The sequence below is a fragment of the Bombus flavifrons genome, chromosome 2 (genome assembly GCF_040668555.2).
Source record: "Bombus flavifrons isolate JBK064 chromosome 2, iyBomFlav1_principal, whole genome shotgun sequence".
In the NCBI taxonomy this organism is placed as follows: Eukaryota; Metazoa; Arthropoda; class Insecta; order Hymenoptera; family Apidae; genus Bombus; species Bombus flavifrons.
In genome coordinates this window covers 16998395-18048665 of record NC_138443.1, presented here as the reverse complement: position 1 = coordinate 18048665, position 1050271 = coordinate 16998395, and the positions used below count along the sequence as shown (strand labels likewise).

The 1050271-nt window shown below is 38.4% G+C and overlaps 17 protein-coding genes and 7 long non-coding RNA genes across 54 annotated transcripts; 12 read left to right on the top strand and 12 right to left on the bottom strand.

Annotated features, from left to right (window-relative positions):
* Nucleotides 1-37205: 37205 nt before the first annotated feature.
* LOC138187833 (uncharacterized) lies at nt 37206-41263 on the bottom strand. Its single transcript, XR_011175269.1, has 4 exons — nt 40451-41263; nt 38511-38756; nt 38236-38436; nt 37206-38116 (listed from the first exon to the last, which is right to left on the bottom strand). It is a non-coding gene; the product is annotated as an uncharacterized LOC138187833 (long non-coding RNA).
* A 94183-nt stretch (nt 41264-135446) lies between these two features.
* Nucleotides 135447-139592, bottom strand: LOC138187846 (uncharacterized). The gene is made up of 3 exons (XR_011175272.1): nt 139502-139592; nt 138966-139268; nt 135447-136544 (listed from the first exon to the last, which is right to left on the bottom strand). It is a non-coding gene; the product is annotated as an uncharacterized LOC138187846 (long non-coding RNA).
* Nucleotides 139593-139895: 303 nt separating this feature from the next.
* On the top strand, nt 139896-143793 carry LOC138187838 (uncharacterized). 2 transcript variants are annotated; one of them, XR_011175271.1, is made up of 4 exons: nt 139896-140506; nt 141001-141170; nt 141327-141408; nt 141578-143793. It is a non-coding gene; the product is annotated as an uncharacterized LOC138187838 (long non-coding RNA). The 2 variants fall into 2 exon arrangements; XR_011175270.1 differs by having other exon boundaries at nt 139896-140535.
* Nucleotides 143794-144962: 1169 nt separating this feature from the next.
* Nucleotides 144963-146071, top strand: LOC138189164 (protein LLP homolog). Its single transcript, XM_069131315.1, has 3 exons — nt 144963-145155; nt 145457-145631; nt 145706-146071. Exons 2-3 carry the CDS (start codon nt 145472-145474, stop codon nt 145963-145965), a joined length of 420 nt encoding a protein of 139 aa, XP_068987416.1. The 5' UTR covers nt 144963-145155; nt 145457-145471; the 3' UTR covers nt 145966-146071.
* Nucleotides 146072-146197: 126 nt separating this feature from the next.
* slow (epidermal growth factor-like protein slowdown) lies at nt 146198-173763 on the bottom strand. Its single transcript, XM_069131307.1, has 9 exons — nt 173101-173763; nt 151412-151477; nt 151146-151246; nt 150632-150727; nt 148602-148727; nt 147450-147539; nt 147236-147315; nt 146545-146652; nt 146198-146475 (listed from the first exon to the last, which is right to left on the bottom strand). The coding sequence occupies exons 1-9, from the start codon at nt 173583-173585 to the stop codon at nt 146308-146310; spliced, it is 1320 nt and encodes a 439-aa protein (XP_068987408.1). The 5' UTR covers nt 173586-173763; the 3' UTR covers nt 146198-146307.
* Nucleotides 173764-200363: 26600 nt separating this feature from the next.
* DopEcR (G-protein coupled receptor DopEcR) lies at nt 200364-216784 on the top strand. The gene is made up of 5 exons (XM_069132267.1): nt 200364-200908; nt 209312-209726; nt 210856-211075; nt 212458-212887; nt 213471-216784. Exons 2-5 carry the CDS (start codon nt 209615-209617, stop codon nt 213648-213650), a joined length of 942 nt encoding a protein of 313 aa, XP_068988368.1. The 5' UTR covers nt 200364-200908; nt 209312-209614; the 3' UTR covers nt 213651-216784.
* Nucleotides 216785-221453: 4669 nt separating this feature from the next.
* LOC138189945 (uncharacterized) lies at nt 221454-244529 on the bottom strand. The gene is made up of 3 exons (XR_011176168.1): nt 244404-244529; nt 242645-242849; nt 221454-221914 (listed from the first exon to the last, which is right to left on the bottom strand). It is a non-coding gene; the product is annotated as an uncharacterized LOC138189945 (long non-coding RNA).
* Dhc1 (dynein axonemal heavy chain 1) lies at nt 225472-246464 on the top strand. Its single transcript, XM_069132264.1, has 34 exons — nt 225472-225564; nt 226057-226296; nt 226737-226891; nt 227004-227227; nt 227484-227761; nt 227835-228008; nt 228118-228347; nt 228457-228656; nt 228785-229008; nt 229273-229448; nt 229531-229713; nt 229817-230215; nt 230546-230796; nt 231146-231391; nt 231476-231639; nt 231801-232055; nt 232128-232356; nt 232848-233521; nt 233958-234763; nt 234829-235036; nt 235151-235537; nt 236079-236251; nt 236369-236735; nt 236848-237042; nt 237108-237246; nt 237369-237645; nt 237890-238331; nt 238805-240162; nt 240364-243941; nt 244040-244266; nt 244341-244652; nt 244878-245329; nt 245394-245688; nt 245897-246464. Exons 1-34 carry the CDS (start codon nt 225472-225474, stop codon nt 246281-246283), a joined length of 13998 nt encoding a protein of 4665 aa, XP_068988365.1. The 3' UTR covers nt 246284-246464.
* Nucleotides 246465-246887: 423 nt separating this feature from the next.
* LOC138189943 (protein Loquacious) lies at nt 246888-249354 on the bottom strand. Its single transcript, XM_069132265.1, has 2 exons — nt 248923-249354; nt 246888-248856 (listed from the first exon to the last, which is right to left on the bottom strand). Exons 1-2 carry the CDS (start codon nt 249265-249267, stop codon nt 248203-248205), a joined length of 999 nt encoding a protein of 332 aa, XP_068988366.1. The 5' UTR covers nt 249268-249354; the 3' UTR covers nt 246888-248202.
* Nucleotides 249355-250408: 1054 nt separating this feature from the next.
* Nucleotides 250409-251589, top strand: mRRF1 (mitochondrial ribosome recycling factor 1). Its single transcript, XM_069132266.1, has 2 exons — nt 250409-251249; nt 251325-251589. The coding sequence occupies exons 1-2, from the start codon at nt 250684-250686 to the stop codon at nt 251563-251565; spliced, it is 807 nt and encodes a 268-aa protein (XP_068988367.1). The 5' UTR covers nt 250409-250683; the 3' UTR covers nt 251566-251589.
* A 259-nt stretch (nt 251590-251848) lies between these two features.
* On the bottom strand, nt 251849-254388 carry LOC138189730 (uncharacterized). The gene is given in 8 exon segments (XM_069131862.1): nt 251849-252145; nt 252234-252339; nt 252521-252635; nt 252790-253042; nt 253120-253317; nt 253491-253782; nt 253889-254141; nt 254375-254388. Coding segments are annotated over 8 exon segments (1440 nt in total). The 3' UTR covers nt 251849-251936.
* On the bottom strand, nt 254322-432548 carry Egfr (epidermal growth factor receptor). Of its 5 annotated transcripts, none has more exons than XM_069128729.1 (12): nt 362991-363339; nt 286273-286604; nt 263370-263705; nt 262770-263154; nt 261392-262068; nt 260971-261100; nt 260411-260709; nt 259468-259769; nt 258114-259319; nt 257532-257937; nt 257225-257404; nt 254322-257106 (listed from the first exon to the last, which is right to left on the bottom strand). In XM_069128729.1, the coding sequence occupies exons 2-12, from the start codon at nt 286403-286405 to the stop codon at nt 256799-256801; spliced, it is 4362 nt and encodes a 1453-aa protein (XP_068984830.1). In that variant the 5' UTR covers nt 286406-286604; nt 362991-363339; the 3' UTR covers nt 254322-256798. The 5 variants fall into 5 exon arrangements, with proteins under 5 accessions (XP_068984830.1, XP_068984821.1, XP_068984840.1 ...); XM_069128720.1 differs by lacking the exon at nt 362991-363339 and adding an exon at nt 336689-337762; XM_069128739.1 differs by lacking the exon at nt 362991-363339 and adding an exon at nt 333048-333374.
* A 3469-nt stretch (nt 432549-436017) lies between these two features.
* MESK2 (misexpression suppressor of KSR 2) lies at nt 436018-559091 on the bottom strand. 9 transcript variants are annotated; one of them, XM_069128803.1, is made up of 10 exons: nt 468385-468780; nt 462850-463268; nt 458952-459005; nt 447211-447410; nt 446543-446663; nt 443760-444048; nt 442789-443058; nt 442293-442377; nt 439890-439934; nt 436018-438655 (listed from the first exon to the last, which is right to left on the bottom strand). In XM_069128803.1, exons 2-10 carry the CDS (start codon nt 463062-463064, stop codon nt 438510-438512), a joined length of 1425 nt encoding a protein of 474 aa, XP_068984904.1. In that variant the 5' UTR covers nt 463065-463268; nt 468385-468780; the 3' UTR covers nt 436018-438509. The 9 variants fall into 9 exon arrangements, 8 of the variants coding, with proteins under 8 accessions (XP_068984904.1, XP_068984947.1, XP_068984939.1 ...); XR_011175249.1 differs by having other exon boundaries at nt 438515-438655; nt 439814-439934; nt 468385-468782; XM_069128846.1 differs by lacking the exons at nt 458952-459005; nt 462850-463268; nt 468385-468780 and adding exons at nt 497949-498041; nt 558867-559091.
* Fkbp14 (peptidyl-prolyl cis-trans isomerase Fkb14) lies at nt 555485-676516 on the top strand. Of its 2 annotated transcripts, none has more exons than XM_069128884.1 (4): nt 555485-555780; nt 659506-659669; nt 672468-672592; nt 674700-676516. In XM_069128884.1, exons 1-4 carry the CDS (start codon nt 555548-555550, stop codon nt 674886-674888), a joined length of 711 nt encoding a protein of 236 aa, XP_068984985.1. In that variant the 5' UTR covers nt 555485-555547; the 3' UTR covers nt 674889-676516. The 2 variants fall into 2 exon arrangements, with proteins under 2 accessions (XP_068984985.1, XP_068984991.1); XM_069128890.1 differs by having other exon boundaries at nt 555488-555780; nt 672468-672580.
* Nucleotides 676517-677104: 588 nt separating this feature from the next.
* Fhos (Formin homology 2 domain containing) lies at nt 677105-921419 on the bottom strand. 4 transcript variants are annotated; one of them, XM_069128791.1, is made up of 20 exons: nt 921074-921419; nt 851387-851496; nt 761933-761991; nt 747553-747620; nt 742712-742817; nt 726980-727493; nt 725147-725409; nt 722007-722138; nt 720163-720499; nt 718857-719487; nt 712528-712686; nt 711307-711489; nt 709115-709234; nt 706207-706341; nt 705155-705297; nt 703522-703789; nt 703011-703134; nt 691871-692038; nt 684804-684890; nt 677105-678737 (listed from the first exon to the last, which is right to left on the bottom strand). In XM_069128791.1, exons 1-19 carry the CDS (start codon nt 921236-921238, stop codon nt 684835-684837), a joined length of 3741 nt encoding a protein of 1246 aa, XP_068984892.1. In that variant the 5' UTR covers nt 921239-921419; the 3' UTR covers nt 677105-678737; nt 684804-684834. The 4 variants fall into 4 exon arrangements, with proteins under 4 accessions (XP_068984892.1, XP_068984873.1, XP_068984883.1 ...); XM_069128772.1 differs by lacking the exon at nt 684804-684890 and having other exon boundaries at nt 703522-703792; nt 712528-712688; nt 718856-719487; XM_069128782.1 differs by lacking the exon at nt 684804-684890.
* On the bottom strand, nt 681529-684797 carry LOC138187759 (uncharacterized). Its single transcript, XR_011175256.1, has 2 exons — nt 683914-684797; nt 681529-683815 (listed from the first exon to the last, which is right to left on the bottom strand). It is a non-coding gene; the product is annotated as an uncharacterized LOC138187759 (long non-coding RNA).
* LOC138189657 (protein mesh) lies at nt 700169-702631 on the top strand. The gene is made up of 5 exons (XM_069131738.1): nt 700169-700586; nt 701180-701415; nt 701531-701718; nt 701794-702109; nt 702340-702631. Exons 1-5 carry the CDS (start codon nt 700169-700171, stop codon nt 702532-702534), a joined length of 1353 nt encoding a protein of 450 aa, XP_068987839.1. The 3' UTR covers nt 702535-702631.
* A 120-nt stretch (nt 921420-921539) lies between the features above and the next one.
* LOC138187672 (dentin sialophosphoprotein) lies at nt 921540-959507 on the bottom strand. Of its 4 annotated transcripts, none has more exons than XM_069128677.1 (11): nt 958942-959507; nt 935281-935509; nt 934363-934806; nt 932085-933357; nt 930256-931583; nt 928552-929420; nt 927741-927963; nt 927140-927239; nt 927026-927062; nt 924317-924432; nt 921540-921914 (listed from the first exon to the last, which is right to left on the bottom strand). In XM_069128677.1, exons 1-11 carry the CDS (start codon nt 958960-958962, stop codon nt 921734-921736), a joined length of 4821 nt encoding a protein of 1606 aa, XP_068984778.1. In that variant the 5' UTR covers nt 958963-959507; the 3' UTR covers nt 921540-921733. The 4 variants fall into 4 exon arrangements, 3 of the variants coding, with proteins under 3 accessions (XP_068984778.1, XP_068984801.1, XP_068984791.1); XR_011175237.1 differs by having other exon boundaries at nt 921776-921914; nt 923961-924432; XM_069128700.1 differs by lacking the exon at nt 924317-924432 and having other exon boundaries at nt 958942-959506.
* Nucleotides 959508-972145: 12638 nt separating this feature from the next.
* Nucleotides 972146-995712, top strand: LOC138189793 (paramyosin, long form). 3 transcript variants are annotated; one of them, XM_069131954.1, is made up of 17 exons: nt 972146-972292; nt 972373-972590; nt 973996-974052; nt 976654-976740; nt 976869-977035; nt 982035-982272; nt 982486-982605; nt 982705-982854; nt 982985-983131; nt 983519-983735; nt 984338-984465; nt 984949-985061; nt 991573-991768; nt 992219-992347; nt 993156-993527; nt 994016-994474; nt 994958-995712. In XM_069131954.1, the coding sequence occupies exons 2-16, from the start codon at nt 972477-972479 to the stop codon at nt 994406-994408; spliced, it is 2628 nt and encodes an 875-aa protein (XP_068988055.1). In that variant the 5' UTR covers nt 972146-972292; nt 972373-972476; the 3' UTR covers nt 994409-994474; nt 994958-995712. The 3 variants fall into 3 exon arrangements, with proteins under 3 accessions (XP_068988055.1, XP_068988052.1, XP_068988054.1); XM_069131951.1 differs by having other exon boundaries at nt 972147-972590; XM_069131953.1 differs by having other exon boundaries at nt 972147-972590; nt 994939-995712.
* LOC138189796 (paramyosin, short form) lies at nt 986747-990837 on the top strand. The gene is made up of 3 exons (XM_069131959.1): nt 986747-986909; nt 987019-988016; nt 990066-990837. Exons 2-3 carry the CDS (start codon nt 987699-987701, stop codon nt 990642-990644), a joined length of 897 nt encoding a protein of 298 aa, XP_068988060.1. The 5' UTR covers nt 986747-986909; nt 987019-987698; the 3' UTR covers nt 990645-990837.
* Nucleotides 995713-996060: 348 nt separating the features above from the next.
* Nucleotides 996061-1003199, bottom strand: LOC138189799 (uncharacterized). Of its 7 annotated transcripts, XR_011176125.1 has the most exons (11): nt 1003076-1003199; nt 1002748-1002886; nt 1001330-1001407; nt 1000631-1001265; nt 1000468-1000558; nt 1000067-1000374; nt 999236-999995; nt 998876-998949; nt 998408-998729; nt 998143-998334; nt 996061-996811 (listed from the first exon to the last, which is right to left on the bottom strand). It is a non-coding gene; the product is annotated as an uncharacterized LOC138189799 (long non-coding RNA). The 7 variants fall into 7 exon arrangements; XR_011176120.1 differs by lacking the exons at nt 1002748-1002886; nt 1003076-1003199 and adding an exon at nt 1002600-1002736 and having other exon boundaries at nt 1001330-1002520; XR_011176123.1 differs by lacking the exons at nt 1002748-1002886; nt 1003076-1003199 and adding an exon at nt 1001955-1002213 and having other exon boundaries at nt 1001330-1001877.
* LOC138189795 (uncharacterized) lies at nt 997010-999910 on the top strand. 2 transcript variants are annotated; one of them, XM_069131957.1, is made up of 6 exons: nt 997010-997911; nt 997983-998389; nt 998465-998564; nt 998648-998749; nt 999159-999314; nt 999782-999910. In XM_069131957.1, the coding sequence occupies exons 1-6, from the start codon at nt 997609-997611 to the stop codon at nt 999839-999841; spliced, it is 1128 nt and encodes a 375-aa protein (XP_068988058.1). In that variant the 5' UTR covers nt 997010-997608; the 3' UTR covers nt 999842-999910. The 2 variants fall into 2 exon arrangements, with proteins under 2 accessions (XP_068988058.1, XP_068988059.1); XM_069131958.1 differs by lacking the exon at nt 999782-999910 and having other exon boundaries at nt 999176-999262.
* LOC138189797 (odorant receptor 22c-like) lies at nt 1000417-1003121 on the top strand. 2 transcript variants are annotated; one of them, XM_069131961.1, is made up of 5 exons: nt 1000417-1000569; nt 1001577-1001676; nt 1001740-1001841; nt 1002207-1002362; nt 1002814-1003121. In XM_069131961.1, exons 1-5 carry the CDS (start codon nt 1000448-1000450, stop codon nt 1002877-1002879), a joined length of 546 nt encoding a protein of 181 aa, XP_068988062.1. In that variant the 5' UTR covers nt 1000417-1000447; the 3' UTR covers nt 1002880-1003121. The 2 variants fall into 2 exon arrangements, with proteins under 2 accessions (XP_068988062.1, XP_068988061.1); XM_069131960.1 differs by lacking the exon at nt 1000417-1000569 and adding an exon at nt 1001110-1001501.
* A 202-nt stretch (nt 1003200-1003401) lies between the features above and the next one.
* On the top strand, nt 1003402-1030237 carry LOC138189800 (uncharacterized). The gene is made up of 4 exons (XR_011176127.1): nt 1003402-1003494; nt 1003553-1003858; nt 1028721-1028883; nt 1029613-1030237. It is a non-coding gene; the product is annotated as an uncharacterized LOC138189800 (long non-coding RNA).
* Nucleotides 1030238-1050271: the final 20034 nt, after the last annotated feature.

Below are 1050271 nucleotides of genomic sequence, written 5' to 3'. Positions count from 1 at the left end.
ATTGTGATTTATGGAGCATTATCTCAAGGTTGGCTGCTACGTTATCAGATTCCGCTTATCACAATTATGTAAAAATTATGTTAAACTTCTTATTTTGTTAGATTTTATACTGAAAATAGAATTTTTAGAGTATTATGAAACCTGTTTCAGCTGTACCTGAAAACATTAAACAAATTTTTAAATAGAAAATAAGGAATGGAAGTTAAAAAATTGTTAATTTATTAAATTTAACAATTTTATTAAAATCTCACAATTCAAATTAATTATAAAAGGTAACTAACTCTACGTATGTTCTTAGCTAGAATTTCTATTTAGTCCAGACCTGTATCCCTTTGTCGTTTGTAAACCTTAATTACTTGCTTCCGTTCGAATTAACGAACCCTTAATTAATATCTCCGTCATACATTTTGTATAGAGTTTAATGAAGGTATAACATCATTTCGAAAGGAGGAAGAGACCGCGAATACGACGTGATTAGCCTTTGATATTTTCTTACCCTGTATGCGAAGCAAAATGCACACGATGGAAACTATACGATGGAAACGGTTTATGCTTGCGCGATCGTTATGGGAGCAATTAGCAAGCTTGCAAAATATTCGCAAGCTGGCAGTCCGCCATGTTATCTACGTGATAAACTAACAGACAATTTCAAGGTTTACGAGCTCGTATAATATGCAATTCGTTGAGACACAATAGTATAAATGTCAGAAGGATACAATGATATCGATACCGTAACAAATTATACGGAATGAAACATAACACTGTTCGATATTTATCAAAACATAATACACTGAAATTTTTCTTAGGTAGCTTCGAATCTTGTCAAGAAAGATAAGATGCAAGTATAATGATTAAATTTAAAACCATTTAAAAGTTAGTAAAATAATAAACTAATTATATTATAAAATTATTAATACTTTAAAAGAAAAGGAAGTAAAAATATTTTTGAAAATATCTCTAACTCCATGTGTTTTGAAAATATTTCTTTTCAAACTATTTTTTATATTTTATACGTACTTAATTTCAGACGAAATAATTTTTTCTAATTTGATCTTATTTATGTGTATATGCAAAAATCATGAAGAATTTAAAGAATCCACTCGACCGAATTAAAGATCGACCGTGATCGATCGATCAAACGGTCAATTAATCGAAAGCAATAATAATCCTTGTCGGATTTATGCTCCCGTTCTATTACAAGTTCTAACGAGCGGTTCTTTCATGAACATATAACACGAGATTAAGAACGCAGTCGACACCTATGATTTCCGAGGTTATTGCTATTAGGCGACGATAGCAGCAACATTAAACGAATACCACATTTATAACGATGCTGAAGCACGAGCGCAGGAGAATCTGGCCGGCTGCCACGTTCACGATGTTCGATGAAAAAACAAGAACGATGATCGATTCGACTCTCGTACACTTTCCAATGTAAATTCTCGTTCATAAGTAAAAAGTAAAGTAAATCTGACAAGCCATTAGGAAATTATTAAACTTCATTTGGAATCTTAAATTGTAAATTCATGTATTCGACGTGCAAATAAAAATTTCACCAATTATCAAAAATACATCTGTATAATGAGATTAAATATTTTCTTTGTTCCAACTACGAGTCAAGGCGTAGATGGATTTTCATTTCACCGTATCGCGAGGTTTGCTTCTCACAACTTAAAGCGCATTATTATCCAAAAGTCATCTTTGTTACGAACCCATTAGTTGTAAAATTGACAAAAAGCTCTAAAATTCTTGCTAATATATTTCACTATTTGTCACCACGATGTACGCATTTTGAATTAATATCTCGTACAAGTACACAATTCTAACCCATTAATTATTTCCCTAACAATGTGGATCGTTTATCACGTTTTATACGAAACTAGAATGTGATGTAATACTTATGAAAGGGGTTGCATATTTGTATAACTAGAACAACGTGGCGAGTAGTAGAAGGGGATGGGGAAGCCTCGAGGCTCGGTTGTTCTTGTTCCGTATGAATTATTATTACCGTGATGAGTCTGCCTCTTGGACAGGTTTGCTTTTGGTTCGATTGGAGAGAACTGTCTAGTGACCTGGAAACGAGCCGCGGGTGGTAAAGTGATTTCGTGAAATATTGTTCTGCGTTTGGTATCAGCAAACGGACACGGGGACTATGAATTGACATTGTTGGCTTCAGTCGTTCTACGTTTGGCCGATTCGAACGTTTTCTTTGCTTTTGTTTCTCGTTGGGGAATAGCGTGAATCATTGCAGGCAGACGGCATGTCAGAGATTATTGATGATTTTCGAAATTTGATGTTGAAATTTCAAGAAATAATTGAAGTAATTGAAGTTCCTGTATTTGACGTGGAAAAATATGCATTTTCGTGTAAAATATGGACAATTGGGAATTTTAATTCGACGTTAAACATGAAATGATACAATAAGATATGTATCTACTTAATTATACATTAGACTAAAATAAATGTAAATTTTTGACTTGAATATCTTTAAAGTTGTTACTAGATGAGAAGAGAAATAAGCGCATTTTCTTTTAAATGTCTTAACTGGTTGGAAAAATAAATTGCTTAGAATGTACAAATGGCGAAAAATTGAATTCTCACTATAGAAACGATATCATTGAGAAAAAGAGAAAGCAAGAAGTGCAACAGTTGGAAGCTGAATTGTAATCTTATTTCAACTATTTTAACGACTGGGTAACATCCGTAAGTGCCACGGAAATAAAATCATTAAGGGCTGGGTTCTTAATAACCGTTCTAGATTGGCTGATGTCACGCCAATTTGAACATACCAGTCCAAACTAAAACTGTGACTGAGGAGTGTCTGGAAATTATTCGTGGACTTCCATTCGAAATACGGCAAGAATTCTCTTTAGCATAGAGACTATAGAGATCTAAAATGACGCGAATCTAAAGATATTAGCAAGTAAAATAGCGACTATTCCTATTGAAACTTCAGCTTTTCAATGTTTGCGACGATCTATACACGAAGATTTTCGTATACATCATATGAGTTTTTAAAATTTGAACGTGCTATATCTTTTCTATAAAATATCTATTTCTATAAAAAAATCATTTCTGTAAAAAGAAATAAAACTTTTGGGGGCAGCTATGTCTATACTGAAAAATAGAGGAGTAGATTACATATGGGATTAAATATTCTGTTGGAATAGATCTCTGAAATGACATATTAGGTTGTCCGGAAAGTGTCTTTCTTTCGCAAACGTGTTTTTCACAACAATGCACCTTCGTACAAACGTGAAACCAAGTCTGTGAAATGTCGCGGTGTTTATCCCAGCAGAACAAAATGGATCGTACGTAATTCGACAAAATAATATAAAACAAAAAACGTTGTACGTCTATTATTTCCTCATAAAACGGAAGAAACTTTTCGAAAAACATTACTCTTTACATATACTTTTAGATTATGTACTATGTCCATTTTTAATTGCATATTTCACATAACTTGGAATTTTTCAAATAACTGCGATGGAAAAGGAAATTTCAAATCCATATACACCATCTCATGATTGATAAAAAGTTTAAAGAACATAACAAAATGTCCCATCACCTAAAAGAAATGTAGTTTCTTTCACGAATTATTTTAATTCTCGTAGCAAGTGTCACGTAATCTTGAGGGTTGGATTATAAAATAAAATAGCTGAGTCGTAACACAACTATTAATTTTGTTTTAATTAAACTTTATTATGAATTCAGCAATCACAATGGAATACACACTGAATTAACATAAATCACAATTCACTCCAACCACGTTATGTAAAACCTAGTCACACTGATACGTTAAGTAAGCGACTGTTATAAGGGTAGAGACAGGTAAAGATATGTTGACTATTCTAAAGATACAGAATAAGTGAAGTCTTACTGACGATACTGTGTCTGAGGAAAGCTAGGAGTGGGTGTGTCTAAGGACACGGGACTATCGGATTTGTTGATGACAATTTTGGTTAGGGAAGTGAGGGCAGTAGACACCGTTTCCGATTGGATAATAAGAAGGTTGGAGGACCAGAAAGGTTTTTAGCCGCCCTCGTGAGAAAGTTGCTAACGGAACATACCAGATGTGAGGAAAACAAGCTTTCCGTGTTAACCAGTAGTGTACAATAAACGTAAAAGGAAACTTAAGACAAGAGATACTCGCTTGGTCCGAAGGACCTTAACTATGAAAATTCCAAGACCCCTGGTGGGTACTTAAGACTATTGAGGGTACGCGCCAAGGATGTGCAGACATCTGGGCGCCATTCTGCCCGCGGTATGTGGCCTGATCTCTGATGTGAATTGACGTTACATAAGCAGCGTTGAATTATCTCGCAACTGATACGACACCTTTGTCCTCAGTCGGTCGAACTCGCGAATTCAAGATTGAAAGTAACATGTCCAGTCGTTACAAATTATCCGATGTGGACGATCTACATATGACGTAACATACTATGTGGTTGAATACGTAGATTAACGAGAGGTTGTTCGCAGAGGTAAAAATCGTGAGGGTACGATAGAAGAGCCAACGCACGCAAGTGTCACGTAGGAGACACAAGAAATCACGAAAATGATAGATCGACGGTGATCTTGTGACAACGACCATACCTAAATCCACGTCATTCCATACTACCTGACAGTGAACCGTTAGGCTTTGACCTGACCTTTGCACATAGTGCAACATTACATTTTGCCCATTACGTAGGGCAATCAGAATTCTCTCCTTGCCCCTCAACACCTACAAACGCAACATATAAAAACTGCAAGCATTCGACCACGAGACTAGTCTTGTGTACAGTCCTGGCTGTGATTTGAACAACTATTTTAACTTTATTAATATTATACTTAATCATTTTGTGAATAAAAGCCCACAAAAGTATAAAAGCACAGTCAAGTTAAGCTATTGCTCAGCTCTTCCTTTTTTATCGCGAATTTTACATGACAATCGCCTCGCGTCGCAGTTCGAACGTTTCACAAATAAGGTGAAGAAATTGGACTTTGTGTATGGTAATAGAATTTATTATGCGAATCCAACAGAGTGACGGTTCAAAGTGTTACAACAGAATGATTCAAAGTGTTTCAATAGACTGATTCAAAATGCTACAACAGACTGCTTCAAAATGTTACAACAGACTGATCTCGAGCGCTTATTTTGGTTATTGTTTCAATGGCTGTGATATTCAGGATGTCTAGCCTATCCTATTACTGTTTCTGAGCGGGTGGCCTTCTTGAGCGTGTGACACAAGCAATGTAACGTCATGGCATTATGATTTCGCACCAATAACGTTTTCCAATTCGACAGTTTAATATTTCTAATAGTAGAATCAGACGCTCGTGCGTATTATACCATTAGAAATCGCATAAAAGTGCCAAATCGTACAAAGTTATTACGTTGACATTCCACAGCAGAAATTGCTGTCTGACCAAGAAAGAGTCTTCAATCTTTTATTATCTAATTTTTATCCTTTTTGCGTTTCTGCATCCTTAAGAATCCTTAATCAGAATGTTATTTACCCAATTAAAATTATTTAACTAAGATAATGTGTACAGAGAAATCGTCTTAAAGAGTACCATTTGTCAACGTTTCCTCTTTTCATAAAGGGCGTTGCACCGTTTCAATTTCCTAGCGACATTGCGATATTTACTAGCTTTATATTTGCAACAGTAGGATAACATTCGAATTTACGTTGAATCGTAAAATCGCCATGATACCGGCCTTTCTTCGTCGTGCGTTACAACAAAAGAAAGTCACGAATTCGGTATGGCCCAAAAAGAAGATGAAGCAAAATGCGCGTTTGGTAGGTACGCGACTTTAGAAATAAGCTGATCGCGACGAAATCGCCAGTATATCGCGGTTCTCGTCTACGCGGGTCTAAACGAGATTCCGAAGCGTCGCGTGGTGTCCGCGTTCGAATAGAATTCACGGGACGCGGACACAAAGAAAGTCACGCGGAATGCAGGGAGTTCCAGACGCGTAAATCGTTCGCCGCCTCTCCTGCGCATAGGTGTGCACCAGCAGCGCGGTATAAATATAGACGGCGTCCAGAAATATGTCTTTCGAGCTGCACTTAAAATCGTAGCTTCCGCCGTGGTTGTCGGAGGACTTCGTTACCTTTAGGGCCATTTCTCGCCTCTGTGTTTTTACACGCCGCGTATGCGAACACTTATCTTCCCTCTCCTTTCTCTGTGTCTCTGAAAAGCGAAGGAAAAGTCTCTTTCGTCGTAAGTAAATCTGGCCACCCAGATGAACGTTCTTCCCGTGACATCTTGAGAACTTCCGAAGGTCACGCTGGATAATGGTTTGTTGAAAAGAGGGTAAGCGTTCTGTGCCGAAGATACCGTGTGGCAGGTTAACTTATGTATACGTGGAGTTTGTATTTTCCCTGCTAATGCATTGACGGGGATTTAGAAAAGAAAGTCGAGACTGTTGACGGTAGTTCGAGTCGAATCGTATAATTTACAGTGCTTCGAATTAGTTTGCTGTTATATACCGATGTTTTGATATATTTGAAAGGAGTTTCGAAAGATCGTTAATTTTGTAATTGTAAACAAATTAAACGATTAATATATGTCCTATTTCGATCTTGAAATGTTGTTAATCAGAAATAATATTATACTGAATGTACATAAAGGATTTATAAGATTCTGTATCAAGATCTTAGTATGGAAAGTTTTTCGTACATAGCGATAGGAAATTGCTATTGAAGCGTACACAATTTCTGTTTCATAGATAAATCGTTTGTTAAAAACCCTTTTTCTCAAAATTCCAAAACATATAAGAATTATATTTTCCATGATTTTTATTTACATCACTCGTGTTATTGGATTACATCACCCATGTTATTGGATTACATCACCATAAAAACTTAATTATATAGTATCAACGAATAGCCTGTTAATAGAAGTCTATAAACATTATCCGATTTCTTCAAACAATTATGTTCAATTGGACATAAATCCTGGCAAACAAGACAATTTCCCAGAACGTAAATATTTGCGCTCGTATAGGTCATCGTATCACACATCAACACGTGAATCTATCGATTGGTTTGTGTAACAATTCACAGACATAGTTTCGTTTGTTGAGAAACTAACGCGTGTACGTGTCTCCTATGGTTGGTAGAAGCAACAGTTCGTAAGTCCGCTGAAAGTTCAGAACCATCGGGGCAAATTGCATTATGTCGCACTGATCGAGTTTCGTCGGAACCCTCGAGAAGGTTTCAGCGTGAAATTGGTCGTTACCGACCTTTCTCTCGTCGAAGTTTGCCGGACTAAGAAAAGAACCATCGATCCCATGAATCGCTGCTACGCGGAGCAATTCACCTGATAAATAAATCGGATTCGATGGATAGATGGCTGCAAAGAAGTTATAGATAAGGATACACGACTCGATGATTTCGAATTTATGCGATTCATGTTCCTGCAGATTTATTGTCGCGATCTGTAAATTATACGGTATCCGCGATCGCGACGCGCACGATGCGAAAATCTTGTTAGCGTACGAATGGCTGCAAATCTGTTTTGCGCTCAGCTGCTATTAAGGACGATGGTGACGCCAACTATTTGTAGTTTCTTTTCCACAGCTCGATTAATTTCCACGTAGGTACACATTGACGTTTCCGAATACCATTCAGATGGGAAAACATTATACGTAATCACGTTCCGAAATGCATCACTGTAATCATAGCCTATGTAGCTAACAGCTACTACTAAATTACACCTTGCGCTAATTATTGCCAAGAAATTGATTTACTGCCAAGTAACTAGTACGTAATTTATTTCACGTCAATCAAATGCGAGGGAAAATTTTAAAGGTGTAAAATTAGTTAGATAAGACAAAATCCTATTTATATTAAAAAAAAAAATTTAATTAACTTGTAAAATTAGTTAGGTAGTCTAAAGAAATAGTAAGATAACGAATTTTTAATAACGTATATAGTATAATCAAGTCGTGTAAGTCGTCACAAAATCATATGATAAACGACAAAATAATTTGTAGCGGCACTCGACAGCAAATAGTCCAACGGTTTCTGTCCCGTGGCTTGCTACACAAAGACCCTATCCTCTACCAGACGATGGTGGAGCTGCGGTTAGCGCCGTTGGTTACGAACGTTGAGGACGCAGGTTCGAATCCCGGCAATCTTAGTCCGGTTTTTTCTGCACGATTTTCAAAAAATGAAAAGAAAGCAGCAAAGTACTCTATCACGAACGACGATTTATCCACCTCAAATTTAATAAAAACGATAAACTTTAATAACAGAAAAAATACCGATATTCTTATGAGTTTCCCAATTCTATCAGAAAATCCAAGTAAAATACACATTAAACGAAACCGATTTTACGATATCTAAAAGAAATTCTAGCAATGTATAACGTCAAAGAGAAGTTTTTTAAGGATTCTAGTGATTTTAAACTTAAGCTACATCAAATCTGTTGCGACCTCTCAATTAGGTGGCGAACAGTCAAGTTGCAACCGCGTGCGGTTGGGATCGTGAAACTTTGTGAACGATATATTAAGGTGGAGGAAGATTTTAAAGATCTCTAGTATGTTTGTGAATTTGTTTGGTTATTTGAAGTGTTTAGTATAAACGTGTAAGAGTATGAAATGTAAATAAGAAAGTTTGAACGTGAGCAAGAACGTGTTGAATATCCCCTCTGGTCTACTGTTGAGTTCTCATCTGGTGTCGAAATTTATATGTCGTTTGTTGTTGAACGGGCCTATCAAACGCTTAAAATGTTATAACTTTTGTTGGTGTGGTTCGAGTTGCAAAGTTTATAATTTTACAGCGTGGGAAATTCCAATTTCCCAAAAAATGACAAATGTCTTGTACGTATCGTAAACTGAGGACAATCTTAAATCCTCAAAAAAATCTTAGGAAACCAAAGTCCCCAAGAACACAAGTCACATAGGTGGAGTGCCATGGATCTGTGCCATCCAGGGTCCATGTCAACCCTCTCGATTTATACAGGTTGTATCAGGATTCTAAACTAGGAATTTCGTTTAATGTTCGAGTTTTCCATTTAAAGGTTTCGATCTCTTTAGAAGGTACGGGTCAATCCATTGTTTTAGAGGTTGCCGATTGTTTGAAGACTGAAAGATTCTCAAGAGTCTGACCAACGATTTGCGACAGTGTTCTGATCCGAGGGTCTTTTAAGGGCTTTCGGACTCTCTGGAGTTGCAGATCTGTTTAGGATCTCGATTATATTTTCGACGTTCTATTAAGGTTTATTACATTATGTTCAATTTGTATTGGCGCTCTGTCTATGTGTGTTTTTATATAGCTGAAATATACTAATACTACTGTATGAAATAAAAGTAAAAATATTGTACAGCACATATTTCGAATATCTCTCTCTATAAATATTTCTCAGTTTTAATCAAGTTCCTTCTCAAATTTAAACATTGTTTTATATTATCGAAGGTCACTAAATCTTCAAAACTTGCGTTTCTTCTGCGCGCAGATTAATTTACATCTTCGTTGGTTCATTTTGTTACACTGAACGAAGCACGAGTATCAGTCAAGAAATAAATATACCTGCTCGTGATTATAACGTTTCGCATACTTCTCCGCACGATAGTTACGTTGGAAGCTAGAAATTGTACTTCTTTCCGCAAGAATTACCTAATATGTAATATATGCTTTTCTATTCCACGAAACATCGCATGTCTATAACTTCCTACGTTAGATCCACTTACTTCTGCGTTAGAAGCGTTTCTCGTTTCCTCCTCGGCTAAATCGCAAATTCGTAACATTTAAGGGCGTGGTTCAATTCGTATTCGTATAAGGTCAAATGTAATCTCATCGATGTTCCTCAACGTGAATCCATAACGAGTTTCCATCGAATGTTATTCTTACAAAATAGTCAAACAGCGTTATGGAATTTGCAAAATTTTAATTTTAATTGTAAGGTTGTCGATAAGTAGTTGACCATATATAATCATCGATTTCCTAGTTGTATTTGTTCCATATTGCGCGAATCGATACAGCAAAGAGCAACTTTTTGCCCTGATACGAGCGAAACTCTGGCAACGATGCTGCTTTCGCGATGCTCACGTGAAATTCGCTATCTCTCGGCTGGCATGTCACGATGGAAACTCGAAACTGTTTTATGCAGTTGAAAGTGTATTTTCCTTATCAGGATGTTTAACGATGGGTCTCTGTTCCAATACCACGGTTATGGGGTATAAACACGCTTGCATGTAATTAATTGCAGGCGAATGTTAATTAGTAACATAATTGCCAGGCGAAATTTGAAACTAGATTATATTGCAAACAACAATTGGTAATGTTTCAACCGGTTTTAGTACCTTTCTATTTTCGTTAACGCGTTAATCGTATAAGATATAACGAATAATATTTAAATGCGAAATGTACTTTATAAGCAACGTAATTAAATTAACGTAAACGTATTTGCGGGAAATAAACGAATATATATAAACTGAAACGTGATTTTTTAAAAATATGTTAACACATAATTTAATTTATAGTTGAAATAGAAAATTACAGAAAAATATAAAGTAATTTATAATTTTTATTGAAAAATGCGGGACGTTCTAATCGCTAGTTTCGCTAAAAGGCGGGCAAAATTACTTTTCATTAAAAAATTTTTCATTAGTAATTTCATGGACATTACATTTTTTATTATAGTATCTCAAGTAAGTAATAGCAAGTATTATTCTGTCCTCCCTTCAACGTAACCGTTCATAATGGCAACCGTTCAAACGATCGATTAAACGTCCGTCACAGTTATGGTTAATCCCAATCACCCAACGCTAATTAAATGAAATTCTATGGTCCATACATCGAAGGTTAATGGAAAGTGACCAAGTTTAATTTGCCCGTAGGCCGTTTTAAGAATAATCCACTGGATTTATAGCACAGCTGCCATACACGACTCACGATATAATACACGGTGCAATTGTTTGGCCTGCATCCATTCGTTCTCAGAAATGGGCAATCGATTCCAATAGCGATTAAAGTTGCACGTAGATTTGGATTAGGATAACTGTTGGGAATTAGGGTAACCGTTCGTTTGTCCCTTAATGGCGTTAAAACGACCATCTGCCATGAGAAATGTAATCCTCTATTAGATCGAGCCTCTAAACCTCGCTTCACCGACCCTTCTTTTTAACGAATCATATTATTCATACTATTTCATAAATAGCAATATGTTGCTAAAGTGTTCTCATAAATTGGAAATTCAGTTGAAATGTAGATTTTAGTGAAAAAAATTATTTATAACGCATATATGTAAATTCACTGACGCGAATGAAACAAACGAAGAGTCTGAACTCACATTTTTACGTAATTTTCTTACTCGTAACCAGTAATTAGCAGACTCGAAGTTGCAATCTCCGTAAATTGAGATAATTCTTTTCAAGATTCACGGGAATCGTTCTCCGGATAAAATTATGTATACGCTATTCGAGATAATTAAAGGATCGTATTAAATATGATCTTAAATATTATACTCGTTACTTGTTTCCGTATATTTTTCTTTTTTAATAATTTCCGTAAACTCATTATAGTATCACGCGAATATCATAGTAATCTATAATATGTAAGTCCTTCTCATTTCCGTTTGTCTGGTTGATGGAACAAAATCATTCATAGTTGCAATCTTAAAACCTTGAGCTCATTTTTTCTGGATAATAAACACACGTAAATTAAGTTTCAAAGTATTTGATTTATTGCAAAAGATGATACTATCGATTGAAACAAACGTAAATGCATACATGTAAAGTTTATATGTAAAAATCAAATTTTAATGAAGTTAAAGCTTTATTTTTGAAAGAATTGGATAAACTTTACGCTCAAGGAGCACCTCAAGAGGATTTATTAAGACGAGCTGAGGAGATGGAGAGAATGAGGGAACATGTATTCAATGAGGCCGATCTCAACAAAGACGGTTTTATTAGTTACGAAGAATTTTTGGAACAAACACTCAAATTCTATTTATAAAGACTACTAATAAATACATTTGGTACAAGTATTTGTATTTTATTTACATAGAAAACCAATTTTATTGTACAATTTATCAACTATTTTATTATCTAATTATACAGGGTGGTTGGTAACTTGTGGTACAAGCGGAAAGGGGGTGATTCTACGCGAAAAAAGAAGTCGAAAATATAGAATAAAAATTTTTCGTTCGAGGCTTTGTTTTCGAGAAAATCGACTTTGAATTTTCGCTCGGTACGCGTGCGGTACGTTATAACGGATCTCACTGTAGATCGTTGTCTCGATGGAAAAATTAAAAAAAAAGAATTAAAAAAAAAAGTTTATTCTATATTTTCGACTTCTTTTTTCGTGTAGAATCACCCCCTTTCCGCTTGTACCACCAGTTACCAACCACCCTGTATATCGCTCAAAAATCATAATTGCGCGAGTTAAAGCACTTGATTCGATTGGAGGTGACCACAATATCTCAGGACAGTTAATTCGCTCGAGGCGCCAAAGTGTTTAGCAGATACATATACCAACACGATCGTGTTTCATTATTTTTCAAATCGGAGTTGCGACACATGTAGCGTCTGGAATACGAGTTATTGTCCTCGAACGTTTGCAAATACATACTTCCAGCAACGCGGCCAACCATCGAGATAAAACAGCTCAAGTTACCATAGAATGGATTCTAATTCTATCTGTAACGTCGTTACGACATTAACACCCGCCTTAATACGATGATGCAATATCATGGTACAAATGGATGCTCGTTAGAGCTGAGAAAACGCGAATGAGAAAAGGTCTTCTTCGAGTTAGCGTTGAATCTTATGGAATTCCTTTGAAAAGGTCGCGCAACGTGTCGATCCGCGCGAAGATTAAAGCGCGCATAAAGTTTAAATGTTTCCTCAGGATCATCATGAACTATCATAGTTATAAACTTTAAACCTAGTATCCACTGGCCGTGTAGAATGTTCGTGAACATTCGCGAGCATCTGAAAATGCTGCACCAGCACTATCAAAATTACTGACAATTCTATGCCAATTTTGTATCCTTGATTATTCATGTACAAATATTTATTAAATATAATCCTGGCATACTTATTTTTTAATATCGATATTCGCTATTCATTCAGTAACAAATATAATATATAGGAGTTAACAACCACCAAAACCCATTAGTTACCCAATCAAAATCAAACAGATCAGATCCGCAGACTAAAAAGACATTACCCTTTAGATTTAAGCATTAGATTCAACTAGAATCAAACATACTATAAACACTTATAATCCAAGTTACAGTATCACGCGAAAATAATTTACTTATAATTTTCAATGAGAATTGACTGTAAAAATTCTACCAAATAGAAAAAGAAAATATTCGCTATTCATAATTTCCGCACTATGTAATTAAAATCAAATAATATGGAGAAAACAGGTACTATATATTAATCTTTAATAGTTTACCATGAGTGAAATTTCACCTTACGCGAATTTTCCTCTAACATCAGCGTCCCGTAATATCGTCGCAATGTTATTTTTAGTATAGCAGATAATAACACTTCTATCTTTCGTTTAATATCGAATAATGACGAAACATTTAATTGCATTGGTTTGAAAACTTTTGAAAGTTGAATTTAATTCGATTCGACCTAATTCGTTTAAAACTGAAATCAGTTTGAATGTAAAAAAAGTAGCTGTATTCCATTGTTTACTTTTCGTTTCGATCGTTCGATCGATCGGCACAGGTACACCCCGTTGCAACACAAAACATCCCTAGCAAGCCAGGCCGCTCGTTCGGTTCTCGAGGCGAACCAGCCAGGTACATCTCATGTTGCTTTGAAATTTATCAGCGCGGCTAGATGTGGGTCAACCAGCGAGAGCACTCGCCGAGCATCGAAGCTCGGCAGATTTTTCTGGGATCTCCAACCGGCTCGCAGCTGTGACTTTCCCCGATTGACCTCACAACTCTATTCAACGAGACACCTTCAATACTCATCGTAAAAATAACGAGATATCGATCAAAATGTACGAGGACTCGCGGCCTGGTTGCACGAGGTTATATCGGTTTGCACGATTTGCTCCCGCGGCGAAATCGCTAACGTCTTTTAAAGAATCTACCATCTCGAGATCTGAACGGAGTATCGACGAAAGTTCGAAATCGCTATGTGTTCTAGAAAAGTCAAGAATCTTAAAAATTGGCTAACAAGTCGAAAATCCAAACTAAGTATAGAAAATAAATTAAGAATATACAAAATGATCATAAAACCAATCTGGACGTACGGAATACCACTATGGGGAACAGCAGCAATGAGCCATATAACCAAAATAGAGACAATGCAAGCTAAAATTCTTAGAACAATGGTAAACGCCCCATGGTACGTTAGAAACGAGGACATTCGGAAAGACCTGGGAATACCAACGGTCAAGGAGGAGATTAGCAGATGTGCAAGAAGGTATAGAGAAAGAATAGCAACGCGCCCGAACCAGCTGGCAGCGGAAACGATCAACACATCAAGCATAGAATGAAGACTAAAAAGGAAACACCCAACAGATCTCATAAACGATATAACCTAACAAACACGAAGATGGTACCCCGCTGGGGGTAGCCACCCACATGATAATCAAACAGCCAAAAAATTCTACCAAATGTCCAAATCGGACAAATTGTGAATGTAAACAACTAAATAAAAAAAAAAAGAATCTTAAAAAATGCTAGCTTGGAATTCTTTTCTGTTATTTCGAGAAGTTCTTTCACATTGATTGAAAAAGCTATAAGTCTACTATCGACAAGAGTTCGAAATCGTCACGTGCTACATAAAAGTCAGTAATTTGAGAAAAACGTCAGTTTGAAATTCTGTTTAAAAAGGTTATAGCCGAATAAAGGAGTCAAAGAGTAATACAAAATTGATCAATAGTGTCTATCTTTGCTGTGATACGTGATTCTGAAAAATGTTTGTCCGCCGTGTGAAAGCATTTTCTCGAACTTGACCATACTCTCCGGTTGAGAGGGAAGAGCAGCAGTAAACAGAGTGTAAATAAAATAGAAACGAAGAGAGCGAATTGGTAGCGCATGGCACGTGACTCGCGTCGAATGACTGTTCCTTCGCAGACAAATGCGAGAATGTTACTAATTAATTGTTCCTTAATTATCCCGTTATCGAGCGTTTAATTCTTTAATTGGACGCACGTTCGTTTTCGAGGCTATTTACTTGTTCGAGACGATAAGTATCTATGTGTGTGACGATAATTAGTTCTACTTCGATCATACCGATATTTTAAACGTTTTCGTTTTCGAATAGTATTTGAATTTTATTCTTTCAAGTAATTCATGTAGGCAATATCGAATTTGTTTTATGATCATCGTCCTGTCTATTCGAAAATACTTTTTGTCGTCAAATTTATTATTATTGTTGAGATATGAATAATTTTCTGTGCTGGATTGGGTTAAATGCGTAGTAGAGATACTTGTATGTGAGTATCAGTGTGTGGAGGTATGTATATGTGCGGCGTCTCAAAAACAGAGAAATGAAAACTGTTCAGTTAACAGTCCGGTACAGAAGAAAGTGCTGAGACGCGTGCAAGTGTGTATCGATGAATATATAAGAAATCGTCCATAAAATAAATATATTACTATTTTAATATTAATCCCAAGTATAAATTTAGTGTTCCTATAACATTATTTCGGCTTCAAAGATCCACAATTCTCAACAATTACCATTATGTTTTATTGATAGATGATTTTCACTGTGAACCAAACGTTCGTATACAAAAGTCTGTCAAGCCTCCATATGTCTACATAATCTAATTTCTCGTAATTTAATTTATCAGAAAATCATTATTGCAATATACTCCGTTTATATTCGTATCCTCTCCTATGCTCTTCGTATTTCTCTAGACCTGCATCAAACGGTATCGTTTTAACGAACGTGTTACGTGACGCAGTTAGGTTTCATCAGTTGGACGTTAAATCTACTATGGGAGCAAGTGATTATCTTTTCCTAGAACGCAGGAATGTAAGAAGCAGCGAATTGCTATAAAAGAGTAATGACAATGTTACGCAAGTAATCGGATTACGTAAGAGTCGACTGGAGGCACTTCAGGTGCGGCACGTGCGGCATAGGTCGACGAAAAGGGTTACGAGAAAGGTTGCCAAAGGAATGGAGAAGGGGGTGGGTCAGCGTTGGATAAGATCGTGAGAGAAAAGAGTTGATGTGTACGAGAAAAGTTCCGGAACAAAAGGGTAGAATGGCACTGCTACGTGACCGGATTTCGTGAGCGAATCGAATACCCAGGAATTTAACTCGCTACCTTAATGGACTGCTATGCACCCTGTGGCCATCCAAAGATGCATTCTTTATATCTTTCGTGCTTGTTCCTTTTCTTGACATTTATTGAATGTTGAATGAGTGTCGAAGGTTAATTCTAGATATTTTCGGCTGTTGGAAAATTCTTGAAAAAAACTTGGATGAAATAATAAACATGCAAAAATATTTTGTTGTATTTTTAGTTCTTTAATTCTTTATTTATGAAGATTTATATAGGTACATATTCTTAATTAATTTCTAAAGCTAATAAAAAAATTAAAACTTAGGAGGTACACATTTAACGTAGCATAGTGCGTTTTATTCTTATACCATTAATATCCATTTGTTGTATTCGCTTGTCCTATTAAGAACCCACTTGATATGTACGGGAAAAATGAAATACACGTTTAAGAATAACGTTGTCTGGAATTAACGCAATAATTAATGCCCTGGTTTAGGGATGTTTTTCAAACTTATTGCAAGACAATTAAGAAAACTTAAATAAAAATTTTGTAAATGGAACAACGTGTAACAACTGTCAAAGAGTTCTTATTTTCAAAGAATAAATAAATTGAAGTAATTGTATACTTTAATAGATGCATTTAAAAGATACACTTAGGTGATCATTTAATGCAACGATTAAATGGTTCTGTATACCTTCTTCGATGTTTTTAATAATCAAGTTATATAAAGTGGCACTACATGTGATTATTACGGTATGATTATCACGGTAATCATATCTATATAATTACAAGCGAACCTATGCTCACAGCAATTGTGATTTTACTTACGCGAGAGAATCTACTCGTTAAGGTCCCATTCCCAGCGAAATCTGGTGAACTTAATGAGCGGACAAGCGGAAACAACTGTACCAGAATCGATTCTAACCTTGTGTCTAAGTCTCGGAGAAACTTTTATCAATTCAATTACCTTCTCGAAATTTCAATTAATGAAACTCGAAGTAATTAAAACTTTCGACTTTTTTCCATTTCTTTCGCGAAATTAGTACTTGAATAAATACTATAAATATTAATGCAAATTTAAAAGCGAAATACAAGTTTGATAAATTCCGAAGAAACACGCAGCTATGCTAAAATCATGGACTTTATCTCTTAATTTTGTATATCGGTTGAAGTAATTTTAAGTAAAATTAAGTGTAACATTTATACGCTTGGCTGAGGTGCAGTAGAAAAAGAGAGAAAGAAGCTTTTATATTTTCCCTGCGAAATCCTTCAAGCGGCGGAGAAAGTATCTCTATCTGACAGAAGCCGATGAACAGCGCTACATATCGTTGAAAGTTGTAGCGAACAACGCAACAAAGTTTCTGCCATTGCATTTAATGGCGGTACAGCCGATTTATGAGCGTTGTATCATCGATACTGTTTTCCAATTTCCCGACATTTTTATGTACGAATTGAAACGCCTGACATGCATGTCATGGAAAACAATACGGTATCTTACAAACAAGTCACGAGTGTTTCTCTAAGTTCGATAATTATAAACTAAAGATATAACGGACGAAATCTTAACAACTAGTAAGACTGTCATATATTTCAGTAAAACTTAAGCTTAAAAGAGTAGTACTATATTTAAACAAATAATATAAAGTTATCTATATGCATAATGCTTAAAATATTTATTTATATTGAAGCGAACTTATTGTAAAGTATTTTAATATCGGAGTGGATGAAATAATGTTTTTTAATAAACTTTCAAAAGACCTACATTTATGTAACAATTGGCAATTTTTTTTATTATTTCACTCTTCGACCGTGTTACAGAGAAGACGGGGAGACGGACATAACGCATCAACGAGAGTGGTAAAGTCCCATCTCGAATCGACACCACTACTCAGCCGATTCCATATTTCGGTTAAGATAACAGGAGTGGTTGAATAATCGTAACACTGAATTAATAGTTTAAATATATCCTTTGTTTCCAACAACTTTTGAGACTTGAGTGTCTGCGTGTAGTTCTGCGAGAAATGTAGAAGTGTTTGGAGCGAATAGTTACACGCAAGTTCAGGTTTCGTCGATTCCATGAGTTAGTAGCAACTTAAGGTATCTTCTCACCGTGATGTTCGGTGATACTGAGGACTATAAGGAAAACTAGTGATGGATACTGGCTGCTCCCCATCAACGGTCGATCGTGGATGAAAGTGGTCTTTCAGCATACAACATGGGAAATCTCGCTTCTCCCGTGTTTCACAGGAATGAACGCTAACCCTAAGGAGCGTCTCGACTTGGACGATGCATTGTATACATTAAGCTCGACGGTAAGCAAAAATATAAATCTGATGACGGCAATTAACGGTATCTTAGGATTACTGTCGGTCAGAACAAGTATGTTTGAACAGTTGTTGACCATTTTGATCGCAGAATGGATTATAGTATTGGTATACAAGTTCCAAATAATAAAATATCACTGCTACGAAAGCGCAACGATGTCACATCTCGTCTGCATCGATTCATAGGGAAAATCTCTCTTGGTAGTACACATCACTAGAGGTTCGTTTAGGATTTCGTTTCAAAATCATCCGCATTCTAGCAGCGTTGTACGGCGTAGCGATTTATTAATCGTAAACCATCCCATGGCTGGCTGAACCGCAATTAACGGGTTGGTGCACGATGTCCTTACAAGGTTGCATCTGACCAGGCGGTTTCCCCTTTTATATGATCAATTTTACAGTCAACAGCTATGTCGCGATGAAGAGATAGAAGAAATCGAACGGGTAAGACAACTCACTATCATGTTTGCGATAAATGGATTTAAGTGGAATAGTATTAATTGATAACTATCCAATCGAAGATAAGCTTAATTACAAAGGAAAACCAGTAGCTACACCGCGTGGGCATGTCACGCAGATATGATCGAGGGTAGAAATTCGGAAGCGCAGGTGTATCGAATTAACGAGTTCTTACAAGCAGTCTACAACCGCGCGGCAAACTATCACGCACCCTGGGAAACGTGTTGTTTCACTCTGTTGTCATCATTTCGAGATGCGGATAACTGTACAAGATAGAAAACATCATCATTGTGAATGCGTGCATGATACCGTGCTGGTAACCAGCAACAAAATTTAGAAAGGGAAAGATTTCTACAATCACGTGTTTCAGTTCTTGGAAATTGTGCGACTTACTCGTGTTTTCATGTGTTTTTTTAGATATTTTGATATCTAGTAAAATCAAATTTTGATTTTATTGGTGACATTATTAACAAGCAGAAAATATTTAAAAGTGCAGATTCTACGACCGCGTTTTAATCCTTGAATATCGTACGACGTACTTTTTGTTTTATTTTATAATAAAAAAACTGAAATTGGGTAATAAAAGGAAGTTGCGATACAAAACAAGTTTTAATTCAGTCACATCATCGAATTTTAGATCTAAATCTCGCTTTCAACGGACAACAAGAGTTTTAATGTTTCAACGAAATTCCTAGCAATGTATGACTGGGACTTGTAACCTTAAGTATGAGTTCTAAAATATAAATATCATATGACTACGGTGGCGATGTGGATATAGTATACGGCTACAAATCCAAAGGACCCGTGTTCAAATCCTAGTCGTAATTTTTCCTAGTTTACATGATAATTACAGATGGGCCTCGCCCGGGGCTGGAGGGGGAGAGCACCTAACACCGACCAAAATAAAGAAACCGTCAGCGGTCAAAGTCGGACACAGATGTCCCGCCCAATAGCTCATCAGCTATATTGTGATACGTAACAGTTAAGGACTTAAATAGATCTTATATAGTTTATAAGATAGAATTAAGATAAAATTAGTTCGAGCAACTAATCCGACGACTAACTAACAACTAACACTAGCCTAAGCCTTAACTAACAGACACACTAACCCTATCCGAACCTCGGACAGGAGGAGCACTAACATCTGAAAAGCAGAACATATCAATGTCCGCAAAATAAAGCTGACGTGGGATCGGGAACCCCTCCAGGAAGTCCTGAAGAAGGACGTGGAAATGAAGGATCATTGCGACTAGGGTGTGAGCACCGCCTTCTGGGTGGAATAGCTGTATACGATTCGCCAAGGGCCCGTACTATCATTCTAGGGACACAGAAGCAGAAGTACGGGCTCCCCGTAGGCTCTAATTTTGCCGTACTTTCTATAATATTTCTTTTTTTACTAAAATTAAAGTTTGTTAACGATAGAAAAATAAGATTAGGTCGGAGGTGGCTCGACAGAGCACGGTTAAACAAAAAGCATGGTACAGAGGAAAGAAACGAAATTAATAATATGTATGAACTTATTGATAAAGCTCTTGCATAATGACGAAAACTAGAAGTGAAAATCTTTTTACGTCCAAAAACAGCTACACGTTAAACCGTTATAAAACATATACCTAAATTACATAGGAGTAACGGGCACCATTATGTAGAAAGTAGAAGAATCAATCAAGAATATACAGAAATGCATTTTCGTACAATGTTCTTGTTATAAAAATTTCATAATAGCAGCATTCAGTCCTGACAAATGTTCTTACGAAATTTTTATAAGAAATTTTAGAGTTAAGAAGTTTTAGAGTAAGACTAATGTAAACTAAATTGATCGAGCTTTCATCTATCGTCACGTTAAATTGTTCACAATAAGCAGCATTCTTGATCACAGACAGATCGTACTGGTTACTTTCACACGATCTGAGAAACTAGACTCGATGAATCGAAGCAACATCTTTGGACGCGGAAAAGCGATTGACGCAGCTGTAACCGCGCTTCATCTAATTTGTTCGCGAACACGTTCATCCGCGAATCCCGCTTCGTCACCGGACTGTGCCGGCTTTCTTGGTAGCAGAGTGGATAAATCACATGCAACACGCGGTCACATCTATATTCCACGGCGATAAAGACAATGACCTGATTTACCGTCGATAGCAAAAATGGTGTCAATAGCAGCGTCGTGCGCTGCATCGAACACACATCGGAAGTCGAGGATACAACGGTGAAGCGCGTAGCCGACGATGGGCACATTCATAAAGCGGTGTCAAGTCAAAGTGCATTGCTCGATATAGGTAGATAGATGCGTGATTTGCTTTCGTAACCGAAACAATTTTAACTAAAAGTTTTCGTCGGATATTTCAACGCGATAAGTTGTAAATTATTTTAATCTCTGCAATGAATTTTATTGCACTTTATGAAAGTATTCATCAAAAGCTATTTAGTTGTTGTTATGAAAATTTGAACCGAATTCTGCATCTTTTACCATTTTTATCGGTGTACACATTTATAAGAAATAATTAGTTAATTGTCAATGTGGTAACTATTGTGACGATGACATGAGTATCAAATTTACTGCTTCAATTCAATTATACATTTTTTAGACGGAATGAAAAATTGAAATGCATAATTTCAGAAATACGTACATTAGTGATTTATCTTCTGACACTGATACTTTAAATCGAGTATTATGTGTATGTTGTTATATTGTAATATTAAAAATTTCCATTATCGAAGATATCTCTATTAATTTACTCCATGTGTTTACGTATGTAAAACAAAAGCAATTATACCAGTAAAGGAAATAATAGGAGATAAAACTTTTCTACGAACTACTTTTACAATAGCTTTCGTTAATACGTCATTGCAAACCTGCTTTAAATATTTCTCGTATTACTTTAACGAACTTTTAACAACTAACTCATATCGATCGCTGTTATTGATTCTCACGATCAAATTCGACCCGTAAAGGAACTGTTCCGTGTTTTCAGCATCTTCGTAACCATCTGTAACTCGGACTTCCTGCTTCCTCATTCCTGTCTTGAGTGACGTATGTTATCGATACCCCTAATGTACACTCTGCGTATGTACTTACGTTTATTGGCATGATATCGTTAGATTGATAGACGTTCAATGGAAATTTATTGAAATTATACGTTGCACGTCTGTTTAGCCGCTTTAGGTAAGACCTACTACGCGTTTGTCGCTCTTTGTAAATACTAGATGCCTATTGATAATATAGATAAGCGGTAGGATATAGAATCAGACGTTTCGGGTTTTAACGATGGAAGGAGATAAATTATTCTTTCAAGTTTGAGTCAGTTTTTCAACGAGTATCTTGTTTCAGAGATATATGAGCTGGTGTGTTTTTACTACTAATGTCGAATTGGTTATTGTAAATTGATTCGTGAATTATGTAACGAACGAAGAATCTGAACTAGTGAGTAAATATAGATTGTTACGATACGTAACAAAGTGTTTCATAGGAAATAGATACGCACGACACTTGCTCCAAAGAAGATAATACTTACTATGTTCCGCGATGTGTTCGACACACAAACATAACAATATTGATCATCGAAGAATCTTAAAGTACATTCGTACGAGGTATAAATCGATCAAATCAAGATTTGCACCTGCGCTTCCCATTAATCTGAATATTTATCGTAGTGGACAAATATTTCGTGAGTCTAATAAACGTATTTATAAGGAACTAGGTAGCATGTATGTAATTATTCCTTCAATGAAAAAGAATACTTTGGAAGAAACTACAAACAAGCAATCTATATAAAATTCTATAGTCTTATTCATATTCATTACTTTCATTTTCGTTACTAATTCTGTTTATTGCAGTTAAATGCACGAATGTTAATTAGGCAACTGTTTCCTAATAATCTCGGAAAAAATGATTAAACAGGGTAATTTCCGCAATGCGCTAAAATATATCTATTTCTAGAATTCATTTGGATTCCACATGGAAGAACAAGCATCGTTCACGTGAACAGTCATCCTCGGTTCAAAGACCGAACGTATCCGACGATGCAAACGGATTTCACTCCTGGGAACATTGTCTGCGAAAGTAGCGTGACAATCGATCGAACACAGAACGTAGGCTGCTCCGTTCCAGCATTTTCGTTTCATTGCGTTAATCATGCGATGGCCAGCTGAGCGGCCGTGGACGAAAATGGGGAATAAGATCGAAACGAACTATCTCTTCAAATGCTGTACAGCTACGAAACAACGCGATCCTCCACAAATAGTAATCGTATTTATTATAATGGTATATACATATGTATGTATTTTGTATATCGCTATCACTAAAAGTATTCTGGAGGATATTTTACTTTTAAATTTCTCATAAACCTATAAACATTCACAGTCTAACAACTATCAAATGAAAGAGAAAACAAATTCACTCAAACATATGATGGAAAGTCGTTTCTTGCATCGAAACAAAGAAATTAATAACCATATGCTTAACATCTTCACGATAGTAAATACTATTATACGCGTCAAATATCTCAGCTCTCTTATTCATGGTTTCTCTTTTGTATTACAACAGACAATATTTATATATATATTAGCGAAAGGAAATACTCCTTCTGTTTCTCCAACGGACCGGAAAATTAAATTTGAGAATGAATTCGAAAGATGAATGCAATTAACGAAGGAAGGAAGAAAGCCACACAATCACATAATGGAGATTGACATACCTGATCTATAAGTATATGAAATAAAAATCAAGAAGAATATACCTAAAATTTCGTATAAATACTATTGCTACGTCGTATGACACCAACATATATCAACATATATCATCAGTTCAAACACACTTGCTCGGACCCGCAATAATCCGTAGGAATAGTTAATTGCTGTGCCTAAACTCCTGTTTACTGCGATCAAGTCTATTGCCATTCAGCATTTAGATTTTTACTTACTGTCGAAGCCCTTAATTTATTCAACGCATCCTTAACGTCGGGACGCTCCTTATTGCTCGTCACGGTAAAAAATGGGAAATGTGTCCGTCCCATCCTTATCCACCTGTTTTCCAATTAGCAGCAATGACCGTTGTCCTCACTTCCTCAACGAAAATTGCAATAAACGAATCCGCATGTCTCGTGTTCCTGGCACATCCATCAGTAGTTTTGCTCCTCGACCTCACGATCTCCGAACTTTACTTGTTAACAATTCTTCGGTCTAATCGCACTTTCCTGTTTTTAAAAGTTGTCGGAAACAAAGAGTCGTATTTAAATTCTTAAATCAGTGTTAATATCATTCGAACCACCCATATTATCTTAACCGAAATAGGGTATCGGCTGATTCGTTTTTCCTTGTTTCAGCGTCGACATCTTGAAGTCGTTTCGAGTGCATACAAGAATATCGCTCGACGTGTCACCTAGCTCATCACCGAAAACTAAAGTCGGTTCTTTGGGTATTTGTAATTGTATGGTTTTCAACAACAATCAACATACCATGCAGTCCACATCCACGAGCCTCAACGATCTCGTCACCCACTCGAAATTGCTTCGATTTGGCTTCCACTACATTTACGTCCATCTTCGAAAACACGTAGAAAGGTCCAAAAACTTCTTTTTTTCTAAGGTTCTCGGATTTTTTCATTTTGCTTCAACAATGGACAACCTCGGGATTTTCCGGTTCCACATTCGACCACGATCTCTGTGGATTAGCATATTGTAGGCTGTTGACAAGCGTGACGTAGATTTTCGTGACTGGTGGACTTCGTTGCTTACGGGTATTATTAAGGAACCTTTCGACGCTTTACGGTCGCATTTTTCCGACATACACATGCTGTATTTTGTTTCTTCGATTGTACATTTCACAGGATACTCCGCGAATTCTACGAAATCCACTTCGCAACCGTCCGTGTTGTCTCCATCAGAAGCTACCGCGGTTATGTCCGTTGTAACTGATGTTGCGATTACCAACTATATCTTGCGATGTGGCGATCAGCCAGGTTGCAACTGGTCGGCGGAAGATTAAAGATGTAAAGTAATGTTGTGTCCACTTGGTTTATTTACACTGTTTAGTACAAACGCAATAGTGCGTAAGGAGTTTCTACTAAGGCTGATGCATGATGAGTTTCTCTTGCCGAGTGTGTGATGAAGACTGAATACTCGTCTCCTGAAGCGCCTGGTCCTTATATTCTAGCTCTCCGTCCAGGGGTTGTTTTTCTGACCATATTTCCTTTGAGGAGGGAATCTATTCCTATCCAATCTGGTAACTATCTGGTATCTCATCTAGTGTTTATGTTTAACTTTAGAGCGGACCCGTCGAGCACTCCGGGTGGCAGTCACCCACTTGACGAACTGTAAGTTTTATAACTAGGGAGGTAGGAATTTCCACTTTCCCAAAAAAGACTGATGTGCAATCTGTGTCGTACCGAAGCCCACTCAAATTCCAGAACAACTGATCCATCTAATTAATTTTTGTTTATGACGACGGTATCCCCGTGACAAGAAAGACTCGCAGGAACTACAACTGTCGTACATTCTTTCCTACTTTCTCCAATAGAAACATGAAGAGATCCGTTTCCTCTTTCGACCACGATCGAGCTTGCAAAGTCAGACTGAGACTGACGTATTGATCCGCTCGCACTGATCGCTACCGGTGTTTATTAACGCGGTCAAATTGCAATCTCCGATCTTAATGTTAGTACAACGCTGTGTCTGGATCGACTGCGACACACTACACGTATCGTTAGGGGACATACTCACATTATTACATAACGATGAGATGTGTCCGTACTCCTGGCATTTGAAAAACCTGGCAACTTTGCTTTTCCTTAGGCAGCTCGCACTTACTTAGGTGATTTTTGCTTCCGCACAGAAAGCTTCATCGTGTCCCATCCTCTTGGATTTTTCTTCGACTCGCTTGCTTTTCATCCTCGCGTATTCCTTCATGGCCTCTTACAGGGCGTCTTTGAATGTTAAAGACGTGTGCGCTCCTGCTGTCGACTCAAACGCGCGTTTCGAACACGTCGCGCTCTTCGACATCTTCTTTCTCTTCTTCGTACTCGCCGTGCTCGATCGCCAAGGCGATGAAAGCTCTCAGACGCCCTTGCAGCTCTTTCTTCTTACTAATTCTTTTTAATCTTCGTTTCTTGAGCTCAACTTTCAACTCGAAAACTTTCATTGTTTCGATTCGCCACATCAATGATGGTATTATCCGCGTTTGATCTATCGCTTATCGTGAATAAAGATTTAACTCGACTTCAACTCATTTTCACAACTACTACACGAATAATTCTGTCAAAGATTTTGCTTTTCTTTTTGTTCCATCTCCACTCGAGCTCCCGCAATTATAGTGATCTCTATTTATTTGATATATTTATGATTGAAACGATGATTATTTAACTAGAGTTATTTCTTGATGTAGTAATGCAATACAACTAAAACAACTAAATTTGTACACCTAGTCAACTTCTGAGTAACAACTCAACACTAAGAAATATTCCACGACTAATGTGTAAAGGCTAACTTCTGACTGCAACTAGTCACAACTTAATCGTAACTGACTATTCCTTCCTCCAAAACGTTCTTTTAAACCACGGTTTTCGGTTCCCCTACCATGCGCGTGTATCTTGCAGTTGCTAGTGACCCGAGACGGTTAGGGCTATATTTTTTGGTTGCCTATTCTCCTAAAGAGACACGGGCATATTGTTTGCCCGCTTGGCCCATTGGAATGTCATTTCTTCACTTTTTGTAGTTCATCCGAATTTTTTCAACGGTTTTTTTCAGGATGCTACATTACATAAAAGTCTACAGCATACAGGGACGCTTTACTTTTTGTTGAAGTAAGCCTTACTTCTAGGAAATCTCTACATCTGTACTATAACTTAGTTTTCCTGGCCTTTGTAGCCATTAAAAATTATCTAGCACTAAATCAATAAGAAGGGTCTTTCAGCCTCATAGCCTTTTCAGGAATATCCTTGCACAGTTAGTGATCGGGTTAGTGCAGCGACGTTTAGACGGGCCAGTTTTCGTAATTATATAAATACCTATAGGCCCATGGCTTCGGAGCTGTGTTGTAACGTAACGCTGCCAGAATGCGCTGGAGTAGCATACACTGTACTTACATATATTATTCCTACATTTATACTCAGATATATTTTTATTCCATATTCACCCACGTGTTTCTTTATCAGATAACCACAACACTTTTAAATATCTCTGATAATTTGTCTATCTGTAAGACCGGAATAACTGAGTTTCGCTTGAATTTGCGATGCCGCGTTATATTTTTTCCAACAACTGCATTGACATCGATGCAACGAAAAATCGGAAAAGAGCAAGTTCGAGTTACTGTAGGTACATACCTCAGAGGAGAGAGTATTAAAGGAGACTGATGATAACGAACGGAACTGAACGGAACTCGGGCTCACGATGGCCTACTTGTCACGTCGATGACACTGATGACACCGAAACCGGGTTAACGCGTACGTGCTGGAACATTGCACTTTGCTCTAACAGACTCACGGTGTACAGCGAACAAACTGAAACGCGAAGTGCAATTTATTCCAAACGTACATCGTGCATGATGTTGATGAGAATTATAATGTGATGTATATTGCAATATTAAGACTGAAATGGTTGCGGAAGAATATGAGAAAAATGTAGAAATCAATTCAGTACACGCGTACAAATTATTTTATTCGAAAAATCTGTGTCGGATAAAAAGACCTCGTTTCCTTGATATTAAATCCAGGCAGAAATAAGCGTATCAACGTTCAGAGATCGTCTTTTATTTCACTTTGCTTGCTTCAGATGCTATTACAAATAAACAGCTTAATGACACATATTGGCAGGAAGTTTCTCCTTGTATGTATGGTGTTACCTACGCTTAATTGATAAAAGTTAAGTCCCTAAGCTTATGATCTATTTCCTTAAAATATGTTTGTAATATGTACCTTTGTAAGCTATAATTGTAAAATATGTGTGCATGTAAAAATACAGATGAAAAAGTTGTTCGGTATATAACAACATAGGTTACTTGGGATATTGTAGCTTCCTGGAAAGATTTGTCTAAAAAAGTCCGGACGAAATATATACTATGTTACTAGAAAGCTAGCGAGTTTGTTAATTAGTAGCTGGCGAGTTGCTATGACTCGTTAATTGAGAGTTGTGAGTTGTGAATTATCAATTTAGTTGTGTTAATTACATCACATTACTGCATTAAATTCAAATTAAATAGCCATCGTTTCCTACTTAACCATTGTAAATAAATCTATCTATCAATAAATTTATCATATAAAATAGAGATCACTAGTAATACTGATTTCTATAATTCTAATTTCTATAATTCCGATTTCTATAATTCTGATTTTTATAATCCTGATAATTCTATCATATTGATAATAAACATATATTTAACTTATTTCTAGTAGTTCAAGTGTCATATCATACACTAAGATATTTTAGGAAACGACACATTGCGTTGTTTTGATTTCCATCCTCTCCGAACAGAGTTAGCTAATTTCGTGTGTCTAAAATTTTCACACACCAATTCAGGAAACGCGGATCACAACGTCAGAGGTTAACAACTTACCGTTATATTCCATGCAAGAACAGACAATCAGACTAAAAATTACTCCGTTGACATGAACACATATCAGCAAACAACTATTACACAATGGCTCAAGAAGAAAGATAAAGCAAAGAAAAAACTTACTATGGTTTGGTAGGACGATATCCTATTACGATTTAGTTTTTTTCCCCGCTCCGAAATCCGGCGTGTATTTTAGCAGAGGAACAGGCCACTGTTACCACGGTAACAATTATTCGTAATGCGCGCAACGAGGCTCGGGTCAGAAGGAATTTTTAAAATTGTGCAAGTTTGGAGCAAAGCTGCGACGACGAGAAAAAAGAGCAGGAAACCAATGCGTTTTCACGCTCGTTCACAGGAGGGACCGTACGTGTAACTGCCTCTATACGCGACTGTTTCGACATGAAACTCGAATACCTTCTAAATATTCAGAAGACGCCGCTTCTGGAATGTTGCTCTCGTTATCAGTGAAAGTAGCACGTAATAAATAAGTATGTATGCGATTGGTATAACGCGTCGGCAAAGGCGCCTGAAGAATATAAGGTGATATAGCTGCTTTTGTAAACATCGTTTTTAGAGGAAGCATACGATTTTGAATCGAAGCATAATAAAACAAAATTTTGTTTATTAAAATGTACATTGTCACGTCTCGCGGTCCGCGCGAGCCGTAACGATGAGTTAGTGGCAACTTAAGGTGTCTTCTGACCGAGATGTTCGGTGACGGTGAGATCTATAAGGAAAACTAGTGATGGATGCTGGCTGCCCACCTCCAACGGTCACTCGTGGATAGAAGACTTCCTCGAACATCCCACATGAGAAAACTCGCTTTTCTCACGATTTACCGCAATGAACAATAACACAAAGGAGCATCTCGACTTGAACGATGGATTGTATAAAATAAGGGCCTCGATAGTAAGCAAAAATCTAAATATGATGACGGCAATTAACGGTATCTTAAGATTATCGCGGGTCCGTACAAGTATGTTTGAACAGCTGTTGACCATCTTGATCGCAGAATGCATTATTGTATTGTTATACAAGTTCCAAATAATAAAATATCACACACACGGTGGCACGTATCACCAGAGATTCGTTTAGGAGTTTGTTTCAAAATCATCCACATTCTAGCAGCGTTGTACGGCGCAGCGATTTATTAATCGTAAACTATCCCATGTCTGGCTGAACCGAAATTAACGAATTCGTACACGATATCGCTAGTAAGGCGCATCTCACGAGTCGCTTTCCGCTTTTACATGGGCAATTTTATAGTCAACGGCAACGTCGCGATTCAGAAATAGAGGAAACCGAACGCATAAGATGACCCACCATCATGGTTGCGATAAACGGATTTAAGTGGAATGCTATTGATTGATAACTATCCAATCGAAGATAAGTTTAATTACAAAAGCACACTGATGTAGGTATACCGCGAGGGCTACGGCAACAATTATGGGAATACTTGAAATTCTGACAAAAGGAGGTCCAACGCTGAGGAATTAAATGGCATTAGTGCTAAACACCTAAAAAATATTTTATACAGGTTGGAAAGTTATTCAAAAGGAAACGTGGCTTCCCGACAAATAATAACCGCCGCCTGTCTGTATATTGGCAACACTGTTATAAAACGTTTCGGGGGCAAAAAAAGTGTGAAGCAAGATAAATGAAAAAGATCCTTCTGTAACACCTAAGATAAGATGAGGTCCACCCTCTACGTAGGAGCGGTCCAAATTCCGACAAATCCAGAGCGTCGCCTCAGCTCGAGATGTGACTACAGAAATCAACATAGCCAAACACTGATATTCGAAATTCGTGACGAGACTTGCACAACATGGAAATCTTGCAACTTACGAACATTCGGTTCCGAAAAGGGACTCGTGTCAGGGAGGTACGAGTGGAAACGCTTACTACCATTTGAGTCCGCAAAGAAGGATGGATCAATATAACCGAAACACTCAATTGGGAGATGATGGCGCAGCTCAAGGCATACTGGCCGAAGGTGAAAAGTTTGAGACCAGGTATGCTCGAAGCCGTGCTAGCTAAATTGTCGAAGTGCTAGCTTTTGGGACAGAGCTGTTCTTTTGCAACAAACCGCGACGAGTTCCATCGTTTCTATAATCGACTAGGGGATAGAAACCCACCAAAGCCTCAGTTTGATTAGGTTATTGCCACGGAAGTTGGCGAGAATGGCACCATTGGCTAGGAAGATCCGTCTGCCAGGCGTGCGCGACCAAGCGGACCAACCGTTGAGAAACCGTGTGGTCCAATTTAGTACGACCGACAGGATGCCTGGTGAACATCGAACCTTCCCTTCGATCATGCACGACAAACTTGTCTACGTCACTTGATTGCGATACAGAACTATCCTAAATTGACCAAAGGGAAACCGGAAACCTTAGCGAATTTAATCGACACTATGAAACAACATCTTTGTGCATTAAAGAACTTAGGTGACTTTGTCACTTAAAACACCATTATCATCGGATTGTTCCTATCCAAATTAACACCGGTCACCATTCAACAATGGGAGCTCAACTTGGGAAATCGGGAGGAACACTCCCGAAATAACGTCCAACGCACCAGTGAAGGACAATAACATCGTCGCGCTACCGTTTAACGAAAAGCTTCCTTCGCTTGGCTCGTCTAAAACAATTGCGATGAAACGACTCGCCTCTCTCCACCGCCGATTCCAATGTGACAAAGAACTTGAAACCGATTATCGGGCGATCATTCAAGAACACTCGAAATAGGGACACATGAGCAGGATCACAACAGATCACTCCTCAGATAACTGATATTACCTGCCACATCTGGGTGTAATTAAAGAATCGAGCCAAACTGCAATACTCCGGGTCTCGTTTGACGGATCTGAACCAAGCACCACCGGAGTTTCTTTAAACGACACCCTTCATACAGGACCGACAATGCAGGAGAATTTATTCGACATTCTTCTGAGATACCACTCTTACCAATATGTTCATACTTGTGGTGTTGAGATGGTGTACCGACAGACTTCCCCGTCCGTTCAGAAGACCAGAAGTATCAACTAATCTTGTGGCGCAACTCTAACCGGGAGGTCGGAACATATCAACTCAACACAGTGACGTTTGGGTTGTCAGCTATCAGGTGCTTCAAACAATTGGCCGACGTCGAGGGACTCCGATTCCCGCAAGCCTCGTCGATTCTGCAGCGTAGATGGCGCCCTCATCGGAGCTGCTACGAAGGATGAAGCACTGTCGCTCAGAGCGGAATTTACCGAACTTCTCCAACTAGCCGTTTTGAAAATATAAAAATATCTTTTCAAAGACGAGGAAATACTACAAGGACTATCCGAAAAGACACAAACCAAAAACTACAGCTGGGTGAATCTCAAACATTTAAGTCTCTTTGTATTTTTTGGAATTTTCCGATGAATCAATCCTCTATTCGATCGATGCCAGATTCAATACCTCTCGAGTTACGAAGCGATCCACTGAGATTGTTCGCGCCAGTGATAGTTCCAGCCAAGATGCTCTTTCAACGAGTTTGAGTATTAACGATTGATTGGGATGAGACCTTTCTAGCAGACTTACACACTGTGTGGAACAGCTACCATGCACAGCTGCCATTTGTATGTAATATAAGATTCCCGCGTAAGACCGTCATCGAATCCGCCACAGATATTGAGCTGCACGGATTCTGTGACGCCAGCGAGAAGGCATATCGGGCCTGCGTCTACCTCCGAACCACTAATCCTGGCAACAATGTCTAGACGCGACTCCTCACTACGCGATGAAACGTAGGGCAGGCTCAAATCTCTGACCATTCCACGGCTCGAGTTAAGCGGAACACTTCTTCTCACATCCTTATTCTCTATTATACAGAAGACCCTAACGATAAAGTCTCTCGGATCGTATATCGCATTGATTCCACCATCATCCTCCAGTGGATCAAGTCCTCGCGTCAAACGTTAAACACCTTTGTTGCTAACCACGTGGCCGAGATACGAACGAAGACCGACATCGCCGACAGGCGTCATGTACCTACCACCGATAACTTCGCGGAACTTATCTCCCGAGGCCAGACGCTCAATGACTTCCTGCGCCCATCCATTTGGAAAAACGGGTTCAGAGTGGCTACAACAAAACGAAGAACATTGGCCGACCTGAAGCCCAACAACGTTGGGCCAAGTCCCTGAGCGGAAAAGGTCGACCTATCTGTCCACGAACTTCATCGCCCATAGTCTACTTGAAAGGTATTCCTTTTGATCCAAGCTAATAAGAATCGTCGTTCGTTGTCTTCGGTTGTTCGGTTCGACGTTGTCGTCGTTCGGTTCGGTTGTGTTGTACATCTAATCGTAGACGACTTAAACTCGGCACACAATCAACTAGTACGATTACTACAGACCATTCATTTTGGAATACAGATACAATGGCGCTTTAATCCCGCTCATTCACCACACTTTGGCGTTTTATGGGAAGCCGCGGTAAAGTCATTTCAACGGCATCTCACACGCGTTGTCGGCAAGAAGCTATTTGGAAGATGGAACTTTTGAACACCTCAACATCCTTATCATTGGGATCGAAGCCATTTTAAACTCCCGCCCACTGACCTCAATATCATCAGATCCAAATGATCTGCCTGTCCTTACTTACGGGGACGTAATTTCAAGATTTCAGGGTGACTCCACCAAGCCGGTTATCCAGCTGGTAGGGAATCAATCAACACAAACAACATTTGTGGAGCTGTTGGTACCGGGAACAACTAACCGCGTTGAACAGCCTTAACAAATGGAGCAAGGGCAGTCATGGCATCCGTGAAGGCACCATCGTAATCCTCAGGGAAGATAACGTTAAATCAATGCAGTGGCCCGTGGGCCGCGTCATTAAGTATGGAATCATCCGGACAGCTGTGCAGACGGCAACGAGCACCTTGGTTCGAGACGTCGGACGGCTCGTACCTCTGCCAAGTCAACCCGATCCCGCGGCTCCGGAAAACCAGCAACCGAGGAGGGATGACATGGAAGCTTCAATTAATTCTACTCATTGATAATTTTTATCGGTACCGTCTCAACGAGGGGAGGACGTTTCATCCCGTGGCCTTCTACACACCCATCAGTGGTTTTCCACCGCGGTATCATCCTCACAGAAGTTAGTTGCCTTTACGTTGTTAACTTCTTCGCGATCGCTTCTTCGTATCTCCGCGACGGTCGAACACTGGTACTTTATGCAAAACCTGTATGGGTCAAAGCCATAGCAATAAAGAGGAGAAAGAATATTTTGAAGTGGGAGCAAAGGACGGCTCTAATTCGAACATGTGTCGCCTACGGAACAGTTTCCCACCCAGTACTGCGTGTACTTACGGGCACAATGCCGATACACTTAAAAACAGAGTCTTGTGCGGGAAATTGCGAGATACGAAGGACGGAATACTAGGACCAATATGATACACGCTCAAGAACAGGAAGTATAATGTATGTGTCAACAGAGGGGATTAGGAGAATGGACCAACGGATGGAGGGAAGATGGTGGGAAAAATGGCTCTATTACAGAGAGAATAATTGCAACAGGAGACTGATTGACGACTCCTGCATTTTTAAGAATAATACGAGGAACATCGATTATTATACCATGCAGATCTTGAGTGTTATATTGGCAATGGTATATTCAATGAATATCGTATTAGGAAAGAGACACACTCAAGATGCTGGAATTGTAATGTGGAAGGTGATGATGCAGAGCATGTCTTGTTCAATTGTCACAGGTAGATTAACGAAAGAACTCTACTAGAAAACTACGTAGGCAAAATACTGACAACCTGCAATAGTATAGAAGTGGTTGTTATTAAAGAAGAATATTGGTTGAAATTCCAAGGCCTATGTCAGAGAATTACGATAACTATACAGCTCAGGAGGAGAACATCGAAAGACATGGAAGATCCCGAATAGGAAGATGAAAAGATGAGACGTACAGCCAGAGAGAAGAGCAACGCTGAAGTAGTGCCTTGAGGTGCTTCCATGGTTTGTTCTTGTATCGACAGAGAATAGAGACAGAGGAAGGGTGTTTGGTGGGTAGAGATGCCATCATCTTGCCGAGCCTCGCATTGTCCAGTAGCGCATAAAAAAGGCGGAAATCGCAGCAGGATAGCGAATTAAGGAACTCTTTCAAACCGTCTGCAACCGCGCGGCAAACTATCACGCACTCTGGGAAACGTGTTGTTTCATACTGTTACCATCGTTTCGAGATGCGGATAACTGTACGAGATAGAAAACATCATCTGAATCATTATTGTGAATGCGTGCAGGATACCGTGCTGGTAACCAGCAACAAAATTCAGAACGGGAAAGGTTTCTACAATCACGTATTTCAATTCTTGGAAATTGTGCGTCTTACTCCAGTTTTCGTGTGTTTTTTTAGATATTTTGGTATCAAGTAAAATCAAATATTGATCTTATTGGTGACATTATTAACACGCAGGAAATATTAATAAGTGCAGATTCTACGACTGCGCTTTAATCCTTGAATATCGTCCGACATGCTTTTTGTTTTATTTTATAATAAAAAAAATTAAATTGGGCAATAAAGGGAAGTTGCGATACAAAACAAGTTGTAATTTAGTTACATCATCGAATTTTGATTCTAACTCTCGCTTTCAACGGACAACGAGAGTTTTAATGTTTCAGCGAAATTCCAAGCAATGTAGGGCCGACACTTGTAACCTTATGTATGAGTTCTAGAATAGAAATATCAAATGACTACGGTAGCGACGTTGATGTTGCATACAGCTACAAGTCCAAAGGACCCGTGTTCAAATCCTAGTCGTAATTTTCCTAGTTTACACGATAATTTCAGATGGGCCTCGCCCGGGGCTGGAGGGGAAGAGCACCAACACCGACCAAAATAAGGAAGCCGTCAGCGGTCAAAGTCGGGCAGAGATGTCCCGTCAATAAGATCGTCAAATTACAACCTGTGATAGTTAATACTTAAGAAGCGCACTGTATATAGTTCACAATAGTTTATAAGATAGAATTAAGAGAAACCACTAACCCATCTAACACCACTTAACATTAACCTAAACCACTATTAATCCATATCAATCCCATCCGAACCCCGGACAGGAGCACTAACATTTGAAAAGCGGAGCATCGATGTCCGCAAAATAAAGCTGACGTGGGATCGGGAACCCCTCCAGGAAGTCCTGAAGAAGGACGTGGGAATGAAGGATCATTGCGACTAGGGTGTGAGCACAGCCTTCTGGGTGGAATAGCGGTATACGATCCGCCAAGGGCCCGTACTGTCATTCTCCTGGCACAGAAACGGCAGTACGGGCTCCCCGTTGGCTCTAATTTTGCCGTAGTTCCTATAATATTTCTTTTTTTACTAAAATTTAGGTTTGTTAGCGACAGAAAAATAAGATTAGGTCGGAAGTGACTCGAAAGAGCACGGTTATACAAAAAGCATGTTACAAATGAACGAAACGAAATTAATAATATGTATGAACTTATTGACACAGCTATTGCATAATGACGAAAACTAGAAGCGTAAATCTTTTTACGTCCAAAAACTGCTACACGTTAAACCGTTATAAAACATATACCTAAATTACATAGGAGTAACGGGCACCATTAAGTAGAAAGTAGAAGAATCAATCAAGAATATACAGAAATGCATTTTCGTACAATGTTCTTGTTATAAAAAATTCAAAATAGCAGCATTCAGTCCTGACAAATGTTCTTACGAAATTTTTATAAGAAATTTTAGAGTTAAGAAGTTTTAGAGTAAGACTAATGTAAACTAAATTGATCGAGCTTTCATCTATCGTCACGTTAAATTGTTCACAATAAGCAGCATTCTTGATTACAGACAGATCGTACTGGTTACTTTCACACGATCTGAGGAACTTGACTCGATGAATTGAAACAACAGCTTTGGACGCGGAAATGGGATTGACGCAGCTGTAACCGCGCTTCATTGAATTTGCTCGCGAACACGTTCATCCGCGAATCCGGCTTCGTCATCGGACTGTGCCGCCTTTTTTGGTAGCAGAGTGGATAAACCACATGCAACACGCGGTCACATCGATAATTTCGTGAGTCTAATAAACGTATTTAGAAGAAACAAGGTAGCATGTATGTAATTATTCCTTCAATGAAAAAGAATTCTTCGGAAGAATCTACGAACAAGCAATCTATATAAAATTCTATAGTATTGTTCATATTCATTACTTTCATTTTTATAGCTAATTCTGTTCATTGTTGTTAAATGCACGTATGTTAATTAGGAAAATGTTTCCTAATAAAAGAATGATAGAAAACAGTGTAATTTCCTCAATACGTTAAAATATATCTATTTCTAGAATCCATTCGGAATCCATATGGAAGGACAAGGATCGTTCACGAGAACAGTCTTCCTCGGTTCAAAGATCAAACGTATCCGACGATGCAAACGAATTTCACTCTAGGGAGACATTGTCTATGAAAGTATCGTGACAATCGATCGAACAGAGAACGTAGGCTGCTCAGTTCCAGCATTTTCGTTTCATTGCGTTAATCATGCGATGGCCAGCTTGGCGGCTGAGAATCAAAATTAAATTCTATTATATACGTCCAATATCTCAGCGCTCTTATTCATGGTTTCTCTTTTCTACTACACCAGGCAACACATATACATATATTAACGAAAGGAGAGCCTCCTTCCATTTCTCGAAAGGACCGGAAAATTAAATATGAGAGTGAATCCAAAAGATGAAAGCAATTAACGAAGGAAGGAAGAAAGGCAAATAATCATATAATGGAGATTGATATACCTGATCTATATGTATATGTAATAAAAATCGAGAAGCGTATACTTTAAATTACTTTAAATACTATTGTTACGTTCTGTGACCCCAGAATATATCCTCATCCAACCTTCGGTCAAGATGGTCAACAACTTTTTAAACATACTCGGATCCGCAGTAATCTATTGCCGTCCTCAGATATAGATTTTTACTTACGCTCCTTATTGCTCGTCACGGTAAAACACGGGATAAGTGTCCCGTCCCATCCTTATCCACCAGCTCTTTTCTCATCCAATTGGCAGCGATGACCTCTGTCCTCCCTTGCTTAACGAAGATTGCAATAAACAAATCCGCTTGTCTCGTGCTCCAGAGGCACAGCCATCAATAGCCTTTCTCCTCGTCATCATCGTCTCCGAACTTCACTTGTTAACAACTCTTCGGTCAAAACGCATTTTCCAGTTTTTAAAAGTTGTTGGAGGTAAAGAGAGTGCGCCGATTATCGTATCGAGACGAGAATTTAAGACTCTCGTTGACGCCTTATACCGCGAACGCGTCTTCTCGCGAACACGGCCGAACAACTATAGCTACATTATTTATCTTCATTTATATAAATTTTCTAATAGTTGCTCCATTTTCGCTTTTCAATCGAATCTCGAATAAGTTCTAGCTATTCTTCATCAGGGTACCGATTATCTTACATTGAGAAGGGATTTCTTGTTGCACGACATTTATGGAATCACGAACATCAGCCGTGTTCCTTTGTTTCAGTATCGTCATCTCGAAATCGTTTCGAGCGCGTACAAGAATATCGGACCACGCGTCACCTAGCTCTGCAGCGAAAACTAAAGTCCGTTCTTTGGCTATCTGCAATTCTATAGTTCCCGAACATGTTTTAACGCGTGCCTAGCTTCGACAATCGACATACCACGCAGTCTACGATCCCGTCTACGATCCCGTCTACGATCCCGTCACCGATTCGAAACTGTTTCGATTTGGCTGCCACTCCATTTACGTCCATCTTCGAAATCTCGTAGAAAGGTCCAACAGCTTCTCCCTTTTCTACGGAGACGCCATGGTTCTCGGATTTCTTCATTTTGCTTTAAAAATGGCCAACCTCGGGATTTTCCGGTTCCACATTATATCACGATCTCTGTGGACTACCATATTGCAGGCTATTGACAAGCGTTGCGTACATTTTCGTCACTGGTGGAGTTCGTTACTTACTGGTATGGTCGAGGACGTCCGTTCATCTTCGATATTTCCGCTCGAAGATACGAAGGAACCACTCGTCGTTTCACCGTCGCATCTTTCCAGGGGGTGTTTTTCTGACCATATTTCCTTTGAGAAGGGATCTGTTCCTATCCAGTCTTGTAATTGTCCTGTCGTCGTGTATCTCATCTGGTATTGATGTTTTGCTTTAGAGCGGTATCGGGGTCGAGCACTCCGGGTTGCAATTAACCTCTTGACGCACTGTAAATTTTACAACTTGTCAGGTAGGAATTTACGATTTCCAAAAAAAAAAACAGATGTGCTGTCCGTATCGTAACGGAAGACGACTCAAAATGCCGAACAACCGATTCATCTAATAAAGCGTCTTAGGCCCAATATTATACACATTATACACGGCCGACATACCAGCATCTACCAACAGCAAAATACTGACATTCGCGGACGACACGGCTGTACTAGTCAGGCACACTAATTCAAAAACAGCAGTCAAATTACTACAAGAACATATCACAAAAATAGTAAAGTGGCTGCAAGATAAACAAATAAAAGCAAACCCCGATAAATGCAACCATATTACATTCACACTGCGAAAACAGATACCACTAAACATCCTACTGAACGATACGCACATATCTCAAACAAGGCAAGTCAAATACCTAGGACTCCACTTAGAAACACAACTCACATGGAATAGCATACTAAATCAATAATAGACAAAATACAGACAACAAGGAGACAAATGCATTGGCTAACAAATCGAAAATCCAAGTTAAGCATAGAAAATAAATTAAGAATATACAAAACGATCATAAAACCAATCTGGACGTACGGAATACCACTATGGGGAACAGCAGCAATGAGCCATGTAACCAAAATAGAGACAATACAAGCTAAAATTCTTAGAACAATGGTAAACGCCCCATGGCACGTTAGAAACAAGGTCATACGGAAGGACCTGGGAATACCAACGGTCAAAGAGGAAATTAGTAGAAACGCAGAAAAATACAAAGAAAGAATAACTGAAAGAAGACTGAAAAGGAAACACCCAGCAGACCTCACAAAGGACTCAACCTAACAAACACGAAGATGGTATCCCGCTGGGGGTAGCCACTCACATGATAATCAAACAGTTAAAAAATTCTACACAAATGTCCAAATTGGACAAATTGTGAATGTGAAGAATTAAATAAAAAAAAAAACATTACTACAAGAGCACATAACAAAATGGGGGATAGCAGCAATGAGCCACATAAGTAAACTAGAGTCGTTACAATCGAAGATAATGAGAACAATAGTCAACGCCGCATGGTATGTCAGAAACGAGGATATACGCAAAGACTTAAAAATATCAACGGTCAAACAAGAAATCGGTAGGTACCGAGAAAAATTCAAGGGAAGAACGGCAACACATCCAAACCAGCTGGATGCTGAAGCGAGCAAAGCTTTCATAGAAAGAAGACTAAAAAGAAAACATCTTACTGACTTCACTAAAGAAATAAAATAATCAAACTCGAAGACGGTATCCCACTGGGAGTAGCCATTCACATGTTATTTAGCAATAAGTTAGAAAAAAAAATTTTTTTAAATTAAATTAAAGCAAATTAAAAAAAAAATCGAAAAAAATCCAACAAATTTTTGGTTATAACGACGGTGTCTTATAGACAAGAAGGACTCGTGCGAAGTACAACTGCCGTACATTTTTTCCTACTTTCTCGGATAGGAACAAAAAGAGATCCGTTTTCTTTTTCGACTACGATCGGGCTTGCAAAGTCAGACTAATACTAACTTCTTATTCCGTTCTGTGACTACCTTTTAATCCGATTATCAACTTCGACTTTATCTGATTTGGACACTTCTATTTTCACGTATTGATCTGCTCGCACTGATCGCTACCGGTGTCTATCAACGCGATCATACATTCTTAGAGGACTTACATTGTTAAATTGCGATGCGATGTGTCCGTACTCCTGGCATTTGAAACATCTGGCAACTTTGCTTTTCGTTGGGCAGTTCGCACTTAGGTGATTTTTGTTTCCGCGCAGGAAGCTCCGTCGCGTCTCGTCCTCTTGGATTTTTCTTCGACCAGCTTGCTTTTCGTATCAAACGTGTTGATTTATTTAATGACAAGATGAGCTAATACTTGCGATAGTCGGACATATTTAAAGATCTCTCTAAGTACAGAATACAGAGTTGCTATAATACGCCTGAATCGTCGCTCGCTCAATGACACTCGCTGTAAGGATACTAGATGATAATGATCGTCTTAGAGAGCATGTTCGTTTATTTATACTGGTCGGGAAAGTACGGGAAAGGTTGACTTCGACTTCGGTTAATGATTCCAGGTAGGGACGATATTGCTTTGTTCGCAGTTTATTTACTTTTAAATTTTGTACATAGTAACGGTGTCGATACTGCGAGGCAAAACAACATGAGTCACTCTCGATTCGAATCGTCCTAGGACTTATGTGCCGCTACATCACCTCCTTACCAGTGAAAACATATATTTTTTTGTATGTAGTTGGTTTACAAATTTCGTGGGTAATTCCCAAGTCCAACGAACAATAGCGCTTATCCGAAACCTGCCTGTAACGTATCAGGAAATAGGACTCTCCTGCCCGCACGCGTGACATATTTATTTTTTGTGTCTATCTGTCTATCGCTTTGCTCGATTTGATGTCTAAGCGGTATTATTATGTCGTGGTATTCGACACTTTGTTGTTCGATATTGTCATCTACAAGGAACAGGGGTTTTAGCCGGTCTATGGCTAAACTGTTACGTTTCTATTATTTATTGTTATGATGAAATTCTTTTCTCCGTGTTGTATCACCTTGTATGTCCTGTCGCAAGGTGTTTGTAGGGGACTGCGGACGACGTCGTTACGCAGCAATATATAGGGTGACGCTGCGAGTTCACGGAAAATGAACACGTTTGTCGAGTGATCGGTTGCGGCTTTATTTCTTCGATTCGCCCTTTTAGCCGATTCGCGCATTCGAAGGTCGCTTGCCGAACCGTCGGTACGAAAAATTCCCCTGGCAATCGTATTCCTGTTCCGTAGATCATTTCGGCAGCCGTTGCGTTCAGATCCTCCTTAATTGCTGTTCGAATTCCTAATAGTACGATCGGTAAGATTTCAACCCAGTTGCTCATATCGTGGCATTTGATTGCCGCTTTCAACTGTCGATGTAGGCGATCTACCATCCCGTTGGACGCGGGATGATAGGCCGTCGTGCGTAAATGTTCGATACCGAGCAACCGGTATAATTCCTTAACACGTTGACGCCGGCGTGGGCCATCAGCGGGTCACACGTGTCTGCCCCGCGGGGTAGCGCGACGAGTCACACATGTATTTCACAAAATAGGCAGTACAAAATAAGTTTATATTATTTTATCTCAACATTACAAGCAGACATACAATAGTAAAAACATAACGATACAATATTATAAACTCAACATAATTATTTCCCGTTTTCATACAATTTTTTAAAACATGTTAGACAGAGTGCCGTCTGGCCTTTACAACGATCACAATATGTTGTTACTTCTTTGGTTCTTTTCGCGGCATACTCTCACCTTTTATTCTAGAAATACTTTTAGAATATTGTTTACACCGCCGTCTCGTTTTGCTAGCAGACCCTTGGTACGACTGCAGAAAATGTGAACGTTTTTTGGGCAGTACTTCATTTTCACTTGGCATTTCTTCTACGTGGGGTTTCACTGTACTTAAAAGGTGATCAATAACTTCTTAGCGAAATTTTAAAATTTTGATACTTTTAGAACCCCATTTTCTATGTACATACCATACATTTACGTGGCAAGTCCCGCATATTAATTCTATTACAATTTTTTATACCATTTTACGGATCTGCGCAAACAATTATAATAGGATGACATCTGATCGGATAGATCAACCGCCTTTTTAGCATCATTATAAAAACAAACGGTGTCTGGCTTTAGTTTACTATTTTTCCCCTGAACAATGACACACCTGAGATTTTTTAAGTAGCTAGCATACATACTGGTATTTTGTCAGTCCATTTTAAAAGCTTAACGCAACTTCGATTTTGAAAACTCATAAAACCACCCCATTGCTGTTTCTGTCTTGCCCGCGGCGGTAAAAATTTTTTATTCATTTTTATAATGCCACAAATAAATGTTCGTTTTTATAGAAGTTCCTCGGCCAAAGGGACACTAGTATAAAAGCTATCGGTAAATAGTATGCGACCTTTACTTAACATTTATAGACATAGGCAAACTGATATTGCCAAACTACTGTATATCAGTGTATTAGTTGAAGTCCACGGAATTCATTAAACCCAACAGGAATCGTATAGCTTTAGTAATTTTGCTATAAATTCAGCTCAAAGTTAAAAAATTGCGGTCGCGTCGAACAGTCTAATGTGACCCACCGTTGGCCCACGACGCAGACCGTGCATTCGGGCGCCGCATCACAGACAAAACAATGAATATCGGCGCCGGCGTCAACGAGTTAAGTAATTGTTACTCGAATTGGCATCCTTGATCGGTTGTTATTTTGGATGGTACGCCGAAACGAGCTATCCATATTGAAAGGAGAGCTGAAACAACGGTTGATGCTTTCTTATCGGCTGTGGGTATCGCTTCGGACCAACGCGAGAAACGGTCGATACACGTTAGACAATATCGATAGCCTTGCGAATACTGCATCACGATAATGTCTACGTGTGTGTTCGAATCTATCTGCCGACGCTTCTGTCACGTAAACTTGAGACTTTGATTATAAAAGAAAAGGAGGTTGAGCCGTAACTCAACTATCAACTTTCTTTTATAGAACTTTATTATATATACAATTATTACAATGATTTCACAGAGGTAGAACGACACTGAATCAGAGAAAGGCTGAACAAGAAATGCCCGAGCTGGCTGAAGTCTCGGCTTATATAAGTTTTGGTTTGGGGATGATGTGCAAAAGAGTCCGACGGCCGGGGGTCGATGTCTTATCTCTGGTGTAGATTAAGAGATAGTTGATGTCAAACGTTCCGACTTGCGATGCTACTTGCCTGGTGACTTTACATTGCTGATACGGAATACACTGTCGTGCCCAATTTCTGCAGTCTTTGATAACTGACAACCAGACGAAACGCGTCGTCACCAGGTTTTGTGTAGCGCGTATCCCGGGATGAGAAAGTCCGTGGAGCGAAATGAACACGAAACACCGCAGAGCTTTCGGTACATACGGTCGTACTGCGTCGACCGATACGTCGCAATATATGTCTACGTTATGGTAGGGAAAACGTATTCTTTTCAGACACACATTATTCGAATGCCTATTCTCCTAAAGGCCCAGGAGCATGTTGCTGGCCCACCTATCTCAATGGAATGTCCCACGCTTCCCGGCCCATTAGGGGCTTTTCATTTTTTCACTACCTGCAGTTCACGGGTATATTCTGAACGGTTTTTTCAGAATACTACGACATATAAAAAACTGCAGCATACAATGACGCTGCGCTCATTGTTGAAGTAAACCTCACTTCTAGGAAAACTCTAAATTAGCACTATTGTCTACTTTTCCTGGCCTTCGAAGCCATTAAGTATTATCTAGTACTAAATCAATAAGTAGAGTTTTTCAATCTTATAGCCTTTTTAGGGAAATGCCTTGCACAGAATGTGGTCAGGTTAGTGCAGCGAGGTATAGTCAGGCCAGTTTTCGTAATTACATAAATACCTATAGGCCCATGGCTTCTTAGTTGTTTTGTAACGTAACGCTGCCAGAGTGCGCTGGAATAGCATACACTGTACTTACATATATTATTCCTACATTCATACTCAGATATATTTCTATTCCACATTCACCCACGTGTTCCTTTACCAGATAATCACAACACTTTTAAATATCTCTGATAACTTGCCTACCTGCATGTCCGGAACAACTGAGTTTCGCTTGAATTCGCGATGCCGCGTTATAGTTTTTCCAACAACCGCACTAACATCGATGCGACGAAAACTCGGGAAACAGCAAGTTCGAGTTACTGTAGGTACATACCTCAGAGGAGAGAATATTAAAGAAGACTGATGATAACGAACGGAACTGAACGGAACTCGGGCTCACGATGGCCTACTTGTCACGTCGATGACACTGATGACACCGAAACCGGGTTAACGCGTACGTGCTGGAACATTGCACTTTGCTCTAACAGACTCACGGTGTACAACGAACAAACTGAAAAGCGAAGTGCAATTCATTCCAAACGTACATCGTGCATGATGTTGATGAGAATTACAATGTGATGTATATTGCTATATTAAGACTGAACTAGGTTGCGGAAGAATATGAGAAAAATGTAGAAATCAATTCAGTACACACGTACAAATTATTTTATTCGAAAAATCTGTGTCGGATAAAAAGACCTCGTTTCCTTGATATTAAATCCAGGCAGAAATAAGCGTATCAATGTTCAGAGATCGTCTTTTATTTCACTTTGCTTGCTTCAGATGCTATTACAAATAAACAGCTTAATGACACATATTGGCAGGAAGATTCGAATTGTATGTATGGTATTACCTACGCTTAATCGATAAACGTCATGTCCCTAAGCTCATGATCTATTTTCTCAAAATATGTTTGTAATATTTACGTTTTTAAGCTGTAATTGTAAAATATGTGTCCATGTAAAAATACAGATGAAAAAGTTATTCCGTATATAACTGCATAGTTACTTGGAATATTGTAGCATCCTGGAAAGATTGTCTAAATATGTCCCGACGAAATATATACAGTGTTACTAGAAAGCGTAAGTGCCGACAGGCTGAAAGGGGCCAGAAACATCCATGGGCCATGGGGTCCATCAATATGCCTCGAATCATTCAGTCAAATAGTTACTCGAAAGAAGGCGTACGTGACCATGTTCACGGACAGTTACGGAACACGTGCGTGGTGGGCGTATGAATTAATGACGAAGGGATGCTTGTGTGAGAAAGTCCGTTAATCGTCAGTTGTTAATCGAGAGTCTAGTTGTCTGGAGTTTATTAGTTGCGAGTCGTAGTTGACGGGCAGTTGCTAGCGAGTTTGTTAATTGATAGCTGGCGAGTTGCTATGACTCGTTAATTGATAGTTGTAAGTTGTGAATTATCAATTTAGTTGTGTTAATTACATCACATTACTGCATTAAAATCAAATTAAATAGCCATCGTTTCCTGCTTAACCACTGTAAATAAATCCATCTATCAAGAAATTTATAATACAAACTACAGATAACTACTAATCCTGATTTCCTAAATTCTGATTTCTATTATTCCGATTTCTATAATTCCGATTTTTATAATCCTGATAATTCTATCATATTGATAATAAATATATATTTAACTTATTTCTAGTAGTTCAAGTGTCATATCATACACTAAGATTTTTTAGGAAACGACACATTGCGTTGTTTTGATTTCCATCCTCTCCGAACACAGTTAGCTAATTTCGTGTGTCTAAAATTTTCACACACCAATTCAGAAAACGCGGATCACAACGTCAGAGGTTAACAACTTACCGTTATATTCCATGCAAGAACAGACAATCAGACTAAAAATTACTCCGTTGACATGAACACATATCAGCAAACAACTATTACATAATGGTTCAAGAAGAAAGATAAAGAAAAGAAAAAACTTACTATGGTATGGTAGGACGATATCCTATTACGATTTAGTTTTTTTCCCCGCTCCGAAATCCGGCGTGTATTTTAGCAGAGGAACAGGCCACTGTTACCACGGTAACAATTATTCGTAATGCGCGCAACGAGACTCGGGTCAGAAGGAATCTTTAAAATTATGCAAGTTAGGAGCAAAGCTGCGACAACGAGAAAGAAAAGGAGGAAACCAAAGCGTTTTCACGCTCGTTCGCAGGAGGCTCCGTACATGTAACTGCCTCTATACGCGACTGCTTCGACATGAAACTCGAATACCTTCTAAATATTCAGAAGACGCCGCTTCTGGAATGTTGCTCTCGTTATCAGTGAAAGTAGCACGTAATTAATGAGTATGTATGCGAACGGTGTACGGGTATAACGCGTCGGCAATGGCGCATGAATAATATCAGGTGATATAGCTGCTTTTGTAAACAGAACATCGTTTTTAGAGGAAGCAAACGATTTTGAATCGAAGCATAATTGAACAGAATTTTATTTATTAAAATGTACATTGTCACATCTCGTGGTCCGCGTGAGCCGTAACGCGAGCTGTGAAAGAAATGCGGCGTGACTGGCGAATTGCGCGAGTCACAACTGTCGGGGAAGGGAATTAAAAACACAAAATTTAAAGGAAATAAGAAATATAACACAGTTTCTTCAATATTGCAATAAATTTACAAACTAATACACAACATTATTATCGAACAAAATTAAAATCTAACTAAGAATATCGAAATCATAACATCATGTTGCTACATAATGATCAGTGATTGAAGTTTTTTTAATTCGATGATAATTTCACTTTTAAACGCAGCCTGTGGGAACACTTGATGTTTACATATGTTTCAAAATTTTCGTCATAGAAAATTACATGAAAAACAGTGAAAACAAAGATCAGCAAATCTATTGAAACTAAGAAAATATGAACTTAGTTGATAATGCTATAAATACTATAAACATTCCTACAAAGTTAATTATAATTAGACTGTTTCTTTAATAAATGCATTACGCCTGACATATCATTTCTATGAAACAATACGGTATCTCGCAAACAAGTAACGAGTATTTTACTAAGTTCGATAATTATAAACTCATGTTATAATGGACGAAGTCTTAACAACTAGGAAGCTTGTCACGTATTTCAGTAAAATTAAGTTTGAAGGAGCAATACTATATTGAAACATATAATATAAAGATATTTATATACATAATGCTTAAAATATTTATTTATATTGAATAAGATCTATATGTATGGAACAATTGATAATTTTTTTTTATTTCTCCATGTTCAACTGTATTGCGACGCCATTACTCAGCCGATTCCATATTTCGGTTAAGATAACAGGAGTACTTTGAATAATCGTAACACTGAATTAATAGTTTAAATATATCCTTTGTTTCCAACAACTTTTGAGACTTGAGTGTCTGCGTGTAGTTCTGCGAGAAATGTAGAAGTGTTTGGAGCGAATAGTTACACGCAAGTTCAGGTTTCGTCGATTCCATGAGTTAGTAGCAACTTAAGGTGTCTTCTGACCGAGATGTTCGGCGACAGTGAGGCCTATAAGAAAAACCAGTGATGGATGCTGTCCGCCCACCACCAACGGTCACTCGTGGATGGAAATCATCTTCGAACATCCCACATGAGAAAACTCGCTTTTCCCATGAATTGCAGCAATGAACAATAACCCCAAGGAGCGTCTCGACTTTAACGATGCATTGTATAAAGTAAGGGCCTCGAAAGTAAGCAAAAATCTAAATATGATGACGGCAATTAACGGTATCTTAAGATTATCACGGGTCCGTACAAGTATGTTTGAACAGCTGTTGACCATCTTGATCGCAGAATGGATTATAGTATTGTTATACAAGTTCCAAATAGTAAAATATCACACACACGGTGGCACATATCACCAGAGGTTCGTTTAGGAGTTTGTTTCAAAATCATCCACATTCTAGCAGCGTTGTATGGCGCAGCGATTTATTAATCGTAAACTATCCCATGGCTGGCTGAACCGAAATTAACGAATTCGTACACGATATCGCTAGTAAGGCGCATCTCACGAGTCGCTTTCCGCTTTTACATGGGCAATTTTATAGCCAACGGCATCATCGCGATTCAGAAATAGAGGAAACCGAACGCATAAGATGACCCAACATCATGGTTGTGATAAACGGATTTAAGTGGAATACTATTAATTATTAACTATCCAATCGAAGATAAGTTTAATTACAAAGGAACACTGATGTAGGTACATCGCGTGGGCGTGTTACGCCGACATGATCAAGCGCAGGATTCATGGAGCGCTGCCGAAAATCGCGACGGGCTACCGAATTAAGGAACTCTTCAAACCGCCTGTAACCGCACGGCGAACTATCACGCAATCTGGGAAACGTGTTGTTTCATACGGTTACAAAACTAGTTTTAATTCACTTACATCATCGAATTTTAGATCTAAATCTCGCTTTCAACGGACAACAAGAGTTTTAATGTTTCAACGAAATTCCTAGCAATGCATGACTGGGACTTGTAACCTTAAGTATGAGTTCTAAAATATAAATATCATATGACTACGGTGGCGATGTGGATATAGTATACGGCTGCAAATCCAAAGAGTACCCATGTTCAAATCTTAGTTTACACGATTCCAGTCCCGAGTTACGACGCGATCCACTGAGATTGCTCGCGCCAGTGATAGTTCGATCCTAGATGCTCCTTCAACGAGTTTGAGTATTAAGGATTCATTGGGATGAGTCCCTTCCAGCAGACTTACAGAATAATATAAGATTCCCGCGTAAGACCGTCATCGATCCGCAACAGAGATTGAGCTGCACGGCTTCTGTGACGCCAGCGAGAAGGCATATCGGGCCTGCGTCTACCTCCGAACCACTATTCCTGGCAACCATTCCTGGACGCGACACCTCACTACGCGATGAAACGTAGGGCCGCTCAAATCTCTGACATTCCACGGTTCGAGCTAAGCGGAACACTTCTTCTCACATCCTTATTCTCTATTATACAGAAGGCCCTACCGATAAAGGTCTCTCGAATCGTATATTGGACTGATTCCACCATCGTCCTCCAGTGGATCAAGTCCTCGCCTCAAACGTTAAACACCTTTGTTGCTAACCGCGTGGCCGAAATACAATCGGAGACCGACATCGCCGATTGGCGTCATGTACCTACCACCGATAACTTCGCGGAACTTATCTCCCGAGGCCAGACTCTCAATGACTTCCTGCGCCCATCCATTTGGAAAAACGCGTTCAGAGTGGCTACAACAAAACGAAGAACATTGGCCGACCTGGAGCCCAACAACTTTGGTCCAAGTTCCTGAACGGAAAAGGTCGACCTGTCTGTCCCCGAACCCCATCGACTTTAGTCTACTTCAAAGGTATTGGTCCAAGCTAATGAGAATCGCCGCTCTTTATCTTCGGTGGAGACACAAACAAATTCGAGCGGCGTATCTAATCGTAGACGACTTAACCTCGGCTCACAATCAACTAGTACGACTACTACAGACCATTCATTCTGAAATACAGATACAATGGCGCTTTAATCTTCCTCATTCACCACACTTTGGCGGCTTAGGAAGCCGCGGTAAAGTCATTTAAACGCCATCTCACACGCGCCGTCGGCAAGGAGCTATTAACTTTCGAACACCTCAACACCCTTATCATTGAGATGGGAGCCATTTTGAAGTCCTGCCCACTGACTCCAATATCCTCTGATCCAAATGATCTCCCTGTCCTCACTCCCGGCCAGTTTCTAATTAGCGACACACTAACGAGTTTACGGGGGCGAGATTTCAGAAGGCGACTCCACCAAGCCGGTTATTCCGCTGGTAGAGCATCAATCAACTCAAACAACATTTGTGGAGCCATTGGTACCGCGAACACCTAACCGAGTTGAACAACCGTATCAAATGGAGCAGGAGCAGTCATGGCATCTCTCAAGGACGGAATACTAGGACCAATATGATACCCGCTCAAGAACAGGAAGTACACTGTATGTGTCAACAGAGAAGATTAGGAGATTGGACCAACGGATGGAGGAAAGATGGTGGGATGAATGGCTCTGTTACAGAGAGAATAACTGGACCAGGAGACTGATTGACGGCTCCTGCATTTTTAAGAATAATGAAAGGGACGTCGATTATTATACGATGCAGATCTTGAGTGGTATATTGGTAATGGCATATTCAATGAATATCGTATTAGGAAAGAGACACACTCAAGATGCTGGAATTGTAATGCGGAAGGTGACGATGTAGAGCATGTCTTGTTCAATTGTCACAGGTAAATTAACGAAAGAACTCTACTAGAAAACTACGTAGGCAAAATACTGATAACCTGCAATAGTATAGAAGTGGTTGTTATTAAAGAAGAATATTGGTTGAAATTCCAAGGCCTATGTCAGAGAATTACGATAACTATACAGCTCAGGAGGAGAACATCGAAAGACATGGAAGGTCACGAATAGGAAGATGAAAAGATGAGACGTACAGCTGAAGAGAAGACCAACGCTGAAGTAGTGCGTTGAGGTGGTTCCATTGTTTGTTCTTGTATCGACAGAGAATAGAGACAGAGGAAGGGTGTTTGGTGGGTAGAGATGCCATCATCTTGCCGAGCCTCGCATTGTCCAGTAGCGCATAAAAAAGGCGGAAATCGCGGCGGGATAGCGAATTAAGGAACTCTTTCAAACCGTCCGCAACCGCGCGGCAAACTATCACGCACTTTGGGAAACGTGTTGTTTCATACTGTTACCATCGTTCCGAGATGCGGATAACTGTACGAGATAGAAAACATCATCTGAATCATCATTGCGAATGCGTGCACGATATCGTGCTGGTAACCAGCAACAAAATTCAGAACGGGAACGGTTTCTACAATCACGTGTTTCAATTCTTGGAAATTGTGCGTCTTACTCCAGTTTTCATGTGTTTTTTTAGATATTTTGATATCAAGTAAAATCAAATTTTGATCTTATTGGTGACATTATTAACAAGCAGAAATATTAAAAAGTGCAGGCTCTACGACCGCGTTTTAATCCTTGAATATCGTACGACATGCTTTTTGCTTTATTTTATAATAAAAAAAATAAAATTGGGTAATAAAGGGATGTTGCGATACAAAACAAGTTTTAATTCAGTTACATCATCGAATTTTAGGTCTAAATCTCGCTTTCAACCGACAACGAGAGTTTTAATGTTTCCGCGAAATTCCAAGCAATGTAGGGCCGACACTTGTAACCTTATGTATGAGTTCTAGAATAGAAATATCATATGACTACGGTGGCGACGTTGATATTGTATACAGCTACAAATCCAAAGGACCCGTGTTCAAATCCTAGTCGTAATTTTCCTAGTTTACACGATAATTACAGATGGGCCTCGCCCGGGGCTGGAGGGGAAGAGCACCAACACCGACCAAAATAAAGGAAGCCGTCAGCGGTCAAAGTCGGGCAAGAGATGTCCCGTCAATAAGATCGTCAAATTACAACCTGTGATAGTTAATACTTAAGGAGCACACTGTAAATAGTTCACAATAGTTTATAAGATAGAATTAATAGAGTGAACTAACATCCAACTAACTTCCAACTAACACTACCTTAAGCCTTAACTAACAGATACTAACCCCTATCCGAACCCCGGACAGGAGCACTAACACCTGAAAAGCGGAACATCGATGTCCGCAAAATAAAGCTGACGTGGGATCGGGAACCCCTCCAGGAAGTCCTGAAGAAGGACGTGGAAATAAAGGATCATTGCGACTAGGGTGTGAGCACAGCCTTCTGGGTGGAATAGCTGTATACGATCCGCCAAGGGCCCGTACTATCATTCTAGCGACACAGAAGCGGGAGTACGGGCTCCCCGTAGGCTCTAATTTTGCCGTAGTTCCTATAATATTTCTTTTTTTACTAAAATTAAAGTTTGTTAACGAAAGAAAAATAAGATTAGGTCGGAAGTGGCTCGACAGAGCACGGTTAAACAAAAAGCATGGTACAAAGGAAAGAAACGAAATTAATAATATGTATGCACTTATTGATAAAGCTCTTGCATAATGACGAAAACTAGAAGGGAAATCTTTTGACGTCCAAAAACAGCTACACGTTAAACCGTTATAAAACATATATCGAATTTACATAGGAGTAATGGGCACCAAGAAAGTAGAAGAATCAATCAAGAATATACAGAAATGCATTTTCGTACAATGTTCTTGTTATAAAAATTTCATAATAGCAGCATTCAGTTCTGACAAATGTTCTTACCCAATTTTTGTAAGAAATATTAGAGTTAAGAAATTTTAGAGTAAAACTAATGTAAACTAAATTGATCGAGCTTTCATCTCTCGTCACGTTAAATTGTTCACAATAAGCAGCATTGTTGATCACAGACATATCGCACTGGTTACTTTCACACGATCTGAGAAACTAGACTCGATGAATCGAAGCAACAGCTTTGGACGCGAAAAAGCGATTGACGCAGCTGTAACCGCGCTTCATTCAATTTGCTCGCGAACACGTTCATCCGCGAATCCAGCTTCGTCACCGGACTGTGCCAGCTTTCTTAGTAGGAGAGTAGATAAACCACAATGCAGCACGCGGTAGCAGCGATATTTCACGCCGATAATTTCGTGAGTCTAATAAACGTATTAAGAAGGAACTAGGTAGCATGTATGTAATTATTCCTTCCATGAAAAAGAATTCTTCGGTAGAAACTACGAACAAGTAATCTATATAAAATTCTATAGTATTATTCATATTCATTACTTTCAATTGTGTTGCTATTTCTGTTCATTGTTGTTAAATGCACGTATGTTAATTAGGAAAATGTTTCCTAATAAAAGAATGATAGAAAACAGTGTAATTTCTTCAATACGTTAAAATATATCTATTTCTAGAATCCATTCGGAATCCATATAGAAGGACAAGGATCGTTCACGAGAACAGACTTCCTCGGTTCAAAGATCAAACGTATCCGACGATGCAAACGAATTTCACTCCTGGGAAACATTGTCTTTGAAAGTAGACAGTCGATCGAACACGGAACGTAGGCAGCTCCGTTCCATCATTTTCGTTTCATTGCGTTAATCATGCGATGGCCAGCTGGGCGGCCGAGAATCAAAATTGGGAATGAGATCGGAACGAACTGTCACTTTAAATGCTGAACAGCTACGAAATAACGCGATCCTCCACAAATAGTAATCGTATTTATTATAATGGTATACACATATGTATGTATTTTGTATATCGCTATAACTGTGTGTATTCTGGAGGATATTTTACTTTTAAATTTCTCATAAATCTGTAAACATTCACAGTCTAACAACTATCAAATGAAGGAGAAAACAAATTCACTTAAACATATGATGGGAAGTTGTTTTTTGCATCCAGACAAAGAAATTAATAACTATATGCTTCATATCTTCACGAAAGTAAATATTATTATACGCGTCAAATATCTAAGCTCTCTTATTCATGGTTTCTCTTTTGTATTACAACAGACAATATTTATACGTATGTTAGCGAAGGGAAATACTCCTTCTGTTTCTCCAAAGAACCGGAAAATTAAATTGGAGAATGAACTCAAAAGATGAAAACAATTAACGAAGGAAGGAAGAAAGGAACAGAATCATATAATGGAAACTGATATACCTGACCTATAAGTATATGTAATAAAAATCAAGAAGTATATACGTAAAATTTCGTATAAATACTATTGCTACGTCGTATGACCCCAACATATATCAACATATATCATCAGTTCAAACATACTTGCTCGGACCCGCAATAATCCGAAGGAACCGTTAATTACCGTGCCGAAACTCCTGTTTACCGCGACCAAGTCTATTGCCACTCAACATTTAGATTTTTACTTACTGTCGAAGCCCTTAATTTATACAACGCATCCTTAACGTCGGGACGCTCCTTATTGCTCGTCACGGTAAAAAATGGGAAATGTGTCCGTCCCATTCTTATCCATCAGTTTTCCAATTAGCAACAATGACCGTTGTCCTCACTTCCTCAACGAAAATTGCAATAAACGAATCTGCATGTCTCGTGTTCCAGGCACACCCATCAGTAGCTTTGCTCCTCGACCTCACGATCTCTGAACTTTACTTGTTAACAACTCTTCGGTCTAATCGCACTTTCCTGTTTTTAAAAGTTGTCGGAAACAAAGAGTTGTATTTAAATTCTTAAATCAGTGTTAATATCATTCGAATCACCCATATTATCTTAACCGAAATAGGTTAGGTATTATCTTAACCGTTTCGAGTGCGTACAAGAATATCGCTCGACGTGTCACCTAGCTCATCACCGAAAGCTAAAGTCGGATCTTTAGGTATTTGTAATTCTATGGTTTTCAACGACAATCAACATACCATGCAGTCCACATCCACGAGCCTCAACGATCTCGTCACCCACTCGAAACTGCTTCGATTTGGCTTCCACTACATTTACGTCCATCTTCGAAAACGCGTAGAAAGGTCCAAAAACTTCTTTTTTTCTAAGGTTCTCGGATTTTTTCATTTTGCTTCAACAATGGACAACCTCGGGATTTTCCGGTTCCACATTCGACCACGATCTCTGTGGATTAGAATATTGTAGGCTGTTGACAAACGTGACGTAGATTTTCGTGACTGGTGAACTTCGTTGCTTACGGGTATTATTAAGGAACCTTTCGACGGTTTACAGTCGCATTTTTCCGACATGCACATGCTGTATTTTGTTTCTTCGATTGTACATTTCACAGGATACTCCGCGAATTCTACGAAATCCACTTCGCAACCGTCCGTGTTGTCTCCATCAGAAGCTACCGCGGTTATGTCCGTTGTAACTGATGTTGCGATTACCAACTATATCTTGCGATGTGGCGATCAGCCAGGTTGCAACTGGTCGGCGGATATCGCAAACCTTGAAGGCCATTAACGCTGGCGGAAGGTTATAGATGTAAAGTAATGTTGTGTCCACTTGGTTTATTTACACTGCTTAGTACAAACGCAGCAGTGCGTAAGGAGTTTCTACTAAGGCTGGTGCATGATGAGTTTCTCTTGCCGAGTGTGTGATTAAGACTGAATACTCGTCTCTTGAAGCGCCTGGTCCTTATATTCTAGCTTTCCGTCCAGGGGGTGTTTTACTGGTCATATTTCCTCTGAGGAGGGAATCTGTTACTATCCAGTCTTGTAACTCTCCTACCGTCGTGAGTATATCTCATCTGGTGTTTATGTTTAACTTTAGAGCGGACCCGTCGAGCACTCCGGGTGGCAGTCACCCTCTTGACGCACTGTATGTTTTATAACCAGGGAGGTAGGAATTTCCACTTTCCCAAAAAAGACTGATGTGCAATCTGTGTCGTAGCGAAGCCCACTCAAATTCCAGAACAACTGATCCATCTAATTAATTTTTGTTTATGACTACGGTATCCCCGTGACAAGAAAGACTCGTGGGAACTACAACTGTCGTACATACCTTCCTACTTTCCGCAATAGAAACATGAAGAGATCCGCTTCCTCTTTCGACCACGATCGAGCTTGCAAAGTCAGACTGAGACTGACGTATTGATCCGCTCGCACTGATCGCTACCGGTGTTTATTAACGCGGTCAAATTGCAATCTCCGATCTTAATGTTAGTACAACGCTGTGTCTGGATCGACTGCGACACACAACACGTATCGTTAGGGGACATACTCACATTATTACATAACGATGAGATGTGTCCGTACTCCTGGCATTTGAAAAACCTGGCAACTTTGCTTTTCCTTAGGCAGCTCGCACTTACTTAGGTGATTTTTGCTTCCGCACAGAAAACTCCATCGTGCCCCATCCTCTTGGATTTTTCTTCGACTCGCTTGCTTTTCATCCTCGCGTATTTCTTCATGGCCTCTTACAAGGCGTCCTTGAATGTTAAAGACGTGTGCGCTCCTGCTGTCGATTCGAACGCGCGTTTCGAACACGTCGCGCTATTCGACATCTTCTTTCTCTTCTTCGTACTCACCGTGTCCAATCGCCAAGACGATGAAAGCTCTTGGACGCTCTTGCAGCTCTTCCTTCTTATTAATTCTTTTTAATCTTCGTTTCTTGAGCTCAACTTTCAACTCGAAAACTTTCATTGTTTCGATTCGCCACATCAATGATGGTATTATCCGCGTTTGATCTATCGCTTATCGTGAATAAAGATTTAACTCGACTTCAACTCATTTTCACAATTACTACACGAATAACTCTGTTAACCATTTTGCTTTTCTTTTTGTTCCATCTCCACTCGAGCTCCCGCAATTATAGTGATCTCTATTTATTTGATATATTTATAATGATTGAAACGATGATTATTTAACTAGAGTTATTTCTTGATATTGTAATACAATAGTAATGTAATAGTAATGCAATACAACTAAAACAACTAAATTTGTACACCTAGTCAACTTCTGAGTAACAACTCAACACTAACAAATATTTCACGACTAATGTGTAAAGACTAACTCTGGACTGCAACTAGTCGCAACTTACTCGTAACTGACTATTCCCTCCTCCAAAACGTTCTTTTATACCGCGGTTTTCGGTTCCCCTACCATGCACGTATATCTTGCAGCTGTTGGTGACCCAAGACGGTTGGGGGCACCTTTTTCGGTTGTCTATTCTCCTAAAGGAATACGGGCATATTGTTGGCCCACTTAGCCCATTGGAATGTCCCAGCCTACCAGGCCCGTTAGGAGCCTTTCATTTCTTCACGTTCTGTAGTTCATCCGAATTTTTTCAACGGTTTTTTCAGGATACTACATTACATAAAAGTCTACAGCATACAGGGATGCTTTACGTTCTGTTGATGTAAGCCTTGCTTCTAGGAAAACTCTACATCTGCACTATAACTCAGTTCTCCTGGCCTTTGTAGCCATTAGAAATTATCTAGCACTAAATCAATAAGAAGGGTCTTTCAGCCTCATAGCCTTTTTAGGAACATGCCTTGCACAGCATGTGGTCGGGTTTGTGTTGGTTCGGAGTTGTGTTGTAACGTAACGCTGCCTGAGTGCGCTGGAATAGCATACACTGTACTTACATATATTATTCCTACATTCATACTCAGATATATTTCTATTCCACATTCACCCACGGATTCCTTTATCAGATAACCACAACACTTTTAAATATCTCTGATAATTTGTCTACCTGAATGTCCAGAATAACTGAGTTTCGCTTGAATTCGCGATGCCGCGTTATATTTTTTCCAACAACCGCATTGACATCGATGCAACGAAAAATCGAGAAAGAGCAAGTTCGAGTTACTGTAGGTACATACCTCAGAGGAGAGAGTATTAAAGGAGACTGATGATAACGAACGGAACTGAACGGAACTCGGGCTCACGATCGATTGTCACGTCGATGATGACATCGAAACCGGGTTAACGCATACATGCTGGAACATTGCACAGTCTAACAGACTCACGGTGTACAGCAAACAAACTGAAACGCAAAGTGCAATTCATTCCAAACGTACATCGTGCATGTTGCATGATGCTGATGAGAATAATAATGTGACGTATATTGCTATATTAAGACTGAACTAGGTTGCGGAAGAATATGAGAAAAATGTAGAAATCAATTCAGTACACGCGCACAAATTATTTTATTCGGAAAATCTGTATGGAATAAAAAGCTCTCGTTTCCTTGATATTAAATCTAGGCAGGAATAAGCGTATCAACGTTCAGAGATCGTCTTTGATTTCACTTTGCTTGCTTCAGATGCTATTACAAATAAACAGCTTAATGACACATATTGGCAGGAAGATTCGAATTGTATGTATGGTATTACCTACGCTTAATCGATAAACGTCATGTCCCTAAGCTCATGATCTATTTTCTCAAAATATGTTTGTAATATTTACGTTTGTAAGCTGTAATGGTAAAATATGTGTCCATGTAAAAATACAGATGAAAAAGTTATTCGGTATATAACTGCATAGTTACTTGGGATATTGTAGCATTCTGAAAAAATTGTCTAAATATGTCCCGACGAAATATATACAGTGTTACTAGAAAGCGTAAGTGCCGACAGGCTGAAAGGGGCCAGAAACATCCATGGGCCATGGGGTCCATCAATATGCCTCGAATCATTCAGTCAAATAGTTACTCGAAAGAAGGCGTACGTGACCATGTTCACGGACAGTTACGGAACACGTGCGTGGTGGGCGTATGAATTAATGACGAAGGGATGCTTGTGTGGGAAAGTCCGTTAACCGCCAGTTGTTAATTCAGAGTCTAGTTGGGAGGAGTTTATTAGTTACGAGTAGTTGAGGGAGAGTTGCTAGCGAGTTTGTTAATTAGTAGCTGGCGAGTTGCTATGACTCGTTAATTGATAGTTGAGAGTTGTGAATTATCAATTTAGTTGTGTTAATTATAACACATTACTACATTAAATTCAAATTGAATAGCCATCGTTTTCTGCCTAACCACTGTAAATAAATCCATCTATCAATAAATTTATCATACAAAATAGAGATCACTAGTAATCCAGATTTCTGTAATTCCGATTTCTATAATTCTGATTTTTATAATCCTGATAATTCTATCATATTGATAATAAACATATATTTAGCTTATTTCTAGTAGTTCAAGTGTCATATCATACAGTAAGATTTTTTAGGAAACGACACATTGCGTTGTTTTGATTTCCATCCTCTCCGAACAGAGATAGCTAATTTCGTGAAATTTTCACACACCAATTCAGGAAACGCGGATCACAACGTCAGAGGTTAACAACTTACCGTTATATTCCATGCAAGAACAGACAATCAGACTAAAAATTACTCCGTTGACATGAACACATATCAGCAAACAACTATTACATAATGGCTCAAGAAGAAAGATAAAGAAAAGAAAAAACTTACTATGGATTGGTATGACGATATCCTATTACGATTTAGTTTCTTTCTCCGCCGCGAAATCCGGTGTGTATTTTAGCAGAGAAACAGGCCATTGTTACCACGGTAACAATTATTCGTAATGCGCGCAACGTGGCTCGGGTCAGAAGGAATCTTTAAAATTGTGCAAGTTAGGATCAAAGCTGCGATGACGAGAAAGAAAAGGAGGAAACCTAAGCGTTTTCACGCTCGTTCGCATGAGGGTCCGTTCGTTTAACTGCTTCTATACGCGACTTTTTCGACATGAAACTGGAATACCTTGTAAATATTCAGAAGACGCCGCTTCTGAAATGTTGCTCTCGTTATCAGTGAAAGTTGCACGTTATAAATTAGTGTGTATGCGAACGGTCTACGGGTATAACGCGTCAGCAAAGGTGCCTGAAGAATATCAGGTGATATAGCTGCTTTTGTAAACAGAACATCGTTTTTAGAGGAAGCAAACGATTTTGAATCGAAGCAGAATTGAACAGAATTTTATTTATTAAAATGTACATTGTCACATCTCGTGGTCCGCGAGAGCCGTAACGCGAGCTGTGAAAGAAATGCGTCATGACTAGCGAATTGCGCGAGTCACAACTGTCAGGGAAGGGAATTAAAAACACAACATTTTAAGGAAATAAGAAATATGACACGTACAATTGCTTTAATACTGCAATAAATTTATAAGCAAATACACATTATTTTCGAACAAAATTAAAATCTAACTATGAATGTCGAAATCATAACATCATATTGCTAGATAATGACGAGTGATTATAGCTTTTTTAATTCGAAGATAATTTCACTTTTAAACGCAAGCTGTGGGAACACTTGATGCTTACTTACGTTTCAAACTTTTCATCATAGAAAATTACATGAAAAACAGTGAAAACAAAGATCAGCAAATCTATCGAAACTAAGAAAATATGAACTTAGTTGATAATACTATAAATACTATAAACATTCCTACAAAGTCAATTATAATTAGACTGTTTCTTTAATAAATGCATTACGCCTGAAATATCATTTCTATGATACAATACGGTATCTCGCAAACAAGTAACGAGTATTTTACTAAGTTCGATAATTATAAACTCATGTTATAATGGACGAAGTATTAACAACTAGGAAGCTTGTCACGTATTTCAGTAAAATTAAGTTTGAAGGAGCAATACTATATTGAAACATATAATATAAAGATATTTATATACATAATGCTTAAAATATTTATTTATATTGAATACGATCTATATTTAAGGAACAATTGATAATTTTTTTTATTTCTCCATGTTCAACTGTATTGCGACGCCATTACTCAGCCGATTCCATATTTCGGTTAAGATAACAGGAGTAGTTTGAATAATCGTAACACTGAATTAATAGTTTAAATATTTTCTTTATTTCCAACAACTTTTGAGGCTTGAGTGTCTGCGTGTAGTTCTGCGAGAAATGTAGAAGTGTTTGGAGCGAATAGTTACACGCAAGTTCAGGTTTCGTCGATTCCATGAGTTAGTAGCAACTTAAGGTGTCTTCTGACCGAGATGTTCGGCGACGGTGAGGCCTATAAGAAAAACCAGTGATGGATGCTGTCCGCCCACCACCAACGGTCACTCGTGGATGGAAATCATCTTCGAACATCCCACATGAGAAAACTCGCTTTTCCCATGAAATGCCGCAATGAACAATAACCCCAAGGAGCGTCTCTACTTGAACGATGCATTGTATAAAGTAAGGTCCTCGATAGTAAGCAAAAATCTAAATATGATGACGGCAATTAACAGTATCTTAAGATTATCGCGGGTCCGTACAAGTATGTTTGAACAGCTGTTGACCATCTTGATCGCAGAATGCATTATTGTATTGTTATACAAGTTCCAAATAGTAAAATATAGTAAGTAGTAGAGACTATTGGTGATTTAAAGAACTAAAGATACTTGGGGCGTTTAACCTTTTAGGTACGGTTGAATTTTGCTCGGAGCTGTATCTCTGTACAGCAGAGTTTGACGCGAATTACGCGAAAACGATACAGCACTACAATGTGTGACGGACAATACTGTTCTCTTTGCAAACACATTGGAGTAAAGTTTTTGATAAATAAATTATCATTTTTCTTAAAGATATGATGCATATACTTCAACTTTAATAATTTACTTTAATAATGTAGTGTTCTTCAAATTGCTCTTCGTTATCTATTTTGAAGCGACATGTTGATCTTGAAGATTCTAAAAAATTATAATGATACGGATTGGCATGTTAAACAGAGCACCTAATAATATTATATTTATTTTAACGAAAAGCAACAGTTGATATTTGACACTGGCGTATCAATAACAAAAACTAAATATTCTGTCCGTATGTTGTCGGCACTTTTATAAAATGTTTCGAGGACAAGAAAAGCATGAAGCAAGATAAATCAATAAGGTCGTCCAAACGGCGAGCGAATGAATAGAAGAATGAGCCACTGTAGTCCCTCTATAACACGCAAGATGAGAAGAGATCCACCCTCTACATAGGGGCGGTTCAAATTCCGACAAATCCAGAGCGTCGCCTCAGCTCGAGATGTGACTACGGAAATCAGCATAGCCAAACACTGACATTCGAAAACTGTGACGAGACTTCCGGAAGATGGAGATCTTACAACGTACGAACGATCGGTTCCGAGAAGAGATTCGAGTCAGGGTGGTGCGAGTCGAGACGCTCACTACCATTTGCGTCCGCATAGAAGGATGGTCCAATATAACCGAAACACACAATTGGGAGATGATGGCACAGCCCAAGGCATACTGGCCAAAGGTGAAAAGTTTGAGACCAGGCATGCTCGTCGCTGTGCTAGCAAATTTTCAAAGTGCTAGCTTTTGGGACAGAGCTATTCTTTTGCAACAAACCGCGACGAGTTCCACAGTTTCTTTAATCGACTAGGGGATACAAAACCCACTAAAGCCTCAGTTTGATTCGGTTGTTGCCACGGAAGCTGGCGAGGATGGCACCATGGGCTAGGAAGACACACAGGAAACACAGTGTGGTCCAACTTACTATGGTAAGACGGACAGGAAGCCTGGCGAACATCAACCCTTTCCTTCGATCATCCACGACAAACTTGTCTACGTCACTTGACTGCGATACAGAACTATCCTAAATTGACCAAAGGGACACCGGAAACCTTAGCGAATTTAATCGACACTATCAAACACCATCTCTGCGCATTGAAGAACTTAGGTGACTTTGTCACGTTAAACACCATTATCGTCAGATGGTTCCTATCCAAATTAAACCCGGTCACCATTCAACAATGGGAGCTCAACTTGGAAAATCGAGAAGGCCCAACCAACTGAACACGCTTGAGAGACGGATTGACGATGTCATCAGCAAAGGACGATAACATAGTCGCGGTCCCGTTTAACGGAAAGCTTCCTTCGCTTGGGTCGTCTAAAACAATTGCGATGAAACGACTCGCCTCTCTCCACCGCCGATTCCAATGTGCCAAAGAACTTGAAACCGAGTATCGGGCGATCATTCAAGAACACTTGCAATAGGGACACATGACCAGGATCACAACAGACCATTCCTCAGATAACGGATATTACCTGCCACATCAGGGTGTAATCAAAGAATCGCGCCAAACTACAATACTACGGGTCTCGTTTGACGGATCTGAACCAAGCACCACCGGAGTTTCTTTAAACGACACCCTTCATACAGGACCGACAATGCAGGAGAATTTATTCGACATTCTTCTGAGATACCACTCTTACCAATTTGTTCATACTTGTGGTGTTGAGATGGTGTACCGACAGACTTCCCCGTCCGTTCAGAAGACCAGAAGTATCAACTAATCTAGTGGCGCAACTCTAACCGGGAGGTCGGAACATATCAACTCAACACAGTGATGTTCGGGTTGTCAGCTATCAGGTGCTTCAAACAATTGACCGACGACGAGGGACACCGATTCCCGCGAGCCTCGTCGGTTCTGCAGCGTAGATGGCGCCCTCATCGGAGCTGCTACGAAGGATGAAACACTGTCGCTCAGAGCGGAATTCACCGAACTTCTCCAACTAGCCGTTTTGAAAATATAAAAATAGGCGTCCAAAGACCAGGAAATACTACAAGGACTATCCGAAAAGACACAAACCAATAACTACAGCTGGGTGAATCTCAAACATTTAAGTCTCTTTGTATTTTTAGAATCCTCCGACGATTCAATCCTCTATTCGATCGATGCCAGACTCAATACCTCCTGAGTTACGAAGCGATCCACTGAGATTGTTCGCGCCAGTGATAGTTCCAGCCAAGATGCTCTTTCAACGAGTTTGAGCATTAAGGGTTGATTGGGATGATTCCTGCCAGCAGACATGTACACTAAGTGGAACAGCTACCATTACTATATAATATACGATTCCTTCGTAAGACCGTCGTCGAATCCGCAACAGAGATTGAGCTGCACGGCTTCTGTGACGCCAGCGAGAAGGCATATCGGGCCTGCGTCTACCTCCGAACCACTAATCCTGGCAACAATGTCTAGACGCGACTCCTCGCTACGCGATGAAACGTAGGGCAGGCTCAAATCTCTGACCATTCCACGGCTCGAGTTAAGCGGAACACTTCTTCTCACATCCTTATTCTCTATTATACAGAAGACCCTAACGATAAAGTCTCTCGGATCGTATATCGCATTGATTCCACCATCATCCTCCAGTGGATCAAGTCCTCGCGTCAAACGTTAAACACCTTTGTTGCTAACCGCGTGGCCGAAATACAATCGGAGACCGACATCGCCGACTGGCGTCATGTACCTACCACCGATAACTTCGCGGAACTTATCTCCCGAGGCCAGACGCTCAATGACTTCCTGCGCCCATCCATTTGGAAAAACGGGTTCAGAGTGGCTACAACAAAACGAAGAACATTGGCCGACCTGGAGCCCAACAACTTTGGGCCATGTCCCTGAGCGGAAAAGGTCGACCTGTCTGTTCCCGAAACCCATCGACTCTAGTCTACTTCAAAGGTATTGGTCCAAGCTAATAAGAATCGTCGTTCGTTGCCTTCGGTGGAGAAACAAACAAATCCGAGTGGCACATCTAATCGTAGACGACTTAAACTCGGCACACAATTAACTAGTACGACTACTACAGACCATTCATTTTGGAATACAAATACAATGGCGCTTTAATCCCCCTCATTCACCACACTTTGGCGTCTTATGGGAAGCCGCGGGAAAGTCATTTAAACGCCATCTCACACGCGTCGTCGGCAAGGAGCTATTAACTTTCGAGCACCTCAACACCCTTATCATTGAGATCGAAGCCATTTTGAAGTCCTGCCCACTGACTCCAATATCGTCAGATCCAAATGATCTCCCTGTCCTCACTACCGGCCACTTTCTAATTGGGCGACACACTAACGAGTTTACGGGGACGTAATTTCAAGATTTCTTGGCGACCCCACCAAGCCGGTTATCCAACTGGTAGAGCATCAATCAACTCAAACAACATTTGTGGAGCCATTGGTACCGGGAATACCTGACTGAATTGACCAGAGTTAACAAGCGGAGCAAGGGTAGTCATGGCATCCGCGAAGGCACCATCGTACTCCTCAGGGAAGATAACGTTTCATCAATGCAGTGGCCCTTAGGCCGCGTCATTAAGGATGGAATCATCCGGACAGATGTGCAAACGGCAACGAGCATCTTGGATCGAGGCGTCAGACGGCTCGTACCACTGCCAAGTCAACCCGACCCCGAGCTCCGGATAACCAGCAATCGAGGAAGAATGGCATGGAAGCTTCAATTAATTCTACTCATTGATAATTTTGATCATTGCCGTCTCAACGAGGGGAGGATGTTACGTCCCGTGCCTTCTACACAACCATCACTGGTTTTCCTCCGCGCTATTATCCTCACAGAAGTTAGTTGCCTTTACGTTGTTAACTTCTTCGCGATCGCTTCCTCGTATCTCTGCGAACGGTCGAACACTGGTACTTTATGCTACACCGGTATGGGTCAAAGCCATAGCAATAAAGAGGAGAAGGAATATTTTGAAGAGGGCGCAAGAAACGTCGCTAATTCGAAACCTATCGCCTACGGAGCAGTTTTCCACGCAGTACTGGGTGTACTTTCAGGCACAATGCCGATACACTTATTAGCAGAGCTGCGTGAGACAAATCACGAGATACGAAGGACAGAGTACTAGGACCAGTAGTAGAAGGACCAGTAATACTAGGACTGCTCAAGAACAGGAAGTACAATGTATGCTTCAAGAGAGAGGATTTCGAGAATGGACCAACGGATGGAGGAAAGATTGTGGGAAGAGTGGCTCTATTACAGGGAGAATAACTGGACCAGGAGACTGATTGACGGTTCCTGCATTTTTAAGAATAATGAAAGGAACATCGATTATTATACGATGCAGATCTTGAGTGGTATATTGGTAATGGCATATTCAATGAATATCGTATTAGGAAAGAGACACACTCAAGATGCTGGAATTGTAATGCGGAAGGCGACGATGTAGAGCATGTCTTGTTCAATTGTCACAGGTAGATTAACGAAAGAACTCTACTAGAAAACTACGTAGGCAAAATACTGACAACCTGCAATAGTATAGAAGTGGTTGTTATTAAAGAAGAATATTGGTTGAAATTCCAAGGCCTATGTCGGAGAATTACGATAACTATACAGCTCAGGAGGAGAACATCGAAAGACATGGAAGGTCACGAATAGGAAGATGAAAAGATGAGACGTACAGCTGGAGAGAAGACCAACGCTGAAGTAGTGCGTTGAGGTGGTTCCATGGTTTGTTCTTGTATCGACAAAGAATAGAGACAGAGGAAGGGTGTTTGGTGGGTAGAGATGCCATCATCTTGCCGAGCCTCGCATTGTCCAGTAGCGCATAAAAAAGGCGGAAATCGCGGCGGGATAGCGAATTAAGGAACTCTTTCAAACCGTCCGCAACCGCGCGACAAACTATCACGCACTCTGGGAAACGTGTTGTTTCATACGGTTACCATCGTTTCGAGATGCGGATAACTGTACGAGATAGAAAACATTATCTGAATCATCATTGCGAATGCGTGCACGATATCGTACTGGTAACCAGTAAATTCAGAACGGGAAAGGTTTCTACAATCACGTGTTTCAATTCTTGGAAATTGTGCGTCTTACTCCAGTTTTCATGTGTTTTTTTAGATATTTTGATATCAAGTAAAATCAAATTTTGATCTTATTGGTGACATTATTAACAAGCAGAAATATTAAAAAGTGCAGGCTCTACGACCGCGTTTTAATCCTTGAATATCGTACGACATGCTTTTTGCTTTATTTTATAATAAAAAAAATAAAATTGGGTAATAAAGGGATGTTGCGATACAAAACAAGTTTTAATTCAGTTACATCATCGAATTTTAGGTCTAAATCTCGCTTTCAACGGACAACGAGAGTTTTAATGTTTCCGCGATATTCCAAGCAATGTAGGGCCGACACTTGTAACCTTATATATGAGTTCTAGAATAGAAATATCATATGACTACGGTGGCGACGTTGATATTGTATACAGCTACAAATCCAAAGGACCCGTGTTCAAATCCTAGTCGTAATTTTCCTAGTTTACACGATAATTACAGATGGGCCTCGCCCGGGGCTGGAGGGGAAGAGCACCAACACCGACCAAAATAAAGGAAGCCGTCAGCGGTCAAAGTCGGGCAGAGATGTCCCGTTAATAGCTCAACAAAGCACACCCTGTGATAGTTAATACTTAAGGATCGCACTGTAAATAGTTCACAATAGTTTATAAGCTAGAATTAATAGAGTGAACTAACATCCAAACTAACTTCCAATTAACACTATCTTAAGCCTTAACTACTAACAGATACTAACCCCCATCCGAACCCCGGACAGGAGCACTAACACCTGAAAAGCGGAACATCGATGTCCGCAAAATAAAGCTGACGTGGGATCGGGAACCCCTCCAGGATGTCCTGAAGAAGGACGTGCGAATGAAGGATCATTGCGACTAGGGTGTGAGCACAGCCTTCTGGGTGGAATAGCTGTATACGATCCGCCAAGGGCCCGTACTTTCTTTCTCCTGACGCAGAGCGGGAGTACGGGCTCCCCGTAGGCTCTAATTTTGCAGTAGTTCGTATAATATTTCTTTTCTTACTAAAATTTATGTTTGTTAACGACAGAAAAATAAGATTAGGTCGGACGTGACTCGAAAGAGTACGGTTAAACAAAAAGCATGGTACAAAAGAAAGAAACGAAATTAGTAATATGTATGTACTTATTGATTCAGCTATTGCATAATGACGAAAACTAGAGGGGAAAATCTTTTTACGTCCAAAAACTGCTGCACGTTAAACCGTTATAAAACATATACCTAAATTACATAGGAGTAATAGGCACCATTAAGTAGAAGAATCAATCAAAAATATACCGAAATGCATTTTCGTACAATGTTCTTGTTATAAAAAATTCAAAATAACAGCATTCAGTTCTGACAAATGTTCTTACCAAATTTTTGTAAGAAATTTTAGAGCTAAGAAATTTTAGAGTAAGACTAATGTAAACTAAATTAATCGAGCTTTTATCTATCGCCACGTTGAATTGTTCACAATAAGCAGCATTCTTGATCACAGAGAGATCGTACTGGTTACTTTCACACGATCTGAGAAACTGGACTCGATGCATCGAAGCAACAGTTTTGGACGCGGAAAAGCGATTGACGCAGCTGTAACCGCGCTTCATCTAATTTGTTCGCGAACACGTTCATCCGCGAATCCAGCTTCGTCACCGGACTGTGCCGGCTTTCTTGGTAGGAGAGTGGATAAACCACAATGCAACACGCGGTAGCAGCGGTATTCCACGCCGATAATTTCGTAAGTCTAATAAACGTATTAATAAGGAACTAGGTAGCATGTATGTAATTATTCCTTCCATGAAAAAGAATTCTTCGGTAGAAACTACGAACAAGTAACTATATAAAATTCTATAGTATTATTCATATTCATTACTTTCAATTTTGTTGCTATTTCTGTTCATTGTAGTTAAATGCACGTATGTTAATTGTTTCCTAATAATCTCGGAAAAAATGATAAAAAAAAGAGAAATTTCCTCAATACGTTAAAATATATTTATTTCTAGAATGCATTCGGAATCCACATGGAAGAACAAGCATCGTTCACAAAAACGGTTCAAAGATCAAACGTATCCGACGATGCAAACGAATTTCACTCCTGGGAAACATTGTCTGCGAAAGTAGACAGTCGATCGAACACGGAACGTAGGCTGCTCCGTTCCATCATTTTCGTTTCATTGCGTTAATCATGCGATGGCCAGCTGGGCGGCCGAGAATCAAAATTTGGAATGAGATCGGAACGAACTGTCACTTCAAATGCTGAACAGCTACGAAATAACGCGATCCTCCACAAATAGTAATCGTATTTATTATAATGGTATACACATATGTATGTATTTTGTATATCGCTATCACTGTATGTATTCTGGAGGATATTTTACTTTTAAATTTCTCATAAACCTGTAAACATTCACAGTCTAACAACTATCAAATGAAGGAGAAAACAAATTCACTTAAACATATGATGGGAAGTTGTTTTTTGCATCCAGACAAAGAAATTAATAACTATATGCTTCATATCTTCACGAAAGTAAATATTATTATACGCGTCAAATATCTAAGCTCTCTTATTCATTGTTACTCTTTTGTATTACAACAGACAATATTTATACGTAGGTTAGCGAAGGGAAATACTCCTTCTGTTTCTCCAAAGAACCGGAAAATTAAATTGGAGAATGAACTCAAAAGATGAAAACAATTAACGAAGGAAGGAAGAAAGAAACAGAATCATATAATGGAAACTGATATACCTGACCTATAAGTATATGTAATAAAAATCAAGAAGTATATACGTAAAATTTCGTATAAATACTATTGCTACGTCGTATGACCCCAACATATATCAACATATATCATCAGTTCAAACATACTTGCTCGGACCCGCAATAATCCGAAGGAACCGTTAATTACCGTGCCGAAACTCCTGTTTACCGCGACCAAGTCTATTGCCACTCAACATTTAGATTTTTACTTACTGTCGAAGCCCTTAATTTATACAACGCATCCTTAACGTCGGGACGCTCCTTATTGCTCGTCACGGTAAAAAATGGGAAATGTGTCCGTCCCATTCTTATCCATCAGTTTTCCAATTAGCAACAATGACCGTTGTCCTCACTTCCTCAACGAAAATTGCAATAAACGAATCTGCATGTCTCGTGTTCCAGGCACACCCATCAGTAGCTTTGCTCCTCGACCTCACGATCTCTGAACTTTACTTGTTAACAACTCTTCGGTCTAATCGCACTTTCCTGTTTTTAAAAGTTGTCGGAAACAAAGAGTTGTATTTAAATTCTTAAATCAGTGTTAATATCATTCGAACCACCCATATTATCTTAACCGAAATAGGTTAGGTATTATCTTAACCGTTTCGAGTGCGTACAAGAATATCGCTCGACGTGTCACCTAGCTCATCACCGAAAGCTAAAGTCGGTTCTTTAGGTATTTGTAATTCTATGGTTTTCAACAACAATCAACATACCATGCAGTCCACATCCACGAGCCTCAACGATCTCGTCACCCACTCGAAACTGCTTCGATTTGGCTTCCACTACATTTACGTCCATCTTCGAAAACACGTAGAAAGGTCCAAAAACTTCTTTTTTTTCTAAGGTTCTCGGATTTTTTCATTTTGCTTCAACAATGGACAACCACGGGATTTTCCGGTTCCACATTCGACCACGATCTCTGTGGATTAGAATATTGTAGGCTGTTGACAAACGTGACGTAGGTTTTCGTGACTGGTGAACTTCGTTGCTTACGGGTATTATTAAGGAACCTTTCGACGTTTTACAGTCGCATTTTTCCGACATACACATGCTGTATTTTGTTTCTTCGATTGTACATTTCACAGGATACTCCGCGAATTCTACGAAATCCATTTCGCAACCGTCCGTGTTGTCTCCATCAGAAGCTACCGCGGTTGTGTCCGTTGTAACTGATGTTGCGATTACCAACTATATCTTGCGATGTGGCGATCAGCCAGGTTGCAACTGGTCGGCGGATATCGCAAACCTTGAAGGCCATTAACGCTGGCGGAAGGTTAAAAATGTAAAGTAATGTTGTGTCCACTTGGTTTATTTACACTGCTTAGTACAAACGCAGCAGTGCGTAAGGTGTTTCTCTTGCCGAGTATGTGATGAAGACTGAATACTCGTCTCTTGAAGCGCCTGGTCCTTATATTCTAGCTTTCCGTCCAGGGGGTGTTTTACTGGTCATATTTCCTCTGAGGAGGGAATCTGTTACTATCCAGTCTTGTAACTCTCCTACCGTCGTGAGTATATCTCATCTGGTGTTTATGTTTAACTTTAGAGCGGTCCCGTCGAGCACTGCGGGTGGCAGGCACCCACTTGACGAACTGTAAGATTTATAACCAGGGAGGTAGGAATTTCCACTTTCCCAAAAAAGACTGATGTGCAATCTGTGTCGTACCGAAGCCCACTCAAATTCCAGAACAACTGATCCATCTAATTAATTTTTGTTTATGACGACGGTATCCCCGTGACAAGAAAGACTCGTGGGAACTTCAACTGTCGTACATACCTTCCTACTTTCTCCAATAGAAACATGAAGAGATCCGCTTCCTCTTTCGACCACGATCGAGCTTGCAAAGTCAGACTGAGACTGACGTATTGATCCGCTCGTACTGATCGCTACCGGTGTTTATTAACGCGGTCAAATTGCAATCTCCGATCTGAATGTTAGTACAACGCTGTGTCTGGATCGACTGCGACACACTACACGTATCGTTAGGGGACATACTCACATTATTACATAACGATGAGATGTGTCTGTACTCCTGGCATTTGAAAAACCTGGCAACTTTGCTTTTCCTTAGGCAGCTCGCACTTACTTAGGTGATTTTTGCTTCCGCACAGAAAACTCCATCGTGTCCCATCCTCTTGGATTTTTCTTCGACTCGCTTGCTTTTCATCCTCGCGTATTTCTTCATGGCCTCTTACAAGGCGTCCTTGAATGTTAAAGACGTGTGCGCTCCTGCTGTCGATTCGAACGCGCGTTTCGAACACGTCGCGCTATTCGACATCTTCTTTCTCTTCTTCGTAGTCACCGTGTCCAATCGCCAAGACGATGAAAGCTCTTGGACGCTCTTGCAGCTCTTCCTTTTTACTAATTCTTTTTAATCTTCGTTTCTTGAGCTCAACTTTCAACTCGGAAACTTTCATTGTTTCGATTCGCCACATCAATGATGGTATTATCCGCGTTTGATCTATCGCTTATCGTGAATAAAGATTTAACTCGACTTCAACTCATTTTTACAATTACTACGCGAATAATTCTGTTAACCATTTTGCTTTTCTTTTTGTTCCATCTCCACTCGAGCTCCCGCAATTATAGTCATCTCTATTTATTTGATATATTTATAATGATTGAAACGATGATTATTTAACTAGAGTTATTTCTTGATATTGTAATACAATAGTAATGTAATAGTAATGCAATACAACTAAAACAACTAAATTTGTACACCTAGTCAACTTCTGAGTAACAACTCAACACTAACAAATATTTCACGACTAATGTGTAAAGACTAACTCTGGACTGCAACTAGTCGCAACTTACTCGTAACTGACTATTCCCTCCTCCAAAACGTTCTTTTATACCACGGTTTTCGGTTCCCCTACCATGCACATATATCTTGCAGCTGTTGGTGACCCAAGACGGTTGGGGGCACCTTTTTCGGTTGTCTATTCTCCTAAAGGAATACGGGCATATTGTTGGCCCACTTAGCCCATTGGAATGTCCCAGCCTACCAGGCCCGTTAGGAGCCTTTCATTTCTTCACGTTCTGTAGTTCATCCGAATTTTTTCAACGGTTTTTTCAGGATACTACATTACATAAAAGTCTACAGCATACAGGGATGCTTTACGTTCTGTTGATGTAAGCCTTGCTTCTAGGAAAACTCTACATCTGCACTATAACTCAGTTCTCCTGGCCTTTGTAGCCATTAGAAATTATCTAGCACTAAATCAATAAGAAGGGTCTTTCAGCCTCATAGCCTTTTTAGGAACATGCCTTGCACAGCATGTGGTCGGGTTTGTGTTGGTTCGGAGTTGTGTTGTAACGTAACGCTGCCTGAGTGCGCTGGAATAGCATACACTGTACTTACATATATTATTCCTGCATTCATACTCAGATATATTTCTATTCCACATTCACCCACGGATTCCTTTATCAGATAACCACAACACTTTTAAATATCTCTGATAATTTGTCTACCTGAATGTCCAGAATAACTGAGTTTCGCTTGAATTCGCGATGCCGCGTTATATTTTTTCCAACAACCGCATTGACATCGATGCAACGAAAAATCGGAAAAGAGCAAGTTCGAGTTACTGTAGGTACATACCTCAGAGGAGAGAGTATTAAAGGAGACTGATGATAACGAACGGAACTGAACGGAACTCGGGCTCACGATCGATTGTCACGTCGATGATGACATCGAAACCGGGTTAACGCATACATACTGGAACATTGCACAGTCTAACAGACTCACGGTGTACAGCAAACAAGCTGAAACGCAAAGTGCAATTCATTCCAAACGTACATCGTGCATGTTGCATGATGCTGATGAGAATAATAATGTGACGTATATTGCTATATTAAGACTGAACTAGGTTGCGGAAGAATATGAGAAAAATGTAGAAATTAATTCAGTACACGCGCACAAATTATTTTATTCGGAAAATCTGTATGGAATAAAAAGATCTCGTTTCCTTGATATTAAATCTAGGCAGGAATAAGCGTATCAACGTTCAGAGATCGTCTTTGATTTCACTTTGCTTGCTTCAGATGCTATTACAAATAAACAGCTTAATGACACATATTGGCAGGAAGATTCGAATTGTATGTATGGTATTACCTACGCTTAATCGATAAACGTCATGTCCCTAAGCTCATGATCTATTTTCTCAAAATATGTTTGTAATATTTACGTTTGTAAGCTGTAATTGTAAAATATGTGTGCATGTAAAAATACAGATGAAAAAGTTATTCCGTATATAACTGCATAGTTACTTGGGATATTGTAGCATTCTGAAAAAGTTGTCTAAATATATCCGGACGAAATATATACAGTGTTACTAGAAAGCGTAAGTGCCGACAGGCTGAAAGGGGCCAGAAACTTCCATGGGCCATGGAGCCCATCAATATGCCTCGAATCATTCAGTCAAATAGTTACTCGAAAGAAGGCGTACGTGACCATGTTCACGGACAGTTACGGAACACGTGCGTGGTGGGCGTATGAATTAATGACGAAGGGATGCTTGTGTGAGAAAGTCCGTTAATCGCCAGTTGTTAATCGAGAGTCTAGTTGCGAGGAGTTTATTAGTTACGATTAGTTGAGGGAGAGTTGCTAGCGAATTTGTTAATTAGTAGCTGGCGAGTTGCTATGACTCGTTAATTGATAGTTGAGAGTTGTGAATTATCAATTTAGTTGTGTTAATTATAACACATTACTACATTAAATTCAAATTGAATAGCCATCGTTTTCTGCTTAACCACTGTAAATAAATCCATCTATCAATAAATTTATCATACAAAATAGAGATCACTAGTAATCCAGATTTCTGTAATTCCGATTTCTATAATTCTGATTTTTATAATCCTGATAATTCTATCATATTGATAATAAACATATATTTAGCTTATTTCTAGTAGTTCAAGTGTCATATCATACAGTAAGATTTTTTAGGAAACGACACATTGCGTTGTTTTGATTTCCATTCTCTCCGAACAGAGTTAGCTAATTTCGTGAAATTTTCACACACCAATTCAGGAAACGCGGATCACAACGTCAGAGGTTAACTTACCGTTATATTCCATGCAAGAACAGACAATCAGACTAAAAATTACTCCGTTGACATGAACACATATCAGCAAACAACTATTACATAATGGCTCAAGAAGAAAGATAAAGAAAAGAAAAAACTTACTATGGTTTGGTATGACGATATCCTATTACGATTCAGTTTCTTTCTCCGCCGCGAAATCCGGTGTGTATTTTAGCAGAGAAACAGGCCATTGTTACCACGGTAACAATTATTCGTAATGCGCGCAACGAGACTCGGGTCAGAAGGAATCTTTAAAATTGTGCAAGTTAGGAGCAAATCTGCGACGACGACAAAGAAGAGCAGGAAACCTAAGCGTCTTCACGCTCGTTCGCATGAGGGTCCGTAAAAAGCAAACGATTTTGAATTGAAGCATAATTGAACAGAATTTTATTTATTAAAATGTACATTGTCACATCTCGTGGTCCGCGTGAGCCGTAACGCGAGCTGTGAAAGAAATGCGGCGTGATTGGCGAATTGCGCGAGTCACAACTGTCAGGGAAGGGAATTAAAAACACAACATTTTAAGGAAATAAGAAATATGACACGTACAATTGCTTTAATACTGCAATAAATTTGTAAGCAAATACACATTATTTTCGAACAAAATTAAAATCTAACTATGAATGTCGAAATCATAACATCATATTGCTAGATAATGACGAGTGATTATAGCTTTTTTAATTCGAAGATAATTTCACTTTTAAACGCAAGCTGTGGGAACACTTGATGCTTACTTACGTTTCAAACTTTTCATCATAGAAAATTACATGAAAAACAGTGAAAACAAAGATCAGCAAATCTATCGAAACTAAGAAAATATGAACTTAGTTGATAATACTATAAATACTATAAACATTCCTACAAAGTCAATTATAATTAGACTGTTTCTTTAATAAATGCATTACGCCTGAAATATCATTTCTATGAAACAATACGGTATCTCGCAAACAAGTAACGAGTATTTTACTAAGTTCGATAATTATAAACTCATGTTATAATGGACGAAGTCTTAACAACTAGGAAGCTTGACACGTATTTCAGTAAAATTAAGTTTGAAGGAGCAATACTATATTGAAACATATAATATAAAGATATTTATATACATAATGCTTAAAATATTTATTTATATTGAATACGATCTATATTTATGGAACAATTGATAATTTTTTTTATTTCTTCATATTCAACTGTATCGCGACGCCACTACTCAGCCGATTCCATATTTCGGTTAAGATAACAGGAGTAGTTTGAATAATCGTAACACTGAATTAATAGTTTAAATATATTCTTTATTTCCAACAACTTTTGAGACTTGAGTGTTTGCGTGTAGTTCTGCGAGAAATGTAGAAGTGTCTGGAGCGAATAGTTACACGCAAGTTCAGGTTTCGTCGATTCCATGAGTTAGTAGCAACTTAAGGTGTCTTCAGACCGAGATGTTCGGCGACGGTGTGGCCTATAAGGAAAACTAGTGTGCTGTCCGCCCACCACCAACGGTCACTCGTAGATGGAAATCATCTTCGAACATCCCACATGAGAAAACTCGCTTTTCCCATGAATTACCGCAATGAACAATAACCCCAAGAAGCCTCTCGACTTGAACGATGCATTGTATAAAGGGCCTCGATAGTAAGCAAAAATCTAAATATGATGACGGCAATTAACGGTATCTTAAGGTTATCGTGGGTCCGTACAAGTATGTTTGAACAGCTGTTGACCATCTTGATCGCAGAATGCATTATTGTATTGTTATACAAGTTCCAAATAGTAAATTGATTACGGTACGGGTTGATGCACGATGTCGTTATACGATCGCATCTCACGAGTCGCTTTCCGCTTTTACATGGGCAATTTTATAGTCAACGGCAACGTCGCGGTGAAGAAATAGAAGAAACCGAACGCATAAGATGACCCACCATCATGGTTGTGATAAACGGATTTAAGTCGAATACTATTAATTGATAACTATCCAATCGAAGATAAGCTTAATTACACCGATGTAGATATACCGCGAGGGCTACGGCAACAATTATGGGAAAACTTGAAATTCTGACAAAAGGAGATCCAGCGCTGAGAAATTAAATGGCAGTAGCGCTAAACATCAAAAAAATATTTTATATAGGTTGGAAAGTTATTCAACAGGAAACGTGGCTTCCCGACAAAATAATAACCGCCGCCACCCAGATAACCCCAAAGAGGAGAGGAAGAATTCGAAAAGATTCATCACCTCGGGGACCTAGACAGACCCTGCTCTGATTGGAAATGTATCACCAAAGGGGAAAGTGACATCACCTATACCTAGAGGATAAAAATACAATTATAATAATAAAGCCTAGGCAGGGTGAGCCTACATACGCGAAGATATGTATCGATAGCGAAGACGTACGCGGCAGTGACGGTAACAATAGGACAGTTGATACAGGTACCGAATGGTCAAGAGCGAACAGACGGAGGAGGATAAGTAGCGTACCGGATAGTGCAACGAAATTAAACGCTCCCGAATGCTCTAAGGTTAATAGATCGCAATCTAAGAAAAGAACATAAACCCGTAGAAGAAGCGAAGCTCTCGTGGTAAAAGTCGATGAGGACAAAAAGTCGATAGAAGCTTACAGGAATATAGTAGGAGCAAAGAGCGCGATACAGAAAGCAACTGGAGTTAGGAAAACTAGGACCGGTCACATACTCATAGAATTAAGTAACAATACTCCGGCAAATAAAGTGACCGAAGGATTAAAATCGACAATAACCCAGGAAACAGAGATTGACCGTTTATTAAATAGGATGACACTAGAAATTAAAAACATCGATTCACTTATCACGAAGGAAGAACTGTCGGAAGACATCCATAAAGAAATGACCATCCAGGATATAAAGTGAATAAGTGGTAAATACCTAGGAAAGCACAAGGGAAGTAAAATACCTACGGTGTTGTCAGCCTCTGACAATACTTATGTTTTACATGATTTTAAAACTATTAAGACGAGACGTAATGCCGATAATTTTTAATACCCAATGAAGGAGATGGACGCGGACGGTTTTGTTTTAAAAATTGGCTCAATTTATTAGAACATATTTATTTATAATTGATACGACGAAGAGGCACGTGGAGAACGTTTTCAGGCTACTGTAGAAACGACATGTGCCTCCGAATTAAAGAAAGTTTATCCTCCTACAGGAAAAAAGAGTAGAAACTATTGGTGATTTAAAGAACTAAAGATACTTGGGGCGTTTAACCTTTTAGGTACGGTTGAATTTTGTTCGGAGCTGTATCTCTGTACCGCAGAGTTTGACGCGAATTACGCAAAAACGATACAGCACTACAATGTGTGACGGATAATACTGTTCTCTATGCAAACACATTGGAATAAAGTTTTTGATAAATAAATTATCATTTTTCTTAAAGATATGATGCATATACTTTTACTTTAATAATTTACTTTAATAATGTAGTGTTCTTCAAATTGCTCTTCGTTATCTATTTTGAAGCGACATGTTGATCTTGAAGATTCTAAAAAATTATAATGATACGGATTGGCATGTTAAACAGAGCACCTAATAATGTTATATTTATTTTAACGAAAAGCAACAATTGATATCTGACACTGGCGTATCAATAACAAAAACTAAATATTCTGTCCGTATGTTGTCGGCACTTTTATAAAATGTTTCGAGGACAAGAAAAGCATGAAGCAAGATAAATCAATAAGGTCGTCCAAACGGCGAGCGAATGAATAGAAGAATGAGCCACTGTAGTCCCTCTATAACACGCAAGATGAGAAGAGATCCACCCTCTACATAGAGGCGGTTCAAATTCCGACAAATCCAGAGCGTCGCTTCAGCTCGAGATGTGACTACGGAAATCAGCATAGCCAAACACTGACATTCGAAAACTGTGACGAGACTTCCGGAAGATGGAGATCTTACAACGTACGAACGATCGGTTCCGAGAAGAGATTCGAGTTAGGGTGGTGCGAGTCGAGACGCTCACTACCATTTGGGTCCGCATAGAAGGATGGTCCAATATAACCGAAACACACAATTGGGAGATGATGGCACAGCCCAAGGCATACTGGCCAAAGGTGAAAAGTTTGAGACCAGGCATGCTCGTCGCTGTGCTAGCAAATTTTCAAAGTGCTAGCTTTTGGGACAGAGCTATTCTTTTGCAACAAACCGCGACGAGTTCCACAGTTTCTTTAATCGACTAGGGGATACAAAACCCACTAAAGCCTCAGTTTGATTCGGTTGTTGCCACGGAAGCTGGCGAGGATGGCACCATGGGCTAGGAAGACACACAGGAAACACAGTGTGGTCCAACTTACTATGGTAAGACGGACAGGAAGCCTGGCGAACATCAACCCTTTCCTTCGATCATCCACGACAAACTTGTCTACGTCACTTGACTGCGATACAGAACTATCCTAAATTGACCAAAGAGACACCGGAAACCTTAGCGAATTTAATCGACACTATCAAACACCATCTCTGCGCATTGTAGAACTTAGGTGACTTTGTCACGTTAAACACCATTATCGTCAGATGGTTCCTATCCAAATTAAACCCGGTCACCATTCAACAATGGGAGCTCAATTTGGAAAATCGAGAAGGCCCAACCAACTGAACACGCTTGAGAGAAGGATTGACGATGTCATCAGCAAAGGACGATAACATAGTCGCGGTCCCGTTTAACGGAAAGCTTCCTTCGCTTGGGTCGTCTAAAACAATTGCGATGAAACGACTCGCCTCTCTCCACCGCCGATTCCAATGTGCCAAAGAACTTGAAACCGAGTATCGGGCGATCATTCAAGAACACTTGCAATAGGGACACATGATCAGGATCACAACAGACCACTCCTCAGATAACGGATATTACCTGCCACATCAGGGTGTAATCAAAGAATCGAGCCAAACTACAATACTACGGGTCTCGTTTGACGGATCTGAACCAAGCACCACCGGAGTTTCTTTAAACGACACCCTTCATACAGGACCGACAATGCAGGAGAATTTATTCGACATTCTTCTGAGATACCACTCTTACCAATATGTTCATACTTGTGGTGTTGAGATGGTGTACCGACAGACTTCCCCGTCCGTTCAGAAGACCAGAAGTATCAACTAATCTTGTGGCGCAACTCTAACCGGGAGGTCGGAACATATCAACTCAACACAGTGATGTTCGGGTTGTCAGCTATCAGGTGCTTCAAACAATTGACCGACGACGAGGGACACCGATTCCCGCGAGCCTCGTCGGTTCTGCAGCGTAGATGGCGCCCTCATCGGAGCTGCTACGAAGGATGAAACACTGTCGCTCAGAGCGGAATTCACCGAACTTCTCCAACTAGCCGTTTTGAAAATATAAAAATAGGCGTCCAAAGACCAGGAAATACTACAAGGACTATCCGAAAAGACACAAACCAATAACTACAGCTGGGTGAATCTCAAACATTTAAGTCTCTTTGTATTTTTAGAATCCTCCGACGATTCAATCCTCTATTCGATCGATGCCAGACTCAATACCTCCTGAGTTACGAAGCGATCCACTGAGATTGTTCGCGCCAGTGATAGTTCCAGCCAAGATGCTCTTTCAACGAGTTTGAGCATTAAGGGTTGATTGGGATGATTCCTGCCAGCAGACATGTACACTAAGTGGAACAGCTACCATTACTATATAATATACGATTCCTTCGTAAGACCGTCGTCGAATCCGCAACAGAGATTGAGCTGCACGGCTTCTGTGACGCCAGCGAGAAGGCATATCGGGCCTGCGTCTACCTCCGAACCACTAATCCTGGCAACAATGTCTAGACGCGACTCCTCGCTACGCGATGAAACGTAGGGCAGGCTCAAATCTCTGACCATTCCACGGCTCGAGTTAAGCGGAACACTTCTTCTCACATCCTTATTCTCTATTATACAGAAGACCCTAACGATAAAGTCTCTCGGATCGTATATCGCATTGATTCCACCATCATCCTCCAGTGGATCAAGTCCTCGCGTCAAACGTTAAACACCTTTGTTGCTAACCGCGTGGCCGAAATACAATCGGAGACCGACATCGCCGACTGGCGTCATGTACCTACCACCGATAACTTCGCGGAACTTATCTCCCGAGGCCAGACGCTCAATGACTTCCTGCGCCCATCCATTTGGAAAAACGGATTCAGAGTGGCTACAACAAAACGAAGAACATTGGCCGACCTGGAGCCCAACAATTTTGGGCCATGTCCCTGAGCGGAAAAGGTCGACCTGTCTGTTCCCGAAACCCATCGACTCTAGTCTACTTCAAAGGTATTGGTCCAAGCTAATAAGAATCGTCGAGTGGCACATCTAATCGTAGACGACTTAAACTCGGCACACAATTAACTAGTACGACTACTACAGACCATTCATTTTGGAATACAAATACAATGGCGCTTTAATCCCCCTCATTCACCACACTTTGGCGTCTTATGGGAAGCCGCGGGAAAGTCATTTAAACGCCATCTCACACGCGTCGTCGGCAAGGAGCTATTAACTTTCGAGCACCTCAACACCCTTATCATTGAGATCGAAGCCATTTTGAAGTCCTGCCCACTGACTCCAATATCGTCAGATCCAAATGATCTCCCTGTCCTCACTACCGGCCACTTTCTAATTGGGCGACACACTAACGAGTTTACGGGGACGTAATTTCAAGATTTCTTGGCGACCCCACCAAGCCGGTTATCCAACTGGTAGAGCATCAATCAACTCAAACAACATTTGTGGAGCCATTGGTACCGGGAATACCTGACTGAATTGACCAGAGTTAACAAGCGGAGCAAGGGTAGTCATGGCATCCGCGAAGGCACCATCGTACTCCTCAGGGAAGATAACGTTTCATCAATGCAGTGGCCCTTAGGCCGCGTCATTAAGGATGGAATCATCCGGACAGATGTGCAAACGGCAACGAGCATCTTGGATCGAGGCGTCAGACGGCTCGTACCACTGCCAAGTCAACCCGACCCCGAGCTCCGGATAACCAGCAATCGAGGAAGAATGGCATGGAAGCTTCAATTAATTCTACTCATTGATAATTTTGATCATTGCCGTCTCAACGAGGGGAGGATGTTACGTCCCGTGCCTTCTACACAACCATCACTGGTTTTCCTCCGCGCTATTATCCTCACAGAAGTTAGTTGCCTTTACGTTGTTAACTTCTTCGCGATCGCTTCCTCGTATCTCTGCGAACGGTCGAACACTGGTACTTTATGCTACACCGGTATGGGTCAAAGCCATAGCAATAAAGAGGAGAAGGAATATTTTGAAGAGGGCGCAAAAAACGTCGCTAATTCGAAACCTATCGCCTACGGAGCAGTTTTCCACGCAGTACTGGGTGTACTTTCAGGCACAATGCCGATACACTTATTAGCAGAGCTGCGTGAGACAAATCACGAGATACGAAGGACAGAGTACTAGGACCAGTAGTAGAAGGACCAGTAATACTAGGACTGCTCAAGAACAGGAAGTACAATGTATGCTTCAAGAGAGAGGATTTCGAGAATGGACCAACGGATGGAGGAAAGATTGTGGGAAGAGTGGCTCTATTACAGGGAGAATAACTGGACCAGGAGACTGATTGACGGTTCCTGCATTTTTAAGAATAATGAAAGGAACATCGATTATTATACGATGCAGATCTTGAGTGGTATATTGGTAATGGCATATTCAATGAATATCGTATTAGGAAAGAGACACACTCAAGATGCTGGAATTGTAATGCGGAAGGCGACGATGTAGAGCATGTCTTGTTCAATTGTCACAGGTAGATTAACGAAAGAACTCTACTAGAAAACTACGTAGGCAAAATACTGACAACCTGCAATAGTATAGAAGTGGTTGTTATTAAAGAAGAATATTGGTTGAAATTCCAAGGCCTATGTCGGAGAATTACGATAACTATACAGCTCAGGAGGAGAACATCGAAAGACATGGAAGGTCACGAATAGGAAGATGAAAAGATGAGACGTACAGCTGGAGAGAAGACCAACGCTGAAGTAGTGCGTTGAGGTGGTTCCATGGTTTGTTCTTGTATCGACAAAGAATAGAGACAGAGGAAGGGTGTTTGGTGGGTAGAGATGCCATCATCTTGCCGAGCCTCGCATTGTCCAGTAGCGCATAAAAAAGGCGGAAATCGCGGCGGGATAGCGAATTAAGGAACTCTTTCAAACCGTCCGCAACCGCGCGACAAACTATCACGCACTCTGGGAAACGTGTTGTTTCATACTGTTACCATCGTTTCGAGATGCGGATAACTGTACGAGATAGAAAACATCATCTGAATCATCATTGCGAATGCGTGCACGATACCGTGCTGGTAACCAGCAACAAAATTCAGAACGGGAACGGTTTCTACAATCACGTGTTTCAATTCTTGGAAACTGTGCGTCTTACTCATGTTTTCATATGTTTTTTTAAATATTTTGATATCAAGTAAAATCAAATTTTGATCTTATTGGTGACATTATTAACAAGCAGGAAATATTAAAAAGTGCAGGCTCTACGACCGCGTTTTAATCCTTGAATATCGTACGACATGAATTTTGCTTTATTTTATAATAAAAAAAATAAAATTGGGCAATAAAGGGAAGTTGCGATACAAAACAAGTTGTAATTCAGTTACATCGTCGAATTTTGGATCTAACTCTCGCTTTCAACGGTCAACGAGAGTTCGAATGTTTTAATGTAGGACCGACACTTGTAACCTTAAGTATGAGTTCTAAAATATAAATATCATATGACTACGGTGGCGATGTGGATATAGTATACGGCTACAAATCCAAAGTACCCGTGTTCAAATCTTAGTCGCAATTTTTCTAGTTTACACGATTCCAACCGATGGGCCTCGTCCGGGACTGGAGGGGAGGAGCGATCAAAACAAACCACACGTCAGCGGTCATGTCCGTGGGCAGAATGAGATGTTCCCGCTGAAGCAAACACTTGTGATTATTAGATATTAAGTTAGTTTTAGAATAGTGGAGTTGTTGAATGCTCCATTTTAAAAGACTGAAAAGATCATACATATCGGACAAAAGCAATATCATAGATCTATAGAAATCAGGCTGTGTTTCCCGGACACGAAAAGCAATACATATCTGAAAGGCGGGATATCGAAATCCACGAAATAGGGCTACGTGTGGGATCGGGACCTCCAGGAAGACCAAAGGAAGGAGGAGGGGAATTAGAGATCATTGCGACTAAGGTGCGAGCACAGTCTTCTGGGTGGAATAGCCGTTTACTATGCGCCAAGGGCCCGTACTTTCATTCTATGCACACAGAACTGAAAGTACGAGCTCCCCGTAGGCTCTAATTTTGCCGTAGTTCCTATAATATTTCTTTTTTTACTAAAATTTAAGTTTGTTAGCAATAGAAAAGTACGATTAGGTCACAGGTGACTTGAAAAAACAGGGCAAAGCCCAAAGCGTTGCACAAAGGAAAGGAACGATGTTAATAGTAGGTATGTAACTATTGTTACAGCTATAGCATACTGACAGAAACTAGAAGGAAAAAGCTCTTTATAACGTCAAAAAATTGCGACATATTATACCGTTCTAAAATGTTTACCTGAATTACATAGGAGTAATTCAATATCTAATTCATTATAAAAATATAATATTAAATTTAGGACACCAAAAAAATAGAAGAATCAATCAAAAATATACAGAAATGCATTTTCGTATAAAGTTCTAGTTGTAAAAAGTTTCAAAAAAGCAGCGTTCAGTCTTGACAAATTTTCCTGCCAAATTTTTGTAAAACATTTTAGAATAATATTAATAAAAACTAAATTTATCGAGCATTCATCTATCGTCTTGTAAAATTGTTCCCAATAAGCAGCATTCTTGATTATAGACAGATCGTAACGGTTACCTTTGCACGATATTTGACGTAACACTAACCATGGAAAGCGGAAAAACATGGAACGCTCTGAATAGAGAATTCAAATAGTAGAATATGAAATCACTACTATGAAATCGCAACGATGTCACATCTCGTCTGCATCGATTCTCAACATAGGAAAAATCTCCCTGGGTGGAGGATTTCTTTTCAAATTCTTCCGCTTTCCAGCAACGTTGAACGGCGTAGCGATTTATTAATCGTAAACTATCCCATGGCTGGCTGAACCGCAATTAACGAATTCGTACACGATATCGCTAGTAGGGCGCATCTCAAGGGTCGCTTTCCGTTTTTACATGGGCAATTTTATAGTCAACGGCATCGTCGCGATTCAGAAATAGAGGAAACCGAACGCATAAGATGACCCACCATCATGGTTGTGATAAACGGATTTAAGTGGAATACTATTAATTATTAACTATCCAATCGAAGATAAGTTTAATTACAAAGGAACACTGATGCAGGTACATCGCGTGGGCGTGTTACGCCGACATGATCAAGCGCAGGATTCATGGAGCGCTGCCGGAAATCGCGACGGGCTACCGAATTAAGGAACTCTTTCAAACCGCCTGTAACCGCACGGCGAACTATCACGCACTCTGGGAAACGTGTTGTTTCATACGGTTACCATCGTTTCGAGATGCGGATAACTGTACGAGATAGAAAACATCATCTGAATCATCATTGCGAATGCGTGCACGATACCGTGCTGGTAACCAGCAACAAAATTCAGAAAGGGAAAGGTTTCTACAATCACGTGTTTCAATTCTTGGAAACTGTGCGTCTTACTCATGTTTTCATATGTTTTTTTAAATATTTTGATATCAAGTAAAATCAAATTTTGATCTTATTGGTGACATTATTAACAAGCAGGAAATATTAAAAAGTGCAGGCTCTACGACCGCGTTTTAATCCTTGAATATCGTACGACATGAATTTTGCTTTATTTTATAATAAAAAAAATAAAATTGGGCAATAAAGGGAAGTTGCGATACAAAACAAGTTGTAATTCAGTTACATCGTCGAATTTTGGATCTAACTCTCGCTTTCAACGGTCAACGAGAGTTCGAATGTTTTAATGTAGGACCGACACTTGTAACCTTAAGTATGAGTTCTAAAATATAAATATCATATGACTACGGTGGCGATGTGGATATAGTATACGGCTACAAATCCAAAGTACCCGTGTTCAAATCTTAGTCGCAATTTTTCTAGTTTACACGATTCCAACCGATGGGCCTCGTCCGGGACTGGAGGGGAGGAGCGATCAAAACAAACCACACGTCAGCGGTCATGTCCGTGGGCAGAATGAGATGTTCCCGCTGAAGCAAACACTTGTGATTATTAGATATTAAGTTAGTTTTAGAATAGTGGAGTTGTTGAATGCTCCATTTTAAAAGACTGAAAAGATCATACATATCGGACAAAAGCAATATCATAGATCTATAGAAATCAGGCTGTGTTTCCCGGACACGAAAAGCAATACATATCTGAAAGGCGGGATATCGAAATCCACGAAATAGGGCTACGTGTGGGATCGGGACCTCCAGGAAGACCAAAGGAAGGAGGAGGGGAATTAGAGATCATTGCGACTAAGGTGCGAGCACAGTCTTCTGGGTGGAATAGCCGTTTACTATGCGCCAAGGGCCCGTACTTTCATTCTATGCACACAGAACTGAAAGTACGAGCTCCCCGTAGGCTCTAATTTTGCCGTAGTTCCTATAATATTTCTTTTTTTACTAAAATTTAAGTTTGTTAGCAATAGAAAAGTACGATTAGGTCACAGGTGACTTGAAAAAACAGGGCAAAGCCCAAAGCGTTGCACAAAGGAAAGGAACGATGTTAATAGTAGGTATGTAACTATTGTTACAGCTATAGCATACTGACAGAAACTAGAAGGAAAAAGCTCTTTATAACGTCAAAAAATTGCGACATATTATACCGTTCTAAAATGTTTACCTGAATTACATAGGAGTAATTCAATATCTAATTCATTATAAAAATATAATATTAAATTTAGGACACCAAAAAAATAGAAGAATCAATCAAAAATATACAGAAATGCATTTTCGTATAAAGTTCTAGTTGTAAAAAGTTTCAAAAAAGCAGCGTTCAGTCTTGACAAATTTTCCTGCCAAATTTTTGTAAAACATTTTAGAATAATATTAATAAAAACTAAATTTATCGAGCATTCATCTATCGTCTTGTAAAATTGTTCCCAATAAGCAGCATTCTTGATTATAGACAGATCGTAACGGTTACCTTTGCACGATATTTGACGTAACACTAACCATGGAAAGCGGAAAAACATGGAACGCTCTGAATAGAGAATTCAAATAGTAGAATATGAAATCACTACTATGAAATCGCAACGATGTCACATCTCGTCTGCATCGATTCTCAACATAGGAAAAATCTCCCTGGGTGGAGGATTTCTTTTCAAATTCTTCCGCTTTCCAGCAACGTTGAACGGCGTAGCGATTTATTAATCGTAAACTATCCCATGGCTGGCTGAACCGCAATTAACGAATTCGTACACGATATCGCTAGTAGGGCGCATCTCAAGGGTCGCTTTCCGTTTTTACATGGGCAATTTTATAGTCAACGGCATCGTCGCGATTCAGAAATAGAGGAAACCGAACGCATAAGATGACCCACCATCATGGTTGTGATAAACGGATTTAAGTGGAATACTATTAATTATTAACTATCCAATCGAAGATAAGTTTAATTACAAAGGAACACTGATGCAGGTACATCGCGTGGGCGTGTTACGCCGACATGATCAAGCGCAGGATTCATGGAGCGCTGCCGGAAATCGCGACGGGCTACCGAATTAAGGAACTCTTTCAAACCGCCTGTAACCGCACGGCGAACTATCACGCACTCTGGGAAACGTGTTGTTTCATACGGTTACCATCGTTTCGAGATGCGGATAACTGTACGAGATAGAAAACATCATCTGAATCATCATTGCGAATGCGTGCACGATACCGTGCTGGTAACCAGCAACAAAATTCAGAAAGGGAAAGGTTTCTACAATCACGTGTTTCAATTCTTGGAAACTGTGCGTCTTACTCATGTTTTCATATGTTTTTTTAAATATTTTGATATCAAGTAAAATCAAATTTTGATCTTATTGGTGACATTATTAACAAACAGGAAATATTAAAAAGTGCAGGCTCTACGACCGCGTTTTAATCCTTGAATATCGTACGACATGCCTTTTGCTTTATTTTATAATAAAAAAAATAAAATTGGGCAATAAAGGGAAGTTGCGATACAAAACAAGTTGTAATTCAGTTACATCGTCGAATTTTGGATCTAACTCTCGCTTTCAACGGTCAACGAGAGTTCGAATGTTTTAATGTAGGACCGACACTTGTAACCTTATGTATGAGTTCTAGAATAGAAATATCATATGACTACGGTGGCGACGTTGATATTGTATACAGCTACAAATCCAAAGGACCCGTGTTCAAATCCTAGTCGTAATTTTCCTAGTTTACACGATAATTACAGATGGGCCTCGCCCGGGGCTGGAGGGGAAGAGCACCAACACCGACCAAAGTAAGGAAGCCGTCAGCGGTCAAAGTCGGGCAGAAATGTCCCGTTAATAGCTCAACAAAGCACCAACAAGAACTGTGATAGTTAGAACTTAAGGAGCATTGTAAATAGTTCACATTAGTTTATAAGATAGAATTAATAGAGTGAACTAACCCTACTAACACCCTTACTAACATTGTTCTAAGGTCTTTAACTAATCCATACTAATCCCATCCGAACCCCGGACAGGAGTACTAACATCTGAAAAGCGGAGCATCGATGTCCGCAAAATAAAGCTGACGTGGGATCGGGAACCCCTCCAGGAAGTCCTGAAGAAAGGACGTGGGAATAAAGGATCATTGCGACTAGGGTGTGAGCACCGCCTTCTGGGTGGAATAGGTGTGTACGATTCGCCAAGGGCCTGTACTATCATTCTAGGCACACAGAAGAGGCAGTACGGGCTCCCCGTAGGCTCTAATTTTGCCGTAGTTCCTATAATATTTCTTTTTTTACTAAAATTAAAGTTTGTTAACGATAGAAAAATAAGATTAGGTCGGAAGTGGCTCGACAGAGCACGGTTAAACAAAAAGCATGGTACAAAGGAAAGAAATGAAATTAATAATATGTATGCACTTATTGATAAAGCTCTTGCATAATGACGAAAACTAGAAGGGAAAATCTTTTTACGTCCAAAAACAGCTACACGTTAAACCGTTATAAAACATATACCGAATTTACATAGGAGTAATGGGCACCAAGAAAGTAGAAGAATCAATCAAGAATATACAGAAATGCATTTTCGTACAATGTTCTTGTTATAAAAATTTCATAATAGCAGCATTCAGTTCTGACAAATGTTCTTACCCAATTTTTGTAAGAAATATTAGAGTTAAGAAATTTTAGATTAAAACTAATGTAAACTAAATTGATCGAGCTTTCATCTATCGTGACGTTAAGTTGTTCACAATAAGCAGCATTCTTGATCACAGACAGATCGCACTGGTTACTTTCACACGATCTGAGAAACTAGACTCGATGAATCGAAGGAACAGCTTTGGACGCGGAAAAGCGATTGACACAGCAGTAACCGCGCTTCATTCAATTTGCTCGCGAACACGTTCATCCGCGAATCCAGCTTCGTCACCGGACTGTACTGGCTTTCTTGGTAGCAGAGTGAATAAATCACATGCAACACGCGGTCACATCTATATTCCACGGCGATAAAGACAATGACTGATTTACCGTCGATAGCAAAAATGGTGCCAATAGCAGCGTCGTGCGCTTCATCGAACACAGATCGAAAGTCGAGGATACAACGGTGAAGCGCGTAGCCGACGATTGGCATATTCATAAAGCGGTGTCAAGTCAAAGTGCATTGCTCGATATAGATAGATAGATGCGTGATTTGTTTTCGTAGCCGAAACAATTTTAACTAGAAGTTTTCGTCGGATATTTTAACGCGATATGTTGTAAATTATTTTAATCTCTGCAATGAATTTTATTGCACTTTATGAAAGTATTCATCAAAATCTATTTAGTTGTTGTTATGAAAATTTGAACCGAATTCTGTATCTTTTACCATTTTTATCGGTGTACACATTTATAAGAAATAATTAGTTAATTGTCAATGTGGTAACTATAGTGACGATGACATGAGTATCGAATTTACTGCTTCAATTTAATTATGCATTTTTTAGACGGAATGAAAAATTGAAATGCAAAATTTCAGAAATACGTACATTAGTGATTTATCTTCTGACACAGCTACTTTTAATCGAGTATTATGTGTCTGTTGTTATATTGTATTATTAAAAATTACCGTTATTGAAGATATCTCTATTAAAAATCGGAGAAAATGATTTTGACTACGGCGCGCTTTTATGTACGTGTGATACAGAAAATAATAGTTGACGTGGAAATATGCCAGTACGGGGCATTTATCATTCAAACGATGTTAGTAAAATTATCTCTAATTATAAGGGCTCGTAGTGTGGAAATTATATGTTTATTTTAAGAATGAAAATAAAAATTGAAAGGAAAATGAAAGCAAAATTTCAAATAAATTGTAATGTGAAAATTATTAATTGAACGATTTAAACATTAATTTACTTCCATTTGTTTACGTATGTAAAGCAAAGCAATTATACCAATAAAGGAAATAATAGGAGATAAAACTTTTCTACGAACTACTTTTACAATAGCAGCTTTCGTTAATACGTCATTGCAAACCTGCTTTAAATATTCCTCGTATTACTTTAACGAACTTTTAACAACTAACTCATATCTAATATCGACAATTAGCACTTGCCACGAAAGCGTCAACTATCGCTCGGCAATTCGTTCGTTCTATCTGTAAAGGATCTGTTCCGTGTTTTCAGCATCTTCGTAACCATCTGTAACTCGGACTTCCTGCTTCCTCATTCCTGTCTTGAGTGACGTATGTTATCGATACCCCTAATGTACACTCTGCGTATGTACTTACGTTTATTGGCATGATACCGTTAGATTGATAGACTTTCAACGGAAATTTATTGAAATTGTATGTTGCACGTTTGTTTAGCCGCTTTAGGTAAGACCTACTACGCGTTTGTCGCTCGTTGTAAATATTAGATGCCTATTGGTAATATAGATAAGCGGTAAGATATAGAATCAGACGTTTCGGGTTTTAACGATGGAAGGAGATAAATTATTCTTTCAAGTTTGAGTCAGTTTTTCAACGAGTATCTTGTTTCAGAGATATATGAGCTGGTGTTTTTTTTACTATTAATGTCGAATTGGTTATTGTAAATTGGTTCGTAAATTACGTAACGAACGAAGAATCTGAACTAGTGAGTAAATATAGATTGTCACGATACGTAACAAAGTGTTTCATATGAAATAAACACGCACGACACTTGCTCCAAAAAACATACTTACTATGTTCCGCGATGTGTTCGATACACAAACATAACAAGAGTACTTGAACGGTCATCGAAGAATCTTAAAGTACATTTGTACGAGGTATAAATCGATCAAATCAAAATTTGCATCTGCACTTTCTATTAATGTGACTATTTATCGTAGTTGCCAAATATTTCGTGAGTCTAATAAACGTATTTATAAGGAACTAGGTAGCATGTATGTAATTATTCCTTCAATGAAAAAGAATGCTTTGGAAGAAACTACGAACAAGCAATCTATATAAAATTCTGTAGTGTTATTCATGTTCATTACTTTCATTTTTATTGCTAATTCTGTTCATTACAGTTAAATGCACGAATGTTAATTAGGCAAATGTTTCCTAATAAAAAAATGATAGAAAACAGTGTAATTTCCTCAATACGTTAAAATATATCTATTTCTAGAATCCATTCGGAATCCATATGGAAGGACAAGCATCGTTCACGAGAACAGTCTTCCTCGGTTCAAAGATCGAACGTATCCGACGATGCAAACGAATTTCACTCCTGGGAAACATTGTCTGCGAAAGTAGACAGTCGATCGAACACGGAACGTAGGCTGCTCCGTTCCATCATTTTCGTTTCATTGCGTTAATCATGCGATGGCCAGCTGGGCGGCTGAGGACGAAAATCGGGAATAAGATCGAAACGAACTGCCTCTTCACATGCTGAACAACTACGAAATAACGCGATCCTCCACAAATAATAATCGTATGTATGTATAATGGTATACACATATGTATGTATTTTGTATATCGCTATCACTATATGTATTTTGGAGGATATTTTACTTTTAAATTTCTCATAAACCTATAAACATCTACAGTCTAACATCTATCAAATGAAAGAGAAAACAAATTCACTTAAACATATGATGGAAAGTTGTTTTTTGCATCGAGACAAAGAAATTAATAACCATATGCTTCACATCTTCAGAAAATTAAATTCTATTATATACGTCCAATATCACAGCGCTCTTATTCATGGTTTCTCTTTTGTATTACAACAGACAATATTTATTGACAATTAACAGACAATTATATTAAAGAAAGGAAATACTCCTTCTGTTTCTCCAAAGGATCGGAAAATTAAATTTGAGAATGAATTCGAAAGATGAAAGCAATTAACGAACGAAGGAAGAAAGTCATACAATCACATAATGGAGATTGATATACGTGATCTATAAGTATATGTAATAAAAATCAAGAAGAATATACCTAAAATTTGGTATACATACTATTGTTACGTCGTATGACCCCAACATATATCTACATCTGCACTATAACTCAGTTCTCCTGGCCTTTGTAGCCATTAGAAATTATCTAGCACTAAATCAATAAGAAGGGTCTTTCTGCCTCATAGCCTTTTTAGGAACATTTTCTAACATTAGACTCGATGTAACTGATATTATTTACCGTTCCACTAAATGTTAAAAATACGTCAATGGTCCAGTGCAACAACAGAATTTCGTTCGGAGGTTGAACTACAGAAGAAATAAAAGAGGTCAAGAATTTGTAGCGTTATAATTTGTATTCAAAGTGCTAGTTGCATTCTGTGAGTTATCAGTCAGACTGTAATGACACGACAGAGCATTTTCGATTTCGTACACTGAAGAATCTCAGTTTGTTGGATCATATTACTACGTTGGGTGTATGACAGAAGCGCAAGACGTCACAGTGAACAAACAATCACCCCTATTGTCTTAACGGAAATCAGAGGATCGATCAACTCGTGGTGTCGATTATTATAATCGTACCGGGTATTTACGACTCCCGTTGACGTGATATCACGCGAACGCGTCTCCCCGCGACTGGTCGAAAATACAATGACAGACATTGTCGAATACTAATTGAATAAAATCATTTAGTTAATTTTCATAGAATTTGATATTTCTTCGAGGAATCAATAAGTCTCTCGCATATAGTCTAATAGATCCTTTGATAGATCTAACGAAGAAGTACCTAACCGCGATTACAGCCAATTAGTACATATTATTCGCTACATAATTAATATCTGTATCACGTACATCGATGCAGGCGGTACTGAAGAAAAAAGCCATTTTATGTTGTAACTATAACGAGTAAATTTACTCGTTTAATTTGAGAAGAATTAAAAAGGTACCTGGCTATTAAATAAGCATTAAATAAGAATTTTAAATATCGCAAACAGTGATGTAGGTGTTATTCAAGAAAAAAGAACATTTTATTTTTTAATTAGCACGAGTAAATGTACGAATACCGATAATATAATATAACGATTAATATGAATTTTATCTGTCTGATTATTTAATAGCTTCACTTATTTCACAGTAACGTCATCGACTGCCCTTAGGCTCTTTTCCCTTTTTGTTCAAACTAATTGATAGTCGAAAACTAGTATCAAGGAAGTGTGAATTTTGTCTTAGTTTGTAGAAACTATTAAAATGATAAAAATGGATATCGTATTAAATCGTAAAAGATGCCAATTTACGATAATAATTAAGAAATCGTTCAATTCGATTTTGTTAAAATGGAAAAACCGCCTCCTGCTATGTCAAAAAATCGTTACCGTTTGATTAACAAACCGACACCTTGTCAAGGTATATAAGGAACACGGAAGTCGCGCGCGAGCTCTTTTGTGCCTGAAATTCCGGAGAGTGAACATCGAAGAAGAACATAAATATAAGGTAAGTAAAAAAAAATATCAAACAACAACATTGCAACCAGTAATTTATAACGTCTAAACCATTAATTTACAACACTTATGCTATTAATTTATAACATTTAAGCAATTAATTTATAACATTTAAGCAATTAATTTAGAACGTCTAAACTATTAATTTATAACATTTAAGCTATTAATTTATAACATTACACTATTAATTTATAACATTTAAGCCATTAATTTCTAACATTTAAACTATTAATATATAACATTTAAGCCATTAATTTGTGACATTTAAGCAATTAATTTAGAACGTCTAAACTATTAATTTCTAACATTTAAACTATTAATTTCTAGCATTTAAGCCATTAATTTATAACAATCAAACCGTTAATTAACAACATTCAAGCCATTTATTTATAACAATCAAACCGTTAATTAACAACATTCAAGCCATTTATTTATAACAATCAAACCGTTAATTAACAACATTTAAGCCATTACTTAACAACAATTATATCATTAATTTATAACAATGAAACATAACAATGAATTTAATTAACAACCTTCAAATCATTAATTTATAACAATCCAATCAATAATTAACAACATTTAAGCCATTAGTTTATAACAACCCAACTAATAATTAATAACATTTAAGCAACTAATTAACAACAATTAAACTACTAATTTATAAGAATTGCAAACGTTAATTGACAACATTTAAAACATTAATTTATAACAATCAAACCATTCTTCAAGGAATCAATTAGTCTCTCGCTAATAGCCTAATAGATCCTTTGATAGATCTTACGAAGAAATACCTAACCGTTATTACAGCCAATCATATTATTCGCTACATAATTAATATCTGTATCACGTACATCGATGCAGGCGGTACTGAAGAAAAAAGCCATTTTATATTACGACTATAACGAGTAAATTCACTCGTTTAACTTGAGAGGAATTAAAAAGGTACCTGACCTTTAAATAAGAATTAAATAAGAATTTTAAATATCGCAGACAGTGATGTAGGTGTTATTTAAGAAAAAGGACATTTTATTTTTTAATTAGCACGAGTAAATGTACGAATCTCGATGATATATTAATATAACGCTTAATATGAATTTGATCTGCCTGATTATTAATACCTTAACTTATTTCACAGTAACGTCATCGACTGGCCTTAGGCTCTTTTCCCTTTTTGTTCAAACTAATTGATAGTCGAAAACTAGTGTCAAGGAGGTGTGAATTTAGTCTTAGTTTGTAGAAACCATTAAAATGATAAAAATGGATATCGTATTAAATCGTAAAAGATGCCAATTTACGATAATAATTAAGAAATCGTTCAATCCGATTTTGTTACAATGGAAAAACCGTCTCCTGCTATGTCAAAAAATCGTTACCGTTTGATTAACAAACCGACACCTTGTCAAGGTATATAAGGAACACGGAAGTCGCGCGCGAGCTCTTTTGTGCCTGAAATTCCGGAGAGTGAACATCGAAGAAGAACATAAATATAAGGTAAGTAAAAAAAAATATCAAACAACAACATTGCAACCAGTAATTTATAACGTCTAAACCATTAATTTACAACACTTATGCTATTAATTTATAACATTTAAGCAATTAATTTATAACATTTAAACTATTAATTTATATCATCTAAGCCATTAATTTATAACACTTAAGCTATTAATTTACAACATCTAAGCCACTAATTTACAATATTTAAGCTATTAAGTTACAACATCTAAGCCATTAATTTACAACGTTTAAACTGTTATTTTATACATTTAAGCTATTAATTTATAACATTTAAGCTATTAATTTACAACATCTAAGCCATTAATTTACAACATTCCAACTGTTATTTTATACATTTAAGCTATTAATTTATAACATTTAAGCTATTAATTTACAACATCTAAGCCATTAATTTACAACATTCCAACTGTTATTTTATACATTTAGCCATTAATTTATAACATTTAAACTATTAATTTATATCATCTAAGCCACTAATTTATAACATTTAAGCCATTAATCTGAAACAATTACTCCATTAATTCTTAACAGTTATACCAATAATTTATAACCACATTGTCGCATTAATTCAAAGTAATTATGCTCTTAATTTATAACATTTAAGCCATTAATTTGTAACTCTACATCCATTGATTTAAATCAATACCATCAATTGGTAGTGAGTGAATTAATGATTTATTTGGTTTTATTTTGTTAACGAAATCTATCAAGTTTTTGAAGTGCTATTTTATTTCTATATAGCATTATCTTTTAATTTTAAATACAGTATTTAATCTCTCATTTCATTATTTCGCATAAAACCTGCCACTTCTTTATTATAAAATAATTTTACATCTCTGCTTCCAATGTTTAGAAACTCTTTATGTAAATGGGACCCGAAAGTAGTTACCTCCTCGTGGTGGGTCCCGGTAATTGGTATCGTTTTCCAAATAATAATACACCAAGTACTATTTTGAATATTAGTATTATTATTTGAAAACGATATCAAGCTAAAAACTACTTGAATATAGTCTGGTCTTGATCATCCAAAATAGTTTTGGTGATCTAGACTGGACTAATAACCCCCCGCGGGGGCACCGTGGGACATCGTGGGACATCGTGGGACATCGCAGGACACCGTGGGATGCGAGCGTTTTAGCCTTAATTAATCATAAGATAGATACCTATGTTATGTGCATTGTAAGCTCATTCTGTACAAAGATACTTATCTATCTTGGAACGAAAAATAAAGATCTCGTCTCTCTTGATCCCCTCGCTTACCACACTGGAAAAATTGTTCCCTCGATATATCGGTTCACGGTCGCTCAGTTCTTTCAAACCGTAGCGTGACGTACTCGTTCGCGCGTATTCCGGGTACGTGCGGGTCAACGTGTACTGGACAAATCTTTGGATTCGTAAGTCGCCCCAAGCACACCTCTGTGGTTAGTAACTGCTCGAAAACTGCCCGTCGTTTGCCTCGAATCACGGGAGTTGTCATCGCACTGGTGATACCTGAGATCCGCAATACTGTCCGATTGGTACTTCGGTACTCGGGCAGAGACCTGCATTTCACGTCCTCCGTAATCCTGTTTAAGTGAAAAACTCGCGGGCGGGGGGACCCCACTGTTCAGTTGAGGTAATGCCTTCGTAATCCTGTTCAGCGGTCCATCCTCGTGAGTGGACCCCACTGTGCAGTTGAGGCCTCTTGCCTTCGTAATCCTGTTCAGCGGTCCCTCCCCGGGTACTCACTTGTTTCAGTTGGAGTGTGTTAAATTGCAGGCCTGTTTGCTGGGTCACTAGTATCATCGGTCTTTGCCATCGACCGTGATAAGATCCAGACTACTTGACAGGTATCGAGAGAAGGTCAATGCTTGGGCTTTCCGCTGAACCTTAGAGTTATCTGGTACACGGGAGTACGTCGCGTAGGTTTGTTAGTTCTTTCGAGGGATCGCGATCTCGTTCGTTTCGGGCGCGCCGCGATTTTTTCCTTTATCATCTGATTCATCGGGCATCTTCTTGTTTTCCCATTTTTAAGGGAAACTTATTGAAATCATGTTATATAACTTTTCAATATCTTCAATATCTTATAGCGTCGCAAAAGTAGGACGTTAAACAGTTTAGTACAGCGACTCGTATGTCCCTTCTGCAAGACACGAAATGGTATATACAGTGTCAGTAGCTTCATTTTCTTCTTTTCGTTCCAAGTTAGATAAGTGTCTTTGATACCGAATGCTGCCAGTAGGCATGCGAATTATTGTATAATATTTGTACTGATCGATGTAATCGTTGTGTGGGAGATAGATGTTGCGTTACGTATGCTTTGTTCTACGTTTGAAAAGATTCATGTAAGCGCTGCGTTGGAGATATGTGTTTCGCAGTTAGACTACGAAACAACTATTTCTTTACGCAGGCCCATGGTCAAGTAGAGTCAAAACTCGACATTCTGCCAGTAGGTTGAATGTCGAGACCGATGTATAGTGTTAAATAACCCATGGGCGGGTCTCGTGCGTAGTCACCTCCTCGTGGTGAGACCTGGTAATTGACATCGTTTCTCAAAAATTAATCAGTCGATTAATCTTTGGAAAACGATACCAAGCCAAGAACTACGCAACAGTCCAGTTTAGATCACCAAAAGCCTCTAAAAGAATTTTGGTGATCTAGACTGGACTAATAACCCCCCGCGGGGGCACCGTGGGACAACGTGGGACATCGTAGGACACCGTGGGATGCGAGCGTTTTAGCCTTAATTAATCATAAGATAGATACCTATGTTATGTGCATTGTAAGCTCATTCTGTACAAAGATACTTATCTATCTTGGAACGAAAAATAAAGATCTCGTCTCCCTCGATCCCCTCGCTTACCACACTGGAAAAATTGTTCCTTCGATATATCGGTTCACGGTCGCTCAGTTCTTTCAAACCGTAGCGTGACGTACTCGTTCGCGCGTATTCCGGGTACGTGCGGGTCAACGTGTACTGGACAAATCTTTGGATTCGTAAGTCGCCCCAAGCACACCTCTGTGGTTAGTAACTGCTCGAAAACTGCCCGTCGTTTGCCTCGAATCACGGGAGTTGTCATCGCACTGGTGATACCTGAGATCCGCAATACTGTCCGATTGGTACTTCGGTACTCGGGCAGAGACCTGCATTTCACGTCCTCCGTAATCCTGTTTAAGTGAAAAACTCGCGGGCGGGGGGACCCCACTGTTCAGTTGAGGTAATGCCTTCGTAATCCTGTTCAGCGGTCCATCCTCGTGAGTGGACCCCACTGTGCAGTTGAGGCCTCTTGCCTTCGTAATCCTGTTCAGCGGTCCCTCCCCGGGTACTCACTTGTTTCAGTTGGAGTGTGTTAAATTGCAGGCCTGTTTGCTGGGTCACTAGTATCATCGGTCTTTGCCATCGACCGTGATAAGATCCAGACTACTTGACAGGTATCGAGAGAAGGTCAATGCTTGGGCTTTCCGCTGAACCTTAGAGTTATCTGGTACACGGGAGTACGTCGCGTAGGTTTGTTAGTTCTTTCGAGGGATCGCGATCTCGTTCGTTTCGGGCGCGCCGCGATTTTTTCCTTTATCATCTGATTCATCGGGCATCTTCTTGTTTTCCCATTTTTAAGGGAAACTTATTGAAATCATGTTATATAACTTTTCAATATCTTCAATATCTTATAGCGTCGCAAAAGTAGGACGTTAAACAGTTTAGTACAGCGACTCGTATGTCCCTTCTGCAAGACACGAAATGGTATATACAGTGTCAGTAGCTTCATTTTCTTCTTTTCGTTCCAAGTTAGATAAGTGTCTTTGATACCGAATGCTGCCAGTAGGCATGCGAATTATTGTATAATATTTGTACTGATCGATGTAATCGTTGTGTGGGAGATAGATGTTGCGTTACGTATGCTTTGTTCTACGTTTGAAAAGATTCATGTAAGCGCTGCGTTGGAGATATGTGTTTCGCAGTTAGACTACGAAACAACTATTTCTTTACGCAGGCCCATGGTCAAGTAGAGTCAAAACTCGACATTCTGCCAGTAGGTTGAATGTCGAGACCGATGTATAGTGTTAAATAACCCATGGGCGGGTCTCGTGCGTAGTCACCTCCTCGTGGTGAGACCTGGTAATTGGCATCGTTTCTCAAAAATTAATCAGTCGATTAATCTTTGGAAAACGATACCAAGCCAAGAACTACGCAACAGTCCAGTTTAGATCACCAAAAGCCTCTAAAAGAATTTTGGTGATCTAGACTGGACTAATAACCCCCCGCGGGGGCACCGTGGGACAACGTGGGACATCGTAGGACACCGTGGGATGCGAGCGTTTTAGCCTTAATTAATCATAAGATAGATACCTATGTTATGTGCATTGTAAGCTCATTCTGTACAAAGATACTTATCTATCTTGGAACGAAAAATAAAGATCTCGTCTCCCTCGATCCCCTCGCTTACCACACTGGAAAAATTGTTCCTTCGATATATCGGTTCACGGTCGCTCAGTTCTTTCAAACCGTAGCGTGACGTACTCGTTCGCGCGTATTCCGGGTACGTGCGGGTCAACGTGTACTGGACAAATCTTTGGATTCGTAAGTCGCCCCAAGCACACCTCTGTGGTTAGTAACTGCTCGAAAACTGCCCGTCGTTTGCCTCGAATCACGGGAGTTGTCATCGCACTGGTGATACCTGAGATCCGCAATACTGTCCGATTGGTACTTCGGTACTCGGGCAGAGACCTGCATTTCACGTCCTCCGTAATCCTGTTTAAGTGAAAAACTCGCGGGCGGGGGGACCCCACTGTTCAGTTGAGGTAATGCCTTCGTAATCCTGTTCAGCGGTCCATCCTCGTGAGTGGACCCCACTGTGCAGTTGAGGCCTCTTGCCTTCGTAATCCTGTTCAGCGGTCCCTCCCCGGGTACTCACTTGTTTCAGTTGGAGTGTGTTAAATTGCAGGCCTGTTTGCTGGGTCACTAGTATCATCGGTCTTTGCCATCGACCGTGATAAGATCCAGACTACTTGACAGGTATCGAGAGAAGGTCAATGCTTGGGCTTTCCGCTGAACCTTAGAGTTATCTGGTACACGGGAGTACGTCGCGTAGGTTTGTTAGTTCTTTCGAGGGATCGCGATCTCGTTCGTTTCGGGCGCGCCGCGATTTTTTCCTTTATCATCTGATTCATCGGGCATCTTCTTGTTTTCCCATTTTTAAGGGAAACTTATTGAAATCATGTTATATAACTTTTCAATATCTTCAATATCTTATAGCGTCGCAAAAGTAGAACGTTAAACAGTTTAGTACAGCGACTCGTATGTCCCTCCTGCAAGACACGAAATGGTATATACAGTGTCAGTAGCTTCATTTTCTTCTTTTCGTTCCAAGTTAGATAAGTGTCTTCGATACCGAATGCTGCCAGTAGGCATGCGAATTATTGTATAATATTTGTACTGATCGATGTAATCGTTGTGTGGGAGATAGATGTTGCGTTACGTATGCTTTGTTCTACGTTTGTAAAGATTCATGTAAGCGCTGCGTTGGAGATATGTGTTTCGCAGTTAGATTACGAAACAACTATTTCTTTACGCAGGCCCATGGTCAAGTAGAGTCAAAACTCGACATTCTGCCAGTAGATTGAATGTCGAGACCGATGTATAGTGTTAAATAACCCATGGGCGGGTCTCGTGCGTAGTCACCTCCTCGTGGTGAGACCTGGTAATTGGCATCGTTTCTCAAAAATTAATCAGTCGATTAATCTTTGGGAAACGATACCAAGCCAAGAACTACGCAACAGTCAAGTTTAGATCACCAAAAGCCTCTAAAAGAATTTTGGATGATCTATACTGGACTGCACCGTGGGACATCGTTTGACACCGTTGGACACCGTTGAACACCGTGGGACACCGTGGGACACCGTGGGACACCGTGGGACACCGTGGGACACCGTGGGATATGTCTTGACTATGTCGAATCCATTCTGAGCCCATTCTGTACAACGATACTTGTCTCACTATAACGAGATATAAAAATCTATTCTTCTTTTCCACTGAATCTTGCAGTTATTTTGTGCACAAGAGTGCGTCACGTGAGTCCATCGATTCTTTCTTTAATGATCCCGATGTATGAAATTATTCTCTTATTTCAAATGAATTTTTAAAGTATTATCTTATTGTTTCAAATTGAGTTATAACGTCATAAACTTGCAACTTAGTAACAGTTAGATTCAAATACCTCGAAACAAGGTTTCGCGCGTGTTTGTGCAGTATTCTTTAAGTATATTTAAGTGGCGAACTTTTGATTTCTCGCAAATATTTTCCAATATTTATGACAGGCGACTATAGTGTATTAGGGGAATGTATATTTCGTATTCTAATAACGAAAATTCAGAGTATATATTCTAATTGCGAACAGTATAATTCTTGCAAACGATTGCACTGCATTCACGGTATTCGTATGCATTTGTTCGCTATCGAGAAATATCTCACAATTTTCAACTAAATAATATTTTTCAAACTTGTTCCAATTACTCAATAATAATTTTTAAGTGTAAAAAAATAGCAGTATTTTCTAAATAAACGTTCGATAGGAAAAAGAAGAAAATTGTCGAAACGACGTTTCGCTTCTTCCTCACCCCCCCCCTCCCACCCGCCCTTAAACAACCACCATTTCCACCACTGGACTTTACACGGTTCCTGCCTGATGTTAGTCTCCCTGATGATATTCGCTGGGATGGCGCAGCATCCATGGTACGTCCTCTGTTTCTCCGCTTCGAACGGTGAGTCGCATGCATTTCTGTTCCTCCGGTCACCCAGTCATGTCGTAGGATGAAAGGTCCGAATCGGCACGGGTGACTGGTTGTATTACGTAGAATTTTTTGCGAGCATAGTGACCGCGGGTATTTTTTATACCCGTGAGTAGTAACATTCTTTTTTTAAATTTATTAATTTAGGATAGATCTTCTTGCACAGCGCGATTATAATAATTAGTTTAAACATATACACTTGAGAATATATTCGTGTTATTTATAAATATGCATGTTAATATTCCGTATGAATATTTGCAAATGGCAAATATCTACACGAATATATCTGTTTGACACAAATATACTTGATCTTAAGCAATGAATTAATCGTGACAATATTAAGTCACGTCCGTTTATTTCACTTTGGCTAGAATTTAAAATATGAGTTAAAATTCATTTTTTCCCGTACAAGAATGTGTGAAATTTTACGTGCAAGAAGACACTTCGCGACAGGCAGATTTTTGAATCAAAGCAATAATTTTGAACACTGCTTCTGCACTTTCGAGTATATGCTTTGATAAAGAGATCGCCTGAGATTATTTCTTTCTTAGTAATATATTTAGAGTCAATTATTCCATTTGATCGAGTCTCAGTCTTTTTCAATTAACGCTACCTTTTTTGCAATATTAAACTTTTGTTCTAATTTATTAAATTAATAAAGTAGAGTTACTTAGTTACTATTAAATTAATAAAGTTGATTTAATCAAAAACGAAGTAGTAAAATATAAAATCAAAGAACGTTAGTTCGTTAAATAAAAATTACACGAACTAATCATCTTTTTAGATCAGGATTTTCAGGTTTAACCCTTTCCGTGCCCATTGTCAGGATCTCATTCACGTGCCCAGGTGCTACTTGAATGGGAGAGAGACATTGGGCACGATGATCTAGAATTAAGTAATGTAATAATTGATCAGCGACTGACGATGTGTTAGTGTATCGTGCACGACGTATTTTCCACATTATGTGTGTGTGTTGTTAGGCCGTGGAATTGCGTCGCTTTCTCTCATTCGTTAATACTTCAAATATTAAAAATGTCGAGACATATATCGATTCAATTTACGTCGCGATACAATCGCAATTTGCGATAATATCATCCACGCGATTAAGTGTAACCACGCATGTAATATTGCCGTAAATTACAATTATAATTCCAAGTTTACTTACATTTATTTTAACAATATCATTTCCTCAGACGTGTTTTATCGCGTTTTACGCAATGGTCACTAGCCTTCGTCAGTCGATTTCAGGAAAACGGTACGTACCTTAGAGTGTGCATGCTGTGTGTTAAGCTCGGGTGTCGGAGGCGTCCCGGGACGTCCTCTCTAGTGTAGGACCTTTGCGCCCGAGCGTTTGTGTGAGAACCGTGGAGCGAATGTGTTGGTGTGCCTGTTTTGCCATTTTTAAATATAGCGCTAGGTAGGATAGGTAGTATACTTTCTGGTATGACTGTTAATTATAAGTAGGTAGGGCCGGGCAGGTTGGCACAGTCTCTGGTCGGGTAGGCGCGTTTTCGTGTGACCAACCTGTTTCTGGAAATCTAATTTGAAAAATCGACGGTGAAACTGGCACGAGTAGAGCATGCTCTCGCCTCTGGTTTTGCCTATCGATTTTTCGAATTTCGCGGTCGCGGTCGCGAGTGGGCTCGAAACGAACGTTTATCGCTCGAGCACGCACATGCGAGTGGGCAACGATCACTGCCGTGATCGTTGGTCAGTCCATGTGCACTTCAATCAGCTTCCGCGGTTTATATTTTTAGTTTCAAGTTCTTTTTTGTTTGCGATTTAGAAGTCTCGAGCTTAGATTTAAGTTTCAGCGGGCATTGCGTCCGAAGAAAGAAGAGGCTATAAGCCGAAGAGGCCCGGCAAACTGCCACTCAAGAGGGCAACTACTAATGGCTCCCCATCCTCTGGGTCATCCAGAGCATGGGAAGTCATTATTGTTACTACTTTGTCACTATGCTCGATTTTAGTATTTGTAGTAGTAGTAGTAGTAGTTTGCTTTTTTGGCCGATGTATATGATATATCGGTCCATCGTCCCATTGGGCAAATCGCGATTTTTTTTATTAGTGTTGCGACAAATTAATTACGGGTTGTATTAGAGTTGCGAAATAACATCGCGGCTTTTCATTAGTGTGGCGAGAAAATGATTATCGCGTTTGCTTTAGAGTTGCGAATTACGATACCGCGATTGTCTTTTGCAAATTTTATTATGAATTTTTAGAATTTCTTATAGAACTATATGTATCAGAATTTATTCTGTTTTCTATTGTTTAAAATTGGATTATAAAAGTGTTAGTTTTCAATTAATTTTATAGTATTGCAAGTAGCAATACCAGAATATTTAAAGTAGCTTTTTTATATAGTAAATAGCAGTTTTTATTAAATTCACTATAAGAGTTAGCGTTGCGATATTGTTCCATCGCGAGTTCTGCTAATTTTTCCTGTTAGCATTGCGGTAATGAATGATCGCGTTTTGTTGAGTAGAGTTGCGTTCATAAACTGCCCAAACCCTCCGACTGCAATTGTCGGACACTGTTCCTGGATCACACGTACAGCTGCAAGAGCTGTGCAAGTGTGATCGTTCATCAGCAACCTCTTAAATGGTTGCACTTCGATCTCTCGCTATTAGTGTTGCGTATTGCTTAAATACGAGTGCGTAGATTTATACTTATTAGCGTTGCGTATCAAATATCGGGAATTTTCAGACTTTTCTTTTTTCTTTTTTTAATGGTAGATTAATTGATATTGCAGATATAACAAAGCACTCATCGCGTTTGATTTTGAGAATTTTTTGCTTCATAAATATTAGTAGTAAATTAGCGTTGCGAAACAAGAATATTCAGTTCCACTCTCGGCGTGTTGATCGTGGTTACCAATAGAGTGGAAGACGATTGAAATTTAGTAGCCCTTCTGGCTACTGCTTTGTTTCTTTTTCAGCGCCCCTTATTAATGCGCCCCTTATTACTACGTTTATTACTGAAAATACTGCTATAAGACATATTCTTAGAAGTTAAAAGTTAAAAGACAAAGCAGGTGATTTTATAATAATCGGGGTATCCCTCATCTTAGTTATTCCAAATGAACCTTCCAATTTTTAATTCAGTTTAAATTCAGTTACTTAAAATTCTTGTTTTCAACGTAACCCTAGTTTCGATTAAAAAGATACAAATGATTCTCTATATTTGCTAAAATTTAATCAATAGTAATTTGATCTATAATTGACCATTATTAGTAGTTTATTTTTCATTTTTTAAATTGTTCTCGTTTTAAAGATGCCTGTTTCTTTTATATAGAAACCAGAAAATAAGTTTGTTCCAGATTTATCAATATACAGAAATTACATTTCAGTTACATATACGAACATTTTATAGCATATTAAATATGTATACTAGATACTCAAATGATTTTTCTTTCATTGTCTGATTGTTCAGGCTCGATCCTGTTTCCCCATTTTTAAAAGAATCATATTGTGATCATTTTGGAGTATATAACTTCTCGATATCTTCATAAGCTTAGTACAACGAGTCGTATGTCTCTTTTGCAAGATTCTAAAGTGTATATGCAGTGTCAATAGTTTCATTTCCCTTCTTTCGTTCCAAGTTCGACAAATGTATGTTTGATACCGAATGTTGCCAGTACGGTTGCGAATAACTGTACAATGTTTGTACTGATCGATGTAATCGTTTTCGCAAATTAATCAGTTGATTAATTTTTGGAAAACCACTACATCGATAAGTACAAACATTGCACAATAATTCGATACCAAGCTAAGAACCACGCTAATACAGTCCAGCTTAGATTACGAAAAGCCACGACTTTGGGTAATCTAAACTGGATTGCAACGTGGGACACCGTTGGACACCGTTGGACACCGTTGGACACCGTTGGACACCGTTGGACACCGTTGGACACCGTTGGACACCGTTGGACACAGTTGGACACCGTTGGACACCGTTGGACACCGTTGGACACCGTTGGACACCGTTGGACACCGTTGGACACCGTTGGACACCGTTGGACACCGTTGGACACCGTTGGACACCGTTGGACACCGTTGGACACCGTTGGACACCGTTGGACACCGTTGGACACCGTTGGACACCGTGGGATATAGTGACATGCGTACGTTTTAGCCTTAATTAATCATAAGATAGATACCTATGTTATGTGCACTGTAAGCTCATTCTGTACAAAGATACTTATCTATCTTGGAACGAAAAATAAAGATCTCGTCTCTCTTGATCCCCTCGCTTACCACACTGGAAAAATTGTTCCCTCGATAAATCGGTTCACGGTCGCTCAGTTCTTTCAAACCGTAGCGTGACGTACTCGTTCGCGCGTATTCCGGGTACGTGCGGGTCAACGTGTACTGGACAAATCTTTGGATTCGTAAGTCGCCCCAAGCACACCTCTGTGGTTAGTAACTGCTCGAAAACTGCCCGTCGTTTGCCTCGAATCACGGAAGTTGTCATCGCACTGGTGATACCTGGGATCCGCAATACTGTCCGATTGGTACTTCGGTACTCGGGCAGAGACCTGCATTTCACGTCCTCCGTAATCCTGTTTAAGTGAAAAACTCGCGGGCGGGGGGACCCCACTGTTCAGTTGAGGTAATGCCTTCGTAATCCTGCTCAGCGGTCCATCCTCGTGAGTGGACCCCACTGTGCAGTTGAGGCCTCTTGCCTTCGTAATCCTGTTCAGCGGTCCCTCCCCGGGTACTCACTTGTTTCAGTTGGAGTGTGTTAAATTGCAGGCCTGTTTGTTGGGTCACTAGTATCATCGGTCTTTGCCATCGACCGTGATAAGATCCAGACTACTTGACAGGTATCGAGAGAAGGTCAATGCTTGGGCTTTCCGCTGAACCTTAGAGTTATCTGGTACACGGGAGTACGTCGCGTAGGTTTGTTAGTTCTTTCGAGAGATCGCGATCTCGTTCGTTTCGGGCGCGCCGCGATTTTTTCCTTTATCATCTGATTCATCGGGCATCTTCTTGGTTTCCCATTTTTAAGGGAAACTTATTGAAATCATGTTATATAACTTTTCAATATCTTCAATATCTTATAGCGTCGCAAAAGTAGAACGTTAAACAGTTTAGTACAGCGACTCGTATGTCCCTCCTGCAAGACACGAAATGGTATATACAGTGTCAGTAGCTTCATTTTCTTCTTTTCGTTCCAAGTTAGATAAGTGTCTTCGATACCGAATGCTGCCAGTAGGCATGCGAATTATTGTATAATATTTGTACTGATCGATGTAATCGTTGTGTGGGAGATAGATGTTGCGTTACGTATGCTTTGTTCTACGTTTGTAAAGATTCATGTAAGCGCTGCGTTGGAGATATGTGTTTCGCAGTTAGACTACGAAACAACTATTTCTTTACGCAGGCCCATGGTCAAGTAGAGTCAAAACTCGACATTCTGCCAGTAGGTTGAATGTCGAGACCGATGTGTAGTGTTAAATAACCCATGGGTGGGTCTCGTGCGTAGTCACCTCCTCGTGGTGAGACCTGGTAATTGGCACTGTTTTCCAAAAATTAATCAGTCGATTAATCTTTGGAAAACGATACCAAGCCAAGAACTACGCAACAGTCCAGTTTGGATCACCAAAAGCCTCTAAAAGAATTTTGGGTGATCTAGACTGGACTGCACTATCAATTTATAACATTTAAGCCATTAATTTATAACATTTAAGCAATTAATTTAGAACGTCTAAACCACTAATTCATAACATTTAAGCTATTAATTTTTACATTTAAACCATTTATTCCTAACACTCAAACTATTAATTTATAACACTTAAGCTATTAATTTATAACATTTAAGCAAATAATTGACAACGATTAAACTATTAATTTATAACAATTGAAACATTAATTGACAACATTTAAAACATTAATTTATAAGAATCAAACAATTCTTCCAGGAATCAATAAGTCTCTCGCTAATAGCCTAATAGATCGACAGATTTAACGAAGAAATACCTAACCGTGATTACAGCCAATTAGATCATATTATTCGCTACATAATTAATAACTGTATCACGTACAGCGATGCAGGCGGTATTGAAGAAATGAAGCCATTTTATGTTACAACTATAACGAGTAAATTTACTCGTTTAATTTGAGAAGAATTAAAAAGGTACCTGGCTATTAAATAAGCATTAAATAAGAATTTTAAATATCGCAAACAGTGATGTAGGTGTTATTCAAGAAAAAAGAACATTTTATTTTTTAATTAGCACGAGTAAATGAACGAATATCGATAATATAATATAACGCTTAATGTGAATGTTATCTGTCTGATTATTTAATACCTTAATTAATTTCACAGCAACGTTATCGACTGCCGTTAGGCTTTTTTTCCCCTTTTCGTTCAAACTAATTGATAGTCGAAAACTAGTATTAAAGAAGTGTGTAAGACTAAAGTCTTAGCTTGCAGAAACTATTAAAATGATAAAAAAGGATATCGTATTAAATCGTTAAAGACGCCAATTTACGATAAAAATTAAGAAATTGTTCAATTCGATTTTGTTAAAATGGAAAAACCGTCTCCTGCTATGTCAAAAAATCGTTACCGTTTGATCAACAAACCGACACACTGTCAAGTTATATAAGGAACACGGAAGTCGCGCGAGAGCTCTTTTGTGCCTGAAATTCCGGAGAGTGAACATCGAAGAAGAACATAAATATAAGGTAAGTAAAAAAAAATATCAAACAACAACATTGCAACCAGTAATTTATAACGTCTAAACCATTAATTTACAACACTTATGCTATTAATTTATAACATTTAAGCAATTAATTTATAACATTTAAACTATTAATTTATAACATTTAAGCCATTAATTTATAACACTTAAGCTATTAATTTACAACATCTAAGCCACTAATTTACAATATTTAAGCTATTAAGTTACAACATCTAAGCCATTAATTTACAACGTTTAAACTGTTATTTTATACATTTAAGCTATTAATTTATAACATTTAAGCTATTAATTTACAACATCTAAGCCATTAATTTACAACATTCCAACTGTTATTTTATACATTTAAGCTATTAATTTATAACATTTAAACTATTAATTTATATCATCTAAGCCACTAATTTATAACATTTAAGCCATTAATCTGAAACAATTACTCCATTAATTCTTAACAGTTATACCAATAATTTATAACCACATTGTCGCATTAATTCAAAGTAATTATGCTCTTAATTTATAACATTTAAGCCATTAATTTGTAACTCTACATCCATTGATTTAAATCAATACCATCAATTGGTAGTGAGTGAATTAATGATTTATTTGGTTTTATTTTGTTAACGAAATCTATCAAGTTTTTGAAGTGCTATTTTATTTCTATATAGCATTATCTTTTAATTTTAAATACAGTATTTAATCTCTCATTTCATTATTTCGCATAAAACCTGCCACTTCTTTATTATAAAATAATTTTACATCTCTGCTTCCAATGTTTAGAAACTCTTTATGTAAATGGGACCCGAAAGTAGTTACCTCCTCGTGGTGGGTCCCGGTAATTGGTATCGTTTTCCAAATAATAATACACCAAGTACTATTTTGAATATTAGTATTATTATTTGAAAACGATATCAAGCTAAAAACTACTTGAATATAGTCTGGTCTTGATCATCCAAAATAGTTTTGGTGATCTAGACTGGACTAATAACCCCCCGCGGGGGCACCGTGGGACAACGTGGGATATCGTAGGACACCGTGGGATGCGAGCGTTTTAGCCTTAATTAATCATAAGATAGATACCTATGTTATGTGCACTGTAAGCTCATTCTGTACAAAGATACTTATCTATCTTGGAACGAAAAATAAAGATCTCGTCTCTCTTGATCCCCTCGCTTACCACACTGGAAAAATTGTTCCCTCGATATATCGGTTCACGGTCGCTCAGTTCTTTCAAACCGTAGCGTGACGTACTCGTTCGCGCGTATTCCGGGTACGTGCGGGTCAACGTGTACTGGACAAATCTTTGGATTCGTAAGTCGCCCCAAGCACACCTCTGTGGTTAGTAACTGCTCGAAAACTGCCCGTCGTTTGCCTCGAATCACGGAAGTTGTCATCGCACTGGTGATACCTGGGATCCGCAATACTGTCCGATTGGTACTTCGGTACTCGGGCAGAGACCTGCATTTCACGTCCTCCGTAATCCTGTTTAAGTGAAAAACTCGCGGGCGGGGGGACCCCACTGTTCAGTTGAGGTAATGCCTTCGTAATCCTGTTCAGCGGTCCATCCTCGTGAGTGGACCCCACTGTGCAGTTGAGGCCTCTTGCCTTCGTAATCCTGTTCAGCGGTCCCTCCCCGGGTACTCACTTGTTTCAGTTGGAGTGTGTTAAATTGCAGGCCTGTTTGTTGGGTCACTAGTATCATCGGTCTTTGCCATCGACCGTGATAAGATCCAGACTACTTGACAGGTATCGAGAGAAGGTCAATGCTTGGGCTTTCCGCTGAACCTTAGAGTTATCTGGTACACGGGAGTACGTCGCGTAGGTTTGTTAGTTCTTTCGAGAGATCGCGATCTCGTTCGTTTCGGGCGCGCCGCGATTTTTTCCTTTATCATCTGATTCATCGGGCATCTTCTTGGTTTCCCATTTTTAAGGGAAACTTATTGAAATCATGTTATATAACTTTTCAATATCTTCAATATCTTATAGCGTCGCAAAAGTAGAACGTTAAACAGTTTAGTACAGCGACTCGTATGTCCCTCCTGCAAGACACGAAATGGTATATACAGTGTCAGTAGCTTCATTTTCTTCTTTTCGTTCCAAGTTAGATAAGTGTCTTCGATACCGAATGCTGCCAGTAGGCATGCGAATTATTGTATAATATTTGTACTGATCGATGTAATCGTTGTGTGGGAGATAGATGTTGCGTTACGTATGCTTTGTTCTACGTTTGTAAAGATTCATGTAAGCGCTGCGTTGGAGATATGTGTTTCGCAGTTAGACTACGAAACAACTATTTCTTTACGCAGGCCCATGGTCAAGTAGAGTCAAAACTCGACATTCTGCCAGTAGATTGAATGTCGAGACCGATGTATAGTGTTAAATAACCCATGGGCGGGTCTCGTGCGTAGTCACCTCCTCGTGGTGAGACCTGGTAATTGGCATCGTTTCTCAAAAATTAATCAGTCGATTAATCTTTGGAAAACGATACCAAGCCAAGAACTACGCAACAGTCCAGTTTAGATCACCAAAAGCCTCTAAAAGAATTTTGGTGATCTAGACTGGACTAATAACCCCCCGCGGGGGCACCGTGGGACAACGTGGGACATCGTAGGACACCGTGGGATGCGAGCGTTTTAGCCTTAATTAATCATAAGATAGATACCTATGTTATGTGCATTGTAAGCTCATTCTGTACAAAGATACTTATCTATCTTGGAACGAAAAATAAAGATCTCGTCTCTCTTGATCCCCTCGCTTACCACACTGAACAAATTGTTCCCTCGATATATCGGTTCACGGTCGCTCAGTTCTTTCAAACCGTAGCGTGACGTACTCGTTCGCGCGTATTCCGGGTACGTGCGGGTCAACGTGTACTGGACAAATCTTTGGATTCGTAAGTCGCCCCAAGCACACCTCTGTGGTTAGTAACTGCTCGAAAACTGCCCGTCGTTTGCCTCGAATCACGGGAGTTGTCATCGCACTGGTGATACCTGGGATCCGCAATACTGTCCGATTGGTACTTCGATACTCGGGCAGAGACCTGCATTTCACGTCCTCCGTAATCCTGTTTAAGTGAAAAACTCGCGGGCGGGGGGACCCCACTGTTCAGTTGGGGTAATGCCTTCGTAATCCTGTTCAGCGGTCCATCCTCGTGAGTGGGCCCCACTGTGCAGTTGAGGCCTCTTGCCTTCGTAATCCTGTTCAGCGGTCCCTCCCCGGGTACTCACTTGTTTCAGTTGGAGTGTGTTAAATTGCAGGCCTGTTTGCTGGGTCACTAGTATCATCGGTCTTTGCCATCGACCGTGATAAGATCCAGACTACTTGACAGGTATCGAGAGAAGGTCAATGCTTGGGCTTCCCGCTGAACCTTAGAGTTATCTGGTACACGGGAGTACGTCGCGTAGGTTTGTTAGTTCTTTCGAGAGATCGTGATTTTGTTTGTTCCGGACGCGCCGCGGTTTTTCTTTCATCGTCTGATTGTTGGGGCTCCTTTTCCATAGTAGCCTCATTTTTTTTTCTTTCGTTCCAAGTTCGACAACTGTGTCTTTGATACGGAATGTTGCCGATAGGGTTGCGAATTATTGTACGGTGTTTGTACTAATCGATGTAATCGTTGTATGGGAGATGAATGTTGCGTTTGTGGGAGATAGATGTTGCGTTGTGTAAGCTTTGTTCTACGTTTGTAAAGATTTGTGTAACTGCTGCGTAGGAGATAGGTGTTTCGCGGTTAGGCTACGAAACGACTATCTCTTTACGCAGGCCCATGGTGAAGTAGAGTCAAAACTCGACATTCTGCCAGTAGGTTGAATGTCGAGATCGATGTGTAATATTAAATAACCCATGGGCGGGTCTCGTGCGTAGTCACCTCCTCGTGGTGAGACCTGGTAATTGGCATCGTTCTCCAAAAATTAATCAGTCGATTAATCTTTGGAAAACGATACCAAGCCAAGAACTACGCAACAGTCCAGTTTGGATCACCAAATGCCTCTAAGAGAATTTTGGATGATCTAGACTGGTCTGCACTATTAATTTGTCGGAGAAGGTTGGAATTTAGAGTTAGGGGCGTGAAACGAATCTTCGTTTGCCAATTGAAACCGTTGGAACGTTTACTGTCGCGTGCCGCCACAAATATTTCTTTTAAAGAGAGCTATAGAATTACTCCATACCTTTGTTAGACAAAGCGTTCATCCCGTGCCGCGGCTACGTTCGGCGACTGGCTGTCGCCTCGAGCCCAAGCTCAATTATCACAAATCTCGAACAATTACAATCGGATCGAAAGACGACAATTATTTAATTACAGCTATAGTAGACTCTAAATTACAATGTTGCGGGATTATCCAAAATACCAAAGGCTCCGGTGTTTCATCTCCGACATATAAATACCTATAGGCCCATGGCTTTGGAGTTGTGTTGTAATGTAACGCTGCCAGAGTGCGCTGGATTGGCATACACTATACTTATACTATTTCTACATTTATACTCAGATATATTTCCACAACACTTTTAAATATCTCTGATAATTTCTCTACCTGAAAGTTCGGAATAATTGACTTCCTCTTGAATTTGCGATGGCGCGTTATATTTTTTCTAAATGCACTGACATCAAACAGCACTGACATCGATGCAACGAAAAATCGGGAAAGAGCAAGTTCGAGTTACTGTAGGTACAGACCTCAGAGGAGAGAATATTAAAGGAGACTGATGACAACGAACGGAAGTGAACGGAACTCGGGCTCGCGATGGCCTATTTGTCACGTCGATGACACTGATGACACCGAAACCGGGTTAACGCGTACGTGTTGGAACATTTAGGAAACGACACATTGCATTGTTTTAATTCCCATTCTCCCGGAATAGAATTAGCCAATTTCGTGTGTTACGTCGCGTGAAATGGTCCGTGCGACATCCTTCATTGTCTGACCGTCAAGGCCCAAGCACCATTAGACAGACCCCCAATAAACCTAAGGCCCCATCATAAACCGAATCTTATTAGCTTGTAGGAATCTTTAATCCTGCAATCATTTTCGGTTTATAACTGGCACTTAAAACAGTCCTTATTTCAGAACTGAACTTCACTTGTTCTCATCACGACAGAGCAATCGCTTCATCCCTCTAGACTTGTGCTCTAGATTACAGAGCAGTCACTTCATCTCAACACTACTTCTACGACATCAGGAGGGTCAACTCTACTTCTTCTCCTTGCGCTCTAGTCTATATCGAGTTTGTATCCAGTCTACGTCAACAGAACAGTTAAATACCAGTCAAATCTCATCAGGGAGTCTATCAACTCGAGTCTGGACAGTGCAAGGAACACCAAGAATCTACAAGTCGAAAACAGTCAATCGACATAAAAACAGTCATCATCATCGTCAACACAAAAGGAGTTTCAGGTCGTACTCGATTGCAGTTGTCACATCGAATAGCCAATCTTTTATCATGCTGAAGTTGTTGGATCAGTCAAAATATATAGTAACCTGTAAATAACAGTGTTATCTTCGATCAACTACCCTTATTATTCCACAAGAAATAAGGGATCGAACGATTCACGGCGTCGATTAGTCAAATCGTAAGGGGAATTTATGACTCCCGTTGGCGTGCTTCTACAAGATCGCGTCTCCCCGCGAACGTCCGAAAGTTCATCGTGTGTCTTAAATTTCCACACACCAATTCAGAAAACGCGGTTCACAACGTCAGAGAGTAACAACTTACAGTTATATTCCAGGCAAGCACACATAATCTGACTAGAAATTACTCCGTTGACATGAACACATATCAGCAAACAACTATTACATAATGGCTCAAGAAGAAAGATAAAGCAAAGAAAAAACTTACTATGGTTTGGTATGACGATATCCTATTACGATTCAATTTCTTTCTCCGCCGCGAAATCCGGTGTGTATTTTAGCAGAGAAACAGGCCATTGTTACCACGGTAACAATTATTCGTAATGCGCGCAACGAGGCTCGGGTCAGAAGGAATCTTTAAAATTGTGCAAGTTAGGAGCAAATCTGCGACGACGACAAAGAAGAGCAGGAAACCTAAGCGTCTTCACGCTCGTTCGCATGAGGGTCCGTAAAAAGCAAACGATTTTGAATTGAAGCATAATTGAACAGAATTTTATTTATTAAAATGTACATTGTCACATCTCGTGGTCCGCGTGAGCCGTAACGCGAGCTGTGAAAGAAATGCGGCGTGACTGGCGAATTGCGCGAGTCACAACTGTCGGGGAAGGGAATTAAAAACACAACATTTTAAGGAAATAAGAAATATGACACGTACAATTGCTTTAATACTGCAATAAATTTGTAAGCAAATACACATTATTTTCGAACAAAATTAAAATCTAACTATGAATATCGAAATCATAACATCATATTGCTAGATAATGACGAGTGATTATAGTTTTTTTAATTCGAAGATAATTTCACTTTTAAACGCAAGCTGTGGGAATACTTGATGCTTACTTACGTTTCAAACTTTTCGTCATAGAAAATTACATGAAAAACAGTGAAAACAAAGATCAGCAAATCTATTGAAACTAAGAAAATATGAACTTAGTTGATAATACTATAAATACTATAAACATTCCTACAAAGTCAATTATAATTAGACTGTTTCTTTAATAAATGCATTACGCCTGAAATATCATTTCTATGAAACAATACGGTATCTCGCAAACAAGTAACGAGTATTTTACTAAGTTCGATAATTATAAACTCATGTTATAATGGACGAAGTCTTAACAACTAGGAAGCTTGTCACGTATTTCAGTAAAATTAAGTTTGAAGGAGCAATACTATATTGGAACATATAATATAAAGATATTTATATACATAATGCTTAAAATATTTATTTATATTGAATACGATCTATATTTATGGAACAATTGATAATTTTTTTTATTTCTTCATATTCAACTGTATCGCGACGCCACTACTCAGCCGATTCCATATTTCGGTTAAGATAACAGGAGTGGTTTGAATAATCGTAACACTGAATTAATAGTTTAAATATATCCTTTGTTTCCAACAACTTTTGAGACTTGAGTGTCTGCGTGTAGTTCTGCGAGAAATGTAGAAGTGTTTGGAGCGAATAGTTAGACGCAAGTTCAGGTTTCGTCGATTCCATGAGTTAGTAGCAACTTAAGGTGTCTTCTGACCGAGATGTTCGGCGACGGTGAGGCCTATAGGGAAAACTAGTGATGGATGCTGTCCGCCCACCACCAACGGTCACTCGTGGATGGAAATCATCTTCGAACATCCCACATGAGAAAACTCGCTTTTCCCATGAATTGCCGCAATGAACAATAACCCCAAGGAGCGTCTCGACTTGAACGATGCATTGTATAAAGTAAGGGCCTCGATAGTAAGCAAAAATCTAAATATGATGACGGCAATTAACGGTATCTTAAGATTATCGTGGGTCCGTACAAGTATGTTTGAACAGCTGTTGACCATCTTGATCGCAGAATGCATTATTGTATTGTTATACAAGTTCCAAATAGTAAAATATCACACACACGGTGGCACATATCACCAGAGGTTCGTTTAGGAGTTTGTTTCAAAATCATCCACATTCTAGCAGCGTTGTACGGCGCAGCGATTTAATAATCGTAAACTATCCCATGGCTGGCTGAACCGCAATTGACGAATTCGTACATGATATCGCTAGTAGGGCGCATCTCAAGGGTCGCTTTCCGTTTTTACATGGGCAATTTTATAGTCAACGGCATCGTCGCGATTCAGAAATAGAGGAAACCGAACGCATAAGATGACCCACCATCATGGTTGTGATAAACGGATTTAAGTGGAATACTATTAATTATTAACTATCCAATCGAAGATAAGTTTAATTACAAAGGAACACTGATGCAGGTACATCGCGTGGGCATGTTACGCCGACATGATCAAGCGCAGGATTCATGGAGCGCTGCCGGAAATCGCGACGGGCTACCGAATTAAGGAACTCTTTCAAACCGCCTGTAACCGCACGGCGAACTATCACGCACTCTGGGAAACGTGTTGTTTCATACGGTTACCATCGTTTCGAGATGCGGATAACTGTACGAGATAGAAAACATCATCTGAATCATCATTGCGAATGCGTGCACGATACCGTGCTGGTAACCAGCAACAAAATTCAGAAAGGGAAAGGTTTCTACAATCACGTGTTTCAATTCTTGGAAACTGTGCGTCTTACTCATGTTTTCATATGTTTTTTTAAATATTTTGATATCAAGTAAAATGAAATTTTGATCTTATTGGTGACATTATTAACAAGCAGGAAATATTAAAAAGTGCAGGCTCTACGACCGCGTTTTAATCCTTCAATATCGTACGACATGCTTTTTGCTTTATTTTATAATAAAAAAAATAAAATTGGGCAATAAAGGGAAGTTGCGATACAAAACAAGTTGTAATTCAGTTACATCGTCGAATTTTGGATCTAACTCTCGCTTTCAACGGTCAACGAGAGTTCGAATGTTTTAATGTAGGACCGACACTTGTAACCTTAAGTATGAGTTCTAAAATATAAATATCATATGACTACGGTGGCGATGTGGATATAGTATACGGCTACAAATCCAAAGTACCCGTGTTCAAATCTTAGTCGCAATTTTTCTAGTTTACACGATTCCAACCGATGGGCCTCGTCCGGGACTGGAGGGGAGGAGCGATCAAAACAAACCACACGTCAGCGGTCATGTCCGTGGGCAGAATGAGATGTTCCCGCTGAAGCAAGCACTTGTGATCATTAGATATTAAGTTAGTTTTAGAATAGTGGAGTTGAATGCTCCATTTTAAAAAGACTGAAAGATCATACATATCGGACAAAGCAATATCATAGATCTATAGAAATCAGGCTGTGTTTCCCGGACACGAAAAGCAATACATATCTGAAAGGCGGGATATCGAAATCCACGAAATAAAGGCTACGTGTGGGATCGGGACCTCCAGGAAGACCAAAGGAAGGAGGAGGGGAATTAGAGATCATTGCGACTAAGGTGCGAGCACAGTCTTCTGGGTGGAATAGCCGTTTACTATGCGCCAAGGGCCCGTACTTTCATTCTATGCACACAGAACTGAAAGTACGAGCTCCCCGTAGGCTCTAATTTTGCCGTAGTTCCTATAATATTTCTTTTTTTACTAAAATTTAAGTTTGTTAGCGATAGAAAAGTACGATTAGGTCACAGGTGACTTGAAAAAACAGGGCAAAGCCCAAAGCGTTGCACAAAGGAAAGGAACGATGTTAATAGTAGGTATGTAACTATTGTTACAGCTATAGCATACTGACAGAAACTAGAAGGAAAAAGCTCTTTATAACGTCAAAAAATTGCGACATATTATACCGTTCTAAAATGTTTACCTGAATTACATAGGAGTAATTCAATAACTAATTCATTATAAAAATATAATATTAAATTTAGGACACCAAAAAAATAGAAGAATCAATCAAAAATATACAGAAATGCATTTTCGTATAAAGTTCTAGTTGTAAAAAGTTTCAAAAAAGCAGCGTTCAGTCTTGACAAATTTTCCTGCCAAATTTTTGTAAAACATTTTAGAATAATATTAATAAAAACTAAATTTATCGAGCATTCATCTATCGTCTTGTAAAATTGTTCCCAATAAGCAGCATTCTTGACTATAGACAGATCGTAACGGTTACCTTTGCATGATATTTGACGTAACACTAACCATGGAAAGCGGAAAAACATGGAACGCTCTGAATAGAGAATTCAAATAGTAGAATATCACTACTATGAAATCGCAACGATGTCACATCTCGTCTGCATCGATTCTCAACATAGGAAAAATCTCCTTGGGTGGAGGATTTCTTTTCAAATTCTTCCGCTTTCCAGCAACGTCGAACGGCGTAGCGATTTATTAATCGTAAACTATCCCATGGCTGGCTGAACCGCAATTAACGAATTCGTACACGATATCGCTAGTAGGGCGCATCTCACGAGTCGCTTTCCGCTTTTACATGGACAATTTTATAGTCAACGGCATCGTCGCGATTCAGAAATAGAGGAAACCGAACGCATAAGATGACCCACCATCATGGTTGTGATAAACGGATTTAAGTGGAATACTATTAATTATTAACTATCCAATCGAAGATAAGTTTAATTACAAAGGAACACTGATGCAGGTACATCGCGTGGGCATGTTACGCCGACATGATCAAGCGCAGGATTCATGGAGCGCTGCCGGAAATCGCGACGGGCTACCGAATTAAGGAACTCTTTCAAACCGCCTGTAACCGCACGGCGAACTATCACGCACTCTGGGAAACGTGTTGTTTCATACGGTTACCATCGTTTCGAGATGCGGATAACTGTACGAGATAGAAAACATCATCTGAATCATCATTGCGAATGCGTGCACGATACCGTGCTGGTAACCAGCAACAAAATTCAGAAAGGGAAAGGTTTCTACAATCACGTGTTTCAATTCTTGGAAACTGTGCGTCTTACTCATGTTTTCATATGTTTTTTTAAATATTTTGATATCAAGTAAAATGAAATTTTGATCTTATTGGTGACATTATTAACAAGCAGGAAATATTAAAAAGTGCAGGCTCTACGACCGCGTTTTAATCCTTCAATATCGTACGACATGCTTTTTGCTTTATTTTATAATAAAAAAAATAAAATTGGGCAATAAAGGGAAGTTGCGATACAAAACAAGTTGTAATTCAGTTACATCGTCGAATTTTGGATCTAACTCTCGCTTTCAACGGTCAACGAGAGTTCGAATGTTTTAATGTAGGACCGACACTTGTAACCTTAAGTATGAGTTCTAAAATATAAATATCATATGACTACGGTGGCGATGTGGATATAGTATACGGCTACGAATCCAAAGTACCCGTGTTCAAATCTTAGTCGCAATTTTTCTAGTTTACACGATTCCAACCGATGGGCCTCGTCCGGGACTGGAGGGGAGGAGCGATCAAAACAAACCACACGTCAGCGGTCATGTCCGTGGGCAGAATGAGATGTTCCCGCTGAAGCAAGCACTTGTGATCATTAGATATTAAGTTAGTTTTAGAATAGTGGAGTTGAATGCTCCATTTTAAAAAGACTGAAAGATCATACATATCGGACAAAGCAATATCATAGATCTATAGAAATCAGGCTGTGTTTCCCGGACACGAAAAGCAATACATATCTGAAAGGCGGGATATCGAAATCCACGAAATAAAGGCTACGTGTGAGATCGGGACCTCCAGGAAGACCAAAGGAAGGAGGAGGGGAATTAGAGATCATTGCGACTAAGGTGCGAGCACAGTCTTCTGGGTGGAATAGCCGTTTACTATGCGCCAAGGGCCCGTACTTTCATTCTATGCACACAGAACTGAAAGTACGAGCTCCCCGTAGGCTCTAATTTTGCCGTAGTTCCTATAATATTTCTTTTTTTACTAAAATTTAAGTTTGTTAGCGATAGAAAAGTACGATTAGGTCACAGGTGACTTGAAAAAACAGGGCAAAGCCCAAAGCGTTGCACAAAGGAAAGGAACGATGTTAATAGTAGGTATGTAACTATTGTTACAGCTATAGCATACTGACAGAAACTAGAAGGAAAAAGCTCTTTATAACGTCAAAAAATTGCGACATATTATACCGTTCTAAAATGTTTACCTGAATTACATAGGAGTAATTCAATAACTAATTCATTATAAAAATATAATATTAAATTTAGGACACCAAAAAAATAGAAGAATCAATCAAAAATATACAGAAATGCATTTTCGTATAAAGTTCTAGTTGTAAAAAGTTTCAAAAAAGCAGCGTTCAGTCTTGACAAATTTTCCTGCCAAATTTTTGTAAAACATTTTAGAATAATATTAATAAAAACTAAATTTATCGAGCATTCATCTATCGTCTTGTAAAATTGTTCCCAATAAGCAGCATTCTTGACTATAGACAGATCGTAACGGTTACCTTTGCATGATATTTGACGTAACACTAACCATGGAAAGCGGAAAAACATGGAACGCTCTGAATAGAGAATTCAAATAGTAGAATATCACTACTATGAAATCGCAACGATGTCACATCTCGTCTGCATCGATTCTCAACATAGGAAAAATCTCCTTGGGTGGAGGATTTCTTTTCAAATTCTTCCGCTTTCCAGCAACGTCGAACGGCGTAGCGATTTATTAATCGTAAACTATCCCATGGCTGGCTGAACCGCAATTAACGAATTCGTACACGATATCGCTAGTAGGGCGCATCTCACGAGTCGCTTTCCGCTTTTACATGGACAATTTTATAGTCAACGGCATCGTCGCGATTCAGAAATAGAGGAAACCGAACGCATAAGATGACCCACCATCATGGTTGTGATAAACGGATTTAAGTGGAATACTATTAATTATTAACTATCCAATCGAAGATAAGTTTAATTACAAAGGAACACTGATGCAGGTACATCGCGTGGGCGTGTTACGCCGACATGATCAAGCGCAGGATTCATGGAGCGCTGCCGGAAATCGCGACGGGCTACCGAATTAAGGAACTCTTTCAAACCGCCTGTAACCGCACGGCGAACTATCACGCACTCTGGGAAACGTGTTGTTTCATACGGTTACCATCGTTTCGAGATGCGGATAACTGTACGAGATAGAAAACATCATCTGAATCATCATTGCGAATGCGTGCACGACACCGTGCTGGTAACCAGCAACAAAATTCAGAACGGGAAAGGTTTCTACAATCACGTGTTTCAATTCTTGGAAACTGTGCGTCTTACTCATGTTTTCATGTGTTTTTTTAAATATTTTGATATCTAGTAAAATCAAATTTTGATTTTATTGGTGACATTATTAACAAGCAGGAAATATTAAAAGGTGCAGACTCTACGACCGCATTTTAATCCTTGAATATCGTACGACATGCTTTTTGTTTTATTTTATAACAAAAAAAATAAAATTGGGCAATAAAGGGAAGTTGCGATACAAAACAAGTTTTAATTCAGTTACATAATCGAATTTTAGATCTACATCTCGCTTTCAACGGACAACGAGAGTTTTAATGTTTCCGCGAAGTAGGAGAGAAATATCATATGACTACGGTGGCGACGTGGGTATAGTTTACGGCTACAAATCGAAAGTACCTGTGTTCAAATCCTAATCGTAACTTTTTCCTAGTTTACAGAATTCCAACTGATGGAGTTCGTCCAAGGCTGGAGGGGAAGACCTAACACCGACCAAAATAGGAGGAAAGCCGTCAGAGGTCAAATTCGGGCAGAAGGTGTGCCACTCAACACCAAGATCGTCACAACTGTGATTACCAATAGAAACTTATTCTGGAATACATATTGGCTGTGACAGAGTATTACATTCCAAAGTACACAATAGACCTATAATATTATACAAATAATAGTTTAACACCACATGTACTAACAATATTTTAAGGCAACTAAACTAACACCTCCTTCGGACAACACTAACAATTACAGAGTGGAACATCGATGCCCGCAAAATAACACTGACGTTGGTCGGGTTCTCCAGGAAGCACAGAAGAAGGAAGGATGTTGCGTGAAGGGTTGCTGTAAATAGGGGTAAGCACAGTCCTCTGGGTGGAATAGCCGTATACTATGCACCAAGGGCCCGTACTTTCCTTCCTTAGCCGTGGAAGCGGCAGTATAGGCTCGACGTAGTCTCAAATTTTGCCGTAGTTCCTATAATATTTCCTTTCTTTTTTTCTTTTTACTAAAATTTAACTTTGTTAGTGATAGAAAAATAAGATTAGGCCGGAAGTTACTCGAAAGAGCACGGTTAAACAAAAAACATGGTACAAAGGAAAGAAGCGAAATTAATAATATGTATGTACTGATGAAAACAAGAAGGTGTAGCGGTACAAGGCGGTAGAGAAAGATCCAGGGTTGAAGTGCGCGTACTGGTCACATGGCCAGCGAAACGATGTGCGATGCCAGGATGTCATAAAGGAAAAGACTAGCACTTTCTAAAGAGCGCAAGAACCTTCGGCAAGGAAAAACAACTCGTCTACTCCGGAAGAAACTTTCTCTTCCAAGAACCTTGGCACCATATAAAAAAGGGAAACGAAGATAGCTCGTGGCAGAGAATGCGAGGCTAGAGTCCGAGTTCGGTCCAGGCAATACGTGCTAGTAACATTAATAAACGCACTGTTAGATTGATACGCTGTATATTCCTTTGGCACCCCTCACGTTTTACACCTCAAAGCGCAGTCAAACGCGGACACACTGCATTTATGGCACGAGCGGCTCATCAAGACGTCAGACATGTTAGCGTTTTTTAAAGAATTTGAATATGAAAGTTGTAGACGACTAGATAGTGTGTCTTTTAGTTACGGGTTTATTCCTGAGCGTAGACGCTATACTGGACCTGGGCACTCCTAGGACCATAGGGGTTGGGGTTACGCCCAACCAGCGCACAAGGTACCCAATACCTTGCTACCTGGATTAGTTAAGCCTGCAGCGGCTGTCACTCGTCTCAGGTCGAACGGGGCACTTTCCAAGCCCTACCGTCTCTCCAGGACGGTTCCGGAGCAGGTGGGACGCTGCTCACCCGCCGACGGCCATTCGGTGCAGCCAACACCCCATAAATGGGCCATCTTGCTAGCACTTGACCATCAACCACTGCCACCACGAGTACAACCCAAATTGGCCGAACTGAGGGGTCGCAACTCCCTCCGGGCTTTCGGGCAACTCGACCCCGTGGTACCATTTTTAGTCAGTGGTGGAACTATCGTGTGGATGTACGGCCACGTCACTGCCGGTCGGTGATCTGCTGCTAACCGAGCTCAACAGTTCCAGATGGGACTCACGTAAGCGGGGGCCTCAAGGCAACGGGCGTCGGTCAACGCCGATTGTCCGGTCCCGGGACTTACCCAGACGGTCCCACCCTTGGCTTCAGGATCGTGGGTGCGCTACTACCCAAGGTCACGTAGAGAGAGAGTGTAACCGTACTTAAAGGCTTTACACTCCCGGCGACCTTCCCTGCGGTGTACATAGGGGACTCAGGTAAGAGGGACGCTTGTCCCGACGGTCCCCCCTGGCTTCGGGAACGTGGGTTTGCCAGCCCCCATAGACTCACATAAGCAAGTCCTCCCTGCGGGACGAGAAACATTTCCTGTGAAGGTTACGCATATGTCAATTATCACGTAATTATATACACGAATGGATGTGGACCTATGCAGGTCGAGAGATTAGGCAACAAACCTTATATTCTGACGTTTAATGGTGACTTTTACAATCACAAAGATTTACTTCTTACGACAAAAGTCAGAAGTAATTGAAAAACTAAAAGCCTTTTGCCTGGAAATTGGAAATCAATTCAATTGTATAATCAAAGAAATGCATAGTGATCGAGGGAAAGAATTCAAAAATAAAGAAGTTGAACAATTCCTAAGAAGCGAGAGGATTAAGCATACAATTAACGTCTCATACACTCTTGAATGAAATGGCGTCTTAGATAGGGAAAATAGAATGGTAGTAGAGCCGGGCCAGTCGATGCTGTATTCGAAAGTAAATCTACCGTTGTTTTTATGGGCCGAAGCCATGAACACCGCAGTGCATGTCGTTAACAAAATGGGGCCAACGAGACAGGGCAATAAAATGCCGTACGAATCGTGGTATGGGAAACCGTCAGGTTTAGAAAATTTTAGAGTTTTCGGTATTGAGTGTTTCGCACACATTCTTGCGGAGAAGAGAAGAAAACTTGATAAAAAGGCGAGAAAAGGATATTTATTAGGCTATCTAGATGAGGGACAAGGCTATTGCGTGTACGTGCCGAGTTGTAATATTCAGCCGCGACGTAATATTTAAGCCCGAACTGGTATCGATGAAAGTTGTTAAAATAAGTTTGCCGAAAGATATCAAACGCGAAGATCTGTATGCGCGGAGCGATGATGTACGTAGATATGAAAGTGCAAAGAGCGAGCATGAAATTATAGAACAATCTCAAAGTGCTGGCGAGAATGTGAGACAATTGAGAGATAGACGCGGGGTCAAACGAACCGATTCTTATGGTCGCCCCATTATGTACGTAGCGGGAAAATTCCCGGTGGTCTTTAACGAAACGAGGAGGTCCGAAAAAGAGAGTTATGGAAAAAGGCTATGCGTGACGATATGAAATCGCACCATGAAAATAAGACAGACTCTTGTAGAGAAGCCAAAAACTCAGAAGATATTCAGTAAAATGAGTTTTAACTGTAAAGCTAAATTCAGAATTTCATCAAAGAAGTAAATATATCGACGTAAAATATCATTTCTTGCGAGATTTGTACAATAAAGGCGAAATCAATGTAACGTATGTAAAAAGCGAAGAGCAACTAGCGACTATATTTACGAAGGCGTTACCGAAACCACGGTTTGAATACTTACGACAAATATTAGGTTTGAAAAATAAGAATGAGATTAAAAGGTAGTTGTTTGTAAAGACGTAGAGTTTTAGGGAGGGAGCTGACGTGATTCTCAGTTTTAGGAAAACTCTACATCTTTTCTAGTGTTTAGTTTTCTTAGTCCTATAGCCATTAAGTGTTGTTTAACACTAAATCAATTTGAAGGGCCTTTCGGCCTCATAGCTTTTCTAGGAACATGCTTTACACAGAGGATGCAGCGCGGTATAGACAGGCCAGTTTTCGCAATTATATAAATACCCATAAGCCCATGGCTTCGGAGCTCTGTTGTAATGTAACGCTGTTAGCGTACGCATCTAGATTGTACATATCACATTGTACATATAATTATACTTATACTTAAATATATTTCTACAACACATCCATCCACGCGTTCTATTTTATTCAGATAACGCTCAACAGTTTTGCAGACAAAAGGATTTTTGATATTTTAATAAAATTCCAAGCGACGTAGGGCCGGCATTTCTAACCTTTAAGTACGGTTCGTGGAATAGAAATATCATATGACTACGGTGGCGACGTGGATAATGTAACACCTAAATGTTACGTGGTAATGAAACACCTAAAAAATATTTTATACAGGTTGGAAAGTTATTCAACAGGAAACGTGGCTTCCCGACAAAATAATAACCGCCGCCATCCAGATAACCCCAAAAGGAGGAGAGGAAGAATACGAAAAGATTCGTCATCTCAGGGACCTAGACAGGGACCCTGCTCTGATTGGAAATGTATCACCAAAGGGGAAAGTGACATCACCTATACCTAGAGGATAAAAATACAATTATAATAATAAAGCCTAGGCAGGGTGAGCCTACATACGCGAAGATATGTATCGATAGCGAAGACGTCCCGAGTTACGTAGCGATCTACTGAGATTGCTCGCGCCAGTGATAGTTCGAGCCAAGATGCTCCTGCAACGAGTTTGAATATTAAGGATTGGGATGAGTCCCTTCCAGCAGAATTACACACTGAGTGGAACTTGTAGCATGCACAGCTGCCATTATTAAATAATATAAGATTCCCGTGTAAGATCGTCATCGAATCCGCAACAGAGATTGAGCTGCACGGATTCTGTGACGCCAGAGAGAAGGCATATCGGTCCTGCGTCTGCCTCAGAAACACTAATCCTGGCAACCATGCCTTGACGCTACTCCTCACTACGCGATAAAACGTAGCGCCGCTCAAATCTCTGACATTCCACGGCTCGAGTTAAGCGGAGCACTTCTTCTTACATCCTTATTCTCTGCTATACAGAAGGCCCTACCGATAAAGGTCTCTCGGATCGTATATTGGACTGATTCCACCATCGTCCTCCAGTGGATCAAGTCCTCGCCTCAAACGTTAAACACCTTTGCTGCTAACCGCGTGGCCGAAATACAATCGAAATGTTAAGAATAATAAAAGGAACATCGATTATTATACCATGCAGATCTTGAGTGGTAATGACATATTCAATGAATATCGTATTAGGAAAGAGACACACTCAAGATGCTGGAATTGTAATGCGGAAGGTGATGATGTAGAGCATGTCTTGTTCAATTGCCACAAGTAGATTAACGAAAGAATTCTACTAAAAAACTACGTAGGCAAAATACTGATAACCAACAATATTATCGAAGTGGTTGTCATTAAAGAAGAATATTGGTGGGGATTCCAAGAGCTATGTCAGAGAATTACGATAACTATACAGCTCAGGAGGAGAACATCGAAAGACATGGAAGATCACGAATAGGAAGGTGAAAAGATGAGACGTACAGCCAGAGGGAAGACCAACGCTGAAGTAGTGCCTTGAGGTTCTTCCATGGTTTGTTCTTGTATCGACAGAGAATAGAAACAGAGGAGGGGTGTTTGGTGGGTAGAGATGCCACCATCTTACCGAGCCTCGCATTGTCCAGCAGCGTACAAAAAAAAGGCGGAAATCGCAGCGGGATTACGAATTAAGGAACTCTTTCAAACCGTCCGCAACCGCGCGGCAAACTATCACGCACTCTGGGAAACGTGTTGTTTCATTCTGTTACCATCGTTTCGAGCTGCGGATAACTGTACGAGATAGAAAACATCATCTGAATCATCATTGCGAATGCGTGCACGATACCGTGCTGGTAACCAGCAACAAAATTCAGAACGGGAAAGGTTTCTACAATCACGTGTTTCAATTCTTGGAAATTGTGCGTCTTACTCCAGTTTTCATGTGTTTTTTTAGATATTTTGATATCAAGTAAAATCAAATTTTGATCTTATTGGTGACATTATTAACAAGCAGAAATATTAAAAAGTGCAGGCTCTACGACCGCGTTTTAATCCTTGAATATCGTACGACATGCTTTTTGCTTTATTTTATAATAAAAAAAATAAAATTGGGTAATAAAGGGATGTTGCGATACAAAACAAGTTTTAATTCAGTTACATCATCGAATTTTAGGTCTAAATCTCGCTTTCAACCGACAACGAGAGTTTTAATGTTTCCGCGAAATTCCAAGCAATGTAGGGCCGACACTTGTAACCTTATGTATGAGTTCTAGAATAGAAATATCATATGACTACGGTGGCGACGTTGATATTGTATACAGCTACAAATCCAAAGGACCCGTGTTCAAATCCTAGTCGTAATTTTCCTAGTTTACACGATAATTACAGATGGGCCTCGCCCGGGGCTGGAGGGGAAGAGCAGCAACACCGACCAAAATAAAGAAGCCGTCAGCGGTCAAAGTCGGGCAGAGATGTCCCGTCAATAGCTCAACAAAGCAACAATGTGATAGTTAGAACTTTAAGGAGCACTGTAAATAGTTCACAATAGTTTATAAGATAGAATTAATAGAGTGAACTAACCCTACTAACACCCTTACTAACATTGTCCTAAGGCCCTTAACTAATCCATATTAATCCCATCCGAACCCCGGACAGGAGCACTAACACCTGAAAAGCGGAACATCGATGTCCGCAAAATAAAGCTGACGTGGGATCGGGAACCCCTCCAGGATGTCCTGAAGAAGGACGTGCGAATGAAGGATCATTGCGACTAGGGTGTGAGCACCGCCTTCTGGGTGGAATAGCTGTATACGATCCGCCAAGGGCCCGTACTTTCTTTCTCCTAGCACAGATCGGCAGTACGGGCTCCCCGTAGGCTCTAATTTTGCCGTAGTTCCTATAATATTTCTTTTTTTACTAAAATTAAAGTTTGTTAACGATAGAAAAATAAGATTAGGTCGGAAGTGGCTCGACAGAGCACGGTTAAACAAAAAGCATGGTACAAAGGAAAGAAACGAAATTAATAATATGTATGCACTTATTGATAAAGCTCTTGCATAATGACGAAAACTAGAAGGGAAAATCTTTTTACGTCCAAAAACAGCTACACGTTAAACCGTTATAAAACATATACCGAATTTACATAGGAGTAATGGGCACCAAGAAAGTAGAAGAATCAATCAAGAATATACAGAAATGCATTTTCGTACAATGTTCTTGTTATAAAAATTTCATAATAGCAGCATTCAGTTCTGACAAATGTTCTTACCCAATTTTTGTAAGAAATATTAGAGTTAAGAAATTTTAGAGTAAAACTAATGTAAACTAAATTGATCGAGCTTTCATCTATCGTGACGTTAAGTTGTTCACAATAAGCAGCATTCTTGATCACAGACAGATCGCACTGGTTACTTTCACACGATCTGAGAAACTAGACTCGATGAATCGAAGCAACAGTTTTGGACGCGGAAAAGCGATTAACGCAGCTGTAACCGCGCTTACATTCAATTTGCTCGCGAACACGTTCATCCACGAATCCAGCTTCGTCACCGGACTGTGCCGGCTTTCTTGGTAGCAGAGTGGATAAATCACATGCAACACGCAGTCACATCTATATTCCACGGCGATAAAGACAATGACCTGATTTACCGTCGATAGCAAAAATGGTGTCAATAGCAGCGTAGTGCGCTGCATCGAACACAGACCGGAAGTCGAGGATACAACGGTGAAGCGCGTAGCCGACGATTGGCATATTCATAAAGCGGTGTCAAGTCAAAGTGCATTGCTCGATATAGGTAGATAGATACGTGATTTGTTTTCGTAGCCGAAACAATTTTAACTAAAAGTTTTCGTCGGATATTTTAACACGATATGTTGTAAATTATTTTAATCTCTGCAATGAATTTTATTGCACTTTATGAAAGTATTCATCAAAATCTATTTAGTTGTTGTTATGAAAATTTGAACCGAATTCTGTATCTTTTACCATTTTTATCGGTGTACACATTTATAAGAAATAATTAGTTAATTGTCAATGTGGTAACTATAGTGACGATGACATGAGTATCGAATTTACTGCTTCAATTTAATTATGCATTTTTTAGACGGAATGAAAAATTGAAATGCATAATTTCAGAAATACGTACATTAGTGATTTATCTTCTGACACAGCTACTTTTAATTGAGTATTATATGTCTGTTGTTATATTGTATTATTAAAAGTTACCGTTATTGAAGATATCTCTATTAAAAATCGGAGAAAATGATTTTGACTACGGCGCGCTTTTATGTACGTGTGATACAGAAAATAATAGTTGACGTGGAAATATGGCAGTACGGGGCATTTATCATTCAAACGATGCTAGTAAAATTATCTCTAATTATAAGGGCTCGTAGTGTGGAAATTATATGTTTATTTTAAGAATGAAAATAAAAATTGAAAGGAAAATGAAAGCAAAATTTCAAATAAATTGTAATGTGAACATTATTAATTGAACGATTTAAACATTAATTTACTTCCATGTGTTTACGTATATAAAACAAAAGCAATTAGACCAATAAAGGAAATAGTAGGAGATAAAACTTTTCTACGAACTACTTTTACAATAGCAGCTTTCGTTAATACGTCATTGCAAACCTGCTTTAAATATTCCTCGTATTACTTTAACGAACTTTTAACAACTAACTCATATCTAATATCGACAATTAGCACTTGCCACGAAAGCGTCAACTATCGCTCGGCAATTCGTTCGTTCTATCGCTGTTATTGATTCTCACGATCAAATTTGACCTGTAAAGGAACTGTTCCGTGTTTTTAGCATCTTCGTAACCATCTGTAACTCGGACTTCCTGCTTCCTCATTCCTGTCTTGAGTGACATATGTTATCGATACCCCTAATGTACACTCTGCGTATGTACTTACGTTTATTGGCATGATATCGTTAGATTGATAGACTTTCAATGGAAATTTATTGAAATTATACGTTACACGTCTGTTTAGCCGCTTTAGGTAAGACCTACTACGCGTTTGTCGCTCTTTGTAAATACTAGATGCCTATTGGTAATATAGATAAGCGGTAAGATGTAGAATCAGACGTTTCGGGTTTTAACGAAGGAAGGAGATAAATTATTCTTTCAAGTTTGAATCAGTTTTTCAACGAGTATCTTGTTTCAAAGATATATGAGCTGGTGTTTTTTTACTACTGTCGAATTGGTTATTGTAAATTGATTCGTAAATTACGTAACGAATCTGAACTAGTGAGTAAATATAGATTATCACGATACGTAACAAAGTGTTTCATAGGAAATAGATACGCACGACACTTGCTCCAAAAAACATAATACTTACTATGTCTCGCCATGTGTTCGATACACAAACATAACAACAGTCCTTGAACGGTCATCGAAGAATCTTAAAGTACATTCGTACGAGGTATAAATCGATCAAATCAAGATTTGCATCTGCACTTTCTATTAATCTGACTATTTATCGTAGTGGACAAATATTTCGTGAGTCTAATAAACGCATTTATAAGGAACTAGGTAGCATGTATGTAATTATTCCTTCGATGAAAAAGAATACTTAGGAAGCAATCTACATAAAATTCTATAGTATTATTCATATTCATTACTTTCATTTTTATTGCTAATTCTGTTCATTGCAGTTAAATGCACGAATGTTAATTAGGCAAATGTTTCCTAATAATCTCGGAAAAAATGATAAAAAGGGGTAATTTCCGCAATGCGCTAAAATATATCTATTTCTAGAATTCATTCGGATTCCACATGGAAGAACAAGCATCGTTCACGTGAACAGTCATCCTCGGTTCAAAGACCGAACGTATCCGACGATGCAAATGAATTTCACTCCTGGGAAACATTGTCTGCGAAAGTAGCGTGACAATCGATCGAACACGGAACGTAGGCTGCTCCGTTCCAGCATTTTCGTTTCATTGCGTTAATCATGCGATGGCCAGCTGGGCGGCCGAGGACGAAAATCGGGAATGAGTTCGAAACGAACCGTCACTTCAAATGCTGAACAGCTACAAAATAATGCAATCCTCTACAAATAGTAATCGTATTTATGTATAATCGTATACACATATGTATGTATTTTGTATATCGCTATCACTAAATGTATTCTGGAGGATATTTTACTTTTAAATTTTTCATAAACCTATAAACATCTACAGTCTAACAACTATCAAATAGAAGAGAAAACAAATTCACTTAAACTTAAGATGGAAATTTGTTCCTTGCATCGAGACAAAGAAATTAATAACCGTATATGCTTCACATCTTCAGAAAATTAAATTCTATTATATACGTCCAATATCACAGCGCTCTTATTCATGGTTTCTCTTTTGTATTACAAGAGACAATACATATACATATATTAACGAAAGGAGAGTCTCCTTTTGTTTCTCCGAAGGACCGGAAAATTAAATATGAGAATGAATCCAAAAGATGAAAGCAATTAATGAAGGAAGGAAGAAACGCAAACAATCATATAATGGAGATTGATATACGTGATCTACAGGGTGGTTGGTAACTGGTGGTACAAGCGGAAAGGGGGTGATTCTACGCGAAAAAAATATAGAATATAGAATAGTATATCCTCATCCATCCTTCGATCAAGATGGTCAACAACTTTTCAAACATACTCGGATCCGCAGTAATCTATTGCCGTCCTCAGAGTTAGATTTTTACTTACGCTCCTTATTGCTCGTCACGGTAAAACACGGGATAAGTGTCCCGTCCCATCCTTATCCACCAGCTCTTTTCTCATCCAATTGGCAGCAATGACCTCTGTCCTCCCTTGCTTAACGAAGATTGTAATAAACAAATCCGCTTGTCTCGTGCTCCAGAGGCACAGCCATCAATAGTCTTCCTCCTCGTCATCACCGTCTCCGAACTTCATTTGTTAACAACTCTTCAATCCCGACAATCTCGGGATTTTCCGGTTCCACATTCGATCACGATCTCTGTGGATTACCATATTGCAGGTTATTGACAAGCGTTGCGTACATTTTGGTCACTGGTGGAGTTCGTTACTTACGTGTATGGTCGAGGACGTCCGTTCATCTTCGAAGTTTCCGCTCAAAGATACGAAGGTACCGATAGGAAGGAACCGTTTCACCGTCGCATCTTTCCAGGGGGTGTTTTTCTGTCCATGTTTCCTCTGAGGAGGGAATCTGTTACTATCCAGTCTTGTAACTCTCCTACCGTCGTGAGTATATCTCATCTGGTGTTTATGTTTAACTTTAGAGCGGACCCGTCGAGCACTCCGGGTGGCAGTCACCCTCTTGACGCACTGTAAGTTTTATAACTAGGGAGGTAGAAATTTCCAACTTCCCAAAAAAGACTGATGTGCTATCTGTGTCGTACCGAAGCCCACTCAAATTTCAGAACAACTGATTCATACTAATACTGACGTATTGATCCGCTCGCACTGATCGCTACCGGTATCTATCAAGGCGGTCAAATTGCAATCTCCGATCTTAACGTCTCTATAACGCTTTTCTGTAACGACAGCGACACACTACATGCATTCTTAGGGGACATCCATTGTTAAATTGCAATGCGATGTGTCCGTACTCCTGGCATTTGAAACACCTGGCAACTTTGCTTTTCGTTGGGCAGTTCGCACTTAGGTGATTTTGTTTCTGCATAGAAAGCTCCGTCGCCTCTCGTCTTCTTGGATTTTTCTTCGACCAGTTTGCTTTTCGTCTTCGCGTTTTCCTTCATGTCCTCGTACGGGCGAACTTCTCTTTTAATTCACGAATATCCCTGGCGCCGTACAGTATGATGTTGTTAGTCTGCTCGCGAATTCCGTCGATAATATACTGTATTACGACCGAACTCTCTATACTAGCTTTCTTCGCTATGTCGAACATTTTGTAGACATACAAAATGATCCTAGTATGTCTCGGTTTGCTTCTTGGTTCGGCGCGACATCTCCTTATGCACCTTGTTCGCGTCTTCTTTTTTTTTCTAATGTGTAACGACTAACTTATGACTGCAACTAGTCGCAACTTACTCGTAACTGACTATTCTCTCCACCAAAACGTCCTTTTATACCACGGTTTTCGGTTCCCCTACCATGCACATGTATCTTGCAGCTGTTGATGACCCAAGACGGTTGGGGGACCTTTTTCGATTGCCTATCCCCTAAAGGGACACGGGCATATTGTTGGCCCAGTTAGCCCATTCAGATGTTCCATCCTACCAGGCCCGTTAGGGGCCTTTCATTTCTTCACTATTTGTATTTCATCGGAATTTTCTCAACGGTTTTTTCAGGATACTACAATATATAAAAGTCCGCAGTATACAATGACGCTTTGCCTTTTGTTGAAGTAAACCTTACTTCTGGGAAAACTCTACATCTGCACTATAACTCAGTTTTCCTGGCCTTTGTAGCCATTAAAAATTATCTAGCACTAAATCAATAAGAAGGGTCTTTCAGCCTCATAGCCTTTTTAGGAACATGCCTTGCATGCATTGGTGTTAGGTTGCGGTTAGGTTAGTGCAGGAAGGTATAGACAGTTCTCGTGATTATATAAATATACATAGGGCCATGGTTTCAGAGCTACGTTGTAATGTAACGCTGCCAGAGTGCGCATCTGGATTACCATACGCTGCACTTATACTTATTCTTACACTTATACTCAAATATATTTCTATTCCACATTCACCCACGTGTTCCTCTATCAGATAACCACAATACTTTTAAATATCTCTGTTAATTTGTCTACCTTAAAGCTCGGAATACCTGATAACCGCTTGAATTCGCGATGACGCGTCATATTTTTTCCAACAATAGCACTGACATCGATGCAACGAAAAATCGAGAAAGAGTGAATTTGAATAACTGTAGGTACATACCTCAGAGGAGACAATATTTAGGGACACTGATGATAATGAACAGAACATAACAGAACACGGGCTCACGATGGCCTACTTGTCACGTCGATGACACTGATGACACCGAAACCGGGTTAACGCGTACGTGCTGAAGCATTGCACTTTGCTCTAATAGACTCACGGTGTACAGCGAACAAACTGAAACGCAAAGTGCAATTCATTCTAAATGTTTATCGCTATGATGTCGATGAGAATTGTAATGTGATGTAAAATTGCTATATTAAAACCGAACTAGGTTGCGGAAGAATATGAGAAAAATGTAGAAATTAATTCAGTACGGCCGTACAAATTATGTTACTCGGAAGATCTGTATCGAATAAAAAGTCCTCGTTTCCTTGATATTAAATCCAAACAGGAATAAGCGTATCAATGTTTAGAGATCGTCGTTTACTTCATTTTGCTTGTTTCAAATGGTATTATATATAGATAGCTTAACGACATATATTAGCAGGAAGTTTCGAATTGTATCTATGGCGTTACCTACGCTGAATCGATAAACGTCATGTTCCCAAGCTTATTAAAATATGTATACATGTAAAAATGCAGATGAAAAAGTTATTCCGTATATAATAGTATAATTACTAGGAATATTGAAAATAAACATATATTTAGCTTATTTTTAGTAGTTCAAGCGTTGCATAGCATAAAGTAAGATTTTTTAGCAAACGATATATTGCGTTGTTTGAATCCGCATTGTCCCAGAACAGAATTAGTTAATTTCCGTCTTTGGTGTGTTTAAAATTTGCACACACCAATTCAGAAAACGCGGTTCACAATATCAGAGAATAACAACTTGCAGTTATATTCCATGCAAGAACGTTCAATCAGAGTAAAAGTTACTCCGTTGACATGAACACATCAGCAAACAACTATTACACGAAGGCTCAAGAAGAAAGATAAAACAAAGAAAATACTTACTACAGTTTAGTAGAACGATATCCCATTGCAATTCAGTTTTTTCCTCGCCACGACAGCCGCCGTGTATTTTAGCAGAGGAACAGGCCACTGTTACCACGGTTCGCTCAATTATTCGTAATGCGCGCAATGGGGCACAGGTCAGAAGGAATCTTTAAAATTATGCTAGTTAGTGGCAAGACTGCCACGACGAGAAAAACGAACAGGAAACCAAAGCGTTTTCACGCTCGTTCGCAGGAAGGTCCGTACGTGTAACTGCCTCCATACGCGACTGCTTCGACGCAAAACCCGTATACACTCTAAATATTCAGAAGACGCCGCTTCTGGAATGTTGCTCTCGTTATCAGTGAAAGTTGCGCGATATAAATAAGTAGGTATGCGAACGGTGTACCGGTGTAACGCGTCAGCAAAGGCGCTTGAAGAATATCAGATGATAGAGCTTCTTTCATAGACAGAATGCGTTTCACTGAGTATTTTTGTTTATTTACATTCATGCACGTTTTGTACGTATTAACACATTCACTGTCAGCGAAATACAATCAAGCAGCTCTGGAGTTTTTTTTTTTTTTTTTTCATCAGAAATGTCTTTACTTTTAGATTACGGATTTTTATACATTGATGGAAAATTTTAAAGTGCAAGCATACATAGAACATATATAGTAAAAAAGTACACGTTGGTGGTATAATACGGATCATCGTTTTTAGAGGATGCAATAAATTTTAAACGAAGCATAAAAGAACATTTGATAAAATATATATTTTTAGGTAATGTCAAGTGTTACGCCCCGTGACTTAAACCATAAAAAACCCTCGGTCAAGATGATCACCAGATTTTGATATCATCTTTCTTGAGGAACCTGCAGGAACCCTAGGGACCGTCATAAATTTTAACATTTTTTACTTAAGGCCCTTGGGTCCCTCGAATATCTTTCAAGTCGTAACATTCCTTAGGGTTGTTCATTCCAGGAAAATAGGAGACAGCGGACTTTTCCCATGTATAATGCCATCCACGAACGACTTTTTGTCGGGAGCCGCCGGCACACATCCTTATCCACCAGTTTTTTCTTCATCTAATTGGCTGCGTTGTCCGTTGCTCTCACTTTCTTAACGAAAATTCCCATCAACGAATCCGCTTGTCTTGTGTTCCAGGCACACCCATCAATAATTTTCCTCCCCGGCATAACCGTCACCGAACATTCACATGCTAACAACTCTTCGGTGAAAACACACTTTCCAGTTTTCAAAAGTTGTTGGAAATAAAGAGTTATATTTAAATTGTTAACTCAATATTAATATCATTCGAACCACCCCTATTATCTTAACCGAAATAAAAAATCAGCTGATTCGTGGCGTCGATTATCGAATTGTAACGAGAATTTACGACTTTCGTTGACGCGTTATACCGCGAACGCATCTCTCCGCGAAACAGTCGAACAACGAGTGACTGAATTTTTTTTAATTCGAAGATAATTGCACTTTTAAACGTAATCTATGAGAACATTTGACGTTTACTTATGTTTGAAACTTTGTTCGTAATAGAAAATTGGAAGGAGAACACTGAAAACAGTCACCAACAATTCTATTGAAATTACGAAAATATGTACTTAATTGATAATTCTATAAATACTATAATCATTCCTACAACTTCAAAGCTAATTATAATTAAACGTTTCCTTTAATAGATATATATATCAATGGTATGTATCAGAGTGTATTTTGTTATCTTATCAATATCTTGTCTCGCATTTTGTCATTTATATTTAACGCATTTGTACGAATGAACAAGGGACGAAAAAGTCAATTTTTAATTTCATCAAATAGTCAGTAATAAGTGAAAATAAATATAAGAAACTCACTGTGGACTAAAATTTTGTATATCCTCTGAAAGGTGTTCCAAGCTATTATATTATCCGACTCCACGAAAACATCATCTGATATTTCTTCAGAATTTTTACTCCTTCTGGAAATGGAGAAGATAAAACGAATTGTAGTTAAATATACATTTTTTAGACACGTTCAAACAAATAGTTTTTATATTCTTCTAACACTTCAGACGCGTTGTGTTCGTTCGAGACAATGGCATACGCTGTAAAAATGACTCATCGTTGTGGAAGACTATTCATGAAATACAATGACAGCAGCCACCCTCCGTCGCGTAGGCTCTTACATAATACACGTCTAAAGCTTAAACGAGTTTAATTGGCTCTCGCATTGTTTTTCAAACGGATGAACTAATGAAAGGGTTCACGCGAAAGTTGCAAAGTTCGTCGAGTAACAGAAACTAAAATAAAACATGGCTCAAACACTGTTATGTTACAATTAAATGTTCTATAAAAAAAAACCTACATAGAAGAAACTAGATAGTAAAAAATCCCCAGCCACGCCTATGATTTCTAGATACATCTTTTACTAATTAAGACATACATATAATATTGACAGGAAGTTTCTAAAATTCATCTCCTGGAACTTTATAGAGCTCATGAAATTCAATTGTTTCACCTTCGTAGAATCGACGATTCTTCATGGTACGCTATAACTCATCCGAATCGCCACTCCTATAAGATACTACGAAACACTATCAAACGTGTTTTATTAATCATATCATGAGACTGACAAGTTCTGTCATCGCTCTAGTATGAATACGTTACGTAGGTTCTACGAGCCACTCGGCTCGGGTCACACGGAGACGAGGTCAGTGTAGCATAATGTCCTTGTGCCATATCGCGGTTCACATTCTCATAGAATCGACTGAAATGAAAGCACCGGCGATCTAGAAACGAAACCAGGTTTCGCGCGCTCAGCGAGACTTAGCGCTTTCGTCTCTTTCTTAGTCGCACGTTGCCAGATACTGAAAGCGATAGAGCAGCGAAACGATTCGCGATTCCGCGTGAAAAAGGGGCCAGCAGCCACTACAAATGTACGGAGAGAGTGCATTCACGATTACAACAAAGGCCGTTGCACTCAAGTGCATCGAACCTGTCGTTATTCGCGGTTCGGCGATTCAGCATAAACGATTTTTCGATGAACGAGAATGAACGTCGCTGAAAAATGATCGAACTATCAGCAATTCTGAGAAATGGAAATAAAAAGAAAGATTTGATTTGTAATAAGAACTAAGGAGGAAGTTGACTGAAGTTTAAATGAAAGTTATAGAAATATCTAGGTATAGAAAATGGAAATTTGAAGAGATATTTTCAACAAAACAAGGATTTAGGTAACATAAGATTTAGGTTTCAAGAAAGTAGGAATTTTAATTATTTTTTACAATCGTCAATGAACATCTCTTGGACATTTATTCAAGATGCAATTTGTATCTAACATTTCCTATTAATTACTCGATTAGCTGATTTGTAGCTACAGCTCTTTCCGTGTAATTTTATAAATGATCTCCTTCATTTCCAATATGATAGATGGTGAATTGAACCTTGCAATCATAGTTTACTTGCTGTCAGACATTAAGTTTCGAACATTTAATCATATTTTATGTCGGCACTGCAATGAAATGTAGTATTTGCGTAATTGTACATGTCGACGATAGTGTAATTGTTAAACACTTTGTTAACCTTTTTAGATGACCTAATCGGAGAATGACGTTTTTAATGAGAAGTCGTTACCGGTATCAATTTCAAGAATTTTCTGATGCAGCTAGACGTGATATTGATTTTGCTCAGTTACTACCTGAAATATCCACCAATTTTTTACACGTTCACTCATTTCTTGCTCGTTAAATTTCCCATCGTTTGCTGTTAAGTATAATCGACTATGGATTTGGTAGTGGTTAGCTGTTATGTAACATTAAAATTTAATACATCATTTTTACAAACCCAAAAGATACCCAAACTTAAGTTATTGTATGAAACTTAAACAAGCTAAAAAATAATATTAAAAATACTATATTTTGTTTTAGGAGCTATTTTCATATAACAAGATAATACCGACGTAGATTTCACATAAAGAATTTTACATTTGACTAATAGCCGAATGTTTATTGAAAATGGTTTGTAATCTTTCAACTGACATGTTTCAATCAGTAGGTAATAACTATATAGTAGAATATGCTACCTACTTTGCAAAGAAGGGAGAGAAAGCTGTTTAAGAAAATTTTCCAAAGGAAGACAAATGGAATGTCATTTATCATAGCTACGTTTCTTATCATACACGCCAAAGCATCATTTGCGACGTAATCAAGGTTTTCAACCGACCTACTGTGCCAAATCATAAACCAACCTAACGAGACCAATTTTCGTGAGCATCACGATCGACAAACAGAACATCACGGAGGAGAAGGATCAGTTTGCCGTAGCTCGCAAAATCTCCGACAATTTGTAGCGCGGAAGTCATTCAGGGCAAGCCGCTTAGAGGGATCGTAAGTATTACTTACTCCTCGTTAAAGCCTGAAGATGACATCGCCGACATCCGCCGTTAACAAACTACTTGCGCCAACAATGCGAAAAAACAGAGTGGTCTCTCTCGGCCCACGTACATACACCGGAGCACTCCAGTCTCGCTTTGGGCTATTACTACATTTAACGAGTCACTTCGTGCTTTTATACAACACCGACACCACTCCCTGATAAGAGTTCTCTTGATGATAGTGGGTTTATATGCCTTGCCGGTACGCCGGTGTTTTCGTTTCTTGCACAGTCCAATTGCTTTTTATCTTCGTGTACTAGTTGATTCATATCTAATGCACCCATGGACAAGTGTATATTACGAAAGTGAAAATTTTAATTGAATCGAGTATGGTTTTGAAATAAAATATTGTACGGATGCTTAGTTTTCACAAAATTTTATGAGGAGATAGTACACCTTTTTGTATTGTCGGTAATTCTTTGTTTATTTCATTGATAATAGATTTACTTTAATCCTTCATACCGTATTAATTTATGTGAAGAGATGAGAAATATATGTATTTACCTAAAGTACTTGTCATAATCCCCACATTTTCCAAGATAACCTCAACGAGACGAGACTCTGGATAAAAGCAATTGTATCCTTTGCTTCAAATCACTACCAACTGAAAAATAATAATCCGCGTCTATCGTCTTACCTCACATGCACTTTACAGAAAAATTTCTCTATAGACAATTTTGTGACTTCGATACAGTAGGTCTACTACTAGATGTCGCAGCGGGCTATAAATCAAACTTCACTAGATGTAGATAGTGCATCTATACGAATGCACAAAATAATAATTGGGGTAGGAGATACGCGACGTTCGAGGAGTCACCATGTGAAAACTGAACGCGTATAAATATGTTACAAGTGGGGTGAAAAGTAGATCAGAACATCTAAATACCAACGGTGGACGTACGTCGGGACTTAGAAAGTGTTAATCGTGAAATTGACCGACGTTTCCGTTTACGCTGTACTCTCGATAGAACTGGTTTATTACTATGCTACGTGTACATTGATAAATAAATCTATCGGTGTGCATGCCTCTCGAAACTGTGTTTATCTCAATTAAATATCGTTTCCTACTGAGAACGTGATAAGGATAATGAAAATACGCCAACGCATTTTCGCGTTTGAGATCAAGTGAAACTGGAGCTTGACATAAATAGGGAAAACATACATATTATATATTTTCAGTTAGGCTTGTAATGCAGAGGAAAACATGAAGAATCACAAACTTGCAAATTTTTCTTTCTATGATTTTATGAATAGTTTAATTTTCTACGAGAAGCTTGTTCACTAGATAGAATAATTGCTTGAAAAGTTCTTGTTGTGGTTAGAAAGCTGGCTATGTGTGTATAATAAATAGTAATATCGTAAGAATATGTAAATTATTAGAAATTTATGTTAAATTATGTGTACATGATTGTATAGTATGTATAAAGCAAACATACGCTAGTAACAAGCCAAGGATATCATATTGTTTACCTGTTTATCCTTCATGTGTCTAAGTATAAATACACATAGGTATATATAACTTAAAATATTTTTTAAATGTAAGATTCTATTACTCTAATATTTTTAATATTTGGAAGTAGATTTATTACTTATTATTCTATAAATAAATTTCATATTGTAGTTTGTAAACAGAACATTTTTAAAATTGTGTAAAAATATCATTACACTGTTTAAAATTTATACTAGTACATATCAAATTTTTTATTCTCAATTTATTTGACAATTGATTTAAAACTATTATATTTATTTCTGTGTTCGAATAGAAATTCGAAATTCGATCAAATAAATTTTACTAGTAATGTGATTGACTAGCCATGTCATTGTAGTCAATTCAGTCTCTTTCGCGATATTAATTTTTAAATACATATTTGATATTTAAATTAAAAAGAACTATTAAATTACAAACTTCAAGAAATATAATAATATCTTTTTCAATTTTTAAGCAGATATTTCATTTAAGAAACTACAAAATAAAAATCTATACTTAAATTTCATAATTTCAGGAATTAAATATATGTGTAATAATATACGAAATTTGAATCCCGTGCACGGCGCTGATTGGAAGAGTAATTTTGTTGCATCAGCCAATCAGAAATTAACTAAACGATTCTGTAGACGCGAACGTCATTCTCCCGCCGAAAACCGTGACATAAACATTACGATCCGGTTTCAGGTACTTGATTTTCGTTGTGTAGTACATATTTCCATTATCATTTAAAGGTTATCGTTAGTCTTATTCAATCAATACGTATTTATGTAATAGCTTTAGTTATATTAATTAAATAATAACATTTATAATACTACATGCTTTGTTACAAATTTTGTACAGCATTCACCAACACTACGAGACTACGAGGTTTGATGATTCATTCCTTCGTTGTGACGATTTCTGAGCTCCAAGAGCCAAGAATGTAAGTAATCTTTGAATATTATACTTTAAATAATTGTATTTTATGTTTGTTATTTCAATTATTACTAATTATGAAAAAATGTAATTGACACAGTGCCTTTAAGAATAAATTATAAAAATATTAGAGCAAATACAAAAATATTTTAGGAAATAAATATATTTTGTTAAAGATTTTTCACATTACGCCATGGAATGCAGTGGGTCTTTTTTTATGACTGCCTTTTTTATGTACTGCAGCGTTGGTGGCAACATCCTTCGCATCTATATCGTGAGTCGCATGAATTTTTGTTCCTCCGGTCACTCAATCATGTCGTAGGATGAAAGGTCCGAATCGACACGGGTGACTGGTTATATTACGTAGAATTGTATGCGAGTATAGTGACCGCGAGTATTTATTATATTCGTGAGTAGTAACACTTTGTATTTTAACGTCTTATTTGCTAGCTTAGGATAGATCTTCCTGCACATTGCGTTTTTTATATTACGAATATGATATTGGTAATTAAGATTTTATATTAATAATATTAATATAATGTTAACAACTGATAGGAACTATATTATATTGATAATTATTTTTTGATAATTGCATCACCAGAATTACTTTCAAAATATGATTATGTATATCCATAAGAATATACATGAGACGTGAATATTTGAATCCATAATAAATATTAAAATGATATTGATTATTTCAAAGCGGAGAAGTCTGATATCCTCCGACTTTGTTACAATTATTGCACAATAATAATAACGAGAATTCATAATGTATAAAATAATGCATAAAATAAATAATTTTAATAATAAATCATCTTCAATTTTATGTTCTACTTCATTACTATCTTAATTTGCATAATTCTTTGATCTTCATATTATAAATTGGAGTATAATTTAAATTGTATAATAAAGTGTTAGAGTTCAGTTCCTTCCGTATAAAAGTATATTAAATGTTATGTGCAAGAAGAAACTTCGCGACAGGTAAATTTCTGAATTAAAGCAACAAGTTTTGAACATTGTTTTTATACTTTTTAAAATATGCTTTGATGAAGAGATAACCTGAGATTATTTACATTAATATTAAATTCAGAATCGGTTATAAAATAAATTTCTTGTTCATTTCCAATCTTTCTTTTTTTAAAATTTTAATAATTCATTAAATCAGTACAGTAGATACAAAGTACATACATGAATATACTAATCGTTTTTTAGCTCAAGATTTTCAGGTTCAACCTCTTCCGTGTTCATTGCCAGGAGCTCATTCACGTGACCAGGTGTTACTTGGGTGTAAAATAGGCAATGGGCACGATCATAGTTCATAAATTTATAATAATTTTTCAGCGATTGACGATGCGTTAACGTATTGTGCACGACGTATTTTCGGCATTGTATGTGTGTGGATAGGACGTGGAATTACGTCATTTTGTCTATGTAATATTAAATAGTAAAAAAGAAATTTACAAATATTAATTCAATCAAGAACTTTAATAATAACCAGATCTGCTATTAAATATAACAAATTGTAGATAGTAATATTATTAATCTTATCATCAAATTAGAATGATAGTACCAAATCTTTACCTAAACTTTTACACATATGATATGCAATACATAAATGAACTTTTTGAAAGATATACATACACTTTTGGTTATCAATTTTCATAATTAAAATTAAGATTCATGTATCTTTACTGCGTTTAACGCAATGGTCGCTAGATTTCGTCAGTCGATTTCAGGAAAATGGTAAATAAATTAAATTGTACAAGTAGTGTACCAAATAAACAAGTTATGTGTGAAAATCGTGCAATGAGTGAGTTGGTAAGCTTGTGTTTTATTATTTTTTAATTAACTAAATTAATTTATTTAATTCTTTGTTATTTAGTTATTTAATAAGTTATCTTTTGCTTTACGATTAGAGAATATCGAGCCTAGGTATAAGTTTCAATGGGCATTGCGCTCGAAGAAAGAAGAAGCTAGAAGTTGAAGATGCCCGGCAAATTGTCATGGAAGAGGGCAACTATTAATGGTTTCCTATCCTCTGGTTCATTCAGGGCATAGGAAGTCATTGTTGTTATTACTTTGCCACTATGGTCATTTTTAATATTTGTAGTAGTAATAGTAATAGTAATAGTAGTAGTAGTATTAATTTGTTTCTTGGCTGAAGTACATTTTGGCTTACCATAATTTTGGGCAGATCGCGTTTCCTTTTATTAATATTACGAATAATTGATACCTATCGGTTTGGTTCGAAATTTCCCCTTCTAAATCAGAGTTACGAAAAACAATTGATTTCGATTTTAATTAACGTTGCGATAGAATAATGATCGTGTTTGCCTCATTGTATATATTTCTTATTATGAATAATTAGAATTTATTAAAGAGTAATATTATAACTTGAGGTATAAGATAGGTAGTATATTGTATTGATAGGTAGTATATTGAGGTGTATAGAGGTAGAATCTTATTCCTCTGCTTATATTATGTATTTTTTCGTATACCTTTCATTATGATCTTTTTGACACAAATTCAGATTTTATACTTCAGTCCATAAATAAACTAGAGTCGCTAGAATAAAAAATACTCAGAACAATAGTTAACGCCCCATGGCATATAAGAAACCAAGATTTACGCAAAAAAAAAAATCAGTCAAGGAAGAAATCGGCAGATACGCAAGAAAATACAAAGAAAGAATGGTAATACATCCAAACCAGCTGGCTGCTGAAACGAGCAAAATCTATATAAAAAGAAGACTGAGAAGAAAACATCCCACTGACCTCATTAAAGAAATAAGATAGACAAACTGGAAGATGGAAGTGGGAGCTGGGGGTAGCCATCCACATGTTATTTAGTAATAAAATTAGAATAATTTATCAAATGTCCAGCTGGACAAATTGTAAAGCAGAAATTAAAAAATAAGAACAAAAAAACAACTTCAGTCGTCGATAGTTTTAATGTTAATCTCTGCCTAAATAAAATGTATTAGTAATTGAAAAAATGATTGATCGTTTGGTAAACACACGTATAAAGGATTCGGTTGAAAATGAAAGTATTTCTGGATAGAGGAGCTTCCTATTCACAGCAATTTCCACGTGGCGAGAGCTAGGCAATCGGTGTTAAATATTTGATAAATACATTGTACTGTATCATTATGGTTAATAGCTATGATACAGTTATGAATTATATAACAAATATTATAAACTGATTAGCCGTGCTCGTAATTATTAATTGTAAAGTCTAAAATTGTAAAGTCTAAAATTGTGAAGTATACATAAGCAGAATCTTTGAGTAAGATATTATACATACTTAAAAATCTGAAAAAGTATTATTCCTTGAAGTTTGATCTATAGCATACTACCTTTTGGATAGATTTTCGACAATTATAAGATATCTTGTCCTATATGTTATTTATTAACATCTCATGGTAAAATTTATTTTTAATTCCATGTATCGTTGCAGTCTTATTCTATACTGAATCGATAATAGTGGAAATGACATTAAAATGGTAAGAGCGGTTTCTAGTGCATTGAGTTCTAGTTCTATTTCTTACATTGTCTATGCTGTATAACTTTATTTTATAATATCGACCTGTAGAGATCGCCACTTAACACAGTGAAATTTAAACATATTTGAGGTTAGGATTTCCATTGTCAGGATTGTTAGAAATCTGTTACAATTTATACCACGTGTTCCGGATTTTTAGTACGTGATATAGTAGTTTTTACGAAGATATTTTGAGAGAATATAATTTCTTAAAGTAGGTATTATTCGTACAATTAATTGTTTTTAATTTTATATCTTCGAGTGTATTACATATATTTGTACATAGTTCGAGGTTATATCACTATCAAGTAGTATATTAATTCTTGTGTATTATTAATTAATTTAATAAATGTCCAACATCAATCCAGTTGCTCATTTTTAATATTCTTATGTTCATTAAAAATAAATGTAATTTTATCTGTAATGATAAAATTAGAATTCTATATTCGGTACTCAGATAATGTATCACTATTTAGATAAAATATAATTAATTTACCATTACGGTTATGATTTAGATATATAAAAACAAAATGGGAAAATCATTGCGTAGTAAATGGAAGAGGAAGTGTAGAGCAATTAAAAGGGAACGCTATAGAGTAAAAGAATTAGAAAGATTAAAAAAGACATTAGGTCTTGATGAGAATGGGATACCAGATGTTGAAATGTCAGAAATATCAAAAATTGCTACAGGTAAGGCACAGTTCTGCTTAATACGTTACTATTTTTACATAATGATTTCAATTGATTTTAACGTTTGTCTTAAGTCATTGATGCCAAGACAATAAAGGAAAATGAAAAAGCTAACGATGACACCAAAGCGGATGATGAAAAAATGGATCTAGACACTGATAAAAGGATATATAATAAAAAAACAATGTTGGATCAGTATGGAAATTATCCTGTATGGATGAACAAACGAAAGATTATGAAGATCAAGAAGGGTAGACGAAAAAATCAAAAGGGAAACATAAAGCCACATAAGAGGTTAACAAGGAGACAGAGGAACTCAATGAAGCAAAAGTAAATCTTCTATATAAAATTGATAGCATTGATTAATACTGTTCTTTACTTTTGTATTAGTAAGTAACAAAAGTAAATTGTATTATTATAGTAAAATGTTATATTATTTATGTTGTGTGAATCAGCAAACATCATTCAAGTTTCTTTTCCATTTTATTATAAAGCTGAATACAAATAATCATAATGATTATTTAAGTTAGAATTCTACTATATTCTAAATTCTACTATACTAAAGTATCATAAAAGCTAAAGAGATGGCAGTGATAGTATGTAATTTTCTCACATAAATATTACATCTATGGGCAATGTCCAATGTTTTTGACACTTTTCTTTCGCTATAGCGATGTTAAAATTTCATCGAGCCACTGTTCATTGGTATCGCTGATCTGCAACGTAATCTTAAACGATTTTCCAGTTCCACCACTCTACTTGTTAAATGTTGCATTTTTCTTCTCTCTAATTCGTATTCTCTCAATTTGCTTCTCATTTGATATATCTCCTGCTGCATGAGTTGCTATAAACAGAACTACGTTTTTAAACAGAAGTATATATTTTATGATACGTTAATAAAGTGGTAACTAACCACATTTTCAATAGATCTCTTCATTTCGTTAATAGTTTCAACCACAGACGCAACTTTGACAGTCATGTCCGTCGTTTCTGTATCTCTCTTCTTCCCTTTTGCGAATTGCTAAAGATATAATAAGCAGTAAATATAATACATGACATCATTTCATTATCCAAACATTTCATGATTGTGATTTTTACTTCTATCACATAAATTTATAATTATTTTTATCTGAATTTTCTTTATTTTAGCGAATTATATATTTTTGAATGTTGATTCAAAAATAAACGACAAATTAATAACTTTATTTTAAACTGTAATGTAGTAGAGACACTATTGAGTGTTACCCACTCGTACAAAATATTAATATTCATCTTTGTTGGTTGGTTTAATAGAGCCGCTTATAAATAAAATAAAAGTTTGAAAAAAACTGTGACATACCAAATGTACTTATATCAAAGAATTTTTTAAATCTTCAAGATATTAGAAAATCAGCCCCAACAAGTTCCCTTTTTATTAACACCAAAACTGGGATCAAACTGTTTTTCAAGTTTCTACATAATTCATACATGCCCATAACGATCGGAATAGACTTTAAAATAAGAAGGAAATCCTTCAACCTGCTGCATCCGCGTTTTTATCGTCTCGCGAGCGTATTTCTCCCTTATAAGTCATATAACACATGGCAAGCCATTGTCTGGCATACCTTTTCGAGCTTGGTAAGCCTTTTCAGTATAATCTCATAGTCCTGATCGAGGTCATCGTCAGTCACCTCGTTTTCCGTATCTGTAAATGGGAGTCTCTGATATTGTCATTTAACTACAGAATTCACAATATGCTTGCATTTACGGAAATAATATTGGAGAAATGAGAGCAAGAAGAAAGAGGGGCAAAGAACAGAGGAATTTACAATTACAAACCATGCGACGAGATCGCCGGACGCTTCGTCGTTGTTGTTTCGTGGAAATCATTCTCCAAGTCTCGAGCCTCGAACGCCGTATCTTCGGTGACTGAAAAAGAGATGGAAGCGTGATCAAGGTGGCAGTAATTTGATCCGCGATCAGATCCTCAGGTTTAGGACGAGGATTGCTGTTTCCGGTTCTTGTAAGATTGTGAAATATTGATACTGAAGACGTAATGTACGTTTACGATGTGCAGCATTTCGCTTGACGCTATTACATACTGTTGCGTACTGTTTGAAAAGAAATTTGATCTCGTAATAAATTTATTCAAAGATCGCCTCTTACTACCTTATAGAGCAAGTGGCAGTGCCTTTATTACGATGGTTTAGTTCTATCTGTAATTTATGATTAAAGTTAATGGAGACAATATAATACTTTGATATTCTATTATAGTAAGAATGGATGTAGTAAATTAATAAAAATGGTTCGAAATTACTGACATTTGTATCAAGGAAAAGAATTATATTATATTTATTGCCAGGGATATTAAAACAGCAGGAGGATTGTAGGAATACAATCTTTTTTTTTTAATGTTCTTTTACAATATAATCTCTAGAGTTATTCCTAATAAAATTATGATTGGAACTTTTATTTAAATAGGTCACACTTTACACTCCTCGTCTGTGTCCTGTATTACACAATGGCTTGGTCACATTTTAAGCTGAAAATCACTCAAGCTTAAAATTTAGGTCAATCTACCACATGTCAGTCTGTTTTCTAAAGCTCAGCCAATTTCGAGCGATCTTGAACTTGACCATCGGCAACCTTTTTCTTCTCACATAGTCAGACCTCGTGTAGATGACACTGAAGTTCAAGATCAATGGGAACGATGTGACAAAACGGTATAGTTCCTTCGATAAAAATAACATTGTCGTTGGTTTATCTAAAATTCGAGAACCTACAATGGGACGAGAACAACAAGAAGCCATTCAAAAACTTGTTGTTCGCTGGTGCTAGGCAGCGTATGTGTAACGTTTCATAGACAGCATGTAAATTGGTCGAAAAGTGCTACTTCGTGTGTTTCTCAATAGCATATTAGTCACTGTCGAGAAATCTCGAAAACAAATTCATCTTTGACAGTCGAGTAGAATTTTTCCAACGATTACTCACTATTCTTTCGACAGGACTGGCCGTCTTTTTGTAGTTGGAAACCGGGTCTGCAGTGGCACTCGTAGGTTCCGGGTAGGTTTCTGCAAAGTTGATCGCAGGGCTTCTCTGTCACGCACTCGTCGATGTCTGTAACGTTGGTAGACAAGTTATGCTAATTCGTGCAAAAATTAATTGCATAAACGTGACAGCTGCACGCTACCGACTGATCCATCGCGAAGTCCTTCGATTTCCGGCCAGTAGTATTGCGCAAATTCTCCGCAATGAAACGCTGCCTTTCGTTGGTCCGATGAATTTCTCGAAATGAGCTCGAGGATTTTACAGAATAAATTACTGGCGATGTAGATTGGTCGTTTAGTTGGTGAGCGATCGAGGATAAATGAGGAAAGGTGGGGATCGGTGCCATTTAAAGTAACTTGCTCATTGATCAACATAAAAAAATGAGGCGAGTATAAAGGAAATTGAGTGCTCTTTCAACGTCTAAAATTTGTATAAATCATTTCGGCTTAATTATACGAAGGACGCATTTTATTCGCATATTCCGTATAGCTTTGATAACATTATATCGTAGAAAATGAAACGCGATCAAATTTTTCTATCCAACGTGCTTAACGTTGAGTTATCGTTTAATCGACGATAGTATTAAAGTAATATTACAGTATCAAATAATCTTAATAATAATACACTATTAAATGCTATATACGCGTACGATAAAAAAATGAATAGCGATAGATCAGTTTGAATTTGAACTAAAATCGATATTTTTTAAATTTGCAAAGGACCTAATTATGATACGCCAAATTCTTTCCAACGAAATAAAATATTCTTCCCTTAGCTTTATTATAATTCTTGGGTTTCTTCTCAACTTTACTTTCTTTTCTATTGGGTTGGCAACTAAGTGACTGCGGATTTTGTCATTACCCCCAATGAAAAAATCTGCAATCACTTAGTTGCCAACACAATAGAAGAGTAAGTGAATGATTGCGGATTTTGTCATTACCCCCAATGAAAAAATCCGCAATCATCTAGTTGCCAACCCAATATATAATTTAATGCAAGTATAAGGAAATTATCATTGATACGAATAATATTCTATTTTAATTATTATTTCTCGGAGCTAGAAAGCTATTTTAAAGAAACGAACGTACGATTGGATCCTGAGATTTGTCCACTCTTTGTTCCTCTACGGTAGGGCTGAACAACACATTCTATCGTAAAATTATGAAAGCTTCAAGGATATTTCCTTAGAGAGTGTTGAAACTCCTTGTAAAGGATTTTTCTATCGAATTGAGAGCGGCACGTCGACACGACTCACTTCGCCCTGGTAATTAGAATGACCGCATAGCTTAATGAAATCGCTCGTAAATCTATCGAAAGCAGCCTAGCTGCTGGACACTACAATACGTTTGGTCGGCATGGTATTCGCGCAATGCCATCGACCTGCGTATCGGCCTACGTCAATTTAATTACGCCTAACGATTCTGGTTACGAGGACGTGTTTCTGAGCCGCGAATATCGATTACGGATATTTTACGATTTAACGACGCTCGTTGTTTGCATCGTTAGCTTGACGGAGGTTCGTTTACTTCTACGGCACCCGGGGCCTCGCCTAAATAAGGAGCAACGGACGTTGCTCGCAATTGTGCAGTTTAGAGTTGAACGTGAGAATCGAGGCGTTTGAAAATGCTTCGTTCTAGTGATAATCGAATCAGAATATTTGATTTTACGTTGATAATAAAAAATAAATTTAAATTTAGATTAACTTTACGGAAAAAGAAATTTGAAAATTCTTATTTTTTAATATTCTCATTGTTCTTTTTAATATATTAATCTTTGCGATGAAAGTATAGTTGATATTTATATATTTTAATTTAGACGTCGTTACGCGAAATTGTAACAAGACACGCCTGCAAGAAAGTTAATAGAGCGAAGTTGGTAATAAAATGTAAAGCAGGAAAGGTGTTAGACACGTAACGTTGATTAGCATTTGGAATGACAATTTAGAGTCGATTTGTATTCGTGTTAGACATTACCTGTCTGGCACTGGTTGCCGGTAAATCCTTTGGGACACGTGCACCTGCCAGGAGAGGTACACACACCTCCGTTTAAGCACGGGGAAGGGCAAGTAGCTGAAAAGCAATTAAATTCAGGTACCGATAACCTGATACATAATTATTCGTTATCGACTAATAAATATCTTGCATGTCCATAAAAGATTTTTGTTCTACATTTCACATCTAGACAAATCAAGTCATCAAATTTTTCTCATTATTTTTCGCATTTTTAATAACAATTGAATGTGTTGTTACAATAAACGGTTCCATTTCCAGTAATTCAAATAATCCAACAAAAACTCCAACTGAAAATTCATCAGAATTGAATGACTTTTTTAAACGTACCATAAATTAAGAGTCAACTAATACTCGTAGCAATAAACTTCAATTACAAGAATACAAATTTCGACTTATTAACTTGACAGTTCTTTTATATCCGTATAAAGTTAACATTTTATGGAGATGTTTAGAATGCCTATGATCGTTTACTCACGTTTATTACATCCAAAACTCAAGCGAGTCGCCTGTGTCCATCCAGGACAGCACAAGAAAACGGAAGATGAATCGGTCTTAACATTAATAACATTAATATACCTAAAAATAATCGGACTTGATCGTGCGAAATAGTATTAATCTTCTTCGTAACATTTATAATCTTAAATATAAATATTTGAATCGCTTATGTCGATGTTTAATAATAAATACACATTTACGACAATCTATAAAGAAACATCTCGTTTTACAGAAACGTTGATTTACCTAATTTGTCCATTTCGATGATGATGATTGACAGAGTTGGGAACTGATCTGGTACAAACTCGTCTCCTAAAACATAAGGAAAATATCTCCATATAAGAAGAAATTCTTAAAGTATAAGAAAAATACCTTTATGCAACGAGAAAGTAAAGAATGCATATTAATATTATTAATACGAAGAGCTGCAGGATTTGGACGTACAAAAGAAAGTGACGCTTCATACAGCGTTTATTATTCGAGGACCAGCTCTCCTTTAATGTATTTCGAGCACGCAAATCCCCGTGGCTTTATATTTGTTATTGAAATTTATGCCATCTATACAAACACATTGTCAAGCGGTGACAAGACGAAATTAAATTAATGAATTGATTGTTTTGATAGCGATCGCAGCCGATACGACACGGTACACGCCTTCATTTGCATCTCGTCGAGTCGATATGGAAATGGAAATCGTTAAATACAGAGAAGATAATTTCGACGAGTACGTTTAAGCTTCGATTCGATAAATGCGAGGGTAACAGGCTTCGAAAGCGAGGCTACATTGTAAAAGGAACGTCGAATGATTGCTATCGTGTCCTAAGGGATTATTCGATATCTTTCGTTGTAGCTAATCTTCTTTGACAGCTGTTATTACTTGCATCGTAATCGATTTTATTATAGTCGTATCAGCTAAACTGATCGATCGATACACACCCATGATTTCGTTTCAGATGATTTCGAATGAACTCAGCAGCGAATTATTTTCATCCTGTGCTGTAGCCACTGATTTTCGCGATTTCATTTAAACGTCTAAAGCTTTCTCATATAAATCGCGTGCACTTCGTTACGATTTTGCATCTGTATTGATTTTTCTAATACATCGTATACACTTGATCGTCGACATAATCGCGAATATTATATTCGCGAAGGTGACAGAAAGATTCTTCTACAAGAACAAGATTTCTATTCGAAAATCGTAGTGTATATTTGTAGTAAAAGCTTAAGTACCTGTAATGGAAATTACAAAAATTCCACATCGCCTTGCTCAAGAATATTAAGTGTCTGCTTGTTAAAATGCAAAAAATAACACGATGACAGCTATGATATTTAGTATCGAAGGCGCTCCTTTCTCTTTGTACTTGAGTATCTTGCGTAGAACTTACATAAAAGAGAGGATACACGACGCTTCGGTTTACATAAACGCGCGAGCTTCATCCGTAATTGAACATTGAGACTTTCCCAGAGTATCTTTTACACTCGAAAGCGTCGACCAGTTTTAACTACAATTACTTAGCTGACAGGATGTTCTCGGTTAACAAGCATTCGCTTCTATTACTTTCATTTTCACCGTCATCAATCACTCCGTCACATTTACATTTTGAACCAAAGGCAAATATTATTCTTGTTCTTTGATATATCCAATATATTCCACGGGAATTAATCTTTCTTAGAAAATTTTTTATTCTATAATTACATGTACAAGTTTCCGGTTAAGAAATCACGCTGTTAACGGATAAAACTGCTTCGCTATAAAAAAAAATGGAAAATATGACATATCGTGTTCTTTCTGTGTAATCCTTGAATGTTACATCGTTGAATCGCTATGAAAAGTGGAAGATCGGTCTGTTAAAATTTCGAACGTCGATATATCGCTACTTGTTTTGTACGGTTCGATATGTTGACTAGAAATTACACGAATGCGAGAGGACGGGACGATTCAGTGCGCACGAACGCGCGCGAATTGCGCATGATTGGGCGACGAGATCCGATCCCGCACAGCGGAACCACTTCGTCATCGTCGACTCGCGAGAAAATTGCATTTTGCTGTGTCGCTGTCATGTTCGTTGAAACGCGACACGACATTTACTGTCGCAACACCAACCACGTGCTTCGCATCGCGAGACATCTACTTTTCTTGCCCTGTGTGCCATTTTGTTTGTCGCAAAGACATACCAAGGGCGCGAAGAAGTCGTTCAAATAAGAAGGTTACTCGATTAAAAGCGTCACAGACTGAGACAAATAGTTGTTCTCAATTTAGAAACGAAAGTAGGTATCGTCGTTGCTGTCATTAATTTATGTCTCTCGAATTGAGTAACTCACGCATTAATTAATTATATCGAAAGATGGGAATTAAACGCACTATAAAAGATAGTTTATCGTTTATCATGAAATTACAAATTATTTCCTTATGTTACGATTAATTCCTCGCTACGTTATTTTTATACTTATTAAGAAATAAACTATTGCCTTCCTTCGTAATTCCCACGTTCTCCAGATCCGGCAGGTGTACAGAACAAGATGAGGTCTTTAAACGACGTCAAGGATGTTCGTAAAATCTGTCTGTTAAAGACGAGTCTCGTATTTGCCTACAGATTATCTGCGCCAGAAAGGATCAGAGGGATTAGCGCGGTAGGTGATCCAGGTTAGCGGATCGTGTAGGTTCTGTCAGACAGGTAGTGTATCCGACATTTGCTCATTTCCTCCGAGCTGGATATAATATTCATGATGATGGTGCACATTGTTTTCACGTCGACCAAAATCAATCTCTCCTTCTAGAAATCACAGACTCCATATTGATCTATAAACGTGTTGTCAATTCACGTAATAGAGACACGAACGTATAAGAAATACGAACTTTTGTTTAAAATAAAAATAAATAAATAAACAAACAAAGGGAAGAAAATCAAATAACTTTCGTTAAAGTCAGGCATAATTTAAATATGATAAAAGTTATTCTTCGGGCTTCTGGAATTCTCACTGGTGTTGTCGATATTCGAGATTATTCTGGTTAATAAATTATGGATGCTTTCGAACGCCTACGTGGGTAAATACTACTCCGTTTAATTCTAGACGACACGATAAGTTTCCGTATAACGTTCGATGATCGTGATCTATTCACGGCAGCGGGATTATCGTAATTCGGAAAAATAAATATTTTCGCTGTCGCGACGAGCTAACATCAAATCGTTCCCAGAGCATATTCCGTTCGCAGAAAAATCCTTCGGAACACGTTGCGACGGAGGTTCAGATACGGTTCGGAGGACATTCGCGTGGGAATACTGGTTCGGGTGCTTTGGTGGCCATACTGAACGTTGCGCGCTGATAACGTCCAGCATGCTCGGTCCACGACATTGAACGAGAGAAACGAAGAGGTTAAACGCACATTCGCGAACCTTTTCTGAAAATAACGCGTGTAAGTTGTTGTAGCTAGCTTGTACTTGTAACTAATTGTACGATTTACGGATTACATTCTCTGTAATAAAAGCGACAACTCATTCTGACATAATACTGATTTCAAGAAATACTACCATTTTCTTCTCAAATATTACTTATTCTTTATACGAAGTTTGATATTTTTTTGACGATTTCTTCGAAACGAAGAGAAATACATCCCTAAGAGCTTATGAAATTTTCCGTTTCTCACTACTATTTCGCAATGAATCGTCGAATTCTTCTTAAAATAGAATCAATTCGAATGAAATAGAAAGATACAGACCTATAACAACTATACGACGTATATACATAATGTACGAAGTTGAAGTATTGTACTCGTAACTCGAGAAAACGTTTCACTTTTCATCGTACAGGCCTTAAGTTCATCGAGAGCGAAGACTTCTAATGCGTTCTAGGAACTTTCTCCGTTAGCGAAGAGAACCGGCTTGCAAGAGAGAAAAAAGATGAGGAAATGTACGAAGAAGTCGCGTGTAATAAAATTAATGTCGATTAGCGAAGGCGCCGTCGCGTGATACCGCTCGCAAGCTTCTTTGAGGTGATAAATTTTCAATGAATTACCGCATCGACGGCTCGCGTGTCCGCGACTCTCTTAGAAGTACATACTTCCGAAACCTTAACGGTGATCTCGCATGTTTTCCACATCTAGCCGCGCCACAGGCGAACGTAGCGTCGAGTTATGGTTGCCATTCGTTATTACCCTTGTCCGGTGGACTATCTATTGCTCACGACCGATATTTTCACGACCATAGGTGAACGACGTTCCGCGAAACCAAACTTTCTCTGGGTCACTAATATGTCACAAGATTTACAGATAAAAGAGCATCGAGATTCTAATGTGGACAAACACGATCACAATATCTATCCTCAACAATGTTTGCGAACGTGTACGTACTATGCGCGCTATAGAGAACTTTTTGAATCTCATTAGTACTGTAACGAGAACATGACTATTATGTTTTTAGTGGTAAAATTTGAAACCAATTGGAGAATGTACATGACAGATACAAGATATTTATTGCAAAATCAGCAATTATCAAACACGTACACATTGTATCACTGATACAATATAAATACATGTAGCTACATTAGAGATGTACAACGGACGAGATCACCAAACCGGTTGATACATCGATATTGCGGAATCGGAAGAAAAATGCGAATAACATATCGCGTACACTATCCGCGGTAAAATCTATACGTTCAGCGAGCTAGTATCAATTAATCTCGCATCCTCGATCGATCTTTAATTGAACCATAAATATTCAGCTTTAGTTTCGCCTGATGATGCTCGTAAACAGCGCGCATAATCACAGACACACGGGGCGAATTTTCATCGTTGAAGCCGTACGTTATCATCGCATGCCGGTAAACCGTCGTCGCGCGTTGTCCCGATCGTGACAACACGCTTTGCACGCTCGTTTCGACGTTGCCGCCAGTGATAAACATCGATTCTTTATTGTACGATCTCGTGGACTTTACTCCACCGATTCCTCTTCTGCTTTCTCGACAATAGCGCCTGAGACTAACGTTGGTTTGTTTAAGGTTTCGATGAGTTGTCAGTAGACAATTTAAATGTACAAAAATATAGAGAACGATCGCATGTATAACAGTACGCGAACATGTTAAAAATATTCGAAGCAAAGTACTCGTTATAATATTTAAAAGGCAAAACAAATCTTTATTTGGGAGAGAAAGAATATTTTAAGATTTTTTAGAGGATTAAAGGAATTCTCAAGATAAATAATACTGTAAGATACAAGGAAACTTTTTTTCTTTTTCGTAATCTTACAAATTCCTTGTAATTTGTCCAGGTGTACATTCCTGGACAAGAAGCTGTGTCCAAATAAAATAGTAAAATATTTTTAAATTTCTTTACGACAAGAATCGGTAATTAAACTGATCAAAGTAAACAGTTGATAGTAAAAAGGAACGAAAGAGGTGAATTTTACGAGCAATCAGAAGTTGGCTGCAAAGCACACAAAACACGAAGAGAGACGTCCTCGAGACGTTCGCATGGAAGAACAAAGAAATAGCCGGACGAAGTGAAGTGGCACTCGTGCTCGACCAGCACAATTCGCTGGTTCGAAAGTTTTCCAAACAGCATGGCCGGTCATTGGCTACTCGTTTTGAGTCGCGATAACTGATCAAATACAACCTCGGCTATCGCGACACCTAATTTTTCGTCGCCGCTTGAAAACGTCATTCACGTTGCCTAATCCCCTCGACACGAAGTCGATTAATCACGAGGAAATCTGTTCTTGAAAGCTCTCTATAAGATTAAAAGATTTGTTATTATCGCGGCTTAATGAAATACGCCGGCGATAGTTGATTTACTGCATGTAAGATTCGGTTTGCTGAATTATCGTTCCTAAAGCGAATTAAAAAGAAGGTCGTTAATCAATGTTATCCTTTAATTCGAGTAAATTTGTAAACTATCGGTACATGGATCTATTCAGATTAGATAGATAAATAACGAGCTCGACACGTACCGACGATGTTGCTTTAATAGCGAACGCTTTATCCGGCTGATTTATAAAACGTTGGGTCGCGCGGCGATGCAATTTTATCGGCCAGTTATTTCACGCAAACGGTCGATTTCTCGGAAATTCAGGCCGTGCCTTAATACTTGGGTGGTTAATCGTGCGCGATGCAATAATTCTGGCCGTTACGTTCGTGTCATCCCATCTCCCTCGCGACGGAACACGCGTGAAACGCGGGGCGCGCGCGTAAAACGGAAAAATAAAGCAACGCGGAACGGACGTCGCGACGTGTCCGGCATGCAAATGCGATGTAATTCCACAGCGTCAATTAACATCGCGCGAGAAATGAATCGCAACGTACGGATACCACGAGAAAACGTGCTACGGCTCGAAGGAGCTCGCTTGGCAAACGACGAGTAATGTTACGACTACCCGTCCGACGATTTGCGGTTTCAGACGCAACGGTTCGCGCGTACATAGTTGGATCTACGCGCGGCTTCTTGAATTAAGTTCTGATTGCTTGCTTTATGCATAAACAAGTAAATTTCTATTACGTAATCGTTGTTCGTGTTGCTAACTTGTTGATCCTCGTTTCTCAAGTAGTTTAATAATGTGTAAATTAATGTAGAAATTAAATGATAAGCGATAATCGGTGTGTAAATGAAAGCTTTTTCTTTGGTGTTGGGAATAACGAGAGCGTTAATTGATTTTACGTATTTATTCTCGTTGGTTGTGAAATAAATATTTATGAAAGTTTGGCATCCGATCCAATTGCAATATGATAATTGCATAATTATAGCAATATGCTTTATATTCTTTTTTGCGTTGTTATCTATGTTACAGATATGATTAGCAATTAGTAATTACAAATAACATTGATTTTTCCGTCTTCCGGAAAGTTGCTTTGAAAAATAACTTTCTTGCAAATGCGTTATTGATCTTCCAGACTTTAAATTTAGTTCCACGGTTAAACGACCCAGAGCCTCAGCAGTTTATTGCACCATTATCTCAATACCAATTTTATAGTCTGCCATTGTAGCTTGCCAGTAAATACATTCTAACATCTATATACTATTTCGTATCTCTTGCAAAATATACTCGTCGCTGAAATGTTAGTTTTCAACAGCTACGTAAGCATTTGTAATAACGTGGTCCTATTTGTATCTGAAATGTCTATAAGAAAGTAACACCGTCGACAAACGTCATCAGAAAATAATTTCCATCGGCCGTGCACATGTGGCCGAAATATTCTTAACAGCCTCTTCTCATCCTCTTCGGCTGCACTCCCGCTGCAGCCATGACGATATTTTTTCCCCGGTTAACTATACCCGCCGCCGTGGTGCATAACGATGGTTTATCATAAAAGCGAAGGAGTTATTTTCGAGGCTGACAAATGGGTTCAGTGTCCTCTCGTTGAATATTTTTCCCTGTCTCTCTTGAACGCCTCTGAAAGAAAAGAGGAGAAGTCTTTTTATCGAGCAGGCAAGTTATAAGGATATTGAGCGTGCGGCTCGTTAACGACGGAGTTTTGCCAGCCGCTTCCTTTTTCTCCGCCATCTCCATTCGCCATTCGCCCTCCGACCGACGGCTAAACAATCTGACGTGCTGACTCCCGTTGTATACGTTAACGGGAGTTTGTGAAACGTCGCTGTTTGAATCTCTTCCAAACAATCCTGCCTGATTCATTCGCCGTCGTTTCGGGAACCACTTTCTCGAAATTGTTTATAAAAAGTTTCTCCATTTCGATGTTATATTTATATATTTCCTATTCTTCGCGATGATGCTTCGTGGGTTAATCTATAGAAACATTTCGTGAAATTGAAAAATTTATCGCGAAATTTCGTTGCAAATATCTTATTGTATTAATAGAAAATTGTGGTTATAATACAGACCTGTAAATAATTGTATTAAACAATTAAGAATATTTAAAAGAAGGAGATATAAAAGAGAGTTTATTTCAGCAAGTATGATTTTCGTTAATGTTAACAAGAGATGTTATTTTATTTCACTTCCCCCGCATCATTTCTTAAACTATCGGCCTCGGACAGAAAAGAGCAGAGAAATATTCTTAAAACATTATCGATAGCTCGGAGACATCTAGTTCGCGATGCACCGCTAGACCAACAGAACAGACCTCCCATTTTGCCCCATGGTACGTTCTATACCTCTTACATACAAAATTTATGTGTGCCGCCTAATCGAGTGTAAATTGTAGAGTTTGCAATGTGCTAAGTTTCCCACGAAATCCAAGATCCGATAGTATTCTGTGCTTTCTAGACGAGGTGTATGCTTTACATAAATTAGCAGTACCTTCGATCGTATCGAGATTAGCTTATTTCTAGCAAAGCGAACGTAAATTCCAGTTTGTAATATAAAATTATTCTAATTGGATAGTCGCCTGTCGCTGTTTGCCATCGATTCCACTGATTTTTCGACGTGGAATACGCAATGTTGCAAAAGAAGCCGCAGGCTGCTGGTACGGATTTGCGGAGCTTCCAAACTACAAAATTACTTGATGACGAGTTGCCGGTTCCCGGGGAAGTAATTACGCGCCTACGCGGTGCCAATAAGTGCCACGCTACCGCTCATCATTTTTCGCGATGCATCTCCATCATTTTGTACCTTACTTCTTAGCACAACACCACAGTGGCGAATGTTCTTAATCGAAGCGTTGAAATTACAAGTTTTATTTTCATTCCGAATGTTTCGTTACTTTATCGTATTCGCAAAGAATTAATATTCTATAGAGATATTATGTAAATTGAAAATTTGCCAATGATGCTACTAAACGGAAATATCAAAGAACTGAACATTACGATGCGAAATTCATTGCGAATAATTGAACATTCTGTCGAAAAAAAAAAAACACTGTAAAGAACAGATGATATCGAAGTTTATAGTTACGAAGTTACGAAGGCGTAATAAAGTATGCCCCATATTCGATGTGTTAACATCTGTTTTTTTAATCGGATTCAGGGAAATTCATAAAACGATTCAGGGTCGATGCCAGATTTAAATAAACGAGTGGAAAATGTAAGCTCGATAGACACGAATAATCTATACAAATGCTTTTCAAAAGTTTACACCGACTTTTTGAACAAGTCATTTACGTCTATGGCAGATTACGTAATGGATACATCGTGCTTTTAACTAATCGCCGGTGAAACCCGTGTACGTCGAGTGATGCAACGTTTTCTTACGTCGTGAATTATCGTCTTATGCTTTCGACGTACCACAATGATATATCGCTGAAACCGTCATACACACGTAGAATACGAGTAGCCTTACTCCGTGATATATTTTCTCCGACTTTTACAAGGCAGCCAATTTTTCACGACTATTCGACCGTTATCGAACGAAATGTAAATGTTTCTATCGTTCGTTAGTGACGTGCGTTACGACACGTTCTAACAGCGCGTGCTTTCAATTTGTTACATTTTGCAAGAGTTAAGTTAACTAAAATTTCTTCGCAACAATCGTAGTTCAGATGAACGGAACTGTAGCGCAATGTAAAATGTATCTTTCTTGCATCATGTGCGATTCTTTCTGTGTAAGTAAAATAAGAGGCCACCGTTAGGCGATCGCGGCGCTATCAATTTCCGTGAACACGGCGGACGCAAATCGTCGGGCTCACCGCGGAATTATCATTTAATGGGGCCCCGCAATAACGCGAACCATTCGAGACGGAAAGAAAAGGAATCGCCATGAATTATTCAAGCAATCGCAGGAACGCGGAGCAATAGCGCGGTACCGCGCGATCGATACCGCATCGTTCGAACACTTGGCAACGATAAGTCCATTTATGCCGGCCATAAACCGACCCGTGGAATTTTCAAGAAGATCCTCGGGTGAGGCGACCTTACGGGGCCACGAATTCTTGCCACGCCACCGAGCTGCCCAAGCCACTTCCTTTTTTTCTTTCTTTTTTTATCCGTAACACCATTTACGGTCGAATATAACCATCCGGTTCGACCACCCTAGGGGCCAAAGAACACGATCGTCTCTACCTGCTGCTCGCGCCTCCTCTACCTACAATTTCTGCCCGCGGCTGCGACCTCTTCACCCTGGACAACAACGCGCGGAAAAAGTCACTGCTAATGGATTTAAGCGGAGCGCCGACCATCGCTCTTCCCGATCGGACCTATATCCTTTGGCTCCTTACACGGACTGCCTTCCCTATGACATCTTATTGATGAGTTTTCGACTTTTTGGCCGAGTATAAGCCTAAGAGTATATTAGAGGAGATTAGGATTTTTTAAAGACTGAATTAAAACCGATATCTTATATCGAATAAGGGTTCGACTCGTTAAGGGCCAACGTTACGTTGACGCAATCATCATCTATAATTTTCTTAAATCGATTTGTATTACCGGATTTTCTTTTCAACATTGTGGCTATGAGAAGGAATTCGAAAGATTCGTTTAATATATTTCTCCTCGCTACCTCTTCCAGTTAGATTCTACGATTTTATAAAACTTAAGGAAATTGGAGTACTCGTAATATTGCGATAAACTATTGATTTGTCTTTAATGAATTAACCCATGTTTTAGTTTAATTTCGTTGCAATCCTCGAATTTATTTCTTCAATTTTACTTTAGTTGTAAGCGAGCAGAAGATGTTTGATCTTGCAAGAAAATTTTTGCATACAATTTACATGAGAAATTATGCATACCAATAATAATTCTTTTATATCTTCCTCGTTGAATACGCAGTACGAATCGATTGAAAATAACGGAAAGAATGCGACAGAATTAAATATACATTTATGGTTTTATTTGGACATCGTTATGCACTTTGTACGGTACAGGAACTGCTTCGAGTACGCAGTGCAAGCTTAAGGGTGGTTTCTTCAAATATTTGCCAAATATCCTATGGATATTTACGAGGTTACGAAGTTACGAGTTTGCGAGGTTACGAAGTTACGTCTCAGTTGCTGAATTTGCAGCTTTGAATCATAGTTGAAAATTTGTAATATCTTTTAAGAATATTTATTTATACCTCGAAATAGCGTTACGTTGCGTAATACTATCCGTATAGAGTAGCTAAGACGATATAAGTTAGGCAATTTCAAAAGAAAGTATTTATCAGGAACTAATACAATCTTTAAATTATCGCTGTATTCTCTATTTATGCGAGTAATACCTGTTACGTACAGCAACATGATTTCTCCAGAGTTAGAAGTTTGTACCTCTCGCTGGGTAATTATTGCAAAAACTTTCCAGAAGTATTAGCATAACATTGCAAGATCTATTTATGCTTATTTGGCGAGTATTCTTATTAGAAGGTGTAGTTGAAAACTGTGTTCAAACACATGCGAGATCTTTACAACATGAAAATATTTCATTTCCTTTCATTTCCGTATTTTATTCTTCTCAGTAAGATATTAAAATGAAATATCGTAATACTTTTTGTCATTAGGATAAATTCATGTAAATTGAAAAAAACATTTTGTCGTGATATTTCCTTTCGAGATATTCCATTTTCGCGTAGAACGATTGTTCATCGTGGTTTCTGTAGATTGAAGTAATCGACGTGCTAAAATTGAAGCGGAAATACCGACGATTTTGCGTCCATCATTCCGTGAACGTCGATTGTTCTTCATTTTCCTCTAATGCATTTCGCACCGTAATACAGCATGCACCTTGCTCGTATCCTCTCTTATGTGCCAGCTGTCGTTGATCTCCGGTAGATCTTACGATCACCAAAGAAATCGATGCGAAATGCCAACACGCTCGCGAAATTGTACGTTCGCGATTGCCCTTTGATCGGCGAACGTGCACCGTTCACGACGCAACGTATCCTTTACCGACTCTTCCAACCACCGATTACTATTTTATCGTGTCAATTTTAAGGCTTGCGAGCTCATTATAGCTTGTGAAGGTATTCAGACGTTGAATCCTAATCTCAATGTTTGTGCAAACATTTCTTCGTAATTTTGTTGACTCGCATAACAACGATATGTTACTTCGTAATTTGATTCTTCCAAAAATGCTTTTATCTACAATATTTCTGTATAATCGTGTGTATCTCAATTATAGTTAGAATATCCGGCATTCATATTAAGATTTTAGAATCAGGTTAGCGCACGTGAAACTTGAAAAGGATATTGGAAAATTTCTTGAAATAAAACTTTAATCACGCGATATTATACGGCATTGAACTATCCATATGAGTGATGATTCAAGCATTGTTAAACAATCGGAGTAACATCAAAATCTGGTCAGAAACCCATCGTAGGTCGTGCGGGTTGAATGGCCGGCGCTGTTATGTTTATCTCTGTACAGTACGCGCTAACAGAAACAAAAAGAAAGTAAAAGGAGGTCCCGACAGAACGTACGTGTAAAAGACGTGCTCTATTTGCGTCCGTGGAATGTCATTTCGCGTTCGTTGTTCCTTCTTTCTACTTGTTTTGCGGCAAGTCGCGACACGAAACCCTCCCTGAAGGCATTTAAGAGTCTTGCGATGTTCCATTAAGAGAAATGACTGAATCATTTGCGAATTCTTTCGAAGAAAGGCCAAGGGACATCTTTGACATCTCTTGAACACATGAAATTACATGTAAAAGCAACATCGTTAAATCCTGATACCTTATTGGGTATTTTGTTCCGAGCAAAAGGGTGTTTTAAGAAATATCTCAAGATTTCAATGAACGTGTACTACTTTGCATAGTACTTTTGTAGCAGATTAATGCTTAATACCTACTCTAAAGTATCTAGATAATTTGTTCCTCCAACATGTTGATATCTCAAAATTCTATTATGATAATATTTTAATATCCTGACATTGTAATATTACGAATACCTCGATCCATCGATATTTCAAGTTTCTAATGTTCTAATAATAATAGTCGTTCCAACGTTCTTACATTCTAAAACTCTAATAGTCTAATGGCTCAACAATTTTCAACAAGTTCCAAGACGTTCTAACACATCAATTAACACACTAATTGCAATGTCTAATACTCGAAAGCTCTAATTACTATCGTAATGTTTCACTTACTGTCACGTGGACGTCGTAAAAAACGTATTCACCCGTAAAGTTATGAATAACGATAGTTTCACTCCATCGGGACAAAATACGATACGATGAAATATGGAGCACGAAATCGATAAGAACAATGTACTCTGCTTACTTTGACCTTGATTTGAATTCCCTCTCAAATGGGCCGTGCTAAAAGAAGACGTTGTTGCTCTCGGGCAGAATGCCACGCGGCTCGACGACTTCCTCGAGATTGGAAGTTGAATCGGCGGAGGACGGCGGTATTTGACATTTCGCTGGGCTCGCTAACCGTCAAGTAAGAAAGAAAATACCTCCGGGACGTTTCATTTTTAAACTTGAAGCAACGGTTTTCACGCACGTTCGCGTCTTGGTATTTTTTCGTGAACCAATATCAGCCAGACCTGGGCGGTAATTGAATATGAATTATGTGCGAAGCATGGCCACGCGCAAGTGTTTTAGCTCCTATGTATGACACGAATTCCTTTTCTATCGAATTTGCTATTCTAAATTAAAGGTTTTGCATATTTGACTATAGCTAACGTGCAATTTATATGCAAAATTTTACGTAAGATATGCATGCGCAGAGTAGTGTACGAAAAGATTCGAAGAATTTAAGGGTGTGTAGCGTTTATTAAAGCGTAGTGGCGAGCGTGTAAGCGGCCACGTGCTTACTCCTGAATCAAAGGATTTTATTTTTATTTTTCTTCTGTAATAATTGCAAACTAAGCCAAGTTGAACTTGGTATAAGCGCTTTATTATAATATTTATTTAATTAACGTTAACAAGGAGTACGAAGAACAAGTTGAAACTAAACTCTACACACTGTATGAGATAAATCTTCAGCTAAAATTCTCGATCGGGAGATCACTCGATTCGAAGCTTCCGTCTCGAGCGACGAGAATCGCATTGGAACCAAGCTGGATGCAATTGCGCTGTAAATCCCATACGGCTGTGTTTAGCAAACATCGAAACATAAGGATGAAAAACAGCCGAGGAAAGGAAGCGGACGCAATCCGATACTATCACCTCGTGAATCGCCGGCTCGTAGAATTTATTTCGCTGTATGGCGCCGTAAAACGAGTGAAAATAGTGGCGAAATTCAGTAGATAAAGGAGTATTATCGCCTCACCGCTATTTATTCTCTCCGATCATTTCCTGGCAAACGATCGTATTCAATAACTATTGAGCTTTAAGGAAGGTACTACGTGACTTTGATATACAGAGTATTTACGGTATGTTTCATGATTGTTTAGTTTTAATGTAAGCGCGTTGACATTTTCCGAGTTAACGTTCTTTACCACAACGAAGATATGTTTCTTAGGATTCCAGTAATTTACAAATTTCGAACGAATAACCTGCGTTACTTTCATCTGTTCGAATCTCTCTCTTCTTGTTTGCTCGTGTTGCTAGTATACATCGAGAAACGACTCGGATTCCCGTTTGAAACGATGGTAAAGCCAGGCTGTATACTCCCATTTGGCGATTTGCCGAGCACATTTGTTAACTGGACTAACCGGCTTTACTGTTTCGGAGTGTTCCGAATATTTGGTAATTAATCGGCTCTATACTTAACCAGATTGTGAATTGGCGCGTGCCAGGGAAACCGGAGCGGTGGTAGAAGTTAATGAAACGTCAGGCGAAAAATAAATTCGTGACGTGTCTGCGATGCGACGAGTTTTTCTTTTTACGCGTTGAAATGCACAAGAAACGCGTTTCAGTGGAGGATGTACCGGGATAAAAATTGCCAGCGAAACATTATTACATGGTGCTGAAACTTCGATTAAATGTCGGCGTACAAAATTACGAACAGCTTGCCAGATACGTACGTATATGTATCAAAGTGAATAGCCACTCTATTTGGCTCACACATTTGTTTGTTTAGCTGCGGTTCAATAACCATGCCAACTATTAATCTCTTCGTTAGAAAAGTATCTACGACGGGAATGTGGCAGCGCCGATTGCGGTGTAACGATTATGAAATTGCAAAAGGCGCGGATATACGCGACGAATGCAAGCAGTCAGGCATTAACGTTGTACCCTGGTGTTAGCTGTGTTTTTTCGTTTAAGCCCATTTGTAGCATATTACTTCTAAAGCGCTATTACAATGTTTATAGAGCTAGATATGGTTCTGAGTTTAGTATCACCATGGTATATACCACTATGGCGTTTATAACGTCCTTCTTAGTTCCGAGTCAATGTAATAACTTCCTAATTAATAGTTATCTTTCAAGCTGTTTTTACTAGTGTCTTTCCTATCTCGTAGTTTATGATTTATTCTTTCGGTAAATCAGAATTGAAGTTGTCTTTTCTACATTGTATTTGAATTATGCAACGCCACTTTAAGATTAGAACACCTGATCCTGCGATGCAAGAAATTCTCCTTATAGGCAACGTTGCTATATGAAACCCGCTATAAAGGACAATTCAAAAGATCATAAATCGATATAAGAACAGCTAAATTATCTAAAACGTTCTAAATTGTCTATAATCGTAATTATCTCCTGGGTTGCTAATAACCCATGAAAGCGATCGATGCGACTATAAATAATGGAAGAAAAAAGATATTTTTATTATATTAATAGAAATTTTTATATAATTTACTAGCAATCTATAATTGCAACAATTATTTTCCGTAATTTTAGAAAATTTTCTCTATCGTCGTTTCAAATATTATTTTCAAATAATTTCTGGTATCAACTTTTCTGCTTTGACATATGATAACACGCCGTGAAGCCGTATTATATCGTGTCTGCAAGAATGATAGTGACTCGACAGCATATAAAGCTGCGGAAGATTCTTTTTAAAGCGTGTCCAGTGTTTTTTTCTCGTCACGGTGTACAGTATCGGAAAATGGTAATTGCGTTGCAGAAGAACGGTCTCGATTCGAGCGACAAAACGAATGTGCCTGTCGTTTGACAACAACGTGAACGTAACAGTTGCGTCTATTTCCACGCGGACACCGTCCATTTGTCAATCGACCGATCTGTTAAACCTTAGACCAACGACAACGCAACAGACGATGGATAATAAACAATGTAAACGACTACGCACCAAGCGTTCCAAGATGTGACATGGCAGGATTATTATCTGGGATATACTTGGAACTGTTCGTATATTCGTTATTCGTGCTTCTTCTTATCGACGTCCATCGATCACACGTGTAAAATGACCAAAGGGACGAACGATAGTTTTATAAAGGATTAGTAGACCCATTTAAGGAGGATATCGTTCGCCTGTTTAAACTGTTCCAACGTCCAATCAATTATTCAACAGGGCAATGCACTTTTGAAAAGAAAATTCGATTTCAAATAAACGATTAACCACGATACTTGCTGCACTCGTTTTCTTATCGATCAATATTTTATTGGGCGCGCTATCTCCAGCTTATTAGTTTATACGCTCTTTTCTAAATTTATATCTATATAATCAGCGTCTTCCTTAATTTAAAGCGACTACAAAGAGGAAGAAAAGACAAGGAGACGTTTAAACGATTAGAGTCGACGAGATATTTGGCTGTTCGTTAACATATGGCAAAGGCGCTAATCTTTTTTCTATATCCTTCATCCCGTGATTTCTATTACCATCGAAGCGTCACCAACCCAATCAAAAACAGTAGCTGCACAAGTCGATGAAAACAGTAGCTGAAACACGTCGAAGCCCCGCGCGCGCCTATCGACTCGAGTTTGTCGCCAGATCAATGTAACCGACCTCGAATTCCGCTTCTGTATTCTTGATCAGGCTACCGTCGCCGTCTAGATCGCATTTTAAGTGTCATTATTGCCGCGATGGCGATAAAAAATTTCGGACGATGACGACCGATCGATCGTTCGAGACGCGTTATTCGTTGTTCGTGTTGACGAGACGACTTTTCGTCGGCCTCGTGCGACAGGTTTGCGAGTGTTTCGCTACTCTGTCCGGCCTTGTATCTGGGTAATTCGATCGGCGCATAGAATAAAAGGAAAGAACGAGCGAGCAGTAGGCACGAGCTAAATTATCGCATTCAGGTTAAATAGTAACGAGCGATCTCGTCGATGCGTCGCGCCGTTTCTTTCAGTTTGCGTGTAAGGAGAGCTTTGTTTCGCACGGACAAAAGTGGCTGCATTCACGTGCAACCAAATGTATCGCGAACACGCCCGCGGCCCATTGCCTCAGTCATTGAAACGATGAGAGATCATCCGGGTTGTGTTGCGAAATTATACTCCGAAAGGCGGTAGCGAATCGCGAGCATACGTTCGAGTATAACATTTCTTGGAGACAAACGTGTTACGAGATTGTAACATCGTCATCGCGATACTTTTATCAGAGAGAATTTAAATCAATTGCATAAAATCAATCTTAATAATTAGTATGTTTGTTCGTCAGAAGTAGAATGCATTCTCACGTTGCCTTTATCTCTTACTTCCAGATCGTGACCTTTAATGATAGTAAGCGTTGAAGCTTCATAAATGTGGTATATATAACACGGTGAAATTAAACCGTTCGTTGTTATAAATAATTTTAATCGATATAAGTCACGGTAATTTATAGTTCGAGTATAGAACATAGGAAGTAGGTTTCTGAACTTCTATAAAGCTATAAAGCTTTCTTATATTTCTTTTCTTGTAATATTTCTCTGTACATGTAAGGTAGCAAGTCTTTTATTAAGCGCAATAACGTACTTGGCATTGTAAGACCCATATGTTGCACTTTTTTTAAAAACCTGTAGTTTTCAGAATATCGCCGTTCATTTATTTAATAGGCCACAGCACGTACACAATTTCCTTTATTTAATCCTTAAGGAAACTGTTTGCGATTACGTATTGCCTAATATGGTTAATTCCCATCAAACACTTTCAAGAATCAACTGCACCTTAAGTGGCAATTTGAATATATCGTTTCTCCAGAAGAAGCCGACTTCGTTACAGCACGTTCCGACCATAAAATCTCACCTTTTTCATTCGATCTTACAAATCAATGTTTCGAAAATATTATCAATTATTCATCGAGAAACTTTTCTATGAACATTTTATCCGATCACTTTATATAATCAAATATTTAGCAATACCATTTTCCCTTTAAATTACCACATCAATATTTAGCAAATACCGTAAAATCTATGTTTGCCAAAAAGGCCTTTTAGCTACACCTAAAACTTTCTATCGATCAAATATTCAGTACACCAAAGGATCGAATGAACTGCTTTCCTCTTACGAAACGTTGCGCCAGCATTGCAAGTACTACACTTTCCTCTTTAAGCTCTCAAATCAATATTCAGTAAATATCGTAAATTTTACTTGCACCTGATAGATACACAGAACTTTCCTCTGTACCTTAACCCTTAGAGGCTGTCATAGGTGAAATTTCATCCTATGCATATTTTAACATAGTGTAACACGTGCCTGGCATAACGTAACGAGTACCTTATTCCATCAACATTCTAACGCAATGAATACTTCGTTCCATCGATATTTCAACGTCCTGATATTTCGAATCTCAAATTTTTAAAAGCTTGAACAAATCATCTTGCCACGCCCGCAACAAAAATCCATCCATGTCGCTTTAATCGCTAATTCGGTCGACGAAGTTGCACCAGTTCCCCGTAAACCGAGGCGTACGCTAAACCACTTTCGCGCTGACCTCAAAAAGAACCATCGAGATCGTGACCAGTAAATCACCCGCTGCAACGCGTGCATTTCCCCATTAACCACCTTTTAATTTACTAAAAACTCGACGTTGTAGTTCCATTGATGCAACGCTAATGATGTTAATGGCCGGGCTATCGACATTCAGGGCAAAATCTTTCTTCTATTTCTGTGCAAAACACAGACTCGCGAGTAGCGACCCGTTGCGGTCGATTATCATCAACGAGATAGAGGTCTCACGTTCGCCATCGTCGATGGTCGTTTCCCACCGGCGAGTATCGTCGCGAACCGCGGGCCTGTATCGTCGCCGTTATGCACGAGCAATCGCGCCACTTAATTGGCGTCCCTCGGTTTCGCTCGAAGCGGCGCGAAAGCAATATTATCATGCGGAAACCTTTAAGGCCGGCCAAAGGGGAACCGGCGTCGTCGCGCACCAACAATCCTAATAATTGCACGTGACAGAGGAACGCGTTACGTTCGAGATAATTAATCGGCCGATTAATTAAACGTCCCGCCCAATGAGATTACCGATCCTTTTAACGGGAGAATCAAATCTTTGCGGCTGATTTTGTGATTGCCAACGAAAGCGAAAATATAGAAATGTACACGAACGTATGTGTAACATGTAACTGTTGAAACTTTCACTTTCAAGTGTTGGAATAAATTTTGCGTTTTTAGTTTTATAGTTTACACGGTTAGTTCGAATTCAGATACTCTGTGAGGAACAATTTTATTTTTGGGGAAATAGTTATCGACAGTCGATTCATCTTATTTGCCTCCAACGTTCTGTTAATACGTTACATCAGCCTGTTATACTAGTTTCCCATGTAAAGTTATCTCCACACATTCGTATGACTGCATACTTATATCCTTCTGTCATGTACGAAAAATATTTGTTCTATTTTCTGCTCTATCGAATATTCATAGTTTACTTCGAAGGAACTTTTTCAGCCGACTGTTATACAATTGCGAGTAAGTTTCACGGGCGCGGGATAATATTTCGTCATATTTATTTTTCAGTGACAGTGATAAGGTAACTTGGACTTTCTCTCGAAAATAACACGGTTCTTTGTATATTGAATATTTTAGAACGGCTCCGAGTATTTTATTCGTGTGTAGCGTACGCTGGCGAAATTATTTATTTGCCAGGAGCTATAGCAATATTTTCAGCAAGGAAACGAATGTTATCCCGTTGCTCCCACCAAACAGATAAGCACAGTAAAAAATCGCCCACTCTCGTGCGAGAGCGTTCAAAACCGTGTAACCTTCAACTGTAGAAATAATCTCCTGGGTGAATCATGGTGGAGATATTTAAGGTGGAAACTGTAGATAAAACACCTGGCATTTAACTTTGCAACAGTTGCAACTTTGTCAAAGTAATCCTTGCTGCCTCTTCCTCGCCAAACAAATTTTGATACTTTCCAGCCACTATAAATTGATAAAATACACATGTATAGGTACCGTATAAGATAAACCAGTAGGATATTTTGGTCGAGATAAGCATTTTGTCTTCTTACGTCTCTTCTCGACGAATCTAAAATACACGATATTTTCTCATTCTTTCGTTGTTATTTCAATGACCGATAACGACACACGATAAGCGACAAAGTTTATTATTCTAAGGTTGAAGCTTAGCTGACACGAATAACTCTACCTTACCACGTTGTATCTATCGCCTCTCTACCATCTTCAATTCTCGACACCAAATTAACCGAACACAAAATTACACGGTTCGAAATAAAAAAAGGCAAATGATTGATTGAATTCGCAAACGATTAAAAATCGAAATGAAAGTGCGGACCAGAACAGTCGTGCGTTAAAACTCTGAGAAAGATTATGGACTGGCACCATAAATTATCGTTCTGCGAAGTAATTCCATGACGCGCGCGGCTAACCGCGCTCGTCGACTCATTTAAACGCGTGAGTTGCGCTTTGTCCGGTAGATCGTAAAGTTTTCCGCTCGAATTTAGCTTCGATTCTCTTCGTTGGCTCGGCTTGCGACGCAAGACACCTACGTTCGCAGGCTCGAGGGTGGCGATATACCGCGAAACGTTCCGTTTTATGCCGAAAAGGTGGGTGAAGTCGGCCTCTCCAAGCAGGAAGTGGGTGGTTCAACCGAGAAAATTGATCTCCTTCGATCGGTCGACGTTACTGGGAAATTTAGCGCACCGTTTACGCGTAACTTTAGTTTCGTCCGACACAATGGAGTACGCCAGACATTTTATTGCGCAATTCGATGAAATGTGCTTCCCGTTCTGTTTGGTATTCGCTGTCCGAAGAACGGCTCGCGTACGGCCTATGTTGACTTCGATTTACGTCCGTATTCGTCAAGTTAATCCTGTTTTAGCACGAAAACAGAAGGAAATGCAGAAAAATACTTGTTTCACCGCATCGAGAAACGGTAAATCGCGAATACATGTTTACCTTAGTTGCGCAAGGACAGAGCGGTTTTCTAATTTGTATGGGTATAAATGAAACGTAATTTACTCTTAATGCGAATGCAACACATCTCGATAAATTGACCAACTGGATGACGAAGAGATATAGAGTAGCAAAGGCACTTGTGATTGTACAGATGTTCTCGCAGATACATTCGAATGCTCGATTTGTAATTTTCAATTTTTAATTTGCTTTATTGAGTAGGCGAATGAAAAATGATCGTTCGATGCGTTATCGGTGTATAGATTGGATGCGAGATTCTTTTGATCTTATAAATCACTGGAACATCGTTACGTTACGACGTAAAGAAACGATATCTCGAATGAACCGTTTGTTATTAGCGTCGATGGATTGAATAACGGTGCAAAATAATTAAACTCCAATCGTAAATCTCTTGCAGTGATATTTGCGTTCGCTGTTTTAATCGTGTATCAATGTATAAAAAAAAACTCTTACAGCTGGTTTGCATAAAAAAGATATTTATACTTTAGATATGACTCGAAGAAGTGACTCTTTATGTTCGTACCTATGATACGATAATAAAGCAGATTTAAGATTTATAGTAAATAAAAAGCAATTTATTCGAACGATGTATCTTTTAAAAAAGAATTTGGATTTGATATACAGAATCGCAAGTAACATCGTCTCTTCGTATCTTATCGTACTTCTAACTTTTAACTGGAATTCAGATTTCAAGAATTTAGGCTTGTACTCATCTTTATTTAACAAACCTGGGATCTTCCTTACCCATATTTGCTCCTGTGAGTGTTAAAGTTCACGCAAGATTACGGTTGAAACGATACGAAGCGACGTAGGATACAACACAATTATCAACCGACAGTGACAAGTATGAGACAAATGAAGCCATTTTTGTAAATCTACGAAGCTACCGAGACCACTCGTAAAAGCCTAAAAGCAAAGTTTCAAAGACCTCACTCACCCAGGATGATGCCTGGTATAAGTAGCCGGAGTGGTCGTGTGATGCTGGTAGCCCTGTGTGACCACTTCCCTCGGCTGGTGACGATGATTGTTGTGATAACCGGCGTAAGCGATGGCTCTGGTGCCGGTGTAGTCGGCAACCGCGACCGCGCTGAATTTCTCCGGTTTCGAGGTTCGTTGCTCGTAAACGTGTTGCTCCACGCGATGTCTGACCCCACTCGCAGTTGTTTGCAGTGGTGCGATTGTCGAGCTGCTTCTTTCGAACAGATCGTTGCGAATCCAATTGTTGACGGTACCCTGTTGGAAAGTCCTATCGTCGTGTTCGTGTCGAGATCGTGTGAATTTCTCGTGGTACGGCCAGACCGGCCAGGTGAGTCTGTGATTGGTAAAGTCGCGATGATCGTTGACCGTGTGTTCGATGGAGGCGATGGCGGTCGGTAAAATAAAGAAAGCACACGTCAGAAGAATTTTCGGTACGGAAGCCATCGCTAAACCAGCCTTCGATCTTCGATTACGTTGACGATGTCTGGTGTAAGTAACAGTCACGACGAACGGATCACATTCTCGATGATTTTGATCGATTTTTTTTTACGTTTGACCGAAGGTGCTGCGCTGGATACGTCGAACAAGCTCGATGGACATCCGGTGCGAAATCGTTCGAAGGCAACCGAGAGCACTACTGAACGAGACACACGGAGTAGGCTCCACGTGCTTGAGTCGCTCGTACCAACCCCACCATCCTTCTTTCTTTCTCTCTTTCTCTTCGTTTCCTCGTTCCGCCCCTCGTCCTCTCTCGCACCCATCTCTCCTTCCTCTCTTGTTTGTTCGCTTAGACCTCTTTCTTCGTTCCGCTTTGTTCCGCTCCCTTTCTACCTGTCTGCTCTCCTGATACACCGCCAACCGCTCAGTTAACCACCTACATATCCTTGCACGCGTTCGACAAGAACGCTCAGTAGGATAGAGACACAATGGTGCGCGTTGTTTGTTCCTTGGGATAGATGGGACGACCGGCTGAACCGATTGCGAAACTCGAAGGGTACGCTTGTCGCGATGGAATTTTTTCCTCGTTCCTCTTTGTTGATTCATGCCTCGGATTTTTTACGTTGCCACGATCATTGTAATATACATATTACATACAGGGTGTAGCGAATGTAGAATGGTAGGAATTTGCTAATGGTGAGAAAGCGCTACGAAGATATTTCCGTGGATGTGGTTAGAATTCACTGTTGCTTTCGGGTTGCTGAAGATTGCACGCCTCGCTTGGAACGTCTACTTCGTGCTTTGTTGCATAGTACGACGGGTCTTAGTAATTTACAAAATATCAGAAATTGTTGGCGTGACTATGAAAGTTGAAGTATGTATGCCGCGTTTAAGAAATTTTAAATATAGAATTGTCGGAATTAAAAAGAGGAATTTGTAATACTTATATCTTTAATACGTTTCTTATTTTCCAATCTATACATTTATGATAAATTTACGATAAATTTATAAGAAACGTATAAGCGTTGAAATACTTTTAAACGCTAGTGTACCTTTCTTATTCCCGTGTAGAAATCCTACATCGCGTGCAATCGACGCCGCATCGAAGCTATCGTGTCTAAACCTTTGTCGGCTCGAAACTCATCTACGCAATCTTGTTATTTCAACCGTCCAATAAATCAACAATTTCCTCCAACTCCAATTTCCTCGAAAAGCAAAAATCGAAGCAGAGGGAAAGAGAATCGAACGATCGGGTTTCGCGAGCGTTTATTGCATCGTTGCCGGGTCGCGAATCGATTTCGAGATCCGCAGAACGCGGAGACCAGGAGTTTCTCTATTTACGAGCAATAAATGTTAAAGGCGTGCGTGCAAAAGGTGTCACGCGGGACGAATGTAGGTCGTGAGTCACGCGTTCCTGTGGAACCATGGTAGCGCGACCGAACACGTGTACGCTAGAAAATTACGGGTGCGAGGAAAAGCGAGCGATCCGGCCGCGACATCGTGCAACCGACGTGTGTCATCCCGATCGATTTTTGTATCTGGATAATAAAGGAACTGAAAGTAATAAGATGGACGCGTGTGTTGGCGGCATCGCGTTTACACGCGCAATTACGCCGCCGTAATGAATAGATGCCTGATAATGTGGCGCACATAGGAGACAATGCCCGTGGCGCTGCTCGTAATTACCAGTGATTTAATGTCGAGCACGCTGGGCCATTGTCTAGCTTTCAATCTCTTACCTGTTAATCTCTTTTACCTGCTTCTACGTCCGCGTACCTGTGTATGGTTGGAGAAGGGAATGTTTTGCAACTTTTTTTGGTTCTGAGTTTGTGTTGTGTGCTTTTTTGCGATTTTTTCTAGCTATTAGATTTATGAGCAGAATTAAGTTATTTTTTAATTTTCCGTAGGAAGTGTTCGGAAGTACGTTTTTCGACCAAAAATGAGACGACAAGTATTGAAAATAATATTGTACATATTATTTTCTGATCATGATACAGCATGTTCGTATTTATCCAGAATATTTTGTTTAGGGAGTGGATTGTTCAAATGACAAAAATTAAGCACGTATTAATTAATTGCGAGCAAAGCTCCATACGTATGTAAGATCATGTATTTCTTAAATCGAGAACTGAATACGGTTGAAGTTCTTTTAATTAGTTTTCGATTTTGTATTTGTAAATATCTGTTTATTTCTCTTTAATCGACGGAATTTCTTAATTAATTATACAGTCACGTTTGGGAATATTACATACAGACATTGCTTCCATAATATATGGGAGATTAAAACGATGATTTATACTGCAAAAATATCACGATATGACATTGAGATTCTTACAAAGAGAAATATGAAATCATCGTTACCAAAAGTGGAAGATCTGGATGAGAACAACTTCAACAATTTTAACATTTTTCGTTTTCGCATTCGAAACGATACGATATCTCTGTTATTAAAGTTTCTGTGAAAAGAGCAACGGATTATCGACAGAAAATAGTTTATTAAGTAGAAAAGATTGTTAAATCGTTTTTTCTCGATGCAAACGTTGCCTGATCGCAATCAAACTTTTATTTCATTGATCAAACATTTCCCGCGAACTTGATTTAAATTAGCCCGCAGTATTGTACATTCGCCTGTCTCTCGATGAAATTGAAATCGGAGATTAGAGACAAACTGCTTGAAACTGCCGTGATTCATGGCCGTCCTTGCGAAATTGGTTCTGACGTTAAACTGCGGAATTCAATTTCATTTCTGTCTATTAGGGAATTTTCTGCTGTTATACTGATCAATGTAAATGTAATTCGCAAATATGTGTAATATTTCCTCGGTATTTTTACTAGAAATTTTCAAAAGATTTCAGACTAAATCGTCGAATAATTGAATTGCTCTTAAATAATACAAACGCAACCTTGTGCTAGTTTAATACGTGAAAATAATTTAGCAAACAAACTCCAACGTAAAAAGGGCACAAAATTTCCTCCATCTAAAAACTAATACGAGTAAAAAGATTTCAGTTGTCAAAAACTTGCCATACAAGTAAACTTTCAAGTATCGAAGAATCGTCTACCATTTCAACACAAAAAGCAGTGTAAAAGATCCCGGTAAAATCTAATCAGGACTTAAATTACGACCGAAAAGGGTCCAATCACCCTGAAGATTACAAACACGCCACCTGTTAAAGAACCATTCTCAAAGAGTCATTTCTAACGATCCTGCACTAGCGCGTTTTGAAATTTAACGCGACTCCTCGTGGTCACGATCCTCGGCCATTCGATGTAATACTCGAATTGATACGTTACAAAAAGCGGATTAGAAAAACGAGCAGAACGACGAGCCACGACGGGTCGCGCGCACCCGTCCCATTTGTCAGGATGAATTATTCACCGTGAGAAAAATAATCCAACGCCCGGGCATCCGGCATCCACGGAACAAAGGGTTGTGAAACGACGTTCTGCTTTTCTTCTATCCCTACTGGGCCTCTCTATATCCTCGTTGTCCCTGTGACTCTCCGCCCAGCCCGTTTCTTCGTCTCCGTCTCCTCCTATTCCATACGAGCGAGATGATTTCTTGCGAGCTAGCTCATGCATAAAGGGAGACAGAATCGTTGGATATCTTGCGGTAAAGATAACATCTGCGGGAGCCGCGAGAGATTTGCGGTAGACAGTGGCTCCAGCCTCCAACTGCCTACGCATCCTCCAGCTGCACCGGCTGGTCCACCTGCATTGCAGCATTGCACTGGTTCAATGTCGGTGCAACGTTGACCGCGTATAACGATCGGAATGTTGCTCGTCGAAAATTGGTGTCCAACGAGCTGTGTACGTACGAGCCTTTCACGAACGACCAAAAATATTGCAACGTGATGTGTGAAGCTCGTAATATCGTTGAATCTCACGACGATATCTCACGATTGGAGGAAAGATTGGAGCTCTATAGAGGGGAAAAATAATTGGATGTTTGATAACGAAATTTCTTTTTAGGGTTTCAAGCTGTTAGGGTTGATTGATATGGTATGAGGGGTTAGGTTTAGCGGGAAGATAGAACGAGGCTTTTTAATATCGTTTCACAGATAATGTGTTCCTGGAAGTATTAGGTCAAGAAGTTTTCAGACGAGTTGGAACTTTCTTAATTGTAAACCTATTAAGTCAATCTTGTTTAAGTTGCTCTCTGAGTTTTATCCTTATTGGCGGGGCTAGAGGTCAAATAAAGTGGTTAAAACTGTTACGATATCAGGAGTCTCGAGTGATTTCTTACGTGGATAGTTGTGCTTAGGGGAGATAAACGTTGTTAAGAGCTCGAAGAAAAATCTCGTATTTAACCAACTTTACGCGAACTTCACGCGAATTATTATGAGAGTTCCTTTCATAAAATTTTTTTATTTTTAATTTGCAGCTTCGTACCGAGCAGATATACCTATATAAGTTGTACGATCTCAGAAAGATATAAATTGCACAATTTTACGAAGTTCGTAGAAATTGAAATACTTGTAACGCTATAATATTCCATCTTCTTTGCACTGTGAAAACTTTTCGTGCCTCTGACTCGTGTAACTCTCTCGCTCTAACTTTACACAATATTTATTACTTAAATTTTTTATCTTAATAACGTTGCACTTACCCAGTTTCACGTATTATTCTATTGCCTGGTTCTTAGTGCTTTGATACATCAATTCGGTTCTTAAACCGCTATGTCAAAATCACCTTCGAAACTTTCTTTCTAAAATTCTACCAATCACGAAAATAATGTAAAAAATCAACTCGCACGGTGTAATTCGTTTCTTGCATATCCCTGAAAGGGTTTCGCCGACGGCGTATGAAGCATCGATGACTGGTGCGCAATTTAGTCGAGCAATTCGGATCCGAAAGTGCACACGCGAAAGGGATCCAGGCGCAATTTCTGCACCGGATCGACGTGGTCGAGACCAAGGTCAGTGGTGCTGCGACCGCGGCGAGGTCTGTCCGTCTTTTTGTTCGTATCCCGGTGCTTGTCTTCGGAAGCGGCGTACGGGCAACGGCGAGATAATTGCGCGCATCATCGTCGCGTTATTGGCCATTACGAGCACGAGACACAAAACACGGCAGCAAATCCGACGATAAATCACAGTGTGACATTATAATATTCCACCGTGCGACATTTTCATTCGCTCGAACGTTTTCATCCATCTTCATTGCGCCATTTCGGCGACGACGACGATCCTCTACGACCGGTAGCTCGTACCCTCGAACTCCCTTTTCCATGGATCTGCAATGCAAATCGACTTCCTGGGAAGATGTAATCATCGATGCCTGTTGGCTTCTCGCGGGAGCAGGTTTCGTCCCGTGGCATTACCAGAGGAATTTTCGAGACAGCGGTGCAACCGATGGAATTTGACTACCTGAACCCTCTTGTGTAATAATTTCAGTATTAGCGAATTGAGAAGTGACGGTTGTAGGCTATACGATCCTATTGCACGAACAATTTTTCATAATTTTACAATTTTGCAATGGATAGAACGATCAAGATATTTTTATGACTTTTAAAATTCACTTACAAATCTTTGTCTTGTTACGAACACGTTACCGTTATAGGAAAGAATTTCTCGACATTGATAACTTGTGACTCGCGACCTGTAAAATTTTACTAATCGTATCAATTCAAAGATGATTGGTAAATTATTGTGCAAGAGAATCCTGCACCGAGCTTACTGCTTTCACTATGATGGATGATTTAGTAATTGGCGAGCATAAATGTTTTCGATGTGTTTGGGTATTTAGGTTGTCGAATAAAATTGTTCAGAAGAATTATACAAGCTGGAAAATGAAAGTGATGAAATAGAATTGCGACTAAATGATAGATAGCAAGTCTTGATGTGGTAAAACGTTGCTGATATCTATCTGAATGATCACTACGTTGACACCTTAAACTATTGCAGATGGATTGCGAGATATTTCGTGATTTATTTGGTGAACAGGAAACGCTACAAATGATATTAAACGTTTTACATAATTTATAAAATAGATTTCAATCAGACTCAGTTGTACAAAGAAATATTCGATTCTGTGTCTATCGTCTGAAATTTCTAAGAATTTCGTTCACTTAATGATCAGCAATACTAAAAATTACTCACACTGGTAATAAAAACAAGAAAGTGAAACCGAGTAATACCTAAAATTGTACACTAACGTGTTAGCAGAGACAAACATTGTTTATATCACAAATGGCCCAAAAAGCAAATGTGATTTAAACGATCTTACATATTGATACATATTGATACTTGAGAAACGCAATACAGTCATTCAACGGTACTCGTGTCTTTTCGTAAAAAACATCACATTAATTTCTCAAGTAATAACGTCGTCACTTTCGAAATCTGTATTAGAAACGTATGAAATCTGCACCATACAACGATACCAAAGGAACGCGTGGTAAGGCCAAAAGTTTAACTTCTCGATCTGCGTACTGTTCTTTCGTCCGTGCGAAGATCGAGCGATAAGTTTCGTTATCGTGTCATCGAATGTTCGCCCATTAATCATCGTTTGCACGTATTTTCTTTTGGCAGCCCGACCGGTTCCACGCTCCAGTCGAACACAATGAAATTCTTGCGAGAATATACGCAACGAATATGAAAAATGATCAACATTCTCTGCATGTCGAAATGCATATTTCTGTTTTCGATATAGCAATCACAAAGTTGGCTTGTTATTTTCAATCCAGCTTAAACGCTGATGACAGAATCCACTAACGATTAATGTTTGATAAATATTTCGTAATATCTTAATTTTGGAAAATATATAATTTCCATTTTACGGTAATTAATATTATCGCACTACTACGTATACACCATATACAAGTACAAAGGATTAAATAAACCGTAAACCTGTAAATCATTAGGAAATTGTTAAAATATTTCGAGAATATTGTCTCATATAAAACCTTAGACTATAAATACATGAATTAATATTATTAGTGAAATTTTACAAATTACGAATCACGAACTATCGACTCTAATTCTCTTCCGTGATAGCAAATAAGCTCGGTAATAAAACAAATGATGTACATAAATGTTACAAATTAGAGATCAAGTTTGATTATTCAGTTCGTTGCGAACTTGAAAAATTATAAACTCGCAATTTGTTAATTCATTGATATTATTAGTTGATAAATTATTGCGCAAGAAAGTTCAAACGTTGCAATACTTATGAACGACTCATTATACACACACTCTGATCCCTTTCGATGTAAATTAGATTTCATTTTAACAATTCTACAAATTCTCTGCAACAATCTTATTTCACGGAAATAGTTACAAACTCTCGGCGAGGTTTCGTTTGGTTTCACTTTTATTGGTATTAATTTCATAAAGATACGACCGACCTCGGCATGAACAGCGCGATTTCGAATAATTTACGAGCGATTCACAGAATTTGCGTGATTTGTTGTTTATCTCGTTCGCCTGCTACAACTTTGGAGAAACGCGACGGACGTTGAATTATCGTGGAAATTTGTGTTGTCAGCCGAGGAACTTGTTCCGTGAGATCTTCAGGCGACTTTATCGCAGAAAACGCAACGGAAAAAAACGGTGATCAAAGGCGCGGTAACGTGGTCGCACGGAATACACATCGACGTACGCGGACTATAGAAAAATTTGTCTTGCACAAGGGACCAACGTTGCGGAAGAAATTAATGACCGCGGTAAATTGTCGAGGTTGCAAAGACTCGATAAACTTTAACCTTTATCTTGGAGAAAACGTTACGTTCGGCGAGGGTGACGCGTAAAAGGGGTTAATCGGACGAATATAATTTTTCGTGCGCATTACATCAACGACACGCGTCGACGTGGCTGCTTTTGAGTGAGTAGCGTTCACGCTTCTCCCACGTTTTATGTCGGTACTCGATTTGATAATCTCGTGCCAATTTTAACGATCGAGCGCATATGAAAACACGCAATATGTCCCACAGGCGTCTTTCAGTAGATACGTCTAAAAATAAACGAACGTGTGTAACGCGTTGAGCGATATCAAAAACGTGTGTCCCTTTATGCTTATGATTCTGCATGTCACGTTCAGTCTGACACATCAGACGTTCGGTCTGTGCGTCTGCACGACTGCATGCTTGTGCGAGACACAACATAACTGGTTTTGTAAACGTTAAACATAAATGAACGTCGGTACAATGAACAATGATGGGGTTGTCAATTAAAGATTTGCAATCGGTATATGATACAATCGATTGTAGAGAGCGAGGACGAAGGGCTGACAATCTTTACCTCGAGTCACAACTTAAACCATATACAATTATGTAATAGGATTTTCAAACGATAATCCTTGTAAGGAAAAATAGAAGCAAGTACAAATGCACTATGCGTCTTGTCTGTTGCGTAGCATGTACCAGGTATGTAAATATGAAACCGGATTTTTTGTATAGAAAATACACGTTTATTGTATGAAAATGATTAAAAATATTTTATTCGAAGTATTGCCCATCGCTAGCTATACATTTTTCCCACTTGTCTGGCAATTGGTGGATGCCACGCCAAAAAAACTGTCGCCCTTTTGAGGCAAACCAGTCATCGAGCCATTTTCGTACATTTTCGTAAGAAGTGAAGTGCTGGTCGGAAAGTGCGTGTCCCATCGATGCAAATAAATAGTAATCGGATGGAGCCAAGTCTGGTGAGTAAGCCGCGTGCGAAAATATTTCCCAACTGAACGCTTCGATCGTTTCCTTGACCGGTTTTGCTGTATGCGATATTGTATTTGCTGTATTTGCTGTATTTGATATTCTGGTCGTTTTTCACGCAAAGCTTGATTCAAATCGATCATTTGTTGTCGGTAGCGCTCAGTATTAACGGTTTCGCCAGGTTTTAACAGCTCGGTGGTTTTTTTCGGTGGTCTTCCACCTTCTTCGTTCCTCGCGTCAAAATTGCCACTTCTGAATTTTTTAAACCACTTAGAGCACTGTGATTTACTAAGAGCATGCTCACCGTAAGTTTCGACAAGCATTCGATGCGATTCTGCAGCAGTTTTCTTCAAATGGTAACAGAAAATCAATGTTGTCCGCAAATCGTAGTTTCCAGGCACAAAATTTGACATGTTCAACGCTATTACAAACTATGCTGTTGTATGAAACTTGTATTGTTCCGAGTCGAAAATGTTTGTGAGATGTCAACAAAGATTTTTGGCATCAATGACGCAGTTTAGTGATAACTACATTATCAGCTAGGGCTATCTATAGGCAAATTCCGGTTTCATATTTACATACCTGGTAAAATATTATTTTATGTGTTCTTTTCGTTACGGTTGCATTCACTTTGTATCACTTGTCGGATAATCGAATGATACAAGGACAATGTTTCCATTGCTACGATGCTTCGGGTGAAATTTCACTGAATCGAGCGTCGCGACGTCTACCATCATACAAGCTGCTTCGTTGCGCTGCCAATTCTCCGCAGAGATTCTGTTCACTCTCAAATTTAAACCTCTCGATTGTTTCGTTGAACAACTGTCCTGCTTACAATAGCTAAATCAACGTCGAAGAAGAATATAAGTCCGTAACGTGTAAAGAACTACTTTGAAGAAAATATTTATCTTCCTTCCCTTCGGTATGTGTAAAATATTCTCCTTTGTAACGAGCATAACATTACAGATATTCGTCGTTCATATAAATATTTAATAACAAATTTTTAATTCTCAATGCTGTGCTGCTTTTTTTTCAACGTCATGCGAGAAATGTTATTTCTTCGATAGGTACAACGCATAACTATATACAGCTATACAGCAGTTACAATTTTCTAGATACGATCTCTGTTAATTGTAATAATAATTTCTTTTACTGCGAAGAAGAATTTGTTTTCCAGACATTCTTCAAATAAACCCAAAGTTTCTAACCAGTCTCTGTATTTCGGTAATTTCTTGACTCGCTATCGACACGGAAACAACGCGAGAAAAGTAACGCGTCGAACAGTTGTATACAATCTGGCAAAGTTTCAGTCAGGTAATGCAATTTGCGAGCACCCAGTACATTGAACAAACAGCAGCGCACACGGACGACGTATCCAGGTTCTGACCTACTGACACGATCCAGTGACGTCACGGGAGCGCACGAGAGTTTAGAAAGGAGCGAAAAGACTATAGTCGACTGGAGGTTGACCCTAGCCAAGGGGATCGTTTTCCGTGTGCAGCAGGGTGTATCGAAGTTTTACCGTACCTTCGACAAGCGACAAGGCAATACTCGTTCAACCGAAGGAAGGAAAAAAATGGACGAAAAGGACATTGTATCGAAACCGTAAAGTAATATGTTCTTATACCGCTCGCTAATAATTTGTGGGTATAGAATTGCGTCGATCTATATCATGTTCCTTTTTGCACTTTTTACTGGTGTCGATTTTAGTGTAGCGTATCATGTTTTGTGGTGTAACGTGGTGGAAACGAAAGGTTCGCAGACCGATGAATAAAAATCTGTCTTATAACGCAAATATTCGGTTACTACTTCGTTCCTTTGGTACAGATAAATATTTTTGTTTCTTATAAAATACCCAATGGAAAATTGCCAATCGCGTAGAACATTGACTTGTTAAAATCAGAAACGTTCAAACGAGGGAAGCTTCGCTTAGTTTTCGCTAACGTGGTTTGATTATATACGTACGTAGTTATATTCGATGATTTGCTCTCTAACTGAGTGTCCATTGAATAACGAAACGATATTAGTCGAGTACGACAACTAATCCTAAAGTTACTCGCAGCACATTTTTGAACATACTTGAAGTTAGCGTTAAAACCAAATACGTCTGAAAAGTCTGAAAATTCACGCCAACCAAAGTGGAGATGTGGAAGTGACGTTAAAATTACAAGGAAATAATGCTATCAAAAGAGGCATCTGTTCGCTCTAAAAGAGACCAACTGGTCAAACAGTGCTGCATCATAGCATCACCTGAAAAGACAAGGGCACGGTGCTCGAACAAAAACTCGGCTGCAGCCGAAGCGCGAAACAAAGTCCGATAACGCTTTACTCTAGAACGGTTTGAGTTTCGACGAGCGACAAATTTTCTTTGGAGCCGCGGCACATCATGGTCGATCGATTCGTTATTTCTCGATGGCCGTACGTACGATCGCTGTTGGAAGCGCATCGTGCCACCGCTGTGAACGAGGTCTCGCCTCGAGGATCGATCGATAGCCTGATCGGGGATCGGCGAACTTCAGCCGGATCAGCCGCGAGTCGCTCCATCCTTTGTCTAAATTTCTTTTCCTCCGGGCACTCTTCGTCTGTCATTTGACCCTACATTTTTTTTTCTATCATTTTCTAATAATTTTTTCCCGCAACATTGAGCCGCGTGCAAAAGCCGCGACCCTGCTGCGTGTCCGGAGCTCGTTCGCGGCGATCGTTGTCCAGGGAAATTCACGGTCGAAGGATATGAAAAGTCGCCGGGCGGCTGCCGGACGTGTCTCCATATGCGAGGGTGACGTGTTCGAAGAGCCGCTGCTTGGTTAGAAAGCGGCGCACGAAGGTCCCAGGTGGATCCCTCGCCGCGCGATTCCACCGCCACGAGAACCACGGCCGTGCACGACATCCACTGCGTCGGCAGTGGACGACAGATTCCGCGGTGGAGATCCAGACGGGAGACCAGGTGGAAAGTTTGGAGTGGATCGAGACACGTCAAGGTATACGTGTGTTTACTTTTGGGACTTTGTCACCGTTTGATGGTCGACTAAATGAGATTTTCGTACGACTGAGTAACATAGACGCGTAAATTGGATCGGGAAATTTTATTTTCGTCGATATACATATTACGATAATTATATGGCGCACGTTGCACATGGCTCCGACATGATAGTGTGCAATCACTTGCTCTTCGAAAAGAGGCTTCCCATATGTATTTGGTATATACGATGTCTCTTTATGTGCGTTCGATCGTGTATTTAAAAATAGTCATAGTTTTAATACCTAGCATTCAGTTGATTGATTAAAGAAAGTTTGAGTAAATATCAGTTGAACCTTCCCTCCCAAAATTACGAGTAATTTTGCAGTATTTTTAATCTTTCGAGTCTCTCCGGAGTTCGAAGATGATAATGATCGTCCGACAGGTCAACGAGAATTTAATCGTAATTATAATGTTTATCGAATGATAATATTCATATTCATATAGTATTTGATATTGTGAAATATTTGTAATTCTGTGACATTATGAACACTTTGAAATTTATTATAGGAGAATTTGTAGGATTTTGCAAGACATGACTGGAAACTTTATATTCACCTAAAATAATTACTCAGTATTTGCTCGCTTCGTAACATACTGTAATTTTTATCATTTTATTTTGATCGTTTTATTATTATCATCTGCTATTATCAGTTTTCAACCTAATATGGTATATGAAGATTACACACTTGAAAAATTTTCCGAAGTTCAGACGACTGTGTAATATAAAGGTTAACATAGAACGTAACGAAGTGAAAGTACGCCGTAAGGGAATAAGAAGGACCAAAATTTGTACGTCACTGTTTCCTAGGGAACGTGAAAGTCATACCCCTGGGTAGAAAGTTTCGAAATGGAGATGAAAAAAAGAGCGAAAACGCTCGAGCTGCCAAGGCACATCCATGACACAGTTTTACAGCTTTGATCGAGCACTGGCCTTGGTTCGAAATATTTAAGCGGATACGTAGTAAAGTTACTTTATTTCTGGACATGCATGTCACTATCAGAAATATGATGAAAGCAAGGGTTTGTTTGTAGAAAAAAAGCCAGTCCGATATCAGGAATGAATATCGAAAACAACGTTCTATATGACTGCTTGGTTGCTCACTGTGCAACAATATCCATTTCATTTAATTGTAAAAAATATCGTACATTTCTGAACCACCGTCCTTACTTCGTCATATTTTACCTTATTTAGTTGTTGGAAGTAAAACGTTTATGCAAATAAAGGAAGAGTAGATACCTTTCGTAGCAGCTACTGTATTACAAATAACCGTGTAACCATTAAAAATAATCACGTATAATTTCTAGACAGTTGCTGAGTAAAGCCGCACATCTACACGTTTTAACGCATTGAAAATGAATCTTTAATCATACGAACTTAAATCAACCCTTCTTCTGATTTCTCTAGCTGAACGTTTTAACAAACGTTTAAATACCATTGATCTTTTCAATTCGCTGATAAACCAAATATTTCACGAGAAACGTCAGGTACTCCGTTTCATCTTCTTACTTTACTTCCATCAGCATCCACGTTACAATCACCCTTTTGATATCTCATACGTGCACTTGGGAGCTCTCAATCCACTCGGTTCAACATAAACATCACCTAAGTACATAGAAGTAATCTCAGTAACCCTGTTCGCATTATCAAAGCCACAGAATCGTGTGTCACGATACCGTAAGTGGTGTACGTGTAGTGTAATAAAACACGAAACTGGCTTCTTTGGTACTCGAGCAGAGCGCCTGGTTTCTCCATTCTAGCGAGTCGGAACGTTAAAAGCCGACACGATAATGGAAACACTGGACGTTGATGTATCTTAATAAGATAACACCGTTTATGCATGTTATTTATTGCCGATTAATCGGTATTCTGCATGAAAACGAACCAAGGGACCAAAGAGGCGTGTTCACGATGCACCATTTAAGGTGTTCCTCTCGAGGAGACTTGGAAAGGATCGCCGCGTTTCGCGTCCAAGTCACGTCGTTCCGCGTGTCGCGTCGTCGCGATATATCAGCCGATCAAGGAAGCCTCGAGACGTTTCGCTTCGCAATTTACCAGCCGCGTTGTATTTTTCTCCGCGTCCTTATCGAGACGTGTCTCACCGTGTCACGGTCGCCTTGACATCGGCCCGCCGCGCCGCCGTTATCTCAAATGTATCTCTCCGGTTGCTACTTGACCTCCCCTTTTTTTCAGCTTTCCCCTCAGAACCGATATCAAATCTTCCACCCTCAGAGGGGAGGACAGAAGATGTCCACCTTCGGCTATCTATTGCAGTCACCTTTTCTCTCTCTCTTTCTTTCTTTCTTTTTCCTTCTGTTCGATTCTGACTCTAGGACAGATGTCGTTGACGATTGTCCTTTGTGGGACAGCGTGGAGTTCTTGAAAGAAGAAGATGGCAGGTTTAGGATCGGAAGTTTTTACGAGCTCTCGAGAAATTGAATTTACTAGGGATGCTTGTTTTCGACTTTGTGGTTTATGGCCTCTCGAGTTTCATGTTCGAGGCTGATGTTTCCAATTAAAGCGGAAGGAATAGTGGAGTTTCTGCTACTGCGCTTGCAAAAAGTCTTCAGGTTCTTATTTGTATTTTTTTTAATGGTCGCGCGGTTGTTTCTAAATGGTTGTTTTTCACTTTAGAGTGAATTTTTAATCATTCTTGTGTCATATTTTTAATACCACGAGAGACGAAATCTGTGTTAAAATTTCTTGAAATAACGAAAAGTGCTAATAATCGAACAGCTTCTGAGAAGAATATATTTTTATATAATGCAATTGGCATTCATACAGCCAAGAACGAAGCAGACATTGATATATGAATGTGCGCACAAAACATTTAACTTTTAAGGAACTCGCGATCAGAAAAGTCACAGATGTTTTCCAGCTTTCACGCTTCAATTTTACTCACTCAATTACGCATACACAGATTAATGCACGCGAATTCTTCTTCTCGTTGCTTTCGTTTCATATGCAATCGTTTCCACTTAATCGCTACATATTTTACACATGGTTGAACACAGAACTGAACACAGTACGCTATGTTGTACTTGTCCTCCGCATTCTTTGTCTCCTGAACTCCCATTTTGTTAATTCATGAATTTTTCTTCCTGCTCTCCCATTCACGTTCATTTTCAATTAACCACGGTACATTTAACAAATTAATGATCAGAGTCTGAATTTAATGTTCGTTCTTATCCTTTATATCTGTAATTTTATAACGTTATACATATTAATTCACTCTTGGGCCTCGAACGTTCCTCTCTCGGTTTCCCTTTCCACCATTTTCATTCAATTTAATCTTACTTACATTAAACGTAGGCACATTCCTGTTCATAAATATTAAGACACTTAAGTAACTCTGTGAAATTACTACGAAATTATAAAAAAGAAACCTCTAAGAATTGATATTTCGTTTGAAACGTCGGCCAATTAACGATTCGCTTATTCGCTTATATTTTAATAACAATTTCATTAATTTGAGATAGCAAAATTAATTATTTTATAGTCCATATGCGTAACGTTTTTTGATCACTATTTTGATTAATTTTGACACTCGTGTTATAAACAATGATGCATATTATATATTTAGACTTTGAGTATCGTTCCTGATATCCTTACATTTTTTCGGTAGTAGTTAGTATTAAAAATGTAATGATTGCGAAAAGTCGAATCTCATGGACTGGTTAATTTGCACTGACAATTGCAAGAGCACCAACTTCATTTATCTTGTATATGTATATCAGCTTATTATTCGTATTCGATACTTTATAATACACTCGGTCTTACATTTACACAATAATCGAGTAACATTTATTTCCCACTGCCCCTATTTCATCGAGTTTCAGTTCCAGCCGAGCATAATATATTTTAAGCATCGACATCCCCGTGCTTCTGATTCAACCTGTCATCCACAACGTTCAGGTCCCTTATCTTTCGTCCTGCTGTATGTTAATTTATATCCTGGCTGCGGACGTTGTTGCGTTTTGCAAATTTTCCCTCTCTCGCCATTTCCACGTTGGCTCCCCTCGACTGTTCCAGACACGCGATATATCTTAGGCTCGCGTAGGTAGTAGGTAGTCACAAAAGCTGCCCGATTCAAGCTGTCCTCCGCATCGACTCGGTTCTTTATGGTCGGCCCTTTTCCCGTTCTGAAAGACCGAACTCGTTACGCGGCCACGAAACGAAACGCAGCCGTTCTTTCATCGCCGTCGACCACCATTTGTCAAGTTCTCCTCGTTGGGAAGGCCATTAACGTTCCTCCTTTTTCTTTTGCAACGTCGGCTCTTTGTTCTTATCTAGTTGACTACAACAGTGAAGAATTCCTAGTCGCAGTTAATCAGTTCGCGTTATTAATTTTTAACGTCTGACAACTTTCTTGTCGTAAATGGTAGGCCACTTTCAGCTTTTGACTGGTCAGACTCGTGAAACGTGTTTCCTAGTGATAATACATCGACGATCAGACGTTAAATGCAAGTTAGAAAAAGGGTACACCGATCGCTGATTTCATTGACCTTCATGTATGTTGTCAAAATCATCGTTCTGAGTAACCAGAACGTAATATATAAGTCCAACCCAAACCATAAAACATAATTTTTGTGTCTATTTCGGGAGATAAAGTTAAGAAGCTGTTACATAGATGTATAAGTGAAATTTCTTAAAATATCGACCATGAGTACGTAGATCGCTATCGATCAAAACGGAGAAGCATACTTTCTTTCTATGTAATTGTGATTTCTAAAATTTCAGCTAATCTCTTAGATCTTCCTTCAAAGATATTCAGATTCTTTTCTCGCAGCCCGCACGCAACGCGTTCATTTGCTTCGATAAATTACCTTTTTCATCGCGTATTCCGTTTGTGTCGCTCGACCGTGGAACAGAGTTTCTTCCGGTCTGTTTTTCCCGCTCGGAATTGAGTTTTTGCAGGCCAGTAAATCGATCTAGTTTTTCCGTTGTATATTACCGTCTGCGCGCTTGTTTCGAAGGTTTTTTTAAGGACCGATACTTGTTGTGGCTACAATTGTAGTTTTTCTTTGATCAGATGGCTTGTTTGCACTTTATAAAGCCGTTCTTGAAACAGATATCGGCATCGTCTTCCTATAGATTCATCAACGGTTCTTCGTCTTGAACTATGTCGAACTCTTTTGCTAGAAATTAACAGAGATTCATAAGTTTCATGCGAAGCAAAATGTAAACTTACAGTAACGAAGAAGAACTTTTATAATCGTCGTAATCATTTGCGTTATCTGTCAAGTGCGAGTGAATCAACTTGAAGTATATATCGCGCAGAGATTAATAAAGTACTTAACGAGAGTTTTAAACGTTTTTCATTCGTGTAACGCACACAACGGAATTTGTATATAAACATAAAAGATTTTTACGACAAACGTTCAATCTCTTCCGTGAGCCATGGTACCTACATATATGTCTTTTAAACACATACTACAGCTTACGTATACGTTACATTCAGTTGTATTTAATCTTTCTAACGCAAACACCGTCTTTCTGTAGCAGGTTCAACTACCGTTCAGAGTAAGTCTCCGTTCACGGCCATTCTATGTTTCGGCCAGTCGATCGACCCCTAAGTTTCAGGCAGCGCGCCAGCGACTGGATCTATAAGGTCAGTTTTAACGGTAAAACACGCGGTGGCTGGCTAATGCGGAATTCTCCGTGGCGGTAGTCTTTGCCAAATGGGTCAGCCGTGTGTATGTGTTCAGTACATGTATGCGTTCAGAGAGGAAAGGAACGCAGGGTAAACGTAGGAAAACTCTACGAGGATGACGATGTTCACGCCGTTCGGGGAGCCATAAAAGTCTGAACGCGGCCTACTACCGCGATCTATACCGGTCTACCTAAACGAATTATCGTGGATTTAGCGCTGGACAGCCTTGAAAAAGCACGACGGTCACGGAATCGATCTTTTCCACTAGCGTTCTTCTCTTCTCTCCTCTCTCTTAACCCTTTGCTGCTCCTATCCTGACTCACCCTTAGACGTTTTTCTCAGTTGGGAAGTTGCAGTCCAGAGAACGTGAGAATGACCAAAGTAAAGAGAATGCAGAGTGTGTTAACTTTTATCCCTTTCGTCTTAATTTATGCCGTCAATTGAACGGTATATGTGCGTCAGGTTCAAAGGGTACTTGGTCGCGGTGTGTTATAATTGTTTTTAATTATCTCGTGTTTAAGCAAATTTTATAAATTCGTGGGTGCCTTCTTTAGATCGTTGCATAAAAGAAAAATGTTTTAAATTAGCAAGGAACACGCGCGTCAAATTTCCAATTAACGATCAGACTCTGATCACATGAAAATGACGATGTTGAAAGCAACGAGAACGAATTGATTGAAATTCATTGAAATATCGTAGGCTATCTTGGCTAACTCGGTGCAAAAACGTCACTAGAGAAGCAAAAACGTTTCGTGCTCCTCCCTTTTGGTGACTGCAATTTATTCGCTAATTGCTCTGCAGCCTGCTGGTGCGCTGGCGATTTGATTAATGAAAAATAGCGAACTGTCAACGACAAAAATGTTTCCCATAGCATACGGAACGGCTGGTCGGCTCCGCTCGCTTCGTTATCGTTCGAATAAACTCGCGACTTCAATTAACGCCGTGCACGCCCACGCGCTCGACCCGAATCCTGCTTCTTAATTGGCAAATGATCTTTCGTCACGGAGAACACCAGCTCCAGGTCTATCGGTAATTCGACACCTTCGCTACGGGTTTCCTATCTACCACCACGCCTGGTCTCAGAAAATTGGAAAACGTTGATAGAGTTAACGAAGTTGATCCACTGAGACCGATAACGACTGCGTCGAATAAAAATTTCCATCTTCTCGGATGAATATGTAGATTGGAACGCTAAAAATTATACGTGCAAACTATATATATTTCTTTTCTTGTTTGTTATAGTTGGAACAACAATTACTGATGAAAAATTCGAGACGTGTTTTAAGACCTTTTGTATTCTTTTATAGCATTAACGTGACTAATTGTTTTTTAAACTGCGGCTGCTCATCCATTCATTAAGCAAAAATACACAATATACATGATATGGAAGAGCATATAAAATATCGAAAATAAAGTACATAGCCGTTGGAATATTTGAACGACGAAACGAATCTCTATTTAGGTTTTATTTCTTTAGTCGTGTTCGTAAAAATATGAATTCACATAAACATGCGCGGTTTATTAATCGCAAATAAACACTTAGTTTACTAATTCTAACTGAACTCTGTAATTTTCATGAATATTTGTACCGTTTTTGCACCTTTTGTTCTACTCGGCTAATAGAATAATATATCTACTATTCTCAGATGTTATTTCTCTGGTCGAGGGAGCCAGCCCCGGGACCAAGAGCCGGCCCCTGGTTTGCATGGTTCGCCACAGCTCTACTTCTCTGGCGTTGTCGACGAAGCGTTGCCAAGACGATCCTAGCCGTATCGCCGTTAAGATTGCTGAAGAAACGCAACCTTCTACCATTGACCAGTTCGAAAGGCTCGTCCACGGCGACACTGACGAAACAACGACAGAGACCAGAAAATTCGATATTGCAACGGAAGCAGCACAGGCACACGGGTATCAGAACGAAAGTGAAACGGCTATGTACCGGTGACGGGCCGCACGTGACCAGTTCCACATTTACAATCCAGAGCCAGCAAATTCATTATAAAGTGACCAGAAGCGGCAAAATATACGGGAAATATCCAAACAAGGTCGCCACGCCGGTGACCAACAGCCAGAGAAGCCATTGAAACGCGACCATTCCATTTTCTCCGATTGTTTAACACCGACGACTCTCGCTTTTGTCCGACCGTGCCCGTTCTCGCATTAATCGCGGTTGCTCCTCGCAGACCGATGTTTCAACTCGAAAAACCACGTGTGCATGTACGATACGTAATCCTGGGTTTGTTCGCCATAAAGTCATTTTGTCAAATGGACACCGTGTATTTTTTCTTTAATATCTCGAGGGCTAACGATTGTTAAAGGTTTCATAGAATTGGTTCGACGTTGAAACTATTTGCGAAGATCATTCGTTTCGAGCGATTTGAATCAACGAGGTAAATTAAATTGGTGGAACGTTGAGTTGGAAAAATATTTGGAAATATTCTGGTGGAAGGCAGCCGTAGAAAGTTGCTTTGGTCTGGTGTAGGCTGAATCGCGGATTTTTGTGGAAATTAAAACGAGACTGGTTTTTTATTCAACTAGTATGTCGGCTTCTTCTGCCAACGAGGCTTTAAGTCGTAATTTTTAATGGGCCGAGAAGTTTCGCGTCGAGTTTGACAGGAAGACAAAGGCGCACTCCATTTCTTGCGAAAGAACAAATGCGAAGTAGGTCAGAAACAAGTTAATCAAGTTTGCGGGAAGGTAAGCTTCTACTAAGGTATATCTCAAATTGCGTTTTACATATCAGTGCGGAATTTTGTCTAGATACGCATTGATCTAAAAATCATCCGAATTGCGGTTAATGTTATAAAATCTTCGTTGTTAATTTTAAAATAATTATCTTGCATCTATACGCACATAAAATATACACTTTTGTTATCTGAAGGAAAGTGCTTCGATAGCTATTCTCAAGATAGAAAATTTACATAAATTGAGATTCGCATAAATCTTTTGTTTATAGCTAAAGAAAAGCAACTATCCGTTTTTAACAGCTTTGCTATTAATATTCCAATAGATATCTATCTGCGTGTATCTGTATACAGTAATAGTTATATAAAAAGAGAACTAACAGGGAAGACAATAAAAAATTTTATTTCTATTTCCGTTTTTTCTATGGCAATCTTTCGTGTAGAATCCAAAAATACGTTTACTCTTATACTTTGCACCATTATAAATACAAATATATCGAGTTCTTATTCCTAGTAATAATTAAATTAATGAATAAAGTACAAGGATTTTTTCTAGGCGTATACTCGCCGTTACACGCCACTTTCATCTTCAAGACAAAAGATTTATGGAATCGAAAGTCGGTAGAAAATCTACGTTTATAATTTGAAAAAGAATTATCTATCTCGAACTTCTTTTTCACCGACATCCTTTTTAATTAAAATTTCATCAGGAACGTAGAGGTAACCACAGTGCTTCCGATTTGACTCACATCAAAGGACTCAAGCAGGGGCGCGACTGTTAGTCTTACTGCTTCTTCCTGATGTCCTCGGCACAGTTTCGAGTGTCGAGGTCGTTTGACAGAGAGACCTTCGCCGGGGTCACCATTGTACCCAAGATCCACGACGACCGCGGCGTCGTTTCGGACTCATGGTCTCTCTTTGCTCCTCTCGCAGAGGAGAAGATCAATAAGCGTTCGGTGCGTTTCGACGGCTTAGGATATCCCTCATATCCCGCGATATGATTTGCATCTTGCGCAACCGTTCGTTGACTGACCATTCTAGGTCGCTCTTCGCTCTACGGTATAGAAACCGTCCTTATGTGATCTAAGTACATAATGTAGCTGTCACGAAAGCATTTCTGAGAGAGAAATTCTAGCTGAATACTTTGCTACATTGCAAGATACTGTAGAAGTTCAAATTCTAACGAAAAAAATTTAACGACTTAGAATGATCGATAAAATAATAAATAAATAAAACGTAGAATTTCTATAAACGAAATAAAAATGGAAGATGCACGAAAGAATATAATAATACCAGGGGAAAAAACATATATTTCGCGAAAAATCATTAAAATTTCTAGAATTGCATCGTTGTAGATGAGTAAGTTTCTGTAAAGAATTACGTATTAGTAATTTTGACTATTTCAGTGATTGTATCGTTAAAGAGTAGGAGGAGTTGTATTGGATTCTTAGTATTTTGATTTGTCTTCTTTTGGTTTTATCTTACAATTAGCAAAACGGCAAAAAGTATCATTGTCAGTTCAACGAAGGTTTGCTTTTATTACGTATTGTGGGTTACTAATGGCAAGTGATATGTAGAAAGAACGAATGAAGAATTGAAATATCAGAGTTTTAGATTAATTTGAAACTTAGAATAACTGGGACAAATTCTGGAACTCAAGAACCTAGAACCTGGATTCAAGCATCGGCACTAAAGCGAATAAAATACCAAAATCGTTTTTGTAATCTTTCAGCTGAATTATTAAACTAAATCCACTTTTAAAATGAAATTAAAAATTAAAGATAATCTTTGATTCTATCAAACGCCCGAGGAACAGAATGCATAGTTTGCGAAAAATTCGTTATCCAGAATTAAAGAGACGCTTAAATGGACCTGCTGCTTGAAAAATGCCAACATCACAAAGTGGGCTACAGCCTTCTTCGACTAATCGGATTTGCACGTAAAAGTTCCCTTTAAATCGTGTTCGCCTGGGCCGTTGTCTTGTCGCACGTGAGTTACCACCCACAGAGTCCAGGTACAACGATGAAACGGACGCGCAAGTTTCTAATCAGAGATGTACCAATTTGAACGGCACAATGGCCGTCGGTTTCAGAATGAGCGAACGTATCGCGTGCGTCGCGTCGTTCGTTTCAGAATGAACCGTAACTGTGCCAAATTTAATGATTCAATGCCCTGTTGCATTACCTGGTAGCGTCACTCGACTGATTCCATTCCTGCTGATTTTCGGGGGATTCCTGTGGATGCCGAGACTCCTTAACCACGTTCCCAATCGACGGAGATGAAATTATAAATAGAACCTGTGTCTGAGGGTAGACAATAGCGCCATCCGCAGAGTGGACGTATATAGGAGGTGCTACAAAAATAGAACGATAACACGAATTTAAAGCGTTCCATTCGACGGTGCAGATGCACCCAGCGCAGAGTTACGAGGCGCTGCATATCTTGGGTGGATCCTGGTTATGAAGATACTTTTCTTTTAACTTGACGAAAGTAAGGTTATTGTCGTAGATCTGGATTAATGCCAAACGTCGAGGAATTTGAAATCGGTGTACTTGTTTCAATTCGTTCCTAATTATTCGTCCTTATTTTACAGAGTTTAATTGGGATCATGTTTCCGAGGGTTAAACTAGACAAAGTTGGTTTTTGTGCCTCTGTAGAAGCATTTCCCGCGATTGTATCGATACGATAATGGTATAGTATAGTTTTTAAGTGATTCGATCCAGTCGTTCTTTTTTTGCTATTTTTCAGTACAATTTTAAACCATTGTACCATTGAAGTGATTCAAAAATAGATATACACGAAAATAAGCAGTAAATTGCTTTTTTACCGTGACTTTCGTCTCCGATTGTCGTCTTGTTTATGATCTAACGTTAATAATTGAAAGCAAAAAATTAATTTTCAATCGTTTTCAATTGGAACCGTCAAAGACACGTCGTTTGTTACCGTCCCAACATTCCTGAAAGCATTTTTGACGAAAAAATGCGCAACACATCGGCGGAGACGCTCGTAATCGATGATCGGACGCCGTCGTGTCGACAGTTTTACAACGAAAACGACGTTCATCCGCAAACGAGCCTGGGTGTCGCTTCATCTAGAGACCGAATTATGTAATTAGATTCCGGAGGTGTTGATTAGAATCTTTGTTCGAAGCAAATGAATTGAGCTTTATTGCAATATCGCCGAAGGCTTCTCACGGATCATGCATGTGAATTTCCTGTTTTTTAATCAAGAGTGTACGAAAATAGCACCGAGGAAGACTTAATCAGCCTGTCTAACGTGAGTGGATGAAAGGAGGTTCTATCTGATTTGAATAGAACGACGCTGGGATGGGGCTTCGGTAAGGTCACCGGCAAGACCTTGCCTATACTGAATTACGCGATCGTCAATTTCACGTCATGGATGGTCTATATCGGCAAAATAATATTGACTCATCGAAATGTAATGCCCTCTTAACACTTTGTTTTATATAACGACGCTACTGGGACTATCCGCTTTTAACTGACACGAATAATGCGATTAAGCAGCAATAGAGATGCGTACACGGTACTCTAAATATATATTAAATGCTTCGATAAGCATAAATTCGTATTTTCATTGGAATTAGAATTAGAATCGGGCGAATTAATAATATATTTAGTCAGCAACAAATATTTTTGTCAAAATATGTCGATATTATTTCGAGTATACAATTAAAAATCATTCACATAATCATTGCAGATTTACATTTAGTTAACCACTTTACGAAAGCAAACTTTACATTGCTTTGTAACGAGGAATTCGCATTACTCTTTAAAATTTTAATAAAACTGTGCTACATGTATTTAACCTCTTAAATCTCTCTCCGCATTTTGTTTTAAACTAACGAAACCCTTGACCTTTTCGTTTTTCTCAAAAGTTCTTTTACGCTTGCTCTTTAACGAAACAAATACTTTCAAATTTACTTAAATATTCTACCAAAACTCTAAACACGTATACTACGTTTGTACTTCCATTTCATCTTGAAATATATTTCGTTCCTTAAATCCGATAATTATTAAAAAATGAAAAAAAAATCGTTCAGAACTATTAAACAAATATGTAACAAGAAGACGATGCTCATTTACGATACAAGCGTCAAATGGACGATGAAAGAATGAGGTAAAATGGCCCCGTCTACCTGGGTGGCTCACAGCACGACAGAAATAATTGAATCAGCATATATCTAGGCGGGTACACGTTCCTTGCGTTCCTGTTATCTCGACGAAGTGCATCTTACAAAGTGGTTTCACTTTATCATCGACTCTCACTCGCGTGTTTCGCATCGGTTATTTATGTTCGGCGATGAGCGGAGAGGAGCCTTCGTCGAGGTCGCCTTCGCGCATCGAATTTTCAATTAGATTTGCATAATGACCGTTTAAAAGATACTCTAGCCGGCTGGCTGAGTGAAAATTGAATTTACACGAGAAGTTGCGTTCTCGTGGCACTTTTGCGGACCGTAACGTTTCCTACGATAGCGAATTTGTCGCTTGACGAACACGTCGTATCGTTGTAATAACAAATTCAATCTCGTTGAGAATAAACGTATTTGCTATGGAAAACAGAGGAAAAAGAAGGTATTTAACAATCGCGGAGCAAAGATTAGAATTCTCGTAGGAACTGAGAACGATCGATGGTAACTTCGTTATTTTCTCCCCCTCTGCTAACGAATCGACGCTATGAATCACGGTTCTCGAAAATTCAATTGTGCAACGTGTTATAAAATTCCGTGATTCGATCACCTGGGCGTAACATTGAACAAAAACTGGATATACTTGACCAGGAAACAAGCTGTTCGGTTTAATAAATAGCTATAAAATCATAACGAAACAGTTATTAAACGAGTTGAAACCAATCAACGTCAATTTCACTTCGCCCACATATTCGTTAACGAATGAACATCGCAAATAGTCAGATTACGTCGCAATCGCGATTTATAACGGGGCGATAGCGTAAAATCGCGCGAATTAAATAATAGTTTAAAATTTTCAGCGTAATATATCGTTCTGCTTTCCGTGGATAGCTAAGCCTTCTATTTATGAATAAGCATGTTCGAACCACGGACCGTGCAAATGGGATTGTTGCGTTCTGCAGTTGCAGCAGTAGTAAATCCTTCGGGACTCCGGATAGGGTGTTCTCCACACGCTCATCATCGCGTTACGCTAGTCAATGGAGTGTTATTTACGGATCGTGTGATATTACGTAATATCAAAGAGAGTCAGGTTCAGGTGGAAAGGTCACCGTTTCCATACAACGCGTCTTTCAACGATGCCGGAACACTTAAATGTAGGATGTCGCTAAACGTTCTCGACTTACGAACCGTGAAAACGATACGCGAATTTGAATTCTCCATGTCGTTCGGCCCACACCGCTTCGACAACGTTGATTAAAATCGCGTTATTTCATCTTTTTCCAGCTTTGATGTTACATCTCGATGATTAACGAGCGCTCATCGTTTTAACGCGATATCGATGATGGATTAGAGAAATTGGCAATTTAAATCCTACACAGCCATGGATCGGAAATGGTAAATTGGAATTAAAATACATAGAGGAGATATATCGTAGATTATTCAACGGAATGATTTATTCGTTGAACCGCGTAGGCTATTATAACGTTGAATCTGTTGCAAAATAGATAAAACGGTTTTAACGATTTCAACGCGTTTATATCGTAGGCATGAAGTAATCAGTGGCAATATTGATGAATGTCATGCTCATTACGTCATTGATACTTCTATCTGGCAGTAATATATGGAGAAGTTCTCGGTCAGGTGGCCGAATGCAAACGAAGTATTACGGGCAATTTGCATAATGGGATTTTAATCTGTAGACACGCCAGAATCGGGCACGGCGACACCTTATTCACGCGTAAAAAGGTGCAAAATATTAATCACCTGCACCTATGACCAGACAGCTGTCCAGTGGAAAACATAAATTTTCATACGTATCCAATAACTCAATGAGCTAACTAACCTAACTGTATATCGTACTTTCTCGCCAAACTAATACCTCCAATTAGACCTAAAACTTGGTCGAAGTATCCTCTCTGAAGCGACGTAAAATTTTTCGTACGATCGATCAATTTCCGATGACACTCTCGACTTTCCGCAGTCGCGATCAATCTTTCTTCGCCTTCTCTCGTTATATTCTTTACGAGTCTCCCCATATCCCCGAAAATATCTTGGAAAGTATCTTGGAAAATATCTGCGAAAATATCTTCGAAAACATCCGGCGTTTATAGCGACTGAACGACCATCGACATTGTTTCCATCGTGGCCCAACGAAAAACAAGAGCAAGCAAGCAAGTAGAAACGTGTGACGCAGCTGCGACACGAAGCTGTGTCGCGATTGAAAGCGTCGAAGGCGGGCAGCCTCCCGCTTCGGCGTGGAATGACGAAACGGCCCCGTTGACCGACATCGCCACACGGAGCACGTGTCGAGCGCGTTGAGAACCGACGAACGGAAGAAGAGTGGCGATAATTGAAGGAAGAGGAAGCAGAAGCACAGAGAATAACAGGAAATTAGCGAAGGGTGTAGGTGAGGTGCGAGAATTTGCCAAAAATCGACTGGATTTTCGGGTGTTACGGGGACGACGTGTGAGGAGAAACGACGTCGTTCGTGCAGGGCGCCGTAGCGTCGCGCCGGCAGGCTCCGAGCCAATGCGCTGTGAAAATGCCCGGGTGGGAAAGGGTGGATCGGGGGTGGCGCGCAAGCGTCGTCGTGGTATCGACGCCTCGACTCCCGGGCCGAGGGAAAGAAGCGGACTCAGACGGTAGTAGTAAAGCCCAGCTCGGGTCGGCCGAGCGCAAATGTGCGCTCTACGTGCTGACAGCCGCGTTTCGTTCGAGCTGGTCTCACCTGAGATCTCGTTCGCAGATCACGAACAGCGTGTCTCTGAAGAAAGTAGTCGAAGGACCCTCGAACCGGGGAGAGAGATGCGTCTGGCGTGACGGACGTCCGACGTACGGGAACCGTATACAGGAGAGGACGTCTCTCTACCACAGTGAACATCCCTTCGTTTCAGTGTGTGCCCGTCGCTCAGTTTCTCTCTCGCTCGCTCGGCTGTCTCGCTGATTCTGTGTCTCTGCCTGTCTGTCTCTCTGTTACTCGTTGTTTGCGTCTCAGTCACGTACACACATACACATACGTATCGTCACTCCCTCTTTGTCTCTCTCTCGACGTCGTCCCTCTGTCGGCCCATCGACAACGAGGGGATAAAAGTGGCGCGAGCACGGGCAGACCCAGCCGGAGACTGGCGGCGTCCGAGGCACTGGCGGAGCTGGTGCACGAGATCAGGATGAAATCGAGGAGGTACGTGGTCCGACGTTCTGTTCCGCCGATTAGTGCACACATCTCAGGCAAAGATGGCAGCGATTAGGTCACGCATCACCGTTCTACCGTGTTCATAATCACGATGATTAGGGATGCTGCGTGGACCGAATATTACGTTTTCACTCTCCCTCTCCGTCGCTCTTCATTCATGTACTGCCGCTTCTTCGCTCCGGCTGTTCACACTGTGTGTGCGCTAGCAGAGGCAGCCTGTCGCGCGCGCGACAGCCTCGCGACCACGATGTTCTGTACCAACGGCACGTCGTTGATTCGCAAGCCGTGTCTCGTCGCGCGACGTTTTCCGAAAAAAAGCCTCCAGGCGACTCTAGTTAGCGTCGAACGGCGGGAATTCGGAGAAGGTTAAGTCTCATTTGCATTTAAGACCACCTCACCTTCGAAGCTTCCTCCGGTTCCATATCGTTGTTCGATAGATAGAAAAAGGGGGAACGATCGAATAACGAAATCATTCTTTCATCTGTAATCAAACGTGAATGGATATCTCCGAGAAGGGGATCCACGAGCACAATGCGTTGCACTCTTTTGACGTTCCTTCTCGTTGTTGTTGCTCCATCATCCTCGTTTCTCACTCACTTTTCTCTTCGTTCCATTCTCTATCTTTCTCTTTCTCCCAGTCGCACACTCGTCCATCCTCCGTTACTTTTCTATTTTATTCTTTTCTATCTCTGTTTGCCTCCGCTTCCTCTACTTCCTCTAACTGAACCCTTTCATCCCCCTTTTCACAGTGTGGCCCACGTTCGGCTTTCTTTGACGTACACCCGCACACACAGTCCTCGTCTTCGTGCATCACGTATGCACGTACACAGAGGCGAACGCGCGCGCACGCACCGGCCGTTCGAAAATTGATGTCACGAGGCGAGGAGAGTGCGGAAAATACATAGATACACGTACATCGACGTCGGATGTACGTTGACTCGGGCCTATCTGTGTGCTCCTGTCAGCTTATCACGACATGCGCATCATTGGGCAAATATTCGGTTAACTAAACAAGGCAGGCCATCCCTCTCGTTATATACGTATCCATGTACCGTGTGCCGTGGTTATATCGTGGTTACACCGCGATATGACACGACGCTGGTAACACGGAGAGAAGCCAGCATCGCGACGAAGCCGAACGTTCGCTCGCAAACGTGCGTCGAGCTTGTTCCCGCTCCGATGATAATTGAAGAGCATATCCCCGGTAATAAGCCACCGACTCGTTTCTTTCTTCCCCATTTTCCCCTCCCGCTTCTTCCGCCTCCTCCCTTTTTACCCCGTTCTCCGTTCATTCGCCTTTTTGCTGCTCATTTTCTTCTTCACCGGTAGGCTGATGTCGTGAAACGACGTTGCTCGAATGCGGCGAACGAACGCAAACGAGCGTTCAATTGGAAATTAAATAATCGGCTGGCTGAGGAAAAACGGTATCGCGTCGATCGTCGATGCACCGCGTTCAAGAGATTGAAACGTTCTCGCGACGATGATTAAATAATCCAGAAACCGGTGAAAGAATTGGGTCATCTTCGTTGACGCGGATTCTCTAGGTATACTTCCGTGTCGTGGTTAGGCGATTCTTCGATGGCACTATCTCGGAGAGCACTCGAAACAATTTCTTCCCCCTTGTATCTCGCTTATTTTCTATCTTCCTTTTCTTATCTCTATCCGTTACGATGATATTTGAGGTTGAAATGGAAACGATAAAATTATCAGCACGCGGCGAAGGGACGATTTAATTGTTAAATAATAAGCAAGAAATTTTAATCTCTTTTTCACAGCTCTTTACTCTCATAGTTTAAAAGTAACCGAACACTTTAGTCGACTTGTACTAACAATACTTGTATTTGACCGAACCATATAAATTAATGCTGGATTGATAATTAAAAATGGCATTTGCTACTTTTTCCTGAAATCAGCTGACTCTAAATTTAAATCGCCTACTGACAGATAAAGCAATAATATGTTAGTATTTAATATACACTACTATATACATTTACTATTTCAATGTTACTATTTGCAAGTATGTGAATACTTTAGAATAGCAGTATACGTGATATCGTATCAGATATAAGTTGTCGTGTATAATTTATCGATTTATTAATTTTCAATCTAAAGGGAAATTAAAGTTAGAGTAGATATTATAAATATTATAAGGCAAAGGTTTAGTTCAGTACGCATTTCTTCGTTCCTAGTTCTAACTTTCTTTTCTTTTTTTATCTCTACCTTCCTATTTTCGTTCCGTTCTCCGCGTACCCTCTTCCGACGGAAGAAAAACGGTTCGTCCGATATTCTTGTCGTTCATCAGGGCCACACACTCGTTTATGCGCCGGTTGAAATGCGTTCACGGGAATAAAGAATATCGACGAACGAACGATCCCCTTGGGCCCGGAACTTTTCTCATTAATTGAAGCACTGTGTAAAAGCCTCCCGACCGAGGGCGTAATAACTTTTGCTATATAGGGTAAAATTCAGAAAGCGGGACGCTAGCCGAGCCGTAACGTGATTTAAAGGTTTAATAAAGTCAGCCACGTGGATTAATTCGCTTTCGGGCGGCGCGTGCACGGGAATGATTTGTGTAGCTTGATCAAAATCGCCGCGGGAATTGATTGCGTTCCATTTTCTGCAAATTGCCGGTTATCGTAAAGTCATTGAATATTTCTGCGCCCCTGAACGTTCAAACTGCAGAAGAATATGATAGAGCCATAATTTTCGAGCAGTTATGATCTTCGAGCCTCGGTAAAGGAACGTGCAAAAAATCATTATTTTGCTTTTTCCCTTTTTTATTTTTACGTTTGTGATTTAAAAAGGTGGGAAGTTTTCGAAGTACGTGTACATGTTCAAACGATAGGTGTGTGAAGTAAAAATGTTGCCTCGTAAAAAACCACTTTCCATTTGATCGATATTCTTGCTCCTCATAAATGAAAATTAACCCTACGTAATTTTCTCGGCTTCTTGTTATCTGGTTGATCGGTTTAATAAAATCGCCGTTCGCGAATTACGACGTGATTAAGGAAAATTGCAATCGACTTCTCTGTGTGCGAAGCGCGGGTGATAAAATCATGTGGAACACGGTGTAGATGTTATTTTGTTATAATCAATGCAAATATCAAATGCAATTACGTTATATATAGTAATGTTAAACTGAATATTGGCCAAAAAGTAAAGTTCTGTTTCGAGTTAGACGATGATACGTTGAACATTAAAAATGTCAAACTTTCTGTGTCGAATTAAAATTGCACGATCCATTCAAAATCGCAAATTAATTGTGATTTATACGTTTAATGCTCATTGTTGACTTTCCCTTTACGGTACAAGCGAAAAATAATTTTCTGTTTAGATGCATTTCCACTGTAGCAGTAACAAATATTGGAACAAGACAAAAAATTAATATTGTTGCACGATCCATTCAAAGTGACATATTCTCTGTATATAATCCTCTGTAGAGACTTATTGAAGCGAAATTTCAAGTATAAATAAAATAATTCATTGCTCGGTTATTTTTTGCTGATGGTGGCAACAAATATTACAAGGAAATTTATTATTATCAGTTCAAAGTCTCCTTCAGGAAAATGGCAACTTTCCAGTTAACAAGTTATCTCCTGACTGTCGCTTGTCTTTTCTTCTGTGCCATTTACATTGAGATTCTCGTTAGTCTTGAAAATCTAAAGCGGCGAAGGTAAAGAATTCTTTGTACCTGCTTCTTTTAGTTTACTTTTGTGTACCTACCGTAGCTCTATCAGCAAGCTAAAAATAACGATGCCTTTGAAAAATAACGTTGGTAATCAACGTAGAGCAAAAATTTCCCTAAGATTTCGTAATCATAAAAATAATAATACAATCTGGCGGATAAATGCATGTGGAAGAAACCAGGCTAATGGATTTTTAATTATTAATACAACGGTGTTCTGTAATTATGTCATCTGTGTAGCAAATAACGAAAATACTGGCGCGATACAACACGTGGCAACTTTTCATAAGGAGTTAAAACGACAGAATAATTGTTTTCTTTCGTGTTCTATACAGGACTTTGTTTTCCACTCGATTTACTTTGAAATGCAGGCGAGTACACGTGCACTCGGCCAAGGTATGTTTTAAAAAATCTTGCTACAGAACCAACCAGTTGTCCCGTTCTCAACCATTTCGCGAGTTGTTAAAAAATATTACGTCTATTTTGCGTATCAAACTACATTTATGGATTTCGAAAATGCGCTACGAATTTCCGTTGACGTGAACCGAGTTTGCCACTCTACAAACGTTTCAACCATTTTCTCCCTTAATTGGGTACACTTTCTTTACCATTCTTAGTTAAAAGAATACTGTTCTCCGCTACACAAGCTTCGCTGTTTCTCGTAACAAGCGTGCTCGACGAGTTTTCAAATTTAAATACGTCGAAAACGAAACCTGCTATGAAATAACATTTTCCTCGGTTACTCTACAATTCCTATTTTGCCCAATTTAGATCATCTATAGGTATATTCTTCAAAGTACAATATTCGCGTGTTATTCCGGATCATCTGACATTTTCCAATATTATTTTTCTATCGTGTCTTTTATAAAATTTTTTAAAATAGTTTTTTCTTTATTTGTGGCTTAAATTACTCTTAATTTACTCTTAATTACTCTTCTACATTATTATCAGTTAATTTTAAAACGCGAGCCATGGAGAGTGTTAATTCTAGAAGCAGTGTTAAGCAAACGTTATTCGCAATCCAGACATTTGCAACTTATTAATTCTTTCCATCCAGACATCCACAGTCGTAATTACGATTTCAAGAAAGATGTGTAGAAAGAAGAGAAGAAATAAATAATATCAAATATCGTAAACGCAAACGAAATTGCAATAATATCTATCGTCTTATGAAAGAAGTTCATAAAAATGACACGATCTAATATTTAACAGAAAAAATTCAAATTCATTCATTTTTATTTATCCATATTCGAGTTTACTATTTTATGAAAGTGCTACAGAAATAAGAGAAGAAGCAAGGAGCCCTTCGTGATCGTGTTACGTACCGTCGAAGACCGCGGACGACAAGACGGTTACATGGCAACAGAGAAAATGGTAGAAAAGAGCAGACTCGAATTTCTAAATCCGAACGCTACGAGGTCGGGGCTTCATTAAGCTCTGCATTTTTATGTAACTGACTTGACCGTCGTTGAATGTCGCGTATCGATGCACACGGAGATTTCTCCTTAGCTCGAACCTTCGTTAAAGATACTCGCCCGATTTCATCGCGATTTAAACGATCATTCATTACCGTTGTCCACAGTGTGTTGGTATTTTATCGATTATTGTCTCCAAATATACCGACGTTGCAAAAAACAGGAATGGCTTTTATGTTCAGGATTGACTGTAGATCACCTGTATCCGTTGAAAGCTAATCTGATAGAAAGCGAGATAACTGAACGAGAAGAACGTCCTGTAAGCGGATCTATTGTAACACTTTCATTGAAGGTACGAACTGTTTGCTTCGCTTATTTTTATCGTTGCATATCGTAGTTATAGATGCGAACATACTTTACTGTATTTTTATTTACGTTCACTCTCGAACGTTCCGTTTCGTAATTAAACAGATTCTTCTTACTATCTTATCTGAATAGCATATTACTTTGCTTGACAGTACGCGAGCTACTGTTCTCCGTTTTCGAACGTATCGATCGCGATAGATCGAAAATTTAAAATTAAATTTTGAAATTTAAATTTAAATTTAAATTAAATTTTGAAATTTAAATTTAAATTTGAAATTAAATATTCAAATTTAAATTTAAAGCTAAATTTTGAAATCTAAATTTAAATTTAAAATTAAATTTTAGAAATTCTTCGAAACTATTCCCGTAATTGGGATTTGTAAAACCCTAGGAGTCTTAATTTTTGTGATAATTTGGAAAATTCGTTTTGCGAGGTGTTGCACTTGACCAATGTGTGATCATCGATGTACGTATAATCCATAATAACATTTTTTATAAATTTCTAAACATTTCTATCTACGTGATAAAATTAGCATACCAGTTGCAGGTTAAATATCTTTTAATCTTTAGTTTATTTCTAGGACTAAATTTTTACAGAACAATCACTTTCTATGATAAACGCGAACTTTACGGCACATTATGTAACACGAAACTTTAGCTTTACGACGATTTGATTGACTTAGTCGAGAAACGTTTTGCGTATTCTAGGACGATGCTCGAGGGACTGATCGTCTCGTCAAGAAAGCGTTTTCGAGGTTGCGCTGTCTCCTATCTATATGCACTCACGATTTACGAGGTGAGATTAATGATCGTCGCGTTAGTATCCGTAGCTAAATGTTGGTTTAGCGACGTTTATCTTTGAATTGAGAATTGCGGATATGGTGATTTTCTATAGTGTGTGCAAGAATGCGGTTTTGATGAGACGAGCGTACGCTAGTTGTCCTCGTACATCTGGAGAATCCCGTGAAGCTTGCGGTATCGAGAGTCATTTAACGACGTTTATCTTGAGGTCGCCGATTGTGGGGATCATCCTGCGTAACATTTGTCTTCGTACGCTGTTTAAATAGAGATTAGGGGGGCATTAGTTGAATTTACTTTGCTTATCGTCAAGAATCTCCAGTGATATTGATATGATGAGATTTCTTTCAGTTTTCATAATAAACTATCGTGGAGTAAGTTGTATTAAAACGTTTCAAGGAATTTATATCTTACGTCAGTGGAATATTTTGTCGGTGATAATGTTCTGAACTGTCGTAGAATTTTGTATTTCTTATCTACAAAAAGATAATTGTCCTTTGAAATGACGCATGAAATTTAATATGAATTATAGTAATCCTCGTATAAGTTTCTGATTCATAAATTATATTAAAACAATAGGTACGGAAGCACCAACACACGCTATGTGTCATACATTTCCGAACTTCTGCCAACAGTGTTCAAACATACACGTTCCCTGAAAACGCTCTTCAAAACAACCAACTTCCTTCCCATGTTAAACAAGTCACACGACGACAAGTCGAAAGCGAAATTAAAACTTCTCCGTCGTTCAAACAAACACTACCAGACAATAGTGAACCCTCGAATGTCCACCTACTTGGAAACAACGATCAATTCCTTCGTTAGCTCGATTGGTTTGTTTTGCGTCGTCGACGTTTAGTCGACGAAACGTCCCGAATAAAATATGTTCCGCTTTAATTCGGCGATAGTGGCCAGCCTACACGATGCTTCATAATACAGCCCTCCATTCAGGATCGACTCGGCTGAATTATGAATGGCGGTCGATAGCAAGAGGGAGGACGCTTGTACTGACCATGCGAGTTTCACCTGGCTTACGTGGCCCTCGCAAGAATGTGTATGAAAAAGAAACGACTATCGACGTTGGGATTGCGCCTCTTTTTACCTTCCCCACGCGACCGTTATTCCAGCAATCTACCCTTCAGGATACAATCAAACTGCCCCGCCCCCCAAATATATAAACCGACCCTATCCTTAGAAATGGAGACTTCGTGTGCCTGTATAGAAGATGGTCTGGAGTGAAATTTTCCGGTATAAACACAATGTAGAGAAACGACTCGGAACGACGCGACGTCGTATATTAACAACGATGACGATGTGACTGCAAAGGATGTGTAACGTTGAGGAGGGACGTAATATTCTTACTGGTTGCGGTTATGGCTAACTATGAGTGCAAAATAGTGCGTGATGTCTCGTAGCGTTTCTTCTTCTGTTTCTTATTGTTCTTCGAACGAAGAAGGACCCCTTTATTAAAATTTATCAGTGGATTATTGGAATACGGATGAGGTTTTATCGAAGACTGGATATTTTTGTCGTCGTTTATTATTGGTAAATCTTTCTTCATCTTTGTGACTGTATCGATCGCCAGAATGTCTTGATTACGTTATACTTGAAAGGAATCGAACGTTTGTAACTTCAGTGTACGTTGCGCTTATTCGTTCGATCGTTATCAAACCCGATATCTGATTCCAATTTGACTGCAGTGAACCGTATTTCTTCAAAAAAAACCACCGTATCCACTTCTACTCAGCGAATATTCACTTCCTTCTTTTTTTCCTCGAGCGTCTGATTAACACCGATGCGATAACTCGCTTCTTTTCCTCGATTCATCCATTTTACATCTAATCGAATCGCGCTATGAAATACAAGATACGAAGATCATCGCGTGTCTTCAGCTCGCGAAATGTCGAATATGGCAGCATTTCTCACAAATTTTCCGCAGATCTCACGAATCAGAGTACTTCGTTATTCAGCTCGTCTTTCATCCTATCAGATCGTACGCATCGGTCACTTCACCGACATTACATCGTCATCGTTCTCGTCGCAGTCATCAACATTCTCCTATCGCACCTCGTGATACACCCGTAAATTAAAAACGAGGCGTCAGCTATTTCTACTCTCTGCTTGCAGCAATATAGCTATATCGATCCTCCATCAAGATCGTCGAAGTTACGAGGTCGTTAGAGAAGGTACGTTCGTGTAAAGATCTCGGCGAAAGTTTGTCATTTGCTGGTGGAGGATTTGACAGCCTGCGGCAGGGCAGGTCTCGAAGCGAAGAAAGGAGAAGGCAGGAAGCGGAGGTGAAACCAGGTACAAGCTACCAGGAAGGCCTAGCGCCTGGCTGTTTAGTGGCTGTTGACAAAGGCGGCGGGGGGGTGACGGGTAACAGCACCTAAGGGCGGGTGGGGGGATGCAGCTCGAAAGGGTGGCGGCATGGAGGAGCCCTCGCTGGAGGCTCTCATGCAGGCGGGCCTCATCTTCGTGGTCAGTGTCGCCATCATCTTCTCGAATCTCCTCATCATCGCCACCTACCTTAATTTCCGTGGTAAGTGCTTTAACATGTTTCAACTAGACTGCGAATTTTTACACATTTATTAACACCGCAACTACCAAGTCTGTAATCTGTAAAATGATAGATTTCAGACGTTTTTAACAAATTTCACGAATTTGTTTGAAAAATAAGGGATTACATCGGGCTTTTTTTTCCTTTTCGTAAATGGTCTTGTGAATTGAATTAAAGAAACATAAAAATATGGTTAAATTATGTTATTACTATATACAGGGTTGTTGGTAACTGGTGGTACAAGCGGAAAGGGGGTGATTCTACGCGAAAAAAGAGGTGGAAAATATAGAATAAAAATTTTTCGTTTGAAGCTTTGTTTTCGAGAAAATCGACTTTGAATTTTCGCTCGGTACGCGTGCACTTTATCACGTCTTGTTATAACGGATCTCACTATAGATTTTTAAAAAAATTAAAAAAAAAAATTGAAAAAAAATTTTTATTCTATATTTTCGACTTCTTTTTTCGCGTAGAATCATTCCCTTTCCGCTTGTACCACCAGTTACCAACCACCCTGTATATAAAAGTATAAGAGTCGTAAATGCATGGTTGGAGTAAGATATTTGGAACGAATATTAGACATTCATTTTGTTATGTAATTTTACATAAAAAGACAACATGCCTACCAAATATCACGAAAGTGACTTGTGTAAACATTTTGTTAAAATATATTTCCAGTTTAAAATATAAAAGCAACGTAACAGGCTTAATCATCTATAAAAACGTCGTTATATATTTCTAGAATCGTTAATTCGTTATTATATCAGATGTAAACTGCGGCGATTTTTTACTTGTCGGATAAAATATTAGAACGCTTTATTACGTGCGCTTAAAAGAAGTGTTTGCATATAATCAATCAAATAACACAATAGCGAAATTTAATCGTACTAGTATTTTATATATTTTATACGTGATTTCGTAATATTACCCTGGCAATCGGTGTTGCAATGACGTGTAGTTTCTTTGTCGCTGTGGGTTTCTTTTAATTGCCTCTCCCGGTGACCCTGTCGCCGCAGAACAACGAAAAAGCAATAAAAACTGTAACATTCGGTGAAACCCGACCGTTTGGTGATTCACACTCGAGGTAAATACAAATGAGAATCACACCGCATAGGTCCCTCCGAGGTGATAAACTACTACTTGCTATCTCTCGCTTCGGCGGACCTTCTTTGTGGTCTGCTGGTGGTTCCGCTCTCGGTGTATCCAGCGTTGGTACGACGATGGGTCTATGGGGACGTCGTGTGTCGTCTCGTTGGCTATTTGGAGGTTACTCTCTGGGCGGTATCTGTTTACACCTTCATGTGGATTTCTGTGGATCGGTATTTGGCCATCAGGTACGTAAAATCCAATCGTAAAATATTTTCTTTCCTTATCGACTGATAAAGTATAAATAAATCTAGAAATCTGTAAGATCTAGAAATATTATGGAATTTTTTAATAAGTTTTATCTTTGCAACTTTTCTCTCTTTTTTTTTTATTAGTATTCTTTGAAACGACAAGTAGCATTTGAGAAGAATATCGGATAAATAACTTTAACTTTTAATGTTCGTCTGATATTCAAAAAGCTGGATATAACGATGAAAGTTTTTACATCTTCTCTACGCGTAGAACTTAATACATACATATACCTTGAGTACGCGATTAGATGGTAGGTTTTGTATCCTTAGATATACAGTTGAAAGCATATAAATTCAAGTTCACAGTATACATATCAACGGAAAGAATACGATAATCTTGATATTCCTTATAATCTACAATAGCTTTATCGTTTATTAGCCTAACAGATTCGTAACACAGTAATATAGGTCTAAGATGGAGCGATAACCGATGTCAAGATTATAGGTAAACTAAAATCTAGACAACCTTCAACAACCTTTCTAATTCATTTCGCCTACATCTTCGATCAACAACTTACATTGCACCAGTTACTGTTGTATATATATAATAATTGTCCACTTACATTATTCGTTGGAACGAAAATTCTGTATCCTCGACCTTTCATTTCTCTATCACAAACTCAATTGTAACCTTTAACTTTTCGATCTACACTCATGTTCATAAGTATTAGAATACTTATTACGACAAGTAGGCAAAGCTTAAATAGTTATTAGAAACTTTATTTTATTCGAAACTTTGCAATATAAAAAATCTGTTGTTGTATGTCAAATATATAAATATCATCCATTATAGATTGAAAGTTAATTAAAAATCATGAATTGGACGATGACACTCTAATTTATTATTAATTAATATATATCAGTACATTATTTTTCATTTTACTTGTTATTTTTCGATTCCATGCATTCGCGAATCAGATTCAAATTTCACGAAACCTTTCTCTTTCCTATTTAATATGTTGAAAATTTTCTCGATAAAATCTCAAACATCGTAGAATTTTGCGTGTTAATATACTACTAATTCGTTATTGATAATTCTTATCGCTCTTGCAAATAACTTTGACAGATTTTTTTCCGTATTCTAAATCTTTGCCCTGCATGAATAAATAATTTTAGTCAATTAATCATTTCCCTAATAACCTGGGTCAATTGTCACGGTTTATGCGAGATCAGCAGATATCCTGATACTTATGAACACAAATGGAATGTACTAAAACGTTTTAACTTCTCAAAGCATAACTTTACAGGTACAGAAGTTTAGCTTGAAACGTTTTCCTATTCGTACGAGTATTAACTAACAAAACGATTCGGTTTCACAGGAAACCATTGCGATACGAGACCGTGCAGACGAAAACCCGATGCCAGTGCTGGATGGTCTTCACGTGGATCAGCGTGGCGATGATGTGCTGTCCGCCCCTTCTAGGTTTCCAAAAGCCGATTTTCGACCGGGAGGCGTTCATCTGTATGCTCGATTGGGGCAACATGGCTGCTTACACCATCACACTGTCGATCCTCGTGCTAGGCCCATCGGTCATCACCATCGTCTACACCTATTGCTACATCTTCACGATGATGAGACGACTAAAATCCGGCGTACTGATTCACGACAAGGAGTACGCGACCGCGCTCTCGGAAAACTTGAGCAATCCGAGTCATATCATGTCCTTTGTCCTGGTGATGACTTTTTGGGTGTCCTGGGCACCGTATGCCGGTCTCCGGATATACGCTGTCGTTAACGGACCGCCGCAGGTAATTTAAACGTCCCTCTCTCTTTCTCTCTCTCTTTCTGTGTGAATACAACGAAATATAGGGGAAAGGTCAGTCTCGACGTGTTCATACGAGACATTGTGAATTTCGTCTCGCTTTTGGATGTTTCGAGAGTTATAGCTTGCCTTTAAATATAGAGTTTTAGAATAAAGGTTTCGCGTTATATCGATCTCTTTTTATAGTTGTTGGTCTTTTTTCACGTAGTCTGTATGTTTTTTTGCATTGTTTTCTGCTTGTAAAGAGAGGTGAAAATAATATTTTTGGCTTTAATTAAAGTTCAGGTTTCATTAACACGTTCGTTGCTAATGATGCATACGTTACATCGATTCTATTGTTTTATTTAAATTCCACACAATTCTACTGGAGCAATTATTGCGTTTCCGAGTTTGTACGTTTCGAGAGGAAGAATTCTCAGCGTTTGTTAAATAATATTGCGCGCTCTTTTCGTTCTCGTATAACAAGCTCTCGATATAACACGACGCAGACTTTCGCCTTGTAAGGAAGACCTATATCGCGATATTTAAATTACTTTTACAATTCACAGATGTTAATGTTTACGCTGCAGGTGCCGTTTCTCCATTTCGCAGTAGTGTGGTTGGGGGTGACGAACAGTTTCTGGAAAGCGGTGGTCCTTGGTACCCTGAGCCCGCAGTTTCGACTAGCGGCTCGTGTGCTCTGTCTGACGTTGTGCTGCCGGCACAGACGACTTCCGCCGGAGCTGCTCGGCCTCGACGACGACGATTAAAAGCCAAACGCCTACGAGAACAAGAGGGGAAACGCTTTCCTTTTGCGCGCGAGCGTTCTACAACACGCGCCCCATTCTTAGAGCATCGCTTTTCATCTCTCGGTATTCGAGGTCGTTTGTTGCATCCGCCACCGTTCTCTCGGAGTCTCCTTCGAAGGCTGAGACTGAGATTCTTTGTTCCAAAAAGCGCTACCACGACGTCCGACGAGTAAGACGCGCGATCAATTTGGTCGCGTCTCAACATACGGAATAAATTTCAGGGAACTAGTAAGAAAGAAATGATTTTTCACCAACGAACTTCTTCGATAAGCGCCAAACTTTTCTGCCTCGAAAGAAGAATACTTCCTTTTCAGTCACATTTTCCTTGCAAATGATCGTTCCTTAGAGTCTCTGGATATTTATCCGATCCATCTATTTTCCGTTTCGCGTGGATGCGATTCGATTAAGACTATTGCTTTCTGTTTCTCTTTCCGCTCCACAGGAGACGAATTATTCCTAGCCGAACACGATTGATCGGCCAAGTACAATAAAGTAAATCTCTCCGTAAGATCAACGAGCAATCAAGCGCCACGATAATAAACGATAAGATTTTTGCTAACTGAATTACCTTTTGCCGTTAAATCAGTTCGTCTCGATTCAAACTGTCAAACCGCGTATAATTAAGAACCTAACGAACCGTTAAGACGATTAGAGAAAAAGATGTTAAGAAAATTAAGATATCGAAAAAACGAGAAACGTGTCTGACAAAGACACGTGGTCGCTTCTTCATCAAAACTCTTATCCGAGTTATTTAAAGAAACCGCGTAAACTGTTAGGGTATTGCTTTTTCTATACGATTTCGATTTAAATATAATCGATTATACGTATATACACATATATAAATATACAGATGTGTACGTGTCTGTTATTAAAAGAATCCACGTTATCGACAAAACGTGGGAACGAGCGTGGTGTAAGGCCGAAAGAAAGAATCGAAGCTCAGTCTGGGGCGCGTTTGTCGCGCGATCAAGATTCTCGAAAGGGACGCGATCCTCGTGGACGAATCGTCGATCGAACATTCACAACGGACGACATCCTGTTCGTTTTGGCGACGGTTCGCTCGACGCTGATCGTTACAGTCCGGATTAATTAAATCGGAGACGCCCTGTTTATCTACTTTTTGCCTTTTTCCTTCTCGAAGAACGCTCTCGAAAGTCGACGAAACGCGGAGAGCTTTCTCGCGCGTTCCTCTCCTCTCGGTGGTTTCAGGAGAGCGTTCTCGGAAAACTAATCGTTGCCTATATCTACGTGGTAAGATCACGCTCAAACACAATTATCTTAGCGAGTCGCGATAAATTAACGTGTAAAAGTATAACATGAGGACGAGCGAAGAGTCGCTTGCGATCGCGTAGCATCCTGCGCGATTACTAAACTAAAATCGATCGAAAGGGGATGTGAAGGGAAGATGATTAAGCAGGCGAACACAAAATACAAGAGAACACTAGGTCAATTAACGGAGATGCCTCTACGAATGCGACGCCGCGTCAATCTGCGCGCCCGTAGAACGCCCATGTGAAACAAAAACTCGCGGACGGGATTTCGATCGCGACGGTTATACGCTTTTTTTAACGCGCTTCTTCCTCTACTCGGCCTCGCGATCGGGCTCCCTTCCACTCTCTCTTTCTAGTTTTTAATCAAACTTGGGCTGACACGTTTTACTTTTTCTTCTCTTTCGAATTTCTTCTCTTGCGTCCAGTTATTAAATCCTCTTGCAAGTTTCTGCGGTTTTCATTTTCTACGAACATAATTCTATCGAAATCGAACGTTTTTATTTAAAGTAATTTTCATAATTATTACCGAATTGTCGCAGAAAATATTTCTAAGTACCTCCCTTTCATTCTAATATTTCCTTCCGTTTGAACAAACTGGAAGCTTCTATTTGCTCACTTTTCACAGGTACATTACACGATACAGCTGATATCTCCTAAACGATCGAATCGTGTCGTTTGTATGTGATTTTTAGCAGTTCTTCCTTTAGGGGAAGGCAAACCTCCTTGTTGGAGAAGAAAACGAATGGGAAGATTCTATTTGCCGGATTGTGACTCGTTTTACAGCGCGATTCTAGATCTGCTTCTGAAAGTGAAGGACTTGCGGAGTTGGAAACTCGATTATCGAGCGTGAAACTCAAGCAGGCACGTGTTTCCATCATACGGGATCGAATTTCAATTAAAATGGTAATCAAACTTTCACCAACGCCGCGTTACGAAATTCTGGCCGCCGACGGAAGCAATAAATGCGCGAGATTAATTGAATGGAAGTACAAGAAACTGCGAGAGAGCCGTGAACACGGGTTGAAGGAAGCAACGTCGTTATATAGTTGTCGGATCGTGGATCGTGTTAAAGTTAAATCGCCATTATTCCATTTTCCGGTCAAACCGTCGTGTCATGGGCCGTCCGCTGCGAAAATCTAATTTAAAACTCGCCCCCGTTTCTTACTCAAAGGGAAATCGACCGACATGAAACGCAACGCAAAAACTTGGCGAAAACCGTTTCCCGTGGGTGGAGAGAAAGCAACGGCTATTAATAAAACGCGAGATTCATTTATAAACCTGGCCATTTCTATAGCGAATAAAGTCCACTGTTTGAGTACCGCGGTTACGAATGCTTCACGGCTCCGCGGCTTTTATATAACGGAACTTCCCGCGACGTTTCCGTCATAGCAATATTTATGCCTCAACAGTGTAAGTGTTATACGTAATTGGCGATGAAAAGCTGCGTGTAATTAACCGTTTCGTTAAGCAGAATATCGCGGATTTCTTACGACGGTTTAAATTGAATTCAGAAATGAATTGTATATCGAAGAGAGTAATTTGACGCAGGTAGAAGTTGCGCGCTTTTAGTTTCGTATCTTATTTCGTCATTGCATATTCTTTAGCTGGTCTACAGTGGCGATATTTAATCGTTGAAAAGGATGAATATATGAAAAAAGAGGGAATAAAATTCGAAACACTTGGATCGAAGAACGACGTGTCGCTCGAAAGTTAATTAGCGTCGCTTAAAAGTTACAAGCTATTCATCGATTTCCGTGCGTGTATGTTCTCAAGGTTTAGAATGGTCTCAGAAGCAGATATAGCATCGGTTGAATAGTAAGTTTTTATTACGAAGAAGGATATTAGAAGAAGGATTATGCATTGAATTACACGCTTCGTACCTACTTCGTACAAATTATCTGAATTATAACAAGTACGAGAAAAGAAACCAAAGAAAAAAGAGAAAGAGAGAGAGAGAGAGAGAAAAAAAAGCACAGCAAAATATTGTTCCCGCTACGCTCCAAAAAGCGATGCTCACGCGCAAGCAAGTGGGCAAGATCCTGAGATTTCTTGAATGGTGAACGTTAACCCTTTAAAGAAGAAATCCAATACGCAAATCGGTGTCTAGAAAGTCTCAGCTTCTACTCTATTTTTTACTCTAGACTTCGTGTTTTATTAAACTATAAGGCTCTTCTAATAAATAAATCGTAAGCGAACGCCCCGGTCGGGGCTACGAATACCATTAGATGCGCGACGGTAATTTATCGTGCCATTTTGATATACCAAGCTATAAGTTAAAGGGTTAAGGTGCCCGGAAGTGCTCTGAAAACGCAGATGTTAAGGTGCAGAGCGTCGAAACGTTCTTTCGATAATTTACCATCGCCAATGCGTCACATTGATCGAATTATTAAACGGAATTATAGCCATTATTCGATGGAATGAGAAATTTATCGTCGAAACGAATTGAAAATAACGAGAGTACGGTTCTCTGATATTCTCTGATGTTAAGATGTCTTAACTATAGAATCGAATCAAAGCAAATTTTGGGCTACGTTATAGTTGAAACTTTAGCTATGTAAAACAGCACCCCGGCTAAAATGCAACAAGATAAAAAGCGACGCGACGCCAATCTCTTTGTTAATTGCCGGCTCGTTGATCGTTCGACGATTGTTCGACAAATTTTAACGATTGTTATGCGACGTGTATCGTCGTTAATTGTTTACCACGAACGAGCAACGTGTCATGCGAGTTATTTACCAGTGCGATGAGTCACGGTATCGATATTCACCGTTCTTCCAAGTATATCTGTTGCGAAGAACACCGATGAATCCTAATTAAGATTTATCCTAAGATACACACGTCCATCCCTGTTTGAAGATCAAAAGCACTTGCGAATTTTTACCTGTTCACGACAACGAAGTATTTTTCGAACGAACTCGCTTCGTTCGCACTTCATTCGAATGCTTTGTATAACTCGCGAAGTCAAAGCAATAATAAGCGGTACGATATAGTGTTGATTTAACGCAGTTAAATGATTAATTCCTTTCTAACGATGATTCGTAAATGAGTTAAGGAGGTAATCGTGAAGGAGGGTACCGTCACCCGTCGTATTGTTAATAATTCCAATAAAATTGATTGAACAAAAACGCAACAGTTTTGTCTATGTTTCGTTTCTTTTTCGTTTCGCGAGATATTTTTATTTCTGTGTAATGTTCCCGCAAGTTCTTTAGCCGGGGTTGATCGTGGCGCATAAATGAAAAAAAAGAAAGAAGAAAAGAACGAAGAAAATGTTATGATTTTGCTCCGAATGTCTCTTCGTGTATGTATGTACATATTAGATCGCGCATGCCACGATTCTTTCGTCCAGATCCATCGTTACACGCTTTAAACTTTTACGATGCAACGTCTCGGGTGCACGCCGACACAAGGATAAGCGTCCACCTGGCCCGGATGAATGTTCCTTCCGCGATCAGGCAATTCCATCGAGTGTCCGCCGTATTCATCTTCATAGTGTCGACAGAGATTCATTTGGTAAAAAGAATTTTGTAAATTCTAAACTGCTTTCAAATGGGTTTTGTGACGGTGAAGTTCTTTTGCTTTTTGGAAGAACGTTCGATGTAATTGTTTAAGCGTTATTTAAACGTGAAATGATTATTTGAGCTGAGATAATGCTTATAATATTTATTTGAACGTATCATTATGTTAAGCGTGTCTGTTATTTCATTTACGAAACGTTTATGAATCTTAATATACTTAAAATTCTATTATACTTCTATTACGTATAAGATGAAGTTAAGCGTAGAAGGTTTCCCAAACCTCTTACTCAGCTCGACAATATCTCTTTTTCATATCAACTTTGCTAGACTTATTTAAACATGGTGTTCCTAATATTCACTTTCTTATTTAAAAAAAAAAGAGGATAATATGTGAACTTCTAAATCAAAGCTATCTTAATAACGAATGAAATAACCCGTTTCATTAAAATATATTTTTCATTGAAATAATTATTTCAACATAGTATAGACTGTATTTAACATTTATATGCGATATCTATCAAATGTTCTTCTTAACAATTATTTTGAATAGCAACCAGCTCTCTAAAACGTAAGATTTCAACAGTAGGACGTGCCCTCCCTAAAGCAGAATTTGATTACTTCGTAATGCCACACAAGAGGAGAAGGAGCAAAGCGATGGTCGCTTGAAACATTTATCAAACGGGAACACCAGTCGAAATACCAGCTTCCGGGCGTGTTCCATCAAAGCCGGTGTGCCACCCACGTTAGCGTGCATCCGCGAAACCGCCAAACCGAGCAGTATTAAATTCCTCAGCGATAACGAGATTCTAAATACTTTAAAGTCGCTCAAAGAGAAGGAAGGAACGAGAACGAAGCGGAGGAAGGGAATAAATCAAGCATACAGAACTGGATAAAACAAAAGGAGGAGAAAAAGAAAGAGGTAACAGTACCTGCATCTGAAAAAGGAAGATCGAAGCGTTGCTTCTTTTTCTCATTTCTTTCTCCTCTATTTTTTTCTTTTTTTTTTCTTTTCCTCGTCTTATGATAAAAGCAACGCGGATAAAAATAACGACGAACTGAGAACGAGACGAGGATGAAAGGAAAACGCGAGATTGGTCCCTGGCAATTTTCCGGGCGGCCTTCGTTATTAACGATTAATTACATTTTTGTACCTAGCTGCTAGTTTTGTACTAGTTTTGTAACGTACCTCACCACCGGACGTGCTGTTATTGCATATTTTAAGTGGTTGTTAAAACGGAAGGTTGATCGATCACCCACGAATGTCCGGCGTCATAATGTGGTTGTGTACGATCGATGATCGTCGCGATGCTAAACCCGCGCTGCCTTGTGTGATAAACATGACATTGGGACCTCGCGAATATTTCATTTTCATTCCGAAAGTTTTGACAGAGAAGCGAGTTTTCAACTATAGACGCTGGGAACGGTCGATACTTGCGCGTTTCTTCGACCTCCATGAAACGGACTTGACGCGAAATACGAGGAAACTTGTCGATTACGATGATTCATTGAAACTTGCTTTCTCTCCCTCTCTCTTTCGCTCTCTGTCTAAGTTGTCCTCTGAAACGATATATTTCTCTTGTGTTCGATTTCTTTCGAGTAATTGGAATGAACGAAACAGAATAAAAAAAGTAACAATATTTGGTCGATACATTGCATCGTGATTATCACATGAGACATACAGGTTGCAAAGTACAATAGTATCTTGAGGTTTCACCTGACAGGCCGAGAGTGCTTTAAAGAGTCATTTCAGCGCTGCAAATGAAACATCTAAAAAGAGATAATAAAAGGTAAAAAAAAAAGAGAAGAAGTATTCTCGTTAATTAATATCCATTTATTGTTACGATAATCTATATATCTAGAACGAAAGATGTAACTGGTTTGCCAATTTATCGATTCTAAAAATGTTCTATTTGATCGCTGAAATACTCGATCTTGCGCGCAAGCAATCAAAAAGATGAATTAACTCGCAAGAAGAACTCGTTGTTAGGATGCAAGCATGCGTTTTATTCACGCTTTGCCTGTTGTCTGTTTCAATGTTTAGATCGATCGATTTTTTCCACGCGTATCAACGAGCGCTTTCGTTAAATAAAAAGGAGAAGATGTTGCGATCGTGCGTGTTGTTAATGAAGCGTTTAATTTCGCGTGCTTTCATCCTGCATGCGTTGATAACTTGCGATCAGGACGCAGGAAACTCGAATCACGGTGGATTCTACGGTGCGATTCTAGTTGTCCGAGCGCAATGACGGGTGTACTACATACGTCGTGATACGAATTCGACGATAACGGTACAATATTAACGATTATTGTCCTAGCGCCATAGAATAGTAAGATGATATTCCAATAATAAATGGCGAGATCGTAGATATCGCAAATTTCACTCGATATACGACTCGGTATAACGCTTTGTATTCATTTATTCCAATATCCTTAACGAGCATCGATTACGCGATTACTGAGATTTTGATTGCGAAATTCGCTCAAATTAACGAGGACTTGTATATTTGTGTGCTTCTACGTTCGTTACACGTTTCTTTCTAATAAAATGAAGTGCCATGCAATTACTAATGCAGATTTTAATTATCGAACAGTGGCTTTAAAGGAGATTCTAATTTATTCGTTATGATATTCATTCCAATCCTGTGATTTTCTTTCTACGTTATTTGTTGTTATCGAGAAGATTCATCGATCAATATTGATCATATATACACGAAAGATTTTGTATTATTCACAATTATATACTATATAGTCTAGCTTTTTTGTACTCGATAATTTTTGCTCTATATTTTAATACGTTAATAATAACGATTTTTTAATGAGTATCTTTCACAAACTCTACGAAACAAGAGAGAGACTTTCGAAGAATTTTATCTACGAAAACAAAACATCTTATCTTCGAGTAAAAGACGAATTATGGAAAAAGACGTTGGACTATTTGTCCAGAAATTATTACTTCCGTCAACGTATAATGATTCGTAAAAGTACCGTGGATATTTACCACAGAAAACTTTTATAAATATATGGTATGTGTATCGTACGAAACTTTTTGAAATTTTACGAACACCAGAACGAGGCATCATCATATTGGCAAAATTAAGAATAGCGTTTTTCCGCAAACGGTTGCCAGCGTATCGTTCGCGTTCATGACCTTTTTTTTCCCAGACATTGGTCAGGAAATGTAGGTCGCGCGACGTCGAAGGAACTCCTCGCCTACGTGTTACATAAATGCGCCTTAACCCCTGTGTTCGCGGCGGTCGCGCGCCATTAATATGGTTGTGGGACTCGAGTGTGTCCGTCCTGACACGGAGTGGTACTACTTGCAACAGCGTACCAGTCATTAGTCAATACGCCGACGTTAGTCGATACACGCGGTGGCCGCTGGTCCGCAACCGGCAGCACGAGGCTGGAATAGGGTCGAAAACCCCTTCCATCGAACGGCTTCCTGGAAACAGAACGATACTTGCTGGCAAACTTTTGAATTCTTGCCAGCCTCCTCCATTGTTCTCATCGACTGATCGATACTATTTTATTGCCCGCGTGTGCAAATCTTCCACGCCTCTCGGCGATTTCCTTCTCGTTGCATCTCTCAGATTCGAACGCGATGGAGCCTTTTGATTCTCTTTGATTCAATTTCAGATGATTTGTTGCTGAGAATTGTTTCGCGGCTGGCTTTGAGGAAGAGAAAAGGGAAGGTGAAAGAATGGAGATTGATTTTTCAATTTTATCGAGGATTTTAGAATTTTGCAAGATAATTTTATTTCACGATGTTTAGCTGTTGCTCTTTTGCTTTATCGTTTAGAATTGTAAAGAAATAGCTAAGGATAACTGGAAAAATTAATTTAGACCTCGTATAGAAAAATGGCATTATGTATTGGAAAAGAAATTAGGACATATGTGGATCAAGGGCATAGATAACATTGCAATTTACGTTTAACCTGGAATATTTTTCTTTTAGTATGTCATGCATTTTAATTCATTTGTTTCATTCGGTTCATTAAGATTTCCTACGTGCGATGGCCTAAGAAGTTAGATGTATGTACATGACTCTGGAATTTGCATTTCATCTGGAATCTTTTCCTTTCGAAATATCGAAGATCGAGTCGAAATTGTGTGGTAATATTGAACGATAGATTCAAGAGTATTAAATGCACTGATGCTAGCTTGAGGATAGTTGCAGCGTTAACAAAGGTAAGGTTTGGGATTTTACCATTACCAAAGGATGAGAGTTACGTTATAAATCGAGAGACTGACGTAATATACGAAAAATAGAAATAAAATATGTACTCTTGGAACATTGTAATAATCTTGTGCAATCTATGCGAGAAATGATATTATTCGGAGAATAGAAAATTCTATCCGAATTTCTGCAAATTCATAACTACTTGTACAACTTCCCCTTTAATCGAGTATAAATATATTTCTTTCCAATCGTTTCACAAACACTATTTTCTACCTCTTTTACCCTTATTTTCACAGTAACATTTAGTTTTAATTCCAACCACTACTAATGTCGCGATCTTATTCTATGCTGAATCGGTAATATTGGAAACGACACTAGAATGATAAGAAAGTTTGCTACCGCCCGAGACAAAGGACGAAGAAATACATTGGCTGATAGCTGTATCGTATACCTTATCTATACATATATCTTGCCCGAGCCACTGCTCATTTCCTTATCGCGATGATGACTCCTCGCTCGATAAAACCGTTTATCATAAACTTCTCGATCCTTCTTTCAAAACACTTTCTCCAAATTTCTTATCCATTTCATAAAACATTATTTTTTATTTTATCGTTCCTCTATCGTTTGTGGTTATTGTTCCTCTTCTATCAGAGATACAACCAGATTTTCTTCGTACATTTCATTGGAACTCTAATAATGAAACATCGATAGTATGCAAACTAACAGGTACAAGAAGGAGTAGAAACAAAGGGGTGGCGGAAGAGAGGGACAAGGGTGCATTGTTAGCTAAGAGACCGGGTAACAGAGTTAATGTCGCATTACGGCGTTGACTGCATAAGAACGTCGGTTGTTTGAAATCGTGAAAGCGCGAAGAAACAGTGGGGAAGAAATTCAACGAGATGACGGAAACCACCGAGGAAGCCAGAGTAAGCATTGACAAAAGGATTAATGTTAAATAGCCTCGAATAGGACGTTTGAATCGAATAGTTTCTCACAACGGGAATAATTAAACCTAATTAGCACGGTAACGAGTGGTTGCTAAGGACATAGTAAATAAGGATTCCATTTCGTACGAGCGATTTTTCGTACGAACATTTTTCTGCATATTGCTACGAACCTACCCTTAAATCTTGATTAGATAACAAACACGATATTCCAAACTTTCTAAATTTTCACTGTTGCTTCACGCGTGATTCGTTCTAAGGCTCGTGCGATTTTCGTTTTATCGCATTCGTGAATCGATGTTGTTACACGTAAGAAACGTACACTTTCGTATGCAAATACGAGGCAAATTCGTATCGTTGTTCTACCAACTGATTCAGAAGATGTTCGAGATGCAACTACGAACGTTAATCGAATATTGACACGCGTATTAGTCGATTAGTGATACAGATGGTTGTTCTAGATCTGCGTGTTAAGAGGATATTCGCGTGCACGTTGAGTAATATGGTACGAACCATATTTAATACCGGTTTGATCGATGCGTTGTTTGAAAAACCTCGTAGAAAATGATCATTTTATTCGTTGATGGCGATTCAAGCTGTTCGATATTCGTGTAATCGATCGCGTGCAACGTGTAATTCTCACGTGTAACTTGTAATGGTTAGCTCTCGATAAAAGCGAAATTGTTAACGAGCGAGGAGAATAAGGTAGAAGGCACGTATACATATTGATAATAGGAAATTACAAGTAATGGTTTTGATTGATTTTAAATGATCGACATATGGAGACCTGATTTTAACTTCTTGATTTTGTGATCAATTCAGTTTGAAGTATATTTTTAAATACCTACAAATACTTTAATGGTAGGAATATATTTATATCTCGATTTTGTAGTATGGCATAAATGTAATCGTATTTATATACACATAAAGCGAGGTGCGGGTAGGACAACTGTGACACCAAAAGTACATATATATATACCTACATATTACACGTATAAAGTGAAAAAGTTTTTAATTATATTATTAATACGAAGTTAGTATTTTATGTACAATTAATTGAACTAATTTTTTGCAGACCTACTCCATGCAATGAATATAAATAATAATCCAAAAAGTAGAAAAACAATATACGCAAGGCAATACATGAGCACTGGCAATCTACAAATTGAAACAGAAAAACTAAAGTTACATTTTAATTTCAAAACATTCGCTGCGATACTAATTTTAAGCAACATCGTCGAATCATCGCTTAAAAAGCGATGTTGAATTACTAATATTTCTGGTTGTGTCGTAACATGCTGGTTAATCCGGTGGCAGAAAAATATAAAGCAAAAGCAACGCTTCAGAAGATAAGAATAATCTTTGTATATAAATACAAATACTCATACGTAACTTATTCTTGTATACTCGTTGCAGAGCTGTTAGCTTCATCGTCGCGCATACACAGCTACTGGATCGTGGATTCACAAATAAGAAATCTTCATAACATGTTGTAACAATCGTCGCTTTAACAAATATCATTAAAAACATGCACGATGTAATCCATCACTATCATTAATACCACGAATGTTGTTCATTGTTATACCGACTATTCTTTTATAACATGATTCTGCGACAGTGGAAGAAGAATACACACTATGTGGTATCAGTATCGACTACTGTCGACAGAATCGCGCGGAAATTCCCACACGACACGAACGATACGTAGAAGGGCGGTACCAGACACGAACTCGTGGCACTGGATATTCGCTCCTTACACTACTTCGGAAGTCTTTCAGTTCGCCGGTGTAACTGTCGGTGAATCTGGCCATCGCGTTATCCATTCTTTTATCGTGTAATTGTAGCGTCCTTGCCGGTTTAATTCGTTCGATCATGTTCGTGCAAGCTCCTGCTTTGTTGGTTCAACAGAAGTCAGAGAATTCTGAGGAAGGCAGCGACGAAGAAGGGACCGGTGATGTCCTCCAGGTCTATTGTTCTTTTGCTTTTTGGCCGTTTATATTTTATTCGCACGTATATTTTCTTTTGTTATTATCCGAAGCGCTAAGTGAAGCTACCGATTACCGTAATACTCGATAATGAAATATTGTCATAAGTGAATATGAAACAGTGATTTTTTAATGTATCGTGCACGTAGTTAAGTTCGTGTAGGACAGTAGGACAATAAATAATTAGATAAACTGTAGCGATATTAACAAACGCAACTTCACAAAGTCGCTCTACTGTGAAATTAAATTGGATTTTTGAAACTCGAGTGTGCGATATAACAATTTATCACATTTTGATAACAGTAGTAAGGAATGACATCAAAAATAAAAAATAAAGCTGGAATCGATTAAGCTACGCCATACTTGTAATAAAGAGGATAGGCGAACATAATGTCTGACCAATGACGAGGGACTACTACTGACTGAAGCACGGCGTATAAAAAACAATTAATATCCTCGATTTGCTTCGCAGAAACGCCGAGAAGAATGCGAGAGAAAGGCAAGACGAGGGGAGATGGATCCCCGTCTAGAATTCGCTTTCCAGCTCTTGATGGATGCTACACAATTGTCCCGCCACGAGGTCATGGATCACGTTTTCGAGGGAGACATGCTGGACGAAATCAATCAACTGTTTTTGCCCCATATGAAGTCCACCCTCGTCTGGTATTATCAAGAAGTGGAGGAATCTGAAACTCTACGACCTATAGAAACGGTCAAACCTTTTATCTTTTATTTGTGAATGAAAACCTCAATTTAACGTCAAAATTATCAAGTATTTTTTAATGTACATATAAATAATTATAATTAAAGTAGTATAATGAAAATAAATTACTCTGTATAACCGTGTTTCTATCTCGATGAAAGTCGATATTAATTTTGCTGAAAATATTCACATGGTTTTAATAATTACCAGGAGGAAGAAACTAAAGCTTGTCATTTTGTCGCATTTCGATCTTATTTTGCTTTCGACAAAATTAATGTTGACTTTCATTCAGATGGAAACATAATTCTTACATGTATGTACCTATTTTATTTTCATAATACGACTCTTTATTACAATTATTTATATTTAGTATATTTAGATATCAGTATTATCAGAGTCTAATTATTCCAGCGTTAATAATAAAATAACCGTGGAATTTTATTTTGCAGATTCAAACAAAAACTTCGACCACTCGACCAAGTCCAAGCACATCGGTACCGAAAGTCAAAGAACAAAAAGAAATAAAAGAACCAGGGAAAAAGAAATTGTTTCTTACCGATGGATGGCAAGTACCTTGTACTGGAATATGCGTTTACATATTCAGGTATGATATAAAGTATAATGTCTAGCAAAGTATGAAGTGTTATACATAACAATCTTATGAAGTTATAGTTGGTAGTCGCACTTCAGTGACGCAAACTCGAAACTTTTGTTAGATTAAATATCTCGAAACAATTACCCGAGGAAGGTTTTCAAAAAGATCTCTACACCGGTGTGATAGACACAAAAAAAGTGGGGATAATAACCGCGATACAGAGGGTAGTAGAATACGTTTTCATGGATGCGCTTGCACATCCTGGCTCTGAAGGAGAGGACGATTGCCCGATGATTAAGAGCCTTTTATTACCGGGTTTAAGATCTTTCTGCAGTGCTCTGAAAGGTAACAATAGAATTACATATACAGTTACTATATTTTCGTAAAATTTTAGGCGATTATATCATTAAACTGCGAATATTTATGCAAATTTATATTTTTATGAACACGATTAAAATTTCTTACAACTGAATAGAAACCTGCAGCGATATCGTAGAAGTAACGAGCGTATATTCGATATTTTGAACTTTGATATAAATATTTTGATATTTTATTTTTGATATAAAAATGAAAATATAAAATATTTTCCAAATTTTCGCAGTGTGTGAACAGGTAGCTCACGAAGGGCGCGTATTCGACGACGATGAAGCTCTAATGGTGCAAGTGCGCAACTTCGAGGAAGCAAAAGCATTTATAGCGAAAAAAGACGCTGTGAATATCGTCGAGGAAAGAGTAAGAACGTGGATCAAGAGATTGAAAGACTTCATGGTAGAGAGCAAGCAGGTGAAACGAGAGAATGATAATTCTGGTCCTCAGCAAGAATTGGAATATTGGAAACGAAGAGGAGCACAGTTCAGTCAGTTGGTCAACAAACTTCAGGTTCTATTTGCATTTTCGTATCGTAGCAGATGATTTTACTGTCAATCGCGTAATAACTATAAATAATAATTAGGATCACGAAATACGAATGTCGCTTCTTTGTTTGCAAGTTGCGCGTTCCAAGTTAATAAAAGATTGGGTCGATGTAGAGGATGATGTCACTTATTGTTATAACGAAGCGAAGGATAATGCAAAATTTATACAGGCGTTGGAAAAATGCTGCCACTGCTTGTATTTGGACGATCCAGTAAGATAACATATCGTACGAAAAATAGAAATTATTTTTATTTTCCTATATTGTTTTCTATGTGTTTTTATATATATTCATATATATATTGATATCACATATTTTTCAGGTGAAGATGAGAGATTCCCTCGTATCGCTATTACAAACAGTTCGTTTAATATACAGCGTGTCGAGGTATTACAACACCTCGGAACGAACTAGTTCGTTAATGATAAAGATCACGAATCAAATGATCGTGGCTTGTCGAGATTACGTCACAAATAGAGGTCGAGAAACTGTCTGGGGTCAAGATCGAGCAGTTGCGCGATCGAAGCTGAAGCACTGCTTAAAACTGAACAAGTAAATTGTGGACTCGCTGTTTTCTATCGTTATACTTCGATCTGAGACATACTGATTCATTTTTTGTCCTTTTATGTGGGAAATAACAAAGAATACCATTACATTACAGAGCTTACAGAGAAACTTATAGACTGGTTCGGTGTTCTCCTGCTGTAACGGAACAAGAATTCTCGTTTTCAGAAACTCACGTATTTGGACGATTCGATTCCTTTTGCGATAGAGTAAGAAAAATTTTGACTATGTTCGAATTGATACAAGATTACAAAAGTCTCTTCGAAAGAAGGATGGAAGGTCTTTTATTGGGAGAATGTATGTAATTAATATACAGATGCTATTTGTTTTTAATTCGTTAATATTTATCTACGCTTTTCAACTTTAGATCGTTTCGTGAGCGGAATTTTCAGCTTTCTATTTTTTATTTTCTTTTACTCCAATAGCACTGGACGATGCCATAAGAACCTTCGAAGAGGCTGAGAAAGTTGCTACCGCTAAAGGTTACGATTATCTAGATCCAAGGAATACCGAATTTGATACGGACTACAATGATTTCATGACAAAAACTGATACCCTGAAACAAAACATCGGTAACATCATTGAGAAAAATTATGCGGACGTTTGGGAAACTCTTCAGGGTATACGATTTTTAACTCGATTCGAAAAAGTGAAGTGGTGCATTATAGCTGACTAAATAATGCACGAGAATTTGTACATTTGACACGTAAAGTTGCACAATTACTGTAATTATTGCACTTCAATCTAATTGTATGTATGAATGTGTTTCTTTGTCGATACATATTGTATTCAGTACATCTTAAAATCATTTACTTTCGAAATTTGTTAATACTTTAATATTTGAATATTTTTATTTTATGATTTCTTAATTTTTGTACTTTTTAATGTTTTAATTGATTTGTTTGCTTTTAAGGTCAGTGAGAAGATACCACTAACGAAGTTAGATGAAAAGTACAACATAGTAGTAAAATATTGCGACAAAGAAGTAGACAGAATACTAAAATTATTCAAAAAACAGAGGGATGATCCACCATTACCGAGGCATATGCCAGCTATCGCTGGAAGATTAACTTGGGCAAATTCATTGAAGTAAATTAAACAAGTTATTCGTACATCGTCGAACGATAATTTATGATTTTTACATCACCGACTCAAATTATTTTCTCTTCAGAGTACACTTAGATGAATTGGCTACATCAGTTTCCAATCATCCAGTGCTAAAGACTCTTCCGCTCACTATGGAATTAGAAAAACGGTATAATTACGCCCTCGGCGTTTTGAACCAATATAAATCAGACATCGCTGAAGTCTGGACTCATCAAAACTCTTGGGTCATTGAAGACTGTCTAAAACGGTAAATCGATCATACAAGTCCGTCGCAAACAAGAACCAAACTAACTAATTCCACTTTTTATTAATTTTTTACCTAAACATCATAGTTTGTTTTATCGATGCAGACCTTTGCTGGCGGTGGACGAGAAAACAGGAAAGATTAAAGTCAACTTAGAAGGACGCGTCACTCTCCTGCTCCGAGAAGCTGATTGCTTGGCCAAATTGAATCTGGAAATTCCTATCGTCGCATTGACTATTTTGGCGAAAAAAGATTATTTCACATTGGTCACAGACTCTCTCCAATTGATGATCGAAGAGTTCGTCTTTACGGCCAGACGTGTGAAACTTGAAGTGAGGCCATTGTTACTACCGCATTTGGTGCGAGTTGCATCTTTGCTGGAACCTGGTTTGACTTCTCTGAATTGGACCAATCCAGAATGGAAAAACTTCTATCAGAACACAAAACAGCAGATCAAGGAATTTGATATCCTTATTACAAGGGTTCACGATGTGTACGACAATAGGTACATTTCTGTTTAAACTTTTTGCAAATCGTACCTTTCTAAATTACAATAGCTTTTTTTAGATAATTAGGATTATATTACTTGTTTGCTTTTGTCTTTCTTTAGTGTCTCTTAATTTTCGTCTATTTTACTTTTCTACAAATTCTTATTAGATGCAATGAAATTAAAAGAGGTATTTTTGTTATACAGATATAATAATTTTGCTGATATTTGACAGTTAAACAAAATTTCTTACAATGATAAGGATTCCAGATTTTCATCATTGATCGTTCTGCATAGGTTCATAGATATTTATAAAATTAAATAAAAGTTCTCTTCCCTTGTTCCAAGGATTTTACAGGTGCTGGCAGCTATGCAAAAGATAACGTTACATTCTATGCCAGAATCTGATCAGCCTTGGACTATAGAGGAATTTGTAGAGAAGACCGAAGAAGTATGCAGACTGGCAGCGGTAGATTTATATCGTAAAAGTATGATGGTGGAAGAGGCTGTGGAAGAAGTACTAGATCTTGTTAAGAACGCGGCAGAGAATTTCAAAGCCGCTGCTAATTCCAGTCAATTCGAATTTTTTAATAGCGAAGGTGATATGCGACATTATCTGAAAAACTAGTTTCTTCTATAATTAAATATAGCAATAGCCACGAAATTTGTTTGCATATATCAGCGTGAAAATTAAAAATTTCATCGTAAAAATTTTGCGAGCAAACTTCACTAATACATAACGCAATTCTGTTTTGGATTTTTTTCAAAAATTTCGTACCATGATACGCTTCTGTTTCTTTTCGACTTTAATCTATTTCCAATAAAAATTAAACCAATTATATAAAAAATAGATTATAAATATCGTTCATAACATTTTAATCCACATTTCTTACTTTTTTCTTTTTGCATATTTCCGAATCATAACTTTTATGTACGATGATCTTACAGAAAAAGAAGAGGTAGTGGACCAAACGGTCCAACAAGATTGGTCCTTAGTTTGGAATTTATTCGACGATCCTCATCATCTATTGGTTACTCCTGGTAGCTTACCGAAAGGAATGCAAGACATGGTTCGAAATGCCGTGTCCGAAATGAGGAGATATTACTCTAGAAAGGTCGTCGATGTTCTGATAAGAGTCACTAGAAGCTCCTTGGACATTATTAGAAAGCGATTTATTCGGGAAATCGATCCAGGTGACTTCCTATTCGATAAAATATAAATGCATAGCCCAAAGTTTTGCAGATGATCACATGAATTAATAATTATCGTTCGATCAGAGGACGCACCGAGTCCAATATTTCTGCTTCATGCAACATTAATGATACCGGTGGTGACCGTGAAACCTAGTTTAGACGACGTGCAGGAAGTCCTAACTTTAGTTGGTAAAACCATTGCTGGCGTTGCGAGAGGAGTGTCGCAATGGAATTCTAGAATAAATAAGGTATAATTTTTAACATATACGGTATAACACATACAATGATAAACGTTTAGTATTGCATGCCATCATTATATTAGTACTGTATCTATGTTACGATATAATGCTGTGATGTAAAACGTCTAATATATACTATAATTAATACATAGTATTTTTTAATAATTCAGGATACATGGGGTCAAGCCTACCCCAAAAAGAATTTCGCAGATATCGTCATGCGCGCTCAGATGCAAGCAGCGAAGAGGAAACAAGAAGAGCCAGAAGATGCAAGAGTCAGAAGAAGAAGGCTATTCAAAATTATCTCTGAGGAGAGATCAATTTTCCCTGTTCAGGAGCAGAATTTTCACGCAATGGTGATGGATAACAAAGAAGTGATAAAACTATTATCCATGCTAAACACGTGCATGCAAGAATTCAAGCTAGTAAGAAATCTTATATATATTTGTAAATATCGTTCTGCTTGTAGTAACACAAATTTCTAATTATCATTACAGGACCTTGCAGAATTTATCGACAGGTGGAAGCCATATAAATTTTTATGGAAGAATGAAAGAAGTATGCGGGAATTACTACAAATTTCTTTGCCTGAATTTGAATCTACGCTTCGAAAGCACAGTGAACTCGAAGATCTTTTAGCAACCGAACCTGATATGGTCATTTTTGGAAGTTCCATCGCTGTCTCTACGGAAAAGTTGAAATATGGCTTATACACAGAAATCAAAGGTAAAGATTAATTATAATTGTCCTTCTATACACACAATCTTGCGTTGAAGCTTCGTAAAATAAATTTCTTTGTGTTGCTTTCCTTTTAATTATAATAATACTACAATGTTACTGAATAGAAGATCAAATCAACCCAAATACGTTCGAATTTCTTCTTTGTAACGCTTCTCGAAACAACATAATTTTCCCCCAATTTGAAATCAGATTGAATATATTAATCGAATATTTGTGTTACTATTTATTATTCATCATTCTTCACGAAAGAACAGCGATATACGTGATGTGTGGATAAAAATAACTTCAAATGTATTACTAAAGTTCACAAAATAAAACTATCTTGCTATCAATCTTTCCAAAAAAAATGATAGCCAGATTTGAATTGTAATAAATCACTGTCAAAAAGAAATTGTCAAAATTCGCAAAATAGAAAATACATAAAAAACGCAGTTATATTCCGAGACTAGACGCTTTTCTGACGCAAATGTCCATAGCGTGCACCCACAAAATTGGTCAAGCAATGAAAAAGAAGTACCGACGCGAAATGGAATATGTTTATGCGTTAATGAACGAAATGGAGCGTAAATTGGATCGTCAGATACGCGATCTGGACGACGTACGACTTATTATGGATACTTTAAAGAAAATTCGGGAACAAGAAGTTGACATGGAATTAAAAATCGACCCAATCGAGGAAGCCTTCAATATCGTCACAAGATACGAAGTACCAGTGGACCAAGAATGTCTGGAACAAGTTGATAACTTGAGATATACGTGGCAACAGTTGCTCGCACGAGCGCAAGAAAGTCACGTGTTGCTGTTGAAGCTGCAGCCACAGTTCGAGGAAGACCTTAGAAACAATCTCGAGAACTTCCGTATCGATAACAAGATGTATTGCGAGGAATACAGATCTTCTGGACCTATGCAGGCTGGTCTGAGTCCACGAGAAGCTTCGGATAGGCAGATTTTGTTCCAAAATAGATTCGATGGCATGTGGAGAAAATTGCAAACTTACCAAAGCGGTGAAGAATTGTTTGGTTTGCCTACAACGGATTATCCTGAATTATCACAGATAAGAAAGGAGCTGAATTTGCTTCAGAAATTGTATAAATTGTACAATGATGTTATCGACAGGGTGAACAGCTACTATGACATTCCATGGGGCGAGGTAAAATATTTCTTCAAAAATGAATATCTGAGGCGATTCGTGAAAGTATTTGCACATACTTAGTAGAAGAATCTTTTACTTATATCATTAGATGTATTATGCAAGATATTTTTTGATTTCATCGATCTTCCACAAATTCAAACAAATTGATATTCTAATAGCTATAACTTCGATAAGAAGAACAGACATTTTCTTATTTAAAATTTATCCTCTACTTTACATTATTCGGAACAATTATTGATAATACATTGATCATTCGTTAATATTAACTACACATCGAATATATTCGTGTAATATATGAATATTATATCAAAACATTATTATACATTGCTGATGTTAATTTAATGTCGATCATATATATCGTACATAATACATCAATATTGAAAGCAAGATAACTTACGTTACCTATAACAAAGAATACCGATGCAATGTTCAGGTGAATATCGAGGACATAAACAACGAGCTAATGGAATTCCAAAACCGATGCCGCAAGTTGCCAAAAGGCCTGAAGGAATGGCCCGCGTTCTTCGCCCTAAAGAAAACCATCGACGACTTTAACGACATGTGTCCGCTCCTAGAATTAATGGCCAACAAAGCCATGAAACCTCGCCACTGGCACAGGATCGTAGAAGTGACGGGCTACTCGTTTGACCTTGAAAGCGAGGGTTTCTGCTTGAAGAACATCCTGGAGGCGCCTTTATTGAAATATAAAGAGGACATCGAGGACATTTGCATTTCGGCCATGAAAGAAAAAGACATCGAGGCGAAATTAAGGACCGTGGTGAATGAATGGTCGTCTCACGAGTTGACGTTCATGACGTTTAACAACAGAGGAGAATTATTATTAAGAGGAGACACCACTGCTGAGACGATTGGCCAACTGGAAGACAGTTTAATGGTGCTTGGCTCGTTGATGTCGAATCGATACAACGCGCCATTCCGCAAGCAGATACAACAATGGCTCACGGATCTGTCGAACACAAACGAAATACTAGAAAGATGGCTGCTGGTACAAAATATGTGGGTTTATCTAGAAGCCGTGTTCGTTGGTGGTGACATAGCGAAACAATTACCGAAAGAAGCGAAAAGGTTTAGTAAGATTGATAAGAGCTGGCAGAAAATTATGCAAAGGGCACATGAGACTCCGGGAGTGGTACCATGTTGTGTAGGAGATGATTTGCTTAAGCAACTTCTGCCACATCTGCAGGAACAGCTGGAATTGTGTCAGAAATCTCTTAGTGGGTACGCATGCAATTAGTAATTGTAAATAGTAAACGAAATTGCTACAATGATTAATGCAATTGCAGATATTTAGAAAAGAAGCGTATGATGTTCCCAAGGTTCTTCTTTGTATCAGACCCTGCTTTGTTGGAAATACTTGGTCAAGCTTCTGATTCTCACACGATACAGAACCATCTGCTATCTATTTTCGACAATACGCGTTATGTGAAGTTTCATGATATCGAATATAATAAAATGACCGCTGTTATTTCATCGGAAGGTGAAACGATCTTGGTACGTGTGAGATCTTGTTTAAAACATTTAATGATATATTTAAACGCTGAAATATAATTTTATCGTGGTATCGCATTAATAAAAATATAATACTAAGCAATTTTTGAAACGTAGCTTGAAAAAGCGGTGAGGGCAGAGGGTTCGGTAGAAACGTGGCTAACGCAACTTCTGCAAACATCGCAACAATCTTTACACTCGATAATCCGGCAGTGTCATTCTATGATAAACGATGCGAACTTTAATCTACTTACATTTTTGGATAAAATGCCAGCTCAGGTCGGTTTACTAGGAATACAAATGATCTGGACCAGGGACAGTGAACTAGCTTTAGCTCAAGCTCGTGCAGATAAAAAGATTATGGCAGAAACGAACAACAGATTCCTGGATTTACTGAATACATTGATCGATCAGACTACCAGAGATCTTGCAAAAATTGAAAGAACAAAATTTGAAACTTTGATTACAATTCATGTGCATCAACGTGATATCTTCGATATATTGGTAAGTTGAAAGAAAATAATATTAATATGTACAGGGTGTCCTGTTGTATAGTGTGCAAACTTTGCCAGAGAATATAAAAAAGAACAGTCCAAATAAGGCTAGTAAATTTAAAGTTTACGTTCTAATATAAAAGATTACTACTATTATTATTATAAAAGATTACTATTACTATTACTATTACTATTCTGGAGAATAAAAAATATAAAAATCTAGAGATCGAAACTAGAGCGTTATTGACATTTTTCTTTTTTCTTAAAAAATTATTTCTTCGTAAAATAATACAGGAAAATTCCACTTATCTGGAAATTTTAGTTAGCGATCGATTAATTTCTACCGATTGAATTCATTTATCAGAATTTAATTCTGTTATCGTACGCGTATCTGTACGAAAAATTATACGTAAAGAGAATTAGTAAAATTTCTTATTATACAACTCGAGTTATATGATCCGTTTCTCCCCCGATGATTTCGAATAAATCGAATTCTACTGTATTTCTGTTTACCTCTGAAAGAATATTAATTTATGAGGTTTCATACATAGTGCCGCTTGAATGTACGATCACTGAACGATTTCGAGTGGCTGAAGCAATGCAGATTTTACTTCAAAGAGGACCTTGACAAAACATCGATCTGCATAACAGACGTGAACTTTACATATCAAAACGAATATCTAGGATGCACAGAAAGACTCGTGATTACTCCACTAACAGACAGGTAACTACAAATGCATACGGAAAAAATCTCACAACAATAAATTACGATAAATACGTAAATACTATAAAGTTATGTATACCTTTTTCTTTTATTTCATTTCTTACTTTATATTTCTAGATGCTATATAACTTTGGCACAAGCATTATCAATGTCTATGGGTGGCTCACCTTGTGGTCCAGCCGGAACAGGCAAGACTGAAACTGTCAAAGATATGGGCAAAACTTTGGCCAAATATATAGTAGTATTCAATTGTTCGGATCAAATGGATTATAGGGGATTAGGACGTATCTATAAAGGACTAGCACAAAGCGGATCTTGGGGTTGCTTCGATGAATTTAATAGAATCGAGTTACCAGTGTTGTCTGTTGCTGCTCAACAAGTTGCAGTTGTTTTGGCTGCCAAGAGGGAGAAGAAGAAGCAGTTCGTTTTTACCGATGGAGACTTGATCGACATGTGTCCTGAGCTTGGAATATTTATAACGATGGTAAAAAAAAAGATAACAAACGTATTAATACTGTAATGTAAAGTTACTTTCTTGCAGGAAACCTTGTATGTGATGTAAAAGTTAGAATTATAAGATAAGAATTACGTTACAGAATCCTGGATATGCTGGTAGAAAAGAACTTCCAGAGAATCTAAAGATACAGTTCCGCACCGTCGCTATGATGGTACCTGATAGACAAATCATTATTCGAGTAAAACTAGCTAGCTGTGGTTTCCTGGAAAACATCACGCTTGCTCGGAAATTTTACACTTTGTACAAATTGTGCGAAGAACAACTTACAAAACAGGTAATTCATTTAAAAACACAATAACTAAATTGTAATTTCAATAAACATCCTGTTCATTTATGAAGGTCCATTATGACTTTGGTCTAAGAAACATATTGTCCGTATTAAGAACATTAGGAGCGTCGAAAAGGGTAAACTCCAAAGATTCTGAAAGCACGATCGTTATGCGTGTTTTAAGAGATATGAATCTTTCGAAACTCATAGGTACATAATTATACTTATTACTATACTAAGAATATCTACTGTTACTACTTGCAAGGATATATGTATAAAAAAAATGTTATCTATAAAATAAATGTTAGTATTGAGTACATTAATTATTTTAGACGAGGACGAGCCATTATTTATATCATTGGTGGCTGATCTGTTTCCAAATCAAGCTCTTGAAAAGACTTCTTATCCAGAGTTGGAAGCTGCTATTAGTCAACAAGTAGAAGAAGCTGGATTGATATACCATCCACCGTGGGTGCTAAAATTAATACAGCTATATGAAACACAAAGGGTAAGACATGGAATAATGACCCTAGGTCCGACCGGTGCAGGAAAAACCACTTGTATACATATTTTGATGAAAGCTTTAACGCAGTGCGGCAATTTCCACAGGTAATTACATTGAAAAATATTTTTCGAATAATTTATATGGCAACATAAAAATTCATTCTTAGTCCGCGAAATCATTTTTTTTCCTTCATTTTATCTTATATATATTCAAATGTATAACGCCATGTCCATTGCCATTTATATTTTTCGAAAATCGTTACAAAACACCGTTAAAAATTGTTTTCTCACCAAATAATATAACTTAAAATGATTTAACTCGGTCAATGATCAGGAACGTATTTTACAGAGAGATGAGAATGAACCCAAAAAGTATAACAGCTGCTCAAATGTTTGGCCGATTGGACGTGGCGACTAATGATTGGACGGATGGAATATTTTCAGCTTTATGGCGCAAAACATTGAAATTAAAAGAAGGAGAGTACGTATGGATGGTGCTTGACGGACCTGTTGATAGCATCTGGATCGAGAACTTAAACTCTGTACTGGACGACAATAAAACTCTCACTCTTGCGAATGGTGACCGATTATCGATGTCATCTAATTGCAAGATCATCTTTGAGCCTCATAATATCGACAATGCAAGTCCAGCTACGGTATCTCGTAATGGAATGGTGTACATGAGTTCATCAGGATTGGACTGGAATCCTGTGGTGACTGCTTGGTTGAAAAGTCGAACACCTTTGGAGCAAGAAGTGTTTGGTCAATGTTTTACAGATTCTTTTACGCAGGTAAAGAAACGTAATTGTCATTCTATAAAATATTTAAAAACACATTATTTATAATTAGATTAGATAGAGATACTTGCGCAAATTTTGTTCAAATGTTGATAAAGAAAATTAAACGTGAAGAAAATTATGTCTTATTTTCCAGATACTTCGATATGTATTTTGCTGTTAATATTTCGAGTTTATATTTGTCCATTATCCCACATTTCCGTCTGATCCAAGTGTATAAATATCCAATTCTAAACAAATTAGTAATGTAATTACAAATTAACATGCAAAATTAATCACATTGTTTTACCTTATTACGAAACTATGTTTCCTATTTCATATTTCCTGAAAAAATTACTATGAAAATATTAAGTTAATTCTAAAAACTATCTATTTGTATCCTAAATAAAATTTCTGACAATATTTTTGTATTGCAACATTGTAGTATTATGATATTGTAATTACGGCAACATATAATTAATTTATAGATTTATTCATGGAGCACTCAAGCTTTATCGTTGACAATAGACGTTCTACAATGCAACATAGTGCGACAAATGTTATGTCTCCTCGAGGGTCTAATTCCACCCGAAGTACGCATAGAAGAAGACGACGACGAAGAAACAGAAGATGAAGAACGCCAACCGATGACAGCCGAACATCTAAAACGTTTTTACGTTTTTGCTTTGGTGTGGGGTATAGGAGCACTGTTAGAAACATCGGACAGGCAAAAGTATGACTCCTACCTGCGACAAAATTTCAAAAGTTTAGATTTACCAACATCAGAAAAATACCCCGAAGCAAAATTGTTCGATTTCTATGTCAGTGAAAAGGGTAAATGGGATACGTGGACAAGCATGGTGACCAACTACGTTTATCCAGAGTATTCGACGCCTGATTACAGCAATGTATTGGTTCCTATACCTGATAACGTGAGAATACAATACCTAATCGATCTAATTGGTCGTCAAGATAAAGCAGTTTTATTAATAGGTGAACAAGGTTCTGCCAAAACCGTCATGATGAAGTCGTACATGAAAAAAGCGAACAGAGAGACCACTTTAAGTAGATCGTTCAATTTCAGTTCGGCTACGAGTCCATATCAGTTTCAGAAAACCATAGAAAGTTACGTGGAGAAACGTCTAGGTAGCACGTTTGGACCACCAGGAGGGAAGAAAATGTTGGTTTTCATCGATGATATAAATTTGCCACAAATAAACGAGTGGGGTGATCAAATCACCAACGAAATTGTTCGTCAAACGATGGATATGAAAGGATTTTATTCTTTAGAGAAACCTGGAGATTTTACTAGCATCGTAGACGTAACATTTTTAGCAGCAATGTGTCAACCAGGTGGTGGAAGAAATGACATTCCTCTAAGATTGAAGAGACAGTTTTGCATTTTCAATTGTACGCTACCTAACGAAGCATCCATTGATCGCATCTTTAGCGTGCTCGGAGAAGGTCATTACAACGCTAAAAGAGGATTTTCAACGGAAATTAGGAATCTCGTCAATAAAATGGTTCCCTTGACAAGAACACTTTGGGAAAGAACTAGAGCTAATTTATTACCTACACCGGCCAAGTTTCACTATACCTTTAATCTTCGAGATTTATCAAGAATTTGGCAAGGTATGCTTGGTACACTATCCACTGTTATCGATAAGGAAAGTGTGCTTATGTTGCTGTGGAAACACGAATGCAGTCGCGTATTCAGTGATAGATTCACTATACAAGCGGATAAAGATTGGTTCGATGAAGAAATTCTGAAAGTTGTTAATGAAATGCTAGGGGAGGATTATACGAACATGCTCAATCAAGAGCCTGTATTCGTAGATTTCATGAGGTAAGTATTATCAGTAGGATCAACCGCGTACTTAATTTAAGTCAGATTATATAGCTTATCACAACAGTAATATTGTCGATCGAAAAAGAGGCGTGATAAAACTTCTACCTTAAACAAATATTAACATGTTTACTAGCGTTAGAAAATCATAAGAATTGCTCGATTACACGCACTTTTTACCATTTTCGTGACAATTTTTAGAGATGCACCCGAACCAACTGGTGAAGAAGGTGAAGACGCCGACGTTGAGTTACCGAAAGTATACGAACCCGTTTATGACGACCAAATCCTCAGGGACAGACTAGAAATGTTCCTTTCGCAATTCAACGAAATGCAAAGAGGTTCTGGTATGGATTTGGTCTTCTTCCCCGATGCCATGCTACATTTGGTTAAAATATCTAGAGTCATTAGACATCCAAAAGGGAATGTAATGTTAGTAGGTGTCGGAGGATCTGGCAAGCAAAGTCTCACGAAATTATCGTCCTTCATTGCCGGCTACAAAACGTTTCAAATCACTTTGACAAGATCTTACAACGTAGCAAATTTTTTAGAAGATCTAAGATATCTCTATCGAACGTGTGGAGCTCAAGGAAAGGGTACGACGTTTATATTTACTGATCTGGACATTAAAGAGGAGGGCTTCTTGGAATACTTGAACAATATTCTGAGTTCCGGGGTTATCAGCAACTTATTCACTCGTGACGAACAACAAGAGATCATTTCAGAATTGACGCCTATCCTGAGACGCGAAAATCCAAAACGAACGATCAACAACGAACTCGTAATGGATTTCTTTCTTCAGAGGACCTGTCAAAATTTACACGTAGTATTTTGTTTCTCTCCGGTTGGCGAAAAGTTTAGAAATCGTGCTCAACGTTTTCCAGCTCTCATATCAGGCTGCACGATCGATTGGTTCCAGCCTTGGCCCAGAGACGCTCTAATCTTAGTTGCTAAACACTTTCTGCACGACTTTAGCATAGCTTGTACCAGCGAAGTCAAATCTGAATTGGTGAATGCCTTAGGCTCCATACAGGATATTGTTTCTCTGACGTCCGCGGAATACTTTCAAAGATTTCGTCGCGCTACTCACGTCACGCCAAAATCGTATTTGAACTTCATCGGTGGCTACAAAAATATCTACCAAAGCAAACAACATGAACTCGGCGAGGGAGCTAGGCGCATGGATACTGGCTTAGCGAAGCTGGAAGAAGCTTCGATATCAGTTGAGATTTTGAAAAGAGATCTGGCTGAGATGGAAAAAGAGCTAGTTCAAGCATCTGAAAAAGCAGAAACTGTCCTCTTGGAAGTGACAGAAAGAGCAATGCAGGCAGAGGCATTTAAGAATCAGGTGCAAAAAGTGAAAGAGAAAGCTGAGCAATTGGTAGCTTGCATAGCAGAAGAAAAAGCCTTAGCTGAACAAAAACTAGAGGCTGCTAAGCCTGCGCTGGAGGAAGCAGAAGCTGCTCTGAACACTATTAAACCGGCTCATATAGCTACCGTCAGAAAATTGGGTAGACCACCTCATCTCATTATGAGAATTATGGATTGTGTGTTAATTCTATTTCAACGCAAAATTGGATCGGTTGTTCCGGATACAGCTGCGCCATGTCCAAAGCCTTCTTGGGCAGAATCGTTAAAGTTAATGGCCAGCACCACGTTCTTGCTTCAATTACAAAACTATCCGAAAGACATAATAAACAACGAGATGGTTGAATTACTTCAACCTTACTTTAAGATGGAGGACTATAACATGGAAACTGCTAGACGAGTTTGCGGTGACGTGGCAGGTTTATTGTCCTGGACAAAGGCAATGGCTTTTTTTCATTCGGTGAATAAGGAAGTCTTACCACTGAAGGCTAATTTAGCGTTGCAGGAAGCAAGACTCAAGGTGGCCATGGAGGATCTGGCAAACGCCGAGAGAGAATTATCGGAAAGAGAAATGGCCCTGCAAGCGGTTAAGGAACAATATGACTCTGCTGTTTCGGAGAAGCAAAGATTGACAGAAGCTGCAAACGTGTGTCTTAGGAAAATGACAGCTGCAACCGCATTGATTAACGGGTTAGGCGGTGAGAAAATACGCTGGACCGAGCAAAGCAGCGAGTTCAAAATTCAGTTAGGTCGACTAGTTGGAGATGTTTTACTAGCAACTGGCTTTTTATCGTACTGTGGGCCATATAATCAACAGTACAGAGCTAGCTTAGTGTCATCTTGGATGAACATTTTGGCAACTAAATCCATTCCCTTCACTAAAAATCTGAACATTACAAACATGCTCGTAGACAGTGCGACAATGTCGGAATGGACGCTTCAAGGGTTACCAAATGACGAATTGTCTGTACAAAATGCGCTTATCGTAACTAAATCCTCCTCGTATCCTCTGTTAATAGATCCTCAGAATCAAGGAAAAATGTGGATAAAGAACAAGGAATGCATGAACGAACTACAGATTACGTCTCTTAATCACAAATATTTTAGGACTCACCTTGAAGACAGCCTCTCTTTAGGCAGACCATTGCTGATAGAAGACATCGCGGAAGAGTTAGATCCAGTTCTCGATAACGTGCTTGAAAAGAATTTTATTAAATCCGGTTCCATCGAGAAAGTAATCGTCGGTGACAAAGAATGCGATGTAATGCCCGGTTTTATGTTGTACATCACCACGAAATTACCAAATCCTGCTTACAGTCCTGAAATTTCAGCAAAGACATCGATAATCGATTTTACTGTCACGATGTTAGGCCTGGAAGATCAGCTACTTGGTAGAGTTATCCTTATGGAAAAGGCAGACTTAGAAGCCGAAAGGGTGGCTCTGTTCGAATCTGTGATGACGAACCAACGATCAATGAAAGAACTCGAAAGCACTCTGTTACATCGACTCACCTCTTCCGAAGGCTCTTTAGTAGACGATGAAGCGCTTATAAATGTGCTCAGAGAAACCAAAGTAACTGCAGAATCGGTTAATGAAAAACTAAAGGTGTCTGCGTTAACAGAAAAGAAGATCATGCTAGCCCGAGAAGAATTCCGCGCTGTCGCGTCGAGAGGATCTATTTTGTATTTTCTTATTGTAGAGATGAGTAACGTAAACGTAATGTACCAAAATTCGTTGCGACAATTTCTGACTATATTCGATAATTCCATTACCAAATCTGTGAAAAGTCCTATCACTGGTGAAAGAATAAACATAATTCTTCGTCACCTTACCTACGAAGTGTGGGCCTTTACTCTGAGAAGTCTATACGAACGACACAAATCGTTATTCACCTTGATGCTAGCTATGAAGATAGACTGTCATCGAGGTGTAATTTCTCATACAGAGTTCAACGCTTTTATTAAAGGCGGTGCATCCTTGGACTTAAACGCAGTTACGCCTAAACCATTCAGGTGGATTCTTGACATAACTTGGCTGAATCTAGTCGAGATCAGCAAACTAGACACGTTCTCGGATATTCTAACGAAAATCGAATTCAGTGAAAGAGAATGGCGAGTATGGTACGAAAGAGAGAAACCCGAGGAAGAGGAACTTCCTTGCGGATATCAGAAGAAACTCGACGTGTTTAGAAAATTACTTTTGATCAGATCGTGGAGTCCAGATAGAACTTTGTCCCAGGCGAAAAAATACGTGGTTGAATCATTAGGGAAGGAGTATGGAGAAACGAAGATCTTGGATCTAGAAGCTACGTGGTTAGAGTCTGAAGTTAGATCACCACTTATATGTATATTGTCGATAGGATCAGACCCTAGCCCACAGATTACTGCACTGGCAAAGCAAAAAGTCATTCGTAAGCAAGTTGAGAACGTTTAACTTATATAAATATAAAAATAAAAATAAGCTACGATTTCATTTAAAAGTATAATTTACATTTAATGTGTATTTTAGAATTGCGATCGGTGTCCATGGGTCAAGGCCAAGAATTTCATGCTCGAAAATTGATCTCGGACGCTATGAACACTGGTACTTGGGTATTGCTACAAAATATTCACTTATCACTTCCTTTTTGCACGGAAGTTATGGACGCTCTAGTTGAAACAGACATTGTGCACGAAGCATTTAGGCTTTGGATGACTACAGAAGTTCATCCGCAATTTCCTATTGGTTTACTGCAGGTCTTTCCTTACATCTGTCAGTAGGGTTAATTTATAGACAAATAAGTTCTTTCTTATAACCAGCATCATTCCAGATGGCCATCAAATTTACGAACGAACCACCGCAAGGTATTAGAGCCAGCCTGAAAAGAACTTACCAAGGCGTAACGCAGGACACATTGGATTACAGTACGCAATCACAGTGGCCACCTTTACTGTATGCTGTTGCGTTTTTACATACGGTAGTTCAAGAACGTAGAAAATTCGGACCTCTTGGTTGGAACGTACCATACGAATTTAATCAAGCTGATTTTGCTGCTTCCGTTCAGTTTATACAGAATCATTTGGATGAGATGGATCCAAAACGGGGAGTATCGTGGCCAACTATTTGCTATATGCTTGGAGAGGTTTGAAAATTGTATTAATTACACAAATATTTATTAAAATACTTTTGTGTTACCTTATTTTTGGTGACTTATGATCAGTATATCATCGAGTTGCACGTGGTCGATCCCAAACAAGTAAATCTTCAAAATGATCATACTTCAAAATAATGGCAAACATCAAAAAACTGAAACGAAAACACAAAAGTTCGTTATATCTAACTATTTTATATTTATCTCTATATGCAGGTTCAGTACGGTGGTAGAGTCACTGATGACTTCGACAAGCGTTTGTTAACTACATTTACGCACGTTTGGTTTTGCGATGTACTATTGCGACCTGGCTTCGAATTTTATCGTGGATACAAAGTACCACAAACCAAGAATCTTCAGGGATACTTGGATTACATCGATAGCTTGCCTGCAACCGATACGCCCGAAGTGTTTGGTTTACATCCAAATGCAGACATTACTTACCAAATAAATACAGCGAAAGGAATACTTGACACGATTTTGAGTGTCCAACCAAAAGAAGGGAATGCACAAGGCGGCGAAACTAGAGAAAACGTCGTCTATAAACTTGCTAACGATATGCTAGCCAAATTACCAAAGCAATATAATTCTTTTGAAGTGAAAGAAGCACTTCAACGAATGGGTGCACTGTTACCGATGAATATATTTTTGAGGCAAGAAATCGACAGGTATACTTTCTTGCATTCTCTTTTTTATTTCTAAATAATTTGCTCACTAGTCGAATTTCTACAGGATCACCAGAGTCATTAAAGAAGTGTATAACACTTTAACAGATTTGAAATTAGCTATCGAAGGTACCATTGTGATGAGCCAAGGTTTACGAAAGTCACTTGATGCGATGTACGACGCTCGCATTCCCGAGAAATGGCTAAAAATTTCCTGGGAATCGGCAACGCTTGGATTTTGGTACACAGAACTTTTAGAACGAGATCATCAATTCAGACAATGGTGCATTTACGGCAGACCTAAGGTCTTTTGGATGACTGGATTCTTCAATCCTCAAGGATTTCTAACTGCAATGAGACAAGTTAGACAAATATTGCTTTTCGAAAATACTAAATTTAAAATTAATTTTTTTCAACGATAAATGAAATTTATTATTATACAATACCTCGAATGAATTAAAAATAATTACTCGTGTTATCGTATCTTGAATTGCATCGATAAGAAAGCTGTCCAATATTTGCAAATTTGAAACAAAATAATTTTGATTTCCAAATCTCTATATTTCGCAGGAAGTAACTCGAGCACATAAAGGTTGGGCTCTTGACTCTGTTGTATTACAAAATTTAATTACAAGATTTAACAAGGAAGATATAAAAAATCCACCTCAGGAGGGAGTATACGTTCATGGCCTATTTTTAGAGGGTGCTTCGCTTGATCGTAAAACCAGCAAATTAGTAGAAAGTAAACCAAAAGTTCTATATGAACAAATGCCTGTGATTTACATTTACGCAATAAACACGACTGCAGGCAAGGATCCAAAACTTTATGAATGCCCTATATATAGAAAACCACAAAGAACAGATTCGAAGTACATTGGATCGATCGATTTTGAAACTGATCATAACCCTCGACATTGGACACTACGAGGTGTAGCTCTTTTGTGTGATATAAAGTAAAATAAAATACTCCAAACACGCTATTATTTTTCCTTTCTGCTATAATGTACTCGCTAAATACCAATCACATTATGTAATATTAGAACGTCAGATATAATGCATGTCAAACAGTACCAGTTTGTACCATGTAAGGCTTATCAAATGTCTATGTACACCCTTTCAAAGCATTAAAATTTTCAATATATTCAAATATTCGACATTACTTTCTTTTTCTTAATTAAGAAGAAGAAAAATTAAAGCTTTAAAACTACTTCAAAATATTTTTTATTAAATTTTTATCATTCTTATCACTTATTTTACAGCCTGATTTTATGTAAAAGAAATACAAAATTTTGGATTACAAATGATAAAGATTAAAGATTTGTATAACTTAATTGTAAAGTGAACATATTTGTATTCCAATGCGATATGATATATACATATAACATCCTTCATGCCTTAATGATTTGATCTGTCTTCTGAATTAATTATCAGATAAACGATATTAACATGGAAGGTAAATAGTAATATGCAACATTTGACTAATAATTCTCAAAAAATATATAAACTACTTGTTTACATCCATCTTGGTCTTTTCGGAACGAAAATTTAAGATTCTGCAAAAAAAAGAAGAAGAAAATATAATATAACAATATAACCTGTGATATAATAATTATTGTTCAGGTTTTATACCTTACATCTTGATAGAGGATAGATGTTTATATTTTCATATTTCAAATTCTGCTCATCATATTTAATAATTTTAAATAGAACAATTAATGTTATTCGAATATCGTTTTCATAATATTTAATAATTTCAAATAAGACAAGTATTTGTACATACAAAGTGTATACTCTGAGATTATCCATCATTTTTCAGGCAGTTCCCTATAATTTGTCAAAGAAATGTTTTGGATAAAAATTAGTTTTGGGTCTGCTATATACTTGGATATCAAAAATATCCAAGAAAAAATTTTTTTCAATAAAGAGGTTTTTTTAAATAGCACCTTATATTTTGGGTTTCACAGACTCATAGCTGACGATAAGATAGACAAATTCAATGGCCTATCGTGCTATGATCTTGAGATAATTTTGAATTTTGAAATTTAAATTAAATCAATGGGAATATAATAGTAAGGAAAGTTATTTTATTTTGATCAAATTATATATTCAAAATAAGACTAGAACTACCAAACTAATAAATTTATCGAGTAAATCCAACGATATCAATAATACAATTTTATATTACATATTACAATGAACTACAACTGTATATCGCATATAAATTTCTGAATTTGGTCATCTCAAGATCATTGTATAGTAAGCTGTTGAATTCATGCTAATATCAGCTAAAACTCTATAAAATCCAAAATATAAAGTGCCATTTAATAAAGTTAACGTAACCTTGATTTTTTTATTGAAAAGAAACTTTCTTGGACGTTTTTGATATTGAGTATGTAGCGGACTTGAAACTAGCTAAGCTTTGTTCAAAACATTTCTTTAGCAAATTGTCGCAAACTACCTAAAAAACGAAAATTGTATATAACATACTAAATTATTAATTTATGTAACAATTATGTGGTATACTACATAAATATTATATATTTACGTATATATAAAGTGATACACTATTATATATTATAGAGTATCTCACCCACATATAGCTTATACTATTTTGTAACAGAAGTAAAAATTAGATAAATGTTTCTTACTTGAAATAGGATCTATAATAATAAACCCTCACTTTCCTCTCTCTCTCTTTCTCTTTCTCTCTCTCATAGAAATTGTTTAATTGATATAACAAGCTTAGCTGATATCTAACTTTAAGATATTACAATATAGTAAAAAAAAAAAATTACACAATTATTCTTCCAATATAAACATATTCTTTGACACAAATATTTTGAAATTTATTTATTTTATGTATAGTTATTCTATCCTTATTTTAAAAGAAGCATCATAGTTTTAATCAATTTTGTTATTGTATGCATTTCAGCTTCTGCTTTTGTATTTCCTATTGCAAATTCAACAATACTAGGAGACGTATCTATTCTCATAGTTACAACAATCTTCTCCATAATTGAAGGGAATACTGAAGTTGTTATATCTAAACCTATGATTGCCAAGACATCTTGTAATTTGTTTAGCAGATCTTCTACAAATTCTTCAGAAATATAATTTTCATTTCGTGGAATAATAGATGTTAATTTTTCAGATAGTTCTTTCTGCATTTCAATATCAAACAAATTCTTAAACTGTATATGATACTCTGATATCTTAACACCTAAGTTAATTTTTCTAGATGTGGGTAACCTTGAAAGTGCAGGATATCGAGCTTTAGCAATTTGACTATAATCTTTCTTTTCATCTAATTCTTTATTAGTTCCAGCGTTTAAGCCATTTGTCAATTCGTTTAGTTTATCTAACATCCTTTTAGCAGCCTCCTGTTTAGCTTGCTTTTTTGTCCTTGCAATACCAATTTCTTTAAAAGTTGCTACTGTGCATTGAATACTAAAAATTTTTGCATGTGGAGGTCCAACCTCATTAATTTGATTATACTTAGGTTCTTGTAAATTGTTTTCAATACATAAATCCTACAATAATATGCATATAAATATTATTGTACTGATACAAACTAAAGGTAAATAAACATAACTTACTTGTAAAGCACCAACTGCATTAATAAATGGTTCATCTGGTGGAGTTCTTTTTAGCTCAGGAATTGTTGGTGGTAAAGGAGTTCTTACAGAAGATTGTGCTGGCGATGCTGGTAATTGTAGATAACCTCTATGTGCTGCAATAGCTTCTATCATTGCCTTTGCAGCTTCATGCTTTGCATCCTTTTTAGAACGTCCAACACCAGTAGCAGTAAGACCTTCACACGTTACCCGATATGTGAAAGTATTTATATGCGTGCCTCCCCCGTCATGTATAAGCTCATAATTAGGTGTTACTAGATTTTTCGCCATTATTTCATGTAACATAGATACTGGTGTTTTGTCCATTATAGATTGTTGCAAATTTATCTATCCTATTCTTAACAATTTGTATCTATATTATAATTCTCTCCAATCAGTAACATTAATGTATCACTATATGTAGTTACATACATATATTTTTTATTTACTATATGTTGTTGTCTGTAAAAGAAAGAAAATGATTAAATCTAAACATGCTGTAAGAATTTATATATATCTAGAAAGGGTGAAGTATTTTTCAATAAAAATATATTCAAATTTATAATATAACATATTTAAACAAGAATAATTACCGTTTAACGATAAATTGATTATAATAGTAACTCTATGTGTTGTACAAATTCTATTAATCACTTTATATTGACACACAAACTTTTAAGAACGAAACGAACTTCAATCTTTCCTATTTTTTTGACAATTATTATTATTATTCTTGAGTACGTACCAGTCAAAGTACAGGAAGTCCCGATTACACGATCATAGATAAACATTCGAGAAAAAGAGGTTCAAGTGGAAATCTAATAGACCGGGAAAGTACAGCTTTTATCTTCATGATTTGTTCTCAATTGAGTAGTTGAAAATAAAATTTATTTTATAATTAATAAAATCACAATATGTAAGGTACAAAAGAAAACTAACGAATGACAAATGTACTAGAAAGGACGGTTTAGGAGTAAATACAGACATTAGAAATGAGCAAACGGAAGTAAATTAACATAAAAACCGATCATTATGTAAAACGAAATAAGATTTATTTCAATTCACATCAATATATATGAAAAAGTTTATGAAGTTAATATTTGCTAACATCTGATAATATTATTTCAAAGATTTTCAATATTAACATAATTGAAAGAAAACTGAACATAACTGAAAATTATATTTAAAATAGTTTATTGCCAACACAAGTATACATACATTCTAGGAGAGTGTTCTCAAACTAATTAAGGCTTATTTTAATGAAATAATATAAACGAATAATCTCCAAATTCTATAAAAATTAAGTGTAATATTCATCGTATTATTGCTACATATCAATACTACGAACATTTGATATTAATATATTTTGCATAAAATTATATAAAATAACATACGCTAAATAAAAATTTGTACTCTTTATAAAATATACTAATATATATAAATATACTAATATAATATAATACATATAACATACAGTAGAACATTGTTGACGCATTTCAACTATGTATAGTCCTTAATATTTGAATTTAAAGTATCAGAGTTTTATAGAAAATTGCCTATTATGTGTATGGTGCAGTGTACTGGTTTCTAACCTTACTAAGTCGTATTAGTGTTTAATAACAGTTTCAGCATTGGCTACAGTGAAATTTTGTTATCTTGTTAATAATTAATGCAAATTGTTATATGTATATTGGCAGAGAAGAGTGCATAAAAGCATAACGTTAATTAAGTATTCAAGCAATAATGAATTTGAGTTTTTTGAGAACTTGCATTGAAGAATTGAAAATTATATCAAAACATGCTAGATGTTTACATTACTTGGAAAGTTCCAAAAATGTGTTAATGTCATCTAGATCAACAAATACACGTACTAATTTGTATGATTTTTTACCCAAATTGTATAATATAAACAAATTTTTTACTGGCGATATATTGTTAAAAAATAAAGACCGACCTAGCAATAAAAAATCAGCGGTACATGTTAATCTTAATGAAATATCTGATATCGTAAAGGTAAAACGTATGATGTCACAATTTGATGGAGCAATTGAAAAATATAAAGATGAAATGGTAAAAAACTTAGCTGTACGTACAAGAGTAGGTGCTGTTGAAGAGTTGACTATAAGATTCGAAGATGAAGAACATAATCTTGAAGAGCTTGTAGATATTAATCGGAAACCTAATATGATATTGCTCAATGCATCTGCATTTCCACAAATAATCCCAAATATTTTAGAAGTTTTGTCAAAATCGAATATGAATTTAAATCCACAACAAGATGGTACAACAATTTATATTCCATTACCTAAGTAAGTTCCATTAATATTAAATGCATAATTTGTGTTGTTTTTGTCTAGTATTAATGTTGTTATAAAATTTTATAGAGTCACAAAAGAACATAGGGAAAATTTGGCAAAAACAGCAAAACAATACTTTGTTAAATGCAAAAATATTATTAGTGATATAAGAAACGAACATATTAGAAGCTTAAGAAAAGAAGAAGGTTTACCAAAAGATTTAACATTTAAAGCTGAAAGTTATATAAGTGCTCTACAAAAACAATATGTAGATAAAGCAGAAGAATTGTTGAAAGCAAAACAGAAAGAACTTTTAGGTGAATCATAAAAATTTCAAATGTATGATTGCAAATATGTGTATATATACGTGTATATGTGATAAATAATGCTCGTAGTGTAATAAAAATTATTGTTATCTATTTTATTGATGTACTAATAATGATTTATATCATTGCATCATTTTAAATCATGTTTATAACAATTTCTTGAAACTAATATGGAATAACTAAATAAAATTATTGGCGATTAAATGGTATTTTTATAAAGAGTAAGAAGTTGACATCGCTGTTCTATTTTATAATTTTATAATTCGATTTTTTTACTATATGCAAGACAATATATTTTTTGTAATATTGATTAACCATTAACATAACTGGACTTAGAAAATTGCCATTCTATAGTCCATTTATATAGTATAGTTCATTTATAGTCAATATTTTTTCTAACATAGTCTAGAAGAGCTTCGCAAAGTGATTTTGTAGCAGTTTCTAAAACTTCTTTTCTATGAAAACTTATGCTAAGTCGAAGATAATTATGAGATTTCCCTGAATATGAGAATAGTATTCCTGGTATGGCGGATACTTTGTATTTTTTCTGACACCATTGAATAAAATCGGTGGCATTTATTTCTACAAATAAATTATATTTTCATATATTAGAAATTTTCTTCATGATAATAATAATCATAATAGAAAATTTTAGATGAAAATATATTACCTAAAGGAAGATGAATCCATACAAAGTAACCACCTTCTGGTCTTTTATATGAACAGCATCGTGGTAAATAGTAGTCCAATACATTACATAATATTGATAGCCGTTCCTGTGTAAAATATACTTAGTTATTTTTTAGCTGTGTGTTTTACGTACATTTTTAAATATACCTTTCGTTATTATTTATATAAATTTATATCTTAATAAATATAATTGTGGAAGGATGGATATTTCAATGTTGTACAGAAAACAATAATTTTAGATATTTCAGTTTAGTTTAGAAAATATACCTTATATATTTGAGTTAATTTATCGAGATAATTATCTTGCAGATTTAGCTGTAGTAAACTTGTAACAATACCGGAAACGTAATGATTAACTGCGCCACCATTGCACAAGATTCCTCTAGATAGAATACTTACATATAAGAGTTAAAATAGCAGTACATGCTAAAAAATCTTTAGAAATTTTTTGTGTTTAAATTTCATAATTAATACTTGTTGTGTTTAATACTTGATGAAATGAAAAAAGTAGAATAAAAAATAAGTGTCATATTTACGAAAGTCTAAAGATTTTAGCAATTCGTGGACTACATTCAATCCATCCAAAGCGAAGTGCAGGAGAAAAAATTTTTGAAAACGATCCATTTGATACAATATTGCCAGCTTTATACTCAGGATCCGTTTGTTTATCATAGCAAAATAATCGATGTGGCGGTAAACCGTCTCCATAATACAGTAAATTATATACATCGTCACAAGCTATTAATATAGAATTTTTTCGTGCTATTTCAACAAGACGCTTACAATTTTCTATTAAAAGAAGGAGGATTAAAGTCACATCTGGAATTTTTAATAGATTTTGATAAGACGTATCAATTGTAACTTGCCAGGTGGTAAAGTTGATCCAGTCGGATTATGAAAAGTGGGAATCGTGTAAAACATAGCCCAAAATATTTTTTGCTCATTTGTTAAAAAATTACCATTGCGTTTTTCTGCCACAATTATTTTTTCATTATTTAACTTTTTATGTTATTATGTAGTTAACAAAAAACAATCAATGAAAAATAAAAAAATATTAAATATGTCTCAATTGATATAATTTTATTCTAATCAAAACATTAAATTTGACCAAAGATTTATAGGATGGTACCAGCCTGATTAAATATGCCGATTAGATATGCTAAAATATGATTTTCGCCTTTTAAACATAATTTTACATACAGACATTGATTATTATTCGACCGAGAAAAAAATAAACTCGTTATGATAGTACCTGCGACTATTTTCATTAATGGAAATTGTCCGAAAGCATCTAATGCTGTCATGTAAGTAACTTCTTCTACAAAAATTATCCCGTTTGGTGAAAGAATGGTATTTAACAAAAGTTGTAAGCCATGCGAAGCTCCGCATATTAAAATTAAATTTTTCCGTTTCACAGGATCACTGTAACGTTTGCTCAAAAATTTTGCCAATTCTTCACGACACTCCCATAAGCCTACTGTGATGCCATATTGAAACAGATAATACTTTCCTTCTTTCTTTTCTTCTTTCTACAACGAAATATATTTTAACGTATATTAACAATAAAATATTAGTATATTAACAATAAAACGTATTGAAACGTGTAATGTAGTACGTAATGTATTAAGTTTTTACCAAGCGATGATCTGTGACTTTTTTCATAATTTCTACACAGTTTTGGAGCAAGTCAGGACCGGGAACACCGACTGTTAAGTTTGTTGATTCTTCATTGTAGACATTAAATATAGAATCATCGTCGAAAAGATGTCTCTGATAAGGATCACTTATTGTTTCTATGTTGCAAGTTGTGTATTTTCGATAAATAATCCAATAAATTTGATGAAGATTTTTTTTTTTGGATAAATAAGCTGTTAACTCCTCTTCTACTCTGATTTACCCACCTTCTTCCCTGATATATTTATTAATTTATGTATAAAATCTGATTCATAAGTAAATATAAAAAATATGATTCGATGATCGTTCGTTTAGTCTTATAATAGACGTTACAATACAATAGACTGTGATGCTAGCAGATTAAAACATTAATTAACGAAAGCAATTGCAAATATCGACGATATATACTTCCGTTTATTTATGTCGAATCATAAAAGCGCTTATTACATAGCAGAATCCATGTTTCCTTGTTGACGGACAAATAAATAATTAATTAAGATAATTAATTTGCTAAACATATAACAATATAAGAACACAAAAGATAAAAATACAGTTACACGTGTCTTATTTGAAAACATTTTCATTTTTTTTTTTTGTGAGTCAGTATCATTGTCAAACGGGATGAAGAAAGAGAACAAATCGTCAGGTTTCGTAAGAATGATGATGGTTCTTTATTACAATAATTTCTTTACGATATATAATGATATTATAAACTTTTATAAGTTCTATGTCCACAACCGAATGGCAAATGCAATTTCTCGCAGCTATTTTATCCCGGTTATCGAACGGTATTGTACAATTTCAAATTCACACTTGTTTTACACGGAATCGTAGAAACGGGAACAATATGGGCAGAAGCATATGGAGAAACACGTTTTCTCATTCTTCCTTTTTTTCCGACGGGAGTATCGAAAATGGACGTGTACACGTTTCTCGAGGTACACGTTGATCTGCTCGGCAACGCAATCATTACACATATAATATATTACAAATGAGAAATCAATAACGTAACCATTAATAACGATTAACGCAATGTACACGATACGTATTGGCTTATCATTCTTAAGGGTAAAAGCATGCATTTCTTGTGTAACGAGGTTACAAATTCGTGCAATTGTATTGTTGTGAAAAACATGTCGTATATTAGATTAGACAATTTTTATTTCTGAAACTCGGTCCCATTTCATTACAGAAACTCGTTACAAATTTCATTTTATTACTCGTATCGTCACGAATGAGATCGGGATCTCGTACACATTCATACACGCTTTTCCTGCTAAACGAACGCATTGCCTCGAATCATTTATTTTCTGATTTTCAAAATTTTGATTTAACACGAATTCTCTGTCAATGAAACGTGTTCATCATTTTTTATTTCTTTTTTTCTCTCTCGCGTTCCCTGTATATAACATGGCACGTCCTAATCCTATGATTACGCGGCACAGCGTAACCCCGTATAATTCGCATACCGGCGCTGCGCTTTTAGTTATTTCGTCTACGTCCGTTTCTTTTTTCGTCCGTTTTATACTCGAAAAGAAAAACAGATACAGATTACTTAGTTTATTCAAGTACTTTCCGTTTTCTACGTACGTAGAATATCTTACGCGCTAACCACTAATCTATTTACACAGACGCGTTCCTACATAAAAAATCGAGATACTTCCGTGCGCTCTGGCCGAGGCCAATTTCATTGGTCCCATGTACAAAAGGCGATGGCATAAAAAAATATAGGGCATCGTTAAACATTTAAGTAGAGCCGCGAGACAAGAATCCTAGGAAACGGCAAGCATCTAAATCTTCCTTCGTTGTCTTCTCAAGTGTTTCGTTCGATTTTACCTCGATGAATCCCTGGATTCCGGTCGATCTTCGCTTGCAACTCGGAAACTTATTACCATTTAAGCAGTAAATTAGGACAATTCGTTGTACTGTCGTAGCTTACTGCGATATATAAGAAGAAGGGAAGCAAAGATAGATCGATAAACGATTGAGATGTTCCTTTTAAGTGTCCTCGAGTAATAGCAGAACGTTTTTTATCACAGTCAAGGGGCGAACCGCACAGATGTTCCGCGCCACGAGGCGGTCTGAATATTCGTTACATGTCTCGAATTTCTGAACGGCCCCGATGTGCATCTCATGATACGTGCTCGATCGCGTAAAATAGAGATCCAATTGAATTTACACACACAATTCCGGTTTTAGGGAACAAAAGACAAGAGTAGCGGATAATTTTGAAAGATACGTGTCCACCTTCGCGCTTTCATATAATCCTCTGTGCTTCGACATTTTAATATAAAACATGCGTAAAACGAGTCAACAAAATAAAAGAACACGATGAACCATCAAAGTGAGCCATCGAAGATAGCGTTAGAAATCGAAGACAGAGATAGGAAAGTAACAATTGTTTATGCCATTTACTGCACGTCGTTTCCCTAAACTTTTAGTAGTCTTGTAGAAATGGTAGACAGTACTTTTTTTTTTCTTTATTTACAAGCCACCGTGAATGGCACATTAAGATTATCTTTGCACTACTTGTTTATCGTACACGCGCTCAACAACGATTTTACAGTTTGTAAGGCGCGAGACATATATTTTTATTCGTTCGCGACAGTCAGCTCGTTAAGAAGGAAAATTAGCACAGTTTCACACGTTTTACGTCTAATCACAATCAAACACGGCACTTTCCAGCGAAGTGTCTTTTCTAAGTACACTGTGTAGTTTCCTCGAATACGAGGAGCCGGGCTCGTCCGCCATTCTATGTTCATGCTATCACCCGTTGCGTTTGAGATCAACGGACGATCGAATGACACCGGCTTTCCGATTCTAACTTGGAACCTTAACGGAACAGTCCTTATTCGATGTAAGTTTTAGGAATCAAACGGTCGTCTCGTTCTTCCTAAGGGGTTTTAGCGGCTGCAATTCCCGTTCCAGGCGATCGAAATCGTTGTAGTATTCATGGTCAGATTCTTCTTCCGAACTCCTTTGTCTCACTTGAGAACCAAATGTTCCGTTCGTTAGAACCTTTTCCAGATCAGGCGTCGGAATACCTAAAGTTTGCGGGGTTAATGGTCCTTCGTCTTGGGACATTATATACTCGGGATTATCTAACGACGTTTTCCCTTGAATAGTTAGGAATTCAGGATACTTTCGGTAACCGTTGTTGACTCGCTTTGGTTCCATTTCTAAAAACGATAATGTAACTTGAGAATTGTTTCACGGATATATATGAACGTATTATAATTGTTTGGAAAGAATAAGTGTTTTTATTTAAGTGATTTAGAGAAAGTGTTTCGTGCTTACCCGTAGGTTTGGAGTCACCTATGAGATCCATGTATTGCGTTGTATTCGTTGGCAATTGCGGCGATGGCATCAAATAATCATCTTCGTCTAATGGCAAGTCGAGCTTGAGATTACCTACTTGAGCCTGCTGATGCGCAGAATTTATTTCGCCGTCGAAACAGTCGTCTGTCACATCGCAATCTAAGTAAACAAAAATGAAATTAATCTTTGACATTGATTCATTTAAATTTCTTTTTATTTTACAAAATATTGGTTCTACCATATTGTAAAATTCCATTTATTTAAACTCGTCGAGTAATCAACTCACCTCTCACAACGATCATCTTCAACGGGTCCGAGCAATATCTCGAACTAGTAGTGTCCGTGCCCACGATGTGTCCGCAATGACCATTCGCAGGCGCGTAATGCCCGTGTTGACCGGAATTTCCTGGTTCGTGCGATATATTTCCGTTTCTGTGATTAGCGCCATACCTCAACAACTCTCTGTCTAAGTTTTGTTGGTTCTGAGGCGTGGGTGAATCGGTGGTTAGGGGTTTTCCATTGGGCCAGCAAGCTTTCACGGGTGTATTTGGCGGAGAGCCGGAAGTACTGGATGCTGAAAGTCCTGGTGGGATGGGAGCCCTTGATTTTGGTTGTAGATACTCATCAGCGTCTACCAAGGCTTCAGGACCGTCCATGGCTGATGCAAGATTTCGTATCATCTCCTTTTCGTCCTAACAACAAAATCTCAATTATTTACCGCCCTTGTTACGACGAACAATAATTAGTTAGAAATAAGCATCCATTTGGAAATTTTTGTAGTAAAGAGAAGTGTTCTGAAATGACATCGACTCTTTCTGTATTATATACAAAGAATGAAGTAATAAAACATTAAGCGGACTTTACCAACCTGCAGTGTATACGAAGGTAGCCTCATGTATTTGTCGCCCTTGATAGCAAGATATCGGCCAGGATCTCTAGACATCTTGGCAAAGTCTTCCGCCAGTTCTTTGAAGCTAGGCCTCGACTCAGCATCCAACATCCAACATTTAATCATAATCATATACACGTCGATCGTACATATGGCCGGTTGAGGTAACCTTTCGCCTTTTTCCAATAATTCTGGCACGTTTCGAGCAGGCACATTCTCATACGGTCTACCGCCATAGGTAAGAACCTCCCAGATGGTCACGCCGAAAGCCCAAACATCCGATTTATGAGTGAATACTCGATGTTGAATGCATTCCAAGGCCAGCCACTTGATCGGCATCTTTCCACCGGCAGCTTTATATTGTTCTTCGTTGATGTCCAATAGCTTGGCTAATCCGAAATCGGTAATCTTGACACAGTTAGGTGTTTGCACAAGAACGTTCCGAGCCGCAAGGTCTCGATGAACCAATCTTCTTTCTTCTAAATAAGCCATCCCTCTGGCAATCTGTGTGCACCAATTTAGCAACGCTTTCGAGCCAATTTTGTCCTTAAATCTCCGCACGAAATCGAGCAAACAACCTAAAGGCATCAATTGGGTCACCAGCATCATCTGCGACGTCATGCAAACAGCTAGCAACTGAAGTAGATTCGGATGCTCCACGCTAGCCATGATGTAAGCCTCGTCGAGGAATTCCTTCGAGGTATTCGCTCCTGTACCATTACCTTGCAAGACCTTTATAGCCACTGGAATCTTCACGTTCTCCCCTTCTGGCACCCAAACTCCTTTATAAACGTTCCCGAAAGCACCGTAACCTAGAATTCCACCTTTTCTCATCTCTTCTTCTTTGATGATACGTAATTTCGCTAGATTTGGTTTGACGCCAGTTGGACGAAGAGGTTCGTTGTCGTCCAAGCCGGTCAGAGCCATTGTCATTTTCACAGTGTTTTCTTTGGCTTTTGCTCGTACACGCCAGAAGTACATGATTATGGCCGCTATTACGAGGAACACTAGAGCGAATATCGCAATGCCTGCTAAGATAGCTGGTTGAAGTTCGTTTTCTACTAAACCCACAGTTTCCAGTGAACAGTACGGTTCACTGTCTGGATTGAAGATCTTGTGCGGATATTCGGGAGTACACGTTTCCGTGCAGTTGAAAGACGTGGTGTTTCCGTCTGTATCTCCGTCCTGGAACGAGAAAGTAGACTTCGATGATACATTCAAAGACTAGCTTACATTTGATAGAATTTTCGTAAATCCAAGTCTTCTTTTTCATTGGATTAAAAATTTATACTCTGTAAAATTTGCATTTACTGAAGATCAGTATATCACTTACAATGTAGATCTTGTAGTTTCGACATTTGTAACATTGATTTGGGCCCGGTCCGAAACATCCTCGACACTCGCTGTAGCATGGTATACAAAGTTGAGTATCGGCATCCGTGAAATGATCCGCGGGACACTCGTCTTCGCACTGTTCACCCCTCTTGTATTTTGTACATTCTTGGCACACGTGCTCGTGAAAACCGTATCCCGTGCACTTCTTGCAGCGAGAGTGACATTTGCGACAAACAGCCTTGCCTGCAAGTGGTTTCAGTGGTCCTTGCTCTTGAGGACTCACCCACTCGTAGTAATACCCTTTAACAGAAAAATTTTTGTTAAGTTACTGAATATTATAACATTTTTGCACGTAAGAATGTTCTCTACTCGCATGTATTCAAAATTAAATAATTATGTAGCAAAGGGGGTTTCAATTTCAATTTCGTCGTATTCCGATGTTGGTAAGTCGTAGAGGACAAGTAGACGATCGTCTTACGGTTCGGACAAACCGCATATTACCCATCCTTACATATAACATATACGAAATCCAACAAAATTGGTATCGAGAAAAGACATTTTCACAGGATTACTCACTTTTATTATTTAAAATTTCAAATTGAAAGTCATAAGTACATTTATAATATTTTTCATCGTATTCAGTTATAAGACGCATTTTAAAAAGTTACTAGAAAACTGTGAATGAAAAAGTTAGAAACGACAAATTGAACTTATTAAAATCGTAGAATATTAAATTCGTTCTTAAGATACTGCTAGAACTGAGTTCGTATGAATTTCATTTACTTGAACAAAATTTTTGTTGCGTCAATGAAATGTCGATTACGCGAAAATTTTTATTTAAATCGCTTAAAGGTGAAATTACAATTTTAAGTACAAGGAATTTGGTGAACTGAGATACCAGTTCGTTCTTATGGAAACGAAATAAATGGAAGATCACCTACCGTCAGGACAGGGTTCCTTTTTCTGCAGACAATTGCCATTTATGATCGCCTTATCGCAGCTGTGGCATCCATTAGGGCCTATGTTGTTTTCAGGACCGTCGCAACCACCCACACAGTTTTCGTGACAACTTTTGCACAGACCGTTGTCATAATACTTCGAGGACGGACACTCTGGCACGCAGTACGGTCCATCTCGGGCGTGTTTGCATTTCTTACAGTGCTCGGCATTCGGTCCTGTGCAAGAGCCATCGCACTCCTCGTGACACACCTTGCAGGTCTTCTCATCCGCTCGATAAATTCTAGATAATGGTATGAATTTCTTTGAATTATTTGTCCCCTGGACAACCAAATAAGGGAAAACAAAGTAATATACATGGAAAGAGAGCGAAAGCGTGCGCACGTGAAGCAGAAAGTTAAAGCCTTCTCAGGTATTTGCAGTTTACCTTCGATCCACAATCTGAGGTAGGCAAATTTGATATACAGAAATGTGTTATTTACGGTACGATGCAATTGATATGAATTTATGAAGTATTTTTGAATATGTTCGAGATTAATCTTACCCTGGCGCGGTGCAGTCTTGAATGCAATCGTTTCCTAGAATGAAGTTCTTACAGGATAAACACTGTGCCGGACCGGGCCCCCAACAACCTTCGTCGGAACATTGCTCGTCGCATATTAGTCCATCTTTTACTGTAATTGTACAAGGTATTTGTATATAATATATATTTATATTATAAATTCGTGCAATATCGGTATTGTTTCATTTTGGGAATTATTAGAAGCTGAGTAGGCATTGCTAGAATAAGTCGTGCGAAGGTGTACGTAATGGAAAGTATATGAATATATAAATAAAATATTTCCAATATTACGCAAATTACTACGCAACACGATAATTCTTGAAATTTAAACGCTCCAAGTATAAACTATATTATACTTCTCATTTGATGGATTAGAAAGTAATAAGTAGTAAGTAACACTCACTGCATTCGCTTTCGTTCCGATTGTTCGATAACAAGCTCTCATGCTCCGATGATTTTTTGATTCTAGTCCAATTGATACTTTGCGCGTAACACAGATTCTTGTTTTCCAATATTGCTATCGATCCGGAATAGATCTTCTTGAGAGAACTGAGTCCGAACGAGACCAATGACGTTTTCACCACGTACAGTGATGCAAAGTATTCCGTCAAGGTTCTTCCACCTATCACCTCCAGATTCCGGAAGTACGATAAATTCTCGAAATCCTTGTGGTCCCCTTGGATGTTTAAAAACCCTGTGATCTCCTTCAACGTGCTGAACACCTCCAGCTTATCCGGATGCATTTTTTCGTAACGTTTGCCGAAACTGAAATTCGAATACACGTGTTGGAATCCTTGAAAGCTTTGGTCCAGAATCGTGATCGATCCTTCGATGATGGTGCAGTCCTTGAAACTGTCGATATTCCCGGAATGTACTTTCTCCACGCCTTTGCAGGTTTTTGGGCAAGGTCCGTCGCAGGGAACGCATTCTCCGTTCAACGCCTTCTTCTTCGGCGGACAAGATCTTACGCAAGCTCCGTTGTCTTTCAGAAGGTGTTCTGGACACCTTCTCACGCAGGTTGCACCATACGCGTACTTCCCGTCAGGATTAGCCTCCCACGAGTACGTCGTAGGATTGTACCTGAAACGATCGTTGTAATCCTTACTCGGTGCGGCCAAAGTCATAAAACTTGGGAGTTTCCAACTTTTTAGCGAGTGTTCCTTATACGATACCGTACCGGGAAATCGATATTGGCAAGCGGGAAAGATTTATCGATGATAAGGATACTGTTGTAAAACGCGTTGCCGGGTTCGAAACGCGTGGTAAATCCAAGAAACGCGTGGACATCAACGCGGGTTGATAGACCATTCTTGCGTTTATAGTTTCCGACTATTCGCTCGGATGTAGAGGCCACGAAATATCATATCATTGTTACAGGACATTATGGGGGGATTGTTGGAAAGATTCTTTACGCAAAGATATTGTTTTCTACGATATGCAAAAGATTTGAACAGTGGATTCTATTATTTTAACCATATATGTCGGAATTAGAACATTTACTTTTCTATTGTGTTTGATGTTATCATTTCAATTTGATCATTTAGGATTCAGGTTATACGAATCCGCGCGAAAAACCGCAGCAAGGTTGACAATAACGCGCAATGTTTTAAAAAATGCTAAACATTCCATTAGTACGATAAACTTCATATTTAGATATTTGTCGATTTTACTTGTCAATCAAGATGTAAATCCGAACACAATCCAAATCTGTCCTGGTTCGCGAGGAGAATACAACGAGATAGTCCACGACGGATCAAAGAGATAGGGATCAATCTACTTACTTTTGCATGGGCGGACATTCCTGGGTGCATACACCGTCGTCGAAGAAGTTCTTGCAGGCGATGCAGTCGCTCTGTTTCGGGCCTGTGCAGCCACCAGCGCAAAAAAGATGGCAACACTCCCGCGGATTGGGCCCGAAGCACCTGCCCTGCCAACACTGAGGCGAACAGTTTGTCTTGGAATACTTCTGACAGTTCTCAGGCCCCTCGCCCCAACAGCCTTGCTCGCAGCTCTTATCGCATGGCGGACAGGCGCGTTCTGGCGACGTGAAATTGTACACGTAGGAGTACGTTGCACTCGGACCGGTGATTATTTCTTCCCAGTTGATCTTTTGGATGTGGCACAGGTTGTAGTTGTTGTATATGCCCACGCTGCCATTGAGGATATCTGGCAACGACACGTGTGATTTAGTTATGGTGTATCATATCGGTGAGATTTCAGGTTTGTTAACCCTTTACACTGGAAGTGCTCCTCCCAGGCACAGACGATATTTCGGCAAAAAGCTCGAGTGCAAATGATTGATTAAGAGTGTAAGGGCTAAAGAAGGCAGAGGGACAGATGGAAGAAAAGGGGGTGAAGGGAAAATCGAAAGATTCGTTTACCTCTGAGAGCCGGCATCTCCAAGTTCTGCATCTGACACATCGTGACGAATAGGGCGAACTCGGTGTCATGAATGGTAAGTTTGAAGAGAGTTCTGCCCCGTATGATCTGCAATCGCGGCAGAACGACCTTTTTGACGTCCACGTGGCTGATGAGCACGTAACCGGTGACCTCCCGTATATACTGGAGAAAGCTGAGGTCGAAAGTCTCGTTCTGGAGCCATGTGATCTCCAGGTTGCCGTCGACGTAAGTACAGTTGGTGTACCGGTCTCGAAGATTCCGATAGTGATGTTGTTTGTTGGATGGAACGGAGAGGCGGCCATTGGTTCCAATGCAAACTGCAACAACGAAAGGAAAAGCTTTTAACACAAATACATACGTAATAAATTATTTTATGTCATCGAATGAGAAATTTCATCAAAGAAAAAGAAAAAAGATAAGTGCAATAGAAATACAAGTAAGTAATTTAATAGTCTCCAAAACGATTCAGACACTTGTTTTTCAGTAGAGATCTTCTAGGTATCATTTGAATGTTTATGTTACAAAAAGGATATCGAATTAAATTAAGTACCATGTAAAAATATTTTTATATTAAGATACAGCAGTGGTCGATAGTGGTATACTCGCGCAGTTTAAAAATCACACTTGCGAAACGTTCTTAGCTATATAATTAAAAGGTTAACGGTCTTCGTGTTCCACAATTTATATGCGGTTGAACAAGATACTCAAATGTCAGTGTTTGAGTAACACGTGTAGTAAAGTGCAATAAAGCTTACATTGTACAGTAGGACTATTGATCCAGCTACGGTGACATTTCGTAAATGACTAAGATATAGACTGGTCGCACGACTTCCGTACGTTGACGGTTCTCTGCGTTCATAAGATCATCGAGTGGAACGGTCTAAGGTTGCCACCCACATCGTCGAAAGCGCTTCTCCGATCTATAGATAGCTTTCTAAGCTTTGAAAGCAAGCCGTGGCAGTGGGCGAACCACTTCCATAACACGCGTGCACACGCGCCTGATTTTGTTGTACAACTGACAACTACCGTACGTATCAAAGTCCTGCATCGAAGATCTTGTGACCACGCTTTGTCTATCGATACTGTACGTACACATACGATAATTATTCGGACGATACGTGTCTTATACTTTGTTTCGTTTCAGTTAAACAAGTTCAGTAAACATTTTTGCTATCGTTATTGCAAATCGAAAGAACTTAATGATTATTAATCCGTTCTCATTACGAAACATATCATACACCATCTTTAAAGACAAGTAGTTAATAAGAATACGATCGAAGAAAAAAATTTGTTTGAATCCTTAAAAGTAGTTACTTGTTATAGTTATGAGAAATAATCCGAGTCGCTATGTACCCTCAAGACGAGGGACTCATAACCAAAATTCTTCCTTCGGCAACCTCCATACAATCGTGTTTAATTCGAGCCGAGTAGTTCTGAAACTCGTTCGCCAAAAACCTTAATAACCTCAATTATGATCCGTGCGACCGATCGCGCCGCCAATTTCTGTTCAATATCATTCATAACTTCGTTAATAACCGGAACATGGAGCGGCATCGAGGTAAGAGTGGACGCGCCCTGAACAAAAACGATCGCCAATGATCGACAGACGTCCGAACACGATCCGCCGTCTTCCCTTTCGGATTTCTTCATCTGTTTACGTCTTTGTCCCGGTGTGGCGACGAGATTCGGCCCCGGAATCGTACCGTCGCCCGCGTCGCGGCGCATAGTCGCACGTATCGGCCCCGACTCGGGGAATTCGGTTTTGCTGCGTAACGCGGATCGCAAACGGACGCGACGCTGCGTTCCATCAGCGGTCTTAATCTGGTCGACCGATCGGAATCATGCGAAAATAATTGCGCAACGACATCCTTCTTGCGCATCTCGGTGGCCACTGCGCGTAAAAGAAGGCCAGACGCGACGAACACGTCATCGGGAGAGTAGGACGTATAGGGGGGCGAAGGTGGAGAAAAGAAGGGAAGAAGCGTCGGAACAACCGGACCCTGGTATTTCGTACTGACCAGATGCTGCGACGTGGCTTGTGCAAGACGAATGCAGAACGCGCGTACCAGCCCACGGCGCCACAAACTTTGAGAATGCGGATCGACCGTGGATCTGCATCGCTGCGGGATTCTTGCCGGCCAATAAGCCTCGCGGCCCCCTCGAACGCGTTTTCTGCGCTTCGACCGCTTGGAAGATTAATGTCCTAATCGTTGTGGAAGATAAGAAACAGCGAGGATTTCTTGCGAAGGAGACACAAGGACTAGCTCCTGATTGCGATGTTGGGAAGAACGTTAGCTCGCGCAAGAAGTTCATTAGGGTTATTTAATTTGTCGACGTTTGTCGATGGGACCTTTTCGCGTCCACGTTTGCAGCTCGTTAGGCAAGTTTGTCGTCTGTGATAGAAATTAGTTAACGACAGTGCTTAAATAGTAGTCAACCGAGGTTATCGTTTTATTCTGCGTCGCAATATGTTTTTCTTAACCTTGAACAGTACGTTGAGTTCTTTCGTGGTACTGAAAGTAACACACCGTTTTATGAAGAATAGAAGCGGGTCGACTTACGCCACTGGCTGATCATGTACGTATTTGGTGCATTGTCAAAAATTCTTGTTCGGCATATCGGTGTAAATATCGACGTTTGTTCGCATATAATTCTACTGGCTCGATTGTTAGCCGCGATATTGGTTACGTTCGCGTAGAACAAGACTCGCGATCAGTTGTGTGTAAAACTAGTTGGAAGACGACTTCCGCTAACCGGAGGCGCCGTCGGCTTCCTTTTCAGGCAACGCCATGTTCAGGACTCTCGTACATCACCCTGGCTCGTCTGTTCGCCTGTTCGTTTGTTATTTTACAACAGAATCGTTCCTTTCCACCTGTGTGTTTCCCTTTTATATTCTACACGACGTGTGCGCCTCTCCGTTCCACTTTGCTCCGTGACGAGCAAGACGGTCGTACGATGGAAATTCTTACGGGAGGAAGAATATAAGGAGCACTGGTTCCGAACCCTCCGGGGACGTGTCCATCTCGTTCCTCTTCTTCTCCCCGCGTTTCTTCGGAACTTTTCATCGGCGCCGTGCGCTCACGCTCTCCGCTTCTGGTCGTGGAATCAACTCCAATTCCAAGAACTTTGTAAATTGTTCGATCTTTAAGCGTTCCAATCTTCTTCGATACAGGAAGAATTTTGCCTGTTTAATTCATATTTTTACGAACATTTTCATGTCGTAATATATCATAAAGTGTTAACAGTTTCCGTTCTCGATAAAATTCGGATAAATGGATAGAAGGAACCAAAGAAACCATATTGTAGAATATTACCAACATACGCGTTACACGCTTAGAAACGCTTCAACAGTAAGTCTCTCCAATGGTCTACTCCGTAGGATCAAAGTAACTCCGAAAAGCCACAAGCCGTCGTAAAAAACCTGCGATGCAACGCAACTCTTCGCACTTTGGCCCACGCATCAGAAGCGAAGTCGGAGGTTTCAGGGGGAGCGCGAGAGCTTTCACGAGGTTTCGAGGTAACAAAATTACGAGACAGCCGATGCAACCGCGTCGCGTCAAACAGAAAGTTATGTCGCAATGAAAAAAAAAAAAAAAGGAAAGAAAAGAAAAAGTAAGAAGGAAAAGAGGAAGAAAAGAATAAAATAAAAAAGAAGAAAACAGAAGGGGTACGCATGAGATAACCGAGCGAATGGCTGGACCCGTTTAGTCGGGGGAGAAAAGTAGTAGTTGGGAGCGGTGAAGAAGTGTCGGTCGAGGTCGGCCAGCCAACACGTTCTCTCTCGTTCTCGGACCCAGGGTCCAGCCACGAAGTCCACCGGCGAATTTCGAGCCCCGTAGGGCTACGGAAACGTGGCAATTATCTTCGACAACGGGGTTACGAAAATTACCGGGCCAACTCCTCGGTCAGGATTAAAATTCTCCTAAATTTACGATGCCTGCACGCTTCTGAAAGACAATGGCAACGTATCGATTACGGGGTAGGGGGCGCGAGTTCTCCCGTAGTTCGCCAATTACCTTTGCCGAGTTCTAGGAACACTTGTCAAGGTGTCGATTTTCACACGCCGCGCGTGTCTTTAAGTTGATGTTTATAGGAATAAAATTGGTGAATTTAATGGCGGTAGCTTTTAACTCTGCTACGTGCAGGCTTAAATTTTAAATGCTAATTTTCCATAAATACATAAAATCTCAGTCTAGTAATCGTATATTCGCTATACCGCACGCAATAACCCATATGTTTCGTCTTCGTTCGATTCCTTATTTACAAATTTCACCACCTCCCCGGCCGGCTATTTGATGCTCGGATCACGCAAACGAGCCACCGTGTCTCGTGGCGATGCATAATGTATCATCGATGGATCACCATGGAGGATGTCGGAGCCGCGAGGATCACCGGCGAAGAAAGCCATCGCCACGTGGACTCGCCAATGAGTGAAGCTGTCGACAAAAAGTTCGAGTCACCGGCTCGTATCTGAGAGGAAGAACAGCCAGAAGGAAACAACACGAAGGAAACGAGCGAACGAGCCGACGACGGCCGCGAAACCGAAATCCCGCGGCGAGGGCTTCTTCTGTGGGCGCCGGAGTTGTGCGCTCGCCGTGTGCCCGGCGACCACCTTCTAGGAGAAGGCAAGCACCGATTTTTATGCGCCACTTTAGGACGCCATTAAAGGCCAAAGTAATACGAAATAACCGCACGCCGATGGCGGCGCCGTCGCCGCCGTTTATTTCGCCTCGTAAACATCGATACGCACCGTGCAGCCTCTTCTTCTCGATTCTTCCCCGCCGATTCGGGGTCTTCTCGTGCGGAGCCGACCCTACGGCAAACCCTACTCCTTCGAAGGAATAAAGACCAGGTATCGTAAATGCGCGAAATAACCATCGGAGAGCTCTGGTTTCTTCCGACGCGGACCAAGGAAGAAAAAGATCGGTGGTGAGAAGGGACGCCAGAAAAAAGGATGAGTGGAATGGTGGGAGATGGGAGGGGTAGGTGGGAGACAGCCGACCGGACTGGAAGCTCGAAGGGGAAACAATAATTTAGGAACACCCGTCCGGGCGAGAGACCGAACGCCGAGGAACAATGGGCTCCTCCACCTCGAAGGTGAAACTCGTCGTACCGCACCGAACACCGAGACACTGATTCTCTAATAAAAGTCACCATGTAAACACGAGTTTGCCATCCTCCGCTCTGCAAGAGCAAGCGTTACGAGCGCTGACTCCTGACATCGAACCAACGGGTTTGGATAAACAGTATCCTGCTTCGTTGTCGCTCTATTCCACTCTCTGTTTTGTGAGAATTAATGCGTATGTTGGCAGCGTTTCTTTGTTCCGACGCTGGATTGATTTGTACGAAGGAACCTGAAGTGATCTTTTTGTGGATTGTCTTTGTATCAAGTGTGGGTGATGGGAATTATGGATGAGACGTATGGTGGTGGCTTGGGTTGCGATACAGCGCGATTTTTGTAATATATCTCGAACGCGAGAATGGTAAAAGTTTGTATCACATTTCCGAATGATTTATTATTTCAAAATGAAAATTAAGAGGGTACCTACTTTCGTATAAGGTTTGCGATCGATAAAGTCTTCTAAGAAGCCATCGATCTCGATGTAGATTTTGATGATAATTTAAAACTCGATTTAACGTTAAATAAATTACATCCAACGGCGTTTAAGGGAGGTTATATTCGTGTAAATTGCCAATCCGACCTGTAATCGAAACATATGTACATGAAAGATTTATTGCGTACAGCGTGCTAAAACGAAGCATCGAGGCGAGAGATTCAATAAAACCGAGTAACCGGACCAGAAAATAAATACGTCAACGCTACGCTCGAACCCGATGTGTGGTTCGCAACGTTAATTATCGCACTGTTAACCAAGGAAGGTTAAAATTTGCAACAACGTCGCCTTTCAGATTAAAAGCAAAACGAGATTAAAGGAATCGTTTGGCTCCCAGGGTATCTTTGCCAGTGACAAAAACGGGTTTGCTTAAGCGAAAAGCAATTAATCATCCATACGAGTTCCCGGTTTGCGTGTAATCTCCCGTTCACCGTGAACACGCTCGAATCCACTGGCAAAAAGCCGATGGTTTCGTCGCGAAAAAAGAAGGGAATGAAACGAGAACGAAATGCTCGGACTTCGCGGTCTGACACATATTTATGCAGCCTGGAGCTCCATTACCGTGCCACACTTCTGAATATTACTTCTCGAACAAACACGCCACACTCCGAGAATAATATACCACCTTGGGATACCGAGACCGATCTTCGCCTGCCGGTGCTAACCGCATTTTCTACTGCGCTCCATTTTCTCCCCTCGCGCGCCAAATCGACCGCGATTCAAATAACTTTCGTCCCGCTCAGTGTACGAAAGGCAAACACGTCGATTGTTCGTTTCGCGATAAGGGAACTCGAGCGATCCCGTAAGAACCGGTTCGCGACATTCCGCGATCTTTCTGCAAATTCGAATATATCGAATATCTTTTTCTTTTTATTCTTCGTGATCTCCGCGCTATCTTCGCGCGGTATTCGCGCAAACTTCTCCAGAAATCTCATCGATGGTCCTATTCGTTCTGGTTTCTTTTATTTTTCTTTTTCTTGGGTATGCTACGAGATCAGATTGTGAACGTAACACGGAAGATTACGACGAACACGAAGCAGAAAAGCATGGTACTGCTCCATGACTGCACCTCTCCTGTAAATTTGACCACGTCACTTCTCGCCGTGTTAACGGCGAATATTTTTCTGTTTTCGCAGAATCTTCACCAGAGTTCGCATCGATAGACTCTTTCCCTTCTGATCTCTGCTCTTTTTCATTTTAGACACGTTACAAAAAAAAGTCTCGAATGTAACACGGAAAATTACGATGAACACGAGCCAGAAGAACGACGAATCGCTTCGTCACTCTCGATCAAGGTGGAGTCACGGCCGCCATGACCTTGCACGAGGATCGATCTTCGCGCGGCGCGGAATTGAAGAGCGAAAAGAAGGCCGACGCCGAGCGGCAAATAGAGTACCAGTTCGAGGATATATAAGTGGTTCGTACACGTTATAAGCCGTAGCATAACCATCCCAGGGCGTAACATTAATAGCTTTATGGTTTATTGCTTTCGAGTCTGCGGTTAAGCTTCTCTCCGCTCCCTGCGGGCGAGCTATGCGTTCGAGTCTCTTAGCGGGATAGGCCCATACAAAAAATAATAAATAAATGCATGAACATTTCATTGACATTTTATTTCAGAATGTAATTTCAATTCGTGTTCTTTCGAAATTCGATTGTATCCAATGCAATCGATTCTAGTCGGGGATCATTATAGATTTTTGATCGTCACGGTCTTGCGAGCCTGGATCTCGTTTGCAGTAATTCTAATACTCCATGACAGCCAATCCTGCTCTGCGCTTTACATTATTCCAGTTTCAATACACGCCAATTAGTTGCGAGTAACATTTTAATTGCAAATCCCATTTTTTCATCGATATTCCTCTCTATGTTTTCGGTGCTTTGTAATTTCCAACTTCACCGAGTCCACTGTACATAGATTGTTAAAAGAACAATATCGTGTTTATCTTTAACGACGCACTTGATCGTGCTATTTCTGCCGAGATTCATGTGGAACGGGAAAGATTCAACAGGTGCTCACGTAGTCATTACGTAATTTGCACAGATTGCGAGGTATTAGCGTTTCCAGTCGATACATTCGAAAAAACTTTGTTTCGCAAATTCGCTGTGAACGTGATAGATATAAATTGAAAATAATACGAAGTCAAGCAGTAAATCATACAAAATGATATGCTTCGAGTGAAACATTCACGAAGGCGATACTTAACACACAATGCTCGATCTATAATGAATTACGTGAATAATTTTCTCATTATTACTTAAAATCGACTTTCAATCAGCTCAGTCGACATCCAGCCACTTACTTGACGTTAACGGAGTTAAACGGAAGTAAGATCATAGAGAAAGAAAAATTTCTGTGACGTAGATCGGTAATCTACTTTTGACTTTGTTTACTTGGAACGTAGTTCTTCGACGAGCCATTAAATTTAAAAAAAGACGAATTACAATTTGTAATAGATGTTAATCCATGAATATAAAAAACATGTTATTTCACTGGTTTTCATTTCATCTTTACACAAGACTTTGCTCGTTAGTCTTTGTTGTTTCAGACTTTGTTGTATTGACGATGTAGGAATGTCATGTTGCTTTTGGAACATTTATTTTTTATTTGTAACATTTACAGTTTTGAAAATTAAAGTTGAATGTAACGAACCTCGCCTTGAATATACGAAAAATGATTATGATAGTTTTATCAGTTCAATTTTTATCAATCGTAACTCGACGTAATTATACATTCCACGGCAATTTACATTTTAAATATTACTCACTGTATTCACTACGTTCATCCAGATAATATTGAACACCACAAAATTACCTGCAAATGAATATAACCATTTTTTACAAAACAGCTATTACATAAATATCTTCATAAGCACAGAAACTGAGAAGAGAACGAATCCAATAGATAGAGCTTTAACTGCTATAAAACTTTCTTGATCTCAAAATGACTATTTCCTTTAGGTTCTCATACTTATTCATAAACTTTATTTTAATTGAAAAAGGAGCAATATCGATGGATCCTTTTAGGTCCAAATATTTTAAGGGCCTGTGAGAAAAATTATTATTTATTAATTATGTACAGTGGAAATACATCTTTTTGGATGGTTTTGTAAAGAAGACACGATGCACTAAAATATAATATCCAGCTTACCAAAGATAAATATAATTAATAACGCGCTGCATCAGAAAGCAATATCTTCTCCTTATTCTCGCTTCTTATTTTCACAGATAAATCAATATGCGTGTCAACTGAAACGTAGTAAAGCGCGCGAGATTTAAATTCTCTGGAAACAACGCGGCAATCAACATCGCTCGACGAGAATCACATTTTCTCTTTCCATCCGCGTAGGATAATACGCTCAGGGCACAGGCGAGAATGTAACGACGAATCGAAATGAAGTACGGAGGGTAACAGAGTGGACGAGGAACGAACGACTGCATGTGGAATGCGCTTTGTTCGATCTTCTCTCTCGGATCCGCGACTTGAATGTTGTTCGTGTCTCGTTCCATCGTTCCTCTCCCTTACCTCAGGCGGTAAGATTGTTTCTCGATCCTTCTCGTTCTCATCTCACCTCGGCAACCTCAGCAGCCGCCAGGCTGAACCTCGCGCGTTTGTCGAGGGCACGCGAACTCGCGTTTGCCCTCCGAGAGGGTATTAACTCCCAGCCGCTGCTCGTACACATCATTTCTCCTGTCGCTATCTTTCGTTCTCCGCAATTCTACTGCTAGTTTCTACTCGCTGATTGCGAGAATCGTCCACGAATTATCCTGGCCCCTTAAGCATAGAGTTTCATCTTTTTCAGTACATCACTAACAAAGTGACTGAATCTAGCGTTAGTATTACAGTGTAAGAAACTTCAAATTGAAAATTGTCGGAAGACTAACGGTAAGAAGAAGATCATGAAGATGATGTGGAACTTGGGAACAAATAATGTTGTGTAGACCTTGTTAGAAAATATTTAAAATATATCGTATTTTATAAAATGCTGCTCAGTTAAGCTCAATTTGTACATTTATGAACAAAAGTAATTTCCTTCTCTCCAACGTTCAGAAACAAATTTAATTGTACGTATATTTTCGGTTTCAAGCGAAGAACTGTACTACTTCTCCCCTTTTCCACGCATTAAAATAAGTCGCTGTATTTAATCAATCGGATTCTCAGACAAAAGGTTTTTATTATTCGTTGCTTGTTTTCCACGTGGCACGCTGACTTACTATGAACGCTCGTAGAAAGAAAAATTCACGATTCGATTCTCTGATTCCTTGGTTCAAGAATAAGAGTTTAAATGAAGATAAAACTTAAATAACATAATCGGCTTTTTCTAGTGTGTATTCTCATGACTCTGAAAGACAAAGAACAGATAAGAGAAACTAGTTTGTGGTCAACATGCTGAAACGGTGATCCGTGTTAACAATGGAAGTAGATGCATATCTACTTCGATTTCATGGTCGAAGGTCATGTATGAGCATACTATGGTCTGAAATACTATGGTCAAGGTCGTTACGTTTGACCTTCCTTGAATTGTCTAAAAGGTAAAGCGATAAATTCCACAATTTTTACGATCCACGAATATAAATGACGCAAAAATAGATTTACGTCATATTTTGCATTTTATGTTGAAACAAGTATGCATTTTGTACTTTGTTTCTTTAAATACGATCGCAAGACCTTCTATGTAATCTCGTACAATAACAAATCGTTATATAAATCACATTTGTATAATATATCACGAGAATAAATGTTATACGCACATTAACACATAAGGCTGGTTATTTATGACATAAATAAATAATTTATGATACGAGCGAGAGAAGAAAATCGTAGTAATAGTAGATTATAAATAGGAAGAAACTAATGAGATAGCGTTATACATATTATAATTATAAAATGGAAAATAGATTCTTAGAAATTTGCAGAATGTATAGTATACTAATAATAAGAGAATCGGTGTAATTATATTCGATGTTCAACGACTAATTTGTCAGTGAAATTATTCCAGTTGCCCACAGCTACTCATTAGCAGCGTAATAAGAGCATTAATGAATTCGAAAATGAGATTGTGTCCTTTCACTATCGAATATTTCACAGTATACGAATGCAAGAAACGTTGTTACAGCATTTAACACGTCATTCCTCGTAAAAAATGTCACGTATACATAAATCTTATTTTCAACTACATTTTATGTTTCTTTGGAATTTCCACGTTGCATGGTTACTTGTGTACTGTGTACTCTTTCTGCTTGTTTTTTATTATCGCTAAAGGCCAACACTAATGGAACACGATTAGGTTAAACGTCGATCGAAGCATCAACCAGTGAAAGTGACTTTCACCCCTCCGAGGATTCTGGAATCTTAAATTATCGATACCACAGCTCGTAAATCATTTCGTTGGCGGTCTGAATCGCGGATTCGTAATGGCCGACGTATAACTCGCGCCTCGGATAACAATCTCTTTTCTCCCTTTCGAGCGGTTTCGCCAACTGCGACGCAAGGGGAGAGATTTTAATATACGAGCGGACCGAGATCGGTGTAAACCGACCAACTCGTACCTATGGAATCCCTGAGCTGCAGATAAACACGCAGATACGAAAACTCGACACGTTTGCTTGGCAGTCCCTCTTGAAAAACGCCTTGCATAAGGATTTTCGTCGGGATATTTTAATTGCCGTGACGAATGGTGCTCGCGAATCCTTGGCTTTATTCGTTTCGAAATATCAGTAGCCTCCGTTGCTTGGAATTATATTTCGGTATAGCATGGTTAGATGAAGAATAGAGAACAGAGCTGCAATAGACTTACTTCACCAAAAACAAGAAAGAGTAAGAAGGCAACAAGGTACATTAAAACTCTCTTATACCTTAATTGAAACTAATCTAATATTCTCTCTCTCTCTCTCTCTCTCTCTCTAAATATAAACTCCAGAAGGATCTAAATTACTGAATGTTCTTGAAATATTTTTCTATTAAACGAATGACTTTTCCAACATCATTTATCAAACACAATGCAAAACATTTTTCACGAGCCTGTCGAATTCGAGATGCATCTCGGTCTCGTTATGTTATAGCATCGCTTTTTCTCTTTGGTCGATCGCGGGGTATCCGGTTCGCCGCGTTCTCCGATCGAGGCGAACGTCTGACATTTAACACGCGGCGCATCGAGCCGAGGCGCCTACAAAGGGAATCGGTCTGTGGTGGATCCAGAACACGAGACCTCGCGATCGATCCATCCAGTGTGAATCGCGTATCGGGCGTCGACCACCCTTGAAGAGACGTACATCTTCCTCCAGCTTTTCTCCTTTCTTATTCCACTTCGAGAACCAAGAGACACAAGGATCGCGATGTGGATACATTTCAGGCGCCATGGATCGCGACGCGAAGAGTATACCTATTACCGTTCATTAAGTATTTATTTGCGCACTTTCAAATTATTACATATATATAAAATATATTCGGAATGAAACTCTTGAATCTGATTTTATCTTCTATCATGATTAATCTACCATTTAATAAAAATGCAATAATCGAGAGTGTAAATGAAAATTGGTCACGCTGCTGGAAATTGTATCTATACAAATGACAAGTTAAACGGCTTTAAACTTGTCTGTTTAACGTTAAGATCTCAGAGTGATTGAACATCTACTTCTAACATTTTTTAAGGTTTAAATAGATTTTACGAAGCATCGGCTATTGGTTATAAATAAACACGAAATTTGAGCAACGAAAGTGTATCTTTTCTTTTCGTTTAAATTTGACACCAGTTTTAAGGAGGTTTTAAGAGATATGGAATGGAACAATAGAGAAACGTTCTTCGATCGAAGTTTTGAAAATATAACAAAGATATCGATCTTTCGATCCAATTGCATCAGGTATCGAAATATTTATGGTTACGAGTGTCCATATTGATTTCTTCTTTCGTATTTTGCTCGGTATTATTCAAGGTTATCGATGAGTTTTTCCGTGACCATCCTCGTAAGTACGATCGATCGATGATCCTCGCAGTCGTGGTATGTGGGCGTACTCTGCACTCGACTTCCCTCGAGTTCGTTGCAATAAGCGAGCCGATCTGAGCTCCCTTCTATTTCAAATCGATAACCCGCATTTCTGCTTCTTGCCTGGTTCGCGGAGCATAATGCATTCGACTTATTTTATCAAGACGGAGAAGATACAGAAATCTATCAGGGTTGGTACATCTGTTATGGGGCTATCTTACGCAATCTCGGTAAAGCTTTCTCTAAAGAATCGAGCTAAATGGAAAACGTTTCTGCGAGCATTCATACAAAACGCCCACGCTTGACACATTTGTTTCGTGGTCCGATCCGATGATAATTGCAACGTTGCAAGGAGTCTGTGATTTACCAGTTCAATCACTCGCATTAAAACAGTATTTTTGACACATGATAAATCGTGCAAGATTTAAATGTGCTTAGGGCAGTTATCGATGATTGATGATACCTACTCGTTATAAAGAAACTAGCGTCTGTTTCCTTGGTTTCTCATTTCGTTCTAAATTGCATCGGGTTTAATCACTTTTGCAAGATCTTTCGAGTTTTAGGTTCGTAATGGTATAGAGATTGAGTAACATTTTGTCATTTTTCCATCAACAGCTTATATTTTTCACGAAATATCATTTGATATAATGCATAAAACCAATATTAACAACAAGAGAAACAAAAGAATCAATCTGTTTAAAAAATAAACTTCTATTCTCTGGAATAATATAATAAAATTGATTGGCACTGTGAAACGGTTAAAACGAGAAGCGAATTAAAAATCGACATAAGCTGATGAAGCAAAAACTCGATGAACTTCTTTTCAATTCGGAAAACCCATTTTACGGAGACCTATAACAGTTAGCGGTCGTTAAAACACGACGAGTTATTGCTTAATTGAATCGCGGAATAACGACTCGTTCACGTAACGTCATAGCTCGACTACCGCAACGAGATTCTCTTTATCACCGCGCATACACCTCGTTATCCTCGCGTCATCTGTCGTAAATGATTTTGCTACTAGTTGTGTGAATATGTGGTATATGTATGAAAACGAATATATCGTTATTATGTACCTGCCACGTCCGAAAACCCAGACGATGGACACCAATTTTATCGACACGCTTTATCTCGACATGGTCCGATACTCGGTTTAAGTTGGAGCTCACCTCGAAATCGTACGTCACCAACAAATTCCGAAACTTTGGTGGCAATAACGTAACACGTGAATCGTGAGTCGATAGAGAAAATGTACAATGTAAAATCCTGTTATAAGCAAAGTCAGGAAGATTCTACGCTTCGAAATAAGACGAAGATTAAACGTAATAAAATTACATTACAGGCTTTGAAAGGTGTTTGAAAGAATCGAGAGTTCGAAAATTTGTCTAGTATCTATACGCCAAGTCTTTTAATTTCTAACTAGACAGATTCGATAGACCAAACAGAAAGAGAAGTTCGAAAATGTAGCTATAAATAAAATCTCTTCCTTCAAGGCCTCATTTTGGAGGAGATAACATTTGAACATGTTTAGTTACATTCTTATTTATACAGGGTGGTTGGTAACTGGTAGTACAAGCGGAAAGGGAGTGATTCTACGCGAAAAAAGAAATCGAAAATATAGAATAAAAATGTTTCGTTTGAGGCTTTGTTTTCGAGAAAATCGACTTTAAATTTTCGCTTGGTACGCGTGCGGTACGTTATAACGGATCTCACTGTAGATCGTTGTCTCGATGGAAAAATTAAAAAAAAAAAAAAATATTAAAAAAAGAAATTTTTATTCTATATTTTCCGCTTCTTTTTTCGCTTAGAATCACCCCCTTTCCGCTTGTACCACCAGTTACCAACCACCCTGTATATTTACGTATATAAATGACTTCACCTTAACTTCGATTGTACCACGAATTAGTTTTGGAGTCGTTCTATCGCAAGAGAATGGATGGCATCAAGAATTTTCCAATTACAAAAGTATCACGCTTGTTAAGAATATCGGCTACGATAGAATAAAAGAAGATTCGACAAAGCGTTGCAAATAGATTCACCGATTGTGAAACGAGGGATCAGCCCTTGAATGCGCAAAGGCCCCCGATGCTGTACACTGGCTATTGTTCGATCCATCGAACTCGACGCCCCACGAATCGTTCTCGATTTCTTCCCGCTGTTCTGGATTTATGTTCGTTTCGATTACCTTTGGCTACAGTATTCTTTTTGCGCTTGAAACGAAGAGATTGCACGCGAGAGATTGCGATCGGCTATTTTCTCGCCCGTGCTTTATTCCTGCTTGCGGTTCGGTTCTTCAATAACGCTTCGGAATAGATCGTATCGATATAGCGTTTCAAGTTTGAACGATGATTTCTGTGTACACTATGTTTTTTAAAATACTATATTTAATTGTTAATCGAAATTACTATATAATATTACGATGCTTGATATTTTGTGTAAATGATCCACGTAGCGGTTATTATTTTATGCTAATGCTTCTCTAAAACACGTCAATGATGCCAATTATTAGTTTCTCTAGATTATAACCTTCGTTTGGCATCAAAAGCGAGTAACATTCTCTTTTCTATGAATAAATTTTACTTTATTTTTGAATCGCGAGTCTCCTGTTCTCGCGTAGCAAAGGACGGTAAAGGATAATTTGTCAAAGGTTTCGCTGTTCGCAGGTAAGAAGAAAGCGGACCACCGCACAGTTTAGGACAGGTATCCCATTGCAAGAAACAACGCCCTGCATCTTGTGAATTCTTGAATGCTAGCTCTGAATGCAAACCCAAATGGTGGAATTCCGTTTCCGCCGTGAAGGACATTTGTCGACCATGTTGAGCTTACGCGCAACAGCGTCCCGCGATCCGTTATCCACGGAATGCAAGCGGCGGATTTCAAACCGCGACAGAGGCGATTACAGAGCAATTAAAGTCCTCGAGACACGCGAGGATATCGGTGGCAAGAACACGAGATTGATATAAACGGTGCGGCGTTCGTGCCGAGACAAGAAAGCTGATTTCCCACGTGCGCCACGCCATCTCCTTCCACTTTCCCGATCACGATTTCGCGTTTACTGGCTGTAACGAACGAAGCAACAGGTATTCCTTCGCTGTATCGTGCAATTTTCTTCTTTTTTACGATAATAATATTGCAAGCTATTTTTTTGATCGATATCGGTAAAATAGAGTAGATACATTTTTCAACAATACATTTTTCTGCAAAGATGATATCTTCTACCCTATGCAAAAATTTGCGAAATTATTAAGACAAGAAGTATCTTAATATTACGATGAGTAATATTCTGCAAAATCTTGAGGAGAGTTAAAAAACATGCTTAGTTTCAAATAAAAAGACAATTTTGGTAAAACTGATTTTTTGTAAAAAAAAAATACAAAATGTGGCTTTTATCGTGTTCTTCCACCGTAAACTCTATACGCGTGTATTCATTACACTTTCAACAAATATTCGATACACCATAAAAAATCGTGTAATCTCGCCGGCGTGTTAGGCGTGTTTGGCGTGTTTACAAGGCTCGAGGAATGTTTCACGACGCACCAAGCCGACTTACTCGTATCCATTTCCCCTTCGTTCGCTCAATCTCTTTATGGTTCTTCTCGATTCGCCATCGATGAAAAATCCACCTACTCTTGCCTCTCACCCTCGCCGCCGTCCACCCACCCATTTTCGTAGTTAGACCTGCAGGAACCCTAATGGAGAACGGCTGCTGTTCGCCATCCATCAAATGGTCAGGCAACCGCGAAGCAGCCAAGGTGTCGGCTCGACTTTCCGACCGGCCCACCTTTCGACCCGATCAGAACGATCTATTCTTCGCGAATGCTCTTCACGGGAGATCGCCAGACGTTCTATTGCCATGGGAAAGATAGATCATTTCGCAGTGGGTCGTTTCGTTTATCTAGTTGAGATCTAAACGAGAGTCGTTCTATGCTGAATCCCTATATCGAAGGACGATTGTTCTGTCGTGACGCTATGGAAGATACGTTAGACTGAAATGGAACTAACTCATGGTATACGTATATCGTAATTAAATTTATTCTTTTCAATAGCAGCTGATGAGCATCGATAGGAGAAATATAATATTAAGAGGTTTTAGTGGCAGTACTTGATAATTAGCTGAATGTAAATGTGCGAATTGTAATGGTAACGATGTTTATTATTTGCTCTTCCTAGTTTCAGCGAATTAAATTACAATATGCGTGAGTAAGAGTTAAAGATCGTATCTGGCAAAAAATTCCCAACTGCTTGAATTCCCTACAAATCATAAGAAACTAATCATTTTACTGTATACTAAGAGGCTCGAGTAAATGCCTCAGAAAAACAACTTCATTAACTCATTTCCACTATCTTCTAAAAGGAAACTCCTTTTAAGAAGCCGATCCCTAACAATCATACTTCTTCGCAATTCTGCCAGCAAGGCAAAAACAATATCGTTACTTGAACGAATCGAGTCGCTGACACGCGGCCTATTTAAGAAGGAAAAGGAAACGAGCCATGAATCGTGACGCGTAACGAATGGGCCATTTTACCCATTATTAGTACGCACTTGTGGAAGCACCTGTTACCATCGTCCCTAAGGCCTGTCCATTGGCGCGCCTTGTTTACCCCCTCAGGAGAATTGCGAAAGGGATCGAGCGAAAATGATTAATAGGACTCGCCTCTCATCTGGGGCACGTGGAATTCACTTTTAATTGAATCGATTTTATAGAATAGTTTGCGCAACGAACGCGCGCTTTCAACGCGTGGCTATTCAATTAGTGAATTCTTTGTCGATCTGCACGTGTCACCGTACCGGCCAAATGACTCGGAGACGACGATCGGTCTCGGACGTTTAAATAATAGAGAAGTAACCTCGTGGTCGCGACGTTTATTACCGTGAACAGAAATATCTCGATCCTGTAATCGACGCGATTAAACTTTGAATGGCATTTATGTGATGGTTGGCTGAAACGTTCGATGCCGGACGAAGTTTAACAGCGATTACCGTCGGCATTTATTACGTTCGTGAGGCGTTTGGTATTTCTGTCGGGCAGTCGGAACCCCGATACGCGGGTTACTTACGGGCAACCAACTTGACCGGTTGTTCGTTGACGATACGATAGTCGAGATGGTCGAATTACTGCTTTGGTTAGACAAGAAAAACTGGCCGCAGGGCCTATGAGAAAATTTATCCAGCTTTAATGTAAAAGGATCTTTCTTCTTACCAAGTATTAATAGGATTTTCTTCCTTATTAAGGAAAGATTAATAGGAATTTCTTTCATCATTTCTTTCGTACTTAGTTACGAAAGAATTCGATGATCCTGGTTCCTGAATAGCGTAGATTAGAACTTATAATTTTATTACGTTCTTTTACTATACTTTGTAGTCTTTACATCGAGCTTTACGTAATCGTTATAAAATGCAAATTGCGATTATATTAGAAATTTTCTTACGTTCGTACTTTAACATTCGATCCGTTCTTGACGTTTGTTTGAAGTTTACGATTGGAATGTCTGTAATTTCGTAATATCTGGTTACTTTGAAACTTTTGGAAAAATTAAAGAGAAAACAGTGTTTGTTATGGTCATCTTTCTCTGCCTTTCAATTTACAGAGTTGATTAGTATGACAATTCATAAATATGCTGCCGGTCATATGTAAGAGGATACGTCTTGACAGTTTTTACAAACACTATAATTAACCATAGACTTTCTCGGATGAAAGAGCGTGGTGTTTCTGCAACTTTGTTGCAAACACGAGCAAACGAACAAACAATGAGACATCCTCTGGAATCCCCGCACGAAGATGGTAGAAAAACGAAGGGAAAAAATAAAAGGAACGCTTTCTACTGTCTCCGAACCTGTCCCGATCTCTTTCGAATCCCTACGTCAGGCGCAATCCCACGAGTACATAAATATCTGCCTAGCATATTGAACGGTCATATTTCATGGGGAGGCAAAAAAAGCGAACGTCCCTCGGAAATTCAACGTCTCAATCCGTCTCTGGGATCTCGTCAATATTCCGAGCGGTCAATTAAGGCATGCCTCCCAGATGTCCCTTTCCGATCCTGCACATACACGTCGATGGAGTTGTTGTCCACCGTAGCGAACATTGCACACGAGGTGATCTTACATCGCGTTTATCCTACCACCATGTCCCCCTTCTCGGTTATTGCAACATTAGTTCGCTAAACTAAGATGGTTGAAAACTCGTATGGCTAAAATGACGCGCTACGATGAAGTTGATAATAATTGATATAAATGAAGAGGAGGATTTAAAAGCGTAAGAAGAAGAAAGTGTTAAGAGGAGTATTTTAGACGTTTATACGTCGTACCATAATAATAATAAATTTAATATAAAGAATATTAAAAACTTAAGTTTAGTGATAATACATGTAGGATATTGAAAATATGTCGAGAAAATTGTAGGTGAAAAATTTAATCGATTAAATGTACGAAGAGAAGAATCCTTGTCAATAATTGAGTCTTTGAAATCCAATTACTTTTTCGTTATACTAAAGTAGTTCTAAAAATTCAGTCACGCTAACGTTTTTATTAAGATATTTTTCTTCTTCTTCTTTCAGCCTCCATAAATGTTATCAATAGTGGAATCTTCCAAATTAGATACTTTATCCCATATTAAAGTTCTTCCAATAACTTCCTCATTAGAAGCAATATTTGTTTCTCGTCTGTAATCTTCGCGAACCTTGTCAATAATCGAGTCAAAATTCATTCGTTTCCCGTACCAAACTTTTAAAGAGCCAGTGCCAATAACTTCCTCATTAGACAGAAAGCTTTCGAAAAACAAATCAAACATGCGGCATTCGTAAGCCTTATCTATTCCATTCTACACATCAGCCATCACAACTCTATAAAGGCACGAGATCAAACGAGTTATTCCACAACGTGCGCAATAAAAGGTGCGACAAAATTTATCTCGTTTTACAAAATTCTAATGGTTAGTTCACGGCAGCTTGTAGCCGACGAGTAGAAGCCATAAATCGGGAGATATAAAGGATGTAAATCCGAGTACATACCAAGCCTGAGCTCGGCTCTCGATAGCTGCACGATTATAATACACGGTATGGTAGCGGTGTCGTTAGCGAACACATGTTTCTTCTTTCGAGAAACGATACGTGTCTTTAACATGGGTAATCCGGAAGATCGACGGCGTATCAGGCGCCTACTTAAAGGGAAAGCCATGGCTCGAGCTGATAGAATTAATGCGTCCTGATCAAAGACCGACCGCCTCCTTAAAAAAAACCCAGCCACGAATTTCGTTAATGCAAAAGCGAACGTGACTGAAAGCGCACGAGATCGGTCCCGCTTCGCAAAAACTTATTTCCGATCGGCGTGACCGCGACTGCTTTTTACCGAATGTCCAAAACGATGTCTTCGTTAACTCCAAAATTGCATTCACGGAGACTGAGAAAGGAAACAAGGGAGGAAAGGACCGTATAACGTCCGTCGTTTGTACTCGTTATAGCTATGTCATTAGTGCTGAATGTGGGATGCGAGTTGAGAAGGTATTCGATATGTGGTTTTCGACGATATATCGTTATATTGTTAATTTTAATGTAAATCGTTAATTGGAATGAGAATAAAATATCCGTGTTTAGTAAATTTCTGGAATAGCACGTTATTATTTGAACGGCACAGATGGAACATATGATATGCCACGTTTCCTGCCTTTCGTAGAAGAGCAATTTTAAAATTCAGTTACCCTCTCCGATGCTTGAATTATATCCAAGTACTGATATTCTATTTGTTACAAGTCAGAAAATTAACTAAACAGAAAAGTAAGATGCGGAAAATTAAACAAATAGAAACAGGACGAAAGTTAGCAATACAAAGAAATGTACTCTAATAAACTAAAATAAAATGCATTGAAAAAAATAAATTTCATGGAAATTTATTTTCAATGGAACACTTACATGCGATAAAAAATGCTAAAAATCTCAAATGTCAAAATAATAAAATAAATTGGGAAAGAAATCAAAGTTTGACAATCCTTCGACGTATTGAGATAAATCTTCACGACTGAATAATTTTCCACACGGTATAAAAGTGGCTCCGCATTCCAAAAAAGAACCCTCCGAATTCCACGTGATAAACAACACGAAACTTCGATTAAATAACTCTTTTCGGTTCATAAGACGAGGCAAATTTGACAAGTTATGTGATAACTCATCGCTGCAGTCGCTGCAAACATTTCAATTTGCCTGGCAAAATCTATGTATTCCCACAGTGTTCAGTGAGGACGGGCGTGCCGAATGCGCCATGTTAATTGGCGCTTCATTTCCAGCTGCGATTCACGCTAAAAGCTCACAGCGATAAAGTGCAACGATTAACTCGGCACGGAGTATAATTTGGCGAAGAAAAATGTCGCCTGTCGCTCGAATATCGTACGGCAATAACATGTCGAATGTATTTTCTCCGACAAAATAAAAAATGATAGAAGAAAATCATGAAGAGTCTCCGCACACCGGCGACACCACGTAGGTTACAGTCCCCTAATGGCCACGAACGTATCAACCTCCCCTTATCACGTTAATGGAAACCTTTATGGAGACCACTTTAGGTGATATCTCTCGAAATTGCGGCACACCGTGGAATCTTGGGTGGTTATCTGCCTGACGAGTCGCGTCTTTAGGTTCCGAGCATGGACCCCTTTTTAACTCGAGCATTCGATACGTTCGAAGGAAATCGCTATTTATTGCTTTTCACCCGCTAATTCGCTGACACTTATCTAATTACAGCGTTAAGTAGAGAAAACGTGTTTTGGCTCCGTTAGCCCGTATCGTTATAGATGATTAAAAAGTGATATATAAACTAGATAAGTACATTGTTACGCGTTAATGTGTTTTGAAAGAGGAATTCTATTCAAGTTTGTTACGATATGTAATGGAGAAATTCGTATGTTCAAACGTACTGTCACAACGATGATAGAATAAAGGATGTACGCTCGCACTTCTTCGCTTTTCTTCAAAATCTTGAACTTTACCAAACCACATCTTGATCGCAACTCACTGACAAGCAAGATTTTTCATTCGTACGTTAGCCAACGATCTTTCTACGAGCCGTTCTCCAATATACAAAGCATCTTGAAAGTCGAAGGCGCGTCGACGAGTACAATGTTGAAGTTCAGTCGTATATCACGAGAAGAGGATCACGCGTGTGGTCCAGAAAAGTGCGCGCCGGTAATAACTAGGGACGTAATAAAAGTAAACGGGAAAGGTCTTCTTGCCAAGACGAAGCAGGCACACGGCGATGTGGGTCAAACATCGACATCGCCAGGAATCAAGAGGAATCTCGTTGTTACACGCGCCGGTGCACCTACACGCGCGTTCCCGAAAGCAACGTAAATATTTCCTAGCGGAGCTCGTGCTAGAACGAGGCGGGATTTAAAGAGTTTCCTCTTGCTCGAGTGGGAAGAACGGTACTTTCCAGGTACTTCGAGTAAAAGGAACCCTTCGACCGATCGAGCAGCCACCCACGCGGTCGTAAAACCTGGCGCAACTTTACTTTCTACTTTTCTAGGCGGCCTCAATGATGTACACGCGACCAGGAAGAGTTCTCCATTAGAATTCAATCTGAAAGGTATCGTAACGCGGTGTACGCGTGTCTTCATACTGGTTCGTGCTGGTCGAACGGTACGATCGATGTTCCCAGGCTAATATTTGACGTTCGTAGTGGTTCTAATGCATCTTGTACGAATATAGCCGAAAGATTGAAAATGTTTAAGAGCGAGACATTTTCTGAGAATATTGCTCGTTCGAGGATTTTCTAATCTTTCAGTTATAAATACTTTAAAACGGTCAAGTAATGTAACTTTGGGAGAGTTAGAGGATATTTCATTTTCAGTTTCTAGCCATACAAACGAATACACGAAACGATGAGAGCATTTTGTATAAATTATTTCCAAACTGCACTGTGTTTCGTATCGTCTATTACAATTCTACTGTTACGATTCTGTAAACATATTTTCTTTGCATATATTTGCAACTTTAAGATCGCTAAATTTTATTCGAACATTATTGGTTTTGTATCTATAGTTTATTTAAACGAATTTACTTTTTGCTACAAATGTCAAAAATTTTAAACGTGAAAAAACATAGCTATAACAGCTAGTAACTAATATCAAATTAGTTGCATATTTATACAAATTGTTTTCGTACCATCGCAGTAAGTATTACGTTACTTGACATTTAAATCTCGTTATAATTAGTATATATATAAAATAATTTTTTTATACCAATAATATGAAAATCGCAAATGGTTTAAGCGATGTTTCGGAAAAGGACAACTCACTTTTTCCTTTGACAAATTCGGAGCTGAGATCCGCTGACACATTGTAGCTACCGGCGACGATCAGTAGAAGAAAAGTCACGCCGAGGAGGTTGCAGGTCGACAGCGTTCGTGGCCCGTGTCGGTATTCAAACATGATGAGCTTTCATGCCCTTTACGAACCCATGGACCTTGCCAAGGTGATCTCGACAATGATTCCCACTTCTTCGTGCTCTCTTCGACTGTCACGAACAAGGAGAATATCGGAAGAGTCTCGAAGAAGCGTTTCCGCTGCTGCCATCGCTGTCTCTTCACCGTGTTACTTGCATGGTTTGTGTCATGGGACCTTTTCACGTCTGTAATATGAATAATTCACCATTAGAGTTTTCGAAATTCTATATCCTATTCAGAAAAATTCACGGGTTTATCATAAAGAATTTATGGTTTCTTTATTTAAGAGTATAATAATCTGTTAATGTTTGGTATCGTATCAAGTTTAGTGTTTTTCGTAGAAGTTTAGCCAGATATCGTAGTTTTACTATTTTTAGTACGTTTATTCAAAGCTACAATCACGCGTTGTCACACGAGAGCGAAAAGTCTTTTCATTTGACTCTTTGCTAAAATGTTTAACGCTTGATAACAGTGACCCACCCTTCGTTGGAGAAATGATAGAGAAATGATAATAATAGAATATTTATAGCATCAACTGTAGCGGCATGTGAGTCATAGGACAATTCGAATCATGTCGTTTTGCCTCGAAGTATTAACACCGTTATGATATACGAAATGTAATAATAAACAAACTCCGGGCAAAACAATATAGCCGCTACGCGCAATCGTCAACCGAAGTCGAATTTAAATTTTCCGGTACTCCCCCGCCCAGTATAAATAAACAAACACGATCGTTAACACAATGAATTAGTTTATTATCGAGCGTTCTTATAGCGAGTTAGTATCGAGCAATCTTATATCGAGCGAACGTACGCACTACCTTGTATACGCATATCAAGCAACACTTAGCGAACGACGACTAACTCTGTACTGTGAACTGTTTTAAATATATTGACTACACTAAGCATCAACTCGTCTCATCGCTATATGACCAACACCTTTAATCGTCCTCCACACAACGATTTTTATCTTGAATCTAAATACATCTTTACATATTTGACTAAAGCTTAGAGTTATTAGGTAATATTTAAATGAATTAAGCCCAAGACACTCGAACGAATCGGCACATCTGTTCTCACGAACAAATTTAACGCATAAAGCGGTATTGTCTAACGCGACATATTCGCGTGATTTTTCCCGAGAGTATTCAGCTTTCCAGGACACCGTATGATCAGCATCGATTCCCATACTCGGGCAGCGTACCTCGATTTGGAAATAGAGCACACCGATCGCGAAAAAACGTCTATTCGCCTTTTACGCCAGCAATTGTTTTGTCGTCGCCTCGGCCAAAGGGCTCGCCTTCTTTCCCTTCCTCGCCAAAGGTCTCGTGGATTGTTTCGAACAGATCCAAAGAAGAAGAAGAAGAACAAGAAGAAGAAAGGACAACGTGACGAAGAGGAACAAGGATGAAGAATAGAGGACAAGGAGAGCAGAAGACGAGAGAAAAGAGAGACAATGCAGCGAACAGCAGGTGTCTGCTCTTCCCTCGCCCTTTTCTCTCCCTTTATTTCTCTCTTTCTTCATCTTCCTCCTGGCCGTGACACGATCTTATCCCGGAGGCCCCCTCACGGCTCCTTCTTTGTTCTTTCGCACTCCCCGCAGAGTGGCGAACACGGGTTGCCTTATTCGGCCGTGACGGCCAACGATCAACTTAAACAAATGACGTCGACTAGGGTTTCGTCGAGTCCTCCCTTCCAAGCAGCAGCCTGATTACCACCAGTCTCGTCTTGGTCACTCTCACCCCTTTCTGTCGCTCTTCTATTAATTACGATCCTCCGCTGCCCGATTACGGTTCAGTCGTTCAATCTCGAAGTCGATGAGCGACCGTTCGATCGTGTCGATCGTGATTGTCGAGCATTCCTCGCGCTTCGTCTTCGCTTATTCCCTTGCTCTTCGTTTCTTGCACGAGCTTCTTTCTCTCGGCTCTCCCCTTTCTAACTAGTTTCCCATCTTTGTCCATCTCGCTCGTAGAAGCGACTGTCGTCGTGGTACCAGGCTGTCTGCCGATGAGAAAGACGTGGGACGTCTTGGAAGCTGAGGGCTCGAGACACGTTTGGTTAAACTAGCGTGAATATTTAAATTCATCAGGGTCATCCGGGAGCCAACTGAAAATCCTGGTTCAGCTACGTACAGCTTGGTTCAGCAGCTTGATACGTACGCGACAGTTAGACAATCTCTGACAGCGTAGTAAGTAGATTACAGATGGAAATTAGTAATATGAATATGACTAAAAGAGGAAGAGCTAACTAAACACAACTTCGTTTCATCTACTGAGTATCATAAAGAATACCTAATTTTGGCTACTTTATGTATTCTTGCATATTTTGTATATTCTATGCACTCTTGCATCATTAAATCTTCCATAGGTGTAGAAAAATCTAAATACAACGTTGAAGATGTGAAATTTGTTGTACTATATTTGTGTTATACTGTGAAGAAGTTCGATCAATTTCATAGAGCAAGGACGTTTACTTCCCGAATATTTGTCGTATTCAATTTCATTTCTCCTATTTCAATATACGCAACAATAGCGGTGGAAGGTTATAAATTGCTTGCAATTACAAAGTAGAATAGCCGCTTATCGAGCAATACTCTCCTAGAAACCTTACTCAGAGGCTCGTGAAAGCGGATCGTATCAATCAGACATCTGCGATCGCCTAGCTTTCAAGATCTATTAAGTCCTGTGCCAGTTTCGTCCTTACGAAACCATGTTTCTCATTAACAATGTTATTCCCTCTTATCCTAAGATATTTCTCCGAAACTGTTTTTTTTTTTTATATCAAACAAGCTTATCAGCCTTTGCATAGTACGTTACTGTGACCTCGTAGAATCATTTCGAAATAACCGCCACAGTACGTGACACCGAGAAAGGATTAAGAACTCTTGTACACGTCCATTGGATTAATAACGTAACAAGATCTGCGTGATCTTTTTTTAAAATGTTTTCTCACCACGTTCACGGCGATACTGTTCGATTTGCCAATGCGTGCTCATTTTGTCAAAAATCCTGCGAACAAATCACGAGGAACGAACCGGTTTTGTCTGTGCGTTCCGGTTGACAGGGTAACTCTGGTTAATAGTCGGACACGTTATTAGCGGCTAATTGCACGTTTTGTCCCGATTGTTAATGAGTTCGAGCGCATTTTGATTGATCGTTCGTTGAACCTCGACTGTTTCGGTGCCATTATACAGCGCCACATACCATTGTTTGCACCTCTTTCAGAAACTTTCCAACTGAATGCAGAGCTTATTGGATAGACTCGTTGGTCCCTTTTTAGGGCACCTCCTTCGTTTAGGGCTATTCAGAAACTGAAGTAGAAATCCGAGGTGTTCTTGTTCTTATTGGCCACGTCGAAAGGGTTACACTTCACGTACTATATACAAGTTGGATCGTTTCATTAGCAACGAGAGTTAGAAACTTGCTGGTGAACAAGATGCAGGATAATGCGTATTTGTAACGACGAGTTTTTTCGACTAAGTCGAGAGAAGGAAGAGAAAGTTTCGCAATTATGCTCGTAGACGATCTGTATTCTGGTGATTCATACTTGCAATTTCGGCCATGCTTCCAGTTTGCGCGTATTTTAATCTTTTAATAGCGTATAAGACATTTTACAATTACATCTTATTTATAATTATAAAACTGTTTATCAGTCAATTATCACTTTGTCATTTACGAAGAATATGATTAGATATTTATTTTCTATTTAGATTTATTTGAAAAAGATTCTTTAAAAATTATTGTGTATTGAAAGATTGTCAAAGTCATTTCATACTTATACAACAGTTCAATTTATTATTTACATTTCTCGTTTGTTTATCTGCTCCTCTCTATTTGATTACAATTTCTGTATTTATATCTTCAAGTTGACTGTTTACTCTTTCCACTTGTTTATTCGTATCACCGACTTTATACATCGATTTGTTTGCTTATCGGACTATTTGTTTATATTTTCGGATCGTTTGTTTAATGTTTCAAGTTACGTTCTTCGATTGTTTGTACACAATGGCGAACACGTACAACATATGTACATAACCCAGTAACTATGCAGAAACACACCTTCGTGTATCGTTTACAAGAAAGAAGTCGTAAAGTTTCCACTCGAACATAATTAACGTTGGTTATTTGTTATCTCCTGTTGGAACAAAACTCAGCGTTGCTGCATTCGACACGTCTGATCGCCATTATCATCCGTTGACATCGACAGAATCGACTGAGCAAAATTTTTCTCCATGAAATCGAGCAAAATGCATTTGTCATTGTTGTATCGACCGAATTGACACGTCGATCCTTGCCACGGTGACTAATCAACGGGGTGTGTCGCCCATGGTCTCGTTCGTTTGTCCTCAGAGTCTCGATTCCGTTGGTATATACGTTGAACCAAGCAAATGGAAATGCACGTGGTCGTCATGGTCGTGTATCACGATATCGCGGGCCTTTCTCTTGTAATTACTCGAAAGAGAAAAAGCTTTGATATACACGTCCCGAATTTTGATATTTCTGTTCTGTGCGCGAGAAATTGCTTGATTAACGAGGCGGTTTAACTGGTTACTGCAGAAGGTTGCGCGAAACACGCTCCTGATATCTTTCGAGATAGAAAAGAACATTAAACCTTGTTGGCTATCGAAAGCAAATATACCGTATCACGCAACGTAAATTAATGAGTTTTATAGATCAATAGTCGACAATGATTAACAAGGAGTTAAAATTAGTGACAGCCTATACAAATTGACAAAACATATTTTCATAATTTATTTCAGAATAAAAGAATAGTTTATTATCTTAAAATGTAATAGCTCTTTTGGAATAATGATCGGTGTAGAGTGTATTAAATTACAAATACTTCAAAGTGTTTTAATTCGTCGTGTCACGAAGGCAAAAGAAATGAAACGTTGACGAACATCGCAATCTGTCAGATTCGCGATACATCGTGGTGTCGACTGTTTGCAAACTAGTGTCATCCAGTACAGTCGTTTTATTAATATCAACGAGGAGAGATTAAGAGGTGTGGAGTGGTTCGCAGACTTGCCAAAATAAAGATATCGTAAGATAAATAAACCTTGAGTTCCTGCAATATTGCATTTATATCATATCACCGCGGAATTTCTCATCGATTCAATTTACTCCTTGTCGTTCTCAGATAAACTTCAATTTCGTTTCGCAATTTCAATTTCAAACTTTCCGTTTTGTTTTTTTTTTTTTTTTTTAATATTAGGTTATTGTGCAAATTCTGATTGCAGATCTGTGATAACAACGCTGTATACGTTGATATAAATCACGTTAGCATCGCTTCAAAGGAGTCAAGAATCAAATGCTTTCTAGATCAAATGGTACCGAGATCGTAAAAATTTCAACAATTTCTTGTTTCGACGATAAATCCGAAGATTTTTATAAAGAAAGCACAATGCAACGCATAGATGGACGTTATAAGATGGACACAGTATATGTAGCCACCTAATATCAGCGAACAAATTGCAGAATCGAGTCTCCGTATCGATTCTCTCGAAAGTATGGATCAGAATCAGCGCTATTGACAAATGGATGCAAGCTGTCGCGCGTCGCTTGGCTCGATAATAAACGACGATAAGCCCGAAAGGGCGTAGGCGATGAAAATACGCTTCTGAAGGCTTGGCAGAGAAGAAGGAAGGAAGTCGTGTCTTTTACGAATAAAAACTTTGGAATTTTCTTCAAGTGGCGAACCACGGAGGGAAGAATGCCAAGAGAAGCTTAGTCGAACGCGGTGCCGCGAATGCCGGAGCAGAGTTCGCAAAATGACGACGAGAGTAAGAAAAGAAAAGAAAGGAAGGAAGACAAAAAGAAGAAGAAAAAGAGAAGTAAAGAAAGAAAAAAGGAAAGAAGAATCGAGGTAGACCAGGGTCCGGCATACGGACAACGTCGGTTGTATTTATCGACGCAAGTCGTCCACCTATGTTTCTCGAGGCTGCTCCTCGGGCCTCCGGCATCCTGCTTTATCTAAAGTCTGGACCTTGTCCCTCGCCTTTCTTCCCTCTCCTGCGAGAGGCAGCCCTGCCAAGAGCATAAAAGCGGCATCTTTTGAGGGAGAAATCGTGGCAAAAAAAGGGCTGGGGAACACGGCGAGCAACCGTGTTAACTGCGCTGCTTATGCATTCATATCCTTGTTTCGCGACAACCTGCTGATTGTTTCCACAAAACGCGACAAACCCCCTTGTACCCGTGTCCAGGCCGGTTTTTCGGTGACCAGCCACACCGGACACGCTAGCTGCCGCCCCAGACGCGACGCAGCACCGGCAAAAAGGATCAATTTGTATGCGGGTGAAGGCTTCGACACTCGCTTTCTCTCCCTTGGTCCTCTCGATTCACTGTTCTGCACACTGTGTAACGTCTGTACGACAATGGTTGCGGGGGCTGTGCCCAGTGAACAACAGCCATCCGAGGAGCTCGCGATCAACCAGGAAACGCGATCAAAGTCACGGTATTGCGATGTTTGTCGCGTAAAATACGTGGTTGTTTATAGGAATTGTTTGTTCAATTGGCGTTCCGTGAATTGGAAGATGGTGCGAGTGAAAGACTATGATGGAAGTGAGAGTTGAAATGATTGAAACTCCTTGTTAAATTTTTTATTTTATAGATCGCAAGCTTTTCACCATTTCTTTCAGAAGTCATTCCCGTTTTTGTGCTATTGTGTTATATCATATCTATATTAAACTTTCTCTCATTTATTCAAACAAAGGAATGGTAAAATTACACATTTTTGTCTCAATTATGATAAATCCTGATCTTAAGGCACCAATGTCTATTCTACATCGTACGTCTGTAAAAATTTATCGAACCTATGCGTATAATATTAACGTTTATACGTCTGTAAAAATTCAATCAACTTAACAGTTTGTAAAAGACTGCTTGGAAATGTTTAAGAGTGACCTTGAGTATCCAATATCTTGGGCTCCTGGTTAGGTTGGTGACACGGTTACCTCGATTATCGCAAAAAATTCCACGCACCGATTTCGTCGTCTGTGGATCGTTGTTAATGGATCGAGAGCGTGGAATCCCGAGGGTGCACCGTGACGTTTGTCGAAACGTCGAGCGGACAGGGTTTGCGGCGCCAGTCGTGGCAATAAACGAGCGTGAAGTACGGCCGAGCGATTAACATAAATTAACGTTATTTACCCGTGTGTAATATTTCTTCGTGAGCATATCGCGTACATGATTTATCGTAACGAGGGATCGCGCAGGACACACGTCGTTGGGGAGAGTCAGCTCTCGTGCGGAGAAAACAAAGAGAAAAGGTAGAAAAGTGCCGGATGAAATATGGCAGCAACTTCTACCGCGTTAGAATCTCTCCGTAAACTGTACGTGCCAGAGCTAACGGTACAATTCCCCTTTTTCTCTCCGCCACATTTTGCTGTCAGCCCTTTCGTCAGCATTACTTTAACATGCACTACTCACAAGCACGTGTTATCTATCTTTCGTAGAAGAAGTCTGATTACGAAGCTGTGATAAACGGAACAGCGAGGGAAGAATCGGGTCCTACGAGGTTCTGGAATAGTCCTGCAAATGAGACGGCAGGAGAGAGAGAGAGAGAGAGAAAGAGAGTGGCGGCAGGCCGAAACGCGACACGCGGGAACCCCACCCAGGTGTGCGACGAAATGGATTGTGCCGGTCAAAGGGAGTCGAATCGATCGTCAATCAAGCTCCGAGACTCAGCGATAATTGACCGAAGAAGAGGGAGCACGCGGGCCAGAAGAACGGTCGGAAAAAATTAAGGAGAGGCGAATAACAGACGGCGACGAAGATGATGAAGAAGAATAAAGACTCGGGCTGGGAAAAAGGGGAAGAAGAAGACAAACAGGGAGGCGGACGAGGGAAGCAGTATCGTGTACGAAGAAAAAGAGGAGGAATAAACGCGGTGTAACGGTAAAGCCGGACGTGAGCGCGATTTCGATGCATTCGGACCAACGAGAGGATACGTTAAGGTATCTCGAGGATGCCCAATCCGAGATACGTTCCAAGGTACCGTCTCCACCTCCCCCGTAGCTCGACTGGCCCCATCACACAGAACCCTTTTACCTCTTTCTCTTTCTTTTCTCTACACGTCTTTCGTGGTATCTGCTCGCGAACGAGCTTTGATTTAGAACACGGCACAGTTGCCGCCGTCGGCCTGTGTTGTCCCGGCAAAAACGGCCTCTGCTTAACCAACTGAGAGCGAACCGCTGTGGTCCCAGCGCCGGTTCACTTTCCCACTGGGCCGTATATGGCTCAACATTTTATCTTCTACGGCTCTCGTAGCGAGGGATTGTATGATCAGACGCCGTAAAGGCGAACCCCGACCGGACCCACGACCCTCCCCCTTCTATCGCGATCCATCGTCAGACCGTTGGGCCATTTTCCCTTTCGATGCAAATCCCAACGGAGCAATTGCGCGTTATGCAATTTATGCTAAATCGAGATCGCCGTGATTCATACTGCTATCGGATATTTTTCGATCGGCAGTTTAGCATCCTGATAATAGCGTAGGAATTTCGATATTTGAATCTAACACAAGATTGTAATTTGCATAGAAACCTAGCGCGAAACGATATTCCAATTGCGGCTGAAGGAATTATTGGAAGATTTGCGAGGAATTTTGGTTGGTTTACACATGCACCATGATGATCGATGCGGAAGACAGAAGCTACTTTAAAGTATAGTCAAACAGTACAAATTATCTATGAACTTGTCACTGTATATTTAGCACTGAATATTAGCGTACCATTGATTATTATATAAACCTGGTATCTCAAAAAGTACCGGAAATAAAAACTTGATTAGCGAGTCTCTTCTAAACGCTTCTAATTTAAATATGCATCACGTTTAGATTAACTGTTGAAATTAAATTGTAGAATCTAAACGGCGTTTAATTATGATTCACTAAAGAAAACACGAAGTTTGAAATCCATGTCTTTAATGGAGTTTCGATATTTGACGGCTTTCGACCAGTTTCTAATACGATTTCCGATACAAAACTCCGTCGATTGATCTTATCGGTTTTATACATTCACGTGTTACGCAAATTGTCGGGTATAATTAGCAGCCGCAGGGATCCGCGTCTATATGGAAAGCAAAGCGCGGCTCGTGGAAACGGTGAAACGTTCGTTAAATCGTCGCAAGCTTCTTATTTGCGAAATGGTCCGGTTTGCGGCTGGGTCGAGTCCGCAACTTGCTAATAATGTTCGTGACTTCGTGATGGTTTTCAGTAGATCGAGTTGGGCACGAGGTAGCCGAAGGAAAGCGACGAAAAGAAAGAAAAGGAAACACTGAAAACCTTCTCTCGTGGATCGCCGCTCACGATCAGCCTCGTTCGTCTTGAGGAGAGGCTGCGCCGGTTCGTTCTCTCTGACCATGCACCACGATAGAATTTCAAGGCACGAAGTGAGTTGCTCCTCGCTGCTCGACCTCTGCACCTCGTGCAGCTCCAGATCGTGACTTTGCCCGTTCACGGCGAAGCAACGCCGTGGCCTTTCGTGTTGCACGTATCTGCCACCGCGAATCTCCCCGAGAACCGGTCAATCTCGCTGGAAGACTTTCGAATTTCCAAGAATCACCGCTCGCGAAACCGACCCGGCACCTTCGACCGCCAGTTTCGATCCTGTTCCCAGTGTGCCATAATAACTGATCGACACGCAAAGCTTCGTTCGTAAACGACGTTTCGGAAGCTTTGACGAATTCTCTCTAAGCCTTAATCAAGGAATTCACTCGTGATTGAAGATTAAATTACCGTACTATAAAATTCAATTTAGTTTATGTAATAATTTTTTGTTTTATTCAATGGTACATCGTTGACCGTTATCGTTAATCTCTCTCAGAGTCTGAATTTTTATTTTATTATCGCGATCTAATGATCGAAGCTTCGGTATCTAGTTGTAAAAATTTAGGTACTTTGTCTGTTGTTCGAAGCAATACGTTTTGTGTATTGTCTTATCAAGGAATAAGATATATAGAAGAAGAATACACGTGTAATATTTCATTTTCAGCGATATTAATTAACCGTATAAGAAGAATGTTCTGTACATAACAGTAAGTTATGTAAATATCACAGAGTGAAGGTTAATAATTCGGGATGATCCGTGAAGAATCACGAAGGGACAGCAGATCGAGGGCCGGTAATTAGTCAAATGAGCAAACGTTCTGACCACCTGTAGGGAAGAACTCGTAGCCCGAAATTATTGGCCGACTCGTGAAGTAGCACGTGATAAAGCAACGTAATGATAATAATTATTGTTATTTCGTCGCACGTGAGGTATATAAACTGCCTTCCTCTTCGTAACAGATTTTTATCAAGACATGCTAATTACTACATGTTCGCGCGTATGCGTACGATTGTCATCTTTGCAATTTTGACGAGCCGGTAATTTCGTCATTACCAGTCATTAAGTATCTTCTGAATTTTAAACAATAAGTGACGCGTTTTCATTAGAAGACACTTATTACGACACGAATCAGTTTGCGTTTAAGTGTGAACAAAGAAATTTTGGGAAAGGGTAGATATTTAATTTTTCTTTTTAGCTTGTGTCTTTGTATTAAATCGAATTTACATTGTTTATATCGAACTGTTACGAGCATACAGTTCGTTATGGCACAATATGGAGTATTTTACTGATAACAATTTACGATAAATTTGATGTTCGTTGTGATCTTGTACGCAGGTTCTTATCAACAGGCAATGCAAACACTTCAAAATGTCAACATTTGATATTCGGGCCTTGGCTGCAAAAATTATCGAGCGTAATAACTGGACGAAAATCGAAAGAAAAATTCCGAATTCATTATATCGTTATGTACTTGTTTTGCGATAATTTGATATATCAATGAAGCAGTTATTGTTCAACAAATGTTTGAACGATAGAAATAACTACACAATAATTCCTTGATTAAAGAAAAATAATAAATTCCGTTCTCTCGAATAGCTTCCAGAAATCAATTCTTCCTTTTCCTTAATCGATTCTAAATCTCGTTAAATTCCGTGATAAATTGAATATGTTGTTAATATTTTCGAGAATATTATAGTATAGTACGCAACAAATTACCGAGAACGTAGCGATAGCATGAACAACGTCGAAATGCCATCTGGACTTCGTGAAAGATCGATCAACGTGTAGTTTGCGCTGCAGGTAAGATTATATGCGGAACCAATCAGTGGTTTTACCTTTCCGGGTGCATCTTGCGTTTGACATTTTCAAATAGAATGCAAATTGACGGTTACATTGGAAAATATATGTAGAGCCATAAGAGGATTATAGTTTTACCTCTATTCAATTTTGAAAAATAAAGAATGGTGCTTAGGATTAAGAAAGATATCCGTGAGAAGATCTCTTCGTATGATTTTTACGCTGGCTAGTGTAAATATGTAACTCGACGGCGGATTTTTACGTCAACGTGTGAATCAGTTGACTTTGCGATAACTTTCAGACGGTCCTAAAATGCGTTCACGTTAGTCACAGTTTGTCCTCCTGCTTGCGAATTGTTTGGCAGGAGTCAGAAAAATTTGCAATGTCACCTCTAAACGTAATCGAAGTATTTTAGTATACACAACTGTATTTATTTGTGTAACCGTAGATACACAACTACATTTTTCCCTACGCTAGATCCATTATACAATTATATGTTAAATAAATATTAGATAATTTAATTGTGTAAGTATCAAATTCTAGCAAATATCATAATATCCATAAATACTTCCACAAAAGAATTTCACGCGATCTTGAACCGTTTTTCTCTACGCTTTAACCAAACAATTTCACTGGAGTCAAATTTCTCAATTTTCTCTTCCTAGAAAAAATATATTAAAGTGGAAACATCTTGAAATCGATATAAAATCAATGTATTGCTCCAATTGTTTTCAACCGTTCGTCGCGATTCGTATTATGGATTACGTAGCATCGACGAAAAGGAAAAAGAGGAGGAAAGATCGCGAAGATAGAGGGGACTTCGATTCGTTGCATTGTGCCACGTCGAAGATGCCGGCGTGACTTTAACGCCGGCAGCGATCCTGAAAATCCTTATCCTGCGATCTAACCGCGCGAGCCTTCGTTGAGTTGAAAGTGCCGCCAGTACCATTTTTCGAAGTTTACTTACGGCGTGCAGTGACACAAAGGCATTGCCAGCGTGCTCGATCTTCGCAAATACTTAAAAAGACACGTACGAATATTTAAAATTACGATCGAAAATCGAAGGTTTAATATGAACAAGTATCGTGCATCTTTTTAATTAAAATACTTTTTATTTCGAAAGGACAGAGTGATCGAAATATTTTTAATTTCTACGAAAGAGCAATTATCTTCGAAGTTTATTTGGAAATGGTTGTTTACGAAATGAAAAATATTGTTGAAAAGTGTTATTTTATATTTGAAAATATTATGTAACTGCTGTTCTGCGTAAAAATTATAGGAACATCTCTACAATATTTTACTAACGAAATATGAATGTATACATAATTTATTAATCAATTCACCGCTTGAAGCGATTCGACGAATAAAATCGAGATGTAAATTCCTTTGTTTGATTGGATTTTTCGTATAACCCGATTGACATTTCAACATGGTATATCGTGAGTGGTAGAAAGATCATATCAAAAACTTTCATTCTTTTTTTCGATTCGTTGTCAAAATTACGAGTAAAAATTTATGTATAAAATCGTCTACCTGAATTCTGAATTTTAAAATATTGAAATTAGTTTACACGGTTTATATACCTATACAATGAATCGTTTGAAATGTGTACTTGGTATTAACGTCCCTCGTCGGATACCATCCAGTAAGATTCCATAAGAATAATTATTCCCTATTGTAATATCTTTGCAGGTTTTCAAACATATTCGAACGTTCTTAAATACAATAATACAAATTTTCATATGACCACGAAAAAATATTTACATTCGATATATGATTATAATTAAAATTTTCTTCTATTTCCTCTTATATTTCTTTGTTTGAATGTCATCTTCATTATCCTAACTCGTAATAAATTATGTTCAAAGATACTGTGATACTGAAACAAGATGTCAAACATATGTGCAAAAGGCAGAAATCGGATGTTTGTTTATTGGAGACGTCACCGCTTTTGCTATCACGAACCAGAAAGATCAGCGACTTCAGGAATTTCGACTGCCCACAAACAAACAATGGAACGGTGTCGATGCAACAACGCGGCAAAAAGATTTCGCTGGAGGGAGTTTCTTCGGAAAAATGTATCCGAAAACCACTAATCTCGGCGTGTCAAGTGAAAAGGCCATCCAGTGGTTATAAACTACGCAACGTTGGGGAACACATGGAGAAACCGATAGATTTGACGAAAAAGGCAAATTATTTGGATGTTTCGAAAGAAATTAAAGGATCGATTCAGAAAGAACCTCGACCGTACGCGCAGATGATAGCCAGCTACAACGATAAAATGTATGGTTCGAGTAGTTCAGAGATGCTGAGGGACAATCTGAGTTCGGTTATGATCAATGGGATCCATAGAAGTCCGTTTAGCACAGCATCCTTAGTCTCTTTAAAATGGAATAATAAATGTAAAGAAACTAGGAGTACGAACATCTCAGACGTTGGTCTAAATGCCTTCAGCCAAGACGCTAAATTCAGTAACGCATCCTGTGCGACGCGTTTTCATTTTCGATACGATGACAGGAGTCCGGACATCACGCCAGGACACAGCAACGAGCTTCACAAGTCTCTGTCGTACGCGTCAATGATAGAAAAATACAGCAACGCGATGAATCTTGGCGTTGATAACTACGGTGGTACTCAAGTGTTTAAACGTAATATGTCCACGAAGTTCAATCAAATTCCCATGGTTGTAATGAGCGACGAGGACGCAAATAAAAAACCAAGCCTGATTGCATCGAACAACGCAAGTGAAAACGTTAGTGGAAGCCAAACCTTAACCGAAGTCGAGAAAAACGAGGCGAAAACGCGGGAGCGAAACAATTGGTTAATGAAAATGGACGAAATAATAAAGGATCTGCAACGAATCACCGAGAAGGCGGATTCGAGCAGCAAATGGATGTTGCAGTCGGTGCAGGAGCGTGCCTATTGGTTGGACAGGGTGATGATCGCGCACAAAAAGAAGATCAAAGACAGAAAGGAGATGCTGGAAAAAGTATCGGTTGACACTACCGCGACCGAATTCGCAAATCTTGACGCGATTCCTAACACGACGGTACAGGCCAACGAACCTATATCAAACGATGAAACTCAAAGTACCGTGCAAGCATCGTGGAATCATGGTCCTATAAAACCACCTGGTTCGAAACCACCTGGCTCGAAACCACCGGGTTCAAAACCGCCTAGTTCAAAACCTCCTGCTTCAAAACCACCCGCCACAAAATCATCTTCGCAAACTGTAACTACCGATAAACCTCCGAGTTCCACGATAGACTACATGAAGCGAGAACCTGTGAATACCTCGCGAATCACGCCGACGAATTCGGTGAAGGAGCCACAAATTGAGCTCAGGATGACTCCTTCGCAAAATGAGTCTGTGGTATCCATCAACGTGGATGAGACGGCGACAAAAACGGTTGTGATTTCCTCAAAGAGAAACAGAAGTGACAAGATCGAAACGAGTAATACGAACGTACGTGCTGATTTCGGTTCGATGCAGATATCCATTAGCGAGAGTACAATACCAGTGAAACAGATCGAATTTTCGATAAACGGGAAGCCGGTGTCGGAGTTGAAGAGCATCGTGGCCAGGGCGGATAAATTGGATGTCGTCAGTTCAATGGACAAAGTCGAGATCAGGATTCCTTCGAAGGGTCAAAACATGGCAGCCGAGCACTCGAGGAACATCACGACATCGACCAGCTCGAAACCTGTGTTAAACCTGCAGATTGCTGCGAAATTTAACGAGCCACGGTTTCAACAACCTAGAAACGCGGAGATGAAGACGGATCCTCCTCATATGTCACCTCCAGCCTCACCTGTAACGCCTACGCCGCCCACGCCACCAGCGCCTCCTGTAAAACCTTACAGACCGCAGAATCTTTTCAGCCAGGACATCCCAAAAAGTGGAATAACGACGAGCAAAGCAAAGGAAGGCGATCTAACGATGAAAGGTGAGCCAACAACGAAAACAACGTACATGGACGTCTCCGATGTGACGGACGTTAAAACGTCTGAGAATGTCGCGTCACAAATCGAAAACACTTTTTCTGAGAGCGGTATTCACGCTTCCACACGCAAGGAAGAAACAATTCCAAACACCATGGACGGTGTTTCCTCGAATGCGGATCCTAATAAGACCATCTTTCAGAGTAACACGAACGTACCATCAAATCCGAACGTACCATCGAATGATCGCCCTCAACAGCCAACGATGAACAAAGAAGAGGGGATACCTAAAAATCGAACACCTTCGAACGTGATTCCCTGGTGGTCCTCCGAGGATTCTTTCAAGAAGATCAGGAAGAAGGGTAATACTCCAAAGAATGTATCAAAATACGATCGTACGTCTACTATAACTGCGACGGAAGGGAACGCAAAAGCGACTGCAAGAAAAGAAGACAAATCAAGTACCGACGTTTCACCAACTCAGCAACGTAATTCCATCGAGTCTGCAAAACCTGACCCCCAGAAGGTTGATAATCAGAGGGATATGGTAACGAGGAAACCAGTGACTAAACAGACAAACGAGCCTGATCCGACGATTAACTACGTTCGCGTGAAAAGTTTGCCGAGATGGGTGCCTATCAAACGTACTTCCGAAGTAAAAACAAGACCTAAAAACACGGGTAGAGTAGTAAAGAGAGCGAGATATCGCGTTAAAACTACGATTCCTTCTAGAAAAAGTGCGAAAAAGGAATTTGACACCCCGGTAGTTCCTACGGTTCGTTGTTCGCCAAAAATCGCTAAATACGACACCGTGTTTCCACAAAGCGTCAACGTAGAGAAGAAACGTGAAACAAAGGCATCGAATTCAAAATGGAAGACAGATCCGAAATATGTGGAGCCTGTAGTCATCGAGCGCGTTGATTCGCAAATTGGGAGAGCAAATGTACAGAGTTCAAACACAGTATACAAAAAAGAGGAATTAGGAGGAAGTGCTAACAGATCTGCTGATGTTTCAGTGAAGGAGGAAAAGCGGACTGGAACAGACGGAACGGGAGGAAAGAATTTATCGACTAAAGCGACCAACGAGGACCTGCGAATTAAGGAGATTCTGAAGTCGATGAAACCGATCGAGAAAAAAAAGGACGGCACGTTGATCGATTACGGTGTGGTCATACCATCGAGGAGCCCATCGAGAAACGTCAGACAGATTCCAAGAATTCTGAACAAAACCTCTGTTAATGTCATTTCGAAAGAATCTATGCAGAATCAAGAGAAGATCGTTGAACCAGAAAAGGTTTCTTCCACGAAGAAGAAGCTGATGGAACCGAAGAATTTGGTGGAACAGTCGAAAATTGTAGAACCAGTGAAAATATCTTCCGTGAAGAAAGAAGCGAATGCAAACACTGAGATAAAATACGCAGCGAATAAAATGGGCAAACCCGAATCGAAGTTTCAAGATGAAAAAACGAAAAAGGAACAGAAATTTTTGTTTGACGTAAAGAAAGACGATTTTAACGCACGAAAAGATGCTACTTCGACGATCGAAAAGTTTAAAACTAGTATTCCTAACATAAATCAAGCTGAAAATGCTTTTAACAGAAATAAACAATCCCAACAGCCGATTTCATCAGTATCAGGAAAATCTTCTTCGGAAGAAACTGTTTCTAACCGATCTTTCGAAACTCCAGCAGAAAAAGCCAACGATACGAAATCTTCATTGTTGGATAAATCACAGAACGTGTTTCCTGGAAGCTCCGTTACATCAGGAGAAACGCAAGCTTCTGAGAAGAAGGAATCAAAAGATACTTTAAAATCCGTAGAGCAGAAGAAAGCGCCATTAGAAGGAACGACCACTGCTCCTTCTAAGATCTCGGATAAAACAACGAGCAAGGTCGATACTCCTCCACTAATGGGGACCATTAACTTCCCTGGTTCACAAAAATCAAGCGCTAAGACAGTGAAAAGCGATATTGCACCCTTAAGGGAAGCCGCTGTTGATTTAAAAGAAGAAATCGAAAAAAATAATAAAACTGGCATTGCGCCGTTAAAGGACACTATTCATCTTCAATCTTTGGGCAATCAGGACAATTTGCTGAAGCTAGCTAACACTGACAAAGAGAAAATAAATTCAGAATTGGCGAACCAAAAAGATAAGTTCGTGAAACTGAACGTGACGAAGAAGCCTTCGAATGGAGGAGGAGGAGGTAATACAGGATCGAGTAGTCCTACGACAATTCCTACAGGACCTGCTGGTTTATCGATGCAGTCGGAAAATACAGAGTCACCCATTGGGTTGAAACAAAAGCAGGACCAAAATGCCGATATTGAGAAAAAAGATAATGAGAGTTCTACTAATCAGAAACCTGGTAGCACGTACATGTTGTTCGTGGACAGGCCCGAGAAAAACATATTATACTCGTCATGGTTACAACGTTTCAGGAACAACTTTGACGATGATAAAACAGTTTAGAGTTTGAAGGTTTTATCGTCGTTAAAAAGCTTCCAAATTATTTGCTGAATTTATCGCAGAATTTTATTTTAGTTTAAAAGAAAACATGTTTATATTTGATGCAGTGGACGTTTTTTCGTATGTCTTTTAGCTTTTGTACTTTATTGTGCTTTTTAATGCAACATTATTTTGTTATCATAACATGTTAATATACTTTTAATATAAAACACTATCTACGATTTAAAATATCTTTATTCGTTATTACGTTGAGCCAGCTGCAGTCCTTCGATTATTTTCGAGTCAATGGTGCTCTTCTAACGTTAAAAATATCACGAATTCGGAAAAAATATGGAAGAATTATTATCGTGTGCATGATTTCTGATTTTAACTTTGTGCTATAGATTTCCTTAGAATATCGACTTTTAGCAGCTATCGTCAAAGGAGTGGAAGTTAAGCCAACGTGGCTAAAATGTCACTCTGGTATTTCTTTTTGTTTTGAAAATTAATATAGTCAAATGAATTGAATCAATTATTTTAATATTATTGAATATGTCGTGGAATATTAGTGAGAAAGATAGAAAATCATCCTTTGCGCGTATTACGAAATTTACACGAGGCGAAATGAGCCTTTAGGGGTTAAAATAAAAGTGTGCTGAAATACAAGATTGAAATGTAAATGTTCGGGGATCGCAATAGAGTTAAAATATTCCAAAAGAATCCAATCTCTCCCCATGCGCAAAAAATATCGGACACCCATGAAGTGGACGGCCAATTTAATCTTAATTAATCGACTCTCAAAAAACGCGACCTTTTTTGCATGAACCGTTAGCATACGATCGAAAGCATCTCGAAGAAATGTAGCGAGGTAACATGGTTGTTTTCTATCCTCGATCGATCACCTCGACTCAGCTCGTACGTCGTTCACGCTCCAGGAACACATGCACACCGGTCCATGCACGTGCAATTTATCTGAGTACATATACATATACTCGTGTAATCGTGCTCTCTTGGATGGTTACAGGGGTAACGGAGAGTGACATGGCATGAGTTTTCAATGTTGCTTGCGCAAGAGTAATCGGCCAGGCTGTCCATGAGCATTTTACAAGAGGGGAAGAGAGAAACAGAGCCATGAGAGCGCGGAGTCCGCAGGATTGGGTAATTAAAATTCTCATTAAAGCCAGCGGCGGCATCTTGAAACGCAACGCGGACAATGGGGACTGGATCGAGGCCGCGGGCCCCTGAGGGTAAAATGGGCCCGGAGAAACGTGGTCAGAAGAGTGGGGAAAGGGAAGAATCGAGAAGAGGCAAGCTGGTGAGAGGCAGAATGGAACGGAGCTAACAGGCCATGAAGAAAGAGGAAACCCGTGCCGAAGTCTCGTTTACAATCGAGGTATCTCGAGGAGCCGAAACGCGGAGCAGCCCCGCGTATCGGGCTTGTTCTTCTGCGCCTCATAAAATACCTGATGCGTTCGGACATGCTTGTGATACGCTGTTTCGAGTCTCTGATGTTTCTTAACTGGTATGTTTAGATTTTAACGCTTGGGACTTATCTACTGTACATTAACTCACCGATAGATATAGCACGTATATGTTTTTCTATACGAAGATCACGGGAAAAAGAAACACGGCAAGATACATCTTTCATGTTTTATAGTTAAAGAAATCAAATGCTAAACGTCGTAGATTGAAAACTTCGTGAAAGATTTGAAAGTACGGAGTATGTGATTTACATTTAGAAATTCTTCTCCACAGAAATAACCCTATACATTTTTCCCTCCTTATTTACCAATATACAAAGATTTATATTTAGAATTCAATCTATAACTGTAAAACCTTCCAAAACTTCCATAAATATTCCCATGGAATTATTCTACCCTACAGCACGAACGTTCGCAGCGAAACACTGCAATCACTCTGAAAACAACGGTGTAAGTAAGTACGTACGTACGTTGTTTCGGTCGCGTTTGATTAAAGCAGCGCATGTTACCGTGCCATTTCAATACGGCAGTTGGAGCAATCGGCGCATCGCCGCGATACCGGTCATTATTCGAATCTGGCGGCGGCCGCCAATTTTGGCCGTACAACACGGAGCTCAGTCCGTATTGGGTGGAGCAACCATCATTGAGGGCGCCGTTGGTTCGTGCCACGTCCTGAAACCCGTCATTACACACGCGTTTACTGCGCGCATAACCCCGTTCTGGCAGGTTGCCAGTCATTCGAAGTAATGCGTCCGGACAGGCCGAGGTTAAGCGAAGCTTTATCGATGCTTACACGCTGTGTGCGCCTCGTCTCTGATCCCGCAAGTGGTGAAACCATTGACGATCACGACCATTCTCCCGCCAACGAATCGATATTCAACGAATAGAGTTGATCGTTCCTGTTAGCGAACGTGAAATCGCCAATTCTTCGCATCCTGAAGCTTCTTGAGTAGCTGTCACGGTAACGTGGTGGATACGCCTCGATGGAGAAGCATTTTTATCGTCCGTACTATTCATGGAGGTTGCGGTTGGACAAAGATTAGCGTGCCTTGCGGTTAAAGGGAGTTGAAGTTCAGGGAGAGATTTAAACACCGCTGGTGTAGATAGCAATCTGATCGTGAGCAGAACGATCGTTGCACGTCATCGTGATCAGAGGAAAAGTGATAATTTTCTTATCGAAAGATGGTATTGGAAATGCGTTAGTTTAAGCGGAATGAGAAGGTTAGTTGGAAATAGCGAAGAAGTTTCACCCCTCTTGACTGTCAGATGCCATTTGGACAATGGATTCGGCTTGAAAAGAGTTAATAATCACGTGACACGATTATAGGCTGAGCAAAATTTTTCCAATTCCGATCTGCGACGGTATCCGAATGATAAATCTATTAAAAATTCAATTATTACGAGTCAACTGCAATTTTTCAAATTATCAACAATTTTACGAAATGCTCTTTCCAAAAACGGACCCACACAACGCGTTACGTTCAACGCGTACGATCTTTCCGCTCCATTATACGAAAGTAGCAAGGAAAAATGATCACCAGCACCATATCTCACAGAATCGTTCTTTCATTATTCAATCTTACGAATCACGGGGAGATGCGCCGCCAGTTAACAGTAATGACAAAGCTCGGTTAATAACAATAGCGAACGTCGAATCATGTATGAACGTATTCGCTTCTCATCCGGCATTCACGAATGAATCGCGATTGCGAAACGTGTGGTTGGCGAGTAACAATAAGCGAGGCTCTCGAAAGACGATAAGGCGCGCTGATTATCAAGAGCAGCCCGAGTCCGGCATCGTACATTCAGGAATGTAGATGAGGTCAGCCTCCTTTCGGCCTGCATTCATCACGGCCCTGAGCGTCCTTCTCCCGTGGTCCAGCTTCTCCTCATTTCCAATCCTCTTCTTTTTTCTTCTTTATTCTTCCTTTACGACCCTTCTTCTCTCCTTTTGCGTCGTAACGAAAGCTGATCTGACCCCACCAGGAGCTGGTTCATCCCTGGCCGGGGCCTGCTTTTTGATTTATCGTTGCGTTGCTCGTGGTCTGTTATAAATATCCGGGAACAACCTTCCTTCTCTTCCCCGTTCGTCCATCGGTCACCTACTCGGCGGAAGAGATACCCCGCTGGCTTTTCCCGTTCAACCTTGAACGCGAAAGCCTCGAAGGCTAAGCTTTCCAGGCCCCCTTCGTATTCAAAGGATCGCACCGGTTGGAAGATTGATCATCTGACGCTGTACTTTTCGGGCGTGAGGAAGCGTGGTGCTCGAAACGCCTTCGAGACAAGCGGCGTTTTAAAAAATTATTCGAGTTGGTGGAGTGTCGTTGGAAGAAATGAATCTTTTTTTAGATCACGTTAAGCATTATATTACATGTTTAATTTTTTACGTTAAAATTACGAAAGGAAAGAAGATGAGGAAGCGAATCTAGTTCGAATTTTATAGCCGTTCGATCTTTGAATTTTTAAATGTTTCGATATCTGCAATTTTTAATTGTTTTTAATTGTATTTGAATTTTCTAATTTCTCTGAATATTTCAACCTGTTTTATTTGCTAGCTTTTTCTCTTCACTTCCTACACGCTCCTTTTACGTTTCCCTGCTAAAAGCGCAATATCAACTAAACTATCTTTCTGCACTTAAAAAGGTGACCAAAGAATTATTCACACTCCGTAACAGGTCCTCCCAAATGTGAACATTACCGCACGTATCAATTTATTCCTCTCACGTAAAAGCATCAGTCTTGTTTCAAGCGTCGATGTCATCCTGTGACTATTTTAGTCAGCGGAGGAAACCGCACGCGCAACGGTTTCTTCGCGAGAATCCCCGCACGAGATTCAGGGTTCGAACTGCAAGGTCGACAAGGCCCCACCATCGGCCAATTCTATGCTTCCCAGCACTCTTTGTTTGTTTTAATTATGCACCGCGCCACCTCGTCAGTGCAGCTTTTGTTTTATTCAATTTTCAATCGCATCGACCTTTCGTTCCTCTTGCGAAACGTCGAAGCTTCGTCGGGGTTCTTCCGATCAACGTTTCTGACATTTTTATTTCTGTATCTAACGTTACTTGGAATCCGGTAGCGCATCGTGTTTCTACGAAGAACGTCTCCAGATATGTCGTTGATAAATTATTTACAAGAATCGAGCCGGCCTTCGGGAATCCTCAGGGATTTTCCTTATTACTACATACGTGTGCGTTATCGAGCGATACATTTTTTTCACGAATTTCTATTTTTTAATCGTTGACATTATAGAAGAAGTATGAGCGGTTCTATCCCACCAATTAAACGATGAAATCTTATAGAATAAAATAATTAAAAGATCGACGTATTCACCGTATAAATACTATGATATATGTATGTAAGACAATCATAGAGAAAGAAAAAGAAAGAAATATATAGACACAAAGAGTGGATATAAAAATCAAAGGAACAGAGAATTATTTTAGGAGTAACTATCGCGAGATTAAAATTTTACACGAATTTCAGCATACGAGACCGATAGATTATAAAAGCTATCACCACTATGTATCCTCTGTGCATCCCAACTAACCAACAACTTTTAATACGGAAGAAGAAAAATTTTCGGAGAAATCAAAGAAAAAAGAAAAAGAGAAAAGAAAAAGTCAGATTCACAGCGAGGCGCATTACCAGTCAACTTTCCAAGAATTATCGGCAAGAAACGGGCCGCGAGATCAGTATGCCTTGTACCGAGAAAGCAGTGCGGCAAATACCTCGTCGGTATTTGCACGTACAATACATACAAACGCTTGGAAGCTGCCTCGACTCTGTATTCCACGATATTCCGTGCGTACCAGCTCGGAACAACCGATCGATCACGCGAGCTTTTTACGAGGTCCTTATTAATCGTATATTATAATCCTGCTCGACGAACCGGCGAGATTTATCCGACCTTTCCTCTCCGTCTTCTTTTCTCCGCGCCCTAACTCGCTTCTTCATCTCGCCTCGTTGTATCCCCCTTAGTCTGTAATCCTCTCCCATTTCTGCAGCAGCGGATTAATTATTTTTCTGCGACCACGATGGGCCACGAGTGTTCACGGTTGTTCCCGTCGATCCGTTGCGACGCTTGCTCGCCCATAATCCTCTGGCATCCTCGAAATACGCAGAGGACCATGCGATTCGAAGCAAGAGGACATCTTCCGAGTCTCTTTTCGTGTTATTTTGCATTCCAACGAGTCTCCATACTCGATTTTCGTGTGTCTTCCTCGAGGTACGAAAAGTGGCTTTCAAGTCCCTGTTTAATCCGATCGAACGAGAAACGGAGATCGATTCTGTCGGAGCTACACGCAGGGAGTAAAAAAAATGACGCGAGAGAAGAAACGTCATTTTTGTTGTTTCTGTGCAATTCTGCAGTGTTCTTTGAGAGATTTTCAACACAATATGTTTTGTATAACTTATATGACATATACATAAAAATTTCGTATGTTAAATGTTCAGATACTTCCATGAGCGACTGTATTTTAAATCGAATTAAAGATCAGAAACATAAATGGCTCAAAAGAAATGATGAAAGTCTGGCTTTGAGATGATAGATAGAACATTTTAACTAAAGGGAGTAGAACAAGTTTCTTGAGTTTCAGATAGTAACTGTTGAGGTTATTCGATGTGTAAACAGAGAAAACTCGTGGATAAATTGTAAGGTAGAGAATATATTTAAATAGAAGTGTAATTATAAGTAAGAATACAATTTGAGCTGGTCCAGATCCGCACGCTAGCTGTGTTATCCAATAACTGAAAACCCCGAAGCCAACGTCGCCTGTCTACTGTTTATGGTCTGTCTTCGTCGTAGTCTTTTGTCTACACGCTGTCGATGGCTTCAGTGCTTGAGAAAACTAAAAACACCAGATGTAGAGTCTTCTTAGAAGTGGTGACCACTTCAACGGTAACGAAGAAATTCTTATTGATTTGTCGTTTCAATTTTTTGATAAATATCTTCTGAAAGCTCGAAACGATTCTTTGTTTGTTAAAACGAAAACATAATTTACGTATAAAAATTCTAAACTACAAAATGTTAAAGAGAAAGGTAGAGAGATACAACGATAAAGTCACGAAATCGTGACGATTCGCAGGAGTAATCCGCTTAGAATATATTTATCTACGAACCGAGGAATGCCATTGTCGAACAATTCGTTCGCGTAAAGACGATATCGTTCCAGGAGATACGCTTAAGTCGCGAAATGATCGAAACATCGAGTCTTAAGGTTCGTCTGTACGCGTGGAGCGAGCTTAATCCAAGGCGGGTGCATCGCTTGTGTTCCTTTCTTAATGGGTTTGTTCATGGGTGGAGGACAGTTCGCTGACGTTAAAGTGGAATTGTTATCGCACGGTATACGATTTAATGGCTGATGTTTGCGAGAAACCGATTATTCATGGAGTTTTAATGATCGTGCCCCGCGCTCGACGACTTTCGTAGGAATTGTTCGGCCACCGAGGACGAACAGGGATGATAATTTAAGCGATAAAAGGAGAAAAGAAGAATGAGAAAAAATATATTCTTGCATTCCTGGTGGAACGCTACGGACGTAGAATTGTGAGTATAAAAAGAATTTAATCCGTGAAAGGATTTTATTACAGGATGTTGAGGCGATACGAAAATTCACTTCCACTTGCGAACAGCTGCATGCAGAAATATTCGTTCGTTTGTTTCTCTTTATTTGCGTTCTCATTTGACTTTATTTATCTTTAATCGATACGATCTTGCATTTCGTCGTAGAAAAAGAAGTATACTATTGTTAAATTTCGTAATAACTAATTTTAATTTATAATCTCGCGACTCCGTAAAAAGCATTCATTTCCTTTGGCATTAATTTCTTTTTAAATTTGGATAAAATACATATATTATTACCATAAATCCGTTAAGGTCTTCAGATCCTTGTGAAAAGTAGTGTACGCTATTTACCACCGATTACTATGGTTTCAAAAAAGCAGATAACAAAACTATTTCAATTTCTCATTTGCCACCAGCCAGTTCAACCCCTAAGCATCGCCATAGCTATCACGTCGAATCTCCACACATCGACCAATCGAAAGAAACTCGAGGAATAAGGCGAACACCCTTCGACAAGTCAATTCAACGCGCTAATTGAGCGAGCATTGATACGTCGCTCGGCGGTAAATCGATTACTTTATAGCAACCAGCAAGAATGTGGCCCTCCCTCGATCTTCTCGTTCATTGGAGAAAAGGGAGTCTGTTGGTAACGTGTCGTCGATATATTAGCGTAATTCGCCCTGTTCACTACGGGGTAATGGGGTAATTGCTTTGTGAATCCTCGAGACCGCCATGTTCTGGTTGTCTCGACCTGTTTATACGTCTTGCGGCGTCTATCCACCGCAAACTTCTAACAAGCTTCGCCGCCAATAGACACTTTTTCGAAACGCTTTACGCCCGGTAGTCGTAGCTGTAAAAGCCGCTTCACTAACGTGCTCCAGCTTTCCTCGTTGCTCCTTTTACTTGGCGAAGTAGGGAAAATCCGATAAGTCGTGTAGGTTGTATCTAAATTGATTCGAAGATCTTTGAGAAATGAGATGCAATCGGATTTTTTGTTTAGACCAGTGGAGATATTTGCAATGAGATTATTTTGATATTCTAGAATGCGTAAATTAGCTAGATTACCGTATGTATATTCTTCGATGTTGAAGTCGACTGGTTGCAGACAAGATTTTGAAAAATTTCCTTTTTCATGGATTGTCATCGTTTAGATAAAGACTGTTAGTCCACTGTTTGATAAGTCGTGACGGATTCTTTAAAATTTACATTTAACTTGCATTTCTTGAAATATATATTTATATTTCAATTTCATTGTGTACAATCCAAGTAGGAGCATTTTAACAATTATTTCTTACTGCTATATATAATGAAATTTGAAAGCTGAATTGAATTGGAATATTTTACCACTACGTACATAAAAATCAGATGGAGGATTCCACGAATAAATATAAATAAATATTAAAAGTTCAGTTCGATAAAACTGTTATTTATGGTTATCATAAGTCACACAACGTCTGAAAATCTAAAATCCTCTTCGTCTTCATTGAGATTATAAAGAATGAAGCTGATCGATTTAACTTCTGTACGGTTCAATTATGAATCGAACAATTTCATTAAAAAATAGTTCTCTTTCTTCTATCCCACTCAATTAAACCACGACTCTCCTTTTCCGATATCTGGCTCGATCATTCGGAATCCCACAAAAACCCTTACAAGGGTCGGCGATGCTTGGAACAAGGTTCCCGGATCGTAGTCCAGGAATGGTTAAGCATTTTTCCACGGTTAGTTTGTCTGACACGTAGAACCGTTTCACCGCGGCGGCGCGGTCGCTTCTACGGAGACAAATGGAGCGAGCATGGGCTGGCATCGCGGATCGCGTGTTTCCGACTTGGTCCGAGGACTCCACGATGCCCGGTGTGTCTTTGCTGGAGGTTGGCGAGTGCGAAGTAACGAATCGACTATTGTCGCGTCACCAGCAGTCGCGCTGCCAGTCTGCGCTTTTCACGGCCTGATGCCGCGTGATCCTGCCGACAGCAACGGACAGCAGAATACTGAAACGGCAAGGTTCTAGCTGTTGCTTCGTGTCGGCTGCTTACCAGAGGAACAACTGATAGAAGAGGACTTTACATGGGGAAAGTCGCGTGAGAAATTCTCGTGTTCCGAGGATGTTTTTTTGTGTTTCAAGGATGGTATCGAGGGATGGACGTGAATAAACGCGAAGAAACGGCGGGAAGCGATGGTTGAATAAGATCTATGTGGACGATGCAGCGACGCTTCGCGAAGATCGAATCGGATAAGCTCTTTCATATCAAGAGGGAAGATAGGGAATGGAAGATCTAAGATTTCTGGTTCCTTTAACTTTTTAAACTTTTAGTTTGCAGTTATTCTTGACTTGCAAGTATGCGCAAAGCACTTTTTCATTTATTTTAGAAAAAGGTGTTCTGATTTCAATATTTTTTATACAACAGTTTAATGCATAACTTCTTTATTATATCTATAAACAATCCTCTTATAGAAAAATATATTCTGTGATGGAACGAAAGGGAGATAACAATTAGAACGTCCATGATAATATAAATAATACAAGACAATTAACTTGAACATACACGAGAGACCGGTTTGAAAGCATCGATCGGCTTGGTAAACTATATCGATCATCTCGAGGGGTTAATGGGGGCAATAATTATGATCGATTCTCGCCTCACAGTGTTCGCGATGGTATCAATCACCACTTGTTTTTACTCCGGCTCTTTCTCCACCATCCTTCTCTCCCTTACTCGCTCCCCTTCGACGATTCTTTTTCCACGTTCACCGTGCGTTTACACGCGTTCTTCTACGACGAAATATAATGAAACCTCCATTAAAGTTCCAATCGTCCCGTTCGGAGATCCCGTATCTGTAATGAGAATCGAAATTCCTCCTCTTCCGTTCTTTTTCCTCCTTTCTTTCTCCTCGTAGCACGCGTGACTGTCGATTAATAACGCGCGGACGTCTATTTATCAGTCGTATCGTTCCAAAACAGATTGATGTCCTGTCGATGTTGAAACATCGACGGCATTTCTCCTCGACGTTCTTTCTCTTGTATTTCATTGCCGAATATTTCATCTAGATTGATAATTTGTTTGGATCTTTGGTAGGGTGAAAGTGATACAGCAAGGTCGTAAAATCCGTGTGTTCCAAGTTTGCAACTTTCGATCGTAACAAGTAATTTGACACGTATCGAGAGTTTCAAGGACTTGGATCTTCGTTTAGGGCTGTACGATGTCGACTCAGAATTAATTCTTACTCTTTGTAGAGCACAATGATTATATCTAGACTGAATTTTTATGTATTGGTGGGGAATTTAAAGATGCAATAAAAGAATAAATCGATCCCGATTAGTAACACTACCTAACGCTTTATTTTAAGTTATCGCTTCCTCTTACTATACAGTACAGTTTAACACTGGAAATGTTGATATTTTTCACAATGATGAATCGACAGAAAAGGATCGAGGAGAAAACGAGAAGAGTTGATAGCATAATCGAAGAGAAAATTGCCAATTACTAGCGTTAAAAACGGCGCCTGATTGCGCCCAATCAACCGTGATCCATCTAAAGATCGATCAACCTTTTCATTTGATCAAAGAGTGGAAATTAACAAGAAGTTACAATTCCCTTTTTCTATTTTGAGACTATTTTTTCAAATGACAATATTATGAACAAATCACACACTTGGATACACTTGACCTCACGCATAATGAGCAGCGCGTCATAAATATACACTCGACCTATTGCTATCTGATATTGTAGAGCTAAATTGAATTTTAAAGATCAAAATTTCATGCTAAATGGATTTATCTTCGGGGCTATATTTTAACAAAGAAAACCACTGAAGCTACCTACAGTAGAACCTTTATTATCTAATCTAATCATGACACGTTATTTATTAGACAAGAACAACATATTTTAAATAAAAATGTAAGAATTTCTTTCATTTTTGTATCTTGATCCGCCGATCTTTCTGAAAAGAAATCATCTCCTCTGTTAATCAATATTCCATTAATTAATCGTTCCATTAATCGATATTCTGAAAATCCACGTTCTACCGTACTTCCTTTCTGATATCTAATTTGAAAGACAGAAACTTTCATACGTCTTCCATCAAACTACAAGCGATGGCAGCTAATTACCTACTTTCTCCTAGAAAAGAATTCCTCCAGTGGAATGTCTATGCCAGAACGAATTAAGACCACGAAAAAACGATAATGTGAGTCTTCACGCAGTATATATAACCCCTATCCATTCGTTCTACCTCGTATCATTCGCAACAATAAAAAAAAGGAAGGAATAAAAGAAAGAAAATGCGAGCACGCGTATCGAAAGTTACTGCCACTTTTAGACTCTCGTAGTTGCTCTTATGTAGCGTTAAAGTGAAATATCTGGTTGATTCGCGTCGTATGCAGATTTCGTGTGCCGCGAACGCTTCTCTCGTTGATTCTAGCCTCGAGTTGCTTCATTAGCGCTCGCCGTTCAAGGCAGATCGGTCCGGGATTCGCGGTAGCGGCGTGAGAACCGAGCATCGACTTCGATCCCTCGTTTCGCAACATGGAAAACCTTGATACGATATTTCTAATTGTTATTCACTGCGTTCGTCGTTTTAAACGAGTCTTTAACGACGTATCGATGGCGTCTAATATCTGGTCTAGTGGCGCTAGTGGTGCTCGACTTTTCCAACTGAACGAACGACTGTAAAATAGACTTTGATATACTTCGCTTGTATGATCGTGAATTATTTAGATGTGTTTTAACAAATGGTAGATTAATCAGGATTAATATTTAGATTAATTTCATAGCATGTAATTGTGTAACGCTTTGAAATTTATCTAACTTCTTCGTGATTGATCGTTTTTAAATGACCATTTATTTATAGACACATGATTAGATTCGGTGATATTGTATTGTTTGATCTATTTGCAGTATTATTTTCGAAAAGAAAATTTCATCATATCAGAAACGATATTTCATCACCTTAGCTATCTTACTATACCAGTGTTATTAACCAGTATTAATTGAGTGGATCTAATCTCGGCTAATTACTATGGAAGGAAGAGACGATGAAAAATTACATCACGTAAATTGCTTTCAAATTCTTTCCTTTCACCACTGGCAACATACAAAAAAAAAAAAGAAAAGAAAAGAAAAGAACTCCATAGGTACGAACAATAAAAACTCGTACAAGAATGTCCAAATACTTTGAAAGATTCTTTTCCCCTGTCTCGCACACTATAATTCTCGATAAACGGAGCATTACTCGAGCACACACACCTGACCCAATCCTTCAACCAGGCCCAGCTCAATTTCAGCGAACCGCGCATCGTCCGCCAATTAACCGAACAATCTCGAAAAACATCGAGATACCTCGGAAAGAAACGCTGCCCGATTCGCCGGTAACGCAACGCGTCAGAAATCCACGGAATTGGATGAGACAGAGAGAAAGAGATGAATGGAACGCGGCATACCAGCGAACTGACGATGGTGGCGAAGGGGAGGAAAAAGAAATGTCCAGAGCACTCGCAGACGTGAGTGTCTCTTGGTCCCCTGATTAGATCATCAAGAATCGTCCGTCGAGTAGCCGGCAAATGGCGATGCAGCGGGCAATGAAATGCAATTTATTCAGGTTAGGGATCACTCCCCGCGAAGATACAATTCGCCTGACGCGTAGAACACCCAGGAGCAACGGTGGACTGGCGGAGAGGAAGGGCAGCTGGATACGCGCGCCCTGAGAGCTCGTTATACGGGCAATGGGAATGCGACGGAACGACGAGCGCCGCTCCACCGCCAGACCACCCTGTTCGATACCGACGGAGAGGGATCGAACGACAATGTCTCACTTGAATTTACTATCGGCCCCGTATTCTCCGTACCCGGTCGGCTTTCTTGCGACAACGCTTCGACGAGGACTCGAGGGCCACTTGGCCCGCTTCGCGATTCACAGTTGCAAGTGACTTGAGAGTTGCGGATATTAACCCCCTCGTCTTGTGAATCTTTTCGAGTAAGATTAGTCGTTTATCGATTTAACGGTATTTCCCAAGCGGGACATTGGACTATCGTACTAGGTGATTTTAATTCAGGTGACTTCGTTAGGTTTATGATTGGACGAATTTAAGAGGATTAACCCTTGTGATGTGATCTTTTTCAATGGGTAAATATGACGGTTTAACGTTGGTTTAACGCTATCTTTAAAACGGAATATTAAAATATCGTGTCGGATGGTTGAATTTTTGTCAACTTTGATTTATGATATTTACGTAGAATATTCAAGTAAATTCTTTAATTAAGTCAAAATATACTAGTTGCGGCTACGCTGTGTTGGTTCGTTTTGTGACTCTAAAGCTATGTACAGGCGATACAGGGCAGACACGAGAGGCTGCCTCGGGATGAGTCAACGATTGTCAGTTTCTTGACGAGATCAAAAATGCCTTGCAGCTCCAGCTATGTACAGACAATGCGAGGCAAACCCGCGAGGTGTGCTTCGCACTATACATAGCTTGGAAGGTGAAATACGATCGTAGCGTAGCGCAGTGTTTAGTATTAACTGACGTAGTAAAGCTGGTGGGGCTACTTGTAGCGATTCAAGGCCAAGGAGCAAATTTCGAGGTCAGATCAAATTACCCTAGTAGGGTGAGCATCTGTAGAATTGTTTGGGCACTGCTATACAGTATACAGGTTATATTCGATAATCAGATTTTTCCACGTAATAGCTATGCATTATATATGTGTGCACTTCCCAGTACCTTGAAGAGAGAGTAGAGAAAGTTTCGCAAGTTAGAGGATCGTTGGAAGAATGGTGAACCACTCTGCCGGTTTACTGACTCGTTTGCTCAAACAACAGAAAGCGCGACCAAGAAATATATGTATACTTGATTTTATATGTACTTTGAAAGTCGTCAGCGAACATAACTAAGATTGTAATTGGATTTGGAGAAATCGTAATTTTGTGAGGAGAACTTGCCTTGGCAAATATTTTCCTTAAGGGAAATTAAATATTTCTGTGTAGTGCAAAACTAATTTGTAATCACGAGTAGTAGCGAAGGTCGTGTATTTTCATTTATAACCTACGGGTGAGTGTCTCCGATGAAGAAACCTGAACTTCCTGCAATTTCTCTTTAACCTCAACCAGCGTAGAATACTACTTCGGTCGGAAAATCTGCACGCTGATACAGCATACTTGGCATACTAAAACCAGTCGCATAACTGTACGCACAAGTTGACGCGCGTTGTTTACGTTAAAAGTACCACAAATGACGTAATATTTACTTCGCATACATTCGATTCGTTGGAACTTTTTAAAAAAATACTAGAAGGTAAAATCCAAGAATTATTATTAGAGGCATGCATTTTGCCATATGAAGAGCACACGAGAACACGAATATTCACTCTTATTAATTTCTTGACTTCAAATAATTTGTTCATAAGTATGTTCGTAAATACTAATTCTGTAAATAACAAAATAAAAACTTGCTTTCGTAATGTTCAACAGGCTGCGAAGATGTATATTTAATCCCACAAAAAATTAATCGTAGTTCTTTAAATTTTGTCACAGGTAACTGTCCTCCGTCGAAAGATCCCAATCGTTGCGTCAGTCCACCTTACGTTCCTATCCACCAACGCACTTCCGATCGGTGAAAAAACACGTCCGCTACTGGCCACCGAGGGAGGGGAATGCATCGAAGCTGTTCGATTGCGTTAAGGTCGACATCCGTTCGACTATTGAGGCCGTGTCTGTACGAATACAGACGATAATAGTTACGCGGACAACGATAATTATGCAGCGCACTTTTCTCCGCTCTTTCGCTCCATCTAAGTCGAGTCAGCTGACTGCGTGACCGATGATGTCACCGTTGCAGCGTACTCTCCTCGATGCGCGTTCTCCAGAGGAGCGACACCCACTTGGCCTAACACCTACTTGCCGTGCAACGTCACGATTCGAGTACTCCTCGCGTTTCCAACTCCCCTTTTCCTTCTCTTCTTTTTGCAGTCTTACCTCTAATCGTTTTCCTTTCTTCTTCTGTCGTTTCCTTCTGTCCATCCTTGTCTTGTTCGACTCTCTTTCCCTTTTACACCGGTTTTTCTCTTTCTCCCACGCGTAGAACGGTCGTGAGCCTCTCGCGAGTTGTACACTCGACGAGAGCTTATTAGAACAGACGTAGCTAGGATCCTTCGGATCCGTAAACGGCAGGATTCGCCCACGTGGCCAGCGCCTTGAAAGGTATACTTGTCTGTCGTTTTCAACCGCGTCTCTTTCGAGTCATTAGCGGGGCTTCTCTCTCCGCGAGTATCGAGCAAGCAGGAAAGACAGGCCTCTTTGTTCGGGGGATCAAGGTGACGAGCCTCGTATCTCCTCTCCGCGATTCCATTCCAATAAAGTCGTCGCTGCCTGCTGCGATTTCGCCGGTTTTAGTGGTTTAATGGATCAGCTGCTGGAATTTATATCGTTTCGGCCGTGATTTATGCCGAGCGTGTGTAATTGCAAATTTCGGTCGCTACGGTGTAAGTGATTAAACACGATCGATTGCACTTTCTTGCGAGATCAAACGTAGATCTATGGATCTAGGTCAGTGTTTAAAGTAGATTTTAGTAGTGGCTTGGAAACTGGTCTTCGTTTCGTTTGGTAGCAATGATCAATTAATAGATATTGTCCTTTTTCTAGCGTTTGATAATTTGATTCTTCTTATTTAACGGGTGGGTCGTAACTTGTTCCTAAAATCTACGTACAGGTGAAAATAATATAAACCTGCAAATATATTCTTTCGAAGATGTTAATATGGAAAATTAAATATTGATAAAAGGTGCCTGATATCTGGACATGTAGACACGCTTTATCATTGCTTGAATATAGGAGTGGAATGCGAAATGCATACTTATATATCGCTCAACGATAAATATGGTAGTATTAAGTCGTGTTTAATATTATCAACAAACGTAACTTTAAAGATTATTTAACTTTAACTCCTCAGGAATTGTTGTTTAAAGGTTGGGTTATTGGCTAAATGTGATATGTGTCTTGAACTTCAAATACACGCATCTTTTTTATTTGCCATTCGAAATGTAACGGATCTTGTCAATAATTCTTCGTAATTTGGAATCTTTCGTAACTGTATTACACTACGACAGGGTAAAAGATGACAAAATTATCCTCCCGACAAGATACGATTTATCATTCGTTTCCAATACCTTCCACGCTACTCTCTCATCGACAAAACACTGTGTGCTGCAGCATTTGATAAATCCAGTCCTCTCTTCGCGCAACAAATCTCAACACATTCGTGGCACGTCAGACACCGCAACGGCTGTAGGAGCTCGCGGTGGCGACTTCTTTTACCCCGCTGAAATATCGCGACAGAGGTCGGCAACTCGTCGCCACTTTTTCCTGCGTATTTCGTTCCCTCGACTCGGCTAAACCAGCATTTGCCGCGATCCGCCGAAAATATCGGGGTGTCCAGCGTATAATAAGACACGGATGAACGTCGTTACGAACACCTCGGACACATGTCACCAGGTACACGGACGAATCCTTGTTGTTCGTTCCCCGGACCGCGTCTACGTCCGCCACTCGTCAATTAGAAGCGACATCGTTCCCGACACGAAAAACCTGGCCGGGCTAGTACCTCGAATCGAGGCCGTAGGGATTCGGGAGAATGACATTAACATACCGACCGTGAACGAGTAAAAGGGAGACAGAAAGACGAGGAGAGTCAGGATAGGATCGACGCGCGTCCACCGGCCACGAGATCGGCAAGAAATCAACTGTTGCCTCTTCGGCTACGAAAGATCTCGCGCGCCAGCTTTCGAGAAACCGGCAAATTCCGCGCGGTTCCCCGGAATCGATCGAACTTCGCGCCTACCGGCACGATGGGCCTCGGGTAATTAAGGAAGACGACTTGATTCTGCGTCGCGTCGTCTGTCGTCTTCATCAGGAACCCTTGATTACCTGAAGTCTCGGTCCACCGGATTTTTTAGCCCTGCTGCGACGAGGAATTGTTTTCGGTACGTTTGAGCGTGAGAGAGAGAGCGTGAAAGTAATATCGAGGTGTCTTTGTTTTTGAGACGAGTATCATCGGGCACGCTAATTTACATAATTGGAAGGAGACATGGAAATTTGAATTCGCAGTGGAGAATTAGAACGCTTTTGTCTATGCGAATGAAATGAAACCGAAGGCGAGAGTTCAAACAGTGACGTTATTATGCGCAATGGTGCTGTTATAAACAGGCCATATAATACCAGGTCGTGATATTGAATCATAGTATCAGGTTATAACGTTCAGTTGTAACACCGAATTACAACATTCTGATTCCTTATTCGCCCTCAACTTTTGTGCTATACTTAATGCACCATACACATTTATAATTGAAGCGTTCATCGATCAACTCCATAAACTGATATTTAAGAAAAAATAACATTATAAATAACATTTTCTAAGTGAAAACTTAAGTATATTGTTCGTCTCTTGAAAATTGAATATTAATTATACTACGTAGGTAACGAAATTGAGAAATTTACAAAAATTGACGTTGATGAGTTTGGTTTTAGTGAACCTCAATTACGAGACACAGTTTCGAACTTTTTCCATCGCTAGTGATCTATTACGACCGATCAATGTGATATACCTCTATTCGTCTTCTTTTCAATTATGCACTTTGCACAATAGTCGCTGCAAACCTAACCGAAACCAGTGACCTTCGATCTCATCGATGAACGACGACGTGTCTAGAAGAACGAACTGAACAATAGCTCGGAGACAGTGTCTGGGGCCACTTGGAAAGATGAAAAGCGTCCATTGGGGACACCGGTCAATTATGCAAGGCGCCGCGAGTGTTTCCTCGTACAATGGAGGTTCGCAGGGCTTGCCAGCGTCTGGGAAGCAGGACGTCGTCTCGGACGTCCTGAGATACCCGCGGCGAGGAACTGTACACATAGGGTGGGCGTCAAGGACTCTAGAGGCGAAGGAGAAGAGACGATGCGAGGGAACGGTACGGCTAAGCGGCCATATGTGGACACCGTGTAGACGGTGAACAGGCCGCGTGTACGACTCACGCGCCTTCTGTCGCGTCGCACAAGTCGCCTATGCGCGACCGAACCTACCCATTCGTCGGCGAGCTTTCGGTGCGACCGGTGATTTGCTAATTGTATGTCGGTCGAAATTCTGCTCTGTGATTGTGGTGTGTTTCTAAAGTGGTATGCATAATAGGGAGATACGAGGCAGTTGTTTTTTAATCTCTTGATGTTATATTTCGTATAGATTACACGTCTATAAAACGACATACGAATCAGTTACTCAATTCGTTATTTAATTGATCGATCTAAAATTGAGATATTGGAAAGTGTCTTGAAATAACAGATAGCTGTAATATCTGATATTTCAAGATACTGATAGTAAGAATATAAACTTACGTCATTCGTCTATACTCGATGTACTTTTTTCTATTAATCATTTGAACAAATGTCCGTTTTGTAAGAAAGTAAAAATAGATACTGAATATCAAACAGTAACTTGACATCCCACCATCTATCTCAAAGTCGTTCGAAGTAATTTTCTATAAATATTTCCTCCTTACTATTCCAAACAACGCTGCGTCTACCCCTGATTAATGCAAACGGCGTATCAGAAGCGATCGCTTCTCGAAACCGTGCCCGTAAAATCCTGTATTTTCCAGCATACGTTCGAACATATTGTCTTCGTGGAAGCGAACGCTTACCACTATAACGTTAACAATGAAATTCCAACAAATCACTCCATGCTCTTTTCTCTTTCTGCTAATTGATCGTAAGTGGAACTGTATGCTCGCGATGGTAAAGGATGGCTCTTCACTTTGAAACACACAGGCAACCCCGTGCGAATAGGAAAATAAAGAGGAAGAAAATGAAAAAGTGGTGAACGTACTGGTGCGAGTATGCGTGTAGATGTTCGAATACTCGTTTGTCGAGTTGGTGTCTCGGCTGCAAGACGGATACCGTGTTCCTAAGGAGTCCACTCCGGTTCTCGGGGCAGCGCGTGCCAATGTAAGCGACTGTTTCGCGGTCCTGCACCAATCAATCGTCGGGTTTTACACCGTCGGGACGCAAACTGGTTTCGCAGGGACGTATTTGCGTTAATAGGACGCCGGTACCGTGAATACTAACCACGGGTATATGCGACACGTGGTGAAATGAGCCGTTCGTTTCGCGACCAAAGCCGGAAAAATCCAAGTTATGATGTAATTTTCACGAGGTTCGTGCCTTCGCCCGGCTGTGCACGCTCGTTTAGCGAACGACGTCAGTCTCTGGAATGCTAGGTTTGACGATTGAAGCTAATGATCTTTCGCATCGCTCTTTTATACGTATCTGAATCGTGGTAGTTGCGTTGTTTATGATTGCGATGGGGAAATTGAATATATTTAGTGGTTGGTTGTGTTTGATACAAATTGACGCTTTAAGTTTTAACTCCAGCCTGTTTCTTGATGTTACCAATTGCTATAATATAATATAATACAATATAAATTTATAACGATGTTTGACGTTATTTATATGTAGGGAAAATTGAAAATATTCAACGCAAAAAGGAGCACGTATATATACACTGCTGATCATAAGATATTTAATAGCAATGAACGCGCGACTGTTTTTATTTTCTAGTTATTTTACTGCAAATCTGTTATTTCATTCGCGTCATATTTATTACGGTGCTCTAATACGTATGATCGGTATGTGAGCGAAATGTAAAAAGGCTCGTAAATAAATTACACGTCGAAATGTTAAATCTACTTGATATTTAAAATCCATTGGATCGATGCTTATTAGCATATTCAACGTTCAAAGGAGTAAAAAACTGATGCAGTATATCATACAAACAGTGAATATATTATATCCTAATCAACGCGATAAACAGAGATCGGTAAACAAAATAAGAACAAACCTAACGTAACGTAGTTGAAGTACAAGTACTAATTGGTCAAGCACAACGCAAATTATGTACTAGATCGAGCTATCCTACATCTTTCCTGTTTAATACCCCGACAGCGCCAAACGATTTGCGCGTACCGACTTCATCGAGTAATAACAAACTGCCAGCGATAAGGCGACACAGCACGTGGGTGTCCGAAAGGGCGATATCGATGGCAACGATTAGCTCGGTGTTTAGATCCGCAAACTCGTATCACGTAATCGTCTAATAACAGTTTCAACCGTTCACTACCATATGCACGTTTCACGCGGACAACCGCGACACGCAAGATCAATTATCGGATGATCGAGAGTCGGTGTATTTCGTACTGCTTTCCTTTCGTGCACGACCGCTCATTTGCGTAAGTGAGCGCGGCACATAGAACCGTGAGCTCGCGACGCAATCATAAAAAGCGAGTATAATCGACGTAATTACCAGCCAATGAGCGGTTCGTACTTCTAGCTGGATACAGTACGTATATCTCTACCTACCCATCGGCCATCGGTTTCGTTCCTTTCATTTCGACCGACCCACGTAAGCAACGCGAACTACGCTGCCGCGTGCTTCGCAAAAACAAAAGGAGAAACGATTTTCTCGATCGAGGCATGCCATCGAGAATGGAACGATTCGATCGCCGCTAAACGTACATGCCCGTAAATACGTAGCATGTGTAATTGTACGCACGAAATCGCGTGCCGCCCGAGGAGAAAAAGTGGCTCGGGTTCGGGCAAGGTTGAAGGTATTCTGGGAAAGGTCCGGTTGGGAAATAACGTGGATGAATATTCGAAGGGAAAGTACGTTTGTGGTAAGGCTCGGAAACAACAGTTACTTTTGAATATTCTTGTAGATGGTGTTTTATGTATTTTTATGGTAGAGCATAGATTTTCAATTTCTTCGCTGGAATATTTTTCAGATCAATCGTTAATACCAAACCGAATAGAATATATGGAACAAATTCTTGGCATATCTTTGTACAGTCGTAATACGAATTTTATAGAATCTAATTGGCTATAAAACGTTACAAATGAAACGTTGCGTTAACGCAGATGCAACGCGTGTGAATATCATCGATTAAAAATCTTACCGTTCAAGGTCTTTTAAACTTCTTATCCTTTCTAAATTCAAAATTCTTTCTAAACTCAATTAAGCCTCAGAAAATTGCGAAAGCAAGAAATAGAAACCAATAGCATCGAGACCGAACGAGGCAGCGTATAAGCATAAAGGCATGCGAGGCATCGCGAGATAATATCTCCTTTCGCTTAGTTCCGCGCTCTGATGGAGCCGCATCAACGGAAAAATACGCGATCATAAGATTCTTCTGCAACTGGACTTGGCCACCTAACCGCGTGCTCTCGAAGCTTGGATATACAGAGATTAGAGAGCTACGTGTAAGCTCCTATATATCTCGTTCAGAGGTTGGATTCTAGTCGTGGCGAGCCCTTGTAATCTTTAGCCCTCGAGGTCAGCACGAGCTCGTCCATACCACCGGAGATCCTCCGTAGATAGAGAAGCCCCGGCTGAGAAACTCGTGTTGGTATGTAGCTCGGTACACGATGCTATCCCTCTGTATTGGTAGATAGATACTCGACAGTGCCTGGTCCAGAGGCTGACCGCATATTATGCAGCCAAAGTCGTGCTCTGGCTAAAGACAAAGCTCTCCATGGATCCTGTGTCGTGACATAGCAAATAGCGAGAGCAGTCGAGAGTTCAAAGGTTTCGGAACATTCGGCGACTACATCGTACAATTACAGAATTATTTCTTTTTCCTGACAAAAGAGAGTAGATCCGAGTGTTCTGGAATTATTTCTCTTCGCCGATAAATAAGAGGAGAGTTGGACGTTTTGGTTGTCATTTCTTTTTACCAATATAACAGAGATGAGTATAAAAGCTTTTCACACAAATCGGACGTACCCCATGGAATTGTTGAATGTTACGGAGGAATTGCGTAAAATCGTACGATTTAAATAGAAGAAAAATAGTAAGGGGGAAAATATCGAGGAAATTCTTGAAATTTCTTGTCATAAATGGAATATGAGTTCAAACGAATTCTTGAGGCCAATGATTCTACTGATCGTTGATTATGTTTGAGTCTTAATTACATTAAGAATATCAGACGCGTTGATCGTATAATGTCCGAGAGATTTACAAACATTTCAGTTGAAACGATCTCTGGTACCCTTTGAACGTTCGTTTCGTTTCTAGTTGCGTGTTTGTGCAAGACTCGCGTTGAAGATTAACATTTAGATGTTGACAGCAGAAGTAAAGCTTCGTGTACGAACGAGCGTTACGAGTATACGAGACCGTGATAAGAGATAAGAGCGTTGTCCAACAGCGGTTCGTGAGTTTTACCAGGTGCGAATGCTAACTAATAAAATTCCCTTTATCTTTTCGATACTGCATCATACATTTCTCAATATCGAACAAGATATCTCACGAGCATAAGCGCGTTTCTAAATTTCGCATGAAACGAAAATATCATTTATTCGGTGAATCCTTCGAGCATCGAAGATTGCATCAATTTTAACTTACGCACTTATATTGTTAAAGTTTGAAAGAAATATGAAAATTTACATAGATGCTACAAAAGTATTCGCATAGCTGGCAAAAGTACTTGAACGGTCAATTATCTATTAAATTAATTATAAACGTCAATATTCATAAGGACTATTTTAACGCTTGTACACTTAAAACGCCTATTCATCCTGTATACTAACTTTTTATTAGAAATACGTTTGCAGTAAATATCTTGTAACTTCTATACGTATACACTTTCAGATTGTTCCTTTTTTAATATTACCAATACAATCACGACGATAGCGTTCCATTACGGTTTACATTACATTAATAAAAATACGGTTACATTAATAAAATTTCAATATGCTTTATAAGACACATACGATGTATACGTAACAGTTCTCCGTGGTAAGCCGTTCAAATACGATCGTGAGCCACATGTGTACATAAAGTAATCCTTTCTAGCACGATCAAATCCATGCGATCAGCCAGAAATCGCGAGAATCGTAATCGCATCTCGCTAATATCACAGTCGAAATCAAAAAAGAAACACGGAGAAACGGTTGAGGCTCGATTATCTCGAATCTTGGCAGAGGATCGAGGTACTTGCGAAGAACAGCGCAACGTCCAACATATCTGTGATGCAATCACGGATCTATGATCCTCTGTTCGCGGCTCGGTCGACTCGCGGGAAACCTCGAGTCCCGGGACGCTGCGTACACTTCTCGCAGGACCATGCATCTCGCGTGCATCCTGCACCATGGTCCACGCTATAGCTACCATTCGAGCGTGACTTTAGCATCGGTTTAACCTCATTCCTGCCGGTGACGTCACTCTCGCCTTTCCCTCGACTCTGGACCTTCCAGCATCTCCCGAGATGTGCAACCAGCCACCTATCGACTATTATAGACGTACGGACGATTATTCGACTCGGTGAGCGATTTGCGAGCCAGTTAAACGCGATCTTTCGTATGTTCTCCCCGCGCGTCTCGAGTGTTCGTGCGAGAAACACAAAAACCGATCACGAACAGTCGCGAGTTTGCCGCGATACGTGGTCGCCGTGAAAGTAAGTCAATTGTGAAATTTAAGGGGCTATGATTCGACTCGCGATTTTCGAGCAATATGCAAGCTCGTTTGTTATTTAATTAGAGATTTGCGTGCTGTTCGATTTGTTTGCATCATTGTCCCTCTTAGTTTTCCGTAGAAATGTTTTTACGGGATTGGAGTTAGGTTTCTAACTTGATTTTACATTATATGTATAGATATCTATTCACTATACTATATGTTATATAGTTGTACAGAATATAAAGTTGTATTTATTCGACGTTTACGTAGATAATACTTTAACCGCTTGGTCCTTCATCGATTATTCAACATCCTGAATGTCGATGAAGATCGATCGTTTTCTTAATTTTCTGACGTTGATTCTGACGTTCTACATTGTGGTTATCGAATACTCGTAACAGTATTTATCTCGCAGTGTATCGAATTGTTGCCAATTATATCGTATCGTAATTCTGTTTCCAAGTAATTTTGATTAATTATGGAAATATTATATGTCGGGGACGAAAAGGACACCAGAACCCTCGCCGGAACCTCGGAAAAAGCCATGAACATGTAACGAAAAGCAATTAAATAAAGTACTGTTACTCGATCTAGTCGTGTTTGATTTTGCGATAATAGGGCCTAGACTCAAGGCGACCATCCGTCGCCGAACGTAGCCGCGGCCAACGGGACGGGCGTGCGATTTAGAAAAAAGGCATGGAGCGATAGTATGACCCTCATTAAAAGGACACCCATAGAGGTACCCGGCAGTAAAACACGCTAACGGTTCCTTCGGACAAGGAATATTAGATATTGAGGCACGTACACAGCACAAGTCCAGTTAGCCTAGGACCGGCTATAAAACCTGGGTTTTTTGGTAATTAAGATGCTTCTAACGGACAAGTAGTCTTTGTCTCAAGTTGACCAATAGACAGCGACGTCAACTTCCCTCACTTCGAGAACGAGGGCTATCCTGGGAGAGTCCGATGACTTCTTGTCCTGGGAGACACCCGCATCAGAGTTGCCCTCGGTGGCATGATTGAGACGAGATTCTTTCTTTCTGGAGAGCTCGCCTACGAAGGTAGTCGCGCCTTCTGATCCGAGTAAGTGTATCCCGTTGGTCGCGGATTCGTTAGGGACATAGGGATACCAATTCGATTATCGCGAGTGTAGTCACCGTCTTTGATTGTCGCGTCTGGAGTGCTTGCTCACGGAATACGAGTCCAAGTACGCGGGATAAGGTTATGATGGCCGACTCCGAAGGAGGCTCACCAAACGCCCCCGGCCCTAGCCTGGGTCCTTCTCCGACATCAGAAGTGGGATCAGAACCGCTTAAAGCGCTACAAGAGCAGATGGCCATCATGCAAGAGATGATTAAAACGCTAACGCAAAAGCCGAAGGAGCAAGTGCCAAGTGCGGAACCTGTGAGTTTGGTGTTACCACGTTTTAACCCCGAAGCCGTGGGGGCTGACCCGGCTGCGTGGTGCGCGACCGCTAGCGTGATCATAGGAAAAAGGAGTGTTACGCGAAAATCCAAACCAGGAAGGAGCAGGATAGACGGAATCCAAGGGAAAAACGACCCGCCGCACCGTCGAAGGCGACTTGCTTCAAGTGCCATGAGGAGGGACATATCGCCCCTCACTGCCCAGTGTCACGAAAGGAAGGCCATGCTCCCGGGAAGGAACGACGGATTGATGCCTGCCGGGTAGAAGCTTCCATCGGCGAATTAAGCCACCTGGGTGAGTCGTTCCCGTTTTGTTTCGATTCCGGAGCCGAATGCTCGTTAATTGGGGAGTCCGCCGCCGCGAAATTCGCTGGCAAAAGAACGACTGACGTAGTAGTAATGCGAGGAATAGGAAACACGTGCGTTAAAAGTACATCCCAAATTTTGTCCACCGTATGTACCGACGGTTTTACTTTGGAAATAGCTTTCCATGTCCTGGCCGATAGCTACTTAAAATACGATATCATGATAGGACGTGAAATTTTGAGTCAAGGGTTCGACGTAAACATTACACGGAATAGCGTTGATATTTGTAAGACGAAAGTGATTAGCGCCTGTAGCAAAATCGCGGAAGATATCGCGAATACCTACGAACTGCGATCCGGTACACTTTGCCGTAAAATACAACGAAAGGGCAGAACCCTTTGCTTACCCATTGTTCCGAGAGGTTTTAGATGGTCCGTTATCAACCATGTGCATCAGTCAATTATGCACTTAGGATGGGATAAAACGCTCGAGAAACTGTATGAGTATTATTGGTTCGAGGGAATGGCGAAGTATGTTCGCAAATTCGTCGAGAACTGCCATGCTTGTAGAGTTTCGAAGGCTGGTTCGTGTAAAATACAGGCTGAACTGCATCCTATACCTAAGACCGGCATACCGTGGCATACGGTGCACATGGACATAACGGGCAAGCTGAGTGGCAAGAATGACTCGAAAGAGTATGTCGTCGTCTTGATCGATGCCTTTACGAAATTCGTACACCTACACCACACACGCAAATTGGATTCGCTTAGCGTTATCAAGGCACTTAAGTCCACCGTGTTTTTGTTCGGTAGTCCCTGTCGGATAATAGCAGATCAGGGTAGATGTTTCACGGGCCGGGAATTTCAAGAATTCTGTGCAAGCAAACAAATCAAAGTTCATTTGATCGCGACCGGTGCAAGTAGGGCCAATGGGCAAGTAGAACGGGTTATGAGCACGTTAAAAAAAAATATGTTCACAACGGTAGAAACGACCGGGCGTTCATGGCAAGACGCGATCGGGAAAGTAGCAAGACCATACGGACTGGTCGTAGCTGACGGTATCGGAGAAAGAGAGGTAGACCTTGACAACGTAAGGCAGCAGGCGAAAGAAAACATGGAAGCGTACGCCAAATACGATAAAAACAGGTGGGACAAAACTAGAGCTAGGATAGTTAAGTTTAACCCCGGCGACTACGTATTACTCAAAAACGAAGAGAGGAATCAGACCAAGCTAGACCCAAAATTCAGGGGCCCTTTTGTAATAACGGAAATTTTAGAAGGGGATAGATATGTGTTGAAAACAGTAGACGGTAAGCGATCCTATAAATATAGTCATGATAGGTTGCGAAAGATGCCGAATAGTCGTATCCCTGCGGAATTGGACGTCTGTAGCGATGGCGAGAACGGTGACCATAGCGACATGAGCGCCCCGATCTCGGAGGATCACAAGCACGATGATAATAACGCCTAGCAAAGTAATGTAGGAAAGGTCAGTGAGACTGTGAAATGGGTTAAATGTACCATTGGATGTAGACTGTGCAATGGGTTAAATGTACCATTGGATGTGGGCTGTGCAATGGGTAAATGTACCATTGGATGTAGACTGTGAAATGGGTTAAATGTACCATTGGATGTAGACTGTGCAATGGGTTAAATGTACCATTGGATGTGGGCTGTGCAATGGGTAAATGTACCATTGGATGTAGACTGTGAAATGGGTTAAATGTACCATTGGATGTAGACTGTGCAATGGGTTAAAAGGACCATTGGGTGATAATGTAAGAAGGGCCAGGAAGGCCGAGCAATGGGTGAAATGGACCATTGGGTGATAATGTAAGAAGGGCCAGGAAGGCCGAGCAATGGGTGAAATGGACCATTGGGTGATAATGTAAGAAGGGCCAGGAAGGCCGAGCAATGGATTAAATGTATCATTCGGCGATAACGTAATAAAACTTTGGGCGGTCGTGCGATCCAGTAAACGAGATTCACTTGGGTGCGAAATCAAAATGGTCCATCACGTCATTGCGACCAGATTAACAACCTGCAGGATGCAACTAGCATCTCGAACACCAATCATGACGTTAGTAATTTGTTTTTCGTATTCCTCTCATTACCAAATCTCTGAACAAAAATTACGGGCAAACCGGACCATCGGTCTAGCTAGGTCGTAAATAAGGGTATCCGTACCAAGTCTAACATTAGAAAACTCGACATTTTAGATACACACAGGGACGTGTGTTAGGCAGGATGGCCGTGTCGGGGACGAAAAGGACACCAGAACCCTCGCCGGAACCTCGGAAAAAGCCATGAACATGTAACGAAAAGCAATTAAATAAAGTACTGTTACTCGATCTAGTCGTGTTTGATTTTGCGATAATAGGGCCTAGACTCAAGGCGACCATCCGTCGCCGAACGTAGCCGCGGCCAACGGGACGGGCGTGCGATTTAGAAAAAAGGCATGGAGCGATAGTATGACCCTCATTAAAAGGACACCCATAGAGGTACCCGGCAGTAAAACACGCTAACGGTTCCTTCGGACAAGGAATATTAGATATTGAGGCACGTACACAGCACAAGTCCAGTTAGCCTAGGACCGGCTATAAAACCTGGGTTTTTTTGGTAATTAAGATGCTTCTAACGGACAAGTAGTCTTTGTCTCAAGTTGACCAATAGACAGCGACGTCAACTTCCCTCACTTCGAGAACGAGGGCTATCCTGGGAGAGTCCGATGACTTCTTGTCCTGGGAGACACCCGCATCAGAGTTGCCCTCGGTGGCATGATTGAGACGAGATTCTTTCTTTCTGGAGAGCTCGCCTACGAAGGTAGTCGCGCCTTCTGATCCGAGTAAGTGTATCCCGTTGGTCGCGGATTCGTTAGGGACATAGGGATACCAATTCGATTATCGCGAGTGTAGTCACCGTCTTTGATTGTCGCGTCTGGAGTGCTTGCTCACGGAATACGAGTCCAAGTACGCGGGATAAGGTTATGATGGCCGACTCCGAAGGAGGCTCACCAAACGCCCCCGGCCCTAGCCTGGGTCCTTCTCCGACATATAGAAACTTCTCTTTAAACGCGCATTCGCAGTTTCTTACTTACATAAGAAAAAGGTCGCTGACAATTGGCTTGTTTCTCTTTCTTGTCAACGACAATCCGTCTTCGACACCGCGAAATTGCTATAATTACGCTATCAAACAGTTATTAGGACGAGTGATGATTGTCGTAGCTGGTTGGTTTTGTAATCGCAACGAACAATGTATTCTAAACAAAGATTTATTCTATTTGACGATAAAAAATTGCACAAATTGCAGGTTTTCTCGCCGTCGAGTAAACAAATCGATAGGTTCGTCGATTTCTGTTTCTATACAAGGTTTCCCATGCTTTATTGGTCTTAATAACTCTGCGGATCGAGCAAAGAATAACAGTAAAACGTGACGTCTTGGACTTTTAACGAGCGACAGATCTTTGTGTTGCCGTCATTAACGAGGTCATCGATGCTCTATAAATTCCGTGTCTTATCTAAATTACGTGTATAACAAGATATTAAACGTTTACATCGTACAATCTCTGAAATGTTTTTTCTACCATCTCTCTATATGAAAACGTTTCCTTCTTCTTTACGAGGCCAAAAAACAAAATATATTTAATGGAATTCTATTATATCGATTTCATTAAAAAGAGGTAGTAATTATGGATGATTATCGATTAATAGTTGCTGCGTTTAAGACACATCAACGGGTAAAAGGAAACGATGGTCGTCGAAAAACGAAATATCGAATTCTTCTGGAGAAATTAACATTTTTTATGACCAGGGAGACAAACTTTTTTTCGAAGTAATAGTCTAGTACGTCTGTGTGCGTGTATACCTGTATATTCTTTTCTTCCAGGCTATAGCAAAGAAGATGAGGTAACCCCTAGGGATCCGGCGTCAATATCCTCTAACTAAGATGGGCCTCAAGGACCTCTGCACGGGCTTTGAAGTGTCCCATAGATACTCCAAAAGCTACGCGCCCTGCTCTCGACTCTTGCACGTTATGTCCGGAAAAACCGTGAACTCTCGATCACTTGGCACAAGTCTTTTTCACGCAGAAACGATCGCTTTCATGGGTACAGAAAAAGGTCTCGAGTTGAAAGCCATGTAACGACATTTTTTACAGAACGTTCAGAAGAAAAAAAGGTACTCGTGCTCGGAAGACTCGTGGACACTTTCTTTTAGAAATCAAGTCATACATAAAAGTTAGAAAATTTACAAAAATTATACGTACTTCTTCGCATTTGGAGATAGATTTTGTTATTAAACTGATAAAATTATGATAACCGACGAAGCGTTAAACTGATAAAACGATCATTATCGATTTACGATACGTAAAATTATGCGAGCGTCGTAATTACGATAATATTTATCGAATGATTACTTAGCTCGCGAGCAAAAGGTAAAGCGTAGAAATATTTGAGATAGATTGGTCGCGATAACGTAAACACTATCGCGCCTACGTCGCAGCGACGTACCGTGCTGGTTACTCCGTCCACATCCAGCACGAACTGGTCGATGTGACAAATTACGCGATATCAAGGAATCGAAGTAAGCGGAAAAGAGGCAAAAATGTTGCGCAACGTATTTATCACCGACACGAGTCTTGTCTTTCCGTTGAAAATAATGGCTGGCCGTGGCGCGCGGAACCGCCGCTAACAATGCACGTTGCATCGATTACTCTAACAATCGGTTCTCCTCTCGGCTGCAAGTAGGGAAACGTGCTTTCAGGACGAAGAAAAAGCAAGGGAATTTCGTGTAGGCCGTCTTGCACGTTCACGTCATCGGTATTCCGAGTTTCTTCAGCATCTACAAAAACACACACCACGCTCCATCGATACAGGATTTTTCCATAAATTACCTCAAAACATAGAAGTCTACTGCATTTTCAGCGATGCGTTTAATTTTATTCTAATTATATGGATGACATTCTAATGTCATTCCTCGTCAGGTTTTCTTTTTTATTGTTTTGTTTCTCTCTTATCTTTGGTTGGAGAACCTACAACGCGAACGGATTATAGTTCCTCTGTTTCAAGAGTAGGCGCGTCCTTAGAGGAAGTAGGATATATATATCCTTTTTTCTTTTTTTTTTTCTTTCAATACGCTGCTTCACGAGAACACTGAACGCATCCTACATCATACTCGACCGAGTGGACGCATCCATATGTACGCATAACCATAAAGCGACATCCCAAACGTGGTATCCGTCGTCGAGTGATGCGGAGAAGAGTCGAAGGCATTCGTTATCGTGACGAACGTTCGCACACCGGCAACCTAATGCAGCTTCGTTTAGTGCATTTCAACAAATTATACGGCTGCTTTTCTTCACTTTGTCTACGCAGGAATAAATTTGTACCCGGATGAAACATGGAAATCATCCCGGCCCTATTTTATGATTTTCAAATGAGGTGGAATACATTTGTCTTTCCGAGAAACAAACTCTATCGACGTTATTGAGCTGCGTATAATTTATCGCTATCGAATGCCTATTACCTTGTACTTACTAAAAGATAAAAAGCTTTATAGGGCATTGCCATTTTTTAACTAATATTATTAAAACGTCGTTAATAGATTAGCAGAGGCTAATTACTCAGGAAAGATTGAATCACTGTTATCACGAGCTTCGTATGTTTCGTTTCATTACGATAAAGCAAGGTCTTTTACTTCTACGTGACAACTAGACTGCGGATATTTACACAAAGTTATAGTTTTACACGCGTTCGTAGAGAAATGAAGCGAGGAGAAAGAAGATGGAACCCTAAATACAGAAATTATTTGCGGTCTAATCGATAATTAGTCTGATCGATAGTCTAGCGTCATATATTAACTAACAACGTGTGGTGAGCGAAGAAATTCCATGCAGAGACGACACAAGCAGATGTCACAGGGTAACTCCAGTGGGAAACAGGCGGTGGGGGAAAAGGGTGGACGGGTCCATGATTTCCCCGTGGCTCGAGAAGTTTGAAAAGGTAAGCCACCTAATGGTCCGGTGCAGTGGCAGATGTCACATGCTCGGCAGTCGATGTTTTTCAAACGGGCGTTTTGCCGCCAACGCAAGCCGACGGCTTCTTACCCTGGCGTTCAAGTCTCTCGATGTTACTAACGATCCAGCAAACATTAGGCGGCAGAGATCCCGGCGAGACCGCGAAGAAGAAATTCCAGGCTTGTGCAATCCGCGTGCTCGTGGGCCTGGATATCGACACGGAGTTTCTTACCAACGATCGGTCGGTTAGTATATACGTGTGCAACAACTATGTGAAGCAATTGGAACGCGGCATATCGAGGGGAACGAGGAAATGTTCGTCGAAACGTTGAATCGGCACGTAGCGCGTACGTTGATAGCGAAAAGAGAAATTGAATTTGTAAAGAAGGTTTCGAGAGATCCGTGCAAATAGAAAATCCACGAACGAAATAGAACAAACGGTTAGATATGGAAAATACGCGAAGGAGGATATAACAAGTCGAAGAAGCCCGTGGCCAAACATATTTATTCAAACACTGGGCTCTGTATCGAATTCGTCGTTCCTAAGCTCGATATACCCCTGACGAGGTGATCGGATTGCAGAACGACCGCGATGCGAAATCGGAGTAAAGTCGATCGAGCGCTAATTCAGATGAGGGGAACGGTGAAGCCCCCAGCTTCAGGGATTCGATCGTGGTCGATCGCGCGAGGGATCGTGCTTTTTCCTGACCACGGTGTCAAAATGATCAAGAGCGATCGGTCGACGCGGCCCGAGTAAAAACCTATATATCTGGTCACGTAGTGATCCGCGACAAGCTACAAATGGTTTCGCGGGGATCTGTTTACGTTCACGGCCAGAATTTATGGGACGAACGTGCGCCGCGACTCGTACGTGAAAGTCTAGGCTCGCGCGATTTCGAGGAAGAAACACGATGGCGATGGTGCCACCGGCTCGGTCCTTTATAAATCTTTTGGCTGAAAAGCAACGTCGGTATGCCGTGCTTTTTACAGGAAACACGCGCGTCTCGTTGTCGCTGCGCGTTTTCGGTGGCGGCTCGCAAAAGGCCGCGTTTCGACCGATGTCGCCGAGGATACACTCCAGGCCTGTGTGTTGCACGAGGGAAGAATGTACGTAAGAAAAGTTAAGGCGTGTCGATCTACCAGACCGGAGAGAGACCGTCTCTCGACTGTGGACGAGACGTTTCTCTAGAAACTTTCGCCGTTGCCGCGTGAACGTGCGATGGAGCTACGAACCGAAGTCTACGATCGTTGAACTACTCGTAGTCCCGACGATAGTAACGGGAACGTTGTAAGAAACAACCAAACAGGAGGGATTGCATCGAAATGATAAAAGAAAAAAAAAAAAAAGAAAAAAGAAGAAAAAAAAAAAACACTGATTCGATGAAATTATTTCGTACGATGGAACTTCATTTCGTATGGTCGTTGTATACAGCTCGAAGGTTTCCCTCCCAACACCTGATACATAACGCGTGTCCATGTATAAAGTCACTCACCGTCTATCTGGCAATGATCGTTCGACCGACGAAATATCCAAGACAAGGCATTCGAAACGTTGCACGTTCGAAACTTCAAGGGAACTAACGTTCACTTTCAAAACAAGTAACTCGTGTCCCCGAAGTTTTCCTCAGCCGCGTGCACTGGCAGAAACATACAGAACATTGTCGATATTCGTTCCGCAAACTCGTATTGCACTTTCACGTAAACGAGGCTTCGATATCGAGGAAAAACTAACGTCGTCCACGTGACCCCATGGGTGGCCAAGGAAACAAACCTCTTGAGCGGATAGTACGTGGCGGACGTGCGATCTGATATCGAAATCGAGTTGGTCAGAAGTGCTCCAACAACGATCAACGCACGCAACGTCACACGAAACGGTCGACATGCGTGAAAGAACACAGCAGACGTCTCCAGACAGGCGCGTCCATGAGATCAACTGACGAGGTGACACGCGAGATCGAATTTACGCAGCTGATAAGAGGTGCACGCGCGCACGCGTTATCACTGTCAAACACGTTGACGGCGCATTCTGCGTCGTTCTGGCATCGCTTCCTTCCACGAACTCGTTCTCTCGACCGTTGTTCTCGAGTTGCCGAGAGCGGACACACCGGAGAAACGAATTCCTTCGTCGTTCCTTCGTCCACATAAAATCCGAAAGTTTATCGTCACCGTTTCGGCCAACCTGTTTCCACTGACAACAATACCCCGAGAGTTCTCGAGCCTCCCCTTGTGTCAACGTGTCCGTTCGCCTCGAGACGACCACGCGTTAGTTCTCCACTGCCTGGATAGTCGTCCGTGATCGTATCCACCCACGATGATATCCCGCGGACGAAGATGCTCTACGAGAGCAACGACAACCGAACAACAATGATTTCCACGACGACACACGATTGTTTCACGGATCACTCGCGGTTCCACGATACTACACACCGAGAGAAAGAGCGCACGCGCTAAACAACACGAGAAAGGAAGAGGCGGCTTTCACGAGAATTCCAGCCGATCTTTCGAGGCCTCCTCTTCGGTCCGCGCGTCTCACCTTGCGGAGAGCGAGTCTCCAGGTCGGCCATGCAACGACGCACAGGTCCACGCTGGGCAGGAGCCTCTCCTCGCCTCTCCTGCACCTTCAGGCCTCTCCCTTTCCACCTTCTACCACCACCACCGGCACACGTTGCTCGGTACCGCCACTACCACCGTCGGCACCGGAGTCGCCACCACCGTAGAGTGCCTCTCCACCTTCTCCTTCGCTGCCGTCAGACTTCCTCGCCTCTCTCGCCACCCCTCTCGACCGACCAGAAGACAACTCCTAGCCTCTCCTCGTCCCTCGTACCCTTCCCTTACCCCTCGACTTGCCTCGCCTCGCCTTACCTTACCACGGCACTCACCTTCCTTCTTCTTTCACCTCCTTCAACGTCTTCGTCCTTCTTCCTTCGTGGATCACTCGGTTTCTCTACTTTACTCCTCTAGCCAGGTAGAGCGACTGCTAAGTATCTCTACGCGCGCACATAGCCACACGGAGCAGGGGCCACGACTCTCGGCCCCTTTGTAGCTACGTGAAACGCTTCTTCTCCGGTGTGGATGCACGGCCAGCATGATCCCCCTTCGTTCTCTCTTTCTCTCTCTTTCTTTCTGCATTCGAGGGTTGCTTGCTAGCTATTTGCTCTCGCACAGTGCATCTGGACTCGGAAAAAGCATATGTTCCCTGACTCTGTATTTTCCGTCAGCGCGACACAGGGAATAGGAAGATATCAAGAGCTACTCCGTTCGAACTGCGACCCGCGATTTAATAAAATTGGAGCGCTCGATGCGTGGGTGTCACCCTGACGATCGTGATTTAGATCCCTCGGAGAGGCGCAGTAAACGTTCCCAGAAGAAGTTTTATGTCAATGCTTGAATCGTAAAGTGGACTACCAGGTGACCTTTCCATACCTTCTGTGCACAGCTGCATAGGATAGGGGAATTCCGGAAGCGGTATCTTATCGGGTGTCGTGCCCTTTGGTAAACTAAAATTTTACCTTAGGTTTCGTGAATCTAATAAACGTCGTTGCGTAAGGAGTTCCAAGAAGTACGGTTACATATTCCTTTGATTTCGATCCATTAATTAGATAACTCGTTCGACGATTAGTGAATAGTTCTCCTGTATTCGACGAATTGTTAGAAAAATTCGTTCGTACAATCGGCGCGAAAACGCTCCGCTCGTGCTCTATACCTAATGAAGCAGCACTAGAGCTGTATTCGCAAGAATGTAGAATCTCGTTACGTGAAAGCTACCTTGGGCAGGCGTGAAAATACATCGCGTTCTGTTTCCAAGAAGAATCCACAGCCAGTGGCGCTGCCAGAGAACTGGAGAAACATTTTCAAAATCGCGGTCGGGATTTCTAGCGACTGTTTCTTCCGCGAACCACGCGAAAACGTCTTACCATAAATATGTAATAACGCAGGTAAGTACTTGGTCGAGAGACCTGGTGCTTCTTTCTGTAGAGGTTATGCCTTAAAGCGTAAACGCTTTGTGCCGGTAAATGGCAAAAAAAGGGAGACGTTTCGTGGAACTAAAGCTCGAACTGATGCGGCAGATCGACGCGAACGTAACGGGAATTTGTTGAAACAGCAAATGTTTAATGTATGCTTTTACTCTTTGTGTAACATAATTATTATGCGTATTGCGATTATATAATATTCTGGCTCTTTTATTATATATAAGTTCCTAATGTTGTAATAAATATAACATTACTATATATTCAAGAAATTAGTTCACTTTTAGTGATAAGTCCAAAAATTTTTATAACGTTTGTTATTCAATTCGATGCGTGTAAATTTTAATCGATGTTCGTGAAATAGGAAATTCCACAAACAGCTAGTGTACGCATAATACTTTACGTACATTGCATTTTTCCTTGCTACACTCAACTAATCTCATGTATTATGTTTATCTCTTAGTCTGCGAAATTTCTTAGAAACTAGAAACTTCTAGTTAACGAGATTATTTCAATGTCGCGAATGCATTAAACACTCAATCGTCTGTTTGAACAATTCGATAAATACTTCAACGAAACTCAACTTATCGACCAACCAAACTTTCACCACTCACTTCGGTCGGAAACAATCTTTCGTTAAATTTTCACGAGTATTGTTAAAACTTACCGACTCATTGTTGTACCAAAAATTCTTTCCTAGACCTCGAAAAAAATCGCTATTCTCTAGATCGTTCGAGATAGAAAGCTACGGTGATACAGCTAAGAAGCTTCCCGCAGACGTTCTGGAACGCAGGAGGGTAGCTTCTTGGCAGGTGCCTGTCGATGTTCCGTTTCGATCGTTCGATGCCCGACCCTCGGCCAACCATCTCCAATTCATCCCTAACAATTTTTTCCGACCACTGACCGGGCAACAGTATTGTTCCCTTCAAGTGGCTTAACTATCCCTGAGGTATTTGTTTGCCAATGGTCGGTTTCACCCCCGCAAAGAGGATCCCCATAGAGAGACACGACTACGTTAACACTAGTAACAACGTAGGAACAATACTGCAAAATTGCAGTTCGTCCGTATCTATTCCGACTCCATTTGTCATTATTGGAGGGGCGTGTGTCGATGGGACACGATACCAGGCCTTTCTTGGAAGGCCGACTTTCAGCTACTTTAAAAGTCTTAAAGCCCTTAACTATAACCGAATCGGAGATCCTTTTATTTCCACTGCTGATGTGAAAAGTCGTGTCTTTCAAACTGTCATTTCTAAAACAATTTGAATTTTAAAATTAATGGATTCGTAATTGTGGATTAAACGAAGGATAGACTTAGATTTAAACGTTTCCACAGCGAAAGTGAGCGTAACGTTTGAATATAAAGGGATTTAAACGAATTTGAAGTATTTGCTTTCGAATTAATGGTTTATTCTAAATTTAAAAAATTTGACGTTTTCGAAATAGTTACGAGAATAGCAAAAGACGAGACACAAAAAGTCATAAATTCTACTTCATAATTAAGAGAATCGTTTGATCAGTTTCATTTCAAGATATTTCAATATATATGTCGGAGTCGGGTTGGACTTTCGGAGCGTTCGATGAACCTTTACTTGTTTTACCATCGCGGATGTAGCTAATGTTTATCGGTACCAATATGTACTCTATAAGAGGCTATGAGCAATAGCGGCGATAGGATGGTCGAGATGATGGTGACGACGAATTCAGGTTCGATAACGAATCCACGGTCCACGGGATGACGAGTCTCAACATAATACACGATTCGGGCAACTTTCTCGATAACTCAATCAGCAATTCGTCCAACGACTACTTAACTGACGGAACCCCTTTCCATAAATGAAACTGCCCTTATATACTCCTGTCCTTCTCGGGTCAATCTTTGTTCTTAATGAGGGCCATATAATCATTCCATACCTCTGCCAGGTACACGTCCCTCCCGTGACCGTGGCTACGTCTAGTGACCCGCTATGTCACTTCGAACCCGAACCCATCGTCATAAAGCCAGGTTGGAACATTAGAACTGTTTCTTATTTTTATTACTTAAATATAGCTATAGTAAAAGTCTGGACTAGGGTATTGGGGGTTTTCCCAACATTCCAGCCGGGAAATCCCGATGTTCTTTCATCTCCGACATATACTTTTGTAGAGAATGGTTGGTCGTGAGGTTTAAATGACGAGATAACTCGCTGTTGGAACCGTCAAATGTATTTAAAAATATTTAATAAATACAGAGAATGTTCGCTAAGACTAAGATCACTAATAAGATCGCTCGAGACTGAGACTGATAAACTGGTCGCCTTACAATTGTGTTCGCTTATTTATACTGGTCGGGGAGTACCGGAAAATTTTAATTCGTCTTTGTTCGACGGTTGCACGTAGCGTCGACATTGTTTTACTCGGAATTTATTTATTATTACATTTATTATTATGTCCTAACGATGTTGATACTCCGAGGCAAAACAACAACATGTTTCAAATTGTCCTCTAGCTCATGTGCCGCTACATTTCTATTTATGTTTAGTAGCACAAAGAATAGAAAATAATCAACTGTCTTTCTACTCGCATAAAGAGGGTCTTCAAGTATAAAAAAGGCGATTTAACATTTACAAATTGAATTACGTTACAGATATAAAAGAAACAACGAAAAAATAAAAAAAAAAGAAAATGAGAACTTTTAAACTTATCAGGAATCAGTGATTTACTATTTACGATAATGCTAATTATCGAACGTGCAACTCGTCTCGGGGCGATAATGGTGATCGCACGAGTTTGCCAGGGATCAACAGGTGGTTTCATGAACGCGTGGGCCTAAATTTAGCCGCGACATAACCTCTCCTACTCTCTTTCCGCGACTTCCCCACCCTTGTCATCGAATTTGTTCTCTTTCTGTCGTTCTCCCTTCTCGTCTCCACCGCTCATCGCCGCTCTCTTGCTCTTTCTCTTTCCACGTCCTCTCTTACCAATCGTTTTCTTGTTTTCGCGCGTAATGCAATTCGTTCGAATGTAACCGTTCGACCTGACGCGCGATGACAAAATACGCTCCGCTGTGGGACGTTAAAAAGATCCCAAATTAATGGGCATCGATAATTATGAAGTAATTAGTTGGAAATTTAACTCAATCGGCGATGAGGTTCGTGTCGGTTTATTAAACACAGCTCGTATACTATGAATGTCTGTGATTGACCGGTTGATCAACCATGGTTGAGTATATCAGAATTGGAGGAGGGAGGAAGACAGTATCACGGCTCGATATTACAACTCAATGTTATTTCTCAATGGCACGTACCCTTTTCCATAACTGTACTCTAAATATTAGTAGGGATTTTTGTATTCTTCTTCATTAATAAGTTATTAATACTTTTTTTTCTTTTTACTAATAAAATTATTTTAAACTCTCTTACAATCTTCTATGGATAAACGGTATGGATAAAATTGAACAAATTTTGCACATCACCAAAGTATGTTTGACACGACATTGGTGTTGGTTGGTGTTCATTAACGCTTCGCTATTAACTACTGCAAATATTCGTTTCGATTCGAAAACCGTTATTGTTAAAGAAGTTGCCGAGCCGTGTGGCGGGCGCATTTTAATCTAGCGGTTGAATCCATTTGTGGTTAAAGAGTTTATGACATAAACCCTAAAATCAGCACGCGCGTCAGCGAACGAGGTAGCCCGGGGGTAGATCTTTTCGAGGAATTCCAGACGTATCCGCAACGCGGATCAGGGCCATAATTCCGATGGTAAGGACGACGATGACGGCCATAAGGAAGCGTAAGATCAATCTCTATGGCGGCCGTTGCGGACCTCAAGCGAGACAGGGCCAAGCTCGTATCTCGCGCTTCGACGCGCGATTTACAGCTGCCGCGTTGCTTTATTCGCCAACCTGTTCTCTCTTCTCGTTTCTCTTCTCCTGATGTTGCTCGCTTCGAACGAACGAAGGCTCTCCTCGCATTCCTCTTGCAACGTCGACCGCGTTGCCGTACGCGAATCAGATAAAAGTGGCACTGGAAGGTATATACACCGCGGCCTCCACGGCGACTTTGAAGAATCGGTGTGGATCCAGGGGGATCGCGCGCGCTTGAGATCGCGTGACCGCTGGTGTATTATGGATGGCCAACACTTTCAAGAGTTTTCACGAAGAATTAAGCTTTATGAAGGATTAATGTTCTTTGCAAATCTGGATTGTCAGCAGTGGCGTCAAAATAATTTGGAATGGAGAATTTGACCTTTATTTTCGTTATTACTATTGTCATTATTATTATCCGAGGAGTCGAAGAATCGAATTTTTTCGAGTTTGTTGATATAGAACGTTTGAGAATCGTTTTACTTCGATCTTGTAATTTTCAGAGTCGACAAAAATTCGATTCTGTAGTGTTTTTTTTTTTTTTTTGTTTTACTCTAAGTAGATTAATTTGGAATTGCGAATTGTGAGAATGCTTATTAGCACGAATTTCTACTTTGACAGTGGCAGACAGCGTTTAATAAAACTAACAAATTCGTCATTCGATATAATGAGGTTTTTAACACCTCTACCGAGAAGAATGTAGCTTTTTGCTACTTTATTGCCAGTCGATTACTTAATGTCAATTAGATGTATAGTGCGAATCAAGTTTCAGGATTCACATTTATTTGTCACAAATATTTAACGGATATCGAGAAACGGAGTTCTTAAATACCAGAGTTGGAATGTATTATGGAAGTTCTACTTGGATTTACATACCACACTGCTTCCACGGGAATTAAAATTTTCCGCTCGACTCTCTAATGGCATAATTCTTATGAAACTGAATAATTTCTGCCAGAAACGTTCATATATCTGTCGGAAATGAAAGAACATCGGGATTTCCCGGCTGGAATGTTGGGAAAAACCCCAATACCCTAGTCCAGACTTTCACTATAGAATAAGAAATTGTTCTAATGTTCCAACCTGGCTTTATGACGATGGGTTCGGGCTCGAAGTGACATAGCGGGTCACTGGACGTAGCCACGGTCACGGAAGGGACGTGTACCTGACAGAGGTATGGAATGATTATATGGCTCTCCTTAAAAACAAAGATTGGCCCGAGAAGTGGGGACAGGAATATATAAGGGCAGTTTCACTTGGATTAAGGGGCAGATAGTTAGTTAGTTAGTTAGTCGTTGTACGAATTGCTGATTGAGTTACCCGAATCGTGTATTACGTTGATACTCTTCATCCCGTGAACCGTGGATCCGTTATCGAACCTGAATCCGTGGTCACTATCATCTCGACCATCCTATCGCCGCTATTACTCATAGCCTCTTGTAGTGTCCACATTTGTACCAATAAACCTTAGCTACATCCGCGATGGTAAAGTAAATAAAGGTTCATCGAACGCCCCGAAAGTCCACCCTGACTCCGACATATCTATATGTAAAGTATATGTATATCTACATGTACCGCACTTACGAGCGCTAGTGTACATAAAAGTATGTACCTTTCGTAAGAAGCGTGAAATTATAGCTTTTTAAGAAAAAATAAATTTCGTTGCCAGTTCGCTAGCCAACATTTATGCTTCTCTTATTAGAATTCTGACGTTTACTCATCGCTGAGACACCATAAAGCGACGCGAGGCAACGAAAAGTGGCGAAGCACCCTCGAGCGATCTCGCACCGTGAACCTCTCTCGTTCGTGCGGCCAACTCTCCCCGCGAAACTCGGCTTCCAAGTATACCACGGGCATAGAGTGTCGACCATAACGTTGGCCAGAAGAGAATACCGGTTCCGAAAGCACAGTGGCGCCGCTACCCGAGGAATTCGCCTTTGGAAAAAATCGCACCGCTCGACGAGATTTGAATAACCCTTGCATCTTATGTCACAAAACTTACTCGACCGCTCGCTTCGTCCATACGTTCCTCGAATTCCTCACACCGGACAGTCACGCGAATTTTTCCTCGGAATCGCATACACAAGCGTACGCTTCCTCTTTTGCTCGGTTTCTTTCCCAATAGAAAGTATACTTGATGTCTTTAAGATAATTTTTTAATAGCATAATAATTTTACATATTTTTAGAAATACAAAGAATACAAAAGTCTGCGTTAGATAGATAATCTGCGACATTATGATTTTCTTCACGTACAGCCTCATAAAACGGTGTATGGTTACCTTTATGTTACTCTTCCATGTTTGTTTATTTTTTGTTTATTTTTCCATTGTTTATTCTTCCATTGATATTTTCTTCCAATCCAGGCCTGCAATTAAGAACTTTTTGTGCTGTATCTTATCCTGATCTATATTAGTTTGTATAGAATTTTACTTGTATGAAATAGTATATATTTTTATGAATTTAATTTGCATGAATTTTTAATAATTTCATGTTATGTAGAACATGTTTACTCTAATGGATATATTTTCCCATAAATAGATAAATAAATAGATACTATGGAGGTTCTCCGTGATACACGTGCACTAAGCACGATATCAAAGTATAGTCGCCTAAGTCAAGAAACATCGTATGTATGTATATAGATAGAGAGGAAGAACGAGAGAGTAAGATCCGCAGCGAGGTTTCCGCGAGAATGTTAACGATCAAAGAGCCGATCGATAAGGGGGAGCGCGGTTCGCTCGCGTAGATCGAGCGTCGGTTCCAAGAACTCGTTAATAATAATCCCTGGCAAAATTATTTATTTAGTCCATTTGCGGATTCGCGTCTGTCTTAGTACGTGACTCCGCCGATAATGAATCCTTCGTATATACGTAAGTTGAGTTACAACGACTTACGGGCTCCGACCGAATATACCTGGCTACAGGAGCGTGCAAAAGATGCGCCGCGAGGATAACACCATCGAGCCACAGTGCTTTTATTTTACTTGGTTCGCTCTTTCGTTCGTTTCACTCTCCTTACCCGCCTTCCTTCGGCAACGCGAACGCGCCTTCTCGTTCTTCCTCTTCTGTCTATACAACCTTTGTCCGCGCCTTCGTATTTTACTTTCGTGTTAGCAGCAGGGGCCATTGTTCATCGCGTAGAAAATCGAACGAGCGTCATTCCGTTGTTGTCGTTTCCTAAGAATCTCCGTCTCGCGAGGGAGTTTTCGTTTCCTGGAACCGTCTCGTCGTCACCCCTAATGAGGGGCTGGAGAACACGAGAAACGGACACGATTATGAAGCCGACTTGCATGATACTGTACTTCTATTCCATGGCTTTTTTAATCCTTGACTTTTTGAGGAACAGGTGTGTTGGATTGTCGTATTCTGAGAATCGGCAGCTCATAATCATCGGCAGTTCGTCTCTTTTTAAGAAAATATAACGACACTTTTGTATTTTTAATTTTTACCCGTTCGGTACATTGCAGCAAAGTAGCAAATGAAAAACAGGTTTGTTAAAAATTGATGTAATTTTATATCCTTGGTGTAAATTTTAAAAAGAAAAAGAAATTAAGATCCTGTGCTGCACAAATATGTTTCATTATTTTTGAATAATATTTCAACTAGTAACGCGTAATTTATGGAATAGTATTTTATAAAATACATAATATACCTATATAACTCAAAGGTTATATGCTTTTTGCAAAGTAAAAAATTACATTCTGTACGAACAAGACTTTTAATTCTCTTCCGCTTATTTGTTTAAAACTCTGAGGTTAACGGTATTTCACGATACTTCCACGAACAATCGAGACTCGATTGAAGCATTTCTGAGAAGTATCGAACTATAATTTCAATTTTTAGCGCCATCTTCGCGTCAGCTGTGTCGATACAGCATCGATGGCGTCCGCGAACATTCAAGGATGATGGAAAACGAAACGAGTAGTCGTCGACCCGTCAAACTCGTCAACAAGAAGAGACCTTGCGGCTCGACAAATTCCTCTTTGCCTCGTCCTTAGCTATGTGCCTCCCACGAATCGTCCCACGATTGCCAATATTTGCGGAAACGAAAAGAGTTGCTAAACATAACCGTTTCTTTTCTCTGTCTTTTCTCTGACTACTTGAAGAAAACAAATCGTACAATGCCTGGTTAAATGCAGCAACTTGCGCCGAGCTGACAAACGTTTCGTTTTACTATGTTCATGTGCTTATACATCAATTCTCGTTCCGATAAATTAGATCGGGATCGAAAATTCCGTAATTCGGCGAAATGATGCATAAACAGGCACAAGAAGACCTAGAAGTGATTTATCGTTTGACTTTTTCGGAAGGTATACAACAATTTTTCAGGACGATCGTATTTTGTATATAAAGATACATGCGCTATTCAAGTTATGACGTATCTAAAATATTTAAATATTCTCAATGTGAACGGGGCATACGGATTGATACATGACAAAGGCCGTTATAAGAGATTGTCGACTAATCGGAGCAGTAGCTGAAACAGCACCAGGTACATGGGATTAGACGCGCGTTAAGAATGTGGACGTAGTTGCAGACTGGATAAGAAGCGCAACTCTTTTCAATTACGCCGGCAGAATCGACATTCCGCGGACGAGCTTCAGCCATATTGTCGGTAGAGGATTTAAAAATCAGCTGGAACTTGAGTAAGCGGACCGATAATAATAGCTGGCATTCCTCTGAAAATCGCGCGGCTCCTTGGTTGGCCGTAAAGACGGTAAAAAGAAAGAGTCGCTGGCGATGTGCCGCGCGACGTTAACTTCGAGATTTTAACTAGCATTCGTTGACACGTGTCAATAAACATCTTACGTTACTGTGCGTTGATAAAGCAATTCCACGGAGCTCCGAATGGATGATGTTAAATATACGAAACGCGAACAAGTACCGTTGCAAGAATGCCGATTTCGAAGAGAAAAAATAGTTTGCAGGACAAGAAAATATGTACAGTTCTTTCGACTTTCTTAACAAACTGCATATGTGTGATTTATCAAAGAGGACGAGGGAATAGCGTTACGTAAATTACTGATCGTGAGCGCTTCGTTAGAAAGTTTGAAGTTTAATAAATTTTATAATATTCTTCTTTCCTGCGTAATTCTAAATTAATCTCGTAAAATTTGTTACCAAATTCAAAATCACCCCACACACGTAAAGAATTGTATTATATAGAATCCTGTGTAGAGAGAGTTGAATTATTCCGTAATTAACCGACTATTTGTTACGATACGGGTAATTTCGTTCCGCTAATAGCACGAGGTTATCGAATGATTTCGAAAGTCGGACATTAATAAGTCGGATAAAGAAAGTTATCGAACCAGTAATGATTCGTGAGTAACAACAGGGTAATTTAATCGAAATCACGGAATAATAACGTATATTGGTATATTATCGATTCGAAGGTTTCCCTGTTTTTTGCCTTCTCATTTTTTTTCCCTCGGTCAGTCCCTCGGAGGTTGGTACGTCCCGGTGCACGCTGTCGTTCGATCGCGATCGGTTTTTTCGCCGATCCGGCCAATTTCTTGACACATGTTCGACCGTGCAACGCTGAATCACAGGGAGCAGCTTTTTATGGGAAAGCCGCGAGCGCAGTTTAAAAGTCAGCGAGCTAGCTACTTTCACCCGGTTCGCGTTGAAAAACAGCCGGGGCCAGAATTTTTTTGGGAATTAACCGGAGCAAAAGTCAGCATACGTCTCGAGATTACGACGTGCGGTGAGTAAAATCCACGCTGGATCAAAACATTAGCCTTTCTTCTGGGCCTTCGTTCAGCGCAAGAACCGAATCGTGGAATAACAGGTTGCTACACCTGCCATCCTAACCAGGAATTCGTGTAATTTTTTATCCATCCACCTCGTCTGTCCATCGTATCCCTGTCGCGTCTATTAAATCCGTCACTGAAATTTCACTTCCATCTTCCTCACGAACCTCGTGTCCCCGGACGTTTATACACGTATATTCGTTGTTCTATTATCTTTTTTTCCAACCGACAAACCTGTCGTATCTTCTTCCTTGCGTGGCCCTCGCGTTTGATTTCAGTCCAGTCCAAACCGATATGATCGAGGAGCAACGCTATCGGCTGGACGTCTCGTGCTTTCCCTCGTGTTTCCGCCTCGACGACTCTTCTTCGATCCGCTGACTTTTCGGGAACGTCACTCCAGATCCCCGAGGAGTCTCGGCACTTTGTAGTGACGAAGAGAGGCACGGAGGGTACATCACCTTCGCGTGTTTACCTCTTCGGCAACCGGTTCTTGCCTCCCTCTTTCCTCCTTCGTGTCCACTATCGTTCTTCTCCCTTCTGTATCGGCCGCGTATACCTGTGTACAACCTGGCGTAGAATCTGCCTTCCTTCTCCTTTCCTCCTACACCATTTCCATTCCGCCTCTGTCCCACTCGTTCTCTTCGTTTCCTCGTCCTTCTCGTATTCGTTCCGCGGCGATTCTTCGTTCTTCGTCGATCCGCCTCTGTCGTCTCTTCTCTCGCGGTATTCAAATGACCTCGGATGATGAATACGCCCATCTCTCTCGGCCTGTCGGTAATTGCCGCTATTTCTATCCTTATTTTTGCCCGCGGTGCGTACACCTTCGAAGGTGCACGGACGTACATACTCCAGGTACAGCAAGCACGGTCGGCTCCTTTCTTCCCTCTTCGTATACCTTTTCTTACCTTTTTACCTCGTACGCGTTCGCACAATACGTACCTTGGTACCCGCTCCTCTTATCTCCGGGAATTTCGTAAGGGGCGATAAACCGCGCGAGAACCGATCCAGCCAACTCTTCACCCGACTCGACCTTCTATCTTTCTTTCTTTCTTTCTTTCTTTCTTTCTTTCTTTCTTCGTGCATCGTGGAGGTGTGAAAGCATCGGGAACTTCAACCTGCCCATTATCACGCTGCCTTCCCAGGCCGCGATGATGTTGCAAGTGGATCTTGGAGCGCTATAGGCATTTCGCTTTTCGATCAACGAAAATTTTAGAAGGAATTGAATGATTTTGACTGGATTTATATTGGGTATTTTTTGCGACGTAAATGACGCTTATGAAATAACGATGAAGTGCAATTGAAGATTTAATACAGTGACATACCAAATAAAGTAAAATATTTGAACTTTTAAGTCTTTAGGTCTCATTACATCTAAAAGCGCACAATGATGTGTATTTTTCTCTTTTTCGAAGAATGTTCGAAATTTAAGATTTAAAAAGAATTGTAAATGTTATAGAAAAAAATGAAAATTTTTATTTTCAGAAGTTTAGGTCAGCATCTAGCATCTAGCAATCCTTTTTAAACAGCCACTTTCTTTCAAGAGGATATTCTTAATCTTTCACGAGGCACGTAAGGTTATGACGCAATAACACCGTTACCTGCTTAGGATCAAGGCCTTGATAAGAAAAAGAGCGATCAAGGGAATTAACTTAATAGGGGTACAATTACGCTAATTATGATCTTCCAGTTGAACACGGAAGATCCTTGATGAAATATTGAAATGAGATCCAGTTTTTCCAAGAGTATATAATTTATGTTCTTTCCTACATTTTCAAAACGTTCTTTAAACATTTCTTTAGATACGTTTCTGTAATTAAAATAAAGATACGTAATTATGAAAATAAATAATAGTAGGACAAAATGCTACGTTAAACTCCGTGTTTTCTTCTGCAGTTAATCGCTAGGAAGGTTCTAATAGGTCGTGTTTCCCACTCGTACCGATAATTAATGTTTTCACGCGCCGGTATTATGCAAGTCGACGCCATATTTCCAACGATTTGGAATATGCGCGGCAGGATGTGGAATCAAATGAGAAACTTCATGAGTTTCTATACACAAACACCGTATCCAGTTACGTAATCAATTAATGGAGCGTGTAGCGAAAACTATATTATATACGTACATTTGTTCATCAATTTTTTTAGTTGAGAAACGCCCGCATTACGCGCGAGATATGAAAATAGTAAAATTGAAGTCTCTGGTACAGTTGAACTAATATCATTAGTGGAGCTTTCCAAGTAACAAGATACGAGTATTGGTATTGATAAATTCTTCCTCAGCACAGTAATAAATTTGACAATAAAACAACAAAGTAAATTTTACAAATTACAAGTTGTCTAATTATTTTATTTCGCGTACATGACATCCTCTCGTTTGCATATACATTATATATGTATATGTCGGGATGATGCAGCATCACTTTTGAAGCGACTTGTACCATACGTATTACAAACGTGCACGGGTAGCTACGGGGCAAACAGCAATCATACCCATAAAGTTCCCGTGATCCCTTCGTGCCAGGGCCTCGCATGCTGAATAACAGCAACTATTAGTGGTCTGTCGGTCATTACAATCTGTCAGTCGAACGTACAGTCGTGTAAGCGCTTGCAGGTAACCTTGACGAATGAAACTATCGGCCAGCACGTGTACTTTTATCCTTCTCTTCTACGGAGCCGTAAATACCTTGGTCAAAAGAAAAATTGGTTTCCCTGTTGGTCGACGAGAGAACCGTATCGAATTCTGAACGATTTGATATATCATAGCTTGCACAATGTTTTACGAGTTCTCGCTGCAACGTTACAAGCAGAATTTGCTAAGTTAATAGCGGTTGAACGTGATTTACGCTTCAATTTCTGTTATTTTAAGAGTATTATGTTAAAATATCATTAATCTGAAACGTTGCAAAGATTTTTCAACTTTCAAAATCGTAGAATCCTTTTGTAACTGTCGTGGAACACGTTTCCTGATTCACCACTTTTGGAATTAACAACTCATCAGAAATCTAAGAACGATTTGTCCTTTTACTTTTACGAAACGATAACTTCCTTCAATTTCTAGCCCTGTTTCTCAATCTTTTTTTCAAGGAACCGTAGTCAAGCGTTCCATTAATTAATATTCGAAAAATCAAGGTTCTGCCGTATTTATTTTACTCTAAACGAAATTGCCGCGTTGATGGACCGTGCGTATGGAATAAAATACAACAGCTTCCAGCGAATCGGTTTTGTGGCAGGAACCGCTGACTCAACTCTGCGTTGGGAGAGGTCTCCGAGTGTCTAGCCGAGTTCGCCCACATGAGACCCGGTTCCGTTGTGCTTAGGCGTACAATTGCACGGGAACGCGCCAGAACGATCGACGACGATTAGGCAATAGTCGCCGTTTTATAATTGTTCCCCCGGCATGCACAGATCGTGTATAACCGTCGACAAGGCCCACAGTTTCGACACACGCCGCCTCGTGTTATAACCTACGTTTCGCGCGATTAGTTCTCGCGGCAAAGCGATAAATCTCACCACAATTCTGCTCCAAGGGATTGGTTAGTCTTCAAGGGCTCCAGGAGCAACTATAAGCCTAACCTAGTCATTAGGGTTGAGTCGGTTGAGGTTAATTAGGATTTTAATTGGAAACGAGCAGAAGAAACTTCGTAAGAGAGAATGATGCGTTTTATGGGGGGCTAAGATGGAATTTGATAAGAAATATTTCGTGTTTCTAATTTCTACGTTCTTTGCGTAACTACGATAAAGCGATACAATATCTGCTTACGCTATACTTCATCGTCCTTTCAAATCTACCTCGTCAATTCCAATCATAAACATCGAAAATTCTGTTCAACCATAACACATAATACTCGCATAATCAATATAACATCAATAACAACAGTACCAACTTTCCGATATTATAATATATACGATGTGAAGGCTAAAAACGTGACAAAGAGAGTCGTAAAGATCTTAGCTCTCGGAACAAAATTGGCGACACCATAAAGCAGAGAGGGCTGATATCGTTCCTTCGTGTTTACGTTTTCTGCATTCCTATACCAGTGGAGGCTAAAGTATGTACGGTTTCAGCGATGGAGGACGCGTATAAGCGTAATGCACACCAACACCAAATATATATGGGGAACGATAGGTGATATAAAGTGGTAATGTCGCGACTGTCGCGGGTAACGTGAAACATAGGCTGATTGGGCCGGTTTAGCCGCGCCTTATCGCTGCCCGTGCTTAACATACATCCACTGTGCAACACCCTATTCTCGTCGCCGTTCTCCACGTTTTTAATTCACGAGTTAAGTTCCAGTCACGAACGATGATACGGTAAGGTTGGATCGCTCTATTTCCTAAGTTTCCTAAACTTCAATAGCTTTAAATTTAATCTTCAACTTTGTACGGAATGATCAAACTCGAATATCGTAAGACACCATTAGTCTTTTATGTAATGAGAAATGAGAAAATGAAAGAACGAGAAAATAATTCGGTAGGATTATTTGAATCCGCGAAGACGCATCGTATAAGAATAAATAAAATAAGCGATGAAATAATATGCCAGAAGCAAAGTGACATAGATACACGCGCTACTGAATTAAATATTTATCAACGTTCGGTTGAATACCATGTTTTGCATTAATAGAAAGTCTCATAACGAAAATCTATTATAGTACAATTTTGTAGGCAGTAATTCTGTCTCGCTGGAATATCACACTGTCCATCGTGCCATGACATCGTGTATATTTACGATCAAACTCCTTTCCTCGAACCATACAGTTTACGAGACACGGTTAGTCTGGTGACCGATGTCATCGAGACGTTGCCGCCACTACTGGATTTATGGTCAGGATTCAGGATCTATTGGATGGCGTTATCGGTAGCACGGCAAATCGTGGGTTTACACGATTGTGACAGCTGACGGTATTACGTATATTTATACAGAACTGGGAGTTTTGTTTCTTCCCGTTTGAAGTTTTATTTTTGATTTGTAAAATGGTAGGGTCTTGTACTAACGATATTAGTATATTGACAAGTTACAAGTTATGAATAATAGATTCCTCGTTTTATCAGATGCTATGTATGCAGTGTCGATGTAAATTATGATAGAAATTTGTTGGATAGTCGTTATATGCATAAGAAGCTACTTTCAAAATCTATGCTGTATAGTGAATTTCAAGAAACAAGTTTTAAATGGCCAATTTCTTAAGTATTTTGGCTACAAAAGAAAAAGCAAAGAATATCAGTACACGACATATTTTTGGCTCGACAGTAAAATATTAAAACAGAAGCTCGATTCTTTCTTTCATCGCATTTATAATTTATGTTACGTTTATCAATCATATTTGTCGGAAAACTATCGATTCGTCGAAAGTTTCATTTCCAAATGTTTCTTCAGCAATATTTCTCGAAACCAGATTCTTGAATGTACTTTCACATCGAGTAATTTTTCTACATACTATGCCACAGTGCAAGCATGTTATTTATTCGCGCGATAGTTTAGCGCGTTATTGTTGCTTTCCAAACGCAATCGGAAAATAACTGTCTGGAGGTAACGAAGCTGTCTGTTCAGCGATAGGCAGCACGTGGGCGTCCTTTCCATTCAATACTTAATGTTTCACGTTCGTGCCATTAACTTTTAACGGCGTTTACTTTCTAAGATTTTCCTCGATATCGTATCCCATCTTTCCACATTAATTTTCTGTTCATTGCGTTTATCTTCTATTTAATTTCGTACGCTTGCATAATCTTTCCACTGACACATTTTCGCATCGTTGCTTCAACGCAGCAGTATAATATTAATATGAAAATATTAATTAATTTCTCGTTCGAAGTCAAATGAATGTCACGATTTCAACACAAAATTATACTTAACTCGAAGATAGAGATCGTATTTACATAAATAAGAAAAGAAGATACAGAATGTCGAACGAAGATTTATTGAACTCGTAGAAGCGAAACGTGACTATATAAGTACTGGTATCGAGCTTTCCTTATTTTGATATATGTAGAAATCAATATTTAAGCGTGATATAAAACGTGTAACTAAGATAATGCTTGACCTGAACGTCTTTGATCGCGATTGAGAGAACCGACGTCGAGGTCGATTATTCTCTTCAGCTAAAGAAGAGAAGAATATTTCATCGTAATTTCATTGAAATTTCGATATACCTGCAGATTGGTCTGTTAACTGTTCCCCGAGCAACGTAACACGCTAACTGTAATAGTCGATTTTGAAGAAATAAACGTGCAAATACTTTATCAGCCATTGTATGTTCGAAACAGGTGTCTTGAAACGTCTTCGATCTCGTTTTGTTCGAACAAATAAAATTCTACTCGTTAGAAATCAAATTCAATCGAGCTAATCTCACTGTTTGAGGACGAAACAAAACGAATCCAGTTCAAAGGCGACTACAAGCTTCGTCCGATCACGACATTATTTCAGTCCACGAAATGTCAAGGTGACCGATCACGGGAAGACGAGTTTCTCCCTTAACCTCCTACGCGATCTATTCCCGGCATCGAGGATCGAACGTGACGAATATCGGTGGCTGGTACGCGATTTACGCCGCAGTTCGCGAGAATAACGCGGCCGGTTACACCTGGCGATAAAGCATTTGTGTGTAATTCGATTATCTGCAACGGTTATTGCATGGGGTGGTGAACAGCCAATCGAGACCGGGGGCCGTCAGTGGTCCTTATCGAGGCTACTATCGATGTTTCCGACCGTATGTTCAACTCAAATATTGCGAATCGCTGGTTGCAATGCCGATAGCGCGTCGTTTACCTCGAGTTGTGGCGTAAATCGCTCGAATCGCGTTCCTCTGGTAAACAAGATCCGTTGGAAACTAGGCATTACACGGTCGCGATCGTGTAACGCGAATCGAGATTACGGTTATCGTTTCCACGTAAGTCCTTGAGCTAGTACCGAGCTGACCTCGTTCCCGAGTCGATTTGAAAAACCTCACAGTAGGGTGTATCGATGGATATGTTGAAATTCGCTTGTGGATGATGTTCAAGTTCCTGAAGCGTTTATGATTTCATCGAAGATTTCGCCTGTAGGATTCTGTTCGTGGTACATTTCCACGTATAACGCAAACGAACGTACAGAGTCATCAATTTCTTTGTTTACTTTCAACGCTTCTGAGTATCTTCGTTATCAATGTCGTCGTTAGACTTTACTCGATCAGAGAAAAAATTTTGCAACTGAAAGGTCTACGATCGATAGGATTTGCTTCTTTCTCAGTTGTCATTTTACTCGAACGATAAAGTATTATATATAGGCGCTCCGCGTTATCTCTAAATTATATTTTTGTCTTTTCGAAATGACGAGTTTATTTGGAGCCTAAAAGTGAGTTATCGTTGAAATTTAAGGTGTTTTATCTAGAGGTGGAAGCAAGCAGTTAATAAAGTGGCTCTTGCAGCTGTTTGCTCTTGCTGCTAATTCAGAGTTCAGCTTCTCTTTAACATACGCGCGTCGAAAAGCCACGGTAAACAGAACTCGTTCTCTCGTGATACAGCTGTGAGCGTGACATTTCAAATTACCAAGTTCAACCAAATAGAGTTGGCAGGCTCCGTGTCTGTTTGACTCGATTCTCTTATTGCTCCAACACGAAATATGTTGTTCTTCAAATAGTATTACTCTACAAATTCTACGGCCTCCTACATTCCTTTGGAAGAGTCCACAGAACGAATCTTATCAAGCAAACGTGAAGTAGAACTTCGCTAGCGATCATAAAAGTCGCGCTCAAGATGCAAGTTATACTTCCACTAAATATTATTGACACATACTATTTATATATTTGATTCTAGTATTCGATACATTTAAACGTCACTAATTTTCGTGTACTCCATCCTTTTCGCGAATGAAATATGTCAAAATTGGTAGAAAGATATTCGAAGGGACACGAACGCGAAGAAAACGCGAATAAATTCTAACAAGTGAATTTTCTAAAATATCAATTTCTTACTTCGTACAGACCAAATAGCGCAAAATCAAAGTTTTACAAATATATACGCCCAATTTACGCCTACCACCGATACCAATGCCAAATAAAGAAATACGTTCTGCAGATTCTTCTCTCGTACTTTATAAATTTAAGCAAAACATCGGCACATCCTCCACGATAAATCCGTTACACACCACACAAGTTAACTATTTTCGTTCGTGTGTTACACAAACGTTCACGAACCAGTTTACACCCGTTCTCTATTCATCCTAATCTCCGTGGACAGCGGTTTCAACGCGAATCAAGCGGGACATAGAAAGGCGAGCAGCGTATGTACACGCATAGGTGAACACCGGAGGTAATTTAAAAATGAGAATTACGAGCATAGCGCCGCCCGTAACCCTCGGGCATGGAATGTCAACGGTAACTACCGTCGTACGTAGGAATAATATCGACTTCTTTACGGGTCGTTGTAACAGTACAAGGGCCCCGTGCAGTTCGTTCCCCGCCGTGAATCGTCGAGAGAATGTCGGGGCCCCGACCCGTCCTGCATATAACCTACGCACCGTGCCAGATGGAGAAAACAAATATGTAGTGTGATCGCTTAACTGTTGCTGTCTAAAGTGACTTTCGTCGGGGCACGACCGAGTCACGTGTTCAAATATTGTGTAAGGGGATTGTTCGGGGAACGGGGCCACGGACAATCTACCAGGGTGTCGGGGATGTATAATAATTCCAGCAAGGTGAGTCAAACGATTTTTGGAATCGTTTTGACGATACGCCTTCGCTTTTTTAACTCTTATTTTATATCTATCGATACGATCGATATAATACAAATTCATTGTACGAATCCCTCGAAACTAAATCGATCAAGTAAATATACAGGGTGGTTGGTAACTGATGGTGCAAGCGGAAAGGGGGTGATTCTATGCGAAAAAAGAGGTCGAAAATATAGAATAAAATTTTTTTTTAATTTTTTTTTTTAATTTTTCCATCGAGACAACGATCTACAGTGAGATCCGTTATAACGAGACGTGATAAAGTGCACGCGTACCGAGCGAAAATTCAAAGTCGATTTTCTCGAAAACAAAGCGTCAAACGAAAAATTTTTATTCTATATTTTCGACTTCTTTTTTCGCGTAGAATCACCCCTTTTTCGCTTGTACCATCAGTTACCAACCACCCTGTATATTTGGTAAATTTATTAATTTTATTACTACTATGTTAGGGTATACGATCAGTATTTGATTTCTCGAAAGTTAAACTACTTACTTTTGTAAATTACAACAATAATTTATACGATATCGGTGTCGTTAGTCGAATACTTTAAGTATTCGGAAATGAATATCTTTTATTTTACGATTACATATATCCATCTAAAGTTCACCACTTTAAACGAGGTAAAATTTGAATCAACTTCATAGGCAAATCCTTCGATCAAGTAGTCCTATTACGAAGTCGTATTTCTAAGAAATAACGACACAAAAACGATTCAACAATAATTTACCCGATTAACCATGCTACGTAAACTGTACGTTTTTTCGACGAGAATGTTCACGTAGATCTTCTACTCCACCTAATATTTATTCATCGAGATATTTCCTTTTGCTTGATATTGTTTTAACGCCGCAGTCTGAACGTTTTGTTTACAGCTTATTAAGCCTGGTAATGGCGATTACGATCCACGTGGTAGTAAAAAAGTGCATACAAAGCAGGGATACACACTCCGTCGCGATTACTTCGGTGCGAACGATACGTGAGACTCATGAAAACATAACCTTAGCTCATTCATGGCTTTCGTTGAATTCGTAGTCGAAACAGTCGAATGTCATTCATCGTGGTCACTCGATTCGAATTATGATTTTTGATCGATTGCAAATCACGCGAAGAGAAACGTTCGTAAATAGAAAATTCCACTTCGATTTAACCGAAGCCGTTTTAAGTTGTAACATGTAATTCTAATTTCTAATAATTTGTAATTTTAATTCTATTGTTTTCTACGTAAAAGGTCCAACTTTGACCCTTGGACCGGTGTCACGACAAAAGTAATTACGCAGAGGTGCGCGACCGCATAACAATAATATCTCCGATCGAGCGATTCAACGCGAGGAATACGCCAGCCTTTGAATAATAATTTGCATGACTGCATCAGCCTTGCATTATTACCCTATCGAGTTACGTATCCTCACATAACGCAACCGACTTGAATCGTGCGGAATAGGGATTCATGGCCGGGCATTAAAATTGCAAATTACATTACGAGGGTGTTGACAGACTGTTGCCGCTTTTTAGTGTCCCTTTCTTCTCGTCTCGTCTCTTCCTTTTTTCGCGATAGTTTATAGAAAACGTGTTCGTGTCGAATTGGCGATCGCCTTTAAATTGTGTAAGGTTTGCACATAGTCAAATACATTCTCCGATAAATAGCCGTAGCCAACGAATTCAGGAAAACGAGCAAATCGTTTTAATGCTACTAATTATCCTGTTTGAAATCAAATTTACAATTCTGTTTAAATATCGTTGCTACATTATGGTAAGTAAATTCAATTGGAAAGCTAACCAGGAATTGGAACGTCGAGCTTCAAATGTAAATTCAATTTGCTGCACCGTAAATAGAAAATGCTGGAAGCATTGAGAATTAACGTTCCGATTTTTCAGAATGTTATCGCATTAGTAGGATATTTCAAATCTAACGTAAATTCCCAAAATTGAAGCCATTGTCCGTTTGAAAAAAGAATTGCTCCTTAAAGAAATCTGCGCATACGTATCGAACGGCTAGGGCAACTTAATTTTTAATCATTGGAGGCTATTGTAAACATCAGAAGAAAGAAAACACTGCGTCAACAAATTGGCTAAATTTCAAAATCCTTCAATTACCAGAAGCAGAGTGGTTGATCTTTCTAAAAATTTCAAGGTAAGAATTGTTTGGAATAATAATCCTTTTTCCAAACGCGAGATCAACGATCTTATGAGACGCGTTTTAAGACCTCTTTCTCGAGAAACTTAGCGTTGCTAAACGAGATTCATGCAACGTAGCCGTCATTTTTCCTCCAATTCGAAGAAGCAAGGTCTTACACGCGTAACCTGTTCACAATTTCGCACGTAGCCGGTCGGTTTCGAGCCGGAGACTTTTAGCGAGCGTCGACTAATCATCGAGCGCCGTAGTTGCGGACTTTGACAGTTGCCAGCATTGTTAGTCCGTACAGGACGATAATTACCAGGCTCGTAACAATCGCTATAGAACCAGACATTATCGTTGCAAGCAGGAATTCTTGCTCCTCCGCTTTTCTTTCGTCTCGACGTTCTTGGCACGAACGGCTCTTTCAGTTCCTCTCCTTTTTTTCCCCTATTCCTTTTGTTAGGTTTGACCGTTTTGAGCTGCCAGTTTGCGCGGTGATTCTCACCTTGGCTCATAAGTAGTTTGTTCGTGGAAAAGCAGCGAGACCAACGATCACGGAGATCGTTCCGTACGGAGCAGGAATACTGAATATTTTGCAAATACCAGGGGCAATCTGGCTAGTCGATTTATGGCCGGCGAATAATTCAAGAGTCGCCCTGACATTTCGTGATTGACTGAGTTTCAGGTGATCGTTTGGCGAAACCTTTGAGACCGTAAAGCGGATATTCATGAGCTTCTTGCGAGCAATCGATGGGAAGATACGCTTGTTTTGCCGGCTTTTTGCCGGCGATGTGCTTTCTAAGAGGCGAAAATCGCTTTCTTTACAACGATATTGCAGTTAAACTTTATCTGTTATTTAAAAATACTTTGTAACAGGATTTTTTCTAAAATGTGTGCTCCGTTTCCTCCGCCGCGATATTGTAGCGAAACTTCGTTTTTCTTTATCATTTAAAAATTTAATCGGTCTATCTAGCAGTTGTAGAATATTTCAAATATCGATAATAAATAAAATTCAAAACTAAAAGCAAAAGAAGATTCCGAAAAACTGCGGAACGATCGATTTACGCTAAACTTTTACGAAAACACGTTCGAAATAATTCGGTAAGGATACGCGTGGACGAGAAGATGTGCAAATTAAATTATAACAAAAGTAAATCAAGAAATTTGATAACCACCAAGCGTGTTGATTAATATCGGCAAAGTGCTAGGTAGAGGTGTGCCTCGAAGCGCAATTATCAAAACAATCTGGTTCTCGTGGTTCATCCTCCGCCAGATATTTTAGACAACGCCATATGACCATATGCCAACAAATTAGCCATACGAAGAAGAGTAGATAGAACGCAGTACAAAATAAGCGAGCCAATCGGTTATTACCGGCCGTGTTAACCACTAGCGATAGATAGTTGTATATACTTTCAAGCATCTGTTGGCGATAAAACAGTACTTGATAGGCATCCATTCATTACTATCTGTTACAAGTGATAGTTGATTCCTTATAGTAAAAAGAAGAAGAAAGCATAATGAATCGATTACCTAGTCGATTACTACAACACATAATTCGATAAGATATGTCCTATAAATTGTAATATTTGAATCCTTCGATTGACTCGGTTCAAAAAATGTTAGAGAAATTCTTATCTCGTTGATAGTAGTATTCGAGTAAAATACGAGATAATCGAATTGATAATTTCTAGAACGAAGTAACTTTCTGCTTACAATATCGTCATATTTTTTTAGAAGAATTATTACAAAATATCGATAAATTATCATGTATATTATCAGATTATCACGATAAATTATCTTATGATTCGAATATTTTTTACATTATTTTCTCTTGTTGTTTATAGATTTTCATTTTTAACATTAACTCTGCCGTGATCCTTTCTTCGTGTCTCAATCTGACTCTTACTTCAACAAGCAAAAAGAGTTTCAACGTTTCGGAAAAAACTTTAACATACAATCGGAATGTTATGCCAAGTCCTACGGTATTCTCTCGACATCTCGTTCGCCTTAAACATCAAGTAGCAAGCACCTCTATCTCGATGCAAACGTCGTAGCAAACAATAGAATACTAAGTTAAAGCCAGGGCAGCGTAGTAGTAAGCGTATGTAGCAAACACGAAAGCGATCTCAGTGCGAAATTCACGACTGTACATATCACTGCCTTTGAAACCCCTATGAAATCGAATTGATCCGATTGCGGAACAAGATGCAGCCTCCAAACACATACATACTTCCGTCTTACGACGCTGAAGAACACTGGAACCGTGGAATTCGACTCTGCGAGTGCGGATAGTCGTTCGTGTAACGATCGATCATGATCGTAAATCAGACGCGAGGCAACGTTACGGTTTGCCAGCATTCCAGATCCGTTTGGGGTGTGCGATTGGCAGAAGTGTCGCGTGAAACGAGGTCGATCCGCAGGATTCGATAAATTATCGCCGTCCGAGGAGAACACTGCGCGAAACTGCGCGGATAATTTACGGATTATTGTGAGAGCTGTGAATCAAGGGAGCCCAATGGACCGGTCAATGGATTTCGTAAAACGTTCAATCTTCCCAAATATGTATAAAAGTACATGTGCGTCATCCTGGTAGTTTTAAAGGATAAACGTTTTTTTTTTTTTTAAGTTTTAGGTACGTGGAATATTGCGTCAACGAAAGTCTATTTATCGAAAGTCATGTTTCTGACGAGGTTACAGGAACGAGGAAAATTTCTGAGGAAAAAGTGGTCAAAACACATTGATTTTTAAAATTGTTGAAAAATGTTAATATATGTCTGAATATTTTTGAGAAATTTCGTCAAGATGGGACAATTTCGGAGAGTGTTATTTTTCGCAAGTTAAATCCTATCACATTTTAATTTTGCATCATTTCTAAATGTGACTTTCGAATCTCAGAATAGAAGTATTTTTATACTTGGTACTGATATTCAATTTAAAAACGTCCTATCATATCATAGTATATAGTAATAGTACTACTATTTACCACAGTGCCATTTTTATTTTCCTTATCAATTATCGTCTTTTATCGGTTTGCTAGCGAACATACTCGTGTTTAACTTGTTGATATTCTCGATAATCAATAGTCTCTAAACGCGACTACAAAACTGCGCATATACTTGTTTTTTCCCGAATAATGCGAAAAATGACAAACCTCGCAACGACGCAATTTTTTTTCTATACAGGTTGTTGGAAAAAAATTTATAAGGCTCGTAATTCTAGATATCGATACGACAACGAAAATTCATGTACAAAAATGTCGTTTAAGGCTTATTTTTCAAGTTATAAATTTTTTTCCATTACATCCTGTTGTTTCTTTTTACGATGTAAAAATATACTTCTCTAGAATAATTTCCTACATAACAACAAACAAGTGAAGATAATAGAAAGGAAGATGTACACTCACCGGTATCTGTTGCGTCGTTCATCTTCGTTCTCTTCAAAATTTCCTCGTTGGTGTTTGGTAGATTCATGCAATTCAATTCGCGGCCGTACGAAAAAGGACAGGCTGGGTTTCCTTTCTTCTGATCGTGACAGTGTCCTCGAGGATAAATTGCGCGTTGGTCGCGTATGGATAGACAATAGGGCCAGAGGCGTGGAACGTGTGTCGCGAGTAAAACGCCTGAAAATTGCTCCCTCAGGGTGACATTAGACTCGGGCTGCCACGAATGCGCGAGACAGGGCACGTCGTTTAACGTGTAATTTGTTTAGCCGATCGAGGACAACCAGACCTCGGAGCAACGGTTCTGGAATTACGTGGTCTCCTTATAAGAAACTTGTAATCTCAAATTTATATTTATTTACATTTACTCTATTATAAAATAATTTATACGCTTTAAGGAAATTAACACGTAGGATAGGTGTCTTTAACTTTCCCCCAAATGCCAAATTTACGTTTCGCTGAAAAATTCTTCGCTTTATAGAGATGGAAATAATTTTCGACAAAAACGAATAAAGCTGTAAAATACTTGTAAACGTTGAGATTCGTAACGGTATCTTTTAATAGTATCGAACGTCACTGTCACGATCAGAATCATCTGGCCGACCTGAAACAAGCCTCAAGTATAGTACGTTCTAAAACAAATCGCTTCTCACGAACCGTATTCTTAAAACGAAATCAGAGGGTCAATTACGCGCGAGCCATAAAAGCGTACCTTATCGAGTTCGTTTACACCGAAAAAGGAAATCGCGTTAGCAACAATACCCTGCAATCACCTGATTCCGCCCGTGAGATTGCACCGTTAAAAGATTAATTCTGAAAATTGCCACTTTCCGACCGATCTTGTACATTCCCGATCACCGTTATCAAAACGGAACTCGCGTCCGTGAACCAGATAAGGGGTTGCTTTCGAACAAATACCAACTTGCTCGCGAATCATAAACGAACACGAACATAAGAATTCTGCGGTCTCCAGTGTATCGAAGAAGATCCTCGAAGTATCGAGAATATTTGGAAGCGCGGAATCGTTGCGATTGGCCCGAGATCAATGATTAAAATGAAAATCCCAAGGGGTACACGCTCGTTCAGCCCCCTTTGGTCCTTTCGAACGCGGTTTCGAACGCGAGGCCGCGGCATCTGCCGGTTCTTCAGGATAATTATTTACGGCAGATAGGATCTCGACTGGGGTTCCGCGGCGGGAAACAAAAGAATCCAACGTAGGGAAGGATAGAAGCGAAGAGAGGTTGGGGAAGGAGAGAATTCCGAGGACAGGGTACGCGTTGCGCCGCGTTTCACGTTTCCCCGTGGACGACAGCCGACCACGGACTCTTTGGATTTTGCTTCGACCAGAGGGTTCTGGCTAAGGATCCTGAGAACCTAGTCGTTCGGCAGACGCACTTTTTTCCCTCGATACGGTTTACAGATATGAGACAATAGCCTCGAATTCTCTCTATGACGGCGCAGCTCGAACCAGACGGCGACTTTTATGGCTTGCGCCGATCGTTATTCTTCGGTCTCTGATAATACGTTATAAGCGAGGATATTATGGTTGAAATATATGTACTCGGGATCAGGTTGACGCGAATATTTGCACAACGAACGCCAACAGAACGTCCGTTCGCGCAATATTACTATACCACGATCTAATGAAATATTAGCCTGGGAATTAAGCGTACCATCGTTTCAGTGGGAGGAATGCCGCGCATGCGATCGCAATTAATGAAGAATTATTCCTCGAGGAGGCACGTAGACGCGTGCTTTTATACCAGTACCGGTATAAAAGCCGGTCCACGCACCAGGCACGGGTTGTAAAACCGTCCGAGCGTCCGAGGTATAAGCTCGCGGATAAATACTCCGTAGCAGCCAGACGCTGTAAACAATGTTGCTACAAACGAGCTTGATAATTGAGGCGGCTCTTCCTTGCATACCCAGTCTACACGTGTACCGTTCAACCGCATCGTAATTCCTCGACTAACCTATGAGGCGTTCCCAACGCTCTCGGTGCCCTCGAATATTAGCCAGCCTCTTCGTAAAACGCATTTACGCGAATCATGCCAGTCACCGGTGATTTAGGCATGTCGTCAAACAGTACATGATATATTTGCAGTTTCGGATTCCTCTTGTGAAATTTAGATATTCGTTGTTGTTGAAAGGCTAGTTCCATATGAAGATACACGTCGCATGTATGACGGGTATTTTTATATACTGGATTATAAACAAGTCGCCTATAATCTACGACTTTGATTTAACTTGTCCCTGTCCGCTACTATTATTACGTAATAAATTACTATGCAAGAGAGACCTAGTCACGTACATCTCTGTATAGAACTAGCCTGAGCTTCGTTTTTGTCATTGGGTCATCGCGGTTATACGGTTTGGTCGATTCTCAGACCTTGTAACTTTGTATCCTTTTTTATTTTAAGCAGATGAACGTTGTCACTTATCTTCTCGATATCTTCGTAGCTGTAAAATAGTCTTGTTTACAAGATATAAGAGAAAGAGATAGAAAGAAGCGAAAAACAAAGAGAAGCTTAAAAACTAAGAAAGCTGTCTATATCTTGCGACAATTACCTCAAGGTAGAACGACGTATAAAGCTATCGGTAACAAGATCGGGTTCGTTTCTTGAAATCGAGTTGGTCGAACCATCGCGACGCCTCTAGGCGTGATAAGCGATGCACTTTTATCGGCGAAGGAACGCTAGCCTATCGCGGAAAGAGTGTCGACATGCAAAGTGAGAGTGCTCTTATTCCGGAATATCCAGTATTTCCAGTATAGCGGTTGGCGCCGCTCCATCGATTATAAATTCCAAACGTGGCGGCGCGATTATATAAACCCCTCGATCGCTTAATTACCCTAATGTCCTGCAGCTTAACGGGTAACGAAAGGTTTCCAGTTGCGACAACGCAAAGCAAAAAGTTGTACCGTTTCGACGCGATACGGCCACTACCAATTGTGCTTTGGAAATCGTACGTAGATTCTTAATAAAAAAATCTTTTAATGAGATTCGAGGAATAATTTATCGAGGAAAAGTAAATCAACGTTATTTGCAATAGGATAGACAGTAATTAGGATTTTAATGATCCAAATGCTAGGAGCGGTATTTGTTTTAAAGTCGTCAACTCTTTACGACACACGCAGCTTACTACTTAGTGTTAGTAACGAGTTGGTATAACAGTTACGATAAAGATGCCTAATGAATACCTAATATAGTAATTGTAATGCAGTAATAACATAGCATAGAGAAATGTATTAGATAAGACCGAGGAAGAATCTTATAATATAGAGAAATTGCTTGTCTCGTTTGGATTTCGTTTGAAATTTATATGCATTAGTAGGAAATCCGCTAAGCAATATTCGTTGAAACAAACCGATCTGTTGTATGTATATATCCGTGTGTTTATTTTTACAAATGCAAGCGATCAATATCGATTCTATCATAGAACTTTTTTATCGTAGAAAATGACCGAGAAAACTAACTGCTAAGCATCTACGGAATTAAAAGAGTGTTATTAATCGTTTAGGAAATTTTCTGATAATTAACTTATTCTCTTCCGGAATATTTAAAAAATACTTCCACTTTTGCTCCATACAAAGTCTCTTAATTAACATTCCTAAGAAGATTCGTCACAACGTAACTGATCGATCGACAAAAGTTCATCGAGAAATCGGACAATTTAACAAATTTTTCAAGATTTCTCTCGAAAGTGACACAGGTATATACAAACGGAAATCGGTTTGATCAGGTAAAACTGTCCACCAGGCGCGAGTTACGTTGTAGAGTCGTGGAGGCGTCGACAGCAGAACGTTTCAAAGCCGGGAGCACGGTCGAAAAGTCGAATCCGTGTCCAGGACAAAGGAGTGCGGCGGCTAACGCGCGGAGAGGGAGAGGTCCTGGGGCTCTCAGCGTGTGGCGTTGTATCCTTTGGTTGTAAAACAACTTGTAAAACGTGCGGCCGAGATGCGTTCTGTCAGCTCCGGTTCCGAGGCGAGGCTATCTACGTGGCGAATCTATAGAGCACCCAATGAAAACAAAACAAATCTCGCTACTAATCCCAATAATGACGTAATACTTTGCGCAAATTGCGTGACAACGAGAATCTGCATGAATTATCGTCGAAAGATCGTCGAACAAAGATTTTATGTTATTCCAAGACAAAGTGAACGTAATTTTAAATCTTCAAAAAATTACTGACGACACTTTACATTAGCCTCGTCGAATTTTTTAAAAGCTTAAGAAGGTAACGAATATTTGAAAGTCTTGTAAATTATAACGCTAAACACGTGGAACAATTTTCTACGATTAAGAGTAGACGAGAAGAAGAAGAGGAAGAATCATCTGCTCGGATGAACTTCCTATGGTATTAGCAATCATCCTCGAACGTATCGATCAATCTTCGCACTTGTAGATAACCATCCTTCGAGCGAAATCACGAACGTGCTATTAAAATTATACAAACTCATTTTTCAAGCAATCCTTCCGTTGCCAGAGGCAATCTTTCGCTTTGAGCGGTGTTCGGTTAAATGTGAACGGTTTTTGCAACGCGCTACAAAATTGCCGGGAGAAAAATAAATTAAGTGCAGACGCATGTCGCGCCTGACGGTGGACAGTTTTCCATTTACATAAATGCTGGCCGCGGCTTATTTTAACGCGAACGAGCTTTATAACCGAGCATGCAAATTGATTTACAGAGTCGTAGTTTCGAGGAAACGTTGATTTTAACCGGAGTTAACCGTGCAACTGTCGACTGGCCGCGCTTGTAGAATCAGTCGTTACGTTGATTTAGATAGCATTGTACGGTTCACCTTTAAAGTCTACCGATCGTGAATTCTACTTGTCCGCGGTAAGTGCAACTTGGAACGATCAAGCAGTTTGCAAAGGAGATTGAAAAATTCGATTGAATAGATGATAGAATTTTGGTACGTATTTTATCCTTGTTTGGAAAAATTCTGTATTTCGTTTACTCGTCTGAAGAGACAATTCTGATTACTTTTTTAATAAATAGAGAATCGTAATTAGCGGTACAACGAGGAAAAGTATGATTCTACAGGATAAAATATGATATAAAAGAAGGATCGTATTTAATAAGTTACAATAAGTACTAAGTAAGTCGTAATAATAAGTTACAAGATACTTTCTACCTCCCTGATAAAAATAAAAATAAAAAAAAGACCAAAAATACAGAAGCCTCTTTCCCCGAAACAAAACGCTCGACAAATTATCATCACTCCGGATCTTCAGCCACCTCTCTAGAAATCCGGAATACCTGTGCAAGGAAAGAAGAAACGCCATCAACTATAACTCCACGAAGGAGAAGAAAAACGACACCCCTTCCGCTTCTCTGCTATTCCTGGCCGATAGGGTCAAGATAATTCGTTAAAATGAAATCGCGTCAATCTGAGCCTGACACGTGTATCCCTCTGTTAATCTACCCTCCCGATCTAAGTCCCCATTGCACAGGCAAACGAACTACTCCGTTGCCTCGTGGACTCGTTCTGGGCATTATACCCGCAGCGAGGTACATTCGAACGAACCGTTCCACGAAACGCGCGACGACCACCGGGCCGTTTTGTTTTTAAGCGGTGAGGTTTTCGGGCCTGCTAACGAACAACCGATGCTTATCTGCCTGAAGCTTGGTGCATTACCGTCCTTCCTTGAGGTCAGTCCCTGGGTTCGGTCGAGCTGGATGCGTGAACTTACCTGAAAGAAAAAGAAACGGGCGAATTTAGTCGACGAATGATCGCGAATATCTGTGGCCTAATTTAATCGCTTGTTAGCAAGCTCGTTTCGAGCAGCTCGCCCTCTCGAATACGAGAGATAATCCAACGGGGCTGCTATTGCGTATTTCAGGGTGAAGAAGAGGTTTTACTGACGCGTGAAATGCCGATCGAACGAGGTGCTGGTAGGGGATGAAAATGGAATGCAGTCGGACTATATGAATTGTTTTATTCGATGAGATTCTTTGAAATTTTCTTTTGTTTTTGATACTAGGAATTGTCCACGTTAATAATGACGGGGTTAATACGAAAAATATTGTTCGAATATCAGAGAAGTAGATGATAAAACTCATCGATGGTGAAATAATTTGGACAATAATTTATTTATTTACTGTCGGAACTATCTTCATTTCTAGCCTTACATACCAAATATACGTATCTTCAATATTGATAGAAAATAAATATTTACTATTTAATTTAAATATTAGGAGACTCTATAATAATGTAACTGTGTAAAGAAACACAAAGACAAATTAATTAGAGACGCTTAAACAGGATTCAAAGAGTCGTAATAGTACAATAGGTCTGATAAATGACTCGGAGAAACGTGAGTACACTGAACACATCTTTAGCAGGTTACGGACGACATAAAGTTCAAAAATGTCGTTCTATCTGCAGAATCTTCTGGCATCAAGGTTTCTATTCTTAGGTATCACAGGTGTTAGCACTTAATTATATTTGTTCGATCGCAGTGTCATTGAAAGCTACATACACATAGCATCTACGTTAAAATTCTACCTCGTTAGAAGCACGTCAGAATGTATTAAGAGTACGATTGACCTCAGATTGTTCTCTATCGATCAATGGCCCATTCTCTCAGGTGTCTACAGATATTAACATATATATTAACCATTCATTTATCTGCCCACAAACTTTGGTTACATTAAATTTCGTCCCACCCATCGAGACGAACGTAATCATCCCCTCGGATTAGCGAAATAATTTATTGCACTTTCTCTGTACCCTGCCACCTACACTGTTTCTCTCCCGATCGAGGAAATCGTAGAACCGTGTAAGTACGCAAATCGCATTCCTTTTAGTACTTGTCGTGTACAATCGTGATGTGCTCGCAGGAAAATATTTGAACAACACAGAGAAAAGACACGACTTTTTAATTGTCATACGAAAGCTACACGAGAAAAGCAAGTTAAAGAAGGATATCGCCTGGAAAAAATTCGAAGAAATAAGCTTCTGCTAAAAAATATTCATTTCATTTGCTTTAAAAAATATTCTATATTATTGTATATATAAGTATTATATATCAGATGTGCTGTTAGCTTTTCCACAGTACTTCACTAAATTTATCATCCACTTGATAAAAGTTCTCTACTTTTGGGACAAATAGATTGTTTCTCTTTTTAACAATGTTATATCAAACCACATTTTCCACCGCTAAATAAAATCAAAATAAAAAAATGAACAAGATCGTACTTAACACATTTTCCGTGCGAATGCGTGTGCATTACGAATGAGAAAATTGAGAAAAACTCGTATTCTCTTCTTCGTTTGATCCGTTTATTTCATTCGATCATACCAATGAATGATCGCTGTATGATATTCATACGCTTAATGATTTAATATTATCGATTAAAATAATATCGGGACGGGTAAATAATTGCCTTAAGGTTGATATTTCGTGTACTGGCCATAAAATTTAAGACGGCACACGGTGATAAATCTTTGCTGTTAAGTATACGGAGTGCAGCCTGTCCGACAGCTTCTCTCGGTTGCAATATTTTATTCAAATTTTAAGTTATTACTCGCAAGAAAGCCATACGCGCGTTATATTTCCCGGTGCTCTCCACCGGATCATCGTCGTCTCGTTTTCGTGCGTTCGATATTGAAAAATACACCATGCTGCGTGCTGTGAACAGCGTCGACGAGATCCGGAGACAGGCATCGATATTGCAAATATCAAATTTATAAAAATAACGAAGGAAAAAATTCACGAAAACACGAACCTTTCCAACAACCCAACGAAGTTAAATCTCTCCAGAAAGCTAAGAGCCGAAAAATCTTTAATGACTGATTTACAACGTGGAACGAAAATCCTTCTTAACGTCGGAGGGATTATACGTGGTTGAAAAAAATTCAAGGATCCTCGAGTGAACGAGTTCGAGTAGAGGACAACGCTCGATTCGCAGCCAGACTCATCCTTGGGCCGAAGGATCGTATTTCTAAGAGTTTAAAGCGAGTTTAGAAGCGCTTGTAGAATGCTATAGTCTGGACGTTAACGGTAACCAGCCATCGTAAGGACCTCCCGGCATGGTAGTAGGATTTTATCGAGCGACCATAAGCAAAAGATTCCGAGCCGACTCATTTCGGTAAGTGCGTCCTTCCACGGCCTTGCAATCTACTTCTGCTAATGGAACCTGAATCTTGACTACGCACTTTGCCATACCATCCTCTTCAGAACGTTCGTAATGCTACGCGTGCCGGTCTCGCCACAAAGTAGAAATCATTGGCTCAATTGCGAAATCAAACTGATATCGTCTAATTGTAAGAGAGAATAAAAGATGGAACTCAATATTGGATTTTAGGAAGATTTTCTTGGTCTATGCTCGTTACTATAGCGTAATATTCGCCATTTACGTTCAACTGTTTGTCTAGTCTCTTGTCTCTGTGATAATTACCTTCTACGAGAATTTTTCTCCTTTCGAAAAACAAATACAAGAAAAGATATAAAGAAAAATTGTATCTCTCGTGTATACGATGACATTATTGTAAACATTAACATCGCGCACTTGCGTTCAGTGTGCCACATTTTGCTCTCTTTGCGGTCAAATTACGTCGTTCTCTCGCGTAATAACGCGGAAGAACGTTCGCGAATTACAGCGCTAAAGACAGTCAATGTCCCGATTAATTAACGCTCTAGGATTATTTTGGAATGGAGCTAGGATATTGCAAAGCGTCGTTGGTATAAATGAGTTTACGAGCGCATCGGTGTTCCGCTGATTCTGTGAACGGTACCGCGATAGCGAGTGAAAGGAAGTGGATATTTTCAGCATACCGGGGCCGTTGGAACATTTAGAAATTCGAGATCGGCCAAGAAAAAAAATGTTTAGCAAGATATTACACTGCGAATATTACCTGGAACGTTAATACCGCGATATAAAGATATGTGCTATAATAGAGATGAGAAATTTTCAGAAAGTTTATTGCCCGTGCAGTAGAACGTTTCGTAACGCTTCCATTGCCAACTTACCAACGTATATATATCTATATGTACTTAATTTTAAGAAAATATCCCTATATACGATGTACGATTAAACATTCTACGATCTGGTGAATGCTTTGACTATCGAATCGACTCGATTCGACCTTCGTAATTCGTTCGAACTAATTGAAAGTACGTGGTAACAGGACCGATAGCCAAATGTTATAGGAATCGAATGGAATGGAATCGAGCTGGAGGTATTTGATTTTAATTAAGAGATTATTTCAACCAGTGTACTCGGAGTTGGAAAAATTGATCGCATCATCGAACCGTAAATGTTTCTTAACGAACTGCCGAAAGGCTATCTATCCAAGACCAGCAGACCAGTAGAAATACAGCTTTTGTCGAAGCTTCCCTATCGAAAACGCGCAGAGAACAACCATTAATCGTCTGAACACTCACTACCTATCTACTGTCGTTCTCGTAAAAAACATCGCTCTTCTTTCCCTTTCTCTCTCGCTGTTCGCTCGCCCTTCTCCTTTGTCCTCCGCATCTCCTTCGTTCTCCCCAGCAAAGTGCATCGAGGCTCGAGATCGAGACGCGGAGTTATAATTGCCTACTCGGCGAGTCCAACATTCCACGTGCGTTAAAGTTATCGCGGTTGAATCGCCGCGTACGCCATAATGCTCCTTCTTCTTCTTCTTCTTCTTCTTCTTCTTCTCCTACCTCCCCCACCTCCTATGGATCTTCCTCTTCGTCTGTTCTACCCTGCAGCCCTTTCGCGATGGTCCTCTTTTTAAGACGACGTTGCCTGAATCTCTGGCACCGACGAAAAGAAGCTGGCGATATCAGGGAAGATCTGGTCGAACGATCTATCGCGCGTTATTCCCGGAGGAACTCGATATATCCGAAACACCCCGGTATTATCCCTCGCGCTGCGTCCTCCACAGGTTGTGATGTAAGGCGTGTAGCATCGATAAGAAAGGCGCCTACTTAATTTCAGAATTATCGCACGGTCTCTCGGTGCATCGTTCTTCACGCGGACATAATTTGAGGCTCGAACGTTGCTTTGTAACAGCCAAATTCTTCTTAATTCGCGGGTACCGAGAGATAACGCGTTTTAATATTACCTTTTAAAATGTAATGCTTGGGGATATCGAACGATATCTCTTAAGTTCGTTATCAGCCTTTTCTTGGCTACGATTATTCAAATGAAATTGCATTTCTTTGGTTAAACCTTGTTAGGACTACGTTCCTACGAATTTTACTTTAAAGCATTGTCTCTCAACGATTAAAATCGGAGCTACTCTGAAAATTTCTCGCAACGTTTAAAAAATTAATATAACGAAACCGAAGAAAGAATTATCGAAAGATGAATTTTATTTCTAGCACCGATGTTCATATTTTGACGTTATTCTTTCGTGTGAACTATTGAGATAGCGGTAACAGAAAAATACAATTACTGTATGTAGATTAGATCGGGAATAAGAGAAGAGTGACTTATTTTAAAGAAACACCGTAATAAATAAAATTCAGGTATAAGTATGTTTGTTTCTCTGTACAAGCGTATCGATTTGAGCACCCACGACGATGGACGAGGATCGTCGAAAGGCCAACCGGGCTCGCCTCTAATTAGAATAATTAACGAAGCTGCTGGTCGTGGATGATCGTTCCGCGTCCATTACCCTCGGTCGTAGCCCGTTCTATCGTCGGTATTTTCATAAGCGAGCACTCGACCTTGCTGGAATCCGACCATGGTCGCCGAAAAATCGCTTTAAAAGGATTCTTCGGCCGGTTCAGCTGTGGCGGATAAATAAACAGCGCGAAAAAAGGCGAAAAGGAAGGTCGGAAAGGGAATCGGTGTCGAGCAGCGAGCAGTGCCGCATTCTGGCATCGTGTCGCATGCAAATATCCTCCGAGAACTGTTCGTTCCAGGTGGCACGCACACCGATTGCCTTTCCTTTCCGCCTTCATTCTCCTGTCCTTCTCGATACGATGTTCCAAAAGGGTTGTAGGTTAAAATATTAACAGATGTGCTGTGTTTCTTCAACGATAGAAATTAGCGCGCGTGTCCATCGATCTTATCTTCTCAGACGAATTAATCGTTTATCGAATATTTTATGAACATTTTATCGAAGTTATATGATTGACGGTATCCCAGCGATGCGCTCAACCTGATGTTTCGCTCTGTGAAATTAATCTTGTAGGATAATGACTATTAATGGAATCATGATTTGCTGCAATAACGTAATGTGCAATAATGTAGTGTGATTATAATTTTAAGTGTCTTTTGGTCAGATTTTTATATATAATTGACAATATCACTAGTAGAGAGATTTTCGTTAAATGGTATATCATAAAAATGATATGGAATTATAATAATTTTGTGCTGTCTTGTTAAAATTATATAACAAACAATTTTGTTATTACGGTAATATGGTGAGCCTTAATATTTACATGTATATGATTTGAATGTAAAGCTTTGGGAAAATTGATATTAACAGAATCATGATATTGATATAACGTTATTCCAGCTCTGTCGAAATAAAAGACAAAAGCTGTAAATTTTTCTCGCAATTACGTGCCATGCACCGAGACGTATTACTTTGCGCTGCACAGCTGACACAATAAAACGAAAATTTAAATTTCGTCTGCTGTATGCATAAGCAGAGTTCAGCCAAACGACTGCCTAGATCATCAACGTTAAAATCCTCTTTATTACGCGGCTTTCCCTTCCCGACAAATATCAAATCCAAATCGATCGCGTGTAAATTATCTTACGTTGCTTTCCCATTTTCCTCGAAAACATTCCTCGGGAACAATTCATTTCATCATTAAACTATCATCGATACTTTCACGCGTTTCCTCCATAACGATCGATTTTGTAAAACATAATGAGAGCCATTAAACTAAACAACAGCTATAAAATTCAGTTTATAGCTCTCGCATAGATAAAACGAAACAAGAGCGTGGCGTTTTGAAAAGTCATAAGTGCGATCGTTATAAAGAAAGTATCAATCGTAAAGGTATAAATGGACAAAATCGAAAGCGCATGTCGTTCGAACGTGTTAAGGTAACTGCTTCGACAAAAACTCTACACCTTTTCTTTAGCATGTCCGTGACCTGGAGAACGCTGTTACGAAGAGAATAGTATTTAGCGAAAAAATTCAAAATAATGAGAGGTCCATATTATCGTGTTCTTGAATATAGATGTGTTTTTATGAATACTGTTTGTTTTGGGTTACAAGGTTTAGAAACAAAAGAGCTATAAGTAGATTTCTATTGTTGTTTCTTGTAGCCTTCAGCTAGAGCTACATACCAAGGTTAACTTTTTGGTAATGTCGTTTGCTATAAATATTTAAACGTGTTTCCTATCATATTTCCTATTGTATTGTACAATAACACTGACAGAGTAAGAATCCAGATCAGCATACACTATACCTGTACTTATGTACCTATACTTATTTCAATATATTTTTCTATTACAAATGCGTCCACTCGTTGCTCTATCAGTCAACCTCAACAGAACGCATCCGTGATACCAGTTTCAATTACTATACCGAGCCTCGGGTATAACGACCACAATGTTAAGAAACATAACGCACTAACGTCGGGCGACTGAGAAATACTTGTAAATAAAATGCTGCGTCGACGCAACACGTTGGCCCTTAATAGCGAGATAATAATTCCTCGAGGCGAGCATCGGCTAGGTACGATATCGCGTGACTCAGCCATTGTTGTTCTGAAAAGTAAGTGCGGATTACGGATCGTCCTGACCTGCCATCACCAGCCACTGCTGACCTTCGAGTATCGACCCATAGATCGTATGCCGTAGGAGAGAAAAATGCATCTCTCAAAAGCAATCCGCCCCGTGATTAGCGCTTTTGTCGATATCCTTTAAACCTTGCAATCGATCCGCCAGTTAGATAATAAAGCATCGTCGGATCGATGACTCGGTCGAATTCGTTAATTAAAATTCCTGGCCAACGCCATTAAAAATCTTTGCCTCGAGGTATACGGTGTAAGATAAGTATTATCCTGTTTGGTTACGCGAAGTGTTCTATCTAGTGTTATTTCGTCTTTCAAAATACGAGATGTTCAGAAGCCAGAACGATTAGCTTCGTGAATTGAAACGTCGGAAAAAGTAACGCGATATATCAAAAATATCTGTTTAAACGCGTCTTAGAACTACAAATTCTTATTTGTGTAATTTTATTCACTCGGTAAATTGAATTTTACTATTACGAACATTATTTAATCGATATTTGAAATGCGCGGTGTACAAAAAATATTGCGAATCTTTAACAACGTCCTCTTTATATTTGTCAAACAACATTGTTCGAGCTATCGATATCTCGTTGGTATCACATTGGTGTCTGAAAATAGATCGTGCACAAATTAAAGTCTCGCAGTGCAATTTTCCCAGCACAATCATCTTAACCTTATCAAATGGTAATACGACCACGCGAAAGATTAAGCGCGCGTTTATGTATCCCCATAGGAGATCGTAGCGCGCGCAGCGGTAGTGGAGCAACAGCAGCTCGCGAGCTTCTCTTTCGACTGCAACAACAATGGTCATGGATCACCCGGTATAGCAGCTGCGGCTCGCGAACGTCTCCAACAGCCTTGGGGCCGCGGTTATGATGTTCTTGTTATTAATTTGTTTTGCGCGCTACCCGCAACACGTCGTGCGGAAACCAGTTTCTCAAGACGTATAGGATTACCAAGCGGCACGACCTGAAGAACCCACCGACAGCTTTCGGACGAATAATGCTACCACGACGAAAGCTCGTCGCTCTTAAAACTATCTCGGAAAGTTTGAGCGCTTATCCATCTCGATCTCGAAACCAGTTTCGAATTTTCGACCGAGGGATTTTCGTATATCCTTTGGGAATACTCCCCGATCCAGTCGAATAAAAATAAAAGACTGGTCGCTTATGAATTATAGAAATATTAGCATTCCTTGCGCAACGGCTAGTCGTGGAGATTGCCAGAGAAAAAAGGCGATATAGCGTGGCTAATAATTTTATAAAGTGCTTGTCAGACACGTAAAAATATTTCCAAAGCTTTTATAGCCACAGTTTCGCTCTGTGGTTTGCACATTAAAATGCTTGACAAAAAATCCATTATAAGATCGTGGATTTCTATGGGTTTACGTGAAATTCGGAGGTGCACAAGTGCGCAGAGTGCGCGTAATCTGCGAGATAAGTTCTTTCTTAGAATGGAACAATGAAAAAAAAAAAGAAAATGAATAAGAAAGGAAAAGAGAGATGGCGTTAATTCGACGAACGAATTTCTCATAATGACGGCGAAATCGTCGAAAGAACCTCCTTGATATGACCAGAACCAATCGTTGAATAGAAATTTCTAAGCAAAAAGAAATAGTTCGGACGAATAGCGTATTTTAACACGGACGATTTCTGAGTAAAGATTTTTTAACGACGTTTTCTACGTGGCGTGTGACGAGTACAGATGCGTCGTTTCGACGCGGTTCTTATTTAAAACGGAATATAGAGCGTGTTGAGAGAAGGACGGAGAGAGAAACGAGTCCGAAAGAAATAGCTGTCAGCTTTGTCAGTCGGCCACTACCGTTATCTCTTTGGTTTACCTGTTCGTACCTAGCTGTACACACAATGTGCCGCCATAGAAGAACAGAGAAAGGAGAGAGAGAGAGAGAGAAAGAGAGAGAGAAAGAGAGAGAGAGAGAGAGAGAAAGGAAATTATTTAGACTTAAGGTAATACGAGGGACAACGGGAGATGTTAGAAAGTCTGTCACGGATCGAGGTTGAAGTTTTGACGCGGCAAGCGTGTGCTTTGATTCCTTTCGAAAGAGGAAGAAGAAACGTTGTTGGTTGTTATGTAAAACGTAGCGTAACTGCCGTTTAATAGAATGCACGTCGAATCCGATTATATGCCATGCTTTTTGTAATGGAACACACACTATACGAGGAATGTTGCCTGAAGAAAAGATTTTGTAACGAGGAAGAACATGCCTTTGTAGGCTTCATTCAGTTTTTATCATTCTAAACAAAAACTAATTGTAAGGATCGTTTTAGTACTATTTTAAAATTTTACGGCGTACTTAAAAGCAAAAATGTTATACGACTGACACGTATGAAGATTACAGGAGAAAGATACGACAAGCTCGACTTTGTTTTCTCATTTTCCTCCTATTTACACATATCCAGAGTGTAATACCGTATAATATTATTCCGCTTATTAAATAATAATATTATAATATAATATCAACCCGCTAAATATTTATTCCGCTTGGAATATTTTATATACGTTTGAATAATTCGCGCTTTCTGCGCATTTCAACGTCTTTAAAATTCCCGCGAATACATAAAACTCTGCAGTCTAATAATTACCAAGTTCCTTAAAAACACCATGTGTCTTGACTACTTTCACATTAACGCGAACTTCGATTGAATTTTGATCGATGAAACAGTCGCTTTACGACTTAGTAACGCGAGAGTTGGAAAGAAACGAGTACCGAAAACGGTACCAATACGTTTCGAGTCGTGTTAGCGGGTAAACGATGAATGTTTCGTGACAAGAAGCTGCTTCTGGCCGAGTGCCAGTACTTGCGTCAAGAAACGCGCTCACCTGGAGGTCACTGATCGGCCGAATCGCGTCTCGATCTTCTAGTCGGCCACGGGAGATCAGGGAGGCTAAAGGAGAGCTCTCTACGAGGCGATTATAAGGAACAGGGAGCGCCACCCTGATCGCAAAAACCCTAAATGGTTTAAAGACTACAAATTCAGGCCGTGATACACGAGGAAGGGTCGGTCTTGAGCCATTATTTATGAATTTGGTGCGCCGAAAAAGGCTGCCCGGAGCAGATCTCTGGCCCGGGAACGGGCAACACAGTCGAGATACGAGAAGCCGAGAGAGGCGCTCTACGGATTTCAAATCGATCCGCAAACCGGATAAAATATTTTATGGAGAACGTGCTTTAATGGCCCTTACGACGAAGCAGGCCCTCCGCGACCACATTGATTTGTGGTTACGGAGGACGACAGACCTTATCGATTGGCCCCGTGTCCCTCGTCAGCCGATCCGTTTCCAGAGAGATTGCGATATCGCGAGAGCCACTCTGCAACATTGAGAAACTTGGAAATTTCGGGATTTCAGTCGCTCCGAGCGAATCGTGGTATCGGACGAGAGTATACAAAGACCTTGGTTTTACCCTGCCAGCGATCAGATGTCCGACGAAGCGTATTTATTACGCGATGTTCGCTTATTACGACGAAGCATGCGATAAGTCGAATAACTTTTCATTTTTTGTACCGATTTATCATCGACGTCGAAGTTGTTTGAAAATTAAAACGCAAAAGCTACCAAGTTACATATTTATCGTTTACATCGAACAATTAGGTAATTGTTTTACTAAGATCAAGGTTACTCTCGATCCGTTCACTTCCCTGGCGAAACGCGTTAAATATTTACAGTAACAGCTTCGAAGAAATTGGAGATTTAACCGGAAGCCAGTCCCTGGTCATTTCGATATCACTTTGTCCATGACAATAATAGTTTACGAGACACTGGCAAGGCGGATGATATTACGCCACCGTAACGCCACAGGCTCTTGATTTAATTTAAGGTGCACCGTAACGTTCCTCCGCCTTTTTACGTGGGCGTTGAGCGCGTGCTGTCCGTTTACTACGATCAGCAGAGTGTTACCGACGCGTTCGGTAAACCTAGTGACGGTTTCGAGAGGCCTTCCGATTCGATCATGCTCATTATGAGCACGATATCAATTTTTCACGTTCGAAAGAGTTAGCCGACGATTTAATCTGAAATTAATCAGAAGCCAACACGCGGTGAACTCGGTTCGCGTCCAAATAGAATGACACTCAATTTCGAAGTGACGGGCCTGCGGGATGTCCGTTCTATCCTCTGTCAATTATCTCACGCGTGTTTAAACAGCAGAGAAAGCTTATGTTAATTCGGCCGATCGGTGATGCGTATTGTGGAATTAATTTATCGAATCCTTTGTGAAAGGAACTGCTGGATTTTTTGTTCATCGTTTGTGAAATGGAATGTCGGACTGCTAAGTTCTATATATCTCGAATGTTATTAAATTTTCAGTCCACGAGTTTGTCACGTGAATCGTACAACGTTGAGTAACTTGTATATTTTGGTTGCGACGATGTATAATTATAATTAGACGAAGAATCCTATATAATTAATCGTTTAAAATAAATTCAGGAATACGGACATTCCGTCTGTATCAAGCAATTAGAAAATACTTCTGCTATTGTCGTAATAAATATAATTATATAATTAACTTAGTAGAAAATTTGTAGCTAAAAATTTTGGTAAATACGTACGCGTATCGATAGAACGTATAACAATGGTTAGCTCCAACTAATAAACATTGAATCGTCTGTAATTTATTCGTTACCAGAACATTTAAAAATCAATATTTTTTACCAATTCCATTTTTTGAAAAATCTCTTTAAAATTCACCGGTCACTGTCATCCACCTAAACAAAGATTCATTTTTCTAGATGACGTTTTCTTATAAAAGTTCGAAAAATAACTGTCACCTTTTGCTTCCTGCTAAAAGATCATAACAAAAATCCATGTAAATCTCCACTGCATTCATCGCGTGCTTGGTTGCAAGGAATAACGCGCAGTTTCAACCGAGGTCATTAACGCTGTAGCCCTCTTCATAAATATGGGGGGCGTTTTCCTCTTTACGACGACGAAACGACATCGACCACGAAGAAACCATGGCTCACAGAGTCTATCCATCGAGGGCTCGCCACACGTATAACATACATGGATCGTCGCGTGTACCGTTTGGCGGGAAACAAGTCTCACGCCGATCTACGACGACGTACCGGTTCGCTGGAGCCTCGTGTATCGGCTACCGGTCCATATTAATTGCTTTCATAATTCAGATCAAGCATACGTAATACTACGGCCGTGTTGCCGTCGCCACTTGCCGCGTGGCCGAGCTCCGAACATCGTACGAGGGCCGATCCATAACGATCGTTCCACCCTTCGCCTCGTACGGATAGCACGCGAGCAGGTTTCAATTAATAAATAACGCTACATCGGTTATTAATTCCAACATTTCGGAAGCGAATGCCTCGGACCAACCATCTGCAATTAGCCGGGAACGCTTACCACGATAAATTAATATTTGGATAGTCGAGGGAAGATTATCGACGACCGGCGAGCAGTTTTCGAAGGCAAGCAGATTTAAGGGATTCGTATAACATACATATTCTCGTTCGATGGTAGACGACGCATGTTTATGGGTTTAGTGGAAATTTAAATGCGCAAGCATACAGGGAATGAACGTAATATGCAAAAATATACGGAAATTTCACGAGAGAAACATGCCAAGGCAATTTTTGCTAATCCTCTAATTTCTTAGCTAATTAATGGCTAGAAGATATCTATGATAATACGCATAAACGGTTTTGAAATATCGAAGAGGGTGTTACGAAAATAAATATTTAATCTGCGAAGAAAATAAATAAAGTAATAGTATGATATATTAAATTTCTTTGATTTTAATGTAAATAATTTAAAATAAATTTTAGTATTTAAAAAACAACACGACAGCAAAAATATCGATATATGTCATCTTTCGGACATTTCCATCGAAGAATCATAAATAATCGGTATTTTGCCGTACCATCGAGCCACTCTGCCGATCCAGAAACGAAACCAGATGATATCTGGATCGGAATGAATTTCGCATCTAGCTCGTTAGTCCAGACGTCCGTCGAGAACGCCGGACCCAGCGAGGTCGATGGACTTTCGATGATTCTTCAGTGGTCTTTAATGGAGATTTATTATTCATCGAAGATCGAGGACGTTTCGGTAAAACGTTGATGATGTGTATTGTTCCAGACTATCGAGTTATGTGGAAGAAATTCCATCGCTAGCGATTAAACGAGAGTTTCGATAAAATTTCCTCGCTACAGCTAAATTAAGAATCTCCTAACACTATGAATTTAAAGAATATTTATTACAGCGTATGATTATAATTTTACCGTAGATAAAATATTGCGAGATTTCACTGTCTATCGAAGATTAGTTGTTTTTAATCAAAAAGGTCGTATCTTTCTTTCTCATGAAATCATAGAAATCTGAATTTAAACGATTTAAATATTATATAAACAATTTATTTTTCCATAGATTTCTATAAAAAATGTTATCTTCGTATTTTTGGTAAATTTTTAGTAAATTTATATGAAAGGATTTGAACTTAAAATTATATCTCCGGATCATCGCCATCGTCTTGCATCTGAATTTTCCAGAGGATAGATCTGACGAGAGAACAAGACACGTTTCAAAATCTGCGAGGTTACCTCGCAGTTATCTTTAGGACATGCCCGAGGTGTCTGCCAAATATTAACACAGCCGGTGCAGCTGTCCTACGTTGGATCACGTCGATATTTTCTTCTTTTTTCTTGACTGACCAATGCGGTTTTCAACGGATTGAAAGTGACCCAGTGCTGCTCAAGTAGATAAATCTGATCGCGATAGCGTGATTTACTTAGAGTTTCCCTAAGGAATGAACCCGAAAATTTGACGAGTTGAAGGACTGATAACACGTGGCCGAACGAAGTGGGAGATTAGATAAATTTTGAAGTATTTTTAACTCTCGTGAATCGATAGGTAAACATGAAATTACTGAAATTTCGGGCTCACTCGGACCTGTTATCGTTTTTTATTTGTCGCTGCTTTCGATGTGCAAATACGAGTTCTAGACAGAAATATGTTAGGTAATTTAAGAAAATATAGCCTACTGGAGACTTTGTGGCGGTGAAAAATTGATAAATGATTTCATGACCAGTACTTTCCTTTTCATTTCAACGTATTTGATATTTATGAAATTTACATTTACGTACGTATAGTTTGTAATGTCATAAATTATAAATTACGTAAGAGGAGAAATTCTTAATCTTTGATAGACACCGAACTTGTGTAATATCTTATCTGTCGGTATACGGAGAGTTTAATCTCATTTCGCTGTTTCAGTTCTATTCGAGCTGACGTAAACGCGATCGATCGCGTACCGAGGCATAATTAATCGATGAGATGCAACGTCAATAAAAATCGTGATCAAAGGCTAAGGAGATTTCACGCGGATAATTTCGAAACGACTAGATACAGCTAGAAGACATTTAATTTGCCAGCAAAGTCGATTATAGTTAAGAAATCCGCATCGCGCCAACGTCAATCAAACCACCGTGCTTTTATCGTCTTTCTGAACCCACGCGTGTCGCTGCTCGCTTGTCCCTTTCTGTAACAAATTAAAACGTTCCCGAGAAGTGCTCCACCGTGGTTCTTTACGGTTGAAAGCAATAACCGAGCTTATACACTCCATAATACGAATGATACCGTATCTTGTTTCTTCCATTTGGCTAATGATAATTGAATGCGCTAGATCGTAATTTGTAAATGTCTACAGCGGTAGTAAGACTCTATAATACGATATTTCTGTGAATAATGTGTCATTTTAATGCACATTGCGATGGTCTGTTTAAAATGAATAAATCTACGAGGGAAGAATACGATAAATTACGTTTTCTACTTTTTACAAGGAAACAGATTCAGCAGGTTGTCAGTCGATGCTATATTAGCAAAATTGTATTTATATTTGGTTGTCAATTTTGATATGTCTTCCATTGCCTTCAAAATTTTAGAGGCATTCATTGACAATTTTAAATGTATCGCGTAAAATAATTCGTTGAATTAAATTTATATCTGCTCTAGAATCGTAGTCGACTCGTTACAGTTAAAGATCGCAACATAAATTAAAACAATTTTAAACGATCTGTTCTCAATTCGAACTAGATCCAATCAGAGAGGGAGATATCGAGCTACTTCGTTTGAATATCAACGCGATATTAAAGTAGAATTACAATATGAGTCAGCGACTTATTTAACTGGAACTCTAACGCGAAAGAAAATTTGGTAACGCTCGTTTCGCTAGATCTAATCGACGCTGAAAGTCAGTGGAGTACGATTTTCTATTGCACAAGAATCGATTCGAATCAGACTTATTTTTCACAAGCTCCGGGCATAAAGACGCTCGATATAATAAACGCCTTCTCGATTTACATCGAGTCACTAAACACGGAGATTGTGCAAGCGCAATTTAATAGAAATGCTACCGAGTCGTGGACAGGGAAAAGTGGACGGCTATTAGTCTGCGAAACCGGACACTGGCTCGATCAGCCGAGCCAAATACACCGATCTTCGTCGAAGAAAACAGAAATCGAATCGAGTCACGTTTCGAGAGGCCAATAAACAGCGCTTACGAACTGTAATGTGGTAAGAAACACGGGACAATGTAACGTACGAGACTCATAGGTGCGACTGTGGCCGATAATCGAGAGAACTTCGTTGCCACCTCGGCAAATCGTATTTTACGTGTTCCGGAGCTCGTGTTCCGTTTGCCATGGCGCGTGCCCCGGAAATTGGTCGCCGGGGGTTAATTACTTGGCCGAGCTTCTGCTACCGATAATATAACGCTCGGCGTAGCGGCGATCTTCGATCAAAATTGATTTTCAGCCGGTTCCTCGATTCCCTAATTTCTCTCTCGGCACTCTGTAATTTGCACGGTGCAGCAAGTACGCTTCTGCTTCCGGATGCTGGTTCGCCGTGCATTCGATGTTGTTAAGAGCCTTCGATGCGTGTCTTTAACGGTATAATTTCAGGGTGCGTTACACGGTATATTCGAAGTATTTCATAATAAATGCAGGGGTATTTATAATACTTTCATCCGTATTGTGCCGGCATTTATTAAGCGAGTTACTTACGCAGCTTTTTTCTTCCCTTGTAAATGCACGTTGAATATAAACGCGAGCGAATTCTAATTAATATGCGCTTAATCCTCGTCTTAAACGTCCACATTAATTTCAATTATAGGAATTGATTATTTATGGTTCTCGATCTTATACAAAGAACATAAATTGTATTTCACCGTATCTAATACTCTTTAGTCCTGCATAATTCGGTGTTCCGCGGTTTATTTTCTACACACCTTTTTACGTATCGATGGATCGAAATAGGAATACGACTAATTTCGAGAGTAATTTTCACATCCCAAAGTAACAGAATATGATACAGGTTATGTAAGATGGAAACATTCTACGTCTCCTCGTAATAAATACCCAACAGAATCGCAGCAGATTCACATTTTGCTCGAGAGCCCAGCGAGATTTCTGGGGCATTTCTGATTCTTGCACTTCGTTAGAAGGGTCCAGGCTCGGCCACCGTGCCGAGAATAATACATTAATGCGGTGTACCGACCGTGGACCTTAAAGTCCAAATTCGGCCATAATGCCGCAGTTTGGAGTTTAAAGATCACCGGGGCCCCTGGTTCTCCTGGAAACACATGGAAACATTGGACTGAGACGATGGAGGAAGGAAGGGTCGTGACATGGCCGATCCCGAGCGGCGATATGCTCGCGGCGCTTTCGGCGGCTCGCTAAATTTGGTAAGACGACTTGCTAATCGCGAGCGATACTTCTTGCACGTTGGTTTTCAGGTAGCCTAATTTGCGTCGTATACCTAGCCTCGTCTCCTTCTATCCCCGTTTCGTCTCTTTCCTTCTACACCGGTTGAATTACACGAATTCGAGACTCGTCCATTTTTGGACGGTCAATGACGATTCGTAATGGACGTGTAACATAGATTAGTCGTGATGTACGGCCTCCCAGTGAAATATTTATATCTCTCTTTAAAAGACGGCCACTTGTCTCGCTGATCGTATATATTCCTGTGGACAGTGTGACGACAATGGCTTCTGGTGGATAGCTGACAGAAATGACAGTCGATCGCCGATTATTAAAGAATATTAAGTTCAGAGACGATCGTGGGATGATAGCGTATAAAGAGATACAAAATAGTTTCGATTGTTCGTTTTATTAATTCCTGTATCACGTAGATACGCTGAGACTCGTTATGTTCCTTCTCCTTCTTGCGACTTTTACACTGCGTTGGAACGATCGACGAACATAGCAATGGACTTTAGCGGAAGCGTCCTTTTATTAGGTTTCTTTAGTTTTTGGGAATATATTATTTGAAAAGATTTGTAGCACGTGGATCTTTGTCGTGTTTTATCCACGATATATTTTTCATTAACACACGTATGCAAAATGTTCCAAAGATAGTAAATAGTAGAAAATTGTACTACACAAAAATTAATCATCGAACACGTATGCAAAATGTTCCAAAGATAGTAAATAGTAGAAAACTGTACTACACAAAAATTAATCATCGAACACGTATGCAAAATGTTCCAAAGATAGTAAACAGTAGAAAACAGTACTACACAAAAATTAATCATCGAACACGTATGCAAAATGTTCCAAAGATAGTAAATAGTAGAAAACAGTACTACACAAAAATTAATCATTGAACATTCTACGATAAAAACAGAAACCAACAAAGCGAAATGTTACTTTCTGTTACTAAATTTTAGAATTGACGATCGCTGTCGCCTTCAGGAATACTCGACGTTCATCGAGAATGTTGAATTTTCTGGTAAAACCTGCGAATCGATCGTTCGTCCAGCAAACTCGTCAGGCTGGAACATTTCAGTTTCGCGGCATAGTATAGCTAGGTACATACAATGTGCAAACACTCTGCGCGGCTTGCCGCGTTTCTACGAAAGCATTCCCCTCCACTGTGGCTCGGTCTCTTGTTCAGGTAAGAGGTAAGTAAACGAGTTCCATTGCCTGGTCGGCTTTTCAAGAGGGAGTAACGAACAGGAGAGCCTCTTTTACACCCCTAGTCGTAAAACTTTGGGTCTGTCGGCTCTCGGATCGTTAATCGAGCCGACCTCGCGTCTTCCGTTAACGCTTACGTCCGACAAATTGTTAAGATCGTTGAGGAACGTAAATTTAGACAAACCGTCAGCGATAAATTAATTGGAAATGTGGCTTCGTTAAAGAAGCTGATTGTGTGTAACATCGTTGTTCGTGCGACGGTACAAGGAAAGTCTAGTTCTTAAAAATTATGAATAGCGCGGCATATTGGAATTTTCGAAACGTAACAATCTCATATAGAATTTTTGGAATCAGTAGGTCTGCGCGAAATGGATTGGATATCTGCATAGTACGAGATTGAAAGCAACAAACCCATTATATTAATAAAGAAACGACTGACCAACTTGCATCTCACGAATAGTTTATAACAATTGACGCAACTTTCATCCGCCGTAATAAAATCTTTCTCCAATGTGCGACACGTCCATTTAGAAAGTAGATTCCCTTATCGTATTCAACTGAAGCCGCCTTCTACGGTCTCGTGATATACCTCAGAAGCTTCGTCCTAGCTAACGAACCTCGTAAAAACGAAAATCTCGTTTCGTCCGAAAAACTCGCTCGATACGGACATAGAAGGGCACGTAGTAGAGAAAATAGGTGGCAATTCCGTCGATTGATTTCTCTTAACGAGGAACGCAGATTTACGAAGTGTGGAGGCTAGATTCGCGCTACAGTTACGAGTTACCATCATAAATAGTCGAGTCCGGATAGGAATCGTCGTTGTTCCGGGCGCGAGCTCCGCACTCTAACGAGCACCGGTGAAACTGGAAAGAAGACTCGAGACGATTCTCGAGAGGCGCGAGAAAGATCGAGGATGCGACTGAGTTAGAGAGACCTGGACAAAACGATGGTCTAGAGAAGGACGCGAGAACAGTCTCCCTGTGGCCAGTGTCGCGCACGCGACTTAACTGGCAAAGAGAGAAAAGAGCTTGCGAACGAGACACGCGGATATATCTGATTCATGACAGTGAAATGGATAACTAACAACTCCAATTCACCGTCTTCGCCGCGGAGATCGTTTCCCTTCTTCGTTGTTGTTCGATTTTCTGATTCCGCGGCGTCGTCGTACGCGCGTTCCACTAACAGCGAGCGACGTCTTTCGAAAACCGGCTATTAGAGGCAATTAGGCATGCATCATAGGTTGTGGCGTCGGATGCCTTACATGGACAGAAGTCATTGGCTGTCGTAATGGTATACGAGTCGGTGGAGAGCCTTCCATCCTCCACCACTGCCGATACGCATCCTAATCGCGCGAGAAGATCGATGTCGCGATGTTGCGTCGCGTCAGCGCGATGTATCTTATAAATGGCATAATCATACACTTTTTTGTTCTTTTTTAATATTCAGTTTCTTTTTTTTTCTTTCTTTCTTTCTTTCTTTTGTGAGAAGCTATTGAGGAGCGAGTGTTTTGGTGCTTGATTAACTGTAGGTTAATTGAATTTTATGTTTCAATTGCTATCGTCTGGGAGAATATAAATCGCGCGTATTATATCAATTACTATCGTTTGGCAGAATATTAATTTTATGAAAGAAATGCTGACGTTGACTCGTATTTTATTTTGTTATTGACATTTAATTCACTATGAAAGTTCCTGAAAGAACTAAGCTTTACGAGCAATTTCACATTGGTTATAAGGCCACATATGTCATAAATCAAGCGTCGTATCGAATGATTAATGGAAGACTGGTCGTACAATGGCTCAGTCAAGGAGAGTTCTTTTTCAAATTTCCGCAGCGAAAAAATATTTGAAATTCCTGGCATTCTGATGTCGCAAACATTATACGATAGGTCGAACCTCTCTTTCCCTATTCGATATATTATTCATCTTTTTGTAACTTCCTAATGATTGTGTTTGTCCTTAGAAAGAGAACAGCTGACCTTGGACAAAGCTTGCCGAGAGATTCATTGAAACTTTCACCAGTTCTCCAACTGTTCCTCATCCGGTGCTCTTTCCAGGACACCTTCAACATCGCCGTTCGCAATTCAATTTCTCTCGAACAATATTCAAGAAAATATAGTAACATAGAAACACAGAAATATAGGAAAATAGACAAATAGAAAGCAATCAGAAAGATTTGTCCGACTCTCGGAAGGCTCGTGTAAGCCAAAAAGCTATTTCTATCAAAACCAGTGAAAATGACTGGTCTTTAAAAAATACGTAATAATAGAATATTTTTATATTTATTGATTTATTATTTTCTTACAGAATTTTTGGTATTGCTAATCCATCTGGGATCCCTAAACGAGGGTTGACACATTTATAAAATTGTAGATCCAATCATTTTGACTGATATGGCATTTCTAGCGTTAGCATCCAGCTTTCTAGCGTTAGCATCTAGCGTTCTAGCGATCGATCTGGAATTTTCCTGATAACTGATATCATCGTATTGGATGATACGTAGTAAAAATTTTAAAAACGTGTGAAAAATTATTCACAATGGGAAAACTGGTTAATTGGGGTTCGATAAACAGATCGTAGGACCCTTTTACACTTTGACAAGTACCAGTCATTTTAACTGGTATTGGTATAAGTAGCCTTCATACGAAATTATTTTCAGTTTGAATTCATAAAAAACAAAATAAAATTCATAATATTATTCATTTAGTTATCGTTGTGAAGTCATTGTATCATTGCGAAAAGAAAATATAACACGCAGTAGGAATTTTAAAGTGAAATTGTAAAACCAGTCAATTTGATGTGTGGTAGTTCTAGTGTCAACAAAACAAGATCTACCGTACTTTGAACGTCCTTCTTTCCAATAACCAACCATTATAGCCTGACAAAACAATCAACCATTAGATGAAACGCTTCAAAAGGAAGAAGATAACGAAACGTTGTTGCATGGCTGTTGACATTTGAAAGTTAATTATCTCGTCTGTGTGGCGAGTGGCACACAGTAGTGGCGTAACAGCATCCGCGACGCGTTCGCGATGCTACCAATACTGTCACGCACTGGACAAGAAACAGCCGGATAATTAATACGAAGGATTGTTCATAAATCGAATACATTATTTAAAAGTCGCATCGGTTGGAAACAGCGTGGACGCGAGCCGACGGAGCCATAGATTCTGCTAACGGGTCTCCCCGTTCTCGTAGAATGCGGAGTACCGAGTTTCCATCTCCGTCCGATAGGTGATGCTGGACCTGGAGCCCGATCCTCCGGAAGGCCGTCGACCCCGTGGCGAAGTAGACGCGTACAACGGACGCGTGCGGAGAGGCCATGCACCAACAGAGAGAAGGAGCAACCAAAAAATCCCTCTCTCTTACCTCGTGCTTCGCCTTTTCGCGGTTGTAAGAACCCGCATAGTCGCGGATTCGATGTCACGGACGGGGTAAATCTTCCGGTAGATCCAATCCAGTAGATCTTTCAATCTTCCAATGAAGATTTTTAGAAGTATTAGGTCATCCGAAAAGTTTCTTTCGTTTTATAAGGAAATAATGGATACACATTTTTCGTTTTATATTATTTTATCGAATTACGTATGATCCATTTTGTTCTGTCAAAATAAAGATCACAACGTTCGACAGATTAGGTTTCGTGTTTGTATAAAGATGCGTCTCGTAAAAGACGTGTCTGTAAAAGAAAGACACTTTTCGGACAACCTAATACATGGTACGGAAAATAGCTAGTTGAGACAGCTACAAATTATTATACCTATATACCGCTATTACGTAATATAATAATATTTTATAATTAATATAATAATATACAGGGTGGTTGGTAACTGGTGGTACAAGCGAAAAGAGGGCGATTCTACGCGAAAAAAGAAGTCGAAAATATAGAATAAAAATTTTTCGTTTGAGGCTTTGTTTTCGAGAAAATCGACTTTGAATTTTCGCTCGGTACGCGTGCACTTTATCGCGTCTCGTTATAACGGATCTCACTGTAGATCGTTGTCTGTAAAAAAAAATTTTTATTCTATATTTTCGACTTCTTTTTTCGCGTAGAATCACCCCCTTTCCGCTTGTACCACCAGTTACCAACCACCCTGTATAAAAGAAGTTGTGAACATTTTTGAAATCTCACTGCAGCCAAGCGGTATTCGGAATTCCTAGCATTCGGACGTTTCAAACACTATGCAGTAGCTGAAACCTCCTTCGGTTTTATACGCGTGTATCTAGTAGAATTGGTCACTCGCGATGACGCGAATAAATACTCTTGATTAAGAGGACAAGCCTGGAATTAATTGCCGGAGCATCGATTATTAACGGGGCGACAAGTTCGCTGATGCTGTTCCAAGTGACGGCGAACAGGTCACGTTCGATCTGCTAGCGGAATAATTTCGATTTGGTGGTGCAAATCAGGAAATTTTTTGCACGTCGATTCTTTGCAGAAACTTCCTCTCTTTTTGCGTTTTGAAGTCAAGTAACGATATATTAGCTATTATTCATGTGAGTAATCGTAGTGATTTGAATTTTAATATATCGTCGATCAATTTTCAAACATATAATTAGATTTGATTATTCGTTGATATCGTAGGAAGATGCTAAATATTGCTTTTAACGGCTAGTCTCTTATTAATTTCTATGTATTACTAGCATTTATGTACCGTTACTATAAATTGGTTAATATTCAGATATTAATAAACGATAGCGTAAAAGTCAGAAATTTTAGTTACGACTCTTCGTAATTAATTTTTAAGATGTGGCAACGCGGACAGTTTACAAATACGTCAACTTTCCTTACGGCACTTCAATATTTACTCGAATCGAAGTAAATAGTCGCAACGAAACAAAGCACGAGACTCGTAATACATGCATATACCAGGACCTGAAGCGTCTGCTTGCAAACGTGGATTAGATCAAACAAAGTAGGAATTAATGAGCTATTGTTTACCTCGAAGACTTGTCAAATATTTGAACAACGCTTGGAAATCCGGAAATATTCACGGCATCCACTCATCGTTTATTAGGTTCGTCAGAAATATCCGTTATTCCGTTGTCGTTCTATAAACGCGGAACAGTATTCTTTCTGAAACAAAAGATTTCCTTGGCGCGTTTGCGAGTATCGAGGTGAAATTTCCGCCCAGCTAATCGTTGCCTCGAAATTTTTTGCAAGAAACGTTAAATCACGCTGACAGTATCGAATTGGACCGCGGATATTTTACCTGATTGGTCATGGATAATAAAACGAACGTTTCTGTTTGTCCAGCTTTTACGAAACAAAAGCCCGTTAATTTACCGATTATGCCAGATTACTTGGAAAAGGAAACGATATTTTACGAAACACGAACGAAGTAACTTTGGTAAAAAATCCCTTATACTCGTTCTTCGAAGTATTAAATAGACAGCGTATTGAAATAAATCTTTTCTAAAATTAAATCTTCTAAATTTCATTGAAAATGTTTATAAAGCTTCAAACATATTAATTCTAAATATATATTTTATAGCAATGTGATGTTCGATTTATTTCGAGTGACAATTTCGTGGGATACTTCTTCGTTGAAAATATCCCTCTATCATTGAAAATACGAACTTTATCGACGATAGAGTAGCCAGGTTGATACGACAGTTTCTATTTATCGATCGTTAGTGGAACATACCGACATACAGTTTCCTACTTGATCATCAACCAAACTGTTATCCACAGAATTTCTAGTGAATTTCTGGGGAGTTACTAGATCCATCGAATCGTGAATCTGCTTTACCGACAAACTGAAAAGAGGATCTGCAGGAGCAAGGAATACCTCGAAGCGGTGAAAGAGAGAAGCAATTTGTCAATTATTTCCAAGTCTGCTACGAATGAAATATAAATGTAAAATAGCCATCAAACCTTAAAAGTAGCAACATATTTGCAGATTCCTTAAAGTCAACACAAAATTAAAGAAAAAACTGAAACACTTGAAAGACTTCTAACGCTTCTTGTTTCTAGAAAGTCACGATAGCCCTCCCTATTGAAAGTTTCCTTATCTTCACGATCAACCTTTTGTACCACGAGAAAGTGCGCTTCTTCCACTAACGTTCGGTCATAAATTCGACCGCTGACTTCCTCGAGACCATCGAGAAGTGACGTCTTTTAAATCATCGGCTTATCTTTAGACTTAATTCACAGCAAGCTCCTAATTGTTGTTTGCAAATCAGTTGACTGGAAGGAACAGTGGCAAGAGTTGCGAGTCTTACGTTTATGCGAACGAAGGTAGGGCGTCACGGACGAGGGCGTTCAAGTAGAAGGAAGAAAGACGACGAACATATACGGCGTCGAGTTTCAGAGTCGTTTCGGTCGTCATGCGAGGACACAAGAAAAACATGGCGACCTCATTGTCTTGGGCTCATAAAGCGACAATCGTGCCCCGCTGCTGGATAAGATACGACAAGCTTCGAGCGGTTTAACTCTATCAGCGGCGCTCGCATAATCGTCGAGAAACTCGATGTTGTTGTCGCCAGTCTAATAGAGACGAATACGTTTCGTGGTTCACACACGTGAGTGTGCGCCAAATCGCGATTAGGACTCACGCGTTTTCCATTGTGCTCCGAACGAAGCGTGTCAGCAACAGGTCGGTTCCGAGCGGTAAAATTCGTGTTTTATTGCACGCGAACGCGCGCGTGACCACGGCGATACAATAAGAATTGTTTTTTATTAACGCGATAAGGTTGTTGTGAATGAAAAGTTTCATTAACGAACGTCCTACAATTTCATTCATACCGTTTATCGGCATAAACTCGTTGTACCGCGGCCCTTAGGTAAAAACAATCTAATAACTAAATATTTTAAGTGGGATGGAGGAAGACAAAGTTTGCACCAAAAATGATATAACTTCTCTTTTTCCGCATATTTCGAGATGGTAGAGAAGGCATTTTTTAAACAGGGTAGTATAAACCTCAAGTTTTATCATAGACCGCGTAAAGAAATTACGAAGATAGAGAGATTATTTTTAATTCTTTTATTACGCTCTCGTAGGATTAAAGAGAGAAGAAGACCTATTAGATCGCTAACAGGGATGAGAAGACCGAAGAAGAAATCAAATTTGAACGAAGTATTATCTGTATAATACAAGGAATGATGGACAGGTTCGACGATAATTGCTGGAAATTCGATTAACTGATGCGCGTTGGTAACGCGAATACTTCGAACGAGATAGCTATTGCTAACTCAGCCCATTTAAACGAAACTGACACCTGTTTATCAACTAAACACTGTAGGAGAACGCGATCAGCAGCTAAATATTGCTTACGTGGAGCAACCACGGAATATCTATAGTTGTTCGCGACATTTTTTAAACATATTTTGATAGAATTGTCAATTCATCGGTGATAATCTGACGATGAGAAATAAGAGAAACGTTTTGCAGGAGCAAAGTACGGCTGTTCGTTTCGTTATTTCCACGTTCTAGCTGGCTCGCTTCGTTCGCGACCCCGCTTTCGAGAGCGAGGCTCGTTCTCGCCATTGTTCTAACAAATTATGCATATTAATTCCTCGCATCTTGTATACGAGCTACTGTATAAGCGTGAAATATTCTCAGGACCGACCCAGATGTCTCGACAGATGATCGGCAATACCCGTTAAGGCGCGCTTAACAATTCAGAAGGAATCCGTCGCCTGTGAGAAATTCGAACGCGTTCCTGCCTCGAATACACGGGTTTACCCCATTAGTTGCAATGTTACAGTACAATGTTACTGTTATCTTTTGCACAATGATAAAGATAATCGGAATTGAGTATCGGAATTATTATCTTGTTCGTTGACGTATGATAATAGCTTCTCAGAAACGAAACTGATTAATTCTAATTTTGCTCAATTTCTCAGCTATACTATCTAGACAGCTTTTTCATAAAATTAAATCAACGTTATCGGTGACATTGTGCAACTTACAAGTCACGATAATTACCTTCCATAAGTTTGTCGATTAAAACAAATAATACGAGTAATTATAAACTCCAAGGTAAATTTTAAAAAATAATCATGACGTCGCCACTTTTCTCCAATTTTCGATGTACAATAGCGATCTTCTAAACGACTGGTGTATTAACGATAAATTGAAAAGCATACGGTATACGATATAATCCTGAAGACAGAATAAAGTTTGCTGCGTTTAGTATTATACTTAAGAGTGTAATAACTGCTAAATAATATATAACTACTGCGTCTATAGAGTCATCTTCATCACGTAGAAAATATCCTTCGCCAGACTGTAACCCGCAAGAGAATATAAACCGGTATGAAGGAAAAAGGAGGAGAGCCGGATGGCACGCTAGTTAAACGCGTCGCGTCATGGAGACACGATACGCCTTTATGTAGACCATGATCGCGTGTTCAAAAATCTCCGACCGAAAGAGACGATCGCGAGCAAATCGCGAAGAAAACAGGCTAAATAACTGGAAGCTGGAAGCGGACAAGAGAAAACGCGCAATTGTCGATACCTTCGTTCGAGGTAAATTGCTCATTTTCCGGTCTCGATGATCTTGGGGCGTCTCGTTTTTCCCGGGAGGTGGATCCGAGCTGTCTGTCGCTGTTCTCGTTTTCCATCGCCTGTTTCGCACGACTGAACATGCCGATCGATGTGTACGTGTACCTCGAGGACCATCTGCTCGAGTTGTGCACGCGGCAGGTTCGTTTTCGGTTGCTCAGAAAGTGGGCGTGCTTCCTTTCCACCTCCCCTTTGCGTCTTTCGAATAATAATGAACGAACAAAAAAGAAAAGGGAGAAAAAAACTGCACGATGCAGAGTTCGGCGAGGCTGCGAAGCTCTCCGTGCGAGCTACGGGCACCAGATGATCCCCTTCTTTCGTGAAGCTGCTATCGAATGACATTTTCTTCCCATGCAAGTGTCGCTCATTCATTCGGAAGATCGGCAACGGAAACAAAATCCTGGATAACCCTTTCCCTAGCCCCTTGATCGTCGACACCTTTCTTCCGGATCCTCTGCTCCAATGAGGGCTGATCGGAACGAATGATAAGATTTCCGGTCGATTATATCCGCACGCGCCAATAGGAAATTAAACGAGACCGACGCCGGAGACGCTCTCGAGTCACGCTCTGCGACAAGCGAGACGAGAAGAGAAGAGACGACACGCAGAGACGATCGAATCGAAGCGGAGCTGTTTTTTCCGCAACAGGAAATCTCGAGAGCGATCGACGTTGATCATATTGTATAGGTGTTGTTACATTTAAAAATTTCAACCGATCGAAGAGGATGCAAGTTAAATGGCGATCGAGCATTGCCAGTAATACGGATCCAATGTCACGCGATTCAACGAGTATCGGCTTTATCACGAACACAAACACGATAGAAACACGAGGAATGAATTGGTTATTCGCAATCCCTGTTTCGATTAAATCGTTTGATTGCTTATCAGATGGTTGTATCGAGCTCGAAGCGACGTAGACATTGGTAATCTCGTATGTACATCCTGCCCACCTTTACTAGTGGCGTTTACGGCCATCTTGTCGACCGGTGATCCAACTCACGCGACATTTCCACCCTGACAGGTCGAAAAATTACGCGTTACGTCTGTGCAATGTCGTTGGTTGAATTATTCGAGTCGAAATTCGCGTCGTCGGTCGAATTTATGCCGTGTTACCGTTTCGACAGACGAAACGTAACGCTGTCGGCGAACATTGTCATTAATTCTATGGAAACACGAGGTCGGGTCACGGTTTTATGTTTATTAATGGCGGAAACATTCCTGAATTCGCGTTGCTCCCGCGTACACACGGCACCAACGTTTCCTTTCGACTAACCTTGTGTTTTACATGTTCCTCTTTTAACCCTGATCGATAGCGCGATCAATACTGTAAATACACATTGTCTTGGCTCTCGTAAACCGTGGGATGTTTGGAAAATACCGTTAACTTCGCCGACTATCGAACGTTGTGCGAACCGAGTGTACCGTCTCGTATAAAAACTGGTACGAATGGCGAGGGATTAAATCATCGAACGTGTTTTCAAACTTTCAGACGTGTATCAGAACTAAACGATATCAGTGAAAATTAAGTCGACGAGCATAAAATAACTTACATAGTATAGGTACGCTGGCAGAATTAACCGAACAATTTCTATATCCGGATATTTCTACAAATTGAATACGAAACCAGGAAATTCAAGAATCCTTAGTTTTGAATTCAAAGGGTGTTCCGTGGTGATTGCACATTCTTCGATCTGCTTACACAGCACCAGCCAGGTCTTCCACCGATCTAGCTACAACCACAACGTGAAGGAATGTACTCCACCTATGAACTGCAGCCAGATAGATCCGACTATTCAGTTCAAGTACTAATAGTAACAACGATATTACGTTAATACGACTATTCGTGTGATATACGAAACTCGTAAGATTACTCGTAAGAAACTCGTGATGTTAATACGACCACGTTAAATAGACTCTAGCATGTAGCTTGATTAAAGCAAATTCTTTTATTTAAAGTTTCTCAAAATTCATGTTGTATTTGACATATCCGAAGACCGAATTTCGAATTTAAGATATTCGTTTAATGTAATATAAAATTTGAAGCAGATTTAAAACGATGTGTATAAAATTATATCGCAGTATGCAGATTGGCACATACAACGTTACGTATATAAAATTTTCTATATTTTTATTTTGATTTTTCGGGATTTATAGTGCTATTTATCAGACCGAAGAATCTCGTTTAATTGTAGCTAACGCTACGTGTCAATAATACGACAGATAGAAAAGATAGACAGAACAACAAATGAAAAGTCGATGAAATTTTTTATTCCGCTAAGTTTTTCACGATGTAAGATGCTCCGATGATACATTTCTTACATGATCTTCGTAAGCAATATCAGTGAAATTACATGGTGTTAAAAAAAGAAAACGAGTTCTGCCGAGATTCGCAACGGTTTCGTCTATCTGATCTAAACGAACATCATCGCTATATTTCACCCGTTTCACGCCACGATCCAGCGCTCATGTCTTTCAATTTAATCGATTCTCGGCATCCCGCGTCGTTCTTTCTTCTTTTCCCCTGGCTCACGCGCGAATGTATACATAAAGTCGCGGTTCATAGCGCATCTGGTTTGAATTACGGTTCATACTTTTTATGGGTCCGGATCGCAGGATGATATCCTATGTTCGTCTACACGTCGTTACGCCACCGTAACACGTTTGTATATTCAGAAGTTTATGTACTTTTCTCTCTCCATCGTTTCCTCCGGCTGCGATATACTCTACATCGCGAATCATTACCAAGTAACATGTACAATTTCATTGATGGTATCGCTGTGCTACGTGATTGGCAGTGATAACTAATTAAAATTAGTATCTTTGTGGTTTGTGTTTCTTAATAATTTACGATTTAGAGAAAATTTAACGTTTCGTTACAACTTCGAATTGTCGTTTCTCAGCAACATTTTTAATATGTATGGTAACGTCGTGAGATGAGGCAATTCTTTTGTCGATTGATTTTCTTGCTGATGAGCGGTGGTTGAAGTTATTTCAAGGACCATGTGATTCAGTAAGTACATTTTCATATTTGCATAACTATTCGCCATCTCTTAACGAGAGAATCCGACATAATCAATGTGACATAACCACATAATCTTCTTAATAATACATAATCTTCTTTTAGTAACAAATAATTGAAATTAAAAATGTAGCAACTGACGTTGTTTACTAAGCACATAGCAAAGTTATAACTTTGAGATCACATTCTTCGCTATTCATATTGCGGAATGTAACAACAAGCAGCTATAATTACAATTCGCCTGCAACCGGTCACGAGTAATTGCTGCTTGTTTGCATATTGAACAATGCTTAATAATGGTTTTAAGGTGCTACTAAATTCTTCGGTTGTACGTCTCGAGGTTAAAGGTATATGAATAAGCAAGGAAGCGCAACGATATATATATTGTATAACCGATGTAATTGAAAAACGTTTGAAGTTACAAAACTCAGCCGTCATTACATCGACGAAAAAAATATAAAAATTGTTTAAGTGGTATATAATTGAAACTTCGAATAGCCGATCATCAAAATCCGAGATAAGTAGTCAGACGGACGCACGACAAAGAGGAAAAAATCGAGGAACCTTAAATGAGGAAGGTTTTTCGTAGGGTCTAACGGAGCGAAACCAGTTAAAACCAGAAGGGTCAGTGTCGAGGAGGAGAAAAAGTCGATCAATCGGAGCGCCGGAGGGAGCGTGGCGCGAATCCACGGAATCTTTTGAATTCTTTGTCGGCGCTCTGGGAACTCGAGACCCTCGGCTATCAAGGCAGCTTTGTAAGAAGGACGAAGGAGACGACGTCTATAGGATGGAGCAGAAAGAGGATGAGGACGAGAATGAGAAGGTGAAACGCGAGCCGACATGAGAACACCTTCGTGAAAGAGTCTGTGACCAATGACGCATCATCGTCACCCGTTCGAATTGCCTCTTTCATATTTATCTCTCTTCTCGTGAACACCACTTACTCTGTAATTGCTATTTCGTGCAAAACTGTCGATCCGTGAACTGGTCTTACTGGAAACTGGTCTCGAGAAAGATGATTTTTATCGTAAGATCTGGTTCTGTTCAAAAAGTAAATCGTTTTCCTTACTATCGATGGTGCAGAAAAAATTGGTTTCGAAGAAGCAATTATTTAAAAAGGAGCAAATATCGTAATTATTCGTCTCGGGATTTCTTTCATCGTATTCGCTGCTATTAAAATATGTCTGCCTCGTACTTGGGCGGTCTTGCATAATTAAAGTCGTATTACTAGCAAATTTTTCAAGTCATAGGATAACTTTCAATCGTTGAGATTTATCGAAGAAAAAATTTCAAACAATTTGCATTTCAGCGACGTAGCTTCGTCATCGAAAACCACTACCACGCGATTTTTCGTCACTTGAAAGACAATCCCATTCGTTTTTTCGCGAGACTGATGTATCTTCAGTGGCATCCATCACCGTGCATTCGTCATTGCATTGTAACGCATTTAGCAGTCTATAATCAGCATCGATTATTGCGCAACCTCCAGAGGTTCAGCATCTGTGATTGAATACACTCCACTTTACGTAGCCCCGTTGAAAGCGCAGATGTTATCTCGAGGCTGCGTTGGCCGAGACTCGATTGTGCACCAAATTGAAAACTTGGATCAAAATGGGCCGAGCGAAATGTCACCGCATTAAAACAGACACTCGCGTGTAACGGTCTCTTGATTGAACAACAAAGACACCGTGTGCACCAGCAATGGAGTGGCCAGCGTGTCTACCCTCGCTTTTATGCTAATTGCGCTTAGGTCCCGGAAAAAGGCAAAGCGACGCGTTCTACAGTCGCGGATTCGATTGCGTGGACCTCGCCTGATTTACGTATCCTTGAACAATGTATACACCGAACTTTCACGAGACACCTGGTAACTCGTTCGTTCGTTCGTTCGATCGGGCTATCGCAATTTTTCCAATTAGAAAATAGACACTGACTAGTCTGATGTTGGCCGTTTATTAACGAGCCACTCGCGAGCTGATTTCTGATATAGGAGTTGAAACGGTTGCGTCACGGTATTCCACGGTTTTCAACGCGAGATACTGCAATTATCGATACCAGATCCACGGGAGAAGAAAATATTTCGACTTGGAATACGTTACATCGAAATAACATACGTTGGTTCGACTAATAACGTAGAAAGAAAGTAAAGAACAGTATTTGTTCGAACGTTTCATTATTCGATAGAAATTCATAATAAAAGTGGTAAAGTCTTTTCGAACAACGAAACACTTTCGTGAGTCACTGAAAGTAGCTACGCATACACAAGCCACGAGACGAATCGTACAAAGGTACGGTAATGACAGAACGAATTATAAAATTGTATAAAATCGCGCGCTTGAAATTTCCTCTATAGCATCCTATTTCGTCCTTTCCACGCTGCTAATGGTATGAAATCGCATTTATATGAATTTCTCCTTTAAATTTACCGCGAACTCATCGCGTAATCGAGTTTTGCAACGCAGAAATGTCGTCGAACGTTAATGGCGCCGCGAGTACACGCCTCGGCTTTCTACGATTGCCGTTTCCTCTTCAGAAGTTCGCTCGATTGTTCGATCGTTGCGCCGCAGCATTCTCAGTAATATGTTTTCAACCTGATGGGCGAACACTGAGCGACGAATCGAGCATTATTCGAATCCAGATTCGCAGCAAGGAATGATATTCACGCGTCGAGTAGCCTTTGCAACAGTCTGATGGGCTTCGTGTCGCGATTTCCGTTCGTTCACCGGAAATCGAGTGAAGAAAATAGGGGAACGGCTACGAGGGCAGGCGCGAATTTGCCGCAGAACCTGTTCACGGCTGCTCGACGCGGAATATGTCTTAGACGCTGTTGGAATATCGCAACAGAGGATGTCGTTACGTAAGATACGGGTGCGCAGAGGGCTCGTGCCTTGTAAAACTGTTTTTACAAGGAAAAAGAAGGTCCGAGCCTAACGAGCTCTCGTAACGGAACACAACCAGAGTACTTTGTAAAAAACTCACCGTGATTCGTCCCTCGAATTTTTGTTCATTACCTGACGCGTCGCGAACTATCGAATTTCAGGAGTTTGATCGTCGTTACTGTAAGCGAAATCGGCTCTCTCGAAAATCGTTACTCTTCTATTCCGTATACTTATAGAAGTATGTTAAACAACATTTTTATTTACATGTCATTTTTCATCGCCGTGCCCTTTACGGCCGGATTATTTTTTTCTGGATTATCGTTAATTGAAGGTCGACAAACTCGCCAGCGATGATTATAACGTCCGTTCGCAAGAAGATATAGCTGATACTCTGCTATGACAATTAAAATCCACGAGAGATAGTTCCATGGAACGTAGCGAACCTCGTTAGCGCGACATATGTCCGCTTCAGGTAGACGAGCACATAGTGGAATAGTTAGGTTCCTGACCGAGAACATTAAAAAGTTAACATCGCACGATTTGTTTCTTGAATGGGAAAGACACGAATCTGTGACGACAAACCGAGTTTGTAGCGATTTAATTTGACTGATTTTATGCATAATTTGTGGCAGAAGTAATATTAATAATAGACACAAATGTCTAGTTGTAATTTAAATATAGGATCTATAAAATTTCCTAACTCACTACCTTTCTCCAAATTTCTCCAAACCACTCCTTTCCATCTGTAGCTACGTACATACTTGATGAAAACTAAAGCATTTAGAAACGTCTGCAAAACCTGTACACCAGTTCCTGTGTTCAAACGTGCTCGCTCCACACAAGTACCGAGCAATCGCGTGACACACGTGAAACGACGATCTTACTACCATCGTCGTTTCTTTCATTCAGACATCGATTCGATGTGATTGGGCCTGAAGGATCTCAAACATCTGTATCCTGCAGGAGACTGTGAATGATCTGAGAACGGCCTCGACGACTTTCACTTCGATTCTGCTAGAAGTGGAACGGACGCAACAAGTGGTTTCACATGTACAGATATATTAGCCTTCGATTTCCTACATTTTCAGTCACGTTATTGCTTTCGGATATTATTTCTGTTCATTTTTGCGCACTAGAATCAACAAGAACTGCAAAAATTCCTTCGCTCGTAAGTCAATCTTGTTCTTTCTAGCGAATTATTTCATTAATCTTTTACTAATATTTCGTTCTTATTATTTCATAACCCTACGGTCCTAAAATTTGTATGTTCCAAACTTACACTAGTTTCAACCAGCAGAAATATCCTAAATATCTTAAAAGAAACTTGAACTTAAAATTGAAACTGGAAATGCAAAGTAATCCGGCAAGAATCGCGTAGTAAAATAATGCATAAAATGTATTAGAATAACAGGTATATAATAAAAGCTCGTACGAATTAGGAACGTAAATAAGATTTCCGTGATTTAAGAAAAGTTAAAAAATTTATCATAGTGCTATAAATATTACAATTCCTTTGATATTCGTAAAATCGTAATATCTACATTGGAGAACAAATAGTGACGAAAAAGATATTAGATAAATCGCTGCTATTCTCTTTCATAACCACGATATTAAAAAGTAAAATCCAATAATACAAAAAATTATAAATTAAATGTTTCCTTTTCGCAATATCCGCCCTTAATGGGTTAATATACATAACGATTTTTTCATATTACCCCAATCTTAAAAAAAATCTTAACGATAGAAAATCATGTTTGAGTAGAAAATTACCGAAAGAACACAACAGGGTCAATCAACTTGGAGTATATTCGAATTAATTATCCAAGTTGTTCCTCGTAACCGATTTTATCGTATGCCAAAAATATCCGAAGCCAGTGCCATTAATTAGAAAGTAAAATGTTTCCAGGTTTGCAAGAAACGAGGAGACGAGTCTAGAAATCCACTAATTTTCGACTGGCGCGTACGATTCACGGTCGAGAACCTCAGGTGTACCCAGTTCGGTAGACATACCCATACGAAAATATATACGAATCCCTTCTCTTCTAAGTCGTACGACGTGGTTAACCGGTCGGTTTACATGTGTACAGGTTATTCGAGGCGTGGGCGATCCAGAACGAGTGGCAGCACGCAAAAAGAAAGGAAGAACTCTGGATGGGCTAAAAGATATCAATCGCACGGCACCGAAACCCCGACGGCGTTCGTGAAACGCGAACGTCACGTGCAATTAAGCATCTATAAAGCTAAATTATTTATTCATTACCGGTGTTTTGCAACGAACCAGAAGATTTGTATCTGTCATCGTGCGATGCGTTGAAGTTTTATTATTATTTGAGTGTTTCGTTTTATTTGACTCTTTAACGGTATATTTCATGTCAGTTTTATCTATTAGTTAGTCTAATGACAAACAGTAATGTAAAAGTTTAATTAATATTTGTATTCGATTTGAACTTAAATTGTACGTACAGGGAGAATAATATTATCTTAAAAAACACCTAATAGAAAAGCTCATCCAGTCACGATCTATAAACAAAGATCGCTCGTATCTTTGTGTCGCTTAATTTGTAATAAAACTTGTTGCGTTTATTATTCCGCTTGTGTTTCTCTTGGATTATAAATTTTGTCCACGCAAGATACCCGATATGATGTAACATCGCCAAGTTATCAAACTGAATTATCTCCCAATTTATTAGCGATAATTGACGTTTTCCTATTCTACATCCATCAATCATGCGAAACAGCCGGCCCCGTAGAAGTTCATAAAATTGAAAAATATGTCACGAATGGTTATCGAACGTAGAAATCGACGCAGAAGCTGGAATATTGATGAGAGAAAAAACGAATTCACCTCCGGTATTGGCAATTCGTGCAATCGTATGCGTGTTATAAATAATCGCGCGAATGCAGAAATTATACAGACGAAGAAAAATTCGATGGTGCAGACAGGCGTTATTTTCTTGGAATACTGGTCGCTTGCTTGCCAACCGATCGTTTCTTGATCTCGACACGTTTACTTGGCTGTACGCTCCGATCGTAGTAGCGTGTATTTTCAACAGCCCACGAGAATACTAAGTATCTTTGCATTGAGTATTCCTGATATGGAGACCGAACGTTTAAACGTGTGTCGCCTTCGATGTAGATTTCCAGAAAAAACGCCGACGAATACGGGATTTGCTAACGTTTCGCACGATTCGAACTCTCTGAAAGATTCCTCCGACGTCAAGAAACGTATAGACGATAAACTCGAGCACAAAGGAAGCTGAGGGTTTTCCGTGTAAATATCGGATGTTTTTTAAATATCGTACCGCGTATGTTTTTGCGAGAAAGAATTTTAAGTTCAACTAGAGCTGAAGATTATAATACATTTAAAGACATAAAAATGCGCAACATGTAGACAACATGCAAAGATATACAAAATATACATATTAGAGTTGTAACATGGATGGAATAAATTTCCGCTTAGGTCTCATTTCTTTAATTGTGCACATAAAAATATGAAAATACTGAATAATATCTGCATCCTCTGATTAAATAATGATTCTAAGAATTTTATGCGTAAACACGGACGCACATCGTTAAATTTATACATGACAAATTTAATATGATAAAAGTATCCGGGATATTTTCACGAATATCATGTTAGATATCGTAAGGCTGCGTAAATGATGAAGTACTATCTAAAAATAAATCGTTGCAACTGCACAACGGTTAAACTTAAACTGTTATGTTTAGATCGGAAGTTTAGGAGATCGAATTGCAAAATTCTTCTTCAAGCAAACTTAACACTTCAGTACTTTTTGAAAATTCTTAAAATGTATAGTTATTCCAAGCTTCTACTTGGTAACGTCCCAATATCATCGATAAGTAGATCATAGAATATAATTATTTCATAAAATAATTTGACCCTTTCACGTTGAGCGATACCTTAATAATTTACTACTTTCATAAGTGTTTCGCTAAGTTATTAAGTAACTAATTATTATTAATAACGAATATAGAAAAATTTGTCTTACAAGCTAATGAAAATTCGTCTGGAAAGATTAAGTGACCTCACACGTAAGATGTTGTACTTCAATAAAGAAGAGAAAAGAACAAAGCGACGTATTAGAACATTTTGAAACAGGGTGGGATTTTGTAAGCGCCTTGAAACGTGTAGGTATGAATCGACCAGTGAGAAAATGTTGAAGGACACACTGGACATAGTCAGGGTAATATCTCGTGGAACATCATTACGGAAACGACCAGTTTTATCTCCTCGGGAAGAATCGCATAAAGCGGGTCGTGTGTGTAATCCGTGCCGTACAGCCTTTATCATCAATGGAAAACAATCAAGAATGAGAGGCTTCTGAGGAAACGGTTTCGTATATGCAACGCTGTAAAATAATCCGTTGCATCTGTGCAATTCACTCACTTGCCAACTTCTGAAAGACTTGATTATTTACATTATCTTAGTAAATGATGATAATGACAAAAACAACGATCGCTTTCTTTCTACTTTTCAATTAAATGCACGAACCTGTTTGACATGGGTGTGAGAAAAAAATCTAATAGTTTCGACCGAGACCCGTATCTCTGGCCAGCGAAACATCTCGCGCAAACTATATGGGCCACTTATGGAATTCTGAACGGTAATTAAGATATTTCCTTAATTAGCGGCCAACACTGGCCGCGGTCAGTTACTTGGAGTAAGGACGGCGATTGAATTAGTACCGCTGCTCGGTTATGCTCCGTAAAGTGCAACGTTAAAAAAATAGGAGATAACGGGGGCCAAGCGGCAAGGAAATAATTAGCTGAAATTCATGCCATTTCTCGTTTAAATTGACGTCATTCTTATATCGAAAATTATCCTTAATAACAGGTGCAAGAAAACAATAAACTTTAGAATTTTATTATTGGTACAGTTATCATAATGTGCTATATCCCCTTGATACGAACAAGAGCGTGAGAAATATCAAACCGACTTGAAATGGAGTTTTAAAATATATAAATATCGATATATTAGTATTAGTTCCTTGGTAAAATTGTCTCTTTAAATTACGACAGGATTGCTGAAGCGAACGATGCTAACATCGAAATTACGTAAAAATCGTCGTGCGCGCTTACGCAATTGTAAGAGTGAAAATGCATCGACACAAAACGATTTCAGTTTCTGATATATCCCCATATTGTCTTCTGAAATGTTTACCAACTTCTCTACACGCGAATGGTACCAACAACAAAGTAATTGAAATTCATAATGCTTATAATCTAATTTAACTGGTCTTACACGGTCATAATTAATTTTTGTATTAATATAGCGTAGCTAATATAACAGCTATATTCGTGAAATAATTATAGCAAGAAGAAAAAATGCCCAATTAAATTTAAATCGCAATAATGAAAGAAAAAAGATACATGCTAGTCATGGCCCATAGTTGGAACCAAAGGAGAGATTCGCAAGTGCCAGGTTAGTTAAGTTTATGTCGTTATCGGTTATTATTTCAGATAAAGTTGATTTAACGAGACTCTGAAATTAATTACAATCCGATGCAATGCCTGTAACGACCACAGGGTTTTATACGGTTGCGGGTGGCATTGAAGATTATCGTTGATTGAACATCGCGCGGCCGATTGAGAAATACTTGAGGATATAATAGCCCTGCCCACGATACCCATAAATCACGGAGATTGTCAATTAATAACCTGTAATGGATGTTGGAATCGGAGAACCATCATTTTATCTAATGATTTCGGAGAAACTGAGCGATTGTTCTTGAAACTGGACCGCACTGGTTCGTTAATGAGGTAACTCGAACGATTAACATCGTGTAACGTGAAATATAACAAGTAACGTTAAAATTTTCCTTCCTTTCTATCACGACATTTTATTTGAACTGCATCTTCAGATCGTTATTTCTATTTTTATACCATAAACAATTAACATATCAAAAGTCAACGTTGCATTTATAATATTATTTTTGCTTATAACATTATGACAAACTATTTTGTTTAGTCACAGAAAGAATCAGAAATATATTTCGCGTCCCTAATTTGTAAAGTGAGCTTTTTTTTATAATTTATTTTTTGTATTTTGATGAAACGCTTCTCTTATCCTTTTTTTTTTTTTTTTTTTTAATTTATATAAATTTCATTGCTCGGTCCATAATGAACCTTTAAAATATGTCTTTGTAAACCTTAACTTCTACTATGTAATAGTATAACTATACGTGATGAAATCTTTACAAACGAACCAATTATGTTATTAACCTATTGTTGCTGATAAATCATTGTACACGAGTAACCTTTCATTACATCTGTCTTCGGAAAGTAATCGCAGCTCGAGAATGACGAGTATACAAATCCCTTGATTGTCGTTGTCATTCAAGGAAAATGCTTTCTGGCAAACAAGTTACCTTCGTAATACCGTGTCATTAATTTCATCGCTACAGTTTGGGGTATAATGTCTACCTGTCCTCGTTAAGTATGCGTAAAGAGTGCGTGGGTCGTGTACCGGCTAAAGCGTCTCGCGCATGACAATCAACGTGTAAAGCGAGCTTAATGGATTCGCGTATCTCGTTTAAATCGTCTTCCACGTGAACTTTCGAGCTTCGACGGTCTCACACGCGAAGTCTTAACTGATTAGATTCTTCGACACCTCATTATTATCGACAAGAAAAAGAAAAAGACGAAGACGGGCGAGCAAGATAGTAGAACATCCAACGAGCCATTTCCCTCTCACTTTAGGAAATTTCTCTGTATAGGAGGAAATTATACGAACAAACACGAGCCTGATATCGATTTTTATCTTTTAACGACAAAACGTTACACAGGCATAATTAGAAAATTAAAGCGTAAACAGTGAACAAATTTATTAGAAATATAATTCTCTTCAGACAAGTAATCATTTATAAGTATAAATTTTTTGAAATTTATATCTAGACGTATTTATATTTTCAAATCTATCAGGTTATTCTCTTCTTCAATCACTTTATATCCAAATACTTTCTTTGTATTCATCGAGTAACATGGAAATCAAGAAACTAACAAAAATAGGTCGAAATGAAAAGAAAACAGTGTAAGGAAAAAGTTAAATTTTATATCTCATAAAAAAAACCTGACCTTTATGTTTACATCACCACGCTAACGAATGCCAAAGGGAATGAACGCATTCAATAACAATGTTAACGAACTAGACAGCTTTCTCACATGGCTCGACTAGATTTTCCAGGCTAAGCTGGGACACAGGTAAAATTCTTCATCGTGCATTCCTCAACGTACAAGATAATCCGATCGTTCCTGGTGGGTATCAAATATCAAGTATCAAGATCTTCCTTGTCCATGTTCCTTGTCCTGTATGTTCGTTCGCCTAGCGAACGTGATTTAATTGTCAACCGAACAATTAACAAACGAAACCCATATTTTCGACTAAAACGTTTATTTACGTCCACTTAACTAGCAAGGGTTGATAATGATACTGAGAGCACCCAACGCTCCGAGAAATTACCATCCGTCACCGTGTGAACAGGGCCTAAGGTGAGCTAGCGGCAGTCGCTTGGTTCCCAACAAGCAAGAAATTCCGTTACAGGGCCGTATCCATCGCGAGTTGTCGCTTCCGTTTCAGGTCGACGTACATATGTATACGAAACCTGTTCCAGCTCCGAAAATGCAGCACGTACTTCCTTCGTATTCAAAAATACTCGCTTTATTTCGTTGCAGTAATTATCCGCACGTCATTTCGTTCGGGGACCTGGAGCGGTTACGCCTTCATGACACTTCGACTCGATTATGGTACCCTTTTTTGTTCCGAGCACGTACGTTCGGTACTTCTGCGAAATATCATTATCTTCTGCGGATTGTTCACGATAACAATGACACGAATACGTGACCAAAATTAAGGTAACAAGCAAGATAAATAATTTTATCGCTCCGCATAAACGAATATGCTGAAGAGATGAAACAGAGTTTTTAACAAATCGATTAATTGACAAATTAAGTAATCGAATACTTAATCCTTCGAGGTTCCTGCTTTGATCGCGTAATATTTGCGAAATGTATCGATGATACGAATAGATACTGGGAAGTTATTACATGAAAATTGTGTAAACTCCACCGGTCGGTGGTTTCTCCTTCGAGGTTAGTACCGAGGTGGATCGCACTCTTTTCTTTCTCAGAAACCTTCAGGACGTGGGAAGCGAAAGGCAGGGGCTTCGAAGTATGTTGCACATGTGCCAAGAAATGGGTGGCGCCCAACCATGTGGCGAGAAGAGCATTGTAAGAAGTAAAAAACGTGACACTCTGAAGGATAATTGAACATTTCCAATTAGTACAATTCCTTTTCGTTTCTTTTTCCTATCAAATAAACGATATCCATGATATATCCTCGGGTAACTTGAGGACATTAATGAAACTAATTTTAACGACAGATACATTTCTTCTACCATAAGAAATTAAATTCACATTGTAATAATTATAACAGTACTTTAGTATAATTATAAATCACGTACCATTGACGATCGTGCAATAACATGTTTCCGTGTTAACGTTCAATGAATCAAACCCTATGTTTAATAGCGCTACCTCACTCGTGAAGCGTGTTCAGAATTTTTCTTCTTTAACCTCATACCTTTATCACGGTTTTTTCTTTTTCATTCTATTCCACGTTCGACCAACTTCCCACTGCAGGAATAGCAGCCTGTTGCTTCGCTTCACTTTGGCTCGCTTCCCACACGAGATGTACGCGTATGCATGCATACGTCGTTTTTACATATAGACGCGGAAGATGATGCAAAGTGTATGGTGTTAAAAAAATCGCTTTGTCTTCAATTGATCTTTATACCCTGAGTACCTGGTAACATATATGTAGGTCTATGTATGGGATATAATTACTTATATATACATTTGAGCATATTTGACAATATAGAGAATATATCTCTTTTTAATTAAACCTAGAAAGTATTGCAAAAAGATCAGTAGCCAATCAATAATATTATGACAATCGATATTTTCGAAACATTCAAGACATGGAAGTAAACTTGCGTTTAGTGTTTAATAGAGAGAGGATTTTGTTTAAATAGGATTAATTGACAATATCTTAAATTTTGAAGGATATGACTCTTCATATTTTTCTCTTATGCTCTGCAAATGTTTATTCGTTCGTAATTTTGAGTTTTATATTACGCCCAGAAGGGGGGAACGAAAAATCTCGAGGAATTCCAAGTAATAATGCTATTAAAAATAATACTCTTTAAAAGAGAAAAACTTATGGTATTTACTTGTCTGTAACTGTTCGTCTCGCTTTTAGAGCAGGTATACTAATTAACGTTTCCTTTGAATGAGATAATAATTTCCACGTCGGCTTTCCTTTACTAAACTAGCCATTATATTTTCCGTAAACGGTATAGAATACTTTGCACTCGGTGATTGTCAAGGATTTTCCTGGTAGCTTTATGCAGAAATTGTTTTTTATTCTGCAACAATCGGTTGCTTTACATGCAACACTTATCGAATGCACCTTCATAGGCCAGGAATTTTAATGAATTATATCTTAAAATTACACAGTATGGAGAATGAGATAATTCTCGAGATTCAAAGGTAAACGTGAACAGAATAACAACTCGTTGAAAATTATTAAGCGATTAGAATAAAAAAAATTTGAGTGCTCAATAGTCTTCCTGCGAAGAAATAAATTCTTCAACATTATCTGTTTGCATAATGGAAAGGGACAGCAAAAAAAAAAAGGGGGGAAAGAAGTATATTGCAATCAGAATGCTGGATAACCTAGTACATAGTAGGATGTAAAAAAGGGACTAGAATTTTACACATGTCGATTTTGTCGTTCCCTGCGAAGCGAAGGCGCGTGACCCGTAACTGATTGGCGTTACGCATGGTTACCCTTGGCATTTCGTCTGTACTCTGTGTGCGTCTGTAATTATAGGAATTTTATCTTTTACCTTCTGCAATCGAATAGTATTTCCCGAAGAAACTATATTCTTGTCCGCTAACCACAAACCAAATAAAAGAAAAATCTTTCCAACTTAAATATTGACTCTTTATTTACTTTCTACCGCCTTCTTGAAGATCGTATTGTCACTACATATATCGATTTCATCTCAAAATCTATTATATTTATTTAATTCTATTTATGTGTAGTAGATATTGTGCAACACGAATCGTCAATGGTTTGCAATAATTATCTAGAAAAAAATCTCATTAGACAAAACACAATATAGTTTCTAATTACATTCAATGAGATGTAGGAGAAAATCAAAATGTTAGATTATCAACGTTAAGTATATTTTTCTCTAATTGACACTATGACGATCGATGATTGATCGATGAATTTATACATCTAGAGAAATGTTGTGCAACCCATTACACGACAAACTGCATGACTTTGGACTTTACGAACATGACGAAAATTATATTTGTCGGAAATAATCAACTAGTAGAAGTTACCCTAAAAAATAATCGATCTCCATATCGTTAAATATTCTAATATTCCTTCTATACTCCAATTTGAAATTCTCTCAATATTCTCTTTACTTTATATTATAAACGAGACACTAAAAAGTCAAAAACATATCTGTTAAAACACGAAGTGAGAATTCGACGACAGAGAAACAACAAAGTTCTATCCTGACCTACGGACACATCGTTCCGGCGCTGTTACGAATAAAAGCGATAACTGATTTTAAGAAATGGCATTAAGTAAATGAAAGACCGCACTCCGTCTGGCGTATAATTTTGGAGGGTGGCCAAGATAGAGAAGGGAAGAGGAAGGAACGACGAAGGTCAGGACCGTCCCCAACTGTGTTTCATGGGTTCACAAAGGCGCACACGCTTCCACGAAGTCTCAACGAACGAAATGCCTCTGTCTTCTTCATGGTAGTCTCGCTTGGTAGAGCACAAAACAACCTCGACGTTCGCCAACTTCGCTTAACCATCTCGCTTGGATAACGGAAAACGGTACTCGGATCGAGCGCAGGAATTATTGTCGTGCTCGGGGTCTCGCTCGGCGTTTCAAATCCTGAAAAGAAAAAAGAATGCTGCGAGGAACTTTTTGCACCGCATATACCTGCGATAATAACGATCGATTGTCCATCGTTGTAACTCCAACGGAGAAACGTATTCACCGTGGCGCGTTTCTTGTCACCGGTTCCTGCTGCCACGAGATACCTGGTCTCCAATGAAATTGGCTTTACGTGTAACATGCTGGAATCACGGATGGAGCGGTAACGAGCTTTCTCATAAAGCGAATCGTTATTTTATGGATGTGGATTTATAGAGATTAGAAGTTCCTATTTCTATTCCTCAATGTTCTACGTTTGAATAATTTGAGAAATTGTTAATCGGAAATATATATCGTACATGTACATATTTATAAATTTTTAAAAAACCGTGATTTAAAAATTTAAAACACTACCGGAAGATTTGGGTACTTCTTCTCTACACAAATATTGTACTTTATATATGTAGAAATATTTTATTCTACTTCAGTTATGTGTTGTACAAATATTACAGATACTCTTGTAGCCGAAATGAACCCTGTATTAATCTTAAAATGTTTAATAAAAAAATACTCTCTAAATGGAGAAGTCGGGGCTCCGGAAAAATCGCTTGTTCTTTCGACAAATCAAACTTTTCCATACGTTTGTCTGTGAAATAGAACGAAAGAATATTATAAGTTTCATTTTTAGTAGCGTCAGGAAACATTAATGTGAATAAAATACTCATTTACTTAAGAATGTCTCTTTTTGTTTCGAAATTCTAACATGCTCCGCAATGTAAGGGAAATAGTAAGCCATAAAAAACAACTCCATATGGAGTTACGCTTCATCGATACTAATTATTCTCGTCGGCTGTTCTATGACCGTTTTAGCCTAATTCCATCGTTCACGGTGCGGCGGAACAAAATGAAATAGGCGCGCTTTCATTTGTATTATAGTTCACCTGTTGCTCTAAGACCAAAGGTCTGCGAAGGCTGGCGACCGTTAAAAGAGAAATACGAGCGTCGCAGCATCCTCGACCTTTTTTCGAGGAATCTTTTCCCCTCGAATAAATCGACACGACATACGTACTTACGTATGTACTTACATTCACTATAGCGGATCATTTTGTCAGCCTCGTTCGATTCCAAAGGAAACGAAGATGTTCCTCGCTTTCGTCGGTCCCTTTGCTCTTACAGCACGACCATACAAAGGTAAGCAGACGACTACCTACTTACTTACTCGCGATCGTGATCACGAAGTAAACGATTAATGCGCCACGAACAAAGGAACAAGCAGAGAAAGCCAGATTGTTCGTCGTGCTTACCACAGTTGTTATCTACCGATAGATTACCAGACCGCCCACCCTCGCTTTTCTCCAGTCCCGCTGCGAGTTATCAGCCGAGAGTGATTCTGGTATCACGGGTGGTCGTGGAAGGTGCAAGCCTGTATTTTAGTTCAATTATAATTCGTTCGTTCACTGATTTATTGCCTAATTAATCTTAGGCAATAAATTACTCCGTTTACTCTATAGTTGTATAATTTAACTCTACCGAACTACAATATATGAAACAGCTTGTTCATTTAAATCAATCTTCTTGGAAGAAAAATTGATGACTGTTACAGCCACTTCCGATTTAATTACCACACCTTCTTTAAGAATGGATAGACAGCTACGTCTTATCGCGTTACGAAATCTACGTTTAAAGACCGCCGTAAATTGCAGGCGAAAGCTAATAAAAGACGCCCATCGACGCGTTCAAACGATACACATGGACAGATGCGAGGTGCGCAGACTGTGGCAGCAGCTTGAAATCGAAAATCCTGACCTAGACCAATGGGAAAGTCGGAAGAATACTACATAACCTGCGGTAACCGGGACCATCTCTCGAAGTTTGCAAAAGGTGGTGGTTGATGGAGGCGTTGGTTCATCACCTGCTCATCATCGAGCGTGGGATGATGCACCGTCCCAGGTAAAAGGCCTCGAAAAGAAATCGAATGAAAAGGGAGAGGCAACCTTGAGGATAACACGGGTTCCCTCCATTATTAATGAATCGTGTGAATATAAAGATCGTGCGTTCGTGTTGGTGTCTATCTCGTGAAGCATCGATCCTGATGTGCCTTTACCCTATGGACCGCAGCAGCATTCGTGGGACTTTCGTGTTTTTCATAGAGATTTAGGATTGTTTCGTCGCTTGTTCTGGAATTAGCAACGCTGTTACTCCTAGGACACCAACAAATACGCAAACATCTGCGTGGTTTATTTCAGCAATTACTTATCACGTGGCCCCAATAAGACCAGATCTATTTGGCACGTTCAAGTTTCCAAACATACGCACAGCCGATGCTCAAAACTGATTGGTGAAATTATAGTGATATTATCGTTGTTATATTCGTTATGCTATCGTATTACAGGCAGTGATAACGTTATCTCAGAATTATATTTGTTTCATTTAGTACCGAGAAACTTAAATCATAATATACATGGTCAGACCACTGCCATTTTGCATACGTAAAAAAAAATTGCGTTTTTCATTGTATCTTTTTCAAGCTGTGAGAACGTATCGAGATAAAGAATAAAATTATAACATAATTAATTATGAAACTTGATAGGGTGATACTTTTAATAATAAAATACGTGACCAAATTTAGATTCTCAAAATGTGGATATATACCACTATGATTTTCAATCTGTTATATAATACGAATGAAATAACAAATTTGTAAAAAACTAACGAGGAAATAACAAAACATTTTATTCAGAAATAGCAGATGTCCTAATACATAGAATATTTATAACCAGAATTTAAAGCTCCGGAAGTTTTCACTATTTTTTCTACCATTACTATAAACGCAACGCAGCATCTGTTGTTATTACTATCACTGTTAATCATGTTATTACTTCCATATGTTATATCGTTCATGGCAGTGGCCACGTAAGAAGCAAAGAAGTAGCGGTATAACCAGGGAAGTTGTTAATCTTAGCGCATAGTACCTACGAGAGTTCGAACATGGATCGCGTTAATGCTGATCCCTGTAGCATCCATGAATCACGACACAAGGAAGTAATCGAAGACGCTGGCAAGCTGGCGAGCTGGCTTTTTTCTCAGAGTCTCTGGACCAGACGCGTCATGAGTTTCCTTAAAACATCGAGAAGAAGCGAGTTGGCCAGCTGCCGGTGTCCATGGAACGCCACGCGGTGCGTAGCATGTGAAAAAAGGGAGAAGAGGCGAAATCCTTAGAACAGGACGTGCTCTTCTCGTACGAGAAAGCCTCGCTTCCGGGTTCGCCTCTGTATTAGATATTCATGCTCATTTCCTATGGGGCAGGGCAGCTGGTGCTTTTTCTCTCCCACTGCCCTCTCGATGAGACGAGAAGGGAACTAACTTTAAAACGTGTACCGACGTCCGTCTCCGAGCAACAACAACCTGCTCGGACACCCACCCTTAGATTACGATCCATGAATTTAACCGTTTGTCGCTGATTCGTATATCTATGCAGTTATAAGCATAAGGAAAGTAGCAAAACAGGTTCCATGGAGTTGGAAGGGTTATACAAGGTGTTAATGGGTAATGAATCGGCTCATGAGAAATTCGAGTTGAAGGAGTTTATAGAATAATGTTCGAATGTTCTAAACGGCTCATCTACTAGAAACGCGGAAAACAATATGGAATAAATGGAACTGCTCAATAAGAATATTAGTAGAGTGAATTTGTCGATTTTTGTTAAAGCGTCAGCGACAAAATGGCTCGAAATACGAGATTTTCATTGCGTAAAATAATATGAATGTTCTTTATGACGTGTGTCAGATAGAAGCAGGCAGAAACGCGTCGTATTTCAATACAAGGTTCATCGTGGCACCCCAACTAACGTAAAGACGAGCGGTGACAGGTAAATTGATATATCAATGAAGTATCGGTCAATGAATCGTAATTATGAATGAACACGCGTGTTTATTGGAAACGTATTCTTCAGCGTAATGTTTTCTTCTCTGTTGGAGAATATCGTTCGAGAATCGATAAAGTATCGTGTTCTTTCCGAACAATAACAAGAAGCCCATAGTGTAAAAGTAGTGTAAAAATGGTTCTATTAGGTTAAAATAAAATTCTTGACACGATCACGTGAGTTCTAGAAAGGGGCATGTTCCCATGATAAAAAGGGTGCTGTGTAAATCGTGCAGGGAGGCAGGATATCTCGCCAGGCCTGTCCTAATATTTACGGAACTGAAGTGCCTTTTCACTTTGCTCCCTCGTCTTTTCCCGAAGAGGACACCGCGAAGAAGCTGGAAACCATTTTGACTGTGTACGCGCCCTTTGTGTCCGTTGTGCATCGCTAGACAAGCACTTATCCCGTAAGGAGCAGCAATTTGTGGGGATTTCGGGACGCTCTCCTGAAATGGCGCTTGAAATCGTCTTAAACCGTTCGATGGATAAGGATACCCGGAAACAAAGTAAGTACGGTAAAATGCCAGAGTACGCGGTAGTAAACGGCAGGTATACATTTCTCGGGTATTTCTCTCGGCTGTTCGTCTATAATAACTAGCTTTTACTCTAGTAATGAAAAATGTTAATTAATACGCAGTATTTTTGTAAAAGTGGGAAGTAGATTCACTCTCATATCATAAATTCGCTATTTCCACGTATCATTACCAAAGTAAATTCGTAGAACCGTGCATTGCTTAATTTTATTATGAACTTCGATAATTCAAGGAATTAAAGTGAATTCGTATAGTCGTGCGCTAATTAATTACGTTACGAACTTTGATAGATGAAGAAATTAAAGTGATGTACTCGTTAACGAACACTTCCCTTATTCATAAGTTTCAAGTACTAAAGGGGCGGAATGTGATTAAATCTTGTTCCCACCAACGATACGAAGCCACCACAAAAGGTGCAAAGTATATCGATAGCGTCGTGCCATCCACACTGCTACGAGGTGCAAAGTGGCGCTATTTATTTGCGAACAACAAAGCTGAATGACACCTTAATCTAGTAAATAATGAATCATCTAACGAATTAAGAAATTCTATTATACCGTACACAGGTGATTTAAGTAATTTGAAGTCAAATTAATATAATTTCGAAGGTTGGTGACATACCTCTAAAGTTATAACGCAAGGAAGCATCGAATCTCAGGAATGTAATAATAATGTCGCGATGGTAATACGGTGGGATCTCGTTTTTCCTATTTATGTATATTGTGTTATGTATATTTATGTATAATGCGAAGCTCTAGGGCTAATGCAACAGGTCTTCGCGTACACGCGCATATACACGCATAGTACACGATGTAAATAATTACATATTCGCCAAGTCGATGCTCGGTGTATGACCGACAAACGCGTAGATAATATTGCATAGGCAATAGCTAGGTAAAAGAGCAGCGTGAACGATGCATTCCAACAACGCGCACGTTTATGGCACGCCGTTCTATTAGTATCAAACGACCGTTGCAAATTGCCTCTGTTATTGGGGATTGCGTTAGGACAAGCGATGAATTTCCTGAATAAATTCTGTTAAAAACGTTGTATTACGTGCAACATAAGCTATATCATTCGGGAATTGGACGATAATCGCGGTTAATATTACTAGTGAACTCTTGAGACCTATGTCTGAAATAAAGTCTATAAAAAGAACTCTTAATTTTCTAAATCGTTGGTAACGACAGAAAAATACGATTCTAAATGATTCTAAATGTATATATAATAAAAGTGACCTAAAAGGCGCAGCGTTATCCTATTGGAATAATTTATTAAAAGGTGCGTAATCGCACCAACTTATACCGTTTCCTTTATTTTAGACGTGTCATAGAAATATTCATGGATTAGAAGTCCTTTCGTTGCACACTATAGGTATAGGTATATCAAAGTGACGAACATCATTAGTCAACATACGTGATAGGCAACGAGTCAAGGGAATACATGAATACCTTATCCAATACGTGCTGCTTTTCCAATCTACCTCTCTTTCTTTCTTTCTTTGTTTCTTTCTGGACACGAACCGTACGTCACTTCGTGGAACTCGTTGAGTTTCATCGGCGACAGGCGTACTGCGTGTGCGGGGATTTTTTGAACGGAGCTTCGATACGCACGCTAGAAAGCATCTTGTCTCAAGAGGAAAGAAAGGGCGGGATGCATCATAAGGGCAGGCAAAAACGATACAAGGCCGGTAGTCTACTTGTAAAGTTTATTATAATCCAGCTTATCAGCGACCATAAGTTTCTCAAACGAGAACGAGATATATTATTTGCACTTCACAAGTTTCACCCTTAAGAAAAATATGGTCATTCATCGATCTATTTAAAGACCTAACACTTTCGTAATTCATTATAGATGCAAGAAACTACTATTTTAAAATATTATAATAAAATATTTATTTTAAGAATTCATGTACTACCTTTTTAAGCATCGAGACGATGTTTGTATAACTCAAATTTTTATATTCGCTACCGCCAGTATTCCAAAAGTGGTGGATTACGTTCAGCACCTTGGCTGAAAAAGATTCTTTACGTGAACCAACAATTCATTTGGCTTGTCGGCATTCACTGGCGGCTGTTCTGACTTGAAGAGGTTCGTGTATGCCTTTTTCTACGGGGCTAAGTTGCCGGTGCAGGACAATCCAACGCTCTATTGTTCGTTCCCGTGTACAAAGCAGCCTCGATACTACGCAGATTGCATTGACCATGGGCCTATCTTTCGTCCGGAGTAGAAATCTCTCGTGTCATCGAGATCGAAGAAAGAGGGAGCAAGAATTTCGAGGGTGGAAGAATACCTCGTAACTATAATAGGCATCAAGGAGGCCATCGTTGCATGTCGTACGCCTGTTCTGCCTACCTTTTTCATCTCGGATGACGAGCTTCGAAAAACAACCCCAAAGAATCTAATAATTATTATTCAAGACCTTTTGAAGAAAATGTCCTGAGTAAAATTTCATTCGCGGATTTCTTCTAACTAGATATGTGGATCGAAAAGAAAAAGTTCATCAGCTTGAGTATCGGCAGCAGTAAAGATGGATGAGTTGAATAATCCAACGAGTCCTTTGGCCGTAGATCAAACGAAGTTTTGTGTGCGTTATTCTGGTTTTGAGTGGCCGCTGCTGGCGTAGTAGATTCCAAAGAAAAAAGGGTACGATATTATATACTGGCAGAGATGGGTAAAGAAGTGCGAGGAAAGAAAGGTCGGAGAAAAACAGACCGTAAACCGCGCGGGACGACACGGGATGTCAGCGTTGTCTTTCTTTTCCCATAACGGGATTGGTAAGAACTTCTTGGATTGATTTACGCATTCAGCACCTCTTTCTACTTCATTCCCTGTGTCTAATTAAGAATTACATGCTACCTGGCGAGAATATTCTAACCCCCATATATAGCGTAAAATAATTACTTCTATGTTCGTTGGAACTCGTGCTAGTGTTTTACTTATGTAAAACATATCATTAATATAGAAGCTAAATGCCAGTAACAATCTGATCGACTTTGTCACGGTCTTACACGGTCAATTTTCTACTGGCGTGTTTCGCATAGGTAATCAAGTTCGGTGTAATTTCACGCATGTTCACATGGTGTATTACTAAGTCGCGCGCGTTAAAAAGAAGGTATGGGCGTCTCTGAGCTCGTACACTCGCGAAAAAATGGTCGGCAAGAAGCACGACATATGCTTCTACACGGTGCGGCTACCAAGTGTGCCAACCATACGCACATGGCCGGCAAACTGACTTTTTTACTTCTTTTACGACACGATGTCCTCTCCTGCGGCGCGAACAGGCGAAACGAGCTTTGCATGCGGCTGTGTTTTCGCTAAGCGGTGTCAGGGGTCAGTAAAAAAAAAGAAATCGGACCAAAAGAACAACCTTGGATAGCAGTCGAATAAAGGAGGCTACAGAAAGAAAAGGTTCTTTCAATCTTTGCCGATATATTCGTATTCTAATTCTGAAATTTTACGAAGGAAGTTTTTATTAAAAATTGGTCTCAGTTCGTTGAAACGACCGACAACCGCATACAACGACTCGTACAGACGTAATACCCTCATGTATTTACCGTATTGCGGAGTTCACAGTAAAGGTATCCTCTAGAAACGAAACCAAAGAGTATCTTATTCCTCTCGCATAAACGGGTTGAGCCAACACGGTGTTCCTTAACCGCGATTGTGTCCGACGAGAAGCAAGCGTACATGCCGCTGCTTCTTCTGGCACTTCCATCTCAGTGGCGTTCCCACACCAAGGCTGCTACCAGAGTGTAACGTTATATCTTCGCCGCGCTATGGTGGTTCTTTCACTATGGCGACCAACTCGTATCTCGCACACGTTGTACTTCAGCAGGCTGCATGGGTGGCCGAAGAGCGACAACAGACCAGATTTCACCGCTCCTTTCAATTGGTCAAGGTGATTTGCAATGTCGAATACGTAAGGGAGAATTTGCTAAGATCAAGAATTACTTCCAGAATCCTTAAACATTTCTTAGAACAACATTCGAATTTACATTCAAGTGTTCGTCTTTCAATTCGTATAAAACACACGTTCTGACAATTTCAGCAGTGATGCCAAGGGAGATCTTCTTCTTTGGAGAAAAAATAGGATTTCTTTAAGGCCGTTCGTCCATCTGGTCTTATCTTTTTGCGATCACCAAGGTTCTAAACATGGCTGAAACGTAAGGTGCATGCAAACTAACTATATACCGACATCTTGCCCTTCGCCTTTTTTTTCTGTCCCTTGAAGGCGTCTGAATTCCCGTCTCAAGTTCAGTGCCACCTACAAACAGGCTCGCAGGTTAGTCTCGGTTCTCCTGCCGCTTGCTTCTCCACCTCCACCAGGCACAGCAGGGCCACGGCGATTCGTACCACGACCACGATGCAATAATGCGGTACCTGAGTGTCTTGGCCCCTCGGGTAACTTAACCCCCAATGCCTTTCATCCCTCCTAGACCCCCCTGTCTCGCCTACTGCAGCCACACCATCCGAGATTCTCTGAAGTCCACGTAACAATGGCCAAACAGATTTTCTTTATGCCTATTCTTCATGGATGCGCCATTTTCTTGGTGCACATGCCGTATCATGCGAGGTATGGGGATGTCCTGAAGCTGCAAAAGAGACTCATACGTCTGTGCATTTCGTTGGCCAGTCAAGCTTCGGAAAGGAAGTGGGTTTTCGCTATTTTAACCAGCGTTCGAGTTATATAGTCCTTTCGTACTTGCGTACTTTCACAAATACTTGAATATTTCTTTTACTAGTTTTAGTTCTTTTGAAATGCTTTTTAGGATATAATTTATTTCAAAATAAAGATTTTTGTTTCTTTATCCCCTAATTTTAATAACTAGATTTTGAAACCTACTGAAAATTTTTAATGATATTAATTCCCTACTGTGAATTTCATTCACAAACAATACGCATAATATAGTACGTATAATATACGCAAACAGTACGTATAATATATTTTTCGGAGGATTTAGGATTCTTCTCAATTAATTGATAAAACGATTCATATCGCTTAACGGGGGACGATCAATATCAAACGCGACGTGATCCGAAGGTTATATGTACGTGCCGAAGACGAGAAGGAATGGGACCTCGAGTTCACTTGTTCATCCAGTCTGACCGACGACGAACGACGAGTGGTGGACGTTTATCCCAAGTGACGAAGAGAAGGGAACGCGAGTTCGCGATATCGAGTCCCGGTTTGGACCAGAGCCTCGTCCCCGGAGACATATCTGGGCTGTTTTCTTCAAGACTGGTTGCCTCATTTGGTATAGAAGACAGCCACCTTGCGAGCGCGGACTCGTCTTGCGGCGAATCGAAGCTGCGGGACGGACGGATGTGGCTCGTTCTTCATCCTTTCGGTACACGAGCGTACGTCGCAATTTTACACAAGTTTGTCGTCCGACAGGAAAACATCACCTTACATGGCCAAGCAATACGATTCTTTTGTTCATCGCGCGTTCACGATTCCGACAAGTCAAGAGTTTACGTGGAAACCACGTATTTCATACCGACCGTTCGATACAGTTATTATAAATAACGGATGATAGATGTCAATTTGGAATGATAGCAACGTATTCGGTTCATAGAAATTCTTTGCAATATTCGATTAATCTCTTACGAATTTATCAGAGACCTCTTAAACGAATATTATTTATTGTAATTTGTAATGTTGTATGGGATGTAAAATATCGAAACATTACGTATATTTATAATAATATCCAATCTGGCCGATTGAAAGTGAAGAGAGTATTCAAACTAAACTTTGGTAGAAGTATAATCTACCTTCCTCAAGTCGAAATTGACCTCATCATCACCTACGATTTTATACGTTTTGATATTCAGAAGTAAAAATATGAAACTGTGTGTAAAGAGAAACGCATTAAAATTAATCACCTTTTACAAATATCTTTTATTGTTCAATAATCTTCATTTCTGCTGACTGTCATTCACCAATTAAATTGATCACCAATTAAATAAATGAATAATCATTATTCAATATATTTTTCTGATGGAATGCCATTCATTTATAAGTAAAGATACTACAAAGATTAATTAAGAACAGAATAAATAGCTAAAAGCAGAAATAAAAACATATCAGCTTAAGTGAAAGTCTACTTTTTCCTTCGAGAAACCTCTCGTTTTCATTAGCACGTAATACACAGTACAATGTGGTATATGACAGAAGTCTTTGAATTGCAAATAACCGAAAGCTGTTCAGAGAAAAGGCAAGAAAGATCTTGTCAGCAGCGTTTTTCCTCCGTGACTGTCAAGAGAAACTCGCGATGTTCGATTTGTGGTATACCGAACGACGAGAGAAAAGCCAGACGGAAAATAAGGAAGATTACGTTCCTCGCTATCGTAACGCTTAGTACCCTTTTCCTACTGGGAATCGGATGTCGTCTTTACTCGCGTGACGAGAAACTAGGAGGACACGTGAGAAAAACGCGAGAGCATAATATTCCCTCGTATATGCGTTACCCTTGTGACTTTACCATAATTAAGGCTCGTTGGATTTCTATTTTATACCAAGATTCAAACGTCGGATATCCACGAAAAACAAAACAAACACAAGCGATAAATAATTCCTCGATAAATGATTCTTCAGTCAGACTTTCACATCTATCATCTTACATCTATCGAAACTAATTCTTCAAGTTAATTGATATATACGCTTCATTTTTACATGTATGCGCTCAACGTGTACGAAGATTCTTAAAGATCTTAATTCCAGAAGATGTTGTAAAACTACATTCCGCGGACGATACAGCCGCAAGTTTCATCAAGATCGAAGAACGAACGACTAACTCGAAATCCTGAGAAAAGGAAGAAAGAGAAAAACAGCACAGAGATGGTCCAGGAGAAGGAAGAACAGGAGAAAGCAGAAAGGAGACGCGAGGAAAAGAAAATGGCAAGAAGCGTCGAAGAAGAGCGAAGAAGATTCGAGTAGCGAAGGAGAGGAAGAGGACGCAGGCCGAGGTCTCGTAGCGTGCAATCTTCGCCCATTGAAGACGCGCTGGGAAACTGCACGGTTATTATGCCTGAATGGAACAGGGGACGGGATGTGCAGGACGGGCAGGAATGTCGAAGGTAGCAGAGGATGGACGCGAAACGTACGCGTTACTCCTGGCAAAGGGGAGGTTCTTGCTCCGCAACCGCGACACGCAACCTGGAACCATTGGGTGGGGTTGTCCACGACCGAGTTCCTCGTTCGAAAACTTTCAGGAACCGCGTTTGAAGAGCGAGTGACGGTTTCTCGTGTCGTGGCATGGTCGTTGTTGATTTTACGACGCACTCTCGGTGCCCTCGCCTCGCCGGTTTTATGAACTTACTCGACAGGTTGCCGTTTGATAACTGGTTGCTCAAGTTGTGGTGATTGAATCTACAACCGACCCGATTAACCACGCTTTAAGCGACAATACTATCGCTGTGTAATATTATTTTACGAAAGTCGCAAGCATAGTGGTTCACGAAAGTATTTGGATTTTTATAGAAAACTTTCATTTATGTTTTGTACGTATTATATGAAACATCTTGAAATTTTAGTAGATTATTACGATTATATTGGTCTTTGACATCAATTTGAATTGCAGCAACAAAATTTTTCTGTGACTAAATCCAAATTCTAGAATTGATTTTCAGCCCGTCGTATAATGTAAGTGAAATAACAAATTTTGTAACACAATAATTATAAAATGAAAGCAGCGAAAAGTATTCAACTTTTACTGTACATCACGTGTTATTCAGACATATTAAATGCCCTAACACCAATAACTGACAGTGTTCTTTAATGTTGGTGAATTTTGATAATCGTGTGTATTACACAAGTTTAAGAGATCTTTCTTACTTGACTCGCCATTGCGCTGTGGTCCATTTACGATTGTATCTTAGCTTTCCACTGCTCAGTTAGATTAAAGTTGTCGATGATAAAAACTGATACGCTTCTGTTTCCTGTTACTGCGTATTAACTTCGTTCCACATTATAATGGAGCACCTAGCGGTATCTCTGTTTCTTCATTATCTAACCGTAATAAGAGAACTTATTAACGCGTTGGTATCCACCGGCAACTACTTGTTTTTTTCCTTTATGTAACAGTCTATCGAGGCCACTGCCACAATTTTGTTTCGCGCACATCCGTGAAAGACTTTTCTTCCACCACGAGATCCTGTTCTTTTCTCAGTATGCGCGTTTATGTGCAAGTGCGTGCGTATCTGGAGACAGGATGCTGACGAGTGGATCATCGAAGCGGCTGGAACGCCTCCATTCAAAGAGTCAGTATCGTACAAGTCACGTACAAAACATGCTTGATAAGAAGCACCTATAGACGGCCATAAGACAAGTATTTAAAAAAGGATCCCGAATGTCATGAAAGACACATTCGACAACAAAAGTAGTGTACAATTCGACATAATTGTGATACAACGTCCTGTAACGTTATTTGATACGAACAACTATTTCAACTGATGAACTAGATATTGTCTGTTCAATAACTCTGATGATCTCATTCGCTTTTATCATTTTAAAATAAAATATTCCATGACGAACAACTAACCGAGAATTCTGACGATCGTTCATTCGACAATTGTTGTGATTAGAGATACTATATTGCAAAATTTATGTTTTCCAAAACTTCGCCATCATGCAATCGTTGCACCATCTCGAAATAGTCAGTCGAGAAATTAGACGAGTTCATCGATTTTTCTGACGCTTTCTCTCCAAGACAACGTCTTGCTACAAGCAAGAAACATCATCTCGGCATTGAATTCCGGGCCAATACGGACGCCCCCCTCATCAACCTCAATTAAACTCCACCGTCTCGCACTTATGCTCACTTCGCACCCGAGGCGCACCGAGTGTTGCTGGTGTTAAGTCACTATGTATTATTGGTCGAGCCAGTTCGTCTCAAGAAGGTTGTTCTGCAGACTTGGAATCATCAAAGGAATCCTTGTTTCCTCGTTTCTGATCGTAGAAAACTGCTACGAATAAGCGAACAATCGCCTCTCGTACGAATCACTTCGCGTTTTTGGTGCCTGCTCGAAGAAAGATCAAAGAGTGCAATTAAAACTTTCGATTTGAATTTGACTTTTTAATCCATTAGTGATGACGAGTACTTTCTTCGCGCGTTTCCAGTACGCGGTCCAGTGAACTTTACATTGCTCACACGGCGTGCAGTAGAAAGTTTCTTGTTTACATGTTATACATTATACAGTAATTATAAAATCGCGCTCTATTGTATCGCCACGAATTTCTCAACATTCTCGTACGTCCAACGTTGCCTGTAAGCGTCGCGTTGGTCACTCCAATTCCCGATACCAAGAACAAAGGCGACGCGACGTGGCATTTCAACACGTTGATTTATAAATCTTCATCTTTTTGCGATTCAACAGCAACGGAGAAGAAAGATAAGTAAAAATAAATACGAGTCGCGATTGATCCCTTCAGCCTTGTCGACTAGCGACATTTAGACCGTCACGATCAGCAACCATTAAGGATCCACTAAGATCTTTCCCTGTTAGTGACCCTCGGAGTGTGACCATGCTCCTTGAGACTTGTATGATTCAAATTTCACGCCGGACATGACGTTGAATATCACCGTTAGGATTATACATCGGTAAGAGCAATGTCGTTGAACTTCAATGCTCGATCATAAAAAGGTAGATCCTCGATTCGACGAGGGCCATCTCAAAACCTTCCAGTGTGGCGATGAATGCGAGCAGCGTGTAGGTCTTTGAACTTGCTCCTTACGAGCAACAAGACTCGATTTCGAGCATGCACCAACGTTTCTTTTCACGGCGAGCGTGCGTTTCGGAAGAGGCTCTATATCATTTTCTCACGTCCTGAGTGCAGAACAGAAAAGCCAGATACGATCTGACAGCGAGCGAACATCGAAATCCGCAAAATCTTTCACGCAAGATTGAATATCGACCGACGATGTAGAAGCGAGCGAGTAAAAGAGAAGAAAAAGGAAAGAAAAGAAAAGATGTTCCACGTCGATACAAATATGCATCGACAATGTGTTACGATTACATTTTCCAAGAATCTTCTCAATTTTTTGAAAGTTGATAATTTTTCGTTAATTTTAAGATAATACCCTGGTTCGATAACGAAATCGATAAGATGATCGTACAAAGATTTTCTTCGTTGAAGCACGAAGTCTAAATTAAATTCCTAGACACTATTATATTAATTATATTAATCATATACACGGAGATTACCATTAAATATTAAATGCCCATTAGATGACTAAACCATTATACGCAAACATATAGAAAAATTCTTCATCGGACAGGAGAATTATATTTTCTTTCGGTTTATGCAAAACCGGATGACGCATCCTTTAATAGAACGACGACGAGAACATAAAAAGATTCTTAAGAAAACGTTAGTAAGATTTACTTCGGAAAAATCCTCAACTGGATTCAACTAGAAAATCAGTTATTCTATTTGTAGGAAGTTTCTGAGCGAAAGATACTGGATTTTGCGCCAATTTTCGATATTCATAATGAAAATTATGGACGTAAATGAAGAAATATACGCACGGATGAATTTCTTCGTCGAACACAAACAAAAAAACCTATCTTGGAAATATTTAATTCAAGAATAATCGTGTTTCATACACGGTAGTTTCAAACTTTACGTTCAAAGAACTTTCTTACGGGCAAGTTGCTGCAATCGTTTTTTTTCCACATCTTCACGTAAACCGGAATATAACGAGAATTTCTCTCTTGCACTCTCTTCAACATGTTACGAATTACGCTCCCGTAACATTGCAGTCAATACCGTCATAACTTGCACGTAGTCAGGTCATTCTGAGATTCCTGAGTAGAATGAAAAGCAACATGAATGGAAGAGAGGTAAGCAGTCACCGTTAAACCCTCGCAGCAGGATGCATCTTTCGCTCGTAAGCTAAATGGACTCCATTTCACTCAGAATTCCTTGACCATGTTGCCAGATTTTCGTTTTCGATCTCTGATCAATTGTGAAATTTATGCGTTTATGAATATATCAGAATAATTTTTACCTAATAATTAAGAAGCAGATCAGAGAGTAACGAGCGTAAAGAGAAAGATTATACAACCGTTTTGTTGTAGATATTGATTCTGAAAAAATGTATTATTATCAGCAAGTGCTTTGCGTACTACTGGAATCTCTTCATTTATCTTTATTATCTCTATAGCAAGAGTGAATTTTCGTAAATTCAATTTCTACAATATCTGTGAAGACACTTGTCAACATTAGTTTAAACATATTTGGTATTTGATGATAATGTTGTTTCATAAAATCACTCCAAACTATTTAAATATAAAACAATATGATTCTCTATACGCTACACGCCAAATCTGACATAAAAGTTATCTACCGTTGAAATAGTTGTCCACAGCTTAGTTTATTACATAGGCAACTAAAATGATACCAAACTATATAGAGTATTCATAGAGAGAGTATGGCACAAAGTCAGAATAATCGTGGAATGTCGATGGGGCACAATTGGCTTTTTGTGCGCGCTTAGATTCGGCGGGTGTATCATTTCATTAACCCATTAAACAATTACGGTTAAGCCCGGTACACTTAGGCTCGTGTCTACAACCAGCTGTGAATGCGTTCCTTGTAATTGAACTACGTTAGTTCGGTCTCTTTCTTGGTTTGCCAGACACGTGGGTCCGAGGTTCTTACCATAGAGATTGACAATCGTGTTCCCACTAATTCTGAACATCCAATCCATGCGACTGTCTAATTAATATACCGTTTTTACTTATCTATTCCACTAAACGATCTATGATTTTCTGCATCAATCGTTCAATTCCTTTCTCCTGTTCCTAATCGTCTTTATCGTGAAATATTTCGAAGAAATATCAAGAATTTAAAATAGAAATTAATATTTTAGGCACTGAAATTTTGTTCACATCGCTCCTACTACAAACGAAAGTTGGTAAGGTGGAGTTGTATGTTTGCAGTAATCTTCGTTACGAAATGATTACGACGGTTGTGCATAGCGGAAATGCGGCTTGGATAGCACGAAGTAACATAGAGAAATAAGTATGTATATCGTTAGAACGCGAGACAATGTACTAAGTAAAGCGTGGTCGATGCACGAGGTGAATGCATTGTCGCTCGACCCTGATTGCTTCTGCTGCCGCCACAGTACCAGCAGAGATAGCTCAATTGTTGAACATCCAATGCTGCTAAAGTTCATTCATGGTAAGTCAAGGGCGTTAGGTACTATTTTCAATAAACGAGATATAGACCGAATTAATTAACCTAAACCTGGAGCTTTTTTTAGGAACTAGTTGCTAAAAAATTATCGAAGATAGGTAGTGATCACGAATTGAAAACTTCTTCTGCGCCATTGTACACGATATTTAAAGTTATCTGTCATGCAAGATGTGCAAAACTTTTAATTTATAAAGTAAGTGATGTAGTATACAAAGTCGAATAATATCATATTCATTTCTTCTCGAAAGAAATCAAAAGAACTAGAATATCTCTCCACTAAAATTAATCTATCGTACGATTTAGGCTATGGTTACAGTAGATGCGTGCTCTGACGAACGAAAAATCTGATAACCGAAATGTATATACTCATGAGAATCTAAATATTTGATCGTTCTAACGTATTCATTAGAATAACAATCTCTTGCTTACACATATCAAAATCGTCAAACTTCCATAAGCTCTAATGGGAGTGTTATTAGTTCGAGATAATAGAAGAAACGGAGCAAGATGTAAAACCTTGTCACAAGTAAGAGAAGAAGCATCGCGATGGTCAAATCACTTGGAAACATCATCGCGCAAGATGATTCGCGAGGTGATGCGTCATCGGTGGCGATCGTCGTCATCGACATCGGTTCAAGTGGTGTTGACCCGGACTCGTTCCCTTGCATCCATGCGACTCGTTATCAATTCGTGGGAACGCCATGGCTATCCCATACTAATTTTCCACCCGACGATCTCATTCGCGACAACGTTTGCTAAAATAATTATCCTCCGAAAAGATACGTGAAAAAATCCCATGTAAACGACTTTAACAAGTGTGAACCATACGAGTAATACGAAGGAAGAAGGAGAATGTCATCTCGAGTGGTTTGGAACATGAGTTAATGCTGTTACTAAATATTCCTAATGGCAGAGTGAAAGGATATTTGTCACGTTCACGCCAAGTTTCTAGCCGAATAATTCTTGATTGAGATAACATTCCTTTGATAGGTCAAACAGCAAGAACGAAACAGTAATCAGCGACTGCTATAACAGTTTATTAACAATTGTTCGTTCGATAGTTCAAACGTTATCGATGCTAATGTGTTCGTGAAAAGAAACTAGTTTCTGATATATTATCCAAGGCGAATCAAAGGACAGGACGATAAATTTCTGGACGTAAAGATTTACTTTTATTATTCCGACCTTACTCTTTTGCTTGACGGAGAGCATCCTGGACTGTCCCAAGATCAGTTACATATTTCTAATTCGCGTCCCGATCATTTCATAGCTACCGCGAAATCGTAGCGTTCGATTCGAGTCTCGACTTCATGGTTGGCTGACTACCGCTCCTCTATGTCTTTCCTTCGCATACTAAAGAGAGAAAAGAGAGGAGAGACGTTGCGTCAAGAACGCGAGGGAACGCGTTCTTGCCTCTTCCGCAGGTTGCTACAGCTTTTTCACTCGACCGATACTCAGTCGAAGAATTCAATGAAGAATCGGCACATGATGTTTGATTCTACCATTTTCTCGCCATATTTGGGATGTCGCCTGTATACCATTTCAACGTGGTTCTTTTACCCGACAATTTTTTACGACATCGTCGATTAATCGATATAATGAGGTATTGTGAACGACAAAGATCGATCGGAAAATAAATCACAGTATATACAATATATTCTACTAGTATTAAATCTCTAATACGATTACATGCTTGAATGGAAGGAATGTAAAAGCCTACAACGCGATATCAGAGAGAAGTAAAATAGTAATTATATCTACGAGTATGACGAACAAATCTAATCGTGCACCGAGTAAGCGAAATCATGACGTATTATCGTTTGTGCGTGTCATTTGATTGGGGGACCGATTCTTAATTAAACTCGTATGTAGTCATTGGACGTGTACAAGTGGATTGCAAACTGATCGTTTGAAATGACAAAGAGCGAGTCGCAAGAAAGCACCTGGAAATAGCTCGCGATTCTTAAGGAATGGTATTCACGGTTTAACAAAAGTTCCAAACGAGACACGTTGTACCATTGGCCTCATTCTTGGCCGAGCGCTCTGGGTGAACCGATCTTATTAAGGCTTAATTAGCCATTTAACAAGATATATTTAACTTACGGTGTACACAACGGCTACATGACGAAAAGTGAAAGAATCTGAGGTCGTTAAGCAGCCAATGCATTAATTACAATAGATTTTACCAAGAAACGAAACATTTACTTCGTTCCCTTGTTGGTATTTTAATCATCAAGTAAGAAAGATAAACATACATGTTTTTCGTTGATTCGAAAATGTGGAGCAACGGGAGAAAGAAATTGAAGCACAGAAAGAGAATCACGCCTATATGTTCCTACCAGGGATTTCTTATTTGCTTATCTGTAAGGTAATAGCGTCTGCTTGTTGTTTTGCTGAGATAGGGGATTTTTATTTTAAGTTTGATAACGCGCTTCAGGTGAAATCTACAGGTGACGTATCTAAATCGCGAAGATTTCAAAGTGTACATATTTGTATCATTTTTAATCTCGCGAAATTCACATTAAAAGAATGTTACTTCCAATGTTGCCACTTCTAATAACTGTATTTGTTGGACAATTTTATTAAAGACCTTGATAAAAAAAAATTACGTTTTATGTTTACAAATGAAACATCGCTGCAAAACTATGAATCACAAAGCAATTATTGCGTGATATTTTATTCATTCAATTGCGTGATATATTTATATATATTTATAAATGTACGTTACATGAAAAATGATTAAGATGCTCTTTCAGCACATAAGTAATGTAAAGCAAATAAAAACTGTTAAAATGATTCAACTATATACAGCATTGTTTATAAATTTACGCTACAAAATAAAAAGAAACTATTTGCCATAAGCAACAGTTACGTGCAATTAATACACGTAAATGTCTAGCGTTCGTGTTTTTAATTTTTTCGCTAAAATATGTTTACGCGCTATGTTTTGATACAGTAATAGGTTCCTATTTCAAAACTTGATATGATTTCTCAGTTGGAAGAGAAAAAAAATAAACATTTGACGAACCTCTTTCCTCGATGACGTCGGCCTTGACGACGTACACCAGCACGAGGAGTACGCAAACCCCGAGGATCCTGGCTAGTCTCATCTTTTATCCAGGCCTTTCAATCCAGGAAGAATTCCCCAGGCACCTTCACAATAAAGATCGACGCATATCCACTACACCAGCACCGCACACTTAATAATATCGCACTATATATCACTCCGAATTTTTTTGGACGCCCCCTGAACGATTTAGCGACAACAGGGCGATGGTAAGTAGTTCCACATCGAGAATCAAGTGTCATAGAAGTAGTAACAAGTTGCTTATTACGGTATCAGGTGAATTAGACTTCCATCGGAATCTTCTCGTCAGGTCTATATATCAGTCCACTTCAAATAATTCAAAGTCTGCATCGTACTACACACGCTCCGTTTCAGTTCCGCGAATATTCCTCGATTCGAATTACTTATTCGAATTAGGCAAGAAGCACGAAAAATTCGAACCACGTTCAAATTCAAGCGTTTTGAACGCATGCGCGCGTAACGACTCCGTTTTCACCGTGATTTGTTTTGTAACAACGCCGGTTGCACACGGGGGAAGAACGATTTCTTAAACACTCTGTGACAAAGACACTGCAATTTCACTGACTCGAATGGACGAAACTCACTCGCGATTTGTTCGATGAAAATACATATTCATCGAACGATAATTTAATAAAATTCGACTACCGTATACGAAGAAATTGGGTTCAATGTAAGAAAGCGCTTGATCGACCACCTTCTCAGGCGTCTCTCGGTGGACAGCCTTACTCCCACGCTGGCCGAGTCAAGAATACGCGCGCCTTGTCAAAGACGAGTCGTGATTCCGTTCGAAGACGGCAGGTGGCGGTAACATTGGGGCCTGACGGACGCTTACGAACAACGCCGATGATCAACGAATCGATAAGCGGCATCGCTGAAAGTGCCTGCATAGATATAAACATCGATTTTTAAATACGTGATTGCAAAATGAATAATATTTCATCAAATCATATTGTTAGTGTTTATACGAACCATGTTTATCGACACACCTTAACCTTACATTAATTGTTGACATTACACGATCGATGTAATGTTGTAAAATCGTATTGTACATACAATACGAATAGAAGGATTTACTTGTTTAATTGTTTAAAAATCACAGATTGTCAGTGAAAATTCAAATGCATCGGGTCATTGTCCATCGAGCCAGGTAAGACATGTCGGCATATACGGGCCTGTCGATTCCTTGAAGACAGTAGTCGTTTGATCGTCGCAAAAATCATCGAGAGACTGGTTTCTCGTCGCCGAGGAACGCATCTAGAGTACGTGTGCACATGCAACTGCGTACCCAAGAGGAAACTTGATACAAAAAGGTTGCGATGAACTACGGTGGAAAGAGAAAATACGTCTACGATCGATTTTCTATCGATTAATTTAAAACGATGTAAGGTTTCTTATCGGATGAAAATAAATAACCGTAAATAATTTTTATCATGTAACATGTATATCTGTAATATTAAATATATTTAAAACAATTTGAAGCACGTGTTAATTTATAAAGATAAATACATTTTTCTCAGTTGGTGTCTTTATTTACATATGTATATCGAGATTTCAATCGAACACAAAGTTCGATATTTGACATTTGTCAGCACTGTATCCAAACAAACATTTGCGAGGGAGAATAGTAACAAAACGTGTCCGGTGTGAATTAACAATTATATTTAGTTGTTAAAATGATGAGTCTAAATAGTGAAAAGTGCAAGTTTAATGATAATTTATCTTTAATTTCAACTATGAAAACATAGGAAAAATCTCGATACTTCGAGATAGAGTGAATAAAGGACATGTTCTTCGCACGATTTGGATGGAAGAAAAATAGAGATTGCAAATAGAAGGGACTTTTTATCTATACGATATCTTTCAACAGGTAAGTACAAATGAAGTATCCTTATACTTGTCGTAGCAAGTTTTTTCCGATGTACGTGGCACATAATCATACGGTGATGCGATGCAAGTAAGAAAATACTATCAGTTGAATACCTATATACAATAAAATTCTGATGATTGAAACTTCTGTACGTAGACATTTTCGAAACTTTGGTTATCACGTATTCACAGTCATAGAAGTATTATTAATTAATTATTTGTTACAAATAATTCCCATGTAACATATTTTAATCTCAATCTTGTTTTGACATAACCTTTACTGACATTATTTGTTCAACTTATTGAATTTCTTAATCGTTGTACGTATGTCTAATCCATTATAACTTTCATATGATCGATACGTGGATTGTGAAGTTCGATTATGAAGCAACATGGCGATTCACTTTAAGCGAATGTTTCATTCTAATCGAAGTACCTATATGATTTTATATGGAAACGAAATATTATCGTTTGATTTGTACATTTTATCCTTCTAAAATCTTTTACAAATGTTTTCATCGCGAATTTCTTTCCCTGTAAGCTCTTTTGCTTCTTTTAAATCGTTATACCAGATCCTCCTGACTCACTGGTTCCCAGATGAGATCCGGGACCCATAATGCGTGTTCTTTTGGCAGTTTTTTCTTGCATGAAAGAAACAAGAAGGAATATGTTTATTATCAAATATATAAGACGGTAGTAGAGAGCGTATGTGCACGAAAAGCACGTTTACGTTTTTTGCCTGTGTGTAAAATATCTTTCGTTAATTTTTCTGTGTTGGCTTTATATGAATGATAACAATGATATATTTTTTCAACTTAAGAAAAAGATAGATTTTATAATTTACTTACCATGTGATTATTCTAATAATAATTAACATTCACGCACGTATTTACCTAGATGTTTCGAGAATCATACATACTAATATAAAGAAATATTTCATTGCTTCCCCCTTTTTTTTTTGATAATTTTTATACTACATCTCTTGGAATAAATAATTTTTTAAAAACAGATAGAATAAACAAATATATTTTTTATGTAGAGTGTAACAAATTAAATAAAAGTTCAGTAATCGGAAACATTAATTTGATTCAGAATGGAAAAGGAAAATTTTATAAGAAAATTTCCGTTTCTTTCTTTTTATGTTCATTTATTATAAATAACAAGATGTATATTCGGTGCGCACGTGTTGTTTAACCTGTATATTTATAGATATACTCAAGCTCCGTCTAAGTTTATTTCGCTTACTGTACTATACCTTGTTTTACTTTGAGTTGTTGTCAGTAATATATTTTTTCCGCTACAATCTATTTGATGATACGGCGCGAGGAATTTTTTGGAAATTTGCTTCGGAGGCAAAAGCTCCACGTAGCACCTCAAAGAAAAACATCGCTATCCTCTCGCGAGATTGTAGTGGCGTTTTGATACCGATTTTTTGTGAACGGCCGTGTGCAAATGAATTTTTCTTTAAGCCCTTCGTAACCAACAACCATGTCAGTTTTGCACCCCCTTCGAGCTTTATAGACATTCAATCACCGTTAGCATTTTCAATTAAAGTGCAGATACGATAGAATTCTCGGGATATCGATAAGTTGTTGTTTTTCCCTTTCTTTCTTTTTCATTGAATCATAACGAATATAATATAATTCGTAAATTAATTCGTACTAATGATATGCGTACTCGTGAACATCATCAATGAAAGATTAAAGATTAAGATTAGATCTTGTTGAACGGTTGTACAATGCGTAATGGTATCACACTTTTCCACGATATGTTCAATCAAATATAATTAATAGGGAAACGTTGTGAGACTTGAACGTTGTGGATCTAATCCGTTCTTGAATGTTTCTATAATGCAGCTCCAAGAGCGACGTGGAAACGAAGGGATTAATAGTAATGTGTCGGTGGTCCTTCGAAGCTACGGTTACTCTTATAGCGCTCGCGGTTTAGCAATGATTAATGCGTGCATACCTTTATTTTCTCAATCCTCTCGAAGAATCGAGCCTGAAAGATCTAATACTAAGCTGTCGACTACAGATCTGTCTTCAATTCGCCGGCCTAAATAACGCGCCATAGGTATACATCTATAATATATTCGCTCTTTTTTTATAAACTCTCTTTTACATGAAACGATTAAACCTTTCGTCCCTCGATACGTCCTTTGTCTCGACTTTCGTCGTGTTTTCGCGCATCTTCTTCTTTTACGACTTTCCGATTAAAATACCGTCGTTCTTTTTTTCTTCGTTAATCGAGAAACGATACTGTATATCTCAGCGACGTGCACAGTACACGCCATTGATGGTCGTAAATGCCGTACTACGAAAATTTTGCCAGGGTTTTGGAATTTCAAAGAAATTTCCGTAATTTTTATGTATATCCTTTTTTATCGTGTTCCACAATTTTCGTAGAATCCTCTTTACACAGAGATAATTTTTACACAACTTATTAACTAATTAAAAAAAAAAATTGAAACTGATTAAAGGACTGGATATGAATTTCACTCGATTGAAATATAAGATATGTAAGAAATTTCGAGCGTCCGCTTCAGATAGCCGAATTCAGCGGAATTTCCAGTGGCGATTATTACCATGAATGTAGCGTATTGCACGCTTTCGTTTTGAAAGGACGCGCGAAAATTGGGAAAATCCGGGACGTACGGGAATCGTAATATATAAAACTAAAGGCGTTGAAACTTTCGAAAGCTACGTACGACATCATGTAGCAGGCACGTCTTATCATATCACGCTAAAGGCTTTAAGAAGCCTGGTAGAACCGTAGTGAGGTATCGAACCAGATACTTCTTTTTTTATTTAATTTTTTGCGATCTTTATTTCTTTTTTGAACGATTATCTACGTATCCTCGTTCCTATGTATATCACGCGGACGCATGCTTTCATACGCATACGTTCGTTTCCTCTTTTTCTCGGTTTCACATGCACACGTTCACATACATACATACATCCTCGCTTCTAATTATTTCTAAACGCTTGAAACTAAGGAAAGGGTGCGAACGGTGCGCGAGCGCAAACAAATGAACGAACGTTTCTTCCGTTGTCGGGCAAGGAAACGTTATTTATTTCATAGGATTTAGCCGTTCGAGGATGTTTAACGCGCGAATATCCTCGGGCAGACTCCCTGTTTTAACACGAAGCACATATCACACGTGCAGGCCTACGAGAATTTTTTTTTATCGAGAGAACACGTACGGTCGTTCGTCACGACCGATTGCTTTAGGCTTTATTTTGTTGCATTCCTCCACTTGAAAAGTGTCCGTGGATAACGAACAAGCGACATCATCGAAGATGTCGACACGTCTAATCTGTCGATACCTACCTTTGTTACCTCGTTTTTCTTTAATTCCCTGCACATCGTGTCAGCGACACGTTCGATTTTGCTCGTAATCGTGTAACGTGTCTTATTGATCGATCGTCGATTTATCGCGAGTAATAAAGCCAGCTCGTCAAATTCGATAAGGATGCATAAGCGACGACGAGGCTCGACGATTTACTCGTGATTCACGGAAAGCTTTTAGTAGGCGCGGCTGGACGGGTTCAAATTTATAAAAAGACATCACGCTTTTTCTTATCTGTCGATTCGTTTGAATAAACGCGAATATCTGCTCGAATTGTGCGCAATGCTCTTTCCACGAACTTGACTCCCTTGATTCTGCACCTACCAGTCGTTTCTTGCATCTCCTTATGAACACGGAAAGCAATAGTGCGCGCTTCTCTACGATGCAGTGCTACCACACATGTTCGTCTTTAGTGTAATTCGATTTCTTTGCACATCGTTTTGGATAATTATTACTTTTACGCTTTTAGAATTATCGATCAAACCGTTCGATCATCGCTACCCTTCGTAATCGATCCATGGTTAAACCATAATTAACGGTCCTTACGTAACCAAGACTAAATTCTTTTTTTCACGCACATTATACACTGAATACCTTGATCTTGTTCTGTTCAGATCATCATTACTCTGCTCTGTTATCTTTTCTGTTTCTCTTTTTCATTTTGTTCCTTTGTAAAAGTCGCAGTTAAGTAAAACCATGATTTCGTTGTTTCTGACGTTGTACGAGAACCGTATCTGCGAATAGATGAATACGATGGTTGTTGGCTTTCGATGCGTCAGATGTAATTTGTAATCGCATATTCCTAATCTCAAATTCATCTTATTAAAACGACCGTCGGTAATACGCGATATAATATTCGCTGAAATTTTAAAAAAATACGTTGTTCCGCTGAACAAAGATTGCATAGGATTACAACAGTAAAAATTGTCACGTTGTGTGTTGGCAAAAATTGTCTCCAGCTTTTTAAAAGTGAACTCGCGTGTTAATTCCGAATTATATTGAACGTTTAAAAGTGCCGTGGACGATAACCGGCGTAAACGGTGTATTATTGATTCAAACGATAAACTCCTCGTTGCATTTGAAATAAAATCTATCCGACTAACCTAATCTATCGTAAATAGAAAAAAACAAGTGAAACGTGCATTATGGTTGCTACAAAATATCTTGTACCATTGGAAATGTTCATTCCGTTTGTAAATATCTTAGTCTCGTTATAAATAAAAGGGAAGTAGAGTAAACTTAAAACGAATACATCAAAGTAAAAATATGCTTAGAACTAAAAATCGATGTTAGCTTGATAAACGAAAATTAGAAGTTAGAGCCACGTTTATCGTTGCTCCGACGAAGCCTTGAAAAAAATCGATGTCCGATTCGATCTGCGTCGTTCTGTTTTTCTTTTTCTTTTCTTCATTTTCTTTTTCTTTCAAGTTCATTGCATGCTTAGTCATTCGAAAAAAATAACCAATGGTAAATTGTGGAATTTCTCGAGAAAAATTTAACAAACGACTGCCTCCGATATAGGATTCTCGGTAATGTGTATAGTGGCGGTGGGCCAGTCGATCTTCTTACTGCAAACATGATTGAGTCCTTCGAGGGAAGCCAGTCTGTAGTCAGCCATTTTCAACGGTGATAGTGGTGCCACTGTAAAGAAAAATAAACGAAAATTCCAGGTCAGAGTAATTGGAGTGCTGAATCACATTCTTCATCCTCGTATCGAGGTTTCTAATACGAAAGTATCCACATGTATGTTCCGTTCGTTCAAAAACAAATAAACTCATCGTATCGTAAATAGAGATAAAAATCGAAACGTAAAATCGTTAAAAAGGAATTAAACATTTAGCTTGATCGAACGAAGAGATTGAAAAAATAAAGAGGACAGAATAAATAGAAAGGCACACATGCAAAACGAGAAACAAGAAGGGTAGAATCACGTGTGTGTCAGAGTGAAATTGTTTTATGTGCAAGGCATGTGATTCGGCATAATTTGTTGTTCGCTATTCTACTGCCCAGTATGTGCGGAGTCTTTCTTTCATTGCACATTTTTATAAATACTATTTGTTAATGTCCCACCATGAGTATATGCTGCTATAAGAAAACAGATTAAATAATTTAAAATTTGAAAACAGCCTAGGTATACTTCCGTTCAAAAGATCGACTTCTACGAGGAAGCGATAGTAAGGTGTCTCTAGAAAGATATTTGATTTATCGTTGATTGATAAAGGCTACTTCATACCAACTACCGATAAGAACAAACAATGATAGAACTCAGTCGATAAAACTTTACCATGATCTTGTGATCCTAGTAAATGAATCCTCATTGTAGTGAAGATTTTTAAGAAATTCGTTAAATAAAAAATTAGTCGAATAAATATATGAAAATGCAATGCAATCTTGAACTAATCCTCTCGCTGTAACTCTTCATATATATTTCAAAACAATTGTAAAAGTGTTTTTGTCGATATTCTATAGTTTCATCGTGCAAAATCTCAATCGACATTTTATTTCATTCAAAAACAAACAGCGAGAGGGATGACGATTCTAAGATGTATCTAAAAAATGTATCAAAATTCATGAAATGCACGAGAGTTTAGTAAGTCCGAAGACATAAACCCACGACATCTGCAGCCCAAAAAGAGTTAGCATTGTTTAACAGAATGAACAGTAGTTAGTTGCCTTTTGATAATCCTTCATAGACAGAAAAGACAGAAATAGAGAGAATATACCCGAGGTTGTCCATGATATTGTTAGTACATCATCGTCGGTTAATACCTCCCGATAAAAGTTTGAATTCCGACTTACTTAACACATAGACGTGGCCTAACTGACCAACTGCGCGCTTGACTCCTTGCGGCCTTCAATTCCTAATTACAATTACCTTCGGGTGTTGTCGGCGTCATGGGCTTCCGCGGGGATCTCACCACTAAAAGGCATAAGAAAAACAAATTCTCTTTAAAACATTCAAAAAAAAACGGAACAGATCATAACGTAGCGTAGCCATAGCGAATATTATCATAATTGTTTTTATTCTCATTGAAAAAAATCATTCTTAGGTGCGATGCATCGCTAGGCCGATTGTCGTGTACTGATACATTTAAATAACAAAAATTAAGCACCGATTAGATCGCGACTAGCGTCCATGTTCATTTTCTTTCGTGCAGTCAGAGAAATTGTTATTCGAATGAAATGGACGCGAGTCGCAGAGAAACGCTTTGGCTATTTACATTGCAAAGTAAGTGTCAAATTCGCTTCTTCTTAAAAAAGAAATTACCAAATAAATCGTTTGATCGGAAATTCTAATGCTACTTCATAACAGTTTACGAGCCATTCGAACAGTAAAAGCGTAAATTCTTGCCGATATTTATTGAAGTACTTTCAGAACAATATACGTTGTATATCTTCTGTCTAAATTACTTGAACGATAGCGTGATCCTTAGCACTGGCAGAAATTGAGAAGCAAAACAAAATAGCCAAAAAGCTGACACTACTTTACTGACTACTTCAGTTGAGCACTAGGTATTAGTATATACGTACCACTCGATCGATCCGAGACGCGTGGGAAATAAAGGCGCAAGTCGGTGAACATGTATTTTTTTTCTTATTTGCCTTCGATAATCATTTCTTTTTTTTTTTTTTTTTTCTTAAGCTCTCAAATAAATGACAAATGGTGGTGAGACTAAAGTGATGAATTCAACGTAATCCTTTTTCAAACCTCTTTTTATTTATCAAGTCGAGCCAGTGGCTTTCCAACGAAGGAAAGTACATGATCGAAGACGTTGTTAAATCTCGATGTAGCAAGGATGCTGGTGAGATCGTTAGACAGAGAGGGAGAGAGAGAGACAGAGAGAGAGAGGTCAAAATGGTTTATTCGATGCGATGGTTTAAATAAAAAGCAATTTGAGAATTATTTTTTGAAGAGATTTAAAACGTTTCACGTAATCGATCCTTAATGCATCAAGGATTAACAACATCTTGGCATCGCGCCATTCGTACAACATGAAAACTCTATTCGTATAACAGAGACGATCGTAACAACAACAATTAATTAACCATAATCATCACGATAGGAACAATTAATTAATTTAATTAGAACAACTCGGGCGTACTTGGCTAATATTCGCAGATACCTACCATGTAAAATAAATAATAAATTCATTGTCTTTGTTGTAAGCGAATCGATAGTGTAAAAAGGAGTTGGATAATAATTAGAAGGAATAGGCGAGGCGTAGTATCATCGGCGAAGTACTGTATTCACGCGATAAATACACCTTATTTCTTTCTGTTCTGTTGCATATTAACTGGGCGATAGTAGTGGTAAAAGCGTTGTGTTATGTGATAAGTGCCATCGTGTTTCTGTGATCAAGAAGCCAAAAAGAATAATAAACTTCAATTACTCGCGTAATTAGCGTTAATCGTTCAAAGGGGTGATAACACATTTTGTATTCGCTTATTATGCGTTTTCAATGAAGCGATAAAAATATTTACGATATTGGCGAACGTCAAGTTACTTCGAATATGATTGCACGATAGATAACGTCTACGTCAGAAAGAGAGAAGTCTGCGATAAAATCGTTTCTATTTAAAGGTGAGGGAACAGAAACAACGTTGCTCGCTACAGCTAAATGCAGCTTAAACCGACTTCCGCACCAGTCTAGCGAGTTCCAAGGCAAAGTGGTCGAGGATGACTTCATTTACAAGCGTTACTTCGTTATTGGATCGCATACTACCGGAGTCGGGAACGTCGCGATGAGAGATTATCCGTTCGGTCAGCTTATCATAAAACGTTTCTTTCGTTTTTGTATCTAACTCGTTAGTTGTGTTGGCTTTGATTCGGGTATACGTGTATATAGGCCAAAAATACCGATACTCGTCAAATTGTAGCGATCGATTGAACGAACTTAAGCCTACGAATATTCACGATTTACGACACTTGCGTTCTCATTTCCGCGTATCGTTGCGCAAGAGAGCACGCGAACGTCTTCATGAAATCATTAACGCTAATCCATTGTTTGTAATGTTAAACAACCAATAATGTTGTCTCTTATTTACGTGTCGTAAAGGTTGTAAAGAACGAGCATTAACTCGAATTTTACTACCAATTTTATTTTAACATATCAATCAATGGGAACTAGTATTAGTTTTATCAGGCGGTCGCGTGCTCTTTTGCAAAATAGCATGGCGCGAGCGAAATTCGTTTATACCGATGAAGATCGATGAGAATAACCATTTGACAATTTGATAATTAAGGTCTAAAGCGTGGTTCGTCAGGGCGCTCACTTACCATATCCTTCGCCCTGCAGAAACAGTCGGAAGGCCTCGCTTACTTTGCCCGGTTGCTCCTCCAGTACCATTCCGCAATCAGAAATCTGTCGATTGGACAAATTAAATTAGTTGGTATTATCTAGTTAACGATATAGCTAATCTCTTTCGCTGTTACATCTAACGTTGCAACAGTATTCACAGTAGCAAAGGAACAATGATAATCCATGTAAAAGGATATTAATGTTCTTTGTAAAAATATTTTCCATTTGAATTTCCATTAACAGTAGTAGGTATGCGAAATAGCATAATAGTAAAAAAAGATATTATATTTGTGTACATTTGAATTATTTTGCTAAAAATAATTTGCAATTAAAAGTTCATCGAGAAAACGTTATCAGGCGAATTTTAAGTCAAGTTCACGAAATTCCTGGTGAAAGCTCTCTCCGCGGAATTAAACTCCAAATGTGTACAGTCTCTTAGCACAGAGGGTGATTAATATTGCAAGTGTCTCTTACCTTCATCCAAGAGCTGTTCATCGGATCTAATCGTCCATTTAACGTGACGGTGTCGTCGACGTGTGGGCTCAAAGCACCGGTGATATTCATCACAGGTACACCGAGCGTCAGACCTTCCTTCTTACGCGTCGGGTCTAATTCCCTCGTGATGTTCAGATCTGTACGACGAACGTAGCTGTCGATTAATAGCGCTAGATTCGTTGGATTTACACGACGCTCAAAATAGTTCTTGTACACTTGGACGAGGTCGTGGTTTCTTTCCTCCGTACCCTGAAACAAATTTTATACGTGGTACTTCCTGAATCTCTGACAATTTTTTTCTTCGTTGCGTCGAATGTTTACACCATAAACATGATCTACTTCCATTATTTTTTTTTTTTTTTTTACGGTACCTACATATATGTGGTAACTCCGTTAAGGAGCTACGTGTTGCATAATAAGAGCGACAGAATTGTCGTTGAAGCACTAATCCAATTTCCTACGTTGCTTGGAAACACTCGATAGAATAAGCCTTCGGCATACTCGATTCCGTCAATAATTTATCGATCTACGTTTCCGTGTGAACGTTGCTTAAACTAACTTGCCTTGATGAAACTTTGTGGGTCATCCAGGCTATTGCCTATTCTCTTATACACGCGTATCGTGCTATTTCGCGCTAGAAATTTATTGCTAAGACCTTCTCGTTTAATTGATCTGTTTGCCGACATTAGAAAAAAAGGTCTATAATAAATAATATTGGGAAACATGTAATTATACATTCTGAACGCAATATTAAATTCAACGTCAATTTCGTTAGAGTCTATTATCTAATATTTTATTAGATTTTATGGAAGTTTTATTATCAGAGTTACAAAAGATAAAAATAAATAGTACCGCCGAGGGACCTGGAAAGTAATAGTCTACCTCTCTCGTTGAAAGAATGTGTAATTTCTATAGTTAGTGTGTTTAGATATGCGAATGTATGTTCTCACCCTGCCAAAGTGATGCCACATCAGATAGTCCAATACACCCTGGGTCATGCCCTGTGACCTCAAATGACGAACGTTCAGCTTCTGGTAGCCCCATTCGATCCAACCTGCCTGCGTCGACACGCAGTTTATCAAGCACAGAGCATTAACCTTCTCCGGATGAGCAAGTGCGAATCTGGCTAGTATGTTGGCCCCGGCGCCGACTCCAAAACCGATTACGGATTTCAGGCCAAAATAGCCCAGTACGAAGAGCAACTGTTCAGCCAGTTCATCCATGGACGGATAGACGTAACTGTAATACGGAAATAAGATTTAGCGTCTTATTTTTCTTTTATGTTTCGATATAACAAATTTATCTTTGTAACAATTTGTCTGTTGGATGTGCAGTAAGAAATATTAGGTCTGGATTTGATACAAGGACATTTTACGGGAGTTGTGTTATGTGTCAATAAGGTAAGGAAACTAAATTATACGGTGAATTCTCAATTTGAATTGGAATTGATGGTACGTGCAAAGCAATTGTCCACTTGACCTTAGGTGGTTATCGTGTGCCAATATTTATCATTGCATCCTACGTGTGAAACGGGATTTATGTTTTCTGTAATACGGTACATCAGAGGCAATAAACGTGGGATGTTATTAGTTTCATATCAACAATATAAATTGTTGTGTTGATTACATCTACGCTGTAATTAATGCTGATGTATTTATATTTGCAAATTCTTTCATACAAGTACACACTAGTAGGAATATGTAAAATACTTCTAAAAATATGATTAGTTGTCATTATGAAATCATTATTGTAAATAGCCTAAGGAATTTGCAAAATAATATACGAGATGGACTTTACGGACGAGATTATATGAACTCTAAGATGCCAATTTTAAATCATGATCTTGATTCCTCTGACTAAATTACAAAAATCTAATACAATCTCTCGAGTATCACCAAGTCGATCGATCGGAAACAAAATATTCGACTAGATATACTCATCAAGTTTTACGGATTTGGCACGCGAGTGGGAATAGTTCGTATTTGCTGGTTGCATGAAAATCTGCATTGCAGTCTAAATTATTCTGTAACACACTGTTTAGCTACGTATACGTCCGCCGAGGTGAACCTCGATTGTTTGAGGTCAGGTTAATCGGACGTCGTAGGTAGATAGTGTCAATCTTCCAATTGCACAGTGTAAACGATTCTCAGCGATTGTGTCACGCGGTTTGCGGAATTTTCTTCTTCTTACCGTCAATCGTAACATCGAAACGTATATGATAGCTCACGAAAGTATTTCGACATTTATCATAGAAAACTTTCGTGCATCATGTGCGTTATATAAAACATTTTGAAATTGTTCGGAATTTTGAGTAGCCGTCCGTTTACAACTCGGACAGGCTCTATACCTTCTTTAGAAAATTCCGAATTACATGTCTTCCCCGAGCTGTAAACCCAATGACTCTGAGATCAGGCAAAAAACCTCAGTCGGGAAGGCACGAGACCCTACGGCTGGTGGGGAAAATCAGCAACATACTAAGACAGTTCATCATCAGACATCGTACTGTATGGGTGAAATACTTCACTCCCAACAAGATTCTACCATCTCTGTGTTCATAACATCACGCTTTACTTTTATACAATAAATGCAAATACAGTGCTAGATTAGTCTAACATTCGATCTATTAAACCTCCTCCACCATGAGCGTTAAGTCATTCGAGGTACGCGATATCGACCGATCGGTTTGACCAGACTGGTTGCTGTTTAGTCGATAATTCGCAACAGAAATTTTGTTAACACTGTGATGAGATTACGATGATTATACATATTGATCAAGTTTGAAACCAATCTGCAACCAATCTTTTATCATATATCGAAACATTGCTATCAAAACTCTATATAGTATCTAATATATTTTATTGTTTCAAATAAAAGCGATCTTATCGCGTAACTTCGTTCTCGTTAAACGACAAGAGCTAGTTCAACGATTGATGACAGAGATCTTCGAATGAATTCCTCATCTAACATTTCCTGATTTCATGAGAAGTTGAATAACGAAACGGCGAACTGCGCAACAGCCGGATAAGATCGAATCCATAGAAATGCAAACGGCGATAGAGGGAAAAGCGTAAGAAAGAATTTGCCGCGCAGGCATGAGGCAAAGGAGAGAGAATCGCTCTTAAGACATGGAGGAATTACCCGCGGTACATGTTAAAGTAGGAACATAGTCGGGGCTTCGACTAATTAGGATGTTAATTAGGTCATTGATTTGCACTAATTGAATTCACTGTCGTCAACTGACGCGCGCGTATCATGCGCTTCAACGATATTTAAATATTCATACGTATAATACGTGCACATATGGTAAACATTGGGAAATCAGCTGTCTCTATTTTTGCTTTTTCGTTTTGTTTCGTCACTGTCAGCTGTGCTGTGCGTTAATTAGCAAACTCGTTATTGCACGTCAAGGGAATCGGTGTTCGAACCTGGTTGATAATTGGAAGTGATCGCTTATCGACTTTAGGTGTGGCTGCTAGCAATTACTTGTTTGTTGGATCGTGTTCGAAATGGAAAAAAAAATTGGTCCTTTGTATAAATTGTTCATCGACTATTTAGTACGAAAACCTAAAGGTTTGCAGCGGTTCCAGCATTAAAAATTGTATTTATTAAAAAAAAAAAAAAAAAGATAAGTTTCACGTTCAAAAGAGTAAAAGTTTGTCAGTATGAATATTTAACCGTAAATTTATAACGCGTTTCGAGAAACATATAAACTTTCTGTAGAAAATGTACTTACTCCTCAGGCAGCGTGGGTGCACCTTCTTCTTGACCCGGTGCATTCACATGATAAACACAGAAGTTTTCGAGTAAAACTCTCATGTCGATGTAATTAAAGAACGCCTGGAAGCTCGATATATCTGAAAATAACGATCCACGTTTTCCTTTAATATCTTCTGCAATCAAAAATCTTATCCATCCGTATCAAATTCACTTAAAATCATCTATTTTTCTTCTCTCGAGCGACGTAGAAAAATTTCCGGTTAGATTTTTCACTTTATTTTCCAACAACGACATTTTGAAGAATTTTGACTAACATTACCACACTCTCATATACAGTAGTAATTAGAATACAGCTATTGCTTTTCAAATACAAAGTCAAAAATCTATTTGGGAATATTTCGTAATTTTTCTTTATATTAATCTCTGCTATTCCCAAACGAAGTCTCATTAATACTATTATGGGCAAGATTTTACACTGCTATATCTTTTTTATCTTAAAAATCAATAAAATTGAACAAATGCAATTAAATGTTTCGTTACTATACGATATTAGATGAAAAATAGAAAAATTATTGTTCGAAGTGGTTAGAAATGATATTAGGATGGTATTAGAACAAAATTCACATGGGGTGAAATTTGATCCATGATAGCCTCTAGAAATAATTAGAAGCATTGATTACTCACAGTTAAGGCCTAAGTCGTGATAAGTAAGAATGGCAGGTTTTGCTCGGTTCCCTTGCACAGCCACCAGCAGACTCCCTTTGTCGGTTTCAACCCTTTCCTCTCGCACAGAACTGTCGTCTCTCGATAGGCATCTTAGCGGAGGAAATTGAAGTTGAATATTTTTCAGTTCAATGTCGTCCATACTATCTGAAGGCATCGTGCTGTGCATGAAAAGAAGTCTCTTAATCCCTTGACTATTTTGCCACAACTAAATCAATCGAGACATTCTTGGCACACGTGCAAACAAAGCACCAAGTATTCAAAGTTTGTTGAGTCAGACGAAATTTATACTTCGTTGGTGTTTCTTGAGTTAAATAGGTGGTAGAAACATTGTCTTTATCATTGGTAAAATACTGAAACGTGCTTAGAACTCTGTTATCATTCACTTACAAAAGTATCATTCTTATTTGTGACGTACGTTGCGTCACTCTAATTATCTAAATGTAGTGGCTAGACTCTCGGCAATAATTGAAAGTGCAATCGTTGGCTTTCTGTTTTTAAGTATCGTAATAAAAATATCTAAAAACATAAATTCTCTTCTACTAGCTTTTTCTTTATGAAAGAAGAAAGAAGATATCTCTATCTTCATGCAGCTCTTGGGGAAAAATAGTCGTGTTTTAATAACAGCGAGTGTGTTAAGCATTAAATTAAATGCGCGAACAAGGACGTTTAATAAGGAGGAAATAATCGATAGCCTAGAAAATTCAGTGCTGACTTAACCAAGGGTCGATAGAAAATTGCATAGTGGAAAATTTATGTTGAATCGATACGCATCTTTTCTCGCGTATTTTTTATGCTCACCTGATATCTATATTTGCACACTTTATTTTTAATTTTCTGGAACGCGAAACTACATGCTCGTAATGCAAGTAAAAGACGCTCCTGTTAATATCACATTTTAATCGCTAGACTAATTAGAATACTATTAGGTTAAACGAAGATAGAAGGAATTACATTCAAATGAGATACGAGAGTGCTAACCCTGAAACTATTGAATATGCAAAAGTTTACAGCGAAATGAAAAGAATCAGCCAGGTGAAAGGAGTTATTCCTTCTTGTTTCTCTTTTCATTCGCACTACAGACAAAGTATCATCAAATATTCGCTACGTCAACGCCAGAATATAAAATGTGCCAAGTTGATACTTTCAGCGGATTTGAATGGCTAGTCCTATAGGTTTTTGTCCCTTTCAAAGCGACGTATAAATATTTCGTGAATAAACTTTTGTTTTCCTCTGTTCTTGTGTTTCGGTAGAAATGTTACTTTTGTTTGTTATAATTTTCCTTTGTTTACCCATATTAATAAGAAATTTTAAATATTGTAATAATCACAATTATAACAAAATAAAAACGTAGTTTAAGCGAAATAAATATTATTGTTCTTTATCATGTAGTATTATTGCTCTATAATTAATATTCTATCCTTTTCCATTAATTAATGCGTAATATGTAACTCAATGCATAGTTCATTAGACAAAAATAACAGAGCACAGTTAGTCAATGATTTATGATCGCTAACGGAGTAGTAATCGCTACATAATTGCTTTCTAATAACTCTTCGCCATACCGTAATTCACAGAAACGATTTGCGATAGTTCAACAATTAATATTCATTTGACCCGTGAATATGTATATGTATTTGTACAAGTGCGATCGTGTGATATACATTCGCGCTTAATTAATTAAGTAATTAACCCGAATGTAGCAGAGACAGACCACCCTTCCCATATGCCAAAATCCAGGGCAGGATGTGCAGTTTGCGTTACGAATATATGCTCTTTCATCGATATAAACTTCGATCGGTTCACGAATATACATCTCACTTATCAATACCAAAGAAACGATGAACATTATCTGAATACGAATTTCAAAATATCGAATTTTCTTATCACAATTACAAATATCTTCTTACGGAATACTATAAATGTACAGTGTACAATGCCTTATGAAAGTACTTCAATAAAAAGAACTTTTTCTAAATACGTGAATATATTATGTGTATCATATAAAAGATTTTGTATGACGTACGACACGATACGATTTCCATCCTACTGATAAAATTTGAAATAAATCTGAAAATGTACATAGAAGTTACAAGATGATTATAACAAACACACAGTTCATAGAAAAAACAAGATTTGACGTCCAAGAAACTGAAAACTTTGATAAAGGTCGTTTTTGCTACGAATCACGCAATTATAATAATCGTACATTTATCTATTATACTGCCGCCCTTAGTTAGAATATTCTATCATTTCGAAACATCCGTGGAAAGTGATGTTTTATTCTTCATTCAATTGGAAATATTTTGCCATTATTTCATAACAGCCTATCGTATAATTATTCTACATAAGCAAAGTAGATAATTTCCATTAACGCAACAATTAATTAAATGCTTGAAGCGAGACAGTGTAATGTAAGAAATACTTGAAATCGTTTGTAATTCATACTTTCAAATAACATTTGCATAAACTAGGTTATACAGTGTTAATGAAATTCCAAAAAGTTTTCATATAGCGCATCTGATATGTTCATAAAGATTGTCTATGACAAGTATTCGAATGCTTTCTTCAATTACTATATTTTTCTACAGCTGAATCGTTGATAGCACTTGCTATGCCCACGATGTCGCTAGATATGCGTGATAAAGGGCGTAATCGGACGCGCGCCTACAGGAGGTATGGGTGATTTGCATAAAACTCGTGCAAACGCTTAATATAAACGCGTACACGCAAAGCCACGTACTTTATTAAAGAAGTCGGTGGTGTAGTGAGCTTTTTATGGTATCGATCCTGAGGACCACGCCCTATCGAGCATGGCGTTGCTGGTCGGATCGTGTGTTACTGAAGATGGCCCGTGTCCCCGAGACCGTGCATACCACACGCTTGCATTCTATGCGGTAATCTTGTGATTCGTGTGCGCAATTTCCCTTTGACGCCTGCAGTTCTATTCAGCTGTAGACACATTAAAGAGGAAACACGTAGCACCGCGTTCTTCTTCGTTAAAGCTTCCGTAATGTTCAAAAGTGCATTTCACTCTCCAGCGAAATGGCCGTTTAAGGTTCGTTTAACTACGCGTTTATTATGTGATCCAGTAAATCAGAGTACTGATTTTCCTCTTTAACGTCTTGACATGTGTATTTATGGCTTTAACGACGATTCAACCATCTTTCGCTTTATTTTTACGACTTATAAAAGGTAGGAACTTAGGAGCAATATATTAGATTATTTGTATCAGTATGACGTTTAAGTAGAAATAGGTAATTCGTCTTGTAATTCGCTAAATTCGATTATGAACAATCTTCGAGCTATATCTCTTCTTTTTTGATATCTTTTCTTGTTGAATCTAAGGTACACAATATTTCCCCAATTCTCTTATTATTCTACTAAAAATAGTGTCTCATACTGTACAAGTTCCATTATTTTGTGAAAAGATCAAGGTTGAATTTTAAAATATCGAAGCTTAGTTCTTAGAGTTCCAAGAAATTCTAAAGTGCTTCTTGCAATAAAACCAATGGCACGTTTTATACGACCGTCCTTTCGCAGTATCGAGTAAGGCGTTTCCTGATTTAAATCGCTAGGAAAAACAAATGATACTCGTGGTGATTAATTTGATCATGTTAACCGTTTAAAGAGTACTTGGGCGATGCAACCCGCGCTCTTTCTCTGTCTAATACTGGAAGAATTTACTTTGACCTGTATTCCTGAGGATTTACGGGGCGACCCAATTTAGTTCACCGGGGAAATGTCAGGATCTCAGGCTGCCCTGTTCCCTACATGCTGACGCTTCTGCAAGTTCGAGCGAGATAAAGGAACGACACCCCCTTCTTGCAGGAATATCAGTGAAAATACCATCCACTGACCTCATAAAGAAGTTACTTTCCTCGTTGGATTCCCGGGGCTGATCCTGCCCTTTTGTTGAACGTTTCTTTTCCTTGCTTTATCATTTAGGAAGGCAGCGTTGCGTAAATTGCTTTTCCAGTAATACCATTCTCGTGTTTCTCTTTTTTCATACTGTTTCTTATGTGTAGATATATATATATATGTAAATGAAAATACTGCTTCTATTTTCTGGTATACAAGCTTTAAAAACGACCTCGTTAGTCAATGTGAATTAATTTCTGCTATCATTTTAATACTCTTTCTGTCACATTCCATATTTCGTTTATTCATGTGGCGCTTGAATGGAGCCGTGATCTCGCAAAAAGAAGAAGATATGGAACGGGATTCTCTCTTTGAAAACGTTGGCACCCGCTGCGAAAATATATCTGCAGAAATTATTTCATTAAATTTATAGCCGAGATTTATAGACACAGCTGGATGGCGGCAGTTTGATTTTACTTGAAAATCAATACGTTATCCTGCGGACTTCACGATACATGTACAAATGTACTCTCAAAGTAATCGTTTAGAGATTGAGTCGCTAAAATGTTTCCAAGTATTCGTTGAAAATGGAACAGCGTTGACAGTTTTTTAATATTAACAAATGGAAGTTATTTGAAATCGGTTGTATTCGTATTTAAGGTAAAATAGTAATCAAAATAGTAGAATATGTTTGAAGGTAGTTTTTAGGAAAACTAGTTCGCTAGTTAGTTCGCTATAATTTTTCTAGCACCGTAGAAGACCATTTGCATGAATATGAAGTTCATTATAAATGGAGTCACATATCTATCTAATTTTAAGAATGACTAGTAAACCATTTTTTTTTTAATTTAAGTGTATTATAGCCTGAACCATTATATTATTGGCTTTATTGTTAAAAGGAAAATCTAGCCTCGAGAGAGTTAAGTGTCGAACGACATCAGTAAAAAGTTCTTCAAAGTAATTTCTCGCGCCAAGGAATTTCATGATAAATAGATAAAGTCTCGGTTAGATATACAGTACCCCCTTGTTTACACTGATAGAGCATTGCTTGCGAACGATAGTAACCCAACTTTATTCACTTTATTACTATGATCATATTTCTCTGGTAACGTACACCATAATGTTATTACACAAACAGGTGTTGAAACGAACGTTTAAGATTCAGCACGAAGAAAAACATAGAAGAAGAAAAACGAAGTTCGCGAGAGAAATTTATGTAAAATACTATAATTTATATGCGAATATCAATATTATTTTTCAATATTTTAGAATTTCTATGTGTATTTTTCGACACAAGCGAGGATGATTAAATTCATTCAGAAAATATTCATTGCAATATATATTCTGTACAGATATTTACTTTATCGAATGCCAGATTCTTGTTAGCATACCTATCCAATAATGATAACTGAAAAATAAATGGTTTCACCAAAGTTTTTTCATTTACTTTTTTATATTTTAAGACTAAGACATAATAAAAGTCATCTTCGTTGAAAATACGTTCCATAATTGCAAACGAGAATCCTAATAAGGAAGAAACCTACTAAAGGAAAAGGAGGAAAGTTATTACTATCGATCATCGTCCGTGAAGCGAATGAAATTTTAAAGATGTCGAGTGCTTCATCTTACCTTAATTGAGTGTTTTCTAAATCCTCAAAACTATAATAAAAAACGATTTTCATATTTTTATGACGAAATACGATGTAATCTAAAAATACGACGAGACATCCAATAACAGAATAATATAACTTGAAGTATACTTCTTGTGCAGATTTAACAGCCTTCTTTTTATACCTCGATGAATTTAGCTTTATCTCCCATAAACGCGATATTACGTAGGTTAGAGGTTGTAGGTTATTACTAGATTAAGAGTTTAATGCATTTTAATGACTTTCAAAGGCGAAAAAACGCACAGAATGCATATAAAATTGCAAGGATATGTAAAATATTCAAGATATAGTATATTTGTAAGAAATATTTTCTAGATAAAATTACTTAGGCTTCAGTTTTTAAATTAAGTTAGAATTCCATTTTCCCTCCGTTTCTTTCTATCACTGCTTTCTTAAAAAAGTATTAATTGTTTTAAAAAGATATTACACGTTTCACGGCGAACTGCACTTGCCTTACATTTGATATTTCCTTTAGAATAACAGTATGATTTTAAGAATATCGCTCTTTTTGAAAATTCATTCGTTGAGATAACTGATTCTTCTGCTTCTAAGTTGTGCTGCGAATTATCGTTTCCAACCCATTACGTTAATATAATGATCTCATTAATTCTCCAGCTGTTCTAGTTTCCGGTTAAAGATTAAACGGTACTTGTAGTGGTTCGAATATATCGTTTGAGTTCACTTCATTGAATTTCAAAGCACAGCAAATCTGTCTGTGTGTGGTTTCCCGCATCGCTAGCACGTCGCACTATCATTTCCGGTGCAAGTTAAATCCGGTTGTGTTCCTGTCCCAAGTTGTCGATGAAGATAGTAACCATAAAAGTATGTTGTCAACGTATTTTTGCGTTTTCCTTTTTGATTAACTGTTATAATTATTTAAAAAACCACTGATTAGCAAACATTCGATAAGTCAGGATTACGATTATTACGAAGCAAGTTGAAATAAAAATATTCCGGCTTTGCATTTCACAAGATATTCGAACAAAACTCATCGATTCAATCATCTACCTTTCCGTGACAGCTGCTTAGTTTTAAAGTTCCAATGCTCGAAGAAATGGGAATTGATTATTCCAGGATGCGGGCGAAGATGCTGGAATATCGGTTATGCAAATTCTAGACGTCAGTTTGCCTTCCAGGATCCCTCTTTATTTAAAGAAGCTTCGTAGATGCACCGACGATTGGATAATACGAACGAAAATGGATTTCTAAAACCGCAACGTTGAAAATCTGCTAGGCGGAGGACTGATAAGATTTTCACGCGAAACGGACGTTCTACTGTTTTTTTTTTTCAACACCGAAATTGCTTCGCGTTACGTATACAAAAAGAAAAAGTATTCGGTGGAAGGTGTTCGCGGGAATTGCGAAAAACTCCTGAATAGACACAATATCCCTGAAAAGCAGGATTTAATCGGCGGCTGCCTTCAATGACTTAGCGGGCAAAAAAAAACGGCAGAACTTTCGAGGTATTCGCATAGAAAGATCAGAGAGCTTTAAGCCGAGCTTCAAATCCGTTTCAAACTCGCTGCAAATTAATCGCGAATACCGTGCCCAGTTTCCTAGTTTTTCCAGAGTTAATTCGAAATTTAAAGTTGATTTAAATTTTAGGTCAAATAAACGTCGACGCATGCTCGAAACTGGAGCGGTTAGAACAGATAACGAATCCACTGAAACAGTATCTTTTATTAGGGTTCGTGTATCACATTCTGTGAAATTTACAGTGTGAACGATGTTTAATGAACCTCGTTAGTCATCAGATAATTTATATCGTAGAAATAATAATATATTATATTTATTTATTAAATAATATACCAGGAATCTGACGCAAGCTATAAGAGTGTGCTAAAACATACGAGGCACATTATTCCATCGATCATGGCATAAATTTTTGATATCGTTAGTTCACGAAGATATTGAAAAGATGTACTATTGACAATTAGTTCAAGAGCTAGACATTTTCAGATTTCTTATTTTCAGGACAGTCATATCTCGTTGTAACGCGTGCTAATGAAGTCTCGAAATAATGTACTTTTTAATGTTTTCTATAGCAAATGTTCAAACACTTTCCTTAGCCTCGCTATACATACATTAAAAGATTATTGCAATTCCATTATCAATTGGATAATCTTCCTCGCGAGTAGACAAATTTATGAAAGCACACCGAAACACGAAATAAAATTGCTGCGGTTAGAAGTAGAAACAAGTCGTATACGGTTTACGGTACCTGTCGAGATTCGTAACGCTTACCGAAGAAGAGAAAATGGTGGATTCGTAAGAAACCATTGGATCGATAAAAACCAAGCTAACCACCACGAAGGAACACTCGATATTCCCGTCATTCGATATCTCGTTTGTATCCTTTTTACCGATCGATTAACCGAGCTGCACATGACGTTTTTTCGTCAGCCAGTCCTCTGTCGCAGAGAGACGCATGTAAGACGAGGCTGTCGGGAACAGATTGATTTACGTCTTTCCTTTCTGCAGTCAGGCTTTCTTTCGAAAACCAGGCGATCTCGAACGATAGCTCGCTAAATCTATGCTGAATGCAGAGCACGATTCGCTAAAGCCGTTTCACCCAGAGAAAAATAAACTTTAATCGCTTCTAAAGATAAAAATTGATCGAATGCTGAACGTCGAGAAAAATGCATCTCAAAATGTAATATAAAGAGAAAAATGAAATATGGTGTATCCATACCATGCATTAACTTCAATCTCACAACAATTCGTTACCTTTCGTTCGCCTCTGATCCTCGAAGAGTCGTTGTAGGGTCTTTGTTCTAATTTTCAACTATTTCGTGACCTCTTCTCTAGTTTCATGCGCACTCGCTAATTATGCAACGTAGGTACTTCTCTCTGTTATTGAAACTTGTCTGCCTCTAAAGGACACTATGATGTTGCACGAGAATTGAATAACGTGGGAATTTCCGTTTTCGTTAATTAGTCGCTACAATGATCGAAATTGTAACGCAATGACAGCGTATAAGATATTTCGGTACAGTTGTTAATTAGTAATTAGAGAATCACGAATTTACCTTCACTTTTTTACCATATTCTCGTTACAGACACTGTTTATAGAAATGTATACTAATATACCTTATTATGGATTATTACGATATAATTAAGGTTACGATCGGTATCCTGGTTACGTTGCAATCCAGTTGCTGTATGAAGTAATTTCATATTCGTGTTGATATTTCTCTCATTTTAATAACGAAACACGTGACAGAACAAAACACGAGCCAATATTCTAGAAGAGTACGTCTCGCGGAAACCACAATTTCATACGATGGTGTAGAGTTTCCGATTTTCTAATGCTTCGATCACGTTACCAATGACATATCTTTAAAAGAGACAGAGATGGTTTCATTGTTTTTATCGACTGGGAAATTGAGCTAAGTCCCGAGGATCGTACAATTCAGGTGAATCCGGCGTGTTGCCAAGTGGTACAAAAACGAATTTTCAGCGAAAGTAGAACAAAATGACGTATGAGTTCACAGAGTCGTGTCACAAGGAACTCTTACATTTTAATGTCCTGCTAACACCATTTATCATCACGCGTGTCTTATACCGCAGGAGTGAATAAGTGTCAACGAAGGATATGTGCGTATTTATACGTTACGATATCCTAAAAGGCCATATTTTTCTTTTGAATTGAAAATGAAATACTGCGATGCAAAAGAGAAGTTAGAAAAATATATAAAGCAAAGAAGATGAAGTTTGACGTCAAAGAACTGACACCGACAATTTTCCAAATATTTCCCAAATATTATCTCTAAATTGCATATCTCGAGTTTCAAAACGAAACACAGTCGATTTTCTTCTTTTTTCGATTTAAGATAAAATGCTTCGGAGATTCAAAAAGAGGCAAAGGATAAAAGATTAAACTTGACGTGAAAGAACTGCATTCCTCAAATGTCGGGACTGTCCAAATATTTTTTAAATATTATCTCTAAATTGCATATCTCGAGTTTCAGAACGAAATACAGTCGATTTTCTTCCTTTTCGATTTAAGATAAAATGCTTCAAAGAGTCAAAAAGAGGAAAAGGATAAAAGATTAAACTTGACGTGGAAGAACTGCATTCCTCAAAGGTCGAGACAGTTTTTCAAATATTTCCCAGGCGTTATTTATAAATTGTTTAATTCGAATTACAAGATGAAACCACAGATTCAAGTTTTCTTATCCGGGATATTATTTTAAGCGATGTATGGCACTGTCAGCTGCCACAGGCTTGTGACACAAATACTACGTTGATCGATATTGCCCATTGCTTTCCATGTAACGCGGAAACTTGGCTCCTATTTGCGAGTAAATATTTTTAAATTGCGCAACTTAACGTTTTCAAGGAGAAATTGTTCCTTTCTCTAATGACCCGCAATTAATCCTAATTTCACTGCTAACTCCTCCGCAACGGAGATCAATTAGGAAGAAGTTTATTGGTTGCAATTTGAAGTAGGGCGCCAGTCTGTCTGATTACCCAATTTCGGTACAACAGAGAAAAATAACCGGCAACTCAAACTCTTCTATTAATTACTTGATCGTTCGATTTGACCGTTTCAATCAAAACAAGATGCACTCGAGACTTGTACACGATAATGCGCAATTGATCACGTATCCCCAATGCACGCTTCAAGAGCGAATCCATCTCAAAATTAAATTAATTACAACAGAACGTGTCGATACATGTATACAACAATAAATTGCGAAACGTGTTAGGATTGCGATATATTCGATAGCGGAATTCTTTGTCTCGTGGACACGTTCGAATCAAGCGTCATTATGTACGAACAGATAGCAGCGTAAGTCTAGTAGTTTAATTACATGGGAACACAATACGACGTGTTGGTAGAATTAGAAATTTAATGTCGCGTCGTGCATCAAAGCGGCTGCTGCCGCTTGACTCGCATTGGCTCGTCGTGAACAGCGTACACGAACGAAGTACATTTGAGACGGTTATGTAACGCAGATTTCATTAAGATTGTCGTGTTAGAAATTGCATTTAAACTTCGCCCATATGCACTTTCTCTGTTACATAGATCGGTTGCTTTATTTTGTTAAGTAGTTCGAAAATATTGAACACAGATGATTAAGTGGCTAACTGATACTTCAATTTGCACTTTATTGTTAACTCCAAGGCAGACGTCAAGCGTCAACTCGTAGCTGGCTCTTTGAATTAAAAAGAATACGGTTCGGCGCGCTTGAAAGTAGATAGTTTTGAAGAAACCTTGGAAGTTGAGGTAATATTTGAGAACTGTAATTGTGTCCAAAATTTGTATTTAAAAGGGAGACGTAATTGCGTAAAGTGCTAAACTTTCCAAGAACTTTCCTACTATTTCGACAAAGAGCGCAACGAAGAGAACCGCTAAAGTTCGTTCAAATAATCGGCTACAAGAATTCCATTTTACCGGTGGAAAATCGAGAAAATACTCGCTTTCCGCGGAACCGGTGCTCCAGATACTTTTCAGACTTCATCCCGCTGTGTAATCAAAAATATATTTTCCATGGTGAATAACGAAAACGATACACGGTCATTCGATAAAAGTCAGGAGAAATAGGTCGCACGCAATGCCTCGCCATTACAATTTCATTTTCTCCGAGCCCGAGTTAATGCATCGTATCGATTCGTTCTTGCGTTACAACTTCAGAGAATTGCGATAACTTCAATGGAAAAAAACAAGAAAGAGTGGGGGGGGAGGGAAGGGAAAAAAGTGAAAAATGTTCGTGCAAATATGACACCGGATCGAAATGATCGTTCTAGATTTTTATAAGGAGAGACGTGTCTACGCTCGCGCCTCTGACATTATCAGCAATTTATCGAAAGCAAACCTTGACTTGTCTGTACATTTGAAAAAGAGGAGTAACGTTGCCACTCTTAACAACGTAGCTGCCTATTACCGTGACGATCATTCGGCTTTACCGATATCGGGGTCAATGCCAATTCTCTCTCTACGGGATCTGAAAATCCCTACGGGACAGCAGATGGATGTCAATGAATATTACGTGTACGTACAGGTCGCTTCGATCAGCTACTGCGAGTTTCACTCCTGTACAAAATCAACTGCAGTCTACGTACATATATGAGCAGGGTAGATCTATGATACATATACGTATGCCATACATAGATACGTATACCACGCGACTACGTTCTACGTTGTTTGTTTTCAACGAAACTTACCCCAAAAGAGCAGATTTCTCGGGTGTGGCTGCGGTCGGCATCCTGTTTCTTTCCCTAGAACAAAATAGCGGCGAATAATAACAACACCCGGCCCTAGCGGCTTACGGCCTCTACCCGGGTACCAACGACAAATATTAGCAGGCAATATAATTAAAACATTTCAAATACATTATTTTAAAAAACCGATGAACGATAATCTATACCCAAAAGTCTGTATCATTTGTCGTATCAGTATGAAACACGTTTTCCTAACCGCACCTCAAGCATACGCGATATTCTCGAGGTTCCAAGCATTATTTTCCGGTCAACGATCGATCGAAATACATCGTAAATTAATGTCACGTAATTTTCGTTGACTTGAACCACCCAACGGGGGAAATAGACTTGAAAGACGATAACAAAGTGAACCAGAACGATCGAACGCATCGCTGAAACAAAAAGAAGCTTGGGCTGTTCCCCGCAGAGGAAATCGAGGATCCGTGCGGTTAAGAGACGCGTCGTGCTGAATACGGTTGGTGTGTCGCCGTTCTCGGAGGATCGACCTCGCAGGAGGATCTCTCGAACCGAGAAGCCGGTTCCACAACGCACGCGCTGTCGTCGCGCGCCACGAAGCACACGCTAATGCAACTCGAGCGTTGCGAGGACAAAGGAACACACATCCGACTACGTGCATGCAAAAAAAGATTACTAGTAACGATAATAACAATATAACACCGGTGATAACTTTAAAGAAATCCATTTTCAGTCGTTATATAACGAAACACGCGATTACACGCTTGATATTCCCCTTTTTGAAAAAAATTTAATCATGGTAATTCTTTCATTTTGATTATATATTATAATATATATTTAAGATTGAAATAATTCTCTGTGACGTTATTTCTTACGATCGATTTAGAATTTATTGAAAATGTTATATGCTACAGCGTAATGTGGTAATTACAGTTTTGAAAACACAAGTAATATGACAGAGAAAAATTACATAGATATATGTTTAAGAAAAAAAACTTTACTGTCAGAATGTGTACAATTTGTTGCTGAAAGGAATTACTCTGATTTAAATGTACGGAAATTCTCAGAGTGTTGTAACATAAATCAAAGCGTATAATAATAATGCATATATATATATATGCTTTTATTGGTGCATGGAATAGTCGGAAGATAAATGTAAATAGCAGATAGATACCGGAAACATAAATCAGAATAATAGCTTCGTATTACAAAGAGCACAGCTTTGTATTCTACTGAACGTATATATCACATTTTTCAAAATTTGTGATTTATATCATATACTTAATCTCAAACATCATATTTCCTGTCTTGCTCAATTCTCTACTATCGAATCAAAGTACACATAACGCTATACGTTCCATAATATTTGATCTCGTCGTAGCAACATATAAGAATTCTGATTTAACTTCATTCATAAATATCAAACAGAATTTGTACTGGATTTATTGGAAACTTTTCTCCGCCGATATTACAAATGGTATAGACTTATTAGTGGTCTGCACTGTAGACTATAACCTAGATTAGACCATTATCCCTATATGTACACATCTTATGAAACTGATATCGCTATGTATAATTCAAAAACGTCCGAATCTGAAAGGGTCTTCTATCAAAATGAAATATTACCTTAGGTCGTCTAGATAAAATTACACAAATTCTTCGATAAGATATTAAATTCTTTCCTCGATGTCTTTTCAGAGAAAGAGAAATATTAAAATTGCTTTCGCGTTGTGACATCGTTATCCTTAATTAAAAATTCGGTGCACGACAAACTTATCACCAATGTTGCGTTACGACATTCGCTCAGGTTAGCATAGATAAGGCGGCAAAGCAACGAGCACAAACATAAGCGATAAACAGGAAAGCAGAGGAAGTGGAAAAATTAGACAATGAATATAATACACGCGGTACAAGTGCTAGGAAAGGAATGACGTTCATGTCGCACGATGCGGCTTACCTCGTGGCCTGCTTTTGTACCCAGACCGATCAATAGTCGCACCACCAACTTCCGGTCCTAAAGTCCGTCCGTGCTTAAGGTTAAACCAGTCTTTGATTATTCTGATAACAGGGACACGCGTGTGCCTAATTCGATTCGTAGTTAGGCTGGAAGGAGCTCACATCGAGAAGCGATCGCAAGATCGAAATCGTTGGAGCCACATTGCCGTGGTCGCGCTATCGATCCTTAATTATTCTCAGTTATGGAGCACTTGCAAATTCAGTGCATCGCCATCCAAGAAATCGTGATTGGAATTTGAAAAACAAGAACATCGCAGATGCAATTTCTCATTTTCAAATGGAACGATTAAATCGGCTGTTTGTTCCTGAACATTTTTCGTTTATCGAATGTTGGGAAAATCCAAGGTGTTGTCCCGTGGTTTATTCGGTACTAAAGAAACCAGGGAAAACTTTTGTGAATATATTATGTGAAATACATCTAATTGAAATTTCATTAACATTCTAACAAAATATGCATTGTCAAACTCGTCTTTTTTATCAACATAATCATAATAGTCGTGTTTCATTACAGCGATAATACAATTTCGAAATACAATACACATAATATATTTATGAAAAATTCCTACGATATTGTTTAAACACAACACGTACTTCGAATACCGTTTTAAGCTACAGCACGAATTCAAGCTACAGAGTTCAACGTAGCAGGAGAAAGGTATTAACCCTGTTGCCGTCATCGAATTATTACGTCTCAACCTCACTCTTGTATCAATAAGGGAAAAAATTTCTACCGTTTTAAAACCAATTTTATAATAAAAAATTGACACGAGAAATTGGACGTACCAATAACGTCTGTATCGCATTTTTCTTAAATTAAAAGAAAATAGGTTAAAACAAGATTAAGAGTCGAAAATGATTCAAAGAATGCTGCACGTTTAAAAGAGAAAGGAATTCATCTGCGCAAAATATAATCCCTACATTTATTCCAACAACGATACGATATTTGCAGACAGATTACGAACTTCTTTATAGGTTCTATTTCCGAAGTTCGTTATTGCAAGCAGTTAGTAAGTCAGACGTATTAGTAGCAATAAAATTTAATAATCGGAAAGCCACCATCCCCGTAATTTTCGTCATATTTCTTCGAAGTACACAAAGTACGTTTCTGTAATTTCAGTGACGAACGATTTAAAAAAGCAGCAGGAAACTGTAACGATCGATTCCTCGACGTCCCAGTCCACCACCGTGGCCAATAGCAAAAGCACTCTAACCGTACCGCCGACATTTTCGACCTCGAACCGATCATTCACGACCTCCTTAGCTTCTGCCCAGGTTACCTCGTCATTGATCGAGTTTGTCTTTCAATACGAAATCTCTCTTTGATACGAACAATGCTATCTCACTGAGAAAGTATTCGATAAGCTCTAAGGAGGTTCTTCTCTTTAATATAGAAATAATTTCAATTCAATTAATCGTAATTTGAATGTCTATGAAGTGACTAACTTAAACCAGCGTATTATATATTCTAAATAATGCAAAATTATTAACAACGTGTTAGGCATTCGATATCATACAATAAATATATACAAGTATTATAAATTTTATAAGAAGATAAACAATAATAGCATTCCATAAATTACTAAAAGAATCGGATGCACTGTATAACGATTCAATATTTGATAACTCTGTATCTAGATTCTTACTTAAAAGTCAGCAAAACAGATCGTGCATCAAATCTGCTAGTAATCAGAATTACTTACAGAATTACTTCATCCGCGACTTGCGATGAGTAAATCTTGAGTAGAAAGGCCCGAGGTCGAGAAACAACGAAAAGACGAAGCGAAACAGCGTGTCCCGCGACCGTCACCCCTACCTGCCGACCGGTTTTTCCCCTGTATACGCAGACAATAACGTGTATATAAGACATTACCTTGAGACGATCGAGACGCTCTCACGGCGGTCCACGATCAGCGGGTCCTTTTTCCTTAGCTCGACCTTGGGCGAGGCGAAACTGAAAGCCTTCTTGACACTCTCGAGGACGCTCTGCCCGGTGGTCTGTGTTTGGTCGACGATCGTTGTACTTTTGTACACGTCTTCGCCCAGGTCGCCTAACGACCTGTACGAAGCGCCAATACCTGCCGGCATGGCGACGTTTCCGCTCGCTGTTGCTCGCCCACGATGATAAAACCCAACCCCGACTCGGACGACCTATTCGGACGTCTTCGACAAGGATGATCCTGTCCACCGTTGCGGTGGATCTACCTCTGACTTCGATGTTCTTCGCCGACACGCGTCCCACGTTGTTTTCCTCTCCGATTGCTGCTTGCTGCTGTTGCCGCGTTGATGATGCTGATACGCGTGCCCGAAGCCGAGATACGCCAATATCGTGCGTCAACAAGGCAAACGAACGGGCAAAGGGGCAAATAAAGAAAACCCAAGATAAAGAGGTTCCACGTGAACGCGCTTGGACTATCGATCGAGGCATTGGCAAACGATTCTCTGATGGAACGGCCATCGACTTCGTTTCAGTCGCAGGTGGTACGACGCCACGAATACGGAGACGTAATCCACTGACTTCGATACTTTTACGAGTTAGGAAATCGTATTGCGTAACCGTGGCGGTAAATGTCTTGATATTGGATCGCATTTGGTCACATCTTTTATTGGTTACAACGTTTCGTTGAAGCATACTACATTTCTTTCGCAAGTGTAAGTGTTTTATGGTTGAGACTTGGAAATTTTTTGATAGAATTTTGGAGTCATATAAATAAACTACGAGTAAGTACGATAATGGAAGAAAAGTATCATTTGTAGAGTGAGTTATGGATAGTTCTATTTCATTTTTTTTCTCATTTCATTAGTAGAGAGAAGAATATTTAACGTTTAAAGTTTAACCAATTTATTTATTTTCTTCTAATTTCATTTTATTTAAACGGACGTTTAACGAATTTCCGTTTAAGATATCCACAGGCAAACCGTGTCGAAATATAAAATTATTCCAGTGTTTCCAGTAATGTAGATAACTTATCTATGATATGAATGACACGTTAATGATTATTACCATTGGAACGTTGAAATGCTTTCACTTCAGCACAGAAGTAATGTTTAAAACTATCGACTGATAGTCGTTATGTAATACATTATAATTAAATAAAGCAAGGCGATTCGCTTCGTGATTAACCGAATTGTTAAATAATCATATATAAATATACCGATAGAATGATTTAATCAACATTTTAGTTTTTTCATAGTATTTCTTTCTACCTATATATTTAGACGTAGATAGTTTACGTGATACGAACCACGTTAAGCAGGTATATTTTAATGAGCTTGACTTTAGTTTGAAATTGGGAATTTATAGTGCCAGTCATAGAGCAAGAGTGCTTATAATTCGTACCTCGTTGGGACGCGTACTTACGAGAGAAGAATTTTTCGGTTGAATTCCACAAAAATATGCTTACCAAGTCAAAGTATGGATTTATGTATATCAAGTACAGTATATATATAATTAACTCGTGTAATTCTTTTGTTCCTGTTTTCAGCCTGTTTTTATTAACCCTCCGATACCTAATTTTCTTAATTACTTCGTTTACCTCGTTAATCCATTTTCGCTCCGTAATTTCCACTTTCAAAAAACAAAAAAAAAAAAAAAAAAAGAGAGAAAAAGAATGCAGGCACATCTCGTTTAAATTACTTATATTCGAAATCATTTTAAAGAATATTAGTGACAGATATTCGTTTTACCGTTTTATTTTTATTTTTTTCTTTCATATAATCCAACTTCATGTAATACTTATATGAGGTTTTTATTCGTGATTCGACTCAAGTGAACTTTGCGCACGTACAGCTGTATCCACTGACGTTCTCATCTTAATGTATTCAAAATCGAGCAAAACCAAACGCGGTCGAAAGGTATGAATAACACTACAGTCGCTCATTAATGCTGTGCTTCAAGGATCGTTGGAAGTTCGTGACGTCATTATATAGGAGAAAGGACAACTACACCTGTCGTTGCTCGGTTGATATTGCCATTATGTTTTCGATGACTCAACACCAACCACTGCTTATTCCAAACACCATAACTAAATGAAAGCAGGCAGACTGTTTCATAATTACTCGAACTGTTATGCACATATTCACACATGAGCATACACCGATATAAAAATTTAATTGAAATTGCAGAATTTAATCGTTAGAATTTATGTCCATGGTTATTTTTATCGTTTTTTCTCTCGTTCGTGTTTAATCACATATGAAAAAATTTCATTGAAATTGTAGGATTTATTTCTATCATTTTCTATCGTTGTTTCTATAGTTGGTGTTTTCATATCGTAACGTCTTTAATTCGATAAATTAGAGGAACGACGAGACCGATGTTGTCTGCGTGCACCTGTCTATTCTTAATTGACGTTCCTTAATTGGTTTCTAGCTAAGAAAGGGACAGATGTTGCGCTTTCAGAACTAATAGGACGTTTCCTGTGTACGCCCTTCCTCGATTCCAGATCTCGATGCACTTCTCGAGATTACGGGATCGCGTCTAAATCATTTAACGCGATATCTTCATCTTTTTCCGAACGTTTGACATTTCCATTAATGTAGAAAGGCTCTTTACCTACGAATAGAATCGTTTTGCCATTACCTCGTCGACAAGTCTCGGCGAAACAAAACAAGAAAACAAGACAAGGAAGAAAGATAGGTGTCAGGAAACATGGCTCGGCATGCACAAAATTCAATGACTTAGTCATTACACATCGAGACATTCATGCGTGGCCGCATGCCAATTGCAAGGTGCAACGCTTGTGCGCCTTTGTGAAAACACGCAGATGCTGAGAGAGAAGCGAAAACGGTGATCAGTGGCCGTGCCAATTCGAAATGGCTACGGAATTGCTCGACCGTGTGCGAAAACATTTTCGAAATTCGAATGATCACACGGTTTACTGATTACACGCTTCGCCGATGATTTTGGACGTGTATTTGCACATGTATCCGAGAAAACAGGCACGTGCATGCAGAAGTTGTGAATAAATAAAAAGCCTGATCGAAGATTCGATGTTCAATCGATTTTTATATTTTCCTTATTATTTTGTTATGTGAGACCTCTTGCATAATAATTTAGTAACTAATATTAGCGAATCAACAAGGGATCAGTCGTAGGTCGTAAACTTTTATTTAAGCTTTTGCTAAGTAATTTTTACGATTATTCGTAATTAAACAAAAATTATTTAAAACAATTTATTGGTATTATTAATTTATAAGTTTTTAAATTTCATTTAAAATGTACTCCTGTGACCTCGGTAAAATGTACTTGCAGAACTTGTCACCTGTCCTCCCGATTTAAAATATTCTATTTGACATTTCGAATCTGAGGAAAACTGCAGTTATATCATTTTCTTTCTGCCATTTTTTTTTTTCATTCAATTTACAATATTTAATCGTAATTGTTTATGAAAGAATCTATGAAAAATTTATGAATCTATGGAAAATAAAAAAATGCGAGATAGAACATTTTAATTAAAGTGGATAGTTCTCATTAACAAATTTCGTACGGTTATCTAAGAGAATTTATTAGTGCAGATAATTTATAATTTTACAATTTTATATTGGATCATACAATTGTATGCTTGTTTTATTACCAAACTTCCTCTATCACGTATGACGAAATTTGTCAATACTGTTAACTCACACTTGTCAAATTTTACTAATAATATTAGTTCAATTATACAAGAGGACCACGAATTCATTTCGTATCTCATTATTTGCGTTTGGACGAATTCGCATGATGTCGAAGCGACGATAACGATCGATAAATTATACCTGGGCTGGATATCGCGAAGAAAATAACGCCTCGTAACGTAAGCGTTTAATCCGGTCGACGCGACCCGCTTCGCTAAAAAGAAATTTCTTTTCTACGATGTCCCGTTATTGACCGTAAAAACGAAAGCGTAAATCACTTTTTACGGGCACGACCCTCTTCGGAACACCAAAGGGTATTAACGTGGCGATTTGACGGTCTTCCTGTCAATTAAAACCTTCACTCACCAAGAAATTTCTTTCTTCGACTACGAAGAACGTTATATTGTGCGTTACGCTCGTGACCATCGAGTTCTCGTAACGTGATACAGAAAAAAAAAAAAAGAAAGCGAAAATAAGATCACGACGTTTCAGGGTAAGATTATAAATATACAGTTTAAACGCGCAATTGGTTTTTCATTTTATCGGAGCTCCTCGAAGTTCTATAAATTCTTTAACCCGATAAAAGTACGCGCTATATTACAATTAAAAAAGGGATCACTTGTCCCTTCGATAAACGTTACTTGAGGTAAATACTTGATTTTAAACCCTGGTGTAAATATATACGCATACGTAGAAGCATAGTTCGAAGAATTTATATTTCGTGGTTGACGCGCGTATGGGAAAACAAATCGATAAGAAAGGAGATCGTAAAAAGCTCGATACACGTATGTAGATTGACGAACGAAAATAAACCGATTTCCGTATTAAAGAATGACCCCTGTTTGTTCTACTGCCCGTTAATTTGATATTCGAGCGTAGCCGTGAAATCCCATTAAACTTTTATCACGAACAGGAAGACAGTCGTAAATATTACAAGCTATTGATGAAACGTTCGATTCCAACCTCTCCGATCATTCTCTCGAGTCGTTCGATTAAAATTACTCCACAAACATGTACGATGCGTCGTATAACTTATATAAGCTTCGTACGACCGTGGAAACCTAAACTATGGGGATCAGCTGCGGTCTCCGACTCGTATATGCATCTACGTGTGCGTGTGTGTCCACGCACACGTAGGAATTTTTCAAAGACAGAAACCACGGCGATCCATCGTTTTCCTCGAAAGGTAAAATTGCTGCAATAGTAGAAATGTATCGGTGCGCGTTTGAATCGTAGCACAGGAGGGTCGTGTATTGATTTTTCGCGTGGATAGCCGCGTGTATAACGTCTAACCTCGTTTCCCGTCGAGTAATCGCATACCCGGGCTACCAGTGTGACGTATCGAGCTCTCGATCGTATCGCTGACGCACTCGTGCGACAGTCAATGTTAAATCCCGTAGTGGCGGGAGCTGGTTTAAAAAACGTAAGGATGAGAATAGAGATTGATCTCGCAAGGTGAAGCTCGACCTTCTTTAGAATGCCCTATGACTCATTTCGAGTAACGTCGCTGTCGGTTATACTTAGTCGCCACAGTTCATTAAAACAGAAAGAGTCGTGTGAAAATGTAGCGAGGAAATGAACGCCCGAACGCGCGCACATACATACAGACACGGACACACGCACCTACGCGCGTTGAAACATCAGTGATAGAGACGACAAAGGCAAACGCAATCGTCATCGATCGGAATGTTATACGTCGCGTTGGGGAATTTCTTTTTATTACCTGTTCGATTCTTGCAAACAAGTCTCGACTAGGAAATTGCGCGTGGTTGGTGCACGACCTGTGACTCACCTCGTCTTGCGCGGCTCCCGCTGCGGAATTCTGGTACCGAAAAAGAGTTGCAGCTTCTCTGCGACTTTCGAACAGGATAGTACGGAAACAGAGACGCGACAGACGATTACGAAGCGTTAGGGATCTTTGTGTTCGCTCTTCTTTCTGTTGCTCGATCCCTTCGCGACAGCTCTCACAGCTAACTCGTGATTTTGTCTTTTCGTTCCTTAACCGACGCGGTGCTCTGACGTAACTTTCGTCGTTGTTCCCTTTTTTTCCTTCGTTTGCCCTTTTTCGTTTCCGACGTGTGACGTGTGAAAACGCACCACGAGAGACAAGACTAACGAGAGACCGTACCGTGTTCTCAAAGGCACCGCACGATTACTATTGGCCCGAATACACGACTCAGACTACAGACTGGTCAATGGGAATGCGCGTCGCTTCGTGCGCGGTGTAGAGCGGATCGAACCAGTTACGGACGGTTTACCGACATCTGGCTGCAAGATGTAGGGTCCCGATACAAGAGGGAAAACACTTACCTGACTACCGGGCAACCTTAATCGACCTTGGATAACACCAACTTTTGCTTTATCCCGAAGGTTTGCTCCGTCGGCTCTGTAGGAATCCATGCTATCTATCGCGCTGTTACTATGTATTTAGTTGCTTTATCAGAGTGGAGTCGCCGTTGCACGTGCTTAGATTTAACGATATATGAATGCAGATAATTTTCGCTATCTTATATTATATCATCGTGTTTATTCTGTTTGATTAAAAAATTTCCTAATAATATTTTTATTTTGCAAGGAAAACAGATATTTCATAAACGAGTCGAGTAACGTGTTGTAATAACGAAGTATGAACCCTGTGACCGAGAGCTGTAATTACTGTTACGAGATATTCGATGAAGAAATTTGCTACGTGTAGTGTTAAACACAAAGAGAAACCAGATCCATAATCGATCGTTTCTATAACAATTATCGCGAGTCTTAACAGGAACGATCCAGCTAGATCTAGTTCGCAACGACTCGAACGAAAAGCTTCGTGCACCGAAGAAAGACTTTGTTAGACACGGTAAACATCCTACGATTTGCACGTTTAATTTATGTCTTATGACACGGTATACGTATATTGTCGCAACATGCCGGTTTAAAGTTGATATCTCCTAAACTGTTTTTAAACTTGTCGTTTTTCACGCGCTCCAAGATTTAGTCAAACAATTCAAATATAATTTTTTAAGACTTTAATGTCGTTCAGAATTGCGCCCATCACTTAGAAACGAATTAACGATCAAAGCAAAGCAAAGAATCGAACCAACTGACGGATGCTCTTTTGTAACCGGTATGCATGAGTAGCCTATACGTACGATTCAACGTAATTCCAAGTCGTATTACGTTGTCGAGCGTAAATCTGAAATTCAATTGCATTCTGGACCGTCACGTTCCACTTTCATCCGCGTCTCTTCCCCGTTGATCAGTTACCATTTACCTCGTTCTCGAGATTAGTCCGCAAGAATCCCGAATCGGTTCGAACACGTTTCTCTTCTCCCTTATCCATTTGTCCCCCCCCCTTTTCCTTGTTCTTTCCTCGTTCGATCGATGTTGTTTCTCTCTTTCTCCTTCGTAATCGAGTCAAATATGAGAAGAATGGAACAACGAAACGGAAATGTTCTCGAGAGAATTTAAGGGGGATGGTCTGTTTTATGAAATTCACTTTGACGCGTACGATAGAGATTAAATTTGCGCGGGACAGAGGGGATTCGGCGTTACGAAGGAATCTTCTGGATGGGGAGGGACGTTTTTGAATTGGTGGACTTGCGCGAAAACACAAGACCAGATAAAATCAGGCAAGCTATCCAGCTTGACTGCGTCTACGCCCTATTTGATGACGTCGAGGTAAACGAAAGTCTCCCGCTTTCGCGCTGGCATCACCCGAGTAATCAATTCCGGAGATTACCCAGCCGAGCGTGCTTTTATTTATATCCGGTTAAAAGCAGCGACCTGTCGTATCACACCGTACCGTAGTAATTCAAAAAGACGCGCGTTATATTCTTTAACGGTATATGGTCGCGATGGGGTCGCGTCAAAGCGGAGGAATTTCCGTGAACGATAGCACCGTATAACAGCCGGCTGTTACGGATTCAACGATAGCCTTTCAACGCGATCACGTATTTATTTTCCAACACTCTACCGTAGTCGCCGCCATCGTCCGTAGAAAAATCTTGGAACGCTCGATTAAAACCCTTTTCGACTTTCTCGATGAACGAGGTCAAATATTAGCGCCAAGTTTGTCATATCGCGTATCTGCAAACAAGGTAGATGATCGAATCGGAAATTTGCCACAGTTGCTGAAACTTTCATCGTAAACATCGCTCTTAACGATATTTATCGTTAGATTAATATGCATTTCGCGTGAATTTACGTTGTTGCTTCCGTGCACGTCGTGCAAATTAGGATACAGAATCTGGAAACATGGTGAATAATTAAATAACGCGTAGTACCGTACGGATTATGAATTCATTTTGGCGATTAAAATTATAAAATGGTTTGAAGCATGTTTCGAAATTCCTTTAATTATCGCTAAATTTTCAATGCATTTTCTTTACGATTGGGAATATCGAATCGAAAGTAAGTTCTGAAGCTTCGAAAAGTTACTTTTCCTCTCCTCTGGGAATCTACTACGGTTTTAAGTGCATTTTCTTAGGTTTTAAAATGTGAATCGAAATATATTGCTCGAGGCTAATTAAAAGATAGCGTAAGCTGTCTGAAAAGTCGCCAACCTAATTCCGAGCGAACGATTATGCGAGTCGCGATGATGGGACAACTTCAATTATATCTAAGATGACTTCATTAAGGGATGAATAATAATTAAGTATGGGGAAATGAAATCTTTAGATTGCATTTTAATGGCAAAAGTTAACTATACAATTTGTCATTGAAATTGAATTACTCGGTGCTTTTCCTGCTCTAAAAAATTATTTTCATAAATGATTAATTCAAAGAGACAGAAATGCTGTTTAAATGCGTTTATAAACGATCAAGTTTCCATTTACTGCTTCCTCATTAAAATTTTAATTAAGTTTCGGTAGAGGCTAAAGGCGAAGAGAAATTGTCCTAATGTATAGAGCCATTCGTTTTTGTAAAGGTACAATTAGAAAACAAATAATTACGGACTATTCTCAATTGTAATTAAAATCTAGGAAATATGAATATTCCCCCTTACATACATGCATTTCTGTAGTATTTAAATTATCGTTGTGTAACAAATATTTCAGTTTAGTTTTGATTTAAAAGTCTCGCATTTATGTACCTATACCTGTCATTCTAAGAAATGTTAATTCCATATATCTTTTTTCTTTTTGTTGCTGCCAATTCTTCACTGTGTGACTAACTGCTTTTTTTTTAGCTTAATGAGAATTTTTTCTTAATTGTTAATACTAATTCTTTTTAGTGTTATTAATACTAATATTTTTCCGGATTCTTTACAAAGAGGACGCGATGTACTAAAATTTGTACAAGAACATTTTTTTACCAACATAAATACATTTATCGATTAGATAAATATCTCACGACGTATCTTCCATCACAGAAGTCAAATTCGCCGCGTTACATTATAACGCACGTTCATCAGACAAAAATACGAAAGAGAAACGAAGAGAACGGAAGTCGCGGTGTGAAATATCCGGTGTTAGACGTGACGTTTCTTCTTTACATCCGTTTACGAGTTTCTCTGATATCATACGCTGCACCTAACCCGCCACCCCTCTATACCATCCATCGCTATTCGCCTTTGGAATCTCCTTCTTCAAGCGCTATATATTTCCTCGAGTATATTCATCATAAAAATGTATATTTATGTATATTTTCACCGGTCTGCTCCGTGGAATATGTATTGTTGCGACGCGCCACTCCATGCCCCTTTGTACCCTCTCGATTACACCGGATTTGTAGAAAGTGGCATGCGAGAGCGTGTTCACTCGTACGTGGCAGTTTGTAATATGCGTGCAACGTCGGCTACATATTTTTTCTTACGTTTCTTTCCATCTTACATCCACCCCTGTAGTCGACGTGCTTCTGGCGCCGGAAACTCTTCGCTGGAGGAGGCCAAGCTCTTGTATAAAAAGTTGTCAAGGAACGGTATTTAGTCTGTCAACCGTTGTGAAGAATCGCTGTGAGCGTTGCAGAGGGGCCAGGTTTAAAGCTACTTCACGTAGCTCTTTTTTTTGCTTGGAAAACTTGAATACTGATCGATATTACTCGCTGATGTTCTTTTCCCTTTCTCTCTGTTCTATTCGTTTGATGTCCTTCTATTTGTCGCTTCTTCCTTTACTGATCACCTTCTTGCGTATCGTCATAGAACCTAAGATCGATTTGTCGTTCGTAAACATTAAGATACTTGAAGAAAACATAAGAAAGCTTGAAATATCATTAGAAAATTATTATCAAACCCGTTAAGGATTATTATCGATATAAGAGTAGCGTTTAATAATGTATAAGAAGAAATTCGGTTGCGAGCAAAGTTTGTAGTTTGCTGTTAAATTATTGAATGGTCGGCTGTTAATCTCTCTGATGGATAAAAAACTGAATCGAGCTACGCCGGAGAACTTTTGAATGAATACGTATGCAACGTATTAAACGAGAATGAGCTTCGAACGAAGTTCGCGTCAGGGATAAGATTAATGTACATTTTTTAACTCGCCGGAAATTGGATAAGTTCGCGCAATGTTGCAAATATTATTCTTGACGGGAACGTTCCCCTGTTTCAAATGATCGGTACTTTGAAGCGATGTAACTCGTTATTGCAAACTCGTGAACTTCACTCGATTCTTGAAAAAGCTGTTCAGATTCAATCGCTTCTCTTGGAATAAAATCTCTAAGATGCTAAGATGTTTCAGTGAGATATTACGTGACATTTTATAGGTAGTAAGATTTTTAAGACAGCTGTTTTGCATAATATTCGATCAAGATCGGCCGTGTCTCTTCTTTTCTTATATTTCTTGATTTTACGATAGCGAAGGTATCTGGAAATCGTTAAACCAGGGTTCTTGAATTAGTACAAGTCCCTTGGGTATTTTTTACACGTTTGTCGATGATACTCGTGCCGGGTTGCATTGCAGAAATCTCACAGAGTAAAAGATATAGCAACGAGACACTGGGGTGTGCTTCGATCGAGCGTAAGGGAGGTTGGTTACCTCGTTCTATCATTGCTCACACTGGGAAAGCTTTCGATGCCGATTCTACTTTCACATGTGTATACCGACGCGTAGAAAAGATAAGAAACAGGTGCGTTATTCTCATTTGTATCCTTACCGTATGATCATATAAATATTTCATGCTAGAAATACGCGCGTGTGCCGGAGCTTTCAAGACAGTAAGCGAAATTGTGTATTAATATTAAACCCCCACAAAACTCTGCAGTGATATGAATGCGCAGTCTTGTTCAATAATGCGGACTATGGTGTACAAGTTTTTGAAATTTCTGAATATGTATGTATTTCTTTTTAAACTCGATTGCGCGACATATCTTAATGATAAGTATTATATTAGGCCTTTTCATAAGGAACGTCATGTTTATCAAATATTCAGTTTAACCTACATAAAAATATGATCATGAAAATTTAACAAAAAAAGAAAAGAAAAATTTTGAGGAAAGAAGATCATAAATCAGAATATTCGTCATTCTGCATCAACTCAACTCGTCCTAACAGGATGTTCTCTATCGATGCAGCTAACTAATTATAAGATTAATTCGTAATTCAAGGAAAACATCCTGCGTTTATTCGCTATATTTCTATGATACATGGGTCGTAAAGATACAGAGAAATTAAGGTGAAATATTTCGTTGGAGCAGAGTGGCGTCGTACAGGTTTCCGGCACGGAGCACCGAAATGCAGACGCGATGGAACTCGCTCGGAAATTACGGCTGCTTTTAAAATGACGCGTATTCGTATAAATAATTCATCGGATAGAATTCGGAATCTACGAACGAGGAACCGCAGCTGCACAGTGGCGTAGACGCGGAGCCGCTCAGCTTCGCTCCGCGACGGCTCGCGGTGAGCCAGGCAAATCCTTCTGGCAAAGTTCGAAATTTGTACGCACAATTATGCAAATGCATCGGCATTCTCGGTAGAGTCGAATTACGCGCTCGCGTGCTCCCATCGTCCCGTTGCAAGAGTATACGTAAAACCGTACGGTAGCTATACGTGACAGCCTCTAGTTTCCTCGAACTAGAGAAGACTCGATTTCGCGTAATCTTGACAAATCGAGCGGTCCTCGAAAGGGAGCTCGGTTGAATAAATATTCCCGACGTCGGTACTTGCGCGGCAAAGCGCGCGCCCGTACTTTGAAATGAGCGAATGCTAAGACAGGCGCTTAAAGATCCGATAAAGTCTCGAAGAGTTCGCGGGTCTTGGCAACAAGTTTGGAGAAACTGTACGGCACCGGCGCATTAACATAAAAGGGATTCGACTTAATTAGAATCATTCTTCGATCGAGTTGTTCTCACACCGATCCTTGCAAACCGAGGTTACGTCGCGTGCTAGTATTCGCAACTTCGCCACTCGTTCATTTTGTTACTCCGATAAAGACGACACTAGATTAAACGGTAATTGTTCCGGGATTTTCTTCTGGGATATTCAAATAATCGGAAGGCTTTCAATGGTCGAAAATCGATATGTAAGTACAATTCGAGTAAACCTAATAATTGCGGTTGTTGAATTAAATTAGGATTATTCAAAATTTTCGACACTTTTTATTTTTGTGGTAGAGTTGAAACATCGAAGCGATCTCAGTATGTATGTACATGTGTACTTACATATATTACTTTTCCTAAGAGTAGTTTATCGCTTATGAAATAGTATTGTTATGAATAAAAATGTTTCCGTATGTTCCTAATTCAATGGCCATTTACTGCAATAGGAATGTTACATCGTCGAGTTGCCTCGTTAGAAACCGCTGCATCGCGAGATGATTACGGTTAACGCGTATAAAGCATAAATCGTTTCCTTGCACCAATAACAGGTTCAGTTACTTTCACGAAACTCGTTCGCCTCTTGTAAATCGAATATTTTACATTCCACTTTATATGTATTGGTTAACCAACTCTAACTTGGCGTATTTGCAGAAGCTTATTAACCATTACGCAACGCAAATATCGTGGTAACGGGAAATTGAACGCGGCCGATTACTTGATTTGGTTGTGTCGATAATCTGAACTGGAATCTATTTATCGAATCCGTTTACCATGAAACTCTCTGCATATAATAAAGACACAGCGGCGGCGTAGCTTTGGTGCTTTACTTGCGTTCACTTACGTAAACGCGAGCTTCCACGAGGATACAGCTTCATCCCTGGACTTCTGGTCCCTGGCTGTAAATATTTAATGACGAAACCGATTGGGATTTGCCGATCAATGTAAACCTCCTTTTGGTCGACTAGCTTCTGAACAGACATAGAGCAGTTTCTCCTCTTTCGGATCTTCCTCGAAAGAGAAGAGGATCGAAAATCATGCAGCCTAAAACTCTTTTCCTTGTAATTTATTTTTGACCAAATGTAGAGAGCTTTGACTGTTGGGTCGTCACCGACGTCGATGCCTCTTTCGACGTTAACGGAAGACCGAGTTTATACGTTGCTAGAAAACCTATCCCATCGTCCTGGTCTCTTTTGATATGCTTGGTTGACTTCGATCGCTCCTGTCGTCGAATGTATTGGCGTTTTGATGAAAACGCTCTTCGAATTATTTGCCTTCGACTAACTTTTGCCTGTCGAGCAGCCTCCCGTATTATGGCTTTTACCCCTTTTGCCAAAAGAATTTATGTACCTGGAATACAGCTGCTGAAGTTTGTGCTTTCGATCTTATTGAAAATTGGCTAATTACTTTTTTAATATTCTTCGGGGTCATATAAGGCGTACGTAGGTATACATTACGTAAATTTTCGATACCTAAATTCACGCTATGGAATGAGGGTTAACCATTGAAAATTCGGCTATTTTTAGATTTTACTTTATAACTTACTAAATTAAATTGCGAGGAATAGAAAAAGAGTTATTAAGGTAAAAGTTATTTTTTTAAATGGATCTATCACACGATAAGAGATTTATCAATCGTTTAATTAGTGAAATCGAAAAATAACTGAATTTTCACAGGTAAAATATAAAATTACCTTTGGATAATTATATAACAAGTACATATTTTTTTAGAATACTCTACAGTTATTACATAAGCTTCATTTTAATTCTTTACAAATGCGTAACTCTTGCAGATGCTACTATATTACACTATTTTTTCACGCAAGTATCACGCGATTCTAATGAGCGCGTATTAAATAACGCAACATGGTAATGCGAATAAAATCTCCTTTCGATTGGTCGTTTATCAATATATTTATCGTATATCGCTCCTTTGAAAGCGGGTGATAAATGTCATTCTTTTTTTCCCCCGTTTTCGATTGATTAATTGCTTACTTGTCGTCGTTGAATGCATATTCGCAATGTAATCGGTAAAAGTGTCAAACTGTACCTGTAAGTGTCCTTATATCTCGCAAAAATTTTAATAAATCAATTTATAGAAATTTCGTTGCCTTAGAAGACGGTTGTGTTAATTTAAGTACAAATCTAAATCTGTCATTTTAAGCAGCATGCTGCAAGATTTTTCATGTAAGTAGTGTTCTAATAAATCTTTCCTAATAAAGAAATATTGGCATCGGTGTCAAGGGAACGGCATTAAAAATTAATGCGTGAAAGCAAGGGCATTTGTTTATGTGCTTTCATGGAACGTTATCCGATCGGAATGGTCGAAACAAAGCGGAGAATACTACGCTTACTAAGGAAACAACGTATAGTAGATCACGTGCGCTGCGAGAATGTATTCGTGGCCAGTAGTTCCGAGTCGCAATTGCAGTCGTCACTTCCTCCCTTGCACCTGTACCTTATACTTTCGTAGACACAGGGTCCGAACGAATGGCACGCACGTGCATGCGTTTGCAAGTTCCGGGCAATGAGGTTTACAAGAAGCAGCAACGTGAACGTCTTCTAGAATGAAAGCCGACTACCAACAGATGCTACCCGGGTATTTTTTCCAACTACCCCGAATGCATTCAAATAGTTTTCCACGAACGAGATCTTATTCCCGACTAGCTCAATTCAATTTTCCACGTCGAACGTTTGATTCTTTATGCTCTACCTACCTCCCCCAAACCAGATTATTATTATCAGACGTGTACATGTCGTACTCTGTCGTTTTAGAAAATTTTAAAGCACGTGGTATTTTAGCTTGGTATAAAAAAATAGAATACGTGATTCAGTAACGCTAGTTAGGTGGTTTGATAATATAGGTTTAGCTTGTTGGAAATTTCGTTGCTTGTTATTTTGGTTGTTTTTTTTTCATTATTTTGGGGTTTTTGGTGATTTCATATCGTCCAACAGTACTAACAATTTCGCGATCGATAATTTCGTTTAAAAGATTTTGTACTTATGAATATATTTATGAACGATTAATACATTATTCTTGTTTTATCGTTTTATGTTAATACATGTGGCCAAGTTTCTTATTCATGCTCTTCGTATTAATCTTAACCATGATATTTCTGATTAAAATTCTGTTTCGACGTGATTGCGCACACAAACATTTTGAATAGATCATTCTTGTTTTGTTATTGTATGTAATATATATATAATGAAATTTTGTATCGTAGTTTGTATCCATAAAGATATTTCTTATTACGCTTCTATTTCTAATAAATGTGAATAAATCGATATATTTATGCAAATTGAAATTTTGTCAGCTGACAATATTCTTTGAAACAGAACAGATCTATTAAAGTATCTCTAACGTTGAAAACCTCTGCTCTTTCAATATATATGTATATTGCCGGTTTAATTTGAATTATGTACACAAAACAGAATACACACGCGTTCCCGAACAAAACCATGTTTGTACAACTGTAGAAGCTAAAAAAGCGGCAAAAGAAAATACCAAATCATACAATATTTCGTGTGTAAATATTTGCTTTTTAAAATTCACATATTGACAAAATTCATGTGCAAGTTTCCCGTGTTCAAAATTATTCACATTTTACGTAATTGCCTTTGAACGAAATCTCCCCTTCGTTTGCACGAAATTGTATTAACTCTCAACATTAAAGCGCCAAATGATTCGTGTCAAGTCGATACCTGGACTGTCTAGAATCGACGATAACCATCCTCGAGGGCTCTAAGACAAAAAGGTTTCCTCGTTGCTTCACCCTGGTGCCCTGATACATCACAGCCTCGATTTCCGCGATGTTCTTCCAGCTTGATGAACCGGATGTCGTGGACATAGAGATACCATCGCCATCGTGCGTCTGGTAATCCTCTTTTGGACACCATATCTTCGGTTTACCATTTACTGGCATATTTTTTATCATGTTACACGTTCTTTAAGAGCACTTGATTTAACAAAACGAAACGAATCTAAACTAAATTAAACAAGACACTATCACGACGAAACGCAAAACAAAAGAAGATCGGAACGTAAGATCGCACTTGCACTTTAATTTCCTGAATAACCTCACGGTAAATGCTCTGTTGGACGCGTTTCGTCCCGAATTACGTACAGTGCAGTCTCGACTGAGCTCGCCTTTCGTACAATTCTCTGCTAAATAACACAACGGTGGACCAACAAATGGCGCGATTACGTTATCGTTGGGAGGGTCCGGTAGACACAGGTTAATGATTTCGTTACGGCGAGGTGAGCGCAAATGAACGCATGCACGTACGTACGGCATTATTGGCGCGCTCTATCCACCTTAAAAACAGGTTTGAAAAGCCTGGCTGTGCCAGCAGGAGAGAGAAACATGCCGAGAAAACGCGCGTTATATAAGCTCTTGTATCGCGAGCTAGCCCCAACGACTCTTTAGAAAAGGAAATCCTTGGCTCGAGAAGACTTCCCTACGACTGAGCCACTCGCTGGTGAAAGAAAACCGCGAGGACGGTCTTGTCCAAGAGCATTTATTGCTGCCTGAGCAGAGACGACCACACTGTGTAAAATAAGTTTTCGCGTTAGGATTTTTTACTCCGATGAAAATTAAAGCTCTATTTTCAACCAGGAGCACCTGCATCTGTTTCTTGGTTTATTAATCGGAGGAGTAAGGAATATTAAAATTGTTGCACGTGAAATGGCTGGTTTCACAAACGTGTAAAATCGTTCATGATTTAGTAATTAAACGTTGTTAAATATAGATTTGAATAAAATATTTCAAGATTGTACAGGAGAAATATGACTTTTGTCTTTTATAGGAAAATAATTAAAGACCACAGTAGAGGAACAGGACAAGTTACATTTTCTATTCTTTACTTCGTTCATAATTTTAAAGATATTGCTTGTCAATATATTAATATAATCTGCGTTAAATGTTATATAGCATTGACTTCTACAAAATTGAATAGTCGTATCTTTTGTATTAAGATATTCCTTCTTGATTTCTAAAGTGACACTAAAATAGAAAATCTTCTTTGATCCTCCATTGATCGAATTTCGAACGTGCATTGAACGAGGACGAGTAATCGATCGATCGATCGAAAATGCAAAGGAAATAAATGATATTTATCGTGAATTTTCAAGGAATATATTTATTTCCTCGTTTCTACGTTGTCACTATTACATTTCTCTGTCATAAACCAGAGACGTTTTGTCGAATTTTCGGAGTAAACGGTCCTTTTCCTTCCACGAATTTTATAGCAACGTTTCAATTTCCTCCTTCTTCGTTTTCTTAACGTTATCAAGCTTTCCACGAATTTCGCGCCTTCTAATTCCCGTTTCGAGGACGAAAGGAATGCAGACACGTCGTACGAGCCAGAGATTCGTGCAAGTATGTAGAGATAACGGCATCAGACTTCTCTCTGGCGCGCACACACGCGTCGACGTCGGGAATTGCAAATTCTCGAATTGTACGAGGGATGGAGGGATGGAAGGGGCGGGTAGGACTTTTGAAAGTATAACCAAACGCATAAAAGCAACCAATTGAAATGCTCTGTCTGTTCGCCGTTCTACGATCACCGTTGCCTCGAATGTACCCGTGCAAAGGAAGATACAACGTTAGCTCTTGAATTTGGGTTAGCATAAAGTACACGATAGACCGACGGAAAGTAAGGAAAAGTAGGCGCGAGTATATTTTGTTATCTTTGTGCCCGCTATTTCGCGTCTTTCATCCCTTCGACTTACAGTGGCATCACAGTTCTTTACAGTTGAAATTTTTCAAACATTTGTTCTTTCTTTGTTTGCGATCCCGAACGATATCGACGATCCAGGTTCCATCATCGGAAGCTATCCAGACGAGTGTATTATTCTACGAATAAATTTTTTTATGTCTTCAGAGATCGAACGATACAATTATCGAAAGTTCGATATCGAGGAATACGTTGTGTATTATAATTTTCGAATTTCACTCGCGTTATACACAAGGAAACCTATTAGATATTAAATCGTACAATAATATTTTCGATGTGTTTTATGACACAAAACGATTAAAATAATTACGTTTAGCTAGTTGTTTGGTAATGTTTAAGAATTTACATGAAATTTTTATTAAGACTCGCAGGTTAAATACAAGATACCAGTTTTATTTAAATGTAAGGTAGGTTGTAATCACCGAACAAAGCTTATTAGCGTGTTTGTACTACCACGTGTCACCAGAGTCAGTATATCAGCGAAATAATACGTTTCCGATAAACACGCCTCTGTATCTGTCGACAACAAGGTGAAGCTTCGTAACGTTAATAGACAGCTATTGGCATCAATCAGTCGCTTTTCTTATTGATCGCTGTACTTCTGCGTTAGTGATTTTTTTCTTTTTTTTTGGTTTCCGTGGGAACGCGTTTTGATACATCGCTTTAAAACTCGTATTATAAAATTATAGCGTAGAAGTAATATATAAAACCTTTGATAAAAGAAATATATTACCTTGGAGAACCATTCTACGTATTTAGATCCAAAATGGATTCTTCATAGTTCACAGTTCCAAACAAGATAATAATTATAAAAAATTGTAGTATGTTTTCAATGATCTTCCAGATTTATTTCATTTCCTATAAGTGTTTTAATACTTGTAGACAAGGTTTGCAACGTACTTGTTTCTCCACCTGTATTTTTTTTCTTAGAAACAATTTACGTTCGCTATAAACGACCAAGTTTTTGCATGTCTTTTTACGAAAACGTTTTACGATTTCAATTTAATAGCCGGGGTTTTACGTTACGCTTGACTACAATAGCAATTTGCGTCCTTCTGACTTCGATACAGACACGTGCAGATATTAGAGGAACCGATGTAGCAAGGTTATAAATTAAAATATTAAGTGGTGATATCGATTAACGTAATCGTACACAGAGCTGTACACGTTTTACAGAAGTATCTTGAATATCAAATTGCAAAGGCCACATACAATTTAATATATTTCAAATTTTTATACGATGTGCGTGGCTCGCGTGAAATGTAACAAATTATGTATTTCTAGGACCTGTTCGTTAAATTAGACGTTATAGAAGATATTTTTTAAGTATTCGTACTATTCGATTAAAATTTATGCGAAATTTACATTTCTCTTTAAATATATGTTTATAAAATTTGCAGTTTATTACATATGTGTAGATTATCTTTTCAGACGGTTCCTTTGTCAACGGAAATATACATTTCCATACAGCTAATACAGCGGAAGCAATAATTCTGATTTGAAATCGTACGATCCTAAATAAATTCTAAATGAAACTCGAATTCCTTATCACATCCCCTGATAATGTTTTCAATTGCAATTTCAGTTTTCGAAACATGTAAGCTTTAGTGCTTGACCATTTTACGATGTGACTATATTTCTGCCATGATCGTACGTGCTGTGGTACTCGTGTAAACGCAACCTTCGTTTTGCTCGCGCAAATATTACATTTCTAATTGGGATTACGTTCGGATGTGGACGGTGGCCCGTCGAAATATTAGAAAATAAACACGAAAAATAACAGTAGAGATAAAACACGACCGCGACGCTACCATTTGTATTCCTAATGGCGACGTAATTCTCCTTTGAAATACACGTACATATTATTACATCCATTTTCTCATACGCATTCGTTTTCCTGGACAGTACCGGGAATTTCGCTTTGTATCTCTTGACTTTTACATCCATCATCGCATATTTCTTCCGGCATATAGCCATGAAGCACGAAAAAGATGCACGAGCGACAATTAAATTATAACATTTAACTTTTATACCTCTTCCATCCTTATCTTTTACAAGAGACGCACAATTCTTTAAAAAAATATATCCTGTACTTTTCTCTTTAATCAGGAGGAATTAAACGCTACAGTTTAAAGCCAGCCTAGATGAAATACTTTGCTAAACTGACGTTACTATTTGCACGCGTCCTTAATCAAAATTTAAATAAATAGCGTTATCGAAGTACACTGAATTTGCATACAGCTGCTTCTTAAAATTCTTATTATTATTTAGTAAATGATCAACGCAGTCAGTTTCACGTATCAAAGTGTGTCAAAAGAATATATTATAGAAATGTAATTGATCTTTACTGTACAATTATAATCAGCACGGAAAGACTTTTCAAGTATCAAACAGATAGTGGCACAGTGTTTGCTTCACATTATATTATAATGTATTTACATTGCATTAATCTACATCGTGCATACATTATAGTATTATAGTATAGAATGTCGTACATCATAAATTATATTACATATATTACCATAAATTCATCCCTTACGAAGTAATTAGAAAACCTCCCTCGAAGTTAGAAAACCTAACGAACCACTATGTAGAATAACTGAAGCGTAGTACCAGGTCTCCACGCGTCAGTACAGCCATTCAAACGAATTAGAGGAAAGCCACATGTGCCATGGAAAAAGATTCATAGCAGGTGTTAGCGATGCCAGGGCGGTAATTACGTGTATCCTTTTCCGCAAACATGGCCGTGCGTTCATGTCCGTGTAGTCCATTCGCGTTGGTCTATGTATTAACGCAAGCCTGAGGTAGTTGGGCACGAATGCGTCTGAAATTCATGAGCTTCAACACGGTGGTTCGTCCGACAAAGATGGAACGGGATCGCCGTGGATTTCTCAAGTTTAGGGATCGCGCAACGAAAACCCTTGGTGTACTCTAGCTACCATCTCCCTTCTACGTTCTTCCGCTTTCTCTGCATCCAACGCTATCGTGTCTGCCACCTAACACGTGGCAACTCTCATGACTAAGACCAGATCGTGACGAGGCCACTGCTGTGTACGTATTCGAGACCAGTGGCGAAACTAGACCTGGACCAAGAGGAAACGTAATCGCAAACGAGAGGCAAGCTTTGCACCAGAGAGAGAGAGAGGGGAGAGAGAGAGAGAGAGAGGGTGGATCACACAGCCTCCAGACGGTAAGAAGTTTGTCACCGAGACTTGACAACGCCGTCGTCATGCTGGCTGGCCCTTCGAACCCTGCCATAGCTTTTGGAGTTCTGTTTTGGTTTGCGAGTGTACTTGGAGAGTTCCTCTTGTTGCCTTTGTTACGATAGCGTGAGAACTCGGCTCTTGAGACAGACCTAGGGAAATTATGGAGATTCTGTTGTCCCTTTCGCTTCATCTGGTTACCCTCGACCATAGTGCAGCCGGAAAAAACGGAATCGAAAAATGGAAATCTCGTTACGAAACCGATATGAATACTATGGAGTAGTCGGGATGAAAGCTATGGAGGATGAGATTTTTTATTTTTTTTAGCCTAGAGAGACACTCGTGAGCGATATTGGAGCAATGGATAATGGATTCGTATAATATTAAAATCAGGATGACAGGTGGAAACAATGGGACGAATCTGTAGAAATCTCGTTTTACCTGATTTTATGCCCTAGTTACGTGTGCTTTCAACGTTACTGGACTTCCGTACTTTTGGTTAAGATGATCCAGTACGGTGGATATATTTACATAAGCGTTCATTATCAGTTCAAATAGAAACCATTATCAAACTCCGTTATAAATTTTTCATTCGGTTTGCTGTTATTAAGCAAGCATATTAACGGATTGGAGGGATTTGCATGATATTCTAGGAGCCTTTGCTAGAATTATGTTATATATGGTTATGTACTTCAAAGTCTGTCGAAATTACTAATTGAGGATACTAATATTTCCTTATGTACAATACTATGTACACTGCGCATTCACACACAGTTATAACCTGAAAACGGTACGAAGACAAATATCAAATAATAAAACTTTGTTATTTAATTCATCCTGGAAGCCGCATCCTCGCGTCAACAAACTGTATTTCCAAATTTGATACAACAGATACAAATGGAACCCATTATCAGTTGACTGTTTGACGAGCTATAATTAGGAAGGAGCCCATTTACGGGTCGATTTATGTTCGCTTCATAAATTAAATTAAGTTTTTATAAGCGTCTGGAATACAGGAGGAAGATTGAATTATGTTGTAGCAGAAGGCGGTTAATCGTGTGTTTTGTGCTTTAATGGATTCCACGGGGCTCTGTTCGGCATTAAACACGAGTAAGCACTCGAATCCTGCTGCGACACGGATCACATCGCTCGAAACATGGAAATTTCTCTCTGAATAAAACTTTTTGTTAGTACGGTAATGTCAAACGTATCTATCTCTTCCACCCCCTGTCGTTTGTACGCGAGAACGAACTTAGCCGTTTACTCGTTCTATTAACATGCTGGGAAGAGAAAGAGAGGGGATGCAGTGGTTTCCACCACCCGTCACAGAAACAGTAAACTCTCGATTATCCATAGGTAAATTATACGCTTTGCGGATAGCCGCGAAACTTGTTGAAACCGCAATATTACGCATCTGTGTTCAACGTGATACAAAATAAATTATGTTCAAGTATTCGTAAGGCAGCGATCCTGATAATTATCCGATCGAAGTTTGTTTCCTTACAAATAGTATTATTGCATAAAGTTTCTTCCTTTGCTATCAGCTATATTCTCGCTACTGTTCACGCGATATTCATGTTACTTCGAAGTTTGGAAGACGTTGCTTCTTGCGGCATGTCTCGTTCGAGAAATCTTGTGGACGGTTTGATTAATGTTGTTCGATCCTCTAGAAATTTTTCTACATATACTTACTATCGCTCACTAGTATTCACATCATACACTTTTTATTTTATTTAAAAAGTTAGGGAATTGCGAGGATCAACATTTGCGATTTTTAACACGTATTCATCTTCTAACATATACGAATGATCTTCGTAAAGATTTGCATCGTTATGTTGTGCAAATGCAAAATTATGATCGATAAATCATTTTCTTAGTAATTTAAATCGACTATCGTATCTGATGATAATGGTACCCGACACTTGTGAATGGAAATATACATTTTCAGATTGATTTTAAACATTACCAGTATAATTATAATAGCTATGTCTCATCACGATGTTAATAAAATTTCTAAAAGTTTTGTACATTTTCGACCGATTTACATACTACATATATGTAGCGGCACATGAGTCAATGGAAGTTCGAATCGGAAAAGACTCATATTGTTGTGCCTTGGAGTGCCAACGTTGTTTTGGCTTGCTAGGTTCAAACGTAAACAAACTCCGGACAAAATATTATCGTCGTTCTTTGTAATCGTCAACCGGAGTTACACTTGAACTTTTTGTAATAACACCGGTCGATAAAAATAGACGAATGTGCTCTCTAGGACAGTCATTATAGCGAGTCATAGAGTCGAATAGCGAGCGTATAGTTGAACAGTAGCATTGAGAGAGCGACGATTACGACCGACGTACACTATATCTGTACTTGTACTTAAAGTGATTTTAATATAACTGACAATTATAATTTTCTCACTCGTCTCTTTAATGGACCAACACGTTTAATAATACTTCACCTCATATATAATTTATGTTAAATCCAATATTGCTATTCTATTTTGCTGCACACCTTACGAATTTAATTTCAGTCGGATGTCAGGCATAGTATACTTAAAATTAATTTCACGATACTGCCCCTGTAAAGCGCAATATCACATGGAGCGCAGCATACCAAAATATTTTTTAATAAATCTGCTATCCATGTGATTTTTGACATATTTCGGACGCGATCAAACTGACATATCGTAACAATTTCCACTGACTAAGCGTATTCTCGAGATTTATAAGACGCATATCCAAAAGTCGTTTTCAAAGGAAGAGAGGGAAGAGATTTGAAGTCGTTTCGATGAGGGATAAAGGGATTCTATACTGTGCGCGAGGAGACCTCTACAAAACGTTGACGAGATGGATAGGGAGGCGTCAATCGCGTCACTTTTAGTGAACCGAAAATAGAAAAGCGACTCGATATGAGAACTTTTAACGTATCGAACGTTTAGGATAAACGGCCGAAAAATTGAACACCAAGGATACTAAATAGGCCGTTGCTGCAAACTGTTACCACGAAACTTATTCCGTTTTATATTTATGGGATGGAACAGGCTTGCTGCAATTAATAACTTTCGCATCACAAGATTAATTTCACTTCGAAACTAATTTCCACAATGGAAAAGCCTACACAATGTTATATACATCGCCAAAAACTGAAGTGCACATATTGCGAAGATATTCCTATCTCGATGTGTATGTAAGTACTTGCTTCGAGTTGCTGATCTTTGAATATTGAAATATTCTGTATTTAAAAATATAATACGTATCGGTAGATGATCAGAAACATAAAATTTACTATCCTTCGATAGCGTGATGAAATAACGAAGAATTCAAAATTAATGATTCAGAATATAAGTATCTCTTTATTCTCAGGATCACCTGTATTTTTGGCATCCTATATAAAAAATACATACTTTCAATCTTTTTGTAAGAAATAAATATCACTATTTCATAGTTTGCTCGTGTTTCATTTAGGTTGCGCTGTTAACGCAACTATTAAAATATAACTTAGACTTTTGTTCATTAGAAAGATCTGTACTTCAAGCAGCCAGATATATTTTAACTTACTATCTTGTTCCTCTTTTGAAATCTTCCTATCGAAATGCACGAAATGCAGGAAATTCCTCAATTTTCAAACCTAGAAGCTCGATAGTTTCGATTTTCCAGTTTTCAAGTTTATATTCTCTTACATTCTTTTATATATCTTTGTTGAGATATGTATAATTTTCTGTGCTGGACTAGGTTAAATGCGTAGTATAGACACTTGTATGTGGGTATCAGTGTATGAAGTGTGTGTGTGCACAGCGTCTCGAAAACAAAGGAATGTAAACTGTTCGGTCGGTTAACAGTCGGGTATAGAAGAAAGTGGTGAGACGCGTGCAAGTGTGTATCGATGAATATATAAGAAATCGTCTATAAAATAAATATATTACTATTCTAATATTAATCCTCAGTATAAATTTAGTGTTCCTATAACATTATTTCGGTTTCAAAGATCCACAATTCTCAACAATCTTAAATAGTAATTTCCTAGATTGAAGCGCGTTTGTATTGAACCAAGTGCAAGACATTTTCCACTTTTCAGATGTAAAAACTCGACAGTTGAAACATTCGAGTTTAAAACTCGATACCTTCGACAAGTAATAATTTCGTAAGTGGTCTAATTTCGTATAACAATAACTATTCCTTTATACTAGTTTAGCCAGCTGTCGACGAAAATCGTGATGTCTTAATAATTGGAACTAAGAAGGTGTCGGCTGCGAGAGATGTAACTTGCCGGTAATTAGTCCGTCCTTGGTAACCGCAAATGGGAACGGAGACAATTCAACTTAACCCGGTGTTGTAATTAATAAGGATATCCAGTCAGGGTTGGGTGTGCTGTTTCTGGGCAAGAGTCCTCGGGGCCAGATCGAATTGTCTCCTACGAAGCGGAAGCACGTCGGTGCACTTGTAGATTTCTCGGCTGTGTTAGTTGCCACGGAGATCACGCAGGTACCATGCCGGGCTCAACTTAGATCAAGTTATAATCGCGTCAGATATTTGGCCGGCTAACATATAATTTTCCATCCCCTACCAATTTTCTCCTCTCCGTCGGCTTCTGGCCAGATTTCCACGGCAACCATCTATCACCGAACGAACCACGTAGATTGTTTCGTTTATATCCCGTTTCTATGTCAACGCCACCTGTGACGACCCTTATCCGCTTGCTTCCATCTTTACTTACGAAATATCTGCTTCGTTGAACGTGTTTCATATTATTTTTCATTCTCCAGCTTCGTTCTGTTTATTCGAATTACTCGAATTCAAGTTATTCGTATCAGGAAATCTGATCTCACCAAGAAAGGATTTTTCAACAGAGATTTAACATTAATTTGTGACATTTGTAGTTGTCGATTTATCGCCAAATATATTTTCTCGAACTGTTTTAAATACAGAGAGTCTCGTTCTAAAAGCCAAGTTGGGAAAGCTCTAGATGGATATTTTTCCAAAATTTTCTCTTCGCTGAAAGAGACGATGAAAGATGATGAAAAAAGGAAGAGAAACTGACCGATATTTAATTGAAAATTATATTCGAGGAACTGCATTATCGCGACTACGTTATCGCTTACAAGCATCTTTGAAGCACTTATTTATTTTTGTGAAGATATAATTTGATAACAAAATTACAGATAACTGCCGGTATATCGGAATAAAGTTGTTGATCCTGCTCGGTTTTGCTAGAGAAACTGGTAGACTCTATTAGGTAGAATCTAGTTCTCTATTAACTGGTATCGAGCGGCAGATTAATCGGCTCTAAAATCGGTCTTGTCGATCGAACAATTTCCCAAGCGTGGGAAGCGTTTTTACCGGACGGTGTGCATATTTTGTTCGCTCGTTATCTCGCATCGCCATATTTTTCCGGAGACGCGGCTATGGAAATAACACGCGTGAAATTCATTGCGGCCGGCGCACAAATTACCGGAATTTATTATGACACGTATGGGAGTTTCGGGAGTGTATCACCTGCGCGAGGGATCGTATTAAACGAATGTAACAAAATTACCGTAATAGGATAAGGTAAAAACAGCATTCTTAACCTCGCCACGCGTTATTTACATTTCATCGTATCACATTAACGTTTCGTATCGATCGAGTAATCGAATCCTCGAATAATTATTCTCCCTTCGGATATCAATTCTTCTCTAAAAACTGATATACTTCAACACCAGATGTCACGAAGATGTTTGACGTAAATTGAAACGAGGAACCCTGCATACCAATAAGAATTATCTCATATTCTATTCAAACTGGAGATATCTTCGAACGTTAGAAAATTTGCAATCGAGTGGAAAACGACCGGAAGAACGCAACAGAGGTAACCATTTTTCTAGCCCGATATTAAAAGCCAATAACAAAGAGGAAGCAAAAAAATAGAAGCAGAAAGCAAGATACATTCAGCCATTAGCTTATGTATTGCAGAGGATGCGCTCGCAGTTTGGGTCGGCCGCAAATTCGCGTTCCAGATGAAATTTTCAACGCGGCCGGATCGGCTTGTACATAAAGTAACCCTTGCTAATGTCTCTATCCACGGAGGGCCAACACGTGCAACGTATCCACCGGTAGACGGCGAGTAAACCGAATTCATTCGTGGTTTCGACCGGCTACTACTTTACGCTGAAGAGGTCAAGTACCGTCGGCTTTACACGAATCAATGTGGCAGTACCATAAATACCGATCCCTTTACGTACGACTGGAGGTTCGATGCAATGAGCACGAGAGTAGCTGCCGGCCTCTGGCACCGGTCCACGGGGTGCACTTCTGCAGGATCCTCCAACCCTTCTCTTCCCTTCATCCCTCTGCCCACATGCCTAGCGTTGCTCGCTTTCGCGCTTCTATCTCCAACACACGACCAACTCGAAGTCTTTATTGCGGTCTTGCGATCGCCGCATTTTACGAGCACGCGGTCCGTTTACTAGCCACCACGCTAAGCGAGTAAACGCGGGCGTAGTTGGTTGCATGGCTCTTCCGCGCGTAGGCGGATGCAAGCGGCAGCGAGCTTACATCAGGCGGAAAATAAGCCGACGATACTGCGGAAGTACGAGGCGAGGAAAGCAAAGGGAGTAAAAAAGAAGGTAAAAGAAATTCGATGGATAACGCGAGGCCATAAACATCGAAATATATGTACACGGAAACGCTTAGTTGATTTACCGCGGCCCGAGGTAACGCGGCTACCAGCCGACTAAAGTAAAACGTGACCATCTTACGAATAAATGGAGGCGTTCCGCGCGAGGAGCTACGGTGGAAAACGCATTTTCTACCTTGGCTACGGCGCGCGTGTTTTTCGGATCTGGATAGGGTATATAAGAAAGTCGCGATTAACGTGTTGCATGAAGCGAACGCAATCTCGTTACACCGGCAACGGAAAGTTACGTTTGTCTAAGGGGAAATCTACTTTTTCTTACTACCGGAGCTAACTATAAGGAGTACGGCGAAACAATTATATATTTTGTAGAGGAATGAAATTCAGTACGCGTTGAAACTGAAATGTTTATTTGCCGGCAAAACGGAGGTAAATATTGAAAATAAGAGATGCTTTGGAACATGGTCCGGGCTTGCTGTATATCTTTTCATTCCGTTGAATCTTGTGCTTTATGCGGTAAAAACAGGGAATGAAAGCGACGCGAAGACTTAAGAAAATAAAGCGGTCTCGGTGCTGGTTCTTCGAGTTGAAATCATAACGAAGCGTGTAAAAGTCCGTGGCTTGGAACTTCTTTCTGTCTTTACGCGGGTATATCTGCAGCTGGTTAGATAGTTGAGAGGAACAACCTTGTTGGCGGTTAATACGTGAAATTACGTTTTCTCGTGCAGGGAACACAGGCTAACAGCGTTTTCTACTCTCCCCTTTTCCCTGGTCCGGCTTTCCTTTTGCCGCGGAACTTCGATCGTGAAACCGCCCTAACAGCATTCGAGAATTTTGCCCGTGAAATATGCAGATTTAACCAGCAGACGGAAATGCTACTGGAAATATTATAAACTTCAATTTCTTCGTACGTAGTAAAGATGTTAGAACGAAATAAAAACTATTCGACTATTAGTCACTGGATTACTTTCTATCAGATTCTAGTCCGATATGACGCATCATTTTTTATAGCACGCGGCGATAGGCTATCGCCCACTATGAATATAAAAGCGAAACTGCTAATAGCTAAATCTGAATACGTACATAAGTCAAAAATATTTCAACGTCGATTCATTTTTGATACAAAAATGAAAAATATAAGTCACGTTTCTCTGATTTTGCTTTTCATTTAAAAAATTTAATATACTGCCAATTAATTTCACATAAAAACTATCTCAATCCGCCGTTAATTTGTACGCGATGTTCAAATTTGTATTATATTGTCACTAGAATTTGATTAAACTATCCGGAATGTTATGACCGGTAATGTAAATTCATATTGTCAAAGAAAGAGATAGAGAGCGAAAAATTGATACGTATGTGGCACAAAGAAGGGTCACAGGACAGCGTGGGTAGGCGAATCCGCTATAAAATGAAAAAAATCTCGGTATACGGAAAGGATATTACGGTAAAAGAAAAAAAAGGAGCTGGTGATGCAAAAAAAAATTTGATCCCAAACGATGTATTATTAAGTTAACATCTGGACAGTGTCGACTCGAGTACGCACTGTTAGACGTCTTCGAATTTATCTTTCCCACCTAATTATGCGGTTGTTCGGAAATTTCCATTTCTCCCTTCCAGCTTCTACATTTTTTTGTCTTATTCGTCGTTGAGAAGCTTATAAATCCTTCTCGTCACGGATACGAGTTTGGAGTGGGCGGCGAGCGTTAAAAATGTAATAGGCCCATGCGAGGCTTCATTAAATATTTGAAGATGAACCTTTAAGAGTCTCGACGACCGGCACTGCTCACGATTTTCTAGAACGTTCGTCGAGTTCGTTCGTTGCATAGCCGCGTGCATAAAATGGCATTCGCTATACGTTTAACGCCAACGTGACCGGACTTCACGTTAAACGCATCGCCAGCAATCTAATCTATTATCTCGTCGCTCGTTTACGAGCTTTGCCACCGACGCGACGCCTTAACGTCTCAGGAATTCCTCGCAATTGTCACTCTTCCCGCATACGGCTTTTTTCACCTCTGCTCTGGATGAAAACACGCGTTTGATGCTTACGCGATGAAAATTACGTTGGAATAGTGAACGGAATATTTGTAAACTGCGAGAATAACTGTTATTTATTAATAATTTAGTAAGCGTAATTTAGTAGCGTGTGTATTTTATTTCTGGCGATCATTTTGTTAATTAGTACCTCACATGAACATGAAAGTCATAGTAAGATGAAAAACAGAAGGCACGTTTTGTGAGATATTCAAAATTAGAAGATTAGAACTGGAAGATTGGAATAACGCCTATGAAATTTACACGTTTCACGTGGTTGAGGCGTGCTTTCTTGCGTAATTGCAATGAAAAGCTTTGAAACTTGTATAACGCACGGGAAATCTACGGTTTCCTTCACGTTGGAAATACGAGCTCGTAATTCATCTCGAAAGCTATGTTAAACACGTTTCATTTAAACTCTGCTGTTTTGTAAATACCTGCTGTATGATCGTATAAAGTGTTTCTTTCAAATTCGTTCACGTATGAAGAATTTTACATACACACGCTGGGTTATCGATAAACAGAGAAAACAATGATGGGACGCAAATTAACTTTCAGAATCGAGTATAGTAGAACTGTATTTATTTGAACGAAATTTTAGTTAATGCCCGATTAACTGCACTTTTGCTGCTTCAATTCACTTATCTGAACGCGAGCTCGTATTATGTAAACGAAAAATGGTACGTTTCTGTTACATAAACTGCAATTATTGTATATAAATTATTTGTCCCCTGACAAGATCGGATAAATGGAGTTCTACTGTAATATCCATTGGGTATATCCCAGCGTGAACTCATTCGATATATTATCGTCGACATTTTCGTCAACGTTCGTATTCGAGCCTATGTTTCGGGGCTTTAATGTTTTTCATAAATACTTAAAACAACAGAGTGGAAAAGAGCAAGGGAAAGAAATGTTGGTGTAAAAAGGGCGCAGCTGGATCCGTCTCGGCAATAGTCGTTTCTGTGATGAACTAATACATAAGTAAAACCCTTCTCTAAGTTCGTAAACTCCCAAATACATTCGTGCGTTTCTCGCCCATTGCCACACAGACGAGAAACTTCCTTCTGCCTCGTTCTCCTGTTTTCTTTGCCTCGATCTTCAATTCCCTTCTCATTCCGCCCCTTTGTCTCGTTCCGGCAATTCTTGAATTCTCCGACTGTAATTTTTTACTTAAATAATAGCAATTGAAGATAACAAGTGAAACAAGTTGTAAATATCAATATATATTATTAAAACAGTATCTTAGGAATTTCTCTTTTATTCTTTCTCTATGAACACGTACCACTGTTTTTAAATTTTCTGTGGGCCACTATTTTTAAATAAACACTACCATTTTAAGGGGAGAAGGTACGAATAAGATTTGAACTGTTCGAAGGAGTTTAATCGAATATTATTTCATCGTACGAAAACTTAGCTAAATGGCATACAAGTTGAAAAGTCAACAAAAATAGAGCTATTACGTTATCTCTGTGTGGTCTTCCTGTAGAGGATAAGCATTTTAAACGGTGGAGCATAAGATAACAGAGAATGGTGCCAAAATTCTTTGTGAAATGTGAGAGAGGCGGATCTGTGTCTGACGTATGCAAATGTAAAGCAGTAAATTTGAGAGAATGCGTGTATGGATATATCTTCCGGTGTGTAAAGCTATGATATGGTACTATAAAGGTACTACGATATGACATTACAAAGTATATTAGTAGTGGATTATACGTAGTGTACAAGACTTGGCTGTTACTAAAGATAGTGCATCCTGGTTTTGTGTTACAGCGTTGTAAATACGAGCACGCGTGAATCGAGAACACATACAATTATTGTACACACAAGCCGGATACACGGATTGTGATACATATTAGCTGCTTTGGTAAAATTAGCGGTTCTTGCTCATTTTATTTCCTCCCGTACCTTTAAATGTCTCTCGGTACCGAATTCAATGTAATTTATTTAATTCTGGAATTCTATTTGATCGACCAATCAATGGCGTTCATTATTCTACCTGTATTTTCTACTAACGTAATATCGGAATTCAACAACGTGATTTAGTCAAACAAATTTATCAAAAGCAATCGTTTGAAGCGAAACATCGTTGTGGTGAGTCAATACACTTCAAAGTATTGCTACAAAATATTGCTTGTAACCAGAGAACTATAACCATATTACGTGCCATAAATCGTTACGATTAAGTTTTACGATCGTATATATGATATAAAATTTATTTAAAAAAAAAAAAAAACAGCAACTATGCAACAAAATAGTTCGATTTTACACCAAGAAATTACAAATACTCGTTTGCAACTTCTTTCGTATCTTTTGGACACGCTTGTGAATTTCGAGATTTTGTTAAACGATCGCTAATCGATTTCTCTGTAAAGTTAATTTCATCCAATTATTCGAAATTCCTTGGAATCTAACGGATCGGGGATTAAAACTCGAGGACAATAGCATCGTCGTCGCAATCGCAGAAGTCGCAAGCGGGGCTCTTAAATCCGAAGACTCGCAAAGAACTGGAGTCAACCGAAGCGAAAGAACCAATTACAACGAATTACAAACGGCCTGTGCTTCCTTTTTCGTCGGCACTGTTCGAAACAAGATGGTATCGGCTGGTCCTGCCAATCGATATCTCTCGTGCGGCCGATTCAATCGTCCGTGATTGTTGCCCTGCATTCTCGGACTCCGACTAAATCTCATTCTCGACCACGGTTCTTCGTCCATTCTGTCCATAATCCTTTCCCTTCTTTGTTGTCTTCCTTCGTTCTCGTCCCCCGGGCATCAAACGATGATTACATCCCGAGACTAGAGGGTCAGAAATCGGGTCACGTTCCAAAATCCTCTAACTCGACCATAGCATCGCCTGCTAAAATATCTTCGTGGAAGATGGGGCGATCGTTTTGATCACAGAGTCAAAGATCACTGGCAGAACGAAAATTGATATGCTGCCTCAGATTCAAACTAAATTCTTCTTTTGCTTCAGCGAAGATTGTTCTTTAGCTTTGCTTTCAGGATGCTTTGCATTGCCGATGGAATTTCTTATACGTTGGAACCGATTGGATGACTTGAAATTAGAATGCTTTTTGGAGAAACAGAGATAAAGAGAGAGGAATATTTAATTGCGTACAGTTATTGATAGACTGTAGACGTTTATGTGATTATTTCACATTTTTATTAATACGACTGAAGAAATATGACAGAGAGAGTTAATTCACTAATAATATTTTAATTTATCTTGATTCGCTTAAGGCACTGCTGTGGATACTTTCAAAATATTTAATACATACATATATGTTTGTATGTAATCTATATATTTTTGTAATTTAAATAATTTAAATTTCTTACAAATGCGTAAAAATAGTTATAATTATCAAATTGTTAGTCGATGACTGCTATAGTTAAAGGTAATATATGTGACGTATATGAAAGGAATTTGTTTTCATGTACTAGTATCGTTCTAGCGTTTGATTTGATTCTATTATTTGATTCAATTTCGAAGTTCTTAGAATCTTTATCGAGAAAAAATGTATTAAGTTTCTTCGTTAGTTCAACGTGCTACGTATATATACGACATATGGTAGTCAAAAAAAGGGAAATTTCTCCGTGTGATCCTCCGATTGGATGGCTAGGGACTGAAGGTAAAATCGTTTAGAAAGAATTTCCTTAAGAACCGACACATTAAAGGAATTTCTATCCGAGGCTTCAAGAGACATATACGAAAATGTATCCGAATTCCTGGAGATCTTCGGATCCTTTTAGGATTCTTAGGTACCCTCTCTCGCATAGCACGTACTACGCTTTGCACTTTTCATCGAAACGCGCTGGAATATCGAGGTTTAAGCCGATTTCTGATCTCCTACGCGAAGCTCTGCCTGCTTGGATCAGCTTTATCCGCTTCTATTCGAAGATGTCCACACGTTGAACTTTGCACGACTATCTTTTCTTCTCTGACATCTGTGATAGTAACGGTTGGATAAAGTTTCAACGTATTTCTCGTCCAAGTTTCGACTTATATCGTTTAACGATTATTTGCGGCCTTAGCTGCAAAATTTAATTTCGTCCTTTTCTTCCGGAATACTTCGTTGATTAAACGTAGAGAAAGACGAATAGAATAGAATTGTCGGCAATATTATACGCTATTCTTTTTTACTTTCTTTGCCAAACGATAGATTTCTATGAAAAGAATATGAACGTTTATGGAAAATTCAAATGTATGTAAAAATATGTAAAACGCGGAATGCAATATGTAAAAATATACTATAGATACAAAGTGAAGCACTTGTTATAGGTTACGTGCAGCGTGCGAGACAGATCTTCATTTAAATACTATTAGTTGCGTTAATAAAAATATAAATCCGCGTAAAAATCCGCAGTCTGTCAGCGACTATATCGTTACGTTACATCAATCGAGATTTCCGCGATCGTTTCATCACATCGATAAAAATAATTTTAAATTTACAAAATCCTTTTTCTACACGAATCGCTCTCTGTATAATTTGCTTATTCAATATCGAAATTGCCGAATTATTGATTCGTAAAATTTAATAACCGAATATAATTGAAGCAAAATATTGCCTTTTACTTTCTTCTGCGAATCCATATTGCCAGAATTGATCGATTTATCGTCCTCGACCACTCATTCGTACTCGGTTATAAGTATTCGTAATAGATCGGAATTATCAGAATTTTATATCGTACCAAATGCTTTATATCGCATCGGAACGAAAATGAGATGGGAATTAAATTGGTTTAAGAAAGAATAGTCGATAAGAAGCGGCGAAAATTGCTGCGAGCAGAGTTTTCGCTCGGCTCGGTGAAGTGGGAAAATTTGCGAAGTGATTCGGCCAAGTGAATTCCGGAATAAAACGGATGATCGGGACGCTTTGATTCTATCGCACCGTCGTTAAGAAAGACACTACGGGGGTGGCTAAGGATCGAACCGTACAAGTTCTTTGATAAATCTCAGGCCCCGAAGAATCGAAGGGGACCAAGAGCATACGGATTTGCGAGGACACATTCGCTTTTATAGGGTTACTAAAATTTCACGAGGATTCTCTTTCCCTTTATCTACTAGTTCCAGTTCAGAAATATCAGTAGACATTGGAAGCACCATATACTAAACTAGACTAACTTTGGCTGGGTTTCGAACGATTAAGAGATTATGAAATTTGTCGATTAAAAATTGTATTAAAATACAGAAATTATTTCAAGATACTAAATACAATAACGATATTCTTGATGGTAAATTCAAGTATTTTCATTTGCTTCGTTTGAATCAAAAATAGTAAAACAATTTCTATCTCCATGGTTTTATGTCCACAACAGATCGTAAAACATTGTGAAATTGTTTAAACGTAGCGTACTATTATATTACGAACAAATTGTACGATTTATAAATTACACAAAAATTATAAATCTTATAAATATTAGTGGAAATCGAGCTTGTCTCGTTGAGTATAGAGTATAGTACTAGTAGTAGTATAGATCGATAGTAAAATATGAACATGAATTTCGCTTTAAAAGCGTAACAAAAGTTTTGCTAACTCACCGTCCATATTCCACGAAAGAATCCATTTTACTCGCTCCATCGGAGGGCATTCCCATGTTCGTGGTGTTCTCATGTTTGATTTGACGGTGAATTCTGGAAAACATAACGCAAGCAAATTATGTAAGTTTAATGTGGCGGCGTCTCCGGAGATCGGAACTATGAAGGAGATCGTGTCCTGAATTTCGCGTTCACCACTTCCGTATTCTCCGCAGGGAAACGAAACCATTCGATACATATTGTACGGAGTGTCACGTACCTTTTCCAGTTACTCCCGCATTTTAGATTCAAAGAGACCGTTTTCGTCTTCGATACGACTTTAGCGTGCGACGCGTGTAGTTTCGTTGAATTCCTCTGGTTTCTTCCCTCTGTTAAATCGAAACGCGTACACGTTCTCTTTTCCAGATTTTCCCGACGACAAGTAACAAACAACGAGTAACAAATATTCGTTCGTTTCAATTGTTCTCGACGAATGTCCGTGACAGAACGGTTAAAAAAAGTTTCGCCTGGTCGAAGAATTGCCTAAATGCTTAGACAACGAGTATAACTTTACCCGCGGACGGTCGCGTGCAAACAGCACCCAAATACCTGTTGCAGCGTGGAAAATTTGCGGCGTAGTCCCTGTCAACGTGAACTCGTATCGTTCTCGACTCTTTTCAAACGTCACGGGTCCTTCCGCGCGGACTGCGAACGTCCGAAACGACAGTTTGATTGTTTCAGCGATTTTGAAACCAGTACCGATAATAACTCTCGAATAAATCCAGACTGCGACGTTCGTGGGTTGGAATATCCATACAACTGCTTTTATTTAGCAGCTGTTACTTAATCGTTACGGATTATTTAACGAGTGTATAAGCAAGTTCGAAATTTACACTTCGTTCGGATCGGTCGAGTTTCCTGAATTCAAGCAATCTAAATTGTAAGTATAATAACTTGAAATCTCATAGACAGCATGAAATTGACAGTCATCTGATTTGAAATATCCTTTAAAATTTCTCTATTTATGTTTATTATCGATAGCCAAATAAATAATTTGAAAAATCTTATCCATATGAATCTGTTAGTTTACCTGGCTCGTGTGAAACAAAATCGAGGTCTCCTCAACTATTCTTTTACTTGAAAGGAATAACAGTTGCTATTCTAGTTTTACTGACATTGGCTCCTTAAATCAACTTTATGAAAATGTATTTAAGACGGTTTAAGATGTTAATCTTGATAACACCTATTGTTGTACATCGTTTTATAGATACTATTTCCCAGGCTGGAGATCACAAAATCGACAGTTTTATAATATTTCCACTATATTTAAACATAATATATCGTCAATCGCATGGTATTCCTTGCCAGTACAAATGGCAAGTTTAACATCCGTTATACCAACCATAATTAATCAAGTATATCAAGTGTCGTCGCATACACGTACCACTTGATCATCCGTGTAATTCTGCTCATACCAGACTAGCTGATCGAGCCGACGAGTCTCTGCTCCACATCGACATTCCCTTAAGCCAGAATACGTATATCCTAACCGGGTTAATTCTCGACAAAATCGACACGCTTTTGTCTGCTTTCATGTTCCGTTGATAATCTCACTGGCTTCTGGAGACGTTCTCCGACGTAATTACGCTTCAGACGAGCTGATCCCTCTCAATAGAAACGGCTGGTGAGAAGCCGAGAACAGAGCCTTTGAGTCATTATTTCCGCCGACGTCTGTTCCGTCCGATTCGACGTCGATTCTGTTTCTTGTCAATTCAGTTTGCCTATTCTTCGCGTATAAATACGAGCGGCCGTGCGCGGACTCGTGCAACGAAACGCGATAATTTGTCGGATACGCCCTCGTATACCTGTCTCTCGCAGCTCTGCTTCCTTGAATATGGCGAACGTTCATGCGTTTATAACTGCCACGTTGCAAAACTGCAACCCCGTGCACCCCTAATAAGCGTACGCGGACATTGAATGGATTATAACGTTAGCGTTTGCGGTCACGTGGATTTTCATTTTAATCGTCTGCTCGTTAGAGGATGCACGAAGCGTCCGCTTGTTGCTTTTGTTGTTTGTATGCTTCGACCATTATATTAACGTTATTTTGCGTCTAGGTAGATTATAGGCGAGAAGAATAGCATTAATAAGTTAGATTTAATTTGCTGTTGAACGTAATATGCTTGTAAATATAATTTTATTTATACAAAGAGATATGAATTTTTTGAATGAAACGGGAGAGGACTAAACAAGAGGAGGATATAGTATATACGCTGTTGTCGAATATAATTTTGTATTATTACGTCGTAATAGGTTTCATGTAAACTGATGTGAATAATAATTTTCGGGACATGTGTACGTATCATCGTCCGTTGAAATATTATGTTACACAGTGCTTAACGAGCACTGTAGATTGTTCCTTTCGTATTTTGAATAATTTATTATTTACAATTTAACGTTAATTTTAAACGATCCAATTTAAATACTCTTTATCGCTTCGAACGTTTGTATTAGATACTTTCGAATACAATTATTCCACATCGTTACGAAAGCACGAGGAAATTTGATAATTACACATGCTGCCCTCGCTTTAACATGCGTTTAATGCCATTATTATCGCAATTAGTATTCTGTATTAATATTGAAGAACATTTATCACGCGTTATAACGTAGTGTACACGATTTCATCAATTATTATCCCGTTTCAGCATTCTATCGAGCGACCTTTCTACTAGAATTTCATATTTAAACGAAAGGAAATGCTTCTCTCTTAATATTAAACTTACATCTCAATTCATTATCGCTTAATATCGTTTCAATATGTAAACATCGATCAATGAAATAACTCGCACTATGAAAGAACTTGACGAGACAAGATTCATACAAAGTTTGCAAGATTTTCGATCCAGGCTGGAAAGAGCGATGTAATTGGTTAACTCGATTTAATCGCAGTAATTGCGAGAACCGTGTGCGGCGAAAGGGACGACGAACAGGTACGTTGAAGCATCGAAGGAAATCCTCTCGCTAAAGTCCCGTGGTCGTGTAAAATCAGGGGGATTCCGGTTCATTTGTCTTTGCGGAAACTCTTCGTAACGACCTTGAAGAAATATCAAACTCTAGGGACTCGCCTTTCCAATCTTTACCCTTGCCCTTCGAAGTTCGCGCGACTAAATTAGAATGTCGATAAGTCGTACTTTGTAGAATTTCGCGGTGCGTGTCGGTGTCAGGGAGGTGAAATAAATTAACTTAGGAACACTCGTCAACTTCCATTAACGCATAGAATGCCACATGTATCTTTTCCCATAGAATTATCTAATTGTCCACCTTATACGTCTAAGTATTCGTATTGTAATAAAATTGTAAATAAGTATACAAGAAATAATAACCACGAGGTACAACAATGAAAAGATAAAGGATAGAAGATCAGAAGTAGCTGGTATTTGTTTGATCGAGCAAGAATCTGGCAGCGTCTAATGGCTACGTCTCTCGTTGTGACAAGGTAGTAGAGCAGGGAACAGAGGAAAGGTGACCCCTTATTAAGGGTTCCTTTGTCGGTGATTCCAGCTTATGGCGGTCGGTCTTTGCATTTCGGGACGAAAAGTTTAACGATATTCATACAAAGAGGGAGATGATATGGCGGTCGGTCTGGTCCGGAGGCGTGGGATCTGCAAATGAGCACTTTTTCCGCGCAATTCCGGCAGCCGGTGTTATTTTACTGGCTCGAGAGCGAAATAAAAGAAAAAGAAAGCCTGGCAAAGTGATGGAGATGTTAAGGCAAATATCCTCTCCTTCGACCTTTCTGTTTCGCTCCGGTCGCATACTGAGTTTGTTGAGATGCGACGAACCGTGAAAGACGCTCGTCTTATCTTCAAGTCGTGCGCGAGATACTTCGTCCACCCGTCTTCTTCTCGCCTTCTATTTTATCCTTGTTCCCCAAGTCCTTTAACCACCCTTATTCCAGACTCCCTTTCGTCTTACCTCGTCTATTTCCCCGTTACTCGATAGTCCGGTTTACTCTCGCGGTTTCCACACGGTCGAAAGTGTGGGTGTTCAAGCCTGTTCGTTTGCGTTCATCCTTGCATTATCCTTTGTGAACCGGGATTGGACGCGCAGCCATCCCCTCTTTCCTTTGTTACACTTTGATCATTATCTTTGGTGCGAGCTTCGCTTGATATTATGGGTGTGAGAAGTTAATTCGCAATTAACACGTTCACAATCCGAGGAAAATGCAATTCGCCCTAATACACGTGGGAAGCAATATACGTAGATAACTCGTCGTATAAAACGGTATAATAATTACGAATATTCAACGATATTTACGAAAGAATATATTATATGTATTTATATACTCGTGTCGATCGCGTAAAGATGAATAAAAATTGAAGACATTACAGAAACAGTCGGTTTTTACATATCTTTAAACAGTACGAAACCATCGCAATCGATTCAAGATATTTCCTGTAAAAATAAAAAAATAATTATACCAGTAGATAGGCAGAGAAGTTCTGTTTGATAGTATAATTTGAGCATGACACGAGAAGGTGTGAAACGACGAGCAATTATCATGAAACAGCAAAGTTCCTTTTATTTCACGGGAAACGCTTGAAACGAGCGAATGTGTTAAGCGATAATTGACTGATTCGCTTAACTACAAATCAGCGGCGCATTGCGTTTAATTAATGAGCCGCGCCCGCTCGATGCACGCGTTGATTTCTGAGTTTACGTGTAAACGCTCGTTTAAATAATTGCTGTGATTGATAAAGCGTTCGCGTTTAACGTTAGCTACTCGGTACACTTCGTTGCTTAAAAAATACTGCCTTTAAATATCGCAGCTGAGCCGGTTTCAAGGAATTTAACTGTTGGCAGGTAAACGTATTTTTTCACACTTCGTAAGGAAACTGGGTCAGCTGTAAACCAAATTCTTTTTCTGTTCCAGGCTTTCAAAAAATCTGTAAAAATTCTAGAATAGAATTCAGTTCTAACAAACGTTTGAAACTCTTTGAATAGAAATAGAAATTCAAGGAAAAGAAATCAGGGGTTGTGCTCGAATTATCAGCGACCCAGTTTATCAACGAACAGTGCAACGTGGAAATTCCGTATTTCATTAGAAATAAAATGTACCGAAGTTACAAGTTATTTTTGCAAAGTCTCTGCGTAATATTTTACTGTCTTTACGACGATACGTATATGGGAAATTTTATTAATTTCTACTTCCGACACATGTCGGAAGATAATTTTGAAATAAGTAAAAAAATTTACGTATGTGTTGAAGAAAATATGCCAAGTACCAAGATTATTTCTTCTGAGACAAATTCAGTGTTTCTATATTATTTGAAACGTGCAATAATAACCAATAATGCAGTTACAGTAATCGATATAAATGTCTGAAACAGTCAATGTACGTTTCTAGACAGTTTTAATATTGTATTAAATTGCGATATATCGACCGATAATTCGAGATAAATCAATGTCTCGCGTTGATTCGATTCGCTTCAATCCGCGAGCATTCGATGTAGATTTTCATTTCTTTTCCTTTTAATCCAGTTGAATGGATTCCTCTGCCGCGAGTTCGATGTTCTTCCACCACTTCTTTGCCGTGAGATCTCACCGGGAGAACCCGCGTGTAGCACAGAGAGCGACTGAAGTCTGATTACTATTTGCAAGCAGTTTGCGTCAGAACGGATCTTCAGTTTTAATGCCGTCACTAATGGATGCTAAAATGAATATAAACATTGCCGCTGATCCGCTTTAGAGATTTCTCGACGGTCCTTGCCGCTTGAGAGTTTCCTGCGTTCCAAACAACTTTGCTTTCTCGAATGAAAGGTACCTAAGTACCTTGAGCACGTAGCCGACAGTCAGCGTTCGCTATTGTCAGTGCAAGACTTCTTTCGATTTAGATTTTACTCGGAGGAAATTTATCGAACATGTTAAACTTTATGGATTTCATATTTGTAGCTTTTCGAGTTTCCTTTCAAACATTCCAATTCGCTGCGTTAAAAACATTTTTCAAATCTGCCTGTCGGAACAAAGCGCAACGCGTTAATAAACACGATCGAAACCGGAACAACCACAAATGCGTAAATTTAATCACTGTGAAAGTTTAAAATCTGAAATTTATGGGCTTCGAAACCTGTAGGATATATTATTTGTCAAAATTATAATTATTGTATCTAAAATTTATCGAATGATATTTAAATTAAAAAGAGTATTCTTTTATTTTCCTGGAAAGGAATCGTTTACAATTCGTTTACAAGGTATCGCTGTCTGAAAGATTGATAGCGTAATGATACCCTTGACTAATTAAACGATATAAATGGATAGAAATTTAGTTCAATGAATTCTGAAGTTCAAATCGTTCGAACGAAACACCAACTTCTAAGTGGTAACGATTGTGGTACACGAGCGTTATACAGAAATGCGTCGTGTAATGCGCTTTTTGTTCGGCAAATAGTTCCGTTCAATCGAGCAAACTTTTTCCCGTAATACATTCAGCCTGCGACGCCCGACAATTCGAACTCTCATCAATTCATTTCGCTGTGAACCGTTCGGACAAAAACACGAGTTTTCGCTTTCATACGTCCGGTTTGTTATATTTAGATTAACGTATTGATTTATTTTTCGCGAATGTAACGACCGTACAAATTTGTAGTCTATTCCAGGTGCGATGGTATTTTTGACAATGGTTGCGAAAGAAGATCCGACCGTGTCATTTTGTCGTCGTAAAATATCGCTGGCACGTTCGAACGAATGCTCGCTGGTTCGTGGATAACGTGAAATGTGACTAGTGTCAGCAACTTTTTCGAGATCATTTCAACCCATCGATCTCCATTGAAAAATAATCTCGTCCAGTTACCCTTCTAATTAATCTGGTATTACGTTTCGTTTCCCGTTTGTACGCAAATGCTCAAAATCACAGAAAACTTCCATTAAAATACGATCGTAAAGAGTTAACATAAAGATCTTCGCGAAACTATACAGATACAGGGTGTCACAAGTTGTTTTGACTCACGACATGTACGAGGGATATTTGATATTTGATCGATCGATTCCATAGATTGAAAACTACAGAAAATCGATGATATCGCAAACGTCGTTTCTTAAATTTACTTTAGAATTTACTATTACCTATGTGTATGTCACCTTCTTCAGGTATTTGTTTCTCGACAATGAAATCGAGAAATGGACAAAACGTAGAATCAATCAACTTGGCTTCTCATTTGTAGGATAAATTTCCGACATCGTTGTAAAAAGACGCAAAATAAATTATCCAATGTAACAGAACTGTTTACAACTTTAAAAAATATGTCTCGAACGACAATTCTACACATCCGACCCTTTTTTCTCTTTTTTGCTGTTTAAAATCGAACAAATACCCATCGCATACTTGGTCACGTATTTCCCGACTTTCTGTATCTTAAGAAACGTTCAAGAGATATTATCGAAGATAAAAAGAATTTTGATCGAAACTCGGTCATCTTCCCTACGATAATTCCGACTTTCGCTAATCCAGCGAAGCGTTACCGAGAACGTCAGAGCGCAGCCTAACAGAGAAGGATCGAATGGAAAAGTAGTTTTTCGCGCCATATGTACGCCCTACTTTTACTTCGGTTAACAGGGCGATTTATCCCCGCGAAAGCAATGACTATCGCAGTTTTTTGGGTAGCGCTGCAAATTTCTGGCGTTCACGCGCGTTCCGCCAGCCTGGAATACGAGCACGGATGTCGGTAGGCGAGGGTTTGGGAATGAGTCGAACGATTTAGAAGGGGGAGGGTGGTGTGGTTAGAGGTAGGATGGGATGGTAGAGTTAGCGTGGCATTGTCGTTTTTCCGAGGATTCGATGGAGTAACAGGGAGTCGGATGCGGCGGGGGTGTAGCACGACACAGGCTGGCGTTATTCCAACGGGGAAAACATTTAAAACAAAACCTGGTCGGTCCTCTCGAGCGTTGTATAGCAGACAGCTCCTGGTATGCAGGACGTATTCATTACTATCAAAAATATGGCTGGCTGCGTATTATCTACGCGTCTGCTGATTCATATTTACTCGCCAGATATCGGGGGCTGCGCGTGTCTTTTTACCTTACGAGAATAAACGTGCAACCGATGTCACGTTGTGCACAAGCCAGAAGCGTTGATATTCTTAATATACGAAGTTAACAATGTGCGAACATGTATATGCTTTTGCGTGGATAAGTTTCAGTATAGATAAACTCATAATGTATGTGTATACTTAAATTAAATTCTGAGCCACGTTACAAATTTCATAAAAATATTGTTTTAATATTCGAAGGGAAAAGTCGATGCAGGTATGGAAAAAACGAAAAATTAAGGTAGAAGCTTCATCAAGTGGAATAAACGTTTTAACGTCAGACGCGTGTATATTTCATACGTTACTGTACCAGAGATGCGTAAACAATATGATTCCTCGTGTCATTTCGACGAGAGGGAAATGTAATAATTCTCGGTTTATTCTCCGACATTGACAATGATTTACCATTATCTCGCTGCTTGCTTCTTAACGGAATAATTCTTAATCTTAATAAAAGTTATTATTTTATTTTTATTAACTTATCTTGATAAAAGTGAGCTAACGAAGAAAAATCTTGTTTGTCTTCGTATTTCATTGATCCGTTACGTAGCAACGTGCAATCAACAAATAGTTCTCTGCATTTACGGTTCTCATTCGCTTATTTTCTTGATAGGTGTGCGCGCGGTTCGCGTGCGCCGTGATTCACACTAGCAAATTTGTTTCCCGTCGAAAGGTGCACAAGGGGCGTAAAAACAAAGCACGCGAGGCGCACTCGTAAAATCGAAATACGGCTGTGCAGAATTTCAAGCGACCTTGCGAAATTAATACGAACACGTCGTTAAAGCGGGACAATTAAATTTCAGGAACAGGTGATTAAATAAAACATTGTGCAGAGCTAAATGAACCGTGCTCCGCGTTTCGAAACTAAAAATTTTATCGCGGGATCGTTTAACTCTCTTTCCGACTCGAAAATTGCCGTTGTTGGCATACATTGATACTTTCCAAGTCGCAACACCATTTAGTGTTCTCCCATTCAGCGAGCTACTATGGTGTGTAATCATTTGGCAGAAGAAGATTTTGGAAAATTTTCAAACAACACGAAAATATATGTATATAGAAATTACGTTATATTTATTGCAAACATAAACTTCGCAAAAATCACGAAATTATTCGAACGTCGTAAAAAATTATTATTTCTTTTGGCAATTAAGTATTATATGCATACATACATTTTTCGTTACTTGTATAAAATTTTACAAAATACTAGTAAATCCAACGTGTAACAAACAACATGATTTGTCGAAACATTGGTAATATTTAATTTAGTTCTCTATCATGGCCAATCCTCAACTGTTTTTATTACAGATCATTAGAGATCTGTAGTCTTCTTTGTTCTAAATTACTTTGGTTTTGAAAATTTATTTAGAAAATCACACTTTATTCATTATACAGCTATCGACTCACTGATTGTTATAAAAACGAATCTGATATAATTGTTTCGTTTAACGATTGAAAATAGACAAGTACTGTGTCTAAGATTCGTTACTTCATGAGAGGGTTGAAATAATGAAATCAAAATTCGGATTCCTTTTGGAGACGAGTGAGAGTAAAGTTACAAGTTATAAAACTGAAACCCTGACAGATAAAATAAGCTAAATAAATAAGATAAATAAATGGTAATACCATGTAGACAAACAGTTACCTTAATTTACGAAAATCAATATATTCTTATCTGAACATTCGTTCAATCTCCTTCGTTACAATCGATTTCCACGTTCAATCACTGGATCTCTATAATGTATAGAAAGTTCATTCTTCTCCGTAGCGCTTCTAACAATGCCAATTATTTGCCGGAAAAGGAAGAGCGGAAATGAACGGTCTGTGGATAAAAAAAATATCAGAGTACAGGACGAAAAATATCGAAACACGGAAATACAGTTTCGATAATTGATAGCAGAATATGGTTACTTGTGCGTACGTTTCGAAACATACAAATTCGCCGATTCGTTAAATATATGTCGAAGTGATACGGTTTTATCATACGGGTCAGTGTATTTGGAAACAGAACGATAAACGTACAAATGATGGATGTACAGATATTTGATTTAGGTAGTTACATATATGGAGGCGTTTTAGGAAGAGCATTTGGATTGATCGGTTGAAATTGTCATGCGATCAGAGGATGGATTACCAAATACATTTTTAGATATAATGAGTTCGTCTATCGGTTAATCAATCGGAGATAGAGTTTACCTTGCTGTGCTGTTTACACCATTTTCCATCTAATTTCATTATCATTTTTAGAACATTTCTGAAGTTTGAAAGTAAAACAGAAGAATCGTTATTAATGCAATCGTGTCATAATATATCATCGACTTCACAATCCTGCGTTTTCAACCGAAACGGCCTTCCGAATTTTCCGTCAGTTATTTTAACTTTTCTCTTCCTCTCATCCTGCCTTTTGCCACATTTTTATCTTCCATTGTCCAGACTCTTCTCTCGGCTCATAATCGCCTTCCGTCCGAGCCTAGCCATTTCAACGAACGCCTACGAGGAAAGTCGTCATGGCGTGCGGCTCTTTTGGTGCGCAAGGAAAAAGGCGGGAGCCCGTGAAATCCGTAGAAAAGGTGGCGATGAAACGAGGGAAAACTGTTGCCCGGGGCAGCCGGAAATCGCCGCCGGCTCGGTGATTCGGTCAAGTACAGTTTAGCGAGAGTTAACGAGCAAGGTTGAACGCTCACGCGAATAGGTTGAACGTCGTGCACGCGGCCAGGATTCTGTTGGCTGTCGCTCCGCTTAGCCGATCTCAAATTCGCCGGGAATTTTCTGCCGCGCTCGTTTATTTTCCGCCTTTAACGCGCGCTTATACGCAACCGCGCGGACGTAATTTCGTCGCTCAGACGAATTTTTATGGGCGACGTGTGGCGCATAGTCGCGTATGAAACACGTTGTTTGACGAACCATTCGACCGAACGTTCAATGCTATTCATCGATTTACATTATTTTACATTATGAAAGGATTTATTCTGAGAGTCGTTACGTTGCTTAACCGTGCCTGTGACGAGTATTTGCATGGCTTCTCGATCACCACAGATTGATTGGAGAGTTGTTGCTTTTGCTACGTTATTTTCGCAGTAGGTTGGTAATGGTTGTGTCGTAATAGAATTTTGGAGTAAACGTCAATCAAACAATAAACGTCGATACACATTTAACCACGCAGTGAATAATTAAATTCATTTAATGAATTGAATTACCGAAATGAAATCTCCGAACGTAGAATAGAACATATATACAATATCGTATATATAGTACAAAGATCGAAGTCGAATGCGAAACTACCCGAATTAATTACTTAAATTAACGATTTTATAAGATCTGTTAATTAGTGAAGTAATTTCGTCACGTATTTTTCATATCTTTATATTTCGTCGGTAATTTTCATTTCAAATAGTATTATATCGTAAAATATTTTAACAATAAAGCGCTATAATTTCTTAAACGTTTGATATTACAAATTAATTATATAATTCAAACCTCAAAGTCAGATACTCGTTCATTAATCTTCTACGCGAGTGCAACGAAACGGAAGACGCTGGAAGAAATGCTGTATTATTCGAAGAGAAATAACGCTTAAAACATTAACGAAGAAATTGAAGCGAAAACGATTAAATGCAACCAGGCGAATGTAGCCAGTGGAAGAAGCTGGATGTTGACGGTGAGAAACGCGTAAGCAGTCGGTTCATCTAGGATCGGTAGTTTACTACGAAAACGAAGAACAGTGATTCGGGTCGGACGTTTTCCCTTGCTCTGGGAGTAGATTGGTTCCGAGCTGTTGCAAATCTAGCCCTGGAAATCGATGAATTAAGTATCAATCTTATTCCGGATAGGGGAACGTTAGATAAGACAAGGAAAGAGATTTAGTCCGGCGATTCGGTGATCCTTCGCTTCTTTAAATTACGGCACAGTCAACAAACGCGATAAAGGGATTTCCGTAAGAAGTAAGCGCTGCGTTGTTTCAGTTTCTCAGTTATTTTCAGAAATAATAAACGATCCATCAGATTGTTTCGCGAAATTTTGTAAACGTTATGTTCAATTTAGAATTTCGTAGAATATTTAGGTAACGCGATACGGTAAACGTACTGTACTCGGATATTGTGTTTTAGAAAGATTCGAGATTTGGCAAATAACAAGTAATCCTTCGATTTTCGTTTCAAAGCATTTTCCTCGTTACAGTTTCTGCGTTTGAAGCATATCTATGCTCGTTACTCGTGAATCCTCTTAATTTGTAATTCCTGAATGGGTACGCGTACTTTAACGTTCCATCGCTTTACGATAAATGTCTTTGCAATTTATTTCTATATATTTTGCGTTTATTATGCAATCAGCGAATCTTTTAAGCAGGAAATATCAGAACGCCGTTATCGTAAATTATTTTGAACATTGTTGGATTATTCTTCCACGTATCTTTTGGATTAGGAATTTTATAGACTCGCCACAAAACATTTCTAGGAACTTGAGTGATTTTTTGCAGAATATACAGCTAACAAGTTATTGCACCATGTGTGTATAATGCAATAATAAGTCCTTGCGTTATAATCTTCTCATCTCGTTTTCTTTATATTTTATACTTTAATCCAGGGTTAATAACAACTTTCAACTACGAATGCAGGAAACTCGTTTCAGTTCTAAAATGCTGATACTACGACATTGAATAGGTTTTGTCTTCTATTTGCCGAAATTGTCCGTGCGACTAATGGAATACACGGTCCGCTAACGGTATCCGGACGGTCATCATTCTCGGAAGATGAACTTGCCTCGTGACGTGATAAACTGGAAATCGCGTTATCCCGTACAGAATTCGTGAAATTACTGGAACCGCTTATGTCAGAAACGAGATTTCATTGAAGGACTCATTGTTAGTAAACAGATAGAAAATCATAAAGCATTCTTAAATTACTGAACTATAGAAAGCGCGTATACTATATGCAACTGTAGTATCGTAATTATAATAATAATTAGTTTATTAATAATAAATGGATTAAACAGAAAACAATGGTTATTTAACATCAACTAATCGTAACAACGTATTATAATTAATTAACAACTCTCGTCAACACAGATTCAACTCTCTCTCAACAACGCTAACAACACTATCTCGACAACGCAATCCGCGCTCTCTGGCTTCTTCAACTCATGCTGCCGTTAATTCGTTTATGTCTCTTAGCAACCCTTTGTCTTTTGTCTGATATCTTTTGTTTAAGCCCCATCATGCACACGCTCAGCAACCGCTCGTTTACAATTCACACGACACCCCCCTAGGCCCCCGTCCACGATACTATTATACACAACTGTCACATCGTATATTATTTTTATTATTTTATTATCGTTTTTTTCTATTACTCTGTGAAAGCATTTCACAAGATGTTCATATTGACGCGTTCGATATTTGTTTTGTTAAAAAATTCGCAGTTATAGAGATCTTTTATTTATATACGCGAAAGTGTACAACATTTTTACTAATACTGTCTTTTTATTATTTAATTCTTTGGTTACTATTATTAACTTATTCAGATTAAAATAATCGTAAGTGTAAAGAAATCGAAATAAATTTTGGTACGGTAGATCGTTACCAAGAAAGATATTATTTATATACAGGTACGTTTTTAGAGGGAGATCTAGTTAAAAGCAGATACCGGAAATTAATAATCTACCATTTTTTGCGAGTAAATACGTTTAACAACCTAGTCAAAATAGTAACATTAAGCTATTTTCCATCAGTATCCGCCAGTTTTATAAATATACGGGAGAAATAAATTTTTTCGGAAATCGATTTGACATAGAAAATTTGATTTGGAATATTATTAATAACGTGATCCTCTTAACTGAGGTAATTTTATTGGATTCTGAGATTGAAATCAAAGATTGAAATTAAAGAACGTTAACGCAGTTTTCTATTAAAATAGAAGCTCGTTACAGTTTTACCAGTCAAGTGTTGAACAGTATGTTGTTCTGAATCAAATTCTGGATAATCGTCAAATTCTACCCTCTACTCGCAGCACGCAATTGGCAAATAGTTTATCGAACTTTACAGTACTTCAAATCGGTAATTAAGCTTTCTCTCCTCGAAATTTCCCGAGTAATGCAACCCCTGTCAAGCCAGCGAATTAATAGGGTGGCGGTCACCATAACGCAGCACGGAAATATTACTTTTACAAACCGAGTTAAATGGAATAATTAAAGTGGCGCGTGTCGGTGTTTTGATTAGGACGTTCGTGCATACTAATATTTAGCGACGTGCCAGTTATAAATTCAACGGTCAATCGGTAAAGTAATTCCGGTTGCGATTCAATCGCAACTTTAATTGAAATCAGATCGACGTAATTGGATAAATTAAACGTTGATTAATGCGTGTATCGTGACTAACGATCGCGAATCGCCAAAATTTGTGTTACCTAATATCTGGATATACTAGAAGGATGTATGTACACATATGTCTGTTGAATTTTATATAACGAAAACCTCACGTTGATCTTTTTCGTTTTTTTTTTCCTCTTTCGATGGTTCCGTTTCGAAATGTAAACCAGGTTATAGGAAAAGGTACGCGTGGTTTTCTCGGTTTCCGTGTCATCGAACGTTTTTACGACGTGCGAGCTGAAACAAAGTGGACCAGAAGGTATAGATTAAAAATCTCATTGAGCTTTTTCCACGTGAAGAAGGAAATTGAAAGAAGACAACGTTTGAGAAATAATGTAACAAACGTTGATTGGAACGCAGAAGTTGAGAGAAATGGATGTTTGCGATAAAATTGAGCGTGTTTTAAATAAATGTAGTCTGGATAAAGTTAATTAATTGTACCGAGATAAACCCAGGTTTAGGAAAAATTAGTCATACGCTCTGTTGCTAAAAGTGAAAAGTTACAAGAATGAAGTTGCTGAAATTACTGTAACTTTGTTGTTTAGAAAATATATATATTTGAAAACTTACTTACGATAATTGTGGAGAATTATTAAAACGTCCATATTAAAAATTGTATTCCGACGCTCAATCAGATTTATGCTAATTTTAATTCCACTAAAAGCAAGTTAAAAGTTCGATATATTTGACAAACAAATAGAAGCGCCAGCCGTTTTAACTAAATTAAATTTCTCAATTCGTTCAAAAGGAAATGTCAATCGGAACGTACAAACATATTAAGAGCCAGATGCTATCTTATAATTGCCATTTCTCAGATTATAGAAAAAAATTCGAAAGAGAGAAACGGTCCATTACCATGTGAGTAATAACGTTTCTCGTTCATCGGATTTTCACCTCTCCGCGAACAGCTTGCGGCGCAAACGAGTGGCCGGGGCTTAAGGCTATGGGTTTGAGCGAGACGCTTCCGTTTTCCATCTGCCAGTTCTCCTTAATCGCAGCGAGCCATAACAGTATCGTAAATGCCGGATACACCTAGACGAAGGCTCGATTCTGCAACGTTGGAAATGGCCACGCCGGGATTTTCGTCGATCCTCTAATTCCTCGTTTGGCTACATAGTCTGCGGCGTATTAGCCGAGGAAGACATCGAAGCGAAATTAAAAGTAACATCCGTGTTGTTAACGCTGCCTGCGTGGTTTATTCGATTCATTTCGCTGGGAAATTTTAGGCCGTGTAATAAATATACTGCGAATATTTAAGCAGAGTTGTATTTTCGTACCCATTCGTAAACAAATCAAACTCGAGGAAAATAGAATATCTTGGCTCTTAAATGTTGTAAAATATATTTTACTTCTAACGTTCCGCTAACTTTTTGCATTTGTCCTTGTTTTTATATATTTTCGTATATTTAGGCATACTTGTTACAAATACATAAAAATTCGCAGTATAATATCAGGTAAACACGTTTCGCTATTAGCTGCATAGTGACGAATTGTAAATTTCGTAACATCCACTGCGTAGAAAATAAAACGTAATATTTAAAAAACACAAACTAGCTGCTTGTAATTTAATTCAAGCACCTTAAGACCAGATTTCACTTCACTTGTTCGTTTACCAGAAAAAAAGTACAGCATCGTAGCAACTAGAATTTTGTTTTCCAACAAACTGAAGCGTAAAACATCGAAAGAGATTCCACTAACAATAAACAATTCGTTAAGCATTTCTCTCTAAAAAGAAGCAGTTAAATTCGCCGGTATCGATAATCACAAGAACCGAGCCAAACTCTCCAAAAAGCTATCAACCTTCTGCACGTTATTTCACGAAGCAGGCGAATAGTTTTCTCTAAAACCTGTTTGCGCGATTCGTCGTGCTTAAGAGTTTGAAACAGAAAGCAACCAATACCGGTGTACGTGTATGTGCGGTATCGCAAAAATCTGGAAAATCTGCAAACAAACGCGTCAGCGTCTCGCGGTTCGCGCAAAGATACGCCAGTCGCCGGCTTAAGCCGGCACTTTATTAGGTTAATTCAATTTAAAGTTCCGGAAAGTGCGTAGACAGAATGCTGGAGGAACTTTATATGGCAGAGGGTATAAAGTTCTCGGCTTTTATCGCGGAAGGAGACCCAGCTGGGAGAAAGAGGAAGAGAGCGAAACGAGCGCAGGAATGTTTCTTCTCGACGTCCGCTATGTACGGTCGCGGCAAGTTTTTAATTTTTACACCCGACGCTCCTATCGTCGCCTCACCAGCGGCCGCCCTTGTCGTTTATGAACTTCCGTCTCAGAAGCTGCCGAGTGACTTTTTGTGTCACGAGCTTTCACGAGCCCGGCGAGCCTGCAATATTAACAAATTTTCCGCGGAAATTCGTCCCCGATGTGCGATTTCTGTGAGATCAGCCGGGGACAGAAGAAAGAGGGGTAAGAATGGGGGAATTCGTGGGAGAGGGGACGTGAAACAGGCAGAGCCCTTCGGCAAAGTTGAGCGTCGATATCATGCCAGAGGCATCCCGAGGCGGGTTGAAACTTTTAACGCGTCTTGAACTCGGCTCCGCACGAAGAAAAGGACGCGATGCTCGAGCAGAAATCGAGTTTCCAGAGAAATTTCGCCCGGTATGTCCATTTCTCCTAAGCTTCTGCCGTCTCTTTTTTACGCGTTGTCGTGTCGTTTCGCCGGCAAATCAGTCATATTTCATGAATTCTTTGCGACCAGGAAACGTCGTCCTTTCGGTCTTTTTGCTCTTTGAATATGCTCGAGAGTCTTTTAGCTCGAAAGCCGTGCTGCCGCTGCTGCCTCCACGACAGTCCGAAATGTCAAATGAAAACGTTAAGCGACGAGGAGAGCGCAGTATTTAGGCGGAGCTTGCGAGTTGACACGGTCTGGCTACCGAAGCTGTGAAAATTAATTTTACGCGCTACAGGATGTACGTGTAGTCTTGCGAAATGTGTTTGCGAAAGCCTCGCACGCCGTGAAAGAAATATTTCTTTTTTAATACTAAACTCGTTTCTTTATTAGAACAACTGCGCGTCTCTCTATTAATTTATTACGTTTTACTCGTTAACACTCTGTTACTTGTTGATATTTACTGTACAATGTGTTCGTTGGAGAATTAATTGTTTACCATCGTACGTAGCCTTAAACTTGAAGCAGTACTTCCAAATTCAAATATTTACACGCATTCCATAAACATAGCACACTGAAATCTAGTTCGTACATTGTGCTGAAAACAAAATCAGATCTCAAAATCTCCCAATCTGATGGAGAAAAAGAAAGCAAAACGGAGAGAATCGACTATTTTTACCTCATTACCATAAACGATCGAGCGAAACAACCACGTGGAACAACGTACGCACACACTCGTACAAGCACAACCTTTTGCCATATTAATTTGGCAGCTACCTACTTCAAAATTCAATTTCGGGATTCTCTTTTCACGTGGCGTCTGGCCACTTCATATCGCCTGTTTTTTTTTTTTTTTTTAGATCGATGGAAGAGTCGAGTTCCAAAAACAGTTTTCCAATAAAATTGCGTTCTAGCAAAACGCCAACGGTTCCTAACCGTTTCACAATGGCAAGAAATCAACTGGAGCGCGTTTCCTCTCTGGCTGGAAAATTAATCGCGACCACGGAGCTGCCCGCTTAAGATGGGATTGTAACGTCAAGGGGTTGGCTACGTGCAATTCTGCTTGGGATACGAATACGCGAGGAAAGCCTGGGCCGGATGTTGTCCGCGCCCCGGCCATCATGTAACTGTCGTTGCTGATAGCGGCGTTGTTACCGTTGCCACAATTTCCAGCGTGTTTCACCGTTCAACCGACGCTCTGTGTTTCCCCATTGCAGGGTTAAGCCGCCCTTTGACCGAGGATCCGTTAATAGTTCGACCGTGTATCGTTATGATCTCACTCTCTCCCCCCTCTCTTCTCTCTTCTCCATGTAACCTTCGTTACTCTCCTTGTTGCTGGAACTATAACGACAGTTACGTTACTTCGTTGCTACGTTCGATGCGTTTCGTGCGAGCCTGATGCGCGTTAATTTTTCTTTTCTCTCGACGATAACACGATAACGAGATGCGAGATTCGAAGAATCTGATGAGGAGAGTTGGAGCAATTCTGGATATTTAACATATTTGTAGTTGACGATGTGGGTTGATAGTTTGTAGCGTAAGTTGGAAGAAGTTTGATGCTTCGATGATAATACGTTATAACGGGGTGCAAGATTTTAGAAATCATAGAGAAACAAAGAATTTATCTCAACGAGTAATTTTTAACATTTGAAATCTATGAAGTTGGTGGATGTAGACTGTTAGTTCGGAGGGTAAATTGAAACGAGGTTTTAACGATAGTAACGTAACAAAGTGGGAGATCTAAAGCATCTGACAGGAAAGAAGAGTTTAAGCAGTTGTTAATATTTGAAATTTTTTGAAGCAGAAGATGTAAATGGATAGTTTGGAAGGTTTGCGCTTGACGTTCTGTTGCCTGAGCTGCAGTCGAGTGTAGAATTTATCGATTGGGGAATTACACGGTGATTTATAATGATCGACAAATTCCGTGTTATGTTGTAAAATACGATAGCCCTGTCGATGTTAGTAATTACAAGATTTTTTAGTTTTATACTTTCGTAAGCTTGTATGTAATTAATTTTATCGTGTCGATCTCTCGCGTTGAAATGTGAAATTTTTAATCCGTATATATTAACTGATGAGTTTGCCGTAATAAATCAAAAGATATTTTTTTACAAATACAAAGATACAAACTGTCCTTATATCTATGTTTCAACGATACAGAATTCACACGTATAAATTACAAAAAATCTAGATACTAAAAGAAGCGTTTTTAACTTTTAACACAAATCCTGTCCATGTCGTACGAACGTAACCGTATAGTCTCGGAGACTTTCATAAATCACAAACGACCGCGAATGACCACACACGCTATCGCTCATAAGGGTCTGGACACTTTGATACTTGTGGTAATATATAATGCATATATGAATTTTATCGAATTCTTAAACCGACAGCAAATTCACTACTGGAAGCGACATTTTTTATTTTCTTATGAAATATACCAATTATACTCGCCAAGGATGTTTGTCTTTGTATCGGTAAATGAAAAATGTTTCGATTTATAATAAAAAAAATTAAACGACCCGAAGATAGAGAGCTTTTCAAGAACGAATGTTCTGGAAACTTCGACAAGTGCCAATTTTATTATCGTATACGTAATAGATTTCAAGAATCAATTTATATAAAATATAATATTTTACGATATCTACATATTTAATTAAAACGACGATTAAGGAACAAAATAACTACAAATATATTTCCGTAAATTCATAATTGAATTACATTTTACGGAAGAAAAATAACTAGTATACTTTAAACAGCATCCATATTTTACACGCCAATATACCAATATAATACTTATAATACCAACACTAATATCGTATAATGCTTAAATATTTCAACAGTAACAACAATTAGAATAACGTTCTAATCTCTTAAAGCGTCAAATATGTTTCGTGTAGCTGCGCTAATACGGTCGTTGTCATAACACATTAATATCCATACGATTACGTTAACGAATTTCAAAGGTGGGCGATCCATTTGGCATCACAGCTCTAAACACAGTTGTGAAATGAGTAGCGTACAGTTAAACGCTCGTGAGACGAAAGGGAAAGCCCGCAGCGGAGCGTTGCGTCTTCAGGGTTATAGTTGTTCCATTTCCCGTGGCGGTGGCTACTGAAACTATAACGACAACCGCGCAATTCCGGCATCCTAGTCGACATGCTTTATTTGACCTCCTTCTCCTCTCTGCTCTTTGTTCCCTCGGTGCATCGATCGACGACGCAAAGAGGAAATATACGTATAAACCGTGCACGTAGACGCGTTCAGAACGGCGGCCATGGAAATTGCGTTTCCTGCGCGGCGATCGGCCAATGGTTTAATTACTAGTCTCGATATATTCCTCGATATCGCGAAATCAGAATGGAATAGACCGGGTGTCGCGCCCATGTACATTCGGCTAGTCGTTATCGTCCGTTATCTGATACGAATATTTATCGTAAATAATAAACGTTCATATTCCCGGCCCACGTACCGCGAGGACACGCGATAATTCAGTTTCGCGATCGATTACGAGAACGACGTTCGCTATTTCTACTTTGTACGAAAGGTTTTTCTGTATACGAGTGGAGCGAAATGGTAAAAAGGATGAATTGTAACACAGGGATGAGACACAGAGAGGAGGAATCAGCCAACCAGGAGGAAAAAGCAATAATACGTCGCGGTCGACGTACATACGTTCGTCAAGAATCAATTGTCCTCTGTGCACCCGTAAGATGCATAGCCGTGTATCGAGTGCCTATGGAAATTGCGTTTTCATATACAGACCGATCGACCGTTGGTTTAATTATCGGGCCAGCTATTTCCCTCGATACCAACACCGGTTAGTAGTCGATATGAAATGGGTCGAGGGTTCGCGGGAACGTGGCAATGAGGAACCCCGCCTCCTTGCAAATTTAATATCCGCTTGTGAATATTTATACGCGATACATAAAAATTCATTCGAACGAAGATTCTACAAAGTTTGAAAGATACGGTGAACGAATCGATCTGTTCGATTTCATTCTGGTCTCCTTTTCACTCGGCATCCTTTTGCGTTTCGAGTGCAGCTTCGTATCGGAGTCTTCCGACAGACGAGACACACACGACTGTGTAACTTCTCGTTTCGCTATAAATGCATTGAATTTCTGTGTGGCTAGATACAAAAGAAATTCAAATTTTAATATAAAAAACATTTAATTATTCCGTGACTGTCTCTCAAATCCCTGGAAAGCTAAATTTCAAAGTAAGCGAATACGGATATTCCATGGTACAATATCGTTCGGGTAACGTGAATATAAGCAAAGGGTCGATATTAAAAATCCAACAGAAGCGCCATTTCGTTCCAATTAAATATTTTCTTTCGCTCGCCTTTAAATTTCTTCCGAGACTTTATAGCCCTAATACTTATCGATGAGAACGTATACACGGAAAATCGATGCTTATCGTTTCATCACGATGAAAGCATCCACGTAATACGACGATAATTTAATAAAAATAACGCTGTGGCGAAGTAGTCCTCTCGGGCTTCTTCCGCGAAAGGCTTCCATTAAGGGGGTGCTACGACGAACTTTCATCGTATACGCAACGTCAATGCGTTCTACGCTCTCGTTCGAACCAAAATAATAGTTTTCAACGACAATCTGTGCTCGAGTCAAAGCGGCTTGTTAACGTCGACGAGCGTGCACCACGTCCGTGTACATCTCTGCTTGTCAACGTCCATCGTCACGAGAAACCGGCACGAGGAGGCCACCAATTAGCTGCGTAAATCTTTACGCTTTCGGATATCCGGGAATCGTGCGTTAAAGCTGTTGCAATTAGCGGTGCCAATTAAAAACGGAAATGCCACCCTCCGCCGCGGATCGCCGATGCGTACGCATTAAAATCCACCGAACGGAGCGACGGTTAGCTGCCGAAATATTCCGCGTTGAAAAGTTGCGCGCTGAAAACTTCGGTCAATTATTAGTTATCAGGACACACGGCGGTTCGCTTGGAACGACTGCGTGCCAGCTCGTTGCAATTATCGCAATTATCGTGGCAATGTGGTTTTGCGTGTTTCGCGAGAAACATCAAGAGGGGCGAGCGACGGCTGGCTTGAATTTTCTCCTCTTTATTCGAGGCGATTTTCGGATTTTCCGATTTGGATAATATTACGTATAGTATTATTGGTATACATAGCGTGTGTTTGCGGTTTGATGTTATAGGAAAATAGATATCGATGAAGTCCGATATAATTACTGGGTAATTTTTTGCAGTATCTGGACGTTTGCCTATTTTTCATATGATGTGTTTTAATTACGATATTAAGAGCTTGGCTCAAAAATAAATCCCTTCGGACGTTGACCATAGAAGAATGTTACCGAAGATTGGAATTTCAAAATATTCTGAAGTATTAAACGCCATTAACACATTACTGCTGCTTGAAATTTACTTAAACGAAGTTATCCGAGAAATGTTGCGTTGGATTGGAGTATTTGAACTTCTTCGACTAGAGAACAAGTTTCGTTTAACTTCTAAATTGAAAACGTTCTAATTGAGGACGTTTCTGGAAAAAGGTCTCATAAGTCGAGACGACGAATCGAGTAAATTACGGCAGAAATTTTCGCGGTTATCGAGCAACACGAACAAAAGGCCTTTTTGGACAGTTAGCTAAAAACGACTTGCCGAAAATGGGCTCGTAACTCTATAGAATCTTTTTCCAGAAACGTCATCAATTATAAAATAAACGTAGGACCAATGTGAAAGAAATTAGCTTTATGTTAAAATATACCAAGAAAATACGATACAAAAATATACTTACTCATTGTCTGATATTTAGGCGATCGAATGAAATGGATTTCACGTGAAAATAGATTTGTTTTATTACGTCCTGCAATTCTGCAACTTTTCCAAGCGACATACGCACGCATTGCAAAATTGTAGAGGGAACAGTTCGTTCGAGTTGCGCCCGACTAAAATTTATTTGATCGCCGGAGGAAACTAAATTTTCATTTCACCGTGTTTTCAATCCGCTCGATCTAAACGCGATAGATGTGCATAGATTAATTTCGTAGCCTGATACTTCAACGCTATTTCGATCGAAACCACCTTTGTGGCATGAAATGTGTAAACCATTTTATTTCTCGAATTTGCTTTTTTTTATCTGGCGTAGTGAGCGCGTTAAATATACAAACAGTATCGATATCAAAATGTAGCAAGCCGTCAATAATATGGAAAATATCAGTGATATCATTGGCAAAGTAAGCGAAAAATTTAATTTTCGCTCGTGGGATAAGTGAATATCGTCGAACTAATGGCACCGTGTTCTAAAAGCGTATGCGAATCTAATAAACGATTTATGTACGCGTTACGCTACGTTCTTACTTTTACGTTTATTTCGATAATCCGTTTGCCTCAGAAAAAGTTTATTTCATGACAGAAGATACGAATATATAATAAAAATACATGAATGACGTCGTAAGCAAAAGAACTTAATATTTGTAATGGGAAATCAATAATACTTTTCTGCTGAAGCGTGAAGGGAAAAACACGTGTAAAAAGTTTTAGCGAATGTAAACTTGCTTTCAATGTTTCATCATCATATAAATTACAAATTTCAAGAATTATTTTATTGGTAGTGTCGATGCAAATTTTCTCTTTGCCATAAAAGGAAATCCAGCTTTCCCTGGCAAGCGATAAAGACGGCAGATTCGCTTTAATCGCGAGGACACGATCTTCATGCATCGTAAAATCTATTCCTTGTACTCACGAACGATTCTGAAAGCAGCGAAGAAACATCGTATCGCAGTATCGACAACATTTTTTCGTAAACCTCTCTGATCTATTTGTCCAAGATCCGTTTACGACCTTTACGAATTATCTCCTTAACAGACCAGTAAACTCGACAATCCTTTCATAAAATTCCTACTTGTTTTCTTTCATAAATCGATTAGATACCTTATTTTAAGATAAAAAAAGAAGCAAAATGTAGATGAAATTGAGAATTACAAGTCAACCGATTATGTCAGTAATTTCAAAACAGTAAAATTATGAAAAAGGAGTTTGACAAAGAAGGTAAATGATAAAAGAAGCAAAATTCAGATGAAATTGAGAATTACAAGTCAACCGATTATGTCAGTAATCTTAAACAGTAAAATTATAAAAAAGGAGTTTGACAAAGAAGGTAAATGATAAAAGAAGCAAAATTCAGATGAGCTTGAGAATTACAAGTCATTCGATTATATCAGTAATTTCAAAACAGTAAAATTATGAAAAAGGAGTTTGACAAAGAAGGTAAATGATAAAAGAAGCAAAATTCAGATGAAATTGAGAATTACAAGTCCACCGATTATATCAGTAATTTCAAAACAGTAAAATTATGAAAAAGGAGTTTGACAAAGAAGGTAAATGATTATGCGAGGGAATCCAGATGTCAAGCACTTTACTCGCTGTACATTCGTCGAACAAGTTGTTTTGCTAAGACTTGTCAGTCGAGTATTTTACAAACTTGACAGTGTTATTTTTCGACAAAAAATATAGTGTGCTCGCTTTCTTTTCTATTATTCATTCAACTTGCGAATGAACGTTACGCACGTTAATAGGATCATGCGTTTAATCGCGTTGATCTGACAAATACTAGGTCGATAATAAATAGCATTCATTAATAAGGCGGTAGCATCGTGAAATGCATAGAACACGTAAATGGTTTGCTGGCTGTTCGCGACTGCCGTGATAAATACGATGCGAGGTAATCTCTCGCTCGATTATTATAATCTGCGAATTGATAATGGAAATTGCCGTAAACTCCACGTTACTCGTATTACATATAATTATTTACCATCTTATATCGTACGGTGTTGCTCGTTAGCTATTAGACCTAAATCTATAAATCGACACGAAAGTCTTGCTGTTTTCTTTTTTAAAGGTTAGAATCGTTGTAATAATTGTATTTGTTCATAAAAGTAATAATTTGTCCGTCTCGTTAATGTACCAAAACGACTCTACTAGCTTTTCGTGTACAGTTCCTTACCGTTCTTTCTAAAATTTATAATTCTAGTTTATAGTATATTTACTTGGAAGGAAATTTAGCGGAAGACTTTCTGCTAACCAGTTGGCTTGGAATTTAATAGGCGACCACCTGAGCCAAATATTTCTTCCGCACGATATTATCGTAGCATGGTTAAGTTATATCCAAAATAATGTACGTTTTAACGGCATCTGATAACGACAATAAAACACGCGTAACGTAGTTGTTCAAATAAAAAGCTTAAAACACGAGACGGAGTGGCAGATACAACTCACTTTTGGCTCGAGATAATCATCAGGAATAACACGCGTTATTTAAAAGCGAGCGCTTAATCGATTTACACATACGATACTACTATTTGACAAAGATCTTGTACCTTCTTTCCTTTTAATCAATATTTTTTTCAAAATTTCGACGTACAATTTTCTTCCTCAAAAATGTCGTCGTGCTTCGTCACGCTATAGCGATTCTATCTATAGTGTAAATAATTGTTATGAAAATTGCTCGAATGCAGATAATTTCGTCAATTTGAACGATGCTTCCTCGATTGGAATTATTTAAGTATTTTAAGATGGTTCGATCGAAAGTTGCCCGCTTATTAATTATTGCAATCCGGTAAGTAGTTCAAAGGGTTTTATGAATTCAATGAGGTGAACAGACTTTAGCGGGTCGTTGGAAGTTTAAAATGGCCGCTAAGCGCCTATAGCGCGAGCTTAGGATCGTCGTAATCTCGAATACTAACGCGCCCTTTAAATTCTATCGTTGCCCGCGAACGCGGCCGGATAATTTTTGCCTCGTGGCCCACGCCGTTATAATGACCGTCACAATTTCACGGTTAATTTGCTTTAATGGCGTCAGCAACGAAAATAAACATTGCTGAACTACGTGTTACTTGCTTAATTGCTCTCACGTACGAAACTGCCTTCGTTGCAGACTGTGCTACGGACTATGTATTTGAAATTAGTAATCTTAGCTGTACTATCAAGAAGAAAATAGCTACCCTGCTAATTTTTAAGTTAATAACTTGTTTTTAACTGATATCTCTTATAAGGACAATTTAGACATTGGATTGAAGCTGCCACAAAGATTTATCGTAAGTCACGACATCTTAAAAGAAAAATTTCAAATTTGTAGCAAAGAGCTGATTAAATTAAAAATGGGAAGAAGAGACAATAAAAATACGCGAGAAATGTTTAGTTTTATTAATTTGGCAATTGTGTGGTGAAAAGGATGTAGCGCAATCTGTTCAGTGGCGTATATCACGTGGCTTGATTATTTCAACCATCTTCCGTTTCTCGCCATTTCTAAATTGCGCTAGAATTTGCTGCCTGGAAACTGTAACATTTAACAGCAATCACTAGGATGATTAACAAGAAGGATGTAATTCTCTCTGGAAATTGATTTCTGTATGGAATGTAGCTAATCGTTTTTTTAGAATATGACGAGGAAGAGATGAAAAGGGAGAGGACGCGATTTACCGCGAAATCCTTCCTACATTGAAATTACAAACACACACCGGTCCAACTTCAATTTCATCTATTGTCACACACGAACAATACCGTCTGCTAAACTGCAAGAGGAAGCAGGGATTGAGATCAAGTGTGCGTTCGCTTGTAGATATGAATTTGTATGTGGTTAGATTGTATCCCGTTGCAGCCTGTAGTCTGATTGCGTTGCATTGCGCTGTGTTTATCGCGTATTTTTTGTCGTTAAAATATCGTAACGTTGTTTTCGTTTGGATATCACGGAAACGACGGTGTAAGATTCCCCTACGTTCGATCGTCCACGCACTTATTGTTCGTGTTAGGTAGATGATACATTTACACTGTACATGTGAATGTGTGTGTAAGCGTTAGAGGGCGTCCTGGTCTCAGTTTAGACAAAGGATTGTTGGTAGATGCTAGAAGATTCTGGAAGAGTCGGTTGACAACAAACGTGCGTGCAAGAAGATTATCGAGGTCTTCAGAGTGTAATATATAAGTATAGCTGTTGTGTGTGAAATAAAATAAACTAATTGTATTTCCGAATCCTCTCTTCGCCTTAACAGTTCGGATGTGTTCGCCCGTGTTTCATAAAACTATGCAGCATCATCGTATGCATTTCCGAGTAGTTTTGTTTATGCTGTGACTAGATCGATAGAGAAACGATTTTAATTGAAACGTATTTCTTTCTTTCGTCGGAACTGCTCCATCGCTTTTGGTCATTGAAATTTCTTGTTTAGATTTTTGAATGCGTTGGGGAATAAGTAAGATGTTAATAAACAAACGATACAAAATAGCTAGATAATACATAGTTTACGGACATTCTTCGTGCGTACCCTATTGAGCAGCGTTTTAAAGAAACGGCCAAAAATGAGCTACATTTGAATTGTTAGTTGTATAACTCTCGAATAACTTCATTGTTTTGTATTTACAAAATAAATAAAAATTTTGTAATAATTTAACCGTTTTATCAAAAAATACACTCGGCTCTCGTATCTTATAGTCGTATAGATCACTTTTTCAGAAAGCTTTTCAGCTATTTTGTATCCAGATGCATTTGTCGCGTATTGTTGCACAGAATGGTCACTCGCGTATTTTTCTATTAAACAGCGTGTCTTTATCTGGTTTCGAACAATTTAATCGGTTGCTGCAATGCTCCTTAATTCTTTCGGCTTTAGGTAGCTCTAAAACCACTACCTACTCGTTTCTAATTTTCAGATACAGCGAAGTACCTTGTTCCTGCGCACGTGTTTTCCACTTAGCTTATAGTGACTTTCAGAATTTACGTGTTTCATCGGTTAGAGTCGTACACAGCGGACCAATATTTTTCTTTCTTTTCATTTTCAATTACGATATTGTGTAATAAACTTTTTTTTTATTCGAAGTAGCTTTTTCAAAATACGTAACTACCTTGCAATGCTATACGTATAGCTCGCAGCAATCAAAGTTAATTAAAAGACTCTGAAGAAGAAAACTTTATTTCTCTCCAAGTATGAAAATTATAACTCGCTCGAATTGATTTGCTCGTATCACCGAATACGTACTAGGTTTTCCGAAAAGTTTTTTCGTTTTGTGATATTTTATAAATAATAAAGCACGACGTTTTTTGTTTTATATTATTTCGTCGAATTACGTACGGTCCATTTTGTTCTATTGAGATAAACATCGCGACATTTCACAGACTTGGTTTGTACGATGATGCACTGTTGTAAAAAACACGTTTGCGAAAGAAAGCAACACTTTTCGGACAATCTAATATTAAACGGACAAGAAATTTGTATTTGTCGAACAATGGTGTCCAGGTCGAAAGATTTACGTCTTTCGTTATAAAAACGCGATAAATCTAGTTAAAACGACTAATGCATCCATTTAGTGCTTAGTGTTAGTTTATATCACTCACTAACTTTCTCTACATACGATCGATACGTGGCAACCGAGAAACAGCTATCTGTTTTAAGCTTTTTATGTTACTACTGAGAGTCACTAAGGTGTGATCCTTTGTAAGTTTATGGGTACTTAAAAAGAGTTGACTGTCCTCGGAGAGCGCGATAAGAAGCCGATCTTCCGGCTAATTAAGTGCATTTTAGGAAGACGGTGCACTCTTCCTCTGTGGAATTGCAAAAACCGTTGCCCTGTAGTAATCTCGCAGTCGTGAGTCCCATTAGCCGCGTAACGAGACCTTTACCCTTCAAAGAAATCTTCTTCAGGAGTTCACTTCGAGGTTATTGACGCGTAAATAAGCCAGCTTCGCTTGCTCTTTAGTTCGAAAGGTAAATGCAAATAGAGGATACGAATGCACGGTCGTGGAAGGTCGTGAAAGTGAAAGCTACTAGAACCAGAGAAAAAGAGCGCAAATACGACATAATATTTTGCAAAACTTAACGCGTTTTGTGACGCAATAAATATTAACGCGGTAATACGTTTCAGTCTATTGCGATTTCCAGGGAAAGCTGTATATTTTCGTGATAGTTAACGCGTTAATTTTTGACAACAATAAATCCGAGCTTAGACAACATTAGCTAAGCTATAGCAAACAGACAAAATCTTTTTATGGTTAAACGATCGAGTTATTGTTGGAATACAACGATATTTGTCTTATACAGATGAGGTGATTGATCGAACGGATTCTTCTTTTCGTTGCCCAGCGATATCCCCACTAGCGTGCGTTTGTGCGAATGGGGTTCAAAATCTTTTGAGGGGTCATGGGTCACTAAGTCAGTCGGTCTGAGAATAACTAGCCAACTGTCAACATTCCACAACACTTATATTTTCTGTAATTTTGTTTCATAAATATCACATAATATTATTTCGACACAAACATTGTGTCTTCCACAGATTATTAATCTTAGTTTCGAGATTAAATTCTAACAGTTATTAATAAATTTTCTATTTCAATCTGTTTACTCGAGTTTCGTTAAAAATGTATATTTCCTAATCGTGTTATTCTCGCGAGTCTACGATATTATTTCGCGAAATCGTAAACAAAACATACTTTACAGCATTGAGATTTAACAATCTCATGAATGGTCGAACTAGTCCGATCGCAGTGTTCGTCTTTAATTCGTCTCAGTAACAGATATCCCATAATTTATGTTCTAATCCGATCGAATCGGTTCAACCCTTTTCTCGCGCGATGAAACATCAGCTTTCTCCCCGATGAATCATTTTTCATTGTAGACGCTTTCTTGCTTCACGCTGCCGTCGAAAAGCGCCGTGTCATCGTTTACTTGGTTCCCGCGAAAGCGGTCGATGACATCGCGCTACCATCGAGCTTTCGAACTTTTGCCAACGCACAGCTTTCACCGGTCGCTCTCACTGTCGTTCGACATACAGCGGAAAACGATTCGTGAAAGCGATTAACGAGACGACGAATCCGTGTTCGACTTATTTAGAATTACGACCGAGTGACTAGTAGCTGTTAGAGAATGTGGTTACGAGATTACTTCGGTGTCGTTATTTTGCGTGGAGATAGGAAGGTTGTAAAATCTTGAAAGTATTACGCATTGGTAAATATGTACACTCTAATTCATAGGTATACAGACAGTTTTAGCGATTCGTAACGACAATTTTTTAATTCCATCAAAGCGTATAAATTAGCGACGTATCGATAATTCGAAGTAATAGTTTCTATCTTTTTATGCAATCGGCGAATTATAAATCTAAATTTTCTCTTAATAAATATACTCATGATATATTTTACTATATTTACTTTATAAATTGCTATATAATTACCTGCGATTGTAATTATCACTGCTTCTTATCAGGACATTTATTTCGATTAAGAAAATTGACTATAGAAGGAAATTTGACTGCTAATAGCATTCTGTCGCAGGTACAAGTATACTATGAATACCATCGTTATCTTTTTTCATTCTTGTTAAAAAAATATCTCTCTTTTTAGAAGCACGGGAAATTTAATTTCAAACTAATTTTCTCGTTCCTTTCTTTCGTCTATAAATAAATGTAATTAATAATAAATGACAAGGTTCGGATCACTATCGCTTGTATTTTACGAAAGAATAGAAATTATACGCACTTATAAATACTTTTTATCGTCATAACGAATTCTTCTTGAAAATACTTTCTCGGTGAAATCCAGTTGATTTAAGTGTCATAAACGCTCTTTGATAAGGCTATGTTAGAAATGTAAAGTTCGAGCAAGGTCTACCCATCAAATAGATAAGCAAGAAATTGTAGGCTTACGAGGTTTGCGTTGCGTCGAGACGGACAGAACGTTTCATCGTCGGACATCCTCGGATGTGTAATTTCCGGAGCTATTTTAATTCAGTTTATTGACCGACGTGGCTCTTTGCATCCGTCCTTGCCTTCCAACTTCCGTATTACAGGGCAATCTGCATCGACCGAAAATAATTTCCTTATCTTTCGCACGAACGGAGTTGAACGTCTTTGAGAGTTTGCGCACTAAGATGAGCTTTTAATAGGAATGGAAAGATAATTTTCTTACGAAAAAGGAAGAGAGAGAGAGAGAGAGAAAGAAACAGAAAGAGCATTACACACAGACAAATTAATATCGTTATGTACGAATGGACGTTCGATTGATACCCAAATTTGATTAATACTGTATATTTACGTTGAATTTAATAACTTTGCGATGTGGTTATTGGATCATATTATCGCTTTAATCCAAAGTGAAGGAGTTAATATATCTCAGCTTCGCATTATTCGCAACTTATTCCCTATCTATCTCACATCGAGATCTACTTTCACAGTGGTTTGTCTCCTGAATTCTGTTTCGCTTTATTCTACTGAAAATCCTCGATCTCGCCGACGAACCAAGTCCCCAACAGAGTATCATTACGCAAGCAAAACAACGGAAATCTTTCTTCCAGTAAATCAGCGTGTATTTCCGCTATCGTGCGCGAGGAAACGCGTATAATTCTTAATTTTTTCCGATGAAAAGAAAATAGCGAGACAGAGGGAAGGGAAAGAGAATCTGGTTGTGGTGCAGCAGCGAAAGAATTTTTTCCCGGACAGTGGAGGTCGCTCGCGACCGGAATATAAATCTCGATTTCCTCGAAGCGTCGTCCGGGGGCTTAGAGCACTCAATGCCTTCGATAAATCCGCAGTGTAATCGAGTCTTCGCGTCGAACATCCCGGATTAGCCACTCGTCCGGTATCTACATTGTTCCGTCTCCGGGCGACGTGAAATCCGCAGGAATTTTTGGTCCTCCATCCGGAGTACAGGGAAGGTCAATATTGTCGGAAGAAAATTGGCCACGTGGGTGAGTGCCGCTCTTTCTCGCTACGAGCACGTATTCTACCGGCGGCTTTTGACAACACAGCCCGGCAAACCGTCACGGACACGGCAACCCGTACGTTTCGACGAATCGCGACGTTCCTCGATTGAAAATAAATCTCGCCGACCGGACAGCGTCTTCGATGTCGCACCACTTTCGCCCGCGGGTTTACATCGAATTCCTCTTTCTAACGCAATGACCTCGCTCCTCTGCTTCGCAGCGTCCATTAGAACTTGTGAAATGTGTACTTATTTTTCCTTTTTTTTTACGTATCCTCTCTCAGGTTAGTCGTGGACGGCAGGTTATTTTTAGAGTTAGTGAGGTGGGAATCGATGGAAATGGCGTTGGTGATGTTACAAAATATTTCGATATACTTTAATGTACTTGATAACACACGTCAAACGAATTTGAAAAATGAAATGATTTTATGTGCTTCGCTTGATACGAATTAACTATCTTGTTAATTGTACTTAATTAATTAATACTTAATTAATTGTACTTAATTAATTGTATAACTTAATTGTATATGGTAACATACGTTAAACGAATTTGAAAAATAAGACGATTCTATGTGCTTCGCATGATACGAATTAGTTAACGAACGATATCTGGTCGACGATCAAAATGTTAATAACGATCTTCGAAAAATCACCGAGGATAAGGTAGAGTTAGTTAGTGCAAGTACTTTTCTATGATAAATATTCAAATGGCTTCGTAAGTCACTGTAAGGACATAATTTACAATTCCAAAAAGTAGTATAAAGAAGAAAAGGACAATTCAATTAGGACACGTTACGATATCTCTTGGTATGGTTCTTAACGACGTTCCCATACTTCGCAAATTAATTAGAACGTCATCGGAAATCGGTTCGCGGGCTCTTACTCGCGTATTAATTAATTTAGCGTTAATTTAACGTTTAGTTTAATCTGGTAATTTACGCGTGTCCGAGCGACACGAAATCTAATTTAATATTAACGACACTTTGCTAGGCGCGCATTTAATTGCCTCGGAAATGCGCGTCGCTGTTAACGTATAATCGAGGCGCCAGCCGAACCTTCGCCGATCCGCGTATTGTTCGATTTTACCTGTAATTACGCTTCCTGTAGCCTCAGACAGGCATCACTGAACGACGTTAACAACACCGAGTAGTCAGTTTAATAACGCGCTATTCTCGAAAGAGTCGCGAGAGGGTTAGATTTTTCCACTTCTTCGTTTACTTATCATTTGCTATACTGCGGATTCTTACGCATTCGTGGGAGAAGATGTACGAATGCACAGAATGCGTATAACATGCAGAAAATTTGTCAAAGTTCAGTGCCTCTTACGATATTTAATAGATAAAAGAGTTTTCTATCTAAGTTCCATTTTGTAAATCATATTTACAAAAAGACGAATTTGCATAAATATTCGCAGGTTACATACTGAAATGGCATCTTGATTATTTCAAATAATCATGAGTATCTTATTTGTATAAACGAATAACTTTATTCTCGTATGAGAGAATATTTTCTACTTTGAACTATGATAAAACTTCGATTATAACACAGAATAATGGAAAATCTTGGGATGATCCCTTGTAAGAAAGATTGGAAAACAGGAATAGATGTTGAAGGAAACTGTTGCATTTCTATTCGATATCGTTGATATTTCTCGTTGCGATTCTCGATTGTGATTTTAGAGTTTAGAAGTTTTTTTTGAGTTTTCCGTTTAATTTGTAGAAAATTTTATTAATGACGATTAAGTTAGAGAATTGTAGGAACGAACGCTCCTGTAATCCTTACAAACAATTTTAACAAATTTTCGTACCCTCACTCATCATGAGTACGAAGTCACGATTGATTAATCGTCGTCGTGATAATTTAAGCTAATTAGCATATTTCATATAAAACCAGGAGTTGTCTCGATAATAATTATATAAATGAGTGCATATACAATACGTTATTATTTTCAGAGACATTCAAAATAAGGCAACAAATTGAAACAACATAATTAGCGAACATACGGATAAATAATTTCTTGTAATTAACTGCACAATACGTTATGATATATAATTCCCATGTATATTCAAATGACAATCGGTAGGTTAATTGAAGCATCATGCTCCGTAATTCAGACAGCATGCTTCATACAACGTATTATACATTCATGCGTTCTAGCATAATAGATCGATAATATATTGATTTATTTTAATAGGACTATTGTTAATTATCAATATACAATAGAATCGTTACTCTCTCGTATCAATTTTCTTTCCTCCTACGATCTTTCTTCTTTTCCTTTTTATATTTCTATTTAAACTTTCACCTGCATACGCCACTTTTTTGTCATACTCCGTTCTCGTAGATTCAAATTTCACGGCACGCGCTATTAAAGCTTTTTATTCCGCAAAAATCTCGCGGTGGCGCGTAACAACGTATTTTCCCTCGCCCACGCGTCTGGGAACAGTTTCACAGAACCGGGCCCGACTCATCCGGTTTTTAATAAAAAAAATCTTCATTCACATATCGCGTTTTCTCCATTTTATTGTTCACCGGAACTTGCCGTTGCATCGCATGCAATTAAACCGTCATCGTTGCTCGACGTCGTCTGAAAGTTTTTTGATTAAAAAAAGTTTGAAATCGTGCTTTGTCCGTTGGCCCCGCTTTCCCATCGCCCCTTTCTCTATCCACACAGAGTTTCATTCACCTTTTAATAACATTCCCAAATATTTGTCCAATTTCAAGCTAAATCGTCGTTCGTAACGTTTCCCTTCCTTATTTTCTTTCTTTCCTAATTCTGTATTAGGTTGGCACATAAGTTTGCGTGGTTTTCATTTCGTATTAAATGCGAGCATTTGTATGTAGTATTTACACAATCCCTGGCCATGGAATTCAATTGCCGTGGAAAAATGTCATTTTTCAAACTATTATACTAATAAATAGTTGATAGTAATAAATAACAAATATTTCTTGGCTATCCAAATTATTATTCGATACGTAGACACTGGCATAGCAATTAATTTATTACTATAGAATATCATATACTTTCATTGAAGAAATTCTTCCAGTAAGAAACGCAGAAACTATAAAATTTGTAAATAATGTTGCAAGATAGGTAATTAATTAAGTCACCAAATAATCAGAAAAAAAGTGAAATTTCTATACTTCTGAAAATGACACAAACCTATGGATCAATGACACGTAACATCATATTAGGTTGATCAGTAAGTTCATTCACGCTCTTTTTAAAAGGACACGTTGCAAGTATTATTACTTTCATATAAAATCTATCTAACCAAGGAGTAACTTGCTTATTCCGTTGTTTCATAAATACAATATATACTTTTTGCCAACAAATTCAAGTACATGTCCCCTTGCTCTTTCCAAACAATTTTCATAACATTCGTCGAAATGCGCAAGAACTTATTACTCGATCCAACCTTTGCAGCTCACATTTTTTTGCCTTTTTCTCTCCTTGACATACATTTGAAAATGTTAAAATTACAATATTACAAGTCTTCGTGAATTCCATCGGCCAACGAACAATATTGGCAAAACGAGGGAAAATTATTTATGATTTAAAACGACGGTCCCAGAGTAACGGCACGTTTGCATAGCACTGTGCGCGTGCACACATGCGGGCTGGCCTCGTATAAGCATACGATTGTAGATCACTGACCCCTCGAAAAAGCAGGTGGAGAGAGCTGAGAAATCGCATTATTGTCCGCATCCCGGTCTACTATGATACGCAAAAAACTCTCACATCGTTTCTGCCGGCATGCCCTGACGATTCTAATTGTGATAACTACTTATTAGACAGATAGAACGACGTAACAAGAATATTTGTTTCATTAACAGGTCTCGGGTTAGTTTTCTGAAAATTGTATCTTTGGTTTTTGTTTTAATAGATAGTTATTATTGATCATCTGTTCGTGCAGGATGGATGTTTCACTCTTGTAAATTTATGTACCTATATACTAGTTTGTCCGAAAAGTTTCTTTCGTTTTATGAGGAAATAATAGACGCACAACGTTTTTTGTTTTATATTATTTTGTCGTGAATTGCGTACGATCCATTTTGTTCTGTTGAGATAAACACCGCGATATTTCACACACTTGGTTGTATGAAGGTGCACTTTTGTAAAAAGTATGTTTGCGAAAGAAAGACGCGTTTCGGATAACCTAATATACAGGGTGGTTGGTAACTGATGGTACAAGCGGAAAGAGGGTGATTCTACGCGAAAAAAGAAGTCGAAAATATAGAATAACAATTTTTTTTTAATTTTTCTTTTTTTTTTAATCTTTCCATCGAGAAGCCTCAAACGAAAAAATTTTATTCTATATTTTCGACTTCTTTTTTCGCGTAGAATCACCCCCTTTCTGCTTGTACCACCAGTTACCAACCACCCTGTATATACGAAATTGAAAACAAAAATTTAATACCATTTTATCGTATACGTTTAAACGTCAATAACAACGATATGATACTTTCACGTCTACTAAATCGTTTTCAATCGCACGAAGAAGTATTTAATACGCTGTCCATATCGTTGTCAAATTAGTCGATCATTAACATAGAACCACTATCATAATTTCAATCACTGACGTCCGTACTTTGATGCATGTAATGTTGATTAGCTGTCTATTCGTTCTACATGGGAACGAAGCAATGTGCTCTAATACCGTGCGTGTGTGTTTCCAATGTAAACTCACGCAATAAACCAGTTTTGATATCTTCGCCGCAATTCAATATCGATTCCCAGTCTTCTCAATTCATGAAAATTGATAAATATTTGTTTTTCATATCGCGGAAGTTATTAACTCGAATTTTGTGACTATTTAAATAATGAATATTTACATCATTTATCGCAGTGTAATCATCGCAATATGTTAGTGAAGTTGACGAGTAAATAAAGGGGACATTTGTAACCAAAAATTAAGTTTTATCGCATTTTATCGGCTCACGAGTTGTTTCAATTCTCGTGTTTTCCGCGTTCAGTTGATTTTTACATACATTTTATATTACTTCCTTTTTCTCTAACACATTCTGTACTTGTTAACCCGACAAAACAAGAAATTACGCGCCTCGTTATTACCGAACATTCGCACAGCTATCCGTTATCAAGTATTTCCTGAAAATTCCATACGAAGGCGAAATACGGAGAGCTCGGTAGTTCTTTAACAGGAAAACGATAGGAACATAAAGGGGTTAACGGGATACCATTCGAATTAATGAACGCCGCCCATGAAATTACACCCATGTCGATAGAAAGGATTGTTTAATCGATGCGCTCACTTCTTTCCATAACACTGATAATCTTCGTATGTGTTCTCGTTGCACTGTACTCATTCGAACTCTATCATCCACACAACGAAAGAGAATGGAAAATGGAAAGAAAAATATGGAACGAACAATAAAATAGACGCAGCAGTGCGTAACGCTAGTGACATCGAATTTCCAGGTGCAATTGACGTTCGAATATGCAATCGTTATTTTGTCAAGTCGTGCCGCATCAGTTCGCTGGATCGTCGTAATAAATATCACAGGGGCGAATCGACGAAATTTTGTTCTTCTTGGAACAAATAAGCCGGCGATGAAGCGTGGCCCGTCGCGAATGAAAATTTGCATTTCATTTCGCACGTAAATATTTACCCGCTAGTCGGCCTACGAATCTCTGGTGCTCGAACAGCGACGAAACAGAAGCGGCAAGACACGACGCTGTAAATAATATTTCGGTTGAATTGGATTTTAAAAGCCTCCCTCTAACCAGTTTATGGGAGGCCCGATGATTACGAGCTGTCTGTCGTTCCGCGATCATGATTGACATCGATGAAAACGTTGAAATACGCGACGAGTATGTGGGAAATGTAAAAAAGAAAGAAAGAGAGGGGGAGAGAAGCGAACGAACGAATGGGAGCGAGGATTTTTGTCGCTGGAAAAGCCACGACCATACGACCACTTGATGTTCTCGTCAGTGGCGCGCACCTGTCTTTGATTCCTTTTACCTATATTTCAATATCACCTATTGGCTAAAGGGACACCCTTGTGTCAAGAACGTGAAAATCTATGGAAAAATACGTGCAGATACGACGCGAGTATCGAACGCATCACCTAATTACGCCGATCCATGTGGATCGTGGTTCGCGGATCCGAAGCTCGCTAACGAGTATCTGGCAATCGTCAGGACGCTAATTAATCCCGTACGATTCGCGATGACTCTCACACTTATTTATTTGTGCGATCGTATTTTGCTGCAACATGTTTGAAGAGCATATGTTTGTGTGCATAAGTGTATCGATATTTTTTAAACAGGGAAAATTAGAGTTATTACATTTTATTAAGAAAGTTTGTATAAAATCGATAAAGATTTTGGAAAACTGACTGGGAAAGAGATATTTATGTATAATGTTCGTCAACGCGATAATTAATCTTGCACGATTCGCAATTATTCTTAGACTTATTAATTATTATGATTGTATTTCTTTGAAACATGTTTGCGTAATTGAAGAATATCGTAACTCTGTGAGCGTATCTGTAATTATATCATGGAAGAATCGTGTTTAATTAAATCACGAAGTCGCGCAATCTTGATAAAGATTGTTCAATTTTAAATTGATATTTTTGAAATTGGGGAGGATGGAATTACTGCAGTTTGTTAAAGATGTCGGTGTAATGGAAGTTTATATGAAATCGATGGAGATTTTTAAAAAATTGACTGGGAAAAAATATTTATGTACGAGCGTGCTCATGGTTCTTCGATATATCGAGAGAGATCCCTATTTTATTTGTTTTAAATCCAAATTCCTATAAATCGGTCCGGTTGCCAATTGTAACTGTTATAAAAATAAAAACAAACGTGTTTGCTTTGTACAAAACACGTAGTATAAAGCTTTGCAAGAGATCGAGAGGAATTTGAAAATATTTCGTTACTCGCTTTTACCTGTTCTTTGTGTTGTTTTGTGAATCCTGTTGAAGCTTCAAACTGTTGGTATCGTATACACTTTTGAGATATTAAATTAATAAAAGATAGTGGAATATCAAGAAATATATTTTACAACGTCTGTATCTGTGTCTATCATCTCGGTATAATAGGTACAATAAAATATCTAGCTCCGATTTGTCATATAGTTAAGGGAAAAATACAACATTTTTTGACAAATTTTAAATTGTTAAATAAATTGATGTTCTTCGATCAATTTAGAAATATACTTCTCGCGTGTGATGCGACTGGTAGTTTCAAAGAACCTTATGGTGAAAGGAGCTAAGTGCATCTTTCGATACAGCACTTCTACAATGGCGTAGTTTATCGTCGGCAAAACCGTCTAGAATATCATTTCTGTGAAATTTGAAAATTCACGGAAACACAGAAGATAGCGTTCTTTTTCGTTACAATACGAAATTACATACCCCGGCTATGAATTAAATATCGTTTCTTACATATTTTGTCTATTATCATCCATTTATCTTTACTTAAAATAATTACCTTACGCTTGCAAGTAAATCTTGATGGCATTAATGCGCGTTAAGTATAGTATCTACGTACCACGTACAATACAATAGATTATACGCTACGAAACAGTAAAAGTGGTTATAGGTATAGATAACGAGGCCATACACGATATATTAGAAATCTTGCACTGAAAGCACTTCAATAGAACAATTAGTTATAGAAGAAAATTCCCTTGCTTTCTTTACAGACCGAAACAAATTGAAAGACTCAGTTTCTATGAGAAATACATCGCACGCGTAGTTTAAATAGAATTTTATGCGCGAATTAGACATAAGATTGGATAGTGAAAAGCATAACAAAAAGATCATCGATCTTGTCCGCTGAGTGTTATAGTTTTATATTTTCACATGCTGAAATAGGCTTTTCAAGTCATATTCTAGGATTTTTCCTATTTAGATACTCGTCGCTAATACATATTTATTATAGGTAGAACGCATTCAGACGACATTGTAGAAATATCTAATAAAAATGTCAATCTTACTAATTCCACCGTTAAAGCAAACACACTCTGACTAAGCAAACAACCTGTGCAACCTTTCGATTTCTAACTCATCCAATGATAAATGTGCTTAAGCAAGTATAAATACGTCACGACATTTTCTCGAACGTACAATTTCCAAGAATGCAACTCGAAATCTTTTCCATCGTGGCGCATCTTCTTTCGCGGAACAGGTTTCGGACGGTGAAAGTTGACCTCTGGAGAACTTTCTACGTACACCGCGGATGCAGTTTCGAGAGATCGTGACGCGAAGGGAGCCTCGTGGTCGATCATCTTTCATTAAAATAGACAACACTCTCTCGATTTCCGCTCGCGATACCAAAGCTTCGTCGAAGAGAGTTTCAACAAAACGTTTCCATTTAAATCCCACGAAACTTGCTCGTCGTATCTTGTCGTTAGAAAAAGAGACTGTCGTCACGCGAACAGCACATGCATTTCGAATGGTACCTGGGAACCATGGTACTTGGATGGATCACGCTAACTAAATACAACTTAATGGCTGTAGATCGAGTGGTATACCATGTTCTGGGCGATTTCAACGAGTCATCAACCTTTTGGATACTCTTCTCTTCAGCCTTGAAGAACCGTTATTCTTGTCACATTTCGAATCCGGCCTGTGTACTAAGTACTCTCATCTCATCCTTAAACGTCTACTCTACTCGTGAGGCTTCCTAATCTCAAACGGTATTTGCCTTATTATGTGATACATACGCGCCACAATACGTGCAGTAAGTATATTTATATACGCGTATTAAAGGTTCGTAATTCTAATTAAATAATTCATTTAACGTTTAGATGAACATTCAAGCGAAAGGTCATTGGTATTTGATTTGCTGACGTAAAAGGAAATTTCAATAATTTTTGTACAAAAACAGGATTTTGCGACATTCTAAATAACGACGCATATTTTTATTACCATGTTTTTAAACTGCACAATAATACGAATTCAGTGGCCTGATAACGTGCATTATATTAATTTTCTGATATCGCGATAATATAATTAATATAGATAGGCACCGCAATAACATCATGTACATTGTAATGTGTGTTTAAATTAGTTTCTAAATTACAGTTTCTAAATCCACAACTTCGTCCCCGATACATAAAATTAATGACTCGTAAACAAATAAATTTCCAACACCATGTAATTATAGTACTTGCATACATGACAGTAATTAGAGTGAACATTCAAGTTATATTCTACGTTCTATCGGAATCGGTACAAGTATTATGGCGATCAATTCGCGAGCCATTCTACAAAAATTACGAAATAATTAAATATTCAACATTTAGCGTATCTGCTATAAGAATTTTATCCTAAATGTTTAAAGGCATATATATATAATAAGTGGATGATAAATAAAGCATGGCAGATGATACAGACTCTCACTTGAACTAATCGATTTAACATAGCATTCAAAGGATTTTTGATGCAACGACTTACGTGCTGAAGATTACACGACGAACTATCAAAGCGTGCAGTCAAGCAGGAAATTATTTCGCAATGTTCGATACTGAAACGTTCAAAGGCCTTTCGTCGTACAAACTAGATCGATGGTGAAAAAGAACGAAAAAGCGTTGTATCATAACGGGATGAAATCGCTGAAAAGCAACGAGGAGAGTCGCTGTTGCTAATCGAAATCTAATGCTTTTAATTGACGAAACTCGTTCGAACGATATCACACGGTTAGTGCAATTAACGTATAACGTATAAGGACCATTAAATTAGCGAAACAACAAACAGTATCGTCGACTAATGAAACACTATGTGATTTTACTTTGTTACGAATTTAACCAATTGATTTCTTTCCTTTTTTAAACAAGATAACTTCATGCTATAATAAGATATTCTGTATTAATATGGATGTTTTTAATCTTCTCTTTTTAATATCACGCATTTGAATTCACTTTTTCCACAAGATGATATTTTACACGTTTGATATCTATAACGTATTAGTGATTATTACTTCATATGTATCGATATTGATCGATAATGATAATGTGTCAGGCTAAAATTAACCTACTTCGAGAAGAACTGTTTTTCGTGCCACTCTGATTTCCTTAAATCAGAAACTTCCAGAGTAAAGGTAAAACGACTTTCGTAATTTGGGTTTATAGCGATTCGAGGTCGAGGAAGAGTTCAATGAACTCGTAAATACTATGGCTATATCCAAATTTTAAATCGAACGATAAAAATTTGATTCCATCACTACGAAGTAGCAATTTACATTTGGCAACCTCATTAATATATTTATAAACTTCTCATATAAAATATTAATGTTATAATTCGAAATCGTTAATCGTAAGTCTTTAATTCTTTATTTAAAATTTTAAATGTTAAATTAAGAAATCTTTTATTCAACCGTAATAATCGCGGCGCAATCGAAAAAGTCACAGAATTTAAATATGTATAACTGAAACCAACACGTACGAACGTATCGTACAATTCAAGTTCCAAGTTCATTTTGGGGGCAACGAATTCGCTCGAACGCGGTCGCTGTTTCAGCCATAGTGAACCGACTGAAAAGATATGATCTCGCGGGCAGATTCATTAATCACTCGAGCGGCCAAGTAAAAAATCGTGCACGAATCTCTGATGCTTGGTGGAATTATCACGTCCGGTAAGCGTGGCTTATTTCCACGCGCGTTTTTCACGAGAAATATAGCAAGAAGAATCGTTGGCAGAGCAGAGACCTGTTCAAGTAGCTTTTGTTGTCTGCCTAGACGTGACCATGTTCACGATACCGAGTACGTTCACACAGGTTTCTGGGATGCATCGAAACGAACAGGACGACAAAAGATACTAAACGATCCTGTTTGTTATTCGTTGTGTTCTTCGTTCCACTTCCTCTTTTTTTCATCTATCGGTATAATTTTTTCGGTTCATAAAAATTCGTTTCCAAGGTAAATGACACGTTGGGAAGAAAAAAATTTTAACTTTATTTCAAAACCAGCTGCGAAAAAGAGGGATTCGAGGCCGACATGACCGATTGTCGTTCGCGATATTACGAATTCCGCTATTTCTCGTGATTATTTTCGACTTTGTAATAACGCGGGACGCAACAAAAAGCTCATTACGCGATTCCACGGACCGAGAGTCGAGAAAGGAATTCGGGAAAAGATTTTAATTTCGCAGCCCGAATCGTTCGTTTATTCCGTCCGTGCAATATGGGAGTTCTGTTTTCAAACGTCCATCGCGTGATTAGTCCGTTCGTACGAAAAACAATGGGAACGCAACGAATTTCAAGCGTGATTATCATTCGTTTCTTTATCGTTCGCAGGGCGAGAATGTTGATATTCATTTCATATATTGTCAAGGCGTAATAGAATTTTCAGCTTATTTTTAATGTCACCTGAAGCTTTATCATTCGATTAATTTGAATTCCAAATTAAAATTTAGAAATTTTTCACATTTATAGGTAAAATAATTTTCCCTTTTTTAAAAGCGATATATTTTATCCTTAAAAGTTATCATGGATGCAATTTCCGCCCCATTTTGTTGTCATACTATTGTTTCGTAATAATACTACCGACATACATCCATTGGAAACTATATATTTTCTATAGAAAATCGAATATCGGGTAACAATAGAACATTTAATTGTGCTTGCTTGATTTTATTGATATCTAGAATAAACATGATGGATTGAACGTGATTTTCTTTGACTATAGCTTTTGAGAATTAAATATTGTACAATACACATACTTGTATAATTATCAAATTGCTAAAATTTCAACTAAAAGTATGTTTGAATACATTGATTACGGTTCATAACAAATGATTCAGATTCGTCGAAATAAATTAATAACTATACCGTAGATAAAAACGTGTCAAAAATTCAAGATTAAAATTCAGGTAAAGGCATGAATATAAAAAGAAAAAAGACAGAGTTCCAGAGGCTACGATGTTACAAGTGGCCTGACCCACAATAGGGAATGCCATAAAAAGTGGAGGAAGTTGGTCAGAGTATCGGTATAGAATGAACGAGCTGCATTTAAGAATTGTTCTACCATTCACACAGATTTTGCTTTGAATTTTCCAAAATTGCAACACATATTATGCGCGCGAGCAAATCGACCAACATTGTACAATTCCATATTTCAGCAAGGTGATTCGATCGTTTGAGCCGGTGCGGTGTCACTAGTCGCAGTAATCGTGAGTAAATGCGAATTAATCTAGGCAGGAAATGAATCAACCTTCGATTGCGGTTGAGTTACGGAGAAACGCATGTTCTTGGCGCCGAAAGGTTCAGGATCTCTTGACCGAGTCGGAAGTAGCCGATTGTTTGGGGTAGGAATGCCAAACGGTACTCCGAACTTTCTGTAGGAATTTCAAACGTGTTCGGTACACGTCCAATTCCCTCTGACATCCGGTACACGGAGTTCAGCCATCGACGTTATCGATAACGGATGAGAAGCTTGGCCCACACCGCAAACTCCATTACTATGGTTAGCCTCCCTAAAATTAACTGGCGAAATTAGCGATCCAAATAGATCCGCATTCCCGCGGGGCACCGCACAAATTTCAAAGCTCGCGCGCTCTCTCAAGAATTACAATGGATCGATATGATCCTTTTGGTCATTTCCATAAAAGCTGTTCTGCCTCGATCTGGCATTCTAATTTTCACCTATTCATTAACGAGATTGCCAAACACCATGTACTGTTCCGAACTTTGAGCCTCGCAAAAGTAATAGCTCTCTTTCGATACTAATTAGATATAATAAATTTGACTATTATTGAATAAAAGAAAGGAAAATTGAAAACGAAAGAATGGAAAATAAAGGAAATATTTGTCATAGCTAAAACGCGGATGCTTCTGCGTTGACGAAAAATGGATAAACGCAAAAATACACAGCATGCTCAGAATATGCCAAAATACATGAAATATTCGAAATGTAGTACTCATAACAATATTTAATAGATGAAACATTTATATATTTAGGTTGCTGAATTGGTCATTTGTTTATCATTTGGATAATATCATTCTTAACTATCATATATCGTTATTTCCTTTATCTCAATTGTGTTTATAAAAGTTTGAGTTTGTATAAACATCTACAACAATATATATCTATATCAAGGATTTTCTAGTATTTAAGAATTTCGATTAGGATTTATGCAACTCTAAACCATCAATCATATTTAGCTTGCGTCCCATTGACATCCTATTTTGGAAGTTCAAGTTTATTTAATACGATTTCTCTAAGATCGAGTAGTATGCGGTTATTCGTATCTCGCATTATCCTTCCACAGATGATTCCAATCTCAAAAACATACCTGTACTATCCAATTAATTTCCATAAATATTCGGTCGCTTAGCCCGTTGAATGGAAGTGGCAAGCAATTCGAAATATGACTTTCAGAACTGTGTTAATTCCAAATATAATATTAATATTGCACAGACGTATTATTTTCAACATGGTACCGTGAATATTAAAACTGTTATTATTGACGACAAAAATATCGCCATCTCGTATTGGAAATTATTTCAATGAGAATTGTGCTTGACCTGTATTTAGCAGGTCAATCTTTCTAGGGTCATATCGAAACTGTGAAAGAAAAATTTATAATCCCGGTAACTTGTGATTCGGTTTACTAATACCGCTAGTTTCTAAATCGTTACACAGGAAAGCGTCTATCAGCCATAAACTTCTCCGAGAAGCATCATTTGCAAATTCAGTCTGGAATTGTTTTGCCCCGAAGGGCCCGAAACATTCTCACCAAGGAGCAAATCTCGACTATAACCGCGTTGCAATCGTGACGAATCAGTTCCTCGAGTCGTTTCTCGCGATAACGTACCTCGTGTTGGAAATTCTAGTAATCGAGTGGTCCTCCATATTGCCCACAGCGTTGCGTTTAACGAGCAGCTTCTTGAATATTCATAGAATTCGTCGTTGAAATTGTTGCGTATAGGCAAACAAGAAACTGATCGATCAAGCAGTACACGATAAAACTGGTAAATTTGCGACGAGATGTATGGAGCAGGCGAAAGTATGTCAACGGTACGCGTATCGTTGACACCTTTGAATATCGCGTAGCACGACCGAGCCTGGCACTGTCTGCCGCAGACGCTTAACAGTTGTCAACATTAGACGATAACAAAGTCCACAAGCCTGTTGCTAACGACGTTGCAAAAGTGCGAGGAACGCGTTTGCCGCAACAGAGAAAGCAATATTTTGATAACATTTGACACGATTGGTGAGTAAGATACAGAAGAACTGTTTCTTCTATGAATTAAATTTGTCGCGAATACGAGTAGTACGTAGCTCTTTCGTGTTGACCTTATGAATTTTCATACTATCTTTAGAGGTATTTCTTAAACGTAGTATCTTCGGTATAGTAGTTCGTGATAATCAGATACGAAGAAATCTATAGAGCACGTCTTATTGTAATTAGAAAGTCAAACTGTGTATTTGATTCCTTCGTCTAGAAGCAAAATTTCTTCTCTTTCGAAAGTGAAATTTCAGTTATGGAGAATTATATTGACCTCTCCACGCTCGATTGTGCTTCTAAAGTTGTTAATTCACTAAATAACAGATATATTTCTTTTCGATAAAACTGATCTCAAATTTTACAGATATATTTCTTTTCGATAAAACTGATCTCAAATTTTACAGTATCATATCCTCTTTATAAAATCATGCAACGAGAAAATCGTCAAAAGACGTGTTTTTATTTCTGACAATTGCCGATAACAATTTTTTCCACATTCTGAAAACAATCGAGTTTTGGAAAGATTGAAATTATCCAAAGGCAAACATAAGGCTGAGTTTGTATTTGTTTAGAACCGATTCTCTCTTGAGCGTTTCACGCTATTTAGAAACGTATTATCAAGAAAATACCGATTGCCAGAAGGGAAAGGTAACTCGTAATGTAACTCAGGGGTGTAGTCTATCTCGCGCATGTTTATCTAGCTAATTGTTAATATATGTAATGCGTAACGCGATAGAACCTTCGGATGAACAATCGAGCACACCGCAGGCCGCGGTATTTCCCTTAACCCCGAACTCATCCGCGGACAAGAGTACCAGTTTAGTTATCTCCGGCATTCAAAGTGGTTGAAGCTCGCGTTACGTACGCTCCTGCTTTCGAGCTTTCCTGTCGAAACTACGCGCGTTTAACCAACTACCAGTGCCCACTGGAAACGAGCCGCTATTAAGCTCGAGCCATTTGCCGCTTAAGCGTTCGTGAGATCAGGCTTCCGCGGCCATTCTCGTATGTATAGCCGTTTCATTTTCAAATACAGGTAATATCGATCACTATGATATCGGAAAATCGACTATTAAATGGCGAACACCGTGGATTATCGCTGCGTCATCTTCCCAGCGTTTCTTTTCTCTCAGATGAATCTGAGAGTTTATATCTTTTACTTTCGTAGAAACTCTTTGCGAAAGCTCTTGCGAAAGAAACAAAACATATAACTTCGCGTCTCCTTTTGTAAATTAAATGGAGCGTTGTCGGATGAAGTGATTTGGTTCCATGGATTTTGTAAATGATTCCACAAATCAGATTCAGATTTCAGTTGTAGGATTTGCCGTCGAATTCATTTCGAGTTTTCTGCGGATGTGCTAATATCTTTCTTTATCGGACCTAAAGTGTATCTTCTCATTTTTTCATTATTATATCAAAGATCAACAGTGAGATTACAAGTTTGATTATCCCGTGCAATGTTCAAGGCCTTTGAGATTGAATTTGAAGCTTAGTTCAGTAGATTAATTCTGTTTTACCCTTAGATTTAGGCAGGTATCAGCCTCACAGACAGCACTTTGAGCAAACGGAATGAAAGAAAGTGCAAGATGAAATAGGGAGACACAGCGTCACAGAAAATAGACAAACGTGATTCACAAGCATAAGACATGTAGTAATATATAACAGCGGTACTAGCAGGCATGGCATAGATATGAGCGAGCTAATCTGACAGAATACAGACAAGAATAACTGCCACGCGCTACGAATCGAACCAAACCGATCAAACAAGCTACGCAATATCGAATTCACTGCACTCGATAGAGGCGCAACAAGAATAATTGGGAAGATACATTGATCAAATCGTGTAAAAACGTGACTGGATCTATGACAAATAGAGAATCTATCAACATTATTATTACGAGAAAGTTCTTTATGCGATTCTTTAAATTTATAATTTGCAGATGACAAGGACGTAAACCGCTCTGTTTTATGAGCAGTTCTTCTTATTCATAAATTTAATCAACGAGGGAAGATCTTGCTATGTTCAAAGACATAATTCCTGCGTGCTTTCAGTTGTATCACCTTCAAAGCACGAGCGTACCTATGTGAGAAAATTTCTCGAAATTAAAGTTTCATTGGCGTTTTTCGATGCATGTTCGGTGTTCTTTCGTTCGATCTGGCTTGCAATTACTAGTTCGTATACATAATATTATTTTGCTTTTAAGCAACATACCATGTTAATCGTCAATTACCTCGATCCATATAATTATAACATATAAATTGAAATTTTTGATTATTTATCGAGATACTTTAGAAATGTATCGAAGCAGTTAAGGTAATTCCTATCACGACAAAGACGAAGCGTTTTAATATTTGATATCAAAATTTAGACACTTGTCGTTTATGTTGAGGTTATTCGATGTGTAAACGGAGAAACTCGTGGATAAATTGTAAGGTAGAAAATATATTTAAATAGAAGTGTAATTATAAGTAAGAATACAATTTGAGCTGGTCCAGATCCGCACCCTAAATGTATTACCCAATAACTGAAAACCCCGAAGCCAACATCGCCTGTCTACTGTTTATGGTCTGTCTTCGTCGCAGTCTTTTGTCTACACGCTGTCGATGGCTTCAGTGCTTGAGAAAACTAAAAAAGGACCAGATGTAAAGTTTTCTTAGAAGTGGTGACCACTTCAACAGTTTAAAATACATATTTTTGCTTATTCTACCAAATGTCCAAATCGGACAAATTGTGAATGTAAACAACTAAATAAAAAAAAAAAAAAATATTTTTGCTCACGCTGACACGATAAATAATAGTAAAATCGCATTGTTTTTTTCTACGTTTGAAGTATATCGTGTGTTAAAATTTTAATAAATTTGTCAAGTTTCACCTGTGTTAATGCTCGGTATTCGTAATAAACAGAACAAATCGGTCTATTTATAATATATCGATAGCGGCGAGACAACGGCGGGACAACACTGGTACCGCACTAAATCGAACGGTATGCAGCAGGTAGGTACGTATAGAAACGGCGACGTGACGCGAATACGAAAATTCCTTTGCCCCGAGAATTCGCTCCAGCGATACGGCCTTAACTGTCTGCGGAGATTCAAGGAGAGAGGAGCAATGGCCTGCGAACCGTTATTATTTGCCTAATGCCGCCTCCCGCATCTCTAACGACAAGAAAATAAATGATAACAACGCTCTTTCAGAATCTGTTTGCCATGTAATTTGCAAAGCGGATTCCTTATGCGCGGAAAGAATACGAGGAAACGGAATCTGTTGATCCAATTGCGACAAGATTCGCAAAACACCATGTATTTCGATGTTTTTAAATTACGAACAAAATTACAAATTATACATCGTATCGTGTAATTCGATGATTTTTAATGTGTGTTAATCTTTTATGAGAAAACATAGTATAACTATAATGTATTTGCACTTTGAAGATTTTTGACGAAATCAAGAATTTTGCTGCGAGAATAAAATAAATATTTGTAAATTTATCTATACGATGGTTCTCTACGCCCTTCCATTTCTTATCTCATGTGAACGATGTAAGAAACAGTTTCATGTTATCAGTATCATGCCGGTGGAACATGAAGAGTTAAAAAAGCAAAATAATATGAAAAATATTAAATCATTCCATGCAATTAATTTTCTATATATTCCAGATAAACTATAATATATTTCGTCTCTTCCTTTCCTCCGCCCTCACGGTTTCGCGTTTCATGTACCGTTTACTTTGCATTTTAAATTCAGTGCACGCACGAAAACATCGGAAATTTATTCTCGTCCTTTACGTAACAAAATCTACCATACACCGTAGCTAGACTCATTTGATTTACTTCGTCCTACGACTAAGACCACAATTCTAAGTTTAATGCGAAATAAATAATTTGAGTTTGCGCACCATAGAAATTTCCCTGGAACAATACGGAGTGTCTGTCGCGGGTAGGCAATTAATTTGCCGCGCTTCCGCGTCATAACGGGCATAGAAATTTTCAAGTTAAGCGGGTTGCGTTCGCGCCGGATTAAATGAACCGGTTCCATGTTTGTTTCTCGATCGTTCGTTCAATTCGCACCGGCACCGTTGCGTCGCTGTATAATCCACGAGCTGAGTTATGTAGATCCAGGGCTTATCGCTCCAGGATTTCCATTCTGTCTCATTATTAATTTCCATGCGTTAAGCAGCCGCGACTGGGATTAGTTGGTAGCGTCGTTACACGAGCCAACGGAACTACCGCATTTCTATGGGGCTCCATTGATTTCGCGATGTAATTATTCTTGCAGGAAATACAGTGCCGACTAACAAATGGTTTGCACCAACTTTTCGTGCATTCGTCATTGTAATATGCCTTGCTTTTATACTTTTGTCTCGGTCTCTCATTGATAATTTATTTCACACCGATGATTCCGTTTTGCAAAGATTCGAATAAAACGCGTTATGGGCAAGCGAATGAAATTTCTACGTACAATTAAATGTCTCAAAATAGTTCTAACTGAAGTTGAAATGGGAAATTAAAGTTGTACGGACACGAGTAATTAAAATACGAAATATCAATCAACCGTCAAAAGAGAAACAAATTGTTTCCTTGAAAATAAAGCCAAAAAAGTATCTCCCTGAGCGACATGTATATTAAAACCACGTAAAACTGAAAGTAATCATCAACTTGACGATGAACTACAAACATAAATATCAAAATTAATTTTCGTTTTAACTCTCATTCAACAATTCTATCCGGCATGAATATAAATTAGCATAACAGAGTCTCCATTTCACCTAGAGGTCACTTCCATATTTAACCGCTCCGCAATGAAAGTCGTATGCCTCTACTCTACTTTCGCCGCGGTTTTCCTCGTATTTACCTCTTTGACAAACAATGACACGTGTACATAGACACACACACACGATACTGAATAAAGGACAATAAAAGAGATACATCGATAAGATGAACTCTGGTGTTACTGTTTCTTCGAAACAATTGTCTAGCCCGAAGTATTACATCCTATTTCTTGCCTCCGCTTAGGATGGCGCGAATATTTCTGCGACAAACCGTAACTGTGGAAACGAGCTTATTACCAGGAAATGTTGTATTCTCTGGAAATAAAAGTTCCTGTCCAACACGGCGGACACCGGTTCTCACGATGCTTTCGTTCGTAAGTTCGTTAACAGTGAACGTCGTCAGACAACAAAACGTCGTACACGTCGCGGATAAAACGAGCAAGTTACACAGAAAGGTTAGAAGGAACGGAGAATTTTGTCGAACGAACCCACGTTGAAATTAAGTCAGCGTACACGCGGCCAGGATCGAAAAACTTTCTCGTTTCTCGTTCCCTTTTCGGTGTTCGGTTTAACGCGATCGAACGCGATACTCTCTTCCCCGAGGATCGACGATAGAGCACTCTGTGATCCTCTCCTTGTTCAACAGACTTGGAAACTTTCAAAAGGCCCGGATCCCCCACAAATCACATAATTTGTATGCATGAAGTCGGAATGTAGACGCGTTGCGATGGCACGGCCAAAGTCACGGCTCGCCGAGATTCCTGCGAGCCAGACGCAAATTCACTTCTGGCCGAACGTCGTGACCCGTTCGTGTAACGAACAACCACGCAGACAGTTCAACGTTTCGCGTTTTCTCCCTCGACGTTATACGAGTTCAAGCTTGTGGACGATTCGATGAAACATCTCTCTCGCGGACCCAGCTCTCGTGTTTCTTCTTGTTAAAAGCCTGCGAAAGAGGTCATGCTCGTTGACGAACAGAGAAGAAATTCTGACGAATTTGCTTGGCATCGTCCAGTGTTCATAACGTCCAAATATTTCAAGTTCTCCATATTTTATGAAATTCGATCTTTTGTTGCTTATAACGAAAGATAGGTCATTCCAATGCTATTGATATCGTCCGCAGTGGGACCGTGATACCTATATCCCTCCTTTAAGGTGCCGAGTCTATTAGAAACTTATTTTACGACTATTCTTCGCTCCGCTACATTCAATCATAAAACAGGGATAATAGAAATGTTATTTTATGAGTTAATAGAGCCATATTTTTCCCGGAACGGATCTATCGGCGAATCGCCAATTAATAATTTCATGTGAAATAAATATCAATAAATGTCAAACATCAACAAATGTGTTTATGCAATTTCATATTTTTACAAACACAAGCGAAGAAATAAAAGAAACGTGGAGATGTGTTCCACCCCCTAAATACAGTATTATGCTACACCATTAGGTCGTCCGAAAAGTTTCTTTTGTTTCATAAAGAAATAATAGATGCACAACATTTTCCGTTTTACACTATTATATCGAATTACGTATGATCCATTTTTTTCTGTCAAGATAAAGATTACAACGTTAGACAGATTAGGTTTCATGTTTGTATAAAGATGAGTCGTTGTAAAAGACGTGTCTGTAAAAGAAAGACACTTTTTCGACAACTTAATATATGTATTCTATGCATTTTTGTATCTCTAAATGTTTAGCCAAATGTATAAACATCCGTAGTTTAGCGGCAGATGGTGAAAATTGAAAGAATCATGTAAATGAAATTAAGCTTGGTGGCGACATCTTCAATAATTCAGCGAGATAAAAATTTTAATCTAACCCTCTCACAACGCTCCCATTTCTTACTTTCAAATTACTCGCGCAATAAAGGGGTTTCATTTATCCCATTTCAACAAACACTCGAAGATCATTTCTTTTCGCGGTCGCGAGCTACGTAAACGCGCGAATTATAATTCTGCGCGACTCTTCAAGCGATGTTCTCCCGTTCTACATTCGTTTCAGTCGTAACCCGTTTAATTGCATTTGTTTAAGAATAAATGAAATTCATCTAGAGCAGCGCGTTTCGTCGGATCGAGGTAGGAAAACAACTCTGAACTCGAGTTTTCCATTTCGAGGCAGCAGCGTCATTGCGCTTCGATGAATCCCACCGATGAATTAATCCTTGGACGGAAAGAAGCATGTGCAATGTGCAAAGTTACGGACGTTGTAATTGGAACGAGTTTATTCGTGATAATGCAGAAACTTTACGAACTGTCGCGGTACTGTAATGTGTACGTTGTACGCTACCTATCAAAAGTGTAGTGCATAGCTACAAAGTTATAAATACGAGGATTTGAGGCGATTTTATTTTTCCTTGATGGAATTTTTACAGAATGTTACTACACGACAAAATCTGTTTCTAAATGTCGATATGCGATAAAAATGTGATATCCGTAAGTGCCAAACATTATGGAAGTAGTTTGTTTGATTGTCAAGTTACGGTTGAGATGGGAAAACTTTCTTCAATTTAATAGAGAGATTACTCTGATCGATTCTATTATATTTAAAATTCAGTACCATTTAGTAGCTACCGGTTGATACTACGCCGAGTCGTGTATTTAGTTTTAACATATTACCGATAAGGTTTTAAATCTCGTATAAGATATTTTTGTTGATTTAATGGAGATAGTATAAAACTACTGCTTTTTATCATTAGTTTGCTGTTTTTTCTTCGGTATTAACAATTTATTAACGACATTAAATTTAACGTATGGACGTATAAAATATTAATAGAAATCGACCAAGGTGTCCATGTAAGTACTTATGAGAGATACTGTACGTCAAAGAAAAAGGACAGCAAGGATTGATCGTACGAGAAGCGTTCGTGACGAACGTTTTAATTTAACACGCGATTCGGCAAAATCCGCGCGATTCGAATGTGCAATTTGAAACGATCGGTACATGTGGTTGGGTAAATAAAAAAATAGTATTTCCGGGGATTAGAATCCGCAGAATATCTAGATAGGCAAGTGCTTGCTTTCATGGTGGTGGTGAACCAATATTTGAAACTGGAATTTTTATTCCATCCTTGATCATCGTTCCTCGTATTTATTCAGAATAGTCGGAAACTTGAATAGTATTGGTTAGTGGTATACGTAGTTTTTCATATTATGTATTTCCAACATAATAAAATTCCATCTGATTTTGTACGGCTTTGTAATTACAAATTACTCGTACATTACCTGTATGAAAAAATTGTTCAGCGAAGAACCGAGTGATTTCGAGAGTGACATAATCTGATGTAATTATATTTTATACTTAGATGTTTTTAGATATTAGAAGTTAAATATTTCTCGTAATAATATACGAAACGATTTATGTCGAAAAACTATTTTTTTTTTTTTTTTATTTAATATTTCACATTCACAATTTCTCCAATTTGGACGTTTGGTAGAATTTTTTAGCTGTTTGATTATCATGTGGGTGGCTACCCCCAGCGGGGTACCACCTTCGTATTTGTTAGGTTATATCCTTTATGAGAAAAACTATTGATTCAGCAGATATCTTAGTCTCGATATTTCAATGGTCAGTGTTGTGAAATTTCTTGTCGATAAATTATATTTCGCTTTGCGAATAATAAATTCCGAGTTACACAGTGGAATTGTGTTCGTTAATATTTCTGTCGATAGGAAAAACTAAATTATCTCTGATTGGGACGAAATTATCACGAAAGAGGATTTTAAGTTTATTTATATAATGAGTTTATTTTACATGACGTAAAACTTGACAATCATCGGCCAACACTCTGTAGGTATAAATTTATATTTGATAATTTGATGAAACGCAAATTCAACACGATGGAGCGGATGTACCTATGGAATAATTTGGAATAATTTGTCAGGTTTACTTTCCGACAAAATAGAGACGATCAAATATTTTATATCACATGCAGCGAAACATATTACGATGAATGCTTTGAAGATATTTGTCATAAATATATAATATTGTTTCACCCAAATATATGTTAATAAATGTCTACATATTTTTTGATAATAACAAATATTTTGTTTTTATCGTTAGCGCAACATATACAAATTCGACATCGACTTACGTATAGTAAATCAAAATATGTATCTTACTAATATTTTCTTGTTATTTCGAGGTTATGTAACATAAAGAAATTAATTTTAAAAGCATAAAGAGTATCTTTCCTACATAACAATTAATCTGCATAAAATACGACATCTCTAAACAGAACGGTCTTTGACCAACAATTTTTAATTATTTTAATAACTTATATCGACAATACGATTAAAGCTTTAAGTTTCTCTATGTATTAATTTTCCATGTAAAATTTCCAACACGACCCTGTATATTACATGTCAACACAACTCTCAAGAAATACACTCGACACGAGTGTTAAACAGCATCAATTGAAAACTCGTGGAAATCTCGAAAGGATCGTATCATCGAGCCGTGAAATTCTAAAAACCAAGTCGAGTGTTCACCGAGTGATACTCGTGCGCCTAATTTTCGCGTATAATTCGCAAACCTCGTTAATCGGTAGGATGGATTTCTTGCTGGTGAGCGACGGGATGCAGCGAGGCATTCGCGAGTTGCGAGATACGCGTGTAACTTTGAACATTGCTGGCAGCGTTGGTGCACGCGGTTCCGTGCAAGAAGAGACGTATTGCGATGTTGCAGTCCGCTTGGTTGCGGCTGTGACACGGCTGGCAAACGAAGAAAGTAGGACGGCGAGCAGTGTGAAAGAGAAAGGGTTGGAAATGGACACGTAGTTACCGAACGTGCAGAAGAACACGAAGAAGAAAACTTACAGAAAGAGCTATACACGCATTATAACGATATCTGTTGCATGGAAACGAGCGGAAGAGCAACGAAAGATGCTAGAAAGAAGAAAAAACAACGACGATGTAATGCCAAAGAGCAAAGATATCGCACGTCGTCAAAGTGAAAGAAGCCCTAAAAAAGAAAAGGATTACGTTCGAGGAAACGAGCAAAGGGTTTGAACGAGGCTTGGAAGACGCTGCGTGAGACTGTCGGTAAATGGGTAAGTAGGGCGGGGTACGAAAAGGGTTGAAAAACGAGTGGACAGGTAAAGGGAAATTAATTACGACAGCGACCGGCAACCTGGCAGAATTGTTAGCGGAGACGAACGTCAACGCAGTTTGTTTTTCTTTGATGTAAAAGTTGCACGACTAACGTTGGAACTTCCGTTGAAAACAAAGAGTGAAGTCCGAGAACGATAATATTTCAGGTTGTTCTTTGTACAATGAAACGAAACACAGTTCATTATTTTTTTTTTTTTTTATAATACCACCGTATTCTGTCACAATTCGTTTATCTCTTCGTTAATGTTTTTAGGGAGCTCTAGTCTCGCGCGTTTGAGAAACTACAGTTTCAATACACCAACAGTAATTGTGTATCTTTCTATGTTTTGGTATATCAGGTGCGGTTCTGTCGACGTGGTTGATCTTTGTTTTTTAGATGTTTGTAAGAATTCTTATCTTATTATAAAAATTGCATTCATATTATTTTATCTCAAGAGGTTGTACTGGACAGGTTTCTCTCGAGGAGGAATAATGATTGAAAGAAAAAGATATCCTAATTGCTAGCTTTCCTTCTCATTGATCTATGTTACCGCACAATTTTCTTATTCAAATTTTGCCATCCGATAACGCGGAGAATGGCGTTTCTGGGCCACAATATTTCATCGTTTAAAATCGATCGATCGACATAATCCTCTAGTGCCATATAATATGATACTGCTTTGAATAATATCAGTATTATGTAGTACATAATGCCATAATCATGCTACATCATGCGAAACGAGGAGTTCAAATGCCAATAAAAATCCGTTACTGATCGATTTTGAGGTTTTACTATAACCTGCAACATATTATTGTCCCCCCTATTGCAGTTCAATGGTGCGCGGTACAATACACTGCAATTTGTGCTTTGGTATAACTCCTGTCTCCATAATCTTGGAATATTTTGTTAAATTATTCAATCGCTCGGTAATAAACAACAACGAGAGAATAATAAATAATAATGAACAATAACGCGATCGGTCGATATAATCTCATTTAGCAAGCGTGTACCGCACAAGAAATTCTAACCAACGCGTCACTGTACTAACGATGCTCTGCGCTTCTTGTACAGGACCAAGAAACTGCCTGCAAGGCTAAATTACAAAGTGACCCGAATAGAGACGCCATACGAAGATGCCACGAGACGCGACTCGGTTCATCACGAGAGATTCGAAAGATGTTTGTTAGCGCAAAGAAGGAAGAAAGAGGCGCGAATGGTTGTTCGAAAGAAGGACACGCGGGTTAGATTCGAAGAAAGAGAGAGCCGGGATGCTAGGTATAGCGACGTAGCCACGGCATGCGTGCAATAGGAAAGGAAGGTCGACATTGCCGAACCGTACCGTGGAACGGAGCCGTGACGAGAAGAAACAAGGAAAAGACAAGAAGGGACTTTGCGCGGGCGAGTGAGAAAGGAAATGCGCGAGAGGAAGTGTTTGGCTGGAGGGAGAGAAAACGAGACGGAAGGGAAAAAGGAGACGCGAGAGAGGATTGGCACGCGAGAGCGTAGGAGGGAAAAGGAGAGCGAAAAAGAGAGTAAATGGGAGCGAGAGAGAGGGAAAGGAAGGAGGAAAAGAGGCCGAGGCAGAGACCTACATATTTCGTGGGGCCAATGAGACGGCGCAATGTGGCGGCACGGTGCTCTCGTCCTTTTCCAACGCGTTCGCCTGATCTCGGAACGAAGTACAGCGCAGCCAGCGGCCAGAGGGAGTGGGAAACGAAGGTAGCTCGGTGGAGTAGAGCGCTACACCGACTCAGTTGCTTACGAGCATTTGCCAACGAACGAACCGAGTCATGGCTGTCCGTTTAGAAAATAATAACGCGGGTGTCGTGCTCGCGACGTGCCGTACGGTGCTTCTCGTGTTCGTCGCCGTTCTTGTTCTTGCAAATGCCGATCAGAACCAGTCGGGACTGAAGGTCGAAAAGCTGTATGTACCGGAAGTATGCGACGCCAAATCGAAGATCGGTGACCAGTTGACGATGCATTACACCGGCACATTGGTGGATGGTACCAAGTTCGACTCAAGGTCAGTGACACTTTACCAATACGATATACGTATAACAGAGAAACAGATAGATTTTACGTTAGATTCCACGTGTAATAGAATGCGATTTCTTTGTTCCGATTTATTTGATCGTCGCTCGTTGAGAGGTTAGTTCGACGGTCGGTGGCACACGTGTCACGGAACGCAATGTATTACGCTGATTACGTGGCCGACGTATTTGTACTGCCATATGGTTTTTTTTCGACACGTACCACGTCAAACGGTCAAAGGGTCCTTTCATTTGGTAAATAAACATCTGTTTTAACGGCTGGGCATCTGGTCTCGCGAGTCGGTTCTGGCATGCCAGATTCAAATGTAAGCGTCTGTATCTCCATGTAGGTTAGGATGATGTCAACGATGAAAGATTAGGGACAATTATTGTATAAGATTTGTAAGATTTTCTCCTGTCGTAATCTTCTCTGCTAGATTAGTTCGTTATAGTCTATGTAAAATGATATCTTCGTGAAATGAAATAAGTCACATCAATGTGAGTTTAGAAAGCTGACTACACCTGTATGTAATATCTCGTAAAAAATTATAATATAGAGAAATGTAGAAAGAAACGTATATTTCTAGAATTACGTTGTTCGATATAGGCTAAGGAAACATTGCTTCAACGTAATAAGCTTCGTATATCATTGTCTGTTTCTTCTGGAACATTATGTCGTGCAAAAAAGATTCGCGCTGTTGTCATAGTTTTTCTTTGCAGCGATGCCAAACTTGACCAACTATCTTGAATTAATCATGTCTTCATGAAGATTTTCCCTTTCGTCATGACATTACGTAAGATATTCCAATGATCGCTATACAGCAGTTTGATATCAGAGTGCTTTTGATTTGCAACTAGCTTTTAAATTCTATTGACAAATTGAAATAACGAAATGCAAATTAAAGTATCATATGTAGCAATATTTTCATTTTATTTGCAATCTTTTCACAACTATCTCACCGTATAGAAATAAATACTAATCGTCTATTGGTATCAAAAAGAATTACTAACCTATATAAATACTAAACTAAATACACAAAGCACTTAGGTAAATATCAATAGTCAACAAGCAGTTTTAGGGATCCTACGATGTCTTATTAAATATATTGTCAGGCTAATCTGATCTGACGAGAATCTTCCATTAAGTTTCCTCGTATTAACGCGAATTTGCATCGCAAACCCTACGCGAAAATAATTAACTAGACTGTATCCTCGAGTAGATATTACATAGAATCGATGTCACGTAGTACAAGCGCCCCGAATAGCTTAAAGTTAGAACACTCCTAAAGTCGTACGCATTCCAGACGACGTGCTTGGAATTTATCTTGTTGCAGCAAAAAGTGTTTCGAATCGATTCACAGCCTTCTTAAAGTTCGATTATATTCGCATACATATTTCGATCGCTCGTTATCGCTATACATATTTATATCGATTTTGTATTTACATCAAGGGATTAGGGAACATTGTCAAAGACTAATTAGACCGTTTAACTCTGGAATCATTAAAAAATGTGTTTTCGTGATCAAAGTTCGCCCGTATAGTTGGTAATAACGTCAATGTAGCTCCGTTTGAATCTTCAGTATCGTTGGGCGGGAAAGGTTTACACGTCGATGATTCATTCGAACGCGATTGGAACGAACGATCTGCCAACGGGCGTCTGTACGAGAAACACGCACAAACAGATAATCTTAGCAGTAATCTGGTAATATTCTCACAGAATTTCTATATGTAGCGTATTGATTATTATTTATGATGTTATTTATGACTGCGGACTTTGTACCTATAACACTTCAAGGTACAGAAATACACGGAACGTACATAATATGCAAAAATATACAGGGTGGTTGGTAACTGATGCTACAAGCGGAAAGGGGGTGATTCTACGCGAAAAAAGAAGTCGAAAATATAGAAAAAAATTTTTTTTTGTTTTAATTGTTCCATCGAGACAACGATCTACAGTGAGATCCGTTATAACGAAACGTGATAAAGTGCACGCGTGCCGAGCGAAAATTCAAAGTCGATTTTCTCGAAAACAAAGCCTTAAACGAAAAATTTTTATTCTATATTTTCGACTTCTTTTTTCGCGTAGAATCACCCCCGTTCCGCTTGTACCACCAGTTACCAACCACCCTGTATAAAAAGAAAAACATCCGGTGCAAGTATAGCGCTTGGTATATCATTTCGCAAGTAACGTTCTGTCTTATTCTGCCTGATAAAATTAAAAGGTAACTAATTTAGAAAAGTTACATTCAACGATTGAAAAGTTTGCAAATGCTATTAGTATGGAAACGATCGTTAACGATGAATCAGGAGAGAATCTTTTTTATTACTAATGATTTTCCTAAAACAACGAATAGCCTTTTCTCAGTTGAAATTCGAGCGAGTTTGAGACATAGAATATTCGAGGACTGCAGGAATTAAAAATTATCGATTGTGAGATATTGGAAATAAGCAGCCAATGGAAATTATTTCAAATATTTCTTTTGGAATAATATATGTCGAATCAAGTTTCCTCGCCAGTATAACGTATAATATTTGGAATGGAAATTCTATGCATTAATCTATCTGTAATCGATACGTGCATGTGAAGTAGATATATGTTTATATATATACATATTGGCAATGAATTTCTATTTAAGTGAATTTAAATGTAATGAATTACATGCCGTACAGTCTATAAAAACTAAACAAAAATTCTTAACAAACAGTGAATATTGCAGACTGTTACATAGAGGTAAAATCCAAGTAAATATTAATTAAACGTAATGTTCTGATAATGACGTTGCTAATGTTACAACGGGACTAGTTCGTGGTTCAAGTATTTTTATACCTCTTGTTTTCTTTCCAACGGTATATAACAGGCAAGCATTGAAAACCAGTGGCGAACGCGAAAAGTTAATTACTCTGCGAAAGTGTGTTTCGCCGATTCCGTTATGATAATACGAAACAGGCGCGTTCCCACCATCTAGAATAGAATCTTAGCTGATTATCGGTAGTGAGAAATCTCGGCGGAACGGCCTCATTCGAATTCAGGCCCTCGACCGCGTCAGAAATCGGATTTGACAGTCGGTTTACTTACGTGCTCCGCTGTCCGATCCATGAAGTCGTTCGCCAGAATTAATTGCTCCTCGATCCAGAGGTGACAAACTCTCCAGCCGGTTGATCGATGACAATATCGTGGTCTAGTGATATCTCCTGCCGAACGTCAAATGCTTCCTAATATTGTATTTTACAGAAATTAAAGAGGCGAACTTTCGATCAAGAGAACCGACAGCCGTTCGTTCTCAGGCTACTTGTTTTTTTACGAATACCTATTTTACAAAAGTCGAAAGTAACTTTGCTTTCCACCAGCAGTCCTGCTCTTTGACTAACGTAACTGATAACTATTCCGATAAACGATGTTAAATATATTTTTGCGAGTAAATAAGACTAGTTATCGCGTTCGCCGGTGACCTCCATTCGATGATAAATTAAGCAATCGCACTTCCTTTCGTTGCTGGTTATCTCTTGAGTGATTGTCAGCGAAATGTCAGATTATTAATAACGATGACCCCTAGAGACTACAGAAAAGAAAATGAGGATCGTCCTTGGATTAATCTAAGAGTAGATGATACTGGGTTTGATGCAGCGTGTTGGTATTTTATGGAAGCAACGTATATTATCAGATTAATTTGCTGTTGTTGGATTAATTAAAAGATCTATATTTTACTTTAAATATACAGTTGAAAATGGTGAGGAAAAGGTCATAGATTGGTCATGGAAAGATATTTTAATATAATGTTGTTTTTCAATGCCTCTGACGACTTCTGATAGCTTAAAATCTGCTGATAAAATTGTTGTTTGAGTCAATTGCGTGGAGATGATATGACATGAATTCTTACATACGAGGTGTATTATTATTATTGCGGATGTCTACTTTGGCAATGAATTCACTGATCATTAATAAAAGGAATTACGTTGACATATTACATAAGGTACTTGTTTCACATCGGTTTCGCAGAAATTCCTCTTTAATACGTGATTTTCTTTGAAATATTTTTGTGATATTTAGCAACAAATAGACGCATCCAAATGTCTCGTTCTTTCTATCTACCATATATTAATCTTACAATTATTTTCTCAAATAATGGTTTCTGTAAGATTTGAAGAAATATCATTGGAGAAGTTAGATCAGGTAGATTTTCACATATAAATTTTTGTAGTAATGCGATCAGTCAGAATATTTTTTCTAGTTTGACAAGTGAATTGCAACGGATTACGTGCACAAAGTCGTCTGTATGATGGATTGCACATCGTTAGATGTTTAAAACATGTATTTCCAAGAGGATTTGCTAAAGAACAAAGCCAAGTTAGTCGTGCGTTTATTACACAAAAACACCGCTTTTACCGATCTCTTGCGTATTTTCTGCTCGGTCGAATGTTAAATCCAGAGACAAATATCGTTTCAGTATCAGAGAATCTTCCTGTATCTCGAAAGATACCTCAAGGAAATGTCATTTTTCTATATATCGAGTTATTCACGCGAGCGGGCATCATCGAGCAGCTCTTTGTGATCTAAATTCGATATTGCGAGGGAGTACTAGCTGGAAACAGGTCTTTTGAGCTTGTAATATGTCGCAAACTTGTGTCGCGATTGGATAAATCTTGTTGACGGGTTTTAGCGTGTTTTCATAATTTCGTGGATCTGAAATCATCGCTCGTTAAAAATTTCACGTTGGCTTCTCGTCGGGACGTTTTCATGCCCCGTTTGAACGTTTCTATTTCTTTCTTTATCCGGCAGGTGCTTCGAACTCGCTCTCATGCACGTTGCTTTGATCCTCGTATTAATTAAAACGTAAAAAACTGTATACACCAAGCAGACAAATTTCCCTTTGTACGCACGGATACTTTCCCGAGCGTGACGTATCGCGTTTGAACATTTATCACGTTCAACTTTCTTCGGTGTGCGTTGTAATTTTAAGCGTTTAAAATGAGAAACGTGACACGAGCTTGAGGATAATTTTAGTTAGAAGAAAATGAACAGGTTTACAATGTCTTTTTTTTATTAGCTAGTTATGATCAGTTATTAGTTAGTATTATCGTATATCAAAAAATAAATATAATTACAATTATAATTTTGTTTAATTATTAAAATATAATTTTTCAAAAATGAACAAACCAAGTTACAAATTGTTACTATTATACATTTCGAGACTAGAGTGAAAGAGAGAGATCCATTTTCTGTAATTTAATTGATTTAGATATTTGCTAATTGGAAGGAGATTTATAATTGCCAGAGAGAACACCTCTTTACGAAATAGAATATATTTTACAATCAGATTTATGGCAACTGATTGAATCGATTTTATAATCTACAATTGTTTCAGTTGCATACATTTCATAACATATTAAACGTATACCCAATGGTAATACGATACTTTGCAACAAATCGTTTCATTCATATTAATAAAAGAGTGTAAGTGGGAATAAGATTAACTGTGAAATAAGAAAAATGGCCATTAGCCTTAAAAGAAACAGGTTAACATTTACATAAATAAGAAATGGTAATTTCTTCCCAGGTAGAAGATTACGCGCTCAGTAACCGGCTCTCTTGATGATTACGATAGATCAAACGATAATGATATTCGACCAAGTTGACCGTCCTGACGTGTTTTAAAATTGTTTCGTGGGGCCGTTACTGGTACCGTTAATCGCGGAGTCAACACATTGCGCCACGAAAAGTTAATAGCCACTTTTGAGGTCAATACGAAGAAAGGCGATGAATCATATCGCTGCATATGTACGATACCTTGAACACAGCACGATATCTTGCGTATAAAATATTTCTTGCTTCTTTCTAATATTCAATTATACTTGAATCTAAAGATAGTTTATTCTCTGGTGTCAAATATTACAAATATTTAATATACATTAATATACATATTTTGTTAATTTTTAAGAATTGATTACCGTACGGTTACGGAATGTAGAATTCAAGACTGAATGACTTATAGCTTTCAGTGTTTTCGTAATAGTTTTCATAATGCATGTCTTAATGGATCATGTTTTATTGCATGAATCATTTATTTTTAATTCGTATTTATTCTGCAAAATAAACGTGCCAGTGTACCCTGTTAGAATATTTTTTATAATAATCCCTGAATTTATAATAACAATAATTTCCCCTCAAGTATAATATCATTTAATTCGACGTTCAATTCCATTTGATTCAAAGTCAAACAAACGTTTAAAAAATCCTTTGAAACGGGGAAAGTTTTACAGATACTTTTCAATCAGGTTGTCTGTAAAGCGTTCGTTTACAGAGGGATTACGATTAAGCCACGCGATAAAGGCGTCTGTCGTGATAGATTTTTACTCTTTTACAGTTTTCTACCAAGCAGTTCCATTAAAAGTTCGTAAAAATTTGATGGAAAACACGAAAATGAAACTGTGTAACATCCGTGATTACCTCGCGTACTTGAATTAATCCTTTTATAGGATAATTCATTCTGTTCAATATATGTGTAATGTCCACATTTTATGGTGAGATCCTCTTTAAAAAAATAGCGACGAGGAATTTGTACGGAACATACGACGAATTCATTTGTCTTTTGTTCACGAAGTAATTCGACCTTTCAACAAAGTGTTGTTTGTTTCGCAAACAATGTTACTAACTGCCATAGAAAAATTGGTTCCGCGTTTTATAACCTTTTCACCGGGCTGTGATTCCGCCGGCATTGTACTTATTTTCACGCGTAAACAACGGTTAACGAGAAGTGGGAAAAAGATTGGTCGTCGTTGAATGCGGGTGTTGGAAATAATACAGGGCGGTTCGTGAATGTGCAACAATACTTCTGTCTTTTTATCACGAGTCTACGCGATAAAATAAGTGAAAAATGTACGAATGAGAGGAGTGCTGCATGCTATGGCTTCCAAATGGTGGAAGATCAAGCGAGTATTTTACCGTTTTGTCTTGTTTTTGTCGAAGAATATTACATAAAAGTAAGTCGAATGATTTTAAATCCGTTATTCGTACAATTTATCCAGCAAAGTAACGTTTTTCAACTTGAATATTTAAATTATCATGTCTTTTTACTCGTGGTTTTCAATTACTCTATAGATTATTATGGTTTTACGAAATATAACAAAAGAAAAAGCTTTAGATATAGAACTAGTTGCTCGTAAAATTGGAGCTGGTAGCTCCGTAAAATTTGGTAGAACCGTCCGAAAACAAGACGAATAAAATTAAAAAATGCTTAATCCATGTCTAAATTCAGGATGTTCATATATTTACGGCATAAATTTGAATTTCATTTATCTCCATAAAACATCAACTGTCGTATAGCCTTCTCCTGTCGTAACGCATACATGTACAGTTGTAAACTCGTGCAAGCTATTTTCTGCCTTGTTAATTTCCTAATTACGCGTGGCGATTAAACTTCCTTTTTGGGAGCAACGTTCGCCGAATGAAATTGCCAACCCTACCACCGAAAACGTTTTGACGGCATCACTGATTAAAGCTTTAACTTTTCGAATCTTTAATGACGAATTTAGAGCGTGCACTGACGAATCTGCGGCGTCTTAATAGCCAATTACAGCTACCGAATTACGTAGAGCCGGGGGAGCTTTCAATGACTGTCGTTAATATATATTCGGACACTACGATGTCCAGAAATTGTTGCTCTATACATGTTTTATTCGTAATATCGTTATGGAGTTACCTTCTGATATATCGAAATACTTATTATAATTAGCAGAAAATTCTGAACGATAGATATTATTGAATGCAGAAATTCAACATTGATAGTAATTACATTATTTTTGGGTATCTCAGACATTTTATTTTATTTTTATAAAGGTATTTTTTCTATAACGAAGTTTAATGTCTTAACTGCTTTCTATAGAGAACGTCTATCTTTAGATATACCTGCCTCGCATCAAGCGATATAAATATACAAATATCCCAATTTACATATAAATATATTTTAAACGCAATTTTATCACAAGACTAGTCTAAAACCTTTCTTAGTTTCTTCGTCAAAAGGAACCACAATTCCGTCGTTTTCAGATCGTAACACGAAAAAGAAAGCGAGGCAAACGACGAGTTGGCGCGATGATTAAAAGTGTCGCGGAACTTTCATTCCGGATGCTCTTTGCTTGTCGATTGCCACTCGTTCCGCTTCTTCTTCGTCTTACTCGCCTATCCAAATTCCGTCTCTTTTCATCAATAAGCTTCGCGGTCGCTCCGAGCAGCTGTTTATTGTGCTCCGTTTAGGTGGTTCCTGTCTGTATACAGAATTTCACGACGGTTGTCGACCATCCATGAGCGAAAACGTCGACTCCATTTGCCGCGTCCTCGCTAAAGAGCTTAGCTTCTTCGTTCATGAGTCGAGTTCTCGCCCGGCACAGCGAGTTCTCCGGGCCAGGTTCCGCCATTCCCAAAGCAAATCTTCGGTCGTGTCGGTTTTTGTTCCGCGAACATTCCCGTTCTGTGTCGACGCTTTAATGCACTCTTTCCAACACTCCCTCCCTTCAACTCTGTCTCCAACCCTTCCGCCTCGACACACTCTCGCGCCCGTTCGTTTATCTCGTCCTCCCTTTTCCATCGTTCACGGCGTATTTTTCGCGACGCGTACCGAGCAATGCGTCGACTTTCTGAAGGCGTTCTGTGAATCGGCGCTCGGTGAACACACGGCTCGTGAATGTTGTCGACGGCTATGGAAATAAAGGCAGACACGCGACGCATCGGTCGCTGCAAAAAGTGCCACGGAATCTGCGTCAGTCTGTTGGATTGCTCGAGTGCTTCTCAGCCGACTAGCAGACGTTTAGATTGCTCGTGTTCAGGTTTCACGGGATGCAACGCGTGATACGTTTAGGATGATAATGTTGGCGATAGTGAATACTGTGGCTGTGGCAGATTGAGGTGATGGTACATAGAATTCATTCAGAGTTGTCATTTCAATGCTGATACTGCTCTTATGGTTTTATTCACTGTAAGAAGTTGCTAAAGCCCACGATGATTTTTTTCGTTATTAAACATTAAATTGCGCTATTAAAGATTTCAACGACAAACTGATATTGTCTATTACATAATTTTTATTAACCAAAGTAGTAGAGAATCATTTTATAAAATGTAGTAAGTCTGTATGTTGCATCGATACATGTCGAACTAAATATGGATTTTCTAATTTTATCTAAAGTACGTTTTAAATTTGTGGCGGCACTCGACCACAGAAATTTCCAACGGCTTCGCGGCACAAAGCGCTATACCTTCAAAGCGTAAGGTCGACAGGCCTAATGTACCATCGATATCCCTACGGTTCTTTCGCCGAATATTCGGTAGAATGCATACGCGGCAACCGTCGCGGACTTCTAACAAACGCGCGCGTAGTGGGGATATCATGGGGCAACAAAGGAAAGAATCTGTTTGGTTTTGAATCAAAAGATTCATTCTGTCTCGAGCTGCGAAGTGCGAAAGGTTAAGAGAAGCAAACACAATTAGAAAAACGAGTCGTCTACTCTTGAGAGTTCAGTTTTAATCGTTACTTGTTATTAATCGTTGTTAAACGTTAACCGTTGTTAATCGTTGTTAATTGTTAAGAGTTTAATAAACGTTATTGTTGAAAATCAAGGGTATTTTCTTGTGGGAACCTTCACCGACGATCACCTCAAATCTTTGCCTTAATATGTTATTAATCGAACAAACCTAATTTTTTTGTTCGATCCCTTTTGCTGATCGAGTGTTGTTCGTTCGCAGTTGGTCGGTATTACCACGTACTGTGCCGATTACTAAAAGATATCTAACTAGCTCATAAGACCATCCACTATCGTGAGAAATAACTATTGAAAGGATTGCTAAGGACTAGATATGACAAGTGACGACTACGAATGAGAATATCAATTAAGGATGACAACGACTAACTATAGATACATACTTGAACGGGGGTAAAGTAGTTAGTCGCTGGTGGACGGTGGCTTGGCAACGAGGTGATCCGGCTAGGTCAAAGCTCGGTACTGTGAAATACCGAAAAGCTTTAGGCTAGGTACCAGGTATCAGGATTTCAAAAGATCCTTTAGGATATGATTTTATGGTACTTTGCTAGCAAGGAAACGGACAATGATCAATTTCTAACGAACGAATTTTCGCTAAATGCCGCGCGTGGAAATAGCGAACTAAAGATATGTTGCGACACTCAATTAACTAGCGACCAGTCAGGCACAACTGATCGCTTGGCATCGCGAGCCTTGAACGTTATTAGCGTCCAAGGTGGAGGATTATAATAAATGTAAGGAGCGAGGTTTAGTTCACCTTATTTATTCCACTCAGTACTCTGAATACAACTGTCTTTTAGTTCACTGGTTATACTGTTAAATATAATTGTCACTAACTGAATACTGTTATATATTGACTCTTAGAATACTGGTGCAAGAGTGACTCTTGGTGATGTTGCTGTCGTAGAGGAAAGTTCGTGGTATGTGTGTCTCAAGTCTGTTCCTAACTGATCATTGGGTAAAGACGTATGTTCGAGGATGGGCTGGCCGCCTTCGTGAAGGTTCGCGCGTGGGTGACCTTACACTTGGGGAAAACCCGCGTTTCCGGTCTTCCTGAGATGTACCACAAAATAAAAAAGTTACGTGCCTTATGGGTTTTTTCCGTGGGGTCCTAAAGTACCTTGACTGTACAATAGGCCCACTGTTTATGATGGGTCCGCACTAGGATAGCGTAGACCCTTGACGGTTGTCCTGCCCGAGGATCGCATCTGGTTCATATAAGGCGTCGCGGTAATTACCAGGCGGCTACTCCAAATCCCGAACAAGATACACGACGCTCTATTGTATCAAAAAGCCACCCCATTGCATTTCTTATCGTGTAGTAAAAGGAAGCTCTTTTGAGTTTACGGTTTTATCGAAGCGACAAATATCTTTAAAATATTCACGAGTGGAAAGCATAACTTTTTGTATATGCATGCTCTCTCAGCTACTACATTTCGAATATCTATCAATCGATGATGTTATCGATTTATTCTGAATAAATACGTAAATTACACGATCGTTGCATGTAACGTTTTTCGAGTGATGCAAAGAAGTTGGATACTGAAACACATCGAGGTCCATTCTTTCTTTGATTCCACCAGCGTTACACTTTCTGTATCTGCTCGTTTTAGTATTGCCACTTTTTTTTCTCTTGTTCGTTTCCTTCTTCACTGTTTGCTCGAACGACTGTCAAGTTAAAGTTCTGCTTTATTGAGGTTGTACCTATCTCAGTTTATACTGCACAGTCGTCCGTTTCTTAGTTCCCTCGGGTTCTATCTGTCTGGTCTCGCGGTCCACGCGTATATCGAACGCACACATGTCGTTTGTCTTTGACAATATGTATACTTGCGTAAAGATTCACCAGAATGATACTTTTAATCAAAATTATCGAAGCGAAGATTAACTAATAAAAATGATTAAAGCGAATGGCTAATAAAATCATTGAATTTGAAAATCGTTTTATTAAACGATCAAATAAGAAGTAAAGAAAGTAGAAGTAGTGGAAGAAGTAAATAAGAAGTAAGAAAGATGAACCATAATGCCAGTACTACGTTTAGAATGTCATTTGTGTATCGAGATGTACCTAGTTTATCTAATCGTATCTGTCGCCTATCTGTAGGATTCTCTTATCGATTTAAACCTGAGCTGAGTATCGCCAGATTTTAATTGTACAAGTGCGTTACTATCTGATTCGAAATATATCGGAAGAATGAAACGTGTCGAACGAAACGAAACCAGATAACCTGGATCTAGGAGAATCCGTTCGTTGCTTTGCTATTCGTCGAGATTGCTGCGTACGCGACGGACCTTATCTTCTCGTTTGATTCGTCACGGCGCCACGGTGCGATTAAATCTAGGACGAGATTACAGCGTGTAACTAAAACGCGAACCATTCGAAGATAAACGATTTAATCTTGTTCCTTCGATCGTGTGTTTCGAATTTCACGTGCTGTGGTCGACGAACAGAACAGATTCTTTAATTATAACTTTTGAAAACTATACTGTATATGTAGGAATTTTATATTATAAATTTATAGAAAACAGTATGATAAATACAATATCGTTGCACTCGCACGAAATCGAATATAGTACCGCGTTTCGCGTTTTCGTTTCTCACTAATTCTACGACACAATAACACAACAAACTTCACACGACCACGATAAATTCAACTCTGACAGCATTTTTCATGCTCATTTTTCCCTTAACAAACCTTGGTAACGCTCACAACACTCCTTGACAACATTAATATATCATGACAATGCTAATAAACGATTACCCCTCACGCCACGTCCTTCCCTGACGTCACACTATCCCACATATATATGGATATATAGATCTTAGTTTATTGTTTTATCGCTCGTGCTTTATTACTTTTAGCTGGATTGTGCCTTTTTTTTAATTAAACGAGTCACGTATTTTGAACATACGTAAAGTATCATAATTGACGAAGACGATAAGTATTACTTGATTTGATGAATCTTTGTAATCTATACCATACTTTTTTACCACTTCTTACCATACTTTCCATACTTTCCATACTTTTACCATACTTTCATACCACTTTTGCTTAATACCGAACGAATCTTGTTTCATTGTTCGCGAAGAGAATATAGTTTTAGCGTGATTTAAGATTCAGTAAAATGCAGTAATTAAAATTCCGTGATCAGAAGCTTCTCTGCTATGTTTGGAATTTCGTTGAATTCCTGCCTCTCCGAACGCTTGCCTATGGTCTTGTTACACTTTCATATTTAATTAACGCGTCTCTATTATGTAAAACATAAAATAAAGCAAGGAACAGTTTCTACATTATTATCTGTTTCCTTAAAAACGATACAAAGATCTACTACATTAAATACCTAAAATGCTTGTATCTATTATTTTCTTCATTTTCATCGCATTCCATCAATCTTAATGAATTCAATGGAAACCGGTCTCTTCAATAGGGATAAAATAACGATAAAAGAGATGTTCTCTACTGCTAACTCATCCATTCCACGATATTTGCGTAAATACTCGAGTATCGTCCCAGCACACTCTCGTTACACGATACACGATCCATAGTTTAGATTATTTGGTAGTCGTTCTACGAATATATAATGCCAAGTGAAACCGTGTAGCTGGACGAAGCATAACAGGAGAATCGGAGCGGATATTAAAGGGAATCCGAAGCTTATTCTGTTACACAATGCACATTATCTGATTTTATCCCGCACGGTTATCGGCCACGATTCGACAGATTAGATCCGATTCTATCTAGAGGGAATGGATATTCATCGAATTGGTGGGTATCGAACAGCTGGGTGGTTCGTGTTCCACCGAAGATAACTCGTTCTTGTAATTGGCAGGCCGTGTATCATAGAAATTCAGCAGTGATCGATGAAGGTTGACCGCCGCGCCGTTTGGAAATGGGTCGTATCAATTTTGCGTAGCGCTCCCCGGTGGATTGATCGAGTTGACCAGTTGTTAGCGGTGTTGCCTTGTTTGGGGACGAGCGGTAACGAGGGCTCGCGGTGATAGAAAATTAACGAAGCATGTCTCGAATAATTGGTGAAGGGAAACTTGCAGAGGGCAGCGGTACCTTCGAACAAAGTGTTTCCGGAATTTCGAGCAGCGCGTTCGCGGAATTTCCCTCAGAACGAATATTAATTTTCGTTGATTGAGTTCTCGGTTGCGACTCATTGTTGCGTTGTTACCTAAGATTCTACCAAGTTGCTGAAGTTATTCGTTTGAGGTAGAAATGGTATTAAAATGACAAAAAGCTGATTTAGACTTGAGAAATTTGAATAAAATAAAGTAGGGTCATCCGAGTTAGTTAGTTTCAATATATTAAAATTCAATTTTTCACTTTGTACGGAATAATCAAGTTTGTTGTATATTGCGAGATAGCATTACTCTCCGATATCGTAATGAAAGAATGAGAAAGCGTTACGTGTAGTAAAGAAAAGTACCGAAAATGAGGAGGTATTATATAAGGACAAAGAATAATTTCGAGAAATAAAAATGATGTACACATACAGCGTTATGTAATCTAGGCTGCTGATAATTTGTGGGAATATTAACGTTGTTATCGGTTGGGAACATCTTGTCTGCTGAAGCTATATTGGAAGACTAAATTACAAGTCATTTGTAGAAAACAATAATCATCGAGCTCTTAATGTGTAAGATATATTTCATTGTTTATCGCGTCATTAACATCTAGACACATATTAGTCTGCTCTTTAATTTATGATATTCGAATTTGGTCGATTACGAGTAAAAACGCGAATTTTTTTAAGATTACGAGTAAGAGTGAATTAAGTAGAGCGTCTTAAAGTATAACTTACACCCTGGAATTTCATGTGCAAGCAAGTTGCGACGCATGCGCGAGATCATTATCAATAAGCAAACGTGAATTAATGTGTGTGATCTGCTCGTAGTCAGAAAGAATCGCCGACCAGCGCATTTTGCAACTACGATGGAAAGGGTGGCTTTCTGAAATTATTAATGGTACTTCAACGATCCGCTCTCTGCCGAGAACATTATAACTCGCACACTCCATTGTTCGCATCTTCTCTCGGAGAAGAAAAGTTTTCGTCACGGGAGATAACGCACGATGGACCAAACGAATCGATGCACGCGAATAAAAGTTAGCCTTTCAACGATTCGTATTCTTTGTTTTACGATGTAATTGATTATCTTCTTGCATCTGTCGCGATACAAGCGACCCTCTACATATCGCACGACCTATTTGCCCAGTGGGTGGTCGTAATGACGAAAGTTTCGCGATCCACGGTTCAACTTTCCGCAAAAACCGGCCGTTCTTGTCAGCCGTTCGATCGAGCTTCGAGTGTCCATTAGAAATACCATGAAAACATCGAAGTCAATCTAAACAGCTGGATGATGTATGTACGATAGCGTGACGAGAATTCCATAACAGCTTGGATATCATCGCGCCCCTGCTTTTCGACCTTCTCCCCTTTATGACTCTGGCAACTTTTTTCCTCTCATAATCGTACGGTCACTGCGTTGTGCCAAGTTGCTAAACCCCTATGTGCACGTTGATATTTTGACTGTAATCTCGAAGACCGTACTTTCGTTTAATAAGAATGATCCTTGGTATATGACACGTGTAATGGGAACGAGAAACGGACGATGTACCGAGTCTTTTGATAAGAACGTTATTGGATCTCTGGCGAAATGTATAAAGTTTTTGATCGATTCGAAGAATATAAAGTAACATTTTTTATTATGCTTTAGTCATTGAATCATGACTCTACGAGGACAGATTGAAAAGTTCCCGGAATCGCCGCTAGCAGTTGCTTTATTTCTTACTGCTTTATTGTCATTCCGGAAACTTTTCAGTCCGCCCTCGCAATATCCTGTCTTATAAAATTCGTACCAGAATAAGATACACCGGTGATTTTAATACCTTTGGCAAGAATAAAAATCTTCATTTTTGATTTATTATGGATGTTCTCTACGATTCTATGTCTAATTCTACGATTTAGACATGTTGGGCAGGTAACTTTACACTCGGACCTCTAACAATCTGTGCGTTGATTAAAGACGCCCCTTTGTTATCTTCCGTATTTTCCCTCGTCACTCGTTCTTCAAACGATCTCGACTAAAGTTTGATTCAGGATCAATTATATGCAGATTGAATCAGTCCAAGATTCGAGGAACACAAAATGTATAGAATAGGAAAAGGATTTAGATTAAACGACCATCTGCTAAAACGAAGGCGGGATAAAATTTGAGTATCATAAAAATCGCATCGCGGATTATCGAAAGATGGTTTTAGAGGAAATGTGATAGGAGTAACAAAATCTTCAACTTACAAAAATAGTGGATGAAGTGAAATTCTTATAGGGAAATGTACGCTTTCAAACAGAAAAGTTACCAACCTTTTGCCTGTACAAATTTGCAAGATAAAACAGACTCTTCGTGTTTACTAAATACAATCAAGTCTGCAAAGCGCTATCTATTGATAAGATTTCAGAAACTATAATATCTTCCAACAATGAGAGAAATCACCATGTTTTAGTCCGTAGAACCTTGCAACCGCCGTTTGCATCTCAATTCATAGGCAGTTTCTGAAAAGCGGGGCGTTCACTGGAAGCTTTGAATACATAGTATCCCGTTTGTCAATAATCGATGCCCGTCTAACAATCTAATTTCACGGCGGCGTATCTGGCATCAAGCGGAATTCACGGTGTGTCTGACTGTCTGGTTGTCTGTCGGTACACCCAGCGTACGTATTTTATGCGAACGGCTGTATTCGTCGAGCGTGCACTTGAGAGACAGCCCAGCCGCAGAGAACAGACGTATTCCGCATTAATTTAGCCACCACCGCCGCCGTTGCCGCAGTCACCTCCTCCTACGTTACATATCTCACGTATTTAACTAAAACACGCCAGTAGCTGCGCGCTACTTCCGGAAACTTCAACTTTCCCGGAAAGACAGAGCCGAGGCCCAGCGCCAGTCGAAATCATTAGCGGTGCCCGCGAAATAGAAGCACCAGCGCGTGTAAACGGAACACGCGTGTAGATGGGATTCATAAATTAAGTAAACTGTTTGAATTAACAACATCCTGCCTGCGGCTGGCCCGCAACGCAGCATCCAGATACATTCAGATTAGGCGCATAACAGAGCAAGTGTTACGTTAGGGTAATATTCCTGAGTTATTATTTTAGGGTCTCAAAGGAAACGCGATACATAATTTTCCAAGGACAAGATGAATATAGAGAACCGCACGAAGACTATGGAAGAATGAGCGCGATAAATTGAATTTCCTACTTTTTACAGTGAAGAATCCTTAAAATTCAGTACACTGCCGATCAATATCATGTTATCGATATTGTCTGTTTATTTGGTTTGCAATAAAATGCCTGTGTTTTTTATACTCTACAAAATAATTCTTACGATATAAAGGTTTTGAAGATTTTACAAAAATGAAAAACGGATAGTAAAGGGCAATTTATTTCGATGCAGAATTCATGTAAAAGGATATAGTTTTTATTAGATGAAGTTAGATACTGAAAGTTCTAATTTTACACGATATTCGACGCGAAATAAGAATAAATAAAGAATCTGTTTACAAACCTCAGACAAAATCGATATCTCAATCGAGAAGTAGTACGCAGCATGGGAACTGTTATTGCAATGTGATTTATGCCCGGAAAGTAAGTTCAGTTGGATACACTCTCGAACACGCAAAGTTATAGTTCCACCGCACTTTTCTGCTATAACCTTGCTTTTAACTAATAAAGCGATTTCATGGAAGGACGTAAGTCTTACTGTTTATTTCGACTTAATTCTTTTCAAATTGATAGAAATAAGTTTTTCAAAATATGTTTTACGAAGGTTCTTGGATTTTTATCATTTTTCATGCTATCACTAATAATGACACTTTTTTGCAATATATCATGCTGTTATAGACGACAAATGAGATTATAAAGAATGTCCCGGTTATTTCTTCACGGAACGATACTGGCATATTCTATGAACAGAAATAAAGAAAAATGTCATATAAATGTGGAGCCATGAACGTTGAGAATGGATATTATTAAAAAGATAATATCGCATTCATTGTTGGAAAGAAGAATTCACCTGAAAAGGATTAAGAAAATAATCCTAGTCGTAGTCGTGAAAAAATTCTCGTCACGTATTTCAAAGCGAAACGAAAACCTAATCCAAAGTCGAAGAAAAAAATCCTCCGTTAAAAGCGCGCTAGCGTTTTTTGTCTCTTTCGAAAAGTGAACAATACGATTTTGGAATAATGGACTGTCAGATCTTAAATTAACAATTCATTGGGAAACTGGTGGAACTTTCGGAGCTTTTTGTCGAAGTGTCAGAAGAATTTTCCTGAAACGATCCCCTTTTTTTTTATATTGGTATTTTTTCTGCTGGCAGGCGTACTATAAAAATTTGACATGCTTTTCTCGCGCTGCGCTGGTACCATCTCCATCAAACGGGATTCGCACAAAAGCACGACCTTTCACGTTCGAAAGAGAATTCATTTGATTAAACAATAAAAGCCGGCGTTAAATTTAAACCAACGCAGCGAACCCGTTTGTTGTCGTTCTCTTTCCATAAAATATTTCTCTCTTTCTTTGTTTCGCAGCGATAATTTCATTGTATCTTACTGTACAACTGTAAATAAGAGTAATAAAAGTGAAAGCAAGGAGAAGAAATATGTCTGGTAAAGAGTAAACCAACTCTTAAATTGCAAAGTACTTTTAACCATTTTTGCCTTTCATACGAGGCTTTTCACATATTATACAGTGGTACATTACGACGAGTGGTATACATTATTTTATATTCTCTTATCATTTTTAATAATTACGTAAATGCTATATTTCTTTAAAATATATATATAAAATGGAATTCTTTGTGCGTATTAAATAAATAAAATTCATGTCTTTACTAACTATGGTAATTATCTTTAATATAATTAAACACAATTAGTACTCGATAATACTATTAAAACGAATGTATAGAGCGACAATCTCTCAAACACCGTAACATTCAAATATTACTGAGAGTCATTGTAATCTTTATAATCGCAAATTATACGGAAAACTCAACGAAAAAAAAAAAGAATGTTATATTCTCATCACTCGTAGAAGCCGCGTTACCTCCGTAGTCACGCAGTAGCATTAAAAACTTCTCGGTTACCCTTTCACCCTGGTTGCATTAGGAAACCGATGCACGTAACTCCGTTCCCATTCACGAGATCAATTATTCGCGCGCGAGCAAGTTGGTCGACGCAGGCCCATAATTTTCCCATGTTTGTTCTAACCGCAACGTAGCCGAAGCAACAGCGTGTTCGAAGGGTGGCGTACGTGCGCATACGAGCTGTTTAGCGTGCAGACCACGAGTCCCCTAGTCGATTACCTTGAAAGTTCATTCGTGAACGCAGGAGTGGCGGCTCCGAAGGGCCGATAACGAGGAGGCAAGGTACGATAACGTTATCGTTCTTAGTAAACCTTCGGCCTCGGTGGCGTGGACTCGTTGTGAAGTGTGCTTCGTAGCGTGCACCCGTTATCTCGTTGTGCACGGCTTCCTGGCTGAAGCCTAGCATCGACCACCAACCACGTGCCGATACATTGCAGAAAGCTGGTCATCGTGTCCTTTATCGAAGGATATGTCCTTTATCGATCCGCGACCTTTTATTCCTATCTGGTCCACATCCTCTTTTCTGTTTCGTCGTAGCTGATATCTATTTTCCTCCGATATCGATGGCAATGAAATTTATTCTAACGTTAGTTTTCCTTGGCATATTCGTTGAACTGTTTATCGAATTTGTCGAATACTCTGTTCGTCGAATAATTAATCTATTGGTTTTAGTTGTTTATAAAAATCGAAAGGTACGTAATAAAAATGATTCTTAGTCACGTTTTCTTGGGAGAACACGAAAGAATGGCGTCTTTAATTTCTACTCAATATATTTGAATGTTTTGAAGAAGATATTTATCATATTATATAATTGTTGTAAGCGTATCTATAATTATATCATAGAAGAACTGCGTTTAATTAAATCAAGTATACATATATATATATATATATACAAACATACATATTAAAATAAGTTCATCCAGCATGACAGTAATCCCAGCGTGCGATAACGGTTCTCATCTAGATACATGCATCGAACGACCATTCGATGCACTTTATTTCGTTGTTGTCAATTCGGCGCAAATTTCAATTAACCGATCCGTGGCCGTCAAGGAGCGAACGTTGCGATAACGCACATGCTATCATGCATTATAATCGTAATACTCCGGCGAAACAGAGACACCGTTGCACAAATTTCCATTTTACGAGCGGTAAAATGGAAACAGGCGTTATTTGCCAGTGTGCTTGCTTTCATATTTATGAAAGACAGACATATAAATGTGTGTTTCAAATTGTGCAGTCGTGTTCGAACAGTTTGTCAACGTGCGTTGCATTTTGCAATTAAACGATATAAACGCGAGCTGTCTTTTTGTCAAGGGGTCGCCTTGTTGCCGGCATTAGTCTCGCAATTAATTTCTCGGTTGCTTACGATGTCAACGTCATGCAAGGGCTAATTGTCCTTCTATCAACATAATAGAGTACCTACGTAGTAAAGCACGGGCCATCAGTAAGTACGATCGTCAGAATATTCTACGTGGCAGCACTGTGTACTTTACGACGTGTATTCCGCTCTCAAGACCTAGTCCTGAGCGTGACAAGATAATTACGACGCGACGCCGTGAAATGAATTTACCTAATCTTCGATTGTAACTTTGCCCAAGTTGAGCTAACTTAAGTTCTTACGATCACGTTTTGTACTAATATTTTATTGCCATTATATCGGCCACGCGGTAACACAGTGATGTCCCTTTTTAAAGAAAATAATTTAATTGTTTGTAAACTGTAAATTCTGTTGCGGTTTATAGAGATAATGACTATGCTTTGGATAATTACAAGATAGTGGAAATAAAAAATCCAACTTTGAGGAATTTCTTATTAGAATAGCATTTATTGAACGTTATAAATCGATTTCTTTGTCATGAACGTTAATAGATGTTATAGAATAAGTATTTATGATAATGATCGAGTTGTAGAAACATTAACTCTTGGGATTCAATTATTCCACAATCGCAACGAGAACGATCAAAAAAGCTTATAGGTATGAAGTAAGACGATTACCAACTTTTTGTTTTCTTTTCTTTGTAAGTCACATAATTGTTTTTTTTTTCTTATCGAGTTTGAAGCTTTCCAATGGATTAGTACGGTAAGTTCGTTTGAAGTGCTAGTTAGAACGTTGTGTGACTCCGAAATCGGAAAATCCTACTTTCTATGGGCCATTAGAAGCCTCCCTCGCGATTCCGATGCCAGGAAGTTTCTTCTCTCACGGTTAAACTGTTTCTCTACTGATGTTTATTGTGCGCTTCGTGGCGAATCCCATAGTTCTAGAGTCAGGAAATTTCAGATTCTACTGTATCAGATGGACTGCATCAGTTGCTATACATTTCTTATGGCGTTTTACGACAATCAAGGACTTAAAAATTAAGACTTCATTGTCTCGGTGCTAATATCGTTAGAGTTCACAGAACCTTAATTGGACATTGTAGTTCGTTCCAGTTTCAATTATTTCCAGTGATTTGTTTCGACTGAGTAATCAATCTGTAAAGTGTCATTAACTCTTATCAGATATCCTTTCATATCTTTGAGCGCCCGGAAGAATGAACTTTTCTTAGTAATTTAATCTTAAAAAATTGCAAAAAAAATTGGCAATCTCATACAATCTCTAATTAATTTCCATACATCGCGCACTGTGCGAACATTCATAGCTGCATCGTCGGCATAATGTTGATCATATACTAGCTTGTTCTAAATTCGTGACTCAACCAAGCTTTTATAACTTAACATCGCATGCAATGTTAGAGACTTGACTTTCCTTAGCACGGGAAAGGATATCTTTTACGGCGGAGAAAGGGTGGTATTATTTATTTATCGCGGCCACGCGCGATAAAATTTGCAAATGGAAGCTGACCTTGCTGCTGAGTGGATACGTGGTGGCGCATGGATAGAAACGGATTATTCAACATGATAATCCGGTCCGACCAAGCTGTTTTGTATTTCGAGAAGCAGTAAAGTTCCGCGGTACTGGCGAATTTGTAGAATTTCCACGGTGATAAGACGCGTTATAGTTTCTAATTGTCGAGGAATAATCACGAGCACCGTTACTCAGACGGTAATAGGGCGGTATTGGCTTAAAGAGCCAATTTGTAGTCGGAAGTGCAGATGTGATATTACGATACGTTTGCATTAGTATGAACTGTACATATTCGCCTGCGGTGAGCGTTACATTAAACGCAATTTGCAATATTCATTCAACCCTCGCACCCCACCAACAGAACCCTTTGTCGACTATACCGCACGCGTGCGCTCGCGATCACGTCCCTGTTCTTGATTTCGTCCCCTCCCTCCTTGAAATTTGATTTCGGTCTTGCCGCATTATATCCAAATTCCAGCAGCGTACAAAGAATGTCATCGATATCGTAGACGTTACCGAAGAATTTTATGGGACTGTTGCGCTAAATAGAGGAATCTAACAAGATGTAAAATTTAGATCGACCATATTTCTGAAAATACTGGATTATACGTTACGACAGACTCGAAATTAAAAGCGAAGATCGTTGGTATGCGAGTGAAGCACGCAAGGTTACCAAACGTCTCATCATCGTTAAAATTAGTTTGATGGACAGCGCCTTAACCTCTGCAACCATCAATCTTTGCAGAGCGATTTTCAAGAAAGATAATTTTAAGTCGAAATAGATTTAATCGTATTTAATGGATTTCATCCTCTCATCGCATATTCAGTACTCGGGAAAACCGCCGAAGAGATATTTTTCTTATATAGATTGAAACGACATTTAATTATTTACAGAATGCGCGACTCTTACAATCTTGTCATTTGTAAAATATATCATTTTTTTTTATTTACTATATATGCATCTTATTATGCATACATATTTTTTATATCGCATTAAGTAAACTTTTCCAATGAATTCACACAATGTCTACTAGCTTATGTAATAAGTCCTCTCACCCTTTCATATTATACATACGTAGTATGGATAAAATATTGCTTGTAAATGCATCGTGGCACGAATGCACGCTTGCTCATAAAATTCCACAATCTTCTTGAATTTCCAGCTTCCTTAACTTCACTTGTTGGAACAAAATAATACCTACAGTTTTGATACTTTTTAAAAGAAATGCGAATAAAACTAATTAAAGCTGAAACCCAAGCTAATATATCCGTTTGCCGTAAAATCAATGTTACGCTGATAGATGAAACAGATCAGCGTGCGTTGAAATTCGTATCGGAGTAATCTAGAATTCATCTGCGGGGCGGTAGAATTAATCAGATGGACCGCGTGAGATGGTGCGCAGAATTTTTGGTGTTCGCGTCTTCGGGGTTGCATCGCAATTCTCCCTCTGGCGAGATTATGAACGTCCGTTGTAACATCCACCGGGCAGACTTGGTCCCGGGCAAGTGCTTTTTCCGTTATTAACGGCGTCGGAAAATACTCGACCCGACCTCGATACCAAGTGAAAACTGCACGGTGTAAGCCCATAAACAGGAGGCAGCCAGAACCGCTTGCATCCACGTCTACGAGGTCCCGTAAAACTGTTCCAGTATTTCATTCCCCGTAACCGCGCTGCCCGGTGCCACTTTTTCTCCCAGCCAAGGCTGTTCTTGCGCGAGGAAATATTCTTCCGCGTCCGTAGGCTCTCCGGTTACACGTGCCTCGTTTGCCATGAACCTACGTTCTTCCTTCTCTATTCACCCTCTTTTTTCTTCTTTTTTTTTTTTAACATTGAAATCTATTTCAACGTGAAGAATCATGAGCAAGGAGAGAAAGAGAGAGGAGGAGAGGGAGACGGGCAGAGTGAATTATAGGGGCGAGGGGGAAGGTGAACGCTTGCGAAATAATTAGGAACCATACATTCTGACCGCGCTCGACTCTTCAGCCCTTCAGCCTGTTCGTATTTTTACCAGTGGTAGCTTGTTTCCTTTGCGTGTCCGTTTCTACTTTCGGCCTTTCTAGCTTTATACGAGTTCGTCCAATTACATTTCTGGCCGCTGTATTATTCATTCGGTGAAGCGAGATAAACTGCCCCGGCTTAGAGCTCGATTATAAGGGTCGTTGCCACTCCCACCCTCCTTTCGCTTTCTCTCTCTCTCTCCCTCGCGCGCGCGTGGTTTCCTCATTCATCTCTGGTCTCTTTCGAACATTTTTCGGAAGCTTAGACCCTGGCTCGAGTTACGTATTCATCTTTAAGACACGTTTGCATGTGAGCGAGGAAATGTGCGTTATGACATACTTTGGATTCACGAACGTATCTTTAAACAATTTGATGAGAAATCCAAGGAATTATACGATCTCAGTTGGATTTGTCTGACGTTATTCTATAAGTGACGTTATTTTCATTGGTCTTATTTTGTCATTCTACGCTCTGTACATTTATCTTTGCTTCGTCCATTCGTATTGCGTTTCTAGCGTCGTTATGCAAATTTCCTATCTTAAAGAACGAGCGTCCTTCTCGGATGTCCGAAAGAATGTATCGATCAAGGCATCGGAAGGTAGGCTTTAAACCTTTTATTTGCCGCATTGTAGAGCGGTCTGGCGTTCGCAATCAGCTCGGAGTAGTCGGGCTTCGTTATCCTCGTTGACAAGGGGTGTCGATTCCGGTGTGTAATCGAACGTCCTCCAGCGCACTGTATTTTTAATTAAGAAACAAGGCTTAGGTTCCGTAAGCGGGGTCGGTAGAAAAATGCGGGGACGTTAGCTCGTTTCCTTGCGCAACGGTACTGGATTTAATTAGTACTGGCTCTCGTTTCTCGCTCTCTATCTCGGGTAAATGAAAAAAGCCGGCAGAAGAAGCCAGGGGCAGAAAGGAAGAAGTCGGGGAAGCAGGCGAGCGAAGGGACAGAAAGAAAGGAGGTGGAGTAAGGAGAGTGAGATCGTTGGACTGTATAGTCGATGGTAAATGTTTCTCCTCATGGGGAAAACTCGCCTAAAAGGTTGTCGTGGCTCCAGCGGCCAGCAACTAGAGAATAAAAGGAGATGCAAGAGGAGTCAACGTTTCCAGCGTGTCAGGCCACGTGCGCTTGTCGCATATCCAATGAGCCTTAATGAAAAGCGTATAAAACGCAATTTAACTGGCCGATAATGGTTCTAGGATGCTTCTCAGACTATGAAGTTGACTGATTTGACAGGCGAGCGCTGGTATTTATATAGTTTTGTCCGGTGGCTGTTTTTCATTGTCCCGATGTTATTCATGGGAAATGAGATTTCTTTTTGTTGAGACAATTTGAATCTCTATAAAGAGATTATTTCACTACACTGATAGATACATTACTTTCTTTAGTTATTAACCAGATATAGGAACGATAACGATAATAGAAAACACGATTGGAACAGCTTTTTAATAATTATTAAATCATTTAAAAGAGTACTTGAATCTACAGAAATAAAATGTGACGATGATTTTTTGGAATATTAGCTCTTATAAAAATTAGCTCAAGGCAAATATTAAAAATTCTTTTGAAATTAAGTTTTATATTTTATCGAATCATTCGAATCGTAATGAATCGACGCATATTTTAACCTTTTTAAGTAGCTGTATCGTGTAATCCGCATAAAATATTCTCTCAGAATATCCGTTTTAATTTCTAAAGAAATATCAGTACAAAAATCGATTTGTCCTCGAATTCTATGGCAGCACTTCCGCGGTGTAAAATTGGACACGTAAAACAGGTTAAGTGAATTTTGATATCGCTGTATTTCAGCGATACACCCTACGGGACAGGATAGTTTGAATTTTACAGACTTCACACATGTCACTCGCGATAGACCAACTGTCGTAAATCAGACGCTTTACCTTAGAATATGATTTCGTATTTTTGTAGCTGTTGTAAAATTTTATGCTGCGTTATTTTGCTGTACATATATCGATAAAACTCTAATTTCGGATACATTTGTAGAAACTTCCATAAATTTCATACACATTATGATTTTGTTTATGCGAAGGACACAGGTGTTCAAAATTAAAAGGTAAATTACGATGTTCGCTTAAGCAACATGACTTAGGAATAATATGCATGGCACCCGTTTTCAAATATCAATGACTGTACTATTTAATTTAATAGCAAAATAATGTAATATACAAGTTAATTAAACAACTTCAGGAAAGTAATAAATTTTACTTGTCTCGAAGTAAATACATTAGTTTGCTCGTATATTTCGAACCTTTTTAAAAAAAGTGCAGCCTGTAAAAATATAAAACATCAAAAAAGTCAATCAAATATCAAAAACATTAACACGAAGTTTCAAATGCTCAATAAAAATGAATTTTTTCATTTACTTTTCAAGCGATGCTTAAAAACTCGTTTCCATGAAACTGTGCTGTAGTTTGACGCGGTTTAAACAATTTCAATTAAACGCGTAATTGTTTGATAATTTATTTTCTATACACTGTACCGTATTCTTTCTATTTCGATTCGTATCGTGTTCAGGGTTTAATTAGAAAATGATCTTCAATCTGTCGAAAGTAAGCAGAACCTCGTGTAGCGTTCCCATCACGAAGTTTCCTTTTTCCATATTTAACGTCAATATGTATTTACTTGATACTATTACATGCGACCATTAATTAACATACACCCGCTTACACTGCCTAAGTTAATTAATTAATTACACACGTAATAAACCTGTTTATAACTTGGGTGGTTGTTCTCGTTTAGAGTAGCTTGTTCCAAGTATCGATCGAACTTCGTCATTAGCATAACAACTTCATCGTTCTACGTCGCCTATCATACCTCGATCGAACGTGAATCGAACTCCCGTATCTTTCACCCATCGGAAGAACCTCACGTCTCATAAAATCGATGCTGCTATCAATTTACGAATCTAGGTAATATACAAATGTTACTACAATTACGAAGCTTATTTGATTTAACAAAAAATGATCAATTTCCTGTAAGTGCACGTATGTACGAAAGGATTAAATTAGAATTTTATTAAACATCGAGAATGTTTGAAGAATTAGAAATTTAGAATATCTTTTGTCAAAATTATTGTAAAGGAGAATTTTTTCAGAAAATATGACACATCAATTAGAAAACATGGAACGTAAGAAAAATGTTTAGTAAACAAAATTTGTATACGTGAAAGGGACCAAAGGTCGCTACGAAAGCATAAAGTATGATAAGACGCAAGTATGACAAAATTAACAGATATGCTAATTTTTATAATCCTGTTAGAAATCTTGACATTTGCATTTATATTTACGTTTATCGCTCCAACTCTTCGATGTTCAACTCCATTCATAGATCGCCTCGGACGATTTCTCGATCTGCCGCTTTTCGCCAGTCGAGGTCGTCGGAAACGCTCGTCGAGAGTTTCCGTCACGGACTTTCGAACGCGTCCCAGAAATCAGACATCGCATCGCGTGCGTATCGCTCCGTTGGAATCGCATAAATTTCGTATTTCGTTCTCGAAACGGCACGCGTAAACGAACGAGCTTGGGGGAGGTTGCGCGAAGTATGTGCGTTCTTCGATTAAGCCGCGTTATTCACGATGGCGCGGAGTCTTCCGCCATTCAACAAGTACCTGACGTTCTTGAGGCGAGACATATTTCCATCAGCGGTGTCTCCCGCCGCCAATTTACGCCCTCCGGTTCTCGGCTTTGCTCGTCCGCGAAACGCTCAACATTGGACGAACGTGTCCCGGCTTCCCAGTTGGCCGTACCGACCCTCTCAGACGCTAATTTACTCGCCTTAACGCGGCACTTCGCGCCACGGCTAGACAGACTGATACGATTAATGCTCGTACACCCCTGTTACCACACTTAGGATGATCTATACTCATTAGGATGAAGCTTACGGTCGGGCGACAACGTTGCTTTGACGCAGGAAACATTTCTTGATACTTTAGGGGATAGAGGTGTGTACTCACTCGATAGCTTGATAAATTGGTAATTGTACAATAATCAGACTGCGGATGTTTATGTATTTAGGGGAAAGTGTAGACCCTTTTTGAAAATAATTTTCTATGTGAATGATACTAGTAAATTGATAAGTCAGAAGTTGTAAGTTATCAACTTTTTCTTTACAATTTCTTTGACTGATCAAGTCACTATTTTGTATCTAATAATTTGGAGGTTTATTCTGTTTATTACTTGTTTTATAGATAAAATTTGAATGTGTTTCAACTTGTAACAAATATAGGAAGTATTTATTCTCTTTTTGTTTTAAGATGAAATAAATTCAAATTTTGAAGTTCATAAATAATCTACAAATTTGATCTTACAATTAGTAGATTAGAGGACCACACGTACAAGTTTCGTAAGGGAGATTTTAGGAACTTCGAATTTCAATTTTCATCCTTTTCCTTTTTGCTCGTTTTTTTTATGTATACGTATCTTTTGTTTGTTGAAAATAGTGCAAGCAACGAGGCATGGAATTTTATAGCGGTGGTTGTACATTCCACGAAAAAGGGCAAAAACAAACGGCGAAGTTACGCACGTAAAACCATGCTACGTGAAATCCATTTTTGTCGCCTGTAGATATCGGTCGCATAAAAGGTGGCTCGTAAACACCGTTCGATTTTTCGACAAATGCCTACAGCTAGGCTCACGATCAATCGTTCTGGAAATACGCACCTTTCAAAAGTACAGCTAACTGTGTCTGGTGCGGCAAAGAACATAAAATTTTCCTGTTCGATAGGCATGACGAGCTTTTCGATTTTAAAATCGTTATCAAAAAAGGGAGGAAAGGAAGAAGACTGCGTCGCATGAATCCTCGCACGAGTATCTCTGTTCTCTGCGACTTGCAAATAAACCGTATGATTTACAGTGATGAGAAAAAAATATTTCCACAGTCTTGTACTTATCAGGTATCAAATTCTTCGTCAATCGGGGAAAATTTGACGTTTTCTTGATAATCAATAAAAATAAAACGAAATAGGCAACAATATGGATGGAAAATATAAAACTTACGAAAATTCGATTCAAAACTATAACTGTCCCTAACGTTTTAACAAAGAAAAAAGAAACCTATCCTATAAATAATCCTATAAATAAATAAATTAACATATCCTATAAATAAATTCATTAACTTTTTTACTCAACGCTACGTTGTCCCGAAATTTTTCGTCCAGACAACGCGTATTTAGAAGATCCCTACACTCTTTTAGGATCATGATTCACCGCTATATCCTCGCGAGGAAATGAAAAGCCCAATCCTCCGTGTCTCGTGCAACGAAGGCGAATGAGATGAAGCTACGAAAGCACGGACGCGTGCACGGTTCAACTGCATCTAGTATGCTTTGATATGCAGGACGAGGGCTAGTCTAAGGATGCAACGTGACCTCATCAACCGGCCCGTTCTTTTTCCCCTGTCCTACAAACTGGAAAACATTCGCAGTCGCGGGGGAGGCGTTACGTGAATCGTCCGTTGGCTAGCAGCTCTCTAAAACGTTTTCCTATGCTCGAAACGGGAACGCTTCGCTCGCGTTCTCGTAAATCGTACATTTCACTCGGATCGTGTACCGACTGTCCAGGTTAGGATCCCTCTGGCCATTTGGAACGTCTTCGGTGTTATGGACGGCGTGGCAAAATGTTTCAGAAGCGGGTCGTTCGTTTCGAGAAATTGGTTTCAAGATGTTGCGATCCTAGAGCTTAGTTTCCTTCGATGTTTCAGGTTCTTAAGTTTTGAAATCATTTTTAGTCGTGTGATCCTGTGTGATCTTTCTTTTGTTTCGTGCAATAAAGCTGAAAAATCACTAGGAAATTTTTGAAACTTTCCAAAGTTGCTCCGTGGCTTATAACGAACCTATATACCTTGTTGTGAATTGTGGATCTTAATCGCCGAAATAAAAGTATAGGAACACTTAGATTACACTTGGAATTCATATCAAAATAGTTTCAGATTTATTTAATTTGTGATTTACAAGATCTTCTTGGATATACATTTGCACGCGTCTCAGTATCTCCTATGCCATACTACTAACGGAACAGTTGCATTCGCTGTGCACGCACATACTTCCACACACTCATACTCACATACGTGTGTCACTACTACGCGGCTAGTCTTAGTCTAGCACAGAAAATTACACATATCTCAATATACCTATTAGATATAATAGATAATCGATATCGAAATAATAAAATCAATCTTTTTTTTTCGAATTATGAAATGCACGAGCAAATATTGGGTTCTTTGAAAGTTCGTTCCGATTTACATCTTGATTCGATATACATTTATTGAATTATCAACAAAGCGCCATTTTGTTCCACAACCTTTCCCCGTCTTTCACGCAACTTGAATATTCTTGAATATCCTTGCAGAACCTCTCAGGTTTTTCGGCGAAAAACTTTTCAATATGATCTTTCACGTCGACCAAGTGCCTTAAAAATCGGAACGAATATTCCGGCTGACCCAATATCATTTAACATCCGACAGGAAAGTAGTCATCGGTTTTCATGTAACCTCATGTTAGTAATGCAACTTGCACATAATCCAAGAAAAGTTCAATTTCACTCGAACTTGCACTAGATATGGAACTAGATCTGAAAAGGTATTATTGTCGCAATCCAATACTACCTATTCAAGCCTCCTCGATACGTACCCGGTAGAAAATTGTCGTTCGAAACGAAGGCAGCGAACAGGCCACGTAATCGCTATAATTCCTACCGAATCGTTTTCCAAGCCTCTTTGAACCGTCGGTTCATTATTACACATCCTACTGTTCTCCGCGCTTCCGTTTAATTAAACCATGCTTCGTCAGGTGAATTTATACAACGATGAGCGTAACTTCAACCAGCTAATTGACTCGGTATACTTGATACGATCAACCAAGCAGATATAGTACGAAACGGGGTCGTAAAATTGGTGTTGTCGTGCTGCTCGTCGCCGTTGGAGCTCTGATTTTTCGCGATTTCGATGTCTCGGTTTCACCGACGACCGGAGATGTAACATTTTCTATTCCCCGTCGTCTTGTCAATTCTGTAACAACGAGGACGTCGCGTCGCTTTCGATCGGAACAAATCGGACGTCACGTCCGTTGCCAGTCGAGGGCCACAAAGAGAGGATCGTTGCGGGACACGTGACTCCGGTGGTCGAACCGAGTTCGTGCGGAAATGTCGTACGATAATCGATTCGTACCGATCGATGGGGATTCGCATCGAAAAACCGTCTGAACGAGAGAAGCTTCGTGACCTTCTTCAACTTCCTCCACGAACGGATAGGCTATGCGACAAAGTGGAGTGGTACACGAATAAAAGATTCAGTCGTTCCCCGTTGCAGAATCGAGGTATCTCGTTTCTCCCCCTCCCCCTCCCTTTTCGTTTCTCATCTATTTCTTCCATTCCTTTAATTGTCCCTTCCTACCCTTTTCCACCGAAAGTTACTCGGTGTTCCCGACGTTCTCTGTTCTGCACAAACCAGATGTCACTTTGACTTTAGACGAGCCGGTTCTGCAGCACGTATGCGGCCAGGACGATTAAAGTTTAAGGCTCTCGCGGTCGATCCACCAACGAAGGATACTCACCCACCACATGGTGTCTCTGTTAGCTCTCACGAAGCGAACAACTCGTAGCAAAGCAATTCGAGACACGTTTCGACGCGTTACTGGAACTTCCGTCCGCGTATCTGCGCGTCAGCCACCGCAAGGAGGATCGAGAAAGTTTCTTTGATTCGACGAAAGCTCCTTGTTAATTTATGTGTCGATGGCTGGCGAAGCTCTACGAACGGACGTAGGATAGAAACGAGAAACGAACTTGCTCCGGTCGATTTCTACCGCTTCCCAAGCTCGGTTGAACCGATGATCCGCCACTTCTGGCTGCTAGTCGATTCACTCGTGCGCGGTCGTCTTTGAATTAAAGTTCGTGGTCGCAGCGCGTGAATGTTGGATGACAATGTCGATTGAAGCGAAGCATCGAAATTGAATTTCGAGAGAGTTGGCGTCGCGACACGAAACTCAAACTGTTTACTTAGCTTCCCTCTTTTCCGGTGATTCACGACCGTGAAGCTTTCGCGAAGGGACAGAGAGGGGCAGAGCAAAGGATAGAATACACGTGGAATCGAGGAGAAAAAGTTGGGAATCGCGAGTCACTGTTGATTTTGTATGCAGCTGCGAGTGACAGTGCTTCTTAAGGCTTACCATCTCCTCGGCTCATAAATTATTAATTTTTCTCTAGTCACCTCCGAGGGCCGCAGATGCGCGTCAGAAAGTTGATTATTCGGGACAACTTGCCGCAATAAATCAAGGCGAACAGTTTCTAGACTTTGATGCTCAATTGGCTACTCGAGAAGATTATATTACCTCCTTTTCTTGTAATTTTTGCATCTTGGAACAGCGCGCTCGAATTTGAATTTCTAGGTTTCGTGATTTTAGAACAAAGCTACAAGCTGGACGCTCTTGAGAGAAAAGAACCAAATATAAAAATTAATTTGATTTCTATTAATTCAATAATTTTTCATCTCTTATCGGAGATTCTACTAATTCCCAAAGAATAGAAAAAAGAAAAAATATATCGCAGGGTAAAAATTTCAAATAATTTTCACCGACTGACTGACATATGGAATTTTTAGATTCAAAATATATAGTTATGGGAGATTCTATCGGAATCAACAGTTCCAAAGGAAATCCCACTCAGAAGACAAACTTCCATTCAAGAAATCCGGATGGTCGTTAGACCGTGCAAACGATAGCCTCGGGTGCTCTCAATTATTCAACATTCCATCCAAAAACCGCTATCGTTTAAATAGATCTTCGTATTCCCTGTCAACAGCTTTCCAATCTTCCAAATCCCAGCTCTTCTGTTAAATTCACGATTGGCCCTATTGGGTTACACTCGTCAACCGTTTCATGATTAATTCCTGGCATCATCCGATCTAGTCACCTCAACTTTGAGCAACTTGGTCTGCATATTCCGTGAACCAGGCGTCTTACGCCTATCGATCGATTATTTCAATTCGCGATTCGTTGAGCTGTGGATTGCGGTAACGAAGGATTTTAGAGAAAGGTCAGGATCGAAGGGCTCTCGAAACGTTCTCCAGGCACGTTATGTTCGTCGCAATTTTTCACGTTTCCTGTCGTGGATCTACTAACAATGCACTTGGCGAAGGGGAATTAGAAGTGGCGGCAAAATGCAACGACAGCAAGAATTGGCTGTGAAGATCGAAAATGGAGAGCGAGTTAACGGTGGCTAAGATCGGTAACGTGTAGGAGGGGAGTAGAGTAGAAAGAAACGTCAGGATAACGCCGGTTCAGGTTAAGGAAGGAAAAATAGCTGCGACCCGCTGAGTTCGCTCCCACGAGATATCGAGCTTCTTCGTTCCACTTCGCGGTGAGTTTATAACGTGATCTTTCTTGCTGCAACTCATCGATTCCGTTCCTTCGATCATTCCTTAAGCTACGTCCTCACTGAAGCAACAAGCAGCAACTTTTCGTTGTCTGCACGTTCCAGACAGAGTAGTCAGCGAATATGAATTTGTGAGAACCAAGGACCAAATATAACATTTATCAAATATAATTGCTAAATATAACATTAGAAGCAAATATAATTATTAATCTTTACTTAAATGGTCACTAAATTTTTGAAGAGACTTCTCAGAAAATTTAAGGATTGAAAGATATTAACATTTTAGTGTTCCGATTAGGAATAATCATTGTAAATGATCAAAATTCGTTTGGTTTCCGGTAACCACTATCGATGACGCAATTGTTGTTTTTACTATAATTAATCTCTGGTAACGGTGTACACACTATGTAGCAACAAATTGTTGTGAAGTATGCAGTCGGTGTACACTGAACGAGCATTTGTTTCTGTCGCGACACGTTATCGCGTAATTTGTATTTTTCTTTGATTTTTGCCATTTCGATCAGAACCAGGTAAACAAAAACCCAAAGAAACATGGAAGAAAATTTTTCAAGAAATACGACACATGGTCATAATGTTGCTCGTTGTTTCAGTGCGAGCGCAGCTTTACGTATGCGAGCGATGTCCAATTGTCAGGTGAAAATTCGAATCGGCAAATTGTAGTCTCTTATTTCGGCTTCTTTCGCTCGACTTACCCCGGCCATTGGAACGTGAATAATTTGGTAAAGCGTTGACGAGGAAGAGAATGGCTGTCCTCGATTTGCCCGACAGTTTGATGCCTTCGTCGTTGGCAAGTACATAAATGGCAAATGAGCGGAGCTCGTAGCATGTTATATCGAATCACTGTATTGTTGCTCGACGTTTGAGTGTTACGCTGGGGTTAAATTATAACGTTATATTTATATAATTATACAAAAAAAATATTAATGTATAGAAAAGAATAAGAATACATTAACATTAAGAATAAACATTTCGGAATATAATTTCAATTTAATATTTCATCAATGCCAAAAGTTCTCCATTAAAAGTAACCATAGTAAGCTGTCGCGAGAAATTTTGCAATTACCTAGGAAGTCGTGACTCATACATTGAGAAGCTGAATATTTAAAAAGTATAGTAGAAAATAACATATTTCTGTTACTTTTGTTGCCAAAGATCGATTCATTTTCTCAGAAACCTACATGTATTCTATTCGAAGGAACATTGCTCAAAAAATTCATCTGAAGATCTTCCTCTATAAGACCGAAGCAATCGCAAATGCATCTCCTTCACGTTCATTCGTCGCAATAAATTCATCCAGCAATTGACTGTTTGAGACGAGTGAGCACGTCTTGCCGCACGATTAGGCGGTTCCACGCGTGTTCTCGTTGATCGGTTTCGCCAAGCGAAACGTGTGCGTGCGGACCAGCTTGTGCGGCGTAACCGATGCGTTGAAAAACGCACGAGTGCGCGATGCAAACGACACACGGCCATCGAAGAGGAGAACGAGGAAGAAGGGCAAGGGTCGTGATCCTTTTGGTTTCTTTGATCGCTGATGCATTGCAAAACCGCTTCGTGGGATTCGACATTTCGATGCAACCGAGCACCGTTGATCCTCTGCTTGATATATGCGCTTCCGCTTTCGTTCACCGCACATTCGACGCTCCCTTGGCTCCGCACACGTTGCCAACGAAGTAGGCATCTCTGGTGACTGTGGAACTCGCGTGAAATAATTAACAACTCTCGTGCTTGTGACGATCCGCACCTCTGAGAGAGCCTGAGTTGCTCTCGAAATTTTAGCCCCGCGTCTCGGCCACTCGAAACTCTCGTCCGTGATGATTTCGAAGTGAATCTGCACAAACAGGTCGTCCGTGCGGAAATTTAATCGACGATACCGCCGTGAAATAGCTTCGATATCGGTAGAGAGGGATTTTTGAGATTCTTGCGGTTTTCCATGCTGGTTTTGAATGGGGCAATGCTCGAGTGAGTTTGTGTTACGGTAGAGATTACTATGGGCAATTGGTGAATTAGGCGATATTAATGTTCTTATATGGTTATTCATAACGGTCTTTGTATATGTTTTTAAAAGGCTATTTTCATTAAAATAGAATACCAACAATTTTTATTGCAAAGTTACTCCGTTCTATGCCAACAGTCATAGAATAAATATATTTATGCGAGCTATTATAAGAAATAAATTCATCGTTATATATACGTGCATGTTTTATCTATACAATTGGCCTTTTTATTAGCTGTAAGAAGACTTTTGTTGGTAAATGCATATTGAGATATTATTACGTTATTACGAATCTTTGGACGTAAATTAATGTACCGAGGTCCTAGAGAAACATTGTAAAGATGCCAGAAACATACACACAAGTACTCGCAGAATTTTTCTAATTTTTATCATCATTTTAAAAATATGAATACCAGTTAATTTGATACAATTAGGTAATTGAATGATATAATTACATAAATTAGGTGAATACAGAGTAAGATACCACTACTTTACCAAGCGAAACTGCAGTTACAGTCACCAACGTACTTGTGGAAATTGTCTACTGCTGCGAACTAGTTGAACAAACTATTTATCTTGTTGTTAGTGTAGAAACTTGTTAAGACTGTAGTAGAACTTGTTGACAGATGAAGAACGCCGTTGTTTCAGACGTGGCCCGTAGCCCCTAGGTTAAAGGGCAAAGAACATCGACTCTTTAGTGGTAGATGCCGTCTTAAGAAAAATTAACAAGCAAAGTGTCAGTTACGCGATTGAGTTAGTTTCTAGGTTACTTCATTAGCAAAGCCTTCTCTGAAGCCGTTGCTTAAGGATTTTAATTATGATATTCTTAATTAAAAAGTTTATATAGTTGCTGGATCTAATGAATTTAATTCTGATATAAACGAATATAAAATTGAATATTTTTTATTCATTTTATATCATTTGAATTGCAATTTCATTGCACGTGTACGATAAAATTATTAATATTCATACGAATTTTGAAATTGTAACTCACACGCTTTATGAAGGAGACGTGGAAAGACTTTTTCTACCGCCTTGTCGATTTTCAGTAAGTTTAGTAACTGATGTCTCTAAATAAACAGACTGTGATTCCACAATGTCTAATTTTTATAACGTGACAACGAATTTCCTGGACAATGTTTATTAATTATAATTAAATGCAATACCAACGAAAAATTGTTAATATTGGACGCTAGGGGAGTAGTACACAAATAATTTTTCGGATTTATACGTATATGCGATTGGAAATATATTGAACTTTACAAATATATGTTCAATTTATAATTTAATGCTTTACTCTCTTGAATATAATATAATTGTATAACTGCAATGTATAACGTGTAATTTGCGATTTATTATAAACAAAACATTTCGAGATGTTTTTATTCGATAAGAATTTCTTATGTAAATATTAAAGAAAACATTTTTGAAATTATAATCACGATCTTGAATGACGTCCTTCGCGAAAGTTTTAGCTGTTTAACTAGATAAATCCATTCTAGTCTTCGTACTAGTTAGCCTGAGTTTCCCTATGGTTTCAATATAAGCCATCCAAGTTACTACATCCCATTAAATTGCTATATCCTGATATACTGGGTCCCACATCGCGTTGCAATTTTAGTAGGAATATTCTAGAAGATCGAACGATAATGATTTTCACCTCTATATCTGTTGAAACGTAGCTTTAGGATAACGATAGTGATATTACGCAAAGAACGAGAAATGAATTTTTTAACGATGAATCGACAGAATTTGCTATATTAAAAATGATCGTTAAAGTTTTTACGTACATGATACATATATTTTGTCGCTTATATATTACAATTTTATTATCAACTACTATAAAACACTGTTGAGAATTTTGGATCTTAATAACCGAAATAACGGTATAGGAACAGTAAATTTACACTTAAAATTTATATGAGAATAGTTATACAGGGTGGTTGGTAACTGGTGGTACAAGCGAAAAGGTGGTGATTCTACGCGAAAAAAGAAGTCGAAAATATAGAATAAAAATTTTTCGTTTGAGGCTTTGTTTTCGAGAAAATCAACTTTGAATTTTCGCTCGGTACGCGTGCGGTACGTTATAACGGATCTCACTGTAGATCGTTGTCTCGATGGAAAAATTAAAAAAAAAATTTTTTTTTATTCTATATTTCCGACTTCTTTTTTCGCGTAGAATCACCTCCTTTCTTTTACCACTAGTTACTAACCACCCTGTATATTTATTGGATAAACGATTTCAAAGATATTCATCGATACACACTTGCACGCGTCTCAGCACTTTCTTCCATACCAGACTGTTAACTGAACAGTTTACATTCCTTTGATTTCGAGATGCCGCGCACACACATACTTTCACACACTGATATTCACATACAAGTATCACTACTACGCAGCTGACCTAGTCTAGCACATAAAATTAACATATCTCAATAAACACATGCTCCTTTTATATTCTTATTGCAATCTACAATTAATACAAATAATATAATCTATACTCTAATTTAAGTAATTATAAGAAATCTCCACAAATGCTCGAATTCTTCATAGGGAATTTAATAAAGTCTACGTTAGGCCCTTTATCTTGTTATCGTTTACCAAAATAACAGTTTTCAAAGTACTGTGAGTAATCGCATACAAACCTACCCATTGTATTACCAACAACAAATAACATAGCACCTAATGCAGACACGTAGATTCGTACACGAGGGAAATCATTTCGAAGAAAGTATCTACACATCTTTGCAACTTCCACTGCATATTACACAAACGTTATCATACGAAATAAGGTAAAATTTTCCATATCTCGATATGGAGTAATGGTATCAGATAGAAGCGATTTAAACGAATTACTCTCTTCGATTCAAGCTTCCATGCCGTTAAAAAGGATCAAGCAAGATCCTAATGGAACAGACCTCTTGTAGACGTTTTTATGATCGAAAATATCCAACTAATCGAGGGCGCGATAAAGAAGCTCGTATCTGCGTCAGCAGATTTCACGGGAACGTCGACCGTGCGCCGAGCATAAACTCTTCCCGCCCGTAAAATCGCGAAAGTTAGAAGCTGTTCCTGGTAGCCAAGCATTTTCCATCGGCGACTGCAAACTATGGGACTTTCCCCAAAGTTCCCTCGAATCCGACACCGGTCGACTATCTAACGAGGGGAAAGCGTCCGTTGCCGTAAGATACACGTTTGAAAGCTGCCGTGTGGGGTCCGTGCACCAACTGGCTTGCACCGCTTACGCCTGGACAAAAGTCGCGCCGTGATAAATGCGTCGCTCGATCGCAATTATTCGAGGTTTGATTTTTATTAGACATTGTCGATATATGTTGTTCAATTCGCTATGTTGCATTTACTTTCGAATGTTTGATTAATTCGAGGGAAACTTGACGTAGAATGTGATTAATATTAGGTCGTCCGAAAAGTTTCTTTCGTTTTCTAAGGAAATAATGGATGCACAACATTTTTCCTTTTATATTATTTTATCGAATTACGTATGATCCATTTTGTTCTATCAGGATAAAGATCAGGTAAAAGAAAGACACTTTTCGGACAACCTGATAATTAGGTAGATTTGATCGACATAACATTTCCACCAGTTTTTAATAATTAATGATTCTATGTAATAATGAATTCTAATAAATGTTCAATATCGAACAGGATCAATGTTTTTGCAAACGGTTGTTACAATCTCGTTTCATATTACGTCTGGAAATAGCGCGTAATCACAGATTTTCTTCGCTATAGTTTCATCGTAGTTACAACACCATGAAAATTTCACGCATAGCGCGCGCGTTGCTCTTACCAGCTTCAATCGCGATAATTACAACGCAGCTGCGTGATTCAGGCGCGTTCGCCAATCTCAAAACATCCGCGAAAATAGGAAAAGTAACGAGCAGAAAAACGAAAATTCCGTGCCTTTCGGACATGGTAGAAATTTCAGTTATGGATAGCCAGAGTGAAAACACGATACGTTGTAGTTGTAAATGATTTCATAACATGGAAGAAAAAGAAGAAGAGTGTACAGTGCAATTAGCGAATGACTTCGGAGGTTTGTCATTCATGAGCGATGGCAAATGCGAGTCACTGCTCGAGAGAAAATACCGTTTCGCATATTAAATAAAATACTTTCTCCAGAAAAGTTGGTTTAATTGTCGTGTATGGGTTACATTACTGTTTATAAGTACGTGAACGGTTTGTTCGATTATAAATTGAAAATATTATACATCGATATTACCGAAATATATGAATTAATGGCAAACTAATAAACAAAACCAGTGTTTATTTCTTTAAAACTAGTTAACATTAAATACAAGCTTATTAAAAATTATCGAAGCTTTAATTGGATTTAAATATTATACCTGAAACTAATCGTGATTGTTTTCGTATCATTTTGCCTTCAAGAACCTTCTCTATTTTATTTATAACTTGACAACGAAATATACCGACGATAACTAACTTCTTGAATAACAAAATTGTTCCATAGTATTTAACACTTACTGTAAATTTTATCGCGTTATAAGATTCTGCGACAACTCTAACAAATAGTAAAATCGCCCTTGGTGCTATTATCTTACGAGTAATGCGGTTTTACTGATAGTTAAATTTACAACAATAAAAGTTGTTACTGTGCGATGAAAGTTTTATAAAATGGCAATAGAAGACTCAATAAAAAAAGAATAAAAAATGATAAAGATGTGGCAAAATCTAGCACCGATAAGTTACCAGCAGGTAACTCTTTATCTTCATCCAGTGTACAAAAACTAACGACTACGTTAATTATGAGATGATCAAATAAATCACATGATATTGGAAATAAACAAAAGTCTGTACGCTTTTGAGCAATAGCGTAAATACGTCTGAACGCGTTTCTGGGTCGTACACGCGGCCACGCTTTCTACGGCGACTTAAAGCCGGTCGCACGACCGCCTTCCGGAACTTTCATTTTTTCTGCTCGTTCGTCCGTGAATTAGGATAATCGAGAACCGTTCAACCACGCCGAGAGACTCACGCGCACCTGCGACCCAGGGATCCGCATTCCTTGTTCCGCTTTCACATTTCTTTTACGGTCCATCGTGCGAGTTTTCGACTAAACGATGACGTCTTCGCGTGTCCGGTTGGGATCGTTGTTCTCATTTTCATTTATAGTCATCGAAGAATGCGATTGTGTTTCTGGAGCACGGTCATGTATGGAATGCGGGGATAGAAAGCTTTACACAATGAAAATGTTAGGTATTGAGAGATGTTTGTTCGTTATTCGAGATATTCGGTGTGTTTTTCTAAATGATGCTGATAGATGATAATGGAAGACAGAATTTATATAACATTTTGCTAGGTAAAATATGTTTGTTGGTGTGAATATTTAGCTTCAAATTGGTTCAAAGACTAGTTGCTGTTTTAATTCTTTGATATACGTGTGAGATTTTCATACTTTTTCAGGACTAATCAGTGCACACGATATAGGAAACTCATTAATTAATGACTTACTTTTATTTTTTGTTATAGGTGAGTAAGCAGCACCTGCAGTGCGTTACTTCCATTTGAGAATAAGCGAGGGTGAGTGGTCATATTCGAAGTTAATAATTTACAGATTCCCATTAAACAAATCGGATAAGTAAACGGGATTTTTTCGATTTAGAAAAGTATATCTTTTTATCGTAGTATCATAAATATGTAAATTCCATAGAATTGTAAAATCTAAAGAGAAGAAGAAATAGCGACGAGGAAAAAAGAATTAAACAAATCCTTGATATTCCTGTCTATAATCATAAAGTCAAGGAATGGAATTCAGTAACGTAACTTGGGTTGTAAATATAAAAATATTAAAAATAAATTGCCGTGTTAAGGCAACGTTGATCCGTAATAGTTTAAGAGACATCATACCTCTGACAGATATTTAAAATTAAGAGTCGAAAGTCAAAGCTCCCTTCATCTCACCGTATCATCGAATTACTCTTCTTGCACCCTTCTATCAAGTTCCACGATCGATCTCCCCAACGAGTCTGCTCCATTCAATCTGCCCGCGCGCCAATTTTCATGAAACAGTCAAATGTGCAATTTCGTATGAACCTTCGTTTAAAGGGAAACTTGGGGTGCAACGCAAAAGACCGGCTGGCACAGGTGTCGCGATCGGACCGGTTAAGCGCGTCGCTTGGCCATCTTCATCCGTATTCCGGGCGCCGAACTCGCGCAGCCATGGCAGATCTATTGCCAGGCTTGCCTGACACATCGGTGCACCGCATCTTCGTGGTTGTTGGCCCGTGAGCGTGTGTAACGTGCGCCCCTGCATATTATATTATGAACGGAGGGAAGAGAAGACCCTTTCCGGGTTAGGTGGGACGAGAGAAAACGGCACGAGAACGCGGAGGAAGCGGCTGGGTGCAGGGTAGAAAGACGAATATTCCCCGCGGGGGTGAGCGTGTCTACGCGGTTCCATAAATTTTACGCCTAAGCTCCGGCGACTCGCGCGAACACGATGCAGTCGCGGCCAGAGGAATGTCGTTGCCGATAAAAAAAATTGCCGCAGATTAATCTGGATTAGCCGCTGATAAACTGGCCATAACTTCTCGAGCGAGCCGCCTTTTTACCGGCTGAAAAGATATTAACGTTACTATATCTATCCCGTATAACGTTGCTATATCAGCGTGAAAATATGCTCGCCACGTCGCTCTGACGAATCGTGGAAACCTCCCGACCGATATTGCGCCTCGCTTCTTTAAAGAGAGAGAATGGCGGATGATCTTGAAGCTTCGTTTCAAAGTACCCTCGCTGGCGTCGTTCCTTAGTTGCGGCAAATAGCGATCAACTTTAACGTGGATGTACGCTAAACGTATCGTGACTTTTCTCAATAAAATGAACAATAAAAACTTGTACCGTGGATACAAAATCGCGATTAAATTTCGTCGAGCAGAAATTCTTCTTCCTTTCGTGCTTATTATCATAGATTATTTTCAAAATGCACTGGACAGGGTCGGTTCGATTCAATCGGGTTCGTTTTCATACGTTCGCCGCAGCACGTTTGTCTCTCTTTCTCTCTCTTCGGCCCTCTTCGTGTCTCTTCCTTTTTTCCCTGTATTTTTATATTGATTTGACGCTCGTTGAAATACGTGGGCTCGTGTCCGACCATAAATTATACGTCTATCTATCGAGCCATGACAGAGATTTATCACGGTTATCCCCGTAACGAAATTTACTGGATGTAACAACAATCCATCAGGGGGGGTGACTAATTAATTAGAGGAAGAAACGCCTGTATTATCCTATCCAGCTTGTTTGCCCAAATAATACGATTGACGCTTAATAGTTGCTGGATACGAAACGGAAGTTTATAAATAGTTATCATCGAGAGACCGGTTATCCGGTGGCGCGTGATCTAACGCACCAAAATTTAACTTGTAATTAGTTATTTATGACGGGGAGTTACAAAGGAGCATGCATAATCTATGCAGTTTGCCAAAGGGTTTAATAAATAACGAGATTTATCATCATCGTCGGCTGCGTCAATATTATGTTTACCTTGAATCCCGACCCACTGTTAAACACAGAATATTATGTGCGATTTATTCGCTTGCCCCGACAATTCACGTATGTCACAGGGAATTATGAAGTGTTAATCCAATGTCGCTCGATAATTATTTACTCACCTATGACAATATATGCGTATGTTCCGGTCGGAAATGTGATAAACTTTTATTCACCTTGGTTTTCATCACCGTTTAACAAAATTATTTTTGACAGTTTATCGACGCGTTCGCCTCGTTAAATGTTTTTCGATTTTATCAGCTTTACGAAAAACGATGTTTTTTAAATGTAATTTATTTTATAAAATGAATTCACTGTTTATATGAATATAATTACAATGAAGTATATAAATATATAGATTATGTATGTGAAATAAAGAGGATTATATTTAGGAATTTTCAAATAATTTTCATTTGGAAGTTGTACGTTGGAATATATTATTAATTAATATATATACAATTAATTAGAAGCAAAAAAAAAGTTACAAAAACCAAGTAACATCGTTGGATGTCGAGACTCTGTCTCGATAAAAGTGAACATCAGTTTTTAGCTATTACAAAGAAAAAAGAAATTTAATTAAATGTTAGTCTTCTCAATTAGTTCGCTAGTTTTAATATCACAAGACATAAAACATTGAGATCCTTTATCTAGAAAATAGAACTTGAAATTTTCTCAGACAAAGAACAACGGTATCATGTTCCGTCGTTCTTTTCTTCTCATACAAATTTCCAAGACAAGCCAAATGCTGGAAAGCTGTCGATCCATCACGAAACGATGACAGAGACACGTTGAGGTAATTTCATGACGAGGAAAATTAATAAACCGGTGATCGGTGATCGACAATCGTTCGCGATAGATACCGTAACTAAATCCGCTGGATAAGGACGTCGTCTGGTGGTGATGGGCATAATATCCTTCCTTATATCCTTTTCCTAGCGAGAACGCGGACAGACGGCCGCGTAGCCAGGCTAAAGGAGAAGAAGGTAAAGGATTTCGCTGGGCTAGACGCGCCGGATCACGTCGTGAGACGGGTTAAATTGACGGGATAACGGGCGATCGTGTCTGAAAGCTTAAAGTCTGCCACGAAAGTGATTACCGGCTTGCTGCTCGGTATATACATATACCTTTTGCTGGCTTCGTATACTCCTCGCCTATCGTCGACATCGTCATTAATAACCCGATTGAAGTTCGTAGCTTGGGGTAAAAGGTCGCCGTAACGAAAATCCGCAAGCCTTAACGAGTGTCTACCGCCTCGAATTAGCGGTCGAATTTGGCCACGATTCGTGGCGCCGCGGCTGTTCGTGTCGAAAGTTCAAGCTGTCGATACACGTAGCCTTCTTAATTGTTCTTCCGGTGATCAGTTGCGCGATAAAGGTGTTCTTTATCGATGACGTGTTGAGAATCGGAAAGCAACCTCTTCGTTCTTGTATCCAGGATAGATGGGAAAAATTGTTTGGAGATACGATGGGTTTGGATTGGATTGGTTTGAATTGGATTGGATTTGGTAAGACCGAATGTTTGTTGCGGATGTAAAAGTTCGTTGCTCTTCGGAGAATGGTAGTTCGATTTTTTACAAATGGACGGATTTAACATGCTCGCGTGAATTAAAAAAAAGATATAGATATATAGACAAAATCAGACCAGTTGGAAATTTTCTACCGCTGCCGTTCCTTGCATTTACGTACTGCAATTGACACGCTATCACGTTGCAGATTTTCAACGCCCATAATTGTCGTTTTACCGATACCATGCTTTAGATATTAGACAGCAGTCAACTTTTCTATTTCGACGACATTATAGCTGCATAAATGTATACATGGTCAGATATACGTAAATTATCGCGTAATATACTATACTTATATATTATACATATATACATATATATATTATATATTATACATTATATATTATATATTATACATATATATTATACATATATTATACATATATAAGTATAGTATATTACGCGATAATTTACGTATATCTGATATATATATACATATATCTGTCAAATATACTTTTACATATTTGCGAGAAAAAGGATACTATTCGTATACCGAAATACATATTCAGCTAACTACACATCGCAGAACTGTCATAATTTGTCGTAAATTATTTGCAATCTCAATAGAATCCACTTTGATGGTATGTTATAAATTAAAGTGACAAGTGTACAAATAGAGAAAGACGTACTCATAAATTCATGTCAAAAATTTGACGTATTTCTATTTTTCTACAATAATATTATAAAATGTTTTATTTAAAACGCTCTAATACAAAACGGTCTTCGCGTTTAAATTATAAATTAATTTAAATTGAATTCGATATGAGGACTTGTTCTATTTTATGTACGCTTTATAATATACACGATACATATATACATGAAAATTTGTTATAGGAGATATCCAAGTTTTTTCGCCAGCCATTATAAATAATTTCATGTAGGATCGCGAACTTTGATAGATATCGACGTATGCAGATTCGGCACGGCATTTAATTTATTCGAATTAGTCGTTGCAATTAAGAAAATATCAATATTAATTTATTATAATCACTTTAAATGGACAGCGCATAGTCTTGATTAGTTTGCCATGTGCCCGTTGTGTTTGAAGTGCACTCGCGCTTAATTAAATCGGCCAATCGATATTTCGTGATTGCGCGATTCAGATACACTGCCGACCGGATGTCCGCCGGTGATTCTTAATGCCGACGGCGTCTCACTCGAAAGATTTCGCCTTCGAACTGGGAATTACCTGTTTATTATGTTCTCTGATACGCAATTCAATCCGTATTCGATGCTACATCGCATGTTTCGATTGCCTCGCGTGTTACCAGCCAATGTTTTATAGTTATAATTTCATCATTTTTTGTTTCTCACTAAAGAGAAACTCGAAGGAAATTCAAGAGAAATCTTGGTCATTGTCAGCGGTTTATATTTGCGACGATTTTTTCCTGTTAAATAATTGCGATGCTGCGAGCCAAGAGACGGTGCAACGTAAAATCCAAATGAAAAAAGAATAAATTACGATAACTGTTTATCTTATCATTTAAAATGAATTTCAAGCCTGGAAATTATTATTCTACAAGTAACAAGAGTTCGCTATAAAGTAACTGTTTTAAACGGAGAAATTATATTGTAAGTTAACGATGTTTGGTTAAAACATATACTTGGCAGAGTTTGTTACAGATTACAAATAAACTGTTTTTCATGGTAATTTATTCAGAGTGGTGACAGAGTTTTGAAGTTCACGTCTATTTACAATGTAATAAGAGCTATATGAAATCTGAAACGTTAAACGTGCAACAGTTTAGAATCTGTTCCATAATCATCGTGGTAATCATTCGAGGCAATCGATATTACCTCTTAAGCATCGAAAATTCTATTAATAAATTCAGAGTGAATTATTCGGAAAAGCAAAATAGATATTTCATTGTTATCTATGGAATGCATTGTGCCAGTAACACTAGGTGTCTAGAGATGCAATAAATTAATGGGAGCTGCGTCTGAAACTACTTGGGGTCGATAACAACCGGAATGTCGAAAATTCCTATTCACGCTCAAATTTACGTAAACTCGATGCAGATAGTTTGCAGCGTGTCTAATATGTATTCCTAACAAAAGCTATAGAAGTCCTATCGCGTTAATTGCATTCCTCGCGTTACGATACTTCATTTAACGTTGTCACGTGCATCTGGTTGACCCTCTTAGAAATTTCGAATCTGACACGCGATAAATGCTTGCCATTGCTTCATTGCCAGTATTCGCGAGAATAATCTTCAAACGAATCGTTTATTATCTTCAATGCTTTAAGATAATTATAATCCACTGCGTTTTAAAGTGTAATTTAAAAGTTAGAATTAATAATATAATTATTCATTATACGAAGACTTAATAGTAGAACGATATAATATAACGGACAAAGCTGTTCGGTCATTATTTTTTATACGTAATCTCTGATAATTTTATCTTTCACATTGTCGTTTCAAGTTTATATATAAAACGTTATAGCGATAAAAGTGACTTTTAGAAGCTCATATGCAACGACAGACTCGGTGTACGTAATTATCAAAGATTATGTAACTATCTGGTCGTTTAAAAAGTTCTTTCTCTTCAGATTGCTTAATTTCTAAATTATGAAGTTAGATAAGAAGGTTCGTTTGAGGCTTAGTAGTGGTATCTATTACATTCGATGGATCCATTAACGTCATCGTGTATTTCATTGCATACAAAAATATTAATCGTGTGTACTATTGCTAGTTTTTAATAAATAATTTTATTTATTAGGCAAGTATAGGTTTTAATTATTAATTTGCAATTAATTTGTAAATTTTGATAAAGTTTATATTATTCCAACAAAGTTTCTAAATATTTATGAACGGTAGTGTATTATTTCACTAATTATCAAATAATGATAATATTATTATTATTAAATAATAAATACTTGTAACGAAGCTTAAATGAAACATCATTGCCAAATAAATTCTGCGCTAAATCCATTTAATCAATGTTGCATAGTATAGGGTGATGTATCAGTTGTTTTGTACAAACTTTTGTCATGTCTGTATATAGCAAATCCAAACGACTCTTGTGCCATAGAGTTTGCAAAATTGCTATCAGTGTTATTTGACACTTTTTTTATTATCCTTTTTGCACGTAAAAATAGTTAAATGTGAAATGTTTTGGATTGTGAGCTTTTTCTCATTATTCGAAACATTCTCTAGGAGGATAGGAAGAATGACGAATGATGATGAAAAGAAATTTCCATCGTATATTGCTCGCATTTTTCAAAACTCATTGAATCAAGTTTCTGATGAAAATAGCTTGCTATCCTGAACGCAGGCTACACGAAATGCTGCGTGTTTTATAGCGAAAATTCTAATAAAAGCGATATTCGCGAAAGTAAGTAAGAAATGATACATCATTTGCAACAAAAATTACAGGTATACGTATGGAATTTGTACGCGAATATGCAGCGGATTTAATTTGCTATGACGATTTTTCAATCGATTTTCTTCAATCTTTTAACAGCTTCGTTCACTTTAATCAAATGAAAAAATATCTCAAAGTTCTATCTATATTGTTAGATAAAGTTATCTCAAGATACAATTGGAAACATGTATTTAAATGGTGGTACTGCATAGAAAAAATCCTTGTTTTCACTTGAAACTAAAGTTAAGGTACATTTGGACACGGTTAGCGTGTGCAGTTAGACGAACACGAGAACGTAGAAACTTTCAGATAGAAATTCTCTTCGTGTTACATCATCCTGTGCTTATCTAACTTGATAAGCAAAAGCTGTATTGATACGCTGTAACATTTCTGAAGAAGTCAATTATAAGGAAAATTATTATTAGCTCGATGCACGGTAATTTTGTAATTAAAGTATATCTTGCCAAAAATAAGCAATTCTTCGGTCACTTTCGAGCATAAACTAATACAACTACAATACATATATGCCACGCTTGTATAATCAATCTTTATTTTCGAAAACTCTTTATCTCTAAACACTCTACTATTTTAATTACACTTTAGCCAGAAACTTCCGACCTTCGCCCTGTACATATACATCGAAATGCAATCTGCTGTATAACGTAGACCCTTTAGACAATCTCACACCACTAAAAACAAGCATCGTAGTCTGGCTGTTCCGTCGAGCTTCAGCCACTCTCCTAGACAAGATGTTACAGCCATGAACGTGGTCTCAAAGGACGTCCGACCGATCTTCGTCATCTCGCGCGACTAGACCAGCTTCACGGCGATTAATCTCAACAGCGAGGGAGAGGAGATCGTTCTCAAAGGACGCACGTTGGAACGCTGACCGATCAAGTCCTAAGGGAAGATCCAGTCGAAAGAAAGTCGCCGATGTGGTTCGCCTACGGAAGAAACCGATCGACGAAACGAAAGAAAACGAAGGGCGAACGAACCAGCCGCAGAAGCTGGCAAATCGCGTTATGGACGCGCCGGTGGAGCTGGATTGTTAGCCCTCGGGCTTCCACGTCCCTGGGAACACCGACTATCGAATAGCTGATGGAACCAAATTGCGAGGAAGCGCTATTGGCCGTGACGAAAGTTCGCTTTTCTCGATGACCATGTCGTTATCGGGCTTGTTCCTTCGTCGACGATGGAAAAAAGTATCACCATTCCAAGAATCCCGCTCGGGATTTTGCACGGATTCGTCGAACGGTGGTCGTCCGGGTCGATTCGTTCCTTTCCTTTCGTAACTGGCATTTTGACATTGACAGTTTTCTACGCGACTGCTGCTCCTGTTGTATTTCGCTTTTTACGCCGCAATTTTGCGGTAGAACGCGGCCGAGGTTATTCGTGGCTGTAATGAAACGGTCGCGGCCTTATTGGATGGCTACATCGCATCGTTTCTCCTTGTTCCCGCTCCGAATTACGGTGCTCTTCCAAATATTGATAAGACCACACGGTAGGTTCTGCTTTCTACAATCTCTGATTCCATATTTCTGTCTTTTTAAATTCTTTCCTTATTGAACGTTTGAAACCTCGGTGCAAGTTCATTTCTGTTTACATGAACATATTTATATGTGTAATATTACGTAGGTATATGAGTGTACGAATTATGTTATCAATCCAGTCCTGGTTATATTCTTTTAGGAAGATGATTTGTAAGAGAGGTAACACGATCTAAATAAGAACTTGAAAATTGATATCCGTAATATTCTCTTCTCTCGAGATTGTAAAGATAAAAGAAGGATGATAGTAAAAATTGCAATGATATTGAATTTTATCTAATAACGATAAATGCGATGTAGTAGCTGTAAAAAGAAATTTAACTTAAGATTCAAATGTCAAAGAATTCAAACTTCGATTCTGTCTCGAGTCGAAATTGAAATTCAACCTTTTGCAGATCGTGCAGCGTTTGACATTTTACTTCTATTAATTCGTAATCAATAATTTACATCGAAGTACTTTTACATGCAATTTCTTCCAATACATAAGAATATGTAAAAGCTAAGAATAATCGAATAAAATGTCCGTCTAGTTTGACGCAGAGTAACGAGGAGCTAAATCTTTCAAAGTTTAAATTTAAATTTTCAAAATCAAATTGAAATAAAACCACCAACTAAATTTCAAATTTAATCTCCCGGCCAATGAAACATCCAATTGGTAGTTGAAACAGGATTCGTATTCCGACGATCCCGATTCGGATCTTTATCAACCCACAATTTTTTGGTAATAACCAAAAATCACGTCCTTGTATTTCTAAAAATACAACCTTATTTCACTTTCCAGCTTGCGTATTACATCTTATTATCGCATCTTGTTATATACGTGTTAAAAACCCAAGATAATAGCATTAGGACTACGAAAAGGTATATTATTATACAGGGTGGTTGGTAACTGGTGGTACAAGCGGAAAGGGGATGATTCTACGCGAAAGAAGAAGTCGAAAATATAGAATAAAAATTTTTCGTTTGAGGCTTTGTTTTCGAGAAAATCGACTTTGAATTTTCGCTCGGTACGCGTGCGGTACGTTATAGCGGATCTCACTGTAGATCGTTGTCTCGATGGAATAATTTAAAAGAAAAAAGAAAAAGATTTTATTCTATATTTTCGACTTTTTTTTTCGCGTAGAATCACCCCCTTTCCGCTTGTACCACCAATTACCAACCACCCTGTATAACCAAGGAACGATTCCGCTAAAAACAGAATTGTGCACGTACGGCTGGTTATGTCGACAAAAGTTAGGGGGTTAAATTCAAATGTAAAAGCCATATACAATTTTCATCGTCGAATTCGAGACCATGGAAATCCGCAAATCCTACAACGCCGTAGTTTAAACACCCATCGACCGGTGACGGGCGACGATTTCGCGTTACGCCGCAAAAATCTCCGCGACACTTTGGCATCGGCGTGCTCGCGGCTATCAACGGGGAAACAGTGGAAACCGGTCGCAGCGTATTTCGCGGTGCGCAAAATTTCCGCGTAATTGTCCGCGTCGTAAACAGGGCTATGTGTCGGCTTGTGTGGATACGAGAGACAAAAATCGTTGATTCGATTCGGTTAACTGGTGGCTCACGCGATCGCACGAACGGAAAATACCGAATCGACGCGACGGCCAGGATTCGACAAAACGGAAACGCGTGTACGGTAACAGCAGGGACCAGACGATTCGTTTCGCGAGTGTTCGGTACCACCGGGTGTCGTGGCCGAGCAATAATTTTCGTTGATGTTCGCGCGAATTTCGAGCCACGAACCGATATCGCGCAGCACGCCGGCTGCCCAAATCGAACAACGTGTCCGTGTATGTACGCCATTATAGTGACCTGCCGTTTGATCGTCGTGAAACTGCGATTCGTTTCATTACGAAAAACTACTCGTTTAGCCTGCTGATAATGTTTGCTTACGTGGTAACTCTTACATATACGTGTATGTCGTGGTCATTTGCGAAAAAGAGTAAAAACATTAAACGTGGAATTAAATCTAGGTTTATATACTGTATAAAACTGTTTGATATTTTCCTAGCACCATAATGGGACACAATTATTACGATTACATCGATATTTGAAATTAATCTAGGAATATTGCCGAAGTTTCAAGAAGGTTCATACAAGGTACATGATACGATTCATTCGTAACGTAACGATATATTCAAATACTTTAGTCAGTCACCATATTTCAGTACAAGTTAATGTTCTCATGGTTGTCAATTCACGTAAGCGCTTTTACTGAAATGATGTTCGAGCGTGACCTTTAAATAATCTAAAATTGGAAGTCACGATTCCAGAACATTCTCAATATCTTTGAAGACGATAATGGATATCAGAAAGCAAAAGTTCGAAGTAATAAACAAGTAATAAATATATTGCTTTATCTGTGTTCTGCATTTTATTGCAAGAAGTTTAAAATAAGCGTTATTACGATTTCTTTAATCTCGTACTATGAAAAAAATGTTTCTAGCCTTTATACATACCTTTCTCTACAGGTATATACATTTAGTAGAAGTTTCGAACAAAGGGAATACTTTAAGATAATTCTCAAACGACGTAACGTTGCAGGCAAGGTGTACATTTGTATAATTTGCAAAACTGATTCGCGGCCGACTTCCACACACGGCCTTTCAAGTATTGCGGGCTGCCTGTTACCAGGCGCATTTCCATACGAAATGAAACCCATTATACTTTTCGATAAGTTGGAGATAATTTGAATCGCGGCAAAAGTTCCTTCGAGGAAAAGTTATTCGGATCGTTAAACATTTCTGAAATATGTACACACATTAGCAATTCCATTAGTAAGTTATCACGCTGAGAACGTTCTCGAGTCTGTTTGAAATTTTCTTTCGAGAATGTACGACTTGGAAATATTTCATCTATTAAAATTCTGAATATGCGATTGAGAACTACTACAAAGTAAACAGTATTCTCTTTCAGTTTTTCCTGTTGCTTTATTTCTTCGATATTCTACGTACATAAAATTCCCCTAGTTATCTTAATGTATAGATCGATGGAAGTTCGTAAGTTGTTTTGATTTCAAGGCTCTGTTCCTTCGTATTTCATTATGTTAAAAATTAAGAAGGCAATAAAGACGTTTATAAACATTTATCTATAAACAATAAAATTAACTATGAATATAATTAAACAGCCATATTATACCATCTTACTGTCATATTATAGCAACTTGTGCTAACGTCTGTATACTATGTGAAAACAACTCAGAAATGTCACTTTAATACAAAAATAATACGATACCAATGATCTCAAGAATCCTTTTCTTTCCATAACATTTTGACGACCCTATATACCTGTGAGTATATACAGGGTGGTTGGTAACTGGTGGTACAAGCGGAAAGGGGGTAATTCTACGCGAAAAAAGAAGTCGAAAATATAGAATAAAAATTCTTCGTTTGAGGCTTTGTTTTCGAGAAAATCGACTTTGAATTTTCGCTCGGTACGCGTGCACTTTATTACGTCTCGTTATAACGGATCTCACTGTAGATCGTTGTCTCGATGGAAAAATTAAAAAAAAGAAATTTTTTTTTATTCTATATTTTCGACTTCTATTTTCGCGTAGAATCAGCCCCTTTCCGCTTGTACCACCAGTTACCAACCACCCTGTATAATGATCGATTGTTCCACCATATTAATCGCTATGGTAACGTTTCATCCGAAAATAATGAAAGTGCTTTTTGCCTCGGCTATGTAATTGTGCTTCGCGTTTCAAATTTTTCGTTTTGTTAACTCGAATCGTACGTCAAAGGGCGCTGTTTGTTTATTCGTAAATTCTAATATTATTTTCTATAATCAAACGACCAGAATCGAAAAGTAACAACGATCACCAGCACGGAAATAAGGGAAGTGTATAACGGGGCTGGACCTTTCCTGTCACCGAGATTTTTCCATTTTCATGGAAATTTTTGCGATTTTACTTGTATCGTGCGTCAGCTCGTTGGTACTTTGTTGCCATTCGCGAATATATTTTTATAACGTCAATCGTCAGAAACGAGCGAAAAAAATTCTTTCATGGTGTGAAATCTCTCGATCTTCCTTCCACTTTTTTCCCAATCGTATGTCTTTCAACGCAATGAAAAATTACTGATCGAATGTTAGAAACGTTGGAACGATTGAAGATAGGAAATGAAACATACTCGATAGAAATGTCATGTGTTGCGGCTGATACAAATTTTCCATATTCAGTTACGCATAGTTATCTATGCGTAGCCTCGTTTCGGTAATCATTGTGAATTGTTTAGCATTCAGGTGAATTCGAGTTTGACCTGCTAAATTCTGGATTGTTTCATCCTTGATTCCAACTGTGATAATCGGTTGGTTTGGGGAACTCGTGTTTCCAGATTTTAATACCAAATAGCTCACAATATCGATAATATCGATACATTATCAAACACATACATTATGTGCAGATAACAGAGACCCTTTCTTACATAATTAACCCCTGACCCTCAAATTTTCATGTCTCAATCACTCTGGTCTTAACTCTTGCTTGTACAAGAAATTTTAATATGAAATTGAAACAGGAAATCACGCATACCATTAACCACTCTTCCTTACACATTTTTGCATAGTAACACTTGTAACATACACAGAAAAATCTACAGTCTACTCATCACGATTGATTCATCTCAACCTCGTGCATTCTACATTGCCTGTAGTTTATCACGCTGCACGTACAATTTCGCCTAATCGCTCGCAGCTACACTTATACCACTTGCTATACGTTCCAAATCACGTACGGAGTTCTACTTAATTAAATACTTGGGCTTTAATTAAACAGGCGCACGTATACGAAAACAATGTCAACCATCCGTCCACGTTTCCACCGGTTCGATACAATTTAGATAATGGCTCGCGAATTTCATCGATGCGCGTCGCTTCTTTTCGATACGAGACAAGTTATCGTTGGAATATCTGATCAGATAACGGTCGTGATTGGTGAAAATCAATGGCGTTAATTCGTTGGATCATGGCGTGAAGCCGCTGCGAAATCGAGGTGGCGCACGATCGAGATAACGCTTGTACGAATACATTCGGATGGCGTTTTACTCGATGCAACAATCGCGTTGATGATGGGAGCAATTGAATTTGCGTGAAAGCGATCGAAGTTAATTGGAAACAAAAACGAGGAGGGGGGGGGGAAAGGATTGATAGAGTATTTTTCCTTCTTTTTCCTTTTTTTTTTTTTTTTTTTTTTTTTTCGTTTCATCGTTTCCAACGAGCAACGCGTTTTTCTCGTTTCCAGTGATTGCCAGTTATCCTTAATAGCTTCGGAAAAAATAGCTGGCCGATTAAGGGCTGTTAACGAAGAGGGTATCCCGCGCGAAATTTTTGGTACTCTTTGAAGGTATAATGGTCGAAGTTAACTTAATTCGCATCGAAAGAATCACGAAGTACGTTTTAATCCACGTTGAGGTGTTCATCGATGACTTTCTCGCGCGTTAGTCTCATTCTTACTTTGAATGAAAAAATTGTTATTCTTGTAGGTGATTATGATCGATATTGCTCATATAAAGTGGCCCGCAGAAACTAACAACGAAGAAATGTCAGGAAAAGATAAATGGTGCATAGAGTACTATTATATTTTTAGGACCATATTTCTTTCGTAGGCATTTCGTAATTGCATCGTTTTTTAAAGTGAAAATCCAGCTGTTCTATCTTTGTGCTTTTATCCTTAAATTTTCTATTGCATGTACGCGTTCATCTAAACACCTAAGCGATATTTCGAAGATCTCCATGTAACAAATTCTACAATATTAAGGTTAAAATATCTTGATGAGCTAATCATTTTCGAACGCTGCTACTTTGAAGAAGAATAAACAGATTCACGATTGCTGTATACAGAAACTCATAGTCTCATTTAAAAGATTGACTTTAGAATCTTTAAAGGAGATATTACTGCGGTAACTTATATGGGTCTTAGAGTAAGGACAAGTAATGATGTTTTATTTAGAGTTCAGTTTAGTTTAATAAGCGATACTCGATACAAAGGACTGATTACAATCTCGTCGTACGTCTTATTATCATACTCTCCGGCTCCTCCACTTGCACTCTCTGACTTCTCGACTCACACTGCGTCCTCTCAACCCGCATTCTGGCCGTTCTAGCATCCCTTTGTCTTTTCCTAGGCCCACCACACACGTGCTTCGCAGACGCTCGTTGCCAGGATCACGTAGGCCTTTTCTACAAAACTATACAATTGAAAAGACCGACGACACATTGATGGACCCGACGGTGCCTCGGCTCTCGCGACATTGTTCATGGTTAACTCCATGTTTCTTAGGCCCTTTTCCCCGATACTACATTACATACACATATATCACATAATACACCGTTCAAGGTAATTTAAATTTTTCTAATGAGATCATCGTCTATCTTCTACCATCTGAAATTATGTTTGGCCCAATTACGAGACAGCCTATATTATTCATCTTTGGAAAATCTTCTATTACGTGATTTAGCATTACGCGTTACATATTTCCCGTTTGTTAGTACGCGTTTACCATTGCAAAATAGAATTGTTCGTTAACGAACAATTAAATCCGACATATCATTACATCATCTTTTTGAAATCTGACAGGAAATCTACCTGGACAAAGATTGTACTACAAGCTAGTAATCGCTGACTGACTTATGCCCATCGAGATTTCCTTCGCGTATCAACCCTCTCATTATCCCCGTGTTGCAAGGAACACGATGTTCATAATCGCATGGCCTTGTTACCGCATGTTTCGCCGTGTAATTCAGCGATCGGTCGAGCGATCGCCTTTCTCGGCTCGCTACGCGTCGGAAGATCGGATCGAGTCAAAGTATGACGTTACAATCGATCGATCGACTAGATATATGTATGGCAGTATATCGTGCTGCGATCGCAGCTGTACAGCCGCAGTTGCAGCTGCAGCCGCGATTAATGTTCCCATCGTGCGGTATTAATTTTTCGTTGCGGGGCTATTTTGAATACTGACGCCGGCGCCACGCCGGAATTTATTTGCCATTTAATTCCAGTACACGCGCATTTGTAATTTTCACAACTTACAAAACTTTCATTTGTCGCAAATGATATACTTGTTTATGGATTATTAAGCAAATAACACGTTCAGCTATTAACCCTCTTGTGATTTCACGATTTTAAGCGAAATATTTTATTGATTTCTAAAATAAAGTGATATGTTGAGATGAAATTTCGCTCGTGATAATTCTTTTATGCTTTGTAAAGTGACATTAATTTAGAATTAAATAGCATATTTTACGCGAGGTACGAAAACGAAAGTTTCTGATTTGTACGCGCGTTAAGGAAAAAGGGACAAGTATTTAACTCATTTTCTATTCGATTTTATTGGGTTGGTAACTAAGCGATTGCGGATTTTGTCAATATCATCTAACGACAAAATCCGCAATCACTTAATTGCCAATCCTATAATACACGAGATAAATTTATTGCTTTTTTCTTCAATTAAGTTTAACCCCGTTGATTCGCCGATTGGAATTCGAAACGTCTAACGGCTGATGATCAAATGCGGAAAGAAACTGAAACCGCGGATGGAAAGTAATATTGGATCTTAGGACACGCTAGAAATTCAAAAGTTTTGACGATCGATCGTCCCCTTTTCTGTCCATTTGCAAATTAACATTCGAGGATTGCTACCTGCCATTCGGAATTCAAACGAGCTAAGTGCTTAAAAATTTATCGTTTCCAATGCAAATTTGGAAGCGCATCTTTCAAATATTGATATCTGCTTTAAATGTTTCGCTGCTGTGGAATTCCTCTGAGAGTACTGCTTTAATATATTGCCGGTTACCTCATACGCGTAAAATTACTTGTTACTGAATTTTCGAAATTTATACACACGTAATATTCTGTAACAAGCTATAAATGGCAAAAGCAATTAAGAATGTTTAGCATATTTATTATGTATACGTTGATCTGTACGGTTATTAATTATCAAATTGCGCTCGAAAGCTAATGTTTGTAATTCGTAGTGAAAGATTAATGAACTTTCCATGATATTCGTCTTTACAAATGTAGGTATTCTATATTATTTACGTTAATTCAAATAATTCACACAATTGTTACTCAAAAACAGAAGAATATCATGCATATTGTAAAGCGAAACAAAGTTTTCCCATCGCTAAATGCTCGAGTTAATTTCCGAACTTTCTGTTCTCAACTGTTGTTCTGAAAACACTTTCTCTAGTTGTATCACTCTTTTAACAATGTTGTAGCTTAAATCGAAACAACGAAAAATGTTTCACTTTATGTTTCTCGCTTTATTTCAAATTCCAGTGATTTAACATTACATATATCTATTCAAGATAAATCTTGATATTACATGTACATACTTCTATAGGACTCGGAATTTCCGAAAGTTTAAAATTTACTTGGTACACTGAGTTGCCGTATCAAAATCACCGCGAGTACCAAACGACAATAATCGATCGGATCATTAAGCGGCCTGCGTAGCTAAAGCGAATCAGTGCCTTCGGGTAGTCACGTTTCGTCAATAATTGCTAACGAACGCGTCTGATGGCAGACAGTAATTAAAGTGTAATACTACAAAGCGGCTGACTTCTGATGTCGAATGCCAAAGTATACGAGTATCATTTACATATAAATTCGATATATTTGACAGAACCTAATCAAATAAGTATATAATTACATCATGGATATGGTCATAATGAAAGAAACGAAAGGAGAAAAAAGAAGGCGAGAAAAGGCGAAAGGAATGCGTTTCATTTGCTGTAAGATCTCCAGATGGACTCATGAGTTAAGTTTCCTGGCAAGTTCCTGCTTCAGGGTAGCGGAGGTCAGGTCAGAGATCGTATTTACATAAAAGGAATAGTTGGATAAGGACTTTCGAGAATTGTGTCAGTTTCAGTCTCTCTAGCGACCAACGTAAGACAACTATCACTGTTCTAATCGAAATTCTATGAATTTCTATTATTTTTCAAAGTTTGAGCGTTATTTATAGTCGGAACTTTTTGATACTTCGTGCATTGTTCGCTCGAAACTTTCTCGAAACTTCTGTGAAATTTAAAATACAGATTTTACAAAACGATGGACACGCAAGTCATCAAATTCGGTACGAAATATAAGAAATATGCAGAAACGCAACGACGATACGGTGAAAACTCGTTACAGAGAACTTCACAAAGTGGTACAGCGACGCGTGAACGTTCCTTCGTCGAAAGCATTGCGTTTCTTTCCGCGTAAGTCGAATGAAATCTCCAAAGGAGTACAATTTCGCGGAAAGGATTCCCGGCTGACGCATTCGACTACTAGTTGAACCAGTCTCCTTTGAGTAACGCGTTGAAAACGAGCTTTCGCGATCGCACTTCCCTTCTATGCTCTGTCGATCCGTGAAACGCGGCCGGTATTTGAGAAATTACGCGACTTTCTAAAAAATGCGATGCTCTTTAAAACGTCGAGCAAAGGTTCTTTCTTTCCGCGTTAGGCATTCTCGTTTTTCCTTCTTTCCTTTGCTCCATTGATCTTCGTGCAGCCTGTTCTCGTCCTTTAGCCGAGCAGCTTTACCAGTTTTCTACTCTCGATCGCGTTGTTCTCTATATCGATTTTCCAACGCTTAATTCGATTATTCGTTCCTAATTCTCTGTCTGTTTGATCTAGTTGTAAGTTAAAACCTACAGGATTTTTTGTTAGTTTAAATACGAATGATAATAATTTGACGAACGGTAATTAACTCTTTCACAATATATTGGCTTGGAAATTAAGTGATTGCGGGTTTTAAAGTTAAAGTAAGTTAAAACCAACAGAATTTTGTTAGGTTAAATACGAATGATAATAATTTGACGAGTGATAATTAACTCTTTCACAATATATTGGCTTGGAAACTAAGTGATTGCGGGTTTCAAAGTTAAAGTAAGTTAAGTAAGTAAAGCAAGTTAAAACCAACAGGATTTTGTTAGGTTAAATGCGAACGATAATAATTTGACGAGTGATAATTAACTCTTTTACAATATATTGACTTGGAAACTAAGTGATTGCGGGTTTTGTCATTAGGCGGTATTGACAAAATCCGAAATAACTTAGTTGCCAAGCCCATAATAAAATACTGGTTTTAATGCAGACATCTTAGGAAATATGTAATTATTTCTGTATCGTTAAAATTTATTACGCTTCTGATATAAAAAATTACTTACTTTCGATCTTCTCAGGTTAATAAATTGCAACAATTTCTTTATGTATCGTAACGGAAATAATAAAAAATTTCGTTCTTAAAATCATTTATGTTACAATCGGAGTCGATCATGAAGATATTTGCATGTATTTCTATATATTTTTTGATGGCTTAAGATGATTAGCGAAGGAGGTTGTAAGCATTTTACGACGACCAGAGAACAAAGATCGTATATAGCGCGACTCTATAGACTATGGAAGATCCGAATCGTGCTTTCGCATACTGTGCTTCAACAATACAACATTGTTGTCCAAATGTATCTAGGAGATTCGGGATACGTGCCAAAGACTGTTGAGATTCGAGTTTATGCACAATCCGCTAGTTGTATGGAGACTAACGGGGATTTTGGATGTCGCTTCTGTTTATGTTCTACGGCTACGTCTTAGGACCATGACTTAGGTTTATAGTGTATTATGGAATTGCGGACGCTGTGGTTCCACGTAACTGAGACTCAGGGAGATTATAAATACCTGTCTTCCGTGAAATTGTATAATTAATTAAATATTCGCTTCATAGCCTCTTTAAAAAATTGTTCGTTACGAAATGATATTATAAGAAAATATGAATTGTACCGTTTGTTTTTTAATAACACAATACGAACGTGTTATTTTCGCATATTTAATCTTTCAAAGGATACAACAAATTGTTACTGTGTGTATGAACTCCTTTGGCGAAACTTCGACGTTTAATAACTGGCGTACATATTATCTACGAATGATTATTTTATCTTATATAAATTTATTTTTCTTCCTCTTACGATATGAGTTCTATAAATTCGTCGTTCAACAAGGTAAAGTTAAATATATCATAAATCATAAACATCGTACGAAAATAATCTTAGATTCCAAGAAAACTGATACCAGTTCTATTTTTCAAAGTGGATTATCTCCAGCAAACAATTTTCTTTTCATCTTCAATGCCACTGAATTCGAACTTACGATCTCGTAGAGCGAGATGCGGCAGAATCTCGGCAGGCGGAATATTTCGAGAGAATATTCAAAGTAAGAAAAAAGAAAAAAGAGGGAAACCATGTAGAACGGAAACACGAAGAGAAAAAGGCAGGAACGATGTAGGGAGCACATGGTCGCTCGGTGTTTCGCGATAGTGTGAATACGTTTCGTTTTACGCAAACGCGTTTCTATTCGGTCATCGAGGTCGATTCATCTCCCGCGTGTATTTCGATAGGAATTCTCGAGGAGAAGCAGTTTCGGAACATACGAGCAGCGCGTTTCTTTTCAATGGAAACTGTTCGCACAAAAGTTGCACGATTCCTATGCAGATTGCAAAGCTGCTACATTCGTCATTAACACTTTTTCCCCAACGCTTCACGTTGCTCTTACTTTCATCGATTCCCTTCTCATTTTTCTTCCCATTTTTTCCCCCCACTTCTCGGAGATTTTTTAACCTTTTCAATGGATTTTCTTCTTTCCTAGCTTTTTCCCTTTCTTTCCTTTTTTACTGGCATGGAAAAAAGAAAAGATGATGATAATCGTGATGTAGGATAGAACTAAAAGACACCAGATGGGATAAAAGCGTGCTACTATCGAGTGCTACGTATGTACTGAAAAAATTATAGACGCTAAGTGTACTCGTGTCCCCTAGCGTATCAGTTTGAACTGTCGAGAGACACGCTCATGATTTTCTTATCAAGTTTTGAATTGTTTACGGTCAGTCCGGAGTGCCAATCAGTTGACAGATCTCGATAAAGAAAGTATCTGTAGTTAATCTTATTTTAATGAAATTTTAATTCCAATCTGCTATAAATAAGTCGCTGTTGTAAAGTTTAAAATTAAGATCAGACCATTTTTATATTTGTTCGTTCCAACTTTCCATTATATTAACTATCTTGACATAGTAGAAAACAAACAAAATTGCTTGAAATAGGAAATAAATTGGAACGAATGATCGGACCACATGATTGCGTTGGAAGGAAATCGTAGGAAATCGTAGCATTTGTGGGATTGCCAGGTTACCGCCGCGATTTTGGTATCCGAGGGTGTTAAGAGACGATGGCCGGTTTAGCAATCGTCGTTTAAAAGGCTGGCTTAAAGCTCGGTGGACATCAATATCCTCGGGAATATATGTTCCCAAGAGTGGGAAATCCAAGCGCACAACAAGCAGCAAACGATGAAGAAGGGTCGGTGGACTTCTTTTTCCGGCTATCTCCGGAAATTGCTTTCTCTCGAGATTTCAAAAGTTCTTCCGGCAAGCCAAGCTATCAAGGTCGAAATTTTCGCCGCGAAGACCACGTTAGCTCGGAGACAAGAATTTGTACTCTCTTGGAGAACACGTTTTACACTCTTGGTGAAATGCGCTGTATTCGAACAACGCCGCATACGGGTTAAACGTACGACCATACTTTCTTACGTGTCAAATGCATTGATCAAACGAAATGTCAAACTTTGCGATGAAACCGATTGAATGAGTATCTTTTGATTGGTAGTAAACGTCTTATCGACAGGGAGATTTTACTGTGAATATTGATTTGAATTAATTCAAGTATTAATATAAAGATTGAAGTGATTTGGTATATTAGAGAAACTCTGATTATTATTACGTATGTTGTTTGAAATAGTTATATGAAATACTGAAATGTGTTTCGCATAGAATATGCTTCGTTAAAATGTTGCTGCTTAGGAGCAATTACATTTTGAGATATTTGTATTGATAATAACGTGACGTATGTAATTTAAATTTATAGCCAACTACGATACAACTGCTGAATGATCTCACTGATTCAACATTATATGCTTATCTCAGGTAAAGGGTTATTTACTTATCTTCATTTTCTCAATATTTATTTAAATTAGATATAATAGAATTATATTACCAATAAATATATACCAAGTTGAAATATTACAGAATATCTACCTTTTTTGACATTTCATAATTAAGTAAATTATACGTTAACTAACACCGAGCTTTAAGAAGTAGGTAGCCTGTCTTGCTCGACATCAAAGGTTGACCTACTTTTCGTCGAGCTCGACTTCAAACGTCCGTTCACTCATGAACAACTCTTACGTATCGTAAACCAAAGCGCAGTCAGAAGAAAGTACGTAGTTTACTACTGATATTTCGAAGATTGCATCGAACCGCATGAGAAACGGACAAACTTAGGATCTGCACATAATTCCTGACTTTGAGAGACCGTATTTTTTAAAACGGACCTCTTTCGTCTCGAGGAATCTTTGACATTTTAAAATTCTACGAAAGCATGTCGGGTGACTCGACGAATCTTTCGTTTGCTCTCTATTCTTATTTACATTCCACAAATATGAATTTAACACTATTATAAAAGGAAATTCATATTTCTGTACGAAGAAGTATTTCTATTTCGATTCGCCAAGTTAAACGGAAATTTCACTTATAAACTAGGAAGCGCTTTGAGAATGTGTTTGTAACTAATCATATTATACGTAGAAAATATTCTAATAGATTCATCCGGTAATAGTCAGACGTGGTATTCCGCTTCCTTCGAACAATAATCGTAAAACGAACATTTAGCTTTTAGAAATTAACGAGTGTCTATCCAGAAGGAAAACTATTTCAGTCGAATTTTCATAAATTCTTTGATGCGGACGACTGAATCTCACCTGAATTTATCTAGTAACAGTAATATTCCAATTTTTCTATCCAATATTTCACTTCCATATTTCTCTTCGATAATCAGATCAATAAATCGCCAAAACGATAGACGCTATATTTTCTGCTTCCATCTATTATTTTTCGTCATCCCGGAAACGTTTTATCATATTATTTTCCAATAAAAGATGTCCTTACTACGTTATACATCACTTTTACCAATATCAACATCAAATCTATATTTACATTTACTTTTCTTCATACTCTCCGATAGGTCACTACAATTTTATTATATTACTTTCTATCGGAAAATATCTTTATCGCTTTTCACACGATATCCATCAATTCTATCGGTCTCAATATCAAACCTATATTCGCCATGAAAGATCATATCACGGCCAGATATTTTTCTATCAACTTTTCAACTTTCGCTGCAAGCGACCATTCGGGGCAATCAATCCAGTCGGACGTCCATGGATGCATTCGGCAATGCAATTACAAGTTGAATGTCCAGCGTGACAAGAACGCGTCTACCGGACTTCGGCATTAATAGCTGTCGAGCCGCAAGGAACGAGACGACGCATCAGCAGGACGAAGTCGACGGAGATCGATTCAGCTCTCTCAACCATCGCTATTGTCTTCCTCTCTCCGTCTCTCTCTTCCTTTATCTCTCTATCTATCTATCTATCTATCTATCTTTCGCCATATGTCGGAGCGAACGACAGCCGCCATTGTCTTCTCGTAGACAATCCACGATCTCGCACCTCCTTTACCGAAGCGACCACTTGGTTAATGGCCGAGAAATTATTTCCCTGCTAATTAACCGAGCTGCACAAACGCGCGGCAAGAAGATTGACTGTGCTTGTTCCACGTTCCAGCTCGTCTCGTCTCGCGTCTTATTCCAGCCTCTCTCTCTCTCTCTCTCTCTCTCTCTCTTTGTTCCCTTCTCGTCTCATGGTTCCAGCGGCCATAATTAAGGTGTAGTAATTCGATCATTTTCGGGCCGCCACCTTTTAGAAACGAATTGCTCGCTTCGCGGGCACAAAGGCTGGTGAACGATCGTAGCGAATTAACGCGCGTTTAATCGCGACGCCCCCTCCTAACCATCAGCCCTCGAAAACGGATTTTCCACTCCGCTCTCCTCACTCTTCCGATCTTCTTTTGCGTTCGTTATGACGCGACAGAAAGTTGAATCGACAGTCAGGTGGAAAGTTAAATTGAGAAGTTTCGACGGAGACCGGTCGAGGGTCTCGAGATGAACGTCGAATTGTCGGTAGTCGCGAGACTTCGTAGCGGAAACTAAACGCTCGTCACGCGACCCATCATACTGTAGACGAGATGCTCTTCCAGTTGGAAATGAAACGCGGTATAAAGTTTATGCTTTCAAATAAGAAGTGGCTCGATTGCCTCTGCAACGATTAGCTACGGATGTTTTGAGATAATTTTGAGTTGGGGTGCTGGAACCTTTGCACGTGACTCTAATATAAATTTTTTATTCTGTTAATATTCATTTCTAAGGTAGAGACGTTACTTTTCCATGCGATTTAAATATTATTAATATTCTTAGGTTGTATCGAATACAATCTCTGTTAGCTTTTCTTGATATCTCTCAATGTACTGTGAGTTATCTCTTAAGAAATCTCGTTGCTTGCATGTGAAATAATATTAGGTTGTCCGGAAAGTATCTTTCTTTCGCAAACGTGTTTTTACAACAGTGCACTATCGTACAAACGTGAAACCAAGTCTGTGAAATGTCGCGGTGTTTATCTCAACAGAACAAAATGGATCGTACGTAATTCGACAAAATAATATAAAACAAAAACGTTGTGCGTCTATTATTTTCTCATAAAACGAAAGAAGCTTTTCGGACAACCTAATACAACATACATACTAATGATACGTGATATACATAATATGGACACGATACATATAAAATATATGTATATATATACGTGTATATATGTAATACGTGCGTGCAAACGTTTGTTGTAAAATGTACAATTGCCAACTAAAATGCAAGTATTCGAAAGAAAATGTTTACGTTGGCATCCACCCTCTACGTGAATTACAACCCATCGTTTTGTAGAAGCACTTGTAATTCGAGATAAAAACGTGTACCATGCTCGTATCGTTACTCTTCCTAGCTTTCAATGCAAATTACTTCGGGCTATCGACAACCGTAACATTGCCGTTTCGCACGCGAAATTTCGCTCGAAACACACGCCAGCTATGATTTTCCTTTGTTTTTCGAACAGACGTAAGAAGAATATTTTTCTCTGAAACTGCATTACCGATCATTTATGGCAATGTTTCACCCGCAAAACGGTGAAATTTCGTCGAAAGCATACATCGTACGTTTCGAGTAAACCTTAGGGGAAGGCTTTTCGTCGAAATCCCATTTACAGCCGGTGAAATTTGATCCGAAACACGCTTTAACACCAAGAGAAATTTTTTCATCGAATTTCCACGAGTAATCATCGACGATCGTAATTTTACGATTTCACGCGAGAAACGTGGAAATTTCATCGAAAACGCGTGCCACGTTGTAACCAACGTAAGGCAAGATTTTTTCATAAAAATCCTGCATTGCAGTTTAAAAACGGTACTTCATATTTTCCGACGGTCGTGAATCGTAATGGGTCGATTATAAAATTCCAGCCACGCGTGCGAAAGCCACGCTTTCTGAAGCGGCTAAATGAACTCTGAAACGGTGAATTCTGGTCGTAGAGTGAAACATAGAAAGAGAGAGAGAGAGAGAGAGAGAAGAAAAGAGAAGAGAAGTGAAAGGAGAGAGGAATAGGCGAGCCGTTTAGAAAACTGCGATGCTCGTGTGGACGGAAAGCGAAACGATACAAAGCACCGTTTAATCCCGTAAAGTTTCCATGCTGCGATTTACATTCTACGTTGGACCATCGGTGCACTTATTGTTCGCAAAATTGCAGATGACAAAAAATGTTAGCCAGGCTATAAAACATCGTTCGTTTCCCTCGTAATAAAGCGACGCGCAGAAATAAAGCTGCGAGCCGGCTACGCAGAAATGGCGAACTTTAATGGAGAAAACATCGTCCACTCGGCCGTTATAATTTATTTCAATTCTGTTGTGTTATTCGTCGACGTTGAGTGTCAGCGAAAATTGCTTTATTCGGCCGACTATGAAATTAGAATTTTTGTACAGCCATTGTGCATTGGCCAGGTTTTGCACGCATAGTAGGCATCTTATGGGACATTTATACGATATAAAATTGCGACGTTCATTTATGAGAATTTCCTAACTTTATAACGATTTTGTTAGATTTCTAAAAGTATCTTAGTATACGTACATATACTATAACATATTCACACGAATACTCCTATAATATAACTATAGAAAATTGATGCAGCTCTTTCGTTCGTTCACTTACAATTAGTCGACTTGCCTTGAACATGATAATCGCGCTTGATCACAAGTTGGGAAAAGACGCAGCTGCAGCGACCACGATGTCGTTGAAAGCAGCGAGAGAGTAACTTAATGGCTGCTTCTCAGAGCTCTTCGTGTCCCAGGGGGCATATGAAATCTTAATATCCCTTATTACCGTATTCCTAATTAACGGTCCTTGGAACCACTCGGATAACGTATTTCTCATTTCACTGGGCTAGACTACGGTTACATTATAACGAGCCTCTAAATCCAAATTCTTGAAGTATTCTAGTTTAGACGATGTCAGATGATCTTTGATATCTTCATATGCCTTCGCGGCTTTAAAACGAACATACGCTGTTTAACAATTTCTAAATTATCACCAAAACGTGCGAAATTTCGTCGTGTTGGTGGAAATCATATTGCGTTTGACTTTAATCGAATCTTTTACTCGGTTTGTTAGATTTGCATCTCATTCGAGTAACAGTTGTACGTAATTAAATGGAACTCGAATTTCCTGGTCAATACTGAAATTAATTGATAATTTAATTGAATGTAATAATATAGAATCATGGCAATATGTATTTGTTGACAATACCGAACGAAGCCAGAGAAATTTACATATGCGGTTCAATTTAGGTTCGGTAGTTTAATATGAAATAGAACATTTTACAGTAAAATTTGTAACTTTCTATTTCGTAACTATTTTAAAACGATATCGAGCATTTGTTAATCTGTCAAACTCTGTCAGTGCTCGTTTCGTATTTCTTTGTTATACCTTTCCTTCCGAAGTTTCATATGCATACATCAAATCATGTCGAAGATTAAAGTATTATTCTCTTCGGATCTCAAATATAACATAGTTTCACTCTGACTTTTTAATAAAAGTTTCTTTAAACAGCCTATGCCTATGTGTCACATTTTCTATTTATACGCATAAAATACACTTACAAAGTTTAACGAAAATAAATTCTCTTCCGATCTATCTTTGTACGAGGCTTGTCAGCAGACGAAAGAAGCTTTGAAAGATAAGAGTGAATACGAAAGAACTTCATAATTCTACAAGGTGAAATCATATTTTACAAGAACTAGGGATTATTGTGACATATATTTTATATGTGTTGCATTATGATAAAAAACATTACGAAAATTAACGATAATCTGGTGGCACAGAAATATCTACAGATTTAAATTTTACCTCTGTCTACCGCTACATATAAACTAATTTCACATATAATCCACTGCATTACGAGCTATCGCTAACCCCTTTCTGTCTTTTTGTTACAGGTAAGCCCGGATTTTACGCAGTGATTCCTCATGCCGTCTTTTGGCGTAAGTAATGATTCAGTGGCTGATCATTTCGAACCCGCGTCAAAATGGTCGTTCGTCACCACCTTCAACCCTTCGCTAGAGCTAATCCTTCAGAAGGTACAATCTACTCGAGTGTCAGTCGTTAACGTACTGTCGCCCCTGCGATCCATCGACAAGAGGCGATTCATCGTTTGTACGACAACCTTCATATTATTTATGAACGTGTTCTTCCTGATACGCGACAATAGAAACCTGGCGGAGCTAAAACACGCAGCCTCCTCGAAGGAAGCAGGAGCATGGATCGTGATTCTTGCTAGTTGTACGCTATCGTTCATAAGTATTTAGAGACTGTTCGTGAGGTTGATAGGTATTTTTGCTATATCTTCAAAGTTATGAAACGTTTCTCTAACGACGATTGTCTGCTTCTTGTCATAACCGGAATCAACTGCTCTGTTAAATTTAAACCGAAACAAAGAGTATATCTGCGTCGTTTGTCTAAAGAGTTTCGCGTTTATCTGTAAGAAATAGCTGAAATTTCATAAACTATGAATAATAGAGAGGTAGATTACAGAAGTTCATTATACAAATTAAATTTTTATATTATCAAGCTACCTAGTATAAAATATTTCGGTTCCTTCGAGTTTCATAATATCGTGGAATCTAGATCTAGAGGACTGGAGCAAATTCTTTCATAGTTTCAATATTCCTAATTTCAGTGCGGATTAAATAGAACTCGATCATGCGAATTGCCTAAAAAGAAATGACGAACGAAGCGTTGGCTTTTAATGGATCGATATTAACTCCTCTTTCCATCAATGTCTACTAATTGTAATATGATTATCCGGGCAGGAACAGATGCCGAAACTAGCGTCAAAGATTTCATGCGATGAAATACATTTTATTGTATAAAGTTACAGATACAAAGGGAAATAAAATTCATTTCGAAATCTCGCAGGCACTCGATAAGACTTACGAACATTACCCGTTGCTAGCCTTATTTCAAATATTTCTTAGGATAATAAATAAATAAAATAAATAACAAGGTTTGTAAAATAATCGCGTATACAGGACATTCTACATTTACAATAATTAAAAATTGTCCACATATTTATGAACGATGGTGTACACGATCTTTCTTTCATCTTTCTCTCTGCACAAAATCAGATTTATATATTTTAGCTTCGTCTCGCCTAGGTTGATTCCCTCGCGATTATTACCCTTTCGAAGACAGAAGCAGCTGGAACGTACCAGTCTCGCATCCATGTCTGATACACGACCTCCAGGGAGATTTCATACGGCAGAGGTTGTGCTCGCTACCTTTTCCCGTCGGATATTCCGAGAAAGTCCCTGAGAATTGCAAATGTTTCGCCACCCTCCCTTCTCCCTCGACGACTATGCTCTTCTATGCCTCTAGCCGTTCCATCTCCCTCGTTGCACTCTTTCCTTCTGTTTCTTGTTCCCGGTTTCGGTCTCTCGTTTCCTCCAATACGATGCAATGGCACTTTTCGCCGTGGATATGGAAATTTCATATACGCCATACTGCACCATTTTGGTGGAACGGTGTCGGTACTACGTACCCGGGACCTCTTCTTTAGAGATAATGCAATTTCTTGGGCCGACTTATTGCGTTCGTATCGTGGCCATCTTTGATATTTCACGTTGTTTCACTGGCACTGTCCTTTTCTACGACGATGGACTCGTAAAGATTTCCTTGCCGTTTCACTTCGGGAAGGATTTACGATGTTTGAGGGGAAATATCTCGAACGGTTTTCGTAGGATATCCCGATCCGTCCAAGTGTATTTTTCGATACCCAGGTCCGCGAAGGAAGTCTTATTTGACATCGTATTTATAATGTGATCTTACGTTATGGATTGCCAAGTTTCTGATAAAATATTCTTAAACAGATTCCGTCGTGTTTAAGTTTCTTACGAGTGTTAACAATTTCTTCGACTTCTAAGTCAGCAGCTTATTTGATCTAGTTATTTCGTAATATGTAGATTGCGAATTTTTCTGCGTTTACGGGAAATTTAGATATCCAAAAATAGACAGTCTTTCGCAGCATATAAAAAGGCCGTATACAAAAAAGCAGAAACTTTATATTCAATAATATCTTCTTTTTCCCCAAGATATTCTCATATAGTCGATTTATGTACATCTTCTTGAACATTGATACAGTTAAAAAGAAATCAAGCGCCAAACACGAAGGTGGGAACAAGGTTTCGAAATAATCGACGACTTTCTTCTTTTACTCTGTAAGAGACTCTGCAAGAACATTTCATTCTAAGAAAAAGGTTCAGCAATTTTAACGAGTCGCTCAAAGAATGGATTTTTCATCATAATTATCATTCCAAGCAATTACGACAGCCGTTTCAAGAAATACCACGCCTTACGACAATAAACGTTAAAATGGTTGACTGAAAGGGTACAAAGAGTTAATCATAGCGCCTTCGATACACTCTTCGCGAAATCGCGACCACCTGTGAATTTGCATACGTTTCAGTCACCGAAGAAATGTTTGTTCTTGCCGTAACAGCCGTGGTCACTAAACGAACGATCGTTATCGGATATTGGAGGTCGAAAGACGGCTTTATTTCCTACCCACGCGGGGCCCTTTCATCGAAGTTAATAACGAGCGCGTGTCTATCGACGTGAACATATAGTTTGTCGTAAGATCGGGTATATTAAGTATCCGTATATCAGACGAGGCGTTCGCCAGATCGCGGATCCCTGGTTGAAGCACGGCCGGCAGTTCCCCATAAAGCGATTTACGAGCGTCGCAGATTTACCGGGCGAAATTGCGCCTTGCGTTTCTCACGGATACCTTGACTTACGGTGTCTGGAGGAATATCATTTTTCGCGCTTAAATCGCCATTGTTCCGGACGCGCGCACATTCACGCAGTCCATTCTGAACGCGCCCAATGGTCTTCACGGATGTCGTCGATATTAAACAGAGGTTATTAATATTCTCCCTTATACAATGACAGTGGTGGCGATTTCGTTAAGACGATTCACTTAAGAAAGAATTGGCGATTTGGATCTCCTGGTAGATATTTTTATCTACTGTATGAGTTAAAGACGAATTTTACTTGTTACAGTGGCTACAAAAAGTATTGGCGCAACGTTACGTTTGATAGCGTGAAACTGCAACAGAATACGAAGAAGAAGAGTACTGATAGAAGATGGCTTTATTGGAAAGGAAGATATATGCGAATACTTTTTGTAGCTATTGCAAAATGTTTCGTTTAGGAAAAAGTCTATTGGACGATTAAAAATGCTAAAGTATTCTATCGATTTCCTGGAAAAAAGACAAACTTGGACCACAGCTGTTTTCGTTATACGTTCTTCAATTTCTTCCTTTTGAAAAATAATCCAGCCATATGTTGGGAAGGTAATGCATCGTCACAAATTTCCAATTGTTTCATCAAGAACCTATACCGATTGATGTTACCAATTAAACTACACCAGTTCATCGTTATATATCAACATAATGATAATTAGAATTTTCTTTCCATATAGCTACTGCAAATTCAGTTCATTCGTCGACTACAAATTTTACCTCCCATCCATCGTGGTTACGTTTGTAACGCACAGTTCTAGTCACCATAAATAGTGGTCCATCCTGAACACTACGTTACGTCATTGAAACACGACGAGCGACCACGCTTGCGTTGAATTGGCAATAATCATTTGCTTAATGGACATTTTAGAGGCGACGTAGTTCGGTGAAAAGGAAGCCTTTGCGGTACACACGATTTTATCTGGATTTATGTTCGATGGTGGTTGAAACGCAGAAACGTTTGCGAATTGCTTTGAAACCAAATCGACGAGCGACAAAATACGTTCGATTAATAATGACGGCCGTAAGTGGGTTGATTTACAAGATTATTTTTATCGGACGTTCGACGATTATAATTTTTTATTATTTTATTTAATCGACGGATACGATCGAATCAAAAGCGATCGACATTTCAAATAGGAACGAGCGTACAGCGATTAAAAACATTTCAACAATTCTCGTTTAATTGCCCGTCTTTTATATATCATCGTGATATATACTAATTAATATGAGTTCCCAGTTTCTCCTATAATAATATTCGTTGGAGATGAGGGAGGCAGAGAGCCAAGGGAGTGTGTAGAATTTATTCGATTGCTATTCGGTTTAATGGTGCGTACGTTTAAAATTTTCACGATGCTCCGTTTCGAAGCGTGATGCATTGATTATGGGATCTACGTAGCGGCTTGATACATTTTGTTTCAAACGTTCTCTTTTCCCGAAGATCGCTATTATCCATCCGCGATAATTGATTCGTAATTTCCCTTCTGTTTGAAAAATCATACGACAAAATAATTCTATTCTCTAAAGATGAATAAGTTTCTTTTCACTCGATGAATTTTAAATCTCACGCGATTGGAACAGACAAATTGGACCAAGTAAATGACTGAAAAATCTATGTTTCTATTTTTCTACTATCGGCTTGTCCAATAAAGCTCTATTGCGATGCATTTGTACTTTTCATAATGTGCTTTGTAACCGAACGAATCGGTTAGTTAGTTTTATTAGCTTTAGCCCAGGGAAGACATTCAACAGGGAAAAAATCAGAAAATAATAAGAATTTTTTTTATCGACGTTGGTTTTCCTTCGTATTGAAAGATTATAAGTAAGATACGTATTCGGTTTCGGCACCTCGTATATGCACAAACTTTATAAAGAAAACAGTAAAGTTATTGTAAACAATATTCGTGTTTTTTACGAAGAAAATATTATTCTGCTATTTATACGATGTTCGATGAAACGCTGTCGATCGTCACGAGATAAGAGAAATACGATCAAATTCTTTTGAAATGCTTCTGCGGCAAAAGTATACGCGCATCAAATGACGATATAGTATTATGTGCACGCGGTCGTGCATATATTAAGCAAATTGTGCATTCAACGCGAACACGGTGTTTGGATTCCGATGACGTGGGGTTTCAAAAGTTTACGTAGTTACAGGGCAATTATTAAAAGGCTTCTTGCAGTTTGGTAATGTGGTCCGTTCGTGTGAAATACTTGTAGACGAAAGTCAATTTTCCAATGTAAATATCTTGCTATTACTTGTTATAACTTGCTGTTATCTGTTTAACTATGCGATGTAATTATTGCGTATAATTATATCCGCAAACAAATTTGAATAATTAGTGTATCGTTATTATTTGGTTTCGCGTATATATCATTGTGTTTGATTTTACGTATTACTGCTGTTTGAAAATGAAGCTTATCATTGCGAATTTTCGTTATTGATAAAATCTGACGTTTTTCTTATTTCGGAGAGTACGTATTTCATTTATTCGTTTTTATTATTCCTACAAATATTTGTTAAAATTAGATCGAAGAATAATTTACAACAAACACAATAAATTTTATGACCATCATTCTTCCCGTTCCGATAAAAATGTTTTCAAATTTCACGAATATTTCGTTTGCAGAAATGAAAATAACTCTACTCTTAACACGATTCTCAACAGAACAACGTGCATAATAAATGCATGGAGTTAATCCACGAAAATACTCGTCCTCGAAACGCGTGACAGTTAAAACTCGAGCAAATCCGATACAATTGCTAACAACCGAAGCATCCGTAGTCAAAAAATGCTGCACCCCATTGTGTCCTATAGCAGCCGTAAAGCCAACACTTAGCAAGGACAAAAGCGAGTCAATACCATTTCGCGTGTCGCCATCGAAGCACGTTATAGTCGAGCATCCAAGCCGCGTATCCGAAAGGTCGAAACATTCGCTAAAGCCGAATCTAGGCGTAAGAGGAAAACACGATACGAGGATGTAGAGGAAACGTAGTTTTATTCTGGGAAACGAACGCGGTCGAAACGAACGGCGTGGCTCGCTTTTCAAGCGAAAGCCAATGTTTGGTTCGGTGTGCAAACTGATCTCGTTTGGTGGCTGTTTCGTCGCGTGAAAACGACGTTGTATGGTTGCCTTCCTCCGGTGTGGTCATCGCGGTAAATATAAATTTAATGATGCGATAAAGGACGGCGAGGGGTTGAAGTTGAATCGGGGAGGAAACCACGCATCAGTCAGCTTTATGAAATTCACCGGCTGTTCCGTTTCTGCCGGCCCAATGAAAACAAATAGACAAAAGAGTTGACAAATTCTGGAAGCGCGCGCACGATTCGTTTTGTGAGAAACCGAACGCGAGCTTTCTCCGGTGCCGGATCGTGGCCGTACAAATGAAAAGCGGCTGTTTACCAGCAGTTTTTCACAGCGAGTAAAAATTTCACGCGTTTGCCTCTTTGCGTTCTTGTACGTTCCGCGTTTTACTATGTTATGCGAAATTTATCTTCAAGCATTCGAGAAATGTTCAATGAGAAAGTTTAGAAGCTTTTTCGAACGTAAAATTTGAAAGGCGTATTGTGTTCCGCGTTTTTGTACGAGGTGTATTTTTCCAGTTTATCGTAGGTACTGTAAACTGTGAAATATTTGTTAGGATTGTGCTGTTAATTTTGAAGGAAATAGAGATTCTGCTTGTGAAATTTAATGCGGCTGTGTGGTAAAAGCGAAATGATCGTATAGAAAAAGATTATTATATTAAGATATATAAAAAGAATATGTGTTATTTCTGAGCGTTAAATTTAAAACTTGTATTGTATTTAACGTTTTGTATCATGAGTGTATTTTGGAATTCCTAAAGTATCTGTCGAATAATTATTAATCTGTTTTATTAGTATTGAGAATTACAGGAAATTTTGTGCGATTCGATAAGCGTGGACAAATACAAAAAAGAATGTTCTATTGCTCTTTCTAGCATCGGTTAAAATAAAAATATCGCGTTTAAAGTTTTGTGCTAAATGTAGGCTGTTGCCATTGTTATATATTTACAATCTATAGTACTATAACTCGTGAAATATTTGTTGGGACGTTCCGCTGTATAATTTTGAACAATAAAAGCTTTCAACGAGTGTGGACAAATCTAAAAAGACTCTCTTGCAAATCCAAACCATGCAATCTATATTTTCATTCAGAATACACGTGCATGTAGTGAATACAGAAACATTACGGATTAAAATTTGCAATTCACCATTATACATGTATAATCCGATAAAAATTCAAGTTTGAATATTATTATCGTAATAAATAAGAGAAATTTATAAAATAAATTATCAAATAAATAAGGGGAAATCTAATATGAATGTAATATTTGAATAAGAGGAATTTACATGTTTACTTGTCTTAAAAGTAGAAAACCGTGTTTTATAGGCTGATAAGTGCTGTCGTTTCAATACACTCTTATGAAAAGCAGTCTACGAAAGCTAATAAATTCAAGGTTTACCGAGAAGCGAAAAGACTTCCGTGAATTGAAAAAGACTTGGAATGGATTCGTTCGTATTCATCCCCGATAAGCTTGAAATTCAGCGCGCGATATCGGCTTTGCGGCTACAAAAGATGAGCACGTTTCATAATGTAACGAGGCGTGATGGTAAATTGCATTCAAGCTTGGAACAATAAACTATTAAATTACAATTCAGAAACTCGCATATCGTACGCGTATCAATTCTGACGTAATACAAAATCGGGGATTCAGTCGTTCGAGAATATAGCTTCAAATTGTTCATCGCATTCGACGTCGTGCTTTCTCCCTTTCCAGTTACACGAACGATCCTTGACACCTGTTTGTTTGAAACTCGTTTCGATTGGAACGTACTAACCGATAGATAAGTAAAGAATTCGATAAAAATTCGCAACAACGATTTGTTGTATCGAACACGTTGATCGAAAACCAGTTTGCTAAAACATTTCTGATTGTAAATTTTCTAACACACATAGCCGCTTGAAACGAAATTGTGTAACACTTATTAACACGAATTGAATTTCAAATATTCATGATAGGAAGATAGACTTCGCCAGGACGTCGAGCAATCTCGTTCAAAATTCATGGCAATAAATAAGCGACAAGAAAATCGAGTTCTTGAAGATCTCTGCGACTGGGAAGGTAGACGCGTTTGAAACGTTCGTACACGTGAATTCGAATACAGATTTTTACCACGTTGAAAATTATATTAACAGTTAACGTGTAATTTTTATTTTGAATTGCGACATAAGAATACTAATTTCATTTAATTATAAACACGTAATTAAATAGAACACTTTACGATGTCTCACAATAAACCAAATATACTGATTTCTCACCGAAGTAAATAGATGAATAAATATCCAAATGTAGAAAATATTAAAAATTCCACGTTGCATTCATGTTTTAATAAAACCCATATTACGCTGTTCGTCCGATCAAAAACGGCTCATGCTACTGCCGTGCCGTCCCTGCAATATCTGGCGTTCTTCCCTCCTTTACCATATCTCGCCTCTCGTCTTTTCCCAGTCGTAACCGTTCGATCGGCCGGCGAAACTTGCCGTCTCGGATTTTTCCTTTGCCGTGAATGAGGAAAAGTTCCGCGTAGCTCGCACGGGACCCATTAAAGGGCCACTAATTCTGCGAGTCGAAACTTGGCCCGGCGTGAACAAAGGCCTCCGCCCGCCGCTCCTACTCTAGCTTCTCGTCGATGGTAGGGCGGAAACTTTTCAGAAATCCATTACCGGTTCCCTTTTCTTCGCCGGAGCCGTCGTTACAATTTGATATCGAGACGAAAAGGGGCCGATGATCCCCGGGGAAACGTAGCTACGAGATTCTCGGGGCCGCGTCTCGAGCGGCTTCGATTCGTCGAATCTCCGGCAACCGCTTATAAAGAGGCTACAAGATTACATTCAATTGGCGAGATTAAACGCCGGCACGCTCGCGTCGTAAATTCAACCAGACCAACCGAGCTTTCGTATCGGGTGTCGGCTATCGTTCGTCCTCAAGACGAAACTAGAAATGCTTGGCCATGCTGTGCGTGGAAATTGGATCTCTTGCTCTCGATTTACGATGAAAAGCATCGTTTTACCTAAAGGAATCCGAGTGACTGACTTTCGCGTGCCGCCGTCTAGATCTTACCCCGTTACTTTAAAAGCACACGGGAATCACCGACAAAGGGAGAAAATAAGGGAGAGGTACCAGGGTTTAGAATACGTTTAGGGTCGGGGAAATTCGGCTGGAAGTCAATTGAAGGTGTTTGATCATTGTTGGGTTGGACAAAAGACGCTGGAGGCATTGTGTAGGGCTGTTGAGTAGAGAAAGAGCCGAGTTTGGAGACAGTTTGCCCCATTGTGGCCTTGGAAATGCGGTATTGCGATTTCGCCTTAAGGATGAACAAAGCGATTAGGTTTAGTCGGAGTTGGTATTGTATGCAATAAGGGCAAAGTGTAACGCCGATCTTTGAACCGTGTATTTTGAGCAATCTTTTCAAACCATTAACACTGAACGAATCCACGTAACGTGTCAGAAGTAAATTTGCATCTGATATAAATATAAGAATTAGTTTTGGTATACAGTGATACAGGATAGAAATTATTAATCAAATAATCGAAGTGGAAAATAATCAATCAAATAATCAACAATCAGGTACATTTTTTATATCTTTCCAAAGCTGGCAATTAGCTTCTTATTGTGCAAATTTATCATTTCTAAATTGATTACCTAACTTATGATTATTACTGTTACAAAATTATGGACAATTTGCTTAACATTGTTCCCTATCGTATGTCTTCTTTGTACCCGTATTTCTACGATATACAATAATTGTCATTCGCTGTAATATTATTATGTTTGTTACATATAAATTACAGTACATCTAATAATTTGTATACATTTATGTTTATTATTATATGAAAATACCTTTATTACTCTTGAAAATTCCTGATTATTTGTAAAGTTCTATTTATCATACTCGAAGGTAAACATTACAACAGACATTAATACTTTTACAATTCTAAAATTTACATTAAGAAATATAACGAAGGAACGATCTAAGCAATATAGTACTCCGATCGAATTTTATAATCTGAATAACGAACGCGCTAAGTATCTTACTTATTTGCTTATATCGTAATGAAACCTATTTTTAAATTCAAATTAACCTCGTGAAAATCCCAAGTATGAATCTCACGCAATCTATTATCATGCAACCATAAGCTACCTCGTGCAACATTAATATTCCTGAAAAATTCTTAGAAAAACTTCAACGAAAGTAGATTGACCTACGGTGTGTAGACACGTTAAAGGGAACAAGTTTACCAAGTAAGCAGGTAGATTGGTATAAAGTTCACGCCGACGTTCTCCGCAGGACAAAACAGATTAGATTACGGGGCATGGCGATGGAAACTGGGCATCGCGGCCGCGTTAGGATTTCCCATGCGAGGCGTACATTACGTTACGGTGCACCATGAAATATGCAACGCTATCTGCTGGTATGGCCGCAACGCTACGACGACGGTCCGCACCCTATTTCCGAGCCGACTGCTTCCTATGCACGAGCCACTTGGCCACGTCGTGGCTTCGAAATCGAGGATCCAACGCGATCGAGAAACCGTATCGACCAAGATCGTTACCATTTCCCCCTACTGTTTCCTTTATCGATGCCGGAGAATTTGACTCCGGACCAAAATTACCCCTAACGAGGTACGCGACGGTTTCGCGGGAACCGACCAATTTTCTGCTATTTCTCCATCGATCGTCGACTATTCGTTTCCAGGATTCGTCGTCTGGATCGATACGGAATAACGAACCCTTTTTATGATCAATTTCTTTGTGTCTCTGTTATCACATGTGTGATAATTAATGGTTGGTTTCACGGAGAAGGTGAGAAATTGCTTTGACTTGTATAGATTTGTATAGTAATTTGTTTAGCACAGTGCAAGAAGGAAAGTTCGAAGAGATACGTTAAAATTATTAGTAAGCGTATTAATCGTTTAGTTGTCAGTTATGGTACTACACATTTGATATTTCAAGCGTCATTATACGTGACACAATTATCAATATCAAAAATGCAGGAGAATCGATTAAAACACATTTTTGTCCGTTTATTTACTTCGTAATTATATTGAAAGAATCTCGCTGTTATTTTTTCTCTTGGACCTTCATAACCTGTTCCATTTACTCCAGTTACTATGCAATTCTTCGAGGCCATATTTATCGGAACATCGTACTTAATTTCTCGCTAGTAATGCTCCCCAAAAACGTGATTCAACAAATTCTGAACGATCTCCGCTCGATGCTACGAGAAAACCTTGCTAAAGGAACAATAAACCTAAGACACCTAAGAGGAGCGAGGGTCTAAAATGCTTTTCATTCAAACTTAAACGCCAGGCGAAAGTTTAAGTAGGTCGCGTCGAGGCCAGTCTCTTCGCCAATTAAAAACTCAATTCCAAGAGCTGTGCAGCCACGTTCACACCCTCGTGTTTCCCTGTGTTGAGGCTTTTGAGTAGCTGTTTTGCCTGGAGCCAGTCTATCCGGCGACGTCAAGATTCGCCGAGGAAATTCGATTGCCCGTAGGACTGACGTCGTTCGAAATCCTTCCCTCTTTTCATCCGCTTCCACTTCCTTGCATCCTGTCGTGATACATCGACATCGAGGCACAATTATATCGACGGGAACGAGGATATCGTCGTCGTCGTCGCCTACGTTGAACGATAAACTAAATCATTCGCTCGTGTGTTTACCTGTGCGATGTAATTAACAGCGTTCAACGAGGAGTCAGGATGATCTAACGAGCTTCGTTACTTAAGGCTTGTCACTTTCCACTGCGACGCCAATAATCGAGGAATATTAAAAGGTGCCGGCAAAGGTTAGATCGATGAAAATCAGTTAGACCGATGAATCTCTCGTCCTGGTTTATTTATTGCCTTTTTCCTATGTACATTGGCGAGCTTATGTGTAAATTATTATAAGAAGTTCAATTCAATTTGGTTTGTAATTGAAAAATTTACTCATCTTTTATGGAAGAGCAATTTTTTAATTCAACATGTTATCAATTGACTTTTCAACTGTTGTCGCTTTATACTAAAATCGTCATTACAAATGCGAGTAAGGTAACATATCATAGAGGGAAAGAAATTACTATGAGTTTTCATTTGAAGAGTCTAGTTACCGTAAATTTGACAAACACGTTGACACGTCACACAAATTACTCTCAATTTAGTACTAAACATGGGTATCGATTCGGTCAAAGCTAGCAAGAGATATTGCAAAACAGAGATACCATCGACTCCATTCGATTTACCGGTGAAATGGATAGATTCCGTCATCTGACTTCTGTATTAAGCGTTAAGCGATCAATAACATTGAGTGTTACTCGATTGCCTGACTCTAATGTAATATTCCAGCTTTCTAAAATACACATACATACATAGAAAATATATACAAACTTGAATTTGTTTAAAGCTCGATCATCGTACACTATAGCCTTAAAGAAAATAACAAATGTTTGTATGCATTAGTAAAACATAATATAATTACGTTAATCTATCGAAAATACGATACAGTATCTTTAAAATATATTTTAAATTACATTAACGTTAGAGCTACTAAGATAATCAAAATAGTGAATTTATAATTTTTCATAAAAATCAAATATATCGTCTGACATGCATTTCTGACAGAATTCTCTTTCATATAACTTTCATTTTGACTTCTTTAATTTTTCTCTTTCGTACTAAAGATTAAAATCACTCCAAGTCTTTGATACTGGCCGGACAGTGCGAATCTCAGAAGTATGAAAAGTTTGAACGATCGAAGTCTATAATTACTCACGACAAGAGCCAAGAAGTGGAACACTTGAGAAGTGCATAATTCCGATAAAATCATGCACATTCGTCAACGGGCAGTTTCCACCTACACCATGAAACGTCTATTTCAAGCAATTTCCATGTCTAATCATCGATTCCTTCAGCTAGATCACTGTGTTAATAGCAAATACCTACTCCTACATCTCAGGCACGAATCTACTAGATTTGCCGATAAATCCAATTATATTTGCCTACAATCAACGTATTAGAGCTTATGCGGCAGTAATACAAATAACACGAAAATCATAACTACCTACTGAAAATATATTTTACATTTATCTTGGTAATTAATTGTTAGGTACAGTAGTCTACATATAACTCTTTTTCGATAAATGAATTTAGAAATTTATTAAGAAAAAAAGAAATGGGAAAGTTCATAGAGACATTGAAATACCATATTTTTTTTAAATAATATTACCAAAACAGTATAGATTGGAAGAAGGGTATTTTTAAACGAGTGATATACGAGTCAGTGAACCAGGAATCGAATTTAACAGGTGACAATCGCCAATCAACTAAGACTAGTCAGAACCAATTAAATTTCTAGTGAAACCTGGAAGCAATCAGGTGTCAACAGCCTTCTATTAATTCAATTCACCGAGAGAAGCCTCTCGTGCGACTTCATCCTCTCCTGAGCATCGTTGCTAAATACAGAAAAGTCGACACGTTCTCACGTATAAGAATATAATCTTCTTACACGCACGTAGGAAATCAGGAAGGCTTTTTCTTTTCAAAATTTATCTCCAACAACGTTCAAACGTATAAATTATCAGAGTATCATACTTAGGAAGTGACATGTTATTTTGAACTGTGAAACTGTTTCACGAAATTCTTTCTTCTAAAACTATTAAAAGCCTGTATTACTTTCTCACCAGTCCAATATTTGACCGTTCGAACTAATTTAATTCTCTTTATATTCAAAACTTCTTTACCCAAGACCTTCGCTTTGGTACACAGTCCCATCAAACTGTTACACGATTCTCGTGCAACTTTCATCTTACACGCCATACGGACTAGTTCGTCTTGCTTTCAGCAAATAACTGCAACAAAATCCAGCGGAGGATGGACGGGTAACGTGCCGGAATTTCTGGTTACGCGAGACACGTTCCGTCGAAGGGATGCATCAAGCTGGATGTTATCTCGAGGGGTGAAGAGGGGGTGAAGTAACTGGTACGGTTACTTCACAGAGGGCTCACTTCGTGTGCCCTTTAGCTTGCAGGTATCTTCAGCGTATACAGGGCGCTTCAGAAACTTCCTTCAATTGGAAGTTGTGTTCAGGAGTCCTGTAATTTAGCTTTTTGATATTTACATTCAGAATAAAAATGATATTTGTATCTGTAGATTTGTGTTTTTTATTTTTAAATTAAGCGGAAACGACAAGAAAGAAAGTAAATAATGCTGTAATTAAATTATTATCTACACACGGCGGAAGATGATCAGATACTCGTAGATAGTTATGATACTTGGACTCATGTTCATTACGAGTTTTTTGTCAGTACGCAGAGTAAGTTTAGTACCAAATTTCTGAAACACCTTGTATATGGCCGCGTGTTGAACAACGCGATGCAGCTGGCAACAACGTCGGCAGCAACAGATAAGGGAGCAGTCTATAAATTAATTAGGCTAAGTCTCCAAGACCTGAAAGCCGCATGCGCGCCCGGTCGACCTATCTAAATCTGCATTAAACCACCTACCGAGCGTAGGCGAAATTTACAGCGTGCCACTCAGTCGTTTGCCCAGGCCTTTGTCTCTTACCGCGAGTTCTGCCGCAGTGCCGTTAACTGCCTGCCAGCTTTTGCTAGGCTACTTTCTCCTTTTGTTTTTATTCTGACATTTTAGATGGGCTTCTTCGACTATTTTCTCTTTGTGGGTAGCTGCTGTTTCCCGTTTAGAATTCACTTTCGAGCAATAGTTGGGAGAATTTTGGACTTCAATTTCCTTTAAGTAGGCCACTTTACAAGGATTTTCCTTTAGAAGGAATGTGGTAAAGTACAGATATAGCAACGTATTTATGAGAGATGATATATTTTTTAATTAACACGATATAATGTGGTATATATTCATATCAATCAAAAATTTCTTCGAATTTCTTGCGACTTTCAAGAAAATCCATAAACGCGTAGATTGTTTAAAACGAAATTAAAAATTCATGCAGAACAAATTCCATTACCCGCGGACCAACATTCGCCGTTGTGTGCATAAATTACTATTCAATTTAATTAAAAATGCAGCACTACTTGGTAAGAGAAAACATTATACGCATAATTAAATTTCCCACGTAAATCTTGACTCTTAATTAAAAATTATTTTTACCGTAATACGATACAACCGGCGCGAATTTTGATTCAGCGAATTTCTATTATTTCTTCAGTCCTAGTTTCGCGTGACAGTTATCTCGGGAATAATCTGACAGTGACAGACTGCACTATTAAAAGATCAATTGTAAAGATGAAAATATCGATGGTTCGTCGAACAGAAATACCAGACAAAGAAGCTTTTCTCGCGCGTCGCAGTATCTGGAATTCTTTATGCGGCCATCGGGATAATCATAGGTCCGCCTTTTGTCGACCACAGAAATCGAGACGACGCGCTTATGAATATCTTATAAATACATAGAAGCTTCTGCCACGGTTATTACACGGTGTCGCCGTTCCAGGAGTCTTAGCAGATAACAAGAGGTGGCCGCTGAGAAATGGTCTCTTTTTCCTTATCCTAGCAGCGCCTTGATAGGACCAATCCTCTCGACGCCTGAGATATTTTCACTTTATCACGCGTTACAGTTAGTACGAAGTAGGTGGAGAATCTAATCTACGCTTAACGCCGAGCCAGAGGGACGAGAGGCGTCACAGCTTTTGTCGTTATATTAACGTGAAATTCATCGCCACCCAATGTGTCGCGACTGAGGAGGAGCGTTATAACGGCTCGGCGTCTGTTTTATTTTTCATCGCCAGCCGGCGCGGAGCGTGCTGAATTTTTGCTTGGCTGGCAAAAATTAGCCCGGTTTAAATTATTAGCAGATTTATGGCGGCCAACCGACAGGTGACGACTTATATTTGATTCGTCGAACAAAATCTTGTGTCTGCAGCTGTATTGGTACGATGAAGATTATTGTGTTATAACTCTCGTGGTTTGAGTTTTAATTACGATGGCCGTTTGTGTTTAAAAAAGGACAACACATGCGAGTTAAATATGGACAAAAGTGACGCGTGGATTGCAGTGATCTTGGATTTTAGGGCAAAGATTTAGGATGAAAAATTTTCCGATACACAGAAGGATATTTCACGAAAAAGAATGAATATATTTTTGGTGCTTATTTTTCCTCCTTGTTAATATTTCTGATAGGGCCACTTAGAAATTGGATGAATTTAGATATATATTTATATATTTCATGAGGTTTAACGACAATCGTTTATTATGCACTTTTGCATGAAACTCCTTCGAAATGAACATCGAATGAAAAGCAGGTCGTTTCTCAACAGTTAAGGAAGATTTTCCTACAAGTTTCTTCCAAAACCTCCAAATATTTTCTCTCCACGCTGAGCATTTCAAATTTTCTATAGAATCGAATTTAACTTCTCTGTCACACAAAGAATTCCCTTCTCAACCACGAGAAGTTCACAATGAATTCCTAATTGTATTGCTTAAGCACTTCGAACGTTAAATTACCGTAATATCGTCCAGATTCCCAAGATCGCGTTCGTAATAACGTTCCCCGACGATTTCTTCGCCATTGCACATACGCGTTTGCTGGAAACAAATGGGGAAATAGCAACTCGAGTATACACGCGTTTGCTTGAAACGGAGCAGTTAATAGCGAGCTTGAGATTGTAGCTCAACCCGCTAAGTTGTATCGCGACGTCGTGCGTGACTCGCTAGAGTCGGTATTCGAGGGTTGAGGAGGTGATGATAAGTATTTCTGTCGTACGGTCGACGCTGAACGACCGCTTTGTGACGCACGTCAGACGCGGCGTTGCAACGCAATATTCACGTGCGAATCGCAGATCCGCGAGCAACGGCATAGTCACGTGGAACACGTACGTCAAGTCTGTACGAAGCACGTGTGCGAGTTTCCTTTTCCTGCAGGAAGGCGTCCACGAGCAGAAGGGAACGGCATAACAGCTGGTAGACGCTTTGCAAATGCAATTTAGCTTATACCGGAATGCTTTGGAAGACCGTCTTTCTTCATATTGGAAATACTTCTTGGTGCTCGTGGCATCTGCCCCGTCTTTGTAAATGGTGGATTTTATCGTTGGAATTTCCTGCAGCTATTGTAATGTGATAAAGGGACTAGAAATGAGTCGGAAGGATAACGTAGAAGGTGGATAATCTTAGAATAGTAAAAGGAGGATATTTAAAGGTAGGTAAAAATGTCGAACTCTTAAACACAGTAAGAAATTGATATTTTTATTGTTAGGGCATCAAAAGAATATGTTTAAAGATAGTTAGACGTATATCACTAACAGATAGTAGAAAATAGGTAATTGTATTGTTAGATAGATAATGAAAGATATTTAAAAGTAGTTAAAAAGTTTGAAATTAAAAGTAGAGAATGGATGATATTATTGTTGGATCAGCGAAAGGACACATGTATTTAAAAGTAGATGAAGGAAGACGAATTATGTAGGAAATATTTCTTGCGATGGTTGGTCGATGTCATCCGATTTAAATAAATCCCTATTACGTTCCCAATCTTCCTGCCCATTATCCGTTCCCTTCCTACGCGTGCATAGGTTCCGACAAGTGCGCTTTGACCAGGTCCAAAAGCTTCATCCCCGTACGTCGGTACAGAGACCATCGTGTCTGTCATGTCTCGGCGCGACGTCTGATTCGAAGCTCACAAAGCCATCTCGCCAAAGCAAAGATGAGAGAGAGAGAGAGAGAGAGTTTCCGAGCTTCACGAGCGCGCCACATTGTCATCGGCGCAGAAACGACGACTTAAAATTCGTTCCATTCCCTTGGGGGGATGATTCTGTTTCCACTCCACTGACGGTAGATCTACCAGTTTGTAGTTTCTGCGACTTGCCGCACGGTTTCCTGGGAATCATTCAAAACTCATTACGTTAACGCGAAGTTCGTAATCAACCGCTGTGTGGCTCGTATAATTACTAACAAAACTATGCTGCAAATCGAATTTTCCCGCCACTGCTCGGCGCGAAAAAGGGGTGCAGAGGGTAGAGAAGCCTGCAGAACTCGACTCGTTATTGCCGCTCGTTAATAGCTCGTTCCTTTGCTATATTTGCCGGTATTTGGCAAAGGTAAATCGAATAATGAATTCATCGCCGTATTCAGACTGGACTAACAAATTCGTCGGTCGCCGATTTTCCAGGTGCGCGCGTTTCGGAACAGGTGTAAAAATGGGTCCGGTGACGAGCGCGGCGAATGATTGTTTCCCTGGCTTGCAGATATTGATTGAAAAAAGAGAAAAAGCGAGAGGGGAAGAGAGCCGTGAAGCGTTAACGTCCCAGCATCGCGATATACACAGCGGGTCGTTCTAAATCCTGTCTCGCAATTTGTCCGACGCGACACTGGAATCGAAGGAATTATTCAACCGGGTCAAACGTTAAACCGTGGCCTCGTGCACGGCGAATGAAAACGATTTTCAACTTAATTACCGGAAAACTCGATAAGTTACGCTTTTCTCGCCTCTCATCCTCGCGATACGGTGATCGTCACGCGTTGCTTTGCTTTTTGCGCTTCACGTCGTTGCGATCGACCGGTCCTAGTCGTGACTGTCGTCGTCGCGGTTTTTCTCCGTTTCACCAATTTATATTGCTTGTCATTTCGATTTTGATATATATTTTGGAATATTTCCGGATGTTTATGATGTTCTTGGATAGTATCGTCTTGCTGAAAATGTTTATAATAAATCAGAATGCATAATTATGCCTTAACAATTCTATTGGAACAATTTGACACGAATTAAATTGGAAACGTTCAATTCTGTACTGTAAGATCGTTTGTAACATGTATAAATACAATAATAACGTGAATGTCGAGATTGATTTAAATAATGATGGACATATGTAACAAGAAAAATTATTATTAATTATTATTGTATTAAAATTATTATATATTAGAGTAATTATAATTAGAATAATTATATATAAAGTATTATGACTATTTACAGTCTAACATTTTAAATCAAATAATAATTTTGAACAATTTTTACAATTTCCGAATAATTTTTCAGATTTACTTCAGTTTCTGTAAATGTCCCAATACATATCAAGAGAAGCGTACATTATTAAGTTTGCTGCTATCGTTAATTCCTATACAAGTTTGTCCTCGTGAAAAAAGTTTCCGATGGCTGGTCGTCGTTGCAGGAAGTACATTGGAAATTATAGGAGAACAATTTTTCTTTAAGAGGTTCCAGCGACTTTCCACGATTGAAGAGCATTAAGAAAAGTCGACAGTCTGGAAGAAGCAGGTTTCTTCTGAAGACGATCGTTATAATGTCACAGAAACTGCCGTTGTTTTTACGGGGCTGTAAATTAACAATGTTTATCGCGATTTAATACGAACTCAGTTTATCTCAGCCATTTCACGCAATCCCGATTAGTCCCGAAAATACAGAAATTTAATTCTTCGCTGATTTTGCTCAACACGACAGCTGTTCTCAAAGAGGATAAAGGAAGAATCGAGGAGAAGACGAATGAAAGGAATGCATTTAGGTGGGCTCTTCAGGAAAACTACTTAGCCGAGTGATTCTATAGTTGCAGCACCAAGAGGAGATTGATTCTAAGGGATCGTTCCTATTTAAAGAAATTCTGAGTCGTTTGAGAATTCGTGGGAACAGAAACTAATGGATGATTCTTTAGCGACGAACGCAAGATATAGAATCGCATTGTTCTTTCCAAAGCACGTTCCTTATTCTTATTTATATTTCCGTTAGGATTAAGCTGGCGCGATATTTGCCCAGACAAGTACATCGCATCGATTAGTTACAAATCCAGTTTGCTACGTTAAGATTCTATTATTGCCGTTTAGAATATACTGCCTCCGAAATTGCTTGTCATGTTAGGAAAAGTCATCGGTAATTCGTCGATCATAAATAGAATTCATTCAGACAGACCATTTGTCTCTATATTATTTATTTTCCTTTACATCGTGCACTATAACCTTCACCATGGAAATTTTAGTTTTCTAACTACAACAGTGTGTGATCAATAACAAATTGTCCGTAACTGTCTGAATTGATTTGATCGAAGAATATCCGTGTATATATATATTAGCATAACCGGGCAATTCACTCTAGTTAAACGCTATTGAAAATGAAGCATAATTAAAATCACTTATGCTGCTCATTCCTGATCGCCAATTATCCCATTTGAAAATAAAATTCAAAATGTTTGGAGAAACAACGTAGACATGTTACACGTACACTGAACAATGCATACTAAGCATGTGGTTAGGTATACGAGTTCCAATCAAAGCAAAACGAGTGGAGAATGGTTGGAAGAGTGGAAGGTGGAAAGAGAGGAGAATAATTCATATGTATATATACGACACCTGAATAATAAGTACATTCTGCTTATACACGGAATTCGTCCATCGATTCAACAAAAAAAAAAAAGAAAAAAATAAAATAAAAAAAATAAAAAATTGAAAGTTGCGAAGGAAATCTCAATTCGATAACCGAGGATTACAAAACTCGCCATCCTAAAAATAAACCAAGAACAATTTTTGTTTAAATTTATCCAAATCAACATTAGCTTCCGCAGAGGAGAAACGACGGTAATGCTCGTTGCGTCTAAAATATTCCACAACGCACTCCGGCAAAACAGCGACCGTTTGCCGTGGCAGTGTAATTCTACGAGTGACTCGTTGCAAAGAGCCGACCCGTAACGGCGGGCCATTATTCTAATCGTGTGAAACGCAACGACGCCTCACGACAGAATCAGAATTTTAATCGAAAGCGTAAGCGAGAGACGCGCAGTCGCCGGGCGACGCGTCGTTGCAGGGGTGTTCTCGAATGTTAAACGATAATGCGATATTACACGAGCGAGGGAATTTACGGGACATTCGACGTTAACAGTCGAACCGTCTGGAAACGTCAGGGATCGCGGCCTACGCGAGTTCGCGGAATATTTTCTAAGACTCGCGGCCGGAAAGGCGGAAAGCTTGATGGCCTGTACCGTGTAGCGTTATTGGTCGGCTCAGCATTGTGCGCGACATTTAATGGCGCAGTAAATTCCTTCGTTGCCGGTCGTTTCTTGCTGCGAAGAACGGTCGGGCAGCCGGATCTCTTAAGGAAGTCGATAGGCTCTCGAGTGGATGTTAAAAATGATGTAACAACGTCCCGGCTCGTTGTAAGCGATATAACCTGTTTAACGTACGTCGAGTGACGTCGACTGGCGTTAATTATTCGCCTTTATTTCGTTACCCCTAACTCCGCCATCGACGTCCCTCGGCTGTTTCGAAGCTTTTAAAATTTCGACCTCGTTTCCGCTGTAATTGACGACCGGCTGAAATGCAATTTCTGCGTGCCGCGGAAATACGCGCGACCAACGTTGCGCCACTTTTACACGCGCTCAATTTTCGTTCGCGTCCGTCCTACATGCTTCGACCAACCCCCATCCACCAGTATCCGTGGATGCTGCTTGAAAATAATTTATGCCGAGAGGCGAAACCGTGTTCGAGAGGAGAAATACGTGGCGCAAGGAGTCTAATGGAATATAACAGAAAAACGTATACACGGTAATGTGAGATAATTGAGATTTCGTTGTTTTCTTCTGCCTTACTCTTTTTTTTCGGGGGTAATTTAATGTTTGGTAAATTTTGAAGGGTTGCAACTCGATGAAGCTGGAACTGCTTGAAATTGATAATAATTGGTAATAACGGTGGTTGAAATTTTTGCCGACTCTTTATTGAATACGAGTGGTTTTTAATTAAACGCTTTACGATACTACGGAATATTTATGACGATTAGTTAGAAGTATATCACATGTTTGATTGCCGTTTCTTCGACCATAGGACGCTGATATTTTCGTTATTATGAAAATTCTATTAAAAATATACGATCTTTTACATTTTGTACGCACGTATTCGTTCATATTTGTTTCAGCAAGTTAATCTCCAATTGAAAATATTAGAAAAACGCTCCGATTCTCGTTACTTGAATATTTTCATATCGAAATATCGATAAAAATGTCCGATATTAGAACTTCAAACTTAATTATACTCTTATTGGATAACGGCAGCAATTTGATTGCCTACCCTAAGAGTTAACTGACGTTACAGCTCAAATCAAATATCTGTGTGTTACATGTACGTACATATCGTGTCCCAGTATCTATGTAAAGTAGAATATTCTGGCTTTATAAAGTTCTCCGTTGAAAACTAAGCCGGAAAGTCGCAAAAAACGAAGTTCTTCCGGGTTTAAAAATATTTCGAAGATATGCAAGACATTTTATCCGAGCTTGGAAAAAAGAGAATGCACGAGATAGAACACTTGCCCTCGTTTCTAGCCAATCTATCATACGCTCGAGGACAATGGAAAATGCACCTGGTCCGTTTCAGCCGATCCGCACACACGAGTATGGTGTACGAGGGGGGTGGTATAGCACATAGAGTGAAACGGGGGTTGGATATCGCGAGAGAAACGAGCTTTCGGCTGAAACACACTGAAACCGTTTGGCTCTTTATGAAAAGCTCGAACGTCCTAGCCATCTTCCTATGAATATACCCGCCAACTATAGATGCTTGTAGCATGCTTTCGATACGTAAGAGCATCGAATGGGGGCTGTATACCGTAAATGGCTAAGGTAGGAGGAATAAATTTAAATATCGCTGCAAGCTCTTTGATATGTTAACAACGATAGTCGTAGGACGGCCAACGGATGGCCCGGCAGAACGGAATTCTTTGATAGTTTTTTCTTTTACTTTCTTGATTCCTTATCGCTTCGTCCTTTACAATTTAAGATCGTATTCCGTAATCTCTCCTTTTTATTCGCCACTCGTCTTTTTCTCCCTTTGTTCCTCCGATTCATTCTTTCGTTTCTCGCAATCCTTTGTTCTTGGATTGTAACTTTTAACGTAGCACGAGGACAAATACGAGTGAGCTGTGCGAGCGATTCTGGAACTTCTTTCGAACAAAAGTATGTTAGTGTCATTATATGAATTTATGTATTGAAAAACGTACACGTGTATGTTGCGTTAGATGAGTTTGGCGTTCAGCTGTTTACATTCATATTACAGTGATGACGTTTCGAGGGATTTCATAATCTGAACTGTCTGAATTCGTACAAACATTCAAAGAAATTCTGTTCAAAGTTTTCACGTTCCATATCAAAACGGTTATTGAATACACGAATACAGCAATATCTTGCAGAGGAAAGGAAATTATTGTGTTTTCATATAGATAGTACCTGCTCTAATCGCTAGTTTACATGGAATTATTATATGCTTAATTAGTTGAATTAGTATACTCTCTACTACATACGATATATAAATCAAATATCGCAAAAGTCATAGAAACGTGGAAGGATTACGCACTCGCAATACCCACTCTAAAGTACAAATACGTTTAAATCCATTCTCCCTTTGCTCTTTGTCCTCTTTCTCCCTTTTCTTTTCTTTCGTTTCACTTTACCTACGGTGTAATTTTCCTCCTTCGACCATGTACGGGACGATTTATGTTTTCCGAAGCGTTACACGGTCCACCTGTGCGCACGAGTGTATGCAAATGCCATCGCAGAGGAACTCGACTGATTTTCCGCATGTTCGTCCTTGCCCCCATTTCAATATTTCTCCGCGACTCTGCGACATTGTCTCCTCTCCCTCTTTTCCAACTTTGTCCAGAAGATGGTCAGTTGTTTAATCGTGAAATTAATGACGACGCCATGTGTGTAGCGAAGTCTCGTTGTAAATGGAATTTCAAGCGAAATAAATTCACCATACAGAGCGAAGCGTATGTGCATTCGTTCTTTATTCGTGCGCCCATTCGTGGACTACAAAGGTTTGAAACGTAGATACGATATGTGTTACGTACACTGAAAAGATGTAGTGGTAGTTCAAGCGTATTTGACATTTTCTTTTTTCTAATATAAAAATAACTTTAATCGTAATGCCAAAAATCTTTATAAAGGAAAGTGGAATGAAGAAAATACATTTTGTTGGAAGAAATACAAGAATATACATACATGTTACAGTAGAATGTGATTTTCGATCTAATTGCGAACGTATTACGTAGTTTCAGAAAATCATCAGACAATGGAATTAAAATTTGTCTTGTAATAATTATTTTGTCCGATACATGGTATTGATTGAAATATTAATTAGAAGCGATAAGGACATGGTACGATAAAAATAAACGCTCAGTATTAAAACTCTCGCTTTATTAGTGGCAAAGTACACATAGGCAGTAAAGTGAAAATAGTGCTTGTAAGTTCTGTTCGAAAAGTCTGTCCGTATTTTAAGGGATTTCGCGAGCGCTTTAATGTCTGAATTGTCAGAGCGAGTAAGCACAGGGCTAAGAGTTTTTGCGTCTTCGTGATACGTAGTATTCACGGTGTTTGTGTATGTCTGTCTGGAAACAGACTTAAGCTACTTAGGCGACGACTGTTTCAGTAGTACAGCAGTTGTATTAACCAGACAGGTGTCTTATTGTTAGTTTACAATTGTTATTAACGAACTACAAACTACTTAGTGACATTTTATTAATCACCATTCTATAGCAATTGTCGTGAAAAATATTGCTTACAAGGTTATAATATTTTTACATATACTGCATATTTTACGTTTCTATAATGACTTCTTAACGGAGCATTTAGTTCCATGTTTACCTGTAAAACATACTACAGAACTCCTGTAGCATGTAAGTAGACAATTTAGTTTACGTTCTAAAGTCTTGCAGAACAGCAAATTATAAAAGTCCACTCAATTAAAATTCCACAAAAGAATAATCAATTTTCCAATTTCCTATTGCCTTCGTCTAGCAACGAGTACCATATCGATCATCAACTGTCAACGCGCAACAAAACTCCAATATAAAGCACGAATAAACTACTGCAGATATAAAACTAGGAACGAGTTTATCAGAATTATCTGTATGTTTCTCGCAGAAATGCATCTGAAGTTTGTGAGTGGCACGCCGCACCATAAACACCGGTGTACCGTTAGTCTGGTCGATGTCATTTGCAGACTCAAACAGTTCTAATTAAAGGGGGGTGAGACAACGGGTTTACAATGAATAAGGAGAGAATTAGGTCGAGCGCATTGACGTTTTTAAAAGCATGATATTCCCATCGTTAACGACGATTCCATTTACCGAGTTGCGTCATATACACCCACGGTAAAGTTGTTTTTACGACATACTTTTCTTCCACTCCGGCTCGTATCAATGCTAGCAGGCGCAACTGAATCGCGACGACGCTTTACGATTCATCGAGAATAATTCGAATACCGCTTCGTAGTTGTTCCTTTTAATACTTCCACGTTTACGGTAACACGTTTCTTCTTTGCGTGACTTAAAGAAAAAAAAATTTTATGAAATAATAAATGGATATTCTCGAAGCTAATTTGAGTTACAATGATTTAATTCGAGTAAAAACATTTTTACACACATTTTAATTGTCTGATTGTAAAGTAAGATTACGTTAAAGCAAAATTAGAGTAAAATTGGAACGGAAAAATTCGAGAACTCCGATAGGAATAAGTTCAATTTCTTTTGTAATTAAACGTTTTATTATATGTATATATTCTAAGCTCTTACGTGTAGTATTAAGTTACTGTTAAGTTACTAAACAATGATTCAATCTCTTCTGTATCGTTTCGTAAAGTTACCAAAACTTAAAAGCTTATTTACGCTTAATACAAGTATTTATTATATCGCGTCTATAATTTACTCTTAATTATAATCTATACTTACAAACGTAGGATAATAACAACTTCACTCACGAAACATAAATACCAGTTTATTTCCCTGCATTTAAAGCGCAGTTCTAATCCATCATTGCAATTGTTTGCCAACTATTTATATTATTGTTTCCCGGGTAGTCTGTTTAAACTCTCATAATACTCATATAACGTATAATTCATACTCATCAACTCATATAACGAATAAAATATTCCGAAGTTACGAAGAATAACTAGAGGTACGGATAAAAATATTTGCTACTTTTAAGGACTTGAATATTTAATTTCTGGTAATAGAAAACATAGTAAGCTACAATTATTTGAACCACTAAAGCTTCAACATTTTAAAATTTAATCTTTATCTTTATCTTATATTTATGATAAATATTTCGTATTTTTCACATACATTTCAGACTAGTTTCAAGTTTTACCTAGTTCAACCAGTACTTCGTTACACTGCTAGTAAAATTTCAAAATGTTTTGCATAACGCGATATGTACATAGAGGATTTCTACGGTAAGCATTTATCTGTTTTCTTGAGCCAATGGACTCTTAAAATTAAATTTGCTACTCTCGAGCTTAACTGACATATCCTTTTGACTCGAATAATCCTATCTTATCTTAAAAGCAGGTGTACATTTTCAAGATGCTCCCGGAAATAGTCCATTAGGACGCGTCTAATCTCGACGTATTTATTATTAACATCGATTTGTATAACCCGTATGACAGGGTCTGATCTCGGTGAAACACGGCATGTCGGGAAAACGACAGTTTCGGAAGTTTCGCGTGAAAAACATCGAGCGTCTCATAGGACTTGCTTCAACGAATAGAGGGTTTCGTAAACTGGCAATATCCCGCGTATAGCAGCTGCTAGCGGTGCTTCCATTTGAATATTTAAAGAGCGTACCGCGATACGCGGGAAACTTTTCTATCCGCAGGAGCCCATACGCGAAAGGATATTTGAGACGAAGCGAAGGACTTTGTCGAGGGTTGATTCTTGGATATTTTTTGTCTCTGCTACAGTTAACTGTCCCAGAGCAATTGTTTCTTCTTCTTGCTGGATTTCTTCGTCTCTCGCTTGTTCTTTTTGCTTCTCCCTTCTCTCTGTGACTTCGTATAGCTTGCTTCTTGGTACATCCACCGACAAGAAGGATGTTCATTCGTTGCACGTCAAGATCTTGGACGTGTCTCGCCTTCTTCCATCTTTTCTTGCCTCTTGTACTTCGTCCTTGACTGATGAAACTCGACTCAGTATAATTCTCGAATGCTTAAAGGTAGATAATATCTGTATTTATTAATAGGAGAAAATGCGATCATTGCAATATGCAGTCGATTTGCAATTTGATTTTGGTAAAAAAAATGTGGTTCTTATTCATTTTCTAAGCACGGATTGATTATTTCAATTAATTGGAAGATTATTTTCCTGAAACGTTCTTTTCAGATTTTCTTGTATATTTTTGTTATATCTTGGGATTGACAATTTTAGGCTGGTTTTGCAGTAATGATATTAAAGATACTCGATATGTTAAATATTAATGAACGTTAAAGCACCCCGATTGAACTACATACACGGATTAAATACACATAGATATATCATATCGTAATCCTGATGCACGTGATACCAAATTTGCGTACGCATATCAACACATTTCGAGCAAGGTACATAATTTTATTACGTGCACGTTATTTGCACGATAGTGTAGATGATTTATAGAAATTCCAATTACATTTAATTCGACGAGCAAATCGACAGAAAAAAGGTTTCTAGCATCGATTGAAACGTTTACGATTTTTCATCGTGGCACACGGATGAGTCGTTGTATTTTTCATTTATTCATCCACCAATTGCTATCCTTTATTTTTTCGTTTTTTTTTAACGGTCGAATCATCATCGTTGTCGCGTGTCAAAGAACAATAGATCTACGTGTGCGTGTTCATATAAAATTTCAAATACTCTTGAAATCTTGCATATCACAGATATGTTGATCGCCTTTTAATCATGCTACAGTTTTACTAACTCGACCATTCTATCAGTTGCACCAGGTAATCATGCTTTAGTGTATAATTCTATTTTTTTTTTTTTTTATTTGGATGAATTTTACGATCAATTCTCATTGAGAATTATAAGTAAATGTGTATAATTCGATTGTATACGCGATGGTACAATTATTATCATTATTATTGCTATTACAAATAGAACGTAATTCAATATTTCTAAACACACATGAAAGAAATTGTTGGATATATCTTACATTAACGCCTGCACGATCGTCGGTGGAATGTTTTAGATTTCGAAATTAAATGTTTTTTATTTGTTTCCTTTTTCTTGATATTGAAGATATAAAATATCTCATAGCAAAGTGGAAAAGATATATAAATTGCCTACTTAAAATTACCATCAGAAACGTCACATATTAACATAAATCGTTAATATGATCAAGAAAACGTTAAGAGGATATGAGATTATTGATCAGTTTACTTTTATCCTGAATAAGTCAGAACATACAGGATAAACGTAATTATCGATATCAATGTCGTTTCTATCTCACATTGAATCGACGGTCGCATCATCTCGGTTGTCGTGTCTCGAAGTGAGACGCATGCTCGATAGAAAGAAGTCGCAGAAATTAGTTTCGAGATATTTGCTCCTCATTGGAACGTAGTTCTTCGTTTCCGCGATTCCATCGCGGTTTCTCCTTTTCTCCGCCGCCTCATTGTATCCTTCCTGCTCCCTTTCCTCCCCCATTATGACTTTCCCTTTTCTCTGCAGCTCCATTGTCGATCGAACCCTTTTCTTCCTGGCTTCATTATTTTCCATTTTTCACCGACCGAGCACCACGTTACAAGAACACGCTCCGTGTGTGCGTCTATGGGTTGTCTATTCTCATGTGGAAATCTCGTATAATTAATTAACTATGTTCTTGTCACGTTTTAGAGTTTGATTGACCACGATGTGTATATGTATTAGGTTGTTCTAAAAATTTCTTTCGTTTCGTAAGTGAAATAATAGATGCGCAACATCTTTAATTTTGTATTATTTTATGGATTAAGTATGTTTTGTAGTAATAGAATAAAATGGATTAAACGCAATTCAATAAAATAACTTAAAATAAAAAATGTTGTGTACTACTTTCTTTAAAAACGAAAGGAACTTTTGGGACAACCTAATGTATAATACAATAAATCTATGGTTGGATTTATCTGATAATTAATAGATTGTGGATGTTTATGCAATTTGATATTTTTATGAATGTTAAGTAACACATGAAAATGGATTTATTTCACCTATTAATTATAATAAAAGGGACTTTATTTTGCATATTTTACGTACCCTTTGCATACTAACCCTTCTTTGAATTATTTTCGACTCAGTCGTGTTCTTTTATCGTCAACAAATTTCCGCGCTTTCAGAAAAACATAAAAACATCGTTGTCGGTATGCGTGATTTCTTACTTGACATGTACCTGATTTAATTTACATATTATGCCGAAGTCTTTCCTGAAACAATAAATAGCTTTTTATCTTTTGCGATGAAACAATTCACATTGAGACGAAGATTGGACCATAAAAGTACGAAGTCATGATGATGTGAAATTGAGAAATTCTTCGGAACGCTGACGAAAAACACGAGCAAACTTATCAAGTTTCGTCGAACATTCGATAATTCTTTTCTCCAAATGAAAACGCCTTATATTCTTATTTGTCAGTCGGATCGCTGTTGTCTCCAAGCAATCGTATTAATTCCTATCGGATTAACGAATTCAATCCAAAACCAATTAACTCTACCCAACAGAAATATTGTAAATAGTATAAAAAGATTTGCAGGAACCTCGCTGCGAGGAAACAATTCCAATATTCGAAGTAACGTATACGGACAAAAGAAAAATGCCATTCGGCTATCAGTAGCCGAACAACGTTTTTTTAGAACTACAATAACGTTCGCAAATATCCGGATACTTGTTTATTCTGGAAGAGATATACTTAATTCTTCTGTTACTTGACAAACTCGTTATCTGCGGACCCTTTGACTTTTGATAAGACAAACGAAGAAGGGTTTTCTAAACCTACAGAACAAAATCTGATGTTAACACAACCAGTGATATTTAAATAAAAAATTTAGAACAGAACATTAAAATTTATTAATTTAAATTCATTCTGCTGCTTATCTTAGAATTTACCTCTGTTTGTGTCATTTTCTTAGGATAAATATGCTTATGGAAATAAGTCTTTTTTTCATGGGAATTGGATATTAATCGTGTACTTAATAATAATAAAAGGTTGGGTTATGTTACATGTATACAATAGTACATATAGTTGATAGTAAAATAAATTATAAAATGAGTCTAATTTCTACTTCATCGTTACTTCGAATACTTTGATAAAACTCACATATCACTAGAAAAAGTAATAACGTACATCGATCCCTAAGGAAACTTTAATTTAAAATCGTTTCGATGTTACTTCAAACACTTTGCTCGGTTTCACGAGCTTCTCCCTGCGACGCGACGTAACAACTCCTTTAAAGCACGGTTAAGTGCGGTTTGAAGTTTCGCGAAATTACTGTGTAAAACGTGGCAGATAACGACAAACGTGACCAACGAAATCGTCTCTTGTCGCCGGCAGTTCAATATGCGATCCGCTGTCACGACAGTAAAAGTCAGTAATTACGAAGAGCACTGTAGTAAACCTGTGGTGGCGGTCTACTCTGGTCGAGAGGTCGTAAAACGTTACTTGTTAATGAAATAATTAAACGGTCGTCGGTACTTGAATCTGTCGCGCCCATTGGGGTCCGCCGATCACTGACCAACTTCCTGTCGTCGAGTAGCGGTAACCGATAACGTGCTTTTGACCAGATTGCTGTTTATTACAGGAACTGGGCAACAAGATTTCAATTACACGGAAGAATTGTTGGGTTGGCACGTAATGACATTACGAATGGTGACTATCGAACAAGTGGAAAGTAACTCAATAGATTTTCTCTTCAGCTTTTGCGGATGGCAAAGTGTTAACAAATCGAAGGTTTCAAAACAAAAACGAATCTTCCAATTTTTGGGAATAAAACGTTCGTTACAATTGCTACGTATCTTGTAATTACGTGGTGGAAGAAGCGTATGTAATTAAATTACGAAGTTGTGGATCTCGTAAGAATGGTCGTTTTCGTAGGATATTTGTAGTTATTTTTAGTTTAATTTCAAGAATTATGACAGTAGTTTGTCGTCTTTGATAAACGAAATGATAAAAGGTGTGAACGGTTAAATCGTACAAATACTATATAGCCAGGTCTGAAGCCCTGAAGTATTGAGCGGTGCAAACTAGGATGCAGTTTATAGAACGGCTGAATGTTTATTAAATTCGTTGCTCGAACAGGAAATCGGAAGTTTCGTTAACGCGTTAGTTTTATTATCGAGAGGCAGGAAGCAAATTATTAGTTTTCCATGGAAATCAGCTGCCGATACAAATTTAACACGGGGGTCAGTGCATCGCGCTGATAAATAATTACGCGTATTTTGGGAAGCTACATTTATTATGCATACTCTTCAATGAACCATTGCGCATAGTATTAAATACAATGCATATCATTCGATTTTCGACAATATAATATGTTCGGCGTGAAATTCGTGTTTCCCTATGACGCAACGTAAAAATTTCTTTTGTTCTTGTTCGTATTATTATCAGTTAATATAGAGACGATATTGAGCGAACAAAACAGTATCAGGAATCAGATTCATTGGAATAATTGAGTATAATAATTATACGGAAATGTGGAAGCTATCGGTAAGATTGGTTCATTGTGAAGGATTTGAATGGTTAACAAAATTGGGAAAACAATTGAAGCAGCACGAAATTCGTTAATAATTACGCAATTAACGTACTAAGGTTTCACGAATAATGAGGGATAAATTTAAAAGAGCGCTATTTTAAATACATTACGTGTAATAAATAAATGAATTGCACACCATGTAACTCTATTATCTTATTATCTTACCTGAACTAATCATAATATATTTTTACTTAACATATACATGTAGTATCCCGGAAAGAAGGCCTGTGATGGCACTCGATAGCAAATACCACCACTCGACACTAACTAATGTCGGACGACGGCGAACCCGGGTTCGAATCCCGGTGACCGCAGTCCGATTTTTCTTCCACGATACAAAAATGAGAAGAAAAGCGGCCATACCCAGCAGCGACATCTACATCCTAAGCGTTACGATACTACACACATTCGTAGTAAATCGTGTTATTTTGCTTTGTACTTTGCGCTTTTTTAAATAGATGTTTCTCCTGTGTTCATAGCAATGACTGCTACCCTTTACGATCCCTCCGAAATATATTCTTCGCGTGGTTGTATGCATGAGCGCACGCTGTTACGACGTGGATGCGCGAAAGTGCAGGAAACTTGAAATTCCCCACGCGGCACGGTGTAATTACCCTTACGCAACATAATTATCCTCGAAACTTGGGCCACATTATTCTGCACGCCCGGCGTCGCGACGCCGAGCGGTAACGAGTTGCGTTAGAAGGATTCCGACTGATTATGTCTCGAGCGCATAATATGTTTGTTCACGCGTAAGAACACCGACGAGATATCGGACGTGGTTGGTTAGTAGAACAAAACTTTCGCGAATAAAATTACACTTCCTAACGAACTTCCGATAAGTTAACCCCCGAACGTTGTTTCGCGAATGACTGGCAATTCGTTCACGTGAAACCTGTATAAAGCCTAATAAGCAGAAAATTTTCGAGGACGTTGATTAATGGTTTCCTTTTTTCTTTCGTGTTAAAGCACACGATTTTGATTTTATAAAAGGAAGGTTGAGATTGCGAGGGTCTTCGTTATTTCAAGATCATACAACTATTTGGAAATTATTTGATTTCGTTTAGAAGATCAACGATTAATCACCAATTATATAAATTGCGAAATGGAGAAACGCGACGAGGTCACACAGACTATTTTTTTTTAATTTATTTTGCAATTTACGATTATTTATTTAATGTCGACGCGGTAAATAACCATTAATTTTTTAAGTAAAGAGATGAAGTTCGGATGTGGGATTCAGGTTTTACAGGAGAGTTTTTGAAAAAGAATTATTTTGAATTCGAATAAAATTCATAGAAATAAAAGCTTCGATTAAAATATAGTTTACATGAATTTATGATTTCCATAAATATTGACCAATTCAAATTTTGTACGAGTCATGTCGTAATAGAACTTCGTGTAAACTGTAAATGCTCATTACTGTTGATATTTGCTCTTTGAATTATTAATAGTTTCCAGTGGGAGCTGGGCTCGCTAATTAACAACGATAGTACTATGCAAATAACGATAAGAGAGGCAGAATATAATCGTTTTCGAGCATATAAACTTTTAGCTTTTAAGTTGACAAATATGTAATCATAATACGATCTTGGATTTTATTTTCTGCCTAGAAGTATCGACATAAAGATTATTTCGTTCTACAAAAGAGGACGATAACATATTGAATATTTTAATTTAATGCTTGAATATCTTTTCAATTTTTCATTTTTACTTAATTATTTCGGAGTATATTTTATCTGTACAAATTGATCAATGAGGTATGTTTGAAATTTTGCTAAATTCATACTTGTTCATAAATAAATTGTAAATACAAAGGAAGAAAAAACTAACAATTTGTTGGTCCAACTTGTCACATCAAATAACCTATTAATATTTGAACGAAATTGTCTTGGATCTCCTCTCAGAAACTCTATTTTCCTCGTCGCTAAAAGGAACTTTCGACGCATAAGACCAACGATCTCGAAGATCCTTTCATCGAGACATTCTTTTCGTGTCACCTATTTTTTACCAGGAATAAACGCGTGCTATCTATTCTTACCCAGCGACGTGTTCGATATTTTCTTTTCGATGATACCTCGATTCTCCAATAATCAATCATGTTTTGCTGTTTATCTGCTACGTTAGAATCGATGTACGTGGTTTTATATCTTAAAATTTCCTTAGAGATTTTGGAATACCGAGGCTATACAATTATTATCGTTATATAATTAAACTGTCATAATTATCTTGCATTGAGTAATCCTGTAAAAAAAATTAATTTCATTTTTTGTTGCATTTGGACTGCAATTTTCACAAGATTGACGACTGTGTGTTATAAAAAAAAAGGTATAATAAAACACATTTAAAAAGTTCAAAATCGACCGTTCTCGATTACTAGTGGCGTACTTGGATCGCTTTATACTCAAAAATTTCACTCAACTTAATTTCTTTCGAGAACCTTCCAGCTAACAAGGTCAACGGTTCTATATCTTTTGCGACTTAGTTATCTCACGTTTCTCGATAAAATACAGGCCTTGTGACGAGTTTTCGTTACCTGAAAATAAAAATTTCTCGAGCTTCGATCTTCCAACATGAACCAGGATGAATCAGGGAAACCGGAAACGCTGTGATCTTGTAAATCTTGTAGATCAGAAAATTCATTCCCTGACAGGATTCAGCGAAGAAGAGAATCAATATCGTTCGAAATGTCGCGCCATTAATTTCAAATCGAAATCCTCGATCTTTACTTGGATTTTCGTTTAATGGAAAACTGTAATGTAAAGCTAGAAGCAAACGAAAATCGAAAAAGAAGCAAACAGCTGACACTTGACGCGATTAGTTTTATTTGAGTTCGAAGAGAGTTTATGGGAGTCGTGTCGATAGTCGAACAACGTTCCGGCTCGATGTAGCTGAAGTTACTGCAGGAACGATAGTTATCGTTAGGATGATCGTAACTTTTCATTGGAAAGCCAAGGTAAATGTGATAATAACGATGATTTGATTGATCGATGGAGATTGAATGCTCGTAATGAGGATAGAGTTTCATTTTAAATTTGTTGAACGAAATTTAAATGTCGTCAGATCGCTGGAACATAGACCGATACAATCATTAATCCTCGTTTATTCAAGTAATTTATCTACTCATAGAAATCCCAAGTGTATGATAATTCGATTTATAGATAGAAAGAAAAATTTGTATAAAAATGTCCATTTCTTCATACTTTCACTAAAGTTAATTATTATTTCTGTTCTTTATATGGACCCATCTTGTTATTTTTACGCCTTCGGTTATTCTGATATCAACGATAGAGTCATATTTATAATATCGTTAATTTATTGAAAAAGTGACGTAATTAGAAAAAGTAAAGTTTTCAAAATTATTAGTAGTTTGAAAATGTTTGTTTCTTTTTGTAATGTCCTGTAATTTCCTAAAAGCCTGTCTTCTTCTTGGTTAAAACTTCATAAACAACAAGAACATAAAGAGGAAGAGAAAATAAAGCGGAAGAAACGTTGCTGAAGTATTTCTAACATTATACACGCGTGTGTAGACATTCAGCTCGTAGCGACATATCTGCATATCAACGTAGTTCTCTGCTTGAAATTCTTCTCGTCACACAACATAGTTACTCGTTGCACATAGAACTTCATCCGCATTCGCGTGTGCGCGCGACGTCGTTGCAACCCTTCGAGTCAGTGGCAGAGACGCACGTCGAGACGCCTCAAACGAGTCCGAGGACGTGTTCCTCCCTTATGTTCCATCGATTTTTTATACCGAGCTCCGTCAACCTACGCATTTCTCTTTCTTCTTTAAAATTTTTTATTTCAACCTTGTTGTATCAATATTCGATCAATTTTTCGATTCTTTGTACATTTTTCTTTGCCATATTTCACGTAGAAATTAATTCAAAGACATTTTTTACGTAAATATAGTACCATCTATGGATATTGGAATTAATCATCGCACACGTTGTTCGCATATTCGAACGATATTTCACGTTCATTCGGATTTATTTCGTAAATAATTTTAAATTTAAAAGTAGGCTCTTAACTTCCAATTTTATCGCTGTACGTAAACAGCCATGTAGTGAAAATTAATTATCGTGAAATAAGTTGCTCTTTTCCTTTTTCGCTAATAACACATTTTAATATTAATAGCTTTCGTTTCTCCGCACGTTACAGCATCGTTACCTCGTTTTCCACACAATCGTTGCGTTGAGTTCTCGTGTTCGTTTCGACGAATTTCTCTCTCCCTCTCACGGTCTCCGCTTTTCTATTCCGCTTTTTCCGCCTTCCTGCGTCAGTCAGCCGATGAACTTGTCAATTTTCGTTGCCGGAACGCGTGAAACGATCGGCTGGCATACGTGAACCCGATTTTACGAGACTGCATCGGATTGCACTTCCACGACGCGATCTCTTTCACGGGAAATATCGATGGTAGACAGGCGTACACCTGCCTCCCGGTATCGAAGACCTTGAAATTCAGCGTAAATTCAGCATATTATGTTACTATGAAAATCTATATCGAATCTCCAGTGAATTTAATCTGAAATAACGATCATTATCTTTAACCACAATCAGACAGGATCGTTATGGGTATCAATATTTGTTTTTTTTTTTTAAAGAATTGAGAATAATAAAAAAGATTTTTAATTTTTCTAGAAGAGAGAATAAACATGGAATTAAGCCAGTTACTTACTTTTACGAATCTAAACGCTACCACATAATGAAAAGATAGGAGTGAAAAATTTACGACAGGTGGAGTTAATGAATATGGCTTTTAAGGAAATGTCGTTAATAAGTTTTACGTTAATAATAGTTACGAAACAAAGATAAACGAGCTGAAAAGCCAACGTGTTCGATTATGACCTTCGATAAAAAGAATCGTTCACATTCTGTCGTGAACTTTTAGCGAAACAATATTTAAAACGTATTTCGTTTATTGTCTGTTACAGTTTGGACAGAGATCAGCCGTTCACATTCCAGCTGGGAGTTGGCCAAGTTATTAAAGGCTGGGACCAAGGATTGGTGGATATGTGCGTGGGCGAAAAGAGGAAGTTGACCATACCGCCGGAACTCGGATACGGGGAGAAAGGAGCCGGAAACGTAATTCCTGGAGGTAAGATTGTTTCTTCGTCGACGTTCTTACGACGTTCGCTGTGTCTGAAGTTTCTTATCATCTTCGTTCTATCGGATAGAAATTACTTTTCTCCAAGGTCACGATAAACAATCGTTTTAATGGATATTCGATATCTAATATGGGAACTCGCGCACGAATAAAATACACCGCGAGTCTAAATTTCTGATACAAGTGAAATTAGAAAGATTCTGGGGGCGATACAAAACGAGTGACAAATCGGATATAACAAAATTGCGTTGGAAGGTCCATTTTCTAGAAAACCGAATTTGAAAATTTATCAAGTATACGTGAATTCGCCTAATTCCAGTAATTACATTTTTTATCAGAACAATTCGGAAACCTACGAAACACCAAAAGTCAAACGTATATTTGTTTCATTTAATATTCGTGTATCAAAAACGACTAATAAAAATTGTCAATACGAAAGCACGTAAATTTATATCGATCATCTTTCGTGTCATTTGGCGGTAGATAAAGTAAAAAGTATCGGGAGCTGAAATTGATTGCATCAATTCTATCGTTCAGCAATTCACGATAAAGGCTTGTCAACGAGAAACAAGGGCGAACATAAAAAGGACGAAATTGCAACGGTTTCACGGCGAGAAGTTGCAGTTTAATGCTAACTCTCCTCAAATTATCCGTGGGTCCCATCGATTCTCGGAGGTAAACGAACGAGACCAACGGACGAATCGATACAAAAGGGGATCGTTAGTAACGAAATCAGACTAAAAAATGCAATTGCACGGAAATCCAATAAAACGTCAACCATTAAATCGAGCACTAGCCATCGCAGTTGACCCGGCTGGATCAACAGCGACGCTCGTTCGCTCATTTTTTTCCTTTCTTCTTTGCGAACGTTTTCGCGTTAGATAAATCGAAAGTTAGCCCCGAATATGCATATACCTTCGATCCTGATCCCATGTTTTATGGAGGGCTTTTATTGGCGAAGAATGGAGTTCACTCGATAATGTTCGGTGGAAAAGGTTTCGATGCACGTAGATAATTTTTTCTGCGCAGTAACAATCTTCGGTGATACTGAGCTCATTATATGGAAAAATATTTCAAAATTTAAATTCGTCGAAGCGATTAGAAAAATGAAAATTTAACTTATAACGGAGAGAAAGTAGAAGAAGGGCGAGGAAATGGAAGGAGAAAGAAAAAAAACCAGGGATGAAGTAAGGAAGGAAGCAAGGAAAGGAAGCTATTAGGGTTATTACCGTGGTTCCTGCTCATTCATTAAATCTGTTTTATCATAACTCGATCAAGACTTTTAACCCTAGATGGCTTGTACTTCGCCTGAGCTTTTTTACAAGTTCCTAATTACTAAAATAATTATTTACTTTTTATATCCCATTCACAATGAATATACAGGGTGGTTGGTAACTGGTGGTACAAGCGGAAAGGGGGTGATTCTACGCGAAAAAAGAAGTCGAAAATATAGAATAAAATTTTTTTTTTTTTTAATTTTTCCATCGAGACAACGATCTACAGTGAGATCCGTTATAACGTACCGCACGCGTACCGAGCAAAAATTCAAAGTCGATTTTCTCGAAAACAAAGCCTCAAACGAAAAATTTTTATTCTATATTTTCGACTTCTTTTTTCGCGTAGAATCACCCCCTTTCCGCTTGTACCACCAGTTACCAACCACTCTGTATGATATACCAAACCTGTGTCACAATAAAATACATAGATATATTCTATTTGATGATTTGTGGACAAAGAGTGCAAAAGAAGGAACGCGAAGAGTCACATTATTTTTTATTCTTTATGAGAAATCAGTTTTAAAATTTGACAAGATAATGCAAATAGAGTCCTATTATTCTGATATAAAAGAAGGTATATACTGAATTTCGAAAAGAATGGCAAAGTGGAGATGGTTTATTCCGACTCAAGTGTGAATATATTTTATATCATGAAAAATTTTCTTTGCTTTTTCACGTTTATGCTATATTTTAAATTTCCAGAACGAAAATTGAAAGGGTTTCGTAATCGTTCTGGAAACGACGCAGACTCCTCGTTCATTTACCACGCGAATTTTTCATGGTTTCTCCCAGTCAGACTGTTGTCTGTGGTTCTTTGTTGCGGAAGAACGTGTAATGAGAAGTTACAATGTTCGAGGGCTTTGCAACGCGGGTGGGTTAACTGCGGTTTATGCGTTTTATGGTTAATTAACTTCTTCGCCGGCCAACACGGGTTCACTCGTCTCCTTTGTGAAAAATATTTGCGCAACACGACGTTTACGTTGGCGGCATAGCAGAGCGAGACCGGAATATTTGTCGAACCTCTTCATAGTCGCTTCGTTTCAATTTTTCAACGTTTCTCAATATATTCGACGCGATTCAATGAACATTCGATACGATTATCTTCTACGGAAAGGGAAAGCTAATTAGGTGCAGGTAGACATGGAATAAGTATCGCGATTAGTACTCGCGATTAACCAATTCAAGAAGATCATTATATTTCGACGAGATTTACGATACTACAATAATGTTCTCGATATTGTTATACATTGCGAGAGGTATTACGAGATGTACTGACTTGATATAAATAATTTCAGGTTTAATGAGAACAAATAGTAGGAATTTTAAAGTACATAAACGATAGATCTAAATTGGTGAAGAAGTTGACTAATCTGAACGAGACATAACGATACCGAAATTTCGAAATAAACCTTCACTTTTAATAGTCGTAGAAAAATATAGAATATCTAATATTTGTTTTAGTTATTACAAGAAAATATTGTCTCGTTCAGATTACTCAACATCTTCACTAGTTTAGATCTATCGTTTATGTGCTTTAAAATTCCTACTGTTTGTTCTCGTTAAACCTGAAATTATTTGTATCGAGTCGGTTTAATTGAATTAATAGCTCGAAAATAACTTTACTAACGAGAACTTGTTGTTTTACTCGATTAGAAATATCCTTTCTTCCAAGCTAAATCGAGGTTTTACTTATTAACAATGATACTCCAATAAGCATCATCTTCTTTGGCACGATTTCAGGTTAATATTTGAACTAAGTTCACCTAAATTCAAACAGTTTCATTCAAATTACTTGACTTGTACAGAGCTTGAATTCACGCAAGTCGATTAATATGAACGAGGCTTTACACAATCGCTATTGTAGAACGACAAGATTGTGTCATGTCAGAATCAAGAAAAGGATCTTCATTGGAATATTGATATTCAATAACTGAATCGAATCTCTTGGATCTCATCCGGGATCCTCCTAAAAGTATGTAGCTACATTGGAATAACAAACTTAATCGTTGTTTTATTAATTGTTCTTGCGTAAATATATGTATATAATCTAAATATTATGAGAAAAAGAAATACAATATCACGAACAGTTCTTCAGTTTTTATTTTTCAACGGTAATCTAAGATTAAATAAAGAATATGTTCTTTGGTCTAATAGCTAGTTTTAAGATTATATACCAAAGAAGGAATAGGTCGGTATATATTGTTCAGTAGACTACCTAACTGTAACGCCTGAGGTCTTTCATAAATTTACAATTCCATTTTAATCTCCAACCAGGATAATAGCGATTCCTCGTAAATTTGACCACGAGCCAGAGAACAATCCTATCGCAACGATACTCTCTTCTCACGCTGCGATAAAAATGTTGAACAATTTAAACGGCCAGTCGCGCGCCATTGAACGCGTTTAAGCACAGATTAATTTGAACCGTTCCCTTTTTACCTCCGTTTCTTTTCCCTGCAGTACAACAATGGAATGATTAACTTTTCCGTTATTTCTGTCTGGTTACCATATAACATTAACTCGTATTTCAGTTTTCCGGGAGGATGAAAGCCGCGAATGAAAATAGTTTGCCCTAGTATTGTTCGGAAGGTAAAAAGAGGTTTCAGATTTCTTGGATTCAGAAAGAAAATCGTTTTCTCCCGGCACGAGGAACGCCGAAGGGCAAAAACGAAAAGGAGGAAGTTGCGTACAAAGAAAAGGAATTTGATTCCATCTGTCGTCGATGTTGCTGCTACAGAAAATAAAAGGAACTTTTCAAGAATTTACTAGGGTTATATGGAAAATGAGCAAGGTTCTGAAACCTATCGTTTCTACGCAAGTGTCTCTTTTGGTAAATTAACGTTGGAAAGGTTCGCAGAAGATTACGTTCCACGTGGAAATCGTATTAGGTTGTCCGAAAAGTTCCTTTCGTTTTATGAGGAAACGATAGATGCACAGCATTTTTCTTTTTATATTATTTTATCGAATTGTATATGATCCACTTTGTTCTATTATTACAAAATAGATACACGATTCAATAACATAATATAAAACAAAACATGTTGTGCACCTACTAATTCCGTGTAAAAAGAACGAAACTTTTGGGACAACCTGATATAAAGCGTGGAACAAGCTTCTCGATGAAATTTTATTATTAAGTGGACATTATTAAGTTAAGAAAAATTTGTCCTTATTATTGCATGGATAGTGAATTAAGAAAAATGTAAATCTCGGATATACGTTTTTATTACAGGTACTTTACATATTTTAGTCATGGGAGAAGCGATTGTGGTCAATCGATAAATTTTCCCTGAGCTCTAATCCGTTATTTTACTAATTCTAACTGATCAATCCGCTCAGTCACTAAATACTAAATTTCCACGGGGCTCGCCACTAGACGAGATACATTGTCTGCTGTATTAATTACAACCAGTTTAAGTAGTGAATAATTAAGCGGTATATTTCATTAGGTTACGGTTTAATCACGATAGGACCGTGTATAATTAATACGAAATATGCGCTGATGCAGGCGAGTGTACCGCGTGCTGGGTGTTCGTTGAATTTCGTGGGAATTCGCCGCATAACAGATCATATCGTTATCGGTGAAATTACATTACCATTCAGGACATTATATATTTATATACTTGTTTAAACGCGTTTATTGCCAAAAATCGTTCGCGTTTATTTTTACAATATGTAGTTGATCTCAGGTACTGCAAACACGTACAGTCGAAATATATTTACTCCTCAAACTAATGGCTCTTGTGGTTATAAATCTTGTTAACTAATCACTAGACTGCCGATGTTTATGCATATTCATATTTTTACCAGCGATAAAAAATGAAAGTTAACTAACGATTCGTTTCACCTACGAAATATTAGAACGTATGCTTCACTTTGCATATCTGATACATTTCTTCGTATTATGTTCATTCTGTAAATTTTTACACCTCTAAATTTCTCATAAATGCAGAGACATGCACAGGCTACTAATTACAAATTATCCTTAGCTATAATCTTATTGTACATACAAGCGTTATAACGTAGTAACGAGTAATCGTACCGCTTTGTCAATTTCAGGACGTTGTATTATAACACGGACAGATTTGTCGTTCTTATCGCCGACACGGTTCGCTCGGGTCAACGGTGGTTGCGTAAGAATCGTCAAGATGAAATTGATCGGTCGTGTCGTTCTACTCTGGGAATTAAGTGCACGCCACTGTTAACGAGCTCATTTTCCTTTTCTAATATCGGTTTTATTACATGATCGCGTTACAACAGACGATCCCGTAAACGGAAACGTCCATAAGACGTTTCATAACCGATAGGTTATTTATTGAGATATAACGATTAAACGTTCAGAGAGCGGAATTTCTTATTTAATAAAAATGATGTACATCGTAAATAGCTTAATCTGTTAGTGGAATGGTGAACATTTTGTCACGTTGATAATATAGCGTTATATAGCGTAACTGGGAATGTTTATGCATTTATGAAAAATTTGAACGTGCAAAAATTGTACAGGATGAACATCCTATAGACATTAGGTCGTCCGAAAAGTTTCTTTCGTTTTGTAAGAAAATAATGGATGCACAACATTTTCCGTTTTATATTATTTTATCGAATTACGTATAATCCACTTTGTTCTAGCAAAATAGAAATCACAACGTTCGACAGATTAAGTTTCATGTTTGTATAAAGATGCGTCGTAAAAGACGTGTCCGTAAAAGAAAGATACTTTTCGGATAACCTAATATTTGGACACTTAGAGAAAATGAGGTCAATTTGGAAAACCATTAGTATCTCATCGAAAGTTTCATGTTTATCTTGTTTGGTCCTGAAAGTTACGAAGAATCCACAACATATTCTACGTTATAACACGAATCTCCTAAATAGTAAAATTGAATGCTTTTCTGGTATATATATCTTTCTCGCTGTTTCAACTAATTTTGGTACCTGTATTATTACGCGTTCTATTGTTAATGTTATTATATATGTAATATCGTGATATAATATATTTACAAGGAATGGATGATACAGATGTTGATTTGACAGAAAAGACGATTGTAGTTCAACCTGAACTATTCACACCAAACATACAGAAAACAGCACAATTAAATAATTAGATAACGACTCGACTTTTTACAAAATGCAATCCACACTCTCTCGGTCACGCCACACGCCAACAACTGACTGTTGATTCCCCCTCTTTTCCGTCGCTTGGCAACCGCTCGTGGGCAAGATCACGTAGGCCTACCCTTTCCAAAACTACGCGATGGAAAAACAAACGCCTAACGCCTCGGCTCTCGCGACACTTCACGCGGTTCACCCGCCAACTCCCAGGCCTCTCACTCACGATACTACACTCGGCCATCCTGCAATAACATCTGCCCTCAGATGTTGCCTTCTATCTCGCTGTCATCTGATGCGTCACTTTCGGCGTTTATGACCCAAGGTTTCATAAAATCAGCAGTAGTTGATGACCGTCTTGGCCCCTCATGCTCTCCTACCTTTTCCACAATGTAGCGATCATTCCGCATTGCTCGCACTATCCGGTACGGACCCAAAAATTTTCCTCCCAGTTTTAATCCTGGGCCAAACTGCGTTCTCTTTATGGCCACCAACTCTCCACTTAGGTACTGTTTCGCACCTTTTCTTCTTTTGTTGTAGTGCCTCCGATTTTCCTCTTGAGTAGCAGCAATTTTCTTTTTCGCGTCCTCACGCAGTTCACGACGTTGCTCTTCGAATTCCACCACCCATTCTTCTTCAACCAATTTTCGGATCTGTGGATCTTCCTTAGTTTGCATCTCGACCCCGACAAGTAGCTGGAAGGGAGTTTTTCCCGTGCTTCTGTTTAATGTAGAATTCAGGTATTTCTGTACTTGGTCGACATGCTTATACCAATCATCGGGTTTGGGAGCAGTCAGTTTAGTTAGTAAAGGTATGAGTGTCCTGTTTACCCTCTCTACCTGCCCGTTCCCCCTCGGCACCCCCGTCGTGACTAATAAATGCTTTATATTTTCTTCTTCGCAATACTCTTGGAACGCGTTGGATGTGAACGCTGTTCCCCGATCAGAGATAATTCGTCGTGGGTTCCCAAAAATAGCCGCTTGCTTCTTCAGTCGATCGATAACATCCGCGGTATCAGTAGATCTAGTAGGATAAAGCCACGTAAACTTCGTGAACGCATCCACTACTACAAAGATGTGTGCGTATCTTTTCTTTGTAGTTGTCATAGGGCCCACATGGTCAATATGGTAAGTGTCTAACGGTGTGTCACCTTTGTCTAACGGATTTAGATATCCCTCTTGCTTGCCCGACTTTCGTTCAGCTAGGATACAATCGAGACAATTAGATACCACATACTCGACCTTTTCACGCAGCCCCTTAAACCAAAAGTCCTTCTTGACTATAGCTTCTGTTTTGGTGACCCCAAAATGCCCACGCTCGTGCGCCTGCCTGACTACCTGAATTTGCATAGCCTTCGGTACTACTATTAACACATCATCCTTACACTCTTTATACAAAATATTGTTCCTTATTACATACCCATCGACCTGATTGCACGTTGCGGCGTCTAAAATCCTACGAACTTCAACGTCCTTGTTCTGTGCACTTCTCAACCGTGCAATCAGCCCGTCTTCACTTTCTGTTACATACATAGTGCTCGGCAGGGGGTTTCTACTCAGAGCATCCACATGCTGCATGCTTTTACCTGGCCTATGACACACCTGATACTTAAACTCGTCTAGTAACAAGGCCCATCTGGCTACACGCACACACAAATCTTTCTTTTTCATTGTCATAGCAAACGCTTGGCAATCCGTGACGATAGTAAACGGCATACCTAAAAGATATATTCTAAACTTGTTCAACGCTTTTACAATTGCTAGTACTTCCAGTTCGTAACTGGTGTACTTTGCTTCGGCGGGAGTTGTTTTTCCGCTGGCAAAGTAGACCGGATGAAATTTTCCATCGTCCAGATCTAGTTGCATTAAAATTGCTCCGTAACCCTCTGCGGATGCGTCTGTATGCAACTCAGTCTCCGCGCCCATTCTATACAACTTTAACACTGGTTCGTTGACAAGCGTTGTTTTCAAGATTTCAAAGGCCTCTACTTCTCGATCGCCGAACTGAAATTTTACCTCCTTTTTCAACAAATCCGTCAAAGGCTTAGCAATCTTTGCGTATCCCCTAATAAATTTTCGAAAGTACCCCGTAAGTCCCAAGAAACTCTGAACCTTTTTGACAGATGTTGGCTTGGGAAAGTTCACTACTGCCCTAGTTTTATGTGTAGACGGCCTTATGGTATCTTTTGAAACTATGTACCCCAAATATTCAATTTCCTGCTGCAGAAAACGACACTTTCCCCAATTTATAATTAGCCCATACTGCTCAGCTAACTCTATGACCATTTGCAAACGTTCCCATGCCTCCTCTAAATTCTTTGCAAGAATAATAATGTCATCCATATACACGATAACAATACCCTTACCTGCTAGTTCCTTAAAAATCATCGAGATATACTTCTGAAACACAATGGGTGAAATCTTTAAACCAAACGGCAACTTCAAAAATTCATATTGCCCCGATGGCGTAACAAAAGATGTATATTTTCGGCTGTCTTTATCTAAGCACACGTGAAAGAACCCATTCTTTAAATCTAGCGTTGTAAAGAACTGAGTGCCCTGCAATGCATCTAGAATATCATCAATTAGAGGCAATGGGAAATGTGGACACTCAATAAGTTCGTTGAGCTCGCGAAAATCAACGCAGACTCTGATAGAGCCATCTTTCTTCCTAACTACAACTATGGGACTTGCATATTCTGAGTTTGACGGTTTTATTATGCCTTCGTTTACCCATAATTCCATCAACTCGTCCACCTCTTTTTTCTCCGAAGGTGCCAATCTTCGCGGCCTTCGAACCACAGGTTTGTCACTCTTTAACACGATTTTTGCCGTTATCCCAACGTCCCGCTTTTTCTCCGGCTTATACCCCTTAATGATATCGCGAATTGCTTCCCGATAATGCGGTTCCTGCACGTGTGTTAGGTCTATTTCGTCAGTCTGTTCTATCGCGTTGATTCTAAATATATCCGGTACGTCTTTGTTAGTCTGTTCGTCAAGCCGCAAGAAAGTCACTTCGCCTCGCTTAACCCGTAATTCTACCTGATCCAGAAAATCAGTGCCCAACAACATGCCGTGCTTCGTCAATATTTTGTTCGAAACAACGTGTAAAGTGATTGGCAGTTTATACCCATCAACCAACATTACCTTGGTGAATTCACCCCAGGTCTCATTGCCAGCAGAACTAAGACCGTCGAACTTAAGTTTACATTTACCTAGCGGTGGTGACCCTAACCTCGCATACTCGTCTGATCGAATGAATGTGAGATCACTACCCGTATCCACTAATGCCACAAACCTACAATCATCTATCATCACTTCCTTCATATACTTCCTCTTCTCGGATCTTGACACTACGCAGGTCTCTTTCGGTCGCGCCGTACACCTCGCTGCAACATGTCCAAATCCGCCGCACTCGAAACACTTAACACCTTTTCCTCTCTCCGGACACTTAACACTTAGATGATCCTCACTACCACAAATGAAGCATCTTCTTTTCTTCATTACATCTGCAGATTGACTGAGCTTCTCTTTCTTCTCGGTTTTAGCCGGCTTCACGATCGACTTTACTCTGCGACTCTTCTGCTCTTCGTACATCACTAACCTCTTCCTCAATTCTTTGATTGACGTAGCGCCGTATAATATAGCCTTATTTCTCTCGTCGTCTATTATTCCATCCACTATGTATTCCACCTTTGCTTCCTCCTCTATGTCCACATGGCTGGCTATTTCGAGCATGCGGTACATGTAAGCCAAACATGCTTCATCACTCTCCTTTTTTGTTTCTTCAAGTTTCTGATGTACCTGCCTACTGTTAACTTTCCTCGAAAATTCTTTCACTAGCCCCCTCTTCAACTCATGCCAAGTCCTGGCGTGACACTCGAAGCTCGCGAATATTTTCGCTGATCCCTTCAGCAGCTTCCTCGCGTAGACTGTCTTCTGTCCATCCGACCACATGCACGTATCAGCGACTTCCTCGAACGACTCGAACCATCGTTCGACATTTTCACCTTTGTTGCCACTAAACGACTCTAATGCATCTTCGACGTCTCTGAAACTCAGTGTCGAACCAACACATGCCCTTCGACAATATTCATCACGGTCCTGATACACCCTTCGCGTACCTCTCTTGTGTCTTCTTGCGTATTTTTTGTCATCTTCGTCCTCACTTTCGTCGTCGCTTTCTTCTTCCGACGAAACATCGTTACCGTCCATGGCCGCTTGTAGTCGTGCGCGTAATTCTGCTTTTCTTCCCGTCGTTTTTAAACCCAAACTAGCAAGGCGCTCTTTCAACTCCTTCGTATTCATTTTCTCAACATTTTCGTCTTCGTTACAATCACGCTCAGCTCTCTGTACATTTTCTAAATCTCGTTGACCGGTTGGCTCTTCACCGCCCGTCGCTCCCTTAGGATACGATTGTCCAGCCCTACACGCCCGATTCAGCCTCGCAATCAGCACTGACCTCGCGCCCGATATAGGGAGGTTCATTCGCGCGAGCTTACTTCTCAGCTCCTCCAGCGTCGAACCTTCTTCACCCGACAATCGTTCGTCCCCGACGTTAGCCATTTTTTCACACTACACCAACTTAAATGGTCAACGATATCGTCTTTTACCGCACCGCGTACCGGTAAACTCACAACTAGCGCGAATAGCTCTGTTAAACCGTTTCGTTTTCTGTCTTGTCCAATCCCGGACGAGCCCCCAAAAAATGTAATATCGTGATATAATATATTTACAAGGAATGGATGATACAGATGTTGATTTGACAGAAAAGACGATTGTAGTTCAACCTGAACTATTCACACCAAACATACAGAAAACAGCACAATTAAATAATTAGATAACGACTCGACTTTTTACAAAATGCAATCCACACTCTCTCGGTCACGCCACACGCCAACAACTGACTGTTGATTCCCCCTCTTTTCCGTCGCTTGGCAACCGCTCGTGGGCAAGATCACGTAGGCCTACCCTTTCCAAAACTACGCGATGGAAAAACAAACGCCTAACGCCTCGGCTCTCGCGACACTTCACGCGGTTCACCCGCCAACTCCCAGGCCTCTCACTCACGATACTACATATATATATATCAGTTATTTAAAGTTCGATTACCTTTGCCTATTTCGGCTTATTCGCAAATAATACTTTTCATTCGACATAAGATCGCGACCCACTTCTGAATTTGGCTTCAATCTTCGTTTGAACGAAATTAGTAATACACGTCAAAGGTAAGGTATCCGTTATACATCATCCGGGGAAAAGAGACACGAGACAGATTTTTCATCCACGTGGAAGCGTATAGATTGTGGACGAACAAATAATAGAAAATCCACGGCAATCGTCTTTCGTCAGTATTGACAGAGACGTATTGGATTTTTATTGGGTTTCGGTCAATCAATGCGGTCAAGGTATGTCGGTGATTCCACGGGATCAGTGAAATATAATGGAAGATCAAGGCGACTGATTTGAAGAAATCTCATTCCTCTTTTTCATCTTCTACTTTTATCGTCTTCCATTTCTATCTTGGTTTTAAACGTCAAGAACGTTTGAACGATATTAGCCAAAAATTCGGTATCACGGATGAGAATTTCGTCGATAGTTTCCGGTGTCCTCGAAACGGATGCTACCGTCTGCCAACGAGGCGTTTGCAAGTCTGAGTGGAAACCTCTTGGAACGTGTTCGACAACGAGGGCTGTTACTCTAGCAGTATCGTGAAATATTTTATTAGCAGGTCTGCGCTCTATAGGCTCGAGGAAAGGGACTCTCTGAGTGCAGTGTCGTATCGAAGGGAATTTAGAGGCTCCAGTCTCGGAAAATAGTCCAAGTCCCGGTTTTATTTAAGAGCAACTGTTTAACGTCGTGGAGGAGTTCCTACGTTTTGTTTGCCCTGTTGTAAATTGAAACAATTTGTGTATTTGAGAACAAAATGGTTAAAGGGGTAATAATAGAAACGAATCAAGCAAAACGAAAGAAATTGAAATAATTAAAGGTTGATATCAAATTAAAGGAGATGAAACGTTTCCTGGCTAATAAATTTTGTCATATCGTCGATTGGTATCAACCACGTTAAAAAAGAAGAAATTAGCTACAAATTACATATATTTGATATTAAGGAAATTTCTAATAAAAAAATGTAAGAACTTCGTTATTGATCGTCATAAATAATCAGAATGTTTAATTGATTTTCTCGTGCGAACATAAAATCGACCATTTGTTGTATTCATTCAATCGGTGAAGACGATAACGTGTTATTTAGAAAGAAATCGGTATGTTTTTTTTTTAGTGTGTTTAAGGTGTGTTTGCTTTGGAGTTCCACTAAAAAGGAGAATGAAATTGCATGATAAAATTTCGATTGATAGATCACATAACATATCATTAACGAAATCATTTATTTCTGACTACAGGTGCTACTTTGCTATTCGAAGTTGAACTGATCAATATCAGCGACTCTCCACCAACCGCAAACGTGTTCAAAGAGATCGACAGCGACCATGACAACCAATTGTCCCGCGAGGAGGTGAGAGCAATGGCAAGATCTCTTTCATTTTTTTCTAAGGGTTATTCATGGTGATGGCTTTAATATAAATAGAATAAAATATTTAACAAATCTACTAAAACGATAAATTCAATTTATAGATTAACTTGTTAACGCGCAAGCTCGTATTTCGCGTGAACTATGTAATTGATATAGTTTTACCACTGATTTGTTTGTTCTATTTGTTAAAGCAAACAACGTGCATATAATATCTTGAGATAGTAAATCTAAACTTTAGATTCTTCTCACTTTCCAATTATTAGACTGCAAATGTTTCTGTAAATTCATACTCTTTAGATCCAGCTAAAAGCTCAAATGATATTTAAGGAGAGATTCCTTTCACTCGCTAAATACTGAAATATTACATTCTTTTCGTGCTCGTAATTTACGATAGTTAATCTATAACTAATATTATATATATTAATACTAATATAATACCGAAACCCTTTTCATACTTGTTTTAATCCTTGCACCATGGACCCTGTATAATATGGAATTCGTATAATACGAAACGCATCTCGAGTTGTAGGGGATCCTACTAGATCAATAATGCGATGGTCGAGGATTAACGAATCCTATTCGAAATATGCTGGAACAATTTGATGGAAAAAATAGTTTCGACGATTCCACTTGTCTCATAAAATTTGTATGGATCAAAGGCCAATCACGGGCATCGCTTGCTGCTGGCTTTATCTCTGGCGTGCAAGTGCAAAGGATTAACATGTGCGCATTGTGTCGAGAGAAAGGGATGTAAAGCTCGTAACGTTATATTCTTTTTTTTTTTGCTCTACTGTTTTCAACGTGTAACAAACGTGCGCGACTAATCCTTTGCTACCTTTTTTTCGTATTTTATTCCCTTGCGTATATAGATACGTTTTAATCATTTAAAAATATTGTGCGACTGACAACATTTTAGCCGTGGATATATTGCGTCAAAGTACATTTAAAAACATAGTTCCGAGCATTTTTCATCCCTTTTGGCTTATTGCTGAAGAAAAGAGTTTTTAAATAAATAAAAGCGCGCTCGCGCACCGAATTTATATGCTTACCCTGTTTAAGACAGCTTGAAATGCACTGTTATAAAGCTTCAAATTGTATTTTATGTGGAGAAATGTTGGAGCGAATAAATCCCTTTGACGACTGATAAATTCTCCTCTTTCCATTTATTCCTTTGAATTATTTTTGCTACGTATTGAAATCATTAAATAACGATAAAAAATAATAGCGAAAAATTTGAATATAAATTTTTAAATGACTTAATTAAAAGTAATCGGTGCATTTCGAAGCTATATTTTATTGCTTAACGTGTTTCGTATCACGGTAAACAAAAATTCAATCTTCTAAGAAGAAATCCAACTTCGACACAAGAAACTCGATATACATGCTTCTTTCTAATTGAATACGCTAATTTATCTTTATTTCATTTATTAACTCAACATCCGCTGAAAACGCTTAGCTTCTTTCCGACATGACTCATTAATAGAAAATTGGAGATTGGGAAATTAAGACGTGATGAATCAAATTTTACATCCTTTCTAGAAGAACTTAGAATTCGATACACTGTCAATTCACATTCCATATTACCAATTAAAATTAAATATACATTTACCATTCTCTTGAATGTTCCAAATATATTGATTATTACTATGTTTAATTGAAATACTACCTTCTAGTAACCAAGCAATATAAAACTCATGAAATCGATAAAAATAGGCTCATCTGCCTTATATAACAAATACATTAAAAAAAAAAAAGAAACAGAATTTTGGATTCTATGCATGAGATATATATATATAAAATATTGTGTCGTACGAATCATTCAGAAGCCATATCAGTCACGTCCAAAATATGAGAGTGAAGAAACATAGTAGCGTTACAAGTATTTAAATAAAATTTTTTTAATTTACCTTGGACCTTATTATTAAAATCACTTCAACTTGTGAAACTTATAAAAAATAGAATTGATCGTTTCAATTTCTGAGTGATTCAAAAAGAACTTTGCACGATCGTTTCTCTCTACTAACATCGCAAAAGCAAAAGAGAACCAGAGTCTAATTGACTGCGTTACCGCTACGATGCTAACGTGTTTGTTTGTGTACAGGTGAGCGAGTACCTGAGGAAACAAATGATCGAGGCGGAGCAGGGCGGAGCCGGCGACAACGAGGAGATGAAGAAGATGCTGGTTGACCACGACAAGCTGGTCGAGGAGATCTTTCAGCACGAGGACAAGGACAAGAACGGCTTCATCTCCCACGACGAGTTCAGTGGGCCGAAGCACGATGAGCTCTGAAGTCTTCGTGCCGCGTCGCCGCGTCTCCGAGCACCGCGTCGCCGACGGCGTCGTGTCTCGCGCCACCACGTGTTCACATCCGCGCGGAATCGTCTCGTCGAGTCTTGTCCGATCCGCGAGGAACACCTCTGAACACGGAACCCTTCGCAGCCGTGTCATATCGATCGATTGATCGATCGTTTGTCCCGTGGACTGTGTTGAAACATGAACATCCGCTTTTTCGACGCGTCTGCTGCGCGGTGCACGCGAATCTTTCAAGCTTGAGGAAGAAAAAAAAAAGAGAAGCGCGGACGGATCTCTTCTTCGCTAGGGAATTTCTCTCGTGAAAGGAGGACAGTGGCCAGTCGTCGATCGAAGGAACGAAGGAAAGCGTCTGAGAACTCCGTATCCATAGGAACTCCATAGAGGGACTCGACCGAGAAATTGACCGAAAGAGTATCAAAAGTGCAAAGGCAGTTCAGTTCGTCTTACTAAGATTCCTCTTCTTGTCCAAGGAAGAAACTCGAAGATTACGAGTCTGTACGAGCTTGCTCGAGTAATTGGAAGGATTGCGAGAATTAATCGCAAAGCCAGGCTTAGAATGTCGCACATTCTTTCTACACGAACGAAACCAAGTTCTAAGAGAATCGGTAGAGGGGGAGGAGGAAGAACTACCTCTTGCGATGTGTCGACTATGTCCTCGAATGTTCTTGTATTTTCGGGACGTTTATCCCTCTGTCGATGAACACGTTTTCTAAGAAAAGACGAAATAATCTGTTAACGCAATAATAACGCGGGAGTAAAAGAATGGAAAAGAGACGAAGAAATAAGACGGAAGAGAAAAGGACGAGCGTGTTAAGGATGTTTTCAGGATGCTCTGGCGCATTTTTCATCGGAGATATACAGCTTTCAGGGACACGTTCCAACTATATAAACCGGGAATTTACGTTTCCGAGAGTGATAACTCGCGAGTGGCGTAAAGACATGACTGGTCGAGCGATCGAAAACCTGGCACGAAGCGAGGCTGTTCTAACGTAATATAATTATACAAATATAGATAGAAAGAAACGAAGGGAAAGAACGGCAGGGAGTGAGAGAAAGAGAAGAAGGGTGATATAATGTGAAAGAGACAGAGAAAGTGTTTTTTCTACACGACTATAGATGTTAGCGTATTAATTAAGCGCATCGATGTAACGGTGCTAAAAATCACACGCGAAAACGTTCTGTCCCTCTCTCAAAAAGCTTCTTCCTTTTTGTCCACCCCCGCCCCTACCCGCCTTTTATGCCGTATCACACACGACACACATTTAATTGTACACACATACACACAGTTACCCCCTTTTTCACCAGCATCGACAAGCCCCGCCGGCATTCTCAGCCACGAATTTCACGCGAGAAACGTATCCAAGACTGGTGGAGAGGAACTCGATAGAGTAGAAGCCGCGAGATAACCTCGAGGATGTTACGTGGTGGAGATGAGTGGCGGTCGGAAAGCAACGCGATCTTTTTTCTCCCATGATCGACGATCTATCATTATTACACTTTTAACTGATACGTTTTTATTACTACATTATATTGTATATTGTTAAAGTTGGACGAAGGTTAATAATAAATCGTGTGTCTCGAGCACAGTTTGTTATATAAAAGAATTTGTTTGATTCGTATACCGCACCAACCTTTCCCTTTTTCTAGTCAGTAGATTTTAACAAAAGGGATCGTCGTTCGATTCTGAATTGTGTCTTACCTCGTGCATCGACGAATCGAATGAAATTATTCCTTTCTTTTTTCGTTTCGAGAAATTCGTAAATTCTTTATTACGAACGTTATGATTATAGAGAAAATTTTTGTTAGTACGTGCTTGAAGGTATCATGTAACTGTTCTAAAATTATTTTTATTTCGTTCGTTTTTGAAGGTAAATAAGGATAAGTAAGGTACAAGTCAAATAAGGATAAATAAAGATAAAGAATATAAGAACACCGAAGCAGAATTATTTTTAATTTGCATGTTTTGGGGATTGGGGCCATACAATGAAGAAACGTTACATAAACATCGATCTTTTTTGTTGGAAATAAAATACAAATTAAAACGAAGTACTCGAGAATTAATTAACTCGATGCAAACCGTTGTAGATCATCTATGATGGAATCCTACGTTACATTAATCGAGGGTCAATTTCGCAAATTGCATGGAAGGATAGGAAGAAAAATGGGGAACACCAAATAAACAAGACGATTCGTTATTGCTGCTTTCAATTTTATTTCAAGAATCATTTCCGCAGAAAATTACAGTAATAGCGCATGCGCAACATCACGCAGCGCGATAATAAGGTGATGATTAAATTAATTAAGTTTCTCCTCTCGCCGAACAAATCACACCGTTTACAAATTTTCGCCGTCTAGGTATCCGAGATTCACTACCTACGAAATCGGCAGAAATAAAATCGCTATTCACGTTCATAAACTCTCGTGTTCGTTTCCTAGTTTCTTCCTTCGTCGACAGAAAAAAAAAGAGAAAAAGAAATACGTACGAAAGATACGATTTCGTATCATCGAATGGTTCATTGAATTTCGTTCGAAACTTTCTTTAAACCTGAAGAGAGAACTCAAAGTTTTTCATCGACGGATCAAAAGTGTCGTTTGAGGCACGTTTCGATAAGATTGTCCGATTTTTCATCGCTGTCGTTCGAACTTTCAAGTGTTTGCTCGAATGCAGAAACATCTCAGCGGGTATTTCAATAATCTTCTCGTTCCATGTTGCAAAAGCGAATTGCTTCGAGAAATGCTTTCTCCTCTTCGCGTACGAGCATTTATTCGCGAGAAACTGTCACCGCGGAAGATGCATCTGAAAACTTCTCTCTCCATTTTTTTTCCTTCTTTCATGCCGCTTTTTTTTCCGCGCAAAGAAGATGGAGAGGATATAAGTTTCAAAAGTCGTTGCATTCGTTCGCGATGCGAAACGCTGACCCGTAAGCTCGTCGCTTCGTCGCCTACAAGCCAGCAGTCGTACCAAACGAGATGTGAGCCGTCTGACTGATCATCCCGATCTGTTTCTCTTTCGTTGTGCTACACCATCGGTCATTTTTAGCGATTGCGAACAGTTGAGTGCATAAAATATTTCTCGATATGTGTACATCTTCTTAAGGAAAATTCTTAAAAAATATACATAACGAAAATTAAATGATTTACCACTTAACGCATATGCGCGTATCAACTTATGAACCGACAGAAAACTTGTTACTTTTATTCCTCATCTTTCACCATTCGTACAATCAAAAATCTATTAAATTGATAAAACTTGACCAATTTAATTGGTTAGAAAACACCTCTTAGTATCAAAATTGCGAAATTCAACTCTGATCGTCTGTAACTATAAAGGTTTAGGCCGGTACGGTTTATTCAACTACGGTATTTGATCGTATTTGGAAAAGTACGAACGACAGTTGAAGCGATAAGATCGAAAAATAGAATGGAAGGCCTCGAGTTTCGTCTTCACCGACGAATTTCATAAAAACGATAGCTTTCTGCCAACGTACAGAAAGTTCGATAGAAATATATATATATAAGCGTGTATATATATCTATATATGTATATGTATATATAATTCTTTTAACATATAACCTTGGTGTATGCGATTTCCATAGAGAGGCTTTTCGTTTCATCGTGTTCGTTGGTTGCGCCTCCGTGAAATCGCAATGTTCTGGTCGTGTGATCAACGTCCGACCGAAGATTCGATGATCGTGTTACTATCCCTCCTTTCTTCTCGTGGACGAGCTACAGGTTTCGAGTTTTATCACAGTCAGTAGCCCTTGATGTAGGTGGCGATGTGTTTCTTCTCCTCTTCCGAGAGGCCGTTCTTCAGCGTTCTACGCACTGTGAATTATACACAATTGATATTTGTCTACATCGAAGTAGTAGTATTGTTAGAAGTAAGTTTAAAAGATGCAGGTAATTTTAAATATTAGAACATTTCGTGTAACTTTTTATTATACATAGATACGTTGACAGGAGTAATTAAGAAATGATTCCAATTTTTACATTTTATTCTAATAAATGTACATTCTTCAAGCGTCATAACACCCGTACACATCGTTCAATACGTCAGTATTATCAATATCATTATTTTTATATACGTGAATAGTATTTATAGAGGAAAAGTATTTTAATCTTACTTTACACGTAATGTTCGTCAATTTAAAACATTCAAACTATAATGCTGTACAAGTCACGTAAAATATCATTCCAAATAATAGTTTTGCATGCGGTAGAACCAAAGGAAATAGTAATAATTAAGCTAACATTTCACGCCATTATTTACACCATGGGTCAAAGGCATTCCAGATCGCCGAGGATCCTATCTCGTAGGTTCGGCTGAAGTACCTTGCATGACACAAGCGTTTAATGGAAGAAACGAATGGTTATTAATGATACCTACGTGTCTTTGATAATCACGATCCATTCCATAATATATGCTAGTGCTACAACTAGGAAGTATTGTTATAATATTAGATATTTAATCGTTTTACACAATAATCGATCAAGCGAAAATTGATTCATGTGTGTTAGTGTGAGTGACATTTGTTATTAACATGACGCGAACCCGCAGTTAACGGAATGAAAATGAACAGCTCGCACTTGCATATATAATTATGAATGCTGGTTAATGCATTTAGAAAATTATGACGCGCGTTCGCCACCTATGAATCGAATAATTTTCAAATTCAAAACTGACGATTGTTATTATCGAGATATCGCTTGAAGTATTTAATATTTTATCAAAGAAACACGATTTCATCGAGTATACCAAATGCAGGTATTCTCTGAATTTGGAAAATGAATTTCCTACTAAATATATTATAATGAATTGGACGTTAATTTAAATCGTTGAAATTATACGAAAGGTTTCTTTTGATTTCGTGTGCACAAAATATTTTAATAATTTTGTCATAATCAAAATTGTCATTCGAAATATTCATACCAAGAGCACTGGAATTATTATCGACATTTTCAAATTTATTCTACTAATGAACATTCGAAGAGAATTTGATGCGATACTATGTATTTGCTTTACGATTAAAGACATACCTGTATAATTCCATGGAAGTATTATTTTTCTAAAATTTTGTAAAAATTTCCAACGAAGATTATACTGAAAAAGTAATCACTTCCTGAGTATAACCAATTTGATTGATCAACAGTAGCTGCTTTCACTTCTTCTATTCTCAATGCATTCCAAACACGAAATCTGAAATTCGTTTGGGCAAGTCGATCGATTCTATCCACGATGGCACGATGAAATAACATAGGAACTAATCGAATAAAGAAACGAAAGGTAACCATGCAACTATCGATAGGCATCTAGACAAACGCACTGCGTAACTCGAATTAGAAAAATCAAAATTACTGCAAATTATTTACGAATACAATATAACGTGCATACGTTGCTTCTTCTTAGTAGTATTTTATTTTTTTTTATTTATTTATTTAGTCCATGCCTTTCGGCTTTGGACGACTTCCGATTTACATCTCCTATAATGCCCTTACATCTCATATATTTCTCTTACTCTAGCACTTCTATTATTATGTATTGCTTATGCCTATCTATTGCACCTTGCTTGCTCTATCTCTATGTCCTAACTTATATCTACGCTTATAACTAAGTGCTCATTCTGTCCCTTCCTAGTAGTAAAATAGCTGCTCATTTGTAATACAAAAATGGGACGAAACGTTACTTTGTGCCAGCGATCATTCAATCCCATAAAATAAACTTTTCGAAGCGATGCCATTGAAATTGATTCGGATTCACGAGTACACGTCAAATATCACCTAGTGGCTAATGTACATGAAACAGAACACCAAATCACCGCCAACAATAACCACGCAACACGTTCAACAGTGACTCTTTAGAGAGTGTCAATTCGTAGATTCGTTCTTTTCGTAATAATGGATCCTGTGATCGGCCGAATTGGCCGATTTTCGCGCGTCGTTGACTTCCAATTTAATGTTGCTCGGGCGAATCACTAGTGCTTCGACTGTCTGACAAACACGGGATCCATATAACTCCGATTTATTCGGCGTAACGCGTGTGCCGCGCGCGTCGGGACGCACCAGAACGCTGCGTGATCACGTTATTAACGAGACACCGCCGAACCGTGTTTATCGTGTATATCGGTCCACGGCCGCACTCCATCCGAGCTACTTAGCAAATATTTGTCGCAATAGGGAAGGAGGATCGATACCAACGAAATTAGTTCGCTCGCTGCTTCTTTCGATATGCTTGTATGTGCATAATACGTATATGTATGTGTATGTGTGTCAAAAGTGTGCGCCATCGTATTATACATCGATGGTAATTCGATTGATTGTGTGTGTGCGTGTGCGTTGTACGAGTGATGTACACAGCTCTAGGCGAAAACTCCCCGATATTTTGCTATGTTCTTCAACAACAATGTGCAATGCCATTTAATGAGGTAATAAGGTTGGGAACATTTAATTTGATATACAGAGTGTTATTACTTTTCTAAGTTATTTTCATAGATTTCTGGTTAATTTGTATGATAATAAATGTTACTCTCATTGATTTATATATTTTACTAACATTCATGCAACGACTAAAGTGTCCGAATACTTATGACCATTGATCAGATGTAGATCATAATGATAAATTTCTTTGATCAAAGGACGTAAAATACGTACGTTCGATTAATTTAATCGTCGTGTAATTGATCATCGTGATTTTACAAAATAATTGAAAGTTTATTTTACTTTGTTTGATATTTATTCTTTTCTTTGATCAAAGATCTTATTCTATTTCTTTGATCAAAGAACGTAAAATACGTACGATCGATCAATTTAATTGTCGTGTAATTGATTATCTTGATTTCACAAAATAATTGAAAGTTTATTTTACTTTGTTTGATATTTATTCGAGGCCTATTTTCTCTCGTACCTATACTATACTTTCTTCCGGTTACCACCATAAATAAAGCTAGTTAAAATTTAATTATCAGTTCCGAAAGTAATTAACACGAAGTCTGAAATTAATCAACACGCGGATGGCATCTTCGAACGAGATTCTCTTCGCATCACCGTATCGTCGTTGCTTTCGTCGCGTTTCCCGGCGACCGATTTCCTTTTCCAACGATTCATTATTCCCTTTCGCAACGAATACACTGTATGTAAGGATTAATCAGAACTAGGGGTATTAACAGACTCCGTAATATATTCCCTCGGGTTCGTACGTGACGCTTATTACGTAATTCACAAGCAGAATTATTTCATGAAATAATTAGAAGGCAAAACTGATAGTTATACGAACGCCGTATTACATTGTATATTAACATTGCATAAATATACGAATGGCAATACGAATCGCATTACATAAGATAACTACGTAATCCAGCTATTGATAATGTTAAACCACATTTACCCTAAGTGGATTGATTCATTGGTAATTGAGTTCAATATTTGCTTCATTACAAAAGCAATGTAGCTTATGGTAAAATATAATTCTATATACAGGGTGGTTGGTAACTGGTGGTACAAGCGGAAAGGGGGTGATTCTACGCGAAAAAAGAAGTCGAAAATATAGAATAAAAATTTTTTTTTTTTTAATTTTTCCATCGATACAACGATCTACAGTGAGATCCGTTATAACGTACCGCACGCGTACCGAGCGAAAATTCAAAGTCGATTTTCTCGAAAACAAAGCCTCGAACGAAAAATTTTTATTCTATATTTTCGACTTCTTTTTTCGCGCAGAATCACCCCTCTTTCCGCTTGTACCACCAGTTACCAACCACCCTGTATATATAGATATAGACAATTTGTTCCTCTTATTTCTCGATGCTCATCGCTGTCGTTGCTCCAATGAAACGACGTTATCGTAATTTTCTTTCAATGATTTTTTCGATTACTATAATTGCTTTCTGATTTTCTTAAGGTAAACTGAGGCGTCTACTTTTCTCTCTAAACTTATTATCGCTTTTAAGCGCTACTGTTGTTGTTTTGTTAGAATGAAATTCAAGCAGATAAGTATGTTTTAACATCGTTTCCTGCCTGTGTAAATCAAATGTCGTTGAAAACATCTTCGACAAGCGCGCCGCTTGAATTATTCAACATTCCACGGGTTTATCACTTTCTCCCTATACAAATGCATGATAGAAGCGCGTGCAACGTATGTAATCATACGGTGCGACTAAAAGGAGCCATCGAAATAAGAATTTATCACGTACACTCAGATAAATTAAGATCGAATCGCTCTTCAGTCGTTTATTTCAATTTATCCTGTCTTTCGAACCAACTTAATTATTGGAACATGAAATATCCATACTCGTATTTCGAAGTATTTCTAAGTACGTGTCTGAACACGAACACGAAGCAATAACGCATTCGACATGCAATTTGCAAATAAATTGAAACGATAACGAAACCTTTTACTACTCCATGATCAACGTTATGATCGAGTATCTCACTTTCGATTAATCTCAGTAAGAAGTATGCAATATTTTACTTTGCCTTGGACAGGATTATTAATTAATTAAGGATACCGAACAGTTTTTACCGATAAGGTTGTTCTTCGAGGTGAATTTGCAAAGGCAAGAACTGCCTTGGTTAGGGCAAAAGTCCGTCCGAGGTAAATGCATTTAGGTCGCGCAATTCCCCTGCAAGCCAAAGAAACTTCTGCCACAAAGGCGTAGGTGTAACACATGGCGGTTCAACTTTTTACTTAACCTTCGAATGAGTAACAGGCTTACTCGTCTTTGTGATCTAAATTACAGGATGATAGGTCTTGAGATGTAGTTGTGAAAATTAAAATTGTAGCGGCACATGAATCACATTGAGGTCACCAATTTATGGAGGATGATTAAACGTGTTGGTGGTGTATAGTGATCGGTAATCAGTCTTTGGAAACAGTTTAGAGCGAATCAATTTGTAATCAGTTGGTTAGTCTCGAGCGTTTTTATATCGACCAGTATCCAGCGAACTATGGTTGACTTTGTATTCTGTATTACATATTTAAAATATTTTTAAATACATTTGACGTCACTATACACCAACACGTTTAATCATCCTCCACAAAATTATGGAACATGAATTTTAATCTTCAAAAAGTATATTTTTGAGTTAATTTGAGAGACAGACGGACGTCTACGAGTAATCGGACGTCACTACGTTTAACCAAATTTTCCAATATATTTAGTCATCTAAATGTAGATCGTACGATCAATACGATGAAATTGTACGAACGTAACATGTATGTATATGTAGTACATGCAAAATATCTCCGACAGAACATCTCGAATATTAATAGATCCTAAGGTCTGTTCAAAATCAACCGATCTAAATGAACGGTCACGAATAGACTGCAGATTTTCATGCACTTATAAAATAGAAATGTAGCAAACGCATACAATATATAAAATTATAAGAAGACGAAATAAATTTCGATATATATTTCATTTGCTTAATTACGTTTATAAAAATATGAGATTGCATAAACATCCGCCGTGTAATGCCAATATACCTTCGATAAATATCGCGATCTTCGTTTCTGTCCATCTACCATTAATTTCAAACAGACCTCGATATCTCGATTAAAAGTTTCATTCGGCATGCCCAGCAAAATTATATCGTCATCGAACACAAAGCAAACGAAGAGTAACCGTGAATAAATCGCGAGTCTCGGCAAGAGACGTTCCAATCAACAGATAAAACGTCAACCTTAAAATATTGCGTTCGTGTCGCATGCTGCAAAGGACAAGCAAAGCATACCCAGACAGAAAGAAGCAAGAAGGCATTCCAAGGCGAAAGGAAAGAAAATATGAAACACGCGATTGAGAAGGGAAGAACAGATGATAGATACAGAGACACGCGTTACACGCAGAGGATGAAAAATAAAGAAAAAGAAAGTTGCGTTTAATCGAAAAACCAGCGAACCTTCATCGCGTCGGTCACGATCGGTAGCCCTTCAGGGTTGGTACCCTTCCGGCGTGGTGTTGTTCTCCCGGGTGCGCGACCGCTTCACTGTCAGACAGAAAAAAAGAGGAAGGGAAGAAGGCTAGGCCACCCCGTTAGCAACCACCACCAGTTTATATTTATACACGTACGTACGTACCTTACACACGCGCGCAAACACATACACGCGGTTATTTATACACTTGTATATTGTATATTACGCTGTACAAAAGCCTAGGTTCATGTAGTGATAGAGATACAATGGCAGCTGATTATATTTAAAGACCACAGGCGAAAACAATGACAGCAAATATTCCATGTTGTAATATTGTGTGCCACCAAAACTATTCCTTTATTTGGTTGGAAGAATGTATTTTTGTACTCTATCGAAAGTTCCAAAAATGATTCTTTATTTGATTTATTAGGAAACTTATATTGGCGAAACTCATATTGAAGTTTCTTTCTTAACAATTTTAACATCGAAATCAAGAGATGAGAAGGTAGACTTATCTTACTCAAGAGAACGACAAAAGAGTGAGAAAAAATATTACGATAATTATTCAAATCAATAATATTTTTTATCTTTCAAATTATAGCATTTAATGAGAATTTTTATATCCATTCGGAAAATTAAAATATTTCCTTTTGGTAGATTCGAGTTAAAACTTTCGCACAGTTAGCATTTGCGTGCGTGTGTGCCTGTACGTGTGTACGTGTAGTCAAGCCATCACCACACCCCTCGCTACGCCACCTTAAACTAGATAATTCGGGACAAAGGGAAGGAAATGAGGAAGAAAAGGGGAAACGAGGATGGAGGTTTCACCGGGTGTAAAGCACGCCTCCTGAATTACATATACGCATGCTAACACAATGGCAATAGTTATTTTCCCTCAACGCAACTAGTTTCCTCGTCTCGTTCTTTCTTCCCCAATCTGACTCTTTTTCTCTTCGTAGCTTATTATATCATTTACTTTATTTAATACTCTATGTGTTGTACGTACGGCAACTACCCCTAACGCGTTCACTGTTAATGCAACATCGTTGATGCATTATGGACCAAGTCTCTTACGTGTGTTTGTAATTTTCTGTGTTTTGCTGTCGGATGAAGAGAATCAACACGTTTCCACGGGAAATATATTCGCTAATGTATGTTTCCTTGTATAACGAGGTTTTCAGTGGTGTTTTTATATTACGCCAATGGAGATGGGGCGCAGAAACCTCCGTAAGCCCCGAGCTTAACTCGAACAAGACCAAATACGCTGTGTATTCTAATGACTGCAGCTTACATTAAATCGTTGCGTTTTTAACTTCTTATGAAAACTAGTATCGTTGTTATTAAATTTTTCTTTCCAATTTAGAAGCTGGAAATTATTTCGAGAGAATATCATTTTCTTCCTTCTACGTATTTTGTGAATACACTATATTTATTGTATCAATGCCTTTTGCATTTTAACTGCATTTTTAATGAAATGATATCATTGCTATAATACGTTTCTTTTCAATTTAGAAAATGCAAATTATTTCGAGGTAATATCATTTTCTTCCTTTTACGTGTTTTATGAAATTATATATATCGTATCAGTACCTTTAGCATTTCAACTATATTTTTTGTAGACTGATATTATTGTTACAATACTTTCCTTTTCAATTTAAAAACTGGACATTATTTTGCGATGACATATATGTTATTCAACTATATAATATTTACTCTGTTAAAAAGATTATTATGTAAGAAAGATCTCGATAATTTTTATAATATCAACATCAAATGAAAGTAACTGATAAAAAAGTACACACGCAATAAATGAGAGAAAATAGTTCACGTAACGAGATGATATAAAATCAACTCCGCGTTATATTCTATTACGAACGTATCAACGGTAAATAGGTTAAAGTTCCAGGAACACGTACGTTTAATTTCCGCTCCACTAAACTCTTTTGCTTAAACCATCTATAAATGCGACTCAAGTACCAAACGATACTTCTGATTGAAATGTTTGTCGTTTTTCCCTCAGATAGACGAATAAATATTTGTAGAAACGGAAAAAAAATCCAAACTATGCGTCTGTCGGCTGCACAGTGAAAAAAAAAAAGAAAAAAGAAGAGACAGATCCATAAAGTGTAAATCCTGACTTTATTATGAGTGGCACGAACGAGATTCATTCTTCCATCGATCGTTCGAAACGGCGCGACGTGTGGCATAGGAATTGAAATCGTAGCCTATTTGCTTTCCTCCCGTATATCCTTTTCACAGAAAGCACGCACTACGAACTTCTCTCTATGCCGATATGTCTGCATTTTTTTTTTTTTTTTTTTTAATTTTACTGCGGTATGTATGCAATGTTTAATCGTTATCTTCTATCCTTTTGCACCCTCGCGTGCGTGCAGCAAATACCTCGTTATACGATGCTGGAAACGTTTATACGTTCCGTTGGTAAAAATCTACTCTTGTTTTCGATTAAAAAATTACAGTATTGATCGGTGATATATAGTAATAATAATTGAATCTTCTTTATAGAAGAGAAAAGAATCAGAATATTTGTCTGGGGTTACATCTTTCTACGCACAGTCTATCGTGTTTAACGTATTGCTGAATTATCTGAATCTTTAGAATCTTTCATTTTTATAAATCTACTGCTACGAAGGTTAATTCTACAGGGTCATTGGTAACTGGTGGTACAAGCGGAAAGGGGGTGATTCTACGCGAAAAAAGAAGTCGAAAATATAGAATAAAAATTTATTTTTTTTAATTTTTCCATCGAGACAACGATTTACAGTGAGATCCGTTATAACAAGACGTGATAAAGTGCACGCGTACCGAGCGAAAATTCAAAGTCGATTTTCTCGAAAACAAAGCCTCAAACGTAAAATTTTTATTCCATATTTTCGACTTCTTTTTTCGCGTAGAGTCACCCCCTTTCCGCTTGTACCACCAGTTTCCAACCACCCTGTATATACGCTACCGGTGTTACTATAACAATATTGATAATGTAAATATTTCTATATGAGTTTGTTTCTAAGTTTTTTAATTTTTCTGTATAAACTATGTAGAAATTACGAATATGCTATATGTAAATACTTATTATACGAATACTAATTTACACAATATTTTTCAAAAGTATAAATATTCCAACTTCGATGTAATAACTGGACATAAAAAAAAGTTGTTTAAAAACTGCAGGCAATGATATTTTACCAGCATTGTTCGAATACAAGCGTTAGAAGGGAGTCAAATATTTCTCTATTTTCTATATGAAGTTTCATAAAAATCGAGAATACCAAAAACTGATTCCCGTGGCCAGTGTCACGGTTATATTTCATTTTCACAGCAAAAATGTCACACCTCGAAAGACATTTTAACATTTTATTCGCCACTTCGCATTACGTTCCTTTCCGTTACGTTTCTTTTTCTTTTTTCGCAGACTCGTTTGTAACGTTGAAAACGAAATTCTTAAAACACCCGGCAATAAACCGAAAAAAGACGTTTTCAACAGAGATACGAGGAGAATTCGGTGGATTTTTCAAACGTTGACGCGTTCAACTATAAAAACGGTGCGACCAACACGCTCCGGGAACCGTGTGTCCCGAAACTGTGAATGGCCGCAATATAAAATGCAAATGACACTTTCACCAAACTGTGGGGGCGTCTCATTTTCGTGGAAAGCCGTTTAAAAAACTGCCACCGCAGATGTTGCTTGAAAAACTTGCGAAACCTACGTGGCTTGCATGACGCATGGTGATCAAAACTTTGTCGTAACTAGGATTATTTATTCCCACCGGTGGAAATATACAAGTTTTACTCAAACTTCTTAACAAACAATTTCTTCGAATATCTTTTATAATTGGAAACGATGTACACTGGTACGTGAAAGTATCTGAATACTTACAGACATCTCTTCTAAATATATGTATTATGTGTATTATGCGAAACATTTTGATATTTCATTAACGTTGTAACGAGACCAAACGATTATATTGATAAAGTTTGAAACAAATCTGAAAGTATAGATTTAGCAGAGATGGTAAAAGTATTTAAACAGTTACTTCAATAACCTCGATATTTTAAGTGGGACTATCTTTAGTGGTTATTATATGCTTAAAATTACTATTTATGCAGTAGAATAATTATTTTACTTACTCAATATATATTTACAATAAATGTCTTATAACTTCTGTATGCATTTCCAGATTGGTTTCAAACATCGATACAATCATGTCACTAAGGAAATTTCAAAATATTTTATATGATACAATATACAAAAGTTTGATACTGTGATAAGTGTTGAAATTCTTTCACGAGCCAGTGTATCTAGCTAGGGCCATAAATCGTTCAGTGGTTAGAATTTCTAATTTTCGACGACTGTAACAAGTAATTAGAGATAAATATCCTTTCTGTGGGCTATCCATTTTCTCCAATATGGAGTGTCTGCTTTTTAATTTACAATTACAACTTGGTCGTAACTGAATTGCTGCGTATAAATACCTGAACCTTTTTCATTACCTTGATGCGTAAAATCACACCTTACAAATAGAGCTGAAACTTTTTCATACCCCGTATATGTACAGTTACGCGAGATTGAAAGGAAAGATGAAGGAAGATCGGTGCCAATAAGGTGCTCGAAGAAAATTGAACGAACGATCGAAGTTTGTTTAATGTTAATGTCGTCTTCGATCGCGGGCGTTTCGAATTTCGCCTCCGAACTTCCGCTTACAAATAAATGCGTCTCGCGAATCTTTATTTATGGACCGATCGTTTTAGATCATTTTAGAGGAATTTACTCGAGGATTCCATTTGCAGACGTATAAATTATTCCACGGATAAAGCAGGAATAATACTGGCGCTAACATTTTCAGGAATCGATTTCGTTACTGTTTCACTTCGACTTGTCAACACCTGCCTGCCTTACCGGACGCTTTTAGGGATTAAAAGCTCAGCATTAAACCTGGAGACAGATTTATTTGATTTCACCAACAGATAACCTCTCTCACGAAATTATGATTGGCATTGTCTGTTTTCTGGTTACAACAGAAATTAATAGAGTGCTTCTGTCATGAAAAATCAGGAAACGTTATTAGTATTCGAAATCAATTTGTTTCCTTTGTTTACGAAGTAATATCTGAATGAAAATTGCTTGAATATTCGGAGAAAATTCTTCTTCTATTTCGTAAATAATAACGTGTTGAAACTTTCGTGTCAACGGATATAAATATAATTTATTTTCAACACAAACAAAACAACGTTTAAAAAAATATTTTTAAATAAAACAATTATTATGTTCAAAAGATTGGTAATATGATTGATGGGTTAATTCCCTAGTTAATCAGCAAAAACAGATCGAATATAATACGTCGAATAAATATTTCTATATTGCTTAAGCAATAGAAATAGTAAATGAAATTGTTTTTTAGATTAAATAGTCACAAATTGACTTTCTAGTAATCGCGTTAATACACGTAACAAAACAAATCTGTGAAATGATGGAAATTGCTAATAATTGTACGCTATAAAGTTGTCCTACTGTATAAATATGATTAAGGAGAAGAGTTCAAAGGAGAAGTATTGCTCCGAGGATACAAATGAAGGAATCCCGAGGAGGATTACGAACTTCTATGATATTTTCTTAATTAATGTTAGTGCAACTCCAAGCCCGTGTCTGTTGTTGTCTGTGATATATCGTATCGTCACTGGATATGAGAAATCAGATTCAGACAAATCAACCATTTCAAAAAATTTTCATTTTCTTATAGATCTCATTTTCATTACAATTTCACATGTGGCAAAAAAACAGAAAATAAAGAAAAATCAACATTTAATTCTCGACATACCTTTTGATATAATCTAAATAGATAAAAAATTTAGCATTCAAATGGACAGTTCGTACACATCGTAATCCAATGTACGAGAAATTATTCTATTTCTCATTTTTTACTCGACAAGTTATTCCTATGCTTAAACGTCGACAATCAATCAACTTGAACAAATATTTAAAAAAAAAATTCTATTTTATTAAAAACATAATTCTAATGAAAATTTAAGCGTTCAGATTCTGTAATATATTTAATTCAAAATTCACAATAAAAGAGATGAAAATGACAAATGACGCCATAATTCCAATACAACGAGAAAGTTGTCAACGAATTACTGTCTCGTTGGTCGAATCCCGGTAGATTAATCCCTGGTCGAATTTCCAGAAATCACTTCCCGAACCTGCCAATTATTTATCTGCAAACAACGGTCGATCGTATCGAAATCTGCGTTTTCCGCCAGAAAACTAGAATCTCCGGGAAAACGCTTCTCAAATCCGGAGAGCGATTAATCAACCCAACCAGTAAATCGAGCTTCACGATCTCCTGATGAAAAATGAATTCCCGCTTCGGAAGATTTCCAATCGATGAACCTGCTCATCGAACCTTCCGCTCAATCGAACCTCGTAGATATCTTTAGAAATCGCCTAACGCCTACTAACTCGATAAATACGAGTATGAGATCGACGCTTCGTGAGAAAATTTAACAATAACACACAGAATAACAACGCAGAAGTAACGAGTTTTGAAATGAGACGCAAAGATAACACGTACATCATCTGAAAACTCTATATTAATACTCTTCAATGAAACTTAAGTTGTTTGTACACTTTGTGAACAATTAATTACACAGATAAAAAATTATATAGATATTTTTTGCTTCTAAGTTAATCCTTTGAATTAGTTAGGATAATTCTTTAGGATATTTGGATATTTTCCAATGCAATGAGAAAATCGTCAACAGATTCTCGTCGACCCACGTATAATTATTTCTTAATCATCATCGTTTAAACGAGTTCAACAACAACGCGTGTATAATACGCAAAATATCGATCGTTTTCAAAATGGATCTCTACGCCAAGAAGTCCTTGAAAAGATTGGTCCATAAATACGTCACGCGAAGACGCCGAAAATGAGTCGGCAAGGAACCGATTAAACGATCGATCTTGTTAAGAAAGAACATGGATAGATCGATCAGCGCGGAAGAATGGAGGGTAAGTGCAGGGTGCGGGGATCACACTTACAAGACTTACGATCGGCGTGTCTGGTCCTCTTGCGTTCCCTCGGCGTTGTTCTCGTTGCCGGTGTCTTCGTTGCTGTTTTCACCAGCGATTCCAGCAACTCGTCGTCACCATCAGTCAGATTCCCGTTGGTGTTTTCGTCGCGAAGCAACGGGGCCAGCGATGTGCGACCTGAAATCCACATTTCATGTTCTCTTTACAATTTCGACGTTGGAATTTTGAACTTAACTCGTAAAACAGCGGAATCCGAATCCTTTGTTAATATCTCACTTAAAGAGTTTAAGGAGTTATAAATTGTTTTAGATTAGTTAACGGGCTTAAAGAATCGTTGCTTTGTCTATTTGTTGTTATCTCTTCCGAAAAGTACTAGATATAACAATAACACGTATTAATAGTTCATAAACTATTATAAGTTTAATCTTTATTTAAATCTGTAAAATTTATTTGAATATTATAAGAGAAAATCTTGGGGAACGACTCAAGTAATAAATATTTCATATTAAAAGTAATGTGGATGAAAATTAGTTCAAAGGACAGTTAATTTCATTAGTGTAGCAATTTTATTTACAAAAGTTAATTTCCATTTTCTTTAAGAATGAAAATTAATTACACGAAAGATTATCATTTTTTATTACTTTTTAATTAATCATAAGGTAAACGCTGTTCCTTTAGTTAGAAAGATTTGGCATTAGCGCACGCGATGAACTTCCGATAGAAAGAAAGTTCGTAGCTAAAACCTCAGGCCTGCGAACTACGTCGAATGCAAACTGAGAATAATCCGATTAGGGAGTGGAATATTTCTGGCGAACTTCCTATGGAACGAACGATGAAAGATAGATTCTGGGTGAATGTGTCACCATGTGGAAAATTACGTCATCGAAACGGGGTTGTTTAAAGATGCAATTATAGAGGAACCGATGATTTATGCGGGAATTAATAATAACGAGGCTTTCATTCATCGAAAACAATATTAACGTTTAATATGTATAGAGGTTTAACTGATCAACTCTAAATTTGATATAAATTTCTCAATCTCGCAACATACGTGTAAGTACACAATTAATATTCAATTCTCAAAATACACTTATCTTAAGAAGATAACATAAACAATAATTTCTTAGTCTGTCGTAGTCTGTCGTTTCAATTTTACATTCGTACTACTTCCACTTCAAAATTCTACCGTTAGAAAATTTATTCTAAATCTCAACTGATACCACAGATAATTGCAAATGTAAATCTTAATTAATGTAAATTTATTTAAGTTTCATTGATATTTCGAATCTTCTATTCTTCATACTTCTTTTTTATTTCAATATTCTCGTTGTATTACGTTATACATCTAAAGAAGACGTACAAACACACCTGAAGACCTAAAAAAAGGTTCCATTCTGATCATCGAATCTCAAAATATGTCCCATGTCACGAACATGTCCCGATCTTCGCAATATCACAATCCATCGAAAGTCGAAATACTAAAATGTCATATGCCAACGTTCTTAAACCTTCTCTGTTATTAACGATTCTCGACACATATTTTCGTCGAACACAGAGGTACCGCGACGTTTACTCGAACAGTCGATACAAGAGGACGAGGTCATTTTTCTTTCGTAGTGGCTCTCCGGTCAACTCTTGGCGGAACAGTCTCTCTATACTGTCGGTCCACGGGGCAGAAACTTCGGAACCGTCAAAAGCACGGTGAGTTCCTTTGAGAGCTTCTTTGAAACTCGCCTGAAAGAAGCTTCCATTGGCGGTCTCGGCGGCTGTGTAAATCCGATACGAAGGTTGCTCACGAGAAGAACCGTAAAGAAGGAGATGAGAAGGCAGTGGGAATTCCCATGAAGCAGGGTCAAAGGAAGGGCCAAGTTCTGCGATGTGGTCAACCCGATGTGGGTCCTCAATGTCGCAGATTACTAGACTTTCGTGACTCTGTTTATTTTCGAGGAGGTTAAACGATTTTAACTTTGCAACTATCTAGCAGGAAATTGTCTACTATTTCATCCTTGCAGTGACATAACTGCGAGAATTTCTAATGACGGTCGATGATACGTAAGTTTTTCTATCAAGTATTGTGTGCATACATGCTACTGTTTATAAAGCCAAACATTGGTGAACTTTGGTGAACTGTTTCATGGAAACAGTATCGTATAAATTATGGTAAAATTGTCTATCGAATGCATGAACGACGGCCTAGTGTAATAGTAATATATAGGTGTTTATCATTTACCATAGTGTTTGCAGAATTTTTTAGCTTTTTCGTAATGATACTTGGAACTATGAGTACGCCAAATAAGAGACTAAGAAACCAGAGAATTAGGAAACTAGTAAGCCTCTGACGTATTACTTGCTCAGTGTTTCCTGACGCCTTGTGTATCTAGGAATCTCGGGCACCCAGACACTTCGAGAACCGTGAGATCTCGAATATCATGGCGCGTCAGTGGTCTTAGAACCTTGTCCACTATAGCATCTTGAAGACTCTGAGACTTCGATAATCCTAGGATCAAAACGATTCGTACGGTACGAGTCTTGGGATTTTGAAAACTTTAAAACGACGAAATAGAACTTATACGATCAATAAAACTTCTGCGAATATTTGTTTTTCATTTTATAACTCCATACGTATTTTTATTCAATTTTATACCTACAACTTAGATCTATTTAGTACCTACCGATGGTCACGAACATTCTGTCCCCGATACTTTCAAAAAACAAATCTAAGATTTAATTCTACAAAAGTTTATTCCTCGAATACACCAGAATACATCAACCGGTGCGATCACTTTGGAAATGCAATCTACTGTCTGCCTCTAGGTGACCGGATAAAAGTCCCGTATTCATACATTAATTAAATAATACCAATTAAATTTTTCGTATTATCTTCTCCTCCTTCCTTGAATTCTGCACCTCGTGTACCGTATTAAAAAATCCCCCAAATTCCTCGGGTCTACCTGAACCGTTATAACTGTATATAGCGGCAAAAGGTATATCTATAAAAAGAGGAAAGAAAAGCCACGGTTGCCACCCTTACCTTTCCCTTAGCTTTTCATTTTCAGCAATCTCGACGTAAATACAACCCTCTCAAGGAAACCGCGGATATGAATGCAATAACGGGTCGGAAGATACCCGTCTGAGAGAGAATCTGCCGCGACAAATCGTGATCCTTGAAGCGGCAGAGGACCACGTGGAAAAATTCACATGATATATCTAGGTGTTCAACTCGCGGGGTCATGGGCGACAGAGGGGATGTTGTCCACGTAGTGAAGTAGCGGCTCGACTTAGGCGGGGGCGTTTAGATATTTTATAGAGGAGCATACAAGGGAATAAAAGGAAGGAAAGTTATGATGGCTGCGGATCTCAGGTAATGCACGGGCATTGGCAAGTTTACGAGCCGTAAAGAGGGGTGGTTCCACCCTCTAAGACCTTTATATGTGTACAGTTCACGGTAAGCATAAGAATTTCAACGCCGTTTTTTTGAAGGTAGAAGGGGAAGAGGATGCGATGACAATACGAGATGATTTTCCGTGACCTGCAAGATATCTGCTTTTCGTTGTTCATCGCTTTCCACAAAAAGCGTTGTGATCATCTTCTGTGGTATATCCCGAGAGCTAATTCCGTAACTGAAATGTTGGAAGTTACCATAAAACAGCCGCGCAATCGACACGGAAATAGCATTGCTCGACCCGGTGCACCCGCAAGGTAATCGAAATTGCTTCGTCGAGTTGTATAGAATTTGGAATTTGTCCCACGAAATTGCTTCGTAAACAACAGGTCCTGATATTTTATGGGAATTTTTGTGCCGTTTTACGTGTAATAGTGCGTGGAAAAGTGCCTAGGATGAAATTGCGAATAATGACGTTTAGAATTTTCTAGCGTATACCGAGTATAATAATACGAAGATAATTAGTTTTGTACAGAATTTCAGATTTGTCACGGGAAAATGTTTGGTAACTCATTTTAAGAATCGTAATTCAAATAACTAGTATATAGTCGGATAATGATAATTGGGAATACAAGCATATGTATAAGTTGTGTCACTATGTGGATAATACGATAATATGTATTAATAAATGACTATTATCAGTAACAAGTATAGACATGTTCTTAGAGCTACGAATGGATAACGTCAGTACGCTATAAATGGTTTTCTAACTTTAATAACGAAACTCTCTACTTGAAAATTGTATAAACTGCATTAAAATTGATTGTAGTTTGAAATTAGTTGCCCAAACTAAATTTCACTTCTTTAATTAATTTCGCTGAGAGGGCGTAAACAGTTATGTCTCAAAATTACGCTTTTCTACGTTCCTCTTGATATAGCAAAATGATAATGTCATATTTGCGGCATCCCTGTATGTCTTGTTAGACATTCTTCCTTGTTTCAGGAATGCTCAAATTTTACGTAGTTTTATCTACAACTAACTCCGAATTATTCCATCTCGTCGACTAAGTTAGCTCGTCGCTTCCGTAATATATTGTATGATTTAAAAAAAATTTCATCACGAATGCGACAACTACATCCCGTTTTCCACATTCTCAACATCCTATGCACTTGGCAGCTGTCTAATTAATCTTGCTATTACTTTTGCTATGCATATTTTCTTTTCTCATTTCCACATACGCTAACGAAAACATGAAAATGTAAAAAACGCGAAGCTGTTGCGAAGAATTTTTGCAAAATGTTACAAACGCTGCATATATCTCCGATAAGATAGAACGACAGTAGTATATACCAATATGTAGTCAGTCAAGTGCTACTCTGGCTGTCTCTTGCAGCAGATATCATCGAAGTATACGATACTGGCATTTTTTTACATATTGCGTTCAAATAATATCTCTTTTGTATGTACAGTGCTGTGCTAAAATCTTACGTGGCTCATCGAGAAGAAATATTACAGTTTTACGAACGAGTTGAGAAACGTTTGGTACTATGTTAATTTTCATCGACTCGTTGGTCGTTTTTTAAAAGAAATATTTAGTTAAAAACTCATAATTCGAAATAATTAATACCTTTAACAAGTTCTCCGTTTGTTTCCAAAAGTAATAATTCTTTCAGAAACATCAACGAATAAGTTTTTAATCGCTTAACTTCGCACTCTCTGCTATTTTCTTATTAATATTTCAGGAAGCCGCTTCTCATTTCGCTTCTTTTCTCTCCTGGCTTATCTCCATGCGTATTTTATAAGATTTAGAACGAGGCTCTATTTATTGCAGTAGTTTCAAATTTGCGAATCAGGAGCAACCATAAATAAGCAACACCATAAAGAGAATTTCTGATGTAGTTGGCGGAAGACTCCAGCACAGCGTATTTTCTTCTCTCGATTCGTAAGCGCATAAACGCACGATCCATACGAACAAGATTTTTTAATCGACAGCAAGTTCTATATATACAAAAACTCATATTAATTACGTGAATAATTTCATTTGCAAGTAGTATGTATCGATACGACCGAAAATATAATATCACGTAACTCTTGTGAAGGCGAGATAACGAAATTCTAGACGATTTGTCATAAACAAGACTCAGCGGAAAGCTTTCTCGAAGAAAGAGCAGGCAAAAAGGAATGAGACAAAAATGCGAGACGAAGGAAAATATTGAAGGTGGGCAGGGAAACAACGTAAACCCCTTTCACGCGGGATTATCTTCTAAACGCGATCCCCGCCGTTTCTTTCGAGGTGCAGAGTGGCCTGATGCGCGGCGTTCTGAAATCTCGATGCCGTTACTTTTCATTTTCCGGTAACACCGTCAAACGAGCCGACGCTATCCTTGAATCTAGCCTCGAGAGCGTTTGCTTAAGGAGGGCATTTATCTCGTGTGCCGCCACCGGTTCCAACGCTACAGAAACGAGGAGAAATTTTCGCACTTTGTTCTTATCTGTGCCACGGAGCCACCCTTTTAAGGCGACGCGTTATATTTCCGACCGCTAAGGAGGACCACGAGAGTTTTGGCTAGCTAGCTATTCTTTCACCTGGGCCAACTAAATCCGAAACGTCCTGAAAATGAGAATTTTGTTCCCCCCTCTGTTTAGAATGCGTCGTTGAGAAAATAAGGGATAATATCGAGATGGAAAGAAAAAGTTCATTTTTTAGGTAAAAATAATTGAAGGAGAATTTTGCTTTTTGAGGGTACAGTTTACTAAGAGACGCTTATGGAATTCGCGAATTAATTTATGATTTCAAAGTATTTCGAAATATACTCGTAAATTATATTTATATTTTATTTTTATTTAAATTATACGACTATGTATTCCACGTGTGGATATTCTTCAATGTCGTACAAATTAAACAGACATCCTTGCTCTATTTCAAACGAATTAAATCCTCCTATATTTTCTGCTTCGCATCGCATCGATTAAGCAATGAAATGATTAATCGTTTATCGCAGGAAACTCTGAAATTATAAAGTACCGGGAGAAAATTAACTCCGTAGATAAAATGTACTTTATTTATCCGCAATTACTACCATAAAACCCGTAAGCGCAGTACCATTCATTTAGTTTTACATTCTTTTCCACTTCCATCACTTTTCAACGCCATTAATTCGCCATCGAAGGCGTAACGAGCTCGTATGATAGTGCGAGTCACACACGAGCGCAATAAATTTCTCTATCGTACATGCAAATGAAATTAGTAGCTTGTTCCATGGGGCTCGACGAAAGAACAGAGAGGGAAAAAAAAAGAAGAAATATGAAAACGTAGCAGTGATTTCTGCTCTTCGATCGAGCACAACAAGCGACGGTATTATTTCGTTCTATTGCCCCGTTCTGTATTCTACGGTATCGCGGAGCCAGACGTCGCGTAATGTAGAAATATGAAACTTGTCGGTGGCAGGATATTAGAATGTTTCGATCGATGAACGATGCGACACACAGAAAACGGATTTATGTTGCAAATTGCGCTTTGATGTCCGATGGAAGAACGAATCGAGCAAATATTTCGCGTGATACTACGTTATTTAGCACACAGTCCATCTTTGTCGAATGATATAGTAACAGAAATTGCAAGAGTTTTCCTGTAGAACATCTTTCTCTTTGTTTTTCTGTGCTTGTTTGTTACATTTTGTCGCTATAGTATAACATATCAATAACAGTAATACGCGTATCAATCGTTTTATCAATTATTAAGTGCGGGCTTTCAATGTACTTTTCAAAGAACTTTTTCTTCAGACGATCTGCATGGTTTTTGTAATACTGAAAAATACTACATATCAATCGGAACAGATTATTTTATTACAAATAAAATGCTCTAATGTTTCATTTTAATGATCGAGCGTCCGTCTCCGCAATATTACACTCAAATCACTTAGGTGGCTCATAAAATGTTATCATAACTTGAAAATAAAAGCTATAGGAATATATTTCTGTATCCTCCAATTTAAGTATTTCACAGTTTTTTCTATTTCTGTAATACGTGCTATTAATCGAAAATATTTAGAATACTGTGCAACATAAAATATATAATATAGTTCTTTCACGAGCATTTGTGAAAATACTGGTATACAAGATACAATAGCAATAGAAAAGAAATAAACAAATATATTTTTAAGATTTTTGTAAAACCCTTATTACAATATAGAAGATGAGAATTAGAATGCAAAGAATAAAAAGATTAAGGAAAGAAAATGCAAGACTGTGTCGTTTAAGCATACTTATACAATTTGAAGCCTGATAATTTCTTGTATTCAGTGTTTTAATAAATATTCATGAAAATTAGGCTTTGTGCAATTTTAGATCAACGCAATAAATTACATGATATTTGAGAAATATATTCTATAATTCTGTTATCTCATTTTGTAGAGAATCCAATTAGCAAGTAATTTTCTCTTCTTTATTTTTACGTTATTTTTCACATAGTATCTCCAACGCGTGCTATTATGCCCATTTTTTTTTATTGTAAAACGCATTTACGTTATGAAACTAATACTAGCATGATTTTTTGCCACACTTTAAAAGTGAGTATCGCGAAACACATTTATTTCACAAATAACACATCGTTCCAAAATTACAATAAACACTGTGCATAATAACTTTGTGAATTTTAATTAAGACTATGGAATTAAATAACAGCACTACGCAAAACAAAACAAGAAAAAAGACATTCCAAGTCGGCAAATAATAAAGAAACTGCCGACTTCGTTCGTTTCAATCGTCGAGTTTCAACCTTACCTTATCCACTTGTAGCAAGAAGATAAACGCGCTTTATCACAATATTACTGATATCAGTTCCGTTATTACTAGTCGTTACCTGAGTTCAGGTTCAGTCTCTTTTAGTAAATTAAACAAATCGGTGCAATCTACTTCTACTAAAATGCAAAACGAGTTTTGTATCGGTGTTTCTGCTTTTCCAAAGTCGATCGTTTTCTGCTGTCTCTTCCTCTTACTGAGCAGTCAGATATCAGCGCAAAGTGAGAATGAATCGTTCGAGAATGCGTTCCGTCTGGATGAGACCCAATCTATGAATAATAAGAAATCGAACGCCGAAAGTAATAAGTATACCGGACAGGTATCTCCGATAAGAAAGCAAAGTTTATCCGGACAAGTGGATGTGAACGAAGATGAAGGTAATCACGATGACAAGGACGAAACGAAAAAAGGGGTAGAAGAAGTTTCGTTCAATGCCGTTAACAATTCTGACCAAAAAAATAAACCTGAGAATGAAATCACACTTTCCGATGGCTTCTCCGAAAAAATAGCTGGAAGAAGAATTGGAAAGTATGCGAGATACGGTAGGTGTCTCGATACCAATGGGCGTGACCACTATTTGTTTTTTTTTATTTGTGTAAAAAATATGAAAAAATAAATCAAAACAGGATGTGTTTAAAATTTTAAGAGAATTTTACCGTGAAGAAAAGTTGCACGTAACCCAGGCACATTCTTCTCTTAGAGGTATAATACCTGATTGATAGATGTACTATATGTAATTTTGCTATTTAATTCAATTAACGAATCAAATATTATCTGTTTTATCAGATAAATCATTGGATCGTATCGTTGTCAGTTTCGTAAGACGCTTTCTCAATCTTCCTTCCACATATATTTCTGATATCTGAACTAAAATTATTCCCTTTTTTCTACTATTACAATTGGCTTAATCTAAATGATCGCGTTATGATCCACACAGATACACCTCGTTTTTGTTTCTACGACTTTTGTTTCTAAAGACATAATAGCGATATTAACAGAAAATTTACAAAAGCTAGTATCTTCATTTTCGTACAAAATTATTAATTAAATTATTAAACGATCGCAAATGTTCGAGATTATCGCACGTGACATCAAACATCGATACCAAAATATCAGAACTCGTGTATCCTTACAGATTTATCGGAAGCAGACAGATACGCGCCTCATCCGGATGGTTCAGTTCAAAATTATGTTTTAACGGAGACTAGACTGAAAGAAATTCGATCAAAATTCATGTATTGGTACGTCAACAGGGGTGGTAACGATGACGATGGCGATTATCAAAGGGAAATCCAAGCTTCGATGCCACAAGTACACAAGAATTTCAATTTTCAATTACCATTCTTCGGGCTCAGATTCAATTACACCAGAGTACGTTGCTCTTTGTCATCTGCTTATCAAAGCATCAGTAATTAATAGCTAACCTAACCTGCCAATATTAATAAATCCCCAAGTGTTCGTCTACAAAAAACATCACACGTTACAGGTATCAGTAAATGGTTACTTAGAATTTACCGATCCTCCGATGCATTATACTTATCCTCTGGTGTTTCCGGTCAGAGATTGGCCAAAGGAGAACGATCCTAGTTTTATAGGAATATATTTCAGTAAATGTCGCATAGGAAAAATTCGACCAACAGACATAGACCAGAGGAGACCTGGCGTATACTTTAGGTAGGTTAAAAATTACAAAAATTATTAAATAAAACACTGAATAACGTAGGAATCGATTACGAAAATGAATTTTAGAGTGGAGGAAGATTTGCAAAACAGAACAGATCAATTTGGCGTGGAAATGCGCGAACGTCTCAAATGGGATATTCGCGAAGGAATGATTGGAGCCGAAGCCTTCGAGCCTAAACACGCAGTCGTAGTAACATGGAAAAATGTGTCGTTCGTCGGTGGTATCGATAATTCCCTCTACAAAACGAATACGTTCCAAATGGTCTTGGCCACAGACGAAGTGAACACTTACGTGATATTTAATTATCTGAATATTCAATGGACCAGCCACACGGAAGCTGGTGGTGATACTGTGAATGGAGAAGGTGGAATCTCGGCATTTGTAAGTTCATTCGTATCAATTTTTATACACGTCTCGCTTTTTAGGAGTGCACTAAATACATATTGATACATTAGACGAATCTTCTGTTATTCTTTGGTATAAAAATTTCGTTATTTATTCAAGAACATAATTGCTTATTAGCTAAAGATAGATTTATTGTCGTAGCTCGAAAAATTTCTATTTTATAATTAATCGATTGAAATTAATTAACCATTGTAACCTACGTATAGGTGGGTTTCAACGCCGGAAATGGCACAGGAAGCTACGAATACGAGCCCTACTCACAAACGTGGATGATCCGCGATTTAACCAGAAGAGGATGTGTGAATGGTTTTCCAGGACGTCATATGTTTAAGATAGACGACGACATAATGCCTTCGGTATTCGGTTCGAGGCCACAAAGGTCCTGCAACTTAGGCTATTAAGTTAAACGAATTACTAAGTTGGTTACTAACTGGTAATGTAAGTAACATCTTGTATAACATTTATCTAAATAAACATTGCTCCTAAAATTAATAAATATCCACTGAGTTATGAAACGGAGTGTACGTAGGTATCTACCGTTTGGAAAAATTACCTTTTCGAAAATGGAACTTCTGTAACTAACTTCGCGAAACTAAACTTTCGCGTGGAGGGTTCGTTCGATAATTCATAAAATGCAAGTGACTTATGAGAAAAAAACTCCGATTATTCTTTCGACATTCAGCATGATCACAGATTACAAAAATCGAAAGAATTCCTAATAAGCAAATAAAATAGCATACATCTACCAAATAAAAGAAAAAGAAAGATATGGGTTAGGCGGTAAAAAAAAAAAAAAAAGAAAAGAAAGAACAAGCGAGCTCGAAGAAGAAGAAAGAGGAGGAGAAGAAAGGCAAGCAACAGTAGAAAGGAAACTCACCGTCTTTCCTCTGTCTCCTCCATGGTAGGGTACCGTGAATACTCTCGACGTCGGAGATATCGCTTCCGAGCAGTTGCCTGAGCTCCGCGTCCGCGCGATCCTCTTTCGTCCTGAATTTACCAACCTGTAACGATCAGAGTGGATGTCGAATTTACGTGAACAGGCTGAATGGTTGAAAAACGAGGTATGGAAAGAAGGGGAGGGGCGTCAGTTGGGTAAGAGATCCGCGTACGTTCGACGATATCGCGACAGAAATGAAAACGGAGACAAGCGGGATATTAATGCAACGGTAGGCAAGAAAAGAAATTGATTCTCCCCGCGGCAAAAAAGCAATTTATTCCCCTCGCCGGAGCGCACCATAATGCCGTTCACGCTCCGATAACTGTATTTGATGAGAGAGGAAAGTGGGGCCGGCCCTTCTGAAAGATTTTCAGCGGCCACCGTCGCCGCCTCTGCCGCCGGTCCAAGAAAAATACGAGCACCGGGAGCCGAGGCACCGCTTGTAACTCACCTCTGTGATCATCTTTCCCCTGGTCTTATTTCTTTCACGGTGATTGGCTTTTTTCTCCAGTTGCTGTATCACCCGCTCCCGGGTGGTTCTGTACTCGAGCGCGAACTCGGACACGATCCGGCAAAACTCATTCGGCTTCGTGTCTTGCACCCTGTGCAGCGGGATTCCCAGCCATAAGATGAATTTGTGGAATCGATTTATGATCCGCCTGTGCACGATGCCCAGCACGATTATCCTCTCCGCACAGTCCGCCAGGAAGTCTGACATTCTGCTTCGACAAACAGCATTCAGAAATCGGAGATTAATGCCATGTGTAACTTGCTGCATCGTATACAATGAAATAAGTTTTTTTATATTGATTCATGAGACTACTGTTATTGCTATGTTTGCCATATCGATAGTTTCTATGCTTCGATGAAATAGGTGCAGGATAGAAGAATTCTAATCAATATCTTGTATCGTGAAGATGCATTTGAAACGAAAAATGAATTTTAACTACATGTACATGTATCTATTATTTCCTCGATAGCAGTAGAAGCATTCGAATAGCAGAACTCATGTTTCTAAATCATGTTGATCCAAATCTACGAAAACGCGACGTCGATAATTTTGATACGCTGGATTCGTGGATTTTCCCGTCCCATCGTTCCGACGAATTATCGTGTTCTGACAGCACTGAATATCAAGGTTCGCAAAAAGGCAATCACCAACGGTCATTTTTTACATGAAACATTTCCATTACTCCAGTACGTTCGAGAAGACTGGAGATCAGCGTAGACGATCGCTTAAACGAGTTTCAGGCAAAAACGAATTAACCCGGCCCGACATTTAGGCCGTCCCGTTACACTTAATTAACGCAGCGGCCACGCCAACCAACATTAACCAGACGCTTCACCTTTGAACAAAATATCACTGCGATACACAGTAGCTGAGGAAAGTACTTACTACAGAATTTTGTTATCAATATAAACTTAACGATACGGTGGATTGATTTGTGTTAAAAAGCTGTAGCAATTAATTGAATTAGCAATCGGTTGATCTTATCTTCCAGTAGATATTACGTTTTTTAAAATAAATTTTTCAAATAAATTCTTATCATATCGTATAACGTTATATCGATCTGTACGAACTTTATTCCATTTCTATCAATATCTTGCCTCGCCAGCAACGCATAAGTTAATAACCTTAACTAAGGATAAAAGAAAATGATAAAAAGAGCGAGGAAGAGCTTACCGAATATAACCGACTTAGATAAGGACAAGCTCGATGGAGGGGGATGAACAGATAAAGGCTCCGAAAATCCACCACGAAGTAGAAACGGGATAAGATGAAATAAAATAAAAAAAGGGAAAAAAATAGAAGGAGGAGGAAGGTTAAAGGGGACCAGCAGGAAGCAGGAGTATGGAAGGAAGAAATACGCTTTAGGTAATTAATGGCGGTGCCATTTGGAACTGTGCCAGTTTTGCCACGAGAAAAAAAGTCTGCCGCGAATTTATCGAACATTGTACGAATCTTGGGAAACTTCAAAACTTCGTGGAACGAAGTTCCCTTCCAAAGGCCAGCGAGGAAATACGATCTCCCTAGATCGAATCGATCTCGTCTGACGACGTACAATTTCGACTTTGGTACTTACTTGACTTTCATCATCGTGGAACCATCATGCTTGGCGATGAGCTTCAGGTGGTCCCAGGATGCTTTGCACTCGCTCTCTAGTTTCCCGATGTTTGCCGCGAGCTCGTCGAAGTCGATTTTCGATGCTCTTGTCACAGCGCCGATCTGAACAAGATACATAGACTTTCCTTGGTTTCGATTTTCAAACGACACGTGTATGAATTATTCTGCATGAAATAAATATACGAACGACTCGGTGGAAAAGTGATACAAATACAATTTCTCTTAGGAAATGCGCTATATAGAAGAAAATGTTTTAGAGAAAACGCAGGAAGACTTTTATCTTCCTTTGGTAATCGAGAACTTGCGAATAATTATATCTGGATTCACTTGCACGATAATGTGACTAATGATATTAGAAAATTGACAAAATATGATTTCTATGTAAAAGACTTTTCTTTTGTAATTGTATAATTGCGCAACAAATAAGATAATTAAATAGCTTCGAATTTATGAAATTTGCTTCTACAATTAATTTTGTTTTATCGTTAAACTCGTTAGTGCTACATAAAGGCAAAGCGTTACGTTCATCGATGCTCGTAATTTGCAACTTGTAATTTATGGAACTTCATTAATTCTACTTCCATTGCGCAAGAGAGCCTGTAAAAATGTCTTTAATGCATTGAACCAGTCTGGTTAAACTTTTCAGCCATGTTATGTTCGTTTTAACAGAATAAAAAAAAATACCGAAGCTACACTTCCGAATACCAGTATACTCAAATTGCTTAAAATAACTTTACTTCGGTAACAACAACAAACATCAATTATAAATTATTTGCGACCGCAATTACACCGGAAATCCGAAATTCCTGGGGAGCGCTACAATTTCGCGAAACACCATTCGTAATAGTTTCCGGAGTCGAAGAAGAAGTTCGTCTGGGACACGAAGTTCCCGTTCGCGATTTCGCAAATGTAGCGCTGGTTATTCGGTTTCTAGCGAACGTGCATAGCAACGAAGCGACGAGACCAAAGTTTTATCCGGTTCCTTCGACGCGGAAGTAAGCTGCCTCTCACCTCCGAATAGAGATCCGTGGAATCCGGAAACTTCTCCATCACCATGTGGCAAAGGTGATGAAGCAGCGAGTGCTTGTGAACCGTATCCTTTACTTCAGGTACTTTGGCGAGGTATTCCAGCTGAAAGCCCTTCACCTAAAAAAGAACGAAGCGACGTTTCAGCGTTACACAACGTACGGAATATCGTTCTGGCTAACTTCTACGTTCCCGCTGGTACAGGCTTTCCACCCGACGCTTCTGGCCACTTTCGCGCGTAACGTGATTGCTGCGAAAACCCGGAATCGATGTTGACCACGCGCTTCTAACTCGACGAGGACGGCATATCCGATTCTGCCACGTCGATTCCTTCCTTTCAACTTGCCGTTACTTTTTCGTTTATGCTTTGTTTTAATTTTTGTTTTTTTTTTCGTTTTTGATTCGATGGAAACGACGAGTGGATACAATTGGATGAGATTCTGGTTTGTTTAGATTCTTTGGCCAGATTCTTTTTAGCCCTCTTCTCGTTAGATTTAATTTGGTGTCAAATTGCGATTGTCCGTGAAGCGATAAAAGGGTTTCAGGTGAAATTCTAGTTTTTTATATTTTTGCGTTGAACTTTTCTTTATTATTTCCTTCGATCAAATTTCACTGCCTCTTTGTAACTACAATTTTATTGTAACAATATCGTAAAACGATTGCGATTACAGAACGAAACGTAATCAATTAATTTTAATAATTAATGGAATTTCGTACGCTGCTGGAAACTCAAATAATATCTGTAGAATATTTATGTCGAATCCCCGGGGTTGTTATCGAATAACTCGCGGTTATCCGATAATTTACGCTAGACTGATTTATTTAAATCGTAGTAAAATAGAATGACGGATCGATTCGAGAGATCTCGTTGCGAAGGTAAAGTACGAGTGCACGTTACCTGACGACTGGATGCTTGTTAGCACGATAATTAATTTACGATTTTTCGCTTCGAGAATCAAAGTGTAACTAATCAATGCGAACGTTTGTGACTTGTTTATTACAAAATCAAATGAGAATTCCAGCTCTTTGCAATGCGAATTGCTGATTGACTGTGAAATTTTTAAAAGTTCCGATGTTATTCGTCTGTAACATATTATTAAGGCAGAATCAAACAAAATTTACGAGCACGTTATTTCGTTAATTATAAATGTATACCCTTTTCAATCGTATGGATAAGAGACTCTTTGGTGCAGTTATAATACTCCTGCATGAAACGTAGATAAACAAACGTGTGAAAAATTCCGGAAGTTTTGTAGTACGTGTAGAATAAAATATACGTATAATACGATAAAAGTTCATTGCTTCCTGTTATTAGGTGTAATGTTTCGTTCATATACATATTATATATACTGTTATTTCTCATCAGTTTAAAAAGTACTTTAAATTTGATTTATAATCTAGAAATTGAGGAATTCGAAGAAAACAAGATTATCAGCTATTTTTATTGTTGCATATTGGTTTTCAAAAATCAGTTTAATCGTGTCGCAATATTATACGTTTTTATATTTATATTTCGTCTATCAATCTTGTATTATTTACAAATAAAATTGAAAGATATAAATTCTATTACAAAGAACAAAACCACCACAAGTTCGTTTACATAAATGACAAGTTAGATAAGTAAAGTTCCACTGTATAATGTTCCAGCTCTGTGACTGAAAAATTAGCGAATAAATAAACTTTTATTATGGACATTAATCCGCGGCATAGCATTTGAAATGACCTACTTTCTATGAATTTGTATGCTAATATTATCGCGATTAAATTCATATTATTTGCATCACGACGATCCTAACTTCGAGCAACGAGTTTCATTTCACTCATAATTTCCCCCGTTAATTCACTGTAAAACGTGAGAGAAGGAGTCGAATTCACGTGAGAGACAAATATCTGAGCCACGCGACAATTTCGATGATCGAGCGTGTCGTGTAAAAACACGTTCGAGAGCGGCTGATAAGAAATGATTAGTGCACCATTCAAAGAACCACGGTTTTAATATATTCGAACGGAAGCAAACGATGACGAGTGAAAAGAAATCGTCCAAGATCGAAATGGAATCGCGAAGTATTCGTCACGAATATTCGTGCGAATGCTCCATTTTTACATTTCATATCGTATGCCTGGCTATCCGGAACATGAAAACGGCCTCGTGTGGCTAGAAGCGTCGTTTATCTACTTCAAATAATATTTTTTACCTCGTTTTTCCTTTTTTTTTTTTTTTTTTTTTTTAGATATCGCAACGATATGTTTGTAGCATTCAATTTTGAAATTTATTACTTTTTATATTTGGGTGCTTCGAAGGTAGATCGATGCATTTTCATAAAATTGTGCGTACAAATTGTTTCATGTGTTTGATATCTGTGATTATAATCGCTTGAAGCAAATAATATTTAAGGATGATTTGACTGGATATTTATATTAATTACTTGAAATAATAATTATCAAACTGCATAAGAATCGAGTCCCTGGAATAACAGTGTTACTATTGATGACAATAAGAAATTCTAAAGGAATTAAATGTCCACAACAGAGGTACATGAACATAACCAAGAATGCTAACTTTCATATTTCGGGTAATAGTAAATAAATAATAAAATCGGAAAAACTTATGTAAACTTGTAATATCAGCACGAAGTTACAAAGTACATCGACCATCATCCGTAAACACTGGTGTGAAAGAACAACATCTAGACAACTGACCAATGGTGCTCATATTGAGGAACATGGCATCTGTTCAAGGAAAGTGCTTAAACCGATACTCGTCCCTTTTTCCAAATCATCGAACAACGATCACACGAAAATCATCGACGCTGATGGATATCGATTCGGCGCGAACGACTGATTCCGACTGACGGATTAAGCGGATATCATTTGGCTGGCATTCAATACCTACCTCATTTCCGTTGAGGAATATCCCGATCGAAAGGAGCGTGCTCAGAATCCCGCGGAACGTTTTATTCACTCGCAGGGTCTCCATTCCCTGCTTCAGATCCATCAAAGGGTCCGCAATTTCCTGAAGTCACAAAGGTGGTTCGCGATTATTTCTTTCGAGCCGCGAGTTCTCTGGCACGCTGGCTGGTTCGTTGTGCTCGTCTGCGGTTCCATTTTTGTGCATTCGTCAAATCGTAAGCTTCTTGCATATTTTTTGGTCCCTTTTTTCTTTTCACGAATGTGACATACGAGTGTTTGCGTTTTCTTTTTTTCTTTTTTTTTTTTATTTTTTGGAAGAGTATTAATAGAAGTAAGGTGAGCGTAATACGTGTTAAATATGTAAAGATATGTGTTGTATTTGGGATGCAAGGTTGTGAGAAAATACAAAAAATAGAGTAAGTCCGTGTTATGAAGGGAAGAAATTGGTTACCCGTAAGAATTCACATGGAGTTGGAAATCATTATGAGGAAGATTCAAAAGTATCATTGAATTATGAAATTAAAAACTCAAAGGATTTATAATATTAATATAGAAATATGACATCGATCTTGATCCTCTACCGATGGTTACAGATATACGTAGTTATAGGTATGATTTGACAATCATGTGAATTTTGAAAGAACTACAAGATTCCATCAGATATATTTCTTCCTATGAAATATTTTTCTCGATAATTTGATAATTTTATAATATAACCTTTATTAATAACACGTAATACAGACAAACACGATTGTGGTTGTCTGTTTCAGCGGAAATTAGATTTCTAAAAATCGAGTCAAATTTAAAAATACCTGCGTAAAAAAAAGTCGCGCAAGAGATAAAAGAAAATTGAACAAATTTTACGAACGAAAGCAACGAACAATTTCTCATACATTTCATTAGACAACAGTACAAAAAACTTGATAAAAAATGGAGTAGGTATTTGCGTCGTCAAAAATAAATTCAACGAAACAAAGAGCGAAAATAGCGAGAAAAAGAACGAAGAAAAAAGAAAATACGATTAAAATATGAAAAATGAAAATATGAAATAATACGTGACGAACTAACAGAGAAAAAGAATTCTTGCTCTGTCACGGTCAAGGCGTTTCGCAGGCTGGTGTCAGTCTGCTGCTTTTCAAGGAAGCGGCGCACACGTTCGATGCGGCACACGATCGTGTATCGGAATTCGCCGTGTTCCCAGCGAAGAAATCACGTGATTATGCGAGGAACGTTCCCCGCGACTTCCTTCCCCGCATACCTGGCGTTTTTCCTCGTCGCGGTCTCGCGACTATCTCCGCGGAATTCGAGACGAGATTCGTGAGAAATAACGGGCCAATTCGAACGCCATTACGCGCATTCGTATTCGACGATGCTTAATAGAATCTGCATTCGAAATGTCATGCAGTTTCTCACGGTGAAACGTATTTATGGTACGTCTGACGACTAGATTCGACAAGCCGCAGACCAATAATCAACCGATCCGTATTTCGAGTAGCCTGTCTCCTTGTTAATCATTGCTTATGCATCTCTTATTATTCCTGTCATTAAAATCGAGTGTTTTCAATAAGCTAACGAGCTCGTTGGATCTTTTATAGACGTTAGTAGGTTCCGTCGTTCTAAGTGCATGATCGTTTTAAAATAGATGAACTCGTTAAATGAATTATCATATAAGATTGAAGATCTTTCTCGCGGGCTTTTAAAGAAGACGAAATGATATCGGAGGCGTTGAAGAAATTAAGGTACTACTTATGGTTTATTTTTGTATATGGAAAAGGAATTATACGTACTTAAAGTTCAACATTTTTAAATTCCACCTCAATTTTCGACAGCCTATTTTTTCTTCAAAATTGACGTTCGATGGCCTATATGAATGAATACCATTCAATCATCTTCAAAGACTTCAACCGGTATATGTTAATAAAATTTATACGTTTAAATTTCAATATTTTTCATTTCTAGACATTATTGTATATCCTTAATTTCGAATATTTCTAATAGTCTGTCATTTTTTCTAAATATTTGTTCAATATGGTATTATTTATAGGATTAATTTAAATCCAAAATGTCCAATTTATGTGAAAATTCCTGATCATTGAAGGAATTACGATTTGCAGCTGAGCGAGCCAACGAACCACTTGGTCATCGATAAGCAGTCGTTAAACTCGAAAGACTCACCTTCTCCGAATTCTCAAAGTCCAACTTGAACGCCCAAAGTTTCAGCCTGGCAGGCAACTCCGAGATAGAGGCCAAAGTTAGAAGAAACTGCTCGGCCGATCCCAAAGGTAGGTCAGGATTGGCGGCCTGCGCCTCTTGTATCCTGGACCTCTCCTCCTCGGTTGGCAGCATCGTTAAGAGTTTCTGTCACGAATGGATCCGAGGACAAAGGATAGGAAACGAACGAAGAAGAGAAATGAACAGGAAATTAGAGAAATTAGAAAAACCATCGAAAAAAGAACGTACGTGTGTTTCAACTGAACCACAGGGTCGACAGTGAACTAAGAATTTTGACTTTTACAGTCATAATTTTAAGGGAGATTTTTAACGAAATCGGGATTCTGAAGTACATTTCATTTCGAGGAAAAAATTAAGAAATCAATGGAGAAATGTTAAAATACTTTCGATTTGGACACAATACCATATAATATTTTTAAATAAATTGTTCTTCGTATAAGTAATAATATTCTTATAGAGAAAATAGCTTATATTATTTTGTTCGTGTAACTTATTTGAACGTAACTCAACAAGAAGGAAACATTCTTACGAAGAAAATAAATTATTTATAAATAAGACTGTGCAGATAATTTACTAAAAATTACTATATTAAATTCTAACATATACACATCTATAAATTAATAAATATCTATTAATGTTTATTAAAGACTAGATTCGTGAAATGATAGCGAATCGAATGTAATGATCATGCCTGTTTGAATCGATTCAGATCGAATTATATCGAGTTAATTGTACTAGATATCGTATAGAATGCTTCAGAGGTCGTTTCCAAGCGTATTTTATTTACTATCTTCTCATAATTGCAAACATTCTGAAACCAATCTCTGACAATAATCTCTAATATTTCGATCCGTGCTTGATAGAACAGAATACTATTAAGCCTAGGATAAAATTCCTTTTACTTATTTTTATTCAAAATTATGAAATATTAATTCGTGTAACTTGAAAAATCTTGTGATAAAAAGAAATCTGCTAATAATCAATTTGGCTCAATGTCACACTAACAGGGATCGGTATTTTGTATGTTCTTCATTGTTTATCATATTATTCGAACGTAATATCCAAAAGAACGAGATACTGAAACTATTCTAAATACCGCAAACGTTCATTAAATAAAAGGAATGAGAAGAAACAAAAAAAAAAAAATAAATCATGCGACCTTACCTCGATACCCTCTCTGTTCATAATTGTTGCGTCCATTTTCAAGATCGCGGTTTTAATAGATCTTGGTGGAGGCAATTTAGTCATCCCGATATTGATGGCGTTTGATCGTTTATGGTCCAACACGATGATCTCCTTGTTTTTGTTCATCTCTTGCTGTTTCTATTCGACGACAAAAATGAACAAATTAGTCACTGGTAAAGAATAATGCTCGCATTGCTACAACTTAAATGACGTTCGATGGTCATGTCTGAACACTCAAAAATCATAAAATTGAATTAAACACCGTGCACATAATGGTTTTGGAACGAATAAAGGAGAGACACGATTTCCAGCTGAAATTTTATATATTAACAAACCAGTGCAGGTCAAATATTTGCTCGCTAAGGAAAGGGAAAGAGAAGCGCGCAGATGGATGAAAATGCGCTGAAAACGTATTTGCTGTTGATGCTGATCAATCGGTAAAATATAAAAATATCGTACACCGTCAGCGGAAACGGAATTAGTAGAACGAGTTCAAAGCAAACACCACCGGTTACTGTTACGTTACCGCTGTAAATTACGCGGAAGGATAAACAGAGGTGAAATACAGGGCGAAGAGATATCGAAAAAGAGCGTTATAATTAGCAGAGACGAGGCGATCCAATAGCTACCGCGCCGAGATTAATCACTTGAAATACCCCTTGAAGGAAAGCCAATTAGCAATTAACAATCTGCACAGAATTGAAGTACCAGCATACACACAACGGATAATTTCATTTCATTCGATCGGAGTAATGTGTAAATGAATTTACATTACCGCGTTCATTAGTACCAAGCGTAAATTAAAAAGGAAATAAAAAAGTGGAGAAAACGAAGAAAATGGTAGGAGACGCGGAGAAAAATGAAAAAGCGCGTAGAAACGAAGTTTGGAGTTAGCAAAAACCGGCGTTAAGTGAAGTTAAGAAATTAGGACTCACCTCCTGTAAAATTCCAGCATGCCATTTCGTTCATTTTTCGTGCGAGCACCAAGAATATTGCAAATAATACAAGAAAAGATTAGTCGTATTGCATTAAACCACCATCACCACCACCCAACCACTATTCACCGTATTATTATTATTATTATTATTATTATTATTATTATTATTACGCGCGATCGTTATCACGAGATTTCGTTACTGTTGCGAACGGTATTAATTTACGACGTGTTATTGTTAAAGTTACTTCTCATTAGACTAATGGAGCCTGTAATATTATATTGTACCAAGATCGTAATCATTCGTGTGCATGATCGTCTCGTGAAATCGCTCGTGGCAAGCGCGCGTTTAACATGATGTAACATGAAGATAGAACGCAGCGTGAACGCAGTTATTATTTTTTATGAGCATTTTCTCTCTCTTTTTACAGCAAATCATTGGGATATATGACCTCGGTGCTTACAATTTAACCGTGGAAATTAAAAAATGGAACTCTCTTTATCGATATTTAAAGCGAATATCAATTTCCCAGGTAATTGATCTCTGTCAACTAGAATAATCTTTATAGTGTCTTCTAACTTCGTAGATTTTATAAGGAATATTGATAAGAATTTCAGTTAGTAATGCATTCTTACCACGAGTTCGTAAGTAACGTAATTTCGTTTCATACTTGTTCCATTGTTCCATTCGTGGTGAAAGAATTTTATCTTTATGAATAACTGCCTGAAATAATTCATATAGACGTTCATAATTCATAAAAGTGCAACTTGTGTTTCTGCAAATTCCAGCCTTCATCAACAACGGAAAACCATTTACCAGAAACTTCAATTATCAAAGAAATAACCGCTTCAGAATAAATGGTTATTTCCAAGAAAATTACCATTACTTAACATGTTGAACACCATGAAAAGGTCAAGAGCGATTGGCATTACGCGAACTTGTCAGTAACTTCATGAGGTTTACGGGTAATAACCAATGCCAGACATGTAAAATTCGCTTGGCAGCCAACGTGTTCACTAACACTTTCTTACCGGCGAAAACGTTTATGTCCATCGAGCTTCATTAAATTATTTCCTTAAAATTAAAACAGAGAAGAAACAGTTAATCCACTAAAGCATATCCAAAATCTTCCCGCCTAATCTATCCAACGTCTATTTTCTTAAACTTCCAACATCCTATAATTTTTCCCGATTCACATCTCTTTTTTCAAAGCTGTCCTTCATTCTGTCTCGTTCGTCTTTACGGAAGTCTCAACGGACGCTTTATCCGGCACTAATTATTGCCGGATTCCGCGAGGTAGATGTAAAGGTTCAAAAGAGTCGGGCTGGCAAAAAGGAAAAGGCTCGGAGAAAGCACGACGAAAGAAAAGGATAGAAGGAAACGGAGGCGTCTGAAGAAGCGGCGGATCACATTATGTCGGCGCGGTGCGTGTCCATTGGCTCGCGACGCGATTCAAAACGTGGAACGCGGCCGGGCAAAGCTGATAAACCCGGCATGTAATTACGTCAGCAATTAGCGACGGCCGTGTCGTTCACGTGGAATCTTTCAGTGATCGTCGAGAAGAATTTCCACGAGGAAAAATTTCATTAATAATATAAAATGTAAAATATACCGCAAGATCGTCTCTTCCTAACGATTCGTCAAACGATCGATTTTAATAAAGAAGAAAAAGGAACAAAGATCGAGAACTGTCGTCGTATCAGAATACAACTTGCAGCAACAAGCTCTGTCTATCAAATCGGCAAATCGAACGAAAAACACACGTGAAAACGGCGAATGAAAGGCGAGGAAGGGCGAGAAGGAAATACAAACGTGCAACGGGATTTTTATTTTCTTAAAGTTTCGAAAAACCTTCTCTTTTTATCTGCCTTTTGCTTGGTAAAACACGAAAGCTCCCGTAGGGATCGACAGATACGAGGATTCCGCGACACCGCGACAGACAGCCAGTCTCGGTTCTGTTCTGTTGCTCCGTACGCGATCGAAAATAAAGCCGTTTAGGGTAAAGCGGTTTAAAGGACCGGCGGAGAGTAACTCTGTTGCAAACGGTGCCGGATTAAACGCGTAATCCGTGTCAAAGGCATCAGGAAAAGCCGAAGCGGGACCCCTGTCGCGTTATCTGTCCACTAGATAGTTAAATGCTGGTAGAGAGTGTAACTATCTTCGGTAGGATCGACATGGTGCTAAAGATGCAAAGATGTGCCTAATACATTATGTTATGATGAATGAAATGAAAATAGAATGCAATATTATAGACATTGTCCTAGTTTTCTCCGATTAAATTCTGTTGCTATATTCTACGAGCATAAATAAGAGACAGATATTTATATCGTGAGATGTCACGTATGGATATACAAAATATATGAAGAAAAAAGCTAAACGATATACTTTTACTGAATGGAACGTGGAGACACGCGTAAATATTTTTGTGCAAAAGGTGGATTGTTATATTCTGTTGCAACAGTTTCGTTTGTGCTAAATTGTAACGTTTAACAAGTGCAGTGGAATGCTTGCTTTCTTCTTATAGCAAAACTTATGAGTTTATTGTCAACGAATAAAGAGAGAAACTTCAAAGAACTGGCGTTATTAAATGCTACTATAGAAATGTGATTCATTTTCGTAAATGAAATTTTTGTTTACCTTCTTTTAAAAATGACACGTGTATCCAAGTATTTAAAATCTCTATCTTAGAACATACAAGCATATTATAACAAACAACGGGTTTAAAGCATAACAAGAAGATGATTTTCCTCGATCACACGTCTCTTTTACTGAAGTAACAACGAAAGATAGTTGAAATAGTTAAACATGTTAATTATATGTATTGTATAAATTGAATACTATAAAGATACTCGATTCATCCACTAACGACGAGATTTTCTAATTACATTTAAGTAGCACCGTTGAATCAAATACATCGTACGTTTCTCCACGCAATAACTAACTATTCTTGATCCTTTAAAATTCTCTTTAAAGCACGTGGTCCGTGAACGCGTTCAAACGTCTAAACGCCACGGTTTGAACGGTGCCCTGTGATTTTAACGCCTAAAGGAAGGCGAAAAAAGAGAAGCCGAACGGAGTTCACCAAGCCTTTAATTCCTTCCGTTATCGCCGAGACACGTACGAAAGAGGTCGAGAAAAAACGAGGAAGAACTGTGTATTTAATGCAATTCGCAGCGTTCTATTCCGACCGAAACGTTCCTCCACTGTATTTAACGGTTGGCTCCGTGGTTAGTAGGTGCTCTTTATTCAAAAATATCTCGAAAGAAACTGTTTGAAAAAAAGGAAGAAAATAAAAGAAGAATTCTCGACTAGAGGTTAACGAGACAATAATTACTGGCGTATGGGGAACGGAGAGAAAGTTTCTCGGGATTGGATAATGGCTGGATGAAAATTTCGGCAAATGTTTGCTAATTAAAGCAACGGCCACGAATTAAATGAATTCCCGGGTGAGAATAAAAGATTGTATTTTAAGCAAGTGCAGCTGAGAATCTTGTAAACGAGTGGCGGAGAATTTAGTTGCGAAAGATAGTTCTCGAGTTAGTTGTTTTTTAATACATCACTTTATAACATCGCGTCTGGTTGTAGCTTAAACTTATGGTCATGATTCGACAAAATTTAGTTTCATCCGTGATTCTGACATTAATTTTTCAAAATACAAATCTGTAAAATGCAAGTTAGGTGTAATGTTCCAATATTTTGTATTGATACAGATCGGATATAATATCGTAACTGTGAATAGCTATCAAAATTGATAAATACTAAAAAATTACTGAGATAAGAAAAATAAGCTGATTTCATTGGAAAAAATGATGTAGAAAATAAGAGAAACAGTTTCAATTGACAGAAACAATTGTTTCAATTTTACACGCGTTAAAGATATTTTGGAAAACAACGCACAGATACACGCAATATCTTCGTCGAGCTCTAAAATCAACGGATCTGCAAGAGAAAATCATCAAAATCAAGGATCGAGTAGCCCAAAAACTCCCTAACTTCGCTACTTCAAAGGATTCATCCCCTTTAACGGTGGCAGAAGCAGCCGGTTAACCAACCACGTAGCTTTGTGTATTTTGGATTGTGCATAGGCTGCCTGTGGAATTTCTGCGCGATGAAAAGCTTCTCGCGGTAGAGACAAGCGAACCGGATGCTGAACGTTCACCGTTCACCACGTGTGCCTCAAGAATCAGGCGTCGGGGAATGATTAACATCGTCGACGTCGGGCAACGTTCGCTTCCTTTCGTCGGGACAACGGCGGGAACGAAACGAAAAAGCAAGAAGATTCATGGGACGTCGGAAAGGTGTCGCTTTTTCCATCGAATACCCGCGCGGTAATTAAATTTCCTGTCTGATGGCGTGGCGCGGTGAAATTTTGTGGAACCGCGAACTAGAAGGACGATGCCGCAGCTTTTCGTCGACAGAAATAACGAAAATAAACCGTATAGAAGGTATTGTTGAAAATGGCGAAGTTATGAAGCTCGATGGAAATTCAATTACTTTCTGTTGGCAGAAGGGGGATTCGGCACATCAGTTTCGATAGTGCTCAGTTGAAAGGTTGAAAAGGCTCTCTTTTTTCCCAGTCGCTTTGTATTGGTGGAAACCGCTTGCTGTGAACTAGTATTGTCTTTTTTTTGTGCATATAGTATGTTTGGCCTGACAGATTTCAAAGCGAACGAGAGGCTCAATTGATTTAAGAGTAACGCGTGTTTCGATAAAATCCTTCTAATGTTATTATAGTTACACTGTGTTAATCCTTTGTTTTGTTTAGTATTCACCAACAAAATTGTTCTGTACATACAACAAACAAGAATATACACAGGTAAGATACACTGACCATTTCCATGTTAAATCATAGACAAATTGTTGCCACGAAAAGATCTTACATCTAGCGCTAAATTTATTTTCTATTCTAAATTTATTTTTTAATTCGTGACAGTTCGGTCGTGCCCTTACTTACACTTCGATATTTATTTTCCTCTTTTATTACGAAAGTAGCATCTTCATATACGTACTTCTAGAATTGCAGAGCCCACGAGACGTCCGCAAGCCGTTCTAATATTCGAAGCACAGTATTGAAAGTATTTGAACACTTCTGGAAACTTTTCATGAACATGTTACGCGAGTTATACAAAACACGTTCAGCTACTAAGGTTCCAAGAAGTTTTGTATAAACCACGCATTATATCCCTAAAAGTTCTTTATGACAAGTGTCCAAATACTGTCGTGAATCACTCTACATACATATGAAAGACCGACGCGAGGAAGAAATATAAGATCTCCCCAGAGGGAAAATCCCTTATAGATAGCCGTACCCGCAGGAAACAAACTCTCTCAGAAAAGAGCAACGACGAAGCTCAAAGAACGAGAGCTGCTCACCTTCGTGATGAGATCCTTAGCGCGGCTCTCGAACAGGTGTTCGAGCTTCTGCGTGTCAACAGGTACTGGCGACAGCTCGTCCCATATCATTTTGTTTTTGTCGAGCCTCGACAGTATGATGGGGTCATCTCTGACCTCCTTCCAGAACAGCTTCACTGTCTTTTTACTCTTCTTAGTGAAGGTCGGCAGTGGACTCTTTGGAGCGTTGCTGGAGTCGACCGCGGTCGGTGACCTAGGCGACTTGAGATTCACGCCGAACAGCGGTGGAGGCGCTTGCGGTACGGGTGGCGGTAGCCTCGCCCCTAGAGGTGGTGGCGGTGGTGCCCGTGCGCCACCAGGAGTCGGAACCATGGGCGGTGGTGGCGGTGGTACGCCGTTGGTCACGTTCACAGGTCCAAGAACGTCAACTTCGTCGTCGGAATTCAGATCGGTGAAGTCGAGATCGCAGAGTTCGAGTGGCCGCTTCAGTTTCTTAACCAACTCCTCCCAATGCAGCTCGTTCTCCGATTTCTTCGCTTCTTGCAGTTTCGGCAGGCTGTCGCCGGTAGGAGACTTCAGCACGTCCGCTTTTGACTTGGACTTCGCCAGACCCTCTTTCGCCTTCGAGATCAGACCGCTCATGTCCCCTATCCTAAGGGTGAAGAAGAAGAACATTGCGATGACGAAGGGTTTGAATTCTGGGGATACGTTAGGTGGTGAGGCTTGAAACGAGAAGATCGAGTTCCACTCGTTCTCTTTTTTTATCGAACGCGGACGTTATGTTTTAAGACGTCTGTAGGTTTCGCTATTTAAAGATATGTTTTTCTTTTAGAAGAGACCACGGTAATAGAATAACGTCAATGGCAGTTCACTGAAGTTTGAGAGAAAAGATGGGTTAAGCATAATCTTTAAAACAGAATATATAATCCCATTTATTACCGTATATACCAAGAGATTTTGTTAATACCAGAAAGATTATAACAATCTAGCAATCTTTCTAAAAATTATCTTTGGGTGTATTGTTCCACTAGACTCGCAAGGATTAATTTATTAAATACATGACCCTTCTGTTCGCATATTAATTTTTAATCAGCTTCGAAATTTTGATTCAAGATCCTTTTTGAAAAGTTTTAATTCTAATTTATGTACATAGACCTAATTTCGATATGGGTCTATAGTATTCAGAAAAATGTTAACAACACGATATTTATCTTCCCGATAGGAAAAAGAAGAAATCATGGATTCTGATCCATTTTAAAGCGAAACGTACGAACAGTGTTTCCTTAACGAGTCTTAATCCTTTCTACGTATCGTACAGTGAAATTACCTGGAAACCTTCTCCTCGACCGGGCTGCTCGGTATAAGATTTTGAGCGGCCAGCTTTTGTGTGAGATCCTTGACGGTTCCTTCCCTCTTCAGTTGTAGAACCACTCGACGATCCTCATCCTCGTCGGTGTGATTACCCTCGTCGCACTCAACACCCTCGTCCGGGCTCTTGCCGTACCATGGTTTCTTCTCCTCGGAGTCAAGCTTGTTCGCAGCATTCATCAGAGGCGTCAAGTCTTTCCTGCTGTTTGTCCTGGATAACTTATTCGACGGCGAGTCCGCATTTCTTTCGTACGACGTGCCGTTAGTGTAACGCAGGCCGTTCGTCGCATAGGGACCTTCAGCAACCGAAAAGCCGTTCAATTATTTCCAATTAATTAATTCATTACTCTCTACGTTGCTTATTACCGTTTTAGTAGATAATTTGTTTGGAATTGCAGACAATAGTTTGACTATACGCGTATTATATTAACTTGTTTACAGGTATATTTCTTTACAGTTCTAAAGTGTTCTAATTTCGTTGTTTTGTTTTGACGTCAGAAATCGTAAGTTTTGAAAGCTTCTACAGTCGAATCTTCGAAGAATTGTAGAATCGATGCTCACCGAGTTAAGCGGAGAGAATCGAAAGCTTAGGTTTGACGAGGATCGCTTAAAAATGCAAACAGAAACTGATCCTCCAACTACCACCCGAGAAACTAGTCGAGAGAAACTTCAAGCAGCCCATGAGAACTATACACAAACATCTTTAAAAGCCTGGTAAAGTTACACAACTGAAAACATGGGTTTCTCACGAGTTAAAACGATACCAAGACTCGTTTATAACTCGTTAACGCTTGCTACTATTTTCTGTTGAACGGAAAATGAACAATTTCTCAAACTATCGGTTAAATTCTACGTGATTTATTTCTTCAGATTAGGTTCTTGATAAAGAATCTCGATCATAATATGTAATAAAATTGTAATTGAAATAAAATTAATAACTGGCTAAATAAATTAATAATCGATCAAAATATATCTTTCATTTCTTCAAATATAATCTTTGATACAAAGTTCCAATTATAATATGTATTTAATGAAATTTTAATTGAAATAAAATTTTGGTTAGAAATAAAATTAGGAACAAAATTGAATCTAGATATTTTTATTGTTTTATAAGTGTGTAGAATTGATCGTTATAACACTGGTCAGTATATAGCGTTTAAAACAGAATTACAACAGCGTATCTCATAAATTGCGTGTATCGATTACTTCCTGCCGATACATTGCGCTTTATAACCTTGACCTATCCTCATAACATCTTTCTTAACTTTCTTGCATCTGTTCAGAAATCTCCCAAATTCGCGCTTTTCTAACATTCCCTAATCTTTTACGATAAAAGACATGGAACCTATCTTTAAAAATCTACGATTATAATAAGTTTCCAATAAAATCTGTTAGCTTAAAAATCTATTTCAGACTCTCGTAAAAATTACCATATTGTGTTTCAGTTTGGTAAATGTTTATGTAAAAGTTCGATGGTCTAAAATATAAAATCTACGATATCTATTCACATAAAATCTCAATCAGATTATTTTCTCTTCCATATGTTTTTGCTAAATTCTGTATCTACCTAGCTTTTATATAATCATCGAATAATTCATTTAAATCAATTTCCTCCGAGAAGCAAAAATTCTCCCGTAAACTTCGATAAAAGTATAGAGACGTAAACTTTGTACGAATATTATTCGTTTTATCGTGCAACAAATTCGTATACCGTGAAAATCCGATAAAGCGAACACGTTAAACGAAATTCTCATTACTTCCCCATTAATGGTAATAGTGAAACGATAATAATCTATTACTGACTTTCCTGATCGTCCGAGGGTACCACGGATGCTCGCATAGTCGCCGTGGCCTCTTGCTGCTCCCTGATAAAGCTCCTCTGCCTCTCAGCTCGTTCCCTTCGACGTCTTAACGCCGGTGTCACGCCAACGTCCACTGAAAGCCGCAATAAATCACTTCTTTCCTGGCCCGTTCGCCGCCAATACATACACGCGGCCGATCATTTTCCGCGTCGAACTATAATTTACTATTTACCAGGCGCGTGGTTACGCGACACCAAACCGCTTATCGCGCGATCGTTTTCGTTCGCGTCGAATCACACTACCGCCGAACTTTCATTTTGATTTATCGGTCGCGATACGAATCGAAACGTCCCTCGACGACAGTCACGATAAATTCTGCTCGTCACGCGTGTCATTTCTTCGCGGTTCGAGCTCGCGCCAAAAATACGCGGTGTATCAATTATTTCGTCGACCCTATAGTTGATGCGACGCTCGACACCGTATCCTCGATTATTCCATGCACGTTACTGCCGGCAAATCGGTTGGAAAATTTCACGCAGAATTTTGTGAACGTTCGTATAACGCTGTTTCACTTTGCCGTTCTGTGGAATTTTATTCGATTGCCGTGTAAGTTCTGTATAACGAAGAACATTCCTCGTTAGTGGTTTATATAAACGACGATATACGAGCGGCTTAGGGAGAAAGTGGTACGAGTGACAATTTTTAGTTTGAAAATTGTGGATGAAGTTGAGGCATAATAAAGATAAACGCGGATGGAAATATTGCCTACTCATATACATTCTTGACAGTCTTGATGCAAATCATTCTTTACGAAGATAAATCACAACGTTTCAACTGTGAATTCCAAGCTTCGATGCAATCTTACAAATGGCGAATGGCAGAATTTTTTCGATCGACCAGATTATTTCAACGCTATTAATCATTGTCCGATGTCCTCCTCCAGTATCGTCTTCAAGATTGCTATCTTCTCTACAGAACTTTACAAATCAATAATATCAGGTTCAAACACTCGTAACACCTACACCAATTGTGAATGCCGAATAAAAATGTTTTACTGTACCGATTTCACTTCGTACAATGTTACTACAGTTCCTGCTTCGATCATTTGTGTCTTTTTATGCAAATATCTTCTCAGTAATAAAATAATTAAAATAACAAAGACGATGTTTCTACCAAATATCTTCTAGCATATGTATAAATTTTTAACACGTTTGTATAAAAAGATTTAACAAACACAACTTACGCAGCAATCTATTACCTTCTTTAACCTCGTTTCTTTTTTCCTTCCTCAGAAGCTATATACAAATGTAAGTATCTTCTTCATCGGAATTGTTTTTGCACTTACAAGAGAAACCCAAGAACGTTGGATCATCGATTGAATTGAAATTTTATAATTCGATACAATTAACAAAATTTAATTTATGCGTCGGTAGCAATGAGAGTGCTAAACCTTCTTCTACTAACGGCAACGAATGCAAGTGACAAAACGTTATAAAAACGTAATAAGATAAAGTAAAATTATAAAAATGTAATAAATACGTTGTATCGATATAGGACGCGTTAGAAGGCAACTTCCTCGGAATAGCGATAAACGTGTACACAAAACGATGAAAACGGTGAAAACATAACCGTTTGAATCAGCCGATTACTCATGGCCGCGACATCGACATTCCGTTTCCGGTGAAGCGAGTTCACGCGGCGTACTTGACCCGATCGGCGTGGATCCGTACTAGTCGTTTTCCGCGACGATGCGACGATCTAAACGTGCTCAATCACGGTCCCCTTCGAGCGAAACTACGCTTTTCGCTCGGTCTCTAGCGTGCAGTTCGCATTCGCCGCGTGCTGCATCCGCAACGAAACGCACGGGGGAACTGAAAACCGCAAGGTCTCTCTCCCGAGAGAGGGACGATCCGTTAACGCGGAAATCGCCGCTCGTGGGCGTCGAAGTTCGTATTCATCGCGCGGTCGAATCGTTAACGAGCGGATTTGCGACGTACATCGACTACCCGTATGCGTATACACGCCAAACGAAAGTGAAAATGTGTTTCATTCGGGATAACAGAGAAAGAGAGAGAGAAGAGGGAGAGAGAGAGAGAGAGAGAGAGAGAGAGAGAGAAGGAGAAATCATATTGGAACGATGCTGACCAATTGAGAGACTCGTAACGAAAATGACCCTTGTCAAATTTTTTAATTTTTTAGGTAATAATGCGTTACAGTTGTCAGGAGAGAGACTCCCAACATGGTAGAGTCGGTATTATGAAGAATAGTCTGTGCCCTGACTTATAGCCAAATGAAGGTTAAATGGTTCTACAAAAATAATCTTTAGCAAGGGTGCAGAACTGCACAATTTAATGATGTGAAACTTAATTGCTAGACTTCTGGAAATGATTACAAACGTGGCTGTTGATTTGTTTTTAGACGTTTTAGAAAAAAGATTTAAAGAGATTAAAACAAATGTTTTTAGTTAAATTAAATGTTTTAAAAATGTATCTTATTCACGTATAGTGAATCTTATCGACACTTAATTGAAAGAAAATGCTAAGAGCATTGTATGATGTATGATCTTTGCGCGAATTTTGTACTATGTTTTGAAATATGTACAACTTGAAAACGTAATTGATTGCTTTTAGTTCGTGTAATTAAAGAAACTTGCAATCTCTTCGACTCGTTATTGCAGCTGTCAGAAGCCTGTACAAGCATCGACATCGCTGTATCGCATTGGATAGCATTTAAAAATTCTACGTTCTTTGGATCATTTTCCTCCAACTGTATTTTTCTATTCTTCAAATATTTTTTAACAGAAAGATTTAAAAAGACGATAATAACGTACGAAAATACGACGGATTAACTAGAACAAATATTGCACGTACAGACAGCAAGTGCAGTTAAGTAATCAAATATAGTATACGTATGTTACTGAATGGAATATAAAATAAAAAATATGTAACGTATATGATATACGTAGGAACATAAAAATATGATAACAGGATAGACATACGTAAAGACAAAGGACGCGTGAAATGTCAGTGCTATAGAATATTATCACGAAAATAGAGATAAAGACGAAGTGAGATATCTTATCGATGGTCAGCACCGATCTAGGAAAGTCAACGTAAAATAATACGGAAAAAGGTGTCTCACCTTTGTTCTCCTTGTAGCTGCCATTCAATTGAACTTCGCCGAGATGACCCTGCGAACTCTGAGAACTGCTCGACTCGTCGTCGTCGTCGGGCAAACTTGAGTTTAGCGTGTTGTTCAGTGAGCTTATACCCAACGAGTGGTTGAGCCGCGGACTTAGGCGCGCGTTCAAGGACATCGACAATGGAGACGTGCCCGTCGAGTGTCGCCGGGATTTTCGCCGTTCGTGAGAATCCACCAGGGACTTCCGGTTTCGTAGCGTTTTCCTGCGAGAGAAAAGCGTCTCAAAGTGAATTATTATGTTCACGATTTTCATGTTTCGATGTTGTGTCGTGAATTTGAAATATTATACGATGGATCTTGAGCGAGTTTCTATTTTGACGTTCATATTGCCTAGTCATTGATTCGTACTACTTGATTGGCGATACGAGTCGCGATATTTGCGTAATCCACTTGGAATATATTGATCGTCGTAACTCGCCAATTTACATGGTGTTATGCCAAGCGAAAAATGAAAATTTACCAGTCGCTCTTCGAATTTAAGTGGCATATATATTGGGATATAATCTAACCAGAAAAACTGCATAATTTGTTAATCTTTTTCCAACTTTGTGATTTTGTCGACGAAATAGCTTCTTTGGTCATGACGTTATTTGAGCAGAATAATATATTTGGATTTCGAAGCTTTAAGGTAACGCCATTTTATAGAAAAACAAATTTTTTAAAACACTACAATCGAGACATTATGTATAAAATATTTTGTGTATGAAATACCATTTTCCAGGTATAAAATAATGACATTAAATACCATTCAGAATCGATGAAGGGTATTCTTGAAAATTTAATTTATTTATTGTATTTATATATGATGATTTTTCGTTTATACGTTGATGGACAAAACATTAAATACAATATATTTGCCACTCGCTTTCCACTACGAGTGAAAATTGAAAATATTATTCAGACTGCACAGTCTATAGAGTCAAATGAAGCAATTTTTACTCACTGGAGAATTCAAAGCAATATACCTATCTGCGTTTGAACATTCAATCAACTATGGACATGCGATATATCTAGTGATTGTATTCTAGTTTAAGGGCTACTTTGGAACAACTGACTTCTTCACACGAACGCGACCTACAATGATGGATACCTTGCTCTCAATTTGCTTCATCCACCTCGCGATGACCAATCGATCATTTAGAAGAGTCATTTATTATCACGTATAGGAACAAGGGATTTCGGTATAACAACGTGATCGTTCATACGTTAAGAGGAACGATAGATGACACGCATTGACTTACGAATATTACAATTTTAAAATAAATGATTCAAATCTATCCTATTCTTTAATCGGTAGATGTACGGTTATTGAATTAATAAATGAGAACTAGAAGAGCGAGTTAATGCGAGAATTATGAGAGTCATAAAGGTCAACTTGTTAGCCTGCTCGGATAAAACGGAACTTGAAATTTATTGCGGTAAAACGATGATTAGGCACTAATCCAAACACATGCCCGCGAAAGCGATTTTGTCTGAATAGTCCAAGAGTTCTACCACTACGTTATACTATACGATATTCCGTTATATTTTGGAAACATGATCATTTTATCTTCAAAAACTATGTTCTATATATTACATGAGCGAGTAAGATCACTTAAGACTTTCATACTCGGTCTTTCCAAGATTCTATCTGCACGTAATCCTCCGGAACTTGCAACTTAGACCACACGAAATTTCCCTACCTGTATTATCCAGAACACGTTACATACCAAAATCAACAAAGTTGCTAAAGGGAGAAGGGCAAACGAAGCGATCGAGGCCTCAAATCGATACCTGATGTTATCGTCCAGCTGACGAATAGGCGAGCCCCTATCGTTCCCGTCCTCGTGATGCAGCACAGCCTCGTAGATCTGGAATTGTCTGAGTAGATCAAGATCGGTGCCTTGCTTCGACATGTACCTCTGGATGATGCCCTCGATCCCCTGCTCCTCCAAACAGTCCACCTGATCGTAATAAGTGTCCTGGTCCGGTATACCGTTCAAACACTTGTTGACCAACGTCGTCGCGTAGATCAGTAATTCCGTGTCGGCGGCGTCGTAATCCTTCAGCAGCTTCATCACGTTCGTCCAGGGTATCATACCCCTGGATGTATCGACCGATCTAACGGCCCTGACCAGCAGCAGACTGTTCGTCTCCACATATTCGACGAATACCAGCAACAGCTTTAGTGCAGTCTTCACCACTAATCGGAAGCGGCTGGCTATTAACGTGTATAACCACTGAACCGTCTGACCGTGTTCCATCACTCCATTCATGCCGTCCACATAGAGCATCACCTGACCGAGAGCTGTACGATTAAAAGCATAAAACTGTTAATTAGCTTACATTTGTGTAAGAATTAGAAAGAGAAGAATATCTGTTTGAAGACGATGGAGAAATGTCAAATGGAGAAGAATTAAAGATAAAATTGAATTAGTTTCCGTGTTTGTAAATCCTGTTTAGAGGTACCGAGATATACAAGTAGTTAAATACCAAATGATTTTTAATATCAGAATTCTTGTCTTTTACCACTGAACAACTCTAACTTATATAGACAAATATCCAACATCAAATTCCTATAGTAAATAAATTTCCACTAAACTATCTGTTTACTAAATTTATTCTCAAGCTTTGTTCTTATTTGTGCGAATAAAATGCTGAAAATGTATTCCCTCGGATTATTCTATTAATATGTCTACTTTCACAGATATACAAACAAACAAAAACGAAACATTTACAGAAATAACGGAGAACTACAGCCTTCCCAAAACGACCCGACATACCTATATGAAAAGCTATAGCACGATACGGAAAACAATTTTAGTCCCTGCAGCCAAATCCATATTCAACGTAAAACAATTCCATAAACGAACAAACTTTCCGTACATTTTCCATCTGCGGTTTTCGTCCGAAAAATTGGAAAGTTCATGAATGAAACAAAGGTTCGCCTGAGCGACCCTAACGCTCGCGTAATATCTGGCACCCTGCGCGCGAGTTAAATATACACGCGCGCGTAGTCGTTCGCGGTTCATCAATTTCGCATGAATCATAATCTTCAGGACGGCGGAGAGTTCTTTTGTTTCCTAGAACAACGGAACTTCCTCACGCTCTCACCCCTTCGCCCTTTCCATTTTCCCCTTTTACGTTAATCCTTTTTTCTCTCCTTTTTGTTTGGTTTTCGACGGGAGCGCAGGAAAAGCATCGCCACATCTCTGACAGCCGATGCAAATATCCAATGAGAAGCTTTTGTCGCATTCTCCGCCGCCACTCTCGCGACCACCAGGATGAAATCCATCAATCTCCGAACGGTTCAGATCGACTTTTGTCATTTTTCTCTTTTCCACTTGCCAGGCGACGCCTCGTGTTGTCCGCGAAATTGATTTTTCGCCTGACTCGTGCTACCGGATTTCGCGGCCCACGTTTACCACCGGTTTAACGCGTGCCTCAGAGCGACTTGAAATTAGTTCATGTTGTTGCCAAGTTTGCAGTGTATATTTGCAAAGTTTGGCGAATTACTTAGATGATGGTGGGAGAGAAATATTTTTTTAAACTTTTACTTTAATTCGAAGGATATTGATGTATAATAATCCCTGAGACTATAGTTACGACATAAATAAATTGGGTAATTAAAAAGAAATTGTAAGTTTCAGAATCTTGAAAATTAAAATATCTTTCGGTATATTTTACTATCTTTCAATGTTTGGAAAGAAAACATTGCTGTTTTATCAAACGTCACTTTCTTTATAGAACTATCGATCTTAAAATCCACGAATTTACTTACAAAGATTCTACGTCATTAAGTCGCCAAGTCTCATTTGAACTCTGGAATTATTGCGATGCTATATATCGAGTGTACTTCTTTCGATACAGCGGGCGTTAATTGGTCCATAAGTCATAACTAATTGCAAAATCTAGAGATAAAATCATATGAAAGAGGAAGTGGAAAATTTCAAAGAACTATATTGTGATTCTTCTTTTTCCTTAGACGAAATTAGGATTAGAATTACTAAAATCTGCTTCGTTATTGATCGCGACTCCTATTCTGTTCAAAAATTACCCGCCACCTGTTATAGAAGGTAGTCGCGCCGGAAATCCGGTAAATTACACAATAATAACTAGCCGCGAACAAATTATCAACTCGTGCAACGAACGTTACGTGGTCATGTCAAAAGTTGTAATTTACTTGCTGTATAACTAGTACGAGTTCTAATTGAGCTCTGTGCATTGCTGTGCGACAATTAATTATTGGGTCATGGTGGTATAACTAGTTCTCTGTCGAAGTGTACAAGTGATAGAAGCGCAGCTAATCGTGGCCTTATGGACGACAAAGCAATGTTTACTCGATGGGCAAGTATTTGCCATTTCTTCGATAATTTTTCTTCTATTGTTGTTATATTACAGATACCGAGAATAATCTTATTTAATCAAACGAAATTTTACTCTCGAATTTCTTCGATAAGAATTTTATTCTTATTGAAAGAGGTATGAAATATCTGATTTGACGAACTGTTTATAATGTGTTTATAATGTAGCAGAGATATATTTGTTTGTTTATATATGTTTGTTTTCAAATCTATCGAACTATGAGATTGATAAAAAAAAGTTAGACTTGTACACAAACAACATGATTTGCCTAAAAACTGTGGAAAAATATATTTATTGACAGGAGATTAGTATTAATTTTTTCGAATTTTGTTTTAAACATCGAATATCTATAAAATTTCATAACCGTGAACGAAGTTGGTGCGGAATTTACTTTCACTGTTTTAAATGTATCAGTTCTGACAAAGTGAGTGACACAAATATTCGATAATAATTATAAAAATGTCAAAATCGTAAACGCAGGACACGATGCGACGTGAAAAAGGAGCCCTTCCTTTGTTTACGAGATTCGCTGCTGCGTTTGAAAAATGGAAACGAAAGATAGGTGCAAAGCGAGATAGGTGCGCAGTGTACTTTATGAAAATAGAGTCCCGACGTCGGGTCGCGTCGTTATTCTGTTAGTTGCAAGTATCGATACCCGTTCGAAACGCAATGTTTTCATAAAATACTGGACTCGATTTTCCTCACTGATATTTATGTATCTACGTATCGTATTAGATATCGACATTTCATGTACGTAGCAAAAATATTGCGAGTGAAGGAAACGAATATCCCCTATCACACGATGTAACGGTTACTTTAAATTTCATTGATAATCCTGAACATGACGTGTGTAAATAAAATGAAAACTGAAAACGGTAGTCGAGTCCACTTTTCCGGCATTACAGCAATATTTGAAAAGATACTACGATCAAAAATGGTAGGATACAACTTATTTATAATATAATACAATAGAACCACAATTATCAGAACGCTGATTGACAGAACAATTAGTTATGAGAACATCGATTAACAAAAGATTTGACGATAGTCATTTGTTCCATTTGGACTTGTCTTGGCCATAAAACTAACGAAATTATTATCACTGCCAGATTCACCATTATTACTAGATTCACCTAACAGCAAGTCTCGCATAAATCTTCAAATCACCAAGACCCTAAAAATCAGATGACACTAAAGTCTCTTTGATTCTGAAATTGCCAAGGTTGTAAGATACACGATGCGCATAATGTCAAAGTTCTGTCGGTCCTGGGATCGCTGAAATCCCAGAAATCCAAGATCTCATTGGACTTTATGATTTTTTGACTCTGTTATTATCAAAGTCTCACAGCCCATCTGGAGCCGGACTTCTTAATTTTACCGATGCAAAATATTCAGAATATTTTCCAAATAAAGTCTCGCATTGGCATATTTATATAACATCCCTTACCGACTTTATCTTTATTAATGAAAAATAGTGCATACACACACGATGATGTGGGTTTTTAGTGCAGCTCCTTTTCATTTTAACCATCCTTTAGCTGCTGATTCTGCATAAAACTGAATGTTGAATTTGCTCAGCTCGCTACAGCAATGTAAATGAACCTAGAAAGTAATTACATGAGAAGTTTGCAAGATAAACTACTCTTGATTATTTTCCAGTATATTTTTCCAGTTTCTATGCAACGTTTCCCTTCGACAGAATATGAGAAATATTATTGCAGCTTTATGATTGAATTGGATTGTATCGAAAAGAACTCGGTATACCAATAAAGTCACCGAATGAAATATTAAATTACAACAATGAAGAATTCGTGTAAATCCGGAGATTTTAATTTCTTTCTGGATTGCACAGTAGGATGTTTCACGTTGCAATTCGACTACGTGAAGAGCCACAGAGAGACAAGAACTCACAGCAATATCGTAAATATTTCGCTGGTTAACTTTTCCAATATATACAACAATATTACTGCTAATATTGTTTTCGATCTCAAACAAAAACATATAACTTAATTATTGAACATTCCACAGAGAATAAAATCCATGTTTAATAAGATTTTTATCGTAGGAATTTCACCATCAAAGCAAAAAAAAAAAAAAATAAAAACAGTGATTTATTTGTTGTGTATTAAATACGAATGTAATTGGAACCAAACAAAAGAAACAAGATATTGTTCAGAGAATTAATGAAAGAGTGATAAGAGAAATAAAACTATACGTAAAACATACATATCCTAGTCCAAATCATAAACACGATTAGTGTCTTTTTCGATTACATTTTGTTATTTCAGTGAACACTTAAAGGACTAACATGTATATATACCTTTATGCAGTGAACTGAAAATTATAGTAGTATAAATCAAGATTATAAGAATTTGAATTTAGTCAGGTATTTAAATTCTTACAAGCCCCTTTAATTTTATAATCAATTAAGTCATAATTTTATTATGTATAATAATTTGAAACGTCTTATGATAATAAACTCTAAATAATATTTTCTGAAGAATAACAGTGAACAGAATTGCATCGATATAATCCTCAGCTAACCATATTATATTAAAAAGTATTAAAACAAAGACATAAAAACTTATTTGAAACAACTATTTCGGAATATCGTCAAATTGCTATATGTAAATTTTATAAGAAATCCATTATCATCCACAGCTGGAAATGTAATCTTTGATGGATTCGTGAACGTATGGAAACTAATGCACATTTACCACTACATAGGACACTTCGTGTTGGGCAACTGACCGCGTTTTCCGATGTAAATGGGTTAAATCAGCGAAAATGCGTTAGTGAACTGTCGGATAATGGAACTATTGTGTCGATCGAATGAAACTTTTCTTCCGTAGAAAGATCAGTCAGCCGGTAATTTCCCTTTAATCTATTCTGACCGATTGCTCCAACTCGGTATTCATACCACTTGGTCCATCGTACTTTTTCAACTAATTATCGGTCAATTGTAATGATCTCTAATGAACGAGTTCTTGACTGATGAATCTTCAAGTTTCTTTAAAAAATCGATCGTGTCCCTCGTAAAACGTTATACATATTCTGTGTTGTTATATAATGTGTTATAAAATTATACGTAATTTCAAACGTTTTGTGTCCTGAAGGTGAATACAACAATCAAAGTAACGCGGAGAACGATCTTCTAATTGCTCTGAGCAGTGTATTATAAATATAACTGTCTTTATAAAAAGTAGTCCATACTAGTTGTTAAGAAAGTAATTCTCTCTCTTAATTGTTAAAAATGTAAAAAATGTACATGACATGCAAATCAAATTTCGTTGAGTTAATAACGTTAAAACATTGCTTAAACTCCGTACGTATTTGAAAGAATTACTTGTTGAATATTCACCGGGAACCAATTTCCTAAATTTAAAAAGTCCCAAGAGAGAAACGAGTTTTCCATTTTTCTTAAATTATGATGTTCTTTCAATGGTATAGCATTATCGATAATATAATAAAATTTTCATATGTTTCCGATAAAATCGTATAGAATGTAATTTGCAGAGAAAATTAACAATCAATATCGTCGATTCGTATTGTGTGTATAATATTATAATATTACTTTTATATGTGCTGAAACGAATACGTGTTTCAGCGTGAACATAAAATTTTACCCTGGTAATACTATACACTTTTCTATACGGTATGCAATAAAAATTCAATTTTCATTTCGTAGGTTTTACGTTTCTTTTGTTTTTTCGCGGCCGGCTACGGTATTAAATTTAGATTTGTTCACTGCTGTAACAGAGTACGCGATGGCATGAAAAGCAGCTCGTGAAATTCGTTCGGGCGAAAGTTTCGGTAGGGCGACTGTTAAATTAAACATCAGGAAGTTCGGAGTACCGGTTGGCTGCCTGTTTAGTGCTACACCGAAAGACAAAGTTTGTACGACTATAAAGAGTGGCTTTTCTTCGCACGTAAATCCAAAAATCGAACTTCAATGGACATTTATCAAATTGCGAAGAACACGACAAACAAAATGCTTTGCGTACTATAAATTTCTGTACGGCAATAAAGATCTGCACACACTTTGTACATAAATTCTGGTCCACAAATGTTAACACACCTAGAGAAAATGAAATAAACTTGAAATATCATTAGGAACCATTAAAAGTTTTATGATTACTATTTCGCGATTTATGAAGAATCCATATACAACAGCATGTTGTAATAAGAATTCCATCAATTATAAAATTAAATTCTTTCCTCGAAAATTTGTATTGCCTTGTACAAGTATTTACTCGGTATATTAAAATTACGAAATCACGAAATTAAACATATTTTTAACATAAAAAAAACAAAGGATACGTTTCCGATTTCGGCACGAACGTTGCAAGTGCTCGAGCGATATTCGCATATAACGAATTGCATTTATCCGCAAATAATCTAAAGTTCTAATCTAATCTAAAGTCATCAGACTTTATTACCAGTTACGATCAGTGCGGTAATAAGCGTTTGAAACGTTTAGCAATTCAAACGAAACTTCCGTAACGTATTGGGCATTCGTATCGAAGTAACTCCGTGGAAAAGCGAGACAGCCAACTTACAGTCGATGAAAATTTTTCAGCAGATACCGAGAATATTTTCGTGCGGAACTGACTTTCTTTCGAACTGCCGTTAATTTCTGCAACATGGACCTGTCTTTATGTTCTCCAATTAGAAACCGATGCTAATTGAACCAGGTTCGAATAAATACACGAACGACGTTTACGATCCATTCGCGAAATCGAAATTGTTCCGCAAGCTGTGCCGGCGCAAGGAGCAAGAAAACGCGCATAATCTCGAAAGAAAATTTATCACGGTCCAGGGTGGCCACTCATAAATTCCGCCGATAAGAAACACGGCACGTTAGCAAAATTTAATTCCGCGACCGCTTCCAGTCTCGCGTTTCACGCGACACCCGACCGACAAAAAGAAAAATGCAAGGATAAGAAAAGAGGAACGTCATTTAGAATATATCGTTTGTACGCGATAACCCGATGATCGTGGTTATCTGTCGTGGTGCTGGTTTTAGCCGGAGATTTATTGTTGGGCCAGCCAATAAAAAAGAGTATGCTAATGCGGTAATTATGCTAATAATAAACGTTACACGACATTACGCGTTTAACACCCTCGCTAGTCCGAGGCCTGGTAGACCGTGGTGATTTAACGTAACAACACGACCGCGTAAATTTAGCAATTTGCATGGTGCCGCGTTATTTCTCGACTGTCCTCCTGTTAGCGGGAGTTATGTCGCCGCTTTTAATCCAATCCGTCTGAAAATCGTTTTGCGTGCGATGGAAAAATAGGCCAAGCTAATGCAACCCGGCCAGAAGCCGCGTTAATGGATAAAAAGATAAAGGGCCGATCTATAATGAGCATTTATATGCATGTCGTGTCGAATATTAAGCTAACGTTAACATCTAACTATATTGACCATTTGGAACAGTGTCTCTCACACAGAAATTTGGGAAAACCAGGCTTTTGTGGCCGTGGGGGATGCTTCTGTTATCGCAATTGTTTAGAAACGTTTCACTAAAAAAAGAAAAAAACTACCCCCTTTATGTGCATCGAAATATATTATATGTAAACGATAAAAAATTACAACGTTACTAATTACAAAATATAGATACGTACAGCTGTATTTCTGTCCCATTGTTTATTCTCAAAAAAAGTCAGCATCAATTTTACGAAGAAAATCTGTATATTCCTGATAATCGTAAAAACGATAGTCTGAAATCCGTCGTTTTGACGAGTTTGATAATTCTACAACTAATCGGTGTTTAAGAAGTCGTAAATCGATTTTGAAAAAATGTTAATTCTTAAAAATTGTAATAATTCTATTCTGTTTCTGTTTTAATGTTTCTGTATAATTCTATTGTTTCCCATCTTATTAACTTGATCCCAAGAGCTTGCAAACGCGATGGCAAAAAGTTAAATGTGCCGAAGAATTTGAGAAGCACTGGCACGGGTTAACGTCACGTTTCAAGCATCGACGTCGCAATCGTAACGTCGCGCCGCTTCATCGGCACAATCGCGCCGGTAATGACAATAATTGTAAAGCGATTTAAGCACGCCACGGTTGCGGGTATTAGCCGGCCCGTTATCATTACACCGGCCATAAGTTACGCCGCGAAATCTAATTAGAAGCGTGTACGGGAGCGTAGATCGCGTGCGTAATCATCAACTATCGGTATAGCTCTATGGGGATATTATAATCAACGATCGATGATTCACGGAATCACACGACTTTTTACACAGTGTAGTATGATTGTAGTTCAACAGGTAATGCCATAAGGATGTAGAATCAGTTTTCTTTCATGATTCTGGTTAACTGGTCATAAAATTATTATTTTGATTATAGGCGACATTTCTAGGAAATATATCGTTCATTATTTGAGATAATAAATTATTATGCATTATAACGATATAGACATCGTTATACATTATAATATACATTGACGTAAGTATATTCCTGAATAGAACAATTTTTTAAAAATGTTTCAATACATTTATTATGTTGACTATATGAATTTAATTATATTATACCATATATGTATATACTTATAAATTTTTCTCTTTATTTTAATCCCAAGTTTGACATCGTAAAAAGCAATATTCGATTATCTCCTTCAATTCTCGTACATAAAAATAGGTACTCTACAAACGACATCGATGTGCTCCTCGAGGAAACAACCATTTAAAACGTACAAGAGTACTAGTTAGTCGCGTATGTTATACAATTTCATCAGCATATATCCAAAGAGCAGCCATAATTTTCCGCGCGAAAAATCTAGCGACAGCGTCCAGTCGTTGGGCGAAGCACCCTCGTGTTACCCGTTTTTCCTCTCGTCGGCAACGGAAGCAAAACAAAACGAAAAACAGGCGAGAGAGAGAGAGAGAGAGAGAGAGAGAGAGAGAGAGAGAAGAAAAAACGAGGAAGAACGAAAAAATGAAAGCAAAAAGCTGGCGGAGTAGCAGAAGAAAGGAAAAAATATAGGTGGGAACTGCGACGACGTTGCATCCAACGGCACAGAAAACGTTTTCCCCGGTGATTTAGAATCATAATCCACGTGCGCGCGTCCCGGAAACTTGGTTTCTCCTGTCGCGGACGCATCTCTCGAATCAAACAAGGGGATCGATAAAAATCTGTTCCCTGGCAGAAAAGTAGGTAAATGTTACGCATTATGCGGTGTTGCAATTCCATCGATATCGTGCATATATCTTTGGTATGTAAGTGTACGTAAGTTCCTTCCTCGCTAACCTGCACCAGTATATCGCAGGCTTGAAGATGCGGAAAAACGTAGAAACCGCGTCACTTCGAAAACCTCTGTCAACCGATTCATCCACGTTCTATGACAGCCTTACAGTTTTAAATACAGTTTCACAAATATTTTCATATACAATTTCATTCCATACTCGGCTTTCTTTTGTCGTCCAAATAACAGCTACGGAGATTTTCATTTTAACGAACGTTTTGTATTCTTTATATAACTACAATAAAAATATCCATCACGGGGTGTTTAGAACTTTAAAGTCTATGCCAGAGAAATCTTGTTTCGTTGACATTTAAAGGAATCTCTTTATCGCGATTTATGTAAAGTAATGAAGGATAACAAGTGGCCGGGTACCAACGATGTATGGTACGGAGGATGTAGCGTATATTAAGTTACTTTGACTGAAATTGCACTTAGCGGTAGAATTTATTAGATTGCGATAAGGTTAGATGAACGTGTAACGAGCAGTTGAGAGAACGAAACGCGAGGGAGATTGTATTATGTGGTTACAAATTATAATGGTTCCAGTGAATTTGTGTACGAAATAATACGGAATAAAATGCGTTTAACATTTTATCATTTAACTCCGTTTACCGTAATAATTATTTATAATGAACGTTTCGAGCGAACGTGAAAACAAGTACTTCTGAAATTTCGCTTATCTCCGAGTAATTTACTTTACATGGTGTTCTTCGTGCGGATTATCTTTTCATTTAAATGCGAGGAATTAAATACTGCTACAGACGAAAACTAAATTGCAGTAGATAGAATGCTTTAAAAGGTATATGAAACATTGAGAAACGCTTGCTTATTTTTGACAGAATATAATTTAATTATAGAGTTGCGAGTAACAATTATATAATTAGAGCGTGTACTATCATTACTATAATACGACGAAATTGATTTTGTTATAGACACGCGATGAAACATTGGTCTCTGTAAGACTAAAACAAATTGGGGCGTACTTTTCGGATATAATTTATAATAAAATATTTTGTAAAAGATGAAATTTTATAAGAAGATAACGGATACTACTTTTGGCCATTTTAATTTTTCTTTCCTGTTATGCTAAAAAAAAAAAATTACTTCCAGTATTCCTCTCGTTTTCTACTAAAGAATTTTGTTCGTTATTAGAGATTAAATTTTCTTCGATTTTTTACAGCTATTCATTGAGAATAATTGCAAAACAGATATTTAATACACAATAGACAATAACAATTTGAGCCAAAATCACAGTTCTAGAATCTTGGTTCCTTTAAGTTCGGATACTTCATCTGCTTCCAAATATCAAAGTGATCGATATCGGGAACGCCATGCGAATGCAGATATGCAAATGTGCCGTGGAGTCACGGGATTTTACGTTCATCGCGTCGATCGGTTCGATGAATTCCTATTTTCGTTTTATCGCGAACATGTCTTTTGATTTATATGCTGCTGTCGCTGTGAGAACGCGCGGCTGTGATTTAAAGCAACGATCGTCGCAAAATTCTACATTTTCAAGCTCCTCTTGACGGAATTCAGTGAATTTCAGTAGGGAATTACTGCTCAGACGAAGGCTCGCAAAAAAGATTTTATTCCAAAAGATTTGATACGCTTTGGCTGACTACGTTATAAACGATCTACTTGTTCTATTATTCTGAATTTATATGCGTACAACGAATTTCTTCTGTTTGAAATAAAAATTGTAATTATTAACAATATCGAGTTATAAACAAATGTTGCCTCGTTTCTGTTGCCGCATTTAGATTTTACGTTTCGTTTAGTTTCCTAAAAATATAGAAAAGGAAATGTTATACTAAAAGCATCGATGACAGAAATATATGTTGGCTAAGAGCATATCACCCTTGGAATGTAAAATTCTTTGAATATGTGAATATCCTTTGAAGGTATGTATAATTTTACGTTTGTATTGATCGAAGTGTTTTAATATCGAAATTAACTAACGTTGTTTTATTAATTCTGGTTTCTTGCTTATTTATGAGATTTGATTTTCATGCGATGGAATCTTCTAAAATATTTGATATTTTTAAACTAAAATCTGAGAAAGATGTGATATAAATATGATATAAGATATGATATATGAAATGATATAAATTACCGAACTATAATTTATAATTTATGATAAACGATATAATAATTGCTTTTCGCGCTTTGTTCAGTATTAAGTTGGTCGTAAAGATATTCTTTAATAATCCTAATACGATAAATTATGAAATTTCACAAACGTTTCCGTTTGAGACTATGAAGTTACCATATTTATTATTACTCTTTACAACGCACAAGTATTAATTCTTTTAGACATCAGTTCCTACGTTGAGAACAACTATTTAATAATTAACGGTAATTTGCTATAGCGACAGGTACTTTATTTAGATGTAGTAATCGTTTGCGTCCTTAATTGCGTACTTATTATCTCAGTTAATTGTCCTTAATACGCTGCAAATAATTTTCAAAGCAGTTTATCATTACCTACTTACGCAATTACTATCTCTCACAAGAATACTAAATATACTTGTATTTGACAAAAGTCACGATGATTTACTATAACCTAAATCCCAAGTTAAAAGACAGAAGACCCGTAAAGAAAGAAATATTTATATCTAAGAAATAATCCAACTGAATGAAGATTTAGTTGATCTTTGCGATGAATAAGTTAAGGGTCATCAGTGACCTGAATGGAAAACTTCAAAACTGACTAACACAGATATCCATTCTACATATGAGTAGAGCTTGCTATCTGTTATATCTGAGTTGAGCGAGCATCTTATCAAAGTTACCATTGGAACGTTCCCGAGCAAACCGAAACTGTCAGAGAGTCGGCACTTTAACGAGCCAATAGCGTGGCGAAGCGTCGCTGTAATCAACCAAGACTGACACGCCGAGATGCCGACATAGTGCTCGCGTTCCACGAGCATCGTGGATTAGAAGATTGGATGTTCGTTCAAGCCTGCTCGTAATAAATTTCCTGTTTACCAAGAGATAAGGAACACGCAATGAGGCCCCCACCCTTTAAATTAGACAGGTAACATTGCCCTCCCAAGTGGCTTCCTCCAAGCGTCAGAGACACGGGTGAAACCAAGGCCTGATTTACGCGCGTGATAAACCTAACTGCCAAATTGTTTTATGAATTACTTTATCTGCCACTCCTGCTACTTATCCGGGCGCCCTCTGTTTCTCGATACTCGTTTAATCTTAATTGACCCGGCCGAACAACTACCGAGCCACTTTGTCCCCCTTTCTCTCTTCCACCGTGTTCCTTCTTCTTGAAAACAGTCGTAAAAGGATCGCTGCGAACCTAATTTAACTCGCTTCGAAGGAAGGAAGTCGTCTATAAGGACGCTACCACGGTTAATCGGTAGAAAAGGATAAAATAAAAGGATAGACGTCTGTTGATAAATATGGAATAATTGCGAAGTGGTATAAGGAACAACGTAAATTAAAGAAGAATTGCACAGAGGGCCAGGAATAATTGCGTCGATGTTTGTGAGAGGTAAAAGAACATAGAACTTCGACTTTTAGAACGGTGTTTCAGTTTTCTAATACGGTAAAAGTGTCCGTTCATAGCTCTTTCCTTTCTCTACGACGCTATTGTACTTTGTACCTGTATATCTATGTACCAAGTACACAGCATAGCAAACTAGACACAGCACACTAGATTTTCAGTTTTTGGAAACAATTCACTGACTCTCGTACAAACCTGCTACGATGTATTCTCTTATTCGGCACACAACGATAGTAATAAACAAGGTTCTTCTGAGAGATTTCATTTTCATAAAAGTAATACGTCCATTAGTAGGAATCGACGCAATATCGTTACACTTAACAAGCGTACTTTTATTTCGATCATCGAGCTAAACGTTAGAAAATCACTTGCAACACAGTTTCTACTGATTTCCCGGAATCGAATCAGACTACAGTTTTCCCCTTCAAAAAGAAACAGCTTACGGAGACGAAGAAGAATCATCCCTCCCGTGCGAGCAGTATCTCCGGATAGCACGAGTTTCAGTTTCTTGTGGAAGGTCTCTCGAGGACTCCCGGAGGACTCGTTCGGTATACAATGCACTCGACAAGTCCCGCGGTAATCGAAGACGAGAGGCGACTTTGGTTCGTTATCGGAGCCGGGAAAAGAGCGAGGAGGGCACAAGTGGACCGCGTTCCGTCCCGAGCAGCCAGCTGACGCGGAATTGGTCTTCTCGCGGTGTTGTTCGCCCGAAGCGAAGGTTTACGAAGCACTCGAGCCGGCCTGCGCCGCGGCGAACCACTCGAAACACGATCAAAGGGTGCATTCATAATCTGCTACGCGTCGCGGTTTTGCAGACGAATCCGTGCGCAGATGCTTTTGTAAACAGTCTACGTTAACAGCGCAATTTCGCGTGTGGATGTCCATTGTCGGAGCTATCTGACTATATTTATCACTTATTATGGAGTATTATGAAGTTTTTATCACTCAGTTACGACGTACTTGGTGGAAACTATATAGCAAAGTAAATAACAGATGTAAATAGATTCTCTCTTCTATTAGGTCGTCCGAAAAGTTTCTTTCGTTTTATAGGGAAATAATGGATACACAACATTTTTCGTTTTATATTATTTTATCGAATTACGTATGATCCATTTTGTATTATCAAGATAAAGATTAGAACGTTCGACAGATTAGGTTTCATGTTTGTAAAAGACGTGTCTGTAAAAGAAAGACACTTTTCGGACAACCTAATACGTATGATTTTTCGTTGGTACAAGTTCACATTGAAGTATGTGGATTCAACGAGTATTAACAATGATAGAAACAAGTGATCAGAAACATTTTGGATAATATAAGCACTATAATTGATCCTTGTTATAGGACATATGTTAATTCGAAAATGTCTCCTCTTGTCTCTTTTAATACTATGTACCCTAATCGTTAATGGAAAACTGAACCTCTACTTGATTCTAGAATGAAATACGCATTTTCTTAGAAAACTAAATGGGTCTGCTTTCCTTTGCTTTTGTTAGTAATTAATGTCCCCAACGACTAACTTTATCGTTCACGCGTACACATATGCGTTAAAGTGTAATTACCAAATGCAAATGCAAAAAATAATTGAATTTTAACATCAAGGAAACTGTCTCTGAGTCTAAATTCGAGCTAATACTACAGCTTCCTCCTCAAACCACGTCACGTATTACGCGAAAATGCGCGTCTTTCGACAGAATGTTCTAAGGCGAGAAGAGGAAAATGAGAGAAGACGATGTTGTCGCTCGCTTGGGGCTCGGTTTCGCGAATCCGTTGATGTTAGCTCGTTAAATGTTAGTTGCATTACCCAGGTATTATCTTATCACTGTTTACGGATGTGTCGCAGACGTACCATGTTCTCGTGTTTAGCGAGAAATGTCGAGACCTGGTCGCGTCTGAGATTCAGCTTGCTATAATGAATTGTTAGATCGTCAAAATGTTCGTCTCTTAGTTCATTAGCTCCTCTTACAAAGAAATCATTGATGATACAAATATGTGCATATTGATTCATCTTCTATGTGAACAATGTCTAACAATTTCAAATATCTCAAATAATTCAAATGTTAAAATAACTCGTGTCTTTGTTTCATGGGGCAAATCATTACGGAAAAATAGAACACAAAACTTTCTCGGTACCCCTAATTTAAGAGAGGAAAAAAAAAGAAGAAAAAGAAAGCTTCAGTCTGATCAAAGGTAAGATACAGCGGGCTTAGAAGAATTTGTAAAAAATCCGATTTTTTGCATCGTAAATATTTATGGTTGTAGTCGACTCGAATTCCCGCGAAAAGTATAGCCTGGATGATACACGGAGGAACCTTCATACGCTATTAGAAGCCTAAGCCACGCTGTGCACAAAAACACGTTGCAGGTCTATCGACAAATTGTCAGTATACTCACCTCGTAGTATATAATTTTGATAATTCTGGTCGGCCTCGCTGCCAACCTTGATGAGGCAAGCAAGCCCATCATTTTGTACAAACTCGTGCACCAGGTCCTTGTCCTCCTGCAAAACCAAAGTTTATGGTAAATAGCATTCGACCAGCCGAATAGATGTCCGTTATACCTCTGATCATCGCTTATCTCTAATTTATTCAACCTGAAACGAAGCACCTAATCGATGGCTCGGCGTCTCTGGATTTATGGTCCATCTTTTGGGAAATGTTCGAACGTTTCACGGCTTGATTTATGATACATCGTGGATAAGGATAATCCTTCAGATAGCGTCGTATTTAACGACCAACATTTTCGATACAAGTTTCAATGACTTTATTCGCGAAAAGTGTAAAATGAATCCTGTTCAACAACATCTTCGTTGAAAGAAAAAACTGAAATGAGAAACGAGTTTATTCAAAACAATTCCATTAGCTAGAAGAGTAAAGTTCTTCAAATATTACGAAATTTGTCATTAACATTGGAATTATCGGTCATTAACATGTATCCCTAAATATGTTATGCGTAGTTAAACAGAATTAAAACAATATGGTATACAAATACATATAATTATACTTCCATCTTAATGAAAATAAGCATTAACATTGTCAAAGACACTTGCTTGTTTTTACTCGTTGTAAAAATGAAAAATTCAATGCCAGGCATTTCCATCGATTTTGCAATTCTAATATTAAATTAATGATTATTTATGCCATTTTCTTGTGATAAGTAACCATAAGTACGAGTAATTTGTTTTCGGAAAGATGCACACTGATATTTCCACTCTCTTTAACTTTAATCTCCAAAAATGCTGCTTTACAATTTCAAACATTCCACGTTCAATTACCGAATATGTACATGTATACACCATCATTTATAATTATTCGACCGATTTTTAAAGACGAATAACGTTGCTCGAATAATTTAAATTTCAACCAGCTACAATTTTTACCTCACGAAACATTGTTCATTGTTCCAATGAAGAATCATATGGGTTAACAACGATAAGGAACTCTTATTTAACTTTTATAGTAGAAACGAGCCAAAGCACAAAGATTGTACCTATCGTACGAATGAACGTGAACGATACTATATGTATACAGGGTGGTTGGTAACTGGTGGTACAAGCGGAAAGGGGGTAATTCTACGCGAAAAAAGAAGTCGAAAATATAGAATAAAAATTTTTTTTTTTAATTTTCTTTTCTTTTTTTTTTTTAAATTTTTCCATCGAGACAACGATCTACAGTGAGATCCGTTATAACGTACCGCACGCGTACCGAGCGAGAATTCAAAGTCGATTTTCTCGAAAATGAAGCCTCAAACGAAAAATTTTTATTCTATATTTTCGACTTCTTTTTTCGCGTAGAATCACCCCCTTTCCGCTTGTACCACCAGTTACCAGCCACCCTGTATATGCACTCTACAATAAGCCATTTCAACCTTCCAACTACCTAAATTTTGCTTTGCTACATTTCGCGTTTCCACCATCGTATCACTTTATCATCAGAACCACAACCGATTGTATTGACAATTAAGCGATCCGGTGATGCAAGTGAACAAAAGATCCACCAAAACGATAAGAAATAAAACGACTGGAACTTCCGATAGCCGATTACGAAGGAGCTTGGGCGATTTATCCGCATTTCCATCTAAGCCAGTCGCAGGTCAGACGAGGTAAATGGAGTTAGTTACGGTGTTGGAGGGAGCAAGTCGCGGACATAATGGAAAATCTACAAAGTTTGATTAAACTGATCGGTGCGAGCGTTTTCGCTTGTCGGTGGATCGTTTCGCGATCTTGTCGAAGCCCGATCGTGTTCGTGGCCACGTTTCAGACCTTCGGTTTCCCGGATGGTGGAGTTTCGCGTCGTCTATCGAACGCAACACGCTGAGCCGATTAGCCAAGATTAAGAAACGAAATTGAACGTTGCCGTGGCGATTTCAGCGGATAAAGTTCGTCGGTCGAGGTGGAGATCTCGTTCGACGGCAGGATACCAGGGACTATCTGGGTAAAGGAAGGATCATTGTAATTAATTTCGTAGCTAGCCGGCTCGATAATTGAAACGATAAGGTATCGCTTTGAGGAAGAGTCGGAGGATTGTTTTTAGGCACCTTCTCGTTCCAGTGCGTCAGCCTTCGGCTGCAGCAATTTATCTTTACGATATGATAATCTTATTGTCTAATTAAACGTTGCCCTTTGAAGAACGCGTTTCGCGAAATCTGATTTGGGGGTGGAATTTGTTTTAAGTTTGGTCTTACGGTGAGACCATTCGCTTTGAAATTCCTGTCACTTGCAGATGTTGGAGGAAACAGAACATTTTGGTGAAGGACTATTTCGTATACGATGTCCGCGAAAGGTATTTGTACGTACCTTTATTTCCCAATGAATTGTGATTTGTAAATGCTATAATAAATACAACGGTGTGCAAATACCTTTTTCAGCCGCTTTAATTTGAAAGCCCCATAGAAAAAAAAAACGAATCAATTTTTATTGATTCTCGCTTTAGTTTCAGCTACCACTCTGACAGTCGTTTCACGATAAATATAAAATACATTTGCAATCGAACAATCTGTCGTTATTCACTTACAGGTCATTGTGCTGTCGTCAGTCACCTAATAACAAAATTTTCTCTCTATTATTAACACATTTGTCAATCAACGCTAATATAATATCCTTCTCAATAATTTTACCAATAAATTTGGAATCTAATAGGTACGTAATAATACCGATTGCCGTTGTCATAATATTTTACCAAAATTCCTATCAATAAATATATTGTTATTGGTACTAATTAATGTCATTAATATAGGTACATTACAGAGTACATGTTTGCAATTGCGACGCAAGTGAAAAGAAAATAGAATCTAAATGAAACGAAGACACGTAATCGATAAAACACTCAGGATAGCTCCTAATAGTATCTACCTTGTCTATTATCCACGTGCTTGATATCCGCTCCATTCTTCACGATTCTTTAATATAATTTAATGATAAACTCATCCATCATTTACGAGGAAGGAATGATACTTTCCGGTATAATGCGATTTCTTTTAACGAACGGTCTTCTGACTTGCAGTCACGGAGAAAAATTCCTTTCCCGCTCGGCTAATTGCGAGATTTAATTACGGCGAACAAAGTTAAGAAAAGTCCGACTCGAATAAACACGCTCTACCAACGTCCAGTTTGCCCTTGCTGTTCCGGAAGCGGAAGAAAAAGGATCGCCGCGAAAGTTGAAACGGTCCACGTTCAAAAAACGAACGGATTCGCAGATACGATTTGTTTCATAAAGCACGATAGTCAAGCTATTCTCCTATTACAATCGATTTAACGTTGACGTCGCTAATGAACCAAATTTTTCTCATATATTTCAAACTTACGATCAGTGGCCCGTAATTAGATTTATAGTTTTCCTAGAAACAATAATTTTTTTTGTTTAGAGATTATAATCTTTTCCTTTTTTATGAACTTGGACAATTTATCGTACAGAAAGAAATATAGAATTTTCTGTATAGAAGAATTCTTTATGTTTTCGAGATTTTCAAATTATGGAGATTTCGAATAGGTACGATAAATATTTTAATACATGTTTATACATTTATGAAAAATTCGAAGGTACAAATATTTGTAAGATGCACGTAATAAAGTAAAATAATCAAGATATTGTAATATTAATGCTATATATTGTATTAATAATTGAATAAAGAACAGTATAATATTTAGCGAGCGAAAATAATTTCTCTTTACCTTCCATTCCTCTAGTTAGAAAATAAATAATAAATTCGAAAAACGTCCAACAGAAAAAAATTCGTTACATTTTTTCACTTCGTTCTTCCATACATATTCATGGTGATTTAACTTACATAGTAGCAGTTACGAACCGTTTCATACATGATAAATTAAAACTCGATAAATCATCGGCACGAAGTTACCTCTAATTAAATGCCACCAATCGCATCTTTCCTGATGAATGCACCGGTTAAAACGTATCCGACCAAATTTTCACTGAATCGACACAGAACAACAAATCGACTCACTGATTCTCCATCGGTTGCAAACATTTCTAACCCTACAACCAAAAACCTTATGTTTCTCCTAATATTTACGAATAATATTTTCTACGCACTGCGATATTTCGCATTGTGTCTCGTGTCTCAGTAACTAACAGTACATAATAAGGAAACGTATTTACTATTACATCTAATAAATTTCGAAGGAAAAAATAAATTTATATGAAAATCTGGTATCTTGGCTAAAACAAAATCGTGGTGTTGCAAAATTATTTTATCACCTTCTACCTTAGTAGCTGTTGTCTCTACCAATATCTGTTAACTATACGTAGTTACCTGAGGAAACATCAGATGCCAAAATTAGATTACAGTTACAGTGGAAATGTCTATTGAAATTCGCCGTGCATATGTCCTACAGCGAGGTACGACGAATTTGCGAGACAAGGAGCCACGGTTATCAAGATAGAAAGGATAGAAAGGAAACGAGAAAGTAGAAGAATCAACGAGAGAAAGAAACAGAGAAGGAAGGAGAGAATGCACTCGCTCAAACCGCCATGCAAATATTTACTCATGGAGCGAGTAGATGGTGCAAAAATAGCCCCTGTTTCTCTCTTTCTCCCTTTAGTTACATCTTCTTCCTTCTCGTATCTCTCTTCCTCCTTGTTTCACTCGTTCTTCTATCTCTGCTCGTCTCCCATCTGTTGGCAATTCCCTTCCTATCGCCCTCTCTTTTCTGTTCTCGTATTCTTACCCCGTCTTTCTTCCTACCGCGTTCCCGCAGGTATCGCGAATTGTAAACTCACCTGAAAGATCTGCTTGAGGGAGAAGAGAGCTCGTCGTAGCTCGCGGCCCTCGCTGTTCAGCAATTTTTCTGCAACAGACAAGTAACACGCAACCATTTATTATAATAATACCGTACGGTCGGACCGCATTGTTGCGGCTCTGGACGATGGGTATTGGGTGGGAGTCGGTCAGTCGGCCTTCTTTTTTAGCGCAAATGGTTATTCCGCTCTTTTCTTATTGTACTTTGCTTTTCGTAGTGATGATGTTGTGGGAGACTGGTAGTTACGTTTTAAATAACTAGGCACTTGTTAACATGGTTGCGATCGAGTACTATCAGAACGATTGTACGTTGAAGAACGCAAAATTCGTAAGAAGGAGATAACATCGATATAAGAAGCGTTAATGAGAGAATAATTGTTCTGTAGACTGTTTCAGGTCGAAGAAAAGTAAGTTGAGATATAAAGGAGCGAGTATTTTATGTTACATTTTACAAATTTATATGTGAATCACCTTCTTCTTTCCTTTGAACATTTATTAGCGAGAACAATAGAGATGTTAACGAAACACCGTATTATATACTTCAGCAAGTATACATTAACCAGACGTTACCGGATCATTCAAATTCATACTAATATATCTTGAGAAATAGATCGTCGTATATTATACTTAATTTACATTAATTTTCTATGAATCACGTTCTTTCCCGATTTCAAGCAAGTACTTTTCTACTAGAAAATATCACGAACTTAACCTAAAAATATGTACCGTTAGGTTGTCCGAAAAGTCTCTTTCTTTTACAGACACGTCTTTTGCAACAACGCATCTTTATGCGAACATGAAATCTAATCTGTCGAACGTTGTAATCTTCATCTTGATAGAACAAAATGGATCATACGTAATCCGATAAAATAATATAAAACGGAAAATGTTGTGCATCTATTATTTCCTTATAAAACGAAAGAAACTTTTCGGACGACCTAATATTTACATCCATACTGCTAGCTTTCTGTTTCTCGGCTTATTTTTCGATACTTCTATAAAAGATGAAAATTTCCCTCCCATTTTTTCTTTTTTTTTTTTATAAAAATGATGTGATTGTTCTTCTACGGGGTCGATAAGGAAATTGACTGCAGCTGCTTACGCTCTAACGGTGCCTCGAAAGTGGTCGACGGTTTGCGCTGAAGGCGCGCGCAAAAGCGAACAAGCCACCCGGAAGTTCGTTTAGCGTAGGAAGATCAGGAACAGCTAGGTACACCGGCGGCGCTTTTGTTTCCAACGTTAAGCATTGTCGACGCGCCGTAGGGACCCGTTAATTATCAACTTCTCTTCGCGTCCGATTAAATCATTCGCTAGGTTTCTGAACGTGCTTTTCTTCCCTTCGTATTATCACTCTGCCAAATCCTTTTCCCCTACTATACTCGATCTCTAATCCGATCTAAGCGAAAGAAAACTACCTACGAACGAAATAGAAGAAAAATTTATCCCGCGGAGAAACTGACAAAAGGAAAAACACGGATAAATAATTTACGCGGAGCCGGCTTAAACTTTCCCAAGAAGATCTCAACGGACGATTTCACATCGTCGCACAATAATTCAATGGGGACCATTCCTCTCCTCGGTTGAAATCATTTATCGGGTTTAATTAGAGGAAAACCGGTAATTAAGTCCGCGATTAATTTTACACGACGAATTCACTGTTCCGCCTCTATTATCCAGCTACACCCCCACTCGCCGTTTCACGCTCTTTCGTCGGGCTTCTATCATCCTTTTTCAATCGTGGCTCGACCGTATTACTAATACTAATTGAATTCCATTTCACCAGCGGCGCACTAAATTCAATTTCACGGGACTCGGCGGTCGCCGAGAGATTTTCCAGCCTGCTGGAAATCCAGAGGAAGTGCGAGCAAGAGGGAAAACAGGTTAAAAGAAGTAAGAATAAACGTGCATAAAAGAGAGGGTGAAGAGAGAAGGAGAGAGGAAGAGGCAGAGAGGGATACAGAGATCGTGTTACTCGGTGTTCGTACGGCGAAAAATCGGAAAATACATTATCTCTGGGAAAAATCGAAGAAATACACGACGTCGTGGAATAAAGAAAGGAAAACCGGAAACTGTCCGTGTCAATTTTACGCGTCCAATCTCCATTCTCGCTTCGTGATACACTGATTCTACGGTTTCGAGCAGTGCATACTCGGATGCACGCTCTATCGAACAGCACGAATGTTGATAATTGCTTGTATCGGTGTCAATGGGCGAATAATTTCATCTGCGACGCGTTGACCGTTCCATTATACCGGACGCAAGCTTGTTACAATCTGGTTGCTGTTCGATTATTGTGAACTGCAGCTACGAGTTACGAACGCTGATTACGAGCTACTTAATAGCGATTATAATTAGCAGGAGAATATTTTATGGTTATGGTAAATTGTGCGAGAGAACAGAGAGAAGTATTACGATTAGGATACGGTTTAGTAATCGATTGCCTGGTATCCAAATCGGTACAGCGACGAACAAAAATATTGACAAGGATCAAATTTTTCTGCAAAATCCTTGTACAGTTGAAATAATCTGTGTATGAGGTTTTAAACGCTTAATAAAAAGAATCGTTTAGAAATTTGTAATTCTATCGTGCACGTTGAAAATCTTATTTTGTTTTTGACTTGATGAATTGGTTTCTTTTTATTGATATTAAAAGTTGTCATTAATACGATTTTATGTCAAAGAAGGATTACGACAGATGGCATAAGGTGATTAATGTTTGGCAAAATTAATGCGAGAATTATACGAATGCGGAATTACTTCGCATATTCGAACGAGAAAAAATAGACGTTGATTAATTCCACAGGCGTGAAAAAGTCATTAAGATTCAATGACTTATTCAACGTTCGATATCACATTCATGCTAAGAAAAGTACGTTCATATTAAAAAAGAAAAGATCCCGAGGAAGAAAGAACGAAATAAACAAATCTGTGGTTTGCATTACAATTGGAAAATACGTTTCAAAGTTCGATCACTCGTACGTGAAACCAACGTGTAAAACTAAAATTAATTAAGATTCAAATATTTTCTAGTTGTTTAGGTGAGATTAAAATTAATCTAGCGACAAGAACGATCCAAATTATTAAGAAAATATAATTTAACATAAATTCATCAAATAAATTCTCACGTAGAGTGTTTTTCCTAACGCACAGATTATTTGATTATTTCTTCTAGAGCCGGCGAGGAATATCTTTCAACGTCGTTCGCTCTCGATTAAATAAAATCGTCAATGGTATGCGACAGCCGCCATAAAGTGACAAAAAGCGTCGGAGAAAAAGACGTGGAATGGAAAGTGGCGTGCAAAAGGAACAGGGAAACGCAAACCGCGAACCTTGCCGGATTTTTATGAAACCCGAGCCGGTCGTGCAATTGAGCTAATTTCCATACCCACGACTCTGCGTAATTTCGCAAACTCGCAAGGACGAGTCGTTCCGTTCAAGGATTTCGACTCTGAGAATTTATCGGTTTTCGTCCTCGACTTTGGCTATCTCTCCAACGATACGGCATGAATTACCATAGAACCGACCGTGAAGCTTACGCGTTAGATATACATCGCGTTATCGACCGTGTAGATTCCTTTGAATTTTTGTGAACGCTTGACAAAATAACGGGACGTGAACGTTTATCGCGAAACAGGAAGTGCCGTCACGGATTAACGCGTGAAAATCTCGAACGTTCTTGACAAATGTACTCGATTTGCATATTTTGAAACGGGTATTTCTGTTTTATGGAATTTGTTTTTATGGAGTTTTAGAATTTGATTCCGAACGATCAGTTACGATATTACTCGTGTTACGAGAATGAAACGATTATTATTGATTTATTGGAGTAACGTAAGATCTTGTCGAACTATATGATTAAACAACTATCAGCGAAACATTCTTTAAGTCAAGGTAACGAAACATCTGCGAGCAAAACTTGATGACAAGCGACGCAACCATTGGAATGTAAGTAGAATTTCTGGCAAATTGAAACGGCTGCTAAGGATCTGTGAGCAGAACTTTCGTCGAACGTCGCAACCGAACATTTCCAAGCAGAACTTCCCGTCAAATCGACATAACATTAGCAGTAGAATTTCCATCCGACAGACTTAACCGAACAATTCCGACTAAACTTTCGTCCAATTGACGTAACTAACTATTTGTGTGTAGAAATTTCATCGAACTCACGTAACCGCGTATTTTAACCGCAAATGCAAAACTTCCATCGTGTCGTCGGCGCACACCGGTCAGCTTTTTAAATATCCGTGGTAAAAAGATTTTCCGATTCTAATCTCGAATTTCACCCAGTTGGCATTTCTCGTTTTTACATTGCCTTTATCTAAACGTGTTCAATTTTATTTTATTTCTTCGGTTCGGTTCTTTCTCGAATTAAAATCCACGCTATACCCGAATACGCGCGATTCGAGAAAAATTCAACCGCACAGTTTTGCAGCGGCGGCAGCTCGCGACACAAAGCGTATCACCGGTCTCGTTTGCTCGAAAGAAAGAAAATATCGTTTTCATTCATACGGTCTTATCTGTTCGTCTGTGTTTCTTTCTTTCGCGCGACCACGCCCTCGTGTTCTTCGACTCACGGTTTACGGATCCCAATTCGCGACTCCTTTCGCGGAAAAGGAGACCCGCGCGACCGCATAATCGACTGCTATCACGCGATCTTTAAATGCATTATGCATGCCGGCCTGTTACGGTCTAAAGGGGAGAGGTAAAGGGTGAAACAGAGACGGACGTATGCGAGCACAAGTAATTAGGAATCGCTGTAGGGGCCGCGTACGAGACGAAAGAGTCAGAATCGAGCAGTGTGCCGAGGGAGTAGCTCGAGAGAGAAAAGTAGACAGGAGCATAAGGCAAGAGGACGAAGAAGAAGGAAGATAAGGAAGCAACGAGTTCGAGAAAGAGAGGTGGAAGGACCCATCTTCTAAGAATAGCGGTCCCAAGGCCCTCGGGCCCTTGGCCCCTTCGTAATCAGTGACCATATAAGCAGAAACCTGTCTCTTTTTATCCTACGAACGTCGGTTCCTCTCTGTTCGAGACGTTAAGCAAGCTCACTGGTTCGTAACGCCGCGTTGCAACTCCGCTGGATCCTTTTTCCATTGAGTTTCTACGTTAGGTAGCGTGTGCCAGTGCAGTGCGTCGTTACGACACTAAAAATCGAGAAAGCGAGAACGTCCTTGTATACGAGTTTGGGGTAATCGTTATGGTCTCTGCGAGTTTTCTGATTTCCCTTGATATTGTTGAATTAGCTAGTCGATGATAATTACAGGTGAAGCTGAAAGGACGTCGAATCACGGTTTTTATTGCGTAGTTTCATTAACTCGCTATGACTAATTCACTTTGGCTAACGTCACTCGTGTTTTAATTCATCACTATTAATACTCAAAAGAATAAGAAAAGTCGGAGATTACAATTTCATCCGACAGGTGTATCGTACGTATCGATGCATGTTATACAAGTGGAAAATGTGCGATTCACAATTATATTGTAGAAACGAGGATCTGTATAACACGGATAGAAAGAAAGAAAGATGCCGAAATTTCTCAAATTTCTTTCAAATAGGAAAATTTTCAACATGGAAAATATGGCGAAAAAAATGTTTACTAGGAATCGTCAAATTCTGGACTGATTTTACTACCATTCTCTATAAGCATGTTCGTATTTTCAAAGAAAGAACGACGATTTCAATTGGACCATTTCTGTCGGAGGCGGCAAAGTATGTCGAAAACGCAAAAAATGGAGAACTTCTATAACTGTTACTTGCCTCTAAGGCGAAGAATTTTGCGAGTGGCGCTAGGAAGAAAATGGCGCGCAAAACGCGAGGTGTCGACTATGTTACGCTTGGTGTGATCTTAAGCAGCGGCGAACATGCTCGTTGCTCACATAAACGACCAGTTACCAACTCCGTAATTATACCACACAAGGTTTTAATTAATCGAATGTATTGATACAAGAATATAGCCCTAATTTTAAAATTGTAGCATGTTCAAATAAATTTTTGAAGACGAGCGACTAAAATACAAAGGAGAGACAGTTGCAAAAAGAATTATTCAAATTAGGATAGGAATATTTTAAATATTTTCGAATAAACTGAATAAATTTTCAAGTATTTCCCAACAAATTGTCTAATAAAGATAAAATGCAAAAGAATTAAGTTACAGGAAGATATTATGATAAAAAGGGAAACGAAAAAGAGTATACTATAAGAATTTTCATGGAAAATGATTCGGTAAAATGGAAGACAACGTAAGAAAAAAAAATTAAATTTTCAGGATCGATTAATTGTTTTATATTTTTAAATCTTCTAGTGTAAAAATAGCTGGAATATGTAGATCGATATTCAATTGGTTGTAATTATTTATATTTTTGACATCAACTATCCAAATCTACGTGGAAGGAAAAGCAAAGAAAATGAATAAATTAAATCGCTAACATCGCATATCCAAACGACGCGGAGCCTTACAATAGCGAAGACAAATAAATTCGCAAAGTATCTCCGTAATTGACGAGAATTTCAACATGCAAAGAGAATGCCAAGAAAACGATAAAGATGAAGTCTATTTCAAGGTCGAATAGACCAGACTAGAATTGCTGAGGGTGTACGAAATCCGATTCCACGTGTCGCGTGATGCGTGCGAAACATAGCTCACTTTGGAAGCGTTTCTTACAGCAAGTCTTCTTCTGTTCTTGCATTAATTGCCGGCGATTACCGTAATCTCTACTGGAGATCTACAATTTTTATAATTACTAATATTAACGGCAAACCTATCGAAACCACCACTTATACAATTCATTTATGCGATTATAACGATATTAAAATTACATTAACGTAATCTCCAACGGAGGATCTGTGCTTCTTTACAACTAACAGCACTAATATCGTACTAACTTTCTAAAGGATCAAAATTTCTCCTTAGTAATTATGATAATCCATATCGACTACCATCATTTTCAACGGAAGATTCGCGGCTTTTACGATTATTATCTTAGTTAGTCTTTCGTATCAAAGGTGTTCTACCAGTTTGTCCATTAATTAGGAATCGATGATTCTATCTGGTTTCTGATGCGTATAGTGGTTCGTATTTAGATTTAAGAAAATTGTTTGATCATGAGTTTGGCGAACACGCTAAATTCCGTGGCCTTGTCCAATGGACGAGACCGCAGAGAGCTCGATTATTAACGAGCGAATTACTAATAACGGGATCGAAAATTTTACAAGAGGAACTGGCGTTGCTCCAGGGCAAAATTAAAACGAGCAAATCATTACACGAGGCCATTTTGCCCACTCGTCGATCGATGACCAGCGAAACGATTGTTTTTGCCCAACGGACGAATTAAGGAGAGAAAAAAAGTACGTCCAATTTATTGCCTATAAGGAACTTCTGTGTAATTTGCGCGGGAAAAAAATATTTGTCCTATAATTATGAAACGTACAAAAAACGGAATAATAGAAAATTGAATCTGGAACGTGCGAAAGAGAAAATGAATGGTGTACTCAATTAGTAGAACCGTACAAATATATTTTATATCCTTTTTTTCTGCGACCCATAAAAAGGGAGCGAAGTATCAAAGAAGATCTTTCGAAAGGACGAAAAAATAAAGTACTCGGGAATAAATTTTGTAAATTTCAATTTAATTTCAATTTCAATTTCCTTTCAGACTAGTCTTGCGAAACTCACTAACTTCTAAATAAAAATAAATAAAGGAACTTGTGTAAACCAAGAAGAATCAATTCAAAATCAATGAAAATCAAATCACTCGTTCAAACGTACTTGAAATTTATAGACAACTAATATTCGTAGTAATAAACCTTTACGCTTTTAAATACGACATCAATACTTTTCTTTCTCTTCTAACAGATATTATTTAAATATCGAGCCTATCTTTGCATTATTACAAATCTTTCAATTATAAGAATACAAGTATAATACGATAAATCTGAACAAGTTCCACAAGGTAGAATGCAAGTACACCATCCTATATCTTAAATACGAAGAAGAAGAAAGTCCACAACTCACGAATTAAAGGATTCAATTTGCTCGAAGGCACTGGAATTATTCAATCCCGTGTGTCACGAATCAGCAATTAAAGAAATCGAACAATTGCAGTAGACACGCCTCCGATGATTTACGTTGCTTTAATCATCCGTATTAAAGACAGCCGTTCCCCCCATCGAGGGTGGACAGGCCGTGGTGCCGTTGAAATATAGACGCGGCCAGGAAACGACGAAATATCGAGAATAAGCGAAAGGGCCGACAGGTTTCGCGAGAGACGAAGGTACACGAAGCACCGTTAAAATATGTAAAACGACACAGTCCACGTCGGCTTCCGCTCCTCCTTCCTCCGCCCTTTTCTTTTTTCGTTCTCCTCTTTTTTTCAGCCGCTTATTCTGGACCTTCGATCATCTCTCCTCCACCAACTTCGTAGGGTTCAACGAACGGCTACGGCCCGCAGGTGAATTCTGCGGGACGACCAGACGCGAGTCCGAGGTTTTCGTGTCGTTCGATTTGCCAAACTTGAATCGCGCAGCGGTTAGTTAGCGTTTTCTGTTTCTGCGATCGACATGGTAGACTCATTTCCCAGCGTTGCTTAATTGGTTTAGCGAGACCGCGTGCAGGATCGAATTCTACGATAATTGAACGATTTTTTGTTCCCGGACCGTGGAAAACGATTGGGAACTCGGTTCCAGTTGTTCGATTGAGCAATTTCATTCTGAAGGATTCTTTGTCGTCGATACTCTGTGGTTTTTTGCTTGCGCAGATAATAATTGTATCAACCAACGATAGAGTTATTTGAGATAGCCAGTTATTTCAATCAGTTACTCGAAAGTTTAGCGATTATTTATATATATTGTAAAAATAAATGCCAAAGATATTGTGTATTTTTCTTGTTAATTTATAGGGAAAGGATAATTGTTTATTTCTATATATTGAATCTGAACAAGTCAACAACCTTGTTTGTTTGGATTACAATGGAAAGCTGAACTCTCTTAAACGATGACCAATAATATTCAAGGATCGATAAATTGTATCCAAGTTATAAATTTCTATTGCACAATTTTGCTGTTTTATAGTAAATGGAACAACAGGGCAATTAGATGGTTTGTAATTTGTAAAATTAATGTGTAAAGCTTTATTTGTTTTATTAAATTGTCACTGCTACGGCGAGGGCATTTATACACTCGTAATTTCATTTATTGTAACCTTATAATCTGCAATTTGTAAAATTTCACGAGTAATGTTACTTTGATCGTGCAAGAATTCCATGATGATAAATTATTTTATTACATTTAATAAATAAGAGAGAATACCAAACATCTAAATCTAAAGTCCCTAAACAACAGAAGAAAATTATTTAAATTAACAAGTATTTTATTACAATAAAGTTATTCCATTTGAAAATTATAAAAGAATTTTCAATATATATATATATATATATATATATATATATATATATATATATATATATATATATATTCTAACTAGCAACAAGTGCAACGGGAAAGAAAGTCATCAGGTTTCCTTTAGATTCTTGCTAAGATTACTTCATTGTACATATCAAACTGTTCGTAACTCAACACGTTTCTTTTCATTACAGCGACAGATGCTTCGACTCAATTTGCAAAAACCCGTACGTCCATCTCGTCGCCGACATTCTAGACAACAACTTCATCACTTTTAATTACTCGTCACCTCCTTAGCTTCTCTCAGACGGACGCATGTAATTAGAGGTAGCCGGACGACCGATTTCAAACGTAATAACAAGCTGAACGAGCACCCGCTAAGAAACTCTATCACGTTTTAACGTCCGTTTAATTACCGTCTGTTTCAGAGGAAAGAATTTTTCTACTAAAAACGCAACGTTGCCGTTGAGTCAACTTCTCCACGAGTCAATGCGTGTAACGCTGTAACAAAAGACTGACAAACGATATATTAGCGTGTTATTTCGATATTTTTATCGTAAACGAACTTTTACATTTTTCGATCATTTAGTTTAAGTTCGTTCAAAATAAAAATGATTCTAGTAACTAGAGTTTTAAACGTTTAAATCTGGAATTTATGTGTACATTCTTGCTTACATCGACAGTAAATTTAAAACAACAAATTTTCCGTGCATATGCTTTGAGCGTTTTTTTTTTTTTAATCTTTGTACGTTTATCTTATCTTTATAAACAAGTCAAGATAGTAGAATTACGATTTTTATCACCGTACATGAAGATTGCAACTAGTACTTGTTATAGAATTATTTTTCAAATTTGCATTTCCAAGATTCGTTATTTATATAGAGATAGTTCTATGTTTTAAATTTACAATTAATAAAAACCAAAGAATATTCTCCTATTATGCATTCTGTTAGAAATTTCGAAATATTTCATCAAAGATCTGTTTTAAACCTGCTTCGCTCTTTGAACTTTTGCGTCACGTTCTTACTCTCGTTTCAACAAAGGCTTTTAATGATTTCAAAAAATATATGTATACATTAATGAAGAGTTTTCCATTTCATTTTCAAACCTAAAAGATATTTCAACATAGAAGAGCGCAATTGTCAATCAGAAATGAACCAACGAGCGCAGCAGTCTTAACACATTGTCGATTGTATATTATCGAATAATAATCAGTTACTAACAGTATTTAAATAGTGTTCTTAACGCGTAAAAAAGTTGCAACGATTCAAGATGACGGTTTTGGTGTAAAGGAAAACGCGATACGTATGTATAAAGGTTCGTTTAAGTAATTCCTATTCGACAGACTTAAATTTCACGACGCACGCGCTTGATGCAACAACATACTCAAGATTGAATGCACTCGAATATGAGGACAATCACGATTACACTTAGTTAGATCGGTTACACTTGTACAAGCACATACATAGATCGGCACAATATGCTACAGCACGAAAGGCAACGTAGTCACGCTCTCGACTGAAATAACAACGCGTTGCGATAAAATTCGCGCCACAACTTTTTATCGACGATCAGGAGCTCGTACGGAATATATTGGGAAATAAATCTCTCTCTGTTCGTTAAAAAAATAATGAGGAGAATCGGCTATTGTGAGCGTTGTGTTTCAAAAGAAACCAGAATTCACTTAACCGAATTTTACGAACTCCAAATTGCGAGATTACGACGCTCGTTTGGGAAACATCTCGCCTCCGTTCCTTTAATTACTCGTCTTTGTGTTGTAAAAACAGATTAATGAATATATGTATATACAGTAGATAGAAGGAAAGTTCGTGCTGTTCGATTTTCGGTTTAAAGCGTTATGTAATTTGTAAGAACGTACAAATGAGACAGAGATAAATGATAATGATCACAGATAATGGAAATCGAATAAGAGGTAAGTTGGAAATAAAAATACATACTATATGTGTAAAAGATTCTACATGCAATATTTAAAAATAATATAAATATAATATATACGAAATGGAATATTCAAATTTCCATGAGAAAAGATGTATGAAGAGGGAGAGAAAAGAAACATACCGCGACGATCTTACATAAATCAAACTCGAATTATATAAAATATTAACAAAAAAAAAAGAAAAAAAAATGTTGAAGATAAAATCATATGTCGTACAAAAACTTCTACGTTTAACATCTAAAAGTAATCCAATGTCTCTACATTTGCGATTTAATATTTAAATCTCGTGGAGAGAAAATGTTTTAACATGGACAAAAAGTAACATAGAATCACGCTTCTGCATCGCCAGGCGCCGTCGTAACAACCGATCATTTATTACATTTTTTTCCTCCCGCCTCGTTGAATTTCAACTCGACCGACCGGCCGCCGTCTTTTCCCGGGGATTGACAAAATAAGATGTTTCGCCGGTGCTGGCTTGATCGCCTCGCGGCGATCAATCTTTTTTTCCCCTCTTTCTCTGTGCGCCAGAAAAAGGCGACGCGGCTACGTTTTCGTCGACAGCACGAAGAACCGGCGAAGACCCATTTTCACGGTGATTTTAGCGGGAAATCTCGTCGCGTGCCGCACGATTCAATTTTCCTCGGTAATATTATGATTTAACGGGGCCGACCAACCGCCTCGAGCGTCGAGAACGCCTCTCCTCAGTCGTTCCACGACGACGCTCCCGACGACGAAGATGACGTAGACAACGATAGCGACAAATCCGAAATAATTACGAATGCGTTGCCACAAAAATATTATCGTGTAAAATGTGCGGAAACGATTCGAGAATGTTTGTAATTGCTTAATGGAATTAGTAATTTCGACGAGGTTAGCTTCGTGTAATCGCTTTTCCAATTACGTTTCAACGGGGTGTATTGTTAAGCACTCGGCCTTCCGACATACTTTTCCTGGTTGAATCGGGGAAAAGGATTCGTCGTTGGTACGTAATGCTTTGTAATGGTGAAAAGAACGTTAAATTGGATTCGCGAGTCATCTTGTGAATGGGGAAGGTACGGGTTCTCTGCTTTTTGTTATTTATCCTCTACCTTTTTTTCGAATTGCTAGGAAATGAAAGAGGTTGGTTTTTGACAACGAGAAAATGTAGTTTCACTTCTATTTAGATTAAATCAAAATTCTGCTCGGCAATTACATGTAGAAAATGAAAATCTTTTTACTTATCGAAACAGCAATGAGATCGTTGAGACCGCGACAATCAGTTTAATCTAACAATCATTAAAAGATGAAATATTATGATCGAAATACTCAATTTCTTATTGAAACTTCGACATACAATTTTTAACGATATTTAATTTCGGCACATTAGTCAACGATTAATATTATATTTTATTATTTATTCCGCTTATTTAATACAGTTTATGCTTGCATAAATAAATCCGTGCGGCATATTATATAAAAATAAATTGCTATGACGAATTATATAAATTACAGCGGGTAATATATCTAACTATATATCGTATCTACCACTCTATTTTCCCATCGAATTATTCCATCAACGACAATGAAAGAAGAATGTTAATATCAACTGTATGATCACGTATTCAAAATGAAAAGTGTTCATATAATCAACGATTGCCTTTACACAATTATTCTCCATTGCGAAGTCACATTCGCTGCATGAGTCGCGGGTTGAAAAAGAAACTGCATCGCGGTCAGCGGGCACAGTTTTTATTCGACATTGCGTGGTTAACCATCACCTGTCACGGTGATTAATGGCTTGTACTCTCTAGCGAAGCCCTAGGCCGATTTTTGTCGCTGCTACACTGTTCTGCACTTTATACACTGGTCATTACTCTGTGCGACGTTTTCATCAAAAAGAATTACATATCTCGGACAGTAACGTTACATTAGATCTTTCCTCGAGTCGGCTATAAGGGTTCGTGACTCGTTCTCTTTCGAAAATTGATTCAGGTCTCCTTGGTGGACGATAATCACACAATATGATACGATCCGTGTCATTGGTTGTTAACGAACGCGGATTTCAGACGTGTAATTTGATTATCCGCTATTTATGAATTTCTCGTACTGTCACTGAATCCATATACAATGTTTATCGTCTAGTAGATTGCAAATGCTCGAGTAAAAACGAACGAAAGCTTATTCGATGTTGTTTCATACGATATCCTTTATGCAATAATTAGTTGGAATTAACATGACAGGAAAATCGTTTGCAGAAACCTAGCGATAATCATACGGTTAAAATTATCGATTCATATAACGTTTCCATATAATTATAAATTACCTATTGTAATGTATTAATGTGATATATATTCATCTGTGTAATATACATGACTAACATAAATATACCTATTTATTGTAACGTGATATGAATTTTATGATCAAAAAATTGAAATCACGTACAACTTGAATAAAAGATATATTGTTTTCAAATTTGTCAGCGAAATATTTCACCGTTCTTGTATGGTAAAATTTGACTGGAGCTATATTAAATGAACTTTCATTAAAATCGTAACTTAATACTTTTTAATAAATTGTCAAAAGTTAAGATAAATAAAGACTATATTTTATCGAGGATATTAATATTTTCAATAAAACTAAAAAGAATATTCAAACAAATAGTAAAAAAACTAAAAATATTCCATTTCCTAAACAGTTTCACTTTTATATTCCTAAAAGAATTTTTAATTATTTTTACAACTAATAATCCCAATCTCTTGAACCTCGATATACCTATGTACATCTAACCTCTCACGTTTGATCATTATTATATGGACGATTCATGAATCAGTGTCAATGATTCGAGAAAACGATATTTCCTATGTGGCTAACGATTCTTTATCGATCATCGGACCGAAACGCAATAAGTGGAGCAAGATTTGACCCAGCGATGCTGGTTAGAGGTCGGGGAATCGTCGTGAATCGGATGATCCATCCAAGTGGATCGTGGGAGCCTGTGGCTAGATTCGAATCGAGTCTCGGATGTACTCACCTATGATAGTATGCACCCTCACAGACAGCTGTGTCCTGAGGACGATCGAATTTTTTCGGCTGTAACAGAGAAAAATAGAGAACGACATTAATGATCGTGTAGTCGCAAATGCAAAACTGACAGAGGATTAACTATTCAAAATTTGTATATTATATATTTATAATTTAAATAGTATGAACAAACCCTGTTCTTTGAATTAGAATTATGAATAATTAAATAAACGTCGATTGTTATAAAATTGATATCGTTCACAAAATTTCATAAATGCGTCATTTACTTTTAGGAGAATTGTACTTTTGAACTTAATGGATGAACCTAATCATAGCGAGGTGATGTCAGAATCATAAAGTCAACAAAAATGGACTTATTACGTTTTCCCCGTGTATTTTTCAAGCGACCAAGTACTTTTATGCGTCACCATATTAGCAGATCTTTCATATCGACCAACTGTGTCTCAATTTTCAACACGTTCTTGGCCATTTCCTGGTCCAGTAGTACTAACCAATAACACGCCCGTCAAAAAATGGGTTAAGCATTCGAAGAACACCGCGGGTGCCCGTGCCTGAAAAATCATCGGGACATCGCGTAATTATCTCTTAGACGATGGGCCGATACTAATTATTCGTTGTGAATTAATCGAGCCTGCCGGTCGGTAATTACTTAATTGAGGCTGCGTGAGCGCTTGCACAACGCTTGCACCGGCGCCGCGTATAGAACGCGACTCGGCGCGACACGAATTGGGTTAGAGTGGCTCCGCTCGGAATCTGCCTCGTGCACCTTGGCTAGCCGCGGCGAACTTTAAGGCCCTGCGAACCTTCCCACGCCACGCGTCCCTGAGAAACTACGGCGACCGCGTGCACAAAGGATTTCAGACGAGGACGAGAAGACGAGGAAGAAGAACAAGGAAAAAAGAAGGAGGGGTGCCAGGGAGAACGAAGAGGAGACCAGAAAAGAGAGAAGACGAAGACACCGGCGCGGCGGCATGAGCGAGCGTCAAACACATCCGGGGCAAAAAAGTCGGCTACGTACGCGCGCGTTAATAATGTTTCCGCTCGTTAAACGAGCGAGACGGAGTGCGATTACGCGTTTTGCTTTTCCCACAAGCTAAACACGTACGTAGAGAAGACCGAGACACGGGGCGACGTGGTCGTGTGCAAATGCCCCGTCGTTCGCGGAACACGCTGCACCGGCCGCGATTCTAGCGCGAGCGCGAGGGTCTCCGGAGATCGATCCCCGATTAAGCGCGATTGTGTACGCTGTCTTCATGAAAATTTCAAAGCCGTGATGAGAAATCGTTTTTCTAATGCCGAGCTGTGTGCATCGCCGCAACTGTACATACTAGAAACGCTGGAGTGTTTAGGAAGGCGGTGAGATTCTTGCGAGACAAAAGTAAAGCTGTGTGCATTGTGCTTAGGAATTACATTTGGTTAATTTCTTGCATATGTATTTCGTTTGACGTTGCGTATGTAAAACTGGTCCAAATTCTAGTGTGTAATGTCAAAGATATTATTTACAGAAATATTGGGGAAGTAGTGGTTTTATTATCGTTAATTAGTAAGAAAGGAAAAGTTTCTTAATTGAGATTTTGATTCTTTTTCATTTTCTTAATTTCTCTGTTAGTCAGAAGTTTGGAAGCATTGGATACGTACAGTATAAAATTGAAAAATTTAACAAGAAGACAGCATAGATTTTTTATCAGCTTAGGCAACTTGTTCGACGAGAATCTATCAAACTAAAAAAAGTTACTATTGAAATTTATACTATAACATTAATTTTGGATTAATACAGATTAGCAGGAAATTTAGTATAAGTACAATTAAGAAAATAATTCCATGGTTTTGTCTAGTAGTGTTGTATGTACGCGAGTTTGCAGAAAGTAACATTTTATCACTAGCCCAATTTCAAGTAAAGTTTGATCGTAGCAATACCAAAATTCAGGAATGAAATAGACATAATATAATTTGATATATTCGTAGAATATTACAGGCGTATGTGAATCACAGATTACTCTCATCACGGGTCAATACAGCTTCTACTAATTGCGAGATTGTATCAGGTACTCCCAGATTTCAGGTTCTCCAAGGATCCGATCCAAGTGGATCACGGAAGTTCTAATATTCGGAGGTCAGAAATATCCATGATCGTCAATAATCGAGAGTAACGAAGGCATTAACGTTTGTTTCTCAAGCATCAAAATTCTCAAGTACATCGTAATCTTAGCAATATTAATGCTTCAACGATCCTAGGATCTCGAGCACTCTTGGTATACCTTGGTACTCCGGAACCTTGAAGACTATGGCTCCTTTGCATCGCTAGACTCTGGAAACCTTTCTCGACAACCTTTGAATTTGGAGAATTTGGGAGACTCTAATGCTTCCAGAAACCTAAATCCTTCGTGATTCTAAAAATGCTGGCTACTTATTAATCTTGCAACGTTTAAAGCTGCGACCAGCTTTCTTTCCACGACAGCAGAAATATTTCGATATTTCATAGAGGTTTAATAATCCTGGAATCTGAACACATTCTGGATGGCTCACATAGGTACGGATAGAACTTGCGTACATCCTAAATGCCTCTCGTAGCTTTGATACCTCCGGTGACTCCAAATACCTCCAGCACCTGTAGAATTTCCAATCTACAAATTCCAATATTAGCTCTCGGTCCTTGGAGACACTTGCATCTGTAGTACATCAAGACTTTGAAGCTATGTGTGATTTAGATCTGTTACGTACTAAACTTTAGTCCTTAGAGCTAGCCATTGAAAGAAATAGATCTCTTTCATCGGGTATAAAAAATGTGGCCAAAATTTCAATGCCCATATAAAGAGGATTAAACAAATGATTAAATAAATGGAATAAATAGAATTAAAGAATAAGTTCTATATCGTATTATATATCGTAGACTATTCTATCCTTGCAACATATTCGTTTTCCCGAGTTTGATAATGATCTTTGTAATCTGATTTTTCAATCTAATTTAATTTAATTTAATTTTCAAATATAATTTAATATTTTATGATCATCGCTGTAGGTTTCTAAAAATTTGCTGCACCATGTTCTACTAATCAGAGATATCTCTATTTATGGACACATATATTTAAATGAGAAAAATGCGAATAATTTTTCCTTTTTTTTTTATTTCAAACGAGTGCAAGTATAGGTTTCCTAATTAAATGAATTTCCACGAATTAAAGTGCCTACTCTCTTTTTCAGGAAAGTGTGTGCAACGTGAAAGAATAATTATTCGTTTCCTTTACTCATAACAGAACTATAGTATTCCATAAACGAGCATATCGAAGTTAATAATTAAGAATATCACAAGTTAATTAATAAGAAACAAATCACAATGATGCATGCATTACATACTTCATAAATAAATCATTCCAATAGCGATTTACATATCTCACAAGTGCATCTCCACCTAATTTCGAATCGTTGCTTTCAAGAGCATAGAATTTATGTAGAATAATCTACCAGACTGATGTATATGGAATGTCGTTTTCTAAGCAGAAATTTAACCATAATAGTTATATATACATGTATTCCACATCTTGTGCGTATATATTCTACACCTAGAAAAATCTTTCCCGTATTGAAACTATCAGCATCTTTTAAAAGACTATAGATTGTTGACACTTAAAAACGCCTACCCCATACAGAATCAACGGGATTCGAAATAATTACAGATATATTTGGAAAGAAGTTGTCTTATACGAAAACCATCGAACTTAAGAAATTATGGACAAAAATATATATTATAAATATGTTCTTCGCATTTAGAAAAATCCATCCTAAATCACGAGCATCGATAATTCAAAAGATTCAATCTTCATTTCTCGATTTATTCCGTATCAAAGAGCATCGACCCGTTGAAGATTAAAGGCGCGTCGTTAATACACGAATTACGGAGTTCGGTGAGACGCGATTGAAAAATATCACAAAGTTTTAAGCAATCCCGGGGATCATAACCGCGCCCAGCAGCAAAACTTTTGATCCTGGCTTGGTTCTTGCCTCGCGGCCCCGGTTATCCCGTAAACAAACCATTTCCATGTGAATCGAGGGAAAAGAAGCCGTGGAACGACTCCTTGGATTCCCTTAAGAGAGTTGACTCACGGGGACAGGGGTTGCTCGAATAAATTAAAAACTTTCCGGCACGGGGCCAAGTTCAATGTCGGCAGTCGACTCGCTTCCGACGACATCCTCGTCGCCGTTTACGTTTCCACGTAAACAGACCGCGGTTTCGTTCTCTTTTTCTCGTTGCGTTCAATCTTCGCTCGCGTAATTGCTGCGTATTGTTCCGCGGTAATTGGCCGACAACAGACGTCAATGGACGAACAGGGCAAGCTCGTGTGCTCGTGGAAAGTAGAATCTCGATCTCGCGAGAATCGAGATGGAAGTTTCGAAAGTTATTCGAAAGATACGTAGGTGAAGGGTAGGGGTAGAATCGGATTGAATTTAACGTGGGCTTTGCGGAACGGCGAAGTATAAACGTACTAAGATTTCTCTCCAGCGAAAAAGGCGAAAGGAAAATGGTCGTTGAGTCTAGTCGTTTCGAGACGAAATGGACGAAAGTGTTAAAAACGGATTTGCGAAGTTCTGGTTTATAGATTAGATTACAGATTTATAAAAGTTCATTTCATGGACGTTGATAGTAGCTGGTTATACTTTCATGTGTTACGTTGTTTTATCATTTTCGTTAGAAACGTGGCACATTTTATTTCGTACCGTTTCTACGATGATGAATAAAAATTGAATAAATCCTCGTAGTCGTGGTATTTGAAAAAATTTCTTTCCTCTCTCTGACTATGAAAGGTTACAAGAAACGTTCTTTACATCGAGAAACAGATTCTTTATCTTTGAATAAAATCGTGTATTTTCGTATCGATACCAGGAAAAGGAATGCGCAAACACATACAGTGACCTTCGAACGATCTCAGACTGTTGAATACTTCTTTACAGAGGCAAGTGGTTCAAGCTTCGGAGGCCTTATGTAAATAATGTACAGAGTAAAAGACGTCTTGGTTCTTGCTTGGTTAAACAAATTCGATTTTCATATAGTCGTTCGTATGGTAGATTTCGGTAAAAAGTATGCGAAGAACATGGAATCGTCTTTAAAAAGAACCGTACCAAAATTTAATTTTACACTAACTTAAACTTGCTTTTTATATTATTAGTTTTTAATATTCTGCGCTCTCTTACATAATAATTTACTAATCGACAATATTGATAAATTATAATATGATATAAAATCGATAAGCTAGAAGCTGTAGGATCATGTAACCTTCTCTTTTACAATTATAATACACTTCCTTATCCTTAGATGCACCGCCTTTAGCAAATATCATCTCAATTTTCAAACGATGTCATTAACCGTCTCGTTCTCCTTAAGACCCCATCAAATATCCCTTCCAAAGGAGCATATCACGGGAATTTCTCTAGCAGAACTTTGCCACGTCTGTTCACGTAAGACTTTGAAGTTTGATCATAATCGAATAGACCGGCCGCACGCGAGATCTAAATTTCATTTAAATTCAGAATGAAGGTTTTACCTGAAATTAATGGTAACCTGTCAAGCTTGGTAAGTAGATTGCATTTTCGCTGGGGTTATTACTTGATCAATGATAGTTACAGATATAGGCAAGGAATCTTCCCTAACTTCCTGTACTTTCAAATCTGATACGATTCATTTCCTTGTAAAGTAAGAATGAAATTGCCCCAGTGAACGTATCAAATACAGTTACACACATTAATATTCGGACGCAGCACTATCTCCGTAATTGTTGCTTTGTATACGAGAGGATCGTTTAAACCTCCTGTTGTTTATTTGACAACATGAACCATTTATCGTGGCTTAAAAATACGTAAAGAATTTCTGTCTACAGGCAACGTTTAATTGTACGACAAATTTTTAACAAAACGAACGTTGTTTCATTTGTCTTATCAATTCGATGCGGTCTTCTTCTTTATAGCGCTGTATGTAAATTCAATTGACGTGTAAACACTGACCAAACAACTCTTTAGCGAAACACATCTACTCCACCTTGGCGTAAACCAGCCAATTTACAAGCAATCAGCTCGACATAAAATCCCCGTTAATTGTTTCAGCTGTCCCGCAAACCGAACAAACGTAATCCACCATTTCTCGACATTCTACAAACGTAAACTACAGGCGAACAGTGGAACTGCTCGAGCCGCCGAAAATCGCCCGCAACTCCATTCACGGTTCATTCTCAAATTTCTGTACGAGTAGCGACGACCGTTGTTGCGTGCTCGATCCGGCTGGCAACGATCTCCGGTCGACTCTCGAACGAACCTCGTTGAGCTGCGGTTGCCCCGGAAAAACAAGCCGATCGTATCGCTGTCTCGGCTCCTCGAGATCGACTCGAGATTCCATGTAAATGCGATCTCACCCTCTCGACGGTGCGGCGCAGCTCGCCAGCACCGAGTGCACCCGCGAGAGAATGAAAAGTGGCCGTGGGGAAACGTTCCCTTGCAAATGGAATGCAAAATCCTGGACGGTGTGTGTCGATGCTCGTGGGAACTTTGCCGTCCGTAAGCACGACGACGAAAGTCCCCGACGAAAGGATTTCCAATCTCCTTTAATGGCGCATTAATCGCGACTCTGCCGAGGGGACGCAACTGGACCAGAAGAGAGAAAAGAGAGGGGAAAAAAGAAAAAGCTACGACGATGGAGGAATCGAGGGAAACAGGTTGGGAAAGAGAAAAGAAACGAACGAAGGAAGAGGTTCGTCGCGATAACCCCCGGATCGAAGCGGTTTTCAATTGACAACGGAGCGACCGATAGTCTGCGAAGTTTCCACTCAGTACCGATTATCGATACTCTTGCGTCGAGCGACGGCTTTGCCGCGCGCCAATTTCTCTCCAGCGTTATGAAGTGGCGTTAAATAGACGAGGCAGAAGCGTCTTTTTATCGGGATGAGTCGCGGGATGCTTGGACGAGATGTTAACGGTTAAGAGAGATGAGGTGACTACATGTTGCGAGAGCTACTTCAGGTGATATTAAGACGATGTCTCTTATGGGTTTATAGTGGCTTGGAGCTGAGATTTATTGGTTCACACGTAGATATAAGGACGGTCCCGTACGTGGAATAATCATATTACAACATGAAATACAAGCATTTTAAGTACATAACACGTGTATGTATGTATGTATGTATGTAAAAGGAACCGCTATAACGATGTTAATCCAATTAGATAAGAATCAAATAAATGAGTTCTTTTCTCCCATTTTTATAAACCGTAACGTGTTCTTACAATAATAAACGTAGACATACTTTGCCTTAGATTGTAAGAATCTGTTATTTCCTGTCTATTTCCCACAAATACTTATGTCTGTTTTATAAATAGCATGCACCTATACGTAAATATAATTTATTATAATCTAAAGGAAAGCGTTAGAACATATGTACATAATTCAAGGTATATCTGAGAGAAACTAAGGATACAGCTATAAGTTAGTGACTAGAAATGCTTCGTTTCAATTGTATTCTTTTTCAAAACCACTGTTGATATTTATATGTACCACTTTGCGTAATTGGCATCTAGTCTACTATCAATCATATTCATAAGAACTTTCTGTTACTATTTTTTTAAGTCGCGACCAATTCTGTGATTTCGCTACTCTTTTTTTTCATGATATTCTTTTCTTTAAATTCATCTTTAAATTATCAAACCATATCGAGTATTTTATTCTTATAGATATATCTATATTTTTTATACCGTCTATACTGCATTCTTCGTAATACGTTTAAGTGTCCTGTAACGAATAGGAAAGAAGAGAGATAGAAAATGAACTCATTCTTGTCAATAACAATCATATTCATCGGTACATCTGGCTAGTAATAGCAAAAGTAGCGTGAAGAAAGTTACTTAGAGACTAGGCTCTACGTCTTAAGTTCTAGGCTCTTGAAATATAAATTAAATTCTTTATACTTCCCGAACACTTTTCCTCGCACAAACAACTGAATAAATATTATTAGTGAAACGTTAGAAATCACGAATTACAAATTAATACATTTTCGCGTCGCAGTAACAAGTTCTATAATAAAAAACTTGTAATTTCTTTGTAATTATAACAAATTAAAACAAATTAATCGTTTTTATAGAATTACAACAAGTTGTGAATTGCAAAATTATGCGCTATAACATACAATTCACTATTTGTAACTTATTAATTTACTAATATTATTATGTAATTGGTGGATTACTACAAAAGAAAGCTCTAAAAGTAATTCTAACTTTCACAAGCCAGATTGCTATTAAATAAAAATTTCATAAATCGAACGACTCATTCTTTGCATAAATTTAAGTTTGAACGACAAGCAATTATCGATCAACGAGTGTTTCAAATCTTCCAATACAATACCATACATATGAAAACAAATTTCACAAAGAGCAATAAATATTATAATCAATAAGTTCTACATAGTCCTGTAAGACCGAATCATCGATATAACAATTAAACAGATCGATAAATTAACCATCCTTGACCCTATCTGTGCTTTACAGAATCGATCGAAACGGTTCAACGCCCTTGTTTCGAACTCGTAAGAAGAGAGAAGAAAGGCGGACCGGAAGCTCAGGCCACGAACAAGCCACCCAGCTATCAGGCACACGGTGTGTTCAACGAGTCGAGCATAATTTCATTGGTGATTAAAAATGCCAAGCTGTCAAACCGCAGGCGAATACAAACTGCATGAAGCGCGCTGCGTCGTGCAGAATTACCTCGAGCAGCCAGAACTTTCGAGGATCAGGGGCTAATTGGCCTACCGGAAACTATAATGTAACTACTCGAAACTTATCGAAGGGAGAGAAATTTCCAGCAGAACGGCCCCGATATTCTAACATTTATTCCTGAAAGTTTCGAGTAACCTCTTGCTATAGTTTCAAAACGATCGGTTTGCAAAAATCTTTAGGATACCGTTGTACGATGAAAATTTCCAAATGCAGACTGTTTCAATTAAAGCTGTAAAATTCTGTAAGTAAATTGGTAGGAAATAATAGATATTATACGATTTCTTAATAAAATACGATATTATTATTTGTCTCTATGCTATCGTACAATACAATTTCGTTGCAGGCCATATAAGCCAATGAAATGACAAGTTTTCCTGTTTAATGCCACATTTAACGAATCTGTGGAACAATCGTCATGAAAATTTCGTCGTAAATCGGCTTAAACTCAGCTCGCCGAGTTCCTTCATTCGCTATCTAAATTTCAGTCGAAGTTCAAGTATCTTCGAATTAAGTCTGAATCCGAGTATTTAGGTTAAACCCGAGTTAAGTGCAAGTTGGGCTAAATTTAAGCGAAACCTGAGTCACGTTCGAGGCATGTCGCAGCTCTGTTCTTGAATCAACTCGAATTTGCGGAGACCGCGAAAATCATACGTTACACCTATCGCGCGGATAATTTAAGGAACGCTGATTCAAATATGAATTTTACTCAAAACTCAAATTACAATTTGACTCATTGTCAGCGAGGAAAACAGTCAAAGTACACAGAATTCTTGTGTGTGTTATTCAACAAACTTTTGACAAAATTCGACGAAGGCTCTTGAACCTCGGCCAATTCGTAACCCTTTGTCACGGCGCGAACCTGCCAATTGGCCATTGCCATCCCGCTAGCCGTGTTAAACGCACGGAAATGCTATACTGTTGCATGAATTAGAATCATCGAGAAAAACAACTCGGTAGACGTTACAGAAACTCGTTATGTTCTGGCAATTTTTGATATTACGTGAGCAAGGATGTTGGCTCTGTCAGATGTTAATTAGGATCACGATACTTCAAGCGACAGTTACGACAGTTGGACAGATTTATTTTGAAAATAACACATAGTCCTGTATTACGTTTTATTATTGGATACATTATAATTCTTAAAAAATATCATCTTCGGTATTTGGATTGTATGAAATCATCTGAAAATTCATTCTTCCACATTAAACATTTCTTCAATATTAAAACGTAAAATAAAGAAAAATAAAATATGCAAATTTCTTCAGCGTTGAAGTTAAAAATTGAGAGAGATAAATGATGTAAATTCCTTCGATATTAAAAATGGAAAGATATCCAACTTTTCAGGGACGCAGTTTTTTAATCTAGAAAATTATTCAAGATATTTTTTAAAAGTAGATATATCAGGTATGCTGAAATCTTAACAACCTCACCTTTAGATTGATTTCCAAGATAAGTTTTGACATTTTTACTTCAGAATCTCCAACTACTCTGAATAAGTCTAGCACGTAGACCAGAAAACCAAGATAGAGTAAACTAGCGCTTCATAAATTCAAAGATAAGCCACGAATTTGAATTATTTATCTCGTATCACTTCCACGATCTTCACTTCGATTACGAAACGATCACTATTCGAGTAGCTTCTCTCGTTTCACCCGCTAACACGAAACTTTACGCGTCAAATTATGCAAGACAACAAAGCACTGAAATAAAGCGTTTTACAAGATCTGCCAAGAGTTAGTACTTGAAAACAAGATTCCACATTCCATTCTTTGCTCACGAGTATCGGCCTTCATAGTGTCAGCGACTTCGTTCGACGATACGATATTAGTTCGGAAGCCCTGGATTTGTACGCAGATGCCAATAATCAGTCAGAGGACATATTTCCTCCCATTTTTCACGAGCATTTACCATCATGCTACTATAATGACAGAAAATATTCTCTTTTCTTTTTATAAAACTCCCATGGCAATGAATTCTATCTATTTTCACCCCTAAACAACTGTCTTACTTACGGACAACTTAGAAATATTCGGTACGCGAAATATCAAAAACTACCTCAACTGCTTCTAGAAACAATTTTACTTGGCACAACCTGGTGCAGAAGGAACCGGTCGGTTTCGAACAAGGCCGTAGTCACTGATTTACACACCGTCGAACGACGAATTAATTATCGTTAGGACGAACCAGTCGGTTCAAATCTCTCGAATATCCGGAATTCACCGGCACGAACAGAGGACACGGTCGATTAACGCGCGGGAATAAATAATCGCCGGTGATGAACGAACGATTACGCAAGAATCCTAGGCCGGGCAACGCGCGCGTAAGGTCACCTCTGTCTTTCCCCTTTTCAGCCCATAAATCACTTAGGAATTAATCCCTCTAATTGGTACGGCGGTATTTAAATCGACGACGCTCGGTCGCTACCGTGGACGAGGAGAATGCGGACGTGCGTGGAAAACGCGCGCACACGCGTCTGCCCCCGAGCACCGAGGACATGTTTTTACGCGGTCGATTTAATTCCCTCGTTTATAATTAGTCGACGCCTCCCGGTCGACACCACCAGCTGGATTCTGGGATCGTCAACGGCGATAATTCGAGCTTTCAGCGTATCATCTGCAGATGGAAATATTTATTGCGAAAGATAAAGTTAAGGTAACGACGGTCGTGCGATGTAGGAAGATGTTTGTGGCTTTGGTTTGTGGCTCTCGTCGAACGAAGGAAAGAATGATTTCGGAGAAAATGATTTACGAGCTATTCCGAGACATTCGTACAGAATTTGTATGGTTTTTTTGTTAATTAGCGAGGAAGATTAATCGTTCGTAAGTAAACTAGGTCATTCAGAAGATGAACAATTTACTCCGTTACCTACCTACATCGTTTAAATTCTGAAACTCCTAAATCTCGAATACAGAGTACTCGACGAATCTGTCATCGAATTGTCGTTATTTCACAAGTAGTAAAAGTGTTTCTAGTTTCTGATGAATTTTACAGAGAATGTTTGAAAAATATGATGCAACCTTTAAAATTTAATTGCCACGTGCACACGACCAGAGCCGAGTACCACGAGTATCGATTCGAACGCCGGCTCGATGACAATTCACGTCAATTTAAGTCGTTGGTGACGAACGAAACGCGACGGTGATACGTGAAAAGATTTCCAGCTCGTTCAAAAGCAACAATCACGGCGGATTGGAATCGAATAATGGACGATCGAAGTAGAAACGGGCGGCGCTGGGGTTTTCTTTTGCGCTCGATCGGCCCGTGATCGCGTTGAAAAGAATCGAACGCTAGAAAACGGCGATTCTCGCGGATTTATGCTTGCACAGACGCTATTCCCTGTCGTCTCGCCACGTATTATTAACTTTCGAGGATTCGCTTCATGATAATTAAATTTACTCTTCCGAGCCAACTTTTTATTATCATTTTCTCATTAGTAGAAAGCTGACCTGGATTTTTTCGCACAATCACTTACTAACTAATAATATTGTATTAATGAATCGACTAGTTAGAAATTACAAGTTAAGTATAGACTTTTCTTTCGTAAATTTCACAATTTTACCTTCCAAACAGTTTCAATTCGAAAGAACTCGCATTACTCTTCGACAGCGCGAAACTTCCTTTTATACAGCAACCATCTTTTGGCAATCAAATCTTAGAATCGCAAAAAGTATGTATGCATTTCCGCATCGATACGAAACAGACATCAATATTCATTACTTGTCGCGAAACTCATCATCGCGATTGATTTTTCAAGCGCAGCGTAATTATTGTCACTGTTACCTGGGACAAATCCGATGCTACCCGGTAGTCCATTCGATTCATCGTTCGATCATCAGGATTCAACGGATAGCGCGGCTACCTGATCGATGATCGATCGACGCGTGCTCGTGACGGCACGCTTCCGTTTCGTTTTCGACGACGTTGCAGAAAACCCGACATTCGTACGACTTCGGCGAATCTCATGAAAAACGAGGAACGAATAATACTGTTCGTCGAGTTTTCGAAGAGTCGAGTCACGGTTCGTGATCGACGATACACACGCGAGTGAAAGTCAAGGAACGAACAATCGTGGCCGGGTGTCATCGAATCGTGAACCGTTTCGTGATTGCGAGTATCGTCAAGTTTCGGCTCGGAGGGTTGACACAATGGGAACTTTCCTTTCGAAACGATCTTGTTGCCTTCTTAGCTTGTTTATGGTGCGATATGAGGTCCTTTTTCGAATATAAGTTGCTTCGATGTATAGGTGTGTATAGGGTTTGGCAAGAGGTGAAAGCTTGGGAACAATGTTCAGAAAAATATATTCGAGAAAATATTTGTAGATTGTCGAATAGGTGCTTTATTGTTTAGTATCTACAAAATCATGAAGGTGTATTTTGAAGAATATTTTCGCATCGTCAAATTATTGGGCAAATGTAAATCTAAAATTTATGCAATGACGTACTTGTAAAAAGAGATAACGTACTTTTAAGAACTAAATACGTACGTACTTATCCTTCGATCGAGAAAATATTTTGTATATCTTGGTTCGTATCTTATATTATATCGCGTAATTAAATATCTTTAATTCCTAAAAGATATTTTATCTAAAATATTGCAATATCTCTTTGATACTTTGACAAAATGATATGTAAGTTATTTCATTTACATCCCTCGATACCGTTGCATGTAGCATACGCAACTTTGTCGCATTATTCCTATGTTTGATCCTTAATGAACCAAGATTCTTTACGTAAAATTTACTAAATATCTTGACAACAATTCCAATAAGAGGAAATAAAAAGATATTCAAAGATTTTATCTAAAGCGATCGACTTTCCCCGACTAGTCCGATAAAAAGAGCGTGACACAAGAGAGAGAAAAAGAGAAAGAGAGTACTCTCTAAATCAAAACTGTCAGTCGGTTGCTCGTATTATATCCATCATATCGAACGCAGGAAAATGATCGATCCGTTCCATTCAGGAACGTTTCGATCGATCGACTGAAAGTCACGGAAACCGGGCCAGGGAACAAATTCCAAATCGGTTGAAACTAGTTGCGCTGCTTCTTGGCAAGAAAAATGTAGCCTCGATTCCTCTAAATAAACTTTTCACGGACGAAAGAAGGAAAGTACAATTCCAAGAAATAATTTCACTGGCGATAATTTTTCGAACTTAAAACTCCCTTACCCAATGATTTATCAACTGGCAATACTATTGAATCGATAAGCGACAAATAGTAAGCTACAGATCTTTGTTTTACAACTTTGGAATTCCATACTGCATGGAATGATCAAACAACTGTCAATTTATATCATCTTTCGTCTTTTATAATTTTGTAATTTTACGCCAAGTAGGATAATTGGACACTGTGAAATTTGTAAAAGTTTTATTATCCCACTTCTTTCGATTATATAAGAAGATCTACTAATGTTAACAATTTCTAACTAGCAACTTGACAAATTTCGCTAATGGTAAACTACGCCTCATAACTGTAACATCAGTGAAAAATCTTCAACTTTTATACCTTGTGATATTACTTTTATTATAGTTGTACTATACAGAAAGGATATATAAATTACGCTCACTGCAAAAAACAAAATTGGCGTTTACGATTGTTTCATCATTATAGAACCAGCGTAACAGAATATTTTATTATACAAAAAATGAATTCCGTATAGAATAAAATAATATTATAACGATAACTTTCATAAATTGAACTATTCTATTTTGCAGACTTCTTTCTTCTCGCGTTCTATCCTATATCTCTGTATAAAAATTACAAAATTAAAGTGATCTAGCGTGTAGTTGCGAGCACCGGTATATTAATTGAATTGTACAAGAGAAGCCCTAGCCAACGAAACGAGATTAAAATGATCGAACAGCGTTGATCTCGATACTCGCGAAGAATTCGTTGAAGCACCTCGATCGATCCCATCCGAGATGCCCCTCCGACGTGACCATTCGCCCGTTCGTTCCAATTATTCAAATGCACCCTTGCACCTGTTGCATGGCAGATGAGGCTGCGCCGCGTTTCGCGCCGCCGAGCCGTTTCGCCCCCGCGCGCTTTCCGAATAATTGCCGTGGATGCGGCCGGAAATATTTCACGCACGGACTCCGTGGGAATTCCGTTCGACGATCTTTAGCGTATCGACTAGCCGGAAGCATATTTTTGTTATGGAATTTTGGAGTAGCTCGACGGAGCGGTAGATCTTCGTGATGGTTTATGATATAGAGACGTTTTTGTTATGGAAGTGGAAGTTGGAACAGTATGGATTAATAGTAGATTTAAGTCAATATACAGAGTGGCCCAGCTAGATGGAATCAGCTAAATATTTGGCTTATTTATCGTTGGTCTTGGAATCTCGTAAGGATATTAGCTCGAGAAAAATGTCTTTCTAACATTACTCGTGTCCCTTGAAATAGCGTGACTATGTCCTGAGAAATTTTCCCATACAACAATAAATAAGACGTATATTTCGGTGATTCGATTTAGCTGAGCCAGTCTGCGTACTATGCTGCTGATTTTAAATTGCTTTAGTCGAATTAGTCGTTCAGGCTACGTAAATTTATTTATCTTGTTGCTCTGGATATGAAGTTATTAGACTGATCAAAAGTTGAATATTTTAAGAAATGTTTTATACATATATACGTAGGTATATCAGTAGTTGAACTACTAGAATATTCGCTGTTGCCAACACGAGTAATTCGGAATGAAGCGTATGCTTTGAAACGTAAGAACAAAATTACAGAACGTAGGTGTCGAACAATTTATATATGTAGCGTTATAAAAGCAATAAAAATTAAAAAAATTCTCCTTAATATTTTAGAATATTCATTACCGCAAGTAGATAATTCTATGCCGCAAAGTGTATCATGAATTAATTCTCATTACATAATCCTAGCTAAGTGATTCCGTATAAAACATTCAACAGTACCTTACAACTTTATTCTTGCAGAGAACCTAGCATTTTCCGCAACCACTTAACTCGATCTTCTCATTAAGAAACGAAACAATAACCCAGTTTAAGTTTTGCAATTAGCTGAACGTTAATTTTGCAAAAAAAAAGTGTAAACCCTATCTTTTTTTTCACCATACGATATGAACGCAAATGTTAGATCAAGGCATATCCGACAAAGACTAAACCCTCAACAAAGTAACACAGTAACTACTTATTAATTCACCCTGGAAGCACAAGTCTCTCGTGAACTCGAGACATCGGGCAAACTTTCCAATCAAGCAGAAACATCCTATCGCCTAACCCGGCGATATATCCATCAAACTGATCAAACAATGTCAGCACAACGATCCAGAATAATTTACCAGTAAGGTGGCATCCCGTGGTTGCAGTTTCATGTCCTCCAAGTAACCCAAACGCAGCGGTGCACTCAGCTGGATCACTGTTACTCAATCACGGCGTACACTGTGCACAGATTTCCAAAGCATCACCGTTCGAAGGACAGATAAGAATAAGGACGAGCGAAGAGAAAACACAAGAGCACGATCACGTCCTCGCTGAAGGAGAGAGAACACTCGCGACGTCCTCGAGGTCTAGGCAACGACTGGCTGCTACCAAGATGGTCTGTTGCCGGCCTGGTCCCCGCGTTCGCCACAATAGAAACTGGTGGGAGATCAAAACGCTGACTGGCCGCTAATGCACGCGTATATACACTACACGCGTTGCTCGCGCGCTACACGACGTCTGTTCGTCGGTGCACGCGTGCATTCTCGAGGAGAAGGAACAAGAGAATGCAACTACGGTTTGATGCACGTGTGGGTCGTTCGCGGAAAATCCAGCTGGAGGAGGCTTGGTCGGTGAACGAATGCCAGTTTGCCAAAAGTGTAAGTGGACACGCGATTGCGTAACAGGATAACGGTGTGCTACGATGAATGAATAAGTCGAGGCGTAACGAAGCACTAATGAATCGATTCACGGAACGCCGCTACCAGTTGAATCGTGTGTGGGTATATCGTGGCGATGGAGTAAGGGCGCTCGAGGTGCACTTTGTGTGCTTCAGAGATGAGAGTTTGCGCTCGATGGGCGGCGTTCGGGAAATTGAGAAGCTTGTAATTAGACTACGATTGTTTATGCATTTTTAGGAAACTTAAAGATGCTGAAGCTCGCAGGATGTATACGTAATACGCAACAGTGTACAAAATATGTATTTACAGTACAGAATCTTAAGATCTTAATTTAAAACGTCGAATTTCTGGAGCTAACAACACGTGAAACTGAAGCTTTCGAAATTTCAGTCATCCAGTTCTCGAAATTATCGAGGTTTTATAAACTTTTATAAACTCGGAGATCGATTGATGAATCTCTTCCGAATGCCTTATTCTGGCATTTAAATAAGTTGAATCACGATCAGAGTCTTTGCTTCGAGAACGTTATTCTTCCCAATCCTTCTTAATCGATGTTTAAATCTAAGCAACGTTTCACGCTCACGTGTACTATTCACTTCTCACCTTCGTATCTACATATATAGCTTTCTCCATGAATGCATCGCATCTATAGCATCTGTATCATGCGTACAGAGAATATGGGGACATAATATAAACGTGCGTATTCGCGCGAACGCGACGCCGGTGTGGCAGCGTTTAATTTACTTAACACGGATATGCAACGCAGTCTGTGGTATCGTCCACGCTCCAGTAATTACGCATGCAATTTCACTGCAAGGCCCTTAGGGCACGTCGAGGTCGAGCGATCTCTCGGCGCCAACTCCCCAACAATTTCGCTTTTCGAATCGAGACCAGGCCGGCATTGATCGAGCATAAAACATCGTCCATGCTTCTCGACCGTATGCAGGCCTGACTGAAGCAGGAATATAAATGTACGAACAAGCGACGACCGGTTGCAATTTATGGTCGTCAAAAATTGATTCGATCGCCGACCCAGTTTACTAAAATTCTGACTATGAAGTCTGTAATGAAAGATTGTTTTCCGTGAGATCGATCGTTTGTTTAAAAACGATGATCTTCCTCGTTCTAAATTTTTATCAGGTGTAAGTGTTATAAATAATGCGTGAACAATTGTGATTGTTGTGCTTTATAACGTTAATAACGTTAATTTCTAAAAGATATGCAAATTTCTTATTTTTATTTGATAGCTTTTATTATCAATATATTCAGCAATCATTTGCTTGCGATATCTATTAGATTTATTCGTCTACGACACGATGAATGGAATTCAGCAATCGTTAGCTTGCTGAATATCGATATCTGTTACGATTATTATCAGTTTGTGATATAATTCTATGATTTGCAACTGTATTAATTTCAACAAGTATTTTTCACGAACATAGGTTTTAAAATAAGATTGCACTTCAGTCGAGAATGATTTGTTTAAGAATTTTATGGTTCGTTAAAGAAGGATGTATCTGGTGTCCTATTTGGTAAGAAAGGGTGAACGTATGTGTGTAAATGTATTCGAACCACTGATTTTCTCGAGCTATTTTCTGTTGCGTAAGTTGCAGTAATCTATGCTACACGCACCAATTTAATCTTGCGTGGCTGATGACAGATATACGCACCACAAGAACATATATTATTTAATAGCGATACTTTGGTTGGAATGGCGCAATTAATTTCTAACAGAGTATTTGGATCTTTTGAAGAAACACGATTAGTGAAAGATATGTTGCTATTATTCTGCCGTTAAAAATTAAAGAAAAATAAATTGCGTGTCTTGGAAATGAACTAAGTTTTTCGTAATTAGCGCTGTCGACGATGAATATCAATTAAAAAAAAAAAAAATATCCATCGTAAAAATATTTTTTAGAAATGCAGCATGTTCATTGTATTAATGACGCTCGTTAGATTTTTTGCGAGGATTAATTTAAGGCTAATATTAGAAAATCCCAAGAGTACGCTGCTTTTACGCTTAATGTCTCTTCGACGTGGTTAATAAGAAATAAAACTGTTGGAATCGAGTTTGAAAACGATAAAGATATTGCGACGTGAAACGGAAAACTCGGGAACTTTGGTAAAAATTGGTTTGTTACAACGCGTTTCCTTCTTGCAAACAGACGAAGCAAACAATTCCGCGTAAGATTAATAAACTAAGAAACTTCTTGTACGTTGTTAGCTCAGTCTCGTTTCGTGGCAGATCGTTTAAGAGACGAGTGTTTTTTCGAAAAATTGTTTTGTAATTGAAAGATTGAGGAGTCGGGTAATGTAAGTCCGAAGACGCAAGCTTTTTAAATTTCCGAGATATTGAATATCACAAAGCCTCTGAAGGGAAATTGCAGCCACTTTGCAGACATAAATATCGATGAAATATTTAATGAAAAGCAAGAATTCTCTTTATTCTGATAATAACAATAATTAAAAGAAACAAAGAGAAAGATGCCAAAACAAACTGTTGAATATCCTCTTCAGGGTCGAAATTCCATAACAGTGTACGAATGTTGTACGAAAGTATAAATTAAAACAATATCGTGATATTTCTAAAGAAAATTCAAGTCATCTTGCAAACACAATGTTAAATAAATACACAAAGAAAGATAGTAAGAGTCTTTCACGCTTTAATAATAATTCGAAAAAAAAAGATACAAAGGAATGTCTATAAAACTAAAATCCATTTCCAGTTACAAACTAATAAACTCAAACATATTTCCGCAACTATAAATTAAGCAGTTTAATCGAAGACGTTTAAACGAAGCGTCTGTTGCAAAGAAAGCATAAAATACTCTACACACTATAAAGGAACGAAATCGTATAGCGATATTATAGCTCTGTATGAATATTAGATCCTAAATGCCGTTCTACAAATCGAGAAAATCAAAGGAAACTCATTAGCATCCGCGTCTTAACAGGATTATTCTTAACACTGTTACAAATGCCTTTGAAGAAAGGTTTAGCGCAGCAAGGCGCTAACGTATCCTCTACCATTAAGAGAATGCCGTTTATTTTTAAATCTTTGTTTAAGAAAGAGAAATTCTATAGGTATAACGCTGCCAATTATCAGTAACGTGCCTAATCTTACAAACTGGCAACGGGTAGTCAATAATTACCATGAAAGTACATTATTATGTACGACGATCGATCGTGACAAACAACGATACCGTGTAATATGCAACATTTACTGTTACTGCTTCCTCAATTTACGGCTGCCCGATAATTACATCCGTATTATTCATACCTACGCACCTCGTCGCAGCTAAACCTTAGAAAATGAAACCATTATCGCTTTCGTGCCATCGCTTTCAATGTTACTTCATTGTAAGCTGTGATCCAGCTACGTATTAGTTATTTTGAAGAATATGGAACTGCAATGCCATTCCATATAATTGTCGTACTCGTATAACACAGTCAGATGATCGTTACCTCGTTATCGTATAATGCGATTGCGAAATTACTTTAGAAAAGACGTCTACGTGACAGTAGATGTGGAAACCAGTATTTTGTCGTTGTTCTGCCGTGTTCGCCTTCTATGTTTTGTTGCAAGCTTGGCTCATTTGTAACACGTAAATGCGTGCATTTAGGAAGTAGTTCGAAAATCAAAGTTATACATTTACCTCTGTACAACCAGCAAGACTTTATATACTGACTATACAGAATTAATTGTGTTACTTCAAAGAGGGATTTATCTTAGTTTTTGCACCGTGGATACCGTAACTGGAATTCGTATCACGCGAAACGTATCTTTCATTTTATAATTGGAAAATGTTGAACAGAAATAAAATATCGGAAAAACATACTGAAAGTATTACAACTTATAATTCAAGTGGTCTTTATAAAAAAACTATGTCGATCATTTATTCGAACTATATTTAATTTCATACTTAGGTGAAATAGATTCAACAAATACGTGGCTTTATGTAGTTATGCTGATTCAGATTATACCAAACTGCATTAATAATAGAATCTATCGCACCTCAACAGTCTATTTCAGATCTTGCGAAGATATAAATAAACTTTATTTCCGTGAATATTCCGTGAATCTGTGTTGCTTCTATATCTCTGGTGACGTCGAATTTCCGCGATTCAACGTTTCCTCCTTTAGTAGAATATTCACTTGAAAATCGTGTCGAAAAATATTTTACGAGAACATGGTCAGCAGACGATTCAACGGATCTAGTTAGATCTAAAAGAAAGTTAAATTTCGCGTAAAAATATTTTCCGCCCTGTTCACGGATTCACACTGAACTAATTCATTTTACTCTCAGCGTAATAATGCTTCAACATATTCTACATTTCAAGAGGAAATTACGTTATACAGTAATATCGTTTACTACAAATCTACTTGTGAATTGCAATTCCACTGTTAAAAGCTTTCTTTCTACATTCCACATACATAGTCTCATTTCCTTAATAATCTTAATGTAGAGAATCCCAAATGACTTTGTACTTAACAAGATATTACCGCAGAACGGAAGAACACACAAAATTAATTACAAATAAAAACTACCCAGGAAAAATTGTATAAATTCATTTTTGTTAATTTTGCCGCTCTTACGCCAATTAGTGGCTGAAGAAAATCATCGCAATATAAAATAGTTGAAGAAGAAAATAACGTAATAAATTCGAAGATACAAGCCTTTAAAAAATAGATAATAGATTCTACAGTAGAATGTTTTCTAAAAAAATGAATAGTATTAGCTTGATTGTTGTATTAATTCAACTTAATTAAAATTACACTGCATAATTAGCGTTATCAATATTTTTTAACTGTTCTGAAAGTCTACGAAGGTAAATATATCAGATTGATGCATAGTTTCGACGTAGAATTGATCGACGTCGTATTAAATTCTAAAGAAATTATCAATTTTTCGTTATAATCGTTTTCATTAACAAATTATATCCAGATAAATAGATGGTCTATTCGATTTCGAAAACTTGTCAAGAAGAAAGAACAAGGACAAAAACCAAGGGACACTCGAATCTAATTACAGTTCCCAAACTTACCAAACGGCATCTCCATAAATCACAAGGTTTATCTCTTTATTCACCTGGCTGCGAGTCACATTAATTTTCCTGCGATCTCGAAGAACACACTTATACCAACTATTTTAATGTATTTTCAAATTACCTTTTTTCCAAATATTTCGTTCAAATAAGACCAAACTTGAATGGAATAACTTGTACTCGTGCATCTCCTTTTATTTTATTTTTAGATTCGGTGAAAGGACAAATGCCACAGACCATTCACTGTGGCCAGCCGGATGTTTCTGGATAGAACAAATCGTTAATCTTCGGTTGTTAGCTAAAATGGCGCGATACGTATCTCAGAATTTCTGTTGCAGACGGGTGATTCGTTTAGAGTTTAGAGTACAGGTTTCATAGCGATTTCTTGTGACATTTAATGCAGCCGAAACGTTTGTTGTGCCCAGCTTTGTCATGGACAATAAATATTTAGTCTAAGACGAAATCGTAGTGAGTGTTTCTGAGTCGAATCGAAGAGTCAGTGGGTACAAAGACACAAAACGCAGTTAAGAAAAAATAAGGAAACTGACTGACGTATCAAAACGAGAAAGGATTAGACACTCTATCGCGTCTTCATCGAATACTATCAAATATTGCTACTGGTAATTAACTTTTCAGTGAGATTCGGTATGTTAAGATATATTTCTGCAGATGTAAAGCATATGTTCATAGAAAAAATATCTAAAAGTAAGAGTTATTAGTTGCAATTAGTTTCATTAGAGATAATAGAACGTATCTATGCTTAGAAACAGCAGTGGCAAAGATCGTATTCAGCTACGTGAAATTTGGAGTCAAAGCGCAAGATTGAAGTAACGATTATAGTGGCGCGAACGTCGCTAAACAGTAAGCTTTGAAATTCTCGCAACTCGATCGCTAATGTAGATGCAACACAGATTCAATTAGAGATAAATCCAGTGCAGTTAGTTAGCGATTTGTGAATTATATGACCGAATAGATACATAGCAGAGAAATTCTGTTTCAGACCCGGAGATATTGACACGAGCGCGACGTCTGAAAGTAATTATAATTAGTTCTGAATAGATTTAGCTGCACTTTGATGAGCGAGAGATTTGTTTTCTTTTTGGATAACCGAAAATTTATTTGTAGGTTTTATCATGCAATTTTCTATGCAATTGAAGACGATTGTTCGTTTTTAATGTATGTTGTAAAAATATTCAGCTATGGTATATATACTATAATAAAATGTAATTGTCTAAAAGTTAACTTTGGATTCTTTCATTTAGAACCTGGAAAAAGTGTGAAATGTTAAACAATTAATCAAGTCTCTTGTCAAATTGATGTCGATTACTGTGAGTAATTTTCCAAGACGTTAAATGAATATTTCTAACGAGATATTTTGTTAGCTACTATTAGCCAGGGCTCTATTAGATATTTTTTGCTCCTTGACTCTTTTAATTCGTCGTTTTTTCCCAGCTCTTCTCAGGAAACTTTACGTTTTGATCTTATTTTGGACGCAGTCGCAGAGTCGACTGCGCCTTTTCCCTTCATTGTTTTTGATAATTTACCGCTTCAACGTCGACGCCCCGCCGTTCTTTCGTTCACAAAAGGCGATTACACTTTAGAGCTCGTGTCAAACTTCTTTTGTGTTTCTGAAAAGAGGTTCCCACGTAACGTGCAGCACGCGGTAACGCGTGAATTATTGTAAAGTACAGAGCTTATTCTTAACATTCTACCGGGACAATACATCGCGTTGACAAATAAATCATTCTAATTGGATGGACGTGCGAATAAATTCCATCGATAATTCTAGCTTGATATTATTCGAATAAAATTCGAACGAAAAAACCAATAATTTTTTGTTCCATCTGATTTATTTTTCAGATATTAATATTGGCAAATATCGTGGTTTTTTAATTCACACGCTACTTAAACTAAAATTTATAATACACTTTTTAATAATTTTGATCGAGAGAATGAGAATTTAATGAAATCTCAATTTATGATATTTGGCTAATTTCTATAACGTCGTTAACGCTCGACGAAATAAATTAACAGAGGAATAATTACCATTTTAATTTTTGTACTTGATTGAACGTTTTAGTTGGTTCTCTGAACCTCCTTTAGAAAGCTGGTGTGAAGTGAAATCTCAATTTAAATAAATTACGCAAGCTACTGCGTGCTCTTCCAAGGACATTATTTATCGAAAACAACAGCGTTTCCTCGAATCCAAACAAAATCAATTCTGCTTCGTTTTCAACGAGTCACTCGGGACAAAATCCAGCAAATCGCGCGGTTCTATTCGATCTTTCAAAGATCCCTTTCTTCAGAGCTGTCTGAGATAAACGAGACACTTTAGAAGGTGATTCTCCAGAAATTGTCGCGCTGTTAAGGTTTGTCGTCTAACGGAGTTTATAATATGATCGAAACACGCTAGTTTTTTAATTGAACTAGATAATTTTATTGCATCTGTTTGATCGTACTAAATGGATTTTCGAAGAAAGAACAATTTTTAGAACTGTCGGTGTTTATATTTCCAACAGCGAAGAAGGATATCGTAAATTTAAGAGTTTTCGGGAGAAAAGAAGCGGATAAAAATTGAGATATTTCTGGGACATTATTCGAGAGTAATCTTCAATACAATTTATAATAGTTATTCTTCTGTTTGCAAATTTTTCTATTACAATAAAAACATCTTTCGACCTATTTAATTTTGCTTGTGAAATGAACGAAAAGAAGCGTATTAAAAGCAACTTTCTTCATACTTTTCATTGTTTGCATACAATGGAAAGGAAAATATTTGAGTTTCGAAAGTTAATAATCCTCTTTAAGAACTCACTAATCCAGTAACACGAGGCAAAATAATTATTTTAGATATTCTAAAATTCAACGATTTTTCACTTGTCAAATTTTTAATCTTTCTATCGTTAGGATTCGCATTTAATTTTTGCATTGCATTTTTAAAACGAATAAAACGTAATCGAGATAAAAGACGCTAAATTACGCTCGTTCGAACAATATTCGAAAATTACTATCGGCATAAAATAACATTGTATCTTGAAATTTCCCGTTGAAAAATCGCAGAATCGTGGTCGTTTAATAAATTGTCCAAAGATCAGACGATTATTCGCGTAGCTTCGATAATTACTGTTCGAAGGCACGCCATTATCAATATACCAAAGCTTGTTTTTCGGTGGGGCATCAGTCGAGGAGGCGCGTCGAACTGGAAATTAATCGACGCCGTTACGCACTAGCGGTAACTAATACAGCGACAATTAATCACTTGACAGCTGTAATCCCTGGTATCGATACATCCGTGGCCTGACCTGATCCATAAATTATAGTCCTCTGTATTGTGCGTCTTTTCTCTCGACACAAAACTGAAAAAAAATTCTAATCAGAGATCAACGTATCCTTTGTTAGATTTTCTTTTGCTGATTCGACGAAAGGGACAATTAATGGAGTGCATGATCGTCAATAAAATCGAATACAGGTCGTACGATCAGGATCTTTGATCTCGAAAGCCAGAGGAATGCGAGAAACTTCTCGGTATTGCTTTTCCTTTTTCATTTTTCCTGGCCGACATTTTTCTTTGACTTCCGCGGTATGTTCGAAAGACTTGGTCGTTGAAATGTAAACTCGCGGCTGGTAATACACTCGTTTTCAACAGAAAGGAAAATACGGAGGTGGAACTGAAAATTAAATCGATGGACCGAGGCAATATTTGCTCGTTTTATGAAGAAAAAAAAAAACTGTTTTACAGGGTTGAGTTTCGGGAAGTTTGAATATCGATTACGAAATAGCGTGGAATATATTTTACGAATAATTTGATTTATTTGGCGAACAAAATGCACAGAGTGCAGGGAATGATGGATTTTAATTGGTATAAAGTTTTAAAATCACGAATGGACCTGTTCCATTCGACGTAATATTACTATAAAATTTTCTACGTATAATTAATTTCATAACGTTTATTCGTTTAACACAATAAGAATTAATATGTCGGATAAAATCATAGTTATAAAATTAATCGTAAAAAATATAATAAAAACTGTAAAATTCCTGCATTAACAAACGAAATCTGATAGAATAGAAATTGGGAATATTTTAGACTCTGAACGTACCAGAATGAAAATGGATCTACTCATAAGCAGACAAGATCACAATTAGCAAGTTCGCTCTCAAGCTGATTCTCTGCGATCTTTCCCACAATTCTCTCCGTAGGTTTACAGTTATCGTTTTCAGGAACAATGTATGTAATACTTGTTCGCCGTGTTACGTCTGGGTCAAGGATGTTTCAAAGATAATTCTCTATTCACGATGTATCAATGGATCGTTTGGAATTTGCCAACTAGCTGTTAATTTCAATGAAATTTCTCTTTGTAAATTTAGAACGGAAGTAAATATGCCGGTATCCGACGGTTCTGTGAGAATATCTCGTTATTGAATATAATATTAATTATATTCGATGTTACGATTTTGGAAAAGCAGGTCTCAATGATCTGTTACGTGATACGTACGTATAATATTATTGCTTTATGGTAAAAAGAAAAGAAGAAAAAATAATAAATAATATAATAAATAAATAAAATAAATGTAAAAAGTTTATTTACTACGGCTTAATATTTCTGTCATATCAGTAGACGCTTCTTCCCGTATTAAAGTCTTTTCGTACATGAAAATCTCAATCTCACGCACGATATTGCAAGGTCTGGATCGCAATACGTTACGAGTTATTCTTAGCTGGCCACGAGACGATGTCTCACGCGCCTCGCTCGTCCTTCCTTCCGGTTTCAATGCATGTTTCATACAGTTAAACACGTGGAAGGTATCAAAAAGGAGATGAGAGCTCGGTGAACGGAACACGTGTTCCGGATGTAGCGCCATTAGCGAAGCCCGTTATCACGCGAGCCATTGCCCCTTGCGATCTACTCGTATCTATTCACCACAAAATTTCTTTGTCCTCGAACGAAATTCGACGTTTGAATTGCTGACACGATTAGAAAGGGCGTTTCGAGGAGGGGACCAAGAAGTCGTAGAAAAGCAACTTGTTGAACGCAGAGACTCGAGACGTGTCGACAGGGTGACGGAGGCAGACTGTTGAATTTGCGTTGGCATTGTGAACGACAACGACGACAAATTGATTTTTTCCTTCTTTTCGCTAGTGAAGAGAAAGATATAGTCGTCGACGTAAAGAAGTAGACATTTCCTTGCGAAATTGAAATAAAAGATGTAAGGGGGATTTGCTGGAATATTTTCATGTCTTGTAATCATCCCTTTTCTTCGATTTAATATTTATAGCAGTTTCTAGTTATGGAACGACCCAGTATTTGATTATTTATAGGAATTCTGTACGATTCTGTTACGTCTACCAATTATATATTTAAGACAACTAATTCTCTGTCAAATATAATTGCGATTAGTGACTCGCAACTTTTATATATTAGGTTGTCCGAAAAGTTCTTTCTTTCGCAAACGTGCTTTTTACAGCAGTGCACCTTCATACAAACGTGAAACCAAGTCTGTGAAATGTCGCGGTGTTTATCTCAACAGAACAAAATGGATCGTGCGTAACTCGATAAAATAATATAAAACAAAAACGTTGTGCGTCTATTATTTCCTCGTAAAGCGAAAGAAACTTTTCGGACAACCCAATACACTATCAAAGTGATTTCAAATTTTAATCGCGATGATCGTGTCTCATAGCGCTGTTGATGAATTTCCAGTAAGCTATGTATAACATACATGATATGATATATTCGTACAAATGCATGGTAAATGTTTAAGTGCTTTCACGAGTTCTCTATACGATAGTTCACTACGTACATGTTGTTTGTTAATGATCGAATTAATTTTTTCACTCAATCGAAATTGTCAATGCGCGCGATAAATGATCCATTTTCATACACTAAAAGATTCAACAGAAAATTCATGCACTGATTGCAGAAAATATGTCAATCACCGCGAATCATCGCGGCCTTAACCCGTTTCTCAACAAGCCGAACTGGAATTCAATTGCGTTAAAAACGCGTTCCACGAGATCCGCTGTTGGAAACGGGATTCTCGCGACGCGTTTGTTTTTCTCGCGTGAACCAGCCTGGACGCGAGTCGTCGAATTCAATGGTTAACCTTGCGAGCCTGCTCTTAATCGGCGCCGGTCTCTTTCACCGTCACGTCTTTCCGCCGCAAGAACACCGAAATCGTTTTAGCACCAGTCAAAACAACTTAACTGTCCCGTAAACGTGTTTGGTTTACGCGTTAAGACAGTCTGCTTCCTTTCACGTGAACAACGACGATTCTTTCTCGAATGTTACGAGAAGCAGGAATGCCGATAGTATCCACCTTGATTATCTTTTTCAATGGTTTAATTAAGTATTTCGCGACTTAATTACGTTTAATTATAGCTTACGCTATCGAATTCGTTGTGTTAGAAAATGTTTAAAAAGAAATAAATTAAATATATCAGTGAGCTTGAAAACAAAGCAAGTTAACATATCAGTGAATAAATTAAATGCGTTTAATTCTTGCAAAATTGATTTCTCCACGAATTATCATCCGCCGGGATATTTACGGTAATAACGGTTACACGATCTAAACGATTGAAATCGTACGCCGTTCCAAAATTTTCATTTGTGTGCTGCCTACCTGTTTGCGTTTGAAATATATGGTAATATTTCGGTTAATGAAGTTAACGCTTGAAATTATAACACACAGTGTAATTGCAAAATTCAAACGGTCACTGCGTACCGATATTCATACGTATATGAACATATAATTAAAAGGATGATACTGATTTGAATTATACTCACGCTAGAGTTGAATTGTAACGGTTATCGTATTATATAATATATTTTATTATCCGAAACTGAACTTTTATTCTTACACGTTTAATCAAAGAAAGGTGTAATTGCCTTTACTAATTGAATTTAATTTTATATTTCACGAATATATTCATTTCGTATCATTAATTTAAATACGTAATAAAAGCGAATAAACGAATCGGACAATTTTTTGTTTCTGGAAATCGTTTGACTCGTTTCAAGATTAAACAACAATATTATTTTCATAGGAAACAGAAAGATGATTTTTATAAGAATTTTCAGGATAACGTCCAATCTGAAGGGGCAAAACACGCATGCACGTCGTTCCTGGAAATTCTTTTCAAATTGATGTTATCCATATTAAAAAATCGTATTGCATTCGCTTGCGAACGTATCATGTTGCAGAAATTTATCGGTATAAATTAAACCATTCGTATTACAATCTCGAGTTTCTTTTGACAGAATATTATTGAAACTTGACGAGAAGCTTGAAAATTGGCGAATTTTCACGTTACTAAACCAATGGAAATTCTAGTAAGTCAAAAAATAATTTTCAACGAATCTCGATCTAATCAATTTCCTTTGAAATTCTTTAAATTCATTCTTGTAAATCTATATCTCTATGAAAACTCAGAAATTGGTTATTTTAATCACTCTGCTAGCCAATGTCGCAGAAAATCGTTCAAAGCGAGCACCCGTCAAACGCGAAAACTCCACGTGAAAATCCATCTTAAATGTGAAAGTGTTTAATAGCTGTCGTGTTTTCTAACTGGACGATCGACATCAACGCGTGGGTGTGTTATCTACGCTTTGTTCGTTTTTCGACCTCGAAAATCAAACTGCGCTCAGGCAGTGTGTAAATACATCGGTAACGCGCAAAAACTTTCGAATTATACGAAATTCACAGGCTACTCGTTGATGTGCGCCGGAAAAGTTCATCAAACTGGTAGAAGTTACGAGTTGCAGACGCGCGCGGCCCGCTGCACCCTCAATTTCCGATCGTTTTCCGTGGAAAATCACCGACGAATCGTGAGAATAAGCAGAAGGTGAGTGGTTTCTTTCAGAGGCCAGCAGAACAAAGAGAATTCGAGTGATTGCAAAAAACAGAGTAGGATTTTCGAAAGAAAACTGCATCGGGAAGTTTCTGATCTGCGTCGGAAAGAAGTTGAGACGGTGGATTCATGGGCAGCGCGAGATTTCGTGAGAATTCGTCGAACGGAAATTTGAAAAAGTAAGATCGGTATTCAGATTAAAAACAAGAGGTTAATAGAATAAAAATTGTGTAGTTTTGAAGAAATAATTGGGAATCTTACGGAAAGATGAAAATATTAACAGTTTTTGGTAATTAAAAGCTGATGAATTTTAAGGTTATCTCATTAATCTCGCAATTATCACGCCAAACGCTCAACGTTTAAGATTTATCTTATCGCTACACTTCGTTGTAGAAAATCACTTAAGTAGTGGGTAGCACGCTACCGCTGTAAAAATTATATACTATAAAAACGTGTAGGGTTATCGATGATCTTCTATCATTAAAAACGAGTAGAAACTTCTGATAGTTTCTATTGTTCTATTCTAAAAGTACAAAGTACCCCGTTTCACTAGTATTGTTTCTCAGTTATATAATAATATCAATTTTTGCAAATTCTAATGCTATATCTTACGTTCCTAATGCGATATGATGCAAAACTGTAAAACACAATGTAGGAAGTAAACGAGAACAAATTTCTTATAAATACGGAATCGTGATTATCTACAAGTAAAAAAGATGTGTTAACACTAGAACTACCGCACCAGTCAAATTGATTGGTTTTACAATTTTATTTTGAAAATTTTTACTTCATGTTATATCTTTTGCACAATGATGTAATAAAAGAATAATATAATGAATTTTATTTTGTTTTTTATGTATTCAGGCTGAAAATAATTGTGTATCAAGGCTACTTATATCAATACCAGTCAAAATAATTGTTACTTGTCAAGGTGTAAAAGGGTCCTGCAATCTATTTATCGAACTCCAATTGACCAGTTTCCTCGTTTTGTACAACTTCCCACACGTTCTTCAGATTTTTACCGCGTATCATTCGATACGATGATATCAGTTATCAGGAAAATTCCGGATCGATCGCTAGATCGCCAAATGCTAACGCTAGAAATACCACACCAATCAAAACGACTGGTTCTACAATTTTATAAATGTGTCAACCCTCGTTTAAGGATCATGGTCCCACATGGATTAATAATACGAAAAATGTACTACATAACATGGAATTCCTTCCGTAAGAAAGTAATAAATCAATAAATATGAAGGTTTACCTAACAGACCTATACCTTAGATACAACGAGAGAAGACAGAAAGTGAGTGTTTCGTCCAAGATCTGCTAGTATGGACTCTTCAGTATGGCTCACCTAACAGACCTATACCTTAGACACAACGAGAGAAGACAGAAAGTGAGTGTTTCGTCCAAGATCTGCTAGTATGGACTCTTCAGTATGGCTCACCTAACAGACCTATACCTTAGACGCAACGAGAGAAGACAGAAAGTGAGTGTTTCGTCCAAGATCTGCTAGTATGGACTCTTCAGTATGGCTCACCTAACAGACCTATACCTTAGACGCAACGAGAGAAGACAGAAAGTGAGTGTTTCGTCCACGATCTGCTAGTATGGACTCTTCAGTAAGGCTCACCTAACGGACCTATACCTTAGACACAACGAGAGAAGACAGAAAGTGAGTGTTTCGTCCAAGATCTGCTAGTAAAATCAATAAATATGAAAATATTCTATTATCATGTATTTTTAAAGACCAGTCATTTGGCTGGTTTTGGTAGAAATAGCTTCGTCTTAACTATCGGTGGTTCTAGTGTTAAAAATGGTCTTACGGGCACGAGCGCCAACAAACCAAAAGAGAACCACGAAAAGAAGTAACAAAATATACATCACCTACATATTTTCAACTTCCAATGGCTGCTATCCAACCGACAATCCCAACACGGGCTGTGCATTTAAATAGTCAAAAGAAGATGAAGCCGGCAAGGAATCTTGACAGCGCAACGATCAAGGATACCGATGGCCGCGAAAACCAGTTTAACGTCGTGAAAGCACTAGTCGCGAATGAAAAGCGGTCGGACACCAGGCCCCCCAGGAAATATATTTTCACGTTTCGTCGACGTTGACGTCCACATCGGGCGTCTGTCTGCGTTTTTAGCGGCCTCTCGTCCCCGGATGCCACGTATGAATATTTTCCCGAGGAGAAGAGAACCAAGAGGCAACCTGGCCCCGAGCGGATCGCCCTCCAGAATGAATTTCGCGTATTTGCAGTCGTTGCATGGCTAGTCGACTCCACTGCAATCCCCAGTTACCTCGTTTCCTTTCATACTGTATCGTCCACGAACCGTCTACTTGTTCTCCGTCCTTTCGAGCAGCGGAACACGAATACCAAAATGAGTGGAAGACGGTTCCAGTCAGAACTTTGTCGTACAATTTTATTGTATCTATACATTCTTCTCTGTAACGAGAGATGTACGTGGCTTGTAGGAGCTTTTATATTCGTAAATTAGAAAAATATTCGGATGATCTCTCTGAAAGGTATAGCGAAGTTAATATGGTACCATATGTAGGTTTCACATGTTCAAAGATTACAATATAAAAGAAAGTATGAAAAATCTTTCCTTCGAAACGAATAAATCATCTTTGAAGCTATTTGAAACTGACGATGGAAATAAGGCATCGTTCATCCATGTAAGAGTTTGAGGTGATATTGGGTGTAGTGAGTTAAATAATCACTCGGTGTTTAGGTCAACAATATATGTATTAACAAGTGTCTTCTTTTGATCGTGTCACGTATCGCTCTCGGTTTCGCTAATCGATCTTGCCGCTTGGTTACAACTTAACTTTTTCGTTTCCTGGTTCAAACTCGACTGTCGATCGGATTCGATTCTTTTCTTTTTGTCGCCCCTCGATATCCCCACTATCCACGCGTTTGTTAGGCGTCCGCGACCGTTGCCACTCACGCCTTCTTCTTGAACATTCGGCGGAAGGACCGTTGGGATATTGATGGCTCATTGGGCACTTTGCTTCGGTGATATACATCGTTGCCGAGTGTTACAAGTAAAGTAGATGTTCAACAATCGGCAGATCGGAAGGTAGCTACTCTTTTAATGGCACCGTCTTTATACCTTCCTGTCCAGCCACCGCGTCTCCAACGATACGGAAGGTAGATATTACAGAGAACCGCCCTGATGTCGCGCGACTTTCTTTCGTCGGAAAGAGCGTATATCTTTATTTTCGCGAAAGTGTTTCATGAATGGCAGACTGAGGACTATTTCAAACGGACTTGTTTCTCTCCGTGCTCCTTTCTCTGGTTTGAGAACGTGTAAATACCGCGGACGATGTGCATAGTAAACGATCGATTTAAAAGATTCGCGCGAGACGTCAGGGAATGAAAATTTCTGAAAAAAGAATTCGCTTGCGATTGTCAAATCTCGGAGAATTATTTTGTTATTTAACAAGCTCGTGCTTAAGATTTGAAAACCCTGTTAAAAAAGCACGAGGATAATAATTCCGTACGTTTCAAAACTGTAGAAACAAAGGGTAAAAAAGAAAGTTCTACCTAAACGAGATCATTTTCAGGAAAATACTTTGCTTCACGAAAGTCAGTATCACCGCGAATAAAGGAAACACAAGTGCGTTTCCTTACACGCATTTGCGCTAATGAAGTTAGCGTAGAAACGGTAACGTATCTCGAAACGAGAAGGGAGGTACAAGGCGAGAACGATAAGATTGCCACGAAAATTTCACCGATACGAACACGGTCGCAGTGAAATGCATGCCTTCCTGCTGCGTGCACTGTCGAGTCACGCCTCTCTTCGTAACAACATGTTCTTTATTCGATAAGTCTAAAAACCAGAAGCGTGGATGATTTATAATCTGGCACGTTTCAATTGTTACAACGATACGTGCCGCGGTCACCTTATCTTCGCTCTGGTAGGAAAGCGACCGATAAAAATCGGCCTGATTTACGACCAACGATGCATTCTAATCGCTGCAAGCGCCACGGCCGTATACTTAATTTCACCTTGCCCGAAAAACATGTAGAGGAAAAACAGTTGCATCGCGTAAAAAGAAAAAACTGGTTTATCGTGATATGCCGCGGAAATGATCCAACGTTGATTGCGATGTAAAAAAGTTACGTTGCGCCGAATTATGCTAGAGATAATTATATATGCATATGACGATTATAGGAGAAAACGTGATAAGGACGTCGTTGTTGATTTTTCGTTTTTAATATCATTTCACGATTAAAAACGAACGTTACGATTTACTTGATATAAAATTCGTAAAAGTTAAAAATCTGAAGATATGGTTCACGAGACTTTATAAAAGTCAGAGATATTCGTTTCCGATTAAAACTTCGTCAAAGTAGATATGAAATTATCAGACTTATAACCGGTAATTATACGAACATTTTATTCGAGTAGGTAGTAGATCAAAACTGTGAAAAAAAAAAAAAAAAAAGAAAAAATAAAACGATCGCGACACATTTTCGACGTTGATTACTTGTGTTATAATTTCCATTTAGTTTACGAAATTAATTTGGAAAAATTCACAGAAATGGATATGAGATTTTTATATGTATTTATAATCTGATAAACAAATATTTGATTTGAACGCGTATAGGGTCAAAGCTGTGGAAAATAAAATAATTACGATACAATTTCAATACTCCACGGAATAGATACGAGATTTCTAGAAATAATCCAATATATAATTCTTTCCCTTTCATATAAAATTCCATTTAAAAATAAATCAATTTTTGAAACAGTTCATTTTATCGAACTAATGTACCTTGCGAAACAATTTCCTCAAACTTCCTACACAAAACAAAATAAAAAAATCACAGGATCGTAAACAAAAGGTAGTTATAAAAAGTGACGAAAAATCGTTGAAGAGATTTGGACTCGCTTTTCAAACGTTCTCGAATCGCGTTCCCATTCGAAAAGCTTCAGCTTTTTCCCATCTTCGCGAGACAATTTGACACGCGGAGGCACCGCGAAAGTCGATTAGCCGCGGCAGACGTATCGACTATCGATGGAAAATAATTATCGAGCCTCTGTTTTATGCGTGATCGCGGCGCACAGACACGGTCCGATATTAATGGTAACTTTATTGTCAATAGTGTAACAGCATGGCTGAAAATATTCGAGGAAACGAGCTGGCTTCCTCGAGCGCGACAACGGCAAACGACACAGCTAGCAGAAATTGGCGATGTCGTTTCGCGATGATAGGAATTAAATGGGATACAGGATCGCGGTCGAAAATGGAGAAACAACCGGCATGGCTCGTCAGTGAATCGGACGAAAGTTACAGAGTGACGGAAAAACGAGTGCAACGCTGTCGATTAGCTTCATGATATTGTCAACGAGTTCGATGCTTGTTCCGTGTACTGGTAACTCTGTTGGTAGACCAGTTTCATATTCGGTTGGTTTGATTGAGAACGATATTGCTTACTGTTATGTGTGATTTCGTCGAATGGATTGGTTAAACGCGACTGGCCTGTTTGTTTTGAAACATTTGGCAAAAATATTTTTGCAGCGAATTGCAAGGCAGAATTCAAATATTATTTCGTTCTGTTTTGGGAAAAGCTTGATAGCGAATTCTAAAATGTATAACGTTGCCGATTTGAAAAAATGAAACTATATTTATTTATCAAAGCGACGCTCTTATTTTGATAACAGGCAGACATAGATCAGAGACTTGAATATTAATAAGTCAAAGGTATAAATCATTGGAGCAATTTTACCTAATTTTATTACATAACTCCTTGTTAAACCGTTGCTTTATCGTATACAATTATAATTTACAAAGTTAACAGGAGAAAAGAAAAATAGATGGTTAATAACTTACAGCTTTAAATTTTGCCTCGACGTATTGCCAAAGATATTCAAAACAATCGAACGTAACAGAGAAGCATAATTATACATGAATTAATAAATTTAAATTGTAAATCATTGATACAAAACGTTCTACGATTTCCTCGAATAATTCTTTGTCAAGATTTATTTCATTATTTACAGTTATAATTTATAAGAATAACAAAAAGAAATAAAAAGAAATAGACAGTTAATAATCTACAGTTTACCGCTTAAAATTTAACTACGTGATATGATATACGTAAATTGGCCGAAGGGTAGAATTTCACTAACGGAATCGCAATTAATCTTCGAAGCAAACGCGAGCAAAATCGCATTTACATTTTCCAAAGATTTATTTTGCTTGTACGCGAGCACGAGAGAGGCAACGCGCCGCTCAAAACAGATTTATAGACAATCGAGGTTTGTCGATCTTCTTGTCGGCGATCGCAAGGAACAGGCCGTCCTATCTAGTCGTAAATAATCCGCTAGCGTGAGTTTATGCGTTCCCGTGATCGACAGGCATAAAAGGAACGGTAGCTGGTGGAACGATTGATCGATGATAGCCGAGGATCGTACAGAAGAGGAGATATGAGGATTATTGGAGGTTACGATTGCCGCCTGTTAAGCGTCCTATCGAAGAAATAATTCCTTGGCTTTTCAACTCGATCGGAAGTTAACAGGCGGAAACTACGTGTTTCGTTCGCGTACCAGCTTCGATCGTGTCGACCTTTGACCGTCTAAGTATACCTATTCGACGAGTAGTTTTCTCTTAACGATCGTAGTTACGTGACCGTAAAGAAATCCCTGCAGAGGATCCGATAATAGCTCCATTTTACCAGGGAAAATTGCACGACTTCGACTTTTCTTATACAAATTTCGTGCCCCTTACAACGACGTATATTAGTTACGATTTCGCACTTTACCCCGATCATCGCCGCTTTTAGAAGGGTAATTTGTCGAAAATTACCGGGTACTGGTACTTGTAAGAAAGTATTTGAAAGAATGACCACGTAGTTTCATTCGAATGCGAAGCTATGTCAGATACTATGAACATAATATCTTGTGGGAAACCGATAGGATGGAAACGAAGTTCCAGGTACAATGGCGGAATATCTTCTAGCGACAGTTCCTGATTATGGAACATGGATTGCAAGAAACTTTAAGATACGTCCTGACAGACCGTATTATAAGTAGATGACTGGCTGTTCTCGAGATAAGGAGTTAAATGACAAAGTTGTAAAACGAAGCTTGTTATAACGAAGAGCTTGAAATTTTTGCTTTCTTCTTAATCAGGAGATGTAATAAGTAGACTGGTGATTTTTATGCACTCGTGGGAAACTCGAAGGTACAAAAATGCGTGAAATGCATATAACGTGTAAAAATATATAGAATATTCAAAGTAGAATACTCGGTATAATATTTGGTAAATGAGACGAATCTCTACGTGAATTTTATTTTTTTTTAACTATGTTGCTGGCGTTTCACGCGGTATAACGTTTCATATAAAACATACAACGTGGGCGTACTATTGTTTTCTGTTCTTCTTCTAAGTAATTGGCCAAATACTTTCATCAACGATACTTTCCTATGTATTTAATATTAGTTGAAAAAGAAGATCTTCGATTACACTTACTGAAATTACATAGATCAAAACTTTTGGTAGGGTCTTCATTCTCGAACTAGAAAGTTAACTAACGATATAACGACAAAATCTGTGTAGGAAGAAAGCTGAGATACATATAAAAAAAGCTAATGATTCGACACGGTATTAATTTAGTCCCAAGAAAACACTAATCAGGCAACGCTATAATTTCCCAGAAAGCAGAAATCACGCGCGTTTCCTCATCTTATATCATTTTGTTATTTTTGTTTTCTTTTTCCTTCAAAAAAAAAAAAAAAGCTAACAACTCATAATCATCACAGAGAGTTCCACCTTGCTTCGCGAACGAAGAAAAAGAATCGCCTTAAGAGCCACCGCGTTTTTCCACGAGCCTCGTTCGAGTCAAACGAAGGAACTTAACGAAGTCTCGATATCTCGAATACATCTCTCGTTCTGATTGATTGACACTCACCTGAAGCAATCTATCAGCCTTGTAAAGTACTTTTTACAAATTAATCGATGGAACCGTAGCCTCTTCCGCATTTCCAACAGGGTCGTTTAATCGGGGGCAGCAAGAACGCCTCGAACCAAGGAACCAAATGCTCCTTTCGCCTCTATAAATCTATCTCTAATGACGACCGAACTAATTATTTCTAGCCTCGATCTAGACGTGATTACGCGCAACCGTTGTCTTCCTTTCCCTTTCTCTCTCCTTCTCTCTCTGTTTCTCCCAAAAATCGCCTCCGTCCCATCCCTCGACTACGTCCAACATCGGAAAGCACGCCATTTCGTGATCGATCATTCGATTCCCTTACGTCTTCCTCTGGCTCGAAACGCGCATTAAAGCGTAAGCTTTAATAACCGGTTACACCAAGCTCGGTTAGAACATGGCTTGCACGTCGAACTTGAGATGCTTCTACTCGTTGAGACGCTCCTTCACGATTTTCAGGCGCTTCGTAATCGATGGAGCGCTCTTTGCTTGAAAGCCAAAGGATAGCTTTCGCCAAGACAAACAATTTTCGATTATATATCTAGAACTTTTTCATAGTTTTATCGAATATTTTGAAGAGAAAATAAATAGAAACACGTATTTATCGAGGATCGCCAATTAATTACAGGCTAAAATTAATATCGAGATACCTATCGTACCTATTAATCTTAAATATAAAGATGTTTACCATCTTCTATAACACGATCGCTGTAACGTCTCAATCATCTACATCGTTTGATCGCTTAATACACAATCGAGTGCAGTCGAGAGACGCGCTTTTTGCAAGAGGCTCAGCTTCCCACAAAAGGAACTCTGTCTCGTTCAGCGGTCTTAGTCGCTCCCCAAGAGACCGTGCTTCTCATCCGCTAAACAGTGGATGTCGAAGAAACGTAATTTCCAAACTATTATATAATCATATTTCTGTCCAACTACTGACCGAAATAACGAGAATTTTATTCGAATCATTTAACGCTAGGACTACCGACGATTAAAGTACGAAACTTCAATGACAAAAATTGAATCGAAAAACAAATAAGAGATACAGAAAGGAACACCACATCCTTCAATTCGAATAATATAACAAGAAAAAAAAGCACTCGTTTTTTTTTCATTTTTACCCATGCTGTATTCTTTTGATCATTTTCGGCCGAATCACATTATTCCCTAACGTTAAAGAATATCTCAATTTCGAAAAAAAATTGTTACTGGTGTAATTTTTGATGCGAGCTTTACATCAAACATCTTCAAGCATTACAAATCTTTCTTATTCGTTAATATGACAAGAAAATTAAAATACAAAAATTCGGAGATCGCAGGAAAGCTAAATCGTCGTTTGAAGATTTGAATTTTAATCAACTTTTTAGATCAAGAAATACATCGCTGTACGACAATCGATTGGAAGGAGGAACAGAATCGTTATTCTAAAGGTATACCTGCAAACACGACAGAAATCCCTTCCGCAGTGCAAAAAACGTAGAGGACCTGGTCTCGCCGCTCTGAGCCCGATCATAGCCAGCTTCGCACAATGAATTCACGATCCTTTCTATCGCGCGAAGATCGACAACGTAGATCGCGGAAAATCGGTTTCCGTGGTCCAGGCACATCTGGCGAATCCCAAACGGCGACTGAACATTGACAGACAGGAGCACCGTGAACGCGTTTCTCGCGTCCCTTTCCTCCGTTTCTCCTCTTTCTCTCGTCTCCGCCAACTCGCCTCCGTGCATCTTGTCGTCTTTTACAAGTTCCACGGTTCTCTTCGTCTCTTTCTGTGGTAGAGTGCCTTGCGGTGTGTCCCGTGGCCGAAGACCGTCTCTTGATTGCCACAAAGTATTCAGGTGACTGTCCCACTTACGGGAACGGCTTCTCTTCAGACAACCGAGACAGAACTGGACGCGAAACGACCACAAGGGCAACGGCGACAGATACCAGGAAGAGGAGACGCGGCCGCGAAACCGTGCCGTGGTTTTGTGCCCGTTTGGGTTTTCGCTTTAATTTCCTTCAGTTGTCCCTACGTTTTAGGAAAAAGAATCTCACGAGGCGAGAATTAATCGTTCGCGTTGTTGGTTGCTCTTTCGAGTGACTTTTGATTTACGAATTGCGGTGGTAGTATGCGTCGTTTCATGGTATGCACCATTTTGGTGAACAATTGATTATTAGTAGACTGTAAATGTTTATGTAAATTCATATTTTTATGTTTAACACGCTCAAATGGGTGGAATTTAAATAGAGATTTCTCTCACTCTTCACCAAAATGTCGTAATAATGTACCATGCTTTGGGTATTTTGTATAATTTTCTAATATCATGTGGATTTTGCGCATAATCGCGATCGTAAATTTTCCATAAATGCGTAAATACCTGTAGTTTAGCGGTTGATCAATAGAGGATCAGGTAAGCTGCGTTAGCTGCAATTATTTCTCTAACAATGAGTACGCTGTAATTAAACTGTATCATATACGATGCGGTGTTTTACATGCGACAATCTGCACGATTTATCTTTAATTGCTCTTATTAGTGAGTGTATGTCAAATAAGCGTATACCGCCCATATGTACATACGTACATAGGACAGTTGTTGGTTGAATGCGTTCAGCGAACAAGTTGTAAATTCAGTCGACTTACTCGTCTCTGTCATGCTTGGATGTAACAAAGCTTGGTAGCGATTGATCGATATTGTACACCGTTTACACGAACTGCCTATAGACAATGTTTGTGCATTGCCGAGTTCGATGTGAGGTTACAAAATAGGATCGTGATACAAACGAGATAAATTTGTTACTAAATTCGACTGTTGTCGAGTTAGTGGAACATTTATATAGTGCATGCGAGTGTTCAAAGCGAGGGTCGCGACAACATAAAATAGGATTGTGAATTAATCGAGATAAAAATAAAGTTGAATTTGTTGCAAGATCTCTTGTTAAGTTAGATGAATATTTTATACGTAAACGCGGATAAAACGTGGTATGAGAATGATGTAATTAACTAGGTTTTCCCAGGAAGTGACAGAGGAAACTATACTATGAGGAAACTCAAGCGAGCTTTGTCGTATGATATGATATACCTACTCGAAGAACCTGGTCCACGAAAATCTCCAGTATCGTGGTCTGGTAGATTTACTGAATTCTAAGTTCCACTCTTGCTACACGAAATTGTATGCGATTCTCAATCTCTTTTCTGTTGGGCAAGTCTTCTCCTAAATTTCCTAAATACCCAGAAGCTTGAGAAATCGTATAGTCGTCGGAATCGGCATAGCAAAGTTCCAATTTAAAGCGTCAAGTAGTGACATTCGTTGATGTAGCTCTATATGTCAAAGTCCTTTGACTTTTAAATTGCGAAAGTTTTTAATGGAAACTGTGTTGCATAAAACGTGGGTCACGTTTTTTAAACGTTATTTATCTCGACCCTTGGAATTCTTTAACACTGATGAATCTAGTCCCTTGATATCGATAAATTTACCTTTTACCGATCGTACAACGTCGCGATAATTGTCTTTCGTCAAACATAATCGATCAATCTTCGTGCGAGAAACCGAAAATCGAAAGCAAGAATACGAGCTGCACATAGAGGAAAAGTCAGCGCACAGTTCTGCCTTAATTTCGGGCAACTTTCATGAGATAATGGTCGTGAAACAACGAAATGAGGTAGAACGCCCACACAGGAAAGACGAATTTCGGATCGGTTCGAACGTTCACGGATGTTCCTCTTCTACAACAATGTTTCCTGGTGTGGCAGGAAACTGTCGATGAACTATTTCGATTTTCTCGGGGCTTCGGAAAGCTACGCCACCTTGTCGGAGTTACGTTTGCAACTATGCTGCAAGTTCTTCGCGAGCTGCACTCTGGATTGCGTTTAACCACAAGGAACACTAAATCCGACGTAGTGAGAACGTGGAATTCGAGAAATAGGTCGAATATATGCCGTGCATTTATTTGTATTTCGCGTTGACGCGAGTATATTGCGATTACTGAATGCAAAAAGTGGGAATAATGTATTTTAATTACAATAGAGAAACTGATGCAGACGATAGAGAGATCGTGGCTGTTTAATGAGGCTGTTTGACGAAGGAACATGGGAAAATATTGCAGCAGCGATATTAATTAGAACAGAAAAATGTGCAGATAACCTTAATTACAATGTAAATACAATAACACCGTTTTTACTTGTTATGAATGAGTTCCGAATAAAAATTAGGTCACTAATGCTAAGGGATATTTTTATTCTTCTTTCGTCAACCATGAGATTATGCACTAATTAATTAGGTTCAAGTGTATTAAATCTCGTGTCATCTAGTGGTACTTTCATATAACTACAAATAAAATGATACTGTGTAAATGAAACGTAGAACCTATTGGAAAAACGCTTCATTGGAAAATAACGGTACCTATGTAAAAATACCTTTTTGTAGCCACTTACTGTACATTATACGCATTTTATTCTTTGCTTCTTTCGATTTTCCACTTAATTGCATAAAAATACATGATCTGTATAAACAATCGCTACACGTCTTCTTCTTCTTCTTCTCTGATACTACCTCGCCTCATCCCTAATACGAAGACGTGTGAAATAAGGAAATGGTAAACGTCGCGCGAGAATTCCAAGGAAGCGGTCTTTTCGAAGGCATCGTACGAGGTGAAGCTCGCGTTTAGGAGATAACGATGCCTCGACCGAGCATCGTAACGTTCGGTAACAATCGCGGGTGGCTTGAATTGGTCGGGTTGCATGCACGCGCGTGCTGCCAACGTGCACGTTCACGGCAACTTAGAACATCGATAAACCGTGTATGTTTCAGATAAGAGTAAATCTACCGAGCCGTGGCTACGTGCTTTTTTGCCAACGATTCCGAGTCGTCGCACAGCCAACGAGTTCCTAGGCATTTTTTACCTTACCATCGACTATGTTTTCCAGCAGCGAAAGCTGTAAGCAAGAAGAACATCAGGAATTCTGGATAATCCTAGGAAATGAAGATATATCGCGACTGTTGGGATTTTATTTACGGGAATTTACGTGGACGGAGATATTCATGAACATAGTCGCAGGTGGAAATAATTCTTTTTCAGTTTAACACAAGTGTATTTCGCGTGGAGTAAATTAATTTTCTCTAAGTAGTTGATAAGCTATATGGTTTCCAACTTTACCTTCAGCGCGAAATTCCAATCAGTAAATAGCGTATATTCACCGCACCCAGTTTTCCTATAGTCGAGCACGTATCGATAGCAAAGAATTGGCATTAATAAGAAAACTTTATTAGTAACGAACAAAATTTATTAACCAGTCGCGTAGTTTGCACGTTTCGTTACGATGTATAGCGTGGAATATTCGTGTTGTCAAACTTTGCAATCCTGTTTCATTTTTTCAAACTTCATGTGTTATCATTTAATGCATCGTAGAAATACAGTGCTTGCGTTTAGTTTTATATTTATTAAACTTTCTAAATTGGAATCTACCGTCTAATTGTAAATTATGACACGCACATCTTCAGTTTCATGCAGAAATAGGTATATTCCTTTTTATTAAGATCAACAATGAAGTTAAAAATCTCAAAGTTAAGGAATTTCCCAATGATGAGAAGTGTAGCATGATTAAATGTATTACACGTTTCTTCCTCTCGTTTCGTAAAATAAAATTCTGCAATTTGAAAAATTCAAAGACTTGAATTAGTTTTGAATTAACACAAACTCAGTTACACGTATTTAATTAAAATAATAATTATCAGAGTGATCAAATCGTATTCACAATACGTAACGATGAACAGCATTCTGCTACCACGAACATCGAAGACTGTGTGTTTCGTGTATCAACATTTACCAGATGTTGCAAATATTATTCATTAAGGTGTTGTACACATGTTACTCGTAGAAGGGTACGCATGTTCCCTGCTGGTCCGAGCCACCCTTTATGTTTACGATACTAATCTAGCTTAGGTACCATTCTGGTTCTTAAGTCTTGCTTAAACCAAATTTTACTGAAGTAATAACTGGAGCATTGCAGCTATGAATAAAAACGAGCAGATTACCGGCTTGGTTAACGACGTCCTTGCATACACGGATTTCGCGCGTTGGTACATTGTTTCTCCACCCAAGGTTTACCTTTTCTTGTGACAGCTTTACACCAGCAAAACTCCAAAACGAGAATTTACCGAACGCCACAGCCTTTGAAATATCTTTAACAGGTAACGTTTGTTCTGCTACAATTTCGCAACGTACGATTCAACAATGTTCGTACAAAGACTTTGTGCTCTGTAATAAATTTGTGGTGCTCTCGTGGTTTCTCCTGTTGCACGTTTCCAACAAAGAATGTAAAACGAATAATCATACGACAATCTTTTATTCGTAGTTTTATTTATGGCCCGACTTTTATTTAGAAGACTGAATGTTATTTTTTTTTTTTTTGGTAACAGTCATGTCACCGTATTTTGTATACTTTGATCCTTTTTATACCGTTATTCCATCCTTTGAACCTATTTTACCTTATTCTTTAGCTACATTATTTGGTAACAATCTCTTGCATTTTACAAAGAAATATCTCCTGGTTATTTTCTATGAAATCTAGATACAGAAAATCTAGAAAGCCGAATAAAATTCTTCAAAGTCAGACTTTAACGCGAAACTAAACTCTCCAAACTCAGATCTACCATTCACGAATCCGAACATTCTCCCCAAAACCAATCAATCATTCAGCCTCTACTTACATTCAAATTCCCCGTGTCCGCATTACAATCCACACAACCCTCGTCTAAAATCTTCGTGGTCCAACCGAAAACTGTCAACCGTGGCATCCTGCGAAACACAGGATCCCTAAACCGATCCTCACATCAGAATCCCATCCAGAAACGCAAATACTTGCCTCACCGTTCGACCTACAGTCGAACCTCGGTCTGCCATTCTCTAACGATAAGCATTCTGACCGAGTCGGTGTCATAGGTCAGTGGCTCTCCTCTCCCCTTTCTTGCGTTGGCGTGCAGCTTGTTCAGCGTCATCGGCGTTGGGGAACACGTGGCTCACGCGAGTGCGTGTCAGCGTGTAAGTAAGCCGTTTACGGTACTGACCTAGCCTAGAGGCGGACGAGTGTGCGCTCTGCGAGCGAAGGCGTAGGTATCGCAATCAACAACGCCGTGCAGACCTAGAAGACGTGGTTCACCGTGGGAACACGCCACGGGAGGTCAACACCGAGGCGAATCGTCGTGGAAAGAGTGGAAAAAGGAAAAGAACGATAGAACAGACGAGAGGAAAGAAAAGGACGAGTCGATCGGTCGACTCGTTCCGATCCATCGTTAAACTTGGATCAACGTTCGCTGCCAACCGGAAGCAAACTGCTGCTCCATTTTACCGACCGATGCTTGTCGATGCTCGCTGTCTCTCGTCTTTTGTGTAACCCTTAACCTCTTCCGATCCAATAAACCGGATCGAAGCAGTTCCCAAGAGAAATATAATATTTGCGGAATGTTCGATGGATACGGGAAGATGGAATTTTTCGTTCCAACTATAATTTCAGAGGTGAGTGGGCGTTGACCTATTCTAATTCCAAGGGCATGGTTCAGTGAGTTTTGGTTTGCTTTTGATGGTTGAGACATGGCGGGAAAGTTTGAGCTAATTGATTCTAAAGTTAACTTCCATCGTGTTTAAAGCAGACTGGACACTCTGCTATCTACAGTCATTTTTTAATTCTTTCGGAATCGAATATCGTTTACTCAGCGTGAAAGATTGTTTTTTCCTTAATTCAGAGCAACAGGAACACATTTCTTCGGATGATTTTATCAAGGAAGCAGAAAATTTGTTTGATTAATTGAATTACTTTATTAAAGTAAAATTTTGCGTGTACGAAACATGCAGCGTTGATGAAGAAAAGGTTAATGGTTTCATCGCTGTATGTTTTCTTTGTATTTGAACAAATATCGATTAATATCGTACAAATATCGAGGTTGCTAAAGAAAAAGATCATTGCCAGATGTATTTCTTAAAGTTGCATTGATCTCTTGCGAACTGAAATATAGAAACGAAAGAAAAAGGAAATGATAGGGAAACTAAGAAAAACGATTTCTGATATCGCGGCAAGTTTTATAGTTAACAACCATGTAAGTACGTGCATGTCGAAGGTATTAAGATGTAATAGAATATTATTCTAAATGTTGCATAGTATTCACGTGCACAGAAACGTCAATGTAAGCTGTCAACTGTCAGACGTCTATCCGACAGCAGTCAAGTGAAATTGAACAGACGCTTCCGGGATCGTGTTCACTATATTTATTATACTGTACGTTAAGAACGCTTAGCTGCTCACGATACTACGTCAAAGCAAATATATACCTGTATTTGCAACAAGTTTCGTCTTTTAAGCTCCGGATATTTTACGGTTACTGATTGTAGCAAACACGACGTCGAAGACCGAACGATCGTAAAATTATCAGTTGTCAGTAAAATATTGGAAATTGTTTTATTACCACAAAATGCTACTTACAGATTCAGAAATTAACTTTCAAAGTAACTGCTTCGAAGACAACGTTGGGAATTGGCACGACGTTTAAACAAATGCAAATATGATGCAGCTTTTGGCAACTATTTTGCGTCACAGTTGCGTTTTTTTAAACGAACGTACCTGATTTGAATATAACTCTGATTGTTTGATAATTCAAAAATGAAATTAAATTAATTGTATAAGTGTTAGAAGTTGTAAAAGGTAACGAAAGTGGAAGTGATCAGCAAACCTCGAGGTGAGCATAGGAAGAATCCAACAAGTGGAAAGAAAGTAGTGAAAACGAAGTTTGAAAGGTGAAAATGAAAAAACAGGTTCTCGATTCATTAAAATGACTGATTTGCAAGATATTAGAAGATTAAGTTTCGGTTGATGACAGTTTCACAATCGTTTAACGTTCGGTTTAACTGTATAGTGGAATAACATCGACGATTTCCGACTCACACGCCACCACCGCGTCTCTCGATTCCTCCTGAAGATGACTTTTTCGAACGGCAGGTACCGCTGATCGCAGAGAACGAACCGTTATCCCGAAGCACTTTTCTCCGTATAAGTATACGCTATATAATATAGTTATCCAGATACCGACGGCCGCTTGTCGATGCATACAGTCTCTTGGTCTTCTCGTAATGCCACCATTATGGAATATCGCCGGTGCAGAACACCGGAGTCGACGAGGATATACCAGGAAACACTGCGATACAGTCGACAATGGAATTATTGGACCGAGACTTCGTAGTGGCCCCGAACACTCACCCCGAGATTTCTGCTGATAGCCAATATTTTTCTACGCGGTGCCTTTCGTCTGATAGTGGTCAGAGCAAGTAGGTGTCGAAAAATGTTATAGGGCGTTGTGTCCACATTTTGGACACTTGGGGAAAGTTTTTAGGTCGAAGGATTCTTTAGAATTCTGGTTATCAGCGACAAAAAGAAATCTAAATCAATATCTTTCACTCTTTAAATATTGTAAAGAATACTTTGGTTATTTTGTATAATTTTGTATGTTACAGTCGTAAGTAAAATCCTAAGCCTAAGTAAAATCGGATGTAAAAATGTCGAATAGCCAATATTTTTGACATAATGATTTCTTTACTTATGGACGTCGAATTTCTTAATGCGTTGTATCATTTTTGTTGAAAGTGTAATACGTCGTATCTATATCGAAAGGGATTATTAATAATAGCATAATGACTATTAATATTAATTATTGAAAGTAATTTAAAATCGACTTATCTGAAATTGATTGGTTTCTATCAGTCTTTAACTTCATGATTAGAGAAAATTCTAAATAATGGATAACCCAATTAACGTATTAATAAACGTCCTACCTCTCTTTGATAATAATATACAACGATTAAAAGATGGCATGGACTATAAAACGTGTACAATTATTCAAAAAGATTTCAGCTTTCACGATCAGAATCCAATTGGAATTCCTAAGAAACTGATAGAAAAGTCAGGTCCCATCTACCAAACTCACAGTATCTTTCGACAGAACCAATTCTCCTCCGAGTCCGATCAAACTTGCCACGGATACATTTTTATTCGTTGCGACTAGACGCGCGAGATTACGCGCTCGCAGAGAGGCGAACCGTAAAATCGGATACACCTGTCGATAATCGTCAAACGCGCTTCCTAACTTCAGCAGATCGCAACAACGGGGGTAAAGCGTGGCCGTCGCTTATCTGCTAGGCGGCTTATCGGTGCCGGTATAAATCGTGACACGCAGCCGTAATACCGAGTCTCGTCTGCTGCAGGAATAATCCCGAGGGAGCCGAGGTACAAACGATACAAATGGCGACATCCGGAGAACCGGCCGAGTTTCGTGAAACGTTGCCTAGATTACAGCTGTGAACCGGTCCACGAGCCGTCTCCGATATGCTTCGTTTTTACTGATCGACGATGGGTGTTCGTAGGCGTGATGTGCCTTGGAATTTTGTTTAATTTCAGGCGTGTGCGTTAGCGCAGGAATTTATACCGAAGGCAATGGGAAAATTAATGTATTTGGGATTGAAACTTAAGAGAAGATAATTTAATACAAATATATGAAACTGGAAATTATTATTCTGGAAGTACTTAATTAAAGTTGTAGCTACTATATCTACGAGTAATCTATTTCTAACTACTAAATTCTATGTAATTAAGATTTGACGATAGAATTTTATCGTCAAAGTAATAAATATATGTATAGATGTAGATAAACGATTATACGTAATATAATTTTCAGGATACTTAATTAAAAGACTAGTTCTAATTCATATCTGTTTCAATAATATTTGTACAATTTTTTAAATATCGAATTTGTAAAAAAAATAATGACACGTGTGCGAATACATTTGACCAGATATAGGTTACAACAAATAATTAACTGTACCCAAAAAAGTGATACACGTGTACACCCAAAGATTTAAGACAATGAAAGAATTAGTACTTCTACGAGGTATATAACTATCGTATTTAAAGACAGACGAAAATTCAGGCAAATTAATTACAAGCTCGACTCGAAGAGAATACATTAAATCTAAATTGCAGTATTGCATTAAAGAGCACTCTAAAACCTATCACGAAAAATAGTTCCACGCGATCAAGAACAATGCTTTCGTTCGGAACCAATGACCCATTCGCCATTACTCGACCACTCGATTCACTTGGCAGGTGTTCCTCGTTAACCCAAATCACTGATCAAACATCGAGCACCCTCGGGTCGCGCGCGCAATGGCTCGATTTCCCTCGGAACCTTTTCACCAAAGAGCCAATGTTCTCCGCCCCATTCGGCCACCCATAGTCCCTAGAGAACTACCACCACCTGATATCTCTCTGAAACAGCGACGCTGTTAGCCGGATGTTCTTTTCCCAGCCTAACGAGGTACATCTATCAGGCCGCGCAAAACAGCTCGGAGGATCGCAAAACACGTCCCGGTCCGATCAATTTCCATTAGCCTCATTTATTTTTCGGCGCCGACCGGATAACACGCGTAGCTCGATCGCCATCGGTGGGGATTCACCAACGATGCCGACCGATTCCTGCTAGCTTCCGGTTCGAACAACGTGCTCGTGGACGTTGTTCAGATGTGCTAGTGGGACACGCGAGTAGGCTTCGGCGTACCGCAACACGCGGATAACCGTACAAATGGGGTGAAAGGGTGAGAGGACGTGCGTACAGGATCGTACAAAAGTCTCAGGCCATCTAGCAAAATGTTCTGCTTCATCGAACAGAGTGCGAATTATCGCGCGTTTACGTAAAATTTGTAGGTGCAAAAATACAAAGAATACACGTAATATACAGAAACATGAAAAATATCCAAAATAACGTTATTTGGTAGGTGAGGCAATTATCAGAATTGATATTCGATCCTAAATCTCGATCTATTCGGTCTAATACGGTGCCAATGAAACCATTTAATTTCGAAGTCTCGCCATAAAACAAAAATCGAAAATCCAATCTTCTGATTGGAAGTTTTCCTTTCCAGAAAATAAGTCGAAATAAATTTATCTTGGGAAAAACTGGAAACACCCTGTATACATATATACGTGTACACGTACCTATACAGAAGGGATGAGGTACGAGAGTAACGTTCATGAAAGGCTAATGAAGACGTGTCGTTGGTCTGTGTTCCCAGAATCCCTTGGCTGCCACGCTCGGGTCAGCCTAACGACCCACCGGCACGGTGTACAGTCCTTTCGCAAGCTTAATTGCCGATTATCTCGAGGATCTGATATCGATCGCGGAGGTCTGAAAGGGCTATTCGCTTCCGGCATGTTCGCCGTGTGCGTGCTACCTTCCGTGCCTTCTTCTTCTTCTTCTTCTTCTTCTTCTTCTTCTTATACCTCTCTTTCTTCACGACTGTCGAGACACACATCGAGACGCAGAGTCCTGGAGAGTACCAAGTATACGAGGCGGGGTATTTAAGCGTCGCTCGGACTTTTGCGCGTTCGCCGCGATAAGATCGAGATCGTCCGATACCGGAGATATAAAAGTCGCCGGGCATCGTCGAGATAAACAGCTCGGCTGATTTATGGCGAACGCATGCCGCGCGTGATGTACGGGATTCGCGGCATCGAGTGGACGCAGCGGTAACCGGAAAATCGACATTTCTTTGCGAAGAATCGTGGAAATGCAAGGTTCATTGTTGTGCGTAGTCTGTTACGTTTTCCTGATTCCTGTGTGTCTGTTGCTGATTTATTGGCACGTAGGATGTTTAAAGATGAGACTTCTGGTATCGGCCGAGACCAGTAAATTGCTTTACCTTTTGGGGACCATATTATTGTTACATTGGGACGAGTAACAAGCTCGTTCGTCTTTCGTTAGTCTATTATTTCGAAAACAGTCTGTCATTTATAAAAATTTATTTGATTTTTTTTGGAAGATATACATATAGTTCTAGAGAAACGGGATAAATAAATTACTCCTTCATTAAATAGATTTTATAAAGAAATAAGATACTCGTGTGCTCTTTTAAAAAAATATGAATCAACTTAGTATTCCATTTATAATACTGTTTTATGAATCGTATTACTACTACAAACCGTTTTACGAAGTGTGTTACATTTTCGATGTTGTTGCAAATTTCACGCACACAATCGTAACTTACTCGTCCTGTTGCAATACTAACGAAAGAAACATTATTACTTTTTCAAAAAATACGACCAGTTCTAAGATAAACGAGAAAATAATCGGAAATACGGTAGCACGTTGATACATTACTCCTACATGTAGATACCTATTTACATAAACCATGTGAAACAGCTTAACAGCCTAACCAAGTTATGACACAAAGATATGAAAAAAGAAGCAACACAGCCGGTAACCAGTAGTTTCAACATTAATTCACGCTGATCGATCCGTTAGAAACACACAGTGTCGATATCCAGAGACACGAGCCACCCGCGAAACTCGCGTAAGGAATCGATCGAGCGTGAAATTGCACGAGGCGAATAATTTAATGAAGTGGCATCCAGCCTATAGCCTCGAGAAACAACGAAATCCATAAATTCTTCCCAATGAAAACGTTCGTTTGCATCGACGTGGAAACTGTTCGACTAACGTATCGCGGACGCGAAACAGACTATGGCGATGGCGATAAATTATCTGACGCGAAATAGCCATTGCCACGGCTCGGATTCAGATCAATAGGTCGGTGCAGGGACTGGTCGGTGACGAAGCGCAGGAAATGGTATCCCGATTGAATTCCAAGCAGGATTGTAACACCGTGTAACGATCTAATTTGTTACGCCAATAGTCTGACAGTGTGGCGCGATCCACCGCGAAATCTCGTCGGTCTTGCAGGTGCGCACGAGTAACGAGCGGACACTCGCGCGGGAGTAAACCGTGAAAACGCCGCCTCGAAGCGTACACGCGTGTCCGTTGCGTGTCGTAATTCGAAGCTGAATCCTGTACACCGTTCGCTGATCTAACGGTGCCTCTCGTAGATCATTGGCAACCATTGTAAGTATAACTGTTACTATAAGGTGGAACGAATCTGTGACTTGCTTCAGTGGTGCAGAGTTGTTCTGAGAGAATGCTGAATAATTCTTACGTGCTGTATTACTTAAATTATTTCATATATTTCTCAATGTGTTATTTTCTATGGTTTCCACGATTCGCGTTGCTTTATGGATGAAAAAAGCGAAGCCACCGCCTGTAATGGAATGAAACGAAGAAATATGTATTTTAACAGAATGATAGCCATCAAAGGTAAAAATTCCATTTGTGTAATAAAAAGCGTTGCGTTACACCTGTTACGTTTGATAAAAAAAAAGACCTGATTGTTGATCACTGTCAACTTGTTACAGGATATTGATTCATATGGCTGCTCGAAATCAATTTTCCATATTAAACCTAACCCGTGATCGATTTATTTTCGGCTATTCGTAGCATTCCTCTGCAACGATAAATTGCATCGAAAGAAGACCGATAGCATCAATGTATAAATTCAAGCTACTACACTCGTAACTATTTCAGTACATAGAAAATTTATATATCATGTATTTGTTTGGTACATATGAAAGAACGCTTTATTTAATTAAATAAATTAAGGTTTTATTAAACGAAAGAAGTACGACTAATGAAGATCGGTACAGTAAAAATATCATGAAACAATTTCAGAATTCCCGTACTGATTAGCTCATGGATCGTTGCAATTTGATTTAAGGTCTTCTCACGTTTCAATCAGACAATTTGTAACAGTACTAAACGGTGGAAAGTCGAGCGACCACGAAAATTGAGCGAACCGAACCGCGCACCGCAAACGTGTACGTTCTGCATTTCCAGCGGCATTCGGTTTCCCGAAGCAGCCTCCTTACCTAGCTCGATTATCGACACCTCTGCCAACTCGAAGAGCTTTTAGCAACCAAAACCCTGACCCACCATTGATGATCGCAGAAAATTAGCGACATCCACCACCAGCCACATAAAAAGAATCGCGCAACGAAGCAAATACATAAAAGATCGAATGTTTCGCTTAAATCTTTCCTGTTGACGAAATAAAACGTTAAAACCGTGGTCTTCCACAACTGTCTATAGGTTGCTACAGGTGGTGATTTACAGATCTTCATCTTTCGTCTAATTTGATATTTGAGAATACAAGTAACTTTGTATACAGCAGCATAAAAATATTCCAAGGACGTTTAATTCCATCAAAAAAGCAAAAGACGAAAAAATTTGAACACGTTGCTTGTTATAAAAATGGATTTACGAGTGGTAATAGAAAATTTAAAGCTACAAATTGAAACTGATAACTGTAATTAGAAATTCTGATATATCGCGATATCACATTTCGGATTAGGTAATTGCGAGTATAAAAGAACATTCGATCGTCCATTTTTATTTCGAGATTAAATTCATATTTAAAAAGCTGCTGCTAAATGTCGGAATCTTCAACAAAATTGACATGAATAGGAAGCGATTGCATAGAAATCTCATTTTTCACAGTCTACGGATCAGCTTTTGGAAGGTAAATGTAAAGTGAAATACTACGTACGTATGTACTTCATCCCTCAGCAACGAACCTATTCAATAATACTTTGCAAAACTCTTCTCGTGTTTACTTTTAAAAATCTTCTTTGGCAAAATAATCCCTTGAAAAATAGAAAAAGGAAGAAGGAAGAAAACGAAAGAGAAAATAATAGAATGGATAACTGGATTCAACTCAAAACCTTGTGAAGCGCTTACAGCGTACCGAAAGTACTTTAATCTAACCAAACAGTAACACAAAGCAAATTTCCGGCTGGAAATCCAATAAAGCTTCAATCAATTCAAATCGAATCGAACGTTCAACCGGAAAATCCCAAGTAATTTACAAGTATCTTCCCATCAGCGAAATAATTCCACTCGTTTCGCAGCTTTCAGTTAAACGGAAGTCTCTCGACGATCCATTCATTCACGATAAACACGAAGAAGATAGAAATTGCACATAAAAAAAAAAAAAGGAAAAAGGAAAAAGAAAAGCAACGTTTCAAAGCATATATGCGAGGAAACCAATCGAAACAGCGTTCAACGTTCACCCCAGGTAGAAGAAACTCTATAAAAATGATAACTGACTCGAGACACGTCCCTGAAACTCGAGCAAAAATAAGAAGCTACGGGAGGAGTCGTCTTTTTCACCAGCGATATTTCCGCGTCTGTTCCGTCGAAAATTCGTCCTTCAAAAGGATTTCATGCAAATGAATTCCACGAGGCTGAGAGAGAAAGATGATCTGAGGAAAAAAAATACGAAAAAAGAGAGGAGAAACACGGGGGCGGATAGAGGAGGAAGGGTTGGAAGGGGGAGGGGGGGAGATAGGAGAAAGCGGCGTGTGGAACTTGACGGTAATACGGATCGTCGGAATGCGGAGATTTCCCTCGGGAGCTTCAACGATATGCAAGAATATCGGTCATCCAGTTGACGTCGCTGGCGTATTAGTGATATTCGCTTGGAAACCTTGATAAAATGATTTCGTATCGCTCTTAAAATCAGTCCAGAACCGTTTTTTCTTGGACGTTAATTGGAATACTAACAGATCGCGCTTTCGATCAGAATAAAGTTAATATCGTAGAAGAATGAATTATTTAGAAATCGTTTGTTTTACATGGCTTTCGTTGGAATTATTTTATCACTGTAGATTTTATGTTATTGCTGGATTATATTCGTAATTAACCCTTTGTGTAGAAACATGTGTGACGAGACCAGTTCATATCAATTTTCCAAGCTTAACTTGACACTAACGGATCGGGTGCATAATATTCGTGATAGAACCATTCGATTGGAATTAAGTGATAGTAAGTGTACAAATTCAATACACACATTGTATATTCAAGCACACATCGTTTCAGAAATTGATTCAATACATATAAATTATTTGCCCATAGATTTAAATACCTACAGTTCACGCATTCTGTATAATGCGATGGATTGAACCGAATGGTCAAATATCACTTAAAAATACAATATTATTCGATTCTCATTTCGATACGTTTCTCGTTCTGTGAAAATCTCGGAGCCAGAACCTATACGATATACCGATAACAGAAAAATTGATTAGAACTACTGTACAATTTGTAACGTGTTTCTGCAACCAAATTCTTTCTCGTGCTTCGATCTAATGTAATCAAGGAGAAAGACGAATAAGCTTAGAAAAGGAAGTGTAAGAAGATTCGTAAAAATGTGGAGCCGTGTTTGCCGTGAAAAGTAATCGATTTGATTCGGTAAAGATTTCAAGGGGATAGAATGTAGGTGGAGCAGCGTGCGAAAACGTGTGGAACCCGATTCGAGCGTGCGGTTTTTGCGGTGTCTCGGTGTCTGCCGTGTGTACACAAATGTCGGGCCGATGCAAATTCAGCCATGGGTATTATGCCATGAGAGGAACTAGCCAGACTTGGAAAAGAGATTTCACCGGGGCGACGTGCGCGCGAATTAGAGTCATGGGACAACGTGGAAAATGGAGAAAGAGTCTGACAAAAAGGTAACAAAAAGTGGCCTGGAGGAAAAAAAACCAACGACCGACCGAGAACGGAGCGAGCTGTCTGTGAATGAATGAACTTCCCACCGATTCTCGTGGAAATTCTCGTTGGATATTCCGCAGTAGATATAGTGGTGCCGTGACAATGTGTGCGCGTGCGTGTGTGATGAAATGTACGGTGATGGTGATGAAACGTATAACTAATGGTGGACAATTTGGACTTTTATTTATTTTTTTTTTTTTTTTTTAGAAATAGATTAATAACATGTTTCAATTATTAGCGTTATAACGGAGATAATATTAACTCATGTTTTATAGTTTCTATTTGTTAGATATCTGTTTCTATTAGTAGCTTAGTAATTCTTTTCTAATAGTAGTTTAGTAAAGCGAATAAGTGTTTGCAAGAAAATTTGCATCTTTTTAGTTTCCTTTCGTTTCTTAGAGTGTCTGTTCCTTAGGTACTTGTTTCTAATGGTATAGTTCCTAGTCACCGAATCGGCACTATGTTAAAAAATTTCATTTCTTCAACTACAACATCTGAAATAAGAACTTACTTGGCGCTGTATATACCTGATGTAAATGTCCAAATGTGGGTTTATTTGAAACTAAAGACTTCGAATTACTTACCTGAAACAAACAAATGTAACGATTTAAAGTATCAATGATTACATAATAACGATATCTTAAACAAATGATTTAAACAGTACAACAAGCAGTAAAAATAAGAATGTAGATAGACACACGAGCAAAATTCGTAACTATATTCGTAATTATTTTATAAATAAAAATATAATCTACATCTTTACGTTGTATTATATCTATATTCTTGTATACCTTTCATTTAGATTTATATATAATATCAAGTTTTATAGTTCTAACGCGAGATATGTCATTTCCTTACAAACACACGTTAACGCGTACATCCATATAAACTTCTTTCTCGCTGTCAAACACGAGACGAGCGATTAATGGATAAATCTAGAAACCCAGTCTCTGGAACTCAATTGAAATACAGAGAGTCTCTTGGTACTTAACGTCGAGAACGAGTACAAAAAGGGGGAGAAGCTGAGAACGAAATGTAAAGTAGAGAAAGAAAGTGTACAACTGGAAGAAAAGGGACACGAAGCTGCGATGGAACGAGGGAAAAAACGGAAGCCCGAGGGACAAACGGCAAAGGAAACGGAATAAAACGAGTTATAGAAAAAAACAGCAACAAAAAAAAGTATAGAGGGAGAGGAAGGAAGACGACATGGGGCTAACAACATGGAGAGGGATTATTCTACATTATACAGAAAGAGTGTACGTACATATATCGCGTTCAAACGCAAGGGTTTTTCCGGAAGCGATTCGGAAAAGGACTGCATGAAGTGTCAGTCGTGGGAATAGAGGGATGCAGATAAAGAGAAGACCCTTTTTCAGCGTGCAAGTTCGACTAAACCGTAGGATCAGTAGCATCCAGCGTGTCACATTTAATTAAAACTCGTGACAATCGCGTATTGTGCCTGACGGAATTGTTGCAGGGGTGGCGCGTCAAACGAACGTAGATATCGCGAGAACTTTTCTTCGAATAAATTTCATCTGATGATTTGTTACATTGCTGGAACAATTTGCTTGCCTGGATAATTTTAAGGACCGGGAAAAATTTAAGACTGTGAGAGTAAAGAATTTAAGAACGTGAATGAAAATTGTCATGGTACGACTGATCGTTGCCATAAATGAAACGTGAAATTTAGATTAACATAGGAAAGGTTGAGATTAGGTATATTACGCATATTACTGTTTTCTTTTTCGTTTAATCGAAAATCGAGAAAGACTAGAAATTTTGGACAACTGATGGATATAATATTTGAACTTAGTGTTCCATCCTTATTAGCACGTTCTATGTTGCGTGAGTCGTCAATGAATAATGAATTTTCTATTGAACATTTTATAAATAATAATATTTGAAAAGTTAATGTTTTGGTTATGAAACTAAACTAATTATGTTGTACGGTGACGAGCGTATAAATATGGAAGTGTTTACTGGTAAATTCAATTAATTGTACTTTGAAAAGTTTTGTTTCTATTTCTTGTTTGTAGCGCAGAGCTTAAAAATACATTTCTTGTACTTAGAACCACTATGAACGTAGAATACGATTCGCCGATGTATGTTAATCGATTTTGCACTGTCAGTTACCCTATAATTTCGAGTAATTTCGCGATGGTAGTTGAACTCGAATTTGGAATAATTTCGCGGTGTGACCGAACACGGATTTTGGCTAATTTCGCGGTACGACTCGAAATCGAGTATCGGTCGACCATCCTGATGCAATTCGAAATCCAATTTGAATCGTTTCCGCGAGTACGACTCGAAATCCAATTTCTAGTAATTTCATGGTGCGACTCGAGAGTCCATTCTAGTTAAGTCCATGATGAACGTTAAATAGACATTGTGGCTAATTTCTCAGCAGTGTTCATTGCTTTCGGAATCTCGACAATCAATTTACGAATAATTATTATCGCACAATAGAAACTTGGAATGTGCTATTACGTTCTATAGTACTATGTAAGAACTGCATAGTGCTCGAGAGTAGAATCGATTATTACGAAATGATTTTTCATCGATCGAAAATTTCGTTCGTCACTGGATAAAAATTGCAATTTCGGTCATTTTCGATTAAATCAACGATCTTTGCTGTTTGGCGTATAACATTAATTTGATATAATACATCGTTGAATGATTTGATTATGAAAAAGTCCAGGTTATGACACGGACAAAAGTGTAATATAAGTAAATAGGGAGCAACGAATGAAAAATAGAGACAGTAAACAGCGAATCGAATAATTAAGCGAAATTCATTAAATAACATATTAGTTATAAATTGTTTTCGCAAGAAAACATAACATAATTTACTAACGTATGATATAAATTGATATTTGCTGCACAATAGATGATTTCAACGTAACAAATATGAAACATATTAATAACGAAATCCAACGTTAATGCTAACCTTAATTAAAATTTGCCAAAATTGGGGTAAACCGCCGATCAATTAAATGTATAATTATATTCATTATACATTATCATAATCGTAGACAGTATTATTAAATAATGAACATTTATGAATTTAACAAACCTGGAAAAAATACGGATTAAATGTCCTGTCACATTTCTTCGAAAAGATATGATTCTAGCTTTTTTCAATTAAGAATAATTCCAGATTGTTTCGCTATTGACTAACTGAACGTGCTCTCAGCTATCGACCTATAGAAAAATACCAACTGTTTGCCGTTGGCAGACGTTTTAGAATTTTCTCACAGCCACGTTACGATGATCGTTGATCGTGAAATCGGGAAAACCCATTAGACGTCTCGTTCTAGAAAAAGACTTCCACTGCTGTGAGGATAGTAGAAAGGAAAATGTTCCTTCTCCTGCAAAGAGATAAGAACCTATGTGATTTTCGTCTGCCATTCAAAAATAATCTTACAACAGATTAATTTTAATTTTAGTTGGCTTCAGAAAATTTTCAATTTGTAAAAACGACTATTAAATATATCGAGAATGTTTCTCGATACATTGTTCGAACATTTAATCACCACTACACTCTTGCACAACAATGTGATAAAAGCACGATTGAAATCCAAAGAATGACAAATATGTCATCCAATCGTCGTGAAAGTTTGAAATGTAAAATGTCAAACAAAGTCAAACAAGTTCAAACTAATTCGATAAAACGCGTCTCCTTGCTCGAAATATCCTAAATCTAACTTCTGCTTCGAGCTAACGCTACTCCTTTCTTCTTTTCACAGCAATCACGTTAAAAAGTGTGTGGAGAATTTGTCGAAACTACTTTGCAAACAGTCTGCCGTGAATATCTCGAACTAGTTGGGAACCGGTTACACGGAACTTTCGTACGAGTCGTTTCATTGTCGTTCTCCTCTCGACTTTTCCTCTTCGTCAGCATCATCCGTTCGCGGAAAAATTATTTACGTTAAACCGAGAAGCAAAACGTAGCTCAACGACTTCGAACCGAATTGAATCTTCGCATCTCGCGTTACTGTCATTGTCATTCGTAAATTCAAGTACGCGTTCTTCTTACCTCTTCGAGCTTCTTCCTGCACTTTCCTTCGTGAACTTCGTCTTTCTGATCTTTTCGCGAAGATCTATACCTACTACCAGAATTAGGGGAAAGTAGGATGGAAAAAGTTGAAGTTTCAGTTCGATTTTTCCCGCTTGGTCGAAGCTTTTCATATAAAAATAGTTATTATCCCTTCCACGTGTTCTTAAATCTTAGTGAGTTGATAATCACAGTTTGCGCGTTCACTTTCTTAATAAATTAAATTTTCGTTCGTAATACTTTTAATCGATGTTAGGTTTTCGTTTTCATAGAATCGACAAGCGACTTTAAGAACAGCTCTTAACTTTTAAAGAACAGCAAGTAAACTTTTCGTTTTACTGATTAAAATTACTATTAACAAAAAGTTGAATCTCTTAAAGATAGAAATAAGTCGAAAAGGCTAATTATAGAGTCGAAAGCCAACACCATATTCCTTTCTACTCGAGAGAATGTTTCTATCTCTTCAAACTACAAAAATCACAGACGATAATATTTTTACTAATAAAAGCCACGAACTCTCTTCTGCAAACTTATCGATTAATCACTCTTGTCGATTCCTCTTACCATCGAAATTAACCATTGAGTACACGAACTTTTACCCTGTGTCTTTCACTCTCGTCCGTTCTCTTTATTGAAAAACGAATAGTATGACAGAAAATTAAGAAAATTAACATAGCAGAGGTACGAGATTGAGATAGCGAATTCCGGGCTTTAAGAAACTTTAAGAACAAGAGAGTTTAACTTTGCTTGGAAATTTTATTTCTTTTTGCAAACCTTTTCTGCAAGGTCTAGCGCTAGTTATCTCTCTCTCTCTCTCTCTCTCTCTCTCTCTCTCTCCTTTTCGTCTCTCTCGTTTGTTTTCATCGTCTTTTCATCGACGTAGAAACTTCTTAAATTACAGGTATTCTTGCTCGGGTGGAAAGTTCCGCGTAACACAAATTTTCAGAGGCGGAAAACCGCCAACAAGGATGAAATAAAAGCGACGAAGAGGAGAGGCCAAAGAGAAGAATGAAAGGCACGCGAAGATAGGCCGGTAGGAAGCAGAGAAAACCACTCGTTCCGAGTAGACAGTTCAGAGACTGCAAACTTCTAGAATTTTCCGGAACAGCTCCGCGTTCTTGTACCAATTAAAAGGCTGAAAATTAAACTAATTAAAAATGCCTGAACAACTCTAAGTGGGTTTCAACTTCCCGGCGTAATCTTTCCCGGTAACAATGAAAGGATGAAAATCACGCTCATTAAAGGTACTGCCGCTTGACTATTTCGGCGATGAAAAGCAAATAAAAGGGAACCATTTTCGTGTTCGGTAGAAATACCGTGCGATGCTGCTAACGAGATCATTTTTTAACAATGAACCTATCCGGCAAGTTTCGAAACTAACGACGGGAATTAATCGATTAGCCGTCGATCAATTTTTCTTTGACTTTTCTTTGCTCGAAGGAAAAGTTAAGAGATTGATTACAGTTGCCCGCCTTGATGAAAGAAATAATGACTGGAAGATTGATATATAGTTTACTTGATTATAGTAGAATAATATTATAGTAGAGTGCACACATTGTAATAACGATAAGCAAATATAGGAAGTAAGATTATGGATACGTGGCTATGTGATTTCATAGTTACACCATGTTATCGACGGTTCAGATGAATGTAATTGATAGTAAAGTATTGTTACATTGTGTGTTTTTATATTCTTCAAATCTATAACATCAGCCTATCGTTTTAAATTATATTCAATTACATAGAAACTTCGTTTGTAATTTTAAAAATTAAACCTAATAGGAGAATAATATCTTTTTTTAAATGAACGTGAAGTAAGAAGAAAATATTATAGAAATTCTATACAGTTTCTTGTACAGGTCTTTACGAATGAAATACTGTAATTTTCTATTACATAGAACTACATTTTTTAATATACTTTATTCGTTGCTAAATCGGTTGCTAATCAAGTTTTTGTTAATAATAATAATATTTCTCCTTGTTTGATATTTAATAATAAAAGGAAAAAAGGAAAAATAGTTTTGCTGCAATATTTAACCGGAATATAATTTGCCGCAACGAATATAGTCGTTTGGAATGTTGTCATTTAATGGAACAATGAGGAAAAAGACAGAGGAAGTTTTGCCACGGACTCGAGTGAAATATCTTTAACCCGTTAGCGGGACAGGGTTTAACCCAGGCATTCGTTCCCCTCGCAAAGGACCGCCGGATTAAAGGGCGGAACTTGCAGTGACCTAGTCTCTTCTTGCCTCCACAATCGCGTCCTTTTTCCCTGGGAAATTGCACTGGAGGATTACAACGTTAGCGACCATAACGTCGACCAACCCCACGTTCATCAAGAGTGCAAATCTGGCAAAGACATGGAACTGTATAGAGCCAAGTTTAGAACCAACGCCAAAATCTCGTTTGACATTCATTAGGTCTTTTATCGTGAGAAACAGCCGGTCACCGGCTGTTTTATGTCCTGTAGAAATTATTTAAACCGACATTTACACTTAAATGTCCGCTGTGCAATGAACACAAACGTGTCATCTATGTGCTAAATAGAGCAGAGTGTAGTAGAAGGGAATCTTAGATGCGTTGAAGTATGGAAACCACAAGGAAAAATATTACGATGTTATACTTTGAAAAATTTGTTTTCTCTTTGGAAATTGAAATTACCTAAAAGTAATGGGAGAAATTAATTATGTAGCGCGATAGAGTTAAACGGATCTCGCTGTCTATCCTTTTCCCGATGAGCACACAACGAAAACGTTAATTACAACAATCACGAACAACAATAAAATATTACAAAGACAATTCAATTTCTTTACGAAACATCGTCGATAAATCGCGAAATACACTTTGGTGAAAGAAGCAATGTAGCATGTAACAATAGTAGTTTTTTGCAGTGGCAGTATCGTGTTTGTAATGGTCGATTGACGGTGGCAATTTAAGGCGAGGGAACACGTAGGAGCATCCTTGGGATGTATGCGATCTTCGAATCTGCCAGACAACCACGAAAGGCAGAGTGAAGCTTTCGTTTACGAGGCGTGAAGCCGATACGATCTCCCCGCGTGGCTCGTTTCCATCGATGCCCTCCGCTTCCTTTCGTCTCACCCTTCGCTTTTCCTGCTGTTTCCCTCTTGGTCGAAAGTGGGAAAAAGAAACGAGCGAACGCGTTTGACGAGAGAGCGTCCCCGATCATGGCGGTTTGTTAGAAAACCAAAGAAAAGGCGAATTTGTTTTTCAGAGGAGATATTCGGTCCGATTGAAAACGCGACGGGTTAAGGGGGATGTAAACAGAGAAGGAAAGAGTAAGGGTAAACGCTATGAAGAACAAAGGATTTTCGGTGAGAAAAAAGGTGAGATGTTAAAGTTGAGTCCTCCGAGCCGATGGATAATCCGGCTTTTTGCTGGCTTTTGAATTGGAGAAATGTTTAAAGCGTTTAAAATGTATTAAAGTAGAACGAAATTGCTTCTGAAAGAATGAAATAAAATAAAAGTAGGATAATGAAAAGTTCTTTTTAATATTTACGGGGTAACAGATTTGGCAAATTGAAAAAAACATAATTTAAACGGATTTACTGCTGACGACATAGAGTTCCAATTTTTTTCTATTTGTAGATAAAGGAAGCAAGATGGAAAACGGCGAAGGGAACTAAATTGACAGCAATTAACAGGACTCTGAACGATAAGCTCTGCACCGACGCGCAATTATTGGGACTTTCGAACGAAATTCAATGTACTTACGTGTGCACTGTTATCGATAAGTTTCGGCTTACTACTTCAATTCTCATTTTATCGGAAACGTTATAATGCTAAGTTTTCCAAGCATCTCGCGAAACAAATCATACGTAGGATTATCATTATTTGTACAATGAAATTTTACGTAGTAACCAAGATATCTAAAATGTATGTAAATACGTTGGAAAAATATAGAAAATAAGTAGTCGCAATACAATTGAAATATAAATCACGTAAAAGCCAAACTGATCAATTCCACTTTTTCTTTTTTTTAATTCCTTAATGACGTTATACTGATTATACATGTTTCATTATACATAATGATTATTTTTCTCTGCTTTTCAATTTGTGAAGTTGATAAATGTCGCTTCTGAACGGTTTGTACAATATGAGTCCAAGGCTAGTTTCAGTTTCAAAACGCTTCAAGTTACATGTAAATCGTGTACTAAATATTTGATAAATAATCGCAAATTGTAAAGAATCTTTTTGATAAATGCTGTGCAAACGTAGAAGCATCATGTGGCAATACTTGATTCGAAAAGCACACGAAGAACTCTATTTTCGTGGAATTGTTCGGACAGTTGGCATAATTAACAACTTTTCTTGCGTATTCTGCGGCGTAACATGACATTTGCAAACAGAACGTCGATATAGAAAATTGACGAGCCCAATCCGACGTTTAAATGCAAACCATGGATATCTTGACTTAATACAGTAAATAAATAACTGTGTGCGACTGACAAATAAATGGCAGGTTTCTATGTGTTCATAACAAATACAAATATGTGAGAATGTATAAGGATGAGCATAAATGTAAAAAATAAACAAATAATGAAAATTAAAATATACTTTACGACAGTTGACATACAAAACATATTTTCATTCCTTAAACAAGCAGATACCTGCAGTCTACTGGTAAACTTTAAGAAGAATATAATTACAGACACACGAGTTCATTTATATCTATCTTAATGTCTGAATAAAACGTTGCAAAAAATAATAAAATATTATATTGTTGATTATGTTTGTAACAATGTTTTATTATAAAATATTACTGTTAACCGATTGATAAAATGTATTTAATAAAGTAATTCTTATTTGCAATAATTAAGAATTCTTTAAAAATAATATCTAAACGTCCAACTATAACCAACCTTCAATACAAGAAACATATTCCTGAATATTCTTTAAATCTGAAACGTAAAACACCTTTTATTTTCAAAAAGACGGATGTAACGATGAAGCAACTATTTTTTTGTAGAATCCAAGCGGAATGCAGCCATCGGTCCTTGTTTCCAATAACTCGGGACAGTTCGGTACAGAAACGAGAAAGAAAAAAAGGAAAGAGAAAAAAACTGAATTTTTGTCCAACAATCAACTCTCACGAGACAAGACAATGCAATAAAAAACGGTCGTTTCACGAAGAAAAAAAAAGCAAACTTTCATTCGTAACACAAAACTGACCCAGAACATTCATAGGACGAGAGAATAAAAGCGAAATGTCCAATGGGAAATATAATACTTGCCGCAACGGTACCAATAAACGTCCACCGGTGTAAACACGAAAATATTTTTCGGCAAGGTGATATTTACGAAGACAGAATGCCTCTTCCGTACATCCCTGGATGAACAGCGATGTATACAGGCATGCATTTGGCCATGCATCCCCATAAATACGTGGAAACCATCGTACACGCGACCGTACGTTTCCGTTTGCGGACGTCCAGTCCGTGTGTACACGAAATACGCATCAGCGAAGTAGCCAGGCGTCTATATGTAGCTATAATCAGCAAAGGCCGAGCACAACATCTGCATAAATGCAATGGCTTACACGGATACATATCATAGACGAAAGCATGCCTCCGTATCCAGTTAGGGACCTTGCCATTTACATACGTAAATACATCTCGATGATTCTCACGAAGTTGATTTAAACGTTAACGTGACATGAAAGAAAATTTAGCGACCAAGATGTATTTATACACTATCGTTTAGAAGCATGTGGATACTTGGATCGATTTGGAGTAACGATATGCGAATTTCCTCGAAGTATAGAAATTAACGGTGAATTAGTAATTAGAAGCAGCACTTGCTATTTTTTCGATGGAATCGATAGACTACGAATTAAAGTTTGTTGGAACACAACGATATTAATCGCATACAGATGAGGTGATTGATCGAAAGGATTCTTCCCTTCGTTGCCCAGCGATATCCCCGCTAGCGTGCGTTCGAGAGATGTACCGCGGCGGCTAGCACGTGCATACTCTTTCGAGAATTCGGCGGAAAAAGCGTAAGGATATGGATGGAATATTGGGCACGTCGAGAAGCTACTAGAAGGTTCTGTGGCACATGCGACGCCACACGGCATCCACACAGGTCACACTCATTACTGCATAAAGAGTGGGGTTCCAAACCTTTTTAAGGGCCATGGGTCACTAAGCCAGTCAGTCTAAGAATAACTAGCCAACTGTCTACATTCCACAACACTTACTTACATTCACTGTAATAATTGTTTAATAAATATCACATAATATTATTTCAACACAAACATTGTGTCTTCCACGGATTATTAATCTTAATTCCGAGATTAAATTCTAACAAAGTTACATATTAAAAGTCCTATAAAACGCTTATACTCGTACAAGAGTAAGGTCACATTGGTCAATCTACGCTAATAGTACGTAAATTTATAACTTAATTAACAATTGGAAACAGCACTTTTATCGTGTTTTTATATAGTCACGAGGAGACCATCTCGCAGGTCGTGTTTCAGGAAAAGGAAGAATTTCAGTAAGTTGGATAATAAAACCGAGGAACTGACAAAGAGTGAGATTAGTCGGTTCGACTTCTGAAAAGCCGGATTAATTCAAGACGCGTATCAAAGATTGATGATCCGATTTTACTACACGTTGCTACGTGTATTTATAGATAAGCCTATACGTCGCTCGATATTCATAGAAAGAAGATGATTCTCTTAGGTTACGAAAGGATAACTTTTAAAACGGAGTGCAAAAGGAAGAATACCTACTGTATCAAACATTCCCAAACCTCGACCGAATTATTTCCACGATACCATAAATTGTCCGCTATCGTAATTTCGTAACAACGAGCAATTCGTGCAGAGACCGAGATATCGACGTCCCATGGGAACGATCGAATTTTAAAAGTCGAGATGCTTGCAAAAGGTCGAAAAACTATAGAATTTTCCCGATACCGAGATAAACTTCGTCGCAAAGGGCGAATACAATGAGATTAGAGAATATTCGCGTTCGCTCATGTGCATTTTTACCTCGGAGCAGTTAGATAAGTTTTTATAAAATAGCACGGGACTGCGCATCAAGTTACACAGATAGCAACCAAGAAATTCCGTTGAACTTTCAGCCTCTTTCTTTCTCTCTCTCTCTCTCTCTCTCTCTCTCTCTCTCTCTCTCTCTCTCTCGACTCGTCTTATGCGATCCGCCAAAGTTTTCTTATTTTAATTAACCCCTTAGGATAGTCGTTCCCGGTATTTGTTCTTTCATCGTGGAATCAGCCTTTGAAATCGTTACGTTCTGAACATCCGTTCGCGGCGCTGATAAACAGCGCCTTGATGAATGTAAAGATTCCCGTGGCTTTTGTTTCTTCGTTGCTCCGTTCGTTTGAACTTACTAAAGAAGCAGTAGCCCTCGTTGAATGAGAAAATAGAATTCGACTTCGGTTTTCCATATTTCGTCTCAATTTCATTCAATACGGTAACTCGAGGTAACGATACAATCGATTTCGTTGTCCGTGATATTCATTTTCTTAATCTGTTACACGTATGTAACTCTTTTAAGTACGGAATTCAAGCAACAGTTTTATCATTTCTGATATAGAAAATAATTAAACTAGATTTCTCTCTTTTATTTTATATTTTATACTTTTAATAATTAAAGCAAACGATTTTTACTATTTTTTTTTTTATAAGAATATTTACATCTATATTAATACGATGTAGTGACTAGTTGTCGATAATTCTAGTATCTATTAAAAAAGGAAATAAAAAGGACAATCAGTTATTCCAAATTAAGCGAAACACGGCGAGAGGGTTGAAAACGCGTGATGAAGTATAAACCGATGAATCGGATAACTCTGAAATAATAGGTAATAAGAGACGGCAAGATGATGCTTAAGGTTCGCCCACGACGAGAAGCCATGTCATCGAGTTTAATCGTCGATCAGCGATCGAAGGCAACCGAACAGGGCGGTCCGCAATTTATATCCGGTCTGGGGTAACCACGCCACAGTAACGTCCGATCGCGTTCGACTCGATCGTAAATTTAATTGTGTAACGAGCGAACGTTCGCAGACCCGCTACTCTCCTCTTCTCTCTTCTGTCTCTCTTTGCTCGTCCCGATCAAGCCAACCATTCCGTTCGCGTAGTAACAGCTCGTAATTACCGGCCAATGCGGCCAGCCATTGATCCCGAGAACTATTTATTTCCACGACTGTACGAAGATCCAAAAATCTTGAAAACCAGAACACGGAAACAACGCGCGCACTCGAGTTTCTAACTTCTCCACTTGTATCGTATGTCGGTGCTCGGTCTACGTCTGATAACTTTAACTTTGTTCTAGTAGTCTCGATGGAAAATTGTTGCGACGCAACAGAGTAGTCATGAAAATTGTGCAACTTGTGTTGTTCGTAAACGAAGACCGATTAAGCGAGTAATCTGGCTTTATGCAAAGTTGTCGAGTCTTTAGTATTCTAGTATTTCATCCATCATTTTAACGTTGTTTTCATATCTTTTTTTCTTTGTCAATACGTATTCTTCGACGTGAAAGATGTTTTGCTTGCCTTCTTACCTTATAAACCATATTTTACCTCTTTCAGTATATTTTCTAAGCTACGGCACAGGAATATCGTGCGTCAAATATTTAAGAAACGCTATCACACGGTGTTTTAAAATAGCTTATTATTTCACATAATGTATAACTTAATATAACGCTTTGTTGCATAATAAAATAATCTGCGATCAATAACTACTATTAAATATAAATACTTTGAATTAACATAAAGCGATTTCTCTCTTTCGTGAGAAAAGGACGTACCGAAAGTTAATGTAGATGTTTACACAGACTTATGTGCACAAGAGAAGAATTGTTGATTATCGAGGATTTATTCGATGCAAACAAGATCAGAATGTACGCGAAGCGTGAAATAAAAGGGAGGCAAAACGAGCGAAAAGTAAAAGAGGCATCAAGAGGAATAAGAGAGAAAGTGGGACGGCATAGAATGAAGAAACGAGTAAAGGAGAGTTATGAGACTCGGACACGCAGAATAACTCTATTTATTTTTTATACCACTTGCAGATGCAAATGAGGATGAAACGTAATGTTATAATGCCACTTGGAATATTTCAATGTTTCGAGAAGCGGCTGAATTAGCCTTTTACAATTACGGTCTTACGCACTGCTGCACTTTTTACAATTTCGCTGCTCAACTGTATAATTAAATAAAATCTGTATATTTAGTGGATTTTTTAAACATTTTTAATAACACGTTATTCTATGCTCGGAAAAAACACGATTAAAATGAAATTTCTATAATTCACTCGTTTTCAAATATTTTTACTCTGCGACTAAGTTAATACGTTGATGTTCTATGAACAAATATTGTTTGATTCTCTCTCTTTTTTTTTTTTTTACTGGATTTTTTCTAATAAACTTTTATCGTAGTGTCACCGTAGACGAGGTAATATATGTATATATATATTATAGATTTATCAGCCATTGTATATTTTTATCCCACGTGTTGGAACCTCTAACGAGAGTTTATTTATTCAGTATGAAGTAAGATTATAATCCGGGATATCGTAATTTGAAAACTACAGACTGTCGGAGCTTTCTCTGCAGAACGATTCGAATATATTTTACGAATGAAAATTGGAAAATGACGCCATATAAGTATAAGCTCGTCAATTTCTCATTAAAATATGAACAGAGATAGGAATAAAAATACGAAATAACGATGATTAGCTTTACTTTCCTGCGATATTCCTACTTCGTATATCAGTGATAATTTCTTTGAATTTTTATACGTTTACCACGAATTTAGGTGCATGGTATAGAATATCTACGATACTACGTAAATATGAAATTTAAATTTAAGAAAAGTATATAGATGTCAAAGAATTTAATTACGGCGAACTAAAATTTCAAACGATATCGTCCGAAAGGAAGAGTAGAGCCCAAACTATTTTCATTAAAGGAAATTTACATAAAACAAATATCTGAAAGAAAATTCCAAGCATTGGTAAAGCGCACGCAAAGCACGTTAAAACAGACAGAAAAGAAAATAATAGAGGAGTTGATATAAGCCCGTTGTATAACACCAAAGGCGCGAAATATTAAACGTTCGGGCGCGTATAAACGCACCAAAGACACGGCTTTATGAAGCAAGTTCACGAAAGTATCCAGTATACAAAATCGACGTTAAATTCCGGCGTGAAGTGTGCTCCCGATGCGGCAAGTCCTCCGATTTCAAACTTTTCAACAGATTTGAACCCGACCATGGAAGTTCCGTGCGATACTGCAAACTGCAAACTTTCAGAGACGACCTTCCACCTATCGAGTGCTAGTGAAGTTAAAACGGCACGTGTCTCAAATAAATTGGACTTCCAGCGACCGATTGATCAGCTGCAGTTAAGTGGCTGCATTGTCGAACATATTGGCCGCACGTGTACTAACGAGAAGTCGAAAGTATACAAGCGCAAACTTATGGAATCTCGTGTCAAACGGAAATTAAATTCAAACGTTCGATATTGAAAAGTTAGTTGAGCCGAGAAATTGAGAATGTATGATTTTTCCGGGGGAAATAAAATATTTTGAAATTGTCAATTTATGTGTCATAAAGAGACAGACGATGTTTATACATTTATGGGAAATTGTATGAAAAGTATGAAAATATGTACATAATATAAAATATACAAAAATAAATGAAATATCTAAAATACGATGTCTGCAATAATATTACAAACCGTTGATCAAGTTAGGTGGGAATTATTTTTTTTATACCTGAATACATTCGCCGCTACTGACGCACATTTTACGTCAATTTAAATATCTATGTTTACTGCAAAATTGTAGGTACTGCATTTAACGGGTCGACTATTTTATTTTTGACTTTATGCATTTCGAAAAAAGGACTTATGAAGGGAAACAAACCGCTAAATAGTGTATGTTTCAGTAAATATTCTTTAAAATTACTATTAAATATTTGTTAATATTCTCTGAAGAATAAAGATTTATCCCATGAAAACTATTATGAGGAGATGATCATATTTCAGTAACAACGAATACGTTAACAAAATTTCAGCACAATATGCGATAGGGAATTCTTTATAAATTTCATCTACGAAAAATATAAAATTCTACAAATTGTTTATGTTGCCCGGAAAATCAAAGTATTTTTATTTCCATTACAAAGTTTCCATACTTTCATAAACATTCTCGATAAATATCGAATTCTTTCTGATTTCGGATATTTTTTATTATTCTATGCAACGGTATAAGTTTCTCAGAAAAAGAAAAAGCGTCCGTTTTCCGATAAACATCGTACACGTGTAGCTATACCAATAAAGAGACGAGAATTACGTAATTAAACGATCGTAAGAAGCAGTGACGATGTTTCGTGTTTACCATTGACAGCGTATGTGTAAGAACAGCGTAACAGTATCGAATTGGATTAAATTAAAGAGACGACAGACCGTGACGACCATCGCTATTATTATGCAATATTCTCAGGTGTATAATTGCGTTGCATCACGTGTTAGTCGTGACGGTGTAACACCCCTGTAAAACATCAATTAACTGGTCACGGTCAATTTAAATTGGCGCACGTTGAACGCAACACTCGCACAGAATCGCTTCAAGTTATCAAACGTATGAAAACGCGTGTGCGAAATTAAGTATTATAAGGTTGTAAGTAGACTAAGGATTTTTTCGCATTTAAGAGAAACGTAATTTACAGAGTATATCGTTTATTAGCATTAGGATATTTTAGAAAACATAAGTAAGATAAGAGAGAAAATGAAACGAACGAATAGGAATTATTCGAATTTAAGAAATTATTCGAATCCAGATAAATTAGTAAAAATTATTAAATTTGATCTATCATTTTTAATAAAAGTCAAACTACACACTATATACCATGTACTTACTTTACACGTTAGTGATATTACTTTAGAATTTTGTTTCTTTCGTCTACGTATATCCGTGAGATTCCGCGAATATTCTATTTTTATAATGAAATATTCATAATTTCCATTGATATGGCTGATATTTTGATATACTTAGTATTTTCATGGGGCAGGATGATCGCAGGAAACAATATCAGCGATATCGATATTTTATTCCGTTGAGGATTCACCTCGTTAATTCGTTGATTAAAATGCAATGAACCGTAGAACAAAAGCATCGTGAAAAAGGATTATGAAGAGGAAATTCCGTGCTGATTAAATCTTGATTATTTTGTAATGATACATCAAATTATCGATTATACTGCAACAACACAACGAAATTAGTATTATCGCAAAGAGCGTATTATTCTGTCATAATTAAATCAACATTATTCGTTATTATTTTCAAGATACGACATTTCTTCTTTTCTTCGGCATTACGCATTATTATCATGTTTATTACTATATTAATTCATAAGTTATTGATATAATATATAAATGCATAAACATTTGCGATCTAAGAATTACACTGCAGAAATTATTTCACCATCGCAATGTTATCAATGATTTTTTGTTTTACGAAAGTTACAGCGAAGTGAATTCTTCGTTAGTTTTATATTTAAGATAATTCGGTAACAAACGGTAATAGAGGTTGACTCATTGTCGCTCGGATCACGGATAGAAATGCGGGTAGATATTTATAAAACGAGAAACGAACGGCACAGACCGCCGGTCGATCTCCTGGGAATAGATCTGTAAACCTAGTTATGAGATTTATTCCGAGCCGGATCGCCAGCTATTTGGAAACCTTCGATTTTCACCGGAGGGAAACTAGGAGGAGCTCGTGAACGAAAACGCGTTTCCCATGACCGGTTATTTGTTTCGTCTCGTTCCTTCTCATTTGCAATAAAGAACAGGAACCACGAAATAGCATATAGGTTCCCTCTTGATTCGATCCCTCCAACTTTCGTTCGTTTGAAATCGAAATAGAATTTTTCGGGTATTTTCACTTTCGACCATTCAATCTTTGAAGGTAGTTTAGTCATCGAGAATTTTACGACAACTCTGTGTAAAATGGTTTCCATTATTATCGTAGAAACGTTTAGCGCAAAATTAAATTGTTTGTAACGCGAAAAATAAGACTCGTCGGTCATATTCTTCTACTTGAACTTTTTTCCCTGCTTTGATATATAAAATTTATAAATATCAAATATTTTCCGATAACCTGTATCTTTACGATTTTCACAAATGCACATCGAATAACATTCTCGTTAGAAGCTAATTATTCCATTTGTAAATAATACTACACATGTAAGTAAATCCTTCATAAATAAACAATCTTTTCTAGATGTTACAATTTTTCAATGAATAGATTATTTGTTCTTCGTTAAGTAAAAATGTTATCGACAAATATCTCTGATCATTAAGTGATTTATGAATAAAAAAATTAATAGGAATACACATATAGCTTCTGGTATACATATATATATGTATAAATCTAAAAACCTTATATTAGGTTAAGTAAAAAGTTCTGAGCGTTTTTCGCTAGATGTCTTTAGTGAGCCATATCTCACGATGTGCACATCGCATCGAGTCATAGTATACACCGATTTCAAGGTGATATTACGCATCAAAAAGGTTCTTTGTCAGTTTTGTGTTCGGTGAAGCCAGTTGTGTGTTACAGCGTTCGAAAATGGAGATAAAAAAAGAGAAAATTCGATACATTCTTCAGTACCACTACGACCAAGGTGAAAAGGCGGAGCAGGCGGCCAAAAAAATTTGTGCTGTTTATGGACCCAGTACAGTATCGAATGCAACAGCAAAGCGGTGGTTCCAACGATTCCGTTCTGGTAATATGGACGTCGAAGATGAGGCACGCTCTGGTAGGCCAATCGTCGAAAATGTGGATAAAATCATGGAAATCGTCGAGTCGGACCGGCATGTGAGCACTTATTCCATTGCCCAGGAACTGAAGATTAGCCAGAAAACCGTTTGGAACCATTTGCATAAGGCTGGTCTCAAGAAGAAGCTCGACGTATGGGTGCCACATGAATTGACGCAAAAGAACCTTTTGGACCGAATTGATGCCTGCGATTCTTTGTTGAGACGTAACGAAATCGACCCATTTTTGAAGCGGATGGTGACTGGCGATGAAAAATGGGTCACATACGAGAACAACAGCCGAAAAAGATCGTGGTCCAATCGCGGTGGGCCGGCCCAAACGATCGCCAAGCGTGGATTAACGGCCAAGAAGGTTTTATTGTGTGTTTGGTGGGATTGGAAGGGAATCATCCATTATGAGCTGCTCCCATCGGGGCAAACACTTAATTCGGACCTCTATTGTCAACAACTGACCAGACTGAAGCAGGCGATCGACCAGAAGCGGCCAGAATTGGCCAATAGGAAAGGTGTTGTGTTCCATCAAGACAACGCCAGGCCGCACACATCTTTAACGACGCGTCAGAAGCTCCGAGAGCTTGGCTGGGAGGTTCTATCGCATCCGCCGTACAGTCCAGACCTGGCACCAAGCGATTATCACCTTTTTAAGTTTTTGCAAAATTTTCTTGATGGTACAAAACTGGCCTCAAGAGAGGCTTGTGAAAATGAGCTGGTCAAGTTTTTTACCAATAGGGACGAGGACTTCTTCAACCGCGGAATTATGAAATTGCCTTCAAAATGGACAAAAGTAATCGAACAAAACGGCGCATATTTAATCTAAATCGAATAATCTTGACTATGTTAATTTCATCGTCGAAATAAAGCGAAAAAGCGCTCAGAACTTTTTACTTCACCTAATATTTAAAACATTGTATTACAACAAATGTATTTACAAAATTATAAAAGCAACATTAATTAAACATACAAATACACTGACTATAGAAATATTTGTACTAACAACAGAATACTAACCACGGGTCAAACATTTATTGTTAACAGCATACTGTTATGTGTTTCTACTTTTCAAGATAGGTATATTTATGCAAATAATCCTATATAATATTCGTATGCTAAACATTCATACGTTCAGACTAACTGATAAAAAGTAAAGTAAAAATCACACGTGTCTACTTTCTGACGTTCATCGGTGCTAATCAACTGGCAAATTACGAATCCAAGACCAGGATCGAATTTACTTTTCGAATTTGTCGTTCGTTTCGTTTCGTCACACGTCGTCTGGCGAGCGACGTAAAATCTATTCTCGAGGCAGGTATATGTGAGTCATCGTTCCGCGGGTGCCGCGGGCGACAAAACTCATTAATTTAATCGACGATGCATGCCTCTTCTGGGAACGCGTTCACCGACAGAAAACCGCGAATCTCGGAGGATATCCGGGGACAAGTAATCCGGCTAAAGAATTCCCAGCAGCGAAATTAAAGTCAGAGCATTTTACATGGGAATGCACGTGCCCGTAAGCCCGCGGAAACTTGAGGAATTTTTAGGGTAACGATCCATTTTTATCGTGATCGACTTTCACCCTTATTACGGCGAAGTCTTGCCGGATTCAATTAATGCCGCAAAGTCGGCCAATTTAAAAAAGAAGTACAATGTACGAGAAATTTTAAGCTGTTTAGCTTGTAAGTATATTAAAATACGCCCTTATAGCCGTCGACTAGCATGGAAATTAGGAAATCGATAAAAATTGGTTTATTATGTTCTTGCTGTGTGGCCCTTAATTGGTGTTCATTACTTCTCTGGATAACGAAGAATAAAATCGATATGAAAGAATAGAAGTCGCATCCTGACATTTTCTGTGCTATGCTTGCTATGTAATCTAATGGAAATGTAGAGAAAAGCTAATTACGCTAATTACATTGTGCAATTGATGTTTCGTGAATATATTTGCTGTCTTCTTCTCGATTAAAGCAGAACCAACAAGGATATTAAAATATTTAATCAGAGAGATGGATGCTGAAAAAATGAAATGTAAAGGAAAAAAGATATGAGAATCTTTAGTTACAAAGGAAAAATAACGATAATGATTATTTACGCCGATGATTTATAACGATTATTTCTTCATACTTTGATCTTCTGTATTACGCACTTTGCTTCTACGATAAGTCAACCTGTTCGCCTAATGAAAGTTTTTGCTGATGATTAATAATGCATCGTAGTAAGCACAACTTTAATAGACTTCGATAAACCAATAATATGATATAATTATTCACAGTGACTAACGTGTATCTTGCATTATATAACGTTCGATAGAATCTTTATTTAAAGTTTCTACAAACATTCGATTAATAAAAACGTCGAGTTAATTTTTTAACCTTAGAGGCTTTTATCTAACACGTGTTTATATGGAAATCTTTCGATCACGTGTGTCTGTACAATATAATATTATTCGTAAATATTTCACTACGATCTAGTATAATGCATTTTCTAATAACATAGCACTACATGTTTTAAAATAACAAAGTACTGCTTGGTTCGAAACAACGTATGACTATGTATATCGAAATAATACAGCACCAAGAATATCGGAAAACCATAATAATATACATTTCCGGATAACTTAGAGCTACATCCTTGCGTGCAAAACGTATACCTGCAATATCAATTTTAAAACACGAATATACGATTACTACAAGTTCCACTTTAACATATTTTGATTTTAAACAACGTTATATCGCAACTGCTCTTGTGAAAATTAACAATAAATTAATTTTTATTATACATTAATCCTTCTGCGTTCTCAAGTCTCAATTTTATAGCGTTTAATGTTATTCACGATTACAAATGATTTCGCCAATAATTTTTATAAACATCGATCTAACTTAACGTAGAGACTAATTACATCGCCTGGTTTACAATCAATTATACATTTTTCTTTTTAATTTGCTGATCGAATTGCTGAACAACGATAGAAAAATTCACTCGTTCATTTTATTCATCGACTGCGGGATTCAATGTGAACAGTCTTAATGTACGTAACATAATTTTCAATTCAACTTAATCCATTTATAATTAGTGTAAGTATTTATAAATAATTTTTTTATGGGTTATAAACTTTTGATTTTCTCTCTGTGCTTTCTTAAACGATTGTTAACGAATTTCTTAAATTTGTGGAAAATATGAAATGACTGTTATCGCGATATATATGACTTCCTGTCTTAACTTATGAAACAAGAAGATGATTAATTAGATATAAGAATTTAAAGACCACATCAGAGTTAAATAACACAAAGTGTCCCATTCAGGATGAATATTAGCTTACTTAACTATGATAAATGTGTAAAAGAAATTTCTTTCACTTCTCAAATAAAATACAGTCGCTTTCCGTAAGCGTGGTGGGATCGACATCAATCGTAGATATCGCTTGATTGGCGTTTGTAACACGATTATGCCGCGACTCAAATCCAATAATCGGATTCTGTACAGAGAAGTGATGAAACCTTCAGTTAGACAGACAGTTCTGATAGTTTGGGTAGTTATTTGTCCGAACGATCCTCGAGAGATCGATCTGTTCTCATGTACTCTGATCTCCTTCAGACCAGTCTATTTACCTGAATTCGTTTAACTCTATTGTGTATCGGTGCGCTTCAAGTTGCCATCCAGAGTTAGATATCTCACAAAGACAGTAATCGAATCGATTTTGAATTAGCCGCGAAGTATTCGAACGAATCGAGACAGTGAAGGTATTTAAGAGATTTGATAAAAGTTGATTTTGCAATAAAGCATCGTAAACTAAGTTTTACTTACTCACATACTCGAATTTCGAATTTTTCATATTACCGAATTTTCGAAAATTTGAGATTAATTCAAATTCTGAAGATCAAATCATTTCGTGAAAACTTTAATCATATGTACGATGAAAAAATGTTCATGGTACATAAAAATTATCGTATACAATAATACAAATTAAAGATGTATCATATACGGCTTATATATAGGTTTATATATAGGTTTTTGTTCACTTTTAAGCTGAGTTTAAAATTAATGAAATTTTTAATAGCATTCGCAGTGGGAAGTAACGAATGTGTTTAGAAACCATATTTATTGCCCGTAAATACGTACACAATACGACGAGTAATTAAGCGGTTCAAACACTCGAAACATTTTTCTTCCAACGAAGACAATTACTACAGTGGCATTTGACTGTCGACGTTTCTATTACCCGGTTCTTGTCGCACCTATCCGATCGTTACTCACGTTTCCAGACCGTTTGCCATCGCTTATGGACTCAATTTGTAAAACCCCGTTTCCCCAATCGCTGGACAAAGAAACGAACAGAAGCGAAAGAACAGGCGCGAACCTGATCGTATATAAACTGAGAAATAATCGGCTCAGTCAACGCTCGGGGACCGTAATTTTTCTCGACGAGTCGTATGTACATATAGCGTTAATCCAAATGTTTCTGAATCTTTTATTTTCTGATTTAATATTTTAATAATAATTTCCATAATAATTTCCAAAATATTCCCTACCAAAAATTTCTTGATCAATAAAATCAAGTAAAAAGTCCATGTATATCTAATTATTCCATTATTCTGGCTACACCTTCTACTTTTAAAAAAATGAACATTTTTTGCGATATAAACGTTTCTGTTACCAATCCTAAGCTGTCCAAGAATTGTCGATTCGTAACCAGTTATACCTATTTGACGTAAACCGTACAAAACGTAGTAACTAACCAATTCATAGTTCGTCCATCAGTCATCCTATCGTAAGATTCGATCCGATCGTTAAAATGGTTCGCCATCGTCCACTTAGGTTCGTTCCACTTCCGCGAAACACGCTATAAGTACATCACTGTAAACCATCCGACTAATGAACCATAGTTCGAACAATAGTCGAATGCTCCCTTTCCAATGGCGCGTTATATGCCGAGTGACCGTCGAAGAAAGTAGAGTATTCACGAAAGGCGGAAATCAGAATTTTTGCCTGGCTCGATCATAGTGTTTATCGTAATGAGGCACGCTCTCTATAAACGTCTACGAATACAATTTGCAAATCGCTACGCCATTAAAAGTATGTATTTCTATGGGCCAGGTTTTTCTTTTGCTTGTCTTTTTCTCGCCGGATGATACAGAATAGGGGAATGTTAGAAGGAACGCGATTAGGTAAACGCAACAGCGTGAAATCGTTTCTCTCGAATACAGATACGATGTTGGATGAAATAAATATCGAGCGAGTTGACGAGAAAATATTACGTTCATTGCTTGTTAGAAGAGAAAGCGAGATGTTGCCATCGATGGAACAAAAAGTATATTACGTGTATGATTTTACGACTTTGTTTAAAATTCGTAACAAGTATTCGAACTCGTATTGGTATGTCTTGCGCCGATTTAACAATTGTAATATATTGTACGATAAAAATTGCTTCGTGAATAAGATAAGCATTGTATATGTTATAACATTCACGTACTAATTAATTGAATCTAAATATAGTAGATTTCGTATTACTTACCAGTACTTTCAAATAACTACGAAAGTTTGTTATTATAGAAAATAAAATGTAGAACGTGATTTAAAAAAGCGCTTCGCTTCATTGAAAAATAACCTTCTGTAGCTACTGCACCTAAAATATCAAAAGTAAACTGCTAATCGTAATAGTTAGTAGGTGAAATGGTCTTTCATATATATATTAAATTTCATTGATTACGTTCACAAAGATACATACAAAGTCGCATAAAAATCAGTGTACTATATAGTACAATGTGTACTATAATATAATATAATGTATATATAGCATAATATAATAAAGTGTACTATATAATACTATATAATAAGATTAATAAAAATTTTTGTACAAAGATCCTGCATTTTAATCAAATTGAAAATCAATTATAAATCACCAATGCATTCTTTTCAAAGTAGTGCATACCGTAGTGTTACCGTTTCTCACAAAAGGCTTATTCGAATCAACACCTAACATGTCTCGCGTGTTTCTCTTGTTAGAGATTTTACAACTAGAGTGACACGGCCACGAGCCAGGGATTCAAAGCGGCTAATGGAGGAAGCGCGTAAATTCGTGGCCATTCATTCATTATAACCGTGAATCGTTGGAAACGTCCTTCGGTTAACACTCGCTAATAACATTAGCGTGACAACGCGGCTCGAGTTACGCGTTACAACGACGATACGCGTTAATGAGCCGATTTATTGACGTTGCTTTACAACGCGATTCCTATAGATTATCGTGGTAACCATGTCCTACCGAAGGGACGGCCGTTATCATGCAAAACCGTTTCCTCGGCCAACATGCGACAAAAATGCCAATGCAAATGATGAAACGAGCCCCTTGTTCGGAGCTAGAGGTTTTTCGAAACGGTTCGTTAGGTACCGGCGCAAATAATAATATCCTCGTGGTCGTGCCATTTAAAAATTTCCATAACAACCGCGACTTGTCCGTGAATTCTTTCCGTCCGCCGAAAAGGATAAAAACCGAGAAAATCACGATGGTAATTTGCTTGGAGAATAATTCGAAACATTTCCGTTAGATCCGAAGCAAAATGAGCAGTTCAAATGGTAAACGATGTATGCAAGAAATGAAGATTTCTTAATAGAGAACACGCACTTGCAGTTTCACCATCCAGAGTGACTCTTAAATACAAAATATTCGAAGACCTATTTTTATTTTTTGCCGGGATAACAGCATTTTACTTCCTTTTTTAGGAACACACTGTAGGCTTGTGGTAAAACAGTTTGTAATTTTTCGAGCAACATATTCAAATTATTGTTTTGAACGATTTTTGCTTAGGGGAAAAGGTTGTTTTGATTCCTTTGATGTGCTAATTCCAACCGTGACATTTTACTTTGCTTCGTGATCTCAAATGATGAAGTCATCGTGTTACAAAAAGATTAAACTCGTCTTCCTTTAACCGCAAACAAGTATGTTATATAATATACGTTTCTTTGAATCCTATGAAATCACCATGTAATCCGTGAACATACAAAGCCCGTTTTTTTTTCCAGCGTCTTCTTTCGTCGTACGTTTAAACCATTATTTCCAGCACAGGCTAAATAGCGTAAATTAGCCATTCTTTCCATTACTTTACGATACACAAAATATCGTAGAATAATCTTTTTTTATTACAAATCCTTGCACATAATACACGGTATACGCATAAAGTGAGATCATAAATAATTTTCGACTTCACTGCTATATACTTAGATTTGCATAAGTATACATATACCCTGTATATCCTTTACGTCTATGAAATATCACAACCTAGGAAACGTACGCCATTATTTTCTATGACATTTTGCCATTTCCTTGGCAACTTATCAATTCCACCTTGTGAGGATCTTGGATTCGTGATGAAAAATATTTCGAATGTACAGAATGTATTCTACTCGTATTTCAAAGTCCTTTTCTCGTTCGAGAATGTTGTGCAGACTCGAAGATGTGAACATCTGTTGGCACCAAGTCGACGAATAATACATATCAAGTGGATACATACGAAATGTCATTTTTCCAATATATTCGATATTAACACGGGATTCCCAAGCCCTGGATCTTATTCGATGTCCAACTGTTAGGAACCACGTTAAAGAAGAGCAGGAAAAGAATATTAAGTTTTAAATATCGATTCGTGAATGTCGTTTGCAAACTGAAATTTAATATGCTTCTGTTTTACGACCCCTTTAAACTAATGTAATATCGTGGACGAGGGGCCTGGGGGGTTGTCGTGCGAATTATAAACAAACGGTTGCTGAGCATGTGCATGATGGGGCTTAAACAAAAGATACGAGATTAAGATAAAAGACAAGGGGTTGCTAAGGGACATAAACGAATTAATGGGAGTATGAGTTGAGAAGCCAGAGAGTGCGGATTGCGTTGTCGAGATAGTGTTGTTAGCGTTGTTGAGAGAGAGAGTTGAATCTGTGTTGACGAGAGTTGTTAATTAATTATAATACGTTGTTACGATTAGTTCATTTAACCATTGTTTTCTGTTTAACCCATTTATTATTAATAAATTAATTATTATATTTACGACACTACACTAATACTTACTCTAGTTGTGGCTAGATCGAAAGACGCAACCCCATTTCATGTTTCGATTTACAACTTCATTATCCGAAGTTAAAGTTAAAGTAAACTTATCATAAAGTAAACTTCCTACCAAAAGTAGCTTTTAAGTGACAAAGCTGTCGTAAAGAGTCGATAACGTTCTTCGGACAAATTCTCGATTTTTGGAAACCGACATTAATAATACTCGTAATAATTATCCTATCATCTAGCTGCCAAAAATTCCATTTCCAAGTAACTACATCCGCCTATGAATACCTCGACCACGCGAAACGCAACAACAATCCATAGATGCACACAATCGTTCCCGCCTGATGTACCTTTCTCCTTTCTTCGTGTCCCTTGCCGATAATATATAAGGTATCTCAGTTCGAGGACGTGTGTACACTGTACACACCTTAACGATCCCCGGGGCCGATACGTAGGAAGCTGATTACTCATCGTACCGTCTACGCCGAACGTTTAGCGACTTATTGTGCTTGGTTATTGAACCCCTGGGAGAGTACCCACTATCCGCGCTCTTCTCCTACCCTGCTCTCCCTCTCGACCCTTCCACAACCCGCGGATATATAGCTTCCATTATAATTATACGTGGCCAGTGTACCTACGTGCATTCAAACGGGTTACGCAATACGTAACAGAAAGAGATAGGACAATGACACGAGCTTTATTAACGAAGGGACCGTAGAGACTGAGTTTGGTCCAACGAATGCAGAAGCTGAGGATTTCTCTAGCTTCCGGCTGTTTTGTATTTTCAACAATTTTTTCTTTTTTTATTCGTGAACGTTAAGATTATTTATTCTACCAATGGCAGTGGTTCACCGATAAATTTTATTCATTCGTTAAATGCCTATCACGTATCGTTGATTGCAATTGATATGATTTTTAATGGTAACAAATCTTGAAGGAGAAATTGTTGGGCATGAAATGGTTTAAAAAATGGATTGGTTACAGTCTGAGTGTAGAACAAAGAAAACTAACATCTTAAAGAGCATGCTGTTTATTACTCTCTTAAGTTTTAAGGTTCCACCTCGGAAATAGCCTTTCCCTAGGAACACATCTTTGCTACAAGCTTTGCCGACCAAGACACTGTTCGTTCTTTTGTGCGTTCCGAATAGAACAAAGCGCGTTTTCACCGTCAACGAGCATTAGTCTTGCTCGAAGTGGTAACACGATCAGACCGTCTTCTTGCCCTATTTTAGTAGCCTAACTTGTGAATTTCTTGCCTCGGAACTTCAACGATGTTCGTTAATCTGTTAATGAGTTAACGATCTTAGGCGACAGAAGGCAGAGGCTGAAATTCGCCGTGTCTAGATTGCACGACGAGACAAATGTAATTAATTAACCCATCATGACCCGAGTTTTCCGCTTTCTACGTCGGATCTAGTCGCCCTCCGCGTCTTCTTAATACACGCGAGATTGATCGCCATAATTTTCCGTTGCTTGCGTGTTCCAGAAATTCGCGGCAACCTATTCCCATGCGCTGTGCACAGACGTGACACGGGAGAAAACTGTTTGGAACTCGTGATGGGCTCCCGGGACCTTCCACTACTAACGATAGGTTGCGCCTCTTCGGCGTTCCAAACCTACGTCTTCGTATCCCTCGCATAGACACGCGTATTTTATAATCGCTGTTTATTACTATGAATTGAAAGTAAATCTCAATAGTTGCTTGAAAGGTTGAAAAATCAACGACAAACTGATACACGTGATATTATAGTCGAGAGTATACGTGTAAAAAGCTCTTCGAGTTTATTGAAAAATTATAAAAATATGAAAGCTAATCCAAAGAACCGTCCAACGCCTCGCCAAAATTCAATTCCCAAGGAGCTAACATAGAACTATTCTCAGTTCTCTATTGCTCGTCACCTGTACGAATTCTGACTCACGCACGATTAAAAGATTCACGGCCAAAGTTTTTAATCCCAACTCGTTTCGTCATCCACATCAACCTCACAACTCGAAATTGTCAAAGCGCGGACTGTGTCCACTGCTGTTTCTGTCTAAATGTCCAACTTCCGGTACCAGCTTGGAAGCCTGGAGTCAGAGAAACTTCGGATTCGGCCACGGTGAATGACTGGCAATTTGTTACGGCTCTTTATACGCGCAGAACACCAGCCAACGCTCGGCGGAATTAATTTTCGCGAAACACGGTGGTCAGAGAGTAGACGAATATCGCGAGCAGAGTTGAAACGTAGGCGGTCCGGTGCGAAACGTTACGACGAGAAGACAAATGATCGGTTACCTACGCGAGACACGCCATCTTCTCCTCTTCGTCGAATACATCACGGATTTTCTACGTTACTAACTCTCGATTTTCGTAATTTTCACTGAAAGCCTCACGGGGAAAATCAGAGGAGAGAATGGATCGGCGTGGGTGGCTAATCGTGTTGCAACGAACGATTCATGGGAACTGGGTGACGCGGTGTGTGGGCACGACCCTGCAATTTTGTGTTACACGATCGCTACTGACGAGAGAAGTCCAAGATCTTCCTGTGGTTGAGATAACGATTTAGTTGAAACTTTGAATAAATAGACTTCGTAATTCCGTTGATGGATTTATCTCGTTATAAGATGAGTTTCATTACTGACGCAACATTGACGAATCGCAATCAGTACGTAAGCGTCACCGTGTAAAATTAAACCTTCGATTTGAAATATTTAGAATCTACACAGAGAATGACATGCAACTGTATTGTATTAGGTCGTCCGAAAAGTTTCTTTCATTTTATAAGGAAATAATGGATGCACAACATTTATATTATTTTATCGAATTACGTATGATCCATTTTGTTCTATCAAAATAAAGATCACAACGTTCGACAGATTATGTTTCATGTTTGTATAAAGATGCGTCGTTGTAAAGGACGTGTCTGTAAAAGAAAGACACTTTCTGGACAACCTAATACTTTGATTCGATCAACGAATGTTAAGGATGGTCAGGTGAATACCTTGTGATAATAGTCGAAAAATATTGACAACGTATAAACTACTTCAATAGAAACTGTATTATCTTCGTATAAATTATTTGCTAATTTTACGTGCAATAAATTCTGTCTACTTTGTGCCAAATGACACAGTAATATGTTGTATATTAGTAGTAAAACTGTGATGTTTCTTAGCATTACTTTGCATCAGAAATATGACACCTGCCAAGATTTATAACGGTTTTCCGCGTATAAATTTAATAAATAATATACACAGAATGATTTACTACATCTAAAAACTAATCGTTGCGTAACAAAATCTGTGTCTTATATCCTCTAAATTTCATTGATGCTTCAAAGCAATTGTTTATCTTAGAATATGAAACTTGTTTCAAACGTAAACAAAATAAAGTCTTAACGTAACACAAAAGCAACATTAATGGAAGTCATCCATCTGGCAAACTCTGCCACTTTTCCACAACGAAGATTCTTACGATAAAACCACTATGAACAAAACCCAATAAAATAACCATGAAAATGAAACAAAACGATAAAAGGTTTGGAAAATATCTCACAGATAAAACCGCAATAAAATCTGCGCTCCTAGTTCCAACAAACCACAATTTAAACATCGCTATCGAAAGCTCCATCGAAACTCCACCACATTCCTTTGCCAAACCCACCCCATTCTTCGCTAAACACAATACAAATCACGAGACCCCACCCAGAAAACCCGCATTCCTGCACGATCTTTTCGCGAGTTTGCCATTTCGTTGGAAAACACGTAAAAATTGGACGTACAACGGATCGTCGCATCAGATCGTCAAATTCCAAACTGTTATAAGCTTCGAATCGTGTTCCAAGTGGTTCGAATTTTTCCTCACATATTGTACGATACAGACTCGACGCGATTGAAAATATTTCAGATTCAATCACCAAGAACCAACGATTCTTCGCACGTTTATCGATACGATACAAAAAAAAGAACCAAACTTAAATAAAGATTCGTTTCATCTACTAAATATTCTAACTTGTGCTTTACTTTCCATATTTTATGTATTTCCTTTTATATTATCATCCGCAGTCTATTTATCGCGTTGCGTATAAAGTCAGAAAGTATGCTAATACTTAAGAGAGGAAGCGTACAGATATTCCAGGTGATCCGCAAGTTTCAGATCCCATCTCTGACTACTAGTTATTCTCGAGGTCGGCTGAACACGGAATAAAATGCGGATGATCAGTTGTAGGGTTGGTTATCGAGCGCGGTCTAGCATGGTGTACGCGGTATCACAGCCGGTCGACAAATCTCCAACCACGGAGCCAATATCGGGGCGTCGCGGCCGGAAAAACCGTGGAACGCGTTTCCATTTGACCGAGGGCAAGCCATGGACCGTGTCGTTGCCGGGTTTGACTGGTGTACGTGGGCATGGGCATAGGCATCGACGAGAAAGGGAAAAAAAGGATCGGACCGGTTCGGTGCCGTTGTATCGGAAGAGAATGGGAAAAAGGGGGCGAGGTGTGGCGAGGAGGCAAACGTATGACGTCGTTTTGCGGTTCGTGAAAATTCCGGCCTTTCAAATATTGGAACGAGTACCACTGACCAAACATTTACTTAACCTCAGCTCGCCTTCCTACCTTTCTTTCCGTCGGTCTTTCGTCAATCGTCTACCATCGACCCTCTAGTTTCACCCCCTTCCTGTCACGCGTTGCAAATTTGTGTCTCGAATACTGTTTATTCCGATAATATTTGCCAGATTTTTGCGCGCGGATTTTGCCAATTTCACCGCATCTGCGATTGTCCTTGCTATAAATATGATTTTGTTTGCGTATCAAACGTTTGGCCTGTGTTCCGGAAAGTGTCAGCCGACGATGCTGCTATCGAATATCAACAAACAGAAGATACAACACGTTTCAAGAAATTCAGCTGATAGATGTAATTGTGCAAATGGAGAGTAGATAAAAGTTTCAGTCTGAACGTGATGTTGCGAAAGACTTATTAAGAAAACAGTGAACCCATGTCAACCCGAAAACACCCTAAATTCTGGATCATCCATAGAAAATATTTTAGGGAACAAGCGGTTGTTTGAAGGGTAGAGCCTGAAGCGTACATTCCGATCGCAAGATAACCTTCGCAAGATTAGATATCGGTGTAACTCTATATTACAAACACTACCAAACAAATCGCTTTATAAATTTATTACATCGGCAAAATGCGAAATTCAGATGGTACAATCACGAAAATCGTGAGGTAAGTCGAAGAGGATTCACGGTTGCGCAAGTTCTCTGCGAGAACACGGCCTCGTAGGATGTAATTTTCATCCAATGAGTAATTCATATCGATTCGCCGCAAGGAGGAAGTCAATCCCTCGCGAGTATAGAGCGTGTTGCACACAATGAACGCGATAGATCTCTCTTCTTCTCTTTGGCGCGTCTTTCAGCAGCCATTGTGATATAGGAATGAACGAACGCGTAGGTTTCGCCAGAAAACCGTTGTAAATGTCGTCGATCCGTGGACTATGCAACGGGAATAATCGAAAATGCGATTCCTCTCGATATCGGTGTTAACGCGAATCCGATACGGATTTTAAAGCGGCATGCTTTCGCTGAACGAACCGACTTCTTATCGCGGAGGTGAACAGTTTTCCATTTCGCATGGATACCCAAGAACATCGAGAGAGAATGTTCCTCCTGACAAACTAGCTATAACGAAGTCTAATTAGTTTGGAAGGTACGGATCGATTTTAGATTTTAAATCGATGTGGACTTCGCGCGTAGTACTCGAAGACACGTCATTGGTTAAATGTGTCTTTACTTATTTTTTGCAAAATGCACTTCAATCGCACGAATAATGGATAAATGATACTGCGACGATCTTGTTCGTACAACAGTATACAGTATGACACTTTGAATGTTAAACACAACAAGTCACATACGTTCGATCTAACGTTATATTCGCTTTTAACTACAAGCTTTCTGGATTTCCTCTTGTTTCGTCAACGACATTGAAATACCGTATGAAACAAAAAGTCAGAAAAGACTGTATTTAAGTGAAAACTAATTGCTTTAAGATTATCTCACAAAATCTATAGTCCTCGTCTACACTAGGACTCGCAATCGTATGAAAAATCTACGATTCTCATCTACCTTTTTCTAACCCAAGGGTCCCCTTATTACAGCGCTGTTCGTAATTAAAAAGGAAAAATAGTCTAAATAATTACGCTTAACAACTTCAGGGGAACAAAGAACACAAAGAGCTCAATTTAAATCCTCGTTACTACATCCTACTATTTCACACCCGTCATTAACACGGCACAGAACATTTTCATCAGCACACAGCGATTCTACGATGTAAGCCTTTTTCAGCCTAGTAACCAATCCTGAAATCGACTTCGAATGGAACGTTTGCTTGACGAACATTACAGCAAGTCATATCTGCTCCTAGAAACTCGAACGCCAAGTGAAAGCAACGAGATTCCGCGTTTCCCGTGTTTCGAAGTGTTCTTAATTAACTAAGAACGTCATTCGACAGCTGTGTCGATTATTGAAAGCGTGTTTAAAGCGTCGGTGAAGTCAAGGTCCCTGAGATCGCGTATCGGCAGAATGGGAAATTAACACCAACAGACTAATTTCTCTCGAGCCGGTCTTAATTAATCTTAGATGTTTATCTACGTTTTCCCTGGTTTTCCCTAACTCGCTTCTACGCGCAATTTCCGACCTCCGTGTGTGTCTGCGTCGAAATCTCGCTTAGAAGAGATAAAAAAAAAGAAGAAGAATAAAAGGTATGTATTCCGCTACTGGATGTACGAACAAAAAGTTCCGAATTAATTCTCTGCGAAAAGGAGAAACACGAAGATGGATAATATCATGCTGCGACCTAATTACGCTTCGTCGTCAACCATCGAAGCAACGGATGACGGCTGGTTGTGAAATATACAGTGAGACAGATAATTAATATAGGAAATTGAAAATACCAGGCAGATTATCGTTTTAATTTTACGAGAGAGTTGGTAAGAAATGGAGAGCGTGACTAGTTTAATTGTACATGGTTAAATAGGAAGATATAGGCTTGAGATGTCCGAATAGTAAACTTCATTCTTCTTTATAGAGAGATTTGATTGAAATTATGTTAATTTTTCTTCTACCTCCGCTACATCTGAATTATTTCAATTGAATTTTAATCAATTTTGTAGTTACAATATACTGCAGTATGTAGATTGTGGATATTGATGTAATTTCATATTTTTATGAACATAGTTAACTTGTGTTTGTATATTAATCGACATATTTGTATATTATGTGTTTAAATTTCCCGTCAATGTAAAAACGTTCGAAATCTAATAATATATATCAATTATTAATGAAATCGAAGAAACGAAATCCTAAAAATTACTTTCGTCAAACTATTAAACGTCTGTTTTGGCAAACAATTAGTCCAAATTAATTACGCTGGCAAGTTGTTGTATCAGATTTATTTTTTCCCAAGTAATTACGAACTTAACTTGAAATCTAGGTTTCTTGCTGGCAATCGCGTTACTGTTAATGATTGACATAAGAAAGAAAGAAAAGGAGAAAGGCGAAGAAATGTGTCAAACAAGAGTAAAGAACATATTAAGTTCGACTGAATGAAATATGTGTCGACGAAAACAAGTCAAAATAACCGGCAATGAAACCCGCTTTTCCTTCAATGGCGTTCTTTCCAATTCACAGTAGTATGTCAATAGCCTAGCTCGAGATCAGTGTCATCAATCTCTCACGGTTCCCTATCTACACGATTCGTCATACTGCCTTAGTGCTGTTGATTTAATTTCATATAACACGGCTCCCGACAACGAGCTTTTTCTTATTGCATTGTCTTGCAAGTCTTTTCTCGTGAACTCGTACGCCCATCTTGCTCCGATACAAAAATTTAATTAACGCATTTTATTTAATTATTAAATAAAGAGAAAACTATATTATTCCGATAAAAAGGTCGTCCAAACATTTGACATATTTGGATTGTGCTTTATGTAGAAAGTGGAAAGATTGGTTATTTCAAACGATACAGAACTACGAGTATTGTATTCCAAATCATTTGAGACAATGGAACTTTGCAATTTAAATAGATCCCTTAAATACGAATTCCTCGGTTTATATCGGAGGGAAAGTTTATTCAGCTCAATATGCAACGTTAAAAGACCTTAACTCTACTACATTTACGCGATATCTTTTCGTCCTTACGCTTACTAAAAACATGCTTGCAAAGTTTGTTCATATATCTTAGGAACAGTTGCTGTATAATTCAGTTGTCCCAACACGAGGTAGGTAAAGCACATCGAATCCCATGGGATCAAAGGTACCAGAGACGGGGCTCCAAGTTCTCCATGCATCTTGCAAGCTCGACAAAATATTTGTCTCCGACAGAGTTCCTCTAATTACTCATGATTAATCATAAAACACGTTACGTCCTAGCATCTACTGTATTGTTTTGAAATATGATACGATATGAGGTGATAATCTTCGTATACTTATAAAATTATAACAATGTTCTAAATATTTGTCTATCTTATCCGTAGTAATTTTAATCGTAATTTACATTAAAATCCCTATCTAACCGATTCTATAGAACATTTGTAAGGGGATGGAGTAGGTAATTAAAGTAATTAAAGCGTGATGCTTGTTATTAAGGATGTCGAATGACGAGAAGACTTACTTGGTCTGGAAACCTTCGAATTCTTCCTGTTGCTCGCTGATGGAGGCTTCAAGGTCCAAATAAGCGCCGTAATCGCCATCTTTATACAGTTGGAGCGCCGTATCATCAAGCTGTAAAACAAATAAACAAAGGAAATCGTTAAATCGATGAATTCAATAATCGTTGTCGCTATAAAGTGTTACTAATCACGGAATTCTTTACGATTTCTACACTGCACAACTCGAGACGATGCACGCTACCAATTGTACAATATATCTTATCACTAGCTTTCAAACTCATATTTATAACCTTTAGTAGTAGTAAACTGCTTCAAAAATTTACTAACACGTATCATCACGTATTTATTACAATTCTAACATTCGAACGAAATTTCATCTATATAAACAGTAGACTTCTTTTTCAATTACTTGGGTATCTACCGTAGCACGTATGTAAATAAGGACATCAAAATTCGACTTAATACATGACAAGCAGCCAACGTGTCAGCGTTATGTCACGTTAGCCACATTACAACTTACGACGTGGCGTCAAATTAGGAGGTTCCCAGCTGTCGGAAATGATAACCAGTTAAGCATCGGTCAATTTTCTCGTAACAGTTGCCGCTTCCAAAATAACGTGTCGTTGCAAGAGTAGCCTGGAGCAAAGAGGCAGCCTTTATGTTTCGCGATCCAGGGGCGGGAACAGCTCCCGTACTCGTCGCCTAATTTTAAACTGCTGCCACTTTGCGACCACAGAAATTTAATTACGCTACGAAAAACTATTCGTCTACAGTTTATTGCTGCGCGATGTAGGCCACGATAGCGGAACATAATTTTGCATTTGATCAGTGGACTGAGGATATTTATGCAGATTTGCATTTTAACGACTACGACTCAAGAAATGGAATTTCGGTCTTTAAATTCGTGCGAATCATGCGATCCTCGAGTTTAAATCGTAAAAAAATGTATTAAGCTACGTACAAGTGTCTGATATTCTAAGATTTTTTTTTAGAAAATGTCCAACTTAATTTTCTCGCTCCGCCTAGTGTAATAGCATCTCTGTGCGTACGATTATTGTACGATTATCGTCGAAGAAATTGTAACAGCTGGAAGATCGGCAATCTTTTTGCGAAAATTTAGATATCTCAACAATATAAATCGAGTGGAAAAATGAGAAAATTGCGAATGCAATGTCTCGTTAACCCTTATTGGGTTACTAAAGCGAAGAATCTGGATTTTTCTCATCGTCCAGCTTCTTGGTAGCATCCAAGGAATGAGTTCAACGAACGAATGGGCGCCTTACGGTTCAACAATCCGGGCTAATGCGGCTAATCTGCTAAATTTATCTGCGGATCATTTGGTCCACGCACTCCGTGTCCGTCTATGCAACATGATAATCTCTTCATCTGGCATCAGGTGGTCCCGTTTCGCTGGACACACGGCGTATTAAATCACCGGTTACATCATCGTGCTGTCTCGAAAATAGAAACGCTCGTGAATTATAGATATAATTTAATTATATTAGAAATACCGGGACTAATAATGACCATGTATACCACTTCATTAAATCGTTCTGGACGTTTGATTAAGTGGAAGTATCTGCGTAAATCATCAAATAGGATTAAAGTTTTGCTGCTTGAAATATCTTCTATTTCCTTGTTCACCTACCTATTCAGTTTTTAACGATAAAATAAACGAAGATGAAATTAAAGTTGAAAAAAGGGGATTCTACGTGTAGTGACGCGTTTCGGACGTTTAAAGTAATTATGCTAATTTTAACTGTAATTTTGACGTAGATCAAAGGAGATATAATATTTTAATGTGTACAGAAATATGAAAAAAACAGACGTATACAGTTATATGTTAAAAAATGAGACAGAGACAAAGGAATTCATGTAGTTTAATTGAGTGTATCGCTATATTTGCGGTTTGAAATAAAATACACAATTAGATGGTCCGAGTCAAGTTTCTTTCCATTCGTAAAAAATATTCTCGAACGATAATTACGTACATAACTGAACACTGGTCATATTTATTCTAATTTAAAAATATTTATTATAAATAAAATTTATGAACACTGGTGTTATTATTTTTTTTTTCTCTATATAAACGAATCAATCGCTGCACTCGAGAAACGCCACGGAAAATTTTCCATCGAATCGCGTGTCGACACTGTCGCTCGATTTCAACCACCAAATCGTCAGACGATAAATCCTGAAAGGTAAATAATCCTAACTGAAATGAAGCCTTTCTTTTCTACGCCGTAGATTCTTTCTTCGAGACATCGCCGCTTTGCAAGATTAAGATCCATCTGTTTCCACGGCATGTTGCCAGCCTAGAAGAAATAACAGCACGAGGATACGAACGGAAAGATATTACGGGAAATGCGAGGGAATAGAAACAGACGCGTAGCAGCGAGAGAAGAAAAAAGGTAGGACGGTTGAAGGGGGGAAAATGGAGGGTGCAGAGGAGAAAGTAATAGAGGATAAGCCGAAAACAAGGAGACGAGAGAGAAAAATAATGTGCAGCCAGTTGGGAAGTCATAGGCGAAAGCTAAATGTCGCTTTAAAAATAGTCGAGCTACCTAGGCCACCATATTTGTGATCGTTGTCGCTGGAAAAGTTGTTGTCCGCTTCCGCGGCGACTGTAACGCGTTCTTTTCAACGATGTCTCGTCGAACCATCGTTTAAACGCTACTAATTAACGTTCAGTGGCACTTTGGTTTTTCTGTAGCTCAGAGACGATTGATCAGACTGAAATGAGATTTTCTTCTCGATCTCTAATGTACAGGATGTCTTGGAATGACTAGCGTAAAAGGAAGAAAGTGATTTTATACTAATGACAAAATAAGTTGGCAACGAGCGTTCGTTTGTGCGTGAATCGATTCGTTTTCATGTTGCTTCTTTAAACGAATAATTGAATGATGCTGATTAACTTGAGTTTCTAATCGATAGTATGAGGATTTTTTTATCGTTACTTTAAGGCGAGCTTTTGTTACTTTAAATTTATACAGAATGTAGAGACTTAAAGATTTGGTATCGTGTAAGGCTTAAGCTTAACATTTTCGAGTTTCATGAACGTTTTTCCATAATGAAATAGTTAATAAATTAATAGTTAATGAATAGGTTAATAAACAGTGAAATTCGTAACACCGGTATCGATAACAAAAAAGAAAATATACAAGGGAAACCGATTACGATAAAAACGGAACTCTGAAGGCGCAAAACAAATAAGAATCGCCTTGACGATAAATTTTCGGACCTGCGTTCTCGCTAAGTGGAAGAACGAGGGGAACGAAAATAGGAGAAAATCGAAGCGAAACGAGCGAGAGTGAAACAAAACGAGAGAACGAAATTGTGCGTGTACACAGCGTGCGCCAAGCGGGGACAGGAAGCACGAGGCTGACCCATATTTCTAAAAATCACAGCTTCAAAATAGTCTGCCGGCAACGGAGCGCCGGTTATAATGCAGAGGCTCGTTCGAGCACGCGCTGCATTTCTCCGGTTTCTAGGCGTCCCGCATTCGGTGGAAAGCGAATTGCCTTACGTAATCCACGTGACGGGAGGCTGCGTTCTCTACGATCTCTGGCCTTCAAGCCCACAACGAAATTGGTCAACCAGAAGCGACGACTGCATCGTCATCTTGGACAATGGCACTCCGCTTGTTTCTGCTTGCTGAACTTGCGTCGCTTGCGTAAGAATGTTAACGGGCTGAAGGAGAAAGGAAACGATGGTAAAAATTTGAGTTGATGGGAAAAGGAAATTGTATGGTGGATAGGAAACGTGAGATGGATTTAAGTGATCGAATGTAATCGATTTAGAGAAAGGACGATGAATTGTAATATTAGATTATGAGTAGATTGCGGATGTTTATGCAAATTTAGATTTTCACGAATACAACTAAAGAAACAGAGATTCGTTATACTCTGTATATGAACAAAGTATACATATATTTATACAAACTGTTGAATGAGTTGAAAGAAAAATGGAATGGACGAGGGCCGAGTAAATATGCTCAGAATATTTAAAAAACTAGTTTAGCAGTTTGAGATTAATACCGATTAAACGTAATTACTCGACTATGAAATGCTCAATTAATTGGAAGTCTGTAAATTAATGGTTTTAAAACGGCCAACAGTATCTTGCTTCGACAAGGAAATTACTTGTTGGCTGTGTCCTTCTCTTTCGTCGCTGTTTCTCTTATGTTTCAAGAAAATAAACATCGCGCTACATTAAAGCAAATAACGAACGCTCAATATCTCTAATAAATTTATCTTTCATCTTTAACAACCTTCAACAATTTCCATATGAAAAATCATTATAAATACGGATAGAGAATAATAATACATTACGGATGATAACCCATCCATCCGAGATAACAATCCAAAATAATATTTTCAATAGGAAAACATGTTTGTAAGACGATGAATCTCTTTGTGAGATAAACATTTTTATAAGACGAGTTACCAAGCACGTCGACTTCGAGGTTACATAAACAGTTGCATTAACATTCGATCGCTGTTCTACGAGAAAATCTGGTCAAAGAAGATCCAGCGCGTTCTATGATCGATACATTGCCGACATCAAATGGCAAAGTGAAAACAGTACCCTCGTAGGTACACGTCAATCCTTCGAGAGATCAGGGATCTAATTAATCATAACATTAATCCAGTTTTACCACGCTCTGATAGTTTCCTATCCGATCTACGCATCATGGGAAAGTTGTTTAATTAGCCACTTAAAGTCTCACGGGTCTCGTATGTCTTCCCTACGGACAGTTCAATGTTGCCACACGTCCTCGCAAATCCACGCTGAAGAAACTTTTCACGGATGCGTCGCCGTCGACGCGTTTCAAGTGGAGGCAGCCTCCAGACTGCTTCTTTCGCAGCGACACGGAACGTCTGTTTTCTATCAAAAGATCAACTACAATCATAGCTGCCACGCGAGAATATCGTTCTAACGCGATTAAACTTCCTTCAGGATTTTTAGATTCGCTGTTATAATTGATAGATTACTCGAAGATCGTATCCCGCTGGGGGTAGCCATCTACATGTTACTTAGCAATTAAGCTAGAAAAATTTACCCAATGTCCAGTTGGACAAATTGTAAAGTACAAATTAAGTAATAATAAAAAGAAATAATAATAATTGATAGATTGCGAGTAAGAGATGCGGATCAATTCTGTATCGAGTTTATTCGATAATAAACTACCACAAAATAAAACAAAATATTTGAGCAGCGTGGAAATTCTTATTACATATGTTGAGAATTGTTGAGAAGATCTTTGAAGCCGAAATAATGTTATAGGAACACTAAATTTACACTGAGGATTCATATTAAAATAGTAATATATTTATTTCATGGACGATCCCTTATATATTCATCGATACACATTTGCACGCGTCTCAGCACTTTCTTCCATACCCGACTCTTAACCGACTGACTAGTTTACAGTCATCTGTTTTTTTGGGACGCCGCGCACACACACGTCCACACACCGACACTCACATACAAGCATCTCTACTACGCATTTAACCCAGTCCAGCACAGAAAATTATACATATCTCAACAATATATTTGACAATTAGTTTTGATTAATAATTAGTCGAAAAATGTAAGTCAATCGGTCGAAGAAAACGACGTCGAATTCGGATTTCTATCGAATTCAGCTGAACACAGCTGATTAGTAATTTAATTTAGCTTCGTGAAATTATATCGTCAGTTTTATGTAAGAATATGGTTACTCGTATAGTATAGGATTTACGCGTTCGCCGTTCTATATTAACTAAGTCGTATGTCGATATCGATGGCGAAAGTTGTAAGGCTTCTTCCGATACTGTAATGTAGCACACGATGACACAACCGCGCTATCTCCATTACAAGTTAACGCGATAGAGCCGCGTTGGAATGTGAATTACGCAGGGATAAAGACCAATCACTTGACTGTGGAATTTCTAGCGATTAAAATTTGAAACATATTACTACAAATTAGAAATGCAATTAACGAATCCGATAAAGATCGAAATCTTCGATAACCTGATGATTCAAAGTCTCATTTAGTTTCATTTCTTTTACGACTCTATCTTTGCATTCTGCATGTACATATAAAAATTCGAATTTTGATCCGTGAAAACGTTGCAAATTTTCAAGGAATATTTGAAACACAAATTTTGTTGAAATCTAAACGCTGAAAAGTTTTTAAATCCTATAAATTGTGTTACAAAATTGTACTCTAATTATTATTTAATTTGTACTTTATAATTTGTCCAGCTGGACATTCGGTAAATTTTTCTAGCTTAAAGTTTTTCTAGTTTAATGTTGTCTTTTATCAACATATTATGCATGTTATGTATTGAACGTATAATTTTAACTAATTTCTATTAAAACCTCGAATATAAGCTATCTTTTTGAACCACTTATTTGATCGTACCCTTTTCTTTTCTTTCCCTTTTCTTCCCTAAAATTACCTTTCCCTCCGCGTACGATACAATTCACATAAGCGGCGTAATAATTAACCCTTGAATCTCCCAGTGGTCAAGCAACACGTGTTGACGTAACGCATGTCGACTCCAGGAAGCGTGAACCGTTGAGCGTCGACTCGATGATGCGGCAAACTGACCAGGGTCTGATCCTCCCTTTTGGACGTTGCTACGATTTTCCCTCACTGACGTATGCTTCGCGCGATTCCATTTCCTATCCTTCAGGGAGCGCGTTGTTTGCAGAAACTCGTTTGAGCAACTGGCAAATATCCTGCCCCAATGTCACTCTTCATCCGTGTAATCGACGCGTTTCGTGCACGAAATATACGGAACAATAACAACACAAAAATGATATTGCCAGAGGTCAAACGAAGCTGTTTCAAAATTTCTATATTTGATTATAGAATAAAAATATTAAAAAAAAAAAAAAAATGAGTTTTATACGATTAATTTACTTATCCCTGTTACTTTTTCAGAAGAAAGGTTTTTGGTAACTTTGCTTAATACCAAATCTATGGTAAACGGTTAACAACTATTATCTAAGAATATATTGGATTTTAAAATTGTTTTTTTTTTTTATGAAACATAAAAAATGTGGCTCATTACCAATTATTCTCTCTCTCTCACTCTTTCTCTATGGTCTTCGTATACTATTAACGAATAATCCCAAAACAAAGCCTAGATTATTAAATTAACTCAAATATAATCATTATAACAAAGTTAATCACAATTAAAGAGCTATTAAATTCGTTACGAAAACGTTACAATTCCATTATGTAAATTCAGGGTCGCATGACTCGTTCCCACGAGACCGAAATAACGAAACGTTTCCGAGAACCCGCGCGAGCTTATGCAGAACCGTATATCGCTAAACATAATGAAAATTCACGGACGTCCTGCGATTTGACGGAAGTCCCCCGAGACAAGATAAACGAAAGCTTTCCGAGACAATTAACCGAGATAGCCGAGCCGTTCTGTTTGACTATGTGAAACTTTCACGATTCGCTTCTTTTTGTTCGCCATCACCTGCTGCGAAACTGTACACACGATGGAATAACGCGTTGCAGGCCATTCACACAATTACCTGTCGATAGATAAATCGATAGCAGAGATCGAATAACTAAGTTTTAATATTGAAAATAACCTTATCTATTGAAGGCTATTAAGTCGGTAAAGATTTGTGGCGAAATAGAAAATGCTACTTTGCTTTCATTGTGGCGTGTAACACGTACCAGTGTTCCGGGTAATAAAGTTTATCGTTCTATTTAATCAATGTTACTAATATTTATTGTATCTGTAATACGATATGTGAATAATCGTAACAGTCTGGAAAGAATAATCTCAAATTTAGAATGTTTACTTTGTCCAGGAAAGTGTACCAAATTTTGATTGAAATCGTTGAAATTAATTAAACAGATAATTAAAATATTTCGAAGTATACATTTATAGTATCGTGTTACAACATTCTGTAACGTTGTATTACGAAGTATAAAATTAGTGAGCCATTACTCTCTCTCTCTCTCTCTCTATCGTTATACTTAAATATTCGAACAGCCAGGAGTAAAGGCAGAAAATCAATTTGCAAGCTCTAGTCTGAAACGACGCCTCTTATTCCATTTAACGATCGTCGTAACATCAACCTCGATCGATTATACTCTCGCGATACTGTTCTGAGTCGTTACGCCAGAAATCTGTCGTTTATCAAACACTGTCGCGATCTGGCCTAATTATTAAAAGCCCTTTCTGACGTAAACTCGATGAACGGATTTACGTAACACACAGTTGATTCGAAGTAGAGCAATTACACATGGAAATACGGGAATATCGATTTCCAGCCACCATTGTTCAACGACGCACTACCGCCAATAACTTCGTCAGATTTTGTCAGCAATTAGTCCGAGTTATAATTGATCGAGTTACGATTCGATTATGATGAAGTAACTTTTACAGCAAGATTACATCGATTGGAAACGAATCACCGAGCTTCCGCTAAATTTCAATTAAATTTTAATGAAGCTCGTTGAATAGCGATTCAACAAGATCATTGATAAATTAAATGTAGTAATACATGGTCGTGCTTAATATCCGTAATTTCACGTAAAATTTGCAACAAGCAGCTGTAAGTAATAAACAAACGTAAGAAAACGTAGCAAAATAGAATCATAAATCGATCTTTCACCTGTGACGATCGCCTTTTTTCAAAAATTTTCTTTGCACGACTTTCTAATGTATAGTGCTCCGTTATCGTATTTAAACGATTAAAGCAGAAAATAGTCGTTCAAGTGAAATGGCGTACGAACACCTGTTCGTTTCACAGCCACTGAATATTACATCCGTATTTTACATTTAACATAGAAACCTTCATAGCCTTAATGTATTCACACTGTATCATTCCTTTGATGAAATGAGTAACGCAGCGTAAAAATAGCTTGAAACCTAGCCGTCGTGTCGGTAATTAATAATCGTCACCACGCGGAAAACAGACGGCAGCTGATTTGAATTTGAAACGATCGCCAATAAGCGAATGATTCCTAGAACAGCTTGCGAGCGTTCCAGCCTAGCATGGTTCAATGGCGACGTGGGCGACACGTGGGCACGGGAATGCGTTCCTCTTCAATCATGAGGAACGGTAAAGGAAGACATCGTATCGTTGTCACAAGAACGTAAAAGAGAAAGTACCCGGTCCACTAACCGTAGTAAAAGTTCTCGAAAGATCAAGCATACAAAATACAAAAGAGAGAGAAACAATGAAATACCCAATAACGAGTAATGTCGATACATTGATACGTCTCTTATAGAAAGAAGACTAAACGGAAAACACCCCACTGACCTCACTAAAGAAGTAAAATAGTCAAACTCGAAGATGGTATCCCGCTGGGGGTAGCCATCCACGTGTTATTTAGCAATTAAGTTAGAAAAATTTATCAAATGTCCAACTGGACAAATTGTCAAGTACAAATTAAATAATAAAAAAAAAATATTGATACGAGAAAGACAAATATCAGTAACCTAGGAAAAAAACATTTGATACATAAAATCACATATAATCTGCAAAACGATTAATTTCTCGTGCAGAGTATAGTTATACGTGTTACTATGATACCAAACTATGCTAGATATCAGAGTCTCGCATATATAATATATTTTTTTTTATTATTATTTAACTTGTAGTTTACAATTTGACCAGCTGTGCATTTGGTAAATGTATATAATACATCAATACCGACATGACTAAAATCTCAGAGACACAGAGGTTCTTTAGGTATGTCGATCTTCCTCGAGGTAGAGCTTCAATGGTTGCTGGATGCTCTAAATATCTATGGAACTTTTGGACACCTCGGTTATTCACAATGGCTCTAGAATCTTCGAACGTCGCGAATATTTCCAGAACGATTTACTGTGATATATTAACTTATTAAGAACATCTTATCGTAATGTTACAAATAGTTCGATTTCTTAAAATTGTCAAAACTGCCAAATTCCTTCTCGTAGTCGCTTAAAAAACAGAATTCGATAATACAACACCAACTGATTGAAAAAATGACAAGTGAAATATTGCGTTAACGCAACGTTGCCTCTTAATGGGTTAAGGCTCTATTACTTTTGTAATTTTTGCATTTCTACCGTTTCTTACATATTTGCAACGGTAAACTATAATATTTCAAACTATAACTAAGATCCATGACGACTATTTCCTTGCTCTGTTACCTTACAAGAGTAAGCAGGATTGAACGAAATAAGCAATACCGAGATAAACTGTTCTTTACATTTCACCTTCTTGGAAGTAATCGATCACCACGATTAACTATGACGACGTCCTCTCTGTTATTACAGACGATTACGGACGATGTTCCCGATTTCTGCGACGAGAACCGACAAACGCAATCGCCGAAGCAATGAACTATTCTGTCCCTTCGACTCGTAAACAAAGAAATAGGTACGTCTTACCACGCGAACGTCACTATGAAAACTGTCCGACGAATTATGGAACCATCTGCCCCAATCACCCGTAAATAAACTTTCCTTTTACAATTCTGCGGTTGAAGGGATTTAAAAAAGTGTCGAGGAAATTTTAAGATGTTCGGAATGCAGAACTTCATGGAAGTCGTGAATAAAAACTGAGTATCGTTTGCAACTTGCAATTTTATCCGGACGTGCGTAAATTCAAAGAAGGATGAAAATCTAGCATTGATAACTAACTTGAACCGTGATAAATATCTGTCTGCTCCAAATAAAATCCGAAAGAAATTCTAGTCAGGATCAGCCTCAACCCCCAAAAGTTCATGCAGCAAATTCACGTAGAAACGCGTGAAGATAAAAGACGACGAAGCGAAGGAACGCTAAGAAGAAGAGGAAGGAGAGAAGTACGAGCAAAGAACTCGCTTAATCGCGCGATAAATTAGTCCAGTTGCTCGAGAAGCAGGGAAGAAAACTGGCGGTGCATCCACGCCAGGAGGTGATCCCGTTGGGTGAGACGAAAAGGATGGGCATTCCCATTAGAACCGAAGAAGATTCCGTCTGGTAATGGCTAACGATAGAATCAACTTCAATATATAGTTATTAATTGGAATCAAACGCGATACTCAAGATTCTCTTCGCAGAATTCGAACGTTAAGTAAACTGTAGCTGTTTATGCAAATTTATATTTTTAAGAATATAAATAATTAGAGATGTAGAATATACGCACATAGATTCGTTTCATCCACTAAATATCGAATATTATAACGAACATTATAGTGATTTTTTAAACAGACAAACCTAGTCGATTGCATGTAACCGATTAACTCGTTTAATCTTATAAAAATGTAATCACCACTAATTACGCACTTTGGGCAGTCGCTAATGACTTTATTGTTAATCAGATCACCTTAAAATAAACTCATGAATAGATGAATAAAATATACTTTATATCGCTATACATCAGCGAATACTTTAAATACTTCTGTATATTATGTGCATTCTGTGCATTGTAACGGAGAATTTCTGATAAATTTCACGGTTGCGTAAATTAAAACACGGATATGCCTATTAATCACACGTGTACACATGCGTTTAGATACACGCGAAGTAGAAGCCTCTCGCTTCAACTTACTTGCACATACTTGAGTCTATCGCTAGTCGTAACTCCGCGCTAACTTAACCTACACACGATCATGGTCCGTGTAAACTTCTACAGAAGCTGTCCGAATTATTATACGTGTACGAGATAATGAAAACTGTGGAAACAGCCAACGGCAATTCTGTTTTGGCGATGTGTTCGTGTACCTACAACTCCGTTGAAAATACATACGTACTACGACCAAAGAGGGTAGACAGTTGTGGTCCATAGCTCCAGCACTGTTTTATCGGTCGACCAATTTCGAACGAGTGAGAGAACAAAATTTTCGCGGTAAAGCATCCACGCGTATCTGGCCGCTTTTCGCGCCATAATTCCGGCCGTTGTTTACCGCGACGGATGTTTCCGGCGATGGACATTCGCTTGGAAGCCGGTGTACCGTGAACGAACGGATACATCCTTGGACCGAGTAAATAATATGACGGGAATTGGAATTAATGGTGTGTTGTTATGAACATTTTTCGATGAATTAAACGGAATGTCGCGCGACCGTGAAACCGCATAAATTATCCGTTCGCTCGTCCGTTTGGGTGACTGCATTTTTTAATTTCTTTATCTTCGGTTATACTGGGTGTCCCTGGTTTGTCCGGATAACTTTATCAGAATAGTTTTATAAGTTATTTGAAGATTAATTTACCCGTTAACCGAGGGAGGTGAATTAACTCGTCAGTGTGGATCATCGATCTCTTAAACATAACGATTTCTTCATTTAGTTTATGATATCTCGAGTCCGTCATCGTTCCCTTCATATTTCGTATTTTTGTTATAATTCTTTTAATAAAATTTCCAACGAGCTATATTCATATAATAATTTTTTCCTATTTATAATACATTTACTCGAGTGCCTTTTTACGTAGAATGACGAGAATATTTATGAAAGAGAGATATTTTACAAAATAACGATGGTCCTACAAATGTATCACTCTTCGAACCATTCGACTTTCGCTCTGACATTTTTCAAATTGCACTGAGAAAAGAACATAGCTTCGAGCAATTGCATGGATCACCTTGTAAATTCGTAAAATGTCTTGATAAAGTTTGGTCGAGAGAACCCGGAATCCCTATATATCGGTTCGTAGCTGATACGGAAACACGCGTGAAACATTGAGTTGCGTGGGACGAAATGCTGCACGGCCCAGCAAACCAAGTTGATCGACCTGGATCGCGTTCGAATGAAAATTTCCTATCCGATGAAAAGCGTACGAAGAGTCCGTGTTATAACTGCATTTCTTCTTACGAAATGATCTTGAACGAACGAGGCAAAAGTTTGTTTTCAAACGTCTGCAGATGGTGGCTACTGCAGAGTTGGAAATAGCGAATGGTTTGGGGTTTAGATAGAGCAATTCTGGAGATAGAAACTTACTTGTTCTTGAGAACTTATTCGTCGACGCGCTCAAAAAGTGATCCGGAGAACGTTTAATGAAGTTCGACGACCAAAATTTATTGTTTAACCAACCGCGGTGAGTTCACCTCGCGATAAAATTCTCACCTAATTACCAGTATTTTTCAAGCGCTTCGTTTTTCTGCGTCGCTTCGAACGTCGCCCTGCAAGTTACAAGCAGTTTTATCGCAATGCTACTTTGCAGACGAAGCAGAGATTTTTTTTTCGAAAATAAAACTTTTCTTGTTATCACGATGAATCGAAGGTGAATTAAACGTGCAAGGGATGGAAAGATATTATTATTATTAATTCGATAACGCATTTACGTTAATTTAATAAAATTTGTTATATCTAAGAACGTGTTCGTATACCAATTACATTTATTTAATATTTGCCCTATACTGAGGTATACTTTTCAAGTTCCCAGCGTTGCCTTTCACAAAAACTCCCAATTGAAATTTACATTTCCTGTAGTCTAGCTATTTCAACAAGTTTCTTCCGTTGAAGGAACAAAGTTCGTCGATTCTACGCGAAACCAGTCGAACGTTTCCTCCCTTGTCCCTTGTCCTTACTCCTTGAAGTAGCACCTGCAGGAAGGACGATTGCTCGAGAAGTAGCAGCACGCACCGGCTTGCATAAATACGACTTGATTTTTGCACGGCCGGTGGACGGAGAATGGCGCGCTTGCTTTTGACTTCAATGGAACCTGTTTACCGCATGAATGATTGAACGGTGCCGGGAACTCGATTCGAGCATTGCCGATTACACTGACATCTCTGGTCGTGTTCTTTTTGCCGTGTCTCGAGTGGAGATAAAATTAGACATCCGTGTGCTCGTCTTCGGGGAAGACGCGCCAATATCACGTGGCCGGCCAAATATTCGATGAAGGAAAGATACAATTCTTTTAATTTCAATAATTCCCTTCTGTAAAAATTTAAAGAAAGTTTTAAGAAAGAATGCAGCATAACGCGCAACGTGGAATATTCGACGATCGAACAATTAAATTTTGTTCAATTGTGAAATTTTACCGATCTCAAAGTATGTATTTGTTTCTTTGAAAATTTAATAGGTTCTTACTGGTAAAAATTTTGTAAGAGAACTTTGGCGGAAGATATTGGACTTCCTTCGTTTGTAAAATAATAATCTACGAAACAGAAGAGACAATGTTCTTAATTTGAAGATTTAAAGAACTACGGTCCAAAGTATTCAAAATTTCCTTCAAGGCATTTTATTATTGTAATTCTAGCGTTGGTATCGCGACTTGTAAAGTTCAGAAAGAAATAACCGTGCAATATAATACAGACAAATAAAATTTATAACAATGCGTATGAAAAACGGAGCTGTTTAGAACACGACGTGTCCGCATTCAATTCGCGAACGATTCATCATCGAAGGATTAATAGAAAGTAAGCTAAGCGACGTATAAACCACATTTATCATCCGAGTAATTATACCTGAAAAACGCGTCCATTCAAATGATGCACTAACAAAAATACCCAATCATCGACGGAGCAATACGATTCTTTTCTAATCAGACTCCACACATCTGCGTTCGAGATCGGTAATAAAAGCTAGCCGACTCAGCGATCCGATCGAGGAACAAGCATTTCCATGCAATAACGCACGGCGATTGCCGTTACGTAACATCGCGTAAATAATACGATTACATTCTATCAGGATTGCACAATCGAACGTACAAATTACCATAAGTCATTAATCATCTCGCGTCGGTGTTCGACACGCTATCTATCTTTCTCCTTCTCATCTGTTCTCGCCAATTCCTCCAAGTGAGAAAAAGAGAAATCTGTCACCATTGAATTAATCATAAGCAAAATTCCAGGCTCGTAAATCGTTCGTAAATATTTAACGAGCGTTACAGTTTCTCTGGTTTCTCGTTGCTGCGAGACGTGAGAGGGTTCGGGGAGGACAACAAACAGAAACGAACGAGAGACGAAACCGGAGTGGCGGAACGAGAAACAGGGTGAAACGGAGAACTGGTAGGAATAATATCCTAGAAACGTCCAGCCAGCCACTCTCCAACCCCCTACCATCATTTCCGTCATCCTCCGGCTCTTGGCTCGAGTATTTCGACCAGAGAAGAGGATTCTTACCACGGGAATATTCCTTTGTTCCTACTTCACAGGTTCTTGCGCGATAAAGAACACAGGCTCGAGAGGCATGGCATCTCATCTCGAGAGGCTCCACTTCACCCACGTCCTCTTCTCGCTCGCCCTTTCTCTCTTTCTCTCTGTTCACAAGCCTCTCTCGCGTGTCTCTCTGCCTGAACTCTGAACCGTATCTATCTCACTATTTCTTGCCTAATATCGACTTATAGCTTCTTGAATGTTCAATTATTTCTGGATATATTTGTAGTCGATTCGTCGTGTCAAATGTATTGCGTTCGCGTTATATAACTATAGCTATATATATATTTAATTTTCGCGATAGAAAAACAAATACCGATAGTAATTGCACCATTTAATAACAGCGATGAAGGAAAAATGAATGTTACGATTGTTTGATTAAAATATGCTACTATACACGCCGGATTATATGATTCTTTTATGACAGTAGAAATTATAACGACGAATACGAATCCAGGTTTACGGTATCTCTGATTATTGGAATATTTGTCGCGTTGTTAATATCGCAATATATTAAATATAATAATTTCCAAATACATATAAATAATCTTAAATAAAATTAACGAAATAAATTTCATGATAAAACACAAGAAAGTTATTTATTATTTCACGATATCTAAACATGCAAGTTTTGCATTAAGCGCTCGATGCCGATGGTATGCGTATGCAGGACGCGTCACAACGTCGAAAGATTTAAGGGGCTGGAGGGACGATTCCTACGCACTAACCAAGCATTGCCGAAACGACAAGTTTTTCGACCAGCCGTGTCCTTGACGATCGATGGCCTCTCCACGGAGACATCCGGCGGCCAACGGTTCAAGGACCGTCGCGGTTTCCACGAATTAAATCGATCGTCCCGGGAGCAAGGATTTTTTTTTCATCGATCCAGTTGCATCCGAGCTCCGGTTTCCGTTGAAACTTTAATTATGTTGGCCGCGATACACCGGTGTGCGAGACGAAGTTCGCGACGCTGGAGATCGGGCACGATCTCCAAGACCACGCGGCTCGTTTAACCGGCGATTTGAATATGAAATTAGAGCGTGACCTGGTTCGAATTAATTCCCATTCGACGCACCCTTTCGCTCGTTTCTTTTCTACTTGTACACTGTTTTGTCGACAACTGTTGCATGTAGACGATTGTATGAAGTCATCATGCAAGTTTCTGCGATCTTGAAACATTTACTTTGAAAGAACACAGGTACGTAATTCCTTTGAAAATGAACATTTCTACGTGAAATAATTTCTATAATTCGACACGGGTTTTTCGTGATATATTACGGGAGTATCGACTTTGTATATATTACAATCGGAATTTGTAAGGGAGAGAAACCTGAGAAAGGTGTTTTCGATATCATTCTGTATTCCATAAATCGTTTTCTAAGCGTTTGAAGGTGAAAAAATAGGTTGCAAATGGAATAGAGTAATGCGAGGAACAAGGTAGCAAATCGATATCGAACTGATACAATTCTTGTAGGATTTGCTTTGATCGTCTTTGATGTACGTTGAACAGAAGAAAATCAGCTAGTAGTTATTGGAATTACGAACGTAATAGTATAAGATATATTCGATCATATTCGTGCAGCATTTGGAATTTATGTGTCGTTAAAACAAAAACCGTGGATACATCCAGAAAAGTCTAATATTACGAACGAGGTACGGCTTACGACATAGGTAACATCGTATGAGATGTTATGTCATACGACTTGAAATATCAAACTTGGAAATGTTGAAAAGTTTTGTCGTATTCTCTGCAATTTAATGAGATAAAATTAGAAATTACATTTCAGGTGGAAATTATGGAAATTTATATGTCCAACTGATGTAAAAACTGATCTTCTATGTTATATTAACGACAAAAAAGAAACCATCAGTGCCCTAACCTACCTCAACCATCGTACGAAAGATATAAGTATGAAAGTTACATTTTATATATTTTATTTTTTAAGCGCGATTCGTACAACTTGTTAATACTTAATTGTTTTAACGATATATCATCGTATCGTGTTACATCGTATTTTATGACGAAGAAGAAAAATTTGATCCACGCAGGAGCAATTTTGATCGGTGATTCGATCAACGAGCTATTAAGAAGTAATGAAGTGTGGCGATAACGCAACGTGTCGTGTCTATTTCGATCGATCGATCACCCTATTACAAAATTGTTACAAAATACCAATCATTTCTGTGATTTCGCTTGAACTTTCAAACAAATAATCGTTTGACTGTTGACACGACGAAAGCATGAAACTTTCTTTAAATCGGAGAAACTCTTGGCGTAGCGTCGTTAGGGTCGAGGAGAGAGTAAATTGATGCGCACTACATTTGTCTGAACAATGGTAATCCTTTTTTCAAACGCAGGACGAATTGATAAATTTATCTTCAACCTGTGAACCCGCGCAACTCGAGTTAATCCGTCAGTTGAATCGGCAATCTCCTGTACGTAATAATTTCTCCGTTTCGAGATCTCCGTCTTTTTACGTGCGTTCCATTCTTATTAAAGATAAATTATATAATCTATTTACATTTGCAAGAATCGTCATTGTCAAAAGACAAACTCAAGTTACGTAGTTATATGTCGCTGTAATTGGACATCTCATTTTCTTCTTTGTTTTATTATCTACGCACTCCAAATGGCGAGGAACCTAAATAAAATAATAGAAAAAATCAAGAATGGTAAAAATCAAAATAATAGAACGGTAGAAAATCACTTGAAAAAATGGTTCGCGTACTAATTAATTAGAACCTAATTAGACCCTAGAAACATAGGTAATATTTTTAAATTTGCCTTACATTTCGACATCCTTTTCAAATAAAAATACATATTCCACTATTACGTTCAAAAACAATTTTCAATGTTCGATATATAACCTGATCACTCAAGTGCCAACGAGACTTACAAATTGAATAAAAACTTAATATATGTACCGTCAACGAGTTCTATAATGGTGCAATGGTTTCTCCATATATGGAAAAGAACACGGCGTGGATAATGGCGAAATGTCCGATTAGAGAAAGGTCGGTTCATCGTTTAACGCACGATTTACGGACGGTGGCATTTTATTGTCATCGGTCGTTTGAATACGATTTCTTGCGCGAGAAAGTCGCCGATTTTCCCTTGGTACTCCGCACGGAGGAAAGTTAAATCGGACTCTCTCGATGCTGCAAATCGGCCTCTCTCGCTACCGTGCCCGGGGATTATAAAGTCTGATCGACTCTCGTCTTGTGTTTCCTGACACACGATCCGCAACATGCACGCGGATTATGACGACCGGTCTCGAATACCGAGTAATATCGGAACACCGGTCCCTCATGCTCCGTAGACGTAGACAATCGTCCAATGTTTCATAGGGAGCTTTTATTTGTTTCATAATACCCAAAAGCGTTGATTTCCTCTTTGTAACGGAATAACTTTCGTTGTTCTTGAAAAAAACTATTTTCTCGAATATGAATAAAAAGAAGTTAAAAAGAAGTTATATATGAAGGAAGAACTGAAAGAGACACGGGCAAGCAGTAGAACAAGGTACTGTACACTTGACAACTTAAATGGCATCAATTATTAATGCTTATTTTAATATCGACTAATATCTGATAATTTCTGATAACGGAAATGCAGGAAACGTTAAAGATAAAGAGATAATTATTTTCCAAATCGTTAAGTTTCAATTCTTCGTCCTTTTATAATATTATTAAAAAAAAACTAAGTAGCTTAAAAGAAATAAAAATTAGAAACTCATAAATTATATAATATTATATTACTTTTTAAAAGCAGAGTTCACTAGTAATTCTTGTACGAACCATAAATATACCAAATAATAAAATGATAATCTATTTATGAATATATTTATTTAGAGGTATAAATAAACGCCAAATATACAAGATACGTATGATTTCAAAATTCTTTCTTCTTTAAGTTTCTTTATTAAAGTGATTTCATTGGAGTAAAACTATAAAGTTTGACGAGGGTCTTCGACAATAATCGATGGCGAAGTCCAAAAATTTCACGCTCGGCGACTGACGATGGACGAAGAAGGACCTTTCGGTCGGTTCACATTGCACGCGGACCAAGCGTAATTCCGCCCCAACTCTAAGCAAGCGTTATGCAGCTGGCGTGCGCTTTGGGTGGCCGAATACGCTTCAAAAGAAACTTTTAAACCAACTATGCTTCGCTGGTAGATATGTTAAGTACTGCTAAAGTGTTCAAGAATCAATAATGTTCAATAGTCAGCCAAACTGAGTCGATAGCTTATAGTTGAAGAAGTGAAAAATTTGAAGAAAAGTTTAGTTCATTTTAAATCTCGAGATTGGAAAACTAACTTATCTTGCTAGTTTCTACGACAAGTTAGTAGTAGTAGAAGAAACACACTTTCTTCGGTTATTTAATAGACATACGAATTCTGTTTCTCAGATTCTAAGTTTCCAATTTCAATTTCTAGGTTTAACAAATATTAATCAAATAACATTTTATTATTATTTTAACTTATACACAAGAGCAAATGTTTGTACGTTTGATGCAATATAAACACATTTAAATATCTAATTTAAGATTCTAGAGTTCTAAAGTGTCTAATAAGATATCGGTATGTTATACTCAAAATATGCAATCACGTTGTTGTTCATAGACTATAGTCGTAACAAGCTACGTAGTTGATAAACGAAAAGCAATTAGAAAATTGTTATTTATATCGCATCATTATTTTCAGCAATATTTCAACAATAACGTAAAACACATGACAGCCATGAGCCTAATTAAAGTCGATGGAATATTAATCAAACGTGCCGTTTAATTTCGACGTTCGAGCAACCGACGATCTAATAGAGTTAGTGGCAAAAAAAGAATCGCAAGAACGATTGGCGAAATTTAATTTTGACGTTCTAATTAATTTCTCGCCTGAAGAACCATCGAGCAGATAGCTATCTCTAACCGATTCACGATGCGTTTATAATGTCGTCACCGAACATTACAGCGGATGAAAAGCAAGCTGCACGATCGCCTACAAACGAAACTTCATATGTCATTAATATAACACGTGTCCCTCCCTTTTCGATTTTAAGCTGCCGCATAATTTAGATTTTGAAGAAGGAATACCGAATTCCAAGACCAAAAATATCATGTCAATACGATTTTTTTGTGTTAGTAATTTATTTTAAATGAATGCGATATACTAAGTGACGTAAATATTTTAATAAACATTTGATACGAATAATCTGCATATAATTTAAGTTAAAAATGTAAAATACAAAATGTCTATTTAGACTACGTTTCTGTAATTATTTATTTTCCAACTATACGATTAATCTCGTTAAGACAATTTTATTATATAAAATCAAAGAGATTCTATCACCTTTATATTCTCACCACTTTGTAGAAGAACTTTAAGTTATATCCACGAGTTACATAATAAAAGGAATTCATAGTCCTGTTCCTGATCATTCTACTCGATCATTATATCACTATTCACGTCTAAGAAAACTCTTGCCTCATGCGCATACACGATCACCTAAAAGACTCCTATGATTGAACGTATACTTTCTCCAACACACGTATAATAATCTTACTTTTCAACTATCTATCAATTTCCTCCACGCCGTATCCTTCTGACTTTTAAAACTCTCAAAAACCTTCCTTTAACTCTCTCTCTTTCTCTCTCTCTCTCTCACACTTGCTGATACAGTAACCAAGAGTACCACTCTTATATCCGAGAACTTTATCCACTCTTGTACCCGGCAAGTTCGATATCAATTTATTCATATACAATTTTCACAGAAATAACTATCGTCTCTTATAAAAGACGTCTCGTTAAATGATTCTCAGATTTCCGAACGAACCGTGAGCGATCGTTGAAGAAGAAGAAAAAAAAGGATAGGAGGAAGACGAAGAGGAAGAAGAAGAAGAAGTTACTTATTTCATTCGAGTGTCTATTAAACGCGGTATGAAAAATATTTTCCCCGTTTGCTGATTAAACAACGCAGCCTTCTCTCGCGGCAGATTTTATGCTAATTTAATCCCAGCGAGTAAGACGGAAAAACGGGGAACTTTTTCCACGATTTATTTTGCCCGGGGTAATTAGCGGGGGATTATAAAAGCGGCGAGCTACTCGCAACGGTAGAAGACAAATATTAAATTGCAAAAGTTAGTCCCGCGAAATCGCGGGTAACTCGAGCGTTTTCCTTTTTATTTAAAGGTCTCTGTTACAAGGGACGCGAGATACCGCGTGATTAAAACCCCGCCATTCGATATCAATGGCCCATGGAGCACGAAAGCGCTCCAATGTGCTGCGGTGTTAGTTACACGACGAATATCAGAATTTTCATGAAACATTTATCGAATTACTTGTCAAATAGTCTGTAAAATTCATCATACTGTTATATTGAATCGCATGCACTTGTGAAAAATATAAATACACAAAAGTGTACAGAATGCATACAATGTATAAGAAGAATATTTATATACTTGTAAAAATAAAAAGTAAAATTTGTTCCTTTTCTCTTCGAAGACGATACGTAAAATATTATAGCTCGAAACGAGTAACTATAGTCAACTACAATATATACAGGGAATGTTTCGCAATGGGTGACTGTATCGCTGCAGCAATGAAAGGGTTAAAACAATCTCCAAACACCTGTCATTTCGTCTACGAATCCCTTTCAGCTCCCTTTCCCCTATGCCTGTTCCTTCGAAAGACCTCCGCGTTATGGTTCACCGACTCTGTTTCCACCTTTAGAATATGTTATAGAAATACGATACGCTGCCGTTAATTAGGTTTAATTAGCATTATGAGACTTAATGATGAATAGAGAGGCACGTTCCGATACAGGCAAAGCGCGAAGCGGTACCTTTTACAAAGCTACGAAATACGCGTAAAAATATAATTTAATTAACAGTTTGACTCAATGTCAGTGGAAACGCACGAACGCGTAAATCACGGTTTGCTTCGTTGAACAGCGAATTGGAATCGGTATCGCGTATCGTAATAAGTATCGTAACAATAGCGGTGACTATCGTCGGACGATACCATAAATATTCCATTAAACGTGGAGCAGGGTATTTTCGCGAGTGGTGATAAGTAAATTACGAATATTTACCGTAACCAGAGAGAATATTGAAAACATGGATAATATTGGCAGGTATATACAAATTGTTCTTTTAGTGGTAAAAATGAGTTAAATATTTATATGATAAAACGAGTAATAACGAAAATATATATTTATAGCTTATCTTTTACACGATACATAAGTACTTACATATTCCAACATAAGATACCGCAGCTTGTATCCATAAAGGTCAATGACTAAAATAATCTACACCCGTCTATATCGCAGATATATACGTGTGTAAACTGATTAAATGCCACAGATAAATTAAATACCACCGACGCTACATACACTTTTACACGATATGCCAACGATCATAACGCCACATATATCACGGAACCGTTTACGGCCGATATAACAAGAAATAAAAAATTATTCAGATTTGAAAGCTGCTGGCACAGAGCTCGCGTATACCCAACGAACGCCTTAATGTACCGAAATCAGCGTTTTATCTCGTCTCAGTCACCTGGCAACAATCTCGGTTATCATATTCACAGAATGATTTCGTCTTGTAAACGATCACTTAACCCGTTCTGCAATCGCCTACTTGCTAAGTAGGTTGACCAAATTGGGCCACTTGCTCGTTACGATTATCGCAAAACTTTAATAAATTTTACTTTATATTTAGTACTGTAGTATCGTTGACGAGGGACCTGGGCGGGTGTCGTGCGAATTATAAACAAGCAGTTGCTGAGCATGTGCATGATAGGGCTTAAACAAAAGATATAAAACAAAAGACAAAGGGTTGCTAAGGGACATAAACGAATTAACAGCAGTATGAGTTGAGAAGTGTAGTGAACAGTATAAGTGTAAGAGCAGTATAGTGTTGTTAGCATTGTTGACAGAGAGTCGAATCTGTGTTGACGAGAGTTGTTAATTAATTATAATACGTTGTTACGATTAGTTCATGTTAAATAACCATTGTTTTCTGTTTAATCCATTTATTATTAATAAACTAATTATTAAACTACGGTACTTTACATGTACATGACACATACGATACGAGTGAGTTAACTAATTTATAATAAACTAATTAAGAAAACAGAAACAGTGCAGAATATTCGATTCAAATTAACTTAGTAACGTATACAAATACTTACGATCGACGATATTGATAAACAAGAATTGCGTGCTTTTAGTGAAATTTCATTGAATCGACAGGGTCGATCCAGAGAATCAACAATGGCGACAGTCGTCCATACGAGAGGAAATTATTATCGTATGAATATGGAAGTGAAACCAACGTTCGTTTGATCGTTTCATTCCTGATTCCTGGCCCGGCTCTCAGGAACAATGCACACACGCTGGTGTACGCGTATCATCGCGCGATCCTGCAGTTCGATGTTATTCATTTATATGAGCTCCGCTTACTCGAAATCTTAGAGAGAGGGAGAGAAAGAGAGAGAGAAAGACAGACGTAGCTTTTGTTCTCGAGTTCATCGAGGTTGTTAACAGCTCCGCGATCGAGGATCGTGATCAGAGGTCGGTAACACGGTTTCCGGAATATAAATTCGTTGCTCCAGTTGCTCGATTTAGATTGACTCGGATCGAACTTCTGAGGTATGACCTTGTTCACTTCGCAGCGTAAGAGGTTCAAAGATGTATTGTGAAGCTTGGTAAGCGATTTCGAGTAGTAGAGATCAAAGTTGCGTAATTAATCCCAAATTATGAAATATTCCGCGTGGCTTACTTTGACGATTAAGTGTTATTAATAAAAATAAAGTATTTAATACTTAATTTAATTAATACTTAATTAATTAATACTTAATTTAATTTAATAATTATGAAATTTAGAGAAATAATATGTAAATTATAAATAAAAAATAATTCATAAGAAGTACTAGAAATAAAATATAATTGTAGAAAATTTGAAATATAAACAAGAATATCAGAAATACGATTAATACCAGAACGTACATATTAATAATATTGATAATCGAAAATTCAACTGTCAATACCTATATCGGTATAACTATACCAGTATTAGCATTCGGCCATGGTTTCCATTTTACTTCCTGTTTGTGCAAATGTATAACAAATATCGCAGTTTAGCTCGTTAGGGTCTGTACAAGGGACCGATAACAACGTATACGAAACGAACGTAGAATCGATAGAAAACATACAAGCGTATCGACGAAATCAATATCACCTGCCAACAAATTCGATAGTCACTTTGATGAAAGACTATCCGCAACATCGTTCTTCTATTTCGATGATAAAATTGAAGGAAACGTGAGAATAAAACAGTCATGCTATAATATGTCAAAAACAATGAAGCTTTATCAGCTTAAGTTAAACTTATCACAATTGAGAAACACGATTAAGAGAATATCAACGTTGCCTGGTTCTTATTTGTCAAATTAACAATTGTAAGTGACTGACGTTGTTTCGAATAACGAAACGGATTAAAGATAGAAGCTTGTTTAATATTTATATTGAAATCTCAAAATGCAAACTCAACACGATGCAAACTTTGTGCTAACAATAAGACAATTTCATACAAATTTCAATATTTAAAGATTTCACAGATATTGCAAAATTTGAACTACTAATTGTGGGATTCTTTTAAGGATAAATATACAGGGTGGTTGGTAACTGGTGGTACAAGCGGAAAGGGGGTGATTCTACGCGAAAAAGGAAGTCGAAAATATAGAATAAAAATTTTTCGTTCGAGGCTTTGTTTTTGAGAAAATCGACTTTGAATTTTCGCTCCGTACGCGTGCGGTACGTTATAACGGATCTCACTGTAGATCGTTGTCTCGATGGAAAAATTAAAAAAAAAAATTAAAAAAATATTTTTATTCTATATTTTTGACTTCTTTTTTCGCGTAGAATCACCCCCTTTCCGCTTGTACTACCAGTTACCAACCACCCTGTATAATAGGAGGAACAAGTCTCTATATGTTTTATTTCTTTAATTATATTCACGAAAATGCGAACTTGCACAAATACACATTCATTTACATGATAAAGAGATTTTATATATGATGCAAATAATTGATAACTAATTAATCTATTGAAATGTTTGTCAAATACAAAAATCAGAAAATACAAATAAAAATTACAAAATAAAATCGCATGATTTCTTTATTTATTTCCCTTGTACTATATGTGTCGAACACTTGTAACGTTACGTTCTTTTACTATACTACTATATGCTATATACTATGCTATTTATACCAGTTGTAAGAAGATAAACGTTCGTAGAATAGAAATAATTAACGCTTCAGAATGTTATTCGCAGGTAAATTGTTATCGATGTTATCAGTCGCCTGTTTCTAAATGTTCTCTCATTCGATGCAAATAAACTCACAAATACCTGTTCATTGTCCAGTGTTACTTTCCGAAGTTGGGATTAATCGATACACGAAGGCCGCGCTATAAAAGCCTGGATGTAGATCGCGCGATAAATTAACACGTACGAGTCACTTAGTCATTGCGACCGAATCGAAACGCGATCTACAGCATACATCGTTTTGTTCCATTGTCAGTTTTAATATCGCGCCGCACGCTCGATCCTATCGCTGCAGGCACAAAATGTTGTTCCAGTATACGATTTAAAAGTCTCAGATTGTGCACCGTATATTTGAGCTTTTCATGTTCTGTAGCACGATATGTAATGATCTTTGTAACGTTTCGATATTGCCCAATTTTTTGTTTCTTTTTTACGCTTTCAAGTCGCTTTATTTCGCTCCTATTCCTTTACAAAAACATCGATTGTCGATTTTAATGTGCAATCGTAGAAGAAATGAAACTAGATATCAAAGCAGATACCAAGGATTTTTGTTCTTCTAACACAACTCAAAAGCTATTATTGAAGAAAATCATGAATAAAATATCATCGCGGTACATTTAATATTTTCGAGTAAAATTGTTCACACGATTAATCCATTTTACACAAGAGATATTCTAACTACTTACGTTTCAACGAAACACTTGTAACACTTCGATTTTACCATTAGCGATTTATCAAATCGACAGACTTCATAAACACAGTCAGTGCCACTAACAACGAGAGCCAGCTTGTTAATACGTTCTCCACCGATCAAAACGTGCACACGGCTATCAGTTCAGGTACAACAATACCGTCAATTAATTCCAATAAAATTTATCAGGATTTACGTCTTTCTTGCTCAACGACTAGTCTCCCCGAGATAATCCCCCGCCTGCCCCCGGAGCGATAACTTGACTAAGAAGCAACAGAGACGACCGAGGGGTTAAGATCCCTGCAACAAATCTCGCGGTAATTCTCAACTTCCCGCCCTTTGTTCGTCAAACGAAAATAAAAGGAAAGAAAAAAAAAAGGGTACAACGTAACGACGCGAAATGGATCATAATGAAAGGATCGTAATGAAAGAAAATGGATCGGCAATCTGGTCGTCGGACGGGTCCCTGAATCGTAACCAAAGAGGGCACGGCTCTTATTCTCTGGCGGAGAAGAAGCGTTTGACCCTTAAACCCTTAGAAGCGTGCACGGTTCAAGGTGAACCGTGCCTATGCGAGATATTACGAGGAACCTTACATAATACCCGGGACTGAGCGTTCGCGACGAATCATACGTACTTAGGTTGCGGTATGCGGCCGTAAAACTATGCGACTAGAAACGTTGCAGCCAGCCAGTTTCGCGACAATGGGCGGACTGAAACCTAGAACGCGGAGAATTCTTTCAACACGGGTGACGAATGGTGCTGGTGACTCCGTGACGGGAAGTTCGCCGACACGTGGGCGAGAAGAAAAGACAGGAATGTAAATTGCGGCGAAAGTTCAAAATTTCAGAGATAGAACTTGGTTCTTATTTTCGATTTTCGTTGCTTATCTTTTTGCTGTATCTTTTCTTTTTGTGTTTTACGATTGTCGAGGTTTTACAAATTCTACGAAATTGCAGAAATTCAGTTCCTGTTTAGGTATCTTTCGTTAGTTCGTTTTTTCTTTGTATGTTACGATAGACGAAGTTTCGTAGGATTTCGAAACCCCAAAAATCAAAATTTCAGAATTAATCACGTGGATTATTCTCATTCGTGTTCTCTCTTATCATTGTATTTTACGGCCACCGAAAATTTGCGAATCTAATGATCAAAAAATTTAACAAAGTAACACATTCCCATTTCTAAAAATAATTTATGCGTAATTAGTATCTCTCACGGTGTCAATTTGAATATGAACAATAGCAGCAAAGTTGTTGTTAACGGAGACGAAACGAATGGGAACGATTTGGTATGGAAGAAGATAAAAATCGGTATTCTATGCTTTGGTTGGTAATCTTTTATCTATGCGATTAGTCAACCTCGTTGTTTTCAACCTTGGTACCTGCGAGTCAACCTTTTCACCTCGAAATGATCAATCTCTGTAAGTTGTCAGTCAACTTTTACTCTCGTCAAGTCAACCCGTACGTTCATTACTCCGAAGAAACATGGTTAAGTTGCTTCTGCGAAATTTGTCAGAATATAAAATACTCATTTACCCGTATTACCTCTCTTGGAAGTCATCAACGTCATTAGCTTATCGTTGGTTAAATCCACCGAGTAAAGGTACATTTCACAAGTCGGAGAACAGGATAAATTAAAGTAGGGAAAATTGTAAAGTAAAATAGGATAGTTCCGTACATTGACATTTAGGATAACCAGCCGACGTACATAGTTCGTTTCTAAAACTAAGTTTAATCCTCTTAAACAGGTTCCTTAAACTCGTACCTAACAAACGTGTTAAGCACTTCGGAGTTTCTTCTAGTTAGATCGCTGTTATCAAAGTCAAACTTTAGAACTTCAGAAACTTAACGCTGTTCTCCATTCTATGTATAGTAGAATATCGTTATCATAGCGTGAGAAAAACGTTGGATAGCGTATTCTAAGTGAACATCGTTAGAAAGTTTACATTACAAGAGCCACCCTTGCCAATAATCTTGTAATTTATCGTCGTTTAACATTAGAATTGCTAACAACTATAGCATAAAACTTGTATCAAGAAAAATGAAACTGAAGGTACGACAAACATGTGAGAGACGTTGCGTGGTAGGTATTTCAAGCATGTAGGAAGCAAATGATAGTTTACTTGCTTTCACATGCTCAAGATTGAAATTCTTTCGTTACCTTCGTAGTTTTTCAACGTCACTGTATCTATCGCATTCTATACGAATCCGTATATTGAAACGCGGAGAAAGATAACGATAAAAAGTTGCACTAATTCTCGAAAATACACCGTTATGAATCCACAGAGATCTATTATGAAAAATTATGAATCGGTTATTTTAACCATTCTGACCATTGCGGTATTAAAACGTAGAATTTCCTGAAAATCTCGAAAGAGCGTGAAAAAACGACTTCCGTCGACTTTAATTGAAACGCAATTAAAAAGAAGCCCGTGACAACCGGCCCGTTTCGAACAATCGTAATTACCAGCCAAGTAATTTTCCTGTTCTTGGTACTTCAACTTTGGAGGTTGCAGTTTCCTGAAAGCAACGCCAGACAATTTTCTTTATTTATGATACGACCCCGGTACTTTCGGGCTTTATTTACACAGCGTACAGTGCGGTAATTAGAAGATGCTCGTTTTAATAGAACCGTTATCAACGGATGAAATTACGTCGGTTTGCGGCGTTGTTTTCATTCATTGTTGAAAACAAGATCAAATTGGAATCGGGAGGCCACCGGGGAACAATGGAGTCGCGTTCGCTTCCATGTACCCGTCTGCTATGTATGTGACCCGAAAACTATGACGTTCCATAAAATAATTAATTCCCCTAGACCGCGAAGCGTAACAATGACACGGCATTGCCACCGAGTAGACATACAGTACCGTGGGAAGATCTTAAGTCAATTATCATAGCGATCTCGTAATGACAACTAATCGTGCTTTCAGCACACATACAGTAATGTACTGAATTATCAATAATCTCGTAATTAAATATTTATGAAGATGTAATAAAAGATTTGGAACAACATCGAGTATCCCTAATTAATTCATGAAAATAAAAAATGTCTATTTAGTAGGTTTAAGAGTTTCTTCGCAATGTAGGTATTGTAAGTTCATAGCAGACACCTGGAAAAAAGATTTCTTTCCATATCATTCGCTCGTATCTAGTGTCTCTGACAATACTCGGAAAATCACGTCCCCGTTTGCTTTTCCCTTCGCAAGAGTTCCCACTTTTTTCCGTATCAACATTGTTCCATTGGTCTCTGACAGTCTTCTAGCGGAACGCTACCATATGCGTGAAATAAGTTTTTCGTTGAACTGTTTTTATCCACGCAACAAGAAGCCTCAGGAGAATTGTCAAATATGGACATTTATTTAGGTATATCTGACACGTAATTTATAATAGATTGCCGTAGGCAAAAGGTCGACTAATTTGAATTAACAAGATTTATTTGATCAGAGACTTCTTATGGATAGTGATATTAATTAATTAGATAGAATCAAGCGTACGTGATAATACCGATATTATTTATACCTCGAACGATTTCGTTAATACAAGTCAAGAACGTTCAAGCTTTTTAAAACCTGTCCATAAAAATTAACGAAAAAATACAAATCTACAAAAATCATTTTTCTAGAAGTCATTAAACGCCATTAAAGGCATTAGACGAAGGTATTTCGCGCGACAAACTTGGGCGGGGCAGACACCGCACCATTGTGCTCGAACAATAAATGACTCATACAAGGGAAATAATTATACGACCCACCGTAATAAGTAGATTCCACTAAACCTCTTTAAACGTCACACACCACAAATGCGGCACGCATTCTTCGACATACTATATTCCAACCACATCAAACATCGCTGGAAATTCATTTCAACCCCTATACTCTCCACCCGATCGAAAGGGTTTAGTACTTTTGCACGAAAGCACCTGGTGAAAGGGCGCGCGATTATTTCTCACGCAAAAATTACCATTCAAGATGCACGACGTGTCGCGTTCGAGGATCCAACGAATGGCACATGGTATTGAGAGAGGAAAAAAGGAAAACCAAAGAGGCTAGGGGCACGTAGAAGAGATGGTGCGAGAGACTCGTGCGAATAACGCGACTTATTCGACTTATGCGAGGCTCGTTGGCGGCGTAGCACGATGTTAAACAATTAGAGAAAGAGCCACTCGATCGTAAAGAGCGTGGTGGCGCGTAAGTGCGAACCAAACCGTTAACCGGACTCGCGTTCGTTATTCCTAATTAGCCAGATCTAACGTCCCACTGGACAGATACGAGACAAATCGATTCGTGGCCGAATAGAAAAGGGAACATGCATCGGGCTACAACGTATGCTGATCGCGCGATGGTAACGTGCGCGGTAAATTAAATTGGTCATTACGGTGCAGAAATTTGCCACGGAGAATCAGAGAATACGATCGAACACGAGGTTCTTTTCGTTCCTCTGTCGGATGAAATTATTTAGGTTGGTGAAGCGTGCGAGAATTGCGTGCTTAGGGTGGGATAATTATTCTATGCTGTCTACGTGGTGTGAATGGAATACAAAGCGAGTTAATTTGTGGTCGAAGAAGGGAAACACTGGTATCTATCGTTTGTAAAACTGTTATTGGAATTCTGTGTTTTGCGTATTTAGGACTGAAATTAAACTCGCTAGAAAGTAAATTGATCGTTTTAAATTAACATCGCTTTAGTTTCTAATAAATTGATTTAAAAGTTGTTTATACGCGGAAAGGACAATGATGCCAAGTATACGGCGCAAACGTGTTATCGATTACGAAACCTTTCACCAAAGCGTGCGTAATCTCATCGAAAAACCTTGAGAGAAACCATAAATCGGGTCTGCGTGTGAGCAAACAGCGGCTATGTAGCAACGTAAGAACATCAATGATAATAAACGAAGAATTTTCATATCGAAGTGCCCCGAGCTTGTTTTGAAATTGTAGATTTATCGCCACCAATATTCCATCGTAGTTCCGCTGTTATTCTCATCAATTTAACAGAGAAACACATAGCCGTGTAATTCGGATACTTAAAGTGTTACTTTCTCCGCGATTTTCTCATCGCGAAAGTTTCAAGTGGGTATTTTAATATGCATGAAAGAAAGCTAGGGGAATTTTCGAAAATCTTTATGCCAGCAACGTAGCAAATTTGCCTTCATTTCGAAGCTTGTTGTATCCGTGTCAAGTGGCAAAGGAACTCACCTTCGAACGTAACCGCCAGGAACTGTGCAGTTTTACGTATTCGAGGCAAGTCTCTGAGTGATTCAACAAATTCACCGAATAGTTCAATATTTAACAGGAAATTTTCAGAAGTTTCGTGGCACATTCGAACTTCTAAATTGGATAAAGGAGAAAGATCAAGAGAAAGGAAGTCGTTCATGGTTTCTGGTCGGGAAGACTTGGATAGAATAAAGAGAACCGACAAAGGGTGAAAAAGTACCGAGCGAAAGATGTTGCTCTAGATAACGAAGAAAAAAGAAATATCTAAAGTATATAGTATAGGAAATTACTAAGACGACGATAATTTGTAATTAATAAATTCTCCAATAATATCACGGTATACGTCCATATACTTTCAAATATAGTATTACGCTATTTATTAATTGATCCATACTTCCGTTCTACAAAGACCAATAATTTTCTTCTGAAACGAGGTTAAGTTCTAGGTGAAATCCATTGTATGTTCATAATAGGAGCAATAAGAACGTTTCTAGGATGTAAAATATAACATTTAAGAAGTATAGGTGTACAGTATAGGAAATATGAATAGCCTAAACAGCATACAGAGTCTTAAATACGTCTTCTACTTTACATATGTTTAAAGTTCGAACGTCTCAAGGTTTAATCTAATCGTGTTAATAATGTTCGTTGGGAAAAAAAATATATACTTGGGGATACGAAAGAGAAATTCTGGTACACAGAAATATCTTGATGAGATAAATCGCGATTCGATCATCCTGCAACGAAGTCGAACAGATCCATTACACGAAACGACAGCAAGGTTACATCGATCGATGCGTTCGATCTGATCATCGGCTTAAGCCAGCGACACGCGTTCAGTCCTTACACTCGGCGCTTTAAAGCCGCGAATCGCCCCGAGTATCGAGCCCATCAATTACTCTCTCGAATGGGCGACCGTATCCAATTCGCCATCTTCCCGATACGACCAGCTTTTATAATTTCACCATGTAAAAAAAAAAAAAAAAAGAAAAAGAGGGAATTCGACGCTCGGGGCGTTGACAAAAAGAAAGATCTTCTTCTCCACGCGACCACGAAAGTTTGAACGTGAAACACGCCAGCATCATCGAACACACGATCGTCGATTTTAAAAACCATCTCGCGCTCTCTATTCGCGAACACTGGTTTAATCTCGAAGATCACGACCATGAAACGAGCAAAACGTCGAATCACGAATTATATTCATCGATCGAATCACCGAGAGTAACAGCACTCCCATTCTCCTACCCCTTCATATCCTCTTCCTCCCCCATCTTGTTGGTTCGATAACTCTAGTCAAGTTTAACGATCGACCGATATCGAATTCTCTCGTCGTCGGTTTTGCTCGCCCGTGCTCGTACGCCGACGATCCTCCTTGACTTCGCCTCTCTTCTCTGTCTTCCATTCCCTCTTTCTCCGTCTTTTCCTACCCCTCTTTTCTCTTTTTCTTTCCACCCTGGTCGGGATATATCGGGCCGAATTATCGATTCGCTCGGAGGTCATTCGTTCGTCCATTGGTTCGTTCAAAGGAATAAAAGGACGGTCGACGTTCGTCCTTCGCAGGATACTTCGGGTCCCTCGTCCTTCAGCATCATTAAACTCGGGCTAACGACCCAGTTCCTTTCAGACGCCATCTGCTCTCTCTCTCTCTCTCTCTCTCTCTCTTCCTTCCTTTTTACCTTTCTTTCTCTTTCCTTGCCGTGTACCGACGATCGTTCGCAATTAGTTCCGGTACGACGTGTAAGCCGCTTTGCAACTTTTCGAATCTTTCGCCACGCGTTCGTTCAAGTCCCTGGCGGATTTTACGAATCACTTTCCCAATTGGTAATCGTTGAGCAAATCGTGAAACTTTCGCCAAGTTTCTCGTCGTCGATCAGGATGAATTAACTTTTTATTAAATGGAAACCGTTTCGTACGGGAAATATTCTATTATAGTTGGTAGATTTGTGGAACGATACTTGTCTCATGGTGAGAAATGATTATATTTTAAAAAAGTTAGCGGATTTATCTAGGGTGAGAAAAGAAATCGATCAAATTAGGGATGTAATATTAGTTAATCTGTTAAATGAGAAAGATGAGATTAACTCTGCACGTAGATCGTTAGTAGGTATCTTGTAATATTTATATACGTTCATTTCTTAATACATCGTTATACTTGTATTTCAAGTACATTATATTACGTCCACAATCGCAAAGATTAAATTTCACCCAACTGAATTTCATTTCTTTTGATTCTTCTGATTTTCAACACCGTGTCTAAACTAATTTTTCATCGAAGAACGACTCTTATATATTACATTACGTTCTTGACTATTTTTCAAAGCTATATCGTTATTACACTTTAAGCTCTGTTATTTAACATTTTCAAAAAATATCTTTTGTTTCTCTTCAATTTACGGTTCTTTTTTTTTATATTTTCTTAATAATTCTATGTAAATACATGCGCCGAGAAAATGAATCTCGCCGCTAGTGATATTGCACATTTCTTCTTTCTATAATTACACGGTTCAGGAATTAATAATAACGTCAGACGGAAATAAAAATCACACGTATAAAAGGAGTAAATCTTGACATCCCGCGTAGCCTGCCTCTCATGCAGAACCCAGACAAAAGGCGATCTTTACATAAGTCGACTTTCTTACGTCGCAAGCGTAATTACATTCCTAATTAATAAATGCTCATAAAATTCTACAGACTTTACGAGCAATTTAATTTCATTTTATTCGCAATGAATTGCATCTCACTTAGGTCACAAATTAAGAGATCTTTAAAATGAAGCATTGTTCTGGTGCAAGTTGTGGCATCATTTCGTTCCTCTATAATTTTTCTTCCACTTTTTAACCTGTTTTCCCTACAAGATTTCGCTCGTTCGAAGATTGCCATATTATATTCGATATTACATGCAAATAGTATTTCGTTTCTTCGCCATTGATCAAAAGTAACATCTGTTAACCATCGATGCCATTAACTCGTAAATTACCAAAGTAGTAGCTCTAATCGTCAATCGTACTTAGCATTAATTGACACAAAAATGGGACGAAATTAAACCAAGACCATCACTGATGATCCAAGAGCTGATGCTAATTAAAAACTAAATTAGACAACAAGAAATTGTCAAACAGTATATAAAAATGAAGAAACATTCAGGAATGTCGAAATAGTCTTTTCGTTTCGCGAAGAGTGTATATTCATGGTGACAATTAGAAGAACAAAATTTGCTGTGTACATACCTACTTTAATGCTTAATACGGCAAGGATACGCGAGGGTTTGAGGGCAAGAACGGTAGTCAGAGTAGAAGCGTAGGCGGTCCATGATATAGAACGAGCAGTATACTACCCCCATGGGGAGCCTAGAGTTAGGCAAGGTAATTGTCATGCAAAGTAAAGAGGCAGCATTAGCATCATAAGCGGGCAAATACTCTGCATTCTGCCATCCATTGTGCTCGCTAGTTAGTTCATTAATTCCACCGGACACGTTACTGGCACAATTTAAAACATACACGTGTCCATCTTTGCCCAACCAGATTGTTTTCCCCATTTTTCTTTTCCAATCCGCGACACAAGGTTATCGATCGGTCCACGAATTTCCTTGCACTTTCGCAACCACTTGAAATAATTTTCAATAAGGTACATTGTGGAAAGTCACGTGCGATTGTGGCGATATGCCGAGGCAAAATTACAAAATTGCGCAGAACGATTTTCAATTTCTTTAAATCTCTTCGCTTTATATATACGTGCGTAGAGTTATTCATAAGAGTACCTATTCGAAGCAATATTTCACGAGCTACTGTATTTTAGTTATACGTTTTAGGCGTTTTGAGAAGTATGAGATACTATTCACGATTACCTTTTCGTTAATACATTTTTCAATAAAATAAAATTTCATCCTGCATTCTACGATTACCGCGATGACAATCCAAATCTATTTAACAACAAGTTTCTCTTTGTTGGAACGATTTGAATCTCTATGAAAAGATTACTTTACGATACATTGTACGTTCGATAAATGTAAAATTCTTTATAAATTCAGAATATTATACGAACTTATTTTATTTAAATATGTAGGCAATAAATAAAACACACGCAAAATACAAAATATAGCAAAGAGGGGAAGCTCTTATGTTTATAATTTAACATTTCCATCAATAATTCATTAGCGAAAATAACAACAACGATTTATTCGCTGAGTAAGTAGAAGCTTTTACGTCTCTAAATTATAAATTTTGCATACGCATTTCGAACCAGCCATTTGCATTTGTAACAACAGTGTAGTTACAAAACAAAATAGGATTTAGCAGAGGAACACGGCTCGCAAATTAATTCGTCCAGCGATAAATTTAATAATACGTACCCAGTTTTGTTTTATACTCGACGTATAAAACGAGAACGTCTCGCATATTTTAATTTCATTCCACACCGTTATTTTTCACCGAAGTTTAATCATCCGTCCTTTACGAGACTATACAGCCGAGTGCATGACCATGAACTGCGACTAATTTACACGAGCAAGAAACCGCGTGAATAAATGATTTCACGAACGATTTTGAAACGCGAACATCGTTGCGTGCCATGGCAATATTGTAATATCGAAGACCATGCACGGAAGGCATTTCAGGTAAATCGTTTACCTTCGTAGCCTCGTGGCAGTACATACGTTGTTATGGTTAGAAGCGGTTAAAAGTGTGTATTCATCAACGTTCTTGCACCGACCGGCAATGTTCCGGTAGAATTCTTGTACTTTCCATGAAAGTTTAAGTGCGAAGCTCCAGTGATGCATTTCTCTTATACGTTCGATGAAAATGACTACGAGTTGATTTTTAATTAAAAAATCCGCACTAGAAAATTCCATATCATTCTAATTAATTTTTGTTCTAATATGCGATTGTATGCTAATTTTCAGTAAATTTAATTAAGCACTATATTTAAGATTATATTACATGTATATGCGTATGTTTTCATAATTAAGCGATTGACCTACATTCAGCGTGTTCGTGTTCTTTTAAAATATGCACCGAATTTTTAATTAAAGCCATAGATTGATATTTCGCTAGTGATCCTAGTGCTGTTATTATCCAGCTACGTAATTTTTTAATGCATAAATTATCGTTCAAAAGGAACCGTAATAGCTTTATTACAAGTATGTCAGAATTCTAAAACCGATTATTCGTATAGATACTACAACGAATGTAGTTAGTCGTTGAGAAAGTGAATCGAATAATACGGAAATTACATATACTTTGATTAAGTACATACCGTCTAAACGAATTATGCGCGATTAGAGTTCTATTTGAAAAATATTCGACGTATCGCACGCAAACCACCCATCTACTACGCCTATTCGATTGCTTCGTACAGTATTAACATTTCAAGCTGCACGTCCGCAAAATCGGACCATTCTCCAAACCGTGATTCTCAAGCAAATTTCCCCGAGGAAAAGTAATCTTAAGGAGAGGAAATTTCACGAATGAAAGGAGTAAAGAATTCGTTTCGAAAACGTATTTAAGTTTTTCAATCATATAGGCGAATCGTTTCAGCTTCGCCTTTTTAACACGAACCAGTTCGTCGCAAAGGGAACATTCTTAGAACGAGCATTCTTTCCTCGGCAAGTTTTCGGCCCTTTAAACTACAACTTGAAAGCTGCTAATAACCTTAAAATTAGTATGTGTAAAGTTCGCAGCGGATTAAAGAAAAAGAAAACAAAGGCAAAAGATGATCCTCAAAGTCGGCAACGAAGAGGTGACAGTGGCCTTCGCGGGGCGTTTGCATCGGTGTATATAAATGTTTCTAGCAGTAGCATAAATTCGCATTCATGCGTACAATACTCGCCGTTGGAGAGAAACGGAATGGTTTCTTTGTTTCATAGCGATTCGTTCGGCACAACTTTGAATAAATTGCACCGGGTTCCGGCGTCAAAGAAAGTCACATTGTTAAAGGAACTGCTTGCGCTCAATAGCAATCCGAAGCGGTAGAGCTTCCCACGTCTCAACTAACAGAAACATAAAAATACTTGAATAATGAAATGTTTGTACAACAGGATAATTACATTTCACATTATGCAAATAGAGATCGAGACAATTGTCAATTTGTTTCGCTATTTAAGGAATCTTGTTGGCTACAGTTCCGCATCGAGAAGAATAATAATCGAACGGAACCTGTTACACAATTATAACGGAGCCATAAAAATGAAGGAAAGCCCAGAGCGACGAAAGAAAGCTGGCCGCCGGTTTATGTTGCGCGCATTCATGTCCGCGGGAACACAACCGCGTCCCTTCAGGACGTTAAAGCCGCATTCACGTGCGCGCTCGACTCGTCGTGCCGCAGAAATAAAGGACTTCCTTTGCTCGTAGATATCCGCTCGGCAGGGTCGCGAATAAATCTCGCGATGAGGAATAGAGATGGAGCGAGAGAGGACGAGCCAACCGACTAAACGGAACAGAAGGAGAGAACAAGAGAACGTTTTCTGATTCTCCAAGCGAGCAGACAAAGGATGGACGTAGTTGGAACAGAGACGAAGCGAAGGGATAAAGAGAAGAAGAGAATAACGAGGCAAAGATAGCGGCGATACACCTTCTCTGGAACCTTAGCTGGCTGCTCGAGCGAGAAAGCGGCCAACTAGATGACCCGAATACGAGACCGATGCGATCCAACGTGCAAGAACGCAACTATGTGTGTGCAGCCATGGTCATTAAGGACGTTCCGTCTCGTCTAACCCAGGCCCGTGTAACACTCGAAGCCGCTAAATATTCGCAGAGCTCCGAAGAAACAGGTACACCAGAGGCAATTAATAATCTTCGTCCAATTTCATCGTACCAACGCATATCCTCTGGCCCGGCCACACGATGAAACTGTTCAAAAGGGAGCACACGTACACGCACACGTAGCCACTGGTGGTAAACCGGACTAATCTGATTAGACGGGATGAAACGCGTTTCGAAAACGCGCTAGGAGATTAGTCTGAAATTGCATACCGGCGCAACGCGGCGTTTCGTGGAGCGGCGCAACGTGCCGATTCGTGACAGAACGATCGTAAAATTTGGTTGCGAATGAGATTGGATGTGGAGTCGAGCTATAAGGCTCCAACTAGATTTTCAGGTTTTTGGCTGAGAGATGCGATCAGAGTTTGTTGATTTGTCCTTCGAGGGGTTGGTTTTCCTCGCTACGCGTCTTGGAAATCGAAGAAAGGCGTAACGATAGAGCGATTCTCGGAAGAGATCGTTTGTGACTGTGAGTTTAGGTGAAATTTGTTTACAGCGGTTTGATATAGACAGAGGATAAGATCTTGCCAGGGAAAGGGAGAAACGAAGAATGAAACAGATGGCATTCTCGTTTTGCTTTTCAATTCTGTTTTCGTTGCTTGCGAATGCTTCCCACCTCTCGATTCGTTCATTTTTATTTATAAAATAAATATAGCCTTCATTTTCAATAACGCGTTTTTTCTTATTTTATTTTCGTAGTATCGAATTTTGGGAATCATAAGAAAGCAGAATATAATAATATTTTGATCTGTATTTAATCAGTGCATACTTAAATTTAAACGTCATAAGAAATACAACGACGTGGAAGTATTTTTGGTAGTCACTGTAGGATCGTACTCCTAGGATCCCGTAGGATTGTCAATTCCTAAATAGCCGATACAATTTCGCAAATTTATCGCAACATAAATCTCTTTTTCGGTTTTGATACTCGATTTACGAGGTGTCGTTTCATTTACCGAAAAACATTTACCTGGATCGCGTTGAAGAAACAAACTGATACCACCGCCATAGCGTAACGCCGTCAAAATGCAGACGCAATTCTCAATCGGGGAGATCGAGGAATGTTCCTCGACTGATTATGCTCTCCTTTACTCCCCTGTTCTCGTCTATTCTCCGTAAGAAGGAAGAAGAATGGCGCTAGAGGTGCAGGGCGAACCGCTTCGTAGCGAGCAGTAAAGATTCAAGGATCGCTCGTAAACTTCCCAGTGAATCCCGGGAAGTCCCATCACGTATCCAATTTTCCAGAGATCAAGCAACTCGATCCGCCGGAGCTTTGGAAATCGGCAAATTGAAACGCGGCCGTCCGCTCAAGATGCCTCGCGTCACCAGACTATCGACATCGAAGTTCTGGGCCTCGAAACAATCCGGACGCCTTACAGCGCCATTTCTATTTTACGGCAAGCTCGCAAAAATCGACCTCTGTTTAGCTTACGCTCCGGACATAGTAATCATGTTTATCTGCCTTATCGTTGTTTACGAACGATCCTTTTTTTCTTCGTCCTCTCGAAAAACGCTTTCGACGTGTTTTTGCGAAACAGGGAAAGGAATACCAATAAACAGGGTGAATGTGTTGAATTTCATCGTTCGAAAAAGCAGGATTTGTGGGATGATTCTCAGATGCTTCGGTTTTGCTTACAATTGACATTTCGTTGAAATTACGCTATACGTTAAAAATTTAAAAACGCTATATACAGGGTGGTTGGTAACTGGTGGTACAAACGGAAAGGGGGTGATTCTACGCGAAAAAAGAAGTCGAAAATATAGAATAAAAATTTTTCGTTTGAGGCTTTGTTTTCGAGAAAATCGACTTTGAATTTTCGCTCGGTACGCGTGCACTTTATCACGTCTCGTTATAACGGATCTCACTGTAGATCGTTGTCTCGATGGAAAAATTAAAAAAAAAAGAAAAAAATTAAAAGAAAGATTCTTATTCTATATTTTCGACTTCTTTTTTCGCGTAGAATTATTTCCGCTTATACCACCAGTTATCAACCACCCTGTATATAACGGAACTACATGTATTTCTAGGACCTCGAGGATTTTATTCAACGATTAATATTCTCAAAGCCCAAAAAATTTGCCGATTTTCCTATGCCACAAATTCAGAATTTTTACTATGAATAGGAATTACGTTGATTAAGATCTTATTTGACGTATTTCGCGTTTTTATCCAAAGGGACGGAGAGTGAAATATCGAGGAAGATGAGTACACTCGTCAGAGTGAAGTAGAAAAGCCTCGATGTTATATGATTCTGATTAATCGCAAAATTTCTCGTTACTACGGCGCGCGCTGTACAAAGGCAACTAACAATGTGTGCGTTTTAATCGATCACGTTTTTCAGCGGTGCATTAAGCAATTTCTCGAGCTATTCAATTTACTCCGGTTTAGTTCGCCGCCACGATTTCAAGAGATTGCAGGAACTCGGACATCGAGAGCCGTTTCTGGCTGCGGAGTGACGCGGGACGCGAAATTTCTTCGAGGAACGCGCGACGATTTCCGTGACCCGGAACGCTTATACACAATACTAATCTGCAGCTGAAGTAAATTGGTTTACTGAAAAATCTAATTATGCTTGTCTACGGCTGTCCTTTGCCATTGTATAATCAAATTACGCTGTCGACTTGTATCTCGACAACACGTCCCAGGAACCTTTGCCTCGGCCCTTCGCCCTACGGAGTTTTCCCGCTGATTTACATCGCGCGAACCCGACCACAGGATATTACAAACACGAAGCAGAACGCGTTAATAGTGTTTCGGATACTATCAAATTCTTCGACTCCGATTATGTTTTACACGCAGAGATTAAACTTTACTCGACAGATTTTCATGAAAGGCGATTCTTAGTAGGTTGTTGCGTTCTTGCAGTAACAAGATCAAAACGCATAATCACATTTTTATTACTTCATCAAACAGACAGTTAATAACGCGTTCATCAACCTAATCAATAATTGATTACAAAAGAAACAATCAATCTTTCAAACGTTTATCGAATTGTCGATGCATCATCGGCAGAGTTACATTTCTTTCTTACATCATTATGCTTATTATCATACGTATTTAGGTTAAATCGATTTGTCGATGTAAATGCCAAGATATACAGATTATTCTAATAGAAATCCGAACAAACACGGTGTCATTCTTGTAAACGCTATACTATAACTAACTATTACTAACCTATTAACTGGATCATTTTTAAATCGAAAACACGAGAATCCTCGCTACTAACTAAACGTATTACGTTCAGGATGTTCACACATTAAATAACGAGTTAACTCGACTTTTCCATCTACCGGATTAAATCTTTAACGTAACGTGTGAATTACTTGTAACTTGTCTACGGAACAGAGTTAAGGAAATGGAACCAAAGATCTGTTTCTTTTGCTAAATATACCTCGAGTAATTGATGTATATACTTTGTCAATATTGTATCATATTTATTCTGTACACTCTTGCATATTTAAATCTTCCATAAATACGTAAAAATCCGCGATTTACTTAAAACCTTTACTACCTTCCAACGTAGCTCTGTTACACCAAGGACTTGTAGTCGTATCGTACGCAATAAATGCAGAATCACTTTCCACTTAGGTATCGATGGCGATCCAATGAAGCAATCCAATTTGAAAAATTGCCATAATTTCCATAAGTTGTATGTTGTTTTACGAATGACAGCTCTTTATAACATGGAAAATGATAGCCTTCCTGGGTAATAGTCCGTCAAATGGAGCTGAATTGAGACATATAGAAACCGAGGATGCAAGCCAAGCATTTTATTTCTGTTGCGACACGTGCTATTGTCACTATGGATTATCAGAAAATAATTCCATGAAAAGAGAAAATCAGCGTGCGAAATGAGAGGAACAACGTTCATTTGGTCGACATTGTGCCTGCATTTTCCACAGTTCGAATGAAAACAGCTTCGAATTACGCCAACCAAAATCGGAATGAACCAGGCGATAATTGAATTTCGTAAAAAACAAATTTCGTCGGAACCGCTCGTTCCGAGCGTAAAAATCGTTATTGAACGAGTGTAGTACTTGAAAGAATTCGTTAACGTAGGTATACGTAGGAACGTGTTATTTCATCTAATACTTGAAGCAATTAGAGGAAAAGAATTACAGGTTTTCTTTTCAAGAAAGGAAAGTTAGTTTACTGTGCTATTTTAAACAGCATCTCGATCCTAATTTGCACCTATTTACAAGAAACGAGTTTCCTACTATCCGGATCGAATCATCTCCTAATTGATCTCCTAAATGAGTTCGAGAATCCAAGAGGCTATAGATGAAACAAAATCTCTCCTATTTCTCTACCGTAAAAAGTGACGACGCGTAAATTGATTCACTCAGTGAACAGTGGAAATTAAACGTTCTCTCGGCACCTGTAAGAAATAAATCTCTAACAAGTGCGAGCGGAGCAACGCGCTAAAAGATTTTTAAGCCGCGATACTTATTCGTTATAAACAGGCGTGCACGAAACAGGAGCGATGATCGCTCTCTGAAAAACTAACGATTTATTCAATCCAATATTCGCTACACTTTTCTCTCGGGTTCGCATGAATCTCCATCAGCACCAAACGGCGTCTGTTAATTAATAGTACTCTACTTGAACAAACGCAGCATGCCAGTGTGGTACTGTAGCGACGATCGAACCCGACCTTTTTCTCTCTTGAGAAACTGTTAGTCACTCTCAACTCGTGACCGTATAATTATGACAAATACCAGTGCAAAAATAACAGCAGCGCGTATTTAGAAGAAACCGTCGTAGGAAGACGGCCGCTATTGTCAATGTTATCTCGACAGCATGGATTTTTCGTATTGATAAATCGTCGTTTCTTTCGTTCCTTCGAAACGACTTCGAAATTGTCAATGATGACACATCCCCAAATACGTATTTTTATTTTTCATCTAAAATGCCTATCTTTAGTTTTGAAGACTTAACAAGAAGCTGGAAACACACGGCAAGATCTTGAATCATTTCAAGAAGAATCGAGTATGAAATAATGGGGACAAATTGCGGTTCCTGAGTTCTGCGCTGATACCAGAAATTCCTGTATGGTGATTGGTCATGGTACAGTTAAAAGTCACCGGTAAAACGGCTGTGATTATATATTAACCTTTCACGAGGTGAGAAAAAGGCGACGTGCGAGGAAAATTGCGGCGTGTGAACGAGAACGGCTGATCGATCGGCCGAGAGCCGAGAAATCGGCTTGACTAGTCAGTCAACTTTAGTCGGTTGCTAGTGGCTGGCTGTGAGAAAAATATGCAGGACACGCGTTCTTCCTTGTTATCTTACAAATCTGTGACACCTGGCCACGATGCCAGGGGAATACGTAGCCGATTAAGATTTCACTGCTTTATTACGTCCAATTAACGGTAATTGGCGATTTTGGCTACAACGAAACCAGATCGTCACGTCTCTCTACGATTTTACTGCGACTTGCGAAATTTCTTCAGGGAATCGCGGGAATTTCCAATACGGGAAATCGACCGATTACAGTATGGTACGATTTCTATCTAATACACATACGAAAGTTTGCCACCTTGAATAAGTAACATTTACATATTGAGGCAAAAATTAATTCTACGACTAAATAAATACAAAAGATGTAACAATTATTAGAAATATCTATATAGTTCGAAATATATTTTTAGTCGTCGTACTTTTACAAATCAATGAATTTAAGAATCAATTTCTCTATCATTTCTATACTATGCCATATGATATACAAAGATAATCTAAATTTTCCTCGTGCTATTGCACCAGATGCTAGGGTACACATATGAATCGGAGCTTGATTGCTCGTATGCATTGTGCCTGCACGTGTTCGTCAGGTGTCGATCTGGCGTGAAACAATGACCAGGAATGATTAGTTGAATTTGTATGACTGGCTGTCCCTTTCGGAACTTGTCACGTCGTCCAACCCCACTGTTTAACAATCAGTCTCTTCAGGCTTGACTCCCGTTTCTAGGGACGTTCTTCAAAATCTAGCAGAGGGACGTTCAAAATCCACTCGTCCGTAGACACGTCTCCTTTCAGCGGAGAGTTCTTGTGCGGCAGCTATTAACGTCGCACGAGCTTATTATCCTTTAAGGACGTCCTCGTCACTGACTGAGAGACTCTCTCTCTCTCTCTCTCTCTCTTTGCCTCGCCTTTTGTGTTCCCTTGTCGCCTTCCCTCTCTGTTTCGCTAACTGTTTCCCTCTTGTTCCTTCTCCTTTCATCCCACGGGCTTTCACGGTGCGAATCTACCAGTAGATCGTCGGGATTCGAGGGTGGAAGGGAACAGGAACAAGTCGCGTGAAAGGCAATGGACCAAGGAAGGGAAAACAGGCGGAAATGGGCGAGGGAAATAAGGGAGAGATACAAAGATGAGGGAAGAAGAAACGGAGGTAATGGAAGAAAAGTGGATGTATAGAAGTCTAGCTTCTTTTGTATTCGGGCGTCAGCGCTAAATAAAAAGCTGGAACTGTCTCCAGCTTTCTTTAATCGTCCCTGTTTTATTAGAAAAATTTAAACTACAGATAAACTAGAATAAGATAGGCTAAACTAGGAGGCTTAAGTAAACTTTTAGAATAAGTGCTATCTCTTCCACCTGCCAATAAGACTTTGAAAACTTCCAAATGTCAATGAGACTTATATATAGCCCTTGATAACAACTCGTATTAGCTATTGTACAACGAATATTCTAGGAAACTAATCTTTCACAAAGCAGAAATTCTCCCCTTCCACCACGCCATTCCACTTGATGTTTCATCGTAGCAAAATCCCAATGATCCTTGCGAGATTTTTCGATTTCCTAGATAATTAGCATATTCAGAAACAAGACCTTCTCTCGTCTTGTGAAAGCTCCAATTTATCAACGAACTGAAACTATCCGTAATTAGGGGCCCTGATTAGTACGAGCAAAGCGAAACAGATAGCAGAACTCGAGTTCAAAACATCAAACGTCTCAAATTAATTGCTTTTTCCTGCATCCACGTAGTGCCCTCGTTCATCGTGTCCTCTCGTCGCACTCTTCGACTTCGACTTGCAATTCCCATCTTCGCGTATCAGTGTTCCACGTTCGAGCAATATCGCGCGCGCGGGGGTTGAAACTGTCGGATGAAAAGCGGCATTGGCGACAAGAGGGGGAAAAAAGAGAAACGAAACGATAGAACGGCGATTCGAGGAAATTTGCACGATCAAGAGACTGAGAGAATAGAATAACGAAGGGAAGCAGGAACACGAAGAGTAGAAAGAGGAATATAACGAGAGAGGAGGGCTCTCTTTCGCTCTCTGAAAATCTCGTACAGCACGCGCGCGTACGTAAGTGCACCTCTTACTCGTCCTTTTTTCCGCAGCCTTTCCCTCTGTTGGAACCTTTGTGGCAGTTGCACACGTGCGCCCGCGTACGTAGCCCGGTATCGTCCGTATCGAGCGTCCCTATCAGCCAATTAGTGGAAATGAGATCGTAGCCGCAGATTAACGACCCGCTTCCTGTGACGTTCCGTGCTGGCACGTTTCTGTAAGCCTTTCGTCCGCGATGTAACCAATATATTTAAATAAATGCTTGTACACGGCCAACACGTCCCTTCCACAATGCGTTTCGTCGCTTTCAGTTGAAACACAGGTTGTGAGATTTTCGAGGGTTACCTCGTGGTAGATTGTATTCCATAGATCGAGATATAGAAACGACGCGAATGATAACAATAAAAGTTTCTATTAATTTTCACATTTACGTCGTTTATTATCTGAGAGGTATGGACTTTTCCAGCGTTGACCGTTTAAACATCCTCAGAGGCTTAGAGGGAGAATCTTAGATTAGGAAATAATTAGGAAATAATTAAACGATAGGAAAAACCATTTCGTTCGTACTATTATAGCTCTAAAAGCTACTAACGTTTGTCTCGTTATTTGAAATATCGCTTTGTCACAAATAACTTACGAACAGATGTTGCAATCATTGCCACCTGTTGAACATCTTGTCAACCGGAAAATCAACAACGAAGAAAATAGATTAAAACACACGATCTAAAAAATTTCATTCTTCGATAACTTTAAATCAATTCATTTCTTATATACTACAAACGAGTTCACTAGCACTCTCAAAACGAGAAACTCCACATTTCTACCATTTCCTTCCCATTTAATTCTATCCTTTGCTTTCTAGCGCCAATTGACACGAAATTTCACGCCTAACAAACATGTAACGTTTCTTACCAACCCATCGCGATGTCTATTGTACGTATAATCATTGGAACCGTTGACTTTTCGAAATTCAAGACGCTATATCGATAGCCAAAGCTACGTCAAGTCGAGAATATTCCGCGAGCAACGGATACGGGCTGCCTTATTCTTTCGATTCGTTCTATTTCAGAATATTTAACGATCACCCGCGCGCATCGCTAGTCGCACGTTGCACACATTTTGCGTGAAAATGTAGGGTCTAGAAATAGCCCGGCCGCTCGTTTAGATCCGCCTTGCTCCAAGAGGATTCACCGAGCGCGAAGGTGTTACGTTATACGTCGCTGGGTTAAAACGATGCTTCTAAAATACACCGCCGGTATCGTCATTCAACGTTCGTGAAAAAAATAGCGAGCTCGGTTGCGCCGGGACGGAAACCTGCCCGCGAGCTCTAGCAATGGGATCAAATAGCATTGGGAGAACAGTGAATAACGTGCAAGTCGTTTGTGTTTCAAAAGTTTATGAAATATATCAGAATCTTTTACGAGAACCGTGAATATTCGTGTAAATTCGTAAATTTATAAACGAGTTAGCGTGTTAAATCTGAATAGACGTTTCAATTTCATGTACCGAGGCTGAACGATCGATACAAAGTGAAACTAATCGGCAACGATCGCTCGATAGTTTACCACTAAGGATGTTCGTCGTTGCACCTAGCCCCATAAGCCATGGACCAAAATTTGGTTCCTGCAATTGACTTAGATTTGCGAGTACACGTTGAACTTGATCCCATCCCTAGCGATCCGACCTGCGTTACACTAACAATACGCTATATCCGTATGACACTGAATATAGCGCGCGTAAGCTTGCCGATTCTATCGCGTACGCGCATTATACCATACAGAAGGCATTGTGCCAGCGATATACAGTGCACATAATATATTCCAGGCTGTAAGAACGACTGTGCACTCTTGCAGCCGTGAATACACGTCGTGGATCCTCTCCCGACAGTCCCTCTACCGCAGCCAGGCGCACCAACCACGTTTACACCGCCCCTGGTGGTTACACGAAACTAGCTATAAACCAGAGAGAAACGGCCTAACTCGCGTCGCTCGATATGTATGTGCATGGCCAGGTGATTATGAACCTGCTCGATGCGTGTATCTCGAAGAACGTAGCGGCACGCCGCTGTCTGTCGAGCCTCTTTACCTCCGCGCAAACGCTCGTGTACAGGATCGTGTATACAAGCCGCTGCATGCACCTTTTGCACCCGCACCCGTACATCCCCAGCTGCTCCTCGAATCGACGAGATTAAAGCCGAGGCTGGTTCTTTTTACGTGTAACGCGCGCGACGTCCCCAGAATGGCGACGTTACCACGATGCCACAGAGGACGATCGAGGTCGACGCGGGAGGTCGTCGGAGGACGGATTTCTCGGAACGAGTAAAAGTCGCACCGCGAAGCAACGATAAGGGAAAATTGGAAATTCCAACGAGAGCTTCTCGTTCTTTACGACCACCCCTCCTCTTTTTTACGCCTCGCCAGGAACGTTGCGAGGTTATCGAGTCGATTACTTCGCGTAAAACTGCCCTCGAATGGTACTCTGTTTCTTGAGCGATCGGTTGTTCGGGTTGAAGCGAGGCACGAAGATACGAAGGTATATAGGATGTAAAAGATTGGTAGGTGAGGTTTTGAGTTTTATGTACCTATTTAGTATAAGAAGGTTTTAATGTGGCATTTGATGTTTATGGGATATGTCGGAGCGCTATGAAGAAGGTTTAATGCTGATAGACTTTGCGACTGTATATATGTATGTAGGTAGCGTATAGTAAAAATATGGCAGGTTAGGTACATAAAAAGGTAATTAGGTGTTTAACTGGTTAAATGTTTGCCATTACTAGAGATGTTAATCTTTGTATTCCAGAAGTAGTTCTCTTTCGAGAAAACGAAAGAAAATTAAGACACTTGAGCGTTATTATACTGCGGATGTTTCTGCGTTTCTTTTAAAGCTACAAAAATGTACAGAATCCATATAACGCGTAAAATTTTATGCTGAAATGATTTGACGAGATTAAGATCAAAAGATCAAGTAATATATCGGTTAAGTTTCAACAAGTTACTAATTTAACGATGCTTCGCCATTTACATACCGTGCGTATATATGTAAAAATCTATTCAAACGATGTAAAATAATATTCAATAAATTAAGTGCAATGACGGCTTTCTCCATCATTTGTTATTCCAGATTTGAATCCAGCGAAAGAGAAATTCGTTTCTTACGTTTTCAAGATTATTTCACGATTATTTCACGCTCCGTGGCCTTCGAGCAAGCCAAGGTTTCTAAAGAGCGAAAGTTATTTAAACAAACGAGACTTGGTATAACCATTACCGTGTACTTCATTTACAGCATCTGCTTGGAGTTTACACCACAGGGTGTTAAATGTAGTTATAATAGCATCTGTTTCTGTACGTCCTTGAGTTGCTAGAAGGTAATTACGTAACGCTACAAAGTAATATAAATTATCACAATGGTGAGCATATAGATAGGGAAAATCTTTGTATCAAATTCGATTGAACATTTGTTATTCGATTGTTATTCGAAGTGAACATTCGAAAATCTGTGTTTCTAGTGCTTCGAAATACAAAAAAAAAAGATCGAAATAAAATTTTGTATAATATAATTACGTAGCTGAACTTACGAATAAGTATATTAAACGTAACTTGAAGCTTTTAGTAATTGTCGATTACTATACAAATATTTCCATTTCTAACATAAAAATTAGACATTTAACTTTTCATAAAAATATTAACTGCACGATTTGCTGGGTCTTCGCATGTAGAAAATATTCAAATGATATCGTTCAAGTAAGGGCAAAAACGATTTACTACTTTGGCATTATTCTCAACAGTTTCAACGTAACACTTCCGTGACATTTAACGACGGCTAAATATCAATCCCTCAGTTTCGAAACAATACAGGAACGAAATTTCATTCCCAGAAGTCGGAAATAAAGTAAAGTGAATTGGATCGATCCTAGCCGGCGGCAAACCAACGAAACTAACAACGTGGAGAAGGTCAAGGAGCACGTTCGATATGGACTTGCTTTAGCGGAAATTCCCAAGCGGAGGACGAACATGAGAAGGAATTTTGATGTATTAGATCGCCTTCACCTGTTCAACTTTCGCGTCTGACGATGCGATCGCTGTACGAAACCCAAACCAGTTTTCTTCTATGGACAGAAAAGATGACACTTTTTCGATCCCCTGACCATTTCGATCTTTGGTCTCTTACAATCTTATTGCACAGCAGCGTACAAGATATTCGAATGTACAGTATCGTGCAAAGATTTTAGGTCGACTACCAGGTGCGTAATATCTAAAGCGTTTGCACAATACGTTTCTAAAAATGGACAAATATTCCCATAAAATGAAACGATTTGTAGTATGCATTATACTCCGAATCTTCAAATCAAGACGTGAAATTCCATAGACGAAGTTGGCGATACAGTTCGGTCGGTGTACTAAGAACAACGATGTACAATCACAAATGGAACAGTCAAAGAACCATGTCTCGTACTATATACATAGAACATATCGTGTTCTATATTTAGTGATATTTCTCTTATAGTGCGAAAAGAATTAGAAGAAAAATCTCTTCTCGATAAAATTCTACATTTTTCATTGTCAAAACGCGAAGAATTATTATTTCTTCCAGTAAAAAACAAAAAGAAAAAAAAATACGAATTGTGAACTGTTAGGATAAGTGCAAACGTAAATAGTGATGTTATTTCATAACGAGATTCGTTAACATCATTCTCGATACATGTTATTTCAAGTCGATGCTGTGCAAAAACAAAATGATCAGGAACGATTGAGAATAATCGATTGCATTCTATTTTCTTTCTCTTGAATTATCTACGTTCTTGTTTAAAGTATGTGGTAATCTAGCGAAGAGAAACTCGGTAGCGCAAAGCGTATTATCAATGTAATTATGTATTTTCTTTTAGTTTTCTAAATAAATTACTTGTCAATCGATCGAACCTGTGCGAATCCTTATCATAAAGTCCGATAAGAAAATCTTTATTTCATATATTCTATTTATTTCTTTATATATCATCAGTCCTTTTTCGATCGTGCCATCAATTACAAATTATTATTTGGAATTTCAGAATTTAAACACGTCGATCTATGCCATTAACGAAAGAAGTAGAGAATTTTTTGTCAAGTGTTTCCAATTTTCCTTTGAATCGTATTTGGCTCAACCGATCTCGTATTACACGATTTAACTTCTTAATGAACGTTTAATGCATTCGACGAAAGCCACTGCTATCAAGGGACCTTTCTATTTGCATACTCGAACGTCCGAATACTCGTCGCTTTAATAACCGTACACTTGTCCGTGTCTACATGTACCAGACGTGTCCAAATGCTGGAGAACGTCACGGACTTCTCGAGCGATAGTGGACTAACCACGAGTCCGCTGTAATGAGAAACTTAAATGTTGAAACTATATGGAGACCGCGACTATTACTGAAACTCGCGAGCCAACCTAATTACTTGTCGTTCCGTAAACCTCTTACTGAAAAGAAACAGGGAGAACTCGAAAGCGGATTCCTGTTTCTGCGGATTTCCTTTTGTCGATTTGCTGCTTAACATCCATTGATCTATTCCCTTCTAGGGAACTCTATGCAAATATTCGTACGTTATGACCGCCGACATTTTCGCTTAAATAGGATAGTTCGCTATGTTAAATACGAAACAACTTTTCCTCGAATATTTATAAATATCGACGCATAAATTTTGATCGGGACGATGGTAGATATCTATAGTTGAAATCAAGTTAATTCTTTGAACAGTTGAACTTTGTCTGGAATTTTAATTTTAATTTGTGGAAATTGAAAGTATTCGGACGAACGTTTATGATAATTTTGTTATGACGATTGTATTCGATCTACGTACTTCGATAATGCTATTTATAATTTTAAATTTATTCATTAAGCACTGTGAAATTTTGTATGAAATTGCCGACTCGACGATTATTACACACACGACAAATAACGAAGAGAAACGTTATATAATAAACGCTAAATTCGTCGATTAGACGGATGTACAAACAGTACTGTTAACGATTTTTCTCCATGTAAGTAACATGATGCGAGTCAAGAGCTTAATAAATCGACCTTGATGTCCAATCACCTCTGATCCGTCCGAGCGACAAAGACAAGGAACTTGGTGCATCTGGTGCTTGCCGTTTAACAGGATGGCGATTTTATTGGTCCTGACGTCAGTATTATGGGTTTGTTATCGATGCTGCATCAATTGTCCTTTAGAAGAATGCTATTTTTAGAGATTCTTGTTAACCTCTAGCGGAACGATCTTAAATATCGCAATTTACGGATCGTAAATTTCTTTGTTACATAAATTACAATTTTTTTTTTTCAACTAGACCGCGTGAAAATATTCGAGCGATGAGACAATATATGTAACGTTACAGGAAACGTTCTAAGCGAATGACGAATATTATATGTACGTAAAGCGTGGGACGTAATTTATAACAGAGCTAAAAATCGAATATACACGTAAAAATAAACCGAAACTACGTGGTAAAACATTTTCCATCGGATACATTATATCATAGTAATTTATATATCATATTATCGAATACGCTATTTCGAATTTAGTAATTTGTTATTTTCATTCATAAACATGAATGACAACGTAAAAAGAAATAAAATGGCAAATTGTATGGATTATTCGCGTTAGTTATGGCAGACCACGTCCACGAGGATTCCAAATTTTAACCTCTACTTATATGCAAACTCCTTTTAAATTGTCTCTTTACGCGATCACAGAGCGTAATCGAACGAAACAAAATTGAAAGCTGCGTGTATATACAGGCTGATCACAAAAATCAACTTCCCATCAATTCGATATTTACGACATTGATATGTGAAAATCGCAGAAAAGATACAAAAGTGCAGAGATCCGAGTATTATTAAAAAAAAAGATGAAAAGAAAAAAAACTTGCAGAAATTTGCAGAGATAAATGAAGTTGGCATATTTCGATTAATTATCGGATACGGAATTATTCCAATTTTACTTACTTCTCGCCTCGATATTTCATCGTTATTTTTCACGTCGAACGAATGTGTCCATCTGCAGCATGCGCGAAAATAACGATACTTTGTATGATACCGCGCGATAAATTCCACGCTCCGCGTAATTTTGATACGCGCCAGAGTTCCAATTAAATCTACCATTAATTATGCGCCGCGCCGCACTAGAAATCGATGGCCACGCGCGCGTTTTCAAACCGATTCGACGACGACGCCGGAAAATTCGGAATCGTGCCAATTATAATCCATTTTACAACGAGCAAGTAGTAGGAGATTTTATTTGCTACCGCGACACGAATGTGGCAGCGCACATTGGGAACGTTAATTGAAGGGCCAGAAAGATAGACGCATTGTCGTATTTTTCATTACGACGAACGCACCAATGCAACATTGCAATGCCCTGTGTGATTGGACTTTGCCTTCACGCTGCTGACCACGTGCACGTACACGCGAATAACGTGTGCACGCAACGACTAGAAGTGACTTGTATATTCGTTTTTCCTTATGTAATACATAAAAGAATGGAAATTACAGCTTCGAGTTGTGACACACTTCTGTATATTCTCTGTGCCAAGGGGATTTTTCTTTACCCCACTTTTATTTTTCTTAAAGTGTTTAACCTTGTAAATGTGTTTCAAAATTTCCATATACGAATTCGACGAAAAAATAAAATATTTTGCAATTTCTAGATAGCCATTACGATATATGTATGTCGAAGCTGGACACAACATTACTTAAAAACGTTTCTTCAATTTCGTTACGAGGTTTTCGAATAACCCGATACAATCGAATGAAAAATGACCGAAAGAACGTAGTAGGGTTAACACGCTCTCAATAGAAATATTCCAACCGAAGAAAAATGATTAAATCGATTTTTAAGGATAGAATTGAGGGAACGAGACGTGAGACGAAATGAGACTCGGATCCCTCTTTCCATGGGAATATATTTCAACGATATCGATAGAAACACCGTAATATTCTTTATAGGATAGACAATCGAACGATAGCTGAGAAAGAAGCCTTGCAAATAATACTAAGAAAGCGTAAGAAAAAAATTTCTATCGAGAAATAGTCATGCCTTAACAGAAATTGTCGATCGATCGATTTACACGTGCTACCTGGTGGAATGCACGTGTCGGCATACGTACGATTTCTTATAGCTCGTACCGGTCGTCACGTGAAACTATGTCGATAACTTTTTCCCGATCTGGCGACCATCCTGTTTCAAGGTGAGTCTCGTAAGTATAAAACGATGATGCCCCATCCATCGTACTAAACTAAACATCAAAAATAGAAGATTCTATCATACAAGATTGCATCAGACAAGAAGTTAGATTATTGGTCGAATGGCTTCCTCTTCGTCGATGGACCCCGCGTGATTTATCAACCACGTCATTATCTGAAATAACATCGTTCCGCTACAATGAATATACATTCGGAAAATTAACAACGATCCCAGAACGCCGACGATTTTCGATGCAATCGCTGCTCGATGATACGATTTAAATCAAAATTTCCCACCGATTGCGAGATTCAATTACGCCGTTGTAATTACCACGGTAAAGCTCTCCCCGCGGTGATTTACGTGAAAATGAAAAAAAAAAAAAAAGAGAAAATCTTAATACATATCGACATGCGTATATCGTATTACAAACGAAACAACCCACACACGAAACTTCGTTCTGGCTGCCCAGACGATTGCGATCCGTAGCCACGGAAATGCAAACACAAAACAACACGCACGAATACCGTACAGTGTACAGGAAGAGAACAATCTGGCGGACAGACGTTAGACCTGGATTAAGGCAGCATGACGCTCCCTGACCTGGTGCGCTAATTGTGTTCCCGAACTAACAACGAGACAATGCAACCGGCATCGAGAGGACCGACGAACCGCGTAAAATTTCCAGCGAAATCGCTGCGCGAGTCCCGTCGATCAGCCGAGCGTGGAAAACACCTCGGAGAAAGAAGACTTTCCGGCCGTTTTATTGCGGGAATAAATCTCGATCGTGGCCATCCCCCTGGTCTTGATTTGCAGAAAATTCACGGATCAACGGGAATTCCCACGATGGACGATCGGCCTGGCGAAACGTCGGGGATACGAAACGGGGCAACGATGGGTCAGATTCATGGCAGCTATTAAAATCGTCGTCCGATACCGTAGAAAGGTTCAACCGAGATTTCACGGATCATTGGAAATATTCATTCGGGGAAGGAACGTTCACGCGACCGATGTGTTTCGAGTCACGTTCGTCGAAGACGATAAAACGATTTTTAGGGCGCAAGGAATCATAAACGATGCAACCCGCTGAGTCGTTGAAAGCCTTTAAGGTTTACAGCCTTCCGAATCACATCGATCTCTCTCCCGGTTTTTGGTTTCATTTCCTCATTATTTTTTTAAGAGTTTTCGCTTCCAAGCGCAGTTATGCTTTTGCGATATTACTGTCAAGTAAAAATGAAGTCTATAATCGTTAACCATAACTCTTCGCGGTAGTTACCATGTGTATGTAACATCTTACTAACTGACAAACTTTGATTCGAAAATTCACTCTTTTAAATACGATTCTTATTCGTATTTCTGAAAATTCTTGTTAGCTTATGATCCTGCGCAGGTTATCCTGGGTTAACAATGGGTGAGAGTGACCTCGTAAGATAAAATCAAAAAGGTGATCTTTTTATAAAGTCGAGGAAAGAACCAAGGTGAAAACCAATACACAATTCCTGCTGTTTTCCTTTCCTTCCAGCATTCTTTCCTTCGACATCCTTTTGACAGCCAATGTTTTATTCAAATATTGGCACAATACCACCGCGATACTGCATACAGAAATTCAGTCTGTCATTCCAATATATCGTACGTACGTTCCACTTCTTATGATCATTTCCAATATTCCGTTTGTTTCTCATAGAGAAAATAGAAAAGTCAGTTGTATCTTCATGTAATTTTAGGATCTAAATCTTTCGAGAATTATTTCAAAAATTGTTTAACAAATTATCGAAATAATCTGGACTAGAAAACTACTGCTTTTTAAAAAGATAACTTAATATAATTAAAAACATGTCTTTGACAATATGTTATCTATATTTATTTACATATATATGTATTTAAGTTATTAATGTTTGCATCATGAATTAGTAGATAGCTGTAGCTTCTAATTGGTCAATAAATCGATGAATAAATTAACCGGGAAAAAAAGGAAAAAATGAAAACACTATGTTTTAAATAACACTAACTAAATAAGTTATTGTACATGTTACCATACCATAAATACCTATTTTGAGTCTAATCCTACCTATCAAAAACATGATTGAGAAGAAATGTGTTCTGTTCAATGGAGTATGTCGAATAGTTATAAAATCATTTATTTCATAGAACTCTTACTCCATAGCAACTCAAGGACACTTTGCTTGATTTATATCGATCAAGGTAGTTTCTTTGACGTAACCTTGTAACTAATACGAATAGGAGTTCAGTGTCGATAATGTAATCTTTTCATCGAAATAACCAAAATCCGATAACAACAATCGTCACATAATTCTGTACGTTTCTATTTCATCGCTAGTATCAGAATAAAACGTTTCGTAATTGGAAACATCTGAGACGTTATCATATCATATGCAAAAATTTCTTCTGTATAAAAGCAATAAAAGATTTATATAGAGTACAGTGAACGTATCATAAAAGTGTCGAATCGATGACTTAACGTTCAACAGAATACACGACACGATAAGATATTTACAAAAATCCAAGTAACCGTTATCTTAGAAAACGTAACATTTTTCCTACAACAAGATACCTTGAAAGACCAGCTCTAGAAGAGATCGCAATTCATTAAATTATACCCAAGCTTAAGTTTCTCCAGAAGGTCTCACACCGAATATTATCAAATCAACTTAACACCCTATAGAATATAAAGTAATATAAACCAATAGAAGTAAGCATAATTTAAGAGAACTTGTAACTTTTTCATCAACGGCTAAGACGACTCAGTCGAAGAAAAGCGAGGATTCATTAGATCTCTCTCGATCCGATATTATACTAAAACTTCTTTAAAAAACGATCTCACACCGAGGTCATCGATCCAACACGAAGAACCGTGTGCTCGCATCGAACAAGGTCGTGATTACCGCGACTGTGCCAAAAATACCGATCTCGGCTGGGAACCGTACAAAAATCTGTAATTTGCAATAATTTCGCGAACGGTTCCACGACCGCATTACTCGATCATAACCTGTCCGTCATATTTCTACCTTCTCTACCCTTCGCAATACCGCTTCTTCATGAATATTAATTTCACGCTCTCGAAAATATAATGCGGTAACGCCTTTATCGTTCGATCGGTCGCTGGACTCTGTTGCAACTCGCAACTCTACGCTGCTTTGCTTCTCTTTTTCGCTCGTTTCCTTTCCGCTACCTTCTGCATCTCCCACCCTTTCTACCCTTTCTTTCGACTCCTGTCGTTCGGCAGGAAGCGCATTTTATCAATATTTATGAACAGCCTGAGGTAAGGTCATTCGGAGGACGTTTTTTCGGGGCAAACATTTTGACCAAACACGCGGCCTGTTTCTTACCTGCCGCTGCTCGTCCAGGTTCGACGTATACCGAGAGAATATTAGCTTGAAATCGAGAATAGCGAAGGTCCAAGTACGTTTGAATAATTTTAGGTGCCTTGTCGTTTTAGTGGAACGCGTAGATAGTTCAAAGCACGTTCAATGGTCTATCTAGTTCGATCTAGATTCCGCTTCGATGAAGCTTTTAACGCTTTAATCAACATTTTGTTGTAAAATTGGAGTACAACATCTCGCGGTAATAGCAATTTTTTTACATTTTTTTCCAAGTTGGGGAACTTCTTTAACGACGAAAGAATACGATTGGGTCGAAAGTGACCCGAAAGACACAGACGATTTAGCTAAATTCTATCAAAATCTACTAGGTGGAGTTTATTAAGCGGGCTCAATTATCAAATACTTTTTTACTTTCAGTAAGTGCAAAAATAAAACTGTAATATCTAATTACACAAACACCGGCAATACTTTCTCGTATAGCGAGTCAGTGAGCTGAAATACATAGAAAACGTTGCCCTATCCAGTTTCAACAATGCCGCGCGCTAAGTGCCAGCAGTTAACTCGATTTGCTCCGAAACCGAGCAACGAGGGTCTGCTCGAGCGACAGCTCGGCCGAAAGTCCATTCTCTACACGTTTCCCGAAACAAATTCCACCGTCGCGTCAAGAATCACACTCTTCAATGAAACTGGACACTCGTGTGGAGCAGCGTGTACGTACATGAGGAGAAATAACATTTGGAATACATCAGAGGTCTGTAGCAGTTAGTTTGCTAAAGGTATACAAAAATCCACCGATTGATACTGTAATTAAGGCAATTAGGTAAATATATTAGGTCGTCTGAAAAGTTTCTTTCGTTTTGTAAGGAAATAATGGATGCACAACATCTTTCGTTTTATATTATTTTATCGAATTACGTATGATCAATTTTGTTCTATCAAAATAAAGATCACAACGTTCGACAGATTAGGTTTCACGTTTGTATAAAGATGCATCGTTGTAAAAGACGAGTCTGTAAAAGAAAGACACTTTTCGGACAATTTAATACAACGACTGCAAAAGGTATTAGCACACGCTTTTATTTTCCGATGAATTGTTTTTTCATCTAGATTCTATGTACATTTCATTTTCACAGTATCAAATTATTAGAATCATACGAGAGTGTTCTATCCACTAACTAGAAGTTTATAGGAATACCGATTGTTGAGCTAGTTACAGATTTTCAAGGGCTATTCTACAAACAGAGCTACTTTCTGAATAGGAGATATCGTGGTGATAACATTAAGATATTTTAGGGAAATTGTCGAGCACCGAAATTTCGAGGAAAGCCGCACATCACAGAGTGAAACGTAGTACGAAAATAGTTGTGAACGATGTCACAGGTGTCACGCGGCTGTACAGACAGTCCTGGTCCGCTAGAAATTTCGACTGTATTCTTAGAAACCAGAATAGAAAGAGTATTAATAACGATAAGGATACGCTGGGATATGGGATCATTGGCTAATGTTTATTTATAGCTAACTATATTATTACGAAAGCAGTAATATACATTTCTGAAGAAATTTTTAATCAATTGCATTTTAATTGCTACTTTTGTTACCATGATTTATGATAGTTATCGACTATAAGGCAACCGTTTCCACTGTATATTCGCAGTAAGAAAAGTAATTACGAAACTTGAGAATTAAAAATTCTGCGAGCTTCTCTAGTTATTTATCTACAGATTATACTAACAAATTTTGAAAATATATTGTGTGAATTTTTTGAACAGCTACATGGAGGGGGTATGATTTTCAAATGGTAAACTATATCTAAAAAGAGGAAACAGTATGATATTACTATTTGCTATTTATTAATTTCTCAACTTTCGATTTACGCAAAATGATAATTATAAGAAGTAAAAGCGAAAGTTCAGAAGTCACGAATACGTTAAAGATCTTTGCAAGTGCAAAATGTTAAAAGAATTTAAAATTGTAATAATATTATTTTAGATAATTTTTATCGAAGTAATTTACAACTTCCTAAACAAAGGAGAGAAATTTTAATTTTTGCAAGTTTCAAATTTTTCAAGCAACGTAACAAAGACCATCGTACAGTGCAGTTCGAAAATCGCAACGAAAACAAATCTCAGCGGTGAGTTACGCCGGCTGGCGTTCTAACTCGTATCATAAATATCCTCAAGTTAAATCAATTTGACCCGTGGAAACGCGTGGTGTCCAACCAAGTTTCGCCAATTTTCGAGAAATCGTTATTTACAATTTCGACGCAACAACCGGATTGAAACAACGTTCCGTGAGATTACTTTTCTTCGTTACACGAAAAACTTTTGGCGCGTCGTTTCTCGAACTTTTCGTTTGTTCTGTCAGTCAACGAGATCCGGCTTTCCGTGGGTTGTTACTGGGAAACGCGAAAGAACGTAAAAACTGAGAAAAACTGAGAGAGGCGAGCCATGTGAAAAGTTATTTGCGTTCTTTGCGCACCTTCGTTCGACGATTTATGCGCCCAGTTTCACGTAGGCTGTTTAAAGCGAGTGTATTGTCTTTCTATCGCGTTAAACCCACCTTTTTTCTTTTTTCCTTTTTTCTTCACCTTACGTCGGCACGAAAATACATATACTCGTTAGTGCGTGACAATTTTTAAACGTTTTAAAATTTGCGAAGTGCAGATTGATGCAATTTGTTGTTCGTAGTAACGAAGACAAAATTATTCAATTAATCAAAGAATACGTATTATGATCAGTTTAAGTAATCAAAATTCTATTGTAACATTTAGAATGATAGAAATTATAAATTTTTTCCGTCAGATATTTATTTATTTATGTAGTAATACTGTGCGAAAATCTATTTGCAAATCTCTTGAGTATTCGCAAAGTTATTATGATCTAGCAGAATATAAAAAAGAACTTGATTTTATGGTCCCACAGGATTAATATCACCCAGTAAGAGGTATAGTGGAATATCGCACGAAATGATGTACAAAAATAAACCAAAGGTAATCGTATCAAAATATTTCGTTGAATATTTTTCAAACATTGGACGAAATAAAAATAAAATCGAAAATAATATAACGATATACTAACAATATCCGTTTCCATCGATAATAATCATACAGTTGACGTTCACCTCTAACAAAAGAAAAATTCCAATTTTCCAATTTTCCAATACAGAAGTATCCCCTTTAATCCTCGTTTATGTAATTCTATCCCATTATTTCAATATTCCATCCCATTCTGCCCATTATTCTCTAGTTTCCGTTTTCCACTTATATTCTTTCTTGTCACCTTAAGAATCGTGATCAAGGCATTGTCAATATTGTAGCAAAGAAAGTTTCTTTGTCGTGGTGCAAGTGATATTTCTTTTCATCGTCAGGGCGACTCCTTTTGTCCGTTAGATCGAGCGCGATGTTCTTATAAAAAATATCAGCAGACGATGATGGAACGGTGACTGCGCGAACTTGATGTACAGAGCTCGATCGGTTCGCGCAGTAGGGACCGATTGTTCTGGAGAAAGTCGTTCGTAAACAACGCCTCGAACCGTTTTGCAACGTTTGTTTTAGCTTCTGCTTTTTTCGCGTCACATTTTTATCAACTCGAGCGACTACAATCGCTCTTGTAACGATCGTACGATGCTAAGAATAAAAGAACGAGATATCGTAGATCGTCGACTGAGTTCTGAAGAACTCTTCGTGTCTGCTTGTTCGTTCCGAATGGCTTCATTGTTTAGCACCGATTGAAGCAAGCCAGATCTGAGGTAAAGATATTTAGGTCAAATTTTATAAATAGTATTATATGCACGTCCAGTCTATGCACGATGTACTGACATAAAATTCCGAGAGAAAATTGTATATTGTTATAGTTCCATCGAACCGTTTCTCGTTTGTAATTTTAGTATACTATATAGATCGGCAGAAACCTAACTTTCGTGAAATTTTGTGCACTACGAATTCTAATAATTTGTTTTCTTTCAAGTATACAGGTTGATCGAATCTCGTAGAAGAACATTTTTCCTGACGGCTGTATTATTACTTCCCGTCGCGTATTAATTTCGTCGAAGCTATCCTCGTATTAAAGTGTCTCGATTTCAATTAGGAGAAATAATCTGGTGGATAAAATACGTCAGTCTTTCCAGTTTCACCGAGCCACCCTCCATCGAATGAGAGAGATCTCAGCGAACAATTAATCCCCTCAAAGTATCACGTTTAACCCGTGTTAAAAATCCATCAACTGAGCCTATTAATTCCATTGTCACACACAATCACTGCACCGAATCAATTTTTATTACCCCGACTAGACTGCTTTCATCCATCCATTAACTGTAGGTGCCCACTCCAAGCATTCCCTTGCAACTCGCAGCCGTTCGAAATAACTCGACGCTCAAAAAGAAGCCCTGCACCAAAACCCTCGTTAAACCATTCCAACTTAAATTTAGGTAATATCGAAAATCCCGCCTCACCATCTGTCGTTATTCGAATAAATTAGGACAAATATATTAGCGAGCGAATAAAATTCCATTTTCTGATCGTCTAAAGCTACGTATCTACCGAGAAGCTATTTGAACCATCGCAAAAGTGATGCACGAACGTTTATGAACAGTTGGAACAGTTAACAGAGATGATACGCATGAACACCAGTGTTTCTAAATTTTTACTAAGATTCGTCGATCACGTAAAACGTTCATAAACGATTATAGATGCAAATGTGTGTTTTCCGCTAATACGTAATTGCTTGTTATTTGATCAAATTTGTTGACAAATTATCTATATCCGCTAACATCTCCAAACGCTAACAAACGATCGCCAAGTTTCTGTATAGTCGGCGCATACGTATTGTATTCGACAATGTAGTTGCGCTGTACGTAGACCGACGAGAGACAAAGCGAAAAAGGAATGAAGAAAAAAAAGAAAACTGGAGGATCCTCTGAGACGGACGGGTCCCAATGCATCCGTGGTGATTTACGTCTCTTTCTGGTATCGTTATTCGGTGGCACGACAGCACCAGTGCTGCACTTCGCAGTCCATTGCCGTGCGGCGCGATAAGCCGGTCGGCCATAAAACCGAAATTTCGCAGCCTCCCAAGTATAACGCCGCCATAAATCGCAATCGTAACTCTCCATTACCATTCAATAGGAATGCAGAGGGTAAAAATGGATTGCCTGAAACCGGTGTGCCGGTACTGATCTTCACGGGACGAGACGAGCATGCTCTATTTGCCACCAAATCGAGGCAGTCGAGGTTACTCGCTGTTGACGAGTTATGCGAGCCGCTAAGCGCTGGAATGCGTCACTCGCGATCTAATTGTAATATTACGTAACGCGGATACGCCTGTTGTCGTAGCGTGAAAAAGGCCGATCCTCGTGGATACGCAGCCTGCTCGAGGTTGAAGCACTTCAGTGACCGTGACTCGGGTGTTGAATCGCCGGTGATCGTGTTTAAGTACGTTGGAAAAGAGTCAACGCGGTTACGCGTCTAAGTTAATTTGGGTTTAGAATGTCGGGAACATTTCGAGTTACTAAGCTTAGACCTTACGTATTTTTTTAAGTGGCAGAGATCTAGATTAGACTAAGTAGGTTTACCAAATTTTATATACTTAAGAAGATAGATAAAGTGGGTTCACCTACTATGAGATATTTTCTATTTTGTACATATCACAAATTTCCAGAGACGTAAGTGATTACGAATCGCTTAAATATTATATAATATTATAATGTATTTACGTATGTGGAGTAGTGCGAGCAGATAGAATTAATTTTAATCTATTAGATTACTTAAAGTTTAATGTATGAATTTAGTAGGATTAATTAAAATCCGAGCACATATCTTATTGTTAGAGATCGAAAGATTATACATGAAAATGTAATTTACTTTATTAACTACCCAAGGTCTTAAGCTTGTTAGAGTAAACTACCGTAATGAATTGAATTATATTGCAGCTACCAACCAAGTGACTAACCGAGTGAACTTTCGGTATAAATATGCATTACTAACTGCCAAGTAATTACCTATATAAAGTATCTAAATATCTACGTACATAAATATATCAGCGCAGAATAACCATTATCCTATTCAGTGGATTGTGAGAGGTTCTTGTTTCAAGGATATCGTAGTGAAGGAACCGAGAAGTTTTACTTCATCAATCTACTAATATCTTTACTTCTAACTATCAAATTTTGATACTCGCTAAAATCATAATATCTGTAAACCCACAAAAATCAATATCTAACTATCCAAGGAAACAATTATAGTCGATCACAAAAGTTTACACGTATTTTACGAATTTTTTTTTATAATCTGGCTCATCGAAAGAAACTACAAAATGCATTTTACGATAATGAAAGAATACTCCACGTCAAATCTCGATATGAATTCCTCGTTAAAAATCAATCAAAACATTTGTCACGCAGAGTCCATAAAAAGAAGAAAACTTGTCCGTAATTTCAGTAAATAACGTTGGAATCATTGCAAGTTACAGAACATAAAGTGTCTAAGTCGCGAACGAACGATAAACTTTCTTCCACTGCGAATGGAACGAAATCGTGACATAATTAACAAGGGGAACATCGAGTCTCGTTGCAAGGATAATACGATACAGGAGACAAAGTGCATCGATCATGGTGAAAGCAAAATGATCGTTTGGCTTTCCACGTAGTTATCCTTTGCGTTCGATCGTAGATCAAGATGTTTATCGTTTCGCGTTAAAAATCGCGGCGGAGAACACGCGTAAATTCACCGGCGCGTCTCGTTACATTTTCCGAGGAATAAATTCGAGAGAATGCGCACTATAAATTCTGGTTCCTGAGTACAGCTTCGCTCATAAATTCGGAGCACGGCACTGCTTTAGCATACGCGCGACAGAATGTGCGAGGGTAAAGAGGATTTTTATGAAAGAGAACGTCAAAGAATATAAAAGGCGGTTCGCAGCTCGTACGTGCACACTGTTGCACCGACTCTTCCTAAGGATGTCAGTTTACCAAATATTTATGCGTGGCCACCGTTCTACACTGTAGAAAATAACCATCTTCCTTTTAATAAGCGAAAAAGCGGAGCCCGTTCGACATACGCCGTTTATGGGCACGGATTTCTCATCGTGGAATAACGCAAAACTTACGAACGAAATGATGCAAAATATTTACATTATATTATTTATATTTACATTATTTATATTACATTCGTAATAATCTTTGAAACAAATACAAATTAAAATATGAAAAATGCGAAACAGATGTCAAAATAATCGATATATTTAGACAATAGCTATGCCATAAATTAACAGAAAACAAAACTTATCCTTTCCGTCTCAACGCAAACTGGTTGGAAAGAACTTCTTCTGTTCGAATCGCGGATTTTTTAGCCGCGTCTGAACCGGTCCGCTTTAAACGCATCGTGAAGCTGCGTCAAGGATGCCTTTGGAAAGGGCGAGGCCGAATTTAACCGCAGCAAAGGACAGGTAAAAGAGTTACACGGAAAGAACCCAGCAACGTTCGCGAGATAACCGGTACACCAGCACACGGTACCTATAGGTATATAATGCTCAGACCATAAACGTACTTTTTATTCCTTTGCCGTGAGGGTAACGCTTCTCGGTCCCGTTATGTCGGCGAACTGCCGAAGGAGGGCCCAAAGAGTACCGACCAGCATCTTTCGGAACACTCGAATCTTTCAGAAGCACCAGGCTACGTCCGAAACAGCTTTAAAATTAACCGCATCGTAATTTCTTCACGATCGAATCCGCTTCGACGTATAGGGAGAAAAAGGCGAGGAAGAGAAAAGGTTTCGTGGAAATAAAGAAGCAGCGTCTAAATTGCGAGAACATGGATAGTTTTTTGCTCGATCATTGCTCGTAAAGAATAATGTAAAATTTAGAAAGTGTTCGATGATTGCTCTATGCTTCAGATTGTACGAGTAATTGTGTAACATTAATGGCCTTTTATTAAAATTCTACAACGCTAATAAAATTGTTGCAGTAGAATTCAGAAGAAATGTATTTAATGGTATTTGCTGAAGAACGTAAATGTCTATCATCGCTTTAATATAAAGTCTTACATAGTATTACGCAAGAGTTGTAACAGATTCTTCGGTAGCAGTAGCAGAAAATTATGATCAAGACTGAAATTACAGCCAATCTCTGCATCAATTAATCGCGCATAGGCTTCCAGCTAACCAAAGCAATAATACGGCACATATATCTTATGAAATACAAGTGAAATAGTTATCGCGAAAGACAACGTTTCCAAAATGAACCACTCGCAATCGTGACAGAAAATCGCTTCGAAACCATAAAAAGTCATGACCAACGGCAAAAGGTCGACGCGTGAGGATTACCAAAAGCACGCTGTTGAGAAGTGCTAAATATGATCGGTGAAAGTTCATGCAAGTTAATCCGGAGGACGTCAAGCTGGAAGAGTGGCGTTTTCGAGTCGGATACGAACGTAGCCCGAGACAGGTCGTGGCTGGCCCGTTGAATGCGGAAGGAATAGCGCGCGACCGACCGACCGGTCCCTCCGTTGGCAGCCGCGTGTTGTTCAACATTGCGACACGACGACGCAATTGGGTCAAAGTGGTGCAGTCACGAAGGTGGCCGACCGAGGTTTCAGCGATACTGCAGTAATCGTGCATTTAACCGTGCACCGGGACCTCTATGAGAATAGTTGCGGCTGAAGGGCTGTTTCAGAAACGGTGCCACGAACAAAGGAACCACGTGCACGCTTGCTGCGCTTCTGCGCTCGTGTCGCCTGACCTCTCTCTACTCTGGATACCCTTCCCTTTTTCTCTTTTATTCTATCTCTCTTTGTCCGTCCATTTCCCCCTCTCGTTTTCTCTCATTGTTCGCCCATTCTCCGCTCCAGCACCGTCTATAGTGTCTATATCTTCGTCTATTGTTCCTCCACCGGCTGTTTGTCCCTGATTCTAGCTACACCAGATGGACACGCGTGCATGTACGTGTCCCACCGGACAGTTTACAGAAAGCACGCGTGCACGATTAGGTGAATGAAGCGCGTCAGCGTGTCAAAGCAAGCACCGCAAAGGTGTCACGACGACAAAGCTATCTGGACATGATCGTAAAACCGCTTTCGCGACCGCGACACAGCCGACCGACCTGGACCTCTCACGAGCTCAGTTCCAGCGCTGGCTGTCAAAATGATAGGCGACACCGTGTAACGGACCAGCGCCCAACGAGTTCTACGTACGATGACAATAAGCTGCCTCGGAGACCTTGGAAATCTAGAGTCTCCGAGAAACTGGATTATCAACTGTTTTAACACGTTCTTGGAACGTTAACTAGAGAAAGATTTGTCTCCTAACTAGAAAAAACTTTGAATTCGGTAATTGAAGAAGGGCTGAAAATTGCCAGACCAATCGAAGAAGAGTAATAGAATATCAGAGTTTTATTCGTTCGAAACGTTTGTAGATGCTTAATAGGAACAAATCTTATCTGTAGAGGGAGGAAGAAAACGCTTGCGAGATGATAAATTGGAGTGGAAACCTGTTTATACTTAATGACCCACTCTTGGAATATTGCGCGAGCGAAATAATCGAAGGTTCTGGTATCTTTTATTCTCCGTCCACGAGTTACATTTGTGCCGTATGCAAAGACAGTATATAGCGCGATCTATGAATGTTTCGAGACATTCTAATAGAGGAATGTTCGAATCATAGTAAATACTTACGAACAGACCTGTCGCTCATAGGTTGAGACCTTTGGAAAAATGTAAAAAAGTTGACGTATTGACTTTTCTTATTTTCCCTCATAACTTTCGTCCTTTCCCTATAGACTTTCCCCATTTTAATCCTATTTTCGCTGTCACGCGTACCTTACAACCGATCTCTTTCAGAAACGATACCATTGTCCTTCTTCGTTTTGTTGTTGCCTTTCAGTTTTAAGCTTACGCATTCTTCCTTTATTCTTTTGATCCAAGCACTGTCTTCTTTTAAGTCCTTCTCTCTTCTAACTTCTTCTTTTAAGTTCTATCGCAATAATCTGGAAGCCGAGCTGTCTACTACACTCTATCCCTGTTGTCTCTCTATTCCTCTTTCTTTCTTGCTTATTAATTTACGCTTTCTGTATAATAATTCTTACTTAGACGAATTTAAAATTCTCTCCGCATACCGTGGCAAAAATTATGCAACATCAATCGTGCGGCATCGTTCGTTACACATTCAGCGTGCCTACACCGGTATTAATTACCGTGCAGTACGCGGCGAGCGAACAGTAACAATCACCGAAAGATAAGCCGGTGGCGAATGCACGAAGCCGCAGCTATCCGCGAGATCGCGGCTGCATGTATCTATGTATGTATGTATGTATGTATGTGCATATATGCTGTTCGGGTTTACGCAAAGCACGCTCGCGCGATCCAATGAATGAAACACGTAAACGTGCCAGGTCGCGGAGCCACGAACGCCACGCAGCTATACGCAATCGGATTCTCTTGGTGCACGAGAGAAAGAGAGAGAGAGAGAGAGAGAGAGAGAAACAGCAGCAACTGAGGGAACGACAACCGGAGAAGATCCCACAAGATCCCCTGGCCATTAATGAATATAGTTACGCGCGCGAAATTTATGATCTCCCCCTCTCCCTCTCTCATCCCTCTTTACTGTCGTAATACGCCAAGCATATATTTCTCCATTGGCTAGGTGCTTAATAACGTCGATTTATAATAGTTAGCCGACCAGACGACTTTGAGAAGCGTGCAACCGCTGCCTCGATATCGCGCGACGAACATCTAATAATAAATTTTGAAGAATTACTCGGCCCAAGGTGAAGTTCGGCAAACGCCACGAGGATCGTTCGCCTCGCATCCGGCCACACTTTCCGTCCATTTTTCCCTCGACGATATAATTTATCGCATCGACCCTCCTCCGTTCCACTGATTCAATGTAATATCAGCAGTCGTCTTAAATCGTCGGGGAGCCGCATCGTGATACCAAGAGACGTGGTTTCGAAGAAAGTTTCAGGATGGGTAGTTTGGTTAATGGTACTCTGATTGGGAATTAATCTAATCGGTGCTCCGGGCATCGGAGAGTAGAGATACTCCGAAAGTGATTTCACCACAAGTTTTCGAACAGTTCATAATATTGCGCGGATGTAATGTATTTGTTACATTCTTTTGAGATTTAAGATTCTTTCAGAAAATGATTAAATGAATATATGAACGTACAATCTGAAATCTACGTCTCAAGAAAACTTGTTTCAAGTTTAACCGAAGGAAATTTCCATATCTAATGCGTATTCTTGTTATACTTGTATGATCTTTACCATGTTCCTTCGTTAAAACGTTCTATCTACCATTTCGAACTATATCGTTGCATTCCATCGATAGAACAAAATTTCTTTTTTGATTCATTAGCATTGCTCATTTATATACTGGTGCTATTTGCAATTTTTCTAATCGTCAACTGTAGATTTGCATACCCCGATACAGTGACCGTTACATTCTATCTGAGAAATTCAAAGTGCAAAGTAAGAAACAACATTACTATGGAATGGCCTGATAGAGCTAGAGTTATCGGTAAGTACTTCCTCGCAATGAAAAAATTCATTCGACTATTCCTCCACGGTGCTACCGTGGTGCGGTAACTCGGGCTGTTTGAAATTTTCAAGCATACATTACACCGACTGGTATCAGGGCGGATTTCATAAATATTAATATCAAGGAAAGAAAATTCATCCCTCTCCGGCGCGATTTTGTCCGGGGATATAAATATATTTCCGTGTACGTATTACACGTCGAGGCAGACGTTAAGGGAGGGTTGAGTAAAAAGGAAACCTGTCCCTGGCGGGAAATTTCTGCGATCTCGAGAATCCTTGATACTGGCAGCAAGTGGCAGCATTAAACGAGAATCCTGTCTGACGATGAGAATAATTTCTGTCCCCCCGGCCCTCAAAGAGGTTCCGTTACAGATGGATCTCCTCGCATTACCATACCAGCAGCCGCGCCATATTTTTCCGTTATCGTAAAACATTTGTTTAAACACCTACCGTAGCATTCTTCCCATAGCTATTCATCTACGTCGTTTATCGAGGCGAACGTAAGCGATAGATGACGAACATGCTCGACGATTTCTTTGTAAGACGTTTTAATAGCTGTGAATGGACTTTATCAAAAGCTTGCGTTCGTGGTCATTTTATACCATAGTAATTTAACACTTTTACGTAGTGATAATGTATTCTCGGTATGCTATTTGTCGTTTAACAGGATGTTAATGTTTGGAACAGACAACGTTGTCGTTTTACAGTTAGACAAAAGAGAATCGGATAATTAATTAATTTTACTATGTTGCATCTTTTAAAATATCAAATATGTTATCAAGTGACAGCGTCATTCGAACGAAGAACTCTGCATAAAATATATAGAACATAATACCAATCCTTATGGAATCATCGGAATTTGAACAACGCTTTTGATAAATTTCCACAGCAGTGCCACTCGAATCTGGATCTGCCATCGTTCGTTCTAACCGACCTACGCAGGTCGTTGAATTCCCCCTCGCTTAAGTCTAACATCTAAGTCAAGCATCGTCGTGTAAGGGACTTCGAACCATTAAACTAAAAGAGGGGGGAAAAAAGAGCAAATGAAAAGTGTTGGTTTTTAAGCAATCAAGTACATCGTTAGCGGCGCGCAAAAAATCCTATGAATTATACTTTCGCGATAGATACCGCATGGCGGCGCCGCGGGCCGCTTGATGGAGCATTAATTCGCCCTCGCTCTCGATCTCTCGATAAACGATGAATTAAGAGGAACGCTGTCGTTGCGGAGCGAGAAAGATGAACTCACCCTATGAGGCGCCCGTAGAAGTCGATGCACCGCTGCGAGCTGGTTAATTAGTGGCAAGGTCGCGCTGAAGGTGTGCACAGGCGGCCTAGGTGGCTCCGGATAGGAGCTCGCATAGGCAAACGGATCGACGTCATTCAGATACTGCACTCGGCACGTCAGAGACATCTCGCGAGCCCTCTGTATCTTGACCGTAACGGCCGATTGTTGTCCGATAGGGTCTTTTTTTCCACGATCCAAAGAAGGCAACACACAGGCTTGTTTCGCGTCGCGAGAGTCCTTTTCCTTCCTTCTCACTCGCACTCTATACACGTCTTTTCTTTCTCTTTCCTTCTGTCTCTGTTTTACCGGACCGCACGACCGCTTTACGCGAACGCACGAACCAGTTCGTCGTACCGCCGATTTATTTTCATTCGAGTCGCCGGCTACAACCAACCGAGAAAACGAACCTTGCTCTCGTTCCTTCTTTCTCTAACGCGCTGTCTCCACCGTTCACGCCAGCCCTCTGTTCCTTTTTCCCCGTGTCTCTTTCTTCCTCCTCACGTTCCATTCGCGTCTACCGGCTCGACGACGAAACAGAGGCTCACGTGAATACCTTGATCGCGGTGAACCGATATTCTCTTTCTCTACTCCGACCACTTCTCATCCGTTCGTGAGTTTGTTTTATGAGAACAGGAGAGAGAAAGAGAGAAAAAGAGAGGCACACCGCGAGCGACCGTGGAAAGCTGCCGATTTATTTTTGTCTGAGCGACGATGGAGATTCGTGACGGAGGAAAAAGTGCCGCTATTTTGTCTCTGCAGCTTTTCGCGCTCTTCCATCGATCGATCGGTTTGAAGTGAGTATCTGGAAAGTGGGTTTTTAATGGTAACGTGAATATCATTGACATTACGATGGAAATATTAACAAGGAAAATATAAATAGTTTTATATCTCCTTTCATTTTTTCTTTTTTTTTTTTTTTAGTTACATAGTTTCTTAAAATTTCTTTGTAAAAATACATGTTCAAGAACGTGTTATGAAATAATAAAAAATAAACTCAATAAATCGTATTCGACGTTTACGGTTCGTACGTGCAAAAGTGACAATGTAGAAACTGTAACAACCTTTGACTCCAGTGACCAGGTGAATAAGAAACCGCGTCGTTTTCAAACGGTCGATGACCTTTAGATTTTCCTTTCACTCGTCTGTCGGCTTGTCGGCCGAAAGTGGAATGATCGGAAGAGGTAATTTTCATTTACCTTCAAGGTTACGAACGCTCTGACATACCGTGCGTTCTTCAACCTTACTTTACGACGCGATGAACCAAATTATCCCATAAAATTCCGATATCCATCAAAATTAATAAATCATACGCATTTTCTTCGCTATAATAGGGAACAGTGTTGACAAACAAAATCTACGAAAATATTTACGAAACACACTAATTGCCTCGGATTTTCTATATACACAATTCAAATACATCTACGCACACCAACATATAAGATTCGTCGCGTCGTACCTATCTCGCGCGCGAGAAGTATTATACAAAAACATCGATCTTCCACGCTGCGCGCATGACGCGAAATTTCTACACGGTGTCCAGTGAATCGCAATACCGTGCCCCGCCGATTCCTTCGTGTCACAAAAATGGATCAAACGACATCGATTCTCACGTTTTCATCTCTACGTTTCGCACCGATATTCAATTCGAGGAGGAATCGCGAGAAAATCAACGTTCGTACGGAACAAATTTACGAAGTGTCAATTATCCACGCATGCCAACCAGTCTTGTCATCCTCTCTTATTCGCATTGTTCTTACCCGTTGCATGGGCTAGCTCTTCTGCGAACCGGCTCGATGGTGCTCACAGGACAGAAAAAAAGGAGAGAGATGGAGAATAAAGAGAGAGAAATACCGAATAAGCGAGAAAGAAAGATAGTAGTTAGGGAAAGAGAGAGATGGAAGACGACAGAGAGGAAGAGAAAGAGAGAAAGAAAATGGCGAGAAGGGAGAAGGGAAACGCGGGGGAGGAAGATAGAAGGGAAAACGAGTCTGCGCCATGCCACGAATGTAATCGTGCCTGTAGTCGACGAAAGATTCACGATCAAGATGCGATCGTAACGTAAGATCGTGCTTAAGAGGATTTCCAAACTCGTCTGCATCAACAAATCCACGATGGACCGATGTTTTCGCGCGGACCCGGCGACAAACTCAACCGTTCCACGGCCGGTGCCAACTTTTCGGTATGCTCGCCGGTATGCCGCTATCAAAGGAATTTCACCGACCCGGCGTTGCTTTCTCTGTCTATTTTATATGCGAGTCGACTTTTCGTTAGAAATACAAATTCTCTTTTGACAGGATTCCTGGAACGGCCGTGGAACTCGGACTGTTTCCAGAAAGCATTCGAAACGGTAAACAGTTTGAGCTTGATTCGACTACTTTCATAATAATGCAAGAAAAAATTAAGCGCAATAGATTTATAACGTACAAATGTGAAACTTAAAACGGTCGGTAAACTTGTACAATATGATCGTTAAAACGAATCAATCAAAAATCCCCGAAAATCGTATCAAAAAATTTATACGTTTCTTGTGTTTACGAACTACGACAATTAATTGACAATCGTACACGTTAGATCCAGACAAAAAAATCGAGAGAACGTCGTAAACCGGACCTGTGGTTATAGGCTACATAACTAACCTAACCTCCAAAATAAATAACACGCCCCAGTAGCAGCGGTAACCCATCCAAACTAGTAGAGACATTCCAGAGAAGTATCGATTGGAGTGCCCTTGTGACTCACGAAGAAGTTTCATTTATGCTATCATCGTATCGTATTCGTAATAAATTGACAGCTCCTTCAATGTCACTTTCAAACGTACGTCGAACTGATGGAATAAATTTCACGTTACCTGTGGCACTGACTGGTCAGTTATCGAACGACATCGCTCGATCGTAACGGCCAGCCGTTGATGTTCGATTTTTGGAGCAGTGTCTGCACCAGGAGCCGGGAGGAGAACAACGATATATACAGTAAACGAACTGTCGAACCGGAGTCTGCGCGACAAAAACTCAGCTCGAGTGAGCGCGAACGACACGCGCGCTTCCCGCGCACGGAAACGCGCGTCACCTTGATCCGTGATCGCGTACGACACTCGTCAAAATACACACATTAATCGACGATACGTGAACGAAAATAACGCGGAATCATAAAACTGGATAAGAGAGAAAATGAGAGAAAAAATACACAATCAACAATGTATCTTACCTCGCGAGCGGCCGCCGCGACACTGAACGCCACGGACACCTGTCGCCACTAAGGCGACAGTGGCGCCGCCGTGCGGTCAACCCCCTCCCTATTCCGTCCCGGCTACAAAGGACACCCTGGAACGATGCCGTAAGACAATATTTGCTGTCTTTATTACCAAAATTGCTGTTAACCGCTGTTGCATAAATGAAATTATGTACCGATAACAATTTGGTGTGATAATTTAAATTAATCTACTGTTATGAATTGGGTAAATGTCGATTGGCCAGGAATATCGATGTGCGTTTCTCAGAAGGTGAAAGTATATAAAGTGTTTGAAAGACGATTTGTTCATTTATTGTTTATGTGTAGATAATTACGTTTCTTTATCACCGACAGAGTAATTTTAGATATACGTTAACAAAACGTTATTATTAATTGATTTTTTGTTAAAGATTAATTCATCATCGTTGTGCGGAAGCAATTTAAACGATGATCTTTTATATCTTACTTTTTAATGAACCAACCGATGATTCATTATTTCGCTGATGTAATGTTTAATTTAGATACACGTATACATAGAGTAATACTTCATTCGTGCTAGATGTTTTGAAATAAACGTTCACACATCTAAATTTCGAGATAATTGCAGATTAATATCAGTATTACGTTAATTTATCGGTACTTGAAAATGTTCCAATAATATTATTGCAAGCGAGAAAAAATACAGTAATCATATAGATAAATTCATTTCAAGATTCTTAATGTGTTTAATCGCACTTTATATGATTGCTGTTTCAGTTATTGCACAGAAACATTTGATTATAAGCGTTCTGCGTAATTTCAAAGTATTTCATACAAAAAGGCCAGAACTCCATAATTTATTTGGATGTAATTCTTTTACAATATAACTACGACAAGAATAGAGAAAAAATTACCTAACATGATGGATATCTTGTTTTAAAAAATTGAAAATACAAATACTAGATCGTTTTCTGATTTCTTGAAGAAAAACAGGCATGAACCTAAATCGTTTTTCTTATGAGCTCTTCAGTTGACAAAAGCTCGTGGACATTCTTTGCGCGTAGAATTACTTCTACCAATTCGGCCAATTCGTGTACAGTTCGAAAAGGAGAAGTAACCACGGAGTAGCTAAATTTAGCAAGGAAAATCGCGGATTTCTGCGATAAGGAAAGGAATTAGAAAACAGACGGCGTGTTCATTCCATTTAAGACTCGCTGAACAAACCGAGAAACACACGTCCATATCGCAAACGAACCCGTTACTTTCTGACCCAAACAGCCAAAAACCGACAATATTATCGTCAAACAAACTTTATCCAGCCGGTCAGACTGACCCGTCTTCTATGGAGCCCATTTAAGCTGTACTTATCTTACTCTTTTCCTCTCTCTTTTCGATTTTCCGCAAAGATAGTCAGGGAACATGGGTCCACTCGGCGATTCGTTGTTCTCAAGGATGGAGCTTTTCATGAGAGAAAGAGAGACAGAGGTTTGCGTGGGTACGGAGAAACCAAATGAAACGGCAGGGCTGGTAATTGTGCGGTGAAAAAATAATCAGCTGGCGCAGCACGTAGAGCGTAACCGTAAGTGCGGCTGTGCTCATTGTTGTCCCGCTACTACGAAACCCCACGAGGGTGACAAGCTCACAAAAGGGGCTGCTGGACCTATAGAAACGTGATGGGAGGTAGCTCGTGCAAGAGGGTGCCACCGTTGCGATAAAACTCTATAGTGCTCCGGGAAAATATGAGTGACTCGTCGACTGAGAAACGAGAGAACAAAAGATTTCTCGTTCTCGTTGTTGTTGTAAGTTAATTCTTTTCTTTAATCCATAGTTTTAGAATTTTACGTCAATGGTTTTGGCATAGAAACTATATAAAGTCTGCGTAAAAGATCGTTATTCTAAGACGTGTGCGCGAAACTTTCTAGTTTTATTCGAAATTTAAAGTAAATGGATTATTTTTCCGATTATTATATATTATTTGAGGCTGATCATTTTTCTAATAGCATTTAAAATAGTTTACAAGCTTTCGCGGAATTTTGCAAATTACCGCGACGTAATTGAGAATTTGGTCTGTTCCGAGACGACCGACGAAAGTTGCGAGCAAAGGGGAAGTGATTCCAGAAGACCTCTTTGTTGTTAGCACTTTACGTGCAAAACGGAAGGAAAAAAAAAGGAAAGGAAAGGGAGTCTGGAGTAAAGGAGGGTCTCTTTTCGCACATCCCTCATGAGAAACAATAATGTCGCGCGCACTAACACTCCTCCGGGATGTCGTCTACCCTCTTCTCGTCTTTGTTTGTCTGGCTTTTTCGAGTACTCGTCCTCCTATCCACGGCCACCTACACACCACTTTCCTTCAGCTACTGATCAGGATGAAAAGAATTGCACGCGAATAGCGAGCGCGAAGAACCGCGTCTCGCTGGAAAGCTATAGAAGAAACGAAGAAACGGAAGTTTTGTTGCTTGTTTCGCGTTCCCTTCCGTTCTTTCGCGTGGAACGGCAAAGTGATGAAACTTCAAACAGTATAGAGTATACCGTATTGTCCTGCACGCTTTTCAAACTTTCCAAAGAATTCGTGATAAGAGAAATGGTTGAAATGAAGAAAAGTAAATGAAAGAATACCATGTTTGTTCGATGGTACAGCGTCACCTCTAATTTGACGTCGTAATGTTGACAAAGCGAAAGAGAAACAAAATTGTTAAAAAAACTTACCGGAATGTAGCCGTCGGGTTGAGGTCTCTCGTTGTCCCTGAAGAAAATTGCTTAATTACAATCAAGCATCCACGAGTTTCGGAATTCACGTTCGATTATCGACATGAAACGTACCGATGTCGTCGTTGTATCACCGGTGTCTGCGGAGTGCTGTCGTGGATGATCACTTGGGTGGCGTCGATCTCTTCGCATTCTGAACTCTCTTCTGCCGAATCTACACAGACAATATATCAAATCTATCTATCATTCGTCGTACTTTGTACGCCGATATTTCACGAACATTGCAATTGCCTTCTACGAGGCAGATCTGAAACTATCTTCTTCAATATCCCTGACAATTACGAACGATCTCCAGCTACGGTTGGCTACCCGCTAACCCAAATTTCTTTTCAGCAGGGGAATTACAATCATCCGAATGTGTTCGTACCAACTACTCTCTAATCCTATCAGCTGCCCTTTAAATAGTATACGTATCTGTGTGCACGGGCTTATCCACGATTCAGCACCCATCCATCGAGCTTACCGCAATTCCCAAAAGGATGGATGCTATTGCTTCTCTTCAAAGGGACAACGTTCTCTCGTTAACAACCCTAGTCTCAAACTGCTCTAAACTCTATACCGACCGTATCCGGCACACAATCAGTAATTCAAATAACAGTCGTTCGCATACGTCTACGATCGAACCTAAATCGTATTACATTCATTCAGAACTCACCCTCGCCGATGCGTTCGCGTTTACGAATTCGAGACAAGACAGGGCTTGGACACAAGGTGGTCGCGTCGCCCAATAAATCGTCGATGTTGGTGTGTTGGCCGATGAACAACGGTAACGTGGAAGGTCGTTTCCTTGGCGACGATCTTCGGGGTGTCGACTGAACATTATCGTAAGGCGAATCGCGTCCGCCATAGTTGTCAGGCGGATCTGGAGGATTTTCCACCTGCAAAATACATAGACTTACTTGAAATAAAATAAAGTAATATTTAATTCATGGATGGTAATTGAATATTTTCCAGCTATTTTGTCTGATGATTTGATTTTACTTTAGTTGAAATGCCCTCAAAGTTACTGTTGAAGCGAATTTAGGAAATTGGTATATTATCAGTGGCTTCGATCGTGATTTTAAGTGTTCATCTTTTGGAAAATGTTAACGAGAATATTAGCAATTATAATTAACAAGATACTTAACATTAAAGTATATACAAGGAAAAGCAAGGAAAAGATTATTTACGAATGCATACAATATTACATTAGACGGAAGAAATTCACACGATAATTTAATGCGCATATCCTAAAGACGGCACAATGTAAGAACAATTTTCACACATTATCCTTTTTAGAGCCTCTCACGGAAGTCATTTGATTTCTTAATCAAAGGATCAATTAAGCTAAAGACTTCATTCTCTCGTCGATGTAAGGCACGCAACGTTAAAGATTTACGACGTAGCGTATTATCGAGTTCTATATCTATAGCATCGTCAGTTAGGGGACCGTTAAATGAATAATATACGATATATGATCAGTTTACCCCTTCAGGACTGGCGCGATCCCCAAGCGGCTCATCGGGCGGTGGAGGCGGAAACTCGATAGGGAATCTAGAAAGGTTTCTCTTCGCGTATATCTCAGGTTCAGGGTTAACGCCAATATCGATTTTCTCGAACGATTCGGAGGAATCGGAGGTGCTGTTCGACGTTTCCATAGGAATCTTAACGACACCGTCAGGAACGTTTGACGAGCTATCCATCCACCATGGTTTTTCACCAGACTCGATGTGCCTGACTTTATTTATACTTCTGTTGTACGTTTGACCGTCGTCCACTTCATCATTGTAGCTATTATTTTTTTGCGTGGGCGTTGTAGCGACAGGAATGACTTCGACTCCTTCAGGTACGTTCTCAGGATTGTCGTTCATCCACCATGCTTGTTCGCCGGATTGCTGGTGCCTGAGTCGATTTCTTCGTTCGTTGGACCGAGTGCTGGAACGACTCGACTCTCGTTTCGAAACAGGAGACGCCATAGACGATTGTTTCTTCGATTCCTCCGACGGAACATTATCGTTTGCATCCAACCACCAAGCTCTTTCCCCCGATTCTTGTCTCCATATCGTCGGTCGCGACAGTTTTTTGGCATCATCCGAAAGAACGCTGTCATTTCCGTCTAACCAACGACCCCTATCTCCCGAATCGTGCTTCAAAACTGTTGCGGAAGATTGTCTCTGCGTTTCTTCCGACGGGACGTTATCATTGGAATCTAGCCACCAAGCCTTCTCTCCTGATTCTTGTCTTAAAATCGTTGTCGACTGTTTCCTTGCATCTTCCGAGGCTGCGCTGTCGTTTGAATCTAACCACCAAGCTCGTTCCTCTGATTCTTGTCTCCACACTTTGTATTTAAATTTGCCTGGGAACATACAATTAGGGGAAGTGGTTTATCTACGCGAATCGCACAAACCTATGTTTCTGCTTTCGAAGCTGAGAAGATCGTATTATACGTTTAAAAATGATTTACAGAGGGGGAAATAAGTCGTTTTGGAGTACACGAATTATTGGTAATTTTCGATGTTTGCGAAAATATATAATGCCTCTAAGGTAGAAACAATAAGTTACGTCTTCTCTTTTGTAAAGGAACAACTTAAAAATTCAATTTGTTGTCCACCAATTCCACATCTCTGTATTTGATTTTGCATTTCTTTAGCTATTTAATAACTATTTAATATGTTAATAGATTTTGTTTAATAACCAAATAACGTAAAAGTAGGCAATTCAACAGAAATAAACTTGTTATATTTTTCCCGCGTGGTTATGTTTATTATATTTTGATATAATTATATTTTTCCCTCGCTAATTATGAACGCGGTTTCTTACTAGCTTTTCCAATACGATCTGAGGTGAAAAGGAAACTTTAAAAAATGTATGTTATCTTTCTTCACTCGCTTGTAATATTTGTAAAATCTTCAAACTTGCAACGGAAGCTAAAAACGAACGTTCAAACAAAGTTCCGAATGAACCACACGTCTCTTTTTTTCTTTTGAAATCGTAATAATATATTACATTCTGAAAGCTCTTTCTCATAAGATTCGAAATAGTATGCGTAAGCACGTAAACGCTATATGTCAGATAAATATAGCTTCCATCCAATTTCTCAAACCAAATCACTCGTTTACGTGTATCAAAATAAAAAACCACATTTAACCGAAAATTTGTTTCAGATGTAAAAGTTGGAAACGCTGACTTACCATCGTCAGGTAAGGTACTACTGACGGTCGTTTCTTGACTGATATCTTCGTTGCACACGCTTCCCGTTTCGACGCCTTCAGGAACATTGTCGGAGTTCGGATCCATCCACCACGGTTGCTCCCCGGAAAAATTCCGCCTGATCCTCACGCTAGAATGTCTCTTGTCGTCGTTCTTCTCCGAGTTCGTGAAACTGAAGCTCTTCGATAGACTTCTCGATAAAGCGATCGTACCGTTTTGCTCTGACTTCTTCGCGTCCGTGCTCTCCTCGTTGGAATCCAGCCAACCACCTGATTTACCCGACTCGCTGGAATCTTGATGCTTATTCTTGAAAAGATTCGTCACTGGTGCGAGGGCCCTCATCAGGAATGATTTAGCCTCCTCCGTTTTCCCTGAACGATCGCTTTTCGATCTTGGACTAGACGGCGGTCTGGGCGGTTTGTCCATCGTCAAAGACATTTCGTCGGTGGATGACGCCAAAACGCTCGTCCTCGACGACCCGGCGCTTATCTTCCCCTTTTTCTCGCAGAAAGGAGATTTTGACGTTCTCCTCTTACGACGTCTCGATCCTGGTCTTGTCTGTTTATTATCGTCTTCCTCCTCGCTGCTCGACGAATTCGAAGAATTCGACTCGCTAACGCCGCTGGAACTCGAGCTTCCGTCTTGCTTGCTTCTCTTCCCGGAAGGAGATTTCGAGCTGCTCCTCGAATTTTCCGGCCTCAACGAACTAGTCGACTCGCTTTTCCTACCGATGCTCTTCGACGACGTACCGGATGATGGCATTCTCAGCCTTGATCTATTCGATTTCACGGAACTCGTGCTCGATTCCGAGGGGACAGCTGGACGATGGATATTCGGTTCGGAGTTCGGTTCGGACTGCGAATCTTGAGAGCTGACGGACATGCTTCGTTGATTCTTCTTCTTCCTGCTGTACTTTGATTGCGACGGATCGCCATTCTCCATGTTTAACGTCGACTTTCGAAAATCCTTGTTCACGTACTTAACTGGCACGATGCTCTTGGATGCGGAAGCCGATGTGGCATCGCTCTTCGGTACAGGTGGTTTGCCACGAGCATCCGGTGATCCGCCTTGCCTCAGATTCACTGAAGAGACGGTCGATGCGGAAGATTTCCCTGGCGATGGTGGTGGCGTCGCCTTTATTTTTGCACCCTGACTCGTCACCGAACTGGCTGACGTCGATTTCGATCTGCCAATTGGCACATTTACAGCGGATCCTTCCGACGAATCGGTCCGTGTCATTTGGCGGGAGAGATTTTTCGTAGAACCGCTTCGCGACTGGGGTGTTGTGGATCGGCTTTGGGACGAATTGCTATTTAATCGGAAAAATAAGAAGAAGCGTTTCAGAAAGTGGAAATAGTGTATTTTTAGATGTAAGGGAGAGGAATCAAAGAAGCAGAATTGATTTGTGCAAGACTTGGTCGCCTAAAGTCAACAAAAATAAATCTTCTACGTCGTTTGGCTTCTTATATCGTTACGTTGATTCTGCTTTTCCGTGGAAATTTGCCTCGATTGTGTACGATAATATCGAGAAAGAAATCTATATATAATATTAGAGAAATATCTTGAATGACCAATTAATTTTGGCATCCTCGCTCAAACTTGGAACTGTGTAAACTATTTTCGTTGACATTAAGAATACAAAATATTTCGAGAAAACTTTTTCACTTTTCTACTATTTATTTGATAATATCGAAACATATCAGCGGTATGAAAAATTGAAAATATTTCGAAACGAATAAATTTGAAACGAAGTTACGTATTGTAAAAATTCTGTGTCCTATTGTAATCGTTTGAAAAATTGAACAACTACCTTTGCAAAGAATCTTTCGTAGAAGAAACACTATCGCTTTTAGACGCGGAGACTTCTTTACTCTGTCCTTGGCAGTGACCCTCGACTATCCTAGAAGATTCATCTAGTTTCGATAACGAGCTAGTGTCAGATTTAGGTGTCGAGCTCCTTCTTTCCCGCAATCCATCGGACTTAGTCGACGAACTCGATGATGACTTCGTAACCTTGCCTTCGTTCTTCATTGCGATACGACCTAATCTCGGTATCGATGGTCTTCTCTGGCTGCTATCCTCGCTCTTCGACGTCGAACTTTCTCTACTACTTTGCTGTTCTTCGCTCTTGGAAGTATTTTCGCGGGAATCTGGCGACTTGACAACACCAGGCTGGTGCGGTGAGTTGTCTCTCTTTAAAACCGAAGGATTCGCTAAACGACTGGTTTTCACTTCGATCTTTCCGACGCTACATGGACGAACCTCGCCATTGTGCGCTTTAACCTCCGTCTGATTGGAATTGCTTGGATCGTTACCCGTAGACGCTTTCGAATCCGTTTTCGTGACCGCGAAACCTAAACCGCCGAACGCTTTAGTATTCTGTTCATTTTGGTTCCTATTGCCGTGGATTTCTTGACTAGAACTAGGCGATAATTTTGAAGTCGAATCGTTTCTCGAAGCGTCGTTCGATCTCGAGAACGCGAAGCTATTTACTCTGGAGTTGGTGGTGCCTCCGTTAAATCCTCTGGCGTACACGCCACTTCCGCTCGAATTCGAGGAAAATTTGTCCAAATACGTTGACCACGGAGTCCCCGAGATTCGTCCACCGCCTCCAAATCGCGAAAATCTCGAAGCATCCTCGAGCCTTTCGCTTTGAACTTCTTGATTCTTCGTCTCCGTTTTCTTTCGAACTCGCGCGACTTCCCTTTGATTCGCGATGCCTATGTCGGCTCTTCTGCTCCTCACAAAGGACGAAGAAGCCGGTAGACTGGGCGACGTACCTCTCGTAACCATTGTAACGGTCTCATTGTCCTGAAGTCTGTTGTCGACTTTTAATTCTTCCGATTTAACAGGAGTGGAACGTTTTTCTTGAGTCGCGTTCCTTTCCACGTTGGATTTAACGGTGTCTTCGTCCTTTAAATTTGCCGGCATAGGCTTACTGCCTGAAGTTCGGAACCTGTCCGATCCGGAGTAGCTTATGGCTGCCGGTATTCGGTCGTTGCTGCTTCTCGATGAAAGGAACCTGCTACCAGCTGTCGAGCCGAATCTCGAGGAGATTGGCGCCGAGCTCGATTCGGAGGCACCTGCAAATGTTTTCGTACGTTGAGAATCGTTCGTTGAGCAAAATATATTTCTCTTAACTGGTAACTTTACTAATACATATATAAGAGCGATCATGATCTTTTTAGTATTTAAAATTATGTTTTAATCGCAATGCTTGATTCTAAATGATCAGAATAATTAATGATCAGAATAATGATTCTGAATGATCAGAAAAATAGACACTTTAAATATGACCTTAAATATGATCTTGAGCGAAAAATTAATTTTGAACAAATCAGTTCCATTTCTCGCCAGATACATTGTTTTCAAATGCGAAAATCTATAGCCATAAATATCACGTGAAAAGCTTCTCATTCCGTTTTACGATTCTCCAGAGCGTAACAAGAACTACTACTTACCGATTCTTGTCGTGTTTCTGTCAATATCGTAGGTCTATAAATTTAGAATTCGCGTAAACAAACGTTCTTTGACGATTAAAGGACGACAGAACTGTGGCAAAAATGAATTTAAATGACACTCCGTTCTCGTAATAGGAATTTTATTATTTCCACGTTATAAGACGAGGATTCGAACAATCACCGAGCATAAATATGGTTTTCGTATAATAGCACTGTATATGTACGCATATATTTTATCATATAATAGCATTATATGTATACGTATACAGAATGAGTCATCTAAGACTGGAAATATCAAAACTGTTACTTATACCATACAATGTTCCGTTTGAAATCGTTCGACTCTTGTCCGAACCATTTTTCGATATAATTAAAATATTTCAGGTTCTCATCTTAGATCATTCACCTGTAACTAATGTTTCTGTAATGTTTTCTGTTTTGTTAACTGTATTTGCTTGCTCTAAACACAGAGAAGAATATCATCGTAATAATAATAAAATTGATATAAAAGCCAAGAATATTCCGCCACAGAACTTTCCCCGAAACTTATTCTTTTTCCATTCCAAACTTGAATAATAAAATCCAATTTCTAACAAAATGTAAGGAAAAAAGAGGAAATTCACTCACTAGAAGTGGCACTGGATCGACCGTAGGATGGGGCTCTCGAATACATTCTGAAGGAGTTCGATTTTCCGACGTTGACTTCCGGACTAGGTTCGCGTGAACTTCTCCCAGAGTTCGGCCGTAATCCACGGTAGGAAACCGGCGGATGATCGGACCTCTCTTTCTTCTCGATTCTACTTTCGTTTCCATAAGTTCGAGCCAAGCTCGATCCGGGATACGTGTTGGATCCGTATCGCGATACTCCGTCTGGCTCTCTGCTCTTCTCGCGGGAAGTGGCACGGTTATATCTGTCCAAAACGGAGGCGGGCCTCTCTGAAGCTTTAGTAGCTGGAAACGAGTACTTCTCGAACAGAGAAGATCTGCTGCTCGATAATGGACTTTTCGCCCCTACGTCCTCCGTCGACGACCTACTGGGATGCAGTCTGTTTTTGTCCGCGTCCTTGTTAGCTGAAAAATCATCGACCTGTGATTCTTTATTTCCTAACTTTTCTTTATTCAATTATTTAACACGCGAAATATCGGCGACTGAAATACGAAACCTATACCAAAAAAAAAAAAAAAATTTTATTGAAAGTACATATATGAAGAAATACGTACATAATATAAGTAAATTCGCGTTCTACTTTTGTATTTATTATATAAACGCGGGAAGCATCGAACGAATATATATTATAGATTAATATTTTACAAAAAAATTACTCGAATCTTCGGGAACGTATCGTTGTAAATCTAAATGTCTATGGAAAGTTACGCAGATTGATTTTATTTATTGTTCATAATAGGATAGAGGAAAAGTATATTAGCGACAATACTAAAATCGCTCTCTCAATTGCCATAATAATGGCCAACAAATGCCAAGAACCTGAAACGATAAAGCGAAGACCGATACACGTCATAATGAGCATATCCAAAGCAACTTACTGGAATACTTAAAGGTAGATTTCTCCTCGGACTTGTCTTTCTTTAGGAACGCGTTTCCGAAGCCAGAAACCCTCTCCTTGTCGTGTACTCGGCTGGAACCGGAACCGATGGACGACGAGTAGCTGTTCCTGCAACCCGGAAGACCGCTCCCAGTCGACGTGGTCGTTCTTCCAAATGTACCTGCGGCGATGCCAACATTGCCTCTGGGTCGGTAGGCGCCAGTGTCACCCTGGAAACCGTGAATCGTTCAGTTCTCTGTGAATGCTCGTGATCTCGTTGCATTTATCCACGGCACCGTTATACGAACGACAACAACGACGGCGACGATCGATCGAAGGCGATGAAAAAGCGAGCCGAATGCTTGAAACGTCGCCGGTTCGATCGACTGTTCCACGAGCCGGGGAACAATCGGACTACGGCGAACTTCGTGCCGTTTGCGAAGTAAAATTACCGATCGAGATTGGCCGGCAAACGGCTCGATTTCTTTTTTCACGACAGATTTATGCGTCGCCGTACGTCGCCGCGATAGAATCGCGTGTCACCGTGCGTTTTATTGCTGAACTGCGTGCCATCGATTACGCGACTGGTAAACAGTGAAGTATTGTGAATGACAATGGAGCGGCGTGCGTAACACGTGCGATTCTTTTTTAGGAAACGGAAAAAGGGCACTTTATCTTGTAATGGTAATTTTTTCTTTAATTGCAAGATTCACATTTCGTGAGATACAAATAAATGCAGATACTGGAAGTAAATGTTAGAAAGATATAGATATTAGATATGGATATTGAAAAATGTAAATATGAAAAGCGTGTAGAATACACGTGAGACGCGGTCGTAAAAATTTGAATGACAATCGTAATATGTAGATCGTGTTTCGCGGGATATGAATGAATACAAAGAAAGAATTTAACAAGGGAAATACAACTGTAAAGTCTACCTCGAATGAGTAATGGTATTAAAAACACTGCATTCTGATTTGTGAATAGACAAACATCTGATGAAGAATATCTACAGAATATCTAAAGAACATGTTACAGAGGAAGAACATGTTTAAGTAACCCGAATGAGGATAATATACATCATGTACGGATGGCCGAAGTCAAGAAATGAAAATTCGTACAATTAACATAAATTTGGCGAATTGCCCTAAGCTTGAAATAGATGGCCCGACCTAACCGGGAGGAATAACCTTCCTGTTTCTCTGTCGTATAACGGGTGAGTCAATAAACGCATCCATTTTTACCATTTAAACTTTGTATACAAATGGTTAAACGCAAACCTGTTACTCTTACTTCTTCAAAAGTAATCAGAATCATTCTACATACTGATTGAAGCACCGTAGCTAATTGTGCACAACATAGCCAAGATAAACTTTTTATAGCTTCATATTCTTCATTTATCAAACTGAGATTCTTTAGATTACACTTGCGTATGTCTCGAGGCATAGAAAGGCAACATCATAGAAATAAGTATAAAGTTTGAAAAATAATTTCAACGGTTTCGTTCGACGCTGATAGCGAATATCGATAATCGTTTCATAAACAGAAAGAATATAGTTTCGAGAACTCGTAAACTCATTGTCAGAATGACTCGCTACCTGTTGTTGAAATCTTTTTACCAATACAAACCTGTTTGTTTAACTGGAAATATCTCATATCCTTCAAGCTTCTACGATACTCAAATCACATGACTCGAAGTCCTTCTGAGAAGAATAACCGAATATTCTGAAAGAATATCTGAAGAATAACTATTCTGAACGAGATTCATACGGTGGTTCAAGATCGATTCGTGATCATTTATCTGTAACGCGTTTCGCATGTACGAAGCATTTCGCATTCACGAAGTTGAAAGAAAGTAATTTTCCACCACACGATTTTCGTATTGTTCGTGTTTCTTAAAATTTTCATTTTAGACGAACCAACGAACCACGTGCAGGAGTCGTTGAACGGAGCATCTAAACGCTGCTAGATGTTTCCGTAATTAAAACTCGTTCGCGTAATTAATTATTCCTTGTCCGAACCCGCAGGTATGGACCGACGTTTATTTTTCGTACAGTTTACAAGTTTGCGTTTACGTAGAGTCCGCGCAACCTCGACTCGAGCGAGCTTACGCGATACCACCCGCGCGATCATAATTTCAATTTAAATTCAATTACATTCTAAAGCTCCGACATCTTGCGCTATCGCGTTCAGATGAGATCCCCTCTGAAAGAGAATGAGAAAGGGGTGAGGGGAGCCTTCGTGCTCGAACTTTTAAAAAGTGCCGTTCGTTATTATGCTAATGCTATTCGGGGGGGAGTGATAATGGAATTACAACGGACGCTCCTTAAGACCGCTAAACCGATTCTTTTCAGCGGAAGTGTCGAAAACGGCCGGAAACGATAACTCCTTTCGATTCGTTCGTATCTGCCTTATTATCGCGTCTCCGGCTTTTTGGCTTGCGGTCCCCTGTTGCTAATACCGAGTATTCTAAGTCTCGTTTACGAAAAAGAAGCTATGATTACCTACTATCGATTATTTCTCCTGTTAACGTTAGATACCTGATGTACAGTGGCTACAAAAAGTATTTGTACAACACTGTATTTATTATAGCATTCATATATCAATTAATTAAGTTCAAGTACAATAACTTATCTTTTTTTTATAGCCTCGTGTTTCTTCGATTTGCTATTGCAAAATAATACTGGAATTGATCTCTGATGTAATATAGCCATATCTTAAATTCGCTATTAATTTTACAGTTGTTTAACTTCAAATTGTTTCATTTTATTCTATAATAATAAATTAGAACCGATAATGAACGAGCTTCGAGATTTATTCATGAATAAATAAGCGTAACTGAGAGATATTCAATGCCTTCTAAAACACGGTATCAAAATTCCATCGATACATATTTATTACTAAGCAAACCTTGCAAGATGAAACATCAATTTCTTACCTGGCAGCAGTTCATTAGCTATCTTAAAATGCCGGTCGTGTACGGTTCCAGGGCTGCGCCTCGTTGCCGAACTTCGATATTAGTTCAAGAAGTCACCATAAACATTTTGGCAAGCAGCCTCGACGGTCTTTGGCTAAATTCAGAAGGCAAAGGTTTGCCAAGAAGTCGAACGAGAACCTGTTACGACGTCCATTATCGGCTTTACCGTGGTTTTACTGGACGATCGCAAGGTAAAGCAAGAAATCGCGAGCTCCTTGTTTCACCGGACACGGTGAAATTTTTATGAAATTTTTTCGACGTGCTCGGCCAACTGTGGAAATTTATTTTCGCAATGCTTATTCCTCCCTCGACGAATGTTTACGATACATAACAATTTCGAAAGCTGATTGTTCCACGAAAAACTTGCGATCTTTCTCTTTCTGCGATGTTAAATTCCTGCTTTTTATTAGGTTCACAGATTAGTATTATTGGTTTATCAAAGGATTCTTCGCTGTAATAAATTTTCTAATGCTTAGCAACGCAGGATTTTTTCTGAAAAATTCACTGTTTTCCATTGTTTCCGTATTTTTGACGAAAGCAAATACAAATGGTATATTCTTTGAAGTTGGAAGGTAATAAATATTCTTTTTTGACAGATATTGCACGGAATGTAAAATCTCTCTTTTTCATGCTCGAATACGAAGAAATGTTGACGTATACAGAGAACGAAGCAATATTGATCAATTTGTGCGTGAAGCACGCTCTGTCAGAGCAGATACGACGATACTGCAAAAGTATTAAAAAATTCTTATTATGTGATTAGATGTCTAAATATGTTTATAATTCCTGTAGGAAAAATAAAAATATGCAACCACCGTGCAATACACTGTCGTAATTTACAGATTAAACGGATATTGCATAGTCACAGATAATAAATAATTACATTTGATATTACAATATAAGACTCGAACTATTCGTATCCTTAATCTTCGATTAAATGATTTATGAAGCGATTCGCTGATCGTTATTGTATCTGATCGTATTCTTATTGTAAGACAATACATGTTATGTAACTACGTTTCGTTTAAATCCACGCATTTCCTAATCCACCCACTATTTCTTAACCTCGTCCCATAATAGAAAAGTTCATTTCAACCTTGTCTTCTCGAAGCAAATGATCGACAGCCACCTATCAACCGACTTTTGCAAATCACCGTGAAATACAGCTTTTGCTGTCAAACAGACTTAGAGATCGATTCCTATGCCGAAAATATTCGAGGACATTGGTGAAATATGCGGCTAATATCTACACCACGCTTAATGCTAAAAATTTCAAGCGCCACCGGCCACGACGACACGATTTGTCCTTGTCAGAAACTTTGAAGCATAGAAACGATAAAGAACCGAGTGGGGCCACATTACGCACGCGACAAGCCTCTATTTTCATTTACGAGGTTTCTGGAAATTCCCCGGGAACTACTTGGGAATTCGTTGGATTTCCGTCGAGAAGGGAAAAATAAATGAAAAAGTGGTAGAGAACGGTCGATGTGGAGTGACCGGAATGGAGAAAAATCCGGAAGATAGAACGTACGAAAAAGTAGATGAGTTTCGGTGTGACAGGAATGATAATTCGAGATCTCTTTACAAATGAACGATTTTTTCGAAAGACTGAGACGATCGACGGAATGAAGCAGAAGAGTAAAAAATACCAGGCAAGACGTAAAAAGCTTTTAATGAAAGAAAATGAAAGTGGATGAAAATTGTAAAACGTGGAAAATTGATACGAATAACGTTCGTAGAATTTGCACGAAAAATCGATGAAAATCAAGCGAAAATCGAGCGGCAAAATCGTTCTCATCCAATTTGTCCAAGATCGATAAACGATCCATCGATAGTCACCGTCCATCAACTAATCCATCAGAGCAGCTACGTTCTGTCTCTCTCCCTTGACGGAAATCCAGGGTTTCCTACCGTCAATTTAGCCTTCTCGATATTTCGTCGGCGTGGCGAAAAGCTTTCCATTGGACTGGTCGAATTGAAAGCAGCTCGACCGGGAAATCTTTCGATATTGCTTTATCGTCCATAAAAATGGCTGTTTACAGCTTGGCCATCCCTACTCAAACCCTGCACGCCAGCTTTCTACCCTTGATCCCGCTTTATCGATAGATAAATCGTACGGCCGCGAAACGATCGTTTCTCACGCGTCGTTTTACCGCCAAAGGCCGACTTTTGTTTCGTGTAATTGAATATTTGCCAGTTAAAGTTGCTAGTTTAAAGGAAAACCACGTATCGATAGACGATTCGTTTAATACGACGAGGATTGATTGGCAGAGTTTGCAAATCGTGTGCAGTTATATGTAAAATGTTTGGTGTTTTGAGAGGGATAAGGATAGTTGGTTGAAATAGTTCTTGGAACTTTAGATTTTCTTTAAAATCGTCTTTTCCCCTTATACATTCCGGAAACGCTGGATAGGGGTGGATTATTCGAAGATTTATAAACTCGATTGATTACGTGAGTTTCGTAATAATTTGCTTTTACGAACGATCACGCTGGGTGAATTGTACGCACAAAAATGAGAAAGAAAGTTAGTACACATTTGTGTCATCTTGTGAGATAATATCCCGATGTCCATAAGTGACACGCGATTGACGCATTCTGTAGAAATAGTTTCGCAGATATTAAAAAATTGATGTCACCGTATCTCTAAAAACATAAAATATTTAAATTACTTTATGATCTCACGTTACGATCGTTGTTTATTTTTGTAACGATTAAAATTTACGTTGAATAGTTTGCACATATTACTATTATATTGCAACGAAACTTATGTGGAACCATGTTCGATTAATAGAATCTCCAAATAGTAGTGTGTTTGAATAATAGAGTGCTGGAATAATGGAGGTTCGGGTGGCAGAGGATCTACTCCAATTGAGACACTGTTTCTTGACATAATAATACATCTTGTCGCTAGTAAAAGACAAGAACTATTAACTTAACTCTATCTCTATTCGTAACATTCATGGGTTTTGATAGAATGCTTCAATGAATGAGTAAATGCCAGTAAAACCGATTTCTATCGTTCGCGCGATATTTTCGGATAAAGTGGAATTATTGCTGAAAAATTCACGTACAGTCTGCAATAATAAATTATTATTATATATATATAAATGAAATATATTATATATAAATTAAAATAATGTCTATTACAATTTTCATTTAAACGTTTTATAATGAAAATAATTTGATTAAGAGAATTTCATTGCTTGTATTTCTTGTGTTGTGGAACAAAGTAACAGGTATAAATATTCATCAGAAATATTTACGTAATTTATTTAACTACCTGGTGTTATTTACTACTTACCTTTCAACGATCATACCGATATGACGTGATATTTTCCGCTGAAAAGCAGGGAAACCTCGATTCGTTGCAATTTCCCGGCTAATGAAAAGAAAGAGCCACGTTTATTTGCTTTTACGAGACCATCAACATCATCCGTACAAATTGCGATTGCCTATTGGCATGAGTAAAATAAATATAATTGAGAACATTTCCAGAGAACATTTGGGCATTTATTTTTCTTCTATATGATCATCCAATAATATTTTATATTTAAAATTTATATATATATATTGAAAATTATCGCGTAATTCGCGTTGTACACGTGTAACTTTTCAGAAACAAATGTTTGTATTTTAACAAGCAAGGATCGTGTTTGTATCAGATCTGTGCGATCGACGCGTTACTGATGAGGATGTGGGCGCCCGATGCGGTTCGAGCGATAGCAGCTCGAGGGGAGGCCGACTAATTGAAGAGTGTCAGTCTGATTTAACCTCTGTCGACTGGTCGCATTATTATAATTTACGACGTGCCACCAGTTGTCGTGAACTCCGCGGAACGAAAACGCCGCTACGTCTTTTTAAAATTACAAAGTGACGTCGATACTTGACCATTTATAACAGGCGCTTGTTGAAGGCCAAAGTAAATGGTCATAGACAAAAATACATCGTTCACGAGGGGACGAACGAAGGTATATAAAATATTATGTCTCTTGTTTCTTATTGATAGACCGGCTAGCGGATCTTTACGCAAATTCTAATTTTTATAAATAAAAGATTATGATACGATATTTACGACGAAAAACACGATGGAAAATGATAGATCCACTTATCGCTGGATGTTCGGCGACGTACGTATAATCGAATAAACGCTGTATTCATATTTTATCAAACCAATTCTGCATTTCCACGCATCGAACATTGAAATATATTTTACATTACAGCACATTGCGCAATGTAACGCTCCAGTTATAATTCGTTCAACGTTATTTACAAAAACACCGCGCATTCCGTATGAGAAACGCAACTGTACCACTTCACGATTTAATAAACATTTGCATTTTATCGAATTTACCCGTTTGGTATCGCGGAACGATATGAAAACTTGGAAGCTCGTTGCCCGGTACACAGCGTACGCGTGAACGCGCCAAAGTAATTGCAAATTTAATATTACGACGTGTACGTACGTCACACGGTTGAAAGGGTTATTAGTGTAGCCGGTTGTATTCAGACAACTCAGATACAGAAAGCTGGTTATATAAATTTAATCTATCTTCTATCCAGGACAGACGCGTTCTCTTCCATAACAAACCATCACGTTGCTTGGCGTTAGTTTGCCTTTTGTATTTATTCTGCTGTTCTTTCGATGGAACATACCGAGGAAACATTGTATTCGTCTTTCTCGGTCAACCGGTTCGTATGTAATTCATCAACCGACGTTAACATCGGCTCGTCTCCACGAAATTGCATTATGTATTCCATCATAAAGGTAAATTCGATGAAATGTTGCGACGAGGAAAAATTCGAGATGTAACTTGGCTTCTTCGTATCTTTTCCCCAGACAGGGTACGTTAGACGGTATTAAATGCAGAATTATTCGACGATAGAAATAGAAGAGGGGAAGAAATGTGAAGAGGTAGAATCTCAATCATCATTTTCTATTTAAATCGTATTTCCCTTAAAGTATCTGTGCTATTTGGTAAAATACAGTAAGACTCCATTTATTGAATCGTATAAAATTTTGTCGATTAAATTCAAATGTCCTTCCGGTAGTATTATGAATTAACTTTTGATAGAAGTAAAAGATTCTCTTTCTTCTCTTTTCCGATGTTTCTCTTTGTTAAGCAGTGGATATTCATTAGAAATATCATTTCAACAGTTTTTGTCCCGTCTCTGCCTTTGCGATTCTCATAGTTCCCTTTGAGATGGCTCGCTCGACGATCGAAAGAAGCGAAAGAAACAAAAAAAAAAAAAAAGAAAATATAATTTGTCGCATATTTAATACAAAACAGTTCGTGAACGAATGAAGAAAATTTTCGTGTCGTCTCTACAGAAATAATTTCGCTCGCAGATTTCATTCTGGTTTCCGACCACGCGCGGATTAATATGTCGAAAGTAATGCTTCGTTTTACGAGCACAAGAACACCGAGAAAATGGGATCGGGAAGGCAGGAAATTTAATTTACCACGGTATTATTCGTCCGAAGAAAATACGTGATTCTTCTGGGTTTAGGCTGAATGAACGTTGAAATTGCCTTTCACAATTTCATGGGTTCCTAAGCAGCACACTTTGATGTTTGATTTCAGGATGCGTTATAATTATAATTCTATATACTTGTTACAGCTGACGAGTTCGCAGGAAATCTATGCAAAGTATTGGTCGAAAATGGCAATTATTGTATTGCAAAAAGGTATATCTCATTTCCATGCAAGAAACATTCGGAATAAAAATAGCGTATGAAGAAAACGATAACGTGTTTACGTTACAAAATGCCGATTAGGCCGGTTCGACGATCCATTTCAACGGGTTGTTATTTCACGTTTTACGCGTTGGGTGGTGGCCAACTTTTTCAGTATTTCGATGCATGAATCAAGGAAACGATTTCAGCCTCTCTGGGTGTTCGCGTGACACGTGTATGTCGAAAGTGAATCCCGTATGACATTTGCGAAGCGTATTTTTGGCAAGAATCGTATGCACCTTCAATTTCACTTCCTGGTTTGTCTTCGTTCTTACGCAATCTTTAACTCTATTTGTGAACAAAATAAATCCATGCGTTTCTCCTTCTGTCGCAGTAGATTCCCGAAAATTAGTCATTTTATAAGACGTATTTTAATCCTAAAATATAGATGAACCACCTGTATCGAAATAGACGCATTATCATGCGAATGTCAGATTAAAGTTTATATTCCATTCAATTTTTTAATATTTTACAGCACATTCACGTTTAATATTTTACAGCACATTCACGTTTAATATATACGTTCATACGCAAATGAAAGTTTTCTTTCGTTATAAGAAAGAAGTATCTTTTAAATCGATCAAGATATTAATATGAAAATTTAAGAATAATAATAATTATTATTATATTCGATTACTACATATATCTTTTATACATCATAATTTACATACTACAGTATGATTATTTCACAGAAAATATCAACTTACGTGCCTCGCCACTAAACCGTTAATGGCGATAAAGTTTTATATTAAAGTTAAAAATCTTTCCAATTACAGAGAAAATTTTATTGACTATGTGGTCATGCAAATCCATTACGAAAATCGTGTACTGGTGTATCCAATTAATTTCAGTCGCAAGTTGCGTGGCAAGTCATCGGAAGCTGAAGATATTTAATGAAGTTTCTCGAGATCCTGGCGAGTGGCTCGACGCAAAAGTCTTTCAATGAGAAGCCTTCGTCGCCGCGAAAGTGGCGACGAGAGAATGTCAAGAACTAAACGCTTCGACGGGGAAACAGCAACGGCTTCGCCGCGTAATTGGAAAACTTCCGGTGCCGTATAAGTTGCCGGAAGTTGCGGCCAAAGACTCTTATGGAGTCCGATTATCAGGGATGTCGAGTCTCTCGATGCAGTTACAAACCGATAAATCACTCATTGTGAGCCCGATCATACTGTCATTCTCTATAATTGCTAAGTTATAATTGTTTCTCCTTTCTATGAATATTTTAGGATTTCTAATGGCGTATAGTTCAAGTTTTACGATTTAAAATTGAAGGTGTACATTATAAACTATAAAAGATCTTTGCTCGATGAAACTAGATAAATAATTTGAAAGTATTAAAAATTCAATTAATTTCTGTTAAATATTGAAGCGTGGATATGTAAAAATTAAATAAGAAACTGCAGGGAAGTGATTAATCCTTAACCGCTATGATGAAATGAAAATATGAAAATTAATTACAGATATCATATGGAACTCTTACGTTACAAGTTTTTCAAATTGTGAAATGTTGCATCTATTGCATCGATTATGAAAAATGGAAACGTCTTTTTACGTATAATATCTATATTAAATCATATACTTGAAACAATAAAAGGTTTGTGTAGATGTCAGTGCTTAAAATGCCTAAACGTCTGTGTACTAATTTAATCGTTTATTGACTATAATTTAAAATATAATTTATTTAGGATATAATTAGTTAGAATATAACTTAAAAAGAAAACAGACAAAATACGTTATACATCGTATCTCGTACCTGGTCGAGTTCATAAATAACAAAGCAGATAAGAAGTTTCCCCGCGATTCTATCTCGCAATATTTTCAACTTCACCAACTCTAATATTTAATGTTATCCAATGTTTCCATTGCTGCTACCGTTTCCGAATTATTTATTTGTCACGAGGAGAAGAAACATAACGTCCACCTCTATCCGGCATATTTTCAACTTTGTGCGCTGTAACATTTAACGTCCCACAATATTTTTTATGCAACTCAGTTCCAACAAATTAATTTTTTATACCTGGAGCTTTATTTTTATTGCCTTTGGCGTATGCACCGTTCTTGTTTCGTTTACTTTGGCCAGTTATTATTCAAGGTTAGCAAAGAAAATTCTAGCACGATACTGCAAAGGGAGATCTGCAATTTACAAACGTGGCGCATCATACTCGAGGGAAAACCATCTGAGACTTGTCCACTTGCAAGATCATTCGAGAGACAGGGAGATATGTAGCTGGCAATCCACCTCTCGAGGACAAATATTTGCAGACATGGTCTATTAAAGCGTCTGCATAAAACAACGAAGAGTATAAAAAAGGGGAAACAGCGAGAAAATAGGGACCATAAAACAGCAAGAACAGGAAAGTTAGAAAAGAAGTAAAATATGTGGAAATTATAATCGATGTTCGTATAAAAATGGTGTAAAATGTTAGAACTTTGTACAAATAAAAATGTACCAAAACTATAAGTTACTATGATTTTTATGCTATTGCTAACATTATGTAAAATTAATATTGTTAATACTGTTAACATACAAATAAGAGTTTATAGTGCAATTAACAAAATTTATAAGAAGAAACAAAATTGCCAAAAATGTAAGGTGTTTGTGACAAGTCGTTCAGTCATCGTCGAATTTTTGTCAGTCACCAAAATGTTGTGAAATACACGTCATTCAATATAGTGTTATCAATATCATCCTCATAGGATTATTATTGAGAAGTTACTATACGGATTACGAATTCTTTATGTAATTACCCTTAGGTGGTGGAACCTGGTAATTACTGTCAACCTAAGTTTTTCTAGTTGCAATAATATTTGTAAAACGATACTCAGCTAAGAGCTACGTAATATCTTCGAACCAGCTTAGACTTTACTCCTATCATCTAGAGATATTTGATCGTCTAAACTAGACTACGAATGCTACGTAACTCTTGCCGTAGCATGAGAGAAACTCAGATAAATTATCACACGTAGTACTATAACTTTCACACCTTAAATACCACCGCACACGATGTAGTTATTTGTATTTATTATCTGCAAAAGTTAGAGAATGTGAGATCAAAGAAATAATTTTCTGAATCATCCATTCTGAATTCTTCGTCATTTGATTACTCTGTCAAAGGGTGTATACAGCTTTCTTCGAATATCGATCAAATTAAGAACTAGGCGCAAAGTACGTGCGATAGAAACCGAGATTCTTTTTTTTTTTTTAGAAATTAGAAATGTAGATTATATATGCATATTAAGGTATTCAAAGATACGCAAATATTTGGTACATCTCTTGACTATCCATCGTAGATAGGATAGATAGCGGAAAGAAACTAGGTCCTTTGGTCGGAAATACAGAGCTGAGTGGATCAACATCCACATCCTGTTCCCGCAGAAAATCAACAGACGTAGCAAACGGCAAACTTACGGTATCGTGTTCCATCAAAACGTACAGTTAACGAATAGAAAGTGGTCGGCTCGAATTTCGGCGAGTCATGGGAAGAGCAACGTACTCGCACCGATTCGTGGTGCTCTGCCAATTTCAGTGGCACCTAGCGCAGTCACGCGTAGCTTTTAGTTCGGGCTATTTATTTTACGACAGAATGACAACGGCTTGGAGTTTAATTAATACTAACTGAAAGCTCAGGCTGAAACGAAAGATTGAATATCCCCGGCACGGCGTTCACAAGAATCTGCGTATAAATAGAAATGCACTTAAGTCTCTTTTAATGGAGTTTAAACGCGAACTCTTTCTAGAATTCGTTGTAAATTGGTTACCGCTGCGATGGATGTCAATTTTTCTCTTTTTTTGGACGTCCGCTGCCTTCCGTCCCTTAGATTTTATAAATTATCTATAAATTTACATGGTAAATTAAATGAATTGTGCGACCAAGTAATCATCAAGAAATCGAATAACAACCGATGAAGCTCGTAATTAATAATTAGAATAATTATCATGTCGAATAATATGGACAAATTTTCATTTCCCTTGCCTATTACAAAGTGACACGAAGAGTAACGAATTTAATCGATCAAATTGTTTTCTAGCTAATTTGACAAAATTTGCCAGCGCATGTAACAGCACACGACGAGGTATTCAAAAGTAGAAAGAATAGCGAATCAGATTATGCAAAGATCATATCTCGAGTTACATTAACTTATATAACACTTCACACATCCTATGCTAACGCTATGTAAATCCATAACCAGATCCATTAATTCGAATTAGGTGAGTACACGTGTACTCAATGACATTTGAAATCTATCTCGGATACATTAAGCTTTGTATGATGGAGATATAGTGTACTGTATATATTATATTTGTAAATTGTACTTATATAATTCAAATACTAAAAATTGTTCAATCACGACAGATAGTGTAAATATATAAATACATAAATACTAGTATATCATTATGATCTTAAAGAAGGAAAAAGTCCATCTTTAATTAATGCATTGAAAAGTTCAACAAACCAGTTTAGTGAAACGTGTCCAACCCAGTTAACAGCCCACCAACTTTAGCCATTTCCAATTTTATCCACTTTATTTTAATCTCGAATTGCCAATCACAATTACGAAAATCCACTCAGAAAATTCCAGTTATTCGAACGTGTTTACCATTCGTGCAGTAGAAAAATCATCGGTAGATAGATGTAATAATTCAAACGACTAGGTTCAGTGACATCGCGCAATAGGCCGATCCGTAGTTGGGCCGAGTCTCAAAATTGATTTCAATGCGGGCAATTGATCTGCGAGATCAGCTGTGTTTGCGGACCGCGTTGTTGTCGTTTCTGGCGGCAAATATTGGTCGTCGCTAACAAGACAGCGACGTTTGAACGCTTCTTCCGCCACGGTTTTCAAACGCCTGTTTCATCGACCAACGTGCACGATGCACGCTGCACTGCATCAATCCGATTTCACAGAAAAACGTTACGTTTTGTATGTTCTGTGTCCCGTTGAATTCTGAATTGTCAAATTTTCCGCGAAAGATATTGTCTACTAGCAGTAATATTAATATTTATCTTTCATATTCTATTGCTTTATTTGTTTGAAAAGAAACAAAGGAAACGGTAATTCGATAAAATTGCAATTTATTTTGGATTATTGTTTGTCATGATCGTCGAAAGATAATCTTTTAATTCTGAATTTGGATTGTTAACGATGATTGGGAAGATTATAGGTACATTTTTGTTTGAGCAACAAATATTTCTTATATACAATTTTAACAGCTGTAGGCTGTAAGTACATCTGATTGATCGCTATCAGAGTTTATTGCCTTATTTCAGTATCGTATTTGACACGTCTTCCTCATCTTACGTATATTTGAATTTTATTTCATTTACGTAAATGATGTTGCAAAGAACAAAGAAATATAACACAATAACAAAAGGATCTCTATCACTTTCCTTTTAGTAACTGTGATTTCAAATAAGAATTTCTTTTCTCTTTCGTCATGATCACGAATCACTTCTACCATTTAAGTGATTGCAAATTGTAGATGACAGAAAACTTCAGAAAGAAGTCAAACGAATGTTGTATCCTTTGTAAAATCTTATAAATTTGTAGGAGAAAATTTCTGAAAAGATCATTGATTTGAATTGGCGATGCAACAAACAATTGTTCAGAGTTTCATCAAAATATACAATTCATAATAAAATTAATCCTAAGGTTGAATTCAAATTGCTATCGAAAAGCAAACGAAACGTACGAGCGAATAAATAAAGCTAGGAGAATTTTCGCAGCTTTCCATGACGTCTGGAGTCAGCGAACACGAGTGAAACAGCGAGAAAATTGTGTCACGTTTTTCTCTGCGGACTTTCCGCGATTTCCAGGAGGACGCGACCTGTCATAGTTGTGCAGTTTTTCGAAGCCAAGCTGCAGATGCTTCTTCGTGGCATGTTGGATGGAAAAAAGAGACTCGAGGCGATGTCTACGAGTCCGTTTAAATATAGCCGCGAGGTCTTCGTCCATGTTCCCTCTGGAGTATCCACAGGCATGTTCTCTCTTCAAGTGTACACGTACGAGAAGAGAGAAACAGTGAAACAAGGACGGACAGAAACAACGAGCAAACGGAAGGAAGGAGAAACGATATTTTCTAGAATACTACAGACTATGGTGCGCTGCCTTAAACAATACAGTGAACGGATTTGAAATGATACTTCCTGGTAGAAGCACGCTTTCTCGATTGGAGAAATGCATTAAATCAAACAACAAATGCTCCTCCCTTAAGTTATCTGAAGACTGAACTGATATTTTTCGAACATAAGGTGGCAGGTTTGATGTATCTTTCCCTTTTCTTTTCTTTTCTTTTTTTTTTTCAACGTAAAAATAACTTCTCTGAAGTGGTGGTTTCGAGTATTTTTGATGAATGTGAAGCTTGCTACTCTTGTGTTTCTTCTTAGGTGTGGTACTTATAAAAAAGTGCACCTTGGGACTCGAACTTGTAGATTCAACGTTCGAAACTAATACATGTAATTTGATGCAATTTAAAATGCCTTTTACTTTAAGATGCAAATTAAAAGTTACGAGCTATCGATAAAAATGTATTTTTCACGTAACATTATGTTATTTTCTATATGCAACGTAAAATATGTGGCAAAAGACATCTCTCAAACTTGAGAAAATTTTATGATAATACGGAAAACACGATTGAATAAAATACGAATCGAAGGATGCGCAATAACCATCATTTAACAATTCTGTATCCTGTTTCTTCCACTCGCATGAACATCGTGTACTTCCACCCTACTGTGAAAACCAGACACAATGAACGTAGCTGCTAACTCGGCGAAGCGGACGAGCCAAAATATTTTCCACGCGACCATGCTAGCTAAGCATATTGTTCCGCGTAAATTCCATGGTAGGGTGAAATGTATGCGATCGGATCGGAGCTGCACCACGGCTATCGGAAACACCTGTATCCGATAGCAACATCGAGGCATCAAATGTGGATGCGACTCGACTCGTTAGTCGATTATGCATCGTCGACGTTCAACATGAGCACAAAGCACTGGCCAAATACTGGCTAGCCTCTCGGCGAACATAATTTATTGTCCCGGTATGGCGCAATGAAAAGCCCGGGCATTATCACTGTGCCGCTTTTATCACAAGCATCTAGTATTAACGTGCAATTTGTCAGAAGCTATGTAACACGGTGAACGTGCTAGCGTTTAGAATATTAAGGAATGGCGCGCCAATTGGGATAATGGTACCTCGATTTGTTTTTTGAGTTTTATCGATCGAGGAGCCGCGTACGATATTTTATTCGAGGAACGGAGAAGAAAATTTGACGTTTATTGATGGATAATATCGTTGATATAGTTATTGTTGTTAATTATTCCTTTATGATGTGCTATATCATAAAAATAGTTGAACGTTTATCATATAGCATTTTCATGGACATATTTTATTCGTTGTTCGAAACATTTTGAAATTTCATTAGCATCGGCTAATAAAGCACGGCTATCACGATTGACCAATTGTTATTAAGACCTAAACTATGTACGTACTAGGAAACTGTTGCAACAACAGCCAAAATACGTATATGAATTAAACAACCCGATATTAGCTCGTAACGTAAAGACAGGATTAACCAGGAGTACCACAATTGCATTTAAAATACATCAGCTCGTATCCTAGGTAACCCTCTAGACATTTCAGCCGAAACCATGGGGTGCGAATGAATCTGACGAACATCGAAGCGATCAGGGAAGCGTGTATTTTTCCATTTAACGCCGACTGCAATTGGATGCACAGCGGTTGCTCGCGAGCCACGGATGCATATGCATTTCCAGTTGACGTTCCTCCGGAGGGGCTGTGCACGGAGCGTCGAGAGGGTAAGAGGAGAACGCTCAATTAAATCGTCCCGCGGCAACGTTTTGCCGTGGCAACAACTCGTCTTGAAATATTCAGAAGAGCCTTTAAATCTTTTTCTCTATCTTCAGCCCGAGCCACTTCTCCCTTTGCCTTCGTCTCCCCTTCGTTTTCCCTGTTCATATTCTTGCGTCTCGAAGCGTCTCTTATCCACCGTGACGTTGGATTTTCCTTCTGACGTTTAATCGCGTTCAAGCTGTTTCGAGCGCGTGTCTATCTTTTGAAAGAAGAGAGAAAGTTATTAACGAGCGATATTACCCTATGATTTTCCACCCAGCGACGACACCTATTTTCCAACCTTCGTTTCTATCTTTCCCTTTAATTTAATCGCCGGTTTCATCCGTCCACAACGATGTTTGGAAATAAACGGTGCGTTCCAGTTGCACTATTTTTAAGCGACGCCGTGGGCTTCGACGCGATATTACGAGGGTTTTGCGTTTTAACGCGACACGATTTGTTGCTTCATCCTTGTAATGCCCGGCCTTTCTCACCGTCACCCTTTCCCCCGCAGATTCGCGAGATTTATCGTCGCCTCGGGGACAGCGATGAAGATCGCCCTCCTCGAACACACCCTTCTTTCTTTTATCGCTGTTTCTTACCTTCTGCTCTTTCCACGAACAACAAGCTTGTAATATTTTCAATATGTTGTCTAAGCTCGTTTGGAAACTCGCCCTCCAACGTACATAGTTTGATAACGTTAAATGTCATAAATATGAAGATAATAATGTGAATAATTATCGTTATTTACAAATAATTATATCGAGTAGCGTCTCCTATTCCAGTGAGTTACGTGTAAACTTATCTTCTTATTATCTGTCTAGATTTTGTTATTCATTTAATAAATTGAAAACCCAGTGACTGTAATTGTATATGGAGAAGAGGATTTAAAATATTTTACATATCCAACATTTCGTAACAACTCCGTATTAAATTTTATTTATCTCGAAATCAGGTAATAAATTATTAAATCAAATTCATTCGAACCAATTGTAGCTAATAATTGGTACAAAAAGTACTAAAATGTTCTGAAAATATTCAGAAAGGGCGATAACAAAGTTGTATCGATATGATTTACAAAATATGATACACGAGATATGCACATAACGAGATATCGTTAAAAACGTATCATATTGTACCGTGAAACGTAATATCACAAAAATTGGACAATTAAAAATGAGAAATTATACATTCGATATTTACGACTACTACTTAGAAACTTTCTATCTCTTTTCTCTGCAAGGTAGCGATTAATTCCACCTGCAAATTACAAATCGCAACGAATACACGAGATAATTCAATATCACCGTAAATACATAAATATTATTAATTACGTATGAGGGATCGTAATTAATTCCGAGTCGAGTGTTTACGATGTAGACGAATCGCAAGAAATGAAATGTCTGAATTTGCCCGAAGTTCACGCCGCGTGTAAATGTCGCGGGGGAATCTTAAAGACCAACTTGTTCGATTTCGCGTCTAGGAAGTGGAACGCAAACACGTTGTACCCCGGCTAAATTTATCATGCGTCCCATCGTCGACGTACCTCGCATCGTTTACTTACGCCGTTTTAGAGATGCCCGTCGATCGACGAAATTGTCGTTATTACGTAAAATAATTCCATTGAAGTCAACCACTGGCAGAGGTTGCAAATGCTCGTGATATCGATTCTCCTTCTTGAAACGGTTATATAATCGAAATAATGTCATAACTCTTATGAATAAAAAAGATTTTGCCTGGTATCGATTCCGGTTATATTCTGCAGCCCGTTATTATATCGGTTTTGAAGTGGTTTTATATCGATCCTATAGTATTTTTGTATCGGTTCGAAGTGGTTTTTAAATCAATTCTGCAGAGAAATTCATTCGTCTTTTTAAAGTCGTAGCTCTTTTATTAGCGTAGGTAGGAAAAATGTCATACGAAAACATTGTCGGTGTAAAAAATCGCTTATTAACACAAACATATACGTGTAGGTTTTACAAGTGCGGCGATGTATTCAACTGTTGCATTATTAGTTTAAATGGAAATATATAATCTTTTCGGATAGAATCCTTTCATCGATTTGCGTAAATAGTATTGGAGCAAAGTGGTCAGAAAATGGTTAGGTTCACAGGATATTTGAAACAAATATTTTTTAACTACTTTACGATCACCCTACTCAAATATTCAATTCGTGTATCTGTGAAAATAATTTAGTTGAAAAGTTTATAATTTATTTTATCGAGAGAAAGAGACGAAAAGGGGAAAGCTATATACCGATGCAATAAATTTCGATATCGCGAGTTCATCTACGATCCAGTAGCAAAGCCAGTACATCGCGCACATTAAGATTCACCCGTCCGCAGAAATCCTCTTCGACCGACTCTCACTCTGGAAAGTTCGAAAAGGAGAAGATATCGTACACCCTTGGCTCATCCCCTGATGCAGCCGTGTTTAAAGAACTCCAATAGACGAGAGCAAAACTGTTCGTTCCCTCGAGAGCTTTCTTAAAGCTGTCGGCCGAAACGACCAGGGATATTCTTTATCGGGCTTCGCAACGAAAATCTCACAGGAACGGTCGATAGGTTGGTACCTATCAGCTCTTTTTGAAACTTCACACTCAATATACAGGATATTTTCACCGGTAGAGTAAATCGCGCGACATAAGCAATTGACTGGATTATTTTTTTCATTCTTTGCTTCCGTTCGGAGTATTCGTTATGATAGATACGTATAATGGATAAATTATTATCGGATACAAATGTTATATTCAAAAATGTATACAAAGTACTAAATATACGTTATAATACATTTGTTTCTTTTGGGGAATTGCAATTGTTTAGTCAATAATCTTTTTCTAGATTTTCCTTCTTCGATATTTACCCTTTCACGTTTCACGTTGTATACTGGATAACGTTCTTTCAACTTTTATAAGCTACTAATTAAACAAATGACGAATAAATTAAAAAAAGTGATTCAAGTTGTTGAGAATTGTGGATCTTAATGGCAGAAATAAAAGTAAAGGAACACTAAGATTACACTTAGAATTTATATTAAAATAGTTTTAGATTTATTTAATAAACGATTTGCAGGATCTTCGTCGATATACATTTGCACGCGTCTCACTACTCTCTTTGTCTCACCATCTTCCATATCACACTGCTAACGGAACAGTTGCATTCATCCGTTTTTCGAGACGCTGTGCACGCACATACTTCCATACACTCATACTCACATACGTCTGTCACTACTACACGGCTAATCTAGTTAGCACACAAAATTATACGTATCTCAATACAAATACATCAACTATACATACTAAACGAATTATACGAAATTATAAATTAAGAAGACATATTTATTCGTTTTCTTTCTACTCGATCAAGTAAAAAAAGAAAATTAATTCATTAACACCCACCGGGAAGCTTAAACACGCTAATTGCTTGAATGAAACACTGTGCACGCGTGTCGCGTATGGTGTGCGTATTCATATAGGTATAGGCAGATGAAAGGTTCGCATGAGTAGACCGCCGGCAGGCATACGTCGTCTGGGAAAGGCCCGGCTAATTTTGCTGGCCACGGCACAGGCGACCTGATGCCGACGTATGAACGCGTTTCCGTGAGGTGCACACCCGGAATTCGTGCCCTGTGGCTGCCGAGCCCGAGCTTCTTCGGTAAATGTTTACCTCTGCGCCGCTGCCAGCCGATCTATGTATTATTATCGGACCCTTGCAAGTTGGCTTACGACGTCCAACACCGTCTGACCATCGACCGTACTCTATCTACTGCGCGCTCTACACACTATATCTACGTACGAAGATCCGCGTTCGGACATTTACGATGGGACTGCTGATTTTTAAGGCGATCTTCGCTTCGAGTTTTATTTCGAGATAATTGGCAAATTAATGGAAACGTGTGTTTGGAAAAGGGGATTGGCTTACCTGTTTTATGGTATAGTAAATGGAATATTTCATCGTTTTAGTTAAGCATCTTTCCAAAAGTATAATACTGACTATACTATACTATACTATACTAAAAAGTATAATACTGAAATATACCACCGAGGAAGTATAATGTCCTATATTGTACTTCAAATATAACTAGAAAAAGGAAACAACTTGGAACAAAGTTATTTCTTTTCGCTAGAACATCGACTATGCAAATGAGAAAAGAAATAGCCTGCCGATCAATTTTTACAGCTTCCTGGAAATAGTAATCATACGAGAAATCATAAAACAAACCCAGCAACTTCTCGTTGAGAACTCGAGAGCAAATAATCAAAAATTCAAAACTCGATATAAGATCCGAACTATATGTACATACGTGCGCGTATCTGTATGCTGTTGATATTCTCAAGAAAATCATTCAGCGATATCCGTAAATTTATTGAGGAGTATGTCCAAATATTTTTGTCATGCAATAATGAAACGCGATTTTAATGATCTTATGAGGGAGGTCAGTGTGCTCGATCCCTGAAGCACGAATATGTGTAACACGTGCAAGCGATCACTGTCGAAAGAAATCGGGAAAACGGCGAAGGGGCAAAGTCACGTCAGCGGCGTGACTGGTGAACGGCGGTCTTAAATTCTAGGTATTTTGTAAACAGCGACGCGGCCTGCGCGAAACAGAGGATCGCGTGCGACCACGGCCTTCGGACGATAACGTTAATGGACTTCATTTACATCGCATAATTATAGCGGGCGGTCGAGTCGCGTATAGATTACGCGTGAGGCGCAACGACCACAAAGAATCAAATACATCCAAAATAATTGTTCGTCGCTTATTTTGCTTAAAATTTGGAAATTTCTACTTACGATTGGTCAATTAAATTTTTGATACGTTATTGTATTAACTGAGGATCACAATGGTGTAGGTTCCCTGTCATTTTTCATAAAACCTAGTATCTTAGGTTTATCATTATAAGAAATTTAGTATAACATTCGGGTTATGAAAACGTATGACGTAACTAATCGTGAAACTAAAATGACGATGATCTATGAATCGAAATACGCGATTAAATGCAGGTTCTCGAAATCTTCTCGCTTTATTATACGAGGCACATAGAATATACGAATAATACGATACGTTCGTTGTTTTATATTCGGTTTATTATGGATTACTGTTAGTTTGGATCAGTTTTGGATTAGGTTTATTGCAACTTCGTTTATTACTTTATATTAAGATTTAACGTCTTCGAGTTTTGTGATATAGTTTGACGAAATAATAAAGTTGTATGATATATTGAAACATTGGATGGGAGCAAAATAGGGGGTATTTGTACATAGTAGATCATCTTGATCGAGATCAATTATTGTTGATCATTGTACGACATGGTTGAACTATCGTCTCAAAATATCAAGGAACGTATCAAGCACAGGTCGTCGAAACAATTGTAATATATTGTAATAAATGTTGGACAAATACTGCGTTATTAATTCTAGGCAAAAGTACAATTTTATATAAATTATACCGAAGATAAAGAGGGAAATAAACATAAATTCGTATATTTTTGTCAGATAATGAAACTTGTGAAACATCGACAGAGAGGAAATCATTCTGATCGTGAGAATGATAGAACGTTATAACTAAATTGAATTTCATTCAGTGTTTATTCGAAAGGAAGCAATAAATGCCTGTATTTACGATTTATTTTTCAAACAGTGTTTTTAACTGTAAATTAATTTTTTACGTAAATTAACTTGTATTATATAAACTAAAAGAATACATTTAATTAAAAGCATGAAGTTTTATAATAAATTCAATTCCCCTTTTCTAGCTCTTCTTTTTCCTCCAGCTGCATTTTTTTTATAGAAAATAATGAAATATTTCCTTGGTTATAATAAAACCTATTTCATTCTCCCTTCTCAGCGCAGTAAATTGCCAAGCTAATCAACCAGTTCGACAACAAACCAGACAAACGACACTGTCTACAAACGAATCACGAATAGCTCGCCTCAGACACGAGCACAGTCATCAACGGGTTAATAATATCTGCACCATGCACAATAAATACTAAACATCATCTCGTCTCTTTATGCAGGTCACCATACGACACGGTCACGCCAATCTTCAATAGTTAAATTCTCAACAAAATCGAGCGATAATATTAGGCTTTCGAATAGTTTTGAATTATTATATCTGACGAACCGGCTAGATTCTCAATTACTTTTTCAAGATAACACGAATCATCGTCAGCAAACGCTGTTTCTTGTTCTAGATACGAGATAACGCGCAACTAGTGTCACTTTGCGTCGTTACACGCGAAAGCAATTATGTCGATGTATCGCGTTGACTAAAAAATATATAAACATAAAAATATTTGGTTTCAAGTTAAATTTTTCAAGTTACATTTCAGCGAACAATTATATTTTAATTCGCGTTATACACGTCACAAAGTACCTGAAGAGACTGCAGTTGCATTTCAACAAAATATTGGATCATTTTTCGAGAATGGCTTGATTCGTTGGAAAGCGATATATACAGAGAATTTATAAAAAAATAGTACCGATCTTTCACATCTTTTCACATTTTCTTTCAGCATCGATGTATCGTTAAAAACGTCACATCTCATACCGCTTTGAAACCGTGGAATGCGTATAAACCATATAAACGAGACGTTAAAAATTTCACTAGAAAAAGAAGCAAAGGAAAAGAAAAAGAGAAACAGCCTTTTGCTCAGAAGAACGCGACAACGAAATGGAGGAAACTCGTCGTTTTCTACTTGCCCGGTTCCCAAAACGCTCGACAACATTAGGGAGAACGCGTTTCAGCGTGATACAGCCGAGCGGCGTTGCTCTGCTTCTTTTTCAGCGTCGCGTTTGCGAAAATTCATCTCGTGCGATGACACCGCGGAACACCAATTATAACTTCGCGTCGTTTTGCGACCGGCGTCGATTTAATGAAGACACCGCGTCGCGTAAACAACGTTTCACCCGGCCGAAACGAACTTCCCAATTAACCGCCGGTAAAATTACGTTTCCCGAACCTGCCGCGCCCAAAAACGTTGATCAAACCCACGGTTTTCGGCCTGTACGAGTACGCACGTGCATCGAAATTATCACATAAACGAACTACGATATCCGGTAAACGACTTCGCTGAAACCCTAGTCTCAACACTTACGTAGCTCCTGTAGGACGCCATGATTCGAGCAGCCTCCCCTCCTCGATCGAGCGAAAGCGGAAGGTTTCCAAGGGTGAGATCTCCTGATCGCTCGAGGCGGATTCACCGATCACCATCGACCACCGACACCATCGACGACACCAAAACAACCAGCACCACCACCACCACCAACACCAAGCACCAGCACCACCACCCGCAGCGTGCACCACGTTCGCTTCACCGTGACACGCGGTTCGAGGCGAAAAGACAAGAGAAGAAGGAAGCTGCGGAGCTAAGAAGAGGAAGAAACCGGTGAATCGAATGATCGAGGTGGAGAAAGATGCAAGAATACAGACAGATAAAGCGAGAGAGAAAGAGACGGAGGCACAAGAGACAGATAGAGCGAGATACAGGAAACTAGAGAAGGATTAAACGAAAGAGGGATAAGAAGAGACGAGCGAGACGAAACGTGGAGAACCGATCGAACGACGAACGGTTCGACGAAGCGTCGTCCCCGACGGCACGTTCTCATAAGAGAAGAGGAGGAGAACGGAGGCGCTTCGTTTCGGACGAAGCTCGGACCCTGAAGAAGAGCCGGCGACCCGCGAGGCACGCCGTGTTCCCTCTCTTTCTCCGACTTCTCTTCCCGAGCCTTCGTTACACGCTCCTCTTTCGACCGTGCTTTTCCATCTTCCTCTGATTAACGCGTACTGACGTCCCGCGCCTCGCCCTACCCTCCGTATATACGTATCGGCTTCTCTCGTTCATTCGCTTCGTTCAGTCGAGCCCTATTTTAAGAATAGCTTCACGTCCTCTCGCTGTTCGGCCGCGTCGGCTCCTTGATGCTTCCGTACCCGCCCAAAGAGACGGCCGCAGCTTCGGTCTTGCAAGGAAACTCGAATGTTTAGAAATTTTGGGAAAGTGGTGTTTACCGACCTCGATGATAACTCGATGGTGAACGACAGATTCTACGGTGTTTTCTTTAGGTTAGATTCTTTATATTGCGTATGCTACGTGCGTGTTGCTGAATAGCGACGATACGTTGTTTCCCGATGAACGTATGCAGGTTTTCTCTCCGAATTGGTGTAATATCTATGCGCACAGTGTAGATATGTCTGTTTTCATTTTTCGGAGTCTCGTTGGAGGCGATTAATTAATAATACAGTTAATGAATAATATTACATAATTTAGCTTTAGATTTTTAGCTTTAATTTATTAAGACGTATAGATTTTATCTTATTATTTCTTGATACATACAACTGCAATCACGTTAAGGACTGGTAACTTTTACGAATCTCACCAAATCTACTTTCGCAGTATATGTGTAACATTTTAATAATTTTTTAATTTGTATTTTGTTGTATTTGTGTATTTGTAATTTGTGTAATAACGTATAACGTATAATGCACGACAAAATAATCGCTCCACAGAGATTTCAATTATTTTACTAATAAGAAAACAAGTGCGGTATGTAGTAAATACAAAATAAAAACCACCCTCCAACTTATGAAAGAAACATTCCACGAGACATCTTCTCGAGCGAGTATAATTGATCTTGTACGTGGAATAGTTGCACCAACGCAATTTTAAAATGAACGAACAAGACCGAACCGCGGTAAATCAGTAGCATGCGAACGATCTTTGTCGGTGATATGCTATCTGACGTCGAATCGGACGAAAGAGGCTATTATCGAGTTAACTCAAACGATCCACCGACTGCCAAGTCAAATATGGAGTTTACCTTCTAGTTTTCGATACAATTCCTCCTTTTCCTTCGACTCGAACGTTCCTGTACCTCTAAAAGTATCGAGGAAATCATGAGAGCTCTGAGAGAATGTTTCGAGAAAGGATGATAGTAGGTAAGGGGTTTATTCCGCTGAAGAATATCTTACGACGGTAGACGAAGCTATTCTTTGACGAAAGGAGGAGAATTATTCTGCGAAAGAATATTTTTAAGGGAATCGTTCCTTGTAAGCACTTTGTATAGGCCGAGTTGTTCCCCGAGAGGATTTCGAAGAGAAGGGAATTATTCTTCCGAAGTATCGGAGATACTCAAAAGCAATTACACTTTTAATAAGAATTCGAGGTGAAGGAACCGGTTGCACCGCTGCACGTATATCGAAGAACAAGCTGTGTATTAGCTTTTAACAATGGTACAATATTGTATCATTTGATAATAACACGTAAATGGATTGAAATGTAACGTTATATCTTGGTAGTAGCAGTTTATATATTTAAGAAAATCGTTCTTATTTCTTCTATCAATTTAAATTTTCCTTAACTGAATAAAAATTTACGTTTAAGTATACTCCATCCAAGTATTCTAAAACTGAAAATTAGGAAGAAATTGAATTCCATCTACCTAATTTCACTCGCTACCCAAAGACAATCAACCAGCAACACAAAGACTTCTACAGCCTCTGCCAATCATCGTTCGCCAAAGCGTGAACCGCGAAGTTTCCTCGTCGACGGCGTTCCCGTGCGATAACGAAAGCGGCGCCAACCACGTACAAGCGCGGCTACAGTAGCGTGCCCGTGCAAGCGTATAATATTCCACGAGGAGTTGAGATGGAGAGGGGTCGGACGCGGCGGTTCCGGAATTCTCCGAAGGATTCCGCGGAGGAATCCGGCGGACGGTGGAGACAAACTGCTGGCAAAACGGGCGTCTTTGTCCAGGAAACGAGGACAGCGCCGGCACGGTTAGCGTTTCTCTGGCGACTAGATTCTACAGACCTTGTCTCTTTGTATAACAGATCCGCGGAACTGCTTCTCGAAATGGAAACTTCTGCCCAGAGGAATCGGTTGAAGTATCCTTGAAACCATGAAGCCACGGATTGGCTAGATAAAGCGGACGAACAGGAAAAAGACGAAATAAAGACAGTGAAATGGCAGTTCGTGCGACAACCGCAGGAAGTCGAGCGAATCAAAGCGCCGACGATTGTTTTACTCGGAGACGAAGGACGTTTCCTTTTCGTCGAGTACGAACCAGTCAGACTGCAGCTTTCGCTGAATTTCGAAAGCTAATTACAGTTCGAGTTCGAGGGTTACTCGAAACCGAACCGGTGACCCGAGGTGGAAATCCAACCGCGCCACTCGACGGAAAGCGAAGGATCTCGTGCATCGAGATCATTATTAGCCGGTGCATAATGCGAGTTGATTAAAGTCTGAAGGAGCAACGATTATTAAAGTGGCGTTGATAACGAGGGACGTCCCGTATCCTGAGGAAATCTCGTTGTCAGATTGTTGAATTATTCCTGGGGATTTTAATTGCTCCGCTATATCAGCTGGTCGTAGGATGGTTGGATTTGCCTAATTGATACCTTCTTCCTTTCATAAGGAATTAATCTCGTAACGTTAATGTTATCGTTGTTGTTTTTGTTATTATTGCTATATTGTTTCCAGCTTCGATGCGGAAGCGGAGATGAAAAATGAAGTAGGTATTGGGACTGAATTAAGCGGATCGTTGATTTGAAATGAAAATACTCGAGCGTATTTAAAGTTGATTTTACGCTATTTCTGACGATATACAAATTTAATTATTAACATATTATTATTTATTGAATTGTATATCTGAAAATTAATTGGTCGCGAGAGAAAGCATCAAACGGAAAACTAGAAAATTATAATACAATATAAAAAGGTAAAACAACTTTCCAGTTGCTAAAACTCCTTTTGTAAATAACGATGAATCAGCCGTGAACGACGATAACCTTGTAATATTCAGTTGTTTATAATTTTCACTCTATGTACGTACATATGAGCTTTTTCACTTAGTATATCGGTAGATCTACTATATATAGAGCAAGGAGTAAGTCTTTCTCCGGGCACTCACATCGCGAATTTGGTGTCGTGCTGCCAACTTTCGACACACGCTAGAACACGCTAGAAAATAAGCGCCAGACTCGCTCGAATACAGTAATCAACATATCCAGTAGCTGAAAAGCAGAGACCGACTACAAAGTTATCGGTCGAGGTTTTATCGAAGCTTCCAGGAGCTTAAATTCACGACTCTTGGTAACGGTGGCGCCACGACAAAGCTTTTAAAAGCGTTTTCAGAAAACATTCTCAAAAGTATTTACCCATGTTGCGCTCCACCTTTTCTATTTACGTATCTCTTATACCGTGGCTATTAATATTTCAACTCAAAAATAATCAATGTAGACGCATACACGCACGCGTTTCTATCCCTTTTCGCTTCTAATATCGAGCTATCCTTATCCCAATCCCTGCACGGCCATCCTAATCCCAACTGATGCGTCGAATCTATATTGATCCGTGTCAGACTCGTGGTAACAACTTTGACAAATCGTGTCAAATCTTCCGGTGGCAGTGAAAACGAACCGTGGCTGTCTGACCGGTGTCGCAGATTAATCTTAATCAGGTCGCCGAAATCGCGGAAGGCGGCGACGGAACACCGCTTCTTGCATGGGTTCACTCTTCGCAGATCCACCTAGAAATATTTTCGTTCCCGATATAGAAGCACCGGCGTATAAATACGCAGCGAACGGGCAATAAAAATATCGACGAGCAGCCACTCGAGAAGAGACGAGCGAGGACTCGACACAACACCGCGATCACTTTCTATTTTCACGGAGGGGTACACTTAGGACGATGGCACTTTGTCATCGCAAATGCTATTGACTCTACTGACAGTCGAATGGAATCGAGTGAAGGAACTCTATCGGATTCTATGAAAGGTGAGAAAGACGGGGAACGTTGTCGAGGAAATAAGAAGAGAAATGCATACAATCAATGAACTCGAAACTATGGATGAAGTTAGTCCAAAGTACCGTGAATTGAAAAAGGAAATTAATTGAATGGACATGAGCAAGCAACATCGAAAATGATAACAAATCGCCTCAGTATTACGGAAATTGGTCGATCTAAAATAAATTGAAAGCATCGTTGATTAATCTGTTGCAAACGCTTTGTTGATTTGGCTACGTAGATACTATGAATATATTGGGTTGGTAACTAACTGATTGCGGATTTTGTCATTACCACCTAATGACAAAATCCGCAATCAGTTAGTTGCCAATAATAGCTCTGAAATAAATATGGGAACGTACAAGGCGAAAAATAGACAATTGCGTGAGAAAACGAATCAAACACTAATTTACATATCTTTACTCTGATGAAAGACGAAACTTGAAATATTTAATATCGAACAGAAATCAAATTACGATATTATTCGACGATTCCAGTGATACAAAATAACGACTAAATGAAAAATAACGAAAGTGACAAAACAAAACTTGATATAGTGAAGAAAAAATACACAAATGAAAACCGAGAAAGCATGGTGCAAAGTTTAACGCGAGACCGAGGAGGGATTGATATTTCATACGTTCTAGCCCACTTTCCCATTGGATACAAGTGTATAACGTTCGGACAAGAATAGAGCGAGTTAGTCATCTTGAGTTTCTCCCGGCAATGTCGAAAAGCATCGACTAAAAATTTTCCTGACGATTTCGAACGATGAGTCAATACATTTCTTCCCTTGTCACGGGGCGGAAGTCGCGTCACGTGTTTATCGGCCGTTCATTCCATATTTTCTGATTCTGATTTTGTCTTTATTCGAACAGTCAAGGGATGCTGCTAAAAAAATTCCTTTCGATATGCGTCACTTTCTACAAATGTTTCCCATAAAATATTCACGATCGGTATTACCTTGCGTGTTACGAGTTAGATACATGTATTTTACTTGGGTATTTTTATTCCTTTTTTATTTCCTTAAAAATAACAAGAATTGATCTTTAACAAAATTTCCTGAACGTCGTAAAATTTTTGACCACAATAAGTTTTGAGTACAGTTTCTATTAAAATTATGAGCGTCGTTCTTGGCAGAAAGGAGAAACGTCGGGATGATTCATTGGAAATTTTTGGGTAATGTATTTTCTCAAGCAAATCAAAGTCAAGTGTAATACTACTTTTTGACAAATGTTTTTATTTTACTTTTCAACTGAGAAATCAACAGCTCTGAGTGATTAAGCTTAATGATACCATATGTGATATTCTACATACTTAATAATCATAATTATTTTCTGAATAGAAGTTTAAGTAATGGAACGCCACACCTTTGAAATAACATTCAGTTTTAAAATATGCTTCTTATTTCCCTCAGACGAATTTTCATGCATAGTAACAATTAGCGGTAAAAAAACTAAACTTGAAAATACTAATGCTATTAGTTCACACGCTACATCACTTACACTTACCACCTATAGAAAATCTAACTAAACTATGTACTTTAAAAAGTAAACAGATTAAATCCACGTAAGGCAATGATATATAAAAGGACACGTATCGGTATCAATGTCTTCCTCCAATTTCTTAAACGCATCAGTCGCCTGCAATAAAGATAAAATAAATCTTCATCGAATGATAAACTGAATCGTATTAGTTTCCTTCACATCTGAAGCTTCTGTCCCGAACAGAATTCGGATCGTTTAAAATAACCGATCAGAAAGTAGCACGGCAGTAAATTCGAGCAGACGATACCGGCCTCTGTATCGCCTTTCATATTTCCACTTTGCGGTGAGGATACAATGTTTTCCCTTCTGGCACACTACACTCACGCGAGCAAAAATCTATTAGCCCGATGCATACAAAATAGTTCTCTTCGCCTACTCTGATAAAATTCATTTATTTCTGAGTAAAAAGAGTGTGTGATATTTTCAAGCAATTAGTTGTTGTTAATAACCTTATTTCAGGGAATGACATTTTATGCGCGATCAATTTAACGCGTACAACAGGGATTACAAATGTGTCTGCGTCCAAAATGCGATTCCTATTTACATCTTTTGAATCAGGTCAGATCACATTGTTTATGGATTTTCTAAGGTATTCTCGGAGATGGTATTGTGCGCAAAACGGAACAAGTTAATGATCGTTGTCGACCTGAATACCGTGTGTCGATACCCTGCGTAATTCACGTTAACGAAATGGGACAAGATCGATCCGCTTTTCACCTGAACAATTCGTTCTTCGGATAAACAAATTTTCATCTTCAACGCTATTAACCGAACGAACATGATCAAGTGTTACTCTGGCTTCTAATATTTTTTCAGTTTTACAAATAATATTTTGTTAAACGAGGAACAGCTATTTGATTCGGATCCTCAAAAGTCGATGTTCTAAATCGTAGAAAGTACCAAGATCGTTACTGAGAAATCTCTAACGAGCGTTTTAGAGTCCACCTGTTGCCTTCTTCCTGATTCGATCGACGCCCGTAATTATAGAATAGTAATGGGTATAACCGGAGATATATCGAATACGACATTTCAGTTCGGTTGCCATTGAACTATTGCTATGTTATCGAATTCTGAAATTTAGTTCGATGAGAAACTCGATGAAGACTCTGACTGTTTTACGTTGAAGCTTGTAACCGGAAAGGTGTCGTTTTATTAACACGGAAGAGGTTAATTTTTATTTAGAAAAGTGAAACTACGAATAACGGTACAAAACAATATCGATAGTATTAAAATCCTAAATTATTTTTTTTGCTTTTAGTTTTAGTAAAAATGTGAAAAAGAGAGATAGGTACAAATAATGTCTGTTTCGTAATTCAGTTGGCAACTACCACCAGCACAACATTCAACGTTATGAGTATACAAAATATACTTGCAACATTGTGAGTACCAAGCTCTTCAATAGCAACGTGTAAAAGGAGCACCAAGAGTTTCGATCATCGAGAACATCGATCACCGTATAATCGACTCAAGTGGTCAATGTTTCCCAAGCTATCCAACGACTCTGTTTACAAACGTTAAACTCACAATTGAGAAGTCAAGAACTTTCAACCTGCGATACTTAAGGGAATTCAGTCGAGCGAGAGAGCGAAACCGTGGGTATATTTAGAAAATTGGGGCAGTGTGCTCATCCGACGACTCGAACATCATTATAGACCTTTTTTACGCGAAACACAGAAACCACACGGTATTTTTCTATCGTTCTCTTTTTACGATCTCGAATTAATTCGTAAACATTCAGGAATAGGAACATCGAGCGATTTACCAACGTGACAAATTAATCACGATGACATTCGTTAACACCGTTACATAACCGAACCGCGTACCAGCGAACCTAGATTAATGCGAGTCCAGCTTTTCGAATGATGGCCAAGAAAAATCATAACGACTCCATTCGGCGTGACATACATCACGTTGTTGACAACATCTAAGATCGCTTCGATTCCCCGAATAATTTTCCGAAACACAATTCGAAGTGATTAAACCCTTAGGCGCCGAACAGTGAGTTTGTGGAAGTACGTCCATTTGATACATGAAGCTCCATAACTGGGTTATATTCCATTTCAAACTTTACTTCCTGCTGGGTAACGATCGTTTAACTGGACAGGATTAATTAGGTTTGCGACTGGTTCGAGTGGATCGCCATTTAATCCATAAAATTGTAAAAATTACTTTTAATTGGTCTGAGCGTTCGTGGGAATATTTTGTTGAAAATAAAGGATTTGTTCGTTTATTCGCGAGACTTTAGGCAGAAGGTTAGGAGGCTGAGTTTTGTCACTAGAAGTAAAAATACCCGGTTAGTAACAGTCTAACTATTGTTCCTCGATCATACTACAAGCTTCAACCTGATTGTGTTGTAATTTTATTGGAAAATTTGTCTGATAAGACTTGGTTTCGTTTTCACGTGATTTCAAAATCGACAACGAAGAACAAAGACTTGTTGGTTACATCTTGTAGCGTACATGTTATGTTTGAAAACTACGTGTCCTAGTTTTCATCTCAACTTGGTTTACAGTCTTTGGAATATAGCAACAATTATATTTCGGTAACAGTTTCTTGCTACAATACAAGGACTGCTTCAGGCTTAAGCAGACAAATTTTTCACGCGAATCACGTGATCTGAAAGGGATAACTCGAAGAACTACGAATCCTTTGAATCCGTAATTAATGTGAGATGGTATGTGAAATAATAACGAACGATACCTAGTATCCTTCAATATCCTTCAAATTCCTGCCTCAGTTGTAGAAAATTACCATTCCTTACTCTAGGATTTCTGTAAAACTAAGTTTTCTATTTCCCTTTCATAAAATCCTTACTACGATGATATCTACTGTCTAAAATTCAATTCTCCCAAAGACCACATTACACGTCAGCTAATTTAGTAAATATCGTAAAAGTTTATTTGCGACGAGTTACTCCCCAAATTACTCTCAACTCGTTAATTCGCCCGTTTATGCAAAGATAAAAACTTACAAACTTCGAAAAGATCGTATCGTCCCTGTGGAAAATTTCTCTTCGATAAATACCGTTCTCTTTCCACGCCGTTCCACAACCTCCGTAAACAGAGTGGACGTAAAAAGGAACAGTCGGTAGGGATCGTGGCCGCATATCCGGCGAAACATGCCGCCGCGAATTGCAAACACGGATACGAGGGAGTTTCGACGCGATAGGTAGTGTGCAGGCCGATGAGATGGCTTTCGGAACTCTCTTTCGAATGGAAGAGTGGCCGGAGGGGCGAGAAGTCGGTGGCGGTGGGAAAGAGAGAGAGAGACAGAGAGACAAAGACAGAGAGAGAAAGAGAGCCAGTTATTCTGGTCCAAGCTCTTCCGATGCGCTTTTCTCGATGGTGGCTGGAATTCTCCGCCAGGCGGAGCCACGTGGCCATCGTCGGAGGACGCGGAGTGGGAGCAAGGTGATGAAGAGGACGCAGAAGAGAAGGGGCCAATCTCAAATTACTTGGTGAGCTCCCGGCTAGGCCGAACGAACATCTTTGCCCACCATTGCCCGGCGACCTTTTATAGACACTCGACGGGAGTGGGGGAGGAGCCGGGAGGTCGAGGAAATTTGGTGAAAACTGGAAGTTTCTCGGTTGACAAAGATTTCTCGAGTTTTAACATATTTTCTAGCTACACAATCTGTTCGTATCTTTCTCGATCGAGGAAAGACGATGGGCGGATGATGATTTATGGATGAAAGTGGGAAAAATCGAATTCGAGAATTTGGAAGGGAAAGGAGGTGGTTCAGTTGTCTCCTGTTGCTGTTTCGAGTGAAGGAAAATGGATTATAAGATATAAATACGGGAGGAATTCGCGGCGGTGGTGGGGGAAACGCTAGTAGAATGGGAAGCTCCTGTTTCAGACGGCCAGCTAGTAGAATGGGTAAATGATTGAATGTGGAGATATCGATACAACGGAATCACGTCGATGTATGTTTATGTAAAATTAGTGGCGAGTATCTAAACATTTTTTTGATGTTACACACTATAGATCATAGTGTATGGTTTTATGTAATATTGATTAAAAAGTGTTAAAATCAGAGAAAGATATTTATTTTCTTTCTTTTCCTTAAATTGATGGTTTAATTATTATTTGCCTAAAGTAGTGTCTCTAGTTTCTAAAGTTACTTCGATTATTTTACTTCTTTCACCTTGGAATTCCCTTTTATTAATTTCTGTTTACAAAAGATTCAAATGTAGCAACAATCTCTGGATATACTCTATCTACAGTAGTCAGATAGAATATTTATTGAATTATTATAACTAGATTGCACATGTTCGTTTGTTTGTAGATAATATAAAGGTGATATGTATAAAGTAGAATTTCTTATTTCAGTTACATTTCTTTCCTTATTTTCCTAAAAGTATGTATTTGTATAAGCATCCACAATCTAATTATAGTACACAAATTTGCCTTACACGAAATGACTCATTCATCAAATAATATAAAAAATAACACATGTGTAAGTAAAAGATATAAAAATAAAGAGATAAACACCGGTATACTAATGTTGCACATTGCTCGACTTCATACCCTACCATTCATTAGAAGATTATTGATAAACAAGTAAATCAATATGAAGAATAACGTACCACTAGATACGATTCATCGATAACGTTTCTTGTATCACCATCGAAAAAATTCTTCCTACTTAATCTCCCGTGCAAATGGAATGTTAAACAAATTTCAAGAACCGGAGATCGCAATGCCAACGTCGATGGAAACACGCTCGGTATTCTTGTTAGGCATCGTCGCAACGTCAACGATGCTGTGAGTGTAAATAACGAAAAGCTCAACGTTTTACCGCAGCTGTGCGAGATAAAGGTGAACTTTCGACAGATTTAAAGAATTCGATTTGGAGACGGCGATGTTGCATCGTGAACCCTCTCATCGCCTGTTGACCGATCGATCAAACTCGTTCAATCAACTATTACGCGTTGTTATTTATAAAACAATTCGCTTTTGATTTGATTCGAGGGCGAGTAAAATTATAAAACGTGCTGCTGACGCGGTGAGTGGGCGCGTAAAAATAGTCGTGGATGATTCGACGATTCTAAAATGATTTTTGGCTTTCATATGACACTGGTCGGTGACGTAGCGCGATTGTTACGTAGCACTTTCTTTTACGCTCATGTTGTTATAGATTCGAACATGTCAACGACTCTCGCTCATCGATCCACGAATGAAACCGATGACCCTGCAGCTTTTCAAGTACGGCATATCTAAATCGGTATACGAAGTGAGACACGGTTGCAGAGGTCGAACGTTAAGCGAATAATTCTACGAAATGCGAGGCGTGGGACGCTAGGAGACGATTCTGGTTCTATTCGTCCAGAGCTACGATAATTTCGTACTGAGAAACAATCTTCGATCGGAGACGGTACACTTGTTGAGCTTAGAAGCTTCATTGCACTGAAAACTATTCTGCATTACTTCGTATGTGATGAACATTTATATTTTGTACATAAGCCGAATGTTAGTCACGTTGACGTTTTCAGAATTTTGCTATTTATGTTTCTTAGTTAAATTTCGAAAAGCTTTTGAAACGAAAGAAAAATTGTGCCATACCTGAAATAAATCTTTTCTAGAAGAGATAATCTTTTATCATCTTAAACGATGTTTTATAAAAGAAGATAAATGCTTTTTTCTCGCTATATGGTATTATTTTTAGTGTCAGTTTATTGCAGTAGAGAAAAGCACAACATATAGTATCTAACTATCGAATGTTATTTTGTAAACATGCCAAGAAAAATAGGAGATATTGGTATCTCAATATTTGGAACAATATGAGACGCAATAAGCGTAAGACGCAATAAATTTACAAAGTGACGCACTCTATTATAATAAGTAGATTACAACTGAAAATAAGATAATATGCAAACTTCAACCTTGCATTAACGAAATTGCTGGCTTGAGCTCAATAACACAGCAATACTACATATTTTTCTATTCTTTTTCATCCTGGGAATATTTTGTACTTCATAAAAATACGATTTTTGAACAAGTGATTTATAAATACTGCTTTTAGCGCGATGACTGGCTAAAATGCTACACTCTAAATCAATTCTTTTACTGACATGAAATATGTATATTATTATTTTTTAATATATCAACAGTTGAGATGTTTATGGAATGGTAATCCTGGCTATTTCATCGTAATTCTTTCCTCGACAACGAATTCATTATAACGTTTTTGTTCCCTTATTATCAATGATTGTCAACATTCCGTTCTTAACTTGTCAATACTTGTGTAACTTGAGTTATAAAACTATTTACGTTCTAAAAATTACTGCCTTTTTCTAAATAAAGACAGAAATTCTCGTTGATTAATCGCCATTGTTCGTCGATACGTCGTTTATTATAAAAAATACTTAACATTTGACTCTACAAAAGTAAAATAACGATGTTTCAATTATCATTAATGTAGTGCAAGATCATAAGCCACCCAATGATAATGACAACGACGACGATAATAACATTAGATTTATCAGATACCAAACCAACGATTATAATACAATATATCGCACAATATATCATTCCATGTTGTTCCACTTAAATCTTAATAATCACTACAAGTTATTCCATTTCATATCCATATCCCTATAAAATCCAGCCGTTTTATTTCTTTCATATACAAGAAACACCTAACAACGAACAAGCAAACCTAAACAGGACATTCAAAACACGTAACGTTTCTAGAACGAAGCTGAGAAAGAGAATGAAAAAGATAAGGAAAAGGGTAGATAAAATGCAATTGAACACGGCATAGCCGTTTCCCTAAGCAGGAGGCCGTTTGGCAGACACGCTAGGAAACGTGGGCGTTCGAGTAACGGTGGTGGTCGTTGGTTAGTGGTTCCCCTCGACGGACGACGAGGACGAGGAATGACCACGATGACGAGTCGTCGTCGCATGTTCCTGGTGGGGGTCGCTGATCTAACGCGCCTGCGCGGAACCGTCATTTTGACGAAGCCATGGAGCCGCCGGCGCGCCATACGAACGACGACGGGTCGCGCACTACGAGTAGGGCGCTGGTCGGCTCCGAAACCCCGAAGAAGAAGAAGAACAGAATAAGAAAGAAGACGAAGAACAAGCCGAACAAGAAGCGGCGAGGAGGAAGAAAAGTGGTAGCAAAATTATATTACGACGATTATATTTTTGTTTGAAAGAAATTAAACGACTGTAACAGCCGACGCATCGACGTAAGAGGCTGCTTTTAGGCGAGAAAAGACCGAGGAAGAAACGAATCTCTCGGCTCCATACGGGGACAAATTATCTTGGTGAAAATAGCGAGTGAATTTAGCGAACAGGATGTCTTCAGCGGTCGCTAAAGCTTCCAAGTACACGTACCGCTCCACCGGCGGTGGTACTGCCGATGTCAGCATCGAATACAGCGCCGACCTGAGCGCTCTCTCCAGACTGGAGGTAAGTTCCGCAGAAACGAATGCTATTTTACTCGTTTTTCTTCAAAATTATCTTGATATAAGACAGTCACGTTTAAGAGCACAACGATGCATCGTTTTTCTTCGTTGCTTTTCAATGACCATAAATAATTATTTAAACTATTATTATTTTAGATACTGTTCTATATATCAAATATGATCTCTTTTAATTCGACTTTTTTTATCTTAATTTCATCTCTTTATTTTTAATATAATAGATCGCTAATAAAGATTAGTTTGTGAAAAGCTGGTTAGTTACCATGTTGTAGAAGTATCGCTTACGACTAGTTACTAAGAATAGGAAGGGAACGGGAGGATGGCTGAAACATACGAACAAAACTATTAATGTTCCATCCACGTAATAGCTAAGGTATTTCACTGGTAATAGTCGAAAGTATCTTTTGCGAAATATAATATATGATAGGACGTCTTACGTACCTCTCGTTAGGTCTAAATTCGTTGATCCGAAGAATCCAAGGTTTTAGCGAACCTAGAATGTTCATCCAAGTCTGCCAGATGACGCAACACGAAGAGAGCGAGACAGAAGAACGAGAAGAGGATCGAAACATCGGGGTTCTCAGAGGAAGTCCTTCGATTTACGTTTCCTTGAACGACGCGACGAAAGAACAAGAAGAAGGAGAAATCACGTAGAGGAAGTGATCGCTGGTGAAAAGGTGAAATGTCGAGCAGTGACCGATTTCGGGGACAGTGAGACGCGAGAAAGTTCAGTGACCATAAGGGATATTAGTGCCAACCCTGACGAGGAACGAAAGTGTCGTAGACGGTTCTGTAGCTATCAAATTGCTCGTGTACGAAAATAGTCGTAAATATCGGCCCTAAATGACGATCGTGCCACGAAGGAGTGACATCTTCGAATGATCCACAAAGCGTTCTCATCGAGAACCTTGATCAATGTATCCCATCCGGATCTTCTTATGGCTCGTCTTCAGCTACCCTGATTATGCCAATCTCGTGGCTTCAACGAAAAAACTCAACGAAGGAGGAAAACTCGAAGAACAGAACCAGGAAACGTGTATTCGTCTATAGACTCAAGTAAGATTGTTCATTTTTTTTTTTTTTTTTTTTTTTTTCTTATTTCTTTCAACTCGAGAAGAACCGTTTACCATTGATCTCGTTATGGAACACGTACAGACGAGTGCACGTTCCTTGGTTCCTCGGTTGAGAAACGACCCCGATGAACGGTCGCTGAAAACGAAGATCCTCCTGTTCCCTCCGCGAGTCAACCCGTTTCAGAGGCTGTCCGTCTTTCTGAAATACCTTCCGAGCCTCGGTCTGTTGGATATTCTCGTCGGCCGATTACGTAAATCATCGACCCTCTGTAACGTGGTCCGTGATACGCTCTAATCCTTTTTTGCCTCTCGTTTCAGGACAAAATCCGCCTGCTGCAGGATGACCTGGAGTCTGAGAGAGAGCTGCGTCAGAGGGTGAGTTTTCTTTCGATCGATCCTCTTCCAGTAGTTTCCCTCTGTGAGCTCTTACTCTAGCGGAGATCGATTGATCGTTTGATGTTGAATCGTTTCTTCTAGTGAAACGTGTGATTTCCTTGCTTCGAATTAGAGTAGAATACTATTTATTATCTTTGTCTCTTTCTTTCTTTTTTAATAGCGGCGAGTGATTATTATCTTTCTTTGCCTTTTTCTTATTCCGATAGTGAAGAATAATTCCTAGCATGCAAAAAGTAACTCGTATTTTTTCACGTGGATAAATAATTACCGCGGTTGGTTTACAGAACAGAGAAAACATTTTGATCAAGACGTTCTCCGTTTTCTCGAATATCGAGATATCGAAAGGAATTCGAGTTAAGCACACGTCGAGATTCTATAGATAAAAATACTAAAACAGCCAGAAGTAAACGTCAATTCTGAGACTTTATGTAATCCGGGTATTGTGAATTTTGAAACTGATACAAAAAAAGCGGGGCTGGCCTGCTCTCCATCATAGAGTGGGGAGCAGTAGGTCGAAATGTCCAGCTCTCGAGTCGCAGCTATTTTTGGGGATGCGCGCCTCTTCAGCGTACGAACTCGCATTCCTCTCTCGTGTTCGGCCAACAAGTATCTACGTCTACCTGTTTAAAAAGACAGAACCAAGAAAACCTGATACTTTTATCGGAAATTTACTTCGTAGAAAAGAAGCTAAAAGACGATGCTAAGAAAACTTGAAATTTCGAATCATAAAATATCATTCGTCGATTAATCATCGAATAATTTTGTCTTTCAACATGACACAAAATATATAAATATAATTCTCAAATTAATTATAGATAATAAATTTCTTTATTTACGTATCAAAATTTGGAAGATTCTAAAGATATTTAGAATGTAAACTTTTGATGCATTTTAGAGCAGTAGAGTTTAATATTCTAGAGACAATGGTAGTCTCTGTTTAAATAGAGCGTAAATTGGAAGATTCTTTGCGTTTCATTGTGCGATCAAACTTCAAGGAAATCAGATTCGTAATGCTATTTGTAATACGTGACTTGAGCCGGTGCCAGCGACATTTTCCCTGCTTCGAAACCGTAAAAACTTGGAAATTATGATCGTATTTGACGCGTATCATCCGATGAAGTGTCCGATTAATTATTCTTGTGGAGAATAAACAGCCCACGTTGCTTAGATCGCGTTTCTTATTACATAATGTTGCGACTTCTCGTTACTTTGATTACGATTATCGTTTGAATTGATTTCCTGATATTCAAATATCCATACATATGTAGTTAATTATATAAGTATCCTGATACGAGGATATAAAGTCTCCTAAACATTTAAACTACCAAATAATAGACTTTTAATAATACATTTTTTATCAAAAAAACTCTTATTAAATTTTACCACTTTGTATAGTTACAAATTTAATCATTTATTCTCGAACAATCCAAAATTTACCCAACTTCAAATTCCATCAAGTTAGGTTTCCCTACTGGAAACTATTTTTCCGATCGATGATCGACAAATCTTCTATTATCAGAGGCAAGGTTAAAGAGTCATGGTTAAAATAAGTTCTTTATTTTCCTTTAATATTTTTCTACGCGTTCCTTCGGGACAATAAGTCGCATTTTAACAATAAGTAATATCAGTATTCAAGAACCATGGTGAACGTTAATGGTTTCTAGAGAACTAACAGTTATGGTGGTGTCGCGCGACTCTCTTTTCTCGATAAACGCCTCGTTTGTAATATGAATAAAGCTCCCGATATAGAGGCAGTCCGTACGAAATTAGATCGTTCTATTCGCGGTCCAAAGAAACCTGACGTCAAGCTTGCACCGAGCTGTTCACATCGTTTCTCGAGGCCTCTTTCCAAAACAATGCCGCGCGTCTCGATTACACTCGACGTGTATCAACAAGAATGCCATCTCGATGAATCCATACACGACGTATAAAAGTTAGGAACGATTCGAATTCCTTGTATCAGTGGTACGTTTCTTGACGCATTATGGAACGTTTTACGAGGTTTCTTATGTTTATTATCAGAGAAATGGAATGATCGATCCTTGATCCTTTTTGAAGTGGTAGAGATGTTTGATGTTTGGATCGAGTGGTCTAAGAATTCGTAAATAGAATAATTCAGTACGCGAAGAGTTATTTTTAAATATTAAACGAGCTAAGGAATTGCAGAAATGGAAAATTTTCATTCTGTGCTATCTATAGCTTCAGAGATTTTCAAAATTCACGATACGATTACTGAATCGATAATGATAAGCACGTCTCAATAAAAAATTTTAGTTTCACAAAGTTTTTGCTACGTTATAAACATTTGTTTTTTCTTTTATTTAAATCGAATTTAAAGCGCAATAGTAGAAAAATCGTCTACTTACACGGAGGATTACGACCACAAAAGGGAAAGCAAAACAACAAAAATAAGTGGACAAAATTCAAGCTTTTGTTTCTCATTACACAGAAACTAATTAAATGCTAATGCTTAGTTGACTCCTAAAATAATGAAAAACAATTAAAATCTCTATGATATTCATTTATGTATCGCTATGTCTCTTAACTGATAGATTTCAATCTTTTCTATTTGATTTGCAGATTGAACGCGAGCGCGCTGATTTGAGCGTGCAAGTCATCCAGCTGTCCGAACGTCTCGAAGAGGCAGAGGGTGGCGCCGAATCTCAAGTAAGTCTCAGAATGAATCATTGCAACGAAACACGTAATATAATCGTGTAATTCTTAGATTTACAGATTTCATTCGATTAAATTTCATTAATAGCGCGATATTAACGATCTCTGTTAAAATTAAACAGTTCGAGATTAACAAAAAGAGGGACACGGAACTGGCCAAGCTGCGCAAACTACTCGAAGATGTTCATCTCGAGAGCGAGGAAACCGCGCATCTTCTGCGCAAGAAACACCAGGAAGTTGTTGTCGACTTCCAAGATCAAATCGACCAACTTTCGAAAGCACGCGCCAGGTCAGCAAATTAATCAAAGTTATAATGCTTCAAAAAAATTTATTTTTATATATGTAAGCACAACGGGTTAGTCAAAAGTTTAGTAGAAAATATTATATTCTCTATATTTGTTCTTCGGTATATTAATACGTACCTTCTACTTCGTATCATCGCACCCTACCAAAGCAATTAGTCTAATGCATTCATCAAAACAGTTACATAACCATTTACTCAATTACCTTTGGTATATCTTCGTTCTATTTTCAGTACGGCATCATATTGAACACAAACATGACCAGATACTATACAAATTATACCTGACACTTCTAAAATAATCCAAAGTTAACCAAAAATATACTTGGTCGTGTATTTCTAGTAATTCGTTTTCCACAATTCCAAGCTACGTGGCTGCTGCGTAAAATCGTATTTTCCATAAGTCTAATATCTGAAACTTCAATAGTTTCAGATATTCGATAAAAACTTGATTCCCAAGCTTTAGTTAACATCAAATAGCAGATACTCGACCGAACTAGACATTAATTGACCAGATACGTTTCATATAAACGCTTCCAGAGTACACGTTACCTTCTGCTGAAACGAATCCACTGAAAAGCATATTAAATCCGAGCAACGAAACGAAACGCGATAACATTCTGTCCGAGGGAGTCGAAACAGGCGTCGAATCTCGATAGGGTGTAAGGTACGCTGGAATAGGAACACCAATAAACCGTGGTTAATTATATACACCTGTGAAAATAAAATCGCGGCCTCGCGATCCCACTCTTTGAGGTCAAAGCGCGCGAACGCCGCGCAAAGCGTCAATAAACAATTCACCGGAAGTTCGAAGATTCGTCGAAACCCAGTTTCGTTGCTCGTGTATTATCGAACTGATAGAGAAACACAGAAGAAGAAGGGAAAAGCGACGGATTAAAATGTGGAAAAAAACGAAATGGAAAACAAGGATGAATCACTGTTGGATCGTTAATTATAGCAAGTATCGCGCGGAACGAAAGCGTATTCGAAAATTGCGGGAATTATGCTCGACGATACTGGCCTCTGGCCAAACAACGAAGTTACTCGCACCTGAAATACACGTAGACTCGTTCCCCCAGCACTTCTAAACATAACCAACTTTTCGACGTCCCGGCGCCCCAATGCGCGATATCGCTCGTTACAAGGACGCCTCCGTTTCGAGAATTTATCGAGCTGTCATCTAGACGCTGTCTATTATTTCGCGTGTCTGCTGTCTGTGGTCTCTATCGAGTCTCAGGAAGCTTAGTAATCGAAATTTTTTTAAATCTCTTCTCTTTGGTTGCCAATGTTTGACTAAGGTCTTACAGTGTACGGCGGAGGATTGTTTTTCGAAAAAGTATTCTTATTATTACGTAATGTATAGTTGTAATTTCTTTAAAGTTAGAGTTGGGAGCATGTTTCGACGATTCGAGTGAAAATTAAGTCAAAGTTTTGTAGGAGAGATCGTAATCAAAATTCATATCAATTTTGAGTATACTAAATATGTAACATATTCGACACAAGTTTGATATGGAGAAAAATCTGACTTTATTGCAAAGACTGACGCTTCATTGGGATTTTATCAAATCGGATATATTGTGTAACGTGGAATAAACGCCATTGATTTCTTGAATGATACTGATACTATGTATACGTTTCGTTTCTATTTAATTCAATCACGATTCAAGAAGATAAGATGAACATTATTGAGCGTATAGAATACTTTCACAGTAACGTGTTATTCACGATATAATTTTGAAGATGAATGAAAAATGATTATCTCTTCCTGATCTCGCTTTATTAATAAATTAGTGTCTGAGGAAGTTCATCTATTCTCGTTTCACAATGTGCTAAAAATAAACCAATCATCGCTTCATATAAATTTCAATATACACGTTTACTTTTACTTCTAATCAAATTACTTTCCAACACAAATTTGTATTCAGAAGCATATTACTTATTTAAATCTGACGTTTCCTCTCTGATCGTGCAATTTTCTTCTAAAATTCATCGGTGTCCACATACTTTGCGAATAAAAAAACAAACACAACTTAGAGCTTAGAACGTAAACGATTCTTTTCCTCGAGTTTAGTCGACGAAACCGCATCCTCGCCGCGCTTTTTGGAATTAAAAAATCATGTTCCGTGGCGTGAAATATCAGGAAGCTTCTTTCGAACGTATTTCTGTAGCATCAGCGCGCACAAGTGGAATGGTTGATCAAGAATGCGGCCTGAAATTAGAGCCCAACTGGGATTCCGTTCTAAATGTACCCTCCAGCGAAAGCAATTACGACATTTATACATCAACGATATCGCGACGAAGCAACAGCTAATTGCCTCTTAATATTTCAACCAGCGAAATAGAACAGCCCAGTCGCCATTAACGACGCTGGAAAATAATAAATGAAGACTAGTTACGACGTTATAAACGTAAAATGGCCGTTTCATCGACTTCCGTGACTTTTCAGGAAGATGCAAATTCCACCTCGGTTCCTTTTCCTTTTGCGATCTTCTTTCAATTACCTTCGTAGAAGAGAGAAAAAGAAAAAAATAACGATAAAGGGAAACACGAGGTATTTAGAGTATTTGCATGGCGCTGCAAAAAGTTTCCACCTGTTGGTACAAGAAGGGCGTTTAAAATGCCTTTTACAATAGCTCTGCCCCATCTTTCCAGCTGCTTTCGCCGCTCTCTTTATTACGCAGCTTCCATTATCTTCTTGTTATTCGCTTGTTCTGCCCTTTTCTCTTCAATCTTATTTTTTCCCCTCGTTTTTTCTTTCCTAGATTGCATACACGTTCTATCTTTTTCAATTTGGTAAACTCTTTCCGTTCATGATTCTCGTTTACCTATCCTATAAACCCTTCTCCTGTTTAGTTCTACTACTTCGATTACAATCTTTTCCTTACACACACGCGGTCTTGTTTCTTCTTTCTTTCGTCGTATTTGTACACTCCCTTCGACGTTCTCTCGAAACGTATAACCTCGTTTCCGAACGAATTCCTTGGCTTCCAACTTTTTTCTGATCCCGGAATCGAAACTGCAACTTTAATTCTCTTATCGTCGTTTCGGTTTCTTGTCGTTATTTTCATCGTCTCGTCGTTGTATTGTCATTCTACAACTTCTAACCCTTTTCAAATACTAAAGACGTTTACGCAAATTCGCATACTTTCATCAACATTACCGAAGAAACAGAACCTAAACAAATACTTATTCATCATTGTAGATTAATTTGGTATCTATAACGAATATATCAAGATAAACTAAAGCAATTCATCTTGCAATATTCGAATACGATTTTTATCACGGCAAAGTTAATTACCATAAGTCGAATGAAGATATTTTCTCACGTTGCATTAGAATAGTTAAAGTTAGAGTAAAAGTAAAAATTTGAAATAGTCCACTTGTATATACTTGTGTGTATTATAGGCGTTCTCCATATTTTTATACGTCCCATAAATGCATAAACGCTCGCCAGTTTATTTATTCGTTTCCTTCTCGTTCTTCGCCACTGCCTCCACCATTTGCCCTGACTTTCGCAACTTTCCCCTTTACGACTTTCTATCCCTCCGTCCCTCTCTGTCCCTTTTTCACGCTCTCTAGCTCTTGGCTACATCCCTTCCTCTTGCTCTTACGTTTTTATTCTGCTGATTCCCCCCGCGAGACGCTTTGCTCGCACGGCCGCTACTCGGCTTATGACTATTTTTAACCGTGCGAGTCGCGCGGCAATCCACAACCCTGTGTTGCCGCGCCATATTAGTACAGGCGACCGGCCCGGATCCCCACTATCCTCGGAATCGGCCGACACCTTACACCCTCTGTGTGTTACGTGTAGGTGGACCACCGATATCGCCGCTAGCCGATCCTCCCTATCTCTTCGTCTGTCTCTGTATTTTATTTCCATCTTGTTCGTAGAGATTTGTCAACATACATGCGAAGGAGGATGCGGAGGGACAAGATACTTTTTGTATTTAAAAGATTAAAGAGGAAAGGAGAAGATTCAATCGAGGTGATTTGATCGCATTATCGATCACAAATTGGACATTTTAGTGGACCGTAATATTCGATTACGGTTGCAACTGTATATCGTTCATGATGTTTTATTCTTTTGTTATGCGTACGAAAATAAATGTAAAAGATTCGGCTGATCTCTGGTGAAGAAGTTCGTTATGTAAAGGAAAACGATACGATGTATTTATTGGGAATTTCGAGAAAGTTTACAAATTTGTAGGACAGTGAAAATGGTACGCGAATTCATCGATCGGTACTTGAAATGATAGAAACGATCTTCGAATATTTCGTGTACCATAAGTCGTGATTCTATTTATAAACGCCAACGTCAGTTTTCTATCTTTTTGTCTCGAGCAAAGGTCATTTGACGACAAGTATTCATCCTAAGCGTAATCGCAGAATGAAAAAATATTTCATTCGTTTCGTAGGAATGTGAGTGGAAAGAAATTGCTTATTTCTTAATTTTCTTATTAGTTTTCTTAGGGGTTTGAGAAAGTCTCTTTCTCGTCTTTCTAAGATTAATGGTAATCAATGGAGAGTTTAGATGTGAGTTTTGAGCTCGAAATAACCAACGGTCGATGATTTAGATAAATGGACGAAACATACATCTTAGGTCAGGTCCGTTCAATGAAGTATTTTTGTAAGATGTTGTTCTTGGACATTGTTTAGAGAGAAAGGTTCCAGCCGTTGCTTTTGTTGGCACTGTTGTAAGGCGTATGGCGATTAACGATGACACCTTGTGGAATTTCGTTGGATTTCTCCTGGTTTGAAATGATTTATATAGATATAAGAATAGCGTAAAAAGTTTGAGAGGAGCAGGTCAGAAAGCTATCGTTGACGAAAGTAGTAATATGAAATGTAATATGTAGAAATATAATATAAACATTCCATTGAAAGATATAAACGACGCTGCTCGAAGAAATAAAAGATTAAATTCCGGCAAAAATTTGTCTGCGTCTGACAGAATTCTACTAATTCATTATTTTGGCAATATTTGCAGAGCTGACAAGGAAAAATCGAAATTCCAACAAGAGGTATACGAACTCCTCGCCCAGCTGGACAACGTGACGAAAGAAAAATTGATGTCAATAAAAACTGTGGAGAAACTCGAAGTGCATGTAGCCGAGCTTAACGTGAAAATTGAAGAATTGAATCGTACCGTCATCGACATCACCAATCACAAAACCAGGATCTCACAGGAAAATATCGAATTGACGAAGGAAGTGCAGGACTTGAAGGTAAATAATTTCAAATTAATTGAAATTCATACTTGATACAAATGCATCAGCCTTGCTTCAATAAAGAGAAAACAAGTTTTCCGAACTTCTGGAAAATGGTCCTAACGATTTAAAATTATCTGCGGCACTATCGATAACGCGATCAGTGTTGTATCTCTAGCTCCTTTTTATTACGCTTTTTTAATGATTTTATAATAATTTGTTTTATCGTAGGTTAACATCGAGAACGCTGTTTACCTGAAGACTCAGCTGGCGGGTCAGCTCGAAGATGCTCGCCGTCGTCTCGAGGATGAGGATCGTCGTCGTTCATTGGTCGAGGCCTCCTTACATCAGGTATACATTCTTTTAATTCTCTAGAAAATTACACATAAGCGTGACACATTTAAATTAGATTTAAGTTGTATTTCATTAATGTAATAAAATTGTCAACAGGTTGAATCGGAATTGGAATCCGTTCGCATTCAGTTGGAAGAGGAATCGGAAGCTCGTTTGGACATCGAACGTCAATTGGTCAAAGCAAACGGTGAAGTGCAAGTTTGGAGATCGAAGTATGAAACCGAAGCTAACGCTCGTGCCGAAGAGGTAACTAAAAAGAACAACTCGAAACTTTAGAAGCAAAAGCAATCGTTGCTTCGAAGCGCATAAATATATATATAGACGGAGTTTCTGTTAGTTTGGACCTTTGGAGTAAAAGGTCGACTGAATTTTACAGGTAGAGGAACTACGTCGTAAATACGGAGCTCGCATTCAGGAACAGGAAGAGCAGATTGAAACTCTGCTCGTCAAGATCAACAACCTCGAGAAGCAGAAATCCCGCCTCCAATCTGAAGTAGAAGTGCTGATCATCGACTTGGAAAAGGTGCAATTTCAAAACTTCTACTATTCTATGCTTCTTTTTCACATATAAATCATCTTCTAAATTAAACTAAATCAACTTCTAAATCATATTATTTTCTTTTTTTAATACAATTGTCGAATACGACTGATAACTCCACGATTTCGTTTAGAATAGTTTTTCACGGAACAAAATGTATAAATAAAGCATTGTTGTAGAACAAACATTGAGTTAGGTGAAAATATTCGTAAAAGATTGAATACATTTTAATCAGTTTAATTATCTGTTTGCCTACTGTGGAAAAGTACGATTGATTGGAAAAAAGTTCACAAGTTGCAACTTGTACGTAACATGATATTCCAATTTCAATCATCAGCATTTTATTTATTTATGAATTTACCAATTTTTAAGGCCAATGGAACAGCTCGCGAACTGCAGAAACGCGTGGAACACTTGGAGAAGATCAATATCGAACTGAAGGCTCGCTTGGATGAAAGCGTGGCAATGTATGAACAAAGCCAACGTGATCTCCGCAACAAACAACAAGAACTCCAGCGCACCAACGCCGAACTCGACAAGACTCGCGAGCTGAAAGACCAACTGGCTCGTGAAAACAAGAAATTGGGAGGTGAGCAATTTCATAAGATTCAATCGATCGATATTTTTTCATTTTCTATTCTCTATTTTATATTTATCTGACATTTAAATTATTACACGTCCCTAAATCATCAAGCACTTAATAAGATTAAAATAGGAATAAGTGAAAGCTGAGAATACAAAATATCGATGGCATCCATTAACTATTTGTATTATACGAAAAAGTTGACTGTACTCGGTTTCAAAAATTTCATTGTAAATCTAGCGTAACACGTATTATATATAAAATTAAATATAGTAAGTGTCTGACGACTTACAGTAGCGGATAAAAGAAAGTTTAAACGCTGAACATACGAAAGAATAGCGTAATTTGACAAAAATAATAAATAAATGTAATATACATATATCTCAAAATAGATTGTATAATCAAAAAGGAGAAGAATACACCAAAGTTACAAAATTGTTAATATTTATACAAATACTACGTTTAAAGTGTCTTTTACCCGCTATTGCGTATCAAGTAAATGGAAAGAACGTGTGTGTAGTTAATTTCTTACCTTTAAAAAAGTAAATAAAATATCATAAACGAGGTACAGTAATGATTTTATATCAATTACTGCGTTATTGTTTTAGATGACTTGAACGATGCCAAGAACCAGCTGTCTGATATGAACCGCAGACTTCACGAACTGGAACTCGAACTCCGTCGGTTGGAGAACGAGCGTGAGGAACTCGCTGCCGCCTACAAAGAAGCCGAAGCAGTAAGTGGAATTTATTTATTTAAAGCCGTATTTATTTCAGTATTTTTAAATTTCTAATTTTTTTATAATATACATTGTCCTTATAATTGATCGATTTGTAATAGCAGTACTTAAATTTGATTAGTAAGAAATTAATGATTAGAAGCATCGCTTATTATCTTTATATCATTTATCATCGTTTATGTATTTATCGTTTATATGTTTATGTATTTATTCGTTTCGTATCATTTATATCATTTATATCTATTTATCATCGCTTTTCTCAGTATATAAAATATTACCATTTTGAAATTAAGTTAATCATAATTTCTCCATTAATTTAGAAGAAAATTATACGACCTGATATAATTTCACAAAATAGTAGTGGAATGATAATCAGAAATATCATTTTCCCATATTATCCTCTAGAAATCATTTGGCTATAGTGTAGGAAATTGAAAAGTTCGAAATATAGAATTGTTCGTAAAAGAAAATTGATCGCAGGGACGCAAGATCGAAGAACAGCGCGCTCAAAGACTGTCTGCTGAGTTGACTCAACTTCGTCACGATTACGAACGCCGCCTGACTGAGAAGGATGAAGAAATCGAAATCATCCGGTAAGTAATTAAATTGCGTTTGTTGTGCTTTTCCTTATTCAAATTTCATTATAATTTGCAATATTAATAATTTACGATTTTTTGCTACTAACACCGATGTTTAATTCTACGATGTTATTATTGCAAACGCATAGCGAATATAGTTTCCAGGTGACATATTTAACGTGATATAATGATCTTTCCGTTTATCTCTTCTTTGAAAATATTGAACCGTGGTATTAAGAGACTTATTTCCGCTTTCGTGTCATAGACGACATAAGTCCTTCCTCTTTTTTATTAGAAGAGCAACCGATTCATGCGAAACATTCGTAATTCTAAAATAGCGAAGGTTAAACCAGAATTTAAACGAGAAGTAGCCAGAAAAGAGTTATTTCTATTCAATGAAATCATATTCTTTGAAGTCGATAAATCAATATTTTATGACATTTTTGACAAAGTATGCAGTTCTAAAAGTATCTCTGGGTCATATCCACAGCCGGTGATTAAATATAAAGTTAGAAAACATATGCGTTATTTATAGTAATAAAACGGTAATTCTAGAAAATCAATGATAAATTTAATCATTTTTAATAATTAAATGAATTCAATACTTCAACCAGAGAACAAATTTCCAGTAGAAACGAAAATCTCATTTTCCAATTCGATTACAACTCAAATATTATACTATTTGTTATCCTCTAAAGTTATATGATCTATGTCACACTTACGCGCGACCATTATTTAACGTGCATACGAGTTATGTAAGTGTTACAGAAAATCTATAAGCCAATATTACTTTCAAAACACTTTTCGAACGAACGTAGATCTGCGAAGTATCTATACGGATATGCGAATTTTTAACTTAGCCTTGATGCAGTTGGCTTTATTTCCGGTATAACTAACCAATGATATCCACCTATTAATAAAGATACGGTTAATTCTGTCATCGATCAGCCGCATCGATTAATCATCCAAGGTATTTTTGTATCGATCGAAAACACTCGAGTGAATATCCTGTTGTGATCTAGTTACTTATTTAAACGAAAATGGAAATTCAATCAGCATGGATTGACAAACGGGATTCGTCATCGAACGATGATCAGACCTGACAACTTTGTTTCTGTTTGGCTCGAGTCTCATCGGTATCGAAATGCCAAATGCCCGATACACACGTATATTGATTATGTCATTGTGAATGGGGTTTGTAAGAACCACGTGCTACGAAACAAGAAACGATATATTTCTTTACCTGAAGAGGAAAACGGTATCCGATGAAAAGTATTAATAAAAATAAAAACATTTAGGTGAAACGAATACAAAATACGATAAATGTAAATCATTTAAAAAGAAGATACATACAATACTACGACATGTTATGTTGTATACTGTACATATTTTATTTTTCTATAAAAGGAGTGCTTAAAAGAATTACAACTACAAAATTTGACTATTTCGAAAAGATACATATTCACATCTCCAAGGAAATAATATCGCTGTTACCACGCTATATAATTAGGCTCAAAATTAAGAACATCGTTAAGGAAAAAAAACATGAAAAATGACAACGATACTATCAACCATTTTCAACGATATCTTAAAGAGTATCGTCATTCTGTAATGACATAAAGATTATTTGGGGTCATTAATTGAGGATGATGCATAAAGAGTACGCAATCCTACTATTAATAAACGTCGTTCAACACCGATCAGTCACGATCTAATTATTAGCCGAGTGGTGCTGATTGGCCGTTCTCAATGTGGCAATCGTAAGGAAAAAGTACAAAAGATAGCAGCGCGCTTGACCGGCCTAATTTTTCCCGACCGTTTCGTAGCAACTGTCACCTCCGATCGTTCGACAATGAAAAATCTGTGAGTAAAAAAATCAGGGAATCTCCCATAAAAACGAAGTCCTGTATCTAACACATTTAACTCCACAAACACCGAAAGAAATACAATACGACAATCCTTTCTATTCAAGGTAGATGTTGGATGAAACATTAACAATACCCATACAAATACTCGAAAAAATAGATCCGCCAATTCGTCAAAGTGTACATTTCGAAGAAGCAGTTTGTCGGTGGTCGATATCTCCCAGTGAAGATCGATACTTGTGATATTATACATTGTAATAATAGCAAAGACAGAATTCGCAGAAGGAGAAATTCAAGCATAGATAAATCTCAAATATAGGTTTGGAGAATTTAGAATTCAAATTTTTATTCGATTGAAAGATTTAATCGGTAAACAAGACGATCAATACAAAAGTTTCAGCGAAGAGAGCAATACTCCCAAGAGAAATAAAAACGAAGAATATTTTAAGACACTTCCTATAAAAGCTTCGGAATCATATGATACTCTACTCGAGAGAAATAATTTGTCAGAAATCGCTTTAGAAAAAAAAACTGAGGGAAATTTTCCTACAAAGAAAACAGCTTCGGAAAGAAGAAGAGACGTCGATCATCTTCCAAGAAATTCTCTTCGTACGAACTCCTCTGCCAATCAGTAGAAACTTTCAAACAACTCTTTAAGTAAATCGAAAAACTTGTGAAGAATTCTTTAAAGAGAAAACAATTTCCAAAGAACGCTTAAAGACAATCCTCGAGTGAAGGAAAAAAACCTATCTACCTAGGGAAAGCGAAAAAGCCGCGACAAAGAAAAATGTCAAGCTACGTGCCGCCAATGCACGTGCCTTTGGAGCCAAAGTGGAAGCACTGGCCCACCTACATTTACGACAAGAACTACAATTACGGGATCAATTTCTATCAACCGATGCTGGATCACATCGATCGGCAAGCTCGATGTTCCTCGCTGCCACGCGATTATTGCGCTCGCAAAACAGAACCACCGGAATTACCCTGGTCAGATGGTAGAGCGTTATGGGAGGGCAAACCGATTGAAACATACTCGAGACACGAGCTGATCAGACGGGCGATCGACGCGGAGGACGAGGCCAGGGATCATCTGTCCCAGTTCAAGGTACGAGACTAGATCGGAGAGCGAAAGTTAGGCCGACTCGAGCGTGGAAAAGCGGTCGATTCGCGCGGTTAGGCGCCTTCGCGATTGCTTGACCTTTTCGTTCGCTAAATTTGGCGTCACGGAAGGAACTGCACCAACGTAGACGGACTTTATACGACGCTGAATATTCGGCGAGGCTGCTGCCGTCTTTTAAACAGACTTCTGTCAATCGAACGAGCGTAGGAATGAATTCCTCTTGAGAGGAAAGTCACGGTCGTTGAAAATCGATTTGGTGACGTGGGTGGGGCATGCATAATTCAAGTGAATGGGATTTCTTTGTTTGAGAATTGGCTTGAAAGTGACGGGCGTACGATGAGATTTGGTTTAAGCTAAGTTTTAAGTTTTTGGATTTTGACGTTTGCTTCCGGGGGCCAGACGTACGTATCGATCGTTCTGTAAGCGGTGAGATTTTTCGAAAAGTTGAAGTTAAACTGTAAAGTAACGCAGTGCGTCGCAATAACAAGTTTTATAAAAGAGGAACAAGGAACTTGGAGTTAGAAAAAGCTAGAAGTGTTTATAAAAGATAAAGGAAAACGTAAGACTGATCGATAATGATCAATAGATAGTTGATTATTTGCATCTAATATATGTACCGGAAAAACTGCATTGCTTGTGCTATTACTTAACGTTACAGAGATAGTTATATAAGTACGTAATGTTTAAAAATTCCATAATTATAATTGTATAATTTTTAAAAATCAGATACGTCAGAATAATCTCGAAATATTTGATTCAGTGGTAAATATTATAGCGACTACAGAGACTAAGTTATATAATTTTTGCGATACAAGTATCTATAGGTACAATCCATTTTCTTCAATATCTTTGAACACATTAAAACGTGATGTTTGACGTATTTCGGATTTCAAGACTGTGCAATATAGTGGAATGGAAGAGTTGGCAGTATTCTGTTCAACAAATAAGTTACTGTTTACGCTATTGTTTAATTCTAAATGCACGAGATAAATTTAAACAGATATTATTTATTTGCTTCTATAATATATGTTTCCGATAATACACATATATACTGGCTATATAGTCAACGTTTTTATATAAATCACTTTTCAATGTTCTTCCGTTTGAAAATATATCTTTAACATTTCTGTTTATCCTTGAAATTTTATCCAATAGAACATGATATACAGTCGAAAGGTAAAATCCTATCGTCACTGGAATAAAAATTTCGAAACGTAAAAACGGAAAAATAGATTGGAAACCGATCGTATTACTCTCGAAAGTTCTAGTTTTAGAAAGTCTTCTATAATTCATTGTCAGCCCGATAACTCGAGCCTGTGACGGTCTATTGCCGCCCCACTGTCACCAAATCTTAATTTAACACGGTCAGAGCGAGTCATTGGCAAGAAATCTTCGGCGTAAAATAAAATCTATTATAGTTGCGCGATAGAAAGCGGGAATTCCTAAATTTCTTATTGTTATTAATACCGTGCAACCTCAGCCTCCGCCATTGCTCTTATATTTACAGATTCAGTGTAAGGAAATAGATATATATCGCGGAAGCGGTAACATCTGGCAGGCAGTTAGATCTTTCCGTAATTTACAATGGAAGCAATGAAACGAATCGAGACGCAACTCAGAAGGGTGCCAAGTCTCGCGGCGCGTACATTAAAAAATCCATCTCGCGTCCCGTGTGTCCCGGGGCCGGGAAGCTAGCAGCTTGCTCAGATTGGCAGTCGTTCTCGAGTCTCTAGAGAGAGTCGATCGAGAGTGTGCATCGGTCACTTTCGAATTCTGGACCGCTGCGGCTAAGTTTAGGCTCAGTCGAGACTACCCTCAGACCAGGGAACGATCGTAGGAAAGGGTCGCGTTTGTGAAAACCACGATTTCTAATCGCTTTCGCTCTTCGTCTCGACATCTTTTTCTGTTTTTCTTAATCATCGCGATTAATCGCGTCGATCGAACGTGACGATCAATATCGACGATCAACCGCGAAGATCGTGGGGGTGATTTATGCGAGCACGGGTCTGACCTGGTGCTTTCGTCTTCTTAAAGATAGCGAATCGGTCCGACTTCAGTTTGTCGAAGACGGCGCAGGCCAGCCACGTGACTAGAGAAGTATTTCCACGAAAATTTGAAGAATTCAGGCTAAAACCGTTGCCCTTGCTCGTGGATAGTGCACGCACCAAAGCTGAAGCTAGACAGCTGCAACGTGAAATGGCCGACATCGATTTTCGATCGCTGAGAGACGTGCAACACATGTCCGAGGTACAGGACGCCCTCGATCATGGAAGAAGTCTGCGTGGTAAATCAGCTAGAGCGATCGAGTTCCATTTAACGGCGGAAGCTCTGAAGAACTTGAACAAGAGTCAAGAATTGGCCGATATTAGAAAGTACCAGAGGGAAACTGCCTCCGCGAATTATTCGTGGGACTGCAGAGATCATCTGAAGTTAATGGAGGAGAGAACGAGAAATTTGTTCGATGAGGATAGATTGACCGCGCCGTTGAACAGCCTGAGCAGGGAGCTGAAAGGATACGAAGAGAAGTCGAGCAACTACTACCTGGACAAGAGGTATCGACACCCGACCAGACCGAGACGATTATACGGATGCCTGGGAATCAGGCCCGCTTGAAAGGATGGAAATTCTAGTAGATTAGTTTAACCGTGTGGGTAAGAGTAATGTGACACGGAACAATGAAGAGAATAAACGATAAATGAGAAGTAATTGCACTGTCGTTTGATTCTCAGAAGCTTGTAATTGTAGATTAGGCGAGTAACAACTTGTTGAAGAAGAAAATCTTTTGATTAGATGAATTTTTGTTTTACTTTTTTCTCTATTCATTATGCCTTTACAGATATTGAAGCTTTGTTTAAAACATCGGCACATATTTATAAGAAAAATTCACCTCTATGCAGGATAACGATCATCTCTTTTCATCAAATATTCGTCATCAAATTTTTCATCAAATATTTTTTATTCTCTAGATTTAGATTCGTTGACTCCGGCTTCTATTCAATTTTGAGATTTTTTAATTCGGATTTTATTTAGAGTAGCTACAAATTCGTAACTCTTTGACTTTGATATCGGATAAAGTAACCATCATCTTTTCTAGACGTCAAAGAAACACTAAAGTAAATTACGTGCATCTTCCTTGTTACATAAATACACTTTCCACTTGTGATATGGTAATGCCTCCGAAATCACTGCATCCGTTGCCAAACTAACTATGCATTAAAGCAGCCGAACTAACTCTGCATCGAAATAGATAAAGCACAAAGAATGCCCAACCAAAGTGTTTCAAAACATCCCGGTAATCTAACACTCGTTGCATTACTAAATACGTTACTGGTAAAATGTCAAACATTTCTAAACGTGTTAACCTTGGATATTCACCGATGATGCGGTTTTCTCGCAAACAATACCAACGAGAGAAAGACGTGGTATCTTCCGACGATCCAAAATTCTTGCTGTTGTCACCTGGAAACAATAATCTGGTTTGAACCTTCTAAAACGATTGAAAGGGGTAATCGTATTGTTCATACGGAATGAAATAAATTAGCAAACAGACCAGTATCGAGATCGAGCAGCTGAATGCCCGCGTGGTTGAGGCGGAGACGAAGTTGAAGTCCGAGGTGCAGCGCGTGAAGAAGAAGATGCAGATCCAGATCACCGAACTGGAACTGTCTCTGGACGTTGCCAACAAGAACAACATCGACTTACAGAAGACCATCAAGAAGCAATCGCTCACTTTGACCGTAAGTAGAACAGAATAAAAAGAAGTTTATGTTAATGCGTTGGCTGATTATCTGACATTTAACGAGTTAAATACGATGAGACAAATTGAAGTTAAAGAACAGATTTTTATCAATACAAAATGGTGATATTTAATTTTACTCTGCTATATTTGATTATTTAATCATTCTATTTAGGTGATTCAATGTTACGCGTATACTTTTAATAAAATGTTCTAATGCGTCTTTTTAATTTAGTTTTGGAGTTTTGCCAAAGAAATTAATTCCTAACACGAAATGTATCGATAAAATTAGTTCTGAGTCGATACATATATGGAATACTCACCCACCTGTAGTAATGACATCCTTACGAAAATTTGTGCGTTATATGAGTGACAGGTGGCAGTTAAAGAAAGAATGACGCTTATTTGGCAAAATACTGTGTATTTTAAACGCTGTGTCATTATCTTGTAGGAACTCCAAGCCCACTACGACGAAGTTCAACGCCAATTACAAGTAACCCTAGACCAACTGGGTATCAGTCAACGACGCCTGCAATCGTTGACAGCTGAGCTAGAGGAAGTACGCGGCAATTACGAATCTGTAAGTATCGTATTTACTGTGAATAATTTATCATAAAAATTTAATATTTTTTCATTTGACATTACATATATTTACTTACTAAATTAATCTATTTTATGGTAGAGATTTCGGGCCGTAGTGAATTAAAATTCTGATTGAATTTAGTTTCAAAATCTCCAGCTGTTCCTTTCACAATGCATTCTGTTGTAAAGAAATTTTCGACGTTTTTATTATTATTTTGATATTTTTATGTCTAAATTAAAGAATAAAACAAATTAAATTCAGATTAGATAGACGCACCATGGAATGATGAAATGGATAAAACGAAACGGCAGGATTTTCCATTCGATAGCTTGAATGAGCAATTGATGTTAGACAAGCTATAAATACACCCGACTAAACGGTGATGCTAAACAGTAACTTCAAATATACCAACCAGTTGCATAAAACTTTGATTCCTCTGCCACTAAGTTGATTCGTCTATTTTTAAACTTTGTATACTGAAATTATTGAAAAGGTCTTGACGAATTAATCGACATTTTTAATTTTCTTAATATTAAGATCCAATATTTATAACAAAACAATGCAAGGAAAATTAATCTAATATGAAAGATCTTCTTAAAAAATGGAACAAACACAGTATCCATAAATCAGGAGAAAATCAATTGCATATTCTGCTTAACGCTTCAATTTCCAATATGAGTTATCATTTACTTAAAAAACCAAATCACGTAGTATCATTACTGTAAAATCCGCTTGTCTGCACTATGCCTATTCTTCTTTCGTCTCCACATGATAATAAATAACATAACTAACAATATTTTTAAAGGCCCTCCGTGCAAAGAGGACCGTCGAGCAGCAATACGAAGAGTCGGTTAGTCGCATCAACGAATTGACTACCATAAATGTGAACATCGCTTCATCGAAAGCGAAACTCGAGCAGGAACTGGCTACCCTGGCCGGAGACTACGAAGAAGTGACGAAGGAGCTGAGAGTGAGCGACGAGCGATACCAACGGGTACAGACCGAACTGAAGCACACCGTGGAGATCCTGCACGAGGAACAAGAACGTATCGTCAAGATCGAGGCCATCAAGAAGTCCCTTGAAATTGAAGTGAAGAACCTGTCCGTGAGATTGGAGGAAGTCGAGGCGAACGCTATCGTCGGTGGCAAGCGTATCATCAGCAAACTCGAGGCTAGGGTGAGTTTAAGATTCCTTTCATTTGATTTATTCCTGTGGACATTGTTATTTTCAGAAAGCAATAGAACTAAACTCATTGAAATATGTAACAGAAATTATAAACGACTATTCACCGTATGAAAAATGTTTGCATTCTTTTTTCCATAGGCTGTAAGAATCTAGTTCCAATTTTTTTAATTAAAGGTTACTCCAACTAAATTTGTAGATCATCTTCAATTTATTATTCTAAAAAAAAAATCCTTTTTGATTGGTACCAAATATTTTTAGTAGCATTAATGAAATATTAATGTAAAGACGACAAATTTTGGAAACTTTACCGTAGTCCTATCTACAAAATTCACCTATTTAATTACACTTATGCTGCAGAGAAACAGTTAAACATTTATAGCATCCAATCGAATTTTTTATAAATTATTCCTTTACCTTGCCACACGAATGTTTCATTTCCACAAAGCAAATTCAACGTTTTTCGATTATTCTTCTAACAGATCCGCGACTTAGAGCTGGAACTTGACGAAGAGAAGCGCCGACATGCCGAGACTGTGAAGATTCTCCGTAAGAAGGAACGCAACATCAAGGAGGTGATGATTCAGGTAGAGGAGGACGCGAAGAACATTGCTTTGTTACAAGAATCGTTGGACAAGGCGAGCCAGAAAGTGAACATCTACAAGAGGCAACTGCAAGAACAGGAAGGCATGTCCCAGCAGAGCGTGACCAGGGTCCGCCGATTCCAAAGGGAATTGGAGGCTGCTGAAGATCGTGCTGATACCGCTGAGAGCAACTTGACTCTGATCCGCGCAAAACACCGCAGCTTTGTCACCACCTCCAGCGTGCCCGGTTCTCAGGTGTACCTCGTCCAGGAGACGAGGTCTGACCTGTAAAAACGCCATCGCCATCGACACCCCATCCTTTGCCACTTCGAACGCCACCTCGTCGTCTTTAGAAACGTACGTACTTGATGAATAAGTTATGTAAGTTTGGGCGAATGTGATCTAAAATAAAGATAAAAGATAATAAGATGAAACAATGGATCATTTCAACTACATTATTAGTTATATTTTAGAAATAATCAAATGCACGATACACGATTGTTGATCGATTGTTATTTACCTTAATGTTCATCTATGACTCCTATGATCATAATTTCAATTAGATCAATTAATTTTACACTATTTGATTTTATTTTGTATTCTATATTTTACAAGATAAAAATCATGAAAAATTAAAAATAACTTACACAAAATTGTTTCATGATTCTTTGCTTTTTGATTACCTACCTACAATCCAATAATACCAGTTGATGTTACCATCATCTTACACCACGTATCTAAGTGTATAATTAAGGAAATATCGTGAGATTTCAAACGATCATCGGATAATTCAGTAAATTTATATTTTCGAAAATATACAGTTCCACGATTGTGTGACAGGTGTCACGAGCAAACGACGAAGAAAAGGAAGAGCCTCTATACGTCATCGTTAGTTGAAAGAGCCGAGAAGAGTTTCCAACGGGCCGTACCGCGAACATCGTAAGGAAGAAGCAACGAGGAAAAGAAACAGTATCAAAATGTCGTATCATCTTATTTAATTATATTATGACAACGCCCAACGACCCGTCGCAAATTCAAAATACTTGGCCAACGAAACGCGGTACCCGTCGTAACGAACCAAATAAATGCAAAAACCGAAAGGGCATAAGCATTAATGAACAAGCAACGTGAAGGAAGCAACCATCTTAAAACGCATAACACCGTCGCTATTCGATTAAATGGATTAATCAACCCAAAAAATGAAAATATATACACATACATACATATTATACAATATTATACACGCAAAAAATCAACAACGATTCGTTATATCTTCCTTGTATCCGTTATGTCAGCATCACGAAGCGTAAGGAGTGGAAATATTATAAATATATAAATAAATATATAAGGAAAAAAGTAAAAGAAATTAAATGAAAAACGCGAGACGTAGATTTAACTTTTTCTCTCTCTCTCCTTACGCCTCTTTGATCGCGCGTGTCGCACTTGTATTTAAATGGATTAACTTTAATTCTACTTCTACTATTATATTATAGATAGGTATTATTGCCCATACACACAACTCTCACTGTACGACATACACGATAACCTGTGTCAAACAATAATTTAATAAATAAACTGAAACACGTACGTACGAAGCCGATGGAATACATTTCCTCCCATAGTTTGCAAGATAAAGATTAAACACTAATACCGATATATTCCTGTAACACATCCTATCGAAATGTATCGAGTTTTTTTGTAATTCTTCTTCTATTTCTTAATGTTACGATGATCCTTTAATCTATCCTCCTTTTTTAATACGTTTTATGCTGATAGAGAAAAGTTTAACCTTTCCGAAGCTAAATATCTTAGGAAGAAAAAATATTGTAAAATACTGTTCTAATACCGTGTTTATATTTTAATAATTATCGTAATATTTTATCACTGTAACTAACGAACCATAGAACTTTAACTACGAATGAAATTAATAAACTGTTGCTATATTTATAAAGAACATAAATTTTATTTATTACACTATAGCATGTGTGGTATGGAATTCTCAACTTTAATTACTAAAGTATAAGACACATATTCTGTCCTATTATCTAGCCTTATTAATATTAGCCTATGGACGTTCGTGCCATTTCATATTCATATTTTTTATTTTCGCAACTTTTACAAATATCGATATTAAGGAAATCCTGATTTTATTCAAATTATACCAATTAATATTATCGATATAAAATTTTAATCACATCGAAGACGCGATATGCAAGGAGACGTTATCCTGGTCTAATAAATGAAGCACATAAATTCGCTAAAAAAATGTGATTAGATGATCGGAGGAATAAAAATGTATGCAATTTACCATTAGATGCAAGAAATATTATTATTAATGCTATCCTTTGCTCGCAGGAAGTCATCATGGCATCGAACCCTATAGTGATGTGTCAGTGCGAAATCTATAACAAAAACATAGAATTCTATGAAATTTACAGCTTTAACGATAACGATTGTACAAATACATAAAAATAAAAATATCGCTAACCCAAACCTAACACTAAATATGGATATCATATTCAAGCGATTACCATATCGTCATTTAATCTTCTCCGATTAATCTGATTCTCAGGTTAATTAAGAATAATAAATAAATAAATAACGAGTTGATATAATTTCACTTCGTGTCTAAAGCTTTTCTCTTCTGTACCCCTTTGCGAACCATGATATAAGGCGAGTTGGAAAAGATGTATCCTAAATACAAAATATGTACTCAAGATTAGAAACCATAAAAAGATAGTTACTAACGAAGTTCGTAACCAGTTATATTAATGAAAATATACATTAAAATTTTAATTTTTTTTTTTTAGAATATATAAAAATGAGTAAGAATCGTTGGCATAATATAACATAGCATTCTAGCAGCCGTGTTACTCACAGTTTAGGTAATGCGTCGATTTGTTGCGTTTATGGTAATGAACAGGTTTAGTTGTAGATGTAATCACAAAACACTTGTTTTTCACAGCAATATCATTAAAAAGAATCAATTCGTTCAGTATCATTTACAAACAAACACAAATCGATATAACTTTTAGATGCTCAGATAGAGAATTTTTCTGTTTTACATTTAGTTTTTCACGACGCGAATATTCCTGCACAAGATACTGAATATATGGCTTACATATGCAAACTTGTATTTTCAAAGACAAATTTGATACATGAATATTGCTCCGTGTATGTAATTACTTCCCTTTGTCTAGTAGTATGCACGTGCTAATGCATAATACAATCAATAATCACCATCCAGTCATCTAAGAACGCAAGAACTAACTGTTTTCCAATAAACGCGTCTTCCTACATATTATGTGTATCATTTATTAATTCGCACGTGCATACAAGACAACGTTACACCGGAAAAACTGTGCTTTCATAGGTACTTTCAAAGAAAACTAATAACTTCCTGGCCGCCAAGAATTTACTCGTCTCTTCCTAGTGTGTGAATTGAAACGTGTTTAATCGAATTCATTAGACGTACGGAGTTCGTTGAGATTATGTCGAAACAAATAACACCGGAAGATGTAATCCAGTTTACCCGGCTCAGTGTCGCTTTAAGCTTTTGTTGGCCATCTGCTGATAACAATGGCAGAAGCCGCGGTAGTTACAAAATAGCACAAATCTGTATTGTCATCAACGCTTTCCTGATCCTCCTGCCTTCGTTGTACTCCATTTATTTGTATTTCGTCGATATAAGTTTTCACTTGGAGGCTCTCTTCAAATGTATCAACTTAACGATATACACCACGCAACTTATTATTCAAACTTGTATATGTTGGATAAAACGCGACTCGCTGCAAGTAAGTTCGACCTCGCGTCCCTTCGTCAATTAATTCGCGTCGAAAGCATTGACGTTTAAAATATGTTGTAGCGTATAATTGATGAGATGGTGAAATGCGTTAACGAGGCGCAGAAATTCGAAAGAGATATTTTCATGGCACATATAGTAAAATACAATATCATTTACGTTGGTTACGTAGTAGCTATATATGCGACCCTGACCTTTTTTATATTTGGACCTCTAGTCTTACCGATTCCAAACCTAGTGGAAGTGGAGTATCCGTTTCAAGTAAATTATACGCCAGTAAATTTTATCGTCTACTTGCATCACAGCAGCGCGTGCCTCGCCGTTACTGCACATTTATGCATAGGTGTGTTTGGTGCGCTTTTAATGTGGTTCGCTGCCATAAGATTCGAATGTTTAGTCGTGGAAATTCAGAAAACTACGAACATTCGTATGTTAGTTGTTTGTATTAAGAAACAATTACACTTAAGAAGGTAAGAAGAATATTTTACCATGTGTGATTTAACAGAGACATTTGTGTTCGTTATAAACGGTTTCTATGTATCTAGGTACGCCGAGGAAGTGGTTGGTTGCTTTCGCTTCATAATACTTTATGTGTTGGGAATGACAACGTTTACTATAACTCTATGTGGGATTTTATTGATAGTGGTATGTGGATCTTCTGGTATTTTCTGTTCGGTATAATGAATCGGTGATACAATTTCGTAGAATTTAAATTAGGACATTTACAGGATTCACCAGTAACTACGAAAGTGGAGCTCCTCGACGCTAGTGCTTTCTGTCTCTTACTCACTTTCATGTATGCGTGGCCAGCTGATTATTTACAAGATGCCGTAAGTATTTATGTGCGATAAATGTAAGACAAGTAGCAAAGAAAAAGTTTATGAAACGAACAAAAGCATCTCGTACGCGTTAAGAAATATATTTCCAAATTTAATAACATATCGATACAAATTCACTCTGAGATGCAATCTGCTACGAAATTGTACTCCGTGTTCTTTGCACTCGAAATTGTAACTAACGATCTTCGAACCTGGAAACATATAGAAACGTATTTTTTTTCTACGGATAAATAGTAAGTAAACGCCCACTTATCATGGCGTCGTAGACAAAGATTACAATTTTACGACAAGAAACGTTTGTTGCAAAAATACTTACAACACAAAACAAATTATGTTTTGTTATGTATAATTACGTATTTGGTTATGTACATAATTACGTATAATATTGTATAATTTTTAGAGCGTTAACGTTTCCAGAAGCGTATACTATATGGAATGGTACAAACAACCACTAGAAATGCGAAAGTACATACTCACCGTATTGGTCCATGAGAAACCAGTGACACTTTCTGTCGGTTGCTTTGTGCCAGAGCTTAATTTACGTTTTTATTGTTCGGTAAGGCAAATCAATATTTCCAATGTCAATCATAATCGTGAATAGATTATCGATATTTATGTACTATCATTCGTTTTGACAGTGTATATATTTACACATTTTTACTTGTTGCGTATTTACATACTTCCGATATAAGTATGTAATGAGTCCGAAGGCAAGAAACTGGGAAATGAATAAATTATCCTGTTAATCAGGTCGTCACTGAGTAAGAAAAGTCTACGGTCGTAGAATTAAAACATAATGATGTCATTTTGTCATTTTTGAATCGCGTAAATGTAAATACGGGATAATTGATAGGAAGGTTAATAGGAAGAAATATGAAAAAAGCGCGCGGAAAAATATAGAGAATATTATATGAAGATATTATGTTCAAGAGATTAGCAATTCGACACGTTATCTAGTTTCCCCTGATTAACAGGTTAATTACGAATAATACGTATATAAATAACAGGTTGATATCATTTCAGTTCGTGTCCAACGCCTTCTCCTTTTGTACTGCTTTGCGTACCATGGTACAAGACCACTAGTATATCCTAAATACATAATATGTAGTGAAGACTAGAATATGATAAAAGGATACTCATGAAGAAAGAAATTCCAAACTAGTTGTTTCAATGAAAATATACATTAAAACTAATTATTTTCAGGATGCATGCGCGCGAAAAAAGACCGTTAATATTGCTGTAATATAATTTTGGATATTATAACAGCCGCGTTACTTACATTACGCTTTTTGGTAGTGTTCTAATTACCCGTTGTGTAGGGTTACGGGTTGTCCATTATTTCTTCCATAGATGGTATTGAACAGACGGAGGACCGCGTCAAATGTCATCGCGTTGGCTACGCTTGTAATCACAAATCACCCGTTTTTTACAACGATGTCATGAGAAATCATCCAGACTCATCCTCAAAGAAATATAAGTCGATACAACTACTAGATGTTTAGATGGAAAACTTTGTTGTTATTTTAGTCTTAGCTATAGGTACATATCGCCCAAGATACTAAATATATGGCATCGTGCACCTATGCCACGTTGCATTTTCGAAGAAGGTTCTACAACTTGAATATTGCCGGCTGTACGTAATAACGTACCTTTGTGCCTCTCTAGTAACCAGAAACGTGCAAATGCATAATGCAATTAATAATTCTTACCATCGAAGCATCTAACAGTACAAGAACTCCGTACTTTCCAATAAACACGAGTTGTTCCTGCGTATTTTCAGTATCATTTATTGATTCGCACCTGCATACAAGGTAATGTTGTACCAGTAAGGCTATGATTACGTAGTTACGTTCAAAGAAAAGTAATAACTACCTGGCTCCCAAGAACCTGGACATATCTTCCTACTGTGCGAATCGAAACGTGTTTAGTCCGATTCATTAGATGTAAAAGTTTGTTGAGATTATGTCGAAACAAATAACACCGGAAGATGTAATCCAGTTTACTCGGCTCAGTGTAGCTTTAAGCTTTTGTTGGCCATCTGCTGACAACAGCGGCAGAAACCGCGGCAGTTACAAAATTGCACAAATCTGTATTGTCATCAACGCTTTTCTGATTCTTGTGCCTTCGTTGTACTCGATTTATTTGTACTTAGACGATATAAGTTTTTATTTGGACGCTCTCTTCAAATGTATCACCTTAACGATATACACCACGCAACTAGTTATTCAGACTTGTATATGTTGGAAGAAGCGCGACTCGCTGCAAGTAAGTTCAACCTCGCGTCCCTTCAGCAATTAATTCGCGTCGGAAGCATTGATGTTTGAAACATGTTGTAGCGTATAATTGGAGAGATGGTGAAATGTGTGAACGAGGCGCAGCAGTTCGAAAGAGAAATTTTCATCGCACATATAGTAAAATGCAACGTCCTTTATAGTGCTTATGTAGTGGCTGTTTATACGTCGCTAACCTTTTTTATGTTTGGGCCTTTGGTCTTACCGATTCCAACCCTGGTGAATGTAGAATATCCGTTTGAAGTTAATTATACACCAGTAAATATTATCATCTACTTACATCACAGCAGCGTATGCCTCACCGTCACTGCACACTTATGCATAGGCGTAGTTGGTGCGCTCTTAATGTGGTTCGCCGCTGCAAGATTCGAATGTTTAGTCGTGGAAATTGAGAAAATTACGAATATTCGTATGTTGATCGTTTGTATTAAGAAAGAATTATTTTTAAGAAGGTAAAGATAATGTTTTATGTTGTTTGATGTAAATTAGACATTTGTCTTCGTTTTAAGTAATTTCCCTCTGTCTAGATACGCGGAGGAAGTGGTCGGTTGTTTTCGCTTTATAGTACTTTATGTCTTGGGAATGACAACGTTTACCATAGCTCTTTGTGGGATTTTGATGATAATGGTATGTGAATCTTCTGGTATTTTGTGTATAGTATAAGGAATCGGTGATTCAATTTGTAAACAGGATTCTCCAATAACTACGAAAATGGAGCTCGTTAACTCTAGTGCCTTCTGTCTCATCCTCACATTCATGTATGCGTGGCCAGCTGATTATTTGCAAGACGCTGTAAGTATCTGTGTGCGATTATTGTAAGGATAGTAACTGCAAAAAGTTTCAAGCATCAGATAAAAACATCCCGTGCATATTTCCGAATTATTCGGTAACACATCGACATAGACTTATTGTCAAACCCAGGCCGAATCGAAATGGAACTTCTCGTCCTGCTCACCGGAAATTATTTCCAACTGTCGTCGGACTTTAAAACACATAGACTTCCATATAATAAATACGCAATAAAATAATATCCATCGTCGAAGCCGTTCAATTGATTACAATGTTGCGTCAAGATATTTCTATCTTGTACATAATTTCCTGCGTTATAAATTAAATTATATTTTTGTCGCGTATAATTAATCTTGCATAATTTTCAGAGCGTCAACGTCTCGCAAAGCGTATACGACATAGACTGGTACGAACAGTCTTCAGAAGTGCGAAAGCACATGCTCAACGTGTTGGTTCATCAAAAACCGGTAACACTTTCTGTCGGTTGTTTTATGCCGGAACTTAATTTGCGTTTTTTTTGTTCGGTAAGAGAAATCAATGTCTCTTTTGTCAATTACAATAGTCAATAGACTATCGATATTTACGTAATGTTTTGTCAGTGTATATATTTCTATATTTCTTTGCATTCTTATTCTCAGTTTGGATATAAATATATAATATGCACTGGTCCGCAGAGAAGAAACTGTGAAGGGAACGAATTAACCTGTTAATCAGGTAGTCATTGAATAAAAGACTCCTACGATCATAATATTAAAGCTTACTAAATTCATCTTATTCGGTTTTCGACATTGCAAATGTAAACGCCGCATAAGTAATTAGAGATTGACGGAAAGCATGCAAAAATATACAGAGCCCTAAATAAAGGTATTATGTTCGAGAGATTACCAATTCGAATGACGGTTACAATACCTTTCTCTGATTAACAGGTTAATTACGAATGTTATATATATAAATAACAAGTTGATGTCATTTCAGTTCGTGTCCAACGCCCTCTCCTTCTGTACAGCTTTGCGTGCCATGGTACAAGACGAGTCGAGATAAGTGCGTCCTAAATACATAATACGTAATCAAGATTAGCAGTCACAATATAGTAATCACGAATCAAGTTTATAACTAATTGTATCAGTGAAAATATACATTAAACGTAACTTTCCTTTTTCTACAATACATACGAATGTGTATGAATCGTTAGTGTGCACAGTAGTTGTCACATATAGCAAAATGTCACATGCCTTACCGTTTTTACATAATTATTTAGTTCGAGTAAAACATAGTTGTTCGATACGCATCTGCGATTTTTTTATGCTCCAATTCCTAGTCTTACCCCGATCCCAGGTATGGTGAAGGTAAAAAGCCTTAGACAGTTTTTTCATTTCTTAAATAATTCTGCCTAAATAACCTCGAAATTAGGATGCGAAAATAAGTGGTCGTTAAATATTTACTGCTTCCCGGACTATGCCGACTTTATCATCTTTGCCTTGTGTTCACCGTAAAAAATGCAGAGGGCGTAAGAAACACTGCGATTTTTGTGCACGTCGGTATTTCAGGACCTAAGACAGGAAGTCTATACGTACGGGCGACAAAATTGCGAGTTCCTAATGTCAAACAGGTAAAATGTATGTGACTACTGGTGGAAATAAAATTAAATTAAAAAAGGTAAGAAACATACTTGTTATCATACGTTCGATGCTTTAGTACGTGTACGTTGTACCAGGTGACGCTAGTCGGATGATCAGTGGATCGTTGAGCGAAGCGCAGAAGCGGGTATTATTTCTGATGGTTGTTCTTCGTTCAATGCTGACGATGACCGATTTCGTCGGTAACGTGGTACGATGTTACATAAACATCAAACGGCGGTGCTTACGTAATTGGAGGTTTAAGGCACCGGGAGAGGTGCGCATAACGCAACGAATAAACCGTTCGTCGTAAGCGAAATATTTACACGCTCATGTAACCAACCTCTTACGCGCGCGAATGGCTGTACCGACCCTCTCCTATATGTATAATGCGACGCTACAAGGTAAGAAGACCCGTTTCGTAACGTGCCGTGAACGTTTCAAAGTCAGCGATTCCGTTCCTCTCGCACATCATGTTTGATTACCAACGAAAGCCAAACAAAAATAAGGATGCACGTTGGCCAATGGGCTCGTTCGTTTATCAAGAACCGCGAATTTTCTCAAACGTAATACCTGAAAGTAGATTAGGTATTTTAATAGCTGTGTCTTCGTTTCAATTTACATAACGTTCGGATAATTTCTATTCGTTCCTCGAATACTCGGGAAAAGTCTACCAATTATAACTTCGTCTAAGATTAAGAAATTCCTTTAGGTCCTATAAGTATTCTGATATGTTAATTTAACCTATTAAATCGATCATAATGTGTTCGAAGAAACGTAACTTTTATTTTAATTTTCAACGAGCATGATATTCCAATAATAGCAATTACTTGCTAAAAATTGTAACGCATCGAAATTATGTTACTAGACAGTTAGATCATAGATGTGCCCTATAGCGATTAGCAGGCGGGGAAAACAGAGCGCGCGAAACGCGAGGTCAACTTTTACCCCACGAATTGTGCAACAGTCAGCCGCACCATGACCAGTTTCGTTTATTTTCTTCACGTAACCCAGATACACACCGGCTATCGACGAATATCCTGAATATCGACAATTTGTAACACTTCTCTCTCCCTTCTCGCGCCTTGTAATCAGTAGCGTTTACGTAATGTCAGTAATATAACCAAATGTATGTAACGCTTGCATAAGGTAAACCCCTACCCTGCCTACGCGCCGACTGACGGCGCACAGCCACGGCATAATCTATTGTTTGGCAATAGTTATAGTTCGTTGTGTAACGGACTAGTTAATGGAGACGATCGATAGGTAACGCGGCGCTGCGTTCTCCGATTATGCGACGAAAGCAAAAATTTAGAGCGACGAAGGAACAAGTAGATCCGCGAGATGCGCACAACGAAGAAAGACGTATAGAGGGAGTCCCGAGTCTTGTTTCGACGACAGGCGTGTTAATAAATCTGTATGTCTGTAGTTATCAAATCGCGAATACGATCCGTATAATTTGAAAAACCACGTAATCTGAAACATTCGAACAGTTTAAAACTTTTCACCCGATACATAGAATCCTTGCTCCAAACATTCTGTTCAGATATTTGAAGTTCCTCGTGACTTTTGTCTTTTAATTGAGGTTATATCGCAAACGTTTGAAATTAAACGAAGGAAGACGAAGATAGCACGAAGAAAATAACGAAACCTCAGCTTCCTTCGATCTTGAAATAATAAGACGTTTTAAATAAAGGGGAATTACACTTGTGACGTAGCAATAGGAATAAGAGACTTCTAATTATCTGTCCTGTGTTTTTTTATAGAAATCTTGTTTATTTGTTTCTTGCAAATAGAAACCCACCCTGCATTCACTCAGCTGAATGTAAACTAATGATTTCGCGCGTGCCCCCTCAGCGTGTCACGTTACGAATGCAATAAAGTTACAGCACAGATTTTTACGCGATCGCGGATGATCGATCAGACGTTGTAAATACGTAACGAGAATTTAATGAATGTTACCACAGAAATCACGTAACCCGATGCGTCTTCGTTGTTGATTACGCCGTTTTGTAATTACTCCTTTGTTTTATGTCTAATAACGATTAATGGGATAACGATTATAGGTTACCTTTTGATTTGGTTGCATGATGTGATTCCGAAGCGAGGATTTTTGTCTCTTACGATATTGATGAACTACTTGTATAGGATCCAACATGTTATTTATTAATAAACGTTATATTATATACGTTTAATAGTATTTTAAATCAGAGGTCACAGATAATTCGCAAAACAAGTTTGGTTAGCGTTCTCTAAAATTTACATTTGAAATAAACAAACCATAAAGACGAATAGGATATAGTAGGGGAAATAGTTCCCTAAAGAGAAGCGACCTCTGCGTGATAATGACAAAAATCTACGTTTTCCTAAGATACAGTTGGTTTTCTCCTGATTAAAGAATTTATTTTTAACGTATTATATTCATCGACGTATAGATATCATACTCAATATGAATAAATAAATAGATTTCACGCTATGATATGCTAGCTTCATTGCTATGTTATACGATACGTTTAACAACGTCTTATAGTATACTATTTTTATAAGCAATCTATTTTTGGAGATTCCATTGTTTTTCTGCATAGTAAATTTATCGAGGGGATAAATGCGAAATTATCAACTCTGAACACGAAAGGAAAACATTACGAAACTGTCTGGCGATGAGTTTAAGTGACGTCCACACTTCTTAATGGTCACTTTATATAACAATTCTACGCCACTCAATATCTCGAGCGAACCACTTGCTTCTTTGGCACTAAACGCAAACGCGTACAATATTATTCTGTTTGCTTATTGAGTCTACGTAAATGCACCACGGTATTCCAGACGCGTAATTCGTCGTACATGCACTGGCTGATTGTAACTAATGAAAAGAAAGCAGGTTCCGTCGTAAACGGAAAATCACGAGGATAAATTTGATTCGTTTGATTAACGCCTTAACGTAAATACAATAAAATGATTAAGTGAGATTATCTCGCTTTATAGAGATGATATGTTACACATACTTTTTATGTTCATTTTTCTTTTACCAATATTCGTTAAACAGACTGTACGAACTATAATATCATACAATGGTCTTCTTATTATTCGCAATTTCTTTTCGTTGTCTACAAAGAAAATATTGCTTTTCTTCAAAATGTCTTCATCTTGCTAATCATAAGTATTTTGTAATTTCCATAGTTTACTTTATCAAGAATTAAAAAGGCCATACATAGAACAGTATATACCGCTAGCTTCTAATTTATTAATGATTCAAATCAACGACAAATCTAATACAAATCGTCGAAATTCGTTCGAGATCAAGTGACATATCGATACAAATCGCAACGAAAGGAATAATTATGATCATTGCGGCTACCACTTTGCCACGATAATGATTGTGCCATCATTAACTTACACGACAATGATTACGTTTACCACGGCTGGAAACTCGCAGAGCTCGTAGGAGTTGATTAATCTCAGTGATGCACGCGACCGCCCGACAGAACACGATACCGACATTTAAAACAACATGCGATCTTTACCTTACTTTACTTTACGATCTGTCTTGAACGTTGTCTGTCTTCTTTCCGCGTATATCTTCGCGTACATAGGCGTCTATAAAACAGATAGGCGCCATAATATGGAAACGTATTCAAGAGAGACACGCAGTGAAAAATTAACTCATTTTGTTTTACGTGTTTCTCATTATGAAACAGTGACCGCAGCTGTCGATGCCAGCTAATAGAAACATCGCGTTGCTGAATTTAAACGACAAATAAAGTATTCGTTCGATATATACATTCGATACAAAACATAAATATTATCTCTGTATTTTTCTTTTTTATCCTATCAAACGATAATTAGATCTTCGATCGTGTGAAATGACTTTCGTTGTTTTAACATTTTTTCGTATTTTCTATATTATAATAATTTTACGTTTATAACGGAATTTTTTGATAAAGAAGATTGTTTATTAACAGGCTCGAAAAGTTCGTAGAAAGTTCTTTCGGGCGATCTACGATCGTAGCCTCTCGTTTTTAATTATAAATTAGATTCCCGGCAAATACAATCTCTGCATTGTATTTATTCGATTGAGGCTATGTACAGAAATTTCATTTTCCTAAATACAACGTTAGTGTCGTAGATAGTAAATTGCTTTTCATTATCCAAATTATTGCTCGATATATCATTCATCGAATCAACAGCCAAGTTCTATAATTCCTATGAATGTCTCGTTCCTTCTGATTTATGCGACTACGTGTAATTTCTGCGTCGGATGCAGCTGAGTGTCGCAAGAACATCGGGGTTAAGAGTTTTCTAATCGGATTTGACGAAAGCTGTGGTTCTGCAACCACCATAATCTGCATTGCAACTCAGTTAAACTGATTACTCGAACGTACCAACGATCGTTTCGTCTGTATATCGTTGCCATAATACCTAATTCTGTCAATTGACGATGGATAAGTATTAAAGTATAAGTAAAATGCTAAAAAAAAAAAAAAAAAGAATGATTTCCCTGTTGAAAAGTTTTACAGTGAACACTATTCTTCGAGATAGGTTTATGGATGTACCTTCGGGTATTTACGTTTCACCGTATAATTATTTGAATTCGTATTACAATGATGCATTACTCTATTGTGTCTGCTTGTTTCTTACAATTAGAACAGCTCTTGAATTGTTGCATCACTGCTGTCCGAATTGACTGATATAGAAGACAGCTCCCCTAGAACCTTCTTGCGAGTAAAGCGAAATGTATACCTTCTGAGCCAAGACTCCGTTAAATCATTCCCTTAGCGCCTCTTTTCCTGTTACAAACTTAGACGCTTTGATGAGTCCGAGAGAAGAGAAGTAATTCATCGTTCTTTAAAAACAAGTCGTTCTCACACAACTATCTCTATAAAAGTGACACAAATATCCAAGCCAAATATACACAGAAAAAACAATATCGATATTAGCCCTTAAAAATTATCATAATTGAAGGTTTACAGTAACGTGTCGTTTTTTAATTAAAAAATTAGTAAAATTAAACAAGTGGAATTAAACGTTTTATTATTATCTAACACCAGATATACAGTAGAAATATTATCGTTCGCAGTAATTGCAAATAACGTTGCGATGATATTATTATGAAACGATGGTTTTTTAATTAATTTTACTCCGTGACATTCTTTAAGGGTTAATATCTCCTCTATATAACAATCTTGCAATTTGATTTTTATCGTACGGTTTAGTCTGTCTTCGACTTTTTGATCACATTGTACGTGGAAAGTTATTCTCTACCTAATTGAAAGAACGTCGGACAGCACTGGTAAACCAGCCACGCGACAACGAGGCCACGATAATTCCGTTATTTTTATTATCGATTCGCCATAGGTGCCTACCGAACAATACGCAGTCGTACGCTTTTAAAGCTCTTTACTCCCACTCGTCTTACGTAAGTGACAAGTCAAAGCCGGGATACTTTCACGTGCAGATTTTTGCTCCCCATTGTAGTAAACTGTGACCGTGTGTTGCACTGTTTAACCACGACCAATTGTGAGAACGCAATCGTTGCATACTTACCTATGATATCATGCGCTGCTACACAACCAAGCGTGTTTATTACGCAAAAACGAAACTGTTACGATTTCAGCGCTGTAGTTTCCAAGCTGGAGAGGAGAAGAGAATAATAAAGATAATTGTCTGGATTGTGTTATTTGCACTTTTGTGCTTGTCATATGACGGCATGGATAAGTTGGAATATTCAATACCGTGGGTTTGTATGTATTTATGAGAAATTTAAGAGTGCTAATAAGAAAGTGCATAGATTAAGCAATTCTCTATTCAGATCCCATTTCTCTAGTTATATTCATACCGCATTCTCTTCTCAATATCTATATCTTGTGATTTTACTAAAAAATTTTCAACGCTTTTCGAATATCGTTCAAAGATTTTTTCAATTTGGAACAATCTACAGTCGCTAATTTCTTTAAAGTTTACGTTAATCTTCGTGACTGTATCATTTTATCCGTATCACTTACCAACTATTTTCAATTTTACAAGCTTGTGTCATATAATATACTCGTTAATACGGTAACAGTAAGGTAATAAGGTGTTAGGTTGCTAATAGAGAATTCATACTACCTTCATTAATGCACTATATCGTATTTACATACGTACGTATAGGAAAACGTTTAAGCCTTCGTACACAACGATTACGATACGCTTTTTGTTCTTTCCGCTCAAGATGTTTACACATCTAAATACCTAAGTCCAGACAAGGGCTAGTTTTCAATGATAACCAGCGTAATATAATTCAGGAATAAAAGGCTGCGGTCATAAAGCAACGAGTTAATATCTCTGGCAATGAGTAACACGTTAATCTTTCTGCTTTATTGTCTACCGGAGAACTCGTGATTCAGATCTGTCCTTTGTGAATAATTTTCTATGCGACTGGCAGCTGTTGCGACGTGACCTATTATAATAGGAAGATAACGTCTAGGCTCTTACGAGATCGCTATAAAAATTCTGTTACGTTCTTTGTTCAATTACTCTGACAAATATTTCACTAGTGATAGATTGCACGCTTCCACGTCCAATGACGCTTGTAGTGTACGCATATATAATTCGAACGATCGTTCCTTTGCGCAATAGTGTTGTAACTCAAATATGAAAACTGCATTCTAAAAAGGAAAGACAAGCATATAAATAACAGGTCTAAATTGTAAGGGACTGTCTATAACTATACTACCGACGTTTATACGCACGTAAACGTACAAAAATATCTAGAATATCCATAATGCGTAAAAAATTAAAAAATTATAATTGTGGTTTCATGATAACGTTGAATTTTACGTCTAATTTTTGAAAAAAGAATAAATTAATATAAAAAAAAATGGAAGATGATTAAAATGCATTAAGTATGTTAAATACTCGATTTTTATATCTAAACCAGATATAGTTTGCGTAAAAGGTGTATGGCGGTATCCATAGCTCGATCGAATAACATTCACGTAGGAGTCTATTGCAAGCACAGCTAAATAATTACGAACAGTCCTCTATTAGCATATCTGGAGCAACGTTCAATTACGATAACGTAATCCTTTCTAAGCCGACAAGCGGCAAATCCGGTGCTCGTCGCCCTTCTCACGATCCGATCCGTTTGAAATTCGTTTCGCTGCATCGTAAACGCGGGATAAGAGACGAGATCGGCACGATTTCCCTGATTTATGCGCCATGCAACCGCGCCTCGATAACTCGTTAAAATATCGTCCACGGTAGGTACACAAGACTGTGACTTATGATCGAAAACTAACGTTAAGCGAAACGTAATTTTTCACCTTTAAGGAAAATTTATGTACTTCGCCTCGAAAAAGTTTCGCCTAATTGACGCGTTTAACCTATCATTACTGTAGTACACATTATAACTATGTATTATGCACCTATTATCTTCCATATAGTACACGTATTTATGGATATACGGCGGAGATGTTATTGTCGATATAGCGGAGGTGTTATCCTCAGCCTGTTAGTTTCGAACGTAATTGCAAATTTAGATACATTGAAATCGTATTTATATCGTGTATAGGTAGAAATCTAAAATTACGATGAAGCAAATTATCCTCCGAGCAAATGATCGTTTATATTTTGTATATTTTCGATTTATTTGATTAAACAAAGATTTTAGTGAGTTAGAAATATTTCATAATGGTTATTCAATTAATCGTTATTGCTTCAGTCAATTTTACACATACATATATCATTTTCGTAACAAATAACGAATAAATTAAAATTTCTTTTTACATCGAATCACCGACATTTTCCTGTTGCAACATTTGCTAGTCTCATCCAAGAAAACCTGTTATGGTATTTCTAAGCAAGATTCATGGACGTATTACCATTCAATTTATATAATATGCATGTGTACTTGCACACTACGACACCTTAACCGGTTCGGTTGAAAAATTGACGTTAATACTCGCTGCCAGAAATGTGTTCGATCGTGTTTGACTATGTACAATAAACAGTGGCAAAGATTCGTAAAAGTTTTTACGATCGGAAATATAAAAGCAACGTCTACAATGTTCACCGGTTCTATTGTGCGACAAATGTTGCTCGATCAAGTCGGCGTTAACACGCCACGTTGACACGCGCCGTTATGTAACGTCATTGGAATCCAAAAAAAATCTCAAATCCATCTGGAAATAGAAACTCGATCGAGTCACGCTCGATCGTGATAATCGTTCGTTCGCCTACGCTTCTGTCTTTGATTCGATCCGAAAAGTTCAATGGTCGATCCATCGTATTGCGCAAAGCCATTGTGCAACGATCGGAAGGAACTGGAAAGCACAGAGATAGCGTGGCAACGTACTTGTGCATTTTCGATCGCCTATCGATCCATCGATGCGTTCCCTCATCGCGTTTCGACATCGCGGCGCAAAGTTGAAAAAGTTGTAAATTGCGTCCGTTTTGGTATAATCGTCGACTACAACGCGAGACGTCGATAAAAAGCGAGCCGTCGTGTCGCGTCGATTGACAAATCGGCGACAAAAAGAGAAGGCATTGTGCGTGCACACCGAAGCACAATGGAGATTCTCATTAACGAGGCCTTTTAATGACGGTAATGAGCGGCTCGCGACCGGTTTCGAAACGACACCGGATGCACGCGTAGGGTATCGCTGTTAAACCGCGTTTACGCTGATGCAATACTTGACGCATGCAAAGCATACAATATTCCGAATGATAGCTAATATTAGTTATTGACGATGACTGATAGCGGTCTCTTAAACTAGAGATATCGTACAATTAATATCAGCGAAATGATTTGTCGAGAACTGTGTTTAGTTCATCGAATTTCATATATCTGTTCGAATTTGACGTTATTGAACTTTGTGCACTTATTTATGCATAGAGTTCATACGTATTCTGGGATTCTGAATTTAACCCTAATAGATTATGTTATCTAAGAGAAATATTTTTTAAAAGTCACTAATCCATGTAATTATCTGACAACATGACAGAAAATTGTTATTAAGGAATGAATATATTTCGTTCGATCACTCGAATCAAAATAGCGTCTCAGCAGGATTTTTACGGGCTCGTTTCTACGTATAAACTGAAAATCACCTAATACACGATAACGTAAGAGTCGTTAAATGCATTAATGGCCGTTACGCAATAGCCCATATCTATATAAACTTACTTAATGTCACGACAAATAATATCGCAATAACGTACTATCGCAAAATGCAAATTCGACAACGTGTTTCGAGGATAATGTTTCCTATCTATCGGTTGGAAGAAGTAACATTATATCATGTCACTCTCTTTCGAAAGTGACACTGTATTGCTCGCAATTGTACGAGTAAATCAGAGAATAAAGAGTACGATATTTTTATCGTATACCGATATTATTTTCTTCGCAAAAGCGCATTGGAGAATCTACCTGCTACTAATACGAAAAATGAGTCTGTTAGGTTCGAATACAATTGTGTCTTTCTTCCACGACAGAAAAACATTGTAACAGAAAAATATTGTTCGTCGCGGCAAAAATTATGAAATTACGCATCACCAAATTCGGTTACGGTATTTTAACTTATAGCGTTACGTAACTTCCAAGAATCGTCGTGCGCGCATCAAGAAAACGACTCTAACGTTTCCGCCGTAACATCGTCGAAATTCTCTTTTCTTCTCGCTTTCCCGCCCCCCCCTTCCTTTTCTTCTGTAAGACGATAATAGTCGTAAAGCAGGTTACGCGTCGCTCTTACGCCCGTGGGCACCAATGTAAAGCTCACCTCGTAACATCTAACTCGAAGGAACGTGTTACTCAACACGCTTGCTGATTGTTACGTGAGCGGTAGTTCTGTAACAAGGCGTTACAGCGTCCCTCGTTACGAATTCGTTGGATCAAGCGTGAAACAAAACGACGTGACTTAAATATCGACGTTACGTTCGATAGCCACGACAGCTGATTTTCTGTTCGAGTTAACCCATGGAGGAATATGGATCAATTTCCACGAACACTTAATACGATCCCGTAACCGATGATAGAAGATCAGAGAGAGAATTCTTCGCTCTCCGTTCCTCGTAGATTTATGTAAGACTAGCGCAATTCTTTCTGCACCTGAATCCTAGGTAATTCTCTTTAGAATCACTCGTACAACCACTTTTTCCTCGTAGCTTCTTTTAAGATACTTCGGGAAACGAGAACTCTCCGAGTTCTCCGTCCTTTCTAATAAACTGAAGAATCTTAGCTTGATCGGAAGAAATTCAACTCGCAGATTATTCGTTTATAACGTGTAACACGCAAAAGAAATATCGTTTACACGTAATACATAAAGAAAATACAAGAAGATAAAGGTAAGCTTCATTTCTTCGTGAAACAGAGATCATCGTGCGCCGTAAACATTAAAATTTATATTCCAGCCATTATCGTTTTCATGGTGCAGGAAATGCCGGTCGTATCTCACTCGAGACACGAAACAACCAAGAACAGTTTTGATACGCAACATTGTACCTAACACATCATCCTTCACCTTACTTCATTTATCTTCTAATTTTACCGCGTCTACTTGTTGCTTCACGGATTGGTTCTTGCCACGGAATCATGTCCCTTGGTTCACGCGTGAGCTTCTGTGACATGAGAAAAAATACGGCCACGATTAAAGATTGGTCCGAATGAAAGAATTTGAATGAAAGAATTAATGGCTCTCGAAAAGTTTCGTAATCCAGAGACTATAAAGTCGTATTCACGATGAGATTTTATTTTTGGAACTTTATCTTTGGAATTTTTGACAACCAGAAGCGTATTATTAGCAATTTATTTGCTGCTTACTGGCGTTAGTTAGAACGATGATTTAACAAACTTTTAAGTAACACACATACGCTACAAGTAGCTTTATAGATACAAATTATTTGAAATATACAGCATATACATATACATATGAAATATACATTCAATCTCATAAAGCGATCAATTTTCTCATTCCAGTTATAATTATTTCGGTTCTGACTTCCCAATAATTCTTGTTTCCATATCCTGGTCGAATTTTATTTTAATTCTATCTATTTTTTTCAAACTTACCTAATTACATCATAGACATATTGAAACATTTCACAATCACGTTGATTACATAGTTTAATCAGTCATACACTGTACTCTAATTCCAGGTACCGTGACCAACCGATTCTTGTTCACATTTTAAATTCCATCCTTTCAAATATTCGTGTAATATTATTATTATCACGTTTTCATTGTGGGTCAATAGTACAGAAGGAACAGTTAGCTCGTTCTATCTATAGATACATAATACGTATTCGTTTCCTATAGAAATAAGTAACTGGTATGACACTTAATCGAGATTTAGTGTTCAATTGAGTTCAAATTAGATTACGTATATAGCCTTTAGTTGCAGTCGAGGTTTTTATATAGAAACCTAGTAATTCGATAGCTGGCTTCTAATTCTTAATAAGTCTTAGAAATAAAAATGCCGTGCAGTACGTAAGTTTTAGGTATGCGAGTAATTAAGCTAACCATTCGTAAAAATGTAGTTGATTCAGATAAGGTGATAACCGAAGAAGCACGCGTCCAGCAAGGACTGGACCAGCATACCATGCTGTTGGAATACAACGATATCAATCGCATGCAGATAAGGTGGTTGATCGTATGGATTCTTCCTTTCGTTGTCCAACGCTATCCCCACTAGTGCGCGTTCGTGAGATGTACCATGGCGGCTAGCACGTGCATGCTCTTTCGAGAATTTGGCGGAAGAAGCTTAAGGATACGGATGGAACATTCTCGATGGGCACGTCGAGAAGCTACTAGAAGGTTCTGTAGCACATGTGACGCCACACAGACACTCACACAGGTCACACTCATTACTGCACACAGAGTGGAGTTCTAAACCTTTTTAAGGGCCATGGGTCACTAAGCAAGTCAGTCTGTGAACAACTAGCCAACTGTCAACATTCATAACGCTTACTTGTATTTTACCTGTAACTTTGTTTAATAAAAATCATAAAGTATTGTTTCAATACTCACATTGTGTCTTCCACACAGTTTATTAATCTTAATTCCAAGATTAAATTCTAACACATGCATTATGCGTGTTCCATAATTAATCGCGCCACGCCCTTGCCAGAAGCTTGGGTGCGTAATCTCATGCACACCTACCGCGTATACGTAAACGCATTGAATGTTCAGGATTCGTTTCTGAAAGTTTCGGTGAAGAAAGATTCTTCAACGTGAAAGACGAATGGCAGACGTGTTTCACGGATAGGAAATTTGGAAGACACACGACATCTTCGTAGAGGTTTGTGGAGTTGTGCTCCTAGGAGGAACGAATACGTAGCGCTCAACACAATAGTTGTATACACAGTATTTAACGTTACAACTATGAGAATAGTCAGAGCTATTGGATTCCGATTTTTGAGAATATAATTACCGTAAATGCATCAACTGCTGAGTGAGAGTTGGTAAATTGTGAGAGAAGGAGCTGTTGTTAGAATGGAAGTGACGATGCCTTGCTTAGACGTGATCAATGGTATTTCATTTCGAAGAGTTTCTCTGTTGAACATAAAAATTTCGTCCGGTAAAAATAAATTTATTTGCGGATAATAAAACGTCAAACGAAGGAGATAGCGGGAAAATCAATACTATATGGAAGGACAAATTACGCAAACACGAAACATGCGTAGTATCCTCGCATCGTTTTATTTCGATTTATTCATTCGGGAAGTTAAAATGTTATCTATGAGATTGTAAAATTGAAAGGTTTTATGTAATATACGAAAACAAGAAACAGAGAGTTAAACATTATGAAAAAACGATGACCATCGAGACACTCTTTTATACTTAATCGTTATTAACGCAGTGAACGAATATAAATTGTATTTTTTTGTTTGCCAATTTGAATGAAATTTAATAGCTCGTTGGAGCAATCGATTTGTATAAAACAGTTTAAATTTCAATTCGAGCATAAATAAAAACGAAAGGAAATCTTACATAATGCGGTAAGAAGGTTCCGTCGAGAAATAAAATGCTTTGCATACCATCCTTATAAGGTCATAATCGAGACTATTCTCTTTTACTTACTACGACTGATATTTTAAAGCATCGTATCGATATTTATCGAAGAGTAACGACGCAATTCACTGTTACACGAACTGTCACGTTATTCATCGCCTACCATAACTAACAGGTACGGAATATCGTTTTGAAACTCTGTCGACCTACAAAAGTGCTTGATAAATGAGAAGAACGTTTCTTCATCAAAATGTCGAGCTGTATTTGCAATTTCTCAAATAACACCTGCAATCGTTCGACTTTCCTCTTTGAAATTCTTTTCACTGTATATTCTTAAAAAATTGAAACGAAATACGAATATAGAACAAATATAGTCTCTTGGAAAAGTCCTTTCTTTCACGCATATATGTTAGAAATTCATTGTTTTAAAAAATTTAAATTAATTATTTGAACTCTGTATCTCGTTATTTTATATTATAATTTTATTTTCTATCGCTATACATCTTCCTAACTGGCAAAATATTCGACAAATTTTACATAATAACATACGCAAAACATTTGTTTACGAAAACTATGTAACAATAGATTTTTAAACCACTGCAATTCTCAATCAACGAAACGATAAATTACAATACCTGCTTAAGAGACGTTAATACATATAAGGTATGCTGTTACAATTATAAAATTAGAAAAAAAAATTGGTTTATATTTAAGCAGCATTTGGTATAAACGGTACAATTACACGGATTCATGGCCAACGAGTTTAATCGCAGCCATCGCATCGTTTCGATCGGCTCATGAATAGATTCATGAAAGGCGAAAAGTTCGAAATCATTGCTCTGTGACTGGACTCGATGCAATACCTGAATGGCATTCGATTTCGTTGCAACTTCAAGCGAAACCCGTGTATAGCGTTACAATGCGATTGCGATGGATTCGTTGCCCAAGTTTCGTTCCAGGAGCTTGGTTTCTGTACAGCAACAGATTGCATGGCAATCCATATCGATTGCGTCGTTGATGCCCGATAAATTGTTTCTGCTCATTATCGGCCGCAAACCGAATCGAAGTTGCACGGGATAAGATACCAGCGTATCTGGTTAATTCGCGAATAATGTGCATTATTTCCAAACGCCTATGAGAGTGTAAATATCGTGTAAACCGAGCGTAGTTATTTCACGTAGTTAGTTCGCCTAAAGAACGCAATCCATAAATCAATCATTAATATGTTAATTAATGTCAGTATCCACGTGTTCCATTACCAAGCAGAATAAGTATTTTATGTCGACGGTAGAATTGCTACAAAATAAATGTTCCTTCAATGAAGGCTTTTCTTTGGAAAATAAATTTCCATGGCTTGGTATTGCAACGAAACGAAGATTCCTATTTAACACCGAATTAGTTTTGCAGCGAAACTCGATATCGATATAAAAGAATTCTCGATGATAGTTGATCGCTTAAATTACACGGATTATCGATAGTTTGATAAGATACTCGGACTGTGTCGGATTAAATCTCCGATTAAATGGCCTTTAATAAAGAGACAAAGAAATCAATAAAAATATTATGTATATGCGATGAATCTTTGCTGCCAAGTAAGACGATATCGCGCATCATTGTCTCTGTACAAAGGATTTAAAAAGATACGATTTGCTTAATTACGATGTAGACAATCGCCTGGTACAATAAGATGAAAGAGGATACGAGGGAATTAATTGATCCTGTCTATAAATAATGAATGGAGTAAATTACGAGTAACTATAGACGTAGGTTATGTGAGAGAAATCGTTTGATGGTAGTAAGCATCGGCGAACGATAAAGGTCATTACAATGGAGTGAAGAGATAAAGATGTGCCGTAAGGTCAAATAATCGATAAAATCGTCGTCAAGGATAACATGGCGAGTAGGACCAACGTCCTGGAAGATTAATTTATGTAACCTCTCGGCTTTGTAACCTTTTCCATTCTTCGACACGACTGAAAAGTTTACGGAGCCACGGAAATTCTTGCGAAACTGTAACAAATTTCTAGTCGTGACTACTGTTCGAAGAAGTTTGTAATTACGCTCTATCCAGTGAGAATAACTCACGGCACGATTCAAATAGTAAAGCCGTATTTCACACCAAATTTGGTTTCCACTGTCAATTATTTTCGTTTGTGTCGCGTTAAAACTTGCGAGATACGTCTGACAACCATCAATTATTTACTATGCATAAATTTTATTTCATTGATTTTTATCTTTTTGTATTTATATAGACGATGCCTCGGGGTTCTTACGTACAACGAAGAGCAGAGATATATTTTACGTTCTTCGAAGTTTGTTATGTAAGAAAAGTATAATATAAGAAATGTATTAGAATAGCATATGTTAATGAAAGATTATTTATTGGGCGCAAAAGAAAATAGTTACCTAAAAAATTAATACCAGAGCTAAGGTGAACTACATACTTGTTAAATAATTCATAGAATAAAAATGAGAATATAATTCAGTGTCGAGAGACGTATTTAAATTAACTGTAGATCAGTTTGTTACGTAATTATTCATTTATATGTATAATTGCGTAATAAATGATCAGTTAGGTATATTTTAAGATTAGTACATTTTATAAATAATTTCTACGTGCATATATAAATTCAAATGAAACAAAATTATCTTCGGTCACGTACCATATTTTTAATAATCGTTTCAGCCCTACTTTTCCGGTGGAAGATAACATTGTGACGTTATCTTTTTTCTCTTCGCGGTATAGATTACATAAAATCTCATACAATATTCAAATAAACAATATTTCTTTTGCACTCTTGTCCTTCTCGAGAATTCTACATTTCCATAACAAAATTATCTGCTTGGAATAAATTATATGTTAATCAAATTCTCTCCTATAAGAATCGATAGAGAAGGATGAAGTATTCAACTTTTGAGAAATAACAAATTTCATTCATAGTAACACAACATCGAACAACTTACCGTTAGATTCACGTAAGTTCTCCTTGCATTACGATATTCCAGACAACATGTACCTGCCGTTAGTTGGAACTTTCAATTCGCGAGGCCGCTGAATGAAAATCGAGTTATGAGAAGGAGGCGGAAGAAAGTTGAAATTCAGAAACGAACGTGTCGTCTCAATTGCTAACTCGTCTACGATTCAAAAATCGACGGTTCCCTTAACGAACAATGCCGAGCGATTCGACGTCCATTTGGTCGAGTTGCCAAGGATAGATCGAGGCAACGTCCTGTATCGCTTATGTAACGCGCGTACCGACACCACGACCGTGAATTTATCGATCCTACAGTTTATCGTCGACTTTGCTAATCTTCAACTGACGATCCACTTCGCTCTTCGTCCGTGAAAGTGTCGTCGATTATAAAGGCAAGAATCTTCGCGGGACTGACAGGCGGAAGAACGATCTAATCAATTTGCAACAGCCGGACTAGTTCCTCGAGCGTGACATGTCGATTTTTTGGACTTTTACACTGCTGAACGATGTGAATTAAATCTCCTTTCTTTTTGTCAAGTCGACCAATACGATGCTAATCGTCGGATATATTTAAAAAAATTATCAAAGTTGTGATCTTTGGAAAGTTATCTGTTTATTAGGACGGTATAGCTTAGATTACAAATGCTGATTAACTTCTCGATTCCTTAATTAGATATTTTCGTAATTCCAGGTGTTTTATCACTTTGTCCTACAGGTATTTCTGTTTCCAATTTTCTGAAAAAGTTTACTTTTTTTAATTCTGTCGCTGTCTTAATAAACTGATGATACGAAATATGGAAAAAAGTGAACTGAACAACGGACTATTCTGATGTTTCTGGTTACTTAACCGTTTGAAGTTATTAAAGCAAACTGCTACGAGAACTATTCTATAATGCATCAACTGGACTATGCAAAACGTTGGAGAAATTCGGCGAAACGAAATCCATGATCGAAATAGGTCATTTTACATAATACACCCTGGCTGTTATTACTCATAGCTGGTTCTTGAGCGCGTAGGCGTTCGCGTGCTTTCATGGAACCCGAACAATAGGTTACGGACATTTAAAGGAACAATAGAAATCGAGTTCATTATTCTCGCACGGCTGAAATAAAATTCGATAAAGAGGGGTGCAGCAGAGATATCGAAAGCCGTAGAGACACGACTCGATTGTTCGCTACACTCTCTTTACATAATTTTATAATTTCTCGATGACACGATATATTAATCAAGAACGCAATTGGGAATGAGCATCGAAATATTAAAATTGCTAGAAATTTTACAATACATATAGTTACACGTTGTCCATGTACATTAATTAATTCTATACGCGTATAAGATGTACAGTAGAACTTTAATTACCAAAGTACCGATCAACGAATTAACGATTAATGGAAAATTTGGAATAATTAGAAATTTAGTTAGTTGCTTGTTAAACCTAGTAGAAGAAAGATTGGAAAACAATGAATTAAAGCTGAACGAAATTATTACATTCTTATTCAAAAAAATGTTATTTCTGCTTTATATTAATTTCAAGGTTTATAAAATTCAATCTATGATTTCATCTGGCCATGAGCCACCAATAACTTACCATAATGATTCATACAACTATATATTGTCGATTTGAGAAGGGAAAACCCGCGTGATCAACGTGCTACTGTATCTGCATACATACAAGTAATTAACTTAAACGTTGTCTTTTCTCATTCATGTTCTTGTCGTACACTTAAATGATACTATTGGAATTCATATTTATTTTCTTGTCGACGGTACTACATCACACGTGACAACACTCTTATTTTCTCAATTACTTTTATTCGTAGAGCTATATCACGGTCACAAACACAATGGGAATAATTAATTGGAATGCTTGTGAATCGTGCGGTTTCATAGTACGTTGATGGAGCAAAGCAGAGCACGACATTCTTTGCAACGATTTGTTAAAAATTAACACCGCTGAAGCGGATACACCCGACAGTTGATTAATTGCGACTAAATATAGACGCAACAATAATAATACGAGAAACTCACGATTCATAGACATATGCGCGTGGCAATGGTTGCGTTGCAGAATGCAGACTTTCAACAGTTTGAACTTTCGACGTCGAGGGGAAGAAATTCACCGCGTATCATGGCCAGTAAGAATGTCTCAAAAGCTTTTAACACGAAACGAAGGCAGTTCAGCAGCGATATTTTTTACTTTATGAGAAATACATATTACTTTCTACTAATTATTAATACTATCTTTCTTAATTGAAACGGCCTATCTAGAATTTTGTCATTTTTCAAGATGTTGAAGCGGTGACCCTCCCTTAAACTCTACATCCCTACAAACAATTATCTCTTAATATTTTTCTAACTCTTGTCGTAAATATCTGAAAATTAATTCGTCAATGCCTTCACAAGTACATTTGCCAGCCGCCTTTCTCTTTTCCATGCAAATTAATTTATTACAAAAAGCTACGAGAAGACTAAACAGATCATGTAGAGTTTTTTCTTTTTTTTTTTTTTTTTTTTTTAAGTGATAACCACTTCGACACAAGATATATCGAAACATTTGAAATTTCCCATATTTTGTACTTTTTATTTTTATGTACATACGTGTTATTATTTATTTTAATTAACATTTTAAACGATGCAAGAAATTGTCGAACTTTTCTAATTCGTAACATAGGACGATAATTATAAAGAGAAAATCTTTAAGACGAAGTATATATGTAAGATCACTTCTAAAAGCAAATTGAACGTAGATCGATCCGGTTATCGAGTATAAAATTGTTCGAAGTTTACAAGAATATTTAGCTTTTTCTATTTAAACGTTCCGACAACAACGTGTTTACGACGACGAACTTAGCACGGGGTAAAAACGTGAAACGGCATCGCTACGATCAATGTTGCAGTTTACCTTGTTTTTGTTGGGTTATTTTCCACTTCAGTGAAGAATTAATCGATAACTGCGGGTTGGGACCTGATCGGTGTTCATAAGATTCTATATCGAAGAAACTGTATCCAGGGAATGACAGGAATTTAATCGAAGAAAAAGAAAAGGATTTCGCGTTAGATAAATAAACGAGATGATAATGTTCAGTCGTAAACAGACAACGAATCGTCTTGATTCGTATACTTTAACCCCTCTAAACATTAGTTAGCTACTACATAAATAATCTCGTATGACATTCGTACATTGTAAACATGTTTCCAAAACAAGTCTTACTGCGGAATTGCGTTAGCTCGAGCATTTCGTTGCAGTAAGTCTGACTAGACTTTGCACCAATTGAAATTACTTGACGTACTAATCTACAGAAACTTCCAATTTGAGTCAGTTATACAGGGTGGTTGGTAACTGGTGGTACAAGCGGAAAGGGGGTGATTCTACGCGAAAAAAGAAGTCGAAAATATAGAATAAAATTTTCTTTTTTTTATTTTTTTTTTTTAATTTTTCCATCGAGACAACGATCTACAGTGAGATCCGTTGTAACGTACCGCACGCGTACCGAGCGAAAATTCAAAGTCGATTTTCTCGAAAACAAAGCCTCAAACGAAAAATTTTTATTCTATATTTTCGACTTCTTTTTTCGCGTAGAATCACCCCCTCTCCGCTTGTACCACCAGTTACCAACCATCCTGTATAAGATATTTCAAAAAACGTAAATATAATCAACTTATACTATAATACGTGTTTTATTCGTACGTGGTTATTAAATGTGTGCTCGTGTCAAACAGTTACTGGAAGCTGTGCAATGTTTAAAGTAACAATATTTATATTTTATGGTTTCAAAATGAAGATAAAACTCGATAGTCTTATTTGTAATATTTATTACAGTCTTATTAGAAGAATGGAAAGAGTATTACGAAAATCATATGACCTTCGTTCGGGAACGTTACATTAAGAAAATGGAAACGTTCTAAAAATTGAAAGTATTTGAAAGGACGATTTAATATTCTGTTGTGTAAATATTTTCTGGGTCGCTTTAGCGTTTGCAGTTGTAAAAGATCGAATTAGATCATATCGTCCTTCTAAATTTCTACCGAAACTAACAAATATCCATCAAGCGCATCAATGAAGTATTCATCGCAAACAATATACGAGTGTGGTGGAAAAAATTGTTCCTATGATAAATCGACCATATTTGCTTCCCAATTCAACGACAACTCTATCATGTCATAAAATTCAATTACAATTCTTAAAAAAAAAAAGAAGTTGGAAGTCTGCATAGAATTAGACACGTGTACGCTTGAATTGTCGAAAAGGCGCTACGTAGAAATTACTTAGGTAGTTTTCAGGAAACAGCCAGAAGTAAAAAATTCGAGTTTAGTCTAATTAAAATTCACTCGACTCGTCGTACGTGCCTGAGAAGAGGCACGCGAAATATTGCAACGAATGTTCCTTGCGAAAATAAAGAGAATAAACGTGAATGCAAAAACATCGCGAATGAAGAAGAAACAGAGAAGGGAAAGAGAGAGAAGAACAAAAAGGGAGAGCAGGAGAGTCTCGTAATATGGTAATGCCACACGTTCAGTGGGGCATAGACGTTACATAATGGTACATGGGAGTACGCGAGACATCGCGATACACAAACTGGCTGGCTATCAGAAACCTCGATGGTATTATGCAACAGACACACGAGTAATAAAAAATCGAGAACATCATTACGAAGGTACACGGGCATGATCTATAAATTAGATCGTCGTTCGCGCTGATTCTGAACAATATCTTTGTACTTGTATATTCTTTCGTTTGGCGAATAGAACGAACGGTGGACAAAATAGCGAACGAGGGAGAAAGAGCAATAGGAAATGAATAATTTGGAATTAATAGAAGTGAACGCGGTTAATTGGAATCTCTCGATAACTGTTAATTAATCGTCGAGGAAACGCTTCAGACGCGACTAATTCATAGACAATTATCATAGATGCGTCGTATGCGTTACGATAAACGCGAGATTAGGGCATAACTTAGTCGCAACGAAGGCTTAGTCTGAATAACAAAAATTTTATTCGATGCTTTTTTTATCTAAATTCTCCTCTTTATCGGAACGATATTTGTGTTTACATAAAGGAAGAAGATAACAATGTCTGCGGTGTACTAATTTTTTCCAAAGTTTCCGAACGCTTACGTAAAGGCAATATATTATCAATAAGTTGGAGATAACCATAGAAGAAAACATTGTATCCCTGCGATACACAGTCAACGCGAATTCTATTCTCTTTCTTTAATTTTTTTTTTTTGTTTGTTTATTTGTTCCTTTTTTTTCGAACGAACGACCGTCTACGAACATTCGCGGACAAAGATTAAAAAGGACCGTCTGCGAGCCCATGATTGCCTTAATACAGCGGTTTGACTCATAAACTTGTTAGTCAAATGAGGTCATCCGTTGATCAGTGGACGGAAAGTGATTCACTGACACTTAACGTCGTGTATGATGTAACTTAAGATAGCTGGAGACGATGATACAAAGTAGCTTCGAAATCATCCGTAAACTACCGCTAAATGGCGGTCTACGGTCTACAGAAACACTGGAACAAAAAATCAGGCATTTAAGGCAAGATAGTCTTATTTCTCCTTCTTTCTTTTGTCTTTTATCTGATCTCAATCTGTTACCACTGAAATATCATGGATCTTTTACATATGTTCACGCATATGCTGTATTACGTAAGAGCATATCTAATCAGTCATTCCCCAATTAACATTCATCGGGAACGACGATACATCTTTCCGAAAGAAAAGATCCGTCACGAGTATAATTAGTCGCCGCTGATAATCATTGCGATTCTGAACGCATTCAACTGTATTTCCCTTTTACGATCGTGTAATACGCAATCGAAAGCGACACATGTCACGCGAGTTCTCGCGGATTGCTCTTATCTCGAACGATTATCTTCAGTTTCGTAAGTCAGAACTGCAGCCCGATGTTTGAAATAGAGAAAGTTTGCAAAATTTGCAACACGCGTGATTCGTGCGGTTTATGAGACATCGTAGTTGGTTTAAAGTATGTATTACTTGGTGCTGAATCTTAAAATTCGCTTAAAAATTGTTTAAATTGGGCAGCGGTTATCGATTAATAATTTCGTATGGTAAATAGCGTTTCTATGCAGACGTAGAAAAATTTCTAGCATTCACAGTTTTATTATTTTCGATAACTTGACTGCTCGTGAAACTTCACGTTACAACCCCTACGAGATAACTACCATTAGCGATCGTAGACGTAACGTTATGTTGAAGTGGTCGCCACTTCTAAGAAAACTCTACATCTGGTCTTTTTAGTTTTCTCAAGCACTGAAGCCGTCGACAGCGTATAGACAAAAGACTGCGACGAAGACAGACCATAAACGGTAGACAGGCGACGTTGGCTTCGGGGTTTTCAGTTATTGTTATTTATATATATATATATATATATATATATATATATATATATATATTGTTATTTTCAGTTATTATTCTTACTTATAATTACACTTCTGTATTATAAAATATATTTACTACCTTACAATTTATCCACGCGTTTCTCTGTTTGTATATCAAACAACCTCAATACGTTACGTCAAAGATTCCCTCGTTTAACAGCATTCGTAGAACCTAGATAATTTTATCATGTCACGTGATGATCCTTGATTTTCTTTATCAAAATACACATAGATATAGCTTAAATTGCATAGAATCGTATATTTTTCTTTCAATAGCGCATGTATGCTACAAGTTTATAATTAAATTTCGACGATCTTTTAAAATAAGTAGGAAAAGTAAATTAATTTTCGAAAACTCCTCTAAAAAGTATCACACAATAAATTTACAAATAATACGGATATTCTCGAGTATCACAAATTCTTGTTTCGCGGATAAAACTTTTATCTTCGCTGGAAATAACTTTCATCTAATTATCTGCATTAGCGATAATCATTTTCGTTAATATACCAAATCGCATCGATCGAGTAGAACAAAGATCAAGTAGTTAGAACAGTAATCTTCGATAATAGCCTTGCCGAGCTCGATCGCGTACTCCGAAATCCATTCTCGTACCTTTTCATCTCTCGCAGATTACAAAGTAACCAAACGTTTCGACACATTGCCTTCTCCCGGTTCATCCTCTCGCGTGCCCCGGCGTCGTGGATCGCCCACGGCTCCTTCAAATCATGGTATTTTTGAGCGAGTCGACTAACTCCGATCGCGATCATGTCGCTGGCATTGCGAAATCCTCTTCTCGGAGTACCTAGGTACTCGCAGCGACGAAATAGGGAGCCCACCGACTCTCACGGGAGCGCGTATCCTGGTACATTTCGTAATGGCAATCGCGAGGTTCGTCTACGAGGTCGGTTCGGTTCGCGGCACCTACTCGCGGTTAACCGCTCGCAGGTCGGCATAATGCACGCCGATTTCGTCACCATCGAGCCTCGAACAGTCGACAATAGAAACGCGCATGAAAGGTTACGTGCAACGGATTCTGCCACGGCTGCTGGAACCGTTGGGGAGTCGTTATGAAATTCGAGGCGTTGTAATATTCTTCTGGAGTGGAGTATTCTTAGGGTCTAAGGTAAAAGCCACCGCGTTGTTGACTGAGACTCGGTATCAGGATCTTCGTTGTGGAGGAATCACGAACGAAGCGCAGATTCGAATTGAAACGGTCTGTAGATTAATTCTTCGATCCTTTGTTTACGACTTGCTTGAAAAACAAAGCTACGACATAGCTCCGTTTATTTAGAACAAGATTCCAGTTAGGACTTTCTTGTGAGATGAATTCATTTATTTCAGCGTGAACTTTTGATATTTAAGGAGAAAAATCAGTAAGTAGCAGGAAGAATCAGGGAGTTCCAATTATGTAAACTGTTTACCCCTTGATGAGCTAAGATAACGAACTTTTACCATATTCGACACGTTAGATAATTAACGTAATATTATAATTCAATTAATATGAAATATTATAATTCGAGGAGAAAATTCGAAATATCTGGTATTCGCTGTTGAATAGTTTCGTAACAAGGCGTTTTATCGACGATGTCGTTAAAATTGTACAAACAGAGTCGTGACGCAAGAAACGGGCTTCACGATCGTCTACCCACGATCCTTTTTCTGAAAATATCAAGCGATGGCGATCGTCGTCTATTGTTTCGCGCCAAACTCCACCCAATTGCAAAAGAAGGACACGTCCGCGAGAAAATCTACTTTGCAATCGACTTTGCGCCCTAAATGGCTTGCAGCGGATCGTCGTAGGTACTCGAGGTATTTGGCGATCGGTTCCATGCCGTGTTTAGCGCCACGGAATAATTGCGGTTTCGCCGCAAGCAGTTATCATCGAGATTATTGTAAAGATACGATTGTTTCTTCGGCCGAGGCAATTATCTAATCTCTGACACGGAGATGAGTGGCAAATTTTGTAGAAAATTGGTTTAGTACGTGTATTTGTTGCATGTTGCTCGTTTCGTTGCGCTGAATATGTGGGTGATATAATTCGATTGTTTAGCGTTAGGAATTGGCGTTGCACAAGCCAAATACAATGTTGAAATGCAGCGTCGTATTGTCGTTTGAAAAGGAACTATAAAATTTTTATGTCCGCTACCTTGTAATAATATCTATTTTTATGTTGCAATATCTGCTTGGATAATTGCACATATGATTCATTACTTGTCGTTATTTATTATATCTTGTAAACGTCTTTCCGGTTTTGATTAGCATAAAATATGTTATGAAAATGAGTTATACCATCTGTTTGGTTAACGTTAAGAAGAAACTGTTCCAACAGAAATTAATTTGATTCGATCGAAGAAGCCAATAACGCGAACAAAGCTTACATCAATGTATCGAGAAAAAGATCTATTTCTAGCGAATCGTTAGATGCATACATCTAAATTCATTAACTACCTACGTATTGATTAAAAGCTAATAAATCTCGTATCATACAGTTGATCTGTCCTTAATTTCGTTTCAAACTACGAACCTCGTCTTCCATAGTTTCATAATTTCTCTTTTTTACGCCGTATGAAAATTTCTTTCTTTTATTCTCGTGTCAAACGGCACGTCTGTTTCGCTGTTCCATAAAACTCGATCGTAAAACGTTACTTGTTGTATCCGTTCGTAGGGCGACGATGCGTTCGTAAATACAGAGATGACGGTGGCCGTGTTGCCGGCCATGATCATACACGGGGTTGTCTAATTTTACCGCGACCCCCAGCTTTGGATTACATAAATTATTTCGTAAGCGTAAAACCGGTGTTTTACGATCCCTTCGTTCTAAAAAATCATCCTCACCGTGGCTGCGTGCGTGGTTCCAGTCGCTCTCCAATTTACCTATCGCTTTTATCTCTTTTCTTTTCAGAGGAAGATTTGCTCCTTCGCTGTAACATCGTGCGTGGCACCATCGTCGACTCGCTTTGATGCACGTGGATAATCAGTTCCGTTGTTCGAGGAACACTGCTAACAGAGAACGCGCTACCACCACGACGATAGCGCCACTTTCATGGTCGAGCTCAGGTCAAGGAGTGAGTATAGGTTTTCTTCGGGGAAACGCTAATTTATTCCATACTCGAAAATCTATTAGGTCGTGTTACTTATCTACTAGGGCGTACTTATCTAACGGCAATCTCGTTTCTTCAGACCTTCGAACGATTTCCTTTTATTTTCCTAAAGATTATAAATTTGAAAGAGGACAAAGAAACAGCCGAATTGGATCGAAAATGAACGAAGGACAAAATTATTTAATTTTGAAAATCGTTTTAATTTTGAAGAAACATTTCTATTAACAGAGATTCGACTTTACGTTGATATGTCATGGTTAGTAACAGTAATATCGCATAGTAGAAGATATATCACAAAAGAAATTTCAAAGTTAATGTCTGAACAACGATTAAGATACTATAAATGAAAAGAAGAAATCTGGTACAAAGTATAAACAACGACGTTTCAAAATTTACAACCGAAACTTAGTATTCGTAAAAAGTATAACACGTAGTCTCTTGTTAAAGATTTTAAAAAAAGAAAGTACACTTTACATAACGCAACCGGAATTCGTAAGCCTAAAAATAGAGGCTTATCTAGGGTTCCTCAGGTTCACCAGTGTGTTACTGTCTTCCACTTATCAGATAATATCCCGTAAACGTGAAACCAGTTCCTGCGTTGCTGCTTGCCTCCATGTTAAGACGATCGTGATCGTTTCGTGGTATCCACCGATCGATATGCCTCATTGCGGGTAACACAATGTTAATTTTCAGCCGACACGTTCTTGCCAAACGACTGGTTGCGTTAAGGATTCTGCAATGCGGGGGAATTAACGCAACTACTGTCGACGTCGACAAACGCAATTTCCCGTCGCTGGCGGTTGAACAGCACCGTGACATATCATATCGGTAGAACAACGTGAAGCCGTATCCTTGGACGAGTTGGCTAAATAGACTGTTTATAGAGTAGACATAGTGTTTTGAACGTTGTACGCGTTGCTAAGATAAGCAGAACAAAATCGATTTTGTCGAAGAACGATAAATTTTGATTAAGGTTTCGTGAAATTAATCTGACAGTATGACATTGGCACGAAGGAAGTTCATAATCCACTTCAAGGGAATTGCTTTGAATTTACTGCATTAATTTTCTCTTTTCTCATGCTTGATGCTAATTCCAAGCTTTTTTGTCGCATGTGCGATAGTTTGGTAAGAAAAGTTGTGTAAAGAAAATTAGATTTTTGCCGATGATAATGGTTAAAAGTTTCGTAACTTAACTGAAATTTTTCTTACGTATTCTGGTTATTTGCTTACATCAGATTATGATGCCGTGTTCGTTCTACGCGATTTTACATTTTAAATAAATTTTATAAATTTAATAAATGTTAGATTTTTAATTTACTTCGACGCTTGTATTACAGCGTGGAAAGAAGCGTGTAATTAAGCGTGTAATTTAATTTATCGGTTCGATATTATCTTTTAACGTATGAATTTCCCATTTTCTTCTTTATTAACTTCCTTCACTTGGATAAAATATTCGCGTTACTTACGCGGTCATTTAACAATTATTTTCATCGTTCCTTAAAATATCACCCACTTCGCACAATATTTTTCGCTTTCGTTTCGAATAAAATCTTCATCGATCTTTGATCTTTCATATTCGATGTACACGATAATCTAACGATTAATATCGCGATAAGGTACATCATCGCGAAAGTTTCTAGTAGAAACGCTAATATTCAGCGTTCTGCAATGCGTCCGATTCAAATGTCGACGGAGAAAGGCGGGTTTTTCGAGTGCCTGGCCGTGACCCGTTTCGAATTACATAAGCGAGAGCCGGCTCTATCTTGGCCCCAAAGTCGACTCGACCAGGATCGAGCGAACGAACGAACGAACGAACCAAACGTGTGGGGTGAACATCCAGACAAGGTCAGAGTCATACGATCGAACCACCAGGATGCACTTGCGGTGCAGCCTGCAAAATGCGCATCTACTCGATTTCTTTTTTCCTTTCTGCTCGCGTGCACACGCCTATCCCCAGACGTAGCATTGATAGCGTCTTTGTTTGGCCGAACGGATATCTATTTTAATTCTACGCAACGTCTTCGTGTCACTAAAGATGTTCCAGTATTTGGTAGATTGTGAAAAATGTCTGAAACTTAAACCGAGTGAAATTGATTTCTTTGAAATAAGTTGAGAACGTGATTGTCCATATATATTTTGTTTATTTACCGACTACTCGTTAAACCATAAGAAAAATATTATTTTTCAAATGAATTGAATTAATTCCTGAAGAAGTTATTACTATCATTTTGTGTGTGGTACCAAATTTTGCCACAGAAAATCTATTAATTACTAATTACTTATTAACACTATCGATAATCTCAATGTGATTTTATTGCAGTGCACAAATGTACAGCTAACGAATCCATCCAATATTGTAATTTCGATCGAATTGATATTTCAACGTTACTATCGAAACATGTCCGCTCGTTCGCTAACGAGGAGCAGTTCGTTAACACTTTCTCGTTGGAAGGCTAAAATATGCAATCTCGAGGCATATCGGATAATTACACACGGCGAAAAAATTAAAACCAGACGCATTAACGAAACTAATTAATTCGATAATCTGACCACGATTGCTCTGCTTTTCCACCGAAGAGAACCAGATCCGAAGTAATTCCGTGTTGATAGAAATACGATGAAAAATCTGAAGAACGAGTTCGTAAGATCCGAACGAGGGAATACGAAGACGACGTAAAAATATACTCGTCGCGATCGTTTTCATCGCGTCACGTTCTGAAGTCTACGTGTATTTATAGATTGTCTCGAATTATTCTGATTGATATCGGTATTCGAGTATTATAATCTGAAAATATCTGTCACTTGCGTAACGTGCAGCCACGACTGAACCATGTAATTCGATTTTCACAGCCACCCAGCGATCATAAATTCAAGTATTAATACAATAGAAAAGTTACGGCTCCCCTTAAGAAATTAATTCCCTCGCTGGTGAAAGACTTTAGTTACGACACTTTACATTCGGGAGACCGGCGTGGTATGCAGCCAGCACGTAATGCGCAAGAAAATTGCGAGTCGCTGTCGCTGCTGTTACTCGCAAGAATATGATGTGGTAATCCGCATGGAAGAAAAAGAAAGCGCATTTAGAACATTTACACGAACGTTAAACTGCAGAACATGGATGATCGGTGTTTTATATCATAATTGTACGTGAATGACGTGAATTGAATTCGAATCCGTAGTCGAATAGGTCAATGGGTTCTCCGAATGAATGGAAATCGAAGAGTTTGCGTTTTATGAAAGGAAAATTAGGCATCAAGATATAAAAATACTCGCTGTTTCTCCGATTCAACATGGAAATAAATCGGATACTACGAATAGACTAGGAATAGACTATTCATGGTAGACGTAACATGACTGTGAATTTGTATTCAAAACACAGGATGCATACGGAATGCATAAAATATCCGCAGTAGAGTACGTCTTATAATTTTTAATAAGCAGATTCCTATTTCCTTAATTGTGAGTATAAAAAGAATAACAAATTTGTATAGAAACCTATACAATCTAATTATCAACGTATTCGTGTCATAAATTTTTTTTTGTATTGGTACAGCTACCAACAGTAAGTTACCATTGGACAGTCCCAATTATGAAATTTGGCAATCATAAACGTAGTTATAGCAGGCTACAGGCCTGAACGAAGTGACTAACGAAGTAAACGTCAACGTTGACGCTGACACGCTACTAATGGGACAAAATTTAAAATATGCGATTAAAACGTCTGCAAGATTTAACAGTGCAATCTGACAGTTTCGGTTCGTGATTTTCTTTTTTTTTTTTTCTCGTGCCTCTCATGGGAGAACGACATTTACACTGGAGTTCGTAATTGAAACTCGTAAAGTCGACGCACGGATTTGTCCTGAGGTTCTTTAATCGGGTAACCTTACGTAATATGATCCAATTTAGCACGAGTTCGTTCGTTCGGTTTATTCGTTCTCCAGTGGTACACGGCGGAGTTAAGCGTACAGAGCAATTCTCTAGTCTCGCTATCACCGAGGAAATCGGCTAAGAAATCCGCAACCGCGTAAAAACTAACGTTACCACGCGGCCTGTCAATGTAAATTTAATTCGATTGGCGTTACATCGAGAATCATGATAGGAAAAGCACACGGTTTGACGATTCGTGAAGGTGGTTTTACCAGACATTTGCGAGACAAGTCTCACCGGAAATTGAGAAAATTTGTATGCACATTTTGACATATACGTTGCTTATTACATATACATATATTACTAATACTTATGCGATGAATGGCATCGTATATTAGTTACACAGTAATTATTATTGCGTAATGTATAAGTTGAAAATCTAAATATTAAAAGAGATTATATAATATAGCGATGCTAGAAGTTATCTTAGTTAAACGCATCAAAGGAAATCTTTTACGTCGAGCTTTACAAAAATTACGACTTCGACCGTTTGAAACGCCTCCAACTTCTTCAACGTTCACCCACCGCCCAACAAGATTTCCAGCAGGGAGACGAAATGTTACGAGCCACGCTTATCTGCCGGCAATATCTGCTCGTTATATAAATTGAAATCTTTCCCACAATAGATTCTAGCATCAGAACACGATTCCACGATTACAACACAAACCTGTAATATGGAGCAAACCATAAAGTAAAGAAACATTTACCATGGTACACTATTTCTGGCATGATAGCATTAACGGCCGCTCCAAATTCAGATCAATGAACATTTTCCAATTATCATTTGTGATTTCTATTCGAACTTCGGGAAACACAACTTGATCGAATATTCGCTTTCGATGTGTATGCATCATCTTTATTTAATAATTTAATACTTGTGTTATATGAAAATCCTGTTACAGCAGGAATTTATTTATTTGAACACCATTTAGTGGAACGAAATTTTAGTTAATACCTAATTGATTGAACTTTTGTCGATTGAATCACTAATCTCAACGTAAATTTCTATTATGTGAACGAGAAATACTATAGTGGGGAAAATTAGTGATCTCATATTATATGATCTCCAACTATATGAACTGTTTGTCCTTCAACAAGTTCCCATAAATAGAATCTACCGTGTATAAAACTAATGTATAAAACTAAATAGGATAATGTAGAGATAACGATTCTGTTGCACAAAATAAAAATGCGGCTTTAAATACAAGACTATCGAAAGTTTCCGACCAAAAATTATCTACGAAACATGTTCAGTAGTAAGTTTAATAGGACTATATTTTATAAACCGAAATAAATGTCATAGTTTCACGATTCTCCTTGAACTCCTATTTTCGAACCTTTTATCTCAGCAATATGTATACATATATTTAAATATATATATACATACATACCTTACTTGCAAATACTGTACTAACAAACATTATAAATTACAGAGATGTACACAAAAGTATCGTATAAAAATTTCAAACTACCGTAGACCAAGGAAATTACCTACAATAATTTACTAACTGACAGTAAGAGAACGTTCATTATGCAAACACCATATGTGCACTAGAGTGCATATATTATACTTGCGTATTTGAACGCGAATACCGAGCAACATGTATCCCTGCACAAATGTAGCGTGTTTCCTCAAAGCAACGCCGTTTACGCATCGCGTCGTGACGAAGCGAGTAATAAATGAGGAATAAGAGCACTTTTCCGTTAATTAAAATGTCGCCTTGCACGGTTTCATTGGCAGCGCGTTTCGTGCACCGCGGACATTGTATTTTATTAAACCGTGATGCCTGGTTTCCGGTAAAGGATTTCAACTTGCACGGAGGCTGTTCTTCTTTGGAATGGTTGTTCCATACGCCAGCCACTATGTCTGCCCTCGTCCGATCCCATTTCCTTTCAGCGTAAATCTATTTTTAGACGCACAGCATTTTGAATTCGCACATCGTTTCTACGTGACCGCTGGATCCCGGAATTTGTCATCTGCACTCTGTGCATGAACGACCGTCTCTGCTCGTGACACACACACGATTTGGAGTTTGGATAATTGTCAGATTTCCACTAGTTTGAAATTTTCGCTTCGAAAGTGGGCCAACATGTTTCGGCAGAGTTTCGATCGTTGAGTGTTTGATTTAATTGTAGAGTATGTTCTGTGACACGGTAGGCTCATAAAAGTATTTGGATATTCGTCATAATATACCAAGTAGTCAGTACGTAATTCATGGTACCAAATAGGGTCAGTGAGATTCTATGGATTGAAATAAGACGAAAGTCGAGAATCGCAAAAATGACTGCGTCAGAGACTTCGTTTTTGAGAAAATTTATGAAGTATACGTAAATTTCACCAATTCTCGGCTGGACAAGAACGAACAATCGACACGAGATCGTTGTAGATGCAAAGATAAGTTGAAGATGAATAATACAATTTTGTGGTTGAAGTGCTTGTTTCCAAAGTTCATGTAATCCTTAAAAACTTGTTTTAACTGCTCGAGCGTAATTTATACATTTCCTTGAGCGTGGGCGTTTTAATATTCCTCACCTTCTCGTTTCGATCGAGCCACACACGAAAATTCGCTCACATTTTATCGCGAATTTTTTCATTGGTGTCCTCGTCTCAAGGTCGGGCGAGTCGAGTAAATTTAAAAATGGAGAAGTTCGGTCGGAAATGGGAACTCTCAGGTATATAATACGTAGAAAATTACGCGTGTCGATCGTAGCATCCAGATAACTCATCGGCCCGAATAAATGTCCAAATGGGATACAAGCGGTGACTTACGCAAGATTTTTGATTGCTCGACGCTCATCCCAGTTACATAAACGGTAAAACGTATCCCTAGCAATTATGAAATGACGATTACATTATATCGTATTTTATAACTCTCCTGCTGAGTAACTCGAACATGGAATTCAATATTGTGAAACTAGTGTTACTTAAACTAAATAAAAATCGCGAACAAACGATATTCAGTGTATTAAATCTCATTCTATTTCGTCGCGGCGCGAGTTCTCTTAATTAAGTGGTACACATAATATCTAGCCGCAGGAAGAAAGTCATATCGCTTCATTACACAATACGTCGTTGCTCTTACAATTTGCCTTTCAAAGAATTGGATGCATACTAACATAGTATACTTATTAACAGTGTACTTTACCAATAATAAACGTATAACACCGACAGAATTTTTCCGTTACAAAGCTATAATTAGGAACGGTTATTTATTATGAAACCGAATCGACGGAATGATTAATCACGATAGCCGACGTAACCCGTTTTAACTTTAACCTATCACATTACTACAAAGGCGAACGAAAACGCAATTTTCATCGGACTATCGGTACTAGTCAGTCAATAGCGTGCGAGTATCGTGAGATTACACGAATCTTGCAGAAGCAGTTCATCAGGGGGCAATAAATCAATCTCAATTCTCGGGTGTCACCCTCAATCGTCTATACTCGATACCGATTCCGCAAATTCGCTTATTTTCAAACGGGCCAGACATCGTTGAATACACCTAATGAGCCACGTTTAATCTACATCGTACGATTTGTTCAAACATTAAACGGTCGATTACATAAGAGTCGCAGAGCGGCGCGGCCGGTATCAGCACCGTGCGTTGTATAAGAGCGCATGATCGTCGAAGCAAAGGGAGCTCGATTAACGGTAGCTAGCCGTTTTTCGAAGAACTGCAACCGAGTTGCACAAGATTGCGTATTTTCTTGGTCGCTCAACCATGTAGCCGGCGCGTTACGCCAACGATCGATGGTCGATCGACGCGACGATCGAGCGATCAGCTTCTAAAATCGAGCACGGATGGCTGGATGATTCGGATCCACAAAATTCGTGGAAGAGCCACGAGCAACGTGCCTCTAGTCACGGACCTTTACGTAACGCGACGAGCTTCGCTGAAAGCCACGGCCACTATCGCGTGGCGTTCGCGCGACCAACATCGAACCTCCTCTGTTTCCTTGGCAAACTTTGATCAAGCGAATCGAGCGATCAGATCTAGCGGCTGATAACGGGATCCCAATGGAGCGGATGATACTACAGCGATACCGTTATCGTTCCCGGGGATCGTGGAACGTCGACCTTGTTATATCTTAACAGTCGACGATAACGACGACAGGCGAACGTCAAGAAGCTCCGTTAAAATCGACAGGCATGGCTAGACATAATGTAGACAACAATGATGGAAAATGTCGCGCCGCTGACTAATTCGAATCGATCCACAACGGACACCGTTTGAATCCGTGATTAAAGCCGCGCGCGGTGAAAATACTCACTGTACGTCAGCGGATTCGTTGGCAAATCACATACAGATATGCTGTGTCCGTATCAGCCCATCGATCGTGAAAAATTCATATTGTACATCGACATGATCTTTACTATGCTTATTTAGTTGAATTTGTGTGTAGGATTGTTTATATCATATTTAAATATTAACTTTAACATTCTGCATTCATAACATTCTAAATTCATCACCATTAACAGGAAATATCCCAAATTTCACCTTCGACGACCAATGACTCGTTCCTTGCTCGTTATTCATCCGTGAACCTTGACCTCTTTATATCATCCTTTACCGACCACCGAACTCAAGATTACTCACTTTTCTTCAATTTTCTAAAGTTGTATCTTACACAGTTTTCTTTCACCCCTCGATTGGCATCTTCTCGAACTGCGTTCGATCAAGTAAATATAATAAATACAAATCACGTGAGATACAACAACCGATACCACGTGTAAGTTGCATTATTCATGCGAGAAGCTTAAGTCTTGTCGATGACTCGATATTATAGCGTTTGCAATTTGTGTTCCAGATCGAATATCGGATTACTTGTTTAATAAAAATTGTAGAAATATTATCGGTAGTTTGTAATATGTTCTACTTTATTCATCGAGACGTGCAGTCAAGTTTCTTGTATATTATTTTGATGAGATTGCTGGTTTACTAGTTTATAATTATAGTCCTTAGCTCTTACAGTTCTAGATGGCGAATTGCTAGATAGTTTACCGATGCTAGACTGTTTTACAGGTTTTATATAATAGTACGGCAGGCACTTACTTTCGATATATCGAGTCTGAAAGGGCATTGAACTAATACGAAAGATGTTTAAATCATCTTTTTCGTTCGATCTGTTGTTCGTTTTAATATTGATAGGGAAAGAAATAGCAATAATCTAGGATAACTTCTCGTAAATTTCTGTCCAAGCGGATAAATCTATGTAACCGGCACGTTAAAAGTTACAAAGTCGGATCAGCGAATGCAGCGATTAAATCGTGATACACCCAGTATACCTGTGCAATGCGAGCACTATGCGGTTGACTTCCAGCGACCGAACGTAATTCTCTGCGTTCTATTCACAGATAGCAGGAAGCGTTTCTGTCGTGTCGATGTTGTATCGTGTGCCTATCGAAGTTGCGCAAAGTTCAGCGGTCGCGACAATGCAACTTAAGCGCGATCCGTACGACAACCATGAACCCTACATACCTGGAATTTTTGTTTCGACCTTGGTTCCCATGTATGACATATATTTCGACTGTTACGTTCCTCTTGGTCTGTGCCGAAATTTTCTACCGCGTGCTTCCAATCGCATCGCGTCTCCTCTTAAAACCGCCTAACGTAGAACTCACGCAATCGTTACAAAAAGTTCTGAGAATAAGTCGACGATTCGAAAGATTTATTGTTCTACAAATTTAGCTACCTTGCAAACTTATGTTAACAGGCACGATGGAGGATCGAATATCTATTTAAAAGAAAGAAAATTCGATTTTTTACTAGACCTTAATTATTAATTTATAATCCTAATTTATAATTATAATTTATAATTCTTTGTATAAATTTGATTGATCTGCTGCGATGCATATTTGTGGATTTAAATGATCTTTTGTAAAAGATATATTTATATATACTTTTCATTCGTTTCTTTGCCACGAGTATTTTGACACAAAATAATTAAAAGGAAAATATCTTGTCAATTGCCTCGATTCATCAACCGATGTACCTGTGACTGAAATACGATAATAGAAAAAAGAAACTCTAGTAACGAAACCACGATATCAGGTACACGCAATCGAATTTCGTGAAATCGGCTACCGAGGCAATCTAAATAGAGGCGAGTAAAAAAGAATGTTCGTAATATCATGGTATCGAGAGTTAACGCTGAAATCAGTGTTGCCTAAGGAGACGTAATCGCGCCATTTTCGTAACTGCATTATTACGAAGATAGGTATAGGCACCTATTTGTTGTGCAAGCGGCCGCGAGGTTATTTGTTACGTCGCCGAACCCAGGCGAATAATCGTTCTCTGTGTTGCTTTTCACTCGTACATCTATGCACGTACAAATGATAACGGCAAGAAAAATTTCTTAAACTGGCAGACTGTCGTTTACGTAATTGGCTTCAATGTTCCCAATCGTTATGCGAATTCTACGCTAATACATAACGCTGTTATCGATGCTTCTTGTCTCGTTCCATTGCGACGAATATTTCACCCGTTGGGTTATGAATCGTTGCAGAAAAAGTTATATTTACTTAAACGTGAGATTTTTACGTTGATTCTTTTGTATATTGTTCGTTATAAGAATTTAGAGTTGGGAGAAATTACAGAAATGTTGTAGACAGAAATAACGATAGATCGTAAGAACGATTGAAAGAAATATGAAGAATAATTCATTGTTGGTAATATAAATAAATTGGAAGGTTACTGCGGAAATAATTCCAGGAGAACAGAGATGCAAAGAAGGCAATGTACAATTTTACGTATGAGTCATTCAAAAACCAAACTGATTTATTCTACTTTTCGAAAACTTCTCGATCTTGCTATATATAGTACGATTAGTTTTTAATTCTTTAGAGACCAAACTTCAAGGTTGTCCTCTTTGTGTTTCATATATCAAGCGGATCACAATTTAAGCAATAAAATATACATAAATACTAAAAAGAACAAACTGGGTTTATGTCGCAAGTAAAATATTCTTAACAGAATCCCGCGTAAATGCATACGCCTGTTTTAAACGTTGCTAAACTTTTTCATTGAAACATCCGGTAATTAAACCTTTTCTCTTATTAAAACAATTCCTCGTATCTCGGAAGTCACGTTCGAACATGAAACGTGCAAATTACACGTTACATCCTGCACACCTTTTTCCCCGCGAGAATGATCCAACTTTTCGAAACCTTTTTCCAAACGGAACGAAAACTCGGAGTTACGCTGTTCACACGAGTGGAAAGAGACGGTACGCGTAACCGGGAATCGCGATCGTTCTCCAAATCGAGCGTCGGTGAAGAAAGTAGGGAAAGAAGTGAGAAGAAGCGAAGATCAAAGCGTTCAAGCGTCCTCTTGCTGAAATCACGGTGATCTAAGTTTATTTCTTCACTTTTGGAAAACACGTTACGTAACGGTGGTGTTACGTAACGCTCACAATACGATGTATGGCATTACATAAATAATGCGTCTAGCCTACGAAACCAACGTGTACAAGCAGTCAGCGAACGTTCAATGAAAGGGATCCAGAGTAGTATCTTTCTCAGGCATTTCCATGGAAAATCATAAAATGACAGCGTTGGCAGCGAAAGTCGAAAAAGTGGGCGCCAGTTTCGTAACGCCATTCAGCGTGAATACTCTTATTGTTGCAAGCGGCCGGTGACACATTCTACTATACTAGTCAGACACAAAGATCGCGATATCATACGTATATGTACGAATGGAGCAGGTCGGTATCGATAGTTTTCTCGTGAACAATAGGCAGGTCAGATCGCCACAAAGAAGAAGATTGAAAAAAGAAGATGATAAAGAGGCAAGGAAATGAGGGAAGATATCGAGTTCTTGATAAGAGAAGAAATAACAGATTACGAAGCAGATAGCCTACAGATTATTTAAATTAATCAGATTTCATTATCGTGACTTTCACGAAAGAAGCGGTTCGTTACTTTGTCATTGGTATAATAGATCGAATGATAAAGATATCGCTCTTGGTAAAAGAAATGAAAAAAAAAGAAAAAGGAGGGCGACAGAAATTAAAGGAAACATCTTGAAAATTCTTTTCCTTTGTCGAGGTCGTTTTCATTACTTTTCCTTTATTATTACGAGACGGAACGAGAGGTTGTATATACTCTATACGAAAGAAATATACACATACTGACACAATAAATACACTGGTTATAAGTAGTAAGATACGTATCTACGCGTTACATTATTGGAAAGCTAACAAATCTTACTTTATTTAGATTCTACATCATCAAGCACATATGATGCGAATTTAATGATAAATTTATAGTAAAATAACCAGAAGGTAGAATCAGTGAAAGGTATTTAATTTATAGTAAATATCAGTAGGTTTCGTAGTATATATGACCGATATCGTGTGTATGCAGAATCAGAAATAGAAAACAAACATAAATAGTATTATTTCCGTGAAACCGATAAGTGTAGTATAAGTTTTCTCAGAAAACACGAAACAACTACAATGTTGAACTGATAAAATGACGAAAACGAAAGATAGCAAATGTCTTGACAAATAAGCCTCGATAAGCATAATTAATATTTAAACATCGAAATCAATATTTACGATGCAATTGTAATTAATGTAACCCTTACGCTTACATAGTGAACGACGCGGCTTCTTTTTATCTATTCTAAGAGGCATAGTCTGCCAGATACCGTACACGCGCACAAAATTTCGAATCGATCATGTTACGCAATCGATTCCTTTGAATATTACTTGTTTCTGTTATATATTTCATCAGTTCTTTTCATTGGTAAAATTATTACAATTATCACAACAATTTCTATCTGTCGCAATCATTATTGCTTGCATTAAAGAAAAAGTTTATTGTAATCGCTATGCAGAGTATTAGATTTTAGGGTTTTAATTGAAGATTTTCATTGAAATTTATTTTAATTGGAAACTTAAAACAATTCCTACGTTGAATAAATCGATTATAAATGGAAAATTATGAACGTAAGGAATGCAATTAAAATTATAATCTCAAGGACTACTACTACTTTCTACGTTTACACTTCGGCGACTATACCAAATAAACGTTGTTCTATTCAATCGAAAACTTGATGGCATAAATAGTTACACGTTTATACGTGAATACTAATTCACCCTTCTATCGCAAGAAATACGAAAGACAAATAGCTAACGATGACTACTAGCCAAACAGCAATCTAAACCACCGGCGCAGAGTCAGACTAATCCCAGGAACGTTTACTCATTCGGTTTCATCATTCTCCCGTTCACTCCCCCACAAACAGCAGTGCCTCTTACGTAAAAACCAAACTGTCTGATCTGCGTTTCTCTTATTCTCCTGCCACAGTTTAATTCGCCACTTTTGTACGGAATACAAAATTCGATCGTTCCCCTTTTCGCTTCTCTCGTGGTTATCCAAGTCGAAGACGACGCCACGGTGGTAGAAGACGATGGAATGCGAATTGAGCAGAAAACGACGACAACGACGCAGGAAGAAAACGAAGAGAAGAAACAGAGGGTTCCGTTTAACACAATCTCCGATTACATAAACCGTGGTCGGATTCTCGGGCCAAAGACTCGAACTGGCGGGCGGCAACTTCTCTAGACAATCATACATCGACCTATCGTGTTCTTAGCGTTAGTTACATGTAAGTAAAGTACATACGTGGCTCACTCACGTGCGTAAGGCGCACGCGTGCGGCTAAGTCGTATTATGTAAAGTTCAGCAGAGTCTTGAGAGCACAGGCGAGCACGTGGTCGTGGTAGCGGGCCGGCGATCGGCGTGCGACGCTAGCACGTGTTTAACCCGGAGGAAGTGCGAATTTTGTAACGTTTTTAACGGCGGCCCGCGGAATTCGAGGCATCCGCTTGTCAGCTCCAGCTCCAGAGACGAGACACCAGCCGCTGGTTATAATCGACAACAACGCCGTTTCACGGTTAGTTGATTTTATGCTCGATCTCACGTCGATCATTACGATTCGCGTGAATTAACATGAGTAACGCGAGTAATTTTTATAGACGCGCTAGGATCCATGGTTTCGAAAATTACAATGTAATTCCTTCGTTGCGAGGAAAGCCAAGTAGTTACGATTAACTGTAGAAATAACAATTTTCTCTTCTGTAAAAAATAATCGAAGAATAACCTGTTATTAGTAACCTGTCGATCGAGTCATTCTTTAACTAGGAACTTCCGTAATTATAGAATTAAAAGATGATAAAGACAAATAAATTCCACTTAGGTCGATTTATGTTTAAAGTATTAAAAATCCGAGTAACGAGTTATCTCGTCTCCTCTGACCAACAAGACGAAAAATTTCATTTTTCTTCGAAACTACAAGCTTGTAACTAAGTAAACTAGCTGTTAATGGGTCAAAATAATCTGATTGGTCTAACATTAAATAAAAAGTTTGTGTCGTGCGCTAGTACCATTGGTTGCGAATAGATTGACTGTGAAGGGATTTATATATAATTATGAAAACATTTCCGAAGAAAGATACGATAAAGTACGCTTTGTAGAGCATAACGTGGTTCGCGTTCCGATATAAGCGAATCTGTGTAAACAGTAATCTGCCTATTATATAATGACGAATCAATTAATACTGATAATTATGTCAGTACCGAGACGCGATATTTACGATATCGATCGTATGACCGCGTTTTAACAACGATATCGAAAATTTCAAATGATCGAATATAATAAATATCGAGTATTCGATTAATATAGCGAGAAATCGATGCACGGTAATAAAGTTTCTAGATCACGTGTATAATCGCTTCATTAATATTAAACATTGTAATTTTGCTGTACATAGAGGCAAGGCAAACGATGCGATGCAGAATAGAGTACGAGTCGACAAAAACTGATACTCTTATGTAAGAGAGTATTCGCGAAATCATTATTCACGTGTGTTTCTACAATAATTATTTGGCTGCGTTATAATTCGTCCTGTAGATGACGGTGAAAGGTTTCGAATATAATGTAATACATAAAATCTATGATCTGCTTGAATTACTTGAATCTTGTATCGCATTCATGCTTGTCGTTGTCTATGGAAGAAATAGAAACTTTATTACAGTCACAGAATTTCGTTTTGCTCGGTATTCGTCCATTTGCTCACTTATTTAGATCTTGATTGTGCAATAATGTGTTGCATTATGCATCGTGGTACGTATTATTTTTCTGACATTTATTCTACTTGAAGCATAAAGCTTTGGTAAGTGTTTTTGTAACTGCATAAGGTCATAGGAAAAAGAAGTTCTCCCAGAAGTCTTTTTATAATTCTGATTATTCTATTTTTGTCGTTCATTTCAGGATTATATAGCATTCTCAGAGATTGATATAGCATAACTCGGAATTCTAGAGACGCATAAGATCCTACGCAAATATCATCCAAGCGCAATTTATAATTAGACAAGCCGGCTGTTTCGTAAACAGACTCGCATCCTTGATAATTAATTACTTGGCGAGCGAAAGTTACACGTGCTTTTGGCCTCGAACCCCACAGTTTTTCTCCTTTTTTTGAATTCGAGTCAATCGTGATTCAGCACAACTTTCTGCACGGTATCGTATACTGGTAGTATTCGCTTTAGCGGCAATTCTTCTGGTTACTCAGATCACTGTTTTCTATTCACGTTACTTTTATCGATCGTAAGACAAAGAATGTTAAAAAATTGTCCGAACGTATGGGGAACTTCGACGAGCTACGTTTCGCGAAACATCACGTCCCCGGCCAAAGAGTTTTATCTACGTAACTATTGTTACGTCACGGCATCGAACTGCGTTAATTTTCACAGGAAACAATCTGTTCTTAGAACGATTCAATCATGTTTCGTGTCACGTATCCTCACTGTTTATCGATTTTCGTAGTATCCAGATGCTATCTTTTATCGGATAAATAATATTTAAAACGAGAATATTTACATACGTCGCAGATAAGTAACATTTATCACGGTTGTAATTAGTTCGAGTTGACAATTCGTTCGTATTGTCCTATACGTCCACCGTTTGAAGCATCTATCGTTTCCTTATTCTACAGTTTCATCTTTTTATACCTTCAGTTTATTACCATACGACTACTTTACTCTTTTACTATTATTTACAACCGTTTCCTATCGACTGATTCACGTTTTCGTCTTTCTTATTCCCCGCTACGTCTTTCTTTTTCTACCTACACTCGTTTCTCTACCCACTCTTCTACTTCTACTATTCATCATTTTATCTCAGCACGCGATTTCATCCCTATTCGCGACTTTTGTTCCACGCTTCTGCCACTTCATTGTAAACACGATGAATCGTAAAAAGTTGTATGTAAAAATTAATTAAAAATTGAAATTAATTTCGCCATGGAAAAATTACGCATTCATTGAAGCCTCGTGGCCGAAGCACCGACGTAACAACGGACGGATATTGATCAAGACTACGCGCAAACTTTTGACTCGATCTATGGCGACGCAATTATGTAAGGTGCGAATTCTATCTGAAATATATTACATAAGCTGCGCGTTGATTCTACGAGCTGTGGTGCGCACCAGCGATCGGTGCTCCCAGTAAAACGAATTGTTTATCACGCCGAGAATAAAACTTCTCGCCGCACCACACCGTTGACTCGACCCGACCGCCACTGAAAGCTCTCTGCGTACTCCTCGTGCGACAACGACGCTCGATCCCGTGTTGCTCTGTTAATTCACGCTCATTCATTACATAAAGGCTTGTCGGTGTTTACCGCTTTTATTTTTAAGCGTCGACGTGAGACTCGATCGACGATCCCCTCCTCTTGGTGTGGATCGGCACGGCGACGTTGAGCCGTTCGCGCTTTTCCTCGTGCACGCTCGAGGAAACGCTACGTCACGCGATGATAAACAGCGTTATGTAGTCGTTGAACTTGCCGCGTCATTAGGATTTCCCGGCGTAGAATCCACTGTTTGCGACTTTAATAATTAGACTGCGCACTTTTATGCAAACTCGTATTTCTATGAACCTAATTACACAAGTGGAACTTAAATAGAAATTTATTCTATCCGTCGAATACCGTAAGAAGTTTGGAATATTCTTGCATATCATGTGTATTTCGTGTATTTTTCCATTAAAAATTTTTTATAAATGTATAAAAAACAACTTCTCAAACAGGTTCTTCAAAATTCAATAAAGCATTCGAAGTGGAGCACTCGTTATAATTTTTAGTAGATAAAATTATATAGCTTCTATCTCTTTGATTCTCTCCGTAAAAATCCGCAATCTAATAGGACTTTAATTTTCCACGAGTCTACGTGAATAGAAACATAGATTTCATGCTGGAGGACTAATTCTGTATCGCGACAAATATCGAAACAATTCATTATGAAGACGAATTATATAAAACCGATGAGTCGAAACAAGACACGATAATGATATTCAGCAATCGCGTACTTATTATACATACGTATATTTAAATGAGTGGAAAGACACGCTTAAAATACATCACCTTCGAGTTCAATAAACCGATACCGAAATTTGCCATAACTATGAAAATATTTTAGCGCATTGAATATGCTCGTTCTCGAATACCGTAGAATCATAGCGAGCCTGATACTAATTTTTAAAAACCTCAATCAGTTTGTTAACGGTCCAGAAATTGTGGAATTTTTTAAATTATACGCCCCTAGGATACTCGTTAGAAGGAGGAAGCTTCTTCATATCGCTTCATACCGGTCTATTTTAGGTACTTTCGATCCTATCAAGAGACTATGCTCTACTGCGAATAGAATTAGCGAAATCGTCGACTTTATCCGTAAGCTTTCTTAAAGCATATTAGCTGACAGGAAATTGTAAAAATCGTGCTTAAAATTAGTGTGCTCGCTGTTTATGCATTTCAGTTCGTGTACTCGTGCATCTAGATATAAAAGGTTGGTGACCGTTAAATAAATAAGTAAATAAATATATCTGACCAGCAGTTACGTTGCAACGGATGGCTTTCCATGGTTGATCTAATAAGGCCTCCTCATGATAGATCGGTCGACGGAGGAGACTTTATGTAACAGTTCCAAACATAGCCGTCCAGCGAGGCGGTTCTAGCCACATTTTTGCCAAGTGTCGCAACTTCGTCTCTCCAAAAGTCGGTCCGCTGAACGGACATTCTCTCATCCGCCGCGAAACGTCCACGAATCTGGTTAACCGACGCGTCTATTCCATAAATCGCGAGCGAATCGACGCGTGTAAGTACGCCACGAGTAAGGCACAATTGCGAAATTCTCGATGAGGTCGTGGAACGATGTCGAGAGTTTCACGGCATGATTACGTCAGAGGGGTGGTCGATTGGTCGCTTAGCTAAGGAAAAAAGTATGGAAATGCTCGTTCGTAGCAGCCGCCGCTAATTAAACAAATATTGATACCGCGATCGATGCCCGTTATTTCTGCACGTTCGTGAGTGGAACTGGAGAGAAAGGAGATGAAACGAACGAGTCGGTGCATTATGACTAAGTATAGAGAAAGGAAGAGAGAGAGAGAGAGAAATTAACTGGTATAGCGGTTAGACTTTTTTAGCGAGAGAAATAAATTAGAGGCTTTGAAGAGAGGCCGAGCTCCTTCGTGATCCATTTTTTCTTCTTTTGCGAGATTTTCGCAATTATCGTTATTACTCGATCCGCTAATCTTTCGTCGGTTTATTAATAAAAATAATGAAATCTTTTATAGTGAAAACAACTTAGATTACGAATGGATATACGATATATTCCTTATGAGATACGTAATCAATGATTATAATCGTTAAAAAAAGCATCAATAGCGAGTAAATTTCGCTTATACTTTGTTCGTTACATTTTTTAAATAATATAATTTACTTCTGTCTTTTTTGGCGGAAAACTTTTCGATGATTTTGTAATTGAGAATGATTGCTAAATTAACCGTGAGTGGTAGGTAAACATCCGGCAGTAAAATAAATTGCGATTTTGTCCACGCAAGCTTTTCTCGGATACATAATAACAAACGGTGTTTTGATAACGTTTCTCGGAATAAGATTAATTCAATCAGAAAAACACATAAAACGTGTGAAACGAGGCAAAGGTATCTTCCGAAAAATAAGTTTCCTCGTTCAATAATGGAAACGTACATGTCTCGGTTTGATGTTGCAATACGACACCAGATATCGCAATCTCAATAATTACAATTATTTTTACACTAAAATCCCTATAAAATCAACATAGGTATACGTATATACAATGTTTCTCAAATGTTCCAAAATTTCTCTGCATAGATTAAAGAATGAACAACCAACGATGATCCCGTCTATTATGTATCGAAATAAGAGCATAATTGAAATATGAAAATTCGTAGATCGCAGTGATTAGTTAAACAAAAGTGATTATCTAGGAAAGTCTCGTCGTCGATTTTTCCAAATTGAGTGGTTCTTTCCAAAAGAAAGCGACCTCGTTGCATTTTTACGAAGTTTATTATTATTCTCATGAGAGGATCGTTGTTCGCGAAAGCGAACAGACGGCGGAGATAGCGTGACGTAATCATAGATTCTCGAGTCGCGTGGCCACGTTCAGACACGAGCTAGTAGGATTTCTGGCAGCGACGTTCGCAAGGCGCATAATAAAATTCGTCGTCCTTCCAGAATACCGGCAAAAGAGACGGTCATACGACGGCCCCGTTAAATGTGTGCGGGTGTATGTCATGCGTAAACGCCAATTTACGTAACGCCAAGATACGCCGTATTTCGATGATTAACAATTTGTTTTGCGATCGGCAAAGGTGACTCTTTGTACGACATAAATACCTTACGTAAGCCAGCAGACAAATGCGTATATGCAAGTGGAAATTAAGTATTCCGTTTTTCGAATTTCTGCGTCGCCGACTGGTCGGTACCCACTCGAACAAGAACATATGAAAACGTGACAATGATCCGTGAGTGGTTTATGAATCAACAAAGATCTTTGGTCGTTCGATCTTTGTGGAAAATTGAATGGACAAGCGAATGAGGATACTGATTAGAAATTTTCTACTGCAAGGAAATTGACCTATGCCCGACCATATACATATTTATAAGCGATCTTGATACGTATAGATTTATGTAAATTCTTGTCTAAATCATTTCAACTATGTTTATCAGTTACATCCGGTCGCGAACTTTGTCACGTTCTTCGGTATATATTTCAATCGATTCTACTTCCAATTTTAAACTGCTCTTTTTAGAAGTAATTCATTCGATCTGTGCTAAAACAGTGAGTACAAGAAATGGGAAAAAGAATCAATATTGACCAAAGTTGTCCAGTCTTCGATATAGAAATATATCTAATAGTGAAATATATCTTCCATAATAAAAAATTACAATTTCACTTTACAAAGGATTTTTATTCTTTAGCGGTGAATCTTTATTCTGCTTCGATCGATATTTTTCGCTATATGTCGCTAATGATATATGACAGAAAGGAGGGATAAAATAGTTAAACGACGAGAGCACTTAATTAATATTAAAAATTAAGTAAGCACTGATCATAAGCACTGGTCATACACGATTACAATGCGATCGATTCCACTTTGATCGTCGTTGATCTGCGGACGCGACGAAAGCAGCCAATGACGCATCCGCACGTCGGCGAAAAATGGCGTGACGCGAGAAAATAGAGCTAATTAAGGTTACCAAGCCACGGTTGTGAATTTTTTTACGACAGAAAATTGAGGGTTTGTCTATTGCAGTGTGTTCGTGTCGCAGTGTTTACGACCGTAGGAAAAGTGGGTAACGTAGGAGACCGGGATTCATTAAGCGCAATTGCGCTGCTGAATTACAAACAGAGGTAGAAGGTTAGGGCTCATCTCGTTCAAACTACACTTTTTACGAGCTAACAAAGAAGGCACTCGTATAATTCACTTTAACCCAAGTCCATGCCCATCCAATTTATCGAAAAGTTTCATAAAAATTGTTTATTTTCATCTACTTTTAGATGAAAGATTAACGTTTATCCAATCTTTAGCGGTATGAAGATTAATATGATTGGATAACAACGGTAAATATCATGGACTTCGTGTTTTTCGTTTGCAGACGGATTAAAAGGTGTGAAAAGTCGCGATAAATCGCTGAACCACACTTCGAAATTGGAAAGTTTGTAGAGCAATCGAGATGTTGTATCTTCGTACAGATAACAATCATCGGCCAACGCCTTATTCGTCTTTCGAAACAATTTTCTCGATGATCCCTATTAATGCACTCTGACTATCCTCCCCTAAATCGCTTGAAATCCGATGGCTTTCGTGCAGACGATCGAATCTCGCGGTGATTTCCATAAATGTGACGCGACAGTTTGTCGTTCGCATTAGACGATTATCGATATTTATTTGCCAGCATGTCCCGGCTATTAACGCCATTTTCTGCTACAAACTGGCGCAGACAATGTTAAATAACTTTAAACAAACACGACAGATGTTGCGCTTGTAAACATTCTGAACTTAAAATTTATTTGTCGAATTTCATTTGAGATTACT

What these genes read in the sequence shown, in the direction of transcription:
- LOC138189164 (XM_069131315.1), top strand. Translation starts at nt 145,472, where the DNA reads ATGGGAAAATCATTGCGTAGTAAATGGAAGAGGAAGTGTAGAGCAATT. An exon ending in AATATCAAAAATTGCTACAG is followed by an intron (nt 145,632 to 145,705) that starts GTAAGGCACAGT and finishes GTTTGTCTTAAG; the next exon opens with TCATTGATGCCAAGACAATA.
- slow (XM_069131307.1), bottom strand. Translation starts at nt 173,585, where the DNA reads ATGGCTTCCGTACCGAAAATTCTTCTGACGTGTGCTTTCTTTATTTTA. An exon ending in CGGCAACCAGTGCCAGACAG is followed by an intron (nt 148,728 to 150,631) that starts GTAATGTCTAAC and finishes CCAACGTTACAG; the next exon opens with ACATCGACGAGTGCGTGACA. An exon ending in AGAGATCTATTGAAAATGTG is followed by an intron (nt 146,476 to 146,544) that starts GTTAGTTACCAC and finishes TTCTGTTTATAG; the next exon opens with CAACTCATGCAGCAGGAGAT.
- DopEcR (XM_069132267.1), top strand. Translation starts at nt 209,615, where the DNA reads ATGGAGGAGCCCTCGCTGGAGGCTCTCATGCAGGCGGGCCTCATCTTC. An exon ending in GATCGGTATTTGGCCATCAG is followed by an intron (nt 211,076 to 212,457) that starts GTACGTAAAATC and finishes TCGGTTTCACAG; the next exon opens with GAAACCATTGCGATACGAGA. An exon ending in TCGTTAACGGACCGCCGCAG is followed by an intron (nt 212,888 to 213,470) that starts GTAATTTAAACG and finishes TTTACGCTGCAG; the next exon opens with GTGCCGTTTCTCCATTTCGC.
- Dhc1 (XM_069132264.1), top strand. Translation starts at nt 225,472, where the DNA reads ATGTTCGTGCAAGCTCCTGCTTTGTTGGTTCAACAGAAGTCAGAGAAT. An exon ending in AGTTGGTCAACAAACTTCAG is followed by an intron (nt 227,762 to 227,834) that starts GTTCTATTTGCA and finishes AATAATAATTAG; the next exon opens with GATCACGAAATACGAATGTC. An exon ending in CACGATGTGTACGACAATAG is followed by an intron (nt 230,216 to 230,545) that starts GTACATTTCTGT and finishes CCTTGTTCCAAG; the next exon opens with GATTTTACAGGTGCTGGCAG.
- LOC138189943 (XM_069132265.1), bottom strand. Translation starts at nt 249,267, where the DNA reads ATGGACAAAACACCAGTATCTATGTTACATGAAATAATGGCGAAAAAT. An exon ending in ATGCAGTTGGTGCTTTACAA is followed by an intron (nt 248,857 to 248,922) that starts GTAAGTTATGTT and finishes ATATTATTGTAG; the next exon opens with GATTTATGTATTGAAAACAA.
- mRRF1 (XM_069132266.1), top strand. Translation starts at nt 250,684, where the DNA reads ATGAATTTGAGTTTTTTGAGAACTTGCATTGAAGAATTGAAAATTATA. An exon ending in ATTTATATTCCATTACCTAA is followed by an intron (nt 251,250 to 251,324) that starts GTAAGTTCCATT and finishes AAAATTTTATAG; the next exon opens with AGTCACAAAAGAACATAGGG.
- Egfr (XM_069128729.1), bottom strand. Translation starts at nt 286,405, where the DNA reads ATGTTTGAATACCGACACGGGCCACGAACGCTGTCGACCTGCAACCTC. An exon ending in CGAATTTGTCAAAGGAAAAA is followed by an intron (nt 263,706 to 286,272) that starts GTGAGTTGTCCT and finishes TCGTTGTTGCAG; the next exon opens with TTTGCATTGGAACCAATGGC. An exon ending in GAAACTACAAGATCTACATT is followed by an intron (nt 259,320 to 259,467) that starts GTAAGTGATATA and finishes TTCTCGTTCCAG; the next exon opens with GACGGAGATACAGACGGAAA.
- MESK2 (XM_069128803.1), bottom strand. Translation starts at nt 463,064, where the DNA reads ATGCCGGCAGGTATTGGCGCTTCGTACAGGTCGTTAGGCGACCTGGGC. An exon ending in GAGAAATCTGCTCTTTTGGG is followed by an intron (nt 447,411 to 458,951) that starts GTAAGTTTCGTT and finishes TTTCATGCACAG; the next exon opens with CACGATGCCTTCAGATAGTA. An exon ending in GCACCCACGCTGCCTGAGGA is followed by an intron (nt 444,049 to 446,542) that starts GTAAGTACATTT and finishes TCCGTATTACAG; the next exon opens with TTACGTCTATCCGTCCATGG.
- Fkbp14 (XM_069128884.1), top strand. Translation starts at nt 555,548, where the DNA reads ATGGCTGTCCGTTTAGAAAATAATAACGCGGGTGTCGTGCTCGCGACG. An exon ending in GGTACCAAGTTCGACTCAAG is followed by an intron (nt 555,781 to 659,505) that starts GTCAGTGACACT and finishes TGTCTGTTACAG; the next exon opens with TTTGGACAGAGATCAGCCGT. An exon ending in CGGAAACGTAATTCCTGGAG is followed by an intron (nt 659,670 to 672,467) that starts GTAAGATTGTTT and finishes TTCTGACTACAG; the next exon opens with GTGCTACTTTGCTATTCGAA.
- LOC138189657 (XM_069131738.1), top strand. Translation starts at nt 700,169, where the DNA reads ATGCAAAACGAGTTTTGTATCGGTGTTTCTGCTTTTCCAAAGTCGATC. An exon ending in AGACCTGGCGTATACTTTAG is followed by an intron (nt 701,719 to 701,793) that starts GTAGGTTAAAAA and finishes AATGAATTTTAG; the next exon opens with AGTGGAGGAAGATTTGCAAA. An exon ending in AAGGTGGAATCTCGGCATTT is followed by an intron (nt 702,110 to 702,339) that starts GTAAGTTCATTC and finishes ACCTACGTATAG; the next exon opens with GTGGGTTTCAACGCCGGAAA.
- Fhos (XM_069128772.1), bottom strand. Translation starts at nt 921,238, where the DNA reads ATGTCTCTGACGTGCCGAGTGCAGTATCTGAATGACGTCGATCCGTTT. An exon ending in CAGCTACAAGGAGAACAAAG is followed by an intron (nt 722,139 to 725,146) that starts GTGAGACACCTT and finishes TGCGGCTTTCAG; the next exon opens with TGGACGTTGGCGTGACACCG. An exon ending in TATTCCTCAACGGAAATGAG is followed by an intron (nt 706,342 to 709,114) that starts GTAGGTATTGAA and finishes GTTCTTTTTTAG; the next exon opens with GTGAAGGGCTTTCAGCTGGA.
- LOC138187672 (XM_069128677.1), bottom strand. Translation starts at nt 958,962, where the DNA reads ATGGCGTCCTACAGGAGCTAC. An exon ending in TCGATCCAGTGCCACTTCTA is followed by an intron (nt 933,358 to 934,362) that starts GTGAGTGAATTT and finishes AAACATTTGCAG; the next exon opens with GTGCCTCCGAATCGAGCTCG. An exon ending in ACGAAAGATTCTTTGCAAAG is followed by an intron (nt 931,584 to 932,084) that starts GTAGTTGTTCAA and finishes CCGATTAAATAG; the next exon opens with CAATTCGTCCCAAAGCCGAT.
- LOC138189793 (XM_069131954.1), top strand. Translation starts at nt 972,477, where the DNA reads ATGTCTTCAGCGGTCGCTAAAGCTTCCAAGTACACGTACCGCTCCACC. An exon ending in AGGAAGTGCAGGACTTGAAG is followed by an intron (nt 982,273 to 982,485) that starts GTAAATAATTTC and finishes GTTTTATCGTAG; the next exon opens with GTTAACATCGAGAACGCTGT. An exon ending in CCTACAAAGAAGCCGAAGCA is followed by an intron (nt 984,466 to 984,948) that starts GTAAGTGGAATT and finishes AATTGATCGCAG; the next exon opens with GGACGCAAGATCGAAGAACA.
- LOC138189796 (XM_069131959.1), top strand. Translation starts at nt 987,699, where the DNA reads ATGTCAAGCTACGTGCCGCCAATGCACGTGCCTTTGGAGCCAAAGTGG. An exon ending in ATCATCTGTCCCAGTTCAAG is followed by an intron (nt 988,017 to 990,065) that starts GTACGAGACTAG and finishes GTCTTCTTAAAG; the next exon opens with ATAGCGAATCGGTCCGACTT.
- LOC138189795 (XM_069131957.1), top strand. Translation starts at nt 997,609, where the DNA reads ATGTCGAAACAAATAACACCGGAAGATGTAATCCAGTTTACCCGGCTC. An exon ending in CTGATTATTTACAAGATGCC is followed by an intron (nt 998,750 to 999,158) that starts GTAAGTATTTAT and finishes TATAATTTTTAG; the next exon opens with AGCGTTAACGTTTCCAGAAG. An exon ending in ATTTACGTTTTTATTGTTCG is followed by an intron (nt 999,315 to 999,781) that starts GTAAGGCAAATC and finishes ATATCATTTCAG; the next exon opens with TTCGTGTCCAACGCCTTCTC.
- LOC138189797 (XM_069131960.1), top strand. Translation starts at nt 1,001,110, where the DNA reads ATGGTGAAATGTGTGAACGAGGCGCAGCAGTTCGAAAGAGAAATTTTC. An exon ending in AAAGAATTATTTTTAAGAAG is followed by an intron (nt 1,001,502 to 1,001,576) that starts GTAAAGATAATG and finishes CCCTCTGTCTAG; the next exon opens with ATACGCGGAGGAAGTGGTCG. An exon ending in CTGATTATTTGCAAGACGCT is followed by an intron (nt 1,001,842 to 1,002,206) that starts GTAAGTATCTGT and finishes CATAATTTTCAG; the next exon opens with AGCGTCAACGTCTCGCAAAG.